At 38.2% G+C, this 1,138,729-nt stretch overlaps 6 protein-coding genes, 2 long non-coding RNA genes and 3 pseudogenes across 21 annotated transcripts; 4 read left to right on the top strand and 7 right to left on the bottom strand.

The window, feature by feature from the left end:
- Positions 1 to 41,022: 41,022 nt before the first annotated feature.
- On the bottom strand, positions 41,023 to 44,065 carry SAT1 (spermidine/spermine N1-acetyltransferase 1). Its single transcript, XM_019713799.2, has 6 exons — positions 43,822 to 44,065; positions 43,505 to 43,556; positions 43,326 to 43,409; positions 41,806 to 41,907; positions 41,673 to 41,713; positions 41,023 to 41,542 (listed from the first exon to the last, which is right to left on the bottom strand). The coding sequence occupies exons 1-6, from the start codon at positions 43,885 to 43,887 to the stop codon at positions 41,372 to 41,374; spliced, it is 516 nt and encodes a 171-aa protein (XP_019569358.1). The 5' UTR covers positions 43,888 to 44,065; the 3' UTR covers positions 41,023 to 41,371.
- On the top strand, positions 41,950 to 42,301 carry LOC141569721 (uncharacterized). Its single transcript, XR_012493479.1, has 2 exons — positions 41,950 to 42,074; positions 42,109 to 42,301. It is a non-coding gene; the product is annotated as an uncharacterized LOC141569721 (long non-coding RNA).
- A 140-nt stretch (positions 44,066 to 44,205) lies between the features above and the next one.
- ACOT9 (acyl-CoA thioesterase 9) lies at positions 44,206 to 102,565 on the top strand. Of its 11 annotated transcripts, none has more exons than XM_019713796.2 (22): positions 44,206 to 44,338; positions 44,559 to 44,653; positions 44,760 to 44,803; positions 47,256 to 47,451; positions 52,855 to 53,031; positions 55,353 to 55,608; positions 64,573 to 64,707; positions 68,270 to 69,048; positions 81,533 to 81,630; positions 83,696 to 83,741; positions 85,698 to 85,868; positions 86,128 to 86,165; positions 89,734 to 89,817; positions 90,199 to 90,302; positions 94,626 to 94,699; positions 97,773 to 97,840; positions 98,327 to 98,438; positions 98,600 to 98,690; positions 98,859 to 98,944; positions 99,645 to 99,732; positions 99,885 to 100,035; positions 100,472 to 102,565. In XM_019713796.2, the coding sequence occupies exons 11-22, from the start codon at positions 85,714 to 85,716 to the stop codon at positions 100,558 to 100,560; spliced, it is 1,140 nt and encodes a 379-aa protein (XP_019569355.2). In that variant the 5' UTR covers positions 44,206 to 44,338; positions 44,559 to 44,653; positions 44,760 to 44,803; positions 47,256 to 47,451; positions 52,855 to 53,031; positions 55,353 to 55,608; positions 64,573 to 64,707; positions 68,270 to 69,048; positions 81,533 to 81,630; positions 83,696 to 83,741; positions 85,698 to 85,713; the 3' UTR covers positions 100,561 to 102,565. The 11 variants fall into 11 exon arrangements, with proteins under 11 accessions (XP_019569355.2, XP_074180163.1, XP_074180164.1 ...); XM_074324062.1 differs by having other exon boundaries at positions 64,570 to 64,707; XM_074324063.1 differs by lacking the exon at positions 64,573 to 64,707 and adding an exon at positions 56,699 to 56,821.
- A 7,645-nt stretch (positions 102,566 to 110,210) lies between these two features.
- On the bottom strand, positions 110,211 to 127,108 carry PRDX4 (peroxiredoxin 4). 3 transcript variants are annotated; one of them, XM_019713812.2, is made up of 8 exons: positions 126,745 to 127,107; positions 123,475 to 123,592; positions 119,918 to 120,034; positions 117,795 to 117,917; positions 115,407 to 115,537; positions 114,240 to 114,274; positions 110,554 to 110,600; positions 110,211 to 110,319 (listed from the first exon to the last, which is right to left on the bottom strand). In XM_019713812.2, the coding sequence occupies exons 1-8, from the start codon at positions 126,986 to 126,988 to the stop codon at positions 110,316 to 110,318; spliced, it is 819 nt and encodes a 272-aa protein (XP_019569371.1). In that variant the 5' UTR covers positions 126,989 to 127,107; the 3' UTR covers positions 110,211 to 110,315. The 3 variants fall into 3 exon arrangements, with proteins under 3 accessions (XP_019569371.1, XP_019569370.1, XP_074179650.1); XM_019713811.2 differs by lacking the exon at positions 110,554 to 110,600; XM_074323549.1 differs by lacking the exons at positions 110,211 to 110,319; positions 110,554 to 110,600 and adding an exon at positions 110,628 to 110,761 and having other exon boundaries at positions 126,745 to 127,108.
- Positions 127,109 to 217,324: 90,216 nt separating this feature from the next.
- LOC109435731 (actin, cytoplasmic 2) lies at positions 217,325 to 218,422 on the bottom strand (annotated as a pseudogene).
- Positions 218,423 to 253,734: 35,312 nt separating this feature from the next.
- On the bottom strand, positions 253,735 to 256,446 carry LOC109435732 (ubiquitin-associated protein 1; annotated as a pseudogene).
- A 14,475-nt stretch (positions 256,447 to 270,921) lies between these two features.
- Positions 270,922 to 335,243, bottom strand: PTCHD1 (patched domain containing 1). Of its 2 annotated transcripts, XM_074323202.1 has the most exons (4): positions 335,130 to 335,243; positions 334,359 to 334,710; positions 296,816 to 297,476; positions 270,922 to 285,394 (listed from the first exon to the last, which is right to left on the bottom strand). In XM_074323202.1, the coding sequence occupies exons 2-4, from the start codon at positions 334,707 to 334,709 to the stop codon at positions 283,740 to 283,742; spliced, it is 2,667 nt and encodes an 888-aa protein (XP_074179303.1). In that variant the 5' UTR covers position 334,710; positions 335,130 to 335,243; the 3' UTR covers positions 270,922 to 283,739. The 2 variants fall into 2 exon arrangements, with proteins under 2 accessions (XP_074179303.1, XP_019569369.2); XM_019713810.2 differs by lacking the exon at positions 335,130 to 335,243 and having other exon boundaries at positions 334,359 to 334,819.
- A 30,622-nt stretch (positions 335,244 to 365,865) lies between these two features.
- LOC141569541 (uncharacterized) lies at positions 365,866 to 1,108,045 on the top strand. Its single transcript, XR_012493260.1, has 9 exons — positions 365,866 to 365,985; positions 367,705 to 367,824; positions 564,236 to 564,331; positions 754,867 to 754,993; positions 877,185 to 877,367; positions 896,975 to 897,114; positions 1,010,755 to 1,010,858; positions 1,035,514 to 1,035,620; positions 1,107,913 to 1,108,045. It is a non-coding gene; the product is annotated as an uncharacterized LOC141569541 (long non-coding RNA).
- LOC141569698 (putative ATP-dependent RNA helicase DDX53) lies at positions 623,155 to 625,038 on the bottom strand. The gene has a single exon (XM_074323987.1). It carries the CDS (start codon positions 625,036 to 625,038, stop codon positions 623,155 to 623,157), a length of 1,884 nt encoding a protein of 627 aa, XP_074180088.1.
- LOC109436196 (putative ATP-dependent RNA helicase DDX53) lies at positions 652,515 to 654,395 on the top strand. Its single transcript, XM_019714581.2, has one exon. The coding sequence runs from the start codon at positions 652,515 to 652,517 to the stop codon at positions 654,393 to 654,395; it is 1,881 nt and encodes a 626-aa protein (XP_019570140.2).
- LOC109436198 (zinc finger CCHC domain-containing protein 17) lies at positions 726,962 to 728,515 on the bottom strand (annotated as a pseudogene).
- Positions 1,108,046 to 1,138,729: the final 30,684 nt, after the last annotated feature.

Below are 1,138,729 nucleotides of genomic sequence, written 5' to 3'. Positions count from 1 at the left end.
TGTCTCCTCACTGGCACCTGGTAAGTGGCAAGCCAAGGCTAACAGCTCCTTATGTACTCACTGCACGAACCATAGACTCAAAATTCAAACCCCTTGTACAGTATCAGATATCTTCCGTAGCTTTGTTTATGTATATATGTATGTGGGTGTGTATGTATGTATTTTTGTTTAAAAACAATTCCTATATACATCCACACAATGGAACATTTTTCAGCCTTAAAAACAAATGAAGTTCTGACACAGGCTACAACATGGATGAACTTGAAAGACATTATGCTAATTGAAAGAAGCCAGACACAAAAGGACAGATAATGTATGATTCCACCTAGAGTCGTCAAATACATACAGATGGAAAGTAGAAGGGTGGTTGCCAGGGGCGATGGGACGATGGGGAATTAGTGTGCAATGGGGAGAGACTTTCAGTTTGGGAAGATGAAAAGTTCTGTGGATGGATGGTGGTGATGGTTGCACAACAGTGTGAATGTATTTAAAAATGACACCTGTATGCTTAAAAATTGTTAAAATGGTCAATTTAATGCAAATTTTACCACATTAAATAGATTTCTGTATAACCTGTTATATCTGAATATCAACAAGAAAATACGGGACACATCCCCAAAACTCAGCCCTGGCAGAAGCGATAGAAATGCCTTCTGGACAGTTTCATCTCTTCCCTGGAAGCCTTCTGTGAAAGAACCACACAAGAGAAGTCATGTGCACACAATGTGAGCTGCTTCACTTTCTCATCATGTGCTGCTTAGAGCCTTTAGGTCAGAAGTTCAGCCCGTGATCCTCCCCGTGTGCTTCCGGCTCCTGCGCTTTCCTGTGGCTTGGGCTCTGCCAACAGATTTCCAACTTGTCAGGGCTCATAAGGTGTGCATCTCACCGTCTCCACACTCTTTGTGATGACCTTGGACTTGGTGGCACACATTGTGGAGTATCCAAGGTGCCTGACCCCTTGGCTTGAACAAAAGAATGCTAACCCAGGAGCTAGAAGGCCTCGATGCATGTCCCAGGTGTGTGCCTCACTGTGACCTGGGCAAGTTGCTTCACAGCCATGTTCCACTCTTCCTCTCCCCCACCTGTTGCAAGTGCGTTCTGAATGATACCCTCACACAATGTGTGCTTTCATACCCCTCTCCCCAGATTAAGACTACCGCAGTCCCTCCTTATCCGTGGTGTCTCTTTCTGTGGTTTCACTTACCTGCAGTCAAACACTGTCCAAAAATATTAAATGAAAAGTTCCAGAAATACACGTGTTAAATTGCATGCTGTTCTGAGTAGTGAGATTAAATCTCACGCCACCTGCTCTGTCCCACCCAAGACGTGAGTCATCCCTTTATCTGGAGTCTCCACGCTGTGTATGCCCCCTGCCCATTGGTACCATAGTAGCCGTCTCAGTTATCAGATTGCCTGTCGTGGTAGCGCAGTGCTTGTGTTCAAGTCACCCTTATTTTACAGAAATTGTGGAATACGATCCTTGGATGGAACACAGCATTAAAGTCACTGTATGATCACCAAAGGATTACAACCTCTGCAGGAACACTGTAATGAGTGAAAAAGAAAGACAACGTGATTATAATGTTCTTCCAAAAGATTTTGGAAAAAAAACACCCTTCAACTTTCAAGGATCCCCATCCATCAGCATCATCTATTCCTGACATCCAACCATCAACATTGTTATGACTCAATATGAGCCAGAATTACCTGAAGTAGATGCTCTTCCTGATGTCTCATCAGAAGCTCATTAGTAGTGTAACGCTGTGTCACGTTGCCTACGTCATTCACGTCGCTTCATCTTACTTTGTAGGCATTGGGTCATCTCACATCATCACAAGAAGAAGGATGAGTACAGTATAAGATATTTTGAGAGAAAGAGACCATATGCACATATCCTTTATTACAACATATTGAAGTTGTTCTATTTTATTATTAGTTGTTGTTAGTCTCTTACTGTACCTAACTTATAAATTAAAACTTTATCATAGGTATGCATGTATAGGAAGAAACAGTGTAATAGAGTTTAGTACTATCCATGATTTCAGGCATCCACTGGGGATCTTGGAACATATCCCCTACAGATAAGGTGGGACTGCTGTATTAGTCATTCATTCTCTTATTGTGAGTCAGTTTAATCAGACTGCAAGGGGGTATTGGGTAATTTTGCCATATAGAGAAGGCAGGCCTAGAAGAAATGAGGAGTGAGGGAGGCGGATATGGCAAGGGGAGGTTTTGGTGAGCACCATGGCACTGCACTGGCTTCTAGGAGCAGAGGAGAGGAGTCAGGAGCCAGGAGACTGCCAGTCAAGTGAAACTACTACCTTTGCAGTTATACAGGAGTATATCATGAAAACAGTCTAAGCTGGGATGCCTTAGTGAGGTAGGGGGCGGGTACCCTCCGTAGACTGAGTTTGATATCTTGAGGAGAGGAAAGGGAGAGAATGCAAGTTGTGAGACCTCTAGTTCTGTATTTTCTGAGACCACAGCTGTATCAGTTAGGATTGGGTTCAGCTGTGAGTAAAAGACCCTAAAACTAGTGGCTGAAAGGACAGAAGCTCAAATAAAAGAAGTGTAGAAGTAAGCAGTCTAGGGCCGGTGTGATCGCACCATGGTCATAAGGGCCCCAGGCTCTCTAGCTTTCTACTCTGCTATCCCTAGGATGTTGTCCTCATCCTTATCGTCTCATATGACTGCTGGAGCTCCAGCCATTACATCATAGTGCCAAGCAACAGAATGGAAGGAGAGAGAAAGGAGCACATGCCACTTCCCTTCAAAGAACTGTCAGAACTTCCACCCATTACTTCAACTTACTGGTTGACCGTAACTTAATCTAGCTGCAATGGAGTCTGACAAATGTAGTCTTTTAGCCTGGAAGCAATATGCCAAGTGAAATGCTGGGATTCTTTTCATTTGAAAGAGAATTGGAGAGTAAATATTGGGTAGGCAGCTAGACCTTGCCCCACACCCGCCTGAAAGACAATAGCATAGTCACTAGGAAATCTAGTTCATTCCACCACACATGCCTTAGCATTTATTGAGCAGTCCTCATGCAACAACCACTTTTACTTGAAAACTTTTAGCTCCTTTTGATGTGTATAAAGATCCCCAATTTGTCCTTTTTATTCAGCAAACATTTACTGAATGCCAGGCAATGGCAGGCATAGCACTGGAGATGAAAAGATGAGTAGGACACAGCTTTTGAGCCTTCCCTCACTTGATCACCACTGCTCCTGCTGCCCAGATTTATGCTGCTTATCCCGACTCTACACACTCATGTTCTGAAAACAGCCGTGACCCCCTGAAGAAGGGGAAATCACAGTCATATCTTGTAGAGGAAGAGAGGAGGTCATGACATTTTAGGCAACACTGAGAACCCAGAAAATATGGAATGCAGTGTGAATATCTATTGTTTCAAACTGAAGAGAGCCGTTTCCCTGGAAGGGAAAAAGTTAGACTTAGTACTAAGAATAGAGCAAGAGAAACATCGGTCCTGTGCATTCAGCTGAGAAATGAATTTCATTAGAGTCACAGTTATTGTCTATTGTCCCCATTGGTGATTATGGTTGGGCTGAGATCTGATTTCCATTTCAGTTCTCACAGTTGGCATTATTACTTCCCTTTGTGTAACTTTTGGGAAAAAAATTCAACGTGAGTCAGATTTTGATTTTAGTTCCCACCAAAGAGAGACTTTAAAAATTAACTATTTTTTTTATTTTTCAATTACAGTTGACATTCAATATTATTTTAGATTAGTTTCAGGTGTATAGCACAGTGGTTAGACATTTATATAACTTATGAAGTGATCACCCCAATAAGTCTAGTACCCACCTGGCACCATGCATAGCCCTTACAGTGTTATTGACTATATTCCCTGTGCTGTACTTTACATCCCTGTGACTATATTGTAACTACCAATTTGTACTTCTTAATCCCTTCATCTTTTTCACCTAGCCCCTTAACCCCCTTCCATCTGACAACCATCAGTTTGTTCTCTGTATCTATGAGTCTATTTCTATTTTGTTTGTTCATTTAGTTCTTTAGATTCTGCATATACGTGAGATCATATGGTGTTTGGAGAGACTTTTTTTTTTTTAACACGATGAAAACAGACTCAGACTTAGATCAACATACTTGCATCGCAATGGAATATCTTTTAGGAGTGCTGTTGAATTCTCTGCCTTTCATTGTTTCTGAATCCGCAATTGAATGACTGTTCCTACCCTAATTTAGAACGGAGTGCACCTGCTGTCTAACCCCTTTGACTTCCTGTAGCTCAGACTTCCTTAGTTTTTTCTTGTTCTTTTTTAATGATATTTACAAACCTGAGATTTATTACTGGATGCTTCCCAGTCAAAGGAACACTCAAAATTCCCAAACTTCAAGAAAACACCCAATTTCCTGATTCCCAGCCTTTCTTTTTCTGAGAGGTGGGTTTGGATCTTCAGCTTTCCCAGAGACTGCATGGCTGATCAAATAGACTTTCAAAATGTTCTTCCTTTAAGTTACCCAGATTCTGTTTCTGATGTTTGAAACCAATATTTTAAAAAATTTTGGTGAAAAATACATAACAAAATTTATCATCTTAACCATTTTTAAGTGTACAGTTCAGTAATATTAAATATATTCACAGCAATGTGAAAAAGATCTCCAGAACTTTTTCATCTTGCAAAAACTAAAACTCTATCTATACCCATTAAACACCAACTCGGTATTCCCTCTGCGCCCGCCCCCCCCCGCCCCCCGGCCCTGGAAACCACTATTCTTTCTGTTTCTATAAATTTGACTTTAGATACCTCATATAAATGAAATCATATAGTATTTGTCTTTTGTGACTGGCTTATTTCACTTAGCATAATGTCCTCAAGGTTCATCAACATTGTAGCAAATGACAGGATTTCTTTCCTTTTTAAGGCTGAATAATATTCCATTGTATATATATGTATACACCACCTTTTGTTTATCCATTCATCCATGATGGACATTTGAGTTGCTTTTACTGTTTGGCTATTGTGAATAATGCTGCTGGAAACATGGGAGTGCAGACATCTCTTTGAGACCCTGCTTTCAAAAGTGGGATGACTGGTTTGTGTGATGGTTCTGTTTTTAACTTTTTGAGGAACCTTCACTCTCTTTTCCTCTTTCAGTTTTAACACACAGATGTATAATTCTTAATTTCTGCAGATTCAGACATGTACATCTAGGAAACACCAATGTTTTTGGCAGACATAGGAAAAAAGGGTAGATTAGAATTTACATTGAATTGAAATTATCAAAATGAAGTTATAGCAAAGTCACAGCAGTGAGCCTTTAATTTTAAGATCTGACTTGAAATTTTTCAGTCTGATTTTCACTTCTTTATACTATTTTTGGCCTCTTCACATTAATCCTCCTTTTCCTTTACTAGATTGAATTCTCAGAGATAAAGAAGAGTTCGAGATCACTTTTCTCCCCTCTCCTAGCTCTCTGTAATTATTATGCAGGTGAATTCAAATGAGGCAGAAACCAAAGCCCTTGCATGTACACTAATACATACATATTTTTATGGCTAAAGTTACATGAGCTTTTGGTCAGACCGTGCTAGCAATAAGTTTCTTGTCAAGAACTGTTGTGCTACACCTTTACACCAGATTACTCTGATTGTTATCAAAACACATACGCACATATACACACGCACGCGCACACACGGCCCCATGTCTTAAACAGTCTAATTTTAGACATTTTTTTTTTGTCGTAGGGGAGCTCCGGCATCAGTATTTTTGTGAAGCTCCCCAAGGCTGGGAACCACTGTGCCAAAGAGAAAAAGCATATTGCTATAACTTTCCCCCCAGCAGCATTATTTGTAAATTTACCATTTTTTAAATTAACTTTATTGGGGTGACATTGGTTAAACATTATATAGGTTTCAAGGGTACAATTCTGTAATACATCATCTGTATATTGCATTGTGTTCACCACCCAGAGTCAGTTCTCCTCCCATCAGCATATATTTGATCCCCCTTACCCTCTTCCACCATCCCCCTCCCCCCTTCCCCTCTGGTAACCATGAAGCTATTGTCTGTGTGTATGAGTTTCTGTTCGTGTGTTGCTTTCTGTTTTATATCATACATATGAGTAAAATCATATGATTCTTCTTTTCTGTCTGACTTATTTTGCTTAGCATTTTTATTAAAAAATGACACAAACTTTCATTTCAAAGTTAAAGTACCACATAATCTGTCACATTTATGGCCTGATAAACATAAAAGCAAGTGTCCCTCAAGGATTATTCCTTCTACAAGAAAGAACAGATGGATCAAACGTATGTACTGTGAACCAGTGTGCCCTGAAAGTAATTTCCATTAAAAATAATTTTTCCGTCTTATGAATATTTGCCCTAACTATGGCTTATGTGTTATTTTTCACATTTGTATGGCACATTACACTTTTCAAAGAGCTCTAGGTTGGGCCGGCCCGGTGGCTCAAGCGGTTAGAGCTCCGTGCTTCTAACTCCGAAGGCTGCCGGTTCAATTCCCACATGGGCCAGTGAGCTCTCAACCACAAGGTTGCCAGTTCAATTCCTGGAGTCCTGCAAGGGATGGTGGTGGGCTCTGCCCCCTTCAACTAAGGTTGAACACAGCACCTTGAGCTGAGCTGCCACTGAGCTCCCAGATGGCTCAGTTGGTTGGAGCGCCTCCTCTCAACCACAAGGTTGCCGGTTCGACTCCTGCAAGGGATGGTGGGCTGCACCCCCAGCAACTAGCAACGGCAACTGGACCTGGAGCTGAGCTGCGCCCTCCACAACTGAGATTGAAAGGACAACAACTTGACTTGGAAAAAAGTCCTGGAAGTACACACTGTTCCCCAATAAAGTCCTGTACCCCTTCCCCAATTAAAAATAATAATAATAATAATAATAATAATAATAATAATTAAAAAAAAGAGCTCTAGGTCTCTCTGTCTCTTATTTGGAGTGTCCACTGTGGGTTCCCACACAATTTGCTTCTTGTGATTCTAGTGAGTATTGAATGCTTGTGACTCACTCTTACTGGAATGCTTCCTCTTTTAATTCTTTTTCTCAGTTGGCCTCCTGGTCTCCTTCCACCTTTGATGTTAACTTTGTGGTTCATTTCCTGTTATTTGCAGCTTTGGAATTAAACACATAAATGAAATCAAAGCAAATGAAAAGCCCAGGTCAGCTATCTTGTTAAGGGTCACAGCTGCGATTCTGGAAAGTTCTAGAGCAACAACTAGCTTGTCTTCCCTCCCTCCATTCCCAAATGAAGGCCTCTCCTGCAGAGGCAGTTACCAAGGTTGGCCAAAGTCTTTCAGAAAATGTGTTATCTGTGGGAGTGGTTTTTTCTCTCTGTTGAATCACATGTTTTGTTGCTTGGGAAATGTATTTGATGAAACTCAACTGCATAATGGGTTCCAGTTTATTCAGTGTGTAAGGCTGTGTCCTTGACCATCATTTACCTGTGAGATACCGGGAATAATAATATAGTACAAATTTGCTTGTTGGTTGGCCGGAGGGGGTGAAGAGGAGGCATTATGGGCAGTTTGTTGTCTTATGCAGAATTTGGAGTCAGAGATACTTGCCTTCATTGCAGTTTATCACTCAGTTCAAAATTCCAAGACCATAAACTTGAACATCCACCTCACAAGTTGGTTGTGCAGATTAAAGGAGATTTAAACTTTTACTGTGTCAATTCTACATAGTAAAAGTATCTTAAGCAGCCACCTAGTGTGATCACTTATGAGAAAAACATTCTGGTTTTAGAATACTTTCTGTCATAAGAAAAAGATTGAATTTACCCAATCTTGCCTGTAACCTTTCTTCATGCCAGGCTCGTGCTGTACATGATAGGAAGCAGGAAATAAAAAAGCGCCATTCAGTACCTAGGTGGGGAAAGAGCTACCCCTGTGTGATAGATTCCGTACTAGGTGGCAGTCTATAAGCTGGCGCTAAGGTTTGAACTGGAGAGGGGTCTGGGCCCTGTGGGCTGGGGCAGAGCTTGAGCTGGGAGTTCAAGGATGGAGAATGAGTGGGAATTCCAGGAAGGAGAAACCTTTCCAACCACTGTGCCGTTACCTCAGTGCTTGGCTCTGAGTCTCACAGCCTTGGCTGCATTTTGCAGTGGGTGCTCCCTCCAGGTGAGTTAGATAGCAGCCAGTAGCCCCAGGCTACCACCTCCAGCCTGTGAGCTATCTAGAAGCAGTGGGAGCTCTGAAACCCTGCTGCACCCAGCCCTGAGTCAACTCCCAGGGTTCAGGGAGTTTGAACAGGGGCAGGGCATTGTGACTAATAACAGGACACCAGGACCACGTAGGTGGAAGGGGAATTCTGCAACTGAGCACAAGAAGGGAAATGAGGAGTGGACCGGGCCAGCACTCTGGGCACTATAGTTCACAAGATTTGGAATTCTGCTTTTTTTACTTTCCAGATGGAACATTAAAGCTCTGGACTGTTCCATAAAAAGACAGAAACCAAATAACCCTACATGTCGTTCCCCTGCACTGTCTACATTAAGGTCATTGTCATACTGACCACTGTACAGTACAGACACTTCAAAAAATGTTCAATATGGTGCTCACCTCTCTGCCCTGCCGCTCAGCACATTTTCTGTATGATTTCTCACAACCCCGCCCCCCCGTTCTTTTCCCCTTCTGTCTCACAAATCATGTGATTCTATTTTTAAATGCGTTCTCTTTGTCCTCATCTTCCTTGTCCTTTAGAATTTTCACCCTATCCTCTTTTGGACTTTTTTCTAAAACAAAACAACTGGTCATGAAAAACTTTCCTAAAACTTTTTAGGATGTTTCATGTAGTGTATACTGGGAAAATTGGGACTCTTACCCCTGGGGCCACGCCAGACTCCTCTCTAAGAGTCCAGGCAGGAGTGTGTAAATTGTGATGATGCTGTGATTCTGTTTTTCAAAAAGAAAGAAGTTAGGCACGAATCCAACAGCATCAGCCAGAACAGCTTTTCAAAAATAGATCTTCCGTATAAATACTCACATTAAAAGATGAATGTTTCAGTCAACACAAATAATCCCCTTCTAAACTTTTAAATGATTCTGAAAACATATTTGATATACTCTTCACTACATATGCACAAATGTGTTTTATATTTTTCTTTGTTCACAGTAATCAAATAGTAAAGGCAAAGTTTTATCTAAGTTCTGAAGATTCTGTTGCTTCCTTAACAGGAAATGAAACTGCCAATGTTCCACAAAGCAAAGTACCTAATTTGATGAAGAAATTATGCTGATTCACTAGAAGAAAATTGTCTTAAGCATAATCAACTGAACATTTGTATGTAAGTATTTTAAAAATTAAGTTGCCTTAAAAACTCAAATTTATAGACAGAGTCATGTAATGGTATGATCCACAATTAAAAATGTATAAGAATTGTGACTTATGGGAGGGGGTGTTAGATGAGGGTAAAGGGGATCAAATATATGGTGATGGAAAGAGAAGTGACTCTGGGTGGTGAACACACAATGTGATATACAGATGATGTATTACAGAATCGTACACCTGAAACCTGTGTAACTTTACTAACAATTGTCACCCCAATAAACTTTAATTAAGAATAAAAGAATTGTAACTTACATGCTGATTAGAAAACACAAGTCACGGGTCGGCCCGGTGGCTCAGGCGGTTAGAGCTCCGTGCTCCTAACTCCAAAGGCTGCCAGTTCGATTCCCACATGGGCCAGTGGGCTCTCAACCACAAGGTTGCCAGTTCAATTCCTCGAGTCCCGCAAGGGATGGTGGGCTCTGCCCCCTGCAACTAAGATTGAACACGGCACCTTGAGCTGAGCTGCCTCCCGGATGGCTCAGTTGTTGGTTGGAGCGCGGGCTCTCAACCACAAGGTTGCCAGTTCAATTCCTCGACTCCCGCAAGGGATGGTGGGCAGCGCCCCCTGCAACTAAAATTGAACACGGCACCTTGAGCTGAGCTGCCGCTGAGCTCCCGGATGGCTCAGTTGGTTGGAGCCTGTCCTCTCAACCACAAGGTTGCCGGTTCGACTCCCGCAAGGGATGGTGGGCTGTGCCCCCTGCAACTAGCAATGGCAACTGGACCTGGAGCTGAGCTGCGCCCTCCACAACTAAGACTGAAAGAACAACAACTTGAAGCTGAACAGAACCCTCCACAACTAAGACTGAAAGGACAACAATTTGACCATTGTTCCCCAATAAAGTCCTGTTCCCCTTCCCCCAATAAAATCTTTAAAAAAAAAAAAAAAAATTTAAGAACAAAGCAATGTCAGGGCATATATACTACTTTTTCTTTTTTGCGAGTCTGCTTTTTTTTTTTTTTTTAAAGATTTTTATTGGGGAAGGGGAACAGGACTTTATTGGGGAACAGTGTGTACTTCCAGGACTTTTTTCCAAGTCAAGTTGTTATCCTTTCAGTCTTTGTTGTGGAGGGTGCCGTTCAGCTTCAATGTTGTCCTTTCAGTCTTAGTAGTGGAGGGCGCAGCTCAGCTCCAGGTCCCGTTGCTGCTGCTAGTTGCAGGGGGCAGAGCCCACCATCCCTTGCGGGACTCGAGGAATTGAACTGGCAACCTTGTGGTTGAGAGCCCACTGGCCCATGTGGGAATCGAACCGGCAGCCTTCGGAGTTAGGAGCATGGAGCTCTAACTACCTGAGCCACTGGGCCGGCCCTGCTTTTTTTTTTTGACCTGTTTATATTTTTGTAGTAACCCAGTTAGGAAGTTGCATAGCTTTAGACAGTGTCAAAGGTTTGTTTTGTTTTGTTGTTAATTACTTGGTTGGCTGATTGTTTCATTTACCTTACAATCCTCCAAATTACTTTTTAATTATGGCTTGTAATTCTTGCAATATATGCTTTATCACTTTGCTCACCTTACACCTATGACTTTCTCTGTGAGAGTAACTGGAAAGCAAAGTACTAGAATTCCCAGCCTCCCTTACCACTAAGGATTGCCATGTGACACACCCTAGCCAATGAAGTGTAGGTGGAAGCACTTAGAGATAGCTTTCTTCAGAATTTTTTTTTTAAAGGCCAAGCTAGGGCAGCCGGTAGGCTTACTGGTTAGAATGCAGTGCTCATAACACCAAGGTTGCTGGTTCGATTCCCACATGGGCCAGTGAGCTGTGACCTCCACAACTAGATTGAAAATAAAGACTTGACATGGAGTTGATGGGTGCTGGAAAAACACACGGTTCCCCAATATTCCCCAATAAATATTTTTTTTAAAAAAGCCAAGCTATATGAGGACAGGCTGTGTATTTTACCCTCTGCCTTCCCCCTTTCCCTGTGTAGAAAATGGACACATTGCTTGGAGGTGCTGGAAGTGACATTTAAGCTGATTGCTGAGGAAGAATAGGAGTGAATTAGGTGAAGGGGAATAGGGCTCTTCAAAGAAGGATGATGCCATGCCAAGAAATTATATGTAATAAAGAATGATTGAAGAACTGAATATCTGACATGTCTATCTTGGAATCACCAAAAGCCCACTCAGTGGATAAAGGGCTATTCCAGCCCCAGTGGCAGAATTAAGGCCACAGTTGGGTGAATGAGAACAACAAAGAGATAGCTTTGGACTCAAAGCTAGCTGAACATTTTCATAAAGGGAACTTTCCAACCATGATTTGAGCTACCATGTAGGTAGGAATTTCCCCATCACCAAATGTGTTCAAGCAGATGCTGACTGAACGCCCACCCAGGAACAGTAGAAGCGGGAGTCCTGTGTTAACATAGGGATTATACTATTTCAGTTTCACTCAAACATTTTTGCTCAAATATGCCCTAAGAATTTTGAACAACTATGTCCTTCCCTCACACATTTTATTTTGTCTTTTAAAATTTTTAATTTTTATATTTTCCCTCAATTTCAAACTGTTATATTTGTAAAATCATAAGTTAAATACCCCGTTTCCCCAAAAGTAAGACCTAGCCGGACAATCAGCTCTAATGCATCTTTTGGAGCAAAAATTAAGGTAAGACCTGGTATTATATTATATTATATTATATTATATTATATTATATTATATTATATTATATTATATTATACTATAAAGACCTCATCTTACATTATAGTAAAATAAGACCGGGTCTTATCTTAATTTTTGCTCCAAAAGATGCATTAGAGCTGATTGTCCGGTTAGGTCTTATTTTTGGGGAAACACGATAGCTACAAAGAATGTGATTTCTGGTGTACTGTATTATCCGTATACTTTAAATCTGTTCTTGTTGCTTTAAAATCTTGGCACAGCTCATTTGACTCATTCAATTAATGGAAAGTGCCTGCTTTATAACCTAATAGCAAAGCCAGTCCTCACTATCAAACCAATCAGCCAAATCAAAACTTTTAAATAAGTGTGTACAATGCTCTGCTCACGAAACAGTGGTGAACCTAAAACTGACGTGATTCCTGGTGTTTGTGCTCTAACGGGAGAGACAGATCTTAAAAGTATTTCACAACTAAACAGAAAACCACAACTGGGAAGAATGCAGCGAAGGAGGTGTTAGTGGAATGTATAATGGGTGGGTGGATGGTCTGGGAGGGCTTCCCTGAGGAAGTGACATTTAAGCCAAGAGCTCAAAGAAAGGAAATGGAAATCTTGAAAGAAAATCTGACTTCATTTTCAAATTCAAATAAACATGAAATATTATCTTCTACTTCCAATGCTCAGATAAAGTAGTTTTGTCACCTAGATAAAGTAAGTTTCGATTTCTATCTACCTATATATCTCTATCTCTGTCTCTATCTCTATCTACCCGGGGTGCCAAAAATGTATACACATGACTTGTATTCATCTTTTGTTATGGGTATATATTATTAAAATTTTAATACAGTTTTTTTCCTTTCTTAAAATGTGTATACATGTTTTTGGCACCCTCTGTGTATAGATACAGATATATATTTTTTTAACCAAAGCTTTATTTTTTCAGGTCTTGAGAGAGAAAATCTAATCTGGGATAGAACTTTTGTGTATGATGTAATTGGCAGTCTCTTCTGGGGGATAATCAACAATCCTGATAAAATGCTTGAACAATCTCTTTGTGGAAAGTTATGTTTACCGTCCTGATCCACAGCTGACTGACTGCTGACACTCTTTTTAACTAGTAGTTCCTTTTTTGTACCACTTTCAAGTTCTGACAATTAAGTTCGCAAACTCATCCTAGAAAACGGGCTACCTACTTCATAGCTGAATATCACTATGGTCACCTTCTAAGTACTCCCCTTGGGAAGCTATGCACTGCTGCCAGTGCCTAGTCCACCCTTCAAAGCAGAGTTGTCATCATATTATCCTTGATGTCCTGAATGTCATCAAAATGTCTTCCTTACAATATTTCCTTTATCTTCGGGTAAAGAAAGAAGTCATTGGGGGCCAGATCAGGTGAGTAGGGAGAGTGTTCCAATACCGTTATTTGTTTACTGGCTAAAAGCTCCCTCACAGACAGTGCTGTGTGAGCTGGTGCATTGTCGTGACGCAAGAGCCATGAATTGTTGGCAAAAAGTTCAGGTCGTCTAACTTTTTTACACAGCTATTTTAGCACTTCCAAATAGTAAACTTGGTCAACTGTCCAGCTAGTACAAATTCATAATGAATAATCCCTCTGATAGCAAAAAAGGTTAGCAACATTGTTTTTTGTTTTTGTTTTTTTTAATACAGCTACTAATTTTTTAAAAAAATTTATTGGGGGAATATTGGGGAACAGTGTGTTTCTCCAGGGCCCATCAGCTCAAAGTCATTGTCCTTCAGTTTAGTTGTGGAGGGCGCAGCTCACTGGCCCATGTGGGAATCAAACTGGCAACCCTGTTATTATTTAGAGCTTGTGCTCTAACCACTGAGCAATCTGGTCACCCCAGCAACATTGTTTTGACTCTTGATTTGGACTGACGGAATTTTTCGGTTGTGGAGAATTGGCTGACCTCCATTATGCATGTTGAGGCTTTGTTTCAGGGTCTGATTGGTACACCCATGTTTCATCACCAGTGATAACATGGTCCAAAACATCTTCTTGCCTCTCCAAAAGGTCTTGGCAAACTTCGACTCTCCTTTGCTTTTGTTCATCAGTGAGCTCTTTCAGGACCATTTTTGCACACACCTTTCTCATGCCAAGATTTTCAGTTGAGATTTTCCTGTTTCTCTATCGATGTTTACTTAGTCTGCTATGCTTCTCACAGTCAGCCAATGATGCCAATGATTTTGACGCACAATTTGATGAATTTTTGCAATGTTTTCATCAGTTCTGCTCATTATTGGCCACAATGACCTCTATTTATCAGTGACGCGTTCTCTCCCCTCAGAAAAACGTTTAATCCATTTGTACACTGCAGTTTTCTTCATGGCATTATCCCCATAAACTTGGACTGACATGTCCCTGATTTCACTTCCACTCTTGCCAAGTTTAACAAGAAATTTAATGTTTGTTCATTGCTCTAATTCAAGTTTAGACATTCTCACGACGGCACACAAAAACACGCAGCAACAATAATGAATGCCACTCAGCAAGACACTGCCACACGTCAAGATGAACACAGCTGTGAGACACTAATATACTAAGGTTATGAAACCTCATTGAGCTGTTTGTACAGTGCTGCAATATAAGTGCATGGTGGCAAGTTCACGAACTTAATTGTTAGACCTCGTGTATCCGTCAAAAGAGGATCTTTGAATTGGCTTACTCGGGAGCCTCTTTCTTTGTGGAGTTTGAAGTACAATCTTGGTTTGTGCTTCTAAGCAATCTGAGAAGCTGGTGAAGGGCAGCAGAATATGTTGCCCTGAAATATGCCTCTTTGGCATAAGATTACCTTGAGCTGGTTATTTTTAAGAAAGAGCAGCTACAGGAGCTCTAAAAACACAGTAGAAGTTACCCTTTTGTAAGAGACATGTACATTTATAAGGGAACTCTCCATTTGTAAGGGTGTCTCCCTCTCTGAACCAGGAAGAGGAGGATGACGGTAAATATTGGGAGATGCTTATCAGTGGAGAAGGGAGGACTTCACTCTGCATAACAACCTGACCTTGTTCACTGTGCTTTGCCTGGTCACCTCCCATAACTGGCTCCCCCTCCCCCATATCTTCTTTTGTCTTTAGCTGGAGATGGTATTTAAGGGGCTGACTTGGGCCATTTGGGGGAGTTCCTCAGTTTTTTCTGGGTCTCTCTAATGTGTACAAGAGGTATGCATGTTACTAAACTTCTTTTTGTTGTTTTCCTGTTAATTTGTCTTTTTTATTACAGGAAGCTCTCAGCCAAGAACTTAGAGGGAAACATTACTTCTCTCCCACACTGACTTAACTCTCGGGGAACAGTTCCCTCAGGAGCTGTACATTCCTGAATTATTCTTTGGTTTGGCACTCAGAGGTTTTTACTCTTTAAGGTAACACAGTCTGCTAAGATTCAGGGTGGATGAGGCATACACCTTTTTTTTAAGCAAGTGAGAGAAGGGTAATTATGAAAGGTGAGATGGGCAAAGGGAACTGAGTCTGACCTCTTTACCTCAGTAGCATTGTCAGGCTGATTATTTATTTCCAGAAATAGTATATACGGAATTTGAGGTTTAAAAAACAAGTTCCCGAAAACTCAGTCCCAGGGAATGTTCTCATATACCTCAAATGGCAAATGTTTCCCAGTTTGAAGTCTTTAAGCTAGGTGACTCCTGCTTGGGGCAGAGGTTTATATAAATGACCCTAGAGAGTGACTTATCAGAGATCATGTCAAGAGGTTATTCTAAGGGCTCTGGGGTGGGGGCCCCTGGGGCAGCATCCTACATCTTTTTGAGTTTCCTCAAAGCCCACTCTTCTTAGTGGCTCCTTTGAGGATAGAGTGATTATTATTCAGTGGTTATTTTTGCAGAAAGATCATGTGATGCTTTAGTCTGAAATGCAGGCCTTGATAAAGTAGACTAGAAAGAAACAGAAACTATTTCGAAATTGTCCCCTATGGGTTAGAGCATGTGAAATCTAAGAGTTTGTTTTAAAAGTTAAGTCTTAAATAATTAACGTTTGAACGAAAATGTTGTGTATATTTCATTGGAACAAAGGCATGTGCTTTTAAAAAATACTTTTGGTTTTGTCTTATCACTTGTAAATGTCAACTTTAAATTTTCAATTACTTTCTTGATCTAAATCCCGGTGAAGATATTCATTTCTACAAATCATTACCAGGAAATACCTAGGTTTTAAAACATACACTTTGCTTTTCCCCATTGAGTTGTAGTTAGAAAGAATAATAAACTTAATGAAATTCAACCGAGGACGATACACCCGGAAAAATACTAACACAATAACCTGGGTTGCAAAACTTGTTTAGCAAGTTTCAGCTGGAGGTAAATTAAAACCTGCTTGGAAACCTCTTAAAACACAGACAGGAATGTAAACCACACACACAACCACCTAGATTCTTTTCTCAGGAGCTTTCTCCTCACCACTTCCCTGGATTTTGGTGGGAACATTTCCCTAGAGTTCCATCTGATCTGGCCGTAGACCACAGTATCTATGGCCATGGGTGTCCGTGACCATGGCACAGCCCTTTTCCTCCTGTAGGGGAGAAGAAAATTTCCCCTTCCCCTTCTTAGTTCTTCTAGCTGGTCAAATAATTAACACAACATAAGACAGATTAACAGAAGAAAATAACTGGATTTAATTACGTATGTCCATACAGCATTCCATAGGAATATGGGGCTCTAGGACAAATTCGGGCACTTAAGTAAGGCTTAGGTGTGACAATTAAGTTGGCAAACTTGTTGCAATGATGTTGCTAACCTTTTTTGCTATCAGAGGGATTATTCACTATGAATTTGTACCGACTGGACAGTTAACCAAGTCTACTATTTGGAAGTGCTGAAAAGGCTGCGTGAAAAAGTTAGACAACCTGAACTTTTCACCAACAATTCGTGGCTCTTGCATCACGACAATGCACCAGCTCACACGGCACTGTCTGTGAGGGAGTTTTTAGCCAGTAAACAAGTAACTGTATTGGAACACCTGCCCTACTCACCTGATCTGGGCCAATGACTTCTTTCTTTACCCGAAGAGAAAAGACATATTGAGGAAGACATGTTGATGACATTCAGGACATCAAGGGTAATATGACGACAGCTCTGATGGCCATTCCAGAAAAAGTTCCAAAATTGGTTTGAAGGGTGGACTAGGCGCTGGCATCGGTGCATAGCTTCCCAAGGGGAGTACTTCAGAGGTGATTGTAGTGATATTCAGCAATGAGGAATGTAGCACTTTTTCTAGGATGAGTTCGCGAACTTAATTGTCCGACCTCATATATGCCATCTTGAGCTAAGGAGAACAGTGGGGGAGGAGGGGAGTTGGAGGGTGGTAGTGGTTTGGGACTTCAAAGGGTAGAAAGGCAATTATGGAGACGGAAAAGCAAATGTTTGGTACATAAATATTTGCTGGTTCATCTTTAACAACGGGACACAGGGAGGACATTGAACAAATGGTCGTTGCTAGGTTCCTCCCCATCTATACACCTAGTTCATAGTAAACTACAGTTTTCTGTGGCGAGAGCTCCCTCCCTGGAGCAGGTCCTTTATCTAAATTCTTTTAGGCAGTTAGGGAGAAGGAAGAAGGTCAAAGGTTCTCCCTGAGTCTTTGTTTCTTAAAAATAACCAGCTTAAAATAAACAGTATCCCAAAGGCATATTTTGGGATGGCAAACTGTTCCTCTTCATTCCCATCTCTGAGGAGGGGCAATAGGACAGTGGGTGGGTAGCCCCGCCTTAGCAGTTCAACAAACGGCATCTGTGCTCCACTCCTTGAGCATTTTAGCTCCTCTGGGAGGTGTGGTGGTGTTTGGGTCTAAGGGGTTGTAATAATTTCCCCCGGTGTTTCATGTTTGAAGTCCACATGTTATAAGATACAGAGGAGCAGAGTGACATTGTTCTGGACAAGGGAGCACAAAGAGAGGTCAAGGGCAGAATAGGAAAAGGTCGAAATGCTGCCTGAGATTTGACTGCCCTGTGAGGGAATATTGAACTGGCCAGACATTCTGGACCATTAGCTGTATATTCTTTCAGAAGCTCCTCAGAGTTACCGCTATTATTTCTTTCATCCAGGCTTGTTAGTGATTGTCAGCTAACCCAGCTGGTGGATAAGCATCTGTGAGGTGTGCAGGAAACAAGGCCCGGGTATAATTATAACATAATGCTTTAACAACATTGCACAAGACTGCCTCAGTACTATATGCCAGAGTACACAGCGACCGTCTGGCTGACAGGCATTTGGATGGTGATTAGTGTTGGATCATGTCCTGGAATCAGGCTTTAAGCCAGAAAAGCTGGAAAATGATTTTTGTTTTTCAACTCCTTGGAGGCCTTTGTGGAAAATTTAGGAGAGCAAATTTTTGTTTCTAGTAACAGAACTCAATATAATTTGAGGAAGAGAAAGAGAAGTGAGATAGTTCCTGAACCACTTGCCTTGCCTGGAGGCTGGTCTTCTGTGGGAAAGTTGAATTTTCTTGCAGAGCTGGCCGAGAAGTGAGGCAGGGAGCAGTTAATAGGAAGACCACATATCCCCTGGTGCTTGCAAAGCTAATCTAAGCACAGGCTTTTTCCAGGTGACAAAGAAACAGCCTTATCCCCAGAGCACCACCAGTATTAATGTCTAACGGCCACCAAGTCTGGTTAAACAGAGTCGTGGTTCATGAGGTATACCTGACTGTCCAGTTCAAATCACAACCCTGCTGCCCTTTGGTTGTATAACATAAAATAAAGTGTTTCACCCCCCTGTACCCTACCTTCCTCGTACACAAAAGGATGGTTTTGTTTTAAGGATTAAATGACATAATCCATGTCTTACACATGGTATGTAGTAAGTGCTCTGTAATTATTAGCTTTGTTTTTTTTCCAATTGAATTGTGACTCTCAAAATGGGTGTCTGTTACAAGAATGACATTAGAGTTGATTCTACCGTGTTTCCCCAAAAATAAGACCTAACCGGAAAATAAGCCCTAGCATGATTTTTCAGGATGACATCCCCTGAACATAAGCCCTAATGCATCTTTTGGAGAAAAAATTAACATGAGACGCGGTTTTATTTTCGGGGAAACACGGTATCTCTCTTTCTCCCTAAGACTGGGCTGGGCTGGTTTATTCCATTTATTTAATGAATGTTTACTAAGTGCCCACTGTGTGCCATGCATGGAACAAGACCCTCAGGATATAAAGACTGTGGGACATGGCCCTGCTCCCAGGATGTTGACAGTCAAGGAGGTAAACATTTTTGTTCACACTGTTACGGCAAAAGCACAAATAAGCAAGTAAATCTGAGGTCAAATAGTGTAGATCAACTGCTTAGAAAAGGGACAGGTGTGTGGTAGAGAATGCACATGTCTGTGGAGGCACAGACCTGGTTGACAGCCCAGACCTGCAACCCCTGCAGTGAATCCAAGTTGCTCAACCTCTCTAAGCCTCAGTTTCCTCATTTTAAAATGGGTCTGACTGGCTTGGGAGAGCTTCTTGTTAAATATTCAGGAATTTTGCAAGCCAGTTGTTAAAAGCATTGGTAGCTTGAAATCAGCCTTGGTGGAACTATTTGCACCATGTTAACCAGCAAATTCTACAAATCAAGGCTCTCCCCCCACCTCCACCCCCGCTGGTTTACCAGTACACCACTGGAATATGTGGGGGAGCAAAACTTTACCTTTACTCCCGTGGGGTCTTTGGCTGGGTAGGCCTGAGAATTTAACTAACATAAAACAGATTAACAGGAGAAAAGTATACAAATTTGTTCAATATAAATTTTGCCTGACATGGGAGCCCTCGTAAGTAAATGAAGACCCAAAGAAGTGGCAAAATATAAATGTTATACCAGTTGAACAAAGAGAAGCAATTGTGTAAAAGTAAAATATATGAGGAGGCTAAAGAAAGAGAAGGATTATTTTAACAAACTCTGTTTGTGCAGAATTCTCTTGGCTTTGACTCGCCTTCGAAGAATTTTTCTTTTCTCGTAGTACAGGGAGGGCATCTTTTCACGTGGAAGTTTTTTCTCCTGTATTCAGAAAGAAAACGGGAGATTAGAATGCCCTTCTTGCATCTGCTGTTTTTCGAGTGCCTTTAGCTCAAAATAATCCTTATGCCAAAGTGGCATATTTTGAGGTATCATATTGTGCCACCGTTCAAATACCCTACACTGTTGTTATGAAGATTCATGAACTAAAATCACCACAGCATCTGGTATATGGTAGATGCTCCCCATAGGGTTACCCTAAGTATATCACACAGAACATACTGATAATGTACATCCTGCACATCTATGTTCATAATTTCATTTAGTCCTCATAGCAACTCTGAGGTAGTTTATTTTTTAGCCATAAGTGCAGTTTAGTTTTATCCCCATAAATGAAGAAGGGCCAGGTTTTAATTCAGTTTCCTTTGACTCCAAGTAGTTTTCTCCCCTCCAGACCCAATCTGCCTCTGGACCATGTCTTTGCAAACAAGGATCATCATTGCTGTGGCTTTAGCTGGTTCGAAACCACCTTTGTTGTTGTTGTTATTATTAATTCACTGGATGAAAGAAAGCAGTATAAGCAGTGAGCTGGTGGAAACCTCCCAGAGCTAAGCCGGAAGGGAATGCCACGGCTCTCAGCCCCCACTTAAAAGGCGCTCCCTGCTGTGCCCATGTCGTTATCAAAACAGACAGCTGTGAACAAGCTTGCTCCCAATAAATGTTCCTTCCCTGGGAACCTCTGAAGCTCAGAATTACCTAGACATGGGTGTCAGGTCTGGGGTAGGAAATGTACAAGATGAATCTGGGACACCTTAAAAGCGAGGAAGCTAACAAAGGCTTCGAGGCTCGGGTCCAAAGGATTCTGAAGCCCACTTGAAGAAACTCTCACTGGATAATATGGACGATCGGAGCTTCAGTAAGAAATATAATGGCAGTAAATTAAGACACAGGAAATGTTTAAAGTCCATGAGTTAATGATGATGCTTGGGGGTGCTAATTGAAAGATGCTAGTGGGGGTGCGGCTGGTTAGCTCAGTTGGTTAGAGCGCGGTGCTGTTTACAACAAGTTTGTCGGTTCGATTCCCACATGGGCCACTGTGAGCTGCACCCTCCACAACTAGATTGAAACAACTACTTGACTTGGAACTCATGGGTCCAGGAAAAACACACTTTTAAATAAAAGTTATATATATATATATATATATTTAAAGAAAGGTGCTGGGGAAGCCAATTCATCCTTTTGAAATCTAGTAAATACAAGGGAAGTATCAAGGATTTATCCTGCCTTTGCTGGGTGAACTATACTTCATGGCAATGAAATACAAGATGGGGAAAAGTTCTGTTTCTAGAAGTATTTTAGCTAATAAATGAATAAGGAATGCCCTCCACAACTAGATCGAAAACAATGACTTGCAATGGAGCTGATGGGTCCTGGAAAAACACACTGTTCCCCAATACTTCCCAATTAAAAAAAATGAAGAAGGAATGGTAGAAATAGAATGTCACCATGTTGCAACTCCTAGTGAATCAGTGGACCTACGTATTCATTAAGGAGGGCGCAGCTCACAGTGGCCCATGTGGGGATCGAACCGGCAGCCTTGGTGCTATTAGCACAACGCTCTAACCAACTGAGCTAACTGGTCACCCCCCCCACACACACACACACACATACATATGGCTTCTAGTGTCACAGAAAGAGACAACCAGAAATAACATGCTTCTTGATGGAAAATAATCATCTATGAAATACTCTTGCTAAAAAATCAAACCCGAATTTGATCAAGTTTGGGCCCACTGGGTAAAGTCTTAACCTCTGACACTTTGCCCCCCCCTTTTAACCAAATAGAAGCAGGTCAGGGCAATAATTTGAGTAACATGGACCCCTTTTAAAGGAAATAATTTTCACAGACCCCCAGTGGTGATTGAAATTATTATATTACTTACTACAGACATACTAGATATGAACATTTTATGTTCATAGCGCCTATACAACTATAAAACCAGTATACATTTACAATTCAAATAGAAACAAAACTACCAAACTAATAAAATTCAAATGAACATTTAATGTGAGGGAAGATGTTTTGCTGAAATGAAGTTGCTGCTTGCAAAGGAACACAAAGGAACACAGTTTGGTTTCAGCATTGTATGTAATTGGATGACACAATTTTCCCACCATTTTTCTCAAAGCTCTCCACGAGGTTCTCCTTCACATAGTATAATGTCACTTCAGCTGGTCTTTGCTGGAGAAGAGCATAGTGTCAATGATGTGGTGTCAAGATGAGCAGCATAAACACAAACTGAAATGGTTGTATTCATAATTGTAAGTAGGATTCGCTTACAAGGTGATTATTTAGATCAGTGGATCTCAAGCCTGGAATGTCCATTAAAATGTAATTAAATTAGGAGTCGCTTATGGCGGGGTATTAATTTCTTAAAAGCTTTCTAGGCCATTCTAATGTGCAGCCACTACTGATTTTGATGACTGAGAAAATGCTTATACGTATTATTCCTTAGAGTATAATCCAAAGGAACACTAAATTCAATTCTTCTTATAGAGAATATGAGGTTCTCTGAGACTATGACAGTGAACGCCGAGGGGTTTGAGAAATTTGGAGTTTGATTCCCAGGCCTAGTTATGTGGCCTTAGGCAACTTAACCTCTCTGAGGTTTAGTTTCTCTTTACTAAAAGATACTAATAGGGCCGGCCGAAGGCTCAGGTGGTTGGAGCGCCATGCTCCTAACGCCGAGGTCAGCGGTTGGATTCCCACATAGGCCAGTGAGCTGTGCCCTCTACAGCTAAGATTGTGAACAACAGCTCTCCCTGGAGCTGGGCTGCCGTGAGCAGCCGGAGGTTGGCGTGAGCTGATGTGGGCTGCCGTGTGCTGCCATGGGCTACCATGTGCTGCCAGGAGCAGCTGGTGGCCAGAGTTAGTGGCCGGCAGCCAGCATGAGTGGCTGACAGCCAGCGTGAGTGGCCAGCTCAAACAACGGCTTGAACCGGAGTGGGGGGGGGGAGGCGGAAGAAGGGGACAAAATAACTAATTAATAGTACCTACCTCATAGGGTGTTTGAGAATTAGATGAGAAAATAATATATATAAAGTGCTAAACATAATGCCTGGTTCCTAGTGAGCATTTACTAAATGTTAGCTCTTATTTGTTATTCACTATTATGTTGATAACCATCTCGAAGCTACTAAAACATTTTCTGTGCACATTGGAGCCACAAGAAAGAAAGAGGTGTTGGGGGAGTAGATTGCTGGAGAACATTCTAAGGAAGGGCATTTGGTGGCCTTTGATACGGTGGGACAACAAAGGCAATGATGATGGGGTTCGATGATGTTGGTGGGTTCAGTAAGGGTATAGGCCTGTCAGTCTGAGCTGTGGGTAACAACTGACTGGCTTGAAGCCCAGACTGGCAGTACAAAGGGATAATAATGAAGCACAAGTCACCCTGAGGTGACAATCCACAGGAAGAGATGATGAAGCAAAAAAAACCCCCACAAAGATGAGGCCAGTCAAGCAAACAGATAGAATCCTAGGAGCAGACATGGCCACCTACGGACTCTGAAGAGGAGGCCAAGCCTGCCACAGTCAGGAGGATGGTAGCCGGTTTCCCAGGTCATGGCCAACTCCATCAGTTGCTGCTGAGCAGCCACTTGCCTCATGGAGCAGTGATTAAGTGCCATCCACTTAGGCCCTGCTGAGGACTCAGAGGATAGGGTAGAGTGGGTGTAAGGCATTCATCAATCATTAGGTTTCTTCTGTATTGTTGCTTCTGTGTTTCTGTGAAAAAGACTCTACTTCCTTTCCCTAGAGAAAGACTATCCCATAAATCTAAGCAGTCGCTGATCTTGGGCTTTGGTTGTGTTGCCAGGACTGATGCACCTCAGCTCATGGTCTTCTTGAAGAAAAGAATTCAGTCAAGAGACAGCATTTGTTAGCAAAGAACAGCGAAAAGTTTACTAGTAAACTCCCTCTGAGACAGGGAGCGGGCTGACCCAAGAGAGGGAAAGGACTCTCCTTACATTGTGTGAGGGTTTTTATCTCTGTGGGTAGAATTGTCGCCCCCTCTCCCTTCTTTCTCTCTTTCTCTCCTGCTGAGGTGCTCAGTCCTTCCCTTTGGTTCTCAAGGCAGTTTCTGTCAATTTTCTTTTTAGGATTTGTTTGAGAAGCTCACTAAAAGGATCCTGATAAGCAGGATGTGTGCTCTGATAAGCGGGTGTCTTCCTTCTCTGGCTTTTAACAACATCTCCCTTTGATTTAGGGGCATGTGTAAGCCTGGAACCCTGCTGGGCTAGTAAGGCATTGGTGCCCTAAGTGAGGGCAGCTGCAAAGGGTCTTGACCCAAGTAGGAGCTGCAGCAAGTGGCCTCCTAACCCGGGCTAGGTCTCTCCTTCTCCTGCTCATTTCTATCTATCTACCTACCTATCAGTTGGGATGACAGACCATGGCTATACTATGGCAGGATCTGAAGCTTATTCATGGGTAAATCCAGCTACTTCCTGTTTTAGGAGTACAGTAGTGCTCCCTTATCTGCGGTTTCACTTTCCACCATTTCAGCTACCTACGGTCAACTATGGTCCAAAAATGTTAAATGGAAAATTCCAGAAATAAACAATTCTTAAGTTTTAAATTGCCCATGGTTCTGAGTGACAGTGATGAAATCTCGCACAGTCCCGTTCTGTCCTGCCCAGGACATGAATCATCCCTTGTCCTGCATCTCCACGCTGTAAGTGGTCCCCACCCATCCGTCACTTAGTAGCCCTCTGGATTATCGGATTGGATGTGGCAGTATTGCAGTGCTTGTGTTCAAGTCACCCTTATTTTACTTACTTGTGGCTCCAAAGCTCAAAGGTAGCGATGCTGGCAATTCGTCCTTGCCCTAAGAGAATCTGTAAGTGCTTCCTTTAAGTGAAAAGGTGAATATAGTACAATAAGAAATTTTGAGAGAGAGGTAGAAACAGAAACCGAGACAACAGTTGTTACTGTGCTAAAGGTCAGGCTGCTCACCGCACGAGAGCCAAAACTTGAGAGGCAAGCTTGGTGGAAAGAAAAGCAGGTTTATTCAGAATGCCGGCTTTCTGGGAGGATGGCAGCCTCCTGTCCGCAGGCCACCTCCCCCGCCCCCCAGCACTGCCAAAAGGTTTTTTATAGGCACGTGTGGAGAGGCAGAACAAAGGAAAGGGGAAGTTGGTTGGGCAATTCCTGGAAAAAGGCTCTTCCCAGAGGCTGGTTTGTGTCGGGGATTGGAGTGGATCTTATGCAGATGTAAAACTTCTTTCCAGTCAGTGTCCTGGAGGTTTCCGTGAGGATATAGGGTTATTGAGCCTGGTATAGGTAAGGTCTGGAGTAAACAGAACTATTGAAATTGGTCTGCATAGTAAATATATAGTAAACAGAATCATTAAGGTTTGGTGGGAGGGGAGGGAAGCGAAGAAAAGAAAAACTTTCAAAAAGTCCCAAGCTAAACTACACTGTTAAATGGAATTACATTAGAGGTTTAAATCTCAAAATAGAAGATGTAGTGTCACCCTTACACAGTCACATGACTTATTACAGTATATTAAAACTTCTATTTTTAGTTACTAATCTCTTACTGTGCTTAATTTAGAAATTGAACTTTATCATAGGCATGTATGTATAGGGTTGGTACTATCCGCGGTTTCAGGCATTCACTGGGGGTCTTGGAACATATCCCCCATGGGTAAGGGGGCACTACTACTATATCAAAATTTTTTGTTTTATAAGTCTTTTAAGGGACATAATTAGCAAATAAGTTATTTTAAACACACACACACACACACACACACACACACACACACACACACACACACACAGAAAACCCCAAAACATCCTTATATAGTTGTCGACTTAAACGTCCAAACCTGTAGAGAACTTTAATGAGTATATTTGAACAAAATTGATGACATTTGCCAGGAAGAAAAAGCTCAACAGATTAAGAAAATGCTCCAAAAAATGGCAGCTCTGCAGCTTATTTTATATAGTAGAATCAAAGGAGGAGACATAAGGAGGGTTACATGAAATCCATTTGTGGGGACAGAGTCCCAGAGAACAGTTTCCAGGCTCTTGGCCTCACATGGAAAGGTGCTGGCTCGGGTAGTAGATGGCCATCAGCTGTGACTTGTTGGCCGTCAGCTGTAACCAGTGTCATGCAGAGTGTCATGCGGGGTCTCTGGTCCTGTTCTCCACATAAGAACGCAGGACATGGTGAGGCCAAAAAGGAACACCCATGGAGCCATAGATTGGGGAGTCATACCACTATATTCTCACTGGCGGCATCCACCTCTCACAATCCGCCCTTGCAAGCTCAGCCACCATCTTCTTGCTAGCCCCCATTTTCTGCTAGCGTAGCCACGGCAGTTATATTAGTGGCCAATGGCTCACTGGTTACAGCTGACGGCCAACTAGCCACAGCTGATGGCCATCCAATCACAGCTGATGGCCATTTACTACCCGAGTGAGCACTTTTCTATGTGAGGCCAAGAGCCTGGAAACTGGACTACTGGCTCTGTCCCCACACCAGTTAGCCAATTAGCCACTGATATAACTGCCGTGGCTATGTCAGTTGGTTGGTTGGCAGAGAAGCCGATGATCGTGTGGCTCCTGCTTCCTGTGTCTCCAACCCAGCCGCCAGCGAGAATATAGTGGTATGACTCCCCTATCTATGGCTCCATGGGTGTTCCTTTTTGGCCTCACCATGTCCTGCGTTCTTATGTAGGGAGAGGGCCTAGAGACCCTTCATGACACCATTGATGATAGATTAAGGGGGAGTGTGGGGACAGAGCCAGGAGAGCAGTTTCCAGGTTCTCACCCTCACGTGGAAAGGTGCTGGCTCGGGTAGTAAATGGCCATCAGCTGTGATTGGATGGCCATCAGCTGTGGCTAGTTGGCCGTCATCTGTAACCAGTGAGCCATTGGCCACTAATATAATAGCTGTGGCTATGCTAGCAGCAAATGGGGGCTAGCAAGAAGATGGTGGCTCCACAGCTGACATCATACTCAATGGGGAAAAGCTAAAACCATTCCCCTTAAGATCAGGAACAAGGCAAGGTTGCCCACTTTCTCCACTTCTATTCAACATAGTGCTGGAAGTTCTAGCCACAGCAATCAGACAAGAAAAAGAAATAAAAGGCATCCAAATTGGTAAGGAGGAAGTAAAATTGTCATTATATGCAGATGACATGATACTATATATAGAGAACCCTAAAGACTCCACCAAGAAACTATTAGAGCTGATAGATGAATTTAGTAAAGTAGCAGGATACAAAATTAATATTCAGAAATCAGTTGCATTTGTATATACCAATAATAAAACATCAGAAGGAGAAATTAAAAAGCAATCCCATTTACAATTGCTCCAAAGACTATAAAATACCTGGGAATAAATTTAACCAAAGAAGTAAAAGATCTGTACTCAGAAAATTATAAGACACTGAAGAAAGAAATGAAAGAAGATACAAATAGATGGAAACACATACCATGTTCATGGATAGGAAGAATTAATATAGTTAAAATGTCCATACTGCCTAAGGCAATATACATATTCAACGCAATTCCTATCAAACTACCAATGACGTTTTTCACAGAAATAGAACATATAATCCTAAAATTTATATGGGACCATAAAAGACCCCGGATAGCCTCAGCAATCTTGAGAAATAAGAACAAAGTGGGAGGTATAACAATACCTGACATCAAATTATACTACAAGGCTACAGTAATCAAAACAGCATGGTACTGGCATAAAAACAGACACATAGATCAATGGAACAGAATAGAGAGTCCAGAAATAAATCCATGCCTATATGGCCATTTAATCTATGACAATGGAAGCAAGAATGTACGGTGGGTAAAGACAGTCTATTCAATAAATGGTGCTGGGAAACCTGGACAGACACATGCAAAAAATGAAGCTGGACCACCTCCTTACACCATATACAAAAATAAATTCAAAATGGCTTAAAGACTTAAATGTAAGATCTGAAACCATAAAATTCCTAGAAGAAAATATAGGAAGAAACTTCACAGACATTACCCGAGTAAGATTTTTACTGATATATCCTCCTGCAAGGGAAGTAAGAGAAAAATAAACATGTGGGATTACATCAAACTAAAAAGTTTTTTCACAGCAAAGGAAACCATCAATAAAACAAAAAGGGATCCTACTGAATGGGAAAAGATATTTGCCAATGATATATCTGATAAGGGGTTAATATCACAAATTTATAAAAAACTCAACTCAACTCCAAAAAACCAAACAACCCAAGTAAAAAATGGGCAGAGACATGAAGAAACATTTTTCTAAAAAGGACATACAGATGGCAAACAGACATATGAAGAAATGCTTAACCTCACTAACCATCAGAGAAATGCAAAAAACCACAACGAGATACCACCTCATCCCAGTCAAAATGGCTATCATCAATAAATCAACAAACAACAAGTGCTGGCGTGAATGTGGAGAAAAGGGAACGCTTGTGCATTGTTGGTGGGATTGCAGATTGGTGCAGCCACTATGGAAAACAGTATGGAGGTATCTCAAAAATCTGAAAATGGAACTACCATATGACCCAGCAATTCCACTCCTAGGTATCTATCCGGAGAAATCCAAAACTCCAATTCAAAAATCTTTATGCATGCCTGTGTTTATTGCAGCACTATACACAATAGCCAAGACATGGAAACAACCGAAATGCCCATCGGTAGATGACTGGATTAAGAAACTGTGGTACATTTATACAATGGAGTATTACACAGCCATAAAGAAGAAAGAAATCTTACCATTTGCAACAGCATGGATGGACCTAGAGAACATTATGTTAAGTGAAATAAGTCAGACAGAGAAAGACAAATACCATATGATCTCACTTATATGTGGAATCTAAAGAGAATAAGTGAATGAACTAATCAGAAACAGTTTTGGAGACATAGAGGAAAAACAGCAGGTTGCTAGATGGGCGGGGGGGTGGGAATAAGGGGGAAGGAGAGGGGATTAGAAAACAGTCGGTAACCACAAGATGGCCACGGGGTTTTGAAAATTAATTTCTGCAACGTAATCAATAATGTTGTAAAGATTTTGTAGGGTATCTGATGGACACGTGTCCCATTTGGGAGACCACCTCAGGGATGATGTAGATGCCTGACCACTGCACTGTACACCTGCAGCTGAACAATAATGAATGCCAACTATAATTTTATATGTATATATATGTATGTATATACTTACAAGAAGTGGAGTGCAGCATTAGGAATAGAGACAGTGGAAATGTAATGGCTCTGTGCGATGTCAGAGGGGTAGTAGATGTGGGGGGTTCACACAGTGTGAGGGATATAAATATAAACGTCTAAGTATTACTTTGTCTTGTGCACCTGAAACTAAAAAAAAAAAAAAAAAAAAAAAAAAGAAGATTGTGGCTGAGCTAGCAAGCTCGGATTGCAGTTTGCAAAGCGGATTGCAGCTAGCAAGTGGGGTGGGTTGGTTGGCAGAAAAGCGGACGGTAGGTTGCAGACCGTGGGGCTCCTTCTTCCTGTGTCTCCAACCCAGCCACCAGCGAGAATATAGTGGTATGACTCCCCTATCTATGGCTCCGTGGGTGTTCCTTTTTGGACTCACCATGTCCTGCGTTCTTATGTGGGGAGTGGGAGCTGAGACCCCTCATGAGTCCCTGCATGACAGGGAGTGAGAAAGCAAAGCAGGAAAATCTCTGAGATGGATAAAAAGTAAAATGGAGAGAGACACATACTTCTTTTTCATTGGCGGATACAGGATAGTTAATTAATATTTACAGCACAGAGAGATGGTATTCAGGGAACAAGATAATAATGATGGGTTCTGTGATCTGTGCTCTGGTGCCCTGGGTTGAGCCCTGAGGTGTCTGGAAAAAGGGATTACTCTGACATTCCAAGGGCATCTTATCTTAGATGCAAAGACAATAGACAGGTTCACTTAAGGTAAAGATTGACCTTTGTCAAGGAAGCTATAGGCCTAGAATGTGACTAACAGTGATGACCAGCTTTTAGGAAGTTTTACGTTCAGACCCTTTTATGTTGGTAATTTCCTTCCCTGAGTTTGTAGGGCCTGCCATGCTGGCCTCCCCTGAGCTTGTCAGGTTTGGTATGTGGCCCCTTTTTTGTCCATATTCCCTCTGTTGGTCATAAATCAGTGCAAAGGATACATTGATGATGACCAACCTTTTGGTTGGATAATGTGGACCCATGGTGCTAAGAAGGCTTATTCCTAGGAAGTCTTAGTGTCATCACTGATCTTGCTGAAATGGTGGACCATTGGGGATGGGGCAAGACCATAAGCTTGGATGGCGATCAAGGCTGATTTATTTTCAAAAGGAAAGACAGGTAAATGGGAAGCAGTCAGATTTTATGGGCCTTCACTAAGGAAAAGAAACCACTGTAACATTTCTAACCTACAAGGTGTTACGATCCAAGTTTTGCTGTCTGTCTCACTTTTCTGCATTTTGCATCTAGTATAATATTTACTTATAGTTTGAGGGCACACCATACATCCCTTCAGTTTTTACAATCTGACCATGAGATGGGTTCCCATTTACTATTTAAGTTGTTGTTGGTATCGTTATTATTATTTTAATATGGTCCATCTACTCCCCATTGGAAGCACTCAAGTGTCTTTCATTATTAATCTGATTCCTGCTAGTTGTGCAATTGGGAACTAATTGCCCCAATTAAGGTTTAATTGGGGCCAAGGCTATAAGAACACTTGGAGCTGATGGGTCCTGGCAAAACACACTTAAAAAAAATTACCATCTAAAAAATTTCAAGAGGCCAGGAAGACAGAAAGAGTTTCATAAGTAAATTTCCTGTGCCTCAGTAGACATTATAGAGGGCCACTTTTTAAATAACCACTTCAGCTTCCATCTGAATTAATATAGTTAGTAGTCTTGGTTAACTTGGTTAACTGTCCAGTTGGTACAAATTCATAATGAATAATCCTTCTGATATAAAAAAAAGTTAGCAATATCGTTTTGACTCTTGATTCAGACTGATGGAACTTTTTTAGTTGTGGAGAATTGGCTGACTTCCATTGAGTACTTTGATGCTTTGTTTCAGGGTCATATTGATACACCCATGTTTCATTACCAGTGATAACACAGCCCAAAACATCATCTTGCCTCTCCAAAAGCTCTTGGCAAACTTCAACTCTCCTTTCCTTTTGTTCATCGGTGCTCCTTCAGGACCATTTTTGCACACACCTTTCTCATGCCAAGATTTTCAGTGAAGATTTTCCTAACTGTTTCTCTATCAATGTTTACGTGGTCTGCTATGCTTCTCACAGTCAGCTGATGATTTTGATGCACAATTTGACGAATTTTTGCCATGTTTTCATCAGTTTGCTCATTATTGGCTGTCCTGACCTGTCTTCTTCAGTGACGCATTCGCTCCTCTCAAAAAAACATTTAATCCATTTGTACACTGCAGTTTTCTTCATGGCATTATCCAGATAAACTTGGACTAACATGTCCCTGATTTCACTTCCACTCTTGCCAAGTTTAACAAGAAATTTAATGTTGTTCGTTGCTCTAATTCAAGTTCAGACATTCTCGCGACAGCACACAAAAACATGCAGCAACAATAATGAACGCCACTCAGGAAGACACTGCCACACATCGACACGAAAACAGCTGTGAGACACTTATATACCAAGGTTACGAAACCTTACCGAGCTGTTCGTACAGTGCTGCCCAGTGTAAGCTCACGGTGGCAAGTTCATGAACTTAATTATCATACCTCGTATACCTTCAATAATTATTAACAGTTGGGCTATATAAGAATAGGGTTTGAGAAAAGCCCAAAGAACAAATATAAATATTGTGACTAATATCATTAGCAGACAAGTAAAAACAATCAAACAAATGTTTTTTTATTATAATTCAACATCAATTTGTAGGTATATAGGCCTTCTTGATGTCTTAAAGTAGCTGTCTACCTCTGATGTTAGCAGCTTCTCATCAAAGGAGTCTTTGATGTCTTATGTAGGTGAAGGCGAGTGTCACACAGGGGCAGATGTCCATCACATTTAGGCACCCCCTTTTTATTATGAGAAATGTGTATCCTTGAGTTAACACCTTTAAGTTTAGCTGCACATGTATTAATTAGTAATACCCAATAAGGTCCCTTCCAATGGGGTTGGAGAGTCTTTAATTGATTTCCAATGGGTAAAATTTCCTGGTTGTGAGTCAAGATCTTTGAAGTCTTCGTTTCCTGGGAGCACACTGAAGTGGATCAGTAACTAATTTATCAATTTTTAAAAAATAAATTTTATTGGGTAATATTGGGGAACAGTATGTTTCTCCAGGGCCCATCAGTTTTAAGTCATTGTCCTTCAATCTAATTGTGGAGGGCACAGCTCAGCTCCAAGTCCAGTTGCTGTTTTCAGTCTTTAGTTGCAAGAGGCACAGCCCACCATCCCATGTGGGAATTGAACTGGCAATCTTGTTGTTGAGAGCTCGCACTCTAACCAACTGAGCCATCCGGCCACCCCTCCGGAAGCTCAGTGCCAACTTGTTGTTTTCAATCTAGTTGTGGAGGGCACAGCTCACTGGCCCATCTGGAAATCAAACCAGCAACCCTGTTGTTCAGAGCTTGCCCTCTAACCAACTGAGCCATCCAGCCACCCAATTTATCAATTTCTTGAAGCTGGTTGATAAGTCCTTGATATTAATGCTTAATGCCTCTCTTTAGTAAGGTTGGTTCATATATCCCTTCATCCAGACGCATAGGGTGACCAATGACTAATGAGGAGAAAGGCTATGTTTACCTAAAGGAGTAGCTCTCAGGTTGAGAAGCACTATAAGGAGAGCTTCTGGCCAAGGGAGATTAAAAGTTTCTGAAAATTTACCTAGTTGAGTTTTAATTGTACCATTTATACATTCCACCAATGTAAAGGACTGGGGTGATAAGTACAATGAAAATTCTGTAGAATAGGCCAAATATTACAAATGGATTGCATTATTTGCCCAGTGAAATGAGTCCCTTGACCACTATGTAATTCAGAGGGAATTCCCCAATTGGGGATTATTTTTTCCAATACTAATTTACCTACCTTTAAGGCTGTTGCTCTCCTGCAAGGGAGTGCTTCAACCCAGTGAGACAACATACAAATTATAACTAACACATATTTGTATCCTAGGGATAGTGGCATTTGGATAAAATCCAATTAACGTACCTCAAATGTACCTAAAAGAAGTGGGAAATGCCGTTGGGACCCATGGAGTGATTTTCCAGGGTTATATGTTAGACAGATAAAACATCTGCTATACCATTTATGAGCTAAAGTGGAAGAAGGTTTCCATTAATATTGTTTACTCCATTAAATCATCTTTTCAAGACCCCAGTGTGTTAGTTCATTTACATGTTGAAGTATAGGTAATTGAGCCCCTATAGGTGAGATTTGTTTCTGATTGCGTCCAAGCCATATCTGTTTGGGTCAGAGGTTCCCTCTTTTTGTTGCCATATTTTCTTTTCTTCTTCTGAAGCTGTCCATTGGAACTATAAAAGAGAGTCTTTTATTGATTTAATAGGGAGAAGAAACATTCTCAAGTCTGGATAATTTGGCTGTTTATTGCTGCTTGTCTAGCTGCAATGCCAGTTCAATTATTTCCTTTTGCTTCCATATTGGTGGCTTTAGAATGTCCTGGAATTTTGATAATTGCCAATTGTTTTGGTTGCTGTTTGACATCTAATAATTCTGAAACCTGTTTTCCATTCTTTATGGGCTGCTCTGAAGAAGTTAAAAAGCCTCACTGCTGCCACAATATTCTGAAGTTGTGAGTTACACCAAAGATAGCTCACTAGAGCAACTATCAGTATTGGCTATTTGATCTTTGGCTGATTGACAAGCTTGTGTTAGAATAATTAAGTCAGCTTGTTGGGCAACTCTTATTGAGGTAAATAAGAACCTTCAATTTATGTTCACCATGGATGTTATTGCATATCCAGCTTAGTAATCTCCCTGTTTATCTTTCAGATAAGATCTATCTGTAAACCAGCTTAAGTCAGCATTATTAATACTTGTAAGAGTTTCCTGTAAATCATTCCTAGGAACAAGAAGGTGGTCAGTAAGCAAAACACAATCATGGATGTCTTCATCCTGCAAAGAAGGTAGCAGAATTGCTGGGTTAAGACTGTTACATCAAGTTAAAGTAATATTAGGTGCAGAAAGCACGAGTAGTTCATAAGAAGAAGCCAGTCGACTGATGGAGTGTTGAGGATGATGAGAGTTCAGTGGAGATTCAACAGAATGTATAACATAAATAAAGGAGTGCCCGTAACTGTTTCTTCTGTTTGTTTGAATAACGTGGCTGTAGCAGAGATGGCGCCCTTGCAGGGAGGGGGCCCTTTGGCTACTGAATCTAACTGCTGACTACAATATCCTATAGGTCTATGATGATCTCTCTGTTTTTTGAGTTAAAACTTCTAAAGCTTTTCCTTTATTTTCATGTATAAAAAGGAAGAAAGTTCATAATTAAGGTGTCCCAGGGTGGGAGCTTTTGATAATACTTTCTCTAGAGCATCTTCAGCATTCTTTCTTTTGGGGTTCCATTAAATGGGATCAGGTTGATCTAATTTTAATAAGACATATAGAGACTGGGCCATTAATGAAAAATTTGGAACCCAATTATGACAGTATCCAGTTAGACCCAGGAATACTCTAAGCTGTGTTTGTTTGTTTGTTTGTTTGTTTGTAGAAGAGGAAAGGATATTATTCCTCTGAATCTTTCAGGGTTAATTAGTAGCCTATCTTTAGATACTAGATAACCAAGGTATTTTACTTGGGGTAAACAGAATCGAAGCTTGTTCTTTGAGACTCTATATCCCTTTATGGCTAGCTACTGTAATAGGTAAATTGTGTCCTCTTGGGAGTGTAATATATCCTAGAGCATAAGAGTAAATCATTCACATATTGGATTAGAGTGGAATTTCTGGGAAATTCAATATCATCTGAATCAGTTATTAGTATCTGAGAGAAATAGGGGACACTCAAATAAGGGACTCTGTATACCCCTGGGACATTACTGTCCAAGTAAACTCATGATCTTCCTAGGTGGAAAAGCAGAGACGTATTTCCTGTCTGGTTTTTTTTTGTTTTACAGGAATGCTGAAAAAGGCACTACGTAAATCTATCACTGAAAAATATTGGCAGTATATACAGGAGTAGCTGATAATAGGGTATATGGATTTGGAACCACAGGATATCTTTATAGCTATGAGATCCTGAGCAAATCTCCATCCTTTCCCTTTGGGTTTCTTTACTGGAAGGATAAGAAAAGGGGCTTTTTTTTTTTTTTACAGGGGCTTGTACATAGAATTATAAGCCCCCACTGTTAAAAGTAATCTTTATAATGGGCTAATTCCAGCTAGTGCATGAGGCCTTAAAGGATATTGGCAAATATTAGGTAGAGGAAAAGTATTATCAATAGTTATTTTAATAGGAGCAGGTGACTTAATCTTGCCAATATCTGTACTGGAAGAGGCTCAAAGTTGCATTGGAACATCCTGTAATAAACGTTCAGTCAGTCTCAAGACTAGTGTCCTTTCATGTAGTTTCTTTTAAAATCGTTGTTTTCCCAGTTGGTTCAGTATCTGATTCATTTAGTTCTAAATACATTTCACCCTTCTGGGAGAAGGATATGTGGGCGTCATTGGTTTCAAGAAAGTCTCACCCATCAGGTGAGTTGGGGCAGATTTGACTTGTTAAAATATATGTTGCCCTGTAACATTCTCTAGCTGGAAGGGAACCGGTTCTGCTTTAAAAACAGACATTGATTGATTAGATGTCCCTACCGTTCGTACAGAAGCTTTACTCCGAGGAAGAGGGCAACTTAATCAGTTAGGGTTAAGAACAGATAAAGTATCCCCGTATCTACAAGGGCCTTAGTAGTTTCCTCTTTTATGGTAATTTCAGTTTCTCCTAAAGTATTAGTAAGGGGAAATGCCCTCTCATAGTCCTTGGAGCAGCCCTATGCTTGCTTCTGTTTTTTTTTTCTTTTTTTCCTAAATCTCATTTCAGTTTTCTACAATCCTTAAAGTGACCTGACTTTTTACAATAAAAGCAGACTCCTCTGCAGGAGTTTCCCCTCAAACCTTGTTTAGTAATTCTGTTGCTTTGCTCTCTCTCAGAAACCAGTAGGTGCATTAATTGGAATAGGTCAGAATAGCCAAGATGATATGTTCTAACAGTTAATTCAAATTGCTTTGCTAACTCATTAGGGTCCTAGAGAGGGTCGGGGGAATCTTTAGTTAGATTCCTTAGTTCTGTTTGTATACAATTACTGGTTCCCCTCTGCTGGAGACCGGCTTTTCTCTAAAGGGAGCTGCCAGAATTTCTGGGGTTTTTTCCCCCCCTAGTCTATCCTGGTCTGCTTTTCTATGAGTGTCTACTAGGTAAGTAGGGAGCTGCAGTAGAGATGTAAAAGAGAGAGAGAGAAGGAGGAGGAGGAAAGGAGAGTAAGTTCTGACAATAAAGTAAAGGGTACAGTGGGACAGTTGGAGAAGAAGGAAAAGTGGGGTGTTGCATTGAGCAGCTTCAGAAACCTTCTTTAGTTCAGAGACGGTCTCTAAAATTTTCTCACTAACTTCCTGGAGAGAACATCTCCCTGGGCTCTGTTTCAGAAGCTTCTACTGGGTTTCCCCAAAAATAACCTCTAGCCAGACAATCAGCTCTCATGCGTCTTTTGGAGCAAAAATTAATATGACCCCAAAATTAATATATTTTACTATATAATTTTACTATTATATTATATGTTATATTATGTATGTCTTATAGTAAAATAAGACCGGGTCTTATATAATATAATATAAGACCGGGTGATATTTTAATTTTTGCTCCAAAAGATGCATTAGAGCTGATGGTCCTGGTAGGTCTTATTTTCGGGGAAACAGGGTATTTGCCAGTTGAGGTAAGCTTCCCATTCATTCAGTCTGATTTTAGAGCTGGCTTTTTTGAACCGGGCACACAAAAAATTTAGATGTCAAAAGAGCTCCATTTTGGCCATCTTTTTTTTTTAAATTGGGGACTATTGGGGAACAGTGCGTTTTTCCAGGGCCCATCAGCTCCAAGTCATTGTCCTTCAATCTAGTTGTGGAGGGCGCAGCTCAGCTCCAAGTCCAGTCGCCGTTTTCATTCTTTCGTTGCAGGGGGCACAGCCCACCATCCCATAGAGGGAATTGAACCGGCAACCTTGTTGTTGAGAGCTCACGCTCTAACCAACTGAGCCATCCGGCTGCCCCCTCCATTTTGACCATCTTAAGTTGCTACCACTTCTAGTTAAATCTTCCTATTTCTGTAAGTTCCTGCAAGTAAAGGCTCCCTAGGAACTGTACATCTGCAGGAGTATTAATGGGATTGGGGTCTGGGAGCTCGTTGGCTTTGGAGGCACGATTTCCCATGTTAATTTTAGTTTTCTTTTGAGATCTGCAGAGTCTTAATTTTCTAGTGATATTGTGTAGAGGGTTGAAGTGTGCTGTATATAAGAGCTCCAAGGGGCTCCCAAGTTGCTTCAACCTTCTCATGTGCCTCATTTTCTCTCCCCAGCTGTCTAGTACAAGTGTGAGGACTTGGAGCGCTAGGTAACCAGCCTTCATGTGCACGTCCCCAGACGAGTTAATTATTTAATTACAGTTGTATTGGAATTCCCTATGGGGCCACTGCACATTTTGAGATGTACCCTCAAACACCTCCACATAGATTCTTAGTCACTTAAGTACCCGAAATTCAAGCTGGAGGGAGTAAATGCCCCTTATCTTCAGAACTCAACAAGTTCAAACTCTCAACTATCTAGCAAAAGGTTTTGTTCAGAGTCGAACTAAGCAATTCCAATTGAAAAGCCAAAATTAAAAACCAGCCCCCATTTTTGTTTTCTCCTGTCTCTGAGTTATCTCAACTCTTGTTCTTAGCCTGAGTTATCTCAACCCTTAAGCTTTAATGCCACCTCAAGGATTTTTAAAAACAACTCAAATAAAGTCAGTGCCTCCTACCTTAAAACAGGGAGGTCCTGAATTCCAAGAAAAACTCACCCAAGTTCACCGGATGCGAAGCAGGGAGCCTGTGAGGCACAGTGGGCCCCTGCTGGTATTTAGCACTGAATCCGGGTCTATAGGGTGGGCTTCTTTGGAATCCCACCAACTATGCCAAATGAAAATGTCAACGTAAGAAATGTCCAGATCTGTAGAGAACTTTTAATGAGTTTGAGCCACACTGATGACAATTGCTGGGAAGCAAAATCTCAACAGATTATCTTCCAGAGAATGGCAGTTTTGCAGTTAATTTTATACATTAGAATCAAAGGAGGAGACATAAGGGGGGTTACATGAAATCCATCAGTGGTAGATTAAGGGGGAGGGAGAAAGCAAAGCAGGGAAATCTCTGAGATGGATAAAAAGTAAAATGGAGAGACACGTACTTCTTTTACATTGGCATTGGGGGTACAGGATAGTTAATTAATATTTACAGCACAGAGATGGTATTCAAGAAACAAGATAACAATGATGGGTTCTGTGATCTGTGCTCTGGTGCCCTGGGTTGAGCCCTGAGGTGTCTGGAAAAAGGGATTACTCTGACATTCCAAGGGCATCTTATCTTAGATGCAAAGACAATTGGCAGGCTCACTTAAGGTAAAGATTGACCTTTGTCAAGGAAGCTACAGACCTAGGATGTGACTACCAGCCATGACCCGCTTTTAGGAAGTTTTACGTTCACACCCTCTTATGTGGTTAATTTCGATCTCTGTGTTTGTAGGGCCTGCCATGCTGGCCTCCCCTGAGCTTGTCAGGTTTAGTATGTGGCCCCTTTTCCATCCACATTATAACTGACAAGTCCTTAGACCTGAAATACTGTTCTTCCCAAATGAATATGTCAGGCATAACAGTTTAGTAAAATCGTAATTTTAAAGTTATCTTTACAGAGGTGTTGCTTACATGGACTCCCCCCCCCTTCCAGGTTTATCGTTTATTATTTCCTTTCATGTAATTTTCCCAGAACATGCTTTCTTACTTTGTTGATGTCAAGCTTTATGGATGTTTTATAGTTGTTTTTAAAGGGCTGTCTTTGTGATTGAGATGAACATTAAGTGAGCTGATGTGTTGTGGTTTCAGCTTCTAAATTTTCAACTTAAGGGATTTCTTTAAAATGGACACAAAAACGTCATAAAAGCTTTCGTGTGACAACACTGGGCCTTTAGGGCTAAGCTCTAAGCAGAATGAGAGAACAAAGAGTTACATTGTAACTCGTTTGGTTAATCTAATTTATTCACATACTTAAGCAGTCAGAATGCAGTTGTTTTCCTCAGAGGCCCTCTTTCTAAAACACAATTTTCAAAATGTCTTCTTTCCCCAAAAGCCTCGTGTTTAGTTAACCCCTCTTGTTTGCCAGGGTCTCTCTTCCATGGTTACTTGCCATCCTAGGAAGATCTTGGTTGAGAATGGACTCTGTAAGCCTGTTTTCTTTGCATGCTGTCTGAGCCACCCATAAATCCTAAAGCTCTCCTTATTAAATACAAGATCACACTTGTTTATATGGCTGCCTTCTAATTTAAGAAGCCGTAACAGACACTGAAACAAGGGGATGCAAGGCAAAATCCCCTTTCAACCGAGGAGCCCAGTATTTATTTCCTGGAAAACAGAAAGAAAGGAGTATTGTTTTTCAGGTATCTGATGACTTCTTTTATAAAACATGAATCTTGGAAATCAGTACAGTAGTTCTTATCATCTACCATTTTCATTATCATGGTAATTAGTAGGTTTAGGAATTTAGAGCAACGTAATGAGCAATAAAAGTTCCCATTATCTAAAGCTATCTCTTCCTCATGCCCCTTCTGAGTTTTTTCAGTCCTGGAAAAAACTTTTTCTTTCCCACTGGAGGTTTTAAGTACTCCTCTTAGAAGCCCACTATGTTAATACCATGTTTCCCCGCAAATAAGACCTATCCAGACAATCAGCTCTAGTGTGTCTTTTGGAGCAAAAATTAATGTAAGACCTGGTATTACATAAGACCCGATCTTATAGTAAAATAAAACCGGGTCTTATATTAATTTTTGCTCCAAAAGATGCATTAGAACCAATTGTCTGGCTAGGTCTTATTTTAGGGGAAACGGTACAGTCCAACAAATGTGTTCTCCAAATGGGATGCTCATTTCCCTTATTGGTACCTGTGTCCAACTCCAACCTGTTTGCCAATTTCCTGTAAAAATATGGGATTTTCGTTCCTGCCTGATAGCAAAGTGATCCACTTTTCCTTCTGAATAGTGTTTTATATAGGGTGAAATTATTGTGGACAAGTTTTTCCCCCAATAATTTCCAATGTTTCAGAATCCCACCTCTGCCTCTTTTACTTGTGTAACAAATGGGCTTATTTATTGTGGGCCTTGGTTTCTAAGCTCTTAAAAATTCTGCAGGTGAAGTGTACAATGTCAATGTAAAGTCATCTTTTACATCTTGTTGCATATAAAACCTTAGAATTCAACTGGCTTCCTTCCATATTTGTTTAAATAATCACTGTTTCCCTGAAAATAAGACCTAGCCGGACAATCAGCTCTAATGGGTCTTTTGGAGCAAAAAATATAAGACCTGGTTTTATTTTACTATAAGATCGGGTCTTATGTAATATAATGTAATACCAGGTCTTTTATTAATTTTTGCTCCAAAAGACGCATTAGAGCTGATTGTCTGGCTAAAAGTTATTTTCAGGGAAACACAGTATAAAGTTTTATGTTGTTTTTGGCCATTTTTATTTTAAACTCAACAGCAAGAAAAATGTCTTAAGAAATAAAGGATTAGTAAAAAATGCTTACACCAGGCCAGCTTTTAGTGTAACAACTTAAATGTGAAATATATTTCCATGCTTTTAAATAATGGTTTTATTTACACTGTGAATTTTTTTTTTACACTGTGAATTTTGATTTTCAGTCAAAACAATGTATTTGCTGACATTGAGTGTCTTCAGTATTGTCCACTGACTCCTAAGAAATGTTTGCAAGGGTTGTACAAGGGTTTCATTGATAGTGATTAAAAATAGGTTTAAAATAAAAAAAAGCTTATACCAAAGGATGAAATCAAAGGGTAGTTTATTAAAAAAAGAATCAAAACAGAAACTCTAAGTACCAGTGTGTACATTGTACACATTTAAATGACTCACAAGAATGAAGTTTTTTTTCATATACATTAAGATCACACCACCCTGTTGTTAATCAAAAGATGTTCAAGGAGAAATCTGACTCCAAACTGCATCGCCATCATAAAGAGACCACATTTCAAACATGCAACAACGCCACTGGTAATAAAGCTTTGGAATGGGTGCTCGTCCTACTATTTCACTACAAACAGGATAGAAAGCAAGATAAGTTGAGAATGTTTTCTAAAACAGAATGCAAGCTGTCATCGTGTACTCCAGCACTCCTTACTCCTCTGCTGCCATTTTTAGCAAGTACTCTTTGTCAATCTTGAAGAGTCTCCATCCCTCCTCACTGGACAGATCAGAAGCACCTCTTCTTTTGTAGAAGTTGATAGATGATTCATTCCATTCTGCTACCAAGAAGTGCATGCTGCTGCAGCGGCATTTCATGGCAACCTGTTACACACAGGGGAGAGGAAAATGCAAACTCAGTGACATTTCATCTGCTTTCCAAGACCCAGTTCTTATCATTATTAAAATAATCCAGTAACCCTTACAGACTCAGAAACCCCAAACCAAAACGTACCTGGCTTAGATTCTTCAGAATTTCTGATCCAATCCCAAAGCCTAAAAGAAAGAGAAATACCATTTAAACAGTCATTTCAAGGACTTCAAGCCCTGCTTTCTCTTTAGAGTCACCCCCCTAAACTCAACCCTACCTCTATAATCACTCATCACGAAGAAATCCTCAAGATACAAGAGTTTGCCAATCCATGGGTCATAGGTAAAATAGTACATGGCGAAACCAACAATGCTGTGTCCTGTAATAAGAATATCATGTGAGCTATGGACAAAAACAATCCATTCAAGTTGTAGCTGCAAAATCAGAAGCCTATCACAGGTTTTAAAAAATATACATGCATGTATTATAGAAATAAAGTAGCCATGAACTGGACTGTCTCCTAACTTTTAGGCCAGTGCAGTCCAGGCCACTGATGGACTATTAGGCCAGTGCAGTCCAGGCCACTGATGGACTATCTCGCTGTTCTCAAAGTATGTATTTGCAAAAAAGCACACATTACAGAGCTGGCTGACACCAGGCTAAAACTGCGGACTGACCACTCTGCAGTCCTCTGCATCTCACACTTAGGAAGCGAGAATGCTTTCATTACTTGCCAGAGCAAAACTGCTATGGTCTTAAACTAAACACACACATTATTCACATCCTATCGATATACTGGTATGTTGACTTGGGAATAAGGTTTACACGGCAGTTCAGAATAGTAAATATTTTTCGTTTAGAAACTCTGCTTCCTTAAGGCCGGGACATTAGGCCAAAAGTACAATGTTTAATTTCAGAACTTGCCTTCCAATTAAAAGACTTTCAATTTGCTCTCCCCAGTTTTTAAGCCAGAAGCAGCAGAGGTATCCCAAACCAGGTATTATGTAACATCCATATACTTCTAAAAAATACCTCATCTCTTATGTTTTCTGCTCGTTTCTTCTAGCTTGGGGAACAGACTTAAGAAAAAAACTTAAGCACCCAGCCAAACAACTTCCCCTTTTAGCTCTGTCTTCTGACCAGTCAACAGGGACCAGCAAAAAAAAAAAAAAAAAAAAAAGAAAAACTCCCTTTTATTGGGTGTTTAGAATTCCAAATGGAGGCAAAGGTTTCAAATTAAACTTTTTTGCCATTTTATAGTCCTTGGCAAACACAGGAAGCGAGTATTACAGTTTCTGATCTACCGTGTTTTAAGTGTGCGATAATAGGACCTTACCTCATTTTTATCATGATCATCTACTTTATTGTGTAAAGGATGTTTTAGTTACCTCCCCGCCCATCCATGTACACGGAAGGGCCATGTACATGGCGAAGCTAGAGACTGTAACCTGAAGATTGGGACAAATTAAAGAAAAAAATGTGATTTAACACAATTACAAAAAAGGTTACGTTAGGGTCAAACAAGAACCATTTATGAAACTGAATTACAACAAATTACATTATACCTAACTGTTCCGGTCTCCACCGCACTCCGATACTTACACTTAAACAGCTCTTTTAACCCGCCCTATTATTAAGCGCAGCACATCTATTTTTTTCCTCATTAGTTTGAACACTGGCTATTATTTCTGGCCAACTTCTAAGTAACCTTGCCCTTTGTGGTCAGTGGTTCTACACGGCAGACACTACGTTTACACAACACTAGGTCTCTGGCTTCTGGAACGGGAGGGTGGTTACCTTCTGGAGTGTGGTGCTCTTTGGGTACTTCTGCCACCAGGCAGTGGTAGAAAGGGTGCTCTCCGAAACCATCCTCTAGCAGATCTGCAAAGGGAAACAGGGAGGGGCAGACAGTGTTGGCCTCGGTGAAGGTGACAGGCACCCGCCGCTCGTCCCCCACCCCGCCACTGTTGCGTTACCTTTTTCAGTTAATATTACTTGTTCTTCCATGTATTCATATTTAGCCAGTTCCTGGGGCGATGCACATAGGAGAAAGGGAGAAAAGCATAACTAAGTGAGGCCCCGACCCGGCCAGCCCAGAGGGAACAGAGTGGGTGGGGGTGCGTGGTGATTAGTTCCCGGAGTCCCGCCCTGAGAGGCGCGGCGCAGCGCGGCCGGGGCTGGGGGAGGCGGGCGGAAGAGAAAACCTGCGGCGAGGCGCGAGGCGGGCTCGGCCGGAAACGGAGCCGCCTCCCACCCGCACCTCGCCCCAGGAGAAGCCTGGGCTTCCCGCTACCTTGATCAGCCGCAGGATGTCACTGCAGTCGGCAGCGGTAGCCGGGCGGATTACGAAGTTAGCCATTTTCGTCTTTTGCTTTTCTTCCCTTTGCGGACCAGGCCCCTGTATTTGAACAGCAGGAGAAGGTGGTTCTTCATTCGTCTCCCGGGAGCGTCCTGTCCTCAGTCAGGCTGGCACCATGACCCGGGGAACCTCGGTGAGCAACAGAAAAACTTCCGCGGACTGCAACTGGAACTGCGTGTTTGAGCCGCTGCGGAGCTCCGCTTTTTAGCACGAAGCGCCGCCCCGGGCCGTGAGGCGGTGGCACCTCGTCCAATGGGGCCGCGACCAGTTCCCCCCTCTTCCGGGCGCCGCCCTGTCTTCCAGAGCCTGTGAACCCGGGAGGTACGGGCGGGGTCGGCGAGACAAGCGCCAGTTTTGTAGCGGCGCCCTCTAGCGGCTTCTCGAGGAAGGAGCCTTTCCGGAAGCGTGACCTTGGAGCCTAGGCGTCCCTGGTCACTTTTGCAAAAGGAAGGTGCTTTGCCTTTGTGGCCCCCGACCGGTGACTGTGCTGTTTCCTTCTTGTCCAGTCGGGGAAAGAATCTCAGGAGACCTGGCGTTGGGCAATGGGGTTCTAAAAGTGTGGTCTGGGGGAACCTTTTGGGGTTCCAATATCCTTATAAGGAGTCTGTGTCAAAACTATAGTTTCGTAACGATAGTAAGATGTCATTTGCCTTTTTCAATCTCGTTGGAAGGAATTTTCCAGACGAGACCGGAAGTGTGATGACGTCATTGCTCAGATGACTAAGGGAATGGGTGTATATTTTTGTGTCTTCTAGAGTTTCTTAAGGTAAGCTATTAGATTTCTCAACAATTTTTTTCTCCTATGCAGTACTTGTAATTTTTAGAGTTAACAGAATGTTTTCCTTTATACTTTTTTTCGTTCTTACTCTTAGTTAAATCTCTGACTTCACTTGTGGAAGAAACACTCCTGCCTGAGGTACACTCTTCATAATTTCTTTTAGTGAAGCTCTGCCTTTGTAAAATTTTCTGTTTTGTTTGTCTAAATGTCTTTTTTAAAGTTTTAAAAAATTTGTTTTCAGTTAGTTGACATTAAATATTATTTTCTATTAGTTTCAAGTGTACAGCATGTGGTTAGACATTTGTATAATTTTTTCAGTGATTCCCTCAATTAGTCTAATACCCGTCTGGCACTATATATAGTTGTTGCAGTATTATTGACTATATTCGCTGTGCTGTACTTCACATCCCTGTGACTATTTTGTAACTACCAAATTGTATTTCTTAATCCCTTCACCTTTTTTATCCTAAATACAGAGGGTGCCAAAAAATGTATACACATTTTAAAATGGAAAAAACTGTATTAAAATTGTAATACTCAATATATACCAATAACAAAAGATGAATACGTCATGTGTATACACTTTTTTGGCACCCCTGGTATGTCTAATTCATCTCAAAATTCTTTTTTTTTCTGTAGTGATTTGTTTTTTTTAAACTTTTTTTTATTAGTTTCAGGTGTACAAAACAATTTAATAGACATTTATTATTTATATCCCTCAAACAGTGATAATCCCCTTTCCCCATCTACTACCCCTCTGACACATCTCAAAATTCTTGATTTGTTTCATTGCTTATTGAATTTGAGGTTGGAAGTTATTTTCTTTCAGCATATTGATGATATCTGACTATCTTCTGACTTCCATTGCTTTTAAAAGTTGTTGTAACCCCTACTTGCTCCATCTTCTGTGCTGTTTTTTTCCCTTTAGAAAATTTTTATTTTAAAGTAATTATAAATTTACAGGATGCACAATGACATCGTTTCTCTGGTGACTAAAGGAATTTGTGCCTGTGTATTGTTTTCTAGAATTTTCTAAGGTTAAGTTTTTTTGGATTCTTCAGTAATTCTTAAATGTCCTGAGAGCAAAATGTTTGAGAATAGTTGGATTAGAGTATAGCTATTCCTGGATTGTATCCACTGGCACAAGTATTCAAGCCTCTTACAGATAGAGGTTTTCTTCTACAACCCACCTTCCCAGACAGACCCTCCTCCGGAGGGGTCTGCTTTGGCTGCCCTGCCTGGGTTTCCCAGATGAGTCAAAGAGAAAGCATAAAAGGGGCCTGCAGTGTTCTCAGTCTGTAGAATGAGAGGTTGAACTATCACCACGTGACCCCCATTCCCAAATATTACAAGTGATTCTCTGCCTTTGCTAGGAACATCCTATATGTAGAAAAGAAAGCAAAAGTAGGTTTTCTGTTACTCTTCTCACCCTCTGGGGATGTCATGCATAGTGAGTCACCGTGGGAGTTTATGGAATGTCTTTCTCAAAGATCTTTAAAAAGAGTGTTGATTCTCAATTGTCTAAACTATTGCAGGTGGTGTCTTTCCTGACACCATGACACATGGATGACCAATCATAGGCCACTGCTTTGGTCTAATGCAGGAGGACTTAGGAGAGCTTGTTACAAATTGACTGACAACCACAAATTAAACTTCCATGACTAAGCTCTAATGATAGCTGCCTAGTTGAAGCAAGAACAAGGCCATTTTCAATTTGGGTTGCTTAGTGTTTTAGAGTAATGATTGTTTCTTTAAAATGCATGATATATTTTTTTCTATTTATTCTGTTTTTCCAGTTTAAGCTTTATGCTCTTATGCTTTACTTTGCCCTCATGACAAGAATAGCCTGTTCTGAAAAACAGATGGCCAAAGAAAAGCTCATTATGATCGTGTTTGTGCACGTGTAAAAGCTCGGAATCCTAAGAAATTTGAATTTTCTTCATGGCAGTGAAGCGCTAGGCTTTTCCATTGTCATAAACAGATACAAGGGATGACCAAAATTATCCTCTCGATACTAGAATATATATATTTAAAACTGCATAAAAAGGGGATTAACTGCCCAGCATTTGGAAAACTTACTTGGTTAATGAGTCAACAAATCAACAATTATTTATTGAATCTTGTGCTTAGGGGTTATAAAGGAAGGCTAAGTTTTGAAACCAGCTCTCAGGGTACACAGTTTACTTTTAGAGATTTATGTGTAGTTTTATACAACAGAATTTCATAAAGAATTCCAATAACTGAGGAGGTCTGAATAGGGGGAGAGTAGGAGGAAGGGAAATGCCAAGGCACTGCCCTGGGTGTTTTACATTCATTGTTTCTTTTCATCCTTAAAACTGTTATGAAATAGGTAATGTTAGCTCCATCTTTAGAACTGAGAAAACCAGAAGCTTAGAGGGGTCACAAAATTACCAAAGCTAGGAAGTGGTAGAGCTGGGGAAGAAGGAAGTCTGTTGATTTCCATGCCAAAGTAAAGATGCCCAACATGCCTATTATGGCAGTTGTCCTATTTATTTTTTGACTTATTAAAGTAATGCATACTGATGAAGAGAATTAGAAAAGTGCAGAAACATAATACAAATATGTGCAGGGCCTCCTTAAGGGTGAAAGAGCTGATGAAGAGAAGTGTCCCGCTGACAGCCAGCACCAACTGCCAGAGGCCGTTTTGGACCATCCAACCTCAGTTGAGCTGTCGGTGACTGCAGCCATCCAAGCGATCCAAGGCAAGACCAGCAGAAGAACCACCTACTAGCGGATCCCAGCCCACATTATCAACCCACAGAATCGTGAGCCCCCAAAACTTATTTTAAGCCACTAAATTTGGGGGTGGTCTCTTACACAGCAAAGGCTAACCGAAACCTGATGCCAATCTTGGTTGTTTACACTTGGCTTCTATTCTGATTGGTTGTAGTGTCCATTCTGTCTGGTCTTCTGCTTTGTTGTACCTGTTTTATTTTATTTTATTTATTTATTTTTATTTTATTAGTTTCAGGTGCACAAGACAAAGCAAAACTTAGACATTTCTCATTTATATCCCTCACACTGTGTGAACCCCTCTCCCCCCATCCACTATCCCTCTGTGTTGTACCTGTTTTTAAATATTTTAAAAATCACCTCTGCTGTGTGTAAGTGTAATAACCAATTGGTATGGTATATCTATAATTTGTATCCTGCAGAATAGTGTATGATTGGGTCAATTTACTTAACCTTGTTAGGTCATCATTTCTTCATCTGTAAAAAGTAATAATAATGTCCTTCATATGGTTAATTGTTGTGAGGATTAAATGAGGTAATACATATAAAGTGCTCAGTACAGCACCTAGAATAATTGTTAGTGTTATTACTATTAACATTACAGTGTATTTTCCCATATCATTAAATATATTTAACTTTAAAAAAATGTAATGGCTCCTTAGAGTTCCGTTGTGTGCAATTTATTTTATCATTCTATTGTTGAAGATTTAGGTTTTTTTCCAATGATAAATAATGCTTTGATGAACATCTTTCCACCCAAGTTTTGGCCCAGGTTTCTGATTGTTTCCTTAGGTAGATTCCCGGAAGTGAAATTACTAGGTGAGTGGAGATGTAATTTTGTTCATCTGCAGCCAGAGAAACACTCCAAATTCAGGTGTAGATTTGAATGACTCTTTGGATGTGCTCACTGTAGCTTGAATTGTCTAAATTTTGATAATATTTGTGTTCCATAGGTTGTAATACTTGGGGTAGTCTAGAAGTTGGATTTTTCTCAGAGGGTGGTTTTACTACATGTGGGTGACAGCCAGTGAGATTGGTCAATAAAACCAACCAGCCCTAAGAAAACACCAGGTTCGATCTTTCTCTCTCTCTCTCTCTCTCTCTCTCTCTCTCTCTTTCCCTTCCTTCCTTCCTTCCTTCCTTCCTTCCTTCCTTCCTTCCTTCCTTCCTTCCTTCTTCCCTCCCTCCCTCCCTCCCTCCCTCCCTTCCTCCCTTCCTTCCTTTTTTATTTTTTTATTTTTTTTATTTTTAGAAATTATACTTTAGGACATGAAAAGCTGTTTCATCTTTAGGGATGGATCATCAAAAGCATAAGGCTTTTTTGTAAATGTAAAGTATTACATTACTTTAGACTGCAATTAAAAGAGGCTGGTCAGTAACATGTAACGTATCAATCAGGCCTCATTTACAAGTGATGGTACGTACCCAACTCTTGCTTAGGCCGAAGGGGAATGACAGGAAGCAGGACTTTGTACAGGTACAATCTGAAGTACGTACTGAGTGAGAGAAAAGATGAGAGCTCATAAAGGACAGCCATTTGTTTCCTAGAAGAGCATTTTCTCCTTTTTTAAAAATCACTTTCCCCCACAGCCAACAGTATTCTCCTTGGTAGGGGGCTGCCAATCAGAGCATGCCCCCCACTTGGTCAGTATTGAGACTCAAGCCAGGCCAATCCGACTCTTTTCTCATTGGCACCAAGGAAGTCCCTTTTTGCTGGCACATCTGAGGCAATGTGCCGGTCTGGGACAATGGCTTTGACCTGGCAGGGAAGACTTAGCACATTTGAGTTTTGGGCTCTGTGTAGGCACCGCTGGCATGGCTTGCATCCTCCCAGCCATGACTGCTTTGTACTTTTGACCATCTCAATCCCCTTCCCCTGCCCCCAAACACCACCTCTGCACACACTTGTAAGGAAAAAGGGAGACAAATGGTCAGAAAGTCTCATCTCACTCGCCACAGAAAGAAGTGGGGATAAGAAGCTCCGTGGCCAGAGATGGATGTTGGGGGTGGTAAATGCTATTTGGGAGCAGCAGAAATAGGGGTGATCATATTTGAATTCCCATGCATGTGCCCAGTGCTGCTCATTTCCAAAGAGCGAAAAAGTGATACAGATCAATAGACTGGGGCAGAGACATTCCCCTGTTGCGACAGTCATCCCAAGCCACCCCTGTCTATTTATAGGATGAAATCTATTTGCTATGCTAGCCTAAATCTATCCCAGGCTGTTACAATTTCACTCCACTGGGGCTCTTACTGAGGATCATAAAAAATTACGGTGTAGAGACCACAGAGACCCCTTTGGTTGAAGTTTAAGAGATGTGATTGTGTCTCTTTTCTTCCTGTCTAATGCTCTGTGGAGGGAGGTCCGCTCATTGGCAGTTGTACTGAATCTGCAGAGATTGCCCCCTGGAGGCCGTATGTAGAGAGGCTGAGTGGCTTTTAGGCAAAGACGGGGAATATTCCAAGGCTGTGAATGTTTATGACTTAAGATTGGTTTTGTTGGTCTTCACCTTGATCACTTTTTATTTCAAGGTTCCAAAATAGCAAGGCAGTTATTTGACAGCAAGTTGTCTTATACCACCCTCTTGTATTAATTATCTATTGCCACATAAATTACCAAATTTAGTGGCTTAATTTCTACACATCTATGACTACAGTTTCTGTCGGTCGGGAATCCGGGCGTGGCTTAGCTGGGTCCTCTGCTCAAGGCGTCAGCCGGGCTGCGTTTTCACGTGGGAGTGTGACCAAGGAAGAATCCACTTGCAAGCTCAAGTTGTTGGCGTTGGCAAAATTCATTTCTTTGACTGACTTCCTTGAATTCATTTCATTGCCTTGGCTTCTTGCTGTTGGTTAAGGCCACTCATCATTTCTAAGAAGCTGCCTGCAGTTCCTTGTCACCTGGGCTTATGCAATGTGGCTGTTTAGTTCATCAAGCCAGCATGGAGAGTAGTCTGCTAGCAAGACAGTCTTTTATTGTGAAAACCCCACATAACAAAATTTACCATCTTAACTATTTTTAAGTGTACAGTACAGTAGTGTTAACTATATGCATATTATTGTGTAATAGATCCCTAGAACTTTTTCATCTTGCAAAACTGAAACTATATACCGGGGGTGCCACAAAAAATGGTCAGCGTTGCTCAAGCAGTAGTTCGCCGTCATCAGAAGTGTTTGGACACTGGTGGTAACCACTTTGAGCACGTCTTGTAATTGCACAAGTCAAACGTGACTTGTAATCATCTTTTGTTATCGGTATATATTGAGTATTACAATTAATACAGTTTTTACCTTTCTTGAAATGTGTATACATTTTTTGGGCATCCTCTGTATATGCATTGAATAACTCCCCACTCTCCCCTCCCCCAGCCCCTAGTAACCACCATTGTACTTTCTGTCTCTATGTGTTTGACTTTGTACTTTAGATACCTCATATAAGTGGAATCAAGTATCTTTTTGTGACTGGCTTATTTCACTTAGCATAATGTCCTTAATATTTATCCATGTTATAGTCTATGACATGCATTTCCCTCTTCAAAGCTGAATAATATTCCTGTGTGTGTGTGTGTGTGTGTGTGTGTGTGTGTGTGTGTGTGTCTGTGTGTCTGTGTGTATGTATGTATGGACCACATTTCTTTATCCATTCATCCATGGATGGACATTTAGGTTGCTTCTACCTTTCGGCTATTACGAATAATGGTGTAATGAACATAGGAGTGCAAATATCTCTTCAAGATCCTGTTTTCAATTCTTTTGGATAAATACTCAGAAGTGGAATTGCTGACCATATGGTAGTTCTATTTTTCATTTTTTTCTGCCTCCCCACACTCCGGTTCAAGCTGCTGTTTCTCAGTCTAGTTGTGTAGGACACAGCTCCCTGGCCCTTGCTGGTATTATGAGCCTTGTGCTCCCCCCAGTCGCCAGTCATCGGTCGGCCACTCACAGCAGCTCACGGCAGCTCTCGCTGGCTGCCGGCCGCTCATGGCAGCACACAGCGCCCACAGCAGCTCACGCCAACCTCCGGCTGCTCACGGCAGCCCAGCTCCAGGGAGAGCTGTTGTTCACAATCTTAGCTGTAGAGGGCGTAGCTCACTGGCCCATGTGGGAATCAAAATGGTGGCCTTTGGCGTTAGGAGCACGGCGCTCCAACCACCTGAGCCACTGGGCCGGACGTATTTTTAATTTTTTGAGGCACCTCCATACTGTTTTCCATAGTGGCTGCACCAATTTACATTCCTACCAGTAGTGCACGAGGGTTCTCTTTTCTCCACATCTGCACCACAACTTTTTATTTTCTGGTGTGTTTGTTGGTTTTGTTTTTGGATAGTGGTCATCCTAATATGTGTGAGGTGGTATCTCATTGTGGTTTTGATTTGCATTTCTCTGATGATGAGTGATGTGGAGCACTGTGTTGGCCATCTGTATGTCTTTGGAGAAATGTGTATTCAAGTCCTCTGCCCATTTTAAAACCAGGTTATGTTGTTGTTGAGATGTAGGAGTTCTTTCTATATTCTGGATATTAATCTCATCAGATATGTAATTTGCAAATATTTCTCCCATTCCATAGGTTGCCTTTTCACTCTGTTGATTGTTTCCTTTGATATGCAAAAGGTTTTAAATTTGATGTAGTCACATTTGTCTATTTTTTCCTTTTGTTGCCTGGTAAGAGAAAGTTTTGCATCATGTAAGATAATCATGGGAGTGACACTCTGCCACCTTCAGCCTATTCTGTTGGTTAAAAGCAAGTCACACACAGGTCCTGCCCACAATCGAGTGGAGAGGATCACACAAAGGCATAAACATCAGGAGGCAGGATTGTGGGGGCCACCTTGGAGTCTGCCTGCATTTAAAGGGCAGTAAAAACCTGCTGCTTATTCAACCTTTAACAAACCCTTATTAAGGTCTGTTTCCTGCCAAGAATTGTGCTTGGGGAATGCTGACATAAATATGGTGTTGTCCCTGCCCTCCTGGGACTTACTGTTCAACATTACAGGCCCTTGTGGTTCTTGTCATGATCGGAAGGGACCCAGCCTCCTGGAGAAAAAGGACAGGAAGAATCAGAACTGAGAGGTAGATACAGTTTGACCCATTCAATGTGACCTGCCTCCTCCAGGCAGCCCTCCCTCTCTCCCCTTCTGAAGTCATGTGCAAAGGGAAGACTCAGCTCATGGAACAAGGTTTAACTTCTCATAAATATGTAGGAAATCTGCAAAGCGCAATCAGCCATCCTTAGGCCTCTTAAAATATCAGCCCTTTGAATCTGAGTATGGTGGTTCCTCAATAAGAAGATCATAGGAAGTAATTGCCTGTTAGTGCACCAAGTATAGGACACCCCCTTTTTTCCCTGTGGCCTTTGGGTACGACAATATATTTTAAAGTTCAGAATCCAGCTTCTCATTCTTTGTACCATTCATAAATTGGCAATTAAATGTTAACAGTGAATCCAGGAAAATAGAGGATACTTCAAAGAAGGAATTGCAGGGGAGTGAACTCCCTCCAGCAGCCTCCGTGTGACCCGAGGAACAAGGAACAGTTCTGGCCCTGGTGGGAGCGGATGTTGGGTGTATTCTGCTGGAGACAACCTGAGAGCTCATTCTGGAGGTGGAGGATATGGGGTGAGTCATTCCTTTTGGGTCCATGATGGAGGTGGGAGAAGGGTACATGAAGATCACAGGACTGAGAGAACTGTAATAAATTTTAAGGTCTCCTTGAAAGATTACAGGAGAGGAGGAAGGGAGATGTGCAACTAGCATTTCTTAGTGCCTGCTACATGTGGCATGCCTTGCTTTTTTTTATATTTTGGCATTTTACAGATGTGATTTCATTTAGTCTTAATTACTATGTATTATTACTTATTTTTTTACATGTGTGCTGCTGTGTCATCTAGATTCTTTTAAATTGAAAAGATATTTGTTATAATACTACAGAGAGGGTTAATTATACGTTTCCATTCCAGAGCTACAGGGAAAATCGGGAATGAAGTCAGCCATTTAAATAAAACTGGCCTGGATGAATATAACCTGGAAGAATAAGTTTTTTTTTTCTTCAAAGCCCTCCAATCTCTATTGTTGAGGTCTCTGTCTTCTTAGAAGCATAGAATGTTAGTGTTTCTTTACTAGTCCAAATCCCTCATCTAATAGCTAAGAAAACTGAAGCCCAGAGAGGGTAATGTGGTTGTCCAAGGTCACACAGCTAGAGTTAGAAATACAACTGAGGTCTCCTGTCTCTTAGGCAAAAGATCTTTTATTACACCAGTGTGTAATTATCACCCTCATAGATCTTCTGGCAAAACCGGAAAAATTTAAATGTCATTGTATCAAATACTGTCCTAAGGCTGGAGCTTAGGCAAGCAAAATAAAAACTGTAAACATTCAATACATTTGGTCCCTTTCTCACAAATTAAGTTTTTCTAGAACATGCCTTGTTTTAGTTATAACAAAGAATGCTTGCTCTTGGCAGTTCCAGTCTACCCAATTTCTTCCTCTTCCTAAGCATTTCTTTTCTGCCTTGCACACTTGCCCCCATCCCAAGGATGGGACTTGGCAGTATGGATCAAGAATGCCTACAGCCTGAGACAAGTAAACAATCAACTTTCTAGGGGATCCCTGCCACCCTACGAGGCTGCAGGGAGCTTCCCCCATCCAGACTGCTTCACAGGAGAATTCCAGAGGCCATAGGCCTTTCTGCTCATGGAGGATTCTTTTCTGGACACCTAGTCATTGAACCTGGGACATCACGATACCATCCTTCTTTCTGAGATGAGTGCTATCCAAGTACTTTGAAAATGTTCCACAGCTCTTCATTTATGTTCTACCCTCAAGAGATAGCATACACACTCATCATCTGACAGGAAGAATGGGTTTTCCCATCCAAACAAATGACTTAGAGAATGCCAGTGTGTTAGCCTGAAGCCATAGGGTAGTTGACTCAGTAATTACTTTTTGGAAAGTGGAGCTGAGTGCACTTGTGTGGCAGCAAAAGCAGGGATTTTTTGAGGCCAGGCAAATCCCAGCACTGCCAGTTATCAGCTGTGTGATTTTGGCAAAGTTCTTAAATCTCAGTGTGCTTATCTGTAAAATGGAGTTAACAGTTTCCTCCTCTTAGGGTTATGAATATTAAATACTGTTGTAAAGCCCTTTGTAGAGTAGGTACCCTCTAAATGTTTATTCCTTTTTGTCTACCTGATAATATAAGGATTATAACAATTTTTGGATTAAGAAGAATAATTGTGAATAGTCCAATGGGAAGAGAGAAGGATTCCCCCTAAACCTATTTTTATCCTGCCCTACACAGGATCATTCTTTTATTCATTGACCTTTGTCATGAAGCTTTGACCTTTCTCAGGAATAATAAATGTGCAAAGATTGTGTTAATGTTTTCCAACCAATGAAACTTGCTTCAGTGGTCATAGAATCAGGAATCATCACATAGAGTCAGGCTGTGTAATCAGTATTGTGATGTTGCACGGTCTGCAGGCTAGACATCACGTGGACAAGGTCCAATCCAGAACACATGACTAGGACAAATTATTTACAACCCTGACTCACCTTAGAAGTGACCTGATTAACATTCAACTATAAAGCACACCTGGAGATTTTTTTTTTTTTAAAGAAGCAGGTGTAGTAAAAGGAGAAAGTGTTGAAAAGGCCGTTATACAGAACATATCAATTCACACAACTTTTCCCCCTTTTTTTGCAAGTATTTTATAGTTATACCACATAGAAGGGAAATAATACAGTTACAGTGCTTAGAATCTAGGCAGGACAGAAAATAGAGCAATTTCCCAAACTGTTTTTGCAGTACCTAGTCTCTGAAGCCATGGTTAAAAAGCTGTTCAAGAGTTGTGCATACTGGTTAAGAGCTCTTCATTTACCTTCAGCAATAAATAGCTATGAAACACAATTTTCAATTTTGTAATTGTCTTACTCACTTTCAGAATGTACCAAACTCATTGAAAACTATAAACCATAATATCCAAGAATCCCAGTGAACCCCAAGCAGCATAAACACACAGAAGACCACCAAGGCACTGCAGAATCAAATTTCTGAAAAGCAGTGATAAAGAGAAAACCTTATGAGACCAATTACTGGTTTCTCATCAGAAACAATGCAGGGTGAAGGAAAATGATACCAGATGGACACATGAGTTTATGCAAAAGAATGAAGAGTACCAGAAAGTGGTAAATATGTGGGTAAGTATAAAAGACGTTTTTCTTGTTTTTAATGTCTTTACAATATAATTAACTTTAAAGTGAGAATAATACCAGTATATTATGGGATTTATAAATTTGTTGAACTAGAGTGCATGAGCACAACAGCACAAAGAATGGGGGATATGGGATGGAAGTATATTGTTAGAAGATTCTTGCATTACTTGTTAAATGGTATAATGTTTCAAGGTACACTGTGGTAAGTTAAAGGTGCATATTGTAAAGCTTAGAGCAACCACTAAAAAAAGTCAAACAGGTATAGCTACTAATAAGTCAATAGAGGAGATGAAATGGACTCATAAAAAATAATCCAAGGAAAGACAGGAAAAGAGGAAAAAGGAACAAAACAAAGATGGGACAAACAGAATTGTAGGACTACTGTTGTTTCTGATGTATCTATCAGGAAAGGAATCACCAAGGGAAAAACCTAAAACATCTTGTATTTCCCCCCAAAATTGAAATGAGATAAAGAATAAGGAAACATGATATCCAGACTCCCCTCCCGCAAATGGAATTTAATATCTTTAGTTGATGATAATGTCACCTCCATTCTGATTCATTCAGCATTGATACCAGTTGTTTATCAAGAGAAAGGGATTATTTTGGTACAGAAATGCTCACAACCTGGCATGACTTGGAAGAATTGAAAAGAGGTAACAGATCAGGCAAAGGTGTGTTGGGAAAGGAGACCTGAGGAAGTGCTGTCACAATTAGGGTGGTTGCATGATTTGAGTAGTGCGATTAGAAATGAATGACGTTAGGATAGCCTCTGAAAGTGAAACTGAAAATCAAGCAGAGATATTCAAACTGTATACCGGACCAGTTAATATTTGAAAATACACTGACTGGATGCATTAACATATTTAAAGAGAGAAGGTATATCTTATAACAAATGTGATCATTGTATCTGTTAGGAATGCTTTTGACTACAGCTAACAGAATACCCTACTTCCAGTAGCTTAAGCCACAAAAATTACAAAACCTCAGTGGAAGCCTGGAGGTAGCCATTTGCAGGGCAGTTCAGCAATTATGTTATCAAGGACCTGGACTTTTCTTGCTTTTTTTTGTTAAGGACCTGGACTTGTAAAACCCTCCCACCCTGCCAGCCATCCTCCACTCATCTCACAAACATAGCAGGGCTGCGATAGCTCCAAGCATCATGTCTTCTCATCAGCATCCCAAGCAGGGAGGAAAGGTCAGGAGCAAAGTCTTTCTTTCCTAATGAGGCTCTGTCTTTTTATCTGGGAAGCAACGTCTTTCCCAGAATACTCCAGAAGTCTTCCCTTTATGTCTTGAGTCACACTAAAGTTGTCTCCTAGGATCAGTCCCGGAAGTATAGAAAAAGAAGAATCGCAGAGGCCAAAATTGGCACTGCTCAATCCGGCCCTGTACTGGAACAAGAATAGCCTGATGCAAGAACTCCAGTAGCTGACTCTTGAAATGGGTCTTTGCATGTTGTGAAGATGGATACAACAGTCCCTCCTTATTTAACATTTATTTAAAATCTCATTTACTGAGTAGATTTTTATTGTTTCAGGTGTTGTAGTCTCTGCAGTAATTATGGCAGTGGAAAACCGGACAAAAATCTTTGTCCTTATGGTGCCCTCTAGTGACCGTATCTTACCTGAATGCAAGTGACTCTATGCTCATCAGTACATTTTCTGACAACAATGCGTTTCTCATGGCCCCCAAGCAGCCCCACATCTCATTCTGAGTTAAGAAGTTGATATTCTTATTTCATTTATCAGTGCCTTGGTTGATGTGAGTCCTGCTAGGGACACAGATTCACTTTTAGTGAAGTGACAGATAAGATTTCTTAGGGCACTGTGGGAGACACAGAGCCACACAGCATTCTCCAGGTAATACCCCAAGAGTGCATGTTTTCCTTCTTTGGAATGTTTAAACTTACTCATTTGTTGAAAGGGACACAAGAAGGAAATACAAAATTGTAAGCATTTAACTATCCGGAAAAAGGAGTACTGACCTTGAAACCCTGTGATTTGTGCAGTTATTATGAGTTAATTGGATTAAAGTTCATCCTCAGAGGATTCAAGGTTAAACAAATTTTCCTAGTATTGATGGACATTCAGATTGCTTCCTTTCCTTTTTCCTGCCATTTCAAATAATGCTGTTATGAACATTCCTGTATATGTCCTTGAGTACAGGAGCAGTAATTTATACGGTATTTGCCTACAACTGGAATGCTGGGTCAAAGGGTATTTGCATGTTCAACTTCATGAAATAGAGCCAAATGGCTCTCCAAAGTGATTATGCCAATTCACAACTCCGACGAGCAGTGAATGACAATTCTCAATGTTACCTGTCCCCAACAACAGTTGGTATTTTCAGACTTTTTGTTTTTTGCTTATCTCGTGGGTATGACATAGTATCTTATTGTGGTTTGAATTTGATTAATATGATGTTGACCTTTTTATATGTTTATTGGTCACGCATTTTTCTTTTTTAAAAAAATTTTTATTGGGAAATATTGGGGAACAGTGTGTTTTTCTAAGACCCATCAGCTCCAAGTCAAGTCGTTCTTTTCTTTTTTCTTTTTTTAATGTTTCTTTTTTTTAAAATTTATTGGGGTGACAATTGTTAGTAAAATTACATAGATTTCAGGTGTACAATTCTGTATTACATCATCTATAAATCCCATTGTGTGTTCACCACCCAGAGTCAGTTCTCCTTCCATCACCATATATTTGATCCCCCTTACCCTCATCTCCCACTCCCCACCCCCCTTACCCTCTGGTAACCACTAAACTATTGTCTGTGTCTATGAGTTTTTGTTTCTCATTTGTTTGTCTTGTTCTTTTGTTGTTTTTGGTTTATATACCACATATCAGTGAAATCACATGGTTCTCTGCTTTTTCTGTCTGACTTATTTTACTTATCTTTATACTCTCAAGATCTATCCATGTTGTCACAAATGTTCCTATATCATCTTTTCTTACTGCCGAATAGTATCCCATTGTGTATATATAGCACAACTTCTTTATCCATTCATGTATCGAAGGACATTTTGGTGGTTTCCATGTCTTGGCCACCGTAAACAGAGCTACAATGAACATTGGAGCACACGTGTCTTTATGTATAAATGTTTTCAGATTTTTTTGGGTAGATACCCAGGAGAGGGATTGCTGGGTCATATGGTAATTCTATTCGTAATTTTTTGAGGAACCTCCACATTGCTTTCCATAGAGGCTGCACCAGTCTGCATTCCCACCAACAGTGTACGAGAGTTCCTTTTTCTCCACAGCCTCTCCAACACTTGTTACTATTTGTCTTGTTGATGATAGCCGTTCTGACTGGGGTGAGGTGATATCTCATTGTGGTTTTTATTTGCATTTCTCTGATGATTAGTGATGTTGAGCATTTTTTCATATGTCTATTTGCCATTCGTATGTCCTCTTTGGAGAAATGTCTCTTCAAGTCCTCTGCCCATTTTTCAATTGGGTTGTTTGTTTTTTTGTTGTTGAGTTGCATGAGTTCCTTGTATATTCTGGATATTAGGCCCTTATCGGAGGCACTGTTTGCAAAAATCTTCTCCCATTCAGTTGGTTGCCTCTTTATTTTGTCGATGGTTTCTTTTGCTGTGCAGAAGCTTTTAAGTTTCATATAGTCCCATTCATTTATTTTAGCTTTTACTTCCATTGCCTTTGGAGTCAAATTCATAAAATGCTCTTTGAACCCAAGGTCCATAAGTTTAGTACCTATGTTTTCTTCTATGCAGTTTATTGTGTCAGGTCTTATGCTTAAGTCTTTGATCCATTTTGAATTAATTTTGGTACATGGTGACAGATAGCAGTCCAGTTTCATTCTTTTGCACATGGCTATCCAATTCTCCCAGCACCATTTATTGAAGAGGCTGTCTTTCCTCCATTGTATGTTTTTAGCTTCCTTGTCAATAATTATCTGTCCATATTTATAAGGTTTTACTTCTGGGTTCTCAATTCTATTCCCTTGGTCTATGTGTCTGTTTTTCTGCCAATACCATGCTGTTTTGATTATTGTTGCCCTGTAGTACAAGCTAAAGTCAGGGGATGTGATACCTCTAGTATTGTTCTTTTTTGCTTTGGCTATTCGGGGTCTTTTGTGGTTCCAAACAAATCTGATGATTTTTTGTTCTATTTGTTTAAAAAATGCCATTGGGATTTTGATGGGGATTGCATTAAATCTGTATATTGCTTTGGGTAATATGGCCATTTTAACTATGTTGATTCTTCCAATCCATGAGCACGGAATGTCTTTCCATTTCTTTGTGTCTTCTTCAATTTCTTTCAAAAATGTCTTATAGTTTTCAGCATATAGGTCCTTCACATCCTTGGTTAAGTTTATTCCTAGGTATTTTATTCTTTTTGCTGCAATTGCAAAAGGAATTGTTTTTTGTATTTCTTTTTCTGAGATTTCATTGTTAGTATATAGGAAGGCAATGGACTTTTGTACATTGATTTTGTAGCCAGCAACTTTACTGTATTCATTGATTGTTTCTAATAGCTTTTTGGTGGAGTCTTTAGGGTTTTCTATATATAGCATCATGTCATCTGCAAAGAGTGATAATTTAACTTCTTCATTCCCAATTTGGATGCCTTTTATTTCTTTCTCTTGCCTGATTGCTCTGGCAAGGACTTCCAACACTATGTTGAAAAGCAGAGGTGATAGGGGACAGCCCTGTCATGTTCCTGAACGTAGAGCAAAGGGCTTCAGTTTTTCACCATTAATTATGAGATTAGCAGAGGGCTTGTCATATATGGCCTTTATTATGTTAAGGTATTTTCCTTCTATACCTATTTTATTAAGTGTTTTAATCATAAATGGATGTTGTATCTTGTCAAATGCTTTTTCTGCATCAATTGATATAATCATATGATTTTTGTCCTTTATTTTGTTTATGTGATGTATCACATTGATGGATTTGCGTATGTTGAACCATCCTTGTGCCCCGGGGATGAACCCCACTTGGTCGTGATGAATAATCTTTTTAATGCATTGTTGTATTCGATTTGCTAGAATTTTGTTTAGGATTTTTGCATCTGTATTCATCAGAAATATTGGTCTGTAGTTTTCTTTTTTTGTGTTGTCCTTACCAGGTTTTGGTATCAGGGTAATGTTGGCCTCATAAAATGAGTTAGGGAGTACTGTCTCTTCTTCAATTTTTTGGAAGAGCTTGAGCTTGATTTATTATTTCTCTTCCTAGACATCTACAGGAGTGGCTTCTGCAACAGGTTAATAGGAAGAGGTCTTTCTTTTGTTTTCCAGTACTTGTTGGTAGAATGTTTTATTTTCTCTCAGACCGCAGCCTTTTTTTTCTCTCTTACACGGTAGTGCTATGTTTTCTCTGCACTATTCCAGCTTCTCACACAATGGGGGGATTTCCTGGGAGACAGGCTTCTCCTCTGTTAACACGTTGCATACGGATCACGAGAATCTTCATGAGGGATTTAAACCCCGTCGTACGCAACGTGTTAATAGTTTGCCTGGGTCACAGGGCGCAGTGTCCGTGTGGGTATGCGGAGAGGTTTTGAAGTTCCAAAGCTCTTACTGCACCAGATTCAGAGCCCGTATGTTTCACCAGTTCTGTTTACTGCTGCAGGGATCCGCCCAGACAGGTGGGGCCAGGAGCGGGGTGAGTTGTGAGAGGTGGCCCAGAGCAATGGCGGCGACCACCACCACAGCCAGTCCTGCTTCCACAGCTCCCTTCCCTTTGCCGGAACTAGTTGGGCTGCGAATCTGTGTCTGCGGTCCACAGTTCTCAGAACAGCACATATTCTGTTCGTTTGATCTGACGCTGCTACTGTTCTGTTTCTAGCACCGGGCAGGTGGGGGCGGGGCGAGCTCTGGGAGGGTAGGGAGGGGGCAACTATTCTCAGTGCCTAAGGCTCCGTTCTCTGCTCGGCAGTGCGGGCTTAAACCACCGTTTTCAGCCTTCTTCCCTCAGTCTTTTCTCCGAGGTCTCTGCCGTGAGCGTTGGGTTCAGCCGTGTTATATGCTGCCCCCTCAGCCCTGTGGGCTATAAGCGGAGCCCTAGCAGTCCGAGTGCTTCCCTCTCCCGCAGCTGCAGCAGTTCCGGGAAGCAGCGAGCTCGGAGCACTGAGCTAGGTCTGCGTCCTGCGCCCGTGTGGCCCCGTCTCCGCACTTCTCCGTTCTCCCCGGCTCGCGCGATTCACTGACGTTTAGGTGAATTCAGTAGTGGTCTCTTCGTCTTGCCTGTCTGCTGTGCAGGGAGTCCTTTGTGGAGTTACTGTTGTTCGATTAGTTGTAAATCCCAGGGGAGCTTTACAGAGGCTCACCTCACGCCGCCATTTTGATGACGTCTACCCCAAGTCGTTCTTTTCAATCTAGTTGTGGAGGGTGCAACTCACTGGCCCATGTGGGAATTGAACCAGCGACCTTGGTGTTATGAGCACTGCGCTCTAACCAACTGAGCCAACTGGCCGCCCTCATGCGTTTTTCTTCTCTTTGAATTGCCAGTGGCTTTTGTCCATTTTTGATTGGCTTCTTTACCTTTTTCTTATTCATGTGTAGTAACCCTTTTGTATAATTTATTATTCTAATTCCCCAACCTTTTTTTTTTTGTTACTTTTGTTGCAGACATGTACTAAATCTGTGGCTAAGATATTTTTCTTTGTTAATAGTGTCTTTGGGGGGTGGACGGGTGGCTCAGTTGGTTACAGCACGAGCTCTGGGCAACGGGGCTGCCAGTTCGATTCCCACATGGGCCAGTGAGCTGTGCCCTCCGCAACTAGAATGAAGTCAATGAGCTGCCGCTCAGCTCCTGGGTGGCCAGTGGGTCGGTTGGAGCGCGGGCTCTCAACCACAAGTTTGCCGGTTCGACTCCTCAACTCCCGCAAGGGATGGTGGGCTGCGCCCCCTGCAACTAACAATGGCAACTGGACCTGGAGCTGAGCTGCGCCCTCCACAACTAAGATCGAAAGGACAACTTGAATTGGAAAAGTCCTGGAAGTACACACTGTTCCCCAATAAAGTCCTGTTACCCTTCCTCAATAAAAAAAAAAGTGTCTTTAGTCATATGGAAATTTTTCAGTTTAAAGTAGTCAAATTTATCAATCCATTTTGAACTAAGATTATGTTATTGGGTACAAGCAAGTTCAGAATTTTTATATTTTCATGGTGGATTTTTCCTGTTCTCATGTTTGTGTCTCTTTATAGTGGTTTTTAAAATTTAAAGTCCTTTTTAATGAAATAAACACGGCTAATACATTTTTATTTTTGTAAGTATTTACCTAATCTTTTTGTTAAGTACTTCTCCTAATCTTGACTTTTGACCTTACTGTATCGTTATGTTAGTGTTATACCAAGAACAAGCCAATAGGACTGGTCCACTCCAGTTGCAGAAAATAAGGGCTCTGTAGCCCTAATAGCAGCTTATATGCTTACGATTCTGGTTTTGAATTTCATGCTTGCTTCTGTCCCCCATCACTTACTGCCTCCATGGTGGACAGGACCAAGGGTTGGATAAGGATGATATGGGTAAAGATCTAGCCAATAAATGAGACAGACTCAGATCCACCTGTGAAAGGATCCATTGAAATAGTAATAAGTTCTAAAACTCAGTGGAAAGAAGTAGAAAATGAGTTTCCTTATTTACTGACTTGAGATAGAAAAGAGTCTTACATTAGGAAAATTAACATTCAGAGATAGGATTCTGAAATGACAGATTCCAAGACATTTTTGTTGCTATATTTTGGGGAGCCATTTGAGGATAAGCCATTAACTAAGGTGGAACCATGTGTTATTACTTTATAATTTACCAAAGTAAAAATGACTGTAGAATACATTTGTCCACATGGGAAACAAACCAGAAAGGGGGAAATATTGGCTAAAGGCCTGAAAAATGTTGAATATGTACACGAGAGGGGAACTTGAGCATTATGATTTGAAGCCCCGTGATCACTAAGTTTCTAGATGATATTTCATTTCCCAGTTTGGTTCCCCTTCCTCTGCAGAATCCCGATTCCAGCAGTGATTGCTCTTTTTTTTTTCTTTACAATTTTAAATTTTATTTTATTAAATTTATTGGGGTGACAATTGTTAGTAAAATTACATAGATTTCAGGTGTACAATTCTGTATTACATCATCTATAAATCCCATTGTGTGTTCATCACCCAGCTTGCTCTTATACACGGCTGAGATCATGAGCCTACTTTCCCGGATCTACCCACATCGGCAGTTTTTCAGGGCAAGTCTGGGTTATAAGACTATGCCCTCTGGTGGAGAAGGGCACTCACTGCACGTTGGTAATTGCTATTTGGACGATGCTTGCTAGCCATCACTTTGCTAGCCAGTTTGATTTGGGGGAAAGTTACTGAATGTCTGTAAATCCTAACCTCCTTATCTATTAAATGGGAATTATGGGAATGTCAATCTCCTATGCTTGTTGTGAGGATTCAATAAAATAATTGAGCAATAAATGCTCAATAAATAATACTATTTGTAGTACTATTCCCGTGTGTGTTTAACAGATATTTATTTTCAACATGTTAGGCACTGAGATAAGTACTTGATACATGGTAGTTATTACACTGCTATTCAGTCATTTGGTCAATCCATATTATTATATAATTACAGTGTATCAGGCAGTGTACCAGGCATAGGAGCCACAGCAGTAAATAGGACAGAGCCTTCAAGACTCTGGATAAGCTTTTCTGGTTCTCCCAGTGGGAGTCTCTTCTCCCTTTTGAGTTCTTTGGATTTCTTCAATGATATCTTCTCTTCAGGGAAAAAGAGCACTGTCAGATGCCTTCCTACAACACACCAGGTTCTGGCTGACGAGGATGGAAGGTGGGGTATAAAAATGTGAAAAGCCTTTGCCTTTGGAGGTGGGAGATAAGATGCTCACGATGGGGGCTTTTCCTTCCCTTCCCCTTCCCCTTCCTCTTTCTCTTTCCCTTCCTCTTCCTCTTTTCCTTCCTTGCCAGAAGAACCTAGTGTACCAGGGGAAAAGTTCTGCTGAAGTACTAGGGAAAAATTCAGCTATCATAGGAAAAAAGAACATGGACACAAAGCAACACAGACCTAAACGTCACTCCAGCCTTCTCACGAGAGACCAGAAGAAGGTAGGGGACTGTTCTTTGGGAAAACCCAGCCCTTTGGACTTCTTCCTCTCCTAAGCCTACAGCGGGGTGTCAGTCATCCAGTATCTTTTGGATGAGACAGGCTAGGGGGTAAAAAAGGATTGAGGATTTCCTTGGGCTTGAATCCTGCAAGTAAGTGGAAGAGGGAAGAAAAGAAAGAGGTTCTTTTCGTCCTCCCTCAGAGAGGTAAAGCTGCAGAAAATCAGACGTTTCCCACTGCCAACACCAGTGTGCTCTCACGCATTATAATGCTACAAAGAGTTCCTCTTTCCCTACTAAATGCCCTCGTCTGGCAAGCTTTTGTAGGAGGCGCAGGAACAGGTGTGGGACGGGGAGGAAAGAACAACCTTTTATGGCAATAAGAAAAACAATTATGTTTTTAATTTAATAGCATCTCGAAGGGTTTAGATTAATGCATGGATAATAGACTGATTAAATTAAATTTAGGATGCTGTGGTGGGTAGCTTTTGAGGTTGACATTTATCACGAAATATGTTGTTCTCCCATATAATAAATCACCTTTTTTTCACTCTAATGGACCCAATCTTAATTGGTTGGACCATGAATATGATCTATAATGTAGATACTTTTGTTTTTATGTTCTGCTCTTATGGAAGGTTCTTTAAACCCAGTCCAGCTGGTTTTTGAAGGCTGGCTTGGGACCAAAGTAGCCTTTGCAGGTGGGAGTGTTGCTCACCATTCCTCTCCCTCCATTACCAGCCTGCTCAGGAGCTGGTTTCCATCACTCAGTCAATTAAATCATAACTACATATTGAGAATTAACTATGTTGCCCAGACTTAAAATTTAAAAGATGACTACTGCCTTCAGGAAGCTTATAATATCATTGGAGTACCATGATGGACACGTCAAATAAAGCAATAATACAAGGCAAAGTATAATTAAGTGGTAAATTGTCAGATACAGACTTAGTGAAATAGAAATTGAGAGAAAGTAAAAGTTAATGATTACAGGAGTCAGGAAATCCTTTTAGAAGAAGCAGGACTTCAGTTAGGCCCTGCAAGTGCATGACGGGAGCAAGGTACTCAGTGAAGGGAGTGCTACAGCACGAACAGATCAGAGGAAGAAACCTGAAAGTTCAGAGCCTCAGTTTCCTCATCCGGGAAATGAGTCAGGAAGCCAGATGTGAGCCCCTCTGAGGCAGGGACTGGTTTTTGGGGTGTGTGTGTGTGTGTGTGTGTGTATGTATGTGTGGTGAGTATGATTATTATCCCCATATTTTAAATTATTTTTTTCAGTTACAGTTGACATGCAATATTATTTTATATTAGTTTCAGGTGTGCAGCATAGTGGTTAGACATTTATACAATTTATGCAGTGATCCCCCATTTGGTCTAGTACCCACCTGGCACCATGCATAGTTGTTACAACATTATTGACTATATTCTCTGTGGTGTACTTTACAACCCCATGTAAAGTACCAATTTTGTAACTACCAATTTGTACTTCTTAATCCCTTCACCTTTCTTACCCAGTTTCCCAGACCCCTCCCCTCTGGCAACCTTCAGTTTGTTCTCTGTATCTCTGAGTCTGTTTCTGGTTTGTTTGTTTATTTTGTTGTTTACATTCCATATATAATGTGAGATCATATGGTATTTGTCTTTCTCTGTCTGACTTATTTCACTTAGCATAATATCCTCTAGATCCATCTACTCATATGTTGTCACAAATGGTAAGATTTTTTAAAACTTTTTTTGATTAAAATTTATTGGGGTGACAATGGTTAGTAAAATTACATAGGTCTCAAGTGTACAGTTCTGTATCACATCATCTATATATCACATTGTGTGTTCAAATGGTAAGATTTCATTCTTTTCTATGGTTGAGTAATATTCCATTGAATGTATGCACCACAATTTCTTTATCCAGTTGTCTGTTGATGGGCACTTGGGTTGCTTCCACATCTTGGCTATTGTAGATAGTGCTGCATTGAACATAGGAGTACACTTATCTTTTTTGAATTAGTGTTTTGGATTTCTTTGGATAAATACCCAGAAGTGGAATTGCTGGGTCGTAAGGTAGTTCTATTTTTAATTTTTTGACAATCCTCCAAACCATTTTCCGTAGTGGCTGCACCAATTTGCAATCCCACCAACAGTGGATGAGGGTTCCCTTTTCTTCACATCCTTGCCCACAGTTGTTATTTATTTATTTATTGAGGATAGCCATTCTGATAGGTGTGAGGTGATATCTCATTATGGTTTTTATTTGCATTTCTCTGATGATTTGTGACATGAACATATTTTCATATGTCTATTGGCCATGTGTATGTCCTCTTTGGAGAAATGTCTATTCAGGTCCTCTGCCCAGTTTTTAATTGGATTGTTTTTTTGTTTCTTTTTTTTTGTGTTGAGTCCTATGAATTTGTCACAAATTTCGGATATTAACCTCTTATCAGATGTATCATTGGGGAGTATCTTCTCCCATTCAGTAGGTTGTCTTTTCGTGTTGTTGATGGTTTTCTTTGCTGTGCAAAAACTTTTTAGTTTGATGTAGTCCTACATGTTTATTTTTCTTTTGTTTCTCTTGCCCAAGGAGATATATCAGAAAAAATACCACTAAGCGCAATGTCAGAGAGTTTACTGCCTATGTTTTCTTCTAGGATTTGTTTTCTGGCCTTATGTTTATGTCTTTAATTCATTTTGAGTTTATTCTTGTATATGGTGTAAGAAGGTGGTCCAGTTTCATTTTTTTCACATATCTGTCCAGTTTCCCCAAAATGTTTATTGAATAGGCTGTCTTTACGCCACTGTATGTCCTTCTGAGGCAGGGACTGTTGTTGTCAGTCTGTGGCACCAGCCCCAAGCAGACTTTCTCTCACAGACATGACACATGGAGGAGTTGGTTTGGAGATTTGTCTACCAGGGACAGACTTCATGTTAACAAACAGTGACTCTCCCTCAGCTACCTGGGGCTCAGCTGAGAACCAGCCTGAGAGAGGCACGTTACTTCTCCCAGGGTGTGGAACTGAGTCCTCCGAGAATGCAGCAAAAAGGGATGTGTTGCTTATCTCACTCACTTCTGCTGAGGATACATAGCCCTACCGTGTTTCCCCGAAAATCAGATCTAACAGGAAAATAAGCCCTAGCATGATTTTTCACGAGGACATCCCCTGAACATAAGCCCTAATGCGTGTTTTGGAGCACAGCTTAATATAAGACCCGGTCTTATTTTTGGGGAAACACGGTAGTTGCCTCCAGTATAAGATTGATCTGGGTGACACTGCTAGGTCTCTTAGGGAACACTCCTTCCAGGAAATGAGCAACTGGGCCATTGGTACAGTGGTACCTGGCCAGCTTCCATGGGTGCTTTTAATTAAAACAACATATTTTAGTCAGGTATGTATGATAATGTGAGACGGAGGGGCAAATAAACATGTTCCCCTGTAATTTTTTTGAAAACTTCCTTAGCATCTTCTTAAAGTGTTTACTTATGAAAGTAGAAAATTCAATTTGGATAATTTAGTCTCTTTTTCTCAAAGGGTAGAACTCTCTGAAATGTCATCTCTTCTCTGTGGTTTTCTAGGTCACTATCCTGTCTCCTCACCAAGACTCCTTTCATACTAAGGACTGAGGAATAGAGTGAAGAAATGAAATCGAGCCACTATAGCCAAGCTGCTAAATTACTAAAATCAAGTAGGTTGAGGCATGAAGAAACTATTCAGTTCTTGTTTGAACTGGCCTGGGAACTTAAACTTTTGAACTTTTCAGTCCTGCATCAAAGCCTGGATACACATCAAACCTCCAGATAACCCTCTGATTACTCCCTGAAGGACTCACGTATTCAGACCACCTGACATCCATTATCGAGAGCAGTGGACGTGACCAGAGCTCCTGGTTCCCATCCTCCAGCCCATCTGGCATCTATCATCTGACAGCTGACTGATAACCGTCTTGGACAAGTCCTAGGGCTAAGAATGCAAAACTGATTCTCAAGAATGCACTTTTTACTATAAGAACTCCTAACTTTTCTTTCTTCTTCGGAACACTTCTGGGTTTTTGCCTAGTTGTGTTTCCGGTCTGCAAGCCCTAAGACCTGAATAAATCTTTATCATTTATTTCTAGCCAAAGCCTCCAGACTCTATTTGAGTTCATTTGACGTGACCCACTGGGGGACTTTATGCTTCCTGAATCTGCAGCTTTGAGCTCTGCAGAGTTTGAGGTTCTGTTCCACAAAGGGTCATCCTCTTGCCAAGGGACATAGTGAGGGTCCCATACAAGTATGGCTGCTCCAGGGCTTTGGACTCCTGTGGCCAAGGAGTCACCATCTTGGCAGGGGTAATTGCCCTCAATCAGCAGGTGGAGGTAAGGCTGCTGCTACATAAGAGGCAGGGAGTGGTGTGCGTGTGTGTATTTATTTTTTATTGGGGAACAGTGTGTTTTTCCAGGACCCATCAGCTCCATGTCAAATGGTTGTTTTGAATCTAGTTGTGGGGGGCGCAGCTCAGCTCCAGGTCAAGTCATTGTTTTCATTCTAGTTGTGGAGGGCACAGCTCACTGGCCCATGTGGGAATCGAACCGGTGACCTTGGTGTTATGAGCACTGCACTCTAACCACTGAGTCAACCGGCCGCCCTGAGTGTGTATTTATATAATTATTATAGTTACAGATTGTTGTTTTTATATTTTATTTTTTGACTTTATTGGGGAACAGTGTGTACTTCCAGGACTTTTTTTTTTCCAAGTCAAGTTGTCCTTTCAATCTTAGATGTGGAGGGTGCCATTCAACTTCAAGTTGTTGTCCTTTCAGTCTTAGTTGTGGAGGGCGCAGCTCAGCTCCATCCCGTGCTGTTGCTAGTTGCAGGGGGCACAGCCCACCATCCCTTGTGGGAGTCGAACCGGCAACCTTGTGGTTGAGAGCCCGTGCTCCAACCAACTGAGCCATCTGGGAGCTCAGCAGCAGCTCAGCTCAAGGTGCCGTGTTCAATCTTAGTTGCAGGGGGCGGAGCCCACTATCCCTTGCGGGACTCGAGGAATTGAACTGGCAACCTTGTGGTTGAGAGCCCACTGGCCCATGTGGGAATCGAAACAGCAGCCTTCGGAGTTAGGAGCATGGAGCTGTAACCACCTGAGCCACTGGGCCGGCCCTAGTTACAGATTTTTTTGTGGTGGGTGTGATAAAGTCCTCTTAAAGATGTCCCCATCCTAATCGCAGGAACCTTAGGTTACATGGCAAAGGGCAATTAAGGTTTCAGGTGGAATTAAGGTTGCTAATCACCTGAGTTTACAATAGGGATATTATCCTAGTGGGCCCAGTGTAATCATATGAGTCATTAAAAGTGGAAGAGAGAGGGTCAGAGAGTCAGAAGAAGATGTGAAGAAAGGCACAGAGAGATGCAGCATTGATGAAGAGGGTGGAAGGGGGCCATGAGCCGAGGAGTGCAGGTGGCCTCTAGAAGCTGGAAAGAACAAGAAAATGGATTCCCCCACAGAGCCTTCGGGAAAGAACAGAGCCTTGCGGACACCTTGATTTTAGCCCAGTGAAACTCCTGTCAGACTTCTGACGTCCAGAACTGTAAGATAATACATTTGTTTTGTCTTAAGCCATTAAGTTTGTAGTCATTTGTTACAGCAGCAAGAGGAAACTAATATAGTGGAAAAAACTGAGGCAAAACTGTCCAGCAACGATTCACTCTTGCTGTATTAGGGGTACTTTGCATATTTCTCTATTATAATTAATGTCATTAAGTTATATTGATTTATTTCCACATTCCTTTTTCTCAGGCTGTTTGCTTCTCCTGGTCCAGGATTGTGCCTTTTCTCTGTATTCTTAGTCTTTCAAATGTCACTGAATATGTGTGTGTCTGTGGTGATAGAGGAAGTGGGGAGGCTTATGGGGTGACACCTAATGGTGGTAGTGTCAGCATTAGGGAGGGGAAGCCCAAGAACCAGTGGGGACTGAAGCTGGTTGACATAAGCTGTGTGCGGTGTGGGCTGGCTGGGATTGGAATGACAAGAATACGCAGGTGGGCTGCAGGCATGGAGAGGTAGCGTCACAAACAGCTTGGTCTTGGTGGGGCTCTTGGTCCAGGAATGAATAGACAAAATTCTGAGCCTCCTGGATATGCCCCATCAGCAGGGAACCCCTCTCTCATTCTCCGCCATGTGCTACCCAAAGTGTTTCTCAATCCTTATAGTTTCAGACTGAAAGACATAGACCGAGGAGCTCCAATTTCCAAAGTATTCAATTTGGGCTTCCTATGAGTGACAGCGATTCTCTATAGTTTCCCAACGCTGGACCTCAGTACCTTGCAGGGCCCTGAATGTACAATTTAATAGCAAACCCAAGCTCTGACAGGCTTGGCCTGAGACATTTATTCTAGTTCATTAGAGTGGATTGCTGTGTGTGTGTATTTCTATCTCATCTATCTGCTCAGGGAAGTTTTACAGGAATTGCAAAGGCCAGGGTGAGGGAGATGAATTTGCTGAGCAATCATGGGGGGGAGGGAGGAATTGTGGGTAATAATAGGAACTGAAGTCAAGGAAGGAATGGCCAATTTGAAGAGGCTTTTTAGGAGTAAAATAAGGATCTTTCCTCCCTCTGGGCTTGGTTTCTCCATCTCCACAGATGAGGCCAAACAGGAGCCATATGTGGTGTCCTGAGGAATGTGCTAATGAGTCACCTATGTAAACCAGAAAAAGCAGTCTAACAATCCCATACATATTATACATCAAGATAAACCAGCTAGAATAACATCAGTGTTTCTGAAAATAAACTAATACTAATGGCATCATCCTGTTTTTGTGTGGCCCCATCTCCAAACAGCACAAAATACAAACTTACACCCGAAAGCATGTTATGTAAATTCAAACAACCAGCACGATTTTAGCATCTATAAAATATACAAATCCTCACTGTAAAGTAAGTTTCCAAAGCTTGCATGCACTCTGAAGCATAAGCTTTTGCAGAGATAGGGAAGTATAGTTACAGTTTTGTTCCTGCCATGGTTATGCATCCTGGTACAGCTGTAATTGTATCGAGGTTTTTTTTGGTTTTCCTTGGGCTGAGCAATGGCAGGGTCAGTTCATGCATGCTGAACTGGCTGCCCTGGAGTCTGAACGGAGGCTCTGTTTCCCAGTTGGGATGGTAGCAGTTTGGGTGGTGTGAGAAAAATGATGCAAAGTGGGTGGACAAGAGAATAGAGAGGAATAGGATGCAGAGTGATGCATGAATGGAAGAGAACCGAATTTGTTGGAGAGAGTGGATTAAGTGGGAGGGAGGGGGGGCATGATAGGGTAAAGAACGATTGGAAGGTTAGGCACAGGTAGAGGAGATGCCCATTGAAATTCTACCATTTAAGCCTTATTTTATTGGAAGAGACATCTTCATTGAAGATGACACCCTGAAATGAAGATGTCCTATCCTAAAGAGGCCCTCTGTCTGATCCCATGTCACTAATAGTTTGACATGTTTTAAATATTTACCATTTTTAAGCAAGAGGAAATTGTTAGAGGAAAAAGAGCATTGCTAAAGATAAACCTTTTGGCACTTGGATTTTAGGAGCAGTTATAAAAGTGGAGCTGAGGAAAGGTAGGGAAAGTGATAAAAATCACTGCCATTCCAAAATCGCCTAGCCTGGGTTTTGCTTCTATTGGAGCAAGTGGGTAAAATACTAAAGACTCATGTAACAGCTCACTAGCCTTTACAGTTTTTTCTTTAAGATTTGGGGGGAAAAAACATATTTTCATTGTTTCCTCCTCCCCCTCCTAACTTTATTCTCTATCCTTTTGTATAATCTCAATAATCTGGGAAATAAGCTAATTTTTTAATAGTGGTTTCTCTATCTTAATGAAATTATAGCATGAATCAATTTGTTTGAAAGTTGATGACATAGTTTTCCAAGAACATTTTCTACCTGAATTAGATATCCAAAAGTATATATGGTTCCGCAGACCAAGGAAAGATAGTTACTTGATACTTTTCACTTGTAACACTAAACTGAACTGATAACATGTATTGTTAGGTTTTGTTATTTGATTTTATTTTCCTACTTGTAATAATGACATTGCTAATAGGTATCTGTCAAAGTATGATTAAGTGCCTTTTTAAAATTATTTTATTTTTAAAGTGCCTTTTATTTTAATAACACATTTGATGTCAGCTCTATTACTTTGAGACCATATCAGAATAGAACTAGTGAGCATAACAGGAAATTATAATAAAGGTGGGGTGGAGAATCTGTTACTTAAGGAAAGTGATTCTCACCACTGTACAACTGTTGTGTGTTTCCTGGTCTGACTTTGTGACCACTTTGCCTTCTATCCCTGCTATCCAAAATTTAGTATAGCATGTATGCTTTACAACACCAACAATGACACACAGAAATCAGGGGTTGCTCAGCTGCCAGTTAAGATAATCATACACATGTGGATGAATGCTGGGTTGGCTAGGTTCCCCCCCCCACTTTGTTCCGCCCCCCCAAACTCTGGTTCAAGCCGTTGTTTTCTCAGTCTAGTTGTGTAGGACACAGCTCCCTGGCCCATCTGGCCCATGTTGGTATTATGAGCCTTGCGCTGCCCCAGCCGGTCACCAGTTGTCGGTTGGCTGCTTGCAGCAGTTCAGGGCAGGCTGCCAGCTGCTCACACTGGCTGCCAGCTGCTCACACTGGCTGCCAGCTGCTCATGGCAGCACATGGTATTCCACAGCGGCACACAGTAGCCCATGGCAGCACAGCATCCTCTGGCTGCTCACGGCAGCCCAGCTCCAGGGAGAGCTGTTGTTCACAATCTTAGCTGTAGAGGGCGCAGCTCACTGACCCATGGTGGGAATGGAACCGGTGACCTTGGCATTAGGAGCATGGCGCTCCAACCACCTGAGCCACCCGGCCGGCTCTGGGTTGGCTAGGTTTTCGCTGGGGTTTCCTGAGGTAGCACTAAGGTATGTGAGCTAAGTGATGAGATCATCCCTCTTTAAAGAACATCTACAGCGGACATCTATAAGGTTGGTTGCTCAGTACTCCTTTTCTTAGAAGTGCTCCATATCCCCATTTGAGTGTAACTGATGGAAATAACCATGTTAAGTAGATTCTGACCTAGCTATAAGTCTGTGTGAGGGAGTGCGTGGTGAGTCAAATGGGCCAATCATATGACCTTGCCCTGCTGCACAGTCAACCATCCAGGGGTGTGTACCTGATCCCAATTGGGCCAATGAATCTCTTCTCAGGACTTTTGGGTCAGTCTCTATGCATGTGGCTGTGGTTGTAAGATGTGAAGTTTAGGAGCTTCTTTTGTCATGTGGAGAAAGCCATAATACAGAGAAAAAAGAGTGAAAACAGTGTGCAAAGGAAAGCAAAGATAAGCAATGGAGAAAAGGCATTTTCATGGCATTGAGTCCCTGGTTCTATATGTTCCAGTCCATATCGATAGTTTATACACTGATGAGAATGTGTCTGGGTGGAAAGTGACTTGACTACATGAAAATTATAAGCTTTCTCTACTCATTATTATATCATCTATGTAACCTGAAAAATTGTCTTGAACATAATTTTTCTCCCTGAGCCTCCCATTGCCTCAACCAAAAATTCAAGTAAAAACAAGAAAAACAAAGAGTATAATTCAATATAATATTTATTGCACTGTTAGGTGTGGTAGAGTATAAAGAAGTATAACTGATACAAAGCAAAACTATCACTGAAAAGGTACATGAACAAAAATAAAGGAGCGATCCCTGCAGGCCAAAAGGAGATTCTTCTGGATGTGGGACTGAGAAAGCAGGAAAATTAGGTAGAGAGGAAAGAGAAAGCCAAAGATCATGTTTCCTTTGTACTTTATGAAGTGATTATTTTAAAAAGCCAGTTTAATTAAAATGGGTAAAGTTTGACTAAGCATGGGGTATCAGAAAAAGCATACCATATGGATCCTGTCTTCTAGGAAATGACCATCTTCAGGGCCAAAGCAAGACTTGCATATATTCTGGAAAGATCCCCCTCATTACGTTGTTTTATTTCCTCTTTAGACTGCTTTACCACGTTTGAAATGTTATTTGCTAACTTGCTTGCTGACTTGTTTTCCTTCTCTGTAAGGTAGGCCCCCAAAGGGCAGGAATTTTTATGTATTTTGTTGCATCCCCAGCTTGTACAAAAGCTTCTGGCGCATTGCAAACAGCTTAATAATTCATTGAATGAAACGGAGAATGAGGTTGTAGGGTAAAATCATCTTAACTATGGCCTTGAATTTCTCTGGGGCGGCCAAGATCTTTCCAACTTTCCAACACTAGGGGGCAGGCTGAGATTTAGAAGAGGAACGGTTTTTTTCCCTTTGGTTTTCAGCCTTTGCTTACTTTAGCATCACCTGGGGCGTCTTTAGACGTCCTGAAGACCAGGCCGCATCCCTGACTAAATCAGAATCCCCAGAGAGTGAGGCCCAGGCATCAGTAATTTGGAAAGCTGCCCGGAAGATTGCAACATGCAGCTAAGGGCCAAACCCACAGACCGGGAGCCGATGCGTGGGGGTCAAAGTCGCGCGGCCTTTTCAGCGAAGGATAACCGAGACAAGCTGTGAGAACCTGACCGCACCTCGCCTACACGTCACACCCTGGCTTACTGCGTAGTGAAGTTAATTAACAATGGCGGGGACTGGCGGGTCCGCCAGCTAGTAACGTGCCCCACGCTGCTGATTGAGTGGAAGGCTCCACAGAGGCAGACTCCAGCTTCCCGCCAATGAGCTGGGCTGCAGGCGCAGCGTGGCCCTGCTCAGGCAGTGAGGCCCCGCCCCCAGGCAGCGCTGGTCTGGCGCGGGAGGGGGGGTACATCCCTGGTGCGGCCTAGCAGTCAGGGTGCGGTCCTACGAGCGAGTTCTGGTCTGGCGCTGGCGCGCGCTCGCTCTCTGTCTCTCGCACTTTCCATTGCCTCTGCTTCCCTCCACTAACCTGCGCGCAGAGCCGGGGTCTCTGGTGTTGTGCGTGGCTGCAGGAGCGCGATGAGGCGGGCGGCACTTAGGTAAGTAGCGGGACTGGGCGGAAGGAGCGGAGCCGCCGGCGGGATGGGGGCAAGACTAATGCCGTTGACATTTGGGCAGAAAGTGGGGCCGGGTGGGCAAAGGCGCCCCTCTAACCGCGATCCCGCCCGGACACGGGTCCGCCGGGCTAGGGTGGGGCACCGCGCTCCTCACCTTAGCGTCGTCTGGCATGGAGTGTGGCATTAAAAACGAAATGGCACTTTAAGGGAGGAAGTTGGGTGTTCCCTAAAATTCCTTTCTCTTTGCTCAACAGGGGTGTGATTTGGGGGTAGCCCCTTGTCAGAAAGGTAATATTTGGAGTTCCACGGGTTACTTTTCCAGCCCTTTGTCCTTTGGAGAGCATTTTTAGGGTTAAGTGCTTGACTCAACTTGGAGTCAGATTTAAGTGTGTTGCTATGTGGGCAGATTGCAGGGTACCTTCTGGACTCTCAGGACCTGTCAGGACTATGTGACTGAGGATCCCTGGTGCTGACTGAAAGTTTATCTTTAATGAGCAGCAAGGCCATGTAAGGCGAAGGTGGGGGGCTTTGATTGGGTCACTTAGACGACGAGGATGCCACTTTGTATATGTCATCACCCTAGTTTGCCCAGTTAGGGCCTAAGGCCTTAGATTCCAGGGCATGCCTGGCTCTCTTCCAGCCCCGGTCACCCTACCACTCCACCTGTTCCTAGTTGTTTCTGCCTGGTTGGGTCCCAGGGGGCTCCTCCCTGTTCCAGCTTCTGGAATCATCCCGCTATAGATGATCCAGCCCCCTGGGTGTGGCCCACAGTGGTTCTGACATTGATCCCCATTAATTGTCTTGGGGGTCCTGGATCTCTCTTTCACTGTCCCTGTGGACCTTGCTATCAGTTGATAAAAGGTTGTGTGTGTGTCTCTCTTGAATGTAGCACTTAAAAAATACAAACTTTGTTACACTATTTGAAGACAAGTTGAAATTCATTCCAAGAAGGGCCACAGTTGGTGTTAGCTTGCATTGGACATGACATGAAAGGCCTTCTACAAGCTGCACAGCCTTGCCCATGTACCTTTTTCCAGGAAAACTCCCCCCCCCCCACTTCTGCTTCCCCCCCCACTCCAGGTCAAGCCAATATTTCTCAGTCTAGTTGTGCAGGACAGTTCCCTAGCCCATGCTGGTATTAGGAGCCTTGCGCTCCCCCCCCTTCCCCGCAGTCATTTGGCAGCTCACGGCAGCTCTCGCTGGCTGCCGGCCGCTCACGATTGCTGCCGGCCGTTCTCGTTGGCTGCCGGCCTCTCACGCTGGCTGCTTGCCACTCAGGGCGGCACACACTAGCCCACCACAGCCCAGCTCTAGGGAGAGCTGTTCACAATCTTAGCTGTAGAGGGCGCAGCTCACTGGCCCATGTGGGAATGGAACTGGCGATCTCGGCTTTTAGCTCCGACCAGCTGAGCCACCAGGCTGGCCCAGGAAACCTTTCTTGACTCTCCTCTCTGCCAATTTGGAAGTCCTTTTCTTTACACTGAACTCCCATTAACTTGCGTTCCTTTCTTGTGAGTCCTACTAAGCCTTAAGCAGGTACTCCATTAGTGTCTAATGAAAGAGTTCACTGTATTCAGACAGTGAATACAGACTGTCTGAGATGATTAGGTTATTTGACTGATGGGCAATCTTTTTTTTTTTTTTTTTTTTAATTAAATTTATTGAGGTGACAATTGTTAGTAAAATTACATAGATTTCAGGTGTACAATTCTGTATTACATCATCTATAAATCCCGTTGTGTGTTCATCACCCAGAGTCAGTTCTCCTTCCATCACCATATATTCGATCCCCCTTACCCTCATCTCCCACCCCCCACCCCCCACCCCCCTTACCCTCTGACAACCACCAAACCATTGTCTGTGTCTATGAGTTTCTGTTTCTCATTTGTTTGTCTTGTTCTTTTGTTGTTTTGGTTTATATACCACATATCAGTGAAATCACATGGTTCTCTGCTTTTTCTGTCTGACTTATTTCGCTTAGCATCATACTCTCAAGATCCATCCATGTTGTCACAAATGTTCCTATATCATCTTTTCTTACCGCCGAATAGTATTCCATTGTGTATATATACCACAACTTCTTCATCCATTCATCTATCGAAGGATATTTTGGTTGTTTCCATGTCTTGGCCACCGTAAACAAAGCTGCAATGAACATTGGAGCACACGTGTCTTTATCTCTAAATGTTTTCAGATTTTTTGGGTAGATACCCAGGAGAGGGATTGCTGGGTCATATGGCAATTCTATTCGTAATTTTTTGAGGAACCTCCACACCGCCTTCCATAACGGCTGCACCAGTCTGCATTCCCACCAACAGTGTATGAGTGTTCCTTTTTCTCCACATGATGGGCAATCTTTGTAGCTTCTTTTTTTCCCCGACTCACAAAAGAGTCACCTGAATTTGTGTAGTTTCTAAATTGAGGCATTACCTCAGAGTGGAGGGCATGAATGCCATTGCTTGTTATTGTACTGAAAACTCTTCCCAGACAGCCACCCTCGGCTTGGGACCCAGAACAGAGCTAAAGCACTTCTGTTCACACATTCAGGTGACTTCTATGACTCCCTAGGCACGCCATGGAGAGATTGGGCTCCTTTTAGTGGAAAGGTTCAGTCATGGAGTCCTAGGGCCCCAGTGTCCCAAAAGCCTCTTGACAGTTTCTTGTAAAGGCCTAGGGATTTTGCTGTAAAACTCCTGAGGGCTTATCAGGGAATAAGCCAGCCAGTCTGAGGTACTGAGGTGTTGGGTAGTGATTAAATCAATCATTCTGCTCTCTCCACCTCAATGCTGCATATATAAAGGGAAGTAGTGGAGATTGTGAAAAGAGCAGCAGTGTGTGTGTGTGTGTGTGTGTGTGTGTGTGTGTGTGTGTGTGTATGGGAGTGGGATCAAAAGAACTGGCACTGGGGAAAAGTCATATGATTTCTTTGGGCCTCAATTTCTTCAGGAGGTTGGTTTGAATCAGAAGTTTTTAAATATGGGGGCCCATGGGGGTGTCAAAAGGGAGTAGTCTATGAACCTTCTGGAATAATACATGCCATTTTGTGCATTAGTAAAATGAACCCCGCCCTCTTGTATGAGGGTCCACAGTTTTCATCAGATTATCAGTAGATAGGATACCAAGTTGTAATGAAGTTATCCTAAGCTGAATGTTCACAAGTTAATAGAAATTTATTATACCAATAGATATTAGTATAGTCAACAATTTTTTAAATGCATTCAAATTATGCCTTTGTTATGTTGCAAGGATATATTTCTCAATTTCTTAAGGCTGTATGCAAAGAACAAGGCTGCATGACCATAATTTTCCAAATAGTCAGGCCTCAGTGTTTCTCTATATTCATCAACTCTCTTTTTTACTATCTCCATTTGATTCTCTATTCAGAGATAGTCTAGCATAGTACCTAGCTTATTATGTTTTCTCAATTTCTGGTACTTACTTTTTGACTTTCAGGGGAGACTTTGAAAAAGCATGACTTTCTGGAATAGTAATACCTAATGTGTTTTGAGGACTTGTCAGTGAATTAGGCATGCCACTAAGGCTTTATTTAACATGTGTGAATGTCTTTCTCCTTATGACAATCGTATGAGATAGGTGCTATTATTATCCCCATTTTACAGATGCAGAAACTGAAGCTCAGAGGTTAGATAACTTGTCCAAGGTCACTCAGCTAGCAAAGAACATGGTCAGAATCTTAACCTCTGTACTATACTGCGTCTCACTCAGGCAGGATGGGATGGTTTTCATCACTCTTAAGAAAATGCTGTTTCTTAGGGTAACAAAACAGAAATGCTTGTATATATGTGTATTTACCCAAGTTATATAGCTCTTGTTAGTTTGTGATGAGTATTCAAAATATTTAGCAACTCAGAGTCAGGTCTCATTCCTTATATTGGGAGCATATACTGCAATTGCTAATTAATATATTGAGGGCATGATTGTTATTTTCTCTTTCAGCTAATAATAGCAATGGAAAACATTAACTTTTTCCAGTGTGCTTTTTAAAACCAGTATGTTCAGTTGTGGAATGCTAGTTTCTAAATGGCAGAATGAAGAACTACATACCCTATTTCCTTCAGTAAGGGATTTGAACCTCCAGAAAATATATAACATGACATAGTGAGGAAAAAAAAAAAAGAAAATTCAGATCCTGTTTTGAGAAAATGCAAATGAGAAGGTCAAGAACAAGAAGACTGAAATGTTAATATACATTTAAAAGTACAGAAATGGAAAATTTATAGTGAAAAAATAAATCCAAAATATGTAAGGTAGAGGCTTGTTAGCTTTGTGTTTGAAGAATAAACACAAAACCAAAACCCCGAAACTCCAAACACTCCAGCAAGCATTCTGGTCTTCGTGGACCAGCAGGGATAGTGTCACAGCCAGTGTGATGACTTAAAGGAGCTAAACTGGCCAGTGAGTATGTGCTCATATTTATGTGTTCTGTGCAGTTAGATTTGTTGATTTGGTGAAAGAAGAAGGATTTGTTCTAGCAGCATAAGTGTCAAGACTACATGTAGATGTTATCAAATATTTTGACTGAGAGACTTTCCCTAAAGGCTATAATTCAGAAGAGAAATCTATAGTAAAGTTGGGCTCTAAAGAAAATTAAAAATATACTTTGGGGGGGAGTAGTCATCACTTGTCCCTGTATTAGGTAGTAAGAATTTACTAGTAACTTGAGTTGGAATGCTCAACAGTATTTAGGGTTCGTGACCTCTTCAGTGCCTTGCCTTGTTGTTTTTTTTAATTTATTTTTTAAATTTATTGGGGTGACAATTGTTAGTAAAATTACATAGATTTGAAGTGTACAATTCTGTATTATATCATCTATAAATCCCATTGTGTGTTCACCACCCAGAGTCAGTTCTCCTTCCATCACCATATATTTGATCCCCCTTGCCCTCATCTCCCACCCCCCACCCCCCTTACCCTCTGGTGCCTTGCCTTTTTCAGTTGTGCTTTCAACAGGTCAGTTTGCCAGTCCCTGATATTATATGTGTGTTATCCTTGATATGATAGTGTATGGTTAGGAGTAAACACTTAAAGCAATAGTGAATGAAAAATCAACTGAAATAACTTATTTTGGAAAAATAGGTTAAGCACATTTGGATAAATAGCTTTTATTTCATTGGGGATTAGGAAATTTCTGCCTCAGTCCAATAAATACTCTCTTTGAGTCTGGAAAGGGTTAATTCTGTTTTCAAAGTTGATTGACTTATAATTGGGTTTAACTTGTTAATTGAGGAAATACGGTGTGATAATAAAGAACAAAATAAATATTCATAATTAATTTACTCAGCTGTTTACCAAATCGATTCTGGGCTTCTGAAGCTAATAAAATAGAAAGAGCAAGAATAAGTCCATTAAAGCTGGTTGCTATTTTTTATTTACTTTGTACTTAGTTACCTAATTGGTCTCTGCTCTTAAGAAATGTTTACTTTAGTTGGAGAGATAATTTATGATGTAGCCTCATATGCAAATACGCATACACTTGAGAAACACATACCAGACCCCTACAAGACAATGCACTACAGTACAGTCATGCGCCACTTGATGGGGATAATTCTGAGAAATGCATCGTTAGGTGCTCTGTCGATGGTGCGCACATTGTAGAGTGCACTTATCCCTCAATGGCCTACTGCACACCTAGGCTGTATGGTATACCACTGTCATATGTGCGGTCTGTCATGGACTGAAACGTCCCATGCGGGGCATGACTGCGTGCTAAAGATGTGGGACTGCCAAGTACTCTGGGAGGAGGCGCAGGTCTTTGGGGTTGCCACGGAAGAAGCCATGGAATGTACTCTAAGTGTGTTCTTTCTTGTTTTGTAGGCTCTGTACCTTGAGAAAGGGGCTGCTTACTCCTGTCCGAGGACTGATTCAAGGATCGCAGAATCCCAAGAAAGAGAGTGTCCTCCATGTTTATGAAGGCAAGCATGGATGTTTGCTTTTTAGGTCCATGTGGTGAAAACCCCTGTGTTATTTGCAAGGTGTATAAATAGATAGTTTAGGGAAAATGAGGCATACTAAAGGTAGATCTTTCATAAACTTGTCATTTATAAAATGACTCAGATGGCTGTGGGTAGAGATCACATTCAGAATTTGAGCTTTGGTTCCTGGGAATGTTGGGGACTGAGCTCTTTTAGTTAAATGATTTCCACTTCCTGTGTGCAGGTACTGAACGGGAAGGCATGGAAAAAAGAAATCTAATGCATAAGAGGCGCTTCAGTTGTACCAACTAAACACTCCTCGTCTACAATTTTGTTAGAGGGACCCTGTTTAATCCATGCTTAATTGAAGTGAATTTCAGTTACTAATCTGATATGCAAACTATGAATTTCTTTATCAATTTAGGAGTATTTATTATAATTATAATTAAAAGGGCCCAAATAACTATATATATATATATATATATATATATATATATATATATATATATATATATATATAAATATATAAATATATAAATATAATTAGGAATTCTTCACTCTTAGCCCTCAGCACTGGCCTTTCTTCTTACACTGACTAAACCAATAATAATTATTTTGTGTCAGTGAGCATCAGCGGTCTGCGTACTGTTCTGGGTACTTTCTGTCCATTCTTTTAGTCAAGGAACTCAGGAGGAAAACAAAACAGAAATAAGACTAATTTACTAATGGCTGTTTTTGTAGTTATCTATGATTTAATTGCAGTTAGAGTTTGCACCAAATTTATGGTTTGATAGAAAAATCAACCTTTTTTTCCATGAAACTTAATGTACATATTAATCTAACCATATTTGGTTTTGATTGGTTATTGAATGACCAAGGATTGCTATAGTTAATATCCTATAACTGGAATATATATTTTAAAATGCTAGGAAAAAAACATATGAACTCAGCACATTATTTGAAGCCCTCTAGACTTATTTTTTAGTTTTGAATTACTACTGCTTATCTAATTTATTTTCCCTTTATCCAAATAGCACGTTCACCTATATACGTGAATCATGGTGCGTGGGGTAATTAGCATCAACTAAGTGTTTAATTTTTTTTTTTGCACTAAATTCTTCTGCTTCTGGGCAGTGGGCATTAACTAAAATTCCCTTCCCTTTACTTCTGCCTCCCCCCTCTCCAGTTCAAGCTGTTGCTTCTCAGTCTAGCGGTGTAGCTGTGTAGGACACAGCTCCCTGGCCCATGCTGGTATTATGAGCCTTGCGCTCCTTCCCGCTGAGGCAGTTGACCTCTCACAGCAGCTCACACCAGCTCTTGCCGCTGCCCATGGCGGCACACGGTAGCCCACAGCAGCCGGTGGCAGCCCACGGCAGCTCACGCCAACCTCCGGCTGCTCAGGGCAGCCCAGCTCCAGGGAGAGCTGTTGTTCACAATCTTAGCTGTAGAAGACGCAGCTCACTGGCCCATGTGGGAATCGAACTGGTGGCCTTCTGCGTTAGGAGCGTGGCGCTCCAACCACCTGAGCCACTGGGCCGGCCTGCATTAACTAAAATTAAATGGCATTTTTTGCTGTTCCTTGATTTATGTCTTTGCTTCATTTTTCTGGCTGAAGCTTTTCTAACAATTGGGATAATATAAATATATGATAAATCAATAGAATGATACTCAGATTTGGATATTATTGTTAGTCCCTGAACTAAGTAATTTGATCTGCCTATAAGAAGATAGGTGAGGATTCCAATCATAGTATCTCCATCATAGAAAGACTCCTACTGACACTGATACAGTCCCATCCCTTTTTTGTTTGTTTATATAAACCCTAGTGATTGGTTCAGGGTATTCCTTTCTGCATTGAGGAGACAAAAGTTGTTTCAGGTTTTCAGGAAGCAGAGGCCTGATCCCTTCCTTCATCTGAGCTGTTTTTGTGACATTAAATGGAAATTCATGGCTCTTGAAAGCTTTTGAGTGCATGAATCACTTTTCATAGTTCTTGAGCTTGTTGCCATATCCAGTTCTCATATTTCTTTGTTTTCACGGGATGACGTCTTTATTTTTGTTTCAGTTCGAGATAAGTTGCGGGAGATAGTAGGAGCATCCACAAACTGGAGGTAAGCACTCTTGTGTGTTCATTCATTCTTTCATCCCTAAAGTGGGATGCTTGGTTGTATTTAGGTTCCGTTGATGGTCCCATGGTAGGGATGGGAGGGCCCTGTGTTCGGAAATGGGTTGAGAGGTTTTTTTACTTGAGGGAGAAGATCAACATTCAAACATATTCATCAGTTGATATATCGTCTCATAAAATAATGTGATTTACACATGCTCTACATTTTTCAAAGTGCATTCAGGTATATTACTTCACTGATGCTCAACGAAACTTGTGACATGCTTTTGGCATATGTTCCTACCCCTTTTTTACATTTGCTGAAACTGAAACTCACATTGAACGATTAAGTATCAAGGTCTGGGACTTGAACCCAAGTTTCCTGGTTTTTCTGTTTCATGCAGCCTGACTCCTTTATTGCTTCTTGTCAGTTCACAATTAACCAGGTTCCCATACAGTCTTTCTCTTTCATTCAGTATTTCCCTGCTGTAAAATACGATAATATCCCTCTTGGTGCGTAGAATTTTGAGGCTAAAATGAGATAAAAAGAAAAAGCACAAATGATCACTAGACATACAATAATCTATTATTGGTATAGAAATGATCTAATGACTTATTCTTAACTCTTTATATGAAAATTTCAATTTACTGAAAAATAGAAAAAAAGAATACCTATGTCCCATCCTGACTGGATACTTATTAATACATACTTTCCCAGATTTGCCAATATACATATATTGGCTGAATTATTTCTAAGTAAATTATACGTAGGTATCATGACACTTTTGCATCTCCAATAAATAAGTACGTACATTCTTCTATGTAATAAAATCAGCAGTCATTTATCTCCAACAAACAAGACGTTGTCTTACATAATGAAATTGACAGTAATTCCCTAATAGTATATTACTCCTCCATAGTCAGAATTCCTCAACTGTTCCTCGAATGTCTTTTGTAGCTTTTTTGAAAACACCAGGATCCAATAAAGAATTGCATATTGCATTCGATGGTTACGATTCTTTAGCCTTCCCTAATCTAGGATAATAGACATTTATCCCTCCCTCCCTTTAAAAAAATTTTTAAATTTAATTAGTTAATTAATTAATTTTATCCCCATGAGCTTGACTTTAAAGAGGCCAAGCTTGTGGAATGGTCCACCTTCTTCATTTACCTGGTGCCATTTAACTTGTTTCTATCTCCCATATATTTTTTGTAGGCTAAACCTTTCTGGCAACAGTAAATACTTCATAAGTGAAGCTTAGAAAGACATCTTAATGATATTGTCAACAATTTAGTACTCTATCCCCTTGTTTGTCTCTTCTATTCACCTTAATCATCTCTTCCTTTTCTCTCTCCTTCTCATGTTTTCTTCCTCTTTACCTTTTGCTCTGCCTTCATACTTCTTTTAGACATACTCCATTTTTCCTCCTCTGTCTCTCCTGAAATTGAAGGCAGAGAGAGAGATAGAGCTGGGGCACAGTGAATACGAGAACTGTCAAGGTGAGAAATGGGAATATGGAGTTCAGTGGCCATGTCGCTGTTTAGCTCATTTTTATCATATATACACATTATGTATATATCATATCTAGCTACATATTGATCGATCGATATGCTACACACACACACTCACACACACACACACAGTTCTATTGCCAAATTTTTAATTTGACTTCAAATATTCTATTACTTCAGTACATTTATTGATGAGTGTGAATGTATTCTTCATTTGGGTATATCTATTCTACTTATAAGTATGTTGTTTTTATCTACTAGCCTAAGAAATTCTAACAGAAATTTTTAATTTCATCAAGTGGCAGGTGGGAAGGGAGGGAGGAAGAGGAGATGAGGTAGGTCCAGACCTTCTCTTTCCTCCTTTGATGGTGCCTGACTGGCCTGTATGTCACTGGAATGAAAGGAGAGCACTGCCCCCATGTTTCATGAAGCTTCCGTCCTTTCTTCTCAGAGACCATGTGAAAGCAATGGAAGAAAGAAAATTGCTTCACAGTTTTTTGGCTAAGTCACAGGAGGGACTGCCACCTAGGAGAATGAAAGACAGTTACATCGAAGTTCTCTTGCCTTTGGGTAGTCAGCCTGCATTACGAGAGAAGTATTTGACTTTTCAGAACACCATAAGGTAACACAGCACTATTTTTATTTGTGTTATTTGTTTTTATTTTACTTCTTTTTTTAGTGCAACTTTGAGATATAATTCATACACCACCATTCACCTATTTAAAGTGTACAATTCTGTGGTTTTTAGTATATTCAGAGAGTTGTGCAACCATCATCTCAGTTAATTTAAGAACATTTTCATCATCCCAAAGTGTGTTATTTCTTTTTAAAGGGCAATCATCATGGTTTTTCATTTAATCCCATTTTTCTTTATTTCACAGATTTGGCAGGATTCTTGAGGATCTTGACAGCTTAGGAGGTACTGGTATTATTTTAGTGTTTCTAAATAGACACTTAACAGCTATACATTGAGTCCCATGGCTAGAAAGGGCTCCTTTATTCTTTAACGGCACAGATGAGGGTATTTTGAAAGACCAGAAAAAGGAGTGTGTTCACTGCCTCTGAATTGTCATAATACTTTTTTCCCCAAAAATGTAGTTTCCTATTTAACAGAGTTATAATCTGATTAATTCTTCTTTTTAACAACTTTTTTAGAAGTCTTAAATTTACAGAAAAGTTGCAAATAAGCATAAGGAATTGTTCTTCCCTGAATCATGTGAGAGACTGTTGCTGATATGCACATCACCCCCAAATATTTTCATGTCTGTTGCCTACCAACAAGGACATTCTCCTGTATAACCACAATACAACCATCACAATCAGGAAATGAACACTGTCTAACCCTCAGACCCCATTCAACTTTGGCCAGTGGGCCTTTACAGCAGAAGGATCCAGTTCTGAATTATACATTGCATTTAGTTGTTGTATCAGGAATAGTTGCTCAGTCTTTCTCTGACTTTCATGTCCTTGACACGTTTGAAGACTATAGGCCAGTTCTTTTGTGGAATTTCTCTCAATTTGGATTTGTTTGATGCTCCCCCAATATTAGATTCGGGACATGCATCTTTAGCAGGAATGTCACAGAAGGAATGCTGTGTTCTTATTGCATCCTATCAAGTGGTGCATAATTCTAATGTGTCCCATTACTGTGATTCCTTGATGAAAGTGGTGTCTTTCAGGCTTCTTCACTGTAAAGTTACTTTTTCCCCCTTTGTAACTAATAAGTACCTTGTAAGGAGGTACTTTGAGACCTTGTAAATATCCCATTCCTCATCAGATTTTCAATTTATTCCCTTAAAATCTACAGGGACTCAGGGATTCCTATTTTATTGAATGGGTTATAATATGTTACTATCATCTATTTTGATGCCCAAATTGTGCCAGGACTGTCCCACTCCCTTCAAGCTGGCTTCTGTGTGTGTTTTTTTTTTCTGATGTGTCCTCATCATTCTTTGAGCACTTCCTCACTTTCTGGCACAGCCAGATGTTCTAGGCTCATTTGCACTTTCACTGCCCCAGTTCTGGAATCAGCCAAATCTTTAAGGGGCCCTGGTTCTTTTAAATGGAGAATGGTACTTAGAAACCAAGACCAGGTTGCTGGAAGTGGTCATTGCTGCTGGAGTATGACTGCTCCCAGGCCCTTTCAGTGGACGAGCTGGGGGAATATATGCACATACACGTACATTTACCTCTGTGCTTATCTATCAGTCTGTTTGTGAAAACCATGGGTTCATACTGACAGTTCCCGTTCCGCACCGCAGGTTCATTCTTACCTACTCCCCTTTTCTGTTTACAATTCCCTTCTTCCGCTGGCTCCATTATCCTTCACACATTTACGTACCACCTCTAATACATCGCCACCCCTAGCCTCTCATGGACGCGCCCCTTGCCTCACTGGGGTTCGAGCCCATGCCAGGTCCCCTTCTGCAGGTCACCCCCCAAATTGTGCCCAGGCTGCACCATGCTGGGCTGTAGCTCTTCTTGCCTCTCTCCATTTCCTCCTGATCTCACTTGGACTTCAGTAGCCCACTCTGGGCCACCTTGCTTGCTCCTACCTAATGACTTCTGGCCTGAACTGTTGGGAAAGGGTTTAAAGAAAGGCTCCTAAAAACTTTAAAAATAGATGTAAGTCCATTGTTAGGCTTACAACTAGTAGCTACTTTTCTCTTCAGATTAAATAAACCTGGTTTAAAATTCTTATTGGCCTTTTGAAAAGAATTATACACACACACAAATATTTGACTTTGGTTTATTTAGGTGTCCCTACCCCTTTTTTCCTGTTTACCTCCTGCTCATCGCCAATCCCTTCCACCTGTTTACTTAAGTCTATTCCTTCCATTTCTTCAAGGAACTTGCCTTATCACCTATGCTTTCTCACTCAGGCCTTTCCTAAACTTCGCTTTTCCTTCAACTTATAAATGTATTCAAGTCTCTTCCATTTAAAATGAAACAGGTCAGATCCCCTTCCCTTGTAACAACACTCTCCAACTGTCTTTCTCCCTCACTTCAGAGCTAATTTTCTGGAAAGAATTAGAAAAAACTATTTGCTCTCATTGCCTCTGTATCCTGACCTCCTGTTATTTCCCAGCCTGCCATGTTCTGGCTTCTACTCCTCGTGCCATTGAACTGCTGTTGCCAAGATCTCCATTGGCCTCATATAGTATGATCTACTGGGTGCTTTTCCAGGCGTACCCAGCCCCTTTGCAGCTCCTAGTATTGTCAGACTTACTCTTGGGCTTTGGTGCCATTTCCTCCCGCCTCGCTGGCTGTTCCTTCCTAGTCTCCTGTGTAGGCTTCTTGTTCTCTATTGATCCCTTAAATGTCAGTTATCCCTAGGGTTTTGTCTTCTGCCCTATTTTTGTTATCTGAATATTCTCTAGAAATAATCTAATGTACTCCCCGTGCTTTAGTTGCTATCAGTATGTGGAATATTTAGGAAGGTACATTTCCTGGCCTGCTTTTCTGAGTTCTAGACCAATTTGTCCTCCTGCCTACTGGACGTCTTCATTTGGGTGGGCCATAGGCTTCTCAAATTCAGCATGTTGAAAACAGGCCACTCCGCTCTGCCTGTATTCTCTTTTTCAGCGAATGGTATATCATCTTCACTCAGGCAAGCTGGAAACCTGAGATGAGTCAAATCTTGTCAAGTCTCCCTTCTTGTTCGCTCTTGGATCTTTTCATTTCTACTGTTAGTGCCATAGGTCAGATGCATATGGTTTCTTTTTGGGGTACCTCAAAGGCTTTTAAATGGAATTGCTTGCCTTTAGCCTTTCTTTTCCCTAGTACGTCCTTTAACAGGGCACAGATGGAAGGATTTATTGTCACTCAACAAATGTTTAGTGAGCACAGACCCGGTCCTGAGAGTTGACAATACCAATCTGAATGAATCATGGGGAGGCAGGGACGCCATTAAACACAGAAGTGTGATACCAGTTTCAATGAGGTGACATTTGTAAGGTGCATTAGAACATGCTTGGCACCTACAAATTCCTGTGAAAATATGGAAAGTGTGCAGATGACCACAGGGTAGTGGAGCAGCCCAGGGTACTACGGGAAAGGGATACTCTGAGCAAAATAATTGCTTCATGATTAGGAATGATTCAGGAGGAAAACAGGTGGCTGTGAGTCACCTGTGATTTGTTTCTCTTTTCTGAAGGTGTTTGATGCTTCCAGACTCAGTGCTGGGATCTTTTTCTGATTTAGGCACTGTGTCTCTGTGGCGCGGTGACAAGCCACCTGCTGGGTCTGGACTTGGGGCTTCGGTTTCCTCACCAAATCCAAAATTGAGCGGGCAGTCGGCTGAGAGGATTCCCAGATGTCTTCAATGTATAGAAGTCTTGGGTCCTAGGATAAGACCACTAAAGGAACATGGGGGAGTGGGTCTTCAAAACAAGATAAGACTTTTTATGGGTTACAGGGAGTAAATTATCAATGTTGAGAAATAATTTTGCTTTTCCTTGATTTGGTTCTCTTCTCTTTTCCTACAGTTCTTATTTGCTACATGCACAACAAAATTCCTTCAGCTAATATGTCTCCTTTATCGATAGTTACAGCCTTGGTAGACAAGATTGGTAAGCGATCCTGTTTTCTACGCACACTTAGAATTCTTAATAATTACAAGATATTATTGAGATTAGAGGAAATATTTTCCTTTTGTGAGGCAATGTTTATGTACATATGCATATGAAAATGTCTATAATGACATATACCAAGATATTTATTATAATTGTTTTTGGTTTTGCATGGTTCCAGTTTTATTTTTTATAGTCTGTGCCTTGTCTCCATTTTTCAAAAAGACACGAATTTCTTTTGTATGTCAAAAAAGTCATTTTTAGTTTTGAAGACAAAAAAGAAATGTTGTAGAATTTGCCACAATTTCAACCAAATTGTCCATTTACAGTACAGAAAATTTTGGGTATGGTTTGGACTCAAATTGATTTTCTGTTTTGCAGATATGTGTAAGAGTTGCTTAAGCCCAGAACAGGATATCAAATTCAGTGGCCATGTTAGCTGGGTTGGGAAGACATCCATGGAAGTGAAGATGCAAATGTTCCAGGTATGTATGTGCCCATAGATTGCCCCCTTGTTCCAACATATCTCGCTGAAAGGAAAGCTTATTTACCTATCTGTCCACAGACAGGTTTATAGCTCACCCCTTCCAGAAAAAAATACAGATGGTGGGTTATTACTATGTTTTTCCTGGACAAAGACTGACACATTATTTGGTGTTTATGTTTAATGCTTATTAATTTCAAATCACATACAGCTTCATGTTAAGGTCCTTGTTTCTGATCTTACCCCGGAGAATTTCACAAAAGTCTATGAGTGATGTTAGGCTTGAGTGGGTCACTGTGTTAGTTTCCTGGGGCTGCTGTAACAAAGTACCACAAAGCAGGTGGCTTCAAACAACAGAAATTAATTGTCTCAGTTTGGAGGTTAGAAGTCCAAAATCAAGGTCTCGGCAGGATCATGCTCCCTGTAAAACCTGTAGGGGAGAACTCTTCTTTGCTATCCTAGCTTCTGAGGGTTTGCTGCCAACCCTTGGCATTCCTTGCCTTGTAGCTGTAACACTTCAATTTCTGCCACCATTGTCACATGGCATTTTCCCCTTGTGTGTCTGTGTCTCTTCTTATAAGGGCATCGATAATATTGGATTGGAGCCCACCCTACTCCACTATGACCTCATCTTAACTGATTATATCTGCAACAATCCTATTTCCAAATAAAGTCACGTTGATAGGTACTTAAGGTTGGGACCCACATATCTTTTGGGGGGACACAGTTCAACCCAGAAGTCATTTAGTCTAGTACAGCAGTTAGGAACAGCCCCGCTAATGAGCAAAACACAGAATAGCTGTTATAAAGAAATGAAGAAATCTTGACAAGACACAGTACCTCAAAGAGGATAATAGCACAGAAATAATTCAGAGTATGTCCAAGATACCATTATGAAAACTTACTAGAATGACTTATTCATTTATGCCAGCATATTCAGTAGACCTATTCTTCAGATACACTTCTTCTGTCAAGGAATTATGAAGTGTTTCATCTTTTGGAAAAAGTCTGAAGCTTGCTCTGCAGTAATTAAAGTTATTTGTCAAAATAGTTAGGTAGTTTTTTATTTGGTGCTATATGTAAGCAGGTGGATTCTTTAGCTTCCATGTTGCTGTAACTGACAGTACCACTGTTTTTAAAACAAAACACAAAGTTGATGGGATGCTGCTATGATGTGTCCATATTCTTTTTTTATCTTCACGGTTGATTCCTAGCCTGCTCAGTGCCGTGCACAGCAGATTTCTGGCATAGGACCAGCTTTCTAGGGAATCTTGACAATTTGAATCTTGGACAAGTAGTCCTGTGAAAAAGAGTCACAGGACTTATTGGAAGGAAAGAGCCAGTGAGAATCAGCGTTAGGCATGTACAATCTTGGTTCTAAATTTGCATTTCTCATTAGCCATTTTACCTAATAACTCATACTCGACTGATCCTTTCTATTCCAGGGAGGGAGCTTGGTGATAGGTGTGCTGACTCTGGTTTGGGTGCACGTAGGTTCGAATCCCAGTCTTGCTGTTTAGTAGCCATGTGACTGTGGGTAAATCACCTTGTCTGAGCCTCTGTTTTCTGAAGTGCAACATGGAAACAGTAATAGTACCACCTTTGATGGTGTGGTAAGGGTGAAAGGAAAAGCAGCCCACCCATATGTGGTAGCTGGTACATTGCCCATCACACAGTAACCGCTAATCAAATGTTGGAATAATGTTCATTTATTATCGTTACTATGGAGATGGGCCCAAATCTCTATTTTGGGCTTGACCTTTGGACCTATCTTTCCGAGTACCTGTTATATTCCCCCATGTGTGCTCTTGCTACCTCTAGTCCAGTGTGTTTCAAACTGAGTTCATCAGCTTCCTTTCCAATCTCGATCTTCCTCCAGTTTCTCTTTGCCAGCCGCCTGGTTTCCCAGCTCCAAACCTTTGTGACAGCTGTAATTTTTCCCTTTCCTGTGCAGCCCTTGCCAAGTCAGGCAAAGTCACCACCCTCAGCAACTCGCCAGAGTTCTTTCTTCTTCCCCTTGGCCCTGTATTTCATTCAAGCCCTCACTGCCTCTTGAGTTCACACTGTCTTTTAATTAGTCTAGTCTGCCTGCCGCTAGCCTGTTCTCGCTGTTAATTTTACATGTTTTTGCCAAAGAGATCTTCCAAAGCCGATCTTAAATCACATCACTCTCCTTCTCAAAAATCTTCAGTGGCCGTTATCTGTGGGTGAAAATGTAAACTCCTTTGACTAGTTAGGATCCCAGGTGCTCCGTCAATTAGTTCCAACCGACCTTCCTCCCGACACATTTATATACCTTCTTAGAGTTCACTGCCGGACACTTTGAGCATCCCACGAGCAGGGAGGCATTCGCCTTTGCATTCCTGACCCTTGGCACTAGTAGGTGTTCACTATAAGAAACGATAATTTAAACAGGAAGGGAGTGGAGGCGTATCATTGCTTACACTTTCCCCTTTGCCTGCAACCCTTGTGTTCTGGCCCTGCTTGTCCAAGTGTTCCACCTGTGCTTCTGGATCACTCCCTGCTCGAATCCTTCCCCATCCTCCCTCCTCATAGTACTTGTTCCTTCCCGTGATGCCTTTCTCAGTATCCTTTCTCTGACCTGCTAAGCTCTGCTCCACAGGCATGTGAACATGTTTTCTCTTCTACTAGACTATGTGCTCCTCCCCAATGGGATCTGGATGAGATTCACCTAGCCCACTTCCTGAGTCCACTCATTTAACGTTCACCTAGCAATTTGGGCCAGGTATATAGCTGCGAGCAAAACACAGTTCCATCCTCCTGGAGTTTACATCCTAGTACTGCTCAATCAGACATCAGGCAGTCATTGGTTAGGTACCTGCTCTCTGCCAGTCTTTGTGCTAAGTGCTTGGGCTACAAATGGGAATGAAAATGGTCTTTGTCCTCAAGGAACTCATGGTGCAGTAGGGAGGCAGCCACATAAATAAGTGATTATGCTATGGTGTGTTAAGGACCGTGTTTCCTCGAAAATAAGACCGGGTTTTATATTAATTTTTGCTCCAAAAGATGCATTAGAGCTGATTGTCCGGCTAGGTCTTATTTTGGGGGTAACACAGTATTACACAGCATTTCTCAGCAGGGACAGTATTGGCACTGTATGTGGGAAAATTGCTTTGTAGGACTGTCCTCTGCATTGTGAGGTGTTAGCTCCTTGATTACCCCCACCCTGCTAGTCATGTCCCCCAAGTCATGTGACCACGCAAACCAGCCCTTCACATTTCCAAATGCCCCCTCCAGGGGTGGTATCCGCCTCTCTTGTGTTGAGAACTGCTGTCAGGAGATGGCTTTGTTTCCATTAGCTGGCAAAGAAAGGCGGGAAGGATGAGCTCTGCCTTGGGCGTTGGGCAGGGGCAGTGGCCGAGAGGAGTGTTTGGGTGAACGCAGCTAGAGGAAAGCATGAGGCAAAGAGATGGGGGGCAGGTGTTCGACAGTGGGGTCCATTCCGGGACCGCCATGTTGTTAGCATGGCTGGGGAGAAGGGTGCAGGCGGGAGTGTTTGTGCGCCTCTGGAGAGGAATATGGGCTGTGTGGTGAGGGCCTTATATACTAACCAACAGGCTTAGAGCAGATGCTGGAAGAAAGTCAAGGGCCAAGGTGATAGGACCTGCACAGGCAGTGGTGATGAGGACGGAAGTGAATGCACCCTCAGGTTGTGATACGACTTCACCATACGACCATGCTGGAAGTACAGACTTTAGGGGAGAAAGAAATACCTTCAAACCTCAAAGTCTTGTGTGTTATAAATATTTAGCTTACTCCACAGAATTATCACTGATCTTGCCCCTTCTTGGAGCCTCTGTGCTGGGCTAAGGAAACATCCATATGTGCTGGTAGTTGGTACCGTGAAGTTCCCTGAAAAGACTAATGTCTGTGAGAGCGGTGGGGGGTCCACCTGGGTCTGTGCCTTGTGAGGACAGGTAGGCCTGAAGAAAGCCGGAATTTGGCACGATGCAGGACAGTGAAGTGAGGACGGAGAAGGTCCCTCTGTGACCTTTGCCCTTGGGTCCCATTCATGCACTACTCCTGAGCCCATAGTTTGGGTCCCCCGTACTTTGCACTGGTCTCCGTTTGGGATTTGGGGTGTCTGTCTCCTGATAGACCCCAGGCTCCTTGGTCATGCTGCCATTCCCACCCAGAGCCTAGTTCTGTGCCTGGCGACTCAGCAGCTGGTGGTTAATGAACGCGCTTCTCTTTTTCTAATTTCGGCCTTTCTCAAAGCATGCATGGTATCTGTTAGAACTGTAGTAGGTCTTCCCAGGAAATGCGTTTTTTACATCTGCATTTTCTTTCCTTTGTTCCTTAGTCACATGGCAATGACTTTAGTCCTGTTTTGGATGCAACATTTGTAATGGTGGCTCGTGATTCTGAAAATAAAGGGTAATTGCTGTTTTTTCCTAATTCTTTATTTTGAAAAATTTCAAAGATACATAAAACTGGAGAGAAGACTATAATGAATGTCCATGTACCCATCACCTGAACTTAAGAGTTTTAACATTTTTGCCATATTTGCTTCATCTGTTTTTTTAAAGTGTACTATTTTCTTTATAATATTTTAAAACAAATCCCAGACATAATGACATTTTACCTCTAAATACTTTAATGTTGACATCTCTTTAAAAATGAAGGTATTTTCTTACATTACCATTAGCACACCTAACAAAAATACTAGTAAATCCTTAATATATTCTAATAGTTCATATTCAGTTTTCCCCAAATAGCTTTTTAATGATTTGTTCAAATTAGGATCCAAACAAGGTACACAGTGCATTTCATTTCTCTGTCTCTTAAGTCTGTTCTTTTTTTCTTTTTTTTGGTTAATAGCATTATTGAAATATAATTCACATATCATGCAGTTCACCCATTGAAAGTGTATCATTTAAAAGCTTTTGTGTATTCATAGAATTGTGTGGTCTCTTTTAAGGCTGTTTTCATCCAGAATAGTTGTATGTCTCTACTGCCCCCACATTGTTTCGTATCAACTTGTCACAAGGCCGAATCAGTTCTTCTATACAATGTTCAGCTTTCTGGATTTGTCTCATTGCTTCCTCATGGTATATTCTTTTTTTTTTTTTGGACTTGTTTCTCTACCCGTAGTATTTTCTGTAAACTTGAGTTCGATCTAAAGCCTTAATTAGATTCAGGGTCAACATATTTGGCTAGCGCACTTTGTAGGTGATGCTATTTATGTATCTCGTATGTCATAGTGCGTCATACCCAATGGTATGGATGTCCCAATCATAGTAATAGTAAGATTGATGTGTGAGTTCAAGTAGTGACAGACCGATCTTTCTCCTGTGAAGTGCAGTTTATCAGCTTATGATCAGTAATGCTCTGCAGCGCGGAGTGCAGTGCAGCAGGTTTCCAGACTACACTTTGTCATCCTGCGGAGCTAGCTCCCCATCAGCCTTTCTCCATGGCTCTCAGTGTCCGTGGTTTATGAGTGCTTTAATCATGTGGGGGTGTAGAGTGATTCTCAAATTCTGTCTTTCCTGGTGCGTTTATTAGCTGGAATTCTGTAAAGCAGAGATTTGCCCCTCATCACCTAGGGCAATTTGGTTTGTAAAGGAAAGTCAAGAGTAATGTTTATTCTTGCCCTTTCTTTACACATTTGCAGAATAATGAGTTGGTTCACCAGCTTTGATGACATGCTTTTTCTACTGTTTTGACTTTTTAAAAAAGTCCCATTGTGAATTTCTGGATTTTAATGTAGTAAATATATTTCAATAAATTGCAGCCATTGTTCTTGCTGCTTAGAGTCTTTGGTCAGTGGGAGCTTCTTCAAACTGGCTCCTGTGATATTTCCCCATTGGTCTTTCATACCTGCCTGCTGTCTGGCGCAATGAGATATTTTGGGCTCATTTTACACATTTCCTGCCTTAGGCATGGAGTCAGCCATTTCTTCAAGGAGTCCTGGGGTTCCTTTTAGTGGGAACCAGTATTTAGAGACCAAAATCTGGGCACCAGAACTGTATGTTGTTACTAGTTTGCCATGGTATCTAGGCCTTTTCAGTGGACAGAGCTTGGATGAATTTAGTCCTGTTTTGGATGTTGAAAAGCAAAAAGCAAACAACCTCATGAGTTTATACTGTCATTTCCAAGACAAGTTGAACCATACAGGTTGTAACTTATTTGGCTTTATACTTTATCTTTTTTCTCTTAAATTGAGTTCTTGGTTCCTAACAGCAGTTACCCCCAAGGCCTTTAATCTGAGAAAATCTAATTGTATGTGTGGGAGTAGGGGTGGAAGGGAGTGTTGCAGGATTGCCGTTTGTACAGGACAGAGTCCAGAGGCCGATGGGAAGTCTAATTTGTGTTAGGAACTCAAGTTAGGAGTCTGCAATGAGAAATCTTTTCTGCTGCATGGAAAACGGATGTGGAACACTGTATTAGACTGAAAAATACCTTGGTGCCTCCGATCTGAAGAATGCACCCAGCTCGTCTAACTCCTCCCACTAGCCCCAGCAGACCTGCTGCCCCTGGTGCCTGGCCTACGCCTCCTTTGCCAGCACTGGGGGGCATTATTTCAAGTTCCTCTCCCAGCTGATATATTTCAGTTTTCCAAGCTGCCATTTCAGATCTTTTGTTTCTATTGTTTCATCAAACTTTTGGATTCTACCATAGTGAAATACCATCATCCTTTTTGCTCAATGTATTTTAAAAAATTTGACACCTACAGAAAAGTAAAATCATGTAACAAACACCCATATACCCTTCAGTTAAATTCACCAACTAACATTTTACCACCAGCCTTATTTTCCTACCCCCTTTATAAATACATATATATATATATATATATACACACACAAACATATACACACATATACACATTTCCCCCCTGATTCATTTGAAAGTAAGTTTGATACTATTTTCCCCATAAATACTTCAGCGTGTATCTCTTAAGATTAAGGTAATTCTCTTACATAATCTCAATGCCTTTGTTAATATCCAAGAAATTTAACAGTGATGCAGTTATATTATCTAATACGCGATCCATATTCGGACTTTGCCAGTTGTCCCTAAATTATCCTTCATAACTTCTTCCCCTGAGTCAGGATCTGATCAAGGGTCGTGTATTACAATTGTCTATCATGTTTCTTTGCAATAGTTCCCCTGCCATTTTCTGTCTTTTAAGACATTGACATTTTTGAACACTCCATGCAAGTTGTCTTATAGAATGTTCTACAACCTATTATGACTGTTATCTCATGATTAGGGTCCAGTGAAACATTTTGGCAAGTGGCTATGTCCTTTTTATAATGTGAAACTTCTAGTACAGATAAGTCTCTAACCAGAAACCTCCGCTAATTGTTCCAGAGTTCTTGTGTGAAGTAGTCAGTAAGCGTTACCCAAAACAAACAGCAAAGACTTTAAAACTAGTGGGTAATTGTTCATCTTCCATTTTTATTAGGTGATGGCACGTTTTAAACTTGTACTCTTTTCTTCACTTTAGGCCGGCATTTGTAAATCCACTCATCCCTGAAGGCCCTGAGGAAGAAGAGCTCTTTAGACAAGGAGAATGTATATTAATTTCTTTATAATAAGATAAACTTTAAAAAGCACATTGACCGTACTGTAGAGGGGAATATTCAAGAGTATGTATGGACTCCTTATACCAGTCAAATGTCTTACTCATGCCAAGAATGTATTGAAGTTAAAAATACCTTATTTTTTGTTCCACGGAGTCCATACTTTGAATGATTTTATCAGTCAGCCAATATTTATCAATTGAAGTAACTTGTTTTCTCATTTTTAATGAAATGGGACATGTATCTTAATGAAATAGCTGCTGGTCAGGGCTGTAGGTCAGGAGGATAATAAGTGGTTTCACGCTGAGCTAATGCAATTCCCACGTGAAAGTTTTATGTAGGATATATGTACAATTTCCAGTGCACTTTTTACAGTCTGGAAATACTGCCCTTGTAGAGTCCAAGGCAGCCCAGGTCAGGAACCCCAGTGCGTAGTGAGACCCTCCTGATTGTGGCTCTTTATTGTCCCTTGTTGCAGTGAACAAGGAGAGAAGGGTCGCCTTCAGCTCCATGTCATTACTGAAAATGGCTCCCAATGCTAAGGAGAGGACGACCATACATGAGATGTTTCTTAGCACGCTGGATCCAAAGTAAGTTAGGCTGCTGAGATTTCCTGTGGGAAAGCATTCAAACCTTGGCCTTCTCCAGAACTATGCTTGCCTGAACATACTGGGAATTGTTTGCAAATATTTTGCTTTTCAGCAGTGAAACCATGCCCTTAACAGGGTTTACTGAATCTCCATTTGCACAGGACTATAAGTTTTCGCAGTCGAGTTTTGCCCCCTAATGCAGTGTGGATGGAGGATTCAAAATTGAAGAGCTTGGAAGTTTGCCACCCTCAGGTACTGTGATTTAGTGAAGAATCTTCTAAATAGGTAACTAGTACTCGTGATACTCATCTAAGATTTGATACCTTTAAACTGGCCCCTGTTTTATGGCATTGTGAATTCCTTTGTTATATGAGGGTGGCCATGAGCTTGTATTTGCTAATATTTATTTATTTCGTGTAGGAGAGGAACATTTTCAATCGGATCTTTGGTGGTTTCCTTATGAGGAAAGCGTATGAACTTGGATGGGCTACTGCTTATAACTTTGGGTGAGTTCGATTTAAGGTAGTCTTCACTTCTAAGAAGCAATGTATACTGCCCAACTGAAATGAAACATTGTGGACCAGTGTGGATGTGTTGGGGAATATGTTTTGTTTTTAAATACATAGCGCACTGATACCAGTTGGGTTTGATCTTCATTTTAGAAATTGGTGCTCTGACTAGGTTAAGTTAGTACCATGTTCCCCCGAACGTAAGACCTAGCCGGACCATCAGCTCTAATGTGTCTTTTGGAGCAAAAATTAATATGGTCTTATTTTTGGGGAAACATGGTATGTTATGGACATACCTCATTTTATTGCGTTTCACTTCATTGCACTTGACAGATGTTGCCTTTTTTAATAAATTGAAGGCAAGGCCTTCCACCAGCAAAAAGATTACGACCTGCTTTATTTTGATGCTTACTTTATTGTCGCGGTGTCTGGAACTGAACCCGCAATATTTCCAAGGTACGCCAGTAAAGAGCTCCTGAGAAAAGGAGATGGTGCTATGTTGAAGGGAAAACATATAATGATTTTGGCACTTATCTCGTCATAGTGGCATCTCTTACCATTCCTCACTGGTACGATTATTTACCCTTTACTAGGTTTATTCTTTGATCATTTAAATTTAGCCTCAGCTGATTGCTAGGGGGAAAATAGAGATCATCTGAATTTTGCAGTTGACCCCTAATTCTGCCTTCCCCAACAGTGGCTCCCGACCGTTCGTAGTAGCAGTGGACGATATCATGTTTCAGAAACCTGTTGAGGTTGGATCGTTGCTGTTTCTTTCTTCCCAGGTAGGTGTGCGATGAGATAAAATACATTTTTTTTTTTATCACTAGGGCCTAGAAGAGAAGTTTTTATGTTCTAAAGCCACTGCTTCTCTTATGACTGCCTCGGTCTCCCTTCCCAATGCAATGGACTCACTCTCGTGTGTGTCATCTCTTAGGTTTGCTTTACCCAAGACAAATACATTCAAGTCCGAGTGCACAGCGAAGTGTCGTCTCTGCAGAGTAAAGAGCATACGACGACCAATGTCTTTCATTTCACGTTCATGTCGGAGAAAGACGTGCCCTTGGTTTTCCCCCGAACATATGGAGGTGAGCAGCAATGATGGCTGTCCCTAACAAAGAGAAGAACTTTTAAAGAAACTGTTCTCCTTTTCAGTTGTTGTAGGAAGAACACCGATGCTTGTTAGCTCGAGAGCATATCTTTAGGGGATTTTGCTTTGGAGGTTCTGCAGCCCTGACGGCCAGGATGCCTCACGGCTCGTAGGCAGCTGTGGCTGCTCTGCTCCCCTGGCTGTTGTCTGAAGGGCCAGTGCCAGCTGCAAGCAGCCACAGGTGGTCAAAGGAAAGGGGCAGGAGTCGAGGCCCGTCCCCAGGGACCTTGCACACCCCCTGGGCCAGTAGTGCTTGCCTGGCACTGGTTTTGCATTCTCATTGCTGTCCCAATGTTTTCGAGTAGTCTTGTGTTTGTACCATGCTTTTCTGAGGTGCTGCAAGTTTCTCCATGTTTCTCTCTCTTGTGTTTCAGAGTCCATGTTATATTTAGATGGGCAGCGGCACTTTAACTCCATGAGTGTACCGGTGGCCTTGAAAAAGGAATACCGTGTGGAGCCCTAGGGAACCCGCGCTTGTTGAAGACCAGCACCCTCAGTGACGAAGTGCCCGATGAGGGCCTGAGCACCTGTATTGGTTTTAATGGTCATTCTCATCCTCCATAGTGAAAAAGAATATAGTCAGCTTTTAGGATAATCAGAAAAGCAGCACAAGAGAGTGGCTGGGTGGGGCAGAGGGAGAGAGAGCTTTTAAATAATAAATACTTTCAAGACGGTTTATATTGTGTACCTACTATGTCGCCTCCTCTCCTGTCTGTTAAAAAATTAGGGCAGATGCCTTTTTACGCCGTTGAAACCATTCTTTGCTTATGCATATGGCAAACTATCGTTTGGAGGGCATTCTTTAAGCCTGACCTTTGCTGCAGTCCCCCTGCGTTGTCTAAATCCCATCAACCCTACATGATTCCTTTGTGTTTTGCCTGCCTCTACTTCCCAGCTTTTGTTGTTACATAGGGTAGCTGAAAAGTTGAGGTGAAGGGATTTGACGAAAGATGTGGCATTCAGAAAGATTTGTGGGAAACTAGGTCTAAAGCCATACCCAGCGGAGCTGTTCAGAGGTGTTCTAGGTGAGGGAACACAGGACTGTGTGTTCATTCTTTCACTCACCAGACAGCTCTTGACTACGTTCCGCTAAGGGCTCGGCAGGATGTATCATTAAAATACAAGAACACCAATAATAATAACAGCTGCTTGTGCTTATGGAGCATTTATCATGTGCAAGGTGGACACTGTCCTAAACATTTGACATGGATTAGCTCATTTATTTCCTTTGCCAACACGATGAGGTAGGTTCTGTCTCCCCCTCAAAGGGTTAGGTCACTCAGGAAACTGAAGCACAGAGATATTAAGTAACTTGCTCAAGGTCCCACCACTGGTAAGCGGTGGTGCTGGGATTCAGAACCAGGCCGTGTGACCAGCACGCTACTGCTTTCTGGGACTGTAGCAAGGGGCTATGTATCACAGTGTCACCTACGAATCCAAAGACAAATATTCCATGAGTCTGCAGCCAAGACACAGTTTCTTCCCGGATGGGACGGGAAGTTGATCAAATTCAGAAAAGAAAGACCAGGCTGCATAGAAGAAAAGAGTCATCTCTGAAAAGGTGCCCCAGGAAGGATGCCGTCTTTAGTGTGGCTTCTACATCAGTGTCACAAACTTGGCTCCACCTCAGAATTAGCTGGAGTGCTTTTAAAGAAAATCCTATTCGTTTAGTATTTATCGAAATCACAGTTACTATGAACAAGCAGTTCTGGCATAGTCAGTCCGGGGCACAAACACCATTGCTGTGGAGGCGTGTGCTGTGACTCCCGGAATTCGGCCTGGGCAGCACTCTAAAGGCTTGCTAGCATCAGTCTGCATCTCCCCATGTCTTCATCTCCCTCGAGCTTACTACCAACTCGAGCTTCACTTGGCCCTTCAGCACACAATTTTGCACATCTACCTATAACCTGGTGGGGTCCCTAAGGTGCCCGACGGGAAGGGACGGGCCCTGGGAAGTTGTGTGAATATGTTAAGTGAAGTTCAGTTAAGAGACCTGCATCCTGTTGTGTAGATTATATATTATACATTTATCCATTTGTTGCTGTACACTGAAGCTTTTTCTCGAACTTTCCTTGCTATTACAGTGTTGCAGTAAATATCCTAAGTAGCTAAAACATTTAAGCCTCACATTATTTCCTTAGGAAAATTGTAGAGAAGTGACGTCTAGGACAAAATCGTACATGTGTGTTGAAGGCTCTGAGTATGTATTTCACATAACCCTCCAGAACAGCTGCACACATTCACTTACTCAACAGCAGTTTCCCTGAACTTTGCCAAATTTTATCCTATTCTTTTAAAAATCTTTGCCATTTCCATAGGTGAAAATTGACATTTATTGCCTCTCTTTGAATTCTACTGACATTGACCTTTAAGAAATTGCTGTCTTTTTAGTTAAATGACTTGTTTGAGTAATGTTGGATATCAGAATCTCAACCCCCATATTTGTTATCTATCAATAAAGTATTTTTTATAAGAACTAGAAGTTTTAATTTTTAATACAGGACTTTAGGAAGATGAGATAAAGCAAAACTATGAAGGATATACAGTAGGTTCTAGATACTTAGTGTTCTATACGTCTTTAAGGAAAAGCGAATTTTTAACCAGTCCCAGCATTGCTACATGTCTAGCGTGGAACTTCCTAACGTGGGTTGGATGTGGTTGGAATAGTCCGTGCCGAGATATCCCAATTTTACTTCAGGCATGTACTACCAAGTTCTCAGTTTTTGCTCAGGTATTTCTTCAATGGGCAATCTTCAAGGATGGCATCTTTAGCACTGGTTTCTTTGGAAGAGTTCACACTAGTATGCTTTGCACTGTGTTGTGCGTGCCCATGTGACCCTGTGGATCCATTTCTTGTGGTAATCCAAATCCCCTGTTACCCGAATACACCTTCCCTGTATTCTCTCTGGTATGATCCACTTTCTCTCGTCTCCTTGAATACAGCCAGGAGCTTGATTTCTGAATAACTCAAGTCCTAACTCCAGGGAGTTCAATGTTTTATTTTTCTTTCTGATGAGTTTGTGCAAGAGAAAGACCTTTTATCTTTCTAAAGACATATTTGATTCTGTGGGATGGCTGGGTTCACCTGGGAGGCTCTTCTGCCTTATCTGACATTGGCTGGGGTCACTCAGGCAGCTGTGTTCAGCTGGGAGCTCGTCCGGGGCAGGAACATCTGGCACATCAGCTGGGGTGTCTGGAATGGGTGGGGGCTGGCCAGGCCCCTCTCATAGCCTGGTTGGATTTCTTTAATGGCTCAAGGGTTCTAAGAGCAGCCAGATTCCCAGGTCCTAACTATGTCATCCTGCCTCGCAAAGCCATTTCTGTGAAGGGAATGATCAGCGGTGTCATGGAAGCCGATAAAGAGCCCTGGGAAAAGGCTACCAGTTGGATGATTGGAAGGTTCTGGTAAGAAAAAGACAGTTTCAAAAAGCGATGGTGTCTAAGGCTGGATGGCAAGGGGCTGAGTCATTGCCAGCATCCAGCTCTCTTTCCTGGGGGAATTCCTTGGACACTGGTGCTAGTGAGATGCTCTTCTATAAACATTTTATCGACGAGTAACATTGGAAAAATGCCTAGGCTAACCCTCCTCTTGATAGGTTTTAATGCATGTTAGCTTACAAAAGACTTTGAAAGGTAGGGACATAAGAACACCTGTTTAACTTTGTTTAATCAGGTTCTGTGACACTTGACCATGGACCTTTTTCTTTATGTTAAGACCTATGAATAAATTGAACACACTAGGAGTTTTTATAAATTTTACAAAGCTGGGATCATACTCTATATTCTGTTTTGTAACATGAAAAGGCAGTATAGTATATTGTCCAAGGAGTAAATTGTATGCCCTTTTTCACTATGAAGAATCAAATACTAGTATTAGGTTTCTTAAAACCAAATTTTGGATAACATTTTAGATCATACATTTCTAGCTTTCAAGAGTTGGCAGTCTTGCTTTGGAGTATAATTGCTGTCACTGTTGATGTTTTATAAAGTGTTAACTTGTAAAATGCGTTTAACTGTACAACAGATTCTGAATAATATTTTAGCATTTCGCTCCTTTACAGATGAGAAGAGGCAGGTGAAAGGAAGTGCATCAGGAGGATGGTAAAGGTTAGTTTATAAGATATTTGCTTCCGTTTTAATATAGAGAATACAAGTTGGTGTTCCTGATTTCTATTTCTGGGCAAGAGCTTCAAGTTCAAAAATCAATGCTTTATGCTTTAACATGAAAGCATTTGGAAGTATTTATGGATTCTTTATTTGGTTATAGAACCCCATGGTAACGTGTGTTAGTGAGCTGTGGCAACAACATCAGGTATAAGATGTAATCATCACAAAATAAGAATTTTTATTTATACTGGATTCTTACTATGTGTCAGGCATTGTGCTAATGACATTAAAATGTATTTTCTCATTTAATTTTTACAGCTACCCTTTGAGGTCACTTTTGCAGATGATGGAAAGTGAGGCTTAGAGAGGGAAAGTAATTTCCCAAAACCCACCCTGTAACTGTTTATAGGTGGGGTGGGCACAAGCTCGATCTGGTACCTTGGTCCTTTGCCACATTTTGTACATATTTTCTCAGCTGCTAACAATAACGGGTTAACTAGTGATTCTATCAGAATACAATCAGGTGTCAACCATAATAGATGAGGTTGGCCGAAATATTTTTGGCATATTTAAAATCTCCCCCTTAGAATAAAACTTTTGCTACATTTGTGATTGACTCTCTAAATTGTCTTGTGAATGTTTCCTCCTCCTCCCTTGGCAACAAATAATGAACTACTATAAAATAAGTAACAGGAAATTAGAATTAAAAATAGGGATTTGGCAAGTTCAGAACGGATTTAAGGGACCTTGATAAATCACATTGCTTCTAGATGACACCGTTATATCATGAGATTATTTTGATCTAAGAGGCTCAATCTGAGGTGGATTTGGTGGTGCTTTAGTCTAGCAGGTGGGTTTCTGGCAGGCAGTGTGATGTGAGAGAAGCGGTGCTGGCCTGAATGCCCGCACCTGGGATACCTACGTCTGCAACCAGCCAGGTCAGGGGGTGGAGTGTGGGATTCAGCACTTCAGGTTCAATTTTTTCCTCCGTAAAAGCAGGGGTATTTTTCTCACTGCACAGTCCCCTGATTTAGGCCTATATTTCTTGACTTGATTGAGTTGTTCAGTTATTGAAATAGTTTAATGAATATAGTGCATATCATCTTAAAATCCTATTTAAGATGTGTCTGCTTAAACAAACAAACAAACAAACAAACAAACAAAACAGAGCCTCAGAATAAAACAGGCCCTTCTGAAAACCATTCAGTAATCTAGAGGCACTGAGAAATTAATACCCCACAGAAAGCATTATAATAACTGTGGGGACAGAACCAGGAGTGCAGTTTCCAGGCTCTCGGCCTCACGTGGAAAGGTGCTGGCTCAGGTGATTGGATGGCCATCAGCTGTGGCTAGGTGGCCGTCAGCTGTAACCAGTGAGCCACTGGCCACTAATATAACTGCTGTGGCTACGCTAGCAGCAAATGGGGGCTAGCAAGAAGATGGTGGCTGAGCTAGCAAGCCCGGATTGCAGCTAGCACGGTGGAGTGCCGCTAGCAAGTGGGGTCGGTTGGCAGAGAAGCAGACGGCAGGTTGCGGATAGTGTGGCTCCTGCTTCCTGTGTCTCCAACCCAGCCGCCAGCGAGAACATAGTGGTATGACTCCCCGTCCTATGGCTCCGTGGGTGTTCCTTTTTGGCCTCACCATGTCCTGCGTTCTTATGTGGGGAGCAGGACCAGAGACCCCGCATGACACCCTGCATGACAGTAACCAAAGAAAGGGTAGAGATATTGTGGTTTTTATGTCACAGAAATTGTGCACGTTTAATAGAGGGAATAATATGGCTAAAATAAATGAAGAAAACTATAATGGAAGTAAAATGAAGATTACAGATGACAACGTATTGATATTTCAGGCACTTATTGTATCCTGATTTTATGTATGTTTATATATATTTATATCTTACATATTTGTAAGAAGTTATAAAGTTATAGGTCCTGACCCATTTAGTGGTTGTGACCGTTACTAAAAGATCAGAATGTATCATGCATAGTGATGGTAATGTTGTGTGAAATTTGTTCTGCATGTGCATGGTGCACAAACACATTTACCTGTGTACTACGTCACAATGTAAAATGTATTTCTAACTGGGCCAGGGTCATTGATGGAAGGAGTGTACTCAGTACAAATTAAGATGTCTACTTGAGCAGTACTTAGTTTTGAATTGGTCTGCATTTTTTAGTAATTCTTTTCTTCATTGTTTTTCTAAATTAGATTTGTAAAACAAACAAAAAATGAAAAAAAAAAGTTTCAGAGTTAGTTTTTGCTTTTAGTTTAGCTTGGAAGAGGGCCTCAGGACAAGGCCAGTGGCGAAGGGATTTCGGGCGCCATCTCGTGGCCTTTGGGTTACAGTGCAGCATACTCCCTTTAATAGATTACTTGCAAATCCTGTTTCTGATGTCCTAAGCTGTACAAATGACCAGAGCTTGAAGTTCATGAAACCACACCTGCAGATTCAATTCTCCCGTCTAACCTTGGCCAGTCAACTCTAACGTGTGTGCTATCTCCCAGATTATCATGAGAGGAAAACCAGTCAGTGCTTTGACTCTTGAGATTGGGTCACAAGTACTCTTTTTATATAAGGACAGTGCACTTGTAGGTGATACGGCCTTCAGTGGAAGAATAGGAAATGGGCTTACACTCCCCTTCTCTGTGACACTTTCCCTCATCCCTGTCTTTCCTTGTAGTTGCTTATGCTTGCCTTGGAGCCACCACAGGTGTCAGTGTTTTTAGCATTTATTACACCGTATTTGCTGCTTTCATTTGGGGGACTGGGCTCCTTGAGGGAATAGATTGTGTAATATCTTTTTATCTGCATTGCCTAGCAAAGTACTTTGCACATGGTATAGGTAATAAATACTGTGTGTATGGACAAATGTATGATTTAGGTGAATTTGGGTATTTGACTTGGCTTTTGAATTTGTTAATTAAAAAATTGTAAGGTTAAGTCTCAGGAAAGTGGATCTTTAAAACTATTTTTAGGTTTTCACATGATGCCAAAATTGTGTGTTAATGGAATTGGTAAAAGTTGCTTTGCTAAGACTAACTGCATCATAACTCTGCTAAATATTTTAAAAGCTAGGTAAAAATTTCAGAATTTATAGAAGTGTGTGTGGATGTGTGTATGTATACACTCACACAAGCATATCTACCTATCTCTCCTGAAATGGAGATTTTTATGGAACTATTTACGTGAAATACACATTTGTATCCATTCATATATTAATGATTATTCAAAGATATTTCAGTGACATAGTGTTGTCAGAAAGTTCATGGGTAATGAAATACAAGGATGCATTCCATGACATCAGATGGGGGGGTTAAGGTACAAAAACATCATTAACTAATAAAATAGTGGTAATGTATTCGAGAACAGAATGTACAACCTGGAAGTCTACTGACAGATGGAAAGTTTAGGATGTAGGATTCGATGTGCCCTTGGTCAGAGAGGAAAGGATGGGAGTAAGGACTGCTTCCTTGCATGGGATTTGGAAATCCCTGGGAGAACAGTCTGCCGTAATCACTGGGAAGCTCAGAATACTGGCAAGGCTTAACTGGGATCAGAAATTGGAGGGAGAAGCATGGGATTACAGATGTTTTACACACACGCACACACACACACACACACACACACATACACACATACACATACACATTAGTGCACTTGAATAGGCATGTCATAGAAACTTCAAGTCACCTCTTGACCTATTATTTTGGATAAACTATCATGGCAGGGTCTGTCCTGCTACAGAGGCAGCTACTGAACTGTAGTGGTCTCCTCCTTTCTTTAATCTGTTGGCAGCTGTCTCTAGAGGGGTTTCTCCACCTTAGCACTAGTGACATCTTGGGCCGGCTAAGTCTTTGTTATGAGGCTATCCTGTCCATTGTGAGATGCTCAGCAGCTCCCTTGGCCTCTAAATAGATGCAAGCAGCACTCTCACAGTTGTGACAGTCAAAAACGGCTCCAGACATCATGTCCCCTGGGGACAAATTGTCCCCGGGTAAGAAGCACTGCTCTCGATTACAGTAAGTCAACGTGTTCCAGGAATAGTTCTCCTATAGGTGCATCCTGGTCAGGCCCAGGCCCATCCTTTCCAGCAGGGGATGGTGATCCTTCCTGAACACTCCTTTTTCAGTCTCCTGTAAATGGCCACAGGAGAGCATCTTCAGATGGAAGTTTGGACCTGTAGGCTTTCAGAAGTCAGCTGTTCAAAGGGGTAAGTAGTTTGTAAAAGGCACTGAGGAGGAGTGCATTTAATGCTATTTTACTCATGGCTATTTACGTTACCCAATTAATATGAAAGTGGTGAGTCAGAATGTATTTTCACTTATTTGCAGGTCCCCAGAAATTACGTTATCAACTCGTTTCCGTAATCAAATACTAAGCTCCTTAAGGGCAGAAAGTTGTTTTTGGTTACTGATATATGCCAAGTGTGTAGAGTGGGTGATCAAGTTGCTGAATGTTGAATGAAATATTGACTGGCTTCGTCGAATGGATCTAAAAATAGTTGTCCTCCTTGTAAGCATACCTAAAATGAACATGAGGTTAGAAAAGCTCCATAGAAAGGAAACTATTGATCAAGAAGATACTAGCTTGTTCCATGAGTAAAAAAATTTGTACATTTCAGACTGGAAAGAAGAAAGCTGAGACTAGGATTCCTGTTGTATTGGATGTATTGACAAGGTTTTCATAAACCTGTTTGAACACCAAAGTACTAATACTCTTCAACTTTACTAATAGGTTGGCTTCTACAATTTCAACTCTGAGCTAGCATTTAGAACATACTTTGCCATAGTAAAAGGTTATAAATGGCAGTTGGATTACGATGTCCATGTTCAAATGCCTGTCACTAATCACCTACCATTTTATGACAGAACTGAGGGTTTCAGCCAGGAGGCCAGTAATACCCCCAGTTCTAGATGGCTTCTCTCAGCGTGATGAGGGGATTAGCACAAAACACAGGACGAGGCAAATTCTCTTGGGTATCAGGTTCCGTAAGTACATGGCACATCTGGAGATAATTACGACAAATTGCCATATTAGGGTGGCAAATGGGTTGATGAAGTAGCACTGGAGTTCAGCTTTTTAAAATTATTTTAATTGGGGAATATTGGGGAACAGTGTGTTTTTCCAGGACCCATCAGTTCCATGTCAAGTTGCTGCTCTCAATCTAGTTTTGGGGGGCACAGCTCAGCTCCAAGTCAAGTGGTTGTTTTCAGTCCAGTTGTGCAGGGTGCAGTTCAGCTCCAGGTCAAGTCGTTTTCAATCTAGTTGTGGAGGGCGCAGCTCACTGGCCCATGTGGGAATCGAACCGGTGACCTTGGTGTTATGAGCACTGCGCTCTAACCACCTGAGCCAGCTGGCCACTCAGAGTTCAGCTTTGTGTATGATCATTTGTGAATATTTAGGGATTTAACTTTTATTCGTTAAACTAAATACAAACATATAAGTTGTTACTTATAAATTTGGTACAAGTTGAAAACATGAATTTAGAGAAAAGGGGTGGTGTCCAAAAGGCTTTATAGTGTACACAGCGGTGAGCTCTGGGGTCAGCTGTCCCTACCAGATACTGGGAAGATGACTGTACTCACAACCTAGTCTTTCCTGCCACCCTCAAAGGTACAGAGAGGTGAGCCACAGTGGAGTGGCAAGAACACAGAAAGTAGATTGAGCGTGTCTGGGTTCAAAGTCTGGCAGCTAGCTGTGTGACTTTGGGTAAGTAATTTATCTGAGCTTTAGTTTCCTTGTCTATAAAATAAATAACTCAGAGTTGCTGTAAGGATTAAATAACATTCCTAACCTGCCTAGTACAACACCTGGCACATAGCACATACTACGTAAATCTTAATCATCGTTACCAGTCTGATTCAATTTGACATTTCTTATTTTGGAAAGACAACAAATAACTGCCTCTCTTTTGGTATCAGTGTCTAACTTGAACACTAAATATATTCGGGCCCTAATGTGGACTTTTATATTCTCTAAGTAATTACTTCCGTCACACAATGTAGTAGTAAACGGTGTACTTTATTGAAGATGTTCAAGCATCATAACCTGAAGTATTTTTCAGTTCAGTTTATCGAAATACTTCAGTTTTCCAGCTGGATCTGGGATTATCTGTTAAAAGAAAAAAAAAGCAAATTACTCATTTTAAAAGCCAAAGTACATCATTGGTCATCTCACATTTGTGGCCCATCTCTTAACTAAAGAAGATTTTTTGTGTACCAAATTATATCATCTGTATATAGGTAAAACTGGATTTGTCCTACCTAGTAATCTCAGCTATCCCACAAGGCATACAATTTGTTAATAAATTAACATCTGTACTCAAGCACCCCCAAATTTACTTACAACTCTTCTCTCGGCCACCAGGCTTTCATGACATCTTCAGGTTTGATCTAATTAAACCAAACACATTAAGAGAGCATGGCTACAGATGTTAATATATTTCTAAAATCATCTGCTGATGAAATGTTGGCATGCCATAACAACCTGAAAAGGGGGCAGTGTGTTCAAATGGATTTTTTGGAATTTCAGAATGCAACCTTTTAATCTGAAACTGCAAAGTGAAAAAAAACAAACACACTCAAATACAACATGAAGTATTACTTTCAAAAACTATGTAGTGACTGAACAAAAAGTCTAAACGAAAATATTGCTTCCTATTATGGCATTACAGCCTTAGAAACCTACTAGATTTTTTTTGAAATTTTCATATAAATTGACCTCACATTAACTGTTACTGATAGTTATAGGTAAAGTACATCTAGCCCTACATATAAAAAAACCTCTTGTAATCACCTCACAATAGTTATGTTTTCTTCTGAATTTTTCTTTAGCATAAAGTAAACATGACCTAGTTTTTCAGGCATCATTTCAAGAAGTAATTCTGTCTGCCAATGTCTAATCTTTCTGCATTTCAGTTCAATTTGCAAATCTTTCTGGAATAAGTACTTTGTGCCAAGAGTGCGCTGGGCAGTGGGGTACAACTACCAAAGCCCCCGCCTTTGAGGCTTGTACAAGCACGTGGGGAGGACGTCTGTGTACACAAGTGTTTCGATGCAATGCACAATACGATCGTGTATGACACAGGCCATGTGACTCAGTGGAGGCTGAGATGGCATTAGGGACCTCTCAGAGCAGAGCTGGCATTTAAGTTGGTCTTGAAAGAGGAGTAGAATTCAGAGACGGGGACAGGTATTCCGGGTTTTAGAAAGACTTGAGCAAAAGCAAAAAAGGTGTGAAAAAGCAGGGCTCGTTTTGGGTAAAAAGGAGTCATGTGATTTGGTGGGAGCACAGAGTGCGAGTGAATCCGAGGGCAGATGACCCAGGAGAGACCTACGGAGACAAAGAATGCCTGTGCCCCGCATCTGGACTTTGTCCTGTGAGTGCGGGAGAGCCGCTAAAAGCTGCTCATCTGGAGAATGACATGTGTTGGAGAAGAAGAGACACTGAGGTCAGGGAGACAAGTCAGGAGGCAATATACCAGGGAGACCTGAGGGAGATGGAGATGAAAAGCGCATCTATCTCAAAGAAACACCACCACGAAACCTTTTTTGATCCTACAGCCCCCGTTTCCAGCTACTTTCGGGCCTCCTCCCCTTCCCAGCTGTATTTCTCGCACTAGTTCACACTTCATCTCCTTTTCGTCCTGCTGCCCTCACCCCCATCCTCAAACCACTCCCAACTAGCTGCTGCCCTCACTACGTTCCCTGCACATGGCTCCGCCAGTTCATCGTATCCCAGTTCTCCATGCCATGTGGCACTGGCATTCCTCTCCTAGTCCTCGGCGCTCACTACATTCCTGCAGCCCCAGCCCCATTTCTGTTCCTTGAACATGTTAAGCGGTTCCTGCCTCAGGTTCTCCGCCCTTGCTGTCCTTTCTGCATGGCTCTCGCAGGCCTGGCTCCCTCTCTTCCCTCTTCTTACAAGTCTTCCCTGACGGCTTTATCCCCAGCCTGGTCAGCTCCTAGCCTGTCAGCTCCTATCAACCCGTTTCTGACAGCATTTGCATAGTAAAATGAGAATGTAACCGTGAGGGCAGGGACCCTGGCTGTGGCGTTCACTAGTAAATACCTTCTGGCTATCCTAATAGTTCGAATAGTTGCCATATACTGTGTTTCCCCGAAAATAAGATCTAACCGGAAAATAAGCCCTAGCATGATTTTGCAGGATGACATCTCCTGAACATAAGCCCTAATGAGTCTTTTGGAGCAAAACTTAATATAAGATCTGGTCTTATTTTGGGGGAAACACGGTAGCAGGTGCTCAAGAAATGTCTGTTGAAAGAATGCCCAGAGAAACAGAGAGTAAATGGTGGTTGCCAGGGGCTGGGGGTGGGGGAAATGGGGAGATGCTGGCCAAAGGGTATAAGCCTTCAGTTTTAAACTGAGTAAGTTCTGGGACCTCATGTATACCATGGTGACTATAATTAATAGTTTTGTACACTTGAAATTTGCTAAAAGTGAATCTTTAGCCTTCCCACCATACACAGGAAAAGTGAACTATGTGAGGCAATGGCTTTGCTAATGAAGCTGATTGTGGTAATGATTTCACAGCGTATACATCTATCAAATCATCATGTTATGCACTTTAGATATATACAATTGTAGTTGTCAATTATACCTCAGTAAAGCTGGGAAGAAAAAAATGAATGCCCAAACACAGTATGTGATAACACATGTGCATTTTACTGGAGGGAGAATCCATGGTTTTCATCAGATTCTCAAAGGGGTTTGTGTCCCTGTCCCCCCGCTCCCAAGTTAACCAAGTGGATAGTCAGTGTTTTGGGAAATGTAAAGTCCTCGCCCTGTGATACCCTTCGTAGTTAATTTGTACTTCTTGGGCACTCTTGCTGATCTCACAGCACATGCGCATGACTGACAGTGACGTCACTCAGCAACACGGGTGGCTTGCTACAGCTCTACGGGGAAGTGCCCCTCGCTTCAAGACTTATCTAGAAATGCGTTTCAAGGCTTCTCAGGTGACGCCCGCAGCATCTGATTCATATTTCTATCTGTAAGCCTCACACTCAATAATTATCAACTAACCGTAGGACTAATTTAGAATGGAAAATACCTAGTGCTCAAAGTACCTTTAATGCCTAACTTCAAATCCCCTTTGAGAGCCGTCCGACCTATGTAGAGGTGAATGAATTTGTACTGTAACATTAACTCTGACCCCCAAGGGCAAAGTTGTTTTGCAAAGCCATCAAAAATTGGTTCAAAACCAGTGAAATGTTACTTTACCTAATCTGAATGAGGTTACACAGTGAATTTCTACCTCTCATCGTCTATGGCTAATGGCAGTATTGTTTTTTGTTTTCTGGTTTTTTTTTTTTTCTTTTCTGGTTTGCTGAGGAAGAAAGTCTTAGCCTGTTTTTCTTTTATCCTAAGGTAATTTCTTCTTCGAATGCTCTAGTATTTTTCAGTTTCATAACTACAGTTTGCGTAAAACTCTTGGTATTTAAAAGATGTTAATTAAAAAAGGTTCAAGTAAGTTTCCAAATTGTATTTTGGCCAGAGACTACTTCAGCGATTGTCTATAAATTATACAGCCTCCCTAAGTGAAAGAATGTCCTTGTTTCAATCTTTTCTTCCTTCAAATGAGAAGGAATCATTAGCTTCAGTGTTAATTAAGCCAGATTTTCTCCAAAGCTTTTTACTACATATAGAAAGGTTTTGCTTGTGACTGTTTTCTTTGCCAAAGTATAGGAAGAAATTCCATATATGATTTTTGAGACCTCTGAATTTATTCTACCAAGTTTCCACTATTCCCATTTTTGTTGTTTTTAATGGTATATTTCTCTGGATACGTGGCTTTAAAATTCACAGTATGAAGTCCCATCTTCTGCTTTCTCCAGTTTCAGCTACTCTCCCTACAGCTCAAAGAATGCCTGTGCTCTTCTGATTTTTGCCTAGAAAGTTTGTTTACTTCATTTACAAAATCAAGATAATACTATTACAAGGAAGGATTATCTTAAGGTTGGCATTTTTGGCCCCAGCCATCCCCTTAAGAGAAAAATTAGTTTGACTTACTGTTTCACTACCAGGTTTCCAGCCAGCAGGGCAGACTGAAAGGAACAAAAATTGGCAACAGACAGTTTAAAAACAGAGTTCAATTCTCTTAGTAACTCTTGGCTTTACTTTTTCCAAATGAAACTGAAAATACAGCCAATAGTAATGAGAACATTTCTAGGCCACTGAACACTTCTGTTAGCTTGCCTGCTCGCACCAAGGAATTTCAGTCATGGGGCTTATCAGCAGGCAGCTAATCTATTTGGATTTTTGCCAGTTATGTTTAGTTACCTTTATAACATGAGAAATCAAACTGAGTGTTCCTCTAATAAAGTTGGAAAGTTTGGGAGTCTGGTGAACTGAAATGTCTGGGCATGGCAGAAATTTATCTGAATTTACATAAACTTACAATAAGCTTATTTGCTATTTTCTGCAGAATTTTGCACTGATGCCATGGTTTGCTGTTTGTCAAGAGATTTTAAAATTATTCAGGAAGTAGGATATCCCCTTGATTTGGAATGCACCCTGACCCAGGCACTGAGTTAACTTTTTCTTTCCCAATCTAGTTGTGGAGGGCACAGCTCACTGGCCCATGTGGGAATCGAACTGCCAAACCTGTTGTTCAAAGCTCGCGCTCTAACCAACTGAGCCATCCAGCTGCCCTGAGTTACATTTTTGAAAGGAATATAAAACATATGTTCTATTTTTAGCAAAACCTGACCTTCTCCATTTAGCTACTGTGAAAACCCAGAGTGAAAGGATGAACTGATGAGATTACTAGTGTGATACTGAATTATCCTAAGGAGAAAATCTATATCAAATAATGTAAACCTGCAAATAAATCCTACATTACTACATACTGCCAGACTGGCACATTTTAAGTTTATAGAAACATAATTTGAAAATTGTAGTAGCAGAAACTTTTCTCTTTGGGCTTATCCATAAGGACTACACAAATAATGAATATTTTTGCATCTCATTCAGTAAGTAGAATGTATTAGTGATATTTTGTTAAAAGCACTTTAAATAATAATTTGATCTGCTAAAAAGATTGGTGAATAATTTGAAAACAATCAGAAGACTTTGGAACGATCTGAATTACTTTCAGGATAAGAAATCAAACTAATTATGCTGCTATCTGTCAAACTAAAAAATCCAAAGGCTATGATGTTTAGAAGGAAAGGGTACCTTCTCCGTGTTTGTCGGTATACTGGAATGCTTGAACCAAACGAAGGGTCTCATCCACTGATCTACCCACAGGAAGGTCATTCAGAGTAATCTGTCTCAGGATTCCTTTGTCATCGATAATGAAGAGACCTCTGTAAAACACAAGAGTGGCAGAGGTGAGGCCATTCCTCAGTTAAGATGAATACTACTAGTTAATGTGAATCCTTGTACCATCCACACAGGATTGTTATGCAGAACCAACAACACACTACCTACCTACTTGACTGGTACACGCACACTTACCTCATACCCACACTTACCTACTGTATAATTTGGGATTATCATTGTTAAATTGTAGCTTTAAAATTTTATTTTTGTCTATGAAATGTACTGTGGTATTTACAGTTGAATCTTCACATGTACTAGCTTTGGGATTTTACTGCACTGTAAATGAACAGATAAAACTACATAGCAAAATCTTTTGGGTGAAGGAGTGACCCATCCTGCTTGTCACTGGCTGTTTAGAATGTATTTGTATTTCCTTTTTCAGTGGTGGAAAAAGACAAAGTCACCAATATAAGTGAAGTTACCTTTCCCTCTAAATCACTTCTGTGGCTTGGGGAACAATGTAGTTTGACCAAAAAGAACTGTTATTGAGATAGGGGTGGCATTGCAAGAGTTAAAGTAGACTAGAGATAAACAAAAATTTCCAAAAGACTTTACTTTCTATTTATTTAAGTCAATATGGATTTCAACCCAATACTTATTTGGATTAGAGAAGATCTCAGGTACTGGGATAATTGCTTGTGTACAAGTATTATAAATAGTGATGAGATATATTTTAATAGAAATACATGCAATTACATATATATTCCATGAAATTTTATTTCATACATATTAACATTACTAAAGTATTCCTGCTTATCCTATAATACATTTTTTGAATGAACAACTTGATGTCTGAACTAACTAGGGCTCACTCTCCTTGGGCCAGGTCAACTTGCCAAACTCGGGCAAAACTGTTCATTATTATTCTTTGGGTGTTCTTTCATGTAGCTACTTTGACAGTTGAAAATTGTTATCAGTGGTGATCAGATCTGTTCTGAAGTGAGTCTGATCTGAAATTTTGAGCTTGCCTCTGTAACATACATCATATCCACATATCACACAAAAACAAATCTGCCTTTTCTTTGGTAGCAAATTCTAGCTTCTGTTTTCTGTTTAACTTTGTGAACTGCTTCTTTGGTAGACTTTAAAACATTTGCCATACTTGGTGTAATATGTATGTATGTCTTCCATAGAGAAGAGATTGGTCATTCTTATAAAAAAAATCAGAAAATAAAATGGCAACAGACATCTTGATAACAACCCCAGAAGCTAAAGTAGCAGGGCAATGCTTTCAAATGTTTTCAGGAAAATGCCTTTCACTCTAGAATTCTGTACCTAGTCAAATTATTAATCAACATGAAAGCAGAATAAAAACATTTTCTGACATGGAATGCCTCAACCATTTTACCTTCCAATGACCTTTTACTGGGAAGCAATAAAGATGTGCTTCACTAAAACAAGGGATTAAATAAAGAAGGCAGGCAGGCAGGCATGGGAGCCAGAAAATTGAGGGAAAGGGGGAGTAACTGCTAATGGGTGTGGGGTTTCTTTTGGAGAAATGAAAATATTCTAAAATTGATTGTGGTAATGGTTGCACAACTCTCTGAATATACTAAAAAATACTGAACTGTATGCTTTATATTGGGTGAGTTGTATGGTAATGATATAGTTCAATAAAGCTGTTCTTAAAAAACAGGATTATAAAATGCTGACATTTTCACATAAAACATTAAAAAAAGAAACTATTAGCACTGCAAAGCAAATCAACAATATAACCATAAGAAATTACAACTGTTTTAAGCTAAAATTGCCCTTTTTTCCCAATGAATTTTATTTGCATTTATTAGCTCAAGTAACCCAGCGAGAGCTGTTGGGTAAAATATTTTCTTAAGTTTTCCTACTCCAAAGACACAGGTTTGCTAAATACTATGATAACTTGTATTTAGAAAAAACATAATTGGAGTCAGTTTGGTGAAGAGGAGCAAGAAATGGGACTAGGAGTCTGGGGACCTGTGTTCAAGTAAGCACTGTGCCATTAACTAATTATATAACTGGCTAGATTCATGGAACTCTAGGAATCTGTTCCTCTGTAAAATGACAGGATTGGTTTTCTAGCTCTAACAGTCCATGCCACTCACATAGTTTAAGTATGGTGCTCACCAATTATTTCAAACAGTACCTCGATATTTTTGCAAATAGAGCACATAATATTTCTTGATTAAACCTGTATCTTCTAACTCCATTTCAAGGAGGATTACAAATATATTTGGATTTGTCTAACGTAAAACCATTGAAAGGTACCTAAGAGTGTGGCCTGAGTCCTCTAGATACACGCCATAGTCCTTTGAGATTTGATGGGTCAGATCTGAAAGAAGTGGAATCCTTATTGATCCGAGACCTCCTTGTCTTCGAGGAGTATTAATCCTGTTAAGAAACAGAACATTTACCTCTCAGAGTTAAGTACATAGCATATTATCAAAACAGTCAGCACTCTTTTTCTGCATATGCACACACATGAACACACAACACACATGTTCTTTCTCTAAAAAAAAAACATATACTATTTTCTTACCTTTTTTTCCCCACTTAACAATATATTCATATCCTTTAAACACTAAATATGGAGCTATACATCACATTTTTAATGTACACACATACTGTATTTTACTAATCTCTACTGACACATTTAAACTTAACATATTTTTTGCTTTTACAAACACTGCTGGAAACATCCTTGTATTCTCAACTTTGTACACTTGTCCGATTAATTCCCAGAAGTGGAATTGATGGATCAAAGGATATGCACTGTTATAAGCCTAACCTGAGAATTGTGATCACAAGACAATGCCTTGAGAGAGGCAGAATATTAATACAACTGGGTGATATTATAATATTCTGACAGACACAATGAAAAGTCCACTTGCAGCAGTGAAGGAAATTAGACATAATCTCAGATGCATCAGTCTTCAGATTTAAGTATTCTTGAACTTGACACCCGGGAGATGAGCTGGTGCCCCAGTCGTAGGGCACTGGCAGCAGCGAGAAAACGGGGAAAGACTGCTTCGTATGCCTGCAGCCCCAGTTCTGACATCCAAATAGAAATCTGGTTATGAAACCTATCCAGCTGAGAATATATCCCCAAAAATTCCTTGGGAAAGCAACCCCAAATTATTTGGGATGATTTTAATCCTATGAAGAATTTTAATACTATGAAGATTCAGAATTATTATGGAAGTGATGAAGCAAATTAAACCCACAGTTTTAATATTTTTATATTAAGAAATCATCAGTACATATTTGTATATTGAGTTATTTATAATGTTTAAGTGAATTTGTCATATTAGAACAACAGATTTACTTTGTAATTCCAATTTAAAATGTGTACTTTGAAATTTCATTCAGTTTATAAACAGTAAGGAAACATTTTAAAAGGACTTAAAATATACCGTATCTATTTGTTTATTAGATTTGTAAGAATTACTTAAGTCTTGGGAAGGTGTGTCTGAAAACTGAGATACTTAAAGGAAATCAAACAAAATATATAAGCATTTTAAAATACTTAAGATAATTACTTAAGGGAATATAAATTACATTTAAATTGTGGCTCCTGAACCAATTAAATTTTAGTTATATATACATATACATGTACATGTATGTATGTATAACTGTAAATGGAGAAATAAATTTGTTACTTTGATGAATTAAAGTTTTAAAATCAATATAATTCTGAACAGTCTTTATTGTGCATAAAATTTTGTGCACAAAATTGTGGATATGATTAAAAACTCACATCAACAGGCACATTTCAAATTTTGAAACATATTGTTGTCTAACTGCTCTCCAGAAATGCTGAACCAGCTGTTTGTTGTATGAGTGTGCCATTTTTTCCCACCTTTGTCATCACTGGATGAAATTTTTCAATATTTGGAATCTTGGCCAATCAGGCAGGGGAAAAAATGGCATCTCTTGTCATTTTAATTTGCAATTCTTTGCAATTAATTAGGTAGAACAATTAATAAAATTTCTAAAATTAATTTTAAAAATCATTGCTTCTTGAAAAGTAATTATAAAGGCTATTTTGAGTTTGACTTAATACTAGACAACTGCGTAACAGAGAAATGGTATTTTAAAGATTTTTTTCCTCCAGATTGTTACCCAATTTGTCATAATTAAGTAACCATACAATTGATTTTTGCTATGGATATTACATCTTTTGCATTGAACTTTTTCTCCCCAATTTTGAAATGTCCTATAAAATCCTTAAGCATTTTTATCATAACTTCATTGAATTAATAGCTCTCAGATAAATCTACTCCTGGATTGTAGGATAAATAACTATATTCCTATTATGTTAAGAGTTGTCTGCCCGTAATTTAAGAATAAATCCATTCTTTTCCCTATGAATGTAAGTGTAAGATACTGACCAGGCCAAATGGGTAAACTGTGAATCAACGGAGCACGCTACCACTTCAGTGTTTATGGATCTGAATTCTTCAATTCTGTCACCAAAGGCGATAATTTCAGTTGGACACACAAAAGTGCTGAAAGTAAAAAAATATACATATTCAGTATTCTCAAAATATGCATATACGACAAGGTGTGATCAAACAATATAGTGAATGTTTAAATAAAAAAAATTATTACAGTAAAAGACACATTGCCATTAATCCCCCTCAAAATACTCCCCGTTGCTTTGAACATACTTACCCCGTCATTCTTGCCACTTTCTGGAGCAGTTCTGGAAGTCCTTGTTCATGTCTTTAGTTGTTTTGTCATGGCTGCCTCAATGTCTTGAATCGATTCAAAACATTTTCCTTTCATGGTCATTTTGACTTTGGGGAAGAGCCAGAAGTCGCATGGTGCCAGATCCGGTGAATAAGGTGGATGAGGACACACCGTAATGTTTTTATTTGACAGAAATTGTCATACCAGAAGTGATGTGTGACACGGAGCGTTGTCATGATGGAGGATGAACTAAAGACATTCACAAAAGAGGACTTCCAGAACTGTTTCAATAAAGTGGCAAGAATGATGGGATAAGTGTGTTTGAAGTGAGGGGGAGTATTTTGAGGGGGATTAATGGCAATGTGTCTTTTATTGTAATAATTTTTTTATTTAAACATTCACCGTATCTTTTGATCACACCTCGTATGTGAAGTTTCAAATAACTTACTTTTTATCGACACCTTTAGTACATTAAAGTACACATTAAGAACAATTTCATATATAAACCTTCTCCAGATGGAGTAGTCTAAAAGATTGTCATTTGATCAAATATAATAAAAATGGTATATGTGTATTACATAGTTCCCAATTACATCTCAATAAACTTTATTTTTATGACTTGAAAAATGAAAGATTATTGATCAGTGGTCAACCAATGTTCCCTTCTCCCCTTATGGTAGCACCGCTCCCACTTTATTAGCTTTTACGTAATAATACTTTATATAATGCTTTACAGCCTTTAAAGGATCTATATAAATTTTACATAACTTCACTAATTTTTTATATTCCTATAGCAGCCCTATGGGCTAGATGCATCTATCTCTGTTTTGAAGATGAAGAAATGCTCTCCCATCTCCCTCCCTTTCTTGGTAAGGTCCTCTTCTACCATGTATTCCAGTCCTGTTGTCTGAAGGGCACGTTTAGAGAATGTTACCTCAGTGTAGTATTTTTCAGACTGTGGTAGGAACTACCTAAGCCAATTTACTGAGTTCCAATCAACATTTTTAAAAAGTGAAATAGAAAATATGAGAATACATCATTTATAGTAAAAGTAAATTGCAAGAATACTTTATTTATAGTAAAGGTAAAATATATATAAACAAGGTACACACACAATATGTGTGTTCAGGAGTGGTATGAAAAATATTTAACAACCTTAACTCAAAGTTGGCTTTAGCGCTAAGGTTTCTGAAAAGGACCAGGTGGGAAGGGCAACGTGGGAGGAGGCTGGGAAAATGGCTATTTATCATCTCAGTATTTCAGTACAGCCTGGCTGTACTGGTACATATAAATTGAATGTTACCCTGTAAATGTTTAAGTGTACTGAGTGGCAATGGAAAATTCATTTCCTACTGTGTGTCATGGTCAAGAAAGTTTGAAAAATGTTGATTTAGGGGACAAGTTCCTACCACAGTCCAATATAGGCTTTCAGATGTTTCAGTTGTTCAAGTGGAGGACTGTCATATGCAACCAGAGAGTTCTAATCTAGGTTAAATCCCTGGAAACCTCGGCCATAGTATGTATTTTTAGTATTTCCCAACAGGTAGGAATGGCCAGCCCCTGCCTTCCTTTTATCCCAAGAAATGCTATCTAGAGACACATTTGCCCACCTTCTTACTGAAGACAGAGAAAAAGTTCTGGAAGAAAACTGAAGGGTTACATTTGTGGCTTTCATCCTTGCAGACTGGCAAATGCCCCAGAATTCTTCCTTCTCTAAGCAGACCCAGTCTGGCATTACATATACATAACAGGAAGAAGCTATCTTAGCTCCTTGCCCCTTGAAGGCCATTACTAACAGCATGCTCTAATTAGCTATGTCTTATTCATTATGGAATTTGAAACAACACTGGAGAAACAGAGCATATTTGTTTGCTCTGTTAGACTAATGTCAAAATCCAGGTTTAGTGTCATATTTTATATATGTGTAAACTTTTTGGTTTTATAACATGAATTTAGGATGCCTATAATTTTGATATTAAAATTTCTACTTCTGGTTTCTATAAGAAATGAAAGTATATTATACATTTTAGCTTGTCAAGCCACGGTACAAGTTGATTAGAAAGAAACAAGTTCTTACTAACTTAAAAGGTTATGTATTAAGTAGATTCATGATTTGTTTTGATCTCAATGTACTAATTTTTAGGAGAATTCTTCCTATCTTAGAGGAAGGGGGGTAGAGGAGGGGTCAGCAAACTTCAGTCCACAGGCCAAATCTAGCCTATCTTAATTTTTTTTGTAAATAAACTTTCAATGGAATAGAACACTCATTTGTTTATGTATTATGCATGGCTGTTTCTGTGCTACAGTGGTGAAGTTGAGTAGTTGGAAAAGAGATCACCATAAGACTAAAATATTTACTATCTGGCCCTGTACGTAAAAAGTTTGCTGACCCCTGGCCTAGAGACAACCTACAGAGATGAATTTAAGTATATCCTTCCTGCAAGTTTAAATTTTATTTACATAGTTCTAGATCAGTCCTAACAGAAAAAGGACTTTAATATACAGTGGAAAAGATAGAAGAATCTTTTACTTAACTTTTTGTAACCAAAATACGTATTTAAGTAGAAAAAATATACAAGTTGGGATAACTCTTTTTAGTATCTTTTCACTTTCTTGGAATTTAAAAAACACTCAAAATAAAATTAAATCCTCGATGTGATTAAAGCTGCAAGAGTATTTACTTTGAGTCAACTTTCTGACTATAAAAGTACTCACTGTCATAGAGCTAAAGAGAACCCTCCCCCCCATAATAACCATAGTTTATATTAATAAGCATTATTTGTTAAGCATATGCAATAATTCAGTAGAATTTTCAAATCACCGGAAAGCAACAGATGCAGCAAAGAATAAAAATAGTAAAACCATAATTAAATGGCATCAAGAGAGAAAAGGGCTTATTAATTTTGTTTAATGGGGATACATTACTAGATTTGTGGTATAAGTCATGCCATTAAATGCTTTCTAAAATATTGTCATTCCATTTTCTTGCCTTAGTAAGTGTAGCTTAATGAATATAATTGTATTTTTTCCTCTAAGGATTACATTGTGATAACACAAACATGTAGATATAAGTATAAAGTATTGGGATCAATGGGATATGATTCTGAAATACATGGTACCTTCTTGGAAAACTTCATCTCAGCTTGCCTTTTGAGAACCAAGAGCTAAATAAAATACTTCTAAGTGTTTGATGTTCTTGATTAATGACTGATAATAACTAAGGTTTTACTAGCTGCTATGTTTATGTATTACTTACAAATCAAGTGGGTAGAAGAAAAACACCAGGTATTTCCCACGATAATCAGTTAACTTCAGCTCCTTAAATTCTCCATTTATCACAGCTGTTCCTTCCCAATAAGGTGCTGGCTTGGAAACTGAGAAAAATATAGGATGTTTTATAACACTGAGAAAGTTGGTGGGATGACAGAAAGACAGCTTTAGGAAATCACTAAAAATCAAGGCTTCTAAACCTTTGAATCTCTTTAGCAGTTTGGTGACACAGACTTCCGAGAATAGTGTTATTGGATATGTAAAATAAAATATATAGAATTACAAAGAAAACCAATTATATTGAAATGCAATTATCAAAATATTAAAAACAAGTTGGTGATGTAGTAATACATGTGCCCTTTTATTAACTCTTTAAAAATGCAGGATCTAGCAGTGATCTAATAACTACCCAAAATAGTGAAGAGTGTAAATGATGTTTCATTTACTGCAACAACCATAATGTGGCATGAAAATACTTGTGGGTTTACTGGCAACAGGTACAAACAAGTACTGCTGAAGCAAATATGATTTGTTGCTGACGTTTATAATGGAAGGAAATGCTCAATTTCAGCTGGAGGTTAGTGAAAATACTTTTTTTTTTCTCTATTCATGCTCATTCCCCCACTCCACATTCTATCCTGCACTAAAACTCTACTGGATACTTCAATACAGCCCCTCCAAGTTAAACAACTTCCTACATTTCAAATAATTAGATGTTCCTTTCTCTACTGGTAGTCTTTCAGATGTACTAATTTAAATGTCCAGTTTCTCACACACAGAGGACCTTCTGCCACACTCAAGGAAATCTGCAAATGCGTTAGGCCAGAAGTATAAAATCCCAGACGATAGGATTATTTTCCTAGAAGGTTCTGAAAGAGGAGACCCCCTTGAACAGGTTTTAAGTGACCTGATGGAAATTGAATAGTTCGTGCTGCTCTCTTGTAAGGGCATGCTGTAATTCTAGTCAACATGCTTCGATAATAATGTGCCTTGATCTTCTGTTAACACATTCAGATAGCACTTAAACTTTCAGAACCGTTACATACATTGAAGTCAATACTTCCAAGTTTGACTAAGGTTCCTAGAAAGTAAGGCTTATAATAGCCAGCATTTATTATATTTTGTATAACAGCCAGCATTTATGGTCACTCTGAAAACAGACACAAACTTAAGATAAATTTTTCTGTGAAGTTAATATATAACGTAATTACTTATCTTGAGTCAGCACTGTACCGCATATAAATATCCTGATCTGATTAGGTTAAGGCCAGGAGGGAGAATTACATAGCAGAAGGGTACTAAACTATATGCTTTACAGACATTACTGAAAATTCCACTCAAGTGTGAGGTTAGAATTGTAATCATCTGTTAAAATGACACTCCTTAATGATTTTAGCATGTTGGGAAAACCAAATCTGAAAAATAAATTTTGTTCTCAAAATTCTGAGGAAATTTTGGGTTCTTGATTTAAGAATTGCAGTGTTAATTCAAAGAAAAAACTTATCAATTTATAGAGCAAAAAGAATGTAGTCACCTTGCTAAGATCTATAAATGCAATTCCCAAAACAACCCCTTGCATCTATTAAAATCCTGAATATAAATCATATAACAAAGATTCTGGCAAAAATAAAGCAGTATAAAGAAGCATATTTAAATCTCCTCTTCCCATAACCTCATTAATTTAACTACTGTTAACATTATTTTTTAAATTTTATTTTATTAAATTTATGATGCTTTTCTTCCAGTCTTTCTTAAGCACACAAATTTGGATCATGTTGCACTTCTTTAAGAAACAATAGTAAATCATGAACAGGTTTTCATGTTACTAAAAGTTATTTGTAAGTATGACCTTAATGGCTCTATAATATTCCATTTTATGAATAAAAGTCCTTGTCTCTTTAATTCTAGATAAGCCTACAAAAATTTGAAAAAGTTTGCTGGTAAAGGAAACTCTACTACAATTGCTTTTTTTTGCTTTTATGAGAAGACTTAGATGGGATTTCTGATGAGAAATACGTGTAATGCCAGTAAACACTTAACTAGCTGACATATTTCAAAATATCTTCCCAGGCAAGTTAAACTAAATGGGACTTGGAAATATTATGATTTTAAAAGGGCAAACTGGGTTTAAAAAAAAATAAGAGTAGTTAACTTTCAGTAGAAAATAACTGCAAATGTTTAAGGAGGCAAAACAGTTTTCTCATCACTCCCACTAAGTCATAACAACATCCCACTTAACACTTAGGATTCATAACTGTAAAGTATACTTTTTTCACTGAATGCTGGCATAGAACATGCTATAACTGAACCACAAAAGCCAAATACACATGTTCAGAATGCCAAGGATCCGTAGGAAAAGCAGGTTACTTTAAAGCAAGCAAGGGACAGTTTTTATCCTTTAACCTCTGGTCACTTCTTTTTGGCTAACCTTAACATCCAGATGCAGCAGGCCACAACTTTATCAGTGTCTTACTAGTCTGACGTGTCCTTCCTGAAAGTGGCCATTAGCTGTGTACACTGGACAGAAATGCAAATAATGAAAAGCCAAATTGGCAGGACACAAATTTGCCACGAGGTTTATCATCAACTCAGATGCATTACTTCCAACCTCCTTTCCCCCCCTTTCCCTACAAAAAGCCTCCAAAGTACACCCCGCAATAAGTTCTTCATCTCTAAGAGACACAAAGAATACACATTAACTATACAGGTTTTGGGGAAGGGCTTGTAATAGTCTTCCTTATAAGATGAACAAAAGGAAAAAGGTGAAATGTTTGCTCTCCCGAGCATTTTGTTTAGCCACTTTTCTGTTTAATCAAACTTTTTGTGAATCCTTATTCAACTTATCAACGTATTCCTCCCTGAAATAGTACTTGGAAACAGACGTGACGTGCTGCAGCCACTTGGCGATGTTTGAGGAAGTGTTTCAGTTTGCACAACATCCTCAGATGTCTGCAAGCCCAGGACCAGGGCCACCCTTTCCCTTTTCTGCGGCTTTGGGGTAACCACTACTTCTTCCAAAATCTGATTAGTGAAAACCATCCCTTTCTTCACAGCTGGAACCCACTCCCCCACCCCACTCCCTAAGAAAGCCAGGCCTGCCCAGGGACCGGAGGCAGCCTAGGGGGTGCAGCCTAAGCCAGGTTCCGGGGTACCCACTGTAACCAGGGCACATGTGTCTGCCGGCCCTCCTCACTTCCCGCCTCCCTCTGCCACCGGTCACCTCCGCACCCCACCCCATTGGCGGGGCACCACCTACTCTTAGCTTTGCTGAGGTGCAGGGAGTGGTCGGATACCGAAACTCGGGACGCCTCTCCCGGGTACACTTGTCCCCCTGCGTAGAAGTGACACTCCTCTTCACGGGTTCGCGGCCTCTCCTCTGCCTCCCAGCCCCGCAGTGCTCCAGCCGACAGCAGGAACAGCAGCAGCGGCAGCAGCAGCAGCCTTCGGCTCCAGCCGGGGACTGGAGTCGTCGCGGCTGGCAACCGCGACGGTGCCTCCATGACCACGCGAGTGCAGACACAAGTCCCTTGGCGCGCGCGCGCGCGACTTCTCCCGCCGCCAGGCAGCTACAACCGCGCGCTCGACGCCCGCGCGAGCCAGGGCGCGGCCTCGCGAGACCTGCTCCGCCCTCCCACTCCCCGGCCCCCACCCCGCCCCCTGCTCCCCCTGTTCCCGGGCCCCCCCGCCCCCCTCCGCCACGTGGGCGTCAGCCCCGCCTGCTCGCCCCCCGCCCGCATTTGCGCCTGCGCCTTGGGGCGGGCCAGGGCCAGGCGCTCAGCCCAACTCTGCAAACGCTACTTGCTGGTATCGCACGTGACTGGCCTCATGCGGTCTGGTGCTTTGCACTGTTTTAGACATCCTCCCATTCCCATTTTTCCCCACAAAGCCTAACTACCGCACAGCACCCCAACAAAGTCAAACTAATCTATCTGCTTTTGGACCGCTTGCATTTTGTACTTCTAACAGTTACTCGTTTTCTCTTTGAAGTGATCTGTATGAGCAGTGCTACGATTCCCTCCTCTAGTTGCAGCCCTTTTAAGTCCTGGGACACTTGGAGAAGAAAAGTCTAACATTTATTCTCCAGCAGGCAAGGGCAAACAGGCACTTTGGTGACTTCAGCTTGTCTCAAAATGTTTTTTGGTTTTTTTAAATCAAGATTTTAAAAGTTCCCAGAAGACCAGACTTACTCCCAGCAAAGTGTTGTTCCACCTTCTGACAATTACCCCATCACATTAAGGAGCCAGAATCCCTTCTATATTCCTGTGAGCTCTTGTCATCTTTCTGAATCCAGCAGAAGTCTATTAGACTGTCAGCTAGCTCCCTGGGAGATGTCGAATTCATCTTTGTTACCCAAGGCACCTGACACATGACATTTGCTATTGTAAGCACTTGATTTTTGTTAAGTCACACCCAATATCCCTAACAGCCTGTCTTAGTTTCAAGTTGCTTTCACATATTATATCCTGGCTCCTTATGGCAACCCTTTGAGTTACACAGAAAACCTGCCCTTTTCAAACTTGCTTCTCACCCCAGTGTTGCCCATTATATGCCCCGCCCATTATATGCCCCACCCCTTCCTCGCCTCCTCCTCCCGCCGGTGTTTGCGCATGCGTCCTGGGAGCAGGCCCAGGCTTCCAAGTGACGCCAAACTTGAGGAGGATGCATTTGTGGCATGGACTGTGGTCTCCCGCCTTCCTGCCTTGCCTCCTGCCTTCTGTCCGCCCTCCGCATTGGTTTAGGCCCTGCTTATCCTTCCAGGCCCATCTCTTACGCGAAGCTTCGCTGGGAACTGGCCGCCGCCATTGCTGGTGACTGGTCTCTCACACTCAGCACTGTTTTATACTAATCCTTTCATGCCCATCTCTCCCACAAAGCCTCACTACTGCAACCCCCCCGCCCGCTGAAATCAACCCTTCTGTCTCTGAATGGCTTGCATTTTATACCTTTAACATTTATTCTTTTCCTTGCAGTGAGCTGGGTGAACAGTGCTCTGACTCCCTTCTCCTGTGGAAACCCTTTTAAGTCCTGGGAAAACTTGGAGAAGAAAGGTCTAACCTGAAAAGCAATATCTCCAGAACATTTGTTTTCTTCCAGTGGGAAAGGAACTCTTTCAGCAGAAAAGTCGCAGTTTGGTGACTTACAAGGTGTGTCTTATTGTTTAAAATCAAGACTTGGTAAGTTCCCAGAAAACCCCTTTCTCCCAGCACAGTGTTGTTCCATTTTCTGACAATTACCCCATCATTCACCCATTTGCTAAGATGGCACATGAGGACAGGGTGGGAGAAGACAAAACACACAGCAAAAAGACAGGAGCTTTTATGCCCCCCCGCCCCCCCCACCCCTTGTAGCTTCCTGTGAGCTCTTGACATCTTTCTGAATCCCACAGAAGACATCGTAACAGTTTGTCTTTTCTCTACTAGACTGTCCGCTCCCTGGGGTTGAAATCTATGTCAAATTCATCTTTGTTTCCCAAGGCACCTGGCTCATGGCATTTGCTATTATAAACACTTGATTTTGTAAATACCACCTAATGTTCCCAACAGCCCCTCTCAGTTTCAAGTTGCTTTCACATATTATCTCCTTCAGGGCTCCTTGTGACTACTCTTTGAGTCAGATAGGAAACCTGTCCTTCCCAAATTCATCCCTCATCCCAGTCCTGCCCATTATATATTTTGCTTTGGGTTTCCTGTGGGCATAGGAAGAAACTATGAAGCCACCTCCCTTTTGCCTAGAGGGGAAGAGCTTGTCCTTACCCATAAGGCTGTCTGGCATGTCTTCGCACTCCGGGGGCTCGTAGATACAGGGCATGTAGGTAGGAGTTCTTGGACGAGGGAGCTCTCGCTGCTCCCATTCTTCTCCTTCCCTGGCCTCTTGTTCCACATGTAAGGGCAGTGGGGCCCTGGGGGTTCGGGACTGAGACCCAGGGATTCGGCTCAGGCCTGTGCCGCGAAATCGGCTTCGGTGATCCATCTTGACTGTTGAACAGCCAGCCACCAAGCCGCAGTAAATTCTAGGCTCTATGCGAGGCCTCTAAGTTTGGGAACAGGGAGTGGAAGCCTGGGGAGAGCGCTGTTTCCTGACACCTCTGCTCTAGGCTGCACTGAGATGCCCCAGTTGGCAGTAGGGGCTGCCCAGCAAGTGGGCCCCAGTGGACCTCTTGCCCACTGGAGAGAGTGGCCAGGTAGGCCAGCTTCCAGGCACAAACTGTGTGTGCCCCTCAGTTCCACCAGAACCCCTTGGCAGCCAACATTCTGATTGGCAGTTGCTCTGAATCCTTCTGTCCAATGATATTTCCCAAGTGCCTGCCTCCTGCAGGCAGACATTGTGTTGTCACTGCAGCAGTCACAAGGAAGCTTGGGGTGGGGTCCCTGCCCCCACTGGCACTTACCATCCAGCTGGAGTCAATTGCCCATGTTAATAATACAAAACCAGAGGGGTGGCACAGAGGGGTGGTTTTGAATATAGGATGCACCTGAGAAACGCCTGGGGCACTTAAAAACATTCAAGTGTATGGACCAAACCCCAGAAATGATGACTTAAGAGGTCCTTGGGGCGGGGGTCCCAAATGTCTCTGGTTTCATAAATAGTGTGTCTGGTGAAGAACCACCATTGATGGAAGTTAAGAGCACAGGTTGTGGAGGCAGCTGTTCTAGGTTCCAATCTGAGCTCTGCTATTTCTTGGCCTTGTGGCCTTGGGAAATGTATGTAACCTCTTTGAGCCCAAGTTTCATCTGCAGGTGGGAGATGTTAATACTTTCCTCATGTTTTGAGACTGAAATGATACGAGTTTCATTATATAAGTGTAAAACCTAACTTGGAATGTGGGCCAGTGTGGGGACAGAGCCCAGAGAGCAGTTTCCAGGCTCTTGGCCTCACGTGGAAAGGTGCTCACTTGGGTAGTAAATGGCCATCAACTGTGATTGGGTGGCTATCAGCCGTGGCTAATTGGCTGTCAGCTGTAACCAGTGAGCCATTGGCCACTAATATAACTGCTGTGGCTACAGTAGCAGCAAATGGGGGCTAGCAAGAAGATGGTGGCTGAGCTAGCAAGCACGGATTGCAGTTAGCAGGGAGTTGGTCAGTTGGTTGGCAGAAAAGCGGACAGCGGGTCGCACGTGTGAATCCAGCCGCCAGTGAGACTATAGTGGTATGACGTCCCTACTTACGGCTCCGTGGGTGTTCCTTTTTGGCCTCACCATGTCCTGCGTTCTTATGTGGGGAGCAGGAGGTGAGACCCCGCAGGCCGCCTCGCATGACAGCCAGACTGAGGGACTCACTTGTGATGCTTTGTGACTTCTGAGGCCAGGCATAAAAAGCATCGTTTCTGCCTGTCTTGCACTTAGATTACTCATTCATTTTTTTTTGGAGATATAATTTACAGAACGTATAATTTATCCTTTCAAAATGTATAATTTTGTGGTTGTTAGTATAGTCACAGTGTTGTGCTTTGTGCTCTCCGCTGTCTAATTCCAGAACATTTCCGTCACCTCCAAAACGAAACCTCATGCCTGTGAGTAGTTAATTCCTCCCTTTCCCCCTAGCCCCTGGCAAAAATTAATCTGCATTGTCTTTCTGTAGATTTGCCTATTGTAGACATTTCATATGAATAGAATCATACAATATGTGACGCTTTGTGCCTGGTCTCTTTCACTTCAGTATAAGTTTTCAAGGTTCATTTATGTTGCAGCATATATTGGTACTTCATTCCTTTTTTATTGTAAAATATATGTAACATAATACCATTTTAAGTGTATACTTAAGTGGCATTAAGTACATTCACATTGTTGTGCACTTATCATCCTCCTCCAGAATTTTCTATCTCCCCAGACTGAAACTATACCCACTAAAAAGTACCCCTCCCATTCTCCCTTCCCCCCAGCCCCTAGAAACCCCCATTGTACTTTCTGTCTCTGAATTGGACTACTCTAGGTACCTCATATAACTGGAATCATACAATATTTGTCATTTTGTGTCTGGCTTCTTTCACGTAAGCTTAATGGTTTTGAGGTTCATCCATGGTGTAACATGTATTGGTACTCCTTTTCTTTTTTATGGCTGATTTATGAATTGATGGCTCTTCAGGTTGTTTATACTTTTAGGCTATTATGAATAATGATGCTGTGAACATTCACGTACAAGTTTTTATGTGAACATTTGTTTTTCAGTGCTCTTGGGTATGTATCTAAGACTGAAATTTCTGGGCTGTATGGTAACTCTGTTTAACTTTTTGAGGTCCTGCCAAAGTGTTTCCATAGCAGCTGTACCATTTTATATTTACACCAGTATATTGGGGGTGTGTGTCCAATTTCTCCACATCCTCTTCCGCACTTGTTATTGCGCCCCCCCCCCTTTCTTGGTTATAGCCCTCCTAGTGGATGTGAAGTGGTATCTCATTGTGGTTTTGATGAGCATTTACCAAATGACTGATGATGTTGAGCATCTTTTCATGTGCTTATTGATTGGCTATTTTTAATACTGTCTTTGGAGAAATGTCTATTCAGATCTCTTGCCCATTTTATAATTGGGTGGTTTTTCTTGCTGTTGTTGAGTTGTAAGGGTTCTTTATATCTTGTGGATACTAAACTCTTATCAGATATATCATTTGCAAATACTATTTTCTCCCATTCTGTGGGTTGCCTTTTTACTTTCTTGATGGTGTCCTTTGATGCAAAAGCTTTAAATTTTGATGAAGTCCAACTTATCTGTATTTTTTGGTTGCTTGTGCTTTTGGTGTCGTATTTAAGAATCCATTGCCTAATCCAAGGTCATAAAGATATGCACCTATGTTTCCGTCTAAGAGTTGTATAGTCGTAGCTTTTACAGTTAGGTATTTGTTCCTATCTGAGTTAATTTTTGTATATGGTGTGAGGTAGGGATCAGGAATACTTTTTGAGCACCTACTGTGTGCCAGACACTGTCATTGGGAAGCAGCAGTAACAAAACAGATATGTCTCTGCTATTATCATGCTATAATTCCAGTGGCATTCACAGACATTAGTTAATAGTCACATAAAGGTCTAAATGTAAATCTGACCACGCACTGTTCCTGATCTGTAATAGGGGACCAGAGAATGTGACGACTGCAGGAAAATGGCATACCCTTGCATGGCTGGCAAAGTTGCAGTATGGCCTGGGGCTCTGCGATATGTAGGAGATCCCTGTCTCACACTGTCATGGAGACATTGGCTGGTTCCTTGAGGGACCTCAGAGCACAGGCCCTGCCACATCCAGAGTCTTTCCTCTGAATATCCACTTAGACTCCCCCTCAGTCCCTAGGACTTTTGTGACTCACCCCTGTGTTGAGGTCCTTCTGCTTCCCTGGGTGGCCTGCTTGGCTGCTTTCCCCTTTAACGACAATCTCAGCCCACTGTCTTTTGTGGGCTCCACATCTATTTCCCAGAAACACGGGTTTTTCTACATTTGATGGCAGTTCAGTTTCCATCTGAAGCTGTCATTTTATTGTCCCTTCTACCAGCGACAGTTCCAACCCCAGCCTCTAGACTTTACCTGTGTGATTCAGACACTAGTTCCTGTGATCCTCATCACACAGGAGACACGAGCTTTCGGAAACTTTTTGTTATTTGCTTGAGGTAGCAACATTGATCCCTTCCTCATTCTAGGAGAAATCATCTACCAAGTCATGGGGACACTCAAGCAGCCCCTGGAGAAGCCCGTGTGGGAAGAAACTGAGGCCGCCCATAAACTGCCAGCACCCACTTGCCAGCCTTATGACTGTACCTCCTGGGAATCAGATCTTGCGGCTCCAGTTAGATGACTGCAGCCCCAGTGACATCTCAGCTGCAGCCTCATGAGACCCCCTGGGCCAGAACCATCCAGCAAGTCCTGAATTTGTGACCCATGCAAACAGTGAGTTTGATAAATGTTCATTATTTTTAAATTTTGCAGTGTTTTTGGAAATACAATTCATATACATAAACGTCACCATTTTAGAGTGTACAGTTCAGTGGTTTTATCGCATTCATTGTTATGTAGCCATTGCCACTGTATCATTCTAGAACATTTCCATCACCTCCAAATATACCCTATACCTCTTAGCAGTCACTCTTAGTTCTCCCTACTACCTATCATCTGACAACCACTAAATTATTCTCTGACTCTATGGATTTATCTATTGTGGACATTGGCTGTAAGTGGAATCATACAATATGTGGTTTGTGAATGACTTCTGTTATATATCATAACATTTTCACGGTTCATCCAAGTTGCAGCACAAGTCAATCATTCATTGCTTTTTTTAAAAAACAAGAATTCATTTTTTTTAGAGCAGTTCTAGGTTTATAACAAAATTGAGAGGAAGGTGATTTCCCATTTACACAGACTTCCCATCTACCCGCTGCCCCCACACAGGCATAGACTCTTTATTGTCAATATCCCAAACCAGAGGGGGACATTTTAAATCAAGGATGAGCCTTCATTGGCACATCACAGTTACCCAGAGTCCATAGTTTACCCTCGGGTTCACACTTGATGTTGTACATTTCATGGCGTTGGACAAATGTATAACTACATATATCCATCATTATGATATCATACATAATATTTTTGCTGCTCTAAAAATTCTTTGTGCTCTCCTTTCATTCTTTTTTATGGATGAGTAATATTTCATTGTAAAGATATACTGTTTATCCATTTATCAGCTGATGGACATTTGGTTTATTTCTACTTTTTGGTTATTATGAATAATGCTTCTATGAACACTTGAGGATAAGTTTTTGTGTGAACATGTTTTCAATTCTCTTGGGTATATACTTATACTGGAATTGCTGGATCATAAGGTAAGTCTATATTTGACTTTTTGAGTACCTGTCAAAGTGTTTTCCACAGCAACTGCACCATTGCATGCCAGCAATGTGCAAGGGTTCTGATTTCTCCAAATCCTCAACAATAGTTATTACTATCTTTGTTTTTTGATTATAGCTATCTTAGTGGGTATGAAGTGGTATCTCGTGGTTTTGATTTGCATTTGCGTAATGACTAATGATGTTGAGCATCTTTTCATGTGCATTTTGGCCATTTGTATATCTTCTTGGGAGAAATGTCTATTCATGTGTTTTCCCATTGTTTAATTGTGTTGTCTTTTGGTTGTGGAGTTTTAAGACTTCTTTGTGTATTCTGGATACTATAACCTTATCAGATACATAATTTGCAAATATATTTTCCCATTTTGTGGATTGTCGTCACTTTGTTGATACTATTCTTTGATACAGACATTTTTATTTGATGATTTCCACTTCACTTACTTTAGTTGCATGTGCTATTGGTGTCATACTGAAGAAACTGATGTGTAAAACACAAGGTTGCAAAGACTCACAACTATTTTTCCTTCTAAGAGTTGTTGTATAGTTTGTAAATAGAAGAAGTTGATTATGAAAAGGAAGGGAGGAAAACCTAATTGAGGCTTACGGTTTTTTGTAGGTGTATATATTAATACTTTAGGAAAACATATACTCATATGTAAGATGATATTGGGGAGACAGATTCCATTAAGACTTCATGCCTGGGTACCCCTAACAAAGTCTCCTTGTAGGACTGGGGCTCTGACCTGAGCCAGAGAAGCATTCCATTCTTATCGACATCCCTCTGTGTAATGAACAAGAATAAGAGAAAAGTGGGGAAAAATAATGAAAAAGGGGAATATGGCAGAGAAGGAGAGAAAAGAGGGGGTACAGGAGAACACTGCGAAGTTGTGCTGGGGTAAAGTGACGGAGACTAGTGTCCCTTTCTCTCATCCTTGTAGGAGTTGTCAGGAGCATAGAGACCCCCTCCCCCAGTTATATGACCGCCTTCAGATATCTCTGGGCCAAAATTCTCCTGCTTGTTCTCAGAGAAAATTTCTGTATTGAATTCTCTCCAGTGTGATTTTTGTCTCTGCACTTTCAAGCCTGGGTGTTTAGTCTTCTGGGTTCTCCCCAGGGATCCTGTTTTGTAAATTTAAAGGCCCCTTAGAAAGTCTTAGTATTTGTTGGTCATTGATTTCATTGCAGCTTCATGCATCTAGTCAGCCTGGCTGGCAGTGGAGGTAGTGCTTCATTTTGGTGGACACCAGTTTCTTGCGGTTATGTTCCTTCTGCCATTTGTGTAGCATGATGTGCGTCCTCCAGGCTCTATGCCTCACTGGGCCAGGAAGCCCGAGCCCATGTTTGTGCACATGGCAGGGGAGGCACCTTGAGTGGCCTGTCTTCATGTTGGCCCCTGGCCCACACTCTTGAGCTCTCAGAAGCTTTTGACAGGTTGATCCCATGGGATTTTGAACTCCTTCCTCATGGAGGCTGTTAATGCCAAAATGTGCTATTGGGAAAATACAGGTGATACCCTGCAGGCTGAAATTGGATGCTCTCATTTGAGCATCATAGCTGTGAAGTGGGACATTATCATCTCTTGTTTCACAGATGCGGTGACCTTTTCAAAAAGTTATTTGTCCACATTTGCACAGCCCTTTTCAAGAATGTATCGCAACTTTTTTGATATTGTTGTTCTATAGTTGTTGGAGGGAAAGCAGAAACTTTTCTAAAAGATGGACTTTCTTCCAGGTCTTCTTCAGCAGCTCATTGAGCATCTTTTGATGAGTATAAAGAGAAAGTAAATAGCGTCTCTTTCTACTTATGCATGAAAACTGTCTCGGGGATTTGCTCTTCCCTAGTCTGGGAGGAAATCTCCAGAAGGTCCCATAGCCAACTTTTAACTCTTAAATAGCCAACCTAACCATCCTGTGGTCACTTCCAAGCAGTTTAAAGCCTGGTGTACTATGACAGTCAAAACCCTATGCTCCTGAATACTGGGAAATTTCTGTCTACACCAAACTGGTGCCTTCCTGGATTTTGTCATCTTTCCGGTGATCTGTGTATGTGTGTGTGGGATGGATATAGTACTTCTTTTTGCCTTTCCTCTCTTCATCTCTTTCCTCCACTTTTTAAAAACGTATTTAAAAATTTTTTCAATGATAGTTGACTTACAATATTATATTAGTTTCAGGTGTACAACACAGTGATTAGACATTCACATAACTTAGGAAGTGATGACCCCAATAAATCTAGTACCCATCTGACCCCATACGTAGTTATTACAATACTGCTGACTATATTCCCCATGCTATACACATCCCCATGACTGTTTTGTAACTACCAGTTTGTACTTCTTAATCCTTTCCCCTTTTCCACCCACCCACCAACCCCTTTCCCAGATGGCAGCCATCAAAATGTGCTCTGTATCTATGAGTTGTTTCTGTGTTGTGTGTTTGTTTATTTTATTCTTTAGATTCCACGTATGAGTGAAATCATATGACATTTGTCTTTCGCTGTCTGACTTATTCCACTCAGCACAATACACTCTAGGTCCATCCATGTTGTTGCAGATGGCAAGATTTCGTTCTTTTTTATGGCTGAGTAATATTCCATTGTATATATGTACCGCCTCTTCTTTAGCCATTCATTCATTGATGGATACCCAGGCTGCCCTCACATCTTGGCCATTGTAAACAATTCTGCAATGGACATACGGATGTACATGTCCCTTCGAAGTAGTGTTTTGGGTTTCTTCAGATAAATACCCTGAAGTGGGATTATTGGGTCCTTCTTAGTGTCTTGTTATAGCCTTTGTTTTAAAGTCTATTTTGTCTGGTATAAGTATTGCTACCCCAGCATTTTGTTTGTTTCCATTTGCATGAAATATCTTTTTTCATCCCTTTACTTTCAGTCTGTGTGTGTATTTCAATCTGAAGTTAGTTTCTTGTAGGCAGCATGTGTAAGGGTCTTGTGTTCTTATCCATTCAGACAGGTTAGGGAAGTTTTCCATCATTAATTTCAAATACGTTTTCAATTCCTTGCTCCCTTTGCTGTTGGTACTCCTATAATGCGAATGTTGTCATGCTTGATGTTGACCCAGAGGCCCCTTAAACTATCTTGATTTTTTTGGATTCTTTTCTCTTTTTGCTGTTCTGATTGGGTGTTTTCTGCTACCTTATCTTCTAAATTTCTGATTTGATCCTCTGCTTCATCTAATCTACTATTGATTCCCTCTAATGTATTCTTTATTTCAGTTATTGTATTCTTCATTTATGACTGGTTCTTTTTTATATTTTCTATCTCCATTTTTATGTTTCCTATCTCTTTGTTAAAGTTCTCACTGAGTTCATCTACCCTTCCCCTAAGTTCACTGAGCATGCTTAAAACCAGCATTTTGAACTCTGCACCTAGTAGATTGCTTGTCACCATTTTGTTTAGTTCTTTTTCTGGAGCTTTCTTCTGTTGTTTCATTTGGGACATGTTTCTTTGTCGCCCCATTTTGGCTGCCTCTCTGTGTTTGTTTCTCTGTATTAGGTAGGGCTGCTATAATATGTCTCCAAGTCTTAGTAGAGTGGCCTTATGTAGTAGGTGTGCTGTGGGGTTCAGTGGCACAGTCACCCTGGTCACTAGAGCCAGGTGCTCCACGTGTGTCTCTTGTGTGGGTTATGTGTGCCCTCCTCTTATTGTTGAGCCTTGGTTGCTGTTTGCGCATCAGTGAGAGGGATGGACCCTCAGGCTGATGGGTTGTTAGGACGGGCCGTGACTACAGTGGACGAGCTGTTGTGCAGGGCTGACCCTATGGAGCAGGATTCGCTTTAGCAGCGCTCTGGTACCTACCCAGTCTGTCCTTGGGGTGTGACGCCTGCAGAGACAGCTGGATGGTGCTCTGACTGGGTCTGAAGCTGGCCACCAGGGCATGCTGGCTCAGGGCCTCCTGGGAGGCGACTCGCTGCAGGCCAAGTTCACTCACAGCCTGTGCCCTCCCAGGGCCACCTGGCATGAGCCACAAAGCAATTTATAGGTGGCAGCCACCCCTTCTGGGCTTGGAGGTGCCTGGGAGAGGCCAAGCTGTGAACCGAGGCTGGCTTCTGCTAGTGTCGGGCTTGGGGCTTCTTCACAAGAGATGTGGAGTATGCTGAGGCTGGATGCTGCTTGCTTGGGGCTTGCGAACCTCGACACATTTTAGGAAAGTCTGCAGCGTGAGCCAGGATAGGCCGTTGGTATGGAAAAGCCACTGGAAGCGGCTTGGGTGGGCCTGCATATTGGGTGGGGTGAGAACCCCAGCCTTTTTCGACAGATTTACTCTTTTTTTTTCTTTGAAAGTGGTAATGGTTTTTATTGTCAAAGCAAGAAGGTAATACAAACATTACAGAAGACACATATAAATTAATTTTAGATTCCTCAGTCTCTCTATGGAAAGGTCAGCTCTTTATGCAGACAAGGTAGTATCCAAAACAGTAAGAGTGGGTATCAGAGAGTCATCAGTGCAGTGACTGAGTATGTACACAGTGAGGAGAAAGAAGGGCAGTTTCCCTTTTTCCTTTCTTCAGTAAGTTCTTCACCATGGCTGGTGTTCTCAGGGAGATCCTTTCCCTTCATATTCTCAAAGGCAAATTTAAGTACCAATGGGTTCCTGGGTATTGTTAAAAGCACACGTTGAGGCTCATGGAATGGTCAAAGGTTGTGCAAACCCTACTTAATGGTGCCAGTTGCTCCCCTGTGCCCTGTCCCTCTTAGTTCTTGGGCTTCTTGCTTAAGAGAGTACATGGTCTACTGGAAGCTGGTATTTTACTGCCTGTGTAAAAATACCCATGGTATGTGTTTCTATAAAAGTGTCTGAATGAAGCTATAGAACTTGTAGTCAATAGAAAAAATTTGAAAGTAATTTTGTTATTGAGATGCCTGTGAGTTCATTCATTGTATGTACTGTAATAATATGTAATTGTTAGTGAAATGTGTTCCATGTTTGATTTGTGAATTTTCATATAGTCAGAGACAAATTCCTCTGATGTCCAGAGTTATCACTGTGTAAAAATGTCTTGTTTATTTAAAAATGTCGTGTCATCAAAGGCCTCGATGCTCCCTGCAAGGGAGACATCAAATCACCAAAAAAAAAAAAAGAAAAAACCGAAACAAAAAACAACCACTTCACGGTCTCCATGGCATTATGATGTCTGAAGTAATGTAAATGGGTTTACATGCTATTAGGTTGGTGCAAAAGTAATTGCGTTTTTTGCAATTATTTTTAACCTTTTAAACTGCAATTACTTTTTGCACCAACCGAATAGATCTCTTGTGCGGTCAAAGAAAAATGTCTGACTTGCACTTACTAAAGAATTCTGTGATGCCATGCCAATATGTATTGCTCCTAAGAAGCCACTGCAAAAGTGGACCCATTTGGCTTAATGTAACAATAGCTAAACTGTGCAGGGCTTTGCCCCCTTGCTTGGACAGGTTGACTCCATGGGATTTTTCACCCCCTCCTCTGGAGATGATAAAATCACAGCATTATTTTAACAAGATAGACGCAAGAGCCGAGTAGCCAGGTGTGGACCGGGACTCAGGCAACAGCAGACCTCCTAGGCAAAGTGTTTGTTGACAAAAGGCCTTGTAATCTTTGAGTGTTTTCTCTGAGTCCCCTGCTAAGGTGTATCAGTGGTCCAGTTAGAAATAAAAATTCAAGAACTTCATAAACCTAAGAAAAGCACTCTGTGATTATTTTCTACACTGCTGTTTTGTTGCTGAGGTGAAACTGCTTCCTTCTCACCAGCATCCGTGTGGACATAAAATACTCCCTGATGGTCAAGAGCTGTCCGTTGCACAGAGATGTGTGACGTGCATTCCTACATTGAGCATGAAGGAAGGGATCCAATTTGGAGTAAAACATAGTGAGACTCTAGAGGCTTCCTCCTCAGCTATTAGGTGAAGGAGACCTGCCAGTTGTGCTGGAGGGAAGGAGTGGGGATCCCCAGTTGCCTAATGACAGAAGCCATGTCAGCCTGGCCGTGACCACCTGGCTAATGACAGGAGGGGAATGAAGGGGACCTAGAAGCCCTTTCTGAGATCTTGGGCTATTTGGACTGTTGTTTATCTAAAGCTTCAACACCATCTTTTAAAACAGACTTTGCATATTTCAAGTACATAGGGGTCCAGTATAGAGGGCAAGACCCCCACCTTCTCTAGTAGTAATCAAGAGCTTTATGGACTGGACAAGGAATGCTGGGGATTTGGCATTCAAAGGTGCTGAAGCGTTTCAGCCATGTAGACACCAGGCCATAAGCCAGTCTGCTGCCCTAGAGTCTAAGTCGGCATGATCAAAATTTCTTTTAACGGGATGTGGAAGTTACTCTTTATTTATTTTTATTTATTTTATTTTTAACATTTTTTTTATTAGTTTCAGGTGTGCAAAACAAGGTAATAGTTGGACATTTATCATTTATATCCCTCACACAGTGATAAGCCCCCTCCCCCCATCTACTGCCCCTCTGACATCGCACACAGCCATTACATTTCCACTGTCTCTATTCCTAATGCTGTGCTCCACTTCTTGTAACTATGTATATATACAAAATTGTAGTTGACATTCATTATTATTCAGCTTCAGCTTCAGGTGTACAGTGCAGTGATGAGGCATCTACATCTTTCAGGGATCATTTCTATACTTTGTTACTCTTACTTTAGAATAGAGATAGGTGTGGTTTTATGCATGGGCCCTTCAACCATACACATGTACAATTTATTATAACTGATACTGCTGAGTATATGTGGGAGGAGGTGTATTGCATGTAATTCTTCCCTTGATTGTACGGGCTATTCCCAAAGGGGGAAATGCCGTGATTAGAATAGTGGTAGTGGGACGAGTGGACAACCTGGATGCCGCAGCCTTCTCCCGCCCGTCCAGTGGATATCAGTAAAGCATGGTAGCATAGCAGGATGTCAGAGGAAGGGAGCATGTAGGCGAAAGGATGTCTCTATACTGAGCAAGTAACTAATGGAGAGAGGTTTAAAGAAGCCTAGAGTACCCTACAATCGCCCTGTGAGATCATGAAAAGATAATAGTGTATGATGCCTCAGTGTGCTGTGGCACGGCTCAGTGGGCAGTAGTTCTTTTTGAACCCAAACTTCCAGATATCATTATCATCACAGAATTCATTCTGTAGACTGGAGGCCTTTTTCATGGTGGTGGAAATGCTATACTTTCTTCAGATGGCACTGCATCCATGGACTCAGAGCCGGTGTACCTCACTGGGCTTGGATTACAATCCTTGTTTCATCGTTTGCCCAAGGACAACATAACAGTTGCCAATGATTTGTCATGTATGTATAACTGCAGCAAAACATGTGGGATGATATCTGCAGAACAATCCTGGTCTCTTTCAAGTGATACTGATGTCCTTAATATATCTAGCAATGAAATATGGCAGTGCATATGACAACCTTGTTCAGCACCGTGCCCTTCATACTTCATGTGGGGTTATTTCTTGGCACAGTACATAAGATTATTTGATAGGCAGCCATTTGGCCAACAACATGCCTGAGAAACTCTCCAACCAGCTGTACAGACCACCTTTCCACACGGCAAAGTCACCTGTGTAAAGTGTGTTTTGAGAAAGTCACAATGCCTGATTTTTATATAGACTAGGACCTGTGCAAAATGATCAGCCACCAGGCAGTGGCACGCGATGCGATTGGTTCCTGGTGGTTCCTTCAGACTGCCACCTGATGTGTCCCATTTTAGAGACCAGTGCTGCCTTTTTAGGGTATGTGGGTATACAGTTGAGAGTAACAAAGCAAGAGTAAGTTGTTACGACTGGAATTCTTGGCAATATGATGTGATGCAAATGAGAACCCAAACAATGTAATTATTGCCCCAGAAACATTTATTTTAAAGCGCAAGTGGTGTATCCACAAAGAAGTAAAGCAGGTGTTAATGGAGTCTAAGAGGCACTGGCAAAAGTGTGCAGTCACCCTCCAGATGGGGCTGTATCAGATGCAACGTGTGTATTAGCTCATTATCTTCTGGCAGCTTCAATACGCCCAGGATGCCTGCATGTTCTTGGTCACATCCACTACGTTAAAGGCAGGTGGGGTGCGGTGAGCTGCAGAAATGACAGGATTCCAAAGAACCATGCTTGCACCTGGTCATGGAGAAAAGGGACTGTGGCTCAGTGGGTGGGGTTTGTGCTGTAGTGCTTGCCTGAGAACACACTCCTCCCTCAAATACACATTGTTCATTTGACAGACTCCTGGGTGTGGGCCCAGGTGCAGACACTGTGGCCGGGGCTGCCCAGATGATCCAGTCTCAGCCTCTGTTGGCAAACGATCCGCGGGTGGCACAAGATGCACACCTCCTTTTCATTTCCATGTGGTGCGCAGAGATAAGGACTTTTTGAGGATAAAAGTAAATGGAATCAACAAACTCCTCGTATCTGCACTGCCCAGGTTAAGACCATGCCCACCTGGGTAAACTTTGCCCCCAAAATGGTAATCCATCTAAATTTAGGTCCTGTCCCCAAAACAGTTCTTACCGTGTTTCCCCAAAAATAAGACCTAGCCGGACCATCAGCTCTAATGTGTCTTTTGGAGCAAAAATTAATATAAGACCTGGCCTTATATTAGGACCAGGTATAATATAATATAATTAATATGTAGTATAATATAATATAATATAATATAATATAATATAATATAATATAATATAGTGCCGGGTATTATATTAACTTTTGCTCCAAAAGACGCATTAGCACTGATGGTCTGGCTAGGTCTTATTTTCAGGGAAACAGGGTAGTGATTCCAGCACATGAGACCAAAGAAACCTGGCAAATGTGCCTAGCGTCTTAGCTACACAGTCGAATAGAGAGGGGTCTTCAGTTTTCATACACGGTATGCCAGACCAGGCCCTGTACCCCCTTCTCAAGTTTGCCACTGGCCATGGAGTGTGGTAAATCCCTTTTATGAGTATCGCCCAGACAACCCGTGAACATCAAGTGGCGGAATCTAAGCCAGGACTGTTAGACTGTGTTTTGTATTTGCATTTGCCAATGATACCTAATCAAACCATGGTGCCACCTTTATAGCAAAAGGTACCCAGCAGTGGGGAACTCCATGGGACATTTGGTGGACATTTCATACCCCATGTCATTTCCAAGCAGCAAGGGCCATTGAAGGATGGCTTGGATTCTTACAGAAAAAACATTAAGAGAAGTAGACAAGCCACGGTTAGCTCCCAGGGGAGCACACACTTGAGAAAGTCAGTTTGGGCTCTAAATGTGGCATTTCCCCAGCAGGTACTTCCCATTTACAGTGGTACCTCGGTTTTCAAATGTCTCCGTTGACGAACATTTCGGTTTAGGAACGCCGTAAATTTTATGGATCTATGGTATCATTAGATAGTAAAATTCATGCTAAATTTGCAGTTTTAGGGGTTGATTTTAAAGGTCTGGAACGGATTAATCCATTTTGCTTTACTTTCTATGGGGACACCGTGCCTTGGTTTTTGCACGTTTCAGAACTCAAACGGTCTTCCGGTTTACGTTAAAAAACCGAGATACCACTGTAAATAGAAAGTATAATTAAAAGGTTGAGTAGAAAGGGAGGAAGCACAGATTACAGGCAGGTAGAAAATGCCTACCACTCTTTTAACTTTGTCCAGAATACCCTTCCTTTTTCCACCTCAGTTTTCATATGCTGAGTTAGTCAATGGGCTGATGTCAGCCGAATCAGTTTTAGTAAGGATTTTGGCAAGATGTTATAGGACCTTACCTTAGAATATGGGGTCCTTGGTATTTATCATTTTGGTCTTTGGAGCTTCTGCAGACACTTACACCAAAGTCATTTTGCTTCCAAAATTGTTTACAAGCCGGCTTTCTCTGTGATTGACACAGAGCATCTTCTCTGACTGCACCCTTAATTGTAGTCACTGTGGGTGCATTTTCTTATCCACTTTAAAATGTTATATTTGGGGGCAGCCAGTGTCCCTTCATCCCATCAGTCCATGAGTCATCGGGTTCATGCAGACCCTGCTGCTATGTATTGACTCTCTTCTACTCTTTCCTGGCTTGAAGCCCTCTGGTTGTTCTCAGAAGGAATTTTTATATCGTTTATCATCTCCAGTGTGAATTTGTCCCTTAACAGTCACACTTGTATGTTTAGGCTTGTGGTTTTTCTCAGGGAGCCTGTTCTATATATTTATAGGCCCCTTAAAAAGGTTTGGCGTTTGTTGGTTTTTGAATGTACAGTAGCTCGTGCATGCATTTAGTCAATCCTAGCTTGCCAGTGCGGGTAGTCCTTTATTTTGGCAAAGAAAAGTTTCCAAATTTGTACTCAGTTTTCTTATTTTGATGTGACATGTTGAGGTTGCACCTGCCCTGGCTCAGCCGCAGGCCTGGCAGGTGCCCATTTTTGTATGTGTGTGCGGGCTGTATCTGTGCACTCTGCTTTTGTGCAGTCGTGCAGTACAGTGTCAACTGTAACTGAAAAATAAATTAGAAAAAAGGAAAAAAAAGAGGGGGCTATCTCGTATTTCCCTGGAGCCTCATTTTTATTTTCAAATACCAAGAAGACTTTGTATATATTGCCTCTTGACATCACTTGATATCAGCCATGGAAAACGTAGAACTTTTTTGCACGTGGTGGAAGCGCAGTTCACTTACAAGCCGGTCGTTGATGGAATCTTGTGTCAATGTATGTACAGCCCTAGATTCTTGACTTCTTTTGCATGAGTCAGACTCTAATCCCTGTGTCCTCCTAACTCCAGCAGACTTGAAGTTCAGTTTTCTGATGTTCTCTGTCATTTGCCCTGGTCAAAGATATAGTGAGAAGTAATCTTTGTCCCTCCCCCATGAAGTTCCAGAAAATGCCCACTTTGTTTCTTTCAGAGTTCTCATGTCGATCTTGGAAAAGACATCCTTCCTTCTGTAGCTGGCAGGGGTACAGTTCTCTTCCAACATGCCTCCTTTTCTTTCTACTGGCAGGGGCAGCTCCAACCCTAGTTTTTCTTTTACGTGAGTCAGACACTAGGCCCTGTATCATTCTAAGCCCAGGGAATATGAGTGAAACTTTCAGAAATGGTGCACTTGGGTCAGCCATTCCAGTCTTCATTCGTCATGAGTTTTCTCATGTCCTCAGGGTCTGTTGACATATGAGGATTTCTGCCCTGCCTTCACTTGAGGATAGATCTGCAGAATAGGAAACCACTTAGCTGCAGTCTAAAAGTGGCTCCTTCACAAGGGGGTGTCCTACAACTTCTGTTGAGGTCATTTGACCCCTTTGGTTACCCTGTCCTTTTCGGTGGGTGGAACAAGGGTCACAAGGAGCTGGCCCATTTGCCTCTTTCTTCTTTTTTGTGTCCTTTTATAAGTATTACAGTGTCAAAATAGAAAAGGACTTTTTGTATTTTTTTAAACTTTTTTTTATTGGGGAATATTGGGGAACAGTGTGTTTCTCCAGGGCCCATCTGCTGCAACTCGTTGTCCTTTAATCGAGTTGTGGAGGGCGCAGCTCAGCTCCAAGTCCAGTCGCCGTTTTCAGTCTTTAGTTGCACGGGGCACAGCCCACCATCCCATGCGGGAATTGAACCAGCAACCTTGTTAAGAGCTTGGCTCTCTAACCAACTGAGCCATCCGGCTGCCCCAATAATAGACTTCTTCTTTTTTTTTTTTTTTTAACAAAGCTTTTATCATATTTGTTTTTGTAATCTGTATTTGTAATAACCTATGCACATTCCCAAGCTTTTTAAAGTAAACGAGCTGCTTTCCAGGCACAAGCTACATTCCTCTAACAAAATGTATTAATCACCTATTGTATGTCAGGCCCCAGGCTGTAAGTGGTGGCTATGAGGACAAACAGAGGTGTCACAGCGGAGAAAACCATGACCTTGGTTTTCTTAACCACAAGGAACATTGCAAGAACAACTGTGACTGAATAACTTGGGGAATTCAGTTAGTGAGTTAGTAAAAATTTAAATATACTCTAAATTCTTAGTAGGTTTTTGACATAAGGTGAAACTCCAATTCCATAGAAGAAGGGAAATATGAATGTTGATAAATAAATAGGGCTTCTCTTGCTCAGGTAGCTTTATTATTCCTGATATAAAGGCTTAGTATTTGTCAAGTAGGAAGACCCAGCTACCCATCTCAACTAGGCATTGCCATTGTATGGAGGGTGGAGAGATCATAATGATGCCGGCCACCAGAAGAAGGAGCCCACAGCCCTCGGCCCACTGCATCTTCTATGAGTTCTGAGTCACCAAAGAAGACTCAACACACAAGGCAATGGTTGGAATAATACTTGACTCAGAAAGGAGAAGAGACACAGTAAGATTGGCATCTGTAGTGTGCACCAGTTTCCCAAGGCCAGCGGGTCCCTCCTGATGACTGACACGGGGCAATGGACTTCATGCACCCCTCTTGCTGCAGGTGAAGACCCTGTTTCCTTCTCACTGGCAAGGGGAGGGGAGCAGGTATACTGGCAAGGCAGGCCAGGGGCCATATAACACACATGCTTAAGCAGTACATACAAGGAAATTCATGGTTTACCCAAAACAGGAGAATCCTTCAGGGGAAGGTTTTCTTCCTGGGAAGAATCGGGGGCCAAATGCAGCTCAGCACCCACTTTTCATTTAAGGGAATGTTCCAGGGCCAGGGCACTTATTGGGCAGTCCCTGCCGGGAAGGGCAATAGGTCACATGATGGTTGCTTCCCCAACAGTATTCTAACCAAATTTGGAGTGGATTCGAGTAGAGAATTATTGGAGCTGCTCCCTCTTATAAGCTGACATCATGTCCTCAGCACAGACAAGTCTGAAGGGTCATCTCATTACAATAGTGGCTCCCTTTTCTTCTTTCTGTTGTCCTCGACTAATTAAATATCCCACTTATTTTAATGGACATTTAAACTTCATGCTACTTGGGATATCATGAGTGCAGTTCACACCTATTCAGAGGTGGTGTCCATTCCAAAGCACCAGAGGGGATAGGACTCTGGTCAAGATGGTTCCAGGGACCTCTCTTGCCATTTTTTTTGGTGTGTGTTTCCTGGGGGTGGGAGAATTGGCATGGAGAAGGACCCCAAAGAGGATTTTTGTACTATTGGAATATAAATAATCCTCACGGAAATGTCTTTGTCTGGGAGTCTGTCTTGTCAGTACAAACTTTGCCTGACTCCCATGATATGGGGGGATGCCATGTAATGTATAGCCAGACTCAGGAGGGCTATGGTGACTGGGAAAAGAGCTCCTCGGGCCAGAAACATGACTGAATGTTCATTTCAAAACACATACACTCCTCCAATATAATGTTCTTTTAAAATGTAAACTTGAGGAAAGAAACCTTAGCCGAGAGAGTTTTCAGGCAGAGCAGCCTATGTGCTTTAGGTAGGACGCTTATCTGGATGACTGTGACAGCTAAGGGCACAGGCAGGGACACTGACAAAGCCCTCCTGTACTTTAGAATAGCTGTCCTGCAGCCAAAACAACATAATCAGTGCTGTGGAAACAGTGTTTGCTATACATTTGTCCTCCTATCAGTGACCATTTGGCACATTCAGAATTTGTTTTCTCAGTTCTCATGTTCCACCAGGACTTGTTTGCCATGTTCAAGAAGAATGTAATTAATATGACCAGACATACTTGACATGCTCTGCATGACATAAGCACAGCAGAGGACAAGTGGCAATAAAGTCATGTATTCTGTAGAACAGGAGCAAGCTGGGAATGAGGATACTGTGTCGATTTGCATAAGAATCAAGTCTTCTGAGCGTAAATTTAGGTGGAGTATGATTTGTGACCCTTCCGTCTAATCAGTTCATAGGTGACTATCCAAATAGCTTTTTATTTTAAAGTGGAAAGCGTGCAGTGATATGTTTTCAGAAGACCTTTCCTCTCTTTCTGTCTTGTCCCTTACACTGGGTCCTTGTATGTTGAGAATTTTGGATTAAATATCAGGAAGTTTTACTTTTACAACCACAAATTCATGTAACCAAGAAGAATCAAATGAAGGTAATGAAGTAGAATGACTATGTTAGAGCAATTGTTTCTGTGCAAAATTTAGTAGTTCCACTAGATGGTAGCAGACGATTACGTGTTACACCTTTGCAGTGACTGTTATTTATAAAATGTTCACTTTTCTCATATTAGAAGAAACAAATCTGGAAAAGTAAAAATTGTATGTGAGATGCTACTTCCTTTGGAGAGGGTAAAACACAGTTGAGTTCAAATCTATAAAAGAACGTCTTGATAAAAATTCTTTTCCTAATAAAGTAGTCTGTTCAAATGGCAAGAAAACACCAGTTCCAGGCCTGGCTCCTGGTGACTTTTGCCTTATATTTGATAAAATTCTGCAGAAAAACACGGGTCCTTTATGGACTATTTCTCCTAATGTTATGCAATGTGTATGCTTTAAAATGACTCTTCCCTGAATGTCCATGGTGGGCCATGCAGTTATTTGTGTTGCAGTAAAATTTGAAATTACAGAGAACACTTGGAGGAGGTAAATTTGGCAACAGAGTAACAGTATGAATAAACATTTTAAAATGAGGTTTTATCTTCTTTTGACCTATTTCCTACAAAATCTTCATTAGTTTTGCCAAGCTGAATCTTATACAGGTATTCTGCTATGGTGGTTCATGGTTGTTTAAGGGTAACTTAATTAAAAATGGACATTTCAAAAGAGGGGTAGGATTGAAGGAAGGAAGTGAGTGATATTCCATAATATATATGTACCACGGTTTAACCATTCACCCATTGAGATGCTGTGCCCAGTTTCTGGCTATTATGAAGAAAGCTGCTATGAGCATGCATGTACAGGTTTTTGCATAAACATAATTTTCATTCCTCTGGGATAAATACCCAGGTTTGAAATTATTGAGCCATATGGTAGTTACATATTTAGTTTTAAAATAATCCATGAAAATTTTTCAGAGTGGATGTACCATTTTATACTTCCACCAGCAAAATATGAATGGTCGGTTCTCCACAGCTTTTCTGCATTTGGTGCTGCTGTCATTATTTTATATTTTAGCCATTATGATAGGTATGTAGTGATATGTCACTGTGGGTTTAATTTGCATTTCTCTGATGGATAATGATGTTGAACACATCTCCATGTGCTTATTTATCATCTCTATATCCTCTCTATTGAAATGTCTGCTCATGTCTTTTGCCTGTTTTCTAGTTGAACTGTTGAGTTTACTGTTGAGTTTTTAGTGCTCTTTAAATATTTTAGATACCAGTCCTTTGCCAGATATATGGCTTTCAAATATTTTGTCACAGTCTGCAGTTTGTCTTTTCATTTACTTAACAGAGGAAACATTTTTAATTTTGGTGAGGTCCATTTTACCAAATAAACTCTTGTACTAGATTTGTTATCTGAGATTCGCCTTGTAAAGGAACCCGTAATAACATAATTATTATACATCTATTGTAATATATTATAATTTATAATGAGTACCTCCCATTCTGGACTAAAACAAAGCATTAATAAAAAGCACAATTAACCTAAATTTTTGTGAGTAATAAAACTATGCATATCTTTTACTTCTATCACCTCAATTAGATTAAAACCTTTTTGAGTGTAAGGATTGTGTCCATTCATCCTGACTCCTCTTTGAAGTTGAGTACAGTGTCTTACACAGAACAAGTGTTCAACATGTATATTCTAACATTCCATTGAAGCATCATGGAGGGTGTAAAGAGGCAGAGTTTGAAAATTTAAGTTCAAATTCTGGCTCTGCCCCTTGTGTTTAGTGAAAAATTGGGCGAGTCACTTAACCTTTTTGAGTTTCAATGACCGTACCTCACATTTTGAGTAATAACACAACTTCATAGGCTTGTAGGATTCAAATGAGATGACATATATAAGACACCGAGTAGAGTGCTTGACTTTTAGTAGATTGTGATGAATAAGTGGTAACTACTGTAGTTATCAGGATTTCTGCTCCATAGATCCTTGAGCAGGGATTATAAGGATTCTTATTACAAGGGCTGAGTCTATAAATAGGTATCATGTGTTGTGAGCTGACCTGCATTAAACGTTCTGACTATTTTAAACCATATATCTAAAAGAAAGCGTGATTTCAGTGATGCACACCATCATCCAGTACAAAATTCTTTAGTTATATGATTACATCAAAACCATTTAAAAAATATAGTTTATGCAGTTAATTGGTGTCACAAGTTGAGAAATCTTTGAACCTGACCAAAACAACAAATGTTTATAAAGTATATATTAATGCAGAGAGGAAAAAAAAAATTATAATTTATTTTAAAATACCTATTTTATTGCATGTTGCATTTCTTCGTAAGCATAATATAATGTAGGAGCTGAATTTAATGTGTATGCTTAAGTGGAATGTAAATTTAATCAAGTCCTGAATATCAAATTAACATAGAAAATTACAGAGCAAAACACAAATATTTTAAGTCAGTTAATGACTTAGCATTAGCTAAGAGATTTCATTTTACCTATGTTTTAATTAACAATATAACTATATTTGCAGTTCAGAAATTGCTTCTCTAACGTTTTTATAGTTAGTAATTTATATCAACACAAGTTTCAGTTACTATATGTTCTTGTAATCATTTTAGTTTTCAAGAGTTGCAGAATTTGATTTCATTGGTCTTTAGCACATGCCTCTTGAATTTTATGATTAAATGATTGTAACTGATTTTATCAATTGGGTATTGAATATAGTGAGAGTATAGCTATTGGGCAAATAAAATGTGTTTACAAAATTTCATTGGTTTTGCGAAATGCTGTAGAGAAACAACTCTGTTCAATGTAACTGTCTTAAATTTTATGAACTTGACCTTGTAGAAGATAGCAAGAATTAGAAACTGAGTCAGATTTATGAAGAATTTTATAAAAACAGAGTAATTTCTTATGTAATTTGACTATTTTTCTTATGTAAGGCACATGGAATATTGTTAGCATTTTTTTCTTCAGGATTCATTGCACACCTAGATGAAGTTACAAGATGTGTAATTCAAATGTTAAAAAACATTCAAGCAATGTGTTTGCAGATTTGGGATTTTTCTAGTGAAAATAGGAAAAAACAAGTAGTTAAATAAAAAGACCTGTATGAGCAGATGTTTTCTTATGGTGATGCTTCTGAAACTTAAATGTGCATACGTGTCATCTGTTAATCTTGATAAAAAAAATTTAGATTCTGATTCACTAGGTCTCAGGTAAGGCTTAAGAGTCTGTATTTCTAACAAGATCTCCCAGATAATGCTGATTTTTCTGGTTCAGGAACCATATTTTGGGTAGTGAGAGACTGTTAAATGTGTGGATTCCATCTAGAGTTCTTTCCATGCAAGGATTCACAATAGACACTGGTGACTGTGGTTGCTCAGTACTTTATTCAGGCGACATTATCTGTGGAAGCTCTTATGATGACGGCGGGTTTTCCATTTCAAACTCAAGAGTCAAGAAGGGAGCATAGCAAGTCCCTGTTGTACATTTGTATCATTTTTCAGATTGGAGGAGAGGTTGTGAGCTGTTGACGAATTGGAAGCCACTACCACCCTCAGGCTGTGACAATTAGGAATTGAGCCCAGTGTGAAACGTTGGGACAGAACTAGGGTGGCATGGTAGCTTCCGCTGCTTCACAGTATATAATCCCTTTGCCATGTGCAGACAGTAGACTTTGGCTTAACTGCATTCAGAGAGACAGAGTATTAAGGACTAGAAACATGAATTCTCGAACTTTAGTGTGCATGTGAATCACCTAGGGGAGTTGTTAAAGATGTACCTTTGTATACTATACACACACACACACACACACGCATATATACATGTATATGTATATACAGAGGGTGCCCAAAACAATGTATATGCATTTTAAGAGAGGAAGAAACTATTAAAATTGTAATACTCAATATATACCAATCACAAAAGCTGAATACAGGTCACGTTTGACTTCTGCAATGACAAGAGGTGCTCAAAGTGGTTACCATCAGCGTCCAGACACTTCTAATGATGGCGAACTACTGCTTGAGCAATGCTGACCACAGTGTCCACTTGTATGCATTTTTTTGGCGCCCCTGGTATATACGTGAATATATAGATATATATTAGAAATGTTGATAATTGCTTTAGGTAAAAAGAGAGGATGAAGTCAGAAGAAATAATGGAGATAAATATAAATTAGTTTGGGTGGGAAGGTCAAGGAAGGTTTCTTTGAAGCCACGACACTTCAGCTGAGACCTAAGAGGTAAGTCTGAAGGAACTGGGGGAAAAAAGGGGAGAAGAGTAGGCTAGGTAGAGAGAATGTTATGGATTAGGTTCTGAAGAGGGAGAGAACTTAGGAAAACTTAACGTAGGTGAGTTAAAAGTTTAATAATGGGGAGGGATGCAAATTGAGGTTAAAGATGTTGACAGAGGCATGAAATTCATGGAAGGCTGTGGATGTCATTTTGGATTTTATTCCAAGTGCAATGAGAACTTGAAAAGTTTTAAGTAAGAATAATATGATATAGCTTACATTAAAAATGTCCTTTCGGGCTGGCCTGGTGGCTCAGGTGGATGGAGTTCCGTGCACCTAAGGCTGAGGTCACTGGTTCGATTCCTACATGGGCCAGTGAGCTTCGCCCTCTACAGCTAAGATTGTGAATAACAGCTCTCCCTGGAGCTGGGCTGCCGTGAGCCACCGGAGGTTGGCGTGAGCTGCCGCTGGCTGCTGTGAGCTGCTGAGTGGCCAACCAATGACCAGCGACCGGCTGCCTCAGCCGGGGGAGCGCAAGGCTCATAATACCAGCAAGGGCCAGGGAGCTGTGTCCTACACAACTAGAATGAGAAACAACGGCTTGAACCGGTGGTGGTGGGTGGGGGGTATGGAAGAAGGGGAAAAAAAATTCTTTGGCTGCAAGTGGATAGCAGGAAGGCCTGAGTGGAAGCACGGAGACCAGCTCAGAGGCTATCAAAATAGTCCTGGTACATGATGATGGTTGCTTGATCTGGGGTGGTGTGGTAGTAGAAATGTGCTTGAATCATATTTTGAAGGTAGATTCAGTGGGATATGACAATGGACTAAATGTTGTTGATAAGGAAGAAGAAGGGATCAGGAATGTCTGTCAGGTTTTTAAGTTTATCAAGGGGTTGGATGGTGGTGACTTTTTCGGAGATGGGTAAGAATGGAAGTGGAACAAGTTTTACAGAAAGATCAGGAGAAACTTCTTGATTGGATCTGGACTGAAAATAACCTTACCTAATGGATTAAAATCTACTTCTGGACACAGAAGGTCAAGGGTTTACAGTTCATCATAATTCCTCTATTTTAAAATGCCATCAATTTTAGGATGCTACATTAATTTAACACCAGCTTTTCATAAAGAAAGGGATACTATCATGTTAAATGTACACATGGATGTAACATGTATCTCAACTGAACTGTTAAATTGTGGAAAATACTTCTTAAATTTGAGGAAATTTAATATTTCAAACCTACTGCCACCATGTAAGCTACAATTGTAAATAAAGGATAATAATAGACCAACATAAAAAGTTTATTTGTAATCTCTAAAATAGCTCCAGGAAATCATTTCACAACTTTCCAGAAATATATGTCCAATTGTCTATTGGGTATTTTATTTGAACATCTCATGAGTACCTCAAAGTTCCATGTGTTTTAAAAGGAGTTCACTTTTTCCTATTAATCCTAAGCCTGCTTCTTTTTCTAAACCTTGTATTTTGGTTTGAGTGGTGACCCTCTCAGTTTTTTTTCTTTTATTCATTTATTCATTCCTTCAGCATGTATTTACTGAGCCTCTGACTAGAAGCTAGGTACTGTGTTCTCAACCCACTTTTTACATCTCTTAACTTTCTGAGGGATTCAAGAGTTATAGTAGCTTGACCATGTGACTTGTTTGGCCAATGGGACAATAGTAAATACGATGCAAATGGAGACTTAAAAAGTGCTTGCACAATAGGGCTCCACCGCTCTTGCTGCTCTTGGGAATTTTGTGATTACCACTGTGTGGATAAGCTTAGGCTAGCCTGCTGGGTGAGGGTCGTGTGGCTACGCTTTTCCTGTTACCCCATCAGATATGTGAGTGAGGCTATTCTAGATCATCTAGCCCACCCAAGCTGGCCCAAACCAGAAGAACTGCCAAGACAGTTCACAGAAGTGTGAGAAATAATACATACAGGCTTGTAGTTTGAAGCACAAAGTTGTGGGGTGGTCTTTTATGCAGAAAAATCTAATTGATAGAGTCATGGCCTCTTTCCTCTTTAACTCTGTAGGAGTGTGCTGGTGAAGGAATCTGGTTTCACATGTGCTCTGACATCTATTATTCTGACACCTCAGGCAAGAGTCCCATTGCAAAATCCCATTGGACATTAGCTTCTCCCGTTTTACAGAAGGGGCTTGTCCAAGACCACACAACTGTTAAGTTGGCGAGCTATGATCTGAATTCAGTTGTTTCTGAATCCAAAGTCCTGGCTTTTTTTTTTTTATAACATCAAACTACACCCCTCAAATATGCTAGATTAACATTATGAAGGATGTAGCATGATTCCACATATGCTAAGATGGTTCCAGACAACTTTTATGTTTCTGTAAAACAAAACAAAGCAGAACAAAATCTTCCAAAACCTGTATTTTATGTAGTGCATTTTGTGTGGTTAAGAGACTCTTAGCTAGAATAGTACTTAGTACATTTCAATTCCAAAGCACTGGATTTATAATCTGCTTTTAATTAACCAGATGTATATATTTACATGTTCTTGTGTAAATAAACATCTGTGTACTGCATTATAAGTACTTGAGATGATTACATTTCCACTTAAGGAGGAGTCCCTTCATTCTGTCTCTACAACCCGTTTATTTATTCTCTCGCATTTCACATTCGTGCTCAGCCCTAAATGGGCTCATACTGCATTTCTCTTCTCACTCTTCCCTTTATTCAGTATAATTACTACAAAGACGAAATATATTCTGTGGGTGTACAAGCTCCTGCCTGAATATAAATTGATAACTTAAAAACATTAAACATATTTATTTACATTATATTTATAATATTTAGAAAAGATTTAATTTTTAAAGTAATTCCTGAAGGAATTTAATTACAAAAGGCAAAGCATATATTTAAATATATGGTCTAATACACTGATTTTTTTCCATCTTGATTAAATGTTATATAAGTATAAAAATGCTAAATTATGCATGTAGATAGTATAAATTTTCAGTGGCCACAAACCGGGGGCTGGGGTGGGGACTGAAATTTGTCTCTATCTTGAGCTCTCTTTATAGCAGAAAATGCAATCTAGTCACTTCCAAGTAAACTATCCCTTCCAGTTTCTTTCTCCTTGTCATTTAAAATTAAATATCTGTGAGTTTTACATCATTCACTTTTCTCCATGATCTCCTGATTCCATTCCACTTCATTACAGAATTTTATCCTAATGTTAGAAGTCTGTTCTCTGCAAAAATATACAAAAATAAATGTTTTTTTTTACAAAATGTCTATGTCCTTTATGGGATTTAAAATGTTGAAACTCTCGTGGATTAAATTAAATTTCTCTTGCAGGAATTTCCCTTAATAAATCCTTGCACTTTTTTTTAAAATTTATTTTAAAAATTTATTGGGATGACAATTGTTAGTAAAATTACATAGATTTCAGGTGTACAATTCTGTATTACATCACCTATAAGTCCCATTGTGTGTTCACCACCCAGACTTAGTTATCCTTCCATCACCATATATTTGATCCCCCTTACCCTCATCTCCCACCCCCCAGGCTTTCTTTCTAATAGATGCATTTAATTCTATGGTTCTCCCCTTAAGCATAGCTTTAGTTACATCCATAAGTTTTGATGCATTGTTTATTTTTTAAAATTAGCATTCAGTAGAAAATACTTTCTGATTTTTGTCATGATTGCTTCTTTGAACTATGGGTCATTTAATTAAGCACTGCTTAATTTCCAAATATATGAAAGATTATCTAGTTATTTTTCTATTTGTAGTTTAAGTCTATTGTGATCAGAGAACATACATTGATATATGGCGAGCTTTTTAAATGTTCTAAGTGTGCTTGAGAAGGATGTATATTTGCAGTTTTGGGATTCTACATGTGTAAATTAGGTCAAGTTTGTTAGCCATGCTTTTCAAAGCTTCTCCTTACTGATTTTTTTGATCTGCTTTCTTTATGAGTTACTAAGAAAAGTGTGTTTAAACATCCCACTAAGATTGTGGATCTGTTTATCCTTTAGTTATAATCAACTTTTGCTTGATACATTTTTGAGGCTATGTTATGAGACATATGACAATTTAGAATTGTTATATCTTCTTAAGAAATTGAATCACTTATGAGATATCGCTCTTTAACTCTATTAATCCTTTTAGCATTGGTTGTTTTTGTCTGATATTAATATAGATATAGAAGCCACTTTTGGTTTGTATCATTTATCTTTTTATCCTTTTACTTTCAGCCTTTCTGTATCCTTATATTTAAGGTGTGTCACTTAGCAGCATATAGTCATTGTTTTTGTCTTTTAATTTTCTGTATTTGATGTAATGTATGATATATTTAGGCTTAAATCTGCTATCTTTCTATTTACTTTTTAGTTTTCCCATACTTTTCTCTCCTTTCTTGCCTTCCTTTGAATTAATTTAGTATTTTTTAAGTAATTCAATTATTCTGCACTCATTACTTGCTAATTATACATTTTAAAAGATTATTATTAGTTATTCTAAAAACAACAATATGCATTGTTGGCTTATTATTGTCTAACGTAAATAAGTATTTTTCTCTTTCTGGATAATATAACAACCTTAGGATTCTTAATTTATTCTTCTCCAGACTTACTATTTGAGTTACATATTTTAATTCTATATTTATTTTAAAAATTTTACAGTTTTTATAAAAGTATAGTTGGCATACAATATTATATAAGTTTCAGGTGTACAACATAGTGATTCGACATTTATATAACTCATGATGTGGTCACCATGAGGTCTAGTAACCACATGTCACCATGTATTGTTTCCCACACAATATATTTTAATAATTGTTTTATATAATATTTTTATATGTACCCACATATTTGCCCATTTATTTGATTTTCATTCCTTCTTATATTTTCTTCCACCTAAAAGCATTTTCCTTGTGCTTGAAGGACATGCTAGTGCAGGTCTGCTAGTGATTCTTCTAGTATATGTCTAAAAATGTTTTTATTTTACCTTAATTTTTGGAAGTGGGATAAAATTCCAAGTTAAGGTCAACACTTAAAAATTTTAATTACGTTGGGGCTGGCCCGGTGGCTCAGGCAGTTAGAGCTCCATGCTCCTAACTCCGAAGGCTGCCGGTTCGATTCCCACATGGGCCAGTGGGCTCTCAACCACAAGGTTGCCAGTTCAATGCTTCGAGTCCAGCAAGGGATGGTGGGCTCCGCCCCCTGCCACTAAGATTGAACATGGCACCTTGAGCTGAGCTGCCTCCCGGATGGCTCAGTTGGTTGGAGTGCATCCTCTCAACCACAAGGTTGCCGGTTCGACTCCTGCAAAGTATGGTGGGCTGTGCCCCCTGTAACTAGCAATGGCAACTGGACCTGGAGCTGAGCTGCGCCCTCCACAACTAAGATTGAAAGGACAACAACTTGACTTGGAAAAAAGTCCTGAAAGTACACACTGTTCCCCAATAAAGTCCTGTTCCCCATCCCCAGTAAAATCTTAAAAAAAAAAAAAATTAATTATGTTGATTTGTAGCTTCCGTTGTTTTGTTGAGAAGTCAACTGTCAGTGTTATTGTTGCTTCTGTGAAATGAACGTGTTTGTTATATCTGGCTATATTAGGATTTCCCATTTTAATCTATGGCTTTAGGAAGTTACACTTAGTTCCGCTTAGGGTGTTGTATTAAGGCTCTTTAGAGAAACAGAACCAATAAGATCTATCTATCCATCTACCTATTGATACCTATCTATCTATATTGGTTGATATACATCTATCTATATCTGTAGGGAGCGGGCTGTGAGCTGACAAAGGCCTTGCACCTGCAAGGTCATTCTCGTGGGAAGCCTCACCTCAGCAATCTTCCCAGGAAGTACAAGATAACATTAATGTAGCCACAGACATACAAACTTGTCAATGTACAGAATGGAATGTTCTACTGATACTTACTTGTTCTGCTAAAACTTACTTGTGTAGACCATTCCTCTAAGACTGTATATAAACTGTGTGTGAAATAAAGACTGTGCCACTGGTCCGCCATCTGTGGACTGTGGACCTCCCGACCCCAGCTTTCCTGTCTCTGTGTCTTTTCTCAATCTCCTCACCCTTCCCTCTCAGGTAGAGTCCCCCTGGTCGCTTGATCTTAGTGACCTCCATCAAGAAATTTTTAACATTCAACATGCACACAATCCCATTCTCAACCCAGCCAATTTAGCTCAACAGTTACTTACCCAGCTCAAGGGGTTTAACCCATTTAACCTTCTCTGACATTCATTCTGGTTTTTATGTAGTATCTTTGTTCTGGTGTTTACTCTGTTTTGTATCTTTTCAGTTGGCTATCGAGTCATTCAACACCAACTTGTAGACCTCCTTCTTAACACCAGCCATGGCTTAAAGCAAAAACAGAAGGTAGAGATGTAGAGAGCAGGTTGCAGGCTGACAGGTGCCTGAGGCCTCGGGCCTGAGGCCTCGCCCCAACATCTCACCCTAGAAAAATTAGGTAACACAAAAGAGTCTGTGAGACTAATCCTTTCAGGGACTTTACCTCACCTTTGTGCTTACACCTTATGTCTTCCCATTTGGCTCCAAAAGATGGCTGGCTAGTCAATGACGGGTAAGATTCCTCAAGGGAGGAACGACCTAAGCCAGACACAGCCACATAGGGGCCATTTGTAGAACTTGACCCCCAAAAGGTGGCTGGTTAGTCAATGACGGGTAAAAATAACCTAAGCCAGGCACAGCCGCAGAGGGGCCGTTTGGAGAACTCGATCCCAAAAGATGACTGGCTAGTCAATGACGGGTAAGATTCCTCAATGAAGGAACAACCTAAGACAGACACAGTCGCATAGGGGTCATCTAATTGGCTATATTCAATGATTTGAGTTTAACATTAGTTCTCCATCTATTATAAGTTTCAACATAAAGTTTTGTCCCCTGGAGAGGTACATACAACAATTACTATTATATTCATGACTCTTTTGTCAGACTAGGGTGATATGGTTTAATTCTATTTTTCTGGTTTTATATATGAGACTTATAGGCTACTGCTTAAAGCAAAAAGAGTGGGGGGATATGTGGGGAGTGGGCTGTGAGCTTACAAAGGCCTTGCAGCTGCAAGGTCATTCTCATGGGAAGCCTCGCCTCAGCAATCTTCCCAGGAAGTACAAGATAACACTAATGCAGCCACAGACATACAAACTTGCCAATGTACAGAATGATACTTACTTGTTCTGCTAAAACTTACTTGTGTAGACTATTGCTCTAAGACTATAAAAACTGTGTGAAATAAGACTGTGCCACTGGTCCGCCATCCGTGGACTGTGGACCTCCCGATCTCAGCTTTCCTGTCTCTGTGTCTTTTCTCAATCTCCTCACCCTTCCACTTCAGGCAGAGCCCTCCTGGTTGCACGGGCCACAACATATATCTGTATATCTATATGTCTCTATATATACACGTGTATCTGTGTATAGATCTATATGTCTATGTCCCATCTATCTTATCTATATATCTATATAGATGTATATAGAACTATAGATATCTGTATATAGATAGATGGATATGTGGGAATACACACACACACAAAGAGAAAGAGAGAGAAAGGGAGGGAGGGAGGGAGGGAGAGAGGGAGAGAGAGAGAGAGAGAGAGAGAGAGAGAGAGAGAGAGAGAGAGAGACTGAGAAATTTTAAGAATTTGTCTCACATATTGTGGTTGCTGGCGAGTCCAAAACCTTCGGGGCAGGCCAACAGGCTGGAGATCCAAGGAAGAGTTGATGTTGCAGCTCAAGTCTGAAGGCAAAATTCCTTCTTCCTTGGGACACCTCAGTCCTTTCTCTTATGACTTTTAACTGATTGGATAAGGCCCACCCATATTATGGAGGGTAATCTGCTTTACTCAAAATCTACTCATTTAAATGCTAAAAACATCTAAAAAATATCTTCATAGCAACATCTAGACTGATGTTTGACCCCAAAATGGGTACAATGGCTTAGTTGACACATCAAATTAACCATCACAGGTGATTTTCTTTGTATTTGTATGCTAAGGATTAATATTGCTTCCAGAATCTGTGGCTTCATGCCTTACCTCAAGTTTGGAAAATTCTCAGCCATCATCTTTTACAACATTGCTATTCCCTGATTCCCTCTTTCATCTCCTTTGCTCACGATCCTAGTTTTCTTCTTTTCTTGTCTCCCCACCCGCCCTTCCTCAAATTCTTGACTGTGTAGTACGTTTTCCCTGTCTTTAAAAAAAACAAAATAAAAAATACTTTTTCAGTTTTTCTACTTGTTCTTGGCTAGAGGATTAGGTTTAATTACCTAGTTCATCATTACCAATTCTCTCTTCACATATGTCTAATGTGCTGCTCTTTATCTTGTCCTTTTATTTTCTCCAATTATTGTAGTATTTTCAGTTGTAGAAGTTATTCTTCAATAAGTTTTCTGGCCATTTTTAATAATAGTCTATTATTCCCTGGATATTTCAATACCATCCTTTATTTTTTAAAAATATATTTCATATCCTTATGCTGTATTCTATATTTATAACTCCAATGTTTATAGGTTTTTGTTTTTTGTTTTTTTTTATCTGACCTAAGGTTTCTGATGAGACACCAGAAATTCCGGAATACATCTGACAGTGCTGAGAGTCCATTCACATTCACTTCCAGTTTTCCCCATATGTATGTAGGGACAGGTCACTCTGTTAAGTGCTGTGAAAGGTGTAATGATGGTTTTAGGTAGGTGCAGTATTTAGATATATCCTGAGATTTAAAGCACATCTGCTCCTAATTCGGAGCTCCATCATCCTGAGCTTGTGAGCTGAGCAATACACTCCACCAACCTCAGCCTCGGTTGCTTTCTTTTATTCTAATGTGGATGGTTATGCCTACCTCATATATTGGAAGTGAGGTTTACAAAAGCCACCCAGTGAAGAGAAAGACCTAAGTACCTTCTGAATATAATGGCAGTTGCCATTTACTCAGTTGGCTATTTGCTTTATAAGCGAGAACTTCTCTCTCAAAACGCAATTATTTTTCCATGAAAAATTGGACTGAGGCAGGTTCCTTCTGTAGGCCCTGCCTAAAGGTGACAGAGCTGGACTTTACTTGGTAGTTTTAGCGCCAGAGCTTGTCTCTCACGCAGACTCACGGCCCACGCTTTCTGGCTCTCACGGTCTCATTATAAACGCGCTTTCTCCTCCTGACGCTAAAACTGGGTTTTCTGGCGGCTGGCGGGGCCGGGCACAAGGTCCCTGCACCCCGGCCTGCACCGGGCAACAGCTCCTGACCGGGCTCAATCCTATCTGCGCCCTGGAAACCCGAAGGGCAGGGATCCCCCTAACAGGTACTGGCTGGCTCTGCACTGAAGACCACGCCTGGGGGATTCCCGGGACCTCCCATTCCCTCCTCCACAGACAAGCCCCCACTTGCTTCATGCTGGTCTTCAGGTCGCCCTGATTCCCCCTCACCCCCGCATTCTCACTTTAGATTCTAATCCTTGGAGCCCGTGTGGAAGACGAGGTCCACAAGGTGCTCCCATTTTTATAAGCCTATTTTTTGCTCTTTCTTGTTTCTATGGATTGTTACCTGTAGTGGCTTGTTTTGTTTTGTGTTTTGTGATTTATTATTATTTTTATTTTTTAAAAGATTTTATTGGGGAAGGGGAACAGGACTTTATTGGGGAACAGTGTGTACTTTCAGACCATTTTTCCAAGTCAAGTTGTTGTCCTTTCAATCTTAGTTGTGGAGGGTGCCGTTCAGCTTCAAGTTTTTGTCCTTTCAGTCTTAGTTGTGGAGGGCGCAGCTCAGCTCCAGGTCCAGTTGCCGTTGCTAGTTGCAGGGGGCACAGCCCATCATCCCTTGTGGGAGTCGAACTGACAACCGTGTGGTTGAGAGGATGCACTCCAACCAACTGAGCCATCGGGGAGGCAGCTCAGTTCAAGATGCCGTGTTCAATCTTAGTTGCAGGGGGCGCTGCCCACCATCCCTTACGGGACTCGAGGAATTGAACTGGCAACCTTGTGGTTGAGAACCCACTGGCCCATGTGGGAATCGAACTGGCAGCCTTCGGAGTTAGGAGCATGGAGCTCTAACCGCCTGAGCCACCGGGCTGGCCCTGATTTATTATTTTTAAGCTCAGTTTCCATGAAATTTTATTTTGGAGAATAATTTGAGACTTATAGTTGAGATTTATTTCTTTAGAGAGGTTCAGTGATTGCTTCTGGGGTGGTGGGGGGAGAGGGGAAACCAGCCAGCTAAAACTTATGAATTATTTATTTCTGGAAATTTTTGTTTAATGTTTTCAGACTGTGGTAGACCTTGGGCAACTGAAACCATGGCAAGTTGAAACCCCAGATAAGGGGGGACTGTTGTACAGGCACACCTCGTTTTATTGCTATTTCACAGATGCTGTGGTTGTTTTTTTTTTAACAAATTGAAGGTTTATGGCAACCCTGCGTCAAGCAAGTCTGTCAGCAGCATTTGCCCATGTCATGTGTCTGTCACATTTCCACAGTATTTCCAACTTTTCCATTATTATATTTGTTAAGGTGATCTGTGGTTAGTGATCTTCGCTGTTAACTATTGTAATTGTTTGGGGGCATCATGCACAGCATTCATACAAGATGGCGAACTTAATTGATAAATGTTGTGTGTTCTCTGACTGCTCTACCAACCTGGCATTTCCCCGATTTCTCTCCTATTCCCTGAGATACAACAGTATTGAAATGAGGCCAATTAGTAACTCTTGAATGGTCTCGAAGTATTCAAGTGAAAGGAAGAGTCACACACCACTCAGTTTAAATCAAGAACTAGAAATGATTAACACTTTGTAAGCGGGTATTTTCCCGCCAAATCGCGTCCTAACGCGGGGCTTTTTTGACATTTTCTCGCCAAAATTAGACTTTCCATAAAATATTCATATCTTTCGATCTATTTGATATTTTTCTATGAAACTTTCAGTGTTTTAGTTTAAAAAGAGGTCTCTATTTATTTACTTTGCAAAATATGTGTTATTCTATTTTTTGTGTACACAAAATTACTACATTCTAGGTAAACAGAGAAAAAAACACTTTCACAATCAAAATAATTTTATGTATACAAAATTACAATATTTTTTCGAAATTTTCAACAGATCTTATAAAAAAAAACTATAACCTAAAAGTGCTTCACTGTGTGGTAGCGTTCGAAACACTTTCCTTTGTGCAGGGGTACATTACAAAACTTGCACATGTACCGCGTTTCACTGTGGTACGCTTTCGCTCTGGCAGGAATAATTAGATAAATTGTCAACAAACAATTCATCGTCACTCTCATATGTATTCTTGATTCATGTCCAGGGATAATAAAATTATCACTTTCAAAAATAATATTTATCAGAAAAGAAACTAGAGGCAGTTCAAAAAAAACCTATGATTTTGCACCAATCACAACAGTAGTTAGGTATTTTGTACGAAATTTCAGTAATTTAAAACAAAAAATATTTTATAAAAGCAGAATGAACTCAGAAACATGAAAGTAAGACGTCCGAACGAAAGCAGTATAATGGAGTCACTGGAGACACGAACAAAAATGCAAAAACTAAATCCTTTGTTGGAATCATTGTGTCTTTTTTTTTGTAAATATTACCGCTATTTATTTTTATGGCTATTGTTTTTGTTCGGTCCCAAATTTATTGTATCGGCAGGTAGACGCATAGGGTACCGCTGACAATAGATAATGCGTAGTCCGTCACCCATTTGGTGCCCTTGTTTACAAGTTTCCCGCGCCCCACCGCTTAGCGGAACAAAACAAGTTAACTCGTCTCCCGCGCTTTGGTATAAAAAGCGATATGACGAGTTTACTTGTTTCCCGCAAAAAATGTGTTAAGCTTAGTGAGGAAGGCATGTTGAAAGCTGAGATAGGCTGAAAGCTAAGCCTCTTGTGCCAAACAGTTAGCCAAGTTGTGAGTGCAAAGGAAAAGTTCTTGAAGGAAATTAAAAGTGCTACACCAGTGAACACAGGAATGATAAGAAAGAGAAACGGCCTTACTGCTGACCTGGAGAAGGTGTTAGTGGTCTGGATAGAAGATCAGAGCAGCCACAACATTCCCTTACACCAAAGCATAATCCAGAGCAAGGCCCTAACTCTCTTCAATTCCATGAAGGCTGAGAGGGGTGAGAAAGCTGCAGAAGAAACGTTGGAAGCTATCAGAGGTTGGTTCATGAGGTTGAAGGAAAGAAGCCGTCTCCACAGCATAAAAGTGTGAATGAAGCAGGAAGTGCTGATGTAGGAGCTGCAGCCAGTTATGCAGAAGATCCAGCTAAGAGAATTCATGAAGGTGGCGGCACTAAACAGCGGGTTTCCAATGTACACAGAACAGCCATATATTGGAAGAAGATGCATGTCGGACTTTCGTGGCTAGAGAGGAGAGTCAGTGCCTGGCTTCGGAGCTTCAAAGGGCAGGCTGGCGCTCTTGTTAGGGACTCATGCAGCTGGTGACTTCAAGTTGAAGCCAGTGATGTTCACCATTCTGCAAATCCTAGGGTCCTGAAGAATCCGGCTAAATTTACTCTGCCTGTGCTCTCTAAACGGAACAAAGCCTGGATGACAGAATAGCTGTTGACAACATGGTTCGCTGAATATTTTAAGCTCACTGTTGAGACCTACTGCTCAGATAAAAAGATTTCTTTCAAGACATTGATAATGCACACGGTCACCTAAGAGTTCTGATGGAGATGTATAACGAGACCACCAAGGAGTGATTTCGACTTTCAAGTCTTATTTAAGTATTTCGTAAGGCTATAGCTGCCGTACATAGTGTTTCTCTGATGGATCTGGGCAAAGTAAATTGAAAATGGAAAACCTTCTGGAAAGAATTCACCATTCTAGATGCCATTAAGACTATTTGTGATTCATGGGAAGAGATCAAAATATCACCATCAATAGGAGTTTAGAAGAAGTTGATTCCAACCGTCATGGAAGACTTTGAGGGGCTCAAGATTTCAGTGGAGGAAGTAACTGCAGATGTGGTGGAAATAGCAGAGAACTAGAATTAGAAGTGGAGCCTGAAGATGTAACTGAATTGCTGTCGTCTCATTGTAAAACTTGAACACACGAGAACTTGCTGCTTCTGGATGAGCAAAGAAAGTGGTTTCTTGATATGAGGTCTACTCCTGGTGAAGATGCTGTGAAGATTGTTGACATCATAACAAAGGATTTCGAATATTACATAAACTTGTTAAAAGAGCAGCAGCAGGGCCTGGGAGGATTGACTCCAATTTTCAAAGAGGTTCTACTGTGGGTTAAATGGCATTTCATGCTACAGAGAAGTTCGTGAAAGGAAGAGTCAGTTGTGGCAGCATATTTCATTGTTATCTTAAGAAATTGCCACAGCCACCCCAGCCTCCAGCGACCACCACCCAGATCAGTCAGCAGCCATGAACACGAGGCAAGACCCTGCACCAGCAGAGATTATGAGTCACTGAAGGCTAAGATGGTGGTTAGCATTTTTTAGCAACAAAGTACTTTTAAATTAAGGTATATACATTGTTGATTTGGACATAATGCTAGGTGGCACACTTAATAGACTACAGTACAGTGTAAACGTAAGTTTTATGTGTACTGGGAAACCAAAAAATTTGTTTGACTTGCTTTACTGCCATTATCACTTGATTGTGGTGGTCTAGAACCAAACCCACGGTATCTCTGAGGTATGCCTGTATAATAACAGGTGAAAAATGTGCTTTCCTTGGCAGGCTTTTAAAGTGCTTGAATATAAAACAAACTTAACAAAATAATAGAAGAAATAGTACATAATTAATGAGTAGTTTTACTATGACAGCCACCCCTACAACAAAACTCACAAGAAGAAAGTCACTGAAGCTGCAAACAGTCATAATAATAGTCTTTGCTAGGCTGAGCTTCGTTTTCACTGTTGTTACTAAGTGTCATTGCATTTTAATGATAAGTAGAAATTCTCCAAATTTTCTCTAATTTTGCCAGAAATAGATTCTTTGGTTAAAAGAATTACTTAACAAAATTATTATCTATAAATCTAGCACTGCACTGTCCAATTTGGTAGCCATTAGCTACATGTGGTTATGGAATATGTGTCTAGTCTGAATTTAGATGTGCTGCTATGAGTGTAAAATACACACCGATTTCAAAGACTTAGTATGAAAAAAGAATGTAAAACACCTTATTAATAATTTAAGTATTCGATTTTATGTTTACATGATAACATTTTGGATACATTGGTTTTGATAAAAACATATTATTAAAATTAATTTTACCTGTTTCTTTTTACTTTTCAAAATGTGGCTACTAGAAATTTTAAATTAGACTTATGGCTGACATTATATTTCTATTGGACATCACTGGTTTGGATGTCATTAGAGTGACATATAGATTGGTGTTTATTTTACAGGCACTAAAAGTGTGGCCTGGTCCCTGGTTATCATTCGGGGAGGAGATTCTGTACTTGACTGTGATACTCATTCTCGCTGCTAGACTGTCTGAATCTAGAAATAGGTGTTAGCTACCAGAGTGTCAGAGATGGCAGGTCCTTATTTTGCACCGGACACTGATTAGAACCTGGCCTCCCACTTAACAAGCAGGGCCTCGGATGAGGCAAATCTCTGAGCAGATGTGCTTTCAGTGTTTCTCCCATCGAGAGGGATACTTGGAGCTCCTTAAAATTGGCATATTCCTATTATTTAAAAATCTCAAACTTCTCCAGTTACTTTCTGTCTCTTTCCACTCTTTTAACATGTTGCATACGGATCACGAGAATCTTCACGAGGGATTTAAACCCCGCCGTATGCAACGTGTTAATAATGAAAACTGTAAAGTAAGTTTTACAAAAATGAAATCATTCACACTTCTGCCATCCTGGCTCATCTGTTTTTATTTTTGCATATTACTTTACACATGGATGACCTATCATTAAATAGTTGTGGTTTTTAATGTACAAACATACTCATGCTTTGTATTCAGCTATTGGAACTTGATGTTTTATAATAAGTATTTCACAATTTTCCATTGTAGTTATCATTTTTAAGATTGCGTGATATTCCACTGTGTTGCATAATCTTAATTAAAATCCCAACTCTGGGCGGCTGTCTTACCCAAGAAGTCTGGTTTAGCCTCTGCCTCTAATTATAGAATAGGGAAGGGGGTAGGTATATAATCAGGAATCACAGGTCTCTGGTTGAATATGAATTAGTGACTATGGCGTTATTAGTATCCATCATGATTTATACAGTCAGTAGTTTGCTGGGTGCTTACTGCAACAAAAGGTATTATTTGGCAAACTCTTAATACAGTCTACAACTCAGATGATGAAAACTTACTAAGCATTTTAATTAAACATATTAACCTGGTTCAAAATGATCTTGCAATCCACAATATGCAAAGGTGTTCAAACGAGAGTTTTCTTTATATTTCAATCTTTCCCAAGATTTGAGAGGCTGTGACTCCATTTATCTCTTTTTATTTTCTTTTAAAATTGCTTTCTTCTGCTTTGTCCAATCTCTATTGCCCATTTTGCTTACTTTCTTATGATGAACTGGCTCTGATCTTTCAGAGCGTCACTTTTTGCATTCTTTCTTTGTCCTCTACTCTTTTCTCTTTACTCATGAGCTGCCACTTTCTTTTGTTCTGCTCATGTCCAGGCCTTTGGCGGAGTGCTTCATTCAGTGCAATATCTTTTGTATTTCCTCTTTTATTCTCAGTGATAGGAAAATAGTTCTCTTTCTGGAAATCCATTTATTTGGCGTGAAAAGATGGTTTCCTGGTACTGGTAACTGGAAGAACTCTTTTCCTCCTCTCCAACTCCTCAAACAAATCCTATAGTTTCAGCTTTTTATTGGCTACAGCTGTGAGGCTGAACTCATGGCCTGCACCAAAAGCTATGACCATTTTAACACTTCAGTGATCCTTGAAACTGAAATTTCAAGTAGATCTTTTAAGCCATTACTATCCTTTATGTATGGGTTATGCCAACTCTAAAAGAGGAATGGGAAAGAGGGAAGGCATCTTATGGCATTATTAATGATCCCGGTGGAAAGGAGAGCTCTTTATTCTTTATAAACAGTTGGTCCATTTCATTTAAAGAAAAATATGTAATAATAGTGAGTTTTAATGGTCTATAGCTTTTGGTGAGTAGAGGGAACTTACGATATACATTTGATTCCTCCTCCCTCTTTCTCGTACATTGGGCTCTCAAATATTTGTTGAATGGATGAATGAGTGGTAATGCTGTTATCTTTTCCTATAGAATATATTTTCTTAAGTGTAAAATTAAAGAAGAATTGATATACCCTGTAATTCTTTTATTTTTTGTTTTTTAATTTTATAATGAAAAATTTCACACACACACACCCCCCACCCCCCCCACACACACAGAGTAGAGAAATAGTATGATGAATTCCCATGTACCGACCACCTAAATTCAATATTATCAGCTCATGTCCAATTTTGTTCTATCTATATCCCTACCCACTTACTAGATTATTTTGAAGTAAATCCCAGGCAAAATATTTTATCCTTTAATATTTCAGAATGAATGTGCTTATCTTTTAAGACATAGTACCATTTATCACATCTAAAAAAGTTAATAATTTCTTATTATGATGAGATATTTAGTCAGATCAAATTTTCTTGATTGTCATATGGAATCAGAATCCAGGTAAAATCTATACATTGTGATTGGTTAGTATATCTCTTTAGTGTTTTTTAATCTAGAGGTTTCTCCTCTCTTTTCTTTGCAATTTCTTTGTTGAAGACACAGCATCATTTAACTTGTAGAGTTTCCTACCATCTGGATTTTGCTGATTGTATTCTCATGGTCTTTTCTTCTTGTAACATGTTTTCTTGAATTTCCTGTAAATTGTTATTAGATCTAATGGCTTGATTAGATTCAGGTTCAATTTTTTTTTTTTCAAGAGTACTTCACACGGGATAGTCGGAACCTTCATTAGGACACACATTAAATCAGGTTGTCTCTCTTTTTGTGATTTTTAGCGGCTGTTAATGGTTATTGCCTACATTCATTAATTCAGTTGGGGCAGCAGAATGGTTATAGTCTAATTTTATTCCCTTTTCATATAGATAGCTAAAGCTACTAGGATGATCATTGTGTTTAGGCTTTTTTTTTCAGTGGGGAGGTATATATACTTCAAATTCAGGTTTAGGAATACATGAGTTTTACTTATCCTTCCCTCCTCCCCCACACAAAAGATCCTGGTTCCCAATGACTACGATATAATTTATCATTTACTTTTTTCACAAGATGGCCTCCAAATAATAATAATAATAATAATAATAATAATAATAATACCACCAGCAGAAATATAATTACTGAAAATGTTATTTTGTCTTTTTCTGAGCATAGGATATATGCCACTAGGAATGCATAACTAAATTAATATGATTTCAATTCACTTGAAATAATTCTCCCAATCTTTATGGTTATGCTGCAAAATCAGTATACCAGTTAATTGATCTCATTTTGCTCTTTATTTTAAGGATAATTTTCTTATTGAAATTCTTTTATTTTTTCGAAATTGTCTTATTTTAATTTAATTGTTTTTTTCTAGTCCAATTATGTTAAATTGTTACATGGTCCCAGAGTCTAAACCTATGAAACTGGTTGTGGACAGAAAAACCTAACTTCCAACTCTGGCCCCTGCATTTTCCATAGAGGTAACTATTTAAAAATAAAATTTGGTTGTGTTTTATTTAACTTAAAAAATCAACACAATTATACCTATCCTCTTTAATTTTTTTAAAGTTTCTCTTTGTTTCTGTTGAAAAGATGACTAAGATTAGACTCCATTTCACATAATACAAACAAACAGACCTTTCAAATCAGCACTTGATCCTTCCAAACTAAATTGTACTAAGAGCAGCCTAAGTCTCCAAGGTATGTCTTGTTTCATAATTATGATTAAAACTTGTTATTTTTAGTGTCTCCTCATTTGCTGCCCAAAGCATCTGCTAGCTGGATGATGATCTGAATTACACTTCACCATAATCTGAAGAGAAGTTAAAGAATAGTAATAACATTTTTCCAAGTTTAATGCTTTTACTTCTAGTTGATTTTATTCAAGGCTAAAGATGACAATATGATGGCTACATGTGACATGGTTGTAATCGAATCTTGGTTCTTTCCCAGGACGTCTTAGGCCTGTGATGGCTTTCAGCAGTGTTTTTGGAGGAAGGGATTACCGCTCTCAGCAATGAAGGGCTGTATAATTGAAAGCTTATGTATTCCTTGTCCTTTACTTGTACCCAGCACAACAAAGGCGTAACATAAATTGGTTTATTTTTCTAAGAGGATGTCTTTTATCATGACATTAATTTGAAGAGACATATACAGGGTCAGAGAAATAGATTTTTTTAAGTAATAATAGTACATTGAAAATGATTGTTAAAATGTAATGGGAAGAGGGCAAAGTCATGATCAGTAAGTATTTTTTCCATGAAAAACTGTTACATTTGTGAAATAGCACGGTATCCATATCATAAGTGTTAAAAACGTTCATGCCCTTTGACCCATACCTCTAAAGAAGCAAAGTGTTTTTGTGCAAGGATGTTTATCACAAACTTATTTAAAATAGTTAATATTGGAAACAACCTGCTTTTCCAACAACTAGGGATTACAGCTAAATGGAAGTTATAGTTCATCCTTAGAGTGTATTCAGTAAATTTATTTTTAAAGTAATATTTAATGAATGAGAAAATGCTTGATAGAATGCTCAATAAACAAGATACTAAACCACACGTATTATATATGAGTACATATATGTACATGTATATGAGGTCTGACAATTAAGTTCACGAACTCATCCTAGAAAAAGTGCTACATACCTCATTGCTGAATGTCACTATGGTCACCTTCAAAGTACTCCCCTTGGGAAGCTATGCACCGATGCCAGTGCCTAGTCCACCCTTCAAAGCAATTTTGGAACTCTTTTTCTGGAATGGCCATCAGAGCTGTCGTTGGATTACCCTTGATGTCCTGAATGTCATCAAAATATCTTCCTTTCAATATTTCCTTTATCTTCAAGTAAAGAAAGAAGTCACTGGGAGCCAGATCAGGTGAGTAGGGAGGGTGTTTCCAGGACAGTTATTTGTTTACTGGCTAAAACTCCCTCACAGACAGTGTTGTGTGAGCTGGTGCATTGTCGTGATGCAAGAGTCATGAATTGTTGGCGAAAAGTTCAGGTCGTCTAACTTTTTCACGCAGCCTTTTCAGCACTTCCAAATAGTAAACTTGGTTAACTGTTTGTCCAGTTGGTACAAATTCATAATGAATAATCCCTCTGATATCAAAAAAGGTTAGCAACATCGTTGCAACAAGTTCGTGAACTTATTGTCAGACTGCGTATACGTGTGTATATATATTCTGATTCCAATTTTGTTAAAAAATATATTTGTGCTTTGAAATTAGACTTAAAAGATGTATTCCAAATATGTAAAATAAACATTACAGAACCAAAACATGAGTTTAAGTGGATGTTATAAAAATAAATATAAAATGTTCTAATAGTTTGCATTCATTCTAAGTGGGTTGATAGGTTGTCATACACACCATCTAGGGTACAGAAACCTACTTTGAAGACTGAATCCTACTTTGATCAGTGGAATCTGAGGCCCAGGTTTATGTAAGTAAACTTGAATTTCCAGTCCGAGACATATTGGCATAAATCAAGTTTCATATGAAATATTGAAGGGTATCAAACAGAACCACTGTAATTCAGTAGCCTAAAATGACAGAATAAGAAAGTATTTTGTAAGAAATAGTAATAGTTACATAAAAACTCAGTGATTTAGAAAGGAAATATGAAAAATGCAAAATTTGTTAAAACGTTTATTAAGTAGGTTGTAGTCATTGAAGTATGGTCCTGGTCGGTCCTAAGCTGGGCAATTAGTGCTCTGATTTTGCTAACCTGTGAAGAAAAAGAGGAAAGAGCAGTGGAGTAGCTTCCTTTAAACACCACACACCAAACACAGCTGAGAACATATATTAAGAATATGAAAAACGTTGGGGGTTTAAGGACAGAGCTTACATTTTAGTGCAGGAAACATTCAACAAACAAATTAGCAACTAGGTATTTAATGTGCTGGCAGTCTGTTATAAGTGCTCTAAGCTAAATAAAACAAGTTAAAAGGGTAGCGGGCAACAGGAGCTGCTATTTCAGAATGACAGCAGACATCTGCGGAGGTTCCATTTTTGTCATTGTTACTGTGTTCTTTTATTTCAATCCATATATAAACATTGAGCAAGGTGCATTTTCAAACATTAAATCATGATCATTTTCTATGGATTTACTTTAAAATTTTGAACTGAACAGGAATACCAATATGTTGGAAATCTCTTCCTCTTCATACCTCTCTCTTGATCTTTTCATCATATCCTCTCTGGAATTTTCCAGCAGACTGCTTGCTGTGTGCTCTGTTTCTTGTCTTTTTCCTGCAAGCCATCCTATATATCAGGAGATTGTACCTGAGTGGAACTCTGCTTAAAGGAAGAAGGGGAACCATATTGGCATTATCTTGATGGCAGTGTGGTTTGACTGCCCAGACAACTTCACATAGACTTGATTTTGTTACTTTCTTTAGTAAAGCGCAGTTGTTCTCAAATTTGGGGGGCGGGGGATGGCTAAGAGTTAGTTGATACCATTTGTTATAGGTAATAAACTGCTTGTTATGAGTAAGGGATTTTCAAAAATGATTTTTACTATATACACCATTTGCTTTATGTGCTGAATTTCCCAAATACACAACATCATTATGTAATGAAGGGTTGAAGCTTGTAATGTGGCAGAAAAAGGAATTCTGAAACTTGAGTATTTGACTTTTTTTTATTAGTTTCAGGTGCACAAGAGAAAGTAGTACTTAGACGTTTATCAAATGTTCAGCTTCAGCTTCAGGTGTACAGTGCAGTGATCAGGCATCTACATCATCCCTGAGGTGGTCTCCCTAATGAGACAAGCGTCCTCGGATACCCTACAAAATCTTTACAACGTTATTGATTACATTCCCCAAATTAATTTTCAAAACCCCGTGGCCATCTTGTGGTTACCGACTGTTTTCTAATCCCCTCACCTTCCCCCTTATCCCCAACCCCCGCCCATCTAGCAACCCTCAGTTCTTCCTCTGTGTCTCCAAAACTGTTTCTGATTAGTTCATTCACTTATTCTCTTCTTTAGATTCCACATATAAGTGAGATCATATGGTATTTGTCTTTCTCTGTCTGACTTATTTCACTTAGCATAATGTTCTCTAGGTCCATCCATGTTGTTGCAAATGGTAAGATTTCATTCTTCTTTGTGGCTGCATAGTACTCCATTGTATAAATGTACCACAGTTTCTTAATCCAGTCATCTACCGATGGGCATTTCGGTTGTTTCCATGTCTTGGCTATTGTGTATAGTGCTGCAATAAACACAGGAGTGCATACAGATTTTTGAATTAGAGTTTTGGATTTCTCCGCATAGATACCTAGGAGTGGAATTGCTGGATCATGAGGTAGTTCCATTTTCAGATTTTTGAGATACCTCCATATTGTTTTCCATAATGGCTGCACCAATCTGCAATCCCACCAACAGTGCACAAGCGTTTCCTTTTCTCCATATCTGCGCCACCAGTTGTTTTTTGTTGATTTATTGATGACAGCCATTTTGACTGGGGTGAGGTGGTATCCTATTGGGTTTTTTTTATTATTTTTTTATTTAAGATTTTGTTGGGGAAGGGGTACAGGACTTTACTGGGGAACAGTGTATACTTCCAGGACTTTTTTCAAAGTCAAGTTGTTGGCCTTACAATCTTAGTTGTGGAGTGTGCCATTCAGCTTCAAGTTATTGTCCTTTCAGTTTTAGTTGTGGAGGGCGCAGCTCAGCTCCAGGTCCAGTTGCCATTACTAGTTGCAGGGGGCGCAGCCCACCATCCCTTGCGGGACTCCAGGAGTTGAACTGGCAACCTTGTGGTTGAGAGCCCACTGGCCCATGTGGGAATCGAACCAGCAGCCTTCGGAGTTAGGAGCATGGAGCTCTAACCGCCTGAGCCACCGTGCTGGCCCTCATTGTGGTTTTTATTTGCATTTCTCTGATGGTTAGTGAGGTTGAGCATTTTTTCATATGTCTGTTTGCCATCTGTATGTCCGTTTTAGAAAAATGTCTCTTCATGTCCTCTGCCCATTTTTCAATTGGGTTGTTTGTTTTTTTGGAGTTGAGTTGAGTGAGTTTTTTATAAATTTGGGATATTAACCTCTTATCAGATATATCATTGGCAAATATCTTTTCCCATTCAATAGGATCCCTTTTTGTTTTATTGATGGTTTCCTTTAATGTGAAAAAACTTTTTAGTTTGATGTAATCCCACATGTTTATTTTTTCTCTTACTTCCCTCACGCGAGGGGATATATCAGTAAAAATCTTACTCTGGGTAATGTCTGTGAAGTTTCTTCCTATATTTTCTTCTAGGAATTTTATGGTTTCAGATCTTACATTTAAGTCTTTAAGCCATTTTGAATTTATTTTTGTATATGGTGTAAGGAGGTGGTCCAGCTTCATTTTTTTGCATGTGTCTGTCCAGGTTTCCCACCACCATTTATTGAGTAGACTGTCTTTACCCCACGGTACATTCTTGCTTCCACTGTCGTAGATTAAATGGCCATATAGGCATGGATTTATTTCTGGACTCTCTTTTCTGTTCCATTGATCTATGTGTCTGATTTTATGCCAGTACCATGCTGTTTTGATTACTGTAGCCTTGTAGTATAATTTGATGTCAGGTATTGTTATACCTCCCACTTTGTTCTTATTTCTCAAGATTGCTGAGGCTATCCGGGGTCTTTTATGGTCCCATATAAATTTTAGGATTATATGTTCTATTTCTGTGAAAAACATCGTTGGTAGTTTGATAGGAATTGCGTTGAATATGTATATTGCCTTAGGCAGTATGGACATTTTAACTATATTAATTCTTCCTATCCATGAACATGGTATGTGTTTCCATCTATTTGTATCTTCTTTCATTTCTTTCTTCAGTGTCTTATAATTTTCTGAGTACAGATCTTTTACTTCTTTGGTTAAATTTATTCCCAGGTATTTTATAGTCTTTGAAGCAATTGTAAATGGGATTGTTTTTTAAATTTCTCCTTCTGATGTTTTATTATTGGTATATACAAATGCAACTGATTTCTGAATATTAATTTTGTATCCTGCTACTTTACTAAATTCATCTATCAGCTCTAATAGTTTCTTGGTGGAGTCTTTAGGGTTCTCTCTATATAGTATCATGTCATCTGCATATAATGACAATTTTACTTCCTCCTTACCGATTTGGATGCCTTTTATTTCTTTTTCTTGTCTGATTGCTGTGGCTAGAACTTCCAGCACTATGTTGAATAGAAGTGGAGAAAGTGGGCAACCTTGCCTTGTTCCTGATCTTAGAGGGAATGGTTTTAGCTTTTCCCCATTGAGTATGATGTTAGCTGTGGGTTTATCATATATGGCCTTTATTATGTTGAGATATGATCCCTCTATTCCCACTTTCTTAAGGGTTTTTATCATAAATGGCTGCTGGATTTTATCAAATGCTTTTTCTGCATCTATTGATATGATCATGTGATTTTTATTTTTCATTTTGTTAATGTGGTGTATCACATTAATTGATTTGGATGTTGAACCACCCTTGCATACCAGGGATGAATCCCACTTGATCATGGTGTATGATCTTTTTAATGTATTGCTGAATTCTGTTCGCTAATATTTTGTTGAGGATTTTTGCATCTATGTTCATTAGAGATATCGGCCTGTAGTTTTCTTTTTTGTGGTGTCTTTGTCTGATTTTGGGATCAGGGTGATAGTGGCTTCGTAAAAGTGTTTGGGAGTCTTCCTCCTTCTGGATTTTTGGAAGAGCTTGAGGAGAATAGGTGATAATTCTTTTTGAACGTTTTGTAAAATTCACCTGTAAAGCCATCTGGTCCAGGGCTTTTGTTTGTTGGGAGATTGTTGATTACTGATTCAATTTCCTGGTGGTAATCAGTCTATTCAGGTTTTCTGTTTCTTCTTGAGTTAGCCTTGGAAGGTTGTACGTCTCTAGAAAATTGCCCATTTCTTCCAGATTGTCAAATTTGTTGGCATATAGTTGCCAATAGTAGTTTCTTAATTTTTTTGTGTTTCTGCGGTGTCTGCTGTCTCTTCTCCTCTTTCATTTCTGATTTTATTAATTTGGGTCCTCTCTCTCTTTTTTAATGAGTCTGGCTAAAGTTTGATCAATTTTGTTTATCTTTTCTAAGAACAAACTCTTGGATTCATTGATCTTTTGTATTGTTTTTCTGTTTTCTATTTCATATTTTTCCTCTATGATCTTTATTATCTCCTTCCTTGTATTCCCTTTGGGCTTATTTTGCTGTTCTTTTTCTAGAGCCCTTAAGTGTAAGGTAAACTGTTGATTAGTGATGTTTCTTGTTTCTTTAGGTAGGCCTGCAATGCAATGAATTTCCCTCTTAGGACTGCTTTCACAGCATCCCATAGATTTTGGGTCGTCATGTTTTCATTTTCGTTTGTCTCGAGATATCTTTTGATTTCTTCCTTGATCTCCTGGTTGACCCATTCATTATTTAGTAACATGTTATTCAGCCTCCATGAATTGGTGTGTCTTCCAGTTTTTTCCTGTAGTTCATTTCTAATTTCATAGCACTGTGGTCAGAGAAGACAATTGGTATGATTTCAATTTTCTTAAATTTATCAAGACTTGTTTTGTGGCCTAACATATGGTCTATCTTGGAAAATGTTCCATGTGCGCTTGAGAAGAACGTGTATTCTGCAGCTTTGGGGTGAAATGCTCTGAAAATATCGATTAAATCCAAGTGGTCCAATGTGTCATTTAAGGCTGTTGTTTCCATATTGATTTTCTGTCTGGAAGACCTGTCCCTTGTTGTCAGAGGTGTGTTGAAGTCCCCTACTATGATAGTGTTACTGTTGATCTCTGTCTTTATGTCAGTCAATATCTGTTTTATATATTTAGGTGCTCCTATGTTGGGTGCATAGATGTTTACTAGGGTTATGTCCTCTTGTCGGATCGATCCCTTTATTATTATATAGTGCCCATCTTTGTCTTTTAATATGTTCTTCATTTTAAAGTCTATTTTGTCAGATATAAGTATTGCAACTCCAGGTTTTTCTCATTTCCATTTGCATGAAATATCTTACTCCAACCCTTCACTTTCAGCCTGTGTGTGTCTTTTGATCTGAGGTGAGTCTCTTGTATACAGCATATACAAGGGTCTTGCTTTCTTATCCACTCAGCCACCCTATGTTTCTTGATTGGAGCATTTAATTCGTTTACATTTAAAGTGATTATTGATAGGTACATAGTTATTGCCGTTTTAAAATTTGTAGTTAGATTGTTTTCACCTTTCTTCTATTTACAGAAGTCCTTTTAGTATTTCTTGCAATGCTGGCTTGGTGGTAATAAATTCCTTTAGCTTATTCTTTTCTGGGAAGCTTTTTATCTCTCCATCAACTTTAAATGATAGCCTTGCTGGATAAAGCAATCTAGGTTGTAGGCCTTTGTTTTCCATCACTTTGAGTATCTCCTGTCACTCCCTCCTGGCCTTCAATGTTTCTGTAGAAAAGTCATTTGATAGTCTTATGGGAGTTCTCTTGTATGTAACCCTCTGTCTTTCTCTTGCTGCTATTAGGATTCTCTCTTTGTCTTTAATCTTTGCCATTTTAACTATAATGTGTCTTGGTGTGGACCTGTTTGGATTTATCCTGGTTGGAACTCTCTGTACTTCCTGGGCTTGTATGTTGGTTTCCTTCATCGGGTTAGGAAACTTTTCGGGCATTATTACTTCAAATATGTTCTCAATCCCGTGCTTCCTCTCTTCACCTTCTGGTATTCCTATGACGCGCATGTTGTTGCGCTTGATGTTATCCCAGAGGTCTCTTAAACCATCTTCATTGTTTTCTATTCTTTTTTCTTTCTGTTGTTCTGTTTGGGTGATCTCTGCTAACTTGTCTTCTAAGTCGCTGATTCGATCCTCTGCTTCATCTAACCTGCTGTTAATTCCTTCAAGTGAGTTCTTTATTTCAGTAATTGTGTTCTTTAGTTCTAACTGGTTGTTCATTATGATTTCTCTATCCTTCTTTATGTCGTCTCTAAGCTCCTTAAACATTCTTATCATCAGTGTTCTGAACTCTGTCTCTGATAGGTTGGTTACCTCTGTTTCATTTGGTTCCATTTCTGGAGGTTTCTTCTGTTCTTTTATTTGGGACATGTTTCTTTGTTTCCCCATTCTGGCTGACTCTCTGTGTTTGCTTTGATGTATTAGGTAGATCCCCTAGAGTTCTTAGTTCTTGCTGGGTTATCTTATGTAGTATGTGTCCTTTATATTTGACTTGCACTACTTCGTTCTTCTCCTCTGCGTGTGCTCCAAAGGTGACTCTTGTGTTGTGTATATTGTCCTGTTAAAGAAGATCTGTAATTGCTTTTCGCTTGTGAGTAGGTGGGGTTAACTCCTAGGCTGACTAGTTGTGAGACTTGGCTCTCCCCACCGCGGGGTGTTCTGCTGCGTGAGGGTTGACCGCTTAAATGTGGTTTGGCCTCTATGGGCTCTTGTGCCTGTAGAGAATTCCCTCTGGGTGTGTCACTTGTAGGTCAACCTAGTACTCTGGCTTGGTCTGGAGTGCCTCTTAAGCTGGGCCCTGGTAGGGCAATTTCAGAACAAAGCAAATCACCAAGCACAACAACAACAACAAAGAAAAAATCAAATACATTCACATGGAAAAACAACCGACAACCCCCTCAACACAGGCAAAGATATCAAAGATATAAAGATAAAACAAAACAAAACAAAACAAAAAGCAGCACCAGTCTTGGCTTAAGCCCACCAAGTAATCTCCAGGTTGTCCTCTGCTGTACCAAAGAGTCCCCTGCGTATTGTGCAGGCAGAGCCGGTCACCTGGTGCCCAGAGTGACGTTGGGACTGCAGATTTAGATGTGTGGGGCTGAGCGGTCTGGATGGTAGTTTTTACAAAGCCAGTGCAGTTTCTGCCCTTGCCTGCACATATGCGCACTGAGAGTAGCACCACCAGCCCTGTGTCCAGTTCTCCTGAGTCTTAGGGCACTTCTTCCGTGTGTGTGTTTGTGTGTGTGTGTGTGTCGGGTGGGAGATTTCTGAGCTGCTCAAAGCCCAGAGCTTCACCTGCCGCTTACTGCTGCTCCCTGGGAGTGCCTTCTCTGATGTAATTGCCCCGCCCTAGGCAGACCAGAAAGGGTGGGGGCTGGTGATGGAGGGGTCTTCTCTCTCCCAGCCCAGCGGTGTCACACTCTTCCCGCAGACCAGAAAAGGTGGTGGCTGGGGGTGGAAGAGTCTCTTCTCTCCTAGCCCAGCAAAAATCACACTCTTCCCAGCCTCTTCCCTGGGTCAGAGCTGCCCGCGAGTCTTCCCAGAGCCTGAGCACTAAGGCTCCTCTGTAATCTGACACTACTCCTCCGGGAGGGAGGGTCCCAGGTATGGAGTTTGTGTCCTTTGTCCGGCCTAGGGCCCAACTGGGGGTATCAGCTGAGGTTATTGCCTCAAATGCTGGATATGCTGCCCCCTCAGTGGGAGAGATCAGCTGTGGGATGCAGGGAAAGAGCCTTCCTCCTGGCTTTTGTGTTCTCTGTTCCGTCCTGGGATCCCCTGCCTCTCTGCAGCTGCAGATGCCGTCAGCATTTCCACCGTCATAGATGCGACCACGTCTCCACAGCTGAAGGTGCAGCCACATCTCCACTCCGCTCCCTTCCCTCTTCCCCTGCTCGCCCAATTTGCCCACCTTCAAGTAATCCTTGCACGACTGTCTTAGCTGTTCTGCATGATGAGCAGAGAGTCCTTTGATGTGTTACAGATGTTCTGTTTGTGATAAGATCTGGAGGAAAACTCAAAAAGTGTGCCCCGCTGCCGCCATTCCTATGACATCACTCGTATTTGACTTTTTAGAGTGGGAAATTTAACACATACAGCGAGGAACAAGGTAGAAAAACAATCAGCATTAACTCCGCCACCCCAGGGATGATTACTATTAATATTGGCATATATTCTCCCAGTCTTATTTGTTTAATAAAAATAGGGTAATAATGTGCATAATGTGCATAATATTCTACATCCTGCTTGTTAATCTGTGCTGGGTTACAAACCTCGTGTACCAGCTCAGGTTTCTTTGAACATTTCCTTCTTTTTTACTCATTTGATGAGTGTCCCATCTGCAGTGACTCACCCCTCCACATTCAGAATGAGAAGAACACTGCACTGTGGGATGTGGGATCTGGCTTCTTGAGCAACTGCCCGGGGAACATTTACTATCACTGGGGAATGTGGGAAATGGGAGATGGGAAGGAGCTAGTCAGGTAGATATTTGGTCCTTTCTCTCTCCTCTGGAGTGCTTTCAAGTGCGAGTCCTCCTAGCAAAGCTTTTAGAGAAGTCTTGAATGCTGAGTGAACACATCTGCTGAGTGGCCTGCTGTGTCTCTTCATGGCTCCTTGGGAAACAATAATCCTGCTAAGTAATGTATCACATGGCATGCTTTGCATCTTTCCTTACCTTGTTTCCTCTTTTTTCCCTCGCCTTCAGTTTGTACCTCTCAAATAAAACTTAATATCTTATCTTAATCCTTGCCTCAGGTTCTGATTTCTACATGACCTAGGATAAGATGGAACAAGCTTAACTCTATATTGTGCAGATTTTCTTATGTTATTAAATATTTTTGGCATCTTATAAATTATCTTTATTAAGTATTGTCATTTTAATAACAAAATCATTTATGATTTATGGTGAACTGTACAGATCTTAAGTTCAATGAGTGGACAGTCAAATGTATACACATGTGTGACCAACATCTGAATCAAATATAGAATATTTCTGTCACTCAAGAAAGTTCCTTTTTGGCCCATCATTACATTTTATTCACTAATATTTTGACTGTAGTTGTCTAGTGCTCCCTTGTTGAAAATTCAGTGCTGAAGCTAGGGTTTCAGATTTGTAGTGGAAAAAACAATGAATTATGAATAGTGAGACATAAGTTCACGTCCAATTGTCATAAAAAATTAAATGACCTTGGGAAAGTCATCAAAATGCTTTGGATCATTACATGACAAACGAGAGGGTCAAATAACTCTTATTGTTCCTTCAGTTTTAACATTTGAAGGCTCAACTCTCCTTTGGGATGCCCCTTTTCTTCTTTACCTCATGAATATAGTAGTTGGGTGCTTCTTAAAGCGACCTCTTTGTTCTAGGGGTCATCATCAAGAGCCAGTTCAGTCACCTTACATAGAAACAGTGACCTTATGTTTTGTGTTCTACCCAGAGTTTAGATGACTGTTGGTGTGGCCTCTCTTGAGATGTTTGGGGGATACCCTTCACACCTCACCTCCTTTGATATCTCAACGTGTTATAATCAATGAAAATCGTGCACCACAGCAACATGAAGTGCCACTTTATCCCTTCTGAGGCTTCCCTTTCAGGTTGTGATCACTGAGGTGAAGGTTCACTTGGGGATGAGGTATGTACTGAATGATTGTGTTTCCTTTTGATGAATATGATAGAAGTTACCCCTAGAGATGTGTGCTTGTGTATTGCACAGATGTGTTCAGAGCAAGAGGAGGTACCATGTGGCTTAGAGTGACTCTGGTTTGTTGAAACTCTATTTCCCAAGCACATTCATAATTCTTTGATGAGATTTTACACCCCCACACTTCATTTTATTTATAGCTAAGTTTATAAAAACAACTATCTTGTTCACTTATGAATACCTAATTTATCATAGGCATTCATGAGATTTATCATTACTTGTGTCTTCTCTTCATGACTGAGATTCTGAACTATTTTTGAATTAAGGAAGGAACACCGGAATGCTTAATCTTCAATAGTTTGAGCTTGAGAAAATGAGAATAACATTTACTTATGTAAACACAGGAGAACAGAACAGAAAATGAGTACTCTTGACATATACCACAAAAGAATCTAGTTTCTCATTAAGTTTTATTAGTGCTATTTGCACTTGGTTTATAAAAATTCATTTGTTCCCTTAGGAAGAAGACCTGCGTTAACCCCTTTGTGGGTAACTATTTTTAGTTATGAAATTTTCTTGATTTCTAAGTCATTATTGTTGTCTTTTCTGCATGTTCTCTAAGTAATTTTTTCAGTACATGGATGGATTTGCTGTGTTTAGTTATACTTTAAAGTCCTAGTCCATTTGCAGGATCGTGGCCCAAATTATTAATAAGTGGGAAGTATTTGACCACAATCCAGAGGAAACTTACCAGGCCACAACTCATATAAGCCATGGCATTGGCCTCTTTTCTACCTAGAGGACAAGAAATATTCTCTTTTCCTTTGTCACACAAAGGGATTTGAAAGGGGAAGGAGAGGAGTGCGTTGCTGTGATAGATTGTATTGTTGTTCCCAAATACTTGCTCCTTTACTGATGAGAAATTTGTAAGTCCTTGCTTGTTGACATTTCAGTTGCTGTGCCTGCCATCTAGAAGGCATTTCCAGTACCACTACATTGACTTTGGGCTTGGAAATCTGATTTAATTTAGCGAATGAAATGTGAGTGGACATGATGTACGCCACATCTGAGCATCATAAACTTTCATCATCTCTCTTGCTTGTCTTTGCCACTAAAATGGGCATATCTCAAATAAGGGCTACTCCTTCAGTCTGGACCCCAGAATGAAAGCACCTATGGAATTCCAACAGCACACCTGTAGGTGCCGACACATAATATGGGCAAGAAATTAATATTTGTTGTAATCTTGAGATTTTTGAGCTTACCTATTTTACAGCAAAGCTGACTTGCTTTCTCAAGGTGTGAAGAGGGACCTTGGGATATTCTAGGATAGGAAGTAGAAATCTTATATGCATGTTTTCCTATGTGGCTTCAAAATTGCAATGGACCTGAGAGGTTATTTACATCATTGGCTTTTAACTTTTTGACTATGACCCACAATAAAAAATGAATTTTGCATTATAACCCAGTACAGTCAGGCATACATGTTCATATATGTGTATAGACATAGTATATATGGAAAGCCATATATATAATATACCAGGGGTGCCAAAAATGTATACAAGTGGGTACTTTGGTCAACGTTGCTCAAGCAGCAGTTCGCTGTAATCAGAAGTGTGTGGACACTGATGGTAACCACTGTGGTGAGCACCTCTTGTAATTGCAGAAGTCAGACGTGACTTATATTCATCTTTTGTTATCGGTATATATTGAGTATTGCAATTTTAATAGTTTTTTCCTTTCTTAAAATGTGTATGCATTTTTTTGGCACCCTCTGTGTAAATAGGTATGTACACGAAAACAAGTTTCAAGAAACAATTTTTACTCTTATATGCACTCGAATATTTTCTATTTTTTCTATTCTGGTTTATTTCTTTAAAAATGATGGTTTTGACATGCTAAATCAATTTTACAGTTCACTAAACTGCAGCTCAAAAAACTTCCACTGATTTAGAGAAAACCTTTCATTATAAAATGATGAGGAGCTGAAAGAGAGTGTATTTACTCACAGTTACACAGCCATTATTTGGAACTTTGCAAAATTTAGATGCACTTGTAAAGTTCACACACTCAAAATATTTTTATCTATTTGTAAGGGAAGAATGAAGGCCACTCAGCTATGAAATAAAGAAAATTAAAGCTTGTCACTGCTTTACACGTGGAAACTGATACATGGGCATTAAAACTAGCAGCTGACAGAATCAGGGTTAAAAGATAATATGTGTAAAAATACCCTGCAGAATTGCAGAGATTGGCAAGAATAAGCCAAAGATGAAATCTCATGAAATGTTAATACTAGGGTTAAATAAGTAGTTTTTCAATTGCATTTTATATATGTCCTTGGCAACTTGTGTTAATCATCTTGTTCAAATCTTCCATATCCATTCTGATTTTTTAATGTACTTGTTCTATTAATTACTGAGACCTGTGTTAAAATCTCCCACTCTACGCATGGTTTTGTGTATTTCTCCTTGTTCTGTCAATTTTTGCTTTAATTATTTTTATGCTATGTTATTAGGTGCAGATTTAAAATGGCTTTATCTTCCTGGAGAACTATACCTTTGATCTATATAAAATGATTGTCTTTATTCAGAAATGTATTTTAACTTACATTACATTTTGACCTACATATTTTCTGATAGTATTATAATTACTCCAGCTTTCTTTTGATTAGTATTTGCATGGTATATTTTTTCCTACACTTATACTTCAACATTTCTTTATCCTTAGTTTTCAGATATTTTCTCTTTTTGGTTAAAATGTAGTTCTTTTGATTAGTATGTGGTTTTTTCTAAGACTCTTTGTCTTTTAACTGGGGCATTGGATTAATTTACATTTAAAAGAATCAATAATAGGTTTTAGTCTTAATTATCCTATTTTGTGCTTTGTATTTCTCTTTTATTGCCTTACTCCAGATTGAGTACTTTTTAAATCATTCTAATCCTTTTCTTTCTACTAGTTTCAAAAGTTATATGTATTTTTCTTTTAGTCATGTCTATAAAATTACAGTGCGCTTATACTTAATTTATCAAGTCTAAAATTAATAGGTGCCTTTATTTTTCTCCTGGACAGTATAAGGTTCTTAGAACACTTTGTATTATCTGCCTCCTCAGTTATAAATTATTCTTGTTTTGTATCTTAATTATATTTTAATCTCACAGAAGATTATTGTTTTTTAATATTTTAAAAGAGTTACCTACATTTGTATTTCTTAGCTCTATATTCTTTGTTCCATCTTCATCTTTTCTTATGGAATACTTTTTATTTTTCTGCTTGAAATACATTCTTTAGAATTTCCTTTAGTGAGATTCTATTGGAGGCAAATTCTCTCCATTTTTGTTTGTCTTAAAATGTCTTCAATTTACAATCATTAATTTACAATAGAATTGGTGGTTATTTCCAATCTAGCAGTTTTCAGCCCACAGCACATATAACAGATGGCATTCTGTTATAAACCTAAATGGTTAATCTTACCATTTTCATTTACATACTATGGGTGTACCATGGACTTGACACAATTTGTGACATGCTGTATATGATTACACTCCTTTTCTCCTGCTCTATGAAACATTTTGGAATACAAGTTAGTGTGAGTAGTGTTATAATATGACAGTTGCTCTAATTTGTACCAAAATAAAGAACTCACAACCATCCATCCTTGATTAGTTAAGTCTTACTAATTATTAGTAAGAAATTATTTGCCATGTTTGACTCTATTGCTTCTGGGTACTTGATAACACTGCCTTATCAAGCTCAACTGTCTGGACCACTGATCACCGTAGTCTCCAATCTACTTCCCCCCATCCCGCATTGGTGGGTGTACTTTTCCAGTGGTCCTTCGTCTAGACTATTAACCACATCAGTGGACTGAGATGAAGATGGGAGACATGGCTTGAGACTCCCCTTGTTCAATCTTTAAACTGTTCACTGTTTGAATTTTAATAGAAATTTAATTTGTGCTGGGGTCCTGTCCTTAATGTGAATAAACCTAAATGGTTAATCTTACCATTTTTCTACACTGTTTACACAGGAGAAATAATAAGCTGAACCAAATGGAAAGTATCATGCTTTAATTACTAGGTTAGAGAACAAAGGGTACACATGTATATGAAGAAAATGTAAAATGAAACAGTTTTATCACTGCCATTTAAAAATGTGCTGTTACTGTATCCCCCTTTTCACCTAAAGGAAAACAGCCGCGTCAAAGCAATATATTTTAGTTTGAAAAATTCTAGCTGAAACTTTCGTGGTTGGAGTGGGGTGGGGATTGTGGAAAGATGGGATGACTTATTGTTAAGAACCTGGCTTCACTAGCAATCATTTTCCTTAACTTTCATGAATATTCACTCATATGACGTCTCAATTATATAGAATCTACTTCATTCCTGTTTTCCTGTAGGGCTGGCCTTGAATCTGGTCATATCATCATAAGAAATGGAGGAGAGGAGCTTTTGAACAGTCTTTAGCCATGGCTGATGTCTTCCTCAAGTGCTTGGGACCATTCAGACCATGTGGAAATAAAGGATCCAGATAAATAAACAATTAATGTATGTTTTCCAGGTGCAGCATGAGTCTTTGTACTCAATTTGGGCAAACCTAGCAATTTGGAAGGGGTCATATTCATCAGCTTAAGATCTGTGAGTAGATATGAATAACACATGTTTCTGTGCTCTGGAGCACAGCTCTGAAACCCAGTGTGCTTGGTAGGTTCTTTATCCTGAAAGAATTTAACAGGCCAGATCAAGATAACCAATAAACTCATCTGCCATCACAAATCCAATCCTTTCCTCATTTTGGGGAAATATGGGGCTTTCTAGAATTTATCTAGGGGGATCTCCCACCTTCTACCATTTTCCTAATGCCCTAATGGCTTTGTTCAGATAGAGACCTTGGTTCCCAGGAGTTACCCACCTTTGCCCATCTCCCTCTGCCCTGTGGCCATGTATCTGTCCTCTGTTCTGCTTAAACCCAGGTTTACCACCCTTTTCCTGAGCCAGGAAGATGCTACATGCCAGACTCTACCCACCATATTGAACCCCTTGGTTATCAGTGCCTATCTGGATATAGGCCTCTTTGGACTGTAATGACTGGGCTATAGGTCTTACGTGGGAGGGCCAATCGCCTAGGCTCTGCCTAATCCTAGTTTACCTCACTTTCCCTGATGAATGGTCATTGAAGTCTAGTATGCCTTACAGCTGTCCTGAGCGAGACAAGATGACTCGTACATCCTCTATCTATTCAACCAGTTCTGGTCTAAACTTCCAGAGTTGAGACATTTTTCTCTGCTAATCTTAAAGTAATCTTTGATTAGGAAAACATCTCATGTGCTAGAACATTCCATTGTGTCAGTGTACTCAATAGAAACAAACTGAAAATGTATCAACTGAAAATCACATCCCCCCCCCCCTTTTTTTACACAGGTTTTCTTTTGTAGAGAAAAAAGGGAAAAAGAAAAAATTTAAAAATGTAGCTTTAGGCATAAATTAAAATTTTTATAGTACCCCCTTTCTAATAATAGTATTTATTAAAATGTTAGTATGTCAAAACATGACTCCTGGGAATAGCTATCTTAATACTTGCATACTCAAATTCTGAGATCTGTAATGCCCTTTTATTCCGGTGACATGTATTCTGACTGGCTTAGCAGATCAGGTGTGGACCTGTAGATCTGAGTTTTGCCAAAAATGTTTCATAATGGAAAGTATTGGGAATTAAGAGAAGAAATTAATATTTGCACATAGAATCTTGGTTACCATAAAAGTGACTTTCATCTTCAAAAGCTCAGAGTTATATTTATGTCCAACAACAACAAATAAATATTTGTAGTCAGCAAATATTTATTAAGTACTTGCTATTTGTGGGCATAGTTCTAGGTGTTGGCGATATCGCAGTGAACAAAGCATAGCCTCTCCTCTCATGGAACATTCCTGTAATGAGGAGATTACAGCATTAGGTTAGAGGGTTAGAAAATGATGAACCAGACATGGCACATCATTTCCTACCTGTCTCCTTAGCCAGTGGCATTGGATGGGATGTGGTGCAATGAGGATATCTTTCTGTGTTGGCTTATTACACTTAGCATAATGACCTGTAGGTCCATCCATGTTGTCATAAATGACAAAATTTCTTTATTTTTTTGAGGCTAAATAATACTAATACTGCATGATCTCACTTATATGTGGAATCTAAAATAGTCAAACTGATAGAAGCAGAGAGTAGAATGGTGGTTGCCAGGGGTTGGAGGAGGAGGAAATGGGGAGATGCTGGTCAAAGGGTACAAAATTTCAGTTCTGCAAGATAAACAAGTTCTGGAGATCTACTATGCAGCATAGTACCTGTAGCTAACGATACTGTATTATACGAGTATATTTAAAAATTTCTAAGAAGATAGGTCTTATATTAAGTGTTATTACCATAAAAGAATAGTAAAAGGGGTGGGAGAAAACTTTGGGAGGTGATGGATATGTCTACAACCTTGATGGTGGTGATGGTTTCATGTGTGTATGCGTACCCCCACATTCATGAAGTTGTATATGGATGAAATATGTACAGCTTTTTACGTGTAACTCATATCTCAGTAAAGTTTTTTTTATTATTTCAGGTGTACAGAACAATGTAATAATTAGACATTTATACCCCTCACAAAGTGATAACCCCCCTCCCAGGTTTGTGTTTTTTCAAAGAATGTCTTAGTTTGGATTTCCGCAGAAGCAGACCTCAAGGCAAAAACTCAAGTACAAGTAGTTTATCTGGAGGTGAGGGAAACATTGGTAGGGGAGTGGGGAAGTGAGACAAGGAAGAAAAGACAGTCAAAAAAGTCACCACTGTGAGTGATTAGTGCTCAATCTCATGAGAAAACTCTGGGAAACAGAGCCTCCCTCCCGAGGGGCAAGAGACCTAGGATGTTTATCCACCAACTCCCATTAGTCACTGGTTGGGGCCTTCTGGGAGCAGGGTTGATGCTAAGTCTGGCCTGTTGTGTGAACAGCGAGTGGACTTTGGTGGCCTGATAGAGCTGTTATGCATAGGCATCCAGGTTCTGGAAGCTGGAAAACAGGATGGCGTGCAGGGAGCTGGTAAGGAGTGAGGTAAGAGAATGTGGGATGGTCCGCACAGGTAGTGAGGGAAAGCTCTTTCTATACTAAATGAAAGTGCTCTTACTATTTCAAAGATGGAACTGATGCATGGGAAAAGTAAACTGGAATAGTCCTAAGACTTCGTTAAAGGTGTAGTAAGACAGAAAGACATGGCACAAAATTCTAGGAGTAGAATTTTCTCACTGCCAGGTTTACATGCACTTGATAGAAGATGGTACCTTCCTGTGGAAACTCTAGGTGGTGCTGTTCTCTAAGTAGAAATCTACAACTAGAGTTTTTTTTGATGCTGATCTATTATTGCAGTTTAGCACAATTTTAAAACAGTTGGGCTTCAATCAATCAAAAAGTATTTACTGAACACGCATTAAGTGCCAGAGTTGGGCCTGAAATAGAAAGGAAAATAGTATTAAGAAGAGAAAGACAGCAAAGCACAAAACTGAAGCAGCCGCTTTCCAATTTAAATCAACTTGGATTTTCCCCCTTCCTTTAGGGAATTTATGTAGTATAAGAATTTTATTTATCATGAAAGAACTTTGCATTGATGGGAAAAATATTTAGTATAAGTTTTTTTACTATATCATTTCTTGAATATTGTATATTCAGTTACTGGTTAACTTTATGATGAAATTAAAAACCATGTTTTCTATAAAATACTATTTTAATATCCTTCTCAAATATACCTTCTTCTCGAACCTTCCCTTGTTAAATCCCAGTAGCTTTAATTACTCGAAATTTCTCCGATCACCCTGAATAACTCTGGGGAGTCCTTATAGCAGTGCTTCTTAAGCTTTCATGTACATAACAGGTACCTAGGGATCTGGTTAAAAAGTCGATTCTGAGTCAGTGGTCTGGGATACAGCCTAAGATTTTGCATTTCTAATAATCTCCTATATGCTGCTGCTGCTGCTGCTGCTATTCCTGCTATTCCTGTTCCAGTTCCACTTACTGCACTGTGGAGTAGCATTTTTACTTGTAAATATGGTAATTGAATGAGTATTGCCACAGTTAGAAACATGTTTTAATTTTGATTTCCTATAGGAAAAGTTCTTTCTTCCTTTGTGACTTCCTCTACCTTCACAACCTCCTTTACCCCATCCCCACCATGTTCTTTTAATTAACAGTACATTGTGTACAGGAGTCACTCAGTGGGGGTAGATGATGATTGGGAAAAAAGCTGTATCCTCCTAAAACATGGAGTGTTGTATAGTTTTCATTGGCCCCTCCAGAGCCGTTCTCCTTTTGTCTTTACCTTGCTCTCTGCCCTGGGATGCTGGCCCACATGGATCTCATCAAGGTGCTCCCTGTCTTCTGGCTTCCAGGTAGGTGCAGCCCATGGTGGCCCCAGAAGAAGGTCAGAGAGAGAAATAGTGAGATCAGGTGTTTATCTCCTGACTCCCTCCCTGCAAGGTCACCTTGGGCTGGCTGAGACCTCCTACTGAAGGTCAGCACTCTTCACACAACTCTCTCCTTTTGGGTTCTGGAAACGGCTCCCTTCCCGTCTCCCTTTGGGACCAGTAGTTGTAACTGCCCCTATATTATTAGGCATGGGCTACTTATGGTTCCTCTGCATCTTGCCCACACCTTTAAAGAGAGTTCCTTTAAAAATAAATCTTCTTTAAACTAATCTAATTTGAATGTGCCAACCCAACTGGGACCCTGACTGAAACACTTGGTTACCACTGATTTTGGAAATATAAATAGGTAAAAAATTTGATTGAGCTGTAGGAAGACATAAAAGAATAGAACTTGAGCCAAACAGGAAAGGCTCAATTTTGACAAATAAATTGCTTTACAATTTAAGGGACATGTCAGTATTGCAAGACATTATCACTCTGTTGGGGCAATGACTGAAATTTGGCTTAGGTTTTCCATTATCTCTGTGGTATTTTAAATGTTCAGACAAATTATTCTGTTTCTCTGGTCAGTATGAGTCAGAGTCTAAGTTATATGTAGCTGAGCAGGGGCTCCTGGCTTGTTAGAGATTTCCCAGACTGCTCATCTCTATCCTCATTGCAATTGACGATGACAGACAACAGAAATAATAAATTTAACTTACTCTGAAAAACAACAGTGGTGATTGTCTTTCTTTGACTCACCCTTTTATTTGAATAGATGAGCTTTGCTATTCTCTCATCTGAGTCCATTCATTATCTGTGCATATATATGTGAATATAAAGGTACTCAATCCAAGTTTTTTTTTTAAAGAAAGCTTTCTTCTGGTCTGATTGCAGATCTCACTTGGTATGAAATGTACCCATCACCATATTTAATTTGCACCTATTAAAATGTCAAAGAATGATCCATCTTGAATTTGACCTGGAATATTCCAGGGTAATAACATTTTTAGTCCTCTTAAATGTGACAGGGATTTTCTTCTTGGCTCTATTGACTCCTTTGCCTTTAGACTCTAACACTTGAGGTTACAAATTCATTCTTTTCCTAAATAAATGGTCATGGTGTTTACCAGGATTTTATTACTATGGCAGAGACCTCATCATTGGGACTTTTTTAAATGGGGAAATTTTATGGCTTGTTTTCAAGGTTATTACTCAGAGCACCAGATATGTAACAAGGTTTTATTTTTCTTTTATAGTTATTGTCACAGTAGATGCCAATATAGCAGTTTCAGTTGCTCAAATGATCATGGCTAGCAGGAACTTTTTCATTTGGGACAATTAGAAAATATAGTTGGACTGTTTAGAAAAATAAACAACCATTGATGGCTCAGTAATTGATTTCTTCCACACTTAAATCACTCATCCATTTGCCATCTGGTGATTGAGAACAAGTGCTAGGATATATAGATAAATAAGTAATCTGTTTCTTCACAGGGCTCATCTTAGGTGAGTAGCACCTCTACACAAATTCATTATAGTTTATTTTAGTAGTGATAAGGATAATTAGTACATGACTTGGAAGAAGAAGGGCCTAACCTGATTGAGGGGAGAGAGGTTGGTTGGGAAGAGCTTCATAGAGTAGTTGATACCTGAGTGGGATTTTGAAGGTTGAATAAGAGAGAAACAGATGCCAATTAGGTAGGTGCCAATTTATGAAAACTCTTATAAATCTCCTACTAAGGAAGTTGATATTTATCCTAAAGACAATGAAAGCCTCTAAAGAATGAATTTTATTTCCCTTGGGAAGAGTTATGATCAAGTTTGTATTTTGGAAAGACTTTTTGTACAGGGATGTAAGGCATACACTGCAAGGGAGGAGTGAAGTTGTATGTGTAAAAGGCAGGAGGTAGGGGAAGTAACCAGTTGCTACAGAGAAAGCCCATGGTGGTAAAAATGAAGAGAAAGGCAAATTCAAGAGATAATTAGGAGGTAGAATTGGCAAGACTTAATATCTGAGAAATTATAGCTAAGATATGGAGTATACAAAAGAGAATATGTTGGGGAAATGGATGGGGAGAAAGGGTGAGTTTACTTTTGGATTCTTTGGTTGTGGCACCCCTAACAGACAGGTAGACCACTAGATAAGAAGCTCAGAAAATAAGTCTGGAGTTAGAGACACATGTTTGGAAATCAGGGAGTAGTTAAAAACAGAGGAGTAGGTGGGATGTTTCAGGGATTGAGTGCAGAGCAGAGCACTGCAAACTGTTTTTTTGTTTCCATACTTTTCTTATGTGCAACATTCTGATCTGATGTTGCAAATTACAGGATTATTTCCACCAGGATGGGGAGTGGGACGGACATGCCCTAAATTCAGTTAAGAATCACTAGAAGATGGACTGAGGAATTGCTTATAAATGTAGGAAAAGAATGAGAAGGTGAAGTCCCAGAATCCAAGGAAAGAGTTTTAACAAAGCAAACCTCAATCACTTAAAGGGATAGTTTGGTTTAAATTTAAAAAGAGAGAGAACATTAAAGATTTTTAAAAACATGTGCAGTGATAATCATACTTAAACAGAGATCTAATTTTAGCATGGAACATGGGTGACGCTGAAGTTAGATATAGTTGAGAAAGACCCTCAAACATTTGTAATGGTTGTCACAGACTGCTTTGCTAAAACCATATGTCTTTGATAGGTTCATCTTCACTTCATTTTGAGCCATCTTTGCTATTTTTAATACCAGCAAGAAGTACTTGGAATGCATACTTGAAATTATTTTCTTTAGAACCTGCTTAAGTATTATTTCTTCTATTGTGAAATTTTTTCCCCCTGGTAAAATCAGGGGTGCAAAGCCTGTCCTGCTTTTCTAGATGCTGCTGAGAGTGATATTAGAAGTCAGGGTCCAAACATGATATGATAGTAAAGTTCCTTCTATCTTCGCCGTGACTATTTGGTGGATCCAATTTGTAAAAACTGCTACATGAGAGCCGGAGAGTGCTACATCCAGGCTCCCACTGCTTCAGATTTTGCTGCTGTTAATTAGACATTGCACTCGAGCAATAGCAGTGTCGAGCTGTGCTATACTTGAATCAGCAGAGAATAAAAGGAGTCAGGTTATCCATAAAGAGCTTCACCAAAATGTTACAGGAAACATGTGCATGTACATATATACGTATGTGTATGTCTGGTTCAGTCCGCTGAGGCCAGGCTGGGAACGTGAGGACCCATTTCTTGGCTGCTTGTGTGTGAGGAGGTTCTGGGACGCTGCCAAGGGGTCTGTCACTGAGCTGAATGCCAAGGCTGGGTGAGAAGGCTTGGTACGGTCTAGGTATTACAACAGGGCGATCATGACTTCAGAAGTCAATGGAATTAGATTGGAAGTGCTGAAAACAAGATGAAAAAACAATAGAAACACCCAAGTCTGTATAGTCATTGTTGAGATGAGACCCAAATGGAACTAATAATGCCTATTTCCTAGAAACAGGCAATGGCCACGTGATTAAAAACCACATGCATCCTACTAAAGAAGTTAGATTTTTATCCTGAAGGCAATGGGAAGCCATCTGCTATTTCAGATCTTTGGTTTCCATATGGCATAGGATGTCCTAGGATTTCTATGCATTCTGTCTACATGAATGGTTTTCATTCAGGTTTATTGAGATATAATTTACATACATAAAGCTCACTGTTTTAGTGTGTATGAGTGTTCTATAAGCTATGGTTTATATACGGTTGTGTAATAACCATCACAATCAAACAATAGAACAGTTACATTCCCTTGGGGCCATTTGTAGCCAGCCTTTCCCTGCCCCCCCCCCCCTGCAACCACTAGTCTGTTTTCTGTCCCTATAGTTTTGCCATTTGGGCACAGCCACTATGGAAAACAGTTTGGCAGTTTGTTCTAAAGTTAGATATACACTTACCACATGACTCAGCAATCCTGTTTCTAAGTATTTACCCTTAAGAAATCAAAACTTACGATAACATAAAAACCTGTATGTGAATTTTTATAGCAGCATTATTTATAATTGTCCCAGACTGAAAACAATTCAAATGTCCTTCAATGGGGGGATGGGTAAAGAAATGGGTATATCCATAAAGTGGAATACTACTCGGCAATAAAAAGCAACTAACTACAGATACAGACAATGGCAAGAATGAATCTCAGATGCATCATGCTAAGTGAAAGAAGGAAGCCTCAAAAGGCTATACACTATGTGATCCACAGTGGCTGTACCATGTTGCATTCCCACCAGCAATGTATGAGAGTTCCTCATCAGCACTTGGTAGAGTTAGTTTTCTTAATTTTAATCATGGTGATAGATTTGTAATGTTATCTCACTGCAGTTTTGATTTGCGTTTTCGTAATGACTGATGACGTTGAACAAAATGTGTTTATTCACTATCCACATATATTTTTTTGGTAAAGTGTTTTTTTGGTTTTATTATTGGTTTGTTTATTTTTTATTGATGAGTTTTGAGAGTTCTTTTTATTTTCTGGAGATAAGTCCTTTATCAGATGTATGTTTTGCAAATATTTTCTACCGCTCCATGGACTGTTGGTTTATTATCTGTGTCCTTGGCAGAGAAGTTTTTAATTTTGATGAAGTACAATTTATTAATTTTTTTCCTTTACATGTCCTGATTTTGCTATTGTATATAAAAACTCTGTGCCTAACTCAAGGCCACAAAGATTTTCTTTTCCTTTTTTTAGTGAAAATTTATCGGGGTGACACTTGTCAGCAAAACTACATAGGTTTCAAGTGTGCAATTCCGTAATACATCATCTATATGTTGCATTATGTGTTCACCACCCAGAGTCAGTTCTCCTTCCATCACCATATATTTGATCCCGTTTACCCTCTTCTACCATCTTCCCCTCCCCCTTTACCCTTTGGTAACCACTAAACTGTTGTCTGTGTCTGTGAGTTTTTGTTTCTTTATTTGTTTGTCCTGTTCCTTTGTTGTGTTCAGGTTTATATTCCACATATGAGTGAAGTTATATGGTTCTCGACTCTTTTGTCTGACTTACTTCACTTAGTGTAATAATCTCAAGATCCATCCATGTTGTCGCAAATGGCATCTTTCCTTATGGCAGAGTAGTATTCTTTATCCAATCATTTATCAAAGGACACTTTGGTGGTTTCCATGTCTTGGCCACCGTAAATAATGCTGCAATGAACATAGGAGTACATACTGTGTTTCCCTGAAAATAAGACCTAGCCAGACAATCAGCTCTAATATGTCTTTTAGAGCAAAAATTTGTATAAGACCTGGGCTTATTTTACTATAATATAAGACTGGGTATAATATAATGTCATATAATATAATATAATGTAATGTAATAAATATAATATAATACTGGGTCTCATATTCATTTTTGCTCCAAAAGGTGCATTAGAGCTGATTGTCCGGCTAGGTCTTATTTTCAGGGAAACACGGTATATCTTTATGGATAAATGTTTTCAGATTTTTGGGGTAGATACCCAGGAGAAGATTGCTGGGTTGTATGGTAATTCTATTCTTAATCTTTTGAGGAAATTTTACACTGCCTTCCACAGCGGTTGTACCAATTTACGTTCCCTCCAACGCTTATTATTATTTGTCTGATGATAGCCATTCTAACAGGTGTGAGGTGATATCTCATTGTGGTTTTGATTTGCATTTCTCTGATGTTGAGCATCTTTTCATATATCTATTGGCCATCTGTATGACCTCTTTGGAGAACGTCTATTCAGGTCCTCTGCCCATTTTTTAATTGGATTGTTTGTTTTTTTGTTGTTGAGTGTATGAGTTCCTTATATATTTTGGGTATGAGCCCCTTATTGGAGGCGTTGTTTGCAAATATCTTCTCCCATTCCATTGGTTGCCTCTTTGTTTTGTCGATGGTTTCTTTTGCTGTGCAGAAGCTTTTTAGTTTGATACAATCCCATTGATTTATTTTAATTTTTACTTTTCTTGCCTTTGAGGTCAAATTCATAAAATCCTCTTGGAAGCCAAGGTCCATAAGTTTAGTATCTATGCTTTTTTCTATGCATTTTATTGTTTCATGTCTTATGTTTAGGTCTTTGATCCATTTTGAGTTAATTTTGGTACATGGTGACAGACAGCAGTCTAGTTGCATTCTTTTGCACATGGCTTTTCAATGTTCCCAGCACCATTTAGTGAAGAGGCTTTCTTTATTGTATGTTTCTGGCTCCTTTGTCGAAAATTATCTGTCCATGTTTATGTGGGTTTATTTCTGGGTTTTTAGTTCTATTCCATGGGTCTGTGTGTCTGTTTTTTGGCCAGTACCATGCTGTTTTGATTATTGTTGCCCTGTAGTACAAACTGAAGTCAGGGAGTGTGATATCTCCAGCATTATTCTTTTTTCTTAGGATTGCTTTGGCTATTTGGGGTCTTTTGTGGTTCCATACAAATCTGATGATTTTTTTGGGGTACTATTTCTTTAAAAAATGCCATTGGGATTTTGATGGGGATTGCATTAAATCTATATATTGCTTTAGGTAATGTGGCCATTTTAACTATGTTGATACTTGCAATCTAAAGACAGGATGTTTTTCCCTTTCTTTGTGTCTTCTTCAATTTATTTTAAAAATGTCTTATAGTTTTCAGCGTATAGGTCTTTCACATCCTTTGTTAAGTTTATTCCTAGGTATTTTATCCTTTTTGTTGCAGTTGCAAAGGGAATTGTTTTTTTAATTTCTTTTTCTGAAATTTCATTGTTAGTATATAGGAATGCAATCGATTTTTGTACAAGATTTTTTCCTTGTATTCTCGAATATTTAGTTTTAGGTTTTACATTTAAGTTTATGATCCATTATGAGCTAATTTTTGTATAGATGTTAAATACGGACTAAAATTATCTTTCTCTTTCTTTCTTTCTGCTTTTTATTTAACATATGTAGGTCCTATCCCAGCACCATTTGTTTAATAAACTATAATTTCACTACTGAATTTCATTTGCACTTTTGGCAAAAATCAATTAACTATGTATATATGGGTCTGTTTCTGGACTCTCTTCTGTTCCATTGATCTATGTGCCTGTACTTTTGCTGATAGCACACTATCTTGTTTACTTTATTTATAGTAAGTCAGTTAGTCAGGGAATGTGAGTCCTTCAACTTGGTTATTTTTCACAAGTATTTTGGCTGTTTTGGTTCCTTTTCCTATCCATAAACACTTTAGAATCAGCTTGCTGATTTCTATAAAAATCCCGCTGGGATTTTTTTTTTTGGAGGCTATTATATTTGTCTATAGATGAATTTGGGGGAGAATTGCTATCTTAACAATATTAAGTCTTCTAATCTATTAAAACTATATATTTCTCCATGAGTTTTACATCTGCCTTGCTGCCTTCCACCAATTTTTTATAGATTTTTGTCATACATGTCTTCACTTATTTTGCTGGATTTATACTGAAGTATTATATGGTTTATTTGACACTATCATAAATAGTGTTTTAAAATTTTTATTTTTCAGTTGTTCATTGCTAGAATATAGAAATACAATTGATTTTTGTGTATTGACCTCTTATACAGCAACCCTGCTAAAGTCACTTGTTAGTTCGCTAAAGTCACTTGTTAGTTCCAGTAACTTATTTGTAGATTTTTTTGGGATTTTTTGTGTAGACAATCATGTCTTCTGCAAACCTACCATGTGTCTCCAAAAATAAGTCCTACCATGAAAATAAGCCCCAGTTACGATCGTCAGCTAGATGGATGCATTTAGTATATTATGACAATGTTCCAGAAGAAGATGACATGATTGTATTTGAATAAATGTAGATTGTTGTACATGAAAAAATAAGACATCCCCTGAAAATAAGCCCTAATGCGTCTTTTGGAGCAAAAATTAATATAAGACCTGGTCTTATTTTGGGGGAAATATGGTGTAAGACCTGATCTTATTTTCGGGGAAACACGGTATATGTCTTTTATTTCCTTTTTCTTGCCTGATTGCACTGGCTAGGAATTCCAGTATGATGTTGAGTAGAAGTAGTAAGAGTGTACAGCCTTGCCTTATTTCTAATCTTAGTGGGAAAGCATTCACTGAAGAGTCTGGTTCCTGGCCAGAAAACCTGTGTGTGATTTATCAGGCCTGATTATAGGCAATTACAAAGGCTTTGCCTGGCTTACCTCACAGGGGAAATGCCCTCCCCTAGGGTTTCCAGGTGGGAATTCCTGCCCGTTCTGAGGAATTTTTTTCGCTTTCCCATTCCAGAATCCCGAGATATAAACTGGTTTCTGTTCTCCACGATGAATCGTTTCCACAGTGACGGACAATACTACCAACCACGTGGGTTCAAGGAGCCGATTTTCCCAATTTCCCGACCAACTTTTCTTGGTATTCGGGAACGGAAAAGTGAAAAGAAAAAAAATTCCCGAGATTGGGCAGGAGTTCCTGCCTGGAAACCCTAGTGATAAATTGGAAAATTGTCTAAGAGATACACTGTGAGTAGTATGTTTATTTCCCATTGTGCATATTACTGGGTTCAAGGAGGAGCTGATTTTCCCGATTTCCAGACCAACTTTTCTCGGGATTCGGAACGGGAAAGTGAAAAAAAAAAAAATGCCTGAGAACGGGCGGGAATTCCCACCTGGAAATCCTCCCCTCCCCAAATCAGCCCGCATTGCAGTCTCTAAATGGAATTATAGTCAAGGACTCAGATCCCTCTGGCTAGCCGTTTTCTTACATATATTTTCATTCCTAGCCCAGGCATCCAAATTTGGGCAAGGATCTACTCAGGATCTTCTGTGAAGGCCTCCTTTTATGGAGGAAGGGTGTAAAGGGAAAGGTTGAAGACATTTTTCCCCACTCTGACTCAGTAGTTTTCCATGCCTAGCCCTCCCCTTTCTTCTTGCCCCTGGCTAGAGTCCATGAAACTGCACGAGTCTTTTGTTTGGGATCAGGAAACAGTGAGACAACCCTCCCCCACATTGATGCTGATCTATCTGACCCTCAACTGGTTGGAAAAATAAATGTGGGGATTGAGGGTGGGGGAGTCAGTACTTTCTCTGGTTTTAGCCTTTTGCTTACACTATCGCAGTAAGTGGTTAAAAGCTTTTTTGTTACTTTCATTTTGGCTTGTTTCTTTAATCCTCTACTCGAGACACCTGGTAGTTCAGCTTTCTCTAGCCCAGCTGAGCTCCTGCCATTCACCATTAAGTATGATGTTCGTTGCAGGTTTTTCGTAGATGCCCTTTATCAGATTAAGGATGTTTCCTTCTATGCCCAGTTTGCTGAGCTTTTTCCCCCTAAACCATGAATAGATGTTGAATTTTGTCAAATAGTTTTTCTGCATCTATTGAGATGACCTTTACACGTTTATTCATTCCGTGCATTAACATCGTTTTACACTTCCCACCCTGTATCCAGCTTATTCTTTATAATGTGTAATTCCTGATGCCAAAGGTTTTTAGTCATTCAAGAACCATATAAAACATAAGGAGGTAGGTTCTTGGTTTGTTCTAATGAAGACTCTCCCAAGTCCAAAATTTCCTTTGTGCGAATGAGGAGGTGAAGAGTATGAAAGCGGTTAAGAATTTTGATTATTTCTGTGTGGCGTCATTCTTTTCTTAAAATAACTTTTTTTTCACATATATATGTGTAGTGATTTATTAATTTTTTAAACATTTTTAATTAGTTTCAGGTGCACAAAACAATGTAATAGTTAGACATTTATCATTTATATCCCTCAGACAGTGACAACCCCCCTCCCCCATCCACTACCCCTCTGACATCGCACACAGCCATTACATTTCCACTGTCTAAAATAACATTTAAAAAATATATAATGAATACAGAGATGCACATTCCTGCCGCTTTCTCTGTGTTTGCACCCGTGGTGCTGGACTTGAGTGGAGGGACAGGGGAAAAAAACAGATGCTTTCTTATATGATTGCCCAGGACAAGTAGTCCCAACTGCTTTTCTTGTACATGAGCAGCAACACTTTTGCTAGTAGGAACAGTGGAAGTCTTTTCTTTGTGTCACCCCAGCATATCTGCCTCATTTGCAGACTTGGCATGAACTGATGGTGTTCTTAATAGGCCTGCTGGAGGTGGCTCAATCCTAAGAGAAATGGGAATATTCTCAAAGAATACCGTTTAGCTAACAAAATTCAAGGAAGGAATGATGGAAGGATATGACAGAGATGGGTTTTCAGAACAACTTGAATACGCTAAAGAATTTTCCTCCATCTCTCATCTGTCAGCTGCAGACAATTCTACATTTGTACATCTTCTTACAAGTTCAGCTACTAGAAATGTATGACTCCATTACAAATTCAAAAATCCTGAGGAAGGGGCTCATTGGCTCAGCTTAGGTCAGGTGCCCTCTTCTGGATCAATCGTGTGGCCAGAAGGTGAGATCACGTGATAACATGGCTGTTCCTCCTGGCACAGTATAGCTGGGATTGGAAAGAGCAGGACATAGAGAGGAGAGGAGAGCTAGACCTTTAACCTTATTGATGTCCACTCCATGTACATATACACGCATATTTTAACAACATTATGATCATCTGTACACCCATTTCTATTGTACTTTTTAAACTTTGTATGATATTATATATACATTGTATTTGTTTCCTAGGGTTGCCATAACAAATTACAAACTCATCGTCTTAAAGCGATAAAAATTTATTCTCACAGTTCTGCGGACTAGAAATGAGAAATCAACGTATGAGCAGGGCTGGTTCCTTTTGGAAGCTCTGAGAGAGAAATCGTTCTATGCCTCTCTCCTAGGTTCTAGTAGACACATCTCTCCAGGCTCTACCTCCGGCTATACATGGCATCCTTCTGGTGTGTCTGTGTCCAGATTCCCATCTTATATGTTAGGTTGGTGCGAAAGTAATTGCAATTTAAGAGGTTAATAATTGCAAAAGCCACAATTACTTTTGCACCAACACTAATATATCTTCTTCTCAAGCATGCTTTTTAATGGCTGCATATTTTTCATAATATGGTTAACTATAAGTTATTTTTCTAATTTTAGCCATCTAGGCTATTTTAGTATGTTTCAGTTTTAACTAAAACTGCAGCAAACATTCTTGTATATAAATATTTGTGTGCATCGCCAGAATGTTCTTGCAACAAATTCCTAGGTAGGGAATTCAGGATTGGTTATATTACTTTTAACCTAATTTTTTAAAAGACTCATCTTGTAAAAGCATTTTTGTCAAAGAAATTCTAGATAACTTCCTGTTTCAAGGCTAGAATTCTAGGTAATGTCATATTTTGCCTTTAATTAAAAAAATTTTCAGAACCTAAAAGGGAAATAGCTCTGCTGAAATAAAATACACATTGTTACAAATTTTCTTTTTTCTTATAATGAGAACTTTTAAGATCTACTCTCTTAGCAACTTTCAAATGAAAAATTTTATATCAGCATATTACTGATCAACTTGAAGTGCTTGGTCCAGGGATTGTGGGTGGCTGATCCCTCTGGATGGCTTAGGCAACCCCGGACGTGGCTCAGGAATGAAGGAGGGGGCGGGGGGAGGAGCATGGGGCCTCTACTCGTGTGCCTGTGAGTATGTGCATGTGTCCCTTGCCAAGTGGATGCAAAGCCGCATGCCTGGGTGGGTTTATGTAACAGGAAGCTCTGTTCCCCCTTGCTCCAGGGATTCAGCCAGGAGACCTGGAATCCCCACACTTGCCTACAGTTCTCATAAGAGTTACAGGTCTAGTTTGTGAATAGCACCCCTCATAAATGACTCGATTGTGTCATGTGCAAATTAACAACTTAATGTGGTTGTCCTATTTGTCAAACCTCACCTAGATTACTTCTTCTCTTAATCCCTTCCAGTCTAGCGGCCAGAATGATCCCTTTAAAACACAACTTATCATGTTACTTTCACAGTCCAAAGTCTTCATTGCCTTTCTATCACTAAGAATGAAACCTAAAGTTCTTACCGAGGCTCACATGATCCGATGTAGTTACTTGCCTCTGTGACCTCATTTTCTACTACTTGTCCTCTTTAATCTCAGAGAAGCCTACCTTGACCACTCTGTATAAAATAGCAGTCTCTCTTCACCTAACCCTGGTCTCTCTCTGCTCTCTTACCCTGCTTTTATTTTTCATTTTTGGCACCTGACATTGTATATGTTTATTTGCTTATTTGCTATTGCTTATTTCCCACCATAGAATGTATGCTCTAAAGCAGGGATGTCCAAACTGCGGCCCGCGGGCGCACTGCAGTCCGCAATCCATTGTTAATTGGCCCACAGCAAATTCCAAAAATATATTTAGTTTACTTAAATAAACCAGGTGAGGCAATACATACTTCACCTCGAGTGAGTGGCCCAGCTGTTTGTGTATTTTACCGCATATGGCCCTTGGTAAAAAACGTTGAAAAAAGTTTTGACACCCCTGCTCTAAAGGGAAGGGACTTTGTCTGTTTTATTCATATCCCAAGAGCTGGGACCATTTGCCTGGTACATAGTTGGCTCTTAATAAATATTTGTTGAAATAATAAATAAAAGGCATTGTGCTGTGTAATCTGAGGAACATACAGTTGAATAAGACATGGAATCGTGGTGTGCTGGTAAATGTTTAACAGGTGGAACTCCAGTGGCTGGCAAGCCCTGATTTGCAGCATTTGCTGGTTTCCATGGTGTAAATATACCCACTATGGCCCATTTCATGCTACCAACATGACTTCATCGAAAGCAGAGAGAGAGATGCACATTTGGTTGTCAAGAGCTAGTACAAACTAGTTTCAGCATTGGAATTTAGTTGGAGAGATGAGGTGTGTCCACGAGAGCCCATAATGCATAATAAAGTAGAATAAGTGTTAAAAGAAATGAGTGAATTAAAAATTATGAAGATTTAAAGGAGGATACTATTTTTTTCTGGATGTTTTCAAGTGTTTGCACATTGGTGTGGTCAACATGGATCCGAGGTCTAGACTTCGCTTTGCTGAAGAGCTTCAGGTTTTCAGTATACCCTGACAAAGGGAGACGGCTGTTTTATACAGAGTGGCATTTGAGCAGAGTCCTGAAGGAACCGAGGGAGTAAGTGTGAGATTATCTGCAGGAAGAGCATTCAAAGAAATGGGAACGGGGCACTCGGAAATTGATTTTCAGTAACTGTATTAGTTGGGATATTTTTGGCTATTAGTAACTGAATACAATTCCAAATGACATATATAATAAGAAAAATGTATTATGTCACATTTTAAGAAGCCCAGTACATTTTCAGAGTTGGGTAATGCAGTGGCTCAGCAATGTCATCAGGGACCCAGGTTTGCCATCTTCCTGCTCTTCCATCCTCAGCATGCCGGCTTTCCTCTCCAGCTTTGCTCTCCTGATGGTATCAAGAGGGCTGCCTCAGTTTCTGCGATCACATGCAGACACAGAAATTACCCAGTAGAAGAGAGACTCATCATTCTTTTTTGGACTGTTTCAAGGTCAGCTGCTCATAGAAGTGGAGAAAATAATATAAAATTATCCATATGCATTACATAGATGTAATCGTTGTTAACATTTTGATGTATTTGCTTCATCTATTTTTTTGATGAATAATTTTAAATTACTGACATCATGGAATTTCTTGAGAATGTATCTCTGAAAAATAAGGGTATTTCCCTAGCTAATCACATTATTATACCTACTTTTTAAAAAATTAAGGTGTATTGGGGTGGCAATGGTTAGTAAAGTTACATAGGTTTCAAGGGCACAATTCTGTAATACATCATCTATATATCACATCGTGTGTTCACCATCCAGAGTCAGTTCTCCTTCCATCACCATATATTTGATCCCGTTTACCCTCATCTACCACCTCCTCCTCCCTTACCCTCTGGTAACCACTAAACTGCTGCCTGTGTCTATGAGTTTTTATTTATTTGTCTTGTTCCTTTGTTGCTTTCAGTTTTATATCCCACATATCAGTGAAATCATATGCTTCTCGACTTTTTCTGATTTATTTCTCTTAGCATAATAATCTCAAGGTCCATCCATGTTGTGGCAAATGACACTATTTCATCTTATAGGAGAATAATATTCCATTGTGTATCTATACCACAACTTCCTTATCCAATCATCTATCGAAGGACACTTTGGTTTGTTTCCATGTCTTGGCCACTGTAAATAAAGATGCAATGAACATCAGAACACATATATCTGTACGCATAAATGTTTTCATATTTTTGGGGTAGAAACTCAGGGCAGGAATTGCTGGGTCACATGGTAATTCTATTCTTAATGTTTTGAGGAATCTCCACACTGCCTTCCATAGTGGCTGCACCAATCTGCATTCCCATACCTAAATTTAATAATTATTCCCTAATAGCATCTAACATTCCAGTACATATTCAGATATCACAATTTTCATTTTTAAGATTTTTATTAAAAATATAGCTAACATACAATATTATATGCTTTTCAGGGGTACACTATAGTTCAACATTTATCTACCTAAAGAAGTGATACCATGATAAGTCCAGCAACCATCTGACACCATACTATGCTATTAAATATTATTGACTGTATTCCCTATGCTGTGCATTACATCCCATGACTTATTGGTTTTATATCTGGAAATTTGGACCACTTATTGCCCTTCACCTTCCCTCCTTTTAATGTTTCAATTACAGTTGACATTCAATATTATTTTATATTAATTTCAGGTGTACAGCATAGTGGTTAGACATTGGTATAATTTAAGAAGTGATCCCCCTGACTAGCCTAGTACCCACCTGGCACTATACACAGTTATTACCACATCATTGACTATATTCCCTATGCTGTACTTTACATCCCCTTGACTATTTTGTAACTACCAATTTGTACTTCTTAATCCCTTCGCCTTTTTCACCCTGCCCCCTATCCACCTCCCATCTATCACCCCAGCAAATCTAGTACCCATCTGACACCATACTTAATTATTACAATATTATTGACTATATTCCTTATGCTATACCCTACATCTCCATGATGACTTTGTAACAACCAATTTGTACTTCTTTTCCCCTTTTTTCACCCACACTCCCAACCCCCCTCCCATCTGGCAACCATCAAAATGTTCTGTGTATCTATGAGTTTGTTTTTGATTTGTTTGTTTATTTTGTTCTTTAGATTCCACATATAAATGAAGTCACACTGCATCTGTCTTTCTGTCTGACATACTCCACTCAGCACAATACCCTCCAGGTCCATCTGTGCTGCCACAGATGGCAAGAACCCATCCCCATCCATGGCCGATCAATATTCCATTGTATCTATGTACCACCCCCTCTTTATCCATTCATTCATCGACAGACGCACAGGCTGCCTCCGCATCTTGGCCATTGTAAACAATGCTGCAATGAACATATGGATGCACACGTCCTCTTAAAGTAGCGTTTTGTTTTTTTTTCAGATAAATACCCAGAAGTGGGACTAGTGAGTCCTTTTTTGTCTCTTGTTTTAAAGTTTATTTTGTCTGGTAAGTCAGCTTTTCAAAAAAATGGCTACTTCAGCTTTTTTTGTTGTTTCCATTTTCATGAAATATCTTTTTCCATCTTTTTACTTTCAGTCTGTATGTGTGTCTTTCAATCTGAAGTGATTCCTTGTAGGCAGCATGTGTAAGGGTTTTGTTCTCTTATCCATTTAGCCCTCCTGTATCTTTTGATTGGAACATTTAATCCATTTACATTGAAAGTAATTGTTGCTAGATATATAGCTATTGCCATTTTATTATTCATAATTTTGATTTGCCCCGTCCCCTTAAAGAAGGCCCTCTAACATTCCTTGTAATACTGGTTTGGTGGTGAAGAACTCTAGTACTAGGCCTGGGGTAGCTCCGCAAAAAGCCAGGACACCCTGAGTCTTTCATTCACCTGCCGGCTCCCTTGAAGTTCAGTCCCTGAGAAAGCCTCATGGGGTATGCAAGTTGGGTGAGACAGGGTCTCAGGGAGCCACTACCATGGGAAGTGTTGTGCTCACCAGGTTAATGCAGACTCTGGTTTGGTGCCAGTGCTGTTTGGAGCTACTCAGCAGAAGTCTCAGACTGCATCAAGGTCAGTTGCTGCCCACCTGGGGCCTGTGGACTCTGATAGTTTTCCAAGAAAGTATGCAATGTAGGTGGGGCTGGTTGCTTGAGGAGAAAGTACCTCTGGCATTGGGGGTGTCGGGTGGGGTGGGATTCCAGTGAGTTAGCATGACAGAGCCCGAGAGCTCACCAGACCAATCAGATTCAGATTTGGCTGTAAGTGTAAGGGGAGGGGCTAACACATTAAAGATGGTGGCTGCCTGCCAGCTGCATGGGAAAAAGACCCTTCACAGAGAAAGTGGGACTGTCAACCAGCCCTGGCCTTGAAGCAACACACCTTAGTCTGCTCCCCGTATGCCTCTGACGTCCCCTGAGTCAGCATCCCTCCACTGGAGCCCAAGGTGAGTGTCTGCGTGTAAGTGAGTCTGTGCGAGGACTGTATAAGAGGACGTCTTGGTTTCCCTCAGCCTTCTTTCCCACCCAGATAGTTGGAATTTCCACTGTTTTTTAGTCAGATGTGGGGGCTCCTCATCCTGGCAGCAGTACTCCAGGCTAGGGAACCTGGAATGGGACTGGGGTCCTTCACTCCTCTGGGGGGAAACCTCTACAGATGAGGTATCCCTCCCTATTTTCAACCACCACACAGAGGCTTCGGAGCAGCCTGATTCCTGTCTCTGCCCCTTATACCAATCTCGGTGTGGCTTCTTTATATCCTTAGTTACAAAATTTGTGTTTAGCCAGTGTTCAGATGGTTCTCCAGGTTGATTGTTTTATAATTGAATCGTAATTTTAATGTGTTCACGGAAGGCAGCAGGCACAGTGTTTATCTACTCCGCCATCTTGGGTCTCTCCAGATTTCACAATTTTCCCAAAATGTCATTTATGCCTGCTTTGTTCAAACCAGAATCCAGTCAAGGATCAGTCATTACAACTTATTGTTATATCTCCTAAATCTCTTTTAATTTGGATTCAGGACATTACCGCCCTCATTTTTTCAATAAAATTGAAATGTTGACAGACCCAGTCCTGTTGTTCTGTAGAATCACTCAAATTCAGACTTTGGTTGTTTCTTTGAAGTGTTTTTCTGTTTTTCATATTTCCTGCAAACTGGATGTTAGATCTAAGGAACTGTATAGATTCAGATCAAACATTTATAGAAGAAATACTTCATAGGTGGTGTTCTTTACTTATTGTATCATTTTAAGAGTCATGTAATATCTGATTGCCCCATTCTTAGTGATGCAAAATAAGGTAAATAATTTGGGGTTTGATACATTGACACTGATGTAATATACAGTTTGCCAATAGCCATTTTACCTAATGGTTTTAACTTCCACTGAAGATAGTTGCCTGAATCAATTATGTCATTAGTGTTAACAAAATATTTATCAGGTGAAATTCTTATGGAAAAATGAGAGTCAACTAGGACTATTAGGTTTCCCTGAAGTACTATAAAGTACTACAAAGGCAAGATACATGAATGGTTAGCTCTTAACTTTTATACTTAATTTCAAAGTATAAGCTTTGGTGTAATGGTGACAATTGAGTTTGTTTTGATTTTCTTTTTAAAAATATTATTTTGAGCTCGTGGATTTTTGTATATTCAAAAAGTTTCAATCAATTATACTCCTTATTCTTTTGATACTCAAGTTGTCCCAATTTTGGTCAGGGGGGACCCTTCCTAGTGGCTATTATATTCTTTTGATCTGACTCCATTCTCCTCTTTTTTTTTTTTAAGTTTTATTGGGGAATATTGGGGAACAGTGTGTTTCTCCAGGGCCCATCAGCTCCAAGTCGTTGTCCTTCAATCTAGTTGTGGAGGGCGCAGCTCAGCTCTAAGCCTAGTTGCCATTTTCAATCTTTAGTTGCAGGGGGCACAGTCCACCATCCTGTGTGGGAATTGAACCAGCAACCTTGTTGTTGAGAGCTCGCGCTCTAACCAACTGAGCCATCTGGCCACCCCTACAGCAGCTCAGCAGCAGCTCGTTGTCTTCAATCTAGTTGTGGAGGGCGTAGCTCACCGGCCCATGTGGGAATCGAACCGGCAACTCTATTGTTTAGAGCTCGAGCTCTAACCAACTGAGCCATCTGGCCGCTCAAGACTCCACTCTCCTTTGAAAGCTCCTTTGCTTTCTGACCAAACAAGGTGTCCCAGGCTTACTTTGTACATTCTCTGCCCCAGACTTGAAATTAGCAATTTCTTCAAGAAGCCCTAGTCAGTGTGCTTCTCATTAAGAATGAAGAAACTTTCCCATAAGCTCTGTAGCATACTTCCCCTCTCATTGGTCAGAACCACCTTACATGCCCATTCCTAAAACGCTGCCTGGTTAGGAATGGGATTCCTACCGTGTTTCCCCTAAACTAAGACCTTGCTGGACAATCAGCTCTAATGCGTCTTTTAGAGCAAATCTTAATATAAGACCCGGTCTTATTTTACAATAATAGGAGACTGGGTCTTATATAATATAATGTAATGTATTGTAGTGTAGTGTAGTGTAATATAATATAATATAATAGCAGGTCTTATATTAATTTTTGCTCCAAAAGATTCATTAGGGCTGATTGTCTGGCTAGGTCTTATTTTCGGGAAACAGGGTATGTTTGATTTAGTGAAGCACGTGACCATGAAGAGCAGGGTTTTAGAGGTTCTGTTAGAAAGGGTAAAGGCAGGGTGGACAAAGTGGAGTAAATAGTTGTTGGGTAACAAATCCAGTGTTTTCTACACTAATCAAATACATTTCCAGTTTATGAGTTTACATTAAGAACTATCTCTGGCAAGATAATGGCTCACAGTAGTTTGTAGCAGGGATATCCATTCAGGAGGGGACATCACATGTTTTCTTGGTGAGAAATAGAAGTTGAGTGGATTTAGGGAATACTTCCGTTAAATTTTGTAGCTGGTTGTAAAAGTATTTTGGTCTATATAACCATGACAGGGTAAGAGAATCAGGGCGTTCTCTTGCTGGAAATATTTCTGATAAATGCTGACATTTTACTGTCCAACACTTTGGAATAAGGCAGTTGAGGGTTGAATGCCAGCTCTTCTATGTACTAGCTGTTTTTTTACTGAATCTCTCTGAGGCCTCAGTTTCTGCGTCTGCACAGTAGAAAGAGTCAAGTGCATTCACAGAGGAATTCAAAGTTTCACTGATATAAAGCTCGTACCCCAAATGCATGCATAGTATTCATTCAGTGTTAATTTTCATCACAGCCCTCGTCCTCCCTTTTTGATTATCACAATTTTCTGCCTTTATACGCTTCCTCGTCTCAGAGAAGTTAGTTTCCAAGACTATAGTTTATCTGCCAGTAGTTATATTTCATTGTAGGAAAGAACTGAAGCCTTTTTATGAGATTTAGCAAATCATTCTTTTTTATCTGCAACCAGTGTCTTTAGAAGTTATCTTTTAGATGACTTATCTGTTAGGGAGACATCTACCTTTTAAATGCTTGGTCTTATTAACTGTTATTTCAGAGGGGATATTTTCTCCAACCTTTCACCAAATTCAGGGGCATACCTGTTGGGGGCCTTCTTCCTCCTCTGTACTGATTACAAATGAGACTGTGAGCTCAACAGATGATCAGAGACACAAAAGCAACGTAGAACTCCCTCCACTTCATGCACTTGGTAATTGCCCTTCACAGCTTTAGACGTTCATGGGAAAGTAAATGCACAATCAGCCTTGATTATCTGAAGCTAGTTATCATCTCCATCAACTTGGCCGCTGTTCCTTTTCTCTGCTCTCACATGCTGATTGACCGGTTCACTCTTCATTAACAGGTTTTAGAAAGATGGGCAGAGAAGGAAAAGGTTGTTATATTTTAATCAGCCTTCTTAGGTTAAAAAAAATCAGATTATGTAAAATTGTTTCCCTAAATTAGAGGAGAGGGATGAGATTTAAAAAGAAACCTAAAATGATTTTGGGGGTATTGTTTTTTTAAATTTTATTTACTTCTTTAAAATTTATTTTTAACAGATTAACTGGGTTGACATTGGTTAATAAAATTGTATAGGTTTCAAGTGTACAATTCTATAGTATATCATCTGTATATTGCATTGTGTATTTACCACCCAGAGTTAGTTCTCCTTCCATCACCGTATATTTGACTCCCTGTACCCTTTTCTACCTTCCCCCTCCTCTGTTTACCTCTGGTAACCACTAAACTGTTATCTCTGTGTTATTTGTTGATTTGATATTATTCATGAGTCTCCAGCTCTAATGAGAATGGCAAATTGAGAGCTGTCACTACAGCTATTTAAAAATATTGTATAGAATGATCCTAATTTTGCAAAAAAATATCTATACATCTATATCTATGTCTATAGGAGTTGAATAAAACATCGGAATTTAATGGTGGATTTCTTTGGTGATGGAACTTTCATTTTCTCTTTTTGTTCAGTAGTTTTCAAATTATCTGCAGTGAGCCTCTATTACTTTTATAAAAGGAATAAATGATATTATGGTGATTTTTATTAAAGTGCACTTTGAAAGGTAAAGAACAAATGGGTGCAATGATTTAATATTGTCTAATTGTATGTTAACTACTACTTGAAGCTTTTACAGGATTGACTAGACAATGTTCCTTTAGAAAATCCATCAAATTCTGTGGAGTAGATACAATAGAAAATGCTGAAGGACCAGGCTAGATGAGAATCTTTGGTAACCTAGTATTGGGCTCAGAAATATTTCTTTAGATTTAACTTTTTGGTCAATACACCTGAGGTCTTTGACTCCCAAGGGCTTCATTTTGCCTTCACACCAAACTTTTTAGGAAACAGAATTTGGGGACTTAAGACTTCATGTCCTTCTCTGGCTCCTTATTTGCCATTTAGAATCCCAGACATTTGGAATTGCGTGTCTTCCCTCTCTTAGCCTATCATCCTCTAGAAGCATACTCTGAGGCACGGATTCCAGTACAAATAGTTATAGGCATACCTCAGAGTTATAGGCATACCTTGGATTCGGTTCCAGACTCCCTCAGTAAAGCAAGTATTGCAGTAAAGTGAGTTGTAATCTTTTTGTTGGTGGAGGGTCTCGCCTTCAATTAAAAAAAAAATTACAGCATCTGCAAAGTGCATTACAGCAAAGTGCAATAAAAGGAGGTATGGCTGTAATTTGGAAGGTGATCCCAAGAAGCACTGGCAGGAGACAGGACAGGTGAGTTAGGGAAGTTAAAGGTGTGTTATGGAGCAAGTTAGCACCATGGGTAACGGGAGCGTAATTCCACTGGAAACATGGGGAGCCAGTATAGAATACGTGCTTCAGAGCTGTCTCCTCCAGTCATAGGTTGAAGGCTGCTCCTGAGGGCACCAACTCCCTGCCATTTCCAGCCTCTTGCAGGTAGCAAAGTGGGCTCTGGGAACCAAAGAAAGCTGTCAGGTGGAGAGCTGCAGGTATTAGCAGTCAGCAGTGGGCCAGGAGCTCACGACAATGCTTAAGCCGGAGGTGACACAGGCAGGCTCTGACATAGCTGCCACACATCCCCTTTCATTGGACATTGTAATGTCACAGTACTTGTCTGCATGGGCCCAAAAGCAGTGGAGTGTTTTCTGGCTTGGAAAGGAAGCCTGTGTTACAAAATAAAAAGCGTATTTGGTAACAAATGCCAATAAAGGGTACACCATCAAGCAGGTCACCTCTTTGGCTAACTGAAACTCGATCTTACTGGGGCCTTTGAGAGATAATATAAAACATGTCTCAGAGTTATTTCACCCTATAGGGCAAGGAAGCTGAGGGTTTCACCCTCCCATTCAGTCATTACTGGCTGGGAATTGCTCCTGGCGTATCTCCCAGGCATTTCCCACCTGGCCCTCATACAGACTGGGAGAAAGCCCTTAGGTGGAGAGGTGTAAGTGCTGGCAAGGGGAGGAAAGGTGAGAGCAAGAGGCCATAGTGTCAGGGCACTGGCCTGGGCAGCAGTTGTAACAGTCGTCCCTGTTGCTGGGAGGAGCTGACCTCTTTGTCTGACTTGCAGTAGGCAGAGGGCCAAAGCCATGAGCTCTGGGGGTGCCCATAGCTGAGCTCCCCCAGGGAGAGTAGCAGAGAAGACAAATGCAGAGCCCATGTGGTGCCCCTTAGAGGTATTGGAGAGCCACGGCACTTGATTATGGTCCACTTTTGTGTCTCAAAGCTGTTGTGTCCTGGGCAACCCAGGTTCCCATAGAAATTGAGTGCAGGTAAAAGCATTTGGCATCCACCTCCTCCATACCAGGTCCTGCTTCTCCTTCTCCATCTACTGTGTGGGCTGTGAGCTGTTTAGGTCCATCTATTCTGTTACTGGGGCATGGGCAGGGGGGCAGGATGGTATAAGAGCTATTAAGATCCCTTACATAGTAGAGCATCTGCAAAACAAGCAGACCTTTTACACTGCCAAGATTTACTCCCTCTTAAATTTCTACTGTGTGTGGTTAAGCTAAAGACGTCCCTCTTTCCCAGTATCTTTTTCGTATGCTTGTTAATTGCTGCTGCATGTTGGTTCATGAACCTGATTGGTTCATCTAGCCAGGCACATTTACTCATCACCACCCTCAGCTGCCATAGTGGGCTTGAATTCGAGGAACCAGGAAAAGCTGACGTAACTGTGGAATACAGAGGCAGAGTGCAGGATAGGGACTTTGATCAAAGCTCAGTAAGCTGGGCTTAGCTTTTCTGTTCAGCTAGGCTCTCAATGTGGGATAAATGATTGACACAAACGCAAACACAATCTTGGCTGAATTCCTTGCAGATTGGTTCAACCTATATTGCGTATATTTTATTAGGAAAACACAATCATTTCCTTTAATGAGATTTAAAATTTTTCTTACGTTTCAATATATGATTTTATTTTGTCTAGGGAAACAAACCCTTTCCTCCAGTTCCCCAGAGGAACACAGGTATCATTTTCTAATGATACTTTCCCCAAAATAGTATTTGATAAACTTTGCTGGGAACTTTTTTGTTCCAGGAGTTCATCAGTTATTTGATTGATTTGCTCATTCTGTCCACAAATATACATTGAACGCCTCCTGTGTGTTTGTCCATGTGCTCAATGCTGAAGTGAGCAGGATGGACGCAGGCCACCTCCTCCCGGAGAGGTAGGATGCGAAGGTGGCTGTAGCACCTGTGGAGAAAATGCAGCCCATCTGCCTCCCGGAGAAATGTAAATGATCGCGAGACAGCTGGTTGAACTCTAAGCTCAGCTCTGTTTTGTCAGTCCGTGCTTCACTCCCGGCTCCGTTCTCTTGTTTCCTGTTATCCCTCCGTCTGTCTCAAAGGGATTTTCTGGGCTGCCTCTTCCTTCCAATGGCTAGGTTCCCCTGGCGCTGGCTCTTGTCACACAGCCAGTTCTTGAAGGTTGTGGAGAGAATGTCACCTTGTTTTTTTCCTCTAAACTCTCCTTATATATTTAGAAATCGAAGGTGATTTACGGCAATGATTCATACCCTGCAGCCCTGGGATTGAATGGCTGAATCCCAGGAGCATAAGAGCAAGGAATGGGCTGAAACCCCTCAAATTCAGACATCTAGTTGCCTTAAGCATTTGGGAATTATGCATTCAAGCAACGCTCTGTTTTTCTCGCATTTTACTTGGTGTGTGAGCAGGTGGGCGAAAGCCTGGTAGGTGTCATGGGCTAGAAAATGCCGTGAAGAATTCCTAACAGCTCCTGCCTGAACCTTCCACAGTGAAGCTGATTTGCATCTGAGCCTGTAGTTCTGCGGCTGCAAGCTGTATTGAGTATGTGCTTATTTAATCGCCCTCTTTACACATGGTTCCTTTATGCACTTTTGAATTCGGTCTGTTCCCTGCAGAATAGACTTGACTGTTTTTAAACTGGTTGGCATTAAACACACTGTAGTTTCCCTTTAAATTTGTTGATTGAGTAAATTAATTTGGAAAAACTGTGGAGATAAACATTTAAGGAAGGATTTTTAGGGAGAGGCTAGGACTTGCCTCACCATCTTTCCAGGCTGCTGTTAATGCAAATGAATTTCTTGTCACATTCCTGAGTTTGTCTCTCTCATGTCAGGATATTGTTAAGTACACATACAGCAAAAGGGAGGATTTTTCCATTATTTGTTCAGAAGAGTGAGAGAAAAATGCTTGTCCACAGCAAAGAAGAAATTGACTTTAAGAATATGTTAAGAATAGAATGGCCTGGAACTGAGGTGGGGAAAAGGAAAACATTCACTCAATGGGAAGAACGTATACTTAGGACTGTATAACTATTTTAGTAGTCATTTCATATTATTGTCCCAGATTGATTAACCATGACAGGAGATTTAACACAGAATCCTTCAGAGTGCCCTACTTACAGGAGAAAAAAAGGGTGACACATTTGTCAATTAAAGTGTTGCTCTAAATACCAGTTTTTTTCATAAGGATTTCTTTTTCAAGGAGGACATGTTTGAGACTAAGAATACAAATCAAATATATATGAAATGGTGCGTTGTGCTATCACACTCCTGGATGGTTGGTATATCTGCTTCAAATTAAGGGTTTGATGTCATGGAAACAGCTTGTTCATTTGGAAAGCTGCTGACACTCTGTGGGAAGGCAAAGGACCAGTATGTGCGTGTGTGTATGTGTTTAACATTCCCTATCAACCCTCAGCAAAACAAATACCCATTCCTGCCAGAAAGTATTGAATTATATGGGAGGCTTAGACTTCTCTTTTACTTTTGGCATCAGAGTTTTAGAACAGAGCATCTGAGTCATCTGGAGAATAATGTTGGAATGAAGATTTAGATTCAGTGGGTCTGGGGGTGGGGACTGAGACTCTGCACTTCTGAGGAGCTCTCAGCCGATGCTGATGGTCTGGGATCACACTGGAAAAACCACTGTTCTAGAGTTGTTCTCAATTTGGCTGAACATTAGAATCACCTTCCTGTTCGGCTAGTATGAATTGCTTAATTACTTAATATTTGGTCACAATTTTCAAAAAGGATCATAGCTGTAAATTGCTTCTTTTGCTGGTTTCTATGTCAATTTTACCTTTTATCTGAGAGCTGAGATGTCTTGGCAAATAAAAGAAGGTAAAAATTGCATATGAGGCCTGACAATTAAGTTCACGAACTTGTTACAACTATGTTGCTAACTTTTTTTGATATCAGAGGGATTATTCATTATGAATTTGTACCAACTGGACAAACAGTTAACCAAGTTGACTGTTCGGAAGTGCTGAAAAGGCTGCATGAGAAAGTTAGACGACCTGAACTTTTCGCCAACAATTCATGGCTCTTGCATCACAACAACGCACCAGCTCACACGGCACTGTCTGTGAGGGAGTTTTTAGCCAGTAAACAAATAACTGTATTGGAACACCCTCCCTACTCACCTGATCTGGTCCCCAATGACTTCTTTCTTTACCCAAAGGTAAAGGAAATATTGAAAGGAAGACATTTTGATGATATTCAGGACATCAAGGGTAATACGATGACAGCTCTGATGGCCATTCCAGAAAAAGAGTTCCAAAATTGCTTTGCAGGGTGGACTAGGTGCTGGCGTCAGTGCATAGCTTCCCAAGGGGAGCACTTCCAAGGTGACTATAGTGATATTCAGCAATGAGGTAGGTAGCACTTTTCCTAGGGTGAGTTCACGAACTTAATTTGCAGAGCTCGTACATGTTTAATGCAGTATTTTGAATTGGACTTTGTAGACTATCAGATTATACTAGAGTTTGGAGACCTGGAAGGAAAACAGTTTGCAGTGTCCTACCCTTACATAGAAACAAGAAGCCTTATAGGAGTTCCATCTGGTAAGAGCTGTTCCTCTTTGACAAATTGAGAATACCCACTGTAATGGGTTGAATATTGTCCTTCAATAATTCATGTCTACCTAGAACTTCAGAATGTGACTTTATTTGGAAACAGGGTCTTTGCAGACCTAACTAATTACTATGAGGTCATATTGGAGTAGGGTGGGCCCTCAACCCAACATCTGGTGTCTTTACAAGATGGAGAGTCAGCACACACAGATGGAAGAAGGCCATGTGACAGTGGAGGCAGAGGTTGGAGTGATGCAGCTACAACCCAAGGAACTCCAAGAATTGCTGAGAAGCCGCCATGCTGACACCTTGAGTTCAGGCTCCTGGCCTTCAGAACTATGACAGAATACATTTCTGTTGTCTTAAGCTACCAAGTTTGTAGTAATTTGTTATAGTGGTCCTAAGAAATTAATACACTCACAATAACATAGTGAGCTATGCTGAAACCTGGTCTCATCACGTTGGATAAAATATGCTCTTTACTTGAGATGGACAAGCACTTTATTTCCTAAGGTAAGTGTATGCTTTTCACTCTGTTGATCCATAAATTAAAATCCCTCATTAAATTTAGGGCTCATCTATTGTGCTGTGATTTTTCTTTTTTTTACTGCAGCACTCTAGTCTACTCACAGTGATTTGTTGCTGGGGCCTAATGTTCTCACATGACAATAGAAAACCAAACTTTGTTGTCATCTCTTAAAGAATTGAGAATTGCATTCAAAAACGTTATATAAATTAAAAGGATGAATAAATTTACAGTTGTAAATGCAAACTGTTTTCCAGCTCAAGACAAGTAACAACCCACGGTGTTCTGGCAGGAGATCAGCTAAGAAAGGAAAATGGGTCCTAAAACTTGGACCTTCCCAACCCCGTAAGACCGGCAGGATGGAAATGATAACTGGTTCAGGACTCTTGCCAGCTCTAGAGAAATCCTGGAATAGGTGGCTCTTGTACATTAATACCCTGCCCAGGTGAAGAAACACATGGTCTCGCAGAGTCTCATCAAACCACTGGATTTCTCTTACATAAACATGTTCTCATTTCAGCCACCAAGTGACTGACTTGCGTGTACTAGGGGTTTAAATCAAAAATATGTACAGGGCATTAAACATGTACCAAGGGCAAAATTATGCTTCTGATGAACTCATGTGGCAAATGCCATGCGTCTATTCGCAGTCCGCTTAGCAGCATTTGCGGTGGATGATGGAGGGGCCTGACTCATCATAGTTCCGCCTGCTGACCTACCCCTGCTGGAAGGTGGACAGCGAGGCCAGGATGGAGCCCCCACCCACAGCGAGTACTCGTGCTCTGGCGGGGCCATGATCTTGATCTTCGTGGTGCTGAGAGCCAGGGCTGTGATCTCCTGCATCGTATCGGCGATGCTGGGGTACATGGTGGCCCCACCAGACAGCATCGTGTTGGCATGCAGGTCTTTCTGGTTGTTGACGTCACACTTCATGATGGAGTTGATACGGTCCCATGGATGCTGCAGGATTCCATACCCAGGAAGGAGGGCTGGAAGAGTGCCCCTGGATACCAGAACCACTTGTTGCCAATGGTGATCACCTGCCCATTTGGCAGCTCATAGCTCTTCTCCCGGGATGAGGAGGACACGGTGGTGGCCATTTTCTGTGCGAAGTCCAGGGTGACATAGCAGAGCTTCTCCTTGATGTCACGCATAATTTCCTGCTCAGCAGTGGTGGTGAAGCTGTAGCCACGCTCCAGGAGGATCTTCAGGAGGTAGTTGGTAAGGTCTGGCCAGCCAGGTCCAGACGCAGGATGGGTGGGGGAGGGCATACCCATTGTAGATGGGCAGAGTGTGTGTGGACCTGTTCTCAGAGTCCGTAACAATACCAGTGGTGTGACCAGAGGCGTGCAGGGACAGCATGGCCTGGATGGCCACATAGGCGTACATGGCCGGAGTGCGAAGGTCTCCAACAGGATCTGCATCACCATTTCACGGTGAGCCTTGGGGTTTAGGGAGGCCTCAGTCAACATCCATGGGGTGCTCCTTAGGGGCCACACACAGCTCGTTGTAGAAGATATAGTGCCAGATTTCCTCCATGTCATCCCAGTTGGTGACAATGCTGTGCTCAATGGGGTACTGGAGGGTCGGGATGCCATGCTTGCTTTGGGCCTTTTCACCCATGTTGCTGGTCTTTGGCACCATGCCCACCATAATGCCCTGGTGTTGAGGGCACCGAATGATGGATGGGAACACGGCCCAAGGGGGCATCATCCCCAGCAAAACTAGCTTTGCACATGCCAGAGCCATTCGTCAATAAGCATGGCGATTGCTTCTTCCCTTGCAGTTGGTGGAGGCAGTGGTCGTAGGGCATGGAGGAGTAGACAATGGAGTAGTGAGAGGCCGAGGAGTACGAGCTGGTTGTGGCGAATGAGTGTCCTGTGATTTTTGAATATCCCATGGTTAAGTACATGGTTCCAATCACAGCTATGAAATAATAATGATAAAGTGGTACATCCTTCACCCAGCTTTCTTCAGGATCTTTAGGTTATACTTGAGGAGCTCTATAGTAGTTGTGCTGCTGGTTTCTGTGTGATTCACCATAACTGCTCAGCTGCTTATGGGGTCAGAGTCATGGGTTTGATTCCCTGGTGAAACAGTTGTCTTTGTTCTGGTTCTTCGCCACTCACTTAACTCTGGCTAGTGTCCTTGAAAATGTTGATCAGAATTGGAATTGAGTGAAGATGTCTGGAACAAGTTCAACACTCTAACAAAGAAAACATTTCAAGAGCGCAGCTTACTAAAAGTGGGTCGGTAGGTGTCAACTTCTCATGCAAAGGACAATGTGATGATGATAATGTGTGATGTGAATGATATTTAATCTCATAGGTATATGTGGGTCAACAGTTTCACTCTCCATCAGCATTGGGTTCATAGTTTGGAAAATTAAACTGTGTCCCACGTTTGATCTCAATCTGTGCTAGATTTGTAGGCGCAATTGAGATGGCTTTGAAATTTATTAAGTTAATTATTAATTCAGCTCTTTTGATTTTCAGGATGAAATTAATTCTAGATTTTTATACTTGCCTCAGATATAGCTTTGGGAGTTCTGGGGATACATTGAAAATATTGCCCATTAATTTCTCCTGAGTCTTAGACTCTTATCCCAAATCTGACAAATTTCATCTTGGTTTTATAATAATCTCTAGCTAGGTGTAAACAACTTAACCTATAGGGTGTTTGTGTCAGTACAAATTTGCTCTTATGATTTACATTCTAATAGAGGTTATGAAAACAGATCTTGGGAGTTATTTCCTTTATGGCAAGATGCTGTGCTTTTAAGAAAACAATTTGGTAAAAAGGTTTTCTGTATGTAGAGGTACAACAGACCCGCTCTTTACAGTAAATAGTAATTGGTAAAATGACTTGGTAGAGACAAGGGGGCAAGGAGAGGAAACTCATGCTTTTCCCGGATTTGAATGATGATTTTATTACTCAAAGATTAAAGAAGAAAGTGGATTTGCCTTAAAGCATTTGGGATTTGAGATAAAAAATTTTAAAAATGCTCTATCATAATGCAGCATTTCATAGTTTTTCAGAGGTTAAATAAACTGTGCAGTAGGTTTAGTCAGAGAAAGGGGAATTTGGCAGAGTACCAGCTGATTATATTAATAAGACACCTATCGCCCTGGCTGCCCAGTCTGTCTTACTTGTGTCATTTATTACATTTAGGATGAGGGCCTCCCTAAACATCTTTAGGGATGAGGGCCTCCCTAAACATTTTGTATTTTCCTTTCATCAGGAAAAATCCAAGGAAATTTTTAGGGAGAACCTGAGATACCATGCCTGATGGCTTTTATTTGTCCTGTTTGTTTGCCCCTTTGGTTTATTACAAGGGAGAAAGCCTTAGAGTGTTAGGACACTCATGGAGGAGAATTTCGAGGCTCTACATACATTTATCTGAGAACCTGTCAAGTGCCAGGTGTGCTGCAGGTAAATTCACATATCCCAGTAGTCCTCTGACTTTTAGGAAAGTGAGGTTCAAAGAGATGATCTATTTGCCCAGGATCACACAGCAATGAAATGGGAGTCAGGTTAGTCTGACTCCAAAGCCCGAGTTCTTTTCACTGCACCACATTATCTTTCAAAATGTGAAAGTAAAGTATTGAGTCCCACCTGCATGTTCACCAGGCACTTTCACCTCCTGGGAGAGAACAGAGCATGGTGGTTAAAAGGGCAGGCCCTGGAGGTAGGAGGCCTGGGTTCAAGTTTCACATCTGCTAATTCACAGCCATGTGACCCTGAGCAAGTTGCATGCCCTCTCTGTGCCTCATTTCTTCCTCTGTATACAAGGGCAGTAATGTTAGTACCTACACAACAGGAATGAGCAACGAGAACAAGGCCTAACACGTGGTGGGGACCAGGTTAGTATTTATCACTAAGCCTCATGATGACACTGTCTTACAGGTGAGGAACTGACTAACTTGCCTGGAATGGTACAGTCAGAAGGGAGTAACACAGATGGAATGGGGTTTGAGCCCAGGCTGATGATATGTCCAAGGCTCTTTCCGCTACGTCTCATCTGAGGATGATCAGGAGTCATCAGGAATTAGAATTAGGGAGGATACAGCGAACTCTTCCAAGTCCCTGAAATGTTTGCAGTGGTCTCTGAGCACACACAAAAAAGAAAAGAAAAACAATAAGAAAATGCACGCAGTGAACATAGGGGTAGAGTGAATTGGGTAAAGGGGGTCAAATATATGGTAATAGAAGGAAGCTATACTTTGGGTGGTGAGCACGCAATACAGTATACAGATACCAATTTATAATGTTGTATACTGAAATTTATATAATGTTATTAACCAGTCTTACCTCAATAAATTAGAAGAAGAAGAAGAAATGCATGCAACAGCTGTTCTCAGGGGGTATATGAAATTCAGCGTCCATTACCAGAAGGTTCTGATTTCTAGTTCTGGCTCAGGAAGCTGGTTATGATGGAGCCCTCACAGCTGTCTTACTCAGTATTTTCCCCTAGAACCTGACTCACTGCAGCCTGCATCTCCTTTCTCCCTGCCCAAGACAAGCCCTGGCATTGCTGTGGAGACAGTAAGGTCTGATCGCTGTGAAGTGACCGTGATTTGGGTCTCCTTGCAGAACTCCTTATATTAGTTGTTGGGTTGTCAAAACTTTGGAGAAGATGGCCTTAGTACTGGTCGCCAAGCCCCTTCTGACTGTTGGTTCCCATGTGAGTGGGTGGCTGGGGCAGGGACGGGAGGCATTCCCCAAGCTTCTGAGCAGGAAAAAGTAAGGGTCATGTTGTCACCTCCTACCAAGTCTTCCCCTCTCTCCCCTTTGTTTTCTGTCCTTGGTAGGCAAGGGTCATTTTCCATTCACATGTAAAGGGACCACTATTCACACAAGGTACTTAAATACAGATCTCTCCACATGTTTCTGATGGAATTTATTTTTTTTTTGGTGGGGGGAAGGGAACAGGACTTTATTGGGGAACAGTGCGTACTTCCAGGACTTTTTTTTCCAAGTCAAGTTGTTGTCCTTTCAATCTTAGTTGTGGAAGGCGCAGCTCAGCTCCAGGTCCAGTTGCCGTTGCTAGTTGCAGGGGGCACAGCCCACCATCCCTTGCAGGAGTCGAACTGGCAACCTTGTGGTTGAGAGGATGCGCTACAACCAACTGAGCCATCTGGGAGGCAGCTCAGCTCAAGGTGCCGTGTTCAATCTTAGTTGCAGGGGGCGCTGCCCACCATCCCTTGTGGGACTCAAGGAACTGAACTGGCAACCTTGTGGTTGAGAGCCCACTGGCCCATGTGGGAATCGAACTGGCAGCCTTTGGAGTTAGGAGCATGGAGCTCTAACCACCTGAGCCACCGGGCCGGCCCCCGTTTCGTTTCTTTTCTTTTTTAAATATATTGGCGTGACAATTGTTAGTAAAATTACATAGATTTCAGGTGTACAATTCTGTATTACATCATCTGTAAATCCCATTCTGTGTTCACCACCCAGAGTCAGTTCTCCTTGGCCCCCGTTTCTGATGGAATTTGATTTGAGGTCCTAGTTAGCCCTCAAATCTCCATTCCTCCTGCTTGCCCTGTTTTCTTCCTCTCCTCTGTTTCATCGAAATGAATAATAATGGTACCCCGAAGAGACCTGCTCCTTTTCCTTCTTGCCTGTTGAGCACCTCTTGACACCCTCAGCTTCAGGACTTGGCTCCCACTTGGCGTTCTCCATTCTGCCACTAAGAGTGTTAAGACACTCACAGAATAGCAATTTCAAGGCTCTCCATATTCTCGACTGTGGAGAGGATCAAAACTACATGCTCTGAGCACCCATCGAGGCCTAGGTGTGGTGTGGGTAAACTTGCATATCCCAGGAGCCTCTGACACAGTGCTTCTGATTACCATCCACCTCCTGCTCTTCTGTTAAGGATTGGTTCAAGCTCTACCTCCTCTGCAACTAGGCTGATCTGTCTGTCTGAGCTGCCCCGTTGGCATCTATCATAGAGCCCCTGAGGCAGACATGTCAGCACCTCTGTCATACAGCTCCCTCAACTCACGCTGCTGATTCCTGTAAACACAAATAATTGGCACCTCGCTGGGAACAGTCATTTTCCTGCCTGTGGGGTTTTTCTGGTGGGGTTATACTCAGCCCATGTGCAGGGCAAGTGAATGCGCCAGAAGCAGCCCTCAGAAAATGATGACAAGTTGATGCATACATTCCACAGCTTCCTCACCTTTTGCTTGGATAGCTCTGAGGCCATGTTCTACTGTATGTCCTAGAGCAGGGGTGTCCAAACTTCTTTCAAAGTTTTTTACCAAGGGCCATATGCGGTAAAATACACAAACAGCCGGGCCACTCACTCAAGGTGAAGTACGTATTGCCTCACCTGGTTTATTTAAGTAAACTAAATATATTTTTGGAATTTGCTGCGGGCCAATTAACAATGGATCGCGGGCCGCAGTTGGCCCACAGGCCGCAGTTTGGACACCGCTGTCCTAGAGGTACCCGGCAGGATGGAGCCTCAATTGTCCACAGCAGTAACCTGCTCAGTAATGTACCCTTTATTGGCTTCTTTTCTCTTCCCTGGCTCACTTCCTGTCACCCTTAGCAGAGCTTTCTGGGATCATCTCCAAAGTAAACTACTTGTACCTGAATCTGCTTCTGGAAAAATCCAACTCAGACAGACTCTTTCGATTGTCTTTTAATGTGATTGTTTTCCACAACTTTGTTGCAAATTCTTTTGTGGAGTGGGGTAGAAACTTCCTTTTCTTGATTCAACAATATTTATGGAGCACTTGATGTGTCTGAGACACTACTGGATTATACAGAAACTTCAAAATTGAATGACGTAGTACTTGACCTCTAGGAATTGTGACACGAAAATGGAGGTCAAAATAGCAATCTCAAAATCGCTTTCCAGTTTCTTTCTCTTGTTTCTTAATTGGTATGCTAACTGAAACAAAGAAAATGATGGTATGGTAACACTAGATTTAGAGGTTACATATTGTTCACGATTCACTGTTAGCAGTATTCGGTGATCCTCTGAATAAAAAAATACTGATAATTCTACACGGCTAAAGCATCAGATATCATTTTATCTCATGTTCTTTTCCAATCTTTATATTCACAATACTATAACAGATGGCAGAGCATAGATACAATTTTGAATTCTGCTTTTAAATTATCACTCTATGTATGTTTCCATTTTTAGACAGGCTTCATAATTATTGTAAGTAATTTAGAGTAGTGTACTGAGCTGATGTATCATAAATTAAAGAATAGTTTTCATATTATGTAATATTTAGATTATATACAACTTTTTACTATTACATATAATACTTCAATGAAAATCTGCCGACAGCTTTTTTTTCTTTTGATTGAAATATTTCCTTTTTTGGTTGTTTCCATGTCTTGGCCACTGTAAACAAAGCTGCAATGAACATTGGAGCACACGATTCTTTATCTCTAAATGTTTTCAGATTTTTTGCGTAGATACCCAGGAGAGGGATTGCTGGGTCATATGGCAATTCTATACGTAATTTTTTGAGGACCCTCCACACTGCCTTTCATAACGGCTGCACTAGTCTGCATTCCCACCAACAGAAGTTGTGGTATATATACACAATGGAATACTGTTCGGCAGTAAGAAAAGATGAAATAGGACCATTTGTGACAACATGGGTGGATCTTGAGATTATAATGCTGAGCGAAATAAGTCAGACAGAAAAAGCAGAGAACCATGTGATTTCACTGATATGTGGTATATAAACCAAAAACAATAAAAGAACAAGACAAACAAATGAGAAACAAAAACTCATAGACACAGACAATGGTTTAGTGGTTACCAGAGGGTAAGGGGGATGGGAGGTGGGAGATGAGGGTAAGGGGGATCGAATATATGGTGATGGAAGGAGAACTGACTCTGGGTGATGAACACACAATGGGATTTATAGATGATGTAATACAGAATTGTACACCTGAAATGTATGTAATTTTACTAACAATTGTCACCCCAATAAATTAAAAAAAAAAGAAAAGAAATATTTCCTTTTTATAAGTTCTCAGAAACAGGATGATGAGCTGCAAAGAGGCTGAATATTTTTGTAGCTCTTCTTGTCTCTGACACTTCTGTTCTTTGCAGTACCTAGAGCAGAGAGAGCTGTTTAAATCTCCATGTTACAGAAAGTGGAGAGATGGAAAAAGTTACTAGATGTCTCTTAGCACTTTTTGCTATTACCCCAATAACGTGGATTAACGTAAGAGGCCAGTTAGCAATCACACTGGGAATCACGAGGAGTCTGGCCCTAAGGAGCAGATATAGGGCATCTGAACAGGACCATGCTCTTGGGAACAAGGGTCCCAGTGCACATCCGGGTGAGATGTGGGCAGGGCTCCCAGTAGCATGAGGCCGACAGATGGGAATACTGTCTGCCAGGTTTTGACTAGGACTGTGCTTAGCTTCCTGGCCTTGGTGGACTTGCTCAGGTCAGGCAGGAGCTCGTAGCAACTGTGTGTTTCCTAGAGCTGGGCTGCAATTTGAATGTGTCATCGTTTGCTTTGGTGATCCCTGACTCACCTGGCATGGTAACGACTGACTGATGGTCAGAAGGAGAAATTCTGGATGTTCCTTGCCTACTGGGAACCATTGTCTGCTTCAGAAAATCGCTGATACCCCGAACTCTGTGGTTTTAATTTAATCAATACACAGGACAAATAAACAGTTCAAGGCAGTTTCTAGATACCTGTTTGATTAAGTAATTGGTTAGTTACTTCATTCCTTATTAAACACCTATAAGCATGTTTTGAGGGGTTATCGCGTGCTAGTCATTGTTTCAGGTGCTAGGAATACAAAGATCAATCAGACTTGATACCAGCCCTTGTGGGAGTGGTCTGTGATACAGTACTACACTGTAACTGTATTATTCTTCTGAATGAAAACAGAAGTCAAAACTCCAAATTCATTTTGTAGTTTATAATCCTGCAATTTCCAAAAAGGACTTAAAAATCATAACCTAGGTCATGTCCTGACCAGCCCTGTATGATCTCACTTATATGTGGAATCTAAAATCATCAAACTCATAGAAACAGTAGATTGATGGTTGTGACGGGGTAGGGTGGGAGAAATGGGGGGATTTTGGTTAAAGGGTTCAAATTTTTAGTCAGAAGTTGAATAAGTTCCATACAGCATGGTGATTATAGTTGACAATACTGTATTGTATACTTGAAAAATTGCTATGAGAGTAAATCTTAAATGTCCTCACCATAACAAACAACAAAATGATAATTGTGTGAGGTGAAAGATGTTAACTAACCTTATTGTGGTAAACATCTGGCAACATACAAGTATACATGTCAGTCATCACATTGTATATCTTAAACTGATACAATGTCATATGTCAATTTTGTTTCAATAAAGCTGGGGGACAGGGATACACGAAAGAGTTTGGGGAATATAATCAATAATGTAAAGATTTTGTAGGGTATCTGATGGACACTTGTCTTATTAGGGAGACCACTTTAGGGATAGTGTAGATGCCTGACCACTGCACTGTACACCTGAAGCTGAATAATAATGAATGTCAACTATAATTTTATATATATATATACACACACTCAGTGGATGTGGAGTACAGCATAAGGAATATAGTCAATGGAACTGTAACAGCTATATACGATGTCAGAGGGGTAGTAGTTTGGGGGAGGGGAGTTATCACTTTGTGAGGGGTGTAAATGTCTAACTATTACATTGTTGTATACACCTGAATCTAATTAAAAAATCTGGGTGAAATTAACAAAATAAAAAGAAAATACTTTTAATTTTTTTAAAGTTTATTGGGGTGACAATTGTTAGTAAAATTACATAGATTTCAGGTGTACAATTCTGTATTACATCATCCATAAATCCCATTGTGTGTTCACCACCCAGAGTCAGTTCTCCTTCCATCACCATATATATATTTTTTAAAATTTATTTATTTATTTATTTTTTTATTACATTTATTGGGGTGACAATTGTTAGTAAAATTACATACATTTCAGGTGTATAATTCTGTATTACATCATCTATAAATCACATTGTGTGTTCATCACCCAGAGTCAGTTCTCCTTCCATCACCATATATTTGATCCCCCTTTACCCTCATCTCCCACCCCCCACCCCCTTACCCTCTGGTAACCACTAAACTATTGTCTGTGTCTATGAGTGTTTGTTTCTCATTTGTTTGTCTTCTTCTTTGGTTGTTTTTGGTTTATATACCACATATCAGTGAAATAACATGGTTCTCTGCTTTTTCTGTCTGACTTATTTTGCTCAGTATTACACTCTCAAGATCCATCCATGTTGTCACAAATGGTACTATTCATCTTTTCTTACCGCCGAATAATATTCTATTGTGTATATATACCACAACTTCTTTATCCATTCATCTATTGAAGGACATTTTGGTTGTTTCCATGTCTTGGCCGCCGTACATAAAGCTGCAATGAACATTGGAGCACACATGTCTTTATGTATAAATGTTTTCAGATTTTTTGGGTAGATACCCAGGAGAGGGATTGCTGGGTCATATGGTAATTCTATTCATCATTTTTTGAGGAACCTCCACACTGCCTTCCATTGTGGCTGCACCAATCTGCATTCCTACCAACAGTGTATGAGGGTTCCTTTTTCTCCACAGCCTCTCCAACACTTCTTACTATTTGTCTTGTTGATGATAGCCGTTCTGACTGGGGTGAGGTGATATCTCATTGTGGTTTTTATTTGCATTTCTCTGATGATTAGTGATGTTGAGCATTTTTTCATATGTCTATTTGCCATTTGTATGTCCTCTTTGGAGAAAGGTCTCTTCAGGTCCTCTGCCCATTTTTCAATTGGGTTGTTTGTTTTTTTGTTGTTGAGTTGCATGAGTTCCTTGTATATTTTGGATATTAGCTCCTTATCGGAGGCACTGTTTGCAAAAATCTTCTCCCATTCAGTTGTTTGCCTCTTTATTTTGTTGATGGTTTCTTTTGCTGTGCAGAAGCTTTTAAGTTTCATATAGTCCCATTCGTTTATTTTAGCTTTTACTTCCCTTGCCTTTGGAGTCAAATTCATAAAATGCTCTTTGAACCCAAGGTCCATAAGTTTAGTACCTATGTTTTCTTCTATGCAGTTTACTGTGTCAGGTCTTATGCTTAAGTCTTTGATCCATTTTGAATTAATTTTGGTATATCATACTTTTAATTTTTAAATTTAATTTTAAGGTTGATTTTCTTTATGCCATTGTATTTCAAGGTTGAAACCATTGCTTATTTATGTCTCTGATTTACAGTCTTTAAAGAGGTTTTTAAAAAAAGACTCTGTTTTGTGAGGACAGTTTTCAACCTGGGAAAACCTTACATACTCTTTTTACTGATTATGGCACGAAAATATTAGGTGTGTTGATGTTTTTACCTGAGTGAACACCTTTTCATAACTATTAGGCATATTGAACTTGGCTAGAGTGTTATGGGAGAATTTTAGGTAAGATGAGTTAATTAAGGGCTAGGATGGACCGAGTAATTGAAGACAACATCATCTTCTTTCCTGAACTTTAGGACAAAGTGTATCGGCTTTTTTCCTTCCATATCCTCCCACCCTTCTGCAGGTCCTCTAGGGACATTTCTGTCTTGACTTCAATGTGATTGTCCTTATCCAGTGCAAGAGAGGAAAATAATTTTTCATCTACCCTCTTAGGATTGGTATATGGGGTTTGCAAATTAAACTGTCAAAATACAAGTTAACAGGACAAAAAAAGTTTATTTATGCATGTAACATGCATATATGTGGGAGAATTCAATGATGAGTAACTCAAAGTGGTGGTTATAATTTGGGGCTTATATACCATGTTAACAAAGGGCAACAAATTGGGGAGAAGTGACTAGACAAAGGAAAGGGGGATTTGGGTTCCTGGGTGTGGTGAGTTGTGGCAAGGCAACTAAGAAATGTATGGTAGATATGGGTTGTTTAGTAAGGTTTGTTATGTGTAGGTAAGAGTCATTCTTCTCCTTCTGGTACAGGACAGGGGAATACCTTTGCAAATGGAGATTTATGTCACCTTTACAAGGGGAAATTTATGCCCTGCTTTTAGGTAAAAAGGGGGAGGGCAGATAGTTCTCCCATGTCTGCTGTTTCTTGTCTTCAGTTCAAACTAATTCTTATGACAAAGTGTCATCTTTTGAGGTGGCATATTCTGATCTCCTTTACCAGTATTTCTTTAATGTTTTCTTTCTTCTTCTAAAGTTTTAATATGCACATTGGAAGGGATTAGGTGGGAAAGTGTCTAGAGAATCTTCTATTATAGACCAATTCTGAAGTAACAGTTCCCTGAAGTCTCCTCTAATGTGAGTAGTCAATAAAAAATGTCTAGTTATGCATAGTTTTATGTACTTTTTTTTTTTGCACACACGACACTAACTTTATTCATATTGTAGATTTCTCTAGAAATGTTCTGCACCAAAGGGAGAGAGTTGAGTGGCATGTGGGAGGAGGGCAGGGGATTGGGGAGAGGAGCTTTGAGGGAGGGGGCCGGAAGGGTGGGGGCCAGAGTGTGGGTCAGGGAGGCAGGACAGGGCAGCAGGAGCTAGGGCTTGGAAAGCAGGGGCAGCTGGGTGTGGCAGCCCCTCCACCCTGTTCTGTCCACAGAGACATGTTAGGAGCATCCCGAATGGCGAGAGATGGGGGCCAGGGAACTCCAGCAGGAGAAGGCACTGGCTGTGATAACTGCCCGTGACTTTCCTCCTCCTGCCCGGCTGCCAGCTCCCCCACGGGATGCCCCCAGGCTCTGGCAGGCACAAGGCTGGGCAGACCTGCCTCTTCCCACTACCCCTACCTTCCCTACACACTCCTCTTGGAAGGGCTGAGCATGCCCAGGAGGGGCCAAGATGCGGGTGGGGGACCGCAGAGTGGATACACAGATAGATGCTCACACAGGCAAGAAAGAGGGAATGGAGGCTGGCTGCCCACCGAGGGGACTCCCGGGGGCTCACTGGGGCAAGGCCTTGAGGATGACATTCACCTCCTCCGCCACAGCTGTCAGGGCAAATTCAAACTGGTCCTTAGAGCGGACAAGGCCAGGCCGCTGGTCACGGACATGCTCCAGGGTGGCAGCAATGTCAATGTCCTTCACTCCTTTGGCCATGCGGTTCAGTACCATGTCGATGAGAACGTAGGCGCCAGTGCGCCCTGCACCATCGCTGCAGTGCACGATGATGGGGCAGGAGTGTCCCCGGTAGCACTTGTTCACCTTCCTGTGCAGTCTTAAAAAGGGTCCATGTTGGGTGGAGGGATGGGCCCAGCAAGACAGTCCTGGTTTGGGGTGTCTAGAAGGGGGCGGCTGGAGGTCAGAGGCCAGGCTCCCGGTCAGCCTAGAGGGTCTGCCTCCCAAGACCCGGGGCCCCAGGAGGAGGGCTGAGGAAGTTTTATGTACTTTTTAGTTAACTTTCAATTTTAAATAAAAAATGTAGCTCTGGTCTGTTTTTTTCACCATCTTAGGAGCATTGTAGTTTTGAAGCTAATTAAAGCATCTGATGTAGTTCCTATCTTCTTGTCTCAAGTGTTTACCCAGCTGGTCAGAGGGAAAGAGAGAAATTGAGTCACAGTGGTGCTCAATAAGTTGTTTGGACTTGGAAGATGAGTTGGTGGCAAATAGATTAATCCTTTTAGACAAAATTATCCTGGAAACAATTAACTTAAGTCACTTAAACATGAACTTTCCTTACTTATTAAATTAAAGGAATATCCAAATAAGTGACAACATGGTTTTTTAAAACAGTAATTTTGAAATGTAATATGTTAAATTCGGGAGAATAGCTAATTTTTTTTGCTTCACCAATGACAATTGTGAAAGATCACAAGACAAGTAAATAAATATTGCCCTGCTGTTTATTCTTGGATGATATGGGTTTGTAAAGATTTGTAGACTCTGGATTCAGATATTCTGGGTTCAAAAACCCACTCTGTATATGATCTTTAACAGACTAAAGTTTAGGGATTTAGTGCAGTGGGCCATTGCATAAATAGAGCTTTATAGAATCTTAGGGATTTGATAACTGATTGTACGTCTTACTGAATTCAAACAAAACACAGTGATTTCAGGATGTGTTATTTGGATCCTTCAGTCTGTGGGCCCTAAGACTTTCAGGTGTTTATTGGGCACAGCTATAACCATTGCTTGATTCTTTTTAATGACATACATTGTATTTAATACAACAATACTGAGAAAATGCTCGGTATAAGATGAGCAAGACAACAGCCCCACAGAACCCCTTGGCACATGTTCTCCAACAGAAGGTGGTTATTACTGGAAGAAGGTATGGAGTAAGCATGCAGAAAGGAAAAACTATAGCTATCGTAGTTTCCTAAAGGTACATCCAGGTAGAGTGATAAGATGGAGAAGACCTTAGAAGTGTAACCCAGTAGGCCACAACCCCGGCTGTACATTAGAAACGCAGGAGGAGTGTTAAGAATGGTTCTTGCCTAGGGCAACAAAAGCAAAAATAAACCAATGGGACCATATCCAACCGAAAAGCTTTTGCACAGCGAAGGAAACCATCAACAAAAACAAAAAGACAGCCTGCTGAATGGGAGAAGATATTCACAAATGACATACCCAATAAGGGGTTAATACCTAAAATATATAAAGAACTCATACAACTCATTATCAAAACAAACAAACAAACAAAAAAACAATCCGATTAAAGAATGGGCAGAGGACTTCAACAGACATTTCTCCAAGGAAGACATACAGACGGCCAACAGATATATGAAAAGGTGCTCCACATCACTAATCATCAGGGACACGCAAATCAAAACCACAGTGAGACATTACCTCTCACCTGTCAGAATGGCTATTATCAAAAAGTCAACAAATAACAAATGTTGACAAGAACATGAAGAGATGGGAACCCTCTTGCGCTGTTGGTGGGATTGTAAATTGGTGCAGCCACTATGGAAAACAGTATGGAGGTGCCTCAAAAAATTAAAAATAGAAAGAACTACCATATGACCCAGCAATTCCACTTCTGGGCATTTATCCAAAGAAATCCAAATCACTAATTTGAAGAGATACTCGCATCCATATGTTCACTGCAGCATTATTTACAATAATCAAGATATGGAAGCAACCTAGGTGTCCACTGATAGATGAATGGGTAAAGAAGATGTGATTATATAATAGAGTATTATTCAGCAGCAAAAAGAATAAATCTTGCCATTTGCGACAACACGGATGGACCTAGAAGGTATTAATGCTAAGTGAAATAAGTCAGATAGAGAAAGACAAATGCCATATGATTTCACTTATGTGTGGATTCTGAAAAACAAAAATAAATGAACAAACAAAATAAAACAGAAACAGAGTCATAGATACAGAGAACAAATGGCTGGTTGTCAGAGGGGAGGGTAGTAGGAGATGGGTGAAAAAAGTGAAGGGGAATAAGAGGTATAAATTCCAGTTATAAAATAAATAAATCACTGTGATATAATATACAGCACAGGGAATATAGTCAATAATATCCTAATAACTTTGTATGATGACAGATGTTTAATAGATGTATTGTGGTGATCACATCATAAGTTATAGAAATGTCTAATCACTATGTTGTTCACCTGAAACTAATATAATATTGTATGTCAACTATAATTTAAAAAATTAAAAATAAAGACAATCAGAGTTTAAAAAATAAAGAATTGTCCTTGCCAAAGATATTTGACTGAGGTGGAGCCTGGGCATTGGAATTTTTAAAACGCTTTCCAGGAATTCTAATGTACAACCGGGGCTGAAGATGACTAATGTAAACCAAGTCTAACTTTTCGGAAATGTACAAATGTTATAACGGATTTCCCTAGGCTATGCAGTTAATATGTGGTGGGGCTAGCTCTAGGTCTGGTGCTTTTTCTATTACACCATCTTCTCTGCTTCATTACCTTGGCAAATTCTTTCTCCCTCTTCTTTGTCCTCATTCACAGTCCTACCTTTTGACTTGACAAAGCAGTCTTCTGGCAATGAAATGGTGTGTTTTGGCTCCAAGAGGTAAATTACTTCTTACGGACAAGCACTTTTCCTCCAAGGGGAGCATATTTTACTTACCCTACTTCACAGCACCATTGGGGTTCCACAGAGATGTCAAGCAGCAGGAATTCTTTGGGGGATAAAGAAGGCATTGTATTAAAAGGGCATGACTGCTCTTTGCAAATACAAAGAGAAAACAAATTTCGGAGCCTCCTGAATCTTGTACATTTTGATTTGGAAATGAATTCTGAGTTCTTGGGTTTTTTCTGGAGCATGACTTATTTATAAGAGAAAAGTCTTTCAAAAAAGTCTGCTTTGCAGGACTTGTAGGCCTCTGATGAGCTTTTAAAGAGTGGTATTACAGAGGTGTTTGTGAGACTGGTAAAGGTTACATGGGGAAGATGTGGAATTATTTCCTTTCTAATGATTCTTTCCTTTTTAAAATTAAACAATATTAAAAATTTAAAATTATATAGAAAAGAGAGGAGAATATGAAGAATAACTGTACCCGCCTCTAGCTTTTTGAAATCTTAATAACATAATATAATAATGCAATACAATTTAATGTAATATAATTGGTATATAAACAGTTTTTACTCTAAAAATTTTCAAAAATACAATACAGTCATTTGAGGCATAATTACATTTTGGCCAATGATGGACTGCATATATGACAGTGGTCCTATAACTTTATAATGGAGCTGAAATTCCTACTGCCTCATGATGATAGGCATAGTAAAGTCATAGTGCAAAGGATGGAAAAATCCACAAGTCTGTGGTTGAGATGGCAAACAACCTTAACCTGGGCGGGGATGAGGATGGCATTGAGTTGCTCCGATAGGTAGTTCCTGAGGAATTGACTAGTGAGGAGTTGTGGGAGCTAGAACAGGAATGCATCGCTGAAAAGGAAACTGCGTGAGAAGAAAAGAACCCCACCCCAAAATTCCCAGTGAAGGGTGTAGAAGAAGCTTTTGCTGACCTCAACAAGCTCCTTACAAAGTTTGAAAACATGGACCCCCAACACTGAAAGGTTTTCATTCATACAATAGAGAGGAATGTTCATGGTGTGTTATCTGCTTACAAGCAAATCTATGATGGAGAAAAGAAACAAACCAAGCAAACCACTGTGGACATATTTCTGAAAAGAGTGACAACTCAGAAAGAGCCTGAGGCAGGCCCTTCAGGAGGTGTTCCAAAAGAAGGCGTTGTCATCATAGGAGATGACAGCTCTGTGTGTGTCGTTGCCCCTGAAGACCTTCCAGTGGGAGAAGCTGTGGAGATGAGAGACAGTGATATTCATGATCCTGGCTCTGTGTAGGCCTAGACTAGTGTGTGTGTGTGTGTTAGTTTTTAACAAAAATGTTTAAAAAGTAAAAAATTAAAAATTTTGAAAGTAGAAAAAACTTAATAGAATAAGGATATAAAGAGAAAATATTTTTGTACAGCTGTACAATGTTTTAAGTGTTATAAAAGAGTTAAAAAGTTAAAAAAATCAAAAAGTTTATATAGTAAAGTAAAAAAGTTACAGTAAGCTAAGGGTAATTTACTATTGAAGAAAGAAAATATTTTAAATAAATGTAGTGTAACGTCAGTACACAGTGTTTATAAAGTTTACAGCAGTGTACTGTGATGGAGCAATCAACATTTTGCCAATCTAGTTTTCACCTATCCCCCTCCATCTCCTTTTGTTACACTGCTAGAATATTTTTAAAGAAAATCCTAGAAATTAACCAGTTTCAGTTGTAAATATTTTGGTATGCATCACTGAGAGGGCAATTTGTTTTTAGATGACCACCACGCCATTATTATACCTTACAAAATTAGTGAAAATTTTTTTCTTTTTTTAAAAAGATTTTTTTTTATTGGGGAAGGGTCACAAGACTTTATTGGGGAACAACATGTATTTCCAGGACTTTTTATTGGGGAACAGTGGGTTTTTCCCAGGACCCATCAGCTCCATCCAAGTCAAGTTGTTGTCCTTTCACTCTTAGTTGTGGAGGGCGCAGCTCAGCACCAAGTCCAGTTGCCATTGTTGGTTGCAGGGGGCACAGCCCACCATCCCTTGTGGGAGTCGAACCGGCTACCTTATGGTTGAGAGCTCGAGCTCCAACCAACTGAGTCATCTGGCCGCCCAGGAGCTCAGCGGCAGCTCAGCTGCAGCTCGTTGTCTTCAATCTAGTTGTGGAGGGCACAGCTTGCTGGCCCATGTGGGAATCGAACTGGCAGCCCCGTTGCCGCTCTAACCAACTGAGCCACCCATCCACCGAAAATTTCTTATTATAAGATTGCTTCATTGCCAGCCCATAATCAGATTTCTCCAATTGTCTCAGAAGTAGTTTTTTGACAGTTGTTTCGTATACTAACTTTGTATAATCAAAAATTTCAAACATAACCCAAAGTGGAGAGAATAGTATAATGTACCCAATATCCAATTACCCAATTCAGCAATTAGACAGATGTAGCTTTTAAAGAGCCAAAACATTATTGCTCACTTCTGCTGTATTTGGTGTGTTTAATTTCTGAGACTGTTTTAAATAATTTTATTAAATGTAGGTAATATTTAGTGTAAATAATGTATGGTGGTGTTTCCATTCTTTGAGCCTTACTTGAATATTATAACTATTCTTTGGCAATATGTGTTTTTCACTTTATATCATACAGTTTTAGATTTATTTTTTATGCTCTTTTGTGGGTCAGCAGTTTGGCTGGACTCAGCTTTTTCTTCATCAACTGAGATGGTCATGTATTTTTTTCCTTCATTCTATTAATGTGATATATTACATTGATCAATTTTTGTATTTTGAATCAACCTTGCCTTCCAGGAATAAATCTTAGTCATGGTATATACTCCTTTTACTATTCTGCTAAATTTAGTTTGCTAGTATTTTCTTGAGGATTTTTGCATCAATATTCATAAGGGTACTGGTCTGTGGTTTTATTTTCTTGTAGCGTCTTTGTCTGGCTTTAGTGTCATGGCACTGCTGTCCTCATAGAGTGAGTTAGGAAGTGTTCCCTTGTCTTTAATTTTTTTGAGTAGTTTGAGGATTGGTGTCCTTTATAAAAGTTTGATAAAATTCTCCAGTGACACTATCAGGTCCAGGTCTGTCAGTTGGTTTTTGATTAGTGATTCAATCTCCTTGTTTAATTATAGATTTATCCAGATTTTCTATTTCTTTGTGATTCAATGTTGATAGATTTTGTGCCTCTAGGAATTTGTCTGTTTCATCTAGGTTATCTAGTTTGTTGGCATACAATTGTTCATAATATTCTTTTATAATCATTTTAATTATGTAAAGTCAGTAGTAATGTCCCCATTTTTATTTTTCTGTTTTGTTATTTGTAGCTTCCCTCTTTTTCTTTGCCAGTCTAACTAATGGTTTGTCATTTCTGTTGATTTCTTTTTTTTTTTTGGAATTTAATCTTTATATATAGGACACTGCAAGATATGAATTTCCACATAGAAATAGGAAACCCATTGAGAACAGAAGCATCATACAGTAGGTACAGTTTGGACCTTTTCAAGTATAGTTTTGTTATAAAAAGTGCTACAAGAACAAACCACATTTAAAAAGAATTCTTAGAAGAGAAACAATAAGACAAACTTAATACCAAACATAGTACACAACAAACAACTTTATGCCTCAGCCCATACAATCTAAAAGTCTAAGGTTCCAGGAGTGCCATCCTGAACTTGGAACATAGAGCCCTCAAAGGTGATTTGTGGCACAACATTTTGATCTTCCTCTACAGAGAAATACTTCTCAATGAAGTTTAATGAAGGTTTATACACAGACTCATTTTCACTGTTTTGTAGAGCTTCACTTTTGTCCAAGCCTCCATATTCTTCAATTATTATATTAAGTTTCTCAGTTTCACCTAGTTTCTCAGCAGCCTGAAAGATATTTGAAATGGCATCCGGAATAACCAGAATAATTTTGGTATCTTTCGCAGTTAAGACATCATGAATGGATCTGTTACGCCACAATGAACAAGGTATACAATCTGTTCAACGGTTGCAGCACGTGTAGAGTTGGTCACAGCCCATACTGCTTCCTTTTGTGCCTTGAAGTCTGCTTGGAGAGAACACCAATGAGGTATGGGACTAATCTATGATTCACAACTTACTGTATGTAGTCCCAGCGGCCAGCTGTGATGTTTGACATTGTCCGTGTAGCTTCCTTGTGAATATTAGTTTTGGAGTTCATTAGCAGGCTGGGAGAGAGACGGCAAGTGCTCCCACATGTATTACAACTTGAGTCTGTACATCTGTTCCAGTGACAATATTTCCTATGGTTCTTAGTGCAGGAGTCACAATTGGCAATTCAGTGGCTCCTAGGAGCTTCACAAGTTGGGGCACGACTCCTGTTTTCGCGACCATTTCAGTCTGTTCACTTGGACCATCAGGAAGGTAGGAAATGGCCCAGGAGCTATCTGCTAATATTTCTGGCTCATCCTGTGCCACCAAGCTTTCCAACTGTCTTCAGTTAACCTTTTTCTGGATTTGGTGTCTGCTTGATTGCTGTAAACCTTTGACTGCTTTCCAAAGTTCTGAAACTGTTGGTTTTCATAATTTCTGCTTGTTTTTTGATGTTTCTGTGGGGAGATGAGATCTTGGAGCCTCCTAGTCTGCCGTTTTTCTTTAAATTGTACCACGAAGCTCCGTTTAAGAAAAACTGTCCACTCATTAGCCCAACAGAGGGATAGTCTTACACAGGTCAGGTGATTCCACCTCCTTGACTGTAGTTGTTGGATCCATAGCTTAGCTTGAACATCTTTTGTTAGTGAAGCAGATTACCTCTCTTGAGAATCGGAACTGAGAAAATGAGGCACGTAGTATCAGGAACTGAGGCTGAAAGTGTATATGTAGAGTGGTCTCATGATTTAGAATCAGCAGCCAGGGGCCTCATGGTAGGCCAGATTTTGAAGAAGCAGACATTCATAAACAAGAGATCATGTGATCTGTGGCAGAGGAGATAACAGCCAATCGCCAGATTTCCCTTGGCTCCAATGTCTTTCCAGTTCCGGTGCCTGTGTATCCTGACAACAAACTCCAGTTCTCAAGGTTCCTTGTATGATTTCCTGTTTCTCACAACCTATGGAGCTCAGTTGGAACCTGGCACCATCCTCAGAGGCCTCTATAATTACCCAGACTTTTCGGAAATGTGTGTGAGTCACCTCCCTAACATGGCTTATATTTCTCTCACATTAATAATGTAAGAAACATTAATGATGAAAGGGAAAACATCAGAGCAAATTTCTCCAATGAAACCAACTCATGGGAAAAAGTAGTGCAAAACATGAGATACGACTATATTCATTCATCCTTAAAAAAGAAGCAGTTGCCCTCTGTGGTTTTCGTTTGGCCAAATTCAAAGCCCAGTACAAATTTGAACATATCTTTGGACTATGTGAATTTCTCTTTTTCCTTACATTTCAATATCACAGTGGAAAGGCTCTGTATGAAAAGGTAGCAGATACATCTCAGGCGAGCTTTCTCCAAGAAGAGTTACAACTGTATTTACTCAAAGGAGAGATGTAGAAGCTCTCCCTCCCATGTGAGATGTAGTTGTCTCCCCTCCCATGTGAAGGGAGACAACTACCTTCTACTAGGGTAACAGAGACAGAAGGCAAAATAGAAACTAAGGCAGACAATTGTTCTGTTTGTTTTTTAAGCGGAAGAGGGAAATTTGCTGAGGGTAATTATACTGTCTACAAAGCCTCTGCTATTGCTGTTATCAGAAGCTTCTCAAATGGATGAGACACCAGAACCAGCCTTCCTGCTTACATGCTGAGTCAAAAAATAAAAGGAAAATCCCTTGGGGAGATTTGAGCACTTGATTGTTCTAGCAAAAGTGCTACTGATTGAAAAGTGGCAGGTGGCAGGTGGCATGTTCTCATTGGAATACATACCTTTTGAGTCCATTGGCAGGCACCTCAGGGGCCCATATTTGAATCAACCTGAAGGGACACAAGGGGCATTTTCCCTTTTGTCTTATTATGAGAAATACAACTTTAGGTAAATGACATGGACTTGTACTCCTCAGTCATTTTTTTCCAACTCATTTCCCTTTTTAACAAGCATAAAAATCTCACATCCTCCATTAGTGTTACTTGGAATTTCTAAATAAAATGCGATTTAAACTACATCAATGTAATGAGACAAAGAACGACTTCATTTTCAAACCGAAGACTGATCCTTTTTTTAAAATTAAAATTTATTGGAGTGACAATGGTCAACAAAACTACATAGGTTTCAAGTGTACAATTCTATAATACATCATCTGTATAGTGCTGATCCTTTTAACGTCACTAAGCAGATAACAAAGTAATCAAGTTTCAAATTGAACTTGAACGTCAATTGATGAGGTTATCAATTTACTTAATTTTCTGGAATGCTTTAAATATATTCTGTAGCCTTTGTGTTTGTTCATTTCTTGTGCCTCTCTCTAAATATACAGAGATAGAGATAGAAATAGAGATAGATATATCACATCCCTCTACATATGTGGAGAGATGTATCATATACAGAGGGTGCCAAAAAACATATACACATTTTAAGAAAGGAAAAAGCTATTAAAATTGTAATACTCAATATATACCAATAACAAAAGATGAATACAAGTCACATCTGACTTCTGTAATTATAAGAGGTGCTCAAAGTAGTTACCATCAGTGTCCAGAGACTTCTGATTACGGCGAACTACCGCTTGAGCAACACTGACCAAAGTGTCCACTTGTATACATTTTTTGGCACCGAGGTATATCTCTATCTCATATTCTATATCTCTGTATTGAGAGAGAGACAGAGAGAGAGAGAGAGAGAGAGAGAGAGAGAGAGAGAGAGAGAGAGAGAAATAGTTGTTAATACATTTGTGAGACAAGACTTTTACGTCTAAGTAAGTTATCATTACAGTTATGATTCTACATTGAATTATAGAGAAGATGATGTAAGTTCCAGAAAAAAAGTTATAAACAAGTACTGTTGAGAGGGAACAATAACTATAAGTTGTTTATGCCAGAAAAGGCTTGTCAGCGGTGGGTTGGAGTTATCCTGGGTCTTGAAAAAGGAGTAGAAATTAGACAGGAGGAGGAGAATGGGGTAAAGTTTTCCAGTCTTGTAGGATCCTGCGTTTTTTTTGTTGTTGTTTTTTTAAGAGAATGCTCTGAGTCTGAAGACCCTATGCTGAAGAGCTCTTTATTCCAGTATTAAGCTTCCAAAACTTTATTGAGATCTTTGTAAAACCCTCTCTTCAATGTCAGTTGGAAGTGTAGGGAACTCATGGGAGGACACATAATTGTTTTGAGTAGGCGACAACACAGCCAGTGACACATTTAAAAGAATGTGAAGAGAGTGATTGGAGAGTTGATGCATAGTAAGCATTGCTCCGAAGAAGAGGAAACACTTCTCTAGGAAAAATAGTAACCAGCCTGTGGCTGAATGCCATTATAGTTTGGGTTGACTCTGTGCAGCCATTTTGAATTCCTGTCTTGCTGTTGCATTGGAAACCAGTGGAATTATGACTTTTAAGATGGCTTGTAATATCTTTGTCTCACCGAGACATTGGGTCCTAAATAAGATGGATAGACATTTTTTAAAAATCTCAGCGTTTCATATGTAATCACTGTCTAATAAGCCAAGAGAAACCAATAAGCTGTCTTCATTCCATGGGAAAAACTTGGTGAGAAGCAGGCAGTTTTAAGGACTCTTTTAGATGAAGCTTGTATTAAGAAATAAAATAGAACAAGAAAAGAGAGAACTGTTACCGAGGTGAAGGCATGGCATGCAGCAAGGCTCTTTTTACTGTGCCCGTCAGCCACTTTGCTCTCTTCTCACCCTGCCCTGTTTTTCTTTTCTTCCCCTGCTCTGAATTCAGAGCCAAGTCTGGAGGTGTTTTGAAAGCTCACCATGTGCCCTGAAGCTCTTTTCTCTGAAAATGTTACTGCACTGGCCACTTAATATTGTTTCCCTCCTCTATTGTTCTCTTTTGAGCTGAGTCAAGTGTCCTATAAGTCTGTGTGGGCTCCATTTCCACCTCCATTACTCTACGGGTATATCATTTAGCCTCTTTTCATTTTAAGGAGTTCTAACCCTGAGGAACCAAAACAAACCTTCAGATGTTTCCTTTGTGATTTCAGTTGACTTCAGCCTGATTTTGGCCACAAACTAAGTCATTCGAGCATCATGAGTGTTGGCCTGCTCCTTTGCTCTCCCCCTAGTCCCAACTCTAGTCCTGGGACTCCACACAGTTACGTCTGTCCATGCTAGTCCTTGCCTAAAGCCTTACAGATAAAAGCATCAAAAGATAACCAATACTTTATACTTAGAATGCTTAAAACCTTTCCATGGCTCCTAAGCAGAGCAGGGTAAAATTTATAGTCCTTGGCATGGCCAATGTGTCTTTAATAGGTGATTATAGCATAGTTTCCACAATCCAGTGTGGGGGGTAACTTGCCTATACAAGATAGTACTTATACACCCCAGGTCTTTGCTCACACTGGAACCCCTGCCCTGAAACCCATTCCCTTACCTACCCTTCCGACCTTCAAGGTCCAGCTCAGCATATCATTTCCTGTCTGCATTTGCCTTACACTCCATCACACTCCATCCCCAAATGAATTTCTTCTTAAAAGTTGTTTCAGTCAAGGTCGGCCAGGTTAGACTGCAGTAACAAATGGCTTAAGTTTATTTCTCATTGATGCTACATGTCCAGCTCAAGTCAGCTGTGCCTGGCCTCTGAATCGTCTTCACTCTGGAGGCCAGGCTGGCAGAGCAGCCTTTATCTGCGCGATTGCTGATCATGTGGCATAGGGAAAAAGAAAACATAGTGAAACCAAACAGTGGCTCTTCGCTCAGAAATGGAGCATGTCAATTCTGCCCATATTTCATTGGCCACAAGAAATCCTATGTCATCAGTCAATGGGATGGGGAAGTATAATACACCCCCAGAGAAGAGCACCTGGTATTTTGAGTATTAAAACATCAACCCAACAATTCCCCATACCACTTTGACTATGTCACTATTATATTTGTTACATAGTGTTATTGTTTATAGATCTTATCCCTCTGAAGTATGAATTCATTAAGAGCAGGGAATGCATTTTATGCATCTGTTTATTTCTACAGTTTACACTGTACCGTCCCATCAAGGCACAAAGAATTGCTTAATGATTGTTGATTAGCTGGATAGATAAATGAATAAATAATTTTTGACCTGAGGTCAGTTGGAACATTTGCCAAAAAACAAACAAACAAAAAACAACACCAAAAACCTGCTCTATTTAAAATTGCTGTGTCTTGGGAAAATTCATTTTTGGTGAAATATTCTTATGATGTCTTTTGGACTTTATGCCTCTGAATTATTTTCACAAAATATGAAATCTTTGGGAGCCAGTTGGCATCATCGCTAGTCACTGGAAATCATCCATTTGACACCAGCAAAAACACAGACATGCCATATTTCTCACAGGGGCTCTAAGTTAGTGAAAAACCCACCTGTAAGAATGCAGCATTGTCCTTTCTGTTCAGAGATGACACAGACGCTGCCCAGCCCTTCTCCTGTTTGGATGTGGAGGAGCTGTCTCACACAAATGAACCTGGGAGTACTAAATCACATTTGTCCATAGGACAGCCTTACCCAAGGGACTGTGTAAATGATGCTCTTTCCAGTGACTCCAAGAAGCTTTTCCTGCTCCCAAACCATCTCTCCTATAGCGTGTCAGGGCCCCAGATTTCCCCGTAGCTGCTACCATGTTTGATTCCGTGTTCGGTAGTTCCACCTTGCTTCTGCTCTTTTTCCTGTGCCGCTCTTTGGAGACAGCAGTTACATTCCATTCTCTAATACAAGCATCCTACATTTTTATAATTTAATTTGGGTTGAGAAATATAATTTATGTAACAACAATCTATGAAGTGTATGCTGGGTTTTAGGCACTGTGGCTTCTCTTAATAACTTCCCAGTCTGGAGGGGATGACAGACAAGTAAACCAAAAATTAAAGTGTGCTGTGATAAATGCTATAATGAAGGCATCCCTGGGGTGCACAGACATGGGCCATTTGTAAGATGGGGCTGGTCAGGAGAAGATGACCTATGAGTCTTGAAGGAAAAATGGGTGTTTCGTATCTCGGCAATAGAGATTTCATACTGAGGAAACACCAAGTATCTCTGTATGGTATGTAGCAGGGAGGTGGAGAAGATCTAAGTCTTTTGTGAGCTGGCTGGAGCCTAGGGTGATGATTCTAGAAAATTGTTAGTGGAGAGCTGAGTAGGACCAGGTTGTGGAGAGCTTTGTTTCAGACATTAATGGAGGCACTGGGTTTTATTTAAAAAAATTGTTTCATGCTCATAGATTTTACTTTTATTTTGTTATGATGGTGAAACATAAATCTGTGACTTGCACACTGTAATAGAACAGAAAGAACTATGGCCTAGCAACACCACTGATTTCATGTACTTTTGGAAACCTGCTATATTCTTGAGCATAGCAAATATATTTCTCCTCTGGGAAGTTGTGGGGGTACATGCTGTCCCAGTACCCCACTGCTTTCATGCATTCCATGATATTGAACTTCATGTAGAAGCAACTGGGTTTTAGATTTGAGTTTTATTTATTTATTTATTTATGTTTGTTTTGGGTTTCAACATTTTTATTTGTTTCTTTATTTTTCAATTAGAGTTGACATTCAGTATTATTTTATATTAGTTTCAGGTGTACTGCATAGTGGTTAGACATTTATATACTTTACAAAATGATCCCCCCGGTTAGTCTAGTATCCACCTGGCACTATGCATAGTTACTACCATATTATTGAGTATATTCCCTATGCTGTACTTTACATCCCCATGACTATTTTGTAACTACCAATTTGTATTTCTTAATCCCTTCACCTTTTTCACCCTGTCCCCCCCACTCCCTAGATTTGAGTTTTGGGATGTTAATTTCAGGTGGAATTGTAAAGCAACGAGTATAGGTGGACAGAGGGCATTTTTGGTGATGAGAAATGATGGGGACTGTCACCTTAAAAGTCAGTGTGATACGAAGGAAGTACAAATAATAGGATCTGGCTGTTTGCATGTGTGGTGGAACTGAAGGGAAGGACAGAAATAGAAGTTTAAGAACATAAGAGGGTTTATCAGTTGTGTAAATAATTCGATAGTAGTATCGTCTACCCAGATGAAGAAGAGAACCAGGTTAAGGGGCTGAAGAGGAATAGAGGTTAGGGTGGGAAGTGCAAGGACAGATTTTAAAATATTGGGTGTAAGGAGTTTATGTGACACTGAAATGGTGATATGGTGATGTCTAGGAAGTGCCTGAGTTCACAGGTTGGGAGTTCCGGAAACTCGTCGTAGAGACAAGGATTTGGTAACCACCAGTGCATAGATTTCAATTAAATTCAGTGGAGAGAGGGAGAGAGACTGAGAAAAAGGGAGAAAGATTGAGAGAGAGGGAGAGGGATTGAGGGTAGGGGGAGAAAGAGAGGAAGAGAGAATGAGACAATGATGAAACTATGATCTGAGAAGATAAAACAAGAGGCCTATATCTGTCAGGGCTTTAGTTCCAAGTAATAGAACTTGAGATCGAGCCCTGGTTGATGGAACTCGATTGTCTAGAAGGACAGGAGGACCACGCATGGCAGTTACGCAGCCAGGATAAATGCTCCAGATCATGCCAGATGCCTGGTCTGCTGCAGACCCCGTTGCTGCTAGTACCAGGCTTCACCAACCCGGAGGCGCTTTTCACCAGGGTGGATTTAGCAAGGGTCCTGCTTTATTCTCTTGTTAGTTTCTGTATCAGGCAAGGCTCTGACAGGAAACAGATGGCACGCTCCAAAGGGTTGACAAACAGAATTTAAAGAAGGGACTATTTTCAAAGGTACAAGAAGGGATGATAAAGCACACAGGAGCTAGCAGCAGGGTGAAGATTTTACCACTTCTAGGTCTGAAAGGGCAAGAAAGGGAGCCATTACAAGAACCAAGATCTCGTATCATAAGAGAGAGGCTTTCCCTAGGGGAATACAACCGTTGCCAAATTGCATCGCAGCAAGGAAGAAGCAGGGAGGACATACCTCAGCCTCACTCTCCTTTGGCGCTCTGAGCTGCCAGTGTCTCTCACTGGCCAAACACAGTGGGAAGGCCGCTGGCAGAGGAAACCCAGGGGATGTGGTGTCTAGGGGTCAGCTTTTTGGGCACAAAGCAAGGTGGAAAATGGTGGAAAATGAATCCAGAGTGGTAAATGGGAATATCCAGCACAGCTTCCAATTCAAACTGTGATTGGCAGAGAATAGATTATGTGACCATGGCTTGGTGTTCAGGGAACCTGGGGAAGCAAGCCACTGGCATTTTCAGAATTAATATTGGGAAATAGGCTATGTTTAAATAATAGGAGAAAAGGTTCATTCATAAAGAATGACAACTGTCCTCTCAAGGGTCAAGGATAGAGCCCTGAGACATACCAACATTCAGGGTAGGGGCATGTAAAGAGCACACTTTGAAAGGCAACTAAAATCGTGCGACTAAAGAAGAAGGAAGGAAAACCAGGTAAGACCTCAGGGGAGTTGAGACAACAGCTGTTTCTGTAGGGTGGTAGGCATGGAAACTATATCACCAAAAAGTGAATGTGATGCGGTGCTGAAAGTAAATGTATATTACTCTTTTTAGAAGCTTTTTTTTTGGAAAAGGAACGAGACAGAATGATCACTCTTTGGGGACTATCATGAATTTGAATGAGGATAATTTTAAAAGAGGAGGAAACTTGACTGTTGCTTATACTATGTGTAGAAAAAACTTGGGAATAAAGAGATGGTGGAGATACGTTATTCACTACCAAGAGAAAATCCTTCTCTCTTTTTCTCATATCTATCGAACTACCTGCCTATTTATTTTTTAATGGGATTATCCCCACTTTGCTAGTTATGGTTCATATTTTTTTACTTATTTTCATATAAGTAACTATATATTGCTATCATAATTTTTCCAAGTTATTGGGAAAAATTGACAAATATAATTACACATATTTAAAGTGTACAATGTGATTTGATATACATAGACATTGTGGAATGATTACCAAGATCAAGATTACATATCCATCACCTCACATAGTTAGTCTTTTTTTTCCTTTTCTTGTGGTGAGAAAGCTTAAGATCTATTCTCAGCAACTTTCAAGTATACAGTATTATTAACTCCAGTCACCATGCTGTGCATTAGGTCTCAGAATTTATTCTTCTTGTAACTGAAAGCTTGTACCCTTTGACTTACATCTCCCCATTTCTCTCTCTCCCCTCAGCCCCTGGAAATCACCATTCTATTGTTTCTATGAAATCAACTTAAAAAGATGATTCCAGCTATCAGTGATAGCATACAGTCTTTGCCTTTCTCTGTCTGGCCTATTTCACTTAGCATAATGCCCTCCAGGAACATCTATATTGTTGCAAATGGCAGAATTTCCTTCTTTTGTATGGCTAAATAATATTCCTTTGTGTCATTATATACCACATTTTCTTTATCCACTCATCTATCGAAGGACATGTAAGTTGTTTCTATATCTTGGCTGTTGTGAATAATGCTGTGTGAACGTGGTGGCGCAGGTATCTCCTTGAGATACTGATTTCATTTCCTTCGGATGTATACTCAGGAGTGGGATTGCAGGATCATGTTAGTTCTGTTTTTAAGTTTTTGAGGAACCTCCATACTGTTTTACACAGTGGTTATACCTATAACATTCCCACCTATAGTGTATGAGGGTTCCCTTTTCTCCACATCCTTGCCAACATTTGTTACCTCTTTTAGATAATAGCCATTCTGACAGGTGTGAGGTAACAACGCATTGTGCTTTTGATTTGAATTTCCCTGATGATTAGTGATGTAGAGCACCTTTTCATGTACCTGTTGGCCATCTGTATGTCTTCTTTTGGAAAAATGTCTATTTGGGTCCTTGCCCATTTAAAAATTGGATTATTTGCTTTTTCGCTATTGAATTGTATGAATTCTTTATATATTTTGGATATTAACTAACCCCTTATCAGATATATGGTTTGCAAATATTTTCTCCTATTTAATAGGTTGCCTGTTCAATTTATAGATTGTTTTCTTTTCTGTGCAGAAGCTTTTTAGTTTGATGTAGCCTCACTTGTTTCTTTTAGCTTTTGTTGCTTACGGTTTCGATGTCTTAGCCAAGAAATCATTGCCAAGACCAATGTCAAGGAGCTTTTCCCTATTTTTTCTTCTCCGAATTGTATGATTTCAGGTCTTGGATTAATTTTTGTGAGTGGTGTAAGATAGGGGTCCAATGTCATTCTTTTGTATGTAAATATCCAGTTTGCCTAACACCATTTATTGAAGACACTATTCTTTTTCTGTTGTGTGTTCTTGGTGAACTTGTCAAGTTAGTTGATCATATATGTGTGGGTTTATTTCTGGGCTCTCTATTCTGTTTCACTGGTGTATATCCCTATTTTTATGTCAGTACCATACTTTTTTGATCACTATAGTTTTGTAATAGAGTTTAAATCAGGAAGCATGCTCCTCTGCAAATGAGTACAACCATCAGTACTGGGTAGATGTATGGCTTTTCTAATTGAGACTTTTATTGCTTCAGTATGGCTGACTTAAATTTGGGGGGGGATAGATGAGGTAGGAATAGGGTAGGTAAAATAAGATTATTTATTAAGAGTTTAACATCTTTTTGAAATCAAGAGATATGCCAGCTCCTATCCAGAAGGAAGTATATGTGGTATATTCAAGATGTCTCTAAATTATTTGAACCCTTTCCATTCAAGAGTTGAGGTCTGTGACCCTTGAATCTGGGCAGTTCTATGACTGATTAACCAAGAGAATATGGTAGCAGTGATGCTGTGCCAGTTTCAGCCCCAGGTTTTAGGAGCTTGGCCGTTTCCACTTTCTACCTTTGGGAACAGTCTCTTGGTGAGCTCTGAGCCACCATGTATGAAATCCAACTACCCCGAGACCACCAGGCTGGAAAGGCCGCATGTGGGCACTCTTGTTGACAGTTCCAGCTGAACCCAGTATTCAGGGCATCTGTCAGGGTACCAGATATGTGAGTGAAGGTATCTTGGAATCTCCAGATCAGCCGGTTTGCCAATTGAATTATTACCATATGACCTAGTTGGATACCACATGGAGCAAAAGACTTGCCCAGCTGAGCCCTGCTTGAGTTTCTGACCCACAAAAATCTGAGACATTAAAAAAAAAGGTTTCTGTTTTAGACTGTTAAATTTTGGGGTAATTTGTTATAGAGCGATAGATAAAAAAAATAGTGGACTGAAATAGTGTGTCCCAGACTTTCAAAGGGTGAAACTCATTTTTAAGTAAAATTTATTAACAAATCTGATGTTTGACACTTGCTTTGATCAAATGTTAAAATTCTTTCTTTATTGAGATAATATTGCTTTATACCTTTATAAGTTTCAGGTGTGCAACATTATAATTCAACATCTGTATGTACTATATCATGCTCACCACCAAAAGTCTTCCCTGTTGATAACCACCAATCTGTTGTCTGCCTCTATGAGTTTGTTCTTCTTGTTTGTTTTGTTTTTAATATTCCACATATGAGAGGTATTTGTCTTTTTCCATCTGACATATTTCATTTAGTATAATACCTTCAATCTCCATCCATGTTGTCACAAATGGAACAAAGGTGGAATCCTGCCATTTGCTTTGATCAAATCTTGCTTTAAAATATCTCATACAAACAGAAACTCATAGACACAGACAATAGTTTAGTGGTTACCAGAGGGTAAGGGGGGTGGGGGGTGGGAGATGAGAGTAAGGGGGATCAAATATATGGTGATGGAAGGAGAACTGACTCTGGGTGGTGAACACACAATGGGATTTATAGATGATGTAATACAGAATTGTACACCTGAAATCTATGTAATTTTGCTAACAATTGTCACCCCAATAAATTTAAAAAAATGTAAAAAAAAAAAAAAAGAAGAAATGGTAAATAAAGTGCTTGTTATAGAGTAAAAAAAAATGTCTCATACTAGAGAATGGGAAGCCTTCTCTAGATAAGTAAGCGAAGGAAAATACTAGTTTTTTTTTAAGGTAGAATTCTGATTTTAAGCTAGTTCAGTGTCGCAGTTGTATCCGGTATCAGTGTAATTTATTTTACATTACTCGGTATCATGTGTCCGGTATATTTTCAGAGCAGTTTGAAAAGCAATTGAATAGACTATGTAAGTGTTCTTTCTACAGAGCATTACCTGGTACAAATGGATTATATAATAAGACCATTTACCTCTGTGGAATTCAGCGGGTGATAGATAGATCTACTAAATTTACTCCTGGCCTCCTATAACCCAAAGGATGTAAGCTTAAAACTACAAAAAAAAAAAAAAAAGTAATAACTGAGACTAAATCCGCTGATGTCGAACACTTACCTAGAAGATGAATGTAGCTAAACACATGAAACTATCTGAAAATGAAAGAAGGATAGTTCATAAAATAGTGTTGGGACATTTGGCTATCCATTTAGAAGGAAAAGTTGGTTTCTTCCTCATACTATTAGAAAAGTAAGTTCTAGAAGGATTAAATATTTAAATGTGGAAAATAATACCATAGAAAAATTAGATGAACAGTAGAAAAATCATTTTGATTTTTTGGAGAGAGTGAAGGATTTTCTTAGTTTGGCCAGGTTTTACCACATTAAAGAAAAACTGAATTGGTTTGACCAGACAGAAATAATAATAATAATAACAAGACAACACTAAAACAAATTTAAAAAACAAGTAACAAAGATGCCACAGGGTAGGAACGTATCCTTATTAGGTAAAGATATTTTACAATTAATAAAACATAAACAGTTAGATAGAAAAATGGGTGAAGATTTAAATAGGCAATTTTCAAAATAAGAAATTCACACAGAGGCCAATACACAAAAGAAGATGCTTAATGTTACAATAATTAGAGAAGTATAAATTAAAATCACAATGTGGTGATATTTTTTTCAGCCACCATACTGTCAAAGATGAAAAGGGTTGCTAATAGCCAGAGTGGGTGAAAATGTGAAGAAATAGGCAATCTCCTGCAGTGTGGAGGCAGTCTAAATTGACTAACCTTTCTGGAAGGCATGCTTGCATTAAAATACATTTACCATTTTTGACCCAAGAATTCACTACTATGTAATTAGTCTAAAGAAATAATGAGTATCCAAAGGGTGTTTTATTTTAGTGTTGTACATAATAGCAAAACCGGCATGAACCCAAATGTTCATTCATGCAATAGAAAAATAAGTGTTTATTTTCAAGACAGGTTAAGTGTCCACTGAGGGATGAATGGATAAAGAAATCATGGTATAGAAATACAATGCAGTATTATTCAGTGTTAGAAAAGGAGATCCTGCCATTGGCGATACGTGTGTCAACCTACAGGATATTATGCTAAGCGAAATAGGCCCGATACAGACAGAAAACAACTGCATGATCTCACTGATATTTGGAATCTAGAACAAATCGAATATATAGAAGTAGAGAGCAGAGGGGTGTTTACCAGGGGTGGGGAGGTGGGGGAAAAGGGGAGAAGTTGGTCAAAGGGCACAAAGCTGCAGTGACATAGGATGAATAAGTCTAGCGATCGAATGGACGGCATGATGACTATAGTTAATAATACTGTAGTAAAGGTGGATATTTGCTGAGAGAATAGATTTCACATGCTCTCACCACGTACGAAAAAGGGTAACTGTGAGGAGATATGTTAATTACCTTGACCGGTGTTATCACTTCACTATGTATCTATATATCAAATCATAATGTTGTATACCTTAAATATATACCATTTTTATTAAAAACGAAAGGTTATAAAACTAAGGACAGGCTATATTAGAGGCACTGACATGGGAATAATACCACAGTCTGCTAAGTACTTTTTAAAAAGGCTACAGAATAGTGTGTATAGAATAAGCACATTTAGTTTACATGCATATAAAAGTTAGCAAGACGAACACCACATAGCTAGCAGAGAGGTTTTTCTGGGAGGGAGTGGGACTTTACTTTAACTTTTTAAATTTTTATGTTTTTAATTATTTTACCGTGAATGTGTATTACTTTGAACTGTGGAAAGACATTGAAGGCTTGCATTTTGAATAAAATCGAAAATTGAAATTAACTGTTTTCCACGAAGTACCAGAGTTTACAGTCGCTTTGGATCCCTTGGGCTTTGTTTTAATTACTGTAAATAACTAAAGTAGATAAGAAATCCTTGGACTGAAGAATCTTCTCAGAGAGGAAAAATGGGGAGGATAAAAACCTGTCTAATTTTAGCCCTTTTGAAAAACACTCATAGCTTTGTCCATATCAGATTGGACTGTTGTACACACACCTTGACAATGGCTTTTTTTGGCTGGGTTGTAATTAATCCCTTCCCCACTCCCTTCCTCCATTTTTCCACTTCTTTTTTGTACCCTGTTAAACAGTATTGTAGTATGATACCAAGAACAGATAATTGAGACCTTCCTCTCAAAGACCTCTGGACAACACCTTGTTTTGCATATTCAGAGGACCAAAATAAATGAAAAAACCCACACCAACTTCAATTTAAGGCAGCTGTAATGATAGCAAGCCTCACCCGAAATATCGGTGGCACAGGCCTGCAGCAGGTTAGCCTCTGCTGCAGGGAAGATATGTGAGTAGCTGCCATTAGAGAAAGGAGGTCACCAAAAGGTTTGACTTTGCCAAGTCCCTCTGTCTCCTTACCTTCTCCTCTCAATAAATAATCACAGTGCTGCTTTTTGCTTGGAGGGTGTAAGGTCTCGGCAGTGGTTCTAAATCAGGGATGCATATCAGAAGTTTGGGAAGATTTTTAGAAATGAAGATGCCTGGGTAGTACCTCTAAGAGAGCTGGCTGGGTTGCTGAGTAGATGTCATTTTACTTACCTTTCAGATTTTCACTAGTAGTTCTCTCTGAAGAGTCAAAATAGTTAGCAAATTTAGATTCATCAAGACTATATAGCCTTTGTAATTCGACCTTTAATGATGTACAATATAATACAAAAGAAACCAAAGAGACTGGTTTCTGTGACTAGGTGTTATTCATTGTGTCATCTTACGCAGAGCAAGGGGTGGGAGGGAGAGGCTGTTTTGCCAGGAGAGCTGAGGTGGAGTTAGTGCTGGGCAACTAAATCACCCACTGTTTCTGCCCAACTTGATGTGCTGGGAAGGGGGCTAATGATTTCTTTTGTTTTCCTTTTTTTTAAATTTATTGGGGTGACAATTATTAGTAAAATTACACAGATTTCAGGCGTACAATTCTGTATTACATCATATATAAATCCCATTGTGTGTTCACCACCCAGAGTCAGTTCTCCTTCCATCACCATATATATTTTTTAAATTTTATTTATTTATTTATTTATTTATTTATTACATTTATTGGGGTGACAATTGTTAGTAAAATTACATAGATTTCAGGTGTATAATTCTGTATTACATCATCTATAAATCCCATTGTGTGTTCATCACCCAGAGTCAGTTCTCCTTCCATCACCATATATTTGATCCCCCTTACCCTCATCTCCCACCCTCCTCCCCACTTACCCTCTGGTAACCACTAAACTATTGTCTGTGTCTATGAGTTTTTGTTTCTCATTTGTTTGTCTTGTTCTTTTGTTGTTTTTGGTTTATATACCACATATCAGTGAAATCATATGGTTCTCTGCTTTTTCTGTCTGACTTATTTCGCTTAGCATTATACTCTCAAGATCCATCCATGTTGTCACAAACGTTCCTATATCATCTTTTCTTACCGCCGAATAGTATTCCATTGTGTATATATACCACAACTTCTTTATCCATTCATCTATCGAAGGACATTTTGGTTGTTTCCATGTCTTGGCCACCGTGCATAAAGCTGCAATGAACATTGGAGCACACGTGTCTTTATGTATAAATGTTTTCAGATTTTTTGGGTAGATACCCAGGAGAGGGATTGCTGGGTCATATGGTAATTCTATTCGTAATTTTTTGAGGAACCTCCACACTGCCTTCCATAACGGCTGCACCAGTCTGCATTCCCACCAACAGTGTATGAGGGTTCCTTTTTCTCCACAGCCTCTCCAACACTTGTTACTATTTGTCTTGTTGATGATAGCCATTCTGACTGGGGTGAGGTGATATCTCATTGTGGTTTTTATTTGCATTTCTCTGATGATTAGTGATGTTGAGCATTTTTTCATGTTTATTTTCCATTTGTATGTCCTCTTTGGAGAAATGTCTGTTCAGGTCCTCTGCCCACTTTTCAATTGGGTTGTTTGTTTTTTTGTTGTTGAGTTTCATGAGTTCCTTGTATATTTTGGATATTAGCCCCTTATTGGAGGCACTGTTTGCAAAAATCTTCTCCCATGCAGTTGGTTGCCTCTTTATTTTGTCGATGGTTTCTTTTGCTGTGCAGAAGCTTTTAAGTTTCATATAGTCCCATTCATTTATTTTAGCTTTTACTTCCCTTGCCTTTGGAGTCAAATTCATAAAATGCTCTTTGAACCCAAGGTCCATAAGTTTAGTACCTATGTTTTCTTCTATGCAGTTTATTGTGTGAGGTCTTATGTTTAAATATTTGATCCATTTTGAATTAATTTTGGTACATGGTGACACATAGCAGTCCAGTTTCATTCTTTTGCACATGGCTATCCAATTCTCCCAGCACCGTTTATTGAAGAGGCTGTCTTTGCTCCATTGAATGTTTTTAGCTTCTTTGTCAAAAATTATCTGTCCCTATTTATGAGGTTTTATTTCTGGGTTCTCAGTTCTATTCCCTTGGTCTATGTGTCTGTTTTTCTGCCAATACCATGCTGTTTTGATTATTGTAGCCCTGTAGTACAAGCTAAAGTCAGGGAGTGTGATACCTCCAGCATTGTTCTTTTTTCGTAAGATTGCTTTGGCTCTTTGGGGTCTTTTGTGGTTCCAAACAAATCTGATGATTTTTTGTTCTATTTCTTTAAAAAATGCCATTGGGATTTTGATGGGGATTGCATTAAATCTGTATATTGCTTTGGGTAATATGGCTATTTTAACTATGTTGATTCTTCCAATCCATGAGCACGGAATGTCTTTCCATTTCTTTGTGTCTTCTTTAGCTTCTTTCAAAAATGTCTTATAGTTTTCAGCATATAGGTCCTTCACATCCTTGGTTAAGTTTATTCCTAGGTATTTTATTCTTTTTGCTGCAATTGCAAAAGGCATTGCTTTTTGTATTTCTTTTTCTGAGATTTCATTGTTAGTATATAGGAATGCAATGGGCTTTTGTACGTTGATTTTGTAGCCGGCCACTTTACTGTATTCGTTGATTGTTTCTAATAGCTTTTTGGTGGAGTCTTTAGGGTTTTCTATATATAGCATATGTCATCTGCAAAGAGTGATAATGTGGAAGGTGATGATTCTTCCATAGACAACACAGAGAGAGACGGCATCTGGGAGATCATATCAGAAGGGTCAGGCGTGGACCTCTGTGCCACTGTCCAAGTTCAAAGCTGAAAGCCCCAAAGTATGATGCCCATTGAGCTTACTGGCACTGCTTTGGGTAGAAAGCTTTAGGGAATCCTGGAACATGTCATTGCAGAGGCAGGATGTGCTGTGAGAAGTCCTTGCCAACTTGGCTGTCTTCTGATGGCTGTCATCAGAGTCCAGTTTGGGGAAGGACAGGATTTGATATTGCTTACTGCAGGCATGGGTGGGAAGGGCCACTTGGAAGCCAGCGGCATCTTTTCACTGTTGCCCAACTGTGGTAAGGTTATGAAGCTATTGGGTTTGTGAAGAGGTTTGTAATCTAGTGCTGCCTGCTGCAGGGGTGCCAGGACCTCTTCATCCTGTCACACAGACCCAGAGCCGCCTCAAGGCAAGTTATTGTCCAATAACTGACCCATGATGGGTCCAGTGGTTCCTACCGGAATGTTGCTCAGCTCTTCCTTCTCATTAGTAGTTTTTAACTCCAGATTATCAAATAGGTCTTCTTCACACTCAAAGTCAGCAGGATTGAAAACTGCCTTTGTGTGAGGTGGGCTGAGAACTTTCTGTGTTGTGGCACTGCTGCTGACCCAAGTGGGGGTGAGGCTGCTGGTGTGCTGTAAGCTGGCCAGGATGGGGTTAATGGGCAGTGGCACTGCGGCTGTCCTGTGAGTCCTGTGGGAGCTCGTGTTGCTATCACCATCTCGATCACGCTTAGAATTCACTTTAGCTTCTGTTTTTTCAGCCTTGTGCTCTGCTTCCCGCTGGGCTTCTTGGATTTTTCCTAATATCTTCAGCCCACTCAATGGTTTTTCTTCCCAAGGAGAAGTCATCTGTACTTCTCTGACGACCTGCAAACAATCAGGCCAGGAGAAACCAATAGGTAGACCAACGTTAGCTGGTATTTTGAATTTGTTTCCTGTCTTAAATGGGACATCATCTCCTTGAAAATCCCATGAAAATCTGCACCCAACTTCTTAGAAGCCATTTAGAACCTGAATGCTGCTGCCGCCGCCGTCCCAAAAGCCAAAGAGTGCTGGTGCTGGTGACCTCCCAGGCTTGGTCCTTGCTGAGCTCCTGATGGTCCCTAGGGAGAGAAAATGCCACCGCCTTCTACTCTGCCGTCCCTGGGCCAGGCCATCACCGTAGCCACTGCCAGTACCACAGCCATCATGTCCAAGTCCTACGTTCCCCTTCCTTCCCCTCACTGCCCCACCCCTTTAGGCGGCTCGGAATCTGTCATTTTAAACATTAAGGGTGATTCTCATGGTCAGCCAGTGTTGGCATCCATTGGAAGCCATAACTCATTGCAGAAATCTACAAAGCTTTGAAGACCTGGAGGCTCCGTAGGCTCAGAGATGTCTTTTAGGACTTATTTCTTCATAATATAATCATGTTATAAAAATATGTTTTTGGTCTTTTCTCCAATAAGCAGTGAGCTCTCCCATCTCTGAAAGCTTATAATAATTCTTGTATGTACTATGTTAATCAAATGGTACCCTGCTCTGGCATTAGATCACTGATTTAGATATTTAACAGATAAAACACCTGCCACATTCCAGGCTCTATTGTAGGGTTTGGTTAGTATTTACTGCTCCTGATTGTATATTGTATCCATACCTGTAGGTACTGTGTTCATCTCAAACCATTATAATAAGGAATTTACATGTCTGTCTGCCCATCCCACTATTACTGAGTTCAGAGATTGTGTCTTATTTATATTTGTGTTTCTAGTGCTTAGCACCTTCCCTGACATTTAGTTAGTCCTCAATGAATTAGCTTATATTATTATCCTTGATGGAGGGGGAGAACAGATGGAATGTTCTAGGACTAATAGGTCATTGATGACTGTTCAGCATGGCTAGTACATAGCAGACATAGGAAGAGGTGATGGGAGTTGAGGTTGACTAGGCAGGCAAGGCCAGACCATGAAGAGTCTTATATGCAATGTCAAGAAGTGTTTATTTTACATACAGTGGTGAGTGCTATGGTCTGAATGTTTGTGTCCCCACAAAATTCACATGCTGAAGACCTAGTGTTCAAGGTGCTGCTATTAGGATGTAGAGTCTATGGGAGGCAATTAGGTAATGAGGGCAGAGCCCTCATGAATAAGGTTAGTTCCTTTATAAAGAGACCCCTGAGAGATCCCTTCGGATGACTTGAGGACACAGTGAGAAGTCAGCAGTCTGAAAACTGGAGCAGGGTCTTCACAAGACCTAACCCTGCAGGCACTCTGATCTCAGACTTCCACTGTCCAGGACTGTGAGAAATCAATTTCTGTTGTTTGTAAGCCAGCCAATCTATGGTGTTTTGTTATGGCAGGCCAAACAGATGAAGATGGAGAGTCATTTCAGGTTTGATGCACAGAAGAGGCAGGATGGCAGCACACCTGGGAGGAGGTTAGGAGAAGAGCCAGGAGTCAGCCATGGTTGATCAATTAGGGTTTATTACAGTAACCTAGATAAAGTATGAGACAGGCCTAAACACAGGCTGTGGGGGAGGGATACGGGAGAGAGGATAAAACAATTCATGAAGCATTTCCAGTGGTTTGCTGGAGCTGGCTTGTACCAGTGTGTGAGAGCTGATTGTGTACCTCTCTTCCCAACTCCATGATCAGTGGGTTTGCATTAAACTTGGCCATCGTGGGAGTATTTATACTATAAGAATTGGCAAACAGTACAACTTAGGGCTTTTGTTTTTGTTCCCAAAAGCCGTTTTACCAACATAATCACTGCATTTACCTGTGAACTTCTCGTAACATCCTGCTCCATCCACATTATAATACTCTACACTCTGTATTTTAATAACCTGTTCACATGTTTGCGTATCATGCTGGGTTGTAAGCTTTGTGATGGCAGTAAGATATCTGCCATGTCCACAACTGTACCCCGTGCCTGTCATATAAGTAAGTATTCAAAGATATTTAATGATTATATGAATGAATAATGATTTTCCCCCAGTAATTCGTGTGGTAGATATGTTTCTATAGTAATTCTAGAAGTGGCTTATGTACATGGATCATACTTTTTCTTCTTTAGGATAAATTGAAGGAGTCAAAATTACAATGTAGTTATCAAAAAGCCACATATGTCCTCAGCTCTTGAAAGAGAACAGAAATAATAGATCACTTCTCTGATCATAACATGACAAAAATATTTTAAAGGAGAAATTATTTTTCATTTTGTTTTAATTCTTCCTCCTTGCAGACGCAAAGACTGTAATTTTCTTTGCATTTTAAGTGTAGCATGGGAAGAAAGAGACTTTTGAAGATCTAAGCCAGCATTTTATAAATAGCTAGGAAACTACCCTCTCAGTATTTTGATTTGAAGAAACTAAAGGTGTTAGGAAAAAACTGAGACTTTAACTTTTTCGTGTTGTTGACATTACACATGTCAAAATAAATAACTTCCTGTCAAAATAGATATGTATACATACATGTACATATAAATCTTATAAACCACAGTTACTAAAATAATGTTTGTGAAAAATGTATAACGTAGCTGTGATCATTATCTACTGCTGTATAACAAATGGCTCCAAAACTTAATGGCTTAAAACAGTACACACTTACTATTGAACCCAGTTTCGTGGGTCAAATCCGGCAGCAGCTTAGCTGGGTGGTTATTGAACCCAGTTTCTGTGGGTCCAATCTGGCAGCAGCTTAGCTGGGTGGTTCTGACTTGGGGTCTATCTTGAAGTCAAGATGTTGGCCTAGGCTACAGTCATCTGAAGACTGGAAAGGTACAGGGGGATGCACTTCCCAGATAGCTCACTTGCATATCTGGCAAGTTAGTGCTGGTTGTTGTCAGGAAACTTATTCATTGAGCTGCTTCAGTGTCCTCAGGACATGGCATCCTCCAGAGCGAGTGATGTGAAAGAATGAGCAAAGATAAAGGCGCAGTGTCTTTTATGACCTAGTCTCAGAAGTCTTATACCTTTTGTTACCAAAGTCTATACCTTGGAAGCAAGTCATTACACACAGCCAACAGTCTAGAGAGAGGTGTGGTTAGGCTCTACACTTTGAACGAAAGAGGAGCAAAGAATGTGTGGACATATTAGGTTGGTGCAAAAGTAATTGCGGTTTAAAAGGTTAAAATAATTGCAAAAACTGCAATTACTTTTGCACCAACCTAATATTTTAAAACCATCACGATGGCAAAATGTTTAGGTTGTAATTCTGAGTGAAAAAAGTCAAATTCAGAATAACTTATATAATATGATCAAAATTGGGTTAGGAAAATAGCATAGAAAGGTCAAAGAAAAGAAAACATGAATAGACCAATAACCAACCACATAAGAGGTCTTTGAAAAGAGAAGCAAAAACATGACTAAGAAGGCAAAATAATTGAAACACAGGACTTTAAAATACTGTGTTTCCCTGAAAATAAGACCGGGTCTTATATTAATTTTTGCTCCAAAAGACACATTAGGGCTTATGTTCAGGGGTTGTCATCCTGAAAAATCATGCTAGGGCTTATTTTCCGGTTAGGTCTTATTTTTGGGGAACCATGGTATAAAGGGTTCTTACAAAAAAAGTAAGGAAAATTTAGAAAATGACTTAGGGTAGCAATCATGGAATGGGAATGGACAGAATGCAGAGATGGAGACAAGGTGTCAAGACAGCAGATTAGACTATGGTAGGGGATCCTGGAACGAAGGCAAATTTTGCCCCAGCCAAAAGACTATATGTGCTTTCCTAAGGGCAAAAGCAAATTTCAGAGCAAGCCAAATTACAATGTGCAGGAGAAAACAAGTTGAGTTAATTGTCATGGGGGAAGGCCTGTGAGTGAGACTGGAAGTAGGGCAAAATTCTGGTGTTAATGGTTTCTCATTAAACAAGATATCTCCCCAAGGTGTCTGATCTGCCATATCCATCCTATGTCTATTTCATATGTATGTATTGCATAATGTTTTCATGCTTTCTTCTGCCATATTAAGTGCTGATTTTGTGCTCCAAACACTTGGGACTATGGTAATCAAGTCTCCAGCTTCTCAAAGCTGGACATTTCAGACCAGGAGATGCAGATGTCGCAGGTGAAGGGAAAAGATAATTGCCTCATGAGGACCCAAATGAATTAGAGACCACGTTTTTGAGGTATAAACTGGGAACTGATGGCAAACAATGGAGTACAATGACTTAGGGGAATCAGAAATCATTGCTCCTCAACAGTCAGAGCACAAGGCCCAAAGATAGACAGTGACACCTGATGCTCTTTCTGATAAATGGCTTTGCACCTTTGAACAATTAGTGTGTCTGCTTTTGTCAAATCATACGCAGAGTATAACATAATCTTAACATACACAGACTCATCTAAGTGGCCCCCTAGGGAAAGAGAGACTTTAGAAAGACAAATTGAATGATGTCTTTCCCAATGACCTATTGTTTGTATTGAAAAGTAACTTTGGAGTATAGAAACTGGCCACACCTCAGTGGAATGGATGCAAAATGTTTTGTTTCTCTGGAGAGTTGATAGTCTTAAAATATTTCCTACTCAAGTGCTGAAATAATGTATTCTAGTTCACTTTGTACCCTTCTGACGAAGCCAAGATGTTTTGCAGAATTGTCTCTCCTCTATAACCATAGTTTCCTTACCTTCTCAATATTCATCCAAAGATGATGAACTGCCTCCTCTGTCTTTGGGACTTGCCACATCCCACCATGTCTTTGAATTATCTGATAACCTGGCCAAAAATTTACCTCTTGAAAGACGCTTCCAAGATGAATCCCCTCTTTCTTCCATCACTGTTAAGAGTCCTAATGCTCAAGTCTTTATTTGATGTTATATTATTATTATTATTTTTAAAGATTTTATTGGGGAAGGGGAACAGGACTTTATTGGGGAACAGTGTGTACTTCCAGGACTTTTTTCCAAGTCAAGTTGTTGTCCTTTCAATCTTAGTTGTGGAGGGTGCCGTTCAGCTTCAAGCTCTTGTCCTTTCAGTCTTAGCTGTGGAGGGCGCAGCTCAGCTCCAGGTCCAGTTGCCGTTGCTAGTTGCAGGGGGCGCAGCCCACCATCCCTTGCGGGAGTCGAACTGGCAGCCTTGTGGTTGAGAGGATGCACTCCAACCAACTGAGCCATGGGGGAGCTCAGTGGCATCTCAGCTCCAGGTGCTGTGTTCAATCTTAGTTGCAGGGGGCACAGCCCACCCTCCCTTGCGGGACTTGAGGAGTTGAACCGGCAACCTTGTGGTTGAGAGCCCACTGGCCCATGTGGGAACCAAAGTGGCAGCCCTCGGAGTTAGTAGCACGGAGCTCCAACCGCTTGAGCTACCGGGCCGGCCCTGATGTTATATTATTGATAATTGGTTGTTTTTAGTAATTCCCAAGTTGTGCCATGTCTATTGTCCAGTGTGGCATTGTAGTAGTAGTTGAACTCATGAGCCTAGATTCTAATGCAGAGGAACAAATCCCATCTCTACCACTCATCATCTGTGTGACTTTGGGCAAGTTACTTTTCAGCATCTCAGTTTTCTCATCTGTAAAATAAGAATAATATCAGGGCCTATCTTAAGGGGTTGTTAAGAGCACTGGAAGACAATATATATCAAATGCTCAGAAAGCACTCAGTAAGTGTTAATTATTAGTAGTAAGAGAAGCTGCATCAGGAAGACTAGTGTGTAAAGAAAAAGGCATGATTTTGTTGAAACCCAGATCTGCAACTTCGTTGCATAATGACCTTGGGCATGTTACTTAAGCTTTCTGGACCTTAATTTCCTTATAGTAAATGGGGAAAATATAATAAATATACCAATTTCTGGGCTAAACTGCTTATGGAATGAAGGCCGGGCTGGTAACTTGGAGGAGCTGAAAAACATTTATTTCCTTCCTCCTAACTTGTCAACAAAAACTGAACAACTGCTTGTTTTAATCAAGCTAATATCTTTCGTCCTCATTACCTCCCCACCCCTGCTAATCAGTTAATTTAGTGGAACTTCGGTAAAGAAAAAAAATCAATCAATCCGTGTATTCAGCATCCTGGAGAGTGAACACACAGCTGGTGGAATTTTTCACTCTGCAACCAGGTGGCTTCATGTTACTTGCATTGTTGTCTAGGTTTGTTTACTTCTTCCTAAGGACTGTTCACATTCCCAGGTAATATTCCTTTTTTTAAAACATTTTTTTATTTCAGGTGCACAAAACAATGTAATAGTTAGACATTTATCATTTATATCCCTCACACTGTGTCAACCCCTCTCCCCCCATCTACCACCCCTCTGACATCACACACAGCCGTTACATTTCCACTGTCTCTATTCCTAATGCTGTACTCCACTTCTTGTAACCATATATATATATATATATATATATATATATATATATATATATATATATATATATATATATATATATATATAAACTTGTAGTTGACATTCATTATTGTTGAGCTTTAGCTTCATGAATGTCAGTTTGGGGAATGTAATCAATAACGTTGTAAAGATTTTGTAGGGTATCCGATGGACACTTGTCCCAGGTAACATTCTTGTGTCCACAGAATTTCCTGTCCTAATTTAAAGTATAGGTGTTTGTGAATTGGAGGCAGGAAGTAGGTAGTCAAAATGAATCAGAACCAAATGGTCAACTGAGCCCTGGGGTTGTGGCATTAGTCTTAAATGGCTGATTCTGGAACCTGATTTTAGTTTTGCCATTGTTTCCACATTCTCAGTGGAGATAGTCATTGTATCTAAATACATCCCTATAGTTCTCATGACAGGGATGACAATGAGACCAACTATTGTGGTTGCATTTTGGTCCTTATTATACACCATGAATAAAGGTAAGGAGCTTGGGGCTTTGTCTTGCCACGTAATATAGACCTTAGGTTTGTGAAAAATCCTTTTGAGTCTGTGATCTATGCGGCATCGGCAGCAAATGGAAGCCTATTAGGGATGCAAATTCTTGTGCTGCACCCCAGACCTACTGAAGAATCTCTGGGAGTGAGGCCTACTCATCTGTGTTTTAACAAAGCCTACAGGGGATTCTTGTGCCAAAGTTTGTGAAGCCCAACAATCCAGATTCTTGCTAAACCTGGGAGACTTGTAACAAAAATGCTTTTAAAAAGAGGCAAACTATTTTTAGCCATGGACACCTAAAGAATGTTGACATAGTTTAAATTTGTATTGTTTAATTCTTGAAACTCGAAATCATTGTTTCTCCACTTCAGGTTTTATTATTATTAGGCTGGTGCAAAAGTGATTGTGGTTTTTGCAGTTATTTTTAACCTTTTAAACCGCAACCACCTTTGCATCAACCTAATACAATCCTGGAGCTGTCTTTCAGTGACTTTGCATATAGTCACGGAATTCTAAAACAAATGAAACTCTCAAAAGAAATTTTGAGATAATTAAAGAAAAAAAGAAGCCTTTCTGGGGCAGAATATGGAGCCATTGGAAACTAAACAAACAAAAGAGTACCTTAGCTTCTTTTTTTTTTAAAGGAGGGCGCAGCTCACAGTGGCCCATGCGGGATTGAACCGGCAACCTTGGTGTTATCAGCACCATGCTCTAACCAACTGAGCTAACAAGCCACCCTTGCCATAGCTTTTTAAGTTTGAGGCTCACTGTCCTCAATATTGGCCAGATATGTTTTATGATTGTATCACTTATTGTCCATATAAACATGACTTGTGCTGTTGTTGTCTCTTTACACATGCTCAGTTGTAATTTGTAGAGTTATAGTTCTTAATGTAAAAGTGTTTCCTCAAACACCAGAAATGATAAGTCTTTGTGGGATCTAATAAATGCACAGCATGCGAGACTTCCATGGTGCAGATCCTTCTTGAATTAGCTTTCACTCCTTTGCTGGAATACATAACGTCAGGGCAGCCCAAACAAAAAGAACCCATTAGCTGCCAAGCACACCTCTGTTGCAGAGGTGAATGATTCAGGCCGGCTTCAGCATTTAATGAAGCTTGTTGTTTCCCATAAATTAACTGAGTGCTATTAAATTTTGCTGACAGCGAATCACTGTTGTGACCACGAGCTCCTCCATTTATCAAGCTTGAAAGGCAAGCAAGGATCTGCGGTGACACAGACAAGAGAACATAGAACAAAAATCCCCTAAAGGGAGTAATCTTTTATGGCCTTGTTACATGTTGGCTTCCATATAGAGAGATACTCTTGGTGATCCACTCACTGCTCGAGGACAGACTATTGGAGTAGTTTTTCCAGTGCCAGGGCATAGCGTCACAGTGATAAATTGTGGCAGAACTCCTTTCAGAGGGAAGTATTTCAGAAGCCAAGCCTGGTATGCATTGTGGTCATTGGAGAAATGACAGTCAGGGGGCAAATACCACGAGAGGGGCTGGCTTTACCCTTCTTGCCAATCAGATACTCTGATGACTGGTTTTATAGCTTCTTGATCCCCAGTCACTTCATCTATTGATGGAAAGGGACACATGTCGGTCCTCCAGTGTTTGCTTGAAAAATAAGTACAAGGATTAAACTATCTAAAGCGGGGCCGTGCTTGATGGGAGAGCAGAGGAGCAGTCGGATGCTGTGGGTGCTCTTGTTCTCCTCGCTGCTGAGAGGTGCAGCCGAAGGATCAGGAAGAGGTGAGCATGGCAGGGGAGTGGAGAACACATGATGACCACGGGCGAAGGGGTGGGCTCCCAGACAAGCAGTATGTTTGGGCAGTTGCTTCTCAAGGGTGCTCTCTTCTATCCTTGACTATGGTATAGAGCTGTCCTATGTTCGTGAGTCCTTTGACAGCCATTCTACTGGGCAGCTCCTTTCTTTGTGCTCATGTTCCCCACATTTTCAGGTGCGCTGGATGTGTCAATCATAGTCCTGTTGCAGCCACAGCCCTGCTGATGTTGTCTAGCTTGTGGCCCACTATTGGCTAAAATCATCCAGCTTTAGAAAGTGGCTCATTTTGTTAACCAGGAAAGGAGTATTTCTGAACTTACGTCTGTATGTGCCATGCCCTCACCTGTTTCTTCTCTTTCAAAACATGAAACACCTAGTCTGGGCTCCCTTGATGTTTCCGGTATGAGGAGAGCAATAAGGAAGAATGGAGTGTGGATGGTGGTTTCTCCTTATAGGGGAAGAGTGCTCCTCTGTGGTCTTCCTTCTCCAGCCTAGTAACCACAAGTGTATTTTTGCATAGCTTTTCCTCATCCCTGAGAGTTTTGGTTCCATTCCCCCAATTGTTTTGGGGGAAACTGACTCTACCCTTGTCACTAGGGGTAAGATCTGTCATTAGGCCTGAGCTCCTCAGAGTAATCCTATTCCTTGGTATAGCTACTGGTTCAGGGAGGGCTTTGTGACACAGTACTGCCGTGTTTCCCCGAAAATAAGACCTAGTCGGACCATCAGCTCTAATGCATCTTTTGGAGCAAAAATTAATATAAGACCCGGTATTATATTATATTGTATTACACCCGGTCTTATTTTACTATAATGACCGGGTCTTATATTAATTTTTGATCCAAAAGACGCATTAGAGCTGATGGTCCGGCTAGGTCAGGGGTATCCAAACTTTTTTCAACGGTTTTCACCAAGGGCCATATGTGGTAAAATACACAAACAGCCGGGCTGCTCACTCGAGGTGAAGTACGTATTGTCTCACCTGGTTTATTTAAGTAAACTAAATATATTTTTGGAATTTGCTGCGGGCCAATTAACAATGGATCATGGACCACAGTTGGCCTGTGGGCCGCAGTTTGGACACCCCTGGGCTAGGTCTTATTTTCGGGGAAACACGGTAGGTATTCCTGGGTGAGAAGCATCCAGGCTCTTTAGAGCTAGATTGACTCTCACCCTATCTTGAAGAGGATGTAGCTCTGGGAGTCATTAAAGCTATTTTGAGAACAGAAAGGGGAAATAGCCTCAGGATAAATTCGACTCATGGAGGAAAGAACCTAGGACTTCAATTTCACTGTTGAACTGCTGAATCAAACCTACCCTAAAAACTGCAAGCTCTAACACTGGACTTTCAAATTACATAAGCCAATTACATAGCAAATATGAATTGTTTAAGCTATTTTGAATTGGCTTTTCGGTTACTTGCAATCTAATTCATCCTAATGCAATGAGTGGAAATGGGATTTGAGGGGTGTAGTTAAATTACGACAAATTTCCACCATGCTTCCAAATTATACAGTATATGTCTTGGGAGTGGTGGAATTCAGAGGTGGGTAGAAGGCATTGCAGACATGAGTGAGTCTCTTGGATGCTAGTATTAATGTGCATATCTTCTTTTTCTGTCTAGGTATGGGTTCCCCTGTAGGCTGAGTTTCTCTCAGAACTGCCTGTTATTGAGCAGATACTCAATGACTACCATATGTAATTAAGTGAAACCAATGCTCTGCTACTGAGAAAGCATGTACACCTCCTTGATTCATTTGTTGGTTCATTTAATAGTGTCACAAAGGGGTCAAATATATACGGTCCATCAGATCCTGAGTCATTTGGGCTTTTTAGTGAAGAGTGGACCTTTGGGGAGTATGGGTGGTGACCCTTGGCAGGACATTGAAAACAGATACTGCCATAGAGCAGAGGAAGGGCAGGCAGCACAAAGTAAGCCTGTATTCTTGCTGCAGTTGCCTCCAAAATGTGTTGTCATTCCTTTCCCCCTTTAATTCTTTTTAATTGACCGCCACATCTTTTAGTGTCACTTGTGTTGTATACTCATTCCTGAATGAATGTGTGTCAGGGAACTTCCACTTCTGTAAAACCAGTCAAGAACAGATAACATACTGTTCACTCCTATAGGATGCTGACAGTACATACTGATTGCCAGTAAGATTACTGAGATACGTTTCTCTTGGGAAAGGGGGTACCATGTTACCCTTCACACCCTCTTGTCTTTACTATGGGTTTCATGCTCACCACAATGTAAGGTCAACAGTTGATGTGAGTAGACTTGCCTTTAACAATAATTTAGTTACATCTGTTTCCAAAACAGATGCTAGAGTAGGCCTCCAAGTTAATGCTGTAATGAATATCATCTATTTTATAGAATCACCAGGATAGAGGTAAGCAACAATTTTAAGACTTTTAATATATAGAGTATACAAAATATCCCCACATAGTTTGAATTTTTAATAAGTTAACTTCTATATAAGATAAACCATATACAAAATGCGACAGAGAAAGCATTTGTATAAGATTTAAATAAAATTGTTAATGATTCATTTGTTCTAAAATTTATTTTGATTTCTTGTGTTATAGTTATAGCTACATACAAATATATGAAAAATGATGGCAGACATGAAAGCTAACATTACAGCAATTAAATGAGCTAAATCTGGAGTTTTCTAGCAGTGGTAAAATTTTAAAATATCCTTTTCCATGAGATAGCAAAAAGTTTTTATTTCAGAGAATTGTTTCTCACTTTTCATCCTCTGAAGCAACTTACTATCTTAGTAGTTAATTAGAAGTTAGCATTGACAGGAGAAATATTAAATCCCACCCATTTTCCCACTGCATTTCCCTACTTGTGTCATAGATTCTGAGTATCCTCTGTGTTTTCTTTGGTGGATGATTTGAGGGCCATTTAAGTGTCTTTTGTGTAGGAGGTTGGAAGTTTGATACGTGAGTGGTTGCAAGGAGTTTAAGAGGAATTGTTAATAGTAGCAGGAAATTGTGACTTAGGTGCAACAGCTAATAATCAAGTTCTTTCCATACAGAGGACCACTTTGTCAGAGTTGCTATTTTTTCACATGGACCAATTAAGATACAACATTTGTAATCAGATCAACAAAGTGTTTTTTTTTTTTTTTAATTTCCTTGTCCGTTGGGGGGAACAGATCCTCTCTTTTACCATGTTTCCCTGAAAATAAGACCTAGCCAGACAATCAGCTCTAATGCGTCTTTTGGAGCAAAAATTAATATAAGACCTGGCTTTATTTTATATAAGACTGGGTCTTATAATGTAATGTAATGTAATGTAATGTAATGTAATGTAATGTAATATAATATAATATAATATAATATAATATAATATAATATAATATAATACTGGGTCTTATATTAATGTTTGCTCCAAAAGACGCATTAGAGCTGATTGTTCGGCTAGGTCTTATTTTTGGAGAAACAGGGTATATATAAACCACTGGGATATGAAATACAGTTTGGGGAATACAATCAATCATGTTGTAAATATTTTGTAGGGTGTCAGATGGGAACATGTCTTATTAGGGAGACCACTTCATGGGATGTGAAGTACAGTGTAGAGAATAGAGTCAATGGAATTGTAACAGCTATATACGATGTCAGGGGCAATAGATTGGGGGAGGGGGTTATCACTTTGTGAGGGGTATAAATGTCTAACTATTACATTGTTTTGTACACCTGAAACTAATAATTAAAAAAAAGAACCTCTCTTTTTTAGTGATATATGTGGTGATTCCATTTAACCAAGAAGTTCTTTGAAATAACAGGTTCCCTAGTTCATTAAGGAATTTGTTTGGAAATAACTATTTGAAAGACTGGTGGGCAGAACAATTTAAACCCAGGAGTAACTTAATTGAAAATTAATTTGAAATTCACAGAAAACCTTCTGGAATGATAATTGAAATCAGTAGGGTTTCAACAAGAAAAAAATCCATTTAGGGATCTTTCAATATGATGTATTTTTTAAAAAGGTATATATTTCCACCATTTACAAGTTGTAGGATAGCTAGAAATGACAGTTCCAAATAGCCAAACACCTAATGAGAACAAATACTGTAAAAAAGACTGTGTAAGGAAATGAAGTTTTAAAAAAATACAGATTAGGCACACTCCATCTTCCTCTTCCCACCTCCACCTCCTACCTCATCTTCTTTTCACTTATCCAGATACTCTAATCCGTGGTGATTCCTAAGTGACAGCTTGCATCTTAAATTTTATCACTGTCGCTAGAGCTCAGTTTAGTTTTGCGATGACGGTGAGGGTTAGAAATGTTGCATTGGGACTTAAGATGCTGGGAATTGTTAAAGCTGACATAGTCTTGCTACCTGGAACCAAGAGTGAGTATGTGGGAAAAATATATCAGGCAGTATTCCTAACTGTTCAACAGCCAGTTGTTCTTGTCTGATTATTTCTTCTGCTAATAAGAAGTACCATCTGGCTGCTGTGGACAAAAGGATGGGAGAGACGTAGTAGAAAATGAAATGTTTTGTAGATCACAATTTCTCCAAAGGAAAATCTGCCAGGGAATAGTAAAGAAATGCTTCTATTTGAATACCTCTTGAGGAAATGTTTGGAACTATAGTGAAAAATTCTTGTTATTTACATTGCTATTTTCTGCTTCAGATGAGACTAGAAAATTATACAAGAGAGTTTAAAATCATAGCCTTGATCAGCACAAAGCGGTAGCTACTGTAAAGAGAAGCCCTAGAAAGAGAAAAAATTGTGAGCTTCTGGACAGTTCCTTCTTTTCCAGGTCTTCCTTGAAATGCCTGCTGAATGCTGCAAGTTGCATAGCAGCCATGTACAAATAATCGGAACTTTGTACTTTTATCCTCCTCTAATACTCCAATAGACACAATTAGGAAGTTCTTTGTCATAAAACATGAGAACAGAATTGAACTCCAGATTGCCACCTTAGCAGTGAAGAAGTGTGGGGAGAATTTGTTGAGGTGCGAAGAAATCTGAACAGTATGTGAGAGGTGTCTTAGTAACTTTAAACTTACATAAGACCAGAGAAAGACAGGAGAGGGGAATACTTTACTTTGAAAATAGGTCTGTCTTTCTTTTTGAATACGGAAGAAATAACCAAGAAATGGGAGCACAATCGGCATGAATCTGGAGTACAACTTGTGTAGCTGTCAGGGAGTTTATAAAAATGTAGAATTTAAAGCAACACAGGTTTTAGGTGATATGAATCACTTGGAAGGCAATAGTATTTTAAAATCCGAAGGTTATGTGAAGTCCAGTTGGTGGTGTGCAGCTGTGTGTACCACTGCCTACAGAAAAGGGGTGGCTGCTTGTAGTTGTGGTTGACCGTGACCTCTGTTAGGATGTGATGGGGGAGAGACAGGGATCCCTGCCCTCTGGGTGAGGAGGAAGCTAGATGTTGTGTGAACCGAACATGCCTCTCTGTTGAGTTTCATTTTGCTCATGGTTTGGGGCAGGCAAAATCTGCATGAACTACAATATCCAGAAAAGGGTTGAGCACAGGGCTGTGGTGCCTTAAGCGTTCATTCACTTGAGCACTCGTGACAGTTCCAGGTTCTTCTGCTTTTGGATATGAGTCTAGTTTGATTTTACTTATAAATACATGGTGCAAATGTTGGTGAATAAGCTATTGGAATAGACATGGAATGGAACAGACACATGAGAGATGCCAACGGGCAGGTGGGAGTAAAGCGCTGCTGAAGTCTGGCCCAGAGGCACTTCTGCCAGAATCTTAATTCCAGACACAAAGGGCTTCAAAGGCTCTAAGGAGGCTAACAGTGAAGGGGAATCGAGGGTGCCAAGAGGTCGGCCTCCGCTGAGTATCCTCAAGACCCAAATCGCTTGTGTTGTCCCCCCACACAGCTGCTGAGGGAGATCCAGGCATAACGTCCAACTTCGGGCACTGGAGATATTTTAGTGCTTAGCCAGTAGCCTTTCAAACCGCACCAAGTGGCTGGCTGTTGGGTGGAGAACTACAGGCAGTGGGGCACTGGAGCCGGCTCATGCCAGTTTGTGAGCGACAGTTGTTAAGTTTGTAGGAATTTTGTGAGCCAGACAAGGAACTGTGAGTAGCTTGGAGTTGGCTATACCCCTTCTTCCCCAAAAAGCTAGTTGCCAAAGTTTGTCAGCACACCACTGGATACGAAGCTTCTTGTATATACAAAGATAAAGCTCGAATTGGAGCTCTTCTTGGTCCTAAAACTAAAGACCTGGTTTTTCTGGAATCATCCAGTTTCTGAATTCTGTTTATACCTCAGTGAGCTGTCTTCCACAACACCTGGTGGGCCATGATCTTTATCTGGGTTGACCATGCCGATAGCCTTAGTTTTTCCATATCCTTAACCAGTTTTAGTTTTCCCTTGGTGGTGTTACTCTGCTGGAGATCTGAACTAGACCTCAGTTTACCTGCCTTCAGCGCTGATTTGTGGCCCTGGAGTCCCGACACCTATGGTGTGTCAGAGAATTAAACAAGATTCTGTTTATTATCCGTATAGTGTATGTTGAGGAATCGTCCTCATCGTTACGGATGCTGCTGGCACGCTGTCCGTATCCTTTGGCCCTCACCATTTTGGTCTGTGCTAACAGCATCTACGGAACACCTGCAGTCTCCCCGAGGGCTCTTCTTTAGGTCCCAGATGGGGTGGGATAAAGGTCCTGGAAATTCACACCCCACAAGGAGCCCTTATCATATGTCTGATGGCAGTTGGAGGTTCAATACCCCAGCTCCCTCATTCCTGAGACAAAGAGTTCTGATACGTTTTCCACAACAATTTCCCAGAAGTCTCCAGTGGGATGAGGCTCCAGTTGCCCACAGAGGTAACCTGTTCATTAATCCATCCCGGCTGTCTTCCTTCCCTTCCCTGCATCACGTTTCCTCTCCCCGACAGGTGCTCCTGGGTCTACGTCCTAACTAAACTGCTTGCACACACATCCTTTTCGCCAGGTCTGATTCTGGGGGATACCCAGCCTAAGACACTCATGGACCCTCATGTTTGTGCCAATAGCAGACTGGGAGGCACTTATGAACCACATTCTGAAAAATGCTCTAGTTCTGATACCTGAATAAGATGACTCTTGGTTGGAAGATCACATATTAATAGATGTTCAACTTGGCATCTGCTTTATTTTTTAAAGCTGTGTGATGGCCAAATTTGCAGTGGTGCTTCTTGTGCTTTCCCTTTGCCATCATCCAAATAATCCAAAAGGGACACACACGTATTTGTTTTCAGTCCTGTGCTTTATTTTTAATACTGTGTAAATAAACACAAAATGACAAACAGGTGTATGTTTACTAAACGTTGCGCTTGGTTGTATGACCTTACACAGTGTGTCATATTTCAGCCTGTAATCGTGTTCTGTTGGTGCATAATTCTGTAACTTTTAGGATACAATTCATCTTCGAGCTGTATCATCCACCCTTTAGCAAAAACCCAGAGTACTCACACTTGCAAAAGTTTGTTTGGGGAGCATTTGAGCCACACTGGCTGGAGTTTCGGGATATTTTTGGAAACATCAAAAACAGAGAATAAGGCATGGAGAGGATTTTCTTTTCGCATTCATAAAATGCATGCAGGGTATAAATCTAGCATACCACAACTATAGTTATTACAAGTTTCAGCATTGGACTCAGTATGCATATTTATAAAAATTATTGAGTAGTACTGATTCTTTCTAAAATTCACTTGTTAACTATGGAAAGTCAATTGCTAAGTCCTGTGAACAGCATTCAGTACCACTTCCAGGGTTTTTTTTTTTTCTTGTCATTTTTTCAGTGCAAGGTAAACTGGAGAGAAAAATTAAGTGGGCCCCTTTGCTAACAACCTTAAATTTCTTAATTCATATAAATGCAGACAAGTATAACAGCCTGAGATCTTTTGTTGGATGGCTTTCAGTTAATGGGACTCAACATTCTTACAGATTCAACATCTGGATTCCTGTTCAAGCTGTTGTGAGGGGTATTTACTGCACATTCTTTTAGGGCTCACTCTCAATGGATGCTTTTGAATTTGGTGATTTAAGTGAGATGACTCAAGGGAATTTTTTGTTTTTTATATTTTTGTGAATCAATGATGCTCTCTGAAGGGATGAAGATTTTCATGTAGATGAAGAAATGTCATCTCAGTGTAATACCCTGGTAACACTTGCCCCCGAGAGGGAGGGGCCTGGCATCGTGAGCCGTGCCTTGGTGATGAGAAATTTCCATTTTTCCACCTGAACTCTTCCCTCTTGATGAATGTTTTAATACTAAGAAGTGACTTTTCCATTTTATAAAGTAAAATCATTGTCCACCCACCCCCAGGTTTTGAATACAGACTGTCAGCACCCTCCTTCTTACATAAGACTACACACTTAAGTATGAAGCACAAATGAGAATATGATCAAACATGCATTTTGTCTTGTTGCTCTGTTGATCTTTGCCAGCTGAAACATACAGCTCTTCATCCATCTTGGATTCCAGAGAAAGCTAAATACTTCATGAGTTGTAAAACTGATCAACTTTACTGAGGGGTGGAGTAAGAGAATCTAATTTAAGATCCCAAATCATCATCTGTAATCCATTTTAAAATGAAATTCTTTTAAAAGAAATCCCATTTTTATTTTTTCTTATGGAAAAGGGGAACAGAATTGGTAAGTAAGATATTGCCCCCTGTCAAAAATTGTCTACGTATAGAAGGTATCCAGGTTGTCTGATGACATCATTGAAGGAATAAGGAGAAGAGCAGTATTCATTCTTTCTCCAAACTTACTGTAGGTTTCAGCAATGCCCTTTTGTAGGCAGCAACCTGAGTATTGGTCTCTCTTCAAGGGAGACATAGCCTAAGAATCATTTACTAAATAGTTCCATAAATCTGGAATGTGCTCATATTATTTTGCCATTAGGATGGAAACTTAACTAAGTGTATGTTGAAATATTAAAATGAACTCATTCATTTTCTCTTTTTCCTTGGCTCTTATTTTCTGAGCTATTTAGGGAAATGTCAATGCTTGAGAGTAAAGCAAAGTGGGCAAAGATCCAACGGATTAAATTTAGTCCCTGTGGATGTCTTCCTACCATAAAATATTTCCAAGTTAGTTAACTAAATTAATTGAACATGCAGTTACGAAGTGGAATTCTCCAAGGAATTGGTAGCAGAGGCCTGGTGTGTTATGCTTACTCTTCTGACCTGGGTTTTTCATTTACATTGTAGGTTGGCTTCAGCGAAGTGAAGTCAGCCTGGCCTTTAATCCATTGCTGGCCTTTCTTCCATTTCTTGGAGAGTTATCACTGATGAGAGATTGTCCATGCAGAAATTATTGTGTGCATATGCGTGTGTGCACGTGTGTGCATGCACACACACACATACACACACACACCAAACTCTAGACAGTTTTTTCGTGTGTGTGTCTGTGTGTGTGTGTGTGTGTGTCTGTGTGTGTGTGTGTGTGTGTGTGAGAGAGAGAGAGAGAGAGAGAGAGAGAGAGAGAGAGAAATATATCTGATTTCAGTTTCCATGGAAATGGGCTAAATAAGGACTTTAACAGACAGCAGTATGAGTGCAACTTCTTTGCTATTCCCAGCTCAGAACTATTGAGACAAAATCTGAAATCATTCCAGTCCTTTACAGTACGAGATCAGTATTGTAATTTGGTACCTGTGACATATAATTTTGGATTCAAACTTTCTTTGTAGCAGTGATAATCATGCATCCATTCAGTTAACCCTGTGAAATAAACTAAAAATGAAAACCCACCCACCACCCACCAACAATTGATTTGACAGCACACGCATGTATATACTGCTTTGTTATTCCTATCTCAGGCTTTTCTCCTCCCTCCGCATACAGGTATTGACCTATAACTAGTACACCCAGCATTTCCTCTGTCCTTAGCCCTAAATGCCTGTGGAAGACCAGACTAGAGAAAAGAGAGGCCAAACATATTTTCGTTAGGCTTCTGTTGGCTTCCTTTAAGCCTAGACATGTAGGTACATAGGGTGCTTCGTGCTACAATTTCATTCCCCTGTTTGTGATTATATATTAAACTAAAGCCAGGAAACTGGGTTTTCTTTTCTTTCTTCAGAGATGGGGATGTAACATTGTGCCCATTAAGCCAGAGAAGGCACCATACGCAAGGTTTTATAAAAAGACATCTGCTACCAAACAAACAAAACACCCAAACCTCTGTCTGTAAGACATGAACTCATACACACTTTTTTGATTGCTCATCTGGAAAAAAGTAAAACAACATAATGAACACATAATATTTCGTGTTAAAGAACACTGAGATAGCTGGATGTAAAAAAAGAAAAAGGAAAAAATAGTAAAACTGAAGATACTCCCCTGGCCCACTTCCATTTCACTCTTTGGTGTGTGTCTATCAGAAGATTAGAAAACTATGGAAAAGTGAAGGCAATAAGCACGAAATCTTCTTTACACTTGAAATTTGATATCTAGTTTGAAAATAGGATGCTTTATTGGAAGATGGGAATTTAATATGAAAGGATAGTTAACTAAGGATTTGATGTATTTGACGAGCCATTTCCCAGGTTTAGCGTGCTTAAGTGGCTTGGGGGCTTCTACAGTCTATAAATTCCACGTGCAAGCCTGAAATATTGCCCTCTGGTGAAAGCTGGTCAGATGGAGAGTAACTGTGGGATTGCCAATCATCAGTGGGATAGTTTTCCCTGCTGATTTTGTTTTTGTGTGGGTGTGGGATGACGTAAATACATATTTTAGGTGTCAGAGAAACTCAAGTGGTACAAAATATAGGACATTTTTTTTTCCTGAAAGAGTTCGACATTTTAAAAATTACATTCATTTTCCTTAAAACATCTTTAAAATGTCTTGACTTTTGGTAAAAGGTATAGTTTATTAATGCTCCTTGATGGACAAGTGTTTTAACTCTTTGTGGGAAATGTTTCTGGGCAAGTTTTTGGTTCAGTCCACTTGAGCAGCTGCTGCCTGTCGTGGATAAAAGTGGTGTCAAGCTCTGGGTGCAACTGCAGTGTCTTTCCCGGTAGGGTTTCATGTTTATCTGTCTCAAAACTGACCAAGCTGAACTAATTACATGCTCTAGGATTTGGATGTTCCTTCTTAATTTAGAAATAATTTCTAATTCCCAGAATCACCTATTAGCTAGTACTGTGTTTCCGCGAAAATAAGACCTAGCCAGACAATCAGCTCTAATGTGGCTTTTGGAGCAAAAATTAATATAAAACCTGGTCTTATTTTACATTATATATTATACTATATTTTACGATATAAGACCTGGTCTTATAGTAAATTAAGACAGGGTCTTATATTAATTTTTGCTCCAAAAGATGCATTAGAGCTCATTGTCTGGCTAGGTCTTATTTTCAGGGAAACATGGTATGAAGAAATCCAACTAAAATACTAGGAAACATGACATAATGTTGGGGTCCTTTTTGGAAAAATGGATTGAGATTTCTGAATACTGTATTAGTGATTAATCTGATTGACAAGATGTGATCTTATGATCAATTGCTATGGATACAACTTAAAAATTCATTGTGATTTAGCCCCAAACTTTACAAAATAATATGCAATTTCAGGAATGTCTTTCACTGGTGATGACAATAAAAGAGGGACCACATTTTGCTTATTTAAACTATTTTCTGTCTAGGGTGAGGATGTCTTCCAACATCACTAAATATTTGGACTCTCTTCCCTTTTGTCACCCACAAAAATTGGACTACTAAAGGAACATTTAACTGTTATGACTATTTCTTTGTTAATAATTGTTGGCAAGGGTTATCTTTGATGTTAAAAAAAAAACAACTAACTGCATTGGCTATCTAGACACACTTTTTACAGCTTTGAAACATTTGTACATTTAGAAGAATGAGGGAAATTTGACCAAGGAACTCTTAAACCCAAGGTGAAACTTTTCTTATTAGGGCCTAGTGTTCAATAATTGTGCTCACAGCTTCTAAGCTGGAGTAAATACACAGCCAAGAGTAGGTGGTTGAGTTACGGGATCACAGACAATACAAATAGAACTTGAATGTGTTTTCACCAAATTACTAAGATGGAATTATGGGTTGAGAATTGAAAAGAAAATGTGGGGTCCTTTTTATTCAAAACAGTACAGATTCAGGCTCCATAGCTTTATCTTATAGAGATTCCTGAGCAACTCCAGTATCCTCAACTCATAATTTCAGTCATTCCACACAGTTGCACCTTCCCATTAATTACTTTTTGCCTGCCACACTCTGTCTAGATTTTAGGAACTGTGCTAGGGCCCCTCTCCCCAACTCTTCTTAATGTCCACTCCGTGTGTGTGTGTGTGTGTGTGTAAGTTTCTGGTCTTGGGTAGTTGTGTTACTTGAGTGACTTTTCTCCCAAACTGATGTTTCCTGTCACCAGGCTTCCTTGGATGGCACCTTCTTTCCTTGAGGTGGATGAAAGGCACTGGCTTTCCCATCAAACTCATGCTAGAGATAAATGGACAATGGCCGCTCCTTCTTAAGACTGGAGGTTGGCAAGATGGAGTGACCATCTGCCGTGTCCTTCTTTCTTCCTTCCCACTCCTTTTCCCCTTGTTGGGATCACAAAGGAAAAATTCTTGATAAATTTCCACAATTCCAGACCTTGGGACAGAAATCTGTGGTTTTGGGTCTTTGCTATTTTTACTTTGTCTTAGAAAATTCCCTCAGATGCAGTTTCCCACTATAAAACTGGTAGTTAGCAATTTGTAAATTCCAAGAAACATTCACTTCCCCAGGTTTTTCTTAAAAGTGTACTGTTTGGTTTCATCCCTACACAGACTACCCTCCAAATCCTTACCATCCCACGAACGTCCCACGCCGTCCACTGTGCCCACCTTAATGTTAGGCACACCACCACATTCTCTTTGCCTCATGTTTGCCCGTAGACGAGGCTTTGGCCTCCCAGGGTGAATTAGAGTGTGTAGGAAACACAGGAGAGGAATTGCCCCAATTTCCAATTCTGGGTTTGCTGACTTAAGAGTAGGTAGTTTGATTCTAAAATCTAATTGCTGGTTTCTGTGAACCAATTTTTCTATTTTTTTTCAGGGGTCTTAAAAGGCTCAGTTAAATGATTTCCAGAAAACATATAGCAGACTCATAAAGCCTCTTGAGACCTAAATTCCTTTTCACTCAAAAATCTTAAACCACTTATTTTGTGTGTAGAGGTTGTTCAACTAAAGGAACAAATGTCTATTAAGCTAAAAAAGTGTCCTGTTTGTCTAGTTTCAGACATGCTCATAGAGATCATATAGGAAGAGAAGATAATATTTGTTACGATTTTCTGCAGATAGATGATGCAAAACCCTGTAGAACCACAGGGCTGGGCATGCTAAGACATTTTGAATGTGTCTGAAATGTGTGAGGTATGTTGTAAAAGGTAGTGTGTGTGCGTGTGTGTGTGTTATGTGCATGCATGCATGCGTTTATGTGTACGTGTTATAGGTGTGTTGAGTGTACATGCATTGTGTGCACGCACGTGTGTGTACGTGTGTGACGCAGAGCTGATGCATCATTACCCGTTTTGACCAGTCATCCATGGTCCTGGAAGACATCATGGGACCTGCCTTGGTGACTAGACGGGGCAAAGGCGATTTTGGCAGGATATTCATTTAAAGAATAAAGATCTGAAAGTCTGAGCCAAACGTATTGAAGGTTTACCCTGGAAATTAAGTACATTGTTTTGCCAGAGAGAATCATATGGGTTTTCCCAAGGAGGAGCCTGGAATGGGTAATGGAAATGGGCCAAGTCTTTGCCATTTTGTAGGAATTAAGCAAAGCACTTTATCAATCTCAGTGAACAAAGTCTTCAAACTTCCCATCAGATGCTACAAAGTGGGACTAACTTCGTCCATCTCAGTAGAAGGCTTCCCTTGTCAGGTCTGGGCAGAGGGGGATGTAAATGGTAGTGTTGAGCAGCCAGTGCCTCCTTATGCTTCAGGAAAAGCCAAGCAGTGGTTCCCCCAGCTTTACCTTTAGGAAAACCCAGGTGCATTCCATGGTACCTAAAGTTATACCAGAAAAAGCATAACCAACATGTACAAACAGAGGCATTTATTCTCCAATTTCCCCCATCAATGTACACTGTATCGAGCTTATGGCTAGGAGTCAAGAGAACTGGGCTTCTATGTGCATATCTGTGTCCAAGACACACCTGTCCTTAAATGTCACCATATGTCCATGGCCATGATTTCCTATCTGCCTACCACAAATATTATCAAGATGAATGAGACACCTTCTCTCTCTCTGTGTTGGAGACTCAGCTGCTGTGTGCGTGCGCATGCCTAGTATAGACATCTCAGAATAGGGCTTACCTGGGAGCAGCCCTTCCAAGGACGTGGTATGTGGCTGCCGCACAGCATATGCCTGTCTCACTTGGAAACAGGCTGCTCTGCTCCTGGTTCTTTAACAGGGTCCACTTCCTTATGTTGGCGTTGCTGAATGAGGCACCCCCCACGTGGTGACTGTAATTTTGAGGCTATGTATACTTCGTTGCTACAGTGAGAATGTGGTAGCAACCTGGTATTCTTTCTCCTCTCAAGAGCCCAGTACAGAGGGATCCTTTCCACAGTCCTGTCCTGGAGACTGTGTTTAGCTTGCGCTGGAACATAAAGTGGACAATGAAAATATTTTTGCCGAATAAATAAATGAATGAGGAATAAAGGAATGGAAATAGGCACTTGGCTGGGCATGAAGTTTGGGCTCCTTAGAGAAAAGATGGTGGAGAAATTGTTGATTGCCCATTAGCCAAAATGAGGACACCAGGATCACACTCCCAATGAGGTCTTTATTATGTTAGGACAGTGGTTCTTCACCCTTTTTAGGTCACAGACCTCTTTTGGAATCTGATGACAACTGTGAACTCTCTCTTTAGGAAAATGCACATATTGAACATATATACACATTTTTGCATATAGTTTAATTTTAGGGAGTTCAGAGTCCTGCCCTCCCACCGACTCATTCATGGCCCCCAGATTAAGACCCTATGTAGATATATAGAAGTTGGCAGTAAAGTGGCAGAATGGAGAAAGGACTGAGGCTAGGAACTAGGAGACTTCATTTATTGTTCTGTCTCTGCTTCTAACTACCTCTGTGCATGTAATTCCCTTCTCCGGTTTCAGTTTTCTAACGGGGCGGGGGGGGGATAAGCTTAATTCTGTCCATAGATTCATCTGGTGTCAGCATTCTGGAAGGAGAAGAGGCTGGCACATTTCACAGGCACAGCATTCCTTCCACCGAGGTTCCTCTGTGGGTTGCCTGCTTGGTACTCATTTTTCTTTGTTCTTGGAAAAAGAAGCCTTCTTTCCCCACTAGGTAGGCTCTTCCGAACTCTTGGGGTGCTAATGTTACTCTAACTTGAAAATCTGCAGAGGCCATAGCTCTCTAGGGTCCCCTCACTCCCTCTTCCTTGCATGGCGCCCTCATAGATGTCAAAGAGGAAGACTTCAAACAAGTCACCTGGGCAGAAGGGGGGCAGGTGAGGGGCAGGCCAGGGAGGATATCCTGACGCTACCTATTCAGGTGACTGGATTTTAGCTCATTCACTTTCCTCCTTGCTTTCTCCTGGACTGGCATGACACAGAAATAAAGAGTTTTAACCACCATGGGGAGGAACTCTGCAATGTGCTGGCTGAAGCCATTCCCAACTATTTGCCAGAGATTCCAGTAGCAGTAATTCAATTCTTTCCATCCTGTTGCAGCTTTCCTGTGCTTTTCAAAAATAAGAACTTTGTTTTCAAATACCTGGTGCTTTTTATGTAGCACAAACTTAAAAGCAAAGTATCCAAAAGGAATGTTCAAATGTCTTCAGACAAGCCAGGCATAGTAATTAAATAGTTAAGTGCTCTCCCCTCCCCTCCTGTCTCCCATCCCCAAGGGCCTGTATCCCATTCTTTCAAGGATTACAATCCAACACCAACATCCAGGGCTCATGCCCCTTTTATAATTGCCCTACTAAGTGATGATCTAGCCAAATTTTGAATCTCCTAAAATGGCCAGGACAACATGGCATCTTTATATAGCCCTAGTCTTGGGCCCAAATCTGCAATAATCGACTTCTCTGTAGGTTACACCCTGAGCCCTACTGTGAGATAGACAAATTACAAATAATAATGTCTTGAGTTCCTTTTCTACGCCAGGCCTTGTTACGAGTGCTTTCGAAACACCATCTCACGTAAGCCTTACAGTAAAACTGCAGTGTCACTCAAGTGTAGGCTCTCCAAGGGCACATACTTTTTATCTGATTTGTTCACTGCTGTCCCCAGTCTCTAGAACAGTATCTGGGTGATATTAGGCACTCAGTAAGTATTTGCTGAATTTAAAATCCCCATTTTACAGATGAGAAAACAGATTCACAGAGGTCAAACACTACGACAAGCTGCAGGGCTACTTTAATAGGATCCAAAGGAATAAAGCCATTATGAGGAGGATACCATTTGTGTCCAAAAGGCTCTGCCTCGTGCCACACCCCCAAGGCAGCTGCCCAGCCAACCTGTTCTTGAGATAGGCACAGCCAAGCTCCACTGCTGGGGCTGGAGGAAAGTGGTGTTATGATCGCAGAATACCACTCAGAACAATTGGGTGGTGGTTAGTTAAAATACGAGAGTTATCAAGGGCCTTGTTTAGAGCAGTATATTGCATAAATAACTGTAGCCATGGAGGATGGCATTGGGTTCTCTCACTTTTGACTGAAAATTGAAGGGGTAACAATGGTAGGAAAGGCGGGAGCAAAGGAAGCAAACCCCACAAACCAAACCATAGCAAAACAAAAGCCAAAACACCAAACCAAACCAGAACTTATGAGTTGGAACAATGGAGAGGGAGTTTCATGAGGGTTTGTCTTATTTATTGAATTTTTTTGTGGAACAAATGTACTTACTCCTTTTAGCTTGAAGAGCCCTTATGCTGCTTATTGGACCATTACTGTAGGACTAAACAATAATTCCCCATTTCAAGTATCATTTTCTTTCTTGTGAATTTATATCTTCTGCTGCGTTCCCCTCAATGAGAGAAAATCACCCTTACCCTGACTTTTATTTTTTTCCTTATGAATGGTCAAGAAAGCCCAAGTATCACAGTTTTTTTTTTTAAGTTGACCAGGAAAAATGTTTTTGATGAATGGCAGGTTTTCTTTGGTAAACAAAGAAGAAACACCAACTCAAGACCAACCAAATAAGTAAGTTTCTTTGGTAAAGTGAACATTAATGTCTTGGTTGGAATTAATTGAAAAATAAAACTTTTGCAAGTGTTTGCTAGGATCGTTCCTTCCCTCTGTGTAGCAATTGAAAAAGTAAAACTTTATGAAGTAAAGACAAATTTTATAGGGATGTGATTCTGAGTTACTTCAAAAGTCTTCTCCATGGTGGGGCTCAACGGGCTAAACCAGCGCTGTCAGAGCAATAATCAGTAATCAGTATTAACAAATAATAGTGATCTAACAATAAATAATAAGTAAGAAATCTTGGCATGCAGAGTCCCCCAGTAAAAAAAAATCCATTCCACAGTCAGAATTCCGTAAGCCTTGATTTCAAGTGTTGAAAAGAGAAGTTGACAAGGTTGAAAATGCCCTTCATTGAAAAATACAATATCCCAAGGAATACAGAGACTCAGTCAAGTTGGAAAACTACTATCTCTCATAAAACAAAGTTCCACAGTAAGTCATTCGGGTTGACCAAATCGAATGATTATCTCAACAAAATCCATTTAATTGGTGCGCACGTTGTATAAGTTTTGTGGAGTCACTTAAACCCGAGGTGCCCCACAGGACCGACACTAAATCAATGGCTGATGTAGAACACACTGTTCAGAAAATGATTTAGCAACATATGATTTAAGAATAAAACCAATCCTCTCTTCAGCTGTGTTTTATAAATAGTAGCCTAGTTGCAGGACCCTTGGAGAGAGAATTGATCGCAGATCTATTATGTGAAGTTGCCCTTTTTCGAGGACTGTACTTGTCCTCAGATTAAAGCTCATTATCTTCTAGTTGAGTGCATAACGCATTGGTATGATCACTTAGTGTGTCTGCAGGAGAGTTTGAACAAGTGGATAACGCACGAGCTATGATCCCCTGCACATGTATTTAGAACTGTGTGAACAACAGTACATGAAATAGAAAGCACAGGTTTGCACTTGGTGTGGTTACATCGGAATCATTTGGGCATTTTTGCTGTTGGGAAAGACAATGGCAAACCTAAATCCCAAACAGTTACTCAGACATTAAAAAAAAAAAGTCTGCCTTGTGGCCAATAAAGTCCTATGTTCCTTCCTTGGAAATGTACTTTGAAGGGAGTAATAGCCCTCTTATGAGAAAGTCTAAAATTGGCCTGCCCTGTCTTAGGCATGCTAAAATGATGGAAACCTTCTAGTGGTGTGACCCTGTGTGAGTTGCTGTATTCTCCTAGGTCTCGGTGGCCTCCTCTGTGGAGGATGGGGAAGTGCACAGTACATCCGCTAAGGTCCAGAAAGGTAAGGTGCTTTTGGGAAATGCTTACCACTAGATGTCTAAATAAGCTACATCTCTAAAAGGGAAAAGTGCTGCAGACATTTGCCTCAAATGTGACCAGCTGTTAGCTTCATTTTTATAGACTTAAAGAAATGCAGGGGTCTAGGACACCATACATAGCCTCTTCAGATCAAACCATTTCTGTTTCGATTCTGCAAGTCAAAAGTATAAACATCAAGGCTCACTGACGTGCAGAAGGGCCGTGCAGTGAAGTAGAGGGGCACCAACAAAGGTGTGTGTGGGGGGGGGGGGGGCAGGGCGGTGCAGGAAGATGAGAGTGCAGCCAGCTCAGCAGGAAAGTGTGACTGTCATCATTGATTTGTATTGGTGATTACATCTTCCAGTCATTCCATCTATCACCCTTTCAGCCCTTTATCCCCCTGCCTGCACTTTTACAAAATTTCTCAGTTTCAGGACTTGCACCCACCAAAGAACTTTCTTTTCTCCTCTGTGTCTCTGAGCAGGCATGTTTCATAGCGAAGGCAGATTGGCACTACAAATTGGAAGCTACGGCAAATAACCATTTCAGTGTTCATTTCTCCTTCCTCAGCTAGGCATGGGCAGATTTTCTTTCTGGGCATCCACGCAGAAAATGCATTTAGGGCCAAACCACAAACCGCTGTACCAGCTGGCTATTTTTTTGTTAAAATGGAAACACTGTCTCCGGTTTCAAGTAGACACCTGCTTTTCCTCCATGGTGCCAGGTATTTGGGTTTAGCTCTGTGGATTTCGGTACTCAGAGCCTCCTGCCAAGAGCTGTAACTAATAAAGCAGATCCATTTGGTGACAAGCAGTAAGATACTCCAAAATAGCATTGCCCAACTCTGCAAATCTGGAGCTGTCATTGGTTTAAAGGTATAGTAACCAAACCGTACAAATGTGAAAAGTGTATTAATGGGGGGATATGATAAACTTATTCTAGACAGCAAAAACTGCCTCACCTGGGTGAAGGTAGGGGTGACTCAGTTTTAGTCCAGGGGTGATGGCCACTCCATGTGTCTGCGGCTGACATTCTGGCTTGCTTTTGCTGGCCAGAACTTTCACAAGCATCTCCTTGGGGTGTTGGGGAGCTAGATGAGATGGCTGAAACCTCAAACCATAGACCCTGCCTGGAGCTACTGCTTTGCAGAAGTTCTGGAAGCCTTCCTGTTTGAACAATGCTTAAAGCTATTTCTGACTTGGCAGCTGACCTTTCAATCAGTAGGTTTTTGTCACAGTACCAGCAACATCTGCAGTGTGGATACAATAGGATTCTGCTCGCTCATAAGCTTCTCCTATGTGATCTTAATTTAAGAGACTCTACGTCTCGTGTGTGTGTGTGTGTGTGTGTGTGTGTGTGTGTGTGTGTGAATTCTTTCTGATAACCTTTTGTTTTAAAGATTGAAAATATGCAATGCCCATTCCCCCCTTATCCTTTACTCTTTGTTTTGGCAATGCCTGTTTCTTATCCTTAAAAGAGAAAGAAAATCTTTAAATTTCTCTCATGAACATAATCTCTTTGCTTTTGATAAGACCTAGGGTGAAAATATAACGGGCAGACATGATCAATCACACTGTTGTGATTTGGTCCACCACCCGGGTACTGTCAATGTCCACCATTTCTACACACTCAATTTCCTCCCGGTTTTCGGGATTTTTCTTCTCTTTCCTTTTTTTCTTAGAGGGTGGCAGGAAAGTCAGTATCACAGGTAAAATGGCAAAGCAGTGAAAGAAGGTGACAAATGCTATTAAAAACAAGCACCTGAACAGTGTACAGGTCAGATTTGAAGGCACAGCTGCGAGAGGAATCAGACCAACAGTATAGCAGAGGTAACTCTGTAAAATAGCTACCCCATGCACTTCCAGGGCGTTTTTTACCCATTTAGTTCTGGTGAAGTCCTTGCCCAGAACAAATGTGGATAACAGTGGAGCACAATTGTCAATGGTGTAGTTAATGCCATAAATTAAGCAGAGCACAGAAATGCAGTCCAGTTCTACTTTCCATAATGTCATGAAACCGATAACTCCAAACTCCACGGACACAACCGTTAGAGTGAGCCAGACATTAATCAGAGAATCTGCCACCAGGAATGCCGAGAAGAAGAGCAGGAACAAAGCACTGATGCAGGAGTTGTGCAGGGGGGCTCCCAGAGAGGAGGCATATCGATCCATGTACACGAAGGATGGGTTGAAGACAATGAACTTCACCTTGGAGGTGACAGAAAGTCTCCTCAGGGTCTCCAGGAGACCATAGAGTTCTTCTCTGTTCGTTTCCATGGTCTTGGCCACCAGAAACATTCTGGAGGCCACTACATCGACCTCATCATTGTACTTTTTAGAGAAGATGATGTCCTCTTGAAAATGCGAAAATTGGGGGGCTTTCAGGAAGGAATTCCTCAACATGTCTGTGAAATTTTTCTTAGGCAAGCCAGTGGACACATTGAGTTTCCGAAGGTAATTTAAATAGCTCTCGAACCAGGATATCCGCACAAACCCCTTGGTGTATTCTAGCACGTCTTCTTGGACACTAGTGTTCCAGTATTCTATGGACTCATATATATAAAACCCAATCACCGGACTATAGTTGCTAAAGTACTTTTGCTGGGCAGTAGTGTACTCAATAGTTTGTGTCGCTGTCGCTACGATGTTACTAAGGTCTGACCCTTCACTGACCTGCAGATAGCCCATTAAGGCAAAGGAAATATAAATAAGGTAAAAGAGAACTACAAAAGGCTTGACATAGGTGTTGGTTATCCAGTCACAGTAACAGCGTTTGAGGAAACATACCAATAGGTGACTCTCGTAAGTGTTTGCTTCCTCCCCGTCGCTTGTGTCCTCGCTGAATCTGGCTGTCAGGAGAAACCTGTACCATGCCGGCTTCTCCTGCAATGCCTCGGGCTTTGGGACTTTTCTACAGAAGATACTATGCTGGTAATTGTTTTCTATGTAACCAGTGAATACCAGGCTGGAACCATAAAACGAGAGTACATAGAGGTAGTTGAAGAAGATTGCAATACAGGAATTGCAGCAGAAAATCCTGGCTGCCTCAATGTTCGTGAAAGGGCTGGCACCTATGCCAAAGGTGACCAGGTACATGGCAGTGGTGAGAGAAAAGGAGAGCATGGAGTCTGCATAGACTGCTGCAGTTCTCTCTTTAACATGTTGGTCTTCTCTAGTTTTCCTCCAGGAGGATAACATTTCAAAAGTCCCATATAATCCATGACCTGAGGGGGCAGAAAAAGACCAAATCAAAAGTTTAAAAGACTAATCTCTTTAAAGAGAGGAATTACCTTGGTCATGGGAAACTTACTGGGTCAAAGGAAATATAACCAGCCCTAGTAGTGACAGGTGTCAGTTAAATGCCAACGATTTCTCCTGTAGAGAGAGAAGCCCGTGTTTTGGTGGATTATACATGTTAATGGATAACGAAAGGGCAGCTAGAGGAGCTAAGATCTTCATGGTCCTTTCTGGCTTAAGAAAGCTGGGTGGACTTTTGCCTATAGAAAGCCGAGTAGACTTGTGCCTATGTCTCTTGGGGTTTATATACATCGATAGCTTAGGGTTGTTGGTGCAGTTTGCAGAGTATCTGTTTCCCTTGGTTGGTGGAACAGTTCAGAGAACATGTGTGGCCACTCATCATTTGCACGAATGTGGCTGCAGGTCAGCACAGAGGAAGGCAGTGGACAGAGGGTTCTGAGTTACGTCTCATCACCTCATTTAAGTCTGGTCAAGTGGAGGGCTTTAGGGAGAAAGAGGCACTGTATTTAATTTGAGCCTTGACAGGAACCTAAATCACAGCCTCTTTGCTTTTCTTCCTTAAGTATCAGTGCAGGAAGCAGTAAATCTGAGAAATAGACAGAAGCAAAATAAGTAGGAACAAGTTGGAGTAAACAGAAAAATTCAAAGCAGGAACAAGATTCAGATGAACTCGCCCTGCAGTTGATAAAAATTCAAATTCAGGTTAAAGGTTTAGGGCTTGTATTTTGTCTTCAGAGATCTTTGACCAATTTTGGTTGTTCATAGATGTAGCAAGCAGGCAGCGATTCTGCTGGCTTCCCCGCACTGTTTGGCAATGGCCTCTGAGGGCGACAGCCAGATCGGTCACCTCTTTCCTTAACTACTTAGTGCCTTTGCCTCCTGGGTTAGTATTCCAGTAACACTGGAATCGCAGAGGTACAGGACATATTTTGACTCCATTCTCCTGCCTGAGACCAGATCTAGCGTGACTTCTCTCCCCTCTCCTGGTTGGAGCCAGACACTTCCCCGATGGGCCTCCCTCCCTGGGTTTCCAGGCCACTGCAACATTGAAAAGCCCACCAAAGTGACCAACTGTGGCTTTCAATAACCCCCGTCTTGGCCCTGGGATCAGCAGATCTCATTTTCTGCTTCTATGCCTTGGCATAGGCAGTCCCATTACTGAGGATAATAAAATCTTTACCCTGTGGTACAATAGTCTTGTTTTTAAAAAGGAATTTAAAAATCTCCAGCCAAGCATAATGCTGAGTGAAGTGAGTCACTGTTATCTTGTGTATACAATAACTGAGCCCTCATCTTCCCTCGTGTCCAGGCTGGTATTTATATCCTTATTGTGAAATCTTGGCCTCCCACCTGAATGCCCATTTGATAGTTATTATATGGGCCTGTTTCCTCTGAGGGATTTGGCATTTATCTTAATTTACTAGGCATCATTTTATAGCCACTTTCAGAGGTCAGGTCAAGACTGTCAATTTGATAACTAGCACCGTGGCCTCTATTAAATTGGAGGCACCTAAACTCCTCAGATATGAAGTAAAAAGTACACTCACTGACTGGCATCCTATTGTTAATTATGTTTTAGATAGCTAATGTCTAGTCTCAGGAGGGGGAACTATTAAATTTGTTTCCGCTGTGTTTTCACGAAGGACCAACCGACCTTTGGTTAAAAGTAACCGATCCCTTGACAATGAGGGTAAAAGGAGGATTAATATCTCTGAAGCGCCTGCAACCTGGGGAAACAATATTGACCATTTATTTCATCTGGAACCATGTAGAATAGTTCTGATGGGCACAACACAATTTAGGGTTTCACTGAAAATGGCAAATGGATTTTTTTTAACAGTATTTACTTGTTAGAAACAACAGTTTTAAAACAGGACTTTAGTACTGAATCATTAAATATGGTAAGAAAATAAGGATGCATATGACGGGATTAGAATTAGTCATATAGTAGAATTTAAAATAAATCTGTTTTGCAGTCCTGTTTTTACATCGGTGTAATGTTTTACATGATCTGACCCTGATTCTAGTTGGAAAACAGTAAGAATCCATTTCTTATCTTGCTGTTGAATAACCTTAGAAGCTAATTGAGAAAAGGAATTTGAATTAACAGAGCTATTAGGTGAAAAGAGTGAGGCTTGAGGATCCAGAATGAAAATAATCAAACTCAAGGAAAGGTGGAAGTAGGCTGTTTACTTGTCTCTTGAGTTCTGTTGCTGCGTTTTAAACACCTTGTCCTATAGTGTGATTATTTTTATTGAGTCCTGGCTCTTTTCACATATGCACTTGGTTTTGGGGGTAGTTCCAGAGAGAATTCTGATTTTATTCTTAGGGGCTGTTGGAAACAGTGCGTTTCCTTCATTCGCCTCGTTACAGGGGTACGTGTGCAGACACTCAGAGGCCAGAAGAGGAGGAGGCCCCGAGGGAGAATCCGTTCTACTGTTCAGTTAGCATTTGTTGCTACCCATCATTGACCTTGCCTTCAAAGCCCCTCCCCTCAGTCCTGATAGGCCAGGATTGTGGTTTGTCAAGCGACACCTCAATAACAGATGCCTTACGCTACACCCCAAATTGGAGTTGTGTAGCGTTTTCAAAGAGCTACAGGGACAACTGCCTACACCATAACTGGGCCTCCTTCCTGAAGCTCAGGTTATCAAGGGAGGGATGGATGCCAAGTGGGTGCCTCCCAGGGATTAATAGCCTGGAGTACCTAGCGGACACTAGACCTGATTCACAGAAGGGTATGTATGTTGAAGAGGTCGGTCTGTTACCATAAAGGAAAGCTAAATGGCAGGGCCCCCGTTTCCTGGTCTGGACTCAAGAGCCTTGGCACATGAGGAATGCCCTCCACCTTGGGATGCCTTCCCTGTCCACAATGATAGGTGAATTCCCTTTGGATTTGGCCTTCAAGGGTATCATTTTAAATGCAAATGCCTCTGGGACACGTCTTCTGAAGCAGCTTCCTTTAGGTCTCGGGCATGGCACAGACAGTAGAGATGAGGAGGCAGTGAGGAAGGAATCCTAGATCGGTGGATTTCCCAGGGACAGGCTCTTTCACAATTTTCCCTCCAGCCAGCCCGGGCCTTGTCTTTTACAGCCACTTCAGAAAATGGGCCAGTGGAAATCAAGGAAAAGCAGGGAAGAAAGATTTAGGTAGGTTCTGTTCCTCTCCGCTTTCCTCTCTCGGCAGTTGCTTTCCTTCCTTAGCATCACCATCATCCATCGCTCCTTTAACTTTGGGGCTGAGACCCAGCAAGCAGGACTCAGAGGCAAATCTTATAGATGTAGGCAGATACTGCAGGTGGACTGAAGGTACATTTCAGAGGTTTGGCTAATGTTTCCCCCATGTTTAAAAGGTGCTTTGAAAGCAAAAGTATTGCTGTTTGTTTTGCATTCTAGTTATTAAGCATTCTCTATGAAGTTAGAGCTCTGTAAGCTTCCCTGTGAAATCTGACCAAAGGGGCTGTGGCATTGGCACAAAGCATCACTCTGGCATGGGACCATTTTCCATCTCCATTGTTCTAAGCCTGTTCACTAGGACACCCTGGTAGCAGCGCTCATGCGGGAAGCTACCTAAACAGGACGTTACAAACAGATATAGCCCTTCGTGACCAGAGACCCTGTGGTGGCAATGGGAGCCAGGGCTCATCATCAGACAGGCAGGTCCACAGCTCACGACCTGGAAGTAAAAGACCGTATCATAGTGAGCATGCCAGGAACTGACCAGTATCCCAGGTTGTTCCCTCGCTTATAGCCAAAGGGGACCGTTACACAACACACACTGATTCTGTCAAATTCTGGAGAGAAAGAAGCTTTTAAAGTATTCACTTGTCTGTTAAAAGCACATTCACGATGTTTGTTTCTATTTTGATTCATTACATGCCTGTATAGTTACATGCATGTCAGTATGTGTGGGACACACACACAGGTCCGAGTTCTGATTATTCATGAGTGAATGCTTTGAGGCAATGCGGGCTTTTATCCAGGTCCTGGGATAAGGACAGTAGAGCTCTTCACCAATGTTCAGACACAGTTTGTACCAGGAGTGCAATTTCAATTTTATTAGCAGTAGACTTTGGGACCGTCATCCAGTAAAATCAAATACAAAAGGATTTAGGCTAATAATTTTTCTTCTTTTCCAAAGACTTTTATATCTTTATGTGCAGTTAACTTTCAGGCTTTGGAGCCAATGAAGAGAAAAAGCAGCACAGATGATAAATAACACTCATGGTGGAAAAGTTTCAACTGGTTAGTCCTCCAGTCATTTAGGGTGAGTCTCAGGAACACTCACAGATTAATTCTCACTCTCAACCAGGCCCTTTTCTGGGGCCTGACCAAAGCCTTCAGGGTTGTTTATAATCCACTAACACAGGAATCTGCTAACAAATAGTTGAGAGTTAACCTAACTTTACCCGGTAGATATACTTCTAGAAAGTTGTTCATAAAGTGAATCATATTTGAAATGTATTTAATGGTTTTACTATCAGAGGCAGTCTAGGTGCTTTGCTGATTTTTTGGTCAATGAACAATCACAGGGAAATTGATCTACTTTGTACATCTGGATTTTGTAAGACAGACTTTTCTTCAGTCCCAGATTCTCCTGCCTTCCTCAGCACTCGCAGCCACAGCTCAGAGGCTCATGTGTGTGGGCACACCTCACATTTTAATCCTTTCTACTAGCAAGATTTCCTCATCCTGAGTTCCTAAAAGTAAGGAATACGGAGGGTTTGGTGGTGGATGATTTTCAGTTTCAATGAGAAAAAATGTAATATTGAGAGACCACGAAGCTTGGGCAGTGCCAAATGTCATATGTGGAAGTAAAATGACTACATTCTTCTAGAAAATTCATAGAGTATAATGAATGCATGAGCAAAACCTGCTTAAAACATATTTTATTCTTAGACGAGCTTTACTAAGTAGCTCTTGTTTATAAAATGCTTTTCTTTGACATCCACATAAATTTATGATTTTTTTTGAGAAGAAATTTAAAGTGTATATATGTCTGTGTTGAGAACATCTATTTTCAGGGGGAAGTTCATTAATTGGGTTACATTTACACTTTGCCAGTTATAAATATTTACTTTCTATGCTGAATTGTTTGGTTTATCACAGCCTGTTTTGTCTCACAGTTAAGAGTGAGAGTAAAGATGGACTCTGCTTAAGTTAAGACAGATGTTCACATCAGGGCAAATACACACATCTTATTCTTTCTACTGGAGACTTGTCACATTTTGGTCATTCTAATGGCAACACTGGGTTTTAATCTGAGAGATGATTTTCTTTCACTAGAGGGCTACAAATAAGAGTCCAAGAAATGAATTTGCTAATTGCTCTTTCTTGTTTAAAAACAAGGCATTTAGATACTGTGTGTGTGTATGCTCTGTATAAAATCAGTATGTACAAATGTGGCCCATAATATATGCCATGGCCATTGTGTAATATCTTTTCATATAGAAGACATATGTAATATATAAATATATGTACATATGGCATATCCTATTCAAACATATTTTATATATTTCCATATAAAATGTGTGAATATATACTATATAATATATAAATATATAGTATTTATATTCAAACATTTAAACAATATACACTACATATTATAAACACATAAAATACATATGTACACATGCACTTATTGCATAATGTATCATATTGCATATGATGTATGACATACCTAATGTGATACATGATATACTGTGCACCCAGATTACTTACACACATGCACGTACACACACACAGAAACACAAACCCCAACATGATGACGAGCAGGCTGATATGAAATTTATTTCATTGGTGAGGAAAAGAAATGTCAGCGCCACAACACCAGTCAGTATAGAGAAGGGGCTAGACTCCCTCTCTTAGGTCCTGCTACATTTTGGTTCTGGGCTGGTGAAGTAGCCTAGGTGAAACACAGGGTGTCCTTGACAATGACTAGGAATCTACCAGTGTTGGGAACTTCTGTAGGCCCATCTGGTCAAGACTACCCAGCCCCAGCAGTGCCTTTCTGAGATGCTTGACCAAAGGCCACACCAAGCCAGGTGTTTCTCCTCAGTGTTTAATTTTACCAGCTCAGTGTCCTGATGTTGCCTCCTGCCGCCTGACCTTTGTGGAATATGCCACTCTCCCGTTGCCTAAACTAGGTGGCTAGACCACCCCGTGTATATGTTGGAGGCCTGGGGCAAAGAGGAGGCACCCCCGCGTTCCTCTCCCTAACTGAGCTCTGCCTTCCTGGACCTGCGCCTCTAGTCCTGGTCTTGTCTTCCTTTATGGTGAAGAACAGAACAACCAAACATGTTTCGTTTCATCTCCCCAATCCTGTTTCTCCCCACCCACCCCCTTACTGTATGTAATATGATTGGTAGAACATAAGAATAAAAGGCTGAGAACTATTCACAAAAGTAGATTACACAATCTCCTTGGAAATTAGTCCCCTTACAAATAAGATTTTCAGGAAAACAACTTGGAAAATATTGTATGGAATTATCCCTTATTTTAAATCAGATGTAAACCAAAATGGGAACAACAAAATACCTATGAACCAGTTTGTTCCCCTAGAATCTACTGAACCCGTTAGTGATTTATATCTAAGAAGAGTATTTCCACAACACTCTAATACTCAGATACTTCTACTGTTACCATGCAGATTATCATGTTGTTGCACACAACGGACTCCTACAAGAATGTATTAGGTTGAACCATAAGAAATGACCGCTTTTGTAGTTAAAAAATAATCTGATATTGGTACCAATTTTGTAGGACAAAAAGGGTTGAATACTGGCAATTTCATATGGTTTGAACTTTTATTATTATCTGGCTGACCCCCCCCCCTCCCACCCGCCCCATTGTTTCTCATGACTTTGGAAATATACCAGAATACTTTCAGGTTTGTTTAAGTTTAGAGCAAAAATAACTGTGTTCCAATTTTTCAGTTAGAACTACATTTCTTGCGCAAGAACTTTCAGTCCTTTATAAGCCTGAGCTCCATATACTAGTAGCATCATATTCCAGGTGGCATCAAACGAGAACAAATTCTTGGAGAACTGAATCTGATCTTCTGGTTTCTGCTAAATACAGATAATCTTAGAATATATATCTGAAAGAAGCCAAGCATCCCGGCTATGATTTTCCTCCCAGCACTTAATCACATCCTTTCTTCCTTTCCCATCTTTGAATATGAGAGACCTGTCTGGATAATTCAGAAGGAAGACAGCATGCTGGATCTGGCATTTGACCTTCTCAAAATCCCAAACATTTGAAAGGGCTTGAAGAATATTGTTTTCTAAAGAATATTTTTTCGTCTCATCTGATCTCTATGACTCTTGTATCTTGATAAGTGCAAAGTAACACTTGTAAATTAGATTACCATATATAAACTAATATCTTAACTATTACCACAACTTCAATTCTCCCCTTTTAGCTGGTTAGAATATACATGAAGCAACAAACCTTCCAGATGAAGAAGGAAGAAAACCTTCCTTCTGTTCCCCTCTATATTCTCCAAAATTCCATTCCTTTCCTGATTTGTGTCTGATCAGCAGAGCTGTGGAAATATTAAGCCTGTAAGGAAAGTTTGCACGTACAAACCCTATGCTAATTTCTTAAATCATACCCAACTGTAGGACAATGGTGTAAATCCTCATCCTTTAAAGGAAATTCCATAATGGGTTAAAGTGATGAGGATCATATGTTTACAAATGGCAGTTCAAGAATCTTAATACCTGATATCAATATAGTTTGGAAATAAAGGCTATTACTTTATGCATAAGGGGTATGGATGAAATAAACTCCTCTCCAAACTATAGTAACTAAAAAATGCCAATGAGCATTTATAATGTAGACCTTTAAGGATTTCAGCTCTAAATACACTTATCTGACTCATATGGACAGGGGTTTTGGCAGAAATGGGATTGTCTAATATGCATGACACTGATTAAAACCATTCTAAATCATGATGTATCTATGCTTACATCATTGCCAAAATGATTCAGCTGTGTAGGATATAGTCTTATTGCCAGAGATGTCATGTATCATCTTGGCTAGAAACACAGTCACATCCCATTATGGCGAAGTCTCAGAGTTTAATCCAAATTCTTTCCTATTCTGGAATTTTGTCAGGTTAATACTGCTTGACACATGTGGTCTTAAATTTTTCCATTCTAAATCCACTGCCATCTTGGCATTTGGCTGGATCTGGCCTTACGTGACCGGCATCACACTGAGAATGTTGTTTGTTGAATTTAAAGTCTATAATGTTTATCGCATTATAGACCTATTGCCAGCTAAGGAAATGTCTGTATTAGAGACTTCTTCTGAGATACATTTCCTTCTGACTGAGGCCATACATTTAAAATATTTTATTTGATATTGTATTTATATAACATAGAAAATCAAGAAGTTTTGATTAAATTTGCTCCATTTAAGCGTAGCCATTTTGTGTTATAGACAAATGTAAAAACTGGACAGTTTATTGACTCATAGTGCAAAACCCTTAGCACTGTATTTCTTCTTGTTCATTTGAAATATTTATTGGCCTTTTAGGACTGGTCATCAAAAAAACCAGAATTAAACATTGGCCCTGAACGCAACATTTACAAACGTGCTCTTGCTTCTATTTTATTTTATAATCAAACTCTGAGAATGAAGAGTTTATCTGAGAAATACAGAAGGGCAACAACCATCCTAAATCCAGGCACCGTTGGCTTTATGAGCCTATTAAGCACCCATTACATGGTGCAAAGTATTTATTGCAAATGGGCCCTAGCTACTAACGCATAGCTTCCTTTCATGTTGTGACTAAGTAATTTGAGATCTCTTTGGGCTGAAAATGTACAGAAAGGTTGCACACTGACTGTCAGCAGGGAAAACTGCCATCAAATCAATGCCTGTAACATTCCTCACAAATTGCAAACAAGGGAGTATCGGGCACCTGCAGTGCGTGGTCTCTTTCATCACAAATGCCAGATTTTTCTGAATTGAACTCTGACGTCAAGTTCAGTGATAGTCTCTGCAGAGTTGTGGCACTACTATCTCTGGATTTGTTCTTTTTTTTTTTTTTTTTTTTTTTTTTTTAAAGACATTCCCCTGCTAACAGCATCTTTCCATCTCTAATATCAGTCCCTGCACCAGTACTATCTAGTACCCTCCTCTTTATTTATGGTGACTTTTACTTACGATATTTAAAGCTTCTCTAAAAAGTACAAAAACCAGTTTTAAGGAATTTTAAATATTGTAATTTATTTACTTAACACAATTAATTGAAAGATGTTTTGAACATTTAACTTCATTCTACTTAGTGAAATTGATTTTTTAGTGAAATGACTTTTAAGAAGTTTTTGAATATTACTATTTTATATTCCTTAAAATTAATATTTAAAAGCTCTAAATATGGTAATGTTATTTTACTTAGTGCAATTCGTTTTCAGGGAGTTTTAAATATTGTATCATACTTTGAGCTCACTGGTTACTACCTAGGGTATCATAAAACCAGAAACAACAGTCCTTTTTCTAATCCTGATACCCTTTTCTTCCTCACCTTAAGAACTTTACAGTTTCCCTTCAGTTCACCACCCTTTTCTTATTCCTGTTTCTCTTCCCCCTTCCCTGCAAGAACAATCACGACAACAACAACAGAAAATGCTGTATTTTTAAAATGAAAAGCTAAAAAAAAAAATAAACAAAAAAACCAAAACCAAGCCCGGTGACTAATCGTGAGCAAAACATCTTAATTTAAATCTTGACTCAAGCCTTTGTGGAAGCTACTAATACCCAGTTCCCCTGTCCTTCCTCTTCAAGGAACAGCCCTGGATTCCATAATTGATGCCCAGGTCTTGGGCTTATTTTAAAGAGGCAAATTATGCTGCCTTCTTCACAGACCGAATCAGGAGGAAGGGCAGCAACCTCTTTCTCTGTGGTGTTCAGCAGTGATGCGGAAAGCGACCTGGGAAATCCGCAGCTGGCTCGTCCCTCCACAGTGCCCCACTTTTTCACAAAAGCTACTAGTCTATGTTCATCACCAGCTCTGAATTCCCGCAGGCCACAGAGTATCGCAAGCAGCATGCAGTTCTGTGGCCTCGTAGTCACGCCAGCCCTGCTTATCATAACTTTAACCATAATGCAGCTGAGATTTCCCAAGTAAATTCTTCTCTGCTGCCGCCCGCCCCCCAAACAGGGCAATAAGGCATACTCATGAACTCAACCATAGTTATTTCTCAGTCAACGAAAAGTGCCACTTCATTTGTCATGTCAGTATCTGATTCCAAATGACATTTTAATTTCGCTAACGGAATTGATGAGACGTTGCCACAGAAAGGGGGGAAAGCTAACCATGTGAATCCTTGGCCTGTAAGAACCATCAGGCTTGCTGGGCTGCCATCTTCAATAGCAGATGGACAGGGTAACTGATATTATACGATGACCACTATGGCTTTATTTTGAGCATGATCTCTAGCAGGGAAATTCCTGCAGCCCCTGAGAGAGAATATAGTGGTGGAATTCTCACATCATCATTTTAAAACATTCTCCTGAGTTCATAGAAAGGACAGGGGAAAGTCCTATTTATGTCTCACTGTTGCTTTCAAAGTTCTTGTACATGTATTATATCCTTTTGTGTGATTGTTCAAATCCACTCTACCCATAGGGTGGGGAAACTGAGGGCAGCAGACATTGTCAGCACTCAACCCATGTGCCCTCCCATTCACCATTCTGGAGCTCACTTCTTACTACCAATCCCGGTAACTGGAGGGATTGCTCCAGCTGCAGGAATGTGCTCAGTCCTGCCTGGGAAGGGCCCGGGTAGTAATGAATGAACCTGGGGAGAGCCCTCCATGAACCATACACAGGGCTCTGGGTGCAAAGCCCAGCCTCCAGCTTCCTCACTGTTGAAGGAGGAACTCTCTGAGGAGTGTTCTGTGTGGTCTCCCAAAGGTTCCCAGTGGGTTCGAGCCCCGGGGGCCCACAGCAGTAACCCGCTCATTAACGCCCTGAATTGTCTTCCTTCCCTGTCTCGTGTCCTCACTCCCACACTCAGGCTTCCCGGGCTCACTTCCCCCAAAAATTATTGTCTCTAAATCCTTGTCTCGGGGTCTGCTTTGGGGATGCCCAACCTAAGACCCTGGGGCACAGAGAAGATTATCTGCTAAATACCACATAGCGACTTAATGGAGAACCAGAGCTGGAACCGGACTTTGGGCTTCCGGCACATCCACCACAGAAGGTTGCTACTTGCTGACCACCAGCACTTTGTAGTGTTGGTCCTAGGACTCCCGGGCAAAAGGAAGACACTCTAAATGAAATGAAGTTGTTAGATGGCTACTCCTTGCCTTTTACTAACCCAGTCACTCCAAACAGCAGGAGGAAACAGAAAAAGGAAGAGCAGTAATTACCTAGCATGACGAAAGGGACTCCCAGGAAGGTGGAATTGTATTTCCCACCAGTCAGATTGATGATCCCAGCCGCAGTGAGAGTGGCCAGGCTTATGGTCACCAACCCCAGCAGGCCTAGCCAGGGTTTGCTGCGGACGCAGTCCTGCATAGAGCAGCAGAGGATGGCCATGGTGACCACCAGGATCAGGCTGGTAACCAGGTAACGTTCTGCTACGCGGCTGGTCTTCTGGAAATCTTCCCTCAGGGAGGAGGACGTGTAAGGGTACATTTTGACTTTGCTGTTGGATTTCTGGAACAGTCGGACAGTGTCGCAGAAGCTGGACTCCCATTTCTCGGCCACCATGTCGTTAAGACTGTTGATGGACTGCAGGTAGTAGGTGAGCTGGACGGCCTCTGCAGATTTCACGCGGTCCTTGCTGTGCACGGTGACGCCTCCCAGCTGGTGCCCGTTGTACACCGCCCTCCCATCCTTTAAGTGAGTGATCGGGTACGTGATAGCAAAATTGGTCCGGTTGGTGGCCCGGGCATTCTTTAGCTCCTCCAGAACATGCACTATGTCATCCACGATGCAAGTCTTATCATTATTCAGGATGCATATGTGGGCAAATGTGTAATTGAAACCAGGCCTCGGAACCTGGATCCTGGTCACAGCAGCATGCAACTAGAGGAGAAAATGAAAGTCAGTGTTTATTACCAAGAATAAGACGTTAATACGTGCTGTTAACTCTGTGGATTCAAATATCTGTATGTTGGGTGGGTGGGTGGGTGGGGGAACTCACTCATGCCATCTCTAAGCTAAAGAGTTCAAATGAAACGTGACAACCTTACATGAGAAATAGGTAGTAAGGTCGCAAAGCACGCCGCTGACTAGTGGTCCTCACTGTGTGGCCCCTGCACCGGCACCAGCACAGCCTGGGAGCCGTCAGAAATGGCAATTCTCAAGCCATGCCTCAGACCTGGTAAATCCCAATCTCTGGGGTGGGGCCTAGAAATCTGTGTTTTCACCAGCCCTCCAGAAGATTCTGACATAGCTCAAGCTTGAGAAGTGCTGGGCTGAAGTACCAGTATTATTTCCACAAGTTGCGTTCTGTATTTGTAACTCAATTGGTCTATAAATGTCTGAAAATTTTAGATAGGTCCACTGTTCATTCTCCCTCTTGCAAATGTAATGTAAAAAGTGAACTTAGCTGCAGTTCTAAGTGCAGAGCTCCTCTGCAGGCCCATCCCTTGCTGTTGCTTCGTAGGACAGCTACATGACTTCCCCATCCAATTCAGTCACTGTGCCACAAAAGACAAGAGGGTCACCGTATTCTCTGACTTCCCTTGTCTGCTCATATGGGAAGGGAGCTATAACTCCAGGAGCCTGGCAGGGATACATGGGGATCGTGCTAAAGGGGCACAGTGGGATTTATTCTCTACACCTCACTCTCAGTCAGATTTGCCACGCCCAGGTCTGTATGCCTGGGATCACAGTGCACATGGGCATACGAGCACTCAGTAACAGCCCCTCCAACATGCCAGGCACAGTTCTCGGTCCTTCATCCAGATGAATGCATTTAATCATTACCCAAAACTATGAAGTATTAGCCTCATTTTCCAGACAAGGAAACTGAGACCCAGAGAAGGCAAGTCACTAGCCCAAAGTCACACACACGGTAAGAGAGACAGCTGGGCCATACCAGGCAGTCTGGCTCTAGAACCTGTGTTCCTGGCCCCTCACCACACATCTCTATGTTGGCGATGCCAGCAGCTGAATGAAGGTTCTCGCTAGCAACTCATTTCTGAATTTGTGTTTTCACTGCCCCACCCCTAAAAGAATCACAAGTGCTCAAGTTCAGGTACGTAGGAGTATGTGTAATCTACAGTCTAAGGGGAGAAAATAAGGTCTTCTCTGTGTGAATTGTGGCCAGTCTTCAAAATGAGGCCAGTGGTTAGACATGTAGTTGAGTGTTAAATGAATGAATGCATCTGGAACGGTGCCGAGCCCTGAGTGGGCTCTCCCAAGAGCAGAAATAGCCAGTATTGTATATCTGATGAATGAAGAACATTTCACACGTAAAGGGAAGAAAGCTTAACATCCAGAGTTGCCATACTATGTCTGCGCCTTTATAACTCATAACTTTCTGAGCAGCTCTATGACCCTGATTTATTTTCTCTTAAATCTGCTCTAGATGGGTTGTTTGCTAAGACATTTTGCTGTGCTTGTGCCAAGGTGGGTGGGATATTTATTACACTTTTTGAAAATGTCTGAGGGACACCAGCTGTCAAAGTCCTTTAGTTAGCACATAGCATGAGTTGTTAATCCTAATGCTCAGTGCCCCTCCCCCACATCTCCTCATGCGCACTAACCCTCAGGTTCAGGAAACAATTCACTGCATTAGGTTTGGCTGAAATATTTTAAGTTGTTTTCCTTTACACACACACACACACACACACACACACACACACACACACACACACACACAATCTCCCAGAGATACCCAGGAGACTATTTTCACAAAACTCTAACCATATGCTAAATTTTTGTTTTGGTGCTTTGAGATTAATGATGAGAAAAATATCTTCAGTATTTTAAACTGTGAGACTGTGTTCTCATCCATACTTCTCTAAGGATGGCCCAGTGAATTTTGATTAAAAGAACTCCTAACTACAAAAACATTCCAAAATATAAAAGGTTATTTTGGAGGAGAGACGAACCAAGAGGAATTTAATGACGAGAGAGTTTGATAAGAGTTAAAAGATAGACTTTGGGGAAAGATTCAAATAGCCTAGAAAAGGAGTGGTATTGAAAGCATGCATATGTGTAATATTTAGTGTATTGTTTGTTCCCATGAACCGTCTAATAAATCTCCCTTAGAGTGATTACTAAATATGTCAAGAGAAAAAGATTGCCAAATAAGATGGTGTTAAGCCACAGGGCTGAACCCAATTATAGCAAGGGGATATTTTCCATCCATTCTCTAAGGCCATACCCTACTGGGTGGGGAGTGGTAAACTATTTAGTGGTCTGCCAGCTCTGCAGATCTAACTCTATGACCCCTGGGGCCCCTGACCAAAGAAAGCAGACACTATGTTAACCCCTGTACCACCAGATCCTAGGAGGGAGGCTTGGAAAATGAGAACCTTACTGAAGTTTGAGAGGGAAGGCTTCTTAACTCTTAGTACCAGAGCTACTGTGAGATGCAGCTGCTTTGACTTTCCGATGGGGAGGTGGGTAGAATGTGTCACTTTTGCTTCTGAGTGGCATGGAGATGCTAAGTGACAAAGCAGCCAGAGAGGGGGTGTTGGCTGAGGCCGCCCACCTGGCAGGGGGAGTCTGTGGGATTCTACTGTGGAATAAGAGTGAGAGGATAACAAGAGGCATGGGAATGGAGAATTGAGACTCCCTTCTGTGACTTCTGAAATGACTCAGTTCTGATCTTTGGTTCCTGTGACTACACATCAAGTACACACACAACCCACTCTTGGCTGCCACACAGCCGTGGGCAGACACACTGCACGTGCTGCCTGCACATATACCTGTATAGGGTTTTAGAATGCCTGCTATACTTTCCGAAAGGAGTCCCACTCAGGACAGCAGACACATTCGAAGGTGTTCTTAGATACGTTCACTTCATATGTTTAATTTCTGCACTGAAGAAGAAAAAGTAGGTAAAAGTGATGACAAATTAGCTTATAGTGACTTCATCTTTGCCTTTAAATTAACCTTTGCTCTTGGGGGCAGAAGGGGAAAGAAAGACAGGGAAACTTCAAAGCATGATAGTGAAATGGTGACCAAGACACTCGGTCCACAGCATGGACAGCTTCAATACACACAAGCTTATTACTGGGCGAGGTAAGAGACCCTCGTCTCAGAAAAGGAAATGAGGGGAAAACGACGCAAAGTAATAGTCCTGACCCTTAATATAGTCTCACTTTGTCACGTGAATCAACATATAATCCATGTTTCTATAACTATGTATAGATTTTGGATTACTCACTCAATACACATTCAATAAATAATCATCAAATCTGTGTTGGCAATCATGGGATCATTTCCCTGAGTCTAGGGTGCCGACATGCACACCTGGGAAATCACATAAGAGATCCGATGTCTGAAACAATGGGAAGATCCTAGCAGCAGACAACACCAAGTGCTCTGTACTCGTAAAACCTGGTCCAGTGTCAATCCCAATCACAGTATTTTTTTTTTAATTAGTATTGCATTTGCTGCCAGAGGCTAGAAGTGAATGTTAAATTGAAATTCATTCTAAGGCTCTGAACATACTGTTTAAATTGTTAGCTTTTTTGGGTTTATCACCCATTGGATTAAGAATGATGGTAATTGTAACTGGTCCGCTAAGGACTTTCTATACAGTTTTAAGAATTTACCTAATAACCGTCTCTCTAAGGAGACAGTTAAATCGTTATTCCCATTTTATAGCTGGAGCACGTGAGGCCTAGAGAATGTCAGTAACTCACCTAAGGTGACCTCGTAAGGAAAGTGCAAATGCAGGATTCTAAGTTAGGCTTTCCTCCACAGTGGGATACTCAGCCCTAGGCCAGCACAACTTTAGAACTTTAGTGAGGGTGAGGAGGACCTGAGCAAGAATGAAGAACTGTCAGCCCTCCTGGTTCATGTGATCAGCTGGGGAACGGCCACACTTGGGGATCTGGGGCCCATGAAGAGAGACCAGAAATAATCCAAACCGCTAAACCTCCTCTTTAGGCAGCAACGTTACGTGGTTATTAGCAGGTAATGAAGGGGGTGGGTTTTGAGCTCACTGACTTTTCTTATTCTCCATCCAGCCTCTGTAGTTGCCACATAAAACTTTTCCAAGACAGGCTTACCAAGAAAAAAGGCCGTGGGCATAACAGAATCCAGTAATAAGAAGTTTTGGCTTCAAGTCTGGCTTCTGCTGCTTAAGTAGGAGTGTCCTAGACCCCAGGAATGTCACTCTACGTCTTCAGATCTCAGATTTTTCAATGAAAAAGAAGGTTGATCTAGCTAATCTTATAGACAGACCCTTTCAGTTCTAACATGGCACAATTTTAAGCTGAGTGACATCCACAAACTATACAATCAGATTCTAGGTGTAAGAAAGTTAACTTCATAAATATCAACTTGAGACTTATTACAGCTGATTTCAATATGCTTTTACAACACACTGAAGTTCTTTTTAGCTCACTGACAGATCTGATAGTAGATGAAACCCAGCAAGAAAACCACAGGGTAGGGAAAAGAGATTTACTGAAAAAAGAAGAAAAGATTCTCTTCTGAGTGATTTCCCATTGTAGGGAGGCACTGGCTCTTCTAATCCCCTTCTGCCAGAGCCTGGGACAAAGCCAGTGTGGGCTGCCTGCCGGTCACGATGGGCCAGAGTCTAATTTCCTCTCTGCCTCTCCCTGGCACACTCAGACCTTCCTCAGAAGACAGCAGGGGCACCTTGTAGAGGAGAGTTCCAGAAGGGATCTGGGAGGAAGGAAGTGTCTGCTCCTGCACGGTGATTAACATAGGAAAAATACCTGGGGGTTCAGGATCTTTTACAATACCTTTCAGCTCTTTTTGTATTTGTCTCTTGTTGAAAAGGGGGAGAGTGAAGGCAGGGCGGCCACTCTAACAGGCAGGGTAATTAACACCTCACGCTATCCCCCAGCACCCTCACCTGCAGAGGAGAGATTCAGAGGAGGTGGGGGTTCCCCAGTTCCCCAAGGGGGAGTCAGTCTGATGATACCACCTTCATAGGCTGCCTTCCCTTCCTTAGCTCACCTCCCCATGCCCTTTTGCTGCCACTCCTAAATTAGCTGCAGTATTGAAACAATTTAAAAAGGGAGGTTGTTCGTTTGCCTTTCTAACCTATATCGTATGCCCCCAAACATTACCTTCAAAGTGACTCTAAATCAAAATTGCTGAAAAAATGCTTTCAAGGAATATCTGGTTTACACCCCCGAATGAAACATTTTCTTCACTGAATGCCTCCACATTCCACGTCTTGAACTGGGTCTATATTCTGCAACTGTAAACGTTTAGGAACTGCCTGGCAAGGTAACCTCACCCAGAACACAGGAAAACACCTTGAAGTAAATGGGTCTGGTCTCTGAAGTTCATCAATTACGCTAGTTCCCTCGGCGTTATGTTCTGTCTTTGCATGATCTCACTCTCACCCACTCTCTTTCCTCTTCTTTTAATAGAAATGCATTACATCAGAACACCAGAAGTTGCAAGTTGGGGATTGTTACCGTGATTCATTTGTAGTGCAGCCAAAAGCAAGTTAGTCATCCCTTAATAAGTGAACAGAAATATCACTCTGCCTTTGAAACATTGCATGTTTGGAGGACACCAAATTTAAGCTGTGGATGTAGCCAAACAAGTGACTATCTATCAATCCACATACTTCCTCTATCCCTGTGTGCCTGGGTCATACCGACCTGCTGCAGTGACAAAAGACAAATGATTACCTCTGTCAATACTGTAGAGCCAGTGCAGGGCTGGAAGCATGGAATATTTATTTTTCTTCTTGCTTTATCAGGGGGTAAACACTCTTTGTGGCTACAGACACTAAAAAGCAGCCAAGAGAGCCCCACATTGTAATTCCCCAAACAGGCTATCTTTGCAGCCTTGGCTGAAAAAAACAACAACAAACAACTTTGGATTTCAAGCAAATAAATCTGAGCTTTTAGAAACAAAAAATAGTAAGGATGAAGGAAAAGGCAACTACAGTACTGAGTGGAACTTTTGCCTGCTTCCACGTTGGTCTGGATGAGATAAAAAAGCAGTGAACCAGAGGTGCAATACTCTTTTTTTTCTAGCCTGGGAGAAAATTTCACTTGGTCTTGATTAGAAAAAAAAAAAAAAAATCCTTGATACCTTGAAGACCCCTGGAAATCTGTAAAGTTAAACTTTCTGATTAGAGTGGTTAGTTTTTAATTCTGCTATCCTCACTTGATTTTCATGGTCACACTTAAACTGTGGTTGAGCACGTTTGTGGGTAACAAGGATAGCATGCTCTTAGAAATGGGAGAATGTTAAAGCCGATTGGCAAAGAGAAATCCCAAGGAGCCAAGTGCCTGGGGAACAGGTAACAGCCCCCAAACCGCCGCGAGGTACAGAAAAAAGCAGGATACTAAGCCTACCCAGGTCTGGAGAACAACCGTGGACTTGAGTGGGAAGAGCACTGCGTCAGGCGTCAGAAGACTTCAATTTGAGTATTGCTCCTGGGCCTTGCTGACCACGAGTTAGAGATAAATAAAAAACGAACCATTGAAAACATATATCATGCCACTTCCCTGATCTGATCTAAATCCTCCAGTGGTTCCCCACTGCACCGAGAGCAAAACCCTAAACGCCCTGACTGTAGCCAATAAGACGGTACCTTGCCCTTGCTGACCTCTCCGGACTCAGATCTCACCGTGCCCTAATTACACTGCCCGTCTTTCTCGATTCTTCCTGGAACGTCCTTCCCCCTGATAGCCTCACTTCCTTCACTTTCCTGCTCAAATGTCATCATCTTTCCTGACCCTACCCCCAATTAAAAAAAAAGCATCCTTCACCATCACTATCATCTTTGCTTGTTTTAAGTCTTCTTGGCACCAATTATAATATTACATTATATGTCTCTTTGTTTCTTTATTCTGCTGTCCCCACAAAAATATGAGTGTTACCATGCTGGCGTGTGTGTAATCTCCATTACCTAGGACAGTTCCTGGAACGTATACGCAATTGTTACGGAGTAAACACGTGACTCTAATCATCTTGTAAATGAATGGATTTTAGCCTGTCTTAGGGGCACGATGAGGGCCACATGAGCTGCTGGATGTGCATGGCTTTTGTACATTAGAGGGTTATACACCTGCACTATAGAGTAGGGCAGTATGGACTGGTTTCTCCTCTGGTTAGTACCTTACAGCTGTCCAGATACAGCCCTAGAACTGATTTCCAATTCCCCTGGAGCCCCTGATCTTTCCTGGGATTCGACAACATCCTGTGCTTTAGCGGGAAGGGCATGGGTTCTGAGGTCAGAATGCCACAAGTTCAGACCCTGCCTCTCTTAGTTTTGTCTGTGGGCCTGTAGCAGACACAGCTGGGCCCTGTCTCCTCACCACTTCAGAGCACGCCAGCAAACATACACCATGCCACTTCTCTGCTCGAAATCTTCTAGCCTAATGTGGAAATACCGCAGCATTAACATACTACCTCATTCCCGAGTGGCCTGGACTCATGACTAAAAACAGTTCATGTATAAATAGCTCATCACCCTTGTCCCCAAGGTGGGATGACGCTTTGGCTTGTGTTCCTCACTGTTTTCCAGAGTTCCCCAGAGGCATTAGACTCCAGTTGCCCACACAGTAACTGGCTTGACAATGTTCCTGCAACTTACTGCTTCCCTTCCCTGTCTCATGTTGCCATTCGCTTACCAGTGCTTCCTGGGGTATCTTCCAAACATATTACTCACATTGAGTCCTTGACTCCTGGTCAACTTTTGGGGAAACCCAAACTAAGGCAATGACGTTAGGCATTGAATTCAGTTTCATTATCTGTAAAATGGGGATAAACGTGACCTCATAGGGTCATTATGAAGATCAAGTGTAATAACATATAAAAGGCGTGGCCAATGGCTCAGTTGGTTAGAGCGCGAGCTCTCAACAACAGGGTTGCCGGTTCGATTCCCACATGGGATGGTGGGCTGCGCCCCCTGCAACTAAGACTGTAAACGGCGACTGGACTTGGAGCTGAGCTGCGCCCTCCACAACTAGATTGAAGGACAATGACTTAGAGCTGATGGGCCCTGGAGAAACACACTGTTCCCCAATATTCCCCAATAAAAAAAATAAAAAAAGGGGGTCTGGCCTGGCATTTAGTATTGGGTTAAACCATATGAAATTGCCACTTGTAAAGGTAAAAAAAGTGCTTCAATACTGGCAATTTTACGTGGTTCATCTAATTGATCTTCAGTCAGTGTCTGTTCTTTTCCCTTCCTCGCCCCTCCTTCCTGCCGAGAGTCCAGTCAGAACTGGAGCTTCCCTAGGCAAGTATCAGGCAATATTATTTGGTTTCCAAGGGACAGTCTGGAGGAACCAGGACAGGCTTTTAGGGAAAAGACAATGGTGTGGGGCTAGGAAAGATCTCACAGATATACACATTCCCTTTTCCACATGCAAAAATGAGACTGCAGCTACTGTGGGCACGAGTCCCTGCATGCAACTCAAATTCACACTGTTAGCAACCTCATCCTAAGAGAAAAAGAGAAGATCCATGTAACCCACATCCCTGAAATATTTGAAACTGCAAAGAATGAATAATAATGTTAAATCTACAAAATTATGAACAAATGTCTCCATCAGAAGAGCTCTTTGGCAATTATTTTTCCTTCAGCGGGTTTACTAAGTTTCTAATGGGCACTGAGTGTGAGAACAATGAAAATGAAGGCTGATGGAAGAAACAAGAAAGAAGTTCCACCTAGTGACACGGTAACGGCGCTCCTGAATGATGGACCACCAGCGCTACAAGAGCGAGCACTTGATGTAATTCATAAAAGACGATTACCTGGTAGTGCATTTTTCCCCAGGAAGTAATTTTTTTCTGTTCCCAAGGTTTTCACACAAAATTATTGGCCTTAAAAATCACAGGAGTGTCCTAGCTGCTGCCCTCCAGGTCTGAAAAGAGGTCTCATAGAGCAAATGGTGAAGGCTATGATAGCTTCTGTGATTCACCATGCTAGGAATTCGAACCTTCTGGAAGGTGCTAATGTTGATGGCATAGCATGGCATGGAGAAGACAGACCGCCTGGACTCAACTGCCAGCTTTGGCAGTTAGTAGATGAGTGATCCTGGACACTAACAGCTCTCTCTGTGCCTCAGTTTCCTCATCTGTAAAGGGAAATAATAGTCCTTATCTCACTAGGATTGTTGGAGGATAAATGAGAAATTGAATGTAAATTGCTCAGTACAGTTTCTGACATACAAGTGGTACCGAGTAAAGGTTTGTTAGCAAAAGCAAATTTCCATTTCTATCCTCTGTTTTGCCTGGCTTCCCTTCACTTTATTTTTCTCTAACTGATAGAACTGCCTCAGTTGTTTTTGAAAAGTATATTCGACGAAATGTAAAGGTGACAGAGTTTTGTTCACGTATATACTGAGAGACTGAAGAATATATGGGGTTAACAGTATCCATCAATACAAATATTTGAAGAGAACATCTGGCTAGTATGTGTTTAAAAGTTGGCATTCCCTAATTCCAAGATATGCTGCCAGCCTGAAACCATCACACTTTTTTCAGGTTCGTTGCCTAGTTAGATTACCATGCACATCAGACTAGGTAGGGAACTATGGTGGGGGCGCAAGAAGGAAACTAAAAGGTATTAAGTACCTACAAAGTGTTGGGCTTTGTGCAAAGAATGGCTGCATCTATCATCTCATTTAATCCTCACAGCAACTCAGGGAGATGGATGTTATACTGCATTTACAGGTGAGGAAGCTAAGCCTCGGGAAGCTTAAATAACTTGTCCACAGTCACAGATTTCATAAGCGGATCAGCCCAGATTTAAATCCTGGGCTCAGAAGATTGTCCCCTAATGGGCGTTCCTTTGGCAAAATAAAGACTTTACCCCCTAATCTCTCTGCTTTGGCCATCTGGATATTGATAAACTTGGTTTTGGGTATTAGGCTTAAGCACGGTTAGGCCACAGTATGAGATGGTTAGCAGCAGTTATTAATTAAAAGTGGTGATGATGTAGCACAAAGTCACGGGGTCAAACATGACAAAGATGCCTAGGAGAAGCAGCAAGCCTGACCTATATTGAGTAGTGAGGCCCAGCAAACGCCAGATAGCTGTGACAGAGACTCAGAGAAAGGCACAACCTCGTTACCGATGACAAGTGTATGCAACCAGCTGGAGATGAGGAAAGCAGATGTGCGAAGAGACAAAACTTTCATCAGTTCAAATAGCATCCTTTGCATCTTGTACGTTTCCCATGTGACTCCCTCCTACCCACTACAAGTGCGCGCGCACACACATACTGAAAAGAAAAAAAACTTTGTAGAACATATTAGTGAAAAGGGCTGGAGATTGGGGCATTTATGGTAAAACATCAGATTGAAGTTTGGCATCACCCCTCAGCAAAGGCAGTTTAACACTAAGATATAGACGCTCCATGAGGGCAGGGGCGCAGTTTCACTCCATCCTGTATCCCTGGCACATCGAGGAAGCCCAACAAAGATGTGCTGACAACCTTCCTTCTTGCTGATTTATATTTTCTCTAGTGACATTGAATGATACTTCATTTGTGCCCAAAGGCTACTGTGCTACATGCATATCATTTCCATCTTAAATAAACAGATGACATTGAACTTAGTCCTGTCGTTTACACACTGCAGACAAATGGCTAATCTCATTAGACAAATGGATATGGTTAGACTACAATCTAAAAAACATAAGAGCAGAAAAACAATTTAGGTAGAAGGCTGCATACTGAAATAATTATGTGTTATGCTTAATTATAGAGTAGTTTGATTTTTGTTGTGTATTTGTTGGGTTTCTGTTTTTTGGTGTTTTTTTTTGAGGGGAAAAGTTTAAAAATACAGAAAAGTTAAAAAATACAGAAAAGTAAAAACTCCCATGTACCTATATCCAATCATGTCTATTTGAAAAATTTGCCCCTGCTGTTAATGCTGTTGGTGGGTAGGATGACTGTATAATTTATCCAAACTGGAACACTTTGGAAGAGTGCAAGAGGGCGCTATTAATTTCATTGGAACATCAGGCATAACGTGGGACCATCACAAGCAAAGCAGGATGGGGGTCTCCCGATTTATGGGTGTCTCAGGATGGAGACACTGATGTGACTTCATCCTTTTATCCCTCACAGTGGGCATGAGATGGCAATCCTGGGCTTTGCAGACCCATCCCTGCTGATGGGACCTTGACTATCGCAGGTGATGATATCCTGTCATCAGATAAGCCTCCAGTAAAGGAATCTGGAAAAATTCCTTCCATCTCTAACTATTGCTAACCACACCTACCTTCCTGCCATTGCAACTTCCATGTCAAGGCTCTAATGCTTTGCAGGATTCAGCTCTCATGTAGCCTAGTTCTGTTCACTACTGCAGAGGTGGAGTGCCTCCATTGCACCCTTTAGAACATTCCATCTAGAACATTCCATTTAGAACATTCCGCTGCCCTGAACACACTGGCCCTTCTGGAATTGGCACATGGCTTCCACTTGGTTGTCTCACTGACATGTGGCTTTGCTGTGCCAGGAGCAGAGATTACTTTCATATCCGAAGATGTCACTCTGGGTGATTCTATCTTGCTTTAAGGCTGACAGTGGCTCACAGACTTGGCTGATGAAATTTTTCAAGGTTTGTAGATGTGAAATCTGTGATGGGTCTCAGACAGGTGGCAGGTGGGAGGCTAGAGCATTTTTGCTTTATTGGGAGTTAGAGGTCATGCATTTCATCACCAATTATAGCAGCGAATCATTTACTCAACATGTATTAAGTGTCTACACTAGGCTGGACATTACGATAAGCCCTGGGGAGATAAAGAACATTATGACATAGTTTTACCCTCAGGAAAATTAAGAGTCTACTGAACTTTAGGTAGATTCTCAGAGTTGGTTAGCACAGAGGAAATATGAAGTGAACTAAAGGGTTGCAATCCTATGATAGGAGTAGCGAAAGGGTATAACAGGAGTACAGGGCGTCTGGTATGTTGCGGTGTATGTGTATACGCACGCATGCACGTGTGTGTGTAGCAGTGGAGGGAATGCAATAAGATACAAAATTGGAGAGGAGACAGGGGCCAGATGAAGGAGGATCTCCTCATTCAGCCATTTAATGACTATTTATTAGTAACTGTTGAATCTTATATCCAGCCACGTGAACTAGACAGATATGGCTGTGTCCTCACAGTGCAAACTTTGGAAGATACAAGCAAAGTGGCAATTACAAAATCTGCATGGAATTCTAAGATGGGAGATGTACTGGATATTAAAGAAAGGACACCTATGCCAACCTTGCAGGCACCAGGGAAGACTTCTTGGAGGAAGTGACTTCTAAATTAGCACCTGAAGAATGAGGAGAAATGAAGCACGGGCAGAGGCCTCGCATGGGGATGTAGAACTGGTGGAGAGCGTATATTAGGCGGAGTCTACAGCACAGGCAGAGTCCCAGAGGGACAAAACAGATGTCAGAGGAACCGGAAGTGATGCAGGCTAGTGGGAGAACTGAGAGGAAAGCTAAAGAGGCACGCAAGGTCCAAATCACACAAGGCTGTGTCTGCGGAACTTAGAAGATAGACTTTGTCATGTGGGCAACTGGGAGCCAATGAAGGGTTTCAAACGGGGGACGAGATGATCAGAACCATTTCTAGGGAAGCACACTGTGTCTGCAGTGTGGTCGCTGGATTGGGAAGGCTGGAGATCAGAGGCAGGGAGATGGATTGAAACACTAATCCAATAACTAGTTCATCGGTGAAGTGAAGATCTGAACCACGGTGGCCATACTGGATTGAAGGAGGCAGAAAGGTGACCTCTCTACCTTTTAACAGATCTGGTCAGCTTAGCCCAGGGAGTAATCCAGGAGTAGAATTTGATGAAAACTTTTAGATCCGTGGTACCGATTAAACATTTGAACTGCATTTCCCAGGTTTGGGTCTTCATGTGTCGTCTATCAGTTGTAGATTTATAGATGTGCAGATCTAACCAATGTGTGGCCTTTCACTTTTCTGTATGTACTCAGTCATGGGCCATACAAGGACAGAAGGTTCAAGTTCCTCTGTAGCAGATGCAGTTGGTACCCCGCTCATATCCTCTATCCCTTACCTCTTGAGAGCACACCTGCCTGCCATCAAATGCCAGCACCCACACTTCTTTGTCAGAGAGCCCACTTTGCCATCTGCTTGGCAGGCCAGAAGTTCTGGGGTATTAACATCCCCTGCAAGTGGACCTCAACCACTGACAGATGGGAGTTGGCATATAATACCCAGCTCCCTTCCCATGGGTGGGGTTACTCATGGGTGAGTATGTTTTAAACTGGTTCCCGGAGCTTCCATAGTGGGCTGTGCTCCAATCGCCCACAGCCGTGGCCTACTGGATCACATACTCTTTTAGGCTCTTTGCCCTTTCTGGCTCACTGGCCTGCTCTGCTTTTGGTTGCCCGTCACTTGCCAAATAAACTATCTTTACTTGATTTCTTGTTTCAAAGTCTGCTTCTGGGGGAACCTAAACTAGGATGTCTAATAATCCTCAAAGTCTCTGGAATTCGAGTTTCCTAGTGTCCTCAAAACACTAAACCATTCGAAAACCAACTCCCAATTTCTTCTGTTTTCTAGTATTACCATATATGTCAAAATACAACAAAAGTCAACCCTTAGGGATTAAAGTTAGGATCTTTTGAGCTTCTCTTCATACTCAGTGTTCTGATGGTAGACACAGTTTTTCTTTTGATGAGGTCAATTTGCATACAGTAGGTATACAACAAATATTTCTCACGTGGTTCTGATAAGTTCATGAATAGAACAGGCAGATGCTATCAGCTGTACTCCTCCCTCCTTTGAGGCACAGGCCAGTCTTTTCCTTAAGGCTTAAATCTCATCACACGTTGGGTCCAGGGTTTACTGATGACAGGAATGCACTCTAACACCTCAAGAAGGGCTGAGGCCTGCCTCCTGCCAGGAATGGAGGGAGAACTGCGAGATGACATGACCTCTCATCTTTCTTCTTGCTGATGATAAAGGAAGCAGGCATTTCTTTGGCTTTTACTGTATTTGAAAACAACAACAACAAATGCTTAGAGACAGTTAGCAGTCTCTTTGTGTCCTTCTGGAACATCTCAGCAGGTAAGGTCTCAGGCTTCAGTGTTCTCTGTTGACAGCAAATGCTAGAATATTGCCCAAATTGGATGACAGTCCCTATCTTCACATTTCTGGGTTTCTGCTGTCATGGTGGTAGGTGTGAGGGAGACAACTGATGTGTTCACTGGATTCCTTCCCAGCCGGTGACGTGCCAGTGGAGGCAAAGTCTTCACGCAGCGACACTGCTGCCAGTCCAGGTGTTGAAAGTCTCCAGGATGGCGGTGTGTCAGATGTCACTAACACTGATTTGCCTGCCAAGATTCAGGCTGCCCTTCTTCACGTCTTCATTACTGATGTGTAACATACAGCAGAGTGCACAAACCTTCCGTGTACTGCTCAGGGGCTTTCATATGTACATACACATATAAATGTTTCTCAGATCAAGACACACAACAGCTAGAGCAGCAGGGAGACCCCTCATGTCCCTTCCCAGTCAATGGCCCCACAACCGCCCCCCAAAAATTATTCTGACTTCTGTCACCATTGATTAGTTTGCTTACTCTTGAGCTTCCGATAAATGGAACCAGGCAGTATGTATTCTTTTGTGCCTGCCTTTTACTCAACCCATGGCCTATGGCATTCATAAATGTTGTATTTATCAGTATTTCCTTGTTATTTATTTTTTCTGTGCAGTATTTCATTGCATGAAGATATCACAATTGATTTTTTCCATTCTCCTGTTGGTGGCCCTTTTAGGGTGTTTCCAGTTTGGGGTTTTTATAAATAAAACTGCTATTGGTATTCTTTGTACAACTCTTTTGGGGGACATGTGCACTCATTTCTCTCAGGTATATACAGTGACATGTTGGTAAATGTTTAACAAGTTCTCTTACAAAAATAAGTTTGATTTGTAAGCATTTGTAATGCGTTAGGAAGTGCGTTAGGAAGACATGTGCCCAGTCAGAGCTCAGGAGCCAATGGAGCCGGCCCGAGCCTACCATAGAGACCCAGGAGTGCAATTTCGGGATCAGAGAAGAAGCATGCATTTAGGTTAAGGTTCCCAAAGTGACTGCGCCATTTTACGTTCCCACCAGCCGTGTATGGCAGTTCCAGTTGCCCCATATCCTTAGCAACACTTGCCCTATATTAATCTTTTACATTTTGACCACTGTGTTGGGTGTGTGCTGGTATCATTTTGGTTTTAACATGCATTTCCATGATGCCTGATGCTAATCACCTTTGCATGTGCTCGTTAGCCACGTGACTGTTCTCTTTTCCAAAGTGCCTATGCAAACCTTTTGGCCCTTTGATTATTGGGCTGCTTTGTCTTTATTGGTTTGTGGGAAAATATCTTAATTCAAGACAGGTGGGACTGGCTGTGAAGCCTAAGAAAGAAGAGCTCCAGAGGCAGCCTGCCATGCTAGAAAGAGCGTGACATTAGGGTCATACAGATAGGTGTTTATAGCAAACTAAGGTAGCGACCGCCTGATTACCTTGAGCAAATTCCCCTTCTGGTGCCTCAGTCTCTTCATCATCAAAATGGGACTGCTGTCTAGAAGTATTGTTGATTTCTGAATGAGACAATGGAGCTATAGTGCCTCGCGGAGAAGCACGTCACGGGTTCTTAGCAAATATTAGAACCTCTTGTCCATTTCAGTCACAAAGTGTGGCTGGCAACTTTGCCCATGAGTTTCTATTTGTGAGGCACATGATGGTTTTCATCTAATGCCTAGAAATGCTCTGTTCTTCTTGGCTGTCTGCTGGTGTTCATGTCTGAGAGCAACTGCATGTCTCACAATAGGAGGGTTTTAGTTTCTGTGAGAAGCAGCATTTCTCTTTTTGTGGGAGGCATGAGAGCAAGATTTCCTACACATGACATTGTGCAGTGCCCTATTTGATGTGAGGCAGGCAGGATCTGCAGGGGCCTTTTTGGAGCCTTGGCCTCTACGTGGTGGGGAAGAAGCTGCTGCACGTCAGCAGTGGTAAGAAACTGGGGCTGCCTGTGAAAGGGCTGCAGAGTGAGCTGCCAAGTGGCAGTCCACAGCCCTGCTTTCTAGGAGTTTGGACTTGTGAGGATTGATGGGCTCAGCTCCGACATCACCTCCTCCAGGAAGCGTGCCCTGGGAATGCAGGTGAGGTCCTCTCTGGCCCCCTGCATGTGAACACATCTGTCTAATGGCTTCCATATTATAGGACATATTGTATCTCATTGATTCTTATTCTTTGTTATATCTCCACTGCCAGCAGAGTGCACACCCACAAGACAGAAATGATGTGGACAAGCCGACACACTCTTGTCTACCGTGTTTCCCCAAAAATAAGCCCTAGCCGACCATCAGCTCTAATGCGTCCTTTGGAGTAAAAGTTAATATAAGGCCCGGTTTTATTTTACTATAAGACTGGGTCTAATATAATATAATATAAGACCTGGTCTTATTTTACTATAAGACTTACTTATAATATAATACATAATATAATATCAATAATATAATAAATATAACATAATACTGGGTCTTATATTAATGTTTGCTCTAAAAGACACATTAGAGCTGATGGTCCGGCTAGGTCTTATTTTCGGGGAAACAGGGTAATTGTCTTGGCATCACCAGCATGCATTAAACAGTTTCTACCTGCATGTCCTGAAGCCTAGTTAAATATTGAGAGCGAGCAAACAAAAGTACGAGCTAGTTCAGGGGGAAAAAAGCAAAACAAACAAGAGGAACCAGAACATGTGGGATAAGATGATGTTACAATGAGTATATGTACTTTTATGTCTAAAAGTAAAGATGTTGTGGCCATTTAAATACAAAACAAAATAGCACAGTGATGCTTTTCCAGCCCAGCTCTCAAGGGAATACACAGACAGAAACTAACATATGCAGTTCTAGAAAGAATAGGGCTTGGAATTAGGAATAAAGAGGTTATAAAATTCTCAGTCTATCATTTCCTCTCTCTTTTTCCAAGGTGAAGTAGCTTTATCAGAGTCAATATAAACCAGCCTGCAGATCTCAAACTAAGGTTGGGTTCATTTAAGAAATGGATGAGCATAGGTGTTACCCTGTTACCTTGTAAATAACAGCTAGTAGAAAGCTGACACATAATGTAATAGAAGAACCTGGGACACAGAAGTATCCCAGTAAATGTCATCTTAATGTTTTCTATCTCACATGAACCATTTAAATAATTTTTAAACTCTGTAATGTGCTTATTATGTTACGAGGTGCTTATGCATTATTATAATGGGTACTAGTGAGCTCTGTAACTTTTTTTAAGTTAAAAAAGTGGCAAAAATGACCTTAAAGGGGAAAACTGAAATGCTTATGAGCCGACCATTTTGAAATGGAAACATTTTCCATTATATAGAGAGATTCTATAAAGAAAGATTCCATTATATAAAGAGAGATTCTAATAGATAGCGATGAACTGTCGGTGGGCCCGATTGTTCTTATGAGGCAGAGATGGGTGGCTTTGGCAGGTTACCCCTAAAAGACAAATCAATCCATTAGCCATTGGCCGCTTCCTGCTCCAGGGTATGGGAGCATGGTGCACGCTTCCAGAACACCTTCCATGGAATCTGGGGGTATATTAGCAGTGAGCGCTGACTACGGAGGCTTGGCCACTCCTGCTGCCCTGCTGACCCAGGAGAGCAGGTGCACGAGCGACCACACTCTGCAACCAGTTGTAGCATTTGGATGGATTCCAGACAACAGCCTCCCAGGAGCAAAAACCAACCAACCCAAAATGAAAGACTTGCACGGAGGAAGATGGAAACTGTGGGTGGATTTAGGAGAAAGGTTGGGAGGGGCTTTCCATAATATGCAAAGGGGCTAACAGCAGTAAAAACAATTTCACCTTGTTCCCAAAGCATTCAGCCCAGCCTCCTGAAGACTTCTTTGTTTGTATAAATTCTTTCAAAATTTGGGGCTAGCAGAAAGTTGTTTTCATAAGCTGAGGTTGTGTTTAGATGACACAAACAAATGAACTGTTTTATTTTCATTTTAAAATATATTTGTTAGATAAGCCATGGGAAGATAGCTAGGCTGCAAGTGTTATTTACACATTTTAATTCCAAAGTTTTACAAATTTACTCAACATAACACAAGTGGAAGAGGAAGGGCTACCTCCCTAATTTATCCTGGCTGTCTCTTTGCTGCCTCCTCCTCCTCCTCTGCTGGTTCCCAGCATGACTGGATTGGAAACGTGTGAGGTTTACCCTGCACTTCCGCCTCCTCAGCCTGAGCCAGCTGCTTTGAACCCTGCCCAGTGAACCACCTGCGGAACTCCACACACGCAGTTGCCTGGGCCCACCCTCACACTCTCTAGGTGAGGGTATGGGCATTTGTATTTTTAAAAGCTTTCCAGGGACCTATACACACAGCCAAGGTTGACAATCTGTGAATCATTCATCTAATTCTGTTGATTTTACCTCCAGAATCTCTTAAATCCATCCTCGTGTGCTCCATTTCCATTGCTCCTCACTGGGGTTTGTTTGTTTGTTTTTAGTCAATCCTCCAAACTGCCACCAGATTTATTTTTCTAAAATACAAATCCAAACCTGTCACCCCTCTGTTTAAATCCTCCAATGGCTCCCCTCCGAATGAATGACGGAGCCTGTTTACTTCTTAGATGCTGGAGAATAGCTGCTCTTCATCCTAGGCAGAATCTCTCTTAGTTTAACATGTTTGCTTTGTAACTTTTTTATTTTAAAATAATTTAAGACTCACAAGAAGTTGTAAATATAGTTCAGGCTTCCCCTAATGATAGCATCTTACATAACCATCGTACGTGATCAAAACCATGAAACTCAACTACAGGCCTTATTTGGATTTCAACAGTTTCGGCATGCACTCAGTGTGTGTGTGTGTGTGTGTGTGTGTGTGTGTGTGTGTGTGGTGTGTGTGTGGTGTGTGTGTGTGTGTTTGTGTGTGTGTGTATGTGTGTGCACGCACGCGCGCACACGCAATCTAATACTATCACATTTTATCACATGAACTTGAGACAGTTTTAAAAGTATCTCTTTTTCTGTGTAGGGTGGTTTTCAACTCTGGTTGCATATTAGAATTTTCTGGGGAAGCTTCAAAAAAGTGTCCATGTCTGGTCCGACTCTAGACCATGCTTTAGTCCAGCATGTCTCAGATTTTGAATGTGTACACAAATCAACTGAGGATCTTGTAACAATATAGATTCTGATCTAGTAGGTTTGGGTGGAGCCTGGGATTCTGCAATTCTAACAAGTTCTCAGGGGATGCTGCTGCTGCCAGTCTGTGGGCCACATTTGGAGGAGGCCACCCTGTTTTCAGACCAATGGCATGAGAATCCATGGGTATGAGACCCAAATTTCTCCAGTGATTCTACACATAGCCAGGGTTGAGAACCATTGAGCTAGGTGACAGAATTTGAAGTCTGTGTCACCCTTGGAGGTCACACCGTCCCAACCTCTCTTTGAACCATTCTAGGTTATTTCAGTCTCCTTTGATGAGCCACTCAAATGCCGAACAACTCCTGGAGTTAAGAAATCCTTTCTTCTATATAATCCATATTCTTCTCCTGAAATTTAAATATATCCAGTGTGAACCCTCTCAACTTGTCTCCCACTTCCACTTCAATTTCTTCTTTATACTTTTGCCTATCTCGAGACACAAGGGAAGGGGAGGTTGTTTCTTTGTTTTCATACCCAAATTGTGCAAAAGAGATTGCTTCAGATTTACTACCTTGTCTCTTTTCATTCCCTTGTCAATTGGACTCCAAGCCCATAGATATTACACAAATGATCACTTTGTTTAGCACTCGACAAGGCTCACTTTTCAGCTACTGACCTTGTCTGTTATCTTGCAGTCAAAACCCCCAGCCATCAGATGGAAATCATTCTCAACTTGCTGCCACTATATCCATAAAAATACCCATATCTATCTTTTCATCCTCCCCTCCTGTGAAAACCAAGGCCATGACCCACCTTCTCTCTAAATCAATTCCTTTCATTGGGTTCTGGCTTTCCTTTCCTTCTTCCTAGTATTCTTTATCCCCTCTTCTCCCAGGTCCTCTAACTTTTCCTAATAATTTCTTCCCATGAGCCTTGAAATATGCTTATGTCTCTCCCATATTAAAAAAGGCCTCATTGACCCCACTTCCCTTCCAAGTTCTGCCACAACTCCCCTTCTTTAAGGATCTCTTTACATTAGCTGTCTCCAACTATACTTCAAAGAGAGATTCATGTTTGCTAACTTCATTTCCTCACCTCCCACTCATTTTTCAAACCACTCCAGTGTAGTTTCTATCCCAGCATCAGCCAAAACTCAACAATGACTTCTAAGCAGGTAAATCCAATGGCTAGTTTCTAGTTCTCATTTTCTTAAACTCTCAGCAGATACAGTTAAGTCAACCATGTGAGATCAAAGTAGTACTTTAAAAATATGTAAGATGGTTAAGCATGTTGAGATTTTTATGGGAATCCAGTAGGCTCCATTAAGACATGGGTGTGGTTTCTTTACTGCTGTATCCTCTACTATGTGCCTGGAAAACAAAGGTACTCAACAAATATGTGTGGTTTGACTGAAACCCTCACTCTCTTCCGTGATGAATTTTATGACATGACTTTCTCTTCTCCTACTTCTCAACCTAGCTTTCCAGTGTCTGCCTAACTGACTCCTCCGCCTTTGCTTACCTTGTAAATTTGGTATCACTTAAGATTCTGTCTCTGGAACTTCTGGTCCTGTCATATTCAAATAACCTCTTCTGGGGCAATGAACTCCATCTCTATGGTTTGGCTTGTTATCTTTATGCCAACCAATCTCTAATTCACATCAATACCTCATCTCTCTTCCCAATTCCAGATCTGAATTTCCATCTGCCTCCTGAAGATTTGCAAATATATATTATGGCAATATTTCAAATGGTCTCTATCCAGCAGCTGAATCTTTCCCTCCACATTTGTTCTTCCCCCTCTTTCCTGTTATGATTAACAGCACCATCCTCTTTCCACTTACCCATGTGGGAAATTTCTAAGCCAGTATCACCCCTTTTCCTTTGTTTACTCCCAATCCAATAAACCTCAAATCCTATTGATTCCATTTCCCTATTTTTGAGATAGTATTTTCATTGTGTGTTCTGAAGCACATTGGTTCTTTGGGATATGAATAGTAGGAATCACCAAAAATTAAGAAGTATCCATTGATCAAATAAATTTAAGAAATGCTGAACTGAACAGTTAAATAGATTTCTTTACAGGGGAACTTTGTAAAGCTTGTAATATACTAATGTACCTTCAATAGGGGAATCTGGTATGGGGCTATCACATGCATTTTTTTCCCACAGTTATTTGGTCACAGAACCCAAATATTCTGCAGCATCAAAGGAAACATTCCTAGAGCACATTTTCGAAAATGGTGGTCTAATATCTCTCTTTTTTCTTCTCCTGCAGCTATCCTATTCAAAGCCTCTTGCTTGCAGACTTACATCAGTTTCCTGGCTGGAGGAGGGAATCTCCCTATCTCCAACGTCATGCCTCTTTAACTTAACATCTAGATTTCTGTAAGACCTATCCTTATAAAAGTTGAGTTATGATTCTGCCCAGAGTATTAGACATCTTGACCCTTACCTCTGTCCAAGTCATCTGTATCCTTACTGATTTTCTGACTGCTCATCCTATCACTGACAAAGGGATGCTGAGCTATCCAACTATGATAGTGGGTTTGTGTATTTCTCCTTTCAGTTCTATCAGTTCTTGCCTCATGTATTTTAATGATCTGTTGTTAGGTGCATACATGTTTAGGATTGTTGTCTTCTTGGAGAAACGATCCCTTTAGCCTCTCTTTCTTTATTATTGATAATTTTCCTTGTTCTGAAGTCAGCCATATCTGAAATTAATATAGCTACTCCAGCTTTCTTTTGTGTTAGCATGGTATATCTTTCTCTACCCCATTATTTTTAACCTATCTGAGTCTTTAAAGTGGGTTTCTGGTAGCAACAGAGTTGGGTCTTGATTTTTCTTAATCTACTCTGACAGTCACTGTCTTTTAATTGGATATTTACATCCTTCACATTTAAAGTACTTATTGATATAGTTGATTTAATATCTACCATGGTTGTAACTGTTGTGTATTTGCTGTATTTGTTCTTTCTTCCGTCCCCTTTTTCTGCCTTGTCTGATTTTAATTGCGAATTTTATATTATTCTATTTTATCTTTTGGTATATTAATTCAGCTTTAAAATATTTTTTTTTAGTGGTTGCCCTAGAATGTATAAATTTATACCTAATCTAAGTTCACTTTCAAATAATACTGTAATGCTTCATGTGTAGTACAGTTGTTATAATTGACTATTCCCAATTCCTCCTTCCTGTCTCTGGTGACGTGGCTGACATTCATTCCACTTATCCATACGTTATAGTCACTCAAACACTGTTACTAATAGGTTGGTGCAAAAGTAATTGCAGTTTACAATGTTAAATATAATTGCAAAAGTCGCACTTACTTTTGCACCAACATAATATTATTGCTTTAAACAGTTATATTTTAGATTAATTAATAAAACTTCATAAATTATATAATTGTTTAACCACTATGCTGTATACCTGAAACTAATATAAAATAATATTGAATGACAACTGTAATTGAAAAAAATAAGAAAACCAAAAAGATTTTATTTTACCTTCATTTATTCCTTCTCTAACATGCTTCTTTTCTTTTTGTAGATCTGAATTTTTGATCTATATGATTTTTCTTCTGCCTGAAGAACATTTCTTGCAGGAATAGTCTGATGGCAATGAATTCTCTCATTTTTTGTTTGTCTGAGAAAGTTTTTATATCTCCTTTACTTTGAAGCATAATTTTGCTGGGTATAGAATTTTTAGGTTGGTGGAGTTTTCCTTTTAACTCTAAATATTTCACTCTACTCTCTTCTTAATTGTGTTGTTTCTGATGAGAAGTCTGATATAATTCTTATCCTTGTTTCTCTATATGTAAGGTGTCTCCCCTCCCCAACCCCCTGGCTTCTTTCAAGATTTGCTCTTTGTCTTTGGTTTTCTGTAGTTTAAATATGATATGGCTAAGTGTGGTTTTATGGGTACTTATGCTCCTTGGTGTTCCGTGAGCTACCTAGATCTGTAGTTTGGTGTCTGTCACTGATTTTGGAAAGTTCTTGGCCATTATTACTTCAAATATTTCTTCTGTTTCATTCTCTCTTCTCCTCCTGGCATTATAATTATGTGTATGCTATACCTTTTCATATAGTCCCACAATTCTTGGTTGTTCTAGGGTGTTTTCTCTCTTTTATCTCTTTGTGTTTCAGTTTGAAGTTTTCCATTACCCTGTATTTAAGCTCACTGATTTGTTTCCTGGGCTGTGTTAAGTCTACAGATAAGTCCATTAAAGCCATTCTTCATTTATGCTATGGTTTTTATTTCTAGCATTTCCTTTGGATTCATCCTGAGAGTTTCTATCTCTCTACTTACATTATTTGTGTTATTAATGTTGTCTACTTCTTCCATTAAAGCCCATAACATATTAATCAGTTATTTTAAGTTTCCTGTCTGATAATTCTACCATCTGTGTCATATCTGAATATGGTTCTGATGCTTCCTTTGTCTCTCCAGTCTGTATTTTTTTCTTTTGGCATGCCTTGTAAATTTCCCCCCAAAACTGGACATGTTGTATTAATGAATAGGAACTGAGGTAAATAGGCCTTACAGCGAGGACTTACGTTAACCTAGGAGTTGGGATTATTTAATGTTTGTTGAGGCTTATAGGAACCAGAAGCTTCAAATTTCTCTCCTGTCATTGTTTTTGTCTCTCCTCTTGACTTTGGACTTCTCTAAGTTCTCTTCAGTGAGAGTTATGTGTTTTGTAGCTCTTTCAGCTATAATCACTATTATTATACTGGAGCCCTGTTGATGTGGTGGTAAGGTGTAAGGAGGGGAAATGCTGTATAACTTTCTAAGGAAATCTCAGTCTTTAAGTGTGCCTGTGCCTTGAGGCTATGGCCACAAATATTTATCCAGTGATATAATTCCTCCCCCACCCCATCCCTTCCCTAGCTGCAGCACTCCTAACCTATTTCCTTGAAGCCCTGACACCTGTTGGCTCTTCCCTCCCACACTCCTTAGATGAGACAGAAAGGCTGAAGGGGGCTTCAGTGCGGGGAGGAACGTAGGATAAAGTTTCTGAATGGTGATCTGGCAAAGTTTTCTTCCCTTTGTTATGGAGAAGACTGGATAGATTTCATAATGATTACTCTTTTACCTCTCCCTGCTCGATTTTTCGTCTTAGGGCTCTGGTGGGGTTTCTGGAGGGGAAGTCTAAGAAAGTGTGAGCCCTCCAACCCCTCCTCCTACAAAGATAGTGATTGCAGTCCCCAGAAGTCTTGCACACACTCATGCTTCTCCACACTTAGCCTCCAGCAAGTTGTCAAAATTACCATTTAAGTGTTTCTACCCGAGGCTTCTGCTTCAAGTAAGCAGATTGTGTCTATGTCTCTATGGATGTCCTTGCCTGTACAGATTTTGGCATGGCAGTTTGCCCTGTGACCTCAGTCCTTTGATGTGTGCAAGAGAAGTCATTGGTTTTCAGTTCATCTAGGTTTCTCTTTTTGTAAGGATGGGGGTGGGAACGTCTAAGCGCTTCACAATATTGAAGCTGAAACTGAAAGTTCCCCCTCACTCTGTTACTACTTAAAGGCCATCAGACACAGGGGCCATGCCTTATCTATTGCTGTGTTACATGAAGGCAATCTGGTCTAGTTATTTTTTAAATGATGCTTTGGAGGCCATGCCTGTGTTTGGATCTTGATCCCACTGCTTATTAGTTAACCTATATGATGACTCAGTTATTTTATCTGTGAAAAGCAGCATTGTCAAACAGAACTTTCTCTGATGACGAAAATATTCTTTATATGTTCTGTCCATTATAGGCACATGTGGTTATTAAGCACTTGAAAAGTGGCTAATGGAACTGAGGAAATGAATTTCTAATTTTAATTAAATTTAAATCAAATAGCTACATGTGGCTAGTGGCTTCTGAATTGGACAGTGTGGGTCTAAGGCTTTTGAAGTGTAGACAGTGGATGATCCGATATGCTATTTTTTTATTCTCCTTTGGTCATTCAAAGTAAAACTATAAACTGATGTAATAGGACATCATCTGGAGGTATAAGGCCTTGTCAGCAAAGCTTCTGATTAGTGAAAGGTAGTCCTTGACTCTACAGGCACTTTTTCACAAAAGGAGATGGCAATGTGAAACATGTCAAGTAGGTGACTAAGGTGTTTATTCTTCTCCGCTTGGAATCCTTGCCCCAGACAAACGTGTCTGTTCAGTGCAGATACTATGAGGTTTGTGTGGCTTTAGGCATATTGCCCTTTATAAAGTTTGTTCACACATTATCTCCTTTTATTTTCCAACTCCATGGTGATGATATTATTGATCCCATTTTATAGGTGAGGAAATAAAGACCCCAGAGAGGTTAAGTGACTTGATCAAGGACATATGAATGGTTCACAGCCTCAAACACAGAACTCTGAGCCTCTGAAACAACGCTTATTCCACTGTGCCCAAACCAGTACTCACTGAACTTCACTCCAGTTCTACTTCATCTCGCTCTAACAACACTGACAGCAGACAGTAGTTGAAACTGAACATCAGCTGCCAGGGCTCTCTCCATGGATACCTCACCTCTGGCATGCACAGAGCTGGGTTCTTGTCTCAGAATCGCAACGTGTAGATCCTGTTTGTACCTGCTGCGCCTTCTGGTTTGATGTAAAGACAGTTTCTACAAAGGCAAATGGCGGGTGACCCTGTGTGGGAAGTCTTTGGAAAAAAGGAAACTTTGGCAATCACAGTGACGGAAGCGACAACCACCACAGTTTGTGTGTACGTGTGAATGGGAGGCTTAGCTCTCTCCCCTCCACCTCAGAGTGTGCTTTCGTCTATCAACCCCTTTTTCCTAAACTCCAACACCTGGAGACAGGCAGTGGAGCAGGCTCCTCTGTCCAATGACGCTTGCCTTAAACTACAAACTTAAAAGGTTCAGACTTCTGTAGTACCCTTTGCACAGTAATTATTACAGCATCACTCACAATGAACCGCCAACCGAATCACTTTTGCACCCTGCTTGTATCTGTTGGCCAGATTCTAGAGAAAGAGAGAGAGAGAGAGAGAGAGAGAGAGAGAGAGAGACAGACAGCATTTTGGGCGTTAGTCCTAGCCGGCATTTACTAGCATGCTGTACAGCAGTGCCTCTCAAAGTGTGCTCCCTGGGTCAGCAGGAACAGCAGCACCTTGGAACCTGGTAGAAATGCAAATTCTCAGCCCCCACCTCAGACCTACAGAATCAGAAACTCTTCTGTGAGATCCAAAACCTGTGTTTGGACGAGCCCTCCAGGGGATATCTGCTCATGTTGGGGGAGCCACTGTTTTATTCAAGCATGGAGGCAACTGAATGGCACTAAGTAATTTATTAGTCAGGGTACACAAATGTCCTTCAGGTCCACCAATCCACTGCTCTAGTCAGTGTGGCCCTCAGACCACCAGAAGCAGCAGTCTTGGGAGCCTGTTAGAAATGCAGAATCTCAGGCCTGTTGTCCCAGACCTACTGAATCAGGATATGCATGTTAATAAAATTCCCAGAGAATTCAAAAGCACATTCAAATTTGAGAAGAACTGCTAATCCTCACTTACACTGAGGTTAGTTTTGTTTGAAGAGTTTAGGCATAAAGAACCAGGTAGGCAGAGAAATTTTCTTTGGTGGATTTGATTTTGATCCTAAATAATTATAGATTTCCTTTATACCCTATAAAAAGAAATTTCAGAAAGGAGAAGGGAAACGCAGTGACTTAAATGATTAAAACCCCAATTAAGCAAAGTTTTACATTTCACAGTTTCCAGGGGCTTTACAATTATCACTTTGCCTGGTCCTCTTGATCTCCGGGAATTCTAAGGGACACTCTTCCCCTTGAAGTGCTTGCAGATCTACCTATGTTGGCAAGATTTCCCAGGGAAACACTGTAGACATGCAAATTAAGTGAGAAAGGAGAGTTATCAACTCTCTCACCTAAATTGCTGGAGAATCCCTTTCTTGCACGACCGCTGTGAGGAGTGGTGAAGAGAACCTTGAAACAGGAGCCCAGAGTCTCCCAGAGTTTTTAATTCCAGACACTTCCCTGGGCAGGAAGTGAAGGCTTCTTTTGTGTGCAAAGCACTGTCAAGCATGAAGATGAGGTTTTAAGCCCTGAGAAGCCACCTTGATGAGCTGGAACACAATCCACCTATCCCCACTGACAGCTCTGCCTGCCAAAGAACTTAGGACAGGGGTGTCCAAACTTTTTTCAATGTTTTTTACCAAGGGCCATATGTGGTAAAATACACAAACAGCCGGGCCACTCACTCGAGGTGAAGTACGTATAGCCTCACCTGGTTTATTTAAGTAAACTAAATATATTTTTGGAGTTTGCTGCGGGCCAATTAACAATGGATTGCGGGCTGCAGTTGGCCCGTGGGCCGCAGTTTGGACAGCCCTGCCTTAGGAGCTGCTTGCTCGGCAGTAGGACGGATCCAGTCATCTGTAATGACTCAGATGGAGTCATTAAAGACCAACAAATTGCCAGTCTGAGTATTGAGAATGCAGATTGAGCACCCATTATTGCCTGCTGGATCAAATTTAAAAAATGCCTACATGTGTATTTACTCAACAGGCAATAATGGCTGAAAGAGCTGGCACATATGAGGAAGTAACATTCATTTTCAAAGCAAATAGCAATAACGGTAACACCCCTGACAGAATACCGAAGGATATGGTTACACAGTGCCTTCACATACCGATCTCATTGCATCCTTACCATGAGGGGTGCTGGGGGATGCTACTGCGCTCAGTGCAGATGAGGAATCTGCTTCTCAGGGAGGTTAGGTGACTTACCTAAAGTCACATACTTAGGAGAACTGGGACTTGAGCTTAGCTTTCCTGACTCCAGATCCAGTGTGCTGTTCACAACAGCTAAATTGGAGCCTTGCTACTCAGTGTGCTCCACTGACTGGCAGCGTCAGCATCACGTGACAGCTTGCTAGACATTCAGAATTGCGGGTTCCATCTCAGGCTGAATCAGTCTGTAGTTTCACAAGATACCCAGGGGATATGTGGGTACCTTAAAGAGCCTAAGAGCACCCGTCTTTACTCGGTATGATCGCTTGCCTAGATGCTATACCAAAACAAGCACAACAACAAAAGGCAACAAAGCAAACCTCACAAACTTAAGGTACTGAATGTCACACAGATTTTTTGAGCACTTATAATGATAGTTCTATAGCAGATATGCCCTTTTTCTTGAGACAATGAGAAGGATTGACAAAGCTGTGGTATTTGACAGATTCGTGGAGTCCATGGAAGAATGGGCAGTGGAATCTCACCTTCAATCATGAGGAATTAGTAGTTCTAGTGTTTCCATTAAACTTACCAAGAAACACTGATTTTGTGCTAGTACCATCTTTTAAGTTCACCGCTTAGAACAAATCTTTCTGTTGACACGGTCTCCTTTTTAAGAAGAGGGAGGCTAGGTAACATCAGGGTGGTGATCTCTTGAATAGTGATAGTTGGGTAAACCACTTGTCCTTGATTTAAAAAATGTGTTTCATGTTTACATTTGAGTATGGTTGTGGCCAATGTTTTGAGACTTTACTTCATGTAAATAAGGACATGTGTAGTGGAGAGTTCACTTCGAGGGTGCTCCCTGGGGACCAGAGTGCTCTGCCCTCTCACATGGGAATGGACCCCTGGAGACTGAGGTCAAGTTTATGCCTTTCCAAACTGTATTTGGACCAGTGGAGGTGGTCAGGTATTTGGTTTTCTAAGAATTTCTCCTCGTATCAATGTCAGATGATTCTGAAACAGAATGGATACTTACTGCTTATCATCAAGTTTGGAACCAAGATTTATGAAGGATGAAAAATGAAGATAGATCCTAAAGAAATCACATGGTCGTGCTACCAGGCAAAATTCTATTTGATCAAAATAAATCAATAGGGAAGGGAGGGCACATTTTCCATCCTATAAGCCATCGACCAGCAACAATTTATTAAAGACCTGCTGCATACTCCACATTACGCTGGTTTCTAGGAGATTCAGGAGCATGAGACATTGTTTCTGTACTTGAAGAGCTTATGATCTTGCTCAAGAGAAACTACCATGTGACAACACAGCAAATTATATAATAGTGTATAGTTAAGCATTAAAAATCTAAAAGCCAGATAAATTTACGGGAGGGAATTTAAGGGAGCCATGAATCTGGGAAGGCCTGATAAAATAGGAAGCATGTGAATTTGACCTTGAAGTATGGAGGGAGTGCATTTCTAGGGAGGAGAATAACAAAAGTAGATGTGTGCAGATGGGGGCCTGCAGACTTCTTGTATTCATAAAGGGAAGAGGGGCTGGATACTAAAATGCCGGGGCTTGGCGTATAAAACCGCAAGGCCTGCCATACCGTTTGCAATCATCATTACCACCATCCAGTGACAAAACCGAAAATGGCAGTTCCTTATCAAATTCAAGGATAAACAGCTATGCTGGATCATTCCTGCCCGTAAGCTTCATGGAGATGAGGCCATGGCCATCTTTTTGTGAAGGGATGACCATCCCCTAGGAATCTGGGCACTCAACTCCTAGATCTATAACTCCAGATGGGTGTCGGACCTGCTCAGGGTCCCACCGTATTCTCTGAACTCACATTCACCTCTACCGTGTTTCCCCGAAAATAAGACTGGGTTTTATATTAATTTTTGCTCCAAAGATGCATTAGGGCTTATGTTCAGGGGATGTCATCCTGAAAAATCATGTTAGGGCTTATTTTCCTGGAAACATGGTACATGCCAAGGCCAGTTATTGCAAACCGCTGCAGCTCTTTGCCTGAGGCTTTTTATAAAACAGTAACAACCACCATTCTGATTATAGGGATACATATAGCATCTGGAATTGCCAGAGATTTATTTCATGCCCCTGGATGCAGCCGGATTAACTACTGACAGCTGGAGAGTTGGGGAATAAATATCCGCCTCTTCACCCACAGTTGGGATAACCTAGACACAAGTTGTACAGTGTCTCCCTTAGTTCCTCGGTGAAACTGAGTCTTGGCGGCCCACAGTGGACACTTGCTTAGAATACTCCCTTGACTGGCTTCCTGCTGCTCCCTCTTTCATGTCCCCACTTCCTTCCCAGTGTTTTCGGATGTTACCTCCCGAGGTAACTGCACTAAAATCCTCAACTCGACTGTACACGGAGCCCACAAGTTAAACCTAAAGTGTAAGACCTAATAACGGGGAGCTTTCAAAACCCCAGGAACAATATTCTCAAGAGGATTTCTTAGAGAGCAAGAAGACAAAAATAGCTTCACAATTCCCTCATTGCCTCCTTTTGTTCAAAATATGGATTCTGAAGTTGAAAGTTGAAGGCACGACATATTATCCAGGGCTTCCCATATGAAATAACAACTGGTGTTGATTTCCTTTTTTTTTTTTTTTTTTTGTCTTTTAAAGGTTAGAGATTACTCACCTCCCCTGCTGGTCATTAAATCAGTCTGGCAGGATTCCTCGGAAGTTCTGTGGCCTTCCAGGCATGTGGTGGCAACGCAGGCAGTGCTGCAGACAAGCCTGCTTGCTGTGATATGCTACCGAGCAGGTGACTTCAAAGGTCTGCTTCAAGCATATCTCAAGTGTCACTGGGGGCTCACACTGAGCCCCAAAGTCAGGAACCAGATGGCACATTCCACAAAGTCAGACTTGATCAGATCCCCAGCACCTTGCATCTCCCCAGCTCCTGTGCCAAGGGATGCTGCACCCTCTCAGGCAGGAAACAGATAATTTCCTTTAGCTTACTTCTCCTCTTAATGATCCTGAGGAGTTGCCAGTGAAATGCTCAGTTGTTCTGTGAGGTTTGTGAATCTGGTGAATCCTGACAGGTTCGGTTTTTGTGTTAATTTAAAAAAATCGTCCTTCTCTAACTCTAATATAGCATCTATCAGGATACCATGAGTCACACTACAGCTTTATATTTAAATTTCTGTTTAAATTAGCAGTTTGCCCGAAGTTTGTCCCAGATGCTGATCTGCACAGCAAGGTTGCTCCCCAAATCTACATGAGAGAAGCAGGGGGGGCACCTGAGGTTACTAGTCACACCAATGAAAAGTGCTCAGAAGTCAGACAACCCTAGAACAATATTATACTTGGATTATTAGGATAGACCTCCTCTGAAATGAAAGAAAAAGGAAACGCAATCTTGATATCTTTTTAATTTCCCCCTAGTGCAAAAATAAAGTGCAAAAGGCAATTCGCTGGCCCAGCAGACGCACGAATGCTGCCTTTTCAGGCCTGGGCTCAATCTTTTCTAAGTTTATCTGCCACTCAGAAAACTCACGGGAGGGACAGGACTGCCCAAGGTGTCATAGGACCTGTCACCAGCCAAAGCACCCTGAGATGCTAAGAGCAGATTCCAGTGTCAGCATCTGTGGAGATGACCTTTAAGGTGCCTTCTGAACCCAGGGGTCTTTGATCCCCTGTTCCTTGGTTGCAAGTTCTTCTTTTGTCATTTTCTGTTCCGGAGGGCAAAGCAGCAGGCCACCACTCACAGTGCGGGCTTGCACCCTGTCAGGAGAGGCTCGGCCTACCCTAGCGGGTGGCTGCTACAGGTTGAGGGGCAGGCCTGCCGATAATGGGCACTCTGAGTGTCAAGGCCAGGGTCAATTCAGCAGCTTTGCCATTCACGCAGTTAGACTGCATCCCGTTTCCTGGGTTCCCCTACAGAGGGATTTATACCATAAAGGACAGAACTAGAGACAGAGTGAGATAACTGCACCCTGGGGAAGGTTACACTAGAAAATCTGGTCTCTGTTCAATTGCCCCAAAGAGCATTTCCTCAGAGGTCACAGTATTTGTCCCCAAAGTTCTATAAGATTTTGGCGTGTGTTTTTTTTCTTTCATTTTACATAATCAATGCAGCTGAAAAAAAAAAGATCCTAATAAAACAGAAGAAACAAACAAGTGCACACCTTGAAACAGGGTTTGGGGCCAGGTCAGTCTTTGCTGTGGGGGGCTGTCCTGGCCACACAGGATGCTTAACAGCATCCATGATCTCCACCCACTAGATGCCAGTAGCAACCCACCACCTGTTATCCAATCAGAAACATCTCCAACCATTGCCAAATGTACCCTGGGGGGCACAATTGCCCCTGGTTGAGAACCACTGCCTTAGAAGTTAACAGTATTAACTCCTTGAAATTGCTCCAGTAAAGAAGGTTTGGAATATAGCATAGGAACTTCTTTATGTGAAGGACTAAAGAGTAAATATTTCTTGCTTTGAGAGCCACATGCCATCTCTGCCTCATACTCTTCTGTTCTTGTTTTGTTACATTTTTTTAAAAAATGTAAAAACACTTTCTAAGCTTGATAATAGGCTGGAATTTGCTGATCCTTATATTGTGGAGAAGGAAATGATGGGTGATTGCTATAATGATTGAATGTGCTGAGACAGTATTTGGAACAACGGGGGTCTTGATCCAGCCACCAGGTCTTTGTGACCCTGAGCTAGCGTTATGCTGCCCTTCTTGGAAAACCTGAATGACATAATTCCAAGTTAAATTCTATTAATCCTATTTTGCAACTTTAATTCTATTTAATGTATTTTAACATAAAACGTTGAAATAAAATAGAAACTCAGTATTTCAACAAAATGAGATTCCCCAGAAAGTGGAAGAATGTGTAGTAAGGGTGTGTCTTTCCCTTGGTTTGGAATAAAATATCCTATGAGGTTCCTCTTAAGAAGAGGACATTATGCAAAGGAAGTACCCCTGCCCCATTTCAAAATTGAAATATGTTTTGATGTGACCACAGAGGTTAACAAGGAAGAAAAAAATGGCATTTTGGAAAAACAAGAAGGCCTAGAAACTACCTGTAAAGTTGTAAAAATGAAAATGTCACTTTGAAAATATATTTGAAAGTGGTTTCTATGGAATTTTCTTTACCCATCACATACATGTCTGCTAAAAGCAGGGCAGGTCCACTTCACAAGTATTTATTGAGGGTGCCAGGGACGTTATAAGCCGAACCCGGCTCAAACACGAAATAGCCACGTTTAATCATCCAGATTTTTTTTTCCAGTAAAATATTCGATCTGTCTGTCTTTGATTATTGCTAATTATAAATATTTTATGCTCTCCTTTGGGCATTTAGAGTTTCTGTATGTGGATTTTCATTGACACCAGGAAGAATCACTCAAGAGAATGTTCTTATAATCCATTTACCACTGTTAGAACAATAGTATGCAATGGTCAAATATAGTTCATTTGGATAACAAACATGTACATTTTAAGTCATTCAAGTAGGTTGGCATACGAGAGGCAGTAAATTATAATGAAAGGAGCACTGTACTGGGAGTCAAAAACCCTGGGTCCCAGTCCTGGTTTTGTCCTTGACTTTTTTCCATGGACAAGTCAGTTAATTTCTAAGTAGCAGTTTTCTCATCTGTAAAATGGGCACGCAGCACTTTCCTGCCTACCCTCAGGCCTTTACTATATTTAAACACAATGTATGTTTATACTTTATAAAGTGCTATAAGGGTGATAGCATTATTATAAGGACTGGGCTAAACTGGTTCTTCACTCTACATGGATGATTCTGGAATAAATCAAGTATCGTTTTTGTCACAGCCCAGATCAATTATCAACATCACCTTCTTACACTTCATTTTAGGTGATGAGGAAGAAACATATCTATAAAAGCTTGTGAGGCACTACCCGGAAATTTGCTCTGAGAGAAACATCGTAGATTTTCTGCTAAAATATGATAATGAGCTGAATTTAATCTTCTAGTGAAATGAAGACTTTTGAAGATCAACATTTATTTAAAGAGGTTCAGAAATTAATAGTTGATTCCTTAGCAGGACCATCAGGCCCCACCTACTTTCATCTACACAGCCTTCAGAGGATCCGTTGAGAGGCAGAGTCACCCCTCTCATAGTTTGGGGTCAAATTCTATGCTGCAGAGTCAGAGTAAGGCAATCATGTCCCTTACACAAATTTGAGGAAACTCCTCCAAACCAGATGAGCTGGATTTTCAAACGTGGATTATTTTTTTCTGTGGTACTCTCAATTATCTTCAAAAAAAATCAACCTGGGTTTTTATTTTTTGTCATCATCCTTTCCCAGTCTCGTTTTGATCAGAAAGTAGCTGGACTAATACACCAAGAAGGGTCGCCTTCACTGAATAGGTACAAACAAGCGTACTATGGAGAGGAGACAACACAGCCCTGCAACTTATTTCCTCCAGTTTCGTAGTGGGGCCTGAAAAGCCTCAAACCCTGCTTATGCTGTGTCCACTTTACTTTGAATGTGATGCTATAAAACAGGCAGGGGCTGGCTGGTGTTGTGTACAGTGTTAACTGTCAGTGCTCTTCCTGATGCCAGCAGCCAAGTATTAGGATAACACTAGTAAGGGCAGAAACAGACTCTCACTCCTAGTACCTTTTGTAAAGGACAAGTCTTCATTAATCTCTAAAGGAAAAAAAGAGAAGTGCTCGTTCCCACACTTTACATTACCATGACTACTGAAGGGCCATTTTGCTGTCCCCCAGCTAATACCTGCCAAATATCGGGGTTGGATGTAGAAAGAAAAAAAAAGGATATATAAAATCGAAGGCAATCCCCTCAGTTTCCTAAATCTGGGTTTTTATAAGCTCTGTGAATTTATTTGACTAGAGAGCCATCAGCTAGAAATGAATTCTGACCACTATTCGAATTGGTTTTGATCTTCCCCAGACACCTCAAACATGAAAAACCATCCCATTTCTTAAAACAAGTAATTGACAAGTCCGCCGTCCTTTCAAGTTGCCCTTTACACATGGACGCAAAGCCACCTGGCCTGCCGTCTCTCTCACACTTTCTCTTAAAATATGATTTTCTGTCTTGAACAAACCAAAATCAAACAGGAGAAACAATCCAGTTGGGAAGAGGTCTGATGTGCCTGTTGATGTCTCATTAACCTTGAGAGTGAATGTAACTGGTGACTGCCATCAGTGGCGTGAGGGCTTGTGGGGGAAAAAAGCCAGTGGAAACATCACCTGGTGGGGAGGGGGCGGATACAAAGAGAAACATGGTTTAGTAGCTCATCTATCAAACCCTGGGGCAGCTTTCCAACGGTCAGAAGTGGCTAAATTATGTTTCCCTTAAGTGTATGATGAAACTACTATGTGTTTTCTTGAGAAAGCATTTGGAGCAGTATTTATCTGTGTGTCAAAATATGTTCACTGAATTACTGGAGGAAAGAAAACACTGGATGTTTGAAGTATTTTCATGAGCAAAGCAAACATCTCGGGATTAATGTTACTAGGGTTCTGTGATGAGTGAGTATGTGTGATATGTGTGTGCCATTAAAAATATCACAAGCCACCCAATGTGGGACAGCCCTGATTCCAGTGAGTCCCTAGTCAGAATCTCCCCATCACTAATTGCTGATTGATAACATGTGAACAAATAGAGGGATGGAAATATAGAAAACTTAGCTTGTCTCTAGGGATAAAAGGTTATCTATAGAGAAAAAGAGAAGGAAAGAGTTCCCCAGCTGACTCCCCTTGGGATAAGAAGACCAGAAATCGAAGGAGCCCCTAATCCCAGCTCCAGACCAGAGATGCACGCAAGGCAGCACTTTCAGGCCCTCTGCCCCAGGGCTCCAGCTGGGACTGGTTCCTCTCTGCCCTCCCCAGAGAAGCATCGTAAGTAAACAAGCCACGTAATTCCCACCAGGGACTTGGATGGAACGGTCTCACTTATTTTTGCTTTACTCGCCCAAGGTCTCCACTTTTCCATTTCTAGTCCTCACTCCTCTACTTTTCTTAGAACTTCCTGAAAGTTCCTCACTTTTCACATCAAATTCCCAACTCAGGCTGAGGACACAACGTGTCTCTGCCAGTGTCACCCTCTAACCAGCTGCTTGGTTTCCTGTGCTCTTCTCAGGGCCACACAACCCGGCTTCAGCCCTAACCCTTCTGGCTCTGCCCCTCACCCTCACGCCCAAATGTACCCACATAAAAGAGGATTAGTCGAATCCCTCTTTTGCCAAAGAAGTTTCTGCATTTCAGAGGAGAGGAACTACTGTGAAAGATGAAATAACTGCGAATTACAAACATCATTTCCTACCCTTTAAGGCTGAGATGGCTTCCTGGCTCTGGGGAAAGAGGGCAGCAGGGCAGCCCCTGTCCTCACCAGGGACCACACTTCTTTCTGGGTGGCTGGGGGGGTGTTTTCCCCACCATCCCACCTCACATTCCTCTGCTCCCTCCCAGCCCCTTCCAGCAGCCTTCCCCCGAACACTCCGGGGGCCAGAGGAAGGGAGAAAAAAGGGGAGGAAGTGGAGAGGGGTCTTTGAATCTCCCCAAGCATAGTATTTTGTTTTCAACTAGCAGGACTTTCCAGACCGTCTTTTCTTGTTCTGCTCCTTCTTGGCACAGTTAACCCCAAAGCCTCCCCGTCCCCGAGACCACTGTAACCAAAACAAGCGCACTGACTACAGCACCGTGGCTGCCGCCGCCCCAACTGTTGCAGCAGCTTCCCCGGTGGCAGCGACGGCGGCGAGGGCAGGGCAGGGCCCGGACCCGGACGCTCCCCGCCCAGGAGTCTGTGAGGCTCCGGGCGGCCTTCGAGGGGCGCGCGGTGCAGGGGAGCCCCTGCGGCAGCCGCCTGGGATGAGAGAGGCGGCGCTCTCAGCCCGGACCCCGCGTACAGCCAGCCCAGCCGCGGCAGCGGCGCCCCCCTCTCACCTTTAAGATCAGGTCGGTGTGGTGCTGGTCCAGCATGTTGGCTTTCTGGAAGGAGGTGACGATGACCCGGCCGTAGCGCCCGGGGGTCTGCAGGTCCGAGTAGAGCCGGTGCTTGGAGCGGTTGACCGGGAAGAGGCTGTTGACGAGGTTGCGCTCGATCTTGGCGAGGCTGTGCTGAGGCGCCAGCAGGTGCTCCACGCTCTCCTCGACCTGGTAGCGGCTGAAGCTGGCGCCGAGTAGGATGGAGATGAGCACGGGCGCCGAGGCGAAGAATACTGGATGACTGGCAATGAAGTGGCCGAGCCGGGAGAAACACGTCCTCAAGCCCCTGTGCAGAACCTGCCGCAGCATCCTAGAGCAGAGCGGGCGCGGGAGGAGGGCGAGGCGCACGCTCGGCGCGGGCTCGGGCGGCGGCGGCGGCGGCGGCGGCGGTGGCGGCGCCCGCGGTGGCGACGGCGGCGGCGGCGGCGGCGGCGGAGGCGAGACCTGGAGCTCTCCCGGAGTCGCGGCACCACCATCGGGGAGTCCCGCGCCGCGCCTCGGGAGGGTCCCCTCCGGCCGGAGACACGCCCTCCTGCCCGCGGCCGCGCCGACCCGGAGAGCCCCCCAGCCTGGCGGCCTCTGCGCCGCCCCCACCCCGCCCTACCCCGTGCGCCCTCCCCACCCTCCGCCGCCTCCCCGCCCAAGGGGCTCCGCGTGGCAGGGCCGCGTCCCGGCTCAGCGCGGGAGGGGCCCGGGGCAGCCCCCGCGGCGCGTCATGACCCCACTCACCCGACCCCCAAGGCCAACGACGGGGTGGCGCGGGGAGAGGCGGCGGCGCTTTCGCGGGGAGACTCTGCGCGCCAGCCTAGGAACACGAGGACGAAGAATTCCAGGCTACAACCAGTCCCCTCCCCTCCCCACGCTCCCCTCCCCCGGCCCGCCGCTCACGCCCTCCCTTCCCCTGTCCTCCTCGGGGAGACCCAGAGATGAATAAAGAAATGGCCCCGATTTTCCAAACAAAAAGTAAAGAGTTCTCCCAGGGGGCGTCGGGCGGACCCGCTCAGAGCCGAGTCCCCCCCAGAGGCGGAAAGGAGGAGGCTGAAGACTGCATGCGCCCCGGCTCTCGCCAGGCTCAGGTGGTGGCGCGCACTGGCTGGTGCGGAGAGGGGGTGGGGAGCGAAGACGCTCGAACGTGGAAATCACGCCTCCTCTCAAGTAAGAGCCATTTAAAATATCCCCAACACTGCAGCTTCCGCGGGCCCGCGGAGTCCGGGTGTGCGTCTGGGGCACGTCCCCCCGAAAGGCGCCTGTGGAGAAGCTTTCTTCTGGCCCTCATTTAGGGTCGCTCCAGAGTGCATTGGGGTTGGACAGTTCTGCGTGCCCCTCAACCTCTTCACCCCGTCCCCCAGAACTAAAAGTGCTGATAATGGTGGTCAGTCCGTGGAGCAGCCAGTCGCCAGGGCTCCGCTGTTCCCAGACTCCGGGCTCTTCGCGGTGCCTCCTCCTCCTCCTCTTCCTCCTCCCCCCTCTGTCGTCATAGGCGGGTCTGGGGGACCTGGTGCGGCGGGGCTGGAGCGGGCGCCCCTGCGGGTGTGGAGTGTTTGTGAACAGCTGGTCAGGGAGTCAGTAGCGTTACTCCCTTTCTCTCCTGCACGTCGCCCTCTCCTCCTCAAATGCATGGGAGTGGGGGACACCTTATCTCAGACCTGGAGAGATACCGGTCTCTGAGCGTGCGGAGCCGCAGGGGGCGCGGGGGAGCCCGGGGGGCGCTGACTGCTCAGCAAAGTTGGGCGTGTACGTGTGCGCACCAGCCGTGAGAGATCAGGCATCCACTGTGGTTCCCCTCGCACTCCCCCTCCAGAGAATTCCCCGAGAAGGCGGGCGCCGGCTTGGGGCCCGGGATAGACCTGCGGCGGCGGCGGGAACGGCCACGCACAGGTACAATTTAGTGCGTTTCGTTGCGCGCTCCAAACCTCGGGGGTCCATCCATTGCAAAGCAGAACGAGCCGGATCTCGTAGTCTGGGCCACTGAGGCGCTGTGTGGGACCATGGGGGTGGGGCCCGGGGCGTGGTGAGGGGTCCCCAGGCTTCGTGCCCTCGGCCTTCCCTTCCCACGTCTCCGGTCGCACTTGTTTAGCCTCCTAGTGACAGGGTCAAGCGAGAGGCGGCCGCGAATGGAGGCGCGGTCCCTGGAGTGTGGCCCGAACTACTGAGGATGGGCAGGCATATTAATCAAAGCTGAAGGAAGCTGGAATGGGGTGAGGAGGAAGAGAAGAAGGAGGGGGAGGAAGAAAAGAGGGGAAGAAGGGAGGGAGAGGGAAATGGGTGGGAGAACGCGACTCAGGGAGGTATTTCCCTAATGTTCCCATCCCAGATTCCCCAATGCCAAGCAGCCCTGCACTTCTCAAACTGAACTTGGGAACTTGCACGTTGGAAATAGGAAGTCGTGGGATGGGAAATCCTCCTTTTTTGGTTTCTCTCCTCCCTTCCCCCACACCAGACCTTTCTTCCTACGTTCCCTCAGCAACACCTGCAACTGCTGTGCTGCCTAGCCCCGGGGTGCACCCGTTCTGCTCTGCCTGCGCTCCCTAGGTCCTTCTATCCATCTCTACTCTCCTTCACTTTCTCTGCTCACCCTCGCTGTTCCCCATACTGCTCACTGCTGCCAAAGGCTCCCCCTGGGCGCCTAGGTGCACCAGCAGCTTCCACCCGACACTTCCCCCCCACACACGCACACTCCATATTGCCTGCCCCAGGAGGTACATGTTGGGAGGGGCTAGAAATTCCCCTGCAACACTCCACTTGTGCCCTTCCCCCAGCATCTTAATTTCTGCTTGCGGAGACGCCGCCGCTCTGCAGCGCTTTGCTGATTCACCATGATCGCGGAGGGAAAAGCCTCATTGACTTGTGGCCTTGCAAGCGGCGAGGCGAGCGTGAGCCGCTGCGAGGGCACACGCTTTGGGAAACCACCCACCACGACGCAGTCAAGGTGCTAAATGGCAGGGTGGATGCCCTCCTTGGCACTCCGCGAGGCAGACAGAAAGACCCACGGTGGTGGTGGTGGTGGGGGTGCGGTGGCAGTGGGAAATACTGTAAACCCAGTTCTTTGCGGCTGAGGGGGTGGCAGCTGGTGGGTGGGCACTTCTCAGGAGGGCTAAAGTCGGTCTCTCTGCGGGGACTGAACAGAGATGTTTCACGTGCCCCGATGCCAGCAGAGCGGCAGAAGTAAGCAAACGGAAACCAGCCGACAGGTCTCTTTGGGAGCCTTTAACATTTCGGCGAAGCTTTCCATTCTGAAGTCTTTGTCCCTCCACATGGTTCCCTCCTAACCTTGGTTCTCTCTCACCCCTCGAATTTCTGGTGCTTTAATGTAAGCCCTCAGGCAGGCGGAGCACAGGCCTCTCTCTGCTCCTGGGCTGAATTTTAGAGCGGGAGAAACCCGGCACTGCTCAGCTGGCCAGGGCGGGAGTGGTGTCCTCCCACTCGGACAGGGCCTTTCCTTTGAGACCTAGGCATTTGCTTCCAGTACTTCCAACTCTTCCCAATTGTCCTTATGTATATTTGGGGGAACTTCCACACTTCTCTTTTAATTCAGAGAGACAGCACGGCCGGAGAGTTGATCTTCCTGCCACGTTTTATTGTGGGCAATCCAGTTAGTATGGTCTAAATTGAGCTGGAGCAAGAGAGAGAGGAGAGAGGAAGACATGGACTCCTTAGGATGATGATTTTTCTTCCCTTTTGATTCAGTCCTTCAGGGGAGCATTGCTACCACCAAAGACTTGGGTTTGCATTCGGGGCAATGACCTTGGGAACAGAGCTTCCATGGGTACATTCGTAAATTATTCCTTTTTTCTGATTAACAATAATACATATTAATTGTAGAAAATTTAGAAAAGAACGAAAAAGAAGGAAACAAGAAGACACCTGTATCCCTGTATTCCCACCACCTTTCAAAGGTAACCTCTGTTGATAATTTACTGTACACAGACAACATAATAGAGATTAGGCTATTGGTTCTATAGGCATTAAGTTGAACCTTTGCTCCACTACTTACTCTGGTGCGTTGGATGAGTGACTTAACCTCCTTATGCTATATTCTCTTCTGGAAGATGGCAGTAATACTGGTACCAACCCCATAGATTTGCAGTGAGGATTAAATAGGTTAAAAGATGTAAGGCCCTTACAACATGGCCTGGAATATCACAAACACCTAGTAAATGATATTTATTATAATTCTGGTCTTTTCTGATATGTGTGTGTGTGATAAAGAAAATCAGTCCCTGCCATCCAGAAGTTGGCCTGGTATTTTCATCTGGGACTTGGCGTTCCTAGGAGCTGCCCTCATACTCACAGCTAAGCTTTGGTGTTCTCCTGTTGAACAAAAGCTATTTCCTACAACACTAATGTCAGATAAGGTCATTCTGTCACTGATGGATCCAGACAAAATCAAGGCCACTGCATAATCATGTCTGAACACAGACAAAACATGAACCTTCTCCAAATCACAAAAATGACCAAACATGGCTCTATCCTGGCTAATGTGAGTAACTATTGTGATTTAAATAAAACCCCACAAATTACAGCTTTAGCCTTGGTCTACTCTTTTCTCCCTCTAGTTAAAGATTTATTAAGGCGCCCAATCATAAAACTTCCCCTGCTTCCTGACAGCAGCCAATCCAGAGTAAGCCCCACTGTCTTCAACCTTCCTGCGAATCACGTAACCCAAGCCCAAATCCTGTGCTAAGTCCTTTCTAACCCTTCCTTATTGAGACGCTCCTCAGTTCCCTATGGTGCATGTTCTCCCTCACTGCAACGACAAATCAACCCAGCTATTCAACTACTGGTGTGTTCCTGGTGGTCTTTGGCAGGAAGGCTTTGACAATGTATGTCAAATGTTTATACACTTTTTTCCCTAAAATCAGGGATCACAATAAACATTCTGTTTGATAACCATTTTTTCTCATTAAGTAGATCATGAACATTTTTCATGTTAATTAATATTGCCAGAAAACATTTTAATAGCTGCATAGAATTCCATCATATGGCTGAAAATGTATTTAACTTATACCATATTGTTGGATATTTAGATTTTTAAAAACACATTACTATTATAAACAATGCTGACATGAACATCTTATACATACATCTCTGACTGTATCTCTATTTTCTGAGGGTCAAATAACCACTACATTTTAAATAGATTGCTCCTAACAGATGCCTTTCTAGTTATTGTTCAATTTTAAGGGACAAGGGCATTCCTTCACAGAGCTTAAATTTGTTGATAAAATAAATGAAGTATTCCCACTTGGGGGCATTTCTATCATCTGTTATATGTGGATCAGTCTCTTGACTCAGTTTTGCTCAGAGATGCCAGAGAGATTGATCATGGTTTCGAGGGAGTGGGGACTTAAAGAAAAGGTTATTTGGTTTGATAAGGTTAGAAACAAGGGTCTACTTTTGTCTAGCAAGTGTGTCAAGCATTAGCTTTCGATAATCATTTCCCCGTTTTCTGCGTGAAAAACAACAAATTATTTTCAGGCATATGTCTTAAATCTAAACAGGTCTATGTCAATCGTGAAATCACTATGCACAGCAGAATCATGCAAAAGATACTTGGGCGGCTGGAATTGAAGGCGGAACTTAGTATAGCATGTTTATCATTACTTTATATTCTCCTGATCTTAATAACACTGAAATATGTCTAAGTGCTGGATGTTTCTGCCATTGTGAAAGATCTGGATAAGTTTCCTTGGAGCATGGAAACACATGCAGGGAAGGCCAAAGTATAAAAAGGTTTATCCTTTCAGCATGTGGAAGCTCCCTGGCAAACAACAGCATTACCTTGAGTGGGGATATCTCCATGAAATATCTACTGGGACTCAGCCCTGTTTTGACCAAGAAGCTGTTTTATGCAGAACAACACTCTAGTCCTGAAATTTTACCCAAAGGGAGATTACTGAAGATAGTTTAAACTTGCAGTTGAAGAGAGAACACATGTGTGACGAGTCCTAGTAAGACTTGCTTAAGATAAAGACACACACTGTTATGTGTAGATGATCCCAGTTCAGAAACGTGCTGATTGGATATCTGAGTTTTTCAGGATATTCTGCCAACTCAGTAGCTCTTAGTATCATCACTAGTCTTTTAGAAGAATGATCCATCATGACATATGGAAAAGAAGTAATTAAAATCAGTTTCCTGAGTAAACATAAGACTCAGGGATAAGAGAGGGATATTTCATGCATTGATGTAGCAGGAAACATTTAAGAATGCACTATCTTGGTGTCTGTACTCCTCGTGCCAGTAGGAGGTCGAGGTGGCTAGGTCCAAATCTTTGCTTTGCTGTTTTCTCTAAACAGAAAGCATGGCTTTGCCTTCTCTCCGTCTTTCAAAATCCTTCCATCATTCAAGCTTCTCTTAAAATCTTAGGTCACATATCTAATATGCTTTTTCTGATGTCCATACCAACATGGATTAATTTTAGTGAGCAGTTTTATTTCATTTGTTTTGGCAAGCAAGTTCCTACTGTGGATGACAACTAGGAGAAATTGAGCAAGGGATTCCCTGCTCTTAAGGAATTTGTAGTCTAATAGGGTGGAATGAATATACTGAGGATGAAAATGTAAACCCAAATAAAAGGAAATGCCAGAGGAGAGGTCACAACAATGTGTGAACGCTCCAAAAAAAAAAGGCATAGATGATATCTGGTTTGTCTCTAATCTCAGAATACCTTTAGCCTAGAGTTAGCATCTTGCTGTTTTGAGTTTCTTTGTTATCTAATGTTATATATGTGTGATCTATAAATATCTATATCTATAAGAATATGATATGTAAATGTTACATATCAGATTTCGATAGCCTTTTGATCACTGGGTTGGGTTGGTGGAGGTCCCCTTCTCTCTTCCCTTAGGATAGTCCTAAAGTTTTGAGCTTGGTCAAAGAAGATGACCACTCCTCATTCTCAGAATTCCTGAGTAATGAGTTTCTTGATATTAAATTAAGTGCAACTGAGGTTTTTCATTAAGTTAAACTAGCTTTCCTTCCACTGCATCTAAACAAGGACAGTTTACAGACATTCTTCAGTTTCAGCACCAGGGACAGAGCCACGGAAACCTCATTATTCCTCCCCCTCAGCCCCCATCACTTCTACCTTGGTTTTAGAGACATTTGAGAGCTAAAGAGGTTATTCAAACTAATATAATCCAGGGGGTTGGTGATCTTTATCTAGTGCAGGCCAATTAAAATGGAGATAAATTTATATAGTGGATCACTAAATCCATGATAATAATTTAAAATTGTGCCCAATCCTTTTATGCCCTTGTGGTATGTTTGTATGGGGAGGGGACATTTAAAGGTAAATGTTAGAACTGACTCTAAAATATACTCCCTTGAATTCTAGGAGTAATTGTGCTAAAGACTTACAGGAATGACAGAAAAGGGGGAAAGAACATTTTTATGTATTTCGTGTGCTAAGTTAAGCCCTAAGCGCTTTCTTAGCCTAAGAAATTACATATCTTCACCTATGTAATTTGCAAAATCACTCTGTAGGCTATTGTCAAACCCATTTTAAAGAGCAGAAACTGAGGATTAAAGAGATTAAATATCTTCTATAGAGTTACCTGTAATGGAAGTATAAATAGAACCCAGGCCTATCCAATATCAAAATCCATGTTTTTCTGTCAGTCATTCTTCTTTTAAGCAGAAAATTGGTTGATCTCTTTTCTAAAATGCCTTGACTGTATATCATAATGAATGTGTCAAAAACATCTTCATCATATAACATAATATGCCATGAATATTGTAAACAATTTAATGCTATTTCTGTATTTGCTATTCATTTAATAGTGTTGTAACCTGGCAATATTGTAGCCTATCCATTAATCAGCTTTCCAGTATTTGGATTCATTTCTGATGTTGGTATTCCTTAGAGTAGTTCTGTTGGAGCAACAAAAATATTGTTATGGAACCTAAAGTGTTTGCTGGTCTATTCCAACCCACTCTTTTTGCAGATGGCAAAACTTGTATAGTCCTTGCCTGGATTCTACCATGAAAAAAATCCCTCAAAATGTTAAAATGGAAAACTGTCAAGTGGTTCCAAAATATAACAGAAAAAGCAACCAAATAGATTTTGACCTTATGCCTGTTGAAATTCTTCCATTTTTTTTCAGTGGTTCAACAGTAGTCATTATACTGCAAAGAGAAGGATTCTTTAATTCTCTTTTATTTTTACTGTATAAAGTGAACAGAGATCATTATAATCACCAGATTCATTGTCTTATGTATAAACATGGGGGACATAAGATAGCAGGGGGGTTTTCTTTTGCAATTATTAGCTTCAGGGCAGTCTTTCTTTGATGTTTATATATTTAATCTCTTTAAAAATTGTACTTCAGAGCATAACCTAAGAACAAAGCACTTCATCCCTTCTGTTATTAGAACTGTGTACTTCTTGCTTTGACTTTTAAAAATGACAGAGCTACAAGGCATTCTGTTCCCCATGGCTGATCACTCCCTTCTAGTGAATGGCATTATGTTGGTGAATTAATTAATAGTAAAACCTAATTTACATCTTCACAAATATTAGAATTGCAGGAAAGGTACATCAGGAGGCAGCTCGTAGGAGAGGTTAAATGAGAGAAGAAAAAAAAATCAAAGGTTCCCTTTTCAGACAAAGCACAGAGGACTTGGCATTTCTAGGGCTGCTTTGCTTCCACCTTCAGGCATCTTCTAAAGGGGATTATTTTACATATGGAAAAGTCTGTTCTGCCATGGGTAGAAAGGTTTAGCCTCAGGTTAATGCCATTACCTCCTGTAGTGTGCCAAGCAACAGAAACTAGAGTAGTTTGGTTACTGGCTGGGCCATTAGCAACTAAGGTCTTCCATCTAGCTCTGTCTTATCACTGTATTTCAGATTTCTGTTCATAAAATCAGAATAATAAAGATGATGGTATCTCCCTGGTAAGGAGAGTTTCAGGTGCAAAACATGGTAATGAATGGAAAGTGCTTTGAAACAACCACTCACGTTATTGGGCCTAACAGTTCCAAGGCACTTTGCTAAATGTAGAGCATGAAGACATGTAAAGACCTTGCCTTTGAGGTGTCCACAGTGCAGTGGACTGAGGCCAACAAGTGAAACAACAAAATTGTGTAATATGGCAATGGCATTGGTGCTGTGGGACCAGTGAGAAGGTTCTCCTAACTCAGCCAGAAAGGCAGAGGCAGGATTTGGAAAAGCTTTAAACTGATGGTTGCCAGATGGGAGGGAGGTTCAGGGACTGGGTGAAAAAGGTGAAGGGATTAAGACGTACAAATTGGTGGTTGCAGAATAGTCATGAGGATGTAGAGTACAGCAAGGGAATGTAGTCAGTAGTGTTGAAATGACTATGTATGGTGCCAGGTGGGTACTAGACTTTTCGGGGGGGATCACTTCCTAAATTATATAAATGTCTAACCACTATGCTGTACACCTGAAACTGATACAAAATAATATTGAATGCCAACTGTAATTGAAAAAAAATAATAATAAGAGAAGAGCTTTAAAGAGGATTTATAGAGATGCTATCTGGTTCTCCATCCTTATCCTCTTGGCTGACTTTAGGAGTTCACTCTAGGAAGTTCCCACATACATTGATGGCTTCCTGCTTCTTTCTGTGTGATATATTCTCTCTGACGTTGTGCAGACAGGAAGGGCCAGGGAGCTAACACACTTAGGAGTGACCCTCAATTAATGAGGGACAGGAAAAATAGGTAAACACGCAAACTGCTTTGTCTTCTTGTGGGACAACTCAAAAGTATTTCACACAGGCTCTCAAAGGCTTCCCAGCAGAGTTGACCTCCTGTTGCCCACTGCAGTAAACCACTCAGGATCACATCCTTTATTGGCTTTTCTCCCTTCTCTATCTACCTTCTCTGCTCCCCCACTCTGTTTTCTGGGAACCCCTTCCCAAATAAACCATTTACACCCACGTCTTTTTTATCCCCCAGGATCTGTCTTTGGAGGAACCCAACTGAAAACAGATGACATCCAGATGGAGTCTCAAAGGTTAGCCATTAGTGGAGCCTAGCGAATTTAATCGTATGTAAATTATACCTCAGTAAAGCTGTTTGAAAAAAAAAAAAAGGAATTAGCCAACCCACCATGGAGGGAAAGAAAGAATATTCCCGGCAGAGGGAATAACATTTGAAATTATAAGGACGGGAGAGAGTTTAGCTTGTTTGGGAAACTACAAAAGAGTTCAGGATGCTAGTTTGGAAAAGCAGATAGGAGCTGGATTAAAAAGGGATTTATAAGCCCAGATAAAGCGCTGAAGATGTTTATTCTAAAGCCCTGAAAGGAGCCATTTCGGGGCCTTATATGGGAGTCTATGGCCAGGTGGCCACACGGAAGGTGGATAAAAGGAGGGCCAGACTAGAGGCAAAGAGATGAGTTAGCAGGTCATGACAAATATTAGGACAAAAGGAGCTTAGGGCCTGAAACACGGTGGACCAGTGGGATGAGACAAAGGGCAGGATTGATATATTTTTAGGGAGATAGAATTGGCAGGACTGAGATGGTTGCAGAATGGAGCTAAGATACTGCATCATGCTTTCAGAAAACACAGTATCATTCCGAAGAGCTATGCTAGACTGTGTCCAACCTTAGAGACATGTGTTTATTTTTACTGTATTCCACAGAGTTTCTTGTCAGGGTGAAGAGGAAGAAAAGGTGGACTGTGTTAAGCCCTAAGTTACAACAAATGGGGGTTGAATGTCATGGTTTGGACATGAGAGCTGGACGAGAGAGGTTGGTGGCCTGAAGGAATCCACAGGGTGGAGACTAAAAATCCATTAGGTTAAATCCATAATATGGTGACTCATGTGGATTTATAAATGTCCTTGCTCCCAAGGGAAGTGAGTTATATCTTAGGGCTGGTTGCTTAAATGAGACAGCTTTATTTGGAGGAGAAGGAAAGGAGATAAATAAGGAGGTGGGGGAGGGGAAAATGAAATGTATGGCCTTTAGTGAGATCCCCTGGAAACCTCCCTCCGGTTCATTTTCATTCTCTTTATAATGTACACCTGGGGATTTCCCTTCTGATGACCAAAAGCCATACCTTTTCTATATCTGGCCTCCATTCCCTGGTAGCAGCTTACACTTCTGTTAAGAAACACACACACACACACACACACACACACACACACACACACACACCATGCACACACTATAATTTACCGTTAGAAATAACACTGAAGAAAACAGGCAGCAACATTTTACAATATTAGAAACTTATTCTTTCATTGACACCTTTGTAAAGGCACTGTAGATATGAGACCATTTCAATAAAATATTTTAGCCCTGTTATGACTTATGCTGCTATGAACATTCACGTAGAAATTTTTGTATGGATATATATATATATATATATATGTTTTCACTTCTCTTGGGTACATACCTAGCAGTGGAATAGCTGGGTCGTATGGTAACTCTATGCTTAACATTTTGAGGAACTACTAAATGAGCTGTTTTCCAAAGGGCCTGAACCATTTTCCATTCCCAGCAGCAATACGTTTTTTTGTTTGCTTGTTTGTTTTGATCGTAATATATATTCTAGTTTTTTCTCTACTTATTATTAGATGTTAACTTCACAAAACCTTTGCAATCTTTTTCTTGATTTATTTTTTAAATTCTCCTTTTTGGTGAAATATTTTTTTTTAACATCTTAAAATGTTATTTGAAAATCCCCATAGTATCCTAATGAAAATTAGGATAATGAGACCGTCTAGAAAATGTACCAGCTAGGACCATTGTATCACTTAGATAGATGTGGGAAGCTCATTGTTTGCGGATTCTGAATTTCGGATTGTGATGTCCACATCTTGCTGTGGAAGCCCAAACCTTCCACAGAATTAATCTGCAATTTGGGGGGATTCTTTTTTTAATTAAAGTTTATTGGGGTGACAATTGTTAGTAAAATTACATAGATTTCAGGTGTACAATTCTGTATTACATCATCTATAAATTCCATTGTGTGTTTACCACCCAGAGGCAGTTCTCCTTCCATCACCGTATATTTGATCCCCTTTACCCTCATCTACCACCCCCGTCCCCCCCACCCTCTGGGGGGATTCTTTTAAACCATGGACCAGCAAAAGATAGAATATGGGGACCACTGTGGTGCTTTCTCTTTTTTCATTCAGAAGGGGAAAGGGGGGGAGAGGTCCAAAGGAAGTGAAAGTCTCAGAGAGGGTGTGGAAAGGCCACAAAGACATAATGTGCTGACCATTATTTATAACTTTGCCAGAAGGCTAGTGCCTGAGGTACAATAGTGGGTCTGGTTTGGACCCACTTGGAAGCTTGCCCAGTTCACTTCTTTCCCTTTTTCCAATTCCAACTACTCTCCCTAGTTTACTCCTTCAAGTTCCACCCTACATTTATCCATCTAGTACCCATTACTCGGGCCAGTAGGTGGTGAGGCACAGTAGGAAATGGGAAAAAGAGAAAAATGAGAACGTGTGTTCACGACCCTTCCACCACTTGTTCTCCACCCTATTTATTATTAGTCTGGTAGGCATTCTGTTAAATTTGCCTCACTTGAAGCATAACTCTTTGGTCCCCTATAGAACAATAAAGGTGAAATAAGGTGGTGACAAAATCCCACAGGAAAGACTATTAACTAATATTATTAAGTGATATTTTCTTAGTGAAAATTCCTTCCACTGTATTATTTCCTTATTGATAGTCCTTGGGGGTTTAAAGAAAAGAAGTATGTTTTTATTTCTCTGGCTTGGCCTCCTGGTACTCATAAAGGAAACTAGGCTATGCTTTATGATGCCTAAAAACACTGGTCAATCTAGTCACTTTGATGATAAAACAACAATCAACCATATTATTTGGCATTATGTAGGCTAATTGTTTGACTAAAACATTCACATACAAATCAGTTATTTTGACATCATATGGGCACAGTCCAAGTCAACATTTAAATAGTAATTTCAAAAATCATTAATTGGAATCATATTTGTTGATTATCTCATATATAGGGATTTTTCTCATTTAACAGATGGCTTTGCATCAATCCCATCTTAGAAATTAGTAAACACAGATTTTTCTGTGGAAAAGAAGTAAGTACATAAGAAGGGGCCAGAGGCAGAAAGCAAGTTAAAGATGACTCTGAAAACTGAGGCAGTGGTAATTCTTTAGTGGTGGTAAAATAATCTGTGGCAGAGAGCATGTGGAAATTCAAACATTGGAGGCTGCAATTATTCACCCAGTGTATTAGTTTCCTAAGGCTGCCATAACAAAATACCAAAAACTGGGTGGTTTCAACAGTAGAAATTTCTTGTCTCACAGTACTGAAGGCTAGAAGTTTGAGATCAAGGTGTCCAAAGGTTAGTTCCTTGGAGACCTGGGAGGGAAAATCTGTTCAGGCTCCTCTCCTGGCTTCTGTTGGTTTGCTGGCCATCTTTGGCTTTCCTTAGTGTAGACTCATCATTTTCACATGATGTACTTTGTGTGTGTGTGTGTGTGTGTGTCCATTCAATTTTCCCCTGTTTAAGGACATCAGTATATTGAATTATGGGCCCATTCTACTCTATAGGACTTCATCTTAACTAATTACACCTGCAATTACCTTATTTCCAAATAAGGTACAGAGGGTTGGGACTTCAAAATATGAATTTTAAGGGGATGCAATTCAGCCTATAACATCTGATTAGAGATCAATAGCACCTCAACAGAGGCCCAGAAGTCTCTGTGAACTCTGGCAAAGGGCATCTTTGAATGGATGTTTTTGGGTGAAGATAGGGACAAAGTAGAAATCTGCTATCAGCCAGATGCTAGGAACATATCATCCTTTTCTTTTTTGACTTAATGACCTTCTGATGCCTCCTCTCTACGTTTGAGAGGACTAAGATTGAGAGTTGCTTTAACATTTAGGGTACAAGAGAAAATTGAACTTTGGAGAATCTCTCAGTTTTTGAAGGCGCTTTAGGTCTCCCCTAGGCTTGAAGACTATAATGCAAGAGTATTCTTGCTTTGGGTGTTTCATATGTGTTTCAGTCCAGTTTGAAGTTTTGTGTCAGATAATTCATGGGCATTTAATTTTTTTACCTTTTATAAAGTTATTCTCACTTACAGAAGGTAGTCTCCCCCCAATTTTCATATTTTGAACCTAACTAATGCCCTTTCAGAGTCTTACTTTCTACTTTATTTGAAAGTAATGTAGTCTAGTTGCCCAGCTTACCTGCCACACCCCCTTCCTTAGCCAACACCATGGCCATCTTCACCCCATCTTCACCCTTATGTGGCTTTCTATTTTGATTTGGAGGAATCACTTGGCTATAATTTCCCAGCTGAAAGAAAGGGGAAAGGGGTCATCCTTTTACATATCCTAAGTACCTAGGTTAGAACCATCGTGTCTGAGTGGTCAGCCCTTGTTGTGATTGGTGGATTGTGCTTTGCAAAGCCATTTGTTGCGAACATTACTAGCAATGCTCTGGTCGAGTTTTGGTGAGTAATGTCACGGTATTTGGATCAGTATTCAATTGGCTTTATTTATTTATTTATTTATTTATAATAACTTTTTTTTTAAATTAAATTTATTGGGGTGACAATTGTTAGTAAAATTACATAGATTTCAGGTGTACCATTCTGTATTACATCATCAATTGGCTTTAGAAGCCTCCTTGATCTTACCTGTGATAAACCCTCTCATCCTGCTCTACTTCATTTGAGAACTTTTTCAGAAGGGGCTCCTTTTCATTATTGATGATTTTTGTTGCAAAGCTTTTGGTAAGAAAATAATAGAGGCCGTGCATGATGCAGGAACAACTGGAAGGTTGAGTCAGACCCCTGGGGAATTTGGTGGGAAAAACCTCATCACGCCAACCTTTCACTGGGTACCTCTTGGCCCAGTGTTATATGCATATCTATTTATACATACATATTTCATGATTTGATGTTTATATATGTGCATATACAAACCAAGTCATGTGCCTTAGTTGTCAAGTGGAAGTTATTGAAGCAAAACACGCTTGTGTCTCTATACAAATCACTGCCCAAATATCTATTATAAGCCTACTATGTGCATCATTAGGGGGCTGCAAGGAGGCAAAAATCCAGATTCCTTTTTTCAGCAAACTTGATATGTTGGTGGGGAGATAAGATTCTTTACTCATTCAACAAAAACTCATTAAGCACCTAATATGTGCCAGGTCCAAATTGGGAACTGATATATGTTGTAAGTAAGAGATCATCCCTATCTCAAGAGGGTCATCGTTTATTGGAGGATGTAGAGAAGTCGACAGAAGGAGGCAAAAGTGTGGTGAGGACTTTAATAGAGGAAAGCATAGCACATTGCAAGAGTTGGTATTAGTGGCACCTAACTCAAACTGAGGGGGTTAGGGAGACTTCTTGGAAGTGGAAGATAACCTAGACCAATGCATTACGGCGCCATAAGTGTTCAGCAGCAAATGAGTGGTGCAGGTGTAAGTGGCATTTAAAGATGGGGGAGGGGCCGGCCCGGTGGCTCAGGCGGTTAGAGCTCCGTGCTCCTAACTCCGAAGGCTGCCGGTTCGATTCCCACATGGGCCAGTGGGCTCTCAACCACAAGGTTGCCAGTTCAATTCCTCGAGTCCCGCAAGGGATGGTGGGCTCTGCCCCCTGCAACTAAGATTGAACACGGCACCTTGAGCTGAGCTGCCTCCTGGATGGCTCAGTTGTTGGTTGGAGCGCGGGGCTCTCAACCACAAGGTTGCCAGTTCAATTCCTCGAGTCCCGCAAGGGATGGTGGGCTCTGCCCCCTGCAACTAAAAAAAATTGAACATGGCACCTTGAGCTGAGCTGCCACTGAGCTCCCGGATGGCTCAGTTGGTTGGAGCGCGTCCTCTCAACCACAAGGTTGCCGGTTCGACTCCCGCAAGGGATGGTGGGCTGTGCCCCCTGCAACTAGCAACGGCAACTGGACCTGGAGCTGAGCTGCGCCCTCCACAACTAAGACTGAAAGAACAACAACTTGAAGCCGAACAGAACCCTCCACAACTAAGATTGAAAGGACAACAATTTGACCATTGTTCCCCAATAAAGTCCTGTTCCCCTTCCCCAATAAAATCTTTAAAAAAAAAAAAAAAAAAAAAAAATAAAGATGGGGGAGGTCACTTCATGCTGGAATGAGGGGGGACTTTGTGGAAGAGTGAGGTTTGAGATAAACTGTGAAAGGTGATATCAAATACTGCACATATCTTGCTATTCCACAACTGTGCATTGTGCAAACTCTGTAGGGAATTAGGGTGATGAGACAAGCCAGGGATCTAATATAGGTCGGAGCTAGATAGAATTAATCACAAAAGAAGGATTTGGCATTGAATCTGAACCCAGCTAGTAGTGCTGTCCAAGGATTGTCATCTGTGTCAGCGTGTTTGTGTAGGCTAAGGGCTTGCAAGGGAGAGGGGGGCCTCACATCTTATGGGTTTGGGAATGGAGCAGTGTGGTTACCTTGAGTGGATGGATAGATGCTGGAAGGAGGAGGCTATTCTGGTGTCTGAGTTAGGGATGGTTTTGTCTGCCAATTACAAAACCCAACTAAGAGTGGCTTTAACAAAAAAAGACTGATTTTTCTTGCATAATCCAAAATCTGGAGGTAGCCACCGGGGCATTGGTTCAGAGGCTCAAGCACGACAGAGATGGCATCTCTGCCATCCTCATGACCTTCACTTAATGTTTCTTGCTCTATGGTTGAGATACGACTGTCACAATTCTAGACGTCAGATATGCATTTCAGTCAGGAAAAAGGAGGAAAGTCATATCTATTCCTTTAATAAGGAAAGCAATATTTTCTCCAGAACTATCCCTGCAGAGTTCCCCTCATGTCTTAATGGTCCAGCCTGTAGCACATGGTCACAACTGAAAATCAAGACAGGTTGAGAAAGATTAGGGTTTTCATCCTGTCAGAAACTAGGTGTGTGTGTGTGTGTGTGTGTGTGTGTGTGTGTGTGTGTGTGTGTCTACCTGAAGCCTGGGATGGGATGCAGGACTAGGTGCAGTACCAGGAACGGCCTCAAGGGGGAACCAAAGAGAAGGCCACGCAGCTGGGCCCCACACAGTGCTCTTTTCATGACTCTTTGGGGGCGCACCTCTCCACCATCATGAATTCTCTATTGCTCCCTTGGACCCATGTTCTCATCCTGCCCCTTAGGTGTTTGCTTTCTCTTCGATTCTGTCATTGGCCCCCTTCTCTTCTAACTTTGCCCACACCTGGAGAGAAGTCAGGAAGTAGACCCTGGCGGGACCTGAGACTCCTGCCAGGCCTAGAAGCTATGCCAACCACGAGCTCCCCCTGGGTAGGATTTACAGTTGCCAAGTGTCACATCCCAGCCAGACAGGAGGAAAAGAACGGGGGCTTGAGAGCCCAATGATCAGTGCCAGGCCAGTCAGTGTGAAGCCAGACAAGAGTTACCCTGGGATAAGACATCTGTTTTCTGAAGACAAGTTTGATTCTGTTTTTTTTTTCTACCTGGTTTCTGCCTTCCTCTTTGGTGTCATGCTAAACATTTCCAGAAACCCCACCCTTGTCATCTCAAAACTAAAAGAAAGAAAAGAATTGCCCACATCACACAAGAGAGACCCTCTCCCTTACCGCCCAGGCTAGGAATAGGAGAAGCCAATTTGTCCTGTGATTCTGGGAAGAATAGGGTGGTTAGTGAGGTAAATACCTTGAAGAGGGTAGCCAAGAACAAAGGTGACTTCTACTGTCCTCTCACAAGGGCATTCATTTAGAAGCGGCTGTCAGCCACGGGTGCTGGTGTGATTGGGGAATCAGAATTTTTGATGAAGTTGGTATGTGAAGGTTTCAAACAAAGCAGCACTTTGCCCCATTGAGTGGTTTTCAACTACAATGTTTCATTTAGTTTGCATTTCAGAGAGTATTAGAAGTGGGCAGGAGTGTTTATTAAAGGTAGCATGGCCCATACAGGCGGAGAAACACTGCTAGGGAAAGTGATACAGGACAGCATGACGTGCCCTGTGGAGACAAGTAAGCAAAACCTGATCTATGTTGCAGAACTGCCCGAGACAAAAACTTCTCTGAAGCATCAGTGTGAGGATTTGGCCACTTTCATGTGTGGCCTAAGGCGGGAACTAGGCTGGGGAAGTCTGTTGAGGCCTCTGAACTCCCTCTTAGAAAAGGTTTTAAAATGTATAAAATAAAATGCAGGGGATAACAAAGGAAATCAATTATATTGCAATACAGCTTCAAACTACGAAAAAACCAGATTTGTGATAGAGGGATGGATATGCTTCTTTATGAATGTGTGAAATAACAAGATCTAGCAAGAGGTCTAATAACTGCTATAATTTTGAAGTAATGATGAATGTCAACAGTATTTTGAGATATCTGCAACAACTGAAATGTGATAACAACTGTGCATTTTATTGGTGACAAAGTCACAGCCCCTGCTGATACTGCGGGCGTCCCCGGCCTATACTGAGTTGCAGACAATGCCAAATGGCAGCTAGAGATTGAAAGCCCAAAAGTAAATTGTTCCCATCCAAATTATGGACCCCCTCAATTCTATCCATAGACCTCATGGGGTTCTACAGGTTGAGAACCAGCTACAAAGAGGAGAAACGAGGGGCTACACAGTAGCAGGTTAATGTTACAATTAAGGAGGGCAGACAGAAGACCATATACCAACCACAGCAGCGGCTCTCTCTGTCATTTGTCCCGGGCACTATCCATCATTTTGTGAAGGGCCTGGAATAGAAACTGCACTCCATTTTCTGGGTCTGTTTGGACTCTTAGATAACTTCAAATCCAGGAAATGGTGCTGTTAATGTTTTTATTCGCAGTAGACTTGGTTATCTTGCAGGAGATTAATGGACTTGGAGTCTGATTCAAGCCTGTGAGAGTTTCTGGTGATGGTTTGCTCCCTGCCTTCCTGTCCTGACTGGATCTGATGAGCATTCACATGGTGTCAGCTGGTGCAATGTTTATTTGCCTCCTCCCTGAACGTGCTAAATGCAAATGAAAAGCCAACATCAACCAGAAAGGGAAACGTACAAGCAAAAGATTTGGCTTTGGGTCCTCCTTCTTTCTGAATATGGTACTGGGAGTCTAACTGCTGACACCCATTGAGCCTTCAGTCAGAAGGTTGCCTCCAGACTGCTGTTAATCATTATTCTCATTTTGCAAACAGAGAGCAAGGACTAGCGATGAGTTCAAGGCTGAAGAGCATGTCAAACAGAGTGTGATGAATAGAATTTCCTACCAAAGCATCACACGCCTTTTGGCCATGGACACAGGTAGTTACACTGTCAAAAGCGTGTCCACGAATACGCAAGTAGGTATCGAATGCCTTGCACATGACCAACAAGGTAAGGATGGAGGCCTCTTCCGCTGCAATGGTCAGGCAAGGCCTCTCTGAGGAGGTGCCATTGGAGTTGAGAGCTAAACGAGGAGAAGCAGGCCGCCATGCAAAGATCTGGGTAAAAGCACTGCAGAGAGAAGGGATGCCGTGTAGGATGCCCCAGAGAGCGGCAAGTGTTGAGGGGCAGGTGGAAGGTCGGTGTGAGTGAGAGGGAGCGTTGCAGGAGATGGAGCCAGAGAGGCAGGTGGACCCAGGGCTTGGAGTGCCCTGGAGATGCCAGCGAGGTGGCGGGCTTGTGGTCTGGTTGAAACGGAGGGTTTTAAGCAAAGCAGCCTGCTTGTTCAGCACGCTCTGACTTCTGTGTCCCACCATAGCTGAGGCTGCTGGGTGAGGATGGCCTATTGAGGGCAAGAGTGTGAAGGAGGCAGATGCAGTCTCCTGGTGGGGAGTCGTGGTGACTTGGACGAGGGTTGCAGCAGTGCCGATAATGAGAAGTGGCCAGATTCTGGAGATATTTCAGAGGCATGGGCCATTGGTTTCCTGATGAATTAGACAAGGGGTCTGAGAGGAAGAGTGGCATCAGGGATGGCTCCTCAGGAATGTGAGGAGAAGTTTCTGAGCGAGGGCAGGTTACCTAGAGGTCTGCCCTAACTGACAGCGCTGCCCATGGGAAAAACAGTGAGTTATGGACAGTTTGTCTTCTGTCCTCTCATACTTCCCCCTGTGACCCTTCTCAATGCCATCACCTTCTCAGGCTCTACTGTCCTTTTTTGGCTTCTCAAGGGTTGCAACTATATACCTCTTCCTTAGAAAGCAGTATGAGGGTAGTAGATACAAGGTAGGGCTTAGAACACAAAGGACTAGAGCTTAATTCATGTTCCCCTCCCATTTACTTGTGTGACCTGGGCAACTCGCTTCTCTGATTAGCAGTTGTTTTTCATCTGTGAAATGGGATGAAAAGAGTTATAGAGTTTTTTGGAGACTGAATAGTGAACAGTGAACAGTGAAACGAAAAGTGCCCAGCCCAGAACAGGCTCTCAGCAAACTCGTTCTCACTTCAACCTCAGTTTACCGCTCTTGTATCTCATTTGGGCCCTGGCTTGGTGGCAGGCTGGATGGCTGCTCACTACTAAATCATGTTAAAATATTCCTTTGGTTCTTGAAGCTGGCCACACATAAAAGCAACTGGGGAGCTTTAAAAAATACTCAGGCCAATGCCCCACCTCGTAGAGTTTATGATTTGATTGGTTGGGTAATGGGATAACGTCAGGTAGTTCTAATAAGCAGGTAATTTTGAGAACCCCTGTTGAATTAGTGGATAGTTATAATTTAATTAATGACCATCAAGTAGGCACTAACATTTCTAGAAAAATGTTAGGGGTTGTAAAGATTTACCCCAAGGTGGAGTTTTCACTTGAGGAAGTAAGGACTTTTCTATTAGAAAGAAAAGAGTCCCTCAATAGCTGATACTACATACTTAGGATGTGTCAGTGTGTCAGACCATGTTCTCAATTCTCGCTCTTTCTCTCTCTGACCTTGGACACATTGGCCTTCTTCATTCTGTTCCCTGAAAATCCCACTTTCCCTGCCCCCTCAGGGCCTCCACACATGGTATTTCTTCCAGTTTGCACCCCCTCTCATCCCCTTTGCTCTGAACTTAACTCCTGGTATTGTTCAATACACCATTGGTAGCTATCTACCTGCTCTCCTGCCTGTTAAGTATCTGTCTTCCACATTCTACTGTAAGTTCCACAGAGGCAGGGACAGCTGTGTTTTGTTCACCATTGAACCCTGAGTGCCTAGCCCAGCACGGCGATATTTGTTAAATGAGTGGAATGGCAAACACTTGTTCTCTCTCTGTTAGCCTCGATCAGGAGTGGACCAGATTTCAACTCCAGCTTTCTAGAGGACTCCAAGTGACTGTCTTCTTCCACCCTGGGTCCTTGGTGCTGAATCCAGTCAAGTGGTCAGTCTCAGCTACCCTCATGGCCTCAATGCACTTTCCTGTTCTTTTGCCTTGGTCAGGGCCACAAGGTGGCTTTAATGATGCTGAGCCCCACACAGAAAGGGTTACGATCTTGGACTGTTCTTTGTGAGAGATTCCTCTGCTTCTGTGTCCTGGCTATGCATTGATACATGGGCCGAGGAGCTGGGACCATTTGTCCAGGCACTATTACCAACGTCTGTGTTGGGGGACCTGACTCAACTCCATTTGCTCAGACCCCAATTAGTCAAGCTGTTTCATTAGCAAGATGTTTCACTGTCCTATGAGTCAAAAGTGAGATTATATTAATAGTAATATATGGTATGATTTCAGTGCCTGCCTACATTTCCTATGGGTGGGGGATGAGTGATGTATTTAGTAAACAAAGATCCAAGGTCATTTGTATTCCCCCATGTCCAAATATGAGGCCTTTCATTTTTTCAAGTTTGTAGGGCAGAAAGATTCATGCATATCACTGAACACATTTGCTGAGTGGTTTAGCACGGGTTGCCTCATAAGCAGACCTTGAGGTGAGATATGGATGCAAGTAGTTTACTTAAGAGTGATCCCAGGAAGCACTGAGAGGGGAGGGGTGAAGTGACACAGTGGAGGGAAGGAAGCCAGTATGGACACACGCTAACGACAACGTTACTATTGTGGTTGGCTGCCCCTCAGTCCTGCTGAAAGCCTCTGGGAAATTGTGCACAACGTGCCTCAGAGTTGTTCCACCTAAGGGAGGAGGAAGCTGAGGTGTGTCCGCCCGCTCCCATTCTTCATGGGTTGGTAGCCACTGGGGAGGGTGTTAGCTTCGGGCCCTTCTAGCCTGCCCCACATGTGGCCAGAGCATGCTCCTGTGGCCAGAGAGGGCTTTCGGGAGAATGACAGGCAGGAGGACGTGGACCAGTACTCACAGCTTCTGCTCTATCTCTTATACTGAGGATCTCTGTGTGTGGACCACATGGCTAGGAGTGGCAAAAAAAAAAAAGCGTTAAATATTTTGCTGAAGGCATATAAGTTCAAATTGGTGATAATTCAGACAGATATACAGGACACATAATGCACACTAAATGCTCAGGATATGTGTATATCTTCAGCAAATACAAGCAAGTAGGCAATTTAGGAACGAATGTATCCTGTATGCACACTGGCACTTACATCAGTCAACACTAGCTCCCTTCCCTTTCTGTAGATAAACTTGCAGGATTTGAGGGGCACATTTAAGAAATATCAAAGACATCACAAAAACGATTGTCAGAAAAATGTGCATAATTACATTTGTATGTAATATATGAAAGTTATATACAACTTTCCAACAAGTGACAGGAAAAATGTGAACAGATTTAAGCTGACAAATTTATCCAAAAATGTTTTTTTTCTGCCTGTTTGATACAACTTTAAAAGCTGTCACACTGAATGCAAGTTGCCCTACACATTATGTGCCCTACTTGAAAGGCACATAATGAAGGAGAGTTGAGAAGAATAGTGGTAAATAATGGAGGGAAATACTGGTGTGCAGAGTTCTAGATATGTGAAGGGGATGTATACCATGTGTGTTGGAGATTAGATGGGTGTAAAGACTAATTCTAGTCTAAGATGAGCCAGCAGCTAGCCTAAGGAATTAGTAAGTAAAATAGAACCATTGTGAAACATTTGTCTTATGATTCCGTTTCCTTTATATGATTTTATGTGTTTCTCCTCCCCCACTGAAAGGTAAAATGGAGCAGGGGCTGGTGACTCAAACAGTTATTTATCAGAGTAAGGCCTTATCCTGTCACACAAATGTCAACTGGAAGTGTAAGAAAAAAAAATTTACTTTGGTGGGCTTGTCTTTGTTTTGGGTTTGACTGAAAACCCAAAACATTTATTCCTAACTCCCCCCACTGCCTCTAAATCACTGAGCCAAAGACTGGCTTCATCTTTTTGAGTTCGTAGTAGCTCTGGGCATGAGGGGCTCAGTGACGCTCAGAAAGGGAGCTGACTGAATGCTGCAGTCAACATCAGCCCAAGCTTAAAGCGCTCACCTCGCATCATTGCGTTAATTTTTAGAAGTGATCTTTTTTAAAACTAACGTTATTTCATGAGGGAATCATCTTCCTACATTTCTTGAAATATTCGTTGGTTGATATTTAATCAAAATATCGCACACCCCAAACACTAGAGAAATAAAGATACCCTACATACAGATATAACAATATAATTATGGCATTCATGTGTAAAAACGAATACTAAAGAGTTTCCAGTTTTCTAAAGTATTGTTTTAGCTTGAATTCGTTTCTGGGTTATGATCTACGCTGGGCTGGAAGGTATTCAGTTTGGTTTGGGAAGTGCAGTTGATGATGGGGTTGTTAAATATCGAGGGCTGGGAACCTTTTCCTAAGCCCTGGGCTAAGGTCCTGTTTACTTTGCTTCTCTGTGGGTTTGACTGTGTCCTCATGCCAGGGTATAGGCATGATTGCTTGTGTGACCTCTCATTCCTAGGAGGGTCAGTATCTCGTATTCCCCTTCGATGACTGGCAGGTGAGGGCAGCCTTTGAAAGGAATAGTGAAGGATGTATGGTCGTACATGGTCTAGTGTCATTACAAATCACCACTATTGACACGTGTGCAATAGGTGGATTTACCTATGGGGTTAACGTGTAAAGGGACTCCTGGAGGACTCTCGTAGATCTCTTCCATTGCAGACATCTTTAGGTATACATGTATGTCCTTGTACGATCCCCCCGAAACCACATTACAGTTGAAGGAGAAAGAATAAGGGAGGGGAAGGTGATATTATCAGAATCACCTCTACAGCATCTAAAAATAACATATTGATCCTTTCCCCAATCCCTCACCAGCAATGGAAAAATCCGCTTTCTCCCTTCATTGACAGTCACTGCCTTGCTGAGACTAACAGGATCTAGTTAAGAAAAGAGAAACTACACTAGGAGTTTAAATGAAGGATTTAATATAGGAATTGGTTCCATGGGTGTTGGGAGGTTAGAGAGCAAAAGGGAGAAGCCAGAGATGAATAGTTGCAGGAAGCAGTTATGACCCAGGGCTGGTAGGACAAGAGGGAGAAGTGAGCGGTGTTTTCGAACCCAGGAGCTGGGAAACAGAGCCTGTTGGGCCTGGGCTTCTGTGGAGCAGGTAACCTGCTGCTGGGGCTGGGCCAAGAGGAGGTGATCCAGTGGATCTGTGGCCTGCATAGCAGGGCCCTGTGAGTGAGGGAGCACAGGGGACTGGTCCTCCAGCCACTGCTCTCACCTCTGGAGTGACACTGACAGAAACTGGGAAAGAAGTAGGAAGCCCCTTTTCCCTTCTTCCCATGTTCCAGTTTCCTCTAGGAGATCCTCCGCATTCAGTCTCCTACTGGCAGAACTGGACAGGAAGCCAGCTAGCAAGGGAACCAGGGAAATGGAGCTTTCAGAGTCCTACCTCCGGGTTCACAGGCAGGAGGGCTTAGAGCTGAGAGACAATAGGTAAAGGACAGTGACAGTGATCCTCTGTCACCAACAGGAGTGGGCCTTCATCCTTTATCCTGGTCTGTGCTTTCCATTACTTTCCTCTATCCTGGCCGTGAAGAACTAACTCCCCAGCCTGGCCTGTCCCTTACCTGTCCCCACTGATGGGGGAAGGACGTTGTACCAAATGAAGATGGGAAGGCTTGTGTTTCTATGTGATGTCAGTAATATTTTCTCTACTCCTGCACTTCTGGAGGACACGCTGTAGCCTTGCGTGTTCAGTTGAAGAGAATACTATAATTTTGACTTTAGAAAATATCATTAATTTGAACAAGAATCAAGAATATTGAGGCTTGAGAGAGACAAGGAATGAAAACGAACACATCAGAAAAGTTCAACTCAAGCAATAGAGGAATGCATCTCCCTCATAATCCCTTATAAAATACTTTACTGTTTACAAGTCAAAACATTCGTATTCCGATTGATTTGAGGGATTTAATAAAGTCTTAAAATCATCCTGGTTCACTTTTAAAAGCTGTAAGTTTCCCCTTGATCCATGTATGCAAATTGATCTTGGAGGCTGATGTAGGTGACAGTGGAATTTTCCAACCGCACAGCAATGTATGCTTAATTATACATGGTATTGTTCGAGACACCCATTTTTCATGGAATTATGAAGGTTTCATAACTTTGGCAAAGTCTTTTAATGAAGGCAGTACTGCGATTGTGGCACTGATATTCTAAGTAACATCTCTAATCACCAGTGATTTGGCTTTATAGGAGTTTTAAATTTGTGATAAATAGCTCCTTTTGTGTCTAAGGTTATGAGCTTTATTAAAAACATTTTCTATTTGTCAGTGAAAGTTTTTGATAAGATAAGCTGACTCAGTGGCTGATGTCATCCTGTACCTACCAGCAATTAGCATGCTTTGCTTTAGGAAATATTTGGGAAAGGATGGAAAGAAGTAGAGAAAAAGTTTATGGGGAGAAGGATAAATATTTATGTTGGTTATTTGTTTAAACAATTACTTGGGAGGTGCTGGAGCTTATAAACAAACTGTTCTTTTGTGTCTGGAATTCACAGATGTAGATTTCACGGCAAGGAAATTAGAACAAATGCCAGACAAGGTCACTCCATGCTCTACTTTCATTTTTCAGATTTATGCCCTGAGTTCCCTCAATCTAGGGGATTTTTCTGAAATGTTTACTCCTCTTTTCTTATCCCCTGTCCTGAGCATGTATATTGTTCTTCAGTCCTCTCTTGAATCCCCAAAGATTGCCACTTCTTCACTGGGCTGGCAAACGTCATGCTTCCCCCTGTCCTTTTAATCAGATTTTCTCAGAAAGATGGAGACAGTGGCATGTAGTTTCAGGTCAGGGTATTCCTCCATCCGCTTCAAATTGTCACAGTACCACAGATTTCCTTGTAGATAAATTAGGCATTTCTGAAAACTGATGCAGTGTTTCAGACCTACAGCTATGCTTAATTATAATACCTTATATTTGCATAATGTTTTAAAGTGCATTGTCTCCTATAAAGGCTCTTACCTCATTATATTTTATTGTATTGTTTATTGTTTACAGGTCTGTGTCTCTTAATAGAAAGTGAGCTTCTAGAGGGCCAGAAATAGATATATCTCTCACCTGGCGGGCCCAGTACCTGGCGTATAATTAGTGCCTTAATAACCATTTGTTGAATATGGGATAAATCTTGTACTAGATTTACAACGTTATCATAAGGATTAAATGAATCATTAGATGGAAAAATCCTCATCACTGAGCCTGGTACATAGATGGCTCTCAGTAAATGCTTTTGAATTAAATAATAACTTCATGAGACAAGCAGGATGATGGTAAGGGATGGAGCCCCAGAATGCAAATCTTCAGTTTCTTAAAAGTCAGGATTTTTCCATCCTACCCATGGATTCTCACACAGACCCATAGCCAAAAGAGTGGAGAAGGGTTATTTCATTGGTTCTTTAAATAAATTCATTTATTCACTGGGACAAATATATCATAGGAGACCATCTTGATAATGCATGGCCATACAGTGGTGAAAAGAATTCAAAATAATGCGTAATCCCTCAAGGCACTTATTCCTCCCAGAAAAGCAAACTATGATGAGGTAGCAGATTTACCTTCAGTAGATTTTGATTACAGTTCTAGCAGGCTGCTAGGTGTTCCTGTGGGTGGATGTTTAACCATCAGGTTTTGAGTGTAACCTCCAGGAGGCCAGCTTCTGTCATGGTCAGCATTGTTTCTTCAGTGCCTGGAATATGGTAGGTGCTGTGGTCGACTGCATAAATGGGTCCAATTCTTCACTCCTCCCATAGTCACATTTTTTTGCCATCTGACTTTGCAGTTTGTCCCGTTAAAGAGGCAGACTATTTTCCTGCTTCTTGGCTTTGAGTTTAGCTATGTGACTTGCTTTGGTCAGTGGAATATTAGCAGGTCAAAAGGCTTGGAGGGCAGATTGAAAGCTTGGAAAGCACTTGAAAATGAGGCTCATCTTGTTGTACCTCTGCTATTGCCATGAGAGGCGTATGACTGGGCTCCCTCTCAGCCCCCGGAGGAGGATGAGAGACGTATGGAGCAGAGGTGGCGTGCCTCAGCCAAGCCGGGGCCAGAGCAGCCAGTCCACAGCTGAAACCAGCAGAGTTGCCTGGCAGAGCTCATCTGAGCTCATCTGCCCCTCAACCAACACAGATGTGTGAGACTGTAATGACTGGTGTGTAAAGCCACTTCGTTTGGGGTAGTTTGGGAGTATTGGTGTGGCCATGGCTAACTGATTCAGATGCTTCATGAATATTTGTTGAAAGAATGGATATAGAAATGGTATCAAAATGCCAGCAGTTCTTAGCTACCTTTTTGTTTCTCTAGCATCACTCCTCAGAAGAAACTATTAGGCAATGAAACCTAGAAGAAAGTGCCTAGGGCTGTGAGTTAGGAGATTCAGGTTTTAACAGTGGGTCTGCCAACCTTACATGACTTCACTGAGATAACTCTATAAAGTGAGGATAATTGTACCAAATATATATCTTGACAATTTCATAGGAAGGGTTTGAAGATGAAAAGAGATGGTAGACTTTGAAAAAAAAAACCAAATGTCCTCTGCTAATATTATTATCTGGTTTTACCATAATGACTGATATATCTGACCTCATCAGAGAAAGAGATGTTTCACAAAAGACCATTTTTCAGAAAATATAAGTTTATGTGTTTATAAGTTTACATTTTAATTTTTATTACATTTATTGGGGTGACATTGGTTAGTAAAATTACATAGGTATCAAGAATACAATTCTGTAATACATCATCTATATATCACATTGTGTGCTCACCACTCAGAGTCAGTTCTCCTTCCATCACCGTATAGTTGACCCCCTTTACCCTTTTCTACCATCCCCCTCCCCTCTTACCCCCTGGTAACCACTAAACTGTTGTCTGTGTTGATAAGTTTTTGTTTTTTTGTTTGTTGAAAGCAATAAATGCCATTATATTTAAATGACTCGGGATTGTAATTATGAGCAGCAATAGTGTTGGCACTTCATCAACTCAATTGTAAAATAAGGAGTCTAGGTGACCTCCAATGACCTCTAATGTCCTTTATTGTTCTAATGTTTCTTTATTGTGCTGCCACACAGTGATGTTTTTAGGGGCTATTGAAACATTGAGGACTCAGGTGACCCCAATCATGGAATGTCAGCCAACTGCTCTGCTTAATCTCTTGTTCCTCACCCTGATAGACTTTCTGTAGCTATTAGTGTGTTCTGTATCTAATCCACTGCTGTTTTTCACACGTATGGTCATCTGGAGGAGACCAGTGGTATCTCTGTATATTACTAATATTATTAAATTTATAGCTTTTGGGGGCAACTGTGCTGCACTGAAGTCCTTTAAACTAATTTTGAAGCCCCCTGGGTTACAAGTGGTTGTGGCTGCTGCAAGTTAGACCTCTGGGTAGGTGAGTTTTCCTGAATTGTTGGCCTCCCATCCATAGCTGAACTTTAGTATAGTCTTGAGTATATACCCAAATGATTTATCTCCCTTCACTCCATATTGTTTTGTATGCTTTGTAGTGGCAACAAAGCCAACTTTTCAGAAACCTGGTTTGTGTCCCCTCTGCCTACCTCCTATTTTACCCTCAAATGGAGAGCACCATTTTACATCCTACCTCATGAGACTAAACGTGGACATGTTGATCATGGTTAAGCCACCTCTGCTCTGTGGTCTAAGGTTCTGCCACATCAATAATGTCACATGGTGCAGTGGAAAGAATACAAATGTAGATTCAGATAAACATGGACTCATCTTGACTTTGCCACCTGTTGCCTCTTTCATCTTTTCCAGCTGTGCAATGAAAAAGCTCTAAGTTCTGGTTTTCCCATCTATAATATGAAGTTAATAACAGTTTCTCCTTTATTGTTCTGTTTTGATGTTTAAATGAGGTATATTAAGGAAGTATTTCATAGTGACTGGCAGATGTAAGAATTAAAAAAATATTATCATTCATCATATTACTATTACATATTCACTATAGAAATTTATAAGATATAATATAGTACAAAATAAAATTCAAAAACAACAGAATTCTACCACTTAGAGAACTATTGTTAATATGAGTATATAGATTCATATATTATGTGTATGTGTATGTGGAAGGGGTGTGTTTGTCTAGCCCATTCCACATTACTCTACAACATGGGCACTTCCCAAAGAAATTCTGATTAGAACCTCAAATTCTGGACCTCATTTGTGGTTTTCCAGACCTGATTTTGGAGCAAAGTATTAGCACACATTTTTTTAGCAAATATCTTCTCAAAGAGCTGCAGGGGACGTGTTTATAGTCAGATTATATAGAGCAATTAAAAGTTGCATTTTTTCCAAATAATTTAGCTCAGTTCAATGATATTTTCTAGGCATATGCTCTATGGATTACACATAGCCTTTTCTATGTTTATTCTAGATTAAAAATAAACAAACATCTCTAGTAAAAATACTCTAGATTTTGCTTCTTGTAGGGTTGTATGTCCAAAGGTCAGCTATTTTCCTGGATGGGATGGTAGGAATTATCTGTACAGAATACTTACATTTTTTGATATGGGATTGATATCTTTCCCTTGGAGATACCCCACAGATTAGGCAGCCAGAAATCAAGTTCAATGCTCCAAAATGTCAAAGCTTCAGTTCATAAAGAAATTATTTCAGAGTCATGGTGTAAAGTGCAAAGTAGGCTTTTTTCCCGGAATTTTGACTAGAACTCACATCTGAGAACAAAAAACACCAAGTCCACTGTGTTTTAAGTTCAGAGAATTACCAATCTGTAGGAACAGTCATTTCCTTCTAGAGTCTACCCGCTGAGAGACACCATTTCAGCAGAATAGGCACCAATGCCCCACATCTATTTGCTTGCTTCCCCCTCCATCAAGTAAAATGTGGCTGTAGGATATGGGACCATATTTGGGGAGGGATTAGAGATTTATGGAGTGGTAATCATCTCTTCCCCCTCCCCTCCCTATGGAGCATTCAACTTATCTACTCCTTCTATACGATTGAGGGTGACAGAACTGTCACAACCTCTCCACCTCAAATCTGAAAGTAAGATTATCTCCTGAACCAAGATTGCTGAGCCAGCAGCCAGCAGAGTACCTGATGCTCTGGGATGATGATTCTGGGGCACAGGGTAATGGCTGGGAGAGGCAGAGTGCCAGGTGCAGCCAGCATTCCTACCCTTTGGCATGACAAGAGTGTGGGACTTTCCTGTGCCTGAGTGGACACCACAGAAGGTGGCAAGAATGTAAACTCTTGTTTTTATCCCCCAAGATGGCTGCCATCTCCATGGAGGAAGGTGTCCCATCAGCGTGTCACTATAGGGAGGTTGCTGAAGAGGGGTAACAAAGAGGCCAAATTTAGCGGTGTCTTCTACTCCAGGGAACTGTTTAAGGGAGGCCTCCCATTGGTCCTCTGAAGAACCAATGTGCTTGCCCTCTTCAGAGAGCTAATATTTTAAATTCCTGCCTCAGAGAGGGAAGCCAGGGAAATTTGTATTATAGAGGACAACAGGGACACCAATAGAAAAGGGATGGTTACCTCACCACCACCACATAAGGGAACTGTAAATTATAATCAACAAAGCAGAGGGAAGGCATGAAAAAAATTCATTCTCTTCTCCCTCCACTTTAACTCTGAGAGAAGAGGACAGTGTGTGAGAGAGCATCATTCCTCACTTTGGTCTGACCCCCATTCCAAGTCTCTGAAGCCACTGGTCAGCCTGGATGGGAGGAAGACTTTGAATCATGTATGAAATTGGAATTTTGAAATAGGGAAGACTAAGTTTTACACTGCCTAAATATTAAATTAAGTATTAAAAGTATAAAATTATATTGAAATATAGTAATATACTATATATAAAATATAAATAATCTAATGAACTATCACAGTGATTCACTCTCTGACTTGCAACATTCATCCAGCATTTTATCAAATGTCTAACATGTTAGGTATTGTGGAAAAATGTTAGGGTTCAAAAATGAATAAAACAGGTAGATGCAGACCACTTATAGCAGATATAATGACTGTAACAAATTCTTTTTCCTTTTCTTTAGAGCACACCACTTGATTACATTTCCCAACTTCCCTTGCAGTCAAGTATGGTCATGTGGTTAGTTCTCACCAATGGATTGTGAGTAGAAAATACTTGTTAATTCCTCCCCTAAGCAGGCAGCTCCATTGTATTCTTTTTCCTTGTCAGCTGAATGCAGATAACTACAAAGCCCTGGGGATGCCAGGGCCACAAGATATGAAGAGTCTGAATCCCTGAATTGCCATATGGGGGAGGAGCCACCCACTGACCAGGAAACACACTTTGGACTATTATGTGAGCAAGAAATAAACTTCTATTGTGCCTTAATCATGATATATTTTGGGGACTATTTGTTATAGCAGTTTATCCTACCCTAGTTCAAATACCACTGCAATAGGAATTTTCCCTTCACTAATCAGAATTTTTTTTTTTTTTCTGATTTGTGGATATCACTTGTTTTGATTCCCTTTTTCTCTTTTCTGCCTTTCTTTATGTGGCTGGGAATAAAGTTACTGTGGGATTCTGTGGAGATATTATAAAAAGAAAAGAACTGTATTTAAGTGAGATTATTAGAATTAGGTTCTGAACAGATCCTAAATCCATTATTTTCCTATAGCCAAACTCTTTCTCAAGGCAAGATAGCGGTTATCTCCATTGTTAGGAACAGAAGCTACTGTAGAAGCTGGGCCAACCTTGACATAATCGTGCATGGGTCCTGGGTTTGAGGGCCTGCATCTCTCCCTATTTTTTTCATTTGTGCTGAGAAAACCCCAGAAGTGTAGTGTTCTCTGGTCTCAGGAGAGAAAAACCGTGTGGAATTAAGGTGGGAGAAATTTAATTTGCCGAGAAGGGAAGTCTCTAGCATTTGAGAGATAAACCTAAGGAACTTGAAAGGAGTTAATCTGTGTTTAAAGGATTTCACCTTGGCTTCCCTGACAATAAAATGAATGTAAACAAAGTAGATGAGAATTGATAGGTTGGAGAATTGATAATTTTTTAAGATAGGAACTTTAAAATTGAATCAATAAATACTGATGTATGTATGTGTATATATACATATATGTAAAGTTCATGCATTTTGTTTATTATTGGTTGACCTATTATTTTAAAATTCACTGTGGATGATATTTAGCATGAGTTTGCATAGAATTTTTCAAGAACTCAAAAATATCTGCTGGGAAATTTGTACCATGCTGAAATGTATTTCATGAGAGAGGTTCTCAGGAGGAAATTGCAAAATAAATTAAAATAACCAAAGTCTTTAAGAGAAAGGAAATGTTGTAAATAGAGATACTGCGAAATCTTTTCCTCTTGACTCCCTAGTTCTGATTGGCATTTCCCTTTTCTTTACTGCTTTGTCAGTGATTTATTTGAGGCCGAGGGCAGATGCCTGGATGATTTGTGAGGCCTACCTAATGCCACGGTGATAGAGATCAATGGTTTGCTCTAAGAAGTAGTAAAATGCATAATCTCTATTGAACAAATGATATTTCTAAAAATATTTTGCTCAGCATAGGAGTAAAACTTGAGATTTACTGTCAGGAAAGAAACATTAGAAAGTTCATCAATCTACCTCATGACCAGATTGGCATTTCTCTCAGTCAAACTTTATCTGTCATCCCCATTGAAAGGAAACAGGTGCCTCAGAAAGATGTTCATTTCTAAACAGTCTTCTTTGGAGGAGAAAGAATTCTGCTCGCTGCAGTGCATTTTGCTGTATCACTCCTTTTCAATATGAAGTTGAGGGCAAGAAACTGCTAAGACCAAAATGAACGCAGACCAATCTTATATGTAATTATATACCAAAAGCTAAGTGGCTAAAAGAAGTGCTTTGTGTTTAATTATTTATTTTTTACTTTCCTCTACTTACAAAATGAATTATATGCTCCATTAAAAAATTTTGGAAAACCCGAATGAACACAAGTGAGATAGTAATCATACCACCCAAAGGTAACCTCATCTGTATAATTTAATATTTTTTCTATAGTTCTGCTTTATTTGAAACGTTTGCAGGCCATGCATTTCAAACCAGAGGCTGGAAACATGAAAACTTGATACTACTGGAGAAGAGAATGGGGCGTATTGAAAATGATAAGAGAAACAAAGGATTCTAAAAAGGAAGCTGGAAATGTGGTGAGTGTATTGAAAAATATATTGCAAGTTAAATTTTTGTTAGACATAATTGATACTTTTGCTCTTCTGGTAAAATACATCCATATTTTATGGACAAAATATATTGTAATGCATACTATTGTATGTAATTAGTGAGTAGAACTGTGTTAGTCCAGGAAACATTAGGAAGCTGGGAAATTACAATTTTACAAATGCCACACAGAACACAGAAAGAAACAGATTATTTAAAGTATTACCAAGTATTATAAATTGATAATGTATGTGATAGCTTTTTGTCAATTTTAATGTGTACTGCAGATGCTATTATTATTGCTATCAATTACTATTATTCTCACTAGATACATTGAGAGGAAGTCAATGTAGGAGAAACCAAATTACACTGAAAAATGTCTCCTGATTTTTAGGAAGATCTAATGGCCTGAATAGATAGAGTTAACAAGAGATATTTGAAGGGTGGACATATATTAGAGTGATTCAGTTTGATCCTATGATCCCACAGATGTCAGGATAAAGACTTTGGACAGTTTCCTTAATTTAAAGTATCAGTTTAGAAAAATAAATATTAAATTAAATGAAAACTAAACAGCATCCTAACCTCATGAGAAAATTTCTCTTAAATTTCTGAATAAGTCCCGCAATGTTACTTCACTTAGGATATTTCTCTATTAAAGCCTGGGGAGGACTTTGTGACCATATTGAGTTGTTTCCCTTTTTGGAAAACATTTTGGTCTCTTCGTGTTGAGCATTTCCCCCAACTCAGCCTGTTAAAATATTTCTTTCATGTTTTAGTTAAAAAACATTTCCAGCACTTTAAAAGCAAATACAGTATGTTTATGTCATCTAAAAAGCCGCTAGCTCTTTGCTCGTCACTCACTGAAGATAAAACTACATAATTTGTAACATCCCAAAATGGCTGAGATTGCAGAAAGTTGAATTGCCTCTCTTTGAAAATTTAACATTATTATTATCAAAGGATCTTTGTTTTATTCCTCTGTATAAATCAGGGTAGGATAAATGTCATAACAAACCATTCAGAAAATCTCAGTGGCTTAGTACAATGAGAGTTTACTTCTCACTCGTGTCACATTCCAACTCGGGTAGGGGGTGTAGCTGACTCTACTCCACTCAGTCATTCAGTGATCCAGTCTCCTTCTAGCATATGGTGTAAATCACTTCCATCCGCATTTCATTGGCCAGAACTCAGTCACACGGCCCCCCTAAACTGTAATCCAGCTATCAGCCCAGAAGGAAAAGAAATGATGTTTTGTGAATGCAAACAAGTTTTTGTCACCTCAAAAATTGGAATAATATGCAACAAAATGTCTAAAATCTTCTAGATTATTTCTTAAAATACAAAGTCACCATTAACATCTGAAGAATGGTTATGTGGTAAACATTTGGGGTACAAGGTGTCCCCAGTATATACCTGTAGATCTCAGTCTGGTTTTAGGGAGACACTTTCAGCTTCTGGGCTGTGAGGGCCTTGACTCATGATTATATAGCATCACATGGCATGATATGGGGCAGTGATTTCTGACCTAGGGACCCCCTGCCCCTTAAAATTTTCAGAATAGACCCATCAATCCATATGCAAAAACTCATTTTCTAATCAGCCACTGAACCAGGGCTGAGGAAATTGTGTAATGCCAAAGAGCACTGTGCTGTTCTTTGCTAATGATACAATGGTAAGAATTGAGTTGTATTTCTTGGAGCCTGTTTAAGAGGGCTATGGCAGACTGAGGGGTTTACAGAGAAGGGTGACTAGGTGAGGGAGGGCATTTCTACAGTATTGAAGGCCTAGCAAGTGCCATTCACTGTACTGCCGGAGATACAGGGAGAGCAAAAGAAGCAGTGTTTCTGCCTTTATGGAATTAGTAATGCTAATAATGAGCAAGGAAATAAATGTATGAGCATGTTGGATTTAACTACTTATAAATACCTGAAGAAAATAGAGTGATATGCTAGGGGGTGTCTAGTGGGGATGGAATATCATCAGATGGGGTCAGTCAGGAAAGGTTTTTCTGAGCTGGTGGTATATTTTAGTGGAGGTCTGAATGATGGGAAGGATCCAGCTATGTGGGCAAGAGCATTCCAGATAAAAGTGCTAAAATGGGAGGTACTTTGGTGTGTTCAAGTAGCAAAGAGGCCAGTGTGGCTGGAGTGCCTGAGCAAAGAGGAAGAGTGGCAGAGAAGTAGTCAAAGTGACGGGGAGTGGCCATGTCATGGACAGGTACTTCTCTACCTCTTTTAATCTGTATATTCTTCTCTCTCTCTCACTGTCACACACACACACACACACACACACACACACACACACACACACACACTCTACACATGTATATCGTTATAAGTTGGCTTCCATTCTCTTTGGCCCATGTCTTACTGGATTAAAACACACCTTAGAAATAAAGGTCAAAAACTAATTGGCAAAGAGGAGAAAGGACAAAGTTCCTGATATTCCCCTGTCTGTTGTCCTGCTGGAGAATTTTCTGTGATGTGAACTTGTTGGGAAATGGTCCCTGTTTTCCTGCACGAGGCACTGATGATGACCTTCATGGGTTGTCTTGGTAGAGGTCAAAGGATGAGGGGAGAAAGGCTCTGTCCGTCATTCTCTATCTGAAGGGAGCTGGCAGCAAGTGGTGCTGAGATCTTGGGCTGAAATGAATGGAGAAACATGCAAGGATCTTGCTGTTCACGCCACTTGCCCGCAACCCCATGTTAGCTGGCCCAGATAAGTTTTCAGTGCTCACACTCACTCTGTGTTACTGTCTTGCTTCTGTATGGCATAGTGAAACAACAAGGATGAAGGTTTGCTTGATCATAGACGGGGGGCATTTCAGAGATCACAGGGGTACCCTGTCTCTGGATCCAGGGAAAGGAAGACATGCTTTCCTGGTCTGGGCATTGGGTGTTTGAGGGGTTGCAGAGCCCTGGGCAGTCAGGTCACCTCAGAACTTCTCCATATTTGTTAGTGAGGCAAAATCGTCTGGAGACAGGGTCTGGATATAGTCTGGGATGTCAAGGCCTTTTGTTCTTATTCTACAGTCTTTGTACCTCCTCAGGAGAAATCTCTTAGCCCGCTCTTGCCAGTCTCCCTCCTGTTCTTTCCTAGAACTCAATTTCTGCAGTTGTAAAGGGAGATGAAAAGGTCTGAGATCTGCCTGTTCCACAGCAGTTCGGGGAAATGAATAAAACAAAAAACTCAAATTAACCTCTTTCCATGATATATTACTGCTTAATCCATTGTTTTCAGATATAGTGGCTTCAAACAAAGCTACTTATTCTTTGTCATGGTTGAACGTGAGTATAAGATGAGATAATGTATGTATAGCCCTGAGCACAGTGCCAGGCACAGAGGTGGTACTTAAGAACTGTTATTCCTTATAATGTGGAGGATGACCTTGCCCATGACAATGTCCCGAGTCTATGTATCATTTTGAAACTGCACTAGTATATTGGAGCAGCGCAGGAGAACATGGGATTGCTTGGTACTAGAGCTGCCCCTGATGTGTGTGGGGCCCCTAACACATATTTTGTGTGGGTCCTCTAGCTATGTAAGCAATGAAATGAAATCTCTGTTACAAAAATTTATGCACACATATGGAGTATAACATTTTACTGGTGAAGATTTAGGACAGTGTGTAGAGATGCAGTATTTACATATTTGTTTATTGTCACATCAGTACACTTGAAGATTCTTTGTTGTGTCCAGCCATCATCTTGTCTTTGTTCAGGTTTAGGTGCCATCCATCGGTGTTCTTTATTGTCCAACACACCATTCCTGGATAATATCCCCTTGCCTCCTGCTCCCATCGTGAGAAAGAGACCCATGATGCCATCACTTTTTGGAACCTGTTTATATCGGAACAACAGAGACCTTCCTGTGCTATAGTTCCCTAGAACCCTTTACTTAATGCTGGCTATTTCATAGCCCATGACACAGCATCAGCCATCATGCTGCCATGAACACTGGCTTCTAATGAGTCTCTCAAAGGTTGTTGTTTTTATCATGCTTTGTTGATGACGGGCAGTCTTATTGAAAGTATGCAGGGAAGTGTGAATGATAAGTCATTTTCTGGTCATATTATATTTACTTGTCAGAATTTTATAGTGTAAATGCATAGAGATGCATCTTCCAAGCATGTGTTCTGTTCAATTCTTTAGGTCATAATGACTGCATTCCTATAATGTGAACTCTTTTGAGGCTGGTCCGCGTCCTGGGTGCCAGTGGTGGGGTGGGAAGGGTGAAGTGTGCCTGCTGCTACCCCTGTAAACCATAGAGGGAACAGGAATGTGTAAGTTGACACACATACCCCTGCATGTGGCTCAGTTCTTTCTGCTTTACTCCTAATTTTCTCCCTCCCCTTGAATTAACTTAATGGCCAGAAAGATGAAGGTTCTGAATCAATCAGTCATAGCATTGACTGGGAATGTTACTAAAGTGTAGTGAGGGTGTTTGGGAGGGAGTAGTTTCAGGAACTTAAGTGAAAGAGAGGTGTTTTCTTATTAGCATTTGCTGTGTTATCTATTTGAGGAGCATACTGGTTTGTCCAGGGATTCTGGTCGTAGCTTCTTAGAAGAGGTCCCCAGTGATGACCATGCAGAACAAAAATATTAGAACTTCTATTTACATTTACTTTTGTTTAACGAAAGGAAAAAAGAGGAGAAACAAATTAAGCTTTTCTAGTATTTAAGTGTTGCCAGATAAAATACAGGATTCTCAGTTTTTTTTCATTTATTATTATTATTATTATTTTATTAGTTTCAGATGTACAAAGCAACATAATAGTTAGACATTTACACCCCTCACAAAGTGATATCCCCCGCCCCCAATCTATTGCCCCTCTGACATCTTATATAGCTGTTGCAATACCACTATCTTCCTTATGCTGTACTATCTTCTTGGGCAAGGGGAGCAAAAGAAAAAGTAAACATGTGGGATGACATCAAACTAAAAAGTTTTTTCACAAAAAAGGAAATTGGAGTTTCCTTTCTCCAAAAGGAAACCATCAATAAAACAAAAAGTCATCCTACCGAGTGAGAGAAGATAATTTGCCAATGATACATCTGATAAGAGGTTAATATCCAAAATTTATAAAAAAACTCATACAACTCAATACCAAAAAAACAAATAACCCTATTAAAAAATGGGCAGAGGACATGAAGAGACATTTCTCTAAAGAGGACAAACAGACGGCAAACAGACTTATGAAAAAAATGCTCAACTTCACTAATCATCAGAGAAATGCAAATAAAAACCACAATGAGATACCACCTCACTCAGGTCAGAATGGCTATCATCAATAAACCAATAAACAACAAGTGCTGGCGAGAATGTGGAGAAAAGGGAACCCTTGTGCACTATTGGTGGGATTGCAGATTGGTGCAGCCACTATGAAAATCAGTATGGTGCTTCCTCAAGAAATTGAAGATGGAACTACCTACCTTATGACCCAGGATGCTCAATTAAATTTGAATTTCAGATAAACAATTAGACATACTTGTACTTACACTAAAATAGTATTTGTTGTTTATCTGAAATCCAAATTTAATGAGACATCCAGTAATTTTATTTTCAAAATATGGCAACTCTACTAGTATTTAACATCCAGATAGACACAGATGCCCATACTCGTCTGTATGCTGCTTGGTCATCTATCATATATCCTGAAGGGAAAGAGCTCACAGTGGTCCCATGACTCATGTGTGTGTTTTCAGGGAGTTGCCACTTCCTGAAGTTTACATGTACCTGGTAAAGGGGCTTATAAAGTTTATCTGTTTTTTAAAAAACATATTATTATACATATTAAGTTATAAAGATATTAGATTTTTTACAGCAGGTATTATCAAGTTTTAAATTTACCCTTCTTCTATTTGTATTTATGTATCTTTGTGGGAATCTCTCTCTCTCTCTCTCTCTCTCTCTTTCTCTCTCTCTCTTTCTCACTCTCTCTCTGTCGCTGTTATAGCTTTAAAAACAAAGTATCAACATAAACGGAACTTAGCATAAAACATATGAACTAAATTAAATTAAAAAATAAAAGAGCATCTTTGATCAAATTGCTCTGAAAATGTCATATTTTTCTAGTGAGAGCAAGAATGACTTTTGTACCTTTAATAAATGAAACAAAATTAAACACAATTAAAAATATTGTATTTTCATTTTTAATGTTTTTAAGACTTCAATTTTGGGACCATATTTTATAATGTGTAATATATTACACATTAGTGTAATATAGTGTGTATGTGTTTAATAAATAAAGGTACATATATGTCGGGGTGTGCAAAAAGTTTTTTTATGGGTAGGATGCTTGAGCCAAGTAGTTTGGAGAACCCTGGATTACAGTATTGTTTTCCAAAGGGTGTGTGTGTGTGTGTCTTAGTGGAAGCAGCTACTAGCTTTAAGAATAATTGCTTGTTCTTAAGTTGCAATCAGTAACATTCTTGTGGTTGAACAGATTGCCAGGTTTCAGCAGATTTATACTTAGATGCACAAAAGAGAGAAATTTGGAAGCCCTTTGACATCTATGTGAAATCTCCAAAAGAGTGGCCGCACTGCTTGGGAGAGTAGCTCAAAACCCTTGGTTACAGAGACCTGGAGGTTCACAAGAAGACCTCATTCCTCAGTTCCTGGCTGCCTCAGGTTCTTAGGGAATTGGCAAGTGCGTTGTGCCTCTGTACACACAGAGAGCTGGTCACAGGGTGCAAACGTCCGGTTACAAAATGAATAAGTCCTCTAATGTACAGCATGGTGACTGGAGTTAACATTACTGTATTAGGTACTTGAAAGTTGCCAAGAGAATAGATCTTAAATGTTCTCACTGTGAAAAAGATAATTATGTGAGGTGATGGAAGTGTTAACTAACCTTATTGCAATCATTTTGCAATATATATGTGTATCAAATTATCATGTTGTACACCTTTAACTTACATTTGTTATATGTCAATTATATCTCAGTAAAGCTGGAAAAAAGTGGGTGGGGAAGGACAGATGTCAGTAGGGGGTGAAAACTGAAAATCTCTCGTATGGGCATTAGTATCCTGGGCTCCTGGGTTTTCTTTGGAGTGGAAGGCTCTGGAGGACACAGCACAACCTGGCAGCCATGGAAATAGGTCTCTCATATGTTGTATTCATTGCTCTAGAGATCAGTGGTGGGCATCCACCGGAGGGTGACGTGGCTGACTTCAATGCCCAGGGTGACAGGCAAACAGTCATTGCCCCCAGATTCCCTATGCTACAGGGCTGGAGAAGCAATGCCCTCGCAACTGCAGCCAGAGAGGAGCCTCATAGCACGGGCAGCAGGAGGCTTGGCATGGGCTGTCTGCAAATACCTTTCACTTCTGCAGTTCGGAAGTGCAGTGGTGCATAGACACAGCATCCTGGGTTTGCTTGGCCAACACTGGCCTCGGAAGCAGACTTCTTGGGTTGGAATCTTGAGACGGAGGCCATGGAAAAAAGGGCCATGGCATTTCCAGAAACCCTTCTTTTTTGCTGGCCAACAGATGGTGGCTCTAAATCTGCAGTGTAGTCAGGTTAGAAAAGAAGAAAGTATTTAGAGCACTAGTAGAGCCATTATTTGAATAGTATGGAACATAATGGTTTCTTTGGTAACCAAGCCAGGGAGACACCCACACAAAGTTAGAATGCATTGGGCTCATTTCTGTTCCCTACCCCACCCCCAATCCAACAAGATTAAAATAGTATGAAGAGAAAAATGAGATTTAGCAGCATTTCATACAAAAGGGGATTTGTCGCCTATGAGGATGTATTTATTAATGGCCTGTGTTTTATCTTATGAGCAACCAAATATAGCAGTTTTTAGCTACGGAACTCCGTTTTCGTGGTCAGTCAGATAGTTTACTCTACTTTCTGCTCATACTTCAGTGCATATATATAGATAGGACACTGAGAACTATAAGACAGGGGAAAACGAGAAACCTTTAACCCATTGTACGCTGCACATATTTTTTCCATTTTATTTTATTTTATTTATTTATTTATTTTTAATTTTACACATATTTTTAATGCTAACCAAGCCAAGGCAGCACTTTATAAAAGGCAAAACGAATGAGTTTGAAAGGAAACCATTTGCCTCTTAAGAACAATTTCTCTTTAGCGCTATAAGTAATTTCTCTTCTAGATCAACAAGTTCCAAACCCCTACTCTGGGCGAGGGTTTAAAAGTGTCAAATATCAGGATTCACATGCAAAGAGTTGAAAGGAAAAGACCCTCCTAGATTCACAGCCCTGTCCAGCAGAATTTTCTTTGATAATGGAAATGTTCTATAGCTGCGCTATTCAATGAGGAAGCCACTTGGCCACACGAAGAGATTTAAATTTTAATAAATTAAAATTAAATTTCTTTTAAAATTTGGTTCCCCAGTTTAAAGGAAATGGCCATATGTGGCTAACGGCTGCTGGATTAGAGTACTGTTAGAAGTTCAGAAAGAAAGGATAATTTTCATTACTGAAAATTCACCGAATAGCAATTTTGTTTTTCCTGTTTCAGTTTACTATTTTTTTCTGGTGTCAGCCTCGATCATCTGGAAGTCACCCCCAAGGTACCAGAAGCAATGTTTTTCTTACCGGTTCTAATAATAGCGTTTCCAAGGGGCCCCAGGCACTCCACAAACAGCATCTCATTAATTCCTCCAAACTCCCAATGGGACGGGTAGGGAGTGCATATAATTATGTTTAATTTGATAAAAGAGGAAAACAAACACTAGTCTAAAATGTAAATTACTAGCAGTGAAGGCCCTTCTGGAATCCCACAGTTGTCTTCTTTTGCTTTCTTTGTCCTTTTTTTAAAACTTAAATGTATTGGGGTGATAAGGGATAGGAAAATTACATAGGTTTAAAGGGTACAATTCTGTAATACATCCTCTGTACATCATATTGTGTGTTCACCACCCAGAGTCAAATCTCTTTCCCTCACCATATATTTGACCACATTTACCCTTTACTTTACCATCCGCCCTCCACCTCACCCTCTGGTAACCACTAAATTGTTGTCTGTGTGTATGACTTTTTGAACTTATTATGCTCAGTGAAGTAAATCAGACAGAAAAAGTCGAGAACCATATGACTTCACTCATATGTGGGATATAAAACTGAAAAGAACAAAGGAACAAGACAAAGAAATAAACAACAACTCTTTGTCCTTTGTAGCAAGAACTCAGTGTTTTCTCCTGTCAGGGAAAAACATTCCTCAAACATGTTAAGATTAAATGAAAGAGCTACTAGATCCAGTTAAACATAGAGTATTGTTTCATTAACATTAGGTTAAAACAGCTAAATGTTTATTTCCTTCTCATTCCCATTCTAAGATTTTTGGACTGTACTTCTGAGTAACCAAGATATTTAGAATATGCTATTTGTCAAGAGTAGCAAACCCTCCTCAACTTTTGTTTGCCTTCCTTCAAGATTCTTGCAGGGATAAAATATACTGTTATTTTAAAACTGTATTTCTTTAGACATGGTTCTTATGAGAGTGACCTGGTAGCATAGTGGTATGCTAACCAAAGATGCATAGGAATTGAGGAGCTCCTTAAAACCCCTTTATTCATACCATGGATATTTGTGAAGCCCCCACGGTGAGTCAAGAACTGTGCTTGGGACTGTGTGTACAAAGTCAGCAAAACCAGACAAGATTCCAGCCCTCATGTTGAAGGAGCTGACAGACATTAATCATATAATCAAGACACTATAAGTACAATTGCACCTCTAGCAGGTGCCATGGAAGAGGGATACATGAGCTTATAACAGGGAGAGTTGATGCAGTCCGAGAGACCAGGGATGGCTTGTCTCAAATAGGGGTCAAGAGCCAGAGGATGATTAGGGATCAACTAAGTAAAGGGTGGGATGACGAGAGCATTCTATTTAGAAGGAGCAGCGTATGCAAAGGTCCTGAGGTAATGTGGTGCATGGTAAGCATGAGAGACTGAAAGAAGGCTACTGTTGGGAAACACACAGAGAGAAAATGAGTGGGGTGCAAGAAAGGGTTGGAGAGGTTGGCAGAAGCTAGACCAGGCAGCAACTGCAGGCTACTTGAAAGAACTATATTTTCACTTTATGAGCAGTCGGTACCATTGAAGGGTTCTTGGGGGAGGCGGTACAGCCCATGACACAATTACATTTTCAAAAGGCCACATTGGTTGATTGTGGCAAGTGGAGAACAGTATAGAAAGTGGTCATATCAGGAGGTGGTATGGAGCTGGTTTAGATTTGCAAAAACTATTCATTCTTTGCACCTGGATTTATTCCAAACCTTTTGGGCAGTCTGAGAACGTGCACTTACACATATTCTTCATATATTGCATGAAGTCTTTTGGTCTAATGGGTGCCCTTACTTTTATGATAGAGCTAACCACAGCCGTGGTGGGTGGGGGCGTGGGGGAGCTTCTAGCCTAGAGAGTTGCAGGAATACCTTCTGGGACTGATGATTTTAGCATCTTAGGGTCTTTTCTTTTCCCTTCTTTGTTGCTAGTTTTCTCTAGAAAAGGTAAACACCATTATTTCCTCTTTTACTTTGATGTCTTGACTCCTTCAACATATGCTGAATTGAAAGTACTATTTCAAATTCCTGTCCTGCAGGGTTTTTGTCTTACTGTGTTCCAGGCTTTTGAGACCAACTACAAACCTAATACAAGGGTTTCTGGGTTCATGCTTGACATATGATAATTTCCGGTGATTTATAATAATGAAAAAGGAAAATGATCCTGAGGTTCTATTGTGCTTTTTTTGTGTGTCTATTATAGTAGATGTTTATTCTGACTTGCATTACAGTTATTTACATACACACATTAAACTCTTTCTACAGCCCCACCCACCTTCCCTTTTACCTCCCACTCATCCTTCGGATTTCACATCATGATCACTTCTTTAGGGACGCCTTCCCTCACCTCCCTAAGTGGGATGCTTCCCTATCTTATATTCTTCTGTGGCGCTGTGATTACTTACACTAACTCCTGTGCTATTTCCCAGTGTCTGCCTGTTGGATGGGGTGGGGAAATTGCTGGAGTCCTGGATGTGGACCTTGGCTGTACCCGCCATTGGGTTGGCTGCACCAGCACAATGCCTGTCACAGAGGAGGCATTCACTTTGTGTTTGCTAATAAATGAGTAACTACACTTACATGAATGTCCTTGGAGTCAGGGAATTCTTTTCATGGTTGACCTGCTTATTTCTCTTAACACTTAAGAAATTGATGTAGGCTTCCAGCAGGTTCCCGGGATACCAGTCCCCCATTTCAACCTGGTGCATGCTTGTTTCAGCAGCTCCGGGCCACTACTGCAGCCCCAGGTAGCTCCCATGGACCCAAGTGGTGTCCTTGGCACCAAGCTCCTGGTGGACTCCGATGAACTGCAGTGCCTATAGACTCTAGTGGCCGCAGGCTCCTGATGGGCTCTTGCAGACTTAGGCTTCTGGGGTTCCTATGGCACCAGGCTCCTGGTAGATTCCTGAATACTCAGGCTTGCAGTTCACCCTGGTGCCAGCCAGCTGCTGTGGCTCCTGGCAGTTCCCATGCCATCAGGCTCCTAGCATATCCCAGCTCCAGCCAGCCCCTGTAGCCTTAGGCGATTCCTGTGGATCCAGGTTCCCCATCAGTCCTCTTGAACCCAGGATCCAGGTGGGTACCTGTGAACCCGTGCTCCTTGGCAGGCCTACCACCAGGCCCACCCCACAGACCCAGTCACTGGGCTGGTCCTTCTGTACTGTGCACCAGGCTTGCCCACCTGCTGACCCAGGTACTAGACCTGCCTGCCCAAGGATTCCAGCAGCAAGCCCACCCACCGACACACCAGATGGCCCACCCAGAATCTCTGGACAGGTTGACTGGTAAAGGGCTTTGCCTACCATGCCAGTCTGTAAAGACTGGAAGAGTTGTTCAGTTCCTCAAATGTACAGACACCATTGCAAGGTCACAAAAATCATGAATAATAAAGGCAACAGGACACCACCAAAGGAAACTAACAAAATGCCAATGACTGATCCTAAAGAAGTGGAGATCTGTGAACAGTCTGACAAAGAATTCAGAATTATCCTCTTAAAGAAATTCAGTGAGCTACAAGAAAACAGAGACAACCAAATTAAATTAGGAAAACAATGCCTGAACAAAATGAAAAGTTTAACAAAGAAATAGAAACCATTCAAAATAACCAAACAGGGATCCTAGAGTTGAAGAATGGGAGAAAATATTCATAAACCATCTATTAATATCCAAGTTATAAAAGGAACTCATACAACTCAATAGCAAAAACCCAAACAATCTGATTAAAAAATGGGCAAAAAAATTGAATAGACATTTTCCTAAAGAAGACATACAAATGGCCAACAGGTACATGAAAAATACTAAGCATCACTAATCATTAGGGAAATGCCATTCAAAACCACAATGATATATCACTTCATACCTGTTAGAATGACTATTATAAAAAAAAAAACACAAGAGAAAACAAGTGTTGGTGAGGGGATGGATAAAAATAAATGCTTGTGTACTCTAGGGAGGAATGTAAATTGGTGCAGCCACTATGGAAAACAGTATGAAGATTCCTCAAAAATTAAAAATAGAATTACCCTATGATCCAGCAATCCTACTTCTGGCTATATATCCAAAGGAAGTGAAATCACTATCTTGAAGATTTATCTGCACACCTCTGTTCATTGCAGCCTTATTCACAATAGTCGAGGCATGCAGACAACCTAAAAGTCCATCAACAGATGAATGGATAAAGAAAATGTGGTATATGTTTACAATGGAATATAATTCAGCCATAAAAAGAAGGAAATCCTGCCTTTTAGGACAACGTGGATGGACCTTGAGCTCATTGTGCTAAGTGAAATAAGTCAGATAGAGAAAGACAAATATTATATATTCGTGTTTATATGTAAAATCTAAAAAAGCTGAATTTATAAAAACAGAGAGTAGAGTGGTAGTTACTGGGGCTTGGGAGTGGGGGAAATGGGGAGGTATTGTTCAAAGGGTATCAACTCCCAGTTATGAGACGAAGAAATCCTGGGGATCCAATGTACAGTATATGGTGATTACAATGAACAATACTGTATTATTCATATATTTGAAAGTTGTTAAGAGAATAGATCTTAAATGTTGTCACCACAATAAAATGATAATTATGTGAGAAAATGGAAGTTCTAAGTAGCCTTATTGCGGTAAACATTTTGCAAAATATATGTGTAGCAAATCATGATGTCATACACCGTAAACTACATGTTATATGTAAATATCTCAAAGCTATAAAAAAAGAACTGATGTAAAATCTGTATGATTGGCTTCAGTCATCTCATATGTAATTTTCAGCAGAGATGCTAATATTCAATTGGCTATAGCTTGTCACTTACTATAAATATATTAAACACAGTCCATTTAAAATGGAAACAAGATACGAAACAACATGGAATATACAGGAATATAATAAAGTGGTGAAGAGCACAGACCTTCAAGCTAAACTGGATTCAAATCATGATTTTGGGGTTTACTAGCTGTATGTCTATGTGCAAGTTATTTAACCTCTCTTGCCTCAATTTCCTCATTTGTAAAACGAACATAATGATTCCTATCTCAAAGTTATGAGGTATAAATGAGTAAGTTTATGTAAATCATTTGCAGTGATGCCTTGCTTAGGTGTTAGCTGTTACTGCTTTGTGACTGTTATTAGGAAAAAGGACAGGCTATGCCATGTTCATTAGGCCTGCATAGCAAAAACGATCAAGTTCCTCCATGGCTCGTTTGTTTTCTTTTCTTTTCTTTCTTTCTTTTTTTTTTTTTTTGAGAATGAGGAGCTTTACAATGTTCTCAGTTTATACCTCTGTCCAGTAAATTGATTTGATTTTTTTCAGTTCCTACATTTTCATATCATGCAGATGGTAATAGAATGATATTGTTTTCCCACCAGTTTACTGCAAATGCTGGAAGGCCAGAGAAAACTAAGAATATTGAGATGACACGAACAGTGTCAAATTGTTTTGAGAAGCTTTAAAAATCAGTGTGGGAGGGCCCCAAGGCTGCTGACTTAGGCTTCCCAGGGCAAGTGAGTAGGTGTGTATGTGTGCGTTTGGGGTGGTGTGGAGGCTACTGGGTTGGAGGCAATATGTTTATGTTCTTACATTTTAAACGTTGTACAGGAGGATAATATACACAGAAAGGCACATACACATCATCATAACTGTACAGATTGAATTTTCACAAGTGAAAACATTCAAGTAATCCACACTCAGATCAAGAAACAACATCACCAGCAGCCCAGAAGCCCTTTTCAATCACTAATCCCCCGCCACGAGTCGCTATCCTGACGTCTAACACCATAGATTAGTGTTGCCTGTTTCCTGTTTTTGTTGTTTATTTAGGTAAAATCATACAGTATATACTCCTTTGTGTCTGGCTTTTATCCTCAATATTGTATATGTGAGATTCCTTCATATTGTTATGTGTAATTGTATATCATTCATTCACAGGCTGTATATTATTCCGTTGTGTGAAAATGTATTTCCCATTCTATTGTTGGTGGACATTTGAGTGGCTTCCAGTATGAGGCTACTGTGTGCTGCTGTGAGCATCCTAACACATCTTTAATGCACATATGTGTGTGTATTTCTGTTGGACATATGCCTCAGAGTGGAATTGCTGGGTCATAAGGTATGTGGATGTTCGGCTTTACTAGATTTTATGTGTATTTTTTACACTCTAGAGGTGATTGTATCCTGGCCAAAGCTGAGAACCACTGATCTATAATATCTACCCAAAAGGAAGGTTTAAAGCCACACTATCAAAGCATGGATGAGCTCATTAAAGATGTAATATTAAGAAGATGAACTACAAGGATCATGCAAAAACCGCCTCACAGATAATGCCAATATCTGTTGCTTCAATAGTTAGCTTGCCTTTTCCGTAGGGGGTCGGGGTGGGTAGGTTAATGCTAGATCCTGGCTCTCATTTTCTTTTCTCCCTTGGTTTGACCCTGATTTCTCTCAGGTTCAGCAAAGTGGAATGCCGACCAAGAACTGAGACTGAGGGAAAGCATTGCCAAGTGCTGTTAATTATTAATGAAATGAATTTGCATCAAACCAAAGGGGATTAAAGTGGCTTAAAATGAATAGCAAGTTCTTGATAAGGCTTTTCCTATTCTCAGGTGACTGGAATGATGCACTGGTGTTGGAGCACATTAATTTAATAGAAGCACTGCTCCCCCCAGTGTAGCTTGGAGCTGGATGTAAGCCCAGCCCAGGGACAGCAGGTTCTGAAGCAATTTCTGCTTATGTAGCTATGGTGAAACAAAATGACGAGAACACAACACGGCGGGCTGAAAAACGACTTTAAACATGCCTCAAAGCAAAACGTCCTTTCACTACCCTACCGTAAGCACTGGGGAGAGAAAAGGACCTTGCTACTGTGTGAAACTTAGATCAAACCGTAGCTCAGCTTTATGGGCTGTATGACCTTGGGCAAGTTACCTAACCTCTCAGAGCCTTTGATTTCTTCATCTATAAAATGGGATAATTATATGTGCCTCAAGAGATTGTATGTAAACTGTCTGGTTCACAATAGGCACCCAGCAAATAGCAGTTGTTATTGCTCATGCGCTGGGAGAGACACTGTTGAGAATATACCTGTGCGGTAGGAAAGAGCAATGGAGAAAAGGTGGTGCTCTAGGAGCTCGCCTTTGGACAAATGGCAGGCCCATATTGAAAATGGAAATGTTTCCTGCTGCTACAGATTCAAAAAAGGTCGTTGAGTCTATGTAGAGCATAAAGGGATTGGCTACCAGAATTTTCTGTTAGTTCGTTACACACAGGCACACAGATTTGCCAAGGAAAAGCTAACTAAGTTTAAAGACTGGTAAGAATGTCAGGGGCCTCAGCGGGGCATTCTGGACAGGAGAAGTGTTACAACAAAGATATACCTTGAGGGACACTGTCCCCACTCAAAGGAAAGTCACCGAGGTGGCCATGTCCTCCTTGGCCACAGTTTACTAGACAGTGGTGAGTGTGAGAGCTGTGGCCCTTTAGTCTATCTTCCTCATCTTTTAAGATCTAGTTCAAGGCTTATCTCTTATAGAAAGCTGTGCCTCACAGTTTGGGCCATTAGGATAGAACCGATGGGGTTGTGATGTGATAGGAAGGAACTAACAGGTGGAGGGAGAGCCTGGTTATTCTATTCAAACCTTAGTCACCAACTGATGTGGACAGAACAAGGGTAACGGCAGTGTAACATTTATTGAACACTTATTTTGTGCAAGGCATTAAGCCGAACAGTTCTCAGACATGATCTCTTATGATAACCCATTAAGGGTTATTTCCTCCATGTCAGAGATGAGAAACGGAAGCTTCATTTAGTTCAGTGACTTTCCAAGTTGGAAGCAAGCGCAGATCTTTTTGTTTCTAGTCGCATACTCTTAAATCACCCCCTCCACAGCCTCATCATTGCTGGATAATAATGCCAGTGTGGTACGAGAGCTGGGAGCTGCTCTGTTGTTAAGTAGAAACCATATTCAGAACGAGCGTGGTACCATTTTTGTACGTATTCCTTGTATTTGCTTATTTAGACTGGATTATTTCAAGTTGCAAAAAAATTACTCTTGTTCAATTGGTAGCAATTCATTTGTTTCACAACTAAAATATCATTTTTTTTACATTTAAATAACATATAAGTAAATGAAAGAAATTCCTGTAGCAGTGTTATTAGACCCAGGACCGTATAATAAACATTTGAAAAACATTTGGTAGTTTTTAAATTGGCCAGCTCACTAATTGTTTAGTTCAAATAGCCCTTATGTGGTGGGTGAGTAATAGCATAATCTGTACATGCAGAAGTGAAGGAGACCCTAGGAGGTTAATGTGTGCCCAGGTTCCCCACTGAAAGAGATAACGCAGGCTCGGAATTCAGCATCGCTAACGAGTCATCCAACCAGTGAAGAGCAGTTCTGCTGTCCCTGACTCTTTTCCATCAGTTAGCAGAACGCAGAGCCCTGCAGACCAGTGGTTCCCAAACTGTGGTGGGTATAAGAATCACCCAGGAACCAGGTAAAATAACAAGGCCAAGGCCCTGCCTCCCTTGAATGAAACGGCCTCTTCATTAGCTCTCCAAGCGATTCTGACACAAGCCTAAGTTTGAGAACCACTGCTATGGACCAAACACTACATCATTTCATTTCATCGGCTGTAATCCGACATGTGTGGCAGTTATTTTCTGTTTTCTTTCTGGAATGTGGAATAGGACCTGCTACAGGATATCTGATTTCAAGAGACTTTGGGTTGTTTGAAGCTGAATTACTCAAGGTGGGAAAATACAATTTTATATATCTTTTCACGTTGGTTACCTTGCCCCTGACCTATGTGTTTGGTTTATTGCACTTATTTTCTTTGAAGTTGCTTTCTGAGCCACAAACATTTTGTTGAAAAGTGCTCTTATGAATTCAAGATGTGGGATTAAGTAGGAAATACCAGCATCAAAAGAGAGACACATACTTGATTGAAGACAACATCCCTTTGGAGGAGAATCCCCATTTCCTATTTCTTTCTTGCTTTTCCATTTCCATTGACTTGAGACAGGGTTTAAATCAAAGCTTTCCATTCATGATTGCATGACTCAGGGGAAGTTGCTTAGTTTTTCTGTGCTTCAGTTTCCTCAACTGAAAAATGAGAATGGTAATACTAATAATACCTACTTCTCCGGGTGATGATGATTAACTAAGTTAACATTAACTAACAAAAGCACTAGAACCGGAACCTGGTAAGTGCTAAATAGATGTTCCTGCTATTGTTTTTTTCATCATACCTTTTAGATGTCTCATTCCTCCTTGTGTTCCTTTTGTTTCCTTTCTGGATTATGTTGAGGCTAAAGACCAATGGGTTCTGTCAAGATTATTTTGAAAAGAGTTGGGGCCTCCTAAAGGACTAAAATGAAATTAAACTAGCTTCATGGTTATTGCCAATACTTCTTATAAACATATAATGTTTAGAAACTGGGGATTAAAGTTTAGGAACAGAACTTATTGTCAACCAAGGGCATGTGAAACTCTGCTTCAAAATAGTGGGCCAGAGAAAACCCATACTGGATCCCCAACACTTCTCCAGAGGTGCTCAGCAATCTCTTACAGTAGATGTACCTTTCTACCATGGCCTACATCCACCCCTTTTCCCCTTTCCAGGAGGTGACTGAAGGCCCAAGGTGAGATGCACCTGTAGGTTATGTGTAGAGTTGGGGTAGGGGACTGCTTCTGAGGTGGAATTTCATTTTCAACAAGACATCTGTATTTCCACTTTGCTAAATTGCCAGCTTATATGCAAATACTTCACCTAAATGCTTGCTGCTTGTCTGACTCAGGGTTCTATTGTGATTGCACAGACACAGCCCTGGGCACCTGCTCTTGGGCAGGCCCCTAAGCGTGTCTCTGCGCCTTTCTTCCTAGATGCTACCAGAAGGCCCAGGTCTCGCTCCCCTCAGCTTCCCTTGTCTGTCCTCAGCTTCGCTACACAGCCTTCCACTCCTGCTCTGCCATCCACTTGAATTCTTTGTTCTCTTTACATCCTCAAGTCTCCTCTTAAAAAAATGTATATTTATTGCTACCCACCCTCTCCTAGGAAGAGTGATATATACAGTATACTTTGTTTCTGTAGCAGAAAGAAAACCACAACTATAAGGATTTTGTGCATGGACAGCTTGAGAAATAGGAATGATTGGTGCACTATACACCCCAATAAATTTAACTAAAACCCCAATAAAATTAATTCAAATTCAATTAATTTAATATATATACGAGTATATATAACATTTTTTTTTATATATATATTTTTTAATTAGTTTCAGGTGCACAAGACAAAGCAAAACTTAGACATTTATCATTTATATCCCTCACACTGTGTGAACCCCCTTCCCCCCATCCACTATCCCTCTGTACGTTCCCAAAACCTCTCACCTTCCCCTTATTCCCACCCCCCCGCCCCTCTAGCAACCCTCTGTTTTTCCTCCATGTTTCCAAAACTGTTTCTGATTAGTTCATTCACTTATTCTTTTCTTTAGATTCAGCATATAACATTTTAATAATATACAGTTAACTTAGTTTTATTTGTGTTTGGCCATTTCTCCAGTGTGTGCATTTTGTATCAGGTTCCTATATTTTCATCTTTGTTCTCATATACCAATTCTTAAAGGAGCATTTTCTTACATGATAAGTCCTAAATTTAGTGTGGTGGTCATTCCTATACTGTATTAGTTTAATATTAAATATTTTATGAGGAATTACCCATTTGCTAAAGTAGAAAGAGAAAATGTTCCATGGTATTCATATACCTATTTCGACACGTTTTATAAAAATTTTGTCTTGAAATAATAATAGATTCTCAGAAAGTTGCAAAAATAGTACATAGAGATCAGTGTGCCCTTCGTCCAGGTTCCCCCAGGGATGTCACAGCTGGAGTATATCAAATGAGGAAACTGACATTGGTACTGTTAACAAAACTACAGATCTTCAATTTTCACCATTATATATGCATTTGTTTGTGTGTGGGGGGGGTAGGGGGGAATGTGTGTGTGTGTGCGCGCATGCGTGCATGTCGTTCAGTTTTATTCCACGTGTAGGTTCCTGTAACCACTATCACAGTGAAGGTGCAGAACTGTTCCATCACCACCAAGCAACCTTCTGCTAACCCTTTACATTCACATACCCTAGCCCTAGCAGCTACTAATCTGCTCTTTATTGCTGTACGTTTACCATATTGAGAATATTATGTAAATGAAAGCATACGGTATGTAACCTTTAGAGAGTGATTTTGTTTTCATGAAGCATAATGCCCTTTAGATCTGTCTAGGGTATGAGCATGTGTCAATAGTTTGTATTGCTGAGGAATACTCTATTATATGGATGGACCAGAGTTGATTTAACCATTGTTATTTCATTCTCTTTCATTTTTGAACTCAGCTTTGTTAGTCTTTGTTAGTCTGGTATTCTACGGTAGCTCCTATGCCTAAGGAAGCCATTTCAGTGCTTTGAAACGGGATTCCAGCATATGAGAGCTTACATGTGAAACTTTACACATTTTTCTTTTAGAAATATTAAACATTTTTTTTAAATTAAAGTTTATTGGGGTGACAATTATTAGTCAAGTTACATAGGTTTCAGGTGTACAATTCTGTAATACATCATCTATATATCACATTGTGTGTTCACCACCCAGAGTCAGTTCTCCTTCCATCACCATATATTTGATCCCTTTTACCCTCATCTCCCACCCCCCACCCCCCTTACCCTCTGGTAACCACTAAACTATTTTCTGTGTCTATGAGTTTTTGTGAAACTTTACATTCTATTATACTCTCAGATGTGGATGGTCATCTTTTTAGTAGCATTTAGGTAGGTTTACATATCTTTGAGCCATAGGATGGACAGTATTTTCAGTTATGACCACTTATTCTAAAATCTTTACTTCCGATTATACCTTTACATCTATTTTTTCTTAGATACTCATATACATATCCTATATACAAGTATGTGGGATGATATCAATTTTTTAACATTGGGTTCTTTATCCAACATAATAATAATAATTTAAATAATTTTAATTTTTATTATTATGGAAATAATTTTTATTATTACTTATTATTACTTATGGAAATCATATTCATTATAGAAGTTTCTGATGATCAGAGAAAAAAAATTTAAAATTACCTGAAATCCTGCCACACAGGAAAAACTTCTATTTCATTGTAAATCTCTCCAGGGCCTTTAGAACATTTAAACTTTCTGTTCCTCAACATTAAACTATCCTGTAGACTCTACTTGGTGTTAGTCATATCTCTGGGAGCACAGTTGGAGAGTCTGTACCCTGTACTTGAGGGTCTGAGATATGACCAAGGGGACCTGAGTCATATACTCACTCGGTTTTACGGTCCAGATCTCTGTTGAAATGCCCATCTTCTTTTCTAACTGGTGAGCCGATGTGGACAGTGCAGAAACCTCAATAAATCACTTTATATTCTACCCCCACCCCTGCTCTACCCTGAGACTTGGGGCAGAGCTAGCCCTAAGCTGACATCTTTTTTCCTGAGAACCCCTCCCTGCTTGGCTTTCCAAGGGAAGGGTAGCACCCCCTCCCAAGCCGAAGTCACCCGTAGTTTCCATCTGACTAATACTAATCTCGTCAAGGGGAAGGATCCAGCGGCAGGAGAAAGAAAAAGGTTACGATGTTCTTCCTCCCTGGGAAGCCTCTATAGCCAGAGCACTGGTCTTTGCATCCTAAAGGTGACCTTCCTCGATACATGCCAGAGTTCTCCCCCTTGAGGTTAGAAGGAAAGGAAGAGGGCTGTGGCCTGCCTGCCTTTCCTTCCCCTCAGCGATGTGCTGGGTCATAGGTAAGATGGCTTGCAGTTAGCATGAACTCGATGCCTGGCCTGTGAGCTATATAACCTCTCTCCCCTCACGGCCATATGGCGAGCTCCAGGGGGGCGGGTACACATTCCCATCCTGTCACTGCTGTGTGCTCAAATGTCCTGCTCAGAGAGGATGTTTAGCATTTATTGTGGGCTCACTGAGCCCTTCGTCTCCCACTCCAGAAAGCAGATTGAAATGTTAAACTGACATTATTACAGGGATAGCCTTGAATCATCTCTAGTTTATAAAAATAATGAAATCGACCGCCAACACGTTGCTAATATTGGTTACAAATTGCGAGGGCCCATCCCCCAATTGATCCTGGCACATCAGTGTGTCTCAGTTTCGTCACATCAGAGGCCTTGCCATCCTTAGAACTGCATGATTTCTGTTTTCTGGAGCTCTAATGGCTGAGTCCATCACTTGAATTGTGGCCATCTTTTCCTTCCTGATCTTGCCAGCCTCCTTTCTGGACCTCTCTTCAAACCATTCACCATATGACCAAGACAGAGTGGTCTTTCTGAAGAGCACACCCGTTTCTGGTCCTCTCTGGCTTGCCAATATTACCAGGATGGCACCCAGGGTCACCATGAGCTGCACACTAGTTCTCTAGCCTCATGTCCTCTCCGCCCAGCCATACCAAGCCTCCAGCATTTTCCAGAAGGCATTTCCTGCCTCCACCTCTTCCCACATATCAGTTCCTCTGCTAGGATGTTCTTTCAGTCTATTGTTCTTAGAGTCAAACTAAGCATTACTCCCTTTTGAAAAGAGTTCTTAGAGTTTTCTGGGAGAAACTCTAGGCTCCCAAAGCACCTTAGGTGAATCTCTGTACAGCTGTGTCAACTGTTAATTTATTGTCTTCTCCACCCACTCTTACCACTGTTCTGCAAATATTTTGAATGAGATTGTTTTATTCGGTCTTACATCCTTACTATCTGAATAGAGTCGATGTTCAACACATATTTGCTGAATCAATCCGTATAATTAAAAACCTCCACATGTTTTTTATGTCCTACACCTGTGCTCATATTTTAAACAAAAATCTTTTTGTCAAATAATCACATTAGACCACTGTGTTTGTTTTCCTCAAGTTTGTTTTTCCCTCTCTGAGAAGATATCGTCACAAGGACTTCCACCAAATGGTACTTCTTTTAGGTGAGTCTCTTGAAAATCCAGCTTGAGAGAAATTTCAAACACACATGAGTTGACCCCTCTTGCCACTCAAGATTTCTCTCATTGTCAGAATCAAAAGGTGACTATCAGACGCATGGTTGGTGATTCTTGAACACTGATGAAACTCTTCCTTTGAATATCACTGCCCACCTTTGTTGATCACTGAGCATGTTTTATTAATTATTTTTTCATTTTCTCTACTGTTTTTTTCTTCCCTCTGTAAACTGGCGTCAGTTTTCACTAGCTCTTTAAAAGCACCATTATTAAGGCTACCTATCTTGACTCACCCTTGCCACACCTGGCCTTGTCTCTCCACTATGCTTTCAATAGACTCTATTGCATTGCTTCCCAAACTTGAGCATACATCAAAGTCAATTGGAGGACTTGTTAAAACACCGACTGCTGGACTCTATCCTCAGTTTCTGAGTCAGTAGGTTTGGAGTGGGACTGAGAAGTTACATTTTATAACAGGTTCCCAGGTGATGCTGGTACTTGTGATATGGGATGGCACTTTGAGACTCACTGTTCTACTACCGTGTTTCCCCGAAAATAAGACCGGGTCCTATATTAAGTTTTGCTCCAAAAGACGCATTAGGACTAATGTTCAGGGGATGTCTTCCTGAAAAATCATGCTAGGGCTTATTTTCCTGTTAGGTCTTATTTTCAGGGAAACACGGTAACGTGCCTAGCACTATTTGCCAATTTTCACAGCTATAGCCACTGAACTCACACATGTTGATTCTGCCCCACATAGTTAGGAAGGAATATAAGGCCTTCAGGTGGTTCAGTACCACATAAGTTTACAACTGATTTGGTGTGGGTTGCAGACCTGGGCCTTTGCTCAGTGTTTCAGCTCCCATGCTTCCTTCCTTCCTGGATTCCTTGCCGGACTCACTATTTCCTATGGGGCTAGGATACTTTGATTTCCCTGCTCGGTTCCTTCTGAAAGCTGAACATCAGAAGGTAAGTTCACTTCCCACAACGGGGCACCTACTTGCTCGTCTAGCTCTGTATCTGTGACCCTGTGCTTACGCTGGTACCGTCTGCTTGCCTGTACTGATTTCTTCCCGTTGCTCGTTAAGAATTTGGGGTTTGCCTACTCTGTGCCAGTGAGTCTAATATCCTGGGTCTGCTTAATTCTTATCTGTCATTCCTCAGTGTTCGCTGGGCCTGACTTCAGCAGGTACTCCAGATGACATTTTTCTGTGCATTTCAAACATTGACTATTTATTCAATTGAAGGACTGCATTGTTGTTTACATGACTGCTGCTTGTTCTTCCCCCTCTTGATCTCTGTATGTTTCTGGACCCCTGAACCCCCGCCTCCACCTCCCTCATACCCTGAGACTCAGTGCTGGCTTGTTTCATTTTCCTATATGAATAATTACTTTTCTGGTGAGATCATGCAACTTGGCTGTAAGGGTCTCGTGCTATCTACATACATAACTTAGCTCAAAGGAAGTTAATTATATTCTCTCCCTTTTCACCCTGTGTTGCTGAGGTTCCTGGGCTTGCTACTTGTAGTCTGAGGAGCAGCAGCAGCAGCATGTTAGGGGAACTTGTTAGAAATGCAGACCGTCAGGCTCCCATCAGACTTACTGAATTAGAACCCACATTGTAACAGCAGCCCCAGGTGGTCTATGTGCACATCGGAAAGAACTGATTTCTGGTATAGCTCCTGTACGGTGAACTGCCACCTGACTAAATGTGACTCACAATCTGCGCATGTCACTACGTTTCCCAACTTCATCACCACTGATGTAATTACTACAAACCTACGTTGACTGAGTTTCCCAGTTACCGAATGAACTGTAATGAAGAAGCCACGATTCTGCAGAAATCCAGAAGCTGTCTGTGTATGTTTGAGATTTCTTGTTGCTTGGGATAGCTGTTTGGCGAGGCCTTTCTAACTATGCCAGCATGACAAAGGGATATTTCTTCAGCATGCTTTTCGCCGTGATCTTATGTGGGCTTGAATGAGAGGCAGCCTGAAGGCCCCGGGCGGATGAGCACCGCGCTGTGCTTGGCACCATATTCCAGGTGCTTCATGTAATGCTGGGCCATCGTAGTGACTCTTCAGACATGTCTCAGCAGCATTTAATATGGCGAAAGCGTTTCAAGTGGATTAGGCTGGGTGAACTAAGTCCACCCCAGGGCTTGTGTGGTGGGTGGGGCCAGCAGTCTGGACAGGGACAAGGGAAATGGCCTTGTCACTTGTGTGTCCGCCTAGGAGCATGACTCCAGCCAGTAACTCAGAGTCCGGAAGTCAGATCCAACCATTGTGGGAAGAGGGCTATTAAAGCATGTGGAATGTCAGGGCCTCACTGAAGATGGCCTAGGTTCAGGATAGGGCTTCATCCCCAAAGGGAGGAAACTGGGACATCACCCTGAAGACCCAGGTGGAAATGCCCTTGTTCATAAGCAGTGCAGTAGAAAGAATGTAGATCTCGTACAGGTCTTTAGGTAATCAGTGAAGTAGAGCCATGGTGATGGGTGGTGGATGGACTGAAGCCAAAAGTGAAAGAGTTGGGTCTCATCTCTGCTCTTCAACCTCCTGAAATTCTGGAAGCGCTCTCTCAGGTTTCAGTAGCAACCAGACTCACAGGGACTGCTAATACCTTTTTGAACAGAAATCCGACAGCTGAAGGTTTAAGGCTGAAAGCAGATTTAAGTGTTTAGTTATGTGTGTATGTATTTTTTTACAGTCAATTCTTAGATGTATAACATCCTTTTTCATGAGCAGCTCTTCTTGTATAAGATCTATTTTGCTAGCGAACTTGCCTTGTGTATGTGAGTAGCATAACCCTATGTCAATGGATGAAGACCAGCTGTCACCCAAGGACCAGGTAGGGGCCTTTTCAGGTCTCCTGGAGTCATATATGTTTTACTGTGAATGTGATAGAGATGTGTTTGGTTAGTGCTTCTCATTCTTGAGGTTGTGCTTAGGAATCACCTGGATGGCTTGTTAAACTTAACTCTTGGGCCCCATCCTCAGATTCTGCAGATCTGGGGTAGTGCCTGAGAATTTGCATTTCCAGCAGGCTCCCAAATGATACTGATATTGGTCTGTGGACCCAGTTTGAATAGCATAGCAGTAGTGGTGTTCTGTAGTTTGATGATCCTCCAATTTCTAGTGGTAAACTGTTTGCCAGTCAAAATTTGTCATCTTCTCTTTTCCCTCACCTTTCCTTCTCCTAAGATAAGAGAAGAAATGGCCAAGGTGACCCTCCTGTCAGCCTGGAGTGATTTATCCCTTACTCTGAAGGCCCCATGGCTTGGATGCCTTTCTGGATAGGCATTTGGATCATGGAAAGTAGAAAGTTTTATTTGTGACAAAACTTCTGAGTCTCTTTTAATATCCTGGAAGCTGGGTGAAAACATCAATAGACAACCAAATGACCAGATATTTGTTGCTGTCTATTTGGATCTCTTCGTTGGAACCCAAAGTAGAAAATAAAAATGGAAGTGACAAGTCTTGCAGACGTTTTTTTCTTCCAGCTGACTTCTTCACCTTGCTGTACAGTCTGTTCTACCCCAGTGGGAGCTCATGGGTGGGGTGGGCTGAAGGCTATGTATGGAATACTCCATGGTGAGGCAAATGCTCTCTCCAAACCTAAGCCATGAATATTTGGAGTAGTCACCCTAGATACTCCTAATACTTTATTTTGGGAAGATTCCTCACTGCCTCTTGGTCTTTTGACAAGTAGATTCCCAAAGCAAAAATCCTGGGTCCTAGACCTGGCACAGCTTTGAATAGCTGTGTGACCTTGGACAAGTGTCTTTACCTTTCTGGCCTCTTCTGTTTTCCATGCACATCTGGTTCTAATTCTGAGCTTGGGAATTTGATTTCTTGTCCCAACCAGGCATGGGGTGCAGGATGATCTTACTGGCTGTATTGTAAGTCTCAGGACTAAGGTGTTGTGTAGCCTTAGTGTCATGGTCAGGGGCTGTTAAGGGCTAAGGGTCCCCTTGTACGGCGTAAGGACAAAGCCCGAGACCATGTCTGCTTAGCACAGTGAGGAGCTAATTCAGATACCTACGGTGGCATGCAAGTGAAATAAACAAGGGAAGTGGGCCAGGAGTGGTGATAGGGAAGAGTGAGGATGGGGGTGAATGGGAGAGCATGTGCCATGTCTAGAGACTACAGCAGCTAAGGAGACCCAGCCAACGGTGCCATGGAAGCCTAGAGCTGCCAGATTCTCTGACTTTTTTAGAAGAAGCCAGAACTCGAGAGGATTCCTCCACCCCCACCTCTGCCTCCCAGTGTGAGATAACAAGTACTTTGAAAAGTTGTCAAATGTCTTAAATACCACTTTGCTTTGAATTTGGCCTGGGTGACCCTGTTTTGACTTCTAGACTATGTATGGCAGGTTGAGGAAGGCATTAAAAATTCAGTTTGTGTGTTGATAACCATTTATCAAGATGGATCTAGTTTCAGAGGCTCTTGATTGGATTCCCCAGCTGAGATCTACTTATGGCTTAAGCAACCGATAATCGAACAACAAATACCTTAGTGTTCATTAAACTCTGGGTTCTATCAAAGCTTGGTGCAGAAATGGAGTTAGATATGTACATTCTATATTGGATTCTATCCTTTTCTCCTGCATTTTCGGCAATAATTACATTAAAATGAAAGAATTTCAGCCAAGGATACTAATGGCATATGGTATTAATACAAATCTGTGAGATTTCTGGTTTGAGCATAAGAAAACGAAGAGTGAACACCACTGGTTGAACAACAATGAGTAAATCTAGTGAACTGCTGTCATTCTAAATTTTAGATGCAGCTGTTTTTCTCCAGAGATAATGTTGAATCATTCTTCCAAAACACTTATAGGAAAAGGAAAAGATAAGGACAAGGCAAATGACAAACTTCACTGGATGAAAGATATTAAAAAGCAAATGTCATTCTCTCTACCCCATTCCATTGCCTGTGCTGCTCTGGGGCTCTGTAGCCTGAAGAGGGAAGAAGATGAACAGGCAGATACACACAAATGTGGAAATACTTAAATAATATAGAAATCTCCAGAAGATGCAGCAGAGTCATGTTAAAGCCAAATAACTCTTCATAAATTATCAGCTCAAGGTTTGGAGACTTCTTGCTTATCCTTAAGCATTCTAAACACCAAACCCCACAAATGTCAGAATGAATGGGTCATGTTATAAATTTTTCCTAAATCAAAGGTCAACTAATATATATTAGTTTAACCAGCTCTAAATGTCTAGAGTGTTTACCTGATAGAATCCATTCTTATGGTCTGGATTGCGTTTTCTTTTTTGTGGGTGTGATACACCCAATTTACAAAGTCGAGAAAAGTGTCTAAGAAATAAAATCCCCATTTAAAAAAATTGGACTGCATACTTTGGACTAGGAGAGGCTAGGACTCTAAGTTTAGAAGTACTTCAAGCTCTGCTTAGCCAGGCGGAACCAACCCCTGGCTGACGCCACCTGGATCTGTATGTTCTGACTGTCTTTATTTTCCTCCAGTGGATTAATTAATTATTTACATTTTTTCTTACATTATTTAAAAAAATAAATATAGTTGGTATACTACCTTATATTGGTGATATTAATTTCAGGTGCACAATATAGTGATTTGAGATGTTTATACCTTACAATGTGATCACCCCACTAATTCTAGTAATCATCTGTCGTAGTGCAAACTTATCACACTATTATTGACTATTAGTCCCCTTCCCCTTTCACCCATCCCCCCATCTCCTCCTCTCTAGTAACCACCCCCTTGGTCTCTGTTTCTATGAGTCTGTTTTTGTGTTTTTTGTGTTTTTTTTAGATTTCACATGTAAGTCTTGAGGCCATGTGACCTGGGTATTAGGGGATCTACAGGATTGCCTGTCTGGTCTCTAAAGATTTCTGGTGGCCATGAGCCTGCCTTGTTACACAATACTATTATAACTACATGTGATAGTCATACGTTCCTAAAGGCATCCGGAATGAACCAGAAGCCTTTTCTCCCCCAGCGTTTACCATCGTTCTTAGACTTCTGAGCTACTGTATCTCTGCATTTTGGTGTTGGGTTCCCCTTATTCCCAAAGCTCAGACATTATCTAAGTAGCTGCTCATACTTTCTCAAGGTTTACTTTATCCTGTGCCAAGGTCTACAATTGTCAGGACCCATGATTCTTAACATTATTTTGGTTCTAAGGACTTTTTAAACAAGTTTCCTAACTAAAATCACATATTCCTTGTCATTCTAGAAGGTTGTATAGCCTGTCCTTCAAACAAATCTACATCTGTCTCCTTGTAGCTGGCTGGTCAGATACAATGAATTAGTTGTAGACTAAAATATGCCTGCTGCACTGCTACTCAAACACAAAACAAAACAACCCTAGAGTTTCTTCTATGACAAAACTATGGATTTTGACTATGACTCATTAATGTCAGTCTGAATCAATGCTTTCATGATTTTATCTCTCTGAACTCCATGCTGTTTATTTTTACCTATAGTCCATCCTCCAATAGCTAGAGTCCAATATGAAGGGGCCACCTGGTGATATATCACTGGAACTCCAGTATCTAAGCACATAGTATGGCTATCCAACTCTGTTCACTTTCTTGCTGGCAATACTCTCACACTCTTTTTTTTCCCCTGAACTTAAAAGAATTTTTTAAATTAGTATCAGGTGTACAAAACAACGTACTAGTTTGACATTTACACCCCTCACAAAGTGATAACCCCCTAATCTACTTCCCCTCAGACATCATATATAGCTGTCACAGTTCCACTGACTTTATTCCCTATGCTGTACTCCACATCCTGTGACTACACACACACACACACACACACACACACACATATATATACATATATATGTATATATATACACACATTTATGTATATATATGTGTATATATGTATGTGTATGTATGTGTGTGTGTGTGTGTATATATATATATATATATATATATATATATATATATATATATATATAAATAAAGTTGGCATTCAGTATTATTCATCTTCAGCTTCAGGTATACAGTGCAGTGATCAGGCATCTACAGTGTACAATTCAATGACTGTTACTAAAACTGAGTTGTGTGATCATAACCACAGCCTCAGAGGCTAGAAAAATACCTTAACTAAATGACCCTGTTCGTAATTGATTATGAAAAAGCAAGATGGATAAAAGTCATAATGACCTTATAGTCCTTAAAAGCCAGTTTTTTTCCCTTAAAAGCCAGATTTGTTGTAACCCATTGGGTTGGAGCCTGAGGAGGGTCAGAGATGGCAGAGGGAGCAGAGGCATGAGATTGGATGAGTTACAAGTACACACAGCCATTTAGGAAGTTAGAGTTCTAGAGCGGAGGACATAGAACATGCACCATAAGCTACCAAACTACAGTGAAAATGGTTGGGGAAAAAGTGGAGGCAACCAAATGTCCATCTGGTGAATAGATAGACAAAATGTGATATATTCATACAATGGCATATCATTCAGGAATAAAAAGGAACAGACTACTGACACATGCTGTTCATGGATGAACCTCAGCAACATTATTCTGAGTGAAAGAAGCTAGCCACAAGAGGCCACGTGTTGTATAATTCCATTTATATGAAATATCCAAAAAAGGTAAGTCTATAGAGATGGAAAGTAGATTAGTGGTTGCCTAGGTTTGAGGGAGTGGGAAACGAAGGTAATAAATATAAATGGGCGAGAGGAATTTTATTGAGGGGATGGAAATGTAAAACTTGGTTGTGGTTTTATAACACACATATGGTTGCTGTGTGTGGATGGTTACTGACATCTCAACAAAGTTATCCCATTGGGGAAGAATATCTCTTAAGCAATTATAGACCAAAAGCTTGGCTGTTTAAATACAGGTTAGATCTGATTACAATAAAATGCATCTAGTAGTTTTGTGGTAGTGAGCTCTTGTAGCAAACTTGAAACTAAGGGGCCATTAAGTGAATCTTGCAAGTCTCATTTGCTACAGTGGTTTTTTTTTTCATTGAAGTAACTTAAAGAGCTGGACTTGGAGAGGCAGCCAACACCCAGGACTGAGTGGCATAACTGGGAGTCTTGGTTCAGCGACCAACTGGCTGTGTGGCTGCACAGGTCACTTAACCTCACTTAGTAAAACAATATAGGCCTTTTGTGAAGAGTAAATAATTCTATGTATATGAAAGCACACTGTAATTAAAACTCATTCAAGAATGAGTTATCCTAATATGGCCAAGAGGGAGTTGTCTTAATCCTATGTAGTTAGAACCTTCTGTTTTATTAAAAGAACTAAATTTGAATAAAAATATGATGTTCTAACAACTAGAACGCTCATATTTTAAAGAAAGCTAGTCCCTCTAAGACAAACATATCACACAAACAATAAAGCATTAAAACTATTTGTTATCTGAGATGGGTGTTTTCAGGACATGATTTCATTGGCATTTGGCAGGTCTTTAATTCTCATATTCAAGGAAATTGCCTTATAGATAAAGATACACATGATGACAGATTTGAGGGACTTTGGCCCCAAAGCAAGGGATGGATTTGCAAAATTCAGTTTTTATGGAAATATGTGCATTCATGTAATGACTAACTTTTATGCTGAAGTGTTTATAGATTAATTTTCTTCTATTGTGTTTCTCCTAAAATAAGACCTAGCCGGACCATGAGCTCTAATGCGTCTTTTAGAGCAAAAATTAATATAAGCCCCGGTCTAATATAAGATCGGGATATTATGTTATATTAACCCGGTATTATATTATATTTTGTTATGTTATATTATATTGTATTTATTGTATAAGACCCAGTCTTATATTAAAATAAGACTGGGTCTTATATTAATTTTTGCTCCAAAAGACACATTAGAGCTGATGGTCCGGCTAGGTCTTATTTTCGGGGAAACATGGTATGATTAACAGAGATGGAGGTAGAGAGATTTTATAATTTACTTTTTGATAAAAAGATGATCTTAGTTAAAATTTAAGATTCTAGTTACTGCCTGTACCTAAGACTGTTTGTTCTTAGTTTGTACTAGTTGATTAAATCATGCCTTCTCTCACCATGCAAATGGTCAAAGTACTTTTTAAACATTTTTTTTGTTTTAAATTCTGAAACTGATTTTATGTATGGGCTGCCAAACCTGGAATTGGGGCAAATGTAGGTCTGAAGCTGAGTCACCTAGAGTAGTAGGCCATTGTGGGAACTGTATCTTGTGACTTGTACAACTGGTATGGAGGCAATCATGGACAAAATACAGCATAGCTATAAAGGGATGGAAAAGTAAATTCGGACCCATATCTAACAGGGTTTTCAAAAGCAGAAAGTGGTATAGGGAACAATAGTTGAAGAGAGAACCAAAAGACATGATTCTCAGAAACATTCCAAGTTTTGAGCAGGATTTGAAAAAAATATCTAGACCTAATAGAATACAACTTCAGAAGATATCAGGTGAAAAGAAAAGCAAAGAAGCTACCAGAGGGGAAAAGTACATTACCTACAAAGGAATAACTGACAAGAAACAACAGTAAGTGTTTGAATGCCAATGGAATTTGGAGAAAAAGTACGGTTAAATTTCTTTTCTTGTGGTAGAGGAAGAAATAGGTAATGCTTAACTTAATACTCAGTAGCAAAACATAAATTTAAGTATACATATTAAAATTTTAAGGGTAATCATTAAAAGTAAAGAAGTAGACTGGTTCTTAATTGGTAAGGGGGAGATAAATATGAAGGAAAAATACTATCAATTCGATGGAAGGCAGGAAAATAGAAATAAAGTAAAGCATGGCAAATAGAAAATAAGGTGGCAGAATTAAGTTTAAATACTTTTATCACAAAAATGCAAGTGAACTAGTGATCCTCAGTTAAGGGCCTTAGACTAGAAGATAAAATCCAATTATAGGGAGAGTAAGCCTGAAAAATAAAGGAGTTGTTCAAAGAGATACCAGGAAAACATTCACCCAAAGAAAGCTGCCTTACTGATATTAATATCAGGCAAAATAGAATTGCAGGAACACAAACATTAAAAAGCTCAAAGGGAGACATTTCAAAATGATAGGACTGAGTCATGAAATGCAGCAGTCATAACTTAAGTAAACCTTACAACAGAGCTTCAAAATATATAATACAAATGCTAACAAATTACAAGAAGAAATAAACAAAACTATAATCCTGGTGGGACAGTTCAACACAGTGCATCTTAGAGACTGATTCAGGCAGAGAGTAAAAATATAACAAGGTCTAAGTAACGCGTACAGAATCTCATACCTAACAAAGAATATACGTTCTCTGAAATGTACATAGGATACTCTAAAAAATAAAGACCTGGGACAAGGCCAAAATTTTAGTCTCAAATTCTGAAAACGATCCCATTAGCCATTTTTCAGATGAAAATAAAATTAGACAGTAGTGAAGAAACAGCTCGACCTTATACATTTGAATGCTTCTGAACTGTCAGAATGAATTATGTTTACTAACTCTTTGTTTCTGTTTACCATGAGATTTTATCACTAATGGGTTTTTAAAATTTTATCCTTTTCCCCCCATTGATTGGGATAGAGGTATACTGTCAAGGATTAAAAGCAGATTACAAAAATAGGGTATTTTTCTTATGTTTGAAAGTACACATGTATTGTAAGTTATAGAAAGGCATTCATTAAATTGTAACAGAAAGGTATTCATTAAACTGTAACACAATCATCTTGGGTAGGATTGTAATTTTCTTTATTTTCTACAGCAACCAATTATTACATGTGCAATTAAAAATTAAAAGTTTTTTTAAAAGTATTCCCATTGAAGTTGGGTCTTGGACATGATGAGGAGTCTTTATTTCTCCCACTTAATACTATTATGCTGGAGGTCCTCACAATTTAATACAGCAGGGAAAACAAAAAAGAAGTATAAAGACTTAAAAGTAAAAGATGCCCTGATTTTTTATTTGTGGACTGTTTATAGAAAATCCAAGAGGGCAAACCCATATCATAAAACTAGTACGAGTTCAACCAGGTTTCTTGAGATAGGATCAGTATTCAAAAATTAAGTGTGCCAATACACCAGCAGCAATCAATTAAATAGGTGCAAAGAAAGATTCTTTTCGATGTAGCAACAAAAATACAAACCTGGTAAAGCTACAAACCTAATAAAATATATGGAAGATCTTTAAGGAAAAAATTAAATTTTATTGAAGGGCATAAAAATGTAAATCAGAAGCTACATTTTTCAATTGGAACATTTAATATTGTTAAAGATGTCAGTTCTCCACAAATCTATGAATTCATTGTAATACCAAAATCCCATGGAGATTTTTAATGGAACTCACCAAATATATTCTGAAATCCTTATAGAATAGTAAATGACAAAGGAAAGATGTTTGTAAAAGGAATTTACCGAACATTAGGACATATTATGCAGCTTCAATAATTAGCATAGCGTGCTGCTGGCGCAGGAAGAGACACTTAGATGAGGATCAGAATAGAGAACACAGAAAGAAATGGAAAACTGTTTTATGAGGGAGATGACAATAAAGATCTATGAAATAATGGATCATTCAGGAAATTATGTTGGGAAAAGGACTTTCATAGGAAAAAATATATTGCTTCCCCAGAATACTCACAAAAAATTTTAGGTGAATTAAATGTTTAAGTTGATCAAATATATGGTGATGGAAGGAGAACTGACTCTGGGTGGTGAACACACAATGGGATTTATAGATGATGTAATACAGAATTGTACACCTGAAATCTATGTAATTTTACTAACAATTGTCACCCCAATAAATTAAAAAAAATGTTTAAGTTAAAAAAGAACCTTTAAAATAGCCACAAGACCATGGGGAAATGGAAGACAAATCACTTTTAAAATAGAAAGCACTAAAAGCATAAAACATAGAAGGAAAAGAATACATTTGACTACATCACCATAGAGACTTTTGCAAGTAAAAGCACACTATTATACAGAAAATTGACAGAGAAAGGCAACAGATGGGGAGAAGACATTTTTAGCATGTAACAAAGGATCAGTATCCAAAATGCATAAAGAACCCCCGTACCTTAATAAGAAAAGGAGAAATATAATAGAAACATGAGCAAAGACTGTACACAGGGACTTTAGAGAAGAAATTCGAATATTTAACACACTATGTGAAGAGTTCATCTTCACTGTTAACCAGCAAACTGTCGTTTCTTCATCACAATGACCAAACTTAAGTCTGAAAATCCTGAGACTATGAGGAAAAGGGTCCTCTCATGTGCACTGCTGGTGAGAGTGTGAAATGGTTGAGCCACTTGGGAAAGGCTTTTGCCTGCATGAGTTACAAATGGAAAATACTTATACTGTACCTAGAAGTTCCACCTCAAGGTGTGTACCCTGCACACTCACACTGGTGCAAAAGGAGGGAATGAGAATGTTCATCTCAGGCCTATTTATACAAATAACATATAACAAACTCCATAAATATCTGAGTGAAGAAGAAACAAAATGTGGTCTCTTCAGAAAATGGAATAATGAACTGCAGTTAGAGGGGAAAGAAATACATCTCTCCACACAATTAGTATGATCAGATGCCCAAAAAACATGCTTTACAATGAACTCATGGTAGTGGTTGCTCAGTAAAAGGGGGGATGATGGATGTGACTGAGGCTGGAGGGCCAAAGGGAGTTGTGTGTGTGTGTGTGTTTTGAAGAGGATATGTATGCATATAAGTTTGGCACAGTGAAAATACAAATTCATAGGGAAAATGCAAAATTAAAACTAGATTGAATTTACAAACTGCCTTTGCTTGCACTGTGTCGTTTGAGCTCTACACTGCTTTGGGAAATAGGCATTAATTATTTCTATTTTCCAGATGAGGAAATGGAAGCTTAGGGTGCCTCATGACATGGCTGGGAGGCAGGTAGGAGGCAGTGGTTCAGAGAAGACTCCCCCCCACACACACACACAGGACCCATTCCCCTGAAGCTGAGTCATTGTCACCAGCTGTGGAGTTGGATTTCATCTATACTCTTACTGGGTTTTCCATGACACTTGGGTACCTGGGTAGCGCTGTGCTTATGGATGGGAACCAAGTTGAGCGGCCAATATAGAGACTAAACTTTCAACACCCCTTTTTCATCCAACCACTTCCAGCAGACAAAACAGTTGGCAACAAACAGTAGTTGATAAGAGAAACATGCCTGGTTTCTCTTCACACCTTATTTGCCAGATTTCAAGATGTCGGAAAATAAGTATAGTAATAACTAACATTGGTGAGAGTTGGCACAACATAATAGTGGTATTATTTTTAAGAAGCGATTACAATTGCTTTGAGGAGAAAGCAGAGAAAGGGGAGAAAAACTGAAGCTTATATTTCTAGTTGGCAAAAAGCAACTTAGGGAAAGAGAAGCTGGCTTGTTGGTTACTGTGATCAACTCTTACATTACATCATTCTTATGTTGAGCCTGATCACCCTCAGTAGGACATGTATGTAAGCTTTTATCAGTGCAGGAAATACGTCTAGAAAGATTCTGCATTTATTAAAGTGTATGCCATTGTAAGCAAAATTGTATATGTCAAAGAACTTTTAAAAAATCTTAAATTTATTGGGGTGACAATTGTTAGTAAAATTACATAGATTTCAGGTGTACAATTCTGTATTACATCATCTATAAATCACATTGTGTGTTCACCACCCAGAGTCAGTTCTCCTTCCATCACCATATATTTGACCCCCTTTTTCTCTTACCTCTCCCCTCCCCCTTTCCCTCTGCTAATCACTAAACTGTTGTCTGTGTCTATGAGTTTTTGTTTGTTTGTCTTGTTCCTTTGTTGCTTTCAGTTTTATATAACTTTAAAAATGTTATAATGAATTTAAAATAATTTTGACTAGTAGGAAGTTCTCTATAATTGTACATTGAACAAAGACCTTTGAACTGAAAGAAAAAAGGCAGAACTAAGTGAATTTAGAATGTGGTAATGTTTCAGTGGACTATATATGTGCATATAATATATTCTTGTGACTAAGGGAGATATGTATTTTTCACTCCAGGGTTTCCCACAGTCTATTAACATATCAAAGTTTTTAGACCCAAGAAAATATTTTAAGAGAAAATAAATATTGGTATATGAGATTCTTATTATAAGTGTCCCAATGAAAGATTTTCTCATGTGTAATATCTGTCAGAGACAAGTGGCCAGAAAATAAGTTTGAAATGAGAATAATTTATCAGCTATGAGTTCAGTTAAATATAATTTTTATTTCAATTTAAATGACCACTTATGGTACCTGGAAAAAAGTGATATATAGTCTGTAGCATGAGCCAAGACTTGTCAATGAATAATACATAGCACCTTATAAATTTAAAATAAGTATATTTAATAAAAATATAAAATTTATTTTAGAGATAAGTAGTGTATTAGTATCCTGCACCAAGTGATTAAAAAACATGCCATCTCATGAATAAAGTAATGGAAAGTGAGGGAAAAACTGTAAGACTTAACTTGGAATGATAATTTGTTCAGAAACATTCCAATTTTTCATTTCGTTGTCCTAATTATTCACAAATGGCACATTTTGAGGTACAGAATGCATATGGATTAGCTGAGGAACTCATTTAAGATGTATTAGTTAATTAATGAATTAAACTAACATTTTTTTTTGAGTGGCAACTCTGTTCCTGGAGTGGAATTGGGGAGCAAGTTTGAACAAGATAGAATTCCTCAGTCCCACAAGGAGCTTAAACCTAGCAGGGGAAATTTTATAGATACAAGTGGTCATAATTCGATGTGATAAACACAAATCCCATGGCTTCCCCCACTGGAAAAGCGAAAGAAACAGGTGATAGCTAACTTTGAAGCATCTTTGACTTAATGACCCCATTCCTTAGTTTGGCACTCCAGACCCTTTGCATATATCTACGTCTTCAGAATTTCCATCCCAACCGTGTGTTCTTTTTCTCCCATGGCCCCTCCCTCTCTTTTTCCTTCCCCTCAACACACAAAGTCTTCTTTAGCCAAAGCAATCCACTCTCTTCATTCCCTGAACTTTCCCTTTCATATATGTGTGACTTTTCACATACCTGTTCTCTCCACCCAACTCCCACCTTCAATTCCAGTGAATGCCTACAGTTCTTTCTTGATTCAACTCAAACACTACTTTCTCTGAAGCCACCCCTGACTTCTCATCTCGGTGACAGCAATAATCTCCTTGAACTACAATCTTTTGTCTGCCTCTTACACTAGGCTGCATCCAAGAGGGCAGAAATTGTATTCATTTTCTCTTACTGTCTAATACAGTGTTTGGCATGCAGTAAGAGTTTACTAAATGCTTGCTGAATGAATAAATAATTACGTATAATAATGGAGTATGCAGGGGTTAGGATGAATTCTGTCAAGCTTTCTGCCCAAGAGCGGGCGGCAGGTGCCCACACTCCCTAAAAGCTCTCTCTTAGCTGGGTATTGTGATAATGGATTTGGCATCACTCTGTGGGAGTAGGTGTCAAAAACTGTGAAGGGTCTGAGATTTTTCCCTGCTTGCAAGCTAATGAGTTAGCCTGCCACAGTTTCATGGATTCTGAAAGAAACAGCAGGCTCCTCCGCTAGAGACAAAGCACTTCATTACTCATGGTACAGCTGTCAGCATGAGCTTCATGTTCGTACCTGTTCCCCCAAGTCGTATGGAAGTGATACACAGGTGGGCCTGGGTGGATGCTGCCCACACAGTGGGTTTGCATTCCAGGTTAGGAGCTCTGAACATATGCAATATACAATCTTTTAAATGGGGCTGTTCGCAAACATGCCCACCCAGCCTTTGCCCCCACAGAGAGATATTATCTCTATTATTCTGGAGAGCCAACACATCGGCCCTCTGCTCTGGAGGGAGATATTATCGCTGTCTCAGGCTGCTGTATAGTCCAGGGCTAGGCTGAGGCAAGTGAGGTGCTTTAAGTGTCAACGTGTAAGGAGGTACTCCCTGTCAGGTACTGACTCTGCACGTGTATAACCCTGAGAGTGTCTATTTCAGCTTGGAACTCCAGGGGCCACGATTGCCCTACTCTAGTCCTGGCTCTGTGATATACAAACATCCTTGAAAAGATAATCGTGAACAAAAGCTGTCAATGCCTTTATTCAGAAGACATGCCGGAATGTGAGCTCCTCGTGGAGAATTGTTTCCTAGCCATAATCAGTCCCCTAATTATAAACACATGATGTTTACATGTCTCTCACCTCTGAACCATTAGGCTTTGATGCTGATACTTTGAAAATGACTGAGAAACTCCTTTTGTTTCCAAAGATATTTTAGGTGTCCATCCGACCCAGCTATTTCACTCCTAGATATTTACCTAAGAAAAATGAAAATACATGTCCATACAAGGCCTTGTACACAAATGTTCATAGCAACTTTATTTGCTGCTAGTAAAAACCCAAACACCCACCACCAAGTGAATGGATAAGAAAAATATGGTAGGGCCATATAATATTATATAATATAAAATAATATACTAAGCAATGTAAAGGAATGAGCTATCGATACATTAAAAATCATGGTGAATGGATATCAAAATGACTATGCTGATTGAAAGAAGTCAAAAAATCTGTATCTTCATCTATGTACACTGTATGATTCCATTTATGTGAAAATATAGGACATGCAAACTATAGTGGCAGAAAGCACATTTGTAGATTGCAAAGAGACAGGAAACTTTTAGAGGTGATAGAAATGTTCATTGTCTTGATTTCATGAATATGGACATCGGAACTTACAAATTGTACACTTTAAATATGGACAGGTTATTGTATGTCAACCATACTTCAGTATGTTTATTTTAAAAGGATGTTTTAGGTTCAGAAGTGGAGGGAGAATAGATGCTTGACTTGGCCCTGGGTTCAGAGGACAGGTATTTTACCTGCTACTGATGACTTCTTCCACGTAGCCTAAACTTTCTCAACTTGTATCTGGAGTGAAATTGTTCAGAATTGAAAGATTAGTTTCCGTGAACAAAAAAGGCAGTAGCACTGAGGCCCATAATGAGATCTCAGTGATTCATAGCTGGTGTGAATCAGCACAGTTAGATTGCTCTTCTCCTAATACGTAGCTGAGATCACTGTCTGAAAAAAACAGGCCCTGTGGAGTGGGGGTATAGATCACTTTGGCTGTACGGGGCAGTCGGGGCAGAGAGGAAATCTGAGTTGAAGCTTAGGATGGCAGAAAAAAAACACTGGTGTTCTAGAAAGTAGTGGAGGGGGAGATGGAGATGTAAGATAGCTCATTAAAATAAGTTGCTCCATGACCTATTGTAGGTGCCTGATAATGACTTAATTGGTGGATGAATAGACAAATGGATGAATAGTGCCTAGAGCTGGTCTAGGGCAAAGGAAAGAAGAGATGCCCTTTTCTTTGCATCTATAGATAAGTAGATTGGTTGGATTTTCTATGGAAAATATATTCTAACTTTCAGACAACTGACTAACCAAAAATTACTTGGACACCCACCTGTGTCCTATTCGTAAACATGGATTATGCTATGTTCTAAGACCTGTACCACTTAGAACCATTGGGATCCATTCATAAAAAATGCTCACTCTTCCTAAGTGTTACGAAACAGTCACCTAAGCAATATCGAGAACACAAAAGCTAAACTGGGTTGTTGGTAGATTAGTTCTCAGCAGAGTTTCAGAAAAGGGAAGACTTTACTGGGGGTTAAACTTCATGGAAGAAGTTGGATATGAGCCTGGTGTTGAAGGGTGGACTGTAATTGGCAAATGGGAAGTGAGAGAGCATTCCAAGAACAAAGACATGCGAGGAAAGCAGTCTGGCTTGAGTTGAGGGAGCATGTTTGCCAACGGTAGATAGGCAAATGGAGACCATGTTAAAAAGGATATGGAGAGTTTAGATTTTATCCAATAGACAACTGGAAGCCTGTATCGGATGCATTCATTTGTAAGTGACGAAGTGACTTTCACTAATGAAAGTTAACTTTATTTACACGATAAGATGCCCAATGATGCCATCAGGGAAGCAATCCTGAGTCTATTGACTTTGTTCTCAGGTTTACCATCTTATAGTCATAATATGGCTTCCATATCTCTAGGCATTACTTCTACATTCATGTTGGCAAGAAGGGGGAAATGGTAATGTCAGCCAGCTCCCTTCTCATACCTGTCCATTTCTAAAGGAAGCAAGAGCTTTTCAAAAAGCCTTTGTCAGACTTTTGGTTTTGTTTCTTTGGACAGTACTGGACCACACGCCTACTCTAGGGGCAAAGGAAGCTGTGAAAGGAAGCATTAGGCTTTCCAGCCCCTCTAATCATGATGTCAACGTAGAAGTGGATTAGTAATGGCTGTGGGTTAGTTAAGAAACATGTGCTACAGAGCCACTCAGTTCTGAGCAGGAAAATGACATGCTAAAAGCCTGTATCCTATCCAAGATTGTTCTCAGAAAAATCTTAACTAGAGAAAAGGAGAGTTGGGATGAATTAGATTCTTGTTCAGAAAATAGTTACTCCCTCCTCCCTGCCACTATGGGCATGTGTTTCTCCACCTTACTCACGTTGGGTTTAGCTACGTGATTGTCTTTGACCAATGGAAAGGACAGTATACTCGTTCTGACTAAGCCTTAGAAGCATCTCCTGTTTCTGCTTATCTTAATTCTGCTTCTGCCACTGCCCTGAAAACAACATAGATACATGGAGCAGCGTCATCCTGGTCAACCTGCAAACTTGCAGCTTGAAGTAGAGCTACCCTAAGCTGACCCATGGACCTATGAGAATAAAGATAAATGGTCATATTCTTTTCTGAGATTTTGTGGTCTCTTGTTACACAGAAATGGTGATGGATACAATAGTTCTTACATTACAGTGATCTCCTTAAGGCATTCCATTATTCAAAATTCAAAATAATATCAACATAAGGCATTTGTACAATGTTAACACATAAATGGCAATTGATGTAGTTTGCCCTAGTAGGAAGGTAAACTAAGTATTTACCTGGCCAACCTCATGGGTAAGCTGCCCTCCCCATATACATGTTAAAGTAACTTGTTGTCTGACTTATTAAATTGGTGAGGTTCCCCAGAACAGTGTGGAACAATAGCATTAATAACAGACAACTTTATCATGTTTTTGAGTTTAATGATAATGCTTACAAAGTTTCCCTAATGAGTATGACTTTTTGATTTAGGTTTCTGGGAGATGTTTTTATCTACCTTCTTTCCATCTTAGCACCTTCCTTCTATCTTAGCTCCCTAGCATTTTTGAAAAATAAGGAAGGGGTGTTAAATTATAAAAACATTTTCCCCCCAGAATCTTTTGAGATGATTATAGGATTTCTTGTACAGTCTAAGTTGCTTAAAAATAAATTGCCTGCATTGTGCTTGTGGATTCAGGGCTATGTGCACCTCACCAAATTAGCTGGTGAAATGTCTTTTTCTATGTTCCATAACTGCTTCAGTAACAGAAATTTTCTTGTGTATAAATTGACTGTTCATCTATTTTTGTTACTTATTAAATGGATATGGGGTAAAAATAAAAAGTATTTCTCCATTTTACAAACTAGACAACAGAATATCAAAGAGGCAAAAAGATTTCCTAAAACTCACTTGGCCAGTATTTGGGAGACCACTGCTCTTTTCGGCTCAAAGTCCATTTGTGTGTGTGTGTGTGTGTGGGGGGGGGGTGGGGGTTGTTTTCATCTGTATTAATTACTTTGGTACCATGGCTGCAAAGGTGTCTATTTCGGTTCATGATCGCATTTTCAGGTCCTAGCCTGGGACCACTGTGCCTGGAATATTGTAGACATTTAATTGGTTGAATGAATATATTTGTGAATGAATGGATGAATGAATAAGCACTCAAGAAATATATCTGTAGTCAGAGGGTAAAAGCTTTCATAATCTTTTCAAGTAAAAATGAGCAGACACTTCCATTGTCATACCCTTCCCAGTTTCACTCTGCCAGTAAAAATCCATTCCAATTTATGAGGGTTAAACTGAGCAACTTGGATCTCACCCATGCCTTTATTCCAGCTTGAGGGAAGCAAAGAGATTGCATTTGTCAGGATATTAGGAGACACCATCTTATTAGCATAGAGAGAATGCCATATGTGCTTAGTGTACTATCTGGTATTGTTTATATTATGCACATCACTTTGTCATCCAGGTAGACAGGAACGATGGGATACTAGATAGTGGGTCCTGGAGATTTCCTAAGTCGAGTACCTGTGTACATAACAGGCAACAGTGAGATGAGAAAGGGAATGAAGTCAGGCAAAGTTGGGGCAGATAAAAGGAAACAAAAAGACAGGGAAAATCCTCCTCTCTCAGGCAAGATTTCAAAAGAAATAGGCAGACACCATTCAAAACATTTTTCTTCAATTGTACCATTTTAACTGTAATTAAAATGAGTAATTTTAAATTATTAAAATCTAATTAAAATATATATTAATTACTCAATAATAAATTCCTTTTACTTCCATTTTACTACCTCAATTCTAATAAAAGTAAATCAGCAAAATGTGCTGTGTAACTACTATCTTCCCAGTGTGCTGAAGGCCCCACCAGGTATGGGATGAAACAGACTTGGCTGGGTTGTATCCCTGGGGTAACATTGTAATGAGGTAGGGGGACCAGTGGTGTTGGGATCTCTCAATACCAAGGTAAAGGGGCTTCAGTAGCTCCCCATTCTTGGGTAAAGGCTAAATGTTGTGGCATAGGTCTCAAGATCTTTCACCATCTGACCCTTATTTATCTAAGCTCATTTCTGGGTACTTTTCTCACACGACACACCAATACTCTAACAACAAACTTTGAAATACTTTTTTTTTTAAAAAAGAAAGATATTTGACCTTCTTCTAATAATAAATCTGTGCTCTTACTTTGTGGTACCTCCCACTAGAGGAAACAGTTTATTTCCCACTCTGGTGATGTAAGGCTTGGCCGTGTGTCTTGCTTTGGACAATGGCATATCAGGATGAGTGTGCTCACACAGTTTGGTGTGATCTCCTCCAATTTCACCATCCACCATGAGAAGAACATTTCACAAGTAGCTTCTGTACCCAGAATGTTGAAGACATGTTATATACATGAACATGATATTAAGCCTGAACTCTAGCCTGGCTCAGCCAACCATAGTCAAGAAATGCAGCCTACCCACAAACCCATGGGCAAGAAAAATAAAATTTATCATTGTAAGCTACTGAAATTGAGGTTTTCTCATGGTATTATGTAATTCTAAAACATAGGAATTTGACATAATATAGATGGCAGATCCAACCTTGCCTAAATATAATAATTCTCATGCAGGCCTTTTATTACTAACAATTCTCAATGGACACAGTCAGTGTCTCCTACATATCTAGTACTTTATTAAATATAACATCAAGCAATGTGGAAGCAGAAAATGAGTTGTAGAGAAAAATATTAAACATATTCTGAGATACAATGAGGTATTTTTTTCCACTTGATTATTAACCCCCAAATACTTTATTTCGAAATGTGATTTTTCATACGTAGATTTTGATCAAAGATTGACTTTTTCGAAATCGGCTTGAATCCTAATTTGATGTCAAATGTATCTGGGCATGAGTTGACCTCAGCTTATGGATAATTCATCTTAAGAGTTACATGATTTTCATTTTTTTCCCCAGCAACTTTTGAAGTTGTTTCTCTTTGGCTCAAAGCAAGAGGGAGAAGCAGTGTGTTTCCCAAGTAGGCTTGAGATCAGAAAGCCTGGCGTTGAGTGATGTCTTGATGATGATTTATGTGCTTCAACAAGTTGCTTATCTGCTCGGAACTTGGTGTCCCCATCTATCAAATAGGGACATTAATAAATTCCACTTGGTCGAGTAGTTGTAAAGATCAAATGCAATAATGTATGTGAAAGTATGCTTGAAAATTATAAGTACAGACCTGCTTCATTTTATTGCGCCCCGCTTTATTGTACCACACGGGTGAGTTTTTTACAAATTGAAGGCAAAACCCTCCACTACCAAAAAGATTACGACTCATTTTATTGAGATACTTGCTTTACTGCAGTGGTCTGGAACTGAAACTGCAATATCTCAGATATGCATGTATTATATTTTTGGCCCAAACATTCTTTCTAAAAGGAAGGAAGAAAAAAGATTTAACTAGTGCCTTGTCTTAAAGGGCCAAACATATCTGGCTGGGGTTACATTTCTTCTACTTATACAAAACTCTTCTTTTTGTCTTGTCTTTTTGTGTTAGTTTGATATTTTACCCTAACCTGTCCTGATACTTGATTGCAAGGAGAAGATGAGGTTGCTCCATTTTTTTTTCTGTTTCCATGGTGGGAATTGTTAACTCCTGCTTCAGTAAAAAGTAGTGCGATTACTTATTCAATATGTCTTGTCTTAGCTTTATCAGTCTCCAGATGCAGCTGTCTTATAGCTAGTTCAAAAGCACCAATAGAATCCATTATTTTAATTATCAAACCAAACAGAAAATGGTTTAATCACAGGTAATACATTAGAAAAATAATGGTTTTTGAAGTCTATCAGTTCTACAGTTCAGTCTTGGCTACTTTACGTAGAACCTTCTTCTAAATTTTACAGGGTTGCAGTTTCCTCACTTGTAAAATAGTGGTAATTCCACTTCATGGGGTTATTTGAAGGAGTAAATGAAATCCATACGTCAACTACTCTTCATTTGGAACTTTGAACATAGAAGTCCTATAAACACTATAAATTATAGTCTCCAGCCTAAAAAATATGGCCTCCTAATTTTTCCTTGGCTTAAACTTGTTTATGATCCAAAGTATGTTTGGGGAATATTTTTGAAAATGTTGCAACTGGCTTCTTTTAGTAGTCAGCTTTGAATTTACTCTCTACAAAGTGAAGTAGCAGAAAAGTCATGTGGTAATGACAAAATGCATTTATCTGGCCCTCTAATGCAATGAACCCATAAATCCAAAGAACTCATTTAAGAAAATGCACTGTACTTGAGTCCAAATCCCCTCTCCTTAGCCAGTGGCAAGTTTCCTTGGCCTTTCTTCTCAAGGACAAAGCATAACATAAAATTTATTCACCTTGGAAAAACAATATTTTGGGTTAAAAGTCTGCCTGTATCACATAACATCCTCGAAGTCACACTTTCAATGGAAAGAACACACATCATTTTGTTTTCTTTATTAACATACACTTTAAAACAATACCTTATCTTTAGAGAGCAAAACCTAAATACAAAGTATATTTCATTGTTCAAGTAGTTATGAAAAGGCTGCTAAATCTGTCATAAATCTCAGAGATTTCATATGAATTGAAGGAACTAAAACAAAGCACCCACCCCTTTTTTTAAACAAATAAAGCAGCGTGCCGAGCGCAGTTTCTGGAATCTAACAGATGCTCAACAAATATCTCAGGCCCATGTAACGGTAGAAATTCATGCTAAAACTTGTTGTGTTTATATTCTGTCTCTGTTTCTGTCTCTCTGTCTCATATTAGTCTAGCATCTCCCCTAGGAAGGCCACAGGATTTGTTCTTTAGTGTTTCCACAGCACTTAACACATAGCAGGCACAGAATAGGCCTTCAATATTTGACTTGGGTTTGATGGATGGATGGAAGAATGAATAAATCTCAAGAGGTTTGAAGCTTCACTGCTTTTCTTTTTTTCAAAGTTTTTTTTATTTTATTAGTTTCATGTGTATAAAACACTGGAATGGGAGAAGATATTTGGCAATGACATATCTGATAAGGGGTTAATATCCAAAATTTATAAAAAAACTCATTTAACTCAACACCAAAAAAACAAACAACCCAATTAAAATATGGGCATCACTGCTTTTCATTGGATCCCTCTGATTTCCTCACATCCTCTGAAGTATCTTGCTGGCATCTGGAAACCATTAAAAACAGGGGAAGAAGGAAGGGTTCAAGGAGCCAGAGTCAGCTGCCTTCCTGCCCCTCACAGCATTAGAAAAGGCCTTGTAAACTCAACAATTACCTCACTCCGCTACCACCCACTGAAGGAAGGTGTAAGACAGAGTAGGTTCCAACTGCTGAGGAGAGGTCCTGGTGATTTCTTCAATGCCATGGGGTCATATATGAATTGAACAAGGATCAGATGTAAAACTGAAATCCTTCAGATTCTCTGAAGCTGTTTTTTCCTCCTTTCAAGTTATTGTCAATCAAAAAAATGCATTCCAAGGTCATAATAAAATGATTCAGCGATTGTTCACGCCACTGTTCCCTGATTACTGCAGTCAATCAAGAATTCATTTTACGTTATTTCAACATGAAGTTTCTCGGTTTACTCAGCTGCATACCTAACAGGGTCTTTGATTAAACACATGGTCTGGGATTCGGAGAGTATTGTCTCATGCACTTCATACACAGATCTCCCCTTTGCAAATTATCCACTAAGCACCTCACAGAAGCACTTATTTGAAAGAATATATAATCCAGCTTCCTAGAAAAGGAAACCTCTCCATCCTAATTGCTTGCATTGTACATTTCCAGTTATGTTTCCCTTTGTACAGTACAGTTTTCAGAAGGTGAATGCAGTGCTCTTCCATATATATTTTCAAGGTTTTTTTTTTGTTCTAATGACAATTCATTTGTTATTTTTATGGTAAGCTAGGGAGTGTGGTGTTGATCACAGCTGTTACCCTCTGTTCTTGCAGTTGGCAGCACAGATTCACCGGGGATCACCTACCCTGTTTACTCTCAAGCCCACAGTTGTAGAAAACTGCTTTTATTGTTAGAGCTATTCAGCTGCAATTAACAGGGCACCTGAGAATTTGCAAACTCTTCAGTCCATTAGTTGGCGCAGCATTAGTGACTACAAATAAAGGTTGCTTGTATCCTTTTAATTACTTAAATTCAATTTATCCTCCAACAGGATTGGCTGGATTCTTTCCAAGTTTTATGCGGTTCTAGAATTCCAATGACCTTACCTCGAAGACTGTCCTGGGTGTTATTTTGGTGGCTAACACCTACCATGTTCAAAAGTTTGCATTTTCTGAATTTATTTTAGGATCACTCTACATTCCATGTTTTCCCTATGGACTTTTGACACCTATTTACAAGATTACTGTAATCGGGATAGAATGAAAGTCCTTGATTAGCAGGGTATGTACCTGTGTCAGTTATCTGCTGGCACGGTAATGGTGAATAACAAATATCCTTGGTGACATACAGCAATATACATTTATCTATTAATAGCTGATCCAGGCAGAACTTACTCCTGTGTGTATCGTCAGCTGCCTGGTGACCGAGGCAGCTTTCTTGATACTGGCTGGGCTTGCTCAGCGATCTCTCTCAGGATGCTCGCTGTCAGCCGATCTAACATGGCCTGGCTGGGCAGACAAGAGCACATCAGTTCTCCCCCATGTCTTTCATTCACCAGCAGGCAAGCCCAAGAATGTACTCACAGTATTGGTAAAGGACAGGAGCAAGCAAGCCTACTGGCACAAATACTTGTCAAGCTTCTGCTTGCATCGTATTTGCTAATATCCTATTGGCTAAAGCAAGTCAAAGTGAGTTGGAGTGGGTGGGCATTGCAAAATTATAGAGCAAAGGGGTTGGAAATAGGGTGGAGTGAAGAACTGGAACCAGTTCCTGCAGTCTACTGTAGAATCTTCCATTCTCAGTCTGTATGAAGCCTGATTTTACTTTCCATAAATCACGCAAGCTTTCCCACTCGCCTTCCCCTTGCAGATTTGAATAGCTTGCCCCCCTTTTTGATCATGGGCTCATTTTCCTTGTTTCCTTTTTGCAATTTTCTTATATTTTCCTAGCTTCTGTTCTCTTCAGTCTTTGCCTCCTTTTCTTGTTTTCCTTTCCCCTACCCCTTCTCCTTCCTTCCTACAGATAAACTAAAAACAAACCTAAAAATTTCATGCACATAGATAATTGTTTGAAAGGAGTACTTTTCTTTTGGTCCCTGGAGCTCTCATTACTGGTTAACTCCTTAGAAAAGGAAATGCTGAAACCTCTATTTCTCCAGAAACTTAACAGTGTGGGTGGTTCTGGTGTGAGCAGGGAGAGAGAGTCAGACTTAAGTTGTCCTGAAAGGGGGGGAAAAAATCCCTCCATGAACTCAACACAGAAGCAAAACCTAAATAGAGTTCCCAAAATTTGTTGAAATTTTCTCCCAGATTTACCAACTGGAAATTTGAATTGGGCTTTTCTCTTTAATTAAGGGTTTAGAATAGACGTGCATGCAGGTGTTATTTTGGTTGGTAGTATGTGGTGATAATCATTGTTGCCATAGCTACCCAAAAAGTGTTCAACAGAATATCACTTCCTGTTGCAACTTCAAATAAAGGCTGTAAAAGTTCTATGCTTCTCATATAGATTTAATTTAAAGGAAAAATAGTCTGCTGTATTCAGGCTGGAATCTGTTTCTTAATCTGAAATTATGGCTTAGTGTTCAAAATAGGTCAATTCAGGGGTACATAAATTTCCTTAACAGGTTTAAACTGAGTTCTAGCTCCTTCCACAGACTTGGCTTACATTACACTAATTGGATAATAACAAAGTGAGATGTATTAAGGTGATTTTTTAAATGGTAAACATTTAATGAGTTTTCAGGCTTCTGACTGGTTTCAAGAAAAAGAGCCCTGCCTTTATATAAAGCTCATACAACATGCCAATCTTTCAGAAAAAAATAATGTAAAAGTTTCACATAAATAAGATGGACTTTGAGAAGGCTCAAAGGCGTTTTCTCAAATTCTGCCTCCATTAATCTGCTTTGGGACAGCCTGGGCTGGGTTCCATGTGGTTAATTCAATGAAAGTGGCAATTCCACTTCTCAAAATGTATTATGTTTAAGACAGTGGGGACTTTGATATGATTCCCCAGTCCTCTGACCCAAACCAATTTTTCTGAAAATTAAACTTAGATTTCTTCTCTACCTACCTGTCTAACTGTTTCAATAGATCACTTCCCTGTCAATTAGACACTTTGAGCCTAATTGTAAAAGTGAGGCTCTAATACCTACCTCCCAGTGTTGTGGTGAGGATGGAAGGCTAGTGTAGATAAAAGCAATAAATAAGTTCTTAAGTGCCATGCAAATATAAGGTCTTATCTTAAACACAAATATTCCGGGGGCCGGCCAGGTGGCTCAGGCAGTTAGAGCTCCATGCTCCTAACTCCGAAGGCTGCCAGTTCCATTCTCACATGGGCCAGTGGGCTCTCAACCACAAGGTTGCCAGTTCAATTCCTCGAGTCCTGCAAGGGATGGTGGGCCCAACTCCCTGCGACTAAGATTGAACACGGCACCTTGAGCTGAGCTACTGCTGAGCTCCCGGATGGCTCAGTTGGTTGGAGTGCATCCACTCAACCGCAAGGTTGCCAGTTTTGACTCCCGCAAGGAATGGTGGGTTCTGCCCCCTGAAACTAGCAATAGTAACTGGACCTGGAGCTGAGCTGCGCCTTCCACAACTAAGACTGAAAGGCCAACAACTTGAAGCTGAACGGCACCCTCCACAACTGAGATTGAAAGGACAACTTGAAGCTGAACAGCACCCTCCACAACTAAGACTGAAAGGACAACAACTTGACTTGGAAAAAAGTCCTGGAAGTACACACTGTTCCCCAATAAAGTCCACACTGTTCCCCAATAAAAGTCCTGTTCCCCTTCCCCAATAAAATCTTAAAAAAACAAACAAAGAAACAAAAAAACACAAATATTCTGATAAGCATTGGGAAAACTCAGATTTCTCCCAAAGAACTTTGGGGATTGGTATGAATCCTTGGTGAAGGCAGAATTACTGGACAACAATTAAAGATAGACAGTGAGATCTGATTTCCATTTTCATAGCATGGATTTCTAATAGGATTTAATTTTCACTTTTCTAAGCCAGCTCAAAGCTCTAGGAACAGAAAGAATTGAAGTTACTTGACTAGGAATCTGAGGCTGCAGCATCTGAGGAGTTTTAATGTTTTTTAATTTAAAAACATTTTTATTAAGGTATAATTGACATACAATATTATATTAGTTTCATGTACACAACATAATGATATTTGTATATATAGCAAAATGACCACCACAAAAATCCAGTTACTATCCATCACCATACATAGTTAAAAAATTTCTTTTCTTGTGATGAGAACTTTTAAGATTTACTCTCTTAGTAACTTTCATATACACAATGCAGTATTATTAACTGTAGTCACCATATTATACATTGCATGTTCAGGACTTCGTTATTTTATAAGTTTGTACCTTTTGTATCTTGAAGTTTGTACCATTTGACCACCTTTCTCCCATCCCCAAACCCACCTCCGGCAACCACAAATATGTTCTCTGTATCTATCAGTTTTTTTCTTGTTTTGTTTTGTTTAGATTCCACATATAAGTGAGATCATACAGTATTTGTCTTTCTCTGTCTGACTTATTTCACTTAGCATAATGCCCTCAAGGTCCATTCATGTTGTCGCAAATAGCAAGACTCCCTTCTTTTTTATGACTGAAAAATATTCGTGTGTGTGTGTGTGTGTGTGTGTGTGTGTGTGTGTTGCTTTCATGTCTTGGCTAAAATAATGCTGCAGTGAAATGGGGATGCATATGTCTTTTTGAGTCAGAGTTTTTGTTTCCTTTGGCAGTAGAATTGCTGGATCATATGGTAATTCTGTTTTCAATTTTTTGAGGAACCTCCATACTTTTTGCCATAGTGGCTACACCAATTTACATTCCCACCAACAGTGCACAACAGTTCCCTTTTCTCCACATTCTTGTCAACACTTACCTTTTTTTTTTTTTTTTTTTTTTTATGATAGCCATTCTAACAGGAGTGAGATGATATCTCACTGTGGTTTTTATTTGCATTTCCCTGATGATTAGTGATATTGAGCATCTTTTTATGTACCTGTTGGCCATGTGTGTATCTCTTTGGAAAATGTCTGTTCTGGTCCTCTGCCAGTTTTTTAATCGGATTGTTTCTTTGCTATTGAGGTGTAGGAGTTCTTTATATGTTTTTGATATTAACCCCTTACCAGATGCATAATTTGTAAATATTTTTTCCATTCAGTAGGTTACCTTTTCATTTTGTTGATGGTTTCCTTGCTGTGTAATAGCTTTTTAGTTAGATGTAGTCCCATTTGTTTGTTTATACTTTTGTTGCCTTTGCTTATGGTGTCACATCCAAAAAAATCATCATCAAGTCTGATGTCAAGGACCTTACCCCTATGTTTTCCTTGAGGAGTTTTATGTTTTCAGGTATTATGTGTAAGTCTTTAACCCATTTTGAATTGATTTTTGGGTATGATGTAAGACAATGGTCAAGTTTCATTCCTTTGCTGTGACTATGCAGTTTCCCCAATACTGTATATATACACACATACATATATACATACACACACATATACGAGGTGAGACAATTAAGTTCACGAAGTCATCCTTGAAAAAGTGCTACATACCTCATTGTTGAATATCACTATGGTCACCTTCGAAGTACCCCCCTTGGGAAGCTATGCACCAATGCCAGCGCCTAGCCCACCCTTCAAAGCACTTTTGGAACTCTTTTTCTGGAATGGCCATCAGAGCTGTCATTGTATTACCATTGATGTCCTGAATGTCATCAAAATGTCTTCCTTTCAATATTTCCTTTATCTTCGGGTAAAGAAAGAAGTCACTGAGGGCCAGATCAGGTGAGTAGGGAGGGTGTTCCAATGCAGTTATTTGTTTACTGGCTGAAAATTCCCTCACAGACAGAGCCGTGTGAGCTGGTGTGTTGTTGTGATGCAAGAGCCATGAATTGTTGGCGAAAAGTTCAGGTCGTCTAACTTTTTCACGCAGCCTTTTCAGTACTTCCAAATAGTAAACTTGGTTAACTGTTTGTCCAGTTGGTACAAATTCATAATGAATAATCCCTCTGATATCAAAAAAGGTTAGCAACGTCATTGCAACAAGTTCGCGGACTTTATTGTCCAACCTCGTGTGTGTGTATGTATATATACATACATACATACATACATACATACATACATACATACATACATACATAAAGAGGGTGCCAAAAATGCATACACATTTTAAGAAAGGAAAAAACTGTATTAAAATTGTAATACTCAATATATGCCAATAACAAAAGATGAATACAAGTCATATGTATACATTTTTTTTGGCACCCCAGGTGTATATCCTTTCCCCATTGTGTGTTCTTGGCACCTTTGTTGAAAATTAGCTGGTCATTTATATTTACTTGTTTATTGTTTATTTCTGGGCTCTGTGTTCTATTACATTGCTCTATGTGTCTGTTTTTTATGCCAGTACTATACAGTGTTGGTCACTATAGCTTTGTAATATAGTTTAAAATGAGGGAGGGTGATGCCTCCAGCTTTGTTTTCCTTTCTCAAGGTTTCTTTGGCTATTCGGGGTCTTTTGTGGTTCTTTACAAATTTTAGAATTGATTGTTCTATTTCTGTGAAAACTGCCATTGGAATTTTAGTAGGGATTTCATTGACTCTGTAAATGGATTGGGGCAGTATGGACGTTTTAACATTATTCTTCCAATCCATGAGCACAGAACATCTTTCTTTTTATTTGTGTCTTCTTCAGTTTCTTCAATCCGTGTCATAGTTTTCATTGTACAAGTCAAAGGAATTTTGATTTGAGAAGTTCTTACAATTTTTGACATCACTTTGAGCTCACTTTAATTTTGATGTAAATAAACATATGCCATGCAGCCCCTTTTCAAAGTTAGTGTAAGAAATTAAGTGAACAGAAAAGATAATTATAATTTCAAAAGGATGGTGGAAACATGTCCAGTCCCTCATTTTAAAACCCCTCAAAAAGGCCTCCAAATTGGAAAGGAAGAAGTAAAACTGTCACTATTTGCAGATGACATCGTATTACATATAGAAAACCCTAAAGACTCCACCCCCCAAAAAAAAGAACCTGTTAGAACTATAAACCAATTCAGTAAATTGCAGGATACAAAAATCAATATATAAAAATATGTTGCATTTCTATACACTAATAATGAACTATCAGAAAGAAAAGTTAAGAACACAGTCCGTTTACAAAATATCTATCTATCTATCTATCTATCTATCTATCTATCATCTATCTGTCTCCAGGAATATATATACATACATGTATGTATGTATATATATATATATATATATATATATATATATATATATATATCCAGGAATAAATTTAACGAAGGAGGTGAAAGACCTGTACAAACAGGAACTGAGGGCATTTGTCTGGAGACTGCAATAAGAGTTGCTGATTAGCGACCAGTGGGGTTCAGAGTGATTGTGTATACTAATGAATGGCTGGGATGTTTGTGCTGCCACTTCCTGATCCCTGTTCAAGTGGAACAAACAGAACTGGTCCAACAGATGCACAAAGATGGTTATGTGACTCCCTGCAGAAAAGGATTTTAGCTGCTAGGTGTCTGGTAGAAAAATCTCTTCATCGTTTGACATGGCTTTATTTACAATTATATTATTATTATTATTAGTAGTAGTATTTTACATCAGAAAACAACTCCTTGTGCAATGGTGAATCAGATTCGTGAAAGGGTTACAGAAATGCATGCATTTCTAATTTCCGTTTTGATGTCAGGGTGACTTAGCGTAGCTTGAGAGATTTAAAAAGGCACCTGCACCCTGCATATATCCCTTATATAATGTTCAAGGTAGATAATGCAGCACTGCATTGTTCAATATGGTAGTCACTAGAAACATATGGCTATTTAAATTTAAAATCATTTACTTCCTCAGTCACACTAGCCATAGTTTGTTTACTGTGTTTCCCCCAAAATAAGACCTAACCGAACCATCAGCTCTAATGTGAAAAAGTAATATAAGACCCGGTATTATATTATATTGTATTGTATTGTGTTATGTTATGTTATGTTATGTTATGTTATGTTATGCTATGTTATGTTATATTATATTATGTTATACCCAGTCTTCTATTATAGTAAAATAAGACCTGGTCTTATATAAGACCGTGTCTTATAGTGAAAGAAGACCGGGTCTTATATTAATTTTTGCTCCAAAAGACGCATTAGAGCTGATGGTCTGGCTACGTCTTATTTTGGGGGAAACACGGTAGTAGCCACATGTGGCCAATAGCTACTGGCTTGAATAATGAATCAAAACATTTCTGTCGTCACAGACAGTTCTACTGGATAGTGCTTGTATAGAGAAAGGTGGGGATATTTTTTCCATTAAACAAGATATGAGTTATCCTAGGAAAAATGTCAAGAGTCTTTAGTATTTTATGTCCTTAAAGAGAAATATCAAGTATTCCATTTACTTCAAAATTAAGACCATGAGTCATAAAACATGATTGAATAGCTGCAACAAATTTTAAAATCTGAAAATAGTTTTCTATTATAATAATGTATAGAGGGAGAGAAATCGAGGGCAGTAAGAGAGGGAAAGAAGCAAACTCAATCATCTAGATACCCACATGTATGCACACATTGGGACAGAATGGGGGAAGGAGAAGGATCCATAAACATTGAGGGCCTGAAACAAAGGGGAAAAGAGAGGTAGAGGCAGGGGAAAGGGAGGAGAAACAGAGGAATCAGAGGAAAAGACACAGAAGATTTCACCTGCCCTAAGGTGAGTGTTCTCTGGGGGGTCAGTGTTGCTGGGAGTTTGCACCTTTTATCTTCCTGCCCTGTGACTTACTTGTGGATGGGCCCCTGCTCCCTGCATTTGAAATGCTCTCAAATGGGCTTCCTGGAGCACATGTTTTCAACCTGGACTAGTAGAATCCTAGAGTGATGGTTCTCAGCTTGTGGTTCCCAGGGCAGCAGCAGCCCCAGTGCTGAGAACTTGTTAGAGATGCAAATTCTCAGGCTCCACCCACTCAGTGAATCAGAAACTCTGGAGGTGGGTCCCAGTCCTCTGTTCTATGAAGCCCCCCAGGGCATTCTCATTCATATTCATACTCACTGTGAGAACCACTGTTGCAGAGTTACAGATGAGAATGGGAGGATCTATAATCTCCTTGATTTTTCCTGGAGACAGGATTCCTAGCTTTCATCAAGTTCTCAAAAAATCTGTGATCCTGCTACCCCCTAGGAGCTAAAAACATCCCCTTACGTTCTACCCCATGATGAGCAGACGCTGTGCCAAAGTAAATTTTATTCTTTTGTGTTCCGTGCTTTAGCCGCAGTGAACAGCCCATTACGTGAAAGGTCACATGCAATCAAGCTGAGGACCAGTTCAAGTTGGGGGTCTGATCTATTTCCCTCCTCTTTAAGAATTTAACCTGATTTCCAGTCTCTAAAAAGAGGTTCGAGAGTCAAGGTATATAGGTCCCTGATTTAGGGATTAGGAAAGGGCAGCCTTCAAAGTAAGAAAGCTCTTCCTTTGCCTCTGTATCCTACCTCAAGGACACACAGAAGCATTTAAAGGATATGAATGAGAAACCCAGACTTCCCCACCTGGCATACTTTTTACTTGCCTTGGGTTGGTGGGGATTCTCTAGGTGTAATTAGTTAGCATCTATTAAGCAAGGCCATTTTACTAAGTACTGCACTCTGTGGGTCCTTAATGCACTGTAATTTATGATGACAGCGGAGGCAGCATCCTTTCCAGTTGGTGCAGTCTCAGGGTAGCCTCGTGGTCTATTGACTCCACAGTGGTTTGAAGCTTCTGGGAGTTTTTGTGCTTGCGGATATAATGCCTAATAGTGATTTCTCAGAGTTCTCAATTTACAGAGTGATTGGATGCACTCTGGGGGTTCAAGCAGCTGTTGTAATGGTGACTTATCCAGTTTAACATTAATCCCAGCCCCATGGGACTCCAGATCTTCAAAGGAGTACTTAAGCAGTATGCATGGTATTAGAATTGGCTAAATATAAGGACTGGTTTCCGCATGTGACCAAGTATAGAGAGAGATTACCAAGCAGAAGAAATAATGTCATTTTCTATTTTTGTCATTCATCCAATATTGTAATAGCTAACATGCATCTAGAACCATTCTAATAGGTAGTATTTGTTGATTATTCAGTGTGCCAAGCTTTGGGCTCAATACTGTACAAACATTTTCTTAGCAAATCCTCACACCAACCCCCTAACTTAGATACATTGTTAATCTCAGTGTATGCTGCCTTAGAGAAGTTCAGTGCCTTGACCACTGTCACACAGTGCATTTGTCAGTATAGGCCAGAAGCGGTAACAAACAACCCAATATATCTGTGATTTTAGTTTGTTTCTTGTTCCCACCCAGGCCCATGCAGGTTGGGGGCGGGGGTGGAGGAGGGGAATGGACTTCTGCTTCATGCAGCTATTCAGAATTCCTTGCCTCTTGTTTCTACCTTCAGAGTCCCCTTTTCCTAGGTGTCAGATGGGTAAAGAATGTGGAGAATTGCACTTGGAAGGTTTTAATGGGTTAGGCCTGGAATGGCACATAGCACTTCTATTGCAGAACTTAGTCACAGGGCTACATGGACTTACAATGGATGCTGGGGAATGTAGTCCAGATGTGGGACTCAGGAAGAAGAGGGCAGTGAGCACCAGCAGCTTATAAGCAGCAGAGCTTCGGCCCAAACTCAGTTATCTAACTCGAAGGCTCTCTTCATTGTGGAGGCAAAACTGACATTTTGCCCTGCCTTACTTATAAAAAAGCATGTGCATCATGTTTTGCAATTAGGGGGAAAATCACTTTGTGCCCAACAATGAACCAAAGCTAATAAGATTACCTGATCCCCCAAGGAATGGCATCTTGCGCATTTCCTGCACGACTGGACTCATCTGACAAAACACACACACACACACACACACACACACACACACACACACACACACACGTCAAAAAACCCTTTAGCCTTCTTTAGCAATGTTGATGTCTGAAGAAAGGGCACAACTTTCGTGGATTTGTTTATCATATGAGAAAGTTATTTTTCTACCATAGACTAATGGCTGTGTTACTTTTCCGTCACACACACACGCATTCTCAAAGCATTCCTTCTGAAGTCTGATTCCCTTGTATTTTATTGCAAGTAAACTTCTTTTATTTTCAAAATGCTTTTGTCTGTTCGGCTTTTTTGGCATCACATCAGTTCTCACTTTCAAATTTACTTCTCGTGATAAATTTTCCAAGTATTTCACTTCATAGCAATAATTGTGTTTTGAAAAAGCTCAGTCTCACTGTAAAACAAACTATTTCCAAGTTGAATCAGTTTGTGATACAGAGGGGGAGCTCATTGTTCAAAGCAAAGCTCTTCTTATTTTCCTCGGCCAAGTAAACGGCACCAGCACTTTAATCAAGTGAGTAGTTCCTGCATAATTTGTACATCATTATGAATAGCAGGGATTTCAAACTCTAATACCTTCATGGGTCATACAATTAATAAATTTGTGAAGTGGCTACATATAAGGCAAAACAGAGTAGTAGGACCTATGCATAACTGTAATATATGTGCCCCATCTAAAGGTGTACAAAGTCAAAATTATTATTATTATTATTATTATTTTAATCTTTTTATAATTAGTTTCAGGTGCACAAAACAAAGTAATACTTAGACGTTTATCATTTATATCCCTCACACTGTGTCAACCTCCATCCCCCCATCCACTATCCCTCTGACATCACACACAGCCATTACATTTCCACTGTCTCTATTCCTAATGCTGTTTTTTAATTAAAATTTATTGGGGTGACAATTGTTATTAAAGTTACATAGATTTAAGATGTACAACTCTGTAATACATCATCTATAAATCCCATTGTGTGTTCACCACCCAGAGTCAGTTCCCCTTCCATCACCATATATTTGGTCCCTCCTACCCTCTCTATCACTTCCTCCACCCTTAATAGTCAAAATTATTCAAATCACTATTCCTATGAGGATAAAATGTGCATGTGGGCTATAATGTAGCATGATGTAATTTTTACCCATTTTCTAAGGCCAACATACATATTTGATAACACATAACCTAAACTATCAATAGAATGAACAAATTACTGTTGAATGAAAGGTCTACTTAGGGATTTGCCACCCTTTATAATCAATATCTTGATATGGTGACTATCTGTATGTCCTTAAAAAAGTATCCCCTTTTTCCAACACTTTACTTTTTTGAAAAAAAATACTTAAGGCATTTAAAACATGGGGCTGGGAACAAGACCCATCACCCTAAACCTTCCTTTTTCTCAGGAAATAATCCATTCTTGTACTACCGTGTTAACCCGAAAATAAGACCTAGCTGGACAATCAGCTGTAATGCGTCTTTTGGAGCAAACATTAGTATAAGACCTGGTATTATATTATATTATACTATATTATATTGTATTATATTATATTATATTATATTATATTATATTATATTATATTATATTATATTATATTATATTATATTATATTATAAAGACCCGGTCTTATATTAATGTTTGCTCCAAAAGACACATTAGAGGTGATTGTCTGGCTAGGTCTTATTTTCGAGGAAACACGGTAGTAACTTCCCTGCATGTTGGGTGGAGCAGTCACTCTCCTGTGGTGGGAGCATAGCTGAATCACATATAATTGCCAATATTCGAACACTATTTTTGATTTATAAAACTAGCAATTTCATATGGTTCATGTAGTGGCAATTCCAAGTATTTACAGAAAACTTTGAAAACACATACTTTTCTCTCTGCCCAGGAGTTACTGGCTTGAAATTCGCTAGCCTACATTTAAGAAGGAAACAGGCTTTTTAGCCAATAGATCTACAAGTTGGAAAGAAAGGACATATTGCTGTTTTCATCTTCTGTGGAATTTTGTCAGTTGTAGAAACAACTTGATCAAAATCGAGATCCAGGTCACTGTGGCCAGGTGCACAGCATGAAGTAATTGATTGGGCAAATGCCATTTTCTCTATCCCAGTGATAGAGGCCAGCCAGCCTCACTTTGCCAAGTGGGGTTTATGTGTTCTCCAGAATTCAGAACCACACGTTGTAAGGTGGGTACTGTTAAAACTATTAATTTATTCCAGTTGATATTATTTTGTTTTTCCTATCCACTGAATTCCAAAGAATGTAACAGCTTTTCAGCCCTTGAATATGTTTTTCATTTAATCTTCTACTCTCTGCTCTGTTAATGGTCCACCACTATGATTAGGTTGTTTCACATCATTATCTCCACCTCTCCATTAGTTAGGAATGATTAATGTGGTGATGATCTTAACCTAATGGAGAGAGGTCTGTGCCCTCTAAGTCTCAAAGAATGTTCTGCCACTAGGAGGCCAGGTTTCAAAACCTTTTGGCAAAATGATAAAGGGTATTGCAAACTTTCCCTATGTTGAAAAGACATCAGTTTGAGTGGATAGTAGAACAGGTCACTGCTCTAGAAAAAATGAAAACAGAGTGCACATACATGCGCTATGAGTTAGGCAGTGCAGGACTGTTGTCACACAAGGTTGACCAGGCCCAAATGACTTCCATGATCAAGAAGAAACAGTATACACAGGAATTGGCTAAGTCTGTCCCAACAGAGGTTGTACTTTCCAGAGAAGTGCCAGATGACATGTGAATAGCAGAGCATTGGGGCCATCTATGTCTCTTTCCTACCCCAAAGGACATTGGCTCTGGAAAAGCAAGAGCAAGTGTGGTTTACTGAAGCAACCAGATATCTTCAGAGTGTGTTATTGAACGGCAGTGGTCACTCAATAATTTGGTGCCTCCAGACAGATGGGAAGACAAGGAAATCAGCTCAGTGGACAGAGATAAGTGTTATAGCCCCATTCTGTGAAGAAGCTAGTTAAAAGGAAATCATAATACCATGCTCTGTCTGGGCTGTCACAATGGATTTGATAGAATGACTGGAACCTGGAAAACCCAGGGATGACTTATTTGGAGAATCTCCTGTTGGAGCAAGGACTATGGCAAACCATGAATAGCTGCCCTGCATGCTGAAGTTATAATTGAGCACACTGCTCCAAACTATGGCCATCAGTAGGGCTCACGGGAATGCTCGTGTTTTTCCTTACTCGACAGGTCATTACAAATCAGGATAGAGAGGATGTCATGATGTGGCTCTGGGTTCAGGATCATGTGGTTCTAATATTGAAAAACGAATAGGAGCATGACTGGAACGTCCCCTGCATGCCCGTCGTCATGACCCAATGCAAAGTGGCAGTATGACCATGTATTGCCTTGAGAGAGACAGGATTGGCAGGTGAATTACACCGGCCCTATGTGGTTAGCAGTAGAGCGTAACCCCAGTAGACATGTTGTCCAGATGTGAAGCTCCAGCTCATATGCAACTGCAGAAGCTGTAGATCCAACTGTCAACTATGCTCCTATTCTCGCTGCATTCCCTTTGTCCAGCAGTGATCTCTGTACATCTCTTTCTGCCCTGCTCTGTGCCGCAGGGAGGCTGACCTCTTTGAGCTGTACCTCCCAGCCTCCCTTGCTGGCTGGCTTCTGCCTAAGAGAGGCCTCTGCAGGAGATTGGAGAGTGGGCAAAGAAAGTGGTCTAGCCTAGCGCACTTGCTTATTTGACATCTGTGGAGAGTGCACTTGCACTTCTAGACCTTATGCTTAGTGAAATTGTTCATTTGTTAAGAGAGGTGCAGGCAGTTTCATTCTGAATGCTTTTTCCTAATGGCATCCATGGCATACTGTGATATTACCACAGTAACACTCTTAAGCGAAGTACATTCAGAAACCCTGTGGTTTTTCATATCTACAATGGCATACATATACTATCCCTCAGGGTTTTAGTATTTGCCTGGGTATAGTTAACAAGTATCAAGACTGGTGGTGCATGGCTTAGAGCTGAGATAATTTTAACATTCATTCATTAATTCAACAAGGATTCATGGAGGTCCTTCTATGGGCAAGACACTGTGCTAAGCACTGTGGGGGAATAAAAGAGATGGATAAGACAAGTCCTGCCCTCACACAAGTGACAATCCGTTAAGATAGAGATGGGAGATTAGGAGTGGGAACAGGACATAGTCCAGAAACACTAGATATAATACTGTGTTTCCCCGAAAATAAGGCCGGGTCTTATATTAAGGTTTGCTCCAAAAGATGCATTCTGTTCAGGGGATGTCATCCTGAAAAGTTATGTTAGGGCTTATGTTCTGGTTAGGTCTTATTTTTGGGGAAACACGGTACATACAGCACTCTTGTGTGTCCTATGATTAGAATAAAAGTATACAATTCACACAGAAAGTTTAAAGGATGGTGGGAGTTAGAAGGAGAGAGAAATAACCAAATAGGAGGGAGCAGGAAGAAAATAGAATTAGGAAGTTTTCGTTTATCTTGGTCTCAAAAGGGAGGTAGGAGTCCAATAAGGTGTAGATCGGTGTGGGGGAGAGAACGCTCAACATAGGAGATACGGGAGGGGCGTGTTGGAAGGAAAAGGGAGGCAGTGTATCTGCTGTGACCAAACATTAAGAAGTTTAGGTCTTTAAATTCAGATCCACTACAAAAATGTGTACAAACACATAGTTATCTCAACCATGTAAACATATCTAGACAAAGACTGGAAGAAAAGAGGCCAAAATGTTAATAAGAGTTATTTTTTTATGTGGAGGGATTTTGAGTATATATTTTATATTCTTTTTACTTTCTAATCTGATTTGAACTTCAGTTTGATATGACTATTAAGTGGAATAATGACAGTAGACAGGGACATTTAGGGAAGAGTTTAAATTCAACTTTGATAAATTGTGTCTGACTCGTACATTTTTTTCCTATTAAAATTGGAGCTGTATCATTATTGACAATGTTTTTTAAAGAAAGGAGTTATGTAAGATGGCACTGTACTAAGCCTATATTGAGTCCCCTGTTGAAGTACTCATATGAATTTCTGAAACACTGGCTTCTGATGACTTTTGGATGATATTTTTCACACATCTTGTGAGCCATCCCCATCGTCTTAGCCCATCTTTTCTCCAGCCATTGCTGTGGCAACCAGTGTTTGGCACATGTGACCCTACAGCAAAGTAGCCTTGGTGGCCTAGAGCTTGCTGCTGGTCAGTTGACTGCATTGGACTCAAGTCTGTACAACGAGAAAGTACACGGGAGTTAATCCCTGGGGAAGCCTTTGACAAGTAGGGGATGGAAGCCAGTTGGGTAAACGCTCCTCTCGTCCATTTCTCAGAGAGACAATTCTGAAAAGTGTTCTGCACAGCTCTGTCGTGGAGCCCAGTGGGATTAAGCCCAGTTGCCCACGGGAGTGACCAGCTGGGTAACTCACCCTTGTGTTGGCTTTTTCCTTCTCTAGTTCACTCTTCACAGTCCCCCTTTCCTGCTGCCTAGGCTCATGTTAAGTTTGAATATGGTGTTTAAGAAGCTAATTAAGTATGATTTCTGAATTTCATGTATAAATTATTCTCCCGGGAAAGCCATGCTATCTGACTATGATATCACAGATTACTTGAGCAAGCTGCTTTAACTTTAGAGAAGAATTTTGGCCAAATATAATCTAGTGTTAAATTTTAAATTATTTTTTTTTAAAGGATGAGTGTTGCAAAGTGGAGAGAGAGAGAGAGAGAGAGAGAGAGAGAGAGAGAAACAGAAAGAAAGAGAGAAAGATAGAAGAAAAATACTTCATTCTTCCTGAGTTGTGAAATGGTTGCCCTAGTTCACGCATCACATTCTGAATGATGAGGAGGGGTACGATAAGGAAGTAACCCCCTCCTTGTTAAAACAGAATCCAGGACTCCAAGGTGAGCTCCAGAAGGTGAATCTCCCTGGTATGGCTGCGACCTGATTAGTTCACCTGAATTTCACCTTCTTTTTGGGTTCTTTGGTTTGGCTTCCTGTTCGCACTATCACACTGATACTAGGTGTGCATGGTACTTCTCTCTTAAACTCTCTGGCTCAAGCAGTGATTGGCTGGAATTTACATATAACTTCTACACTAGAGAACAACAGGGACATACTGCAGATACAAGGAATGTGAAGAGTCTAATTTACAGAGGGCTCTGATCCTGCCACAGCCAACCTTCTCTTGTAGGTTTTCAGACTCCGCCCCATTGCACATAGGGCCCGGGGATCTAACTCCCTTCCCCTTTAATCTTTTGGCTCTTTATCCTTCCACCACTGCACCATGTCCCTTCCATACTGAGGATGGAGCCTGGTTGCTGACTATAGTGGATGTGGTGGTGCTTAACACAGATCCTCCCTTCAGGGTGGAGGCCCTCATTCCCTAGCCTGTTGAGGGTGTTGGTTACTGGCGGTTCTCATCTCACTTCCTCTCTAGACATTGTCTTTGGCTGAAGGGCACAGCCTCACCCAAGGTTATGAACTTTCCCCTCCATATTTTCCTGCTTTCTTTTTTTTTTTTTTTTAGAGGAATGTGAGTCAAATAACATATGTATAAATTAAAATGATATTCTTACTGAAGACTTTGTTGCCAAGTTGGCCTACTGGCTAGAAGCAAAAAGAAAATAGAAGGCATATTTTACATTTGAATAAATGAATCTCCCTAAAAAAAGGTTGTGTATTCAGCACAACGAAGAATGTTTTCCCAAATACTTCTCCTTTGCTCTCAAGTTTCATAACTACTGTTACTTTTAGGGAAATTAATCCCCATATGTTTCTAATTAGTATATACTTTACTACTCATCAGAATGTTGTTTTGTATAGGCAACTGACATCTGAAAAAGCTTTTTTAGCTTCTATCCTTAGGTTGAAGAGGCAGAATTTGTCAGCAAGAAAGGAGATTGAGCACTAAATACTTTATTTGCATCGTAAACTTTAAATATTAGAGTTCCAACTCATTCTCAACTTGGGAAAACATATTCTTGTGCTCCTTGCTCATTCATGTTTTCCTTTTGTCTTTTCTCTCATTTTTTTTATTCCTCACTATTATACTATTAAGAATTTGAATGTGGGGTACAGCTCAGGGCTGTTACTGGCTTTAGGCTTAAGGTAGCCCAATGTTGCCTCTGGCTGCAGTAATACTGTTATCACCAGAGACATCAAGAATTTCAGGATGAAAGCTCATTTATCCTAAAAAGGCGGGTGGGGCTTGATGGTAGCGAGCACACCATAAATTAGCACTGTGTTTTATGTCCCACATGAACATGTTAGGAATTGACAGAAGGTCCAAGGGCTGTACAAAGTAGACCGTGTGCAGGAAGGATGCCCTAGCATAATGCCTTGTGCCCACCACCACTGATGTTCTGATGCTATCTATCTTCCCCAGCGCTGGCCGGGGCAGTTGAGCCAAAGATAGCAACGGGACGTAGATCATGGAGAGTCTTGTGGAAGGGACTCCCACATATTAGAGAGTCGAAGAAATGCTTTAGTGATGTGTAGAAGTAGAGTTTCAAATCATTGCCTGCTGACACATTCCCAGCAAGAGTAACACTACCCAGACCAATAATTAAGGGCTTGGATGTTATAATGTGTGGTTTAGCAGTAGCCAGGACATGTGACTGAAGGGACAATATTTGATTGAAATGTGGTTAGGATTGGGATTGGGTGGTGATGATGGTACTAAAAATGAATAGCCCTTGATTCAATTGTTCATTTAACAAATACTTATGATACTTACTGTGGGCCAGGAAATTATGAGGCACTGATCACATGGGTTTAAGCAGTATTAAAGCAATTACAATATAGTGAGGTGAGTGCAGGCTTCTCTGGGAACCCATAGGAGGGGCATTTAATCTAGCCTTCAGTTTTGGGGGAAGTTTTTTTCATGGGAGGTACCTCGTAAGCAGAGTCTCAAATGATGAACAGGAGTGATCTAGGAGAAGGAGATAGGAATAGAAGTAAGGAAGGGTGATTCAAGGATATAGTGAAGCAAAGGTAAAGTCCTGGAGGTGGGAGAGAATATGGCCCATTTGGAAGATTTCAAGTACAGTAGTTTACTATTATATTCAATCAAAACTTATAAATAAAATAGAAACTTATAAATAAAATAAATTGAAATAAAATAGAAACATAAATAAAGTAAGAGAAGCTAAACACCAGGAGTTTGGGACAAAAATTAATTTAGATTTATCAGTAATTTATAAAAACAACAAACAAAATCCCTTGTTACAGTTATGCACACACGATTAAAACTCCACATAACAATTATAGGCATACCCCACAGAATGCCTCCTGGTTACTATTTTCCTGGTAGAACACTTCCTGCTTTGTGTTACCTAACTTCACAGAACACATGTATCTCTCAAATCAATGTTTTTTTCGACTGTGTTTTTTCTATGGTAAATTTTCTATCTTGTCCCCCAAACCCAGTACATTATTAACAAAAAGATGTGCAGGAAATATCTTGAGTTGCATTCCAAATTCCTCTGGCATGGTGGTGCTCAACCTTGGCTGTACATCGGAATTACTGAGTGTGGTTGCCTGGAATCCCACTTAGAGATTCTGAGTCCATTGTCTAGGATGTGGCCTGGGTATTGGGATTATTACGAGCTCCCCAGGTGATTCTATGTAGCCAAAGTTGGGTACCAAAATCTGGTAGAACATCAGAATTGTGTGTAGAAGTTTGGTAACATGTACTGAAGTGTCAGGAAGCAAGATGTGCTTCCTTTGCGTTACCTGTGCTAAGAGGGTTCTCAGTATTACTGTGGAGAAGCTGTGTTAACTATGAATTGCTGATCATACAACAAGGATATTAGTATTGTGCATCCATGTGTGTGTGTACGCGTGTGCACAAGTGTGCATTTTACTGTGTTTGAAGTATGCTTTAAGAAATTGGTTGGGGATTTTTAGGATGAAATGTAACATGTTATGGATTTTCTTCTTTAACATAATGAGAACCCTGTAGAATGGATAATGGGAAACTCAAATGGATTGTCGATGTGAAGAGGTAGATGCCTGTATTTCCTTAAGATCAGAAATATTCCGTTTGATTTCTTGGTCTGTTCTATCCTGTTGGTGGAGGTAGTTGAGGTATGTAGGGTACTCTTTAACTCCGGAGAAGTGATGGGACTTGCGGAGCGTGCATCTGCCCAACGAAGAGCAAGGTTGCATACTCTACTTGGCCCATGCTGTGAACATAGCAAGTGCTGGCAGCAGCTGGCTAGATCCACTTGTAAAATGAAAAATGTGACCTAGGGTGTCTCTGATTTTCAAAGTGTGGAGGACTCCTAGGGGCTGTCTGCCGGGTGTGTGTGGGGGGGTGCGTAGTGGGATTAGTCTGCTGTGTCTGCTCCCCCTTTTCTTTGTACGGGGATCTGTCAGAGGTTAGATGGAGCAGGGAAGAAGCCAATAAAGATTACATTATCCTAAGATACTGCTATGGGAAACTTGGACTCAGTTCCTCTGGGAGGCCTCTGAGAGACTCTGTGGAACACACCTCAGATTTGGCCGACTGAGGGGTGAGGTAGTTGGGCTAGTTGCTTCCCACCTCCCATCTCTCGCTGGTGGAGGGTGGCTCCTGGGGCATTAGTCATCCAGCATTTCCAGCCTGCCCCATGCAGGGACCAAACATGCTGCTGAGATGGAAAATGCTCCCCAACACAGATGCAGGAAGCTGCTGTGTGCATGGAAACCATTTGAGGGACCTGCAGGGGGGCTGAGAAGATCTGGGTGGGGACCACCCATATCTGCTCAGCTCCACTTCCCCACCTCAATCACAAGGGGTTGCTTTACTTACTTTATACTTCGGTCTCCTGTGTACATTTAAGTAAGTGTCCAGAACTTTACAAAATTGAAAAATCACTTTCCCCCAGGAATTTTTAATTTGGCAAACTCTGGCAGTAAGTTGGCAAAATATGGCAAAGGCTACAATTATTTTCTCAGGTCAGCATTAGTTAGAAATGCACTTATTTTTTTTAAGTTAAAGTTTATTGGGGTGACAATGGTTAGTAAAGTTACATAGGTTTCAGGTGTACAATTCTGTAATACATCATCTATATATCACATCGTATGTTCACCAGAAATGTACTTATTTTTGAAAGAAACTAATCAGTTTGGTTTTAGTTGGTTTGAAAATAGTAACAATAATCACAATTAATTTTCAAGTGTTAAGTGCTTAGCATAATGCCCAGACCTTTTTCTATCACTTATTTTAAGTCAATGAATATAATTAGAGACTAAGTTCAGGTTTTGATTCCTCTATTATGCTAAATGATCATAACATGACTGATTATGGTAAAATTGTCAAATCAATGAATTATATTAATAAAACTGTACATATAACAATAAAACTGTACATGGAAATGATTAACAGAGATGTCCTTCTAGGTTTTGTTTCATTATCATGAAGCATGAGCATCAACAGTTAGAAATTTGGTTCAGAAAATTTGTAAATGGTTTCTGCTTAGAGATAAATTGGGAAGATTTATGGTATGTAAATTATCAAAGTGTTTTTCCAGTTTCTTTCATCTCCCCCACCTTTTTCCTTACCTCATTAATAATTTTAACAAAGGTTTTGCAATTAACAGTAAATAATGGACTTCAGTCAGAGCCCACCATGGCTGAAGAGAGGGAAAGGCTAAGGAAAAAAATGTGATAGACTTTTAATAGCTGGATTTCTCAGCTTTTCCATCTGTTGCCTTCTAATTTACTTTCCAATGTTTTTTTTTGGAGTTGCCATTTGGAATCTGGAACAGAATAACAAGAATGGATAATGCCTGAAATGACCAGCTCTGATAAGAAAACCTAACATAAGTGTCCCATTACTTTTACATGAATGGTCACCACTGCCTGTTCGACAAGGAGCATACACATTAAAGGAGCCTATAAATGCACAATATATTCATTACATGCTCAAATTGCCTCCTCTTATCTGTCTTTGTTCTCCAACCATAAAGGCCAAAAATAATAAAATAGAGGAGACAAATTAGAAAATTGATTTTTTTCTCTTACAAAGGAAAGACATTTCATTACTATTGGCTACATTTTTTTCATAAATGTTAAAAAATCTGATTCAGGAAGAGACTGAATCAAGTACTTGGCAATAGAGAGGCCCTGAATACAATAAATTATGGTGGTTGGTTTGGATCTTTTTTTTTTGAAAATCATTTGTATGAACAGTTGACCAGATGGTTGCAAAGTTTTACATTGTGGTTAAGAAAATTGAAATAACTAGATCAACAAATTCATTACCCCATGATCTTGGTTGTCTTAAGGAGAGACTGGCTACAATATTTGTCCTGTAGTTAGAACTATATAATGATCATATTTATTAATATTTAAGAAATTGACCAAGTTTCATGTAAGGCATACTTATCATGATTTACTTTGAAATTCAGTGCTTCCTTTTATAGATGCATGAGCGAAGGTGATTCTTACTGTGATCCTGTTGACCTCTCCTTGCAAGGTAGTCTCGGTGTCTATGTATTTATTTAGGGGTGAAATCATCATGGTCTTGGAGCACCAACACAAGAACAATTTGAGGGAAACTATTCCTTGAGCTTTCTTGATCAGACTAGTATATCATGGATAGAAGGACTTTTTTTGGGCCATTTTAAACGTGAGCGGCAGAATCTTTTTAAAGGAATGCTAAAAGAACACGGGGATAAAAGATGTGATGAAACCCAAATACTAAAAACATCCACAAGTCTAGTCATGTAGTAGTAAGAATGTTTTGTTTTGAGTTATTGCTTGAAATGGCCCCCTGAGGTCTTAAACAAGTGCATTTGCAGAGCTGGGGTTCCACGTGACATGGCTGTGGGGAGGGTGAGGTGACACTGAACGTTCCTGGTCTTGGAGCCACCATACGAATCCTTAGGGGACTGGCTTGAATCCAGTTCAGGCACGTCCACCTGATTTCTCTGCCATATGGTCACTGCAAGCTCACAGAGTTGACCCCTTGACACTGGGTTTCAGCAGAGGGATTTCCTTTCCATTGCCACTTTGTGTATTTTCAGCACTCAGCAGGCTAGTCAGTATTGATCAGGCCTTTCATCTCCTCATGGCTGTACTGGTGGGGAACAGAGTCCTGTGGATACAACCGAGTTGTTTTCAGAATCACATAGTCCTGCCTGCATCTGTCCTGATGGTAAGTGGCTGTGGGATGAATGCGGAGAAGACCGGAAACGAAGCGCCTTGGCCTTGATGGCTGCTGACAGTTTACCTGATAAAATACAGGATGCCCAGTTAAATTTTGGATAAACAACAAATAATTGTTCCAAATATTGCATGGAGCATACCTATGCTTAAAATTATTTATTGTTTATTTGAAATTTAAATTTAACCAGATGTCCTATGTTTTTCTTTGCTAAACCTGGCAGTATACTGAGAAGATCTCGGTAGGAGCCTGTGGTCAACAAAGAGAATTACAGTAGCCTGCAATAGCCAATAGGACCAGAGACAGAGCCCTACTAAAGCAGAAGGAGCAATGACAGTGACAGATATCACCCTGGTGGATGAAGTTTCTGGGCCTTCTTCTCCTGGCTCCACTAAACCTCAGTGGACCCCAAAATTGACTGTGTGGATGGGGTTTCAGAACCAGATTTAATTTGATTTAGAAAAGTAATGTGGCCTTCTTGCACATACAAGGTGTGATCAAACAATACAGTGAATGTTAAAATAAGAAATAAATTATTACAGTAAAAGACACATTGCCATTAATTCTCCTCAAAATACTGCCCCCTCACTGCAAACACATTTATCCCATCATTCCTTGCCACTTTCTGAAGCAGTTCTGGAAGTCCTCTTTCGTGAGCGTCTTTAGTTGCGCTGTAATGGCTGCCTTGATGTCCTGAATCATTTTGACTTTGGGGAAGAGCCAGAAGTCGCACGGTGCCAGATCTGGTGAATAAGGTGGATGAGGACACACCGTTATGTTTTTATTTGACAGAAATTGCAGTGTACTAGAAGGGTTGTATGACACAGAGTGTTGTCATTATGGAGGATGATTTACGGCACAGTTTAAAACACACCTTCTCTCAACCGTATTTCATACCTGACTGACTGCACCAAACAATTTGAAACTTGTCACACACTGTTACTAAGGTTTGATGTGCTGCTTCCCATATTGAAGATCCCTGCCTTTCTGTTGGATGGCACTTGGCAGCAACATTACTGTATTTTTTTTTTTATCACAACAGAAAGGCTCTGTGTCACATGTCGCTTCTGGTACAATTTCTGTCAAATAAAAACATTACGGTGTGTCGTCATCCACCTTATTCACCAAATCTAGCACCATGCGACTTCTGCCTCTTCCCCAAAGTCAAAATGACCGTGAAAGGTAAACGTTTTGAATCTACTCAGGACATTGAGGCAGCCTCGACAGAGCAACCAGACACTCACGAAAGAGGACTTCCAGAACTGCTTCAGAAAGTGGCAAGAACGATGGGATAAATGTGTTGCAAGTGAGGGGGAGTATTTTGAGGGGGATTAATGGCAATGTGTCTTCGCTGTAATACTTTTTTTTTATTAATTTAAGCATTCACCGTATTTTGTGATCACACCTTGTATGTGTCATGGAGCAAATGATCATTGACTCAGTTTCTTACTAGCTAAAAAGAGAATAATAAACGTTACCTACTTTATAGGCTTGTCTCAAGAACTGAGATAATGTAGTTAAAACCATTAGCACAATACCTGTTCCTTAAGACTTAAGGGCTCAAATATGTCTATCATAACCATCATCCTCATCATCACCGTGAGAGAAAACTAAAGAAATTTCGGAATATCCTTAGAGCTAGGCCTAGAACAGCTACTTTAAAATACACTAGCTCTATTGAGCAGTTTCCTTCCATAGCTTGGGTCTTTTCTGAATCTCAGTTCTTGGCCCTTTCAATCTTTGCCCTGTACCTTGGTAGATTAGAAATTTGCATACTTTGCTGTGAGGAGGAATGCAACCTTGACTCCAGCGTTACACAAATGTAAACCCCTCTAGTATTTCCTTTCAAAATATGGTGGTATCTGCCAAGAATCCAAAAGGAATGTTTCTGTATGAGGTTTTGCTACATATTCTGAAACAAAAGCTTCCCTACTGCTTGGGAGAACTCAGGTGAATACAATTGAGGGTTGAATTATTGTTAAACTGATCAACCACAGGGAGTTTGCTTGATGATGGTGTCACAAAGATTCACTTGTAATGTAATTTAAAATATAATATTGAGAGACAATCACAGATAAATTTTAACACAATGAAAATATACCATCTAAATATTGCTTTGGGAAAAAGCTTCTTAATTTCTTTTTTTTTTATTTATTAAATTTATTGGGGTGACAATTGTTAGTAAAATTACATAGATTTCAGGTGTACAATTCTGTATTACATCATCTATATATCCCATTGTGTGTTCACCACCCAGAGTCAGTTCTCCTTCCATCACCATATATTCGATCCCCCTTACCCTCATCTCCCACCCCCCACCCCCCCACCCCACCCCCTTAATTTCTAACCAACTTCTTTAGTCTCTCCATTGCTGAAAATCTTAACCTTGTTAACCCAAACCAGAAGTAACTGAAGTTTTAAAAAAACTTATTTTGAAATAGCTTTAGATTTACAGAAGACTTGCAAAGATAGTACAAGGAATTCCCATACATCATTCACTCAGCTTGGGAAGTTGCTTTTGCCCTTTATTCCTTTTCCTAGAATTTCCCTGGGTGCTGATCACAATAAGGGACACTCATGTCAAAGAGACTCCTTTAGAAGGAAACTCAATGTCAACAAGCATGTTTCCTACAAAGCGATGGGACTCAAATATCTTCCTATTTTTCCTCTCCAACAAACTAAGAAAAGAACTAGAAGAGAAAGCAACAGTGTTTACTGTTGAACTTGACCAAAATGCAAGTGGTGCCCTTTGCTAGTAATGAAAAGGGAAAACCTTTAGTGTGTTGACAAGCTAGGATGGACTATTATGCATTGAAAATCTGAATTCTCTGCTTGGTACACTTAAATATTTGTAATGAGGAGTGACTATTTTAAAAACAAAGCATATTGGTAATTATCAACTGACAAGTTAGCAAAACAACTGATAAAATTTGCTGAACTGCTTCTTAGTTTTGTACCTTATCCTGTGGGCAAATCTAGAGTCTCTGTCATAATTGCCAAACAGCATTTCTCTAGCTCTAGCCCCCTCCCAATACAAAATGGAATCCAGCTCTCAAATTTAGCCCAAATAATTCCTAAAGGGTTCAGAATGGGTCTCGTGGGTGCCAACTGCAAACCCACTGACTTTTTTGTCCCATCTGCCATTTCCTTCTTTCTGTCTTGTTTATAGTGACCGCTGAAAATGTTAAAAGCTATTCCTGACAAGGCTCACTGAAGTCTCTACAGCTTCTGGTACCCACAAAGAGGAGGTTACTTTCCTGGTTCTGGCTGGTGTCTGCGCGAGGGTGGCCACGAATAGTCATCAAGGTGCTGTCATCTGTACTAAGAGCATTAGCCTCTGTTCATGCTGAGATTAATGACATCAAAACAGCCAATCACCTGCCCTGCAGCTCTTTTACTATTTTCCTCTTTTCATAAACAATCTTCACTCTACCATGGGGTGTGAATATAGGGGTGAAGGTCCAGGGAGAATCATTTGAATTGATAAATGGTACTCATGTTTCTTTCCCTGTTGTTTTGGAACTCCTTAGTTCCTCTTAAAATATATTCCTGGTTGTATTTCCCCCAAAGTTCCCCTTGTGTATCCAAATTCAAGTTAAAACTGGACCATAGTTTCAAAGATGCAATTTTGTTGTCTACTTATCTCTTATAGTTTCTCTGAATATATATTTTTCCCCTATAGAGTAAGGGTCTCAAACTCAAGAGACTATAGGGGCCACTTACCAAACTTAAATGAATGAAATGAATCAGGTGGGGACATTGGCAAATGGGAGAGAACATGTCCTATCTAAAAGGGTCAGTAGTTGCTTGTCATCTCCAGCTGATGGGTGCCAAGCACGATTGCTGGGCAAATGATGCCAGATTTTCTGATTTTTCAAAAGCTAGAAATCTAGATGTTTATATTAAGTCTTCTGATTTTTAATGCCATCAACTAATTTATAATCTAACATGTCTAATGAGCACTATATAAATCAAACAAAGCTTATTTATTTGCTGCACTGGGCCCACAACCCTCTTGTTTGCCTGCTTTAGTGTTCTAAATGTTTCACGTTAGTGAAAGTGGAGAGCCAAGTGTATGATATCATATTAGACAAATGCTTAGGTCATCAGCATCATTAATTCTTTAAGCTTACCGGATGCAAAGGGCATTACAATGACAAAACAAACAAGTGTATAATCTTTGTTAGAAAATAGTAATAACAATTTTAAAGAGTTTTAAGTGTCATATACTTTAAATATAGAATTGTTCTTACAGCAATCCAGCTATATTTATATTTTTATCCCCAGTTTATAGAGAAGGAAATTGAAGCTCAGAGAACTGAATTGTCCAAATGCAAATCACACACATCTAGGAAGTCAGATAGGTGGAATGAAAACAAGAGACCACTCACTTTCCACCCTGTTACACTGCCCATGACACTAGAACTCAATCTAGTACATAATAAGTACCGGTTAGGAAAGAACCTATCTTTTCAATAAAGACAATTTAGAAGAATTTAATATTAACTTGTAGCAAGGAGATGTATGCATGTCAAAAGAGAAGTCTCTAACCACAAATTCCATGAAATTTTTTTACCTTGAAGAGTTCTTTATTCCTATTGAGGCCTTCATTTTCTTGGACTCTTTTTGGCCTCTTCCTCCTCCTCCGACCTCTTCCAAGGCTTTTAGTTTTTGATACTTAGGATCCAGTTTTAAGAATCATTTAATTACTTTGCAGGGAATCCTAGTCCCACTTACTTACATCTATATGTCACTCTTCATTCTTCCTGGAAGAATTTAAAAGTGAGACCGATATTTGGTCACAGTAGAATCTGATGGAATAAAAGGACTGTTGAGACATTTGAAGCATTTACTGTACATTTTACCATCAAGAAAGGAGAAAGAGTCCAAAGGAGAGAGAACGCATTTATATTTCTCTTCAAATTATGTTGAAGAATCAATATAAAAAGGTAGATCTTTGTTAAGAATTCTCACTTTAATTGAAATGTTAGTTTGAACTCTTGAAAAGGTTTTACTTGCTTTAAAGTTATTTATGGCAAAAATCTAGGCTTTGGGGATTTTGAAGGCATATTTCTCTCTAAGTGCTTGCTGCTTTTAAGTGCAAATGACCTTTCATTTCCTTTAGACAAAGGGGAAAGTGTGAGTCATGGACTCACTAACAGGACAGGGGAATGGGCAGGTTGACTTCCTGGCTGCCTTTCAGCTCTGTGTTCCTCTGACATTTCCTTTTTCAAAATCTTAATGTGCATGCTTTCCCCCTTTGAATTTCACACATGTTGGATTTGGTAAATCTTATTTTCTTACACTGTTTCCTAAAATATTCCTTGTATAACTTTATGTGGAGTTGTTGTTGAACAAATCACAAAATTCTTAGGACCTTCTGTATAGATGACCTGCGACAGTATATGGATTTTTTTTTATTGACAACTCTTGTAAGGAAGGGGTCAAGATGATGAAAACTGCACGTCACAGAATATGGTAGATTTTGTTCATTCTGAGGCATACCAGAATACCCTGCACTTTTTATAGGAGTCATTACTTCACATTGCAATTTCTATGTTACTCAAAGTGGGCTCTGTGGACCAGCAGCATCTGCATGTTATCTGGGGCTCTTTAGAAATGCAACCTCAGGAGCCACCCTAGACCTGCTGAATCAGAACCGGCACTTTAACAAGATCCACAGGTGATTCATGCCCACAGTACAGTTTGAGAAGCTCTTCTTTTTCTCTCTCTCCCAGATGTCTTTTTCATTCTTGCATTTCCAGCACTGCATACAGAGTCTAGTGGATAACTGGAACTTGATGAATATTTATTAACCTATGAATTGGTTCTCAGTGCTTGGAGATCTAAAGTCCTTACTTAGAAATGTTAGGAAGCCTAAGAGGTACCGATAATTAAATGTAGAACATCTACTCAAAGGATCCTCAGCAGTCACTGAACATTGGAAGTCTGGGAAGATTTAAAAAAACAAAACACGGGGCCGCCCGGTGGCTCAGGCGGTTGGAGCTCCATGCTTCTACCTCCGAAGGCTGCCGGTTTGATTCCCGCATGGGCCAGTGGGCTCTCAACCACAAGGTTGTCAATTCAATTCCTCGAGTCCCGCAAGGGATGGTGGGCTCCGCCCCCTGCAACTAAGATTGAACACGGCACCTTGAGCTGCGCTGCTGCTGAGCTCCCGGATGGCTCAGTTGGTTGGAGCATGTCTCTCAACCCCAAGGTTGCCGGTTCGACTCCCGCAAGGGATGGTGGGCTGTGCCCCCTGCAACTAGCAACGGCAACTGGACCTGGAGCTGAGCTGCGCCGTACACAACTAACACTGAAAGGACAACAACTTGAAGCTGAATGGCGCCCTCCACAACTAGGATTGAAAGGACAACAACTTGACTTGGGAAAAAACAATTGAATTACTAGGTCCCAGGGCAGGAAAATATGAAAAATAATCATGAGTAGAAGAAGCTTGAGTTTCTATCATCAGTACCTAATAAGTCATTACATGGTGTTACTGTGACTGATTTATGTTCCCAGACAATTGTGGAGTGTTTGCTATTTGTAGTAAGCAAATAGTTTTATATTTTTTACTAACCTAATCATATAGGGTAACAGTAGAAAGAAAGTTTTTTTATCAAGACAGTGAAGCGTGACACTGATGATTCTTGGAAGAAACTGTAGCTTTAAAAAACTTAAAAGTATTTTTGGTTATTTTGGTTTGGTTACTTTGTTCCCTTGGAAGAGAGATCATTACACAATTTATCCATTGTAAATGTAATACTCATAAATAGAACAGTTTAAAAGTGTACCCTTACTTCACAGAAGAGTACTGTACCTGGTAGATATATTTCATGTATCTTTCTTTACTGCCTTTTGGAGCTCTCCTGTTTTGGGCAACTAAAAGACCTCTTAGGTCTAGGTTAGGAAACAAATGTTTATGAAGATCTCTCTCCTCTTCCCTCCTTGCCCAATCTGTCTTGATGAGTATAGCCTTTCACCCAGATGCAGGCTTTCAGTGAGAAGAATTACATCACTTCAGATGATGTCAGTGTTAGCACGTGGCTAATTTGGTTGAGCTGACGTTATGAGCACATTAGAAATATGTTTGATCAAGTGGAGGTACATTTCCATATTGTTTTTGTACTCATTCTTAGCTCCTTGGGAATTTTAAGCAAACCTGAATTCTGTACTCAGTGCCTAAAGTTTCTGCAAAAGGGCTTCATGCCTCTTTCAGCACATTAGAGCTCATGAGAGTTGGAGATAACATTGAGGATACTATTGAAGAGTAAAAACTGTGATGCCAGTGAGACTGGGGTCTCAGAGCTCATGGCATCATCATTATGTAGACGTGGCATCTCCTTAGAGGTTCTCCCTCTAGTGATGTCATATCCTGACATGCTACCTTGTGGATGAAGATTTCTTCTGCTCTTCTTTGAAGATTATATTTGGTGAAAGAATATCGTGTTAGGGTAGGAGATAAATGGCTATAACAAAGAGAACAAAATGCAGTGGCAGGGAATTCCTGTTCTACCTCATCATTCAGGGACCTTTCAAGTCATTGCTCTTCAGTCCTTTAAAGCAGGTCCTTTCAAGTCATTGCTCTTCAGTCCTTTAAAGCAGGTCCTCATCTGCATGGTTGATGCTGGGCTCTGGAGCATCCATGTTCCTGCTTGCAGAAAGGATGGTAGAAAAGAACTTGCGAGAACTTGTCACATAGCCACACTTATGTCCAAGGGAGGCTAGGAAATGCGCACTTTATTGGGGCAGTTACTGTGTGTGTGTGTGTGTGTGTGTGTGTGTGTGTGTGTGTGTGTTGTGTGTGTGTGACACTAGCAGTGTAGAACATGCCTCTCGGATGGCATAACTTGGAGTCAAGAGAGCAGGGTTATTTATACACCAACTCCTAACAGTCATGGATTGCGGGCTGTTCCTGGTGGGGTGCTATTTCCTTGGCACTTCTGACCTGCTTTTTGCATGTGGAAGGAGTGAGCTTCAGAGACCAGAAAAACTTTTCAGGTGAAGAAATGTAGATGTTGGTAGTTGGAAGTCTGCTTTCAGGAACAGATAAAGGTGGGGGATGGGGGTGGGGCAGTGACAATATCTGGTACAGGATTTATTTCCCCCTAAGTTGAGGGTATACCATTGATTTCACAACCTCTATCAACTACGAGTTATTCAGGCACCAAACCTTAAATATTAAACACTGAAGAAACACACATATATTCTCTGCCTTTAAATAACCCAGAGTCACGAAAACTCTTGGTTTTAAAATGAAGGCGACCCATTGTATAACCAGAAGTTTAACTTACAAAATTTGGATCTGAGTTCCAATGTTTCACATAAGGATGGTGCAAAATAATTGGTGTGAATTCTGGCAGATTTAATTGACTTATTTAGGAGGAATTTTCAAAGGATTGAGTAGTTAAAAACTATCTTAGATTTAGTTTTTTTTTTTCCATGTTTTGTCTACTTTTTCTTTCTTTTTTTCTTTTTAATTTTATTTTATTAAATTTATTGGGGTGACAATTGTTAGTAAAATTACATAGATTTCAGGTGCACAATTCTGTATTACATCATCTATAAATCCCATTGTGTGTTCATCACCCAGAGTCAGTTCTCCTTCCATCACCATATATTTGATCCCCCTTACCCTCATCTCCCACCCCCCACCCCCCACCCCTGTTACCCTCTGGCAACCACTAAACTATTGTATGTGTCTATGAGTTTCTGTTTCTCATTTGTTTGTCTTGTTCTTTTGTTGTTTTTGGTTTATATACCACATATCAGTTGGTGGGAATGCAGACTGGAGCAGCCGTTATGGAAGGCAGTGTGGAGGTTCCTCAAAAAATTACGAATAGATTTAGTTTTAACATTTGTTGGTTCTTTATGTCTTTAACTTTATTAAAGTAATTAATTGCTGACTCTTAACTTCAGTTCATAAAAATGTAGTTTCGTAAAGCTAAAACTGTTTTAAGCTTAGAAATATATACAAACAATTTTTGGTATGACCAATTGACGCTTAAATTCTTTCTAAGAATCATAGGTAATAGCAATACTTGCTCAATGGCATAATATGTGTGGGACAGTTTGAAAATTAAAATTTGCCTTTATATGAAACTTCACATGAGCGTCGCTCTCTTTTTAATTGCTCTTATGTGAATGTAGCCATAAACAGTCATTGTAGAGAAACAGAATCAAAATGCAAGGTGTTTCTGTTTGAATTCACATTCTGAAAGAAGAGAAATATAAATCAATTACTAAATTCTGAGGTCAACGTGGGGATATTTTTTTGTTTTGTAAAATCGGAGGAAATGAACATTTCTACCATGATTCCTTAACAATAAATAACTGAAATAAGTTAGAAGGTTTATGCATTTTCCCCACTTCAGTTCAAGCTAAGAGTTCTGCCAACAACCTAGTTGGGGTAAAAAGCTCTTTGAAAAGTGAATTTATTGCTAGTTTCAAATAGATTGACATGTGAACTTAGCTTATTCATAGATTTCTGAAACGTGCTCAATAGAACCTTTAAATAGAGCTCTTATATTATGAAAGGATTTCACCAGAGTGATGCAAAGTATATTTTAGACTGAGGCAACCTTCCTACCCCCAAGTTCTAGTGTGATTCTACTGGGTTTTGGAAGACCCTTGTAGGAAGAGGTGCTGGAACCTGACTTAGGACCCTCATCCAGTCAGTGTTCCAGCAGAGATTCTGCTGCTAGTATTTTTCAGGTATGAAATTTCCACTCCACTGTCTTCCCCCTTTCGTAGCAGCCCTTCAGAGAAGAAATAGTCACTGTGAGAAGAATTGGGAATTAGAGATGAGTAATTCCCAAACTTTGCAAATAACTGATACTAAGACCCATGATTCTGAAATTTCCTTAGCCAATCTAATTTCTAGACAAAGGCTCTGGTCCCTCAGGAAACTTAGTGGGTCCTAAATAACTATTTCTAAGAACCAGAGACAACCAGGGTTAGCCTATGGTTTTTTTTCCCAAAACTGTGGTGAAATACATATAACACAAAAATTAGCATTTTAACTTTTTAAAGTGTACAATTCGGTGGTGTTAGTCCATTCAGAGTATTGCGAACCGTCACCTCCACCTTGTTTCCCCGAAAATAAGACCTAGCTGGGCCATCAGCTCTAATGCGTCTTTTGGAGCAAAAATTAATATAAGACCTGGTCTTATTTTGCTATAATATAAAACTGGGTCTTATCTAATCTAATCTAATCTAATCTAATCTAATCCAATCCAATCCCAGGTCTTATATTAATTTTTGCTCCAAAATATGCATTAGAGTTGATTGTCCGGCTAGGTCTTATTTTAGGGGAGACATGGTATCTAATAACCCAAAAGGTGGCCCATACTTATTAAGTAGGTCACTCCCCATTTCCCCTCCCCTAGCCCTTAGCAAACATTAATCTGCTTTGCATCTCTATGGCTTTACGTATTCTGGACATACAAATGGAACTGTACAATGTGTGACCTTTTGTGTCTGCTTTTGTCACTTACCATAATGTTTTTTGAGGTTCATCCATGATGTGTCAATACTTCATCCCTTTTGATAGCTGAATAATGTCCCACTGTATGTATATATCACATTTGGTTTATCCATTCATCCACTGATGAACATTTGGATTGTTTCCACCTTTTATCTATTGTGAATACTGCTGTTATGAACGTTCATGTACAGGTATTTTCTTTAGTACCTGTCTGCAATTCTTTGGGGTATAGGAGTGGAACTGCTGTATAGTATGGTAATTTTATGTCTAACTTTTTGAGGAACCAAGGCAATTGCTTTTAATTCAGAGATCAGTGATATAATACATTTATTAATGATGCCTTGCTTGGTAGCACCTTAAAGTGTTCATAATTATTCTCCCCTGCAATGGGAATATTAAATTTAAATAAAGGAAGCCTGAGTCATGCAATGCAAACATTTTAACATTCACTCCAGTTCTTATACATGTGACACCATAACAGTAAGAAAGATAAGACAGCTGTGATTTTCAGAATAGTTCCAATGTGTACCAGGGATTGCGTTTGACTGCTAACGTAGGCCTGAAATAACGGAAGTTTTGGTTCTTAAATGCAAGCCTCTCAACCTCTGAATTTTGGGCTGATGATTGTTTGTTGTGGGGGCTGTGCTTTGCACTGTATAATGTTTAGCCTCATTCTTGACCTCTACCCATTGTATGCTAGTAACATCCCTCCACCCCCACCAGTTGTAACAATAAAAACATTGCTAAATGTTAACAGACATTGCTAAATATCCCCTGGGGATAATGTAAATGAAGTCCAGGCTGCTTTGGTGGCTCCATAAGGTCACTAATATCTAGGTTCCTTCTATTTTTTTACTCTGCCATTCTTAATGTACAGCTTTCATTCTCAAGTTCACCTCATAGTGCAAAGATGGCTGCTGCAGCTCCAGCCATATGTCACAGGCAAGAAAATGGAGCTGAGTCAGGCCCTTATAAAGACATTCCCCAACATCCCTGCTGAAAGACCTGTGTTTACATTTCATTGGCAACTTTCATCAGCAGTGGAAGCTTGGACAAATATTTTATTGCTGGGCCGATTTCTATACCCAACAAAATAATTGTTCTTTTACCAAAGAAAAGGGGGGGGGGAATGTATATTGACTGCATAGTCAACTTGCTGTCTCAATCACAAAATAACATTCATTTCTGATTGTTGAGACCACTGGGGACGACCGCATCCTAATGAAGAGTGGTAGCTTCTTCTGAGTGCAATTGATGTTCACAGTTTCCCCTCAGAAAAAGTTTAATCTTAGGACAAGAAAGGAGGTGGGTTATTTTTGTATATAAAGAACCTTAAATTAGCCTAGACTCTAAGGCATAAATGGGACAGGTGCAATTTTGGTGCTGTAAATCCAGGTTCCTTGGACATGGGGAGGTAGATTAAGGTTGGTAAACCCTCTGCCTCCATTTGTCACTGAAGGCTAGGTAGCAGTAGCCGCAGTATGCCCACAGGGATTTGGCTAGCCAGAAAGTGGGCACTTCTGAGCTTCAGTCCCATCAACAGTATCCTCAAACCTGAGGCTAGAATGGGAATTGGTAACAATGACTAGCATATGTAGCTATATGAGGCAGGGTGGTATTCTCACCAAAATCATCAGAACCCAACGTAGCCATATGACAAGAGGCTGGGAAGGCCAGAGCAGAAGTAAAGGGAGGGCTCTTTCTTCAGTACCCTGTGTTCTAGGATACAAAGATCACAGGGACACTTCAGGCAAAATCATAAGACATAGGCCTGTGGAAAGCAGAGATGATAATACTTGGAGTATAAAAAGATAGAACTTTGTTGTCACTGGTAAGGGTGGTGTTGTGGGTTGCATTGTATCCGCCACAAGAGACATATCAAAGTCCTAAACTATGGTACCTGTGAATGTGGCCTTATTAGGAAACGGGCTTTGTAGATTTAATCAAGTTAAGATGGTCATATTCCATTAGAATGGGCCCTAATCTGACTCATGTCCTTATAAGAAGAGCAAACAGAGACTCACAGGGGAGAATGCCATGTGAAGATAGTGGCAGAGGTTGGAATGGTTAATCTATAAGCCAAGGAATGCTAAGGATTGCTGCAACCACCAGAAGCGAAGAGAGAGGCATAGAGTTGACTCTGCCCAGAGCTTCCAGAAGGAGCACTCATTGCCACCACCTTGTTTTAAGACCTCTAGCTTCTAGAACTGTTGAAGTAAATTTCTGTTCGAAGCCATCCAGATTGAGGTTCGTTGTCACAGCAGGCCCAGAAAACTAATACAGTTAAGGCTATATTCCACACAGAAAATCAAAACTTGCATGTACTCAGAATCTGTCTAGTCACATTTGTCTTTTATATATTGTTTAATGAGAATTATTTTGATAGGTAGTACAGATCCCATCTCATTAGCTTATCTCTAAAATACCCTAAACTGTTTCACTTGTGGGGGCTTCTAACAAATGCTTATTTGATGATAATATTTACTGAATAAGCTCCTACCTCTGAAATTTTCCATGAGACGTTGTACATGAATGCACCTTATCAATGATAAAACACCATACAATTCTTAGTTACAATTGTGTTATCAGTATAGTTTTATAATTGTACACCTGAAAAATAAGTGGTCGAAGGAATATCAACAAATGTAATTAGATTTTTAGCCTATGTGATTCGAGGGACAAAGCAAATAATGGTGAGAAATGAATGTCTAAGCAAGTCCTTTCAAGAAACAGTCAGCCATTACAATTGCATCTTGTTACAAAATTATTGGTAAAATAAAATGGTCAGAAAAGCATCTGGAACAGGAGAATGCCAAACAGAGCACGCTGGAACTTTGCTTTTCTCTGACGTTGAAGCAGTCAAAGCCTGGCTTGACAGATCATTTCAGAGCCACTTTAGGCTACCAGCAATGCGTGATCTGCCCTTTTCTCTAATGGAGAAGCACCAAGAAGATGCTGCTTCTACCTCTCCCAGAAATAGTCTGGTGAACAAAACCATGTTAGACAAAAGATTCATCATCTAAGCCTGGAGAGAATGTTCTCCTTAACTGTGTTGTTAAATAAAATAAAATAAAATGGAAGAAAATGAAAGATAAGCTCTAAGTTCCCAAATTTAGGCTCAGACATATTTATGCCCTGAGCTATAAAGGCTGTAGTGGCAAGAGCTCTAATAATATGGTCTAATGAGTTGGAAAAATGATGGCTTGGTTGTTGCTTTGCTGAACCCTACGGCTGACAGCCCAGGCAGAGCCGTAGCCAGTGAAGTATTCTAGAAAGATCTATAAAACAGCCAGAACAGAGTCATGATGGAAGAGCTTCTTTAATGACAAAAGAAAAAAAAAGGTGATGTTTTATTTTTCATGGTTCGGTTACTTCCTAGGGGCTGCCTCAATCCATCTTAATCTTTCTGGAGTCCTTTAAAAAATCAAAAGGGCCCCTGAAAATTAATTAGCGAATTATCTAAGAGGTAGATGATACATGTTCCTATTTTTTATATTAATGATATAAACACTTATTGTGCATCTATTACATGTCAGAGGGGGAGATGGGGAGAAAAGAAAGGGTACAAACTTTCAATTATAAGATGAATAAGTCCTGGGGAATCTAATGTACAGCATGGTGACTACAGTTAATAATACTGTGTTGTATACTCGAATTTTGCATATGCAAAGGGCTTTATAGACGTTATTTCAATTGATACTAGAACATAATATGATAGGTTATTTTTTTTCTGGCTTTATTGAGAGATGGACAAATAAAATTGTACATATTTAAAGTGTACAAGAAGATGATTTGATATATGCATATGTTGTAAAATGGCTACTACAACCAGGCTAATTAACACAATCATCACCTCATATAGTTACCATTTTATTTTTTTATGGTGACAACATTTGAGATCTACTCTCTTAGCAAAATTCAAGTATACAACACAGTATTACTAACTGTAGTCACCATGCTGTACATTAGATTCCACAGAACTTATTCATCTTATAATTGAAAGTTTCTACCCTTTCTTATCTCCCCATCTCCCCCACCCCGTTTCTATATACTGGTGAGAAAAATCAAGGCATATATATTGAGAGTAAAACCATCTTCCTTACAACATCTGTCCTCTGCTTGATCAATTTTAGAGAGTGCGCCAACTCACTTGGCATCATTTATAGGCAGTTCTGATTCACCATTCGAAAAATCTTCCTTAGGTTGTTTAGAAATGAGTTGTCCTATAACCAAAGGGTTCTTATTCTTCCTTCCACATGAATGGTCCTTTAAGTGCTCATGCTGATCTTAAGTACTTTTTTCCATATGAAATGTCCTCTGATGCTTCACCTATTCTTCATGGAAAATGATTTTCTGACCTCTCACCGTCCTGGCCCACTCACCTCTGAAAGAGCTTTAACCGGTCAGATCCCCACTTAAAATGTAGTTCCCATAATATTGTGTAAGTCTCCACATTGGAATGATCCTCTTCCTTGTTCTGGATGCTAGATCTTTGTCAGCGCACGTTAATTTTGAACGTTAGCCGGTTTGGAAATTTGGTCACTCTTTTGAGCACTATGGAGCTTAAATTACAGTCAACTGAGACCTCTGTGTATTTCACATGTGGGTTTATGTTAGGTCTACTGAAATTGTGTGATTTATTTTTTATTGTAAATTTTATTTTACAAAGTTAGTTTCAGCCCTGGTATCCTGCTTACTTGACATCTTTATATTTCTATTGTCAAAGTTGTCCTCCTCAGCTGTATGTAATATGAAGCATTTTCTCTACCTTTATAATAGGTACAGATGAGAATTATACAGAATGAGACTAAGTAGAGAGTGATGTGGGCTGGATCTAGGAACCTCCCTGCAGGGGGGGCAATCACTTGTTAATCTAGAATCTTAACTGTAAAACAGATTCAGTTCCATCTAATATATTATTATATAGTGTACAATTTTCCATTTTACTCAAAGGAATTTTATTCCAATTGAGAAAATATTTATTGAATAGAACAGAGGTTGGCTAACTACTGCCAATTCCAGCCAGCTTCCTGTTTTTGAAAATAAAATGGGATTGGAACACAGCCGTGCTCGTTTGTTTACATATTGTTTGTGGCTGCTCTCGCAGGCTACAATGACAGAGTTGAGTAGTATGGCCATAAAACCTAAAATATTTGCTAAGTTGACCCTTTACAGAAAAAAAGTTTGACTTCTGGAATAGAAGGACTTCATTCCTATGATTATCTTTCTTTCTGCATAATCAATTTCCTCATCATTATCAGTAGCATGTTATAGTATCTTCCATCTTAAAAAACAACACCTATTTTGATCTCTTCCCTTCCAGCTATAACCCTTCTCATTTTTCCATTTCCCTTTACAAAACAAACTTGAGTGTTCTTTACTTTCTATCCTTTCTCTCGTCATTCTCACTTGAACACATTCCAGTGTAGCGTTCATCCCTAACCACTCATCTGAAATGACTTTGTTCAAGTTCCCCGAGTGACTTTCACGTTGGCAGCCTGGGAATTAAACATTCTCAGTTCTCATCTTACTTGACCTATCATCTCCGTTCAGATGCGGTGGAGTTTCTCTTTCTTAAATCAATTTTTCCCCTTGGCCTCCAGGACATGGCTCTCTCTCACTTGCCTTTGTGTTCTTTTCATCTTCTTACTTTTAAACATTGGAGTGCCCTAGGGCTCTATTGTTAGATCTCTTCTTTTCTCCATCTTCACTCACTCCCCAGGTGCTCTCATCGCATTTCACAGTTTTAAAGACACTCTCTATATGTGATGACTCCCCAATTACATCTGTAGACTGAATCTCTGGACTGAACTCCAATGCCAAGCAGACATTCCCACTTGGATGACTAATAAGCTTCTCAGACTTAGCAAGTTATAAAACAAAGTCTTGATTTCCCTTATGCGAACCAGCTCTTTTTACAGTCATCCTTATTTTAGTAAATGTTAATCCCATGTGTTTATTGTTCATATCAAGCATATAGAATTGTTTCCTCTTTCTCATACTCCATATCAATCCATCAGCAAGTCCAGCCAGTTCTAACTTACAAAATATGCCCCCAAATTAGACTATTTCTCATCTTCTCTACTGCTGCTGATCTGATCTAAACTACCATCATTTCACGTTTGAATTATTTTAAAAGTCTCCCAAGATGCTAATCTGCTTCTACCCTTGACCTATGTCCTACCCCAGCCCCATAATCTTTTCTAAACATGGCAGTCACATTCATAATATTAAAATATAAGTTGGGGCATGTCCGTTCTTTGCTAAGATGCCTCCAGTAGTTTTCCTTCTTATTCAGAATAAATTCGCAAATCCTCCTGTAGTCCACAGGGCCTTACCTGATCTAGCCCCCTTTCCTTTCTGATGTCATCTCTAACACTCTTTAAGTTTCTCATTCCTCTGCATCCATGCTGCCCTCCTTGTTGGTTTGCAAACCTACCAAGCATGTTCTAGCGATTGCTTATGCTGTTTTCTCTGCCTGAAAATGTCCACTCCCAGATATTCACATGGCTTCTATCCTCACCTCATTTAGATCTATGCTCAAAACTCAGCAAGAATGCTTCCCAAAGCACCCCTCCATAACTCTCTATATACGCTTAGCCTGCTTTATTCCCGTAGCATGTATTACTTACTACCTGACATATCCATAGCAGAAGACAAATACAAGCCAAAATAATTGTGTGTGTGTGTGTGTGTGTGTGTGTGTGTGTATGACAAAGAGGGGAAAAAAGTCTTATTACACAAAGAAACTGTTTATTTCACCAGGGATATGTAACAGCCTCAATATATGCAAATTAATAACATGGCCTCAATGTAGCAAAAGTGGGTAGAAATGCAATAAAAATTTCACAAATTGACAAATACAACTCATAGTAATTGATAGATCAAAGAGACAAAAATTAACAATGGAGATTTCATTATTTATTTATTTATTTATTTATTTATTTATTTATTTTTTCCCCTCCTTTCTTCCGCCTCCCCCCCCTTTCCAATTCAAGCCATTGTTTCTTAGTCCAGTTGTGTAGGACACAGCTACCTGGCCAATGCTGGTATTATGAGCCTTGTGCTCCCCTGCGGCTGAGGCAGTAGGTCACCAGTCATTGGTCGGCCACTCATAGCAGCTCACGGCAGCTCTCACCGGCTGCCAGCCACTCACGCTGGCCACTGGCCACTCATGGCAGCACACGGTAGCCCATGGCAGCACACAGCGGCCAGCAGCAGCTCACGCCAACCTCCAGCTGCTCACAGTAACCCAGCTCCAGGGAGAGCTGTTGTTCACAATCTTAGCTGTAGAGGGCGCAGCTCACTGGCCCATGTGGGAATTGAACTGGCAGCCTTCGGCATTAGAAGCACGGTGCTCCAACCGCCTGAGCCACCGGGCCAGCCCAACAATGGAGCGTTTTAATATCCCAATAAATAGTCTTGATCTAATAGAGATATATAAAATTATGCACTCAACAATTATAGAATCTAGTCCTGTATAATACAATTTACAATTTAAACAAAATAAGACCACCTACTAATCCATAAAGCAAGCCTGATACAATGCCATTAAATTAAGGATTAATAAGAAGATCATGATTTTTAAAATTTTCCTTGTAGTTCACAAATTTAAATACCCTTCTAAGTAATTAATAGATTAAAAAGGATTATGGCTAAAACTTATAGTTAGGAATGAAGTCTAATGCAAATTGGATAAATCAAAACAAGTCAGATGCAGTTGAACAGATAATTGAGAAGGAAATTTATAGCCTGAAATGCTTATATTAGAAAGAAAGAAAGGTTGAAAATCAATGAGGTAAGCATTTAAAGGCAATAGAAGATTTTAAAAAAGAGAATGATCTTATAGAAAGTAGAATGAAGGAAATAATACATGGATGATTGAATAATTTATTGAAAGATAAAATAATACATTAGGGATGAACAAAACCCCAAAGTTAGTTCTTTGAAAAGACAGATATGTAATCTTCAAACAAGATTGACATCCCTCTCCCCCCCCAAAAAAAAAAACATGAGAAAAATATAATCTGTCATATTCGGAATGGGAAAGACATAATTACTGATAATGTTGAGATGAAATAAAAGTATACTTGAACAGCTTTATTTCAATAAATTTGTATATTAGACAAAATGAACAACTTAAAAATGTTTACAAAAACTGACTGAGGAAGAAATAGAAACCTGAATAGACTTGTCAATATAAAAGAAATTTAAATAGTAGTTAGAAATAGACATGCTTAGGCTGGTTTTGCAAGTTTGAATACTTTCTTAAAACAAAGTTCTCATGGCTCTTTATGAAGTCCATATGCACAGAGGTGATAAAGACCAAAAGTTGGATCTCTTGGGATGTAGAAGATATCCAGTTTTGAGTTAAAGATGGAGTGGGAATCTAGGCTATTTTTTGCTGGTATTGGCTTCAATTATTCCACACAAGTTTTGTCACATTTACTTACATCACATGATCCTTAAGCTCTTGGGAAAGTGAAACAAAAATATGCAAAGTTTCATTTTTGTATTGTTCACTAATACACCTTCCAAAAGAATTCAGTATGTGTGTGTGCGTGTGCATGTGTACGGGCATGTGCTTCTGTATGAAACCTTTTTTACCACACTAAATATAGTTGTTATCCACCATCTAATTTTATATCCTATTCTCTTTCTGGGGAAAAATATCCAGCTATACTACCAAGTGCTGAGTTTTAAAATAGAGCAGAAAACCTGACAATTGGATAGGAAGACCTGCTGTTGTATGATTGAAGTAGCATCTCATCTCTACACATAAAAATATCAAAATAGAGTGATTGGAAGTTTATGTGTGGTTGTCACCTAGAAATTTTATGGAAAAATTAAAAGAATTTAAATTAAAAGACATTTTGTGGAAAATTAAAAGAATTAGGCTTATATTGTAATAATAATAACTCCATAAAACCTGGAATGAAAATAGTGGAATTGTGATCTGAAACATCTGAGAAATTCCATTTCATTATATGTTTAAAATTTTCACGTCAATATTCACAGCTATTGGACATTGTTGAGGAGGTAATGCTAAGACCCATCTGTTCTCCTCTTGGGGTTCTGTTGGTGTCAATGGACATAATGGCATCCAACTACTGATGTGTGTTAGCAAATGTAGTTGGAACCTGAAGTTTATTGGTCACTCCTACTTCCACCCTGAATCTGGACTTGGCCTGTGGAGAAATCTGGATCTGTAGGGCAGTTTTAGAGGCCATCGGGAAGGAACACAGGTCTGCTCTACATACCATAACCAGTAGGATAGTGAGTGACAATGATTAATCCCTTCCCTTACACGCAAACACAGAAGGGTCTGTCATAAGAATTAGGGAGCAGAAGAGGAGGAGGGTTTGTTCCACCTGCGAGGAATTTGGTGAGAGCAAGAGCGCAATGGGGCAAGAGCACAGACCATTGTGGTCTTGCTCTAATTTTCTTATTCCTATCGCCAGAAAATGTAGTCCCACAAATGTCAAGCTTCTACCAAGAAGGCTAGCTATGCCTGTTCTCTTGGGAAGCAATGAATAAGGGATAAAAAGTGGGTTGGAAGTTTCCTCTGTAGGTAGGGACTTTCCAAAAGTGTAAAAATCTTGGCAGAAACTCTTTTCTGAATAGGAATGTGGGATTCTTCCTATGCCAGTAGCTCTCCTATGAACTAATTAGCTTTTGCTGTGTAACAAAATACCCCAAACGTAGAAGCTTAAAACAGTAACCATTTATTTAGTTCATGATTTTCGTGGGTCAGCAGTTTGGGCTGGTCTCAACTAAGTCTTCTCATATGTCTGTGGTTAGCTGTTGGGTAAACTGGGTGCTTGCTGGCTGGTCTGGGATGGCTTCCGCTGGGCCATCTTGTCTCTGCTCCACGAAGTCTCTCACCCCCCATTTGAATAGCCTGGGCTTGCTCAAATGATGACTATTTCCAAGAGAACAAAGCCCAGGCCTAGTGCTGACACACCGTCACTTCTGCCACATTCTGTTTGCCAAATCAAGTCACAGGGGCATCCCAGATTCAAAGGATAGGGAAATAGACAACACCTGTGGATCAGAGGAGCTTCTAAACCTCACTGTAAAGGATGTGAATAAAGGGCAGAAATTTGGTACCATTTCTACAAGGAATCTACCACACCCAAACAGCTCCACTCATACCCAGTGAAGTATGCTACTGCCCTGAAACTGCGTATATTTTATTTTTTTATCAAAGTCAAATTAGTATTGAGTGGTCGGTGTATGTTTAGGACTATATTAAGAGCCACAAATAATCCCAAAAGGCATATATAAAATGGTCTTTGCCCTTATATATGACATTTTTAACCTCAGTGTAAAATGGAAGAATTTTATTTCTCAAAGAGTTGACTGTAAAGAAATCTGAAAATAGGTGTCAATCTTCTGGAGATCTCAGAGGTGTATAATTTCAATCAGCTTTCTATCCTTCACCCTGGGCCACATCTTGTCAGGTAAAGCACAAGAGATTCTAAATAAAACTTATTCTATGATATGAGGAAGATACCATTTAAAAACCTGTAGAAAATTCAATAGCCTTTGGAGATTGCCAATTGTGCCATTTAGCCATAGAGAGAGCAGTGGTATATGGCAAAAAGAAAAACCATGTCTTGGTGGCAAATTATTATTTTTCCAGTATATGCAGTATTTGTTGACTATAAACAATAGAAGAAACAAGAAAATTCATTCGTTCTCATTGTGTTAGATATTTTGGAACAGAAGAGAAAACAATAACTCAATTATTTCAAGCATTTTGAGTTCAGTTTGCCTTTGAAATAGGGCAGCCCTTTCATTGTGTAATTGAAACCACTTTATCTCAGCACTTGTTTATAAAGACAGCAGTAAAATATTGCTTGAAATCATAAATCTTTCTTGCGAGTGTTATAGACTATGCTTCAAACTTTCATAAAGGGTATAACCTTGTTCTTTTGGGGGGAAGTAAACACAGTTTAATAGAAAAAATTAGACGAGGAACCCACTATCAGATTCTTTATGAAAAATAAGAATATGTAGCGTTTTAAAAGGCCAATATGAAAGCAAATATTTCAATATGGCAGAAAATCTGTGATGTTCTATAAACAACACTGGATTTGGAGGTAGGAGACCTCAATTCTTATCCTGATTCCATCACTAACTTAGAGTGTGGACTTTAGATAAACTAGATCACCACTTTAGGTACCATTTGAATCCATCTGTACAGTGGAGGTTATAACTCCAGCCTTATACTTTCACTGGAGAGTTGTGAAGTACAAACAAGCAATTGCAGGAGGACTTTGAATTGTACCATGCACCGTGCACATATATAGCCTAATTACAGGTGGATTTTCCAGGCAAATTTTTCTGCCAAATAGAAGCTTAAAATGGAGCTAAAACTTCAGTTTTATTGGAAGGAAGTCAAGCTAAACTTTTAAGTAATGTGAACTTTAAAATTTATAAAATAGTTTATCTTTATTTGTAATTTATGTAGTGAAAGTTAAAAAGAACTGTCATTCCATTGTGAAACTGTGATTCTTTAAAACATCATTTTTTGAGAGGGAAAAACATACAATTCTTTATTTTATTCTACTCTGTGGATTGTTAAACCATCCCCTTCTTGGAACTCAAATTCGGGATGATGTGTAAATAGGTCATGGATTGTTTTTCTCTTCCAGCTATATGCCTTCCTGAAGAGGAAAGGATAAAAGAGCTTCCCTTTTTCTTTATTCTGCCTTTTCAGTATTGTACCCAAACTTCTTACAAGACATTTTCACATGGCCACCAGCTCACAAATCATGAATTCATTACCTTCTCCCTCAAAATGAACTTTAAAAAATTATCTATTTTTGAAAACGCTACCAACATTCTAGGATTTAAGGCTGGAAACCTTAGGCTCCCCTTTGATTCCTCCTTTCCCTCAAGCCTCACCTATTGTGCCATCTCTAGTCCTTGTCTCACCAAAATTAGGTCCTATTTGTTTTTCAGAAACACTGTCAGATCTATTTCTTTACATCTCAAATAACCTCCTTGCCTCTAGCAGAGTTAGCACATATCCAGCATGGAAAAATGCCTCCCTCATTAGCCTATGTCAGACATTGCTAATGGATCATGAAGGTATTTCTTACTGAGTATTACTTGAGAATCTTTCTCAACCTAGTTCAAAGCTAGCTCTCCCTAGCAATCGGCATTTACATGAGAAATAATATCTATTTATTATAGTGGTTCTACATGACAAAGTTTAACACCCTTGGGCTGACATTGAGGGTTCCATGTAATTAAGTTCTAACTTACATTTTCAGAATTCACTGCTTGTTAATAAAAACATTTTACTCCAATGAGACTCATCTATTTAATATGTTTACTTTGCTGATTCTACACTTTATTCTCACACTTCCTCCACACTTCCTTTTCATATCACCAAAACTCAACCAACTCCATTCCATCCTTTTTTATGAAACTCTACTGGGGATTTTTTTCATAATCTCATTCCTAGTCCTTACTATCGGAAATGTTGTACACATATTCTGCTTTGATTACTTCTCATATGCATACCTGATTTTCCTAAGTTGTATGTAAGTAGTCACCATAAGCTAACTGCGCTTAATGCCAAGACCTGTAAGGCTAAACTCATTTAAGGTGAATTTCTTATTCAAGTCACAGCCCAGCAAAGGAAGAAAGCTGGGTAGAGATGAGGTTCTTATCAAGTAAATTTTCTATGCATTTAGTGATTTGGAAGGTATATTTTTATTATAGTATTGGTTGAAGTTAATTGTTCTGGTTTGTAAGATTCACATTAAAATGCAAAAGATGTATTTGCTTACTATAAATACATTTTTTATAATAATGTAAGTATAAATAGTTGGAAAAGTAGACTCTCTTCCATTGGCAATCCTGATCCTCAGTTGTAGCCATTAACAATTTGATGTGCATGCCTTTAGAAATTTTCAGTATTTCTATAAATGTGTATATAGTTCTATAGGGGAAATATTTATTTTTAATAGGGTCATAAACTTACTTTACTTCAATTTGCTTTTCTCGTTGTAACCATTCAATCTGTACATGTTGGCATGAGCAACTTCATTGTTTTAAAAAGCTACATAGTAGTCCATCATATAGATATGTTTTAATTGATTTACTCTGTATCTTATGGGAACTTGGAACAAAGGGTTGACTTTTTAAATTACTGGTGTTAGGAAGATATGCTACCAATTTGGAAAAATATAGTTCTATGCTCAGCTCATGTCATCGCCACAATAAATTTCAGATAGATTGAATGTTTAAATATTAAACAAATAAAAGTACTAGAAAATGACTCAAGAGAATACTTTATTAATTTATGGGAGGGGGAGACTTTTATAAGAGTTATCTGAAACAACAAAGTTCAAAGAAAGAATGGACACAGTTGACTTCATTAAAGTTAAAATGTTCTGAATTATAGAATAACCATAAGTTTATGAAAGGATACATTATCTGGAAAAGTGGATTTTAGATTTTGGATGGTAGACAATTCATGGAACATCTATAGGAAACATACATTGTGCTCTGTGGCAGTCTCAGCATATAGTGCTTTTGAATGCTTGCAGCAACTCATGATAGCAGCTCATAGACCCTGGGTTGGCTTATTATGTTATGACTAACTCTAGACATAAGCTTGTTGCTCATATATCATGATTTGTGCAGTCTTGAAAGACCAATATAACACACCCCAAACGCTCTCCTCATTTTCAAGCCTAGCAATTTAAAATGTAGCTATAATAGTGGGGAAGACAAGCTTTCATTAAATTGTTCTCAGTTGTTAATGCTTGGTTACTGAGAGTATCTAGTGAAGATCTAGATTCAGAGAGAATGGGACGTAGGAACAGTAACTTTTGAATGGAGACTGAGGAAAATAAATGACCATACCAGAGAAAGTAGGCCTGAATGCGGCATAAGGTTGAAGGACTCTGGGAAGCTTTGTAGGACGTATTTCATGAAAGTAAGCTAAAATGTTGAAGTAAGCAGTAGGAAAAGATCGCAAGATCCCAAAACCAAACTCACATGCTTCATAATTATTCCTGAGGTGGTTATTACCACATTCCTTGATTAAGAAAGAGTTGCATTTTAAAGAAATATTTGAAATAAATAAAATCCAAATTAAAATTATCTGGAATTAAAATTAAATGTCTTGTTTAAGCAAAACTTGAGAAATTGAGAAGGTGCTTGTGGAAGTGTACTTTATTTTATAAAATGTCTGATGGACTATCAATTCTGGGTATTAAAAAGTGCTGTTCATCTTAAATGTCTACATGCTCACAAGCCCAGTACCAAATTAGTTCCTTTCAGGCATTTGGTAATATATATGATAACGAATATTTTCTGTGTTTGTTCCAAGGATTTATCCCAAGCATGATTAATGTCTTGGAATTGTCTGTAACTAATTATGCTACTTAGCAGTTTGAATGTACCATCCGTGTGAAATCATTGGAACTGTAATAGCATGGCACACATCAGAATGCCCTGATTTATTATCTGTCACTGATAAGTTTAGATTCACACCATCTGAGATGATTAGCGATTATTTACTGTCCCGGAAGGAAGCTGGTGAAAATGTCCTTTGTGTGGAAATAGATTACATTGGAGATTCACAGGGCTAGCTCCCTGACTATCCCTATGGATGTCAGTATATTTTCTTCGCAGCTTGACAGAACTTTATTTCTAAAGGTGTAAGCAAACGTTTTACTTCTGCCTTAGGGAGGGATCTTTTTTAGCCTCAGAACGATTTACATGAGTGTCTTTTGACTTTGACTTGACAAAACAGTGATTTATCACTCTTCCTTTGCTTGTTTTTCCATGGTCTAATTTCAGGTAAGACTTGAGGCAGGTGGAGAGGATTTGCACTTTATGGTTTTAGGAGAATAGGTATATAGTATGGAATCCAGTGTTTTGACAGGTTTTGGTACCACTGGATTGCTTTAAAAATAAAACACCTGGGCAGTTAGGTATTTGGGAATCCATCTATTATTGTAAAGGTGGCAGGTGTCCAACATTTGTCTTTAAAGCATTTCTTTGTGGTTGTATTTTAAATGGAATAAGGTTTCTTTTCACGATTCCTGGATTTTTCACAAGACACTTCCTCCTAAACCTTATGTGGGGACAAAACCAGGAGTGCAGTTTCCAGGCTCTTGGCCTCATGTGGAAAGGTGCGGGCTCAGGTGGTAAATGGCCATCAACTGTGATTGGATGGCCATCAGCTGTGGCTAGATGGCCATCAGCTGCTACCAGTTAGCCATTAGCCACTGATATAACTGCCGTGGCTGACCTAGGAAGCGCGGATTGTGGATTGTGGATTGCAGAGAGGCGGATTGCAGTTTTCAAGGGGTTGGTTGGTTGGTTGGTTGGTTGGTTGGTTGGTTGGTTGGTTGGTTGGTTGGTTGGCAGGCAGGCAGGCAGGCAGAGCAGCGGACGGCGGATTGTGCATCGTGTGGCTCCTGCTTCCTGTGTCTCCAACCCAGCCGCCAGCGAGAGTGTAGTGGTGTGACTCCCCTATCTATGGCTCCGAGGGTGTTCCGTTTTGGCCTCACCATGTCCTGTGTCCTTATGCGGGGAATGGCAGCTGAGACCCTGCATAACACCCTGCATGACACCTTATTTGTCCAAAGAACATGATTTGATTTGTCCCATGACTCTGAAAGTACTTTCTTTGGGTTTCTGTATTTAATGCTCGTGGATTGTGGCAAGTTAGGGATTTTAATAGAAAGGCAAACGTTATATGTTCAGCAAATTATCTAAATCTTTTTGATACCTCCCCCTCACTTTTTAAAGGACAGGTGTCATTTTCTTTGCAAATTCCCGTAATCTTATCTTATGATGCTTACAGTGTTTGATTTCATACCAAGTAACATTCTCTGGAGGGTTCATAGAAGTATAAGAAGTCATTTGCTTTTTGTTTATTTGTTTTGACAAGCAGTGTCTCAGGATCCTTCTTGAGTCCTATTTCATTTACTATTTCTGTATTAGTGGTGGACCAAAGAGGATGGATAATTTTATATCTTTGTTTTTAAAGCTCTCCCTTTGAAATTTCTCTAATGTTGAAAATCCTTCTAAGTTAGAAGATCCTCTTTTACACTCAACTCCTTCTTGTTTTAAATTAATTAGATTCCCTTACTCTAATATTTTTGTCAAAGCCATTTTGATGGTGGTGGTTAGGAAACAGAGAAACAACCTGCACTGTAGCAATTAATGTTTTTTGTCTCTGGAGTAAAACCTTTATCTGTATGCTAAAAAGGTAAATTTTAAATAACTGAGGTTTTCTTTCTTGAATGTTTTGCTTAAATGCTGGAATTATGTGGAGTGGGGCCCTTGTCTGTGGACACTTAGGGCTTTCAGTATGGAAAGCAAGTACATTAAATCTCAAGTTTCCGCTTCCAATTTTATCAGTCAACCTCATTCACTAACTCACTCTCATGGTTCAGTCAGTGTGTCTGTCTGAGCATGTCTGCAAAGTAATGCAAACAGTGAATGAAAGCCGGAAGCAAACATGAGAAATCTTAACTGAAGGATTACTGATTCTCTGTTCCATTTATTTATTTATTTACTTTTTTAATTAGTTTCAGGTGTACAAAGCAACATAATAATTAGACATTTACACCCCTAGCAAAGTGATAACCCCCTCCCCAATTTTCTACCCCTCTGACATCGAATATAGCTGTTACAATTCCATTGACTATATTCCTCATGCTGTACTCCACATCCCGTCACTATCTATCTATCTATCTATCTATCTATCTATCTATCTATCTATCTATCTAATTTTTTCCCTTATAGTTGACATACAATACTATTCTCTCTTTGTTTATTTTACTGTTAAACGCTGGTGAAGACCAGTATAGCCTTGTTGTTAGCCTAAAGATGACATTGATACCTGGCTATATGCGTATCCTATTTCTTGTTGACTCCTTGCATTGTAAAGATAAAAAGGACCTGTTTGGGGATGTACTTATGAGTTTACACTTTTCTGTTGACCTTTGGGAGCACCAAAATCTGTCCATTAAACCAATGGAAGATGATGTCCTTACCTGCAACAGGAAACCAGACAAATACAACCTGTAGCAACAGATTGAGAAAAAGCCTTATTGGGCCGTGTGGCAGATTGGGTGACCAGAACCTTAACATAAACTCACATGGGCAATGTTAGTTAAAGAGTTTACTACAGGGGTGGAAACTGTAGTATTAAAGGGAATTACTTCTAGAAGGCTCTAAATGTACAGGCTCCAAAATTAGTCTTCTACCTAGAGATGTTGGGAGTGAATTATAATAATAGCAAGCATTTATATAAAATGAAAAAATACTTAAAATATATGAATTATAAATATATGTTTAGACATTGTTTGTCTTTTCCTGAGTAGATAATACTGACTGGAGAGTGTCACCTACTCAGAAATCCTGCCTTATAATCAGTTTAAGTAGCTTAATAATTAAAGTTCATTGGATGTGGGCCAAGATAGAATCCTGTATATTTATTTTACTATTAGTAATTTATTATACTATATATTTTGGCTTTAGAGTATTAACACAACCATTATAGATGTTCTTTTACTATAAAAATAAAACTGTACACATATAATAAATAAAGGAGCATAGGACAGAGACTACAAAATGCAATTGTGTTAAGGTTGCCCCCATTCAGGATCTAACTGTTATTGTAGGAAAGGATTAATGTATAGCTTTGTGGGCAAAAACAGCTTAAAAATAATTCTGGTTTTTCCTGTTATGACATTAGCAATATTAGGTAAATAAAATACTAGATACCATGTAGGAACACTGTATTTAATTTTACATTTCTACTTGGAACAACTTTCAAGTTAATTTCTATTTTATTAAGATCTTGAAGGCATAAGAGCCAAGTTGGGCAAGTAGGCTGTCAGATCTGATTGGAGAGACACCTTTATAAGAATCATACTAGAAAGCACTAATTATGATCCAGCCAATTCACATTATGGATTCTAAGAATGAAAGCACTTATACACTCAATAATTAATTTCTAAAATGGATTGTTTTTTTTTTTAGATGGGTGAATAATTATGTAGTCAAATTACTGCAAAATGAAGGTGACATTTTTGTAGAACATTTCCCCAGTTTATAGATGATCTTAATGGTGGAAAACAAATGCAATCCAGAGGAAGGAAAGTGTCAGGATTTGAGAGACAGGAATATTTCACCCTAGATTTTGTCAGTTGCACAGCAATGCCTTGGACTGTCACATGTCTTTTCTCTGTTTAGCTTTTACTTATAACAAGTGACAGATGGTATATGCCTGTGATTTTAAAAAAATGCTCAGAGCATGGTGGCTGTGGGATGCACACAACACAACATTTTTGTCTTTGGCTCCATATCATTTGGGTTTCATGGGCAGCAAGTCACAAAAAAATCCAACTCTGCCAGGCATACATAGTGAAGACATGTACTGACTCACATGGGGAAACGCCACAGTGAGGTGGGTCCCAGGGATGCTCCATCCAGTGGCTTTGGCCCATTTCCTTGTGATTCTCTTCTCTCTGCCTCCTTTTGAGTGTTGGCTTCTTCCTGTGACTGGACATCACATTTGTGCATGACAGCATGCAAAGGGAAAAGGAAGAATTCCTCTAAAAGCTCTCCCAGAAAAATGAATGATGGATATGGGACCCTGAAGGCCTCTCATTGGCAATCTCATTGGTCCTCAATGTGTCATATGCCCATTTCTGAACCAGTCACTTGTAAGGGGAAGACTAGATTACCGTTAATCCAATTAGGCCTATCTCAGGTTCTGGGAGTGGAGTTGGATCCCCCTGGGGCACTTCTCTATAGCGGGAAGGAAGCAAATGGGGATGCTGTTTGGAAGGGGGAATAAGGAATAGATTCTGAGTAGTAAAGCAACACTGTATATAGCTTTAATGATATCTTCTCTTTTGCTGCCCTCTTACTACAACACCCATATGAATCCACTCTTGGAAGCATCCTGTATTTTAGACCTAATTAAACAATTTCCCAAATTTCAAAGGTACCTCTCTGTGTCCCATATTCACAAGACATCGTTTTTAGTTAAGAGCTGAAAAAACTCATGTGAGTTAAAGACACGATATGATTTAAAAATACACCCTCGAGGAATAATTCCATTTTTATGTAGATGGAAGTTAGACACTTAATGCTTGTTTAACCCAAGCTATAAGACTTACGCTGGCAAAAAGAAGGAAGAAATTATATGATAGGACAAACCTCCCGAGGCTCCTCAAATCTACACCACATAGACAGATGAATACATACCATCACATTTGGAGAACATTAACATTGCAAGACAAATTGCCAGATGTGTGTCCTAAGGACTGTTGACACATGATAATCACTGGGGGAAATAGGATGGAGTTGATAAACTTGGTGGGTTTATGCTTTAGAAGTTGGATGGGTGTATAATACATATAATAACATCTACATGTATCTATCTAAATCAGTAGCAGTGTATGTTATTCTTAATATGCGAGGTGCCTTCTTTGTGATCAGGAAATGCAAAAGAAAAACAGGTTTTGAATACTTTGAAGTCATCATAATTCCCAAGCTTAATAATTCTCAAAGTTATAAAAATGGATTTTATAACACATTCATTATATCAGATGAGTTGCTCTTTCTTTGTAATGCTAACAGTAAATTGTGAAATTTATGAGGCTGCTTCTAGAATAACAACATTGGTAGAGGAAGCAACTTGATTTTAGAAGATAAAAGCCTCTAAAAACAACCAGCTGAAAATATGAAGAATAATGATCACCCCTTTCCTGAAATGAAGTTTTATCTCATTTTATCTTCACTCCAACACTGTAGATAAAAACTTCCATTCTTCAGATGCGGAAATGGAGGCTTGGAGTCATTTGGTTTTGTTTATTCTTGGCCACACAGCTTGTATGTAGTAGAGCTAAACCTTATTTTCCTCTCTGCACTTTGCCACAGCTGCCATCCCAAATTGCTGAGAATGCTGCCCAGGATCAGCTTCATAAGTAGAATAAATGGTCCTGCATGGTCCTGCAGTTGTATGATTTGAAGGCCCCCAAAGGATTTCTTGTCCTGTTTTTAGCAGTTCTAGAAATATCACCATTAGTTCACTTCATTATTTTTAAGAATGCTCTCTTCTAGCCTTCCCAGCGCAAAGGCAAATGTTAGGAGCATAGTCACTATCTTGCTAATGTATTTGTGTGAATGAGTTTTCTTCCCTCAGAGAAGAAGGAGTATCACTGAGAGTATTAGGAATTCTGGGTAGGAAGAGAGCTGAGAGGAGAGTCAAAGCTGTATCTTAAATACGAATTTTGCTGGAAGCTAGCTTTCTTCTCTAATCACATTAAGTTATTTGTGGGAGGCAGCAAGACATATGGGTGGCCTGGACTCATTCCTTGAATTTAAGTTTGGACTCTGCCACTTTCTAGCTGAGTGGCAGCTAGTTGGTTACATTTTTTCCTTTCATGTGTGAAATGTGAATTACAGTGCTTGCCTTATCTCCTCAAACAGTTCATGAAATGATTACGTGGGATAAAATAAGTGAATATGTTTTGAACACTATAAAGTGTTCTACAATATGTAGTTATCAGTCCTATTATAAAGCATAAGTTCTGTGGGTGCTAATCTCAGATTTTAAATGTTTTTCAAGAAAAAAATTAAGTGTGGAGAATAGCACATTAGTTCTATTGATTTAGCACAACTATAGATGTGTGTGTTCTATTATGTTAAGTACATGTGGACTATAAAAATTGTAATTTTGTGCTCATTTTCCAATTGTTTTTTTGTCTTCCTACAAAAACCTAGAATCCTCGTTTTCAATGCTGTCAGTCTTGCATCCATCGATTCAAAGGTTTCCTACTAGTGAGCTTTTAGTGTTCCCTCACTACTCTTGATAGCGAAAGCTAATAAAATCCGAATCTCTGAGTGTAAACCATCACCAACACCTCAACTATTTTGGTAAAGGAGGTAGCCGTCCTCCACTGCATTCATCCACACTTGCTCCTCTGAGACACATTGCATGTAAGCACCAAGATGACAGTTCACTCTATAATGTTATTAGTCTCTGAATTAGGCTGATTCATTGTTGGCCTCTAGTCTTAGCATTTTCCACCAGTGCTGAGCTGACATTTATTTGATCTTAGATTGTTGTAGGATCACTCTCCCTTTTTAATTAAAATAAAGTTTAGAAGGAAAGAGAATGACAACATTGCTTCCCTTGGCAATAATAAAGTACTGTCTATGATACATAAAGATATTACCCCTGAACCCCCATTAGTTTGGCATGCCTTTACTTATTTTTATACAGACAAAGGAATGGTATTATAAAAATTTTAGAAAATAGAGGATAATTGTCCATAATTTCCCCTCTCTAACACTGTAACTTATATTTTCATATTTGTATACGCCCTTTCAGTTTTTATTTTAATATACAAGTCCTTTTAAAATAATTGTAATCATAGTGTGTGTTCAATTTTTGTTGTTGCTGTTGCTTCACATGATATAATCATTTTTCTGTGTTTTATTGCTTACATAAAATGACCACCTTCTGTGTGGATGGAACAGTTTTTAATTTGTTTTTCTCTGTTATAAATAACACTGTATTAAGGAGTGTGTAGTTTTGGGCATTTTCCCAGTCTGGCAGGAGGGATTTGTATTTAGATCATTCAAACAGTCCTATCCAGTTTTTTATGATTAAAGATTGTAATTTCAAGATGGCTGACTCAATGCAGGGTATAGTTTTGAAACGATGAAATTTATCCTCATTTCAGGGGATTAATCCTATGACATTGGCCACAGTAGCATCTGTTCTAATGAATTAATCAGCCTTAGATTTTTAAATAAGGGATTATTGGTCATACTGAGAACCAAAGAGACTTACAGAAATCAACTTTGAGTTTCAATTAAGAGTCTGGACTTTGACTTTAAATAAACTCCTTATCCAGATATGTCCCTTCCCCTTATCTCTACATCTCACTTACTTAGCAAGGGCCACATTTTGACCTTAGAATTGTCCGTCTTTTCTCCGACAAATTACCGATGTTGTCTTCAATTTGCCTGTCACTGCCATTTCTTCTCAGGTTGCTCACCTACTAGACCTACTAGACTGGGAGGAAGAGCTCCCGTCTATAAGCAAGTTTTGCAAGTTTAGCTCTGTAGTAGTTTCATTTCCAAACACTTTCAGAAAAACATAATGTCAAGATCATTGGAGGATAAATGTTATTAAAATGCCGAGAAGCCCATGTAATGACATACAGACTTTGGATCCTTACTGTGCATGAATAGCATGGTCTTTGTTACATTTCTAATATCACATTTATTTGATGGTTCAGAGCTTCTCAAGCAACCAAGAGATAAATAACTTTTCCTAATATGTAACAATAACTTATAAACTGATTGAATTCAGTTCTGCACTTTGCATTTAGCTTTTGTTCGTAGTTGGTGTGCTGAAGTAGGATCATCTAAAGTGTGGTGCGGGCTCCAATTGTTGATGCCAGGAAGCAGAGCACATAGTGTGTCTGTGGCCAGTATAGAGAGTGAGGGGGGGAGGGCTGGGAGGGCCAAAGTGTGTCAAATTAGTCAACACTGATAGGGCTGGTGTTACTAGGAGGTGGAGAAAGTGGTGGCCCGTATGAGGTTATAGGTGACAGGCCACTGAATGGTTATGCGGGAAATGCTGACCTATAGCTGTTATATGGAATTGTACGTAGTCCATTTATCCAACGAGGAAATAACTCAGAATACTTAGAAGACAGAAAGAGAGAGAGAGAGAGAGAGAGAGAGAGAGAGAGAGAGAGAGAGAGAGAGAGAGAGAGGAGAGGAGAGATAAAGATGGAGATAGAGAAAGGCAGGTATTGGTCAGTTCAATCTTGCAAACGGAGGAAAAAGACAAGCCCCAGGTAAGTAGTGGCATGTATTTTGTTATGTTGGAATCAACTAACCTTCATAAAAATCAAAGTGGACTTTGAGCAATTAAAAAACAAATAATAAGATTCAATGACCTGGTAAAAGAAAATGATATATGTGGGCAGCATGATTCGGAAATTTATGAAAAAAAAAATCACCAGATTTTGGACAAGGCAAAAAGAAGAGAGATCTGGAATGTATAAGTAAGCAATAAAATAAAATAACTCTCTGAGCATATTACTGTGTTTCCCTAAAAATAAGACCTAACCGGAAAATAAGCCCTAGCATGTTTTTCAGCATGGCATCCCCTGAACATAAGCCCTAATGCGTCTTTTGAAGCAAAAATCAATATAAGACCCAGTCTTATTTTTGGGGAAACATGGTATGTAAGGATTTTCGCCATCTCTCAATGGGGAAAAACTGAAGTATGTAGCACATCCCTTCTGTGTGTTGTTTTTCTGGTAGCTGCATACAACATAGGGTGGGTGGATAATATCTTTCTTGTATATGGGTGTGTATGCCAAAGATCTAACAGAGTATGTGACATACATTAAGGGCTCAAAATGTTTTCTGAGTGAGTGAAAAGAGGAAACAAGATCTTGAGGGGAAACTGGGAATTTTTCACGCAGAACCGGACAAAATGTATTTGTGGATGAAGTACCAACATGAACGAAGTATAGAGGCATGAGGCAGTGTGGCTGCTGAATGAGCTGCAGGGAGTCATTTTGGTGAAAAAAAGTGTGTGACATAGATTGGGTCCTGGAGGTTACAGGGGAGCATAAGAAGACATGAAGCCAGGTGAAATAAGATCCTGAAGCTCACATTTAGAAGCTTGGTTTTTATTCTCTGGATCAGACAGACAGTAATGTCATAAATCTATGTTTTAGAAAGATTCCCATGGTAGAGCATGGAGGATGTATCCAGAGTACCTGTTGCCTCTGTCATAGTTTTCCGTAAGACTAGCTTTGATTATTGAACTGGACTGGTATGTGGGGAAAGGAATTCTGACAGAGGATCTCTTTCTTCTCTGCCCATGCTTCCTTCATCAATTGGACATTGGTAACATCACTGGTTAGATCTGGGACTACTCTGAGCAAAGTGGCAATTAGAAGAAACCCTATTTTTCCAGCTCAGATCATTCTACTAAGCTCTAGATCCTTTTATCCAACTGTTGACTGTATATCTGCACTAGGTTGTTTAACAAGAATTCCAAATGTAACATGTCCAGAAATGAATTCAGCACCTTCTTTTCCTAAACTGGCTTCTCTTTCAGATTCTCTGTCTTAGTAAATGCCACCCGTACCACCAAGGTATTTGTTCCCAAATCTCGGGGTCCTTGTTAAATTCTTCCTTTCTATCACCTCCTCCCCTTACTCTAGCTCTAGTACATCCCCAATATTCCTAAGTACCTATTGAATGTACACCCACTTTCACTGCATCCATTTGGACAGCTTAATAATTTACCTCAATATTCATGATTACTTAATATCTGTCTTCCTGTGTATGTGTTAGGCTCCATGAAGAAAGGAACCATTTCTGTTTTGTCAGCTATCATATCTCTAGTGCCTAGTATTATAACTGGCACATAGGAAATTTTATGAAAATGTTTATCCACTAACGACTGACCTGCTTTCTCTAGATTTACGTTATCTCAAGTCTATTCAAGCAAAACAGCTGTCTAAGAAGCTCCGAAGTTTTCCTGGGCCTTAGAGACTCCAAGTAGGGATGTCTCAACTTATTTACCTTTAGTGGTAGCAGCTCTTGGGAGGTCCTCTGATCTCTTGGTTCCTGTACTGACCTCGAACTGTATCCCTTGCCTTTGGAGTCAAATTCATGAAATTCTCTTTGAACCCCTGGTCCGTAGTTTAGTACCTATGTTTTCTTCTATGCAGTTTATTGTTTCAGGTCTTATGCTTAAGTCTTTGATCCATTTTGAATTAATTTTGGTACATGGTGACAGATAGCAGTCCAGTTTCATTCTTTTGCACGTGGCTTTCCAATTCTGCCAGCACCATTTATTGAAGAGGCTGTCTTTTCTCCATTGTATGTTTTCTGCTTCTTTGTCAAAAATTATCTGTCCATATTTATGTGGTTTTATTTCTGGGTTCTCAATTCTATTCCATTGGTCTATGTGTCTGTTTTTCTGCCAATACCATGCTGTTTTGATTATTGTTGCCCTGTAGTACAAGCTAAAGTCAGGGAGTGTGATACCTCCAGCATTGTTCTTTTTTCTTAAGATTGCTTTGGCTATTCGGGGTCTTTTGTGGTTCCAAACAAATCTCATGACTTTTTGTTCTTTTCTTTAAAAAATGTTATTGGGATTTTGATGGGGATTGCATTAAATCTGTATATTGCTTTTGGTAATACAGCCATTTTAGCTATGTTGATTCTTCCAATCCATGATCATGGAATGTCTTTCCATTTCTTTGTCTCTTCTTCAATTTCTTTTAAAAATGTCTTATAGTTTTCAGCACATAGGTCTCTCACATCCTTGGTAAAGTTTATTCCTAGGTATTTTATTTTTTTTGCTGCAATTGCAAAAGGAATTTGTTTTTTATTTCTTTTTCTGAGATTTCATTGTTAGTATATAGGAATGCAATGGACTTTTGTATGTTGATTTTGTAGCCGGCAACTTTACTGTATTCGTTGATTGTTTCTAATAGCTTTTTGGTGGAGTCTTTAGGGTTTTCTATATATAGCATCATGTCATCTGCAAAGAGTGACAATTTAACTTCTTCATTCCCAATTTGGATGCCTTTTATTTCTTTCTCTTGCCTGATTGCTCTGGCAAGGACTTCCAACACTATGTTGAAAAGCAGAGGTGATAGGGGACAGCCCTGTCGTGTTCCTGAACGTAGAGCAAAGGGCTTCAGTTTTTCACCGTTAATTATGATAGTAGCTGAGGGTTTGTCATATATGGCCTTTATTATGTTGAGGGATTTTCCTTCTATATCTATTTTATTGAGTGTTTTAGTCATAAATGGATGTTGTATCTTGTCAAATGCTTTTTCTGAACTAATAGATATAATCATATGAATTTTGTCCTTCATTTTGTTTATGTGATGTATCACATTGATGGATTTGCATATGTTGAACCATCCTTGTGCCCCTGGGATGAACTCCACTTGGTCGTGTGATGAATAATTTTTTAATGCATCGTTACATTCGATTTGCAGGAATTTTGTTTAGGAGTTTTGCATCTGTATTCATCAGACATATTGGTCTGTAGTTTTCTTTTTTTGTGTTGTCCTTACCAGGTTTTGGTATCAGGGTAATGTTGGCCTCATAAAATGAGTTAGGGAGTACTGTCTCTTCTTCAATATTTTGGAAGAGTTTGAGCAGGATTGGTATTAGGTCCTCTTTGAAGGTTTGGTAGAATTCACTAGTGAAGCCATCTGGTCCCGGACTTTTGCTTTTGGGAAGGTTTTGGATGACTGATTCAATTTCCTTACTGGTGATCGGTCTGTTTAGATTTTCCAGTTCTTCATGGTTCAGCCTAGGAAGGCTATATGTTTCTAAGAACTTGTCCATTTCTTCTAGGTTATTGAATTTGGTGGCATATAGTCCTTCATAGTATTCTTGGATGATCCTTTGTATTTCTGTGGCATCCGTGATAACTTCCCCTTTTTCATTTCTGATTTTGTTAATTAGTGTCTTCTCTCTTTTTATCTTAGTGAGTCTAGCCAAGGGTTTGTCAATTTTGTTAATCTTTTCAAAGAACCAGCTCTTTGTCACATTAATTTTTTCTATTGTCTTTTGTTCTCTATTTCATTTAGTTCTGCTCTGATTTTTGTTTTTACCTTTCTTCTGCTGACCTTGGGTTTCACTTCTTTTTCTAGTTCTTAAGGTGTAGCATGAGGTTATTTTTTGGGGATTTTTCTTGTTTCTTGAGATAGGCCTGTAATGATATAAATTTGCCTCTTAAAACTGCATTCGCTGCATCCCAAAATTTTGGTAGGATGTATTTTCATTGTCATTTGTTTCTGTGTATCTTTTGATCTCTCCTCTAATTTCTTCTTTGACCCAGTCATTCTTTAAAAGTATGTTGTTTAATCTCCACGTAGTTGTGTTTTTTCCTGCTTTTTTTGTGCAGTTGATATCCAATTTCAAAGCCTTGTGATCAGAGAATATGCTTGGTATCATTTCAATCTTCTTAAATTTGCTAAGGCTAGTTTTATGTCCCAATATATGGTCTATCCTTGAGAATGTTCCATGTACACTAGAAAAGAATGTATAGTCTGATGTTTTAGGATGAAGTGCTCTATATATGTCAATTATGTCCATTTCATCTAATGTGTCATTTAGGGCTGCTATTTCGTTATTTATTTTCTGTTTGGATGATCTATCCATAGCTGTCAATGATGTATTTAAGTCCCCTAGTATAATTGTGTTTTGGTCAATTTCTCCCTTTAGTTCTGTTAGTAGTTGCTTGGTATATTTTGGTGCTCCCTGATTGGGGGCATAAATATTGATGACTGTTATGTCTTCTTGTTGTACAGTCCCCTTTATCATTCTGAAGAGTTCCTTTTTGTCTCTTGTTATCTTTTTCACCCTGAAGTCTGTTTCATCTGATATCATTATGGCTACACCTGATTTTCTCTGGATACCATTTGCTTGGAGTGTCAATTTCCACCCTTTCACTTTGAGTCTATGCTTGTCCTTGTAGCTGAGATGTGTCTCTTGGAGACAGCATATGGTTGGGTTTAGTTTTTGATCCAATCTGCTACTCTGTGCCTTTTTATTGGTGAGTTCAGTCCATTTACATTTAGGGTGATTATTGATATGTGAGGATTTCCTGTCATTCTATCTTTAGTTTTCTGGTAAGACTGTGTCTCCATTGTTTCTTTGCCTTTTTGTTGTTGTCTATTATTTCTGTGTGGTGGTATTCTATGATGTTTCCTCTGTTTCTTCTTTTATTACAGTATATATTTCAGTTCTGGATTTTATTTGAGTGGTTACCCTTAAGTTTATGTAAAAGAAAGTTTGATATTTAGAGTATTCCATTTTCTTCAGCACGCTTACTTTCTCCATTCCCATATTCCGCTTCAGGCCTTTACTCTCCCCCTTTTTATGTTTTGGTTGCCACAAATTGTCCCTGTTGATGGTGGTCGAATAGCCTCCTTTAGTATTTCTTGTAGTGCAGGTCGTGTATTAGAAAATTCCCTCAGCTTCTGTATGTCTGGAAAGGTCTTTATTCCTCCTTCATATCTAAAGGATATCTTTGCTGGAGATATTATTCTTGGCTCATAATTTCTCTCTTTCAATAGTTTGAATATTTGGTTCCACTGCCTCCTGGCTTGTAGATTTTCTCCTGAAAAATCTGATGATAATCTAATGGGCTTTCCTTTGTACGTTACCGTCTTCTTTTCCCTGGCTGCTTTGAGGATTCTTTCTTTGTCATTAAGTTTTGACAGTTTCAATACAATGTGCCTTGAAGAAGGCTTGTTGGGGTTGAGGTAATTAGATGTTCTATTTACTTCTTGGATTCGAGGAACCAGGTCTGTTCACAAGTTAGGGAAGTTCTCATCAATGATTTGTGTGAATATACTCTCTGTTCCCTTCTCTCTTTCTTCTCCTTCTGGTATGCCCATTATTCTTATATTGTTCTTTCTGATGGAGTCAGAAAGTTCTTGTAGAGTTCTTTCATTTCTTTTAAGTCTCAAGTCTCTTTCTTCTTCCATCTGTGTCATTTCCAGGTTTCTATCTTCGATGTCACTGATTCTTTCCTCCATCTGGTCAACTCTACTACCTAACCTGGCTATTTCATTCTTCATTTCTTCTATTGAGTTCTTAATCTCCAGAAATTCCATTTGGTTCTTTTTAAAAATTCCAATCTCTTTCGTAAAATGCTCATGTTGTTCTTTGGTTGTGTTTCTGAGTTCATTAAACTGGCTTTCTGTGTTTTCTTGCATCTCATTGAGTTTTTTCAGAACTGCAATCTTGAATTCTCTGTCATTTAGGTCACATATTTCCATATCTTTAAGTTCATTTTCTGGAGACTTTTCACTTTCTTTCTGAGCTGTCTTGTTGCCTTGGTTATTCATGGCAATTAATGATTTATTATTTATCTTCCTAGACATCTATAGGAGTGGGTTCTGCAACAGGTTGATAGGAAGAGGTCTTTCTTTTGTTTTCCAGTACGTGTTTGTAGAATGTTTTATTTTCTCTCCGACTGTAGCCTTTTTTTCTCTCTCACACTGTAGTGTTATATTTTATCTGCACTATTCCAGCTTCTCACATAATGGGGGGATTCCCTGGAAGGCAGGCTTCTCCTCTGTTAACAGTTCACCTGGGTCACAGGGCACCGCATCCCTGTGGGGATGGGGAGAACTTTTGAAGTTCCAAACTCTTCCTGCACTAGATTCAGAGCCAGTCAGTGTGTTTCAGCAGTTCTGTTTACTCCTGCTGGGATCCGTCCAGACAGGTGGGGCCAGGGGTGGGGTGAGTTGTGAGAGGTGGCCCAGAGCAATGGTGGCAACCACCACCACAGCTCCCTTCCCTTTGCTGGAACTAATTGGGCTGCGAATCTGTGTCTGCGGTCCACAGTTCTCACAACAGCAAGTATTCTGTCCATTTGATCTGACACTGCTACTGTTCCGCTTCTAGCACCGGGCAGGTGGGGCGGGGCGAGCTCTGGGAAGGTAGGGAGGGTGCAGCTAGTCTCAGTGCCTAAGGCTTCTGTTCTCTGCTCTGCAGTGAGAGCTTAACTCACCGTTTTCAGCCTTCTTCCCTCAGTCTTTGCTCTGAGGTCTCTGCCGTGAGCGTTGGGTTCAACCATATTATATGCAGTCCCCTCAGCCCTGTGGGCCATAAAGGGAGCCCTAGCAGTCCGAGGTCTTCCCTCTCCCACAGCTGCGGTAGTTCCAGGATGCAGTGAGCTCAGAGCAGTGAGCTAGTTCTGCGTCCTGTGCCAGCATGGCCCCGTCTCCGCACTTCTCCCTTTCCTCCTCTCCTGCTTGCGTATTTGCCCACCTTTAGGTGAATTCAGTGGTGAGACCCTTTGTCTTGCCTGTCTGCTGTGCAGGGAGTCCTTTGTGGAGGTATAGTTGTTTAATTTGTTGTAAATTCCAGGGGAGATTTCCAGAGGCTCATCTCATGCCGCCATTGAGGTGATGTCACCAGAATCTTATCTTTTTGCTTTTCTTGACCAAAGGATTTAAAGCTCCACTAATTTTAGAAGAAAGATAATGAAGACTCTGCTCCATTCTTTTCTCACAATGCCATCATCAGAACAGGAAAGTTCATCTATCAATGCAAGTACATATTAGTATTTCATTTGAAATACCACTGAGGTTTATAATTTAAATGTTATTTCAAGCAATCACACAGGCCTGTCTATCCTTTTACCTATCAGGGCTTGCTTTTTCCTGGTCCATCAGTTTTCTTTATTTCTTCTCTGCTCATCCAACTTAGATCTCATGGCACACCATTTCCATAACTCTGCTCCTTTGCCATGTGGAACTCCTTTGTCTGCCTTTCATTATGTTGCTCCAATCTGGAAAAAAAATCCATCTCTGGATGAACCTTTTTCCCCCACGTGTTTCTCTATAAATTAATGATAACTTTTCTTAAAAGAGTCCTCAACACTGCTTGGTGCTTTCACTCACTTTCTCTGATCAGCTCACTCACCCACTCTCCATAAAAAGCATTTCAGTAGTTTGCCCCTCTCCGCAAACTTTTACCCACCACATGCCCCTCCGACCCTATTCTCAACCGATATCTTGCCTTCTAATTTAGAGAAAGATTGTTACCACATTGGAACTTTTTCTTTCCAGTTTAAAATATAGCCACTTGTGTTTGCTCTAACACACTTCTTGTCTCTCCTGCATTCTCCTTATTTAAGGTTAAGCCTTCCACTTGTTCTTAGGATCCCACAAAGACTCCAAATTTTCAGGAGCTTTATGCTGTCTTCTAATTATCCTTTCTTGCATGTTTGATTTTTTTTCTTTCAGTTGAATACATTCCATTGACTTTTAAACTAATTTAGGTCTATCATATGTAATAAAACAAAACACCTTATTTGACTACTCAATGACCTCCAGCTCTCTCTCCTACTAAGAGTTATCCCTACCATCTTTCTCCATTATTCACCACCAGCTTATTTCCAGCCCACTCAATCTGGCTTTCAGTCTTGTCAGTACCAAGAAATATTTCTCCGTAAGGTCAACGATATCACTATTTATGATGGACATTTCTTAGTTATCTTCTGAGCTTACCTCTCAGCAGTCTTTTGGCAAAATAGACCATTTGCTCTCTGTTAAAACAGCAACGTTTTGGTTTTCAGGTTTTCATGTTAACACCTCCTGTTTGTTTTTTTATTTGTTTTACCCCCATCTCTCCAGCTGCTTCCTCTCTCATTTGACAGCTCTTCTTAGCTGACCTGTAAATGTTGAAGATTTTCAAGATTTGGTCTTAGCCCTTGTTTTCTCATGCTTACTATATCATAATTCTCAACAGTATTAAAATCATGTAGAGGTGTTTTTTCCGGTTTTATTGAGATTTAGCTGACATATAACATTGTATAAGTTTAAAGTGTACAACATACGATTTTTTATATGAGTATATGTTGTGAAATGATTACAAAATAAGTTTAGTTAACATCCATCACCTCACATAGTTACAAAATACTTTTTTCCTTGAGATGAGAACTTTTAAGATGCTCTTTTAGCAACTTTCAAATATAAAAACAGTATTATTAGCTATAGTCATCATGTTGTACATTACATCCCCAGAACTTATCTTATAACTGGAAGTTGGTATGTTTTGACCACATTTACCCAATTCCCCCACCCCTGCTCCACACCTGCTGCCTCTAGCGACCACAAGTCTGAACTGTTACTATGAATTTGGTTTCTTTAGATTCCACATATAAGTGAGATCATATGGTATTTGTTTTTCCCTGTCTGACTTATTTCACTTAGTTTAATGCCCTCAAGGTCCATGTATTTGTTGCAAATGGCAGGATTTCCTTTTTGATGGCTGAATTATATAGGTATACACCACATTTGCTTCATCCGTTCACTTATAGATGGACACTTATGTTATTTTTATATCTTGACTATTGGAAGTAATGCTGCAATGAATGTCGGGGTAAAGGTAACTTCCTGGGATAGTGATTTCGTTTCCTTTGTGTGTGTACTCTGAAGTGGAATTGCTGGATCATATGGTAGTTCTAGTTTTACTATTTTGAGGAACTTCTCTACTGTTTTCTATAGTGGCTGTACCAGTTTACAGTTCCACCAGCAGTGCATCAGGGTTCCCTTTTCTCCACATTCTCGCCAGCATTTGTTATCTTGTCTTTTTGATGATAGCCATTTTAACAGGCATGAGGTGATGTCTCATTGTGGTTTTGATTATTTGTATTTCCCTAATAATTAGTGATGTTAAGCACCACTTCATGTATTGATACCTGTTGGGCATATGAATATTTTCTTTGGAAAAATGTCTATTCAGGTCCTTTGCCCATTTTTAATTTGGATTTACTTTGCTATTGAGTTGTATGAATTCCTTATTAATAATTTGGATATTAACTCTTATCAGATCATTGGTTTGCATATATTTTTGCCCATTTTGTAGGTTGCCCTTTGAGTTTGTTGATTGTTTCATTTGCTATGCAGAGGTTTTTTATTTTGTAGTCCTACCACAGCCAATCCAATCCGGATCTCTGGGCCTAGGCATCATCTTTTGTAGAAACAACTCCTTGGGTGATTCTAATGTTCAGCCAGAGTTAAGCTCTGATCTAGGTGATTTCACCACATCTATGGCTTTTTTTTTAAATGTCTTTAGGGAGATGATATGCAAATATCTCTTTACCTCAGGCCACTCCTTAATTCTCCCTTTTATGTGTGTTCAAATGCCTACTCAATTTCCCTTCTTTACATACCTAATTTTCTTCCTGTGTCTTCTGTTACAGTTAATAGACTCCTCATGTATCCTATAGACAAGCCAAAATCATAGGAATCATTCTTAATATTTATGTCTTCTTGTCTTTCTATAGTCATTCCCCCACAAAGTCATGTTAGTCTTCTTAAATCTCTCGAATCCATTATGTCTCCCTATCTTCATAACCCATAATCTAGTCCACAGCATAATATGGTGTCAAGTGGAACACTGCAATAGCCTTAACTAGAATTCTCATTTCTTGTCTCATTCCTTCTAATTCTTTTCTGCATTGTAGCAACTAAGCAACTGTTTGAAAACACACCTATAATTCCCCTTCTCACCTCAATAGATTAAAAACTTTTCCAAAAATATACATTGCTATTAGCATAAAACAGAATTACCATAATATGGTTGTGTCAGTTGCAAGCAACATATCTTGACTTGGGTTACCTTAAGCAAATGGAAATTTATTATATGAATATTGGATGCTCTCAGAATTGATGGAAATATGAGAAAACTTGAAAGCAGAAAGGAAGGAAAGTTACTATGTATGTATTGGGGGTAGGGATGGGTAAGAGGCTAAGTAATTGAAATGACATTTTTTTTTCCATATGAGGAGTAGTCTGCTCTGGATATAGCTTCTTAATTAGTTCAGTGATGAATATATTATACAACCCAGGACACATTTGAAAATGAAAAGGAATGCTAATTATAATTGTGCTAGGAAAACAGACATAACCAGGGTTGTCTTAGGCAAACTGGAATCTCTAGTCACCCTAACAAATGACTACAAACCTGGCTGACATCTTGACCCCCAAACTTATGAGAAACCCGGAGTCAAAACCATCTAGCTATTTTATGTCTGAGAACTTTGTGACTGAATAGATGAAGGACTGTATCTTGATAGCCACTATGCTGGAATTACTGCCTAGATCTCTTAGATGTACACAAAGCCCTTCAGAAAGTCATGAGCCTATGGGTGTTTGGAAAATAAAAATTGATAATTGTGAACAGAAAAACCCCAGCTGTTCACCTGCTTAATTATCTAGTTAGATCCAGACTTGATTTTAGAGAGGGGTATTATATTTTCAATGACTGAATAAATGATCCATCATGCAGAAGCTGTCATATTTAAACTATAAAGGTCTTGGAAAGGAAAACACTGTCACAAACAGGAGGTATGCTGTGAATAACACAATTTGAAATAATTTCAGGCATAGAGCTGGGCCCAGTTAAACTTGACAGTAACCTTTTCTTTGCAAAGTTGTTTTCTATGAATGACTTTTGCAGCTTTGGCTCCTTGATCTTCATGCAAAATTAACTTAACTGTCATCAAAATTTCATGGTCTATAAACTAAGCCACTTCAGCTTTGTGTCACCCATATGACACATTGAAGTGTGACCAGAGAAGAGAGAATAAACCATGGCAGAAATGAGAAAACGGTGATAGGAGAACTATGACATAAACAATAAACAAACAATGTGTGTAAAGATATAAACGAAGCATTTGCAAATTGGCATTCTATTGCAAAGACCTTTTCTCCACTGTGGGAGAAGTGGTGAGTAGAAGCAAGGGGAAAAATAAAACTTTATGAGGTTATTTATTCAAGACAGGTAAGCCTATTAATAAATAGAACCACTGTATTGGTTAGATACTGGATATATTGCTTAGGAAAACATAGCATCAAAGTAATTTTTTTCATAACAAAGGAAGGAAAGCTCTGAATTAGACAAGACCACTGAATACATTAAGGAGATTTATCTATTTTTCTTTTCCATCTGTTTTTCATAGTTGAGCAAACCAAATTTCAAAATGCAATGAACCCTTGGATTGCATGTTGTAATTTAGTGAAACATTATTAGAAGGCTTAATTTCATATACTGCCATATCTTATGGATTTCTCATCTTATATGACGCTAACTTTGAATGACTGTTCCCTAAGGTAAACCTGGCTACCTGTGTCAATTTGTACTGGAAGAAAAATTCAGCTTACAACCCCTTAAAAGCCTTTTCAAACTTTGCAACTAATGCTATTAGTTATATGGCATTTGCTCATGAACAGGCATTACTTATGAGCCAATGTCCTCCTGAAAAAAAAGCAAATTAGCTTGTCTCTGTTTAAAAATAAAAAGGCATCAAGCACCACAATAAACTCAGAATCTCAAAGTGTGATAGTTTATTCTCTTCATGCTGATCATGCTGAGAGCTGCAAACTGAAAACACCATGTATTAATTGACAAAACTTACGGGTTGTAAAACAAATTGCCATTTAAAAATCCTTGCATTTCAGAGGAAAAGACATGTTAGATGTCATATAGTCCGCAAATGAAACTATAACAACCTATAATGTATTAATACTTTTTGTTAATGAAATCAATTATGAGCAATTTATTTTTTGTAGGAAAAAATTAAAACAATATTTCTTCATAAAAAGGCTGCCAACTACCCGACTTACTTGAATATTCAGATGAGATTTTTCTTGTGTAATAAATTCTGATTGTTATAGTCCTTCTTTCCATCAGTGCCCAACAATCTCGTGTAAGTTGTAGAAATGTGCCTCCATGAATTTCATGCCCTGGCTTCTTGCCATATTGAACGCTGAAACTAATTAGTGTTAGTCTCAGAGACAGAAGTGATGTATTCCCTACATACCCTTGCATCCAGGATTCCCTGAGACGACGAGCATGTTGTGCTTTACTGTACCTTAACAATTTTTGTACTTTTTATAACTTAAACTCTGAATTCGAACATTTATGTGAACATCATTTATTTTTTCTCTCTGAGGAGCATTGGGGATGATTTCTAACTAATAGGATGAGGAGAGGAGGAGAGGAGGTAGATGGAGAAGACTGTCGACTAAAACACACTCCCACGTAGCCCAAATCTAACCGGAAATGCTCTTGGAGCACAGCGGAGAGGAGAACTGGGCTCGGCCTGGAAAGAATAGGGGACTCCAGAGAAAGCTTCACAAAATAAGACGAGAGGAAGAAAGCTGATGAGATTGTCAAATGAGTTCAGGTCAGGTTGGATGAATTGGCTGAATGAAAACATAATTTTGGTTTCTAGAGCAGTTTGGATTTTGGAATTGTGGACTAGGGATTGTGGATCTGTGATACCTTTACTTTATAGATAAGAAAACTAAAGCCTGGGAGTTTTAAGTAACTTTCTGGAGAGGAACTCTCCCAGCTTCTGGGAAAAGTGACACATGAGTCAGTCTGTAGGTATGAATTGGAAAAATTGAGAATGCTATTGACCAATCAATGCTTACCATAAAAAATAATTTACTTTAGCCAATTGCTTCAATCTCTCTTCTGCTAATGTATTTTAATGGGGGATATGAACTGTGATTAAAAGTACAGGTTCTGGAACTGGACTGTCTAGGTTTGAATCCCTGTTCTACTACTTACTTGCTCTATGACCTTGAGCGAGTTACTTCATCTCTCAGTTCCTAAGGTTCTGTAAAAAGGGGATAACAGTGGCGCCATAGGATTGTTGTAAAGGTTAAGTGAGTAAATAAAAGAAAGTACTTACAAGAGTGGCACATAGTTAAAAACTTACCAAAGTGAATACGTATTTATCATTCATATTATCACTGGGATTTCTCTTCTAATTGCAGCTACCAACCAGGAGAGAAATACACGTTGCTGAATTTCACTTTGCCTACCTCTTACGCATCTTTTCTTGAGGAGACCCTAATGTATACATTATATATATATTTTTTGCTGTCTTTTTTTCAATTAGTGTCAGGTGTAAAAAAACAATGTAATAGACAATTACACCCCTTCCCCAATCTACTGCCCCTCTGACATCATATATATAAATTAAGTTGACATTCAGTGTTATTCAAGTTCAGCTTTGTGTATAGCACAGCGGTCAGGCATCTACACAGTCTGTGACGTGATCTCCCTAATAAGTACATTACATTTTTAAAAATTCAAGTAAAGGTTAAAGAGTTGAAAGTAAGGTTATTCATACTGGAAAACAAATGATGGGAACTGGGTGTTTTATTTGGGGAGATGGCAAAAATGTATTTCTCTTTTAGGGGTTACACCAACACTCAAATGATTTGGCTCTTTTCGGGAAAGTATTAAATATTAATATCTCTTAAGAGGAGATAACCCAGAGTGTGAGGTCACTCATAAAACACTGCGTTTTAATTAGTAGAAGTTGGAGCTCCTGGATTGCTCTCTGCTTGTGTTCTATTGGGGACTTCAATAATGTTCAAATATCAGCACTTGGAAGCATTGGGCTGCAGTGGCCTTTTTAAAGAATTTTATTGATATGGCTAACTCACATCTCTGTGTTTTTTTTTATCTCCTCCTCCCTTCTAGAATCCTAGAAAGTAAAGACCAAAACATAAATGCTACTGTCAGTGACCTTGAGAAAGAGGTTAAACGCAGATTGCTCCTTTTTTCTCAGGTTTTGAATGGGAGAGAATAAGGAATGCAGGTGAATCTTTCTTTTCCAGTCTCAGGGTGTCTTCTGGACATTGGAAATTGAAATTAACCTTTTTTTTAAATCTGTAAAGGATCCTGATATGTGGAAACCTACTGCCATGGTTGACTTTTTAATATTTCTTTTACCCAAAAGAGCTAATATTCTCATAGCATTTTAGTTCAGCTTCAGCTCTGTCTCTTGTGACAGTATCTCAAGTTTTACAGCTGTGACTACATTATTAAATGAGAATGCCAAGCAAAGAGAAGCACACACTAGTCACCCAATACTGAACTCAGATGTCAGTTATATCAAGGAAATGAAATAAAGTCTTTGACTATTTCCCAGTATTCTGCCATAGGACCTGTGGTGGTTTTATTATTGTATTAAATCAGATTCAATCCCTGGACTTCAAAGAGATTAAAATATTTTAATAAATATAGCAATAATTGGTTAAAATATCTTGTTTTTCTCTTAGAAGTGTAATTATTTTGGTAAAATATTTATTTGCCTAATTTAAAATCTAAATGTAGATATGAAAATTTAATTAGTTAATGGATTTTCCCCCATACTCCTCTCTCAGTACCCCATAGGGAGCCATTTTAATGTATTTTTTATTGCAAAATGAGTATTACTGTTTTGCATCTGTCTATTTTAATTTACTTTAAAGGTTGTTTTAAAAATATTGTTCATTTTTCCCCTAAACACCATATTATTAGGAACTGTCATGTTGTTGCAATGTATTTTTTTCAAATACTCATATTCTAGTCTTAATTAAATTGACATCTATGTGGTATGTTAACTGAAAACTTCTGAGAAACCTCTTTTGCCTGAAAATATATTTCTCATTGATCCTCAATCACTGACTATATTTCAAGACATATTTTGAATGATTACTAAACTGAGTTACAGAAGCATGTGTAACTTGGCCAGTGTCACTCTCAGTTTCTAGAAGGTTTTTGATTAAAATCCTACCCAGTACAACCAGTCTTGATCTGCTGTTCGAGATTATCATTAAGTTAGATTTAAAGGGTAGAGTTAATTATACTCAAGGCTCATGTCCCTGTCTTGTTTCCTCAATCTCTTCATTTTCCTTCTTTTTTCCTCCAGTCCCTATGCCCAGTCTTCTCCCCTGCGCGTAAGCAAATGTTTAATTGGTTGAAGTCTACCCTTCATTTCTATGTGCTCTTAAAAACATATTGTTTGGCATGCATAAATTTTTAATAAGCAAAAATATTGATAATATTTTGCTATGAATCTCATTCTGCTTATTTTTCAGCACTATAATTTTTTTATGTTCTATTCGTGTTACTGTGTGTACATCTCCTCTATTGCTTCAAACTGCTGTACAGTAATCCATTGTAAGCATTCATCGTATTTTACTTACTCCTTCCCCTGGTAATGAAACATAGATTGTCTCCAACTCCTTGCTACCTCAACAATGTTATGATAAACATCCTTGTACATGGTCCTCTTACAAATTTGAAGAGAATTTCTCAGGGATATATAGCCAGAAGTGAGAGTTCGGAGTCAAATAATACAGATATACTTAATTTGTCTAAGCACTGCCAGATTGCTTTCTAGAATATCTGTGCCTGTCTATACTCTATATCACCGCATATACCCCAACACTTGGAATTATCCAGCTGTGGTATATTGTGTTTTCCAAAGATGGCTGCAACATTATCTCCCATCCTGCATGCTTCTCTAGAAACTTGCCACTCACCATCAAGAAGTGAAGTCCAATTCTCCTCCCCTTGAATATAGGCAGGCTTTTGTGAGTGTTTTCGCCAACAGAACATGGCAAAAGTAACACGGTGACTTTTGAGACCAAATTATAAAAGATGATTTAGCTTCTACCTTGCTTGCTGGAACACTTGCCCTGGAGATCTGAGCTACCATGTATGAGTTCTGACTTTCCTGAGGCCACCATGGTATGAGGAATCTCAAACTAGCCCATGTGATAGACCACAAAGAAAAGGCTACGTACATGAGAGGAGAGACGTCTGGTCATCCCCTAGTTTCTCCAGAGCCAGACACCTTCTGATCCTGGGCCAGAACATCCCATCCAAGCCCCTCTTGAATCCCTGTTTCACAGAGACCATGAAAAATAATAAAGTGATTGTTGCTGTTTAATGCAACTAAGTTTTGTATTTGTAATGCAACTAAGTAATGTATTAGTAATTCATTATACAGGAATAGTACAAGGAATACCAGTTTTCTAATTTTTGCTAATCTGGTGTGAATAAAGTGTACATTTCTGTCATTACTAGTGAGCTTGAGCAGCTCTTATTATGCTTGCGTTAATTGCTTTCTTCCTCAGCTAATTGCCTCTTCATTTCCTTTGCCCATTTTTCTTTTGGGTCCTTGTTTGGTAGGTGTTCCTTATATATTGCAGATATTAGTTCCTGTCAATTTTAGACAGTGCAAATTACTTCTGTCGTCTATCTGTTAATTTTATCACTGAACAGAATCGTTAATTTTGATATAGTATTTTACATTATAGATTGTGCTCTTCAAATTTTTTTTAAAGCCTGCAACATCCCAAGGTTATAAGACTATTCTCCTACATTGTCTTTTATTACTTTATAGTTTGCTTTTTATATTTTGGTCTTTGATTATCAAAGTTTTATAAGGTGCTATATAGGAATTCAGTTTAATTTCTTTTAAAAAGGGTTTTCCAACACTGTGTACTAACTGGTTCATCCTTTGTTCTTTGATTTGTGTACGGTACCATCCTTATCATCGTATATTAGGGACATGGGTCTATTATGACTCTCTTTTCTCCACTGTTTTATTTGTTCGTTCAGGCACCAAGACCATTTTCTCTTTATTATGACTTTTAGTATCTTGATATGTAGTAGAGAAATTCCTAACTCTTTGGTCATCTTTTTCACAATTGACATAGCTATTTATAAACTTTTAGACTTCTATGCACATTTTATAAAAGGTCTATCAAGTTCATCAAAAGAAATACAACTGGAATTTTGATCGGAATTTATTTGAATATAGATCATTTGGGAAAATTTGACATCTTTATAATATTAAGTCATCTCTTCAAGAGCACAGAATGTTCTTCATTTACTCAGATTTTCTTGTAGGTTCTTTTATAGAGTTAAAAATAATTTTCTCTATAGCAGTCCTGTGTATTTTTTGTGAGGTTAATTCTTAGAAATTTTATAAAATTTCATGCTCTTATTAATGGTATCTTATATTTGATTATATTTTGTAGTTGATTGTTGTTGGTGTAGAAAAATTCTATTGATACTATGTTCAGTTGCCTTGCTAAAGTCTTAGTAGTTTTGAGTTTGTGATTTGTTTAGATATTTTTGTGAGGTTGATGATACCATCAGCAAATAATGACAGTTTTAAGTATTCCATTGATTAGAAGTTGGGCCAAAATCATTTCACCTTTTTAAACTTCATGTATTTGAAATACATTTCAAGAAGAATGTTCAGTGCTACAGGGTTTAGTAATATTCAGACATAAATTTTCCTGAATCAAAACTCTTACATGAAGAAGGAAACATTTTCCACTTATTTTTCAGGAACACAAAATAAAGTTCACTGTTCTAAGGTTTTCTTCAGTTATGGACCATGGAAATTTAAAACAGCCGGTAGGACTTCCACAACATTTTGTTTAATTTCAGCAAATGCTAGTGGAATGCTACTATGTGTTAGAGGACAGAAAAAAGAAAAAACTTCCTGCTGTAAAGTTGCTTCCAGAGTAGAGGGAGGGGTTGGAGAAATCAACAGTTAAACACTTGTCCTATCCTTGTGAGAAATGCTACAGGGTATTACCTGGTCAGGGAAGAGACAGTGCTGAACTTTCTGGCTATTTGAGGAGGGTTTTAAGGGCATATTTATAAAATGTTCAGGTTTCAGTAATCCTCATTCTTTATCACATTTTCCTTTGGTTTGACCATGAAGGTGATAGGGAATCAGGTAATAAATCTTCCTAATTACTTTTTTGTTAATTTTCTAGGTGACATTTATTAAAATTCTAAACAGCCCTTTCATCACTACAAACATACTATTGATTAATAACCTCTCATTAGGGACAGAGCAAACTTGGCTAAAGTTCATCTGAAGTTTTGAAGATTTTTGCCAAACAGTTCAGATAGTTAAGGTTTGCTGATTCTTAACTTCCAGATTAGAACAAGCATAGAAGTTAGAAACTGAAAATAGCTAATCAAATGGTTGTGATTGAATTAGATGTGAATGAAAGATTCACATAGTCTGAGTTTTCTCTGCATTATTATACCAACTGTGCTGTGGTGGGAAACTGTTACTCTTAAGAATATGCACACAGAGAAGGTGAACTAGATTGGTGGAATCTATCAGTTAATCTAACAATGTAGGTTGAAATTCTATACAAATAGACAATAGTGTTGGAAATTCTCCAAATGCAAACTACAGACAAAATAATTAATTAGCTCTGAAAAGTAGTGGTTTCCAAGGTGAACCCCAAAGGGTGCACCAGATAATCCATTGAGTCTATTCAACCCCACACCTTTTTAAAATAAAAAAAGAAAGAATCCTTTACTGATATTAACCATAAGGATTGACCTTGAAGCCCTCACCTGTTTTGATTGCTTAGTGGTCACATGTTGCATCACTTATGTGAGTTTCCTCTGGGGGAAAGTATGGGCATTCCGCGGCATGGAGAACTCGGTGTCCTTCCCCCAGTGTACTGTAAGGTGTTATATTTATGTGCCTTTAATTTTAGCAATGATAAGATATTGCTTAAAACCATGTAAGTATGCCACATATAAAAAACTCTCATAAGCATACTTTATATCAACTTGGAAATATCTTTCAAAATCTTTCAAATGTTTTCAATGAATTTTTGTTCATTTATTCAGCAAGTCAACATATGTTTATTTACCTTCCAATATTTACCTTCCAATTAGTTGGCAGTAACAACTCATTTACACTGAGGAAGATATAAATGTATAAGCCAAACATTTAATTGAAATTCTTTGCATAATTGGAGGATGAGATTTTAAAATGGTAATTATGGTTTAATAAGCACGGCCAATAGTACAATTCTTCCATTTGGAGCTATATATCATTGTGAGATGATTTTTCCACTGTGGTAGCCATTAAAACCAAATATTTGAAACAACTGGCTTAAAATTGGATCACAAAATGTTAAGCCGAGATTTAAAAAAAATACTGCCCTCACTCAAATATAATGGTGATAATTTTAGTGAAAACTGAATAAACAATAAAAGTATCAAGAATTAAAATATGTTCTTTTTCTAGTTCTCTGAGATGTAATGTTAGGTTGTTTATTTGGAATTTTTGTTTTTTTAAAAAAAATTTTCTTGTTTCTTGAGATAGGCCTGTAATGATACTGCTTTTGCAATGTACCAATAATTTGATATGATGTATTTTCAAAGTCAACAGATGGTAGCAAATCATAAAAATTAGAGCAAAGTTAAATGAAATAGAGAACAAAAAGACAATAGGAAAATTAATGCAACAAAGAGCTGGTTCTTTGAAAAGATTAATAAAATTGACAGACCCCTGTCTAGATTCACCAAGGAAAAAAGAGAAAAGACATAAATAAACAAAATCAGAAATGAAAGAAGGGAAGTTATCACAGACACCACAGAAATACAAAGGATCATATGAGAATACTATGAAGGACTATATGCCACCAAATTCAATAACCTAGAAGAAATGGACATGTTCTTTGAAATATATAACCTTCCTAGGCTGAATCATGAAGTATCCAAAAATCTAAATAGACTGATCAATAGTAAGGAAATTGAAACAATCATCCAAAACCTTCCCAAAAGCAAAAGTCCAGGACCAGACAGATGGCTTCACTAGTGAATTCTTCCCAACATTCAAAGATGATTTAATACCTGTCCTTCTCAAACTCCTCCAAAAAATTGAAGAAGAGGCAATACTTCCTAACTCATTTTATGAGGCCAACATTACCCTGATACCAAAACCTGGTAAGGATAACACCAAAAAAGAAAACTACAGACCAACATCTCTGATGAATACAGATGCAGAAAACCTAAACAAAATTCTAGCAAATCTAATGCAACAATGCATTAAAAAGATTATACATCACGATCAACTGGGGTTCTTCCCAGTGGCACAAGGATGGTTCAACACATGCAAATCAATCAGTGTGATACATCACATAAACAAAATAAAGGATAAAAATCATACGATCATATCAATAGATGTAGAAAAAGCATTTGACAAGATAACCCTGTCTATTATCCAGCTCTTCTTTACAAGAGCATAGTAATGAATAAATAGATGAGAAAATCCTTAATTGTTTCAAAGCGCCTTGTTAGGAGGAAAAAGGTTTGTGGATGAAGGGAGGATGTAGGGAACCCACTTAAACTAGAAACATTTCTTTTTCTTTTAAAGTGCAGAGAAAACATGTTCTCATACACACTTGGAAGACTATCAGCTATAGTCTTTGAGTTTTGCATATTTGATTTTGGCATGCTTATGTTTCCCATTTTTAAATATTGAATCAGATTTACTGAAATGTAGGAATGACCAGTGAACTTCTGAAGTTGTGAAACCCTCCTTGTCACTAGGTGTATTAAGTGTAAACCTAACCAGACAGACGTCTCCCATTCTATTGAAGATGTTTTAGGGAATGCTGACGATTTTACTTTCCCTAACAGCTCTCCACATCATCGGCTTGTTCAACGGGGTTTTTCTTTATACATTTTAAATTAATTTTATAAAAATGTATTTAATCTTTTTGCATGCTTGCATAGAGTATGCATGTCGCAGTAGCACCTTCAGGGTGGGGGGTGGGGAGGAAGTGAGCTGAGATTGAAGTTTAGCAGAATCTTCACTTAATAATTGGCATAGAAAAAGTGATGGCTTGTAGAGAGTGCTGGAGCACCAGTCACTAGGTCCAAGAAACTGTAGTGAATGCTTATTTGATCACTGATACTTGAGGGGTTCCTTTGAAGGAGATGGAGCATGGCATTAATGTGGGAATCTCTTTCCTTCAGGAGGCCATCTAAGTTGTGTGCTGGTTTTCACAGAAGTGTGGATCACATGGCACTGAATCCAAGGGAGGAAAAGAGATGACTTTAGGTTGACTCTAGACAGGGTATGAAATAGCGTTGAGTTACATGATGAGACAGTCTCTTTACTGTTTTCTATCAATCCGTCTAATTTAACTCAATGAGGAAGTCTCAGTTTGATGCTAGTATTTCTTTACAGTCTGTCTTGTACTTGCTAGTTTCCATATTTAGCAATGAGAAAGGCCTCAAATGAGAAGCCTTCAGGAGGCCAAAGAATCCAGCTACCGTGTTTCCCCGAAAATAAGACCTAGCCGGACCATCAGCTCTAAAGCGTCTTTAGGAACAAAAATTAATATGAGACCTGGTCTTATTTTACTTTATATTCATTCAAGAAAATTGTTTTTTCACTGGAAGAGCATGAGGTTTATGAGGTGTGATCAAAAGATATGGTGAATGTTTAAATTTAAAAAAAAATTATTACAGTAAAAGACACATTGCCATTAAGCCCCCTCAAAATACTCCCCCTTGTTTCAAACACACTTATCCCATCATTCTTGCCACTTTCTGAAGCAGTTCTGGAAGTCTTCTTTCATGAGTGTCTTTAGTTGTGCTGTAATGGCTGCCTCGATGTCCTGAATCATTTTGGCTTTGGGAAAGAGCCAGAAGTCGCATGGTGCCAGATCCAGTGAATAAGGTGGATGAAGACACACTGTAATGTTTTCATTTGGCAGAAATTGCTGTACCAGAAGCAATATGTGACACGGAGCGTTGTCATAATGGAGGATGAAGTAAAGACACTCCCAAAAGAGGACTTCCGGAACTGCTTCAGAAAGTGGCAAGAACGATGGGATAGTGTGTTCAAAGCGAGGAGGACTATTTTGAGGGGGATTAATGGCAATGTGTCTTTTACTGTAATCATTTTATTTAAACATTCACCATATCTTTTGATCACACCTCATATGTAGAAGTACTGTTTTTATCACTGCTGGTAAACAGATAAGACTTTACTTAGTGAAGTTTCTCAAACTCTACCTTTATCTAGATTTGGTTGAAATCTGTTAACATTTTAAAAAGCTGTATCTGATTGATCATTGTTTTGTTTCAAAATGAAAGAGTGAGCCAGAAACCAATTTTAAGGTATACTTTATTAAGCAAATATATTTAAGAAAGGTATCATCTGGGTCTAAATTATCATGGATGAAGTAGACAAATGCCAAAGGTTGAGTGATGGAGTTAAAACAGAGATCTTATTTCAGTAAATAAATTTTATCACAAGGAATCCAGTTAGGTTAGATATATCCACTAAAATAGCTGCAACAGCATATTTTACAAAGAAAGACACAATGATAGATTTAAGGTTGGATAGAGTTGGTGTTTTGTACATTTGAAACTGATGTTCTTATAGTTAACCTCTGGTAAGTAACAATACTACCATGTTTATAATGCTACAGAGAACTTTAGGAAAGTAGAGATTTATTCTTTTCATATGCTAATTCCTTTAACGAGTCTTTATGTGAATGCGCTGCAGTGGATTTAATGTGGTGGGTAATATTTTTAGGGCATAATGATTTTGAAATTGCCTTTTAATTTTATTTTAGCAGTGAGGACTATGATTATATTTTGGATCAGATTCTGAATTTGATCTTTACAGATTAACTTCTAGTAATGTACTCTTCTTAAGAAGATAAAATATTGAGTGCAAATTCCTTAAGAAAATACAGTATATTTCCATGTCCATACCCTTTTGTTAGCAACATTAATTCCAAACTCTACATTGGACAGAATTCTAGATGAATCACTATTCGCTTTTTAATTTTTTATCTGTAATTCGTTGAAAATGTGCCTAGTTTTTAACTGCTCAGCTGAGAATACTCTGATGAAAAGCAAAACATTGAAGCCTATAATTAGCTATTTATATTTTTCTCTTCCTTTGCAGTAATGTCCTTTAAGTTTTCTCCTGGTCTGAAACTGGCAAAAGTACCCAGAATAATGGGTAGGACTTGAAATGTAGAGTTAAGTACAGTGAAAATAATTGAGGCACAATCATTCAGGACTGTTTCGTATTCGTATTTAGTATCTATTTCATAAGGCTTGTGAGGAACACAATGCCTTCTTGCTTCCTCTTTTAGAGACATTAGGGCCTCTATATTTAAGAGACCAAATAGTTACTTGAGTGAATGAGTAGGTAGTACAATGTATAGTGCACATGATATGGGCTTTGAGTAGGCAGTTCAAGTTTGTTCACTTATTGCCATGTACTAATTGAATGCCCTTGGACACTGTCTTAGTTTGGGGTTCCAAAGCAGACCCTGAGACAAGAGTTTGAGTGTGTACTAGTTACCTACTGCTGACTAGCACACCACTCCAAAGCTTAGGGTCTTAGAAAAGTGACAGTTACTTTGCCCAGAAGTCTGTAATTTAGGCATGGCTCAATGGCAGTATCTCTCTGCTCTACTTGGCTTGTTGCTGGGGGCTATCATTTGAAGACTCTCTCATATGTCTGGTATTGATTGCTGGACCTGGCTGGGAACTTAGCTGGGGCTATTGACGGGAGCACCTACATGTGGCCTTTTGATGTTGCTTCTTGGCTTGCTCACAGCACAGAGTCTGGTTCCAAGAGTGAGTGAGCCTTTCCAGAAGGCTAAGTAGAAGCTGTACTGCCTATTATGACTTAACCTCAGTAGCTGTGTGGGTCTCTTTTGCCAGAATCACAGGCCCTCCCAGATTCAAAGGGAAGGGACATATACTCCACTTCCTGATGGAAGAACGTCGATGTCACATTGTAAGAAAAGTATATGGGGTGGGATATATCAACACAGCTATCTTTGGAAAATTTGCTCTGCTACAGGGTACAAGTAATTTATTGGAGAGATGGCCCCAGGAAGTCCTGCAGGTGTGGGGAAGTGAGACAGGAAGCAAGAAAAGCCACTAAAGGGTATGTTAGTGAGTAGGTTACCACTGTGAGTGACTGGGGCTCAACTCCACCCAGAACCTTTTAAAGTCTGTGGAAAACACACTAGAAGTGTCTCACTGCAGGGTCAGAGGGTAGAGTGTTTATCTACCAACTCCTGTCCCTCTTTAGTAAAGGGTTGCTCTTGGGGTCTTAACTCCTTGACTCTTCAAGTCTGCCTTGCAGAGTGTTGAGCATGCTCCTGTAGCCAGAAAAATTCCTTGGGCTGAGGGACACAACTGCTTGCTGTTGACATGTACAGGAACTATCCACAAAACTGTAGGTGACTCCTGAGGTGAGCCCAGAGGTGAGGGATGAGACTTCAGCTTCTGCTACTCAACACTTCCTAGTCTCCTGTAAAACAGCATCTCATTACAGTGTTTATTTTGTGACATATATCATACAATTGATATACAATCATTTTGGCCTTTTCCACTGATAGTTTTTCATATTTAACTTTATCCTTAATATGGTCTAATAAGACCGTAGTTATCAGAGGGCCCAGTTCTGGTCTGTAGAGGAGCTTCTTTATAGTCATAAAATTTATAAACTTATAGAAACTGAATTTCCTTTTTGTGTGAATAATATGAATCTTTTGCAATTATGAGGAATAAATCTCTACAACTGGGCTGGAGTTGGGCATCTTAAAAAGATAGTAAACATAAGCTAGACCATGCTCTTAGTTACTACTTGAGAATATCTGCCTCATTTTGTACACTTATCCTCTTAGAGCTTCTGTTTCCTCATCTGGCAAATGGATAAAATGATGCCTAATTCAAAGGGCTATTGTGAGCAATATATCAGTTAGAATGACATTGCCCATATGGGGCAACATGAAAATATACACTCAGTAAATGTCAGATGGATAAATGATTGGATAATTGAAACAGTGAAGAGCATTTATAAAATGTTTGCAGTTTGTTGTGTTTATGTTTAATTTAATGGTCAATGTGCTTGATTTTCATATTTTAATAGGCCAGATTTATCTTTAATGTATCTGACATCTTAGAGCTGAAGGTTTTAAGTAGAGAAATTTGGCCATTAAGAACAGATCTAAATGCTTCGTGACTTAACATTTTGATAGTGTCTGAAGGCTTTAACAGTAGAAGCAGGACTGAAAGAATGATCCTCCCTCTTTTGCTACCATTATTGATTTGCGTGTGTGTGTGTGTGTGTGTGTGTGTGTGTGTGTGTGTGTGTGTCTCGGAAAGAAGTTAGAGATGATGAGATAAGATCGGGCAGAGGAAGGAAAAAATTATCTTAGAGGTAGAATAGGGGTGAGATTTGTGCTATGAGGATATGCAAGGTCAGGAGTTCTGCCAATTTCTCTACCCATAATTGAAGAAGGTCATGAGAGAGGCAAATAGATTCATTAGCCCTGAGGCAACACCCACAGCTCCTACCCAGAGAGATATGGACACATTTTTATTTTGAGAAATTTAGCCTAGTATAGATGTGGTTAATATTAACGTAGCTGCACCAATTTAAATGTACTTTGGTGTAATTTAAACCACCCACGCAGTTTTCCTTTGAAAACACAAACATGTGACCCTCTCAAAGTTCTCACCCACGCTCATTGCTTGTGCTTTGGACTATTGCAAACTCATTTCCCAATTATGAAGTATCCTTCCTGAACTCTTGGCCCTTCAAATGCCCCTAATTTTTAAAACAAGAGCATACCATCTATTAAATACAATTTTCACTTTTATTATTAAAAAAAAAACAAAATTTAAATAAGGTGGTTTTAAAAAGGCAGTCTCCATGTTTATTTTCTCATTTTTCCTTGTGGTATAGCTTTTTATTATAGGGATTCCCTTTCCATGCCCAGGTATATTGTGGGGAATGGGAGGCAGTGCCTCTTTTTTCATGATTTTGTGGGTCAGGAATTCAGGCAGGGCTCGGCTGGATTCTTCTTCTTCAGATATTGTTTATTGAGGTCACTCAGTGTTATTTAGCTGGTAACTAGTCTAGTCTGCAGGGTTCAAGACAACTGCACTCATGCCCAGCACCTTGGCAGGGATGTCTGGAAACATGGGCTCAGCTGGGCCACTTTTCCTTTCCATTCTCAGTGCATCTCCACATGGTTTCCTCATCATAGTAGTCATACTTCTTCCGTGGTGGCTCTGGGCACCAAGAGATGGAGGTGGAAGCTGCCAGGTGTCTTAAAGGCTAGGCCAAGAACTAGCGCAGTGTCACTTCCACCATTTTAATTATTTGTGAAAAGAGACAGAGGCCTCTCCAGATTCAAGAGCTGGGGAAATAGATCCCATCTCTCAATAGGACAAATGTAAAACAATTTTCATCCATCTTTATTTAATCCACTGCAGTTGAAGATAGAAAAACTCACAGAATTTTTGTCCTTCTTAATCATAAGTGTGTACTGTGTTTCCCCGAAAATAAGACCTAGCTGGACATCAGCTCTAATGCGTCTTTTGGAGCAAAAACTAATATAAGACCCGGTCTTATTTTACTATAATATAAGACCGGGTCTAAATAATATAATTAATATAATATAATATAATATAATATAATATAATATAATATAATATAATAATATAATATAATATACCAGGTCTTATATTAATTTTTGCTCCAAAAGACACATTAGAGCTGATTGTCCAGCTAGGTCTTATTTTCTGGGAAACATGGTAGTATAAGTCTCGAAAGATCACAGAAAGATTTATAATTACAAAAGTGAATCATATGGCTTAAAAAACAGAATCTGAAGCCTACATGTTAGGTCTTAAATCCTGGTCTGCCACATTCTAGCTGTGGGACTTTCAACAAGTTGCATACTCTTTTCATGCCTGAATTTCTTCATTTGGCAAGTGGAATGATAGTACTTACCTCATAGAGTTGAGAGGATTGCATGAAGTTACACATGTAAAGAATTTAGAAATCATACCTGGACCATGATAAATGTTCTAGAAAGGAAGGGATTCAGCAGCTGGTCTGCAGTTCTTTTCTCTCTTGTTGATGTGCAGGCATTTACAGGAAAGCAAGAAAACAAATGACCTGGGCTAATCTAATAAACATGCTAACAAACGATCTGGTGAATAGACCAATGGTGTTTGTGAGGAGAAGTCATGTTTCTGGACTCCTTTTGGAAGGGTGTCTCTGATTTAAGATGGCTTACGGTAAATACATCTAGTGTCCATGGATTTATAGGGCATGGCTCTCTGGAAAATATCATGTAAGTTACGTAACCATCTGCCTGTAAATGGAAATGTTTCATAACCTAAAATACTCCCTGCTATATGAGGTGACTGCACAGAGGACTTGGAGAGCTCATCTTTGAACAGAGGTAAGAGTGCATCTCTAATGTGGGAAGGAAAGAGCTGGGAAGGAAAGAGCTGGGAAGCCTATACTCCATATCCTGAACCTCGCCCTGCTTCACCTATGCCTCTGAGTACTTATGCCCTTGAAATTATTAGTAAAGCATGTTACTATGTAAAATCTCTGACTCATATGAGTCTGATTTGATAATCTGATCCTTTGTATTTACTCATGCTCGATAAATGTTAGGTAAAACAATTATTAAGATGATGTGCAGTTTTAATTTTTGGTTTCTCCCCATGGAAAAATGGAGGAGGAACCATCTTAAATGTTTTTCTACCTTTCCTAATTTTATTTTGATTAAGTTACTGGAGGCCCCATACGACTGTATTTATTTGAGGGCAGAGGATGTTATTCTTTTGTGAGTATCCTTAGTGTCATTGACCATACACTTATTGTATTGCTGATGTGCTTCAGTTTGATCTGGGACACATCAAGATCAAAGGTTGGCATATTTCAAATGGTTCAGATAGAGCAGTTGTATTAAGGGATTCATTTCTGTGATTTTTCTCAATCACATTATTGTCTATCACTTTAGTCAAAATTCTGATGGCCTTTAATGTAGAATATCTGGAAGTAAGTACAGTTTCTATGCTTTCTATGTTGTTGATAATGCCAAATGGTTTCTAATCCAACTACAAGTTCTTTTTGTTTTTGGAATTTGCATTCACCCTTGCAAATGGATATACCAGAGTTCCAAAACACTCTGCATGTCAAACAAATACATACTGATTAAATGCAGCCTAAGAAGAAATTTCCAGTTGCTCAAATATATAGTTTACTGAGTGCTTTTACATTCATTTGCAAAACAATCATGTGTGGGAGTCAGGGAACTCACCTAGGTTCCTGGCCCTATTTCTCCCCCTTCTTGCTGATTATCTTGAATTACTGATGCTAAGCGCCTCTGCAGCAGATGTCTAGGATATCTCTGCTGTGTCTCTGAGCTTGCTTTATATCTGAAAGAAGAGGTAATTAATTATAAGGAGGAAGCCTAAATTCCTTTCTTCTACTAGAATGGCACCACTGGACAAGTGACGACAATTTAGCGTGGGTGGAATCAGCGCATTGACAATGCTGCAAGGTAGTACTTCGTTGGAGGATATGATTCTACAAACGAAGGAAAGATTCACTAGGGATAACGGGGAAAACTAATATTGTCACAAAGAACTTGAAAACAAAAGTTATCTTGGATATACTGCACTGCAGAGACACACATAACACAGAATAATACCTTACAAAAGGTATTTTACGGATTTACCTCATTTGACCCACCCAATGACACTGAGAGATGGGCTGAACAAAAAGTGTTGTTGAGTTTTTATTAATGAAAAAACAAAGCTTAGAGAGATTGATATACCCCAGCTCACGTAGCAGTGAGTGGCAGAACTGAGGTTCTCTGCACTCTTAAGCCAATGTCTCTCTCAAATAAAAGTTACTACATAAATAAATAATGCTAAACTGAGTGAATTCAACTGAAGCAACTTTTACTGAATGCATATACAAGGCAAAGTGCTAGTTGCTTTGGGGGATAAAAAAATTGATATGGTCTTTCTGTCTTTAAAGACCTTGTAAGTTTGAAGAGAAAAAAGTGACATTCTTTCAAATAACCACAATCAAAGGCAGAATGGTGAGGTATTATTGATTTTTATCCAATTTTAAATAATACAAATTAGAAACCCTATGTATGTAATGATATACCTTTGGATATAGAAAAATGGAATAATCTGTACTCTATTTGCGCAGATGCCAGCTCTTCACAGTAAGAATGATGCTTTTATGGCTGAAAATGAATGAGAATATGGCTTAGTTTGCTGATGTGTTTAAACTAATTCTACTCCAGTATGATGAGTAGCTTCCCATTGAAATCTGGCATAAATATTTAGAGAAGAAATTGGACTAGCTGTTACTAGATATTGTTATCGCCTATGAAGACTGAGTACTTCAACTAAGTGTGGCTTTGAAATGCAAGTTTGTCCTTATTATGTAAATCAGGACTCAAGAGTTCTCAGCTTTTTTTTCTGAGTACACACAAAACTTGACTGTAAGGTTCAATGAGCTTTCATAGTCTTCTCCAGCTGTCTTGGCAACATTAATTCTTGTAGAAACCAATAGAATGTGTTCTGGCTTTGCCCGGAATATTAAACACAAAAACAAAACTACACTTATGGATGTTAATTAAAGTAATGGGGCAAGGAGTTTGATGAGAAATAATCTTGAATGTAATGAGGTGATATCTTTTTGATCCATTTTGTTTTATAAAATAGGACCTTATTGATGATTTTTAAACCTTTTTTATATAATAAAGTCTGGATAGTATATTATCACTACAATAAGAGTGGAAATGGATGCTTGGGGGTTGCAGTAGAGGGTAGGTATGCTGGTTTCACCAGTATTTCCTATCATTCTCCTTGCTACCTTCATTCTTGGCTTCTGTCTGCAAAAGACGCTTGCTGCAACTTTGGTCTTCACAGACATATTCTAGACAGCTGGAAGAAAGAAAGATAGTGGTGACACTTGAATCAGTTCCCTTTAAAGAGTTCCTAGAAGCCCCACCTAGAGACTTCTGCTTCCATCTCATTCATTACCACTATTTATAGTAGACTGAGAATTGTAGGCTTCCTCATTCCCTCCTTCTTTCCATACCTCCATCTCTTTCTTCCTTGCTATATGGCTACCACCTATAATACAAGGTTTGTTATGAGGAAGAAGATTGAATGGGCAGTAGGAAACTAACAGTCTCTGCTACAGATAGACTTTTGTTTAATAAATACTAGCTTCTTCTAAACATTAATGGGTAAATTCCATTGTGACTGTATGTGTTTTTACCATACATCTCAGGGTGGGAATGCTCAGTAACCTTGCTTTCTCCTTTTTAAATCCCCCCGCCCCCATTTTTCCCCCGACCAGTATGGTCATATTTATTATTGCTACACTTCAGGGATTTTTTTCCTCTCCTATGAATGATATCTCTCGGAAAATGAATTTTTTAGTTTTGCATAGTTCTTTCTTCACAAAATACATTCACATTTATTGTCTAAGTTTTCCTCTCAACAACCGTGCTATCCTGGAGCTAGCATGACAAAAATGATCATCCCAATTTTACAATTGAGAAAACAGTTTCAGAGAGTTTTAGTGGTCTGCTCAAAAGCGTTCAGGTAATAAGTAGCAGACATAGGATTTGAAGCAAATTATTCCATCTTTAAGACCATCTCTCTTTTCATGACACCAAATTATACCATTTTTGACAGGTTTCCAGGTGGCTTGTCCCAGTTGCTTTCTTTGAGCTGCCTTGTTGTAACTATTCATTGCTGAGTTCCCTCTGCTTCCCAAGAGTCTATCTTGTTTTTTTCTTAGACCATTTAATATCCTTTTGTGACCTAACTGAAGACTGTGGTCAGCTAACCCTGAGCATAGATTTTTGAGGTAGACTTGGACCATTGGTATTCTCTTAAGAACTTTGATCCCCCAGTTATTTATGTATCTTGAGAAGTTCATAGGGACAGGACCAAATAAGGATGAGGTGTGGCTGAAAATTATACTTGTGCAAAATGCCCAAAATTAGGCTTGGCCAGGGTAATTGCTGGATGGACTGATGACCTGTGTCACTTCCTCTTCACATTTTCCATGGAGATGACCATGTTTTAAAGGCTTCCACTAGGTTAGTGGATTCTATTTTTTGCTGAGAAGAACAGAAAACTTACTGGACTGATGTCCTACCAAAGGTTAGAAATAAAATCAATCTTCCCAAGCCTACTTGTAACTATCTTCCAGCTCTCTGACTCTTGCTTTTGATTGGAATATTGGCCTTAAATATTACTTTAGAATCAGGAAAAAACACAAGAATTGAACAGTGCTTTGCATCTGTGCTAATGTTCCTCTCATTGTCAATCAGAAGTTGACTGTCACAAGAGGACAGGAGCTGAGAGATTATAAAACACTACTACTAGTCATGGAAAGAAGGAATTAATTTTAAAAAATCATCTTCCCCAAACGCACTTTCTATATGTGTATGGCGTACTTTGCATCCATTTCCTAGAAGTTTCTGGAGCATATTTGTATGATTTCCTGGAATATGAACTGGTGTTCGGTAAGGGCATCTTCTTCATCACACTGTAGATTGGATTGCTATCTTCCTTCCAGGCAAGAAGTAGAATATGGCTATATGTATGGTTGTCTGTTTTAGTAAAATGGTAATAGATACAGTGTCTCTAATCATACTAAAGTTAAGCAAGGCCTACCATTTGCGTCATACAGCTCTTTACAACCTACCTTGCATGATATGGTAGCTGGAGGGTGGGAGAGTGAAGTATTGAGAGATTCCAAGTAGGGGATTGCCATTTGAACAGCAGCAGGTTTTGGCGGTAGTATTTGATAGAATGGAAATTATGCCATTTGATGATACCATTTTAGGCATATGGATGCAAATAATATAGTGGTCAGGCATTCTGTTAGACTGTCTATTCATATTTGAGTCCAAATTACCTCTGTGAAGTTAAGCAACTTTCAGGTATACAGAAATGCATGATTCCAAAGGCTTCCCATTCACATCATACACCATGTAAGTGCTATATTTCTAGATCTGTGTAGTGCACAACTTATAGAACTGTATGGATATATATATATCCATATCCACATATCAGAATTTTATTTTAGCTCATGTAACATTGCTAAAAATGAAACTAAATGGTATATCATTCTTCCCTATCATATTATTTTTCTCTGACGCCTTAATATGTTACTGATATTAATCAAATGTTTTAGAATAATTGGCTGTGTGAATTCTTTAAAAAGTATATAATTCCATTTGGAAATTTCATTTACAGTTCTTTCAATTGTCCACCCATCACTTCACTGAATAAGTTATACAAAATCTGAATAAAGAAGGATTTTAATCCATAATATTTATCATACTATTAATTGATCTAGAAATGAGAGCCTTGGTTATCATTTTTATATCTTAATGCCTCCATTGAATTGTTTTTATTAAGGCACAAAAGACCCCTTTATGCTTTAGATTGCATGCCCTAGAATCAGAAATCCCTTTTATTTGTTCGTTCTATAAAAATAACCAAGAACAGAATATGAATTGAACAAGATGGCCTCTCTATAGTTTGGGGATCCAATGCAAGAGGGGAGGTTGAGTGGAGCAAATGTGCTGGCCATGGTTTTGGTAGGTGTTAGAAGCCCGTTGCAGGAAGCCTGCAACTTATCCAATAGGTTTTCTCTGCTTTTCTCCCAAGCTCTTTCCCACTGTTTTGCTAGAGTGAGATAATTGCTCATCACTGTTTGCTGTATACTCTATGGATCCCTGCCGAGATCATTACAGATGTGGAAGGATGGCCTTGATCGAAGCAAGTCAGAGACACTCCCATAAAGGAAGCCAAAGTGTCATTTCCTGGGACCAAATGGTCAGTACTCCCATTATTTACTCTTCCCCAGCAGGCTGCTCTGCAGGTCACCTGGCAAATGCACTTTTCCTCCTTAGATCCAGTCTGAATGTACTCACAACTCACACTCTTACAAATAGCATGCCACACATAATTGCCTGTGTCAGTTGGCAATCGATCTGTGAGTGGCCAGTCAGCTTCTTTGATTAGGGTGTGGAATAAATGTGACCAAGGGTACTGGTTGATTTCTTCTTTGGTTACATATTGGATCACCATCAAGCCTAAATTGTGAGAACCAAGGACAAGTGTCAATAGAAGGTACAGTAGAGTATTGCAGGGAAACACAATATCTAAGGTGTTCTGACAAGTGGACAGAACACTGTGATAGAGAATCCGGAAAGAGAGAAAATCAAGCAGAGTACTGGTTTCTTGCCAATTGGCTGAATTTTATTTCAGGAATAGTCAAAGTCAGTGGGGTGGGAGCCAGTAGGACAGCCTCCTGGAGGTCCTGAGATGTTCGTATGATTATCAAAACAGGGATGAAGGCAGATGTCGAGTGATTAGAAATGGGATATTAATATGGGGACTGAGACAAGGTGAATCAGGAGTCCCGACTTAATTCCCATATCACAGATTAACCTGTCTGCAATAATACTTTTTGCACCTAGGACATGGGGGAGGGCTTGGCTTTTATGGAAGGAATCAGTGACCCTTAGCTGAAGATGAAAGAAGGATGCAACTGTTGAGAATCGCACTAGACCTGACAGGTCCTGGCCAGTAGAGCTGCAAATTGGTGCCCTTAGCCATAGGGAGATGGATGACCGTGGGTGTAGTTCAGAGATTCTCAAATATGAACAAGCAACAGATCATCTGGAGTTTTTGTTAGAACATAGAATGCTAGGCCCCACCCCCAAAGTTTCTGATTCCGTAGGCCTAGCGCCAGAGAAGGGGCGTTTGTTACATGTTTCCAGGTGATGCTCATGCCCGCATTCCAGGGATCACACTTTGGCAGTCACTGCCATGGATCAACGCTACACTAATGTATTGGAAGAACAATAGAATAATCCTTTTTGGCCTCTGGTTATGAAAGCAGCCCAGGCTCTTGTTTCTTTCTTGCTTTCTTCCTAGGAAGACAATAAAATGATGGTAAAGGCAAAAGCCCCCAAATACAGAAAATAATCTCAAATTTCTAGAAGAAAGAAATGTATGCCACCCAAGAAAGACAATTTATGGCTGTTGGTAGGTAAAACAAAATGGGAAACAACAGGCTAGGAAATGAGAAGGGACCTGCATCATTTTCTCAGATGATCCTCGGAAAGCTTCAGACTCAAAGTTAGCAGCCACAATGGAAAGTGGAAATTAGAAAGGTAATTTGAAAAGGGAGAGGAGTGTGTAGGAGGTGATAACATGAAATATTGCCCAGAGAATGATTGTGCCAATTGGTTCCCCACATTCTAACATACCACCCCCACAATGCTCAGCAGGCAGAGGGTAGGGTAGGCCACCCAGCATTTTACTCTCATGCAAAAATGAAAACAAATCAAACAAAAACATATGAACAAACCACACGATTTGAAAGACTTTTATTTAAGGAAAACGAACAAATTTCCTGGGAAGAAATAGGACTAGTGTGGCAGATGCTGGTATCCTCATTCTTGAATTTGGGGGCCTTCTAACATGAAGTCGGCCACTTAAGCCCCAATTATGTACAAAGAGTTGTTTATCCAAGAAGTCTAGCTAGATAAGATTTACATGTAGACCAGCAGTTGACTTTAGTTATGAAGGTATAACCGAAGACTACCGGGCATGTGACAAATCCAGCAACAGATATGAGATGAGACCCATTTACCCTAGAAGAAAGATAGTTCTGGAAACAGAAACACAAAGAAATCTCTGGTTGGTATCTTCAGAGTGATGAGAAGATACTGACTATAACATAAGAGCAGAAAAAATATAGAAATGAAAATAAAGAATAAGAGCTCTTTGGGATTAAACATGTGATTGCCAACATGTAATTGTAAACAGAAGTTTCAGAACATGAAGTCAAGGAGAACTCTCAGAATGGGGAGAAAATCTGTAGAAAATATGAGAGAAGATAAGCAACACAAAGGACCCATTGGGGAGGACTAATATCTGGCTAACAGGAATGCTAAAAAAATAATGAAAAATAAAGGGGAAGAAATAATCAAAGATATATTAGAAGTACATTTCCTAAAGCTGAAAAAAATGAATGTTACTATTTCAGCTTGAATATTTTTTCAATTAAAGTTTATTGGAGTGGCATTAGTAATGATATCAATGTTATTTTACATTGGAAAACATACATAGGTCTCCTCCCTAAAAAAAAAAAAAATGAATGTTTATAATATTGAAGGAATACAATGACTATAGAGTAAAGGGATAGAAAAAGACAAGGATAATCACATTGTAAAATGTCAGGGCACAGATGATAAAAAAAGATCACAAAAGCTTTGAGGCTGGGGGGCAGGAGTTTACTTGCAAAAAAAAAAGTCAGACTTGCATCAGATTTCTCTATAGCAATCTGGAAGATAAAGAGATAGAGAGAGGAATAAAAGGGAAAACCATTTTAAATTTAGAATGGTATACCCTGCCAAGATTACTAAAATTAATACTACCCAAAATTGGAAGGAGGGTAGAGTGAAATACATTTTATGTAGATTCGGGAAGGTAACTATCAGAAAAAAATATAAATTAAATCTACAAATAGTTTGCTTCTGGAAAGTGGGACTGATGCATATGTGTGGCAGGGAATAGGAGGGATTGTTGCTTTTCATAATAAATCCTTCAGGTTCTCTCTCTCTCTTTTTTTTTTTTTACACCAAATACATGTATTACTTTTCCAAAGTTAAAAAGGAATAAACAAAATCCAAAAGTTCTTTGCCACTGAAAGGGGACTGCAGCTTTAAGATAACATGCATGATGAACACACAATTTTTATTATGAATTCTTCCATTAAGGAAACATTGGCTGAAATAGCTGCCTGTTTTAGAAAAATATCTTAAGAATTATAGTGTGGAACTAGCTGTTTATATCAGCAACAACAATCCTTTCCCCAGTTCTTTAAACCTCATCTGCTGTTCAGTATAGGAAAATAGGAAGCCAGGATTCAAATTAAAGAGCGGTACTTTCTTTTCTTCCTATAAGTTGGCTCAAGGCTTAGTATAATTTTGAGAACTCATAAAATGTGCAAATACAGATGAAAAATATTCTAATATAGCATACCAGTACCAGAAACCACAAATCAATAAGTTAGCTTTTTTTAAAAGCCAAAATAAGGTTATGCCTCACCATAAGATAAAATTGTACATACCCTGAAATATGGAGTAGCTAGTGTGGCTTCAGAACAAGTAAGCACTCTCAAATCTAATTTCCTTCTGTGACAGAGAGATGGACTTAGTAAATGAAAGAGGCGAAAACAGTAATTTTAACTGACTGAAGGAAAGCTCATAGATATGGAAGGAAACGCTGTGTATGCTAGATGACTATGAACTGGTGCCCATTTTCCTGTAGAATGTAATTCAGATAAGGGCTTATTAATGCACTGCTATCCCCTAGAGGAATTGTTAAGTGGGGTCCTTTAATTGTAAGTTTGGAGATAACTTTTTTGATATTCTTATCTGTGATTTGTGATGGAGTAGAGTATGTTTCTTAAAAGGGCAAGGGACAATCATCTCAATATTATTATGCTCAGTGAAGTAAATCAGATAGAAAGAGTCGAGAACTACATGACTTCACTCATATACGGGATATAAAACTGAAAGCAATAAAGGACAAACAAATGAAGAAACAAAAACTCATAGACACAGACAACAGTTTAGTGGTTACCAGAGGGTAAGGTGGGAGGGAGTGGTAGATGAGGGCAAAGGGGATCAAATATATGGTGATGGAAGGAGAACTGACTCTGGGTGGTGAGCACACAATGTGATATGTAATGTGATATTACAGAATTGTACACCTGAAACCTATGTAACTTTACTAACAATTGTCACCCCAATAAATTTAATTTTAAAAAAAGGGCAAGGGAAAATAAGCTGAGTGGGACGGTGGGAATGAGCAGAAACCTTTGACAAAATATACAGGTAACTCTATACACTAACTCTACAAACTAAGCAGTTTGACTATATTGGGTTATTTATACTCGTATATTAAATGAATGACTGTAATAATGGTTGAATTGACACATGTAGACACAAATATCAGAATTTAAAATGAAACTGGTACAATGGAGAAGCGGTTGGAGAAAAGGATGACCAGGGAAGGAATAAAATAGGTGCAGAGAGACAGAACAAGGAACTTCCCTCTAGATCTAAGGAAACCCAGAGATATCCGGGTTCTAATAAGTAACAAACTGACCACAATTTTGGGAGGTATTCTTTGATTAAAGTGTGCTTAGTTGAGAGCTATGCAATTCATTACTTACAAAACATAAAGGATGGGGAGAACATGGATAGGATTCATATAAAGCAAATAAAATTAAGACCTATGAGGAAAGGATGAAGAAAGTGAAGTTCTTCAGTATAGAAGAGACAGCACCTGAGGAGGATTTAATAATGATCTTCAGGAATATGATGGCGTCTTCCATTGAACATGGGTCTTTTCTACTGAGGACAAAACAATAGGACATTTTCAGTTAAGATTTAGGAAGAAGCTCTACTATTGTTGTGAACATACCTTGGACAGTAGTTGAGCCTCTTCTGATGTTTAAATAATATGGCAGATGTCATTCACAACAAGAACCCAATTAAGTCTGGATTGCCTGAGAATAAATTGGTAATTTTCAGTTTGCGATTGTATTAGGGTTCTCAAGAGAACGAAAATGAATTCTCTCTCTCTCTCTCTCTCTCTCTCTCTCTCTCTCTCTCTCTCTCACACACACACACACACACATATACACATACACACACGTAGCTAGCTAGATAATGAGAGATTGATTGATTGATTATAAGGAAGGAATAGGATTACATGATTATGGAGGCTGACAAGTCCCAAGATGTGCGTTTGGCAAGCTGGAGACCCAAAAGTATCAATGATGTAGTTCACTCTACATGCTGGCACACTCGAGACCCAGAAAGAGATGTTTCAATTTGAGTCCAAAGACAGGAGAGAATCAGTGTTCCAGCTAGAGGCAGCCAGGCAGAAAGAGTTTACTCTTACTCAGCCTTTTTGCCCTATTCAGCTCTTCAATTGATTGGCGAGGGCCACCCACATTAGTGATGTTTCCTGTTTACTCAGATACAAAATTAAGACAGAACAAGTGTTGGGAACAGCAATAGATATTTCTATTAAGGGATATTGGAAATAATTGAATTAATATGCACACGACAATGCTCCATAAACATACTTTATGAAATGTAAAGCTTCAGACAAATGTTAGTGGATATAATGATGTTAGAAAACTAGATCAAATTATCTTCTGGCTCAGCCTAAGGAGTTTGAAGTCATCTATAGAAACAGATTAATACGAAGAGCAACTCAATAAAAATATTTAAAATGAATGCAGAATGAGAGAGAATGATATGAAGATGAATCATAACATTAAATGTGAACAAGAAAGGTCAACAGCTATATTAAAATACCAAATAAAATAATACATAGAAAACTAATTTGTATTTACAGATGAAAAAAATGATTGGATCACCTAAGGTCTATTCTATTAACGCAGAATATGGCAGGAGGAGTTGCTGTTTTGGTATTAGAGAAAGTCAATTTTACAAGCAAATTGATTATCACAGTAAAAGATAAAGTAAGCAACTCAAACCCAAATATTGAATTATTGTATAACAACTATGGTACCACAAACATCTAAAAAAACAAAATAAAATAAAAACCTGGCTCCTATATGGACAGAATTCTGATTGTCATTAGAGAGTTTAATCATGTTCACATTTCACTTTTCTCTTTGATTTTTCTATGTTTCAACCACTGTCCTGTCACTTGACAGTGTACCCACAAATTCACCCCAGCATGTTATGACTCCTTGTCTAACCCTGAAACTCAGGAACTCTCATCCACAATTGGTTTTTATGTTTACTATCATAACAGGATAAACTAAGAAAATGAAGACTCAAACTAGAAATCACATTATTCAACAATGGGAAAAAAGAAAACTTTATCTTAGTGAATAGAAAAATATATTTAATTTTTAAGTCTACAATAGTTTTTTAATGGAAAATAATCACATATGTGGAGACAAAGATGCTGAGATAATTCACCATATTTTAAGATGAGTAAAATTTTTAAAAGTTGTAAAATAGGGTACCCACACAGCAAGAGTACTCTCTAAATAATTCCTGAATCAGGAAGGAAATCTAGTACAATAATAGCAATAAAAAATGAAAATGTAACATTAAAATTAATTGTTTCAGGCAAAATAATAAGTGGAGTTAAATTTCTTTCTCTTAGAATATGCATAATAATAAAAAACCAAAACCCCAGAAACATAGAAAAAAATAAGAAAAAATAAAAGGGAAAAATTACAGTGAAATAAAGAGGAAGAACTATGAAAGGATTGATAACCAGTAGAGAGTTTATGACCAAAATTGACAAAATTTATACATTATTGGCTCAATTAATTAAAAAATAAATTTAGTAAAATCACAAATAAAAAATATAGATATAGTATAAACTAGTGTAATGCCATAGAAAATAGTTGAAGAATTTGCAAGCTAAAATAGCACTAGATCTATGTAGTTTGCATATAAAAATCTACCAAATCATTAAGGAATATTTTCTGTATTATAGAAACTTTCAATAAGCATCAGTAAGCTAACAACAATGATAAAACCATTCACTGAGATATGAAGTAAAACAAAAGAGCAGAAAGTTGGGGATTGGGAAATGATAGATTCAGTTTTTAATATACTGAGCTTGAAAAGCTTGATGGACTTCCTGTTTGACGATGTCTAGTGGGATATTGGCTATTTATTCATTCATTTATACATGAACTGTTTTTGAAAGCCTTTTTGTGTCAGGCACTGAATACAAAATAGTCTGCATCCTCAAAATTATTATGTAATAAAGGAGACAAGTAAATGACAGATAAAACAATACAATGCTAAAAATGCTGTTATGTCATAAAGGTCTGCAGCTTGTAGTGAGTAATAGGGGAAAGTTGCAGAGTGGTATCGAGGTTATAAGAATTCATCTGGCTGTAGAAATGGTCTTGACATCTGTTAATCATTAGTCTAATGTGTAGTCTAAAGAAGCTGTGCCACATGAGTCTGATCTAAACACCCAAATTAGCCAGTCTATTGAGAACAGGGGACATTATAGCTGGTCTATTTGTCCTGATTTTGCAGATCTCTAGCTCTTGGCTAAGGGGCCTGGGATGGAGTCTAACCCTGGGGAGAGATGATTGTCACAGACAAGAAAATTGCAAAAAATTCTATTGTCTTAGTTTGGATTCTTATAAAACAGACCCTTAGACAAGGCTTCATGTGCAAGTAGTTTATTTGGCAGGTGATCCCAAGAAGTATGGTGAGAGAAGGAGGAAATGAGAGAGGGAAAGTCAATAAAATGGAAACCAGTGGTCAACTGGGCTCAGACTCTGGGAGGGGGTGCTCTGAAAGACTGGGGGTAACATGCTTCAGAATTGATGGCCCCACTGAAGGGTGAGGAAGCTGGGGTATTTATCCAGCAATTCTCATCCCTCATTGGTTGAGCTTACTATGTCATGCTAACTATGCCACACTTTTGGGATGCCCCAGGAGGCTTCTATAGCCAGAGCATGCTTGTAGAAAGCAGTTTCTACAGGAATTCACTGGAGGAGATCTCCATGGAAGGCCTTGGGGGTGCAGGTTGGGCACTGACAGCTTCTGCAAAGCTTGTAAAATATCTCCAGTCCTGTGTAAGGCTCTTGTTCCATTAAGGAAGAGATTCCAGAAACAGAAATCATGCCAGGATCTCTGTTGTATGAATGGTGAAGACATTGGTGGTGGCGGGATTGAGTTTTAAAGAAAGATGAAGTTTGGTGAGTGTGTGAGCCACAAGTGTTTGTCTTAGGCACTCCTCATAGCAGACTCATGTCAGTATGACACATTTCATTCTCCAGCTTTCAAGGGCCTGGGTGTCCCAACTCAGTGGATGATAATTGAATAAAGGCCAAACGCACAATTGATTTGCCTTTGTATTTTCAGTGCCAAGTCAGTGCCTCACACACATTCAGATATTTAATATGTTTTTGTTGAACTGAATTGGTGATAGTTGTCTTGGTTGGGAACCAGATGGGGCTATATCTGCTAAGGAGGGATTGGAAAAAACCCAGGGTGACATGTTTTACTTATGACTACACACAGGGCTAAATGGCCAGTCAGATTCATACAAGACAGACATCTTACCCAGCACTATGATTTGCCAATGATTAGCAAAGGATATGTGAAAAGAACCCCAGAAAACACATTAATCTCCGGAATGCCCAAATCCATGAGCTGCAGTTTTCTAATCCCTTTTTCATATCAGGATATGTTTTTGGTGGGAATAATGAGGCTGAGCTATGAGTGGTAAAAGTTAACCCAGGAACTCTGCTTAGTTTTGGGGTCTTTCATTTTTACACTTTGTTAGCCATGTAGCTAAAAGGCCTAGGTAACTAACTTCCATTCTCTAATCAGTTCATATATCCATAAATTGCAGAGTTCTTTTTTTTTTATTTATTTTTTATTTATTGGGGTGACAATTGTTAGTAAAATTACATAGATTTCAGGTGTACAATTCTGTATTACATCATCTATAAATCCCATTGTGTATTCATCACCCAGAGTCAGTTCTCCTTCCATCACCATATATTTGATCCTCCTTACTATTCGTAATTTTTTGAGGAACCTCCACACTGCCTTCCATAGTGGCTGCACCAGTCTGCATTTCCACCAACAGTGTATGAGGGTTCCTTTTTCTCCACAGCCTCTCCAACCCTTGTTACTATTTGTCTTGTTGATGATAGCCATTCTGACTGGGGTGAGGTGATATCTCATTGTGGTTTTTATTAAATTGCAGAGTTCTTTACAGTAAACAATCCAAACAGATCAGATAGACCCTGGGAAAAGGACTCCTTAGATAAACTAAATTCTTCCAGGGCTTTTAGCTGGTAAATTGTATCAGTGTATTTATAAAGAAATCTGGTTAAGATAAAAATGGATTCAGATTTCCCCCAAGGAGGAAAGAATCAAGTCATTGACCATTTTTAAACTATTTTTTTTCAGTTACAGTTGACATTCACTATTATTTTATATTAATTTCAGGTGCACAGCATAATGTTTAGACATTTATATAATTTATGCAGTGATTTCCCCCGATTAGTCTAGTACCCACTCGGCATTCTACATAGTTGTTAAAATATTATTTACTATATTCTTTATGCTGTACTTTATATCCCCATGACTATTTTGTAACCATCAGTTTGTATTTATTAATCTCTTCATCTTCTTTACCCACCCCCAATCCCCTCCCATCTAGTAGCCATCAGTTTGTTCTCTGTATCTATGAGTCTGTTTCTGGTTTGGTTGTTCGTTTATTTTGTTCTTTAGATTCCACATATAAGTGAGATCATATCGTATTTGTCTTTCTCAGTCTGACTTATTTCACTTAGCATAATATCCTCTAGGTCAATTCTTCTCTTCCATACTATGGTTCCAGAATTCCTCAATAGAATTTTACCATACAGAATATTATTACGTTAGAATAATTTTCCATTTGGACTAAGTTATCATCCCAGTGAAAATTAAGCTTGATGAGAGCAAGGACTTCATCTGCTTTGTTCACCAGTGCATGTCCATCAGTCTGACAACAGATCTCAACAAATGTTTGTTGAATGAATACGGGAACAAACCCAGGCATTATTTGTGGTTTATCTTTATAGTTTATGACATGCTAAAACAAACAAACAAAAAAATGTGCCATTATCTCAGTAGATGCCAAGAAGGCATATAAAAATGTTGATTAAATGAAACTAAAACCCAAATATCCACTGATTGTATTTAAAACTAAAGAATAACAGAAAACAATGGAGTTATTGCTCTAAAAAGAGAAACTGTTGGGATTGTCACTTGAAGCAACCCTTATCAGATATAGCATTAGAAATCCTAGCTGTAACTCCTTGTAAAGAAAATAAAAATTAAAGATACATCTATAAAAGGGATAACAAATCATATTTTAAAAGAAGCCGATTATCTGCTTAGGCTGTCCATGGGTATTAGCCTAAGAAATTATGAGGGAGTAAACTGGTTCAGGAAAGTTGCAGGCTATAAAGTGAATTCACAAATATTCATTTCACACTGATATATTAATGAAAGACAGCCTGAAGATGCAATGAATAAAGAATTTATTCACAATAACTTTAAAATGATTTTGGTAGCAACATAATTCAGCACAAATGGAATTTATTATAGAATATAATAAAAAACTGGGAGATTAAAGAAAGATATACAAATAAGAGGATATTTCATAACTGCAGTAGAGATGGCAATTTTTCTAAGCTATTTTATAGACTTAGTATAATCGAATACCTTCATAGGTTAATTCAAAAAATTTGAAAGAAATAGTGGTTTTCTTCTGAAAGAATACGTGGCTAATAATACGAATAAACATTAAGAAAACAAAAATGTAATGATGATGGATGGTCCCCATCAGAATTAACAAATGTATTCAAATCTCAAAATATATTCTAAATAGATGTAAGAACTGACTGGTATCAAGTTAGATACAAGGTCTGATAATTAGGTTCACAAACTCATCCTGGAAAAAGTGCTACATACCAACCTCATTGCTGAATATCACTATGGTCACCTTCGAAGTACTCCCCTTAGGAAGCTATGCACTGATGCCAGCGCCTAGTCCACCCTTCAAAGCAATTTTGGCACTCTTTTTATGGAATGGCCATCAGAGCTGTTGTCACATTACCCTTGATGTACTGAATGTCATCAAAACGTCTTCCTTTCAATATTTCTTTTATCTTCGGGTAAAGAAAGAAGTCATTGGGGGCCAGATCAAGTGAGTAGGGAGTGTGTTCCAATACAGTTATTTGTTTACTGGTTCAAAACTCCCTCACAGACAGTGCCGTGTGAGCTGGTGCATTGTCGTGATGCAAGAGCCATGAATTGTTGGTGAAAAGTTCAGGTCGTCTAACTTTTTCACACAGCCTTTTCAGCATTTCCAAATAGTAAACTTGGTTCACTCTTTGTCCAGTTGGTACAGATTCATAATGAATAATCCCTCTGATATCAAAAAAGGTGAGCAACATTGGTGCAGCAAGTTCGTGAACTTAATTGCCAAACCTTGTATAAAATCATTGAATGACAGAGTAGAGTAGAGCTTCCTGAAAAATATTCAAATCACTATTTTTTTCAGGGTGGGGAAATGGAGAAATTCCGAATTAGGACAAGAATCATGGTGCTTGTCATGGCTCTGTCATGCCTGGATGGTATAACTTTGAGCGTTTTATTTAATCTATCTGAATTATTTGTTACTTCATTTGCAAAATGGTGTGTTTCTGTCTTATCTATCACAAAGAGCTATTGAAATTGTAGGAAATTGTGACATGATTAATAAGCCATATGTAAACCATGTTATTTATATACATCTACAACTTATAAGAAATATATGCGCGAAATGCTAGAAGCAACTGAATTATGAGAGAAACCACAAATTTAACATCTGGTTGGGAAAACTGGAAGGCGATATGGATACTCATTAATGTAAACTCAAGCCAAACCACAAGCTATACACTGCAATAAACTTGTGTTGGAATGAAGAGTTAATATAAAAGAACATACAAAGGTAGAATATGCCATTTCATATGTTCATGCTATTGAGAGGAGATGCAGTTCCAATTACTGGACAAATGGAAATTTGATTACAGAAGAACTTAAATATATAAAATTAAATAGCATTTGCCATTCAAAAAGTAATGCAGCAAACACAAAAAGGGGAGAAACAACAGAGTGGGAGAATCTCAATATGTGTCCAACATACATGCTAAATTCTCTGACTAATATGTATAAACACTCATAAAATTCTCCCCTGACAATAAATGGATATGAAGAGCCAATTTACATATGAGGAAATCGTTCCATGAAACAAAAAGCTCAGCTTTAGTAATAGAATGCAAATTTAGACATTTCAGGAACACAACATACACGTTAAACTTAAACTAGCAAAAGAAAAATGTTGCTATAACCAGTGTTAGTAGAGCATTGAAAAAAATCCTGTATTTAAATGATAGTAAGATGCATGTTAACATTTTAATTTCTTTGGGATCAAGGTGCCTTTTATGATAGGTGGCATCATATCATTGAGTCACCATAGAATTAGCAGCTTTTTCTTTTTTTTAATTATTTATTTATTTTTTTACTTTCTAAGAGGTATAGAAAAAGGTGTGCCTTACAACTGATGATGTCTTAGGTTTGATTAAATACAGTGGGCATTGCTACCTGTATTTTAACATTGATTTTAACTTGTGGGGAACACACAGCCTGGCATCCTATTAAGAGTCGTGATAGTTTGAACATGGTATCTGCACTTTGGGAACATATTCAGATGAAAAACCTCAAATTAAAAAGAACTAAATTATTTACTAGCTGGATAAAAACACCAAGTTGTTTGGGAATGACAGAAATCTGTGGTACGTTAACACAAGGAATGATGCACAAACATTAAAATGACAAACATATAGATAATGGTGATCCATGGAAATGTGTTTGTGTTAATCATTCAAACTAAAGAACAATATAAAAAATTACATAAACATTAGTTAAAACTAGTAAAAGTGATTTATATGTATAACATGAGAAGTAACTTGGAAATTATAGAAATAAAATGTAATGTTCATAACACGTTTTTTCTGTCAGTTGAGTTAATAAAAATGCATTTTTACCAGATAGCTTTGCTTCCCTAGAGCTATTTCTTTTAATACATCCATGAAACTATTTAAATATTTTTTAAATATGAAAATAAGTAGTACTGTTTTTGTTTTGTTTTGTATTTCTCTGGAGGCAAACTATTCAATTTAGAAACTCTAATATAGCAACACATCTCAAAATTTTAAACGTGTTGCAAAATGCTATGTTCCCATAATAAAACTTAAATCTGTATTTTCCTTTACTTCAGATTTGGAAGGAATCTAAACATTGCTTTGATTAAATAGTTAAAGTTCAGCATTTTTTTCTTCCCAATGTAGCTAGGGTTAACAACCCTGTTTAAAATGTCTCCAAACTCTATTTTTATATCTGAGGCAAATGACAAATTTAACCCTTTTTTTGACAGTTCAAATACCATTATAACCTCTTTAGAACTCTAATGGATTCTCCAGAATCATTCGTGGTAATCATGTCCACGTCTGAAGTAACATGTTTTCAAAGAGAATTTGCCTGGGGCACCTGACAAATTCTGATAAACACTGATTCCAAAATAGTATAATTTCTTTAGAAGCCTCTTATTGAACTGGGATTTTTGTCAATAGGTAGTTCATAATAAGATGAATTATTTACCCACGTTAGGTGCATAGTTCTTAGAAGCTAGATTTTAAAATAGTAGTGTGATTAGAACAAGCAAATCCTAATAGATGAAATTACATTTTAGTAAACAATGTTGATTTGCTTCTAAAGAATATATACATGGACATCTCAGAGAGAGATCCTGGGGCGGGGGTGGGGGGGATACTTAGTGCCACAGGTTAAAAGGGATGGAAGTTTGGCTCCCTAATGGAATTGTTTCTCTTTGAATTGAAGAAGATGCTAACAGTTTAGCCGTCTTAGTGCCAGGATTGGACCACCCTGAAGGATATTTTTGTGTGTAGTTGGTACTTTGTTCTGCTCTGATCAGGGGAGGGGAATGCCTATGGCTGGCCGCAAATATTTGTCATCCCTCCACGGGCCCCTTCCAGTATTTACCCACATTAGGTGGCTAGTTCTCAGAAGTTAGATTTTTAAAATAATAGTGTGATTAGAACAAGAGACTCCTAATAAATGCTGCAGATAAATATAAATATGAAGATGAGGTGGTCCCTGCCATTGAGGAGCTCATGTGAGAGTCAGCTGGTAGGGACAAACAGACGATGTCAGTCTAGTACAACTGGAAGTGTTAATGGAGGCAAGAACCAAGTGTAGGGATACTTACCTAGAGAAGGGCGCATATATGCACTGTCTCTAACAGGATACCATTGTGTAGAGATCTAATCTCCTGATTCTTTCACTAATTTGAGACTTCATTGTCCTCTTGAAATGTTATTCCCACTTTTTTTTTGTCTACCTAAACCCAAAGGTCAAAGTCCAGGTTGGGTTGTATTTCCTTCTGAAACTTCCTGTGTGCACAAAGCTTGTGCTGTTTTGTTGGCCCTGTCAGATAGGGCAGGAACTCTTCCAGATTTGTGTTGGTAGTGTTTCCTAAGACAACATTTACCTGAGAATACTAATATTTATTGATTGTTCAAGTCATGTTGTGCCCAGATATCCATTTCTACTGGACATGAGGAACTTTCTGTTTTGTATGTATTAAATATTGTGTGTGGATTATGAATACTGTCACTATTTCCTCATTCAAAAACAGAAATATTATTTGACACAGTCTGTCATTGAGTCAGAATATCAAAACTTTAGTCTGCTTTATAAATTCAGTTTTTGCTTAGGGTTCACTCCCAAGAATTTTGTAGCTCTCATCTTTTCTCAGTAAATTGATTCAACAGCTGGAGGCCTGTCACCTCTGATGAAATATTTTCCAGTTCCTAATTGCTTAATGCATATTTGTAGAATGAGTGAATGAGAGTTTTATAGTATGTGAAAGGAAGTAATGAAAAGATTGTAAAGAAAAAAATTACATATATATACACACACGATTTGCTTTTCTATTATCTTAGTTGTACACATTCATTGTGGGAAGTTAGTACAGCATTTATTCTCCCCTGGGAGTATGGACCTGCCGGAGTGTCTGATGTGGAGAAGGACAAATGACCCACACTGAGTGTCCTTTGCTGGTGCAGAATTCCATTTACACCTTGGATGCCACCACAAGAAAAGCTTTCTCTTGCTCTGGCATTGCTTAACAATGTGAATCTCAGGCAATTTTCAATCTTGGGAAGATTGTGACTCTGACAACTCTGTAATGTGAGGTGCCTCTGCCTTTGATCCCTGCTAATAATGATGGTGACCGTAGTGTATTAGTTAAGGTGATGCCAGCTGCTACAAGAGAAACCTCCAACTCTTGGTCATTTAACACAATAAAAATGTATTGCTTGTGCTGTATTTCTAATGTGCTGCTCATTAGCAGGCAGTTTAACTCTTGGTGGTGACTTGGATACCTGGACTCCTTCCATCTTGTGGTTCCATCATCTGTTCTCTGCTTCCAAGGCCACACAGGGAAGGGGGACTGGGCGTGAAGGATGATGGGTGGGATGGCTATTATGGGCCAAGCTTGGAAGTGGCATGTGTCTCTTCTCACATTTTATTGGATAAAAATTTTTCAATGGCTGCACCCACACATCAGAAGAGCTAGGGAATATAGTCTACTTGGATGTCTAGGAAGAAGAAGTAGATGGTCAATTAGCAGTTTATTTCAGACATAGAGGCACATTTTTGCAATTCAAGCTCAGGGTAAATCAAACACTTTATCATTTGCAAAGAGAACTTAAATTTAGATCTGGAATTCTTGCTCAACCGGATTGCTCCCTTGTACTCAAAAACCGTGTGATTGCATGGCAAGGGTTAATCACCTGCTGGAAAGTAGCCTGAGAGGCAATCAGAACTATTTTGAAAGTCAGGCTTCCAGGAAATAGGAAAATCCTATTGCATCTTTCAACAAATCTCTATCTCATAACAGAGTGCCTGAGAAGCAATTCTCCCCGGCTTGGCTCAAAAGGGTTGCCCTCTGTTAATCAATATTCAGTCAGAGCCTCTTTTATACAGTGGTTGCTTTTAGGTTATTGCCTCTCTATCTTTGAGTTATCTCATTGCCCTCTGAGACCCTTTTACATTTTAATATATTGTGGTTAAATTTTTTATTTGATGATTATCAATTTGTTTCTCTTCATTGTCTTGTAAACATGGTTGCTTAGTTCTGTGCATTATTTATATGGGAAAAAACCCCAAACACCATACCTTAGGGATTAAAGAAACCACCAGTAGTTTTTTTTAAAGGCCCTAAAGTAAATACAAATGCACTTTAAAATTATACAATGTTGAATGAGGGGGAAATTGCTTTATAGGCCATTGGCCAGAGCTTTCCAACTTGATAAATACTTCACATTATTATTGTTGGACGATTATTACATATAGTCCTGATATAATGGAATTTCACTTTCTAGAATAATAACAACATATTTCCTGTGTTCAACACAAAGTTTTCTGAAACCTAGATCACTGTCCTTTTTGTGCATTTTTGCTTTCAGTGTTTGGAACTTGCTCTGCCTTCTCCGTACACACCTGAAAATGATTTTTCTATGACATAAAGTCAAAGTAAGAGCTACACAAGAGTTGCAGTATTTTTTGTTTTTTACAAAACACAAGAGAGATTAAATTCTTAGATTACCTGAGAGTGAGAGAGGGGGAGAGAGTGGGGGGTAGTTGTGGCTTCATTTTTTCTTCCAAATGCTAGAAAAGAAGTGGGCATTTCTTTATAAACTGGGGCCAAGAAAGAATGGGACATACTGTGACCCTAACTATTTTCCTTACTGAGAATATTTATTCAGAGTAAGTAAGATGTTTCAGAAAATCTCCTGCTCAAAAATACCCTAAGCCCTTTGATTGGAAAGTCTGGAAGTCTTACGCAGGCTAGTTAATCACACCTTCTCTGATTAAAGTAAATCTCTGAATTTAGACTTCTTAAGTCATGTGATCTGTAGGAATTTTGATGACATGTTAACTCAGTTCTTTTGAGTTAGAAAGGCACATAACTACACGTAAAGCCCCAGTCAGGAGGGAGGAAAACACAGTAAAGTGAGGACAAAAGGAGAAATACAAAGCACAGCATATCTGAAAAATATTTTACTACCTCGCCTGATGATTTCCTTTTCCAGTAAGTGGGATAGACATGGGAAAACTGCTATGTTGGACTTGTTTTTAGCTAGTGGCCAAGAGATGGTTGCTGATATATAGGAAATGGGGAATTTGAGGGAACAGGATTGAGCATGGTATCTGAAAATTCATCAGCAAGGTTAGACAAGGAAAGATGATTTTCAAAATGCAAAGAAAAACATATATAACTCATACAGAAACTTAGAAAAGGGATAGACGGGATTGGGAAACTTTGAAAACTGAATTTTCAATTTTATGATTGTGAATACTTCCTTGAGGGAGGAAATGGGGGAGAGGGAACAGTTTAAGAATCTAATGTGGATACCGTTAAATTTTGTCTGATGAGTGCACTTTAACAAATTGTTTATTAAAACGCTTTTATTTAAAAACAATCTCAAAATTTCAGTAAAGTTACAAGTTCAGTACAAATCATCTTCTTTCTGCAACCCTTTGAGAGAAAGTTGCCAACATGGTGCTCCATCTTTCCTGAACACTTTAATGTGTATTTCCTAAAAACAAGTATATTCTTCTACATACCTACTCTACAACAATTACAATAATGAAATTAACACTATTGACCCTGACATGTTACTACCATTCTAGTTTCACTAACTGTTCCAATGATGTCTTTTTAAAAATGAATTAATTAATTTTTAACCTTTTTAAATTAGTTTCAGGTGTACCAAACAATGTAATAGTTAGACATTTATCATTTATATCCCTCACACAGTGACAACCCCCCTCCCCCCATCCACTACCCCTCTGACATCACACACAGCCGTTACATTTCCACTGTCTCTATTCCTAATGCTGTACAAGGCAAGAAGGGCCAATGATGTCTTTATAGCAAAAAGATCAAGTTCAGAATCATGCAATACATTTAATTGTCATGTGTCTTTCTTTAGTCTGATGAGCTCAGATTTTAAAAGGACATTTTATCAAAGTTAAAAGAATACATAACCAAGGACAAATTGATGAGTGATCTAATCCCAAAAGGATAGTGTCAGTAAAGACAAACTTCAGAAATGCAAGTACCAAAATGATTTTTTAAAGACTTTATTTTTAGAGCAATTTAGGTTTACAAAAAATTGAGAAGAAGGTACAGAGATTTCCCATATACTCCAGGTCCCCACACATGCATATACTCTGCCAGTATCAACTCAGCACTCACTAGGATGATACATTTTTGTCAAGGATGAACCTATATTGACACATCATAATCACCCTGAGTCCATAGTTTACCTAGCAGTACACTCTTGGTGTTGTACATTTAATAGGATTGGATATACGTATAATGGCATGTATCTATCATTATAATATAAAGAGTATTTTCACTGCCCTAAGAAACCTCTGTGTTTTGCTTGTTCATCTCTCTTCCCAAACCCCTGGCAACCATGCATCTTTTTATTGTTTTCATAGTTGTGCCTTTTCTAGAATGTCATATAGTTGGAATCATACAGTATATAGATTGGCCTATTTCACTTGGTAATATGCATTCAAGTTTCTTCCATATCTTTTCATGATTTGATGGCTCATTTCTTTTTAGCACTGAATAATATTCCATTTTCTGGAATGGTTTTCACAGTTTATTTATCTATTCACCTACTAAAGGACAATTTGACTGCTTCCAAGTTTTGGCAATTCTGAATAAAGCTGCTATAAACATCTGGTTGCAGGTTTTTGAGTGGATATACATTTTCAACTGTCTTGGGTAAATACCAAAAAGCACTACTGCTGAGTTGTAAAGAGTATGTTTAGTTTTGTAAGAACTGTCCTCCAAAGTGGCCATATCATTTTTCATCCGCACCAGCAGTGAATGAGAGTTCCTGTTGTTCCACGTCCTCATCAGCATTTGGTGTTTTCAGTGTTCTAGATTTGGGCCATTCTAAGAGGTGTGCAGTGGTATCTCATTATTGTTTTAATTTGCGTTTCCCTGATGACATATGATGTGAAGCATCTTTTCATTTGTGTATTCGCCATCTGTACATCTTCTTTGGTGAGGTGTTTGTTAAGGTCTCTGGCCTATATTTTAATAAGGTTGTTTGTTTTTTATTGTTGTGTTTTAAGAGTTCTTTGTATACAATTTTGTATAACAGTCCTTTATCAGATGTGTCTTTTGCAAATATTTTCTCCCAGTCTGTGGCTTCTTTTCTCCTTCTCTTAACATTATCTTTCACAGAGAAGAAGTATTTTACTTTTAATGAAATCTGTGCTTACCTATTTTTGTTTTATGCATTGTGCTTTTGGTGTTGTATCAAAAAAGTCATGGTCATACCCAGTGTTGACTAAGTTTTCCATGTTCTAGGAGTTTCATAGTTTCACATTTTACGTTTGGGTCTATGATCCATTTTTAGTTAATTTTTGTGAAGGTTGTAAGGTCTGTGTCTAGATTTTTTTTTGTGTGTGTGTGTGTATGGATGTCCAGTTATTTCAGTACCATTTGTTGACGAGACTGCCTTTGCTTCACTGTAATGCCTCTACTCCTTTGTCAGGGATCAGTTGACTATATTTATGTGGGTCTATTTCCGGATTCTCTATTCTGTTCCATCGATCTTGTTTTTTTTTTTCTTCTACAAAATGTTTTTAGTTATCTTCTATGCAACACAAACAAAGAAGAACTCCAGGAGGATATAATGATAAGAGAGCTACTTACCTTTGCAAATTGGAAAGGGTAACAAAAGCTCCACTGAGGGCAAACTGAAACCTCAGATACAAGAGAAGATAATTGCAGAGTATTTCCTGATTTCAAATGAATTCAACTTTGTCCAGATGAGTTATCTCTGGGAAATGATCAAAAGCAGGGAAATTCTAAGAAACTGTCATGGTTTAGAGGAGCCTAAGGAGACATGACGACTAAATGTGATGTGTTCTCCTTGATGGAATCCTGGGACATAAAGTATACTAGGTAAAAATTAAAGAAATTTGAATGAAGTATGGACCTTAATATTTATGTATCAATGTTTCATTAGTAGTGACAAAATTATCGTACTAATGTAAGATGTTAATAGGGAAGCGAGATGTGGGGTATATGGAATCTGTAGAAGCTTTACAACTTTTCTTTAAATCTAAGCCATTCTCAAATAAAAAAAGTTTAATTAAAAATCTAATCAAGATTATTACAAAACCTCTGTACTTGGATTAACACTCTAATTCAAACGTTTGTCCTTTCTCACTGGTCTATCACAAAAATCTTCTATTCAGTCTTCCTGTTCTTATTCTTGTCTGCTCTCCACAGAGTAGCCAGAGAAGGTTTTTTCTAAATGTAAGACAGATAGGTTCATTCTGCCCCAAACCCTAGTATGGCTTTCTGTAATACCTGCAATAAGATCCAAATCCCTAACCATAGTACACAAAGCCCTGCACGATCTGGTCACTTATTTCTTACCACTCATCTCCTACCACCTTTACCCTTATTCTCTCTTTGCTGGTTAGAGTGGCCTCTTTTTCCTCCAATATTCCAATTGTGCCACATAACATTTGTAATTCTTCTGCCTTGGAAGTTCTCTTTTAGATCTTTGCGTGGCTTGTTACTTTATATATGACAGATGTTTGTTCAAGTATCTCCTGAACCTAGAGTTATTGTGGCCTCATCTTCATCCTTTTTTCATTCTTTATCCTGTTTCACCTTTTAATAGCATGTATTACTGATTGTTATAATATTTATGCATTTATTCATTACCACTTTTTCTCTATTAACAGTTTTTTTTAAATTTGTTTTTTAAATTGATTGGGGTGACAATTGTTAGTAAAATTACATAGATTTCAGATGTACAATTCTGCATTACATCATCTATAAATCCCATTGTGTGTTAACCACCCAGAGTCAGTTCTCCTTCCATCACCATATATTTGATCCCCCTTACCCTCTTCTCCCACCCCTCCACCCCCCTTACCCTCTGGTAACCACTAAACTATTGTCTGTGTCTATGAGTTTCTTATTAACACAGTTTTATTTAAAACAATCTCAAACCTTCAGAAATGCACATTCATAGTGGAAGGTCTTTCACTTGTCTTATTCATTGTCTAAAACAGTCTGGGCCGTTAAGTTAGTGAATGAATAGACTGAAAATCTGGCTGTTTTAATTAACTGCAAGTTCTATGTGAGCCAAGAGTGGTGTTATAAGACATGCCAACACACACTTAGATTCCATTAATGAAAATATTGTTCCTGAAATACAGAAAAGAAAGAAATGAACCTATTTTATCATTGTCTTATCAACTTATTTCTGCAGCTATTTGTTCTGTCTTGATTATCACATTTTCATATGGTTATGTACAAATTGAATTTGTCTAAATTAGTGCAATCAATTATAATGTGTTTAGAAACCATCAACTGAAGATTAAGAGAATTGGGCATGATTGTCTTGAAAACCAGGGGAGATCTTATGCTGTAGGTGTCTTTAAATTTTTTCTTAATTTAAATTCTTCATTAAATTTGATAGCCTGTTTGTGTCTGGTTCTATGTCAGTCCTGGAAATGAAATGAAAAAAACACGTGAAGGAGAGAAAGATTGCTTGAATATACAACTTTTGCCTCCTAAGAGTGCTATTGGCTCGAATTGGTGGATGTTTTAGTTGTGAAGATTTTGATTGAACATAGGCAACATATTTTTGATACAACACACACTTTTAATAGAATATTTAAAAGCTCATATTAGGTTCCCTGACACACTAGAAATGTTTAATGAGTGACTAGCTGGTTATCTTCCCTATCTTAGAGGAAAAATTCTTCAGTAGGAAAAATGAAGGTTAGACGTCATCAAAATGGCAGCATAGGTGAGCCTCTGGAAATCTCCCCTAGAATTTACAACAAATTGAACAACTATAACTTCACAAAGGACTCCCTGCACAGCAGACAGGCAAGACGAAAAGGCTCACTACTGAATTCACCTAAAGGTGGGCAAATTGTGCAAGGGGGGGGAGGAGGGAAGGGAGAAGTGAGGAGACGGGGCCATGCCGCCGCAGGATGCAGACCTAGCTCAGTGCTCCATGCTCGCTGCATCCCGGAACTGCTGCAGCTGTGGGAGAGGGAAGAACTTGGACTGCTAGGTCTCTGCCTATGGCCCACAGGGCTGAGGGGATAGCATATAACACGGCTGAACCCAACGCTCACGGCAGAGACCTCGGAGAAAAGACTGAGGGAAGAAGGCTGAAAACGGCTTAAGCCCTCACAGCGGCAGAGAACAGAGCCTTAGGCACTGAGACTAGCCGGCCCCTCCCGACCTTCCCAGAGCTCGCCCCACCCCCACCAGCACAGTGCTAGAAGCATAACAGTAGCAGTGGCGGATCAAAAGAACAGAATATTTGCAATTCTGAGAACTTTGATCCTCAGACACAGATTCACAACCCAACTAGTTCTGGCAAAGGGGAGGGAGCTGTGGAAGCAGGACCAGCTGTGGTGGTGGTCGCCGCCATTGCTCTGGGCCACCTCTCACAACTCACCCTGCCCCTGTCCCCACCTATCTGGGTGGATCCCTGCAGGAGTAAATAGAACTGCTGAAACACACAAGCTCTGTATTTGGTGCAGGAAGAGCTTTGGAACTTCAAAAGTTCTCCCCATCCCCACAGGGATGTGGTGCCCTATGACCCAGGTGAACTGTTAACAGAGGAGCAGCCCACCTTCCAGGGAATCCCCACATTGTGTGAGAAGCTGCAATAGTGCAGAGAAAACCTAACACTACAGTGTGAGAGAGAAAAAAAGGCTGCAGTCAGAGAGAAAATAAAACATTCTACAAACACATACTGGAAAACAAAAGAAAGACTTCTTCCTATCAACCTGTTGCAGAAGCCACTCCTGTAGATGTCTAGGAAGAGAAATAATAAATCATTAATTGCCATGAATAACCAAGGCAACAAGACAGCTCAGAAAGAAAGTGAAAAGTCTCCAGAAAATGAACTTAAAGATATGGAAATATGTGACTTAAATGACAGAGAATTCAAGATTGCAGTTCTGAAAAAACTCAACGAGATGCAAGAAAACACAGAAAGGCAGTTTAATGAACTCAGAAACACAATCAAAGAACAACATGAACATTTTACCAAAGAGATTGAAATTTAAAAACAAACCAAATAGAATTTCTGGAGATTAAGAACTCAATAGAATGAAAAAGCCAGCTTAGGTAGTAGAGTTGACCAGATGGAGGAAAGAATCAGTGACATCGAAGATAGAAACCTGGAAATGACAGATGGAAGAAGAACGACACTTGAGATTTAAAAAAAAATGAAAGAACTCTACAAGAACTTTCTGACTCCATCAGAAAGAGCAATATAAGAATAGTGGGCATACCAGAAGGAGAAGAAAGAGAGAAGGGAACAGAGAGTACATTCAAACAAATAGTTGATGAGAACTTCCCAAACTTGTGGAAAGAACTGGATCCTCGAATCCATGAAGCAAATAGAACACCGAATTACCTCAATCCCAACAGGCCTTCTCCAAGGCACATTGTATTGAAGCTGTCAAAAATCAACGACAAAGAAAGAATCCTCAAGGCAGCCAGGAAAAAGAAGACGGTAACCTACAAAGGAAAGCCCATTAGATTATCATCAGATTTTTCAGCAGAAACTCTACAAGCCAGGAGGGAGTGGAACCAAATATTCAAACTATTGAAAGAGAGAAATTATGAGCCAAGAATAATATATCCAGCAAAGATATCCTTTAGATATGAAGGAGGAATAAAGACCTTTCCAGACATACAGAAGCTGAGGGAATTTTCTAATACACGACCTGCACTACAAGAAATACTAAAGGAGGCTATTCAACCACCATCAACAGGGACAATTTGTGGCAACCAAAACATAAAAAAGGGGGAGAGTAAAGGCCTGAACCGGAATATGGGAATGGAGAAAGTAAGCATGCTGAAGAAAATGGAATACTCTAAATATCAAACTTTCTTTTACATAAACTTAAGGGTAACCACTCAAAAAAAAAAAATCCAGAACTGAAATATATACTGTAATAAAAGAAGAAACAGAGGGAAACATCATAGAATACCACCACACAGAAATAATAGACAACAACAAAAAGGCAAAGAAACAATGGAGACACAGTCTTACCAGAAAACTAAAGATAGAATGACAGGAAATCCTCACATATCAATAATCACCCTAAATGTAAATGGACTGAACTCACCAATAAAAAGGCACAGAGTAGCAGATTGGATCAAAAAACTAAACCCAACCATATGCTGTCTCCAAGAGACACATCTCAGCTACAAGGACAAGCATAGACTCAAAGTGAAAGGGTGGAAATTGACACTCCAAGCAAATGGTATCCAGAGAAAATCAGGTGTAGCCATAATGATATCAGATGAAACAGACTTCAGGGTGAAAAAGGTAACAAGAGACAAAGATGGACATTTCATAATGGTAAAGAGGACTATACAACAAGAAGACATAACAGTCATCAATATTTATGCCCCAATCAGGGAGCACCGAATCATACCAAACAACTACTAACAGAACTAAAGGAAGAAATTGACCAAAACACAATTATACTAGGGGACTTAAATACATCATTGACAGCTATGGATAGATCATCCAAACAGAAAATAAATAACGAAATAGCAGCCCTAAATGACACATTAGATGAAATGGACATAATTGACATTTATAGAGCACTTCATCCTAAAACATCAGACTATACATTTTTTTTCTAGTGTACATGGAACATTCTCAAGGATAGACCATATATTGGGACATAAAATCAGCCTCAACAAATTTAAGAAGATTGAAATCATACCAAGCATATTCTCTGATCACAAGGCTTTGAAATTGGATATCAACTGCAAAAAGAAAGCAGGGAAAACACAAATACATGGAGATTAAACAACATACTTTTAAAAAATGACTGGGTCAAAGAAGAAATTAGAGGAGAGATCAAAAGATACATAGAAACAAATGACAATGAAAATACATCCTACCAAAATTTTTGGGATGCAGCGAAAGCAATTTTAAGAGGGAAATTTATATCATTACAGGCCTATCTCAAGAAACAAGAAAAATCCCAAATAAATAACCTCATGTTACACCTTAAAGAACTAGAAAAAGAAGAACAAATGAAACCCAAGGTCAGCAGAAGAAAGGAAATAACAAAAATCAGAGCAGAACTAAATGAAATAGAGAACAAAAAGACAATAGAAAAAATTAATGTGACAAAGAGCTGGTTCTTTGAAAAGATTAACAAAATTGACAAACCCCTGGCTACGCTCACTAAGATAAAAAGAGAGAAGACACTAAAAAACAAAATCAGAAATGAAAAAGGGGAAGTTTTAATGGATGCCAGAGAAATACAAAACAGCATCCAAGAATACTATGAAGAACTATATGCCACCAAATTCAATAACCTAGAAGAAATGGACAAGTTCTTAGAAACATATAGCCTTCCTAGGCTGAACCATGAAGAACTGGAAAATCTAAACAGACAGATACCAGTAAGGAAATTGAGTCAGTCATCCAAAACTTTTTTTTTTTTTTTTTGCTTTTTCCCAAAAGCAAAAGTCCGGGACCAGATGGCTGCACTAGTGAATTCTTCAACGTGGATCTAATGCCAATCCTGCTCAAACTCTTCCAAAAAATTGAAGAAGAGACAGTACTCCCTAACTCATTTTATGAGGCCAACATTATCCTGATACCAAAACCTGGTAAGGACAACACAAAAAAAGAAAACTACAGACCAATATCTCTGATGAATACAGATGCAAAAATCCTAAACAAAATTCTAGCAAATCGAATGCAACAATGCATTAAAAAGATTATTCATCACGACCAAGTGGGGTTCATCCCCGGGGCACAAGGATGGTTCAACATATGCAAATCCATCAATGTGATACATCACATAAACAAAATAAAGGACAAAAATCATATGATTATATCAATTGATGCAGAAAAAGCATTTGACAAGATACAACATCCATTTATGATTAAAACACTTAATAAAATAGGTATAGAAGGAAAATACCTTAACATAATAAAGGCCATGTATGACAAACCCTCAGCTAATCTCATAATTAACGGTGAAAAACTGAAGCCCTTTGCTCTACGTTCAGGAACACGACAGGGCTGTCCCCTATCACCTCTGCTTTTCAACATAGTGTTGGAAGTCCTTGCCAGAGCAATCAGGCAAGAGAAAGAAATAAAAGGCATCCAAATTGGGAATGAAGAAGTTAAATTATCACTCTTTGCAGATGACATGATGCTATATATAGAAAACCCTAAAGACTCCACCAAAAAGCTATTAGAAACAATCAACGAATACAGTAAAGTTGCCGCCTACAAAATCAAAGTACAAAATCCATTGCATTCCTATATACTAACAATGAAATCTCAGAAAAAGAAATAAAAAATACAATTTCTTTTGCAATTGCAGCAAAAAGAATAAAATACCTAGGAATAAACTTAACCAAGGATGTGAGAGACCTATATGCTGAAAACTATAAGACATTTTTAAAGAAATTGAAGAAGACACAAAGAAATGGACAGACATTCCATGCTCATGGATTGGAAGAATCAACATAGTTAAAATGGCCATATTACCCAAAGCAATATACAGATTTAATGCAATCCCTATCAAAATCCCAATAACATTTTTTAAAGAAATAGAACAAAAAAATCATCAGATTTGTTTGGAACCACAAAAGACCCCAAATAGCCAAAGCAATCTTAAGAAAAAAGAACAATGCTGGAGATATCATACTCCCTGACTTTAGCTTGTACTACAGGGCTACAATAATCAAAACAGCATGGTATTGGCAGAAAAACAGACACACAGACCAATGGAATAGAATTGAGAACCCAGAAATAAAACCACATAAATATGGACAGATAATTTTTGACAAAGAAATAAAAACATACAATGGAGAAAAGACAGCCTCTTCAATAAATGGTGCTGGCAGAATTGGAAAGCCACGTGCAAAAGAATGAAACTGGACTGCTATCTGTCACTATGTACCAAAATTAATTCAAAATGGATCAAAGACTTAAGCATAAGACCTGACACAATAAACTGCATAGAAGAAAACATAGGTACTAAACTTATGGACCTTGGGTTCAAAGAGCATTTTATGAATTTGACTCCAAAGGCAAAGGAAGTAAAAGCTAAAATAAATGAATGGGACTATATCAAACTTAAAAGCTTCTGCACAGCAAAAGAAACCATCGACAAAATAAAGAGGCAACCAACTGAATGGGAGAAGATTTTTGCAAATAGTGCCTCAGATAAGGGGCTAATATCCAAAATATACAAGGAACTCATGCAACTCAACAACAAAAAAACACAAACAACCCAATTGAAAAATGGGCAGAGGACCTGAAGAGACATTTCTCCAAAGAGGACATACAAATGGCAAATAGATATATGAAAAAATGCTCAACATCACTAATCATCAGAGAAATGCAAATAAAAACCTGAATGGTATATCACCTCACCCTAGTTAGAATGGCTATCATCAACAAGACAAATAGTAACAAGTGTTGGAGAGGCTGTGGAGAAAAAGGAACCCTTATACACTGTTGGTGGGAATGCAGACTGGTGCAATCGTTATGGAAGGCAGTGTGGAGATTCCTCAAAAAATTAAAAACAGAATCACTGTATGACCCAGCAATCCTCGTCTGGGTACCTACCCAAAAATCTGAAAACATTTATACGTAAAGACACGTGTGCTCCAATGTTCACTGCAGCTTTGTTTATGGTGGCCAAGACATGGAAACAACCAAAATGTCCTTCGATAGATGAATCGATAAAGAATTTGTGGTATACATACACAATGGAATACTATTCCGTGGTACGAAAGGTGACATAGGAATATGTGTGACAATATGGATGGATCTTGAGAATGTAATGCTGAGCGAAGTAATTCAGATAGAAAAAGCATAGAACCATATGATTTCACTGATATGTGGTATATAAACCAAAAACAACAAAAGAACAAGACAAACAAATGAGAAACAAAACTCATAGACACAGACAATAGTTTAGTGGTTACCAGAGGGTAAGGTGAGAGGAGGGTGGTAGATGAGTTTAAAGGGGATCAAATATATGGTGATGGAAGGAGAACTGACTCTGGGTGGTGAACATACAGTGGGATTTATAGATGATGTAATACAGAATTGTACACCTGAAATCTATGTAACTTTACTAACAATTGTCACCCCAATAAACTTTAATTTAAAAATAAGAAAAAGAAATACTGAACCACTCGTGTCTATGTTTTTAAGTCTAAAGTTCTATGATTCTAGGGGATTGTAGGTTTTGTGATGATAACACATGCTATTAAGTAGGATAATACTAAGAGCTTACTTAGAAAATGGCATATTTTTTCCTATTGGTGGAAGTAGACTGCTTAACCAATGTTTTCTCTTTGTGGCATTCTGACAGCTTCAGGTGTAGACAATATTTCAGTAGAGAAGAGATTAGATTAACTTTTTAAAAAATTCTTTACAAGGAAGTGGAGGAGGTCCAAGCTTTGATTTACAATTTGGTCTCCTTGGCATGAAAATAATGAAAGACAGAAAAAAAGGAAAGGCCTTGAACATACTCTGTTCTTGCTCCAATTAGAGCTACAATCTCCCCTTCAAATGGGAAAGATAATGAAAAAGATAATAACTACTAGACTCTTGAATAAGTATTCAGTCCTTTCAACCTTCACCCTCACACAAGATGCCCCTTGGTATAGTAGAAAATACTAAGCATCCACAGAGTTAATTTTAAAAGAAGTTTTGTATGGTGGGGGAGCAAAATAGGACTGAGAGCCTCTATGGTTATAGAAATTTAAGAGTGGGAAGAGTGTGTTTGGTGCTCTTTCCCTTTATATTAATCAGGACCACAGCAGGAAATAGGTGAGACACCCCAGGGAGTAAGTGGAGAGTTTGTGTGTGTGTGTGTTTTAGAAAACGAAGTGACTATTTACAGAAGGGTAGGCAGATCGAAGGGAAACAACAAGGTATGGTCAGGTACTCAGTGTTGGTAACAGCAAGAAACCATTGCCACCCATAGGCCAGAAAGGGAAAGAGGAGGAGGTATAGAACGAAACGAGAACTGTGACTATGCCTGGGGGTTTCCCTGACAGGGTGTTTGGTCACAGGTAGATGAATTCAGACTTATAGAGAGGAAGCAGGAGCTAAACACTCTCTTCTGTTCTCTGATCTGCTGGTGCATCCCACTGGCCAAACTACCTGGAAGCCAGAGGGCAAGAAGGCCTTGTTGATATAATCCGTAAAGGTCAGCATCCTGGAACACAAAGCAGTGTGAAGAAGGAGCAAATGAAAAGAACTAGCACTCTGATTATCTCCCTGAAAATGACCTTCATGGACTCCCAAAGCCGATCATAGCACTTTTGTATACAGTTTCAGTTTCTAGCCATCATATTGTGTTACCATCTCTTACAGTGCTGTACTTATTTGCATAAATACAATTGTCTCACCAGTTCTAGGTCCTTGTTTCAGCCTAGAAGAAAGGGAAAGGCCAAGACACATGGTTTTGTATTTAATGGAGTAATCAGGATGTTGTTCGCATCATTTCTGTTCACGGTCTATTGCCATGAAATTATTCACATTCATTCATTTAACACATATTTATTGAATGCTTATTGCATGACAGACACTTGAGATGTCAGGGAACAAAACAAAGATCCTTGTCTTTGTAGAGTTTGCATGCTAGCAGGGGGAGACAGACAATAGATAATAATAAATTAGTAATTTATAGCCTGTGTAAAGAGGTGATAAGTGCTGCCGGAAGAATTAAAATAAGAACAGAGGATGGAATAGTGGGAATGCTAGGGGAAGAGGGATTACAATTTTAAATATGGTAGTCAGGCCTTGTTGAGATAATGACTTTTGAGGAAAACCTTGATGGAGGTGACAGAATTACACATACAGATATATATCTGGGAGATGGGCATTCCAGTCAGAGGGAACAGCCATTGTGCAGGACACAAGTGCGTGCCATCAGCACACTCAAGGAACGGAAAGGAGGTATGTGTGACTGGAGTAAAATGAGTGCGAAAAAGATTAGGATAGAGGTAAGAGGAACCCAGATCAAATAGGATTTTGAAGGGCACTGCAAGCATTTTATCTCTTACTCTGAGTGAAATGGAATACATTAAAAGTTTTGAGCAGGAGAGTGAATGATCTCAAGTATTTTGAAAAGATTATGTCTATTGAGAATACACTATAGGGGACAAGGACGTAAGCAGAGAGCCCTTTGAGGACGCCATTGCAGTAATCCAGGTGAGAGATGATGGTAGCTAGGACCATACCTCTTTGGGCCTCAAACCACCTTTCAGAACTCTGCAGTGACTTCCCATTTCACTCAGAGTGAAAGGCAAGGTATGGTGAATATTTGAGTATAGGACAATATGGTATAAAACCATAATAATAATGTCTAATTTATGGTATTAAAATCCAAGTACAATTATAATACTGGAAATAGTAGCAAAATTTTGGAGGAGTGTGGTTGGAGTTGGAGCATTTTAGAGTCTGCATTGTTCAGGAGGAAGGTAAAGATATTATAGTAATCATTTCACACGTATATCAAATCATCTGTACATTGTGCACCTTAAATGTATATGTGCACCACAATTTATGTAAATGGACTAATCTTTCAAGTTAAAAGACAGAATAAGATTGAATTAAAAACTCACCCAACTAAATTATGTTATGCGAATCATATCTAACTCAAAAAGATACAGAATCTTGAAAGTAAAAGGACGGAAAAACATACCATGCAAATTCCAACCACAAGACAACTGATAAAGGTCTGTGAATATTGGCTAAAATAGATTTAAGGTAAAAAGTATTACTAGAAATGAGTAAATTCACTACATAGTAATAGAAGGGTGAGCTCAGCAGGAAAATACAACTCTTATTTTACTTGTAAGTTGCTAATAGTATAGCTTCAAATATACCTATAAAGGAATATGTCAGCAAATAACATTTTTTAATAGTTTATCAATTAAGCAAAAAATAATTATACTCCAAACTGAAAAATGTATGTTGCTTTCTTAGAAAATATATGTGAATTGGCCTCATATTAGACTATTAAAATGTATCAACAAATATCAATGAATTGATAGCTCATAGACCACATTGTTTTATCACAGTACAATTAAGTTGCAAAACATTTACATTTTCATATTTAAAAACACCTCTTAATTGCTCATGCAAGGAACAAGAAATAATAGACATAAAACCAAATAGTAATTAAAGTGCAGTACATCAAAATTTGTGTTATACAGCTAAAGCAATAGAGGGACAAATTCATAACTTTAAATATGTATAGTAAATAAGAAAAAGTGAAATAAATAATTCAAGTCGCTCACTTAAGATATTAGTGAAAGAACAGGCTAAGCTCAAAGAGTGAAAGAAAAAGATAAATATGGAATTAAGAATTAAATAGGAAATAAATATAGTAGCCAAAAGCTATATATTGTGTTTTTGACAAGAATAAAATTTACAAACCTCTGGCAAGACTAATGAAGAAAATGAGGGTACAAATAAGCAATAAATCAGAGATGTAACTATAAATGCTAGCAAATTTGAAAACTTAGGTGAAACGGACAAATTGCTAGAAAAATATGACTAAAACTGAGTCAAGAAACACATTAATGGTCCTAAAACCATCTTAAAAAGTTTACTCATTAAATGTAGAAACTCTTCCTGCAAACACAAGGCCCAGATAGTCTGCTAAACACTGCAGGAACTGATAAATCTAATCTTTCACAAATTCCGTGACTCATTACGTGGCAGGTATAACCTGGCTACCTATACTAAGTAAGGACTGTTTAAGAAAGAAAAATTATAGGGCAACTCACTCATGAGTGTGGATGTGAAAACTGTAAACAGGTTATTAGCAAATGTAACCAACCACAATATTCATAATATGTCTTGACTAAGTTGGGTTATTTTAGGAATGGAAGGTGGTTTTAACATTGGAAGCATCTAATAATGCTGTTCACCATATTAACACATAAAGGATGAAAAAGACATCATCTCTATAGATACAGAATATAGATTTAATAAAATTCAACAACTCATTGTAAAAGCCCTCAGCAAAATAGACATCAAAGGGAATTTCCTGACCTGATAAGGGGTACTACAACATAGCAAGGGCTTGCTGAGTCATGATGTGTTGCCCAGATAGGACTGCTCACTCTCATTCAATGTGGTTACAGGGGTCCCACACAGTTCATTTGAGATGGTTAAGGCTAAAGAAGGTGCTGTAAGGATGGTCATTGAAGAAGCACAATTACTCTTCTCAGAGGATGTGATTTTTTACAGAGAAAGAACATAAAAGAACCTCCAGTCACAGTTTTGAAATAAACAAGGATGGTTAACAGGGAGACAATTGCATTTAAATACACTTCAGCAAACAGAAAATGAAATAATGTGAAAGAAAAGATAGCAAGTTTTAAGTTTTCAAACTTAGTGAAGGAGCACAGGTGGCTAGCTTTCTCCCCCAACTCAGCCTTATAGAAGCCACGGGAAAGGAAGTAAGCATGGATTAGCGTGACTGACGTGAAATCTGTGGGCCACCCCTGGGAACCCTGAAGGCTGTTGATTGGGTGGTGGTAGGTGGAGCTAGGGTCAGCAGATACAATGGCAGAATGATATTTTGGTGGAAAAACGTTTACTTCTTGCCTTTCCCACATTGCCTGGAGAGGCTTGTTGCTTGTTCCACCTCCCTTGAGACAAAAATCAACGGTAATCCTTCAGGCTTGGCCTTTGGACGGAAGTATTAGGGTAGGTCCATAGCACTGCTAGAGGATGAAGAACCGATGAAAATAATTGCAACTCGCTCAGCATCTCTTGGGGGAACCCCTCCATTGCTCCCCTGCCAATCCACAGGACTACTGCACTGCTTTTTTGAAGTGTTTACTACAGAAGAAACCGCGAGCCTGGTGGAGAGGCTGCTGTGGTGGTAAGCAGAAGGAAGGTGGGGTAGGTGGATGGCAGTGAGTTTACTCACCTCTCCCTTGGAATCTTTCTTTATGGGATTACTTTTGGATACATGCTGGACCTTGTAATTATACTGTCCTTGTCTTTTAACCTCTAATATTGTCTATTTATATCTCTCTATTGCTTTGCACCTTATTTTTCTATTTTCTTTTTACCACCCCCCCTTTTTCTTAAAAGTTTACCCTGCTTTTCACTAATTTCAATAACTATTTTTTATTTCTAGAAGTTCTAATTCTTTTCCAAATATGCCTTTTTCATAATATTTTGCTCTTTTTTATTTTATGACTTCATTGTTTTAAATATACATACTTTTAATTTTCTTTCTGATTGCTAGTTTGTCTCAAGTTACTGATTTTTAATCTTTCTGTTGTGTGTTATTGCTAAGTCTCTCTCCCTCTGATGGTGATTATTTCCTATGGTGTTTTGTAACTGGCTTGTAAACTAATATTTAGTGGGACTTTTTCTTGTCTGTCCCCCACCCTGTGCCTGGGTAATAGAAGCATTCCTCCAAAGTCGTTTGTCTTTGCTTTTGCCAGGCCCCCTGGGTATCACCATTCTAGAATTGATGTTTACTGTTCATTTCTCAGTTTGAGGGTTTCTTGCCTGTGTGGGTTGTGAAAATTTGAACTTAAACCTTCATGAGATGCAGAGCTCAAGCAGAGCGAGCTTCCTCCTTAACCTTCTGTACTGGTGGGAAGACTTTTTCCTGTAGATCCTTTCATTGAAGGTGCAGTCATTCCAGGTTGCTGGATTCCTTTGAGCCTCAGTCCCATCTTGCTCTTCATAGAGGCTAGGGTCTTACTCCTTTTTTTTTTTTTTTTTTTTTTTTTACATAGGCATTAAAATCCAATCACCTTAGTTACTGGGACTAACAATCACCACTACTTTCATTTGCTTCCATTTTAGATACACGATAAATGTGTATCAGTTGATGAATGTATGTATTATGATTGTTAGAGGGCAGCATAGAAGGCAAATGAAGGTATTTTGGGAAAAATATGTCTTTTGGGTCTCTCAACCATCTGTTAAATATTAGTTTCTCACTCAACATAGGATTATCCCTGCAGTGTATTTCATTCTGGGAGGGAGGTGTCTCGGGGGAAATATCTAATTGTATACCCAAAAGTTGAGCACCATACAGGCATGCTATATCTAATGCTTGGTATGAGTTCACTAAGCAGAAAAATGGTTTATTTTCTTGATAAATTCAGACATTCTAAAGCTGTTATCTAAGACGTACAATTGTTTGGGTGATGAGAAAATTACATAGTTGAATTATTCCAAGGTAATTCAAATACAATCCAAAAAAAGTGAAGTGGTACGTGTGTGTGTGTGTGTGTGTGTGTGTGTGTGTGTGTGTATCTAGGTAGTGCAATCCAACTTTACCATACTACTCTATATAAATACCTTAGAATTTTGAATGCCCAGCTGATAAAGGAACATGCAGCTATAAAATTTCAATAATACAGGTGAAATTTTTATTTTGGGCCATTTCATTTTTCAGATATAATCTGTGCATTTAATAGTACTACTACTCATAAAAACTCACATCCTATAGCATTTTATTCTTATTAAATATTATATACGAGTACGTCTTATTTTTAAATGATGTTTCTCTGATCCACTATTGCATATTATTTTAGAACAAATTATCTATACTATATTTTAATGATCAAAAATATGGAACTAGTCTCCATCTAAAGCAGTTCTTTTCTTTCTAGCTGTGTTTTCATAACATTTATTTTTTGTCAGTTTATATCTTTATACTATTATTCTGTTTATGAACACAATTTTAAAATTTTTATTAAATCTATTTGGGTGACATTGGTTAGTAAAATTATGTAGATTTCAAGTGTACAATTCTGTAATACATCATCTGTATATTGCACTGTGTGTTCATCACCTAGAGTTAGTTCTTCTATCACCATATATTTGACCCCCTTTACCCTCTTTTATTTCCTCCCTTCTCCCCTTACCCTCTAGTAACCACTAAACTGTTGTCTGTGTCTATGAGTTTTTGTTTGTTTGTTTGTCGTTTTCCTTTGTTGCTTTCAGTTTTATATCCCCCATATGAGTGAAGTCATGTGGTTCTCTATTTCTGTCTGTTATAATGGCTATCATCAACAAGACAAGTAATAACGTGTTGGAGAGGTTGTGGAGAAAATGGAACCCTCATACACTGCTGGTGCGAATGTACATTGGTACAGCCACTATGGAAAACAGTAATAGAGGGTCCTCAAAAAATTAAGAATACAATTACCATATGACCCAGCAATCCCTCTTCTGGGTATCTACCCAGAAAATCTGAAAACACTTATCCGTAAAGATATATGTTCATTGCAGCATTATTCACAGTGGCCAAGACATGGAAACAACCAAAGTGCCCTTCAATAGATGATTGGATAAAGAAGATGTGGTATATATACACAATGGAAGACTACTCAGCCATAAGAAAAGATGAAATACTGTCACTTGGAACAACATGGATGGATCTTGAGATTATCATGCTAAGCGAAATAAGTCAGACAGAAAATATAAACATAATTTAATTTTTTAAAAAAATTTATTGGGGTGACAATTGTTAGTAAAATTACATGGATTTCAGGTGTACAATTCTGTGTTACATCATCTATAAATCCCATTGCGTGTTCACTACCCAGAGTCAGTTCTCCTTCCATCACCATATATTTGATCCCCCTTACCCTCATCTCCCACCCCCCACCCCCCTTACCTCTGGTAACCACTAAACTATTGTCTGTGTCTATGAGTTTTTGTTTCTCATTTGTTTGTCTTATTCTTTTGTTGTTTTTGGTTTATATACCACATATCAGTGAAATCATATGGTTCTCTGCTTTATCTGTCTGACTTATTTCGCTTAGCATTATACTCTCAAGATCCATCTATGTTGTCACAAATGTTCCTATTTCATCTTTTCTTACCACCGAACAGTATTCCATTGTGTATATATACCACACCTTCTTCATCCATTCATCTATCGAAGGACATTTTGGTTGTTTCCATGTCTTGGCCACCGTAAACAAAGCTGCAATGAACATTGGAGCACACGTGTCTTTATCTATAAATGTTTTCAGATTTTTTGGGTAGATACCCAGGAGAGGGATTGCTGGGTCATATGGCATTTCTATTTGTAATTTTTTGAGGAACCTCCACACTGCCTTCCATAACGGCTGCACCAGTCTGCATCCCCACCAACAATGTATGAGGGTTATAAACATAATTTTAAGTCACCTAAAGCTAGAGCATGGAACATTAAACATTATACTGCAGTTATATCAAGTTTAGGACTACATACAGAAAAAAATGTTTATACCTAATGAAAATGGCATTTACTTGTAAAATTTATGTACTTTTAAAATCATTTATGAAAAAATTTAAAATTTTACTTAATTGCAAATGACAGTGATATAAAACACATGGGCACATCACAGTCTTCATTATTTCTAAGGTATTCATGTCTCTAGGAAAGCAACTGTACTGAAATAATGTAGCTTGAGCCTGTGGTGAGTCATAGATTAAATGATGTCTGGATTGCTGCCGCTATATAGATTTTTATCGAATTTATATCCTCCTTTCTATTTTTCTCTCAGATGAGTATGTATTAGGACAGGAAGCAGGCTTTATATGACTATAGTTGTGATTCTGAACCATAGCAATAAAGGTGTCCTGAATTGGTCGGTATTAACCAAACAGTGCTGTAGTAGGAATATTACTGCGTAATCACCATTAACAAAGATACATGTGTTTCATTAGTGTGTATGGAAGTGACAATGCTCTAGAAACCAGAAAGCATGTGTAAAATGACCTTTTTTTTTTAAGGAGGGTTTGGGGATAAGTAGTATCCTCATTGGCTAAGAATTGCATATTTAGTGGGTTAGTGGTATGGTGACTTCAAGACTGTGTTTGCAATGTGTGAATCAGAATGGCTTGTTGATGTAGTTATTTTCACACTTGCTGTTTCTTCTTGGGATTTGTGGGCTTTGCATATAGCTCTCTGAGATAAATAAGATGAGATCACTAAATTATGACGTTAGTCCTAATCGCAACTCTTTAGGTTGACCCTAAATAGGAAATAATTTTGGAGTGAGAGACTTCATTGGGAGTTTTTAGTAATTCAACATAGACTTTACTCTGTTTTTCTGATTAGGCTAACACATTTTATTCTACAATGAAAACAAATATTTAAAAAATGACTGTTTTAATAATGGCTAGGGTTTTGTGTTGGATGTTGGTTGGTTGGTGGATAAAAGAGCAATGTGAGCATTCTCTACTCTTTCTGGATATTGTGAATGTAAAAGGGAGCAAAAGTGTGCAATCACTCTTACATTATGCATAGTTATGCCCTACTAAAGAGTGATTACAAACCAAGAACTAGCAACCAATTAGCAATTCTTATTAGGATCCTGGGTCCATTTCTTCTTCTCTTACTAAATCAGACCATTGATGCTTATGAATAAAGATTAATGCTTTTGAGGTACTTAAACCTTGCATTTCAGGGAAGGGGTCCAGAATTATCTAGCTTTTTCAAGCACTGATGCCTATACACGGGATTTATTTAACCCACTTTAGGTCATTAACATATGATAGTTGGAAAGTTTTATACATGCCGGTATTTGTAACTTTTATAGATTATCTTTAATATTGTCTGTCATCTTTCAAAGCAATTTTAAATTCTTAATAAGACTTAACTAGACCAATTAGAAACCACATTTGTCTGTGAGTTTTTGTTTGTCTTGTTCATTTATATCCCACATATGAGGGAAATCATATAGTTCTTGACTTTTTCTGTCTGACTTATTTCACTTAGCATGATGATCTCAAGATCCATCCATGTTCTTGCAAATGGCACTATTTCATCTTTTCTTATGGCTGAGTAGTATTCCATTGTGTATATACTGGGGGTGCCAAAAAATGTATAAAAGTGGGCACTTTGGTCAACGTTGCTCAAGCAGTAGTCGCCATAATTAGAAGTGTCTGGATGCTGATGGTAACCACTGTGAGCATCTCTTGTAATTGTAGAAGTCAAACGTGACTTGTATTCATCTTTTGTTAATAGTATATATTGAGTATTACAATTAATACAGTTTTTTCCTTTCTTAAAATGTGTATACATTTTTTGGCACCCTCTCTATACCACATCTTCTTTGTTAAATCAATCATCTATCGAAGGACACTTTGGTTTCCATGTCTTTAATGGTTACGAGAGGGTATGGGGGGAAGGGATGGTAGAAGACGCAAAAGGGGATCAAATATATGGTGATGGAAGGAGAACTGACTCTGGCTGGTAAACACACACTACAGTATATAGATGATGTATTATAGAAATGTACACTTGAAACCTATATAATTTTGCTAACCAATGTCACTCCAATAAATTTAATAAAAAAATAATTAATAAACCAAAAAAAAAAAAGAAAAAAAAAAGAAAAACTACACGAAGGTAAAAGAAATAAAAAAAATTTAGGTAATTGTACAGAATAAGAACTAGAGGTCATTGTGATTCTTGTTTGCAATAGGCTGCCTTTAGGATAATGTAGTTTTTGTAAAATGTCACACAAAGCAGACCTTTTCCCGTATTAAAATACACTACTTTCAAGGAGACTTCAAATGTAGTATATTTGTAAAAATCTAGATTCTAACTCACTTTCTTTGACAACTTCAAACGCTTTAACTTGGAAAACATTCTGCTTATAGGAAATTTCATCCCTGCTATAGCTCTTTTCAGAACACTTTGGTGTAGATAGGAAACATAAATTTGCACTGCAATAAACATATGGCATTTAGCGGGCAATCGACTTTTCAACCTTAACCGCAGCAGTCTCTTCCATACATGGCATTATATTTTATTAACATAATTTAAAATAGGGGTATTCTGGGTTATCATTTGCATAGATTAAAGTTCCCATCTAATGTACATGCAACTAACTGCACATTTACCTACAAAATAGCTGTTAGTCATAGTGTTTTTGATGGTCTTTCAGCCAGAAAATAGAGCTGCAGCATTTACAAAAATATACAATTATGTACTACTTCAGAAATCACTGGGCTGGTGTCAAGACTGCCCCTCACTCAGCACTGGGGGGCTCTTCAGGCCCACCTCTCAGTCAGCCTTGCTGATTGGTTGACATTATCCTAGGAACCAGCAGCAGCTCAACCTTCCCCCAGTTAGCTGCTTCAGATCCCAAGAAATTGATAGTTTGTTTTTAGAGAGGAAAATGTTTTAACTGACACATTTGCAATCAAAACTGTTCCTCACATTGAGCAAAAACGGCATTTTAAGAGTCACATAGTCATTTGAATTGAGGACTACATCCTGTAGCTTTTTCAGCTGGACCAAATTAAATATGGAGCATCCCCAGGAGCAATTTTTGAGAACAGCACTCAGCTTTACCTTGACTATTAAGTCATTAAGACATATGTGAAAACATTCCATAATACTTTGATCTGACTGTTTGGCAGTAAATGGCCATCTCTTTGCAACTTACATTGAAGTCTATTTCTCAAAAATAATTTAATCCCACCTGGTCTGCCTGTAGGCATTTTCCCATGTGTTTGAAAACATTGACATGTGTCCCTGGATTTATGTAAGATCCATATTTTCATCTTTTGGGTCTACTGCTGTCAGTTTCTTATGCTTCACTTTTATCTGCTATATCTAAGTGTTAGTGACTTGAAAACTTGAGTTCTATGGATTTAAAGAGGGGAGAATATAAGCTGTTTGTGCTTAAATTAGTGAACTTTTAAATATTCCCCCCTTTGCCTGTTTCCTAAATAAGGAGAGAATTAAAATGGCACAATTTTCATTAGGCCTGGCTTAAAGGAAAATTAACTGGTGATATTGTCTTTCTAGAAATCTTCCTTATTGCTGAGAAACTAGTGTAAAGTTCCATATTTAATAAGTATTTCTAAACATACTCGTATACTCCTCAAAATGAACAAAGCATTCATATAAAAAGTAGACTATTAGATCAATATAGTGCTATGAATGTAGGACGTCTGGCTTTCACCAGAGCCTTTGATAAAGTCCCTGAGATACCCCTTTTATTCACATGGTAAAATACGGCCTATCACCAATGAGAGCAAACAGCATTGGACCTCTTACTGTCAGTGAACAATCTCCTGTTCCTGTGTAGGTTATTGAAAGTTTGATCCTCTATAAATCTCTTGTCTCCTCCCCCAACTCTTCCTTGTTGTTCTTTTTATTAGATTCTTATTGTCCCAAGTTATTACAAATAAAAAGTAAAAGGAGTATTGCAAATAAAAATAAGAGGAGTGTTATTGAACTGTTGGATGGCTCAGGAGAAGATATGCAGACTGAAGCACAGAGAGGAAAAAATGGAAAACGATGATAAAAATGTAAGAGGCATATAGGATATGGTGAAAACTAACATAGATATAATTTGAGTCAGAAAAGTTATATTTTATGCATTTAAAAATATGTAATGTTTAAATGTGTAATTTATAATTTACAATATATAATTAAATATCTTATTTTGATATGCTATTTATATTTATATTTTTTTACATTTTAAAATTTAATTTTTTGTAAGAAGTCTGATGAGGGATTGTCTTTTTTTTCTTTAAATCATTAATCAGTTTTCCTATCATATATAATTCATTCTTCCCTCAAGATATGAAATGCCCTTTTCATCATACATAAAATATATATTTTGGTGTTTCTGAGGTTTCTATTCTGATTCCTTGATCCATGTGTATAATCCTGCAATGGCTGGATTTTTTAATTAATGTGATTTTATGTTATAATAACCTATAGGACAAGTCCATCCTTATCCTTTCTATCAGGAGATACTTGACTTTTAGTATGCATTTATTCTTTGAACAGATCTTTAAAGTCATTCAGTCAATTTATGAACTTCTTGTCTGGAGTACATTTTTGTTGTGCTTGTATTAACCTGATAGGTTCATTTGGGGGAAAATTGTAATTTTGAAACTATGAGTATTCCTAGAGGAACATGGTATAACTTTCTACTTATTCAGTATTCATTTGTATTGCTAAGTATTTTAATTCCTTTTTGTATACATTTTACATGTTTTTGTTACAAAGAGACTTTGTTACAACTCTTCCTAAGTATTATATATATTTTATTGCTAAGTAGAATTTAATATTATTTTCACAATGTTTTATAACTGTTTATTTCTTGTATATGGGAGGGGTTTTTAAAAATAACTTATAACTTGCCATGCTACTGAATCTCCTATTAGTTTTAATTGTTTTCAGGCGACTCTCTTGGAAAGTCTAGAAAGATAATCGTATCATTTAGAGCTAATTACTGTTTTGTGTCTTTGCAATATTTAAGCCTCTTAGTGCTTTTACTTACCATATGGCATTTTCTAGAACTTCTGAGACAATGTTGAATAAAAATGATAATTGTGAGCCCTGTATTCTTCATAAATTCCCTCATTCATTTATTCAAAAGACTTACTAAGTGCCCTCTGTAGTCTAGACTATAAAGTTAATGCAATTTCAATAAAAATTCCAACAATATTTTTCATATTGACCAAATGACTTTAAAGGTCATCTCAAAGAATAAATACACAAGGCCATGAGGGAACTTCACTGATTAAAACACAGAAAAATGTTGCATTCATGCATGCATTACCTTAAAAGGAACTTACATTCTAGCAGAGGGAGACAGTCGACAAATAAATAATAAATACAGTTTTACATATTAATAAGTGATAAGGTTATGAAGCAAATATAATTGAGTAATGCAGTAGAGAGGTACTCTGGGCCGGGGGTGCTATTTTATAATTGGAAAAGACCTTTCATAGGCGATGAAATATGAGATGAGATTTATAAGAGGAAAAGGCAGTCATATGAAAATTTGGTGGAAGAGCGTTGCCAGAATGTGAGCAGTAAGTGCAAGGACTCTGAGATGGAACAAGCGTGTCATGTTGCAGAGACAAGAAGGTTCGTGTGTGGCTGGAGTGTGGTTGGTGGGTGTGAAAATGGTAGATTTTGGTGCTCCTCTAATTACAGAGGGAAGCCACTGGAAACAAGGGAAGGGAAAGACAAAATTTGGGCTTTAAGAATACTCTCGCTGCTGGGTGGAATGGACAACAGAGGATCAAGAGTGGGAACAGGGAGAATAATTTGAGGTTTTTGTAATTATCCAAGTGAAAAGAGTGGGTGGCTTGCACCAGGCTGTAAGCAATGATAATGTGAAAAATAGACTCAGCATACATTTTGACATTCATGCCAATGGGACCTGCTGATAGTTAGTAGGTGGCAAGTTAGGGTGCAGATATGGAAGGTGCATAGATCTCTGGCTTAATTAACTGCTTGGACAGTGACACCACTTACGGAGAAGGAGGAGACTTGGGGGAGGAGTGGATATTAAGAGCAAAGGCTAATAGTTCCGGTTTACAAATGCTAAATAGCAAAATGAGAAGTTGAGTCATCAGGAGAAGGTTATGAATCACCAGCATACAGAATATCTTTAAAGTCACCGGGCTGGGTAAGGTCACTCAGGGAGTGTATATAAAGAACAGAAAGAAGTTTTCAAAGGCAACATTTATAAGTTAGGAAGATAAGTAGAAGCCAGTGAGACAGAAGAAAAACTATAAGTACCAGACACTGTACTAGGCACTAGGGGTACAGTTGTGGGCAAAACCCAACATGGCTTCTACTCTCATAGTGCTTATGATCTAGTTTAGTCAAATTTTATTTATAATGATGATGGTAACACGTCTAACATTTCATGAGTAAACATAATGATGTGGGTAGCTGTTGGTTTTGATAGATATGTTTTCAATATTAAGCAAGTACCCTCCAATTTCTAATTTATAAAGAGGTTTTATTATTTTAAAATCATGATTGCTTGTTGAATTTTATCAGATGCCCTGTCAACTTCTATCAAGCTGATCATACATTAATAGACATCCAAAAGTTAAACCAATTTTGCAGTTCTGAAGTAAACCGATTTTGGTCATGGTGAATTAATTTTAAATCCTCTGATGGATTGACTTTCTATTAGTTTAAGGCTTTTGCTTCCGTGCTTGTCTCTGTTTTGGCCTCAGTTTATGTTACTATCCTTTTTAGGGTTTGGTATTATGGTTTTGCTAACTTCATGAAATAAATAGGAAGACTCACTTTTATTATTTTTTGATTAGCATAAATTACACAGAAGTTATTTTTTCTTTAATGTTAAATAGATAATCATCCCATTCTCTCAGAGGACATCTGTACCCTAAACCTTTTTCTATGAATATTGTTTTATTTAAACTTTTTACCTTTCCTTGGTCAGTTTTGCCATATTATAATTTTATGAAGATTCAAAAATTTATTAAAATAAATGTATTTATTTAATACCAAGAAAAGCTCTGTTGTCTCATGTCTGTGATCTTCTGGGACAACAAACAAGGGCAGAACATACGAGGCCTGACAATTGCATTCACGAACTTGTGGCAAAGATGTTGCTAACCTTTTTTGATATCAGAGAGATTATTCATTATGAATCTGCACCAACTGGACAAACAGTTAACCAAGTTTACTACTTGGAAGTGCTGAAAAGGCTGCGTGAAAAAGTTAGACAACCTGAACTTTTCTCCAACAATTCACGGCTCTTGCATCACGACATTGCACCAGCTCACACAGCCCTGTCTGTGAGGGAGTTTTTAGCCAGTAAACAAATAAGTATATTGGAACACCCTCCCTGCTCACCTGATCTGGCCCCCAGTGACTTCTTTCTTTACCCAAAGATAAAGGAAATATTGAAAGGAAGACATTTTGATCACATTCAGGACATCAAGGGTAATATGATGGCAGCTCTGATGGCCATTCCAGAAAGAGTTCCAAAATTGCTTTGAGGGGTAGACTAGGTGCTTGCGTCGGTGCATAGATTCCCAAGGGGAGTACTTCGAAGGTGACTGTAGTGATATTCAGCAGTGAGGCATGTAGCACTTTTTCTAGGATGAGTTCACGAACTTAATTGTCAGACCGCATATACAGACCTCAATCCACCTGGTGTGATTGGCAAAGTATGAAATGGCAGTCACTCTGATTGTGGAATTAAAGAATCTTTTAAATGGCAGTCACTCTGATTGTGGAATTAAACAGCAATAAGTGGATTTTAAAGATCATTTAAACTCACTTCCCTGTCAGGCAGATCATAAGCCTAAAAAAGCTTTATTTTTCATTATAAAAGTCATATTCAGTTTATTTTTAAATCTGCCAGTTTTGTTAAAAGGATATTATTCTTTCCTAATATGACCTAATATATATTTTAATCTTTTAAATTTTTTAATTTAATTTAAAGATTTTGTGGTCTATTCCTGCTTATTTATTCGTATATCATGTTTCCTGCTTTTTTTGTCATATGAAGTTTTTCATGATGGATAATGTCCTCATTAAAAAAATCATTTTTCAACATGTTCAGGATTTTTTTCAATGGGAATTAATGTGCCTGGGCTATTGAAACATATGGAGAGTGATTTTCTGGTTGCTACTTTTGTCACCACAGGGGTATTATAGGCTTAGGATTAATTTTTATGTTAATATCTCAGTTTAGAAAATCCAGTATCACTAGGGAGGGCACATTTGGACTCTAAATCCATGTATGACACCATCTTGAAATCTTATTTTCTCATGAGACTTTTTTTCAATTTAGAGACAAAAGGCTGAGGCAATTTTTCATGCCATTTCCCTGGCATTGTGGAGTGGTTCTTTCACTGGATATGCAGCCCTTCTTTTGAGAGTTCTGGTTTTATGAACAATATCTCTTAACACCAAGTTCTTGCCCTATACTCATCTAAATTTTCATTCATTATCTATTTCATGGATTAAAACCAAAATTTCATTTCAAGAAAATGTAAAGAAATCTTACAAATCAATAATGAAAGCTAAACAACCCAATGTAAAAAAAAATAGGCAAAATATTTGAATAGACACTTTACAAAAGGAGATATACAAATGGCCTATAAAAATATGCTCTAGTTGTTATTCATCGGTGAAGTGCAAATTAAAACCACACCTGCTAAAATGGCTAACATTCAAATGGCTCACAATACACAGCATTAATAAATAGGTGGAACAACTGGAAGTCTCACCCATTGCTGGTAAAATGTGAAACAGTACAGCAACTTTAGAAAACAATCTAGCAGTTGCTTAAAAACGGTAAAAATAAACTTACCATATGACTCATCAGTCCCATTCCTTGGTATTTTCCCAAGAAAGATGAAAACATGTATCTCCGCAAAGACTTTGAGTGTCCATAGCATCTTTACACATAATAGCTAAAAACTGGAAACAATCCAAACATCCATCAACTGGTGAATGGATAAACAAAGTATTGTGTATTCATGTAATGTAGTACTACTCAGCTATAAAAAAGGAATGAACTACGGATGCATTCTTGATTAATGAATCTAAAACACATGCTAAGGTAAAGAAGCCAAACACAAATGAGTACTGTAAGACTCTGTATAATTCTAGAAAAGGCAAGGGTAGGTTATAGTGAAATAAAGCAAATCAGTAGTTGTCTGGTCTGAGAGAGGGAAGAGGAGTTGATTGGGTAAGGGCACATAGTAGGTCCTTTTGGGGAGTTGGAAATGATATATATCTTGAATGTGTTGATTGCTACATGGTATGTACGTTTACCAAAAAGGCATTGAATTATACATCAAAATATATGCGTTTTAGTTTATATATAAATTATAGCTCAAGAAACTTAATTAAAAACATAAAAACAAAAACAACATCTTTCTTTCTCAATATCAACTGCTGGGGTGGCTGCCATATGAGGTAGTATACTACTTTGACTTTCAAATCCTTCTGCATTTCTGGCATATTAAATTTCCCATTTTATTTCTTGTATACTATGACATTTTATTTTTTTCAACTTTATTGAAATATAATTGACATATAACATTGCATGAGCTTAAAGTGTACAATGTGTTAATTTGGTGCTCTTGTATGTTGCAAAATGATTACCACTGTAGCATTAACTAACATCCATCATGTCACATAATTACCTTTTTTTTCGGTTTTGAGAAAATTTAAGATCTCTCTTAGCAACTTGCAAATATATAATACAATATTGTTAACTACAATCACTTTGCTGTATATTAGATCCCCAGAACTTACTCATCTTATAACTGGAAGTTTGTATCCTTTGATCATCATCTCTCCATCATCCCCCACCCCCTCACCCCCCGGCCATTTGGCAACCAACGTTCTATTCTGTTTCTATGAGTTTGGCTTTTTCAGATTCCACATATAAGTGATGTCATACAGTATTTGCCTTACCTGTCTGACTTATTTCACTTAGCATAATCCCCTCAAGGTCCATCCATGTTGTTCTTTCTTTCTCATGGCTGAATAATATCCCACTGTAAATATATACCATGTTTTCTTTATACATTCATCAGTTGACGAGAACTTTAAGTTGTTTCCATGTCTTGGCTGTTGTGAGTAATACTACAATGAATGTGTGAGTGCAGATATCTCTTTGAAATTCTGTTTTTATTTTCTTTGGATAATGCCCAGAATTGGGATTGCTGGATCATATGGTAGTTCTGTTTTTAATTTTTTGAGGAACCTCTATACTGTTTTCCATATATATATATGGGTTTATTTTTATGCCAGTACCATCTTGATTTGATTAGTATATCTTTGTAGTATAGATTGAAATCAGGAATTATGACGTCTCCAGCTTTCATCATTCTCAAGATTGCTTTGACTGTTTGGGATTCCATACAAATTTTAGGATTGTTTTTTCTATTTCTGTGAATAAATATCATTGGAATTTTCATAGGCATTGTGTTGAATCTATAGATGGCTTTAGGTTGTAGGGATATTTTAACAATATTCTTCTGATCCATGAACATGGGATATCTTTCTATTTGTTTGTATCTTCTTCAGTTTCTTTCATCAAAGCCTTGCAGTTTTCATTATACAGATCTTTTACTTTCTTGGTTAAATTTATTCCTAAATTTTTATGCTATTGTGAATGGGATTGTTTTCTTTATATTTTTTCAGATTTTGTTGTTAGTATATAGAAATGTTTTATTTTTGATGAGCATTGCTAGGTGGTTTTGCAGGAGCAATTTCATATTAGCCATATCAATAGTTCTAGAAATTGCAGAGCCCTGTGCTTTTTGTCTGTTTTGCTAAATAGTGAGTTTATTATGGGAATTAATTTCTAGCCCTGAAAAATACTCTAGCTGATGGATAGTTGATGTTTGAGGACTACAAATAGGACACTAATATTTATTTTTTGCTTATTGTTTGTTGGGTACTATTTTAGATGTTTTCACATCTGATGCCTAATTCAATTCTCATACCAACATTTCAACCAAGTAGCAGTATTCACATTTACATGTGAAGAAACTGACATAAGTAGACTGACTGGCTGACTGGCTTCAGTTCCCATTGGCAACAAATTGCAATCTGGGATACAAACCACACCTTCTGATTCCAAGTCCAGTTGGTTTTGTTTGAGATTGCAAATGGATCACATCCTTAACATTTATCTACCATTCATAAAATTAAAATATGAACATATCTTTATTATTGCAAAATACTCTGAAAGACATTGTTCATAATGTTGTTTGATTCCCTTTATATTATGGCCCTGGTGATAAAGTCATTCAAATTGAATACCAGTAATATATTTATCCCTTTAAAAAAATCTGTCATAAAATGATGGTTGCCTGATTTGCCTGCATTTCTGGGAAGGATTCTCATGACTCTTGCCTAGGGTGAAGTTCCCCTAGCTGGAGTTAGGTGTGGTAGGCAACAAGACAGATCTATGACCTCAGTGTTCAAGATATCCCAGGTAAAGGGCATCTGAGAATTCAGGGAAAGTCTTGAACATAACCGAAGAGTCCAATGCTTAAAGTGGGTTATGGGCTAGTACCTGGAAATAACCCATGCGGCATCATACTTGGACGGAGCAGGCCTTTTATGGAACACCTGCTGTTAAATCTAGGGCAGAAAAGGAAATTTTGCAAGCACCAAACTCTAAAGATAAAAATTGTTTAACCCTCATGTCCTTCATACCTTGATTGACAGGAAGTTCAGCACTAAATTTAATGCTCAAATTACAGTAACTATATTAGGCAGTATATTTGCAAGAAGGTAAGTCAGTATCCGATTCTGGACAATCTCATGATGATAGACTGAATAGTTAGGGTGTTGTCTTGAAGTTGATGTGCAACCTCTGTATTATTTAAGTGAGGGAATGGTATGGGAAATTGTACTTTAAAATTTTCTCTGTGTCATTTTGGAGAACAAATTGGACCAGAAAGGCCCAGAAATCAATAAGACCAATGAAAAGGGTATTTCAATAATCTTTTGGAAAGGATACAGACTTGATCTATGCCATTGGCAGAGAGTCATAAAAATAGTTAATGGGGGGTAATAGAGAGGACTCTGGATTTTTGGCATAGATAGTTTGGTAGATCTAGGGGCTATTTAAAAGGATTAAGAAATGCAGGCAATGAATATGGATGCCCACCCAGATATACGCTAGGAGTGCATAAAAAAGCCTTCACTGTAGTGATCCAAGCTTTAAGGGAGAGAGAAAAGCCTTTCTCAAAATTTAATGTGTACACATAATAACTGGGGATCTAAGTACTGTGGATTCTTATGCAGTTGGTCTGCATTTCTAACATTTTCTCAAGAGATGCTAATGATACTGGTTCTCAGAACTCCCTTTGCGTAGCAAAGCCCTAACCATCTACTGCACTTTGAGTGCTTAATCTTTGTTTTCACCGTCTTTGGTTCTCTTGTATTTGTTTGGTACCATATCTTGGCCCTTAGTTCTCTTCTCTCGATCTCTGTGATCAACAGCTGATTTTAAATGACAATTTATGGCTTTACAATGGAACTGAAGTTCTGAATATTGTCCTTCTATTCAAGTTATCGATTTGGGAATCATTGTACATATGTTGAACCAGATTCTGTAGGTGTCCTGCCCACACGTCCTTGGGCCTTAACGTTGTAGTGCAGACTTCCAATTGTATATTTATGACTGAAGATTTTTTCCTAGTGTCCAGAGCCTGCTCTACCCATGTACCCATATTCCTATCAAGGTAGAAGAGCCAGTCCAGTAGCCTTTGACCAATGACTGATAGGAATTGGTGCATAAATACCTAAGGTCCCTCACCTCTCAGGTTAGATATCTCTGAGGCAAATCTACAGTTTCCCAGAGTTCCCCAGTGGACTTTAGATCCATTTACCCCCAGTGGTAACTTGTTTGAAAATTCACCCTTTGTTAGCTACTTTCCTTTCCCTATCTCCTTTTTATACTCCTCTATTGATGTTTTCCAGGATCACCTCCCTAGTACATTGTTTCTGTAAGGAATCCAAAGACATAGTTTGTAGTTAAAACTGAGTGCATACGTGAAATCACCAGAAGAGAGTGTGTGGAGCAAAACAGAGTATGTCTGAGGATGAAGGCATGGGAAATATGATGTATTGCTATGTGCCAAATAAGTTCAGAAAAGCAGTAGCAGACAGGTAGGTTGGAAACGAGAATAGTCCTACTTTTCAAGTCATTTCTTTCTGCTGAGCTCCAGACTTATATATCCAACCACCTTTTGGTCAACTCAGCTTGACCATGAGGGTTTCTATGAATTAACTTGAGGGTCATCCTTAACTTGTCCCTCTCCATTACTGCTCATATCCAACAAACCACTGAAAAACACTGAAAACTATAGCATGTACATCCCAAATAGCTATTAAATGCAGCCACCCACTTCTCTTTATTCTTTACTGCCACTACCCTCATTGAATCCATCATTGAAGGCCTCCAAACTTTTCCCTCTATCTCCTATTTTGACCTATTTTTGATCAATTCTCCATAAGGCAATCACACTGATCATGTTCCTCTGCTGAAAGCATTCAATTCTCTCCGTTCCTCAGCAAATGAATCCCAAACTCCGTAGCATGACAAATGTGCTAAGACCTCCATCCCTTTTGCTTATTGATTTGCTCCTGATACTACTCTAAGCTCTAGCCATCCTAAGTTACTGAAAGTTACCCAATCTCTATTATTCTTTTAATAATCGTTTTACTTTTCAATTACAGTTGACATACAACATTATATTAGTTTCAGATATACAACATAGTGTATTAGACATTGACATAGCTTATGAAGTGATCACCCTGATAAATCTAGTACCCATCTGACACCACATCTTTTCTGCAATTCCTTTTCCCCAAGTCCCTTCCCTAGATGACATGACTAATTCTTCCAGACTCAGTTTGAATGATACCTCCGGTAGGAGTCTTTCCTAACCTCCAAAGTCTGGGACTAGAGCCCCCCATTACTGTAAAATTTTCTTACTATTTTGTGACATTACCACTCTGCATTATAATTATGTGGTAACTACTTTTTTTTGCCACTAGATTCTAAACTCCCTTGAGCTTAGAGACTTTAAAAAAATAATTATTGTATTCCCACTGCCAGACATGAAGTCAGTGCACAATTGTTTTTTTGAGCAAGCTAAAGAAATGACTCAGTAGCTTCCAATGCTAGAGAGAGTATTCAAGCAAGATAAGACTGAAAATAACTGAAGATAGTTTCTGTACCTAGGATGTTATCAATGTCTTCAGCAAAAGCAACTATGTTTCGATATGTAGAATAATAGTTTTGATGCTTTGGAGGTCAGTTTTGAACCGTGAATTAAGATAACAGAAAACATGGAGCTTTAGAAAAATCATTAGGCATGGGGGGAGATGTTTAAGAAATACTCCATGTACTCATTTTGGCCCAATTAATGTTCAATTCGACGTGGATGATAACGTCATGCTTTTATTCACATTAAGAAACACATTTCCTGCAACGATAATTTATTTTGCAAATTTGTATTGTTATCCTTTAGCAGATGATCAAAAAATAGGAATAACTTAATAAGCCAGGCAATTCTCCTCCCTTGGGCACTGCTAGTAATGTGACTGAGGGATATGTGTTCATATATAGAGTGTGAGAATTCTTGGGCAATGTTTCAGCATCACTAATGAATACCAAGTTTTTGCTTGAGGGGTCATCAGTTGATGTGAACTTTTGAAAATGTCATGCATGGGGAGGTAGCTCTAGCCCACTTCTTTTGGAAACATGGCACATAGTCTTGGGAAATTTACCCATCCTGTCTGTAGAGGTTTTCTAGCTACCTGATATATAAGATTGAAAAGAGCCCCCTAGAGTATGAATTATTATTGGTGTGAAGTGTCAGAAATGTGCTCCATTTCAAGTATGCCTGAGGTATATACTTCTTACAAATTTTACAGACACTGCTACATTTTATTCATGAAGTGCCTCTTACCAAAATGCTTGGAGCAAAGCACATGAGTGATAAAAATGTCGGGAATATAATAAAGAGGTTTTAAGTTATATAAAGGAAGGAAACAACATCTTTTCAACAGTTCTCAGTCTACATGTCTATCCTTATTTTTAAAAGACAGAAGTGAAATGAATTAGAAACAAAAATAATCATTGAGCAGTTGTATCTATCATTTAGATAATTTTGTCAGTGAATTTTTGTAAAGAGCAGCTTCTGCTCTAGAGTCAGATTTTGAGTAGAAATTTATTTCTTAGGGATATAATGACATTGGAGTGAGATAAAATTACAAATAGAATCAAAGTAATACTTTTTAAAGCTAATTATAAAGATGAGTGGAGATAAAATTATTGATCACCAAGAATTTAACTATATGAAATATAATGCTTAGCTATTTAGAGCATCTATCTTCCTGGTTTCTATGATATCTCTTTACAAGTGAAAAACAATTTATCGTTTAATCTATTTTCATTCATTCAACAAATATTAATTGAGGCCTCCTATGTGCTAGGCAGTGTTCTAGCTACAGGGTTATGGAAAACAAGACAAAGTCACTGTTCTCAAGGAATTTATATTTGAAGCAAAATGATATAAACAAATGAATATAGTATATAACATACTATATTCATTCAAGTACTGTTAGGTAATGTTAAGTACTATGGAGAAAAGTGAAACCAGGTAAGGAGGTAGAATACCATGGGATAGGTGTGAATACTGTGTGGATAAGGTGGCCAGGGAATTATTTTATCCCCAAATGGGTCAAAACATCCACAAAGTAATGAGTCAAACAAACAAAGTGTATTTACAGGAAACCAGAAATTATTATTTTGGTGGGAATTCATGTTTGGTAGTATATTTAAATTTAGTGTTTTTTCCCCCTGTTTTTTCCAGCTTTATTAAGGTATGATTGAGAAACAAAAATTGTATATATTTAAGATGTAGAACATGATGTTTTGATTCATGCATACATTGTGAAATTATTACATAGTCAAATAAATTAACATATCTATCACTTCACATGGTTACCATTTTTACGTTTATGTGGTGAGAATACTTGAGATCTCGATCTCTCTTAGAAAATTTCTAGTATACAATTTATTATTAACTAGTCACTATACTGTACATTAGATCCCAAGAATTTATACATCTTATAACTGAAAGTTTGTATCCTTTAATCAATGCCTCCCCTCCCCCAGCCACCATTATACTCTGTTACTATGAGTTCAACTTTTTAAAAGTATATATTCCACATATCTGTGAGATCATGAGATATTTGTCTTTCTGTCTGCCTTATTTCACTTAGCATAATGTCCTCTAGGTCCATGCATGTTGTCGCAAATGTGAGGATTTCCTTCATTTTAAAGGCTGACTAATATTCCATTGATATTTATATCTAGAGAGATAGATATTAAGGTATATCTCATTTCCTTTATGCATCTGTCAATGGACACTTAAGTTGTTTTCATATCTTGGCTACTGTAATGTTGAAATGTACATGGGAGTGCAGATATCTCTTCGAGATAGTGATTTTATTTCCTTTGGATTTATACCGAGAAGTATGATTGCTGGATCATATGATAGTTCTATTTTTAAATTTTTTGTGGAATCTCCATACTGATTTCCATACAGGCTGTACTAATTTATATTCCTACCAAGGTGCATATAGGTCCCCTTTGTTCCCTGTCCTTGCCAACACTTATTTCTTGTCTTTTTGATGATAACCATTCTAACAGGTGTGAGGTGATATTAATTGTGGTTTTGATTTGCATTTCCCTCCTGATTGATGATGTTGAGTACCTTTTCATGTACCTATTGGCCATTTGTTTGTCTTCTTTGGAAAAGTGTCTATTCAAGTCTTCTGATCATTTTTTAATTATATTGTTTGTTTATTTGCTATTGAGTTGTATGAGTTCCTTATGTAATTTGGGTATTAACCCCTTATCAGATAGATATTTTACAAATATTTTCACTCATTCTGCAGGTTGCATTTTCATTTTGCTGACTGTTTCTTTTGCTGTGTAGAATTTTTTTTTTTTCAGATTTCTGTAGTCACACTTGTTGACATGTGCTTTTATTTCTTGTGCCTTTGGTGTCATATCAAAAAAATAATTTACAACACTAATGTCAAGGATCTTACCCTTTATGTTTTCTTCTAGTTTTGCAGTTTCAGCTCTTACATGTAAGTCTTCAATCTATTTTGAGTTGATTTTTGTCTATGGTGTAAGATAAGGGTCCAGTTTCATTTTTTACATGTGGGTATCCAGTTTTCCCAAAACCATATATTGAAGAGACTATCCTGTCCCTATTGTGTATTCTTGGTGCATTGTTGAAAATTAGTTGACCATGTTTGCATGGGTTTATTTCTGGGCTCTCAATTCTGGTCCATTGGTCTATAAATCTGTTTTTATGCCACTAGTGTAGTTTTGTTTTAATTTTAATTTTTCAATTCGAGTTAACAGTCAATATTATTTTATATTAATTCCAGGTGTACAGCATATTGATAAGACATTTATATAATTTATGAAGTGATCCCCTTGATTAGTCTAGTACCCACCTGGCACTATGCACAGTTATTACCACATCATTGACTATATTCCCTATGTTGTACTTTACATCCCCATGACTATTTTGTAACTACCAAAATATATTTCTTAATCCCTTCTCCTTTTTCACCTAGTCCCCAAACCTCCCTCCCATGTATGGAGGTTCCTGGTAACCATCTGTTTGTTCTCTGTATCTATAAGTCTGTTTTGTTGTTGTTGTTTCTTTTGTTCTTTAGATTCCACATATAAGTGAAATCATATGGTATTTGTCTCTTTCTGTTTGACTTATTTCGCTTAGCCTAATACCCTCTAGGTCCATCCATGTTGTTGCAAATGGTAATATTTCATTTTTTTTATGGCTAATATTCGATTGTATATATGTACCACATCTTTTTTTTATCCAGTCATCTGTAGATGGGCATTTCGGTTGCATCCATATCTTGGCTATTGTAAATAGTGCTGCAGTGAACATAGGGGTGCATATATCTTTTCAAATTAGTGTTTTGGATTTCTTTGGATAAATACCCAGAAGTGGAATTGCTGGGTATAAGGTAGCTCTATTTTTAATTTTTTGAGGAACTTCCATACTGTTTTCCATAGCGGATGTACCAATTTGTAATTCCACCAACAGTGCATGAGGGTTCCCTTTTGTCCACATCCTTGCCAACACTTGTTGTTTGTTGATTTATTGATGATAGCCATTCTGACAGGTGTGAGGTGGTATTGCATTGTCATTCTAATTTGCATTTCTCTGATGATTAATGATGTTGAACATCTTTACATGTCTACTAGCCATCTGCATGTCATCTTTGGAGAAATGTCTATTCAGATCGTCTGCCCATTTTTAAATTGGATTGTTTGATTTTGGGTGTTTCAATTCTTTACAAAATTTGGATGTTAACCCCTTATTAGATGTATCATTGACGAATATGTTGTCCCATTCAGTAGGTTGTCTTTTCATTTTGTTGATGGTTTCCTTTGCTGTTCAAAAACTTTTTAGTTTGATGTAGTCCCATTTGCTTATTCTTTCTTTTGTTTCCCTTGCCCAAGGAGATATATCAGAAAAAATATTACTAAGAACAGTATCAGAGAGTTTATTACCTATGTTTTCTTCTAGGAGTTTTATGGTTCTAGGTCTTATATTTAAGTTTTTAATCCATTTTGATTTTTTTCTCATATATGGCATAAGAAAGCTGTCCAGTTTCATTTTTTTGGATGTATCTGTCCAATTTTCCCAGCACCAGTTATTGAAAGACTTTCTTTACCTCATTGTATAGTCTTGCCTCTTTTGTCATAGATTAATTGACTATGTAGCCTTGGGTTTATTTCTGGGCTTTCTATTTTGTTCCACTGTCTGTGTGTCTGTCTTTAATGCCAGTACCACTACCATATTGTTTTGATTGCTGCAGCTTTGTAATATAGTTTGAAGTCAAGAAGTGTGATGCTTCTAGCCTTGTTCTTATTTCTCAGGATTTGTTTGGCTATTTGGGTTCTTTTCTGGTTCCATACAAATTTTTTATTTTATTTTATTAAATTTATTGAGGTGACAATTGTCAGCAAAATTACATAGATTTCAGGTGTACAATTCTGTATTACATCATCTATAAATCCCATTGTGTGTTCATCACCCAGAGTCAGTTCTCCTTCCATCACCATATATTCGATCCCCCTTACCCTCATCTCCCACCCCCCACCCCCCACCCCCCTTACCCTCAGGCAACCACCAAACCATTGTCTGTGTCTATGAGTTTCTGTTTCTCATTTGTTTGTCTTGTTCTTTTGTTGCTTTTGGTTTTAAGATTGTTTTATCTATTTCTTTGAAAAATGACATTGGAATTTGGTAGGTTTTGCATTGAATTTATAGATCACTTCAGGTGGAATGAACATTTTAACATTTATTGTTCTAGTTCATGAAGACAGATGTCTTCCCTTTTTTGTGTGTGTCTTTTTCATTGTCTTTCATCACTGTTCTGTATTTTCAGTGTACAGATCTTTCACTTTCTTTAAGTTTAAGTTTATTCTTATTTTATTTTTTTTGACGCTATTATAAATGGGGTCCTTTTCTTAATGTCTTTTTTTTTGATAGTTCATTGTTAGTGTGCAAGAACACAACTGATTTTTGTAAATTAGTATTGTATCCTACAACATTAGTACATTTGTTTATTACTTAAAACATTTTTTTTGGTGGAGTCTTTAGAATTTTATGTATATAAAATAACGTCATCTTCAAACAGAGACAATTTTCTGTCTTTCTAATTTAGATGCTTTTTCTTTTTTTAATTTTAGGAAATTTTTGTGCTTTATTCTTTTTTTAATTGAAGATTATTGAGGTGACAAGTGTTAGTAAAGTTACATTGGTTTCAGGTGTACAATTCTGTAATACATCATCTATATATCACATTGTGTGTTCACCACCCAGAGTCAGTTTTCCTTCCATCACCAAACCTTTTACCCTAATCTACCACCTCCTGACCCCCTACCCTCTGGTAACCACTAAACTGTTGACCGTGTCTATGAGTTTTTGTTTCTTTGTTTGTCTTATTCCTTTGTTGTTTTCAGTTTTATATACCACGTATCAGTGAAATCATCTGGTTCTTGACTTTTTCTGTCTGATTTATTTTGCTTAGCATTGTAATCTCCATGTTATTGCAAATGGCATTATTTCATCTTTTCTTATGGCAGAATAGCATTCCATTGTGTATATATACCACAACTTCTTTATCCAGTCATCTATTGAAGGGCATTTTGCTTGTTTCCATGTCTTGGCCACCATAAATAAAGCTGCAATGAACATTGGAGCACGTATATCTTTACAGATAAATGTTTTCAGATTTTTTGGGTATATACCCAAGAGAAGGATTGCTGGGTCATATGATAATTCTATTACTAATCATTAGAGAAATGCAAATAAAAACCACAATGAGATAGCACCTCACCCCAGTCAGAATGGCTATCATCAACAAGACAAATAGTAACAAGTGTTGGATAGGCTGTGGAGAAAAAGCACCCCTCATACACTGTTGGTGGGAATGCAGATTGGTGCAGCTGCTATGGAAGGCAGTATGGAGATTTCTCAAAAAAATTTTATTTTTTTCTTTCCTACCGTGTTTCCCTGAAGATAAGACCTAGCCAGACAATCAGCTTTAATGTGTCTTTTGGAGCAAAAATTAATATAAGATCCAGTCTTATTTTACTATAATACAAGACCAGGTATAATATAATATAATATAATATAATATAATATAATATAATATAATATAATATAATATAATATAATATAAATACCAAGTCTTATATTAATATTTGCTCCAAAAGATGCGTTAGAGCTGATTGTCTGGCTAGGTCTTATTTTCGTGGAAACATGGTAATTGCTCTGACCAGGACTTCCAGTACTATGTTGAATAGAAGTGGCAAGAGTGGGTATCTTGTCTTATTCCTGATCTTAAAAGAAAACCTTTCAACCTTTTACCATTGAGTATGATGTTAGTTGTAGGTTTGTCATATATGAACTTTATTAGGTTGAACTACATTCTTTCTTTACCTAATTTGTTGAGAGATTTTTCATGAAAGGATGTTTAATTATGTCAATTGCTTTTTCTGCATCTATTGAGATGATCAGTTGATTTTTATTCTTTATTTTGTTAATGTGGTATAGCATGTTAATTTATTTATATATGTTGAACCATCCTTGTATCCCAGGGATAAATGATCATTTAATGTACTGTTGAATTCAGTTTGATATTATTTTGTACAGGATTTTTGCATCTATGTTCATCAGAGATATTGACCTGTAGTTTTCTTGTAGTGTCTTGATCTGGCTTTAGTATCAGGGATGCTAGCCTCATGAAATGAGTATGAGAAGGTTCCTTCCTCTTCAGTTCTTTGGAAGAGTTTGAGAAGGATTGATATTAATTCTTCTTTAAATATTTCATGGAGGGTTTTTTTTGTTGTTGTGGATCATCAATATTAGAAATAATGTATTGAAAAAGAAATAAATAAATGAGGGACAAAATCAACTGATTGTATAATTTAACACACAAATAGAATCCATTTGAATATTATCATCAGTTAGACTTAAATATGAAACATTTTAAAATAGTGACTAAAAGGATGGACTCTACTTGAAGATATTTTGGTCCACATTCTAGATCTACAATTTCCTAATGGAGTAAATTTCTTCACTTTGCCATGTCTCAGTTTCATTATCTGCAAAATAGGTATCATAGTAATAGCGCTTATTTTGCAGCCGTGTTGCAGAATTAATTGTGCATCAATGAGCCTGATACTACTATTTTGCATTGGAAAAATTAGGAATTTTATGATGCAAACGAATTAAATTAAATCTTTATATTTTCTTAGCATAGTTTTAATTTTACATCCACTCACTAAACACAATATGCAGCCATCACCCACTTTATTTTCCTAGTTAGGTGAATGTTGAAATGGGTAAGATAAATTTTTCCTCGTAGCTTTTAAAAGGTATTGTACAAAGCGGAGGAGAAAAATCACATTGTTGATGTGCTGTCATGTAGGTATGTTGAAACAACAGAACTTAATTAAGAGTTCCAAAGTACAATCTTCAAATTGTCCTAGAAAATGTCCTTATTAGAACCTGATCATTAGAGTCTTGACAAAGAATATTACTCATAGAAAATAAAATTTATAATTTCCCTCTATTATATAGCGAGGAGTTTCACTTATTTCAATATTACAATATTTCAGTAGGGGTGATACCTATTTTCAAAAGGGGTTTCAATCATGATAATATAAGCAAGGTGTAGGGATTAACCAATATGATAGAAATTATAGAAATTCTCAAAGATGTGTCTAGGTACGTTATTCATGTTTTATTAAACAGAATAACAGGAGGTTTCATTTACTCTGAGACTAACAGACTTCAGTTATGTTTTTTGAAACAATAAGAATAACAAACATTTCCCTTTGCAGGTAAACACATTAAAATAATGAAAAGAAATATGAGTTGCATACATAATTTATGAGATATTATACCTCAAAAATGAGAGAAACACATTCTTTATAGTATTTAACCTTTACATTTTGAAAGTTATGTTTACATTTTTAATTTACTTAAAAATTTTTATTGAAGTTTTGAATGCAGAAAGAAATACATTTCCACATTACCAGTAGAAATTACTACATAAAAATGCAGTAATCTGTTAGCTGTATTTTTGTGTATTTATCTCTATTTCTTTAATTGCATGTTTTTATTTCTACTTCTTGATTTCCCAGATTTGCATATTACTGATTGACATTCCAGAGAGGAAAATGAAATTTTAGTTTTCTTTTCTCTTCATCCATATGCATTCAGACTTCCTGTCACTGTGTCCTCCCAATATAGTTATAGCATAGTGTTGATTATTACAATCTTCAGTGTTTACATTATTATAACTGTATAAACACTATTCATAACTAAACTACATAATGTGATTCTTCTTTCTATGTCTTGCAAAAATGTTTTTCTTTGAAGTTAAGAGTTGCCTTGTGTTATGGTTAGTTTTTTTTCCAGATTTTTATTAAAATATAGCTAACATAAAATATTAGTTTCAGGGGTGCACTATAGTTATTCAACATTTATATACCTAAAGAAGTGATCACCATAAGTCTAGATACCATCTGACACTGTACCACATGATCACAATATTATTAACTGTATTCCTTATGCTGTACACTATGTCCCCATGACTTATTTGTTTTATACCTGGAAATTTGAATCTCTACCTCCACCCCTTTACCTTCACCCACCCTTTTAATAGTTTTTCATGCACTTGTCACTAATTCAGTTCTGTTATCAAATTATCTGAATCTTCCCTAGTCCATTCAAAGACATTTTGTTAAGTTCCAAATTGGAATGGTTACTTTCCATGTCTGGTGCATGAGTCATTCTGCAATACCTTTGTCTCTGAGATCCATGTTTCCTGCATTCTGTTTCCTCCTTTATTCTGGTTTACATCCTCCATTTTGGTACCACCCATATTTTGGTAGCTAAATGAGAAAGGGATGCTAGGAGATGAAATTTTGAGATCTTGCATGCCTGAAAAGGTTTTTATTTGATTGATAATTTGGCTGAACACAGAATTATACATTGAATATCACGTTCCCCCAAACGTTTGGAGGCATTGCTCCATTGCCTTCTGGCTTCTTGTTTTGCTGTTAAAAGTCAGAAATAGTCTAATTTTTTATCCTTTGTATGTAACCTGTTTATTTCCTCTCTCTTGGAAAACTTATAGTATATTCACTTTGTCCCAGTATTCTTTTTTTTTTTTCTTAAAGGGAAATGCGCTCTCTGAGCCATCCCGGAGCTGAGCAGCAGCTCAGCTCAGCTCAAGGTGCCGTGTTCAATCTTAGTTGCAGGGGGCAGAGCCCACCATCCCTTGCGGGACTCGAGGAGTTGAACTGGCAACCTTGTGGTTGAGAGCCCACTGGCCCATGTGGGAATCGAACCAGCAGCCTTCGGAGTTAGGAGCACAGAGCTCTAATCGCCTGAGCCACCGGGCCGGCCCCTGTCCCAGTATTCTTAAACTCCATGGTGATATTCTTTTGGTGAGGACGTGCTTTATTCTGTTGTGCTGGGCAGTTGGTGAAAATCTGGAAATCCATCTGGAAAGTTCTCCTGAATTTCATTTTTTTATTATTTTCTCTCCTCCATTTTTCCCCTCTTCTCTCTTTCTGGAACTCTTTTACTGTTAGTCATGTTGAATACTGAAACTCTTGGCTTGATTCTCTACTTTTTCTGTCTTTTTTTCTCATTTTTTCATATCTGTGTTTTGCTTTATATGGGGGAAAATTTTCTCAATTTTATCTTCCCAAATTTGAATCGAGCTTTTCATTTCATTTTCATTTTCCAGAGAGGAACCATGTGATCCTCTGCCTGGAACATCAAAGCCTGGCTGCTGACATTCTGGAGCCGATGGTGGGGAGAAGATTAGTGGCCTCAACATTCAGTAAGTGAATTTTCCTTTAATTCCCCTGTTCCCTATATGGTCCCCATACCTTCCACTGTGCTTGGTGTTCATTTATAGCCCCGCAGGTTCCATCTCCACCTTTCTCCACCCTGTGCTCTAGGAGTCTGACCCTATGGACATCATCAACTGGGACTGGGTTTGGCCTCTGGCGGGGCGGGGGGGAGTGACTTTATTACTGTGTTAAAGGAAGCAGGATGGCCTTTCTGTACAACTGCTCATCTTCCTGGGTTTTAGGTAATGGACCTCCCCCCTTGACCTTACAGCCATCCTGCAGATAGCCACCTTTGCTCTTGCTAGCCCCAGGTACTTCCCCATACCATGGATGTTAGTTTACTTTTGTTGAATTAAACAAAAGAGATACTTAGCGTCAAGCATCAAGTAAAAATACAGATAAATTCTGCATTAAAATTATGAAATATATGAATATAGAACTTGCAAAATATATGTTAGAAGGGTTTTGGAAATGATTATTCATAAGGAAGGATTTATTTCTTTACATAGAATTCATCACAGAAAACACTAACTTATTTTAAGTGCATTTGAAATAAGCTTTCTGTTATCGAAATTTAGTTCATGCAGAACTGTATACAGTATATCAACTGATTAGGGCAGGGAAGAATTTGAGAACAAAGAGGATTAGTGACAGTGGGAAAATTAAAGGAAAATTTTCAAATTGACTGTGAGGGCCAGCAGAATTTGGATACTGCCGTGGACGAATTTATGCTGTCTGATGACTCTAGTTCTAACATTTTGGTTTAAAAAATATGCCATTGAATCCTTAGCCTAGATAAGTGATTTTAGTTGCATGGAGAATGGATTGATGAAAATGCAATTTTATAACTCTAGGGCATAGCTAAAATCTAATATGGCAAGCACTGGAAAAACATAGCTTATTTTACTTTTAAGGGTCTTCAATTTGTCATTACTGATTAAGGGCTGTCTGGATTGGCTCCCCTGGTCAGTTAGATTATCCCAAAAGCTATCTCATTACTGGGAAATGCTCACATAAGATGAGAATCTGTTTTATTCCTACGCATTATGGGCATTTCAGCTTTGCTTTTGGGTGGGGCTATTGGATTCTGTAGTACATCAGTAACAGACTGTGCCTTCAGTACCCTATCTCAGAAGCCACATGTGAATTGAGTCATAGAAAAAGGAAATTTTCTTAAAGGAAAAAGGGTAGTTTAAACATAATTTATCCTGTCTGCTAAGGACATTATCATTTATTAATCATTGCATGAGCCAATATTGTTTTTTGCATTTTGTGTAGTGATTAAATTCGGACTAACTGAAAGGTTCAATCTGTTTCAAGGCTGTTTACTAAAGCAATTATTCTCTTAAGAAAAGGTGTTAATAGGGAAAATCTCCATAACTACTGGCATAGGAGAAATACAGTGGCAGGTTACCTTAGGAATTTCACCAATGGTGAATTTTCGTATTCACAATGTGTATTAGAAACTTGTCATCACCTGGGAAATTTTTTAAAATGCAGACTCTCTGGACCCGTCTCAGACTTACTGAATCATAATATACATTTGAACAAGACCCTCAGGGGATTTGTGTGCATGTTCAAAATTGAGAAGTATGAGACTAAAGCATACTCTGGTGGTCATTGAAACCCTGTTGACACACTCTGAACTGGCTCCAGAGGATCATATTTTCCAACGGTAGCAGTGCCTTCAAAAATGGCATCCCACAACACAGAATACTGTTTTATGCATTTAATCCAAGGGCTACATGGCTAATTTTTAACTGAAATGTTACAGAAGATACACTAAGAAGGGATTATATGACATCATGGTAGATGATTTTATAATTTTGAAAATGTGTAATTAAAATTCTTATAGAAACAACTTTCGAAATGAAAAAATTTCTTCCTCTCTGATCGTCCCTCACATTAGCACATCTGTATTCTATTTGTAGTGCTGAATTTCTTCTCTAAATAAAGCCCAAGCTCCCTCCCCTCCTTTTTAGAAGGCACAGGGCATCACATTTAGGGTCTGAGAGAGTCAAATAAATTGCTTCTCCTTTCACATATCTCTAATGTGAAGTGTTTGGAATAATTAATCTAATTTATGTTGCTCTTACAAACAATTGATAACACCTTTTAAACATTGTATAGAAATATTAATTGGGGATTTTTGGAAATAATTTTATGTTACTTTGCTTCTCCTTTATGTGAAATCCCTGAACACCTAAAATATGCTAGAGTAATGTAAGTCCATAAGGGACAAAGTCCTCTATAATCAGGGCATCTTATACTTCCTCCTTTGCTTTAATAAACATGTTTTGGTTATCTACTATGTACCATGAATGAGAATACACAGACTAAATCTCCACCCCTAGAGTTGCTCACAATCTCATGGGGACGCGATTTACAAAATGCCATGTTATAAAACGCTGTAATAGTGTTGGCAATACATGTAGGAAAGTAGAGAAAGAATGGGTTAATTCAGTCTTGGGAATCAGCGACTGATTCATAAAATAGGTGACTACTTTTGGAATCTTCTTAATGTGTGATTTATGAAACAAATATGCACAAATGTTGGCTTGTGCTTTCAGAGATGGTAGTTGAATGAGTCTTTTAAGTAGAGCCAAGCCTAATATTGGTAGGTTCAATTAGACTGAACCCTGTCCAAAATGTAACTTGATGGACAGGATTAGAATGAAATGACCTCTGCTAACATAGTAAAACAAAAGTAAATCGTCTCCTGAATGAATCTGAATGATTAGCGTTAAAATATTCACCCTGTACCCTAAACAGTTGTAATACTTGCTGCAGTGGAGCTAGTGGGGTATTAGTGGGATAATCATTATGATAATAGCTGACATCTGCAGTTTACAAAGTGTCTTCATACTCATTATCTCATTTAATTTTCACAGCAACCCCATGATGTAGGTATTATTTGCATTTCCTAGTTGAGAAAAAAAATTGTCAAAGTAAGTGGAAGAGTCTGGATAAGGAACCAGGTTTTAAGGCTCCAAAATTAATAGTCTTCTAGAACTAGAACATTCAAACCTCAACGGGAGTCTCTCTTCATTCCAGATTTGATAAAGAAATGTCTCCATTGATCTGGGGGAGATTCATTAGCAAGGGTTTCTGAAAGGCTGGCATTGAAAGTTGGACTTTTCCTCTAAAACAAAAACTGTTATTTCCCCTGCCAACCCTAGTCTTCCTTCTATATCCTTTGTCTGAGTATAATCAGCACAATATGATGATTGAAAGTGGAGGATAAAGACAGAGTGGAATTGAAAATTACTTCAAAGTTTTTAACTTTAGCATGGGTGAATGATGGAGCCTTTGAGAGAGATGAAGAATGCATATAGGGTTGGGTTTGGGGAGCAGACCAAGCTACAATACTGTGAAATTTGGGCCAATTGAGGTAGTGTCTGCCATCAATAAATGGTTGGGCATAGCTCCAGGTGTCTTGAGTAAGTGACTCCTGGAGCCAACAGTCTTGGGTTATGGGTGCACATTGTCCATCTCAGTTGGACAAAGACCTGACTAGTATCTGGAACATGAGTACAGTTGGAGGGATTAGCAAGGGTCATGTTAGCTGGCAGCTTTTCAGCTAACACTCTGGTCAATGCAAAGGGATAGAAAGGCAAATCAGAAAACTGAGGCAGTGGCCCAGTCAAATGGCCTGGGCTAATATGCCAAGGTTAGGGACAAAGCTCCAGGTAAATGACATGCCCTGTTTTTTAGGCAGGACCCAAAGTGCAACGTATGTCTTCAAAATGGGAAGTTCCTCTCAGATATGTCAGGCTTATGATAAAATGACTTGCTTTTAATGTGTTTAATGTTAGGTAAGAGTTTTTGAAGCACTCCAGCATTATTTAGGACTGGCTCAATAATCATCAGGTCTAAATCTACAAGTTTGGGTAAGGCTGGGAAAAATGTACTTTGTTCTGTGTGATATGAATGGATTATCACAAATGTTAAAATAAATATTATTTATATCCGATATTGGCTCACTAGAAATATAGTCCAGTGGCAAAAATCAAATTAATCAGATTTAATATAAAATTCTGTGATGGTCTTTGTGGTAGGCAGAATATTGGTCCCCCAAAGACGTCCATGTTTTAATCTCCAGAACCTGTAAATATGTTACCTTACATGGTAAATGGGACTTTGAAGATGTGATTAAGGTTAAGGACCTTGGGGTGAGGAGATAATCCTGGATTGTCCATGTGGGCCTGATCTGATCACATTAGTCCTTAAAATTGAAGAGCCTTCCCTGGCTATAGTCAGCAGGAGAATGACTCAGTGACCCATTGCTGGTTCTGAGTGTAGGGATCTGTGTTTAAGGAACTGAATTCTGCCAAGAACCATAATAAGCTAAGAAACAGGTTCTCCCAAAAGAAACACAGCCCTGCCAATGCCTTCATTTTAATTTGATGAGACTTGGATTGGACTTCTAACCTACAGAACAGTAAGATAATAAATGAGTTGTTATAAGCCACTGTGTTAGTGGTAATTTGTTGTGGCAGCAATAGCAAACTAATACACTTTTGCTATATGATTTGAGGATTTATAGATTTTAATTCCATCATAGCCCAGAATTTCTATCTGTTTTGTTCACTGATATATGTCAAGTACTTACAGCAGTGCCTGGAAAATAGTAGGCACTCAATGATCGTTAGTTGAATTAATTTATTTATTGGTTGTTCCATCAACAAATATTTATTGAGTGCCTAGGAATACAAGACTGTGCTAGATGTTGCATTGGGATATAAAAATATAGAAGACATTTTTTTTCATAAAATCTGAGTCAAGAAGTTTGGATCAATCTTGAGTGATATCAGGGGTCAGAAAACTATAGCCTGCCGGCCAAATCTGGCCCACTGTTATTGTTTTTTTGTAAATAAAGTTTTATTGGAACACAGCTATACTCATTAGTTTGCATTTGTCTATGGCTGCTTTTGTGCAATAACTGCAGAGTTGAGTAGCTGCAACAGAGACCATATGATCCTCAAAACCCTAAATGTTTACTATCTGGCCTTTTATAGAAAAAAACCAACAACAATTGTCAACCCTGTCTCTCTGACTTCCTGTGTCCTTTGGGCAAAGTGTAAAATGTCTTCAAGCTTCTCTTTTCTCTTCTATAAAATTTAGATGGTGGTACTTTTCTCGTAGGGTGATCATGAGAATTAAATGTTGAGTGAGAATTAAATGATGGCTTCCAGTGTTCAGCATAGAGAAATAATTCAGTAAAGAGTGATTATGATTTTTTAATTGATCCTACTACTGCTCCTTCTGCTGCTATCACCATCACTATATAATCAAGTTGAAGAAGAAAGTTGTTATGGAAAAGTATATATACCATAGTTATTAATTAAACCTCAGATCACTTTGCTATTTTGAATTATTATGGTCTATTTAGCTGGTCCAAATAGCTACCATTTAGCTGATAACTTTGCAGCTGGTTTTATCTGTGTCTGTTACACCATCCTGATGAACAGCAGAGCAGATCTTTACTTTCTCAGGCTGGGCTAATTTTTAATATTCCATTAGTCTTTAAGACAACTTATAAATGTTATTGTACTATTTTGCACAAATTTTTCATCACATTTACTGTTGATACTTGAAGTCTCTGTGTGGGGCTTAGTGCATAGACTTGTATAAGTGTGGTAGATTGTGTTTTCAAAGATTACCTCAACTATATCTCCTATCTTATACACTCTTTTGCAATGTGATCTTACCACCCTCCCATCAAAAGATAACCTTGGGACTGCTCTGTCCCTGTGACCTGTTTGGAATGGAATACAGCTCAGATGAAACTGTTTAACATCCAAGGATGAACCTTAAGAAATCTGCAGTTTTCTGATTTACCTTTTGGAATGGTCCTTAAGAACCCATTTGCCATATTGTGAAGAAGCCCAAGTAGCTATGTGGAGAATCCTATCTGGAGGAAAACTAAATCCTCCCTCTGAAAGCCCTGGATCATCATCCATCTGGCAGCCAGTCCTGTGACTGTAGCCATTGTGAGCTTTCCAGGTATACTGTGTCATAGCCCACATCATGTGAAGGAGAAGAACATGCCTGGTCAGTTCACAGAATCATGGAAGATAATAAATTGTTTTTGTAAGCCACTAAATGTTGGGATGCTTGCTACACACCAACAGATAACTGAAATACTAAGTTCATGTGACCAATAATTTTCTTCTTCAGGATCTCTAACTGCCCATAGGAATCCATGACTATAGAGTTTTATAATTTCAGATGAGGACGAGGAATACAGGTATTAAGCCACCATTTGGAATCATCTTTGAAAGTTTCAACGTTCAGGATCTCTTTTAAGAGAAGCACTGGTTGGAGAGGGGTGAAACACAATAAGCAGGTTTCTAATACTGGAGGAGACATCATTTGGAATATAGTCTGAATAAAAGGAAGATTTATTTATCCTGATGCTAAAGGCTCCATAATTTAGCAGTATTACTTTTTCAGTTTGGCATCCTCACAACTTACCTTTTGCTTTCTTACTACCATTCCCTTCACTTATATGATTTCCTCTGCTTTTAAAAGTCCTCTCTATTCTTGAATTACTTGATGAACCCCTAGTTATGGTGTGAAGGCCAGCTCAAATGCCACCTCCCCCAGAAAGACCTCACCAATTCTCTCAGCCAAAAATTCTGTGTATGACTGAATAGGAGACAATGCCCATATTAATTAGTGGACAGAATAAAAAATATTGACTAACTTGAATACATAATCTATAGGAATATAGACTGGGTCAGATATCTGCTGAAAATATTGCATGTGTTAATGGAGTTACACATGCATATTTAAAATCACATTACATAGAATATCAATTATTTTACAAATACTACTTTGTTGTAGCCTCACATTTTTAAAACAATTTGTTCAAACTCTGTGCCTACACCTTCAGCATCACTGTCTTCATGGTCACTGAAGTCACTCCTTTGGGTCCTCTAACATGGTTTTCCAGAAGATACCATTTTCTCTTCCACCTGTATTGTTCAAGATCTCCCTATGGTGCTGCTCCTAGAAACGTTAACCCAAACTGCAAAAATCCATTCCTGTGTGATTAGAGCAGCGTTTTATTTCTATTTCCATTCTTTTCCTTTAAGCATATATTAGTGATTTCCTCAAATTAACTGTGTATCATCATCTGCAAATGTAAGGTCACATGCCCTAGGAGTAATTATGAATGTAGGTCAAAATGTATTTGTCTCTTTAAAAAACTCATTATTTTAGCTAAAATTGATTGACATTTATCTAAAACAGGTGTTTTCACCTCTGGCTTCACCCTAGAATCACCAGAATAGCATTCAAAAGTACAAGTGGGGCACCCTGGTGGGCCTCTCTCCAATATTATAATATATCTGGGATGGAGCCCCAAATTTTAATTTTTGAAATGTCCCCAGGTGATTCTAATGTGCAACCAGAGTTCAGAACCACTGATCTAAAACTATCATTAGTAGAGTAGTGGTTCTCAAAATGGCGTCGTAGGCCAGCAGCAGCAGCATCACCTGTGTATTTGTTAGAAATGCAAATTCTTGGGCTCCACCATAGACCTACTCAATCAGAAACTCTATGGGTGGGGCGCAGCAATCTGGACTTTAATAAGCCCCCCCAAATTAGTAAGCAAGTATTGGCAAAGATGTAGAGAAAAGGGAACCCTCCTGCACTGTTGGTGGGATTGCAGATTGGTGCAGCCGCTATGGAAAACAGTATGGAGATTCCTCAAAAAATTAAAAATACAGCTACCATGTGATCAGCAATTCTATTCCTGGGTATTTATCTGAAGAAACCCAAAACACTAATTCGAAGAGATATATGCACCCCTATATTCACTGCAGCACTATTCACAATAGCCAAGATATGGAAGCAACTTGAATGCCCATCAACAGACAATTGGATAAAGAAAGGGGAATAAGAGGTTCAAATTTCAAGGTATAAAACAAATAAGCAAGCATGGGGACGTAACGTACAGCACAGGGAATACAGTCAATAATATTGGGATAGCGTGGTATGGTGTCAGATGGTTGCTAGACTTATCATGTTGTTCACTTCTTTAGGTATATAATGTTGAATAACTACTATGTACTCTTGAAACTGATATAATCTATGTTAGCTATATTTTAATAAAAATCTTTAAAAAAAGAAATGTGGTACATATATACAGCGGATTATTACTTGGCCATAACAAAGAATGAAGTCTTGCCATTTGAGACAACATGGATGGACCTAGAGGGTATTATGCTAATTGAAATAAGTCAGACTGAGAAAGACAAATACCATATGATCTCACTTATATGTGGAATCTAAAGAACAAAATAAAGAAACAAACAAAACAGACTCATAGATACAGAGAGCAAACTGATGGTTGCCAGAGGGAGGAGGTTCAGTGGCAGGGTGAAAAAGGGGAAGGGATTAAGAAATACAAATTGGTGGTTACAAAATAGTGATGGGAATGTAAAGTACAGCATAGAGAATATAATCAGTAATGTTGCAACAAGTATGTATGTATGCCAGGTAGGCACCAGACTAATTGCGGGATTCAATTCATACATTATATAAATGTATAACCACTATGCTATGCATCTAAACTAATATAATATTGAATGTTAACTGTAACTGAAAAAATTAATTTTTTGAAAAAGGCCCCCCTGGTGATTCTGATGGACACTGAAGTTGGAAATTCACTGATTTCGGCTAATATGGTTTTCTTGAATAGTAATTTGTTCAAATTAAATTAATTGATAGAACAATATGTAGTGTGACAAATTTATAAGGAACATATTATAAAGGAGAGGTAATTTGAGGAAAAAATAACTTGTCTATGATGCAAGCATATGTAGTAAGCTCTTCTATAGTGCTTTACCTCCTACAGTACTTTATCTGTACGTTTCTTAAGTAATGAGTTGGCCAAATCATTCTTCTATGAGCGATGGCCAACTCTGTGTGTCTTTAAAGGCAAGAGGTGATCTCTTTCCCGAGGTTCCCACTAACTCTTGATCCGTATGGATATTATATACAATACATGTGTTTTGGCACAAATTCCCATATCTTTCATTTTTAAAAATAGATTTTAGGATGGCACCAAGATATCCTAGAGTACAAGCAGACGTGAGAGCACTAAAGCACAAACCTCCTTTTTGGTGGTAGTTTTAGGATTCAGTCACATACAGTTCCTCAGTTGTATAGATAAAAATACATTGTTTTAATGTTACCTCAAGGCCTTAATTTAGGAATTGTAAACCTTTGATTTTCACGCTGGGGAAGGAATCAGTAATAACTTTAAAATACCCTTGAGTTTCTCTCTGCTTGGTTATCTTTCAGATCTATACTTCATGTTTTCGTTCAGTGGTATCATTTTTCTTCTTTCATTAAATTTTTAAATTTATCGGGGTGACAATTCTTAGTAAAATTACATAGATTTCAGGTGTACAATTCTGTATTACATTATCTATAAATCCCATTGTGTGTTCACCACCCAGAGTAAGTTCTCCTTCCGTCACCATATATTTGATCCCCCTTACCCTCACCTACCACCCTCCCACCTCCCTTACCCTCTAGTAACCACCAAACTATTGTCTGTGTCTATGAGTTTTTGTTTCTCATTTGTTTGTCTTTCTCTTTTGTTGTTTTGGTTTATATACCACATATCAGTGAAATCATATGGTTCTCTGCTTTTTCTGTCTGACTTATTTCGCTTAGCATTATACTCTCAACATCCATCCATGTTGTCACAAATGTTCCTATATCACCTTTTCTTACCGCTGAATAGTATTCCATTGTGTATATGTACCACAACTTCTTTATTCATTCATCTATCGCAGGACATTTTGGTTGTTTCCATGTCTTGGCCACCGTATACAAAGCTGCAATGACCATTGGAGCACACGTGTCTTTATGGATAAATGTTTTCAGATTTTTTGGATAGATACCCAGGAGAGGGATTGCTGGGTCATATGGTAATTCTATTTGTAAATTTTTGAGGAACCTCACACTGCCTTCCATAACGGCTGCACCAGTCTGCATTCCCACCAACAGTGTATGAGGGTTCCTTTTTCTCCACAACCTCTCCAACACTTGTTACTATTTGTCTTGTTGATGATAGCCATTCTGACTGGGGTGAGGTGATATCTCATTGTGGTTTTGATTTGCATTTCTCTGATGATTAGTGATGTTGAGCATTTTTTCATATGTCTATTTGCCATTTGTATGTCCTCTTTGGAGAAATGTCTCTTCAGGTCTTCTGCCCATTTTTCAATTGGGTTGTTTGTTTTTTTGTTGTTCAGTTTCATGAGTTCCTTGTATATTTTGGATATTAGCCCTTATCGGAGGCACTGTTTGCAAAAATCTTCTCCCATTCAGTTGGTTGCCTCTTTATTTTGTCGATGGTTTCTTTTGCTGTGCAGAAGCTTTTAAGTTTCATATAGTCCCATTCATTTATTTTAGCTTTTACTTCCATTGCCTTTGGAGTCAAATTCATAAAATGCTCTTTGAACCCAAGGTCCATAAGTTTAGTACCTATGTTTTCTTCTATGCAGTTTATTGTGTCAGGTCTTATGCTTAAGTCTTTGATCCATTTTGAATTAATTTTGGTACATGGTGACAGATAGCAGTCCAGTTTCATTCTTTTGCACGTGGCTATCCAATTCTCCCAGCACCATTTATTGAAGAGGCTGTCTTTTCTCCATTGTATGTTTTAGCTTCTTTGTCAAAAATTATCTGTCCATATTTATGTGGTTTTATTTCTGGGTTCTCAATTCTATTCCATTGGTCTATGTGTCTGTTTTTCTGCCAATACCATGCTGTTTTGATTATTGTAGCCCTGTAGTACAAGCTAAAGTCAGGAGTGTGATACCTCCAGTATTGTTCTTTTTCTTAAGATTGCTTTGGCTATTCGGGGTCTTTTGTGGTTCCAAACAAATCTGATGATTTTTATTCTATTTCTTTAAAAAATGCCATTGGGATTTTGATGGGGATTGCATTAAATCTGTATATTGCTTTGGGTAATATGGCCATTTTAACTATGTTGATTCTTCCAATCCATGAGCACGGAATGTCTTTCCATTTCTTTGTGTCTTCTTCAATTTCTTTCAAAAATGTCTTATAGTTTTCAGCATATAGGTCTTTCACATCCTTGGTTAAGTTTATTCCTAGGTATTTTATTCTTTTTGCTGCAATTGCAAAAGGAATTGTTTTTGTATTTCTTTTCTGAGATTTCATTGTTAGTATATAGGAATGCAATGGACTTTTGTACGTTGATTTTGTAGCCAGCAACTTTACTGTATTCGTTGATTGTTTCTAATAGCTTTTTGGTGGAGTCTTTAGGGTTTTCTATATATAGCATCATGTCATCTGCAAAGAGTGATAATTTAACTTCTTCATTCCCAATTTGGATGCCTTTTATTTCTTTCTCTTGCCTGGTTGCTCTGGCAAGGACTTCCAACACTATGTTGAAAAGCAGAGGTGATAGAGGACAGCCCTGTCATGTTCCTGAATGTAGAGCAAAGGGCTTCAGTTTTTCACCATTAATTATGAGATTAGCTGAGGGCTTGTCATATATGGCCTTTATTATGTTAAGGTATTTTCCTTCTATACCTATTTTATTAAGTGTTTTAATCATAAATGGATGTTGTATCTTGTCAAATGCTTTTTCTGCATCAATTGATATAATCATATGATTTTTGTCCTTTATTTTGTTTATGTGATGTATCACATTGATGGATTTGCAGATGTTGAACCATCCTTGTGCCCCGGGATGAACCCCACTTGGTCGTGATGAATAATCTTTTAATGCATTGTTGTATTCGATTTGCTAGAATTTTGTTTAGGATTTTTGCATCTGTATTCATCAGAGATATTGGTCTGTAGTTTTCTTTTCTGTGTTGTCCTTACCAGGTTTTGGTATCAGGGTAATGTTGGCCTCATAAAATGAGTTAGGGAGTACTGTCTCTTCTTCAATTTTTTGGAAGAGTTTGAGCAGGATTGGTATTAGATCCTCTTTGAAGGTTTGGTAGAATTCACTAGTGAAGCCATCTGGTCCCGGACTTTTGCTTTTGGGAAGGTTTTGGATGACTGATTCAATTTCGTTACTGGTGATCGGTCTGTTTAGATTTTCCAGTTCTTCATGGTTCAGCCTTGGAAGGCTATATGTTTCTAAGAACTTGTCCATTTCTTCTAGGTTATTGAATTTGGTGGCATATAGTCCTTCATAGTATTCTTGGATGATCCTTTGTATTTCTGTGGTGTCCGTGATAACTTCCCCTTTTTCATTTCTGATTTTGTTAATTAGTGTCTTCTCTCTTTTTATCTTAGTGAGTCTAGCCAAGGGTTTGTCAATTTTGTTAATCTTTCCAAAGAACCAGCTCTTTGTCACATTAACTTTTTTTTCTATTGTCTTTTGGTTCTCTATTTCATTTATTTCTGCTCTAATTTTTGTTATTTCCTTTCTTCTGCTGACCTTGGGTTTCACTTGTTCTTCTTTTTCTAGTTCTTTAAGGTATAACATGAGTTTATTTATTTGGGAGTTTTCTTGTTTCTTGAGATAGGCCTGTAGTGATATAAATTTCCCTCTTAAAACTGCTTTCGCTGCATCCCCAAAATTTTGGTAGGATGTATTTTCATTGTCATTTGTTTCTATCTAACTTTTGATCTCTCTTCTAATTTCTTCTTTGACCCAGTCATTCTTTAAAAGTATGTTGTTTAATCTCTATGTATTTGTGTTTTTTCCTGCTTTCTTTTTACAGTTGATATTCAATTTCAAAGCCTTGTGATCAGAGAATATGCTTGGTATGATTTCAATCTTCTTAAATTTGCTGAGGCTGATTTTATGTCATCTGATATCATTATGGCTACACCTGATTTTCTCGGGATACCATTTGCTTGGTGTGTCAATTTCCACCCTTTCACTTTGTGTCTATGCTTGCCCTTGCTAAGATGTGTCTTTTGGAGACAGCATATGGTCGGGTTTAGTTGTTTTGATCCAATCTGCTTCTGTGCTTTTTATTGTTGAGTTCAGTGTTTTACATTCAGGGTGATTATTGATATGTGAGTATTTCCTATCATTCTGTCTTTAGTTTTCTGGTAAGGCTGTGTCTCCATTGTTTCTTTGCCTTTTTGTTGTTGTCTATTATTTCTGTGTGATGGTATTCTATGATTTTTCCCTCTGTTTCTTCTTTAGTTACAGTGTATATTTCAGTTCTGGATTTTTTTTTTTTGAGTGGCTACCATTAAGTTTATGTAAAGGAAAGTTTGATATTTAGAATATTCCATTTTCTTCAGCATGCTTATTTTCTCCATTCCCATGTTCGAGTTCAGGCCTTCTACTCTCCCGCTTTTATGTTTTGGTTGCCACAAATTGTCCCTGTTGATGGTGGTCGAATTGCCTCCTTTAGTATTTCTTGTAGTGCAGGTGATGTATTAGAAAATTCCCTCAGCTTCTGTATGTCTGGAAAGGTCTTTATTCTTCCTTCATATTTAAAGGATATCTTTGCTGGATATATTATTCTTGGCTCATAATTTCTCTCTTTCAATAGTTTGAATATTTGGTTCCACTCCCTCCTGGCTTGTAGAGTTTTTGCTGAAAAATCTGATGATAATCGAATGGGCTTTCCTTTGTAGGTTACCGTCTTCTTTTCCCTGGCTGCCTTGAGGATTCTTTCTTTGTCGTTGATTTTAGACAGCTTCAATACAGTGTGTCTTGGAGAAGGCCTGTTGGGATTGAGGTCATTAGGTGTTCTATTTGCTTCTTGGATTCGAGGATCCACTTTTGTCCACAAGTTTGGGAAGTTCTCGACAATTTGTTTGAATATATTCTCTGTTCCCTTCTCTCTCTCTTATCCTTTTGGTATGCCCATTATTCTTATATTGCTCTTTCTGACTGAGTCAGAAAGTTTTTGTAGAGTTCTCTCATTTCTTTTAAGTCTCAAGTCTCTTTCGTCTTCCATCTGTGTAATTTCCAGGTTTCTATCTGCGATGTCACTGATTCTTTCCTCCATCTGGTCAACTCGACTACCTAAGCTGGTTATGTCATTCTTAATTTCTTCTATTGAGTTCTTAATCTCCAGAAATTCTATTTGGTTCTTTTTTAAAATTTCAATCTCTTTTGTAAAATGCTCATGTTGTTCTTTGATTGTGTTTTTGAGTTCATTAAACTGCCTTTCTGTGTTTTCTTGCATCTCGTTGAGTTTTTCAGAACTGCAATCTTGAATTCTCTGTCATTTAAGTCACATATTTCCATATCTTTAAGTTCCTTTTCTGGAGACTTTTCACTTTCTTTCTGAGCTGTCTTGTTGCCTTGGTTATTCATGGCAATTACTGATTTATGATTTCTCTTCCTAGACATCTACAGGAGTGGCTTCTGCAACAGGTTGATAGGAAGTGGTCTTTCTTTTGTTTTCCAGTACTTGTTGGTAGAATGTTTTATTTTCTCTCCGACTGCAGCCTTTTTTTCCCCTCTCACACAGTAGTGCTATGTTTTCTCTACACTATTACAGCTTCTCACATAATGGGGGAATTCCCCGGGTGATGGGCTTCTCCTCTGTTAATAGTTCGCCTGGATCACAGGGCGCAGTGTCTGGTGGGTATGCGGAGAGCTTTTGAAGTTCCAAAGCTCTTCCTGCACCAGATTCAGAGCCCGTGTGTTTCAGCAGTTCTGTTCACTCCTGCAGGGATCCGCCCAGATAGGTGGGGCCAAGGGTAGGGTGAGTTGTGAGAGGTGGCCCAGAGCAATGGCGGTGACCACCACCAGAGCCAGTCCTGCTTCCACAGCTCCCTCCCCTTTGCCAGAACTAGTTGGACTGCGAATCTGTGTCTGTGATCCACAGTTCTCAGAATAGCAAATATTCTGTTCTTTTGATCTGACACGGCTACTGTTATGCTTCTAGCACTGGGCAGGTGGGGGCGGGGTGAGCTCTGGGAGGGTAGGGATGGGCGGCTAGTCTCAGTGCCTAAAGCTTCCGTTCTCTGCTCGGCAGTGAGGGCTTAAACCACCATTTTCAGCCTTCTTTCCTCAGTCTTTTCTCCGAGGTCTCTGCCATGAGCGTTGGGTTCAGCCGTGTTATATGCTGCCCCCTCAGCCCTGTGGGCCATAAGCAGAGCCCTAGCAGTCCGAGTTCTTCCCTCTCCCAGAGCTGCGGTAGTTCTGGGATGCAGGGAGCTCAGAGCACTGAGCTAGGTCTGCATCCTGCACCCGCCCGGCTCCGTCTCCGCACTTCTCCCTTCCCTCCTCCCCCGCTCGCGCGATTTGCCCACCTTTAGGTAAATTCAGTATGGGCTTCTTCATCTTGTCTGTCTGCTGTACAGGGAGTCCTTTGTGGAGTTATTGTTGTTCGATTAGTTGTAAATTCCAGGGAAGCTTTACAGAGGCTCACCTCACTCCGCCATTTTGATGACTAGTATCTCATTTTTCTTCTAATAATTGACTTCTGAGATTAATAAATTCTTGAAAGTATAGGAAAAAATGAAAGTTTATCTCCTTGAGAACAGGACAAATAATTTTTTTAAAAGAGTGAAATGAAAAGATGCAGTTTTTGTTTTTAAAGCCAGTGGCTGATTCTGCTGGCAATAAAGTTTGTGAGATGTTTTATCGAATTGAAAGTTTTGTCTTTGCTTTCCCTGCACAAGTAGGGAGCCTATTCATCTGTCTTGTCAACACCACCAGCATTTTTATAAACATGAAAAATACAACCAAAAATCCCTCAAACCCTTAATTGCTATTAAAACAATCTGTAGGAAAAATATAAGACTGATGATGTATACACTGAACACTTATTGCTCTGTAACATTATTAGAAGAGAATAGACTCCTTGAGATGGCACTGATTTTGATCAAGCCTTTTATTGGGGATTGCATGTAGGAGCAATCCAGTGAATTTGCATAAGACGTGAATTGAATTTCTTAAAAAGGATAGTGGAAATCTAGAAAGTAGTTCTCTAGTATATATCACACAACAGACTTGCTTGCTCAATGCCACCCCTATGTGCGTCTAGTTGCCTTCCAGTGCCCCAAAGATAGGAATGTTAAAGACCACATTATACAGACTCCTTTGAAGCTGGTGTTTTTCATGTGATTTGGCTTCTGCCAAAGGGGTATATATGCACACTGGAGAGCAGAAAGGCAGAAGCAAGCACCATATGACATGGCCCAGCGGTTCTGTTGATAGATGTAGTGGTGAAATCATTTGGTCCCTCTGAGGTATGTAAGGAGAAGTTGTAATGTCTAGTCCTAGCTTCCTTGGCATGAAATAGAGGGCAGTGGCAAAAACATCTGTGAGTTTTCCTGGGATACTTCTGTAATGTGATTAAAATTCCTCTTGGCTGCCTGGCTGCTCGCTTTGTATCATCCAAACTCATTGGCTGGAGTGCTTCTCAGACTAGTTAAAAACTGGCCTCTACAGGTTAGAAGAAAAATATAGCAAGGAGGACAAATTTGAGATTCTAAGAATGGAAGGGATATTGTGAATATGGATATGAATATTTTTAAAAGAATAAAGTAATACATCATCTGTATGCACCTGAAACCTATGTAACTTTACTAACAATTGTCACCTGAATAAACTTTAATTAAAAAGAAAAGAATGCAGTATTTCCTATAATGCAGACCTTGTGGTGGAAAATTCCTTCAGCTTTTGTATATCTGGAAAGGTCTTTATTTCTCCTTCATATCTAAATGATAACTTTGCTAGACACATTATTCTTGGCTGGTCATTTCTCCCTTTCAATAGTTTGAATATTTGGTTCCACTCCCTCTTGGCTTGTAGAGTTTCTGCTGAAAAACCTGATTATTTAATGGGCTTTCTTTTGTACATTATTGTCTTCTTTTCCCTGGCTGCCTTCAGAATTCTTTCTCTGTCAATAATTTTTTAAATTTATTTTTATTTTTTATTAGTTTCAGGTGTACAAAACAATGTACTAGTTAGACATTTACACCCTTTGCAAAATGATAACCCCCCTCCCCCAATCTATTACCCCTCTGACATCGTACATAGCCGTCACAATTCCATTAACTCTATTCCCTGTACTGCACTCCACATCCCATGACTATGTATGTGTGCATATATATATATATATATATATATATATATATATATATATGTATATTAATTTATAGTTGACATTCAATATTATTCAGCTTCAGCTTCAGGTGTACAGTGCAGTGGTCAGGTGTCTATACCGTCCATGAAGTGGTCTCCCTAATAAGACAAGTGCCCATCTGATACCCTAATTTTTGACAATTTCAATATAATGTGCCTTGGAGGAGGCCTGTTGGGATTGAGGTAATTAGATGTTTTGCTTGCTTCTAGGATTCGAGGATCCAGTTCTTTCTATAGGTTTCAGAAATTCTTGTCTACTATTTGTTTGAATATAATCTCTGCACCCTTCTTCCTTTCTTTGCTATCCAGTATACCCATATTCTTATCTTTCTGATAGTCAGATAGTTCTTGGGTGGAGTTCTTTCATTTCTTTAACTCTCAAGTCTCTCAGTTCTTCCATCTGTGTCATTTCCAGATTTCTATCTTCGATGTCACTGATTCTTTCCTCCATCTGGTCAGCTCTATTACCTAAGCTGGCTATTTCATTCTTCATGTCTTTTATTGAGTTTGTCAGCTCCAGAATTTCTTTTTAAAAATTTGAGTCTCTTTGGTAAAGTATTCATTTTGTTCATTGATTTGATTTCTGAGTTCATTAAACTGCCTATCTGAGTTTTCTTGCATCTTATTTAGGTTTCAGAACTGCGATCTTGAATTCTCTGTCATTTAAGTCACATATTTGAATGTCTTCAAGTTTATTTTCTGGAAATTTTTCATTTTCTTTCTGAGCTGCCTTATTGTCTTATTATCTTGGCTATTCATGGCAGTTGATGGATTATTTCTCTTCCTGGACATGTACGGAAATGAATTCTGCAGCAGGTTTATGTGAAGAGGGCTTTCTTGTGAATTCACTCATATGTGGGATATAAAACTGAAAGGAACAAATGAGCAGGACAAACCAACCAACAAACAAAAACTCATAGTTACAGACAACAGTTTACTGGTTACCAGAGGGTGGGGGGGGGGAGGGTATTAGAAGAGGATAAAAGGGGTCAGATATATGGTGATGGCAGGATAATTGATTCTGGGTGGTGAACATGCAGTGTAATGTACAGATGATATATTATAGAATGTGTATTTGAAACCTATATAATTTTACTAACCAATGTCATCCCAATAAATTTAATAAAAATTAAGAAAATAAAGTGCATTTCATTTGCTTTTCTAGACCACCCTAGAGTCCCATGCACCCTTGCCCTTCTGCAGTTCTCTGTGTATCCATTGCCAGTGCTTGTGTCTTGTACATAATATTTGGAGTCCCATAAGCTGAGCTGGCATCCAAGTTTCACTTCTTACTAGCTATGTGACCTGCGGCTAGTCATTATTCTTTTCTGAGCCCACACTGTAAAACAACACTTTCCCCATTTGTATCCATGTAGTATCATGTTGTTTCTACTAAATGAATCAGTTAAAATAGGAATCTTAATTTATTTGAGTTGTCCTACTTTGCACCAAAACAAAGCTAACTCAACTTTCTCACACATTTGTGCACATGTATGTACACACACACACACACACACACACACACACACACACCCCTACCTGACTGTGTCAGGTTCTCTGTTGAGCCTGGCATGAATCATGTTGGAACTTGTCCCTCACTAGCACTTGCAAGTAGGGTTGATCCCAGTCCTCTTATGATTTCCATCACGGGTTTCAGGAGAGATCAGAGTTCCCTAGAGCATTTATGTTCACCATGTAGGCTGTTAAAAAGGGGACTATGAAAGAACAGTGAGGAGACTAGTGGAGAGCTAAGGAATCTGATAGAGCCAGGATTTGTGAGTGTGTGTATGCACTTGTCTGTGTGCATGCATGTATGCGTGAGAGATGGTTGAGTCTGTTTTGATTTGATGGCATATCAGGCCACCTTAAACTGATTCCCATTTGTTTTAAATGATTCATTTTATATGAACATGAATAGGGAAGTTGTGGTGTTTTACAGTGTCAAAATAGAGGAAGAAACTTTTTAAAATAAAAGATCATTATTTTTTCAGGTCTTATGTTTAGGTCTTTGATCCATTTTGAGTTAATTTTGGTACATGGTGAGAGATAGCAATTTATTTTCATTCTTTTGCACGTGGCTTTCCAATTCTCCCAGCACCATTTATTGAAGAGGCTGTCTTTTCTCCATTGTATGTTTTTGGCTCCTTTGTCAAAAATTATCTTTCCATATTTATGTGGATTTATTTCTGGGTTTTCCATTCAATTCTATTGGTCTGTGTGTCTGTTTTTCTGCCAGTACCATGATGCTTTTATTATTGTAGTACAACCTGATGTCAGGGAGTGTGATACCTCTAGCATTCGAAGAAAACATTAGAAGATAATTAAACTCATGGACCTTAGGTTCAAAGAAAATTTTATGAATTAGACCTCAAAGGCAAGGGAACTAAAAGCTGAAATAAATGAATGGGACTGTATCAAACTAAAAAGCTTCTGCACAGCAAAAGAAACCATGTACAAAGAGGTAACCAACCAAATGGGAGAAGATATTTGCAAACAATGCCTCCAATAAGGGGCTAATATCCAAAAAATATAAGGAACTCATATAACTCAACAACAAAAAAAACAATTCAATTAAAAAATGGGCAGAGGACCTGAAGAGTCATTTCTCCAAAGAGGACATACAAATGGCAAATAGACATATGAAAAAATGCTCAACATCACTAATCATCAGAGAAACGCAAATAAGAACCACAATGAGATATCACCTCACACCTGTTAGAATGGCTATCATCAACAAGACAAATAATAACAGGTGTTAGAGAGGCTGTGGAGAAAAAAGAACTCTCATACACTGTTGGTGGGAATGCAGACTGGTGCAGCCACTATGGAAGGAAGTGTGGAGGTTCCTCAAAAAATTAAGAATATAATTACCGTATGACCTAGCAATCCCTCTCTTGGGTATAGACCCCAAAAATCTGAGAACATTTATCCATAAAGATAAATGTGCTCTTATGTTCATTGCAGCTCTATTTACAGTGGCCAAGACATGGAAACAACCAAAGTGTCCTTCGATAGATGAACAGATAAATAAGTAGTGGTATACACACACACACACACACACACACACACACACAATGGAATACTATTCTGCCATAAGAAAAGATGAAATAGTACCATTTGCAACAACATGGATGGATGTTGAGATTATTATGCTAAGCGAAATAAGTCAGACTAAAGAAGTCGAGGACCATATAACTTCACTGATATGTGGGGTATAAAACTGAATGCAACAAAGGAACAAGACAAACAAATAAAGAAACAGAAACTTGTAGACACAGGCAAGAGTTTAGTGGTTACCAGAGGGTAAGGGGGAGGGGGTGGTAGAAGAGGGTAAACGGGGTCAAATACATGGTGATGGAAGGAGAACTGACTCTGGGTGGTGAACACACACCGTGACGTACAGAGGGTGCCAAAAAAATGTATATACATTTTAAGAAAGGAAAAACTGTCTTAAAATTGTAATAATAGGGGGCTGGCTTGGTGTCTCAGGTGGTTAGAACTCCGTGCTCCTAACTCCGAAGGCTGCCAGTTCGATTGCTACATGGGCCAGGGGGCTCTCAACCACCAGTTTGCCGGTTTGACTCCTCGACTCCCACAAGGGATGGTGGGCTGCACCCCCTGCAACTAACAAAGGCAACTGGACCTGGAGCTGAACTGCACCCTCCACAACTAAGATTGAAAGGACAGCAACCTGACTTGGAAACAATCCTGGAAGTACACACTGTTCCTCAGTAAAGTCCTGTTCCCCTTCCCGAATAAAATCTTTTAAAAAATTGTAATAATATATACTAATAACAGAAGGTGAATACAAGTCACGTTTGACTTCTGCAATGACAAGAGGTGCTCAAAGTCATTACTGTCAGCGTCCAGACAGTTCTGATTACTGCGAACGTTGTTTGGTAGGCTTCTGTGGCGAGCGTGTAACCTGTTCCAACACCACAGCAGCAGAAGCAGGACTTGTTGCCGTGCGAGGCCTCCCGGATCTTCCCTTGTGCACATCACACACAGCACCATGCATCTCAAACTTACCACGAATGTGGGTAATTGTTAGGTGTGTTGGAGGTTCTGCTGTATACTCATGCCTCCATTGTTGTACTTCCACAACAGTCTTGAATTTCAAATACCACCTCAAAATGGTCTTGACTCCTCGAACAACAATGCTGCTTCTGCCATTTTCTTTGACTGTCCTGCCTGTTGCAGGACGCTAGCATTCATTTGATTAACGCCATCTTTTGAGTGAACAACATACCACCCATTGTTACCATAATTCAATTTAACTTTGAAAAGTAATACATAGATAACATATCTTAAAATGTATATACATTTTTTGGCATCCTTGGTATAGATGATGTATTACAGAATTGTACACTTGAAATCTATAATACTTTACTATCCATTATCACCCCAATAAATTTTAATTTTAAAAGATCATTATGTTTTTAAAAGGATTTTCATAAAGGAAAAAGTTGTATCTCATCGCCAGTGATTTTGAAGCAGAGTTGAAATATAACTGAAAAGGAACAGGATCTTCAATGTACTGCCGGAGAGGGAGCCATCTACAAAAACTGGTGTGACTATAAAATCTAGATTTTTAAAAACATCCCCCAAAGAAAGATGGATTATAAAAGAAACAGTAACCAGAATTATTCAATTCCTGTTTTAGGTTTTTTATTTTGAGGAGAATGGTACTGAAAAATATAGCAAATAGAATGAAAATGATTAAGAGGGAAATAAACAAAAAGATATGTAAGAAACAAGGTATGCCTCACCTCTGTAAATGAATCTATCTTCATAGCTAGATGAATTACCTATAAGGGTACAGGAAAATATGTTTGTGTATGGTAAAAAATATATAAAATGTTTTTGAGAATTTTGGAAAAAATGTGTGTAAGACTCTCCAGTCACAATACATATGCTACCAGTGACTATAGCACTAATTCTTGCTTGTTGAAATTACAAAATAGATTAATAGATTGTGATTGAGCACTTAATAAAGAAAACAATGATTCTAGGAGATAGCATAGGTTCACTAAGAAGAAATCATAGCAAACTAATCTTGTCTTACTATTTAATTTGCGCTGTAGATGGAAAGATAAAACTCCATAGACGTGATGTGTTTTGCTTAATTTATATTTCATAAAAAATATTTTATGGAAACTATGTAGAGAAAATGTAGAAATGTAGGCTGGATGATAGTTACAGAGATTGATGGTTTGTCAATCAGTTTCAACTCCTTCGCCCACCCCATGTATAGTCCTTCTTTCAAAACAAATAAAATATTATATCTCTGCCCTTGGTCTTGTCCTACTCAACATTTTAATGATATATATAATGACATAGAAGGCATACTTATCAAATTTGCAGATGACATACAGCTTGGAGCACTAGCTAATACACCAAGTAACTGAATCTTAATTCAAAACATTCTTGACAGGCTGGAACTCTGGCCAAAGCTAACAAGATGAAATTTAATAGTTATAAATGTTAAGTCCTATGTTTAGGATAAAAAAAAAATCAGCTGTACAAATGCTGGATGAGAGGAAATTTGGCTTAGAAGCCATTTTATTAGGAAAAAAATCAGTTCTTTTTTTCTGTCTATAAACTCAATAAGAGCCTCCAATTTCCATTGGTAGAAGCTCATTCATTGAAAAAAATATTTGTTACATCCTCACTATGTGCAGACTACGTTCTGTATTTATTTAACTCTTATGACATTTCTCCAAGGCAGTTAGTTATATATTTATCCCTACTTTACAGATTAGAAACCTAATGATTCTGATTACCCTCATCTACCACCCCCCCTTACCCTCTGGTAACCACTAAACTATTGTCTGTGTCTATAAGTTTTTGTTTCTTTGTCTTGTTCTTTTGTTGTTTTCAGTTTTATATCCCACATATCAGTGAAATCTTATGGTTCTCAATGTTTTCTGTCATAAACATTGGGATCAAATATATGGTGTTGGAAGGAGAACTGACTCTAGGTGGTGAACACACAATGATACATAGATGATGTATTATAGAATTTTACACCTGAAACCTGTGTAACTTTACTAACCGTTGTCACCCTAATAAACTTTAATTAAAAATAAACTAATGAATTTGTCCATCTGTATGCTATTATTAAATTTTAGAACTGCATTTCAAATCTAGTTCTCCTATTCCAGGTCCAGGATACAGTATAGTGTTGCTACTCAATGTATGGCCCGTAGATCAGCAGTTTATTAGCAATGTAGAATCTCAGGCTTTACCCCAAACCTACTGAATCAGAATTTGCCTTTAACTAGATTCTAAGGAGCACTGTATTTTTCTGAGGAGTAAATTTGAGGAGCTCTGCCTCATATCACACCTGCCTCAGGTTACCAATATAGAGACAAGATAGTAAGTAGCGTCATTTCAGGAGGCTAGCTGGTTGACCAGTGTCTTAAGCACGCCTCATGGAATGCCATTATTTTTCATCATGTCTGTCAGTAACCATGCCTGTGCTGGATAGATAACACCTGAAAACTCATGCTCGTTTCTATATGCCAAATTTTAAGATGGAGTACTAATAGACTGGCAGGTCCAAGAGATATAATTAAGTGATGAGAGATGTTGAAAACAGGTCCTAGGAACAAGAATTGAAGAAATCATGAATGTAAAGCTTTGAGAGGAGCTCCAAATAAGTTAGGATAATTTTCTTTAAGTATTTTGGGGGGGGGGGATGTCACTAGGAAAAAGGACTGTTAAAATTTCATTGATTCATCTTTTCTATTTTTTCTCATTTATCAAATATCTATTGAGCACCTATTATGTATACGTCATTGAAATATATCATTAAAATATTAAGTAGTATAAGACTAAGGACAGATATATTCTACCCTTTGTTTGTTTTTTGGGGGAAAGACTCTGCATAGGGTTGGGTAAAGAGCTAGGCATTAAGATTACTGTTGTGAGTAAGAAAGACAATGTGGCAATTCTAAAGGAAGTAACAACCCAGAGGTCACGTGGTACACAATTTATTACATGGATATGTAATAGCCAAATAAGTAAACACATGCCACTTTTCTTTCAGAAAGTGGTAAGTGCTCTCCAGGTAATAGAGACTTGGAGAAAGCTAGTTTAGTTTGAGGGGTCAGTTGGTCAGGCAAGGCCTCTCTGAGGAGATGATATTTGAGTTAGATCCTGAGTGACAGGATGGAGCTGTCACATGAAGAGCTACGTCGTTTCTCCAAAAGTAAGACCTAGCTGGACAATCAGCTCTAATGCATCTTTTGGAGCAAAAATTAATATAAGAACCAGTATTATATTATATTATATTATATTATATTATATTATATTATATTATATTATATTAAGACTGGGTCTTATAGTAAAATAAGACCCGGTCTTATATTAATTTTTGCTCCAAAAGGCACATTAGAGCTGATTGTCTGGCTAGGTCATATTTTCAGGGAATCAGGGTAGTAGAAGAGCATTCCAGATAGAAGGAAGAGTTAAGGCAAAGGCTTTAAGAAAGGAGTGAGCCTGGCATGGTGAAGGGCAGTCCCAAATGGGGCAACATGAGGATGATAAAAGGGCTAGATTTCCAGAGTTGGATTTTGATTCATGGGGTTTGGGGGAGGGCCCTCCTACCAATGACAACATTCAACAATGAAGTGGATAGTGAGGCCCCTGTCATATGTGCTCCAGTGGAGGCTAAATGACTTGTATCAGGGAAGATTCAGAGAAGAATTCACAAGTAAGAGATTGGAAGGGATACTCTCCAAATCTTGTCCATCTAAAAATCAAGGCCATGGTTGACTATCATTGTATAGGTTCTAAGAAAATATTTTTGTTCCTTATCATTATAGCGCTTACTGTAAAATCAAAATTGCTGTTTAAAAATATATTACGAGTGTCTCTCTCTGCCGCCCTTCTTCCTTTTCCCTGTCTAATTCTCTCCCTCCCCTTACTCCTTTTCATAATTGCATGCACAAATCAATCCGAGGGGGAATTGTGGCTATTACGAAAACACTATATTAGCTTAATTATAAATAAATAGCCCCTCTGCAGTTATCTCAAGATTGAATGCATGTGAGGATGGCTAGAGTACCTTATTTTTCCTCTGTGCCACTCTCAGCTCTGGCAGCAGACTGAAACAGTAACTGATTGGTTACCATGGTTTCCAATGGAGGCAATGTAGCATGTAATTATTGCATACAGCTATCATTACTAAATTCTTTATGGCATTTTGATGTAATTCAATAAATAGTTTGAGTTATAACTATAGAAGGAGGGTGCAACTGCTTACAGGATAACATTTTAAGGAAAATTACATTAAAATTTTTTTCCATATAGTTTGCCTACCACGGGCACTGATGAATAAAATTTAGTAGTTGGTTCTAATTGCTTTTCTCTTATCACAAGAAAAATTGGTAAAAGAAGGTTTCAGGTCTGCCTTGATAGGTAAAGTAGTGTTGATTCAGGTACTAAATGAAGCAAAACCCTTCATTTGGTTTTTAGCATGGTATTTAGGGAATTTTACTTTGGGTTTGTATATCTTTAACAATGAAATAAAAATGCGTGCTTTGTAAAACATATAATAGAGCAGAGAGATAGAGACTTTTAGACCAATCTACCATCTCCTCCGTCCCTGTAGATTCCACAGCAAGTTTCCCCAGTTTGTCACTGAGTGCTAACTAATTAAGGAGTTGTCACTTTCCTGGCCTTCTCTCAGTGTTATGCACACTACAGGATATAAATGTGGGTGTGAGGGTAATCCTTCATTATATATTCAAGAGAACTGCCAAGTGTTTCCATTTGTATTGTTATCATTTGAAGATAAATCATTTCAATTTATTTTAATAAAAGGCAAACAGACATGTATCTGTTAAGTTTTTTCATGCCACTGATAACCCCCACTCTTAATCAATTTTCCCAGCTACTAGCTTTCTGTATTAATGTGTGAGAGAGCCAAAATCTTAACTAAGTCACAAATTGGCACCAGCACATGGAAATGTAGAAAGACTGATGCAAACTTGTTCTTATTCTTTTGATGAGTTATGTGTCTTTCTGTTATGTTTTGAATTCATCAGGAATAATCTGGAATACTTGTAGTAGTCTACTCATTGACTTCCCTATCTCATGTCTTTCTCCTTGTTTTTCTCAAACGTATGCCTGATGCTGTATTCTCTTTGTTATACAAGATAATGTGGGGTGGGGACAGAGAAGGACAAGAAGGGGTACTATACACAGTTTCTTCTCCCAAGAAGAGTGTGGTCTACCCGAGGGAAATGAGAAGCACACACAATAGAGGCAGCATAGTAGTAAGAACACAGACATTGTAGTATATTTAAGCTGGGCTTCACCCCTACTCCCTTTTACCTGCAGTGCTAATTCCCCTCCTTGGGCCTCAAAAAATTAGAAATAGAACAGCATTATGACCAGCCTCTGTACTGTTATATGGCAAACAGGGATACTCAAAGCTGTCTAAGGGGGTACATGCAAGGATTCAGTCTGATAAAACATGTGGAGTTTATAAATACTGTACTTGGCACATAGTGGGCATTCAATAGAAATACAATAAAAAATAATGATGAAGGTAAAATATTTTACAGAGATATTGAGCATTATGTAGTTGGGTAGGAAAAGGGATTGAACAAAACTTCACAGATGGAGGATTTAAATTTAGACTTGAAGGGGTAGGCACGCTTTTAAGGTGTGGAAACAAGGAGTGTTTCAGGTGAAAGAAATAGCATATGCAAATGTGTGGATATCTTCACCATTGATTTTTTTCTATCAAATTGACCTTTAAAAGTCAATTATGTTAGTATTGAACTGTGTTTTATTTTTTAAACTGTTTGTGTTTGCATTTCCACAAGGTCATGTTAAAGTTTTGTTTGTTATGTTGTTTTCTTGTTATTTTAAGAAGCAGTGAACACATTCTCTATTTCCCACTAACTACGGGGTGCAAATATTCTATGGTCCTATTCCCAGGACTGCCAAGAAAGCAATATACGAAGGGCCTAATATAAGCAAAATTGGAAAGTGGAAGTCTACAACAGTTTTTTTTTTTATTGTTGTTGTTTTTTTTTTTTTTTTTTTTTTTTTTGGTCTACTCTGCTCCTTTGTTCCCCCTCTCCCCACTCCATGTGGTTATTCCTTTAATCCAATAGCTGCGTATTGTGCCTTGGGTGTGCTCTACCATCCTGACAATGCAATTTGATAAATGAATATTACTGAGCTTAAATGATAACTGGCCATAATGTAGTGCCACTCAGGGAGTATTGGCATTTTCAGAGTCAAGCCAGAAAGAAAAAGCAAACCCTTCATGATAGGCCCTGTTTTAGGTGACAACTCAGCACTCCTTAAAGTATAGTGCTTTGGTGGAAATCAACCCCAGCTTTGAATGAGGCAGCTAAACTAGAAATCTATATTTAAAGTTGGGATAGTGGTTAGGCCAAATCAGAATGGGTATCTAATTCAGTACATTTCTAAGGAGATGAGAGTGCAGTTGAATGGACTCATCCCTTGGGAATAGACCTTCATGGATTTCATGTTCGTGTGAGAGGCAGTTATGCCTTCAGAATCATGGAAGCGTCTCCTACCCCATCCCTCTCTCCGTTGTATCTACTGAGAGATGCTCTGAACAGGAGTGTGTTGCAGGTGAATGGCTGATCAATGTTTAAGAAATCTAGTATTTTGGAAATCTGCAATATGTAATAGACTTTGTGATGTACTTCCCAGATCTCTCTTCACAGAACTATTTGTTCTCTCGGTTCCTAGGAGGGCTGCCAGAAAATACTCTTCAATCTTCAGCCCCTTCTGGGATTGTCACAGTGTGGAGGGCAGTGTTGTTTAAAGTCACACCCCTTCCCCAGGTGGCGTATCTCCACTGACTGATTGATAGAGGCATGGTCATCTTGGCCTACCTCTGACCACTTCGCGGGGCAATTATAGCTTCAGAGCTCAATGTGGGTTTGGCTAAGGCTGCCATTGGGCCTGGACTGCAGCTGAACTTTTCTCTTTGCCCACTTCTGCTTCCTTCCCTCCCTTCCACAAATGTTGGGACCCAGGGCACTCCTCTATAAATGCCCTGCATGGTAAAATTCATCTCGGAGGGTGATTACTAGGGCACCCAACTTAAAACGAGATCTTTTCCTTTAGGTTAAGTTAGTTTCCCAGCAAGTATAATGTGGGACGCTGGTATGCGATAAATGAGATTAAGTTATATTGAGACACTCATTCTTTCAGCATTCAGCGTGACTGGGCCTAGCCTAGAGCAAATGGAAGCCCAGCTGGCCATCCAGAGTTGTTACGTGCCTTGACCACTTATCTCAGGTGCTACACAAACAGTTTCATTTTCCATATAAGTCATTCCATTTAAAGGTTGGGTGAAAGTTTTGTGTTTTCAGGAATCGTCCAAAGATACCCTTTTATTCCTAGGGAATATACTTAGTTTTTACTATTAGACATTATCACCTCAAGGTTGACACGTTTATCAGTTAAAAAAAGTTGGAAACCGATAGGAAGAGCCTAGAATTCTGAGGGACTGAGGCATATAATAGTTAAGTTTTCTTTGCAGAATAAAAGAAGATGGGAGTATATATTGAACTTGGAGAAGTGTCCATTTAAATGGACTTTACAGATTCTTTCCAAATAAGTATAAATAGCTGAAGTTTTCATTTAGATTGTGCTCTGCTATTACTTTCTCTTTTTCTCCGTTACCCACTAGGATTTCTTCATCTCCAAGAGCTGCACACAGCATTTTTTTCGTAATGCATTATATTAATCTCACAGCTTCACTTTGAATAGTTGCACAGCTGCAGTTGTCATTGAATAGTGTATGGAATAACCTTGGAGTAGTAGCTGTTATTTATTCTTACAGTGGTTTGGGCTTAATTGTATGTGGGCTTTGACTTAACTTATAAAAGGTATTTGTATAATCTGCATTAATAACTGTAATTCCTGAAGTTAAAATGTACAATAAGTGTTTATATTTTGATGTGACCCTTCATACTAGTACCTGAAGGATTTTGTAGAAAAGGAATTCTAAAGGGCAAAACTGCTGTTCTTTGGGTTTTAAATATTTGTGGGCTTTGGATGGAAGGAAGTATTCTGAAGTCACTGGGGATTAGAAAAGGGTTTCTTTTTGTTTACTTTTGCTTCCAACAACATTGCCTCTTTCAGAAAAGGAAAGAATTACATGGCAGTGTTGGCAGGGAAGGGTAAGCTTGCATATATTTAAACTATAGTTAAAGTTATCCCAATATTATATTTGAAACTATCTACCAGTGCTGTGCTTGACCTGGTTCCCACCACGTTGAGAGAAGCTGATTGTGGCACATCTGTGCTCAATGCTCTGTCCAGTGACATCGTGTTGGTAGCTTGAAATTAGCTATGGTGGTAGTATTTACGCCCCTGCAAAAGTTAGAAGTCAGGGCTTTCCCCCGCTCTTTCCCAAGGGAGCCAATTGGTAAAAATTTACCAGTAAACCACTGCCATCTATTCATATCCTTCTCAGTATAAATTATAGTTTTATATGGAAATTTTGTTCAAAAAAGACAGTGTAGCAAGCTCAGACTAGACAGTTACATGCTTTCTGAAGTTCAGATGAATCCAGAACCTGGAATCTTTTTTTTTTTTTTTTTTTTTTGATTTTTTAAAAAATTTTATTTTATTAAATTTATTGGGGTGACAATTGTTAGTGAAATTACATAGATTTCAGGTGTACAATTCTGTATTACATCATCTATAAATCCCATTGTGTCAGAACCTGGAATCTTGATGAAGGCTGGATGTACTCACAAGTTTTGAATAACTTTGGAAAGGCAATTCTCCTGCACCTCATCCTATGCCTCAGACCCAGCGTTTTCCAAAATTAAAGTCTCTTTGTAGGTGTTTTCTATGGACAAGTATATACTCTAAGAAAGAAAATAAAGTACTTTCCTTAGGGGATTGAAGTAACTTCCCTTTGCCTTTGAGTTTGAAGTCTTTGTACCCGAAGTCAACAAGATAACTTGATTGATATGTGACTAAGCTCACTTGAATTTGGGCCCAGATCATTTACTTAGCTTTACGGATGTTGACTCAGAGTGGAGCTAAAGGATGATGAAGGGGTATCCAACAGTTGAGCTATGGGGTGAGACCATGATCTGTCTGTTTAGAAAGGTGGCCAGAAATTTGGTAATCCCACCTCTAGTCTGTGAAATTACCCTCTTTCCCTCCTCAGGATGTGTGAAGTCTGACATTGTAGTAACATACATATGAACACATTAAACTTTGCAGGTGACATACACACAGTTTTAACATAAAATATGAACCTTCACATATATTTATACTTTGACTATTACACTTGGGTGGTTCATAGTCGGTATGTACCCTCCATATTGCTCCTCACTGAACCCTCAGTAGTTATTTACCTTAATAGATACACTTATTTACCTCCATATAGACAGCCCCTAAGTATTACAAAATAATTATAAATTTGACAGTGCATTTGATTGTAATATCTAAGTATTATGCTACACAACACAAACGAAAGCTTAAAGTAATAGAAACTAAATAAAATAATAATACACATAGAGGACTGTGAAACAATGGCTAAAGGGCACAATGTCACAGAAAATTCCTCCCCTGAAGCCCTAATTAACTAAACAGAAAAAGTAGTTTGTCCAAAAAGAATCAAAAATAAATAAACAGAAACTAGATAAGGAAAATGAGACAAGCTTATGCCATCAACTTGAAAAGTAGCAGGGAAAAAATTCTGTGTCCTAGTGCAGCAGAAAATAACACTTAGCAAAGGAGGATTTAATAAAATCTTGAGACTTCCCTGTAATACCACTCAGTTTTGGGGAAACACACTAAGGGGATAATTAAGCAACACTGGTAAGAAATCAAGAAAAAAATCTTGGTCGCTATGTACTCTTACATTCCGGGGCAAGTGCACTGTGAGTTTTGCTTTCCAAGGAGCAGTGTGAAGTTCAGAAAACAATCTGAGTGAGTGCGTGATTCACAAGGAGAAAAAATCAGGGCAGTCTCAGAATCTTTCATAGTAACATGTAATGCCACAAGACAGTGATGAGATTCCTACAAGTTCCAATGGAAAAGAAAAGTGGGATCCAACAATATTACACAAAGCCAGGTAATTATTCAAGTGAAAAGCCACAGCAGACACTCCCAAAAAGGAAAGAACTTGGGAAGTTCATAAAAGTCAAAACAAAAACTCTCAGTAATAATATCCAAGAACTAAATTAAACATCTGAGGAGTTATGGCGGCAGATGCAATGCTTATGGGCAGTGGGGAGAAAGAAGCTGAGGTGTGATAACCACCACACCTTCCATAGTGTCTGGTCACATCTAAAATCAAAGCAGGTACATTAAAAAAACTCCAGTATATAAATGTTTTCTAAATTTTTTTCCTTGATATTCTCAACTTTGGCACTGTTGACTTTTTGGGTTGGATGAATTTTTGTCGTGGGGACTGTCTTGTGCATTGTAGGATATTTGCAGTATCCATGGCCTCCACGCACTAGATGCCAGTAGCACCCAGTTGTGCCATCTAAAAACGTCCTCAAACACTGCCAAATGTTCCCTAGTGGACAAAATTTCTGCTATTTGAGAACCACTGCTTTAGGTGGGTCTTTTAGAAACAAGTATTTTTGTAACAAAAGAACAATTATGGTATTTCCTTGAGTTTCACTTTTGTTCTGTTCACATTTTAGTGGAATTAAGTTGAGTATTTCAGAAAAGTAGCTTGTGCATATATGAACCCATTTTAAAGTAATTTTGATTATTTACTACATCTGTCAATCAGTCTATCATCTACCTATTATTTATCTCTCTTTGTATCAGTACATATGCACAGGGAGATGCTCATAAAATAATCAGACTAGATATCTAGTTGATGACATTTTAGTTTAATTGCTTTTTAATGTATTGCTTGATTTTTTTAAATGATAGCAAAATGTATGTGTTTTTGTAAAAAATAAAGCCATAACTCTAAAAGTAATGTAGATACATTTTATATAACTCATTTATTTGTAACAAAGCATTATCATAAAGTCTTAAAATATACGTAGCTATTAATATGTTCTACTTCATTCAATTCAACTAAATGGAATATTTTTTAAAATGTGTTAAAAAATTGCAATACTGAAAACTTCAAAATAACTCAAATGCCCTGTAGTAGAAAGTCAGCTTAATAAATTATGATAGAGCTATTATATGGAATTATACTCATCTGTTGATAATAAAATTGTGGATGAATATTTATTGCATGGAAGGGTATTAATGTTTTATACTAAATGAAAAAGTTAGGTTTTTAAATGTTTTTATTGTATTATTCCTAGTTTATATAAAGTGTTATATAGGTATAGAAAATCCCTGGAACTATTATATACATCAAGGCTTTTATCTCCAGGTGATAGATAATAGGTGACTTTTATTTCATTCTTCTTAATATTTATGTTTTCTATTTTCTATATCAGAAGCTTTATAATAATATTATAAATGCAATGTTTATCATAAGAAATATTATGAAAGGTACTTTTAATTCCAAAATGAAGAGACTATCTAGGTAGCCAGGTTCTCCAGAGACCCTGGACTCCCACTATGAAACTGTTACCCTAAATTTCTTCCTAACCTCCTTAGCTCAGGTTGCATGATGAAAATAGACATTAGTCAAAAGAGGAATTTACAGGAATGAATGTTGGTAAGGTTTGAACCAAAAAAAGTGTATGAAAATGTAGTGTAACAGAACAGACCGAGAATAGCTCCTCGGGAAGAACAGCAACATCAGCGTCCCAAGGAAGAGACCATGGACAAAAATATTACAATGGCTAGATTACAGCTGTGAAACAGGGACATGGACAGGACAGACCAGGAGAGGGACAATGGGCTCGGGGCTGAGGCCCCTGTGTGTTGGTCAACCACACATAACCAGTTTTCTACTTCTCCACTTCGCATGTGGGCATGCCAGCACGTACCCAGAACTCCTGGTGTGCAGACCCCTACAAAGAATACAGTAAATCAGTGGGCTCCAGCAGCCATGGACCCCTGTGCACATCAGAGATGCCTCATAGGATTTCTGGAGCATCTTTTTCTGAAAATATATGTCTTAAAACACTTATTTTACAATCAAATCTTATTTTTCCTTGTTTATATACTAAACACACATAATACATATATGTACAATCATAGACATAAAATAATATACAGAGGGTGCCAAAAGAATGTATACACATATGAAGAAAGGGAAAAAAACTTATTAAAATTGTAATACTCAACACATACCAATAACAAAAGATGAATACAAGTTACGTTTGACTTCTGCAATGACAAGAGGTGCTCAAAGTGGTTACCATCAGCATCCAGACTTTTCTGATTACGGTGAACTATTGCTTGAACAACATTGACCAAAGTGTCCACGTGTATACATTTTTTGGCACCCCTTTGATCACTTGTATAGTAATGAATATATTGACAATTATAAACTATCACTCTTCAACTAAATAATTTTTATAACTTTGATTATTAATCACAGAGCACATATCTCCTTAAATCAGTATTTATGAACCTTATATTTACATACCTAAAAACTGAAGATGTGGGAACTGAGCAGCCTGAGTTCTGTACTCGTAATTGCCACTATTATTCATGATGTAGTGAATTTCTTCATCAAAATAAAAAGATTGGCTTAGTTACTTTCAATTTCAAGATGAAAATATGGGCTAGGGAAATTATATACTTGGTGTCACATCATCAGTAACAGAGAACTAGAACTCAAATATTTTGATTTGTGGTCAAGCATGTGGACCACCAAACATGTAGCCTGTTTCACACATGCCAAGTACCATAACATTTTTCTTTATTCTGTATCTTAATATGCTATTGATCAGCTTTGCTCTCATCTTTCAGGAAAGTCATTATAAGCATTAATTACAATTAGCTGTACAATGAACCCTCATGTTTTTTTCTGGAAAGGTAGTGCCTTCCTGGACACTGTGTTTATAACTGTTTCCAGGTAAGAATAGTTCAGAGTGGAGAGCAGAAAAGGTACCTGTAATTCAATGTCATGGGTATATGTGGACAGTAGAGTTTGGCCTAGAAAGGCCGTGATCAACCTTCTAAGGCTCTCAGAATGGTGAAACTATGGAAATAAAAGCCTTTAAATTCCATGGGGAAAAAAATCATTATATAAACAAGGCAAACCTTATTTTCTATTAATCTCTCTAGGCTCTCTTTTTATATAATGATCCAATTATATCTGTCACCTTGGACAGGGAACATAACGGAACACTATGGAGCAGCCTGAAGTTATAGTTACAGGTGTTTGTGTACTGCCTGCCCCACATACCCCGTTTACCCATTGACATTAGTTCATCCTGGTTATTAGTAAGTTGCTGTTGAGTTTCTGTTGTAAGATTCCTGATTTGAAATGAAGAAAAATAATAAAATGCTAACTCATACTAACCAACCATGAGCTGGGTTTTGGGTACTGCCTTTTGAGGTAAAATATACTTCTCTATTCACTCCCTGTTTTTTCCCTCTGTGCAACTGAGAAAATAAAAACTCCATAAAGGAAAGATGGTATCCTTTAAGAATTACTATAACTACCTTCTGTGTGACTTGTTTGAGCTTTTTAAGCACCTATAGATCTATTAAATTTCTTTGCTGATAACAGCATTTAAAAAAATATATTTCAATTGCTCTCTTCCCTCCTTGTTACACTGAAAACTAAAGAAGCTTAAGTCATCATGCAAAAAGGCTATTCTGTACAGGTCATATGGTAGGGAGTCTAAATCTAGCTACAAACTAATTGGCATGTCTGTTTAACCCAAGAGATGGGAAGATTTCTCCCAAGGTCTGTCTCTGTGTTTGTAATGATGTGAACATGTTCCTGAATACAAGGAAAGAAAAGCATTTGTCGTCTTAAGTCTTGACTGGAGAAGGATCCACTTCCAAGTGCATGTGCTTGTTTGCAGGATTCCGTTCCTTGTGGGCTGTTGGACTAAGGGCCTGGAGGCTATTCTCTGTTCTTTACCATGTGGGCCTCTCCATCATGGCAACTGTGGGAGAGAGAGAGGGAAAGAGGGAGACTATGTGCATGAGAGTGCACGAGAACACTAAAGAGGAGAAATCAATCAGGGAAGAGCGATAGAAGGTATTGAAAGGCAGGGCGGCCCGCCAAGGCTCCATTGAGAGGGTGGTTTTAGAGTAAAGGCCTGAGAGAGGAGAAGAAACGATCCAAGTGTCTCCTTGCAGGAAGAAGTTTTCAGGTAGAGGGAAAAGCAAGTGCAGAGGTCTAGAGTAGAAATACGTGTGGAGGTTTAAGGCAGATCAAGGATAGTAGGACAGGAGCAGAGTAAGCAACAGGGAGGGAGGGAGAGATTAGCAGAGATGGGTAACAGGAGGTGGGGTCAGATTTGCTGGGTGAATGGGTCAACGAATCTACAGAAAAACTTTCGTCATCTTCTGCAGTATACGTTAATATTTTGAAATTTTTATTTTGAAGAGAAAATTCCTTTTTGTGTCTAACTTGATACGTTTGTCTCTAGTTTTATACTGTTGTTTTAGCCAGGTCCACATTTCAAAATGCATCACTGTTGCTTAGTTGCTCATCATCATGGTTATGAAATTGTCTCTCAGTTTTTCAGTTTTGTTTCTCTGTAAAGCTCTTATTTTGCAATGCGGTGTCCATCATTGCCATTCTTGTTTCTGAGCTTTTTAATGACTCCCCTACTTCCTCTTCTGTCGTGCAGTCCAGGACAGGACTGGAAATTTGATTAGGAATCTGACGTGAGGTTGTACATAATGATCAATATATTCTAGTTCAAGTTTGGATAACACAAAATTAAAGCCCATGTATTTCAGTTATAAACAAAAGCCTAAGCTTTTCTGAGAGAAGGGATATTTTACCAGTTTTAGGGACAGTTAACTTTTTCATTGATACTTAGTTCTTGAAACTGCTACCTAGGGTGAAAACAATGCACAGGTTCTCTAATTTGAAATTTTCAGGGGCAGAATATTAGGTTTTCTTCTGCACTCCTCACGGACTTATTACTGAATATTTATGACTTTTTTAGTACCTAGAGCTCCCTAAACATAGCTGAAGAAAATCCAAAATGATAAGAGATGGTCCAAATTACAAATCTTTTTTCAAATTTCCCCCGAAATCCCAGTTCTAGTATGTGAATTATGTGCAATATGGAAACCATTTGTTTCACTAAGCATTAAAACGACATGTGTCAAGAAGATAAAGTTCTACTTTTCAGTCTTCCACAGCTGGAACAAAGTCTTGAATGAACTTATGGCCATGTCTTTTATTGCCAAGGAAGAAGGGGGTGCTTATTCTTAGCAGCGGTAGGTACTAAACCAAGATTAAGTATCACCACACTGAAGGGGAGGGGAGGTCCTTACAGATCTATTTAGTGCATTCATCTCCCTCTCTTCAGACTGTCCCATGCTGAGTATATGCCAGGCAGATAAGAGCCTATCTTATTTTTAAAGGCCTATTTGTTTTCCCAGGAAGAGGCATTGCCCCTAGATCAGTAAATAAACACCACTGTGGCTGCTTGAGAGGGAATGGTTTCTCTGTTGGAATTCTATCAGATAAACTTTTCAGATTGTTTTTCATTAAATGCCAAAAGAAAAGGCAAGGTTGTACGTACATACATTTTATATATGTATGTGTGTGTGTGTGTGTGTGTGTGTGTGTGTGTGTATGCAATCTCCATCATTGAGTTTATATATATACACACACATATATGTACACACACATTGAGGGAGGGATGGAAGGAGGGAAAGGGAGTGAGACAGACTGATTTTAATTGGCTCACACAATTGTGGAGGCTTGGAGAATCTAAAATCTGATGGGGAAAGCCAGGAGGCTGGAGGCCCAGGGAAGAAATGCTGTTGAGTCCAAAGGAATTATCCTGGCAGAATTTCTTCTTGCTTGAGGGAGGTTCAGTTTTATTCTATTAAAGCCTTCAACTTACTGGATGAGGCCCACTCATATTATGGAGGGTAATCTTTTTTCTTTTCTTCAAAGTACATCAATTTAAATGTTAATTCTATCTAAAAATTATCTTCACAGAAACATCCAGAATAATGTTTGACCAAATATTTGGGCACTGTGGCCCAGCCAAGTTGACACAGAAAATTAACCATCACAAGTTTATTAACAATTTTGTTTAAATTGTTCATTAATATTAGGTTCTTACAAAAGCTATTAATTTATTCCTTGTGTTAGGTTATTTAATAAGTCAGTTATCAGGAGATTGAAATGTTTTTTTAAATAGTAGTTATATACTGGTTAAAAATGTTAAAAACATATAATGTAAAAGGTGTACAGAAGTTAGGATATGAAATATAATTTTTCAAAAAGTCCAGATTAAAATGCAGTGCAGAGATATTTGTAATTTCTGAGGTGCAGTTGATGTTAAACTGTTATAGATTCTAATCCTAGATGATGGCATGAAACTATTTCTAGCTATTTCCAAGGCCACTGCCACCACTAAATGTGATGACAGAAACTCAGGGGAACTCTCTCACTTAGAAATGTATTAGAATTTTCCAATTACTTCTGAGGAGTATTTTTTTTTTTGGTAGTCACCCAGGACTGAAGTGGACCCATGTGTTGCACTTAATGGCATATTTCCATAGGCGGTCTAAGAAAACCAGCCTGGAGTTTTTCTGTAGTTAGATTCTCATCTCCTGGTGACATTTCATCATAAAGTATCCGAGAATCAGGCCTAGGCATGGTTAATGGCCCTCAAGAGGGTAAAGTTCGCCAGTAATAGCTGCATATAAATAGTCAATTATATAGAAGGGATGGTTCAAATGGATTCTTCCCAGGAGGAATAAACTTTGAGATGAGAAAAGAACAATGCCTAGATACTCTTTGTATAAGAAATTGAGAAGTGGCCCTCAAAGCAATATCAAGCTGGGCTCTGGAGAGCTTACTGCTTGCTATAAATTGCCTAAAATTTAAAATGTTAATGTCTGTGTCCCATTTTGGGTTTCCTCCTTCATGCAATGAATAGCTAATAGTTGCATTAGTAAAGAAGGAAGGGCTTTTGTAAATTATGGGGAAAATTATACTAATCTTCCCCCTTATGTCAGATTTGTATTTATTAATTCATTTATATGTGCAAAGCACTATTAAGATGAAGTTTATGGGAGTTGCAGGTTTTTATTTGATCAATTCTGTGTATTTAAGAAAATCATATGAATGTTATTTATGTAGAAATGGAGATAAAGCAACTAGTCTTGTAGAACAGTAGTTCTCAAAATTCAGAATCACTTGGAAAGTTTATTCAAACGCAGATAGCTGGGCCCTCCAAACAGCATTAGGTTTGGAGTGGGCCTGGAATTTGGAATTTTAAAACGTTTCCAGGTTATACTGATACTGCTGGTCCTGGTAGTATGCTTTGAGAACAAGGGCTGAGGACTGTACACATTCAGCATCGTGAACTATCGACCTTGAAAGTCCAACAAAGACAGATAATAAATTCCTGCTTTCCTAAAAAGATCTTATTTAATAATGGAAATAGCTATTTAGGTTATTGATGCAAGGTGGAAAATTATTATCATGCATAGATATGATTTCAAATGTTCAACCTGAAAATTTAGACTTGACCCCTCCCTGCCAGCAAATAATGATGCTCTAAAACAAAACTCATGGCGCTACTTTTTACCCAAGTCATTTGACATGTCTTTATCTACAAGTAGTAACTGTTCTAAATATACTCCAAATATATACAGTAGTACCTCGGTTTTCGAATGTCTCCATTGATGAATATTTCGGTTTACGAACACCGTAAATTTTATGGATCTATGGTATAGAAAATTCATGCTAAATTTGCAGTTTGGGGGTTGATTTTAAAGGTCTGGAATGGATTAATCCATTTTGCATTACTTTCTATGGGGAAACTGTGCCTCGGTTTTCCAACGTTTCAGAACTCGAACAGTCTTCTGGAACGGATTACATTTGAAAACCGAGGTACCATTTTATACATATATATGTCATATATAGACACATATATAATATATATTTTGTGTATATAAGAAAATACACACGTATGTATTTTAATCACGTGTAAAGCTGTGCTTGCCTTCAGCCTAGGACCTTGCTACTGAAGTGTGGCACTCAAATCGCCAGCATCAGCATCACCTGGGAAATGCACAGTCCTGGGCCCTGCCCTGGAGCTACTAAATTCAAATCTGCATTTTTTTAAGATCTCTAGGTTATTCATTTTCACATCAAAGTTTGGGAAGATCTGCTATAGAAATAATTTCTTAACACATCAAACGGGTGATTTCAGTGCAGAAGCAGACACTTTCTGAAGAACAGTGTCAAGCGACTGTGGACTGGCAGGTGGGCGGGAGGGGTCTGACCTAATAAGGTGTTACAGCTGGGAGGCAGGGAAGCGCTGAGCAGTTGACCACTCTGACTTCGGTCATGCTGAGTTTTTCTATTTGTGCAAAAGAAACCCATTAATTAAATAGCCTTAGATTCTAAACAACAGGGAGAAAAATCAATTAGAACACCTTGGAGAGTGAGACAGTATTGGGAAAATTCATTATCAGTTAGGCAGCATATCTTGAGAGGGAAAGTTAGATATGACCTCTCCCTGTCACCAAGTAATAATGCTCAAAGAATAATTGTAGGGAAACGACTGCTTTTACCCAAGCCATTTGACACTTTTAAATCTACAGATAGAAACTGTGCTAAACAGCCCTTGATTTCTTTGAGTTGAAGAAAGGTGCACAATCTGGCCAGTGCAAGTAAGAGATAAACAAGTTCAGCACTGTTATTTCTTCACTTGTTTTTGCCACTTCTTTTTTTCCTTAAAAACATTTTTCAGTTACAGTTGATAAACAATATTACATTAGTTTCAGGTGACAAGACAGTGATTAGACATTCATATAATTTACGAAGTGATCGCCTCGATAAGTTGTAGTACCCACCTGGCACCATACATAGTCATTACAATATTTTTGTCTGTATTCCCTGTACTGTACTGTACATCCCCGTAACTATTTTGATAACTGGCAATTTGTACTTCTTAATCCCTTTCACCTTTTGCTGGGTTCTGGGTTAAACATAGATTGTCTAATAATAGTAAATAGAAATAATAGCGTTTGCTGCATTTGAGATTTCAGTTCAGAGTATCTTAGTTTTGTGAGTCCTGGGAAATTATCAGAATGGCTTTATAAAGCTTCAGTGCAACAAGCACAGCCTGTTATAGGCGTCCTATTTCTCCTCCTATACTCCTACAGCCTTTTCTTCATCCTGTGGTTGAATGGATTCTTTTAAAACATAAGTTAGAACATGTCGGTCCTCTGCTCAAAACCCTCCAGGGACATTCCATCACACTTAGAATACAATTCAGAATTTTTATCATGACCTCCAAGGTCATTAGCAGGTCCCTGGTTATCTCTGCTATCAGTCTTTCCTTTGCTGTTTCCTTCCCTCACAAGGTCCTTGTTCTCCTTGAAGGACACGTATGCCAGAGTCTCAAGTTCTTTGCACATACTTCCTTCACATGGCTCCTTTCCTCAATTCTTCTGCGTTTCTGCCTTGGTTGCCTCCATGATGGGACTTCTCTGGACACCCAGTCGAAAGTTGTATCCCCAATTTTTGTAATCCCCTTAAATTTTGTTCGTTTTATTCATCCTGACATTGTAGTAAATACTACTTCTGCTTGTTGTCTCTCTCTCCCACTAGACAAGCCATGGTCTGTTTTGCATCCCATTTTAATTCTATGCCTGGCACATAGAAAAGGTTCAATAAATATTTATTGAGTGAGTTATGTAATCCAGTCAACTTATCATTCTGTTTAAGTGTCCACATGATTTTTTTTGATGCATCATAGCGCAGCGAAGATATTTGCATAGTAGTGTGGGCTCTCGTTTTCCCTTCTGTTTGAGGGTAGGGCCACAGGAGGAAAACTATTTAGTTACCGAGTATTGCCCTATACGTTTATTACGTCATTATTTTTATTCACAACAACCTTCGAAGAAGGCATTATTGCCCTCATTTTATAAATTAGTAAATGGAGACTTTGAGAGTTTAACTGGTTTATCCAAATACAGAGAGAGAGAGAGAAAAGATGCTATTCTGAAGAGTAAGTGACACCATAAAGAAAGTGAAACATAAGACACAGTTGGCAAGAGGATAGTAGCAACCCTTATAATTGACAAAGGATTAATATGCAAAATCAATACCAAGCACTATCAAATCAAGTAGAAAAAGATAGAAAATGGAGTAAAAGCTATGAACAGGCAATTTACGAAAGAAAAGTTCTGAATGGCTGATAAATAGATAATGTTTCACCTGAAAAGTAATCAGAAAACTGCAAATTAAAATAAGATACCATTTCACGCTCATCCGACCAGTACAAAAGTCTAACAATATCAATTGTGGGGAAACAGGAGTGCACCTATTAAACTACTAGTAGGGAGTATAAATTGGTTTAACCCCTTTGAAGAGCTGTTTCACAATATCTAGTAAAGGTGAAGCTGCATATATGTTACAACCCAGCAATTGCTTTTCTAGGTATCTATCCAGGAGTGATATTCAAAATATTTAATAATTGCTATCAGAGGCACCAGCCAACCAGAATAAATATGTGCAGCAAATGACTAGCCTGGTCATATTGGTGTATTTCATTTGAATATCAGTCCTGTATATGGCTTAGAGAAAGTCCCATACACATGCACACAGAGACATGCATGAGAATATTCATTACAGCATTGTTTTTAATAGGAAAAAAACATCAAATAACCTATATGCCTATCCCTAGAGTGATGAATAAATTGTCACATAAGCATAGAATGGCATGCTATTCAGCAGTAGAAATGAATGAACCAGATCTACATAGATCAGCTTTGTTGAATTTCACTACATAAAGATGTTGCAAATGGTAAGATTTCATTTTTTTATGGCTGAGTAATATTCCATGGACCACATCTTTTTTATCCAATCGTCTACTGATGGGCAGTTGCAAAATAGTCATGGGGATGTAAAATACAGCACAGGGAATATAGTCAATAATATTGTAATAACTATGTATGGTGCCAGGTGGGTACTAGACTAATTGGGGATCACTGCATAAATTACATAAATGTTTAACTACATGCTGTACATCTGAAGCTAATGCAAAATGATATTGAATGTCAACTGTACTTGCAAAATAATAAACAATTTCACTACATAATGAGAAAAACATTCAAAAAAATTTATATGGCGTGATACTATTTTTTGTAAAATTTAAAGCATGAAAATAATACTCTATATTGTTTATGAGCACATTTATAAACATCTAAAATATACATGGGAAGCATATACACTAACTTCATAAAAGTAGTTATCCCTAGAGTGCAAGGAAGGAGAACAGGGTCAGGTAGGAGAATTTTCACTCTCTATAATCTTTAATTTCTTAACAAAATAAATGTGACAAAAATTAACATTTGCTAAATTTAGGTGTAGATGTCTGTTATTTTTAAATTTTATGTATGTTTAATTGTTTTTTAAAAAGGAATATAAGTAATGTGAGGGAGCTCGTACTGGACCCAGATCTGTTTGCTTTCAAAGCCAGAGAGCTTTTCATTGCCTAAGCTCCAGGAGAGAGACCCTAACCCTACCTCACAGATGCCGCTTTCTCTTACCAGTACTGTAAAGAATATGGTTAGATACCAGTGCCAAAATGGTTATTTGTTTAGTGATCATATCCTAGGAGGCCCCCGATCTATCTTAGGCCACATGATCTGCTATCCAAGGAGTACAGGTGACTAAAGGTGGGATTACTGGCAGAATAATTAATGCTTTCTTTGCACAACCCAGAGTCAGATGAGTTAAGGCACAGGTGCTAGATTGGGATGTTTATGCTTGCCAGAGATTCCATATTTCAGAAGCTTTGCCATCACTAAACACGAGGCTTTGTGCATGCTTGCACATTTCCTCACTTTGCTACTGCTAATTAATGCAATGGGATGTAGGACGTCTTGCCGTCTTGTGAAGTCCAGCTAGTCGCTGTGTCCTTGCTTCTGCTAGATTTTGCACATGAGCACAAGCATTTCATTTGGGTCTGGGATTTCTCCACCAGCTCATGTCTGAGGGCTTAGGAGGCACCATTGTTTGCCATAAACACCTACAGAGGTAGGTTTCTGAATAAACAATGGGTCTTGACTCCAGTGACACAGATCATTTGCCCTGGCAATCTAACCAGGTAACCCAGTGTCTGGGTCATTTCTTCCCTTCTCTACACAAAATTATGTTGAGTGAGGAGCCTCTAGGGTTTGGACTTGGGATTGACAGGATGTATATAAGTCCTTCAGGGTGGGAGAAACGGGGAGATGTTGATCAAAAGGTACAAATTTTCAGTTATAAGATGAATAGTTCTAAGGATGTAATGTACAGCTTGGTGACTGTAGTTAATAACAATGTATTATATCTTTGAAAGTTACTAAAAGAGGTGTATTTGAAATGTTCTCACCAGGAAAAAGAAATATTGTGACATGACGGAAGTATTAGCTATCAATGGTGGTAATCATTTTGCAATATGTAAGCATCAAATCAACATGTACACCTTAAACTTACGCATTGTTAAATGTCAATTATATCTCAATAAAGCTGGGGCAAAAACCCCTTCAACTCCTAGCCCTACCATAATACCTGCTATGATTTTATATCTCAAAAAACATATAGGCGCTATCAATCTGATTCCCAAGAAAATATTTGGCAAGAAAAATTCCATGAAACCTTTCTTCTGAACTAGCCAATTTTGCCATTGAAACATCATTCCCTCAATGGTTTAGTCCACATTTAACCACATACTGTGTTTCCCTGAAAATAAGACCTAGTCGGACAATCAGCTATAATGAGTCTTTTGGAGCAAAAATTAATAAAAGTCCCAGTATTATTTTACTATAATGTAAGACTGGGTCTTATATGATATAAGACTGGGTATAATATAATATAATATAATATAATATAATATAATATAATATAATACCGGGTCTTATATGATGTTATATATATATTACTTTTTATTTTAATATATTAACATTAATATTTAATGTATTAGTATATAAATTTTTGCTCCAAAAGACGCATTAGAGCTGATTGTCCAGCTAGGTCTTATTTTCGGGGAAACACGGTAGTTTACTTTCTTTTTTTTCAGGGTTCTTTGACCTCAAGTGACGCTTTGTAAAATCTTAAGATTTATATTTTTTGGCACATCCAATATTGTACTCTAAGATATTTTCTAAAGCAGCCAGTGTGATTAATATTTATTTAGTTTTCCACACAGACTACTTAAATCTCAGCATAGCAAACTGGTGTATTGAAATAACACATCAATAATAAATGAATGAGATATGATACTGAATTAGATCTGTGGTAAATAAGAAAACAATCTATGTTGTATTTGAAAGCATTACCCTAATCAATTTCTTTGTGGTTTAGGATGATATGAAAAGAAGATGGAGCCAAGAAATAGCCTTGTCTTACCCAAATCACAAGTGTAACTCTCAACATATATATTTTAGTGCTAATATATAAATTTCTAAGTATGATAATATGATAATGAAACTAAGTTTCATACAAAAGTGTTTTGGGGCCAGATAAATTTTAGTGATATGAGTTGTCTTATTTTAGTCTTGAAAGTTTATGAATTAAATGATTCCAGATTCTATAAAGAATAGGCTTGGGAAATGATGATATAAATATTGTGAGGGCTATCCTTGGAAAAATGGTTATTAAAATTTATTAAAAGTAGATATTGCTCATCAGATGATTTTATGAAAGTTTCCAAAATGGGATAGAAAAAATATGTGATAAAATAAATGGATATACCAGTGAATTGATTCTCTAGATAGTATGAAAATGCTCATATTTTAAATAAATGCCTAAAAAGAACTTTTTAGTCTCTACATGACAACTAGAGCTACTAACTGGATTTTTAACATGATTAATATATATGAGCTTTCATTATAAGGAAAGCAATTTAATACTGGAGCTCTAAGGTCCCTTTTCTCTGAAGTTTAATTTCCCTCAAATATAGGGTTGGGGTCCTAGCAGCTATGTTTTTGTTACAGGGCCCTATTACCACCAGCCCTCCCACCTACAATATTTGATTTTACAGTTAGAGGAAAACTGATCCAAATTGAACCAATCCGATCCTGTCTTAGAGAGATATAAACTTGGAGCTGACATGGTCTAGTTCAATCTAGACTGAAGTCATGAGCAGATGTAATGTAAACCAGAGAGTTGTAGAATCAGCCATCTTCTACCATGTGCATGGTCAAATGCAAAAATGCAGTCTGTAAAGGAAGAAGAATGAAACAGAGAGAAATGGAGGTCAAGAACATACATGTTCCACAGGTAGAGAGACCCAACAGATGACTTCTCCCTGGAAATACCTCCCAAAATAAAACTACCATGTCTTTGGAATTCTTTTGTAATACATTAACTCATTATTTGTGGGAGTGACAATTAGGATGAATTAGATTGAGAGTTACCGTCATCTCCCCATACCATCTTCTCCTGTTTCTTTTTTTTTAACTATTGAGTATAATGTTAATATTCTTTAATCCTGGATGCTTTGTATGTATATCATTTAGTCTTCATGAGGTAGAAATTAAAATCACCATCCAAGATTTACAGCTAATGAAACCAAGACCCAGGACCTTCATATGACTTACCCAAATTCATGTAACTGACTGTGAGTGGCCAAACTGAGACTCATGGGCGGGTCTTTCCTGCTCTTAAGACTTTACCCTTAACCATTCTGTTATGCTTAAATCTGGGGCAGCAACCAGTATCTTCTAAAACGGGGTAAATTTCTTTATCCCATGTCTACAGGAACAGTAAGTTCAGTTAGCCCTGCATATTATGCATGATGTTCTGATCTCTGAATGACAGAATGAGCTCAGGAGGAGGGAGTAGCCAGGCAGGCTGTGTGTTCTCTGCAAATCTGGACACACACACAGACACACACACACACACACACACACACACACACGTACTGTGGAGGGGGTGCTAAGGACGAGATTCTTTCCCCAAAGCAAAAATACCCTTATTACTTTTAGTTAACATCATTTTATACAAACTCTTATCCACGAGAGAGTCGAGTTAAAATGGGATGTCATATGGTGCTTCATGGGAAGGCGGCGTGAAAGAGTATGTGTTGTAAGAAAGGCCTTCAAACAGAACCAAAACAGAAATGCCCGGAAAGAGCTCTGACAAGGCCATATTTATGGATTCCAGAGAAAATTAAAACATTTATATAAAATAACATATGGGTCTTCACAGGACACAAGCCTAAAAGCAAATAGTTCAGGCTTCAAAGGAATTTTGCTGAATATGAGAAATGGGCTCCAGTTGAAATTGTAGTGATGACCCCAGAACACATCCGTATACTTATTGCTGGAAGTTCACCACAAATTGCAAACTTTAAATCACTGGGTGGACTTTATTCAAGCTGGGTAAACATCTTTACAGAGATGTTACCCTGTGGAAGAGCTACAAGGAAATCGAAGTTTGCAGTAGGAGGAAGGATTTGAAGGGTAACATTTACATGTAGTGGGAAAGCAATACAAGACTTTCATTATCATTTGCCTGCGAGATGAGGAGGAGATGTCAATGATTACTATCGTTTTGTGAACTCAAATGGCACTGAACGTCTTCAGCAGTATTTGGGAAGTGAAATGGAGGAGTCAGCATAAAGAGAGAGAACCAGTCCTTCCATTTTTCCAATTAATTACAGATTTTTATCCAGTCACTATAGCAAGAAATCCTGAATTACCTTTTCTTTTTTTTCTTTTTTTTTATTAAGGGAAGGGCACTTGGGTTACAGGAGAGGATGGGGAGGAAGAGAAGCGTTTTGCTGACGTTTTCGATATTCTTTTAGAAAATATTTACTCTACTTTTTTTTAAATTAGATTTTCAAGCTCAGGTGGCAAAACAAAGATGGCCCATCAATTCCTGTCTCCTTATTCCCCTTCTGTGTGAAAACATATTTAATTCATTGTGTTCAAGAGAAGGTTTCCATGGCTCTTGGCTATGTATCTCCATTAGGTAGAATCATTCACCCTGAGTCCCTCTATGTTGTTGATTGTAAGAAATTCTCTGGTTGGCTACATTTCAAATCTGTCAGAGACAGTGATGCACTCCAGGTGCAGCCAAGTGTGAATGCTATTAAAACTATTGGTTCGGATGACCTTGATATTGGTTGTCTTCATGACTGCTGCTCAAGTTTTCTACTCTGCTGGTTTCTTACTTCTTCCTCTAATTGCTCCTGCCTGTTCAACAGCGGGGCTTGTTTGATATGCTTCCAATTTGTTATAAAATTACAGACATTTTCTATAGAATCCTGTGTTTTTAGTGTCCCCATTAAATAAACATTCAGGGGAAGAACTTAATTTGCTTATTATAGTCAGCTCATCCTAGAGTACAACTCATGTGAGCCTCTTCTCAATAATTAAAAATTCACGGCTTCAACGCAAGGTTACTCTATGGCTATTGTTCCAGTTTGTCAGTTAAGATGCTTTGGCCTGCTGGTAATGCAATACTCAACTAATGATGACTTAAACAATAAAGGCACTCATTATTTCATATAATGTGAATTTCAGAGGTGGGGGATGCCTGGATGTATTTGCTGCTTCCAATATTTATTGGAGGTAACACATATAAAAGACAAAGAGGAAAAGGATCAGAAGTAGTCAGAGAAATCCTTTCAACCATGGCTCACATCTGATACCCGGGAAAGGAGAGGGGAAAGGAAGAAGGATTGGGGAGGAGGAGCCCAGGGCTACAGAGAGGTTTTGAGAAACCCACAGCTAGCTTAACAGGGAGCTCTGCCAAAAACATGGCCCATGTGGAAGTCCCATATTGGGCAGAAATGACCAGGCCCTTGTGTCCCACTGTGCTCAGTTACTGAGTGGGACTTCCTGGAAGAGCTTTGCCTCTGCTCAGATGCTGCCATGGATTGTTTGAAGCTGGGGGCTCTCAGCTAACTTCACTCCTTGTAACTAATCAGTGAGCTCTTTCTTGAACAGAGATCTGAGTGGCATGCCTACATAGCTGCCACACAGAATTTAATTCAGCAGCAGTTATGCTATCCAGGATCTAGATGCGTCCCCAGTTTACATTTGATCACGCTTAACATGTTGGTATTCTTCTTCAGATTCATTTTCCCCATTTTCTAAAAATGATTGTCACAACCTCATGTCTCCACACAACTAGATACAAAAGCAGGAAGGCAAGCTTATCCTGGCACGCCTCTGATCTTAAAGGAGGAAGATCTTTGTTTCAAGTTGTCAAGCAGAAAAGGGAGGTGGTGGGGGTGGGTGTTCCATTGGTAAACCACCAGTGTCTGCCACTCCAAATATTGCTAAGGTAGCAATTCATAATTTTATTCCTAGAAATTCAGACATTGGAGGTTATAAATTGATTACTTAATTTATGACTTGTTACACTGGGCACATTCTTTTGCTTATCTTTCACTTATCTTGCAAAATATTCCCAATCCTTTACCACAGCCAGGAATATAAGGCTTTATTTCAGTCTTCAGATCATTTTCTGCTTTTCTTTTATTGCTGTGGTTCATAGTTTACTAAATGGCCAACTGAACAGATATCCGACCATACTGTTTAGACTGATCTTTTCAAAGGACTTCTGAAAAGTCTGATTGCATGAATCGATGTTTATAGTTCTGTCATTTTAAACTTTCAGTTTACCATGCTGGTTTCTCCAGTGCTAGAGAGCTACAGAGACACTTAAGTCTCGGGGATAAGAGTAGGAAAACTATTGCCTACTGTGAAAATACCTGTACAGGGTATCTTTCTGGTACAAAATGATGTACCCATATGCTTTCCCTAATGATGTCTTTCTCACCTCCCCTGTGTTTCTGTATATTCTACCCTGCTTCTTTATTGAGTATATAATTTTCAGCAATGAGCTAGTTAGCTTTACTGCTTACCTACTGTTTGAACTTGGGAAAGCTATGTGACTCCTCTGAGCATTTGTCTCCTGATCTGTAAAATGAGATAAAAATGCTCCTTCATGTGGGTTCCATGGTCAAACAATAAATCATCTCCTCCTCCACCTCCCCCTTCACCCTCCCCCCCACTCATTTATTTTATGACATTAGAGCTATTTCTTCACATGGACAGAATTCATAATATAATCTGTACAAGTAATTATCTTTCTCTTTGTATTTTTATGCAATTATTTGCTTCATTCTAAAAATAGACCAATTTCAAATTTTGCAAGTTAAACCAAAAAGAACCCACAAATTTTATTTCTGCCCTAAAGTAAATCTCTGTGAGATTCTGCAGTTTGCTTTCTTGGCAAAGAAACTGAAATATTCAAACTTTTTTAAATTAAAGGTTATTGGGGTGACAGTGGTTAATCAATTACATAGGTTTCAGGTGTACAATTCTGTAATACATCATCTATATATCACATTGTGTGTTCACCACCCAGAGTCAGTTCTCCTTCCATCACCATATATTTGATCCCTTTTACCCTCATCTACCAACCCTCTGGTAATCCCTAAACTATTGTCCATGTCTGAGTTTTTGTTTCGTTTGTCTTATTCCTTTGTTGCTTTCAGTTTTATATCCTCTGTGTCAGTGAAATCATATGGTTCTCGACCTCTTCTGTCTGACTTATTTCGCTTAGCATAATAATCTCAAGATCCATCCATGTTGTCCCAAATGGCACTACAATAGTACCTTGCTTTTCGAACATCTCCGTTGACGAACATTTCAGTTTATGAACGCCTTAAACCCGGAAGTAAATGCTTCTGTTTTCAAACATGCCTCAGAAGTCGAACATGTCACCCGGCTTCTGCTGAGTGTAAGATCCTGAGGCCTAGCTGTCGGCTGTTTTTGAACATTTCAGAACTCGAACGGTCTTCCGGAATGGATGACATTTGAAAACCGAGGTACCACTGTATTTCAACTTTTCTTATGGCAGAGCAATATTGCATTGGGTATATATACCACATCTTTATCCAGTCATCTGTCAAAGGGCATTTGGTTGTTTCCATGTTTTCGCCACTGTAAATAAAGCTGCAATGAACATTGGAGCACACGTGTCTTTACGGATAAATGTTTTCAGATTTTTTGGATATATACTCAGGAGAGGGATTGTTGGGTCATATGGTAATTCTATTCGTAATTTTTTGAGGAACCTCCACACTGCCTTCCATAGCGGCTGTACCAGCCTGCATTCCCACCAACAGTGTATGAGGGTTCCTTTTTCTCCAAGCCTCTCCAACACTTGTTACTATTCGTCTTGTTGATGGTAGCCATTCTGACTGAGATGAGGTGATATCTCATTGTGGTTTTCATTTGCATTTCTCTGATGATTAGTGATGTTGAGCATCTTTGCATATGTCTGTTGGCCATCTATATGTCCTCTTTGGAGAAAGGTCTATTCAGGTCCTCTGCCCATTTTTAATTGGATTTTTTGCTGTTGTTATTGTTCACTTGTATGAGTTCCTAATATATTTTGGATATTAGCCCCTTATTGGAGGCACTGTTTGCAAAAATCTTCTCCCATTCAGTTGGTTCCCTCTTTATTTTGTTGATGGTTTCTTTTGCTGTGCAGAAGCTTTTACATTTGATATACTCCCATTCATTTATTTTAGCTTTTACTTCCCTTGCATTTGAGGTCAAATTCATAAAATGCTCTTTGAACCCAAGGTCGATAAGTTTAGTACCTATGTTTTCTTCTATGCAATTTATTGTTTCAGGTCTTATGTTTAGGTCTTTGTTCCATTTTGAGTTACTTTTGGTACATGGTGACAGCAGTCTAGTTTCATTCTTTTGTACATGGCTTTCCAATTTTTCCAGCACCACTTACTGAAGAGGCTGTCTTTTCTCCATTGTATATTTGTGGCTCCTTTGTTGAAAATTTTCTGTCCATATTTATGTGGGTTTATATTTGGGTTTTCAATTCTATTACATTGGTCTGCATGTCTGTTTTTTTCTGCCAGTACCATGCTGTTTTGGTTATTGCTTTGTAGTACAAGGTGAAATCAGGGAGTGTGATACCTCCAGCATTAGTCTTTTTTCTTAGGATTGTTTTGTCTATCTGATGATTTTTTTTCTATTTCTTTAAAAAATGCCATTGCGATTTTGATGGGGATTGCATTAAATCTGTATATTGCTTTGGGTAATATGATCATTTTAACTAGGTTGATTCTTCCAATCCATGAACATGGAATGTCTTTCCATTTCTTTGTGTTTTCTTCAATTTCTTTTAAAAATATAATTTTCAGTGTATAGGTCTTTCACATCTTTAGTTAAATTTATTCCTAGGTATTTTATTCTTTTTGTTGCAATTGAAAAAAGAATTTTTTTTTAAATTTCTTTTTCTGGAATTTCATTGTTAGTATATAGGAATGCAATGGATTTTTGTACATTGATTTTGTAGCTGGCAACTTCAGTGCATTCGTTTATTGTTTCTAATAGCTCTTTGGTAGAGTCTTTAGGATTTTCTATGTATAGCATCATGTCATATGCAAAAAGTGACAGTTAACTTCTATATGCCCAATTTGGATGCCTTTTATTTCTTTCTCTTGTCTGATTGCTCTGGCAAGGACTTCCAACACTATGTTGAAAAGCAGAGGTGATAGGGGACAGCCCTGTCGTGTTCCTGAATGTAGAGCAAAGGGCTTCAGTTTTTCACTGTTAATTATGATATTAGCTGATGGTTTGTCATATATTGCCTTTATTATGTTAAGGTATTTTCCTTCTCTACCCATTTTATTAAGTGTTTTAATCATAAATGGATGTTGTATCTTGTCAAATGCTTTTTCTGCATCTATTGATATAATCTTGTGATTTTTGTCCTTTATTTTGTTTGTGTGATGTATCACATTGATTGGTTTGCATATGTTGAACCATCCTTGTAACCCTGGAATGAACCCCACTTGATAGTGATGAATAATCTTTTTAATGCATTGTTGCATTTGATTTGCTAGAATTTTGTTTAGGATTTTTGCATCTGTATTGATCAGAGATTTTGGTCTGTAGTTTTCTTTTTTTGTGTTGTCCTTATTAGGTTTTGGTATCAGGATAATATTGGCCTCAAAGCGAGTTAGGGAGTATTGTCTCTTTTTCAATTCTTTGGAAGAATTTGAGTAGGACAGGTGTTAGATCCTCTTTGAATGTTTGGTAGAATTCACTAATGAAGCCATCTGGTTCTGAAGTTTTGCTTTTGAGAAGCTTTTGGTTGAAGTTATTCAAATCTTAAACTTAACCTTGATAATGTACCATCTCTGGTATTCATATATAAAATAATTTTTATTACATAAATAAGAGAGCTGCATAATTGATTGTTTTCCCCAACCTCTCTGCCCAGAGACAACCGTTACTAATGTTTTGGTATATCATGAAAGATTTGTCCCTAAGCATTGAAAAACATGCATGAGTATATTTACACAAAATGTTTTTAAATAAAACTGGGATTGTATTCTTCAACAGTACTGCAACATCATTTCTTTTAACAATATCATCTGATCATTTTGACTTTATTTTCATATATAAGAATTAGAAAACCCTGACTGTGAAATTCATGTAATTATGAAAAGAAACAAACAGAACTGGAGTTCCCATTGGTCACATGTAAAAGGAGAACAGGTCTCTAAGTTGGAAGCCATGCCCCATTCTTTATTTTTTATTAACAATATTATTGAAGTATTATTGACAAACAAAGAATTGCACATATTTAATGTGTACAGTTTGATGAATTTGGGATATGCCAACACCCATGATACCACTACCACAATCAAAGGAGAAGACATACCCAAAACCTATCAGAGTTTCCTTGTGTCCCTGTCTTTTTGTTTTTTTTTTCCTTTTTTGTGTGTGTCTGTGGTAAGAACACATAACATGCTTCTTACTATTAAACAGAAGGTGAGGTATGGGCCGATAGATGTTACCAGAGAAAACAAAGGACAGAAATAGGAAAGTTTACTTTTGCTCAATGAAAGTAACACAGTGCAGGTATTTTCATTCATTCATTCATTCATTCATTCATTCATTCAGATATTTAGTATGCATTTGTAAAGTATGTTCCACAGGCATTGTTTTTAGCATTTGAGATGCATTGGTGGAAAAGGGAAAATTTCCCAATTAATGATGTTTACATTCTAATGGGGGAAAGAGAAGAGATGCTTGTATTTTGAATACCTTCATCTACACTGCCTCTTGAATTAATTTCTTCAGTCAGTTATTTATTAAGTTACTTTTGAAGCAGTTATTCAAAAGTTATATTCAGCATCATTTTTATCATAATAAAAGTGATATTATTTTGTGAAACTTTTAGAAAATAAAATAAAGATTAAAACTACCTGTAATTCCATAATGTAGAAAACTATGACTGTCATTAATGTGTGTGCATCTCACCTGTTTTCTCCTTTTTCTGTATAGATATGCTACAATTTATTTCACTAGTACCCTATTGTTGACCTTTGAGGATTTTTTCCCTAAAATTTCATTAAGTAATCCTATGATAAATGTCCTTCTGTATATATCTTATTATGTGTATATGACTAGCTGCTTGATATCTACAAGTGACATTAATGGGTCAAAGTCTGCTAAACATATACAGATGTAATATATAATCTCAGTTATCCCTCCAAGGAATATAATTTTAACAAATTATAATTTATCAATGTTTGTTTCTCTGGATCCTTACTAGTATTAGCTATTTCCAGGTATTTTTTTTTCCAATCACAGCCCAACTTTCTGGAGAAAAAAGTTGTATCGTGGTTTAACTTTCATTCCTTTGATTATAAAGAAGTTAAGCACTTTCCCATGTCTATTGTTTACTTGTTTGTCCATTTGGTTTTACACTTCTGTCCATATATCTATTTTGGAATTAATTCCTTATTTTTCTTTGTAAAAATATCTGTATACTAAATATAAATAACTACGATTGTGTTATGTATTTGAAATTATTTTTCTGGTGCTTTATTTTGTCTTTTATGGTATGTTTGATATTTCATTTTATATTGTTAAACCTATTAATATTTACCTTTAATTTTTTGTGATTGCAATTTTTGTAGTTTTTTTCCACTTTGATGTTAGAAATGATTTTTCTATATGAGCTTCAAGTTCTTTTATTTTTTATAAGGAGCAGGAACCTAGTGGGGATTTTTAAATAGGTGTTTTATAGTTAATCAATTGTCCTGGTATGTATATATCATGTATTATGTATTTTTTAATTTGTAAATTTGTTTTGGAGTAGACTTTCCTTTCTTCACTGATTTAAAAATTCTACTTTTATTGTCTACAACTTCTTATGCAGACTTAGTGCTGGACAGTTCTCTCATGATTTGTCAATCATACAGGATAAAACTGTTTCAACTGTTGTATTTTTATGTATTTAAATATTTGATAGTGCAATTTCTCTTATTTGATTTGAATTTTTCAAAATTGTCTTTGTAGGAATGCAAACTAGTATAGTAGAGATGTGAACATTATTGGTAGATAATGAGAGCTACAGAAGTTTTAAAATGGAGGAGAGCAGATAGGATCTCGGGGAAGATGCGGCACTTTGGCTGGACCCAGATGATAAATCTGATTTGTCCTGGCAGAAAGGAAGGAGATAGGCTGCTCCAGTTGGGGGAAACAGTGTTGAATAACAGCCAGCAGAATTGTGACCAAGCATTATATAATAGGTGGTGGGAGCGACAGGGTGGAATGGATCTAATATTTGTTAAGTATCTACTGGAAAGGAATCACCACGCTAAGCATTTTATAGGAGTAACTGAGATCAGCTGAATCCTCATACTTTGTCTCCTGTGTCAGTGCATGTCAAGTGCCCTGTTTTTACAGTGTTTCAATTTGGATGCAGAACTTAGGGTTTTTCTTCTTCTTTAATTTCTAAAAAGAAATTAACTCACAAAAACTTTGTTGGTCAATGTAAAGAAAGTTTCTGGACCTCAATACCATAGACATTTTGGGCTGAAAAGATCAATTCTTGTAGGATGCTGTCCTTTGCATTAAAAGATGTTTATCCCTGGCCTCTACCCACTAGATGCCAGTAGGAATCCTGCTGCCTCAGTGAGGCAACCAGACATTGCAAATGTCTCTGAGGGGGCAAAATCAACTCTGAAACTCATCGATATAGAGTGTAACAAAGACAATAAAGTTGGTGGAGGGTTTTATATTGAACAGTACATAAGAAATGAATATCTTCTTTTTGTTTTCCTCACTGAATTTCCTTCTTGGTTTCTCTGCAATTGAATTTTGGGGAAGGGCCTGTTGTGCTTATTCTATTGCAAGGTATCTCAACTGTGGCACTATTGACATTTGGGCCACATTACTTGTTTTGAGGGCTTGCTCTGTGCATTGTGGGGTGTTTAGCAGCACTCCTGGGCTCTGCTGGAGAACCACTGATGTAGACCAAACCAAGGACAGGAAGATTGTAGGAGAGGAGTTTGTTCTGTATAACCCACAAGATATCATTTTAAAATCCTCTATTCTTTCCTCTGAAGTCCTTTCTTGGTTACTGTGCACTTAGTTTTGTGTTTTGTTTTCTTCCTGCTCTCTCAGGGATTCTCCATCTCAGCACTATTGATGTTTTGTGTCAAATAATTCTTTTTTGTGTGGGGCTGTCCTGTAGATTGTAGAATGTCTAGCAGCAGCCCTGGCCTCTACCCACTAGGTGCCAGTAGCACCTTGCCCCCACCCTCCAGAACTGAAACAACCAATACTATCTCCACATATTGTCAAACATCTCCTGGAAGGGAGGGGCAAAAAGTGTCCCTGGTTGAGAACCACTGTTCTGGCTCTACTTACATATATCCCTGTACAGTGGTCCTTCTCAGACTTTTTTTTTTTTTTAGAAGAAACGTATGTTTCTCTCCTTTTCTTACTGGTAGACACTGAGTGATAATTTTTGTTGTTTCTTGAACATGATTGAGAAACCTCAGTCTGTATCTCATATGGCTTAATTGTTACATTTTTCTGTAACAAATATGTCATTTCCCCTACGAGGATTTCTGGCAAATAGCATATACTCCAACTTGCTAAACATTCATCATGTCTCCTCTGAGTGAACAGGAACAGGCTACTTGGGTTTCTATCACAGTTTTCGGCTGTCGATTGCTTTGCATTAGAGTAAATTTGTACATACTGCTCTGTTTCACTAAATCTGAACATGTGGGCAACCTCAGGACAAGCATATTGTCTTGCACATAGCAACTATTGAAACGAAGAGAATGTAAATATTGGAATCAGGCACATCTGGGCTACAATATCACTTCATTCTTCTGTAACTAGATTTAGTAATCTTAGGAAAGTTAGTTCCTCTGTTCTTGGTTTATCCTCTGCAAAATGGGGATAAGGTATTCTGAGTGGTTATTTTTAATAAAGATTATAGATTACAAGATAAAGCACCTGGTATACATCAGACACTGAAAAACGTTAACCATTGTTATTTTATCAAGAGATATTGAGGCCTATATAAAGAGCCTTTAAAGCCAGTCTTTAAACTTCAAATACTTATACCTGGAGTATTTACTGCTTTATTTCGCTTACCATATTTTGCTATATATAGTGCACAGTTTTTTGCCCAAATTTGTGAGGGAAAAATAAGGATACACATTATACATGGGTAGTACTAATTCGGTATCTATATAAATGTTTTTAATTCTTTTATTTATGCTTATGGGTTAAAGTGTAACTCTAGAAATCAATAATGATATCCGTATGCAAAATAATACCCTGGAATGTGATAATTGGTTTTGTTGAACTTACCACAAACTTGCAACGAAGAGTTCATGGCCTTCTATGATGCATAAATATTGTAAATATGTTACGGGTACATAAAAGTTCTTGTACCTTGTATCTGTTCTTGTGTTTTGTAATTATTATTTTTTTAACTTAAAGTTTATTGGGGTGACAATGGTTAGCAAAGTTACATAGATTTCAGGTGCACAATTCTGTAATACATCATCTATACATCACATTGTGTGCTCACCACCCAGAGTCAGTTCTCCTCCCATCACCATATATTTGACCCCGTTTACCCTCATCTACCACCCCCCTCCCTCCCACCCTCTGGTAACCACTAAACTGTTGTCCATGTCTATGAGTTTTTGTTTCTTCATTTGTTTGTCTTGTTCTTTTGTTCTTTTCAGTTTTTTATACAACATATCAGTGAAATCATATGGCTCTTGACTTTTTCTGACTTATTTTGCTTAGCATTATAGTCTCAAGATCTATCCATGTTGTCACAAATGGTACTATTTAATCTTTGTTACATAAAATTTCTTGTACCATAATATACTAAAAAATAAATGCTACAATTCCTTTATAATACAAAAAACAAGTACCTAAATATGAACAAATAAAAATTTGAATTAAAAAATTAAAACAAAAGCTTTTCCCTGAAAGTTTGGGCCAAAAACGTGGGTGTGCATTATACATGGGAGCACATTAAACATGGCAAAATAGGGTAATTTCTGATTTAATTCTTGTGGTCACAACTGAAGCATGCTGGGAAGAAAGATTGTTGCGTTATTATTAGTTTTTTTATTTTGCCAGAAATTTTAAGGCTTGAATAATTCTAATGTTATCAAAAAACAAACACTGAATTTAAAAATTAAACATCATTATATTTCTAGCAATGTGGAAAGATGCATATTTCTTCTAAAGAAAACCTAAGAGGTAGGATTATAAATTAGGAGTTTTACTAAAACTGTTTCCTATGGCAAAAGTGGCATTTGTTTTACTGTTTTTCCCAATATGAAAGGCATATTTTTCTTTCACATTAATTTTTCCTCTGAGGAATATATATATATGTGGTTTAGACCTTTTAAAGACAAATTGAAAAATAAAATATGATGACAAGAAAATAGACAACCTGCGAGTCACATTACAAAAATCAATTAAAACAAACACACGCAAAATACACTATTCAGGTTATTTAAAAGGGTTTCATTGTTCGGTGTGTTACACATAGTATGATTTTCCCCCCTAGATTAGAAAATAAAGTGTTAATATATAGCTGGGGTATACAGTTTTAGTTGTACTATCATAGAATGTAGAGGTGAAAGGGGTCCCAAAATTACTTAATACAATCATCGCAATTTACTAGTGAAGAAAGTGAGGTTTCTAAAGTCAAGTGACCTCCCTCCAATATGGAATCAGTGGTTAGTAAGAGTTTGAATGAGTATCCGATTCCCACTGAGTCAGACACCTGTGCTCTGTTAGTCACATTTATATGGAAAACAAAAGAGAATTTTGGGTCCTTTAGATTTAGCTGTTATCTTCTTATGACTTAAAAAATATCAGGGAACGATAGTGGAGGAATTTTGGGGAAATTTGTTGCGCCTCACTGGGTGAAAACAGTATTTTGACGGGAATAGCTTGATGAAAGCTATGTTTCAATTCGGTACAACTATGTTAAAGCAAGGAAAGCCCCACTGTTGTCTTCTACAAGTCTTTCAGGGAAGACACAGAAGGACATGGCACGCTATACTACAAACTAAACTTTAACCAACACATATTTATTTCTTCCCCACATAATCTCTCACTCTCTCGTTTTCAAAACATTTGATTTTATTAAGGAACATACCCAATATTGAAAGCTTAGTGGTATTAAGAATCGGTCACATGTCTTTAAACTGCTGGTATGTTTCCACTACTTCCTTATGTATCTCGAATACTGCATATCTTAAACATGTCTTGAATCTTCTAGTACCCAGGTACAACTTTTCAATGTAGACATCAACCAGACTACTTGGGTCTTCCTTGAGAGTTTTTGGAGTTTTTTCCTGTGTACTTTTTTTGTTTGCCTAACTTGTGTTGTTCAATCATCATTACAAGATCTTCTGGGACACTTTGATTTGCTCTTTCCAGAATTTTAATTAATTCCGGGGCAATCTTCCAATCATTTTGAGTCACAAGGGAAATAGCTATGCCGGTCTTCCCTGCCCTTCCAGTACGCCCCACTCTGTGTACATATTCTTCAATATTCCGTGGGAAGTCATAATTATATATGTGTGTGACATCATCCACATCGAGACCTCGGGATGCTAAATCAGTAGCAATCAATATTTTCACACGTCCACTTTTAAAGTCTTCTAACGCTTGCTCGCGATCACTCTGTTCTCTGTTGCTATGCAGTGATTGTACAGGTATGCCTTGGATGCTTAAGTCACTGGATAAGTCATCAGCAACAATTTTTCTGCTGACAAACACGACGACTTTGTCTTTGGGCAGCATGCTCTGTAGGAATTCTTCTAGAAGAGATCGTTTTTCTTCTTCTGTGGTAACAATTATATTTTGCTTCACTGTATTTACGGCAGCTAGATCCAGAGTACCAACGTAAACAATCATAGGCTCTTTCAAATAAGATTGTGCAAGGTGACGAATGGTTTCTGGCCAAGTTGCACTTGTCATAACAGTCTGCCGGTCTGGGCGCACGTCTAATAAAATCTTCATTATCTGACATTCGAACCCCAAATCCAGCATTTTATCAGCCTCATCTAAGACTACGTAGGTTATGCTTCTTAGATTGACGAACTTATTCATTTGCAGGTCATTCAGTCGTCCGGGAGTTGCGATAATGATGTCTACACCTTTGGCAATCTCTTTTATTTGTCTTTCTCTATCTCCACCACCATAGATACAAATCGTTTTCAGATCCTTGTATGAATACTTAGAACATTCAGCTTCCACCTGAAGAGCTAATTCTCTAGTGGGCGTAAGGACTAGCATGCCAGGTCCATTCCTTTGTTCTCTAGATATTGGTTGAGAATTGAGATGAATAAACCCAGGTAATAAATAAGACAATGTTTTGCCTGTTCCAGTTTGTGCGACTCCTATCAGATCTATTCCTTGTAAAACAATTGGCCACGCCTGTGATTGAATTGGCGTTGGCTTTTGAAATCCTGCTTTTGCTATGTTTTTCATCACTTCAGGATAGTACTGAAAAGGCTCTTGGAATTCACGAATCGGTTTGGGGATTGAGCGTTTTGCACCATCCTTCAAGTCATCGCATACTATATTGAAATTGTCCTTTCTCCAACTGTCTACCTGTTCTTGAGACAGTGAGCTTGTTGCTTGGGATTCTATGTAAAAGTTTTTCTTAATTGGTGGTAAATCTGCCCATTTTTTTTTCTCCCACTCCGCAACTTCTGCCTTAACGTGATCCCAATCTATCAATGGCCGAAGTTCTCGAACGTTATCTGCGCTTAAGTCTCTTTCAACAGAGGATTGGGATGCAGCATTATCAACACTGGATTCTGAATTGTAACTTTCTTCTTGTTTTTTAACAAGACTTTCTATAGCTGCTTTGGCCTTTGCTTTCATGTCCTTGCGGCCAAAAATTTTTACCTCTGCTTCAGAATCACCTGTTGTGATCCGTATTTTGGTCTTTGTCATACCTTGGATCTCTTTTATCTTTGACCCGCCACGACCAATCACCACACCAATCACACTGCTCTTTAATTTAAAGCAGAGAGGTGGTTCTCGGGGCCCGGAGGCCCTAGGCTCCAGGTGGCTGGAGGAAGCTCTCCAGCCCCTGCCTCTCCCACGTATGCCGCCCCTACCATTCCTGCCAGACCCGAGATCTCTTGGATTAGGCTCTGCCCTTTTCCATTCTGGGGCCCCAGCCATTGCCGTGTAACGGGCAGGCTCCTATCTTACCCTGGATTGGGAGAAGATGTAGCCTTAAGTCTCATTCTCTTCAGGTTCTTGACCAAACAGATCCTATCACCAGTAGGTAGCTATGTGACAGTTACCAAGGGAATCTGAGGTGGTGTCATGAAAGGGCTTTGATGGCCTGACCAATCACAGATCTGGGTGTAGGGTGAGGTAGGCAGGCACCTCTGATACAACTCTTAAAGTGACACTCACTCTCAGGGGCTGAGCCTATGGTATAGGACCCTGACTATGTTGCCTCGACTTTTGTGTCATAGATGCCTCAATCGCTCACCTCATGTTAGTTCTGGCTCAGCTTGGGAGCAAACTTGACGCAGGCTTTGAACTTATCCACATAGTCTTTTTAAAAGCCAATTATTTCCACTGGAGGGAAAAACAGTGGATTTTAAAAAATCAACTTCTTTGTTTCACTAAAATTTTTTTTGAGTAATAATATTTGGTCTAGATAGATTGATCAATTCCCTGTCCTCTGCTGTAACTTAAATTATACCATTAGAAGTCTATTAGATACACACTTAGGGATGGCATTCTGGCCCTGCTTCTTTGGCTAAATGCCAGCATTTGTTCAGGCAGTTCCTGTGTATTATTTCAGGGATGCTGGTTAGAAGAGAGGTAGAGTGGGGTGTAAGATACCTTAGGGATTGTTTTCAATAGTTTGCTAGTTTTCTCACTGCCTCTTAATTTTTTCCCTTCCCTGTGGTTTCATGGATTTACAGGTCTTAGAACTAGAAGGCTACGTAGAAGTCATTTATTAGGTGCAATGTAGAAGTCACCCTGGCAGCAACCTGGGCAGATGGATATCTAGCTCACTTTGCTTCAAGGCTGTCCATTCCATTGTGAGGCAGTTTCATGCTTACAAAGATGGTGTTGAACTGAAATATGCCACCTCTTGTTTCCTGAGGTCCTTCTTCTGACTTCCAAAGTTACACTGAATAGGTTTGATTTTCCTTGTATCCTTGCACATGTAAGGGCCACTGTCAAATGCCTTTAAGCTGTATGTTCTTCAGGGTGACATTTCTGGTTTTGAAAGCACTTCTTGATATGACATGGTTTGCAAGACGCTCACCATCCTGTTCCTTCTCCTCTGGGAATAGCTCATTGAGGACCTTTTATGATATGACACATACTCGTAGAACTGAACAAAACAAATCTGCAGAAACGGCCTTTCCTTTCCTATTTAGATCCTCTTCACTAAGCATGACAATTCTAATTCTACCCATGAACTCAAGACACAAAGCTGCGCACTGGAACGTGATGGGCACGTAAGGGCATTTGGTTCGTCATCCTGTATTTACATGGTTGATTTTCTTTCTTTGTCTAACTGAAAGTAGGCTATATATTTATCCTTTTACATTCATCCTGTTAAGTGTGGTCAATTGAAGCAGACTGTTAAATACAACTGCAATGCTGAGTGTCTCATTTAGCATAGCATCCCCTCGTTTTAGGTCTTCTGCCCGTGTTCATGGCATCTTTTTCTCCTCAGCCAAAGTTGCTGATTAAAATTTGAACATGGTTAGATATTGGGTAGAAGTCTGTGACACGCTGGGAAAAACCTTCTCTATGTCAGCATTTTTCTGGAAAGCTGCTGCTTGAAGAAACACAAGGTTTCTGGCCAAATATGTTGGGAAGCGTAACATCCTATATCCCCTTTGTTAGACTCACAATGCATATTAGGTATCTCACAAACTCGGATAATTACAGGAATTGAGAAACTCAGTTGGGCAATGTTTAACCCAAAGTGTCCAAAGGATTTTGCCAATGGAATCTCTTCTCAATATATCAATTAAACTTTTTATATGGAATAATTTTAAATTTATAGGAAAGTTACACAGGCAGTACAAGGGGTTCCCATGTACTCCTCAACCAGCTTCATTTTCCTGCACTCTTTCCTCACACTACTATGGCACATTTGTCAAATGAAAGAAATCAATGTTGGTGTGTTAATATCGACTAAACTGCAGACTTGATACCACCAGTGTCACATTTATGTATGTTTTCTGCCCCAGGATCTCGTACTAGACACTGCATTGCATTTAGTTGTCATGTGTGATTTGTAACAGTTTCTCACTCTTTCCTTATTTTTTATAACCTTACCCATTTTTAGAAGTAATGGTCAGGTATTTTATAGAATGTCCTTCAAATTAGGTATGACTGATGTAATTTATTATGGTTATTGGGTTGTGGATTTTTGGAGCGAGTTCCAAGCTTCATATGCCTGGGCTCTGCTATCTTCAGAATGGCACACTAATGCCTGTCTCATACACACAGACACAAACACATAGTTAAACCACTTGGTTCATAGTAGAGACTTTCCAAGCCCCAACTGCCCATGTCATAGAAATAGTAGGTCTATAGCAACAATTGTGGAGGTTCCCATATACCTGTCCAAGAATTTTCCTGATAGTTTCTTCTGGTCCACGTCAGAATGAAAATAGGGACAATAAAATGTTTATTTTAAGAAATCTAAATTTATTCAACTTACACTTTTTTATCTTAACATTGTGCCATTCTATTTTTTTTTTTGGTAAAATAACACTTTTATAAATGAAATGAGGATTATAAATGATGTTGAAAGATGTTTACTAGGGCAAAAAAAAAAAAAAGTAAAACTAATGTCAGTAGCCAGACTTGGCTTTGCAATATTTCTGGTAGGTGAAACCCAAGGAATTATAAGCACTCATCTAGCACGTTAGCAATTGAACACAATTCAGAATGCTACTAGGTAATCATGGTGGCTGGCAAGAAGAGCTGGAGGGAGGTCTGGGAGGCTGGAGAGTTGAGGCAAAGACCTATAAAAGACGTAGGTCTGATTTGTGATTCGGAGGTGTGGAATTAGAGACGGGAGGATGTTAACATTTGGGGGAAAGAAACCAATGTGGCCTTGAGAAAGAGATGAGGGGCAGCCTGGAGGACTAGGACAGAAGATGCAGGTGGAGAAGAAAGTGGAAATGGAGAAAAATAGTTTGGGTCAGGCGAAAGGAAAAGGGAAATTTCAAACCGTAAGATAATCAAAGATGTTTCAATTTAACATGCTAAAGAAAGGCAGTGAACCTGGAGTGGAGGGGTCCTGTGGCATTGCCAGTGTTAATTAGGGAAGCAGGTCCATGTGAAGAAAGCAGGATGCATTGACATAAAGAACGGCGGCTGTATTTGTGGTATTTTGAGTACATTAGACTGAGAGACTTGAATGGAGTGTGGCATCGGTAACTCAGAGAAAGGAACAGCTAAGAAGAGAAGGGATCCAAGTAGCAATGAACGTTTTTTTGCTTCTACTGTACAAGGTCAGACAATTAAGTTCGCAGACTTGTTGCAACGATGTTGGTTAACTTTTTTTTTTTTTTACATCAGAGGGATTGTACATTATGAATTTGTACCAAATGGACAAACAGTTAACCAAGTTTAGCATTTGGAAGGGCTGAAAAGGCTGCATGAAAAAGTTAGATGACCTGAACTGTCCACCAACAATTCGTGGCTCTTGCATCACGGCAATCCACCAACTCATACGACACTGTCTGTGAGGGAGTTTGAGCCAGTAAAGAAATAACTGTATTGGAACACCCTCCCTACTCACCTGATCTGGCCCCCAATGACTTCTTTCTTCACCCGAAGATAAAGGAAATATTGAAAGGAGACGTTTTGATGACATTCAGGACATCAAGGGTAATACGACGACAGCTCTGATGGCCATTCCAGAAAAAGTTCTAAAATTATTTTGAAGGGTGGAGTAGGTGCTGGCATCGATGTGCATAGCTTCCCAAAGGGTACTTCGAAGTTGACCATAGTGATATTCAGCAATGAGGTGTGTATCACTTTTTCTAGGATGAGTTTGCAAACTTCATTGTCCTACCTTGTATGACATACATTTAAAGTGCAATTATCAAATGATCTCACTTAGTTGTCTCATTTAATTGTCACATCAACTTCATATAAATGTTTCCATCCTTCTTTATGTGAAAACACTGAAACTCATAGATGTCACATAATATTAAATTGGTGCAAAAGTAATTGCGATTTAAAGGTAAATTGCAAAAAGTGCAATTACTTTTGCACCAACCTAATATATCCAACTTCATGCAAAGGTATGGTAAATATCTTAGCTAAATTTAAACACAGGTCTAATATAGCTCCAAGGCCTTTCCACCTCCACTGCACTCCCATTTGTAGGGGAAAACATGGTATATTTGGTGCCTGATTCTACAGTTGGTATAAAAGGAGTGTTTAATCAGAAATGACTCAAGTTTTAAAGCTGGAGACTCAATTTTTTGTTTCCTTTTTTTAAATTAGTTTCAGGTGTACAAAGCAACGTAATATTTAGACATTTACACCCCTCACAAAGTGATAACCCTCCTCCCTCAAGCTACTACCCCTCACACATCGTATAGAGCTGTTACAATACCATTGACTATCTTCCCTATGCTGTACTCCCCCTCATGTGAAAACATATATTGAAATTAGAGATGACAGTCAATATTATTCTACTTCACCTTCAGATGTACAGCGTGTTGGTCAGGCATCTACCACTGTTCCACTCTTGAAATGTTAAACAGCAATAGTGAATACAATATAAAACATTCAAATTTTTAACTACTTTTTAAACATGACTTCTCTATCTTTTCCCCTCACCATATTGACACATGACACATGACATATGTAAACACACACACATATATAGTCGCCCATTCCCATACCTTGAACACACACACACAAGCTCACAGTTGCTCATACACGCTTACCTACCCTCTTCCCTCCTCCGTACTCACATCCTTGGAAGGATGGATAGGAAATATCAGAGAAGCATCACTTTATCTGACAGGGCCTGGTCTAAAATTTGGGTTCCCAGGAGTATCAGAAAAAAATGTGATATAATATATAGCTGTTGCAACATTATCGACTGTATAGCTCCAGGTGGGTACTAGACTAATTGGGGGGATCACTGCGTAAATTATGTAAATGTCTAACCACTATGCTGTACACGTGAAATTAATATAAAATAATACTGAATGTCAACTGTAACTGAAAAACAATGCTTAAGAAAATTTAAAAAAAGAAAATGTGATACAACAGCAGGTAAAGGAATATTTAGCACTAAGAAAATGTTACTGTAAAAATTAGAAAGATATGTACACATGTTTTAGTTTGGTCTCCCCCAGAAGCAGAATCTGCAATAAGGTTTGAGGGCAGGTAGTTTATTTGGGAGGGAAGGAGAAACGAGTGGAGGGAGGGGCGAGGAGAAGGTAGCCGATAAAGAGTACTATGAACTAGCAGGTCAACCCTGTAAGAAATTGGAGCTTGAGGACTCAAGGGAAAATCTGGGAGCCAGTACAGAATGGGCAACTGAGGATTATCAGCCCCAGCCCAGGAGTGAATGTGGTGGGGAATAGCTGAGGACTAGAGTTGGGGAGCGAATAATTTCATGACACTCTTTATGACCTGCTACACATGGGCAAATAAGACTTTGAAGACCAGAGAGATCCCTCAGACCAATAAATGTGGTTACTGGCAAGTTACACGAAATGGTGAGGGACACAGGTGACATCCATTACAACACAAACCAAGCCAAAACAAAAAACCACATTTGCTTCTATGTATATTTTAGCATGCTCTAGAGTGTGTGCTTTAGTATATAGCCATGTGAGCAAAAAATGCTTCTATGAATGCGGCACAAGACATTCTGTACCACAGGAAAAAGAACAGGCCGACAGTAAAATGGACAATACTCTCCAAATGGCAAGGGAAAACCTATGGAGAAGAAAAACAGAGTGACTGAACTGTACAGCATATACACCAGATGTTGGCTTAAAAAATGCTACAAGGATAAAATGTTTCTTCAGTAGATAGAAACAGTATTAGTTCATTCCAGCCATGAAAATTATGAAGAAAAATACATGCTAGGGTCATCTCGAAGTGGCAGCTATCTGGATGTAAAATATATGTTTTAAAATCAATCTACAATAAAAGGCAGGGTAAAACAGTATCAGAACAATTGGCGATGCCCAAAAGTTTTATGGAGAAAGATGTCCTTCCAGAGAACAGTATACAAACTTTGCACTAGATAATATTCAGATGGAGAAGACAGTTTATTGGCTGCTCGACATACAGGCATGGGGCTCGAAAACAGAGAGACCAGCAAATTAGACAAAGAAGAACAAAGAGCTGTGGTAGATTGCAAAAATGGCCACAAATCTTCGCCTCCCCATCATCATACTTTATTCTCTTTAAAGTGTATTGGGGTGACAATGGTTTGTAAAGTTACATAGATTTCATGTGTACAACTCTGTATTACATCATCGATATATCACATTGTGTGTTCACCACCCGAGTCAGTTCTCCTTCCATCACCATATATTGGATCCCCTTTACCCTCATCTACTATCCCCTCCCCCTTTCCCTCTGGTAACCACTAAACTGTCGTCTGAGTCTATGAATTTTTGTTTCTTTGTTTGTCTTATTCTTTTGTTGTTTTCAGTTTTATATACGACATATCAGTGAAATGGTATTGTCCTCTACTTTTCCTGTCTGACGTATTTCACTTAGCATAATAATCTCAAGATTCATCCTTGTCGTCACAAATGGCACTATTTCGTCTTTTATTATGGCAGACTAGTATCCCATTGTGTATATATTCCACATCTTTTTTATCCAATCATCCCATCATCATACACTTGTGATCCAGGTATCTTTGTAATTCCACCCATCAAGGGGTCGGATTTACTTCTTCATCACTAAAACCTGGGCTGCTTCTCAGAGTCTTGGCCAATGGGATAAAAACTTAATACAAGGAGAAGCCAGCAGGATGAAGAGCAACACCGAACCCAGTTTCCTTCACACTTGTCCCCCATCTCCTAATGCCAGCAAACTGCCACACATATGACCAAGGTCCAAGAGCTATGCTGAGTCTGACCCAAACCGGATGAACTACCTGGTAGATGGTGGTTGTTCTAAGTAACTAAGATTTGGGATGGGTTTGTCTTGCAGCAGCAAAAGGTACTGTCTCAAGACCCTGACAGCTTCAGGATTAGCATGCATCTCATGCTTTGCAAATAGTTATTGATTACTTACTATGGCCTGCCAATGTTCTGGGTTTAGGGAATACATAAATGATAAAGAGTCGAAGTATCTACTGTCATGGAGCTTACACTCAGATGTGAAGAAACATCTAAGCAAATAATAAGCAGAACATGCCACACAGTGGTAAGAGCTGAGAAGGAAAAGAAAGGGGAATGAGGGAACGAGTAAGTGACAGAGGTAAAAGGCAGTGAGATAAGACTCGGGAAGGCCTCTCTGTGGACCTGACATTCGCTCTGGCCTCCAGCTACCTCTCCACCTCTCACCTCTCTCCCTGTAGCTCCCTTCACTCCAGTCACAATGGCCTCCTCTTATAACCGGCCAGGTACACAGTTGCCTCAGGGGCTTTGCACTCGCCATTGCCTCCACTTCCTTTATGGAGGTATCTCCAAGAAGAGCCTTCTGAATGGAGGGAACAGTGAGTGAAGTTGCTATTACCTGAGATGGGGAAATGAGGGAGAAGTGATACTAAAAGTGGTTTCCATTGTTCCCTAGAGTCCAAGCTAAAAATGATCTGGTAAGCTGGGGATGATCACGCAGACAGCGGTAACTCTGAAGGGAAGTGGAGCAGAATCCACCTGGACACAGAATAAGATGCCATGAAATGTGTGCATTTCCTAATGTGAATGTATGGATACTTTCAGTATACCTACCCTGTTTCCCCGAAATTAAGACCTAGCCGAACAATTACTCTACTGCGTCTTTTGGAGCAAACATTAATGTGAGACCTGGTATTATATAATGTTATATGATATTATATTACACCCGGTATTATATTGTATTGTATTATGTTATATTATACCTGGTATTATACTATATTATATTACATTATATTTTATTATACCTGGTATTATATTATATTACATTAAACCCAGTATTATATTATATTACACCTGGTATTATATTATATTATATTATATTATATTATGCCCGGTATTATATTATATTGTATTATATTATAATATATTATATTATATTAGACTGGGACTTATAGTAAATAAGACCGGGTCTTATATTAATTTTTGCTCCAAAAGACGCATTAGAGCTGATTTTCTGGCTAGGTCTTATTTTGAGGAAACACAGTAGCTTCTTAATATAAGGGAATATGGAGCCAGGAATGGATCATCTTGATCAAAGGAATCTCATATGCAACACATATGACAGATTTAGGTTCTATTTAAACACTTGACTGTCATGGTTTTTCCTTCAGAAAGCTACTAGGGCCATTGCATACAATCTTCAGTTGTTATAAATCTTGGGAAGCGGGATAAGATTCTGTACTCTCTATGTTCAGCCATAGGATGTAGTATTATTATTCTTTTTTGTTTCCCAAATAAGAAAATCAAGGCTCAGAAAATTTACATAGCAAATTATCTATGTGAGATTCCAAGTGTTGTTTTTCTCATTTCAACTACACTGTGAGTGTTAAATTCCGTTTTCTGGATGCCCTCCCCCACCATCAGTCCTTCTTCGGCTGAACAATTCAAAATACGACCACCTCGTCTCCTTTTACAATTTAAGGACAGCTTTGATGTCTCACCCATATTTCCTTTGCTTTTACAGTTGAACGTCTCCAATTCCTTTAACACTTCCTCAGGTGACACGGTGTCCATATCTTTGACTCTCACTCACTGATGCTCTTCTTACAGTGTGGGGCTGGACTCACTCCACACCACGTTGACTAATATTAAGTCTATAGTAAAATAAAACTTCCAGGTCTTTAATCCTACACTGTATTCCTTGATCTCCCTCTCGGTCTCATGCAATGTAGTTTTTAAATTGAAATGTGTCTTTAGTTTGTTTCTAGAAGTGGACTCTGTGACAGAAATGCAAGCAACAGTGCTATTGTAGGAGGTGATACCAGGAAACCTTGGTAATGGAATGAGGAAATTAGGCAAGGAAGGGAAAGTGTGTAAGAAAGCGTTATCAATCACGGGTCCACTTGGGCAACCTGAGCCTAATCCCTCTAGAGAACTTTGGGAGACCCTGCAGAGTACCACTCAGAGGAATGCCAGCTGAGCAGTGAGGAACTGGATTATTTGTCCACCAACAACCCTTAATGTGATAAACATATCGTTATACTTTCACTCCTGCCCCTGATAAAAGAAAGTACACCAGTGCGTGCAAAAAGTACTGAGTTAGTCCATCCAGGCCATGTTGGTTGCATGTGTTCAAAAGTTATTAAGTATTCTCAAGTTAGCTATTGATTAAGCAGACCTGAAATTCCTGTACTTTATGAACAGTTATAATACCTGAAAACCAACAACAACACGGACCATTTTTTAAATGCCTTTTTCTTCAAAATAAGTTATTGTTCAGAATTATGCAGACTACTACACTTTCTTCCAATAAGTCAGAATTAGTGCATGTTTGTCATAACTTACCATTTAATCCCCTTAACCAAGAAAATGTCCCTGAATTCAAGAAAACACGGCCTTTGGGGCCTGCTTCCTTCTGGCATGTAGCTTTCAGCTGGCAATCTTTAGTGTCTCATATCCAGAGCATTTCTGGTTTTATACACACTTACTAATACTCCAAGATTAGAGTTACTTCTGGAAAAATAAATTCAGGGAGGAATAATAAGGTTTACTGTGCGAAATTCTGTCCTCACTAGCATTTTAACACGAACTTTTTTTTTTTTTTTTTTTTAATTAAATTTATTGGGGTGACAATTGTTAGTAAAATTACATAGATTTAACACGAACTTTTAATGTTCTCCTATTTCCTATGCTGGATGATTTTCTGACACACAACACACACGTCGGAAATACAAATATAAACAAGATCAATGTCTCTCCAACAAGAAAACAACTCTTCCTTCTCAAGGAAAGACAAGGCTGGATAATGGCCTCATTTCATCAGGATATGCAGTCTAATTAATGAAAGAAACTCCATGAAGACAGAGCATTGATGAAGTAAGCCTCAGAGGAAAAACCGCTGCTATCCCCTTGGCTAGATGCTCCTTTGCATTTTCATAAATGAATTAGATTGTATTATACAGATGGAAATATTGAACAGTATTCCTGCTTTAGTTTTTTCAGTAGACTACAGGTCTCAATGAAAACAAAGTTTTGAAAATATCAAATCCCCATGAGGTGTTTGACAGTTTGACTTCTCACTGTCATGTACAAACTTATTCAAGCGCAACCCACTTCTTGCTTCCTTTAAAATATTTTGGTCATTGTCTTTTGATTACCTCCTTTGCAACAAGGTTAAAAAGTTGGGGGCCATTACAGCACTAAGTAGGATTGTTCAATGAAAAGTATATACATTTTCGTGTTCAAGATATCGATGGTTCCTTCGTGTCCCATAATATCCAGAGAACAACACAGTAGGCTTATTTTCCAACTACCCTGCTGTGCTGTTGTCTGGATACTATGAGGTGTGAAGGAACCAAGTAATAGTTGTCCCTTATAGAACAGAACCTAAAAAGTTTCAGCAGCCAGCTTTTATCAAACTGTTCAGTTAGATGCTCTTCTTTAGGTCAGAGATGGCACATACATGGTGTCCGCATGCTGCCTCCCCTTACCAACATGTGAGAAACACCACAAAGCAGAGCCCTAATAAGTAATCCTTCTCAATTAGACCCTGTAGGCCCCTGGACCAGTTGATCAGGCTGGGCACCGAGAAGAAATCAGCAGGTCCCTGCCTGTGGTGATAGTGTGATCCTATAGCTACATGTGTTTCCCACTGGGCAACGTACACTAACTTCTAAGCCACATGTGCCCCCCCTCATGAAGTAAAAGTAATGGGTACATATGGTACTCAAATGTTTCATCCAGTTAGGAAAACGTGAACTAAGAATTGCAAAGGTCTTCAGCTACATGGGTGCCACAGCCCCACAATTTATAGTTGAAAAGGTCTCCTTGGACAAAGAGCATAACTTTCTCTAGCACAAATCTAAGCACAGAGTCAGCCTAATGGCTTTTCGGTGGAAGGGTTATTGAAATAATTCACCCTGAAATCTGAGTGGCAAGGCGTGCTGCCTCTCCATAAAACAGATGAGTAAGACTTAACGTCATCCTACCCGGCATGTGTACAGTTTAGCTAAAAATGATAAAATTTTCATAATTTTACCTGTGTTCCTCTATGAAGAAAGGAAAACCTAATTTGGTCCCCTGCTTCTTAAATGATAAGCACTGTATTTGCAACATGGATTCACATCGTCTCATATTCCTTGGCGGTCTTGACCTTGAGATTTCAAGCAGCCTGTCACTTTGCTTTTGTACACGAGCTCTCTGCTCACCCAGCAGACTTCAGAAATCCAGTCTGCCCTAGTTCCCATCGCTGCCTATCAGCTAACATTGTCAAGAAGCAGAGAAAATCATACTCTTCTGGACACTTAATTCCCCGTCTTTCCATCCAAAAGTTTTCCTTTGCAACAACATGTCATCAAGTAAAAAATGCTTATTATATCTAATCTATCTAACCTTCTATAGTTTCCATTTTTCTCCCATGGAGAGATCTAAACCAGTAATTCCTAACCTTTGCAGGCAATCCTGACAGTCCAGCTAACCAATTGATGGTGTATAATCTTTTGTTTTTCATTTCAAGAATGACACTTCCCATTGCAGACCAAATGTGCAATTATTACACTGGTCTCTACATTGCTGCTTCCCTTGGAAATCGCATTTTGCATTTCTGACATCATTTGTGCTCTTAACAATTCCAGTGAGAGTCTTTTCTTGTGGTCGTGAAAAAAACACCCAAGTTTTAGTGGAATACAGGAACACAAGTTGAATAGGAATGCCCTAATACCTAAGGAATTAGAGGCTTTTGCTTCTCCCCCAACTTGACATGCAACCACACATATCACTGATGCAATGTAGTATGATGTACGGCAGAGCAATAGTGAATATACATAATTTACATATTGTTCTGCAGGGGGCGACTATTACTCGGTTGAATCCTTCAGGAGCAGTAACTGTAACTGCCATTGGTACCAGAACAAAGCATGGAGGTACTTTTCCTTGAGCTTATGCTGAGATTACAGAGGGATGACCTAAGAAATGCCTGATACCACCCGTCTGAACTCAGTTGGGGCAGGGATCCAACTGGGTTGGGAATGTACTTCTTCCCTGTTGTCACAGGTCAGAGGGTACAATCAAACAGAGCTGTGGTCCGAAAAGGATCAGTCAGGTAATAAAGCCAGAAGGGATGGGCAATAATGAGTGGTCAGAAAAATCATGACGCAGAGCCGAGTAGAATCGAGGAAGTCGGTCCATACTAAGAACTGTAATTACAGCATAGTAGGAAAAAATAGATCTAGATTTAACCACACACAGTCTGGGGTTGAGAAGAATTTTTCTGAATTTGTAGGCTCACTTTTCAATGGATAAGCTATATGTGTTGAAAGGCAGAGGATGAGGTGAAGAATAATGGACTGCAATTAACAATAGCTGATTTACAAAACAGTTAATTGACAAAAGTAAATGTGTGAACACTAATAATAACACACATGGTAATTTGGCATGAACTCTAATTGTTCATTAAAAAACAACAACGTGAAAATCTTAGCCAGTACTATCTTAGTCTTCTTCTCTTAGCACTTGAATTTATGAGTCTTTATGTCCATTGCTTATTAACATAGCAATTTGCATTGGTCTCATCTTTGTAACAGGGATAATTAAACTCTACAAGACTCTCAGTCTGTCATCAGTGGTCTAACGTTTCATAACACTGGCCATTCCCAATTAGCTCCAACTCTGTTCTGTACTTTAAGAAGGTTTGCTCACTTTCAATGTATTACCTGCAAGTATGGCCTACAAATAATGTCATGGACATCTCCGAATGGTTTCTCTCTCTGAGATGTAGTGTGTGAAATGGAGTTCTCACTCTGACTGCCCTGAATTTCTGAAGGAGGCACAACATGTTCTAGCATGTATGTTTTTCTAAAGAACTCCCCAGTAGAAATCATTGCCTCTGATTTTTTTGCCACCAAAACCAATCATTTGCTCTGGCTACACTCAGTCCGCCATTTAGTCATTTCATGCCCAATCCTGTGTGGGGATACAGGAACATGAATTTGATTTTTCTATAAAAAGATAATAGTAGAAAAATGTGGCATTCATTTCCGTCTCCGGGATCAGAAAGCTCTAGAGCCCTGATTTCATCTTGTTGGTCATGGCAATGCACAGTGCTTCCTGAGAGCCCACCACGGGATTTTCTGTGGATCACCCTACAGGTGCTGGGGAGGAAGTATGATAGAGTAATTCGGAAGGTTATCCTGAGTCATTTGTCACCTCAGTGGACAGATGGGCCGACAAAGCCACAGAGCCGGTCCCAGAAAAGCAGGAAAGTACTGTGGGTTATCAATTCTCTCTCTCTCAACTCCTACCTGCCCCCTCTTCCCTGGGCTGCTTTGTGATGTGGATTCACATTTCTGATTTGCTGGCTGGAGCCCTGTGAGGCTCTAGAGGGGCCTGCAGGGCTAGAGGAAGGAGGAAGGAGTTGCTGCTTCCTGTCTGCTTCCTGGGACGATTTCTCCACCCACAGTCCTCCACTACAGTGGCAGTGCCATCCCATGACAGTAGCTGAATGCAGTTTGCAGATTTCTCAACCCTTGTAGGACCCCTTCATTGCTCTCCCCTCAGAAACACCCGAAACAACCATCCTCGTAGATCGGGGTTTAACTCTATGGAAACACTCCTCTGAGGGGTTAAATTTTAAGTATTCCAACTCTTCTGTTTGTTTCCCTAGCCCAGAGGTGAGTGTTGTTTCCAGTAGTTTCTCCTTCCGTGATTCCTTACTGTTTTCTTTTTCACTGTTTAGTGGCTTAGTCAGCAATGGTAAAGCTTGTTAACAATGCTTTACTCCTAGGTAATTTTCCCTGTTCCAGTACAGCAGGATAACATCGTTTCGTTCTAACGTTGATGAGATGCTGCAGGAGCACAATTCTCATTGTATCAATTAGCAAACTGTAAAACTGGTTTGCTTATGTGTTCTTCCGCTTAGAGTCGCAGAAGTTATTGACAATGTTAAGTGAGGACTTGGTGTTGCTGACGAGGTTCCTGCCTCCTCACTGGACCCTGACTGATACACAATCCCAAGAGCACCCAGCCTTTACAGTACAATAGGTTTTTAGAAACTCGCTGAGCAGTCTGACTGCCACAAAAGCCCACCAGGCACTCACACAAGTGTATTTCCCTGTGTTTCACCAAAGGCAACATCCTCCACAAAGCCATGCCATTTAAAATATGTAGAGCAACTGCAGCATCCAGTGATACCGAAAAACTTAAGATTGCATGTACAAATCTAGGGCGTTGTGCCAGCCAGTCCTAATTTGATTGTCCCGTGCCCCACAGCAGACATAGAAGCCTTACAGCCTGTCGGCGATGACAGCAGGCCTAAGAGTGGCACCAGGAGCCTCCTGGGGCTCAGGCTGCCCCCTGGCTCCTACTGCCATTCCCATTCCACATTCCTGGGCTTCACCTCCAGTACTGGGTTTGCTCCACCTTGGCTTGGGTCCCCTAGCCCCTTGCCAGCTTCCTTTCCTGGAGACCTGGAGCCTGGTCTTTCCACTTGCTCAGGCTCTGCCTCAATCTCACTCAAGTCCCCGGGAAAGGAAACTGTAGCCCAGCGATTCCTGCTGTCAAGAGCCCACCCACTGCCCGAATCTTCTGGATACAATGGTAGTCTGAGTCTTTTCTTCTTAATTGTTTACTTTTCTCAGTTACAGTGGACATTCAGTATTATTTCATATTGTTTCACTTGCACAGCATAGTGGTTAACATTTATATAATTTTTGCTGCGATCCCGCAATTAGTCTAGTACCCACCTGGAACTACGTGTAGTTGTTGCAACGTTATGATTACTCTCTATGCTGTACCTTACATCCCTGTCACTGTTTTCTGAACACAAACATACTAAAGCTTAAGACACGTAACTCTACAGCTGGGTCCATCGTCCTAGGGCCCTCTGGTCTCTGCTGTGCCCTCGTCCTTCCCGGCTCAAAGCTAGAGGCCCAGCAAGCCTGCCACCTGGAAGCACACAATTTATCACAATCCACTCCCTTGCTAATGCATGAGCCGTGTTGTTAAAAGATTGTTTCTGAGGAATATGATGTGACTCTTTGGCAAGTTTGGAAGAGTAGACTAGGGCCAGGAAGGCTCTAGGCATGAGGAGACACAGAATGAAGAGACATTGCTCCAGGAATAGACCCACTCCCAAACACAACCTTGCTGGTCATGGAGAAGCAATACTCAGCTCACCGGAAAGATGTGTCCCCTTCCTCAACACATACGTCTCAGTTCCAAGACACAGCCAATACTGTGGTCATGTCTGCTTCCTTCCTAAGTCCCCCAAAGACCTTGAGGGGAGGGCTTAGAATGAACGCTAAGCTCTGCCCCAAATTTCTTTTTATTCCTTATACTGTGTCACGCCACCTGTTTTGTACATTTTGGGAGAAGATTGCCATGTGCTTTTATTTACATACTGTCTATAGCTGTTGTCTCAGTAAGAGGGCAGCGGTGAGTAGTCATGACTGAGACCGTGGGGCCCACAAAGCCAAAAATAATCACTATGTGGTCCTTACAGAAAAAGTGTCTGCTTTGGGATATGTATTAACTATGGGAGGTGATGGATGTGTTAACTAACTAGACTGTGGTAATCATTTCCAGTTTACATGTATATCAAATCATCACATTGCTTACCTTGAATATATACAATTTTATTTGTCTCAATGCCTCAATCAAGCTGGAAAAAGACAGGAATTATTTACTTTAATTCACTAAAGCTCTATGTGTTTTAGGATCATAGTGAGGGCCTATAAAGCCAAGGCCTAGCGAGAGCCGACCACATCTGGAGCCCTGAAAATTACTTGTCATTATTACCCCCTAGTAATCAGAGGCTGCACTGCCTATACATGGCTAGAGCACTGGTAAGAACTTTAACATATGTTATTTCATATACTCTTCACAGTGATAACACATAGCAGTTGTTCTATTTTTACAAATGGGGAAATATACTCAGAGAAGTTAAGTAACTTGAACTAGTTTATGAGGGCAATAATTGGTGAAAGCAGAATCCAAATCATAAGGTAATCCATTATACAAGTCTTCTTAAATTCTAATGTGCGTAGAAATTATCCGGTGGCTCTTATGAAAATGCAGATTCTGATCCAGGAGGACAAGGATGGAGGCCGAGCTTCTGCCTTTTGAACAAGTTCCCAGGTGATGCTTTGGTTTGCAGACCTTACTAAGTAGCAAGGCCTTAGATCACAGGGTACTGTGTTGAAAAGACTTGACTGGAAAACACTCCATCTTTCCACCTAGATCAAAGCCTGAGTGACAAAATCAGTGCCCAGAGTTGGAAGGATGAATTGAATAAAGCAGCGGTAAGGGTAGCTAACATTTACTGACGTGGTATTATGTGCACTTGATGTGACCTGTCTCATTTTACTTTCACAACCACCCTAGGAGATAAATAGCATTGTAACCCCATTTTACAACAGAGGAAACCGAGGCTTAGTTAGGTAACTTCCCCGGTGTCATACAATTAGTAAGGAGAAGACCTGAAACTCGCATTTCAATCTATATAATATAGCCTTGCTCATGATCCGTACACTACTCCACCTTATTGCACGGGTGCAGTTATACAGCAATGATGACTGTTGGGCCTGTCTGTGAGTGGGTGTCAGTTCCTGATTTGCCAGACACACCTACCTCACTCACCAAAAGCTGGCTCCTCCACAAGGCCTGCTCCTGGCATGAATTTTACCAGCAACCTTGACCCACTTTCCCCTGGGGCTGGAATCAGCCTTGCTGTCATCGGCGCAATGTCAAGTGTACCACATGGACTCTGCATCACGTAAGCCCCACCTCATGTTGAAACAGTGTACACAACAAGCTTTCATCCTGTTTCCTCTCATCAACATTCCACAGTTCCATTGGCAACAAAATCCCCTCCTGAACCATAGCCTGCTTGGGTGGGGTCCTGACACCTCACCAATTACCTGTTCCTGACGGTTGAAAAATCCCAAAGGCTTTCGGACTTGCAAGTTGCCTGGGAACACGGAGGCCTTTCACACCAGACTTCTTGTACTGACAGGTGTGTGAATTATAGCTATAGGATTAGAACACCTTCACCCACCATGTAACTAGTCCTGGTCTAAGATAACCAGGCTTTTTGAACTTTGCACATTAGAAAGCCTGGCTATCTTTTGAAGTCATCCTCACCAGTCAAACTAGTTTCCCTCACCTCTCTCTCCCTTTCTCTCTGCTGCTTCCCCTCCTCTCTGGCCTATCCTTGTGGACCCCAACCTGTCTGAGCTAGGACATGCAAGCCTCAAAATTTTCCAGGTTTTAACTCATGGCTGTCATCCGTGAAATCTGTGTCATTCCAAGATGAGAATATTCAGATCAAAGTCAGCCAGTCTAGAAAAACCACTTGATTTTTCTCCCTGAATGATCTTTAAATAGCCACACACCCGTTAATTAATTTTCTGCCATACTTCAGTGGGGTTGCAGTCTTTTTCAGCAAATTGAGACAGACTCCATAATGAGAAAAAAAAACTATATCAAACACCATTTCAGCAAAAATTGAAAAATTAAAAGTGATAATATTTCTGAAGTAAAGGCTATTGAAACGAGTAGTAAATGCCATCAAATGTATCTACTTTCCTGTCAAGTGCTGTAATGAGATTGACAGAAAAACAAGTTGCCAAATTTATCCACCCTTAAAGGCTGTTGCCTTTTCTTCCATAATTTTTCTATTCCTATCATTTAGAAATATCAATAAACTCCCAAAGTGAAGCTTTGGTAGTTGTTAACATTGTCATTTGTGTTTCTTTTCCCTTTACAAGGATTCTTACTAAGGACTTAAGCCATTGCTATCTCCCTCAGTAGTAATGCACAGTGCAAAGAACTGAGCATAAGCCCTTGCCCCAAATCCTCAGTCTGAATGGTTTTATCAACTACAAGCAATTTCAAAGCCCCCGAGGAAGGAAATAAAAACTTCTGTCACACTGGATTGCCTTTTTTTTATCCCAGATTACCACAATTGAATATGTTTATTGGGAATGGTTTCCGTTTCTTGCCTTTCCCATGTTTCCCCAGTCTATTGTTAATTGCCCCTTTGTGTAGTCAGGAAATCTGTTTGAGTTTGCTTCATGGAGACTGTGTGACCTTGGAAAAATAACAAAATATTTGTGCCTCAGTTTTCTCATTTGTAAACTGTATTGCCTTTAGAGGGGAAAATTAGATGATGAAATTAACATATACGAAGGGGGCAAAGTTCTTAGAAGCCAAAGATTCACATAGTTCCATGTATTCTTTATTTTAACAATTTAGATATAATTCACATGTCATGCAATTCATGCATTCAAAGTGAATAGTTCAATGGGTTTTAGTATATTTACAGAGTTTTGAAACAATTACCACCATTTAATTTTAGAATATTTCATTACCCTGAAAGAAGCTCTGTAGCAGTCACTACCATAACCCCTCCCACCTCACTCCAAAGTTCACCTCACCTCCCACCCTCATCCTCAGCCCTAGGAAACCACTAATCTACTTTCTCCATATATGTTTGCCTATTCTGGACATTTTATATCCATGGAATAATAAAATAAGCAGTCTTTTGTGACTGGCTTCTTTCACTTCACATAATGTTTTCAAGGATCACCTATGTTACAGCATTTATCAATACCTCATTCCTCTTTATTGCTGAATAATATAGTCCATTTTAAGGACATAACACATTTTGTTTATTCATTCATCAGTTGATGAACATTTGGGTTATTTTCACTTTGATTACTATGAATAATGCTGCTATTTACATCTGTGTACAAATTTTTGTGTGAACACATTTTTATTTCTCTTGGGTAGATTCCTAAGAATGGAATTGCTAGGTCATATGGTAACTTTATTTACTGATTTTTATGGTAATTTTACATTTGACATTTTGAAAAACTGCCAAAGTGTTTTCCAACATTACTGCACTATTTTACATTCCTACTAACAATGTATGAGGGTTCAAATTTCTCCTTCACATCCTCACCAACACTTGTTATTGTCTGTGTTTTTTATTATAGCCATCCTAGTTGGAGTGAAGTAGTATCTCATTGTGGATTTGATTCCCTTTACCCTTATGACTCATAATTTTGAGCATGTTTCCATGTACATATTTCTTGCGGATCAGCTGAAAATTTTTTAGAGAATTCCATTTTATCTTTAGTGCTTTGGAGTGTATTATTTGTATGGCTTTTTATTGGTTCCTCCAGGTGTTCCATTATATATCCATAAATTATCACAGTCGACTGGTATCATTATTTTAAAGTTTGATGAAGTATAGAAACCTTACCTTTTTTGTCCCTTTTCCTCCCCAATTATAATTGGTTTAACTATTTCCTCTACACATATTTAAAACCATATCACATATTGTTATCATTTTGCTTCAATTGTTACACATAACTTAGAAAACTCAGGAAGAGGATAGTCTACTATATTTACTCATATTTTTACTTATTGTTTTCTTTCCCACTTCCTGATATTCCAAAGTTTCTTTTATCATCCCCTTTCCATTTAGAGAATGCGCTTTAGCCATTTGTTTTTTGTTTTAGGTTAGGTCTGCTAGCAATGAATTCTCTTTGTTTTCCTTCATTTGAGAGTATCTTGATCTTCTTTTCTGAAGGTATTTTCTCAGCATATGGAACTCTGGGTAGATCATTCTTTTCTTTCAGCATTTGAAAAATGTTATGCCACTTCCTTCTGGCCTTCATGATTTCTCACAAGAAATCTGCTGCCATTTGAAATGGTGCTCCTGTATAGGTGATATATAATTTCTCTCTATTTGCTTTCAAGAGTTTTTCGTTGTCTTTAGATTACAGAAGTTTGATTATGATGCATCTTGGAATGAATTTCTTTGGATTTATTGTGTTTGCGGTCATTTTTCTTGAATACATAGGTTAATATCATTCATGAAATTGGGAAATTTTCAGTCCTTATTCTGTTGAATACTTGTTCATACGCATATTCTTTCTCCTCTTCTGGAACTCCAATGACATGAATATCAGAGCTTTATTTTATTGTCCACAGGTCCATGAGGCTCTGTTATTTTTTGTCCAATCTATTTTCTCTCTGTTGTTAAGATTGGGTTAATTTCCAATGTTCTATCTTCAAGTTCCCTGCTTCACACCTCTCTCATCTGCATTCTTTCATTGAGCCCATGCTGGGAGATTATTTTGATTACTATATTTTTCAGTTCTAAAATTTCTTTTTTCTTCTTCTTTATATCTTCTACTTCTTCCTAAGAGTTTTTGTCTGATTTGTTTCAAGTACGTCATACTCGAACACTGACACTTTTTTTTTAAATGATGGTTGTCTTTAAATCCTTTTTCAGATAATTCAAATATCTGTTTCTTCTTAAGGTTGGCATCTGTTAATGTGTTTTTTCCTCATTCATCCTGGTTCTTGATATGATGAATGAATTTCAATTTTGTCTTAGACATTTTCTGTATTAATACTTTGTATATTATTTAAATCTTCTTTTTCAGCAGGCCTCCACTGACACCAGGTAGGTTTGGAAGTCCAAGCTCCCATTCAAACTACACACACACTGGAGAAAGTGAGGTATGCCTCATTACTGCTAGGTGAGGATGGAAGTCCAGACTCCCTAGGTGCGTTCTATTGACATGATGGGGGACAGATTGTGGAGAAGGCATCTCATTACCTCTGGATAGTGCTGAAAATATAGTCTTGGAGACTTGGGTCTCCTTGGATACCACCCCAATGGAAAGAGACACGGGTATCTTATTATCAGTGAATGAGGATGGAAATCTAGGCTCCACACTTGGCTTTTGCTGATAAGACCAGGAGAGATTTGCTGTGTTTTTGTTTTTCTGTTATGTGTGAGCAGGGCAGTTATTATCAAAAAAGGTCTCTTTCTTGCTAGACTAATCCTTTCCTTATCCTTTGGCTTAAAAAAAAAAAAACACGGGTTTTTTTCTTGGGACTTTATTTTTGGCCATGCCTGTGGGTGTTTCTGAGTTGCAAGCTTCTCCAGCACCCAATTCAGGATACAAGGGAGGCAAAAAGAAAACCCGGGGAACTCACCATTGTTTCATTTCTCAAGTTCCAAAGTCCTCCAATGGTTTGCCTTCTCCTTTCCAGATTTTAAAGTCTCCTTGTTTGTTTTATATTAAAAAAAAATAGGTAGAAGGAATAGGGGAAATGTGCCTACATCATCTTGTCCAGAATCAAAAGTCTCCCCTTTCGCTTTTTTTTAATGTGCCACTAGAAAATTTAAAATTGCATCTGTGACACATCATGTTTCCATCAGACAGCTTCTGTTGACCTTAGCTTCCTTGCTTGCAAATGAAAGGATTAGAAGAGAAGCTCTCCAAAGTCAGTCCTTTTCACCTCGAAAATCCCATGATTCTAAGGATTATTTTTGGCTTCTGTATATAACGCAAAATAATGTTGATAATACTGCTATTCTTTCCACTTACCTACATTATAGCTATCAGAAATGAAATAGTCCTGAGAAGCCCTTCAAATACCTCAAAATAGAGCTAAAGGATAATTGAAGGTTATTATTATTTTAAGAATGAATGCCAATATGTTAAAATTTCCATAGGAAGTAATTGGTAAGCAAGAATTTCTCCAAAGGAGCTTATTGCAGGTGCTAATCAGCTTACTTTTTTTTTTTTTTTTTACAGTTTTTGCTGAAAGGAGAATTAATTACCTCAATAGCCTCACTTCTCCATATACCTAAATAATGCATCCCCCCACTCTGGAGAATAAACTAAATTTGATAGAGAAAGGTTTAATGGATAGCTAAAAATAGCACTGTAATCTCCTTGAAATAACTCCCAGTACTCCCTCTCCCTCCTTTTAGAAAGACTTTCCTTTTCTGAAACTGTTAATGAATGGTTCTTGTTTCCTTGTGATTCTCTCCCTCATCCTATCCTCCCACATATTTTGAAAGACTATTAAAGTGCATTTCCTTCCAATATTCATGATAAGTAATCTTGAAACCCACTGGATCCTTCACAGAACAATACCAGTAACTTGGCCATGAAATCTTGATTTTCTGAGAGCCTTATTTAAAAATTAAGACACAGTGCCTTTCAGCTTTGGTACAAGATGAAAAGTTCTCTCCCCATCACACAAAGTTCCCCAGTGGTCCAGTTGTCTTTCATCCTAACTGCTTCCATTGCAATATGTGTTTCTCCATTACTCGACAAAAAGGGCCTTTCTGAGAGTCATTGTTAACTTCCTTCCCCCAAATTCAGTGTCTATTCACCTCCTGTCCATTGATTATCAGGACTCCTCAACATGTTCTCTTCCTTTGTTTCATAGCATAATGCTCTTTTCTGATTCTCCTGAATATTTCTTGTTTCTTCACTTGGCTCTCTGTCCTTCTCTTTCATAATCTAATCACATGAATTTTCTGATTCCATGAAATATTCTTAAGCCTGTCTTTCGTTACTCTCTATTTCTTGGGAAGAATATTCATTCTCAGTATCAACAATAGTTTCTCTGCCAATTATTCTCATATTTCTCCTCCTGTCTTCTCAGCTGAACAACAGTCCCAAATCTCCAGTCCTACTTAGCATTTCCATTTGTGTGTCCCCACAACACAACAAACTGGACATGTCTCAAACCAAACACTTCTTGCTCTACAAATGCATTCCCCTCTAACTTCCCTGTCAAGTGGCTCCAAGATTCTTTGCTTCAATGAGTCTCCAAATTTATAGCAAAGAATCTTGGAGCCATTTTAAGAAAGGAACAAAGTTTCAGTAATACTCAATATATACCGATAACAAAAGATGAACACAAGTCACATTTAACCTCTGCAATTACAAGAGGTGCTTAAAATGTTTACCATCAACGTAATTTTAATACAGTTTTTTCTTTCTTAAATTGCATATATATTTTTTTGGCACCCTCTGTGTGTGTCATGTACATACATACACAGGATGTGGAGTACAGCATAGGGAATATAGTCAATGGTATTGTAACAGCTATATACGATGCCAGAGGTAATAGATTGGGGGGTTATCACATTGTTAGGGGTGTAAATGTCTAACTATTATATTGCTTTGTACACCTGAAACTAACTGAAAAAAACACATACACAAAAAATGAGTCTTCAGCTTGAAAACTTGAGTCATTTCTGATTAAACACTCCTTTTATACCAGCTATAGAATCAGGCACCAAATATAGCATGCTTTCCCCTACTAATGGGAATGCAGTGGAGGGGGAAAAGCCTTGGAGCTAATTAGACCTGTGTTTAAATTTAGCTAAGATATTTACCATACCTTTGCATGAAGTTGGATATATTAGGTTGGTGCAAAAGTAATTGCGCTTTTTGCAATTTACCTTTAAATCGCAATTACTTTTGCACCAATTTAATATTATGTGACGTCTATGAGTTTCAGTGTTTTCACATAAAGAAGGATGGAAACATTTATATGAAGTTGATGTGACAATTAAATGAGACAACTAAGTGAGATCATTTGATAATTGCACTTTAAATGTATGTCATACAAGGTAGGACAATGAAGTTTGCGAACTCATCCTAGAAAAAGTGCTACACACCTCATTGCTGAATATCACTATGGTCAACTTCGAAGTACCCTTTGGGAAGCTATGCACGTCGATGCCAGCACCTACTCCACCCTTCAAAATAATTTTAGAACTTTTTCTAGAATGGCCATCAGAGCTGTCGTCGTATTACCCTTGATGTCCTGAATGTCATCAAAACGTCTCCTTTCAATATTTCCTTTATCTTCGGGTGAAGAAAGAAGTCATTGGGGGCCAGATCAGGTGAGTAGGGAGGGTGTTCCAATCCAGTTATTTCTTTACTGGCTCAAACTCCCTCACAGACAGTGTCGTATGAGTTGGTGGATTGCCGTGATGCAAGAGCCACGAATCGTTGGTGGACAGTCCAGGTCGTCTAACTTTTTCATGCAGCCTTTTCAGCCCTTCCAAATGCTAAACTTGGTTAACTGTTTGTCCATTTGGTACAAATTCATAATGTACAATCCCTCTGATGTAAAAAAAAAAAAGTTAACCAACATCGTTGCAACAAGTCTGCGAACTTAATTGTCAGACCTTGTACAGTAGAAGCAAAAAAACGTTCATTGCTACTTGGATCCCTTCTCTTCCTAGCTGTTCCTTTCTCTGAGTTACCGCTGCCACACTCCATTCAAGTCTCAGTCTAATGTACTCAAAATACCACAAATACAGCCGCCGTTCTTTATGTCAATGCATCCTGCTTTCTTCACATGGACCTGCTTCCCTAATTAACACTGGCAATGCCACAGGACCCCTCCACTCCAGGTTCACTGCCTTTCTTTAGCATATTAAATGGAAACATCTTTGATTATCTTACGGTTTTTGAAATTTCCCTTTTCCCTTCGCCTGACCCAAACTATTTTTCTCCATTTCCACTTTCTTCTCAACCTGCATCTTCTGTCCTAGTCCTCCAGGCTGCCCCTCATCTCTTTCTCAAGGCCACATTGGTTTCTTTCCCCCAAATGTTAACATCCTCCCGTCTCTAATTCCACACCTCCGAATCACAAATCAGACCTACGTCTTTTATAGGTCTTTGCCTCAACTCTCCAGCCTCCCAGACCTCCCTCTAACTCTTCTTGCCAGCCACCATGATTACCTAGTAGCATTCTGAATTGTGTTTAATTGCTAACGTGCTAGATGAGTGCTTATAATTCCTTGGGTTTCACCTACCAGAAATATTGCAAAGCCAAGTCTGGCTACTGACATTAGTTTTACTTTTTTTTTTTTTCCCTAGTAAACATCTTTCAACATCATTTATAATCCTCATTTCATTTATAAAAGTGTTATTTTACCAAAAAAAAAAAAAAAATAGAATGGCACAATGTTAAGATAAAAAAGTGTAAGTTGAATAAATTTAGATTTGTTAAAATAAACATTCTGACGTGGACCAGAAGAAACTATGAGGGAAATTCTTGGACAGGTATATGGGAACCTCCACAATTGTTGCTATAGACCTACTATTTCTATAACATGGACAGTTGGGGCTTGGAAAGTCTCTACTATGAACCAAGTGGTTTAACTATGTGTTTGTGTCTGTGTGTATGAGACAGGCATTAGTGTGCCATTCTGAAGATAGCAGAGCCCAGGCATATGAAGCTTGGAACTCGCTCCAAAAATCCACAACCCAATAACCATAATAAATTACATCAGTCATACCTAATTTGAAGGACATTCTATAAAATACCTGACCATTACTTCTAAAAATAGGTAAGGTTATAAAAAATAAGGAAAGAGTGAGAAAGTGTTACAAATCACACATGACAACTAAATGCAATGCAGTGTCTAGTACGAGATCCTGGGACAGAAAACATACATAAATGTGACACTGGTGGTATCAAGTCTGCAGTTTAGTCGACATTAACACACCAACATTGATTTCTTTCATTTGACAAATGTGCCATAGTAGTGTGAGGAAAGAGTGCAGGAAACTGAAGCTGGTTGAGGAGTACATGGGAACCCCTTGTGCTGCCTGTGTAACTTTCCTATAAATTTAAAATTATTCCATATAAAAAGTTTAATTGATATATTGAGAAGAGATTCCATTGGCAAAATCCTTTGGACACTTTGGGTTAAACATTGCCCAACTGAGTTTCTCAATTCCTGTAATTATCCGAGTTTGTGAGATACCTAATATGCATTGTGAGTCTAACAAAGGGGATATAGGATGTTACGTTTCCCAACATATTTGGCCAGAAACCTTGTGTTTCTTCAAGCAGCAGCTTTCCAGAAAAATGCTGACATAGAGAAGGTTTTTCCCAGCGTGTCACAGACTTCTACCCAATATCTAACCATGTTCAAATTTTAATCAGCAACTTTGGCTGAGGAGAAAAAGATGCCATGAACACGGGCAGAAGACCTAAAACGAGGGGATGCTATGCTAAATGAGACACTCAGCATTGCAGTTGTATTTAACAGTCTGCTTCAATTGACCACACTTAACAGGATGAATGTAAAAGGATAAATATATAGCCTACTTTCAGTTAGACAAAGAAAAAAAATCAACCATGTAAATACAGGATGACGAACCAAATGCCCTTACGTGCCCATCACGTTCCAGTGCGCAGCTTTGTGTCTTGAGTTCATAGGTAGAATTAGAATTGTCATGCTTAGTGAAGAGGATCTAAATAGGAAAGGAAAGGCCGTTTCTGCAGATTTGTTTTGTTCAGTTCTACGAGTATGTGTCATATCATAAAAGGTCCTCAATGAGCTATTCCCAGAGGAGAAGGAACAGGATGGTGAGCGTCTTGCAAACCATGTCATATCAAGAAGTGCTTTCAAAACCAGAAATGTCACCGTGAAGAACATACAGCTTAAAGGCATTTGACAGTGGCCCTTACATGTGCAAGGATACAAGGAAAATCAAACCTATTCAGTGTAACTTTGGAAGTCAGAAGAAGGACCTCAGGAAACAAGAGGTGGCATATTTCAGTTCAACACCATCTTTGTAAGCATGAAACTGCCTCACAATGGAATGGACAGCCTTGAAGCAAAGTGAGCTAGATATCCATCTGCCCACGTTGCTGCCAGGGTGACTTCTACATTGCACCTAATAAATGACTTCTACGTAGCCTTCTAGTTCTAAGACCTGTAAATCCATGAAACCACAGGGAAGGGAAAAAATTAAGAGGCACTGAGAAAACTAGCAAACTATTGAAAACACTCCCTAAGGTATCTTACACCCACTCTACCTCTCTTCTAACCAGCATCCCTGAAATAATACACAGGAACTGCCTGAACAAATGCTGGCATTTAGCCAAAGAAGCAGGGCCAGAATGACATCCCTAAGTGTGTATCTAATAGACTTCTAATGGTGTAATTTAATTTACAGCAGAGGACAGGGAATTGATCAATCTATCTAGACCAAATATTATTACTCAAAAAAAATTTTAGTGAAACAAACAAGCTGATTTTTTAAAATCCACTGTTTTTCCCTCCAGTGGAAATAATTGGCTTATAAAAAGACTATGTGGATAAGTTCAAAGCCTGCGTCAAGTTTGCTCCCAAGATGAGCCAGAACTAACATGAGGTGAGCGATTGAGGCATCTATGACACAAAAGTCGAGGCAACATAGTCAGGGTCCTATACCATAGGCTCAGCCCCTGAGAGTGAGTGTCACTTTAAGAGTTGTATCAGAGGTGCCTGCCTACCTCACCCTACACCCAGATCTGTGATTGGTCAGGCCATCAAAGCCCTTTCATGACACCACCTCAGATTCCCTTGGTAACTGTCACATAGCTACCTACTGGTGATAGGATCTGTTTGGTCAAGAAGCTGAAGAGAATGAGACTTAAGGCTACATCTTCTCCCAATCCAGGGTAAGATAGGAGCCTGCCCGTTACACGGCAATGGCTGGGGCCCCAGAATGGAAAAGGGCAGAGCCTAATCCAAGAGATCTCGGGTCTGGCAGGAATGGCAGGGGCGGCATACGTGGGAGAGGCAGGGGCTGGAGAGGTTCCTCCAGCCACCTGGAGCCTAGGGCCTCCGGGCCCCGAGAACCACCTCTCTGCTTTAAATTAAAGAGCAGTGTGATTGGTGTGGTGATTGGTCGTGGTGGGTCAAAGATAAAAGAGATCCAAGGTATGACAAAGACCAAAATACGGATCACAACAGGTGATTCTGAAGCAGAGGTGAAAATTTTTGGCCGCAAGGACATGAAAGCAAAGGCCAAAGCAGCTATAGAAAGTCTTGTTAAAAAACAAGAAGAAAGTTACAATTCAGAATCCAGTGTTGATAATGCTGCATCCCAATCCTCTGTTGAAAGAGACTTAAGCGCAGATAACGTTCGAGAACTTCGGCCATTGATAGATTGGGATCACGTTAAGGCAGAAGTTGCGGAGTGGGAGAAAAAAAAATGGGCAGATTTACCACCAATTAAGAAAAACTTTTACATAGAATCCCAAGCAACAAGCTCACTGTCTCAAGAACAGGTAGACAGTTGGAGAAAGGACAATTTCAATATAGTATGCGATGACTTGAAGGATGGTGCAAAACGCTCAATCCCCAAACCGATTCGTGAATTCCAAGAGCCTTTTCAGCACTATCCTGAAGTGATGAAAAACATAGCAAAAGCAGGATTTCAAAAGCCAACGCCAATTCAATCACAGGCGTGGCCAATTGTTTTACAAGGAATAGATCTGATAGGAGTCGCACAAACTGGAACAGGCAAAACATTGTCTTATTTATTACCTGGGTTTATTCATCTCAATTCTCAACCAATATCTAGAGAACAAAGGAATGGACCTGGCATGCTAGTCCTTACGCCCACTAGAGAATTAGCTCTTCAGGTGGAAGCTGAATGTTCTAAGTATTCATACAAGGATCTGAAAACGATTTGTATCTATGGTGGTGGAGATAGAGAAAGACAAATAAAAGAGATTGCCAAAGGTGTAGACATCATTATCGCAACTCCCGGACGACTGAATGACCTGCAAATGAATAAGTTCGTCAATCTAAGAAGCATAACCTACGTAGTCTTAGATGAGGCTGATAAAATGCTGGATTTGGGGTTCGAATGTCAGATAATGAAGATTTTATTAGACGTGCGCCCAGACCGGCAGACTGTTATGACAAGTGCAACTTGGCCAGAAACCATTCGTCACCTTGCACAATCTTATTTGAAAGAGCCTATGATTGTTTACGTTGGTACTCTGGATCTAGCTGCCGTAAATACAGTGAAGCAAAATATAATTGTTACCACAGAAGAAGAAAAACGATCTCTTCTAGAAGAATTCCTACAGAGCATGCTGCCCAAAGACAAAGTCGTGTTTGTCAGCAGAAAAATTGTTGCTGATGACTTATCCAGTGACTTAAGCATCCAAGGCATACCTGTACAATCACTGCATAGCAACAGAGAACAGAGTGATCGCGAGCAAGCGTTAGAAGACTTTAAAAGTGGACGTGTGAAAATATTGATTGCTACTGATTTAGCATCCCGAGGTCTCGATGTGGATGATGTCACACACATATATAATTATGACTTCCCACGGAATATTGAAGAATATGTACACAGAGTAGGGCGTACTGGAAGGGCAGGGAAGACCGGCATAGCTATTTCCCTTGTGACTCAAAATGATTGGAAGATTGCCCCGGAATTAATTAAAATTCTGGAAAGAGCAAATCAAAGTGTCCCAGAAGATCTTGTAACGATGATTGAACAACACAAGTTAGGCAAACAAAAAAAGTACACAGGAAAAAACTCCAAAAACTCTCAAGGAAGACCCAAGTAGTCTGGTTGATGTCTACATTGAAAAGTTGTACCTGGGTACTAGAAGATTCAAGACATGTTTAAGATATGCAGTATTCAAGATACATAAGGAAGTAGTGGAAACATACCAGCAGTTTAAAGACATGTGACCGATTCTTAATACCACTAAGCTTTCAATATTGGGTATGTTCCTTAATAAAATCAAATGTTTTGAAAACGAGAGAGTGAGAGATTATGTGGGGAAGAAATAAATATGTGTTGGTTAAAGTTTAGTTTGTAGTATAGCGTGCCATGTCCTTCTGTGTCTTCCCTGAAAGACTTGTAGAAGACAACAGTGGGGCTTTCCTTGCTTTAACATAGTTGTACCGAATTGAAACATAGATTTCATCAAGCTATCCCCGTCAAAATACTGTTTTCACCCAGTGAGGCACAACAAATTTCCCCAAAATTCCTCCACTATCATTCCCTGATTTTTTTTACGTCATAAGAAGATAACAGCTAAATCTAAAGGACCCAAAATTCTCTTTTGTTTTCCACATAAATGTGACTAACAGAGCACATGTGTCTGGCTCAGTGGGAATCGGATACTCATTCAAACTCTTACTAACCATTGATTCCACATTGGAGGGAGGTCACTTGACTTTAGAAACCTCACTTTCTTCACTAGTAATTTGGGATGGTTGGGAAGGGGAAGCAGTAGAGAGAAAGGGAGAGAGAGAGGTGAGGGAAACTAGTGAGGATGACTTCAAAAGATAGCCAGGCTTTCTAATGTGCAAAGTTCAAAAAGCCTGGTTATCTTAGACCAGGACTAGTTACATGGTGGGTGAAGGTGTTCTACTCCTATAGCTATAATTCACACACCTGTCAGTACAAGAAGTCTGGTGCGAAAGGCCTCCGTGTTCCCAGGCAACTTGCAAGTCTGAAAGCCTTTGGGATTTTTCAACCGTCAGGAACAGGTAATTGGTGAGGTGTCAGGACCCCACCCAAGCAGGCTATGGTTCAGGAGGGGATTTTGTTGCCAATGGAACTGTGGAATGTTCATGAGAGGAAACAGGATGAAAGCTTGTTGTGTACACTGTTTCAACATGAGGTGGGGCTTACGTGACGCAGAGTCCATGTGGTACACTTGACATTACGCCGATGACAGCAAGGCTGATTCCAGCCCCAGGGGAAAGTGGGTCAAGGTTGCTGGTAAAATTCATGCCAGGATCAGGCCTTGTGGAGGAGCCAGCTTTTGGTGAGTGAGGTAGGTGTGTCTGGCAAATCAGGAACTGACACCCACTCACAGACAGGCCCAACAGTCATCATTGCTGTATAACTGCACCCGTGCAATAAGGTGGAGTAGTGTACGGATCATGAGCAAGGCTATATTATATAGATTGAAATGCGAGTTTCAGGTCTTCTCCTTACTAATTGTATGACACCGGGCAAGTTACCTAACTAAGCCTCGGTTTCCTCTGTTGTAAAATGGGGTTACAATGCTATTTATCTCCTAGGGTGGTTGTGAAAGTAAAATGAGACAGGTCACATCAAGTGCACATAATACCACGTCAGTAAATGTTAGCTACCCTTACCGCTGCTTTATTCAATTCATCCTTCCAACTCTGGGCACTGATTTTGTCACTCAGGCTTTGATCTAGGTGGAAAGATGGAGTGTTTTCCAGTCAAGTCTTTTCAACACAGTACCCTGTGATCTAAGGCCTTGCTACTTAGTAAGGTCTGCAAACCAAAGCATCACCTGGGAACTTGTTCAAAAGGCAGAAGCTCGGCCTCCATCTTTGTCCTCCTGGATCAGAATCTGCATTTTCATAAGAGCCACCGGATAATTTCTACGCACATTAGAATTTAAGAAGACTTGTATAATGGATTACCTTATGATTTGGATTCTGCTTTCACCAATTATTGCCCGCATAAACTAGTTCAAGTTACTTAACTTCTCTGAGTATATTTCCCCATTTGTAAAAATAGAACAACTGCTATGTGTTATCACTGTGAAGAGTATATGAAATAACATATGTTAAAGTTCTTACCAGTGCTCTAGCCGTGTATGGGCAGTGCAGCCTCTGATTACTAGGGGGTAATAATGACAAGTAATTTTCAGGGCTCCAGATGTGGTCGGCTCTCGCTAGGCCTTGGCTTTATAGGCCCTCACTATGATCCTAAAACACATAGAGCTTTAGTGAATTAAAGTAAATAATTCCTGTCTTTTTCCAGCTTGATTGAGGCATAATTGACAAATAAAATTGTATATATTCCAGGTATGCAATGTGATGATTTGATATACATGTAAACTGGAAATGATTACCATAGTCTAGTTAGTTAACACATCCATCACCTCCCATAGTTAATACATATCCCAAAGCAGACACTTTTTCTGTAAGGACCACATAGTGATTATTTTTGGCTTTGTGGGCCCCACAGTCTCAGTCATGACTACTCACCGCTGCCCTCTTACTGAGACAACAGCTATAGACAGTATGTAAATAAAAGCACATGGCAATCTTCTCCCAAAATGTACAAAACAGGTGGTGTGACACAGTATAAGGAATAAAAAGAAATTTGGGGCAGAGCTTAGCGTTCATTCTAAGCCCTCCCCTCAAGGTCTTTGGGGGACTTAGGAAGGAAGCAGACATGACCACAGTATTGGCTGTGTCTTGGAACTGAGACGTATGTGTTGAGGAAGGGGACACATCTTTCCGGTGAGCTGAGTATTGCTTCTCCATGACCAGCAAGGTTGTGTTTGGGAGTGGGTCTATTCCTGGAGCAATGTCTCTTCATTCTGTGTCACCTCATGCCTAGAGCCTTCCTGGCCCTAGTCTACTCTTCCAAACTTGCCAAAGAGTCACATCATATTCCTCAGAAACAATCTTTTAACAACACGGCTCATGCATTAGCAAGGGAGTGGATTGTGATAAATTGTGTGTTTCCAGGTGGCAGGCTTGCTGGGCCTCTAGCTTTGAGCCGGGAAGGACGAGGGCACAACAGAGACCAGAGGGCCCTAGGACGATGGACCCAGCTGTAGAGTTACGTGTCTTAAGTTTTAGTATGTTTGTGTTCAGAAAACAGTGACAGGGATGTAAGGTACAGCATAGAGAGTAATCATAACGTTGCAACAACTACACGTAGTTCCAGGTGGGTACTAGACTAATTGCGGGATCGCAGCAAAAATTATATAAATGTTAACCACTATGCTGTGCAAGTGAAACAATATGAAATAATACTGAATGTCCACTGTGACTGAGAAAAATAAACAATTAAGAAGAAAAGACTCAGACTACCATTGTATCCAGAAGATTCGGGCAGTGGGTGGGCTCTTGACAGCAGGAATTGCTGGGCTACAGTTTCCTTTCCCGGGGACTTGAGTGAGATTGAGGCAGAGCCTGAGCAAATGGAAAGACCAGGCTCCAGGTCTCCAGGAAAGGAAGCTGGCAAGGGGCTAGGGGACCCAAGCCAAGGTGGAGCAAACCCAGTACTGGAGGTGAAGCCCAGGAATGTGGAATGGGAATGGCAGTAGGAGCCAGGGGGCAGCCTGAGCCCCAGGAGGCTCCTGGTGCCACTCTTAGGCCTGCTGTCATCGCCGGCAGGCTGTAAGGCTTCTATGTCTGCTGTGGGGCACGGGACAATCAAATTAGGACTGGCTGGCACAACGCCCTAGATTTGTACATGCAATCTTAAGTTTTTCGGTATCACTGGATGCTGCAGTTGCTCTACATATTTTAAATGGCATGGCTTTGTGGAGGATGTTGCCTTTGGTGAAACACAGGGAAATACACTTGTGTGAGTGCCTGGTGGGCTTTTGTGGCAGTCAGACTGCTCAGCGAGTTTCTAAAAACCTATTGTACTGTAAAGGCTGGGTGCTCTTGGGATTGTGTATCAGTCAGGGTCCAGTGAGGAGGCAGGAACCTCGTCAGCAACACCAAGTCCTCACTTAACATTGTCAATAACTTCTGCGACTCTAAGCGGAAGAACACATAAGCAAACCAGTTTTACAGTTTGCTAATTGATACAATGAGAATTGTGCTCCTGCAGCATCTCATCAACGTTAGAACGAAACGATGTTATCCTGCTGTACTGGAACAGGGAAAATTACCTAGGAGTAAAGCATTGTTAACAAGCTTTACCATTGCTGACTAAGCCACTAAACAGTGAAAAAGAAAACAGTAAGGAATCACGGAAGGAGAAACTACTGGAAACAACACTCACCTCTGGGCTAGGGAAACAAACAGAAGAGGTTGGAATACTTAAAATTTAGCCCCTCAGAGGAGTGTTTCCATAGAGTTAAACCCCGATCTACGAGGATGGTTGTTTCGGGTGTTTCTGAGGGGAGAGCAATGAAGGGGTCCTACAAGGGTTGAGAAATCTGCAAACTGCATTCAGCTACTGTCACGGGATGGCACTGCCACTGCAGTGGAGGAGTGTGGGTGGAGAAATCGTCCCAGGAAGCAGACAGGAAGGAGCAACTCCTTCCTCCTTCCTCTAGCCCTGCAGGCCCCTCTAGAGCCTCACAGGGCTCCAGCCAGCAAATCAGAAATGTGAATCCACATCACAAAGCAGCCCAGGGAAGAGGGGGCAGGTAGGAGTTGAGAGAGAGAGAATTGATAACCCACAGTACTTTCCTGCTTTTCTGGGACCGGCTCTGTGGCTTTGTCGGCTCATCTGTCCACTGAGGTGACAAATGACTCAGGATAACCTTCCGAATTACTCTATCATACTTCCTCCCCAGCACCTGTAGGGTGATCCACAGAAAATCCCGTGGTGGGCTCTCAGGAAGCACTGTGCATTGCCATGACCAACAAGATGAAATCAGGGCTCTAGAGCTTTCTGATCCCGGAGACGGAAATGAATGCCACATTTTTCTACTATTATCTTTTATAGAAAAATCAAATTCATGTTCCTGTATCCCCACACAGGATTGGGCATGAAATGACTAAATGGCGGACTGAGTGTAGCCAGAGCAAATGATTGGTTTTGGTGGCAAAAAAATCAGAGGCAATGATTTCTACTGGGGAGTTCTTTAGAAAAACATACATGCTAGAACATGTTGTGCCTCCTTCAGAAATTCAGGGCAGTCAGAGTGAGAACTCCATTTCACACTACACCTCAGAGAGAGAAACCATTCGGAGATGTCCATGACATTATTTGTAGGCCATACTTGCAGGTAATACATTGAAAGTGAGCAAACCTTCTTAAAGTACAGAACAGAGTTGGAGCTAATTGGGAATGGCCAGTGTTATGAAACGTTAGACCACTGATGACAGACTGAGAGTCTTGTAGAGTTTAATTATCCCTGTTACAAAGATGAGACCAATGCAAATTGCTATGTTAATAAGCAATGGACATAAAGACTCATAAATTCAAGTGCTAAGAGAAGAAGACTAAGATAGTGCTGGCTAAGATTTTCACGTTGTTGTTTTTTAATGAACAAGTAGAGTTCATGCCAAATAACCATGTGTGTTATTATTAGTGTTCACACATTTACTTTTGTCAATTAACTGTTTTGTAAATCAGCTATTGTTAATTGCAGTCCATTATTCTTCACCTCATCCTCTGCCTTTCAACACATATAGCTTATCCATTGAAAAGTGAGCCTACAAATTCAGAAAAATTCTTCTCAACCCCAGACTGTGTGTGGTTAAATCTAGATCTATTTTTTCCTACTATGCTGTAATTACAGTTCTTAGTATGGACCGACTTCCTCGATTCTACTCGGCTCTGCGTCATGATTTTTCTGACCAATCATTATTGCCCATCCCTTCTGGCTTTATTACCTGACTGATCCTTTTCGGACCACAGCTCTGTTTGATTGTACCCTCTGACCTGTGACAACAGGGAAGAAGTACATTCCCAACCCAGTTGGATCCCTGCCCCAACTAAGGTCAGACGGGTGGTATCAGGCATTTCTGAGGTCATCCCTCTGTAATCTCAGCATAAGCTCAAGGAAAAGTACCTCCATGCTTTGTTCTGGTACCAATGGCAGTTACAGTTACTGCTCCTGAAGGATTCAACCGAGTAATAGTCGCCCCCTGCAGAACAATATGTAAATTATGTATATTCAGTATTGCTCTGCCGTACATCATACTACATTGCATCAGTGATATGTGTGGTTGCATGTCAAGTTGGGGGAGAAGCAAAAGCCTCTAATTCCTTAGGTATTAGGGCATTCCTATTCAACTTGTGTTCCTGTATTCCACTAAAACTTGGGTGTTTTTTTCACGACCACAAGAAAAGACTCTCACTGGAATTGTTAAGAGCACAAATGATGTCAGAAATGCAAAATGCGATTTCCAAGGGAAGCAGCAATGTAGAGACCAGTGTAATAATTGCACATTTGGTCTGCAATGGGAAGTGTCATTCTTGAAATGAAAAACAAAAGATTATACACCATCAATTGGTTAGCTGGACTGTCAGGATTGCCTGCAAAGGTTAGGAATTACTGGTTTAGATCTCTCCATGGGAGAAAAATGGAAACTATAGAAGGGTACATAGATTAGAGATAATAAGCATTTTTTACTTGATGACATGTTGTTGCAAAGGAAAACTTTTGGATGGAAAGACGGGGAATTAAGTGTCCAGAAGAGTATGATTTTCTCTGCTTCCTGACAATGTTAGCTGATAGGCAGCGATGGGAACTAGGGCAGACTGGATTTCTGAAGTCTGCTGGGTGAGCAGAGAGCTCGTGTACAAAAGCAAAGTGACAGGCTGCTTGAAATCTCAAGGTCAAGACCGCCAAGGAATATGAGACGATGTGAATCCATGTTGCAAATACAGTGCTTATCATTTAAGAAGCAGGGGACCAAATTAGGTTTTCCTTTCTTCATAGAGGAACACAGGTAAAATTATGAAAATTTTATCATTTTTAGCTAAACTGTACACATGCCGGGTAGGATGATGTTAAGTCTTACTCATCTGTTTTATGGAGAGGCAGCACACCTTGCCACTCAGATTTCAGGGTGAATTATTTCAATAACCCATCCACCGAAAAGCCATTAGGCTGACTCTGTGCTTAGATTTGTGCTAGAGAAAGTTATGCTCTTTGTCCAAGGAGACCTTTTCAACTATAAATTGTGGGGCTGTGGCACCCATGTAGCTGAAGACCTTTGCAATTCTTAGTTCACGTTTTCCTAACTGGGTGAAACATTTGAGTACCATATGTACCCATTACTTTTACTTCATGGGGGGGGGGCACATGTGGCTTAGAAGTTAGTGTACGTTGCCCAGTGGGAAACACATGTAGCTATAGGATCACACTATCACCACAGGCAGGGACCTGCTGATTTCTTCTCGGTGCCCAGCCTGATCAACTGGTCCAGGGGCCTACAGGGTCTAATTGAGAAGGATTACTTATTGGGGCTCTGCTTTGTGGTGTTTCTCACATGTTGGTAAGGGGAGGCAGCACGCGGACACCATGTATCTGCAATCTCTGACCTAAAGAAGAGCATCTAACTGAACAGTTTGATAAAAAGCTGGCTGCTGAAACTTTTTAGGTTCTGTTCTATAAGGGGCAACTATTCCTTGGTTCCTTCACACCTCATAGTATCCAGACAACAACACAGCAGGGTAGTTGGAAAATAAGCCTACTGTGTTGTTCTCTGGATATTATGGGACACGAAGGAACCATCGATATCTTGAACACGAAAATGTATATACTATTCATTGAACAATCCTACTTAGTGCTGTAATGGCCCCCAAATTTTTAACCTTGTTGCAAAGGAGGTAATCAAAAGACAATGACCAAAATATATATATTTTTTTATTAAATTTATTGGGGTGACAATTGTTAGTAAAATTACATAGATTTCAGGTGTACAATTCTGTATTACATCATCTATAAATCCCATTGTGTATTCATCACCCAGAGTCAGTTCTCCTTCCATCACCATATATTTAATCCCCCTTACCCTCATCTCCCACCCCCCACCCTCCACCCCCCTTACCCTCTGGCAACCACCAAACCATTGTCTGTGTCTATGAGTTTCTGTTTCTCATTTGTTTGTCTTGTTCTTTTGTTGCTTTTGGTTTATATACCACATATCAGTGAAATCACATGGTTCTCTGCTTTTTCTATCTGACTTATTTCGCTCAGCCATTACACTCTCAAGATCCATCCATATTGTCACAAATGTTCCTATATCATCTTTTCTTACCGCCGGATAGTATTCCATTGTGTATATATACCACAACTTCTTCATCCATTCATCTATCGAAGGACAATGACCAAAATATTTTAAAGGAAGCAAGAAGTGGGTTGTGCTGGAATAAGTTTGTACATGACAGTGAGAAGTTAAACTGTCAAATACCTCATGGGGATTTGATATTTTCAAAACTTTGGTTTCATTGAGACCTGTAGTCTACTGAAAAAATTAAAGCAGGAATACTGTTCAATATTTCCGTCTGTATAATACAATCTAATTCATTTATGAAAATGCAAAGGAGCATCTAGCCAAGAGGATAGCAGCGGTTTTTCCTCTGAGGCTTACTTCATCAATGCTCTGTCTTCATGGAGTTTCTTTCATTAATTAGACTGCGTATCCTGATGAAATGAGGCCATTATCCAGCCTTGTCTTTCCTTGAGAAGGAAGAGTTGTTTTCTTGTTGGAGAGACATTGATCTTGTTTATATTTGTATTTCCGACATGTGTGTTGTGTGTCAGAAAATCATCCAGCATAGGAAATAGGAAGACATTAAAAGTTCGTGTTTAAAACCCTAGTGAGGACAGAATTTCGCACAGTAAACCTTATTGTTCCTCCCTGAATTTATTTTCCCAGAAGTAACTCTAATCTTGGAGTATTAGTAAGTGTGTATAAAACCAGAAATGCTCTGGATATGAGACACTAAAGATTGCCAGCTGAAATCTTCATGTCAGAAGGAAGTAGGCCCCAAAGGCCGTGTTTTCTTGAATTCAGGGACATTTTCCTGGTTAAGGGGATTAAATGGTAAGTTATGACAAACATGCACTAATTCTGACTTGTCTAATTTGCTGGTCTCTCTGTTTCGAGCCCCATGCCTGTATGTCGAGCAGCCAATAAACTGTCTTCTCCATCTGAATATTATCTAGTGCAAAGTTTGTATACTGTTCTCTGGAAGGACATCTTTCTCCATAAAACTTTTGGGCATCGCCAATTGTTCTGATACTGTTTTACCCTGCCTTTTATTGTAGATTAATTTTGAAACATATATTTTAAATCCAGATAGCTGCCACTTCGAGATGACCCTAGCATGTATTTTTCTTCATAATTTTCACGGCTGGAATGAACTAATACTGTTTCTGTCTACTGCAGAAACATTTTATCCTTGTAGCATTTTTTAAGCCAACATCTGGTGTATATGCTGTACAGTTCAGTCACTCTGTTTTTCTTCTCCATAGGTTTTCCCTTGCTATTTGGAGAGAGTATTGTCCATTTTACTGTCGGCCTGTTCTTTTTCCTGTGGTACAGAATGTCTTGTGCCGCATTCATAGAAGCATTTTTTGCTCACATGGCTATATACTAAAGCACACACTCTAGAGCATGCTAAAATATACACAGAAGCAAATGTGGTTTTTTGTTTTGGCTTGGTTTGTGTTGTAATGGATGTCACCTGTGTCCCTCACCATTTCGTGTAACTTGCCAGTAACCACATTTATTGGTCTGAGGGATCTCTCTGGTCTTCAGAGTCTTATTTGCCCATGTGTGGCAGGTCATAAAGAGTGTCATGAAATTATTCGCTCCCCAACTCTAGTCCTCAGCTATTCCCCACCACATTCACTCCTGGGCTGGGGCTGATAATTCTCAGTTGCCCATTCTGTACTGGCTCCCAGATCTTCCCAGAGGCCTCAAGCTCCAATTTCTTACAGGGTTGACCTGCTGGTTCATCGTACTCTTTATTGGCTACCTTCTCCCTGCCCCGCCCCACTCGTTTCTCCTTCCCTCCCAAATAAACTACCTGCCCTCAAACCTTATTGCAGATTCTGCTTCTGGGGGAGACCAAACTAAAACATGTGTACATATCTTTCTAATTTTTACAGTAACATTTTCTTAGTGCTAAATATTCCTTTACTTGCTGTTGTATCACATTTTCTTTTTTTAAGTTTTGTTAATCATTGTTTTTCAGTTAGAGTTGACATTCAGTATTATTTTATATTAATTTCACGTGTACAGCATAGTGGTTAGACATTTACATAATTTACACAGTGATCCCCCCAATTAGTCTAGTACCCACCTGGCGCTATACAGTTGAAAAAGTTGCAACAGTTATATATTATATCACATTTTTTTCTGATACTCCTGGGAAGCCAAATTTTAGACCAGGCCCTGTCAGATAAAGTGATGCTTCTCTGATATTTCCTATCCATCCTTCCAAGGATGTGAGTATGGGGGAGGGAAGAGGGTAGGTACGCGCGTATGAGCAACTGTGCGCTTGTGTGTATGTGTTCAAGGTATGTGAATGGGTGAATATATGTGTGTGTCTGTGTTTACATATGTCATGTGTCATGTGTCAATATGGTGAGGGTAAAAGATAGGGAAGTCATATTTAAAAAGTAGTTAAAAATTTGAATGTTTTATATTGTATTCACTATTGCTGCTTAAAATTTCAAGAGTGGAACAGTGGTAGATGCCTGACCAACACGCTGTACATCTGAAGGTGAAGTAGAATAATACTGAATGTCAACTCTAATTTCAATATATGTTTTCACATGAGGGAGAGTACAGCATAGGGAAGATAATCAATGGTATTGTAACAGCTCTATACGATGTGTGAGGGGTAGTAGCTTGAGGGAGGAGGGTTATCACTTTGTGAGGGGTGTAAATGTCTAACTATTACATTGCTTTGTACACCAGAAACTAATAAAAAATAAGAATGGAAAGGGGATGTAACTACTTTTAATATTTTATCTTGTTTGGTTTAAGGACAATTAGTAGTGAAAAGGACAGTAAAAATATCTCATTTGTGTTATTAAATTATATGTAGAGCATCTGTAGAAATAGGGTTGAAGATTGCCCTATAATGTCTCTAACTGTTGTGCAGGTAGGTAAGCACAGAGAAAATCACTTTGTTTTTTGTGCTCCCCTGTAGGAAAGTAGGATTATGCCCTAAAGTCTGCTCAGACAGGTGTTTTTGGATTGTGTATGTATGCAGTGGGTGGGGTGGGTGCAGAGGATATGTGTACATCACAAAGCAAAGTCATCTTGCTCTCATGTTCAGATGCGTGTTTCATTTCCTGCTACTCTCCTTAGCACCAAATATAACAATGATTTACTTTGTGTGCTGTTGTTTTCCCCTGGTGTCCTGGGAAGAATGAGGTGCTCTCATCTTCTTAGAGGTACCTACAGAGGACTGGAAGACATATGGAATAAGGAAGTGTTAGCAAAATATGATCATGCTCTAGACTATCATCACCCGAACTGAAAAATTGATACGAATTGCATGAATTATCTTTTGAGAGTTGGTTGTAGAGGTTTTTTTTAAATAATTGTTTTATGTTTCAGTTACAGTTGACATACAATATTATATTAGTTTCAGGTGTACCACGTAGTGGTTAGACATTTACATAACTTATGAAGTGATCATCCTGATAAATCTAGTACCCAGCGAAGAAGTATCAGTATCAGGATTTTAGTTAATGCATGCTGTTTTTTGAATAGAAAAAAAACAACGGTTACACTTTAAGAATAAGACAAAAGATCAACGGAAGAGAAGCCTCGAATAAATTCTTGTCTGATGATTCACATCATGGTCCTGTGAAATACCTAAGCTCTTCACTCAACCTTTAGATGGAGTTTCTGTTTGTACATCATTCTTTTAAATACACAATGGTGCCAATATGATTTGTTGATGAAACCAGGAATGGGAAACTGAGATGGGGCAATTGGGATGGAGGATATTGTATAGTGTTGGGACACCCTGGGAGCAGCAAATCCCACCATGCAGCCAGCTGGGCCAGAGGGATGTGTCTTGGATTTATAGTGCTGGGGATCACCCGCTAAAATTTTTAAATGATAATATGGCATTTGTCTGCCAGCAGCTGCCAAAACTTTATAAATTCCATCTAATCTGTGTAACTTCAACAAGAAGGTGACTAGGGAGGACGTGGTAGAAATGATTCCAACGTACTATAAATTGTGAGCTTTGCACTTGGTCTTGCCAATGGATTATGCTGCTCATACATATATTATGGCATAAATTCAAAACATGTCCAGTGTCAATATTGAATGTCTGGTTAAAATTACTAATATTAGAAGAACTATCAGCAAATGAAAAAGTCAGCACCTCTGGTTATTATCACTTCAAATATGTGAGTGACAGCTCTGCATTCAAATTCATGAGAACATTCTTTTTTTTTCCTGCTGGAGATTTATCTCTTTATAGAGACACATCTGTAGCAGCTACCTGCTTTACCCTTTCTGTAGTCAACTGTATTCATTTCTCATGTGCTAGTAGGCCCTCATATTTTAATATTCTCAGAGCACTTCCTCGTTGGAAAGAAATAACCTGGAAATTAAGCCCAGTGTCATACATCATTTGAGTTTTGCTGAGAGACTACTTGGGGCTTTGGTAGTAGTACAAGGACTTCTGGAAGGAAAGAGAAAGCAGTGGCCTTGTGGGTCTGGAGAACTAAACGGCATATCCCCAAGGGAGTTAACACCATCCCTACCCACAGTCCCTAAAAAGGCTCAGTGTAGTGGTAGGGGTTAGGAGCTTAGAGCATGACAGAGAACAGAATTAGATCCCAAACTTGGTTGCTATCCTTATGAGCTGTCACCTTAAGTCCTTTAAGCTTTATTTCCTCTTCTATAAAATGGAGATAATCAGAGTACTTTACTCATAGGGTGAGGATTACATGAGATTGTATATAATCCAGTACTTGGAAAATAATGGGTATAAATAAATGTCAGTTGCTATCATTCTTATTCTTCCCAATGCTGATACCCCAATATGTCCAGTCTGTTAGATGGGGTACACAGACAGTTTTTGGTACTCAGAGTCATTCGAGTGTGGGACAAGATGATTAATCAGGAAAGGATCCAGGAACCTTGCAAGAGGTTGTGGGGGATGTACAAGGAGACATGTGGCAAGATGACCGGTCCATCTAGGGAAGAACGATGTACTTAGATGTTTGGAGAAGAAGTAGGGTTCTGGTCAAGTGGGCAACAGTTTAGAGAAGTGCTCAATACCAATATGGTACTAAGGTAAAAACTCAAATCTACAAGATGAACAAACATAGCAAGAGTGAGTGCAAATATTGGGTACCCGGGACTCCCCTCATACATCCCTGTTGTGGAGTCTACAAAAGGACTGCTTTCAGGTCCAAATGGTGGGACTGATATTCCTGCCACAGTTGGAGTCTGTTTGCAACTGGTGGGGGTAGTAGTTTCCAGGAAAAAAAACATTCATGAGGACTGGAGAAGACAGGGGCCTAATTCCTGGCCAAGTTTTAGGCTCACTTCTACACTTGCATTGATTTTGCTGTTATCCAACTTTACCCAAGCTCTTTTCTTGGACACTGAAACTTGTCAGCCTTTTTCTATTCCTGAGTTGGGTTTCTGGTTCCCAAACCCTTGCTTTGATTTGGCAACGATGGGTACTCTAATTCCTCATTTTCCATGTTGCACCTGGATTTGCTGACTATTACACTGTGAGCTCCTTGAGAACAGGAAAATATCCTTCTCATCTTTGAATCTTGAGCCTGTACTCTGTATCCTCACCCCAAAGATATCTGCTGAACATCACAGAGGTTCAGCAAATATCTTTGGGGTGAGGGAATAACTAAATCTCCCAGGATCCAGCCCCACAAATCTTGACCCTCTTGTTCCTTATGTCTTTATATGGCTATCTGTATAACTATAGATGGCTATGTGAAGAGACAGCATGGGTGAAACTATGTTACAAACAAATATGAACCCAAAGTTAAAGCACAAATAACAGAGCCTCATACATCATATGTTGGTAAGATTCTGCAAAGGGGTTCCAGTAGCCTTGTGATTTATTCAGTGGTGACTAATTTTAGCTTTAAATTAGGAAGGTAAAATAAATGTAAGGTTTTTTGTTTTTTTTTTCAAACTCTTTCTGACACTTCCTAAATCCCTCATATAGTAAATGTTTTTTTCCATTATCTGACTGCCTGGGGTGGCAGGAGAGGAACAAAAGCTGATGACATAAGTCAGTCCCAACACCTTCTGTGCTCTAGAGGTTGCCTTAGTTCTTACTTTTGTTTTCTTCTGGATGTGTCAAGCCCTTACTAAAAGAGATCACAAGGTGTCCAGAATGCCTTTTGGAAACTCCAGGGAATACAGGAAATGCTCTTATTTTGAAGCCTACGAATTCTCTTGTGAATTGAGGGCTTCCTCTGGTTACAGGAGCAGGCTCGACCAGTGATAGAAGCAGACCAATCATAGGGCAGTTAATGCTCGTGGAGGTGGTCCTCCACTAATGATAGACAGGGAATTGATTACTACATGTCCAAGGTGTTGCCTAGTCCCCAGCAGTTCCTTCTTGAACCTGGTTGCCCACAATGCATGTTGTAGTTTCTCCTCCTCCTCCTCCTTCTTCTTCTTCTTCTTCTTCTTCTTCTTCTTCTTCTTCTTCTTCTTCTTCTTCTTCTTCTTCTTCTTCTTCTTCTTCTTCTTCCCTTCCCTTCCCTTCCCTTCCCTTCCCTTCCCTTCCCTTCCCTTCCCCTTCCCCTTCCCCTTCCCTTCCTTCCTTCCTTCCCTTCCTCCTCCTCCTCCTCCTCCTCCTCCTCCTCCTCCTCCTCGTCCTTCTCCTTCTTCTATAGAAATAGCTTCCTTCTTTTGAAATTTTTTACTGGGGGATATTGGGGAACAGTGTGTTTCTCCAGGGCCCATCAGCTCCAAGTCGCTGTCCTTCCATCTAGTCATGGAGGGCGCAGCTCAGCTCCAAGTCCAGTCACTATTTTCAATCTTTAGTTGCAGGGGGCGCAGCCCACCATCCCATGTGGGAATTGAACCAAAAACCTTGTTGTTGAGAGTTCGTGCTCTAACCAACTGAGCTATCCGGCCGCCCTCTGGAAACTCAGTAGCAGCTGGTTGTCCTTCAATCTAGTTGTGGAGGGCGCAGCTCACTGGCCCATGTGGGAATGGAACCGGCAACCCTGTTCAGAGCTCACACTCTAACCAACTGAGCCATCCTGCTGCCCCTGTTGTTGCTTCTTTCCCTTCCCTGCCTTATCTCTCCACTCACCTCCCAGTGATTCCTGGGTTTATATTCAAATCCTTGGCTCAGGAACTGCTTATGGGGAAGCCAAACTAGGACACTGACTGCAAACAGACATGGACAGTCAATATAGTTTCCTGCTAGATATTAAGATGTGCTTATAGAGGTAGAGCCAGTATTCCCAGGTATAACATTCAGGTAGAAGCCGTATGCATAGCAATTAGCTGATAAACTGGGGCAGGATACAGGGCCAATGGGTCCCCAATGCCAGTCCACATTTCTACAATTTAAATGAATATATTTTTCTCTGAGGTTATGTCTTTTATAAAATGATAGTCACAATAAATGGTATATATATTTTTTCTTTTTCCTTTTTAAAAATAAAATTACTCAGTAAATGATAAGTTGACAACTACGTAATGTACCCAGCAACCAGCGTATTTTTCTTATACTCGAACCTGTCTGTTAAAATCCAAAAATCTTGGAATACAGTTGTCATGGAAGATACAAGGACATCGAAAATGTAAAGATGCTTTCATGATTGCTGGCTACATATTTGTGAGGAAATCCATCACACCCTTTTGAGTGAAACAAGAGTGTCAGTGACCTCAGATGCTTCTTCTAAGGTCTAAACAATCTTTGACTTCTCTGGCTCCAGGGCCCTTCAGACTGTAAAACTGTAAATATTATCTTTGGTAACCTCTCATCTCTCTTACATTTTTCTGCATCTCCAAGGCCTTCCCCAAACCCTGTGTGACTGTTTTCCCTAATAAACATATCCATTGTGAGGGCATGAAGTATCTCTTAATCCTCCTTTAATCTCTGATATTGGGGGAAAGGAGTATTTGTTTAATACGGAATAATTACGGCATTTGTAGACCGTGTATTAGTCACTTGGTAGAGACCGTGCAAGTTGGTTAGGAGCTGGCTGGGACACAGGGCCCCAGGAGTGCTGGTGCTCAGCAAATGGCTGTAGAAGAGATGGAAATTTGTGGTATAGAGAAAATAGGAGCAAAAGTCTGTTGTCCTGGGACATGAGAAGGAGGCAGACTATGTGCATTCAGGAAAGGCCCCAAACTAGAGGTGTTCTGAGGCTCGTCCACTTTTCCTCATGTAGATTGAGCTTCAGAAATCTAAAGTGAAGAGCCAAGAGAAGTATATCTATAGACTTGTGAGCGAACAGATAAAACAGTGTACCGGCAATCTACCAGAGCTCTATACCATTGCATCCAACAGGGGAGGAGGAAAATGCTAGCTGTGACGTGCTTGCTTTCCTAGAACGGAAGAGAAAGGGATGCCCAGATGGAGGCCTGGCCTCAGGCTATTGGCCCTAATAAGGGAGATAAAGGTGAGCATGTGGCAATGCTCACCTTTGCTCAAAGGTCAGCTTGAAGTTGGTGCATGTGTCAGACCGTTGAAGTGTTGTTTCACCTTTTATTCTTTTCTCTGGTTAGTGTTTCTGATTCCTTCAAACTTATGCACTGTCATCTTTTAAAAGCTATTTTTAAAAGTAGCATGTTTTAATTATTAAAAATTTGGTAAATCTGAATAAGTGAAAACAAGTAAACAGATACCAGTAATTTCCATGACATATTTTTAGTTAATCATTTTTCCTGTTTTTTTTTCCTTCCTTTGATATTTGCATATTCTTTTGTGCATTTTGAACCAGTGGTATCATAAAATTTATTTATTTATCTATTTATTTTATATGTACCCTGATTGGTTTCACTCAGTTTTATTTTGTGAGCATTTTCCTAAATCATTAATTTTCAAAAACATAATTTTTCAATTGACAAAAATATCATTTCACTCAGCCACTTTCTATGTGTCTGGGACTTTGCTAGATGCTGAGGTTACAGATATAAACAGGATGGAGCCAATCCCAGCTTTCTTGATGACTGTGACATGAGGATACAATCTTATAAATACTGTTGGGATTACAGGTTGTTCCCAATGATGTCTCATTAACCATGCCTTCACGTTCAAGATAAGCATTGCTTGTGATTTATATTTCTTTGTAGAAACACTAGTGGGTACAAAGAGATGCATTGGAGATGGTTTCAGTTTTTCCTGACCTGTCCTTTCTAAACTGGAATCACCCAAAGAAAGGCCATGCTGACTTCTTGATGAACAAACCCAGCATAGAGGAATAACTGAGATCCCCTCTAAACTAATCTTAAAACTGTGACAGGAATACCATTCCTTCTTCCAGGCTTAATATCTAAAAAGAAGGCCCTTTTGACCCAAGCTTTCCTCAGTTCATAAGGTGGCATATGGGTTTGGGATGGAGAATCCTTACATGTGCCCCTCACGTCCTGTATCAGGAGCGGTCTACATGACGGTGCTATGATTGTGTAAATTCCTTAAAATGATCAGATTGATTACATTTTTTTCTAAAGTAGCAAAGGGCTTCTCGGACAAGTCCAAAAACAGAACGTTATCACCAACCCAGTAGTCCTATTGCACCCACTTCTAGTCACTAATTCCCCCTATACAGGTAGCAAATATCTGACTTGTAACAGTATAGACAGATTTTTATCTTTCTCAAACTTTACAGAGTTTGTTCTCTTTTATGTCTGGATTGTTTACTCAATATGTTTGTGAGATTTAACCATATTTTTAGTGCAATTCTGTTTTTTTCCAGTCTCATTGCTCTGTATATTTCATTGTATTAAATATACGACAAATTTTTTCCATTCTACTGTTGATGAACATTTAGGTTTTTTCTAGTTTTGACTTTCTTAAGAACAATGCTGCATATTAGGGAGAACACTTCATAGACTGCGTAGATGCCTGACCACTGCACTATAAACCAGAAGCTGAATAATATTGAATGTCAACTATAAATACATAAACAAACAAACAAACAAACAGTCACGGGAGGTGGAGTACAACATAGGGAATATAGACAGTGGAATTGTAAGAGCTATGTAAGATGTCAGGGGGGCAGTAGATTGGGGGAGTATCACTTTGTGAGAGGTGTCAATGTCTAGCTATTACATTGTTTTATACACCTGAAACTGAAAAAAAATACTAATGCTGCAATAAAAATGCCTGTAGCAGTGCTTGGATATATGATATGCATGCATTTCTGTTGAGTATTGAGTCATAAGTGTTGAGTCATAAGTATTGAGTCATAATGAACACACATACTAGGTCTGACAAATTCCCAAACTTGTTGTAATGCTGTTCGTTACCCTTTTTTTTATATATCAGAGGCATAATTCATTATGAATTTGTACCAAATGGACAAACAGTTAACCAAGTTTACTGTTTGGAAATGCTGAAAAGGCTGCGAGAAAAAGTTAGACGACCTGAACTTTTCGCCAACAATTCATGGCTCTTGCATCACGACAATGTACCAGCTCACACGGCACTGTCTGTGAGGGAATTTTTGACCAGTAAATAAATAACTGTATTGGAACACCCTCCCTACTCACCTGATCTGGCACCCAATGACTTCTTTCTTTACCCGAAGATAAAGGAAATATTGAAAGGAAGACATTTTGATGACATTCAGGAAATCAAGGGTAATATACAATGGCAGCTCTGATGGCCATTCCAGAAAAAGAGTTCCAAAATTGCTTTAAAGGGTGGACTAGGTGGTGGCATCGCTGCATAGCTTCCCAAGAGAAGTACTTTGAAGGTAACCGCAGTGACATTCAGCAATGAAGTATGCAGCACTTTTTCTAGGGTGTTTGCGAGCCTAATTGTCTGACCTTGTATTAAGCTTTGGTAGATACTGACTCACTGTTTTTCAAAGTGATTGTACCAGTTTACATACCCACCAACAGTGCATGAGAATTCTAGTTGCTCCATATCCTTACCAATACTTGATATTGAGCATACAGCTTTTGTTTTTGTTTTTTAATCATACTGTTTACAAGAAACAATCAAGCTTCAAAATTTGGGACAGTATGTTCTGAGAGCTTTTAATCATCTTTTAATGTTTAATGAGAGGACATAAAACTAGATACTTTATTAATATTCCATTCTTCTTAAAGATGCAAAGAAGTTATTTCAAAAATTAATAGTGTTTATATGAGTCTGTCTTTTTTCCTTTCCTCTGAACAGAATTCAGGCACAAGTATTAGTTTTCCCTAGTAGTCACTTCACAAATAGCTAATAGTAACAAATAAACAGCTACAATCCATTTTTGCTCTTTGGAAAATGGTTCATCTTTGCTCTGCTAAGAAAGCACAATAACCTAAGACAATTGTGAAATGAAATTTATATCTCTGTCATTTATCTTTGCCACAACAGTAAACCTTTGAGAGAGGATCACCAATTGCATTAAGCTAGGTTCTGAAGCTACTTTTATTTTTCTGCTGTGGTATCTTTTTCCTCTTTGACTCAAGTTCTCGAAGAGATTGAAAGGATCCAGTCTCTAGACCTAGCTAGAAATCCGTACCTGGGAGCTGGTTAGACATGCAGAATCTGTACTCTAGCCAAAGCTGCATATGAATTTGAAAAGTCTGAGAAGTAGCGTTAGCACTCCATGTAATACTTTGGTTAAAAAAAAATATGCAAAGGCTCAGTCCTCAAAGGTCTTCAATTAAAATAGCTGCAGGGGTCAATAAAGCTTTTCTGTAAAAGGTCAGATATCAAATATTTGAGGCTTTGCAAGCCACGTTGTCTGTGCCCCAACTACTCAATATCATCTTTGTAGAGTGAAAGTAGCCATGGGCAATGTGTAAACAAGTGGGTGTGGCTGTGTTCCAATAAAAATTTATTTTTGGACATAATTTGAATTTCATATATTTTCCAAGTTTCATGAAACATTCTTCTCTTTCAATTGTTTTTTCAGTGATTTAACCATGTAAAATCATTCTTAGCTCATGGGGTGTTCAAAAACAGGTAAGTGCTGGATTTGGTTTGCCTGCCATAGCGTGCTGACTCCTATTCTAGAGTTTGAATTACTGATAAACCCAATGAGGGCAGAGACCTTGTCTTGGTTTCACTGTTGGTTCTCTAACTCTGGCACAGAGCTTATGTTCAAAAACATTTGTGGAATGAAATACTATTACCATTTTAAAATTATGCAGCAAGACAGAAATCCCAAGTTGAAATTTAGAGAGCTTTATTTCTTTATTATTTAGTTTATAGGTATCGCACGCCTACTATGTGTTCTGCATTGTGCAAATAAAAGATAATGTTTACTGGACCTGATGCCAGCTACTCAGGAGAAAAACCTCATTAACTTGTCATTTCATCTTACACCACAAATGTCCTACATTCAGGACAGTGGGTATTAGTATAGTAAATGCATGTGTCTATGAATAGCTACAGTTATTATCTGTCAGGCATTTTGATGAGAAAATCAGGAGCATAACTTAGCAATGAAGTGGGTGATATATTTTCCCTTTCCCATGGGCAACCATAGAAAAGCTAACATTTCTTTAGGTAATGCACAATAAATTATGCATAAATGCAGAATTATAGACAAGGCAACTCTGTCTGCAACATGAGTTGATATGTTGGGAACATTTGAGTGTTCTTTTATCATTCTCATTCTTAAAGTAGTCAACAAATAAAAATTTTAGACATTAACAAAATAATAAAGAAGAAAACCAGTAAAATCATCGGGAATGTTACCATCCTTGGCAGTATTTAATTACATCTTCCCTCTCTTCAGCATCTCTCTTTACAGTCAGGACACAACAAAACTGAAAACCTTGGAGCCCAATGTAATGGTATTATATCCTTTTCTGTTATCTAATAACAATGTGACTTTGGGCAATTAATACCTCCATGCCACAGTATTCTCATCAGCAAAAGTAATCATATTCCACACACTTCCTTTATTCATCCATCAGCACACATTTAGATTGCTTGCATGTCTTGGCTATTATAAATAATGGTGCAATGAACGTGGAGGTGTAAATATCCCTTTGAGATAGCGTTTTTATTTCCTTTGGATATATACCTAGAAGTGGAATTGCTGTATCATACGGTAGTTTCCATTTTTAATTTTTTGAGGAACCTCAGTACTGTTTTCCATAGTGGCTGTATAATTTTACTTTTCCACCAATAGTGCACAAGGATTTCCTTTCTCCACATCCTCACCAACACTTGTTGTCTCTTCTCTTTTTGATAATAGCCATCCTAAGAGTTGGAGGTGATATCTCATTGTGGTTTTGGTTGGCATTTCCCTGTTGATTAGTGATGTTGAGTACCTTTTCCTGTACTTGTTGTCCATTGGTATATCTTCTTTGGAAAATGTCTGTTCAGGTCCGTTGCACATTTTAAAATAAGATTATTATTATTATCATTATTATTATTGCTATTGAGTTGGATAAGTTCCTTATATATTGTAGATTGTAATTCCTTATCAGATACACGGTTTGCAAATATTTTCTCTCATTCTGTGTATTGCCTTTTCATTTTGTTGATTATATCCTTTGCTGTGCAGATGCTTTTTAGCTTGATGTGTCCTACTTGTTGATTTTTGCTTTTCACATTGTGCTTTTGGTGTCATATCCAAAAAATCATTACCAAGGGCTACGTCAAGGAGTTTTTCCCTGTTTTTTTTTTTTTTTTTAATTAAATTTATTGGGGTGACAATTGTTAGTAAAATTACATAGATTTCAGGTGTAAAATTCTGTATTACATCATCTATAAATCCCATTGTGTGTTCATCACCCAGAGTCAGTTCTTCCATCACCATATATTCGATACCCCTTACCCTCACCTCCCCCACCCACCCCCCTTACCCTCTGGCAACCACTAAACTATTGTCCGTGTCTATGAGTTTCTGTTTCTCATTTGTTTGTCTTGTTCTTTTGTTGTTTTTGGTTTATATACCACATATCAGTGAAATCACATGGTTCTCTGCTTTTTCTGTCTGACTTGTTTCGCTCAGCATTACTCTCTCAAGATCCATCCATGTTGTCACAAATGTTCCTATATCATCTTTTCTCACTGCCGAATAGTATTCCATTGTGTATATGTACCACAACTTCTTTATCCATTCATCTATCGAAGGACATTTTGGTTGTTTCCATGTCTTGGCCACCGTAAACAAATAGTTAAAATGGCCATATTACCCAAAGCAATATACAGATTCAATGCAATCCCCATCAAAATCCCAATGGCATATTTTAAAGAAATAGAACAAAAAATCATCAGATTTGTTTGGAACCACAAAAGACCCCGAATAGCCAAAGCAATCTTAAGAAAAAAGAACTATAATGGAGGTATCACACTTCCTGTTTTTTTTTCTTCAACGACTTTTATGGTTTCAGGTCTTACACATTTAAGTTAATCCATTTCAAGTTCATTTTTACAATTATTGTAAAATAGGGGTCCAGTTTCATTCTTTTTGCATCTGAATGTCCAGTTTTCACAGCACAATTTATTAAAGAGAATAATTTTTCTCATTAACTATTCTTGATTCCCTTATCAAATATTAGTTGACAATGGCTTTACTTCTGGATTCTTGGTTCTCTTCCATTGTGTCAGTTTTTATGCCAGTACCACACTGTTTTGATTACTATAGACTTGAAGTATAGTTCAAAACCAGGAAGTGTGATGCCTCCAACTTCTTTCTCTCCCAGGATTGCTTAGGCTATTTGGAGTCTTTTGTACTGCCATACTAATTTTAGGATTTTTTTTTCTATTCCTGTAAAAAATGCTATTGGAATCTTGATGGAGATCCACTGGATGGCATTGGGCAGTGTGGACATTCAAACAACATTAATTCCCCTGATGCATGAACATGGGATATCTTTCCATTTATTTTTATCTTCTTCATTTTCTTTCTTTTTTTAAATTAAAGTTTATTGGGGTGACAGTTGTTAGTAAAGTTACATAGATTTCAGGTGTACAATTCTGTATTACATCATCTATAAATCCCATTGTGTGTTCATCACCCAGAGTCAGTTCTCCTTCCATCACCATATATTTGATCCCCCTTACCCTCAATCTCCCACCCTCCACCCCCCTTACCATCTGGTAACCACTAAACTATTGTCTGTGTGTATAAGTTTTTGTTTCTCATTTCTTTGTCTTGTTCTGTTGTTGTTTTTGGTTTATATACCACATATCAGTGAAATCATATGGTTCTCTGCTTATTCTGTCTGACTTATTTCGCTTAGCATTATACTCTCAAGATCCATCCATGTTGTCTCAAACGATCCTATTTCATCTTTTCTTACTGCAGAATAGTATTCCATTGTGTATATATACCACAACTTCTTTATCCATTCATCTATCGAAGGACATTTTGGTTGTTTCCATGTCTTGACCACCATAAATAAAGCTGCAATGAACATTGGAGCACATGTGTCTTTATGGATAAATGTTTTCAGATTCTTTTGGTAGATATCCAGGAGAGGGATTGTTGCATCATATGGTAGTTCTATTCGTAATTTTTTGAGCAACATCCATACTGTTTTCCATAGTGGCTACACTATTCTACATTCCCACTGACATTGTATGAGGCTTCCTGTTTCTCCACAGCCTCTCCAACACTTGTTACTATTTGTCTTGTTGATGATAGTCATTCTAATTGGGGTGAGGTGATATCTCATTGTGGGTTTTATTTGCATTGCTCTGATGATTAGTGATGTTGAGCATTTTTTCATATGTCTATTTGCCATTTGTATGTCCTCTTTGGAGAAATGTGTCTTCAGGTCCTCTGCCCATTTTTCAATTGGGTTGTTTGTTTTTTGGTGTTGAGTTGTATGAGTTCCCTGTATATTTTGGATATTAGCCCTTTATTGGAGGTATTGTTTGCAAAAATCTCCCATTCAGTTGGTTGCCTCTTTATTTTGTCGATAGTTTCTTTTGCTGTGCAGAAGTTTTTAAGTTTCATATAGTCCCATTCATTTGTTTTAGCTTTTACTTCCCTTGCCTTTGGAGTCAAATTCTTAAAATGCTCCTTGAACCCAAGGTCCATAAGTTTAGTACCTATGTTTTCTTCTATGCATTTTATTGTTTCAGGTCTTATGCTTAGGTCTTTGATCCATTTTGAATTAATTTTGGTACATGGTGACAGATAGCAGTCCAGTTTCATTCTTTTGCATATGGCTTTCGAATTCTGTCAGCATCATTTATTGAAGAGGTTGTCTTTTCTTCATTGTATGTTTTTTTGCTCTTTTTGTCAAAATTATCTGTCCATATTTATGTTGTTTTATTTCTGAGTTCTCAATTCTATTCCATTGGTCTACGTGTCTGTTTTTCTGCAAATATCATGCTGTTTTGATTATTGTTGCCCTGTAGTACAAGCTAAAGTCAGGGAGTGTGATACCTCCAGCATTGTTCTTTTTTCTTATGATTGCTTTGGCTATTCGGGGTCTTTTGTGGTTCCAAACAAATCTGATGATTTTTTGTTCTATTTCTTTTAAAAATGCCACTGGGATTTGATGGAGATTCCATTAAATCTGTATATTGCCTTGGGTAATATGGCCATTTTAACTATGTTGATTCTTCCAACCCATGAGCACGGAATATCTTCCCATTTCTTTGTGTCTTCATCAGTTTCTTTTAAAGATGTCTTATAGTTTTCAGCATATAGGTCTTTCACATCCTTGGTTGAGTTTATTCCTAGGCATTTTATTCTTTTTTTCACATTGCAAAAGGAATTAAAAAAAATTTTTCTTTCTAAGATTTCATTGTTAGTATACATGACTGCAGTGGACTTTTATACATTGATTTTGTAGCCGGCATCTTTATTATATTCAATTATTGTTTCTAATAGTCTTTTGGTGGAGTCTTTAGGGTTTTCTACATATAGCATCATGTCATCTGCAAAGAGTGATAATTTAACTTCTTCATTCCCAATTCGGATGACTTTTATTTCTTTGTCTTGCCTGATTGCTCTGGCTAGGACTTCCAACACTATGTTGAAAAGCAGAGGTGATAGGGGACAGCCCTCTCGTGTGCCTGAATGTAGAGCAAAGGACTTCTGTCTTTCACTGTTAATTATGAGATTAGGTGTGGGTTTGTCATATATGGCCTTTATTATGTTAAGGTATTTTCCTTCTATACCTATTTTATTATGTGTTTGAATCATAAATGGATGTTGTATCTTCTCAAATGCTTTTTCCACATCAATTAATATAATCATATGATTTTTATCCTTCATTTTGTTTATGTGATGTATCACATTGATGGATTTGCATATATTGAACCATCCTTGTGCCCCAGGAATAAACCCCACTTGGTTGTGATGAATAATCTTTTTAATGTATTGTTGCATTCGATTTGCTAGAATTTGTTTTGGATTTTTCCATTGGTATTCATCAGAGATACTGGTCTGTAGTTTTCTTTTTTTGTGTTATTCTTACCAGGTTTTGGTATCAAGGTGATATTGGCCTCATAAAATGAGTTAGGGAGTACTGTCTCTTCTTCCGTTTTTTGGAAGAATTTGATCAGGACAGGTATTAGATCCTCTTTGAAGGTTTGGTAGAATTCACTAGTGAAGCCACCTAGTCTCAGTCTTTTGCTTTTGGGAAGGTTTTGGATGACTGATTCAATTTCCTGAGTGGTGATTGGTCTATTTAGATTTTCCGATTCTTCATGATTCAGCCTAGGAAGGCTATGTGTTTCTAAGAACTTGTCCATTTCTTCTAGGTTATTGAATTTGGTGGCATATAGTGTTTCACAGTATTCTTAGATGGTCCTTTGTATTTCTGTGGTGTCCGTGATAACTTCCCCTCTTTCATTTCTGATTTTGTTAATTAGTGTCTTCTCTATTTTTATCTTAGTGAGTCTAGCCAAGGGTTTGTCAATTTTGTTAATCTTTTCCAAGAACCAGCTCTTTGTCACATTAATTTTTTCAATTGTCTTTTTGTTCTCTATTTCATTTAGTTCTGCTCTGATTTTTACTATTTCTGCTGACCTTGGGTTTCCTTTGTTCTTCTTTTTCTAGTTCTTTAAGGTGTAACGTGAGGTTATTTATTTGGGATTTTTCTTGTTTCTTGAGATAGGCCTGTAATGATATAAATTTCCCTCTTAAAACTGCTTTCGCTGCATCCCAAAAATTTTGGTAGGATGTATTTTCATTGTCATTTGTTTCTATGTATCTTTTGATCTCTCCTCTAATTTCTTCTTTGACCCAGTCGTTCTTTAAAAGTATGTTGTTTAATCTCCATGTATTTGTGGTTTTTCCTGCTTTCTTTTTGCAGTTGATATCCAATTTCAAAGCCTTGTGATCAGAGAATATGCTTGGTATGATTTCAATCTTCTTAAATTTGCTGAGGCTGATTTTATGTCCCAATATATGGTCTATCCTTGAGAATGTTCCATGTACACTAGAAAAAAATGTATAGTCTGATGTTTTAGGATGAAGTGCTCTATAAATGTCAATTATGTCCATTTCATCTAATGTGTCATTTAGGGCTGCTATTTCATTATTTATTTTCTGTTTGGATGATCTATCCATAGCTGTCAATGATGTATTTAAGTCCCCTAGTATAATTGTGTTTTGGTCAATTTCTCCCTTTAGTTCTGTTAGTAGTTGCTTGGTATATTTCGGTGCTCCCTGATTGGGGGTATAAATATTGATGACTGTTATGTCTTCTTGTCGTATAGTCCCCTTTACCATTATGAAATGCCCATCTTTGTCTCTTGTTATTTTTTTCACCCTGAAGTCTGTTTCATCTGATATCATTATGGTACACCTGATTTTCTCTGGATACCATTTGCTTAAAGTGTCAATTTCCACCCTTTCACTTTGAGTCTATGCTTGTCCTTGTAAGCTGAGATGTGTCTCTTGGAGACAGCATATGGTTGGGTTTAGTTTTGTGATCCAATCTGCTACTCTTTGCCTTTTTATTGGTGAGTTCAGTCCATTTACATTTAGGGTGATTATTGATATGTGAGGATTTCCTGTCATTCTATCTTTAGTTTCCAGTAAGGCTGTGTCTCCATTGTTTCTTTGCCTTTTTGTTGTTGTCTATTATTTCTCTGTGGTGGTATTCTATGATGTTTCCCTGTATTTCTCCTTTTATTACAGTGTATATTTCAGTTCTGGATTTTTTTTTTTGAGTGGTTACCCTTAAGTTTATGTAAAAGAAATTTTGATATTTAGAGTATTCCATTTTCTTCAGCACGCTTACTTTCTCCATTCCCATATTCCAGTTCAGACCTTTACTCTCCCCTTATTATGTTTTGCTTGCCACAAATTGTTCCTGTTGATGGTGGTCAGATAGCCTCCTTTAGTATTTCTTGTAGTGCAGGTTGTGTGTTAGAAAATTCCCTCAGCTTCTGTATGTCCGGAAAGGTCTTTATTCCTCCTTCATATCTGAAGGATATCTTTGCTGGATATATTATTCTTGGCTCATACGTTCTCTTTTAATATTTTGAATATTTGGTTCCACTCCCTCCTGGCTTGTAGAGTTTCTGCTGAAAAATCTGAGGATATATAGATGATGTAATACAGAATTGTACACCTGAAATCTATGTAATTTTACTAACAATTGTCACCCCAATAAATTTAATTAAAAAAATAAATAAATAAATAAATAAAAACTCACAAGGAAGAAAAAAAAAAAATCTGAGGATATTCTAATGGGTTTTCTTTTGTAGGTTACGGTCTTCTTTTCCCTGGCTGCCTTGAGGAGTCTTTCTTTGTCATTGATTTTTGACAGCTAGGATATTTTTAATGAGTTTAATTTTGTTAATAGCAAAATCTATATTGTGATTGCTTAAATTGACAATTAATTTGAAGCTGTTTTCTCATTTTAATGATTACCCTATTACAGGTAGATTGCAATATATATCTCCATTTATGTGAATAGTCTTTTCTGTCTCTCCAGAGTAGATACACCCAAGATTATCTGAGGTATTTGCGCATTTTGTTGCTTTTATCATATAGCTATTACTTTTTGATAAATAGAATATTTTATGTTTTCTATATCTGTTCTGCATTTTGTGACTTTGCTAAATTTTGGTTGATTTAAATAATTTTTTAGTGGATTACCTTGAGTTTTATAAGGGAATTTTAGTCAGTTTTCTAAATGATATAATTGTGGTTATTGTTTCCTGTCTTATTGCATTGTCCAGCATTTGCAGATGACTGACAAAGTAAGAATATGATAAAAGAGACACTTATATATAGGAATTAATGGGACGGTTTTTGTGTTCATTGGCAATAGCTTAATGTTTTTCCTTTTAACTATAGTGAGGTCACATTCTTCTCATTTTTGTTTAACAAGATGTAGCTCAGAAATGGATACTAAATCTTATTAAATGTCTCTTTGACAATATAGTTTTTCTTCTTTGACTTTTTGATGTGATATATATTTAATATTTGTCTGAAGTCATAGTACATCCTAGTAAAAACTCTACTTATCATGTTGTATAAAATCTGAAGTTGTTATTGAAATTTTTGCTAGTACTTAATGTAGAAATTTTGGTGATAATCTTTGTAAGTGGGATTGAGCTCTAATTTTCTTTTTTGTGTGAATCCTTGGAATTATCTATTTTTGAATATTTTAAAGAATAGATAAAATTGTAAGATGGGCCATCTTACAATCAAGGGGATGTTAGAATTGAGGAAGTAATATATTGTTTGTTCTCATTTGTGGATGAGAAACCTGAGGCAGAGCGATATTACATAACTTCCAACTAGTCGTTGGTAGAATAAAGATTTGAATGAAACTGGGTGGTCTGACTCCAGAAATTTGGCTTACATCCAGTGCCCCATACTGCTATAAGCTTTCCACAAGCTCCTTTACTGCATCCCTTACTCTTAGCTTGTCATGCTGACTGTATTCTGGCACGTTTGGCTGCTCTAAGCTTTATTACTTACTGAGATCGGCATGCTTTATTGGACTTCCTGAATCTCATATTATTGATACTTGCATGCTGTGCTCATTTTCTCTGCTGCTCAAGGCTCTTGAAGTCCAGAGTGAAGCCTCAGGCCCGTCTTACTCCTACTCCCTGCAGTTAACCCTGCATCAGCTTATCCCTCAGCCTATCTTGGTCTTCTGTGTCTGACTTCTGCTTTTCCAGTGTAACTCACTTGTCTCATTGCTCTAGACACCAAAAGTGATACCAAGAAGATGTAATAATGGGAGTCCCTGGAAAGGTGCCTCCAAAGGGATTCTGACTAGCACACCAATCTGTTAGTGACATATGAGTATAGAATACAGAGATAACTTCAAGTATTCATATATTTGTCCACTTATATGCAAGCATGATAATGGTGTGCTTTTATAACTAGTCATTTGATGTAGACTCTGCAAATCCTTAAATATCTTTAAAATGCTAAACTAATAATTTCCTCAACTCTGGGGCTGGGTGCAGGGACCTTGTCTTGTATTCTCTAACTTCCCGTGCACTTAGCATAGATTCATCCTCGTAGTGGGTGCTCAGTACATTTATGACTGGATTTCTTATACTGTAATGCATCTGGGTTCAAGAAATTACATTATATCCCCCTTACATTAATTTTTTTTGGCATTTATGAAGTGTCATTTCCTGCCTAGGTGAGAAACTTTTTTTGTACATTTATTGGGGTGACAATTGTTAGTAAAGTTACATAGATTTCAGGTGTATAATTCTGTATTACATCATCTATAAATCCCATTGTGTGTTCACCACCCAGAGTCAGTTCTCATTCCATCACCATATATTTGATCCCCCTTACCCTCATCTCCCACCCCCTATCCCCCTTACCCTCTGGTAACCACTAAACTATTGTCTATGTCTATGAGTTTTTGTTTCTTATTTGTTTGTCTAGTTCTTTTGTTGTTTTTGGTTTATATACCACATATCAGTGAAATCACATGGTTCTCTGCTTTTTCTGTCTGATTTATTTTGCTCAGCATTACACTCTCAAGATCCATCCATGTTGTCACAAATGTTCCTACATCATCTTTTCTTACCACTGAATAGTATTCCATTGTGTGTATATACCACAACTTCTTTATCCATTCATCTATTGAAGGACATTTTGGTTGTTTCCATGTCTTGGCCACCGTAAACAAAGCTGCAGTGAACATTGGAGCACACGTGTCTTTATGTGTAAATGTTTTCAGATTCTTTGGGTAGATACCCAGGAGAGGGATTGCTGGGTCATATGGTAATTTTATTCGTAATTTTTTGAGGAACCTCCACACTGCCTTCCATAATGGCTGCACCAGTCTGCATTCCCACCAACAATGTATGAGGGTTCCTTTTTCTCCACAGCCTCTCCAACACTTGTTACTGTTTGTCTTGTTGATGATAGCCATTCTGAGTGGGGTGAAGTGATATCTCATTGTGGGTTTTATTTGCATTTCTTTAAAAATTGCCATTGGGATTTTGATGGGGATTGCATTAAATCTGTATATTGCTTTGGGTAATATGGCCATTTTAACTATATTGATTCTTGCCATGTCTTTCCATTTCTTTGTGTCTTCTTCAATTTCTTTTTAAAATGTCTTGTAGTTTTCAGCATATAGGTCTTTCACATCCTTGATTAAGTTTATTCCTAGGTATTTTATTCTTTTTGCTGCAATTGCAAAAGGAATTTTTTTTGTAGCTCTTTCTCTGAGATTTCATTGTTAGTATATAGGAATGCAATGGACTTTTGTACTACTGTATTCGTTGATTGTTTCTAATAGCTTTTTGGTGGAGTCTTTAGGGTTTTCTATATATAGCATCATGTCATCTGCAAAGAGTGACAATGTAAATTCTTCATTCCCAGTTTGGATGCCTTTTATTTTTTCCTCTTGCCTGATTGCTCTGGCAAGGACTTCCAACGCTATGTTGAAAAGCAGAGGTGATAGGGGACAGCCCTGTCTTGTTCCTGAACGTAGAGAAAAAACGGCTTCAGTTTTTCACCGTTAATTATGAGATTAGCTGAGGGTTTTTCATATATGGCCTTTATTATGTTAAGGTATTTTCCTTCTATACCTATTTTATTAAGTGCTTTAATCATAAATGGATGTTGTGTCTTGTCAAACGCTTTCTCTGCGAGAAATGATATCATCATATGATTTTTGTCCTTTATTTTGTTTATGTGATGTATCACATTGATGGATTTGTGGATGTTGAACCATCCTTGTGCCCCAGGGATGAACCCCACTTGGTCGTGATGAATAATCTTTTTAATGCATTGTTGCTTTCGATGTGCTAGAATTTTGTTTAGGATTTTTGCATCTGTATTCATCAGAGATATTAGTCTGTAGTTTTCTTTTTTTGTGTTGTCCTCACCAGGTTTTGGTATCAGGGTAATGTTGCCCTCATAAAATGAGATGGGGAGTACTGTCTCTTTTTCAATTTTTGGGAAGAGTTTGAGCAGGATTGGTATTAGATCCTCTTTGAAGGTTTGGTAGAATTCACTAGTGAAGCCATCTGGTCCCAGACTTTTGCTTTTGGGAAGGTTTTGGATGACTGATTCAATTTTGTTACTGGTAATCAGTTTGTTTAGATTTTCCAGTTCTTCATGGTTCAGCCTTGGCAGGCTATATGTTTCTAAGAACTTGTCCATCTCTTCTAGGTTATTGAATTTGGTGGCATATAGTCCTTCATAGTATTTTTTGATGATCCTTTGTATTTTTGTGGCATCCGTGATAACTTCCCCTTTTTCATTTCTGATTTTGTTAATTAGTGTCTTCTCTCTTTTTATCTTTATGAGTCTAGCCAAGTGGTTGTCAATTTTATTAATCATTTCATAGAACCAGTTCTTTGTCACATTAATTTTTTCTATTGTCTTTTTGTTCTCTATTTCATTTAGTTCTGCTCTGATTTTTGTTATTTCCTTTCTTCGGCTGACCTTGGGTTTCACTTGTTCTTCTTTTTCTAGTTCTTTAAGGTGTAACATGAGGTTATTTATTTGGGATTTTTCTTGTTTCTTGAGATAGGCCTGTAATGAGATAAATTTCCCTCTTAAAACTGCTTTCGCTGCATCCCCAAAATTTTGGTAGGATGCATTTTCATTGTCATTTTTTTCTATGTATCTTTTGATCTCTCCTCTAATTTCTTCTTTGACCTGGTTGTTCTTTAAAAGTATGTTGTATCACTAATCATCAGAGAAATGCAAATAAAAACCACAATGAGATATCACCTCACCCCACTCAGAATGGCTATCATCAACAAGACAAACAGTAACAAGTGTTGGAGAGGCTGTGGAGAAAAAGGAACCCTCATACATTGTTGGTGGGAATGCAGACTGGTGCAGCCATTATGGAAGGCAGTGTGGAGGTTCCTCAAAACATTACGAATAGAATTACCATATGACCCAGCAATCCCTCTCCTGGGTATCTACCCCAAAAATCTGAAAACATTTATACATAAAGACACGTGTGCTCCAATGTTCAGTGCAGCTTTGTTTACGGTGGCCAAGACATGGAAACAACCAAAATGTCCTTTGATAGATGAATGGATAAAGAAGTTGTGGTATATATACACAATGGAATACTATTCGGCAGTAAGAAAAGATGATATAGGAACATTTGTGACAACATGGATGGATCTTGAGAGTGTAATGCGGAGCGAAATAAATCAGACAGAAAAAGCAGAGAACCATGTGATTTCACTGATATGTGGTATATAAACCAAAAACAACAAAAGAACAAGACAAAGAAATGAGAAACAGAAACTCATAGACACAGACAATAGTTTAGCGGTTACCAGAGGGTAAGGGGGTGGGGGATGGTAGATGAGGGTAAGGGGGATCAAATATATGGTGATGGAAGGAGAACTGACTCTGGGTGGTGAAAACACAAGGGGATTTATAGATGATGTAATACAGAATTGTACACCTGAAATCTATGTAATTTTACTAACAATTGTCACCCTAATAAATTTAATTAAAAAAATAAATTAAAGAAAAAGTATGTTGTTTAATTTCCATGTATTTTTGTTTTTTCCTGCTTTCTTTTTGCAGTTGATATCCAGTTTCAAAGCCTTGTGATCAGAGAATATGCTTGGTATGATTTCAATCTTCTTAAATTTGCTTAGGCTGATTTTAGGTCTCAATATATGGTCTATCCTTGAGAATATTCCATGTACAGTAGAAAAGAATGTATAGTCTAATGTTTTAGGATGAAGTGCTCTATAAATGTCAATTATGTCCATTTCATCTAATGTGTTATTTAGTGCTGCTATTTCGTTATTTATTTTCTGTTTTTATGATCTATACATAGCTGTCAATGATGTATTTAAATCCCCCAGTATAATTGTGTTTTGGTCAATTTCTCCCTTTAGTTCTGTTAGCAGTTGCTTGGTATATTTCCGTGCTCCCTGATTGGGGCCATCAATATTGATGACTGTTATGTCTTCTTGTTGTATAGTCCCCTTTACCATTATGAAACGTCCATCTTTATCTCTTGTTATCTATGTCACCCTGAAGTCTGTTTCATCTGATATCATTATGGCTACACCTGATTTTCTCTGGGTACTATTTGCTTGGAGTGTCAATTTCTACCCTTTCACTTTGAGTCTATGCTTGTCCTTGTAGCTGAGATGTGTCTCTTGGAGACAGCATATGGTTGGGTTTAGTTTTTTAATCCAATTTGCTACTCTGTGCCTTTTTATTGGTGAGTTCATTCCATTTACTTTTATGGTGATTATTGATATGTGAGGATTTCCTCTCATTCTATCTTTAGTTTCTGGTAAGGTTGTGTCTCCATTGTTTCTTTGCCTGTTTGTTGTCTATTATTTCTGTGTGGTGGTATTCTATGATGTTTCCCTCTGTTTCTTCTTTTATTTCAGTATATATTTCAGTTCTGGATTTTTTTAGAGTGGTTACCATTAAGTTTATGTAAAAGAAAGTTTGAAATGAGAAACAAAAACTCATAGATACAGACAATAGTTTAGTGTTCACCAGAGGGTAAGGGGGGTGGATGGTGAGAGATGTGGGTAAGGGGGATCAAATATATGGTGATGGAAGGAGAACTGACTCTGGGTGGTGAACACACAATGGGATTTATAGATGATGTAATACAGAATTGTACACCTGAAATCTATGTAATTTTACTAACAATTGTCACCCCAATAAATTAAGTTAAATACATAAATAAATAAATTAATTAATTAAATTAAAAAAAGAAAGTTTGATATTTAGAGTATTCCATTTTCTTCAGCACGCTTACTTTCTCCATTCCCATATTCCGGTTAAGGCCTTTACTCTCCCCCTCTTTATGTTTTGGTTGCCACTAATTGTCCCTGTTGATAGTGGTTGAATAGCCTTCTTTAGTGTTTCTTGAATTGCGGGTCGTGTGTTAGAAAATTCCCTCAGCTTCTGTATGTCTGGAAAGGTCTGTATTCCTCCTTCATAGCTAAAGGATATCTTTGCTGGATATATTATTCTTGGCTCATAATTTCTCTCTTTCAATAGTTTGAATATTTGGTTCCACTCCTTCCTGGCTTGTAGAGTTTCTGCTGAAAAATCTGATGATAATCTAATGGGCTTTCCTTTGTAGGTTACCGTCTTCTTTTCCCTGGCTGCCTTGAGGATCCTTTCTTTGTTGTTGATTTTTGACAGCTTCAATACAATGTGCCTTGGAGAAGGCCTGTTGGGATTGAGGTAATTAGGTGTTCTATTTGCTTCTTGGATTCGAGGGTCCAGTTCTGTCCACAAGTTTGGGAAGTTCTCATCAACAATTTGTTTGAATATATTCTCTGTTCCCTTCTCTCTTTCTTCTCCTTCTGGTATGCCCATTATTCTTATATTGCTCTTTCTGATGGAGTCAGAAAGTTCTTGTAGAGTTCTTTCATTTCTTTTAAGTCTCAAGTCTCTTTCTTCTTCCATCCGTGTCATTTCCAGGTTTCTATCTTCGATGTCACTGATTCTTTCCTCCATCTAGTCAACTCTGCTACCTAAGCTGGCTATTTCATTTTTCATTTCTTCTATTGAGTTCTTAATCTCCCGAAATTCTATTTGGTTCTTTTTTTGAAATTTCAATCTCTTTAGTAAAATGCTCATGTTGTTCTTTGATTGTGTTTCTGAGTTCATTAAACTGCCTTTCTGTGTTTTCTTGCATCTCATTGAGTTTTTTCAGAACTGCAAACTTGAATTCTCTGTCAGTTAAGTCACAGATTTCCATATCTCTAAGTTCCTTTTCTGGAGACTTTTCACTTTCTTTCTGAGCTGTCTTGTTGCCTTGGTTATTCATGGCAATTTCTGATTTATTATTTCTCTTCCTAGACATCTACAGGAGTGGCTTCTGCAACAGGTTCATAGGATGAGGTCTTTCTTTTGTTTTCCAGTACTTGCTGGTAGAATGTTTTATTTTCTCTCCTACTGCAGCCTTTTTTTTGTCTCTCACACGGTAGTGCTATGTTTTCTCTGCACTATTCCAGCTTCTCACACAATGGGGGGATTCCCTGGGAGATTGGCTTCTACTCTGTTAATAGTTCACCTAGGTCACAGGGCACAGTGTCCCGGTGGGTATGCGGAGAGCTTTTGAAGTTACAAAGCTCTTCCTGCACCAGATTCAGAGCCCGTGTGTTTCAGCAGTTCTGTTTACTCCTGCAGGGATCCGCCCAGATAGGTGGGGCCAGGGACGGGGTGAGTTGTGAGAGGTGGCCCAGAGCAATGCCAGCGACCACCACCACAGCCAGTCCTGCTTCCACAGCTCCCTCCCTTTTGCTGGAACTAGTTGGGCTGCGAATCTGTGTCTGCGGACCACAGTTCTCAGAACTGCAAATTTTCTGTTCCTTTGATCTGACACTGCCACTGTTCCTCTTCTAGCTCCGGGCAGGTGGGGGCGGGGCGAGCTCTGGGAGGGTAGGGAGGGGGCGGCTAGTCTCAGTGCCTAAGGCTCCGTTCTCTGCTCGGCAGTGCGGGCTTAAACCACCGTTTTCAGCCTTCTTCCCTCAGTCTTTTCTCCGAGGTCTGTGCCGTGAGCGTTGGGTTCAGCCATGTTATATGCACCCCCTCAGCCCTGTGGGCCATAAGCGGAGCCCTAGCAGTCCGAGTTCTTCCCTCTCCCGCAGCTGCGGTAGTTCCGGGAAGCAGCGAGCTCAGAGCACTGAGCTAGGTCTGCGTCCTGCGCCCGCACGGCTCCATCTCCGCACTTCTCCCTTCCCTCCTCCTCGCCCTGCTGGCGCGATTTGCCCACCTTTAGGTGAGTTCAGTATTGGGCCTTTTCGTCTTGCCTGTCTGCTGTGCGGGGAGTCCTTTGTGGAGTCTTTGTTGTTCGATTCGTTGTAAATTCTAGGAGAGCTTTACAGAGCCTCAGGTCACGCCGCCATTTTGATGATGTCAGAAACTTTTCTATACACAGAAACTTGTTTTCTGATTGAGGCCTGTTCTATATAATAAAAGGGAGAAAGTTTTCTCTGTGGCCTCAAGGGCAACTCTCTGGATAAGGATGATGACTCATCCTTCCAGGGTCTTCCTGCTGAAATGCTGCAAATAATTATATTCTTCAGAGGAGCCAGAGTGCTGTGATGTAGATGAGAGAAAGCCTAGCCGTGTTGGACAAGGAGGCTCTGTAGTCATAAAACTGTCAGCTACAGCTGAGAAACCCCTTGGAAAGGGAGAATCAGAGGATTAAGTAGTACCCCTGGGGGTGTTTTGCCACTTTAAAACAGTGCAAGCTTATTTACTTAAAATCTTAAGAATTTGCTTAATTGCAGAGCCTGGAAGGTAACATTGAAATGCAGAGATAATAATAAAACATCAGGGCTACAAAGCTGAGGCTCATGGTGAAACCTATCAACAGTGCTGAACCAAAATTGGTATTTGGCTATATTTATGCAAATAGCTTAGTTTCTGATATTGCTTGTGATTATACAGCAATTATTGGGAAATGCAAGAAAACAGTTTTGTCTCTCAACCTAGATGATAAACTCCTTATTGAACATTTTCTCCAGTGGTGGGAACATAAGGGATAATAGGTCATGAAAAGTGTATCCTTTTTTTGACTTGTAGTATTTGTCATGCCAGGAGTTTGGGTGATATAGGGGAGGGGTCTATGGCTGGCAAGGGGCCTGAAGGAACCACAGTTGATGGGAGAGCTGCTTTGTAAGCACAAGGTGACATAAGAACACATGAAAGAGGCTTACTTGGCGGAGGGGACGATAGTGATCAGGGAAAAGGTGGATACTGAGCTGTGTTTGGAAAGACAGGCTAGAGTTTACTGGGTGAAGAAAGGTGGAATTAAAATTGATTATTCCCAATAAGGTGGCCAATATCTGCGAAGGAGCAAAGTGTGAGACAACATATTACCTTTGGAGAGCTATATGTAAAATTGTTCAGTATAGCTGCAGCTTCAAAGGGAGAAGGGAAGAATGGCCAGGCTGAAGTGGAGAAAAGGCAGATCATGAATAGGTTGGGTTCTCCCTGAGATAAGGCCGGTGGTTCATTTGGAATATGATCCCAGGAAGCACTGGTAAAGGAGGGGAAAATGAAAGCAGGTGACTGCTATGGGCAACTGGAGCTCAATCTACTGAGACTTCTAGAGGGTCTGTGAGACTCTTGAGTTGTCCTATTTGAAGAGTGGGAGCTAGGATATTTATCTAGCCATGTCTCATCTTTTATTGGGTGAAGGTCGCTCCCGGGACAATTAATGCCTTCGGCTCTTTGGGCTTTCCCCTGAGGCTGAATAAAGCCCTCAGGAAGAGACCAACAGGTGCTTGTGGTAACAAGCTGTTGGCATGTACAAGAAAGTGAGGGTCAAGCGGCTAAGAATGGGATGCTTATGGCATCTACTATATGCCATGTTTAGGATTTATGCTTCTAACCTACTGAAAATAAGGAGCTACTGAATTAATTTAATTTGAGGTGTGGTGACATGATAAGATCTGCATTTTATAATTTTTTTTCTGGTATCAGTAATGACGATGGATTAGAGGAGCTCAAGAAAAAGTGCTAGAAATAGGCAATTAGGATGTTTTACAGGAATTTAGAGGAGAAATCATGAGTACCTGAATGTTTAGCATTGGAATCACCTGAGGAGTTTAAAAACATATTTGTGTCTGAATTTCACCCTAGACATTATGAGTGATAATAGCTAGGTGTGTTCTGGGCACCAGAAACCTTAAAAGTTCTCCATGGTAACTCTTATATGCAACCAGGGTTAGGACCACTGGGCTAGAGAGAGACAGAGAGTCAAAGAGAGGTGATATGATAATTGATGGGGGGAGGTTCTTAAGGAAACACTGTAAAGGAGTTTTCCAGGAGGCATGAGGAAGTTAAATGAGTTTCTCCTTGAGGGGGAGGTGCCAAATTCAGGCTGTTTGATTGAAACTTTGTTAAGTTCATGGTTTATCCAAAGACTTTGGGAGTGCTCCCCTTAAGGAAGTGGCTAACTGGTCATAATCACATAGCTCGAACACCGTAGAGCATTAAACAGGAGTGCAGGAGAGGGGTCAGAAACCACGTTATTTCACCTCCCAAAATTTTTGGGTCCTGACTCCTGTTGCAGTCCTCTCATGGGGCCTATTCACTGGTGCTTGTTTTCTGAATGTTGGACCTGTGGCTTTCCTTGACATTCACAATCTTCCCAATTGTCCGGCCTTGCCTGGCTATTTAGAAACCAATCCATGTTACTATTCTGACTTTCACTATTTCTTTCTTTTCTAAGCTCAAAGTGCCTAAATGATTTTGATCCTTGGACATGCCAAGGTACTTCTATATAGGCATGTTTTTTAATACATATTTTATTTTAGAACAGTTAGATTTACAGAGAAATTCTGACATAATACAGAATTCCCATATACTTCACACCCAATTTCCCCTATTATTAACATCTTACATTTGTATGGCATATTTGTCACGATTAATGAACCAATATCGGTACATTATCATTAACTAAAGTCCATACATTTTCAGATTTTCTCAATTTTTCTTTAATGTCCTTTTTCTGTTCCATTACCCTTCCAGGATACTACATTACATTTAGTCATCATGTTTCTTTAGGTCCTTCTTAGCTCTGACAGTTTCTGAAACCTGCCTTAGTTTTGATAACCTTGACAGTTTTGAGGAGTACTGGTTAGGACTTTTACAGAATGTCCCTCAATTGAGTTTGTCCAATACTTTTCTTATGATTAGATTGGGGTTATGGTCTGCTATAAAGCTGCTTTTTATGGGTTTTGGGGAGGAAGATCACAGAGATAAAGTACCATTCTCGTCACATCCTATCAAGGGTCCATGCTGTCAACATGAATTCCCCTGATGATGTTGACCTTAATCACTTGGCTGAGGTAGTGCTTGCCACGTGTTCTCTGCCATAAAGCTACTTTTTCCCCCTTTTCAATACTGTGCTTTTTGGAAGGAAATCACTGTTGGTGATTTCTTTCTTTGCTTTCATTTCTTCTTATTTTCCTCTTCTGTGATTTTGTATTTGGAAATTTTCAAACATTTTAAAAGTATACAGAATAGTGTAATGAATCCCTACATATTGGACATGAAATTTCAACACTTATCACATCATGCTCATTCCTCTCTTATATATACGGGTGGTCTCAAATTTTAATATACCTCAGAATCACTTCATGGATTTGTTAAAACACAGGCTTCTCGACTTTGCCCTTAGGGTTTTTGATTCAGTTAGTCTGGATTGGTGCCCAGAGAATTTGTATCTCTGACAAGTTCCCAGATGATGCTGATGGTCCAGGGACTACACTTCAAGAATCACTGTCCTATTATTACCTTTCCCTACATTAGCTCTCCCACCTCCCCTTCATTATTTTGAAGTAAATCTCAGGAATCATATTATTTTATCTTTAAATACTCAATGTGTATCCCTAAATATAAGGATTTTTAAAAACATAATTACAATACCATTTTCTCATCAAAAATGTCAATAATTCTAATATCAAATATCCAGTTAGTGCTCAAATTTTCCTGATTGTTTCTTAAATACTTTTACAGTTGGGCATTCAAATCCAAATAAGCTCTACACATTGTATTTGATTGCTATTCCTCTAAATTCTTTACTAAATCTATTGTAGGGGTTGACAAACTATGAAACATAGCCAGTTTTTAAAAAATAAAGTTTTATTGGCATACAGCCATACTCATTTACTTACAGTTGTATATGGCTTCTTTCCAACCACAACAGTGGAGTTGAGTGGTTGCATCTGAGGCTATATGGCCTGCAAAGTACAAAATATTTACCATTTGTTACTTTACAGAAAAAGTTTGCTGATCCCTTTTCCCTATGCTCTTCCTTCTTCTTCTCTCTTTTTTTTCTCTTCAAATACATTTGTTGAAGAAACCAGGTTATTTTTCTTACAGGTTTTCACATATTCTGGATTTTGCATATTTCTTCCTCCCCTGCCCCGTTGTTATTTATCATGTTCCTTTGTTCCCTGTAAATTGACACACAGACCAAAAGTCTTGAGGAGATTCATGTTAAATATTTTGGTAAGAGTTGATCAGTGGGATGGATTAGGTGTTATCAGTAAGATACATTCATTGTCAAGTTCATAATCAGGTTTTCACCTGTTGATTTTAGTAGCTATTAATCATCATTGCCTAGATACATGATTTCATTAAGAATTACAAAATCATTATATGGTAAATTTATCATTCCTTTGTAATTTATTTACTGCAATGCTTTTATAAATGAAAATTTTTCTTCATCGCTTATTTGGTTACTTTGATGTATAGTTTTGTGAAAGAAAGACAGGATAATGCTTGATTCTGTCCCATCAGTTAACACGTTCAGAATAATGAATAGGTTCACTAACACCTCCACAGTAGCCATCGAATATTTTTTAAACTATCCTATGAATGACTGGTTTGTTTTAACAGCTTTATTGAAATTTAATTTCCATACCATATAATTAATTTCTTTCAAGGGTACAGTTCGTTGGTTTTAGTCTATTTGCAGAGTTGCACCACCATTGCCACAATCTCATTTTAGGACATTTCCATTATTTTAAAAACAAACCTTATGAATACTTGGATTATTTAGAATGTATTTTATGAGTTTCAATCCATTTTAGTATTATTCTTTTGAGGCTCTCAGTTGTCTCATTTTTGGTTGGTGGGAGGAGTCTTTTTGAGATTGGTTCCTATACCAACCAGGTTATTATGAATATAAAATGAGAGAATAACTTTCAAGTTTCTGATACTCAAGGGATGCTACATAGCAATGATAGTGGTTATCAACCTTGGATGCATATTAGAATCTCCTGAAGAATCTTAAGATTCTTGAAGTGCAGTCCCTTCCCTATATTAATTACAGCAGAATTGCTACAGGTTTTGCTGCAGAATTGATGCTTGCAGAACAGCCAAGCATCATCACGTTTTAAAAAACCCTAGTTGGATTCCAATGTGCAGCCAAGTTGAGCAACCACTGCACTTTGGATGTGAATTAATTTATTTCCTTTGTCTCTCTCAATCCTCTGCTCTCATCTTGGGCAACTTTATCTTCTTTTTGCCCAGTCACTCAATCTAGCTACTTTAGTTTTTTGACTCCTTCTTACCTAGCACCCTTTAATCCCAAAGGAGTTTTTTGAAGAGAAATGGCTCACTCGGATCTGTATTATACAAAGATAATTTTGTCAACAATATGAAAGAGATATTGATACAGCAAGCGAAACTCCTCAGTGTTTAAGTGCTTCCCTAGGACTCATAGTAACAAGCTTCGCATTCCTTGGCATGATACTCTAGGTTACCCATGATCTAGTCTCAGTGTCTGGATACCAGCCTCGTTACATGCTCATAATCCCTGTATGCTGCAGTATGGCCATATTAATATACATTTTCTCTAACACCTTGCCACAGAAAGAGTGGCCCACAATGGACCACTAGTACTGGAATCCCCTGGGAGCTTGTTAGAAATTCAGGGTCTTCAGCCCCACCCACAGGCCTAATATAATCCTAATCTGCATTTTAACAAGATTCTCCAGTTGATTCATAGACACATCAAAGTGTGAGAACTTAACTTTTTTCCTCCTTTTCTGCTCCTCCTTATGCCTTGATCTCTCTTTGCATATCAACTCTTTCCCTTTCTCTTTTGATTCATCCTTCAAGACTTAGTTCAGATATTTTTATCCTGGATTCTTTGCTGATTTCCCATCTCTGAATATAAGGGCTTGTTCCCTTTTCACAGCTTGAATGCTGTGTTTGTCATACCACTCTCATGAACACTATTTTTATTTTCCTTTTAGTGACTCAGGTACATGAGAAACTACTACATTCAAAGCTCTCGAGTGCAATAACCATACCTCATTCATTTCTGTATCCACCTAGCACTTTACTTTCCAAATGTTAGAATTTCTTTTTAAAAAACAAAAAGTAGTTTCAGGGGTCATGATAGCAGAGTAGGTAAATCCTGAATTCAGCTCCTTATAGAGACATTCCAAAACTATACAACTAAATACAAAGAAACTGTCACCGGTAATGACCCGAACAGAAGTTCTACAACTGAGGATACAAAGAATAAGCCACATTGAGACAGGTGGGAGGAGCAGCGGCGTGGTCTGGTCAGGATCCATACCACAACCCTCAGCCTGGGGGACCTACACTGGGACCTACCCTGGGAAAAAAAGCCCTCGTAACGTCTGAGTTTGAAAACCAGGGCTTATGTCAGAAAGAGCCAAAGGGCTATAGGAAACAAGTTTCTGCTCTTAAAGGTCCTGCACACTTACTCCAAACCCCAGTGCACAGACAGCAGTTTGAAATATGTCTGGGCCATACATGAGGGAATGACACCGACTAACTTTAAGGTGGTCGCTGGAGGTGCAGGGATCAATGAGAACTTTCCCTAGGACGGAAACAGTGGCAGACCCCATTATTTCTCTGTTTCGTTTGTTGTGCTCTCCTTCCACCTGGCTGGCCTAGTGCCAATGGGCACCAGTTCTGACACTGTCTGTTAACCTGGCTGAAACCAATCGCCCCACCCCGGCATTCCCCTGAGGCCCCGCCTTGCCCAACCTGCCTGCCAGGCCAGCGCCCATGTCAAGTGGCTCCAAGCTCTGCACACTCGGCAGCTGGCCTCGGCTTGCACCAGAGCCTCTCCCAAGCAGTTCCACAACAGATACACCTGATCGGTCGTCTGATTTGATATCAACCCACTATTTGTTTTAATTGATTTTAGGTTCACAGCAAAATTAAGGGAAGGTACAGAGATTTCCCATGTACCTCCATCCGCCCCCCCCCCCCCCCCCGTGCATAGCTTGTCCAATGATCAACATTCCCTACCAGAGTGGGACATTTGTTGCAATTGATGAGCCTACATTGATACATCATAATCACCCCAAGTCCATAGTTTACCTTAAGATTCACTATTGGTGTTGTGCATGCTTTGGGTTTGGACAAATGTATATCCAGTTACTAGTCAATTGATGTATAACAAATCACTCCTAAGCTTAGTAGCTTAACAAACAGCAACTCATTTTATTACTTATTATCATTTCTCATGTGGGCCAGTAATTTAGGAAGAGATTGGATGAGTGGTTCTGGTTGTGGTTTCGTGAGTTTGCTGTCAGATGGAGCTGGAACATTGGGAACTGCAATAGTTCGGGGCTTCCCAGCTATCTCCCTCATCATGTAGTTTCAGGTTCCTTTATGTGGTCTCTATTCAAGAGCTGGTCTGGGTTTCCTTATACAATGGCAGCCTCGTGATGGTTAAAGTCTTCAAGAGATAATACTCCAGTTGACAAGTCAGAACCTAATTGCCTTCTGTGACCTGCACTCAGTGTCACTTTAACCTAATTCTAGTGGTTACAACCAAGTCGCAAGCCTACCTAGATTCAAGGAGATGAGAGATAGGTAACCCATGTCTCAGTGGGACTAGCATCGAGATCACACTGCAAAAATGCATGGAGGATTGGAAATATCGTTATGGCCATTTTTGGAATATGTAGACTGTATGCTTTCTCTTCATAGTTAGGAAATTTCAACTCTCTGGCCTCAAAGTGCTATATTTTATTATTAAACACCTCTTTCTGGAGGGTGTCTTTGAAAATGAAATCAGTCTTCTGCTTTCATAGGGGAAATCTAGCTTTCTACATGATTCTTAAAAATCTGTTGAGAGGTGGGGTACAAATTTCCTTTGACAATGCCTAGAAAAGAGCTTTTATGGTAAAGAAAGAGCACTAGAATGATATTCTATGTTTATACCCTATCCTTGCTTCTGTCTTTGGCTACTGGTTCTCAGTTTAACTCTCTGTAAAATGGAAATACTCTTTCTCCTATGTACCCCACAGCTTTGTGTTAAGGAGCAAATGATGTTGTCAGTGTGAAAACACTGTGACAAAATGCTACATAAAAATAAGGTATTTTTGTTGTTCTTTTAAAGAATTTAGGGGTAAGAAGCTCTTCCTAATGTCTGACTTAAATATATTAATTTGCCACAGCTCTCCATAACCAACCAATATGAAATTGGTTGTGCTTCTTTTCCTCTGGTGAAACGGTGACAGAGTCACATGCAGAGGTTTAGGTATGTTACTGCTGTGATTTTCGCAGTATTGCCACCATGTAATTTGATTTGTATTCTGTACATCACATACGCCTTTTGCTCAGCTAGCAAACATTTCTGAGCTTCTAGCTTCTGGCATTATTACTCAAGAATTCCTAAATCATTTTCCTGATCATTGCATTGCATTGCTATCACTTAATATGGATTCTCTGTTTTGGTTCATTGTCTCTAGATGTATTATTTTACATTTGTCTGTGTTAAACTGCATTTTCAGTTGATTAGTCCAGTAACCATGTGGTACCAATTCATCTGAATCATGTCGTTGTATTATTTCCTATGTACTATATATATATATACCATATAAAACTAATAAAAAAATCTCTGTATTTTAGAGAAGCTTATGAATATTTTATTGGTTATACTTCAGGGTCAGACTAACCACTCAAAACAGGTCAAGCCAATGCTCAAGATACCAGTCCACTGAACAGAGCATCCAAGAAAGGAAGTCAATATTTTCCAAAGGAAAGCTTTAATAAAATCTGGTTCACTCTATAAACTTTTGCCATATTTGCTGGTAGCCTAGGGCTCATAATTTTAGAACTCTTATTTTATCTTTGCTTAAATACCCATGTCATAATCCCTTTTAAAAATAGTTTCCTGAGAAGGAATACGATCCATTGAAATGTAGACTGCCTATGTCAAAAAACCAATTGGTTTGGGCCACTGTTAAGAAATTTGCTTAAAAATGAGACAAACACATTTAATGAAATTAAGCTCTAATGACCTCTGGTTTCATTCATGCAAAACATGTTTGGGGCCCACTATGTGCCAGGAAATTAGCTGAAGTAAAATGTAAACTACAGAGATCGTCTTTTGAGAAGTTACAGATCAGTGAAGTAAAAACTCAGTGAGAAATCACTATAGTTCAGTTCATCACAGAGAGCTATAGCTGTACAGAACGACTAATTTTGCCTGGGAAGTTTGAAAAGAAGAAGAACTGGGTTTAAGAGATGGTGGACTACTCATAGACACAGACAACAGTTTAGTGGTTACCAGAGGGTAAGGGGAGAGGGGAGTGATAGAGGAGGGTAAAGGGGATCCAATATATGGTGATGGAAGGAGAACTGACTCTGGGTGGTGAACACACAATGTGATTTGTAGATGATGTAATACAGAATTGTACACCTGAAATCTGTGTAACTTTACTAACAATTGTTACTCCAATAAACCTTAATTTTTTAAAAAACAAAAACAAAAATACCTTACTTTTTAAAAAGAGAGAGATGGTAGACTATTGAGCCATTTTCTCGTTTGGCTTTGAGACATTGTGGAGTGTGGAGAAATCATGTATACACAGAGAAGATACAGTCTGTAACCTCCCGGGTCCTTCCTCACCTGCCACAGCATCTAGAAGTGATAGGAACACCTACAGTGCTCCTGGGGAATAACAGAGATGATCAGGGATACTATCTAAAGCTCACTAGATAGTGAGACGTTCCTTATTAAAGGATCGGGTAGAAGAAATCTGCAGGAGAATTTGAGGTGGCAGTTTTTAAGAGCAATGTATTAGTTAAATAGACAAAAGCAGCCAGTTGAGGTGCTCTTTTTAAAGAAGCATAGGCTTGCAAGAGGGGTGTGTGTACACGTGTGGCTGTGTGTAGGGAACCAGAAAAAAAAATCATCTCTGTGGTGCTGCTTTGAAAAAGAATTAGGACAATTTGAATGTAATATGAATGCTATATTTTATTCATTTATTTTGATAAAATCTTAACATTATTGACTGGGACAGAATAGTGTAATTTCTGAAGGGTTCCTTTAACAAATCCAAGTGACAACATAAGTCAGTTTTCTTCAGCTGATAATTATCCATGGTAAAGAAAGTACTAAAGGAGCAAAAATGTTCCTTTCAGACAGAGAGTTGTGATGTTATGTGGTATGGGAGATCAACATCGTTTACTTTCTGTACAATATTATTCAAAGATCCTGGGAATAAATAACATTCTCAGACTGAAAAAAAAACAAGTCCCTTTTCTGGAGCTGGCCATGACTCGGAAGATGGTCAGTCATAAACACAAGGAAGAATAAGCAGTCAATCTGAGCTCTTTAGGTAAGTTATCTCTCCCTTCATTTTGAATAGCTATAGCATTTATTGTGTGTTCTGCCTAATTTAGCACTTAATGACATAGTTTCTCATTCTCCTCTAATTGTTTGATAAATGAAATTCTTGTTTCCTCAACCAGACTGTATTCTCCCTAAGGGCAGGAACTTTGTTTTTGTCTGTCTCCTTTCCCCTCATCTACTAGTGCCCAGCAGAATGGTTAATCACTAGCTATTGGGTGTCCTATGAAATCATACATGCTTTTTGATGGTCAAGGGACCATGTAATCAGGCTCAGTTATTTTACTTCTTCAGCCCCAGCTTCCTTTTCTGGAAAATAACAAACTTAGACTTGGGGATTTCTTAAGTCTTTTCCAGTCCTGAGGATCTCTAATAAAGATTTTTCAAAAAATTATCCCAATTTTGTTTCAAAAACATGGATTCAAAGAAAAAGCAGGCATGTATATATGAGTAGTTGCATAATTTTTTTTTCAGGTGTACAATATAGTGATTTGACATTTATATACCTTACTATGTGATCACCCCACTAATTCTAATAATCATCTGTCACTGTGCAAATGTATCACAATATTATTGACTATGTTCCCCTTCCCCTTTCCACCCATTCCCCCATCTCCTCCCCTCTGGCAACCATCAGTTTGATCTCTGATTCTATGGGTTTGTTCTTGTTTTGCTTTGTTCCTTTGTTTTGTTTTCTTAGATTCCACATATAATTGGAATCATGTGGTATTTGTCTTTCTCTGACTTATTTCACTTAGCAAAATAACCTTTAGGTCCATCCATGTTGTCGCAAATGACAAAATTTCATTCTTTTTTATGGCTGAATAGCATTCATTGTGTGTGTGTGTGTGTGTGTGTGTGTGTGTGTGTGTGTGTGAGAGACATCTCCTTTATTCATTTATTGATGGACACCTAGTTTGTTTCCATACCTTGGCTATTGTAAATAATGTTGCAGGAACATAGGGGTGCATATATTTTTCTAATTAGTGTTTTGAATTTCTTCGGATAAATACCCAGCAGTGGAATTGCTGAGTTATATGGTAGTTCTATTTTTAATTTTTTGAGGCACCTCCATACTATTTTCCATAGAGGCTGCACCAATCTGCATTCCCATCAGCAGTGCACAAGGGGTCCCTTTTCTCCACATCCTCGCCAACAGTTGCTGTTTGTTGATTTATTGATGATGGCCATTCTGACAGGTGTGAGGTGGTATCTCATTGTGTTTTTATTTGCATTTCTCTGATGATTAGTGACATTGAGCATCTTTTCATATGTCTGTTGGTCATGTGTATGTCCTCTTGGAGAAATGTCTGTTCAGGTCCTCTGCCCATTTTTTGATCAGACTCTATTTTTTTATTGAGTCGTATGATTTCCTTATATTAACCCCTTATCAGATGTATCATTTGTGAATATATACTCCCAATCAGTAGGTTGTCTTTTTGTTTTGTTGATGGCTTCCTTCACTGTGCAGAAGCTTTTTCATTTGATGTAGTCCCATTTGTTTATTTTTGCTTTTGTTTTCCTTGTTTGAGGGGACATATCCAAAAAGATATTACTAAGACTGATGTCAAAGACTTTATTTCCTATGTTTTCTTCTAGGAATTTTATAGTTTCAGGTCTTACATTTAAGTCTTTAATGCATTTTGAGTTCATTTTTGTATATGGTGTAAGAGATTTTAATCTTAAATTTTACTGGATGGAATAAATCTGTCATTAATGTTCATACTCAGATATTAATGTTGCACATATATTTGATATTTTTCTTAATTCTGAAGCCAGCGTATTACTTACTTTATTCAGCTGTCCATAAAATTATTTCAACAGATATGCACTATGCGCTTAATGTGTATCAGGTATTTTTGGAGATACTGCAGAGTTACAGGTGAGCAATGTAAACATCGTTCTCACCCTCCCAAAGCCTACAGATAATTAACAGAGAATAAAAGAAGACGGTTAAACAATATCCACAAAGTGAGACGAAGACTATGCTGGTTTGGGGCAGTTATGGGGACACATACTGTGTCTCTTGGGCTTCTGGAAGTTTTCTTTGTTAGTAATATTTGGTATGAGATAATTTGAAGGGTTAGGATGGGTCAGTTGGTTGAAGTGGGGAAGCAGAAGGACCAGTTGAACATCATGAAGTAGAAGAGAGCATGAATACTGAAGGCATTTCAGTTAGGCCTAGATTTTGAAGAAGACATGAGGTGAGACATGAGATACAAAAGTCAGGGCCCAAATTCAGGCCTTTGAAGAACATTAGAACTTCTATGAAGGGGTGCAGAGGCCATTAGAAGTTAGGAAGGATGGCATGATCAGATTTGTATTTAAAAAAACTGAAGCAAAACTCTTCACCAGTCCTTTAATGTTTTATGTTCCAGCCATTGAAATCCAATACACATTTCTGACATAATCTTAGATCATTTGTATCTGACATATATAAAATGACTTTTACTTCATTATAGACAACATATGCTCCTAACCAAATCCGACACATCTCAGTATTTTTCAACAGAGATGGACCACAGCTGTTTTAAGTAGTGTTAATGCAAATTGAAAAAAAATTAGTGCCAAATAATTGTTTTTGTAATTAACTTGATTATATCCTCAATAGTGTTTTATTGTAATGCAGTTACTGATCAGTAAATTGTTCAGTGCTGAGTTAATATGAAAGAACAGCCATATTCAATATTATTTTATACTGACATTCAATGTTATTTTATATTAATTTCAGGTGTACAGCACAGTGGTTAGATATTTATATAATTTAGGAAGTGATCCCCCTGACTAGTACCCACCTGGCACTACACATAGTTATTACCATATCATTTACTGTATTCCCTATGCTTTACTTTACACCCCATGACTATTTTATAACTTACTAATTTGTATTTCTTAATCCCTTCAACTTTTTTACCCTGCCCCCAACCCCTTCCTATCTATCACCCCAATAGATGTAGTACCCATCTGACACCATACATAGTTATCACAATATTGTTGACTATATTCCTTATGCTATACTGTACATATATCCCCATGACTACTGTGTAACTATCAATTTGTACTTCTTAATCACCTCCCCTTTTTCGCCCATACCAACCTCCCTCCCATCTGGCAACCATCAAAATATTCTTTGTATCTATGAGTTTGTTTTCTGTTTCAGATGTTTGTTTATTATGTTCTTTGGATTCCACTTATAAGTGAAATCATATGACATTTGTCTTTCACTGTCTGACTTACTACACTCAGACAATACTCTCCAGGTCTATCCATGTTGTTGCAGATGGCAAGATTTCATTAAAGTAATGTACTCTTTATTATCTAAGGCAAAGTTTGCAAAATGGAAGCCCCAATTTTGTTTGAAGTTTATCTTTTCTAATTGAATTATTTGCTAACATTTAAAAACCAGATTTCACATAAAATTCCATATTTCTGGTTTCTTCTGAAAAACTAGATATCTGATAGTAGTGGGTCCATAGTACACCATGGCAAAACTCATTCTGAGCTGAGCAGCTGGTATCTACTTTGAATAGGGCATATGCTCCTCTATTAGCTATAGGACCCAGCAGACCCGCTTCACTCATTCATGTGATCTATTGGTCCCTGTAGGTACATCAGTTTGCAACCGGCTTTTTGTAATAATGCAAGGTTCCCCAGAGGTTCATAATTTATCAGCATATGTGGTATCCTCATTGATACATAATTGAAGTAGCTCCATCCTGATCACTCAGAATCAGAGACAGACTTACCATTGAGCTGATGAAGCTTAAGCTTTAGAGCTCATCTCTCTTGTGACCCCTGAGGCTCTAGGAGAGGTTCTACCAATGTGCTCACATGATCATATGTTTTTGAAAATTTTGCCAAAGTCAGATATTTTAAGTGAAATTGGTTAATGTTGTCTCTTTCCACTTGAGTTCCTTTCCTACACACTCTCTTGTGTTAGGGGTTTTGGAGTGGCTGTGAACATTCAAAATAAATATTCTCTTCTAAATAAATATTTATTTTATACCCATTTAAGCATTCTTTTTTTCTTCAAGAGGGCCCTTACATTACATAAGCTTCAGTCTCCTCTCCCCGGTATGCTTTATTCTTACCACTAAAGGCAGCGGTGTGCCGGAATTAGCTTGTACATTGTGACAGCCAATGTTACATTATCAGGAATTTTGTGAGCAGATTGTAAACACAGCCAATAAGAATGAAAGTACATGAATTTGCAATTGTATTATAAAAAGATAACGGATACTCAAAATCATCAATTTCTAAGTATTTTGCTACATTTTACTATTACTTACGCTCTTGAGGTTATTTACGTCTATCTTATCTGTATGGGAGAAATACAATATAATAGGATGACTGTACATCTCTTCCCAAGTCTGATTCAGTGATGTCATGTTGATACATAACTTGAAATTGGCCATGGTAAGAGTATTGACACCACAGAAATTGGCAAACTACAAATGAGGGCTTTTTTTTTTTTGGTGGTGGTGGGGGAATTTTTTACATGTTTACCAGTGCACCACTGTCCAATGGTCGGCTGGCTCCATATTGGTATGGAGACTGCAGTGTTGCTGGCACCGTCTTCCCTAGAGAAAGCAAACTGAGTTCCAAGGACACAGATCAAGCTGTTGAAATGGCTTGTGGATGCCTCATTATGCATTTGGGTACTTTAAAAATATTTTCTCTTGTCATAGATGAAGAGAGACTCCAAGGATGTGCTCCCATTCAGAAATTTTCTGTTTCTGAATAGAAGTATATTCTAAGTGCAGTGAAAGCATAGGAGAAGGTGTACCTAAGTCAGCCGAAGAGGGACGTAGTATTGTTCAGGGAAATACTCTGAAAAATGCAGTAACCCCTCAGAAGTTCTGAATAAGATCAAAAATTGCTACAGTGCAAAACAGAAACTAATAAAATAAACAATGTTGACAACCAGTGGTGGATGACAGCTTTTATTGAGATTTGAATGCACTAGACATTTTGCTAAGCATGTTACACATATTTGATTTCATTTGATCCTCAAAATAAATAACCCTCTGAGGTTGATATTATTATGCTCGTTGCACAAAGGAACCCAAGGCTTAGAGAGGTTAAGCAACTGTCTGAGATCACTAGCCAGTAAAATGTTAAAGTGAGGATTAGAACCTTGCACCCCAGCCAGCTCTTAAATATGTTGTGCAGTCTGTGTAGGAGGTAGAGTAGAGATGACACGAGAACGTTTTTCAAACAAATAGAATAATTTGTGACTTGTAGAATATAAGTTCTGATTCAATTAATTATCACATGTTCAAACTCTTGTAGAAATTTGTGTGATACCAAGTTTTCGGGCAGACTTTAACACTTAGTATTCTGTGATCCGAGCAAATTGATCTCTCTTTGCCTGATTTTTCTGATCGTTAAAATAATGCCCATTAACATTGTTGTGAGGAAGAGATTAAACAATAAAGTTCTTTGCATAGGGTCTGTTACACTTAAGGATATAAATGTGTAGCTAACAGGTTTTGAAAGTTTTCTAGATGCCAGGTACTATTCTAATCACTTTCCATATATTACTTAATTTAATCCTGTCAGGCAGGTACTATTATTACCTCATTTTATAGATGAGAAAACTGAGGAACAGAAAGAGTAAATAAGATACCCAAAGCATAACACCTAGTAAGGGGTAAAGCTGGGACTCAGTTTCTGGCTGTCTCGCTCTTAACCACTATGCTTCAGTAAACATTTATTATTTATTATTATTATTATTATTATTATTGTGGTAAGTAATGATACTATATTTGAGGTTAGAAGACTTTTCATTTAATAATCAGTTATTAAGTACTTGTTATGTATGTCCATGCATGGGTTCATAAATATGAAAAGAATATGGTTACTGCCCTCGGGCTGATAGGCTAGCAGGAAATTAGACTTGCAAATGAGCAATTATAATACTGTGGTATGGATTACAATAGATGAGAAAACTCCTAATATTGTTTGGAGACTTTTAATCAAGTCTTCACAGATGATACGAGCTAATATTAAGAAAGAAGGCTCCTATCTGATAGAAAAGTGAGAGAAACAGCATTAGGGGAAGAATATATAACAAGAGAAGAGACATAGAGGTATCCATTTATTTTTTTAACAAATGTTTGTGAAGCTACTACTATATACCAGGAGTGCTAGGGATACAGTGGTTAATAAGATAGAAACTTTCCCTGGGCTGATCTAGCAGGAAATAGGATAATCAAGGAAGGACATGTAATTCAAGCTGTTTGGGCCATGGAGCATTTGATGGAGAGTGGTGATAGGAGGTGATGCTAGACAGTGAGGCAAAATCCAGGTCAGGAAGGTGAAGCGTGCTAGGAAGACCTTTTGACTGTGGGTACAATCTGAATCTCCCCTCTAACTCATTCGTTGCCCAGAAGCTCAACACTGATGATGAGAAATGAGGGTGCCATTCTACAGAGTGGCTACTACTTTTGTAGGGTAGTATGATGCCTTTCACTGCCCCTCATTCATATTTGGACCATTCTTCCTATATTTCTTTATAATTCTACAACTCCAAGAAAATAATTGAGCAGCAAGTGGGGAGGTGACAGTAACTAATACATCCTTGGAAATAATAGAGTGTGTGGAAAAAGCTAGGTCTGAAATATGGGCTCCCTGGTGACAGGGTGTATTAAAAGTTATAATTTGTTGATTTTATTAATTTATTGTTAGTATTCATTCCTTCTCCTTAAAGATACAAGGGAGGGAGGACAATGGGGGAAACAGATTTTGTTTCAGTCAGCACAGAAGCACTGGAAGAAGACTGCAAGATGGACAATGGACAGCACCAACTTGCCATTCCAGCTATAACTATAAGGCAGAAATTTGACTAGCACCCAAGTGGAAAGATTATATGGTCAAAGAAAAGCCACGTATCCTCTAGATAGTAAATAACTAAATTAATGGGAAAATAAAGCAGATGGGATTTATGGAAAAGACGTTGCCAAAATGAATGAAAAAAATATTCTCCTGAAGACTTATAGGAAGAGCGGACCCCTGAAAACTATTTATTACAGGAATTAGGAGATTATAAGGAAAATGTCTGAAGGCCTTAAAACTATTAGTTTTCAAACTCTGTTCTATGCAGCTCTAGGATTTTGTTCTTTAGAGTTTCAGCAAACATAACTTAAATATGAAGATGAAAATATATGTATAGCATCATTCAAAGAAAGTTATGGCATTGAATAGAAGAGAGAAATTCACATTATTGGTGAAAAGCTCATTAACACCTGTGATACTGCTATTGTCATTGAAGAAAATATGGTTAAGATGAGCAGTCTGATACAAAAGTAGAAATAGAACCAACATCTGGTAATAAGGCCCAGAGAAGAATACTCGCAAATTGTGCTTGAATTAGTTTGAATACTGAAATCATGTGAAATTTTTGCAATTTAACTAAGAGTATGATTGTTATGGATCACTTCAGTTTGCCTGTTTTTCTGTAAGCTATAGTCTCCACAAGAAATGATATTATTTTGTAAAGCATTTGACATATACTCAATATAACAAACAATTAATGTGTTTCAATATGTTTTTAATTCACCGAATAAGGTGGAATATGTTTAATGATATCCATACTGCGAATGGAAAAACAATGGCAAGAAAAATAGTAGTAAGAGTGGCTCTTATAAAAGTAGTTTTAAAAAGTCAAGTATTCAAGGTATGTTGTGAAGACAAACACTAAGATGCCAGCGTCTGTCAAAATAGTATTGGCTAGTGTCATAAATATCATTTTATTTCATATCTCTCTTTCTCTGTGTCTTTGTCTCTCTGTTGTTCAAACTGAACATGCATTTATTCTGAGTATATGAATAACACATGCTTATTGTAAAAATAAAAGAAAACAGAGAAAAATAAGGAAGAAAACCAAACTATCACCCAGATGGTACCTCTGCTAATGTTTTGGTATGTATAATTCCAGAAGTTTTCTAAGCATATATTCCCAAACACTGAAAAACACATTATATTATAATAGGCCTTTTCACATTTTGATGCCAATATATGATTAGATTATCATTTTCAATGACTGAATATTCCATTGATTAACTGTATCATAAATTAATCAGTCCTCTATTGGTGATTATTTCATTTTTTCCATGTTTTATATTGTAAAAATCAATTGCCACAAATATGCTTGTGCACACAGGCTTTAGCAATTATATTACTATTCTTTAGGATAAATCACTAAGTGAAATTGCAAGTTGAGAGGGTATTTACAGGATTTTTCGTTTTAATAATAATGATTTCAATATTGAATAGATACTCAGTCATTTTAAGAAAAAAAAAAGCAACCAATTAAAAATCCCAATACCCAAGGGGAAAAAAAGTTTAACACTTGGAGAGCTTCATTTCTAATCCCTAATATCTTTCTATCTACATAGATTACACAGATGGATATAAACAGAGAGGTAGAAACAAGGGCGTGGGGTGGAAGGATGGATGGATATATATCTGGGAATACCTAAGGATATCTGGGAATCAGAAAGCAGATGGGAGTAAACCAAAAGTCAAAATAAGCACGGACAGTAACATGCTGTAAGGGGATTCAGAGAATTATCAGACAGGCCCTGCATTTGGCATCAGTAGACAGAACAGAGGGCAGAAGTGAAAAGTGAGTATGAATATTGGGGAGTTAATTGAAGAATAACGGAAGCTTCTTTACCTACCCATCCTCCCCCACACACACATACACTCCTCTCTCTCTCTCTCTCTCTCTCTCTCTCTCTCTCTCTCTCTCTCTCTCTCTCGGACAAATTGGGAACCATTTAAGTTATGCAAGTAGCATATATGATTTATTTAGGGGATAGTGGGTTGAACACATTCTTTGGGGCAAGGGCTAGTGTTTGATGTAATGAAAGTTGGTTACTGGAAAAGAGTGAGAACTCAAGTCATGTTCTTTTCAACTGTAGTACAAGAATTTTAACGCATTTCACTTTCCCTAATTGTTTATGCCTTCTTGGTCATTGTTAAAAGCATTTTCAGTGTTAGATTATTTTTATATTTTTACATTAAAGTTATTTTCTTTCAATAGTTAAATTTTACTTTTAAGTTCCAATTTATAACTATTGTACACAATTATTTTTACATTTCTATATTAACTGGCTTTGATGTTCTTTTTCAAATGCTTTATTCCATGTTCTCATTCTTTGTTTTTTTCTTGAACTTGTATTTTTTATTTAATTTTCAGTAAGTTGGAAAAATATCAAAATGTTTTCTTGTGAAATGGCATAAAATACTCCATGTCGTTTGGTCTTGAATACCTGCAAACATCTTTCTGATGCCCTTACCCATAGGTCAACACTTAGTTGGTTGTAAAATTTGAAATCATATATTTTGTTCCCATAAAACTTACTAGATATTGCTTCTTTGTCTTTTACTGTGTGGTGTATCAGATGTGTCTGAGATTAACCTGATTAATTTTCATTATATGTAACCATTTAAAAACATGTTTGTAAGATATATTAAAAATATTCCAAATGTCCATCAACAGATGAATGGATAAATGAAATGTGGTATGTACATTCAGCCATAGAAAGGATTGAAGTTTGTTCTTATACATGCTACTACATGAATGAACCTTGAAAATATGCTAAATGAAATAAGTCAGACACAAAAGAAAAAATATTATATGATTCCACTTACATGAAATATATACAATAGGCAAATTCGTAGAAACAGAAAGTAGGTTAGAGATTACCAGGAGATGGAGGGAGGAGAGAATGAGGAGTTACAGCTTAATGGGCACAGAGTTTGTTGGGGGTGATGAAAAGTTTTACAAATAGTGGGGATGGTTGTAAAACATCATTTATATATAATTAATGCCACTGAATTGTACATTTAAAAATGGTTAAAATGGCAAATTTTGTTATATCTATTTTATCACAATTTTAAAAAGTAAGAAATAAAATTTAAAATACCACTAAAAATATCTCATTATGTTTAATGATAGAAATATAAATAAATATACTAAAATAATACTATTAATAGTAAGTATGTAATAGTTAAGCTGATGGCCCTCCTGGCTGACAAAACTGGACTTTTCTGCTATTTCACCACTTTTCGGAGGGAGCATGATTCTTGATAATTGCCTTCCAAGAGAGCACATATTGCTTTTATCCACTAACAATAATTTTAAAATACATTTCATCAAGTCTGTTTCTTTTGTTTCTTATAGAGCATCTACAGTATGACAAAGCTATCTTTGGAACGTTTCATGAAGTCATTATAACACCTTAACTTGCTGAAGAGCAAAACGTTTTTCTTTGGCTCAGATTCTATTTAAATTTCCTCTGTATCTGACTAAACAACGTTCAGGAAGGAAATCACTCTAGAATGTATTATACTTTATCAGCCTAAAGGTTTTTAATGGACAGTTTTGTGGAGTCTGTGCAGTATCTTTTATGTGAGAATAAAAAGGTTAATTAAAATTACTGCTTTAGTTACTACTCTCAACTCCTTTAAGATGATGGGCTTGGCTCTGTTGTAAAGAGAGAATGCATGTGAAAGTGCTTTGTAAACAGAGGCTGTGGGTGCGGTACTGGGGCCCAGATGGGCTTCAATGTCAGAGGTTTATATTCCTAACCAAGGATTGGAAAATAGCTACTTGCAAGCTGATAACTTTGTTGTTTCTTTTTAAAATAGGGAGGATGAAATCATCTATTTCATATAATTGTATGATAATTAGATTAGAATGTATGTAAAGCACCTGGCACAGTGTCTGGCACAAAGTAGCTTTTTGATACAAGTTAATGCCCTCTCATAAAGCGCCAGACATCTTATTAGCTGCTGTTGTGCTAGAAAGATGAGTAAATAGATGGAGAAGAATAGTATTTCCTTTTGAAACTGATATTCATCCAGGCATTTTTCCTATAAAAGCCATGATTACTAGTGGAGGAAACCAATTTGTCCTACCTTGGAAAACAATTATCGAAATACCCGCTCTTTAAGAAATGTAGTGAAATAGCAGAGAAGGCCGGGGTTAGCCGGGAGGCCTGTCAGCTTCGCAAAGCACTTCCATCTGAGTAGTGGTAGTGTTCTGAACTGTAGACCCTTGTTAATACCCTCTCCAAGTCCTAAATAGCCAAACTGGGCTTGGTGAAGCTCTAAAGCCTGAGAAAGTGGCCACAAGATTCTGGGGTGTCAGGTAGTAGCCAGGTAGACAGAGCACCTCTGACCTATGGATATGGAAATGGAGAGATTGCTTGCTTGACAACTCCAGAGTGTAGGTGAACCTCTAAATTAAAAGACGGATGGACAGATAAATCAAGGTCTTTCTCTACACCCCTTTTTAGTAGCTTAAATTGGGAAGAAAACTTGTCAACAGTTAGTTACATGACCATATGAGTTCATACTCTCAGCCTAAGCTGAAAATTGTATATTGAATGTCTCATGTCTCATACCAACCAGAGTTTCTCAAGGGCTTATGAAATTGTCGGAGCCATGAAAAAAAAAGAATTATTATCTCTAAAATATGAAAAGAGAAACCCTCATTTTGCTAGAGTTCTCGAGTATGCAGCATGATTGCTGAGATGTCATGTCCAATTATAAATTAAATAAATTATGTTAAGACAGTTTCAAAACCTAAGTTGCAAAAACCCTTTAAATATTATGTAGCAAAATATTTATATTAACTGTGGGATATGAGAACATTTTAATACATTTGGTATGATGTGGGATGGAAACTCTAAATTACAGTGGTTTAAAGCCTACCTAGGCTTTATGCCCCCATCATATAGAGGAGAGTAGGGGAGAGTATTGGGAGTAGGGATGGGAATGGTTCCTAAAATCAACAAACAATGTCTGGTGTTTGTTGCAAGTGTATCAGTAGTGTTTTTGCCCAGTCATTCAAAATATATTTGGGAAGTAACTAAATAAGCCCATGTTTATCAAACTGGACAGCATCAGAAATGCTGATGATTTTTGTCTGTTCTTCTTTTGTTAACATTTCAATCTTACAAACACATTAATACAATCTGAAATCGAAACCTCCCATCTCAGTGGGTCAGATTTTGTACTTTGTTGTTTCTCTTAGTTTTTCCTCATGGTTTACCTGTCTTACTCATGTAGTTAGTGATTTCCTTTTTATTGTGAGCTCATGTTTTGGAATTTTGGTATGTATATTTATAGTGCATTGTTTCAGTGAGAATTTGTATTTGCTTTTGCCAGGAACCCAGGGACACTATTATCCCAGGATCATATAATGTTATTTTTCATCTTGGACTTTTGGGGGCCATACAGATAGTGTAAATTTAGACCCAAACCCACTTGAATACAGACAAGTGGTTAAGATTTGGGGGTTTTATTTGTCCCTCCTGTTTTATGAAAGGTCAGGACTAAGACACACCTCCCTACCATTTTTTTACTAGTTGACCCACTGATGGTATGCCTTTTAAGGAGCTGTACCTATGTGTGGGAGCTTTAATCTGAATCCCATCCTTCTTAGATCCCAGGATTTATTTCCTGTTTCCACACATGTGGCCATTATAACTCAGGCTTTAAGTCACTATCTGAGAGACCTTGCTATGTTGGACATGGAGTCTATGTTTTGAGTAGTTGAGTTTTTCTTTTATGCTTTTAAGATAGATTTTATTCTACTGGAGTTTTCCGTTTTCTTCACAATATTTCCTTTTGTCTTGCTTTGTTTTCATTAAGACTCAAGCTTCATGTATCTGAATAAATATCCCATTGTCTGAGAGGCTTTCCCTGACTCCATAATATAAAATAAGATGCCCTCTCCCTATTCTCTTTTACATGTTAATTCACTTTATTATACTTATGTAAATCATCATTATCCTGTTTGTATTTTTTGTTTCTTTGATTAGAGTCTGCATTTCCCAACCTAGAATGTAAGTTTGATTACTGCAGGGACTCTTCCTGCCATGTTCACCCTTGTCGTCATAGTACCCATCCCAAAAGTGACTTCATGATAGATGCTCAGATCCCGTAGAAACTCTTATACCATTTCTGTGTGCATATCCTCCCGCTACTCTGTACTTTGCTTCTAACACCTGCATAGTGTCTGAACCCTTGGCTACTGAAACTGCTTTGCTTACGCACACAGAGAGCTGGCACAGCGTGGGAGTTTATATAGCCACTCTGGGTGAGCTTTAGCCAAAGACTGTGAGAATACTAGAAGTGCAGCTTACACTTCAGGCTGAAGCTTGGAGCTTACTTGAATTCTCCCCCTTTTCGTTTGTGGCTTCCACCACTCACTGGTCTTTTCTGAGAGCTCTTCCTTAAAAAATCACTTGCGTAGGAATCCTTACTTCAGGGTCTGCCCCTTACGTCTGCCAACCTAAGACTCAATAAATATTTATTGAATGAATAAATATCTCTGCCACCAAATTCTTCTTTTCAGCCTGCTGCACTAGCTCATATTTTATCTCTTGTTTTAAAGACTATTTTTTCTTGGATTTTATTAAAGTCACAAGATAACTCATTATATAGTATAGTTAATAGCAAATATTTTACTGCTTCTCAAGGGTTAAGCTCTAGTATAGAATATTCTCTCGTCCTATGCCATGAGGTTTTGTTAGCTTGTTAACATGTCATTGAATGGGAAGCATTCGATCCATGTCATTAGTTGCCATTTAGTAGGGTTGACTGATTATCGTTGGTTACCCTCTGTGTTCACCTGGTTGCCATTCAAATCCACCTTTCTGATGTAAATTGGAAGGCATTTGTATTATTCAAAGCTTCTGTCTGAATGACTCCATGCTAAATTTACTATTTCATGTTCTAGAACTAGGAAAAACCTCTGCTGCCTAGGTAGTGTTGAATCAGGTGTAGACAGGTAGGAGGGGTACATTGCTTTCTTGATATTTCCTGGAATCTATGCTTCATCATTTACTTCATATCAGACTCTTTTCTCTCCCTGTAAACAATTTTGACTCATCACAATTTAGTGTTCAAACAATAGCTTGAATAATGTAGTAAATACTTTGTCCTGCCCTAGGTTTCCCTCCGTTCCAATCAACCATCCTCAATTATTGCAGAATTACCCTTAAATAAATGAAATCCTTTACTTTCTCCCTTTAAAGTCCTTGTTAGATCTAGATTTCTTTATCGGAGAAATTCCGTATTTCTTGGCCTAGTTTACAAGGCCCTTTCAAAATCACTTCCCATCCTTTACTTTCACCCCAGCCTCTCCCCATTTATTCTAAGCTCCACTTTGATTAAACTTTGACGTTTCTCTGATTATGCTTTGCTCTTTTGACTTCATTACTTTATACATGCCATTCCCTCTGCCTGGAAAGTGATTCCCAAGCTTTCTTACTTGGAACAACCTTCATCATAGACCAAATTTCAGTTCAAATACCTCTTCAAAAATATTATGCCCAACCTGTACTTTGTATCCACATCACACGGTTAGTTCACACCCTACAACTAAGCTCCATAGCACTCTCTGTCCATAGTACTTGTGTATTCTGTGCTTTTTGCTTAGATTCTTCTTCAGGACTGAATGACTTATTCCCCCTCATTGCAGAGAATGCTGCCACTGACAGCCTTCAGCTGTCAGCTCTCTTTGGGAATTGCCCTTGTCTGCAAAAAACTGCCTCACCCAAACTCTTGCCCCCTTCTCAGGGGCAGACTGTATCCCATGACTTGTTGATACTGGGGTTATAAAGACTCGACTTCTTTTCCCAACTTCGAACAACTCTGAAAAGCGATCTCATCTTCAGAGCTCCCCATGGGGTCAACGGAGGACATTGTTGAGACTACATGGCAGACCAGCCTTTCTCTGTGTCAGATCTCTTTTCCTCCCCATCCTCCATAGAGGCTGGTCCATAGAGTACTCCCTAATAAAATTACTGCATAATTAACCTTCTAAGAATCTGCATTCCATAGAAATGATCCTGCAATACCATTGTTTTGGTTATCAAATTTAGTTTTCATTTCTCTCCATTGTTTTCTCCAATTAACTGTGAACTTCTTTAGGATAATACAATGATGCCCATTTTTATTTCCTAAACATTTAGTATAGGCACTGACATACACTGGATGATCAATAAATATTTCCTAAATGAATGGATGGAAGGATATTGTTTTATTCTGACTAGTTGGTGGAGAAAATAAATTTTGTCTAGCTTTCTCCTTATCATTTCTATGAGCTTATATGCTATCATTAACTGCTAAGTTTTCTTATGCCTAATATTAGAATTATTTCAGTGCCCACACTATATCACAATGATTCTGCTTTCCCCTTAAATATAATTAACTGAACAACATTGACTTTATTCATTCAAGATGAAAATAAATGGTCTATATAGGAATAAAATTTCAAAACCCATATGAACAAAGAAGTCAAATTTTTTTCATGCAGGACAAAATCTGCAAGTGATTAAGTGACTTCTTTCTGAAGTTAGGCTTATTATTTCTTCCTGAAGTTAGACTTATATTTATGCAAAAGCTATTTGTTTATATAAACTAATGATACAGAAGACGACTTGGATTACTTAGAAAGGCTTACTTTTTCGGTAAGTTACAAATTTCCATTACACTTTTTGAAGGGCTGAACTGAGATTCATTCGTCACTGGAAAAGACTTCTTTCTACATTGACATACACTCAGTATATGTGAAAGTATATACATTCTTCTCTATTGATAGAGATATATTTTAGAAAGTGAATTTCTCACGGGTATCAAATTAGGAACCGGGTGGCATACATTTGGTTATTTCTTTTCTCTTAGTTTCCATTTCCTTTTCTGAAAAATAAGTATGGCCATGCAGGCTTACCCTACATGGTGTGATCAAGAAATATGGTGAATGTTTAAATAAAAAAAACTTATTAGAGTAAAAGACACATTGCCATTAATCCCCCTCAAAATACTCCCCCTCGCTTCAAACACACTTATCCTATCGTTCTTGCCACTCTCTGAAGCAGTTCTGGAAGTCCTCTTTCATATCTTTAGTTGCACTGTCGTGGCTGCCTCGATGTCCTGAATCGATTCAAAACGTTTACCTTTCATGGTCATTTTGTCTTTGTGAAAGAGCCAGAAGTCGCACGGTGCCATACCCTGTGAATAAGGTGGACGAGGACACACGGTAATGTTTTTATTTGACAAAAATTGCCGTATCAGAAGTGATGTGTGACACGGAGCCTTTCCCCATTGTGATCACAAAATACGGTGAGTACTGTTGCCGAGTGCCATCCAATGGAAAGGCGGGGATCTTCAATACGGGAAGCGGCGAGTCGAACCTCAATAACAGTGTGTAACAAGTTTCAACTTGTTCGGTGCAGTCAGTCAGGCATGAGCTACAGTTGAGAGAAGGTGTGTTTTAAAATATGCTGTAAATCATCCTCCATCATGACAACGCTCCGTGTCTCACTTCACTTCTGGTATATTGCAATTTCTGTCAAATAGAAACATTACAGTGTGTCCTCATCCACCTTATGCACCGTATCTGACACTGTGAAACTTCTGGCTCTTCCCCAAAGTAAAATGACTATGACAGGTAAATGTTTTGAGTCAACTCAAAAGACATTGAGGCAGTGATGACAATGCAACTAAAGACATGAAAGAAGATTTTCAGAACTGCTTCAGAAAGTGGCAAGCACAATGGGATACATGTATTAGAAGTGGGGGGACAGTATTTTGAGGGAGATTAATGACAATGTGTCTTTTACTGCAATTTTTTTATTTAAACATTTACTGTATTGTTTGGTCACACCTTGCATGCTATGGATTCTCATCTGGACACTATTGATATTTTGGACTGGATAGTTCTTTTTTGGTGGGAGAGGGGACTGTCTTATGTATTGTGGGATATTCAGCAGCATCCTTGGCCCCTCCCCCACTAGATGCCAGTAGCATTCCCAGAGTTGTGACAACCCAAAATGTCTTGACATTGCTAAGTGTCCCCTGGGGGACAAATTGGCCCCAGTTGAGAACCACTTCTTGATGAAGGTGATCTGTCTTTGCCCCCACAAGTCAACTGGAGCTATTCTCTCTAAAATCATCGGTACAATTTCAGTTACCATATTAATGACACTTTCTTGAGCCTATTATTTTTATTTTATTTTATTGTTTTTAATTCTTGAGATTGTTATGCTAAGTGAAAATAAGTTAGACAGAAAAAGTCTAGAACCATATGATTTCACTGATATGTGGGATATAAAGCTGAAAGCAACAAAGGAACAAGAAAACAAATGAAGAAACAAAAACTTGTAGACACAGACAATAGTTTAGTGGTTATCAGAGACTAAGGCAGGAGGGGGGTGGTAGATGAGGGTAAACAGAATCTTGAGCCTCTTTTTTTTTTAATGTACTGGGGTGACAATTGTTAGTGAAATTACATAGATTTCAGGTGTACAATTCTGTATTACATCATCTATAAATCCCATTGTGTGTTCACCACACAGAGTCAGTTCTCCTTCCATCACCATATATTTGATCCCCCTTACCCTCATCTCCCACCCCCACCCCCCCTTACCCTCTGGTAACCACTAAACTATTGTCTGTGTCTATGAGTTTTTGTTTCTTGAGCCTCTTAAATTGTAATGCTCCTGATTTATCATAGAAGATATTTCTAAAAAGTTTCCATTTGTTGAAATCACCTGGGGGACTGTAATTCTAAAAGATAAATTTGGGTAAGCCTGTGAATTGGGATCTTTCTTATAAAATAATGCTGTTTTTCTCCCCTTGGGGGAAGTAGCAAGAGTCACAATATAGTCAGGTTTTAAAATTGGGAATGTAAAATGTGCCCTAGATCAGAGATAACTTTATACACACCGGAACAATCTGTCCATAGAAATTTTTTACCTCTCTCCTTGTAAGTAAGCCAAACACTGTCTTCCTAACCAAGACGACATAGGCAATTCAAAAAATGATTAGAAGCCTGTGTTGATTTCCCATCACTGCTGTAACAAATTACCACAAAATTATCGACTTTAAACAACACAAATTTATTATCTTACAGTCTGGACATCAGAGGTCTAACATCAGTCCCACTGAGCTAAATGCAAGGTGTCAGCAGGCTTGGTCCTTTCTGGAGGTGCTGGGGGAGTATCCATTTCCTTGCCTTTTGCAGCTTCTAGAGGCTGCCTGCATTCCTCACTTAGCTCATGGCTCCTGGCTCACAGTGGCATCACTCTAACTTATGCTTCTATCGTCACATCTTCTCTACCACTCTTAACTCTTTTGCCTCCCTTTTTAAAGACCCTAATGGTCACATTGGATTCACCTGGAAAATCTAGTATGCTCCCCATCTCAACATCCTTAACTTAGTCACATATGGAAAGTTCCTTTTTTCAGGTAAGGAAACATATTCGTATGTGCCAGGGATTAGGACATGGACATATTCGAGGGACCATTATTCAGTTTACCATAATGCCCCACTCCTCTGACTGGTCCTCATATACCAAGGGGAGAGAGACCCAATTCTGATGAATCAGCTTTGGGAAGTATGAACTCTTTATAAATAAATCTGCTTTTGATGGACAAGAATGGTCATAAAAAGGATGGCGTGAAGGGCAAGGTGCTCCAGTCAGAGTATGGAGTTACTGCAGAACATATTTTCCTTCCAATGATGTTTTGAGTCTCAACTGAAACCCCAGAAATTTCCCCCTTAAGACAAGACAAGGAACCAATGTACTGGGGACTTGGCACAGAAAAATTATAGTTCAAAATGGGTCAGTAATATAAAATTTGTCACCATACACATTTGTCATGCTTTGTCACCCGACAAGGGAGAACAGGAGAGGGACCATTGGGACCCCTTCTTTGATTTTTTGGTTATCCTTTGACTCATGCGTAAATTCTCTACATAGCCTTTTACTCTCAGAGGACTTGGTAACTACCTTGTGAGCTGGTTTACACTATGAAATTGGTGGTATGTAGGTATGTGTCATGTCTCTACATTTCTAAGCATGGATTGTGTGTGTGTGTGTGTGTGTGTGTGTGTGTGTGCGTGCAGCTGTGTATTCCATCCTATGTCAAACTAACTCTGAACTTACCTGTTTCTCTCTCAGCAACACCTTTCAACCAGCTTAAAAACTAGTACTTTTAACTCATTTTTAATAATCAATAAATCTCTAAGAACTGTTTATTTTATAATTTCTTAAGCATCTGTTCAACCCTGCACAGTCATCTCACCACTTTTGCCTGAATTATCATAGTCATCTACAAGACCTTTTTTACCTAAACATCTCATCTCTTTCCCATTCTACTGCATACTGTTTTATTGGATTAAAGCACATCATCCCATTTCATCAACCAATATCATTCTCATATTATGGAATGAAATCCAAATTCCAAGACCTAGCATTTAAAACTCCAACATTTAATTACAACTCCCTTTTTCAACAACTGCTTTTCATTACATCAAGTACAAATCCTTGCCTCAGTGGGTGTGTTCCACCCACTATCCACTAAATGAGTCATTTATGCTACTGAGGTAATTTAAAGGGTCAGGTTGTTAAATCAGACTCTTCAGAACTACAGGTTTTACCATGTAGCAAACTTTACTAGTAACTCTAAGGACACACGCAATTGTTAGACTCCGGGGAAGCATGGAGCAGTCTGAGACTGCAAATGCCACTCTCTCGGGTTCTTCCTTTCCATATTAGTATGTGCCCTGGATCAGATTTTACATATAATTTGTCTAAGTAACGCATGTGAGGCATCAGTTACAGAGTCATAAACAGTTATTCTTTCAGTCATAAACATCTCCATTACATGCTAAGATAGCTAACACATTTTCCAGTATGCTATGCCTCATAACTTAAAGTTCCAGGTTTGTTTTCTATAAGCAATTTGGAGAGACTAGGTATAGCCTGAGAAAAGCATTCCACAGGAAAGAACTTATAATTTCTCCACTGGTGAATATCATCATGAGGTCTGACTAGATTAGCATGCTACAAGATTTTAAATGGTCCCTTCTTGCTTTCAATTTCTCTCCCTAGGGTATCCCCAGACCAGCTCCTCACCATTTCTTTTCCATCTACCATCTCCAGAACTTGCTCCCTCTGTCTACAAAGTTTCTCTGCCTACTCTACTACCTATAAACCCCCAACTTCAGTCCCGGTTGCTCTGTGATGGCCCAAATTTATTCTAGGTCCTGGTAATTTCTTGGAACTTTGAATCACTATTGCATTTGTGATTGTCACTCTGTCCTTTAGCATTTGTACTGGGAACATTACAAAATTGGTCAATTTAATCATCAGAAAACCCTGTTAGTGTGCTATTTTCATTCTTTTCATACAAAATCATCGAGACTTTGGAAGTCTAAGAAATTTGCTTAAAATTACAAAAGTAGAGGATCTGGTATTCGAAGCTGGGTCTGAGTTACACTTAGCATTAAATTTACTTTAGAGCAAGAGTATGAAATGGGTGAAATTTGTCTCTGAAGCCCACCCCTGTACCCTACCATTAATCTTGCTAATAACTTTAAATGTATTAACCGATAAGTACTTAAAACATGGCTTCATCCAGTGATATTAACATTTAAAGATTGAATAATTAAAAAGAGTGTCCTTTAGTTTCTGGTTCTTCTCCGTGCTACACAGCTGGACAACAGGAATGAAACCCATAGGATAAACTCAGACTACGTCTTCTTCTTCTTCTTTTTTTTATTGGGGGAGGGGAACAGGACTTTATTGGGGAACAGTGTGTACTTCCAGGACTTCTTTTTTCCAAGTCAAGTTGTTGTCCTTTCAGTCTTAGTTGTGGGGGGTGCCGTTCAGCTTCAAGTTGTTGTCCTTTCAGTCTTAGTTGTGGAGGGTGTAGCTCAGCTCCAGGTCCAGTTGCCATTTTTCTAGTTGCAGGGGGCACAGCTCACCATCCCTTGCAGGAGTCGAGGAATCAAACTGGAACCTTGTGGTTGAGAGGATGCGCTCCAACCAACTGAGCCATCCAGGAGCTCAGTGGCAGCTCAGCTCGAGGTGCCGTGTTCAATCTTAGTTGCAGGGGGCGGAGCCCACCATCCCTTGCGGGACTCGAGGAATTGAACAGACAACTTTGTGGTTGAGAGCCCACTGGCCCATGTGGGAATCGAACCGGCAGCCTTCAGAGTTAGGAGCATGGAGCTCTAACCACCTGAGTCACAGGGCCGGCGCAGACTATGTCTTCTTTATTCACTCTTTCTCTAACCCTTCCCCTTTTTCCTCACATGAATGGTGAACAAAAGGAGTCTTACTATAACACTTTGGCTTTTCAAAACCTTGTTTAAGATGTGTTTTTAATGGATGGATCTTGAGAGTGTAATGCTGAGCGAAATAAGTCAGACAGAAAAAGCAGAGAACCATGTGATTTCACTGATATGTGGTATATAAACCAAAAACAACAAAAGAACAAGACAAACAAATGAGAAACAGAAACTCATAGACACAGACAATAGTTTAGTGGTTACCACAGGGTAAGGGGGGTGGGGGGTGGGAGATGAGGGTAAGGGGGATCCAATATATGGTGATGGAAGGAGAACTGACTCTGGGTGGTGAACACACAATGGGATTTATAGACTATGTAATACAGAATTGTACACCTGAAATCTATGTAATTTTACTAACAATTGTGTCCCCAATAAATTTAAAAAAAAAAAAAGATGTGTTTTTAGAAAACAGTAACACCATGCTGAATATGATTGGAATTCCCCATTCATATCTACATTTTTCTATGTACCATCCAATTCTATAAAGGCTGGAAACTAATAACTACATGTCCCAGACTCCCTTGCAACTGGGATTCTAAATATGAATTAGCTTCCTTCAACTAGTTTCACTCACAAGAGATTTCGCATCCACACTTCAGGCAGAGGCCAAATTCCAGATGCTGTTTCTGCTGGCCTACGGAGGTTGTAAAGCCAAGAGAGTGTCTAGAAAAAGCTGCGCAGTCACAATCAGGGTTTCAGAATGAAGTCACCAACGTTGTGGGTAACCAGAGGCAGTTGTCCAGAGGCAGTCTCCTTCCTAATCCTTGGATCACATCTCTGGTGGCATGTTCTTAAACCCAAGTGTTTTAGTGATGGCCCTTGATTCCTGTTCCTCCAGGGCTTCCAATGATTTTGTAACACCTCAGTCCCTCATCTAAATCTTTTCTTTCTTAAAATAGCTAGAATGGTGTGTGTTTCCTGGTAGGAATCCTGACTTACACAAACACATAGTATAAATACTTCATGACAACAGTTATTTTCCCTGCTGTCCCTGAAGTTTAGAGGGTAAATCTTACACCAGTGAATTATTTACACTGAATAACTGCAACTACCTAGTTATAAATTATTAGGATTGCTAAAGATGGTATTAAATGGAGTCTTTCTTTAAATCATGAGCTAAACAGTGTGCTTGCTATCTAAATTTCAGTGCTCAAGCATGTTCTAAAAAGAGATTACTCTGGTGTTTTCATCTTCATTCCCTCTTTTGACATCATTTTTTTTTGCCAACAACGAACTGAGGTGAGTGGGGAAGCAGGCTTATGAGACAAAGAAAAGAGGTCAGATGATTGGCTTGAAGTCTACAGCCTGGCTTCTAATCACTTGTGTGACCCCAGGCCAGTCAGTTGCTCATTCTGAGGTTGTTTTTGTAATACAGAATTGTACACCTGAAATCTATGTAATTTTACTAACAATTGTCACCCCAATAAATTTAATAAAATTTAAAAAAAAAAGAAAAAAGAAAAATGAGGATAGTGATAATCTCTGAGCATGAGGCCCAGAATCCTACATGAAGCTAACAACATGTTCACCGGATAAGCTGGTATGTGAATCTCAAACACCTCTGAGCATTTGCACCGATTGATTTTCAATCACTTTCATGTGGCTTACAGATACTTGCATGAATATTGTTTCCATCCGACCTCCTAAAACACTGGATTTGGGTTCCAGTGCTCCATGATTTGAATATTAGACTGATCAAAGTTTGCTTTACAGCCTCTACTAATGAAACCCATAAAAGTCACATTTGAATAGGGTTTCTCTGTTATCCAAATGTCAATTGTGGTCCCAAATATCAGCATTATTCTGAAACTCCACTGTGTTTACAAAGAGGAAGCTTCTGGTAGTTACACTTAAATATTGGCAAAATTATGGCTTTTGCTAAGATTGTCTTCATGTATATGTTTTTAACTTGCTCTAAAACAAGAATCATCAGTATGCAGTCAGGTATTGAAGAAACTTGCCTTACAACTAGAGTAGTCAGTCTGGGGTTAGCTCTTGAATAGGCTGAATAATGTGTTGGTTAATAACATGGACTCTGGAATCAGGCTGCTTGAGTTGGAACCGTAATACCACAATTTATTAACTATGTGACTTTGGGCCAGTTGCTAAACCTCTCTGATTCAGTTTGCTTGCCTGTAAAATGGGGACAAAAATGGTACCCAACTCATAAGGTGTTTTTTGAGGATTTATTAAATGAGAAATTGTGAAAAATCAAGAAAGTGCTTGACCCACAGTAAATGTGAAGTATTTTGTTAAGACTTCCCCGTCTCAATACTGTTATTAAAGGAACAATTGCCTTCTAGCTTTCTCTGCCACAGCCTCTCCGGTGGCTAAGAGTGAGTCTTCCATAGTCCACTTTTATCCATACTTTTAATGAGCTTACTAAAATGTTTTCAGCTATTAATCCTTCTCTGGTTTATTAATTCTATGCATTTTTCCCCGAGTGTACATATTTCTTTGCTCTTGGCCAATTGCTAAGTCAGTTGTGTTAGATTTTTGGAAAATATCTGCTAAATTTAACATACCATGTTTCCCCAAAAATAAGACCTGGCTGGACCATCAGCTCGAATGCGTTTTTTTGAGCAAAAATTAATATAAGACCCAGTCTTATGTTAATATAATATAAGACCGGGTATAATATAATATAATACAATATAATATAATATAACATAATATAATATAATATATAGCAGGTCTTATATAATATAAGATAATATCAGACTGGGTCTTATATTGTTTTGCTCCAAAAGACGCTTTAGAGCTGATTGTCCAGCTAGGTCTTATTTTCAGGAAACACTGTAATACTTCTAGTATTTTTAAGTACTCAATGGAATATTTAAATAGTTTTATAAATGTACACTTCACTTACAAAAGAATACTGTATGTCAATATCCCTTTACTTGCAAGTTCCAGCTCAGTTGAACAAATTCATCTTCTAGTAATCTGGAGGTTTCCTCTTCTTGACCTTGGATTACGTGCAGTTCAGACTGAGAAACATTTGGTAATTCCTCCAAATACCTGGTGGGAGGGCAAAGAGGTGGCTTATAAGGATCCTCAGAAATCCAGGGAGGTAGAAGTGACTGAGAAGCCTCTGACCCGAGGCATTTTCAGTACCTTGGTGACACTTTTGGAATCTAATCCTTTTGATCTCCCATTGAGAGGTTAGAGGTTTATCTACCTGTGGACTTGAGTCTCTCAGGTTTGTAGATCAAGGGAGACACAAAGCTTTCTGTCCCGGCTTATTGATCAGGGCCTGATTTTCTACCTTTACAAAACCAGCTTTATTTCCCAGAAGTAAGTCCTTGGTTGCACATCTTCCTATCTTATAGATTTCCCTAGATGCAACCCTATTTCTCAAAATATGCTACTACTGTGTTTCCCTGAAAATAAGGCCTAGCCAGACAATCAGCTCTAATGCATCTTTTGGAGCAAAAATTAATATAAGGCTAGGTCTTATATAAGATCTGGTATATTATATTATATAAGATCCGGTATTATATTATATTATATTATATTATATTATATTATATTATATTATATTATATTACGTTATGTTATGTTATATTATATTATATTATATTGTACCTGGTCTTATATTAATTTTTGCTGCAACAGATGCATTAGAGCTGATTGTCCGGCTAGGTCTTATTTTTGGGGAAACATGGTATTGTACCTAAATTCATGCCATTAGCCCATTCTTGCAGATTATACCACCTGCTAGATTTCAGCATCTGTCTAAAATTATACCAGATTCTAAATCCAGTGAGTTGTATTGAGTGTTGGGTCTTACATTTTGCTTTAAGCTTACGTTTCAGTTAAGATTTGTTTATATTGTAGTTCAGATTATAATTATCCATTTCTTTGGTGCTACTATTTTTGTCGAGGACTTGCCTGCATGCCAACTAACTTATTCCCTCCAGTGTGATACTTTATCCCTGCCAGCATATTATGCGCCTGCTGAAGTATCCTGGATCCCTCATATAAAACTTTCACAGATATTCTTAGTGTATTCATACAGTCTTTGACTTTTCTTGTAGAAATGAGACTGTGCTGGACAAAACTTAACATTCAGGGTATCTGATTCAATAAAGCTTACCCCAATGGCCTCTGAAGAACTGGATCAACTGAATATTTGCACAATTCTTGTTTGTTTATACCTATATAAGCCAGACTTTTCTATTGTAAGGACTGGAATGCAAATAGAAATAAATTCCTCACACAATTTTTTATATATATTAGGCTGGTGCAAAGGTAATTGCGGTTTTTGCAATTATTTTTAACCTTTCGAACCACAATTACTTTTGCACCAGCCTAATAGCATCTTTCCATTTTCAAACCATCAATTTAAAGATTGATCATTACAGTAACCTGGAAATTTAAATAATTTTGTATATTAAACTGTATTATTATGTAGTATTTGATATTGTCTAAGTACTTTATAATAATTTCTTTAAATATTTATTCCTCACAATGATCCTGTGCTATTCAGCATTACTATTATATTATCTTCCCTCTGTTTTCTTTTGGGAGAAGTAAAAAGCAGGCAGTTTATAACTTGTCAAATGTTACCAAGTGAGTCAGTGACAAAATGGGATTTGAAATCCCAGCGTCTATGTCCCTGATCAGCTATTATTTCTATTCTACCCAGATAAGTGTACCATTTCCCTGTTTATTGTTTAGTCTGTCATTTCTTACTTCAACAAAATCCAATTAAATTGTTCAGTGTTTTATCTTCCTTTTCCCATACTAATTATTTCTTTTTTGTTTACATAACTTTATCATGGGCATTAGGTGAAGATTTGTCTGATAGCAGAAGGATGTATTAAATTATTTCTTTATAACTTTCTAACTCTTTCACCTTAAAAACAACAACAACAACAACAAAATACAAAAAAACAAAAAAACAAATACTTGCATTTAGTGCCAGGAATTTAAGCAGAAACCTGAAGTGAAACCAATTCATGCACACAGTAGCAAATACAAAGTAAAGCAATGATCTTGGCTTGAGCTGTCTGGTTCCATGGTCTGGTGGAATGTCACACACAAGCTCGGTCACTGCAAACAATGGTTTTCTGGCTGTGACCACTGGCTGTCACTTCTAGCATAGACGAATCATGTTAGGGGGAACGGAAAAAGTGAGCACCACTTCTTACCATGTTCTCCCTCCCTCCGCTGTGTTGGATGCAGCAGAGATCACCCATCAACCAGCCCAGGGCAAACCAACAGGGAGGGGCCAGTCACTGTTCAATTACAGTCAGGCTCACCTCCACAGCAGTAACTGTGGCTCTAACCTGGACTCCTATTCAGGAATCAGGCTGTGGCAGTGGCAGCTGGAGAGCGTAACAGGCCCTCCTGCTGAATAAGGAAGTGGGTGAACCAATGGGTAAGCTGCAGAGGGTCACTTGCAGAGGGACCAGGAGTGATAAGGAAACAACTCATTCAGGCAGATGCTTTTGACATCTAACTCCCAAACCTGCCTGCTGCATGAAGGGAAGCCATCTCCCATGGGAGAGAAATCATGGGGTGGGAGGCCATATTCTCACTGTTGAGTCTTTCTAGGAGCCAGGGCTGCACGCACAAGGCTCCTGGTTCCTTCTCCTTCCACCACCCCCTCTTCTTCGCACTCTCACTCCTTGTGCTTCTTCTTGTGCTTCTTCTTCTTCTTCTTCTTCTTGGCGGCCTTGCTGTCTTTCGATGTGTGCCTGGCCCTCTTGCCTGTATCACTTCCAGAGTCTGAGCTGTCAGAGTCAGATGACTTCCTGTCTCTATGTTTCTTTTTCTTCTTTTCCTTCTTTCTTTTTCTAGAAGAATTCTTCGTGGGGTCAGGCTTTTCAAATTCTGCTGCCTTTGCCTCTTCCTTGTCCTCTTCTTCATCAGGTATCAGAGAGTATTTGGTCCCACCTGGTTGCATGAAACAATCCTTTGCAAAGCGGCCTTTACAGCCACACTTCTTGCAGGTAGTGTTCAGCACAGCCTCGAGGTTGATCTTCTGCCCCATGTAATCCTGGAAGGACCGCCTCCGCCTCTCTTCTTGCTCAATTATAACGTTGTTGGGGTCGAGGTCTTTCCCAGTCCCTTGGTTGACAACTTGCATGGAGAGGGATACTTTTATTCTATCATTTTTCATCTCTCGGCCAATAAGCTTCACCCACACTTTGTCTCCAACATCTACTATCTCAGGGTTTATCCATACGACACGATGACATGTGAGTTCGATGGACCAGACCTTGCTTCCGACAGCCTGGGATTTTGATAAAGGCTCCATAGTCTGTCACCATAGCAACCTCTCCTTGGAAAATAGTGTAGAGAGCAGGCAAGTTTTCCATGGTCTCGGGTCTTCCTGAATTCATCCTCAATGCTCTATGCCTCGTCCATATCTCTTTTGCTAAAGCTAATTCAAGTGTCCCCGCGTCAGCTCCAGGTCTCCCCACCGCAGCATTGCGCGAAACGCCAAAACCCCACTCTTTCACCTTTTGATTTTACCTTGTAAAACTGGATCTGAGAGTTTATAATGTGTGATGGCCACATACTAAATGATCAAGTCTTTGCTCTCCACAACTATTGATAATTATGAACATATATATTTAATTTTGTAAAGATTAAGTACTTTTTATGACAGTGTGATTGGCCTATAAAGTTATTGAAGGCAGAGATCATGGCTTCTAATCAGGAAGGGAGTATGATATAAGCGGTCAAAGACCTATGGATTCAAGTTCTCCCTCTGTCTCATATTAGCTATGTGACCTTGGGCAGTAATTTATCCTATTCAGCCTGTATTTCTCTTCTGTAAAGGAGATGATATTTACTTTATAGACCTCCCTGACGCTATTTACCTCACAGACTTCTATGATGATAAAGTAAAGAAACACGTTGAAAGTGCTCAGCTAGCACATATTAGCAGTTACCAAACATCAGTCTCCATCAGTTTCATCTTCTAATTGCTTGTATGGACCCAAACCATCAGTATAGCCTCATTCCTCGTGATGGGTGGCCAACACATTTTGTTCATTGGCAAAATATTTGCATAATCAGCAAGAACAAACTTTATTACAGAGTCTTCTTTAACAAAATTATTTCCCTTCAGCAGATATTTATAGTTGCTGAATAAGTATGCCTGTTTTCATTTTTAGGGTTCAAATCATCATTTCAGTAACTTGGCCCCTTGCAGTTAATGTCCCCTCGTTTTCAAGAGATAAATGTGCACAAATGCTACTTGTTATCAAGAAGCGATATTTCAAAAATGGTTTTGGGAGCATCATTTTAATAATATATCAGTTATAATCCAGTTAGTTAAACAGAAACTACACTAGGTATTCAACAGAAGAAATTTAATATAGGGAATTCGTATACAGGTGTTGGAGGCCTCACATAGCAAAAAGGGGGGAAAAAGAGCAAAAAGAAAACAGGTAACCCAAAGATTGTAGCTGTAAGATGCATCTAGCACCTCTAAGTCTGAGAATATAAAAGGAAAGCGATTGGGGTAATCATAACCTAGAAGCTGGAAGGAGGGGACTGGCTGAATTGTTACTCAGTCTAGGTTACCACCCAGCTGTTTCTGGTAACCTAGGATTTCAGAGCAATGGCTCAACATAGCTGCAGCTCAGATCTCTGAGTGGGTGGGAACACCTGGCTACTTCTAGTACCTTTCAGTAGGCACAGCGAGGCTGCTTCTAGCAATACCAAGAAGAAATTAAACTGAAAGGAACTGCTGATGTTGGGGCAAGAAACAAAAACAGAGTCTTTACCCTTGCTTTCCAATCTCTGTCTAGTGTCTTCTATTAGTTGAATCTAACAGGAAGTTAAGTGGGAAGGGGTTCTGGAAAATATAGTTTACAGAGTTCCAGCCCTAGCATTGTAGAATACAAAAGGATATATTTGTAGCTGAGAGACAAAGGAGATAACTGGAACACATAACTAAAAAAATACCAGTGACCACAGAAATTCCTTTGGGTTTCAGATAACACTTTTGAAGCCTATAGAAATGCATCCGTATATCATGATTAAGTTGCATTCCTTTTATAAATTGAGGCTTTTAATAATGACAGGAAATGGGTTGTTATATAATTCTTACACTGACCCCCAGAAAACCACATTCTTTTTTTGGTGGTGACTTTCTCTTTCCTTTCATGAAGTATGCTGCAGTATATTCAGCACCTGAATAAGCAGATTGTTTTTTCTTTGTGAAGCATGTGTTTCATAAAACCCAGTAAAAAGTAGAACAGCTGCAGATGGGTGTCTTGAAACTCCCAGAGAGATTGTTGAACAAGCAAGCCTCCATGTGAGCAGAAAATTCCTCAGATTACTAGGACTCTCATTTATTTACTGAATCAGAATGATGTTGAGGAATTTAAATACTTCCTTTGAGAACTGTGTAATAGGATCTTATGCTGTTTACCTGATGTGTACTCCGTGGAATAATCTAGTGTTGTGTTGGGCAGCTAGACTGGATGGAGTGTAAAATTATTTTCTGTATGTGAACCTGACCAGTAATATTTTCAGTCATTTGTTTATTCACAGGGATTGTGTATTAGGATTTCAATAAAAATTAAACCTGAAGAGTTTAGTATACTCCAAAAAATTTTCTGTTATTCTAAGTTAGCACAACAAATATTGAAACTAAATAAAAGAGTTTTAGGAAAAGGAACCTAACCTGAGGTACCTTAAAGTGATTGGTGATTATCAATTAGTTGCTGTTTTAGCAACTGTGATTGTGTTTGAGGAAATTCATGGTGGGTTAGCATCCCTGTTATTTCTGTAGAGGAAAAACTAGATTCTTTATCACTTTGTCTTAGTTAAAAGAGCATAATATAAGAACTGGATAATTGTACATTTAAGTAGATTTGCAGGTGTTTTGAATGGCTATATCTAAAGCAAATAAATAGTGGACCATATCAATATTTGTGTGATGGGAGCAGAGTTAGATGTCCCACAGTATTCCTACCTTCTACTCTAGTCTGTTAAATATAAAAATACTTAGATGAGTTGGGTGCATTCAGGTTACCAGAGGGTAAGGGGAATGGGGAGGTGGTAGAGGAGAGTAAAGGGGGTCCAATATATGGTGATGGAAGGAGAACTCACTCTGGGTGGTGAACACACAATGCAATATGTAGATGATATATTATAGAAATATACACTTGAAACATATATAGTTTTACTAATCTATGCCACCCCAATAAATTTAATAAAGATTGATAAAAAATAATATGAAAATACTCAGATGGAGGCATAAAAGATACGAAGATGAATTTTCAGATATACCTGGGATGAATCGTTAACGCTGGATGCCAAACCATTGTCTAAAATGATCTTGATAGTTCGAAATAATGAGAGTTAATCAAGATGAATTTGAGTGAGATAAATATAAAGGAAAATATGAAATGTTAGAGATATGATTTCACAATCATATCTTTTACAAAAAGAACTGACTACAAGAACACAATGATTTAATGATGTAATATGTCTGCCAATAAAGTCAATTTTGCTTAAGCTACATTGTGCTGATGTCCACACCTCTTTATATGTGAGGTAGTCTCTCTTTTTCGTGATCATCCATACTCTAATCAATCCATTTATAACTGTTTTTTTACTGTGCCTCCCAAAGGTACCGTTCTGAGGGATCTTGGCAGCCATAGCTAAGTATATAACCGTTGGTCAGGACTAGTGACTCGGGAACACATTTGTTGGTCTCATTTTACTTTCCTCCCATCAAACTTCTTGTTCATGGTTTTAAGGGAAACTACAGAATGTTTCAGAAAGCTGCCAGACAATGAGTTCCACCCTGTTATGAAATCCCTAAGAGTTTTATAAAATGTCGAATGCCGCATATTTAGGAGAATGTATACACTGCAGTCACATTTGGGTTTCTTCTATAAGCAACAACAGCAATAACTATCATTTTCTGAGTGTTGACTATGGGCCAAGTACACATAATAACTCACGAAGATGAGTAAACTAAGGCTTAGAGACACAAGTACTATGACTAAGCTCAACTACGTAGCTAAGCCATGTTAGAACCAGAACTTAAAATCAGACCATCTCACTCCATGGAAACCTCTGTGTAGTTGGAAAGAGCTATGCACTGGATATGAGGGAATTAGGCCCCCGGAGAGGTCCACCTTCCCTAATATCGTGATGAAATACTTTGCTTTTCTGGCTCTCCACTTTCTCATCTATAAATTGGGTTGATTGGATGGAGTGGTCAGTAAGGTCTCTTGCAGATCTAGTCCTCTAAATCTGCAGTTCTTTGAGAATTTGGATGTCTCTTTAACTCAGTGAAAGTGAAGAATCAACAAGAACCTATCTCTGACAATAATTACTTCTAGGGATACGTTTCAGTGATAATCTCTCCAGTTTTAAAGGCAAGAGGGAATAAGAATAGATTGAATCAATTTTCTGATTTGATTTTGAGGAAAGATATCAAATATTACATGTATAAATTAGGTATTTCTCCTTTGGTGAATCTCAAAATTATTCTGAGAATTTTGGTCTTTTAATCTTATAAATATGTCACAGGATGTCAAATGGGATTGTGATAGTTTCTCAGAATTTTTTGCTAAAGCTTAAAAGCTGAGAAAAATAGTTTATAAGTGCCCACACATTCTATAAAGAGGTGCTAGCTAAAATATATCAGAAAACCGATATTTGGTATCAAAAATCAGTGACTGGAAGGGGGCACAAGGGGTGTTTTTGTGGGGCTGGTGGTGTTTTGGGTGCTGGTTGTATAGTATGTTAACTGCAAAAATACAATGAGCTGTACATTTGTGAGCTGTACATTTGTGAGTATGTTAACTGCAAAAATGCAATTAGCTGTACAATGAGCTGTACATTTGTGAGCTGTACATTTGTGAGTATGTTAACTGCAAAAATGCAATTAGCTGTACAATGAGCTGTACATTTGTACATGTCAATAAGTTTTTTACCAAAAGATGTATCAGAAAGGTTCAGCTACTAACAACTTCAATCAATCACCCCCAGGATATATAAGAGAAGATTAAATATTTGAAAACGTTACTGAATAAAATCGTTGAGGTGGTTGTCAATCAAATAGGACGTACCTAAAAGCTTTGATGAACCTCCCCTCAATATATTTGTCTTTCATCCTCTGTATCCTGTACATATATTTTATTGTACCAATGAAGAAACTGAAAAAAAAAATGCTCCAAGATCACTTCAGTCTAGAGATTTTGCCAGGGAAACCCAGTTGGAAAGTGAAATGGCAAAACTTATTTGTGCTAGTATATTCTAGACGCTGAATGGCATCCCCTCCCTAGAGAATCTGCATTCTAAAATAAGACTAATGAGAAAAGCAGTGCAGAAAAATACAAACAAATCTTTAAATGATAGACTATAAAGCACCAGTAAAGGAGATATTTGGGGTTCAAGATTTGTTTTTCAGATGAACATTTATTATGCTTTGCTACAGATTAACTTTTTTTATGTTTGGTAGAATATCAATATAGACCAGAAGCCCCAATACTTATAAATACTTACATATAAATTAATAAATATTTGAGTATAAATAGTTAATTAAAAAAGGAATTATGACCATTGAATGAATAGAATGTATAGGAACTTATTCATTCAACAGATTCCTATTGAGGACTTATAATGTCCCAGTCACTAGGGACAATGCCATGAATAAAAGGAGAGATGCAGTCTCTTCTCACATGAAATCATAGATTTGGCAAGGGGGAAGGCCATTTAAAACTTGTCACCAAATAATTATTTCATTATAAGCTTGATTAATACTATAAAGCAAAGTACAAGATCTCTTTGAGAAAATGGTGTTTTAAAAGGTATCTGAAGTATATTTACATAGAGCATTGGGTATTATAACCTTAGAGACTGGTATTATAAATAAATTACTAAAAAAAAAAAAGGCTACACAACTAGCTTTACTATTACACTCAGTGTTCCTTATTCTGTTTTTGTGTCTCAAAGGAGTTATGTTAATACTAATGGCATAGCATATCTCTTACTGCATAGCTGATGCTATGAAAAAAATTCCTTCTTTTAAAAAATGTATTTCTGTTTATATTTTTGTGGAAGTTGTGTTGCCATAGCTTCAAGATACTTATTTAGAACATTTGTACTTAATTGAAAAGGACACTGCAATTTGGTAAGAATCAATAGTTTTTCCAATTAATTGACTTAATTTTTAAATGAGTCAGTGTTAACATTACCATGTTTCCCTGAAAATAAGACGGAGCAGAACAATCAGCTCTAATGTGTCTTTTGGAGCAAAAATTTATATAAGACCCAGTCATATATTTTATATTATATTATATTTATTATATTATATTATATTATATTATATTATATTATATTATATTATATTATATTATATTATATTATACAGGGTCTAATATTATAGTAAAATAAGACCGAGTCTTACATTAATTTTAGCTCCAAAAGATGCATTAGAGTTGATTGTCCGGCTAGGTCTTATTTTTGGGGAAATGCAGTAGTTTTGAATAATGAACTCCTGTCTTTGCTTCATGTTTATTTTCTGTGTAAATGTAATGCATGTCTGAAAATGCTTAGACACAAATGAAGTTTTGCAATATTCTGCTCTCAACATCAAGAAAAACAAAATCCTAAAAGAAATGCTTTTTAATCACTGTATTTTCCAAATACTCAAGAAATCCACTTCATAGGATATTTGTTTAAAACAATTATAGATTTTTCAGAAATAAAGAGAGTAAGAGAATAGTAATTGATGAAAATGGGCCCACATACCCAAATTGCAAATCCAAAATTATGTTGTCTCCAGGTGATTTATTCTGGGTTTACTCAATGAAAATAGAAGTGCGTTCATCAAAATTCAAGTTCATTGGGCATCTATTTTTGCTTTTCTTGCCTAAATGTCATCATTCTTGCTATTAAAACAATGTGTAAATTTCAAGCAGTAAAACATTATCCAAAGGTTACAGACAAATTTATGAAGAGATGTTTAATCACCCATTTATCTGCATTTTCCCCATCTCAATTTCTTTTCTGAGGAGCATTTGACACCTCTGAACTTCATATATATAACAATATGTTATATATGGTTAAATTTATCTCAGGTTAAATAACACAGTGTTCTCGGTAATCCTTTTGATTTTTTCCTTCATTGATTATCATGACCAAATTCTTTTGGCTAATTGGTATTCATTTTTTGTTACTGTAGGTTGTGCGACTTCGTTGCAAACTAAAGAGTAAGCAAACAAAAATATTTCTTTCTCTTCAGCTGACTTCCAGATTTTTTCCCTAATATTGCTCTATATAATCAGATCTGAGCTTCCATAAGTTTCAGCAGTATGTGACTGTAGGTGAACAGTAATCAATCGATTGTTGATGGCTTTTCTATCAGTGATAATGCAGCACCTTAGCCACAGGTGATCCCCTTCACCTCTCTGCCTCATTTGCTTGTCCTTATTTTCTTGTCAGGAAGTATAGATTTGGGAGTATGTCTTTGGCACCCCTCATCTTTCCTCAGCTACCTTCTTTCCTATGTTTAGAGGTTGTCTGTGAAGTCACTTTACCTTTCTCTCATTTTTGCTATGACCTAAAACTTCTCTAAAAAAAAAAGAAGTATTTAAATATGAAAAACAAATCTTGTTCCTGTAACATCTGACATGGTCTGGCCCTGCTACTTATTTGATCTCCTCTACTACTGCTCATCTCTGGCTTTCCAACTCCTAAGCTTCTTTTGTCCTTCCAGAAGATGTTTCTTTTTCCAGGAGGGCCTTCACACTTGCTGCCCCTTCAGCCTGGAGTGTTCTCCCCATCTCTCCCCACTTTGGGCTCATTCATCAGTTCTCAGCTCTAGGATCACTTCCTCAGGGAAGGCTCCTTGATACCCTTATCAGGTGAGGTTCCTTTGTTGTAGCCTCTGGTAGAATCTTGTTCTCCTTTAGCACAACAATATCAGTTTGTAATTCTACATTAACCAGTAATCACTTGATTCATGTCTGTTTCCTACATTAGACTATAAGCTTCTTGAAAACAAGGACTGTTCATTAACACTTAACACCTCACACAATGTCTGGTACATAGGATGTCAATGAATAAAGGGTTAAGTTAAAGAAAATAAAATTTGTTCACTTAGCATTTTCAGCAAGTTTTGGCTAATGAATGTATTAGTGTAGCCTGTGGTTCTCTGCCCTAGCTGCACGTTGGAATTACCTGGAGAACTTTAATAACTACTGATATCTGGATCCTTCCCTTAGAGATTCTGATTTGAATAGTGTAGGGCAATTCTAAGGTGCAACCAAGATTGAGAATCACTGATCAGGTCCCAACCTCAAATAGCAGATCATAAGCCTGAGATGTTTGAGGATTTATGAATTATGAGTGGAAGAGGCTTTGAGTGTCTGTCGAGGAAGAGAAAAATAACGTACTTCATGACAATAATGATTAATCTTTGTAACATTTCACTGTGGAGTTATAGCCAAAACTAGAAGCATTTTATTAACTACATTTCATAATTAAGAACTAAACCTGAATCCATTTTCATGTTTTTCCTAGTTAGATATGTCGTGGATTAATCAAAATGTAACTTGACCCAGAAGGAATTTTAGCAAAATCATAATTAATATCATAGTAAAAAGTATCCTAGGTCATGTAGTTTATATTAGAGCACCGAAAGCTCTACAAAAGTATAATTACCTGGATTTCTAAGCAAGTTGATAGAAGTTCTTACATGCAATGAAAGTTTTCTGATACATTTTATTGCAAAAGAAACCATTTTCACGTTACTTGGTTTTTATTGTTTGTTCCATAGGTCTTCACTGCAAAACACAAATATTTAGTCACTAAATTATTGCTTATAATTCTAATTCAGCTTGACTGAATGAATAGAAGCATTTGTAGTTTTCTCTTTTAAAAAGGTAATGTCTTAAAACACTGTGGCATTGGTTCGGTGATAAATGAGCCCAAAATGGGTCTACGTGTGATTGGAAACTTGATATATGACAGAGAGGCGTTGTAAGTCAGTGGGATAAGGATGGGCATATTCATTAAATGGTAAAGGAGCTTGGTTATCTGTCTGAGGAAAAATATAAAAGTAGAAACCTACTTCATCCATATACAACAATCAATTCCAGATTGATCAAGATCTTAAATGTGAAAGAAAATACATTTTTTTTTTAAAGAAATAAAGGAGAAATCTTTATGACCTTTGGGTAGGGAGAGACTGCTTAAACAAGATATAAAGAGCAGAAACCCTAAAGGAAAACATTACTAATTAGGTCTATATAAAATTAAGAACTCTTCATCAAAAGATGCAATAAATAGAGTGAAAAAACAAGCCACAGTGGGAAATATTTGCAATGCTGATTACAAAAAACAGCAAGACAAAACAAAGCAAAACAAAATCCTGTAGGATTCAGAGTATATAAACAATATCAGAAACTAACGAGAAAAAGAATCCCCTTCCCCAAAACAGGTGAGTAAATGACATGATCTATATTTTCATGGAAGAGGAAATACGAATGACCATTAAACATATGAAAATGTTAAGGTCAAATTACACACTAACTTGAATGACTGAAATTAAAATAATGACAATGCTAAGCAAAGATGAGAGACGAAAGTAGGTTTTGATGACTTTAGAAAATATTTTGGCATTTTCTAGTGAATTTGAACATGTGCATACTCAATGACCCAGTAGCTCCATTCCTAGATATATTCCCTACAAATTCCTGTACATAAACAAGAAACATACAAAAGAACACTCTTAAGATTAGTCTTTGTGTCTGAGTTTTTGTTTCTTCATTTGTTTGTCTTGTTCCTTTGTTGTTTTCAGTTTTGTATACCACATATATAGATGATGTATTACAGAATTGTACACCTGAAACCTATGTAACTTTACTAACAATTGTCACCCCAATAAACTTTAATTAAAAAAACAAAAAACAGACAAAAAGATTACTCTTTGTAATTACAAAAAGACTGCAAACAATGCAAATACCTAGCAAAAATATAATAATTTGTGATATACTGTGGATGTTACTCAGTAGTGAAAATGGAGTAAAGGCACAGGCATCTATGTAGATGAATCTTGATAACATACCAGAATGGAAAAGTTCACAGTACAATAAACTGGAATCATTCCATTAATTTAAAATTTAAAACAGGAAAAAGCAAACAAAAAATGCTTAAATTGTTTTTAGTTTAATGTTTATATTTAGTTTATAACTATGTTATGTCGTAAAACTATTAATACAAGCAAGTACATGTTTAACATAAAATTGAGGATATTGAATATCTGATGGAGATGGGGGTTGTGATTGGTGAGGAACTACAAAAGAATTCAAAGTAGTGTCTATTTTTTAATTAGGGTCCTGTGGGTATATGCATGTTCATTTTATTGATTTTTTCCTGTTTATTCTTATCCCCTAAACTACATATTCTTTATCATAGTACATTCAGTACTGTTTTGTGTACATAATATATTTCAAAATACAAATATTCTATTTAAAAGGCAAAGTAAGAATGTGAATGAATGGAAACGACCAGACTGGAGGTCGCAATGCCGGTTGGGCTGGAGGCTGCGGCAAGGGGAGAAGTGATTATAGCTTGAATCACATAAAGGGAAATTGAAGAGGTCTGAGGGAGAAGGGAAAAGATTTAAAGAAATTTCCTGGAAATTTGTGGTTTTAAAATGTTATTTCAAAGAAACTTAATGTATAAGTAGTACATGTTATGGTCTTTCATTCTCTCTCTCTCTCTCTCTCTCTCTCTCTCTCTGTGTTTTTTTTTTTTTTTTTTCAATTAAAGTTTATTGGGGTGACAATTGTTAGTAAAGTTACATAGGTTTCAGGTGTACAATTCTGTATTACATCATCTATAAATCCCATTGTGTGTTCACCACCCAGAGTCAGTTCTCCTTCCATCACCATATATTTGATCCACCTTACCCTCATCTCCCACCCCCATCTCTCTCTCTGTTTTTAAGACAGATGTATTGAGCTGTAATTAATATAAAAAACTGGATAATATAATGAATTTGGATATATGTATACACCCATGAAACCATCACCACAATCAAAATAATAAACATATCCATCACCTGTAAAAGATTCCCCTTAATCTATACCTGCACATTTTTTTTTTTGTAGTAAGAATGTTAACACAAGACACACCCTCTGAACAAATTGTTAAGTGTACAATATGAATTGTAAACTATAGGCACTATGTTGTACAACAGTTCTCTATAATTTACTTATCTTGTATAAATAAAATATTGTAGTCATTGAACAGCATTTCAATGACTCATCCCAGCCTCTAGAAACCACCATTCTGCTTTCTATTTCTATGAGTTTGACTAGTTTAGATACCTCATATAAGTGGAATCATAATGTATTTGTCCTTCTGTGACTGGCTTATTCCACTTAGCATAATGTCTTCCAGGTTCATCCATGTTGTCAAATATGGCAGGATCTCCTTCTTTAATAAGGATGAATTTGTTGCATGTATATACTACATTTTCTTTATGCATTCATCCTCTGATAGACATTTAGGTTATTTACACATCTTGGTTATTGTGAATAATGTGGCAATGAACATGGGAGTGCACGTATCTCTTCCAGATTCTGATTTTAATTCTTTTAGATCAGGGGTGTCCAAACTGCGGCCCATGGACCATCTGCGGCTCGCAATCCATTGTTAATTGGCCCGCAGCAAATTCCAAGAATATATTTAGTTTACTTAAATAAACCAGGTGAGGCAATACATACTTCACCTCGAGTGAGTGGCCCGGCTGTTAGTGTATTTTACCGCATATGGCCCTTGGTGAAAACCGTTGAAAAAAGGTTGGGTACCCCTGTTTTAGATATACCATGTTTCCCCGAAAATAAGACCTAGCCGGACAATCAGCTCTAATGTGTCTTTTGAAGCAAAAATTAATATAAGACCCTGTGTTATATTATATTGTATTATGTTATATTATACTATATTATACTATACTATACTATACTATACTATACTATACTATACTATACTATATTATATTATATTATATTATAGACCAGTCTTATATTACAGTAATGTAAGACTGGGTCTTATATTAAGTTTTGCTCCAAATGATGCATTAGAGCTGATTGTCTGGCTAGGTCTTATATTTGGGGAAACAGAGTATTAGGTTGGTGCAAAAGTAATTGTGGTTTTTGCAATTTTTAAACCTTTTAAACTGCAATTATTTTTGCACCATCCTAATATATCCAGAAGTGGGATTGTGCTGGATCATATGGTAGTTCTATTTTTATTTATTTATTTATTTTTTGGGGGGAACTCCATACTGTTTTCCATAGTAATTGAACCATCTACATCAAACTAAAAAGATTTTGCACAGAGAGGATAGAACCAACATAATGAAAAGGCAACCTATGGAATGGGAGAAAATATTTGAAAAACAAAAATCTAATAAAGTGTTAATATCCAAAATATATAAGGGAGTTCTATAACTCAATAGCATGAAAGAATGAATGAATGAATGAATGAATGAATAAATAAGTAAACAAATAAGTAAGTAGTTTGATTATAAGATGAGTAAGGGACTTGATTAGACATTTCTCCAAAGAAGACATACAGATGGCAAACAGGCTTATGAAAAGATGCTCAGCATCACTAATCATCAGGGAAATGCAAGTTGAAATCACAATGAGACATCACATCATGCCTGATAGGATGGCTATTATACAAAAAGGTAACAAGTGCTGGTGAGGATATGGAGAAGCTGGAGCCTTTGTACATTGTTGGTAGAAATTAAACAAACTTTTAAATGGAAGTATAACATACATAGAGAGCATTGAAACACAAGTGTTCAACTTAATGAGTTTTACAAAATGAACACACCCATGTAACCTAACCACACCACCCAGAACAAGAAACAGACCATGAATAGCACTCTAGAATCCTTTTTTTAAAGTAAACACCACCACCACTTTCTGACCAAAGATAGCCCCTATCCCAACTTCTAACATAAAGCAATAGTTTTGCCTTTTTAGATTTTATATAAATGGAACAACAGAGTATGTAATCTTTTGGGTGGGGCTTTCCCCACAATATTATGTTGTGAGGTTCATGTATTTTGCTGAGTATAACAGTATATCATTAATTTTTGTTTCTGTATAATATTCCCTTGTTTGATTCTATCACAATTATTTATACATTATACTGTGACAGTACATTTAAGTTGTTTCTAAGTTTGGGTTGTTGTGAATTAAACTACTATTAACACTCTTGTACATGGAGTTCTTGGCATATGTTTCAGTTGGAAATATCATTAGCTATACCTATCATCCACATGTATAGACACTGACAATCAGTTTTACAAAGTAGTTAAGTTCATTACATATATTTTTACCAAGAGTTTATGGAAAGCCTACTTGCTGCATATCCTCATAGTGTTTTAGGTAAGTTTTTAAAAAAATTTGGCATTCTATTTGTTATATAATGATACTTTGTTGTCTTTTAATTTGTATTTCTCTGATGACTAATGAGGTGGAACAATTTTTCATATATTTATTGGATATTTAGATATCCCTTTTCTGTTTAAATATTTTTTCCATTTTGTTATTGATTGGTGTGCCTTTTGTTGATGTGTAGACGTACAAAATTGGCAATAGTTTTTTTAAAAATTAGTTTCAGGTGTGCAAAACAATGTAATAGACATTTACAACCCTCACAAAGTGATAACCCCCTCCCCCAAGCTACTACCCCTCTAACATCATATAGAGCTGTTACAATTCCACTGACTCTATTCCTTATGCTGTACTATATACATAATATATATTAAATTATAGTTGACATTCATTATTATTCAGTTTCAGTTTCAGGTGTACAGTGCAGTGGTCAGGCACCTACGACATCCATGAAGTGGTCTCCCTGACAAGACAAGTGTTAATTGGATACCCTACAAAATCCTTACAACATTATTGATTGTATTTCCCAAACTGTCTTTCATACCCCCGTGGCAATCTTGTGGTGACCATTTTTTCTTTCTAATCCCCTCACCTTCTCCCTCATCCCCACTCCCCTCCCAACTAGCAGCCCTCAGTTTTTTCTCTATATCTCTGAGACTCTCTCTTATTAGTTTGTTCACTTATTCTATTCTTTAGATTCCACATATAAGTGAGATCATATGATATTTGTCTTTCTCCATCTGACTTATTTCACTCAGCATAATGTCCTCTAGGTCCATCCATATCATTGCAAATGGTAAGACTTCATTCTTCATGGCCGAGTAATACTCCGTTGTATAAAGGTACCACAATTTCTTAATCCAGTCATCTACTGATGGGCATTTTGGTTGTTTCCATGTCTTGGCTATTGTGAATAGCACTGCAATAAACTTAGGGGTGCATACCTTTTTTTGAATTAGTATTTTGGATTTTTCTGGCTAGATACCTAAGAGTGGAATTACTGGGTCATAAGGTAGTTCCATTTCCAGTTTTTTGAGATACCTCCATACTGATTTCCATAGTGGCTGCACCAATCTGCAATCCTGCTAACAGTCCACGAGGTTTCCCTTTTCTCCACATCCTCGCCAGCACTTGTTGTTTGTTGATTTATTGATGAGAGCCATTTTGACAGTATGAGGTGGTATTGCATTGTGGTTTTTATTTGCATTTTCCTATGATTAGTGACACTGAGCATTTTTTCATATGTCTGTTGGCCATCTGTATATCCTCTTTAGAAAAATGTCTCTTCATGCCCTCTGCCCAGTTTTTAAATTGGGTTGTTTGTTCTTTTGGTGTAAAATTGGCAATAGTTTTAGTGGAATGTTGAGCAATCATTATAAAATTTAGTAAGGCAGAAAAAGAGACACAGGAAAAGTGAAATTGACTATTTAAGGAATGTTGGGGGTCATCATTGGAGGAGTGGTTGTCTACCAGTATAAAATAGAATTGTGTCAAATCAAAAAACAAAATTTTCTAGACTCACCTGGTGCTCTAGCATTATATAGAATTTTGTTACATTTTGTAAATCTTCCCCAGTAAATGAGATAAACTCATCTCTAGTCAATCTGTCATTTGCTGCTGCTCTGTTGTGTAGATATTTACTGTCTGTCAGTTTCTAAACAGTAGAGAGAGAGAGAGATGGATGAGGATGGCGAAGAGAGGGGTTCACATTTAGCACTCTTCTTTGCATGATTGCTGACTTGAGAAATCACAGCAGCTACAGCATCGCAGATTTTCTGCCTTCTTCAAATTATCTTTCTAAAGATCAATTCTTCTGTATTTGGAAACATTGCTGTGTGAAATTGATTAAAAGAACATGAGGGACCATCCCCACCCCCTCAAATATTAGTTCGGTCATGATATAAAGATGAATGTTAATTTTCATTTATTTCTCTTAGTGATGTTTAATCAATAGATATAATGTCACTCTTCCTTTTTTTATACAGATAAATCTTTTCTGTTCCTTTACCTGAATATCTTACATGGTTCTTGAGAAACTTGCTTGATTATACCACATCTTACGAAGAGTATACAGAATTCCAAAAATACATTTCATAGCCAAAAGGTATACTTTTCACTAAAAGTGAAATTGTCTTGGTGGGGGGGGGGGCTTTTTATTTTATTTTATTTTTAATTAAAGTTTATTGGGGTGACAATCATTAGTAAAGTTACATAGATTTTTTAAACAGGATATCCATCTTTCACCTGTTTCCCTCATCAGCTTACTTTTCCTGATTTCTTTTTGCAAAGTCCTCCTGCTCATTCTGACCTGAGATATGAGTAATGGTTATACCTGGGAGATGGAGCAGGCAGCCTCCCTTCCTGTAATGAATCAAAAAAAGAAAAGAAGGCAAAGATAATGAAGTATGGAAGAACATGGAAATTGAAATATGAGGAAAATGACATCCTTTACTTTAAATATGGCCTATTGAAAATACTCTCCTCTCTATATAAGTTTTCCAGAGCTAATACTTTCTTTTGAGGAAGAAAATGCTAAGTCAAATATGGAAAAAGAGATCCTATATTAACATTAAATCTATTGAAACTCTTTGGTATATAAAGTTGTTTTACCAGAATAGTCTGTGGAGTGTCACTGCCTTCCTGACACAAACCAGTTATCAAGTACTGTTTCTCAGTTCCAAACCTGCCCTTCCATGTTCTGCTCTGTTATCCAGGACTGGGACGCTGCAAAATACCTTTCTCCTTTGCCTGCTGCTCTTCGATAGGCTGTACCTGTAGGGGTACTAGACGGAAAGAGACTGCAAGTCTGGACCACAGAGAAGGGATGTATGTCCATTTGCTTCTTTTTTAATCAGCATCGGTGCAACAATTGTTCACCCAAGCAGTAGCAGTTCCTTCCTGTAGGAATAGCCAAGACAATTTGCAGTTTTTCCAATATGCACATCGTACTGCCATAGAGACACCAATACCAGCTGAGCTGTCCAAATCCTTTGTGCTCTCTGTGAGACCACTCTATTAAGCATCTGCATTTTCATAATTTCAACCTTTTTGTTCCTCCAGCCCTAAAGGTGGTAACTATTTCCTGAGGTTTCTACTTCTGTGATACTTTAGAGTTTTCTTTTTGTCCTTTTAGTTACCTAGTTAACAATTTTATACCTAGTTAACAGTTCTTTATGTTAAAAATGTTTATATTCTGTTTGTTCAAGTAACTGTTGTGCTTTCTGACTCCTGACTGTACATACAGAGACATGCATGTACAATATATGTATATGATATATAATATGTAAATGTGATATATAACATGTATGTAGCATATACAAGGTCTGACAATTAAATTCGCGAACTTGCTGCAATGATGTTGTTAACCTTTTTTTTTATATCAGAGGGATTATTCATTATGAATTTGTATCAACTTGACAAACAGTTAACCAAATTTACTATTTGGAAGTGCTGAAAGGCTGTGTGAAAAAGTTAGACGACCTGACTTTTCACCAACAATTCATGGCTCTTGCATCATGACAATGCACCAGCTCACACGACACTGTCTGGGAGGGAGTTTTTAGCCAGTAAACAAATAACTGTATTGGAACACCCTTCCTGCTCACCTGATCTGGCCCCTAATGACTTCTTTCTTTACCTGAAGATAAAGGAAATATTGAAAAGAAGACATTTTGATGACATTCAGGACATCAAGGGTAATACGAGGACAGTCTGATGACCATTCCAGAAAGAGTTCCAAAATTGCTTTGAAGGGTGCTAGGCACTGGTGTTAGTGCAGAGCTTCCCAAGGGGAGTACTTCAAAGGTGACCATAGTGATATTCAGCAATAAGGTATGGAGCACTTTTTTAGGATGAGTTTGTGAACTTAATTGTCTGACCTTGTATGTGTGACCTTGTATGGTATGCACGTGTCATATAAATGATATAAATTATTTATTACTTTATCTTTTTTCTTGTTATAATAACAATAAAAAATTAGGGAAAAATAGCATGAAACATATCATTATACACACACATACCCTCCTGAATGAGGTATAGTTAGGTCTATTTGCTCACATTGAAAGGTCTTATAGGACAGATTTTTTAGATGCAGTAAGTGCTTTTGTATTTAAATAAAGTAAATTGATCACATAGGACTTTGTTATGTCATGATGATGATAATTTTAGTAGCTATCCATTAATGACAGATACATTTTCCTCTAAGATTTCTCTGGAGATTTGCAGTTGCTTGGGAAGGATTTTATTTCCTATATAATTCTAAAAGAAAGATAACAAGTTGTTCTCAGAAGTTCCAATGAGTGGAGTGGACATGTTGACTATTAATCATGATGATTTTTGACATAACCTTAGAGGAGAGAAAAGAATGTTTGAAGAGTGGGAAATGGTTCCATCTATTTAGGGAGATAGATAGGTTTGACTTGAGCTGTCATTTATATGACTATGTGCTATAAAGGGCCCATTTGTGACGCTAGTTGAAAGCACCTGACAAGAGTAATTACCCATCATCAGTTCTCCTGGACATTGCACATACTTTAGTTCCTGTGGATGTAGATGGTAGAGGGGGAACAGTGTTTCTTCATTGAAAGAGATTATATTATTCCATGTAGGAAAAGAAAAATCTACAACCTAAAATTGATGCAAGTTGAGACTTTTGTTAATATTCAACAACTAAGTTTTCATAAATTTTGAAACTACTAAGTACTAGGAAACTATGCGAGGTATGGATTCTACTCTCAAGAAGAAATAAAAGTGTAAATACAAAACGGTTAGTTGTAACCAGTGTGATGTAGCAATAGTACTATAGATATAAGCTAACCACTGAAAAAGTAATTAACTTTCCAGGATGGAGTAGATTAACTGGGAAGTCATCTGAAATATCTTTAACTTTGTCAGGTATACAAGGGGATGAGAAAAAGAATCCTAGAAAAGGGAAGCAGTAAGTGCAGAGGCACCAACATGTGAAGTACATTGGTATGTTAGAAAAACTACAAGCAGTTCAGTGTTCTTTTTTTATTATTATTAGTTTCAGGTGTACAAAACAACATAGTAATTAGATATTTACACACCTTACAAAGTGATAACTCCAACAAGTCTACTACCCATCAGACATCATACATAGCTATTACAATAGCATTGACTATATTCCCTGTACTGTACTTTACACTCCGTGACTATTTTTTTATTACAGTTCACATTCAATATTATTTTATATTAGTTTCAGCTGTGTAGCACAGTTCAGTGTTCTTTTTCAAGATTTTTATTAAAATATAGCTAACATGCAATATTATATTAGTTTCAGGTGTACATTATAATTATTCAACAGTACCCACCTAGCACTATACAGAGTTATTACCACATTATTGATTATATTCCCTATGCTAAAGAAGTGATCACCATGATAAGTCCAGCAACCATCTGTAGCATGCTATCACAATATTATTGACTACATTTCTATGCTGTATATTACATCCTCAAGACTTACATGTTTTATATCTGAAATGTTGAACCTCTTATTCTTCTTTATCTTCTCCCATTTTTAATTTTACAATTAGAGTTGACATTCAATATGTATATTAGTTTCAGGTGTACAGCATAGTGGTTAGACATTGATATAATTTAAGAAGTGATCCCCCTGACTAGTCTAGTACCCACCTGGCACTATACATAGTTATTACCATATTGTTGATTATATTCCTTATGCTTTACATCCCCATGACTATTTTGTAACTACCAGTTTGTGTTTCTTAATCCCTTCACCTTTTTCACCCTGCCTCCAAACCCCCTCCCATCTATCATCCCAATAGATCTAGTACCCATCTAACACCATACATAGTTATTACAATATTACTGACTACATTCCTTATGCTATACCCTACATCTTCATGACTACTGTGTAACAACCAATTGGTACTTCTTAATCCCTTCCCCTTTTCACCTACCCCCAACCCACCCTCCCATCTGGCAACCATCAAAGTGTTCTCTGTATCTATGAGTTTGTTTCTGTTTTGTTTGTTTGTTTATTTTGTTCTGTAGATTCCACATATAAGTGAATTCATATGACATTTGTCTTTCACTATCTGACTTACTACACTCAGGATAATACTCTCTGGGTCCATCCATGTTGTTGCAGATGGCAAGGTTTCCTTCTTTTTTAACTGAGTAACAGTCCATTGTACATATGTACCACCTCTTCTTTATGCATTCATCCGTTCAGGGACACCCAGGTTGGCTTCATATCTTGGCTTATGTAAATAATGCTGCAATGAACATGGATGAGCACATCCCCTTGAAGTAGCATTTTGGGTTTGTTTGGTTAAATACCCAGAAGTGGGATTACTAGGTCCTTTTTTGTCTCTTGTTATATATCGTCTTTGTTTTAAAGTCTATTTTGTCTGGCATAAGTGTTGCTACTCCAGCTTTTTGTTTGTTTCCATTTTCATGAAATGTCTTTCCCATCCCTTTACTTTCTGTCTGTGTGTCTTTCGATCTGAAGTGAGTCTCTTGTAGGCAGCATATATAAGGGTCTTGTTTTCTTATCCACTCAGCTCCCCTATGTTTTGATTGGAGCATTTAATCCATTTCTATTGCATGTAATTGTTGGTGGGTATGTAGTTATTGCTATTTTATTATTCTTTTTTTTGTCATCTTAAAGAAGTTCCCCTAAGATTCCTTCTAATATTGGTTTGGTGATGATGAATTCCTTTAGCTGTTTCTTGTCTGGGAAGCTCTTTATCTGTCCTTTGATTTTAAATGATAGCTTTGCTGGGTGAAGTAATCTTGGTTGTAGGTCCTTGCTTTTCATCACATTGAATATTTTGTGCCAATCCTTTCTGGTCTGCAAAGTTTCTGTTGAGAACTCAGCTGATAGTCTGCGGGATCTCCTTCGTAGGTAACTAACTGCATTTCTCTTGCTGCTTTTCAGATTCTCGCTTTAATCTTTGGTATTTTAATTATGATGTTTCTTGGTGTTGGGCTGTTTGGGTTCATCTTGTTTTACTTTTTATCACATCTAGAATAAACTTTAATGGTTAATCAATACAACAAAACCCAAGATAGCCCTCTCCGTTTAGTGATGGAATGTTTTTTGTTTTTATTTTGTCTTGCTTTATTGAGATATAATTGACATAAACGTTGTGTAAGTTTAAGGTGTACAATGTTTACACGTATAAATTGTGAAATGTTCAGCACAATAAGGTTAGTTAGCACTTCTATCACCTCATATAATTACCATTTTGTTTTTGTTGTTATGGTGAGATCATTAAAGCTCTACTCTCATAGCAACTTTGAAGTACATAACACAGTATTTTCAACTATAGTCACCATGCTGTATCTTAGGAACTGGAAATTATTCCTTATAATTGAAACTTTATACTCTGACCAACAACAGCTCCTCATTTCTCCCATCTCTCAGCCTCTGGCAACAACCATTCTACTCTGTTTCCGTATGAGTTCAGTGTTTTCAGATTCTACATATCAGTGAGATCATACAGTATTTGTCTTTCTCTGACTTATTTCACTTAGCATAATGTCCTCGATGTCCATCGATGTAATTCCTTCTTTCTCATGGCTGAGTAATATCCCATTGTAAATATATACCGTATTTTCTTTATCCATATTTCTGTTGATGGAAACTTAAGTCATTTGTATATCTTGGTTGTTGTGAATAATACTTCACTGAACATGGGAGTGCAGATATATCTTTGAAATTCTGTTTTTGTTTCCTTTGGATATATACCCAGACGGGATTACTGGATCATATGGTAATTTTATTTTTAATTTCTTAAGGAACATCAGTACTGTTTTACATAATGGCTGTACCAATTTACATCCCCACCAACAGTACATAAGGGTTTGCTTTTCTTCACATCCTCACCAGCACTTATCCCTTGTGTTTTTGATAACAACTATTCTGAGGTAGAGGTGATATCTCGTGCTTTTGATTTGCATTTCACTGATGATTATTGATGTTGAGCACCTTTTCCTGTACCTGTTGGCTATTGGTACATCTTCCTTAGAAAAATGTCTATTTAGGTCATTTGCCCATTTTAAAATTATTATTATTATTATTATTATTATTATTATTATGTTGAACTGTATGAGTCCATTATATATTTTGGATTTTAATTACTTATCAGATATATGGTTTGCAAATATTTTCTCCCATTTTATAGGCTGCCTTTTAATTTTGTTGACTGTTTCTTTTGTTGTGCAGAAGCTTTTTAGTTTGATATAGTCCTACTTGGTGAATTTTGGGCTTTTTGCTAGTGCTTTTCATGTCATATCCAAAAGGAATTGCAAAGAACCAATATCAAGAAGCTGTCCCCCTAAGTTTTGTTCTAGGAATTTTATGGTTTTGAGTCTTACATTTAAGCCCTTACCCTATTTTGAGTTAATTTTTGTGAGTGGTGTAAGATAGGGATCATTCTTCTGCATGTGGATATCCAGTTTCCCTAGCATCATTTATTGAAAAGACCATCCTTTCCCCAATGTGTATGCTTGCTTCTCTTGTCAAATATAAATTGACCGTATATGCAAAGGTTTATTTCTGGGCTCTCAAGTCTTGTGCATTGATCTATGTTTTTGTTTTCATGTCAGTACCATTCTGTTTGATTACTATAGATTTGCAATATAGTTTGAAATCTGGTAACTCTGTTCTTATTTTTTTAAGGAGCCTCCATACTATTTTCCATAGTAGCTATACCAATATACATTCCCACCAGCAATGTATGAGGGTTTTCTCCACATTCTCTCTAACACTTGTTTCTTGTCTTGTTGATAGTAGCCATTCTGACCACTGTGCGGTGACATCTCATTGTGGTTTTGATTTGCATTTCCCTTATAACTAGTGATGTTGAGCATCTTTTCATATATCTTTTGGCCATTTATATGTCTTCCTTGGAGAATTGTTTGTTCAGGTTCTCTGCTCATTTGTAAATCAGATTGTGTTTTATTGCTCTTGTTGAGTTGTATGAGTTCTTTATTTACTTTGGATATTAACCCCTTATTGGAGGTGTTGTTTGCAAATATCTTGTCCTATTCGGTTGGTTGCCTCTTTGTTTTCTTGATGATTTATTTTGGTGTGCAAAAGCTTTTTAGTTTGATGTAGTCCCATTCCTTTATTTTTGCTTTTACTTCCCTTGCCTTTGGTATCAAGTTCACAAAGACCTCTCTGAGACCAAGATCCATAAGTTTAGTGCCTATGTTTTCTTCCATGTATCTAATATTCAGGTCTTTAATCCATTTTGAGTTCATTTTTTAGTATAGTGTTAGCAGTCTAGATTCATTCTTTTGCATGTGGATTTCCAATTATCCTAGCACCACTTATTGAAGAGACTTTCCTTTCTCCATTGTATGTTTTTGGCTCCATTGTTGAAAAAAAAAGAAAGAAAGAAATCTGGAAAGTATAATGCCATCACCTTTCTTCTTTCTCAAGATTTTTTTTGTGTGTGTGTGTGTGTGACTATTTGTGTTGTTTTGTTGTTCCATACAAATATTCAATTTTTTTATGGTTCTGTTAAAAATGACATTAGGATGTTGATAGGAATTGCATTAAATCTACAGATAGCATATGAGTAGTATGGACATTTAAAAAATATTAACTCTTCTGATCCATGAACACGGGATACAAGTATCTTTCTATTTATTTGTGTCTTCTTCATTTTTTTTCCTCAATGTCCTATGGTTTTCAGTTCCTTGGTATTTCACTTCCTTGGTTAAAGATGATGGAAGTGTGTTTGGATGAGAACAGAGAAGGAAAAATAACCATCCTTTCTAGAACCGACCAAGTAAAATTCAATATAGTCAATGGTACTTCTTTTAAAATAATTTAAAATGCTAGCAGAGCTAGATATGGTATTTTTGAGAAAGGCATCCTTCCACTGAGAATTCATTTATTAAAATGGCAGTTTTCAAAACATCTTGTCTTGGAGAATATTTGATATTAGGAAACAAAACCCATTTGAAGAAATTCAGGTTAAAAGTGACTATGTGAACAATAATGAATGTCAACTACAATTTTATATATATAAATATAAATAAATATATTTTATTTATTATATCTATATCTATATCTATATCTATATCTATATCTATATCTATATAGTTATAGTTAAAGAAGCAGAGTACAGCATTAGGAATAGAGACTGTGGAAATGTAATGGCTGTGTGCGATGTCAGAGGGGTAGTGGATGGGGGAAGGGGGGTTATCACTGTGTGAGGGATATAAATGATAAATGTCTAATATTACATTGTTTTGTGCACCTGAAACTAATAAAAATGTTTTAAAAATGTTTAAAAATAAATAAATAAAAGAGAAAATAGTTAATAAAAAAAGTGAATATGCTACAAGGGTAAAGAAATTCTCCTGGAATCTGATTGCTGGAGTGATAGCATATCATTACAGATTAAAATCAAACATTATATGTTCTCTTCTTCTCGGTAATCCACTGAATTTTAACAGGGGAAAGCAATTAATTTTCTCCCTACCACCCTTGGCCTTCTTCATGTTTTTAAAATAAACTTTTAAAAAGGAAAAAAACAAAAACAAAACAAACAAAAATCAAATATTGTAATTTGTCTTTGGTTTAAGGTTCAAACCATAAACTTGAAAGCCTTCTTCTTCTGCAGTGCTGCTGAAGCTGTACCATTGGCCTGCATGAACTATATCATCACTTGATTAAGAGTACACATTTTAGAGGCTATCCATACCAGCCATCCTATTTAGTAACCAGTTACTGCTTTGTTAAGATTATAGTCATCTTGAATTCTTACAGAACCTATGACCTTCCAAGGACAGACTGTATTTAGTCACCAGATTGCAGTAACCAATATTAGCATTGGCACTTATTTGAGGCCTTCATCACTTACAGCTGAAATGTGTACGGTATACCTGCTCACAGATGTTGGCCTAATGGCCAGATGACAGGAAACCGTACTGTTTTCTTTTTTATTTAATATCTCTAATTCTTGTCTGTGATGGCTTCCCTGTAACCTCCTGAGTAAGTAGGAGTAATACTGGCTGCAGCATATTCACTCTTCCCATTTATCATGCTAATTGCAATTTAATGAGGAGAGGCCTGAGGCTGGAAGACTTGTCTACCTAGAGTCCTATTGGAGTAGAGTTTATTATGGTAATTAATACAGCCTGTGATAATAATATTGCTTTACTAGATAGGTACTGTATTTATTATAAAGACTCACAGTAGCAAAACTTTTTTGAGGGTATTCAAAGAGCAGTTTTGAAAATTGAGTTCTCTGGAGTTTTGTTTGTTTTTTTGGAGAAATTGTAGGTTGTAGCCCACTTTCAGATATTTCTCCTCAGAGCAAGACTGGCTATGTACTTTGGAGAGCCCAGTTCAAAATGAAAACGCAGGGCCTCTTTTTCACAAAGCACAAAGAAAGTCTCTTAAAGGTACTGAAATGTAAAGCTGTTTTCTTTCTTCTACATATCCTCTCTTCTCATAGGCAAGCTCCATTGTCCCATTGAACGTCACTTATAAAACACAAGTTCAAAGATAAAATTATGATGCATTTCTAGATGGTGACAGCAGGAAGCCTGAGCGTGGGGGTCCTGTGTGACCGCTCAGATTGATTGTGTTCCCAGAAAGCCAGCTCTGTCTCAGAGAGCAGAAGTGTAGATGGCAAACCATTTTTACATAGTTGAAACTGAGCTAATCTCATGCCAGACTTTGTAATGCAAAAAAAATAAGAGGGAAGTCCAATCAAATTTGGGCCATCAGACTGCTAGCGCTCAGGCTGGGGAAAACCTCAGGAGGGTAACCAACCAGGACAATGAAAATGAACCAGCAATGAGGACTCCTGTCTCAGGAGGAAGCTGCCTATGTTTCCTACTAAGACAGGAAGTAATTACAGGACATGGTCACATGAAAGCCCTTTGGGAGGAACAAAAGAGCTAAAATAATAGAATGACCAGTCATTTAAACTGACCTGTAATTACAGGTAGCTATTGCATTAACACAGACATGCATGCATACTCCAACTGAATATTAGTAAACATTTCCAAACTTTCCAGTTTTCCCCTACATACAAATTTTGAACTACTGCAAAGACGAGTTTGAATAAAAATATTCCCAAATATATTGAAGAAGATAGAGTGGATAAATTGGGTTTTTTTCTTTACTTACTTTGATGACTAATTCTTTTTTCCTAGTCATTAGATGAATTCAGTAGGACCTAGAACATTATTCTATACATAAATGGTGCTCAGTAAATGCTTATGGAAATAATTATATATAATTGACTCTCCACAATAGCTAACTGGTAAGCCTCTTAGGAATATATTCGCAAGAACTAAACATTCATTGAAATCAGAGCACTTACTGATAGTACTCTACCCCTACAATGAAGTGGAGGTTGGGTATTGTTCATATGTGGAACACCAGTAGTAGTAACTAAACAATAGCTCTTGAGAGACCATTCTGCTCTAATTTTCTGAGGCAGGTAATGATTTAGGTGGGAAAGTAATCTCTTTGTATCAAAGCAACATCATTTATAATAACAACAATACTCACACAGAATCCCCTGTGAATGTCCTCCTCCTCAGTTTACTATGAAGCGTCATTGGAATTTAAGTTCTATTATTTAGTTCTGTGTAATGAGATTATAAAGACAGACACCATTTGGAATAATTTTTTAATGACTTGCTGGAGAAAAACGTTTATTTATTCACTCAAAAGATGTATAGGAAGTGCCTAAACAGTACTGGGCCCTGGCAATATAACTCAGTGAGATAGCGATGGTTTCTCTCTTCCTGGATTTTATAGACTTCTAGAATAATGTTCCATACAATTAATTTAAGTCAGGTCCACAGGCCTGTGCCTTAAGAAGAATCATGCAGTTGAAGATAGAATTGAACTGAAACTGGGCTCTAAAGCAACTAGACATACTCAAAGTCAATTCCCAATAGTTAATTATTTTAAGTGGTTTCTACATTAGTTAAAAGGAAGAGGGGATAATAGAAGAAAGGAAATATTGATAAATTTCTGAGTTGGACTAAGTTTGGTAAGTATAAAAAATGAAGTGTAGTTAATAAAGCACAAAGCAGAAGATTTCCTCTTAACTCATAGTTATTATACATCATCATTAGAGAGGGGACTTGCTGCTCCCTGTGCTAGATTAATAGCCTGGGCATTCGTCTCTTTGACCTTAGCTGAGATAGAAGCACCAGGCAACAGAAGCAGAAATGGAGTAAAAAGAAGTACTATCTAGTATTTCATCTGCGCAGGGAAATTAAAAAGAGGAAACACTTAAATTGTAGAGGAGAATGTGAAAGGAAAGGATGGTGCTCTTTTCTTTCCCTTGACAGTCCTACCCTTTGCGAACCAGCCAGCGCTCCTGGGTCAGGGCTAGGCTTAGTCATTGCTCTTTTCAATTACAGGAACATCCTATTAACAAGGAGATGGTGTGGGGAGAGCAGTTTTTGGGAGAGAGAAGAAAAAGAGGAGCGGAATATTTTTCACATGGAGAAAAAGCACATCTGTGGGGAACAGGGAGTGAAATGCAAGGTAACTTTTCCTGCCCCTATTATTTTCATTTTTAAACATTGTGAAAGGAACCAATGTTTCAAGAGCTTTGAAAAATAATGGAGAGCAGGACTTGGAATACGTAACTGTTATTTGAAGATTGTGTATTATATTGACAGACATATAAATAAATGGGGATGTTTGAATATATGTGAATACATATCTGAGGTATTTGTTAAAAGAATAAACATGATTGGTGCTGCTTGTTAGAGAGAAAAAAAATTGGACTGAATGTACCATAGGTTTTTCATATAATCCTCCCAGAATCTCACCCACTGTTTATGGCTTTAGTACATGTACAAGAAATGCAAGTGCATTTCAAATTATTATAACTTTCATATAGCCATGAGATGCTAAGTGCTATGATCCAGTAATTTGTCAGAAGTCCCTTCCAGGTCTGTCTCCATTATTTTATTAAAATGCTTATTGAAAGTGAGTGTTGCTTTTGACTCTCTTGTCATATAGTGAACTAAAACAGAAAACAAAACTCTTAATTACGTTTTCAAACTTAATCAGATGGCTATTTTAGAAGTTCCTTCCCTGTAATAAAACAGAAATCTCTGTCAGATGCAACTAATGATCTTGATGTATAAACAGAATTGTTTTGTTTTTAGTAATTTTCCAGATTTCTTAATATGGCAAAGCCAAGAGTAACAATTAATTCAGATGGCTTATCCTCGACCACTGCATTCTCTATTCTTTTGTGAGAAAACTTGGGGGACTGAAAGCTTTTAATGTCATGATAACACAACATAAAGCTACTTGGATTTTCATTTCACACTCTTCCAACATAGTCTCTTGTGAGGTTTTCTTTTTGGATTCCATCTCTGATATCAGATTCTTTATGTTTAGGCCTTGATAATATTTTTAAATGTTTCAAGTTCTGAGAATACGCTTTGCAATCCTGGTTTGGTCATGGGCCTAAAGATGTGAATTTTATTCAGGCAGATGACCTCTTTGAAATTCCCATCTCTCTTCTTAAACTAGCCAGTAATAAACCTGGCTGATATCATGGCTTTACTTTTTGAGGAAAAACTCATAAAGCAATTTGAAAATGTGATCTCAGATACTCAATAGGATTAAAGTTATTAATAAAGCAAACTATAATATAAATTTATTCATGTAACAGAAGTGTTCCCAAAGAGCTGTGTTTATTTTTTAATTGAGTTATATTGTAATTGGACTAGAAAAATTTGAAATGTGATTCTTTTAACTGGATGACTTTTAATTTAAATTCTTATGAATCAAAAATTGAAGCTATAAATTTTACTAAATTTGGGTATGTGTGTGTACACATGCACATAGGCTGAGTTAAAATAAGACTATTAGAGACCCTATTCCTGAAAAGCTTCATGGCCACCATTCCTAAATAAAAACAATATTATGTGATAGAAAATTCTGATTATTCTTTTGATAATAATAGCTAATCTAAGGCTTTGTTTGAAATGTAATTCGTAATTTTTTTCAATAGATGTCTTCACAGGGCAGACATTTGACGCCCTAAGTCCAAAGCATTGTGTGAGTGTGGGCACCCACCTCAGGATTGCTCAATTTTAATACAATTAACCAGATATTGAGAAATTTCTGTCTTAACTGTATGAGCAAAGCTTCAGAGTACATCTTCCAAGTTACTTGATTTTCTAAATGTTTGTTTTTAACCTAATTTATCCTCCATCTCAGTGGGAAGGAGAAAATTTCAGTGAAATATGGGCTTAGTTTCTTGTTTGGTCCCTAACGAAATTTGTACTCGAAGAGGTTTAGTCTTTTGGAAAACTTTAGCATTAAAAAGAAATATTTGACTCCAGTTGTTTTTTCAAGTCAAAATAAAATACCTCTTGCGAAAAAGCCCAAATCATAGAGTTGAAAAACTTTTCAGTAATAATCCCTAAAGATAAACTAAAGTGCTTTGTTTTCTCTGTAATTATTTTTTGGATCATCTCATAGAGCTTAGTAAGGGGAGAATATTATGAGTTTCTCCATTAAATTTGTTTTGTTGCGCATTAATGCCTAGTGTTTTATAGGCTTGCAATTGTCTTTTTGGGGAGGTTTATACAGTTTCCAGCTGACATGTTGGTGAGCAGAAGCTAATGAACTAAACTCAGTGCACACCAACATGACTGCACTTGTTTGATTTTCTCTTATGTGCAGTTGTTTTCTCTCTCTTGCATTTTTGGCTTCCAAGGCAACTGAGGGCTAATTTTGAAGACTGCATGCGGTCACTCTTTAGCCTAAGGTTGTTGAATAATATGGTCCCACATTGGAGCTACTGGAGCAAAGAGCAGGAGAGAAGATGAAGTTGACAGCCATAGATCAAAGCCAAAGTCCATAAAAGAAACTAGAATCCAGAACACTTGAGAGATCACAGTAAGCCAGGGCTGAAAGTGGCAGCACAGGCTAGGAAGGATCGTTGGAACAGGGCAGAGAAGCGAAAACCCTATAAGGGTAGAAACAAAACAGGGAAAGCTACAGAGTCCATATAGAACTGAAGAAGGGGAGAAGAATGGAAACAAAGGAACTTTAAAAGCACAAATAAATACCAATATTAGAAATGAGCCTGTAAGAATAATACCGACATTAGGATAATATCAATAATAATAAGAAGAATACCAGTATTATTAGAATAAAACCAATATTAGAGATAAGAATGTAGGGTGTGAGATAATACACTCTAACTCTGTAACAGAAGACAGAGGAAAGTGGGCCATAAAAAGAGTGAGAGAGGGAGAGAGGGAGGGAGGGAAAAGAGAAAAAAGAGAGAAGGAAGGGAAAAGAGAATGATGACCAGTGGTATGTTATCTAAGGTAAAACTAACAATTAGCTTTGTGACAATGTGGCAATTATGGAATACATTTATTTATTCGTATTTTTATTTATATTATTCTATTTATAGAATAAATTGGGATCAGACACAGGAGACCAAAGTGCTAGTCAAGGAACTAGTAATCCTTTGTTTTATAACTATGGTCATTTCTGGCTCTCAGTTTGCTCATTTGTAAAATGGATATGAAAGAGACTGAGACTTTGGTGCATGTGTGTATATATGTGTGACAGAGAAAGCTGAAAGACTTAAACATAATTTTTGCTTCATCTATTTCAAAAATGATTTGAAGATTTCATAATATTAAAATAGACACAGATTAAGAAACTTATATGGCATAAAGACAGAGATATGAGACCACAAAGAAAGAGATAGATTCATATACCAAAGAAAATGAAAAGCAGTCTTTACTAAAGTGAACACTAAATTTAGCTCTGAGTTTTCTGGTAGTAGAAAAAAGGGCAAAACAGGATGATTTATAGAGTTTTCACAGATAAAAAGAAATGTACAAGTTCAAGTAAAGAGACCAAAAAATTTATTTAATTACCCTTTACAAACAATTTATCATATAGAGCAGAGGTCAGGAAACTGTACCCATGGGCCAAACTCTGTTCTTTGCCTCTTCTTATAAAGTTTTATTGGAATACGGTCATACCTATTTGATTACCTATTGTCCATTGACACTTTCTTGCTACAATGGTAGAGTTGAGTAGTTTGGTACAGAGACCCTATGGCCCACAAAGCCTAAAATATTTAAAGTCTGACCCTTGACAGAATTAGATTGCCATCCTCTGACACAGAACTTTCTAAAATGAGCACTGAATAAAATAATGCACATTCTGCCAAATGATGGCTGAAGAAGTTACTCAAACTTCTCTCAGGAGATTTATTAATACTATATAAATATCCAAGGTAACAATTTAACTTATAATTTAGTGAAGGCTTGGGTGTGTATGTGTGCAGTGCGTGTTACGGCAGGGCAGGGAGGCTTTTAAGACCAACATACTCTTGGATCTTCATATTCTTTCTCTCTCTTTCTCCCCCCCTTCTCCCTCCCTCCCTCCCTCGCTTACTCCCTCCTTTCCTTCTTCCCTTTTTAATGAATGTTTGGTGGAGCTCTATTTAGTGCTTAGAAAAAGTCATTTTTTTATATTTCCAGATTTATTGAGTTATAATTGATGTATAATACTGTGTAAATTTAAAGTGTACATGTTGATTTGATACACCTACATATTGCAAAATGTTTGCCACCATAGCATTAGCTAACAAACACCTCCTTTATGTTATGTAGTGACCATTTCTTTTCTTTTCTTCTTTTTTTATTTTTTTGTGAAGACATTTAAGATTTACTCTCTTAGCATCTTTCAAGTATATAATACTGTGTTATTAACTATAATCACCATACTGTGCCGTGTTTCCCCAAAAATAAGACCTAGCTGGACCATCAGCTCTAATGTGTCTTTTGGAGAAAAAATTAATATGAGACCCCGTCTTATTTTACGCATTAGAGCTGATTTTTGCTCCAAAAATGCATTAGAGCTGATGGTCTGGCTAAGTCTCATTTTAGGGGAAACACGGTATCTAACTTTAATTAGTTTCAAACTGAAACTTACTCCATCTCTGGTCTTCCTGACATGAAGTTTAAAAGTTGTCATTGTGTGAGCCACTTTGAAAAGTTTTATGTTATGTTTGAATGAATAATTAGTGATAAAGTAGTCATCTTTTAGTACCTATAGAGAAGTGAGAGAATTTGAAGAAATGATTAGTTAATGAATATCATTTGAACTTTTGGTTAACTCAAAATCTACTCATTGTAGAAACGTCTGAAAATAACTAGAAGGTAGAGCTCTCATATAAGTTAGAGGCTATACTCACATGCTCAATGCACAGATGGCAAAGGTAACATTCTCTTAGGAAAGCTCAATGGAGTCTCCCTTAGAGAGCCATTTCACTTTGTAGAAAGGAGGGCTTCAAGGGGTATTGCAAACCATTAAAAAGAAAAGAGCTTTATCAGCGACTTCATTGAATAATAATGATTATTCCTGTTTAATGCAAATGATGCAGCAGGGGGTTCTGGGAAAATAAGGTTGTCATGGTAACTGATAACACTTTTTTCCTACTGGAAGTCAAGATAGTGAAAGAGGCTAAACAAAGCCCTGTTTCCTTAGAGACTTTTCCCAAGTAAAGGAAATAGAATAAAGGAAGATCTGGCATGAACTCTGTTCTGTTGAACTCTGTTCTGCCCACAAAGATAAGACTTCTAAGGAAAGTTTGCATAATGAGCTGAGCCAGGTGGGTGAAAGTGACATCTGTCTTTTATATTATAATTGACCCAATACAGGTGGACAGATGATAACTTTGTAACCAAAGTCTGAGAAAGTACTACCCAGAAAAAAATATTCAGATTAAGTTTAAAATGAAAATTAAGTTCTTTAAGGACAACATTCAGCATTTAGCGTAAGCAGGGATTGTTTCTTTTGGAATAGGCTATGGAGTGAAAACTGAAACACAATAATTTACATGCTCTTGGAAAGTCATCTGAGCTTTCCTAACCTATATTTTCTTACCTATAAAATCAACAATTTGGGAGTGAGTTCTAATTTTCAAACATTTTTCTCAATAAAAGCCTTCAAGAAAACTAAACCTGTAAATAAATAAAATTGCAGTCTCAGGATAGAGGCTTGGCAGGAGGCTCAGGGCTTCCTTTCTCTTTGTAACAGTCTTTAAGACATTTTATAGAAAATAATTGACAGACATATGTCTAGCTTCTGCCTTCTAAACAGTCACACATGAAATGTCTTAATTGCTCTTAACAGGAACTATTCTCCATCTGGTAGCAGCTTTCTAAATGGCTCAGGAAGGAGGAATGAGGCACCAACTACCGTGTTTTCCCGAAAATAAGACCTAACTGGAAAATAAGCCCTAGCATGATTTTTCAGGATGACATCCCCTGAACATAAGCCCTAATGTGTCTTTTGGAGCAAAAATTAGTATAAGACCCGGTCTTATTATCGAGCAAACATGGTAGATCTGAATAATCAACTCTAGGGTTAGATGGGTTGACGTTTGACATAGACAATTCTGCTTTTTACTTTCTGGAAGGAGATAGCCAAATTCTAGAGATCTTGCTTTACATACCTGTCCCTATTATGTGAAAATAAATCTTGTGAAAACCTATGGTCATGCACTGCATAATGATATTTGGGTCAATGACGGACCATGTATATGACAGTGGTCCTAGAAAATTATAAGGGAGCTGAAAATTTCCTATTGCCTAGTGACATTGTAATGTCATAATGTACCACATTACTCATATATTTGTGGTGATGCTGGTATAAATAAACCTACTGCACTGCTAGTCATATAAAAGTATATAGCACATACAATTATGTAGGATACAAAATGCTTGGTAATGATAATAAATGACTATGTTACTGCCTTATGTATTTACTATACTATACTTTGTATCATTACAGTGTACTCTTTTCTACTTATTAAAAAAAAGTTTGCTGTAAAACAATATGCCATGTTATGCCTGCAGCAGCCTCATATATCATGTTTACTGGGTCTCATAATTGCATCATTTTCTCTTGTGCTTGTTTTAATCCCATGTTGTTTTGTTTATCATGGCCCCTAAGCATACAAAATCCACTGCTGATATTGCCAGTAAGAGGCCATGTCAAATGATTGACCTGGAAACAAAATGAAAGCTGATGAAGGACTACAAAGGTGGAAAATCAGTGATGGTTATTGCTCGCCAGCCAGTCATGTCCCATTCCATTATAGCTACAATCTTGAAGAACAAGAATAAAGTGATGGAAGCTGTTAAAGGAACTGTTTCATTGAAGGCAATGACACTAACAAAAATTTGAGAAGGGCCTATATCAGACACAGAGAAACTTCTAATGACCTGGATTGAAGATCAGACAACGAAGTGTATTCCTCTCAGCACCATGATGATGATGGCCAAAGCAAAATGTTTGTGTTCGATGTTGAAAGAAAAGAGTAGATCTGACTAGGATGCTGAATTTACTGCTAGCTCTGGGTCCTTAAACAATTCAAGAATCGTTATTCATTACATAATGTAAAAGTGAGTGGTGAGTCTGTGAGTGCTGATGTGAAGGCAGCTGAAGAATTTTTGGAAACTCTAGGTAAGCTGATTGTGGAGGAAATTTACTCACCAGAGCACATATTCAACATGGATGAAACCTCCCTATTCTGGACACAGATACCTAAAAGGAATTTCATCCTTAAGGAGGCCAAGTCAATGCCAGGTTTCAGGGCTTTTAAGGACATGATAACAATCTTTCTTGGGGACAATGTTGCAGGCTACAAATTGAAACCCTTTATAGTCCAGCACAGTGAGAACCCCAGAGCCTTCGAGCATATCAATAAGCACACACTGCCAGGGTACTACAGGAGCAATAAAAAATCATGGATGACCCAGCTCCTTTTCCAAGATGCCCCCCTGAACTGCTATGCCAGCAAAATGCAGAAGTACTGTTTGGAGAATAACATACCTTTCGAGTGTTTGCTTATTGTTGATAATGCTCCTGGGCATCTTTCTTTTATTGGTGATCTTCATCCCAGTATCAAAGTGCTGTTTCTCTCTCCAAACACCACCTCTTTGATCCAACCAATGGTCAAGGAGTTACAGCAGCTTTTAAGGCCTCCTGCCTGAGGAGGACCTTTGCCCAGGCTATTTCTGCACCTGAGGAAGACACTGATGTAATTCTGGAAGGATTACAACATCTATGACTGCATCAAGAGCCTTGCTTGTGCTTGGAGTAATGTCACTAAAGAGTGTATGAATAGCATCTAGAGAAGACACTCAAGAGATTCATCCATGACTTCAAAGGATTTACCAAGGATGAGGAGGTTGGAAAAATCCACAAGTCTGTGGTTGAGATGGCAAACAACCTTAACCTGGGCGGGGATGAGGATGGCATTGAGTTGCTCCGATAGGTAGTTCCTGACGAATTGACTAGTGAGGAGTTGTGGGAACTGGAACAGGACTGCATCGCTGAAGAAGAGTCGAGAAAAGGAAACTGCATGAGAAGAAAAGAAACCCCCAAAAAAAATTCCCAGTGAAGGGTGTAGCAGAAGCTTTTGCTGACCTCAACAAGCTCCTTACAAAGTTTGAAAACAGGGACCCCCAACACTGAAAGGTTTTCATCAATACAAAAGAAAGGAATGTTCATGGTGTGTTATCTGCTTACAAGCAAATCTATGATGGAAAAAAGAAACAAACCAAGCAAACCACCGTGGACATATTTCTGAAAGGAGTGACACCTCAGAAAGAGCCTGAGGCAGGCCCTTCAGGAGGTGTTCCAAAAGAAGGCGTTGTCATCATAGGAGATGACAGCTCTGTGTGTGTCATTGCCCCTGAAGACCTTCCAGTGGGAGAAGATGTGGAGATGAGAGACAGTGATATTCATGATCCTGACCCTCTGTAGACCAAGGCTAATGTGCATGTGTCTTAGTTTTTAAACAAAAGAGTTTAAAAAGTAAAAAATAAAAATAGCAATAGAAAAAAGCTTATGGAATAAGGATATTAAGAAAGGAAATATTTTTGTACAGCTGTACAATGTATTTTAAGTGTTATTACAAAAGAGTCAGAAAGTTTTAAAAATTAAAAACTTTATACAGTAAAGTGAAAAAGTTACAGTAAACTAAGGGTAATTTATTATTGAAAGAAAATATTTTAAATCAATGTAGTGTAACCTCAGTGCACAGTGTTTATAAAGTGTACAGCAGTGTACTGTGATGTCCTTCACTGTCACTCACACTCACTCGCCGAGTCACGCAGAGCAACTTCCAGTCCTGCAAGCTCCATTCATGCTAAGTGCCCTATACAGGTATGCTGTTTTTATCTTTTATATATGTACCTTTTCTATGTTCGGATACGTTTAGATACACAAATACTTACCGTGGTGTTACAGTTGCCTGTAGTATTCAGTACAGTAACATGCTGTACAGGCTTGTAGCCTAGGAGCGATACCACACAGCTTGGGTGTGCAGTAAGCTATGCCATCTAAGTTTGTGTAAGCGCACTCTGTAATGTTCTCACAATGATGAAATCACCTAATGACACATTTTCCAGAACATATCCTTGTCATTAAGCGATACACAACTGTATATTTTCCCTCTCTACAATCTGATACAATTTTTGTGAAATTAACAAAGACAAAATTAAATGCTAAATATTAAAGCTCTTTGAAGACCTAAAGAAACATTTCAAATATCAACTGCTGTCTGCAACATATTGGCTTAAAATAAGTCTAGCTCATGGGCAACACCAAGAGAATATATTGACCAAATTTAAGGCCCTGCTGCAAATTGTGTGAAATTAAATTACATGTGAGGTGATATTTACTAATTGACAAGCTATATGAATGCCTTTGGCCTCACTCTTTGTCGAATCCCCTTCTCATATCAATAGCTAGAAAACTGGTTGATGTCTATAGACCAATTCTCAGCAATTATCATACTATTTTGTAACATGGGATTGTTGGATGGATTTGAAATATTATACTATCCTTATTGTCTACATTTTCATTGAAGGTTAAGAGAAATTTCAAGAGAAACTGCTAGTCAGGTTCTTTCATTGATTGATTGATTGATTGATTGATTGATTGATTGATATGAAGTTTTTATTTAAAAAAAGAAAAAGACAAGACTTGTCAGTTATTTAGATAACTAATTCATATTTTAACTGTCCTATAATCATCATGCTCTGAGCCAATAACTTAATAATCTCAAAATCAAGATTTTTCCTTATTATCTTCAGAGTAGATGACTATTTGCACTTTTCAAAAAACATAAAAACGCACTTTAAAAATACAATTTATATTTCTTATTGAAATTTTATCTGTCTCTTTGCTCGTACATCCAAACAGAAACAAAGCACTGTGTTTGGCCTCACGTTCTTCTACAGCAAGTGCTGGAGGTACATATCTTCAATTTTTTCTCTCATTATTTTTTTCTTGAACTATCTCCAGTTAGGCCTCTGCCCTATGAATTCACCAAACTTAACTTTCTACAAGATTACCAACAAATTCTTGACCCATCTGGAGCACATTTACTTTGAGGTTTATCCATGTTGTAGCATGTATCATTCCTTTTCACTGCTGAGAAGTACTCTATTTGTATGGATAGATCACAGTGTTGTTTTTTAATTCACTCATCTGTTGATGTATGTTTGGGTCTTTTCTGTTTTGGGCCATTATAAATAAAGCTGTTATTATACAAGTCTTGGTATGGACATATGCTTTCATTTTTCTTGGGTAATACCTAGGAGGGGAATGGTTGAATCATATGATAGGTGAATGCTTAACCTATTTAAGAAACTGCTAAGCTATTTTTCAAAGTGGCCATATCATTTTACATTCCAATTATCAGTGAATGAACGTTACAGTTGTTCTATATCCTTGCCAACAGTTGGTACAGTCGGTCTTTTTAACTTTAGACTTTCTAATTGGTTTGTAGTGGCATCTCATTGTGGTTTTAATTCTCATTTTCCTCATGGCTAATGATGTTGAGTATCATTTTATGTACGTATTTACCATCCCTATGTCTTTTTTGTTGAAGTATTTATTGAAATCCTTTGTATATTCTTTTGTTATATTTGTTGGTAATATTCTTGGATTAGATTTGCTAAAGATTTGTTTAGAATTATTACAGTTATGTCCTTGATGGATATGGTCCTTAGTTTTCTTATAACATTTTGGTTGGTTTTGGTAATAGCATAACGTTGGTCTTAGTAAGAAAGTGTTCCCTTCTCTTTAATTTCTGTAAGAAGTTGTTTAGAATTGGTATTATTCCTTCCTTAACTGTTTGGTTATTCACCGTTGAAGCCATCTGATCCTGGAGTTACCTTTGTGGAAAGGATTTTAACTACAATTTCAATTTCTTTCATAGATATGAGGTTATTCAGATTACCTATTTCTTCTTCAGGGAGCTCTGGTAGTTTGTGCTGTCAAGCAACCTGTCCATTTTAATCAAAGTTTTAAAATCTATTGTTATAAAGTTGCTCACAGTATTCTATTGTCCTTTAAATTTTTCTAGAATCTGTTGGGATGCCATTCCTTCCATTCCTGACATTCATAATTTGTATTTTTTTTTCTTAGCTAGTCTGGCTAAAGGCTTATCAGTTTTATTGATCTGCTCAAAGAATTGTTTTTTGGTTTTATTGATTTTTCTCTACTATTTTCTATTTTTATTTCTTTGATTTCTACTCTGATCTTTATCACCCTGTTTCCCGAAAATAAGACCTAGCCAGACAATCAGCTCTAATGCATCTTTTGGAACAAAAATTAATATAAGACCTGGTATTACATTATATTATGTAAGACCCGGTCTTCTATTACAGTAAAATAAGACCAGGTCTTACATTAATTTTTGCTCCAAAAGATGCATTAGAGCTGATTGTCCAGCTAGGTCTTATTTTTTGGGGAAACACAGTATTTGATTTCATCTATTTATTTAGGATTTAACTTGCTCTTTTTTTCCCCCTAGTTTCTTAATGTGGACGTTAAGGTCATTGATTTGAGAACTTTCTAATATAACCATTTTGTCTTTAGAGGCATCTTTAGAAGCATCCTGCATATTTTACTATATTATGTTTTCATTTTCACCCAGTTTGAAAGACTTTTACTTCTACTTTTGGTTTAACTCTTACAATGAATGGACTATTTAGAAGTATGATACTTAGTTTCCAAATATTTGGGGACTTACCGAAATCCTTTTGTTATTGATTTCGAATTCAATTTCATAGTTGTTAGAGGATATATTTAATGTGACTTTAATCCTTTTAATGTTACTGAGACTTACTTTATGATTCAGAATATAGTCTGTCTTTGTAAACGTTCCCTATGCACTTGGATAGAATGTGTGTTTTGCTATTGTGCAGTTGAAGAAGCTCGCTCTACTTTGTCCATATCAGTGAAGCTGTCAGTCCTCATGGCCTGCTCTGCCCTGGCAGAACCTGCACGCCAGTGGAACTGGGAGGGTTGTTGGGAGTACCCCAGGCAAATGCCAGTCATATTCTCTCTACTCAATAGTTAGCTGTTTTTCAAGCATAGCTGCTTCTTGTTGCATGCCTTTGGACTATTGCCATAGTGCTGCAATGGTTGTTTTTGTCAGTTTTGTTCAGATTTCTACTTGCTCTTAGAGGAGAGGATTTGCCAAGCTCCTCACTCAGCCATAGCCAGAAGTCAGCTTTGGGCTATGGTATTATAAGCAATGAGTGGGAGTTTCGAGGCAGTCCTCCTTTACAAAATTATTTTCTCCCTCTAAAATCCAAGGTAGCTCTTCAAGTTTTCCACCAACAGCTGAGAGCAAAAGGCACCTACCTATACATGAAATGTAACTAGAGTTAGCCTATTTTGCAAAGTATGCAGAATTTTTACCTATATGCTAAGTAACTTAGCAAATATGATACAGAAATACTTAAAATATGATGAGCATGGCCTCTGTTACTAAGTCTCCACTTTGAGCAGTTAGCTTACAGTACAACTGAGATGTCAATTTGGATTTTCTCTCAGGAAACTAAAGAGATCTGTTCCCTGTAGACTGTCATGGATGGTAAATGGGGCTGTGATACAAAGGATCATTGGATAACAACCAGAACAAGGATAGAAGCAAATCAGGACATAAGATTTCCTTCAGCTCCTCATAGTAGCTTTTTCTAGCACCCAACAGGTCTGGATTGGAGTTAATATCATTTACACCACAGTGACACTTGGTAATAATTCTATTTCATATATTTATTATATCTTATATACAAATATGCCATCAAGACTGTTGATTAAATATCCCAGACACAGTGAGATTACATGTTAAACTGCAAATTTTTATCCAGTAGAGATGCAAATAATTTCTGTCTCCTGGAAAGGATAAATCTACAATAGTTTAGTGCTCTGCAGACAATTACCAGTTTTGTATTTAACCCAGCAATATTATCCTAACTTTATTTATTGAATTGCTTGCAAATAGCTCCTCAAATGTTCTTTGAATTGGTCTTAACATTTTATTGGTTCCTTCATTAATTAACATTTGAGTAAAATTTATGACATGATAGTTATAATTTAAAATTTTTGAAAATTAAACTTTCGTAATATGTTTGTATGTATGTAAATAGGGAAGGAGGGAGGGAGAGAGGGAGAGGGAACATGAGGGGGGGGAGAGGTCACATTGTTTAGTACACTGTGTGTAATTATTTGCATGTGATAAGTTCCATAATAATTTTTCTTTTTAACACCCTGGGTTAGCCAGTTGATTTGTATGCATGTGTCTTGATGACAGGGAGTAGGTGAACAGCTCCTCTTTGTAGATCAGAAGAGGGTTAACATTAGAATTCCCCAGAGAGCAATTTCAAAAACATATGTATTCATATTCTCCTTATTCCTACTCCAGTTCTACCACAGTGTTAGGGTTGGGTTCAGTTATGGGTAAGAGAAACCAAACGATGTGACTTGCCTAAATAGGAGTTTATGTATTTTTTTCTCACTGACCAAGACTTTCTGAGCTAGGCTGCCTGAGGGAAGTGCAGCTGCTCAAGGGAGTCCTTGTGACTCAGGTTCCTTTTTTATTCTTGCTCCTCCAATCTTAGAGTGAGGCTTTGTTCCACATGGTAGAAATGCATTGACACTGCCTTTACATGTTATTATTCCCCATTCCAGGCCAGACGAAGGGAGAATGGTAAAGGGCAAACTGCATGTCAGGTAGATCTGTCTCTCTTTTCAGGAAAACTATAGGTTTCCTAGGTGTCCCACCCAGTAGATTTCCACGTTTATGTCACACTAGATAGAGTCACAGTCATCTTTAGCTGTGGGAGTCTGGAGACGTGAGCAGTAATAGATACAGCACTCTCTCAATAAAATCTGTGTTCTCATCAAGGGAAATCCATTTTGGATAGACAAGTAGCTGTTACAATCACCAAGAGTGTATTTGAATCTGGCGGATGAAGCGCTTCTATATATTTTGAAAAAAAATCTCCAATTTATTCTAGTAAGTCTTCACCTTACCAAACTGTTCAGTAATGGTGTCTGAACAAAGCCCATTCTTACCTGCTAAGTTCCTATTTCATAAGACCATTCAGTACTAATCATTATTTTTACTCTTATAATTGTAAATACAAATGCTGGTGCCTTTCTAATATTTAAAATTTCATTTTCCCATTTTATTCTTTGCCTCTCCCAGTGGCCCTTTGTCTGCTGTTATATTTGACATTGCTACCTGAATTGCAAAAATTTAAATCAACGAACAGAAATCATAATTCCATTGTCAAGCTAAGATCAGTTTTTCATTAATCTGTCAGTATTTCAAAAGATATATTTAATGTTTAAGTTCTAAAATCCTTTTGTAGAGAGAATTTGTTAAAGTTTGGTTACTTATATTCAGTTTACCAGTTTTTTATTTGTCTTTTCCTATAAATACTGAGTAGATGTAAGCTCACAAAGGCAGGGATCCAATTTGTTTGTTGTTTGTATCGGTATCACCTGAGTACAACACATATGTAGAACTCGATGAATCTCTGATAAATGAATCAGTACATAACAATAGCCAGAGGAATCATTTTATGTAGTTATCATATGGATATTATCTTTTTAGCTATTAGGAAGACTTCTTTTTTGCTGAAGCTTTGCAATTACAATCATTTATTCATAAACTTTTCCTTAAATCAAACTTACGTAGTTCTTATATAGTTTCCTGGTGGCTGGGACGATTTCTTGAGAGATAAACTGATATTTCAGAAATGTAGGATGGTCTATCTTGGTCTGCTTTAGAGAGAGATGAGCACAGCTACTACCTTATTCAAGTAATACTTATGAGCAATTTGCCTTCTTATCTAATTGTGAGATTTCTTACGTTTTCTTTTCTGGAAGCAAACATTTTTCTGCAAAGCCATAAGGTTAAAAATAACCTTTCCAACCTGCGTTTGTGACTATGATATGCAATCTTAAATATCAGAATACCTCCTAAATGAAATAGTACTCTGGAAAAAAATAACTAGAGCTTTCTCAAATTGAATATAAAGAGACTTAAGGAAATAATCTATATGCTTGTTTATACCTTAATTTCCTATTTGTAATAAGTAGTATTCTCCACCTCAAGTTTTTCACTTGTGCATCGCTGGGAAAATTATCCAAAGCTTAGAAACCCCAAGTTTACCAAATCTTGGTAAAAGAGATTACGAGTGACTCAGTTCTGGGCTTGACTTTTTATTGTCTGGGCTATCTTACATCTCTGGAGGGGAAGAGGCTAATTGTAAATTTATATCCAGAAGAAATGCAAATAATACCTGTCCAATGGAACAGGTAATTCTATTGAAGAGTTGCCAGATTTAGCAAATAAAAATGCATGTAATATTTGGGACATACTTATACTAAATGAAAAATACTCTCTATTCATCTGAAAATCACATTTCACTTTGCATCCTATATTTTATCTAGTGAGCCTATCCTCAGGAGTTCCAGTTTATGGGCACGTGTTATACGGCAGTTTTGTATCTAACTGAGTAATCTCATTGTAACATTGCCGATTAATGACTACATTCTCAAATGTTCTTTGGACTGGTTTTTATCTTCTCAATGCTTCCCTAATTAATTGAGTTACAAGAATTACTAGACTCATATTCATTATATATATGCATAGGAGTCATGATTTTGTCTTTTGAAAAATTAGACTTTAACAGTTTTGTGGATCATCCACTGAGATGCCCACATAGCCACACCCTATGGTTCCAAGTAAACTGTGTTGCTGGTGAAGTGTGCCTCCTGGATAATATCAGACCGGTAAAGCATTTTCTTGGCTCTCAGCAACTGAACTTTACATTTGTTTATTCTCTATTTTTGTTTATTTATTTTGGTTTTTGCTTTCTTTGTTTTCTCTACTGATTTTTTATTTTTGTTTCTGGTTAGTGCATGGCCAATAAGTTACTCTCATTGGTGGCAGCAATAATTGGGACTTTGGTTTTTATCATTTGACCATTTGGTAATCTCTGTGAGATGAATAATGGATAATTATTTTCTGCTGGAAATACGAGTGTTTATATAAGTTGAAATCCCCAAAATAAAGAATTTGAACTTCTAATATTTTAGAAATTACTTGTTTAGAAACGTTTTAAAAGTCCAAGTTCACGTAATAAAGGTTAATCTTCTGATACATTAAACTAAATTAATAATTTTGTTTTAAAAATAAATAATAGACATGCATCTTTTCCTTGAGTTTATAGTGCATGAACATTTTATAACTTTAATAAGATTTTGATTTGTTTTTATTCATAACTTCTTAAACTTCTAATATTAGTTTAATAATCAAACAAGCTTACATACTCCTACATAATATTTAAAATTATGAAAAATATAAATTTGTGTTCAACTAAATTGTTTTATCAATCAAACTTTTTCTATTAACAATAATTATGTTTTATAGTTTGAACATAATTTTGTAGTTTAAGCATAATTTTAAATATCTTTAGTTAATTTAAACATCTGGACTAATCTTAAATTGAGTAAATTTATAGAAAATTATTAAATACTAAGACAATTTTTAAGAATGAATACTGAAAAATTGATTATAAAGCTTCTATACTTTTATTTAGAAATGTTTTCTTCTATGCTTTAGAGTAGTTATATCTTTGGGTCGTGTTGATGAACATGTTCCTTTTTGCTATTATAACTAGATGTAAACACTTGTGAGTGGCTGTAAAGAGTTGTGTTATTTGAATTTATAGGCTTCGGTAGTCTGCCGAAATGCTTGCATATGACAGAAAGACCTTAACTATCTACCCATCTTTATTTTCCTATCACTGGTTGCCAGGGTTGAGGACTCAGAGAGAGATAAATAGGCAGAATACAGGCGATTTTGTTTAGGGCACAGAAAATAGTCTATATGATATTATAATGATGGATATATATCATTATACGTTTGTCTAAACCCATAGAATGTACAACACAATTTTGCTCTTTAAAAAATATACTTTAATGGAACTAATCATTTTTTAATTGAATTGGATCTTACAGTTAATAAATTCAAACCCCTAATTCTACAAATAAGGAAAATGAATACCTTTGAGGTTTAGTACCTTTTTATAAAGTCACTAACTAGTTAGTGCTAAGTTGCAACTTAGTCATTCAGCTCTCAAGATGTTCATTTCACTTCATCCCATCATTTCAGTAGGTAATTTCAGACTGTGATAGTTCACTATTTGACCCCCAAACACGTCCATAAACAGATTTTTAAATTAAATTTGTGGGTATGGTAATCAATTGGTTTATTTTTGCTGACCATCTCTGTGAACAGGTTTAAAAATTAAAGTTAGACTTTTGAAATGATTATAGAATAAAATCTCTTGTACCATTTCAACTTTATTTTTAACTATAAAAGTATAAAAATATAAAAATTCAGGATTTGTACATAAGTTAGTCATTAATAATGCCATTTTATTTTTTCCCTAAGGGGCAAGATATCTCTGTGATACAACTGATATTAATGATTATATATAATGTAAAGACAAAAAAACTCAGTTACAAATAATGTCAACATCAGAGCTAGTTTCCAAAGCAAATGGTTTAATGGTATGATGTGGTCAAGTGCTTTCATAAAATTCTATAAAATGGATTGTAAGAATAAATCATTTCATTTGCCATTTACAGCTTAATTTAACATTGCTACCATCTTCTTGATAAATTTTGTACAGGGAAAGGAATGAAGTGTAGCTGTTTGTACATTAAGAGTATAACTATGTTTATGTTGAGCAAATAGGAATGTAGCTGATGTGTACTGGTATTCTGGTGAAATTATCTTCACTCTCACTGCAAAGAACTTTATTGAAAACTAAGAATCAAGAGAAAATTTTTATTAAAATATCAAGTTTATTCTAAGAAGAATAATATATACCTCTCTTGCTTTCATATCTCCTGAACAGGCACAGAACACTTCTAGCATCTATTAAAAATGATATCTATGATTATTGTCAGTTTACAACGAAAATATCAAATGTAGTTTCACTCTACAGACAGCAAGATAGATGCCTCTGCTTTTTCGTGTATTCCATCATTATGTTAGTGAACTATCCCTTAACATCTAATACTTAGACTGAGAACGTGTAATAGGAGTAGAAAAGGTAAAGCAATAAATAATTGAATATTAATTAATTTTATACCCGTGTGTACTCTAATATTTACAAAACAGTTTTTCAGTTTGCACTGTCTACATTACAACTGAAATATCCACAAACACAGCCACATACAAAGAGAAATAGAAGAGTGAGCATATCACTCCTGTGCCAAGTTTTGCCCTACTATTACTTCAAGATTTTAGAAGTCCTTAGCACATAACAGACAAATGAAAAAACAAAACTTCTCTAGTCCACTGTCACCAAATTTAGAGAACTCTATCGTGGAAATACTGAGCATCCCTGCAACTAAAACTACCTATTAAGTTGTGTTTAACTGAATGTTTCATAATTTTTTTCTGACTTGACACTGTCTTGTTTGGGGCAAAGCCCCTGTTTCTTGCTTCCATTTTAGGAAATGCTAACTCTGAGGTCAGCAGAGTTAACAAATTGAGTGCCTAACATCGAACTAGTTTCATCTATGAAGTCGACAAATATTTATTGAGCACCTACTATGACAAGCACTTTTTTAGAAACTGGTCATTTTGGTGAATAGGAATGTCACTTTCTGAAATTTAGAAAACAGGTAAGGAAACATTTTGTGAGGGGAGGCAAATTATGAGTTCCTCTAGGTTTTTAAATATGTGACAAAATTTAAAGTCTGCTTGACATCGTGGTCACATTTTCTACACAAACTCCGGTTTGTCATTTTCCCATTTAAAGCTTGTTGTCCAGAAGTGGAGACAGCATTAATAGAGAGTACAGTAGGACCATGCCGCCCTTATTTTTACACCGTTTATTGATACAATTTAAAGCATCATTATTCCATTTGGAATCTATTTCCCCCTCTTGCAGTATATTGTTGCTAAAAGATCCTGCAACCCTGATGAAGAACTTATGCTGTGGGAGATTTCAAGCGTCTTGATCCTTGTGATGCCTCTAGATAAGCAAATCTACTTTACAGGTCAAAGAGCATTATGGCACAAGTTCAGATCAGACATTTGATCAGGTTCATATGACTTCTAGGACTTGAATGCTGGCATATCTAGTTTTAAGTAGCTCAAACAATGAATTTGTATTTAGATGAATAAAATATTCTCTGGGACTCTCCCCAAGGGCTGGTAGTAATGTGCCGTGCTTAAATAACGCACATAGTAAGATTGGCCAAGAATAAGCTTTATTAAAGGACGATTCACTAACAGATACATTCATTCATTCAAAAGTTACCTTGAGGACTTATCATTGTGGCAGGCACTGGGGAAATGTCAGTGAAGTGAAGTTGTGCTGCTCAGCTTGTATGTCCTCTCTAGCCAACAGAATCTTTTTTTTTTCAATTAAAGTTTATTGGGGTGACAATGGTTAGTAAAATTACATAGGTTTCACGTCTTAAAGGCAATGGTCAATGAAGCCATTGAGTTTATTTACCTTTAACAGCCCTGATTCATATTTGTTTAATGTAGAGCCACAGCATATTAGCTAAAAATGACAATGACACTGTCCACACTATGGAATTACAATGAGATAGTCCATGAAACAGTTGACGCAAAGAAAGTAGTATATGTGTGTGTGGGGGGAGGGTTACATATGTGTATAATGAATAGATCCATAGGGTTATATTAAAATATGTTGCAAACTACAGATGGCAGACCTTTGATCCTGATATTACCTTTAAATCATTCCCATGAAGCCCTTGGTGAATCTCTTAAAGAAGTAGTTAAAGGGAAATGTCTCTGATCTAGTGCTGTACAGATTCTCTTTGCCATTCCACTGTCCACACTGCTCCGCATCAGATGTCACTTCCTTTTATCAGGTTTTTCTACTAAATGCAAAGGTTCTCAATATCCAAATCCAATTTTTCTCAGAGCTTGCTGTTTAATACACAGTCTTCAACTGATTTTCTATAGCTGCTGCTGCTCTGAATTTCCTAATTCACAGATCCTTCATCCACTCCTGGGTCTTCCATTGTGTCCTTGACAGAACATCTATTGTTTGTTACCCCAGGAAGGGCGCTTCCCTCTCTATATTTCCTGTCTGCTGCTTGTTCTCTGTGTTTCAATGCTTTACTGTTCTTATCTGGACTGTAATAGGTGGGAAGGGTTATGGCCTGCCCTCAATTTGACAAAAATAAAACAGCTGGCAAGTTGAATAATATGTATTTTTAAAAGTCTCCCCCTCCTATTTATTGCTCACTCTTTGCACCAAATCTCCCCATCCAGACCACCTCCTGTGACTAGCCAAAGTCCTTTTTCTCTTGTCCTACTTTCTCACTGACATACTGAGATATATTAACACATCTCTGAATATTGGTGATATTTTTGTAAGGTTTTTTTCAGAATCCATTTTGATCAGCCGTACACTGTTCCTAGAAACTTTTTGCTATTCTCTTCATATAATATATAATTTATTTTCTTTTAACCCCTTGTAAATCACCTTCTTAATCCCTGTTCATGGTGGCTGGCAGCTTTGCACAGGGATGCCTTATGTAACCCTAAATGAAGAGGCTGAGGGAAAATGGCAGGTCCTTTCAATATTGGAGTTTTCTCAGCATCTTATATACTTGGGTAGCATTTTTTGCGCTCACAGAAGATGCAGCAAACACAGGTAATCTACATTTAAATATTTTGTATTTTCGACACTTTTTAGGTTTTCCTAAAGGAATCTGTTACCTAATTTATCAGTTATAGCAGATCAAAATTCTGTATATTGAATTGACTTAGAAGAAGTGATTTTGCATGTCAAAAATTAGTTTGATAGAAAAGATTATTTCGAAATTATGCTCAAGTGTATCATCTGGACCCAAACATATTAATTTAAGAAAGAAGTTTTCAATTTTAGCAGAACACTATTTAAACAAATCTCATTTGCAAAACTTTCTTCATCCATTTCTTTGAATCAGATATTCAAGCTCTCAGCATTTTATCTCCATAATTCTGCCAGAATTATATTCTAAACTGCAAATATAAGTAAATTGAATTCTGTTTAAACCCTTTGTGTGTTTCTTCAATCTTCAAGATAAAGGGTAAAACCTTTTTATGTGGACCACGAAGACTTCTATGATATGGCCTCAGCCTGTCAGTGTTAACTCTAGGCACACACATCCCCACTCAGCTTCTAATCTCCAGCTGCATTATTTTGCTATTTCCTTTCCTCTTCTTATCCTGTCATTTTGTCTGTCATCTTTCTTCATCAAAAAACTGGAAATTGGTTTGCCACAATTTTTTTAAAGAATAAAAGTAGTATGTGTTGGTAAATAATCTCAAATACTGAGACCCGGGAGAAAATCTGGGATCTCAGTGGTCCTATGAGTTTTGTTTCCATGGCCAACAAATGTTTAACCTTGAAAGCAAGTCTAATGTTATATTACAAAGAGTAGGTACCATCGTTGTTTTTGGAAAACTTGGTCTAGAGATTGGAGTCTAGCGTGAGGTCTGTCTTCTGTTGCTATTGTCAACTTCAGTGACTTCTTGCATGTTTTCAATGTTTTGAAAATGTGACTACTAACAAAATTAATATTTTGAAATAGAACCATTATTCACCTAAGAACTGCATAACTCTCCCACCAGCTTGAAAATATAGCTTGTGAGTAGAACTACCTGAGTATATCTAAATAGTCATTACACTTATGTGAGAGAATTTTCCTCCCTGTTGACCTGGTTAAGCCAAATATTGCCAGAGTCCAAACATTAAAATTCATAATTTCTTCAACAGTGAGATGTTCGGATTTTACTAATATATTTCAATTTTGCTCAGGTAGTATTCCATCTTTGACATTGTATTGTCTTTTAAATTGGAATATCCTTTTCTTACGACCTCACCATCTTCTCACCCCCACCAAGAAACGTAACATTTTCTGCTTTGTGAATCTCTTTGTGGATTTCCATTGCTAATTCTGTGCCCGTTCAATGAAAGTTCAAACAAAAAGTGTGATAGAGGAACAGAACAGAGATCAGAGAGAGAACTGCATGTCTAAGTTAACTTTTTTCCAGCCAGAGTAATAAAAATAAATACCATTCATCCAGGAACATATCACTGAGGATCAGAAAGAAAGACTTCTTTCACGTTTGATGCTGAAGAATATTTTGAGGCAGAACTGGGCTATTTAGAATGAGAAGGCACCCAGTATTTCCCAGATTTTTTTTTTTATCACAAAAGAATCATGAAGACTTCCTTTTCTCGTGACAGGCATATGACTTAGAATTGCCTTTTTAGTATATGTTGGATTACTGGAAATAGTCCTCTCTCAGCACTCTGAAATCCTAAGAGCCAGGGTAGTACAGTGTTTGAGAGCACAGACTGGTTTATTTCCCAGCTCTGTAATTTCCTAGCTGTGTTGGCAAATTACTTAACCTCTCTATGCCTCAGTTTCTTTAAGTGTAAAATGAAGGTAATGGTATATACTTCATAAAGTTGTGATACGTTTTTTGTTTTATTTTCCAGCTTTATTGAGCTATTATTGACATATAACATATAAGCTTAAGTTGTACAATATGATAATTTGATATACTTATGCATTGCAAAATGATTGTCACAGAAAGGCTTGTTAACACCTGTACTCTCACATAATTAACATTTTTGGGAGGCTGGTATTAACATTTAAGATCTACTCTCTTAACAATTTTCAAGTACATAATGCAGTATTGTTAATTATAGTCACCATACTGTACATTACATCCCCATAACTTATTTTTCTTATAGCTGGGAGTTTGTATACTTTGACGAACATCTTCCTATTTCATCCAACACCCATTCCCTGGCAACCACCATTCTACTCTCTCTTCCTATAAGTTCCGCTTTTTCAGATTCTGCACTTAAGTGAGAACATGCAGTATTTGTCTTTCTCTGTCTCACTTATTTCACTTAACATACTGTCCTCAAGATCCATCCATGTTGTTGCAAATGGCAAGATTTCTTTCTATTCAATGACCGAATAATATTCTACTGTGTGTATGTTTGTGTGTGTGTGTGTGGGGGGGGTATCACATTTTCTTTATCCATTCATCTATTGGTGGGTACTTAGGTTGTTTCCATGTCTTGGCTATTGTGAATAATACTGCAATGAACATGGGGGTACAGATACCTCTTTGATATCTTCCTTTCATTTTCTTTGATTATATAATCAGAAGTGGAATTGCTGGATCATATGGTACTTCTACTTTTAATCGTTTTTACAAGCTTCCATACTGTTTTCCATAGTGACTGTACCAATTTTTTTTCAGTAGTTGGATACAAGTAGTTATTTTGGGAGGTGATTCCAGGAAGAACTATGAGGGAGTGAGAAAGTGAGACAGGGAAGGGAATAAAGCTAATACACACAAAGGCAATTAGCAGTTTCCTGTGGGCAATTGGGACTCAGACCTTTAAGAGACTGTGTGGAGCACAACTCACAAGACTCCTACAGAGAGGTAAGAGATCTAGGTGCTTCTGTACAAATTCATGCCCCTTAATAGTTGAGAGTAATTCTTGGGATAGTACTTTCTACATACTTCCTGCCTGCCCTACCAGTGGATTGAGTAAGATTCTGAGGCAGGAGAAAGCCCTGGGCAGAGAGATCCATGAAGCTGGACGTGAAAACTGTTTTTGGAATAGGCCAGAGGTTATGAGTAGGATACCAACACCATCTCCTACAGCTGGCTACTGCACACAGTTTGAGAGTCAACCTAAATATATGTTTAAATGGCAATATAGGAATATACGTCAAAATCCTTTAAACAAGTTATATCCTTCTAACCTTACAATTATCTTTCTGGAAACTGATTTTAAGAAAACGTAGATACCGTAGGCAAAATGCCAAATTTAATATTATTTGTAATTGTAGCCAATAAGGAACAGCCTAATTCCAATAATTCCAAAAATAGAGTATTGGTTAAATAAGTTTCATATATGCTTATTATATAATATTATGCCATCAGTAGAAAACATGGTTATGAGTAAATGAGTATATATGTAATGTAATGTGTATAAAATGTTCATGATGTATTAATAAGCATAAAACAAAGTGTAAAAGATTATATGCAGTATAACTCCCATTACACACACACACACACACACACACACACACACACACACACACACACTGGCACTCACACATAGGCAAGAAAAAGTGGCTGAATATTACACAAAATAGTTAACAGTAGTTATCACTTGGTTATAGAATTAGAGATAATTTAAATTCCTTTATTGATAATTTTATTTTTTTTTAAATTAAAGTTTATTGGGGTGACAATTGTTAGTAAAGTTACATAGATTTCAGGTGTACAATCCTGTATTGCATCATTTATAAATCGATAATTTTCTAAAGTTTCTGCAATAAATGTTATTTTTATAACCAGAAAAAGCATTAAGTGCAATTTTAAGGTAAAATTAACCTTTTTTAATATTGATACTTTTAAACTTGAAATTCTGTTGGTTTTTTTTTTTTAATGTATAGTTGCAAGTTGGATTCTAAATATAGCAATTGCACACTAGAGCATCCCATATTTCTTTTTCTCAGACAGAGGAGAAATATGTATCATCTCTGGGAGAACTTGACTGCAAATATGTATGTGCTTTGAATGCAATAAGGCAGATTGTAGCTAAAGTTATTTTCTCTGCCTAACTGGAATGATGTTGTGATTTAGCCTGTAGGATTCCCCTGAAAATGGATTTTTGAGGGCAGATAAACTGTGTCCCTGAATAAAATAGGCTTCTGACATATATCAAAATGAGCTGGTTATTGACCTGTTTGTGTTCATCATATGCTATTTCTTATGGTAACATCATCTGCTCAGTACTACAAACACTGTAGACAGTGATAAATTATTAATAATGACTCTGGAGAAGATTACAGTAGTGAGGTTTGTGGAATCTGGCAGGAGTCATATGGAAAGATGTTTTCATAGCCACAGCCTACCTCTAAAATCATAACATATGTGAAGAGTGAATCGATCCAAATCCACAATGCACACACCCTTCCCATTACTTATAGCAAAATAACTAAAAAATGAATGGATCAGTCATTTATTATTATAATAATTGCATGATAATTAAAAATAAAATTTAAAAATACTATCTTATGTTGTAGGTGGCAAATCATCAGTTTTGCCATATCGATTGGAGAAAATCATTCACCCAATTGTGCTTGACTCTTTCTCTGTGTATGAAGCTTTTTGAACAGGAAAATCCATTTCTGTGGTAATTCCACAAACAGCAAATAGAGTTAAGTTTCAGTGACCTAGTAATTCAGCTTTTCAGAATTTGGTCTAAGGAAAGTTTAGCAAGAAACATACGCACAAAGATTTTATTCACAAAAGTGTTTGGAAGAATAAAAACTTGGTAGCAATCTAAATATCCAACAATAGCAAAATAGGTTAAATTACATCATTCATACTACGATATATTATTTATATTTTAAAATGATGTTGAAGGATATTTAGTGAGGTAGAAAAACACTAGGCAATATTAAATTTAAAATATATACAAAATTCACATGTGTTTTCACCCTTCTTATGTAAAAATACATGTTGGTTTATGGGTATAAAGAAGGAAGTAAAATACCAGCTGCAGTTATGCATGGATTATGGGTTTATTAGTGATTTTTATTTTCTTCTTTGTTTTAGTCTTGCATTACTTACATTATCTATAATGAACATGTTTTATTTTTATTAGTAGAAAATGGTAAACTAAAGAAGTAGATAACATACTAAAAATTTTACCTAAATTCTTCTTTAATCCTGTCTCAGTGTATTCAGAATTGGCTATTTGAGTCATCAAATAAGAAGCAGGTGCCCAAATGTGAAAGTAATTGGATTTCACACAGCATTTTCCATGGGGCAATTGAATCATGACTGCTTAAAAACATGCCTTTGGAAAATTTGTTCCAAAGACTCCTTAAATCTGTGTATTAGTACAGACTAGTCTTTCAACAACTGTGTATTTATTGTTCACCATATACTCTACACTGTGCTACCTCTTGTAAACAAACAAACAAACAAACAAACAAAACTATATGCAAACACAAAACAATGGCCTTTACCTTCAAGAAAGTTCAAGTTCTAAAGAAGAAAAAAGATAAGTAAAATAATTGACACATAATACAAAAATTATGGTATTTCTGTGCTAAATAACATAGTAGATTATATTCGATTATATTAACATTTAATTAAGATAATTAAGAAAAGATCATTGTGTAATTCTAGAAGTTAAATAAAGTATGCACTGTGCATTCTCAAAGGTATATACTTTTCATCATTTTTCCCTGCTACTTCCCTTTGTAGGAAATCTTCCAGTTTCTTATCTGGACTACAGATAGATGGATAAATAGTTTAGAGGACTTTCAGGCGAAGCGCATGTTAACCAAGTGGGAGCTAGGTTTAGCAGGAAAAGAATGGATACCGATTATGCTCAAGTCAGTACCTTCCAAAAGAGCATTAAACCAGCAGTCAGGACACTTTGGTTTGTTGACCCAGTTGTAGATCTGGGCTATCTGGGCCTGTCATTTAACTTCTGTAAAACCGTTTCCTTTTCTATCACCTCAGGGGGTCCTATTATTGGCAAGGACCTTCCAACTTTACCACTTTCATTAAGTCATGAAATTACAAAAAGACTGGAATAGCCACTGTAGCAAGTAAAGTGAGAGGTGGAATCTTAAGACCAGATTTTTCCTGCATTTATTATCTCTTCTTCCCCCTTGTCATCAGTGCCTAACTTCTCCAGAGAGTGGTCTCTAGCACATTTTCCCCTTTCTCATTATCCTACTCAGTTCTATCTACTTGAAATTTTAGCCCCATCCCAAATGCTCTCTCGAAACCTTCTCATTGCCAAATCCTGTGACATTGCTTTTTTTTCTGTCACTTCGAAATATTCCTTTTTGTATTTCCCAAAAAACAAGACTACTCTCCTCTATGACCACAATATAACCATCCGAATCAGGAAATCAGCGATGCAACACTTTCATCAAGACCCCATGCAAATTTTTCTAACCATCCCAACGATGTCTTCTTTCTTTTCTGGTCCAGGATCAATCCAGGCTGATATGTTGCATTTACTAGTGATGTCTCTTTAGTCTCCTTTAATCTGGAACAGTTCCTAAGTCTTTCTCATCTTCAACAGATGGTATGGGCCTTTCAATTTGTAGCATGTTCTTCATTTTGGGTCCATCCAGTGTTTTCTCATGTCCAGACTCAGGCCAGGCTTTCTTGGCAGGAATTAACCAAAAATGATGCTGGACTCTTTTATAAATTTCATCAGAAAGTACATGATGTCAACCTGGCCTATCCCTTGTAATGTTAACTTTAATCACCCAGTTAAATTTCTATCAGCCAGGTTTCTCCACTGTCAAGGCACAATTTTTCCTCTTGTAATTGATAAGTGTTTCGTAGTATAATACTCCAAGACTATGCCAATATCTTATTCCTCGTCAAATCTCTTCTTGATAATAGGAATCCTAATTGTCATTTCCCTTTTATGTGTTCTTGAACAAGTTACCTTTCCTCTTTGACCTTAGTTTCTACATCTAAAAAATGGAAATAACATACCACATTAATCTAATGAGTTTTATTAGAATTGAATGCTAACACATATATAAAGTATCTGTCACTTGGTGGATGCTAAAAATTTAACAATCTTCTTCTTCTCTTGGTTTCTGAGCTGCATATATTTGTTATACCTCTGCTTGATTCATCACTATCTTTATGATTGATTAATTTACCTCATCTCTTAGCCTAAATATGGATGTTCCATGGGTACTGTTTGTGGTCTACTTGAAAATGTCTCTCCCAGAGTTTATATCCATTCTCACAGCCTGTCTCATGCTAAATTTCTACAGAGCCAGGCCAGATACTGCACCAACCCCACATTTCCAAATACCTAGTGGAAGTTTCATTTGAATGTCCACTCTAAAACCAGTGTATCCCAAGCTAAATATTCCTCCAATACTTTTGTCACATTTCCCATACTATATCAATTCCTTCTCTGACTTTACTCTTCTTCTCAATGTTATCACTATTAAACTTTCTGTATTATTTGATTCCTCCCTCACCCCCCAATTCATATCCAATAAGCAGCCTCATACTCATTGGTGTTTTCATGGGCTGGAGTGTATTATAGAAATGATTACAGATAATTCATTTGTCTTCAAGCTCTGGGTCCAACACTTACTTGTTATATAATTATAGTGTCCTTGTGAAAAATGTATGACCTCTTTGAGCATCACTTTTCTCATCTGTGAAAATTAAATAATAATACTTATTTCATTGGCTTCTTGTTGGTGATGTGAATGTTCTTTTTAAACTAACAAATGATTACAGATAAATGAATAGGTAGGTAGGTATATAATTTGCAGTGCTTCTTCCTGCCCCCAACATAGTTCACATCCTATCAACCAATCAAGTAGGATGAATCTGTCTAGCCTATTGAAACACCCTCATATCCAATCTCCTTGCCTTTACTCTTTCTTTGTAAGTTATCTAAATATTGTATTAATTTTCCCAATTTAAAGCAGTATTTTCATAGATGAATCTTGAGATTATTATACTAAGTGAAATAAGTCAGACAGAAAAAGTCAAGAACCATATGACTTCACTCATATGTGGGATATAAAACTGAAGGCAGCAAAGGAACAAGACAAGCAAATAGAGAAACGAAAACTCATAGACACAGGCAACAGTTCAGTGGTTACCAGAGGGTAAGGGGGAGGGGGATGGTAGATGAGGGTAAAGCGGATCAAATATATGGTGATGGAAGGAGAACTAACTCTGGGTAGTGAACACATAATACAATATATAGATGATGTATTATAGAATTGTACACTTGAAACCTATGTAGTTTTGTTGACTATTGTCACTCCAATAAATTTTAATAAAAAAAACAGTATTTTCAGTAGCTTCTCATTTTCTATGAAGTGAAGTCCAAAATCATTCTCATACATATTTATTGATCATCTACTCTATATGAGGTATCATGCAGAGTGGGGCTAGAGCCAAGATTCAAATTCTGGCTACTTGACTCCAAAACCTATAGATATCACACTGCTTTACAGCAGTGCACAGTTTATATAATATTTACAATATTATAACCCATTATCAGGAGTTTCATTTGAACCAAACGTAAGAGTTTGTGAATATTGGGAATAAAGTAGGTAGCTCTTCAACTGTTCTTCCCTAATACAGTTATTTGGTTGCAGAGTAAAAGAGGCCCTTTTAAGTTTCATGGTTCAGAGCTTGACATGTGAAAGTGTCAAAAACCTGAGTAAATGGGAGGATTTAACTGTCAATCCAAAAACTAATTATAGTGGACAATATTAGGTGACCTTTCTCTGTCATTGTAAAATCTATGATGATTACCCAAAAATCTGTGTAATAAGTCTCTAAACTAATGACATTTCAATTTGAAATAGTATATAAACATTTTTAAATAAAATAAAAGTTAAATTATGGGGTTGCTTGAATTGCCTTTGTAGAATCGTTGGCAGTATTATGCTGGGCCTGCTGATTACTGGTTCTGGGCAGAGGCTTCTGTGAAGTCTGCACATTAAAACAAGCCACCAAGTTGTATATGTCATTGTATTTGGTATTGGACAGCTGCGAGAACAAAATAATATAAATTAAATGTGTATCCCAGCTCTTGTCCCCTAGCAAGCTGGCAGACAAAGCCACTATGTGATCAAGTATCCATCGATATGCATTAGTGACATTTTAGGTGCAAAATTCGTCAGATGTAAGGAAGAAGCTGAGGATAACTTACCTGCGTGGTCTGACCTGGTGGCATGTGGTCTCAGAAAAGGTGACACTTGAAATGAAGGTGCATGGCAACTGTGAAGGGTATTGGAAAACTGAGAGGGAAATCTGATTCTGTACATACAGATATTTTAATTTTCACAGGATTCATTATGCAGTTACTTGACTACAGGTGTCTCAAAGCTAAATAATTGTGAAGTCTTGTTTACATTACATTATTTTACATTATGTAATGTATATTACATTACATTACATTATTTAAGAACTATCCTTCATTAAAATGTCAACATACACAAACTCACATAAACTCTTATAAGGATATTGACAGAATGAAGTGCGAGAATTGGAGTTCATTTAATTTCTTGAGATTTCAGTTCTTGTCAAATTATCTTGTTGCCTTGCAGTGGAGAGAGCTGGAAAGATTTAGAAAGTCCTTATGAATCACACCATTCTCATTCCATTTCATTCTGTGTAAAATACAATGAAAACATTTTGTTTCAATCATAGATTGTAATGAAAGTTAATCAATCATCTAATGTGATAATTTTACGTGTAAGGAACCTGAGGAAGGTTTTATCTGTTAGCATAATTGGTTGGTAGTGTCATGTAACTTTTTAACAATAGAACCAGACCCAGGATACAGACTTCAGATTCACAGTCCCTGGGGCACTTACTATAGTGTTACTTTGCCTCTTCAAACAATGTCCTTGCTTAGAGTCATAGCATTTTAGGATTACCAAACGTACATCATACTTTCAAAGGATATCAAAGTAGTACGAGGTCTGACAATTAAGTTCACAAACTCGTCCTAGAAAAAGTGCTACATACCCCATTGCTGAGTATCACTATGGTCACCTTCGAAGTACTCCCCTTGGGAAACTATGCACCAATGCCAGCAACTAGCCCACCCTTCAAAGCAATTTTGGAACTTTTTCTGGAATGGCCATTCAGAGCTGTCATCATATGCTGACACCATTGATGTCCTGAATGTCATCCAAATGTCTTCCTTTCAATATTTCCTTTATCTTCAGGTAAAGAAAGAAGTCATTGGGGGCTAGATTAGGTGAATAGGGAGGGTGTTCCAATACAGTTATTTGTTTACTGGCTAAACACTCCCTCACAGACAGTGCCGTGTGAGCTGGTGCATTGTCGTGATGCAAGAGCCATGAATTGTTGACGAACGGTTCAGGTCATCTAACTTTTTCACGCAGCCTTTTCAGCACTTCCAAATAGTAAACTTGGTTAACTGTTTATCCAGTTGGTACGAATTCATAATGAGTAATCCCTCTGATATAAAAAAAAAGGTTGGCAACATTGTTGCAACAAGTTCACAAACTTAATTGTCTGACCTTTGTATAATGTAATAAATATGCATAAATAAATATAATGAATATATAAATATATATATAAATTAGAAATATATACCTATCATGGTTAAAACCTGCCCATATCTTTCTAATTTAATGAGTTTGGGCTTTTTAAAATTTCAAAACGTGAATAGAACTTTCATTTCATCAATTGCCTTTTAAACCTCCTATTGAATAATTATAATTTTTCTATGACAATATAATGTGACCCATCGCCTTTCTAATAGTGAACCACATTACATTATTATAAGAAAGCGTATGACATGTCATGTTGGTTTTTGACATATTGCTGTATTCAATTTGCAAGTACCTTTTAAGGGTTTCTTAAGCTATATTAATTAGGGCTATTAAGTATTTTGTTTATATTTGTAATGTTTTCTGTTAAGCTAATTTTTATACCTAAAAGATTTGGTAAAACTTCCCCCCTAACTTCGCTTTAGTCATGGCCATCTTGCAAATTTAAGAGTCTTTTCACTACCTTACTTGCTTTCCTCCAAATGCATTCTAAGTTGTCTGATCCTTATACTCCATTGGCAGTGCTTGGAACTGAAAGCAGGGATGATGTGGCAACCTGGCCTAGAACAGGGCCATTGTTTTCTGGCTTCTAGATTATATATCTCTACCCAAAAGGTCTAAGATGGTATCTCTACTGATAAGGTCTAAGACGATACTGGCTTTTCCTGGTAGCCACATAATGATGTTGGCTTTTTTTAGTCTTATAATCATCTTAAAGCCGAGTCTTTCTTACAAACTTCTGTTTGGCCAGCTGAAAACCTGTCCGGGTGGTTTACTGAATCTACTGATGTCCCTCACACCATTTCCTCTTAAATTTCATCTCATTAGATTCAGACCATTAGTTAAGCCTGTTTTCATTTTTTGCATCCTATCATCCAGTGAAGTTACTGTCCTTAGTCTCCTGCCAATCACAAATGGAATGTTTACTTGTGACCCCTTCCTCTTTACCCTGATAAAGGTATAGTTTTGGATAGGCATGAAGACAGAGCCTCTAGATAGACACTAAAATATCCACCCAGACAGGCATATGTAATCATTAATCATTTAGTAGGATCATGCAAACAGTTATATATTTGAGTTTATTCTTTCATCCAATAAAAATTGAACACTTTCTCTCAACTGGACACTGTGGTAGATATTGGGAATGCAGCAACTTATAAATTTTTTTTGTCCTGCTCAAGGACTCAGAGAAAACAGACAAATAAAGAAATAAGATTAATTCAATGCGGTATTTGTTATGATAGAGAAGTATAAAAAGTTTTATAAAGTCTCAAAAAAGATTTAAAGCAAAAGGGAACAGATGATAATTATTTTCTAAATCTCACTGATCCAAGGTCGCATATCTGCTCTGTAGTGGGTGCTGTGTATACTATCCAGATCCTGGTTTGGAAATGAAAGACTAATACCCTCGGTTTCTGGGAGTGCTGCCTGTAGGAAGTCTACAGTTGTCAATCCCCCTACAAGGATACATCTGAAGAGAGCCACTTTGGCCCACATCCAATGACTGATTGAGGAAGAGATGTAAGGGCCCGGCCCCTTTACCCAACTGGTAACAATACTGAGGAGTCATTCTAGCTTTAGAATTTCCAGTAAGGTCAGAGGTCCCCTCCCTTGAGGCTGCCTTGCAGTTCAATTTCTTTCTTCCTTTCCTTCCTTCCTTCCTTCCTTCCTTCCTTCCTTCCTTCCTTCCTTCCTTCCTTCCTTCCTTCCTTCTTTCTTTCGTCTCCCTTCCTCCCTTCTTTTTTCTTTCTCTTTCTCTCTTTCTCCCTCCCTCCCTCTCCCTCTCCTCCTTCTCCCTCTTTCTCTCTCTCCATTCATTGATGCTTTCTTCCCTTCTCTTTCTTTCCACCGATGTTAATCCTAAGACTACTCTCTAAGAAACCTATTGCATGCTAGTCTCTGTCTCAGAGCCTGCTTCCCAGGGTACCCAACCTGCAACATGGTGATACTTTAAAGACCAGTTCTGATACATACCTTTTTCCCCAGAGCTGGAAAGGTTCTCAAAGCCAGTGAGCTTCATGTTTAAGACTTATGTTTGTCTAGCTTCATTAGCTTTCAGAACCTGGGAATGAAATATTTAAACCATTTCAATAATTTCTCAGTAGTCTTGTTTAGGAAAAAGGCAATTGAGAAATAGGCCTTTTGAGCTTTTAGTAACTTAATAACACACTTAAAGGGAGCTTTCAGGAGGCTTACACTACCAGATATCAAGCTAACAAATTAGAATAATAAAGACACTGTAGTATTGGTGCATGAAGAAACAAATATACTAATGGAACTCACCAGAATCCAAAAACAAAAGACTGGCAACCTAAAAGAAAAATGATCAAAAGATGTGAGTGGGCACTTCACAAAATAAGATATCTAATGTGCAATGAGCATATGAAAAAGTACATAATTTCATGAGTCATCAAGGAAATTCAAGTTAAAACCACAAAGAAGTACTACTGTACATTCATCAAAAAGGCTGAAATTAAAAACAATGTCTGTGGCAAAAATAAAATGGGGCAATACGTGAATTTCTAAGGACATCCAGCAACTGGAATCCTCAAATACAGTTTTTGGGACTGTAAATTAACTTTAAAATATGTTTGGTAATATTTGCTACATGAACCAAAAGATATGTACAAAATAGTCATAGTAGTATTATTTATGATATTCAAAATTGGAAACAATCTAAGTATCCATCAATAGAATGAAAAAATTGTGGTATGGACATACAGTGGTATATAGTTCAACAATAAAATTGAATCACGGCTGCTAATGCTAACTTCATAGATGTCACAAACAAAATGCTGAACAACAAAAAAAGCCACACACAAAAAAGCACATGCTGCATACTACTTGATTCCATTTATGTGATGTTTAAAAGCAGGCCATGCTAATTGATGGTGAGAGAAGTCGACTAGTAGTTACATTTTAGGGATAATACCTGGGAGGGAACAATGACAGGGGCTTCTGGGTTTGTCTGTCTTGATTTGGATGATTGTTTCGTGGGTTTGCTTTCCTTTGTGAAAAATTCATCTATCTATGCACCTGTAAGAAAGTTTATTTCTGAAAAACTTAAGTTTTGCCTCCTCATTAAGGTTTTTGAAGGTAAAACTAGTCACATTCATCAATGTCTTGTACGTGTTAAATGTCTCATTCCCTAGGATTTTGATTAGAAGTTAGTAGGGGGAATGTTTTGTCTCCAATGTTCTGATTTTCATTATGAAGATATTTATTGAACTAACTGACCTTTTCTCCCACATTTATACCTACCCAAATAGGTGTGGTGAGTTTGGGAAAGAAGCAGTGCAGGAGCAACTCAGTCTCCTCTAAGTTAACTGATCTGCTGCACGCATTGTGTTCTTATCCATGCCAAATGTCATACAGGGATAGGTCTTGCAGTGGTCCGGCACTGCCTGTTTGAGTGGATAAGTCATTCGAACATCAGCATTCCATCTAATTGCGGCATCAAAGCAAGTATCTTACTTCAGTTTCTCTCCCCAAGCAGACTCTCAGACAGGAACTTGGGTGTAGACAGTTTATTTGGGAGGTGACTCCAGAAAGCAGAAATAAAGGAATGTGTAGAATGGAGAGTAGAGGAAGAAAAATCAATAAAGAATGTGTTGTTGAACTAGTAACTGATATGAGCTACTGGGACTCAATCCCTTTGGGGGCCTCCTGAGAAACCATGTAGAGTATATGTGAAATTGTCCCTGTGAGATGTAGCGTTCGGATCCTCTAACTCCTGTCTTAGTTGGTTGAGGCTTTACCGCTGGGAACTCCCACACCTCCTGGCTGCTCTACTGGACTGCTGAGTAAAGCTCTTAGGGGCTTTACAGAAAATGTGGGTGATTGAGGTAGGACGTTTTTAAGACACAGAAAGTGCTCATAACAGGTGCAGCTAACATTGGGGGTGGGCTTAAGGAATTTGGCTTGGGGTACCAAGATGTTTGGAGGTAGGGCACCACCTGCTCCAATATCAGATTTATCAGTAATAGAGATGATACTGCGGTATCCATGTACCTCACTCCTCCTTATCAATTTTTGAATTGATTTAGGATTTCAAGTGAGTGAGTGTTTTTATTTGTTTTTAATTTTTAAAATTCTAACAGTAGCAACCCAAGACTTCTAATTGTGATAGACCTTGTAAATAAACCAATTTTAAAAATATTTTACACCTCCATTAATACAAAAATGAACACATACCAGGTTAATTATTCCAGCATTATCTGCAATTGCAAAATATTGCAAATGACTAAATTCCTGTCCATAGGAGATGGCTGAATAAACTATGTGTAGTACCTCTACACAATGGAGTACTATGAAGCTATAGAAAAGAAAGGATTATTTCCATGAGTTGGTATGGCATGGTTTTAAGGATACATTATTAAGTAAAAAACAAAAATTATGAAACAGCATATGTTATATGATAAATTTTTATAAGATAAAGAAGATGTGGTATATATACACAAAAGAACTGGAAAAAAATCATGAACTCTTCCATGCAAGTTTTAGTTCCACAGTGACATGAGTATAGCAATTCTGAAATTATTGTGTATGTATTTTAGAAATGTAAAGATGATTATATTGATGTCTTAGGAAGCCAGAGTTCTCTCCTTTTAGGATGAGAGAACTATAGCATGAATTGGGAGAAGGCAAGGCAAAAAACTTCATGACATTGAATTTGAGTTAGAATATCATTGTAATAATTATTGTGCAGATATTGGTTTCTAAGTACCATCCCATATTAAAAGGAAAATGGCTGGTTCCAGGACTGGGGCAAGGAAAATACAAGATGTATCTAGACCATAATTTTATGCCATAAATTGAGGAAGTACTTAAAAAAGGAGAATGACATTTCATAAAGACACAAAAGCCTGCCTGATGGGGTTCATGCTAACCCAATTTAGCAACAAAATGAATAATGACAGAAGTTATGTATAACCCATAACATAAAATGAAAATTCATGAGTCCATAGAGATACTAACAACAAAAACAAATAAATGGAGAGGAGGTAAAACTCTTCCTTGCAGAAGAGCGCCAATTAGTAAATATAGAGGAAATAACAGAGTTAGACAATGGCCATTTTGCAATCTTATTGTAATCATTTATTCAGACGAATCATCAATGGATATTAATACTGTTAGTTGAAATTTTGATGGTTAACAGGATATTTACAAGTCTAAAAATGTCTCCCCACTGATTTCTTATTAACTAGAAAAGAAATTTACAGTGAAGAAACTTGGGGTATAAACCTTTTCCAAGTGATCAAAGTTAACATCTCCAATAATGAGAAAGACATTGTGCAACTCTTGATATGAAGCACTAGAAATAGGACAGTATACATAGTGTACCTGCCAAAAATCTGTAAACTTGCATCTAAACATGAGAAAGCATGATGTAAACATAAATTGAGGGTTATTCTACAAAATAACTTGTCTGTACTCTGGGGAACTCTATAAAAAGAGACTAAAGAGACATGACACCTAAATGCAATGGTGATCCTGGATCATGGAGGGGGAAACAATACAAAGAATGTTATTAGTACAATTGGCAAAGTTTGAGTATGAACATATGCACAATATATTAGATAACGATATTGCATTACTATTAAAGTCCCGAATCTGATGGTAGTAATATTAAGAAAATGTGCTTTTTTCTTAAGGTTGTATTGCTAAAGTATTAAGGGGTAAAGGATCATGTTGCTGACAAATGATTGAATTCAATAACTCAGCAAAACTAATAACACGGATATTAATAATATTTATTACACTAATAATATGTGAATTTATTATATTATTTATAATATAAAATATAATATTTGTTGTCTTAAATATATGGGGGAAAGCAGATGTGGCAAAGTGTTAACAATTAATGAATCTAGGTGAAAGGTATTTGGGAATTAATTATATTACTCCTGTAACATTTATGCAAGTTTGAAGTATTTGTCAAAATAAAACCTTAAAAATTAAAAGAAAATGCTTTAGTAACATATTATTCTGTAATTTAATATATTTTTTTAAATTTAATAAATTTGCTCAGTGCTTTTTGAAGCACAAAAGAACACTATGCCTGGGACTTAATATATTCTGTAATAATTGTCATATGCACGATATCTCTAAAGAAGCAGAAAAATAGTTTTTGCCAAATATACTCTAATAGGCTAAATTTTGTGATTCATGTATTCATTCTTAAAATGTAAATCCAAATAAGGGTTATTCCTTAGCCTATGTGCATAACTTATGCCACACTAACAAAAAAATACATATTTCTGTCTAAATTGTGACACTTTCTTTGATCAGTAATTCTACTTTTATTACATTTTTTCAATTAATGATGAATGATTAGAGGAGCTGTTCATTGGCATTGGCCATAATTACTTTAAAATTAATTTACAGAATAAATTCCAGATAAATTCAAAAGATAACATAGACTTATCAAAAACGAATTAAATATCCATTAATAAAGATGCTCTAAAGACCTGGATGCATTAAATATGATTTTTCACCATCTACAGAACTCTTTTCAGAATGCTCTAAAGTGTACTTATGACAAGATAAAGTGATTTTTTATCCTATTGATCAAAATTTTAATATATACTTGGATACTGATGACTAATGGAACACACTGAAACTCCTTGTTGGGGAAATATAGCTAAATAGAATTTGACAGCAAAATCGCAAGAATAGATAGTTGTATGTAAAGTACTTTGAATAACCTTTACAGATATGCATTCTGGAATTAAACTTTTAAGAATATGGAGTAGATCTACTTTTCCTATTTCTCTCACTAAATTCAACTAAAAACCCTCGGTATTATATGTAAGCAAACTTAATAAGACTCTAAGAGAATGAAAGAAGATGGCAGATCAGCTAAGGATCGCAAGACCTAAAGAATGGCATGATGGTGGGTCTCTTGTGTTTTCTTTTTGCCTCATATATCCCAGAGCTGAAGCTGAAGAAGCTGGCAACTCAGAAACGCTGAAGGATGCAGACTATATATATGTATATATGTATATGCGTGCACATGTGCATGTGTTACAGGTTGGATTCTACATGCAGGCTCACCCATGATTAATTTAGATGATGAGAATTTGGACTTTTAAACTGACAAGACTTAGGTGAGAATTTAGACTTCAGTTGAAGCAGTAATGTGTTGAGGCTTTTGGGGACCTTGGGATAGGGTGAATGTATTTTGCATGTGAGGAGGACATGTATCTTTGGTGACCAGAGGATGGACTGTGGTAGGCAGAGTGATTGCCCCCAGAGAGGTCCAGGTTATAATACCTATAACCTGTTAATATCTTACCTTACATGGCAAAAGGGACTTTGCAACGGTGGTTAAATTAGGAATGTCTAAATGAGGAGATTATTCTATTTTGGGGGGTGGTCTCAATGTACTCACAATGGGTCCTTATAAGGGAAAGAGGGCAGCAGGAGAATCAGTCAGAGATGGAGATGTAGTAATGAAACCAGTAGTCAGAATGATGTGATTGCTGACTGAGGACTGTAAGGCAAGGAATGTGAAGCATCTAGAAGCTGGAAAAGGAAATGGATTCTTCTCTAGAGCCTTTAGAAGGAACTGAATCCTGCTGACATCTTCATTATAGCCTAGTAAAGCCCATTTTGGAATTCTGATGTCGCGAACTATAAGAAAATTAATTTGTGTTTTTTTAAGCCACTAAGTTTGTGGATATTTATTGCAGTAGCAATAAGAAATGAATACCCATTTGAAGCAAAAAGTGATAGAACTGAAAGGAGAAATAAACAAAACACAATTGTAGTTGGAGATTTCAACATTTCTCTCAACAATTGATAGAATGATTAGAGAGAAAATTAGCAAGTATATAGAAGAACTCAACAATACCAGAAACAAACAGGATCTAACTGACATTTTTAAAGGAGTGAACATAACAGCAGCAAAGTATACATTCTTTTTAAGTCCCCATGGAACATATATCTCTATAGATTATATCCTTGGCCATAAAACAAACATCAACAAATTTAAAATAATTAAAATCATGTGTTTCTCTGACTACAGTGGAGTCAAACTAGAAATCAACAACAGAAAGATAACAGGAAAGTCTCTGAATACTTGGAAACTGAGTAACACACTTCTAAATTATCCATAGGTCAAAGTATCAAGGGCAATAAAAAATGCATTAACTGGAAATCAAAATACAGCACATTAAAATTTGTGATCACAGATAAAGCAATGCTTACAGGAAATCTTATAGCACTAATTGTATACATCATAAAAGAGTAAAAATACCAAACCAGTAATTTTAACTTATGCTTCTAGAACCTAGGGAAAGAAAAATAAACCCCCCAAAAGCAGAAAATGAAAAAATAAAGATAAGTAAAAAATGAAATTAAAAATAGAAAAACAATAGAGAAAAATCAATGAAACAAAAGGATCGTTTTTGAAAAGATGAATAAAATTAACGAACTTCTAGGAACATTAGCAAAAAAATAGCGGTGACATAAATTAGCAATATCAGGAATGGTAGGTCATATCACTACAGACTCTATAGACATCAAAAGGATAACAACTGAATACTACAAATAAGTGTAGGCACATAAATTTGGCAAAATAGATGAAATAGACCTCTTCCTCAAAACATACCAACTACCACAACTCACCCAATATGGAATACATAGTTTGAATAACCCTATAACTAACAAGGAAACTGAATTAGTAATCAAACAACTTACCACAAAGAAAATCCTAGGACCAGATTACTTCAATGGGGAATTCTACCCAATGATTAAAGAACAATTAACAGCAATTATATACAATTTTTTTTCAGAACAGAAACAAAAGGGAAGAGAACACTTTCCAATCCGTTTAATGAAGTTAATATTACCCTGGCATGAAAACAAGAAAAAAAAAAAAAAAAAACAGTGCAAAAAAAGAAAAATACCAATATACTGCATGAATGTAGACACAAAAATCTTTAACAAAATATTATCAAATAGAATTTAAAATGTATAAAGATAATTTTACCCTAAAACCAAGTGGAGTTTATTCCAGGAATCCAAGGTTGGTTCAACATTAAAAAATTAATGTAATTCAGGCTAAAGGTAAGAAATTATATGATTACATAAATCAGTGCAGGGAAAGCATTTGACAAAAGTCAGCACTATTTATGATTTAAAAAAAACTCTCCATAAACTAGAAACAGAGGAGAACTTCCTCAACTTGATAAAAAGTACTTGAAACCTACAGCTAATGTACTTAATGGCAAAATACTAAATGCTTTTGCCTTAAGATCAGGAAAAAGTCAAGGACGTTGATTCTCACTGCTCTTATTTAATGGAGTGATGGAAGTTCTAGCCAGTACAACAAGGCAAGAAATGAAAATAAAAAGCATAGAGATATGAAATGAAAAATAAAACTACAGTCATGGGGGCTACATAACAACGTTTTGGGCAGTGATGGGTCACATATATGATAGTGATCTTATAAGATTATGATAGAGCTGAAAGATCCCTATCCTCTAGTGACATCATAGCTGTAGTAATGAAGCTAGTAATGACACAAGCACTTACTAATGTGTTAAAATTGCCTACAGGATTCAGTACAGTAATATGCTATACAGCTTTGTAGCCTAGGAGCTGTAGGGGAACATAATTTGTCACCCCAAAAGAAGTCTTTTTGGCATAAAGATTATTTTATGCTGGTTAATTTTAAGAAACAGTAGCCATGGGGAAAGCTCTGAAAACCAAGTAGAAGTTACCCTTTTTAAAATAAGATAATGCACATGGCATATAAGCACACGAAAAGATGTTCAACATCTTTAGCCATTAGGGAAATGTAAATTAAAACTACAATCCCTATCTACCTATCAGAATGGCTAAAATAAAAAAGTCACAGCATTAAATGCTTGCAAAAATGTGGAGAAATGCACACATTGATGGTGGGAATGTGAAATGCTATAGGCACCTTAGAAAAATTTAGAATTTTCTAAACTTTCTAATTGAACTCTTAATTTTGGAATAGCTGTGGATGTGCTTGGAATTGTGAAAAATAATACAAGGTGATCCCATGTAAAATTTAATCTGTTGAGGTACATTTTTAATTTTTAAATTGGTTTTATAAAATAATCATTAGTCAAATAAAACATGTAGGGCAAAATCTACCATTAGATTGATATTACTTCTGTTCTTGGTAGAAAAACATAAAATGCCTAATTATGTAAAATAACAACAACACAAATAGATGGTATATCCTAATATTACTGGGTGGAGAGTTTTAAAGGTAGCAGTTAACACAAATTGGTTGATAATTTCAAAGTTCTGTTGTTAGTTGCATACTTTGGGGCTGATAATTTTTGATGGATTGACTCTTGTTACTAGCTCATCTCCCTCTTTATACCTATTCATTTGTTCTGACCCTAGGAATGCAAAGTTGGTTTGATTTTTGGAAATAAATCAATACAGGCACCTAATTGCCAAATAAAGGAGAAAACCCATACAATCATCAAATAAAAGACGCAGAAAAAACATTTGTTAAATTTAGCAGACATTCATGATTTTTAAAAAAGAAACTCTCTGCAAGCAAGGAATAGAAAGAAATTTCTTTAACCTCAACTATGAAAAGCCCACAGATAACATGATATTTTATGGTGAAATATTAAATATTTTCTCCTTAGGATAGGGAGGAAAGCATGGGTATCTAATCTCACCATTTCTATTTAACGTTGTACTATAGATCTTAGCCACCATAATGTGGCAATAAAAAGATATAAAAAGGCATAATGATTAGAAACAAAGAAGGAAAACTGTCACTACTTACGTATGCCATGATTGTATATGTTGAAAACCCTATAGAATCTTTAAAGGAAATTCCTAGAATTAATATGTTAATTTATTAAAGTAATAGGATGTAAGCTCATTATATACAGCCATTGTATTTCTACGTACTATACACAAGTATTTGGAAAATTAAATTTTAAATAATGCACCAGATCATAAACAATAAAATACCTAGAACATGTTTAATGAAAGACATGCACTTCTCTCAACTGCTAAGAGAAATGAAAGCAAATCTAAATAAATGGAGCAAAATAACACATTCATTGATTTGAAGGATCAATATTTTTGAGATGTCCATTCTCTCTGAATTTATCTATAGATGAAAGACATTCTTAATCAAAACTTAACTTCTAGGTATCTGCAAACACACACACACAAACACACACACAAAATGAAAATTACGTACACAGAATTACTTGTACAATAATGTTCATAGCAGCCTTTTCATAATACAAAATATGGGAGAACCCAACTGTCTATCTACAGGAGAATGGATAAGTGTATTATAGTATATTCCTATAATGATATACAAATTCAACAATATAAATGGAGAAAATTACCAAAAGACAAAAACATGGTTGAATTTAAAAACAAACAAACAAAAACATTAAGTTGAGCAAAATAAAAAGAGTACAAATTCTATTATTTCACTTATATGAAGTCCAAGAACAGGCAAAACTAAGCTATGTTGATTGAAATCAAAAGTGGTTGCCTCTGGGATGATTGTCTCTGAAAGGACAGAAGAAGACTTTCTAGGGTAATAGAAATGTTCTATATTTTGTTTTGAGTAGACATTACATGGGTGTATGCAATTGTCAAAACTCATCAAACCGAATAGTTAAGATCTCTGTGTTTTATTTTATGTAAATTATATCTGGATAAATTAATGTTACATAGGCTATGATTGTTGACCATTTTGTTGGCCTCATGAATTTTGAATTTTGAGAAAAAATATTCTAGGAAGTTTAAAAACTAATTGATATTATCTGTGTAAGTCATAGAGATAGTAATTCAAGCTTTTCAAAAAATAACATTTTTTGGACACTGGACATTGGCAGAGAAAAGTTCATGAAAGAATGTGCCCACTGATAAACATTATATGAAGATGGTATTCTTCCCCAGGGTTGTTCCAGCTGCCTTGAGGCTGTATGGTTAGAATTGAAAATATCTGACAGGAATGTCCTTGACACAGATATAATGATCTCCATCATTGCTTCAGCAAGAGTAATGTTTTAACGTCTTTCTTCTTTCTCTTTAAATTATGCTGTCAGCTTTAAGCCGCGGGGCAGAAGTACAGTGAAGTGGATAACTAATTGAAATATTTAAAACAACCAAACAGCGTATTCATGAACCATTACAATGAAATAGCACAGAAAACTGCCTCCTCAGTATAAGTATTGGTTAGATTAGGAAAGATACTTACCTTCAGATTAAAGGTTCATCAAGGACAGGAATTTGTCTTTTATTTCACAACATGTCATCTGTCAAAATGTTAGACATACATACATGTGTTAAAACACTTCCTGTTTTACTATCCGTAGAAGCTGTGCTATCTAGAATTTCATCATGGAGGCATATCAGATAGTTAATTATTGCCACAGTGATGCTGCATAACACACCACCCCAAAACTCAATGGCTTAAAAAGCAATTATTTATTTTCATAAATCTGCTCTGCTGACTCATGCACCTGCAGGGGAAAAATTGCAAAGTCACATGGCAAAAGATTTGGATACCAGGAAGAATGAAGTACTGGAGTCAGTGATATAGTCTACTACATAGGAATCTTGAGTTTTGAAGGAAAATCTTAGGAAGCCTGTTGGTCAAGTATGGATGTGAGAGTGTATTGCTCTACTTAATCACCTTGATGATACATCAAAGTAAACCAAGAGCCTTAGAATATTACTGCTTGGAATATAAAGTCTTGTCTAGAGAATAAATCCTTCTGACTGCTTCACTGTTTTATTTTTCTATAGATCTATAGATCAATTTTGGGATAATTGACATATGAACAATATTGATTCTTTCTAGCCACGAACACAGTATATCTCTCAATTTATAGTGAGGTTCCTGTTGCCTTTTGTTTTTAACTTTAGAGTTCACTTGAATCCCAATTATATAGAGCCCACCTCTCTCTTAAAGAAGGAGCATTTTGATTATTTAGAGATGTAAATAATTCTACTTTTCAATTTATTCCCAAGGTGGGATATGGGGTCCATTGGACCATGAGCTGTCTACATTCATTTGCTTTGGTTTGAGTACACGGCAAAACATGAAAACTGTATATCACAGATCCCGAACACTAAGTCTAAACTTCAATCCCATTGCTAATGCCTACCCTACCTCAAATAATAGCTGATAGCATTAAGGGTGATAGATAAATGCCTGAAAGGGCAGAGGGATAAGGCAACTGAAGTGGTATGATGGTTTCTGATCTTACACATACATGATTAGCCTTAGAATTTACTCATAACTAAAAGTTCCTTATCAGTACACAGTACCTTATGAACCAAACTTTATACAATCTTCATTCTTCCTTGGGGTGATAAACTGCCCCCCCGACTTCCCTATTTCTCTGCCAACCCAGATTACATTCTGAAATCAGATGGGATTGCAAAGATCTAGACTTAAATTGAAGACTTTTTTAAAGCCTCAGGCTTTAGAATTTTCATAATAAGATGTGAAAACTAACATGTAGCTCAGTCTATTTCTGAAAGCTGTCAAAATAGCTGAAGGTCAAGTTATCTCTCTGTCTTGATAACTATAGGATTCTAGTGTCTAAATCAGAGAACTAGTGGGTCTAGTTCCCTTAGGACATTAGAAGTGGCAGCAATGTTCCCCAGCTACCCAAGTTTGTACTTTTACCCAGATGAGTGAAGGAATATAATTGCTACCAATGAGGAGTCTAACTTTTGCAAGTAGGAAGCCTTCATCCTACCCTAAGATTGTGATAATGGACCTGTGCCACATCACAAAGCACAGACAGAGTGGGGGCAAGATAACAATAAGTGATGTGGTAATCTTGTATGGTGTCATCGAAGATTTCCAAATGCAGCAATATAGGATTTTGAATTCCTTGTAAGGCTGTCCCAGCATAGTGACTGTCATTGGCCATCTCAATGAGAGCTCTACCAATAACTGTTCCTCAGAAGGAGGGCCAAGAGAGAAATATCAGGTGACTGAGCTACCTATGGGCATGAAACTGTTCCAGGAAGCAAGGGAGTCTCTACAATTCATAGAGGAGCATATTAGAACTACTTTCAAGAATGGCATGTGGAAACTCCCTATGCTAGGATCTTCCTGTATCCGAAAGGTCTCGGAAACAGTGACTCACTAGCAATATTGATGACAAAAGCCACTCAAAAATGAGTGAAGCTGATTTAAAAAAAAATCACAGATATTTAAACTATTACTTTGGAGAACAGTTCACTGACAGGAACTATCACCAGAATTTCTTTTTGGCAAGGACCGTCCCTGAGAGCGTAAAATGGCTTTGAACTTAGGAAACTCAAGGTCTGTGGTCTTTAAAGAGAGAGAGAGAGAGAGAGAGAGAGAGAGAGAGAGATTTAATATCTTCTTTTTAGTTTTTTATTTTTCAATTATTCTTGATATTCAATATTATTTTATATTAGTTTCAGGTGTACAGAAGTACAGTGGTTAGACATTTATATAGTTTATGAAGTGATCACCCCGATAAATTGATTATCCACCTGGCACCATACATAGTTAATCTAATATTATTGATATATTCCCTATGTTGTACTTTACATCCCCTTACTATTTTGTAACTACCAATTTGTACTTCCTAATTCCTTCCCCTTTTCCTCCCAGCCCCTCAACCCCCTTCCCATCTTGCAACCATCAGTTCTCTGTATCTATAAATCTGTTTCTGTTTTGTTTGTCCATTTACTTTGTTCCTTATTCCACATGTAAGTGAGATCATATGGTATTTCGCTTCCTCTAACTTATTTCACTTAGCATAATACCCTTTAGGTCCATTCATGTTCTTGTAGATGGTAAGATTTCATTCTTTTTTATGGCCACATGACAGTCCATTGTAGATATGGACCACATCTTCTTTATCCAATTATCATATTTTTTTCTTTTTCTTTTTTAATTAGTTTCATGGGTACAAAACACTGTAATAGTTAGGAATTTATCAATTATTCCCTTCACAAAGTGATAACTCCCCTCCCCCAATCTACTACCCCTCTGACATCACATACAGTCAAGGTCTGTGGTCTTCTCTGCTATCATTACATCTGTTAGTAGTATCTTCCCTGATGCATAAGGAGATTTGATTTTATATTAACCTATTAATAGAGTTCACAATGATAATTAATAACAATTTTTGATCAGCACAACAAAAAACAAAATTATAAGTTTTTAACCCTTTCATTGTGGACTAACTAGTTATGGTAACCCTGAATTCTAACCCACATTTTAAATCCCAGTTGAGTCTGAGAATAGAGGGTTATTTACAAAAATGGACGTGTCATGGACCTACAAAATGGGCTTGTCTTTGTCTATTTCTTTTAGATTTTTAAGGCTTTCATTGAAATGCACGTGTGAGAGTAGACAGAGTATATCAGCTGCATACTGATATTTAGCTTAATCTAATGAGAAGCAGCAGAGTAGAAGATGATAGCTATAGTCAGAGGAATTAACTTTGATAAATGTGAATGTCACTACTGCAAATTTAATTGGAATTGATGAATTTGTTGAACATGGTGTGTTGCCTGATCTCCGATAGAATGCATAGGGAAACTTGATTTTATAACACACGAATATTTTGTCCTTTTTAGATTTCAATTAATATTCTCATGTAACACTTCTATTTAAATAGAAGCCAGTGTACAAGGTCTGACAGTTAGGTTCACAAACTCATCCTAGAAAAAGTGCAACATACCTCATTGCTGCATATCACTATGGTCACCTTTGAAGTCCTCCCCTTGGGAAGCTATGCACCAATGCCAGCACCTAGTCCACCCTTCAAAGCCATTTTGGAACTTTTTCTGGAATGGCCATCAGAGTTGTCATCGTATTACCCTTGATGCCCTGAATGTCATCAAAATGTCTTCCTTTCAGTATTTCCTTTCTCTTCGGGTAAAGAAAAAAGTCATTGGGGGCCAGATCAGGTGAGTAGGGAGGGTGTTCCAATACAGTTACTTGTTTACTGGCTAAAAACTCCCTCACAGACAGTGCCGTGTGAGCTGGTGCATTATCGTGATTCAGGAGCCATGAATTGGCGAAAAGTTCAGATTGTTTTTGTCTAACTCTTTCATGCAGCCTTTTCAGCACTTCTGAATAGTAAACTTAGTTAACTGTTTGTCCAGTTGGTACAAATTCATAATGAATAATCCCTTTGATATCAAAACAGGTTAGCAATGTCGTTTTGACTCTTGATTTGGACTGATGGAACATTTTTGGTCATGGAGAATTGGCTGACTTCCACTGTGTACTTTGACACTTTGTTTCAGGGTCGTATTGGTGCACTCATGTTTCGTTACCAGTGAAAACATGGCCCAAAACATCGTATTGGCTCTCCATAAGGTCTTGGCAAACTTCGACTCTTCCTTGCTTTTGTTTATTGGTGAACTCCTTTGGGACCATTTTTACACATACCTCTCTTATGCCAAGATTTTCAGTTAAGTTTTTCTTGACTGTTTCTATATCAATGTTTATTTGGTCTGCTATACTTCTCACAGTCGGCTGATGATTTTGACACACAATTCAACACATTTTTGCAATGTTTTCTTCAGTTCTGCTCATTACTGGCCTCCCTGACCTCTCTTCATCAGTGACGCATTCTCTCCCCTCAGAAAAACGTTTATTCCATTTGTACACTGCCGTTTTCTTCATGGTGTTATCCCATAAACTTGGACTAACATGTCTCTGATTTTACTTTCACTCTTGCCAAGTTTAACAAGAAATTTAATGTTTGTTCGTTGCTCTAATTCAAGTTCAGACATTCTCACGATGACACACAGCAACAATAATACACGTCACTCAGCAAGACACTGCCACACATTGAGACGAACACAGCTGTGAGACACTTATATACCAAGGTTACGAAACCTTACTGAGCTGTTTGTACAGTGCTGCCAATGTAAGTGCACTGTGGTAAGTTTGTGAACTTAATTGTTAGACTTCGTATGTTCTGAGTAACATAAGACATTTTTGTTGTCCATGTTACATAGTGCACAACCATAGTCAATCTAGTAATTGCGATATTCTATCTGCTAAGATTATGGGTAAAGATTAAAATCCATCTTCACAAAACTAAAACCTCAACATTCAGTTTTGTTCAATCTTTTTGCTTGGGACTGGGGCACATGTTGAACCTCTGGGCACCTCTCATTGTATCCTGGGAACGTGATTAACCTGGACCTTCACAGACAGCTGTTGTTTTTCTAATCTTTTAACATTTGTTTTTGCAGTGTTCTAGGTGCCATTTTCATAGCATAACAGAAACAACGTATTTGAGTGCCGATATATTATTTTTGTACTTTGTGAATTTCTCAATTAAGATACAAATAGCCAAATAGTATATGGATAATAATTATTAACATGGTTATCTATCAGAAAGTACAGTTGAGTTCCAAAAATGTATCATCAACTACAATAGAAAAGCACTCATCTTCTCCCCATTTCTAAACCTCATCTAATGGTTTCCATGTCTTGGATATGGAGTAAACAAGAGTGAAGTGCAGAAAAACAAGGGGTCAAAATAGGAGCAACAGGGATTGAGGAGAGAAGTCTAAGGTAAGATAGGGATTATGAAGCTGAAATGAACAGGGGGACTAATAAGCACTGGTGTAAAGAAATGAGGACTGGTAGTCAAGTGTCACTTTCTATTTATTTTTACGTGAGTTATGTGGGGGTTCATAACCCTGGATTTACCCATACTTCAGTGAGATCAGCTGAGAAAGGGGAAAGGAGGAAAAGGAAACTCCTACCTGACATGCATATAGGGGCAATGTTGACACATACCTGGTAAGCAAATTAATTATATATAGGGAATTGGCTCTTAGGCATTTTGCTAATAAACATCCCATTTTCTTTTTTTAAATTAAAATGCTACTCAAACACCTTTTCTATAACTTTTTCCTCCAAATAAATTGAATTTCTAATTCTCTAAGCTGTCAAGAAATACATTTTGGAAGTTACTTGCATTTCTATAAAGCACAGTTGATACATGAAAATAAAACTAGATCACGGCTTCTTATTCTTTCATGTAAATTGTGAACATCTAGGGTTACTCATATTTATTTGGTTGGTACAAATTATTAACTCTCTCTTAAAACCACTATATTTAGTTTTCTTGAATGATCAATTATTATAACAATATGTGGTGTAATAACCAATCATAAATATCTTGGTGGCATATAATAATAAGAATTTACTGGATTTGCCATGTATACTGTGCTCCAGTGTATAATGTATACCCATGTTTTTGGCCCAAACTTTCAGGGGGAAAAAATCTTCCGTTTTAATTTTTTTATTCAAATTTTTATTTGTTTACATTTAGGTACTTGTTTTTTGTATTATAAAGGAATTTTAGTATTTATTTTTTACTATATTATGGTACAAGAAATTTTATGTAACAAATAATTGCAAAACACAAGAATCAATACAAGGTACAAGAAATTGTATGTACCAGTAACAAATTCACAATATTTACGCATCACAGAAGGCCAAGAACTCTTCATCATTGCAAGTTCGTTATAAGTTCAACAAAACCAATTATCGTATTCCAGGGTATCATTTTGCATACAGATATCGTTATTGATTTCTAGAGTTACTCTTTTAACTCATAAGCCTAAATAAAAGAATTAAAAACATTTATATAGATATGGAATTATTACTACTCACGTATAATGAGCATCCTTATGTTTTCCTCACAAATTTGGGCAAAAAAAGTGAGTATTACACATGGCATAATATGGTACTTCATTTATGTCTGAGGTTGGCTGATCTAGGCTAAGCTTGATTGTTGTGATTTTCCTCGGGCAGCTCTGCTCTACATGTCTTTCATCTCTCTCCTGAGGTCAACAGGCTAACCTGGGCATGTTTTCTCATGATAATGGCATAAGTGCATAAAAGAGTGTGTCTGGACTTGGCACACATAAATTCTGCTATAATTCTATTGGTCAAAACAAGTCGTGTTCTAATGTAAAATCAAAGGGTTGGGAAATAGACTTCAAGTGTTTAACAGGGAAAACTACAAAGTCACATTGACAATGACCTGGAATCAAAGAGGAAAGACGAATTGGGGCCATTAATGTAATCTACCACATCTTGTAATCTCAAATGTGACACATCTTCTCCATTTCTCTTTTCAGATGTACATGCATACATATGTACACATAAATATATACACATATGTACATGATATCGTTAATAAAAATAGTATTTTCTGCTAAATATACAACTTTTAGAGGAAACCGGTTGGTTAAGGGAGGAAGGCAATAGCAGACAAACTAACCTGACAACCTGAATTAATTTCTGTGATCAGTGGATTCTCTCTCTCTCTGTCTCTCTGTCTCTCTGTCTCTCTGTCTCTCTCTCTCTCTCTTTCTCTGTCTCTCTGTCTGTCTCTGTCTCTGTCTCTCTCCTCTCTCTCTCTCTCTCTCTCTCTCTTTCTCTCTCTCTCACACACACACACACACACACACACCTACATATGCTTATTTGAAGTTGTAGTACATAAGAACAAGACGTTTAAAAGTATCCAAATAACCTTCTTGGATAAGACATTTTTCAGTAGTTTCTTTGAATATCAGTCATATAGATAACTCTCGTTTCTTTTTACAAAAAAAAAAATTATAAAATGAATTTCAGTTGTTGGAGAGATGGCATTGGGAAATTGCCTTGAATAAATCAGCAGCATAGAGGGGGGCAAGCCCCCACACTCAGTAGGCGTATCTTTCTCAGAATCCTATGTACTGCAGAGATAGATAAGAAAATGCCTTTAAGGAAATCTCAACCCAGCCTTGCTCAGGTACCTGAGTCACTCTTTTAACATTGCCAGTGTGACACTTTCAATTTTTCAGAGCTCAGATAAATCACCAACCTCACAGAGCTATGAGGATCATACCTTGTTCTGCAACGCCACCAGATCTCACTGCCCTCTCCAGCCCAGTCACAGAAGGCAGAAGTTACTCATCAAATAATTTTCTCTCCCTCAGCTCTGACCTCCAGTCATTGCTTTTCTTAGCTCTCAGTGCATCCCCTCTGTATTCTAGACCCCCTTTTTTTGCTTAGGTCCTCATTACCATTTCTTGAGCTATTGAAAAAATATCCCCAAAAGAACCTCTCTCCTCTCTCTCCTCTTCTAATCTAACCCATCCTGTATACTATTCCAATAGTCTAATTACCCGCCTCCGGGAAACACCTATACACATGCACATCCAAAAAGTTCTACGGTTCTGAACATCCTGGCTTTATTCTGATCCTTCTGTTTACCCAGTTATATCTCCCAACCCCTACCCATATACTTGCAGCCTAGAGTGACCAGCTCATCCAGTTTACCTGGACATTCCAGGTTTTAGCAATGAAAACCCCACATCAGTTCTAGGCAAACCTGGATGGTTGGTCACTCCAACTCACAAAAATGCACACCCCTCACCCCCCACACACAAACACCACACAATTTATTTATTGAATACTTGTTGAACACCTAATATGTGCCAAGCCTTGTTCTGGATACTGGAGGTTCAGCAGTAAACCAAAAGACCAGGTATTTTCTTATAGGTCTCAAAATTCTAATAGGAAAAAACAAATGTTACACAAATAAAAGATACATAAATATGTCAATGGTGATATCTGCTGTGAAGAAAAATAAAGCAAGGGAGTCTTTGAAGAAGTGGGTGGGCTGCTAATATTTTTACAGGGGAAGAAGGATATTTTCTCTGGTAAAACTTCTACATACATTTTACAATTAATAGCTTTCATGTCTCCTCATGTGCCCTAAAGTATTCATTCTTTCCCTCATTCATTAACGTATTTTTTCACACCGCAAGTTTTTTGTTTTTATTTATTTTTCATTACTGTCGACATACAATATTATATTAGTTTCAGGTCACAGCACAAGTTTTACTGCAGCGCCTACTATCCACTAGACATGGTGTTAGAAATTGGTGACAAAAAAGTGAATGAAACTCACTCCCCACTGTCATGGTCATTATAGTTAGGTGCAAGAAAAACCTGAACCAATAATCACACAAAAACATTTATAATTGTAAATTTTGATAAGTAATAAGAAGGAACTGAATGGGAAATGATGGGTATTTACAGCAGGATCTAATTTTGATTCTGGAGTTAAGGATTTTTTCAGAAGAATTCATAGTTGAGTCCCTCAAAAAACTGGTAGAATTAGCTAGTGGAAGCGTGTCAAGGAGGAAAAATGTTCTAGGCAGAGGGAGGAATACATGTGAAGCTCTGAGGAAGGGAAAATAAAAGCTTATTCTGGATCAGAAAGCCCATCTGCATGAAGCACAATGAGTGATAGGAGTGGTGGGTGACTACCTTTGATTGAGGAAAGAGTAGAGGCTAAATCAGGGAGGGCCTTATAGTTCAAAGTATCTTGGTCTTGGGTGCGCGTTGGAATTGCTTAGGGTTTTATAAAATCTCATTGACTGGTTCCCTTCTCAGAGATTCTGGTTTGGGGTACCGATTGGTCATTAGATTTTTAAAAGTTTCCTGTTGTTGAATATTTTTCTCATATGAGTATTTAACCTTTCACCTGTTTCCTCAGATAGGAAAATACTCCATTCCAGGTTTTACTTACTGGAACCCTACATATTTTTCCCAGGTTCAAGTGCTATCTTTTCTTGGAGGTATTTCCTCCTTCCCCAGCTGAATATAGCCTCTTGTTTCTCTTTGCCCTTTGATGTCTTGTTTAGATACAGTGCTAAAGAGCATCAGAAACTAACATTCTAATTAACTTTGCAGACAACATTGAACTGTCTTTTTCACCCATCAATTTCCTTGTTTGTCTTTGCCTCATTTCCATCCTCCTTCCTGCCCCTCAAAAACTTGGTACATAGACTTGACTGCTATAAATATTAGGTATGAGTTTATTAAATTGAATAGACTACCACCTTTAGAGGCGACAAATGCATAAGACAGTACAATATCTCTAAATCTTGGATTTACATTCATGAGGTTGAATAAGTTTACATTCAGTCACATTATTTAGCTGTCTTTGAGATAAGCACAGGCAAATGTAATTGTCATTTTTGATTTAGTGTTCTAAGCAGAGATGAAAAAATATGCTATTCTGCAGACTCTAAATTTGATCTTACTTTAATGGTTTTATTTTCCATTATAACTTTTTAAAAGTTGGGAATAAACATGCCAAACTCTTCTTTATTCATATTTTTCTGATGAACCATACATCTAAATAGTGTTCATTTGCTTTAGATGTTCTGGTGTCATTTTTAGTTAGCGCCTCTGATCTTGTTAAAGGCAGAATCCATTTTTATTTTTTAATCGAGAATTCTGTCTTTGATAGTGAATTACTGAGAAAGGAATAGATAAAACCTGAACTATCCAGAGGGAATTTCCCGGGTCTGCTTTGTGGAGATAGCCCAACATTAGGCAGGGTTATTAATCATGCCTTTCTTTATGGACCTCAAGTTTTTATTCTTGCTCCTATTGTTGAAGAAAAGCAAAATCACTTAAATGAAAACTCAGTTATTTTATATCAGACATTTTTTCATGAAAATTTGACATGTATTATTAACTCAGTAACCTATAAGCACAGATGAGGAGAGAAAGGCAGAATAATATTTCCATTCTAAAATTGCTGTATCAATTTGACTACCTTTGATTGTAAGTAGAACAAAAATAAACACAAAGAAATGTTTAAGTATGGAAATATTTTATTTCACTGACCAAAAAGGTAGCTCCAGAGTTGGTTATTTCAGACGCTCAAAGATACCTTTAAGGATCAGGCTTTCCAATATCCTTTTGCCATCCTTCCTGTTTCAAGGAGGTCCTCAGGCTAATTCCCTTCATAAGATGGCCGCCACAGTTTCAAGCATCATATCCAAACATGACAATATCCAGAGAAACATTCTGTAGCCTTCTTCACTCTCCTTTAAAAAAGCAAGGAAACACTTCTTCCAAAGTTGCATTCTCCTTTGCCACTCAGAAGGCCTCCTCTCCCTGTTTCACTCACTAGAATTATGCAACAAGTCCAGGTCCAAAGCAAAGGAAGTGGTACCACCACTATGGATTCTATCCAAACAAGGACCGTCTCGGGGCTCCCAAAACACATGGCCCTGTGGAGGACAGTAGAGACTTGACCAAAACTGAGGAAAAGTAAGAGAATGAGAACAGACAGAGAGGACCAACTAACAGCTGCATGGGGTTCAAGAGGTATGAACCGTGGACCATGATATGTCTTCTTTAAACCAAGAGGTTTTAACATTCAAATCAGAAGCTTTAAAAAGGCTACTTTAAAATTTCATTGACTTCAAAAATATGAGGAAAAGCCTCTATCAAGAAAAGGCAGCTTTCACATTAGTTTGTTCATTTGTTGTACTAAAACATTGGAAACAGTCCTGGCCTAGAGAGTTTTAAATAACCAAGTCTTAAAAAAAAAAAGTTAGCAGTGGTCTCTGGGTTCCTTTCTCCTACTGTTGTTGTGCAATTTTTTTATTGAAAGAAATCTTAGCATTGTGGACATTCTTTATTTTTTACTTTTTCATTTGTTTCAGGTGTATAAAGCAACGTACTAGTTAGACATTTAAATCCCTCATAAAGTGATAACCCATCCCCTTAAACCATGTGTGTCTGCAGTATGAAAAGGTGATATTGATGGTAAGTTGGGGAACTGGAGGCATGGCATGAGTCAGGACTTAGGATCAGGGTTTAGAGTTGAGATTTGGGTGAAGGGAGATGAGGTGTTAGAGTAAGAGGGAATGACTCAGACGGGGAAAATGAGTGAACCTAAAATTGGGGGAGAGGTAGGGTTGGGGCTGATTGAGTTGTGGAGCTTCAGGAGGGGAGCAATGCCCAGATTTGACAGTTTACTTCTAAAGGGTTATTGTTACCAAAAAGATTGGTAACTCTATAAAATACTAAAATAGAAAAATCCCTGTCCAGGAGACGATATAGCACATAGTGAGGAAAGGGTTATTCTACCCATTTGCACAAGGAATCGAAAATAACTGTGATGTTTTGGCACCTCAAAAAGTTAAGCACGCTAGCCCAAAGGTGGCTGGAGAACCTGGTATGAGCAGCAGTGCCCAGGGAGAGAGACCACTGGGCAGCAGGAGTGGGCATTCTTCTTTCAGTATGTTTTACAGAAGGGGCTGCAAGTCATAAATGTTATGTTTATCCTCTCAGCTAAATAGAAGTTTTTGTTTTAACATTATATCTAGTCAGACATTTTCCCCCCAGTGCTAAATTCTCTTTGCTAGAAATATATTTAGGATTTTTGTGCCAATGTTTATATAATTTTTCTCTTACTGTCCTTGTTCAGTTTTGCTATCAAGGTTATATTAGCCTCATCAAATGAAATAATTAGCTTTGTCTCATTTTTTCTTCTGTGAAACATTTGTGTAATATAGAACATGTAAGTTTGTTGAATATTCAGTAAAGGTTTGCCTGCCCACTCATCTCACCAGTATCACTATTTTATGAAATAGAAAATGCTATTGTTCTGTTTTTCCTACAATTCAGTTTTCTTTTAAATGTTACTGCTATTTTTTCTGTTTCTTCTTGAGTCACTTTTGGCATTTATAATTTTTAGATTATTTATCCCTTTTATTTAATTTTTCCACAATGTTGGGAATATTATTTATATCAGTGTTAAGTTTGAGAATGTTTCATTGCGGGATTATACAAGCCTAATTATTTCTCCAAAGGTAAGATAATGAGCTCTGACATAATGGATGAATAATATAAAGCCATACAATTAATCTGGAAGATGAATCAATGTGGATATATTTTGAGGATCAGGTTTAGTATAGAAGGTTTTAGGGGAGGGAGTGTCAAGAATGATAGTGAGAGTGAAGCATGCTACTATTTGGAAAATACTATAGCTGCTGGTCTAACAAGTGGCAGAAGTCTGTGTGGAGCAGTCATATGCACTAGCCAGCCTTTACCTCATCTCTTGCACCCCCAAGGGTGAATTGCAATTTTTATTCATTTAAATAGGAATTTATATGTATTGAAAGAGAGAAGCATTTAAACAGTAATATAGTACAAGGGAAATTCATGGTGAAAGTGAGCTTTGTGAAGGCAAGGATTTTTGTCCTTTTTATTTCCTGTTCTGTTCCCAGAGACTGAAATGTGCCTGGCACTTAGTAGGTGCTGAATAACTATTGGAATGAAGGAAAAATTGAAAATCTAATTTAATACTCATACCAACTTCATAGCAAACATTTTCTGTGTGCTTACTCTATATCAGAAACCATTCTAAGTCTTTACATGTGTTAATTTATCTAAATCCCTATGAAGTAGGAAATATTAGATAATAATCACAATTGTGTCTATCTTTATACCAGTTCCATACTGTTTTGATTACTGTGGCTTTGTAATATATTTTGAAATCAAGAAGTATTATATTTCCAGCTTTGTTCTTGTTTCTCAAGATTGATTTGGATATTTGTGGTATTTTGTGGTTCCATATGAATTTTAGATTTTTTTTCTATTTCTGTAAAAAATGACATTGAGGTTTCTATGGGGATTATACTAATGTAGATTGCTTTATGTTGTATGGGCATTTAAAAAGTATTAAGTCTTCCAGTCCATGACATAAATGCCATTCCGTTTATTTGTATCTCTTTCATTTCTTTTATCAATTTTTTGATAGTTTTCAGTATACAAGTCTTTCATCTCCTTAATTAAATTTATTCCTAAGTATGTTATTCTCTTTGGTGGTATTATAAATACGATTATTTTTTAAATTTCCTTTTCAGCTAGTTCATAAAGTGGTTTTTTGCATGTTGGTTTTGTACCCTGCAACTTTGCTGAAATGGTTTAAGATGGTGCAAAAGTAATTGCAGTTTTTGCAATTATTCTAACCTTTTAAATCGCAATTACTTTTGCACCAACCTAATAGTATTTCTAACAATGTTTTATGGAGTCTTTAGGGCTTTCTATATAAAAGATCATGTTTTCTGCAAATGGGCAGTTTTACTGCTTCCTTTCCTATTTGGATGCCTTTTATTTCTTTTTCTTGCCTAATTTTTCTGCCTAGGACTTCCAGTACTGTGCTGAATAGATGTGGTGAGAGCGGGCATCCTTGCCTTGTTCCTGATCTTAGAGGAAAAGCTTTCAGGTTTGTTTTTGTTTCTGTTTTTGTTTTTAACATTGAACGTGATGTTAGCTGTGGGCTTTTTATATATGACCTTTATTATGTTGAGGTATTTTATTTATGTTCCTAAATTTTTGAGAGTTTTTATCATGAAAGGGTGCTGAAATTTGTCATCTACATTTTCTGCACCTATTGGGATGATCATGTGATTTTCATTCTTTGTTTTGTTAATGTGATATACCACATTGATTGATTTTCACATTTGAACCATCTTTGTATCCTAGGGATAAATCCCATTTGGTCATGTTGTGTGATCCTTTTAATGTGCTGTTGATTTCAGTTTGCTAGTATTTTGTTGAGGATTTTTGCATCTGTATTCACCAGGGATATTTTCCTGTAGTTTTATTTTCTTGTGGTATCTTTATCTGGCTGTAGTTTCTGGGTAATGCTGGACTAATAAAATGAGTTTGGAAGTTTCCCTCCTCTCAACTTTTTGGAAAAGCTTGAAAAGGATTTGGCTTTAATTCTCCTTCAAACATTTGGTAGAATTCACCAGTGAAGCCATTTGGTCTGTATCAGTCACAAAAAGATAAAAAATCATTCCACTTATATGTTGTATCTAGAGTATTCAAATTCATGGAGATAGAAAGTAGAATAGTGGTTGCTAGATGCTAGGGGGTGGAGGGAATGAGTGGTTGATGTATAATGGATATAGAGTTTTAGTTTTGCAAGATAAAAAGCTTGGTTGCACAACAATGTGAATGTACTGAACACTACTGAATTATACACTGAAACATAATTAAGATAGTAAATTTTGTGTTATGTCTATCTTACCACAGTTAATGTTTTAATATGTATGACTCTGCTAATGAGACATAGGTGAGATTTCTTTGCAAAATTTATTCTGATAATAAAAAATAAAAACAAGTAGTTAGTTATGTCACTGTTTCTTCCAGCTTTATTTCAGATGTGAAAATTAGCTAGAATATGTACTAGAATTACTCTGTCTTTATTTTAACTATGAATTCAGCCTTAATAAACCTGTCCAGTGATACTCTAAGCCCAAATCAATTAATGTTTCCTGTGATACCCATCTCAGAAGAATCCCTTTTTTTTAGTAGAATTCTGTAACTATTGCTACGCTAATCCAGGTAGCTATACATGTGTTTACCTCTAGAGTTTAATGTCAAGGATTATCTTTTAGATAACTTTGTTTCCTTTGTTCTTAGGATTGTGTCAGACACAGTGCAGGCAGGTAATAAAAGTTTACTGAAGTCATTGAACAAACATTCCTTAAGCAATTAATATATAGAAAGACCAAACATAGATGCATTTTTAAAATGTTTCCTTTATTTAGTACAAGTAAAGGCTTCACACAGAAAATAATCTAAAACTTAACCACAATGTTATTATTGATCAACTAGCTTTAATATGTTTTATTCAAAAAAGTTTGATATTTAGTAGAAGACAAAGTAATGATTTAGATTATGAGAAAAGAATGCATCATTTTGTAATTGCAAGTCTCTGAAAGATAGAGGTGCATGTTTTAGACACATTCTTCCTGGTGCCTTTGGATATACACCATACTTGGTAGTACTGATTTTTACAATTCAACCTGGAAAGTGTCTTTTCTGCCTAGAAAAATGTTCTTGTAACTTGTAGGACAGTTACAAATACGTTAATGGTTGTAGCTAAGTGTAGCTGCTAAGTTAGCTATACGGGAATATAAAGTTTATAGTAATTGCTGATGTCACATTGGCTTATACACAATAACAGTAATGAAGTTATTGTCTATAAACCAGTGTGGCATCAGCAATTAGAAAAAACTGTAATGTACATCTAAGAAACTGTTACAAATAGGCACATATCACTATTTTTACACTGAGTTTGAGTCCAAGCATCCTTAATAATTGTATGTTACCTTATGTCCCCATCTATATTGTATTAATTGAATATGTGTTCTATTGTTTATGGAAGTTTAAGTGGTATCAGCATTTCTTAAATTTACATCTTTGGGAAAACATCCAATTTATTGAGAAATATAATTCTTAATTTTAGTTCTTAAAAAAATGTCTGTGAGCACAGTGTTTTAAAAAGATGAGGGCCAAGAGGAACCCATGTCAGGGTTTAATGAAAGGGAGATGCATCAGCTGATCAGATTCAGAATTGTGAGATTGTCCTTTTACATTTTACCAGCTAACACAAAAAAACTACGGAACTTATCACTTGAACATCAAGCAAATGTTTTTTTTTATTAATTAAAGTTTATTGGGGCGACAATTGTTAGTAATGTTACATAGATTTCAGGTGTACAATTCTGTATTACATCATCTATAAATCCCCTTGTGTGTTCACCACCCAGAGTCAGTTCTTCTTCCATCACCATATATTTCATCCCTTTTACCCTCATCTCCCCCCCACTTACCCTGTGGTAACCGTTAAACTATTGTTTGTGTCTATGAGTTTTTGTTTCTTCATTTGCTTGTCTTGTTCCTTTGTTGTTTTCAGTTTTATATCCCACACATCAGTGAAATCATATGGTTCTCGACTTTTTCTGTCTGAGTTATTTCACTTAGCATTATAATCTCAAGATCAATTCATGTTGTTGCAAATGACACTATTTCATCTTTTCTTATGGCAGAATGGTCAAGCAAAAATTAAAGCTTAAAATTGTTATTTGGATTTTTCATGTTCAATAAATATACAATAATTATAGTGATCAGAAACACTGAATTTATGATAAGAGAATAATTTATAGAACGCTGTGGGTCCCTACTTGGAGAAGCTAGTAGGACCCCTTTCATGATCTCTGATTCATTTAAAATATGCGTAGTAAGAGGTAGTCATGAGGATCATCTGTCCTTATGAGTAGTAGATTAATTATCCTATGACATGTTTTGACTTAAGCTCTCACTGAATTCAGAACCAGGGTTAGAATTGGGGATTGTCCATGATAACTTAATTGAGTATATAAGAGGTTTAAAAAACTGCTTAGAAGCATTTTTAAAACATCATGACGTTTGTGTAACTTTATGAAGTGATGGATTGTATGGTTGAGGTTGTTCTAATCACATAAACCCAGAGAATATGGAAAAGAGACATAGAGTGTTGGGAGAGTGGCACTGCATTGATTGAAAACAGACAGCTATAATTATTTCAGTGGCAGAAACTGAGTAATTTGGAAGGAAACAAGAAATATTCACAGATCTAGAATCAGGCAATGTGTTCTCTCCCCATTACCTACCACCAGGAAAGAGTTTGAGACAAGAGTATTGGCTAGAATTGAAAACTCAGACACTAGTGCCTATGGTTGCCAGCTTCTTACTGTAAGATTAGAGTGGAGAAGGTATCTGGGGCTGTGATTATTATGCTATTACTTCCATACCCTAAAAAGAGCAGAAAGCTTCTTGGACTTTACTTTAGCCCTATTATAAATGTTACTATAATGTAAGTTTCAGGTAGGTGGGGCCTTTATTTTATTCACTGTTGTGTCTTCAGCAAATGCAACACTCCTGGGAACATAATGGGTAGACCCAAATTTTTGTTGACTGAATTAATAAATTAACATGGACTTACTTACTCCTTGTTGGTAGCTCTTTCAAGAGAGGAATGTAAACTAACTGGTCAGCATTTGCAAGTGGGAATTCTGAGTGAGAGAACCCAAAGTCATTTAGTATAACTTGCAAATACATATGAGTGATGGAACACCCCAATGCTGCAAAATATATCAGAAACAAGCATTTTAGAGAGACTATGTATTAGATTAGGATTCATGTAATTTGGTGACTAATGAGAAAAAAGGCTTGAATCCAAATTAAACAATTATTCCTTTTTTTTTCTTTTGTACCTCTAACCTGGGTTATGCTGGGTATCATCATCCCACAGAGGGAAATCTGTTGCTTTCTACCTCTTTTTCCAAAGTCAAAAAACAAAGTCTGTGTATAAATTACAGTAAATCCATATCATGGTCTTAATGATGTTGTAAAGGAATCTTATTGTATTCCTGGAAATTGTGTGTGTGTGTGTGTGTGTGTGTGTGTGTGTGTGTGTGTGTGTGTGTGTGTGTTTATTTGACGAGGAAGGAGGTGGTACTCAAATTTCTGTTTCACTGGCTACCTTCGTCTGTTGCCTGTCTCTGTTATTATCCTTAATTGATCAGTTCTCATCAACTTCTACTATAGGACCCCTGTCCCTTATTCCCTGGACATTATTTGTGATTTCATTTCCGCTATATTCTTCGCTACTTGTTGCCAAAATTTCCATCATTAAATGATGCTGCTGAATATTGACAAAATAAAATTCCCAAGGTTTTCTCTAAAATTGTACTGAAAACAATATTTTCATTTCTATTTTTCATAAGTTGCTCATGAGAGTCTGACATAGTGGTTTTGTTTATAATGAATTTTATTTAAAAAAAAAAATAAAAAAAAAATAAAAAAAATAAAATTCATTATAAACAAAACCACTATGTCAGACTCTCATGAGCAACTTATGAAAAATAGAAATGAAAATATTGTTTTCAGTACAATTTTAGAGAAAACCTTGGGAGAAACTTTAGTAATTAAATTAGGGGAGAAATGTAATATGTTTATAAATTAGAAGAAACAGTAATATATTTTAGACACCTATTGAAAATTTTGTTTTTTCTCAATTTCCATTTCTGTTGCTTATCAACAGAAACAATGGAGCTTAAAAATATTAGCTTAAGCATTTGAGTATGGAAATGATAACATGAACAGAATTATTAAGTAGGGCTGATTTGGCTGAAGACAAAAGATTTATGTGCAAAAAGAGTAAAAATAAAGTCATAATATTGTATTAGAAGTTGTAGGAGATGAATTTATATTATGCAATACGTGTATTTTCTAAGGATTACATGTATCTTAAGCTGTTATACATTTGGAAAATAAACTACAGAAAAGTAAATTTAATCTGAAGTATATTTCCAGTACCAGTGACAGATAAGGTACATTGATCAGTTCATTTGATATTTGTTTCACAATTAAATTTTCATAGCAGCGACAGGCAAAAATGATCCCAGATCTCTTGACTTCCAGTGTAGCGTCCCTCCTAATACCCAAGTTGCTTTACTAACATTATCACTTGTGATAACTTTTGTCCAAGACAAAGTTAGAGCATTTCCGTGTCTAGGGGAGATGGCCAAGAAGAACAACTCTAACACAGGATGTCGGGTACCAGCAGCATCAACATCCCCTGGGGACTTGTTAAAAAGGCAGAAATCTGAGGCTCCACCCCAGACCTAGTGAATCTGACTGCATTTTTAAAAAGATCTGCAGGTGACTAATATGCGCACTAAAGCTTCTTAAGCAATAGTATAGAAGATTATGGGAAGGCACTCAGTAAAATCTGCCTGCGTGTAAGATGTGCAGGAGAGTGAAAGGATGCATATGGAAAGTTCCAGACAAAGTAAAGCAAACATAGGCAATAATACAGAAGAATTAAAACATATGGCAAATTTAGAGACCTCAAGATAGTAGGAAGTGGCTATACTAAAACAGGGTGCATAGGTGAAAATGTGTAAAAATATTTGTAAATATTGACATGTACATGTACACACATAATTGTCATTGTTTTTATTATTTATAAAGGAGTGTTGGACATTTATCACTTATGAGCACTAGTTGGATGATTTATTCAACAAATATTATTGAGCACCTACAATATGTCAGGCAGCGTTCTAGGTAAATATGACCAGTATTTGGGAACAAGTAGCATGGACAACAGATGAAGAAATGACAAAAAAGAAAGCAGAGAGATGAGTTTAAGATCTGTAGTAATCCAAGTAAAAAACAATGAAAGTTAGAACCAAGTAATTGACTAAGGAAATGGAGGAACGAAGAATAAATTTAAGAGATATTTGAGATACGGACTCACTATGACTTCTTGACTGATCGACTTAGAGGAGAATGGTGTCCAGACAAGTTTTGGGTTTCTGCATTGAAGAACAAAGATCAATTTATATTTATATTTTTAAATAAAATCAATGATAATAATAAAAATACTTAACCTAGCATTAATTAATTCCTGCCAAATCAAGAACTGTGTTAAATGTTCATTTAAATCTCACAACAGCTTTTTGAGTTAATACAAATTTATTTCCTTTGTACAGATGAAGAAAGTAAGACTCAGTGATTACCTTGTTACTAAGCTAAGAAAAGCAAAGCAATGCAAAGCTAAACATAGTCATACCATGCCATCTAGCAATCAGACCTCTAGATACTCACCCAACTGATTTGAAAACTTCTACCACACAAAAACCTGCACATAAATATTTAGATCAGCTTTATTCATAATTGCCAAAAACCAAAAGCAACCAAGATATCCTTCAACAGGTAAATGGATAAACAAACCATGATTCATCCATACAATTGAATAATATTTAGTGATAAAAAAGAATGAGCCATCAGGCAAACAAAGACTGGGCGATTCTTAATTTTATATTCCTAAGTAAAAGAAGCCAATCTGAAAAGGCTACATATTGTATGATTCCATTTAATGGCATTCTGTAAAAAGCAAAACTGTAGAGAGAGTAAACAGATCAGTGATTGCCAGGGGTTTTGCAACTGCCCCTCACTGAGGAATTTTTGTTTTTTGATTTTTTTTTTTTAGAATGGCTTCACTTGAATAATTTTAATACTTTACTTCCAGTTTCAAGTCTCCTTAACTCACAAGGTTACACTTCTTTCTGCACTCTCCTAAGCTAGGCATTATCAATAAATAAGTAGGCCACTTACTAGACACTTTAGCACAATGGACAACACAGAAATGATATCAGTGAGTATCCCCCATTTCCCCTTTCATCAATTCTCCCACCCTTGACTCCTATGTGAATCTCATGGCAAGATGAGCTTCTCCTGGGAGTGGCCGTGGCTTGGTGCAGGTAGATTTGGTACCCAGAGCTCCTCCCCAGTTGTAGCTCAGCTGTCTGTACTAGTTCAGTGCTCTGGGAGGACTTACTGAATCTCAGCAAAATGGAGATAACAATAATAGTTACTTGATTTTTTAATAAAGACTAAAGAAGTTAATATGTATGCAACATTTGGAACAGTGCCCAGTATATTGTAAGTGCTCAGTATATATTAACTGTTATCCAAAATCATCAATTCCAAACCCCACATTTTATCACATTTGACTTCTTTAAAATTGGGTATATTTTATAATTGCTGGCATCTTTGATTCAAAATAATGTGTTATTATCTAAACAGTGTTCTTCTGTTTTTTTCTACATATGAGAGAAACTGTGTGAAGAGAGGAGAGGCCTATACACAGGCCCATACCTGACTCAGTTTTAATTCTTCTTTTAGACAGTCATTAAATGATAAATACATTCACCACAAATCAAATGTTTTCTCACTGAATGCTCACAACAATCCAATAAGGTCAGATATTTTTACAGCCCCATTTCACAGGAATAAACCAAGTTTCAGGGACGTCAACTAATGTGACCATACTCACCCACTGAATAAATCATTGAACCAGCAGCATTCAAACCCAATTAGTCACTAAAGCATTTGCTAATTCCACCATACCTCTAGACCCTGCAGCATTTCATAAAATAACAACAGAGCCTCCCTGGGGGAATTATAAGCATAAATGTCAATTAGAGCAAACCCAATAAAAGGTTTCCATATTACGTTTACAAAACAGAAAACTACTAATTTCTATTAAATTGAGCTGATTTGTTTTCCTGTTGAAAGTGACTGGGGAGCTAAATAATGCTGTTTTATTCATTGGGATGCTTTATGCTTCAGTAGCTGTAAATATTAACAGAATTAAAGACTTTAACAAGAGTCTAATGTGAGTACTCCAAAAAGCTATTCTATCAGGTTCTTAGGCTAGGCAGGTTTTTTTATTTTATTAAAACCTTGTTAGTTTAAAATTTATGGGAAGTATTGATTCTACCTGTTTTTCTAAGCATTCATATGATTTTAGCTTCATTATCTGTTTACTGCAGTTTATACATGCTTAAAACAGATAAAGGTAGAGGTAAACTATTATAATTTAATAGATATAAGCATACTGCAATATACTTAATATTTATCTTTTTAACTCCTCAAAGTCATACTTTGTGATTTTTTTTTTAATTTAAGTATACGAGGTAGGATAATTAAGTTCGCGAACTCATCATACAAAAAGTGCTACACACCTCATTGCTGAATGTCACTACGGTCATCTTCCAAGTACTCCTCTTGGGAAGCTTTGCACTGACGCCAGCGCCTAGTCCACCCTTCAAAGCAATTTTGGAACTCTTTTTCTGGAATGGCCATCAGAGCTGTCATTGTATTACCCTTGATGTCCTGAATGCCATCAAAATGTCTTTCAATATTTACTTTATCTTTGGGTAAAGAAAGAAGTCACTGGGGGCCAGATCAGGTGAGTAGGGAGGGTGTTCCAATACAGTTATTTGTTTATTTGCTAAAAACTTCCTCACAGACACTGCCCTGTGAGCTGGTACATTGTCGTGATGCAAGAGCCATGAATTGTTGGCGAAAAGCTCAGGTCGTCTAACTTTTTCATGCAGCCTTTTCAGCACTTCCAAATAGTTAACTACTTGTCCAGTTGGTACAAATTCAAAATGAATAATCCATCTGATATCAAAAAAGGTTAGCAACATTGTTTCAACAAGTTCACGAACTTCATTGTCAGAACTTGTAGTTGGTATACAATCTTATATTGGTTATATTAGTTTCCGGTGCACAATGTAGTGATTCGACACTTTTATACCTTACAATGTGATCAATCACCCCACTAATTCTAGTAATTTGTCACCATGCACACTTATCACAATATTATTGACTATATCCCCTTCTCCTTTTCACCCATCCCCCATTCCCTCCCTCTGGTAATCATCCCTTTGGTCTCTGTTTCTTTGAGTCCGTTTTTGTTTTGTTCTGTTTTTTCTCTGCCTGATTTATTGCACTTAGCGTAATTTAAATGAGGGCTTGCCTAGGTCTTTTAAATTTGTCTAATGATAAAAATGTATTCCTGAATAAATAAATAGTATACAAAGATTACAGGGAGTATCTTTTAACCTGCTCAAGATATCAGTTTGTTTCAAGCATCTTACTAATGCCATTCACATGTTTTATTCATATATATATGTATTAATGCAAGGGCCTGCAACCTTTTAATTACCCTCGCGTTGGTTGCCTCATTAAAGTCAGCACCATAACATTTGACTGTGCTGTTTGTTTTCAAAACTTATGTTCCAGTATTTTTAGAAATCCAAACCTACTTTCCCACCAGTTAGTACAAGTTAGTAAAATTGATCTTTAATTTCCTTTATTTTCACACATGATGGCCATAGAATATAATGAAATGAAATGTTCCAGATGGAACTTAGGAATAATGGAATACAGAAGTAAGAAAATGACCGTAGAGGCTAATTCTTATGTAAGAAAAATACCTGAGTCCTAGGATTTCAGAGAACTCTGAACTGATTAAGAAGATGCCTAATTACCCAATGACTGGGCCACTTCTAGTCATAACTGAGAGCATATGGTTTATGGAGAAATCAAATGCATGTGCTGAATTCCAGTCATAATGCTATTACTGTGTAAATATCCTTGGTAATTTACTAAAGTCTTTATACTGGTTATGAAACACTTGTACTACATGAACAAGTAAATAATCCACATTTCAGAGACAATCATTTTAATGGAAACTATTTTCCTGATTATAGTTATTCAGCATGAATTAAGAAAGGAATAAAATTTAATACATCAGCTAAGTTTAAAGTCTATGAAATAATATTAAATGCATCATTTACATAGTTATATAAAGAGAAAATTTACTGGAAAAGCATATTATTTATGCATAGCATAGTAAATGCATTGACTGACTCCTTGGTGGCCTAAAAGAGCTATACTTAGGAATCACAAACTAGAAATTGCATGATCCTTAGTATCAAGGAGTTCAAAGCCTAATGAGGACATCACTGTGAGAAAAGCATTATTGCATTGCAATGTGAAAAATATAATAGTAACAATGATAATGATGGTATCAAAATCATAAAGGAGCATCCAACTACCAGGAAAATCAGAAAGGTCTTCAGAAAAGAGGCAACACTTAGGATTGGCATTAGGATTTAAATTTCATCAGAAAGAAAGAGATAAGATGGTTATATTGAGAACACAATAAGAACAAGTATAGAAGGTATTTGATCAAATAGCATACTAGGCTAATTAAGCTATCTTTCCACTCATTAAAATCCCAAACACTATTTATAGATGATGCAATACAGAATTGTACACCTGAAATCTATGTAATTTTACTAACAATTGTCACCCCAATAAATTAAAAAAAATCCCAAACACTGAAAAGACTATATAAAATATATGCCACTGAATATATATATATATATGTGTGTGTATATATATATATATACATATATATATATATGTGTGTATATATATATACATATATATATATATTCAGTGACATATATTATATATAGACACACACACACACACACACACACACATATATATATATATACACACACACACACACACATATGCATATCTGTGTGTGTGTGTGTGTGTGTGTGTGTGTATACACCTATAACTTAAATGGTCACCAGTGGACAAGAAAATTTAGAGAAAGCTGAAAAATGGAAAGTAGGATAGGACTGAATCAATACCTTTTCTAGGAAAGCATAAAATACCCAAATTGACAGACGATATAGGAATACTAATAGATGAAAACCATAAAAGAAAGTGCAAAGGTAGTAAAATTTCTGACCCTTAAAATGACACCAACTAAAACTTGCTCAAGATGAAATAAATAATTTTAGTCCAATAACTATTAAAGAAAATGAATTCATAGTTTAATACCTCCTGAAAAACAAATCTTCGGGCCCAGACACTTTTACTGGGAAATTCTCCCAAACATTTAAAGAATAATCAATGCCAATTCAACATTCTAGAAAGTAGAAGAGGAGGAAATACCTCCATTTCACTTTATGAGACCAGTATTACTCTGATACCCAAACATGACAGAGTCAAAAGCCAAAAACAAAAACAAAAACAAAAACAAAACAAAAAATCAAGATCAGATTTCTTCATGACCATGGATCCAAAAATCCTCAACATGATATTAGAAATTTAAATCCAGCAATGTATTTTAAAATATACAAAGTGACAAAGTGAGGTTTATCCACAAATGTGCTGGACTGGTTCAATATTCAAAAATCAGTCAGTGTCACCTGCATATTAACAGACCAAAGAAGAAAAATCACATGATTATATCAAATGATACAGAACAATAATTTGGAAAAATTTAATACCCATACATGATATTTTTAAAATCTCAGCAAAATAGGATTAGAAAGGAATTTCCTCAAGGTCGTAAAGAGCATCTACCTAAAACCTAAAGCCAATATCTTATTTAATGGCAAAAGATTGGACGTTTTGCCCCTAAAATGGGAAATAAGAAGAGAACGTCCTCTCCATTTTTATTCAGCATACCGTGTTCCCCCGAAAATGAGACCTAACTGGAAAATAAGCCCTAGCATGATTTTTTAGGATGATGTCCCCTGAACATAAGCCCTAATGCGTCTTTTGGAGCAAAAATTGATATAAGAACCGGTCTTATTTTGGGGGAAACACGGTAGTACAGGAAATCCTAGAGAGCAAAATTAGACAAGAAAAGGAAAGTGAATAGCATGCAGTTGGGAAATAAAGAAGTAAAACTGTCCCTATTTGCAGATGACATGATTGTCTACATGAAAAAATCCCAGGGACTCTACTCCTACCCACCCGCAACAAAACGTTAGAATAGGCCACTTCAGCAAGGTCCCAGGATACAAGATCAACACACAAAAATCAGTCGTATTTCTATAGGTGAGCAATGAACGTGTAGAAACTGAAATTTAAAACATAATACCATTTACATTCACTTAATAATAAAATATGTATAAATTTAACAATAATTAAGCAAGACGTGTATGATGAAAGCTACACAACTCTGATGAAATAAATCAAAGAAAAGCTACATAGATGGAGAGATATACCACTTTGATAAATTGGAATATTTAACATAATAAAGTCAATTCTCTCCAAATTTATTTACAGGTTTAATGCAATTTCTATCAAAACCCCTGTGTGGTGGTTTTTTTTTGTTGAAGATATAGGCAAGATAATTTTAAACTTTATATGAAAATTCAAAGTCAATAATAGTATAGTTAAAACAAATTTGAAAGCAAAAATATACTTTCAGATATTTCTTGAAGTCCCTTCAGATATTTTTTTCTGTACCATTCTTTCTATCCTGTCACACTAGGCCTGCATATCCACATATTAAGTAGCTAATGATACTGGAAAATTCCTATCATCTATCTCTGAATTTGCTCGCTCTTTTTCTGTTATCTCCAATCTTAAGTGAATTTTTTAGCTCATATATTATAATTTTCAGTTCTAGAATTCCTGTTTGGATCTGCTTTAAGTAGTTTTCATTTCTCTGTTGAAATTTCCTTTTTGCCTATTTGCTATGATCATATTTTCATTTATTTCTTTGAATACAGTTATAGGAGCTGCTATATTTTTACATGCCTTGTAATTTTGAATAGCAGCATGAAAATTTTACTGATACATTTTATAGACTACAGATTCTTTCATGTTCCCCTGAATAGCAGTTGAGTTTTTTCTTTGAACCAGGCAGTGAACTTGATTTAACTCAAATTTCAAACTCTGCCTCCCCTGTGGTAGGCAGAAGCTGAAATCTTTGTCACTTATTTTAGCCTTAGCTTTGCTGCTTGTAGTCTGCCTTGCACATACGCAGTCAGGCAATTAAGTTCGCGAACTTGTTGCAATGATGTTGCTAACCTTTTTTGATACCAGAGGGCTTATTCATTATGGATTTGTACCAACTGGACAAACAGTTAACTAAGTTTACTATTTGGAAGTGCTGAAAATGCAGCATGAAAAAATTAGGCGAGCTGAACTTTTTGGCAACAATTCATGGCTCTTGCATCACGACAACACACCAGCTCACACGGCACTGTCTGTGAGGAAGTTTTTAGCCAGTAAACAAATAACTGTATTGGAACACCCTCCCTACTCACCTGATCTGGCCCCCAATGACTTCTTTCTTTACCCGAAGATAAAGACATTTGAAATATTGAAAGACATTTCGATAACATTCAGGAATTAAGGGTAATATGACGACAGCTCTGATGGACATTCCAGAAAATGAGCTCCAAAATTGCTTTGAGGTGTGGACTAGGTGCTGGCATCAGTGCATAGCTTCCCAAGGGGAGAACTTCAAAGGTGACTGTAGTGATATTCAGCAATGAGGTATGTAGCACTTTTTCTAGGATGAGTTCGCGAACTTAATTGTCCGACCTCGTATATAGTATATGTAATTCAAGAATCAATCTGAAATTAATGCAAATATTATATGCAAAATTTGGGCCTTCCCTATTATGACCCTCTCTTTTCCAAGAATTGAACTTTTATTTTACCGGCTCCTGTGGTTTTCCAAAACTCTGTCCTCTGATTTATTAAGCCAGTAAATTGTGGCATTTTGTCCAGTACTGTGTCTGAGACCTGTCCTTACGGAAAAAACCATAAAAATTGAACACTGTGACATCCTGTCTTCCTAATGAATCTACCTAGGCATAAAGCTTCTTTCTAAGAAAGTTTTTAATTAGGTTTATTTAACAGTAAAATTTTTAAAGTAATCCCTTTAATCTCTTTAACTCTACGCAAGGCATTTCTATAATTAGTTTGCATTTTCCTTACCAGTATGTTGCAGTTTGTTCATATTTCTTCTTAATCCTTTGCTAAAATTGTAACTTTGTGATATTATAAAGTTAAAAAAATGAATAGATTATTTTTGCTTTCCTATAGCTCAGATCATTTTAACTCTTATTTTAGTAATTCATTGTCCATTTGTATCATGTTACATTTTATTTTTATGTGGTCTAAATTAGGAAGTAAATAGAACTATATTGTATTTTAAATTTTGTTTCTAATAGCACCTTTAAACACTAAACTACAATTCTTTAATCTTCATCTTCAAATTTACATAGGACATATTTTTCAAATACTTTACCTACAATCTAATCCTCATGTAACCTAATGGTCATTGATGCTTGATTATAGATAAATAAGCAGAGAAAATGTTGATCTGGCTTTAAAATTCTATATTCATATAGTTATGATAACTTTTGTGGCAGATGACAGAAACTCAACTCTAAAATGCTTAAGCCAAACAGAGAATTTATTAGCTACCATAACTTGGAATATCCTAGGATGAATTAACTTCAGGTATGACTCAATCCAAGGTTTGATCAGTGTCACAAGATATGTGACCCTTTTTTTTTAAAGTTTATTGCGGTGACAATTGTTAGTAAAATTATATAGATTAAAGGTGTACAATTCTGTATTACATCATCTATAAATCCCATTGTGTTTTCACCACCCAGAGTCACTTCTGCTTCCATCACCATATATTTGATCCCCTTTACCCTCATCTCCCACCCCACCACCCCTTACCCTCTGGTAACCACTAAACTATTGTCTATGTGTATGAGTTTTTGTTTCTCATTTGTTTGTCTTCTTCTTTTGTTGTTTTTGGTTTATGTACCACATATCAGTGAAATCACATGGTTCTCTGCTTTTTCTGACTTACTTTGCATAGCATTATACTCTCAAGATCCATCCATGTTGTCACAAATGGTCCTATTTCACCTTTTCTTACCGCCGAATAGTATTCCATTGTGTATATATACCACAACTTCTTTATCCATTCATCTATCGAAGGACATTTTGATTGTTTCCATGTCTTGACCACCATAAATAAAGCTGCAATGAACATTGGAGCACACGTGTCTTTATGGATAAATGTTTTCATATTTTTTGGGTAGATACCCAGGAGAGGGATTGCTGGGTCATATGGTAATTCTATTCGTAATTTTTTGAGGAAGCTCCACACTGCCTTCCATAGAGGCTGCACCAGTCTGCATTCCCACCAACAGTGTATGAGGGTTCCTTTTTCTCCACAGCCTCTCCAACACTTGTTACTATTTGTCTTGTTGATGATAGCCATTCTGACTGGGGTGAGGTGATATCTCATTGTGGTTTTTATTTGGATTTCACTGATGATTAGTGATGTTGAACATTTTTTCATAAGTCTATTTGCCTTTTGTATGTCCTCTTTGGAGAAATTTCTCTTCAGGTCATCTGTCCATTTTTCAATTGGGTTGTTTGTTTTTTTGCTGTTGAGTTGCATGAGTTCCTTGTATATTTTGGATATTAGCCCCTTATCGGAGGCACTGTTTGCAAAAATCTTCTCCCATTCAGTTGGTTGCCTCTTTATTTTGTCGATGGTTTCTTTTGCTGTGCAGAAGCTTTTAAGTTTGATATAGTCCCATTCATTTATTTTAGCTTTTACTTCCATTGCCTTTGGAGTCAAATTCATAAAATGCTCTTTGAACCCAAGGTCCATAAGTTTAGTACCTATGTTTTCTTCTATGCAGTTTATTGTGTCAGGTCTTATGCTTAAGTCTTTGATCCATTTTGAATTAATTTTGGTACATGGTGACAGATAGCAGTCCAGTTTCATTCTTTTGCATGTGGCTATCCAATTCTTCTAGCACCATTTATTGAAGAGGCTGTCTTTTCTCCACTGTATGTTTTTTGCTTCTTTGTCAAAAATTATCTGTCCATATTTATGTGGTTTTATTTCTGGGTTCTCAATTCTATTCCATTGGTCTATGTGTCTGTTTTTCTGCCAATACCATGCTGTTTTGATTATTGTAGCCCTGTAGTACAAGCTAAAGTCAGGAGTGTGATACCTCCAGTATTGTTCTTTTTCTTAAGATTGCTTTGGCTATTCAGGGTCTTTTGTGGTTCCAAACAAATCTGATGATTTTTGTTCTATTTCTTTAAAAATGCCATTGGGATTTTGATGGGGATTGCATTAAATCTGTATATTGCTTTGGGTAATATGGCCATTTTAACTATGTTGATTCTTCCAAACCATGAGCACGGAATGTCTTTCCATTTCTTTGTGTCTTCTTCAATTTCTTTTAAAAATGTCTTATAGTTTTCAGCATATAGGTCTTTCACATCCTTGGTTAAGTTTATTCCTAGGTATTTTATTCTTTTTGTTGCAATTGCAAAAGGAATTGTTTTTTGTATTTCTTTTTCTGAGATTTCATTGTTAGTATATAGGAATGCAATGGACTTTTGTACATTGATTTTGTAGCTGGCAACTTTATTGTATTTGTTGATTGTTTCTAATAGCTTTTTGGTGGGGTCTTTAGGGTTTTCTATATATAGCATAATTTCCTCTACAAAGAGTGACAGTTTAACTTCTTCATTCCCAATTTCGATGCCTTTTATTTCTTTCTCTTCCCTGATTGCTCTGGCAAGGACTTCCAACACTATGTTGAAAAGGAGAGGTGATAGGGGACAGCCCTGTCGTGTTCCTTAACATAGAGCAAAGGGCTTCAGTTTTTCAATATTAATTATGAGATTAGCTGAGTGTTTGTCATATATGGCCTTTATTATGTTAAAGTATTTTCCTTGTATACCTATTTTATTAAGTGTTTTAATCATAAATGGATGTTGTATCTTGTCAAATGCTTTTTCTGCATCAATTGATATAATCATATGATTTTTGTCCTTTATTTTGTTTATGTGATGTATCACATTGATGGATTTGGATGTTGAACCATCCTTGTGCCCGGGGATGAACCCCACTTGGTCGTGATGAATAATCTTTTTAATGCATTGTTGTATTCGATTTGCTAGAATTTTGTTTAGGATTTTTGCATCTGTATTCATCAGAGATATTGGTCTGTAGTTTTCTTTTTTGTGTTGTCCTTACCAGGTTTTGGTATCAGGGTAATGTTGGCCTCATAAAATGAGTTAGGGAGTACTGTCTCTTCTTCAATTTTTGGAAGAGTTTGAGCAGGATTGGTATTAGATCCTCTTTGAAGGTTTGGTAGAATTCACTAGTGAAGCCATCTGGTCCCGGACTTTTGCTTTTGGGAAGGTTTTGGATGACTGATTCAATTTCGTTACTGGTGATCGGTCTGTTTAGATTTTCCAGTTCTTCATGGTTCAGCCTTGGAAGGCTATATGTTTCTAAGAACTTGTCCATTTCTTCTAGGTTATTGAATTTGGTGGCATATAGTCCTTCATAGTATTCTTGGATGATCCTTTGTATTTCTGTGGTGTCCATGATAACTTCCCCCTTTTCATTTCTGATTTTGTTAGTTAGTGTCTTCTCTCTTTTCATCTTAGTGAGTCTAGCCAAGGGTTTGTCAATTTTGTTAATCTTTTCAAAGAACCAGCTCTTTGTCACATTAATTTTTTCTATTGTCTTTTTGTTTTCTATTTCATTTAGTTAAACTGCTCTGAATTTCATTATTTCGTTTCTTCTCCTGACCTTGGGTTTCACTTGTTCTTCTCTTTCTAGTTCTTTAAGGTGTAACATGAGGTTATTTATTTGGGATATTTCTTGTTTCTTGAGATAGGCCTGTAATGATATAAATTTCCCTCTTAAAACTGCTTTCGCTGCATCCCAAAAGTTTTGGTAGGATGTATTTTCATTGTCATTTGTTTCTATGTGTCTTTTGATCTCTCCTCTAATTTCTTCTTTGACCTGGTCGTTCTTTAAAAGTACGTTGTTTAATCTCCATGTATTAGTGTTTTTCCTGCTTTCTTTTTGCAGTTGATATCCAATTTCAAAGCCTTGTGATCAGAGAATATGCTTGGTATGATTTCAATCTTCTTAAATTTGCTGAGGCTGATTTTATGTCCCAATATATGGTCTATCCTTGAGAATGTTCCATGTACACTAGAAAAGAATGTATAGTCTGATGTTTTAGGATGAAGTGCTCTATAAATGTCAATTATGTCCATTTCATCTAATGTGTCATTTAGGGCTGCTATTTCGTTATTTATTTTCTGTTTGGATGATCTATCCATAGCTGTCAATGATGTATTTAAGTCCCCTAGTATAATTGTGTTTTGGTCAATTTCTCCCTTTAGTTCTGTTAGTAGTTGCTTGGTATATTTCGGTGCTCCCTGATTGGGGGCATAAATATTGATGACTGTTATGTCTTCTTGTTGTATAGTCCCTTTACCATTATGAAATGTCCATCTTTGTCTCTTGTTATCTTTTTCACCCTGAAGTCTGTTTCATCTGATATCATTATGGCTACACCTGATTTTCTCTGGGTACCATTTGCTTGGAGTGTCAATTTCCACCCTTTCACTTTGAGTCTATGCTTGTCCTTGTAGCTGAGATGTGTCTCTTGGAGACAGCATATGGTTGGGTTTAGTTTTTGATCCAATCTGCTACTCTCTGCCTTTTTATTGGTGAGTTCAGTCCATTTATATTTAGGGTGATTATTGATATGTGAGGATTTCCTGTCATTCTATCTTTAGTTTTCTGGTAAGGCTGTGTCTCCATTGTTTCTTTGCCTTTTTGTTGTTGTCTATTATTTCTGTGTGGTGGTATTCTATGATGTTTCCCTCTGTTTCATCTTTTATTACAGTATATATTTCAGCTCTGGATTTCTTTTGAGTGGTTACCCTTAAGTTTATGTAAAACAAAGTTTGATATTTAGAGTATTCCATTTTCTTCAGCACGCTTACTTTCTCCATTCCCATATTCTGGTTCAGGCCTTTACTCTCCCCCTTTTTTATGTTTTGGTTGCCACAAATTGTCCCTGTTGATGGTGGTCGAATAGCCTCCTTTAGTATTTCTTGTAGTGCAGGTCGTGTATTAGAAAATTCCCTCAGCTTCTGTATGTCTGGAAAGGTCTTTATTCCTCCTTCATATCTAAAGGATATCTTTGCTGGATATATTATTCTTGGCTCATAATTTCTCTCTTTCAATAGTTTGAATATTTGGTTCCACTCCCTCCTGGCTTGTAGAGTTTCTGCTGAGAAATCTGATGATAATCTAATGGGCTTTCCTTTGTAGGTTACCGTCTTCTTTTCCTGGCTGCCTTGAGGATTCTTTCTTTGTCGTTGATTTTAGACAGCTTCAATACAATGTGCCTTGGAGAAGGCCTGTTGGGATTGAGGTAATTAGGTGTTCTATTTGCTTCTTGGATTCGAGGATCCAGTTCTGTCCACAAGTTTAGGAAGTTCTCATCGACAATTTGTTTGAATATATTCTCTGTTCCCTTCTCTGTTTTTCTCCTCCTGGTATGCCCATTATTCTTGTATTGCTCTTTCTGATGGAGTCAGAAAGTTCTTGTAGAGTTCTTTCATTTCTTTTAAGTCTCAAGTCTCTTTCTTCTTCCATCTGTGTCATTTGCAGGTTTCTATCTTTGATGTCACTGTTTCTTTCCTCCATCTGGTCAACTCTACTACCTAATCTGGTTATTTCCGTCTTAATTTCTTCTATTTTGTTCTTAATTTCCAGGAATTCTATTTGGTTCTTTTTAAAAATTTCAATCTCTTTTGTAAAATGCTCATGTTGTTCTTTGATTGTGTTTCTGAATTCATTGAACTGCGTTTCTGTATTTTCTTGCATCTCGTTGAGTTTTTTCAGAACTGCAATCTTGAATTCTCTGTCATTTAAGTCACATATTTCCATATCTTTAAGTTCCTTTTCTGGAGACGTTTCACTTTCTGTCTGAGCTTTCTTGTTGCCTTGGTTATTCATGGCAATTACTGATTTATTATTTCTCTTCCTAGACATCTACAGGAGTGGCTTCTGCAACAGGTTGTTAGGAAGATGTCTTTCTTTTGTTTTCCAGTACTTGTTGTTAGAATGTTTTTTTTTCCTCTCCGACTGCAGCCTTTTTTTGTCTCTCACACTGTAGTGCTATATTTTCTCTGCACTATTCCAGCTTCTCACACAATGGGGTGATTCCCTGGGAGACGGCTTCTCCTCTGTTAATAGTTCGCCTGAGTCACAGGGCGTAGTGTCTCTGTGGGTATGCAGAGAGCTTTCCAAGCTCTTCCTGCACCAGTTCAGAGCCCATGTGTTTCAGCAGTTCTGTTACTCCTGCAGTTATCCGCCCAGATAGGTGGGGTCAGGGGCAGGGTGAGTTGTGAGAGGTGGCCCAGAGCAATGGCGGCGACCACCACCACAGCCGGTCCTGCTTCCACAGCTCCCTCCCCTTTGCCGGAACTAGTTGGGCTGCGAATCTGTGTCTGCGGTCCACAGTTCTCAGAACAGCAAATTTTCTGTTCCTTTGATCTGACACTGCCACTGTTCCTCTTCTAGCTCCGGGCAGGTGGGGGCAGGGTGAGCTCTGGGAGGGTAGGGACGGGGCGGCTAGTCTCAGTGCCTAAGGCTCTGTTCTCTGCTCGCGAGTGAGGGCTTAAACCACTGTTTTCAGCCTTCTTCCCTCAGTCTTTTCTCCGAGGTCTCTGCCGTGAGCCTTGGGTTCAGCCGTGTTATATGCTGTCCCCTCAGCCCTGTGGGCCATAAGCGGAGCCCTAGCAGTCCGAGTTCTTCCCTCTCCCGCAGCTGCGGTAGTTCCGGGAAGCAGCGAGCTCGAAGCACTGAGCTAGGTCTGCATCCTGCGCGTGAGCGACTCCGTCTCCGCACTTCTCGCTTCCGTCCTACCCTGCTAGCGGGATTCGCCCACCTTTAGGTGAGTTCAGTATTGGGCCTCTTCGTCTTGCCTGTCTGCTGTGGAGGGAGTCCTTTGTGGAGTTATAGTTGTTCCATTTGTTGTAAATTCTAGGTGAGATTTACAGAGGCTCACCTCACGCCACCATTTTGATGATGTCTCCTGATATGTGACTCTTTTTATGCCCTTAGCTCTGCATTCCTCCTTTATGTGTGCTTCACTCTCAGGTGTGCTTTTCCCATGCAAAGTTAGTACCAAAGATTATCACATTCAGAAACTCTGGTTTGTATAAGCCTTTTTCATCCTGCAATCTCTTCTTTTTCCCAAATTGATTTAGCCAAAGTAAAAGAGAGCTCTTATTGTTCCAATGTACGTAATGAGCAAAATCTCTATAGGTATGTTTAGCACGCTAATTGGCCATGTTTAGGGTCACTGTCTCATTCCTGGTTTGAAAGGGTGGGGTCAATCCTGAGGATACACAAATTGGATCCTCAAAAGAAAATAAGAGTAAATATATACTGTGTATAAACAATTAAAGTCCAGTATAATATCAGATGCCTTAAGATTAACTTGTTTCACTGTTAATACGCTTTCGTTTCACTTATTTCTTTAAATGGCTAAATAAATTTGGTGATTATTATATGTTGGGTTTTTTAAAATTATCTTCTACCAGAAATAGAACATATGGAATACTCCTGTTCATGTCAGGGCATTTCTTAAGCTTCTCATTGTTTATTTTCTTACCTTGCGAGTTGGGCTAAACACAGAGAGTAAATTGTTATTCTATATTCCAAAATATTTCCTGACATATTGTTATTATTCTCTTATTTAAATTAGATGCATAAAAACCAAGTTTTGCTCTTGGCATTTTTTTCAAAACATATAATTAAATATAAATAAATTTATGATGATAAGTATATCCTGGCTAAAAAGAAGTTTTGACATTCTAAATAAGTCTCCATAAATAATATAATTAGACCCAAATTCTCCTGGTCTTATAAATAGGATAAGCAATTCTTCTAAACGTTCAAAGAATTAATAGCAGTTCTTCGCAAACTTTTCCAAAAATAGGTGATGAGTTAACATTCTATGAAGTCAGCATTCCCTGATACCAAAACAAGAGAAAAACATCACAAGGAAAAAACCTAAAGACTACTAAGTTTTATGAATATAGATGCAAAATCCTCAACAAAATATTAGCAGACTGAATAAAGTAACCTATAAAAACAATTATGCACCATGACCAAAAGAGATTTATCCCAGGAATGTAAGGCTGGCTTAGCATCCAACAATTAATTAATGTAATATACCATATTAATAGAATAAAGGATAAAAACACATAATCATCTTTAAAAATGCAGAAAATGCATCAACAAGATCTAACATCTTTTCGTAATTAAACATTCAACAAACTAGGAATAGAAGGGTACTCCTTCAACATGAGAAAGCATTTATTAAAAAACTGAATGATGAAAGGTTGAAATCTTTCCTCCTAAGATAGGAATAAGATGTGAGTTCTCACTACTTCTATTCAAAATTCTACTGGAGGGTTTGACCAGGGTATTTAGGCAAAACAAAACCAAAGAAAAGTAAGTCAAAGATGTCAGATTGGAAACATAAAAGTAAAAACTGTTTCTATTTGCAGATGCCATGATCCTGTATATAAAATATCCTATGAAATCCACTAAAAATGGTAAAGCTTATAAACAAGATTCAGCAAGGTTACATGATAAAATATCAATATACGAAAAGCAATTGTATTTCTACACACTAACAACAAACAATTTGAAAATGAAATTGAGAAAATGATTCCATTTATAATAGCATCAAAAAGAATAAAATACTTAGGTATAAATTTAACAAAGATATGTGAGACTTGTACAATACCGTGTTTCCCCGAAAATAAGACCTAACCAGAAAATAAGCCCTATCATGATTTTTCAGTATGACATCCCCTGAACATAAACCCTAATGTGTCTTTTAGAGCACAACGTAATATAAGACCCCGTCTTATTTTCAGGGAAACACGGTACATCTTCCAAAATATTGCTAGAATAAATTATTTTATTTTATTGGGGAAGGGGAACAGGACTTTATTGAGGAACAGTGTGTACTTCCAGGCTTTTTTTTTTCCCAAGTCAAGTTGTTGTCCTTTCAGTCTTAGTTGTGAGGGCGCAGCTCAGCTCCAGGTCCAGTCGCTGTTTTCTAGTTGCAGGGGGCACAGCCCACCATCCCTTGCGGGAGTCGAACCGGCAACCTTGTGGTTGAGAGGATGCATTCCAACCAACTGAGCCATCTGGGAGCTCAGCAGCAGCTCAGCTCAAGGTGCCGTGTTCAATCTTAGTTGCAGGGGGCGCTGCCCACCACCCCTTGTGGGACACGAGGAATTGAACTGGCAACCTTGTGGTTGAGAGCCTGTGCTCCAACCAACTGAGCCATCCGGGAGGCAGCTCAGCTCAAGGTGTCATGTTCAATCTTAGTTGCAGGGGCAGAGCCCACCATCCCTTGTGGGACTCGAGTAGTTGAACCGACAACCTTATGGTTGAGAGCCCACTGGCCCATGTGGGAATCGAACCGGCAGCCTTTGGAGTTAGGAGCATGGAGCTCTAACCGCCTGAGCCACTGGGCCGGCCCTAGAATAAATTTTTTTAAATTAAAATTTATTAGGGTGACAATGGTTAGTAAAATTACATGGAATAAATTTGAGGGAAAAAAAGTAAATGGAAAAACAGCCAATGCTTATGGATCAGAAGACCATGCTGTTAGATGGTAATACTCCCCCAAACTGATCTATATATTTAATGCAATTCCTATAAAAATTCCAGGTGGCCTTTTTGCAAGAATTGACATGGTCATCTTACCATTTATATGAGACTGCTAAGGACCTGGAATAGTCCAAGCAATTTTGAAAACTAAGAACAAAGTTAGAGGACTCACACTTTGTGATTTCAAAACTTTTATTGCAAAACTACACTAATTAAGACAGTATACACTGATATAAGTATAGATATATAAATCACTAGAATACAATTGAGAGTATATGAATGAACTGTTTTATTTATAGTCAATTAATTATATTTGACAAAGGTGCCAAGAAAATAAAAGAGGGGACGACTAGTCTTCAACAATGGTACTTAGCACAACTAGATATCTACATGCAAAAGAATAAATTTGGACCTTTACCTCACAGCATACCCCAAAATTAACTCAAAATGGATCATAGAATTAAATATAAGAGATAATGCTATAAAAGTCTAAGAGGAAAACATTTTCTTGGTTTCAGCAATATTTGTTAGATATGACTCAAAAAGCACAGGTGACAAAAGAAAAAAATAGATAAATTATACAGCTTCAAAAACTGTTTTTGTTGCAAGTGACATATACATACCATCAAACAAGTGAAAAGATACCAACAGAAGGGGAGAAAATATTTGCAAATTATATTTGAAAAGTATACTTTTATCTAGAATATATAAAGAATTCTTACAACTCGATAATAAAAGAGAAATAATCCAACTTAAGAGTGGGCAAAGGACTTGAAAAGATATTTCTCCAAAGAAGATATACAAATAGCCAATAAGTACATAAAAGTATTCTCAACATCATTAATCGTAAGGGAAATTAAGTCTGAACCGCATGGCTACCACTTCATACCCATTAGGATGGCTATAATAAAAAATGACAGATGATAGCAAGTGTTGTTGAGGATGTGGAGAAATTGGAACCATCACACATCACTGGTAGAAATGTAAAATGGTGCAGCCACTTTGGAAAACAGTCTGACAGTATACCAGAGTATGGTACAGTATTATTGCTTCCTATATAGTATAAAGCATGAAAGATTTTGAAAAGCACTTATCTATCCAAGTCTTTATTTGCCAAGAGTGGATACAGTTTCCTTTGCTCATTGGCTGGTTGGTCTCAGTCAAATCTCAGACCGTAGAAGGCAAAGCTCAATCTAATTCCAAGTGTCTAGATTAGAACATACTAGCCCACTGTAACATCAGTGGAACGAGGTGGAATTATTTTCTTCTGCATAATTCCCCAGAGTTTTTCAAGATGGGAATTCGGTGTTGAGGAAAGGTAGTGCTCCCAGCATGTACCGCTACCAGAGCTTTCCTGTTTCTACCCCATCCTTCCGTAGTATATTTGTAATTGCTGCACACTCTGGGCGTAAAAGGCACGCTTACCTGTATTCCATCTATTCCCTTTTCTCTCTTTTTTTCCTGGTTGCTACTATTTTGATCACATAAAGAAAAGTGGGAGTGTGGGCAGAGGTAAAGGGAAGATTCAATTACATTGGTTATCTAAAAGGAGAATGGATTCATTTCTAGGCCTGCTATAATAAAATACCACACACATGGTAGCCTAAAGCAAGAGAAATTTATTTTCTGGTAGTTATGGAGGCTAGAAGTCTAAAATCAAGTTTTTGACAAGGCTGTGGTCCCTCTGAAGGGAATGATCTGAACCATGACTTTCTCCTAGCTTCTGGCTGTTGTCGGCAATCCATGATGTTCTTGGCTTGTAGATGCATAATTCTAGTTTCTGCATACATCTTCACATGACATTCTCCTTTCTGTGTCTCTATGTCCAAAATTCCTTCTTTTTATAAGGACACCAGTCATACTGGATTTAGGGCCCATCCTTATCCAGTATGACCTCATCATAATTTAAACTAATTACATATGTAAAAGCTCTTATTTCCTAATAAGGCCACATTCTCAGATTCCAGTGGGGGACTCACTATTTAACCCACCACAGACAGTAATAGTGTAGTACAAAAGACTGCCTAGGTGTGTGTGTGTGTGTGTGTGTGTGTGTGTGTGTGTGTGTGTGTGTGTGTGTGGTGGTGGTGGTGGTGTAGAATCTAGGGACAGATTGACAGGGAGGGAGTAGGTATAGCTTGAGAATGTATATCACTGAGCACTTTCTTTGTTCTAGGCTCTGCACTGGTGGGCAAACAATATTTCATTTAACCTTTGCAACAATCCTGTGCCATGGATATTGTTATTTCAACTCTGCAGATGAGAAAGTTGATGTTTGGCACCGGTGTTTAGCAAGGTCACACTTTTATTAAGAGTTCAACTTGGATTCAATGATGCATGTCTGCCTCTAAAACCCATGAAGTTAAATGCTAATCTATACTGCTTTAACATTTTTCAGGAAAAGTGTTAGGTTTTAGTGATTCAAAGGATACGAGGGAAAGGGAAAGTATAAGATGATGCAAGTCCAAGATTGGATAATTTGGAGACTAGCTGGTACCACTAATGAATATTAAAATGAGATCATCAGTAAGCGTGATACAGATTTCTCTATTGTTTTGGTTGAGAAATGCGTAGGGATGGTAAATGGTGATCCACATTAAATACACATTGATTCTCCTTCAATCACCGTATAATTTTACTAACCAATGTCACCCCAATAAATTTAATAAAAAATTTAAAAACACTAAAAAATTTCAAAAAATACACATTGATGTAAAGAATCTAAGAATTTTATTGAGGGTAACCAATTTGTGGTCTATGTTCTCTCTCAGTTCTACACAGCATCATTTTTAAGTATCTGGTGACTATGTGCTTTTCATTTGTTTCAGAGCCTAAAGTCAGGCATGAAGCCACCTGCCTCAAGTGCTCCATACCACCAAAAAAAAAAAAATCTCTTTTTCACTCAAACAGTATTTTATTTGTTCAAATTCATTTAAACTGTATTAATTGTAAGAGGACAAAAAAAGGCATCCCCCATGTTTATGTTTGCTTTTCCTAGTGAAATATATGTGCAGCTGGATCTAGCTTCAGCCATTTGTTCGTGTCAAATCAGAAGCCACTGTACTCAATTTAGCTTTGTTTTGACCATTACATGGTTCTCTGCAGCATTTTAGCTGATTGTGGGCCTGGGTGAGTCACTCCCAGGTGACTTCTTTTTATTAAGGCTATTTGTAAAAACCAATAACCACCACAAAAGAGAGTACAGAATTGGGTGGGTACATTTTAAAAAAGTTATTTTCAAATTGGGATGCAATGACTCTAGCAAAAAAATGCTAATGGAAACATTACACGAATTCTTCATGTTACTTAAAATTAAACTAAGGTATCCTTAACAACTATAAAAACTATAGATGATGGATTTTTTTAATGCTTTCAAATATATTTAATTTTTCTTGGTGATACTTTTATTTTACTCTTTATAGGTTTAATGTGTATTATTAGAACATATTAAAAGTAGTATTTGACTATGTAAAATTGCTTGCAATTCAGAATATTAAGTGATTCCATTACCATTCTTCGAAAGGCAGGACTATTATTTTTATATAAAATATGCTTCAGATAATGATCATTTATTTAAGATTCCTTACTTTATATATGTTACAATTCAAGAATTCCTTTGGGGGGCATAAGGAAGTATTAGTGAAATATAGACTATAGTATATTCACATACTATTTTTTTGGAGGAAGTAGATTTGAAAAAAACTATTTTATATAGATGTGATTACAAGGCCTATCTTTTCCCCTATAATCTCTGCTTATTTCATAATATTTCCTATTTGCTACTTTCTTTTTCTTTTAATTACCAATTTACATTGAGCTCCTGGAGAAAACATGCTGATAGTTTTTTCCAACCATGATATTAGATGCACTTTGCAGTAGCTAGGAACCTTATCAAATACGTGTTCTGTCTCTAAAATGTGGGGGTTATATATGATTTGAATTTCTTCTCCAAGAAAATAAAGTTTCATTGAGCCAGATGTATATCAGTTATAGAATCAGTTAAAACGATTTGGTATATTGGTTTATGTATTCCTTAACCATTTTATACAAATTTGTAAATTTATTATATATGTAATTGTTTCTTATTTTTATCAGTATGTGAGAAAATACTGAAACTCATATTGAATATGTAATCTTATGAATGGTGACATTTAGAAATAGGTTTTTAAACTGAACATTTTCTTTGTACAAGAATGTAATTGATTAGGCTTATTGTATTCTGGTTGTATATGCAAATTGCTATGAGGTAAATTACACTTGGGAATAGTTTATATTTCCAGTATAAAGCTGACTAAACTATTCACTATCGTGATAAGTTTATTTCCACCTTCTGGAATTCTATTTAATGAGCAGAAGAGTTGTGGACATAAGAATAAATAATGTTAAAACAAATAGGGGTTAGTTTCCAACTGCCTGATATATGTGCAGAAATTTTCTTACTGTGGTTCTCAGTTTTTGAGAAGGACTCATGATGTGTTCCAGGATGTGGAATACTTTCCCTCTGAATTTTCTTTAGCCCCTCTCCTCCTTCCTTTACATGGTTACATGAATAGGGACTTGAGTCTTAACCTTCCTTCAACCAGCTCCAGCCCATATTCCCCCAGAAAATGTTCCTCATTCATTCACCCATAGTTTATTTTATGGAGAGACACTATGCTAGGGGCTAGATAACCAAGATGAATATGAGAGAGTCCTAACTCTTGGTGCTCAAAGATACAGAGAGTAAATGACGATGATGATTATAATAATGTAACAGGCACTCTTCAGAGGTTCTGAGCAAGGTCCCAATGAGCGCACACACAAAGGTGCTTATTTCTTCCAACAGAGATACAGTATAACTTAGTAGGTGAGATCTTGAGTTTTGAAGTCAAAAATATTCAGGTTTGAATCTTATTTCCACCACTAGTCGGCTGCATAGTAGCCATGGGCAAGGTACAGAATCTTCTCAAGCTTCCGGTTCCTCATCTCCAAAATGTAGGTACTGCTACTAGATATGTCATATGTCTGTTCTGAGAATTGAATGAATCCAGTTGGGCAGTATTGAGGAGAGCACCTAACATATGGTAAGTACTCAAAATTAGTAGCTACTTTGATTGCTGTTGTTTTCACCAGCTATGTCCAAGCAATCTTTTGTACTTCAAACAGGGCGACTGGAATGAACCCCTCGATCACTGCCTTTTCCATTCCAACCGTTGGGGTATTAGATACAGCACCCTACCTACCAACACTATATCCTCTACTCAGTGAAAAACACTTGTACTCAAAGTGTTGGAGAGGCTGTGGAGAAAAGGGAACCCTTATACACTGCTGGTGGGAACGTAAACCGGTACAGCCACTATGGAAAATAGAACAGAACTTCCTCAAAAAATTAAGAATAGAATTATCATATGACCCAGCAATCGCTCTTCTGGCCAAGATATGGAAATAACCAATGTGTACTTCGATAGATGATTGGATAAAGATGTGGTACATACAGATGGTGCCAAAAAAAATGTATACACATTTTAAGAAAGGAAGAAACTGTATTAAAATTGTAATACTCAATATCTACCGATAATAAAAGATGAATACAAGTCACGTTTGTCTTCTGCAATGACAAGAGGTACTCAAAGTGGTTACCATCAGCGTAACTTTAATACAGTTTTTTCCTTTCTTAAAATGTGTATACATTTTTGGCGTCCTCTGTATATACAATGGAATATTACTCAGCCATAAGAAAAGATGAATACTGTCATTTGTGACAACATGGGTGGATCTTGAGATTATCATACTAAGTGAAATAAGGCAGAAAAAGTCAAGAATCATATGACTTCACTCATATGTGGGATATAAAACTGAAAGCAACAAAGGACAAACGAAGAAACAAAAACTCATAGACACAGACAATAGTTTAGTGGTTACCAGAAGGTAAGGGAGAGAGGAAGATGGAAGAAAAGGGTAAAGGGGGTCAAATATATGGTGATGGAAGGAGAACTGACTCTGGCTGGTGAATACACAATAAAATATATAGGTGATGTATTATAGAAATGTACACTTCAAACCTACATAATTTTACTAACCCAGTCACCCCCAGTAAATTTAATAAATAAATAAATAAATAAATACAAACAAACAAAAACACTTTTACTTAATCTTAAACATGTGAGATGAAGACTAAGACCCAGCAGTTATTGTCTAGTCAGGTTACTAAGAGTTGGTTTTCACTGTTTCCAGGGATGAAAGTATATATACACCAACAAATGCCTATAGATCAGGGCTCAACAAAACTTTTCTGTGAAGAGTCAGATAGTAAATATTTTAGGCTTTGTGTGCCATAAGATCTGTGTTAACCACTATCTGTTGTTGCCAAAGTAATCATAGACAGCATGCAAATAAAAGGGTTTGGCTATTTTCTAATAAAGCTTTATTTATAGAAAAACCCACTTACGCTATAGTTTGCTGACCCTTGTTAAAGAGCATATATAGTGGTTGCATATCATTTATATATTATATTAAACTAATCTGTGAACTCACTAAGATCTCACTGAGGCCAAGTCTTACTGATCTCTGTAAAATATATAAACACACATATAGTTGGGATTTAAAAATATTTTTCTGAACAAATAAGTTGATGGTGAAAAAATATAACTAAAATATCTTGATAAATTATATATATATATATATATATATATGTGTGTGTGTGTGTGTGTGTGTGTGTGTGTGTGTATAACAGATACATTTGTATAATATTAAAACTGTGGTAGGATGAATTAATTTAATATAAATGAATCTAATTTTCAAAAATAGTGAAGGTTAACTAAAAATAAGTAACCTTTTATTATGTTTCTAGAAAGAGATATTGAAAGTGTGTTTTTGTGTGTGTGTTGGGGTGGAGAGAGAGAGAGAGAGAGAGAACGAACCCTGGGCTAATATAGATATCATAACAGAGCATTAGCTTGTGTTCTGAATTTGCAGGCAGTTATAGCAAAAAGCAAACCACAATAGAATATATAATCTAATCAAAAGAAACATACCATTTTTCTATACGAGCAAACATTTTTCCTGCTACTGAAAGAAATATAATAGAAGTCCTTATACAAGGACTATTGAGCAATATAATAGATAATATTTCCGATGATGGATCTAGAAAAAGTCCAAAATGTTCCTCGTTTCACTGTTTCATATGTGGCTATTTGACTAAAGCCGGGAACAGCATTAAAACATACCTTATTAAAAATGTGGTTTTAGGAGAAATTTTATGTCAGAACAATTTCTACCCCGTATACTATAAATAAGAAAGGTCTCAAAGGATGGACTGAATATTATAATTCATTACTGGCCCTCATTATGTCTAGGTCTGTAAGGAACCACTGACTTATTATTAGTCAATGATGAAAAGCCTTTCACCTAGACAGTAGTTATGATAAATTCCATTACATATATATCAAACAAAGCACTTTTCCATGTACTATCTTGTTAGACCTCTCAACAACCCTGGACAAGCATTATTTTCACTATTTTATGAATGAAGAAATTGCAGTGATGAGGTATGGGGTATGACAAACCCTGGTAAAAGATAGAATAAAGGCTAGATTTCATGCTCTAGACAGAAGAGTAGCATCTTCTGAGACTCATTACTTCAGTTTAAAATTTCCAAACTTCTTTTTTGAAGAGTAAACCATTCTTAACACATGGAAACTCAATATATGGAAAAAACAAACAAACAAACAACAAAACCCAGAGAACTGTTCTGGTTAAATAAGAATGTTATATGTCCAGACACCATCTTATTTTCATTCCACCTTACCCCAGCACTCTTCCAAAGTGGCCCTTAAAGAACCAATGTCCATAAGGTGCTGACATTGAAAACCACTGGTCTATATCAGTGAAGATGCAAAGACTTTCATTTAGGAGATGAATGAGCACAATTTAAAAAAAATTTTTGTTGTACCTAGGGTATTATTTCCTTTGCTTATTAGTATAAGACCCTAAAGGATGGAAATACATGACCTCAGTATATAAATACACCTAATGATTCTTGATTGAAACTTACGCAAATATATTTAAAAGATAAAACACTTATTAGTAAACTACTACTTTCATTTTCCAAATTCTTGAAAACCAAAAGGATATAGCCATGATAGAAAGGCCACATAAACGTGTGTGTATACACACACACACACACGCACACACACACAGACACACACTCGGCACAACTAACACACTCTCTGTAGACTGATTACCTATTTGCCTTTACTGAAACTCAGGGGATGTGGATCACTATAATACTCTGAAACAAAGCTATGTTACCTTCTTCCAGTATATTTCAGGACCGGCCTCTCCCTTTTCATTTGCAATTACGGCTCATGATGCTCCTCCTAGGTTTTCGTTAAATTTTGATAATTTAAAAAGGAAAGTAAAAATTTTCAAAACCTTAATGGGTAGTTCTTATTGGTTCAGAAATCTAACCTCAGCCTAGTCAGTCATGAAATATCTCTTTGGTCTTCCTAATGGAAGTCCAACTGCAATTACTTTCTTTTCCTCACTAAATATACATATATTTATACACATATATATTTGTTTCTTTGGGGAGTCCACCATAAGGCCTTCTCTACCTTCTCTTTGCTACTCCTTTAGATTTTTTTGTCACTCCCTTTCATTTACTGAAGAATTTATCACTTGGTTTATATTCTTTCTGCACATTCAAACTGCCCTTATCGTTCCTGGCAATTTCAACATCCATGTGGTGAAAAACTCACTCTAAGTTCTTTGACCTATTTCTCCACTCCACATCAGCCTGAACCAAGTCCTCAAAAACTGCACTAACTCCAACATCCAAAGTGCAAACATCCCACTCCCTCAGCATAGCCTTTCCTTTCAAGTTCTTCTCTCTAATGCACTAGAACAATCATTACGTCCAACCCACTATTTCTACTGATGGCTCTTTCTTTGCCATTCCTCTTTTCAGCACATTCCCTCATGATTAGCCTAATCCCACTGGTCCTTTTTTATGTGTACTCCCTTGAAAACACCCTCCAGTATCTTGCTCCATCTCATTCCATTATATTTCCCTTGATAAAATCCCTCCTCTGTTTAAACTAGCCATCTGCCTTTTCCTTTCCTGCATCCCATCCACTTAACATTGCCAGAAAGAATCACAAAACCTGGCAAGTTGTTTTTACCTTGACTTCATTAGCAAAACCTAAATAGATCCTTAGCACTGCCCAGTAACTTGATAGTTTCCGGTCTCCAAAATAAGTAGTTTAACCTTTCTCCTCTCTTTTTAAACCTCCTTATTTGGATCCTTTCTCCTTACACTGAGCACATGATCTCACCTCACACTTTACTGAAGAAAAGAGTACATATCAAGTGGGAATTCCCTCCTCTTCCCACTACTAAGTTATGATCTCACTCTATCTGCTCTCCCCTCCTGTTAGGTGTTAGGAAGAGCCTTGCCTCCTACTGAAGGGCTGTCCATCTGTATGCGTTCTTTCTTTCATCTACTAGAAAATAGGCTCAATGAAGGCAGATATCATCTATTCTGTTTTTACCATCAGTGTGCCTCATACCTTGTACAATGTTTGGTATAATATATACTTATGCATATTATTTATATTTGCACATCTGTGCTTGTGAGAAACAGACAGAAACAAAGGAGGTGCAAGGCATGCTATATCTCTTGGCTTATATCCAAAAATTTAACAACCAAATCCTTTTTCATTGCCCTCTGATATTTTAGCAGAACAGATCTTAAAAGATTATGGCATCCCAAGTACAGTGATACCTTTTCATTTCAGGAAAAGTGCCAGGTCATCAGGTTATTATGCAAAATAGACAGAAAATTATTTCTACTTTTCTATAGAAATCAAAACTGCTGAATATAGCATCCCATACAGAATAAGAATAATAAGCCTATAACGTAGTCACCGAACTCTGAAATTGCATTCATTTGGAGCATTAGTTTCCCAGAATTATTTCAGTTGGTTCTCACATTAATAAAAGTGCATTACCTGTTTTAATAATTTGGGAGGAAAGAAGAATTAGCCTGGCTCCTAATCTGCACATGGAGAGTGTGAGCACCGCAGAGCATATAAGTGAATCTCACAATGATTAAGTGCTCCTCTTACATGTAATCCAAATAGAAATGAAAATCTGAGGCAACTAGATTTTCATTAAATATGAACACTGTGCTTTAAGAATACGTTATGATTTTTTAATATTAAATTCGAGCTGTTTAGATGACCTATTCTGTTTCCAGAAACCTACTTAAAGATTTGACTGGAGAGCTGAGGTCAACAAAAAACCAAAAACAAAGTAGATGATGGTGGATTATAAACACATGTAGAAGATAGCCAAGTTCTGGGACACCAAAACAATAGGTTCTAAGAAGAGGCAAGAAATGGACCTTGGAGGGCCCCAAAAAACAGTGGTTAAAAATGGAGCTGGAATACATACAGGTCAATATCAATCTAAATCAAGCTATCTCTTATTTCTCAAAAATGGGCATGGTAGAGAGGGAAGTATTTGGTTTGCAAAGGGCTTCCTGTCAGACTGTATCCCAAATTAACAGACCGTAATGATGTCAAGAAAGTAATTAAACAGAAGGTGATTTGATAATTTAAAAAGGAAAGTAAAAATTTTCAAAACCTTAATGGGTAGTTCTCATTGGTTCAGAAATCTAACCTCAGCCTAGTCAGTCATGAAATAGCTCTTGGGTCTTCCTCATGAAAGTCCAACTGCAATTACTTTCTTTTCCTCACTAAACATCTTTGTGAATATTGTGTTAGATATCTAACTGTATTCCTTATTCATTTAAGCTTCATTAATGCCATTAAACCTGAGATGTACTTTAAGTGAAAGAAATATATATTCTAAACAGAAATATCCTTCTGGCCTATGATTGTCATTTCTTCTTCATAGTCTCAAGCATAATACCATTTTTCTTTATAGTAGTGGTTCATGGAGGGATACAATGTTCTATAATTACCCTAAACTGATAGTAAAATTTTGTGTACATATGCATTTTCCTGGCTGGGAAAAAAGTTCATAACTTTTATCAAATTCTCAAAGGGGTCCATGACCTGAAAAAGATTAAGGATCATTACTCCATAGCATCCATTAAGACTCTCTAAGACAACATGGGGAAATTAACCACATCTGTCTTTACTACACCTACTTCCCCTGTGCTTGGCTTTCAAGTCCACAATTCTCTGGTAATCTCTGCTGGATTTCCTTTTTAAAAACACGTTCTTTAGTCTTGCTTCTTTATAAGGAGCATTGTGGGGACAGAGCCAGGAGTGCAGTTTCCAGGCCCTTGGCGTCATGTGGAAAGGTGCTCACTTGGGTAGTAAATGGTCATCAACTGTGATTGCATGGCCATCAGCTGTGGCTAGTTGGCCGTCAGCTGTAACCAGTGAGCCACTGGCCACTAATATAACTGCTGTGGCTACGCTAGCAGCAAATGGGGGCTAGCAAGAAGATGGTGGCTGAGCTAGCAAGAGCGGATTGCAGTTAGCACGGCGGATTGCAGCTAGCAAGTGGGGTTGGTTGTCAGAGAAGTGGACGGCAGGTTGCAGATAGTGTGGCTCCTGCTTCCTGTGTCTTGAACCCAGCCACCCGCAAGCCTATAGTGGTATGACTCCCCTATCTATGGCTCCGTGGGTGTTCCTTTCTGTCCTCACCATATCCTGGGAGCAGGACCAGAGATCCCGCATGCCACCCTGCATGACAAGCATGCTACTAACAACAGTCTAAAATGTTATTTGTACTATTTTTAATAAGTCATGTGAATGTTGAAGAATTAATCTCTATGTTATGTTTGAAATAGTCTATTTGAGGACTGGCAGAAACCTATTATCTCAACCACTGAGAGAACACTTTTATTTTTTAAACAAAAATAATTATCATTAGTCTTATGTAAGCTCTGCTTTGTGTTCAAGTTGTAATAAACTATCCTTATCCAGTCAGGATTCAGTCAGGTCTAAATGTAATATGAATTCCTGGAACAAGGTCATTTGATAAAAGTAAAATAAAATTCCAGAGTATTTTAATTTCAATTTTACTCACATGTACAAGCCATTTTTGATGTTAAATCTTCATTCTCCATTAAAGACTAAAGAACTCATTTAGGTATTTTGTCCAAGAAGACTTAATTGTTGATGTTGAGTTCCATTTTCTGCATTTTCATCGAATAGCCATTTCATACGCTGTACTATCTAAATTAAATCTAACAAAAAATAAGTTTATAGCTATACAAGCTTTTGCTTTTTGTAAAACATAATAACCAGTCTTTTTATGTGTATTTGTTAAATGCCTGTTATGTGAAAAATTATTAAGGTCCAATAAGATAAATGATGCAAATGTTCTGTAACCTAGTAATGCCGTTTTAATATAAAAATTAGACTGAGTAAAGAAGAAATAGTATTTAACGGATGCCATTGGTACCCCATTCAAATTCCCTTTACCAGGCCACACCAGCCACCCCTTGGCTGCTGTGATACTGTCTGCTACAGCTCACAACCCCTTCTCCAGAGGTTTGCCCCACCCAGAAAAGCCTGGAAGTTAAGCCTCCATTTCCCAAAGTGGCTGTTGGCCAATGTCTTACTAACATGGAGATATAAAAGCTCAGGCTCCTTGCTTCAAGGTGGGAAAAACTCGGTGGTACAGTTTCTGTTCCAGAACTCCCAGCAGGAGCAGGCTGAGACTAGACTTCTCCTGAAACTGTATTTTTGCTTAACTCTTTTTATCTGTCATCTTGCTTCCCTCACTCCCTTACAGGATTCTCCTGAGAACACTCCTTCAGGAAATCACTTGCTAAAGAATCCTCATCTTAGTCTCTGTTTCTAGAGAACCTGCATTAATATAGGGTAGAAGCACTGTTTTGATATCTGTTCTTTTATAAACTATTCTTTTTTGTTATTATATAGCAATCATAGGATCACCAAACTATAGCGTTGCGAAAGACCTTGGAATTTACCAACTTTGCCTCTTTCAAACGGATAATGAGGTCAACTAAGTGACTTAAACAAATGCCAAAAAATAGCTTGGGACAGAACTTAAACACAGGTTTTCTGGTTTTTAGTCCTGTGGTTTTCATATAATTATTAATAGTTAAGAGGACTAATAGTTACGGGTTCCTTTTATGAACCCATGAATGAAGAGAATGGCTTTTTATATAAATATAAATGAATTTGTTAGGTGTTCATGCAGGAAAGAATTATGAAACAAAGCCAAACCACTCACATTTGGAATGTTTAGCAATACTCTTGAAAACCCACATCATTGATTATTGCAGTACTCTGTCCCTCCCTCTCCCAAATAAAGATCTCATTCCATCAGTCTCAGAAATTTTAAGTTTTTTAAAAGAATATATACGTTCTCTTAGATTGAGTCAGGGCTGATTTCCTACATAATGGGAAGATACTGAGTCCAGTAGAAATGCAATTATATGTAAAGCATGCCTACTTGTGTACCAGTATACAACCTTTAGAATTTGTCCTTCTGTGATCCTTCTTAAAACCACTTCAGAGAAACCTAAAATGTTGCCAGTGTTGATACCTATTAATATCACGTTTGTTTATTAAATAAGTATGTGAGATAAAGCAAGCAGAAAGCAAAATGTTTGACTTTGTTGGGTACAGATACTAAAGGAAAAGCTTTTTATATCCTGCAAGGCAACGTTTCTGTGCCTCAGCAATCCCCTGAAATGTACCTGGACTGCGTCTTTTTGTTCTGAGTGTTGGCGATGCAGTCTATTATGGCAAGTTAAGAGCTGAATGCTAAATTGCTGCTCGTGTCTTTTATAAATGTGAACATGTGACTGGAGCCTAAGGAATCACAGAGGGTGCTCCTGAGCCAGAGGTAAAGTGGTTTCAGTAGCTGAAGACCTAGAGCGGCCAACAGACTCTTTGAAAAGGTTTGTCAGCAGGGGAAGCTCTTAAAAGTAGGCCTGGACAAAAAAAGAAGGTAGTGAAGGGAAGGAGAATGAGGGGAGGAGAGAAGGTGCTTTTCAAATTCAGGCAAAGTATACATTTATGAAGAGCCAGAAACGCAAGTCAGAGTGGACCAGTGAATGCTAAGGGTGCAAAAGATCCTCAGTAGTCATTAGTCACAGAGAGCCCACCTGGGAATTCTCAGGCTGTCCTGAGTTCAGATTAAAGCACAGCTAGTCTGGTTGAACTGGGTAGGAGTAGGGAATTGAAACGATAGAATTTCTAAGATTTTATAATATCTCTCCAAGTAAAATCCTTAAGTCATCAGGTACTCCATTTATAGGAAGAGCTTTCCTTCAGTACCTATACCTAGCCAAGTCAAAGCCTTGTTCTCCTTTGCTTTATCTCACACGTTTAAACAGTTTCTCTAACAGACTCCGAAGTTCATAGGTGTCAGGTGTTGATTTTAACTTTAGGTTTTTGTGAACTGAGTAAAAGCAAGCATCCCATCAAAAATACAAATACTAAAGCTTTTATTGTAGCACAGAGTCATGACTACTTAGGTTTTAGTACACAACATTTCAAAATTTCTGAGGCTGATGGAATACAAAAAGATTTTTTTTTGAGGGTTGATATCAAAAATTGAAAGGACTGAGTCAGGATTGATCTCCTACATTCTGGGATTATACTGAGTCCTGTAGAAATTCAGTTATTATGCAAAGCATGCCTACATTTGCTATGTTCTTTTTGTTGTTCTTTGCTAGTTCATTGCTATATCAGAACTGATGTGCTCCAAGGTATGTCACTCATAAACCAATATGCTCCAAGGTATGTTACTCATAAACCAATAATGTAATATAGTCACCTCCTAAAAAGGAAGATGGTCATCTACAGTGATTTGATTAGGTGTTGCTTAGTTGCTGCAAATATGAAGTCGATACTCTTCTGAACTTCTTAATTTCTCCTAACATAGTATAAAGAATATACTGTGAAGTTGATTCTAGCCTGAAGTCCCAGGATTCCTCCACACCACGTTTACAAAAAAAAAAAAAAAAAAAAAAAAGGCAAGACAATAGTGAGCTTAGACAAGTATTTTATGAGTGAAATATTTCTTTTAGGGGCCACTCTTGAATCTTGTAATCTTTCAGCTTTCTCTTCTAACTGTCCAGTTATGGATATGTAAATGGACCAGAAAAGGGCCAGGAAGCTTTCTGGTTTCATAACTTCACACTAAAGATAAATGATAAAGGTATGATAGTATTTTCTCCTGGGATCTATAACCATTTAGATACTAGATCTTCTGCCATCTTAATATATATACATAAGCACAATAAAAGTACTATAAATGAATTTCTTATATATTCATTCATTCAAGAACATTTTATTGACCACTTAGTAAGTACAAGGTACTGTGTTAGGAACTAGCAGTGTTGTGGTAAATAAAAAAGTATGAGGTATGATCACAAAATACAGTAAATGTTTACATTTTAAAAAATTATTACAGTAAAAGACACATTGCCATTAATTCCCCTCAAAATACCACCCCTTGATTCGAACACACTTATCCCATCATTCTTGCCACTTTCTGAAGCAGTTCTGGAAGACCTCTTTCATGAGTGTCTAGTTGCACTGTCGTGGCTGCCTCGATATCCTGAATTGATTCAAAACATTTTCCTTTCATGGTCATTTTGACTTTGGGGAAAAACCAGAGGTCGCACGGTGCCAGATCCAGTGAATAAGGTGGATGGAGACACACTGTAATGTCTTTATTTGACACAAATTGCCATACCAGAAGCGATGTGTGACACGGAGCCTTTCCGTTGTGATCACAAAATACGGTAAATGCTGCTGCCAAGTGCCATCCAATGGAAAGGCAGGGATCTTCAATACGGGAAGTGGCACGTTGAACCTTAGTAACAGTGTGTGACAAGTTTCAACTTGTTCGATGCAGTCAGTTGGGTGTGAGCTATAGGTGAGAGAAGGTGTGTTTTAAAGTATGCTGTAAATCATCCTTCATCATGGCAATATTCCGTGTCACACATCGCTTCTGGTATACGGCAATTTCTGTCAAATAAAAACATTACAGTGTGTCCTCATCCACCTTATTCACCAGATCTGGCACCGTGCAACTTCTGGCTCTTCCCCAAAATCAAAATGACCATGAGAGGAAAATATTTTGAATTGATTCAAGACATGGAGGCAGCCACGACAGTACAACTAAATACACTCACGAAAAAAGACTTTCAGAACTGCTTCAGAAAGTAGCAAGAATGATGGGGTAAACGTGATCAAAGCAATGGGGAGTATTTTAAGGAGGATTAATGGAAATGTCTCTTTTACTGTAATACATTTTTTTATTTAAACATTCACCGTATTATTTGATCACACCTCGTATAGCTCTTTTTCTCACTGAGGTCATGGTCTAGTATCCTTACTAATTCAGTATCTAAAATAGCTAATTACATGGGTTACACAGTTTAGCATCTATTGGAAGCACTCCAAGAAGTTTGGATGAGGGACGTTTGTAGGTTACTCCTAGGCTTTATTTGGCAAGTTAAACTTAAAACCTTCAATATAGGCAATTAGGAATCAAAAGGAGGTAAAGGACATTTAGGCACAAAGTCATCTATCAAATTAAATTGCTTAATCTATTCAACTCACTGCTTTTAACGTAAATGACCCTCACGAGTTAGTGGGCATTGGTATGCCCTAGTGTTCAAATAGAGTTTAAAATCAAAATATTAATCTTCTAAACAGATCATACTTTCCTTCCTAGGGAATGTATCCTTGATTTTGGTCTTTTTGCTTTAGGAGATAGCTATTTCCTCTTTCTGTAGAGGACAGGTCCCTAATTATTTTTGTTTTCTTTCTTTTTGTAAATGTTGGCATTTATTATTCATAAGTTTGATTTTTTCCCCATGTTTTTTTTTTTTTTTGCATGTTTTTTATTAGTTTCAGGATTGTTTTTAGACTGGATACCATTGTGTCGTTAGTAATGAAAATTGTACATTATGAACGAGACAATTCCAGGAATCCTATATCAAAATTTGTGATTCCCCAAAAGTACGTTGGGAGACATGAAGTGAGTGCAGGTAGTTAATTTGGGAGATAATTATAAGATGTACATAAAAGAAAGTAGGGAACATGAGACAGGGAAAGGGGAAATCTACCAAAAGGGTTTGAATGAGCATGTTATGGTAGGCAATGTGGGGGTCAATCCTACTGGAGACCCTCTGAGGAACAATGTGGAACATGCTTCAGAATTATTCCATTAAAGGACAAAGTTAGATAAAACAGTTGTCCACCAACTCATTGGCTTAGGGTAGTGCCTGGGGGACGGTTAAGCTTCAGATACTTCTAGTCTTCCCAGCAAGCAGGCTGAGCAAGCTCTCACAGTTCCAGAGAAAGCCCTTAGGTGGAGAAGCAGTGAGAACAGGCACTTGAAGTGGGAAATTGTCAGTGCACCGAGAATGGTCACCACAGCTGCAGGTTCATTTAGAGGTGGGAAAGAGATATGAGGCAGAGCATCCAGAACATTGGTATATGCTATGAGCAAATTGCTATAAACTGTATTTACTTGGAAAAAGAACCATGGACAGTCAATATTTCACAAAATGATCCATAGGCTGGTCCAAAATTCACCTTAAACAATATTTTCTGCAACACATCCAAAGAAAAATTGTGTGCATGTTTAGAGCATTTAAACTGTCTGATCAAAATAATGGTTATTTCACCAGGACAAAAAAATTGTATACTATCATTTCTTCTTTCCCCCACCAATGACTTTTCCAAGGACAAAAGGGAGAGAGATACTCCACTGTGCAGTTTGCCCCTATAAAGGTAGCCCCCTGATAGAACAATAAAGGGATGATGAATTCAGAGGGGCATTCATGCCACATTCTTTTATTGATGAAAAGAATGCCCTGTGCTTCTTTACTAATTTGTCCCATTTGCCATATGACACCCTTGGGATGTCAGAGCAATTATCATTGCCTTTATTTTACAACTGAAGAAACTTAGTTTTGTTAAAAGCATGAATTGCACACCTGGGATGTGCCAAATATTGGGTTAGATACTCTTCCTCAGGATATTTCAGTTAATCCTACTCATAACCCTGGGGGTATTACTGTCTTTATTTTACTGATGAGGCACCAAATTTGTTGACTGAGTAAATTCCACACAATTATAACACACTGAAGATATTAATGTTTTTATCTGTGTTAGCTTGATCCCCATTCAGATGAGAGTTAATTTGATTATAAGCTTCTTGGGACAACAGTCACTGGTGGATTTATGTCTCATGTGATTCATCTCGTTCTTCTGCTGTCTACAAAATTTCACTTGAGTTTTATGCCTGGAAATTCTACTTATTGACATAGGTTATAAGACAGTGTGTGGATTCACCCTTATTTACATCTATAGCCACATCTCACACAACATTCCCTCTCATTCTCTCAGGTCTAGCCACACTAGCCTCATGTTCACCTTTCAGACTTGCCATGCTCTGTCTCATCAGTGTACCTTTGTACATGCTGTTCCCTCTCCTGAGAATGTTTTTACCTTTCATCAGCACCAAGTAAACTCATGCTGCAGCTCTCAGCTTAAGCTCAAGATTCCTTGCAAAACCTACCCTAACTAATCTAAGCGAATCTTCCTGTTGGAGACTCTAATAATATCATATGTCCCTTTGTTGCTATTATCAAAGTTCTAAATTTATATATTTATGTGTATGTATATGTATGTGAAGATTTAATCAATATGTATCTCTCACACCATCATACATGCTCCATTACAGCAAAATCCTTATCTTTTTGAACTCATGGATTACCGTCCAGCAACTAGCACAAAGCCTTGCACATGGCAGACACTCAATAAATAAGTCTTGAAGAAAATTTATGAATCTATAATATTAATAATTTCTTTGAGTTGGACCGAGAGTGTTGTTTCCAGTTCCAGTATTCCTTAATCGGGGATGTTTTGACCCACCCCATGGGGGATTTTGAAATGCCTAAGGGTATTTTCAGGTTGTCATAATAACTAAGTGCAACTACTGGGATTTGGTGGCAGAAGGCAGAGGTGTTGCGAATCATGAAATGTGTGGGATAATCTATCCAACGAATAATTGTTTCACTCAAAATGCCAGTAGCACCCTGAGAAACAGTGCGAGAAAGACTATGCATTTCAATAGTTTGCCTCTAAAGTGTTTAAATAATTGTTAACATGACTTGATATGTAGTGTAGAGGTATAAATGTATATATGTATGTGTGTGTACATGTGTACATGTAATTGCCCTTTTACATGTAATTTTGTGTCAATTAGTAATCAGTTTACAGATTCTTTTTCCCATCGGTGTCAGAAAGAAGGGCTGTAGGGAGATAGCAGAAATGCAGGTAGGAAAACTGGCTGATTTATCACATTTTAGAAATGTGAAACCTAAAAATGGCCAGGGGGGCCTGTATTAATCTAATTTATACAGCTGATATTTTCCTTTCTATTTCCTATGTTCCTTCTTGCTTTCCATTTCTGTCTGGCTTTTTATTTCTTCTCCAGGTTAAATCCCCAGTCTGACACATTCATGTGTTTGCTTTCTTACTTTTAGTTCAAACAGAAAATCGAGATTGGTTTTCAGGACTGTTTGTGTCCAGTGTCAGTTAGCCTGTGGTTGCAGTAGAGAAGCTCAGTAAAGCCTCTTTTATTGTTTCTATAGCATGAGAGCAGTCCAAATGCCGGTGGTAAACCTCCCTTTACTGAGACTAGAAAATGATTTTCATGACACCTTTCTTGTATCAGGTGGCTGGGAAAACATGGGGCAGAGGTGGAAGATACTGTAACATAATAGAAAAAAGCACTAGATGAGGATTTCAGACATTGAGGAGGCCTACGAACCAATTATAAACCTCTTTGGGCCCTGGTTTTATCATTTTAAAATAATGGTCAGACCACATGAAATAGCCTTTAGGGCCTTTTTCTGATCTAAAGTTGATTTTTCAAGTTCAAGGAAAAAGAGGGAGGAGGGAAAGAAGAGGAACAGATGTTATTTTAGAAACTAGATAAGAAGATGCCTCCCATGTATTAAATTATAAATCATGCATTATTCCTTTGGAATGGTAGAGAAGTTTATTCTCTAGAATAGAACAGCAAGTATATGATCAGGACTTTTCCAGGAGCAGGACTGGAACTCCCTAGAGAATCGATTCTAGGGTTTCAGAGGTAGTACCCACATAAGTAACCACATAATTGGTTAAGTGTTTGGGCCCTGGGGAAAAATCTATGATTCAATCCCAACTCTCCCACTCTCTGACTGGTCCTGTAAATTGGGCATGCACTTAACTACTCTAAGCCATTGTTTCCTCATCAATAAAATGGGAATAATAAAAATACCTATTTCACAGGTTGTTATGGTAATTAAATGAACAAATGCCATGTGAAAGCAGGTCTTAGTCTGTGGTAAGTGCTCATAAATTTTTGGTGTGATTACTATAAACAAGCTAAGCCAATCAAGAATGGAACAGTTTATTCAGTTATCCTCTGGTTAGCAGAATTCTCCCCTCCCAACCCTCATAACCCACCTCTTCCAGAATGGCTGATGAATCCTTGTATGAACTAGCTGGTCACATGACTACTACCAGTTGAAGGCTAATGAAAGAAGCATTTAAAAAGGTATTATTTATTACTTTTTTTTATAAATTTACTTCCCTTCAAAATTACTGCAGATGGTTAAGATGTTTAAATTAATCATATTTACCTAGGAAAGGACTAGATTTAGTGTTTGTCTTGTGAATTATAGACCTTCATATTAAACTCACTGATAATTTTCTTTCAATGCTCCTTCCAAAGACATAGAGACATCAGTGCCTTAACTTTTACTGTATTTTGGCTTTGGTCCAGTCTACATTTGTGAATAGTTGGGAAGTAGTTTCACCACAAGGCTGCAGGATAGGTTTGTGTTTGACTTCCCTATTAGTTAATATCATGAGCTGGGAAGTCAGCTGCTAAAGAGACTTTCTCCACCCTCCCCTGGGTTGGTCACAGAGATGCCACTGTAATTTTATATTCCTCACTATGATTAATTGCTGCACTAATTTCATCATTTCTCCTGGGTATTGTTAACCCCTAGCTAGGTATAAACACTGTGAGATTTTGTCAAATACCTCCATTCTAAGATTGGAATATTCTTGCATCCTCCTTTAAGAGGATTCAGGATTTTAATTGTTCAGAGTACCCTAATATTCAGATAATTTGATGTGCATGGTTTTCTATCCTCTATTCCCTTAATTCATGGTTCTCATTTATCATATTTCTTTGCTTCATTCATAGTTTCTTAAACATGAAGATACTCTAACTAGTTGCAAGGTAACATTTCAATGGAACTTGTCATTTCTTGGCAAAACCTTCGAACAATATTTCACATGTGTACTTTAACCCATTATATTTTGCTATAATATTCATTTCACAGGTTTTCTTATAAGTTTAATTTTGTTGTGATATAGGGTTAAATTCTGTTATGTGCCAGGATTGTGCATTTGACAACTTTAGATTGAATTGTTTCAAATAGAAAAATGAATAAAAATTCATAGTATAGCCTCAGTGTTAATATTCTTAATAGATATGCTCATTTTAAGTAAAGATACATTCCCTGACTTAAATAGTTAGGCAGTAAATGAGACAGGTAGAGTAAAATCAGTGTTTCTATTTTCTTTTTTTCCAAATATTTTTTAATTTATTTTTTATTGGAGTAACATTGTTTAATGACATTACATAAATTTCAGATGTACAACATTATAATTCAGTGTCTGTATACTCTATTGAGTGCTCACCACCAAAAGTCTAGTTTTTATCCATCACTATATATTTTACCCATTTTCCCATTTCACCCGCCCCCAGATACCCTTTCCCCTCTGGTAACCTCCAATCTGTTGTGTGTATCTATTAGTTTATTTTTGTTTTATTTGTTTTGTTTGTTCATTTGTTATTCTTTTGTTTTATATTCCACATGTAAGCGAAATCATACAGTTTTTGTCCTTTCCCATCTGAGTTATTTCACTTAGCATAATACCTTCAAGATCCATTTATGTTGCTGCAAATGGCAATATTTCATCTTTTTATGGCTGAGTAGTATTCCATTGTTTATATATACCACATCTTCTTTATCCGTTCATCCATGGATGGACACTTAGGTTTTCGGTAAGTAATGCTGCAATGAACATAGAGGTACATATACCTTTTCAAATTACTGTTTTCCTTTTCTTTGGATAAATACCCAGGAGTGGGATTGCTGGATCATACATTGTAGTTCTATTCTTAACTTTTTTAGGACCTTCCATACTGTTTTCCATAGTGGCTGTTCCAAGTTACAATCCCACCAACAGTGCACAGGGTTCCCTTTTCTCTATATTCTCTCCAACACTTGTCATTTTTTGTCTTTTTGATGATAGCCATTATAACAGGTGTGAAGTGATATCTCATTGTGATTTTGATTTGCATTTCCCTGATGATTAGTGAAGTTGAGCATCTTTTTATGTGCCTGTATGTCTTCCTTGGAAAAAAATGTTTATCCAGAACCTCTGCCCATTTTTTTAATTCGATTGTTTGGTTTCTTGTTGAATTATGTGAGTTCTTTACATATTTTGGATATTAACCCTTTATCAGAAATGTCATTTGCAAATATCTATTCCCATTCATTTGGTTGCTTTTTTGTTTCATTGATGATTTCCTTTGCTGTGCGGAATCTTTTTAGTTCAATGTAGTTCCATTCATTTATTTTTGGTTTTGTTTCCCTTTCCTTTGGAATTGAATTCAGAAAAACATCACTGAGACTGATGCCCAGAAGCATAATGTTCTACTTTCTTTTAAGACTTTATTGTGACTTGAAATGATATAAGAAAACACAACTCTAATGCTCTATTGCTAATTTTGCCAGTTCTGTCAGTTTTTTAATAGTGAGTTTACACTTTGTTGAATAATGACTTCAGAGCCACTCATTCTCCATCAATGTAAAAGTGCTCTTCAATTTTACCGTGCCATGTTCATGTTTATTGAAAGTGATTGATATAGCAGATACCTCTGCTGTATCAATCACTTTCAATACATTCATCTGACATTTAGTTTAAAATACAAATTAAAATGTATATTTAATAGCTGTGTATGTAAATTGTTCTTAATTAGATGAATTTATGCCCATCTCAGTATAAATAAGGATCTGAAGTGGCTTTTATTATAAAAATAAATAGATAAAATAAAATATAAATTGACAAACAGATCAAGGAGAAGGGACATAAGAGGAGACTTATAAGATGAAAGTAGAAGATACAGTTAGTTTACAGAAATATCTTTTATAAAATCCCATTAGGTCACTAGAAATAGAATGGAGTTTGGCTCGAAGTTTCCCGGTGACCAAAGCAAAGAAAATGGCATTATTTGCAAGATTTACAGTTTGATAATATTTTTTAAAGGTTGGGTCCAGGAAAAGCCTATATTTAGCTGGTGTGAGCATTAAGATATATATTCTTCTTGAGGGTTCTGATAACGGAGTTGTTACTGTATATGAAACACATTGCCCTCAGCATCATCCTGACATCTTACCATATGGTTGCTTTTCCAAGGATATGAATTGTGGCAGTAATGCCAAAATATTCAATAAAACCAATTTTACATGTAGCCAAAACAATGAAATCCAAGTTTTTGAACAATAAAATGATTGTGTTTTGTCTAAGAATAATAGTTGACCACTCCAAAAAAGTGAATGACCTTTATAACCTTTACTCACGCAAATATATATTTATATACATATGACACAGTTACAAATATATTTCTTATATGCACATGTATATATCCTGTAGCCCCCTAACCAAACTGTAAATCTCACATGTGTTTGTAGAACATGTTACATCCTCAGTGCTTGTCACAATGCTGCATAAATGAGGAACTCACAATAAATGCTATTTGTGGCTGACAATTATATCGGACATCTCTTATATACATCTCAAATCCTCTCAGCCCACCACATACTCTCGTCATTGCTGGAGTGACCAGTTCATCAGAGGCTTCAAACAGTCTGACAGAGGTAACCTGAGTGTGCCTTGCCTCAGGCTCGCTTCCTGCCCTGGGGCTTCTCTGACACCACAGCAAGTGACGGTCAACAAGAAACAGCTCAGCATTTAGGAATGTACAATCCAGAAAGCCTTGACCAACTGAACCACATTAAGGAATGGCAGGCAGGAGCCAAAGGGTAATTTCCTCCTCCTTTTATCCTCAAAAAGAAGGTTCTGAGATGGATTTCGTAAGCCTTCTCAGAAGTCCATTGGACTCAAGTTCAAGTCACCCTACTGGTGGACAACTTGACAATGCATCCCTAAATTGGCTTTCCTTCCTTTCTAGGAGAGAGACACTCGCCTGTCATTTAACCACTGCTCCATGAGATTACATTCCCAAATAAACTATTGGCATGTAAGTCTTTCTCTCAGATTCTGCTTTTATGGGAACCAGACTAAAAGAGTTGGTGCCAAAATGGAGTAATGATAATAGTCAGCTTGCTTCTAGAAGCATCACGATTACTAAGACTTTAACCTATAATGGATTGGGACAAGGTGCAGGTGGAAGGTGAAATATTTGGTTGTGTGATAGCAATGTCACAGGAAAAATATGAGGGCAAATGATAATTATAATGACATGATAAAGGTGAATAGATAATGTAATTACTTCAGAACTATGTAAAAAAAATGACAGGGTCAGGTCAGCCAACTATCAACTCAAGAAACACTGAAAGCCAGAGGGTCTCTATGGAAGCAAGTAAGGAGAACCTTATCTCCTACAACTTCTGGGAACACCGTGCTACAAATCAGACCCAAGATCTAATTTTGAAGATGGCAGAGATGCGAAGAAAATTGAAAGCACAGCCTTGACAGGTCTCCTATCTAAAAGTCAGTACGCTGAGAGGAAATGAGTGTGACCACGATACTTGGATGGATACATACAGATAGATCAGCCTCTGAGAATATTGAACCCCAGATCTCACTAAATCTTCCAACTGGTAGAATTAGCTCGCTGCTCTTTGCTGGAAGGAAGAACCCCCTATTGCTTGGATACACTGGGAAGACCTCATCTGAGGCAACTTATAATACTTGAATGCAACGTCTGTCTTTCTCAGACACTGCTCCTGCCACCTTCATACCTCAAGACTGAGAACCAGAGTCAGATCGTACATAGCTCAGCCCAAGCATAGAAACACAGTCCCTCTTGTGTGAGTAAATAGCTTACACCTTGAAGGAATTGTAGGACTGGGTGATTGGTATTAGCAGGGACCAGGGGAACTAATGTGGGAGTGAGAAATGAGGGTATTGGACCAGGGAATCATTGACCTATAGGCACACACCAGTGATTTGGGATTCAAAGTATTGTCAAAGACACCTGAATTTTGCTCTGATATACTCTTGGATGGCTCTTTGAAGCTTTGACACAATAATGGCCTGCAGTAAATGAGATAGTAATACAGGAATACCTGGTCATGATAGTGATGAAGGGAGCAGAAGACTTAGGGAGGTGAAATGTTAGAATGGATTTATTTTGTGAGACCAGTGAACCCACCACTAGACCATATTCTTCAGAAGGGCTGTAGAATAGCCCCTTCACTAAGGCAATACGGAATGTCCTGGCATTTAAGCAATGACATCTTTGAGAGGTTCAGGGGTATCCTCTGAAGGCCAGGGTTGACAGAAAGAGATATTGCCATGGAATTGGGGTTCCTAATGCCAGTGGGGAAAAGAGGGGAATTCTGGAATGGCAGAGGCCAATAACAGCACTTAACCTTCAGAAGCAAGGTGATCTTTGTCTCAGACTATGATTTGGGGGGAATCCCAGCATTAAGACAATGATAAAGGCAAAAATCAACTCATTTTAATGAATCATTAATGCTTCCCTTTCTGGTCAATGAAATATAAGATTTCTGGATACTTTACTTATTTATTTGTCCTTGCAAGTTTGAATTCAGTTAATATTTTATAACCTAGAAAAGTGTACATATTTTCATTATGATATTGGAGCACTTTATCATTAAGTCTTTCTTTGTCTGGTTTCTTCTCTCTGCCTCCCCATTTTTAGTAATTGAACCCACTTTACTTTTGATTATCCCAAGCACTTAACTAACATAAATGTTTCAGCTTTTAGATGAATAATTTATTTACAATATGTATAACTGAGTGTAAAATAAACAGCTTATTTGTTTCTTTTAATGTAGTCATTTTGAAGCCTGTTCTTCATCTCTGATTCTTTTGCCAGTTTAGAAAGTGAAAGTATATAGAGAAATTGATTCAGTCTAAATGCCTCTTACTTAATTCTTCGTACTTGGAAGCAGCTGGATAAATGACTCACCATGCCTTTAGCATTAGAAATGCTCTTCAGCTATACTCAGTGAAGTATTTTTATAAAGCACCTAACATGTGCCCAGCATAATGCTAAACAAGGAAAAGCTCTTATCCTTAAAACTATTCATGGTTGGCTATAGATTTTACATTAATGTGTCCCAAGATTTAAGCACTGATATTTGATTCTTCCAAAACGTTCTTAGATGCATTCATTTGTTTTTTTTTTTAAAAAAAAGTACTTGGCAATCTTGGTTCTGGACTTAGATAGATCTATAAGAAAACTTTCAAAATAAACCCAAAGTAAGAATAAATAAGGTAATGTGCATTGGAAGGGCTAGCCCTGGGAAAGTTGAGCAGGAATTAATGTTTATCTTTAGTTCATCTCCCTCTTCCTCTTTCTGTCTCTTCCAGAATCTGAGACCCCTGCTATCCACCAAAAGCCTGTTTATTATCTCATTACAGACCACTTACCTCTTCACTAAGGCTTTAGATTATAATGAGTGTATTGGGGGCTTGGTGCCAGGGGATCTTAAAAACGAAGAGACCTTTAAGTCCCAAAGTCATACCTCTCTAAAGGAGGATGTCAGGCATTGCAGCAAGTCAGTTTTTAAGGTAGGAAGATATTTTATTTTCCAAGATTTATCAAACACATTTTATTGTATAGCTGGAATGAAAAGAGTCCTAAAATTACTTCTTTGTGAATCTTTCTTTGACACAGGAAACTTACCATTGTCCTGTTAACTCTTTTTCTTAATCTTTCTTAAAAATCTTTTTGTAGATTATTTTTTAAATTTATATTTCAGTTATAGTTGACATACAATATTATATTAGTTTAACTGTTAACAGCTGATAGAGATTTTCTGGTAGCTGTCTTGTTTTCCTATACAATATAGCTTTTAGAGGATTGTGTGAGTTTTCCAAATGTCTTTGCCATTATTTAATTATTTTATTTTGTGGGTCAAAGGAGAGGAAAGCTCTGAGTCCTACAGGATCTGTCAAATTTATTTTTAAAAGGAATATATGTAAGAAAACCAGAAAAGGATTTTTTTCTTTTCTTTTTACAATAATGTATGGCATACTGAGTTTAAAATAAGGAGTAGTGAGTATATTTGGGGTAATATTTTTATATACATATGTATAAGGAAATTAGCGCCTATTTCAAATAGGTTGCTTCAAAAAAAATCTCCTTTCCTGGAGCAGTTCAAGGATGACATAGAGACTAATAGATGGATATATTTTAGAAGGGAGTCAAGCACTGGCCAAATGGTTGGACTAGCTGATCTGTAAGACCATTTCCAAACCAGGTATTCTATGATTTATGAAACCATATATGCAGCCTGTTATTAAGTGCTTCATGATTCCCTACTCAAAATTAATTGCATTAAGTCCATAAATAAGTAGCCTAGCCTGTTTCGCACTGTCTCCTGTCATGATATATAGGGAAACGTTTAATTGAGTTTAATTAGGGAACAGATTTTTAAAAATATACCTAAAACTATTAGAAAAAACACTAATGACTGGAATTTTCACTCATTAATATCTTTACTACAAACAGTAAGTGTTATAAGGAGTTAGAAAAAGATCAGACATGTATTTGCTAATGGACTAAAGGGGTCAAGCTAACCCAAAACCTCTACCCAGTCTGTCATATGAGAGACACTAGAGAAGGGTTATGATAAGGACACCATAGGTTATAAAATCATACTGCCTATCTCAAATCTAAATATCAAAATTGGATATTGTGTTATAATGAATAAGGCTGGCAAGATGTTGTTTATTTAATCAATGTGATGTCGTCAACCACCATTTTTGATATATCTATAAATTTGATTGTTATACTTCATGCCTACAGATAGTTCATAAAATTCCAATCAGTAATTGGCATGTTTTAGTAAATGCCATCTTCACAACAGGTCTTGATATTGCTGGACTGCGGCACAGCCAAATGAGTTGTCCTCTCTGACATTGAGCATCAAAAGTCTTTGTACTTGCCACTCATTTTGCAAGGTCTCAGGGGACAGACATTTTGCAAACTCCAAGAAATCTTAATCGCCTAAAGGAGAAACTGCAGATGAAAACGAACAGCCACTATTTCTTTAAACATGACTATATCACACAGGTACTATTCATAGCAACTGAAAGCTGAATAATGGTTCTGAACAGAACATGACTGGGAGATTGAGGTCACCTTTGGCAGCTGTATAAGCAAGTTCATATTCTAATGGACTCCTGAAATCCTTCTATGACATAATTGTTGCAAGAGGTGATACTCTCATTGGCTCATGGGGCATTTTCTTCTTTTTGCCTTTTAGTCACATCTCTGAATTTTTATTTGGAGTTTCTCTTTTGAGAGGATCCAATTACTGATGAAATGATTCAGTATAGAATCTGCTCTAGATCTTGATTGAAGATATTGCCATTTTTCCAAGTTATTTACTGCTTATTGTTGGCTATATATTTTTTCTTCAGACTATATTTCTATTGAACTCGAAAATAAAATAAAAAAAAGAAGAAAATGAGCACCTCTAATCTCATGATCAAATGACACTAGTATTTTCTCCTAATTCCTTTCAGAACCTTTTCTATGCATATATACATATAAAAACAAAGCTTTACTGCAAATAATTTTATGTCTTGCTTTTGCATTTTATGATGAATTATTTCATATACACTAAGAATATAATCCACATGCAGGATATACAAATAATGGTAATATAAATACCCTTGAACTATCATCCTTGAGAAATGCAACATTTGGAGTTCTCCGTGGGCTCGCTCTATGGCCCTTTTCACTCCCTAGTACTTGCTACAACAGGTGTAAAGTGCAGGATATCAATATACAGTGTTGGCTAGAAAACAATGGATGATACCCTGTTTCAATTATAAATAAGAGTCAAGAAAGAGCTGCATTATCACTCAGTGTCAGCGCAAGAAATAAATGGTATGCTCTAATGGGAAACACTTAAGGGAAACTAGCAAGGCACTATAAAGTACCCCAAGACTAGCGACAGTAAGGAACCATTACCACCACTTGGCCTGAAGATACAGAGGCAGAGAATGGTTACTAGCACACAAGAGTGGAAGCCTTCAGGAGAGAAATGGAGCCCCTATCAATTTTGTCAAAAAAGGGAGGAGTCAGGGAAATAAATACCTTCACCTCACACTCCTTGCTGATCTCCAATTGGTTCTTTCCATTGGCTCTACCCAACTGAAAGTCAGAGGACAAGGAAACTCATTTGATGCAGTCCCTAAAGGTCTTTCCCCAGGACATAAAGCAGGATGGGGAAAGTTGGAGAATAGATCTAGAACTCCTAGGAAAGTAAACACATAGTAGTTAATCTATGCAGGTCATTTGGTTCATCTTAAGTCTCAATTTATATGTACTTTCTTTCAGTACTGACAGGTAGATGATAATGAAAGATATTAGAAGCACTGACTTTCAAATATTGCCTTGAAAAAAATTTCTTTCGATTTTTACAGGTACTAAAACCAGCTCATAATGTAATGGCTCAGTCATTTTGTTTCACTTAGCACATATTATCTGACATTATGCATATGTTATAACATGACCACTCTGGAATTAAACGTTTTGTGTGTTTTTTTGTTGTTGTTGTCTTGTTTATTTTTTTTTTTTAAAAACTGCAGTACTGAATTTTATATTATCTTTTTAAAATTTAAGTATAGTTGGTATACAATCTTATATTGATTAGTTTCAGGTGTACAATAGTGATTTGACATTTTTTGGTACCTTACAATGTGATCACCCCACTAATTCTAGTAATCATCTGTCACCGTGCAAACTTATCACAATATTATTGATTTCTTTTTTCACCCATCCCCCAGCCCCTCCCTTCCAGTAAGTATCCTTTTGGTCTCTGTTTCTATGAGTCTATTTTCTGTATGTAATTGAAACCATATGATATTTGTCTTTCTCTGCCTGACTTATTTCACTTAGTATAATATTCTCTAGACCCATCCATGTTGTCGCAAATGGCAAAATTTCATTCTTTTTTATTGCTGTATAATATTCCATTGTGTGTGTGTGTGTGTGTGTGTGTGTGTGTGTGTGTACACAGTGGAATTATATATATATTGCTTCCATATCTTGGCTATTGTAAATAATGCTGCAATGAACATAGGGGTACATATGTCTTTTCAAATTATTTTGTTTCAAAATACTTTCTTTTCGAAAGTACTTTTCGAACACTTTCTTTTCGAAAGTGTTTTCATTTTCTGTGTATAAATACCCATAAGTGGAATTGCTGGGTTATATGTTATATTCATTTTTAGTTTTTTGAGGACTCTCCATACTGTTTCCCATAGAGGCTGCATCAGTTTGCAGTCCCACTGGACAGATGCATGCATAAAAATGAAACTGGACCACTCTCTTATATCATATACAAAAATAAGCTCAGAATGGGCTAAAGACTTACATGTAAGGCCTGAAACCATAAAACTCCTAGAAGAAAACATAGTAAGTAAACTATTTGACATCAGTCTTAGAATATCTTTTTGGATATGTCCCCTCAAGCAAGTGAAACAAAAGCAAAAATAAACACAAGGGACCACATCAAACTAAAAAGCTTCTGCACAGTGCAGGAAACCTTCAACAAAACAAAAAAGCAACCCACTGAATGGGAGAATGTGTTTGCAAATGATATATCCTATAAGAGGTTAAGTATATGAGAAGGTCATACAACTCAATAACATAAAAATGAACAATTCAATTGAAAAATGGGCAGAAGACATGAAAAGACATTTCTCCAAAGAGGACATACAGCTGGACAATAGACATATGAAAAGATGCTCAATATCACTAATCATCAGGGAAATGAAAATCAAAACCACAATGAGATAACACCTCACACTTGTCAGAATAGCTATCATCAATAAATCAACAAATAACAAGTGTTGGTGAGGATGTGGAGAAAAGGCAACCCTGGTGCACTGTTGGTGGGATTGCAAATTGGTGCAACCCCTATGGAAAAGAGTGTGGAGGTTCCTCCAAAAACTAAAAATGACTTGTTTATTTTCAGACCAAAAGATAGCATCTTGAATTGCTCCATTATAACAGGTCCCCACCATGCAGTTTGGATTATGTGCACAGGAAAGCCTATTTATCACCTGGCATTAGTGAGAGAGGATGAGCTTTATAACATATTTGCGTTTTTCTTTTCAATGTCTATATTGGTTTTTGCACTAGAAATAGTCTGGTTTTCCCAGATGCCAGTGGAAGCCTGTAGTAGCTTTCCAGAAAGGCTTTTTCTTGGATCTGTTTCTTCTCCAGGTATCTATCCTGGCTAGAAAATGTGTCTTTAGATTTCCATGGAAGGAATTCATACTTAACCTAAAGGGGCAGGACTTATAAGCACCACTCATTTTAGCTTTTTTTCTTAAGATTGGACTGCACTTTATACCATTCCTAAAAAGCTTGTCGTTTTTTCTTAATTCTAGAATGAATGATTAGCACAGCACTGGGCACACAGCAGACTTAACTAAATGTTTGTTTTCTGCTTTACGTCCTTTATCAATGTAGTCTGACATTTGATGGCTCTCCATGGATATCTGGACAGGGGTTTTGCTTTGATGGATTTCCTTCCCACTGAATTGATTAGACTAGAGGGCATTTTTCATAACTCAGATCTGGCTTTTGTGGTCAGGAATCTGTGACAGCAGGGTGACTGAGAACTACATGTGCCATATGCCCGGGACCAAAGCAGAGGCCAAATTCTAATAACAGAGACCAGTACAGCCAAGAAAAGAGAGAGGATCAAACCATCATGCAGACAAGAGAGATAATCTACAGTGTTCAACTAAAGGAGATTCTCCTCAAATGAGAAAAAGATTCAGTGGAGAGACAGTGTCTGAAAGCATAAATGAGTCTAATGTGGAAAAACCAAACTTGAAGGATGTGTAGACTTTGGAGGGCTCTCTTAATTACTGTTTCCTGCCCTTTTCATACTTGAATCTTGTTTGCCTTAAAGAGTGTCAAATAGTGCAAAACTGTCAGTATTTCTCTTTGATGCTTCATTGTAAAACTTCCAAAAGTGTCCCATAAAATGTCTTAAGGATATTGTGTGTGTGTGTGTGTGTGTGTGTGTGTGTGACAGAGAGAGAGAGAGAGAGAGAGAGAGAGAGAGAGAGGAGAGGAGAGGAGAGGAGAGGAGAGGAGAGGAGAGGAGAGGAGAGGAGAGGAGAGGAGAGGAGAGGAGAGGAGAGGAGAGGAGAGGAGAGAGATGGAGAGAGATGGAGAGAGATGGAGAGAGATGGAGAGAGATGGAGAGAGATGGAGAGAGATGGAGAGAGATGGAGAGAGATGGAGAGAGATGGAGAGAGATGGAGAGAGATGGAGAGAATGGTGATGGAAAGGTAGGTTCTTCAAGGAATTGGAGACATGCTAGATTCCTATCCTCACAGAAACTCAGGAATCAAGTGGTTTTCATGCAAGATTTTCCTTGAACAAAGGATTTCAAGCTTTAAAAATATGTTTCAAGAATACTGCCCTATGATAGTTTATTTCTGAAGTATAAGATAAGAGTTGGGGTCAGCAAACTACAACCTACAGGTAAAATCCAGGCTTCTACATGCTTTTTAAAATATGTTTTTTATTATTTTTTATTAAATGTATTGGGGTGACACTGGTTAGTAAAATTATATAGGTTTCAAGTGTACAATTCTATAATACATCATCTATATAGCATTGTGTGTTCACCACCCAGAGTCAGTTCTCTTTCCATGATGTGTGAGCTAAGAATGGTTGTTACATTTTTAACTGTTTGAAAAAAATCAAAAGAATATTCATAACATATGGACCACAAAGCCTATAATATTTACTGTCTAGCCCTTTACAGATTGTTTGCCACCCCAGGATTAGACCTTACCAATGGTGTGAAAAAAGAGAAGTGTTGAGAAACTTCCTAATACATCTAGGTCTTCTGACTTCATATTTTCATCTTCTCAAGAATACGTATTTAGTCTTACCGCATGGAAAATAAAAACTTAGGCATATAGATCAGATGGAAACTAAACATTTTAGTGTCTACTATGAGCAAGGCACTAGACTTGATGCTTTAAACTGCATAATCTTGAGTAATTTTCACAGCTACTCTAAGAGATAAGCATTTCCATTGCCATATTATAGCTTGGGAAATAAGTTCAGAGAGGTAATGTGACTTGTACGGTATCCTTTAGTGGATAAGGGGAGATAGAATACAAACTCCACCCTTTTTTTTTTTCACTGTATAGATGCACCTAAGAGCCAGTTATAGTCTGTATTCTCATTATTCTTATTGATTCCTAGGTTCTTGATCCATCTAAGTTTTTGAAGACTGAAGGTATACCCAGTAGCCTAATTAAGCACAGAATAAACAAATATGGTGTACTGAGTTCAACAGAAGAGTAACCAGTGGTATAGGAGAACCTGCCAGTATCATCTCCATTCATTTCCTTACAGTTGTGATTCGGCCTCATTAATACGGATGAAACCTGTTTGTTAAGCTAAAAGAAAGATATTTTCTCACTGTTTTACCTTTGGAATCTGTCTTTAATCTTGCCACTCTTAGATCTACCATTTAAATCTTCCTTATTTTTATTTCTTGGACTCAACTTTCAAGATAATATTGGTACTAGACATAATTTTGAATTAGGCAAAATTTGTCTCCAACTTTCCTGACCTTATATCCACTCTTTATTTCATTTTCCTTCCTTCCTACCACCTAGTGATGTGCTGGTAAATATTTAAGAAATGGCTCTTAGGGGGGAGAAAAGAGTTCTGATTAGTAGCTTTTACAGGTGTCCATGGTATAAGCACTCCCATAATATCCCATTTCAAGCGACCAATGTAATGGCTTGCAAAATTCCTGAATTTTAACAAGCGTATCTTATGGACTAGTATGAGCCAGCTTCAACCTACCACATACCTTATCCATTATTTAAGAATTTAATGCAGCTCACACATTCTGCCTCCCAGGTAGTACTCCATGCTCTTCCTCAGCAATTTTCCTGCTGTATGTTTGTTTTTTCCCCTGATCCTACCAAGTGACTGACAAACCAAGCTGAAAAGTTGATGCAAGATGAGATGTTAATGAATGACTGATGCGATGGGATAGCATATGTCTCAAAAGAGCAGTTTTCAGAAACAAAAAGAATAATGGTTTAGAAATAGCAATGGTGACTACAGAGTAGGGCTAGGAGGTAGAGGGGACATCTGATGAAGATGTTCAGGCTTTTGCCAGGAAATAGGAGTTCCCAGAGGACCCAGTAGGAAGGATTGAGAGGAAGAAGAAATGTAGGAGTATGGACAAGGCAGGCCTATGTGGTGCAATATGGAAATAAGAATTTGAAAGTATTTGGATGATCAAGATTATACAAACTAGGCAGTGATCAAGGATAACAAAGATGTGACTATGGCAAGTTGATCTGATTTCAAGGCTTCCAAAAGAACCAGGGACAGCCATGTCCCAGTATACTAGGAATAGATTAGATAGCGGGTTGTGCACCAGTCTACTCAGAATAAATTAGCAGTGAACTGGGTTGATTTTGTTGCTGAGGGAGTCCTAACTCAGGGGAATAAGCCTGATAGGGGATTTTTTAATTATTATTTCTAGGGATCTCATTGAGTGAGAAACAAGATCAGCCTGTGATCACTATGTTGTATGCCTGAAACGAATATAATATTGTACGTGAACTATAACTGAAAAATGCATTTTAAAAACATCTGAAATAAAAAAAGGATTTTAAAAAAGATCAGCCTCTGTGGAAAAGTTCAGTTTTAGTATAGAAAGAGTCCATAGTCTGGATTTATTGCGAGCTTCTTTGGAATAAGCTGAGTCCCATAATTCTCAGAGGCCTGGTCTCTGTACATGGAGGCTGAATTGCTAGCTATTTTTGTCCTTGAATTTATCTCTTCCTGACTCTTGAGAAATTTGTTCCAGCATTTACCTGTCCCCTTTCTAGCTTCTCCTTCTGAGCTTTTTCTTTGATGTCAAGATTTTCCTTATTGGGGAAATAAAGAATCTCCATGTGGTTGTATTTACAAGCTGGCAATAGCCCTGTGTATTTCTTTTTCCTATCTTTCAAACATACAGCTTCACAAGGTTTTTATGCTGTCTTTCTCCATTTACTTTCCACTCAATCCCTTATTACTCTTTGAAATTCTGCTTTCCTCCTTCAAATAAACTTACCTCTCTGAAATTAAAAACAAAAACAAAAAAACTTCATTATTGACAAATCCAATAGCTTTACCTCTGTCCATTTTTACCAAGATTTTTCTGCTGAGACTTTGGCAATGATGACCATTCCCTCTTGGCACACTCTTTTCTTGTGTTTATTAAAAACGAAATGAAAACAAAAACAAAAAAACTTCATTATTGACAAATCCAATAGCTTTACCTCTGTCCATTTTTACCAAGATTTTTCTGCTGAGACTTTGGCAATGATGACCATTCCCTCTTGGCACACTCTTTTCTTGTGTTTATTAAAAAACGAAATGAAAACAAAAAACAAACAAACAAACTTCATATTAATCTCTTTTGGCCAACTCAGTGAAATATTTTAAATTATTCTACTTTCTCCTCGAACTTACTTTCTCTCCTCTTTCCTCCCTCCTTTCTTCCCTTCCTCCCTCCCTCCATCCCTCCCTCTCTCCCTTCCTTCCTTTTCCCTTTCATTCTTTCATCTTACAGATGTCTAATTGTTCTAACACCATTTGTCTATTTGTTGAAAATACTATCACTTATCCATTGAATTACCTTTGCACCTTTGTCAAAAATCACCTTTGCCATTTTTGTGTAGTCTTTTTCTGAATTCTCCATTGATCTATATGTGAAACCTTACAACAATACCACATGTCTTTTTTTTTGGGGGGGGAGGGCGGTTCTACTTTTATTTCACATTTCTGTAAGTTATTTTTAAACTTACACTGTATCACTTGGCAGATTCTTTTTTTTATTAGTTTCAGGTGTACAAAACAATGTAATAGTTAGACATTTCACCCCTCACAAAGCGATAACCCCCTTCCCCCAATCTGCTACCCCTCTGACATCATATATAGCTGTTACAGTTCCACTGACTCTATTCCCTGTGCTGTACTCCACATCCTGTGACCGTATATATATTTATATACATAAAATTATAGTTGACGTTCATTATTATTTACATGTCTTAATTACTGTAACTTTATACTGAATCTTAATATCAGGTAGTATAAATCTTCCAACTTTGTTCTTCTTTTACAAAGTTGTTTGTGCTCTTCCAATTCCTTGGTTTTTCCATACATCATATTTAAATTGTAAAATTTAAATAAATAATGTGTAGGCTATAGAAATTCACAGATTATCAACAGCAATATAAACAATGGTAAATGTTTATATTTTTAAAATACTCTTAAGCCTAGTAAACCAAATGAGGGGTTATAGCAGAGAAAATTTAGGCAACTGTAAATTAAAGAATGTATACATAAAAATAAAGGTAACAGAGAACCTCAGGAACAACAACTACTATCATTGGATTCCAAATGTAATTGAAATAGGTTTTCTGGTATGTTAATTTCTTAACCTGCATTATATTTTGTTAACTGTTTCTGAGAAATAGATTCCTGTGCCATTTTGGGAAAAGGAATTTCCATATTCATAATTACTGACAATACTGGATGTATTTCCTCCCTATCTTCTTGTTTCTATTTTTAATGAAAGTAAATTTATACATTGTAAAATATGTTTGAAATTTTCAAATTATTAGACATTTTGTGACTGCTCATAATGTGTGAGCAATAGATTGCTCGTTTGATGCTTGCTTAATAAGAGAATTGTCACTTTGTACTATGATCTAGGTCAGTGGCCAGCAAACCAGAGCCCATGGGCCTAATTTAGCTTGTGCCCATTTTTGTAATTAAAGTTTTATTGGGACACAGCCACACCAATTTTTTTATGTATTATCTTTGGCTGCTTTCGTGCCACAAGAGCAGAGCTGAGTAATTGCGAAAGAGACCACATGGCCCACAAAGCCTGAAATATTTACTATCTGGCCCTTTACTGAAATCAGATTTTAGAGAAGATTCAGGGTTAATTAAGGGCAATAAGATTGAAAAACTATTCTGGGAAAAAAATGACGGTGTCTGGGTACTGTTTACCAAGGACAGCCATGAAGGATGGAAAAGTCTGAGGGGTCAAGCTCTAGAGGGCTTTGAGCCCAAGATTAAGGGACACGGTTTCTGTTATAAAGGCTATGAACACACACTGTAAATTTCTGAGTGGCAATGTAACAGAATCCTATCTGTGGTTATAAAAGCAGGAACTTCTTAAATATATACAGGGAAGTAAAAATATGCTGTTACCATTGTCTTGATGAGTCATAATGGAGCCAGACACAATTTTAAAGATATTTTTGAGATGGAATTGATAGAATTTAATGGTTGTGAGGGTAAGAAAGGAGGTGATGTGAATTTTGATGTGTGAGACTGGTAATCCCATTAACTGGAACTATGGGACTTTTTGATATGTTTTTGAATTGAGATACTTGGGAGAATACTACGTGGAAGTGTCCATTAGATAATTGGAAGTAAGGATGTAGAGGTCAGCCAAAATATAAGAGCTCTCATTAGTACTTTGGTACCTATTTCATAAGCCTGCATTTTGCTGTACAGATTGATGAAAGGCACAGTGATAAGTTTACTGTTAATAACAAAATTAGAAAATGTCATTTAAAAAGTATGGTGCTGACTCAAATATCGCAACAGGTTGATCAATGGCAGGGATATTACCACTGGACTAAAACGAAAAGTGAAGGGAAACATTGCCTGGCATGTAACATTTCAGCTCCTAATACTAATTAGAGTTTATTTTCTGTTTTGAAGGATATGAACTCTAAATTCTTCATGGATAACAAGGTAAAGGGTGGTTCTTTTTTCCCCAGCTTTATTGAGATTTAATTGACAGATAACATTGTGTAATTTTAAGGTGTACAATGTGATGATTTGATGTACTAATACACTGTATATTGTGAAATGATTTCATGATAAGGTTACCTAACACATCCTTCACCTCATATAGTTACCTCTTTTTCATATGTAGTGAAAACATTTAAATCTACTCTCGTAGCAAATTACAAGTATACAATATGGTATTATTAACCATAGTTATCCCATACATTAGCTCTCCAGAACTTATTCATCTTATTACTGAAAGTTTGTACCCAGCATCTCTCTATTTCACCCACTCCCAACCACTTATCTGCTCTGTCTATGAATCTGATTTTTTTTAGATTCCATATATGAGATCATATAGTATTTGTCTTTCTCTGTCTGATTTATTTAACTTACTGTAATGCACTCAGGAGTCATCCATGTTGTTGAAATAACAGGATTTCCTTCTTTTTATGGCGAAATAATGTTCAATTTTTTTATATAGGACACATTTTCTTTATCCATTCATCTGTCAGTGTACACTTAGGTTGTTTCCATGTCCTGACTAGTGGGTAGAATGCTCTTGATTATACAGAGGATAGGAAGGTAATTGGGAAAATTGTTTATACTTCAAAAACACTTTAAGTTATGATTATGTGTCCTGTTTTCTTCTAAGGTGAGATGTCATCCCTTCTCTCCCATGTACAATTAGAGTGTATACACCAAGAAAGAGCAGGTTTGTCTTGTCCATTATTTTTTCAAGTAGTAGGTATTCAGAAAATAGCCATTAAATGAATGAATGAAACATTTGAGTAGTTCCATATCCAACAAGTAGGCTGGGTAGGCAGCATCATACTAGTTATTTTCAAAATCATTCAAAATCAGAATGATCCAGGAACTTACGAATTATACAGTTTTGTTGCAAAGGCAAATCATACCCACATTTGCTCCTTAGATAATAATATAAAAAGCCATATAAAATCAAATTAAGTAACGTAGACAGTGAGCACTACAGGAGAGCAGGTAAATGCTCTCTAAACTGTTTCCCCAAGAAGGGAAAGCAGAAATGAGTTTCAACCTGAAAATTTGGGGGGAATGCTTTATTATAGAGGTAGAATTTCAGTTTTAAGAATATGTAGAGACAAAGATGAAGGAAGGGAGAAACATGTAGACACTACATCACAGAGTAAAGGCTTATATGTAGGAATGAACCTGTGAAAGCTTCTTGAATACTGCGGAACACTACAAATCTGTGTTTTTGTTGTATAATACTAGTTTGGCTCAGAAGTTGCATATAGAAGTAGGGTGAATATGGAGCAGAGGTGGTGTTGGTTAGATAGGATCAAAAGGGTAACATGGTTAGATAGGTTTAAAGTCTTTGGAAGTATAGCTGAATGTTCTAAGTTTTAATAGAGACCATTGAAGAGGCAATGAAAACAATATGGAGAGAGGTTCAAGGAATACACCAACTTTGTGGTACTGTACTGATTACTGTATTAAAGTAAATACCAGCCATTAAATATAACCAATACCATATTCTTTTTTAAATTAGTTTCAGGTGCACAAAACAATGTAATAGTTAGACATTTATCATTTATATACCTCAGACTGTGTCAACCCTCCATATTCTTTATAAAGAAAAAAATGACACAAATATATTATGATAAAATGCAAATGAGCTAAAAATAGAAATTGGATATACACACACAAAGAAATCTTATTTACATGCCTATTACATAGATACATATGTATCATGAAATGTTTTGGTCCTAAACCATTTAAAGTGTTGGGACACATCCTGTTCTCCCCATCTTCTATCCCTGTGCTCTATTCCTGATTCACTCAGAATTGGTATTTTCCATAGTAAGGAATTTTAATTTTAAAATTTATCCAGTGGTTTGATTAAAGATATATAAAGCTTCTATCCTCAACTTATCAACCCTGTCTATAACTGATACTAGGAATTTCTGATTTTTTTTTATAAAGACAATGGATTGTCCTTCGCAGGTAGTCTGTAAAGACCCTTTATTCTAGTGGTTTTTAGCAGATTTATTTTAGTGGTATAAATTCAGTGTCAAAAGTGCAAAAGATTTTAAGCTCCATATAATGTTATTGTTAAAGTTTAATTTGCATCAATTTAATTCTCTTGTCAGTTGTCACACCCTATTAAAGTCATGCCTCATCACATGCTGAAGGAGCAAATTAAGTCTCAGGTACAAGATGATGTGACTTCTTGGGAAAGGCTATTCATGGGTCCAAATTTCAGCCATTTTGAGCTGATTGATCATTAATTTTTATATGTCTTAGGAATAAAGAATAGCATTCTCTGAACATCAAAGATTTGTGCATCATATCAGAACTTTACAGTTCTCTTTAGGAAGCATGAACGCCTTATTAATGATGAAATATTTCTTCTATTTCTTCTTCTTTCTATTGTTCTTATGGTGTGAGTTTCCAGTATAGTCATTTGCATTAGCCTTTCTGCCGTTACAGAATAATCCTCTAAACCCTAAATAAGATCATGGCACTCCCCAAATCCATTGGCTCCCATTTCTCTCAGAGTGAGAGTGCTTAAAAGGACATACAAGGTCCTACGTGATCTAGCTTTTCATTTTCTACCTGACTCTCTCACCTTCTCTCATTTTAATGTAGTTACACTGGTTTTGTAGCCTTTGAAAATGCCAAGCATGCCCCTGCCCCTGAGCCTCTGCCCTTGTTGTTTCATCCAACTACCTAGAATGTTTTATTCCCAGCTATTCATATGGCATACACATACTACCTCACTCCTTTCTGTCTTTTATTTAAATATCATCTCTCACTGCCGGTTTTCATGAACACATATTGAAAATTGCACCTCCATCTCCTTGACAGGGTGTCTGTCTTTCTTGCTTTATGTTTTAAGCTCATGTCACTGTCTTATAGCCTAAATATTTTACCTACCTCATATGTATCTTTATATCGCCTGCCTCACCCCAACTAGAATGCAACCTCCCTGAAGCAGAGATTTTTGTCTGTTTTGTTCATTTCGCAACCCATATGTCTAGAACAGTGCCTGATACAAAGTGAGATCTCAATAAGTACTTGACAAATGAACGAATTGATTTGAATGTACTGGTTCTGTAAGTTTAAGTGTATACAACTTTTTCTTCCCTCTCTCCTTTCTTTTTCCCACATGGGGCTATTGAGAAATAAAAGGTTCTGTCTTGTGCCACACTTGTCATTTTCTCAGAAACTCTCACAGATAATGCAAATGGAAGGACAACTGTGTTGATTATGCTAGAGGGAATCAAAGAATGCCTATTCTGGCCTTGTAGGTGTCTGGGTTTTAGAAGGATGCATGATATGAGTTTTATTAAATCAAGGTATTTTCTTTTTGGAGGGTGCATAAGAGCCCAAGTCACTATGTGTATACAAGGGGCAGGGTCTCATGACCGATCTATGTTTTCACCATTTTATCCCCGACGACTTGCACAGAGCCTGAAACTTATAAGGTACTCAAAAATATTTGGTAAAAGAAAGAAGACTAAGACCATTCGTTCTTTTTATTCCTACAGACCTACCCATCACCTGGGCAAGAAGTCTTCCTCAGCTGAAACAAGCAGAATGGGAACAGTTGGTGGCCATGTTCAAAGTCCATCCTTGATGTTTACTTCAACTATGCAAGTAGTCAAGAAGTACAACTTCCTGTGAGAATATAAAATGGCGGCTCTCCGTGGAGGCCTACTCAGGTGCCAAAGGTAAGGAAGTGAAACAAGCAATCTTTGAAGTTTTCATAATTCTTGGAATGCCAAGTATAGTCACCTCAGACAGGATATAGAATGTAATGAGGTCTATCACTGCGGGAGCTAATTAGATATACCAAGCCGTGGAACTTGTATTTCATAAACCAGAAACTTTTAATGGGCCTTTTTACTTCCTTTGTGTGTTCCTTCCTTCCCTTCCTCCACAGGTTGTTGCCCAAGCATTTCTGGCCACTGCTAATTATCTGTTTGCCTCAGGCAAGACAGGTTCTGCCTGTCAGCCCAAGAGCAGCCTTGGGCAAAATAATTCACAGCTATATTTACCAAAACTTTTTATATAAGTGCATCTCTGCAACACTTCCCATCATCACAGGGTGCTTTTAAGAATTTTCATTGCTTGGAGCTGTTTGATGTCATCCATCCCTCTGGATTTTTAGCTTTTGACCCATTAGACTCTATAGATCCCGTAGATCTGCATCTATTCTTAGCTATCCTAGGGAATCAATACTCCAATATTTTCCAAGATTATGTAATTAAAAATGTATTAGTCTGAATTAAGGGAACATCTCATCTGCTTCTCAACTTTTAGAAACTTATTGAGTGACTGCATAAATAATTTATCCTCATTTATTCCAAAAAGAAGTTTGTGTACATGACAAAATACAGTACAACATAATATATTGAAAATAAGTGATGGAGACTTGAGATGGTAAACTAGGGAATGTATATTTGCCTCATTTCCTTCTAGATTCCTTTTTAAAATAATAGAATAAAGTTACCCAAGGGAGTAAACATGTAAGAGTAAAGAAAATGGGAGAGGAGATCACAAACAAATGAGAGATTTCAAAAAATGTCTCCTGAAGGTAACCCAATAGGGAAGAGTTAAAAGGTACTTACAAAGTTGATCTAAAAGGAGATTAAAATAATCAGGATAGTATTAAGATTCCTGAGAAATACTACATGCATACTAGATGATGATGGAGCAGTTACTTCAAAATTATAACCTATGTTCCTATACTGAGAAGAAACATAAATCAAATGTGAGGATAGAATAAAAACATACAAAGATTCATTAATTGTATTGCCCACACACCTTTTCTAAGAAGTTACTTGAGGGTGTATTGCCAAAAAAATTTGTTTAAGGGTAAACCAAGAAGGAGGAATATATGGGACCTGGGAAATTGTGGATTAAACTTAAAAGAGTACTAAAGTGACATCTCAGCATTAACAGCATTTTTGGCCAGCCTGGAAAACAACTAATGTAATTTGGATCTAAGAGATAGAGATTCTAGGAAGAAAGTTTCCAGGTAGCGGGATGGAGGATAGAAGAAATTGATGGAATAGAATATATGATTGCACACCCGGGGAAAAGCAGAGGATAATAAAACTAAATCATGTAAGAAATAAAAAAAGGCCATTTCAAACTCCAGGAAGAAAACCAGAAAACTCTACAGAAAGTTATGATCTAACCATGAAACAAACTAAGTTATAGTATGATGTTCAGCAGTTTAAAAAGTATAAGAAGACAATATCTATTCTTAATGTTAGAACCATTCCCCTTTGTGTGGCTCAAGGATCAAAGCATTGAGCTCAAGGTAAAAGAAATGCAATCTTAATATAGAACTTGGTTTGCACTGAAAGTATTTACATTGTCCCCAAAATGAAAATACTATTTATTGATTTTGAGGTTTTATAATCATCCTACTAAAAGAATACTGGAAATTTTGACATTAGTTGCAAATAGTTTAAATGTTAACAAACAGGTATGTAAGTGAAATTATCTAGGACATCAGTGGATGGTGGTGGCACACATGGAAGAAAGAGTCAGCATGCTAATATCTTCAAAGTAACGGGGTGGTGTCAAGAGATAGTGACAGAAGTTAGTAGAACAAGGGGTTGAATGTATTGCTTAATGTTATAAATGTAATTAATAAAAGAACTAACTCCAATAATATGTATATCAAAAATCTGGAGGAGGAAAGAGAAAGGAAAATTAGTAAACTAAATCCACATCTTTCATAGATAAGAAAATAGAAGTATATGTGTTTTATTTTGAGATATGGAGGTCACCATCATAAGTTCTATGAGCAGAAATACTTAAATATGTTGTTTGGGGGAAATATTATTGTGGTAGAGAGGTAAGGAGTGGAAAACAATTGTTATCATAGCTTTTCTGTTTCATTGATTATTTTACCATGTATATTTATCATTTTGATTAAAATAACTTCAGTGATTCTAACATTAAAGCAGATGAAGTGCTCAGAGGGACTACAAAGTATTTGAATATGGGATTTGACATACATTGCTTGGCTTTAAAAACATAGAGGAGTACTCCAAGAAGCCATCTAATCCAAAAACATGTTTGAGGTATGAACTGGGAGTATGAGATGGAGGAAAGCTTGGAAAGGGAGAGTTCCTGAGTGTGGATGACTAGAATAGTACTTTCTGTATTATGAGCATTGATCCAGAAGCAAGGTAGCAAAACCAGAAGTGGGATTTTGAACTGAGGTGAGACTTTAACAGGGGTAAAAGTGGATCCAGCTTGGTGGTGACTGTTGGCTATTAGCAGCAACAGAAGCTAATCCTTTATTGAAAAAATGTCCTTAATGTAGGCAGCACCCTCACATATTAGTATCAAACAATGACCTCACAATTTTATAGCACCAAAGAGTAGAAGAAAAACTGCAATGAGTAAAGGTCAGCAGAATAAACCACCACACATTAAAAATCCCCAAACTACTGATACACAGATTACGAGACACATAATATAAAATCATTGTGTTTGAAATTATTTTTTGAAGAAAACATTTGCAGACAACAAGAGGCCACGAAGAATAGACTGGGAATTTTTGTAAATAAAATTAAAGTTTGTAGAAATAAAAATTATAACTAATAAAAATGTGATAATATATTCATAAAACAGAATGCTCTTCAGTTATGAATATGCATGAACTACAGCTACATCACCAATTTGCCTTTCTTGATTCTCTCTATTTATTCCTTCTGGGATTCTGACCAGCATGTGAATTGTCCAGGAGTGATGGAAAATGTAAATCCATAGATATAGAAACACAATGAATCCCAACCACAATAAATAAAGTAGACTCATGTCAAGGCACATTGTAGAGAACCTGCATAATCTCAAAGACAAAAATATATTTTAAAAATCTCCCCCCCAAATTGGAAAGCTTTCCCACAAAGGAAAGACAATTATATCAGACTACTGAATAGCAAAATCAAACAAGAAATAGTGAGAAAATATACAACAACCTAGAATTGTGTACTCAGAAAACTATAAGATAAAATAAAAATATTTAAAGATTAGCATAAACTAAGATACCTTTACCACCAATGTCTTTTGCTAAAGGAGCTTTAAAAAGTGTTCTTCAGGAAGAAGTAATATTATCACAGTAACACAGCCTGAGCGAATACAAAGGTAAAACAAATATAAATAAGCCCAAGGATAATCAGTATAAAATAATAACATAATTACAATACTGAAAAGAACCAGCATTTAATTCTGGAAGGATATATTCAAAGTTAACATATTCTAAGGTCTTTATATTATTTGTTCAGGGTTAAGAAATTAAGTTAGTCATTGTTTAGTTAAACATGCATGATAAAATTTCAAGGATGAACATAAAAGAATAGAAATATAACTAGCAAAACAGTGAAGACAAAATAAGCAATGGGGAAAATAACCTCAACCCCAAATTGAAAGAGAAGAACAACAAGAATTTTTTAAAAGTATGATAACTTGAAATTTAAAAGAAAGATAATAGAAATAATTCCTAGTGTGATTAAATAAATATAAATGGACTAAACTTACCAGTTGAAAACAGATTATAATATTGTATAAAAACAGGAAAACAATAAACAGCTCAATGTTCTTTGTAATAGGCACTCCAAAAACGTGGTGCAGAAGGTAGAAAACTAAAGCAAGAGAGACAAATAGACTGGGTAAATATTGACTAAAAGGAAAAGAACTCTGGGGTCCTTAGATTAGTGTCTAAACCAACACACTTTGAGACAAAAAACACCATTAAAAATAAAGATGGTCACTACATAAAGTTGAAAAAATTTCAATTCACCAGGAGGATAACATTCTAAACTTGTATGAAGGTGGCAAATACATCAACATTACTAAGGCAAAAGGTTGACACAATTATATGGGGAAATTGATACATTCACCATTATATACTTAGTGGAAATTTTTAACACTCCTGTCTCAATTGTGTCAATAATTTTTAAAAAATCAAATATAAAGTAAAAGAAAACTGGAAATAATGCAAATATCCATTTAATAGTAAAGTGGAGAAAAAGACAACAAGAGGCCATGAAGAATAGACTGGGAATTTTTGTAAATAAAATTAAAACTTGTAGAAATACAAGTTTTAAAATAGAATACCATACAGATATGACAGCTATGAAAATAAATGGGCTATTGCTACGTCACAGTATATATAAATCTCACAAACATAGTGATGAGCAAAATAAGACAAACACAAAAGGATATATACAGTATGATTCCATTATATGAAGTGCAAAGACTATAGTACAAGAAATCAGTTTTTAAATGTAACTATCAGATATCTGTCAGTTTGGGTGAGCTTTCTCTTCCAGATATCAAGAGTTATTTATAGCTCTTATAATTAAAACAATGTGGTAGTAGAATGAGTTAAATTGACTAATGAATTAGAATAGAGAACCAAGAAATATGAATACGTATATAAAACTTTCATGATACAACAGATGTGGTCTTGCTTATCACTGGAGAATAGAAGGACCCTTTAGTAAATGGTAATGGGAACAATTGATTATCCATGTAGAAAATTTAAAGCAATTGGATAGATCCTTAAATCGTACAATTCACAAATATCAATTCCCGAAGCTTTGAAGACTCAAATATGAAACGCAAAACTTAAACACTTTTAGAAGGAAATACAGGAGCATCTTTCTGATCTTTGTGTAGGGGAGGGTTTTTTTAAGACACAAAAAGATCTGAGCATAAAATCAATTATGCATAAATATAATTGCTTTATAGTTAAGTACCATTATTCATCAAAAATACTAGAGAGGGAAAAGAAAGCCACTAACTGGATGAAGCTCTTTATAAGGCATATAACTAACAAAGGATTAATGTCTAGAATATGTGACAAGTACATGTGAATAAGAGAAAGACCACCCAATAGAAAATTGAGATAAATACATAAAACAGTTACTTAACAAAAAATGAAATATCTATAGCCAATAAACAGATGAAAAGACTCACACATCATTTACTAATATAAATGCAAATTAAGAGTGAAATAGTATAGCACTACATACCCATCAGAATGACAAAATATCAAGAAGCATGACAGAGGATGTATATCAGCAAGAACACTGTCATAGTCAGCTGGTTGGAGTAAAAATTAGAACCATTGGAAAACACACCTTTCTCTATCTCTCAAAGCAGAACATTCACATAGCCTATGACCAAACACTTTCATATCTAGGAATGTGATTTAGAGAAACTCTTGCACATATCACCAGGAGACCTGTATAGGAATTTTCATAGTACTGTGTTGTAACAGTCCCAGATTAAAAACAATCCAAATGCCTAGAGATTGGAGAATGAAGGAATACACACAGAAACACACACACACAGAGAAACACACACACACACACTGTATACAATCTCAAATACATAAACACTCATTTTTTTTATATAATGGGATGTTATCCAGTAGTGAAAAAGTAATGAGCACAGCCAAATACACAAACATGGATTAATCTTTTTTAAAAATATATTTTTTTTAGTTTTCAATTACAGTTGACATACAATATTACATTAGTTTCAGGTGTACAACATAGTGCTTAGACATTTATATAACTTACGAAGTGATCACCCCAATAAATCTAGTGCCCATCTGACACCACAGGTAGTTATTATAATACTGCTGACTATATTCCCTATGCTGTAGTCTACATCCCCATGGCTATTTTGTAACTACCAATTTGTACTTCTTAATCCCTTCACCTTTTTCGTCCAGCCCACCAACCCCCATCCCATTTGGCAACTTTCAAAATGTTCTCTGTATTTATGAGTTTGTTTCTGTTTTGTTTGTTTATTTATTCTTTAGATTCCCCGTGCAACTGAAATCGTATGACATTTCTCTTTCTCTGTCTAACTTACTCCACTCAGAACAATACCTGCTAGGTCCATCCATGTTGTTGCATATGGCAAGATTTCATCCTTTTTCTATGGCTGACTAATATTACATTATATCACCTCTTCTTTATCCATTCATCCATTGATGGACATCAAGTATGCCTCCATATCTTGGCTGTTGTAAATAATCCTGCAAGATGTATGCACACATCCCTTTGAAGTAGTGTTTTGTGTTTCTTTGGATAAATACCCAGAAGTGGGATTACTTAGTCCTTCTTGTCTTATTATAGCCTTTGTTTTAAAGCCTGTTTTGTCTAGTATAAGTATTGCTACCCCAAATTTTTTCTTTGTTTATTTCCATTTTTGTGAGATATATTTTTCCATCCATTTACTTTCAATCTGTGTGCATCTTTCAATCTGAAGTGAGTCTCTTGTAGGCCGCATGTGTAAGGATCTTGTATTATTATCCATTCAGCCACCCTATCTTTTGATTGGAGCATTTAATCCATCTACATTTAAAGTAGTTGTTGGTAGATATGTAGTTATTGCCATTTTGTTATTCATTTTTTTGATCTATTTTTTTCCTTCTTCTTCTTAAAGAAGTCCCTTTAACATTTCTTATAATACTCATTTTGTGGTAATGAACTTGAGTTTTTTCTCCTCTGGGAAACTCGTTATCTGACTTCAGATTCTAAATGATAGCTTTGGTGGGTAGAGTAATCTTGGTTGTAGGTCCTTGCTTTTTGTCACTTTGAATATTTCCTGCCAATCCCTCGCCTGCAAAGTTTCTGTTGAGAAATCACCTGACAGCCTTATGGGAGTTCCCTTAACTAACTGCTTTTCTCTTGCTGCTTTTAAGATTTTCTCTTGGTCTTTAAACTTTGGCATTTTAATTATAATGTGTCTTGTTGTGGGCCTCTTTTGATTCTTCTTGTTTGGGACTCTGTGAGCTTTTTGGACTTGTATATCTATTCCCTTCATCAAGTTAGGGAGGTTTTTCATCATTATTTCTGCAAGTAGGTTTTGAATTCCTTGCTTTCTCTCTTCTCCTTCTGGTACCCCTATGATGTGAATGTTGGTATACTTGATGCTGTCCCAGAGGCCTCTTAAACTATCCTCAGTTTTGGATTCTTCCTATCTTTTTGCTGTTGCGATTGGGTGTTTTCTGATATATTACATTTCAAACTGCTGATTCGATCCTCTGCTTCATCTAATCTACTGTTGATTCCCTATAATTCTAAGAAACAATAGAGATTGACCCTCAGGCTAATTTATAGTGAAGACTAGCCATGACTACAGTGGAAGAGCTGTTGTACAGGGACTGACCCTATGGAACAGGATTCAATTTAGCAGGGCTCTGGTGCCTGCCGAGTCTACCCTTTGGGTGTGTTGTTTGTGAAGGTGGTTTGGTATAGTCTGAAGCCGGCAGCCACGAGATATGTTGGTTCTGGAGCCTCTTTGGTGAGGCTCTGTTGCAGGCCAAGGTCAGCACTGCCTGTGCCCTACCCAGGTCCACTTGTTATGTGCTACAAAGTGATCTGTAGATGGTTGCCACTTGTGTTGAGCTTGGAGGTGCCTGAGAAAGGATAAGCTGTGAACTGAGGCCTGCTGCCTCTAGTGCCAGGCTTAGGGTTGCTTAGCTGAGGCAAATGCTGCTTATTTAGAGTTTATGAATCTTTGAGAGATATTATGAAAGATCTGTAGCATTAGCCAAGACAGGCGATTTGTATGGAAAAGCCACTGGAAGGGGCTTAGGTGTGCCTGCAAATTGGGTGGGGGTGGGGGAATCACCATTGCGGGACTAATCATGTTAGCTAGGTTGATGGAGACTCAGATATGGCATCCACCTGCGTCTGCACCCTGGGAAGAGGGATGCCTCCACAAAAGAACAATGGCTTCTGCCAGCACTTCTGTCTGGGAGAAAGCTGCCCCTCCAGCCCTCTCCCTGAAGCCAGACAACTCAGTTCCTCCCCACATGTCCCTAGCACCTTTCAAGTTGCTGCCCCAGTGCTGGAGCTCAGAGCAAGTGAGTCAGTCAATGAGCAAGTCCGTGGGTAGGCCCTTTAAGAGGATTGCCTGGGACTCCAGCCTTCCTCCATCTCACTGGGCCATAATCCGCACTGGTTTTCACAGTCAGAAGTTATGGGGACTTCTCTTCCTGGCAGTGGACACCTAGGCTGGGGAGCCTGGTGTGGAGCTGGAACCCCTCGCTCCTCCAGGGAGTACCTTTACAGCTGAAATATCCCTCCCAATTTTTAGCCACCACACATGGGTGTGGGACCAGCCTGTTCTGCATCTCCTACACTCCTACCAGTCTCACTGTGTCTTCTTCTATATGTCTTTAGTTGTGGGATTTCTGTTCAGTTAGACTTAAGGCAATTCTCCATGAGGGTTGTTCTGTAGTTCAGTTGCAATTTTGATGTGGTTGTACAAGGAGGCAAGCACAGTGTTTACCTACTCTGCCATCTTGACCAGAAGACCAAACCAGACCAAACCAGAAGACCATTAAGATGGATTAATCTTAGAAAGATAATGTTAGGTAAACAAAAACATCAAGTGCCAACAGATATATATGGTATGACAGAAAAATAAAACTTTGAAACAAAAACTAAGGAATGTGTTTTTGTTTAGGCATACATATATATGTGATAAAATTATTACAAAATAAACAAGGAAATAATAAAATTCAGGATAGTAGTTATAAGGTGGTGGGATTGGGGAAAAGCACATTAGGTAGATGCAATGTATGGGTAATGATATATTTTTTAAATGTTAAATATATTATTATGCTTCTTAATTTGCATATATGTTACATATATTCTCTTATTAATATTGCAGAGAAAATATGTGAGACTAGAATTCTAAGAAACAATAACAGAAAACAAAGCAACAGGAAAATAAAGAGTTGGAATATAAAATAGAGGAAGTTAGTATCTCAAATACGAAAGTCCTGTACAGTTGCCAGGGGAAGGCCTTATATTTGGGTGTGAGCTTCTTGGCAATAGAGGCAAAGAGAATAATTAATCACATGAGTCATGGGATTCATAAAACCAAATTTCTAAACAGAAATTAGTCCTGATATTACACATCTCTTGACATTGGTACTAAAGATCGACTTCACTCCAAAAACTAAACTATATACAACTATAAAAACAAATACATATCTAAGATCCCAACTCCCAGCACATTATTTCCCTAATTTCTGTGCATAGTTACATAGTCAGGCTTTAGGTAATCTCAGACTGCAGAGCCTCAGAAGGAAAACTGCAGTGGAGCTTTTGGGAAAGCAGATCCTGCCTTTCCTGGCTGTATTCTTGCTTCCTCCATTCCATCCAGTTGATATAACAGAAATTCATGTGTACCTGTAAGGTGGCTTAGCTAGATACATGGTGATAGAATGGATAGGCGACTGCCCTGGATGTGGTTTTGTTTTATCTCTCTGTGTTTAAAATTTTTCCCCAAAGACAAAATGTGGCTTAGTATATAAGAATTCTTTTTATGTAGTTGGCCATTGGACCAATTGTTTCAAAAGGAACTCTTTATGGATAGTTTTTTTTTTAAATATCATATATAACATATAATGTGTGCTTTTAATAATAATCAGTTACTGATCATTACTTTTGTGAAGAACATATAAAAGTGTGAGATTTGAGAAAACTTCCATGTGAACCACCCCCAACACACACACTGTATATGTTGTAAAGTGAGAACTCCTTTGCATGGCATACATACTGTTTATATTCTGGCTCTGACTTATTTCTCTAACATTTTGTCATACAATTCCCCCATGTGTTCTCTAAGCTCCCCTATACCAGAATTCTTAATCTCCCAGTCAAATGTCACTGCTCTGTTGCTGATGCAGTCTCTCTACATCTGACCCTGTCATGCCCTATTATCCCCATCTCTTAAACTCCTGTCTCCTTCAAAATTCAGCTCCAACATTTGCTTCCTCAACATCTCCACACATGGGGAAATGACTGTTCTATTATGATCCCATAGCATCTTACATGTATCTAAGTTTTTTCTTTGTCTCTCTCCCTATGTCTTAGGTTGATTGTCTACTTCAATATTAGATTCGATGAGATGATGGCCAGACATTTGTGTGGCTACATGAGTCCTCTCTAACAATGAATTGTTATTAATTAATACTAATCACTTATTGTTTTTACATCTTTTCAAGGTGCTTTGATTTCCATTGTCTGTTTGATCCCCAAAATAGTTTTGGAAGGAGGTATCATTTCTGTTTTGTTAATGAAGAACCAGGCACATAGAGTTGAGTTGCCTAAGAATGCACATAGTAATATCACAATACCTGACAAAGTTACATATGCGTTTTTCCTTTGCCAACAACTTCACTCCTAAAAATCTGTCTCAAGGCAGAAATGGCAAAAATACAAAATGATTCATATAAACAGCTATTAATTATAATGGTATTTATAATAGCAGGAGATTTGAAATAACTGAATGTTTACCAAGAGGGAGCTGCAGGAATAAACTATAGGACATCCACCCAAAGGAGTAGTATGCAGCTATAAAAAAAAAAAAAAAACAGGAAAATCTCTGTATCCTGAGGAGTGGTTTTTCCAAAACATACTGTTAAATGTAAGGCACAGAACAGTCTGTATGATATATTTCATTTACACATGTGTGTTATTTTCATTTTTAAAAACAAACAGTGGGAAAATAAACCAACTTAATAACAGTGGTTACCTATAGGAGAGAAGGAAGGGTACAGAGTTCAGGGGAAAAGATAGATTCTGTATTTCTCTGAAACTAGCTTGTTCTATAGTTTTGACTTTGAAAATATATAAATGGTTTATATTATTTTAAAACTAAACTAAACAAAAATTCTTACAAGTTTAAAGCATACTGCAAAGATGTTATATATATCAAGCCATGGTACAAACACATAAGGAAGAATTATCTTAAGTGACTTTAAAACAACATTTTAATACTGCATCCCTAGTAGCATATATTCAAAGGGCAGAAGGAACCAGAAATAAATCTTAAACTTCACTTGAAATCTTGTTGTTAGAAATAATATAAGTATTGTTATTTTGAATCTATGTTTGGAGAGAGAGAGAGAGAGAGAGAGAGAGAGAGAGAGAGAGAGAGAGAGAGAGAAAGAGAGAGAGCAAAACAATTATATAAATGTCATTAGGAATGAAGATTTTGATTGTATGACAAAGAGATAAAACTATGTAATCAAAGGAGTTAAATACAATCCCTGCAATCTTACATGTGAATTGGAAACATCACTATGAACTAAGGATTTCATTTTCTTGTTCTAAAAATTACGAATTTCCCACTTCAATTCTCTGAAGAGAAGCATAGAAATGATGATTACCCTTAGCAGCTAAACTGTCATCCTCAAATACCAGGTCTTATTAAATGAACCAGAGTTCCTTGGAGAAATGGGTGTTTTCAGGTCTGAGACAGGAAATATACAAGATGAATGTGGGGGATCTAGTGCCAGAAATGTAATAAGCAATGTTTATTGGGGTCCTGTTAAAGGAACATAGAGGTCAACATCAGGGAAATCCTGCTGTCAAAATCGGAATAATTCAAGCGTCGTAGGACTAATGAGTGCCACGGACATGTCAGCATAGGGAATTAATAATACTAAAATTATTCTAGCTCCTTTGGAGTTTACTAAATAATCAACTTATTGTTCTGAAAATTGGTAAATAAAGTGAAAGAATCCAACACTTAACTTGCCATTTGTGTATGATCTGTATTTTAGAATGACTGAATAGCCTGTAAGGGAACATTATTTTTAGAACTCCAACTAATAAATTCATGAGGAATTATAGTATTAGAAAAATCATGATTGTGCAATCCTTAATTAGATGCAGATCTAGGCAGCAGTCATGTAAGGTTACTAAAATTAAGTGAATGGTAGATGAGGAAATTTTAAATTGATGGATGAGGCTGAAAACACCAGATTAATCTTAGTGTCACTAAAAGTAGGGCAGGCAGTTTTCACGTGGTGCTTGGAAGGATGCAACTAAAACAAACAAAACACGTAATACAGCATTCTTGAATTATCCTTCACCAAAGGAAGGTGGAAGGAGGGGACTAAATTTAATCATGTCTCTACATCTAACTTCCAGTTTGCAGGAAATACAAAGAATGGAGGAACATGTTAAATGATACCAGGATGATACAATCAGCCGAATCCAGAACACTGTTAAATATACAGAGGAAAATGGCCTGTATCTTTACAAATTCATTTTATGGAGGGAAAAAGTGGAGTGGAGGAACTGTTATAAAATAAAAGAGACCAAGAGACATAAAAACCAAATACGAGGTCGGACAATTAAGATCGTGAACTCATCCTAGAAAAAGTGCTATATATCTCATTGATGAATATCACTATGGTCACCTTCCAAGTACTCCCCTTGGGAAGCTATGCATTGATGCCAGTGCCTAGTCCACCCTTCAAAACAATTTTGGAACTCTTTTTCTGGAATGGCCATCAGAGCCATCGTCGTATTACTCTTGGTACCTTGAATAGCATCAAAATGTCTTCCTTTCAATATTCCTTTATTTCTGGATAAAGAAAGAAGTCACTGGGGGCCAGATCAGGTGAGTAGGGAGGGTGTTCCACTACAGTTATTTGTTTACTGGCTAAAAACTCCCTCACAGATAGTGCCGTGTGAGCTGGTGCATTGTCGTGATGCAAGAGCCATGAATTGTTGGCGAAAAGTTTAGGTCGTCTAACTTTTTCATGCAGCCTTTTCAGCACTTCCAAATAGTAAACTTGGTTAACTGTGTGTCCAGTTGGTACAAATTCATAATGAATAATCCCTCTGTTGTCAAAAATGGTGAGCAACGTCATTGCAACAAGTTCACGAAGTTACCTGTCAGACTCATACGATGTGTGGACCATGTTGAGATCCTCATTTGAACAAATCAAGAGGAAAAGGACATTTTTAGACAATTACGGGAATTTGAATGTAGATCAAGTATTAGATGACATTTAGAAATTATTGTTAATTTTAATTGGGTTAAAATCATATTGAGGCTACGTTAAAAACATTCTTACTAAACTGGATGAATGTTCTTGCGTGTAAATTATATCTTAATATTTTTCAAAACCTAATTTTAAAACTGAGTATCTATTAGAGAGGCGTACATCTGATGTGTTATACTTGCTTCACAATGTTTAGGCAGAAGGGGAAATAGGGCATATAGATGTGACAGGATTGGCAAATTGTTCCTAAATATTGAACCTGGATCGTGGATATGTGGGAGTTGATGTTTATTATACTTTGTGCATGGTTTTTTTTTTTTTTTTTTTTACTTTTTTATTTATTTAAGTGTGTTTTTCCAGGACCCATCAGCTCCAAGTCAAGTAGTTGTTTCAATCTAGTTGTGGAGGGCGCAGCTCACAGTGGCCCATGTGGGGATTGAACCTGCAGCCTTGTTGTTAAGAGCACCTACTCTAATCAACTGAGCTAACTGGTCGCCCCTACTTTGTATATGTTTTTAAACTGTCATAAAAAAACAGTAGAATAATAAGTAAAAGAAGGCACATCCTATTAGTAGAATGCCAACCCAGCACTTCTGAGCCTAATGCTTTTCATTATAACTATCTTTAAGAACTTGAACTAGTTCTCATGTATGTAACATGAGTAAGACAACCACCTGCCATGTAGGACCTTACAAATGGCTTGGGAAGATAAGAATCATCCTGAAACAACTCTAATGCAAGGCACCATGCCAGGTGAGGGTCTTCTGGTTATAAGCACATGCCTAGAGATCATGTACTATAGGCCATAGATGACTGTAGGGGGGAAGGGCATTTCCCCTCTTGCTGAAATGCCAGGCAGTTGGGTGAGTAGAAAAATAGGCCCATGCTTTAGTATCTAAAAAGAATCTACCAAATAGTCACCGTAAGTTCACATTAGACCAAATGCAGTCCCCACATCTATTGTGCTGAAAATTTGGGAGGAGTGTTTGTCTTGCCTTTTTGTGCTGAGAACTGAACTACTTGTGTTAGTCCCCCTCCTCCATAGGGACACACAATAGAATTTTTACAACTTAAGGGATACCTTGTTTTATCAGCAACCTGAGAGGCTGAGCATGGATAAGGGTGACAGTATTGCAGCGTATGTCTTGGAACTGTTGTTTTGGGTTGGGGTGCTGGTGAAACTGGTGATGGTAAGGTGTACGTGATTTCTGCTATTAGAAACACACACACATACACCCACACACCTACACACAAGTTCAAGAAGGCAAGATATTTTACCATCTCTGGGAGAGAGAATTGTAATAGTAATAGTAGTGGTTGGTGATGGTGGGAGTACTAGCAGTGGCATTGGGAAGGAGAAAGCAGAAAACGTTGAGGAGCCTCAGAATTAGTGGGACATGGGCAGAAGGGACAAGAGGAGGACGGGCTACTTCAATTGGTTGTAGCAAAAACCTTTCCTAAAAGAACCGAAAGAGATAGTTGATCACCTAGGCAGTAGCAGAGATATGAAAATATTACCACAGCAAGAAAAATAAAGAAGTTAAACTGAACCCTGACTAGCGACTGGGGATAGATGGGCGGACAGTCAAACTGAGTCACCCTTCTTAGTGGTATATAGAAACCAGTGGGAAGAGAGCAGAAAGAGGTTGGAAGAGCTTAACTGCCTGCCCACAAAGGGCTTTTAGATTGGGCGGTGGGAGCTAAGCTCTGAAAAGCAGCTATCTTCCTAGAATAGGAACCCATTTATTAGGTTGCTACAAAAGTAATTGCTGTTTAAAGGTTAAAACTTGCTGCAGATGACATGATGCTATATATAGAAAACCCTAAAGACTCCACCAAAAAGCTATTAGAAACAATCAACAAATAGAGTAAAGTTGCTGGCTACCAAATCAACATACAAAAGTCCATTGCATTCCTATATACTAACAATGAAATCTCAGAAAAAGAAATTAAAAAAACTCCTTTTGCAATTGCAGCAAAAAGAATAAAATACTTAGAAATAACCTTAACCAAGGATGTGAAAGACCTATATGCTGAAAACTATAAGACATTTGTAAAAGAAATTGAAGAAGACACAAAGAAATGGAAACACATTCGTGCTCATGGATTGGAAGAATCAACATAGTTAAAATGGCCATATTACCCAAAAGCAATATACAGATTTAATGCAATCCCCATCAAAATCCCAATGGCATTTTTTAAAGAAATAGAACAAAAAATCATCAGATTTGTTTGGAACCACAAAAGACCCCGAATAGCCAAAGCAATCTTGAGAAAAAAGAACAACGCTGGAGGTATCACACTCCCTGACTTTAGCTTGTACTACAGGGCTACAATAATCAAAACAGCATGGTATTGGCAGAAAAACAGACACACAGACCGATGGATTAGAATTGAGAACCCAGAAATAAAACCACATAAATATGGACAGGTAAGTTTTGACAAAGAAGCAAAAAACATATAATGGAGAAAAGACAGCCTCTTCAATAAATGGTGCTGGCAGAATTGGAAAGTCATGTGCAAAAGAATGAAACTGGACTGCTATCTGTCACCATGTACCAAAATTAATTCAAAATGGATCAAACACTTAAGCATAAGACCTGAAAATATAAACTGCATAGAAGAAAACATAGGTACTAAACTTATGGACCTTGGGTTCAAAGAACATTTCATGAATTTGACTCCAAAGGCAAGGGAAGTAAAAGCTAAAATAAATGAATGGGACTATATCAAACTTAAAAGCTTCTGCACAGCAAAAGAAACCATCGACAAAATAAAGAGGAAACTAACTGAATGGGAGATTTTTGCAAAAAGTGCCTCCGATAAGGGGCTAATATCCAAAATATACAAGGAACTCATGCAACTCAACAACAAAAAAACAAACAACCTAATTGAGAAATGGGCAGAGGACCTGAAGAGACATTTCTCCAAAGAGGACATACAAATGGCAAATAGACATATGAAAAACATCACTAATCATCAGAGAAATGCAAATAAAAACCACAATGAGATATCACCTCACCCCAGTCAGAATGGCTATCATCAACAAGACAAATAGTAACAAGTGTTGGAGAGGCTGTGGAGAAAAAGGAACCCTCATACACTGTTGGTGGGAATGCAGACTGGTGCAGCCGTTACGGAAGGCAGTGTGGAGGTTCCTCAAAAAATTACGAATAGAATTACCATATGGCTCAGCAATCCCTCTCCTGGGTATCTACCCCCAAAATCTGAAAACATTTTATTGCTCCAATGGTCATTGCAATGAGAAACAAAAACTCATAGACACAGACAATAGTTTAGTGGTTACCAGAGGGTAAGGGGGGTGGGGGGGTGGAAGGTGAGGGTAAATGGGACCAAATATACGGTGATGGAAGGAGAACTGACTCTGGGTGGTGAACACACAATGGAATTTATAGATGATGTAATACAGAATTGTACACCTGAAATCTATGTAATTTTACTAACAATTGTCACCCCAATAAACTTTAATTTAAAAAAAATTGCAAAAACTGCAATTACCTTTGCACCAACCTAATAGATATTGTTTTCTTTCTTTTTTTTTTAATTTCTTGGGGTGACAATTGTTAGTAAAATTACATAGATTTCAGGTTACATAGATTTACATAGATTTCAGGTACAAAATTACATAGATTTCAGGTACAATTCTGTATTACATCATCTATAAATCCCATTGTGTGTTCACCACCCATAGTCAGTTCTCCTTCCATCACCATATATTTGATCCCCTTTACCCTCATCTCCCACCCCCCTCCTCCCTTACCCTCTGGTAACCACTAAAGTATTGTCTGTCTACGAGTTTTTGTTTCTCATTTGTTTGTCTTGTTCTTTTGTTGTTTTTTTGGTTTATATACCACATATCAGTGAAATCACATGGTTCTCTGCTTTTTCTGTCTGACTTATTTCGCTCAGCATCACACTCTCAAGATCCATCCACGTTGTCACAAATGTTCCTATATCATATTTTCTTACCGCCGAATAGTATTCCATTGTGTATATATACCACAACTTCTTTATCCATTCATCTATCGAAGGACATTTTGGTTGTTTCCATGTCATTAAGAGAAGGAAAGGCGAAACAGTCTTTCCATTGGCATATCTTCAAGATTTCGTTTTATTGCTATGATATGTTTTATATTTTAAGTATAAGAATGGCTTATAAACTATAGCTTGACATCAGAGAAGTTTAAAGCAAAAAGAAATCACTTCTTTGGAGGAAGACCAGAAAGGATTCATGGATCACAAAGAATTAGAAATGAATCTCGAAGCAGAGCATGACGGTGTGATAGCTGGACAAAGAGAATGGATACTGTCTGTGAAATGGTGTATAAATTGAATACAGATATATTTATACAGTGTATAAATCGAATATGAGTGTCCATTGAGAACAAGAAGGTGAGCAGGAAGAGTGAGAAAGTAGGAATGGAATAGGTAGGCATCATATAGTGTCGTGAAAGCCAAAATTTAGAGACATCCATGAATGTTTGGTACATGATGCCTTATGCCACAGAAAGGTCAAGAGCAGTGAAGAGAGAGGACTTTTCAATGACTGGCCAGCCTTTGACCTTGGAGGTACCTGCACATGGTTTTGTTACTTGGTCTATTACTGTTTTTGTTCTGGAATCTCAGGCAGTGTTGTATAATTGTCACCAAAAGACCAAAGGTAGAGTACATGCAAGTGGAGAGGAGTAAGATAACGGATTGGGTTTCCTTCCAGGTCCAGGAATAGAACCGTGAGCCCTAAGTGTGAGGCACCCTCAAAGAGCAGGAGGGACCGTTGGAGGAAAGGGGCTGCTGGAACAAGAATGAAGCAAATAATGTGTGTGCATTTTCTTTTGTATTTCCAAAGCAGTCAGAATGGCACTTCAGTTTTAGCCTACCAAAATAAGCCTTTAAAAACAACTAGGAATTTGGTACTATATATGCATCACCAGGTAAAACTTACTGGTTAAAGAAAATGTTTTCTCCCTGAAGTTATCCCTTTTCTTGCAAAGTCTGCCTGCAATGCCAAGACTGCACAGAGCCAGGCTCTATGTAAGATTCTAAAGAAACACATTGTTAACAACCAAATGCCTCTGTGTGACAGAGGGAGGGAGGGATGCAAACTGAAAGGGTAGCTGGAGAATGTGCCAGATCTCTGGAGTTTTTCCATGACGCAATCATCCCCAGGCTGTAATCACCCTCGTTGACCCCCACATCCCACTGTGTTCCTCCTCACTCATGCCACTCTTCATCAGCACCTTCCTATTTAGCAGAGATCCCCATTTCTGATACTTTGCGGGGGCTAATTATCTTCCATTTATCTGTGCAGCCCTGCATTTGCTGTCTATTAGTCCAGAAACATAAATGATGTAAATCCTTTTATATCTGGCTGCACCACCTAATTATTCCTCATTTGTTTTTATTCTCTCTCAATTTAGCATCATCTGCAAAGTTGGAAATCATGTTTTCATATCATAATTAGGGCTCTAAGAACCTCAGAGAAACTGCTTGGCGAATATGCGTGCCTTTGCTTTTCCTTTTAATGGTGAATTTAAAAGTGAGAAAATAAATTAGGGCTGAAGGAAATAATAGACTGAAATGAAAGTTTCTGGAATATAGATGAGGATACGTGATAGAGCAACATGGGGAGAGAAACATCCAGCATTAGTTAGAGTGCAAAAGCCAGCCCTCAGAGTAAAGCCATCAAGTAGCTCAGCAGTATTGCCTCTTACCTTTGCAGTTGAGAATCACCTTTAGATGCCCTTCTCTGGCCTAGGGATGCACAATGCTGCTAACTGGATAAACACGTTTCCCTAAGTGTGCAAAAGATTTGTTTTTTAAAAGGACAGCAATCTGGATGAAATTTAATGATGGTGTATTATTTGAACAGACATGGCCACTAGTGAGCGAGAACAGAAAGAATACATCGATCTAAAGGTCTGGGAAAGGGAGGAATGGGAACACAGCAACCTGCTGGGGAAGTTCTTGAAACTTTTACTGTCATTCTAACAGACTATCCCCTCCTTGGAGCCGCCTTTCCCATGAATCACTTAGCTCTTCATCTTTAGAACTTTCTTCAAGGTTCATTTCCAGGATTTTCTGAAGTAGCTTAACCTGGCTCTGGGTCATCTAGACATGTTTTTTTTAATGTACATGTTTCCTTCTTTATCCTTCCTCCTTTAATAATTTCATCTGAATCCCTGAACAGTAAGATGTGAATTTGTACTTTTAAGCATTATGTGCTATTTATGCAAGCATGTGTAGGTATATATACATATATCCTACCTACTACATTTGTTAAAAATCTCAAGGGTAGGAATGATGTATCCGTCATGACAAACTAGGTTATGGTCTAGTAACAACAATGAGACACACACACACACACACACACACACACACACACACACACACACACACCAATAGCAGCAACTGAAAAGAACAATGTTTATCACTCATATTTCATGTCTATTGCAGGTCAGCAGGGGGGCTCTGCTCACCTTGTCTCACTGATCCGGGTTAATGGAGGCTTCTAGATACCTGCTTCCCTAGTTCCAGAGTGAGGAGAAAACCCTGGAGAACCATCTTCTAGCTTTTAAAGTTTCTGTCCATAAGAGGTATGTGTCACTTCTACTGACATTTTACAGAGCGATGCCAGAGTTCAACAGGATGAAGATATTTAATATCTTATAGGTAGGGGTTCTGAATATTTATGAACAATAGTACAGTGTATTCCAAGCGGTACTTTTCATCTTTATTATCTCTTTTCACAGTGCTATTAAGAGTAGTTCTCGCATACAATGACCACCAGGTTGTTGTAAAAAAATACAGCTAATCAGCCAAATGAATAACTTGGATAGTTTCTCTTTCAGACATTACTACCTACTTGACCCAGAAATCTGCCTGCCAATTCTTTCTGCCCACTGGCATCCCTCTGAGATTTCCTGAGCCATGTTATGGTTCTGTGCAACCCGTAATAGATACAAATAAGCAAAGTAAAAAGTCTCCGTGTACATTGACCAAAAGTCATGATGATTCAATGAAGTTTAAAGTCATTCTTCCTGTTTTGTTTGTTCATTTACTCTGTTCTTTAGATTCCACATATAAGTGAGATCATATGGTATTTGTCTTTCTCCATCTGACTTATTTCACTTAGCATAATGTTCTCTAGGTCCATCCATGTCTTTGCAAATGGTAAGATTTCATTCTTCTTTATGGCCGAGTAATACTCCCTTGTATAAATGTACAACAGTGTCTTTATCCAATTGTCTACCTATGGACATTTCAGTTGTTTCCATGTCTTGGCTATTATGAATAGTGCTGCAATTGGTACATATATTTTTTCAAATTAGTGTTTTGTAGATACCCAAGGGTGGAATTGCTGGGTCATAAGGTAGTTCCATTTTCAGAGTTTTGAGATACCTCCATACTGTTTTCCATAGTGGCTGCACCAATCTGCAATCCCACCAACAGTGCATGAGGGTTCCCTTTTCTCCACATCCTCGCCAGCATTTGTTGTTTGTTGATTTATTGATGATAGTCATTCTAACCAGAGTGAGGTGGTATCTCATTTTGCATTTTCTCTAATGCTTTTATTTGCATTTCTCTAATGATTAGTGATATTGAGCATTTTTTTCATATGCCTGTTTGCCATCTGTATGTCCTCTTTAAAGAAATGTCTCTTCATGTCCTCTGCCCATTTTTTTAATTGGAAATTGACTCAGAGATATAAGGGGAATTAAACTGATGGTTGCTAGATGTGAAGAGGCAGGTATAGAGGAGAAGGTATGGGGAGAAGGTAAAGGGATTAGAAAGTACAAATTAGTAGTCACAATATTGCCATGGTGATATGAAAGACAGTTTGGATAATATAATCAATAATGTTATAAAGGTTTTGTAGGGTGTCAGATGGACACTTGTCTTATTAGGGAGACCTCTTCATGGACTGTGTAGATGCCTAACCACTGCGCTGTACACCTGAAGCTGAAGCTGAATAATAATGAATGTCAACTATAATTATATATATATACATATATACACATATATACACATTTATATATATATACATATATATATGTATATACTTCATGGAATGTGAAGTACAGGATAGGGAATATAGTCAATGGAATTGTAACAGCTATATATGATGTCAGAGGGATAGTAGACTGGGGGGTTATCACTTTGTGAGGGGTATAAATGTCTAACTATCATATCGCTTTGTACCCCTAAATCTAATAAAAAAATAATTCTTCCCCTCTTTTAAAGAATCAAATAAAATTATTTTGATAAATTCAGACCATTGTATAGGTTGACCTTTGAACATTAACATAGTGATTATCTCAATTTTATGTCTTAAAAATGTAAAATTTTTAGATTTTCTTGCCTGTAAGTCTGTATCCCTTTATGTTTTGTGCCTTGCTCTGGGAGGCCTAGAAATTGAATTCATTAGTCTATCTGACGTCCTATCACAGCTGTGGTCATCGGGAATTATTTTCAAAAAGCGAGAGCTTATTAGAGAAGGGGAAAGGAATAACACTAAGAATTTACTAGAATATGTTAGAAAGTCACAGACTAAGCAGAATACTGAAGACAGTTTGAGGTAGCAACAGGAACAGCAAGACCCGTTTTCTTTTGTTTTAATTTGAAATGGCTTTAATCAGAAATGGAAAGGATGGGAGATTAGAAAGAAAAGAATACAACATCCTACAATTTTAGTTTGGCTTGTTTTCGGATTACTTTCCATTCTTTGGCCGTGCTGCATTACTTAATCCTCTGAACATGATGAGCTCAATCTTATAATCAAATTCACTTTTGCTGAAAACATTTAAAGGTTCTGGCATGGAAAACATGGGAATCTTATTTTGGAAACGTTGAAACGATTCAGAATAGTAAGTCCACAAGTAATAATATTGGAAAATGCCTTTTGTTTACGTCTGTTCCCTACAAAGTTTCCATCTCTAGCCTTGTCCCAGCTGCACCACCTCAGGATCCCTGGAGGGGGCTCAAAAACACACACTGATTCTGAGAGTCCAGCGTCTTCCTTCATAACCGAGGGCACCTGCAAGTCTTGCGTCAGCCAGTGCAAGCTCTGAGCACAACGGGGATCCATGTGTCAGAACTGACATCTCCTGCAGTTTCTGCAGCCTTGGTTTTCGGCTATCCGTGGTCACAAACAACAGTACTGGCCATCAGAGGTTAGCACCGCTGAGCTGGCTGCTACTTCCTGTGTTCTTGAGGGAAAGCATGAAAAATGCAGCTTGATTTTAAAAGTCCTTGCCATTAGCTCAAAACCAGATGGATGCTTTCTGGAGAGATGCCAGACCTTTCGTGATTGAAATGGAGAGTTTACACACGCGTGCGCACATAGACACACACACACTTACACACTTATTTTACTATTCCCATGCCCCTGCATTTGTGCTTAATCATGTTTTAGGCATTTTATTTACTGGGATGTATGTGAGGTTATTTAAGATTTGAAAATAAGGCCTATAGTTTTCAAAAAATGTTTCATTTTGAAAATAACTTTGTATCGATGTTCTAAAAGGTTAATTCAATTTCCCCAAATAGGCAAATATTTGACCATGTATATGGAATCACAGAACTTTAAAGCTGAAAGCCACCTTGGCAGTCATTTGATCCAATCCACTCATTTTACAGACAGAAAATGGAAGTCCAAGAGGTGAAATTACCTGGCAAAATTTACACAAAATGGAAGTAACAGAGTCGGAGGAACTCAGAACCCCTGACTTCTTTTCCCTGCTCTTTCCACAACACAACACTAGATATACCTACAAACATCTACCATGTTTCCCTGAAAATAAGACCAGGTCTTTTATTAATTGTTGCTCCAAAAGACGCATTAGGGTTTATGTTCAGGGGATATCATCCAGAAAAATCATGCTAGGGCTTATTTTCCAGTTAGGTCTTATTTTGGGGAAACATGGTATTTACTTTGGAAATATCCTGGGATTCTCTGAGAAGCAGTTCTTAAATTAGGCTAATATTAAGAATGTTAGAAACAGAAAGTTTCCTAAGGACCATTATGACAACCTCATTGTATATATTCTTGAAATTCACAACAGCATCCAGAGGTGAACGAGAATCATGTTGATTTGAGGGAAAGTTGATCTATCATAAAAAGTGCCACAGACATTGTTACAGCTTTATGGATATTTACTTCATATACCATACAATTTACCCATTTAAAATACACCATTAAGTGATGCTTTAGTATATTTGCAGTGTTGTGCAGTCATCACTACAGTTTAATTTTCGAACATTTTCATCACCCCCAAAAAGAAATCCCATACCCATTAGGAGTCATTCCCCGTTCCCCACTCCCTCTAGCCCCTGGCATCCACCACTCTATTTCTGTCTCTGTATTTGCCTATTCTGCCACAGATAATGGAATAAAGTGTGTGTGTATACATACAAAGACACTTCCTTCCAAACTTTGAACTGGGGTTGCTATAGGAGAACAAAAAAAAAACATTGTCAAGGCCAAAACCAGCCTGGAATAGGCAGAACCAGTGCCGACAGAGGGGAAGCCTGAAGCCCAAGGATAGTGGAGTTGAGGGGCTAAGTGCAAGCAGAACCAAAGTCGGAACTATAAGAGCTGGCTGGGAAAACAGGATACACTGAACACTAGAGAGATTTATGTAGAAACAGAAGCATATTCCAGTATCTACTGGGCCAACTGCAGGAGCAGGGGACCTGAAGGAGTGTCAAATAAGTGGAAGGGATAAAAGGTATGTGCACTGAGATCTATGAAAACACCATCAAACAAAGAAATAGTAAATAATTTTATATCCACCTTCCTTTATAGCATACTTTCCCAGAAATATTATTTTAAAATAATGTTTATCATTACAAAAGCAGTGTGTGTGCACCATAGAAAATTAGAGAATGTACATAATCAAAAATAAGAAAACAAAGACATTTTATTTCTATAACCTAGTATACATATCTTTCCAGAATAGATTCTACCTATATCTACTTATATCTATAGCTACTCTTTACCAAAATCAGATCACACTAGACATGTTTGGTATCTTGCTTTTTTCATTTAAAGACCTCTGCCTTAACATGTCAATAAATTGATTTCCAGTTGTCAGGTTTGACCTTGAGACCCACACCCACATGGAAGGAAAATACCCAGAAAAAGAGCAGAGTTGAAATAAATTGGATTCAGGCATCAAGGTTAGGAGTAAATTTTGGAAACACTTTAAAAATATTTGTTGTGCTTACCACCATAAAATAATTGGTATATTATGGATAATATACATTTGATCCGATCCTTGGGAGACTATGCTTGACTGGATCTCTCACTCACATCAGGCTGTGGGGGTTGAGGCTCAGTGGTCAGATACCTAAGGCAGAACTGATTGCAAATTTGTTATCCCTAAACTGATGTTCTTTCTAAATAAGAGTTTGGCCTCACTGTGTTGTTTCCTGGTGAGGTAAAGGAGGTATTGGTTTCTCTCACCATGTTTCTTTGGAGAAACAAAGAGATGGACGTAACAGAAAAACTTGTTATTCTCCAACAATATATGATAGAGACTTTTTTTTTTAATCTTTTGAACAAATTCTAATGAGTAATTGCAATTTAAAACTTTTGCTGGGGTGAACATTTAGCCTATAAAAGCATTCACCATTTGATTCCAAAAAGTAGTTTGCTTCGTATTTTAGGTGGTTAGATTAGAGTAGTGAAAATTTATTTGCCATTTTTCCCTTGGAAACACTTCTGTTTAATAAACTGAAACATGCTATAGATGCTGTAGATTTGATAAAAAATGAGGTCATGTGGGTAAACAAGAAGAATATAGTAAGGTTACATTAGGGTGTGGTATTGGCATATGGTTCATACAGAGTTCAAACACTTGTAGCTGTGTAAACTTGGTAAATGGTATTCCTCTAAGCTTCACTTTACTCATCTGTAAAAGGGATGTGCACACACACACACACACACACACACATACATGCCTCTCAGCCTTCTTATAAGGAGTAAATGAGAAACTTCTGAAAATAATGTGACTTAGTGACTTGACATTGATAAATAATAATAGTACCTAACACTTCCATAATGCTTAATGTATACCAGGCACTCTTCTAAACACTTGCCATTCATTGACTAATTTAATACTCACAGCAGCCCTACAAGACAGGTATTACTATCATTCTCCCCACTTTATAGATAGGTAAACTGAGACCAGAAGAAATTATATAATTTACCCAAGATGATATCCTGGTATGTGGTAGATTAGAAGTGGCATTTGAACCCAGGACATATGGCTTCAGAATCAATGCTTTTAATCATTCCATTCCTTGTTTGTTGCAGGTCTGTAAAAACCTTTACCCTGTCTTTTCTTTATGTCTGTCATTTTTTCCTGTGAAGCTTTAGTCATTTCTTTACCTATTCAACAATTATTTATGGAATGTTTGCACTATAACTGTGTGAGGTTATGTGAGGTCCCTCCCCTCATGAAACTTAGCCTATCATTTTGATCCCAACTGCCTTTCCTTCGCTGAACAGTAAAAATCCTCCTTTATGGCCCAAACTGGGTATTTTGATGTGACACTATCATCATGGACCTAAGGGCTGGGCCGACTTCATGAGCATGCAACCCGTTTAGTCACAGAGGGCCCCACACTCAGAAGGGTTCCGTGTTTGGTTTAATGCTCTGCTGTCACTATCTTGAAATTTTTAATAATTTTATCATGTGTCTTGTAAGTGAACTCTGAGGAGACATGTACAATATGTGTGTCTACTGCTCTTTGCTCCCCTCTTCACAAGTAACATTCAAGATACCCCCATGGACACAGAACTCCAGTAGACCCATGATGCAAGGAGTTCAGTGAGATTCAAAACAAATGTGTTAAATCTGTGACTGAGTAAACGGGGGACAGTAGGGGCTGCTGACATGGAGAGATCATGCTTTCCATTTCAATAGAAACTTCCTTTGAACACACAGAAGGGAGACAAGGATGTCCTAAGAAACATGTGGAAGCAAGGCACCCTATCATATCCTTTCTTACTCATTTACTTTGCTGTATTAGCCAACCACTTACACTGATGTGATGACAGGTGTGATCAAACAATACAGTGAATGTTCTAAAAAAAATATTACAGTAAAAGACACATTGCCATTAATCCCCCTCAATATACTCCTCCTTGCTTTGAACACACTTACCCCATCACTCTTGCCACTCTCTGAAGCAGTTCTGGAAGTCCTCTTTCATGAGTGACTTTAGTTGCACTGTCGTGGCTGCCTCGATGTCCTGAATCAATTCAAAACGTTTTCCTTTCATGGTCATTTTGACTTTGGGGAAGAGCCAGAAGTCACATGGTGCTAGATCCGGTGAATAAGGTAGATGAGGACATGTTTTTATTTAGCAGAAATTGCCATATCCCGGAAGCGATGTGTGACACAGAGTGTTGTCATGATGGAGGATGAAACCATTTGCCCATTTCATGTTAATGTCTTGTTTGTGATCATGATTTATAGCACACTTTAAAACACACTTTCTCTCAACTGTAGCTCACACCCGACTGCACCGAACAAGTTGAAACCTGTCACACACTGTTACTAAGATTCCATGTGCTGCTTCCCATATTGAAGATCCATTGGATGGCACTCGGCAGCGGCATTCACCATATTTGTTGATCACACCTCGTAACAGGAAAGGGAAAGATAGGGTGATCCATAGTTCCTTTTCCTTTCCATCCTTCCTTACTCATCAGTAAGTCAAAGGTAGAAAATGTTGATAAATGTGCTCACATCAAGAGGTGAAACAAAAACAACTGAGTAAGTTTTGTGCAGCATTCCCACTGCTCTGGCAAAAGCATACACACACTATGAAAATGAATTGTGTGATTTCAATGATTCTGTAAACAAGTTAACTGTTCCTTTATCCATATTTAAAAATCTCATTGCTCAATATAAAGATGAATGGTACAATACATGTTAATGATTAAAAATTTTAAGTTTCTATCCTAATATTGTCACAGCCTAGAAAATTCTCTTAATGACTGTAGTAACAGTTGCAGTGGTATTAAGTAAACATCCTTCTCAAAGTTAAAAAAAATTTAAGTTTCCTTTACTTAGCATAACATTAAATAGTAAATTGAAAACACCATGGCAAATTGATAGAGAGCCCACAGAAGAAAGGAAAAACTTTATATTGTAATACCTTTAATAGCAGTTTTTCCTGCTTTTTATCCAAGAGCTCCCACATTTTCATTTTTTACTGTGCCCACAAATTGTAGGTGTTGCTACTTGAGAGTGGAAAATAGCAAGGAACATAGAGGTGATCTTCTTGGCTAAAATGGATCAGGAAACAACAAGTGATTCGATTGGAGGAAAGATGATGTGAGCACATGAACAGAGAATTTGCCAAGCTTGAAAGAATACAATTTATTACAAAAGCCAAGGGGGCAAGCACATCATTGAGCAAAAGATGGATTTTTACTTTGTGTTGTGATACATACAAATGATACAGTTTAAAATACTGATATAATTCTAAATGCAAATATGCATGCGAGCAAATAAGCCAATAAACAGTCAAGCACACAAGCAAGGCAACAGCCAACAAAACAGCACCTTGATTTCTGGAACAGTGGATAAAGTATAATAAATAGAGATGAACTGGAGGCTGGGACAATAGGTGAAAGAAGGTTGCATTTGATAGAGCCTTCAAAATATTAAAGAGTCACTTAAGATCTAAGAATAAAACCTCAGCAGTGGGTCTTTTAATCTTAGAAGACCCATCATTTCACTTTAGAGACTTTCCTTTAACCATGGCTGTTACCTGAGGCGACCTCTCTTCCAATCTTGTCACGGAAAGCTCTCTTCTTGGGAGAAAAGGCATAGTTATCCTTTTAGTATTTTTTAAAATGAGCCCATGAGCCCTTTACTGCAGCAACCCCTAGGTTTGAAGCTTTTCTTAGGTACAGCCCTAGGGCAGAGTGTGGTCCAGCTACACTGCATGAGGCCCTGTAGACAAAAGATAAACACCCAGATAGCAACATAATTACCCTGGAGACTAAACATCGTGATGTTTGTTTTTCTGCCTTGTCTAGCCATCTCCTCCCCTTGTTGTCATATTTATGCTTGAAGGAACAGATGTTATTCATGCTATAAAAGCACGTCTCTTGTCCTCCGTGCTCATAAAGCACAACTCATTTCACGCTGGTGCTGGCTCTGTGGGTAAGAGGTGCATTTGATCAACTGACCCTTTCTCCGGAGTGACAGATGAGCAGTCCCCAGAGGTCAATGACTTTGGGCCATGCCCTGTGTTAACAGGGAAGAGGCAGTGCCCATGAGGAGTAAGCATTTTGTTATGACTGTAGACTGACTTCCAACCTCGTTGGTTCCCTTCCAATCCCCTCAGCTCTGAACATAGAAGATACTTTCCTTCCAAAGGCAGCTTTATAAAGAGTGAATCTAATTTATTTAGCTCTTCTTGTGCCAATATCCTAATAGTTAGACAGAAACTCCCAGTAAGTGGTTGATTACATTCAAGCAAATACACAGCAGAGCAATTAAGTGCATTTACTTGCACCTTAGCAGACCCAAGGTGGTAGGATTATCTCATAGAAATAATTATGGCTGCTCTATCCTGCCTTGCTTTGGTTTGGGGAAAATTGGCTCTTAAAATTGGCTTTGGGTCAAGTGGGTTGTTGTTGTTTCTGACTGAGAACTATTTAGATGTATTTTTTAAAATTAGGTTTACATTAAATTCCATGCCAGTCTTTTACAAAATGGAGTCTTTCCAGCTGAGAAAAGGGATCCCCATGCCCAATATAGACTTGGTAATTGAGGTGATTTTGTATATATTATGTGTATTTTAATTTTCAAAGGATTGTTTGCAAGCATTTCTTTGGGAAACATCACAGTCTAGTGGAAAGAACAGTTGAGAAACAAGAAAATAGTGTATCCCAGCCCTTCCATGAATTGGACGGGTGACCTTAAGCAAGCCATTAATGTTTTTGTGCCTCAATTTCCCTTGCCATTATTACCTACCTCAAAAGGTTGTTAGCCAGTGCAGATGAGCAGTGCATACGAAAATGATGTATGGACTATTGAGCATTGTGGAAATGACGGAAATACTTTGCAAAACTGATAGTTTTAGGACTTGCTCTGTTTGATGAGTACAACCAGTTTAACAGGAATAATAAAGTATTTTGTTCTGAAGGAGTGAGGTGAGATTAGCCAGGGGCAGATACTGCAATAATAACGATAACTTATATAACAGGAAAATGAGGGTGTGGGAGGGGAGATTAGCATTTGTTTTAAATGCCTCAGTGCCAGTCACATGCACTGGACCTCACTGAAGCTCCACAGTGACTCAACACGTTATTTCAGTGATGACCACCTTCCTGTGGCTATTGCAGGAACAGATAGAAAATCAGGGTACCTCGAAAATATTTTTGATATTAGGAGACAGAATTGGCCAAGGGCAAACAATGAATTACTGCTTTCACAACAAGGAAAAAAATAGAAGTGTGTGAAATCAGTGATAATAGCCAACATTTCAAAAAGCAGCACAGTATAAGCAGGAGTAACGGGACCAAGGCTGTGCAAAAAAAAACTGTAGGCAAACCATAGAATAAAGGATAACTAGAAAAGTCCTATTAAAACAGTTAATGGCCAGGTACGTTAATTGTACCTAGGAGTATTGTCACCTTTTCTATTAGCTATTATATTACTTATGGATATACTTAGGTTTATAATGAATGCAAATTAGCTTATTAGTTTTTATCTAAATCAACTATAAGTATATGTATTGTGTTATATCCTCATATCTCTCAGTTATCCACATGCAGCCCTGCTGTATCTAATTTCTTTTTGTAGGATCTGCTTATGCCAGTTATTTGAGGTGAAATTGCAGTGCTTGTGGGAACTGGAGAGTTTCTGTGGGAATTGTATTGCGGCTCCCTAGTACAATGTAGTCCTGTAGCCCCATGAGACAGGCTTGTTATAGGTAAACACCAGTCTAGAAGGAGGACAACAAAAAAATATTCCATTAGTAATCCACACCCTCTTTCTCTTGGTAAACTTCTCTTATAAACCTAGGCGACCTTGACTATAAGGTAGTGTTTCTATTAGCAGATGAACTATTATAACTTTTCCCAGATATTTAATGAACTAATATGTAAATTGTCTAGCACATTGCAAGCGTTCAAGACAGATGGACACATGGTTGCTATTGCCATTTTTATTAGCATATTCTTTCAGTTTTCTTTTAAAAAATGGATAATCGTGAAATTAAATGCGTTCTTCATCAATTTAGATAGTGTGCAAGTACTTCTTTTAGTTTTCCATCATTGTAAACTAGGTCAATAAATTAATGGATGTCAAAAATCTAGAACTCAAGCTGACACAGGACTTCGATGTTTGCATGGCTCATTTCTACTGGACAATTCCACTTGAATGCAGTGATGAGGCACTGCACTCCAATGCTTAGGTCTCACAGCAGAAGTGCTTTGACCCTAGTTATGAGGTCTCTCTGCCTGTTACTCCTGAAAGCTGCATTGCCATCAGTCCCAAATTACTATGTAGTCATTGTTTCATTTCTTCAGTTACTACAATCTCTCTTTCATCTCTTCATGTACACTATACACTGATTACATATAAGGGGCAAGATACTAGGTAAGGGGACGGACACACACAGAATCAGATACAGATCTTGCCCTTGGAAAACTTATCATTGAGTAAGGGCAAAACAATGTAAACTTATAAATACTGTGTATGATGGGAACTTGCCTGTCTTAAGAGGAGTACAAATAGAGAGAGGCTCATTTTCAGAGGGTATGGATAACTGCTAGCTGGGGAATGATGTAAAAGGTGGCAGTTAAGCTTGGAGCTAAGGAGAAGAGTACTGCAATCAACCCAACAGTCTCAATCATTATTATGCTTGTCTCCTGCTGCCCTCACCCTATGATTTTTTTAACCTTAGTTTTATTTTTTTTGTCTCTTTTTTTTTAATTAAATTTATTGGGGTGACAATTGTTAGTAAAATTACATAGATTTCAGGTGTACAATTCTGTATTACATCATCTATAAATCCCACTGTGTGTTCACCACCCAGAGTCAGTTCTCCTTCCATCACCATATATTTGGTCCCCCTTACCTTCATCTCCCACCCCCCCCCCCTTACCCTCTGGTAACCACCAACCTTAGCTTTAGATGCATTTCTTACACACATACATTCTGGCAGAGTAAATAACAAAGTTATTGTGTGTGCCTGAGTATCCCCATATATCTGATATGTCCCTTAGGACATTAGTTCCTGGGGGACGGTCTCCACAGGTGATATCCAGACTCTCATTGGGTCCTGTACAAATATTAAGTCATGCTAAACAAGATTTTAGGTGATACCTCATTGCTGTTTTATTTCCTGCATCTCTGCATAGGCACCCTTTGAGCTCATCTAGTTCTCCTCCTTTCTCTTGTGCCGTTTTATGTCCTCATGTTCTGCAAACAGCCCCATTTGTAACAGTGTGACTGAGTGGCGTAGAGGATAAGTGGCATTGTAAACAAACCTAAGGAAATCCATGAATCTGGTTGTACTTGTGCCTCATGAATTCCAGTGAGGCAGCGACCCACTATAATAGAAGGAAGTGTGGGCTGTGTTTAGAAATTTGGAGCATGTTTAGTGTTATGAGGCTACAGCTACACAGAGTTTCCAGAATGACACTTGTGTACTCAATAGTGGCATGGAAGTACAAGTGGTTATAGGTAAGCTTAGGTAGAAAGAACCTTTGACAATCCCAATATGTTTCCTGGGAATGGAGTGATCTGTGCCCTCAAAGGTGACACAGACATAGCAGGAATTGGCACCAGGCCCAAAAGAGTCTTGTGAACAGGATCACAGTGTAGGTGCATAGCATTACGTGTGCTACAGACCATTTGTTTACATTCTTTTTCTGCCCTTTCTTTTCATATTGAAAGTTTGGGGCTATAACAGCCTGATATTTTTCTGTGTAATGGTGTTTGTGTAATTCCTGTGGTCAGCCTGGACATAACAAGCCTTTCTAGCTGCTTATCGTGTAAATTTGTTCCTTCTTTCCTGCAGTGGCAGAAAGGCAGATGATATTTTGTGTTATAACAATATTCTGTAAGTGTTATTTCTGACTCAGGAGTCTCAAAAGACACCCAGACTTTACAGAATGTTGCTATGTCCTATTAGCTTATAAAAAACCTGTAATTGTAATTGAAATTGTCTCCGTTACAAATATGATGCCCTGCCATTAATATTTAAATTAGATTGTCTGTTTTACAAAAAGTATAAAAGCATGGTAATTTTTTTTTTTTTTTTTTTTTTATTTTTTTTTAAGAGCAGAAAGAAATCTATGGCAGCACACACGGAGATGAAAAAAATGATTGTCACAGGTTGAGTTCCCTAGGAAACAGACAGAATTTAGGATGCAGAATACTTATTAAGGAGTGTCCTTATGGACCCTCCACAGTTTCCCTGTGAAGGGAAGGGTGGGAGAAGGAAGCAGAACTGGGTAGATGGAAAGGTTGAGTTGTGATGCTAGCCTGACAACAGCCTCAGCCAACCCCAGGGAAGGCCCTTCTGAGTTGTCCTAAGTCAGCCAGGCCTTTCTACTCCAACATAATCAATCTTTGGATATAGGCCACCATGCAGTGGTGTGCTGGAGCTAGCGCATCCCGGTTCCCGTGAGCCCATTGCATACATTCTCAACCCTGCATTCAGTGAAGTCAGTCACATCATCGGTAGTTTGAAATCAGCAATGGAGGGAGTATTTACATCATGAAAATTAGAAATAAATCAGCAAAGGTTGTAAATCAAGGGTTGTTTGTTTTATTGGAGAGTCAGTTCTTAAATATGTAACAGAACACCACTGATACCACTAGAAGGAAATGGTCTTGAGTGAGGCAGCTCTGAAACTGAAGCAATCCTGAAGGGGATGAGAGTGGAAGGTTATATTCTGACAGCACTTCCAGCAGCTGGGTCTACACAGTGTTCACTCCAACTATGAACCTATCGGTTTTCTATTGAAACAAAGAGTTTAGAGAGTGTTTTATTCATTTAAATTAACAAATGATGTCACAAGCTGGAGAAGTAAACTGAACAGGGAACAGATGACTGAGAATGGTGAGCCCACACTGAGCTCAATTATGAGCAAACAAAGGAAATGCTTAACCTCCTTTGAGGACTTCTTGGGGATTTGGGATACTTCTCGGTTATGCCTCTAAGTCGTTAGGAACCATGTCACTAAAGAACAATTTTTGCTACAAAACCACTGGAGAAATTTTCCTCATTACATAGCATGGGTTTCGGTTTCTGTTGCTGTTCTGGTTTTTTTGTGGCTTTTAGAAAATTGGGCCTGACGAAGGATTCACAAAATAGTCTGCTAACATTGAACTCTAAGAACTGAGTTGATCATATTAAAACTGCAGTGTAAATTGGGAAGAGTGGGTCATCATTCTTTATGAAAACAGAAACCCTCAGCACTGCAAATGGACCAGGTTTTGTGCCATTGGTGGTAAGCTGTCTTTCCCCATGAGCAGGTTCCTGCCACTTCGCTTGAGGATAAAGACAAAGTTTAAAGTTTCGATGATGGAGATCTTCAAGGGAGCAAGGTGAATGGATTTTCTTTTCCAAATGCATTTCCCTTCTTGCCTTGTAGTTTTCAAAAGCCATATATTGTTGGCCGGGTCCAAGAGTGTGAGAATACCAATACCGAAATGGGTGTGAATGACACACAACATACAACCGCTAAGAGATGCACTCTGTTAACATTTTCAGTAATGGGGGTGCATATCCTTTCATGCCACAGTTGTGAGCTTCAGTGCACGCTTTCAAGATGGTTGCTTGGGGTTTAGACTACACTTGATAATCTTGGAGTGGAACAAATCTAACCCATTCTATGTGGAAGTAAGTATTTATTGTAAACTTAAGCTTAGTTCTATGATGTAGGCAATTGACATTAATGCACTCTAATATTACTGAAACTGTTGTTTCCAAACCCTGGATTTGATATCCTATCACTAACCAGTTGGCATTATAAATAATTTGTGATATCACCCATAGGATCTCTGCTCTTACATATTGGGAAGTACCCTAAAATCTTCTCAATTTTTAAAATATCTGCTTATCAGTATTGCAGTTTCTGGGAGTTCCTGGCTTCCAAGTGAACATAGAGGTTTCCTAAGAGTGTTTTACCATTTTTTTATTTGCATTCTTGAAAATGGAGATTTCCTAACGCCCAATAATAAAATAGTATTTTTTTTATTTTAGTAATCATCATGTGCTAGGCACTGGCTCTATACATTTTATGCATCAAATTCTTTATTCTTATAACAGACCCATGAAGTAGGTACTATTAATATCATCCCCATTTTGCACAGAAAGGTTAAGCAATTTGCCAAAATTCACACAGCTAATGAATGAATAAGTCCAGGAGTCTTTCTCCAAAGCTCATGCTCTTAACTACTATGCTATACTATATTTTCAACATACATTTACTTCATAAACTAAATCTCTTCATTTCACTTTATGTATGTCACAGGAAATCAGCAAAGTGTTCCTGCCCAAAATTATACTCAATATAGTAAGGTAATGGAAGGAGTATGACTGAGACTCAGAATCTAATTGTCACATAGCTGAGGTAACTTACCTCCTGTGCTAATGAAGGAAGTTCATCCAAAAAGAGATTATTATCATGTGGGATGTTATTCTTCAGTTATTTTGCTCTTTGCATTGAAAAATTCTATCTACTAATGGAGTAGCCAATCAAATGTTATTGGCTTTTAAGTTGTCTTGAGGGAAACTTGAAAGAGTGGAGTGTAGAAGGCAGTGTTTCTGCAACTTTAATATGAAAATGAGGTAACTGGGGATCTTACTAAAATGCAAATCCTGATCTGTTGACAGGGATGGAACCAGAAGTTCTGCATTTCTACCAAGTGCCCTGTTTATGCTGATGCTATGTTTCTCCTGTCCACATGCTGAATAACAAGGGCATAGGGTGGGAGAGCTCCCCCTAGAAATTAATAATGATGCTTGTTAGGAATAAAGAAAAGATTGCACTAGGGACCCACAATCAACTGCACGAAAACAGGATGGGAGAAAATTAGCTTAGGGAGAAGTACCAGTGAAGAAACATTTACTGCATTTTGATTTACTTAAAGTACAGTATGAAGCAACATGACCACTAAAATATGTGAGATGAGAGATGTGGGCACATTGCACCTGGAAGAATGTATCCAGTTCTGGCTAATTAATGCATAAGTGTGAATGTTCCATGTCCAACCCTAAGGTTCTACCATTATAATGGTGATGGCAGGCATTATGTTTTTCACATGTTCTAAACAGGAAAACTTAGCAACTTACTATCACCTTTCCATTATCTGTACATAACTAAGCTACTTTGTGGATGAGTCTCCAAAAATTCATTTATCCTTCATTGTGCTTTGGGTATTATATACTGTGTTTCCAGGAAAATAAGACCTAGCTGGACAATCAGCTCTAAAGCGTCTTTTGGAGCAAATATTAATATAAGACCCGGTCTTATTTTACTATAAGACCGGGTCTTATATAACATTATAATATAATATAATACCAGTTCTTATATTAATTTTTGCTCCAAAAGACGCATTAGAACTGATTGTCCAGCTAGGTCTTATTTTCGAGGAAACACGGTATATATGTATATATGTCCTGCTAGAATGAGATAATGAGTAATGTTATACCTTTTGTCAGTTCCAGAGCCATTAACCAAGGCCTTAAGATCCTTCCATATTAGATTGAATGAGCAAAGCTATTTGTTAGATTTATTAAAATTCTTGAATATATTTAACTTAACTCTGGAAAAAATATTCTGTCCTTAAGAATGAAAATTCTCAAAGCTGCTGTTGTGACAAGTTAGATCATTTGGAAAATGAGGGATCGAATGGGTAAAGAAGCAAAATCTCAGAGACACGCCCAAATTTGACAGCTCACCTGTTTCAGGCTGTCATTCAAAATGTTAACTGAGAAAAGCAATTAACACTTCACCTGTATAGGCTAACATGTTTATTCATTAGTAAGGTTAAAAACCCATTTTGTATTTTATGGAAGATTTATGCAAATAATAGAAAGCAATTAAGATGTTTCTTGCCCAGATGTCGCTATCAATTACAAGACAGATTCCTATAGATTAAAGATGAGCATGGGGCTTACTCAGAGGGAAGTTGAAAAATATAATCAAGTGTACATATGATAGAAAAGCGCTAGTCTGAGAATGAAATAAAATAAAACCTAAACTCCGATCTGTCTGAAAAGTCTGAAGAAAACTACTTACCACATTGAGATAAGGTAAAGCACATTAGAATGAGCTGGGAGGAAGAGGAGCTAGAGAAATAGGCAGGCAAGCCAGGAGGCCAACAGCATGAACCTCCAAGTGAATCTGAATGGGAACTGGGAAAAGAGAGACATCGAGAAGGAGTGGAACAGAACCACTGAAGTTCAAGACAGGAAAGGAAAATGTGTAAAGGGAAGCTTCGGGTACCCATGGCATGACTGATTTCAAGAACTCTTGAATCAGAGCAGATAAGTCCCTGTTTCTACAACCACAGCTTACAGAAAGCTGGAGACTGTTATGTGACAACTGCTGGAAGTGTCCAAGGAGACTGAGAGGAGTACTTAGAGAAGGAGGGCTTACAACCAGGCTGGGTTCAAGTCAAGTCTGAGAGTAAAAACAAATATAACAAAAGCCACTCATCAAAGTCGGGCTTTTGTTTTTTCTTTTTGTATTCACAGAAATCTTTTTCTTATTTTCACTTCTAACTGATAATGTCCTACACTGTTTTCCTAGATATTTATATTTTCTTATTAGTGTGTTTGAATATCCATCTACTTTGCCATTGGGAAGACTTGAGAATGATTCTGTGAGTTCCCAGATTTGATGTTGTTTTGCTTTTTTCTGGAAAATGCCAAAGGTTATATTCATACTCATGAAATGCACTTCATGAGAGCAGATTCATTATGTTAAGGTCTCTGGTTCTCACTCTAGGCTATAGATTAGAATCACTTGGAGAGTATTTTATTGATGCCTTGGTCCCCTCCATGATAAATTTTCATTTTATTACTGTGGGGTGCTGGGGCTTTGGCAGGTTTGGAAAACTCTGCAAATGATTTTAATGTGCAGCCAGGATCGAGAACCACTGGTTTAAGAATGGTGGGAACACTATCAAATAATAACGTAACATGTAATTTGTAAGGAAGGAAAAGATTAAAATTTTAGACATAAACTATTTATAGTACACAACTAGTAGTGACAGCAATGGGAAAGTTACAAAAAAAGGGTAATAATCACAAGAAGTACTGGTGCTCAGAGCGAGTGCTCATTAAGAGAAACAAGGATTTAACTTTTTTTCATATGTCCTACTTTGATCATCTGTAAAGATGCATCTTTTCAATATGATCAGCTAACTAAGTAAGAAAAAGGATATGCCCTTATTAAGACTTGGGAATAAAAGAGGTAAATGATTATTTCTTATCGAAGAAATTATATTTCCGATTAATTTGAAGTGTGATTTTGTTACTCCCATTCTTCAGAATTTTAATTCTCAAAAGTACTATGCCAGTAATTCATATAACTTGCCACCAGGTGGATTATGCCCTCATCATAATAAAGCAAGGGGCAAGAAACTATTCCTATAAGTGGGCCAGACAGTAAATATTTGAGGCTTTGTGGGCCATACAGTCTTTTGCCACTATTCAAATCTGCCATTTTAGCCATAAACAAAATGTAAGCAAATTGACATGACTGTGTTCTGATAAGACTCTATTGACTGAAGCAAGTGGTGGGCCACATTTGTCCCATTGGCCATAATTTGTCATTCCCCTCATATAAATAGGTAAACTCTTTTTTAGTGGTGTGCTAAATTCAAATATCAGTCTTTTTTTCCTCTCAAAAAAATGTTACTATCAAAATATAAAATGTGGGCCTTAAATATGACAGCAAAATAAAAACAGCATTGAAGAAACATAAAACTCTAGGAGCAACTTTTCACATTAATTTTTAACTACGTTCAGTGCTGCTTAATTTAGTTTCTGTTCTCTTTCCAGATTAAAGTAGAAGTCAGTTTTTTCAGTTACCCTAGAATATTTTAAAAGCCAGCAGCTCATGTGCTATACAGATACAGGCAGCAATGGTTTTCAGTTCTTACAGTCTGGGGCTTTAGAATTCTTGGCGTTTCCTTTCTTCTGTTTCCCTGTTTTTAGCTGCCTGCTTACAATTATCCCAGAGAAGACATTACATTTCCTTATTGCTCCCAATAGTTTTTGGAGCACTTCTTTTGACTCCCATTTATTTTTCCTGTCCTATGGGAAAACCATCAGGAAAGAAAAACTATCGCATTGTGGAAACATGAGTATGCGTAAAAATCCTATAACCCTTTTTCCAACTGATGTTTTCCCTGGTACCTAACTTTATAACCTACCTTAGTACAGGCCCAGTGCCCTCACCACCCTAAACTCATTGGCATAGCAGGGGATGGATTACAATAATCCCAGACAAGTTTGATTGCAATAGTCCTTGTATATGTTTATATGATGTCTGTTTAATTCTCTGAAAGGAAATCATGAAGGTGAAGGGGTATCTTTCTCAGTATGGGCCACAGAGACTGCAGCTTTCAGTAAAAACAAAACAAAACAAAAAGAACCCTGCCCAAAATTTTCTCCTCCAAGCCTCATTCCCCAAACCATAAGCCCTGTACTAGATCTGGTTCCCTGCTGGGCAGGAAGACTCACGCAGAGATCACTCTTTGGGCCCAGAGTCTTGACTTTTTTTTGTATAATAGTTGTTGGGCTTGTTTTGTTTTTTCCAGGTGGACAGTCTAATGATTTGATATTTGTATATATTGCAAAATGATTGACAAAAGTCCAGTTAACATCCATCACCATACATAGTTACAATTTTTTTTTTCTTTCAAGATGCACTCTCCTAGCTACATTCAAATATGCAATACAGATTGACGTGATCAAAATGGGGGCATGAGGTGAGCCTCTGTAAAGTCCCCTGGAATTTACAACTATTCGAACAACAATAACCCCACAAAGGACTCCCTGCACAGCAGACAGGCAAGACGAAGAGGCCCACTACTGAACTCACCTAAAGGTGGGCGAAGCCCGCGAGCGGGGTAGGAGGGAAGGGAGAAGTGCGGAGACGGAGCCGTGGGGGCGCAGGACGCAGACCTGGCTCATTGCTCTGAGCTCGCTGCTTCCCGGAACTACCGCAGCTGCGGGAGAGGGAAGAACTCGGACTGCTAGGGCTCTGTTTATGGCCCACAGGGCTGAGGGGACAGCATATAACACGGCTGAACCCAACGCTCACGGCAGAGACCTCGGAGAAAAGACTGAGGGAAGAAGGCTGAAAACGGTGGTTTAAGCCCTCACTGACGAGCAGAGAATGGAAGCCTTAGGCACTGAGACTAGCCGCACCCTCCCTACCCTCCCAGAACTCGCCCCGCCCCAACCTGCCCGGTGCTAGAAGCTGAACAGTAGCAGTGTCAGAGCAAAAGAACAGAATATTTGCTGTTCTGAGAACTGTGGACCACAGACACAAATTCGCAGCCCAACTAGTTCTGGCAAAGGGGAGGGAGCTGTGGAAGCAGGACCAGCTGTGGTTGTGGTCACCACCATTGCTCTGGGCCACCTCTCACAACTCACCCTGCCCCTGGCCCCACCTGTCTGGGGGGATCCCTGCGGGAGTGAACAGAACTGCTGAAACATATGGGCTCTGAATCTGGTGCAGGAAGAGCTTTGGAACTTCAAAAGCTCTCCGCATACCCACCGGGACACTGCGCACTGTGACTCAAGTGAACTATTAACAGAGGAGAAGCCCGTCTCCCTGGGCATCCCCCCATTGTGTGAGAAGCTGGAATAGTGCAGAGAAAACATAGCACTACCGTGTGAGAGAGAAAAAAAAAAGGCTGCAGTCAGAGAGAAAATAAAACATTCTACCAACAAGTACTGGAAAACAAAAGAAAGACCTCTTCCTATCAACCTGTTGCAGAAGCCACTCCTGTAGATGTCTAGGAAGAGAAATAATAAATCAGTAATTGCCATGAATAACCAAGGCAACAAGACAGCTCAGAAAGAAAGTGAAAAGTCTCCAGAAAAGGAACTTAAAGATATGGAAATATGTGACTTAAATGACAGATGCAAGAAAACACAGAAAGGCAGTTTAATGAACTCAGAAACACAATCAAAGAACAACATGAGCATTTTACTAAAGAGATTGAAATTTTAAAAAAGAACCAAATAGAATTTCTGGAGATTAAGAACTCAACAGAAGAAATTAAGAATGAAATAGCCAGCTTAGGTACTAGAGTTGACCAGATGGAGGAAAGAATCAGTGACATTGAAGATAGAAACCTGGAAATGACACAGATGGAAGAAGAAAGAGACTTGAGACTTAAAAGAAATGAAAGAACTCTACAAGAACTTTCTGACTCCATCAGAAAGAGCAATATAAGAATAATGGGCATACCAGAAGGAGAAGAAAGAGAGAAGGGAACAGAGAATATATTCAAACAAATTGTCGATGAGAACTTCCCAAACTTGTGGACAGAACTGGATCCTCGAATCCAAGAAGCAAATAGAACACCTAATTACCTCAATCCCAACAGGCCTTCTCCAAGGCACATTGTATTGAAGCTGTCTAAAATCAACGACAAAGAAAGAATCCTCAAGGCAGCCAGGGAAAAGAAGACGGTAACCTACAAAGGAAAGCCCATTAGATTATCATCAGATTTTTCAGCAGAAACTCTACAAGCCAGGAGGGAGTGGAACCAAATATTCAAACTATTGAAAGAGAGAAATTATGAGCCAAGAATAATATATCCAGCAAAGATATCCTTTAGATATGAAGGAGGAATAAAGACCTTTCCAGACATACAGAAGCTGAGGGAATTTTCTAATACATGACCTGCACTACAAGAAATACTAAAGGAGGCTATTCGACCACCATCAACAGGGACAATTTGTGGCAACCAAAACTTAAAAAGGGGAGAGTAAAGGCCTGAAGAGGAATATGGGAATGGAGATAGTGAGCATGCTGAAGAAAATGGAATGCTCTAAATATCAAACTTTCTTTTACATAAACTTAATGGTAACCACTCAAACAAAATCCAGAACTGAAACATATACTGTAATAAAGAAGAAACGGAGGGAAACATCATAGAATACCACCACACAGAAACAATAGACAACAAAAAGGCAAAGAAACAACACAGACTTACCAGAAAACTAAAGATGGAATGACAGGAAATCCTCACATATCAACAATCACCCGAAATGTAAATGGACTGAACTCACCAATAAAAAGGCACAGAGTAGCAGATTGGATCAAAAAAACTAAACCCAACCATATGCTGTCTCCAAGAGACACATCTCAGCTACAAGGACAAGCATAGACTCAAAGTGAAAGGGTGGAAATTGACACTCCAAGCAAATGGTACCCAGAGAAAATCAGGTGTAGCCATAATGATATCAGATGAAACAGACTTCAGGTGAAAAAGATAACAAGAGACAAAGATGGACATTTCATAATGGTAAAGGGACTATACAACAAGAAGACATAACAGTCATCAATATTTATGCCCCCAATCAGGGAGCACCAAATATACCAAGCAACTACTAACAGAACTAAAGGGAGAAATTGACCAAAACACAATTATACTAGGGGACTTAAATACATCATTGACAGCTATGGATAGATCATCCAAACAGAAAATAAATAACGAAATAGCAGCCCTAAATGACACATTAGATGAAATGGACATAATTGACATATATAGAGCACTTCATCCTAAAACATCAGACTATACATTCTTTTCTAGTGTACATGGAACATTCTCAAGGATAGACCATATATTGGGACATAAAATCAGCCTCAGCAAATTTAAGAAGATTGAAATCATACCAAGCATATTCTCTGATCACAAGGCTTTGAAATTGGATATCAACTGCAAAAAGAAAGCAGGAAAAAACACAAATATATGGAGATTAAACAACATACTTTTAAAGAACGACTGGGTCAAAGAAGAAATTAGAGGACAGATCAAAACATACATAGAAACAAATGACAATGTAAATACATCCTACCAAAATTTTTGGGATGTAGCGAAAGCAGTTCTAAGAGGGAAATTTATATCATTACAGGCCTATCTCAAGAAACAAGAAAAATCCCAAATAAATAACCTCATGTTACCCCTTAAAGAACTAGAAAAAGAAAAACAAGTGAATCCCAAGGTCAGCAGAAGAAAAGAAATAACAAAAATCAGAGCAGAACTAAATGAAATAGAGAGAAAAAAAGACAATAGAAAAAATTAATCTGACAAAGAGCTGGTTCTTTGAAAAGATTAACAAAATTGACAAACCCTTAGCTAGACTCACTAAGATAAAAAGAGAGAAGACACTAATTAACAAAATCAGAAATGAAAAAGGGTAAGTTATCACAACACCACAGAAATACAAAGGATCATCCAAGATTACTATGAAGGACTATATGCCACCAAATTCAATAACCTGGAAGAAATGGACAAGTTCTTAGAAACACATAGCCTTCCAAGGCTGAACCATGAAGAACTGGAAAATCTAAACAGACCGATCACCAGTAACGAAATTGAATCGGTCATCCAAAACCTTCCCAAAAGAAAAAGTACGGGATCGGATGGCTTCACTAGTGAATTCTACCAAACCTTCAAAGGGGATCTAATACCAATCCTGCTCAAACTCTTCCAAAAAATTGAAGAAGAGGCAGTACTCCCTAACTCATTTTATGAGGCCAACATTACCCTGATACCAAAACCTGGTAAGGACAACACAAGAAAACTACAGACCAATATCTCTGATGAATACAGATGCAAAAATCCTAAACAAAATTCTAGCAAATCGAATACAACAATGCATTAAAAAGATTATTCATCACGACCAAGTGGGGTTCATCCCAGGGCACAAGGATGGTTCAACATCCGCAATCCATCAATGTGATACATCACATAAACAAAATAAAGGACAAAAATCATATAATTATATCAATTGATGCAGAAAAAACATTTGACAAGATACAACTTCCATTTGTTATTAAAACACTTAATAAAATAGGTATAGAAGGAAAATAGCTTAATATAATAAGGGCCATATATGACAAGCCTTCAGCCAATCTCATAATCAATGGTGAAAAACTGAAGCCCTTTGCTCTACACTCAGGAACACGACAGGGCTGTCCCCTATCACCTCTACTTTTCAACATAGTGTTGGAAATCCTTGCCAGAGCAATCAGGCAAGAGAAAGAAATAAAAGGCATCCAAATTCGGATTGAAAAGTTAAATTATCACTCTTTGCAGATGACATGATGCTATATATAGAAAACCCTAAAGACTCCACCAAAAAGCTATTAGAAACAATCAACGAATACAGTAAAGTTGCTGGCTACAAAATCAACGTACAAAAGTCCATTGCATTCCTATATACTAACAATGAAATCTCAGAAAAAGAAATACAAAAACAATTCCTTTTGCAATTGCAGCAAAAAGAATAAAATACCTAGGAATAAACTTAACCAAGGATGTGAAAGACCTATATGCTGAAAACTATAAGACATTTTTAAAAGAAATTGAAGAAGACACAAAGAAATGGAAAGACATTCCGTGCTCATGGATTGGAAGAATCAACATAGTTAAAATGGACACATTACCCAAAGCAATATACAGATTTAATGCAATCCCAATCAAAATCCCAATGGCATTTTTAAAGAAATAGAACCAAAAAACATCAGATTTGTTGGGAACCACAAAAGACCCCAAATAACCAAAGCAATCTTAAGAAAAAAAAAAAATACCGGAGGTATCACACTCCCTAACTTTAGCTTGTACTACAGGGCTACAATAATCAAAACAGCATGGTATTGGCAGAAAAACAGACACATAGACCAATGGAATAGAATTGAGAACCCAGAAATAAAACCACATAAATATGGACAGATAATTTTTGACAAAGAAGCAAAAAACATACAATGGAGAAAAGACAGCCTCTTCAATAAATGGTGCTGGGAGAATTGGATAGCCACATGCAAAAGAATGAAACTGGACTGCTATCTGTCACCATGTACCAAAATTAATTCAAAATGGATCAAAGACTTAAGCATAAGACCTGACACAATAAATTGCATAGAAGAAAACACAGGTACTAAACTTATGGACCTTGGGTTCAAAGAGCATTTTATGAATTTGACTCCAAAGGCAATGGAAGTAAAAGCTAAAATAAACGAATGGGACTATATGAAACTTAAAAGCTTCTGCACAGCAAAAGAAACCATCGACAAAATAAATAGGCCACCAACTGAATGGGAGAAGATTTTTGCAAACAGTGCCTCCGATAAGGGCCTAATATCCAAAATATACAAGGAACTCATGCAACTCAACAACAAAAAAACAAACAACCCAATTGAAAAATGGGCAGAGGACCCAAAGAGGCATTTCTCCAAAGAGGACATACAAATGGCAAATAGACATATGGAAAAATGCTCAACATCACTAATCATCAGAGAAATGCAAATCAAAACCACAATGAAATATCACCTCACCCCAGTCAGAATGGCTATCATCAACAAGACAAATAGTAACAAGTGTTGGAGAGGCTGTGGAGAAAAAGGAACCCTCATACACTGTTGGTGGGAATGCAGACTGGTGCAGCCGTTATGGAAGGCAGTGTGGAGGTTCCTCAAAAAATTACGAATAGAATTACCATATGACCCAGCAATCCCTCTCCTGGGTATCTACCCAAAAATCTGAAAACATTTATCCATAAAGACACGTGTGCTCCAATGTTCATTGCAGCTTTGTTTACGGTGGCCAAGACATGGAAACAACCAAAATGTCCTTCGATAGATGAATGGATAAAGAAGTTGTGGTATATATACACAATGGAATACTATTCGGCAGTAAGAAAAGATGATATAGGAACATTTGTGACAACATGGATGGATCTTGAGAGTATAATGCTAAGCGAAATAAGTCAGACAGAAAAAGCAGAGAACCATATGATTTCACTGATATGTGGTATATAAACCAAAAACAACAAAAGAACAAGACAAACAAATGAGAAACAAAACTCATAGACACAGACAATAGTTTAGTGGTTACCAGAGGGTAAGGGGGGTTGGGGGGTGGGAGATGAGGGTAAGAGGGATCAAATATATGGTGATGGAAGGAGAACTGGCTCTGGGTGGTGAACACACAATGGGATTTATAGATGATGTAATACAGAATTGTACACCTGATATCTATGTAATTTTACTAACAATTGTTAACCCAATAAATAAATAAAAAATTTTTCCAAGGTATTTGGTTCTTTTTGATGCAATTGTAAATGTGTTTGTTTCCTTAATTTACCTTTTTGATAGTTCATTATTAGTGTATAGAAATTCAACACATTTTTGTATATTGTATTTGTATCCTGTAACTTTCCTGTATTCATTTATTTTCTCTAACAAGTTTTTGGTCAAGTCTTTAGGGTTCCTATACATAATATGTCATCTGAAACTAGTGACAGTTTTACTTCCTTTTCAATTTGGTTGACTTTTATTTCTTTTTCTTGCCTAAATGCTCTGGCTAGACCTTCTAGTATTATGTTGATATTAAAGGGCAAGCTTTGCGCTTTCACCATTGTATATGGTATTAGCTGTGGGCTTGTCATATAGGGTCTGACACTTAAGTTTGCGAACTTGTTGCAATGATGTTGGTAACGTTTTTTATATCAGAGGGATTATTAATTATGAATTTGTACCAAATGGACAAACAGTTAACCAAGTTTACTATTTGGAAGTGCTGAAAAGCTACATGAAAAGGTTAGACGACCTGAACTTTATGCCAACAATTCATGGCTCTTGCATCACGACAATGCACCAGCTCACACGGCACTGTCTGTGAGGGAGTTTTTAGTGAGTATACAAATAGCGGTATTGAAACATCCTCCCTACTCACCTGATCTGGCCCCCAATGCCTTCTTTCTTTACCTGAAGATAAAGGAAATATTGAAAGGAAGACATTTTGATGACATTCAGGACATCAAGGGTAACACGACATCAGCTCTGATGGCCATTCCAGAAAGAATTCCAAAACTGCTTTGAAGGGTGGACTAGGCAGTGGCATCAATGCATAGCTTCCCAAAGGGAGTACTTCGAACGTGACCATAGTGATATTCAACAATGAGGTGTGTAGCACTTTTTCTAGGATGAGTTCAAGAACTTAATTGTCAGACCTCATATGGCCATTATTAAGTTGAGGTATGTTCCTTCTATACCCACTTGGTTGGGAGTTTTTATCACAAATGGATGTTGAATTTTATCAAATGCTGTTTCTGCATCTATTGAGATGATCATATGATTTTTATTCTTTGTTTTGTTAATGTGGTATTAATTGATTAATACCATATTAACATTAATTGATTTGCAGATATCAAACCATTCTTGCATTCCTGGAATAAATTCCTGTTGATCATGTTGTATGATCCTTTTACTGTATTGTTGAATTTGTTTGTTGATATTTTGTTGAGGATTTTTGCATTGATGTTTATGAAGGATATTGGCCTGTAATTTTCTTTTCTTGTGGCATTTTTGTCTGGTTTTAGTAGCAGAGGAATGATGGCATTGTAAAATGAATTTGGAAGGATTGGTTTTAATTCTTCTTTGAATGTTCAGTAGAATGCTTGTGTTTTTGTCTGCATATTATTTACATAATATATCTTTAAGGGACACTTTTTTATATATAGACTCATCCTAGGAAATAATACCTATTGTCAAAGTTTTGACATACTGATTATATTTTTTTACTATCCCTTAAGTTGAATACCCAACAATTTAAAATGTTTGTCCACACACTACATGGAATCATCACACTTTGGAAAATTAAAATTTTGACACACTTTGTAGTTTAGGGTGTTTTGAGATGGAAAACTGGTACCTATCTTTATTCACAACCATTCTTTTGCTTCACCTTACCTTTCCCTATTTTCCTATTTTCCAACTCACAAGGATATAAACCTAATAGGGAAAACTACAGGGAATATCTAGATTCCAGATATATGGGACCCAGCCAATCACTGATCTATGAAAAATTTCAAATTGTTCACTGTTATGGTTAATTTTATGTGTCAACTTCGCTGGGCCCTAGTGCCCAGATATGAGGTCAAACATTATTCTGGATGTTTCTGTGAGGGTGGTTTTCGATGAGATTAACATTTAAATCATTGTCCTTTGAATAAAGTAAATTGCTCTTCTTAATGTATGATGGCCTTATTTAATCAATTGAAGGCCCAGATAGAACAAAAGACTGACCTCCCTCCAACAAGAGAAAATTCTGCAGTGGACAGCCTTCAAACTTAAACTGCAACATTGGCTCGACCTGGGTCTCCAGCCTGCCAACTTCCATCATCAGATTTTGGGCTTGCCAAACCTCCACAATTACATGAGCCAATTCCTTTTTAAAATTTTTGCATACACGCACACACACACATACTATTGGTTCTGTTTCTTTATAGAACCTGACTAATATAGTTGACTTATGGCGAAAAGTTCATTAATTTTACATTAAACCAAACAGTTAATAAACAACTATTATTTGAGGGCCTACCTGTGCTTTGGAGGATATAAAAAAGTATATAAGATATCATACAGCCTCTGTCCTCTTCCTCTCACAGTGACAGGCCTGATTATTATGGTGATGAGGGAGGCTAAATTGGGAGACATCATAAAATACTGCAACCAAAGGCATTTTCCTATAAGTTATATGAGTTTGATTTGGAAATGGACCCCTTTGAATCAAAAAAAGTTTGAGATGAGGCAGGTTGTGTGACATCAGTAAAACTTTCTAGAATTCTGTGAACCATACTTGTTTTTGAATATTCTGCATTACTTTAGGACTGCACAATTCATGGCTGCTGAAAAAAGGAGCTTTAGGTCAAGAAATAGCTTTTAAAAAACTCTGGAGGGAATTAAATTCTGCAGTAAGCGGTCTGGTTTTTATTCTCTGACCAGGAAAAACTGTGTATGGTTTAGAGTTGGAGTCTCTCTGTCTCTGTCTCTGTCTCTGTCTCTGTCTCTCTGTCTCTCTCTCTCTCTCTGTCTCTCTCTCTCTGTCTCTCTCTCTCTGTCTCTCTCTCTCTCTCTGTCTCTCTCTGTCTCTCTGTCTCTCTGTCTCTCTGTCTCTCTGTCTCTTTGTCTCTTTGTCTCTCTGTCTCTCTCTCTCTGTCTCTCTCTCTGTCTCTCTCTCTGTCTCTCTCTCTGTCTCTCTCTCTCTCTCTGTCTCTCTCTCTCTCTCTCTCTCTCTCTCTCTCTCACACACACACACACACACACACACACACACACACACACACACACACACGAGTAGCAGAGAGAGAAGAGTAAAGCAGACAAGAATACCGGAGTTCAGCGCAGATCCACATATGCTAGGACAGGGGCCAAGATCCAGTGCTTTGTACGAAAGTCTCAGTTACCTTGTTCAGCCCAGGCCACAGAGTAGATGGGGGGCTGTGCAATCTCTAATGGTATGAGCAGAAAAACCTCTCTTGAAAGGCACAGTGAGTCCCAGCTTTAAACACTGTGGCATAGCTGCGGACTCCCCAGAGAAAAAGGCAGCCAACACATCAACCCCACAAAGAGCAATTAGGATTTCTGAGACAGAGCTCAGAGGCTGCCTCTGAGGCAAAGAGAGTGAAGCACAAACAGCACCAAATACCATAACCCACTTGCACAAAAGCAAAGCAAAGTCATTCTTTTCATGTGGCAGGGTGGGGCTTCCAGGCCCGTGCTGGTCTTTCACCATCGCTATCAGAAACAGGAGTTGCTGATGTAAAGGTCAGCAGCGTGCAGAGCTTGTTTCTACCCTGGTGAGGAGAGTTTCCCCCAACTGAAGGCATCTAATTGGTTGCTGATGAGTCACAGTTGCTGAAGTCCACAGGCAGAAGCATCTGATTGGCTACCACCCTGTTTCAGCCTTCTCAGTCACCAGGTCTGTGATGAATGGCACACAGGGAGCAAAAGCTATCATTTGGATCAATTAATATGATGAGAAGGGGTGAGGTAAGCTACCTTCTCCCACATAGCTAACCTAATAGCTATTCCTGCTGCTTCATTTCCTCACTGCTTGTTAGAGGATGCCTTTAAAAACAGTGGTTCAGTAGATAGGAAACTTTTGAATGCTATGTAAATGTCAACTGTTTTTATTGTTTGTTTATTTGTTTTCTTCTGCTTACATCAGTGAGGTGAGGGTTACAAGCAACAGGACAAATACAGAAGCAGTCGTGACAAAAAGCTCAAGGAGGACTCTGGCCAACAGAAAGGCTGGGGGATACGAGATAGAGCCTCTGGGACCCAATTCTAATCTTAGCCTGCTTTCGACACTTGTCTCAGAAACCTGCAAGAGTCATCTACAAGATAGATTTTCTTTCTCTTTCTCTCTAATCTCAGTACTGTTTATTTCCACAGGGCCTTGAAGCTTGGGCTATCAGACCACACAGTGGAGTCTCTCATACATACACTGCATCCCACATGTTTAATTGCTACATCATAAGAAAGGTAATTAGCACCTAGATAGGGTTTTACATGCAATATTCATTTTGAATTCATGGCAAGAGTGCAAGTACATGCTAGTATCCCTATTTATTAATATAAGATGAAGAGACTGAAAATCAGAATGTTAAGTAACTTATGCAAAGTTTTGAGAAAGTGAGGGAGTCATAGGGGACCCCAGAATTTGCCTATGATAGTGGCGACACACTGAAGTGATAACCCCCAATGGTCAGAAAGTACACCCCTCTGAGTTCTCACTTATGGATCATTGAATATGGATTTGTTTATCAAACATGTATCGAGCCTTCTGTGTGTCAAGTTTCATATATACTAGAACTACAAAAGTAATTGAGATACGGATTTTGGTCTCAAGATCCTCACTGTCCAGTAAGGGAAAGGGCCAATATCCCATGGCAGGATGAAGACAGAGCTATGCCCAGGGCAACAGGGAGCCCAGAGGGGGAGCAGTTCGCCAGCTGTGGAGTTCAAGGTTTTCAAACCATTTAAGCTTTGTGGATCCCAGCTTCCCCATCTTCATTTGATATATTTGGCTCAGGCAGAGAGCCTTAATATGGTGTCCATGGATACTTTGAAGCTTCTGAAAATGTTTATAAATTTGGTATCCATATGTGCAATTTTAGATAAGAACAAGACCAGGTTCTAAAAGTGTTCCTTGACCCACAAAAAGCTAAAATCTCTGATGAAGCCTTTTTAATCTCTAATAGCTCCACCTTTAGATATTTTACTAAGTATCAAGCTAAGAGAAGTAGAAATGAAACAATAAAGTATTAATAACCCTTTCTGTAAAATACAACTTATACAAAAATGGTGCATAGTTGCAATGACAATTATTAACAATCTAGATGTCCTTTTAGAAGCCTTCAAATGAAAGATCTCATGGCTACTGAGAGATCATAAGATCCAAACAGTTTCTAACACAGAGAGGTTGTGCCATTGAGAAGTTTTGCTATAGAATTGCAAAAAATAGAAGAGGAGGAGGAGAAGGGGGAGAAAGGAAGGGAGGAAGAGAAAGAGGGGTGGAGGAAAGGAGGGAGGGAGGAAGGGAGGAAGCGAGGGAGGGAGGCAGGGAGGGAGGGAGGGAGGAAGAATTGAAAGCTATACATAGAATCACTTTCTCTTCTGCAAAAGATACTAAAGGTTTTTTATTTACTTTGGAGAAGATAGTTAACCCTGTGGAACCATTAGGGACCAATAAACCATTGAATCCAGATGAATTACCTCTGTGAAAGTTAAAGAATGCATTGAGGGAGGTTAAAGAGCATCTGGCTGAGAATCCATTTATAACTCATAATTCCAGCCAGTCCTATTCTCTTTTCGGCAGTCATCCAGGTCTCACAGCTAGAGCCTCCTAACCCTGATCTACAGGCTCAGCCAAGCCTGGGCATTTGGAGGCAGAAAGCAAAATGTTCTCAAGTCAGGGACAAATTAAGTATCCCAGATCACGAGTTTGGAAGCTCCATGTTTTTTGACCTTGTGTCCCACTCTGACCTTGGATCAAATTTCAAGAATGTTGGCTTCAGACTGTTCTTTAATTAATAATTGCTGGTTTTGTCATTTGATGTGTAGGGCTCTGCTTTGTTGCTGCTGGTTTTCCTCGCAGGATTCTAGAGTCCTTTGTTGATTTACCCCTTTCCTCCTTAAGATTTGGGTCTGTAAGAGAAGCACACTCTACCACTGCTCTATCTGCACTCACTATTATAACATCGCATGCTGACAAATAGCCTCTTAAACTGGCCTGTATTCCTTCTTCCTCACTTTGACCCCAGGCTCCTCTAACTTTACACCTTGACTGCTCTTGGCTGTACCCTGAGTGGGTTATTTAGTATGTGGGCCTTGGTTATTTCCTGTGCAGCCCCTACCTGTGCTGCCTGATCCCTCTTTCTGCCCCACAGGAGGTCAGGTGTGGTGTCTGAGCTGTACACTGGGACCAGTTTTGGTGATAACTCACCAAGCAGTGTGTGATAGAACAATCCATTATGGGAAAGACCAGAATTTATCACATTAAAGAAAGGTCAAAAGCAAATTAAGGAAGTTTAGAGATCAGAAGATCCATCTTAAACCATGAAGACATGTGAAAGAGTGTTCTGGGCAATGATTATGCAGCATTAGAAATGCATAATGGTTAACAAATCATTACTGATTTATAAAAAGAAGTCCGAACTTGATAAGCATGTGTTATTTTAATAAGTACAATGCAAAAGGCAAGATAAAAGCAAATTAAGGGACCTCATTTATTTCCCCTAAAAGCTTAATGCCATTCCACCCAAAAGATTAATATGTGATGACAATCATGTACACATTTATGTGGCATTAAATAAATGGCTTGACAGCAATTACAGGGTTGGAAACCAAGAATGATGGACAGAAATAACTGTCAGATGATGGAAGCTGAGGAATTGGACGCTGAAAAGAGCATTATTCATTGGCAACTATTCATTTATTGGCTGGATAATAACAGAATGTGTAACTTTCCAAGTAGCCAAATATTTGTAGTTGATAGTGGGAAAGAGTAGCTTGTGCCTTGAGTTTTATAAGAGCAACACGTCAAAGCTGAAATCCTCTAATCTTTTTAGAAGGAAAATTAGAAGGAAACTTGCGTCCTCTGTAAGGGTTTGCTTTACTGGGATCAGTGAGGTGGGATGTATTGGCCCATTAAGAATCAATAGCCTTTATTAAAGAAAAGGCACACGTGACAGCATTGAACATTCAGAAGCAGACTGGGAGAAAGAAAAACCAGAGTTCTGGAACCAGGTCTGCCGTTAACCAGCTGTGTGGTGTCGGGCTACCTCAAATCTCACTTTCCCCACGTGTAGAAGGTGGTTCTTGGTCGCTATTCTCTGTAAGAACCTCCTACCTCTAAGAGCTTATTGTTATGTAGTTCTGTGAATCCTATGTAGTGATTGGTGCTCGTCTTTCAGTTGCTACTGCCCCCAACATGAGGACAAAATTGAAATATTTGTTTTCTGATCTTCCCTCTTCCCAATTCTGCACCTGTTTCCTCCATTTTAGTATAAATACACTCCCACCACTGTTTTACGTCTACTGGGAGAATAATTCACATTCAGGAACTATTGGACCTATGAGTCATTCTTCCCAGGTGCATTGATTTTTCCAAAGAATATCAGGAGGAAAGTCTGTGCATAACACCAAGACGGGAGTGGTCAGTGCAAGAAATGTGTCAGAAACAGATGGTTGGGAGATGTTTTTGAGAGGAAAACTTCCAGAAGACCAGTCCAACACCAAACGAATTCCCTTTGCCTGTTTCCTCTACCTTCTGTCTCAGAACCTGAATCGAATTGTCCTCAATTGGTTCAGCAGTGAACAGTATTAGCACAGTCATAATAATGTAAGCAACAATTTATATATATGTAATAACGGGAGAATGGGAGAAAGCAGAGGGCTGTAGGAGTTGGTGCTTTACTATGTAACAAAGTCAATAGATGAAGTTTAAATTTCATCTATTGAATGATAAATTTTAGAATTCATGAATTAATTCAACATAGATTTATTAAGTACCTATTACATACCTAGCACTATTCCAGTCACCAGGACTACCAGTGAAGGACACACACAAAAATTCTCACCCTCGCAAAACTTACACGTGGATATAGGGAAAATATTAATCAAGAGAAATAAGTAACATGCAGAATTGCCATATCATCTACACTCCCTATAGAAAAATGACTTAGGAGTTAGAGCTATGTGACCAATTAAGTAGTATAAATCCACCAGTGCATACTATTTCTTTACAGAATATAGGTGATAAATTCCCCTTATAAACAATGTTGGGATTGGGATTGATGATGCAGCCTAGATGTTTGCCAACCCCAGCAGTAAGGAGCATTGACATTAGCAGAAATAGAGACAGAGATAAAGATAGAGATAGAGATAGAGATAGCGATAGCGATAGCGATAGAGCTAGAGCTAGAGCTAGAGATAGAGATAGAGATAGAGATAGAGATAGAGATAGAGATAGAGATAGAGATAGAGATACAGTGCATGTCCCTGAAATACAGTTGAAGCTTTACCAAGTATCTGAAGACTTTTCTCATATAAGCAAGTATTCTATTAAAGAAACAAAAATATACTCTTTAGTAAATAGAGCAACCATAGACTTGTTTATTGCAATTCAGTTATAAATTCCCAAACAGTGTCACTGAGCTAATGTCACTTTTTCTTTTGTCTCCTTTATTTAATTTAAGTTTATTGGGGTGACAATGGTTAGTAAAGTTACATAGGTTTCAAGTGTACAATTCTGTAATACATCATCTATATATCACATTGTGTGTTCACCACCCAGAGTCAGTTCTCCTTCCATCACCATGTATTTGATCCCGTTTACCCTCATCTCCCACCCCACCCACCCTCTGGTAGCCACTAAACTTGTCTGTGTCTACGAGTTTTTATTTATTTATTTGTTTGTCTTGTTCCTTTGTTGCTTTCAGTTTTATATCCCACATATCAGTGAACTCTTATGGTCACTTTTGAAAATATTAATAAATGCTTTAAAACACTATGCTAATACCAATGCATTGTCATCACTTCATATTTTCAATATACACTATTTTGTGAAATTGTTTGCATATTTCCTGCTTTCTTCCATGAATTTAATACAGAACTTAATATAGTTAGTAAGCAACAGGAATAAAGTATAGTAGAAGGCAGCGTGTCAGTGGATTGTGCGTGGACTAGGCATCTGAAACCTGGATTCAAGTTCTGGCTCACACTTTTTAATGTGCAGCGGATACTCTCGTGGACCCTGTCCGTGTCTCCTCGTCTTACCACCTCAGTGCGCAGGGCCCTGACTTCTGTCTACCAGCACCTGCACCTCTTTGTTTAAGAGCCTTCGTGAGCTGCTGGAGCTCACGTAGCTGCCAGTGCAGCAGGCTGGGAGTGCTGAGGTATCTGTGCCTCCCAGGAACAACCCTCTAATAATGAGGGTGTGAGAGCTCCGGTTCATGTGATAAATGACAGGATTTACCAAAGCTTCCTCTCAATGATCAAATTCTGTCATTTCAGTGTTTCCCCCTGCTTCTCATCTGGGCTTAGAGAGAGGTGGCTGAAATTTATAATGGGACATTTGTGGTTTTCTTAACACTTTTCCAAGCTAGAAACTTAAACAACGGAAATACTCAAAAGCAATAGGAATAGGAAATCACATATTACATTCTTTGCCAGCATATAGTTTCAGATTTCACAATCTGCATTGGATGATAGTGAAGTTAGACCTTAACAAAAACAATGCATTATTTCAGGTATACCTTGAAAAGTCCTTAAAAAGTTGTTTTCAGAAAACGGGACAATATATACCCTATATGACTATATACTATATATATATATACACACACACACACACACATATATGACTATGTATAACTATATATATACACACATATATACACATGTACATACCAGGGGTACCAAAAAATGTATACACATTTTAAGAGATGGTCACAAGTGGACACTTGGCTAACGTTGCTCAAGCAGTAGTTCACTGTAATCAGAAGTGTCTGGACGCTGATGGTAACAACTGTGAGCACCTCTTGTAATTATAGAAGTCAAACGTGACTTGTATTCATCTTTTGTTATCAGTATATATTGAGTATTACAATTTTAATAGGTTTTTTTTCCTTTCTTAAAATGTGTATACATTTTTTGGCACCTTCTGTATATACATATGTATATACCTATATATGTATATATACACAGTATCTACCTGTTATATTCTCATCCTTTAATTAATGCCATTCTTGCAATATGCCTATGAGATAGAGAAGACAAAGCTGAGTAGCCCCAATTGCCAGATGACAAAACTAAAGCTTGAAAATGTTAAGTGACAAAATAAAGAGACAACCAACCAAATGGGAGAAGAGTTTTACAAACAACTCTGAGAAGGAACTCATACAACTCAACAACAGCAAAAAACAAACAACCCAACTTAAAAATGGGCAGAGGACCTGAATAAACATTTCTCCAAAGAGGACATACAAATGGCCAATAGACATATGAAAAGATGCTCAGCATCATTAATCATCAGAGAAATGCAAATAAAAACCACAAGGAGATATCACCTCACCCCAGTCAGAATGGCTATCATCAACAAGACAAATAGTAACAAATGTTGGAGAGGCTGTGGAGAAAAAGGAACCCTCATACACTGTTGGTGGGAATGCAGACTGGTGCAGCCGCTATGGAAGGCAGTGTAGAGGTTCCTCAAAACATTACAAATAGAATTGCCATATGACCCAGCAATCCCTCTCCTGAGTATCTACCAAAAAAATCTGAAAACATTTATCCATAAAGATATATGTGCTCTGATGTTCATTGCAGCTTTATTTATGGTGGTCAAGACATGGAAACAACCAAAGTGTCCTTCGATAGATGAATGGATAAAGAAGTCGTGGCATATATACACAATGGAATACTATTCGGCGGTAAGAAAAGATGATATAGGAACATTTGTGACCACATGGATGGATCTTGAGATTATTATGCTAAGCGAAATAAGTCAGACAGAAAAAGTCGAGAACCATATGATTTCACTGATATGTGGTGTATAAAACTGAAAACAACAAAGGAACAAGACAAAGAAACAAAAACTCATAGACACAGACAATAGTTTAGTGGTTACCAGAGGGGTAAGGGGGGAGGAGGGTGGTCGATGAGCGTAAAGGGGGTCAAATATATGGTGATGGAAGGAGAACTGACTCGGGGTGAACACACAATGTGATATATAGATGATGTACTACAGAATTGTATACCTGAAACCCATGTAAGCTTACTAACCACTGTCACCCAAATAATCGTTAATTAAAAAAAAATGTAAGTGACCATTCAGGAAATCAGGCCATGTCTGGGATCTGTGTTTTTTCTGCCACATTCCATTTCTTCCTGTTACCTAGCAGTTCTATTACTATCTATTAAAAGTGTCTGTATTTTCTTTGGTGGATTTTCTCTTTTGGATTCCTATTTTCTGGATTGTGGTGATAAGAACATTAAAAATCCATTTTGTGGGAAAGGCCACTTTCCACTCAGCAGGTGAGCTGGAAATCGGTGCCCCATTTCTGATTTCTTTGGCACTCCCTAGGTCATTATATTAAATGTCTTCTTATCCACAGTATCTCATAGCATTACTATTTAAGCATAATATGCCTAATATTGGGCCACACACTCAGAAGAATGTTATAAATGTTGGGATTTCAGATATGCAAAGAAGAATCCTATTTACCTCCCTTACTTCCGCTGCCTACTAGTAGACTTCTGAAATGTTCCATTCCTTTAGCTTAACAGTTTGATTCGTGCTAAAATAAAAATATCATTGATATGTGTCAAAGTGGAAGGTGTTTCCAGTCATCTTTGCTATAGATGATTTTAGGTCCTTTTCTAAAAACAGATCAGACAGAGGAAAAAGAAGCATCCACAGATTGATTATCATAAATTGGGGGAAAGGTAGAACAATGGGGACAATGATAGAGACAGAAGAGAATATGGAACAGTGTCATGGCGTATCTGACTTCATGATCTGCCTGAGTCCTAGACAAGGAGTCAGAGAATAAATTTACTAGTCATGTTGTCATGGGCAAGTCACAGACTTTATTTAATGAAAGTTTTCCTGTTTATAAAAGATGAGGTAGGACTATATGAGCTCCAAGTCCTTTTTTGTTTAAATCATTTATTTTTTTCAGTTACAGTTGACATTCAATATTATTTTATATTCGTTTCACATGTCCAGCATAGTGGTTAGATATTTATGTAATTTATGCAGTGATCAACCCTGATAAATCTAGTACACCAGTGGCACTATATATAGTTGTTGCAACATCTTTGACTATATTCTCTATGCTGTACCTTACATCCCCGTGACAATTCTGCAACCATCAACCTGCATTTTCCAATCCCCTCATCCCCTTCACCCAGCTCCCCAGTCCGTCTCCCTTCTGGCAACCATCATTTTGCCCTCTATCTATGAGTCTGTTTCTGTTTTGTTTGTTCATTTGTTTTGTTCATTAGATTCCACATATAAGTGAGGTCATATGGTATTTGTCTTTCTCAGTCTGACTTATTTCACTTAACATAATACCCTCTAGGTCCATTCATGTTGTCGCAAATGGTAATATTTCATTTCATTTTATGGCCCAAGTAATATTCTATTGTATATATGTAGCACATATTCTTTATCCATTCGTCTATTGATGGGCACTTGGGTTGATTCCATATCTTGGCTATTGTAAATAATGCTGCAATGAACATAGGGGCATTGCATAGGGGCATGAACATATATTTCTGAATTAGTTGTTTTTTTTTAATTTCTTCAGATAAATAACCAGAAGTGGGATTGCTGGGTCATATGGTAGTTAGGTCTATTTTTAACTCTTTGAGGAACCTCCAAACCATTTTCCATAGTAGCCACACCAATTTTCAATCCCACCAACAGTGCACTAGGGTTCCCTTTTCTCCAGATACTGGCCAACACTTGTTATTTGTCAATTTACTGATGACGGCCATCCTGCCAGGTGTGAGGTGATATATTATTGTGGTTTTAATTTACATGTCTCTGATGATTAGTGATGTTGAGCATCTTTTCATATGTCTGTTGGCCATCTGTATGTCCTCTTTGGAGAAATGTCTATTCAGTTCCTCTGCCCATTTTTAAATTGGATTGTGTTTTGTTTTTGTTTTTTGGTGTTGAGCTGTATGACTTCTTCATAAGTTTCAGATATTAGCCCCTTATCAGATGTACGATTGGCGAATATCTTCTCCTTTTCAGTAAGTTGTCTTTTCGTTTTGTAGGTGATTTCCTTTGCTGTACAAAAACTTTTTAGTTTGACGTGTCCCACTTGTTTACTCTTTCTTTTGTTACCCTGGCCCAAGGAAATATATCAGAAAAAATATCACTAAGAGCAATGTCAAAGAGTTTACTGCCTGTGTTTTCTAAGAGTTTTATGGTTGTGGGTCTTATATCCATTTTGAATTTATTCTTGAATATGGTATAAGAAGATGGTCCAGTTCCTTCCTTCCTTCCTTCCTTCCTTCCTTCCTTCCTTCCTTCCTTCCTTCCTTCCTTCTTCCCTTCCTTCCTTCCTTCCTTTTCTTGTTTGTTTTTGATGTATCTATTCAGTTTTCCGAGCACCCTTTATTGAGTAGACTGTCTTTACCCCACTGTGTCCTCTTGTTTCCTTTGTCATAGATTAAATGACCGTGCAGCCATGGGTTTATTTCTGGGCTCTCTATTCTGTTCCCTGGATCTATTAATATATATCGGTTTTTATGCCAACATCATGCTGTTTTGATTAGTATGGCCTTGCAATATAGTTTCATATCAGGTAGCGTGATACCAGCAATTTCGTTCTTCTTTCTCAAGATTGCTGTGACTATTCAGAATCTTTTTGGTTAAATTTTAGGATTATGTGTTCTAGTTCTTTGAAAATGTTCATCAGGGATATTAGCCTACAATTTTCTTTTTTTTTGTAATGACTTTGTCCGGTTTCAGAATCAGGGTAATGGTAGCCTTATAAAATGAGCTTGGGAGCTTTCCCTCTTGAATTTTTTGGAAAACTTTGAGAAGGATAGGTGTTAATTCTTCTTTGAACGTTTGGTAAAATTCACCTGTGAAGCCAACCTGTCCAAGAATTTTCTTTGTTGGGAGGTTTTTCACTACTGATTTGATTTCAGTAGTGGTAATAAGTCAGTTCAGATTTTTTTGTTTCTTCTTGATTCAGAAGACTGTATGCTTGGAAGATTGTATGCTTCTAGGAATTTATCTATTTCTTCCTGATTTTCCAATTTGTTGGCATATAATTTTTTGTAATATTTTCTCATAATTCTTTGTATTTCTGTGGTGTCAGTTGTCACTTCTTTCATTTCTGATTTTACTTGAGTCTTCTCTGTCTCCCCCTCTCTCACTCTCTCTGTCTCTCTCTTCTTTTTTTTTATGAATCTGGTTAAAGGCTTATCAATCTTGTTTATCTTTTCAAGGAACCAACTCTTGGTTACATTGATTTTTTGTATTGTCTTTTAGACTATTTTGTTTATTTCCACTCAATCTCCTAGTTCTTTTGAATTCCACAATCCTATTCATTGATTCCATTTATTACATACTCCCATAGACATGGTAACAAAGGCAAATGATAAAATTCAGTCAGTTTCTTTTTTCCTGAATATTTGCTAGGAAACCAAAAAATGGTAATGAGATTTTATATTTGAGCACATAATCCACAAAAGTGTCTACACAATGAGAAATGAGGCAAGGCAAACTAGAGAGCTAGCAATTTGCATTATTCGTGAGCAGCTTTGAGCACATGCTTGTAATGCACTCATAGCAGTTTGGCGCGAGGTACGGAAAACTGAAAATGTATATCCAGTGTGCCAAACCTGATTTTCCATCTGGGTCTAACCTGGAGACACCTAACCAGAAGGAAATAAGGTGTGACTCTTCTGGCACTCAGCACTCACTCTCCATTTTCTATATTTCAGTGTGCCAAGCACTGTGACCACTTATTGGATTTCCCCAGCCATAAAGCCTGAAACAAAGAATCAAATGCTAATAATTTATTTGGAAGGTTCAGCAAATATTAGTAGGGAAGTAGAAACATGGTACAAGGAAGGGAAGGCAGACGGTAAAAGGTGCATTATAAAGCCAGCTACTACTGCGGGCAACTGGAGTTTAATCCTGCAAAGAAACTGTAGGAAACATATACTTCCGATTTATCCCTCCTAAGAGTCAAGGAGCTGGGGTATTTGTGGTACAACTCCCATCAGTCATTGACTGTAGGCACTCCTGTGAGATGTTACTTCCCCAGCACTTCTGGCCTACATGTGGACAGGCGAAATAAACCCTGATGGCCAGAGAAAGCAAAGCCCTTCCGTGAAAAATGAGGGTTAGAGATTAGGCCAGCCAACACTAAACGAGTAAAGGTGAGGGCATCTGGTTAGTGTAGAAACAACATCCTACACAGGAATCATCTTAGTAAATCTTAAAAACCCTATGAGGTGGATACTATCTCTATTTCTGTTATTCAGATGAGGAAACTGATGATCAGAGACTGTAAGTGTCTTATAAATGGCAGACCTGATATTGAAATCAAGTGTCTGTGACAAAATAGACCATCTTGGTAAACATGGCACTTCTGCATAGTACAAAAAAAGGGGTGGGGGATGTGTAATCTATGGCAAGACTTGACTTAAATGCCCCTCCTTCTGTGAAGTACTCCCTTATTCTGTCATCATTTTTTTTAATTTATTGGGGTGACAATTGTTAGTAAAATTACATAGATTTCAGGTGTACAATTCTGTATTACATGATCTATAAATCCCATTGTGTGTTCACCACCCAGAGTCAGTTCTCCTTCCATCACCATATGTTTGATCCCCCTTACCCTCATCTCCCACCCCCCAACCCCCTTACCCTCTGGTAACCACTAAATTATTGTCTGTGTCTATGAGTTTCTGTTTCTCATTTGTTTGTCTTGTTCTTTTTTTTTGGTTTATATACCACATATCAATGAAATCACATGGTTCTCTGCTTTTGCTGTCTGACTTATTTCGCTCAGCATTACACTCTCAAGATCCATCCATATTGTCACAAATGTTCCTATGTCATCTGTGGAGTTCCTCAAAAAATTACAAATAGAATTACCATATGACCCAGCAATCCCTCTCCTGGGTATTTACCCCAAAAATCTGAAAACATTTAGAGATAAAGATACGTGTGCTCCAATGTTCATTGCAGCTTTGTTTACGGTGGCCAAGACATGGAAATAACCAAAATCTCCTTCGATAGATGAATGGATAAAGAAGTTGTGGTATAGATACACAATGGAATACTATTTGGCGGTGTCATCATTTTTTCTATATGTGGCCATAGACCTTTCTTTATAGCTCTATAGGAACAGTTATCACACCTCATTGTAATTGTTTATATTCATCCTTCTTACTAAATAACTGATTAGTGGGTTTCAGAGAACATTGCTTTCTTCATTTTTGTATCCCCCTAAGCAAAGAATTGATGTATAGAAGCCCTCAATTAATGATGATAAAATGGCAATGCCTGGATTTTTTGATAGAGGCTTAAATTGATAGTAATTTACCCATTCAAGGCTGCCAGTATTGATAGAGTTCCTACTATGTGCTAATCAAGAAATAGATACAGAAATGAAAGTAGAAAAATACATGCCATTTGAAGGCACATTTATACTTGTGTGTGTAAGCTGCTTATCTCTTTTCCAAATATTTCTACTCAGTCAACTCAGGTTTGATTAAATTTTTGTAATTCTTATGGATGTTGAGAAAAAGTGGTCTTTATTTTTAATCTAATTTTACTCATGTGTGATAAACAGCGAGAAACATGTAAAGGATGAAATCTATTTAATCTGTTTTATACAAGCTGGGGCTATGTATGAATACCTGGTTCTAAGTGTCTCCATTTTATAACACTATTTCTGTTGTCAAAATGAACCTATTTCAAATATGCACCAAAAACTTATTTATAGTTTATGGCCAATGCTTCCTTTGACTGCTGATACACTCATCAGTTACAGGCCAGGTGGGCAGTAATTTTCTCCATATTTCTACTGCACAGCAAGAAGCAGTTAATTTCCAGGCACATATTGCTTTAATTTCAGTTACTCCAATCATTTTTCTGTACAGTGCCAGGGTCCTCCTGCCAGGGGCTATAATTTTTAAGAGGAGAACTCTTGAAATATGTGTGAGAGATGGGTGGGTGTGCCTGAAATGCTTTCTTTCTCACTTTGTACTGTGCAAAGCCTCAGGTAGGAGCTTTAGGAGGTGGTTTCATTTGAAGACATTGATTTCAGATAAACTCTGGAGAAAAACTCAGGTTTTCTGTGGGGTTTAGTCATTGGAATTGGGAAGGGGTCTCATGTGCCTGACATAATGTTGTGGAGAAAAGGATACAGGCCCCATGTGGAAACACTTCTCTCCTGTGCTTCCTTTTTCTCCTTTTATTGAGAAATATTGATTCTCAATTTGAGCTGGGGTTAAAAATGAACAGAGCAAGTTTATTCCAGGCCAGTCAGAACCTCTAATACAGACCAGGGAGAAGCATGGAGTCAGTGATGGACTCTGGGAAAACAGAAAAGCCAAATGCGTGTACAAGAGAACAAAGTGCCCAGTACTGGCCCCAAACGCTAAGGGCTTTGTATAGCTGGCTGCACAGGTACAGTGTCATGTGCCAGCAGAAGGCCAGTGTGGAATGACATCAACTGAAATTGTAAGTGGGATGTCAGATTCTGTAACATATTTCTGCTGATTTATAGGAAAGGACATATCCCAAATGCAGAATGACCCGGAGTCCAAGTTACCAAGTGGGAAACATATATGTCATTTATCTCATCCTTTTTGGCAGGGAGATTGCCAGGGAAACTGGGAGAAGGGACTAGGAAGAAAATTTCCGCATTACAAGTACTCATTCAGCAAATATGTGGTGCCTACTATGTGATATTCCAGTGTTTTTCATAGTTTAAAACTCACAAACTTATTAGTGGGTCATGAAATCAATATTACGGGCAGCAACTGAATTTTTAATGACATAAAATAAAAGAAGAATAGACTAGAGTAAAGGAAAATAAAATACTGCAGACTGCATCCCACACAGTAAGGGTATTATTTCACAACATGTTTTAGTTATGTGTGTGTGTGTGTGTGTGTGTGTGTGTGTGTAGTCATATATGTGAGTGTATGTTTCTACGTATATATACATTTATATGTAAATTGTATATGGTTTTTTTTCTTTCTCCTTTTTTTATTTCTTTAATTTTTATTTTTTTATTTTCTTTTATTTTTATTTTATTTTATTAAATTTATGGGGGTGACAATTGTTAGTAAAATTACATAGATTTCAGGTGTACAATTCTGTATTATATCATCTATAAATCCCATTGTGTGTTCATCACCCAGAGTCAGTTCTCCTTCCATCACCATATATTTGATCCCCCTTACCTTTATCTCCCACCCCCCACCCCCCACGCCCCTTACCCTCTGGCAACCACTAAACTATTGTCTGTGTCTATGAGTTTCTATTTCTCATTTGTTTGTCTTGTTCTTTTGTTGTTTTTGGTTTACATACCACATATCAGTGAAATCACATGGTTCTCTGCTTTTTCTATCTGACTTATTTCGCTCAGCATTACACTCTCAAGATACATCCATGTTGTCACAAATGTCCCTATACCATCTTTTCTTACCGCCGAATAGTATTCCATTGTGTATATATACCACAACTTCTTTATCCATTCATCTATCGAAGGACATTTTGGTTGTTTCCATGTCTTGGCCACCGTAAACAAAGCTGCAATGAACATTGGAGCACACGTGTCTTTATCTCTAAATGTTTTCAGATCTTTTGGGTAGATACCCAGGAGAGGGATTGCTGGGTCATATGGCAATTCTATTCGTAATTTTTTGAGGAACCTCCACACTGCCTTCCATAACGGCTGCACCAGTCTGCATTCCCACCAACAGTGTATGAGGGTTCCTTTTTCTCCACAGCCTCTCCAACATTTGTTACTATTTGTCTTGTTGATGATAGCCATTCTGACTGGGGTGAGGTGATATCTCATTGTGGTTTTGATTTGCATTTCTCTGATGATTAGTGATGTTGAGCATTTTTTCATATGTCTATTTGCCATTTGTATGTCCTCTTTGGAGAAATGTCTCTTCAAGTCCTCTGCCCATTTTTGAATTGGGTTGTTTGTTTTTTTGTTGTTGAGTTGCATGAGTTCCTTGTATATTCTGGATATTAGCCTCTTATCAGAGGCACTATTTGCAAAAATCTTCTCCCATTCAGTTGGTGGCCTCTTTATTTTGTCGATGGTTTCTTTTGCTGTGCAGAAGCTTTTAAGTTTCATATAGTCCCATTCGTTTATTTTAGCTTTTACTTCCATTGCCTTTGGAGTCAAATTCATAAAATGCTCTTTGAACCCAAGGTCCATAAGTTTAGTACCTATGTTTTCTTCTATGCAGTTTATTGTGTCAGGTCTTATGCTTAAGTCTTTGATCCATTTTGAATTAACTTTGGTACATGGTGACAAATAGCAGTCCAGTTTCATTCTTTTGCACGTGGCTATCCAATTCTCCCAGCACCATTTATTGAAGAGGCTGTCTTTGCTCCATTGTATGTTTTTAGCTTCTTTGTCAAAAATTATCTGTCCATATTTATGTGGTTTTATTTCTGGGTTCTTAATTCTATTCCATTGGTCTATGTGTTTGTTTTTCTGCCAATACCATGCTGTTTTGATTATTGTAGCCCTGTAGTACAAGCCAAAATCAGGAAGTGTGATACCTCCATTATTGTTCTTTTTCCTTAAGATTGCTTTGGCTATTTGGGGTCTTTTGTGGTTCCAAACAAATCTGATGATTTTTTGTTCTATTTCTTTAAAATATGCCATTGGGATTTTGATGGGGATTGCATTGAATCTGTATATTGCTTTGGGTAATATGGCCATTTTAACTATGTTGATTCTTCCAATCCATGAGCACGGGATGTCTTTCCATTTCTTTGTGTCTTCTTCAATTTCTTTCAAAATGTCTTATAGTTTTCAGCATATAGGTCTTTCACATCCTTGGCTAAGTTTATTCCTAGGTATTTTATTCTTTTTGCTGCAATTGCAAAAGGAATTGTTTTTTGTATTTTTTTTCTGAGATTTCATTGTTAGTGTATAGGAAGGCAATGGACTTTTGTGCATTGATTTTGTAGCCAGGAACATTACTGTATTCATTGATTGTTTCTAATAGATTTTTGGTGGAGTCTTCAGGGTTTTCTATATATAGCATCATGTCATCTGCAAAGAGTGATAATTTAACTTCTTCATTCCCAATTTGGATGCCTTCATTTCTTTATCTTGCCTGATTGCTCTGGCAAGGACTTCCAACACGATGTTGAAAAGCATAGGTGATAGGGGACATCCCTGTCGTGTTCCTGAACGTAGAGCAAAGGGCTTAAGTTTTCTCCAATAATTATGAGATTAGCAGAGGGCTTGTCATATATGGCCTTTATTATGTTAAGGTATTTTCCTTCTATACCCATTTTATTAAGTGTTTTAATCATAAAGGGATGTTGTATCTTGTCAAATGCTTTTTCTGCATCAATTGATATAATCATATGATTTTTGTCCTTTATTTTGTTTATGTGATGTATCACATGGATGGATTTGCGTATGTTGAACCATCCTTGTCACCTGGGATGAACCCCACTTGGTCGTGATGAATAATCCTTTTAATGCATTGTTGTATTCGATTTGCTAGAATTTTATTTAGGATTTTTGCATCTGTATTCATCAGAGATATTGGTCTGTAGTTTTCTTTTTTTGTGCTGTCCTTACCAGGTTTTGGTATCAGGGTAATGTTGGCCTCATAAAATGAGTTAGGGAGTACTGTCTCTTCTTCAATTTTTTGGAAGAGTTTGTGCAGGATTGGTATTAGATCCTCTTTGAAGGTTTGGTAGAATTCACTAGTGAAGCCATCTGGTCCCGGACTTTTGCTTTTGGGAAGGTTTTGGATGACTGATTCAATTTCGTTACTGGTGATCGGTCTGTTTAGATTTTCCAGTTCTTCATGGTTCAGCCTGGGAAGGCTATATGTTTCTAAGAACTTGTCCATTTCTTCTAGGTTGTTGAATTTGGTGGCATATAGTCCTTCATAGTATTCTTGGATGATCCTTTGTATTTCTGTGGTGTCCGTGATAACTTCCCCTTTTTCATTTCTGATTTTGTTAATTAGTGTCTTCTCTCTTTTTATCTTAGTAAGTCTAGCCAAGGGTTTGTCAATTTTGTTAATCTTTTCAAAGAACCAGCTCTTTGTCACATTAATTTTTTCTATTGTCTTTTTGTTCTCTATTTCATTTAGTTCTGCTCTAATTTTTGTTATTTCCTTTCTTCTGCTGACCTTGGGTTTTACTTGTTCTTCTTTTTCTAGTTCTTTAAGGTGTAACATGAGGTTATTTATTTGGGAGTTTTCTTGTTTCTTGAGATAGGCCTGTAATGATATAAATTTCCCTCTTAAAACTGCTTTCGCTGAATCCCCAAAATTTTGGTAGGATGTATTTTCATTGTCATTTGTTTCTATGTATCTTTTGATCTCTCCTCAAATTTCTTCTTTGACCTGGTCATTCTTTAAAAGTATGTTGTTTAATCTCCATGTATTTCTTTTTTTCCCCACTTTCTTTTTGCAGTTGATATCCAATTTCAAAGCCTTGTGATCAGAGAATATGCTTGGTATGATTTCAATCTTCTTAAATTTTCTGAGGCTGATTTTATGTCCCAATATATGGTCTATCCTTGAGAATGTTCCATGTACACTAGAAAAGAATGTATAGTCTGATGTTTTAGGATGAAGTGCTGCGAATCTGTGTCTGCGGTCCACTTTTCTCAGAACAGCAAATATTCTGTTCTTTTGATCTGACACTGCTACTGTTCTGTTTCTAGCACCAGGCAGGTGGGGGCGGGGCGAGCTCTGGGAGGGGAGGGAGGGGGCGGCTAGTCTCAGTGCCTAAGGCTCCGTTCTCTGCTCGGCAGTGAGGGCTTAAACCACCATTTTCAGCCTTCTTCCCTCAGTCTTTTCTCCGAGGTCTCTGCCGTGAGCGTTGGGTTCAGCCGTGTTATATGCTGTCCCCTCAGCCCTGTGGGCCATAAGCGGAGCCCTAGCAGTCCGAGGTCTTCCCTCTCCCGCAGCTGCGGTAGTTCCGGGAAGCAGCGAGCTCGGAGCACTGAGCTAGGTCTGTGTCCTGTGGCTGCGGGGCTCTGTCTCCGCTCTTCTCTCTTCCTTCCTCCCCCGCTCGCACTCGCAGGATTCGCCAACGTTTAGGTTAATTCAGTAGTGGGCTTCTTCATCTTGCCTGTCTGCTGTGCAGGGAGTCCTTTGTGGAGTTATTGTTGTTCGATTAGTTGTAAATTCCAGGGGAGTTTTACAGAGGCTCACCTCACACCGCCATTTTGCTGACCAATTTTCACTTTCTTTTGTTTTCTGTCTCTCTGTTGAAGTTCTTATTGTGTTCCTCCACTGTTCTCCCGAGATTGGTGAGCATCTTTATGACCACTGCTTTTAACTCTCTATCAGGTAGGTTGCTTATTTCTTTTTCTGGGAATTTGCTTTGTTCTTTGGTTTTGAACATATTCCTCTTTTCATTTTGCCTGTCTCTCTGTGTTTCACTCTATGTGTTAGGTGAAATGGCTGCCTCCTTCAGTCTTGAAGGAGTGATCTCGTGTAGAAGCTGCTTTGTGTAGCCCAGAAACACAGTTTCCCCTATTCACCAGAGCCACGCACTCTATGGGCATTCCTTCTGTATGTTGCCTGTACCCACCAGTTGCCCTGCAGGGAGGGCAGGGCTCTGGGCATTTGCCTGGCCTGCTTGTAGATCCACCACTGTGTGATAAGGACAGAGTTCAAGACACTTGCCCATCCACGTTTCACCCTTGGACTATTCACAGAATGTGTGAGTCTTGGGGTGCTCATCTGGCCTGGCAATGGCTTGGCTGTTGTATGGTTATGGCAGGACAGTTTTTTAGCCCCATTATGGCTCCACTGCTGTGGCGGTGGGGAGCGTGGAGGGGGCTGGGGCTCTTCCCCAGCCCAGTTACAGCTCAGCAGCTGCCCAGGAAAGGTGGGGCTAGGGGTACATGCCCAGTCTGATTATGACCCAAGGTGAGCAGAACACTCCCTCTGGTGATAGCAGGCCAGAGGGAGGGATCCAGAAATGTATCCATCATCTCCGTCAGCAACAGGTTAGGATGAGACTGCAAAAATGACACCTTCCAGTGCTTTCATTCTCAGTTAAAGTCCCTTCAGGTTCCTGCCTCTCAGGCAGCTGCTTTAGAGTTAAGTGGGTCTCCCTCACTTTTGATTTAGGCACTTTTCATACTATTGCTTTTGCACTGCATCTCAGAGGGAACGGGTCTGCACACAAGCCCTGTAAGAGCAGTTTCTCCATTCCCTACAGTTCTGTGGTTCTTCTGGACTTAATCCCTATTGATTTTCAAAAGAACATGTTTCGGGGACTCATCTGTCTGGTGCTTGCCTCTAGATTTGGGGTACCAGATGTGGGGCCCAATCCCTTAGCTCCCGGAGGGAGAGTCTTATTTAGAGGGGCAGTATGCCTCCCACTTGTGGGTCACTGCCTTGGAGGTGGGGTCCCAGGTGAGACCATGTCTCTGCCTCACCTACCCTTCTCAGTGCATCTCTTTTATCTTTTGTTGTGGAGGTATTGTTCCTCTAGTTCTCAGGAACAATGAGAGGAACATGTCAGAAAAAAATTATTCCATATGTAGCTGTAGATTTCTTTTGTCCATGGGAGGAGGTGAATTCAGCGTCTTACTATGCTGCCATCTTGAACTCCCTTCAGTGTCCTGCCCAATTTAGACCTCTTACACTAATATTAGAAGGATATCTGTATTTAGTACGTGTTAAAATGTACAGAAAAATGCAATCTACAATTGTTTTTAAACCTGTGCTCATTTTCTAGATAGCAATATAGAATTTGAATAACATTAATCTATGTCCTCATTAGTCCTTGGTGCTAATAAGTACCTCTTTTTTTTTAGAACAGTAAGTTTTATTTGATGGAACATGTTCATTAAAAATTAGCCCAGGGCAAATTTATTAATCTAAGCCCTTATACTTGGAAGCAACAAACATTTTTAAACACTTAATCAATCTGTTAGTGAAAGAGTTCAAATACCTCCTTCTTAGTTCTTCTATATTTAAAATGGTTGATTTAATTGTTTTTGATCATTCCAAGTTTCTTGATAAATGTTGAAATAACTCATGTTCTGGCTTAGGTTAAAGCAGTGTTTCCCAAAGTGCATTTCACAGAATACTAATCCTACAAGTGTTAATTGGTGATGTACCAGGAAAGAAAACCTGTTTCCATGGTCAAATGAATTCTGGAAATGCTTGATTAGACCAAGAACAAAGTTTAACAAGTTTCTTATTGTGAGACTTCTTACAACCTTTAATATTGTGAATTCTGAAAGGAGGGCTATAATTTTCAGGGATTTCAAGCTGCTTTCACCATGGTAAATATTTTCTGTCAGCTCTAATAGTGTTCCATGGAATACCATGTGGGAAACACTGGGTTAAAGCCCCATCAGAAGTAGGATTGTTAATAACAAGAAGAATATTTGCATATAGCTTACAATACCTGTTGTTCAGAAATATTGAAATTTCTGTTGTGTGTGTCACTGATAATATTCTCAACTTGCAATTTTAGATATTTGACTCTTTGTGGGAGAGAAGGGTGACCTCCTCATGATAAAATGAGAGAACGCAGAGCAGTTACAAAGCATTTTTCCATTCTGATTATTCTTTTTAAAAAAATCTTCTGATGTCTTTGCATTTTGTCTCTGTGACATAAAGGCTCTGAATTCTGATGAAGCACATCCCAAAGGTGATATATTTTTAATAATATCTTCCAGTAGGAAATGCCAGTTCCAATTCTCAAGCTTGCTTACCAGTGTGGCCATATGTTATGGTATGCCTAGTACAATCCAGATTTGCACCTGTTATTTCTGTGTAATTATTAATAATAGTCTAAAATATAGTATAATTTTGTCTAAAATATAGTACCATTTTGAATGATAAATTATACAGTCATCATCTCAATTACCTATGTGTGGCAGATTATATTTCCCAAAAAAGTTGCAGCAATATCTCCTGTCCACATGTCACTTTCCGATCAAGAGATGGAATCTAATTTATCTCCCTTGGAATCTTAGGGGGCCTATGATACCCTTGTAACCAATAGAACAGAAGTGATACTGCCTGACTTCCCAGATGAAGACATAAAAAGCAATTTACTGTAGCATCACTCAGTGGAAAACCCACAGTGGAGCCCAGTTACTGTGTAAGCAGTCTGACTGCCCTAAAACTGCCATGCTGTGAGGAAGCCCAAACTAGCACAGTGGGGAGATCACGTGAGGAACTCCTGAGGCTACATGAAGGGAGAGATGCCCAGCCAGCCCCTAGATGCTCCAGGTCTAGTCATCAGATGGCAACTACATGACAGATCCTGAGCCAAGAGTATTCAGCCACACACTTTCTGGAATCCTGGTCCACAGAAATCATGAGAGCTAACACATGTTGCTGTTTTAAGTGACTTAAGTTTTGGGGTGATTTGTTATATAACAAGATAAATGGAGCACTGTGGAATTTAGATCAGACATAATAAACTTGGAGTGCTAGGGGTCCACTTAACTTGTTTGAATTGGAACTTAGGCATCAGATATTGAATCAACAATCTAAACTTCAAGTATAATCTTGAGATTACATATAAATGGTACATCTAAGTACCTCCTATCCAAATATAAATTTGCAAAATTACATAATTTGGTTTAAAAAAAAGTTCCAAGAGACAAATTTATTGTCTTTCCATTCTAATTTTACCTCTTAATTGTTTTGTTTCATACGTATAGAAAATAGTACATAAAACATCCGCTTATATAGATGATGTAATACAGAATTGTACACCTGAAATCTATGTAATTTTACTAACAATTGTCACCCCAATAAATTTAAAAAAAAATCTGTTTATCTTTAAGAGTTATAGCAAAATGATTATCTGTGTACTCATTTGCCACCCTACTACCAAAATGGAGCATAACTAGAACCCTTGAAGTTCCCCCACCCCAAGTTTCTCTTCCTGAATTGCCTACTTTACCTCCTTCCCAAAAGTATCCACTATGCCAAAATTTGAATTTTTCATTCCTTTATTTCTCTGTGTAGCTTTACAGTTTACATACTTTTCCTCAAACAATATAGTATTTATTTCCCCAGGTTTTGAACACGGAAGCATACAGTATGTATATTTTGCCCCTTGGTTCTTGTGCTCACATGTATATTTCTGAGATGTACCCAAGTTAATGTGTATAGCTGTAGTTCTCTCCTGCCTCTTTTACACAGCTCTTATTCCAATTAATTAAGTTTATGGGAAAGAAATGCCACATGATCACTTGCCTCAGAAGTTTCCACGGAGTAAAATGAATAAACAGGGGGAGCAAAAGCAAAACCTCTGAAACTGATTTAAAAGCATTTATAATCCATAGGTAAAGAAAAATTTACAAATGTATTCATATCTCAATTCTGAAGGACTCAAGTCAAAATACTTCCATCTATGAGACAATTTCATACTGTGTCTAGATGAGAAAGCAGCCTAATATTTGCATCATCTTAACCTAGCAATGACAAATCTTTAATACACTGTCATTCTGTAACCATTATAATCATTATAGTGTCATAGGCTGCCTCTCTGCTCACCCATTCTACATCTTTCTCTTGAGTTCAATGTTATTTGGGTGCCATGTGACTGATTCTAGCAAGTAGAAAGTGGGAAGATATGTATTCCTCTCCAAGGCCTTACCATACAATGGCTATATTATAAGATGAAAGGAATCTGGATCATAGACTTACCCTAGGAGGAGATCTGTCAAGGAGAGTCAATTGTCCAACTGCCACTGAGCTTTGAAATAACTGAGAAGTAAACCATTTTCTATCAAGTCACTTCAATTTTAGAGTTGTCTGTTACAGCAGCATAACCTCATCTATTCTGTTCATTACCATCATCAGTAAATGTTATATAATGCAGTGTCAGGAACTGGAGTACATTACTTTGCAGTTTGTCTTTTTTTTTTCTTCTTAATTGTATTTTCACAGATGACCAGCATTTTTTGTGGGGTTGGAAGAGAGTATGAGATAAAACTCTATCAAAAGAATAGCAAATACCATTGATTGAGGCCTTACTATTTGCCTGGCCATGTTCCAAATAACTTACAAGCAATATTTTCTGGTTTGCTCATAGCCCTATGAAAGAGGTACTATCTAATTATCACTGTCTACCTATAAGTAACTTGAGGTCTAGATATGAGAAGAAACTTAATCAAGATTCTAGAGCAAGTGAGTTCCGAGCCATGACTTGAGCTCAGGTCCTTATTTCTCCAAATTCCATGCTACTATGAACAATGGTATGTAACTTTAAAGCTTCCAGGAACAAGTCAGTTTAATAGAAAGTAAGTCTAACTAGAGGCAGTGGTTGAAAATATTTCAGCATTTCCCTGCTATATTTTCCAGTTTCATTACTCTTACTCTTCTAGAGAGTGAGCTTACTAAAGCAGTGCAAGATAGGAAATACCCTCCCTATGGTACTTGCCTGTGGATGCCTCATTATTGTCACTGCCAGGAAAGCAAACTCTAAAGAGTGGAAAGGGAGAACAGTCTGAGAACAGGCTCCGTGACATACATTAAACAGCCCTTGGCATCATTCAGAGCTGCTGACAACCCAAGGATACATTGAGTTGCTTGTGTTTGTGTTGAATTTGAAAGTCCACTACCATTTTACAGGTGAGGATTTGAAATGCCTGAAAATGAATGTTGAGGCATTGTGGCTGTTCAGGTATTTCAGATTCCATGTAGAGCTTGATGTGTGATTGTCAATAGAATGACATATTTTAAATGACATATTTGTTAGACATTAATGATTCTCAAAAGAGGAAGAGGTCCAGATAAGTGTCCTCAGTTTCTGAAACTCATCATTTGTACTTCTAAACATGTTAAGGGTTTCCCTTTTTAGTTTAGAAGCAAACTACTTTCCTAATGCCTTCAGTGTGGAAATTTTTGTTCACAAAAAAACTACTTTTCATGGATTAAAGGAAGACAGGACTATATAGTCCATGTGTAAAATAAGGAGCCTTTTAGGTTAGTATAATACAGTGAAAAGAAACAGCATAAAAGAAGAAAGGTGAGATGGAATAGGAAAAAGACAAGAAAAAGCCGAAATAGAGGTAGAGAGGGCAATACCACATCTAGAATAGGAGGAAGACATATAGGAAGAACATTTTTTAAAAAGACCATGCTCAACTGTTTGTAATTTACATGAAGAAATACTGTGGGTAATGGCTTAGGAACATTCTACATTAAAATGGGTTTAAGGAAAGACAGTCAAACTGTAAATGTTTTTCTTACTAGAAGGAAAGATAATGATTAATAATTCAAAACAATAGATAATCCTAAAACATTCCTTTTGTACTTATCCTTGGGATGAATTTAGAGGTCACTGCCTCTTATGCATAACTACACAAACATGTACATTTTGTGCTCCCTCTCAGTTCTTGCCCACTGTAAACGAATGGGTGTGCGTGGAGGAATCCACCCCTACTCACATCCCGTAGCAATACAGATAAACCACTTAAGAAGGATGGAATTAATATGGTTGCCTCATAATCCTCAGTAAGCTATAAAGGTTTTCTTTTTGAAAAGCAGGTGAGATAATATGCCTATGGTATCAGGATGATATTTCCTGTCAGCAGAGGGAGAAGGGAAAGGAGATAAAAGAGGAAGTCCCTTTAATCTGAATTACTTTGTGACTGGAAACTCATAAGTACAGCCTGGAAGGTCTGGACAGCTACTGCACTGCTGTTCACGTGGTGCTGATAAGCAATGCAATTTATCCCCATCATCTCAGGAGAACTGTAGGAAGGCCACCTGCAGGTAAGAGTGAAAGGCGAAGGAAGGAGGGGCAAGAAGCCTCAGAGAATATATCCTCTGATAGTCTGGCTTTACCACTATTTATTACCTTTGTCCTTATTCCCAACACTGTCCCCACATCCTCCTTACCCACCTTATTGCACAAGTGCAAGAGTTAGTAGTATAGCTGACTAAGGAAAGGGGATGATGCACTTAACAGCAGCAACTGAGATGAATTCCAAAATCTGCCCATCGATTTATGTCAAGTGTCTGGTCATCTCCAAGCACATAGTTGGTACACAAGATATTAGTTTTCTTCTTTTCTTATCACCCCTGCTCTTCCTAATTTCTAGTTTCCCATGTTGGTTTATTTGGAGTTGATATTTGGGAGTAGGTTGACTAGATGTCTTTATGACCTTTTGTCTCAAAGTAGGCTATAGACACCAAAAGTGTAAGAACCACAATTCCATGAAATGTGCAATAACTTATCAAAATCAACATTAGTCGTTTGGGCAGCTGTTTCTCCTCTTACCATTTGAAAGAATGAGAGAGAATAACTCATTCCCCTTTCCTAACTCATTTATAGTAAAAGGATTTGCTACTGAGATATTCTACTTCATAAAGTTGTCTTGTATTTTTCTAGAAATAAATTGCCATTAATAGTAACAAAAACAAAAACAATGACTTTCATGCATTGAGAAATTATAGCCATTGGCCAGTAACTGAAGTAATTTTTCATATATAATCTCATTTTATACTTAAAACAACTTTCAAAGGGGTTATTATTATCCCTAATTTATGACTTACAGATTATAATTAGATAAAATGAATAAGAACATTAGTAAATTATCAGGGAAAAAATATTTAATACATTCCCAAACTCTACTAGAACTTCCATTAATCTTTACTGAAAAGCAAGTTCAAGATTACAGTATTGCTTTTATAAGCATGAGCTAAGCATAATAAGGCTGAGCTGAAGAATCTAGATGACTCATTTTATGATCACCTCCCTTTGCCTGCCTGTAGCTAACACTATCAAGCACTTCCTTATGTTACCATTTAAACGCATCTAAATAAATTAATTGATGGGAAGATATTGGAGATTATGTAATTACTTCCTCCGGCTCTGTTGGTGAAAGTCATCTGACTTTCAGGCAGCAAGACGAGATCTAAATTAAATGCAAATAATTGTTCACAATTAGGAAATGAAATGACTGGAGAAACCCATGATATTTTAAACAAGCTGATGTACTTGCCATCCATCAACAGTTAAGGCTTTCTAGCATGTACTTGGCTTAAGTCCCAATGATGACACTGTGCACGCAACAAGTTCCCTTCCTACATCAGAGACTAATTCCCATGGATACATCCTTCAGTATGAAGTGAACATTTGCAAGAGTGTAGACATAAAACAGTATTATTAGTTCAAGTTTGTAAGGAGTACTGGGCGGTTGATTTCAGGTTATGGTGACTTGTAATATAAAAGTTTACCTAGAAAATCATTTAAGTTAATCATCTTGGACATCTAGGGGACTGATTAGGAGTTTTCTCAAGGGAAAACATGTCTAGCCCTCTCTAAAAACAGTTAAGCTGGTGGATTTTCTATTGCTTTGCTTCAGTTTCCAGGCAAAGTCACTATTCATGTCTAAGATGTTTCTCAGGATCCTTGGTGAAGACCTTGACACCAAAGGATCTATCCATGCCTGTCATGACCAAATCTAACCAATAAAAAGATTTCATTGCCTTTGGACATGCAAAAAAAAAAAAAGACGCTACATTTTCAAAAAGACAAAGGCAGAATGATGAGGGGGAGAAAATATAAGTCTGAAAATGTTTCCAAAGAAAATGACCTTAATAGGCTAACAGCTTAGATGGGTATGAAGGTTTTATAAGTACTATCGGTATTCGTTTAGTGTAAGTAGCAGACAGCAACAAGAATTGGAAAATATCTTAGATGTGATCACTGAAGGGACAGAAGGAGGCAAAAAACATAAGTTTCCTGAGCACAAATCTCGGGGTCACCAGCGAGGACAGTGGGAATGTCTTCCTTTCCTGATTAGCAATCATCTAATCAAAAACACGGAATGCCTGCCAGGTCTATACACATTTCATGTTGAAAAACAAAAGTGTTCCGGCCAGGATGTTTTCAAATATTGTATGTACCAGTTTGAGAACAATGTAAAAAGTAATTATCTGGGATAAATTTGGGGGCATGGAGGAGAGGGTAGTTATTTATAAATGAAAAAGAAAGTTTTTTCAGAAGTTATTAAAGAAATCCAAAACCTCAATATTTATCTACAGGTAACTAAGGTAGGAGGGCATAGAGATAAAGCAGGGAAAATCATATATATATATGCAAGTATAATTATACATTTAAATGAAATAGTTGTTCAAAGAAACACTCCTGTTTTTGAAGGTAGGGATGTGTTTTTCTCTTTCCTCATGAATAGTCACCTATTGTTGAGGGGTTCCAGAGGAAGAAAAAGAGGAAAATGGTCAGTAGGGTCTGAAAACAATGATGAAATACACTTTTGGAAAGGGGCTGGATTTGCATTTTGACTAGTAATGACATTACAAATAAAGCTGTGCTCTTACCATTCAAATAAGTATGAGAGAGGTCAGAATTTGAATCATCTTTCTGAAAAGCAGATCTGATGATTTCCTCTCCGAAGTAAAATTGGCTAATGTCCAAACTCCTTAACAATCTACCCCAAAACTTTATTCTCCATTCCATCTCTCTTTCCCTGCATTTTACCACATTTCCTTCCCCAACTCCTACACAAATTCACCCTAGATTTCAGCTTTATAGAAAAATCAGTCTTTTTTCAGCACACTGCTCTTCCATGCTTCTAAGCTTTGCACACACTGTTCCAGTGATTCAGAAATCTCCTCTCCCCTCATCCATTTTCTATATGAAAGCTTCTACTACTCTTTAAAGCTTTGCCAAAACTTCCATATACAGTTATTCACGCCCTCTGAGAGCAGTTGTATATAGTCTATAATAATATTCATCACAGATGTGTTAATTGCTTATGTTCATTTCTGCACCTGACAGTGGACTTCTTGCTCTTCAAGGACAAAGACTGTCTATTGATTTTTGCATCTCAATGGCCCAGTAAGTGCCAGAGAGGGCAACATAGCACAGTAATTAAGAGCAAAGACTTTGGAGTCAGAGGGTTGATTTCAAATCCCTTCTCTTTTACTCGCTAATTATGTGACCATCAGCAGGTCCCTTTGAATTTCAGTTTTATCATCTACAATGATTATCATATACTCACTTAAATATTATGAATGTCATAATATTTACCAGATAGATTTAGATAAAAATAATATATGTAAAATGCTTAGCGGATTGCCAAGCACATAGAAGATTAGTAAATCATAGCAATTTGGATTACTACAATAAATATTTGAGGAGAAAAGGTTGTGCTATTGTGTCTTCCTCAGGATGAAGAGGTAGAAAAATGAAGCAGTGATAAAAAAGAAAGTCATTGTTCTAAGCTTACTTCTATTGAAGTGAGAATATTGGATTTGAATCAAAAAGGAGTTACAAAGCAAGGTGTGCGAGAGTAGAGCCCAGACATTTAAAGTGTGCAAGATAAAAATGCAAAATAATGTTGTTAGTTGCTAATTACATGAATTTAAAAATAGCTTGCTTTGCATTACAAAAATGTGTTAAAAGGGAATAGGAAGGGAAACAAACTATTTATTGATGAATATCTTGTTGCAAGCACTTTCACACACATCATCTCAGTTAATCCTCTCTGGAAGGAGATAGCATCCCTATTTTACAGATGGGGAAACAGTTTCAGAAGAGTTATTTCCTCAAGTGACTAGCTTCAGGATGTCAGATAGAATCCCAACTCAAATCTATGAGCCGTGTTCATTCATTCATTCATTAGTTCATAGAAACAAATGTTTATTAAGCTCCTATGCTTTATACTCCTATGCTGTATTCTAGGTGTTGGGAAGTGAGTGGTGGTCAAAACAAACAAGGCCCCTGCCCCCCAGGGAGCTTACATTTTAGTGGGAAGAGCATAAAACAGGTTCATAAAAAATAAACAAGATTAATACAATAAAGAGTTATGACAGAGGTGCAACTACTTTAGTTTGGATGGTCTGGGAAGGCCTCTCTAAAAGGTGGCACTTGGGCTGAGACCTGAATGATGAGAAGGCACCAAGAACATTCCAAGAAAAGTAATAAATGCTAAGACTCTGGGGAAGAAATAAGCCTGTGTAGTTAGAATATCAGACAGAAAAAAATGTGGCAAAAACCCATGTTCTTCCATTGTATTGCACCAACAAGAAACAAGGATAAAGATGATCCAGAAACTCAGAAAAGAGGTATTGTTGTGTACAGAAATGTAAATGGAAGGCATGAAGCAAGATGTCACTAAAACAGGGCCGTCTCTATGTTGTGGCCCTCAGACGTGAAGATGCAGAAACTACGTTATATAAAGGCCTTCAAGTACAGGCATGCCTCAGAGATATTGGGGGGTTTAGTTCCAGACCACAGTAATAAAGCGAGTATCACAATAAAGCAAGTTGGAATCTTTTTGATGATGGAGAGTCACGCTTTGCGGTTGTAAAAAAAAAAAAAAAATACAAAATATCTGTGAAGCACAATAAAGCAAAGTGCAATAAAACAAGGTAGTCTTCTACATTGGTGAGACTTGCTCACAATGAAAGCTGGAGTCTGTAAACTAAAATACCAGTCTATTAGATTGCAATGTAAAATTAGATTGCAAATGAAATATCACTCCTCCAGTAGATACTTGACTGTGGTCATAGAGCACATGCATTTTCTCCATACAGTCATATTACATGGGAAGGCAAATTACTATTATCAGGCTACTTTGTGAGTAAATAATCAGAGCAAGGAGAGAAGACATGGTTCAAAGATTTCCTACATCAGTCTCAGGTGGTCCATAACAGGGATATACCTGCCAGATGGGCAAGAGTGTAGCGTTTGCTTGCTTGGGCACTCTCTCTGTTGTTCAGCATTTGGAAAAGCTTGAATAGTGCTGGCTTCACGAGCAATTCTTTTTCTCTTTGTATTCCCTGTGCTTGCCTAGCATGCCCTGAGGCTCAAAGACAATCTCAATAATTATTGAGGAGAAAATAAATTAACGAAACACTTCTGATTGATACCCTCTTTTCTTTATATTTCTTCTTTTCTTTGAAACAGTCTTTTTCTGATGAAGAAACCATTCTATGCCTAAAAGTGACTTTGCATTCCTCTGTTCTAATCCTGTGTGCATTTGTGTGTATGATGTTTAAGCTAAATTCTGAGCTAGGAAATTCCCATTTGGGAGGAGAACAATAGAAAGTATAGTAGGCATTATGGCCTGGGAAAATGATCTACTATTCGAAATAAAGGAAAGAACACTCAATTAAGGAGAATGTCATGCTTCTCAAGCTCTTTGGGTTTATTTATATATTTTTTAATCTTCACTGACTCTTCACAGAGATCCTGCTTCAGTTCTCATAAATGTCTCAAAATAACAGTGGTCTTGGAATGATCTTGGGCTTTCCAGGTTCACAGGATGGTCTTTGTATAGAGTTGCTCATTACTTTTTCTTGTCAACCTTCAACTTTCAAATATATTAGGTTGGTGCATAAGTAATTGCGTTTTTTGGCAATTATTTTTAACCTTTTAAACCACAATCACTTTTGCACCAACCTAATAGTAAGGTCTACATTCAACTAGAAAGAAATTTAGGCTTTTATCCAATGTAAAACCACCATAAAATGTAAGTAGCAATTACTTTGCAGAAGAATGTTCTTTTGATTCCCCTACCAGATCTTAACCAACTGCATGATGATAAAATGCTCCAGGGGTAGACAGCCAGCTGAAGCTCCCCCCCTCCCCCGCAAACCCTGCATTCTGTGATGAAGGATCTGTGCTTTCAACTTACATCTAGATGTAGGATACTTCAGGGAGTGTAATGCCTTTTGAGGTCATACTGCCATCTTGGAAACACGCTGTGTTGTGAATGAAACCATGTTATTCAGGCATTTTAATTCCTAAGCTCTCTATTTCTTAATGGTCACTCCATTTACTGATTTTTTTTCTGAAGACTTGTGGGTGGTTACTTATACACAGCAAGGAAATTATTTAGGGCTTTTTATTTTCTCCTTTTATTCAAAATACTTATTTAAAAGATAATGGACATATATGATAGCTAAAAATTCCCTGAGTGAGTCAAACTTGTGTTTAATGTTATTTGCTTATCTTTTTTGTAAGATTCCTCAGACTCCCTACAAGGGTATAGCCAACATACTGATTATTTGATCCCTGGAGTTGAAATGCTGATTAGTGAGTTAAAGATCCTAATCTAGTGATAGGCTATTTCCATGTGTCTCTAATATCCAACCAAGCTAGTACTTCAAGATTTCATATGCCTTAAAGATTTACGCATTATTCCTACCATTCTTTTTTTACCAGTTTCTGTTCATTTTAAAGAAGTTTAACTTCCTCTTTAATAGTCTTCAATCATATTTTTATCTTCCGCGTTCACTCTTTATTAAAATAAAATGTAACCATACCTTCTCTTCTTGCCATATTCTTAATACATGTGTGTACAGTGTTTTGCATGTATAAGAAACAACATACAACACACACAAACACACCCAAAGATCTTTGGTATCTGGCATTAAATGTTATCCTTATAAATATCTCTCTTAAAGGCCCTTTGTACATTTTGAAAAGATAGGCAAAACAATTTCAAGCAGCTATGTAAATCTGTCAAGAAAAAAATGAAGCTGATATTTATTTGTAGGGACATTTATCGTATTTAGATGCACAAATATTTGACTGTTTTTAGTCTGCCTTCAAGTTGAATGACAAATTTCTTCCAAAAACTGCAGAATAATTATTATGGGTAGTGTTTTCAGAGGATATGTCTCAAAATGAAAAAAGGTATTTGAAGGGCAGTTTAACTCTTGAACAAATATTGAAAATCTTTCAAATAATCTAAGGAAGAAGAAAAATCATCCCTGAACATAAATCTGTTGGGGGAAAAAAATCCTTCCAATTCCATCGCTGTGTGATACTTTAATGGATCTGGGAAAGAAGCAAAACACAATAATTAAAGAAAAAAAGAAAGGCAAATTAAATAATTCCAGTAATACTAGTGTGGAAATGGGTGCCTTGGCTGAAGCAAGGCCAAATTCTAAATAAATAATTGTATAGTGTACCCATCTGTCTGCTTTGCAAAACCACTCTGTAATCTGACACACATTTTTGTATGTGGGCTAAGCAGAATGTAAGGAATTGGAATTTCTCATGAGCAGTAGGTAAACACTCTTTGTTCTCATTTGTCTTGAATTGTAACTGATCTTGATGGCTTGAACAGTCTTGGTGAGTAATTTTCCAAATCCAGGCTGCCAAATTCCAAAGGACCGTGCTTACAACACAAGCATTCATTTGCTTCCTTTCTTGCCTCTTTTGCAAACCAAAGTCAATCGCCTGTGGTTGGTTATCCTAGTGAACTGAGAGTCTCAAATTCAGTCACAATTACAGGTGATTTATGTAGCCTTTTAGAATATAAGAAACACTTGCTTGATGCAAATAAACCAACATCTTCTGAATATGTTTTGGTTTATAGGCCTTCCTTCTATGCTCTTCCAATGCCCCCATCGTCATTTACTCAACCATGGTCATAGGGCACCTACATGCTAGTGTGTTGGCCTTTGTAAAATTCCTGAGTATAGGCAACCTGTTGTACTCTAGGCAGTTGGGCCACAAAGATGAGAAAACAAGTTTGCTACCCCCAAGGAGCTACCTGTATAGTGAGAAAGACAGACATGCAATCACATAATTGTAACAAAGTATTAACTGGTAGTAAAATAAAGTAAGATATAAAGTCCTATGAGCACATTGAAGAGTTCAAAGAAAGGTGTAAAAGAGAAATGATGTGCTATGTTTGTTTTTGGTCTATAATATAACAATAATAGCTATAATTTATTGAGTGCTTAATATATTTCAGACTCGGTGCTAAGCACTTAATATGATTTATTTTAAGCCTTTTAATGACCCCAGGATATTGATATTATCATTTACTCCATTTACATATGAGAAAACTAGAGCATGGAGAATTTAGATAAGGTTCTCATGTCACACAGCTAAACAGTGAAGCCAAGGCTTGGGTCAAAACATCTGTCCAATGAGATTAGTGCCCTGTTGAAAGAGACCCCAGAGAGTCTCATGCCTGCTTCTGCCATGTGAGGATACAGCAAGAGGATGGCTGTCTATGAACCAGGACGCCAGCTCTCACCAGACACTAAACAGTCCAGTGCCTTGATCTTAGACTACCCAGCCTGCAGAACTGTGAGAAATCAATGTCTGTTGTTAAAGCCACTCAGTTTATGTATTTTTATTATAGTAGCTCAAACTGCCTAAAACAATTTCTAAATATTTCACATTTATTTCTAAAATTGCAAGGACAGCTCTTCCACTGTGAAGTTACTATTTTCCTCTTATAATTAATAAATGTTTTGTGGGAAGATAAAAATATCCTGTTCCTCAACAAATATTCACTTACTAGTTTTAGCATAATTATTCTTACCTGAACTAATTATTAATATTATCATTACCAAATGGTTATTTTCTAATTCTATCATTTTGTCTCCATTTATTAGTTGGCATTCTACTGTAATGAAGAGCCTTTCCTTCTCCCTTATTTATTTTTATATTTATTTCATTTATATTTGTATGTAATCATGAATTTATGTTTTATCAGTGAGTTGTAATTTGTTGCTATTATAATTTACTTTGCTTCTCCCATTGGCCCAGATTTTGCCGAAGGAATCTCCTCAAACTTGTTCTATGTGTTCTATGAACAATGTCTAGATCATTCTTTGAGCATCTCTTTATGTTTTGGTACCACAAAACATTCCGGGTCCACCTAATATTTTCCTTGCCCCAGCCATGGAATCAACCATTTCTCAGAGGTAGGTTCTTGTTCTTAACTTTTCTTTCTGGCTACTAACCAGTTCTTATTTTTATGCATATATAAATATGAGTGATACAGGTATTCTAATATCCAGGAATCTCTATTAAATAGTCATTTTTCACAACTATTAGAATGATAATAAAAATTCACTAAGCTAGCTTAAAGTCCTTGTATAAATTCCTAAATTGTCTTCTAAGTTCCCCCAAAAAGGACATCTTGGGTCCTAGGAAAGTTGAAAGAAAAGATGAAGACAAGGAAGTGAAAAAAAAAAAAAACAAGAAAAGTCATAGAAACAGATTTTTTTTTCAGTACTTTCTGTGTGTGAGGCACCAGGATAAATGCTCTCAGAAGTAACTTCTCATTACATCTCAGCAACAATTTCTCAGGGTGGAGATTATGAGCCTCACTTAATAGATAAGAAAACAGAGGTTCAGAATTTCAGTGATTTGCTGTAACCTACACAATAAGACAGGACTAGGAATTAAATCAATCTAGATGACATTTTAAGCCAATCTTTTTCTGCCCAATGCTGCCTCTATACAATTTTAATGCTAATTCATACCCTAAATTCTATTTTTATAATTGGCCATCTATCTACAACTTACATAGTAGCTCTTTATTTACTCATTTCCCAAATACCAGAACACCTTATGCTCAGACAGAAGATAAAGACTTTCCGTAGCTCTAAGGACAACTTGTTACAACAAGCATCTTTCCTTGAATTAGGATTCACCACCTGCTTTTTAAGGTTAGCTTTATTTTCTGAACTGTGAGGCACAGTACTCTAGAGCCACTTGACATAACAGCCTTTATTCAGCAGGCTGTTATTAATGCCTCTTGTAATAAGCACTACGCCTGGTGTCTCCATTTCTAAAAGACTAAAATTTGGTGGTGAAGGAGGGATGCAGTTCACTCATCAATAGACAATTTGAGAGAATAGGGAATTTTTATTTCTCTCACAGGGAAAAACTAAAATGTCTGATTATATAGCAAAACAAGGTGATGGTTATGGTGTTTATTCTGTACATGAATTGATTACAGATCAAAATCAAAGTGCATCTACAGATGTGTCCTAGTGAGTTAAAAAAAGTCAGGATTCAGACAGGGTTATGTGAAACCTTTGGTAAAATATAAAGAAATATTTCCTCATAGAGCATCTAGGAATAGAGAATAGCTAATGTTTGCACATTTTAAACAGTACATCATTTGCATTTCAAAATATCCCTTGAAGGTGAATAGGTGTATCACCGCATCCTCCTTTTACAGGTGAGTAATATTGAGGTTCAGAGAAATGAAGTGACTTACCTAAGCTCTCACAGCTAATAAACTGACAGTTGACACTCTAATCCTGCCTGGTACTCTTTCCACCTCGCCATGATTAAAGTCCTACAAATTAGATTTTTACTAGAATCTCTCTGGGCTTAATCAAATCAATGTGAGCAGATGACAAAGTAAAGGAAATCCAATCCCACTTTATTCCTTGAAGCCTCATAATAAAAGATGGAAGAAGTGATGTGGGGACCTTTATTCCATTGTTTTAGTAAAAATTATCTTTTTTAAATAGACCACAATATAATGTATGAAATGCATTTTTGGCTAAATTCATAGCATTATACTACAGAGTTTATTTTGCCTCTGGTATTATGTAATCAATTGTTTCACTGTAGCAATCAAGTAAACTGTTCTACCATGTGAACAGGGATAAATATAAACCCAACAGTAAGTAAAAGAAAACTGGGGTATCGTGGAATTGGAGTTTACCTACACACACACACACACACACACACACACACACACCATTACACCATCACACCATCACACCATCACTCCATCACCACCAACACCACCATCAACACCTCCCAGACTAAGGTTACTAGTTGGCATTTATCACACAAAAGAGTTTATATGAGAACCACTCAATCATATTATGGAAAATTTTATGCAGATATTATGGACATTACATGCAGAACTTATGACCAAATTCTTAAACTAAATATAATAATCACTATCTCATATTGAATACCTTATATGTGTCAACTAGATTGCATGATGCTTTATTGCCATTTTATAATTTATTATTAAAACTAATCTATTATGATGGACATGTTTGTTCCTGTTTTTTAGATGAGAATACTGAAGCTCAGACCACACAGCTAATAATCAGGGAAACCAGAATTAGAATCTCATTGTGTTGAACACCAAAGCCTAGTCCCTTGACAACTTGGCTATATCTTGTGATCAGAATGTTGTAGATATTATGGTAGAGATGAGTCTACTATTGCTTCCCAAGCCTTCTTCACTTAGGAAGTTAGTGAATTACCCCTAACCAGGAGTGCTTGGGTCTCTCTTTCAGTCAACTTTAATTTTTATGTTACTATTTTCCCTCTCTTATATCTTCTGCAGCCTCCTTCTAGGTGTGGCAAATACTTGAATATTCCTTTTGCAGTAACCTGGTCTCCATTATTCCTTTTATTTGGACCTTTCTGCCAACTCCCTCTCTCGTGTTCCTGCACACATTCTTCTATTCTATAGTTTCTCTCTCCTGATGACTTATCTTCACCTTCTGATAATTACTAGTGTAGCTCCCTGTAAACTGTGCTCTATTTCTATTACTTGCTTGCTGTATTATCTGGTTTTGACACTATGTTTCATGTGATTGTCCTGTGACATTCATTCCCATGAATATCTGCCTTCTCTTCTATGGCCCAATTCTTAGAACCGATCCATAATTAATCTTTTAGAAAGTTAAGAACTTATTTTCATCTACTCCTCTTTCATTTGGGAAGCAGTCCAACGACCACCAGGCACAGTGCCCACAGAAGGACAATTTCCTTAGAACAGTAGTTCTCAAACTTTAGCCTGTGTAAGAATCACCTGGAAGACTGGTAAAAGCACAAAATGATGGGCCCCACCCCCAGAGTTTCTGATTTAATAGGTCTTGGGGGAGGAGTGGAACATGTCTCGAAATTTTGCTTTTCTAACACATTCCCAGATGATGTTTATACTACAGGTCCAGAGATTACACGCTGAAAGCCACTGCCTTAGACTGAGGGCAAAAAGGAACACCAAACTACCATATTCCCATCTCATAGTACTCTTATTGAGAACTCAGTAGTTTGACAATTTTCTAAATCATCTCCCATATATCACATTTATAGGTAGTGTGTATAAAAAGATAAAGAAGACTTTATCCATGATTTCAAGGAATTCACAATGTGATAGGAAACACATCTGTAAATGAATAAATTCAACATAAGGCCTATGACAGTGGAAAAACAAGATGCAGTCAGAGGACAAAGAGGAGGTCGTGACTTCTATCCTTAGAGATTAAATTAGAGTTCACCATGTGGAGGTAACAGTTAAAAAGAGCCTTTGGGGGAGGTTTAGGAGGCATAATCTAAGCAAATAGAAGTGGGTTCAAAGCCACAAAAATATAATGTTTGGGGAGTTGAAGGGAATTCGTAGGTTTTTGGTACGGTTTAAGTATTGAATGAAGTGGAGATACTAAAAGAGATATTAAGGGGATATGATTGAACAAATTGTGATACTGGACCATTTATGTGATCTAACATGCCCGTTTCCTGGGGTTGGGAGAGTAATTTGAATGTTCCTATCATTCGAGAGCATTATTAGACTTGAGTTTTAGGAGGATCACTGTGGAAGATGGTTGGGAAGAAGAAAGAACATGGTGACAAATAGAAAGCATAGGGACCCTTGAACCAAAAGAGCCAGACTGATACACTGGGATACCAAAGATTTTGATACTGAGCACATTTCTGTTTAATTTGGAAATATTCTATAAACATTGTATTATAATGATTCATTTATATGCCTGTCTTACACAGTACACTGAAAAATCCTGGTCATCTTTGTATCATCAGTGCCTATGGTAGTGCCTGGCTTTAATAAGAGCTCAAGAACTATTATCTGAGTGAATACATAAATTAATGAAAACCAGTATATTAATTATTTTCCTTTGGTTTTCAATCCCATCCTCTATAAAATAGAGAAGTAAGGATTTATTTCATCCTCCCCAGTATGTGGCAAATAAATGGATGAATATTAAGTAAGTGATATGTACATATTAGGAAGTAAGTAGAAATGGGTGGCATTCTACTTGCATGATTGAATATTGTGTGATATGATATCACACAAATGATAACCAGGTGAACCTTCATTTATTTAAATAAAATTTCTGAAATCATCTCCAAATTGCTTTGGTAAAGATAGCTGGACTGAATTAAAAGTGTTATTACAGAAGTCTTCAAATATCCATTAATTCTTTTGCGCAAGTAGACTAATTTGCAGATTTACCCATTCCTATATGAAACCAAGGCACTGCTGGTTCTTTCAGATAATTTTCTCAATTACGTCTCCAGGCAATTAAATAAATTGCAAAAATAGTCCATTGCTTTTGGAAACTCCTACTCTGAGAAGAGCAAAATTATTACCCATAAGAAACTAAGTATCACTGATCTAAAAAGAAATCTTAAAAATAACTGCTTTTAATCTTATCTACTTATGTTCCTCATCATTCCTTTCCCTAACACTCTATCATTGGCAAGACCAAGACATTTTCATGCTTCTGTGATTTAATTTATTCTTTCTAATAGCAATAGAAAACTTCAAGGATACAGATTCTAAATACCAAAATAATAATAATAATAATAATAATAACAATAATAATAATGAAATAAGAACTACATTTAAACACATGCTAGGGATATTTTTGAACCCAAAAGATAACATCCTAGAAAATGAGAAAAAAAGGAGAAGTAGACTTTTAATAAAGAAGGAGAAGTAGACTTTCCTTTTTGTCCAACAGGAAATGCTAGTTGGCAATGATGAAATATCTTCAAAAGTATGGGATTCTGAACCTTGAATTCTAGACCCATTTAATCATGGGAGGGGGAAAGAAATTCTTAAACATGATAAGGATTTGGAAAATATACTAGATGCATTCTTTTCCTGAAAAATAATATGACTGAAAGATATGGTCTAACAAACTTACAAAAAAATCCATAAAAGAGGAAGACATCAGGTACAAGAAATTGTATGAGCAGAGAAACTAACAAAGTCCATCCTTAAACGGAACTCAGTTTTTCTCCATGGTGGTCTTGTGAGCATTTTGGGTGAGCACCTGCTTGTTTTGTAGACTGTCCTGCCTATTGCAAAATGCCTAGCATCTATGACCCCCAATTTTAAAGAAATAATTCTGAGAACAGCAGGGACAAAACACTTTTTAAAAAGTGAATAAAAACTGGAACAATAATTCCAGGTGTGTGTGTGGGGGGCGGTGATTTACCGATGTTTATTGTGGTACTTTGTTACTATGAAATTAATAATATCTCAATGAAAAAAGATACAAACATGACAAAAGGCTGCAAAGTGTAAAGTATATGTCACTCTAACCTTCATTCTCTCTTCCCAGACCATTTTCAACTTTGTACATGCTGCCAATGCATATTTATGAATATGATCATATTATACACACATTCATCTACAGCTTCCTCTTTCCACTTAATTTAGAGTATATTTCAAAGCAGCACAAAAATATACCTCGGATCTCCTTGTTTTTCTTTGTTTGCTCATTTTTTTGTCAAATGTTATATTATAAAAGAAAACAGAAGCATGGAAAACAGATGAAAGATTTTTATCAAGTATGCAAAATAGCAAAGTAGCTAAAAATAGCTGCTTACTGGGTGTGATGGGGTAATAAGTGAGAGGAACTTGGCCTTGCCTAGCAGCTGAAGACAGCTTCCTGGAAGAGCCAAGGGCTGAACAGAGGTGAAAAGGGGTAGAAGAGAGAAATTCTAGGCAGAAGGAACATGAGCCATGTAATTGATGTCTACAGGAGATGACAAATAGTTTGGTATTGTCCAACTGAAATTGGTGGAAGGAGGTAAGAGACAAGAGGCAGGCAACACCTGGTCATGGAAGGCTTTGTTGGTTGAAGAGGAGGCTGGACTTTATCTTAGAAACCATTTGGCAAATGTGAGGTGTTTGTAAATGGGAAGTGATGAGACCACGTTTGTGTTTTGGAATGACTGCTCTGTTGGCTGAACAGATTTGATCAGGTAGATCAGAATATGAGGTTATTGTAAGGATCAGAGAGACAGTGGATGAGGGCTTGGACTAGGGCATGTAGACAAAGAAAAGGAAGGACTGTACAGAAATATTTAGGAAGGGGAACAGACAAGACTGAGATTGTACATGGTGGACAAGGAAAAAGCTGAGTACCAGGTTTCTGATTTGAAAATACAGCAGATAGTAAAGATGGAATGAAAGTAGAAGGGGGAGAAAAAAATAATTCCATTGTGGACATGTTTGAGGATTGTAAGTTTTCTATAGGACGTCTGTCATGCTTTTTTCCAGTAGAAGTTGTAAAAATCTGTCAAATGAATTCATGGGGAGAAATGAATTCATTAGGAAGTATTGGGAACAGAACAAGATGGCCTCTAATCTCCAGACTCATCCATCCTACCAGCTCAGGAACTCCAGTGGATAGTTCTAGCAGCAAGGATCTGGCAAGGGCTCCAGATGGCTTAGCTTTAATCAGCTCCATCTCTCAACTAATCAGTAATGAAAGAGGTGAGGTACTCTGATTGGTCAGACGTGGGCTGACTCTTATAACATGGGTTGGAGTGGGGTTAGCCCCACTCAGATCATATGTAGTGAGAAAGAAACTTCTTATATTAGAATGAGGGGAGATAAGAGATGTCAGAAAGACAAAAAGTACAGATATCTACTGTTACATCTAAAGGGATATATTCAGCAGATAGTTCCACACCACAGGCCTTAAGCTGGGAGAGTAAGGAAAAGCTTTCATTTAAGTGGAGTTTGGGATAATGATATGACATTAGATGGACTGAAAATTTTAATGACTGCCGGGTCTTATGACAGAGGGAATGGATAAGTTCTGGCACCCTTCTGAGATTTCATCCAGGTTAAAGAAAACGCATGGATCAGGTTTAAAAGCACAGTGGAAGACAGAACCACATGGAATCCAGCTCATTCAGTAAAATGATTACATTTGAAAAAAAGAAAAGAAAAGACATGCATTTATACGAGGAGAAAATATCCAATAGTGCAAAAGAGCACAAAATGAAATGTATCTCCTCCACTTGTCACTCTTAATCCCACTCCTGAAGAAACCACTATCAAAAGTCCTGCCTAAAAACAATTTTTTAAAAAAAGACCTGTTTTTATTTCTTCTGGGTTTTATCATTTTATTGTAATGGTCTCTATGTCGTGATTTATCTTCTTTAAACAATCTCTATATCAGTCTACCTCCCTCTGCCTCTCTTTCCCTCCCTCTACCCTTCCCTCCCTCCCTCTCTCCTTCCCTCCTTCTCTCTCTCTCTCTCTCTCTCTCTCTCTCTCTCTCTCTCTGTCTCCTTCCCTCCCTCTATTCTTTCCTCCCTTCCTCTCATAAAATATAAGCAATTTTGCACTTTTTGCCTTATTTGCCACCTTCCCTTCCCTCCTATATTTGTTGCAAAAATTTGCTACATGACCTTTGTCAGACAAAGAAAATTTTTTTCTGTTCTGATTTGCTAGCAGTTATTATCGTGACATTGAATTTATTTTTATTAACTTTTACCATACATACCATATTTACTGTATCATTTTTCTTATTCCAACTGTTAATATAATTATATAAATTGATATTCTAATATTATGTCAACCTTGAAATCCTTGAATAAATTGAAATTGGTCATAATACCAAGCCCTTTCTGCCCCCCCTGGTAGCTGGTCACCATGAAGTTCAATCCCTTGGGATTCACTAGTCTTCTGAAATCTAAGAACTGTTGTCTTTAATGTCTGGAAAGTTATTATCACGTCTTTAAAAATGTTATCTCACACGAACCTCTCCTCTCTCTAGAACTCCAAGTAGAAATATAGTAGGTCTTGTCATCTGTGCTCCATGTCTTTTCACATATTTTCTTTCTTTTTGTCTTTCTGTGTCTGCCTCTCCCTGAACCATTTCTTCAGGATCGTGTTCTCGTTGCCTAATTCTGTATTTAAATTGACTATTAAACTAACTTTTAAAACTTAAATTGTACTTTTATTTTCAATTTTTTTTATGTCTGGAAATTATATTTGGTCCTTTTTCTAAGGTGCTATGTCATTTTTAATAGTTCCGATATTGTAACTCATACTTTGGGTCTCCTGTTTTACTACTCTAAACATATAAAACACATTTATTTCAATATGTACGTCTAAAATTTTCAATATCTGAAGTCAGTATTGTTCTGATTCTATTATTTGTTGTTTCTTCTAGATATTACTCATGGTTTCTTATTTCTTTGTGGGGTTTTTATGTTTATTTTTTACTCTGAGTTAGTATTGCTTAGAACTTTGAAACATGTATTGAAGTTTCAGTCCCCTCAAAATGAATTGTATTTGCTTCTGCCAAGGGCCCCACCTACAGAACATCACTCTAAGTAATATGAGCTTGATATTAATTTAGGCTATGTAAGGGACCCCTTGTACTTGTTAATTCTCAGGAGGCGGGCTTTCCATTTTTCACCCTCTCCCCTGCTCACCAAGAGGCTGTGAATGCCATGCCAAATCACTTGGATTGATCAAATGGTCTTAGGGCAACAGAGCCCTATTTACCTCTTCAAGTTCCACTTTTCATTTAATTCTTAGAAACTAAAGAGTATTTTTTTTTCCAGCTCATAAATGCATGCAAAAAATGTTTTCCCTTACGTTAGTCGATGTTTTGTTTACAGTGTGTGGATGGGTCAGGGTTTCTAGCCTTCCTTATTCCTGGAAATAACAGTTCTGTTTTTCATAAAGGGTGAACAGTTATCACAATTTCTTTCTTACAAGTTTCTTAGTTTGCTGTTTGATGCATAATTTAGGTATAACATTGTAAGTTTATATATCTCTCAGAGTATTGAAGGCCTTGTTGCATAATGTTCTAGCTTGCAGTAATGCTTATGTAAATCTCATTTCTATTTGATTCCTCTGAATATAAACTAACTCTCTCTGTCTCTCTCTCATACACACACACTCACTCACTCACTGTGTGATTCTTCCTCATTCTGTTTCCAAAAACATTCAGACTGTTTTATTTTTCATTGTTGTTTAAACATATCACAAGAATTATTCCTATCTGTAATCAGAGGACACTTTCCTTGAGAATACATATTGAGATTAGGGAAAAAGTTCTCCTACTGTTTCTCTAGTTCCTCCACTGCATAATATTAATTATCAATGTCTGAAACACATTACTACATGGTTGGGCTTCCTGGATTGATCTTTTTGCCTTCTCCTTTTTATCATATTTTTAAATTTCTGTCCATTTTTTCTTTATTCTGAAACACATCCTTATGTATGTTCAGGATCACTTTAATTTGAATAAAATGGAACATCTATGTGACCACTTTCATCTACCACACATGCTCCAAAGTGCTTATCTTCACTAGGTCCAACATTTCTTTATTGATAAAATGCACACATAAAAAGGTAGATTCATGGAAACCCAGACATGGACCCTAGTTCAACCAGCCCAAACTTGTAGCATAAGCAAGTGCAATTCTAAATTGTAAAGTCCTTGAAAAACAAATGCATTTTAGTATTACCATGTTAAAGTCTCCCCCTTCAGTGAAATAAATAAAAAATAATAAATATAACTCCTATACAATAAACACAGCAATAAATGAAGGCAATATTATTCAGAGCAGAGGCTGAGTCGTAAAGTACAAGTTGAGGGAAGCAGAGAATCATCAGGGGGTTCAATGAATATTAGTGGAATTAATTGTTTAAGATAATATATAGAGATTTTGAGTTTGACTATTGTAGACTCTTGGCACCAATATGTGACATGACCATTACTGTGGATTACAGCATTAAAAATTTATTGACTATTGAATACCTGATTTGTGCTCCAAGCTTGTAAACTCAAAGGGCATGCAGGCTTCAATTTATACTCCTTGTTTTTCTGCTGAGTCTAAAACCTGTCTTCTCCCAATTGAGAAAATACAGAGAAAAGCATGTGGTTATCTGTAATATGACAAAGAGGTCATTATAGTGCCTTTCTTCTTCCATATTTTAGGGTATTTGCCTGATTTCTATCTTCTAACCCAAGTAATCACATGCCAGAGTCCAAATTATTGCAGTGAAATATAGAATGATTTTCATGACACTGGAAAAAAATCTATTAACTGATATTCCATTGAATTTATATTAATTTATGGAGAATTAAAATATCATAACCAGCTATTTCTAGCATTCCTTTTTGATTCTTAGAATTTCCATCTCTCTTTATATATCACCCATCTCTTCATGCATGTTGTCTACTACTTCCATTAAGCCCTTAGCATGATAGAAATTTTAAAAAATCCTATAACAGAAATGAAGAATGTCTTCGATGGGCTCATTAGTAGAATGGGCACAGCTAAGGAAAGAATCAGTGAGCTTGAGGATATATGAATAGAAACTTCCAAAACTCTGACATCATAGAAATGGCGGCGTGAGGTGAGCTTCTTGAAATCTCCCCTGGAATTTACAACAAATGGAACAGCTATAATTCCACAAAGGGTTCCCTGCACAGCAGACAGGCAAGACTAAGACACACAACTGAAATCACATAAAGGTGGGCAAATTGGGCAAGCGGGGGAGGAGGGAAATGGGAAGTGTGGAGATGTGAGCCACACGGATGCAGGATGCAGACTGGAGCTCCAAGTTCCCTGCATTCCAGAACTACTGCAGTCATGGGAGAGGGAAGAATTCAGACTGCTAGCACTCCACTTATGGCTCACAGTCCTGCCTGAGGGATCAGCATGTAACACGGCTGGACCCAAGACTCAGGGCAGAGACCTCGGAGCAAAGACTGAGGAATGAAGGGTGAAAATCGTTTAAGCCCTCACTGCCAAGCAGAGGATGGAAGGCTTAGGCACTGAGCCTAGCTGCCTCCTCCCCACCCTCCCAGTGCTAGAAGCAGAACAGTAGCAGTGTCAGATCAAAATAACAGAATATTTGCAGTTCTGAGAACTGCAGGCCACAGCCATGGACTTGCAGCCCAACTAGTTCCAACAAAGGGGAGGGAGCCTTGGGTGCAGGACTGGCTGTGCTGGTGGTTACCACCATTGCTCACAGCCACCCCTCACAACCCACCCCCACCTATCTGGGAAGATACTTGCAAGGGTAAACAGAGCCACTGAAACACACAGGCACTGAAACTGGTGCAGGAAGAGCTTTGGAACTTCAAAAGCTCTCCACGTCCCCCCATAGAAGTGGTGCCTTGTGACCCATACAAATGGCTCACAGAGGAGAAGCCCACCTTCCAGGGAATCCCCCCATTGTGGGAGAAGCCAGAACGGTGCTGAGAAAGTATAACACTACAGTGTGAGAGAGAATAAAAGGCTACAGTTGGTGAGAAAATAAAACATTTTACCAACACCTACTGAAAAGCAAAAGAAAGACCTCTTCCTATCAACCTGTTGCAGAAACCACTCCTGTAGATGCCTAGGAAGAGAAATAATAATTCGTTAATTGTCATGAATAACTAAGGTAACAAGGGAGCTCAGAAAGAAAATGAAAGGTTTTCAGAAAATGAACTTAAGGACAGGGAAATATGTGACTTAAATGACAGAGAATTCAAGATTGCAATTCTTAAAAAACTCAACAAGATGCAAGAAAATACAGCCAGGTAGTTTAATGAACCCAGAAACACAATCAAAGAACAAACTGAGCATTTCACCAAAGAGATTGAAATTTTAAAAAAGAACCAAATAGAATTGCTGGAGATTAAGAACTCAATTAAAAAAGAAAAAAAGAATGAAATGGCCAGCTTGGGTAACAGAGCTGACCAGATGGAGGAAAGAATCAGTGACATCGAAGAATCAGTGAAATCTGGAAATGACACAGATGGAAGAAGAGAGTAACTTGAGTGTTGAAAGAAATGGAAGAACTCTACAAGAACTTTCTGACTCTGTCAGAAAGAGCAATGTAAGAATAATGGGCATACCAGAAGGGGAAGAAAGGGAAAAGGGAACAGAGAGTATATTCAAACAAATTGTTGATGAGAACTTCCCAAACTTGTGGAAAGAACTGGATCCTCGAATCCAAGAAGCAAATAGAACACCTAATTACCTCAATCCCAAAAGGCCTTCTCCAAGGCACATTGTATTAAAGCTGTCAAAAATTAACAACAAGGAAAGAATCCTCAAGGCAGCCGGGGAAAAGAAGACAGTAACCTACAAAGGAAAGCCCGTTAGACTACCATCAGATTTTTCAGCAGAAACACTACAAGCCAGGACTCAAATATTCAAACTATTGAAAGAGAGAAATTATGAGCCAAGAATAATATATCCAGCAAAGATATCCTTTAGATCTGAAGGAGGAATAAAGACCTTTCCAGACATACAGAAGCTGAGGGAATGTTCTAATACACAACCTGCACTACAAGAAATACTGAAGGAGGCTATTCGACCAGCATAACTAGAGATAATTTGTGACAACCAAAACATAAAAGGGGGAAGAGCTAAGGCCTGAACTAGAATATGGGAATGGAGAAAGTAAGTATGCTGAAAAAAAATGGAATACTCTAAATATGAAACTTTCTTTTACATAAACTTAATGGTCACCACTCAACAAAAAATCCAGAACTGAAATATATAACACAATAAAAGAAGAAGCAGAGGGAAAAATCATAGAATACCACCACACAGAAATAACAGACAACAACAAAAAGCAAAGAAACAATGGAGACACAGTCTTACCAGAAAACCAAAGATAGAATGATAGGAAATCCTCATATATCAATAATCACCCTAAATGTAAATGGACTGAACTCACCAATAAAAAGGCACAGAGTAGCAGATTGGATCAAAAAACTAAACCCAACCATATGCTGCCTCCAAGAGACACATCTCAGCTACAAGGACAAATATAGACTCAAAGTGAAAGGGTGGAAATTGACACTCCAAGCAAATGGTATCCAGAGAAAATCAGGTGTAGCCATACTGATATCAGATGAAACAGACTTCAGGATAAAAAAGGTAACAAGAGACAAAGATGGACATTTCATAATGATAAAGGGGACTATACAACAAGAAGACATAACAGTCATCAATATTTATGCCCCCAATCAGGGAGCACCAAAATATACCAAGCAACTACTAACAGAACTAAAGGAGAAATTGACCAAAACACAATTATAGTAGGGGACCTAAATACATCATTGACAGCTATGGATAGATCATCCAAACAGAAAATAAATAAAGAAATAGCAGCCCTAAATGACACATTAGATGAAATGGACATAATTGACATTTATAGAGCACTTCATCCTAAAACATCAGACTATACATTCTTTTCTAGTGTACATGGAACATTCTCAAGGATAGACCATATATTGGGACATAAAACTAGCCTCAGCAAATTTAAGAAGATTGAAATCATACCAAGCATATTCTCTGATCACAAGGCTTTGAAATTGGATATCAACTGCAAAAAGAAAGCAGGAAAAACCACAAATATGTGGAGATTAAACAACATACTTTTAAAGAATGACTGGGTCAAAGAAGAAATAAGACAAGATATCAAAAGATAGATAGAAATAAATTAGAATGAAAATACGTCCTACTAACATTTTTGGAATGCAGCAAAAGCAGTTTCAAGAGGGAAATTTATATCATTACAGGCCTATCTCAAGAAAGAACAAAAATCCCAGACAATAACCTCACATTACACCTTAAAGAACGAGAGAAAGAAGAACAAATAACCCCAAAGTCAGCAGAAGGAAGGAAATAATAAAAATCAGAGCAGAATTAAATGAAACAGAGAACAAAAATACAATAGAAAAAAATTAATGCAACAAAGAGCTGGTTCTTTGAAAAGATTAATAAAATTGACAAACCCCTGGCTAGACTCTAAGGTAAAAAGAGAAAAGACACAAATAAACAAAATCAGAAATGAAAGAGGAGAAGTTACCACCGATGCCACAGAAATACAAAGGATCATCCAAGAATACTATGAAGGACTATATGCCACCAAATTCAATAACCTAGAAGAAATGGACAAGTTCTTAGAAACATATAGCCTTCCTAGGCTGAATCACGAAGAATTGGAAAATCTAAATAGACCGATCACCAGTAAGGAAATTGAATCAGTCATCGGAAACCTTCCCAAAAGCAAAAGTCCGGGACCAGATGGCTTCACTAGTGAATTCTACCAAACATTCAAAGAGGATCTAATACCTGTCCTACTCAAACTCTTCCAAAAAATTGAAGAAGAGACAATACTCCCTAACTCATTTTATGAGGCCAACATTACCCTGATACCAAAACCTGGTAAGGATAACACACAAAAAGGAAAATTACAGACCAATATCTCTGATGAATACAGATGCAAAAATCCTAAACAAAATTCTAGCAAATTGAATGCAACAATTCATTAAAAAGATTATACATCACAACCAAGTGGGGTTCATTTCCGTGGTACAATGATGGTTCAACATATGCAAATCAATCAATGTGATACATCATATAAACAAAATAAAGGACAAAAATCATATGATTATATCAATTGATGCAGAAAAAGTGTTTCAAAAGATACAACATCTATTCATAATTAAAACACTTAATAAAATGCATATAGAAGGAAAATACCTGAACATAATAAAGACCATATATGACAAACCCTCAGCTAATCTCATAAATAATAGTGAAAAACTGAAGCCCTTTGCTCTACATTCAGGAACATGACAGGGCTGTCCCCTATGACCTCTGCTTTTCAACATAGTATTGGAAGTCCTAGCCAGAGCAATCAGGCAAGAGAAAGAAATAAATGGCATCTGAATTGGGAATTAAGACATTAAATTGTCACTTTTTGCAGATGACATGATGCTATACATAGAAAACTCCAAAGACTACACCAAAAAGCTATCAGAAACAATATACCAATACAGTAAAGTTGCTGGCTACAATATCAACGTACAAAACTCCATTGCATTCCTATATGCTAACAATGAAATCTTAGAACAAGAAATAAAAAAAAATCAATTGTTTGCAATTACAACGAAAAGAATAAAATACCTAGCAATAAACTTAGCCAAGGATGTGAAAGACCTATATACTGAAAACTATAAGACATTGTTAAAAGAAATTGAAGAAGACACAAAGAAATGGAAAGACATTCCATGTTCATGGATTGGAAGAATCAACATAATTAAAATGGCCATATTACCCAAAGCAATACACAGATTTAATGCCATCCCCATCAAAATCCCAGTGGCATTTTTTAAAGAAATAGAACAACAAAGAAAACATCAGATTTGTATGGAACCACAAAAGACCCCAAATAGCCAAAGCAATCTTAAGAAAAAACAACAATACTGGAGGTATCACACTTCCTGACTTTAGTTTGTACTACAGGGCAACAATAATCAAAACAGCATGGTATTGGCAGAAAAACAGACACATAGACCAATGGAATAGAATTGAGAACCCAGAAATAAAACCACATATATATGGACAGATAATTTTTGACAAAGGAGCCAATAACATACAGTGGAGAAATGACAACCTCTTCAATAACTGGTGCTGGGAGAATTGGAAAGCCAAATGCAAAAGAATGAAACTAGACTGCTATCTGTCACCGTGTACTAAAATTAACTCAAAATGGATCAAAAATGTAAACATAAGACCTGAAACAATAAACTGCATAGAAGAAAACATAGGTTCTAAACTTGTGGACCTTGGGTTCAAACAGGATTTTATGAATTTGACTTCAAGGCAAGGGAAGTAAAAGCTAAAATAAATGAATGGGACTATATCAAACTGAAAAGCTTCTGCACAGCAAAATATTTTTATCGACAAGATAAAGGGGCAACCAACAGAATGGGAGAAGACATTTGCAAACAATCCCTCTGATAAGGGGTAATATCCAAAATATATAAGGAACTCACACAAATCAACAACAAAGAAACAATCCAATTAAGAAATGGGTAGAGGGTCTGAATAGACGTTTCTCCAAAGAGGAAATACAAATGGCAAATAGACATATGAAAAAATGCTGAACATCACTAATCATCAAAGAAATGCAAATAAAACCACAATGAGATATCACCTCACCCCAGTTAGAATGGCTATCATCAACAATACAAATAGTAACAAGTGTTGGAGAGGCTGTGGAGAAAAAGGAACCCTCATACAGTTTTAGTGGGAATGCAGATTGGTGCAGCCGCTATGGAAGGCGGTGTGAAGGTTCCTCAAAAAATTACCATATGATCCAGCTATCCCTCTCCTGGGTGTCTACCCCCAAAAATATGAAAACATTTATCCATAAAGATACATGTGCTCCAATATTCATTGCAGCTTTATTTACTGTGGCCAACACATGGAAACAAGCAAAGTGTCCTACAATAGATGAATGGATAAAGAAGTTGTGGTATATATACACAATGGAATACTATTCTGCCATAAGTAAAGATGAAATAGTACCATTTGCGACAACGTGGATGGATCTTGAGATTATAATGCTAAGTGAAAAAATCAGACAGAGAAAGTCGAGAACCATATGATTTCCCTGATATATGGTATATAAAAGTGAAACAAAGGAACAAGGCAATCAAATGAAGAAACAAAATCTCATAGACACTGACAATAGTTTAGTGGTTACCAGAGGGTGGGAGGAGGGGGGTGGTAGATGAAAGTAAAGGGGACCAAATATGTGGTGATGGAAGGAGAACTGACTCTGGGTGGTGAACACACAATGTGATATATATAGATGATGTGTTTACAGAATTGTACACCTGAAACCAATGTAACTATACTAAAAATTGTCACCCCAATAAACTTTAATTATAAAAAAATAAAATAAATTAAAATAGAAACTTCCACTACTGAAAAACAAAGGAAAAAAGGTTACAAAATATGAACTATAATATCAAATGTACTGTGGGACAGTTACCAAAGGTATAACGTACACATAATGGTAATATCAGAAGGAGAAGAGGAAAGGAACAGAAGAAATATTTGAAATAATAATGAAGGAAAATTTCCCAAATTAATATCAAACCACACATCCCAAACCACATACTATAGATCAAGGAAGATCAAAGAACACCAAAAAGGATAAATGAAAAAAGAAGAAAAAAACTAGACATAGGATATTCAAACTACAGAATAACAAAGACAATAAAAAAAATACACATAAAAAACACGTTAGCTATAGAAAAACAAAGACAAGAATTATATCTGATTTCTCATCAAAACCATTCAAGCAAGAAGAGAGTGGGGTAAAATATTTTTTGTGTTGATTAAAAAACAAAAAACAAAAAAAAACACCAACCCACCAGAATTCTGTACCCTGTGAAATTGTCCTTCAAAAATGAAGGAGAAATAAATACTTTCTTAGACAAACAAAAATTGAGGGAATTGTTGGCAGTGGACCTTCCTGGCAAGAAATGTTTCAAAAAGTTCTTCAGAGAATCTAGAAATAATATAGGCCAGAAACTTGGGTCTACATCAAGAAAGGAAGAGAATTAGAAAAGAAATCAGTGAAGGTAAACTAAAAACTTCAATTTTCTTATTCTGAATTGAGCTAACAGGTCATAGTTTGCTCAAAATTATAAGAGCAACCAATGTATACAATGATTTTGGTTTATGGATAAGTAAAATGAATGACAGCAATGATGCAAAAGACAGGAGGAAGGAATTAGGTATCCTTAGTTATTGTAAGGTACTTGCACCATGGACTGGTATAATGTAATTTGAAAGTGGTTTTAGGTTGTAAATGTCTATTGCAAACTCTAGAACAATCACTAAATAAGTAAAAAAAAAAAAAAAAAAAAGTAGAGTTGATATGCTAAAAAAGGAGAGAAAGTGAAATCACATAAAATGCTCAATTAAAACACAAAAGGTAGAAAAAGGTGAAAGACAAAAGCAAGGACAAAGAACAAGGAAAAGAACTACAAAACAGTAAAATAATATGGTAAACATTAATCCAACTATATCAATATAACTTTAAACAACAGTGATCTAAATACACCAATTAAAAGACAGAGATTTCTGGAGTGGATTTTTAAAAAAGAAGACCCAACTATATGTTCTTTACAAACCCATATTTATATTTTTAAATATAAAAATGATTCACATAATTCAAAGTAAAGGCATGGAGAAAGATATACCATGCTAATACTAATTTTTTAAAAAGCTATAGTAGCTATTATTAATTTCAGACTGCAAACTTCAACACAAGGAAAATTATCAGAGAAAGAGGGGCATTACATAATGATAAAGGGGTCAATTCCCCAAGAAGTCAACAATACTCAATCTGCATGCACCTAACAAAAGAGCATCTACATATAAGGCAAAAACTGATTGAACTGCAAAGATAAATAAATGAATCCACTATTATAGATGGAGATTTCAACACCCCTCTTGCAGTAATGAACAGATCCAGAAGGCAGAAAACCTGTAAGACAGAGTTGAATTCAACACCACTATCAATGAGCTGGATCTAATTGACACCTATAGAATATTTCATCCAACAGCAGCAGCATAGTCCTTCTTCTCAAGCTCACATGGAACATCCCACCTTTCATGTTGCTGTCCAAGTATGCACAATCAAGTATACACAATCTTTTATTAGCTAAATAAATGCATATTTTACTAAATGGTCTGTGTCTGTATTTTAATCATGGAGCACAATTCATAGTGTTTATAGTTTCTGCTACAGGTCTAAAAGCACAACAGGCTCTTTAAGATTTTCTTAATTCCCCAAAACATTAAGGCTAGTTATAGTTTTGGTATCACTTCATTATTCCTTCATCCAACTCTTAATACCACTTCATTCATTCCTTGATTCAGCTATTCAAAAATTGTTTTTAGCATCTGTATGGCTCATATTTTGCATAGCCTTTAATGAATTCCCTGATTTCCATTGTAGTTTCTTTATTCTGCCACTCAAAAAAAAAAAAAAACATAACACCTGATGACATGCTTGGAAAAGGGAGAATCTTGTGCCTCATCAACTCCTGCCTATATATCTGATGTGTCTTTCTATTCATACCCAATTTATCTTTGCATGCCATGTCCAGACTATGTAAATATATTTATTTATTTATTTTCTTCAGTGTGACAGGTTTGGGGAAGTAAAAATAAATATAGGACAAAATCACTATTGCTGACTCTGAGGGAAAATATTAAAACATATTTTCCTTGACAGGGCTTAAGTAGCAGTCAAAGAAAATAACAGATTTGGGAAAGAAAGTTATCAAAAAACATAATTAATGCTCTTTTTAAATCTGCAACATCAGTGAAATATTGCTAGAACACATATGTGGTTCCTTTCCGCATTTACAAAATGTGACTAAGTAGATGCTTGTTTGGGGAACTCTGGACCTGCTTTTCTGAGTTGTCACCTGATTTTCAACCCAAGTTACTCCTTTCAATGTAGTCTCAGATTTCATTATCAGATTGCCCTATTGTTTCTGAGGGGAAAAAATTACAGAGTATCCTAGGGAGGTTAAGGTAGAATGATGTAAGTTTCTACTATAGGTTCTCTTATCTATATATTTGGAACCAGATGATTCTGATTTTCCATATAATTTATCATATCAGATACATGTATGCCTGACCACATTATGTGTGAAATTGAATGCTAAACATGGCTAATGTGACCTTGAATATTGATTGCCCTTTTCCTTTCTCTCTCACTTTTATTCATTGTGATTTTTTTCATATCTCACCCATAAAATCTTATTGATCTAATTTTCAAATATAGGATGTTTAATAAAGGGTGAGAGAAACAACTTTAGAGAAACAAAATAAAGGGAACGTCCAGAGTTAAAATAAGTGGAAGTATAAAGGGCACTAGCAACAAATAACTGCTTGCCATATTGAGACACTGTGGGAGATTCCCAGGATGTCCTGAGATGCTATTATATTCACACTGCGTGACTTTATACCATTCTCTTAAGATTTACAGAAATTGACAGAAGCCAACTGAAGTTTTTCTGGGTGATTCTCCACCTCCTCTTCCATATTCTTAATATTCCCAAAAGCCACTGGAAGGGATTGATGATAAAGGATGTAGAATATTTTTTTCCTTTAAACCTAGAGTGAAATAATTATGTCTGAGGGACGATTTAGCTTCTGTGTGAAGGCACAAAGATCTAAGTAGTCTCTTAAGGACCTTTTGTTCCAATGATTTTACAAACATTATTAATTAAAATGTTACAATAGAAACAATGATAAATTTAGTGAGTGGAAGATAGAGCATAAAAATTTTAAAGCATGCAAATCAAAAGGAAATAACATGCCAATTGTGTTGGCAGGAGATGTTTTGGGCTGAAAGAAACAAAAAATTCACCCAAGAAAATGTTCAGAAGTGATAATGGTAGGCAGTATTAGTGCAGCTGTCCCTCATTATCATTAAGGATCCAGATTCTTTCTCTTTTAGTGCTTCACCATCTTGGGTGTTGGGCTTTTGGTCTTCATACATTGACATCATGAGTGCAATAAAATTTTTCAGCTCCATCTGTGAAGTCCATGATCTGTACAGAGGAAGGGAAATGGCTCATATTCCTACACATATCCCTTTGATCAGAAAAGCAAAATTTTCCTAGCAGGACACTGGCATATAACCCTTTACATCTCATTGCTTGAAGATGGGTCACATGGTCACTTCTAGCTTCATAAAGGTTGGTAAACTGATTTAGTGGCATTTTTATCATTTATAGTGAGAAAAAGGGGGGGTGGAGGGTTGGAATTCTGTCATGCTAGACAACCAACATTATCTGGCCACACAAACAAAATTAATTAGGTTTTATGAATCCTTGTCTCACGTACTGTTATGTGACTCTAGAAGATAAATTCATGAAAATGGCATTAAGGGAGAAATTTACTGCAGTACTTTGTCATGATAAACTATTATTTCTGTATATAAATCCTTGTGTTGGTTAATAGGTTAAAAAATTACCATGAATTAAAGATTATTATTATTAAATGTAAAAAATAATTTAGATGCTGGAAAGGAATTTTTAGGAGTTATTGGAATTGATTCTTTTTTAACTTAAAAATCAGCTGCATAAGCTCTTGACCAAAATTTTCAAGTTAAAAAAAAGACTAACGTCATTTTTTGAAAAATGATGTTGTAAATAGAGATTTGGGAATTTAAATGGATGTCATTGGAATCAATAATCATTATATTTCTAATGAGGATAGCTCTAGCAAACCATCCAGCTTCAGTGTTTGGATGAATCATTTTTATGCTTTGATTTTGTTACAGGGCATTTTCTTTTTTAATTGTAGACTGAATATATTTAAAATGATGTTGCTAATAATTATTGATGAGTGATCTGCAAAAGTTTGTGAAATTTGGTTTCACTTGAACAAGAAAAATCAACCAATTGAGCAATTAAATTCATTCCATTCAACTGAGCTTCTAGAAAATCAGTTTGAAAGGGCATTAAGTAATCTAACTTAATTTCTACATATTGTTTGCTAATATAACCATGGGCCAAGGACTTAGCATTATGGACTAATACTTGAAGTTGGAGAAGAGTCGCCCCAGACAGTACAGTAGAAGTAAGTGAGGTTTAAATTCACTCCCTCATTCTTCACATAAAGAATCTTAATTTAGAAACGATTAACTGACTTGATCAACATAGTATAACCAGTTAGTTAAATTATGAATTGGAACCAGATTGCCTTAACTCTTGTGTCAATATGCAATCCACTAGTTTTATTTTTTTTTCTTTAAAACAATGGACACATCACTATTTTACTTGCTACTTTACTTGATACTTCAGAAAACTGAAGGTAATAAAACTGATGGGCAACCCAAGATGTGTAAATAATGTTAATGTATGGGAGTTATGGTTGAAGAGGCCTTCATAAACATATTAATGTAGCCCAACAAAGAAGCAGTAATCCATGTAGCTAGAAACAAACAAAATCTTGGACTTAGAAGAAAAAAGGGAAGACATCTTACCAAAATCAGATAACAGAATAATACCTCTACATTGTAATCCTTCTATATTGTGTTCTCCAAGAAATCTATTTGAAGGGAGGCCAATGAAAATATTTGTTGCATCCAGGTGATTGAGGACTCATCTGTGGAGTTGTAAAAGTAATTAGAAAAATGAAGGGGGGTTCCTGTAAACCTGATCTGTATTCTCTTATATTTGCTGGGGTCAAAGTTTCCTTGCAAGGCTATAAATAGTTTGCCATTTTTCCCAGTAGGAGTGTTTTGTGTGTAATTCAATACTGGATAATAACAACTTGCATTTAGCACACTCTTTTTTTTTTTTGGTATCATAAATTGCGCCTCGTGCTTCCAATACTTTTTCTTATTTTATTTTTCATAAAAACCCTATAAAATAATATAATATTCATTAGAACTGATCATAAATATTTCTTTTTCTTCTGGGCAGTGGTAGGATTGCTCTTCTCTTAACCTCCTTGGAGTTAGAGATGATCATATGTCTTGCTTTAAGCCAATGAAATGTAAGCAGAAGTGATGAGTGCAATGTGTATGTGGAAGCTTTAAGAGCCAATGTGCAATTCATCAGGATCTCTCCTCTGCCATTACAATTGGCTGTATTCCAAAGTGATAACTCTATTAGCCTACATCTTAGAGTGGGGACCACTGGAACACAGTTCTTAGCTGCCTTACAATGGAAATATAGAGGGAGTGAGAGAGAAACTTTGTAGCAAGCCATTGCAGTTTTGAGGGTTTTTTGTTACTGTAGCCTAGCCTGGTCTGTTCTGATTGATACAGATAATTATTATTGCTATCTTCTTCAATCTACAAAGGAGGAAAATGAGGATAAGTAATTGGTCCATGATGATACCATAAGCTCAGTAAAACTTAATTAAAAACAAGCAATCTGACTCCATTGCTCACATACTTAGCCACCATTTTATATAGCTAAAGGCAATTCACTTATTGTAAAGAGGGAATGTCCACTAACATGATATTGAGCCCTATACTTAATTTCTAAGCATAGAGAGGTGTTTATTACTTTTCATTTACTTAATTTTGACATATTTTTAGTATTTACAAATCACTTACACATACATAAAGCCCAATGCTTATTAATCTAATAAGGTATACCTGAATGTTGTTGCCCACGGAGAAGAAAAGAGCATGAAGAGGTCATCAGGCACATCTGCAGCGATCCTTTGGAAATATCCCTGTGTCAGGTAGCTTGGGCTACCATAGCAAAATACCACAGACTGAGTGGCTGAACAACAGAAATTTATTTTCTTACAAGTGTGGATGCTGGAAGTCCAAGACCAAGGTGCCAGCTGATTTTGTTCCTGGTGAGGACTATCTTCCTGGCTTGTTGACAGCTGCTTTCTCATTGTGTCCTCATATGGCAGAGAGAGAGAGAGAGGCAGGCTACAGTGTCTCTTCCTACTCTTATCAAATTAGGACCCCACCCTTATTATCTCATTTAACCTTTATCACCTACTCAAAAACCTTATCTCCAAATACAGACTCACTGGGGCTTAGGGCTTCAGTATATGGATTTGGGAGAGATGTAAACATTCAGTTTATAACAATCCCCTAGGAGTTCCAAGCAATTAAAAAAAGCTTTAATGATAAGGACTCACTCCATCTATTTCCAAGTGTTTCCTGTCTCTATATATGGGACTGAAAAGAAATTCCAATGAGTATTTCATCTGTTCATTTATTCACCTATTGAACACATATTTATTGAGCATCTATTATGGGCCAGATTATTCTAGGCACTGATGTACAGCAATGAACAAAACAAATTTCTTTCCTTCATGAAAATTTTGTTCTAATAGAGAGAAACAGAAAGATATATGAATATATCATATATCATATTATGACAGAGTAATATATTCTATTAATAAATATAAATCAGAGTAAAAGTATAGAGAATGATGGTATTCAAATAAATTTTCTGAGATGAGGTGACTTTTATGCAGAGACCTGCTAGTTATACCTTTAATATCTTCAAATATTAAAACTGAAAAGGTAATGAGAGAGCATATTCTCAGATTCCTTCATTTTACAGAAGGATATACTGGGATGTAAAACGGGGTGGCAAACGTTTTCCTTTAAAGGGCCAGATAGTAAATATGTTTTATTTTGCAGGCTAGACAATCTCTGTCATAACTACTTAACTCTACTATTGTAGCATGAAAACAACCATAGATAATAAGTAAACAAAGAATGTGTGTGTCTTCTAATAAAACTTTATTTACAAAAACAATGGATAAGATTTATCCCTCAGGCTGTAGTTTGCCTATCCCTAATCTAGCACAATGAAATGACTTTCCTAAGCTCACACATTTGCTGGTTGATGACAGAAGAGAGGACAAACATGTTTCTTCTGTCACTGAAAACAACAAAGACATCTTTAGAGTAGATTATCACAGATAAGAGACAAAGTTAAATAAACAATAATGTGTCATGGGTGAAAAAAATTATCCATTTAACTGCTGGCACCTGAATTTATTTTAGGGAGGGAAATGTCTTTGTTTAGGAAAACATGTTGATAAACTATTTCTGAGAGAAGGTGACATCCTGAGGGCTGAGTTTAGCAGGAAGCAATGAAACAAAAAGGGTGGCTCCATGGCTCTGCATTAGAAATAAACAGAAATTAAACAAAAAAGGAAAGTAGAGAAAGGGAAAGAGGGAAGAGACAATTCACAGAACTGCATGGTAGAAGAAAGCATTTTAAGAAAAAGATGTCTAATCAACTTTTAATGGGCTTCAATGCTGCAATGCATACCTATTGTCCTCAAAAATTAAGAAAATTCTAATGCACAAATCAAGGGCCTTTTATGAATGGGTTTTTAAGGATGTGTGGGGGAGAGTAGGAGGAATTAAGTAAGGAAGCTGAGGTTTTTGTCAGGGCCAGTTCGTTTTATGTGTGTGGCACTTAATTAAATTCCAACCTTCTATAGCTCAACCATCTGTTTTCTCTATTCCTGTAGTTAAATACCACCAGGGAAAGTCCTGTTAACAGGGCAAGTTGATCCAGTTATAAATAAAAATCTCCAACCTCAAAGGGGATCTGAACAGTGCCCACAGACTCTTTGTAACAGCTATTTCACACCTTCTCCACTCAAAGCATCAAGCCTTCCCCTCCATCTCTCCACTTATCAGACAATAGTCTGGCATTTTAGGTGAAATGAGAAATCATTAGATATGGTAACTCCATTATTTCTCCCCACCCCCAACTAACATACCAATCAAGGAACTTCTAACTTTGTAGTATCCTCATTCCTTTCTGTGAAGAGATGGGTACCTCTCCTCCCATATATAAGGTAGGTCCTTCTGCCTCATGAACTGTACATACACTATTTGTTATCCCTTATTACTTTCATATTCCAAATTCTCAGTGGAACAGAATCTTTCACATCAGGGCTTAAGCCATTATCATTAAAAAAAACACACAATAACAACAACAAAACCTTCCTCTTTCTCACGTGCTACAACAACTACTACCACCTATTACCCTTTTTCTTTTTTTCACTGCTTAGCTTCTTGAGAGTAGTTGGCAAAATTGTCCTCATTTTCTTATTTTCCCCTCACTTCTCAACCCAATCTAATCTGGACTCTTCCCATCACTATCATCTCTCCAAATCCAATGGAAAATTTAAATTATTTCCTTGTTCAAGATTTCCACAGCACTTGACATTGTCAACCACTCCCTTCTTGAAAAACTTTAATCTCTTGGCTTGGAAGCCATTACTCTCCCTTGTTTTGTTTTGTTTTGTTTCCTCTGCTCTGACCTCTCACTACTGCCTTATTTGCAGTTTCATATTCTTCTGCTTCCTGGACACCTAATGTTGAAGTTCCTCAAAACTGAAACTTAAGTTCTCTTTTATTCCTACACTGTTCTTTTACTAAGTGATCTCATACTCATTCAGTTTCAATTAGCACCCATCATCTGATGACTCAAAATTCAATTTCTACAGAACAAAACTCTCCTTGGAACCCTAGGCCATAATTTCAAATGCCTACTGGACATTTCTTTATATATGCTTCAAATACATGTCAAAAATAAAATTCCTGATCTCCCTACTTGATCCTGTTACATTGAAGAGTGAATGGTATCACCATCCAAATACTTATAAAAGGAAGAAACTCTGGAGTAATCCATGACTCTTCCTTAAACTTTAACCCTTGTATCAAATTAATCACAAAGCTGTCAATTTTACCTCCTAAATACTCATATGTGTCGAATTTTCCATGTCTGTTATTTTTTCATGTCTTTCCATATCTACTGCAACCACCCTGGCCTAAGCTGTCTCCAACCCTCAATGGACTCCTGCAATAGTCTACTTTAACTTTTGGCTTCTCCATTCAGTCATATTCCAAATTGGGGTAACCAAGGTGCTGCTTTGAAATGCAAACCTGATTAGATCATACCTCCATTACATCAGTGGCTTTTCATTGTTACTTGGACAGTAACCACCAACTGTAACATGACCTACAATTTTTTATATGACATGCCCATTTTTCCAGCATCATCTCACATCACAGTACCTCCTGATTTTTGTACTTCAACTATAATTACCTTCCTTTATGATTTCCTTCCCACCACAGGGCCATCCACATGGAACTCTCTATTTGTATCGGTGGTAACGCCCTTATATTTCCTCCATCTAACATACTAATCAAGGGACCTCTAACTTTCGGATATCCTCCTTTCCTTTCTGTGAAAAGAGGGCTGCCACTCCTTCTATATAAGATCAGTCCTTTTACCTCACAAACTGTACATTTTCTGTTATCCTTTATCACTGTCATATTCCAAACTTTCTCATGGAACCCAATCCTTTACATTAGGGCTTAAGTCATTACCATTAAATGAAACATGGAACTTTCTTACCCTCTCCTTTGGCTTGGTTAACTCTTACAATTCTTTTGGATCACATATTAATGGGCATTTTTTTCAGGGAAGCTGTCTAACCTCCTAAATAAAATCTACTTACTATAATTTTTAAACATACTTTTTCATCATAACACCTCTTATTCATAACGTTCTATTTATTTGTGTGATTATTTAACAAATGTCTCCTCCCCACACTAGCCTATTATTTCCCCTAAAACCATCCTAGTTCCTCACATATTATGTGGCCTACCAAGTAGTAGGCCCTAAATAAATTTTGGTAAATAAATAAGTGAATGAGTTAGGCTATGCAGAATACACTGGTTAGTAAAACACTTTATACAATACACTAATTCAAAATAAACAGGGAGTAAAGCCAAAGGTGACCATAAGAGTATGACCTCTCTGAGACTATGCAGCAATTTAGAAAATGTCATTAAACTTTCTGTAAGGCATGAAATTGAGAATAAACAAACTTCTCTCGGCTATTGCTGACATCTGGATTGCAGTAAAATGTACAGTATGTGAAAACTGTAATTCAAATGTGGAATTGAGAAGTAGTGAGACCTTTTTTAACTCGATTATGTTACATGGAACCACTATTGGGGAACAAAATGAAATTTGGACTAATCTCCACAGTTGTAAAACAAGGACTTCCTTGCCAAATGATTCGACAATTTTGTGAATTTTTAATACTGTTCACCTCATTCTGATATTGTGTAAGGGCAGCTTCGGTAAGATTTTTAAAAATATGTCTCATTTTAAAAATAGTTAATTATTATGTATCATCAAATAAGGTCCAAATCCAATTTTCACTGGTATTATCTTATAGAAGGACATCACACCTGCTATAGTAAAAGCCAGTCATGCTGAGTGTAGCCTACTTAAACAGATCTTAATACCCATTTTTGGCTGGGAGGTATCACTGCAGTCATAGAACATGTCATGTTTTACATATTTTATGCCTTGGGCTTTATAAGCATTAGATAAAGCTGTGATTCCCAGGTATTAAACCAAGTCCTTTATCAATTCTTTGGCAGGCACCCAATGCTCCATGACTTAGTTCCCCCCATTAATCATCTTCTTTTTTGACTCAAATTGCTCACAGCTGTGATCAAACATTGGCGTAGCTTCTAAGAAGGAGGAGCATACAAAAGCTGTTATTGGGCAAATAATAGGAAAGGCCACACAACCTGTGTTTAGTTATAAAAAGTTTACAAACTTAGAAAATGCTGGCTGTTGGGCCAGCATTGGAAGGGAACCCTGTTATTTAGATTTCTCTAACCCTCTGCTCCAGCATATGATGTTGAGAATCATATTACTTGGGCTGTGAATCAGTTTTAGAAGGTATACAAATACATCTTGGACTCTTTGAGAGAAAAATCAAGTATACAAATCTGAGGAGATTTGACAAACAGAAAAACTTCTTACCATATAAATAATGTACAAATTTATTTATAAGGGCCTCTTAAACAGTATAAATATACTTGTCTGTCTTGTTTTTTTGATAAGTAATTTTTAGACACAAAGGTGAAAATTGTTCTTCCTCCTTCTGCTAATGTTATTTTCTCTGTATGAAGAAAAATATCGAAGTAGAGTAATCTGTTAATATACTAGTTCAATAATATTTGGGACTTAGCCCTAAATTGCATTTTATTGTGAAGTTAACAGTATAAGAAATTTGTAAACATTTCAGATCTCTGAGCCTCAGAGAGTTGAATTCTTTTTTCTTGTTTTTGTAGTTAGTAGTGGCAAATCTAGAGTTCAAACTCAAGTCAGTGGACTCTGTAATTCAAGCTTTGAAATAGCCTCTCAGTCACCCTCTTATTTTGTTTCATATATTGACAAGACTTATATATTATTTCAACAAAAAAAGCAGGAATCATCAGTGAGGGTACAAATACTGATGATGATAGTAAGATGTCTCCTCACTCCACATAAAGCCAGATATTTATGACATTATTCAGTTACTAAAAGAGAACTTCATACAATCCCAGAGTCATTTTTTAGAGCTCTAAATTCCATATATTGTCATTTTACATCAAAGGCCCATTAGTTTTATCTAATAAGAGTATATAAGTCCTATGTTTACAAGGGTGCCGAGAAGCAGACATTCTCACCCAGATCTCGAGAAAGTGTTCCAGTATTCTCAATAGGCATTTAAGAATTAACTTCCATAGATGATGTAATACAGAATTGTACACCTGAAATCTATGTAATTTTACTAACAATTGTCACCCCAATAAATTTAATAATAAAAAAAAGAATTAACTTAATTCTGTCTTATTGTGTACATAATTGGCTTATTTTATTCAAAAATATTTTATAGAATCCATTGTCAAAGTTTTTGAGTCCAACTTAGTTTCCAAGATTACATCAGTTTTATAATTGATATTGTTCAATGCTGGATAGTTAATACGTACCAACATTTTTTCACTCGAAGAAATTTCCACACTCACTCATGCTAGGTACTGGTACAGAAGTCTTTTGCGAGCCGAGTGGTTTTATTTGTGCCACTGGAAAGTCTGACTTGGAAGTTTTCAATAGATTTCTGACATTATTCTCTCAGGAACTGGAAGCTTAAAGGAAGGGGCTAATGTTATTTAATCTGTCCTAAGTTACTGATCCAGCTTACATGCTCTCTTTGAAATTCTTTTTCTGAAATATATGGCAGGGGCACACTGAATAGCCAGGAAAAAATGTCTAGCAATAAAATAACAAAGATGGATAAAATATATTTTTCAATCTTTGAAAATATGTGAATGAGTCAGCAAGAAAGGAAAATCCTCGGCGGTCAAAAAATAAAATGATGACTCTAGAGACATAAGCAAGCTCTCAAACCAGTGCTTGCCCTATAACATCAGCTGCATGGGGAACAGGAGGCAAAGCCCAGGGTCCATAAAATGTGTGAAATCAGATTGGGTCTGGCTGAATATATCTAGGGCCCTCGTGGTTATATCTTCAGCAAAAATATTTTTTAAATACGTCTCACAAAAGGAGACAGCAAGGAAACTTTCATCTCTGTGATACTTGGATCTAGATAGAGGGGAGAGAGGGAAGAGTTTCCCCTAAGATATGTTTGGGGCCCAGTTTATATTTACTGGGTTGTCCAAAAATCATTAAGCCAAGGAGTTGTATTAGTATTGTCTTGGGTGGTAATGCTCACAGGTGCCTAGCAGAAGGAGATATATATATATATATATATATATATATATATATATATATATATATATATATATATATATATATATATATATCCCAGAAGGATATAACTTCTACTCAGTTCTCAAAATATCCCCATTAAAAAAAAAAGTTCATACCAATATGAACTTATAAGAAGACGTCACAGAACCCCCTCCCCCCCAAAATAAGACATTATAAAGGAAAGTCAGGAGAAATAATCAACAGCAGAGGCCCAACAGCAGAAGTGGAAATACACAAATGCTTTAAGTTTGCTACTGTCCCATTAGCCGAAAGAAGGGATAGACCCAGTCTAGAGTAATTGTGAATAGGCACTACCAAAAATTCTCAACTCCATCAGTAATCAAGGAAAGAGGCATTACAAGCAGAATATACTTTTTTAATACTTTAAAATTTGTGTAATTATACTAACCATTGTCATCCCAATAAATTTCTAAAAAAATTTTCAAATTGATCATAAATGCAAAATTAGCATCCACCAGCACCTCTGTCTCTAGAGAGAGTTCAAACTGGTTCCTGCCCTTCCAGCAGGCTCTTTAGGATTAGCAAATGCATCTTCTTCACATATGGTCTAGGTGCTTTTCAAATTGCTGCTTTTGCACTGCATCCCTGAGTGAGTCTGAATGCAAGACCTTGACATCAGAATCTCCATTTTCTAGAGCCCTATGGTTCTCTTGGATGTAAGCCCTGTTGGATTTCAAAGCCAGACTTTATGGGGGCTGATCCCTCTGGTTCAGGTCCCAAGGGTTGTGGTACCTGAAGTGGGGCACAAACCCCTCACACCTCAAGGACAAGCTCCGTATTTATGAGAACGCTCACAATTGGGGGTCACTGCGCCAAGGGTGGAGTTTTGGTGAAACCACATCTCTGCCTCTCCTTCCATCTGGATGTGGCCCTTTTGCCTTTTGTTGTAGAGGAACTGTTCAGCTAGTTTTCAGGTATTTTCCAAAGGGAATTGTTTCATCTTTAGCTGTAGATTTATTGTGTTTGTAGGAGAAGGTGAATTCAGGCTTTTCCTGTGCCACCATCTTGAACTGCCTCCCCTAGTTTTGTAGATTCTTGAAAGGTTTTCATATCTTTGAATTAGTATGCAAAGCCCCAAGCTATATCAGCTTAGAGTTTTGGATGATGATATTTTAATTTTCTGTGACAGGTACATTTAATTCGTGTGTATATATACTTCATAATCCTCTTCTGGAAAGGAAACTCAATCTGGACTAAAAAGAAAGGTATAAAACTAAGAGAGAAGGAATATGAGTTTTTGGCCACAGTTTCTATTTCCAAGTAAAGATATCAGAACACAACAGGATTGTCTCCATCTTCCTCCTCAGGAAGTATCTACTACTAATAATATACTAATTCTACTAACAGTAGGTAACATTTATTCCAGTTGCGTGTTCTTCCATCACTTTATATGCATCATTGCATTTAATCACCACAAAGGCTCTATGAAGCCAGTAGGCTGGGTTGTCTGTTGTCAACTTTTCTTCATCACCACCTCCTTCTAACTTACACTAATGCACTGTAGAGGAGGAAATAGAACTACGTTTTCCACAACATCCTCTCTGTGTTTGGTTCCAGGATTGAGCCTGCCAAAAAAGAGGGATACCAGGAATATTTGGGGAGACGTGTTAACAAACATGAAGTTCACAGAGCCTCTAGAGGAGAGCCCTTGAAAACCACTCTCCTCACTGCTACAGAGTAAGATGGTTATTGGCATCTTCTAGAAATGCATTGAATTGCAGCAATTTCCAAGTTAATTCTTATAAACCACCTGTTTGGGTGCTTCATTCCAAGATTTCAGCTGGCCACTTCCCTGATCTTTGCTCCCGCAGATCTTCCAAACTTTACATAAGTTTCTTATATCCTGTATTAAAACCATTCATGCTTGAAATGCACAGAGCAACTTCTGTTTTCTGTTTTCCTGGCTGTTAGTGGAAAGAAGAAAGTGCCACTGGGACTTGACATCTTTCAAGGTACACATCTGTGTCTCGAGAATGAGCCCCATGAGAGTGGAGAAGACCACTGGGCAGGTGAAGGAAGCCTAAAATATTTAATAAAGTATAATTAAGAGAGTATGGAGCACAAATTTCCACCGAGAACTAACCACAGCCATTTCTACCTAAGTTCTCCTTATCTTCCACTCCCAGGATGGTCAGCTACATAAAAATGAATAAATAAGAACAGGTTGCCATCATACAATTGCTCTAGGTGGGTGAAAACCAACTGTCCTTACTGAAGTCAAGAAGAAATTATCTACAATGTGTTCAAGCTAATAGAAATTATTGACCAGTGATTCTCAAAGTTGGGGTAGTCTCTACCACCTCCTACAGTACATTTGGGAAAACTTTGGTGACTCCATTGTAAGCCACATTGCTTTTTATGACCACAAAAATCATAAAGTTTTACTTCCATTGAATTCTATTGGTTACAAGCAATTTACAGTGACCATCCCAGATTCAAGGGGATGGGACATAGAGAACCTTGTCTCCATGGGAAATGTGTCAAAGGATTTACAGACATGTCTTTAAACTACCAGACTACTCTATCTAAAATTACTCCCACCCTCAATCCTGATCTCCCTTCTCTGACTTGTTTTTTACAAAACACTTAATATTTTCTAATGTGACTAAGCAATGTGGATATAAGCTTACAACCCAAGCCTTTCCAGTCTGATGTTATAGTCGTAACCTCACTAGGCCACTTTGTATCAGGAACAAGCTGTAAGTCTGGGAAGATGAAAGGAATTCTTGCTATTATTTCTTGACCAAAGACACCAGCACCATTCTGCAGATATTTTCAAATTCATTTTGTCATCATTCTTGCCGCAAGGATAATGTGGATTGTTTCACTGAAAGAAAACTGTGGGCTTTTGACCTGCTGTGAATAGTTAAGTTCTTTCAACTTTCTGGGACTATGTATAGTCATGGAGTTTAAATCTCACTTGAGTCATTTCTTTGTCTGCCTTGGCTTACTCTGTGCTGGTATTTTCCAGCTGCATACTAACGAACTGAGCACTGAGGAAGAAGTGTACCCATGAAAGACAATGGCTTGATTCTGCAGCTATGTGACACTAATGCCTGCATCGATTACCACTGGTTAATAAGCCTTACCCTCCCTTGCATGACTAAGTCTTGACACTGAATATATACCTACACTTAGTCAAATCCCCCCCTTTTTTGAAAGTGAAGATAAAGAGGTTTAATCCCTCTTTTGCTGTTAAGAAAGCATTTCAAATTACTCTTCAAATATAAATGAAATTGATAAAAAAAATTTTCAGGATTTTAATTTTCAAGTCCCTCCTCCAATTGTGTGTATCCTAGAATGATACAATTCTGATTCATTTATAGCTAGCTTAGGTTTAAAAAATAACAGGCTTGCAGGATAGCCCTGGATTCCAGGGAACACAAGATAAAAGTCAATTGAGATTAGGGCCATCAACTTTATTTTGCTCAAGTTATTTCTCTTTGAATACATTGATACTAAAAGAGGAAATATAGGAGATTTTAAGACCATAAAACAAAATTCTGTGTTTTTCAGTTAATGCTAGGAAAATGCATCACAAATAAAGAACCAAAAGCTAGTTTTTTATCTCCAAACCCAAGGACATAGTGCATCTTTTCTACTTAGTTTTTATGTGTCCCTCTGTATTAACTGGGTTCTCTCTATGGCCTTAAAACAGAGAATCAGTAAATCAAACAGAAAAAGTCGAGAACCATATGATTTCACTCATATGGAGGATATAAAACTGAAAGCAACAAAGGAACAAGACAAACAAATAAAGAAACACATCCTACTGAATGGGAGAAGATATTTCTCAATGATATATCTGATAAGGGGTTAATATCCAAAATTCAAAAAAAAAAAAAAACTCATTCAACTCAACACCAAAAAAACAAACAACCCAATTAAAAAATGGGCCAAGGACATGAAGAGGACATACAGATGGCCAACAGACATAATAAATGCTCAACCTCACTAATCATTAGAGAAATGCAAATAAAAACCACCATGAGATACCACCTCACTCCAATCAGAATGACTATCATCAATAAATCAACAAACAAGCGCTGGCGAGGATGTGGAGAAAAGGGAACCCTGGTGCACTATTGGTGGGATTGCAGATTGGTGCAGCCACTGTGGAAAAAAAGTATGGAGGTATCTCAAAAAGCTGGAAATTGAACTACCTTATGACCCAGTAATTCCACTTGTAGGTATCTATCCAGAGAAATCCAAAACGCTAATTTGAAAAAATATATGCACCCCTATGTTTCTTGCAGCACTATTCACAATAGCCAAGATATAGAAACAACCGAAATGCCCATCGGTAGACAACTGGATTAAGAAACTGTGGTACATTTGTACAATGGTATGGGGACAGAGCCCCAGAAAGTAGTTTACAGGCTCTCGGCCTCACGTGGAAGGGTGCTGGCTCGGGTAGTGGATGGCCGTCAGCTGTGGCTGATTGGCCGTCGCCTGTGGCCGGTTAGCCGATTGGCCGCTAGTATAACTGCTGCGGCTACGGAGGAGAGCCGAGGAGAGCCGAGGAGAGCCGAGGAGAGCCGAGGAGAGTAGAGGAAAGTAGAGGAACAGAGTCGAGGAGAGTAGAGGAGAGTCGTCGGTCGGTTGGCGGAAAGGCGGTCGGTAGGTCGCGCGTCCGGTGGGCCCAGCCTCCAGTGAGACCATAGTGGTATGACTCCCCTACCTATGGCTCCGTGGGTGTTCCTTTTTGGCCTCACCATATCCTGCGTTCTTGTGTGGGGAGCGGGACCAGAGACCCTGCAGGCCGCCCCGCACGACAAATGGCGCAGCGAGCAGGGTCTCCTGCACGACAAAAATGGAGTATTACCAGGCCGTAGAAAAGAGTGAAATCTTACCATTTGCAATGATATGGATGGACTTAGAGAACATTATGCTAAATGAAATAAGTCAGATGTAGAAAGACAAATGCCATGTGATCTCATATGTGGAATCTAAAGAATAGAATAAATGAACAAACTAATCAAAAACAGTCTCAGAGACATAGAGAAAAAAAACTGATGGTTGCTAGATGGGAGGGGGGTAGGGATGAGAGAGAAGGTGAGGGGATTAGAAAGGACAATCGGTAACCACAAGATTGCCACAGGGATATGAAAGACAGTTTGGGGAATATAATCCATAATGTTGTAAAGATTTTATAGGGTATCCGATGGACACTTGTCTTATTAGGGAGACCACTTCAGGGACGGTGTAGATGCTTTATCACTGCGCGGTACACCTGAAGCTGAAGCTGAATAATAATGAATGTCAACTATAAAGCAATATATATACATAGTCACAAGAAAAGGAGTACAGCATAAGGAATAGAGTCAGTGGAATTGTAACAGCTATGTACGATGTCAGAGGGGTTTTAGATTGGGAGAGGGGGGATATCACTTTGTGAGGGTTATAAATCTCTATTACATTGTTTTGTACACCTGAATCTAATTCTAAAATCAGGGTGGGTACATTTACATAATGCATCCTTTAACAAGGGAATGAGTGAGGGCATACATGACAATGCTAGCATGATGTTCTCTCCCTCCTGTCAATTATCCTTGAGTCACCCTGCATTTTAAGCTTTAGGTCAATCAAATGAATTTCAAAGTAAAAGCCTTCAGCACCATTGAGGAATTAACTCTGTGGGGTTGCTTCACAAAAGCAATGAATTGCTTTTACCTCATGCGATAAATTTTTTTTTCCAGCTTTTGCCTTCTATCAGAAGGGTCTCTTATTCACATTTAATTCCATTCCTTGATAAGAATTCATTTCTATAAACAAATACTTCTCTCCTTTAAATAGAATAAAAGCTGTGAATTTAAATTGCAATTTTTAAAGTAAAGTATATATGTAATGAATCTCTATCAAATATTTGCAAGGAACTCTTTTGGGTTGAACATCACAATATTTTGTATATTTCTTTCCAATTTCCTATGCCATGCAATATGCTGTCATCCCACGCTGAAAGGTAGTTAATTTTGCACAGAGAGGAATCAGGGCTTAAACTGACTGTTCAGTGTTTGAGGATGATTTGAAACCATCTTGTTATCTTCCTTTAACAAATTTACATTCTTTTTATCGTCCCACAAATGATGTGTAAACCAATTGCTTCCATTTTTCTGTCACCTAAAGTAGGGTCAGCAAAGTTTTTATTAACTTTTTATTTTAGAACAATTTTAGACTTACAGAAAAATTACGAAGAGAATAGAAAAGAGTTCCCATATACCCCACACCCAGTTTTGCCTATTATTAATATATTACTTTATAAGATAGATTTGTTAGAATTAATGAACTAATATTGATGTATTATTATTAAAGTCCATACTTTACATTTCTTTAGTTTGTTCCTAATGTCCTTTTTCAGTTCCAGGATCTCATCCAGGATACCACATTATATTTAGTCATCAGATCTCTTTGTGCTCCTTTATGCTGTGACAGTTCCTTATATTCCCTTGTTTTTGATGACCTTGAGAATCTTGAGAATTCGTCATCAGATATTTTGTATAATGTTCATCAGTTGGGATTTGTCTGATGTTCTCTTATGATTAAACTGGGGTTACAGGTTTTGGGAAGGAAGATCACAGAGGTAAAGTGCTATTTTCATCACATAATAACATGGCTAGAGTATACTATCAAAATGACTTATGGCTGTTGATGCTGACCTTGATCACCTGACCGATTAGTCTCTACTCTAAAGTTGCTCTTCTTTCCCTCTTTCTGTATTTTTCTATACTATGATTTTTGGAAGGAAGTCACCATGCAGAGCCTGCACTTAAGGAGTAGAGAGTAATGCTATGTAAATTGCAAGTGGAATATCTATATAAATTATTTAGAATTCTTCTGCATGGAAGATTTGTCTTTTCTCCTCCATTTAATTATTTATTCAAATATGAGATCTGACAATTAAGTTCGCGAACTTGTTGCAACAATGTTGCTAACCTTTTTTTAATGTCAGAGGGATTATTCATTATTAATTTGTACCAACTGGACAAACAGTTAACCAAGTTTACTATTTGGAAGTGCTGAAAAGGCTGCGTGAAAAAGTTAGATGACCTGAACTTTTTGCCAACAATTCATGGCTCTTGCATCACGACATTGCACCAGCTCACACGGCACTGTCTGTGAGGGAGTTTTTAGCCAGTAAACAAATAAGTGTATTGGAACACCCTCCCTACTCACCTGATCTGGCCCCCAATCACTTCTTTCTTTACCCAAAGATAAAGAAAATATTGAAAGGAAGATTTGGATGACATTTAGGACATCAAGGGTAATATGACAACAGCTCTGATGGCCCTTCCAGAAAAAGAGTTCTAAAATTGCTTTGAAGGTGGACTAAGCGCTAGTATTGGTACACAGCTTCCCAAGGGGAGTACTTTGAAGGTGACCATAGTGATATGCAGCAATGAGGTATGGAGCAATTTTTCTAGGGTGAGTTCGCAAACTTAATTGTCAATCCTCGTATTCTCACTTTTAGATCCAGGAGTTTGCGAGTTTTTGGTTTTGGGTTTTTTCCCTTTCCTTCCTTCCTTCCTTCCTTCCTTCCTTCCTTCCTTCCTTCCTTCCTTCCTTCCTTCCTTCCTTCCTTCCTTCCTTCCTTCCTTCCTTCCTTCCTTCCTTCCTTCCTTCCTTCCTTCCTTCCTTCCTTCCTTCCTTCCTTCCTTTCTTGATTTTTTGAGAATTTTCTATACAGAAAATGTCATCTAAAAACAAAGACAGCTTTATTTCTTCCTTCTAAATATGTATAACATTTATTTGATTTTCTTGTCTTTTTATACTGTTTATAACTTCCAGTATGATGTTGAATAGGAGAGGTGAGAGAGGCTATCCTTGCTTTATTCCCAATCTTAGGAGATGAATATTCAGTTTATCACCATTAAGTATGATATTAGTTGTAGTTGTTCTTTATGAAGTTTAGGAAGTTCCTGATTATTTCTAGTTTGCTGAGAGTTACCATGAATGGATATTGGATTTTATCAAATCTTTTTCTATACCAATTGATATAATAATATGACTTTTTTACTTAGTCTGTTGATATGGTATATTACATTGATTTTTTTAAATATTGAACTGCTTTCTCACAGCTAGAATAAATCTCACTTGGTCATGGTGTTAAATTCCTTTTATACATCGTACAATATAATTTTGAGGGTTTTTGTGTCTACTTTCAAGAGAGATGATAGTTTGCAGTTTTCCTTTCTTTTATAATGTCTTTATTTGGTTTTGCTATTTGAGTAACACTGGCCTCATAGAATGAGTCAGGAAGCATTCCCACTGCATCTATTTTCTGGATGAGACTATGGAGAATTGGTATCATTTCTTCCTTAAATATTGGGAAGAATTCACATTTGAAACCATCTGGGCCTGGTGTGTTTTTTTGTTTTTTTGTTTTTGAAGTGTATTAATTATTGATTCAATTTCTTTTTTTTTAAGTTTATTGGTTTAAGAGATATATGACTATTCAGACCATTTATTTCTCCTTATGTTAATTGTGGTAGTCTGTGTATTTCAAGGGATTGACTGATTTCATCTAAGTTATCAAATTTGGGGGCTTAGAGTTATTTATAATATTCCTTTATTATCTGTTTAATATCCATGGTATTAGATTGATGATTCCCCTTTCATTTCTAATATTGGTAAGTTATTACCTTGTCAATTTTTTTAATGATTAACCTGGAGAAGTTTATCAATATTTTTCATTTTTTCAAAGAACCAGCTTTTGGTTTCATTGATCTTCCCTGTTGTTTTCCTATTTTCAATTTAATCAATTTCTCCTCTAATATTTATTATTTCCTTTCTTCTTGCTTTAGGCTTAAATTGCTCTTCTTTCTTAAGTTTCCTAAAGTAGATACTTACTTAGATTATTGATTTTAGATCTTTCTTTTCTAATATACAAGGTGTAATCAAACAATATGGTGAATGTTTAAAAAAAATTATTACAGTAAAAGACACATTGCCATTAATCCCCCTCAAAATACTCCCCCTCACTCCAAACACACTTATCCCATCGTTCTTGCCACTTTCTGAAGCAGTTCTGTTAAATCCTCTTTCATGAGTGTCTTTAGTTGTGCTGTCATGGCTGCCTCCATGTCCTGAATCAATTCAAAACATTTACCTTTCATAGTCATTTTGACTTCGGAGAACAGCCGGAAGTCACAGGGTGCCAGATCCAGTGAATATGGTGAATAAGGACAAACCATAATGTTTTTATTTGACAGAAATTGCCATATAACCAAAATGATGTGTGACACGGAGAGTTGTCATGATGGAGGATGATTTACAACACACTTTGAAACACACCTTCTCTCGATCTTAGCTCACACCCAACTGCACCGAACAAGTTGAATCTTGTCACATACTATTACTAAGGTTCCATGCACCATTTCCCATATTGAAGATCCCTGCCTTTTGTTGGATGGCACTTGGCAACATCATTCACCGTATTTTTTTTATCACACCCCATCTGCTTTCAGTGCTATAAACTTTCCTTTAATTATTATTTTGGCTGCATCCCAAAATTTTTGATAAGTTTTTTTTTTTTTCATTTAATTTAAAATACTTTTTAATTTCTCTTGAGTCTTCTTTGACCTTTGTGTTATTGAGGAGTATGTTGTTTCATTTCCTGATATTTAGGGATTTTCTAGCTATCTTTTTGTTATTGATTTCTAATTCAATTCCATTGTGGTCTGAGTAATACAACTCAGTATGATGTTAATTCTTTTAAATTTGTTAATGTGTGCTTTACAGTCCCAAATGTATTCTATTATGCTGAGTGTGCCATGTGAGCTTTAGAAGAAGGTGTTTTCTGCTGTTGTTGGATGGACTATTTCATAAATATCAATTAGATCAAATTGATGAACCTATCCTTACCTATTTTTTGGCCGCTTAACCCGGCAATTACTGATGACGGCACATGTTAAAGTCTCCAATTATAATATTTGATTTCTTCTTTCAGTTCTAGTTTTTTCCTCATATATTTGAGGTGCACAGATGTTTAGTATTGTTATGTCTTCTTAGAGAGTTTACTCCTCTATCATTAAGTAGTGCCCTTCTTTATCCTTGATAACTTTCTTATTCTGAAGTCTGCTTTATCTAAAATTAATGCAGCTACTGCATCTTTTTCTATTAGTGTTAGCATAGTATATCTTTCTCCATCCCTTTACTTTTAACCTATCTGAGTCTTTATATTTAAATTTGGTTTCTTATAGAAAATATACTTGAGCCTTTTTTCTAATCCACTCTAACAATCTCTGTCTTTTAATTGGTGTATTTATATCATTCACATTTAAAATGATGTTTTATAGAATTGTACACTTGAAACCTATATAATGTTACTAATCAATGTCACCCCAATAAATTTAATAAAAATTTAAAAAATAAAGTGATTATTGATATAGTTGAATAAATATCTACCATGTTCATAACTGCTTTCTATTTTATTTGGTTTTGTTTCTTTTTTACTCTATTTTCTGCCTTTTCTGGTTTTAGTTGGTCAATTTTTATGGTTTCATTTTATCTCCATTCTCAACATATCAATTATACTTACTTCTATAAATTTTTAGACTTTACAATATATATTGCTAACTAATTTAATCCACCATCAAATAACACTGTAGTGCTTCATGTATGTTACAGCGGAGTATTCCCAATTCCTCCTCACATCCCTTATGATATTGCTGTCATTCAGTTCACCTATTCAGTGTTACTAATAGTACTTTACACAGTTATTTTTTAGTTCAATAAATAATTTTTAAAAATAGAATATTTTATTTTGCCTTCATTTATCATTTTTCTGAAAATCTTCCTTTTTGTGCATGATCTAAGCGTCTGACCTATGCCATCTTCCTTCTTCCTGAAGAACTTGTAAAAATATTTCTTGCAAGACAAGTTTGCTGGTGATGAATTCTCCCAATTATTGTTTGTATGGGAAAGTCTTTGTTTCTTTTTCACGTTTGAAGGGTAATTTCCCTGGATATAGAATTCTGGATTTTTTTTTAACACTTTAAATATTTAATTTCACTATGTCCTTCCTTGCATGGTTTCTGACAAGAAGTATACTGTAATTCTTATCCTTGTTCCTCTATAGATGTTTTTCTTCCCTCTGATTTCTTTCAGAATTTTGTTTTTGTTTTTGTTTTTCTGCAGTCTGAATATGATGCAAGTAGGTATGGTATTTTTACTATTCATCTTGCTTGATGTTCTATGAGCTTTCTGGATCTGTTGTTTGGTTTCTGTCATCAATTTTGGAAAATTCTTGATCTTCTTATTTAAAATATTTATTCTGCTCCGTTTTCTCTTTTTTTCCTTTTGGTTTTACATGTACAGTAAGTCCTCACTTAATATCATCAGTAGGTTCTTGGAAACTGGGACTTTAAGTGAAGAGACATATAAGGAAACCAATTTTACCATAGGCTAATTGATCTAAACAAGAGTTAAGTTCTCACCACATATTTCTGGCCACAAAAACATCAGCAAACTTCTAAATGAAGACCCCCCCTCCAACACTTCTAGTATTAAGCATTGAAATAAATGTGAGCTATACATACATTTAAGAAAGATTAATAAAAATAAGTAAGATAATTATTTTGCATCCCACTTATTCCAGTTCAGGGTTGAGGGTGGCTGTAGCCTATCCCAGCAGCTCAGGGCACAAAGTGGGAACCAACCCTGGACAGGATGCCCTTCCACCACAGGGTGTGTGCGTGTGCATGCATGCATACATGCACTCACTCATACTGGGACAATTTGGATACCACAGTTTATCTAATGTGCACAGCTTTGGGATACGGGAGGAAGCAGGATTGCCCAAAGAAAACTCACGCAGACATAGGAGAACTTGCAAACTCTGCACAGACTGTGGCTCCAGCCCAGAATAGATTTTTTTTTCTCGTCAATGTTATAACAAAACGATGCTGAGTGAAATGACATTATTCAAGGACCTGATGTATGTTACATATTTTGAAATAGTCCCACAGTTCTTGAATATTCTGTTATGCTTTTTCATTCTTTATTTTTTCTATTTGCACTCCCATTAGGGAAGTTTCTAGTGAAGTATGTATCTTCAAGCTCACTAGTTCTCTATTCAACCCTGTCAAAGACATTCTTCATTTCCTTTACAGTGGTTTTTAAAAATTTCTATTGCCTTATGATTTTTTTCTTAGAGTTTCTGTTTCTCTGCTTATATTACCCATGTTCTTGCATGTTGTCTAGTTTTTTTCATTATAACCCTTAAGATATTAATCATAGTTATTTTAAATTCCCTTCTGATAATCCCAACATTTATTCATATCTGAGTGTAGTTCTGATACTTGCCAAGTGTCTTCAGAAAAATTTTTTCTTCCTTTTAGAATGCCTTTTAATTTTTTTGTTGAAAGCTAGACATGACTCATCAGATAATTAAAAACTGAGGGAAATAAGCCTTTAGTGTGATGTTTTATGTTAATCTGGTTAGGAGTTGGACTGTGTTTAATGTTTGTGCAGCTGTAATGATTCTAGTTCCTTTTGGGTCCTTTTCTTTGTGTTTCCTGGAAACTTTGAGCTTCCCTAAGTATTCCTTTTCAGACAGAGTCCATTTCTTACAGCTCATTCAGCTTAATTCACTGTTATACTGGATTGCTGTTTGGTGTGGTGATAAGGGGTGGGGGGAGGGGAGGCATATGATTACCTTATGATTAAATCCCAGTGTTTTACTGGACCTGTGTCCCTACGTTCTGACTTTCACAAGCATTCCTTAGCTTACCCTCCTTGAGTGAGACAGGAAAGTTAGAGATAGCTGAAATGAGAGGATATCCTTCCCCATTTGGGACAAGGTCTTTGTTATAGAGAAGACTCTGGGCATATTTCGCAGTGGTTACTCTTCTCCTCCCACTACCATAGTCTCAAGGGCATCTTTTTCAACATTTCACACTGGTGATGTTGCTGGAGGTAAATTCCATGAAAGTGTGGGGGCCCCCCTAAGACCCGAGGATTTTCTTACTCTCATACTAGCCCACACTCAGTCTAAAGAAATTAGTGAAGACTGTCATTTAAGTGTTCTTACAAGTTAATAGCCCCAGTGGATTCTGCTCCTGATAAGAAAATCTTGACTGTGTCTCTGCATTCACCTCTCTCTCCAGATTTGGGGATGGCATGTTTCCCTGTAACCTTAATTCTCTGATAGGTCCTTGAAAATTATTGACTTTCAGTCTGCTCAGTTGAAAAGACAGGAGTTATAAGAAAAAGTGTGATAACTTCTCAGATTTTTGCATTTTGGAGCTGAAACTGGAATTCTCTGCAAATGTTCTCTATAAAGAGTTATAGAGTAAGTATTTTCAGCTTTGTAGGCAACATGGTCTCTCTTGTAACTAATCAACTCTGTTGTTATACTGTCAAAACAACAAGAGATGATACATAAATGAATGAGTTTGATGGTGTTGGTGGTGTTCCAATAAAACTTTATTTATAAAAACAAGGAATTGGCTGGATTTGGCCTGCAGGCAATAATTTCCTGACCCCTGATTTGAAGCATAGATTGATAATCCTGAAAGCCAGAAAGTGTTTGTCTAGTTTGTTGAGTGGATTAATGAATGAATCTGTCTGCATATTAAAATGTCTTCAAGAGATTTGATGATGCCCCAAATATGCTTCTGTGTCAAAACTATCAGTTAGAAGAGTTTTAATAGCCTGTACATTTCTGCTGTTATAACTTTAATTATAGGTGTTACTATATATACCCAACTTCATATGAAAGGGAGGAAAATGTCACTTAGTATTCTCTTGGAATTACTTTTATTCTCTACTTCGCCAAAGAATAATATTTGAGTCTAAATAATACAAGGCAAACAGTGAGCTATTTCCACTTAATTATAATTCAAAAATGATAATTTCCATTGCCTGCAGTAAGAAATGTAATAAAACCTTAAGCACTTAGTACTCAAGTAACTGTATCCCTCAAGAAATCAGCATCTTTAAAAAAATAAGAGGCCTTCACAGAGTTAAAGAGCTAAAGCGTCACAGAATAAAACAGAAAAATAGCACTATCTAACCTCATGAATTTAAACTATTTGAGGAAGAGTTATCTGAGTGAAAAACATAAATTTTAGTGGACCAAAGAAATATAACAGGTTTAAAGAATGAGAGAACCAATTTAGGATTTTTGTTACCTAAGTTAAAACTGTCTAATGCCAGTAGTAAACATCCAATATTTTGGGGAAATCATCCATAGAATAACTTTTCTAAAAACCCGTAAGATGAAGATGCTTCACTGTGAAATATGTAAAACATTATTCCCAAACATTTCCCTTTCCGAATCTACAATATTCCTCTCAAATTGCAAATTACGAAAATACAGAACCTCAGTGAATAGAATTTAACTAATATATTTTATGTATGTGAATTTACTCTCTGCCAACTTCTCAGACCTGGATTCCACTTTGATTTATTGTTCTCTGGCTTCTGGGAGCTAATCTGTCTTTCCTGAAACTGCTTAAATCCTCTCTTACTTATTCATTACTTCGACAATTAGTTCAAGTTGCTAACATATATAAAAGCAGATGACAGCATAAGTCAGCAAATGAGTATCTGCTGCCTGTGCTACTGAGGCTGGGTGGTTCACTTCAATGACTACTCTCACTTTTTATCCAAGTTGTGTAAAAGGGAGAGGCATATAGGATGGTAGCTAATGAGTTTGAGAGAGAATTCAATTTCTAGAAAAACCAATTTAGATATTTTGGCCAAGATCAATGGCTTGTCATTTAAATTTAAAATTTTATAGTCTTATACATTCTTATTAAGAGTAAAGTTTATTTAAATTGTCATTTTATTATTAATGTGAATGGGTTGTACTTTTCTGTTACATCTTGTAATTATTTATTGCTGGTATGTAAGTCAGGCTTTGAATGTTTATCCAGAATTATCTTATCAATAGTAAACTTTTATGTTATTTTTGATTTCCTCAATAAACAATCATTACTGGTATCAGTACAACATGGAATGAATACAGGGAGACAAGAGATGAAGTTGGAGAAGATGTTGGGTCCATAGTAGCCATGTTTTGATATGTAGCTCCATCCTATTGGCCACAGTTGACTGAACCATGTATAGATGACACATGCTGAGTCAGTCACTCTCTTTCCTTAGAATTTAGAACAAGAACTGAAAATAACGAAACATTCTCTGCAAGTGCATACAAGTATAATATGTAAAGTGGAAAATTATGTGGCAGTCATATAAAAAGAATATTGTACATAGTAGACTTATACAGGCCCTCATAAAGAAGAAAGGACAAATAGAGAGTCCTGGCTGCTTTCCAGCTCTTTCCTAAGCTGGCTGCATTCCTGCCCTTGAGTTTCACGAGATACTGCTGTATCCTTATAACACATTCCTCTTTTGCTAAAGCAAGTTTGATTTGCTTTCTCTTACTTGTGACCAAATAACCTAAGATAATATGTCTTACCATTATCACAGCAGCTTTTCCAAATTCTACTATAATTATTTACTTCCCCACAGAGATTCTTTGAGTAAGTAGCTATCACTTATTTTTTCATATCCCTAGCACTGAGTCAGTACTCAATAAATATCTGCAAAGTGATGAAAGAGAAAAGCTTGTCTGGGTGGGAGACACAGCATGATGAAGACTGATACAACAGCCATTACTTCTCAAATGGAAATGTTTCTTCATGAACTATTGGTTTTTTAAACCCTTAGAAGAGCTTTCCACAAACTGCATTCAGTGGCTACCCACTGTGTCAAAATGGGAATAAGTATTCAATGTAAAATGCTTCCACAGTAATTATGTATGGGAAATGCTGTGTTACACAAGTCAGCAATTTTCTTTACCATAGTAATTCTCAAAGCCTTTAAAATGACATCGGTACACTGAAAATCTTTAAGAAGGTGATAAAACAATGAGGATTTCCCAAACTCTTTGACCATGTGATTCTTTTACCACAAAACTTGACAGAACTCAACTCAACAACAACAAAACAAACAAACACAAATAAAAACTGCTCTTAAAACAGGCAAAGAACTAGAATAAACATTACTCCAAAGAAGATATACAAAAGTTAACAAGCACATGAAAAGATGCTCAGCATCACTAATCATTATGGAAATGTAAATCAAAACCACAATGAGATACCATCTCACATCCATTAGGATGACTACTAAAAAAATAGTAAATAGCAAATATTCATGAGGATATGGAGAAATTGGAAACCTTGTGCACTATTGGTAGGAATGTAAATGGTATAGCCACTATAGAAAACAGTATTGGGGTTTCTTAAAAAATTAGAAATGGAACTGCCATATGATCCAGCAATTCCACTTCTAAGTATATACCCAAAATAATTGAAAACAGGGTCTTGAAGAGGTATTTGTAAACCCTTGTTTGTAGCCAAAGGGTGGAAGCAACCAACTGTTCATCTATGGATGAATGAATAAAATGTGATATAAACATACAATGGATTATTATTCAGCCTTAAAAAGGAAGGAAATTCTGACACATTACAATGTGAATAAACCTTGAAAACATGTAAAATCAAACAAGTCAGTCACAAAAGAAAACAAAAAACAAATACTGTATGATTTCACTTATATGAGGTACTAGAGTAGTCAAATTCATAAATACAAACAATAGAATGATAATTGTTAGGGGTTTGGGGGGAAAAAGGAATGGGGAGTTATTTTTTAATGGGTATAGAGTTTCAGTTTTGGAAGTTGAAGAGTTCTGGAGATTGGTTGGTTGTACAACAATGTGAATTTACTTGACACTACTGAACTGTACACTTAAAAATCCTTAAGATAGTAAATTTTATATTACATGCATTTTACCACGATTAAATTAAAAGAAAAAACTTCCCAGAACAATATCATCAGAAAAATATATTTTTAGAAATAATGCCAAGATAATGTGTTGCTCCCAAAAGCACATACATGGAGCAAAGCCATTGTAACACGAAGAAATGGTAATGATTAACTTTCCTTTTCTGTGAAATTTCCACCATAGTAAGTTTCAAGATAATCAGTGTAATGCAGTACTCACTTGTTTCCTCTTACTTGAGAGTGGGTGAAAATCGCAGTTACATTTTCTTTCCCGAAGGATAACTTTTACCATTGTATTATGTTGGCCTCTTCTTTCTGTCTTTAAATATATGGTGTCAGAGAATGATGACATGAAGAGAATGTTCAGGGCTGATAAATAGCAATCATCTCCCTCTACCTATTCCCCTAATTTAGTAGCCACAACACATAGCCCCAAGGAAACCTCTAAGGGCAAGTGTAGACTTCTAAGGATCTAGTAATAGTGGGTAAAGTGCTAAGTGCCAAGGTTTGGGGGAATTTATCTCATATGAGCAAAATCCTCTGGATCTCCAAAGCTTCTCTTTTACTTCTGATCACATATTCTAAGAGACAATAAAGTCTCAGTTTGTTATAATCCTACTGCTGCATTTGCAAGCTTCCATCTCATCACATAACCTCTCAGTAGCTGTTGTCCTCTCTGAAACCTGGGGCCAATACCAGAACAACCTTCTTGCAGCCATCCTGAAGGGTAATGAATAGAAATGAGTTATAAATATAAAATGATGTATAAATCTTTTAGCACCAGAGACTTGGGATGTTTTAAGTACACAAAGGACAGACTGATAAGACTATCAATCCTGTCTCCAACGTATAGACATTTAGAAAGTGGGATCCCATCTATCGAGGCTTTTAGGGCCTCAGTTTTTAAAAAAATCAATGATTTCCATCAATGTAGAGAAATATGCTCTTTTGCCTTTCTGGGGCAAATTTAATGAATTTTCCTGTAAATGTTATGGTCATATGAGATGAGGTTACATTTTATCTGCAGTGTAGCTAGATTCATTATGGACAATTTTCTTATCCAGAGAGTATTCTGCTCTACAGATATGCTGCTCTGCTTGCATGTGGCTACATTGGAGGCATCAGATTGAGTGAATATTAATGATGAGGTTGTTTCCATGTTATATATCTAGCATACTGAAAGAAAAACAATTCAAGTTAAAAATAACAAAGGCTGACAGTTTTAAAACCTTAATGGGGTGCTATTTTCAACTGTGTTGAGTTTTAATATTTAATAACTTGGTCTTCATTTAGAACTTAGTATTTAAAATTGCATTTCTCTGGAGGTTCTGAAAATATGATAATTGTTGATTAATAGTCTCTCTATTGTTGAAGTAATAAGCAACGCTCAACTGTACCCAATTATATTTATGCAGCCTTTTCAAAACAATCTGTAGGCTTGCACCCACCAAAATTTTACTTCAAAGTAAAAATTCCATTTGAAAGAAGAATGTGTGTTTATGTGCAACTAATTTAAGGGCCTTTGCATAGAAGCTCCGAGCCTAGAGTTAATAAAAAATGAAACCATTTAATTAGTAGTCCTGAAACCAAAATACCTTCCTAGTCAATTAGGAGAAATATATGTTGGTCTAATCAGCTGAATCATTACCATGCTGATGCAGTATACTGGTTATTTGTCTTCAATGTCTGGCATTCTACTTTTTGAGGAAATTAGGTGAAGGAGATGCATATCCCTGCAGGTCTAGTTCCTGTAGCAAAGTTGCTGCTATCCCACTCCAAATACATCTTGTCAACCTCCCATTCATAGGTAGGTCTGGAATCCTACAGAAAACATTTCAGCCATTGAGGGAAATGAGACAGCAATAGAGACATTTTTCTCTTCATTTGCTTCCTGAGTCTGAGAAACAGTGTTCATACAGCCTTCTTAGATGTAAAAGAAATAATAAAGTAGACTAGCCTCCTCTTTTTTTTACTGTAAATCAGAATTGAGCTAATAAAATTCTTTCCAGAAGAAAGGGGTGAAATATTCTTCATTTCTACTTTCCTTTCTCTTCCTCTTTCTCAGCGCCTCCTTTTACCTGCTGATTAGCTTTACCACCAGGAGATAGATGCAAAGGTACAATACAGGCTGTGATTGAGGAAAAGAGCTTAGAGAAGCCACCATTTTACAAATAAGCAAACTTATTCTCAGTTACCAAGTGACTTCTCCAAGGTCAGGTTCAGCCACCTTCTCAGTTGTGTCAAATCCATGTGTGCATGTACTAAGTAGCAGACCCAAATAAAACCACAACAAAAATCAAAACAAAAACATTGTGAAATCCTGTTTCCCCACTAAAAAGACAGCTAGATACTTTGTTGAACAGCATCAGAGGCCATTTTGGATGAAATATATCCTTTTCCCATTTCAGCATCACCATCCAGATAAATGAAGCCTACCTAATCCCCACTAAATCATCAGTGAGTTTTCCTCTTAAAAATGGCAACTCTTCGCATTATCATTTCAAACCAAACAGCCTATTAAAACACTAGGTACTTTCCTCCAGAGATGTATTAGATTAGGAAATATAATACCAGATCTGACCTCTAGATATGAAGAGTTTCAGTGATGACTGTAAAAATATTTTTAATTACTTACTGAGAAGAAACCCTCCATTTGTATTTGTGAATCATTACTGCCATTTCTGGTTAGGGTGTTGTTCTCTCTAGTGATTCTTGACTAGAAAAGGGTCAATAGAAACACTTAGGCACACACATTTACCTCACTCATGAGCCCATAATACTGTATGTTCTAAAGACTTTTCCAGATGGTCTTAAAGACAAGTTCTTTTGAAAGGCAAAACTCAACTTCAAAACCCAATTTTCAGGTTATAAAGGGTTAATTCTTTTCTGAGCTGATTAAAACTTTGGAGACCCTACTACAGCAAGAGGCTTATCATATTCCATTTAGCATGGACTAGACCCCTTAATTACAGCTTTAAAATGTTTTCTAGGTTTCATACCCTTACCCAGAAAAGAGCAGTTTGAGAAATAATAATCAAGTTTCCTTCAAAGAAAAGAAAAGCTTTCACCTTCTGAAATTCAAGTCTTTGTGGCTTCTCACAGAAATCTGGCTCTTTCTCACAACATTTTTGTACTCAGGGTTGAATCGGTGTCAGTAGTAACAACATAAACTTTATTATGAAATGACCTGGGCATACAGATGGTTCTCTCGTTTCAAAGAGAGAAGAATGCCAGGAACACAAGCACGCAGAAGTGAAAGGCTGTGCTTGACGCACTTATAGGAATTGGATATGTTTCAGGGCACAGATGCCAAGAGTTTTGTTTTCTTTTTAATTTCATCATGCTTTTAACACCATTTTTCTTTCCACAGTCCCCTTTAATGCTTTTGAAAAGATCCATTCTTCTGAGTCATCCTAGACGATGGAGAACAGTTTGAGCTTGAAGCTGAACAGAAGACTCTCCCTCCTCTGACTGGTAAGAGGTGGCACTCTAAGTGCCTTACATGTTCAACCTTCAATTAATTCCACTCATACTATCCCCGCATTGGTAATGAAGACAAATAGTGCTGCAGTCTTTGGGTATAGCCTCAATATTTACTTCTGGTAACAGGCAAGGATACACTTCTCAGACTCCGGGAATTATAAAAATTATTTTGGAGAAGACATTTTTGACTCTCTTTCTCTTTGCCACAGAGGAGGAGGGCCACAGGAATGGTGAAGAAAGCTGGAATAAGGAGAGAGGGTACACAAAACTTGAACTCCCCCTTAATCTGACTTCAGACACCCTATTAAGTAGAGTTGATTGCAACTGTTATTTACCAAGTATGGCAGATCCCTACCACCACCACACCCGTGTCTCCTTCAGTCCTTATATTTCAGTGCTAACTGCCAGCTGCCAGCATCTGCCTTTCTTTGCCCTTGGGCTTTCTCTGGCCTTAAATTCCTCAGCACTTCTACTCCCCCATACAAATATGAGGCCACAAATGCCAAGAAATAAATGCCTCCCTACAAGAACAGCCTTTGACCAGTGACTCACAGAAGTTGGTGCATAAATATCTCAGTGCGTTTGTCCCTCAGATGGGATAAGTCTGAAGTGCTGACCTCTTCTGGGCCCCAGAGTGCCCCAGTGTGATTAAGCTCCAGTTGCCTACAATAGTAATAACACAACTTTATTTTCTGGATTCCATTCTTTGTTTTACTCTTCTACTATGTCTCTTGAAATCACACCCTAAATAAACTACTTGCACCTGAATCTATGTCTATGGGTTGGCTTAAGAAAGTTTTGAGATGTAGACTCTAAATGAAGAGGAGGAGCTGCTTTGTTAGATGAGGTTCATATATACAGTGGGTGCCAAAAAAATGTATACACATTTTAAGAAAGGAAAACACTGTATTAAAATTGTAATAATATGTACCGATGACAAAAGATGAATACATCCATTGGTAGAGTTGTATACCTGTACACACATGATACAGGTATACAACCCATCCTGTTCTATATATACCTCTACCAATGGATGTTGGCTTTTGTGGCAACTTTTCCCCTCATGATTAAATTGTACTTGATTTCATTTGGATATAAATGGTGAGGCTGTCTCCTGCCTCATACTCCAACACCTGCTTCATTTCCCCCTGTTCTATGTTGATGGGTCTTTTGATGACCACGCCTACCCTACCCATAAGTTTAGCTTCACTCATCTGAGTCCTCATAAAGGTTTTCACACACACACACACACACACACACACACACACACACACACGGTTCTTAACATTTTTTATGCTATGAAATCCTTTGGCAGTCTGTTGACACATTTCAGAATGTTTTTAAATTCACAAAATAAAATGTATAGGATTGCAAAGGAATAGAGTTATAATGAAATATGAATGGTAACCTGGACTCCAGATATTCCTATACGCATACATGTAAACTCAAGGAACTTTGGCCCTTATCATTCTCTTCATTTCTCCCATAAGGCCATGGGACTTATAATTAAATCATGATGTCACACCTGCTGACTTCCTGGACTCTTCAGGCTCTCCAGCGCCAAGTTCAGAGGGAAGATTTTGTGCCCCAGAAGACAAGTCCTTATCTGTGTTACTGCTGATTTAATGTCTCACCTCTGCTTTCCCCATCTTTTATAAGTAGGATCCCTCTATGGATTGCTTAGTTACCTAGCTAGCTTTCTGCCCTGACATGAGATTGTAGCCTGCCTTGGATCCCTGCTTTGTTCTTATAGCCTCAAATCTTTCAACATTACCTCCATTATACTTCTTCATTATACCTCTAGCTCACTAACTAAGGCCTTCTTTGTTAAGAACAGACACCGTTTATGATTTCTTTAATTTTCTTTAAAATACTTCAGAATAGACTCCATGATATAAATATGTCAGTTTTAATCTACTCTTAGGAGAAATTAGTGATCCTAGTCAGGAATCCATATCCCAGAAATGGTCAGGTAACAACTAATAAGAAAGGCCATTCCAGGGATGGCTACTACAAAAGTCTCCACTATCTTTATCTCCCATCCACACGAAGTTTTGCTAATTGGCATAATCAATGGTAGAAATGGATTTTCATTGGTGAAATTTATAGCTTGCTAATTAGGCTAAGAGACGTTAGAACTGGCTCTCATGGGTGCAATTGGTGACATTCAAGATGTATTTATGGGCCAAAATACTTAAAAACACCACTCATCTTTAAGAATCAAGCAAGCTCTTTACATTTATCATTGGTTTGGGCACATGTTCAACCCAAAACTCAGAACCCAGGTGTTGTTCTGGAATATTCCTGATCACCTCTTTATAGTGGATGTTTAGCGGGTCCCACCATTATAATAATATTGTAGTTGTCAGGTGAACATTTTATGCAAGTTACTTATGGATCACCAGAAAGAACAGAATTCTAGGATTTTAGTTTGAGATTATATGGCACTTCTTGTTTGCTCGTTAATAAATGTCTATGTGTGTAGCAAGATTTGGTCTGAGACTTTCTTTTATTACCAAATTGCAAGAGATGTCAACCCTCACCTACCTCTAAGTTTTGGTGGTTCCTGAGAGCTTCCAGAATGAGCTTAAGAATTGTGATGATCAAATTGCCTTACCTCCTTGCCCTACTGCTTCATCAGACAATAGTATAGATTTCCCATTGTGCACAAGACCATCTCGTTGAATTCCCTGATGCCAACCATTTTCCACAGAGGATTAGGATTGTTTCATCCCATTGGGCTGCCCTCTTTGGTTCCAACTCTGGCCTTGAGTGAGTCTTCCCTAGCCTTCATCTTATCCTAAATATGTTTCAGCCCTGTTATGGCTGGTTCCTTACCATTACTGGTATCAAATTCATTCATTCATTCATTCATTCATTCATTCATTCATTCATTCATTCAACAATTATTAGTTGAACACATTCTATGTACCATGCTGGGTTCTAGACCCAGATGATATTTCAGTCAATAAGACAAATAAGATCTTTTGAGTAAAGATGAAAAAAATAGGGTGTAAATGTCTAACTTTTATGTTGCTTTGTACACCAGAAACTAATAAAAATGATGAATAAAATAGTGAACAAATCAATAGAATAAGTTAAGATACTAATAAGTGCTATGAAAAAAATAAAATAAGATTGTGGATATGGCATTACAGCAGGGAGTTGGCTATTTTGGAAAGGATGGTCAAACAAAGCTACTCTGAGGGTTAATAAGGAGTACACTAAAGATTATAATTCTTTGATCTGAGCACTCTATAGTTAATATTAGTAATCAGTGTGATTTGCAGTGAAGGCTGGCTCTGAGAGCTCTAAAGAGTTCATTTTTAACCTTTTAGGAAGAGCCAGATCCTTGTCAGTGCATGTACCTCAACTCAAGGTTTAACCAAAGGGTGAAAATATCCCTTAAAGAACCAATATCCATTTAGTTTCATTTGAAACAATATAATGCACCATTAGTGCTTTAACATTTTTCATTGAATTGTTCAATTAGATTAGTTTCTATAAACTGACTTGTTTAGCCTTTTGTAGTCCACAAATAGACAAAGAAAATCAATAGAAACCCAGCTTATCTTAACTGGTATTGATGGAGTACTGAGAACCCTAAAATGTGAGAGTTAGATGGCCTTTTAGAAAGATCAGTGTACCTAGGCAGAAAACGAGTTCCAGAAAATTAACCCAAAAATGCTCACCTTACATAACAAAAGTTCTCATGTTTGTATTGCTATTGTTTTTCAAAGATTCTAGGAATTTATGTCTTACTTACTGTAAAATAGTTTGTCATGAACTGTTTTTAATTTTAAATATAAAAGTAATATGAGTATTAAAGTTAAAATTAGGAAAATGAATCACCCACTAATCTACTGCTATCAGTTTTATATTTACCTTTCACATTTGGTGCATTAAAATATTTACTCTATCATAATCTTGAGTACCTAAAATTTAATATCATGCTTTTAAACCTAATGTTATGTTATATGTCTTTTCCATCTTGCTATATAGTGTCTGTGTTTTGCTTAATGCCTATAAAATATGCCATTGAGCAGTTATACCCTAATTTAATTAGCGAGTCTCCTATTTTAGCTATTCGGACTGTTTTTTATTTCTTTAAATTAAAGTTTATTGGGGCGACAATTGTTAGAAAGTTACATAGATTTCAGGTGTACAGTTCTATAATACATTATCTATATCTCACATTGTGTGTTCACGACCCAGAATCAGTTCTCTTTCCATCACCATATATTATACCCCATTTACTCTCTTCTAGAGCCCCACTACCCCCTCCACCCTAACCCTCTGGAACCCCTAAACTATTGTCTATGTCTATGAGTTTTTGTTCTTTCAGTTAATTGTCTTGTTCTTTTGTTGTTTTCGGTTTATATACCTCATATTAGTGAAATCATATGGTTCTCTACTATTTCTGTCTGATTTATTTTGCTTAGCATTATAATCTCAAGACCCATCCATGTTGTCACGAATGGTTCTATTTCATCTTTTCTTACCGCTGAATAGTATTCCATTGTGTATATATACCACAACTTTTTTATCCATTCATATATCGAAGGACATTTTGGTTGTTTCCATGTCTTGGCCACTGTCAATAAAGCTGCAATGAACATTGGAGCACACTTCTCTTTATCAATAAACATTTTCAAATTTTTTGGATAGATACCCAGGAGAGGGATTGCTGGGTCATATGGCAATTCTATTTGTAATTTTTGGGGGAACCTCCACACTGTCTTCCATAGCAGCTGCACCAATATGCATTCCCACCAACAGTGTATGAGGGTTCCTTTTTCTCCACAGCCTCTCCAACACTTGTTACTATTTGTCTTGTTGATGATAGCCATTCTGACTGCGGTGAGGTGATATCTCATTGTGGTTTTTATTTGCATTTCTCTGGTGATTAGTGATGTTGAGCATTTTTTCATATGTCTATTTGCCATTTGTATGTGCTCTTTGGAGAAATGTCTCTTCTGGTCCTCTGCCCATTTTTCAATGGGGTTGTTTGTATTTTGTTGTTGAGTTGTATGAATTCCTTGTATATTTTGGATATTAGCCCCTTATCGGAGACACTGTTTGCAAAAATCTTCTCCCATTCAGTTGGTTGCCTCTTTATTTTGTCAATGGTTTCTTTTGCTGTACAGAAGCTTTTAAGTTTGATATAGTCCCATTCATTTATTTTGGCTTTTACTTCCCTTGCCCTTGGAGTCAAATTCCCAAAATGCTCTTTGAACCCAAGGTGCATAAGTTTAGTACCTATGTTTTCTTCTATGCAGTTTATTGTTTCAGGTCCTATGCTTAAGTCTTTGATCCATTTTGAATTAATTTTAATACATGGTGACAGATTGCATACACTCTCTGTTCCCTTCTCTCTTTCTTTTCTTTCTGGTATGCCCATTATTCTTATATTGCTCCTTCTGATGGAGTCAGAAAGTTCTTGTAGAGTTCTTTCATTTCTTTTAAGTCTCAAGTCTCTCTCTTCTTCCATCCATGTCATTTTCCAGATTTCTAACTTCGATGTCACTGGTTCTTTCCTCCATCTGGTCAACTATACTACATATCTCGCTATTTCATTCTTCATTTCATTTTCTTTTATTGTTTTCCTAATCTCCAGAAATTCTGTTTTGTTCTTTTTCAAAATTTCAATCTGTTTCATAAAATGTTCATTTTGTTCTTTGATTGTGTTCCTGAGTTCATTAAACTGCCTGTCTGTGTTTTCCTGCATCTTGTTGAGTTTTTTAAGAATTGCAATCTTGAATTCTCTGTCATTTAAGTCACATATTTCCATATCTTTAAGTTCATTTTCTGGAGACTTTTCATTTTCTTTCTGAGCTGTCTTGTTGCCTTGGTTATTTATGTCAATTTATGATTTATTATTTCTCTTCCTTGACATCTACAGGAGTGGGTTGTGCAACAAGTTGATAGAAAGAGATCTTTTACTTTCCAGTAGGTGTTGGTAGAATGTTTTATTTTCTCTCTGACTGCAGCCTTTTATTCTCTCTCACAGTGTAGTGCTATGTTTTATCTGCACTATTCCAGTTTCTCACTCAATGGAGGGATTCCCTGGAAGGTGGGCTACCCTGTGAACAGTTCACCTGGGTCATACCGTGCCACCTCAGTGGGGCGATGTGGAGAGTTTCTGAACTTCCAAAGCTCTTCCTGCACCAGAGTCAGAGCCCATATGTTTCAGCAGCCCTGTTTACTCCTGCAGGGATCCACCCAGATAGGTGGGGACAGGGGCGGGGTCGGTTGTGAGAGGTGGCCCAGAGCAATGGCGGCGACCACCACCACAGCCGGTCCTGCTTCCACAGCTCCCTCCCCTTTGCCAGAACTAGTTGGGCTGCGAGTCTGTGTCTGCGGACCACAGTTCTCAGAACAGCAAATATTCTGTTCTTTTGATCTGACACTGCTACTGTTCTGCTCCTAGCACCGGGCAGTTGGGGCAGGGTGACCTCTGGGAGGGGAGGGAGGGGGTGGCTAGTCTCAGTGCCTAAGGCTTCCGTTCTCTGCTCGGCAGTGAGGGCTTAAACCACCGTTTTCAGCCTTCTTCCCTCAGTCTTTGCTCCAAGGTCTCTGCCATGAGCGTTGGGTTCAGCCTTGTTATATGCTGCCCCCTCAGCCCTGTGGGCCATAAGTGGAGCCCTAGCAGTCCAAGTGCTTCCCTCTCCCGCAGCTGCGGTAGTTCTGGGAAGCAGGAGCTCGGAGCACTGAGCTAGGTCTGCGTCCTGTGCCTGCGCGGCTCCGTCTCCGCACTTTTCCCTTCCCTCCTCCCCCGCTCATGCAATTTGCCCACCTTTGGGTGAATTCAGTAGTGTGCCTCTTAGTCTTTCCTGTCTGCTGTGCAGGGAGTCCTTTGTGGAGTTGTTGTTGTTGAATTTGTTATAAATTCCAGGGGACATTTCAAGAGGCTCACCTCATACCGCCATTTTATGACATCACTCCTGGACTGTTTTTAATTTTTGTTGTTATTTGAAAAATATCTTAATGCATAAGACTGTTCCAGAATTTGCGTTATTTCCTTAAACTAAAGTCCCAGAAGGGAAATTACTATACCAAAGGCTTTGAATAGTTTTATCGTTCTTAAAAACTGAATATATTACATTGTATAAAGTTTATACTAATATTCAAAGCAGCAGTAATATAGAAAGGTATCAGATTTAACATACACTTACCAGCATTCACTTTTAAGGCTTTACTAATTAAGTAGGTAAAAAAATGTTGCCACTTTTTTATGAACATTTACTTGTTGAATTTTCTCTTTTGTTGTTGTGAATTGGCTGTTCATGTATTTTTCCTGCTTATTTGTTGGTCTTAGAATTGATCTATTTGTTCAGAACCTTTATCTATTAAAGATGTTCACCCTGAGGCATTTTTGAGGCAGATATTTTTTTCCAAGATGCCTTTTTGTTTTCTTTTGTGTAGAATATACAGAATTATCTGTCCTTATTTTTCTTTGTGACTATGTCTATCTCTCCTATACTTACAAAGTCAGCATCTTCTGCTGTTTTTGATAAGTGACCAATTTCTTTCCATTTTATGTTTGTTAGATTTTGTTCCTTTATTTATAGTAGTTTATTTATATAAAAATTTTCATTCATATGTAGTGCAATATGTTCATTTTATTGTTGTCCATTTGCTAATGAATTACCCTAATTTTATTTATTGTCTATTCTTCTTTTCCTATTTTAAAGATATAAAATGATTATTTATATTTATATACAATATGTTCTGTATATTTTAATAGCTTTATTAAGGTATATTTAACATACAATAAATGTACATTCTTAAAATGTACCACCACCATAATAAAGAAATGACTGTATCCATCACTCAACAAAAGTTTCCTCGTGCCCTTTTGTATTCCCCAACTCTTGCCCCTATTGCCCTTCACAGGCCCTTCTTCCCATCCCCAGGCAACCACTAGTTACTATAGATTAGACTGTATTTTTTAAAATTCTGTATAAAACTAATTTGAAAAAGAAAAAGAAAACACACACACACAAAATAGAGTTCTGTATAAATGGAATCAAATGGAGTGCACCTTTTTGGTCTGGCTTATATCACTCAGCATAAATATTTTGAGATTCATCCGTGTTGTAGTGTGTATCAATAGTTCATTTATTTTATTGCTGAGCAACATTCCACTGAATGGCTGTACCCCAGATTGTTTATCCATTCTCCTTTCGATGGGCATTTGGTTCATTTCATGATTGTTGACTATCACAAATAAAGCTGTTATGAACATTTATGTGCAAGTCGTTGTATGGACATATGTTTTCATTTCTCTTAGGTAAGTATCTAAGAGTGGAATGGTTGAAGCATATTGTCAGTGTGTGTTAAACTTTTTGAAGAAACTGTCAAACTGTTTTCCAAAGTAGGTGTCTCATATTATATTCCCACCAGCTGTGTATGCATGTTCCAGTTCTTCTACTTTCTCACTAACACATGGTATAATCAGTCTTTTTAATTTTAGCCATTCTTAGTGAGTGTGTAATGGTATCTCATTGTGGCTTTAATTTGCATTTTCCTAATAATGATGTTGAGCATCTATGTATAAAAGTTTAGAATAATAATGTTCTCTTGATGAATTGACACTGTTATTATGAAATAATCATATTATTCCTTGGCAATATTCTTTCCTCTGAAATCTTTGATATTAATATAACCACTCAAGTTTTATTTGAGTCATGTTGGCATGGTATACTTCTCTACTCTTTGACTGTTAACCAATTTGTGTCTATATTTACAGTATGTGTTTTGTAGATTTTGAATTTTTATCTACGTAAGCAGTCTCTCACTTTTAATTGTGATAATTAGAACTTTTATGTTTAATATAATGATTGACATGGTTAGGTTGAGGCCTATCATATTGGTATTTGTTTTCTGTTTGTCCAAACTATTCTTTGTTCTCTTTTTCTGATTTCTTTTAGATTAATTAAATACTTTTTATTTCATATTATCTCCTTTGTTAGATTATAGTTTATAACTATTTTATTATTTTAGTGATTGCTTTAGAGTTTATAGTACAGATCTTTAACTTATCTGTTTACTTTCAACTGTATACCACTCATATATGACTACACTACCTCACAAATGTATAAAAACCTTACCATAGTATACTTATATTCTTAACCTCCAGGTCTGTTTTGTGTGTTTCCATACTATATTGTTATTACTTTTTTAAGTTAATTATTTTTTATGATGGTAAAATATGCATAACATCAAATTTATTGTCTTAACCATTTTTAAGTGTACAATTCAGTGGCATTAAGTACATTCACATTATTGTGCCATAATCACCACTACCTGTCTCCAGAACATTTTTATCATCCCAAACTGAGACTCTGTACATATTAAACAATATTTCCACATTCCTCCATTCCCTAGCCCCTGGTAAACACTATTCTACTTTCTGTCTGTATGAATTTGACTACTCTAGGTACCTCATATAAGTGGAGTCATACAATATTTGTCCTTTTTGTGTCTGGTTTATTTCACTTAGCATGCTGTTTTCAAGGTTCATCTATGTTGTAGCAAGTATCAGAATATTGTTACCTTTTAAGGCTGAATAATACTCCATTGTATGTTTATTGCATATGTTTTTTGTTTATCCATTAACCTGACAATGGACGTTTGAGTTGTTTCTACCTTTTGGCTATTGTGAATAATGCTGCTATGAACATTGGTGTGCACATATCTATTTGAGTTCCTGCTTTCATTATTTTGGGTATATACCCAGAAGTAGAGTTGCTGGGTTATATGGCAATTCTATGGAAAACAGTTAATTATCCTTTGAAAAGATTTAATTAAAAATTTAAATTGTGATTTAGATCTTAAAATCTTCTATATTTACCCATGTACTTACCTTTTCTGGATCTCTGCATCCCTTTATGAAGATACTTATTTTCAAATGAAAATTTATGAGTGTTAGCTATTCTCAAAGTTGAACTCTAAAATAAAATTGTCAACTTCCAGAAAAAAAAGTCATTTAAGATCAAGCATGGAATTCTAGGTCATCTAAAACATAATTTGGGAGAGAACAATGAGAAAATAGGAAGTCTTTCCATCTGGTAACATGTCACAATTTTCCATTCATTCAAGTCTTTTCAATACACCAATGAAATTTTGCAGTTTTATTTATTCAACTTCTACATATCTTATCTGATGTTGACTTCTTCTGCTTTTAAGGGCATTATATTTCTATTGAATTGATCTTTTTAAAATTATGCTTTATATGTCTATATTATGAAAGTACAGAGTACTATTGACTTCTGAGTATTTCTCATCTACTGTTACCTTGATTAAGATTTCATTTAGACTAGAGATTGTTATTTTTACCTGAATGCCTTGGATTTCTAGGTGTACAATCAAGTCATCTCAATATAATAATTTTTGTGTTATTTTCTTTAACTCCTATGATTTACCACATTAATAAAAATTTCCAGAATGCTACTATATAAAAACAATAAACATAAATATCTGCTATTGTTGTTCCTGAATTGACAGGGACTACCTCTAGAGATCTGCTATTGACTATAATAGGTTTATGATAAGGACTATTAATTATCTATATTGATAGGTTTATGATGAGGACTATTAATTATATATATGTATTGATAGGAAAGCCTTCCATTCCTTTTTTAAAATACCTTTAAAAGTTTAATTTTAACAAATGACTTCTGCAGCTATTGTATTATTGACATAATTGTATTAATGCATGTCGTTGTATTTTATCATTCCTGCATTCCTGAGATAAGCTCTACTTTACTATACTGCGTTATTCTTGTATTATATTGTTATAGTCTCTGTGTTAGTATCTTCTTTAAGGTGTTAGTTAGCTTTGTGCTACTCTACAACTAGTCTTGAGTGGGGGAAATGTGTAAGAAAAACATGGATGCTGGTCTTTAAAGGACAAGGTTTTATTTGTTTGTTTGTTTGGGGAGTGTTTTGCAGCATTTTTCTTACCACAAGCCTAAGAGTTTGCATTTCGTAAAATTACAGTGATTAGCATAACTATAGCTGAATGGAAATATAAGGTCCAGCTAAAAATGAAAAACTTAGGTAAAATTTTTAGGACAATACCAGACTCCTCTCTGCAATACCCTCATTGACCTGTGCATACAGTCTGGGTAGAACAGGAAATGGTGACAAGAAATTATTTTAAACGTTAGAATACACATTTTAAAACTACTATCTTAAAATAAAGGTTTGTAAAAACTACATTATTGAGAAATTCTCTAGAAGTGAAAAACTAAACAATTCCATATCTTAATTCACCACCACCTTCCACGTTTTCCTATTACTCTGTGGCAGTTTAATGGAAGGAAACAGGTATTGGGTATTTTGGTTGTTTTGTTTTGTTTTTGTCTTCATATCCCCAGAGCCAAGGGCACATTAATCATTCTATAAATACCTGAATAAATTAAGAGAAAAATTGGGCCATAATAAGTCAGTACTAAAGAGCAACAAAATGGGGCTTGAAACACAGCATGGCAAGAAGTGAAGCAACTGGAGAACAATTTTTTTTATCTTATCAAATGAAATAAAATGGGGGAAAATAAAATTTTCTGTACTATAAGTTAACTTTAGCCAAGTATATTAGATTTAGCCAGCATTGGCATCCATTTTTTTATACTGATAATTCAGGAATTTGTTTTAATACTCCAAATGCAATCCCTTTCGTAACTGAAGTTGCAGGGATAACATGTTTTTTGTTGTGGACATAAACCATGGGAATTTCAGTTGCATAATCTCATTATCTGATTACAGCTGTGACTTTGAAGTAATCTCTCAGAATGAGCACTTTTGGAAGAGTTCTTGCTCATAGGCCAAGCCCAGGTTTGTAGAAGATTTGCAAATGTATTCATTAGCCCTGTTCTTTTTCTTTTGACTTCTCCTGCTCTATTCCATTAGTACTTCATTTGGTTTATCATCAGACAAGAAAATACAGTAGGGTTGATTTTAGTTCTACACACAAAGAGCACTCATCCAATATTGCTTTACCAGGTGGTCAGTGGAAGAGCACCAGTGGACTGTACTACGCACTATTCTATAGGGATCCCTAACACTATGTGGAGTTCAATCCTATACAATCCTCTTAAAGAAGAATTCCAGAGTGATCTTGTGAAAAACGTTTCACCCACATCTTTGAAAAAGTGACCTGTTTGCCCTTGGTTAATGGGTAATTTCATTTCCAGAAAATAAATTTGAAACAATTACCCAAGGATCCATTTTTTTTCTCTGATTTTTAAACACTAGACCATGGAATATCTCCATTAAAATCACATAGATTTTTTGTTGTTGTTAATTGTTTGGGTTTTTTCAATTTATTGGGGGGACAACTGTTAGTAAAATTACATAGATTTCAGGTGTACAATTCTGTATTACATCATCTATAAATCCCATTGCGTGTTCACCACCCAGATACAGTTCTCCTTCCATCACCGTATATTTGATCCCCCTTACCCTCATCTCCCACCCCCACCCCCCTTACCCTCTGGTAACCACTAAACTATTGTCTGTGTCTATGAGTTTTTGTTTCTCATTTGTTTGTCTTGTTCTTTTGTTGTTTTTGGTTTATATACCACATATCAGTGAAATCACATGGTTCTCTGCTTTTTCTGTCTGACTTATTTTGCTTAGCATTATACTCTCAAGATCCATCCATGTTGTCACAAATGTTCCTATATCATCTTTTCTTACTGCCGAATAGTATTCCATTGTGTATATATACCACAACTTCTTTATCCATTCATCTATCGAAGGACATTTTGGTTGTTTCCATGTCTTGGCCACCGTAAACAAAGCTGCAATGAACATTGGAGCACACGTGTCTTTATCTCTAAATGTTTTCAGATTTTTTGGGTAGATACCCAGGAGAGGGATTGCTGGGTCATATGGCAATTCTATTCGTAATTTTTTGAGGAACCTCCACACTGCCTTCCATAGCGGCTGCACCAGTCTGCATTCCCAACAGTGTATGAGGGTTCCTTTTTCTCCACAGCCTCTCCAACATTTGTTACTATTTGTCTTGTTGATGATAGCCATTCTGACTGGGGTGAGGTGTTATCTCATTGTGGTTTAGATTTGCATTTCTCTGATGATTACTGATGTTGAGCAATTTTTCATATGTCTATTTGCCATTTGTATGTCCTCTTTGGAAAAATGTCTCTTCAAGTCCTCTGCCCATTTTTCAATTGGGTTGTTTGTTTTTTTGTTGTTGAGTTTCATGAGTTCCTTGTATATTCTGGATACTAGCCACTTATGGGAGGCACTGTTTTTCTTCAAAAATCTTCTCACATTCAGTTGGTTGCCTCTTTATTTTGTCGATGGTTTCTTTTGCTGTGCAGAAGCTATTAAGTTTGATATAGTCCCATTCGTTTATTTTAGCTTTTACTTCCATAGCCTTCAGAGTGAAATTCACAAAATGCTCTTTGAACCCAAGGTCCATAAGTTTAGTACCTATGTTTTCTTCTATGCAGTTTATTGTGTCAGGTCTTATGCTTAAGTCTTTGATCCATTTTGAATTAATTTTGGTACATGGTGACAAATAGCAGTCCAGTTTCATTCTTTTGCACGTGGCTATCCAATTCTCCCAGCACCATTTATTGAAGAGGCTGTCTTTGCTCCATTGTATGTTTTTAGCTTCTTTGTCAAAAATTATCTGTCCATATTTATGTGGTTTTATTTCTGGGTTCTCAATTCTATTCCATTGGTCTATGTGTCTGTTTTTCTGCCAATACCATGCTGTTTTGATTATTGTAGCCCTGTAGTACAAGCCAAAGTCAGGAAGTGTGATACCTCCATTATTGTTCTTTTTCTTAAGATTGCTTTGGCTATTCGGGGTCTTTTGTGGTTCCAAACAAATCTGATGATTTTTGTTCTATTTCTTTAAAAATGCCATTGGGATTTTGATGGGGATTGCATTGAATCTGTATATTGCTTTGGGTAATATGGCCATTTTAACTATGTTGATTCTTCCAATCCATGAGCACGGAATGTCTTTCCATTTCTTTGTGTCTTCTTCAATTTCTTTCAAAAATGTCTTATAGTTTTCAGCATATAGGTCTTTCACATCCTTGGTTAAGTTTATTCCTAGGTATTTTATTCTTTTTGCTGCAATTGCAAAAGGAATTGTTTTTGTATTTCTTTTCTGAGATTTCATTGTTAGTATATAGGAATGCAATGGACTTTTGTGCGTTGATTTTGTAGCCAGCAACTTTACTGTATTCGTTGATTGTTTCTAATAGCTTTTTGGTGGAGTCTTTAGGGTTTTCTATATATAGCATCATGTCATCTGCAAAGAGTGATAATTTAACTTCTTCATTCCCAATTTGGATGCCTTTTATTTCTTTCTCTTGCCTGATTGCTCTGGCAAGGACTTCCAACACTATGTTGAAAAGCAGAGGTGATAGGGGACAGCCCTGTCGTGTTCCTGAACGTAGAGCAAAGGGCTTCAGTTTTTCACCATTAATTATGAGATTAGCAGAGGGCTTGTCATATATGGCCTTTATTATGTTAAGGTATTTTCCTTCTATACCTATTTTATTAAGTGTTTTAATCATAAATGGATGTTGTATCTTGTCAAATGCTTTTTCTGCATCAATTGATATAATCATATGATTTTTGTCCTTTATTTTGTTTATGTGATGTATCACATTGATGGATTTGCGATGTTGAACCATCCTTGTGCCCCAGGATGAACCCCACTTGGTCGTGATGAATAATCTTTTTAATGCATTGTTGTATTCGATTTGCTAGAATTTTGTTTAGGATTTTTGCATCTGTATTCATCAGAGATATTGGTCTGTAGTTTTCTTTTTTGTGCTGTCCTTACCAGGTTTTGGTATCAGGGTAATGTTGGCCTCATAAAATGAGTTAGGGAGTACTGTCTCTTCTTCAATTTTTGGAAGAGTTTGAGCAGGATTGGTATTAGATCCTCTTTGAAGGTTTGGTAGAATTCACTAGTGAAGCCATCTGGTCCCGGACTTTTGCTTTTGGGAAGGTTTTGGATGACTGATTCAATTTCGTTACTGGTGATCGGTCTGTTTAGATTTTCCAGTTCTTCATGGTTCAGCCTTGGAAGGCTATATGTTTCTAAGAACTTGTCCATTTCTTCTAGGTTATTGAATTTGGTGGCATATAGTCCTTCATAGTATTCTTGGATGATCCTTTGTATTTCTGTGGTGTCCGTGATAACTTCCCCTTTTATGCTTCTGATTTTGTTAATCAGTGTCTTCTCTCTTTTTATCTTAGTGAGTCTAGCCAAGGGTTTGTCAATTTTGTTAATCTTTTCAAAGAACCAGCTCTTTGTCACATTAATTTTTTCTATTGTCTTTTTGTTCTCTATTTCATTTAGTTCTGCTCTGATTTTTGTTATTTCCTTTCTTCTGCTGACCTTGGGTTTACTTGTTCTTCTTTTCTAGTTCTTTAAGGTGTAACATGAGGTTATTTATTTGGGATTTTCTTGTTTCTTGAGATAGGCCTGTAATGAGATAAATTTCCTCTTAAAACTGCTTTCGCTGCATCCCAAAAATTTTGGTAGGATGTATTTTCATTGTCATTTGTTTCTATGTATCTTTTGATCTCTCCTCTAATTTCTTCTTTGACCCAGTGGTTCTTTAAAAGTATGTTGTTTAATCTCCATGTATTTGTGTTTTTCCTGCTTTCTTTTTGCAGTTGATATCCAATTTCAAAGCCTTGTGATCAGAGAATATGCTTGGTATGATTTCAATCTTCTTAAATTTGTTGAGACTGATTTTATGTCCCAATATATGGTCTATCCTTGAGAATGTTCCATGTACACTAGAAAAGAATGTATAGTCTGATGTTTTAGGATGAAGTGCTCTATAAATGTCAATTATGTCCATTTCATCTAATGTGTCATTTAGGGCTACTATTTCGTTATTTATTTTCTGTTTGGATGATCTATCCATAGCTGTCAATGATGTATTTAAGTCCCCTAGTATAATTGTGTTTTGGTCAATTTCTCCCTTTAGTTCTGTTAGTAGTTGCTTGGTATATTTCGTGCTCCCTGATTGGGGGCATAAATATTGATGACTGTTATGTCTTCTTGTTGTACAGTCCCTTCACCATTATGAAATGTCCATCTTTGTCTCTTGTTATCTTTTTCACCTTGAAGTCTGTTTCATCTGATATCATTATGGCTACACCTGATTTTCTCTGGGTACCATTTGCTTGGAGTGTCAATTTCCACCCTTTCACTTTGAGTCTATGCTTGTCCTTGTAGCTGAGATGTGTCTCTTGGAGACAGCATATGGTTGGGTTTAGTTTTTGATCCAATCTGCTACTCTGTGCCTTTTTATTGGTGAGTTCAGTCCATTTACATTTAGGGTGATTATTGATATGTGAGGATTTCCTGTCATTCTATCTTTAGTTTTCTGGTAAGGCTGTGTCTCCATTGTTTCTTTGCCTTTTTGTTGTTGTCTATTATTTCTGTGTGGTGGTATTCTATGATGTTTCCCTCTGTTTCTTCTTTTATTTCAGTATATATTTCAGTTCTGGATTTTTTTTGAGTGGTTACCCTTAAGTTTATGTAAAAGAAAGTTTGATAATTAGAGTATTCCATTTTCTTCAGCACGCTTACTTTCTCCATTCCCATATTCCGGTTCAGGCCTTTACTCTCCCCCTTTTTGAGTTTTGGTTGCCACAAATTGTCCCTGTTGATGGTGGTCGAATAGCCTCCTTTAGTATTTCTTGTAGTGCAAGTGTATTAGAAAATTCCCTCAGCTTCTGTATGTCTAAAAAGGTCTTTATTCTTCCTTCATAGCTAAAGGATATCTTTGCATCAGAGGAAGCTTGTGGGCATAGGGATCTCCACAAGCTTAGGTGATAGGTAGTCTGATGACCAATATTCCTACACCCCAACAGAAAATCAGCACATTGCAGGGAAGGTGACTGAAAAGTGCTCTTGGTTGCCTAGCAAGGTGGAAGGCTGATGGCCAGAAGTATGTGGAAACCCTAGTGCTAGGATGGGCTAACACAGGAAAAGTTACATGAGTCACCATTCTCATGGAACTACCGTGTTTCCCCAAAAATAAGACCTAACCGGACCACCGGCTCTAATGCATCTTTTGGAGCAAGAATTAATATAAGACCTGGTATTATATTACATTATATAAGACTCGGTCTTATAGTAAAATAAGACCAGGTCTTATATTAATTTTTGCTCCAAACGATGCATTAGAGCTGATGGTCTGGCTAGGCCTTATTTTCGGGGACACAGTATAGTGGCCAAGAGGAGCCATGTTATTCCAGAACACCAGCAGGAATGTGACCTAAAGTATCCCCACAACCCCACCATATAGGTAGTCTTGTGGGTGATAGGCCCACAGGGCTTCAGTGTGTTGGAGGGAAGGAGGAGGAATGTTTTTCTATTTTCCCATCAAGGGGGAAGCTGATGACTTGAAGAACCACTGGAATCCTGGTACATGTGTATGCTGGTGCCCGGAAAGTACTACCAGTACACCACCTCCAGGAAACTATGGTGAGTGAAAGGAGCCATAGTTTCCCAACAAAATCAGGCTTAGGGTACAAAGGATTTCAGGAAGGCCAGGAGGTGGGCAAGCTAGAGACCACATGGGAGGTGGTCTCAAATGCTCTCCATTCTGCAGCTAAAGAGAATGCTAATGGCTGGAAAAGCAACCAGAACTATAGCACTTCTTCAGGCTGGTGCACTGAAGGTTCTCAAAGAGAACAAGGTGAGGATAAGATGGTGAACAAAAGGAGCCCCACTTCTCTAGCACAAGGGCAAGCTTTTGGTCCAAAAGAAACCCAAAAGCACAGGGAGGGCAAATTGGTAACCAGATGGGCACATAGGGCATCATCGCACTGCTAGGAAGGTAACCCAAAGTGATCTCCATTCTGCAGCAATGGGAAAGGCTGATAGCCTGAAGGACATTAGGAACTATAGCATGTGGGCACGCATGTGCCCTGATGGTTGCCCCAGGGCACCATCAGAAGGAAAAAATGTAACTCAAATGAACCACAGTTCCCCAGCAAATAGGCAGGCGTGTAGCCCAGGAGATCTCAGAAATCCCAAGGTTAGACAGGCCAGAGACCAGCTGGGTCTTCGAAGAATCAGCGTGGTATAGGGAAAGTTCACCCCTTTCCTCAGCAGGGGGAAGGAGGGTGAGCTTAAGGACAACCAGGACACTAGCATGAGGACAGGCTAGTACTCAGATGGAACCAGCAGGGCACCAGTGCAAGGCAAAGCCTTCCAAGTTTCCTTTGCGAGCGTATAGGTAGAATCCTACCTGAGACTCAATAGCCAACATTGAGGCATGATACTGGCCAGAAGACATCCACGACCTTGAAAGGAAAGATGGCATGTGGGCAAAAGATTCCATGGGTCCACACCACAAAGGTCATACAGAAAGGACTCTGGTTCCCAAAGGGTTTCCCGGAGTTGGTCACATCGGTGAGAAGGTGAACAAAAGTGCCTTCATTTCCCCGGCAAGCCGGAAGGCAATTGGCAGGAGGAATACCAGATAGATTCTTTAAGTATACCTGCTATATTCAATTCAACAGATAATTATTTAGCTATCTGAATAGTATGTTTCCTTTCTTCCAGGTTTCTGTTTTATAAAACTTGATACAAAATATAATTTTTAAAAAGAGTCATTACAATTGCTAACAAATGCTCTAGAGCATTGCTTGGCATACTTTAACATGCAGATAAATCACCTGGAGAGCTTGTTAGAAATTCTGATTTAGCAGGACTGAGGCGGGGCCTGAGATTCAACATATCTAATCAACATATCTAATCAGCTCCCAGGTGATGCCAATGCTGATTGGCTGCTTTTGAAGAGCAGAGATCTAGAGCTACAGATCCACTAGTCACATGTGGCTAGTTAATGTAATAAATTTAAATACATTTTAACATTCAGTTCCTCAGTCTCACTAACCACATTTCAAGTGCTATGTGGCTAGTGGTTACCATACTGGACAACAAAGCTATAGAACATGTCCATTTTTGCAGTTAGTTCTCCAAGGAAAATAAATAACCATATATTGTTGGGTAATTCAAGGAAGTCTTTGTAACTTTTGTCTGGAACTGGAATTATAGGTAGGATTGTGATAAAAGAAACATTCAATGGGGAAATCAATACTAGAAAGCAGCTTTGTGTATTGGAAATGAATGGGACTCTGGATTGAAAGATGCCTGATGTGAAAACCTGATTTTGACATTTACAGCTTTGTAACAATGGGGGCGTTACTTAAACTTTCCCAGCCTTGGTTTGTTCAATGTAGAAATGTTTATGTCACAAAGAAGTATGCAGGAGATATATGGGTGAAAACATTTGCCATGTCAGTCCCAGCAGATTCCCTGACCCAGTAGCCCTGCTTTTCCTTCTCACAGCTGGAGTCACTTGATCCCTATATGGTATTTCATCCGTGCCCTTGATTCCTAAGTTAAGAGTTTTGAGTCACCTAAGCAATTCTGGAGCCTCATATTCTTTTTTCTTTTTTTTCTATTCTTAATGCTGTACTCCGCTTCTTGTAAATATATATATATATATAAACATATATATATATAAACTAATAGTTGACATTCATTATTGTTCAGCTTCAGCTTCAGGTGTACAGTGCAGTGATCAGGCATCTACATCATCCCTGAGGTGGTCTCCCAAATGGGACACGTGTCCATCGGATACCCTACAAAATATTTACAACATTATTGATTATGTTCCCCAAATTAATTTTCAAAACCCCGTGGCCATCTTGTGGTTACTGACTGTTTTCTAATCCCCTCACCTTCCCCCTTATCCCCACCCCCCTCCCATCTAGCAACCCTCAGTTTTTCCTCTATGTCTCCAAAACTGTTTCTGATTAGTTCATTCACTTATTCTTTTCTTTAGATTCCACATATAAGTGAGATCATATGGTATTTGTCTTTCTCTGTCTGACTTATTTCACTTAACATAATGTTCTCTAGGTCCATCCATGTTGTTGCAAATGGTAAGATTTCTTTCTTCTTTATGGCTGCGTAATACTCCATTGTATAAATGTACCACAGTTTCTTAATCCAGTCATCTACCGATGGGCATTTCGGTTGTTTCCATGTCTTGGCTATTGTGTATAGTGCTGCAATAAACATAGGAGTGCATAAAGATTTTTGAATTGGAGTTTTGGATTTCTCCGGATAGATACCTAGGAGTGGAATTGCTGGATCATAAGGTAGTTCCATTTTCAGATTTTTGAGATACCTCCATACTGTTTTCCATAGTGGCTGCACCAATCTGCAATCCCACCAACAGTGCACAAGCGTTCCCTTTTCTCCACATCCGCGTCAGCACTTGTTGTTTGTTGATTTATTGATGATAGCCATTTTGACTGGGGTGAGGTGGTATCTCATTGTGGTTTTTATTTGCATTTCTCTGATGGTTAGTGAGGTTGAGCATTTCTTCATATGTCTGTTTGCCATCTGTATGTCCTTTTTAGAAAAATGTCTCTTCATGTCCTCTGCCCATTTTTCAATTGGGTTGTTTGTTTTTTTGGAGTTGAGTGAGTTTTTTATAAATTTGTGATATTAACCCCTTATCAGATATATCATTGGCAAATATCTTTTCCCATTCAGTAGGATCCCTTTTTGTTTTATTGATGGTTTCCTTTGCTGTTAAAAAACTTTTTAGTTTGATGTAATCCCACATGTTTATTTTTTCTCTTACTTCCCTCGTGCGAGGGGATATATCAGTAAAACTCTTACTCTGGTTAATGTCTGTGAAGTTTCTTCCTATATTTTCTTCTAGGAATTTTATGGTTTCAGATCTTACATTTAAGTCTTTAAGCCATTTTGAATTTATTTTTGTATGTGGTGTAAGGAGGTGATCCAGCTTCATTTTTTTGAAGGTGTCTGTCCAGGTTTCCCAGCACCATTTATTGAATAGACTGTCTTTATCCCATCATAAATTCTTGCTTCCATTGCCGTAGATTAAATGGCCATATAGGCATGGATTTATTTCTGGACTCTCTATTCTGTTCCATTGATCTATGTGTCTGTTTTTATGCCAGTACCATGCTGTTTTGATTACTGTAGCCTTGTAGTATAATTTGATGTCAGGTATTGTTATACCTCCCACTTTGTTCTTATTTCTCAAGATTGCTGAGGCTATCCGGGGTCTTTTATGGTCCCATATAAATTTTAGGATTATATGTTCTATTTCTGTGAAAAACGTCGTTGGTAGTTTGATAGGAATTGCGTTGAATATGTATATTGCCTTAGGCAGTATGGACATTTTAACTATATTAATTCTTCCTATCCATGAACATGGTATGTGTTTCCATCTATTTGTATCTTCTTTCATTTCTTTCTTCAGTGTCTTATAATTTTCTGAGTACAGATCTTTTACTTCTTTGGTTAAATTTATTCCCAGGTATTTTATAGTCTTTGGAGCAATTGTAAATGGGATTGCTTTTTTAATTTCTCCTTCTGATGTTTTATTATTAGTATATACAAATGCAACTGATTTCTGAATATTAATTTTGTATCCTGCTACTTTACTAAATTCATCTATCAGCTCTAATAGTTTCTTGGTGGAGTCTTTAGGGTTCTCTATATATAGTATCATATCCACATATTCTTTATTTGGAACTATTTACTAAACTTCCTATTGTAAGGTGGTGAAATCCTGGAATTGATATGGAGGACCTGCAATGCCAAGGCTCAGAGGTCGTTTTTCATTGGATAGGCAATAAGGAAAGATAATGCTTTTATCATGTTAATGTGAAGAGTGAGCTGTGATTTAGGAAAATTAGCAACGGCAATCAGCTTAAACTAGTTGTGAGTAATATGACTCAAAAGGAGGCAGGAGGTGAGAATAGAGAGGTTGGTGGGGCCAGATCACTGGAGAGCTTTGCCTGCCTTGTTAAGGAGTTTATCCCATGGCCATGGGAAAGAGCTGAAGATATATAATCAAGGACGGACTCATAGCCAGGCCACCTGTAGGAGGAGATATTTGAAGAGAACGATCTGCAAAGAAGTAAAAAAGAAGTGAAAGTGAGAAAGAGAAGTCTCCAGTGAGAGGTGATTTCAGGTTTCGAGATTTTGAAATAGAGCCTTTCTGAGTCATGTTAAGAGTTGTGTTCCTATCCAAGAACTAAAAAAGAATAAAATTAATTTTAAAACAAGGCTAGAAGCCCTATTATTGAGAAGGTGAGTGAAATGGGCTTATTTCACTTCAAAAGTGGTAGAGCAAGGACTTTGTCCAAGGAAATTTCTGTTAAGCTTAAAGTGCCTGAATTTCAAGCACTATAATTTCAAGCACTGGGTTTTTCTGAGATAAGATGTGGCCCATCATGATGAAAATCTTTCCTAGAATTGGTTTTCTTAGTTACAGAAAGTCACATTCCTTCACATTGGGAGGAGGGACGTACTCAATGAATGATACTGGGGCATATAGCATAAACGAGTTGACTTCTATTTTTGCATGAATTATCTATCACTGGGGGTCATGACAGCAGATATTTAATCTCTGTTAATCATTTCCCTGCTTTCTGAGCTGTTTGATCCCCATTCAATGCCACCCTCAATTCCTCCCGCCCCCGCCATTATTGAGTAGTCCCCCACGTTAATATTGGCCTGAAAGAGGTGCCCCTGAGAAGGAAATAGAAAATTTTAAACAGCCTGCAGTATACTTCCAAACCAAATAAAAATGATTTGGGGATCAGTCTATAGTTGGAATTACCTACCTCACCTCTCTTGCACTGTTGAAAGGTGACAGGGCATTTCTTTCTGGCCATCTTAATTTTTGTGTGTGTGATGTTTCCCTTCTTCCTTATTTCTGGGTAGATTTATATTATGCAGTAAAACACTATACCACTTAAAACAATGAAAAGAAATACAGCAGTCCTCACTGTTAGTCAGGTTTTTGGGGGGTAATGTAAAAACAAATAACTAATATTTTAGGGATTATTTATTGCCTCAGGTTTAAAATAAACAGCTACATTATTTTTCTATCTCAATTTATAATATTTGGGGCCTATTTCAGTTTTATATGCAAGACTATTGTTTGGAATCAGGCATAAAAATCAGGCATTGGAATTTGGACACCAAAATGTTGATTTGAAACTACAGTTTACATGAATTTTTATTTATTTTTTTACTCTTTATTTTGACACTTGATATTATTTTATATTAATTTCAGGTGTACAGCATAGTGGTTAGATGTTTATATAATTTATGCAGTGATTCACCCTGACTAGTCTAGTACCCACCTGGCACTATATATAGTTATCACCATATTACTGACTGTATTCTCTGTGCTTTACTTTACATCCCCTGACTATCTTGTAACTACCAATTTGTTGAATTTTCAAATGGCCAAGGAAATTTTCAACACTTTAGCTTTCAGCTTTTATACTTTCAAAGTTTATTTCCAACCTCTCCCAAAACCCTTGACATTTTATCACTTTCTCTGAATTATTAAGGCCAGATATACACTTCCATGAATATAGTTGTATTTCCTACACCGTGCTAAGGCTCCCAACTTACTTGTGTTCAGCTGCAAAAGAAAAAATTTAAAAGCAACCTTTCTTCCCTGAGTTTCCCACACAGAAGTCACTGCTTGGTGGAGATTACCATCTGTAAGCTAATTCTGAAGTTGTTAATGGCAAGAATCAGAGCAATTGACATGTGTTTTAAAACAGGGTTTAAGGTTTAAGATGATCTCTCCCACTCATTTGTGAGAGCTGTGTGACATAGCAATGTGTTCTCTCTAGGGGTTCCAGCAAAGTCTTTTACTTCAATTGCTTTAACTGGCTTTTGGAGCATTTTTAGAGAGTCTAGATTAACTCCCAAACACAAAGCAAATCTGTGCTACTTGACTTGTTGTAAAACCATAACATGTTTTCCATTGATTTCCAGCCTAGCCACAAACATTCTTCAGACTGTCCCTCATCCTTAGGCTCGAAAAATCTTGAATGGAAAAGAAGCTGTGTACAAGTGTACAGTTCAATAATACATCATCTATATATTGCATTATGTTTTGTACACTTGAAACCTATGTAGTTTTGTTGACCATTATCACCCCAAGAAATTTTAATTTAAAAAGAATAAATAAAAAAACAAATTATCAAATTGAATTGAACTCTTGCTAAAAAAAAAAAAAGAAAGAAAGAAAAAGAAGCTGTGATGCCTGTCTTTTCAGCAGATTCTGATTCCAAGTGCTCATGGGAGGAATAATAAAAATAAAAGAGTTCACATTTCTAGAATAATAGGATTCTAGAAGAGGGACAAATGTTCTCGAACAATCTTGTACAAACTTTGCAATAATCTGTTAACAGACAGGTATTTTCCATAGCCTACAAAAGCTCCTGAAACCTTTCTACTCTTAGTGGTGTCTCAAGACAAGCATGACAAATGACTGTGAAAAGCCAAGAACTAAAATATTATCTAATGCCAGAAGTTTTCAGTTCTTTAATTAAAAGTTTACCTTTCTGTAACCTAAATTCCTTAGGATTTTTTTCTAATTTTTGTAGCAAGTCCTGGAAAATCTGTGCTAGTTTGTTTAGCTCTTCTGCAAAGGAAAAAAAAAATCTTGCTAACATTGGATTTATTAGCAATAACACCAGAAACAAAACAGTTTATTTTATTTTCTCAGTGTTTCTTCCCCTTTTTAATCAGGTTGCAGAAATCTCAACCAGGAGTGTTCCCATGAAGATTTTACATGTCAAGATTTCAAGGAACAGAACAAACATTTAAGGCTGAAAATGTCACGCAGAAAGAATATGGTAAGTTCCAACAGAGCTTTGTCTTGTTGAGCTCTAGATTTGGCAATCATTAATTTGCTATTAATAAGTCTTACTGTTAGGGGGAGTCACTTCACCAGCCCCAGGAAGAGTTTGTTCTTTAGACAACCATTGCTTTAAGCGGTCTATCAAATTAATTCAGACATTCGAGGTAAGAAAGAGATGTAATTAAATCTTTTCAATAGACTGGCTGGCTAAGCACTCATCTGTTGCCACTGATAGATACAATTTGGAAATCGCTGCAATTTTTTGTACCCTCTCCCATAATACATTTTTTAAATGATCTTTCATGCTTTAAATGCCTATCAACCCATAGTAGAATTGGTGTTATTTGGTAATGTTAAATCATTTCTCAGTTAGATGAATTAATGCCAGAAGTTTTCATTTCATAAAGAAAATTCACCTCAATGAACTACCTGGATATTTTTTCCTAATGCTAACAGTGTGTGACATACATGACAGGTATACTATCATGTATTGGTATATAGCCTTACATTTGGGGTTGACATACAATGGAAATGACAAAGATTAGATTATCTGTTAAAGGAAGTAATTATAGATTGTTTGCCCCTGATTTTTTGCCCAGGCATTGAAAATTAAGTGGAAATAAAAACTTCAGTTCAGATTGGGGGTGAGGGAGGGCACAGAAAAAGAACACTGTTGTAGGCAGGAAACTCAGGCAGTATTAGATTGATTCAGTACTCTGTCTCTAGCTCAGAGTTTGAATCCCCTAACTGCTGTGACCTATAGAGCTCACCTGTATGTAAATGTCAACTCTCCTCACTTGCTCCCTTGTTTCTCCGTCTCCCATCACACCCTTAGCTCCCTTCAGTTCTGTCACAGATCCTTGACCTTCCTGTCTCGGGGAGGACAGAATAAATTCCAGCACTGTGTGTCGTACTGTAAATGTGTGATAAAGGTTGAACTGAGCACAGGTAAAGGTCACCTTGAGGTCTGCCGTGCTTGATCTGTGCCCTTTTGTGAACAGTAATAGTAAATATATCAACCCTTAGCCTTGAGGTAATTCTAAATACCAGATTCGTGGAGAATTCCCGTGGGAAAATAATGCTTCCTCCATAAAGGGATTTTCAGGCCCTGTGCTACTAAAATAAGCTATTTTGCCTTAGAAAAATGGCTTTTTCAGTTATGTACAAAAGTTGTTCTACCATGAATGGAAAGTGAGTGAAAATGCCAGCAGTGCCCCCATATGAAGTATGCTCCATGCTCAATTCCGCTGATTATCTTGGTGAGTTGCTGAGCCTCCGTGCTTCTAAAACATATTCTGAGATTGCCACTGAAATGAAACATTTGTCACTGAGAGCTATCAATGGTACTGTAAAGACTTACTCCAATGTACAGTACAAGGCAAACATTGGCTTTTGAAACTAGAATATATTGAGTGGTTACAGTGGTGTGCATTTGTGGCATACCAGAGAAGTTAAAAATATTTATCAAACTGTATGAGTGTCTTCCAATCTGGTTGGGAAAGCACAATCTATACAAATGGAAAACCAGCAAAGATTTACAAAACAACAAATACAATAACATATGCTATAACTATTGTGTCAGTCAGCTAGTGCGACTAACAACCATAGAATCTCAGTGGTTTACAATAAGAATTGATTGCTCTGTGATTCAGCTGTAGCTTGGCTAGCTGATATAGGCTGAGCCCAGCTGGGCTTGGCCCCAGGACATGGGTTGGATTCAGACCTGGTGCTCTTGTGTGCCGTGTTTGTACCAGGAAGCTGTATGAGCATGTGTGGGGACCGAGCCAGGAGTGCAGTTTCCAGGCTCTCAGCCTCACGTGGAAAGGTGCTGGCTCGGGTAGTAGATGGCCGTCAGCTGTGACTAGTTGGCCGTCAGCTGTAACCCTTTAGCCATTGGCCACTGATATAAATGCCGCGGCTGCGCTGGGGAGTGGAGTCAAGGGGAGTCGAGGAGAGTCGGTCGGTTGGCAGAAAAGCAGACAGCAGGTCGCACGTCGTGTGAATCCAACCTCCAGTGAGACTATAGTGGTATGACTCCCCTACCTATGGCTCCGTGGGTGTTCCTTTTTGGCCTCACCATATCCTGCGTTCTTCTGTGGGGAGTGGGAGCAGAAACCCCCAGGCCGCCCTGTATGACAGCATGTTCTTCTGAAGGTGACAGAGGTCAAAAGCTCCCAGAGAAGAGAGCAAAACAATCAATGCCTCTTAAGGCAGTCTTGAAGAACCATGGTCAGATGTGCCAACGTAACATTAGCTAAGGAAAATCACATGCTCAAGTCCAATATCAATGAGGCATGGAAGTGTACTCCTCCTGTAAAGTAGGGAGAGGTGGGACTGAATAATCACTGAAAAAATACCCTAATCTACCACAACTATATTGATTTTTCAATGCAGAAGTAACATGGAAAACCAGAGGAACGTGCGTGATAGATGGGTTAGAGCAGGAGTTTTGAGCACTCTAGGAACTGCAGATGCATTCTTGGCAGTTATGGTTATAATCTATGACTCAGGGCCTATCTATAGACTGTCTGTAAATTTTTTCATAGTTTATTGAGTCAAGAAGATGTTACAGTTTTCTCATCTTCAATGAAAAGGGGGAAGATACAGTAAGTTCTCTAAACAGAATATATGAGAAAAGAAAACCTGTTCTTCCACCATAAAATTAGTGTTGAGGTATTTTCTTCAGTGGTATTTTCATGGAGAAGTTTGCTGATAGGTTAAGCTGTTTATGAACTCTCCTTTAGTAGACCTTGCTCATGGTTGCAACCATGCTCCAAGTTGCACTCCCTAGATTAAAATTTGTGTTCTGTTTACCCCCTCTCTGGCCCTCTAAGCCAGTCCTCCATGAAATTTATTTTCACTTGGTACAGTCTGAATAACATATCCATGGATGGTTGGTTATGTAGGGAAATATTTCTCTGATGTTATCACATATTTAGATTGTCTCCATCTACCCCTTTCATGAATGTGTGCTTTATTAGTCTCTAGCATATAGTTTAGGGTATGTGTGTAAGAAGGACGAAGAAGGATGTGCACAAAAGCTTTCACTCTTCCCTTTAAATAGCTGTAATGGGATTAATTCATCTGGATGACAGTTAAAATTCATTAATAAGAGAAGTTCCAAATATGTGAAATTTTATTTTTAAAAATTCCAATTATATCTGTAACTAGCTATATGACCTTGGGAAAGACACATTCTCCAGCATACAGTATTTCCCTGTTGTTGTTTTTTTTAAAAAAAAGATTGAACTAGATGAACTTTAGAATTTTAATGCTGGTTCTTTCAAGCTCAAGCAGTAATATTTTAAATTCTAGGACCAGGTTAACATACAAGAAACATAGGGAGCTCAGAATCCAAGTTGACTTAGGGAGGGAAAAAATGAACATAATCAGGATTCTGCCATTAAGGACAGAAGCACAATTCACAGAATAAAGGAGTTCAAGAAGCAGAGTTAGACATACAGGACCACAGTTTCAAGGTGAGCTACTTGGCCCATGCTGGCATCTGGCCTGTGTGTCCGTGGTCTGATACTGAAGCTTGAGGTTGCTCCTAGAAGAGCATTAGCTTCAGTACCATGGGCAAGAAGACACTGAATAATAGGGCTTTGTAGGCAATACTGTTATTCACCTCACAAATTGGTAGTTCAGAGATGATGCTTTAAGTCTCTGGCTGTACATATCAGACAATTTTCCTTTTTATCTGTTAGAAAAGCTTTTCCTTCCTTGTTGTAAGATTTGGCAGGATTCTATCTTTGAGTCTCCCTGGAGTTATGATTTCTTAAAGAAAGAAGACAGTTCCACTGTATCCTTGAAGTGAGTTGGAAAATATTTCCCATTGGGAACTCCTTATTTTGATATTCAACATAAACCAGCTGCATAGGTTCCTTTAATAATTATAATGATTCCATTTTTGAAAAGAAAGTCATAAGAATACTCTGCAATTAAGTATGCCACTGTTTTCCTGCAGGAAAATCCAAGTCATATGATATATGGAATGGTATGGATTTTGAAAACTGTATGATATTAATGAGTCAGTACTAATTTTGATATTGAAGAGATATGGGGATCATGTTCAAGGTCATTTGTAGGACTTTTATCCAGAGATTTGATGACGCAGCACACCAAATTCTAGGACTCTTTATGCAGTGATAGGAGAAAAACATTGACCAAAGACTGATGAAACATAAGTAGTTAGTAGATTTCTCTGAATGGAATTATCTTTCACTCGCTTTTTTTTTTCTTTCTATTGGAAACATGTCTTTAAGACATCCTGCATGTTAAGGTCAGCAATGATTAATTTAGAAACTGTGAATGCTAATTGAAGGCATGCTTTCAGAAGAAACCTTTTAAACATTTGGCTCATGCTGGTTAATTAGAAGGGCAAAAATTACTTCATTGTGTAAATATAGAAGAGTTTTTTCTTCCCAGTAATGTCAGTACATACCTGTTTGGGTTGTATGAAAAGAGAGGAAGTCATTAGGCAGATGAAATAGGTAAGGTGACATTGACTTTGGGATTTTAAGTTATTTCCAATATTAGGCTTTGTGGAGCTAATCTGGTCCTCATCCAACAGATAGACGAGCCAAAGTTATAAAGCTATAAAATGGGTGGAACTGTACACTGTGGTTTTGTATTTAGAGGTAAATGCAAACCTGATGATAAAATGTTCTAGGATTTCTCCTGCTATAACTTTTGATCTAACTAATCTATAGAACAGCACAATTGGTCAAATCTTGGAAGTATCAATTACTCAGATGAAGGCATTTTTTTATTTAGTATTGGTTTGACCAAATCTATAATTTAAGAGTTTTTCAGAACTGCCCTTTCTTCCCTTTCAAATAGCCTAAAATGGAAGACATTTATGAAAAAGATTTTGAATAAAGTCTTCAAACGTTCTCCAAATCTTTCTCATGAGGTAGAGGCAACTTAAATAAGCACAGGGAAGTTATATCAAGTTGAGAATTTTGCAACATGTTAAATTATTATACTGTATGTGCATGCAAAATGAGATACACTCACATAGGATTTGTTGTACTCACATGGGAAACCCCTGGGACCCTTCCTAGGAAAACTCATAACACATCACAGTGATTCAGTGTATTCCCTACGCACCACCCTTCCCCCAAAGGTAAATTCTCTTAAAATTAGCACTGAGAACAACAGTGACAGAGAGAAAGCTAAGGGAGATCATGGCTATAGTGCTAGGGTAATGGGGTTCAGGATGTGGTTATGAATTACTTGTATTCCATTACACTAATGTTTTCTTCTTTTCATCTGTACACCATTTATCTGAGTCACTGGGACACTCTGAATGCCTGATTGCCAAAGTAGGGACCTTGTCAAAATCATATGAATGTCCCAATTTGTCATAACTAGAGCTAGTGATTAAGAACCAATTTCCATACTAGTCTTTGTTTTTCGTTCATTTTAATTCACAATTATATAGACATAGTCATTTCTATTTTGAATATCTTTCATTCTGATAAGTTGAGCATGAAATCTAAATCTCATGATTTTTGAGTGATTTATGGGAAATCTATATACTGTTTAAAGTTTTGACAAAATATTTTATTACAATATGCATTGTTTTACTTATTTAAGAAGTTATATTGCAAAAACATAAATATACTTAAAACCTATATTTTGAAAACACACCCATCAAAAATCACTATCATATATATTTTTGTATGTATTTTAAAAGCTCACTTAATACTAGAAAAATTTTCATGTATTTTATTCCTTCAATAATATCAGTAAAGCAGAATGTGCTATGAGGATGTAAAAAAAAGAGTAAAGCATTTTTTATTGTGATTCTCATCCTCTGTAATTCTATACATGATGTTCTATGGGAATTAAAATGATTTGGGTATTGGTTATAATTGATTTCCTTATTCAAATAAACTAATAATGAATCAACATAGATGTTTGTTCTTAATTCAAGTAGAAAATTACTTTATTGTTATATAAGTATAACAAAAGTGTTTCAAAAATTTTAAGAAAGGACTAAATTTATTAATCATTTAGATAAAATACTAGGGTGTTTAGATAAAACAGTAGGGTGTAAATCTCTGTACGAGGTCCTTACCCTTTTCGTGAATTAGAGATGGCAGCATCAAGGTAGTCCTTGGGTAATGAAGAGGTTCTCATATATACCTTACACCCCAGGAACCACATTGCATTCATACCATGCATAGTTACCTCCATGTTATCTCCGTATCTAAATTATTTTTGATGAATCATCTAGGTAAGCAGTATGAGAGGGGGCTGTAGAAAAGGAGTATTTCAGTAAATAATTGTACTGAAAGCATGTGCTTTGTCAAACATATTAATGCATCACAAAACGTTTCTGAGAACATATGTGAATTCATAAAATCTGTCAGGGGAGATGTGTACTCATTTTAAAAAGCATGTGCAATTATTGCTGAGTGTTTTTACTGTTTCATGAGCAATGGAAAAATAACTGTACAAATATTGAGGCCAAATGAAACCCAATTTGAGCAGAACAAGAAACCATAGCAACTCATCTTTTTCATCCAGAAATTACAGAAAAATTGCAACCCGACAGTGACCTCAAAACAACATACTCCTGCCCAAGTATTGTTTAATTTTATATTATGTATGCTCAATAGAATTCTTCAATTACAGTCTACATTTTCTAAATATTTTTCCCTCAGAATTTTATGGAAAAGGGGAAATATCTGTGAGTTTATTTTATTACTTCTGATAGGAAAGTGCATATTTTAGCACTAATACTTTTCCCCCAGGAATACCTAAGGTTCTGTGTGGGTAAAAGGGATCAAATGTATGGTGATGGAAGGAGAACTGACTGGGTGGTGAACACACAATGTGATTTATAGCTGATGTATTACAGAATTGTATACCTGAAACCAATGTAAATTTACTAACAATTGTCACCACAATAAACTTTAATTTAAAAAAATAGAAAGTGGAGAAAGAAAACATACATGAAATTCTATATTAAACACTGGGAAATCAAGATAGCAGGTAATAATTTTTAGGTTTTGAAACTTACATGGAGAAGCCAATGTGGATTCTCAAGTCATGTCAGAAAATGATGTTATAATCCACAGAGCCTTTTGCAGATGCTGATTTAGCTCATATAAACACTCAAACTTTGCATTTGCCCTTCTGTATATCTACAAGAGCAAGCTCATGCTGCCTATGGGCCACGAAAATGGTCCTGATTCTCAGGGCAAGAAGGTATTGTCTCCTTCATTGGTACAGCTTCAAAGAACACTCCCGTTACCCTATTGGTCTTCCAGGAAGGGTCTTCTCCCACCACTTCCTCAATGAAAGCAACTCCAAGTTTTCATACTGTGCTTCTTAGTGAGCTTTGGTTTAAGTAAAGGATTCTGACCAAAAATATATAAAACTATTGGACAAGTAATCTTTCCTTGAAAGGAATTACTAACAGACATGTTTTTGATGAAACATTGTATAAGACATACTTTCACTTACCTTATTCAATTTTAATGTTCAAGTATTAATATTTTTACAGGTAAACTGTAATATAAATTAAAAATCTAAAATTTTAGAGATATTTTTACTACTTTACATATAAATTAGCTCATACAGACTCATTCCTTTCTAAATGAGTATGTATGGGTTGGGGGAGTGATTTGTCTTTTCACACTTCATAAATATTCAATTAAATATTTCAGGATCAATCATAACATGGCTATGAAATAGCAAGTCCTAATTATATGCTACATAGAAATTAAGCTTTAATACACCATATGCCCTACAACTTTTAATGAGATTTATACATTTAAAATGCTTGCCCTATTAAGAAAATGGTATCTAATGTGGAGAGAATGGCAGAAAATGCAAATAGTGAGAAAACATAAAACTTGAGTGTTTATGAGTGTGCTTGTGTGTCTAGGGCTGAGGATTTGCATGAGGATATAGTAAGATAGAAGATGGGGAAGAGAATTTAGAGATAATTGTAAAATCATTGACTTTAAAAATTAGAAAAATCTGAAAGGTCATTTATTTATATCTTTGATGCACAAACTCCCTTTCCAGGATCACTAATAATCAGTCATTCTGTCTGTTATGCCTCCTGTGTCAGTGAATGCATGACTTCAAAGGCAACCCATTTTACTGTTTGCCAGCTCTAATGAGTAAAACTTCCTCCTTGTGTCAGAAATATAACTTCCACCAGTGGTCTTAGTTTTACCTCTGGAGTACCAAATAATCCTTTTCCTATGGCAATTCTTTTGAATGTGAAATATCATTAAAAACAATACTATGCTATACTTGTGTGATTTATGACAGTCAGATTCTGTTATTCGCTCTTCACCCTGAGGAGAGCTTTATATGCTTAATATTAACAAAACATATATGTATTTCTTATTATGTGTAGAAAATCTAAGTAATTTACATATGCTAACTTATTAATCCTCATAACCTCCCTATGAGGTAGGTACTATAATCATCATTTTTTTTTACATTTTTAAATTTTTAAATTTTTAAATTACGGTTGGCATTCAATGTTATATTAGTTTCAGGTGTACAACACAGTGATCAGACATTTATATAACTTATGAAGTGATCGCCCTCATAAGTTTAATATCTGATACCATACATAGTTATTACAGTATTATGACTATGTTCTATATACTGTACTTTACATTCCTGTGACTCTTTTTATAACTGGCAATTTGTACTTCTTAATCCCTTAACCATTTTCACCCATCTCCCCAAATTCCTCTTATCTGGCAACCATCAGTTTGCTCTCTGTATCTATGAGATTTTTCTTTTTTGTTCATTTATTTTGTTTTTTAGATTCTACATATAAGTGAAATCATATGGTATTTGTCTTTGTCTGACATTTCACTTAGCATAATACCCTCTAGATCCATCTATGTTGTTGCACATAGCGACATTTCGTTCTTTTTATGACCAAGTAATATTTTATATAGTATATATCACATCTTCTTTATCCATTCATCTATCAATGGACACTTAGTTTGCTTCCATATCTTGGCTATTGTATATAATGCTGCAATGAACATAGAGGTGCATATATCTTTTCAAATCAGTGTCTTGGATTTCTTCAGATAAATACCCAGAAGTGGAATTGCTGGGTCATATGGTAGTTATTTTAATTTTTTAAGGAAACTCCATACTAATTTCCATAGTGGATGCACCAATTTACAATCATACCAACAGTGGAGGAGGTTTCCCATTTCTCCACATCCTCACCAAAACTTGTTTGTTGATTTATTGACGATAAGCATTCTAACAGATGTGAGGTGATATCTCATTGTGGCTTTAACTTAATATTCCATGTGTACTTGAAAAGAATGTATATTCTGCAGGGTGAAATGTCCTAAAAATAACAAGTCCACCTGGTCTAATATGTCATTTAAGGCCACTGTTTCCTTGTAGAATTATCTATCCATTGATATCAATGTGTTGTTAAAATCTCCTACTATGACTGTATTACTGTTGATCTCTCCCTTTATGTCAGTCAATATTTGCTTTATATGTTGAGGTACTCCTACGTTGGGTGCATTGATGTTTATAAGAGTTGTATCCTCTTGTTGAATTGATACCTTTATCATTATGAAATACCCTTCTTTGTGTCTTGTTACAGCCCTTGTTTTAAAGTGTATTTTTTCTGATATAAGTATTGCTACTCCAGTATTGTTTTCATTTCCATTTGCATGAAATATCTTTTCCCATTCCTTTACTTTCAGTCTGTGTGTCTTTCAATTTGTAGTGGGTCATTTGTAGGCAGCATATGTACGGGTGTGGTTTCTTTTTATCCATTAAGCAACTGTATGTCTTTTGATTGGAAGATTTATTCCATTTACATTTTAAATAATTATTAATAGGTATATAGTTATTGCCATTTTATTAATTGTTTTCTAATTGTTTTTGTAGTTCTTCTCTGTTCCTTTCTTATTCTCTTGCTCTCTTCTCTTGGATGCTGATGACTTTCTATAGTGTTGTGTTTGGATTCCTTTCTCTTTATTTCTTGTATCTCTCTCATAGATTTTTGGTGTGTGATTACCATGTGCTTCATATATACTAAGCTATGTTTATAGAAGTCTATTTTAAGTTGATGGTCACTTAAGTTTGAACACATTCTAAAATCACTACTATTTTTACTCACCCTCTCCAAGTTTATGCTTCTATCTTCCTTTGTGTGCATTTGTGCGTATCCCTTAATTTATTGTTTTAATTACACATGATCTTCATACTTTTGCCTTTTAACCTTTGTATTAGTTTTATAGTTGGTTGATCCACTGATTTACTAAGTGTTTGTTTTTGTCAATGAGAAGATTTCTCTTTATTTTTTCATTCATATTTTTGATATTTTTTTCGTCCCTTTACCATTTCTTGTAATACTGGTTTGGTGGTGGTGAATTTCTTTCACTTTTTCTTGTCTGGGAAGCTCTACATCTCTCCTTCGATTCTAAATGATAGCCTTGCTGAGTAGAGTAATATTGCTTGTAGGTCTTTGATTTTCATCATTTTGAATATTTCATGCCATCCCCCTTCTGGCTGCAAAGTTTCTGTTGAGAAATCAGATGACAATCTTGTGGGAGTTCCCTTGTACATAACTATCTACTTTTGCTACTTTTAAAGTTCTCTCTTTGTCTTTAACCTTTGGCATTTTAATTATGATGTCTCTTGGTGTGTGCCTCTTTGGGTTCATCATGTTTGGGACTCTGCACTTCCTGGACTTGTATGTCTATTTCTTTCACCTGGTTAGGGAAGTTTTCTCTCATTATTTCTTCAAATAGGTTTTTAATTCCTTGTTCTGTATCTTCTCATTCTAGTAGCTCTATGATGTGGATGTTGGTACACTTGATTTTGTGCCAGAGATGCCTTAAACTATCCTCATTTTTTAAGTTATTTTTCTTTTTGCTGTTCCAATCAGGTGTTTTCTACTACCTGGACTTCCAGGCCACTGATTCAATCCTCTGGTTCATCTAATCTGCTGTGGATTCCCTCTAATGTACTCTTCATTCACTTATTGTATTTTTCATTTCTGCCTGGTTCTTTTTTATGGTTTCTAACTCTTTGTGGAGGTTGTCATTGAGTTCAATTATTCTTCCCCTAAGTTCATTGAGTATTCTTATAATCAGTGTTTTGAACTTTGCATCTGGCTGATTGCTCATCTCTACTTCATTTAGTTCTTTTTCTGGAATTTTGTCCTGTTATTTCATTTGGGACAAGTTTTTGTCCCCTCTTTTTGGCTGCCTCCTTGTGTTTGTTTCTATGTATTAGGTAGATCTGCTACATCTCCCAGTCTTGGCAGTGTGGCCTTATGTAGGAGGTGTCCTGTGAGGCCCAGTGGCACAGTCTCCCTGTTCACCTGAGCTGGGTGCTCCAGGAGTGTCCCTTGTGTAGGTTTGTGTGCCTTCCTGTTATAGTTGAGCCTTGATTGCTCTTGGCACATAAGTGGGTGTGATTGACTCTCAAACTGACTGGTTGTGACTATAATGGGAAAGCTGTTGTGAGGTGGCTGACCCCCAGAGCAGGAGTTGCTTTAGTGGGGCTCTGGTGCCAGCCAAGTCTGCCCTTCAGGTGTGTCATTTGTGAAGGTGGTTGGGTTGTACTGTGGTGTTTTCTGAAGCTAGATACCAGGTGTGATGGTTATGTAGCCTATTCGGAGGGGATCCAGTGCAGGCTAAGGTAAGCTGCCATTTGTGCCCAACTTTGGAGTTCCTGGTGGGAACTACAAAGTGATCTGCAGTTAGTTGCCACTTGTGCTGGTCTTGGAGGCACTTGGGAGAGTCTATGCTACAAACTGAGGCCAACTGTCAGTAGTGCCAGGCTTGGGACCCTTTGGTGGACACCAGAATGTTAGCCATGGCCAGCTGCTACTTGTGCCAGATTTGTGGCTGCTTAGTTGAAGCTATATTCCAAGCCAGTACTGGTTGCAAATTGTGCCAGGCTTGGGGCCACTTAATGGGAGTTACAGTGCCAGTTGAGGTCAGTCACTGCATGTGCCAGACTTAAGGCAACTTAGCAAGACGTACAGGGCACACCAAGGCCAGCTCTTGCTTGTTTGGGGTTTGTGGATCTTTGAGAGATTTTAGAAAAGTCCACAGTGCAAACTGAGGCCAACCACTGGTGTGGAAAAACCACTGGCAGCAGCTCAGGTCGGGCCCCTGATTTGAGTGGTGTGGGGTCTCAGGGAATCACCAGGGTTGGGTGAACAGTGTTAGCCAGGTTAACAGAGAACTCAGATTTGGCACTCACCTGTTCCTTCTGGGTGAGTGGGAGGCGAGCTCAATAAAGGAGCCAGAATGGCTGCCAGTGCTTCTGTCACTGGCAGAACTGCCCTGACCCCTGCCTTTCCAACACTTGTCCTGGAGATAGTCAATCCAGTTCCTCCCCGTGTGTCTCTGGTGCTTTTCAAGCTGCTGCCCATGCACTGGAACCCAGAGCAAGTGAGTTTGTGAGTTTGGCATTCATAGTTCTTGCAATCACAACTCCTCGGGTTTTCTCTGCCCATGGAAGTATGCTTAGCTCAAGCACACGACTGGGTGGAAGGGTCATAAAGTTCTCACTGCTTAACCCCTTAATCAGTGACAAACTAGAATTGGTGGATAAATACCTTCTTTGTCTCTCAGATGGGGCAATGCTGAGGCGTGTTCTGTACTGTCTCCCAGAGGTCCTCAGTGAGATTTAGCTCCCAGTTGCCCACGGTGGTGACCACTCATTAACACATTCTATATTGGCTGCTTTTGCTTTTCCTTCTCAGTTCTCCACTCTGCTGGTAATCACCTCTTTTTTTTTTTCAGTAAAAGAAGTTTATTATAGCATTATTAATCATAATGAAAAATTGGAAACAATCTAAATGTCCAACAATAGGGGAAAAGTTCAATTCATTTTTATTTGCTCATGTGATAAAATATTATATAGGTATTAAAATGATTTACAAATTTTTATTTCTGGGTAATTTCTAGGAAAATATGCATGATATAATGTTAAGTAAAAAACAAAATGCAAAATAATAGATACATGATTGTAATTAAACACGTACATATGCATAAATAAAAAATTAGAGTAAATTTTTCCAATGTTAACTGTAGTTAATTCTGGTTAGTGGGATGACTAGTGATTTAAATGTTCCTTGTTTAAATTTCAAATTTTATTGTTTTTAGAAACAGAAAAGCATATAAAATTTGTTTAAAAGATCATTGTAGTTGACAGAGAGACTACTGATCAATGAATGCTGGTGGTCTCTAGGACTTCTACAGACAGATATAGATCAGTAGATTGATGAACATATCAAATGTGCATAAAATTAAATTCACATTTTTGCAAAGCAAGGCCAGAGGACCATATAACACTGGTTCCATTGTTCTCTACTTTCTTTCATGCTTCTTGATGGTAGAAAATATTTTATTTGTAAGGTGAACTTGTCTCCATTTTATGCAGTTTCAAATAGTATATTTTGTGTTATTCCATCTCTTTCTTCTCTGGTTGATGTAAATCTCAGGGACGTGGTTCAGGAGCTGGCTGTAGAGACATGTCATGTCATCCTTGCTGGCCCTAGTCACAGTGTCTCACTCTGGTCATTTCCATATCTGGCCCCTTAGTGACTGGGGTCCTGTTCTGTTAACCATGAGAGTGAGGCTGGTCTCACCAAGTGTTCAGGCCAGTGTTTGCAACTGCTTTTAGTAACAACTAGCTTTTGTTGAGCACATGCCATGTGCAAGGGCATTGTTCTGGAACCTGAGGTATTCTAGCTTGTGCAATTCTCATACCAGCTCAGCTGTGTTCCTCCAGCCTCTGAACAAGCTATCTCCTTTTGAGCTCTGTCCTTTCTCTTCCTTGTCTGATCTTCGAGCTTTAGATCTTCATGTGTGAAAATCTAGCTGTGGGATATTGGAGAAAACCATTGACAAACCAGGTTATTTAGAGACAAAAAGTCTCACAGGAAAAAAGTCCAAACAGCTGTTACCAGTTTGTTGTTTCCCTAGATTGTTCTTTATGGTGAAGAGCTGACGAGGAAAACAACTACCTGATTACACAGAAGGGACATTTGGTGGCATTTGAAACATTATCCTGCTCCTTACACTCTTTAACCCTGTTGAATCCATGCTAGCCTGGCCGGTAATCACCTCTTAACTGTGTGCTAAAACCTTAGTCTGAGGGTCTTTGTTCTGGGAAACCCAGGCAGATAATCTTTTTACACAAGGAAGTTCCATATAGGCAGTTATCTAGAGACATACCACTGTCCTTGGAGACAATGTTGTCTCAATTTTTCTTGCTGGCACTTGGCAAATGTATTTGTGACTGTGTGCATTATCTTTATAGATGTGTCTTCTGTTTTGCCATCTTCTGTCATTATCACCCAAATTATTCTTTGTTTTCTTTATTTCTATTTTATTGTATATTTTCTATCGTCTGAGTCAAATCACAAGACCACTCTGTTTGCCAGACCTAGATTCTGAGCATGCAGTAGTAAATAAAATAGGCATTAATCCTTGTTCTCCTCCTTAATTTTTCTATTATAATCAACTCAGCCCCTAAATTGACCCTTCTTTCACCTTTGTCTCTGTTAAAATTAAGTTCTATCAGTTAAGCCACACAACTGTCTCCTAAACAATTCAGTCCCCTACCCTCACAGACATTCTCCCAGTGTTGCACCTCATCATTCCTTGCAAACCTCAATTCCTGCATCAGCCCTTCAAATCTCTACCTACTCTCACTCCCTCTCTCCATTTCAGTCCATCCTCTACCCTGCTGCCAGAGTATTTGTCAACATTGTAAATTTGATTGAATTATATTTTTGTCTTAAAACCCTTCAGGGGTTCCATATTACCTTGAGAACTGTTCCTACTCCTTAGCATGGAACACAACATCCCTCATTATCTCGCTTCCAACTACCTCTGCAGACATGTCACTGTCCACAGTCAACATGCACTCTGCCATCCAGATATGGTGAGCCATTTGCAGTTCCCTGAACACATGGTGACCTTTCAAAGAGTCTTTCAGGTGTGCCTGAGTCTAAACTTTGTTTTCTTTCCCCTATACCACAATGCCTCCTATGCACTATTTCCCAAATGAAGCTGTAAGTAAAAGTTTCCTGGGAGTGAGAATGAGAAGAAAGGAAATATTATTTCAAACCCTTTACAAAATAATTGTAGACACTTCACTTGGGAATTTCTAAGTACAACAGAAATCTGGGTGAGTAGGTAAAATAGCTACATAAATAAAATGCGCACCTTTTAGGTCACATCAGGAGATTGCCTTGAGGTTTAAATGGCTGAGATCATTTCCACATTCCTCACAGCTAGCCATCTATAATTAAACAGTGGTGCCAGTCGGCACACATTCATCATCTCCCAAGAAAAGGAAAGTCACCTCCATAAATCTCAAAATATGGGATATTAAAATTTTGTTTTTATAATAGCTGATGCACAACAATTTGTGCTAACATCTGATCATAAAGTAACTTCTGCTTAAGCTGAATCCATGTCCCAAGATTCAAAATTTACTCATGTAATAAAGAAAACCTGCTAGCTTTTTCCTTGATAAAAGCAAAGAAATTTAAACCCTAATAGTTTAAATGATTTTTAAGTGTAAACAGGTTTGGATTTTGATTGGCATTAGTAAATTCACTATGTATTATTATGGCTACCAACCAGATTATCACAAACACTTCTAGATGGTCTACCTCAGTTCACACCTTTACCTCATGCAATTCTCCTTCTCATTCTCTTGATTGATGGTTGATGAATAACTCTCCTATATATAATTTCCCTTCTAAAGTGCTCTATGTAATTTTGTCAAATTCTCTTGCAATTCCCTTTCTACCTCCTATTCCCTTATGTTAAGTACCAAAAATATTCTTTCTCCCTGAAAAAAAACAAACAGCTCCTGAGATATCAAATTCTTAGAATGAAACAGAGGACAGCGTATTCTACATTGATTTCCTTTAGTCACTTTTCAGGGACTGACTCTATATACGAGTATAATTAATTATCTAGGCCTGGAGTTGGCAAACTTTTCCTATAAAAGGTCAGATACTTAATATATATTTTCGGCTTTGTAGGCCGTATAGTCTCTGTTACAACTACTCAGCTCTGCCATTGTAGTACAAAAGCAGACATAGTACATAAAGGATAGAGTGTGTCTCTGTTCCAAAAAAAGCTTTATTTATAAAAACAGGCAGCAAACATTTGGCCCATGGGCCACAGATTTCTGATCTCTTGTCAGCCCCTTAAGTCCTCTCTGACATCCCCTAAGGCAGTAATAAAATGATTATTTGATTTATTTTTATATAGTTTTGTTAAGCAAGGCACATAAAAATAGCCTTTTTTGTCTGAGGATTCCCAATCTTAAAATCAAATAAGGTAAATATACTAATACTAGATATGTGTACAGCATTTAAAATAATTAGGTACAAGACAATAAGGACATTGAAGTATATACCATCAATTGCAAGTCAAAGGGAAAGTATGTTTAGAAACAGGGCAGAGGTTGGGAAAAACAATTCTGGTTATTCCCTGTCAAGAGGGATATGTTAGTTCAGATGATTTGGAAGAGTGGAACAAGTATGAGATTAGAATGTAAGGCTGGATTGTTCCAGTTTCCAATGGCCATCAGAATTTGAACAGTCACAGTATGTCTCAGACTTCCATTTCTTCATCTGTAAAATGCAGATCATACCTGTCTTGATGTCTCTCTCAAGGTTATTGAAAGATTATACTCGTATATGTGAAAACGCCCTTTAAGAAGTAATTTTCAGCTACAAATGCTCACTTTCAAAACTCAAAGTGTGGATGAATCTATAGATATGATTCTTTTACTTGACACCAATATGCCCCTTGATTATTTCAGTTGCCACTCTTGAACTTATCTTTTTTACATCTTCCTCCAGGAACAATGACCAGAACTAAAACACATAATACAAACAGACTTTTCATTCAAAATAGCAGAATCTTTTAGGGATCACAAGTTTTTAAAGGTGGTGCCCAAAGTCAATCTGTAGGCATTCTTGCTACATAAGAACAGAGGGATGGAGTCACCTTAAAACTACTACCCAGACAGCTGTTTCTCCGTGAAGGAGATCAAGAGAGAGGCAACACTATGAAATGAAGCATTCTCTCTCTCTTCCTCAACTCTCATTTTAACCTTATTAGCCAAAACGAATTTATTCAACTGTAGAAAGGTCAATTCCTGGAACATAATAGTTGCTAAAAAGAAAGTTGCATGAAAGTTTGGAGGTATGAATGCTATCTGATCATTTAATACCTATGCTGCGATTAGTTGACTAAGAACAAGGATGGGATATAAAATTGTAACTTGGCATACTGGGGGAAGATGATAAACTAGAGCGTAGTGATGCCCACGTGTTTTGCCACTCAGCTTATTGGTAAGGAGATTTGGAAACACCACACCACACAGATTTTGGGCAATACTTTCATCTGACAGAGAAGATATTTGACTCAGCCAAAATACACAGGTCACTGGTGGTGAAGCCAGGGCTGGAACCAAGCTAAGCTTATTTAAATCCTGATTAATTCAACCATTCATTCATGCCTCACAACATTTACCTTGGTGAACCCTGAAGCAAATACTAATATTTCAACAACTTTCTCTGCTATTTCTTTTTTAATCCTGAGTGCCTCTTGTTCATTACACGATCTCAGTGAATATCTTGGCATATCATTAAAGACATTGCATTTAAAGGGCTCATGAAATTATTTTTTGATTCACCTAATTTCTGGTTCACTAACACCTGCAACCAATTCTGAGCTTCTATTTTCCTCACTTGAAGAAATCTTTTAAAAAGAAAAAAAAAACATGCACATTTGTTGGTTGAGTTTTTCTCTCACCAGTGATTTTTTTGAGAGAAGAAATTTCATTTATTATTAATTCCTCAGCTCAAAACAACGTTCTGATGTTACACTCTTATATCTATAAGTAGACTGTCTCTCTAGTATAAGATGCTCAACTAAAATATAATCTGAAGGGAGAAGGTCTTATAGAATACTTCAGTAGGTCCATAGGATCATCTATATCCAGAAAAGGCAGGTTTAGTAAATAGTAATGGAAGACTACCAAGGTTCATTTAAATAAAGACTATTGATTTTAGACTTATATGAATGATATATCCCACTACTTTAACCATGCACATGAATAGTGTGAGAAAATGCTAGGCAGTCTTTATTTTGAAATACAATAAATAGATCTAAAATGGAAATATTTAATGTATGCCAGTCCTCACACTTTATATTAAAAGCCAAATTCATCATAAATTCTAATCAGTGGGTTTAATAACTGAAGTACCAAAATGTAGTGACTACAAAACAATACCATGTATAAAACTATAGTTTGACGTGTGAGGAAAGACAATATGAATTCCAGTATCTCATAGTCACTATGTTTGCATTTTTCTCTCTTTGACATTTTACTGTATATCTACCGTTTTGTCTTAATAAGTTGGGGAGTCTTCTTACTGTTTTTACTCAAAAATGTATTCCAACCTATTTTTCTTTCTGTTGGGAGCTCAAGGACCAACAATCTAAAAGAGCATCTTCACATCTGCTCATCATACTGTCACAGATGCAGCATCACCTGGGTGGCATATATTCATATACATCATCTCCATGTTGATTGCAATGTGTTTCAACAGCTTAAAAGTATGTTAAAATTATAATGATCTTTGTTAACCCCCAGAATTTCTGCTGCTTACCAAACAATACATTACCAGTGATGAAAGACTCTTCTTTTGCTCTTCCCCACGTGACACATTGGGGAGATTTTCTTGTAAACTGAATGAAGGAGCTGCCAGACACCATCTCCTGGCAATACCTGGAAGACATACGAGCTAAGAAGAAAACAGCAAATCTTAAAAGAGAGTCTTGCCAGACAGCATCAAATCAACCACCCCCAACCTGGGCTACTCACACTGACTCAGGAACTTCAGTCTACTGGCAAATCATACACCATAATTAACTGTCCTTAATTCAGATGAACATTTTATGGGCCCACCGGGTCTAGAGAGAAAATCGTTAGCTTCACTGACTAATTTTCAGTTAATCAGCAACAGTTCATTCAACAGAGCACTAATAAGGCAGCCTTGATTAGAAGTATAGGGATATGATATTAATTGGCTTCTTCTAACAGGGATGAGGATGCTAAATGGCAAAGACCATCTGTAGCTCTGGAAAAGAAACACTTGAAAAACACTTTGTGAAGGTAAATGATAAAACAAGAATACTTTTTAATTTTCAACTCAGTCTACAAAATATTTTCTTTCTTTTGTAATTATTTCTTTGATTCTTCTCTTCAGAGGCAATATTTTGAAAAATATTGTTTTAAGTGACGTATACAAATGCTGAAGCTAAGTGTTAATCAACCAAATCTTTTAGATTTTGACTTGGTGGCAGGTTTTAAGAATATTGGATATATGTAGAAATAAAAATGATGTACGTGTGTATATTTATATCCTAGCAGAACACTAAATACACGGAATTTCTTGGGCAAAATTACATGATTAAACAATGAAGCAAAGGCAGTCTCTACATGGCTGTCATTTACTATATATGTCTGAAAATATTAAAAACAGAAACTAAATAGCATTTATTCAGAGCTTTGCATTAGAGTACAGGAGAAATTTCCTACTCTGTAGAAATGCAGTCTGAAGTTCATTTACTGCAATAAAATCTCAATTTGCCAAAGTACCTCAAGAATGGAGGATTCAGTTAATTTAATTTTCCTACTAATTAAAATTTAAATCTAACCCCCATTTGCTCTAATACTTACATTGAAACGTCTTTTGGAATAAAATGAAATATTTTATTTTCTTACCTTAGTAAGTTGAGGATAGGAAATATAATTAATCATAGATCATTCAATATTTTTCACTAGGATGTCTCCGAAGATCAATTCTCATGCTGTAATACAATAGAGGTAGGTATAGAAGGGTGGTTTAAATGAATAGAAATTTTACGTTGACCCTAGAACCATTAGGCACTCCCACATACATGTGTATATTCGCTTGCCCTCCCTCCTTTTCATTCCCCTACCTCTCTCTTCCTCCCTCCCTGCTTTCCTCTCTAGTCTTAATGAAATCCCTGAAATAAGCTTATTTTGTTTTCCTTCCCTCTCTAGTTTCCATTAATGAAGTATAAAAAGTATTTTTATTTAGAAGTTTCTTTAATGTTCTTTGAAATTAATAAAAATAGTAATTTTGTACTTCCTAAAGAAGATATTTCTTTGTCTCAATATCTGCATAAAATAAGTCAAACAGCCAAGATTTGAATTTGTTGTTCATTTGAGAGAGCAGTAATTCAACCCAGAGCAATTAGCATATAACTGGAAATTTAATCATTTGTAAAATCCTCTTCAACTGTAACAATCAGGGTCCAGGATCAAATGCTAACCTCTCTTTTTACCTAATAGAATTCATGATTTCTGCAGAATTGATGAGGTTTACATTTCTGTATCTCCTGAAAGAATAAATTATATAGTTCAGATTCAGTACCATGGAATTGATCTAATATCCCCCTGCTCCCGACTCAAAACACAGGAATTCTTAATAGAATATGAAGCAAAATAAATCTATAGTCATATCACAATATTTAACATGTCTATCAAAAACTGATAGGTAAAGATAAAATGAATAAATACAAAAAGTATTTGAATTAAAAAAGCTTGATGTAAAGTATATATCTGAATCCTGCATGGACTCTAGATATGTATTTTGATCAAGTTTTAATTTTATTATAAATCATTTAGAAAAAAATCATTGAACATCTGAAACCACAAGAAGTTTTTAAGAAATTCCCCCCCAAAAAAATGTAAGAACAAAATATTTTTTGACCAAAAGTCACGTAAATTTAAATTCACAATAAAAAGGTAATCACAAAAAAGACTCACATAGTTGGAAACTAAAGCTCTCTTAAGTCATATCTTAATTAAGAGAAAATCAGAATGAAAAAAATCTGCAAACATATACAACAAAATTACAGTGAAAATCATCCATAGTAACATGACAGGCAAAAAAAGATACTTAAGTAAATACCAGGGGTGACAAAAAAAATGTATAAAAGTGGACACTTTGGTCAACGTTGCTCAAGCAGTAGTTCGCTGTAATCAGAAGTGTCTGCCTCTTCATTGAACATTGGAGCACATGTGTCTTTATCTCTAAATATTTTCAGAGCGAAATAAGTCAGACAGAAAAAGCAGAGAACCATGTGATTTCACTGATATGTGGTATATAAACCAAAAGCAACAAAAGAACAAGACAAACAAATGAGAAACAGAAACTCATAGACACAGACAATGGTTTGGTGGTTTCCAGAGGGTAAGGGGGGTGGGGGGTGGGGGGTGGGAGATGAGGGTAAGGGGGATCGAATATATGGTGATGGAAGGAGAACTGACTCTGGGTGATGAACACACAATGGGATTTATAGATGATGTAATACAGAATTGTACACCTGAAATCTATGTAATTTGACTAACAATTGTCACCCCAATAAATTTAATAAAATTAAATTTAAAAAAAAAAAATAAGAAGTGTCTGGACTCTAACGGTAACCACTTTGAGCACCTCTTGTAATTGCAGAAGTCAAACGTGACTTGTATTCATCTTTTGTTATTGGTATATATTGAGTATTGCAATTTTGATAATTTTTCTTTCTTAAAATGTGTATATATATTTTTGGCATCCTCTGTATGTAGCTTTATATGTACTTAGTTTTTAAAAGCTTTAAAAAAATAAATCAAAATCCAAAATCTTTATTGATGCATAGTATAATTGACATATAACATTAATATTAGATTCAGGTGTACAACATACGATTCAATATTCATGTATATTGTAAAATAATCCCCATAATAGTTAACATCCCTCACCATATATAATGAGGAAAATATTCTTTTCTTGTGATGAGGGCTTTTAAGATCTCTCAGCCACTTTGAAATATACAGGACGGTATTACTATAGTCACCATGTTGTACATTGCATACTCATGACTTACTTATTTTATAACTGAAAATTTGTACCTTTGAACCCTCTTCACCCATTTCATCCACCTCCCAAACCCCACCTCTGGAAACCACCAATCTGTTCTCTGTGTCTATGAGTCTGTTTCTGTTTTTTCTGTTGTTGTTTTTCAGATTCCATATATAAGTGAAATCATATGTCATTTGTCTTTTTCCTTCTGACTTATTTTACTTAGCATAATACCCTCTAGGGCCTTCCATGTTGTTGTAAATAGCAGGATTTCCTCATCTGCTGTGACTGAATAATATTCCATTGTGCATGTGTGTGTGTGTGTGTGTGTGTGTGTGTGTGTGTGTGTCCATTCACCTATAAATGACACAGGTTATTTCCATCTTGGCTATCACATACTGTGTTTACCTGAAAATAAGACCTAGCTAAACAATCAGCTCTAATGTATCTTTTGGAGCAAAAATTAATATAAGACCCAGTATTATATTATATTATATTATATTATATTATATTATATTATATTATATTATTATATTATAAAGACCTGGTCTTATAGTATAGTAAAATAAGACCAGATCTTATATTAATTTTTGCTCCAAAAGACCCATTAGAGCTGATTGTCCAGCGAGGTCTCATTTTTGGGGAAACACGGTATAATACTACTATGAGCATATGTTTGAAGATAACTTTTCAAGTTAGTGTTTTGTTTTCTTCAGTATGCTCCCAGAAGTGGAATTTCTGGATGATATGATAGTTCTATTTTCAATTGTTTGAGTATCCTCCACACTGTTTAGAAACTGGCTGTACCAGTTTATAGTCCACCAACAGTGCACAAGGTTCCCTTTTCTCTACATCCTTGCCAGCATTTGTTATCTCTTGTCTTTTTGATGTCTTTAGCCATTCTAACAGGTGTGAGGTGATATCTCATTGTGGTTTTGATTGACATTTCCCCAATGACTAGTGATGTTGAGCATCTTTTTATGTACCTGTTGGCCACTTGTATATCTTCTTTGGAAAAACATCTATTCAGGTCGTTTGTCCATTTTTAATTGGATTTTTTTCTTTTCCAGTAGATGATGCTATAGCACAAATGTTTGTTGTCTCTTACCTGTGCCACTAGCACTTCCTGTCCTGGGTCACAGTGTCGGGGAGAACATTGCTGTGGTAATGGGAATTGCTGCCTGGTGGGTGACCCTGCTGTGTCCAGGTTGCCTGGGTCCAGTGGCACCACCACCATGGGGGTGGGATGTGGTGGGTTGTGAGTAGCCAGGTTGACAAGCCTGCCACGTACCACCTGGTTCCTTATGGCCTCTGGCACCATGGGAGGCCACAGACAGGTCCCTATTACTGCTACCAAGCTCCGCCACCATTGGGAGGGGGCTGGATTCTTGCGCACCAGTGCTGCTGCTGCTTCTCTTACCCTGTGCCAGCTGTGGAGGGCAGACTGGCTGTACCCCACCACCCCCACCATTATCATATTCAATGGGGCTGCACGCTCAATCTCTGCACTGGGGAACTGCATCTGGGGGCATCTTCCCTGTCCTTCCCCCACATTATGTTCCAATATGCTTACCTTCAGGTGTCCCAATGTGTGTATGTCTCAGGCGTCCTAGTGTGTTGAACAGAGGAAACTTTGTTGGGTTATAAATGTCTGACTAGTTGTTTATTTATGAGGAAATACAAAGGACTCACCTCACTCTGTTGTGATACTACTGTCACTAATTTGCATATGTTGAACCATCCTTGCATCCCAGGGATAAATGCCACTTTGTCATGGTGTATAATGATTTCAATGTGTTCCTGAAGTTCGTTTGTTAAGATTTGTTGAGAATTTTTGCATCCATATTCATCAGGGTTATTGGTCTATAGTTTTCTTTTTTTGTGGTATCCTTATCTGGTTTTTGTATTAAAATAATACTGGCCTCAAACAATGAACTGGGAACGGTTCCCTCCTCCTCAATATTTTGGAAGTTTGAGGAGGATTGATATTAATTCTTATTTAAATATTTGGTATATTATTCACCAGTGAAGCCATAAATTATTTAAATTTTTTTTCAACAACTGTGATGTCCATACAATGTTGCATGTTTGAAGATCAGATGGGTAAGACAGGCTCATATTGTAAAACAAAATCGTATCTGCAGATATCAAACCATGCACTATTTGATACTTTCTGCACTATTTGAAATGTATGCATAATTTTTATTCAATTAAAGCCCCTCTTTTAGAACCCTGATTATTAAGGGCACGCACCCAATATTTGGAGTCATTTGCATAATGAATAAGCAGAAAAAGATATATCATATTTATGTTAGTTAATCTTTCTTTGACATTTACCGACAACCTGAGAATCATTTTACCTTAGAATTGAAAGAGTAATTATATTAGCATATCCAGCAAGATCATTATAGTAAGTTCTAACTATTAGGGTGATTTTTTTTCAGGCTTAATTACTTTAGTGGTTATTATTTCATCTCTCTCTCTCTCTCTCTCTCTCTCTCTCTCTCTCTGACATTTAACTTGTACTTTGTGATTTAAAGCTGTAACCCTTGATTTTGTTTTGAGGTGGTCCAGGTCAAATCTTATTTGTGATGTCAAAGACCATCAGGAATACACCTATAGTTGAACAAAGTTGGGCTTATTGGCTCGTTGTAATGAGAAAGACAGTACAACATGAGGATGTACTGACAGAAGAGAGAAACCATGAGGCATCTCAATTAGAAGGTGTCCAAAGGGACTTAATATAGAACATGGACTTCTTTTTGGTGATTTTGAGGGTGGGTTCAAGGAAGTACTGTTTTCTTATGAATTGGTTCCTCTGAGAAGGCAAGGAAAATTCTATGTTTATGAACTTAGTAATTTTTATCTACAAGATGAGCATGCTAAAGAATAAATTTGGGGCTAGAAAATAAATACAACTTATTTTTATGGCTGGAATGTGATGCATGAAACTAAGAGCAAGGAGCTTTTAGTGAATGTGGCAGGTTATCTCACAGGGGAAACAAATATTTATGCCTGGAGAGTATGAAACTTTGCCATTGGGTCAGTGATTGGAAGGACTTGGTATGGCCCCATCTACTGCCATTGAAGTGATGTCCTTTCTGCTTAATCTTGTGTATCTAGTCTCCAGGCTATAGCCCAATAGCATCTATTCTTGCAGCCATGAATTGAATCCCTTGTCAAAAGCCATTAATATTTGTGATATTGCACAAAATATTATCTAATATATAAATATTTTCCATGTAGATGGCCACTTCTTTGCAGCAGAAAATCTTATGATCATGCTTATTAATATTAATTTATCTGTTGATTATAGCTCTCATTCCCAGAAGTACTACTATATTATTTTCTTTTCATACTACAATGCCACAGTTTGACCACTGAGAGCCCCTTTAGTTTGGATCCCTATAGTACTACCCCAGAACTTTTAAAAGTTCCTTGTTTTCTTACAACAAAATAATCCATACCCAACTCTGTTTTTTCTAGCATATTACTAGAGTTTACTAAAGATTTTCATTCATACTCTACTAATAAATCCTACTGCTACACATGATGCTAAGTATATATGCAGCTGGAATACCACCAAATTCCAGAAAGGGCAATTTGTAATCAGTGAGTTTATCATCAGTGTTGTCTTCATTTGATTGTGGTTTTCAATTACTCTAATCCTTGCATTTAAAATTAAATACTGTCAATTTAGCTTCATCATTATTAATTTAGCTTGGGAATGGTTGTTTGTTCGCCTTACAGTAAAGATGGATACATATTTGCATCAATATTTTTGATGTGTAATTTTATAATAAGTAGATGTTGGGAAGTGTATGCATTGAGGTTGAAATATGAATTAGTCATTCTCTCATTTTTGGAGCAGCTAGATTCCTAAATTTTAAAAAATGTACAGGGACTCTAAAAATCATGTTTAAAAACTCCTATTTTTTTCTGGAAAGTTAATAAGTGACTCATATGTTGCCAACAGTTTTACTACAAATTGTTCATTTTGTTTCCCTACAACTCCTGGTTATCATAGAATCCTTTTTGCTTTGGAAAGTGGGAGCAAGTAATAAAGAAGGGCTATAGACAATTAACTTTAAAACTGCTCTTAATGAAGTCTTTCTCAACTGGAAACTCAGAAGTACCAGAGTATGTTTGATGATTTTATTTTAGAAAATATTTGTATCACTTCCCCACAAGCAATCCTGATAAGATAGCATGTGTATTATAAAAACTTTCTCCCTTTATTCTTTCCCACCTCATGTTTCTTTCCTACGTACCCAACCTTGAGAATCACCACTGTTCTAGGTCTCTAGTCCTTAAAAGTTGTTAATGGCTTCCAGAATGTTGCTCAGTAAAAACAAAGACTGAGCCTTATGTGGTATCTTTATAAAGAAGACAAAACCCATTGGCCATTTCTGCATTTTCAAGGCATGGGATATTTCAGAAATCCAATTCCTGGAGTCACAGATCAACCTATGACCCTAAAGTTCACTGGCTTGTCTCTGACTCAATGTCCTTTCTAACAAGTACTGCACTATGGATCAGTCACCATGGAGTAAAGAAATATCCTTGTGGCTGAACACTACTTGGAAATGTGTGACTGGGAGAAATAAGTAACAGGGTATTTTTTTCCCTCCCACAGTCATGTGGTAGAGGTATTGGTCTTCAGCACATGCAGACTACCCGTTGTGGACTTTTATGTCCATATATTCAAGAGTACAATGGTTTTGACTCCTTTTATCCTGTAATATGAGCTACTGGGCATAAAAAATAATCACAAAATCTCAGTGATATATACACAATTAGCATATGATTAACTTTTGATCTGAATTTCTTCTTACTCCACCTGGGCTCACTCACAAATTACACATCTGTAGCTGGCCTGGGTGGCTTACTGAACTCAGCTGGGTGATCTCATGTGTCAGAATGTCAACAAGGCAGCTGGAGTTTCACTGATTAAAGATATGGTATCTAGAGTAGCTCTGCTTTACACTGTAGGTCTGTGAATTGGCTCCAAATGTTTTTCATTCTCCTCCTAGGACCATTGATCTAGCCAGGGTATAGCTCCTGTATGACAATGGCAGAGGCATAAATGTCTTTTTAAGTCCTAGGATTGGAACTAGCACACCATCACTTCCTCTTAATTCTATTGGCCAGAGCAAGACATATGGCTAAATCCAAAGTCAAAGGATGAGGAACTGTAATTCAACTCTTTAGGGGTAGGACCTGCAAAGTCATATGTCAAAGGGCATGAATATAGGAAGGGAACAGTAAGGAACAGGGTAATTAATGGCCTCTACCACATACCCCTTGCATTTTTCTGAGCATAACACATGTAATACACATGAAAAAGTTCCATAGTAATAATCCCTATCCCAATTCTAAAGCCAATAGCTCAATTAGTAAGGAAGGATATTAAAGTGATTAAAAGCACAGGGTTGGCTAGCAGCCAGGCCAGGACTCAAATATCTGCTTTACCCCTTTCTAATCAGGTAATTTTGAGCAAGTTGATTTCTCTGAGGATTAGTCTCCCCAACTAAACAATGAAAAATATAATAACACTTAACTCTAGGGTTGTTTTAGGATTGGATGAGACAATGCTTGAATGTAGAACAACCACATGCACTTGACAAGGGTTCAAAATATCATGTCTAATATTTTTCTCTTTCCCTTCCTCTCTTTATTAATATTTCTCTTTTCATTTTCCTGTCTCTTCTTCCCTTTCTTTTTTCCCTTTTCCAACTCTTTTTCTTTAGGATCTACTTCCTAATTATTGTGCTCCATCTTGAATCAGCTTATTTTACATAAAATACATTCATCAAGGTCTCATTAATATAATTTTCTTTTTTCCTCTGTCTTATTGACATATGATTTACAAACATCATTGTATAAATTTAAGGTGTATAACATAATGGTTTTACTTACATATATTGTGAAATGAATACTGCAATAAATTTATTTAGCATCCATCATCTCATATACAATTTTAAAAAGAAAAAAAATTTTTCCTTTTCAAGAGAACTCTTAGAATTTATGCTCTTAACAATTTTCATATATCATACAACAGTTAATAATAGCTATCATGTTGTACAGTACATCCCTAGTACTTATTTATCTTAGAACTAGAACTTTGTGCCTTTTAACCAATTTCTTCCAATTACCTCTCACTCCAAACAATGCCTCTGGTAAACACAAATCTGATCTCTTTTTCTAGGAGGTTTTTTGTTTTTTTTCAGATTCCACATATAAGTGAAATCATATGGTATTTGTCTTTCTCTGACTTATTTCACTTAGCATAATATCCTCAGGGTCCATTCATGTTGTTGCAAATGGCACGATTTCCTTATTTTTTATGACTGAATAATATTTCAGTTTGTGTGTGTGTGTGTGTGTGTGTGTGTGTGTGTACATACACACCACAACTTCTTTATCCATTTATCTGTTGATGGACACTTAGGTTGTTTCCATGACTTGGCTATTGTAAATAATGCTGCTATGAACATAGGGATACATATATATCTTTTCAAGTTAGTGTTTTTGTTTCCTTCAGATATATTCCCAGAAGTAGAATTGCTGAATTGTATGGTAGTTCTATATTTAATTGTTTGAGGATCTTCCATACTGTTTTCCATAGTGGTTATAACAGTTTACAGTCCCACCAACAGTGCACAACTGCCTAAGTTGTGAGGCCTTGGTAAAGCCAACGTGACAAATTCATATAAAATTAGCTGGAGGATTGACAAGGAGGATATAATCAGTGTAACTGTTTATGTCCCTTGACCATGTAGTATTTAATATGAGGTCTTCCTAGACATATGCCTCTAATACAAAGGTTCTCATATTTGGCTGCACATTAGACTCTTCTGGGAAACTTTTAAAATGCCAATAACAAGGTCATATCTACAGAAATACTGATTTAATTTAGATGGAGCCCAGGTATAAGTATTTTTAAAAATACCCCAGATGATTCTAATGTGCAGCTGGAGCTGGGAATTACTTTTCTAACCAAATATATACCCCTCATTTGTGATACTCTAAGCAGAGATAAACTGTCCAAAGGTAAGTCAAACAATTCCCTCAGTCAGTAAAGCTACATCGTATAACCTAAGAATATTTGAAATAGATACCACAGGAACATTAAGACTAGTGGGAAACATGTCAAAATAAAGTTACGGTGAACCCCTGGCTTGGAAACACGCCAGTAGAGGCAGTGTGCTTGCTGTTCTTGACAGAGAATTACACAAGGACTCAGATTCTTGATTCTGGCCCTACCTCAAGCACAGATAACTACAGAGGGTGCCAAAAAAGTGGATATACATTTTCAGAAAGGAAACCTGTATTGTAATACTCAATATATACTGATAACAAAAGATGAATACAGGTCACGTTTGACTTCTGCAATTACAACAGGTGCTCAAAGTGGTTACCGTCAGTGCCCAGACACTTCTGGTTACAGCGAACTACTGCTTGAGCAACACTAACCAAAGTGTCCACTTCTATACATTATTTTGGTTTCCCCAGTACATGAGCTTGGGCCAGTCCCTGCCCTTCTCTGAACCTTAGTTACCTCATCTACAAAATAAAAAGACTTGATTAGTTGATTTCTAATTTCCCTCCTCTTCTAAAATCCTATGGTTTCTAATATACAGAATGATTAAAATATGGTATTGTGGGGCTCTTCCCCAAACCAATTAAATTAGAACTTCCAAGAATAGAATGTGAATGTCACTATATGCACATCTCGGAGATATTACAAATTCATTTCCAGACCATGCAATAAAGCAAGCAAGGTGAGTATCACAATAAAGCAAGTCATAATATTTTTGCTTGGGGAGGATCTTGCCTCCATTTGTTAAAAAAGTAAAAAAACAACATCTGTGAAATGCAATAAGTGAAGAGCAATAAACTACAGTTTTTAAACGTTCCCAGGTGATTCTAATATTCAGCAAGAGTTGCTAACAGTTGGACTTGAGGAACCTGCTATATAGTGTGACTTTATGTGGAATGGAAAAGAAAGAGAGAATAAGACTAATGTCTTTCAGAAAAATATGTGATAAAATCAGTAACGTTTTTATAGGTTAATTAAAAACTCATACTACCTTTTCCATCTCTCTTTTTTCCTTATTCAAATAATTGTTTTTATGTATTTTTTAAATTAAAGCTTATTGGGTTGACAATTGTTAGTAAAGTTACATAGATTTCAGGTGTACAATTCTGTATTACATCATCTATAAATCCCATTGTGTGTTCACCACCCAGAATCAGTTCTCCTTCCATCACCATATATTTGATCCCCCTTACCCTCATCTCCCACCCCCCACCCCCCCGTACACTCTGGTAACCACTAAACTATTGTCTCTATGAGTTTTTGTTCCATCTCTTTTTAATTTTTTTTATTTTTACGATATTCTTAGATCATGGTTCAGCATCTGTTCTCCTTCTTCTCTCCTAAACCTGCCTTACTGAGACATTTCATTACCAATGAATATTTCATTTGAAGAATTGAGAAAGTTATCAAAAGCAGTATTACTTGGAAAATGGAACTTACAAGATCTTCTACTAAGAGAGATATCACCAAAACTATAATGAAATATATTTTATTTTAATTTTTGCAGCTGTGAGGATGTATGCTTTCAGTTAAGTGTATGAAAGGTAATTCACTGCAAAAATGTCAGCATCTGTAAAAACAGAGAACACAAAACAGACTAAATTTAGTAAGAAAGAAGCTAAAGGCACCTGTTTTATTATATAAGGTTGTTGAGAACACAGTAGCTTAGCCCAACAAAAAACTGGGCAAATGGCCAGTGTTTGGTGGGCAGAAAAAGAAACTTTTCCAGATGCACTACATACACCCCCAACATCTTCCTAATGTATTTGCCATTCTTCCCATTGTCTTAAAAACAGTTCTAAGAATTTACTTCCAGAAACTGCACCTCCCAGAAGTCCTGTCTAGAGCTGTGATGCCCCAAATAGTAGCCACTAGTCATATGTACCTGTATAAATTTAAATTAACTAAAATTAGAAATTTAGTTCTTCTGTCACGGCAGCCACATTTCACATGCTTGATAACTACATGTGGCTGTTTGCTGCCATATTGGATAGCTAAGATTGTTTCTATCATCACAGACATTCCATTAAACTGGAATTTACTAGTCTTAGCAGTACAAAAGTCAAACTTACTTGCTAACCAGAGGAAATTCTGTGTTCTTTTGGAGCCCTATTGAACATAGAGATTAATTCCGTGTCTCAGTTTTCTTCTTAAAAAATGGATATAAAAATAATGATCAACTCCAATGGAAGGGTGTAGATTTATGTTTAAGTGTCCTAAGAGGCATAATTCTAAACAAAAACCCCTACATATGGAAAACTACTGTTATAACTCAATCTGGGGAGGGGGGAATTAAGATGTAATATGCAGAAGGATTACCATTGTTTCTCAAAATATAGTCTATGTGCCACTTACTTTGGACTCCCCCACATTGTTTGTTAAAAATATAGATTTTTGTACTTTATCTCAGAGCTACTGAATCAGACTATTTGGAGTGGAACCCATAACTGGGCATTGTAACAAGTAGGCATACTATATGGGAAAAAAAATGCCCTCTTGGAAAAAAGGTAATTTCTAGCCCTCCCTAGCATCTCCCACTTTGTATTTACATTTTAATTTGGCTGATTGAATTTATGACTCCTTTGGTCATTCAGTGATTTTCAAATCTTTTTGAAAAGTCAGCAATCTCTGCAACAGTGAGATTACACCCATGGTCCTGCAGAGAGAGTTAAATTGCAGTGTATTCCACACTCGCTTTTCCTGTGACTGGGCAGTACCATTGTGTTTTAGCAATGTTATTTAGTAAATCTCACATAAATTGCTCATTTGGGACTAGCCAAATGATTACCTAGGAAATATTTCGCACAGTTTCTGAAAGAAGCAGTTTCAAATGCGAACAGCAGGAAAACACAGCCATTAAAAGAGAAAGAATGCCTATGTTTTTACAACAAAATAATTAGAAGTCATTACTAGCGCTGTTTAGATTTTGGTACCCCATCTATCTTACTTTCAATTAGAAACAATGTGCCCAAATAGCAAAAGTCTGGCTAAACATGAGTGCATTTTGACTGCATTGTTATGATAAAGTGTGACCCCATTTGATAACATAGTCTATGCAATTTTCTTTAAGTACAGCTTTTGTTGGCTGGGACTAGTTTTTGAGATAAAGAGCTGGGTAGAAATTTCAAGAATTTATATCCATTTTTCCATCATAATAATAGAATCTCAGAGATGGAATTTTTTAGTGTAAGCCCCATTTCTACTCAATGTCTGGATCTCTGCACAGGTTTCCCAGCCAGTGATTGTCCATCCTCTATTTGAACTCTTCCAGAAATGAAATTATCATTTCCTCCAAAGGAAGTCATGCCCCCTTTGGGATAGCCTTTACGCATGAAAATTTCCTGTATTTTGTATCATTTGGCTCTAGTTCTGCCCTCTTGGACCACATAGAGTAAAGTTAATGTCTCTTTACATGACAACTTTTCCAATAGTGGAAAATTACTAGGGTGTTCATCGTCATCTCCATTGTGTGTTCAGAAATATTTTCTTTTAACTAATATATTCTGGCTTTCAGCATATGGTGATGAAAATGAAATCATTATAAATTTCTTGTACTTCAAAACACTTTTTCATATTATAACTCTTAATTTAGACAATTAAGGGTTGATAGTTCATAGTTGCTAATTCAAGAAACCTAACCTGCAACAAAGATTGTCTTGACTAATAGAGATTCTTAAGAAAATATATCCATTTCATGTAAACTTCAATAGTGTATCTATTGAATCTCTTTGATAAAAGCTCAAACTTTATTCATTAATTCAGCATATTTATTAAATGCCTAACTGCTACATGTAGGGATACAATCATGATCTAGAAGCCTAAGATCTAGAGAAACAAGCATTTAGATGCCTATATAATATGAACCTTAAGCATTGCCTCTTTCATGAGTACTCATGTGGAAGTGGACAGAGGGCTCAAAGCAGCAGAAAAGGCACTAATCCAGTTATCAGAGAGGCAATATCTAATTTTGTCAATCCAGCTCTGCCTTGTAAATATATCAAGTGGCCTTCAGCAAGTCACTTAGCCTGACTCAGCTGCATTTTCTATGTTCTGCCTACCTCATGAATTTGTGTGCATTTTGATCAGTTTCGATGATGCTTGTCAAATGACTATCTTATTAAAGAGAACGAAGCATAGTTTAAATAAAGACATAATAATCTGTATGTGCTATATTGCTTTACAGTTTACAAAATGATTCTTAAACATATACTTAAATATTTTCAAAGATTTGCGAGCTCTTATTCTATTTTTCAAGCAAAGAAACTGCAACTATGATGGGATAGGCATTGAATTTAAAAATTATTGTACAATGAATTTTATCATTATCTTCTATGTAACCATATCCAGGTTGTTTTGTTAATGTCTGAAAATTTTTTTCCCTCAAAGTCAAGTCAGCTGTCTACTTTGTAGACAGCTAAAGCTAATTTGATAAATTATGATGTCTTCTTCTTTAACAGCCTTAATTTTTTTAACAACAGATATACTTTTGCCAATTTCCATGGTCTTTGGCAAACTGTTCAAGTAACTGATTTTATGGCTTGATCCCATGAAGCTTGTTTTCAATTTGACAATTTGCCTCCTACTATTTTAAAAGTAGTTGCAAAAACATGGATATCAGAAGGATAATAAAAAGACTTCTTCAATTAGTAGCTTGATCCTCCTCTGTGTTAGTTCCCTTTTCCCAGAAATATACTTTGTAATATTTTGTTAGTTGAGTTTTAAGTGTCTCAGAGATGGGGGATCTGGCACTTCCTTGGCAGCATATTTCACAGTTTTAATAATCTTAACAGCTTTAGTACCCTGGAATATGTTTAATCAAGTCTTATTTGTTTGTATAGGTTAAATTTTTCCAAGGGCTTTTCATCATCCTACCAATAGAAATTTTTTAAAGGTCTCATCACTTTTTATTTGCTTAAACTTTTACCTTTTATTTTTAGTGTTTAAAATAAAAAGTTTGAGTGAGCATTTTAGTTTGTCCCACAAAGACCTTCAATGATTCTATGCAGGATCACTTTCAGTATGTGTTTCTCAATCCTACAACTTTCTTCCCTTGTCCCTTCCCATGAAATTAAGTTAGTTCTCTATATTCTTTTTTATGTAGCAATAATTAAAATAGTACCTACAATTTACTCCATGTTTACTACGCACATATCAGGTGATGGGCTATGCACTTTACCAGGGTTTCTCAACCTTGGTGCTATTGACATTTTGGGTCAGATAATTTGTTGTTATGGGCCCTGTCCTGTGCATTGTAGGATGTTGAGCAGTATCCCTGGCCTCTACCCACTGGATGCTAATAGCACCCCCAACTTGTGGTAACCAACAATGTCTCCGAACATTGCCACATGTCCCCAGAAAAGTAAAATTTCCCCTGAGAACCACTGACTTACATGTTCTCATTTAACCCTTATAAAATCCTTGTAAAACAAATGGTATTATCCCAGTTTTATAGCTGAAGAAAATAAGGCTAAAGGAAGATAAATAATTTATCTAGAGTCACACAGCTAGCAAATGGAGAAGCCAAGATTTGAACCCCTCTTCTGACTTCAGAACTAATGATTTTCCTATCAATACAAACTTACTTCAATAATATGTTCACAATGTTAATTATGATTTAATTTTATTTTATCACATTTGAGTTGAGTGGCCTTTGAGAATCTTTTCTTCACATTTATTTTTTATTTTATCTGAATGTATAAGTCTCCTTCCTCAGAGGAAAACAACTCCCTCAACTTTAGTGTGAAGATCTTTTGTTTTCTGTATTATTTTTATTATTTAGTACTTTATCATTATCTTTTTTTTCTTTAATTAAAGTTTATTGGGGTGACAATTGTTAGTAAAGGTACATAGATTTCAGGTGAACAATTCTGTATTACATCCTCTATAAATCCCATTGTGTGTTCATCACCCAGAGTCAGTTCTCCATCTTCCATCACCACATATTTGATCCCCTTTACCCTCATCTACCATCCCCTTTCCCCCATTACCCTCTGGTAACCACTAAACTATTGTCTGTGTCTATGAGGGGTTTTTTTGTTATCATTGTCTTTTTTGAAGCCAGGATGACTTACCCGATTTATCAAGGTTTTAGTTTGTTTCAATCTTGACTTATAAAGAATTTGGGATCCCTCTAAGCTTTGCCTAATCCACAAATTTCATTAGTCTCTCCTCTATTTCGTCAATAAACTATTTGCTATTCTAGATGGCATATTCCATTACATGTCTCATCTCAAAATATCTTTCTTTCTGTTTGGATTTTTGTGATTCTGTAATGCATTGATTCCATCTATTCATAGCATCACGATTTTCCAGAAAGATAGGAACAGGTGCTGAAGAGCAGAGGAAAAGGCTAATGAACAGGTAAACATTGTGACAGTAGCAGCAGCAAACCCAGAAAGATCTGTATTCCTTCATCTCCTAGAGGCACATGCCGTAGGAGAAGCATCAAAACACCAGAAAATGCAATTTGAACTCAATCTTAGTCAACAAAAATGAAGAATATGAAATATATGCTTTATACCTAGGCTTGAGATCCTTGTTTATACTTCTTAGCTGCACTGAAAACCTGATTTAGATTCCAAGAGTTCAAGAATGGTCAAATGTTTTCAGAGGAAAAGAGGGGCAATATTTGATCTTTCCTTCCTGGTTTCCCTTTTCTTAATCCATCTTTTTTAAATCTAACATTCCAGGCTACACAAAAAGCTAAGCAGACAAAAGAACTAGACCAGGAGTGTCCAAACTGCGGCCCGCAATCCATTGTTAATTGGCCCACAGCAAATTCCAAAAATATATTTAGTTTACTTAAATAAACCAGGTCAGGCAATACGTACTTCACCTCGAGTGAGTGGCCTGGCTGTTTGTGTATTTTACCGCATATGGCCCTTGGTGAAAACCGTTGAAAAAAGTTTGGACACCCCTGATCTAGACTCATTCTCATTGAGAGAGAATACAAATATAAAAAACTCTGGTGACTACAATCACTGTTTCGGGGTCAACACTCTAAGTGTCACAGAATGAGAGTCAAATAAGCCAAAAGCCCAAGCTATAACTGTGGACCATAAAGTACTGAGGGACATCTACTGCTTCAGGGGTGTAAGGTTTTTCTTAAGGGTGACCAAAATAATGCTTTTGTAGCATGTTTGGCAAAATTTGTGGCACGTTTGGCTAAATTGAGTGTGAAATCTGCAACTACGATATGGAACAAAGCTCATTCAAATACTGGTTGGTGGTCTAAGTGAGTCTATAGCATAGGCGCCAACACTTTACTCTGACCAGCTGTACCTAGTTAATAACTGGATTCCTGATCAGATAGTTTGTAACTAGACTGTGAGTTGAGTGAATTCAGTCTATTTCCTTTACCTGGTTTGCATGTGGTAGGCACACTAAAGTAACTTGAACAACTGAATGGTATGAGTAAAGGGCACATTTCCTTGTGGCATCCAGATAATCTGGACAAAATTGGGGGAGTAAGAGAGGTAGCTTGACTTTGTACCCTTAAGATTTTCTGTTCGCCCCTTTACTATGCTTGTCAACAGAACATATGTGTGTTTAAAAGACTCAGGAGGGTTGAGAAAACAGCCTTGTAAGCATTGTTTAATTAATGATATAGCAAAACCCAGTGTTGAAAATGCCGTGACAAACATCTCGTTGAAACTATAAAAAATGATAATTCAATAACTACTTAAATATATATACAATTGGAGGTGAATATACTAAATATTCTGCTTTTAAACTCAAGTTTTCCATTTTCAACTGAAAGATGTAATGGAGACATTGACGTGAGCTATGTTTAGTAGCCAATGAAATAATCCTGTTTCCACTTAATAGGTGTCTAACATAATTTCCCAGAAATCCCTGTGACTATCAAAATATCATAAGTGAGATGAAATGGTTGCAAGTGAGTTCTTTTAAAAATTCAGGTTGGTTTAACAATTCTCAAAAACATTTATGAATATTTAGGCATCAGAGATGTGATAATTCTGTGCATTGTTTAGCTATTGCCAAAATTCTCATATTTGCGGGGGGCTCCTTTTTGGGTTATGATTAAAGAAGGTAGAGACATAAATAAAATTAGAGGTGACTTATTTGAATCCATACAAACTGGACTATCTCTTTACGCCTATCTTCACAATAGCACTTGTCTTACGTTGGGTCCTTCCAAAAGCAAACGCTGAGACAGGGATTTAAGTACAAATAGTTTATTTGGGAGGTGGTCCCAGCAATTGAGAGGGAAATGAGGACATAGACTAGACAAGGGAAGTTAGTACAGTCTACATAATGAACAGGTTCCCACTGAGGGCAACTAGGGCACAACCTCACTTGGAACTTTCAGAAGACAATGGAAAAGACACCTCAGGGCTGTGCCACCAGAGCCAAGGAGGCTCATGGTATTTATCTACCAATTCCAGTTGTCATTTATGGATGGATGACTGCTCCCAGGGGGCAAAAGTCCCTACAGTGGGCCTGCCAGATGTACAGCTTGAGCAAACTCCAGTGGATGGAGACTGCCGTCTGGCAGAGAGACACAGGTGCTTATAGTAAGATGTCATTGGCCCAAGAGTGGGTCACTGACAGCATCCATGATGGCACTATTATTCCATAAAATATCAACATGAAACCGCCTAAAGGAAAAAAATCAAATGGTGGGTCAGAATTTTGGATCATAAATGTGAAATCCAAGTTCCAATACCTGGCCTTAAAAAAAGGAAAGAAACCAATATTTTTTGTAATATTCCTCAGAACATATGCTCAGACAAGAAAATCTCCAGAACCCTTGTAAATAGATTCCTTCACCATTTTTTTTTTCCAGCCAGGGCTGTTGTGTGCTAGAAACAGAAAGCCACACTGCTTCTGACTTGTTTTTGTCAACTTGCTGATGGCCTGGAGTGCTTCATTTACACATGCACTTTCTAACTGAAAGAGTGGTCCTTGGAGAGGAGTCTTGGCAATCATTTTAATTAGTAGCAACCTGAAGACTGTCTTTTCGTTCTTCCCCCAGTAACCCTAATGAATCAAGAGATAAGCTTATAAAATTTTGCCCCAAAGGTTTCTCAGCTAGCAGCTGATCAAAACCTGCAGAGCAATGATACTAGACAACTGTTTCATACTTAGGCCGATATTTAAAGTGTTAATTATAGTTCAGCTAAGAGGTGAAGGAAAGCCCACGGTTGTTAGCACCGTTCGTAAATTGTTGTCAGCCCTGTCTGGTCCACCCTAAAACCACAAAGACTTCATGGAAAAAAAAATTTCATGTGCATCCAGAAGATAAACTTTTTTAAAAACGTTTTTTAATCTCTGAAGAGCTTATTTCTTTGTAACTATCCTTAATCCTTCTTGTCTCAGAGTTGAAGAATCCTTAAGTATGCAGCTCTTTTAGAACTGAACAAAAACAGAACCTATGCTGTGATCATACAGCACAAGATAGTAACATACCACACTCACTTACATCTATACACTTTTGCAGTCATACTTTCATTTTAGATGAAGTTTTTGAGGTCCATTTCCATTTTGATCAGACTATTTATTTTGTTTCTTTTAAAATGATGTTTTTCTCTCTTGCTTTCTCTCACTTTCTTTGGGCCAATCTTAAACCAACTCTTAGAATGGATTCAAATGCTCCGAGAAAATGCAACATTGTATGTCAGTACCTTCTCATTCTTCTTTAAACTTGCCTAAACACCAATACCCTGAGTGAGGCAGTACTGGGAGGAGATAGTAAAGGGAAGAGCAGAACTCTACCAACTGAGCCCTTTCAAATGAGCTTTTTGTAATCATTCTTTTGTGTCCCAAAAACAAGTTTTCTGCTGCTGTATTTTCAGTAACTAGTATCGTTTTAGAGATGCTCTTTTTACTTGCAAGTCAGATGGCACGTTTTAAAACATCTCCTCTTGTAAAATGCCATGATAGAGAGCTTTATATAAATTCAGTCATATACAATAGTATGCACAATTCTTATCGAGTAAAAATAGATCTTAGAGTCATATAGTTAGTGTCTATACAATCTTATAACAACCCATGAAATATGAAACACTGAGGTGGTTAGGCAAGTTGTTCTACCTCCATTAAACCAAGCATCCAGTGTGTAGATAAATCATTTAGGTGCTTGATTTGGTCTGATGACTTGGCATCATGGCAGTAAAGCCCTGGAACTCCACTGATTCTCTCAAAATGCTGCATTTCTTTCTGAGGAACAACACTCTTCAAGTTACTTTTCCAACATTTCCATAATGATTGGCATAGACCTTGACTATATAACATTTCTACATTAATTGATCACTGGAAAAATAGTGCCAGGTTCATTTAAAGATGAAGAAATGTTTAAAACAGAACTTTGTGACTATTCTGAAATGATATTAAACAATGCAAAGTCATGCCAAAATCAGGTTCTTTTCAGAAAATAATTTGTAAAACTCTCTTGGACCATCTAATGAGATGCATTGCCAGATATTACATTTTATAAACTTGAAGAGGTTGGATAGTTTTTTGTCCACTCCAGTTCCCTTTAAGTGTTTCAAGCCTGCATGGATTTTCTTGGCATCTCGGCATGTAACTTTTCCAGGATCATCTGATGGTACTGCTGTGAAATGTGATTAGGGAATTTGAGAGAGAAGGAAGTTGGCTGAAGGTCATTACCAATTAGATGAAAACTAAAGGCTATGAGGTACTCAAATAGAGTAATGAATAATTATCCAAACTTTTTGAAAGACACTTGGAATGTAATTTCATTGTGGATTTTCATTAAATTGAAAAATGGCAGAAGTATCAAGTCTCCAAAGATACCCAAATGTACATACCTTCATGGCAAGGCAATTTTCTAAAACACGGGAGGAGTGGGGAATGAGCTGAGGTTGGAGCAGGGTTACAGTATAGTTTAGGCATCAGAGAGGTACCTCAGTGGATAAGAGAACCTAAAGCCAAAATGTAGCCCTTTAACTACCAACCCTACTAGCCTCATGGGCCTGAGAATGATGATGGGAAGTTCTCCCATATTTTGTTAGTTATTAGAGAAAATAAATGGATAGCCAGCTCCTGAGACCAGTGTTTGCCTCAACCTAATAGAGGGGAATTAGGTTCTTTGCTTGTTCCTCTAATGGGCTGATATAAAATACTAATTTGCCCCAGTTTAAAATTATATTGCAAATATTCCCTGTGAGCATATAAGTGTATAACAACAATTTAATTGTTTTGAAAGGTAAAATGCAGAATAAACAACTCTCCACAAAATTGGGTCCTTTCTCATGTATTTAATTACAGTCATTTTAACAGCATTACCAATTGCATCTCCTATTTTTCTCGAAAGCAATATAATTATATATAAATAATTCAAGTAAAGATGTTACCATTCAAGCCCAAAAACATTTGACTGGTTCTAGTAATCCGAATGAATAATACTTAATATTCATAAACTCTATAACCAAAAGTGAAAATATAGTAATGTAACTAAGTCTTGAGCATTAAAAAGGAAAAGATATGCCAATAACACCAGAAGAAATTGCTTTACCTGGAATATACCATGAAAAGTGAGAAAATAAAATAGTCAAAGAACTACTACAAAATCCTTCATTAAAAATTGTAAATCTGAAGTTTAGACAATGTTCAGTGATTTGGCCCAAATCTCATACAACGAGATTCTGTGATGATGGTGGATATTGTAGATCATTTTTTCCCCATTTCTGAGTTATAGAACACTATGTAAAATTAGGCTGTGTTGTGTCTCAGTCAGAAATGCCTTGAAGTGTCCAAGCGCATCTGAGCTGGAACTTCTAAAGAAGATTAAGCAATCAAATGTATCCAGAGAAAATAAAAAAACTAAATTATATATCCAGTCTGTGAAAAGGGACTCTTCAGCAGCTATGAGTCATAAAATGAAAATTAGTTCTGTGTTTAACTGCAAGAAAACTAAATCCAAGTTAAACTAATTTAGCATTGTCATTGTTATACATTAAACAAAATACTGCTAAGGAAACAATAAACACAGTGAAAAGGCAACCTATGGAATGGAAAAAATACTTACAAACTACATATCTGATAAGAGGTTAATATCAAAATATATAAGGCACTCCAATAACTCAATAGCAAAATGAAATAAACAACTCCATTAAAACTTGGTAAGGGAACTGAATAAACATTTCTCCAGAGAAGACACACAAATGACAAGCACGTGTATGAAAAGGTGCTCAACATCACTAATTAGGAAAATTCAAATAAAAACCACAATAAGATAACTAATACCTCATACCTGTTAGGATGGCCGTTATCAAAATAATAATAATAATATTAATAATAATAATAATAATGTGTTGGAAAAGATCTGGAGAAATTGGAAAACTTGTTCACTGTTGGAGGGAATGTAAAATGGTACAGCTACTATGAAAAACAGTCTGGAGGTTCCTCAAAAAGTTAAAAATAGAACTACCATAGGATCCACCAATCCCACTTCTGGATATTTATCCAAAAGAATTGAAATCAGGATCTTGAAGAAATATTTGGACTCCCATGTTTATTTCAGCATTATTCACAATAGCCAAGAGGTGGAAGCAACTTAAATGTCCATCAACAGATGAATGGATAAAGAAAATGTGATGTATATATAACACACACACACATATATATATAATGGAATATTATTCAGCATTAAAAACAAAGGAAATCCTATCATAAGCAACATGAATAACCTTGAAGACACTATGTTAAGTGGAATAAGCCAGTCACAGAAGGGTAAATACTGCATGATTCTACTTGTATGAGGAATCTAAAATAGTCAAGCTCATAGAAGCAGACAATAGAATAGTGGCAGCCAGGAGGCAGGGCAAGGGGAAATGGGGAGTTGTTGTTCAACAGGTATAAAGTGTCAATGATGTAAGATGAATAAGTTCTAGAGATCTGCTGTACAACACTATCCTATATTTAACATTAGTATGCTGTGCACTTAAACATTTAAGAGGGCAAATCTTATGTGGTTTTTTACCATGATAAAAAATGTTTTTTAAAGTTTATTCATTCCAACCTATTTTGAGATGCTTTGTCACTAGGGTATATCAATTCACTGGCATATGAATATAGAAAAACATGAATATCACTGTGATTGCAAAAAAAGAAAGTATGATAGAATGTACATGATTATTTAGTTTGTTTTCTTCATTTTATAAGAAACTTATTTTTTTATTGAACTGTAACATATATGCAAAATCATTAAATATACAGCTCAATGATTTATCATAAAGTCAACACACCCAACTAACTACCATTCAGATTAAGAAAGCAAATTTTCAGCCTCCAAAAAGCCACCATCATGCCTCCTTCAATCAGGAACCATTTATCCCCCAAATGTAACCACCATCCTGAATTCCAGAAACAGATTAGTTTTGCTTGTTCTTGAACTTTATGAAAATGTAAATTCTTTAGTGACTGGCTTCTTTTGGACAACATTATTTACCCATTCAATAGTTGATGAGCATCTGGTAGTATTTTTTTTCCAGTTCTTAGTCATTTCAAATAAAGCTGCGATAAACATTTCTGAACATGTCTGGTACAAATATGTATACATTTCTATTAGTTATGTGCCTAAGAGTGGAATTTCTGGGTCATGGTATATGCATGTGTTCAACTTTGGTAAACACTGACAAAGTTTTCCAAAGTCATCAAACCCAATAATATAAATATTGCCTTTGCTCCACATTCTTGCCTATATTAGATATTTTCAGGGTTTAAAATTTTTTAGTAATTCTGGTAGATGTTTAGATGTTTAGTTTGCCATTTACCATTTGGATATCATATTTTATGAAGGGCCTGGTTAAGTCTCTTGCCTGTTTTTGTTAGGTTGTCTTTTTTATTAATCTGTAGGTGTTTATTTTGTATTCTGGATATCAGCCTTTTGTTAGAGATACATGTAAATTTCTTCTCAGTAGCTAGCCTTTTTACTCTCTTAATGTTTTCTTTTTGTAAATATAACTCTTAATGTGGGTCAATTTATCTAACCGTTTCTTTATGGTTAGTGGTTTTTTTATTTTGTTTATAAAACCTTTGTCTACTCAAACATCATGGAAATATTCTCCTATATTTTCTTCTAGAAATTTTGTTTACTTTTTAGGTTGAGACCTACAGTGTATTGGAATTCATTTTTAGTTTTGGTTTGAAATAGGGGCAAAGTTTCATCTTGAAAATACGGCTATATGGATGTATGCATAGCGAATTGATTCAGGACCATTTACTAAAAAGGCAATTCTTTCCCCATTGTTCTGGATTTCCATCTTTCTTTCTTATCAAGTATTCATATATATTAATCAATTCTAGATTCTCTACTCTGTTCAAGTGGTCTATATTCTGATACTAATACCAATCATGATACTTGGTATTTTATAAAGAAAATCCTCTAAATTTATTATTCTTCAAGAATGTCTTGGCTGTTTTCAGCTTTTGAATTTACTTGTAGTGTGTCAATTTCAACATAAAAACATACCAAGATGTTCATTGGGATTGAATTTAATTTTATGTCAATTTTTAAATTATTGACATCTTTGAAGTATTTCTTTCAATCTATGAATGGTGCTATATGTTCAACTTGTTTATTTGTTTATTTATTGAGATAAATTTTCAATAATATTTTAGTATTCTGTGTACTGGTCTTGCACTTCACTGAATTTATTCCTACATATTTGATTCATTTGATATTACTGTAAATTATATTATTTCCATTTTCATTTTAATTATTTATTTATCACATATAATATAATTGATTTTTGTATGCTGACTTTGTATTCAGAATCCTCACAAAATTTATTAATTCTAATAAATTATTTCATTTAATTTTCAAATTTAGTAATATAAACTCGCTTACAATGTTTGTAGGGCTTTTGGCAATGACCTCCTTTTCATTCCTACTTTTGGGGGATTTTTTTGCCTCATCTCTTTTTTTCCTATTTAATCCTACAAAGGAGGGTATCAATTTTGTTAGTCTTTTTAAAGAAATAACTTTGGTCTTGCTAATTCTCTCTAGTTTTTGTTTGTTTTCTGTTTTACTAATTTTGTTCTTGTCAATATTAATTTTTCTTCTGTATTCTTTGTGTTTTTCTGATTACTTGAAATGGATGTTAGATCATTGATTACCAGACTTTCTTCTTTTAAATATATACCTTTAAGGTCATAAATTTTATTTTAAGCTTGGCTTTAGCTACATTCTACAAATATTGATACATAATATTTTTATCATTCAGTTAAAATATTTTCTGATTTTCACCTTGAGTTCTTCATTAATCTATGGGTTATTTAGAAGTACACTGATGGATTTCTGAATATATCAGTATAGTGCAATAATGCTTTTCATTGACTTTTATCTTAATTTTACTATGGTAAGACAGCATAACCTGTATGATGTCAACCCTTTAAAATTTACTGAGATTAGCTTTATAAACTACTATTGGCCAACAATGGTAAATATTCTATGAACATATCTCTGAAAAATTTTATTTACTGTACAGTTTGGAGGTACACTGCTCAATATACAAAAATTAGGTCCAGTTTGTTAAGCATGTTTAAGTATGGCTTTTTAAAAGCTAGCTTTTTAAACACCTTCATAGAGGTATAATTAAATTACACATTTGTAAAATGTACAAATTGATGTTTTTATATATGTACACATATGAGAAACCATTACCACAATTGAAATAATGAATATATACATACATCCATATTAGTTTCCTGTAGTTGCCATAATAAATTACCACAAAGTTGATGGCTTAAAACAACATAAATTTATTCTCTCACAGTTCCTTCTTGACCTCTTCCAGCTTCTGGTATCTTAGTGTTTGTAGTCTTACGGAAATATAACTCCAATCTGTGCCTATTTTCACATGGCCTTCTTCTCTGGATGTGTCAAATAACCCTCTCCTTTTACTCTTAAGGACACCAGTCATTGGATTTAGGACCCACCCTAAATCCAGGATGTTCTCAGATTCTTAACTTAATTTCATCTGTAAAGACCTTATTTCCAAATAAAGTCACATTCACAGGTACCAGGAGTTAGGACTTGGACATATTTTTTGGAGAGACACAATTCAACTCACTACACCATCACATCCAAAAATTTCCCTATACCTCTTGGGACCCTCTCCCTGCTGTCCCTCCCTGAACCTCCTCTCTTCTCTGTCCCTAGTAATCACTGATCTGCTTTCTGTCACTATATACTATACTGAATTTCCTAGAAGTTTACATAAATGGAATCATGCAATATATACTCTCTTTTATCTGGCTTTTTTAGCTCAGCATAACTATTTTGAGATTCAGTCACAGTGTAAGATATATAAATAATTCATTTCATTGCTGAGAAGTTTTCCATTGCATGGATATACCACAGTTTATTCATTCACCAGTTGATGGACATTTGGGTTCTTTCTAGTTTGGGTAATTGCAAATAAAACTACTATAAACATTCGTGCACATATTTGTATAGCTATTTGCTTTCATTTCTCTTGGGTAAACACCTAGGAGTGGAATGACTGGGTCATACATATGTATATGTTTAAATTTTTAAAGCTGCGTGTTTTCGAATATATATGTTTAATTTTTTAAAGCTGCCTGTTTTCCAAAGTGGGTATACCATTTTCCAATCCTACAAGCAGTGTATTAGGATTCCAGTTTAATTACATCCTTGTTAACACTTGAGATGGTAAGTCTTTTTAATCTTAGTCATACTAATAGAAATATAGTGGTATCTTATTGTACTTTTAATTAGCATTTATCCAATAAATTATGATGTTGAGCATCTTCTCGTGCTGATATGCCATCGGTATACTTTCTTTGGTGAACTGTCTATTCAGATTTTCTCATTTTCTAATCTTACTTTTTTTTATTTTAAGTTTTGAGAGTCCTTTATATATTCACACATAAGCCTTTTCTCAGATATATGCTTTGTGAATATTTTGTGAATATTTTATCACAGTTCAGGGCTTGTCTTTTAATTTCCTTTACAGCGTCTTTCAAAAATCAGATTCTTTCATTTTTTTATTTTTTTTATTTATTTTTTAATGAAAGTTTATTGGGGTGACAATTGTTAGTAAAGTTACATAGACTTTTTAATGTTTATCAAATTGTTGTTTTATGGATCATGCTTTTGGTGTTATATGTAAGAAATCTTTTTCTAACCCAAGATTACAAAGTTTTTCTCCTATGTGTTCTTTTTTAAATAAGACTTTATTTTTTAGAGCAGTTTTAGGTTCACAGAAAAATTGAGAAGATAGAGAAATTTCCCAATTAAGCCCTGCCCCCACACATGCATACCTTCTCCCATTATCAATATCCCCTACCAGAACGGTACATTTTTACAGTTGATGAACCTACATTGACACTTCATAATCACCAAAAGTCTTTAGTTTACCTTAGGGTTCATTGTTGGCATTGGACATTCTATGGGATTGGACAAATGTGTAATGCCATGTATCTAACATTATGGTATTATACAGAATATTTTCACTGCCCTAAAATCCTCTGTGCTCTGCCTATTCATCCCCCTGCCCCAACCCCTGGCAACCACTGATCTTTTTACTGTCTCCATTGTTTTGCCGTTTCCAGAATGTCATGCAGTGGGAATATAGATTTTTTTTATGAAGTTGAGGAAATACCCTTCTATTTCTATTTTGCTGTGATGTTATGTTTTTTGTTTGTTTGTTTTTTTATCAGCAATGGATCTTAGATTTATCAAGCGCTTTTTCTGCATTGGTTGAGATATTTTTTCTTTTTCAGTTTAGTTTTTAGGTTCCATTAGATAGAATAGTTTCACTGCCCTACAATTACCCTGTGCTCCACCTATTCATCTCTCCTTCCGTCCCCCCAAACTCGTGGCAACCATTGATCTTTCACTGTCCCTATAGTTTTGCCTTTTCCCGAATGTCATATTAGTTGCAGTCAAACAATATGTAGCCTTTACAGCTGGCTTCTTTCACTTATCAATATGTATTTAAGGTTCCTCCATATGCTTTCCTGGCTTTACGAGGTCAGACAGTTAAGTTTGTGAACTCATCCTAGAAAAAGCGCTACATACCTCATTGCTGAATATCACTACGGTCACCTTCAAAGTACTCCCTTTGGGAAGCTATGCACCAACACCAGCGCCTAGTCCACCTTCAAAGCAATCGTGGAACTCTTTTCCTGGAAGGGCCATCAGAGCTGTCATTGTATTACCATTGATGTCCTGAATGTCATCGAAATGTCTTCCTTTCAATATTTCCTTAATCTTTAGGTAAAGACAGAATTCATTGAGGGCCAGATGAGATGAGTACGGAGGGTGTTCCAATACAGTTATTTGTTTTCTGGCTAAAAACTCCCTCACAGACAGTGCCGTGTGAGCTGGTGCATTGTCGTGATGTAAGAGCCGTAAATTGTTGGCAAAAAGTTCAGGTCATCTAACTTTTTCACGCAGCCTTTTCAACACTTCCAAATAGTAAACTTGGTTAACTGTTTGTCCAGTTGGTACAAATTCATAATGAATAATCCCTCTGATCTCAAAAAAGGTTAGCAATATCATTGCAACAAGGTTGCAAACTTAATTGTCTGACCTCGTATATCTCATATCTTTTTAGTGCTGAATATTATTCCATTGTAAGGATGTACCAGTGTTTGTTTATCCATTCATCCTGAGGGACACGTTGGCAGCTTCTGAGTATTTGGCAATTATGAATAAAGCAGCTGTAAACATCTGTGTGCAGGTTTTTGTGTAGACGTAAATTTTCAACTAATTTAGATAAATACCAAGGATCATGAATGTTGGATTATATGGCAATATTACGTTTGGCTTTGTAAGAAACTGCCCAACTGTCTTCCAAAGTGGTTGTGCCATTTTCCATTCCCACCAGCAAAGAATAAGTGTTCTTTTTGCCCCACATCCTCTCCAATATTTGGTGTTGTCTGGGTTTTGGATTTAGTCATTCTAATAAATTTATTATCCCATTGTTGTTTTAATTTCTACTTCCCTTTATTAACTGATGTTCTACTATAAAGTATTTAGGTATGATTTTCTTGCTATGTATTCAGTTGGGCATACCCAGTGCTTCTTTAGTTTATGGCTTGAAGTCATTCACCACTTTTGGGATATTCTCAGCCATCAAGTCTCTAATAATCTCTGCTCATTCTAACTCTCCTTTCTTCCTGGGAGTCCAATTATATATGAGTTAGAGCTTTTCATTGTATCCCAAAAGCTTTTGTACAGTCCTACCTTTTGAGTCTCCATGATTCAGTCTGGATATTTTTATTCTGACCCATATTCCAGTTAACAATTCTATATTCTTTTGCATCCATTCTGCAGTCAAAACAATCCACTGAGCTCTCAGTTTTAATTATTTCCATTTTAAATTTTCGTTTGATTCTTTTTTAGTTTTTATTTCTCTACCACAGCTCTTCATCTTTTCTTTCAGTTCTTGAACATATTAATGACTGTTATTTTTAAATTCTTGAATGATATCTTCATTATACGTACCTCTTGTGGCTCTATTTTTATTGGCTGCTTTCTCTTTTGTTTTTTTATCAGACGTTTTTGTCTTGAATAGCTGGTTATTTGTAAATTGACTGTTGAACGTTTTATATAAAAAAAAAAAAAAGAGATAACTTGAGGTTCTGTATGGAGTAATCTTCCTGCACAGAGCATTTACTTTGGCCTTGCAGGCAGGCAGGTAGATAGTTTAAGGACACTACAAATCCCAGATCAACTTAATTCAATCATGGAATGATACCCAAAGCTAGACTTTTGTATGTCTGAGAGCTGGAAGTTGCCTTATTTGTTCCTCTGTTCAGTGTATGATATTTTTTCCCCTTGGGTTACATGTTTGTTTGTTTGTTTTTATTTTCCAAGTTGGACAATATCCTGGAAATATCTTTCATGTCTTAATAAATAGTACTTTTTTGTTGTTTCAAAAAAAGATGTGGCACATATATACAATGGAATATTACTCAACCAAAAAAAAGAAATAAATCTCACCATCTGTGACAACATGGATGGACCTAGAGGATATTATGTGAAGTGAAATAAGTCAGACAAAGACAAATATATGATTTCACATATATGTGGAATCTAAAGAACAAAGTAAACGAACAAACAAAACAAAAACAGACTCACAGATACAGAGAACAAACTGATGGTTGCCAGATGGGTGGGGGGGTTCAGGACTGGGTGAAAAAGCTGAAGGGTGGAAGAAGTAGTCGGTAGTTCCAAAATAGTTATGGGTATGTAAAATACAGCATAGGGAATATAGTCAATAATATTGTAATGACTGTATATGGTGCCAGGTGGATACTAGACTTATCGGGGGATCACTTTGTGAGTTATATACACCTAAAACTAATATAAAATAATATTGAATGTCACCTGTAATTGAAAAATAAAAATTAAAAATATAATGAGACAAAACAAAAATGTTCATAGCAGCTGTATTCATAATAGTTGAAAATTATGCAATATCCAGTAGTAAAATATATAAATGAATCATAGTATATTCATACAACATAACAAACTACTACCATGTGCAACAACATGAGTGAATTTCACATACATAATGTTGAATAAAATAAACCAGACCAAAAAATACATACTATATTACTCTATTTATATAAATTTCAAAAATAGGCAATATCAATTCATGGTGATCGCCTTTAGAAAAATGGATACCTTTCGGAGGGATTGTTGATGGAGGGAGCCTCCTGGGTGCTGAAAATCTTTTCTGTTTTTATCTGAATGGTAGTCACACAGGTGAATGCATATATAAAATTTCATAGAATTTGTACCCGTTATCCTTTATTGAAATATTACATTATATTACATTATACTTCAGTACAAACGTAGTCTTTAAAAAGGAGCAACAAGTATGTTTTTGGCAAAATTTTTCTGTAAAGAGCCAGAGAGAAAATATTTTTAGCTTTGTGGGGCATAGGATCTGTGTCACAGCTACTCACCTCTGTTGTTGCATAAAGAAGTCATATATGACACATAAACTCATGACCGTGACTGTGTTCCAATAAAACTTTATTTATGGACATCGATATTTAAATTTCATATAATTTTCACTTGTCATTAAACATTATTCTTCTTTGGACTCTTTTCCAACCATTTAAAAGTGTAAAAACCACTCTTAGCTCATGAGACATGCACAAACAGGCAGTGGACATTTGGGCATTTTAGACTACATTTGGGTCATAGGCTGTAGTTTGCCAACCTGTGCTCTAGATTGCGTGTGCGTATGCATGTGTGTGTGTGTATGTAAACATATTAGGAATGTATAAATGAATATGGGCATCAGAACTTCAGCAGTCCTGGAAAAGCTGGAGGCCAAATAGACCCGACACTCACGTATGGAAGATTTCTTTCAGGCTTTTTGCAATTTTAGGAAAAGATAAAAAGAGTCAGTACTACATGGTGATTGGTGACAGTGGTCAGTAACAGGAACATATATTGTTTTTTCACACTATGATTTACTGTGAAAGTGAATAATGCTCTGGGATTATCATTAGAGCACTATATGAGCATTTAACATTTTCTCCCCACTGTGCTCTTTATTTACCTGAAAGTTGTACTGCACACAGTGGTGACAGTTGCAATTTGGGATTTCAGAGAGATGGCACTAAATGCAGGCAGCTTGTACATGGAATATCTCAAGAGAACTTTCCTCACGAGCCCATCTCCAAAGCAGACTTCTTTTATGAACATGTTTTTCTGTGGCTTGGAGGTGTTCGTGGCAGTGATGATAATAATAAGACTTGGCACTTATATGGTGTGTTCTCTTTTCAAAGTGCTTCTCTCTAAAAAGAACCTAAAGGGTACGTTTTAAGCCCATCTTCTTTTCACAGCAATAAGAGCCACAATTTTTGCTAACTCCAGAGAATCACTGTGGCCTTTTTGAAAACATGTACTTAGTTTGCTGGAAGAAAACCCTGGCTATGTCCAGCATTTTTTCTTCAAAAACTGTGAGTTTCACCTTTTTAATTCTGTCCTTTCTGTTCTTCTATTACACAAATTGCAACTAATTATATAAATTAAAGTTTATTCATCTAACCCAACAATCTCATTGTATAACCCGACTTACTTGAATAGTTACATTAACAAAAATATTGTGTATCTGCTTAATCTGGATAATTATTTTTTCCATGTTGCCAAAATATATTTAGTTCGGATATGACGAGCACTAGAGAAGTGAGGAGGAATTAGTAAGAGCTTCCTCAGAGAGCTCACAACCTTGTGGTAGAGAGACTTGGAGGGTGGGTCCCATCTTGTCCTTTATATCTGGTTCCTTCTGCTAATACACTCCTGCAGGCACACAGGTGCCAGCTCCTCACAATAGGGCCCGTTCCAAGAATTGCCTGGGATAATGCCCTTCTTTCTCCGTTTCTCCCTCCCTTCCTTCCTTCCTTCCTCCCTCCCTTCCTTCCTTCGTTCCTTTCATTTTCTTTCTCTCTCTTTCTTTCTTTCACCCTCCTTTCTTTCTTTCTTTCTTGATTGCATTTTTTAATATGTTGGTAAATTTTTCTGAGGGGAGAGTGGGGTGCTTTTTACTTTTTATGTTTAGTTTCAGGTGTACAAAACAACATAAAGATTAGACATTTACACCCCTCACAAAGTGATACCCCCAACAAGTCTACTACCCCTCTGACATCGCATATACTATTACAATACCATCGACTATATTACCTATGCTGTACTTTACATCCCATGACTATATATTTTTTAATTATAGTTGACATTCAATATTATTTTATATTAGTTTCAGGTGTACAGCATACTGGTTAGGTGATGTTCTGCTTTCCAGAGGTGGATTTCTCTTCTCCCTGGGACCAAATACCTGCCACTATCTTCTGGTCTTTTCGCTTTAACCATCTGCTTTTTTTTTCACCTCTCCAGCTTACTAGAGTCAACTTCCTATTCAGTTCAGCTATGCATCCTCCTTGGTTTCAGCTTTGCTGAAGCATCAGAGAAAATAATTGCTCCATTCGTTCTTGACCCAAAGGACTGATAGCATGGCTGACCTCTGACTTCAGGAAAAGTATCTGGACATATACTACAAATATGGATAATATAATTGAGTTGACAAATGCAAAAAGAACGCAGAGGAATGAGCCAAACTTTCCTGTAATTGTCCCAATTTAATGGCTTCCTCAGAGAATAAATATCCTCATCCAAAATAGAGACAATATAGGCAATAATTATGAGTTTAGGCCTCTGTTTCCCTATTCAAACATATAGGAAGTGATTTTTTTCTGCACATACATAAGCAAGTAGAGTTCAAAATCTTTCTACAGTTTCTGTTCCATTGAAAATTTCATCAACTGCTACATTAAATTTTTGAAATCTGATTCCTTTAATTTTTGAGTACACATGTATTCTAATACTTCCAACTCAGGAAGTTTCCCACATCTGAAAAGCTATGTTTTCTTACATAGACACAGCCTACTTTTAATTAAGCTGAGTGGCATGGTGGAGCCAGCGAATCGAGATCCAAACAAATAATAACAGTGAGGTGTTCTCTTTGTGGGACTACATCAATTCAAGCAGGAAAATCAATGCACCTGGGGGGAGTACAATACTATTCCAGCATCATTAATGCTCAGGAGGCAACAAAAATCACAGGGAGAAAAATTCATTGAACTTTGGCCATGCAAAGAAACAACAGGAGAGGTGGCTAAGTTTACCCTCAGTCTCTAAGAAGATAATTGCCAGGCTCAGTTTTAGCAACTATAGCTACTGAAAGAAAAGCCACATATTTAAAGTACTGTGGAATTTTAAGTCTTTGCCATCTTTGTTTTTCATCACACTTACTTTGGAAGGAAGGCTAGCTAGTGATATTTCCCCTGCTTTTCTGGTAACAAAGTTTGAGAGATGGTGAGTTCAAGAGGGAGAAAGTTGTGTCATTGAAGCTAAAAATAGACCTTGTTAAAGTAAAGGGTTCCACTCAGCTGCCTTGTTTACTGAGCTGTGAAATTTCTGTTACACAAATTCTTAGACTTTGAAGGTATCCATATTCTTAAAACTACTAAAAGTAACAGCCTTGAAAGCAAATAATCCCTCTCTGGTCTCCCCCCTGTTAAATGTAATATCCAAAGGGAGCTCGGAAGAATTGTGGAGACTATTTCAGCCTCCCTCAGTAATGTGCAAAGTCCTCCAAGAAAACAGAAATCCTTCTTATATTTCCCCTTGTATTAGTCAGCTATGCTACAATAATGGTGAGTGACAAATTGACCTAAAATTCTGTCTTAAAACAGACCTGCAGATTGGCTATACCTCAGCTGGGCTAGGATGGACTCCAGGTTCAAAGTGTTAGTCTCTAGATCGGATTCAGGTCTGTGCCCACATGTCTCCACATTCTCCTTGGACTACGCAGTGGCTACCCAGAATAGACTATTCTCATGGCAATCACAAGAAAGCAAGAGACTAAAATAAACCATGCAAGGAAGTTTAGAGCCTGTGCTTATGTCACAGCTGTTAACACTTTATTGGCCAAAACAAGTCACATTGCTAAGCTCAAGGTCAAGAGATCAAGAAACACACTCAGCTCACCATGAAGCCAAGGCAAGTATGTGGATACATAAGGAAGGAAATGAACTACAGTCAGCTCTTGGCATTGGTTCCAGGAGCCCCCACAGGTACCAAAATCCACTGATGCTCTCAAGTCCCTTAGTTGGCGCTCCGTATCTGCAGGTTCCACATCTGCGGATGTGGAAGGCCCACTATATTATGAGCAGTGTCTTACCTTACCTCCCAAAGGGAAGGTGTTTTCTCTGGTTGGAATTGGAGGATTGCTACAGTAATAAGGAGTGTTTCTCTTTTGTTCATTCAGGAAAATATACCTAGTTGCTCACCTGACCAGCCTCGTTCCTTCTATTAAAGTCAATGGGGATTGACTGCTTTCATGGATCTTCATACATTTCGGCTAAAAGAGGGAACATTTTCTTCTGTGTGCTCTAAAAAGCCTAGAGCTGTGATGTGTAATATGGTAGCCACTAGCCAATCACACTCACCTTAAATTTATTTAAAATGAAATAAAATTTAAAAGTCAGCTCCTCAATCACACTCACCCCCTTTAAAGAATTCAGTGGCCACATGTGGTTTGTGGCTACCGCACTACACAGTGCAGCTCTAATTACCCATTTATTGCCTTCATAACACAAATCACACTCTAAAATCATGTTATATATTTGTACACTTGTTTACTCTCTCGCTTTCCTGTAGTAGACTGAATAATGACCCCCTAGAGATGTCTACATACTAACTCCCAGAACTTGTAAATGTTACTTTATATGAAAAAAGGAACTTTCCAGGTGGAAATGAGTTAAGGATCTTAAGTTGGGGAGACTAATCTGGATTATGTAGGTGGGCCCAGTATAACTACAAGGACCCTATAAGAAGGAGGCAGGAGAGTCAGAGTCAGACAGGAGATGAAGTGGTAATAGAAGCAGAGGGACAGGGAGAAAGAGATTTGAAGATGAACACATTTCTAGCTTTGAAGATAGAGGAAAGGGGACATGAGCCATAGCATGTAGGTAGCCTCTACAAAGGACAAGGGAACACATTCTTACCTGAAGCCTCCAGAAGGAACACAGCTTTGTGAACCCATTTTAGACTTCTGACCTCCAGAACTGAAGTGTAATAAGTTTGTGTTGTTTTAAGCTACTAAGTTTGTGGTAATTTGTTATAGCAGCAATGGGGAACTAACACATTCCCCATTAACATGTAAGATCTGTATGGGAGGGACTTTATCTCATTCACTACTCTAGCTATAGCACTAGGCATAGTGCCTCTCGAAGAGCAGTTACTCCTAATTGAGAATTCACGAGTGTATGGCTAAAAGGCTAACATAAGCTCCAAAAGGTCCTTCTAATACAAGATACGTTCCATAAGCACGTGCCACATATCTATCACCTTCACGACTGAAGGTCATTTTTTGATTTCTATGTCCAGAAAGTCACTACTGGGAGACATCAGGTCAAAATAGCATGTATTGAATGAGCAGCCACAAACATTGATTCAGTTAAGCAAATAGCTGAACAGATCCATGCAGAACAAAGAATAGTGAAGATTTTGAAACATGAGAGGGACAAAGGGAGAGAGGGAAGTAGGAAGGAAGAGGAAGCCAGGATGAGAGGACCAAATGCTTTGTAATAGGCATATCCATAGCAATTAGCAGGTGTCATGCACTTAGAAGCTGCAATTCACCTTTATATTCTTTTATCCCATTTAAACTTTGACCACTCATATTAAGCGAGCAGGCAGATATTATTCCCATCAGTTCACAGAAACCAAGGCTCAGAGATGTTAACGGTCATGCTCATGATACTGCAACTAGAAGGTGCCTCATATTCAAATCTCATGACTTGAAACCTATTTTTCTTTCTACCACACTTGAAATGACATCATGTGCAAAAGAACTGGGAAAATCCACCATTTGTGTTTCAAATTTAATTCAGCATTTTCCTGCTCAGTTTGAGTCAAGGTATCTGGCAACTTTCAAGTCAAAGAAGACAACTGAAAAGAGAAGCAGGCCTCACACCGAATGGCTGAAATCACAGCCCACACAGTCTTTGTCTACAGAATCAAATACGCTCACATTTCAAAACTTAACAGAAACAGCCTGCATTGAAGAGTAGCCTGCCTGCAGTGGGATATTTGGAAGCAAAGAAACATGATTGTTTTCAGCACAATATAAAGTGCAGTACAGATGTTTAGCCAATAAAAATAAATGGTTATATTTTAAATGGTTATATAAGTTGCTACATCATAGCCTTGATTTTGCATCTTAGCGGAGAAGCCTAAAATATTTACTATTTTGCCCTTTAAGTAAAAGTTTGCCAATCCCTTTTTCTAGATGAAAAGCAGGCCACAGACAGGCACTTGCTGTTTTCCTTCAGCCCTACCAGAGAAATGAAGAGTAAAGGCCCATATCAGTTCCTTATTCTATGATTTTCTATATACTTCTTTATGATTCAGCTCTTTCTCCATACAGAAAAAGCTTTTAATCTGTGTGGAGGAACAAAAAGGTAAGGAAGTGTTCAGATTTTTTTTTATGACTGTGTAATGAATCACCACAAATTTTGTTTCATAAAACAACAGCCATTTTTATCATCATTATCTCACAGTTATGGGCTAAGCTAAGTGGTTCTTGCTAGGAGTCCCTCAGTCTGACAGTAGCTGTGGCTAAATCCATATCAAAAGCAGCCTCTGAGATGTCTGTCACCTAAACTTGAACTCAAACAGTTTAGGAATGGAATAGTTGGGACATCTCTAACTCTGTGTGCTCTCTCCAGCATAGTGGCTTCAGGTTAGCCATTCTCTTTCGTGGTTACTCAGTGTTCCAAAGGTATCAGTCCAGAGAGAGAGCATAATAGGATCCCATTAACTATAGTCGCTTGAAACCACCTGACCAAAATAACTGAACGTTGTCTTATTAAAGAAAAGTGACTATTGATATGTAAAAGGTAAATCATGTTGTCCAAAGTCTTCCGGTGTTATTCACTGAGCATTCCCTAGTGTCACCATTATTCCTAGGGAACATTCGACCCAAACAGGAACCTGTTAACCGTCAGTTAGAATGGCTTCTCTATAGAAGCTTTACACCTCACATTATGAGATGTGCACAGAAGTGGTGGTTTAATGCTATCTAATGCCATGAGTTCCTTAAGGGAAATCTGGGACCTCCACAAATTCTGGAAAAAAATGCTTTTCAAAATATTTCAAACAATAGTCTTTCTAGTTGAACACCAGGTGTAAGTTGAGAGATTGATTTGAAGACAATGTCTTCATCATTTTCTTTGCTTCTTTCAGATAACAGAATTTTCTAACTATCACCCTTACATTTTTCCAAAGGTTTCAAATTTCAAGTTGTTTTAGGTTTCCAACAATCTTACAAAAGCATTTCAGGGCTCTTCTTGGCTAAATATGCAAATTATGGTTTCACTTTAGATATTCAGACTCAATACTGGGCATCAATATGCTACTTAGGGGTGGAAAATGTGTGTTGTATTGTTTTGCTCTACTTTTGGCCCAGGCAGGCATGAATGGGGGAGTCAGGTGGCATGGGCATGAATAGGACAGTTTCATTATGTTATGAGGTTCTTAAACAAATGCATTTGGAACATAAGCTTGAACTAACCAGTCTCTACAGAAAATTAATTCATTTTGCATCCAAACCTCAAGGACATAAATTCATAAAAATTGAAAACTGAATATTGCCTTTAGCCCCTTAGGCAACCTCAGTAAGTAATTAAAAAGGGAAATAATGGACTTTCTCCATCACTGAGCAGTATAATACACTTTATCTCTTTAGGTGATTAGAATTGGAGAAATGGTACATTGCAAATGATTGGCTCACTTTGTAATCCCAACATTTGGTTTTTATTGAGTTTACAGAAATTGAATAAGCTCTCAGCCATGCCACCTGACTCCCCCATTCATGCCTGCCTGGGCCAAAAGTAGAGCAAAACAATACAACACACATTTTCCACCCCTAAGTAGCATATTGATGATGCCAACTATTGAGTCTGAATATCTAAAGTGAAACCATAATTTGCATATTTAGCCAAGAAGAGCCCTGAAATGCTTTTGTACGATAGTTGCAAACCGAAAACAACTTGAAATTTTAAACCTTTGGAAAATGTAAGGGTGATGAGTTATAAAATTCTGTTAACCGAAACAAGCGAAGAAAAATGGTCTGTCTGTGATGTGATGATTGGTCGTAACTGCATGAGGTTTCCATTACGGTGTCTTGCTCGCCATTGTATCGCCTGTGGCTAGCACAGGACCTGGCATAAAAAAGCCTTCAATAAATACTTGTGAAATGATTAAACAAACTCTAGTTACCTTGAATTGTTAAAAAGTTCGCCTGAAGATATAAACATGAAGATAATCAGGACTGTATTGACACAAATCATGAGTAAAAATGACAAAGGAAACCAATTCTAACATTCTATAGAAAAGTCATCACCTGAAATTGGAAAAGTACCACCAATGGCACCAGATGCTATTAAAACATTTAACTATTTCTTAGTTGTCTCACTTGAAAAATGAGAATGTTATAGGTCTAAAATACTGTAATTCTTTCTGGGTTTCTTCCTCTACACCTCTCAGCCTTCTGTATCGACCAAAACTTTTTTTTTTCAATTACAGTTGACATTCAATATTATATTAACTTCAGGTGTACAGCATAGTAGTTAGACATTTATATAATTTACAAAGTGATCCCACCCAATTAGTCTAGTAACCACCTGACACCATACATAATTATTACAACACTAGTGATTATATTCTCTATACTGTACTTTACATCCCGTGACTATTTTGTAACTGACAATTTGTACTTCTTAATCCCTTCATTTTTTACAACCAGCCCCCAAACCCCCCTGCAATCTTGCAACCGTCAGTTTGTTCTCTGTGTCTGAGTCTGTTTCTCTTTTGTGTGGTCACTTATTTTGTTCTGTAGATTCCACATATAAGTGAGATCATATGGTATTTGTCTTTCTCAATCTGACTTATTTCACTTAGCATAACACCCTCTAGGTCCATCCATGTTGTCACAAATGGTAAGATTTCATTCTTTTTATGGCAGAGTAATATTCCATTGTATATATGTACCACCTCTTCTTTTTCCAATCATCTATTGATGGGCACTCAGGTTGCTTCCATACCTTGGCTATTGTAAATAATGCTGCAATGAACATAGGGGTGCACACATCTTTTCAAATTAGTGTTTTGGATTTCTTCAGATAAATACCCAGAAGTAGAATTGATGGGTATTGATAGTTGTATTTTCAATTTTTTGTGGAACCTCCATGCTGTTTTCCATAGTGGCTGTACCAATTTGCAATCCCACCAACACTTCACAAGGGCTCCCTTTTCTCCACATCCTCTCCAACAATCGTTTGTGGATTTATTGATGATAGCCATTCTGACAGGTGTTAAGTGGTATCTCATTGTGGGTTTGAATTTGCATTCCTCTGATAATTAGTAATGTTGAACATCTTTTCATATGTCTGTTGGACATCTATACATCCTCTTTGGAGAAATCTCTAGTTAGGTCCTCTGCCCATTTTTCAATTGGATTGTTTGTGGTTTTGTTTTGTTTTTTTGGTGTTAAGTAGTATGAGTTCTTTATATATTTTGGATATTAACCCCTATATTAATCCCTTATCAGATATATTACTGGCGAATATCATTTCCCATTCAGTAGGTTGCCTCTGGACCAAAACTTATTTGAGACAAGTGAAGTGTTTTCTTGGTCAGTTTCCTCTTCTAGGATCAAGCTACTGCACTGGCTATTTTGAAGCTCACTTCTGTGTTCTATTTTAACTGTCCTTTACATACAAAAAGACAAGACTCTTGACCCATCCTAGTTAGGTGATAATACAACCTCAAGTTGGCTACAAACGTTTTTTCTCTTTCTGCCATATCTTAACCTCTCTTTATGAGCAATGAAAGAAATTGGAAAGCAGCTTCCCAAGATTGAGACCAAAGTCTGTGGTGATATTTAGAATAATACCTCAGAATTTTAGTTCCTATCATTGCCTTTACCAAGAGGATGTTTTAACAACTCACAAAACTTGGACAATCTCAATTAGTAGTTTAAACAAATAAATGCTAATGTAGCCTTTAAGATTGTGATTTAAAAAATAGCCCAGTTGGTTATTGTTATACATGAAATTCATTTTAATAAAGATATTAGTTGTAAGGAACAGTGGAGTGAGAAAGAGGTGCTGAGTTTTCAATGCAGATGCATTTCAAAACATCAAAATGTTTGTTTCAACAACCTTTGTACACATTATAAATAAAATTTTAAATCACATATTAATTACAGCAGAGAAGGCTGTAACAAAGAAAAATAGAGACACAAACCAATGGAACAGAATTGAGAGCCCCAAAATAAACCCACACATATATGGGCAACTAATTTTCAACAGAGGAGCCAAAAACACACAATGGAGAAAGGAAACCCTCTTCAATAACTAGAGCTGACAAAATTGGAAAGCCACGTGCAAAAGAATGAAATAGACTGCTATTTGATACCACACATAAAAACTAACTCAAAATGGATTAAAGACTTGAATATAAGACCTGAAACAATAAAATACATAGAAGAAAACATACACTAAATTTATGGACCTGGGTCACAGAGGGGATTTTGTGAACTTGACCCCAAAGGCAAAGAAAATAAAAGCTAAAATAAATGAATGGGACTACACATCAAATTAAAAGCTTATGCACAGCAAAAGAAATTATTTTAAAAATGAATAATCCAATTATCCATTTTGATGTTTGAGGTTTTCTTGCATTGAGTTTTTCAAAAGAGCTTCACAACAAATTCCATTCTTCTTGAGATCTGATATGAATCTGTTTTGTAATCTAGAATCATCTGCAGTCAGAAAGATGGCACCAACATTGGCAAGACAGTTGTACCTCACTGCTAAAAATTAGTGCACAAACTTAGTTTTCATCATCTAGCCTAAACAAAATACCTACATGCAAAGCAAATGCATACATATTCAGGTACTGACATATTTTGAAAAACAAATCACCCAACTAATTGGAGAACTTGGCGTATTCAGGGAAAATGAAAGCAGTCACAATTCTGACATTAGATGAGCATTTGGAACATTAAAGTCTCTTTCATACCTGAGATCCTAAGAGTCAATGAACCACATCTAAGTATTACTACTATTTTCCTTGATAGTTACTTTGATGTCTTGCTAAATGGCCTTCCATAAGCACTGTTACTTACATGAATAATGCCTACATACCTTGAGCTGGAATTCAGGGCCATTCAAACACTGCTCTCAACAATCTTTCCAACCTCTTCAATCTCTTCTCTTGTAAACACAATTAGTAATGTAAAAAAATAAACCAACAAACCACAAGCGCTGGCAAGGATGTGGAGAAAAGAGAACCCTGGTGCACTGTTGGTGGGATTGCAGATTGGTGCAGCCACTTTTGAAATCAATATGGAGGTATCTCAAAAAAATTGAAAATGAAACTACCTTATGACCCAGCAATTCCACTCTTAGGTATCTATCCAGAGAAATCCAAAATGCTAATTCTAAACAACATATGCACCCCTATGTTTATTGCAGCACTATTCACAATAGCCAAGACATGGAAACAACCGAAATGCCCATTGGTAGATGACTGGATTAAGAAACTGTGGTACATTTATACAATGGAGTAGTACTCGGCCATAGAGAAGAGTGAAATCTTACTATTTGCAACGATATGGATGGACCTAGAGAACATTATGCTAAGTGAAATAAGTCAGACTGAGAAAGACAAATACCATGTGATCTTACTTATATGTGGAATCTAAAGAACTGAATAAATGAGCAAAGTAAACAGAAATAATCTCAAAGATATAGAGAAAAAACTGATGGTTGCTAGGTGGGAGGGGGGTGGGGATGAGGAGAAGGTAAAGGGATTATAAAGTACAAATTAGTAGCCACAAAATTGCCACGGGGATATGAGAGTCAATTTGGAGAACATAATCAATGATGTTGTAAAGATTTTATAGGGTGTCAGAGGGGCACTTGTCTTATTAGGGAGACAACTTCATGGACGGTATAGATGCTTGACCACTGCACTGTACACCTGAAGCTGAAGCTGAATAATAATATTGAATGTCAACTATAATTTATATATATATAGCGTTACAAGATATGGAGTACACATAGGGAATAGAGTCAATGGAATTATAGCAGCTATATACGATGTCAGAGGGGTAGTAGATTGGGAGAGGAGGGTTATCACTTTATGAGGGGTGTAAATGTCTAACTATTACATTGTTTTGTACACCTGAAACTAATAAAAAAAAAGGAATTTAAGAAACAAATCCAAGATTTGTAGTATTTGCCAATTTTCATGATGTTAATACTCCCACCATGACTGATTTCAAGCTACCAAAGGTTTAAAACTGGCTCACAAAAATTCCTGTATATTTAACAATTGACTCTACACCTAGTCTGTAAGAGTCCGTCCTGCTCAAGTACACCACTGACACACCCAATGTTCCAATCAGATAAATTTATTGCAGCTCTATTAATATGCCTTTTCATTCTCTATAAATAACTGTGCCTCCATCTCTAATAGAGTGAACCCCATTTCTTTTCATTTCAAATTCCTAGCCACTCTTAATTTTCAACCTAAATGCTACTTCTTTCTAAATTCCCTTTACTTTTTTTCTGTACTTCTTGTTTAACTTAACACATTGACTTCAAAATTATTTTTGGTATGTATCATAATTCCCTAGTCAACAGGGAACAGATTTATTTCTTCTTTTTAATATCACTGGGGGTAAGTAAAGTGCTTTACACATAATATGTCTTAAATTCTTGGTTTGGGTTGGGGGATAACTGGGATGTGGTTTTCCAGTGACATGTAAGGCAATGAATAAATATGTAGAATCCATAAAAGTGTGTTTAAGGCTGACAAAAGTAAAAATTAGTTTAAATATGGATTCATTTGAAAACAATCCTCAATCATACTCATGATATAAGATAGTTTATTAGTTAATACTATTATTTCTGTTGTAAGATTGCCTGGATTCAAATACTGTCTCTCCCACTTACTAACTGGGTGATGTTGGACAAGTTACTTATCATCTCCAAGCTTCAGTTTCCTCATCTGTAAGTTGGTCATAATAATACCCATCTCATCAGGTTATTGTGAGGGTTATATAGAATAATATATGTAAAGCACTTAGAACAGTACCTGACATATGCTAATTATTCAACATACATTTGTTAGTTAGCAAAAGTAATAACAGTAGTGGAAAGAAATGCCTATTACCAAAAACAAATCTCAAAAATTGTAAATAGAATGAAAGAATAAATGAATGTTAAAGGAAATAGGAAACAGGGGGTTGGGAGAAGTAGATCACTTTACAAGCACAGGACTTGATTGCAACCTAGTCCTTAAACTGAGGCAAACACTAGCATCAGAATATCTGCTCTGTCCCAATTTTTTTTCCAATGTTTTACTAACCAAGTAAATCAATCATTCTCCTTATGTCCTCCGTCACAGCAACCAGGTAGTGTCCCACTGTAGAATACCAAAGCCACAGTCATGTTTCCTGTGTTCACTTGTTAAAAAGAAGAAAAAAATAAGATCAGCTTGTTGAAACCCCTTCTATGCCTGCAGCATTCACTTATCTATGACACAGATGGCCCCAACTCACATTAGCCTCAACAGATTCATTAAATGATCCCCTCAAGTGCTAGACAGATGAACCCTGAAGAACATGGAACTGCTGACATTTCTTTTAAGCATTTGGCATTTTAAAAGGATTCTGGGTTATGCACTTATTCCACATAGGATAAGTATGCTGCCTCCATCCAAAATCCTGAGGGGTGGAAGGAAATGAGTAAAAGGAAAACTTTTTGTCTATCACCAAGAAAGAAGAAAATAGTCAGGCTCTTCTATCTAAAGGAAATGTATCTGCCTTTTTGATTCATTTCCTTTGGAGATTTCTGAAAATACTAAAGGAAGAAAGTAACAACTAATTGTTGCTTAGCAGGAAGGTGAAAAAGCACTAAAAAAATTCTACAGCATCTCTTTGTCAAAAAAATAATTTTCTGAGATGTTCTAAATTAGATTACCAGAGAGTAATTAGTGGCCAGAGAGTGCAAGAACTGTTAGCCTGTTAACGGTTGTGTGCCAGCTAACAAAAGGTTGCTCACATTCATTCTATGTCTGTTGGAAATTCATCTGAATTTCCAGGTAGCTGTTTCCACGATTACCCTAGCCAGGCACCATGGAATCCTAGGAGCCTCCCTTCTTGTTTGCACATGGACCTCCTGGACTGCTGCCCACAACCAGTCCACAGGAGTGGACATTTCTCTTTGCAGTCTGCGCCTATCACAGAGCTGGCCCAACTTCACTTTCTCCCACACCTTTGTCTATAGCTAATGGAAACTCTTTCAGACGTCCTATATCTTTCTTCCCCACCAACCACTGGATGTATTTAAATACTTGCAGACTCCAAAACAATGGACATTTGTGTCTTTTTCACCTAGCCATGCTGCTGGTGTTTCAGACTTCATGCCCTTCATTCTTTTTGGCTAGCATTTCTGGCTCAATAAAACCTTTCTTTAAAAGAAGACTTTCAGCCATGGAAATTAACATTTTCATTTAACAAGTATAGGAGAAATTAGGCATGTAGAAGAAATAGTTAGAGATTATAGTCCTACTTGGGACCATCAGATTTTTCACATGAATAATTCCCCAAATGAGTATTTTTAATGCCCATCTCAGAATGGCTTCTAATCTCTCTTTAGAATATGTAATCTTGACAAATAGGAAGTTCTTACTGTATTGACATCTTTCCCTAGAAGTATCAACCAACTATGTTTTCAAAGGCATGGCCACTGGTAAACAAGTTCAAACTTGAATTCAGAAGGCCGTGGGTACATGCATTGAGCCTGAGCTTGCTCTTTGCTTATTGGACTTTTACCTTCCAGAGGAGCCAACTGCTACATGGCTGCTTCCGTCTCATTGTGCTCCTATCCCCACCTTGAAGCCCCAGGCGCTATTTGATCTATTGATCATTGTCTGTTGGTTATGTGGTTCCACATCTATTTTCAAAACAACATTGACAACGTAATATGCAGTGGAGCTTATATGTTGTAGGTACTTGTTTCAGGGAAATGGAGTAAAATTTGTTGGATTCTACTTTTCCTTAATTTATGAAGAGACTGTGGGATCCTCTGAAATATCCAGAAAACAGTCTGGCAGCCCCCTTTAAACATTAGGCTCTCCAGCATTTCCAATGGTTGCCATGGCCACAGGTAGAAAAATGTTAGAAAATCTTATATTGCTCCAATGTTATAATTTCTAGCATATATACTCTTTCCCCATAGAGACACATCGTCAGCATTTACTTGATATACAAACACAGGACTGAAATTCCTATGCTAGTTTAAGAAAATCATTTGAAAAGTTACACTGCTGCACAGCAATGAGAATAAACAAATTTCAGTTCCCTACACAACATATGTGAGTCTCAAAATTAAGTGAAAAAGCCAGGTCCCAAACAGTATATATAGGATGATTCCATTTACTTAAAGTTTAAATACAGGTAAGGCAAATATGTAGTGTTAGAAATCTGCACAGTGGTTACCCTTATAAAGCAGGAGGTGAGTGAATTGAATGCGGAATTAAAGGAGCTTCAGAGAAACTTGTTAAATTCCTTCTTAATTTGGGTTCTGACTACATGGGTTACACCTCTTGACAATTCATTGTGCTCTATGCTTATTATTTGTGTACATTTCTACGTGTATGTTACACTGCAATAAAAATTTACTGACATAGTAAAACTAACAGAAGAAAAACTGAAAAATTCCCACCAACACTAAAAATAATTTGAATGCTATATCAAAAAGTAATATAGTAATCAATCCTAGATAAAATAAAAATGTTTTAAAAGTTTAAATGGGAAAATATCACATCAAAAAAGTAAGACAATTAAGACAATAGGAAAAAGAGCGGGCAATAATAAGGGCCAAAGTTTAGAAATACTATCTGTTTTATAACTGAGGAAAATAAATTCCATGCAGAAATTTAGAAGAAAGAATGATTCCGAACTGTATAGAATTTTATCACTCATCCAACGACTTCATTTTACAGATGAAGAAAGTGAGGGACAGAGACAATCCACTTGCTCAAGCTCAGCCAGTTGTCCAGCAACAATATGGAAACTATAACCCAAGCCTCCTCAGCCCTCCTCCTCCTTTGTAGAAGAAGAGAACAACAGTTAGGCTCCATGTTGCAGTGTGACTTTTCAACAAAAATATAGATCTGATAACATGGAACGTGAGGGCACAAGTGGATGGCTGCTGTGTGACTTTGCATTTTCCAGGGCACCAGCCTTTGGGAATGTTACAGTAGTGACTTCCCCAACATTGCAGCGAGTCATAAGAAGGCTTGGGACGTCAACTTCAGCTCCTGCTGAGACTTCAATGGAAGAAACTGAATCAACTGAACAGGAATAGCAATTCTGAGCATTTGAAAAGACTATATCCCAAGGATGTGCTGGCCTCATTTTTTAAAAAAAACAACATTTTTTTCTGTTGTGGAATATTGAGGAACACTGTGTTTCTCCAGGGCCCATCAGCTCCAAGTCATTGTCCTTCAATCTAGTTGTGGAGGGCGCAGCTCAGCTCCAAGTCCAGTTGCTGTTTTCAGTCTTTAGTTACAGGGGGCGCAGCCCACCATTCCATGTGGGAATTGAACCAGCATCCCTGTTGTTGAGAGCTCACGCTCTAACCAACTGAGCCATCCGGCCGCCCCTCTGGAAGCTCAGCGGCAGCTCGTTGTGTTCAATCTAGTTGTGGAGGAGGGCACAGCTCACTGGCCCACGTGGGAATCGAACCGGCAACCCTGTTGTTCAGAGCTCGCGCTCTAACCAACTGAGCCATCCGGCCACACCTGTGCCGGCCTCATTTTAAGTTGCCTGAGAAATCTCCAAATCACTCTCTAGAGTTGAATGCAAAGAGTAATTTCAGAAATTAAATATCAGGGACAGACTTTGTACATGTCTGTGAATACTGTGTGCCTTTAAATAGGCCAAAGCCTCTTCTCAAAAGGCCCATTGGTAGAATAATCTTTCAGGAGAAAAGAATAAAATATAAGAAGCCATTTCCATTTTCTGTGTTCCCTAAGTAATGACTGACACTAGGAAATTCAAACAGATAAGACTGTGTACAGAGAGGAGTTAGCAATGAGAGACTAAGTCACATGGGCAGAGGGATTAATTTATAGGGCAGAGTCAACAAAGATGGGGTGACAAATGGGAACAAAGAAAAGTTAGAAAATCCAACCCAAAGAAAAGGATGCCTCCAGTCAGGGGAAAGGAACACTGCCTCCAGAATTATACTTTTGTTTTCAGCAAGTAGAATGGAACCATGGAATCACTTGACCAAAGATGGTCATGAAATGGTAATGACAGAGAAGAAAATTATGACAACGACTATGAAATGACTCATATAAATAAATGCCTCCATTAGCATCTGTTTCTCAAGACTTTTTTACGACAAGAATCTCAGGCCCACTCATTGTCCATTTAACAGGTTCTATTAGGCTTTACAAACACAGAGCAATCCCAGGCCCTACACAAAAAAATGTTTCCTGAGTCTCCCCCACTGCAACCTACATTTGCTGTGAATGTGGGGCTGGGTGTGATGGCTGCCTGCCAGTTCTCTGCTAGGAACTAATGGCTGCAACTAAGCACTCCTTTAAAATGTTACCATGCTCAAGCAATTGGTTTGGGGATCTCTTCCTTTGAAAGCTTGTCACAATTCAAGGGCTGTGGAAATTAAGAGCCCATTTAAGGACACAGCCATGAAAGTTGAAAATCGTGCACTTTTAAGGATGTCACAGTACCTGTTAACAAATGCACAAAATGGTTATGTGTTGGTCTTTGGGGAGAATCTCTCAAGTTTGGAAGATCAGGGCTGGAGGAGGACGTATAGGTTGGTCTCCCAACCTGGGGTCCCTGTGAGAGTGGTCCAAGTGCTGGAAGTATTAGTAGTTTTCTATGTAAATCATGGAAATCCCAGAAGTTCTGTCTGCTAGTAGGTACACAATTCATTACACAGGATCATAAACCCTTGATAAGTTGCAGGATGGGTGCCCTCTAAATCAATGCCCAGATGCCCTGATCCTTCTCCAGGTCATCTTCCATGCTCACCCCTTCCCAGTGTATCTCCTGGGGTGCTGGATTATAGAGAATGAGTTTTTTACTGCTTTGTCATCAGAAGAGCTGCCTTCCAAAGACTGGAGGAAACTCAGATAGCAGTTAGCATGCCCCTATAAGTTCTATAACCTAAACAATTTCATATAAACTATGTATCTTGTAACTGTCTGGCAAAATTATAGCAATTACATGTATACATATGTATCTACAGACACACCTGTGGCATGAATCCATCGATTGGATCATTGTAATCTCAACACTGCAAAATACTAACGATAATATGGAGCTTCTTTTCCTAAAATTCACCTCTCTTGGACAGACATTCTCTTTAAATAAAATTAAAAGCAATAAACACCCCACTTGATCTAGAAGTCATGCCTCATCCTTCCCTTATCATTGTGGCCTTAATTCAAGACATTATCTCATCTGGCCTGTCTCCCAGCCTTCTGTCCACCCACTCTGGGGTTGCATCACTCTAGGAATGTTCTTTTTGCATGCTTTTGGTTTTCACTGGGAGTCCCATCTCAAAGCTGCCAGCTTCTCACCTGTCTATCCAAAGCCTTCCCCAATACTATGAATGTTAAGGTTAGATAGACATGTGAAAGGAGAATTGAGATGAGAGCCTGCTATTAAGATATTTAATTGATGAGGCTCATATCAATGTGGCCAAATGGAGCGAGATACCAGAATTCAATTTGTAGACATCTGCATAGCTGGGCTACCTGGCAACGATCTGAAATAATAGTTCTGTCATTTACATGTCAGTAAGACTGCTCTGGGGAAACTGTACCAACTGAATACTTACAGTCCTGTGTTAAATTTTTTCCAGTTCCAAAAAGACATAGTATATACTGTTCAAGAAACGAAACATGAGTGTTTTATTTTCCTCCTCATCATTTATCATAAATAAGTCACATAAAAGCCTCTCTTTACACTGACTCACCCAGAGAAGTACCCATGTGTGCCTTTCTTTCTAACCCAGTTCTCTCTTCATCATCAGATGTTCTTGATCTTTCCTTTACAGGCAACTCCAGCCATAGCCACAGCTCAATCCTTGCTCAATAGTTGTACTATGAAATTTCATCAAGACCTTTTGAAAAAGCTAGGGGTCAGGGGTCATTGTATGACTTGGGTAAACCACTTAATTTCTGAAGCCCTCAGTTTTCCAATCTGTTAAGGAAAGACGTAGAAGATATTATGATAAAGGTTTCTTCAAGTTCTAAAAAGAATCCAAATGCTAGAAGAAGGGAGGAAAAAAAGAGAGAGAGATAATTAGCTTATGTCTTTGGAGCTACTATAAGCTGCCTCCCCTTCCACTCTCCCTCTCTCCCTAAGCTTGCCTTTGTCATCAAAAGCCCAGAGCCTTCCTATTTCTCTAGCAAAACATACTATCAAGAAAGAATTTAGTATCAGTTACTGGCCTACACTATAAACTCCTTGAGATCAGAGACAATCCTTGTATTCATAATGTCTGGAACCTGGTTCTAATCAGGCATCTTCTAATTTAATTTAAAACTTTATCTCTAAATACAATGAAAGATTGCATCTCCTAATAAAGAAATTACAAGAGAAGTGGGGAATGGAGGATATGTTTCACAGAGCATCCTTCCTGTATGCCTGAAAATTGGTTGACTTTTTTTTTTTTATGGTCTACCACGAAGCAGGTTAGAGGACTGGAAACAGAACTAGGGAGAGGGAAGGAGAATGTCGGGCTCTCCCTACTTTTATCAGTCAGGATCCTGGCAGGAAAGAAAAAGTCACACTCAATTGGGGGTGAGTTTAACACAGGACTATTTAAGAGAACCTAGCAGTGGATAATCCAGTATTCTGAGGATAGCACAGCAGGGAGCTGTTACCACTTTTTTTTTAATTAAAGTTTATTGCGGGTGACAATTGTTAGTAAAGTTACATAGATTTCTGGTGTACAATTCTGTAATACATTATCTATTTCTTGCATTGTGCATTCACCACCCAGAGTCAGTTCTCTTTCCATCACCATATATTAGACCCCCTTTACACTCTTCTAGAGCCGACCTCCCCCCTTACCCTCTGGTAACCCCTAAGCTATTGCCTATGTCTATGACTTTTTGTTCCTTCATTTGTTTGTCATGTTCTTTTGTTCTTTTCAGTTTTATATACCACGTATCAGTGAAATCATATGGTTCTCTACTTTTTCTGTCTGACTTATTTCGCTTAGCATTATAATCTCAAGATCCATCCATGTTGTCACAAATGGTCCTATTTCATCTTTTCTTACTGCCAAATAGTATTCCTTTCTGTATATATACGACAACTTCTTTATGCATTCATATATCGAAGGACATTTTGGTTGTTTCCATGTCTTGGCCACTGTAAATAAAGCTGCAATGAACATTGGAGCACACGTTTCTTTATGGATAAATGTTTTCAGATTTTGGGGGTAGATACTCAGGAGAGGGATTGCTGGGTCATATGGTAATTCTGTTCGTAATTTTTTGAGGAACCTCCACACTGCCTTCCATAGCGGCTGCACCAGTCTGCATTCCCACCGCAGCCTCTCCAGCACTTGTTACTATTTGTCTTGTTGATGATAGCCATTCTGACTGGGGTGAGGTGATAGCTCATTGTGGTTTTGATTTGCATTTCTCTGATGATTAGTGATGTTGAGCATTTTTTCATATGTCTATTTGCCATTTGTATGTCCTCTTTGGAGAAATGTCTCTTCAAGTCCTCTGCCCATTTTTCAATTGGGTTGTTTGTTTTTTTGTTGTTGAGTTGCATGAGTTCCTTGTATATTCTGGATACTAGCCCCTTATTGGAGGCACTGTTTGCAAAAATCTTCTCCCATTCAGTTGATGGCCTCTTGATTTTGTCGATGGTTTCTTTTGCTGTGCAGAAGCTTTTAAGTTTCATATAGTCCCATTCGTTTATTTTAGCTTTTACTTCCATTGCCTTTGGAGTCAAATTCATAAAATGCTCTTTGAACCCAAGGTCCATAAGTTTAGTACCTATGTTTTCTTCTATGCAGTTTCAGGTCTTATGCTTAAGTCTTTGATTCATTTTGAATTAATTTTGGTACATGGTGACAGATAGCAGTCCAGTTTCATTCTTTTGCATGTGGCTTTCCAATCTCCCAGCAACATTTATTGAAGAGGCTGTCTTTCCTCCATTGTATGTTTTTAGCTTCTTTGTCAAAAATTATCTGTCCATATTTATCTGGGTTTATTTCTGGGTTCTCGATTCTATTCCATTGATCTGTGTGTCTGTTTTTCTGCCAATACCATGCTGTTTTGACTTTTGTTGCCCTGTAGTACAAGCTAAAGTCAGGGAGTGTGATACCTCCAGCATTGTTCTTTTTTCTTAGGATTGCTATGGCAATTCAGGGTCTTTTGTGGTTCCATTCAAATCTGATGATTTTTTGTTCTATTTCTTTAAAAAATGCCATTGGGATTTTGATGGGGATTGCATTAAATCTGTATATTGCTTTGGGTAATATGGCCACTTTAACTATGTTGATTCTTCTAATCCATGAGTACGGAATGTCTTTCCATTTCTTTGTGTCTTCTTCAATTTCTTTTAAAAGTGTCTTATGATTTTCAGCATATAGGTCTTTCACATCCTTGGTTAAGTTTATTCCGAGGTATTGTATTCTTTTTGTTGCAATTGCATGGGTGTCTGATTCAGTGGTCTTGCCCACCTGAAAGGGTCCAAGCTCTTTAGAATGACGAAATCTGCTGGATTCCATGTCTATAGCTTTCTATGAAGACAAAAGAACTTGGGTGTCTTCTCAGATTGGATTCAGCTTTTGAAGAAGATGCATTCTGGTAGATAACAGTAACTTCCTGTAGCTTCTAGCAAGTGCCACTTACTTGAAAGAAATGGTGCCCCCCCCCCACAGGGCTTTATGAGGAAATACAAACTAGAAAGATCTGTTGGAGCCACAAAGCAGATTCTCTCCCTCCCTCTTTTCTCCTTTTTATCTCATTTTACTTTGGCCATAAAACATGAATCAGATTGTAAAAGTTAAAGTTCCATCTTAGCTTTAATGAAGTCCAATTTCAGTGCTGATGAAATACATGACAGCAATGTGGGCTTGTTTCGTCTTCACCGAAATGGATGTTCCATCAGAATTCATGGCTAAATAACCCTTTCCAAGAAGCTAATGGAATAAATTTTTTAATCACTTTGAAAATTATGCCAGAATAATCACAGATTCTATATTAGTAAAAGGCCTAAATAGTACCCTTTCCTATATAAATACAGTCCTTCTTACTTGGGAACAAACTGTCAAAAGATTGTAGGTTTCGAAAGAAGGAAAGGTTTAAGACAAGCCAGAATGATGTCAAATTTTGGAGTCCAGATGGTTCTGTCAGACTTGTCTTTGGCTGCTTGGTTTGTGGGGCTTTTTTTTTTCTGAGAGCTAAATAAACGTAGGTGATAGAAACTTAGCAAGCAACCCCAAGCATACATCTGAATCACTGTAGTAAATAGGTTTTAGAATGTTTGCCCACCCTGATCTCTACTTCTTTAACTATCTACCTCCTCCTAACAGGTAAGACTCTGAAGCCATGTCAGTGCTATGCTCTCACCACTCGTTGACCCCAGCTGATTGGACCAAAAGTGGACACTTCAGTCAAGGAAACCAATTCAGCATCTAGATTGGCAGGAAAAAAAGGTATTTCATCATTTGGTATTGGGACCTAGGAAAGGTCAGGACAACGGACTGTAGGCAGTCATTTTGTAAGCTGATGTCAACTTGACTGAAGGCCACCACTAAGAGGCAGCAATGACATGCCACATATAGATCTAGCAAAAGAACTAGCCTTAAGAGTAAGAGAAATATGAAGCTGATACCAGATTAGTAGATATAAAAGACTATGTGGTCCCAAAGAGAGGAATGAGTACAGATAGGTGGGTTCTGCCTTAACTTACGTTGACTTTTCAGGATGTTTCCAGTCCTTAGTGAAACGTGAATGCATCTTGCCCTTAGGGTCTTAAACACCATGTATGCTACCAGGAAATGTACTCCTTTAGCTTAACCGACTTTGAATTTTACCACCAAATTCATCTGTGGACATAATTAACTCTGGAAAACCTGAATCAGGCATCTCAAAGCTTTAGCTTCCAGAAGCAGTAACAAACAGGCAAAGGGATTCCTACAAAAGTGTTGAGCCTGATTCTCTAATATCAAGATGGACGACATCAAAGGGAATATTTCTGCAGCTTCAGAGGAGATGAGAGGATTAGCAACCCTTCAACAGAAGATGGAGTTACATGAGGAAGCTATTAATGCCCCGGCACTTGTGGGGGGGGGGGCTGGGAGGACATGTCAGGGGCAGGGCTTCTTCAAAAGCTTTACCTCCTTAGGTTCTTTGTCAACACTTTGTCAACACTTCACACTTAGCAGAACTCTAAGAGGTATGTTTACATTTTGCTGTCACCTATAGCGCTGTCTGTTTTATGTATCAGCCTGCTCTTCATTTTAACCACACTGAGCTTATGACGTTGTACTGACCCTATCAAATCACATTTGTTTCATTCAGCAAGGATAAAAACATTAAAGTTAATTTATAAAACAGTGCCTTATAAAATATGTAACATGTTCTATGAAGTGGCACGATGAACCTTCATTTTTCAAAGCCCCAGCTTGTTGATCGTTCAGGTAACATCTCTAGGTAATGACTAAGTTTTGGGTTATGTGCCAGAGTGGCTTTTAAGTATTCTACTTTAGTCAGCCCTACAGCAACCCTGTGAGTTTGGCAAGGCAGGCATTAGTAAATTCATTGTAGATGGAAAAAATAAGGCTCAGAAAGTCAAAGGCAGCTACCCAGTGTTTTACAGCTAACACGTGAACAAGTCGGGACACAGATTTAGAAGTGTTAATTCTGAAGCCTATATCCTTTCCCACACAGAGGAAGTGTACAATTGTGCAGAATGTCTAAAATGCAGTCTTTGTTGTGGGAATCTGTTTAACATAGGTTCTCACTACACTATTTCTAGTTAATAAAACATGAGAGGAAGCCTATGTCTAACTTGTTCATGGCTGCATTCCTAACACCCAGAGCCGTATGGGCTACATGGAAGGTGCATGACTCGAACCGGGTTTCCCAAAAGCAAACCCTAAGATAAGCAATCATGTGAAAATGATTTGTTAGGAAGTGTTCCCAGGGAATCAGTAGGGGACTAGGGAAATGAGACTAGGAAGGGAAGGAGACCAAGCAAGGATAGGACATTAAATCCCACGGATGGTAACTTTGGCTCAATCCTGCAAAGGAGCTCTGGAGATAGTCTAGGTGACACCTCAGAATTGTGCCCATTAGGACGCACAAGGACTGGAGCATTTATTTCTTCCCATCTATCAATTATTGGTTAATGGATGCCCAAAATGGGATGTAAATTCCTAGACCCTTTTGGTTCTTCAGCAAAATGGGTTCTGGCAGCTTGAAGGCAATGCTTTGACAAATAGACACACATACTGGCTTCTTGGAGGTAAAACATACCAGGAGTCCTTTGCACAAAAATTATAAAGGGATCCAAGGGAATATGGACAAAACACTGACAGCATCTGGTACAGTGTTCAATAAATATTTGTTGAATGAAAGAAACAGAGAAAGAAAGGTCGGAATGAAGGAAGGAAGGAAGGGAGGGAGGGAAGAAAGAAGAAATACTGTGTCCCAGGTACTTAGTAATATAATCTAAGCTAAATATCTTGGCAACCTTTGCAGATAGATATGTTTTTCTCCATTTTACTGATAAACGAGCGGAAGCTCAGAATAGTTAAGTAGTTTGCCTAAGGTCACACAGCTTGTAATAGTAGAGCCAAATTCAGATAGGTCTATTTAGCTTCAAAGCCTCTGCATTTTCCACTATGCCACTCTCACATTGAGCTGTTATTCACATACTGCCTGACCTCCATGGAAACTATCCATTCTCCCTTTTCAACTCACCAAGAGTGAGCTACTATGGGTCATGATTTGGGTCACTTTGCAGGATCCACATTCCTGGGTCCCATGCATGTATCTTCACTTGTGCCCTCAGCTCTTGTCCATTTGAAACAGGATCAGTAAAAAGAATTGGACACACGGACGATCAGCTAAAAGTGTTGACCCATTCCCTATGCAAAAGCAATGAAAGATGCCAAGTCCTAATAAAGAGTACAGTCTCCTGAAATCTCCTGGCATTTTCAGCAGACTGCAGTTTTCTGAGAATGTCTGTGTTTTCCAGAGCATGTCTGCTCAGAATGTATGAGCCAAAACCTCCTAGGGATTTTCCATCACTTGTTTATATTGTGCCTGGATCTACTCGAATGAATTTATTATAAATAAGATAGAGTGATAGGTTTTTTTTTCATGAATTGAGATTGAAAATTGGTTTTAAATATTGTTTTCTGCTCTAGACTAACTATAAATGGCATTTAGACTGATTGCACTATTAGTAGGTAAAGGGTGCTGAGTTTTTAAGGGATTACACCTGATTTAATATAATTATGAAACCAAATTACAATCACAGGGGTTTGTTAGGAGGTTATAAGAAGCAGCCGGTTTTTTTTTTTTCTGTATAATACTCAAGCCTAAACCATTAAACATACAATTCCCTTCCAAAGGAAGAGAGAAGGAAATAAAACTGCAAATGTTCCCAGAGCTTAGTGGCCCACTTATGGCATTAACTAGCCTCTGCTTTCCTCCAGGATCCTTCTATCTATGATGTTTTCTCCACCAGTCTCCATCACATCTATCCAATTTGTCTCATTAAACATCCTAACCACCCTCTTAACTTTAATTCTATAAAAAGACTAGTGCAAGGCTGACAGGGCTGGATTGACTCTGCTAAGTCTACTAAATTTTGCCCTGGGGCAGAACTGTAAAATCAGATTGAATTTCATCTATACCACCCTTCCTTGGGGCCCCTTAATCTTTCAGTGCCCACTTCTTTCTCTACCATGTTTCCCAGAGTGCTCACACCCTAAAGCATTGATGATTGATAATCATTCACTGTTTTGAAGTTCTGTCAAAGGCACTGCCATTTACAGGAGACCAAAAACCAAACAAACAAAAACATTTAACATAAAAGGAGATCAGACAGTGTGGCAATCTCATGATGACATTTGTCAGGATAAAGCTTCTCAAAGTCATCCACATAAGCTGCAATCTAGTCCACTAAAGGGGAATGTAAACAGACAAACAAAAAAAATTCCTGCTCTTATATATTCTTTTAATAAGAAATTTAACCACACTCATTTTATCATCTGATTTATGTAAAGTGAAATTATTCCTTCCCAAAATGGAAAAAATATAACCTAGTATATATATATTTCTTTTCATCTCCCTTACACACATCAAAATAACGTTTTCCCTAGCTGGCACACAGCTGACCACAGAAGCATAAGTAAATCCCACAGAGCTTAGCTTAGTTCAGAAAAATCATTCAGCCTGTAGTTTCATGAGCAGTAATAAATAGCAGTTGTTTTAAGCCACTAAGTTTTGGAGTGGTTTGTTATACAGCAATAGCTAACTGATACAGGTCTTATCCTTCATCATTAATAAGTTAACATTATTCAAAGCTTGCATACAAAAGAAGAATTCCTCTGGAAGAAAGACACATGTTTCTATACTATAAATAACTACCTAGACATACACACACATCTGCGGATATAGTGTGTTCCTTTGCTATTTGATTAATCAAACACGAAAAGGATAAGTTTAGACACTGCCCATGATTTATGAAAGGTTAGCTTTGAAATTATTATGTTCTGTAATGTGGAGATTGCAAAACTGACCCACTTCAGCTCCCACCATGTTTGCATTTTTCCATTATTAAAACATTCTCTCAGCCAGGACTTTCTTGACTCAAGTGGCCCAGGGACATTTTTCTGGGTTTTACTACCTATCAATTATCCTGGATGATAAAAAGAAGGTGAAAATGGCAGATTTGAGTTTACCCTGAAAAAATGTGCATTCTCTGAAGCCCAAAGCAAAGTCCTCCCCCTAATGCTTGATGCCTGAAATTATTCAAGGCCTGCCCTTAACCACTCGGTGCTAGTATGGGTGTCCATCCCTAATTGCTAGGCAATTTGCCTAGGAATCACCTGAGTATGGCTCAGAGGCCTATCTCTGTTATAGAAAATTGACTGACAACTACCCATACTAACTGCACTGGGGACTATGAATTATCCAAAAAATAACATCAAAGCCTTATGTTTTTCTATAAATAGCATGTGCACCCTATTTTTCTAAAGGATCAGGCTTTCTCCTCTCCTAGAGAGCCATATTTTTTTGAAATACTTCTTGGAATATCATCTGAAATTTTTCAGTGATTCCAAATCTCATTTCATCTTCATAACAATCTTGAGAGAGAGGGAAGTAAGAATTAGAAAAGGTAATGGGCCTGCGCAGGGTCACACCAGATAGTTAAATGCAAAAATTCATTTCACCACAAATTCCTATTTATTTTTCAAGGCCACTTTTAATGTCACCTGCCCTGGAAAGCCTGCCAGACTCCACAGGCAGGGACAGAGGCTCCATCCTGAGTGGTCCTATAGCTTTTTATGATACTACTCATATTTTATTAGTGAGGATGCCCCAGCTAGGAAAAAAAAAAAGGAAAAAAACACGTCTTGTTCATCTTATCCTCAGTGCTTAGCATAACACAAATAGCTCTTTGATGCATGTTTAGTAGATGCCTTAATTGATTCACAAATGATGACATTTTTAGTACAAAGCATATAAATATCCTCTGGCAGAAGTAGAGGGAAGCAGAAAAATCACGATGCCCGGAAGGTAGACAAAACTCAGGTTAAATTCTGGTCCTGACGCTTGTTAACTGTGTCACCTTGGAGAGGCTACTTCACCTCACTGAGCCTCCACTTCCTTACCTGCCAAGGATTTCTTATACAACCACAGAGTTAAGGCTAGTTTCCAAAAGTGTGATGACACTGTAGTCAGAGAATTAAAAAAAAAAAAAGTGGGAAAGAAAAAACAGGCAAATAAAAAAGAAATGATAGAAAGGGACAGAAGCAAGTTTCATCATGTGACAAGAACTACAATAACTCAGAGACCCTGTAATTACATTTCTAACTTTACTTAGTCATTCAGAGTACAACTTTCAAACTATGATGAATAATAAAATTCTATGAATGTATAAAACGCTAGACTCTGGACATGTATTAATAGTTGAATGAAAACACAATTTCTCTAGTTTGCAATGTAACACAGCAGTTGTTTGGGGGAGAAAGGGAGTGCACTGTTGAATGTCCCATGTTTCACCACCAGAACTTCAATGGAGAAAATTTTCTTCCAGTAACAATACCTGCTCAAACTTGATTAGTATTTTCCAACTTTGGTGATGGTGGTGATTTTGCAATATATACAGCATTCCCCATGTCAGAGACACTGATATACAGCCTAGGTCCCCATCTACTCACCCTTCCTCCTCATGCACACATATCACTTGATAACCACAGATCTAGACAGATTCGTTTTGACTCCAACCCAACACAACTCAAATGACCACTCCCATTCTTGTACTCTCCACCTCAGAAAGGACGGATGCTGACCGCTGCGCCCTGGGAATGGGAACCTGGGCAAATAATCAACCCCCTCCTAGATGTCAAGCAAGATATTAAAGAGTTTCAATATGACTATCATTTCCTCTACTGGCAGGGAGCGATAAATGAAACATAGGTTTCTATTATCTGCCCACCCTTCAGAGTGATGGATTACCTAAACGAGAAGGGATATTGCTCCTGGGCTTCAGAGAATTATAGATATCTCTTCATGAATGTTAATGTCAAATAGTGGGGCAAAATTGCCATAGCAGAGGCAAGAACTATCTGGTAATTCATTTTCCCTTTATTTTGTGCTCCAAAAAAAAAATAATAAATAAGAAATGTCTTTTGCCTTCTCCTATTTTCCACATATTTTTTTTCTTTAGGAAGTAAATAATAACACTATCATTCCTTCATTAATGGCAATATTGGCCATCATTTGAGGCTTGAAACCAGGATGATGTGTTTTGAATAGAGCGTCTAGGAAGCTGATCGTCAGTACTCTGCTACAAAGGAATATTGGTGTTTTGCCAACCAGAAGGTTGACCTTGTCTGTAATAGTGGAAAATTTTAACAAGTAGAATATCACAAATAAAGCATATGGCTATTGACACTAATAACAGGACTTTGATTAACTAAAATGCTCTGGGAGTGGAGTATTTGTAGAAAACAAAGATTTACCTAAAAATCCACTCTACTTCACCATTTGTAGTTCAAACTTTTAAAACTGGTTTTCCTCCTTTTTCACATTAGTATATGAGTTACTCTTTATCAACTGAAGGTTGTATAGTGTCCTCACTGCAAAGGTGACTATACTTCAGATTGAGATGGAGAGGTAAAAAAAAAAACATGTGAACAATCAGCCTTAATGGATCTGACCCAGGACCATTCCTTGGAAGTTGTTTTACTAACTAAATCCCTAATGTCAATTGGTTTCCTGGCCATTGGCCTCTTTTATGTCTAGGCCAAAGCAATTCCCAGCATTTGGGTTCACTAAGTCAGGGTTTACGATAGGAGAAGGCAATGACAGTGCTTTGTGAAAAAGACTGCTAGCATTACACTAGAGCCCAACCATTAGAAAAAAATCTAAAGGAGATTTTTGAAGGGGACAGTGATTTTAAGTTAAGGACACATACTATATCTCACTGCCTTCTGCCCACTTCGTCACACCGCAACAGTCTTTAAGGACAAATGGCTGCAAATTTTCAGTCATCAGGCACTAAACACTGGCTTAATTTTCACAGGGCAAAATACTGCTATAAATTTCAGACTCTGCATTAAGACTATAGACCAAAAAGTCCACACACAAAAAAACATTTTTTTCAGAGAATAATCCTACCCCAATTTCATCCAATTTGATTTATAAGAGAAAGTAAAATATTCTAAAATGTGAGTTATGGGATTTTTTTCTTGACCTATAGGAGTACCATTTATTTGCTGTGAACTAAAATTCCCAAGATCCATTGCATACAATTCAGTCTGAAAACAAACTGTTGTGGATTCATTTAAAGTCCCTATTCAGTGTGTACCCAGGGATGCCCACAACAGCTGAGTGGGAAGAATGCTCAGGAAGGGGAAATAAAAACAATAGGAGTGGGCCGGCCTGGTGGCTCAGGTGGTTAGAGCTCCATGCTCCTAACTCCGAAGGCTGCCGGTTCAATTCCTACATGGGCCAGTGGGCTCTCAACCACAAGGTTGCCAGTTCAACTCCTCAAGTCCCGCAAGGGATGGTGGGCTCCGCCCCCTGCAACTAAGATTGAACAAAGCACCTTGAGCTGAGCTGCCGCTGAGCTCCCGAATGGCTCAGTTGGTTGGAGCGCATCCTCTCAACCACAAGGTTGCCGGTTTGACTCCCGCAAGGGATGGTGGGCTGCGCCCCCTGCAACTAGAAAACAGCAAGTGGACCTGGAGCTGAGCTGCACCCAACACAACTAAGACTGAAAGGACAACAACTTGAAGTTGAACGACACCCTCCACAACCAAGATTGAAAGGACAACAACTTGACTTGGAAAAAAAGGCCTGGAAGTACACACTGTTCCCCAATAAAGTCCTGTTCCCCTTCCCGAATAAAAAAATCTTTTAAAAAAAACAAAAAACAAAAAACAATAGGAGTGCATTCCAGACTGTATTATCAACACTAGTTTCCTTCATGTGAAGGATCAAATAGTGCCTTTGTAAATGTTTCACTTTTCAGATTTCACCTCTGAGACTGTGAGGGAGAATATACTTTTGTTATTTGAAACAGTCAATGACTTTTTCAACTTTCCAGATACAAAGAGCCAAGCCAATGTGACACTGTGGATGTCTTATGGGTGTCCTCAAGAGAAGCCACAGATGGAAAATAGAAAGTTCTATAATTGTGAGCCATGTTAGTAGTAGAGAGGTGATACCTGTATCTATATCTATATCGATATAGATATAGATATAGATATAGATATAGATATAGATATATTTTCATCTTGAATCTAATCTATACTGACAGATGAACCACTACTTAAAAATCCATTCACTGGCTGTCTTCAAGAATTGGAAGCTGCTGTTTCCATGATGAAAGATCTGGTTCATAATAACAGTTCACCACATTAAAAATGAAAAATACGTCTAGTGCATCAATCTAAATTAAGCTTTAGTAAATGTTCAGACTTAGATAAATCATCTCTATTGGAACTGAAGAAAAATCCTTTAATATCTGATCAAGACTGAATTTGAGTTGCTTATCCTATTGCGCATGCAAAGTGAGCTAGCACTCGTTTCTTTAAAGAGTTCATGATCTTTCGACATAATATATTAGAACTTGAAAATGTATGATTTACAGTGGTATTCAATGGGTATCTGACATCACATTTTTGTGCATACTCAGAAACTCTCTGTACCATTGCCACCTGGGTCCCCAGCTGCTTGCTCTGCCTCAGGCACTTCCATGGCCCATCAACTCCCCTCACACCTGTGTGGTTGCACCATCTGGGATCAATCAGTTAGTTGCCTCAGAAATGCTGGATGATTTGCCCTAGCCTCTGCCATTTGCCTGGTGTTTCTGATGACTACAGTGAATTAAGATGGAACACCACAGGGCATGGGATGGAGCACCCTCTTAGATGCTAAAGGATCAGGATGATACAATGTAAAAGTGCGGGGGGAGTTCACTCCTTTTGGGGCAAACTCTAACCAATGGTAAACAAGAGATGGCAGGGAGCCTGGCACATCAATTCTCTCCCCATTCTCCCTCCCTTGAACTGTTTGGAGGCACAATTTATCCACACAGCTTGTACACAGACACCCATAGACATCCTGACTAAGTGGACATATCTGCCAAGCGATCTGCTTTGTCTCTGTGGCTCATTGTAAAACACTGTCACATATCACCTTGCATTGCTTCCCCTCCTCCCTGCCTTACCTCCTTTGTCCTCACTCTCACTGCCCTGGGTTTGCACCTCCCCAGTGAAGTATCAGCACTTAATCCTTGCCACAGGCTCTAGGGAATCTGTGCTAAGACAGCTGGTTAGAAATCATCTTTACATTTTCAAATGCATGTTATTTCTCAGCCAAATAATGGGCCACAGTGAGTACCAAAAGCAATAACAGTCCAGTTGGTAACATGTATTTGAAATGTTTATATCTATATGCAATGAGAAAATAATGTCTCTCCATTTAAACTCTAAAAAGTCAATGAGGATATCAATACTGACTTGTTTTTATGCTATGTTCTGAGGGAGGAGCATAAGGTCTTATTTTGTCAGGTCACTTAAATCCCATGACTGCAATAAAATTTATGTGTATTTGGGAGTCACACAGAATGTGGACGGTATCTCAGCTTTGCCACTTGCTTAGCTGTGAGATCTTAACCAAATTACTTAAACTCTCTGAGTTGTGTTCCCTCTTCTGTAATGTGGCACTAATATGTACTTTATAATGTTGTAAAACAACCAGCCCTGTGCTTAGAACATTGAGAGTGGTCAGTAATCGGTAGCTCTAAACATTATTATTGCATCTTTCCAATTAGGCAAGAAAGAAAGACGGGTTTCTTACAGAAGTTTTGCAAGAGCTGCGACATATTTGAATTATAAAAAGATGTTTTGCTTATAAGTGGTAGAATTGAAACTCAAATAAGCTTAAACAAGAGGGAAATTGTTGATTCAGATAATTCAGAGAGAAAAGAATGGATCTAGCCTCAAGCATCAAGAGGTCAAATGATTTGGTCTGTGCCCTCTTAGTCTCCATCTATCATGCCTACTTCCCTCCACACATTGGCTCCATTTTCTCCTATCACTGATGCGCTTCCATGATGTCCACCAGCGTGACCATGCTATCCCATCTCAGCTTAGTAACCCCAGCGAAAAGAGAAGGACCCTTTTCCCAACATCTACATATCTATTCTATAGGAATGCTTACCCCTTGGACCAATCATAGTCGTTAGGATGGTGACATAATAGTACTGGCCAAGTCTGATCACTTGTCCACACCGTTGATCAAGGGGACAAAATTTAGTATGTACAGAAGGGGGCTGAGAAAGTTTCCTAGACATTATGCAGAGGCACAAGCCACTGTGCAGAGATCAGCAAACTTTTTTTAAATGGCAAATAGTAAATAGTTTAAGTTTTGAAAGGCACATAAAGTTCCAGTTGCATATTCCTTTTTGGTTTTTGTTTGTTTTTACAACCCTTTAAAAATATGTAAAGTGTTCTTAGCTCACTAGCTGTACAAAAACAGGCCACAAGCCATAGTTTGCCAACCACTACTCTATAGTATAATGCAGCAAAATGACTATGAAGGACTGTTCATCATGGAATTGGTGATATGTTGGATACAGGTATAAATGTTTAGACTTTCAGAATACTATATTACTGAGGAGGAACATAGTAGAGCGAGGGTTAAGGAAACTATTTCTCTCCAGAAGTCAACAAATATTTTTTGAGCACCTACCTTGGAAATTCCAAAATTAACAGCACACTCATAAATTGGGCATTGTATTTTAAAGACCCCAACTTACTTATATTTTGTATATCAATATATAATTAGAGAGAGAAGAATACAATAGATAATCTAGAACTTTACAGGAGGCAGTAACAAGAACAAAAGGAGAACCTTTATACAAATGTCTATCCTTCCCTATAAAGTATTATGGATATCAAATAATGGGAGTAGAGGCAGATTTAAACATTTGCTGCTCTGATGAATTCAATTCCAGATTTGTTTTAATATTAGACGTCTTTATGAATATTAATGCTCTTAAATATAAGTAACTAGAGAAAAGAATATTCACTATTCCCCTCCCTACTCCACCCACTTCCTCTGTCATTGCTCCTATGCCCTTTTAATGTGATTTTCTAACAGTGAGATAGAACATTGACAAGCCTAAGGGTATTGCTCAAGATTAAACAAGTATAGCAAAATAAGTCACTGTCTAGAAGAATCCACACCACACCACTGAATGCCATGTCTGAAGATTTACATTTTAGCATTAGACCAGTGGCTTTGAAATTAGAGTGTCTGTGAACTTGCATGGAAAAAACTATGTCTCTATTTTCACTAATCACTAGCATTTCCTCAAGTCTTAAACATAGTTGACAAACCACAAAAACATTAGCAGTATCTATGACTTTGTCACAAATCACAGATAACTTTCATATTACATCTTACACATATTACATTGAAGATGTTGCAGATATCTCAAAATATCTCTGCTAATCACTAATTAAAGATTACAATAGTTACTAACTCACCACTAGACCTAGTTATAGAAAATGTTAATAAAAATACATTACTATTAAATTTGTTTGTTTTTACCAGTTTCAGGAGTACAAAACAACATAGTTATTAGACATTTATATACCTTACAAAGTTATAACCCCAATAAGTGATAACCCATCTGACACTGTACATAGTTATTACAATATTATTGACTATATTCCCTATGCTGCACTATATATCCCCTTGACTATTTTTTTTAAATTATACTTGGCATTCAATATTATTTTATATTAGTTTCAGCTGTAGTATAGTGGTTAGAATATATAATTTATGAAGTGATCCCTCCAATAAATCTAGTACCCACCTGACACTATACATAGTTTTTTACAATATTATTGGCTATATTCCCCATACTGTACTTTACATCCCCATGACTCTTTTGAAACTACCAATCTATACTTCTAAATCCCTTCACCTTTCTCACCCAGCCCCCCAAGCCCCCTCCCATCTAATAACCATCAGTTTGCTCTCTGTATCTATGAGTCTGTATCTGTTTTGTTTCTTCATTTATTTTGTTCTTTAGATTCCACATGTAAGTGATATCCTGTGGTATTTGTCTTTCTCAGTCTGACTTATTTCACTTAGCATAATATCCCCTAGGTCCATCCATGTTGTCACAAATGGTAAGATTTCATTCTTTTTTATGGCAGAGTAATATTCCATTGTATATATGTACCACAATTTCTTTATCCAATTGTCTATTGATTTCTCTCTGTCTCACTGGCCAATCTCTTCTGCTGGTTTCTCCTCTTCTCTCCAACTTCTATATTGGAATGTTCTATGGCTCACTCCTGGGTCCTTTTCTCCTCTATTTGAACTCTAGCTGGGTGATCTCATCCTATCCATGGCCTGAAAGACCACTGATAAGTGGATGATCTCAGATCTCCTTCTTCAGCCTATTGTATCCAATCCTGACACCTCCACTTGAAGATCTGATAGGAATGTCATGCTTAAGATGACCATAAAAGAACTCCCAATTACCCTACCACTACCAAAACCTGTGCTTCCTCCGTGTTCCCCATCTTAGTAAATGAAACCATCTTCTAAACCAATTGCTCAGGCAAAACATATCTTTGATTCCTATTTTTTTTTTTTTTTGTCTCATGCTCCACATTCTATCCATCAGTAAGTTTTAGCAACTCAACCTTCAAAACATATCCTGAATTGGTCTACTTCTCTTCCTCACACCTGCTACCACCCTAGTTCTAGCCACCTTTATCTAGCACCTGAAATCACACAGTGGCCTCCTGGGTCATCCCCCTACCTCCAGCACTGTCTTCTAACAATTAATTTTGTATACTGTAATAAGAATTATCTTAGAAATATGAAATATTGCAGAACTGCAAATAGAATAAGGTTAATATAATGACCATTTATATTCATACCCAATGACCTTTTTGAAGAGTGAATCGGATCATTGTCATTTCTCTGCCTAATACAATCTAATTGCTATCCATTGTATTTAGAATAAATTATCAACTCGTTACCATGGCTTACAGTCCCTATGTGCTGTAGTCCTTGCCCATATCTAAAACCTTGTCCCCCTACACCACTCTCACTCTCCCATTCCACTTTTCCACCCCCACCACAGTAAGTCATAGTGACCTCACTGCTGTTCCTCAAAGCCACCAAGCTTACTCTCACCTCAGAAGCTTTACACTAATTATTCCTTTCTGACTGCAGTTCCCCCTTGTCCCAGCTTGAAATCTCATCAAAAGACCTTTCCCAACCTAATCCCTCTCTATCATATCACCCTATTTTTTCTTCATAATATTTAAAATAGACATTTTTCTTTATTATTTATTTGCCTGTCTATTTCTGTAGATATGCCCCACCTCATACAAACATGCACACACATGCACATGCCTTATAATAAATTCTATGAGATGTTGGATATCAGAGTTGTATAACTTTTTAACTCTTGAACTTAGTAGGTGCTCAATAAATGACTGGGAGAAGGAAAGAGAGAGGGAAGATATGAGAGAGGAAGAAAGGGAGCAGAGGAAGAAGGAAGAAAGGGAGGAAGGAAGTTAACACTTTTAAGTACTCCATTTTAAAAATCTATCATAAAATGATTTCAAGCAGCATCTTAATAGACATTTCCAGAAGATGAACTTATTCACAGCACCCAGTAACTTTAAAAAAAATGTCATGCTCAGATCTTAAGCAAAAGAGACAATTATAAAAGATGATAAAAGCTGAACAATCACTGTTACAGCTCAAGAGGCCTAATTGTAAAGTGTGCCACCCATCCATCTTTCCACCACTCTTCTATCCACCCACAATGCCAAGTTAACCATGAAGAACAGTGTGGTCACTCAACCAGGGAACAGTGCACTGTCTTCCCACCCAGATGAGCTGGTCATCTCCCAGAGAAAAATAAACATTAACAAGAAAAGGTTTAACTGCAAACAGCACAGACATAATTCCTACAGGTGAGAATTCTAAGGCTATCCCCTCTCATGTTTTAAAAATGTTACGTACTGATGGATCTGGTCACAAGATCTCAAAGTAAAGCACTTCAAGCTACACAATCAGAGGTAAGCTTCCTATTCCATTCCTCCGCTTGCTTTAGAAACCATGGGTGTATTCAGAAGAGCTCAAGTTGAGACATTCTCTCTAGGTGGTGCCAGCCTGGGCCTCATTTGAGAGGCATCTTTCAAATTCCTATTATGTGCTAGTCACTGCACTACATTCTGGGGACTCAGAAATCCTGGATCCACCAACTACTCACAGTGTGCCTTAAAGAAAGAAACTTAGCATCTTTAACCTCAAATTTCTATCTGTAAAATATGGACAATGATAGGACTTCCAAGCTCACTCACATTGTTGGTAGAATTGATTTCCTTGCAGCTGTAGGACTCCTGACAGCTGGCTTCAGAACTACCAAGGAGAAACTATAGAGTGAGCCTGCTGGCAAGACAGGGTTTTATTTTATATAATGTACCCTAATCATGGGAGTGGCATCCCATCGTGTTTGCCACACTTCATTGGTTAGAAGCAAGTCAGAAATTCCAAAATCAAGGGGAGAAAACTATTCAAGAGTGTAAACACCAGAAGATGAGGCTCAATCACAGAGGTCACCTTAAAGTCTGTCCACCACTGTTGGGGATAAAGACAGGTAAAGACGCACAATAGAGTATGATAAACGTCCAAATACTGAATGCTACATACATAAATTTCACTGGGTAGATGGTTGGGTGGGTGGGTGGTGGTGGTGGTTAAAGACTTCCTAAAGGAATAACCATAAGCTGAGACAAAGAGGATGTATACAAGTTTGCCATGTGTTTTGAAGCAGAGAATTTGATAGAATGAAAAACACTCCATAAGTAAAAAATAATGTTTATGGCCAGTGTTTCGTTTTTGTTTTGTATACTATAAATTGATAACATCTTATCAAGAGAAAATTCTTCATCATGTGCAAGGGTCACACTCAATAAGTTTAAATACTTTCTTAAATTAATATCTAAAAGAAAATCTTTTAAACTGTGTGCCTCACTCTTAGAGGGACATGATTACAATGTGTCTTAAAGAGAAAATATTTCCACTTCATGAGTTCCCATCATTATTTAAAATAGTGATCTCCTAAGATTTTGGTACACCCTTGGTCTTAAATAATACCAGCTCAGATCCCAGCTCTTTGTCAATCTCTGAAGTTATTATCTTCTGAAAGGAAAGGCCCCCTGGGTAGGAGAGCACCAGCTGTTGAACACTTAATACTACATGCCAAGTGAACAGCCAACTGCACAAATAAAATAGGCATCAAAGCCAGGTGGAATTGTTTATTCTAATTTGCTTATTCAAATTGGAATGTAGCCAGTTAGTTTTGTTAAATGTGCTTGCAAAATAATAAATTATTATTGATTGCTAGAAAACATCCTCCTCTACAATGTTTCTACTGAACCTTCGCTTCAAGAAGACACTGAACTTTGTCCTCCACTAAACTAATGATGATCAGATTCCTCTGCCATATTTAACATCAACTCCTGAAAAATCCATAACACAGGGTTTGAGAGCACAGCTTATTGTGATAGATTATCGTTAAAGCAAATTTTTTATTAAATTATTTTCAAAAAATAAATTCTAGTAGTCACATTCCTATTATGTCTAAATGTATCCATAAGGATGCCTTCTAATATAAGAAATAGAATTCCTCATATAAGCAGGCTAAAACAGGAAAGACAATTTAGCAGCTTGACTGAGAACTCCATAGATATGTCAGTTTCAGATACAGTTTGATCATGCCTCTGGCTCTACTTCTCTCCTAAATTCTAGCAATTTTCTCAGCTCTGCCTACCTTCTCTTAAAGGTTGACTTTGATAAAAGTGATCTGGTATCTTAAGATTCTTAGCAATAGAGCTGGGAGGACTATGGGTGGAGCTGGGCCCTTTGTTAACTCTCTAGTCTTAACTTCCTGTTGAACTCTACGGTAACTTCTGGGGAGGGATGCGAATAAAGGGGGAAGCCATGTTGGATGCCAGGGCCCTTTTCCACGTGGGCGGCAACCAGTGTGTTTGCAGTCCTTGGTGATTCCGTTTCTTTCTTTATCCAAATAAACCGTTTTCTTTTGGTGGATTACCTGGAGAATTATTTGGCCAGTTGAACAACTTAAATTAGTGGTTTCACATAGCAATCTATATCCAAGAGGAGGCTTCCTTCAACCATTCAACAAAAATCCTAACCTTTGAGCTAAAAAAAGCTACATGCAAACTAATCCCTATAGTCATGGGAGTGTCATTTGCTAATTGATCTAGTTATATGATTTTACAAAGTAATATAGTTGTATATATCCATCTCTGTGATGCGGGCATGAGAATGCAAGTCTCTTAGCTAGTGTATGGATCTTATAGACTATCCAGCATCTGCATTTCAACATGGCTGTCTTTTTTCTACATCGTGTTCATATTATAGCTAGAGTTATTAATACAGGGGTGCCTGAAGATCTAAGGTGCATAGGGCCCACTCTTTGGGATTTGATAATGTATCACAATGGAACTCAGAGCTATCCCCAAGTACCCCAACCCAAAACGTCCGGATGTTCAGCATACCCCAAAATTCCAGTGTCTCATGCCCATAGATATAGCTCCCAAATTTCCCTGAAAATCGACCTCTCATAGCAATTCCAAGACAGGAGAAATGATCCCACCTGAACCAGCAGCCTATGCCTGACCAACTTATAGAGTAATCCTGGAGTTTTATTTAATCGTGGCATTTCAAGATTCCTTTTCAAAATCCTCTTTTTGCTCCTCAAATTTTCCAGGCCTTCACATCTCTCAAGATATCAAATATGATACTTTTAGGAGCCAACCAAGTTATACATAATGCATTTTTATGTTCCTAAATTAACAAAGTGACTTTAGATCTGTGAAGGGTGTTAAAAATTATATAAGCTATGTAAGTATTTTTATTTGTTAAACATTTCCAGTTTCCTTCAAGACTTAAAAGTTTCTGAGAACTTTGTATTTCTAAGTAGGCCCAGCTTGTTATGTATGGGAAAAAAGTATTCTAAAAACATGTCCATTTTTTCTGAGGGGCCTCACAGCCAGCATTTTTTTTTTTCATCTCCTAGAATATCAACCATTTGGATATATTTTTCCCCAAATCATAGCATACTTACACCTCTTGCTTATTTCTAGTTATCATTCAATGATGTCAAACAGACCATGAGACAGGATTTGAATGCAAGTCGTTTGTTTGCGAGGTGATCCCAGAAAACACCAGTAGAGGAGAAGGGAAGTGAGATGGGAAAAGAAAGCAGCCAATTCAGGATGTATTGCCACGTGTCTACCATGGGCTCTTGAGGCTTAATCCTGCTGCGGACTTTTGAGAGAAAAGGAATAGAATCAGCTTCAGTGTGTGTGCTATCTCATCTATCTAGTACTTAGCTAGGGTGTTTATTCTTCAAAACTTTCCATCATTGGTGAGCGGACTGTCCCCAAGAGGGCATTAACTCTTGGACATTTCTATCCTTCCCATGCAAAGGTCAAGAAAAATCCCATAAGCAAAGAGTCACAGATGCCTATTAGAAGAATGCTAATGACGTGCACTGGTCCAGTGAGCAGAGAAGATATGGGTGGGGCACCAACATATTTGCAACAACACCTAAGGCCAAAGGCCAAAGGATTAATATATACTTCTTGATACTAGTCATAAGTATCACTGGCTCTTTTTGGCTATTACCTTTAAAAAATGTTGCATTAAGTGAAATCCCAATTTCTTGGGACTTAGAAGTCATTTCACTTACATAGCAAGGCATCATCATGGCAGATTAAAAGAACCCTGAATTCAGAATGAGCAAAGCTAGTTTCTGTCCAAGACTGTGGCTTACATACAGTGATACATGACTCTGGACTCAGTTTCTTCAATATAAATCAAGGTCTTAAACTAATGATAATAGAAAACATATATACAAGTATATACATGATTAATATATCACCTCTGAAAATGGCAATCCATGTCTGCACCAGGAAAAGATGTGATTGAATGCCTTATTACACATCAGGCACCATTCTGAGTGCTTTACATAAACTAACTCACAAAACCCTCATGACACTCAATTAGATGAAGACTATTATTATTATCTCCATTTTACAGAGAAGAAAACTGAGGTACAAGTTGGTTAAGTAATTAAATGTCACATGGGTAGTAATTGGTAGATCCAGGACTGAAACCCAAGTTGTCTGGCTCTAAAATCAGGACCATTAACTATGACGAGGCTTTTTCTTAATTCAATAATCTCTATTCCCCCACACACACACGACACCATCATAACTAGTAACCTATAATTTCTGACCTCTGATAAAATCATGCAGGAGAATGGTCTATCCATCTGCCGTATGTTTCAAATTCTCTTGTTTGACACAGGCCCGACTTGTGTCATTCCTCTTGTGGAATAATTTACAAGATATATTTATAGAAGCTAGCAACAAGCAGAAAACATCATGTACCCAATAGGTCCTAATATATCACCTCTGGAAATGGCAATCCATGTCTGCACCAGAAAAAGATGTGATTTAAATCCTTTCCTTAAGAAAATGAATCATCCTATCTTTCCAATACCCATGCAAATATTTCACCAATTGTGGAAGCTTTAGACCATCAAAACTGATCTTCTGCCAGTTTTATTACCATAGTATACCATTTCAAAATTTAACCTTCATTTGTTCAAGTATAATGTCTATGAATTAGTCATCATCACTATCAGACTAGAATTTTCCGTTTCCACTGGAGAGTAGTGGTATATATTAGCTCAAGGTAATCATTAGAGCCCAATTTCTATCATCTCTTAAAGTCTGATACAGAAATCTCTTAGAATATCACTTTCAGATGCCTGACAGTCTTCCTTTGAAGTCATATTATGATTAAAGTTATTTAATTCATTTATAAAACGTCTGCAAATTTCCTACTACTTACAGCCCAGTATGCTAGGCATTGAGATTTGAAGATGATGGTATCTATTTAACATCCCTGTCCTTTAGAATGCTTAAAATACAGCAGGTGAGGAGCGGCCAGTTAGCTCAGTTGGCTAGAGGGCGGTGCTCATAACACCAAGGTTGCTGGTTCGATCCCCGCATGGGCCACTGTGAGCTGCGCCCTCCACAACTAGATTGAAACAACTATTTGACTTGGAGCTGATGGGTCCTGGAAAAACACACTTAAAATAAACAAAACTTTTTTTTAAAAAGTTTTAAAAAATACAGCAGGTGAGAGGGATACATGACAATAATACAACAAAGTGAATGAATGACATGTAGAGAGCTAGACTCTAAGTGTAAGGTGAACATGGAATTGGCCATCCTCAATAGTCTAAATTGTTGTAATGATGTCTACTGTGTTTCCCCGAAAAGAAGACCTAGCCGGACAATCAGCTCTAATGTGTCTTTTGGAGCAAAAATTAAGATAAGACCCGGTCTAATTTTACTGTAATATAAGACTGGGTATAACATAACATAACATAACATAAAACATAATAAATATAATATATAATACAGGGTCTTATATTAATTTTTGCTCCAAAAGACGCATTAGAGCTGATTGGTTGGGCTGGGTTTTATTTTGGGGGAAACACTGTAGTGGTTATGAGTGAAGAGCTTTATTTATTCATTCACCAGATAACTACTGAGCACCTATTATGTGCCGGGAATTTTGCTGTACAGAAGATAATTTTTGCAATAAAGAAGGCAAATATGGATCCTCACTTCATGGAGTTTACAGTTTAGTTGGGTGATTAACAGATGAATTAACAACTGTTCTGCCTTTGGCATGTCTCTCAAGTCCCTTACCATTGTAACCTTCTAGAAGCCAACTCTGACTCCTCAAACATCCATCCTAATTGACTTTTTCCACTTCATGCCCTTACTGGTTCTTGCCGTTAGGTCAAAGAGGGTTAGAATGATGTGTTTTTTAAAAAGAGAGAGAGAGAGAGAGAGAGAGAGAGAGAGAGAGAGAGAGAGAGAGAGAGAGAGAGATCATCCTTTTTATTATAAAATTTTCCAGCTAGACCCAAAGTCCCCCAGGCACCAAAAAAGGAGCCACGTGTAGAGGGAACACAGCCATGCAGAGAGTGGAGTAAGTAAGGAATTTTCTATGTATTGAAGAGATGGAATTAAGGTGAGAGGTTTGATAAACAATCATCCCAAGATACATCAGGAGAGATTATAGGAACCCACCTAACCTGGCTTCCCTTGAGTCACCCTCAAATCACATCGTCTTTTGAGCCTTTGGATGCAAATTTGCCATTAGAGATACTTTTTTTCTTGTTATATAAGAGAAAAGGGGGAAAAAATTCCTGACGAGGGATGGAGGTGAGAGAGGAAAGAATGGACCAATGGTGCTATAAAATGCAAGTGATAACCATTATAAATAGCAATGGTAATATGAAATGAAATATGCCTTTTACATTCTTTAAACCTTCTGGACATTTCGCCCACTCTTCTGAGCAAGAATTAATTTGGTTCTTTGCTAACTTTACACTTAGATTTCTCACTATGAACAGCAACTAAGGATGTGACTCTGGCTATGATAACGTATGACTCAAGCACACCCCTTGGCATATACTTTGGTCTCTTATCAGATGACCTGCCTGACCTTGACAGCCTTCTCTGCTTCAGGACAATTTGCAGAATGGAGTTTAGGTGTAACCAGTTCCAATTCCTTTTATCCCCAAAGGCTCCCAAGCCAGCAATGTAGAATGATCCATGCCTTGCAATTCTCACATCTCTCTTATCTCTAAGACTACTTCTCATGTTCCCTTTGATGCTACTCCAAAATATTCTCACCTTGACCTCCAAAAGAACTAAAATCCCTATATATATCTTGACCTCTTCTTGTGTCAACTCTTGCAATGCTACCTCCTAATACCTTTCTAAATCCCTTTTGAACATGAGAATTCTATTCATTGTAGCTGCCCCAAACTCTCACTCATCTCAACTATAGTTATTCTAATCATTTTTTTAAACTCTAGTTTTTGAAAATTCAGCATGTATTGCTTCTTATAGCTCAGTTTATAGCCAAGGGTTTCATCGTACTTATGTCAGCTTTCCATTGAAAAATTTAATTGGAAAAAGTGAAGCAAAGATATGGATAATCCAGGGAAGAGCTTAAAGATAAAAATAAGAAATTGAAATGGTTTTATCACCAATATTGGCTACTCTCCTACTATCTACTTCTTGCTTTGAGTTAGAAGAGAAAATGAATTAAGACCAAGGAAAAGATCAGAATAAGAAAAGGGATAAGTAGAAGGCCACTCATAATCTGGATAAAAAAAAGAACCAAACTTTGCCTCCCATCTTTCTCACCGCTCTATCAAGTGCTGCTTTGCATTGGACTTTTCCCTGGAAGGTAGGTGCCTTGAAAAGAATCGTTGTGTCTTGAAAGGAGCATGAACATTGGGAATGGGCGAACTTGGACTCCAAGCCCTGTCACTTACTTGCTGTATGGCTTTGGGCAAGTTACTTATCCCTCTCTGAGATTGTTTTCTTATCTATAGAATGAGGAAAGTAAGTACTTTCCCATAGGATTGTTGTGAGAATTAAATGAGATAAACTATAGGAAGCATCTGTCAGTGACACACATTTAATATATGGTAGCTCCCTTCCATTACCCTGGTCTAAAAGGTTCGAAGAATTCTCTTAAATAGCAAGGTAACTTATTGAACATTCCACTGAGATGCCAAATTGCAAACATAGCAAGACACCAGCAGAAACTTTTTATGTCTACCCAAGTTCTCCTTTCCTCAACAGATCAAGCAAAGTACAAATAGGCTGGTCTTAAAACAATTGTCATCAACAAGTATTTACTGATGGCTCAACTCTATATTCAACATTGTAAGAAGCCAAATCAATATGAAACATAGCCTCGGCCCACAAAGAGTTAGTAATCTAGGTGGACTAAACTCCATTCAGGCGGTCTAAGTGGTTTTAATGCATTTTAGATAGCAATTCTCAGACCTGCAAGATCTTCAGACTGATCTGGTTTGTATATTAATTATGTATATTCAGAAGGATAGGTTCCAGAAATCTGTATTTATCATAATCTTCCAGGTAATTCTGACATTCACCCAAGTTTGACAGCCTCGCTTCTTTAAAAGATGCCTCATTACTGCACAGATTAATTTATAAAGAAAGTCACGTCCCAACTATGTTAAAAAGTCCAGGGAGATGTGCTTGTCTAAATACTAATAAATATATCATTTCTCAACATCACTAATTTCTGGAGGTTCCACTGTATATGAATTAATTGTTTGAATTATTTTAACTTTCAAAATAACTTTGCAAGTCCTGAATACAAGTGGCCTGAAGAAAATGATTATAAGTAAAAATAAAATGTAGTAGAATCTTTGCAGAAGTCTGTCAATGGCAGAACTAAATGTATAAATGAAGTAATTTACACTTAACATGAACAAATGATGCATCAGTAAATATATTGACAACATGTTCCAAAACCTTTAGACAGATCTCCATCCAATGTAACTTACCAAAATCCCTCAAATCCCTTCCTTTAGGATCAATGGATCCTGTCTCATATACAAAGTTTTCAAAAGCATCTGAACACACTGATAACTACTAACAAAATCAAATCACTAATCAAAAAATTCCCAAAAGCAAAACTCCTGGACCAGATGGATTCACAGGTGAATTTTACCAAACATTCAAAGAAAAATTAACACCTATCCTCTCAAACTTTTCCAAATAATTTAAGAGGAGGGAAGGCTCCCAAGCTCATTTTTTTTTACGAGGTCACCATTACCCTGATATCAAAACCAGACAAATGCTTTACAAAAAAGAAAGCTATAGGCCAATATCCTTGGTGAATACAGATGCAAAAACTTCAATAAAGTATTAACAAAATGAATTCAGCAATACATTAAAAATACACTGATCATGCACCATGATCAAGTGGGATTTATTCCTGGGATGCAAAGATGTTTTAATATCTGCAAATCAATTAACATGATACACCACATTAACAAAATGAAAGATAAAAATCATCTGATCAGCCGGCCCGGTGGCTCAGGCGGTCGGAGCTCTGAGCTCCTAACACCGAGGGCTGTCGGTTCGGTTCCCACATGGGCCAGTGGGCTCTCAGCCACAAAATTGCTGGTTCGACTCCTCGACTCCCGCAAGGGATGGTGGGCTCTGCCCCCTGCAGCTAAGATTGAACAAGGCACCTTGAACTGAGCTGCTGCTGAACTCCCGGATGGCTCAGTTGGTTGGAGCGTGTCCTCTCAACCACAAGGTTGCAGGTTTGACTCCCGCAAGGGATGGTGGGCTGTGCCCCCTGCAACTAACAACAGCAACTGGACCTGGAGCTGAGCTGCACCCTCCACAACTAAGATTGAATGGACAACAGCTTGACTTGGAAAAAGACCTGGAAGTACACACTGTTCCCCAATAAAGTCCTGTTCCCCTTCCCCAATAAAATCTTTTTTTTAAAAAAAAGAAAGGAATAGGAAAGATAAACAGGTGAAAGTAATTTAAAAAAAAAAAAATTGGCAGAGGATCTGAATAGGCCTATCTCCAAAGAGAACATACAGATGGCCAATAGGTATATGAAAAGAACACTTGTCAAAATGGCTATCATCAATAAATCAACAAAAAATACATATTAGGAACCCTTGTGCACTGTAGGTGGGATTGCAAATTGGTGCAACCATCATGGAAAACACAATGGAGGTTCCTCAAAACATTAAAAATAGAACTACCATATGACCCAGCAATTTCACTTCTGGGTATTTACCTGAATAAATCCAAAACACGAATTCAAAAAGATATATGCACCCCTATGTTCTTTGCAGCATCATTTACAATAGCCAAGGTATGGAAGCAACCTAAGTGTTCATCGATAGATGATTAAATAAATAATAGGTGGTACATATATACAACGTAATATTACTCAGCCATAAAGAATGAAATCTTACCATTTACAACAACATGGATGGACCTAGAAGATATTATGCTAAGTGAAATAAGTCAAACAGAGAAAGACAAATACCATATGATCTCACTTATATGTAGAATGTAAACAACAAAATAAATGAACAAACAAAGTAGAAACAGACTCATAGATACAGAGAACATTTTGATGTTCACCAGATGGGATGGGGGTTAAGAGGGTAGGTGAAAAAGGTGAAGGGTTTAAGTATAAGTTGCCGGTTATAAAAACAGTCACAGGGATGTAAAGTGCAGCACAGGGAATATAGTCAATACTATTGTAATAACTGTATGGTGTCAGGTGGGTATTAGACTAATCAGGGTGATCACCTCGTAAGTTACATAAATGTCTAACGACTATGCTGTACACCTGATATTCATGTTGAAGGTCAACTATCATTTTTTAAAGAAATTTTAAAAAGAAAAAGGCCCAACTTTCTATTTTACATTTTCGCGAACCCTGAACTACCATATAAGTAGTCTGGTCACCCTGCTGGGACATTACATAGAGAAGCCCTGTAGAGTGGCAGAATCCTAAAGTCCTAAGGTCCCTGCTGAGTACAGCTGGCCAAGCCAAGGTGCCAGATCTATGTGTTCAGTCATCTTGGATATACCAGCCCCAGTTGCTATCTAACTTAAGAGATCTCAAGAGAATCCAGCAGAACCATCCAACCCTCAGAATTGTGAGAAATAATAAAAAGGTTTTTTGACGTGATTAAGTTTGGGGTTGGTTTGTTATGTAGCAATGGAGAACCAAAACAGTCACCAAAATTTAAAGGGTCTTGAAAGCCATAGTTAGAGGTCTTCGTTTAATTATGGGCAAAAGAAATTAACAAAGTAACAATCCTGATTGGAATTCAATGAAATGGTTTGGGAGAGAAAGGATAAGGATCTAAAAGGGGAGCTAACATTTATCAAGGGTCTACTATGTTCCAGAAACTTTGTAAATATTACCTCATTTAGTTATCACAAAACACTATGAGGTAGATGTTATTATCCCCATTTTATAGATATAAAATTGAGGATTAGAGAGCTTGACAAGCTCACCCCAGGTCACAGCGTTAGAGCTGACTCCCTGGTTCCCAAAGCCTTCTTTTCATTACTACACCATGATGCCAAGAAAGTAAGAGAGGGAGAGAAAGAGAAGGGGAATGTTGTATTTGAGAGATGTTTAGGAGGTAGAATTTACAAATATGGTGAATAACTGGAATGTATCTGGGTCATGGAGAGCATTCAACAATGATACTGGCTTCTACTTCAAGTGATTGGTTATTATAAAAGGTGCATGGATGCATACTATAAAATTAAAAGTAAGGAATCAGGTAAAGAGGAACTACTTCTACACATAAAGTAGTGAGATGAATGTGGTGACATTTTGGGGTTTGCATTTGGATAGTGTTTTGCAGAACTGATAATAATACATATAAAGAAGATTTAGGACTAGGGTGGCCGGTTAGCTCAGTTGGTTAGAGTGCGGCGCTCTTAACAACAAGGTTGCCAGTACGATCCCCACATGGGCCACTGTGAGCTGTGCCCTCCACAACTAGATTGAAACAACTACTTGACTTGGAGCTGATGGGTGCTGGAAAAACAAACTTAAATAAATTAAAGGTTTTAAAAACAAAAAGATTTAGGAAAATAAGAAATTCCAAAACATCACACATTCAAAGGATACAAAATATTTCTCACTCAGCCATCCAGGCTTCAGGTCAGATGCTGCCTTGCTACAGGCCCTCCAACGTTTTATACTAAGGATAGGAGAACTTATTTACATCAAAAACTGTTCAAAAGGACGGTTTCCTTTTTGTTTTGTTTTTAAGTTTATTGGAGTGACAATGGTTACTAAGGTTACATAGGTTTCAGGTGTACAATTTTGTAATACATCATCTATATATCATGTTGTGTGTTCACTACCCAGAGTCAGTTCTCCTTCCATCACCAGATATTTGATCCCTTTTACCCTCCTCTACCACCCCCACCCTCCCTTACTCTCTGGTAATCACTAAACTATTACCTATGTCTATGAGTTTTTGTTTGTTTGTTTCGCTTGTTCCTTTGTTGCTTTCAGTTTTATATCCCACATAGCAGTGAAATCACAGGATTCTCGACATTTTCTGACTTATTTCACTTAGCATAATAATCTCAAAATCCACCCATGTTGTCACAAATGCCACGTAAATAAAGCTGCAGTGAACATCGGAGCACATATATCTTTACAGATAAGTGCTTTCAGATATTTTTGGGTAGATACCCAGTAGAGGGACTGCTGGGTTATATGGTAATTCTATTCTTAATTTTTTGAGGACCCTCCACACTGCCTTCCATAGTGGCTGCACCAATCTGCATTCCCACCAACAGTGTATGAGGGTTCCTTTTTCTCCACAGCCTCTCCAACACTTGTTATTATTTGTCTTGTTGATGATAGCCATTCTGACTGCGGTGAGGTGATATCTCATTGTGGTTTTTATTTGCATTTCTCTGATGATTAGTGATATTGAGCATCTTTTCATATGTCTATTGGCCATCTGTGTGAAAGGACAATTTTCTTAATTTATCAAAATTAGAAGTAGAAAGTTTATTTCTCATTTGTTTGTCTTGTTCTTTTGTTGTTTTTGGTTTATATACCACATATCAGTGAAATCATATGGTTCTCTGCTTTTTCTGTCTGACTTATTTCACTTAGCATTATACTCTCAAGACAAAAACTCATAGATACAGACAATAGTTTAGCGGTTATCAGAGGGTAAGGGGGTGAAGGGTGGGAGATGAGGGTAAGGGGGATCAAATATATGGTGATGGAAGGAGAACTGACTCTGGGTGGTGAACACACAATGGGATTTATAGATGATGTAATACAGAATTGTACACCTGAAATCTATGTAATTTTACTAACAATTGTCACCCCAATAAATTTTTTAAAAATTAAATTAAATTAAAAATAAACATTAAAAAAATTCACAGTAAAAAAAAAGAAGTAGAAAGTTCAGCAAAATATTTAACAAAGACAGCAACACCATAAAAATAGTATATTAATACCATTTTTCAAGAACTGAAAAGTAAAAATACACATATAAAAGTGAAAACTATATTCACCAGAAAAACACTATCCACACATTCATCCATTCTGAAGCACCAGAGGTAGGATAGAGAATATTCCAGTGAGGGCCACAGACACTCAGAAAGCAAAAAAATCAATCAAAGATCCCATAAGAAACAGTAACTTTATTTTTGTTTTGTTTTAGAGTGAGAGAAAGATTAAATGTCCTTTGTTTTAAAAATTAACAAAGGGAGCACAAAAATACTATCCAACTTAAAGAATGTTATATTTATTTTATTTATAAAATTGTCTCTCTTGAATCTGTGCAGTGAATACAGAAAATAAAGAAACTAAGTGAACCCAGGCCTAGCTGATTCCACTGCCCATGGACTCTTCAATATATCAGGGTGCCTATTACAGAATCAAAAGAATGTCCTTCCCTAGAATATAGCTCCTGGAAAGGAGAAGTAAAATAAAGGGAACTTTCTGTTCCCCCAAGCATACCACATTCTGTTAATCTGGGGTGGTGGGTTGAACTTTCTAAACATAACCACAGCAATATCTGTGTGACATGTAAGCGTTGGTCAGAAGAAGCCTTACAGTTCCTTCCTTGGGCTTTTGGAATGCTCACTCTCTGTAAGCTCTCTGTTTGAATGCTCTCTTGGGGACCCAGTCACCATTTTGTGAGAAGCCCAAGCCACATGGAGAAGCCATATGTAGGTTCCCTGGTGAACAGTCCTGCTGAGCCCAGCCATTGAGTCACCTCAGACATGTGTGGGGAAAAACCTCCAAGGATTCCAGCCACCAGCTCTCAAGCCACCCCAGCGAATTGAGCTTTCCCAGATGAGACCCAGATATTGTAAAACAAAAATAGTTCCTCCCCACCATGCCCTGTCCCAATTCTTGACCCAAAGAATCTGTGACCAAAAAAATAAAAAAAAATAAAAAGACTTGTTTTATACCAATAAGTTTGGGGGTGGTTTATTACATGGCAACAGATAACTCAAATGTATGTACTTGGCGAACACTGTTCCCTCTTCCCTGCCCAGCAGACTCCTGCTCATATTTTCATGTCTCATTTTACCCACCATTTTCTCCAGGAAGCATCTATCAGACACCTCCAGCTACCAACACAAGTACAATCAATGGGCTTGCATCGATAGTACAATTTTAAAGCAAATCTCTACCCCTTCCCTTTCTAATCAGATTGCCCCTCTGTATAGAAATTCTGGAGCCAGCACTGTTTCCACACCTACTCATACATATCGCACTGTATCTTAAGTGTCTGTTAATCAGTTGGCTTTTCCCATTACACTGATGTTCTCAGAGGTTGAATAGTGTCTTGTTTGCTATTGTCTTCCCAATAGTATAGTGTCTGATACAAAAAATAGCTACTCCATACATATTTACTGAATGAATGAGTGAAGGAATGAATGAATCTATACTCAGCTCCATCCCTACAACCAATACAGCAGACACACAGCAGTGGCACAACTCAGCTAAGTGAGCCTGCGAAGACTAGAGTGTCCATGAGCCTGACCCACCCTTCCCTCCATACATAGGAGGGCGGTTAGGATGCGCTTTTCAAAGCTCAAAAAGGATAAAAATAAGAGCTCACATGTAGCACTCACTGTCTGCTGAGCACTGTTCTAAGTGCAATACACAAATTTACCCATTTAACATTCACAACTCCATAAGGCAGGTAGTTATTAATTCCATTTTACAAATTTAAGAAGCTGAAACAGAAAGAGATTGACTGACTTGTCTAAAATCACACGAAATTTACTCTCCCCAAGATCAGAAAATCCGCTCAGCTGCCAGCACTAGCACCAACCAAAATTCTAGGTGCATGGCAACCTGAGACGAAGCTATAACCCAAGGCTATCCGCTACTACCCTTCCATCTTCTTCCCCCTCAACACAATACACAAAAAAGACTATGAAACCATTTTAAAAATGCAAAATACAGTGCAATACCACATTCAATCCTACTATTTAACAATGAGTGCAATACGCCCATAAATGGCAGAAGGTTTTGAAGAAAAACATGAAAATCAGAATCAAGAAGCATAGTTAATACAAATACTGGCTCTTTGTAGCTCTAACGTGGATTTTAACTGTAAATAATATTATGAAAATCATATGTGCCCATCAATTTTAAGAATTAATAGTGACTAACAAATGAAAAACTCACCCCTGAATTAACATTAATCTCAAATTGATCTTCTTACCCCATCCAAAATTTCAGCTGTGAATTTTATAATAGCTGGGTCCTTCCTAGCTACACACTACACTTCGGGAACTTCTGATTTCCAGTCCGGCATGTTGTATGGATGGGATCATTCCCATCTACACAACAAGAAAATAAGCTAAATAAACTGAAAACAACTTTTCTTATATCCATCAGAAAACTGCAGTCAGAGGGCAATATGTTGCCATCCAAAATTGGAGAGGCAGACAGGTGAATAGAGAAAATTACAAATCACCAGAGCAGAAACCCATGAGCAAAAACCTCCGAGGACACCAGTCTGCTGTAGGAAAACCTCCACGGTAAATGATGAATTGCTGGAGGCTCAATGTGGATAAATTTGAGAGTTAAAAACTCCAAGGGGCCCAGTCTTATGGGGGCTCCCACTTTCATGACTTTTACCTCTAGAATCCCTACCAGGTTCTCATGGTGAATATTGGAGAAAAATCTCCTGGTGCTATCAGCAAGGGGAGGTGAAAATTAGCCATTTCGAAATACACCAGGGTGTGCTCTTAAGGCCTACCCTTAAAAGAAATGATTTCACCAGAGCCTAACTGACCCTGAGGGAAAACAACTTCAGCCCCTGTAGCCTGCCTGTCTCACCTAAGGGGGTACAGGGTGGGTAACTGAGAAGGACTGGGCAAGTTCACATTCAGGGAACAGGCTTACTATGAAACTTAGATCTAATCATAGAACTATAATATGCTTTCCCTACCCTCACATCTTAGCACTGTGTCACTAACAGTTTATTTACCTCAATTCCTTTTATCCAGTACACCATGTCTAGCTTTCAAAAAAAGAATTACAAGGCATAGCAAAAGGCAGGGGGGAAAAAGCAGTTTGAAGAGACAGAGAAAGCAACGGAACCAGACTCAGATATGGGTGGAATATTAGAATTGTCAGACTGGAGTTTAAAATAACTATGATTAACATGCTAAGAGTTCTAATGGTCAAAGTAGACAACATGCAAGAATATACAGGTAATGTAAGCAGAGAGAGGAAAATTCTAAGAAAGAATCAAACAATGCTAGAAATCAAAAACACTATAAGAGAAATGCAAAATGCCTTTAACGGGTAGAGTGGACATAACTGAAGAAAGAATCAGTGAGCTTGAACATCAGTTAATAGAAACTTCCAAAACTGAAATGCAGAGTGAAAAAAAAAAAAACTAGAAAAAAAAATGAAGCAGAATATCTAAAAACTGTGGGCCAATTACATTACACTTTGGATATAATAACAGCATTCTCATCTGTCATCCGTATTCATCAAGAAGTTAATCACGGATGATTAATACAATACTTATATGCATATTCATCCATGTAGGAGGAGACCTATATTATGAATCACATTGTATACACAGAA

The sequence above is a fragment of the Rhinolophus sinicus genome, chromosome X, assembly GCF_036562045.2.
Source record: "Rhinolophus sinicus isolate RSC01 chromosome X, ASM3656204v1, whole genome shotgun sequence".
In the NCBI taxonomy this organism is placed as follows: domain Eukaryota; kingdom Metazoa; phylum Chordata; class Mammalia; order Chiroptera; family Rhinolophidae; genus Rhinolophus; species Rhinolophus sinicus.
Note: the sequence above shows the minus strand (reverse complement) of the source record. Positions and strands in the feature narration are given on the sequence as shown.

Coding starts and splice junctions, on each gene's coding strand:
- PRDX4 (XM_074323549.1), bottom strand. CDS start 126,988: ATGGAGGCACCGTCGCGGTTGCCAGCCGCGACGACTCCAGTCCCCGGC. Junction 114,275..115,406: donor TACCGACAAACACGGAGAAG/GTACCCTTTCCT, acceptor TGTTCCTTTCAG/TCTGCCCTGCTGGCTGGAAA. Junction 110,762..114,239: donor GGAAACCTGGTAGTGAAACA/GTAAGTCAAACT, acceptor TTCACTTTGCAG/TTTCAGATTAAAAGGTTGCA.
- PTCHD1 (XM_074323202.1), bottom strand. CDS start 334,709: ATGCTGCGGCAGGTTCTGCACAGGGGCTTGAGGACGTGTTTCTCCCGG. Junction 297,477..334,358: donor ACACCGACCTGATCTTAAAG/GTGAGAGGGGGG, acceptor TTTCTCCTCTAG/TTGCATGCTGCTGTGACCAG. Junction 285,395..296,815: donor AGTCCCTTTCGTCATGCTAG/GTAATTACTGCT, acceptor CTGCCCCCTCAG/GTCATGGATTATATGGGACT.
- LOC141569698 (XM_074323987.1), bottom strand. CDS start 625,038: ATGGCTGGGGCCCCAGAATGGAAAAGGGCAGAGCCTAATCCAAGAGAT.
- ACOT9 (XM_019713794.2), top strand. CDS start 75,660: ATGAGGCGGGCGGCACTTAG. Junction 94,700..97,772: donor CGTGATTCTGAAAATAAAGG/GTAATTGCTGTT, acceptor TCTTCACTTTAG/GCCGGCATTTGTAAATCCAC. Junction 98,439..98,599: donor CTTAGCACGCTGGATCCAAA/GTAAGTTAGGCT, acceptor CCATTTGCACAG/GACTATAAGTTTTCGCAGTC.
- LOC109436196 (XM_019714581.2), top strand. CDS start 652,515: ATGGCTGGGGCCCCAGAATGGAAAAGGGCAGAGCCTAATCCAAGAGAT.
- SAT1 (XM_019713799.2), bottom strand. CDS start 43,887: ATGGCTAACTTCGTAATCCGCCCGGCTACCGCTGCCGACTGCAGTGAC. Junction 41,714..41,805: donor CGTGATGAGTGATTATAGAG/GTAGGGTTGAGT, acceptor TCTTTCTTTTAG/GCTTTGGGATTGGATCAGAA. Junction 41,543..41,672: donor TTCTGAAGAATCTAAGCCAG/GTACGTTTTGGT, acceptor TGTGTGTAACAG/GTTGCCATGAAATGCCGCTG.